We start from the raw sequence: 1,153,433 nt of genomic DNA, 5'->3' as shown, positions 1-1,153,433 counted from the left end.
TAATAAATGATTGCTTTAGCAGTGATGTCCACAGGCCTCAGTGAGACGAGTGGACACGTAGTCTGACTCTGCCAAATCACATAACTGAGTGTTATAACCCTGTTTGCAGTTTAAAGTCCATATCCTGTATTTTGGGCACAGAGAGAGAAATATCACCAAATGAGACACAACTGTTGCATCTTATAAACATAGACTAAGTTGTTTGCCATATACATACCATGTATCACCACTTTTCTTTAACAGACTCAAACTGACATTCTTTATTATATTTATTTATAAATATATTTATAAATTTATAAAAATTATTTATAAATACATTATATTTATTATATTGAAAAGATTGTAGCATGATGATTAAAGACTTGAGCTTTAGAATCATCCTGGGTTTAAATGTCAAGCTTAGCACTAGTCTATGACTTTGATGATGTTATTAAACCTTCAAAATTCAGTTTCCCTAGTGTAAAGTGATACTAATAGTATCTTTCAGAGGATTTTTATAAAGATTAAATGAAGGGGCACCTGGGTGGTACAGTTGGATAAGGGTCTGACTCTTAGTTTTAGCTCAGGTCTTGATCTCAGGGTCATGATGTTGAGACCCATGTCAGGCTCCACAGTAAGCACTGAGTCTGCTTAAGATTCTCTTTTCCCTTTGCCCCTCCCCACCCCCATGCACAGGCTCTCTCTCTCTAAAATAAATAATTTTTTTACAATTTTTTAAAAAAGGATTAAATGAGATAACACATATAGAGTATTATGTTTCCTGAAAAACATAGGGTCTCAGTGAATTTTAAATATTATTATTATTATTATAGAGAATGAACTATTACTATTGAGATCTTTACTATCTCCAAGAAATCTAGAATGAAAGTTTTCATTGTTAAAACATGTAATTTTAGGGACGCCTTGTTGGCTTAGTCGTTAAGCATCTGCCTTCGGCTCAGGTCATGATCCCAGGGTCCTGGGATCGAGCCCTGCATGGGGCTCCCCACTCAGCGGGAAGCCTGCTTCTCCCTCTCCCACTCCCCCTGCTTGTGTTCCCTCTCTCGCTGTGTCTCTCTCTGCCAGATAAATAAATAAAATCTTTAAAAAAAAAAAAAAAAAGAACCCAGTCAGCCATTGCTATAGGCTGCTCATGATAACATGAGACTTTGTCTAGAATTTTGTATTTTTCAAGACTCTAACATACATTTTCTCAAACAAGTTGTCAAAAAGGTCATAGATCTTTATGGTGGGAACTTCCTTGCAAATCAAGTCCCAAATAGTTCAGAAACAAAAGATGAAAAGTGCCATAGCATTTTTCAAATACAAATTTGAAATTGTTAAGCTCACTACTTTGCTGACCAAAAGTCATTAGAAAGACTGCATTAAATTTTCAATTTTTAAGTTACCTCATTATGTAGAAATCATTCTGAGTGAGTTATTTTTCATAGATTTAAATATAATCTTTAAGTATTTTACATAAAATCCCTTAAACTATATCTGTTTCAACCTATAAAATAATTTTCTTAAACAAATTTCTCTATCAGTGTGATTATTCTTTGGCTCTGAGACTCTGGAATTTGATGGTAGAACTGAAAGAAAGATAGAAAACTTAATTTGGTTGTAAATTTATAAGAATTAATAGGTAAATATTTCACTATCATACACTTTCAGTAGACCAGCAGAGCTGAAATGAATGCTTAATTAATATCTTTCAGTAACCAGATTGCTCAGTGACATCATATATATGGAAGCAGATAAAATGTGTGTATGTGTTGTTTGTGTTGGGGTGGGGGATTGTTTTACACACACACACACACACACACACCCCACACAACCCAGATACACAATCACTATTCTGGTAACCCCAAATTTGGGACATAAATGTTTAGGATTTTTTTTATTTTATTATGTTATGTTAATCACCATACATTACATCATTAGTTTTTGATGTAGTGTTCCATGATTCATTGTTTGCGTATAACACCCAGTGCTCCATTCAATACGTGCCCTCTTTAATACCCATCACCAGGCTAACCCATCCTCCCACCCCCCTCCCCTCTAGAACCCTCAGTTTGTTTCTCAGAGTCCATAGTCTCTCATGGTTCATCTCCCCCACCGATTTTCCCCCCCTTCATTTTTCCTTTCCTGCTATCTTCTTCTTCTTTTTTTTTTTAACATATAATGTATTATTTAAGGACACAAAAAATAACTGCTTATGTCTTCTAAATAAATTTCAACAGAGAATAAGATGACTGCAATCATCATTAAATTAGTGATTTTTAGAAAGTACTTCATATTCAAATAGATTGTTGAAATATAGTTCAAATATAGTTTCTAATGGAAACAGAATCATAATTGCCAGTAGAATAAATTGATTTTCCAAAAAAGTGAAACCTAAAAAAACTGTTATTTTGAGATCAAGGGACCGATTTTTTTTTTTAGTGTCAATTGGCAAATTCTGTAAGCGATGCATAATATTCTATAATGCAATTTAATAAAAAAAATAGTTTTTTAATTCATCCTTTAAATTTAATCTACTAGAATTTTAAAATCTGGATCTCACCTTCTATAACAATGGCTTAAAAAGACCCACCCAGCTCTCGATAATAATTATTTATCTTTGACTTTCCTCTGCAATAATACCAGCACCACATGGTAATGATTCTACAATAGCCTACATTTTCAGTTCTTACATCACAGTATTTTTTTTAAATTTCTCTTGGCCTATACTTTATATGCCAATGTAAAACGTTTAGTAGATTTTGCTTCTTTTTTCCTTAGTTAGATCTTCTAAATTCTGGAGGTTGTTAGTAACACCTCCACTAGATCCAAATTTTATGCAACTCTAGTTAATACTTTCAACGCTTTATCAAGAGCCAACCTTTTTAGCGGTTTGTTATTTTTACTGCTTTGCTTTGAGAAACTTCATCTTAATCTCATTTTCACTTGATAAAACACTGACTGTGAGAAAATAATCACTTTTTTTTTGTACTTAGAGATGTTTCTAAAAGATTTTCTTTAATCCGTAGATTATTACAGTTCCTAAGATATTTTAGAAGCCATGAAGCCAAACTTATGGCAGATACTTTTTTATATGCTGTACCTCCTTCAATCCTGACCATAAACCCATGATGTGGTAATTACTAATCACTTTCATACCAGAGATAACTGGGATAATAGTGATCTAACTTAATAACTTAGCATACTCAGGAAATGACTTACTCCAAATTCTAGGTATTTCTCTTATATATTCTTGCCTTCTTACTGATTGAAGGTGCACGTGCCCATCAACATGATACTCCAAGACCAAAAGCATTAAAGGACTTGATTAAGATTAAAGAGTTAGTTTAAAGACAAAGATAAGATTAGGTGCCAAGATAAAAATCTCCAAGTCCAGCTCCTAACAAATATCAGGCAGCATGCAGGACATTGGAGAACAAAGATAAATGGCACACATTCCCTGCTCTTGACAGTATCTCAGCCTGGTGAGAAATATAATCACACTATTAATAACAATATGTGAATGATGGTATCTATGGGATCACGGAAGAATAGGGCTGCTGATGCTTAGGGAAAGGTAGGAAAGCTATTACGCAAGAGGAGACAGTTTGAATTGGGTCTCAAAAGCATGAGCAGGAGTTATGCAGAGTGAAAGGGAAGAGTATGTTTCAGGAAGGGGCAATGGCCCGGGCAAGCAGGCAACGAGACAGCAGCCTAGCCATGACACATGACACTGGAAGAGGGAATTACAAAATGCTTCCCATGCTGTAGTGCCTACCAGGGATTTTGTGCTTTAGGTAATGGGACAGGAAACCCTCACATCTCTTTTCTTTTTTTCCCGGAGAAGTAACATTTTCCAATTCACGGCTTGAAAGGTAACACTGACAACAACATGAAAGAGATTTTTTTTATTATTATTATGTTATGTTAGTCACCGTATAATACGTCATTAGTTTTTGATGGAGTGTTCCATGATTCATTGTTTGTGTTTAACACCCAGCGCTCCATATGCCCTCTTTAATACCCATCACCGGGCCAACCCATCCCCCCACCCCCCTACCCTCTGAAACCCTCAGTTTGTTTCCAGGAGTCCATAGTCTCTCATGGTTCATCTCCCCCTCCGATTTCCCCCCCTTCACTTTTTCCTTCCTTCTCCTAATGTCCTCCATGCTATTCCTTATGTTCCACAAATAAGTGAAACCATATGATAATTGACTTTCTCTGTTTGACTTATTTCACTTAGCATAATCTCCTCCAGTCCAGTCCATGTTGATGCAAAAGTTGGGTATTCATCCTTTCTGATGGCTGAGTAATATTCCATTGTATGTATGGACCACATCTTCTTTATCCATTTGTCTGTTGAAGGGCATCTCGGCTCTTTCCACAGTTTGGCTATTGTGAAAGAGATCTTAAATGACACTGATATTCAGGGCGCCTGGGTGGCTCAGTTGGTTAAGCTGCTGCCTTCAGCTCAGGTCATGATCCCAGGGTCCTGGGATGGTGCCCCATGTCGGGCTCTCTGCTCAGCAGGGTGTCTGCTTCTCCCTCTGTAGGGATGAATGTATGTGTGTGTGTGTGTGTGTGTGTAATTTAAAATATTAATAATATATATTTCTAAGTATATATTTTATATGTATAAATATATTTTCATGTATTTAAAATATTTATTTTTTTAGTTAAAGCTGCATTTTTATATAATGGTAAGCTTATTTTCCTATGATATGTATATAAGCTCTTAAAATATATTTTCTATCTCTAGCACTAAAAATAAAAGTACTTTAAGGAATACTGAGTATCCTATATAACTATATATATATATATATATATATATATATAATTTATGTATTTCCTAAGTTGTAAACTCTTCCTTGTTGGATATGGAGAGTCTGGGCCTATCTTTAAAATCATCTTGCTGTCTCAGTAACCATTGCTCTAACAGGCAGATAATTCCTTTATGCCCAGAGATTGTGACTGACATAGCTGTCTCAGCAACTCTGTTAATAATTAAGTAATGCTGACACCTCCTTTAGGTTGAATTCTAGATCAGATGCCTGACTAATATTTTACTTTAGCATATCTGTTTAAAGATAGGAGAATGGCTGTACTGAGCCAGACTAATGATTCACTCAGGCTAGCATTTAGAATTCTGACCTCATCGCCTTATTTTTCTTCTTAACACCAACAGGAGAGTCTCCTCACCCAAAAAATAAACATTCAAGCTTCCCTTGTACCACTAATTAGTGATTTGCCTAACAACCTCTTGAACATAAATGCAAAGTAGAACTTTCGTTGAGGAGACTTGGAGAATAGGTAATTGCTTTCAAGTGTAATGGCATTGTAATGAAAGTGGAATAAGTCATAGTCTATAGTTCCACATGATAGAACTAAAGCCAAAGACAGAAGAAGTGGAGAGAAAGATTTCAGTTGGCCATAGTGAAAATTTTTAGAGATGTTGAAATTTGACTGGGTATATTTAGTGGATGGTTAATGAGAAGGAAGTTAAAATTTGGCAGGTGTTCTATAACGAGAATTAAATGTCAAAGAGTTGGACTAGAAAATGGTTGTCAAGCGGAGAGAAGGGGCTTAAGAAAAAAGAGTGTATGTATGATTCAGAAAATGTTTGTTGGGTTTACTCTGATATTCCTAATTTCAATTCCTTTTCCAAGCAGCTGTGAACCACTAGAATTGATGTTTGAATTTTCTCTTTCTCTTAGAATTATTTTATTCTCCAACTTGAAGTAAGGCATTGCATTAATTTGAAAGGTATTGCTTGACTTTCTTTCTCATAAGATTAAACATTTTAGATTCAGATTAAACATTTTAACAGTAATATTTGAGATTTTAGGGGAAAAAATAAAAGCTCTTCTCAAACCGTGAAACCACTTCTCAAATGTAACTTTTCTAAGTTAAGGGTGCTCAATTTTATCCACTTCCAAGTCTTCATCTTCTGAACACAAAGTCCTAATTTTTCAGGTGTATTCATGTGGAAAGCTTACTAATAGGCATAATTATCATTTTAAGAAGAGTCTTTAATTTTTTAAATTCTTTATTAACCCAATAAAATTTCATTTTCCTTCTGGTACAGAAGACAGAAATTTTAAACTTAGGTCACATAAAGTGACTCCTTCATCATAAGCTGTCTAACTTGATATTTCTCCAGGTGACCAAAGCCACGTATGAAGAGAATGATCATTTTGGGAACAAATGTTTAATAATGACACTTGTATTTTGCTATTTGAATTTCCCATGAAGAAAAAGCAAAGTGGCTCTTTTAATTAAAGTCTCAAGTAATTAAGACTGCTTAATAGAATTAAATAAAAAAAACCTTGAAAAGGAACTGATTATAAGGAAAATATTCTTTTGTATTTGCAACATAAGTTCTGAATTAACCCAATATCATGAATACTGAGCTTTATTATTGTAATTCTTCAATTAAAGATTTATCATCCATTAAAAAGTGTCAGTCTTAATATTCACCACTGCTTATTCTATCAAATACTACATGATGAAATTATTAAATTAAAATAATAGCAAATTAAAATAAACTCTACAAAGAAGCAAATATTTTATTTTCCGCAGAATTAGCATATAACTATTCCCTCTAAATTTTAATCTTATTAATAAGACTGAAGTTCCAGTAATAGGTTTTAGAAAATATTTCTGCTAACTGTAAGGTTACATTAAGTTAAATATAAACTATTTAAAAACCTCAGGCTGATTCTGTTACTTGTTTACATGTGTGGGTATCATGTCTATGATGTTATATGGCCTGCATGTTGGCACAGTTACTTAAAAAGCTGTGCAGATGGAAGAGCAAAGATAGAATAGTGCTCAGACTATTCTGCCAAGGCTAAGGAATTCCTCTATAACAGAGTTGAAGATTTCCTAGAACGTCACATCACCTTTTTCTGCAAAGAATGTAAATTACTGATACCACCTGTTCAGCTCCTCTCCCAATTCTATTTGAGCAAATTTTTTTGCATCAATTAAAATGGCACATTAATCCAAAATTAGCTTCAAGAAATGAAGTCTGAGCTGACTTAATTCTCTCCACAATTTTCAAAGACTGTATATGTACTATATCCATAGACACTGAACTTGATGAAGATTTTAATGCAGATTAAACTATCTTATGAAGTAGGACTTAACTTTACAGCTGTAACAGAGCAGTACAGTAACTGTGGTTACAAGTTACTACTTGCTGTTATGTATGAACCTGCTGAATAGATTTACACTCGGCACTGCATGTAGAATATAAATAGGTTAATAGTGCCATTTGAGATCACAGTTATTTAACATGACTATAGATACTCTACTTTCAATGTCAAGGACCCTGTGGGGGAAGTAGAGGTGTGGAGACTGACTTAAGAGCCAGGGTAAGGGTGGGAGAGAGAAGGGCGTATCTTTTTTCTTACATGTTGATAATTTACCTCTTAAACTCTGGTCTCCCCATATGTCACTCTCTGAGCTTCACAAAGGATGTCTCCACACTTGTACACCTCTGTTCTACTCTTTTCTAGAAGTTTTAAGGCTTCTTTAATTCTCACATTGCTTTCTTTGCTTTTTTTTTTAATATATAATTGAATAAATTCAGAGAAATGGGGGATGCATTCATAAAATATTGAAGAGATGGGGCACCTGGGTGGCTCAATTCATTAACTGTCTGCCTTCTGCTTCTGTGAGAATGATAGTTATGTTAAAACAAGTTCCCATTTTTATAGGTACCTACTACAGTATTAGGGATGAAATGATATGGGGACTAGGTTTTGTTTTAAACTAATCCAGTGGAAAAGAAGAGCAATAGGGTACATGTTGGTAAAATCAAATTGGCGATCTGTCAATAATTGTTGAGGCTTGGTTATGTATGAATGCAGTATATCATACCATTCTCTGCTTTGTGTGTTTTTGAAATTTTTCATAGTAAAAGGTCGAAAATAAAAAAGAAAAGAAAGGATAGAACTAAATATGATTTGTGGGTGATTTGATACTCTGGCAGCACTACCTGGAGACCTGTGTTTCTCATCTGAAAGAAGAGATACTCTTGAGAGTCTAAAGCCTCCACATTGTAAAGTTAAGTAGGGATGATCAAAATTTACAAGATGGAGAAGTTCTGAATAGGATAAAGGCATCTGATAGATGCCAACATCATAAGGACATGAGCTCCTCAGTCAGATAGAAAGAAGCAGAGTAGTGGTAGAAAGTAACAAACATTCAAGTTAAAGTTTAAACAACAACTGAATGGGTTTTAAGAAGAGAAAGACATTTCAAGACCTAGCAAACAGAAGAAAGGGACTGGGTCTTGCATCTAGTCTCCTAGCATAGTAAATTAATGCCTTGGTGAGATAGAATTAATAAATGGATTCCCATGCAGCTCTGTCCTTAGAAATATCTTTAGGGGCTCTATATGCTTTGTACCTCTGTTTGTAAATTTCAATTTTATTTTCTCCACATTATAAATATATTGACATATTTACCACTAGAAAAAATACAGCCACTTAACCACAAGTTAAAATGAATACACCTCATAAGTGGCAGAACCTGGGTTTCTATCTAGGTAATTATAACTACAGTATACTGACTCACTTATGACAGCATGGCAGATTACAGATGTTAAGAAAGCCTGCCGCTGAAATTATCTAGAAGCCACATAAAAAGTAAACTTTTGAATAACAACAAATTACTTTAAAAATCATGAGGATTTTACTTTCTGCCATAAAAACAAAACAAAATAAAAACATGAAAGCATAGATGAAAATCTCTACCACTTTAAGGTAGATAAAGCTTGCTTAAAATTAAGACTCTCCATAAAAGACAACTTACTGATAAGTTGAACTTTACCAAAATTAAAATATTTTGCTCTTCAAAAGATATAATGAAAATGAAAATGCAAGCCTCAGATGAGAAAATATTTGATATTTGCATGTTTATTAATATGTTTATTCTCAATATATGAGGGGTAGAATGAGTGATTAAAATATCAGTTATAGAAATAAGACAAGCATCTTTGTATTTTTAATCTAACCTTTTAATCCCTGAACCCCTACTTCCATTTGAAGGGCTACCCAAAAGCATAGTCTAGAGGACTAGAATCTACACATTTTAGAAATTGTGGTTCTTATCTTTTTCATATTGATTTGTAGGAATTTTTTATGTATTCTGGATAAAAGTGGGTTTTTTACATATATGTATTGTTATATGTAATATATGTATTGCTGACACTTTCTTCTATCTGTGGTTTGCCCTTTCATTTGCTTACCGGTGCCTTTGATTAGCATAATTTTTAATAGCCAATGTATCAATTTGATAAATTGAGTTACATAAGCAAATCACAAAGAAATAGGTATCAGTGACCATCAAACATATGAAAAGCTATCTAATATCATTAGTCATCATGGACATGCAACTTAAAACAACATAGCATCCAAATGGATAAAACATAAAATTGGTGAGGTGATAGAGCAACTGGAATTTTTGTACATGGCTGGTGGAAACGTAAAATTGTTCAACCGTTTGTAAAAGTACTTTGGTAGGTAGTTTCTAGGGTAAGTCTACCTCTCCTATCACTCAGCCATTACTTCCTTATGTACCTACCCAAGAAAAATAAAGTATGTCTACATCAAGACTTGTAAATGTATTTCCATAACAGCGTTATTCATAATAACTTAAACTGCAAACAATCCAAATGTCTGTCACTCAGTAGATTGGATTTACAAACTATGTAAAATTAATAAAATGGGTTATTATTCATCAATATAAAAAGAACAATGCACTGATGTGCCTAGCAACATGAAGGAATTTCAGAAAAATTATGATAAGCCAAGGAAACCAGACAAAAATGTATATATTGTATGATCTCTTATATATGGAGCTCATGAGCAGCAAAATATTTAGGGTGATACTAATCAGAGTAGTGGGAAAATGGTTGACTCAGGAGTAGCGGATGGAGGGAGGGGTTGACTGGAGAAGGGTGAAAGGAAACTTTTTAGGATGAAGGAAATGATTTGGGGGATGTTAATACAAAGGCATACATTTGCGTCATCATTCTGAACACTTAAGATGATGCATTTTATAGTATGTAAATTGTACCTCAATTAAGTATTGTTAAGTGTTTTATTTTTTAATTAAGGCTTTTCTTCTTAAAGACTGGAATCTAAAATGGCTTGTCTAGTGTAATTGGTAATAATGTGTGTATACATACTTTTCAAAGATTAGCTAATATTTTTAAAATGCTTATGTTAAAATCACATACTTTTAGATATAGAAGAAAACTTCAGTATAATCAACTCCAATCCCATAATTTTATAGATATAGAAAATGAAATGCAGAGAAATTAATTGATTTGAATCAAACCAAATATTACATGAAAGCAAGACAGGAACTCTTACCCACTTCTCCACGTCCTACGTCCCCTACTGGTTGTTTCCATTGTACTCACTGCCTATTTTGAAACCAACAACAACAACAAAAAAAAAAAAGAGGAAAAGGAAAAGGAAGGGAAGATGAGAAAAAAAAAATGCTAGCGGTTTCTTCTTAAGATACAATTTCTCATATATTTACAGCGATTTCATGAGAAATTTATATGTTGGATCTTGATGATTACTCACAAAATTGTTTTAACCAAAAGTGAAAGCTGGGATAATATCTGTAATTTAAAATAAGTGCAAAGATGGAGTCCAGATTATAAGTGGAAGTTTCCACAAAATGAAAATGCTTTGCTCTATTACCTGTGAGAAATGTTTATTCCTTTTTATGCTTTCAGATTTTCTGGTATTAGACGTTTGGTAAAGCATACCTTTGTGATAAAGTTAATTTTATGCTCAGCAGGGACTCTCATTTCAAGTATTGAGTATAATTACATTATTGTAGTGAAAAGTCTGATTTCCAATATAAACAATAGCACATGTACTCTAATCTATCTTAAATGTTAAATTAAATGATGCCAAAACCTATGATCTGTCTAGAAGGAAAGGATCTGTATTTCAGGAACCAAACTTCTCAAAATAAATGCCTTCATAAGTAAATTGTTAGAACATTTTCAAAAGAAAAAACAAAAATTATTTTGATTTATATGCTGCAAAGAAGTTAGAAAATTTCTATTTAATATTTTTTTGAATAATCAGTAAATCCTTAATTCTAAGAAGTTCCAGATAAAAAACTTTTAGAGAAATAAACTTTAAATTTTCTGAATCTATTAATGCTAGCATCTCTTGTCCATTATTTAAACTTTAAAAGTGTCCCTTAAAGGTATACACTTAATTTAATGAATCAGTAAAACAGATCAAACACATTTTTTTAATTTACAAATGAATTAATGTTTAATTGCTTCTTATACTACAAAAAATTTTTTTTCTCACATCTTCCCTCCCACTCATTTGCTATAAATTCTTTCAGTCTTCTTTTTCTATACTTTCTAAATTTTATTTCTTAATACTGATATGGTTAATATCTATCAATCTGTAATAACCTTTCTCATATACTGTAATTCAGATTCGATCTTATTTAAGTAGGTTACCAAATTCGTCTTAACTAGATTTTAAGATCCTCAGGGCAAGTGCTCTATTTTTTATTTTCCTGGCATCTTTTAATTTCTACATGTTGCAGGCAAATTCTACTTTATCTTACTCAGCAATTATCAATTCTCATTGATGAATTGTTCAGTGTAGAAATAACCTAATTCTGAAGCAATGGATTTCCCTCATGAATGTTTTTCTAAATCTGTAATTAACTATTTCTGTAGTTCACTTCATTCATTGCTGTAATTATGTACCTGTTATAATCAGGTATCAGTTAAGAAATTACACTGTGATGTGTGCCGCGTGCTAATGGTTGCATTTTATTATTAATTAACGTGATGATATTACTTACTATACTTATACTATATTTATATTAATTTATATATTATACATCTATAGTATATTTATTATTATATGATTTTACTATATTTGTTAGATTTAGGAGATATTCTTATCAGTAATTTTTATTGAAATGTTCAGATACTTACAGCATTCAGTTGGTTAAAAAATAATCCACCTGATATCTCTAATAAGATCAAACGAGCAAAATTGTCAAAAGATTCAAACATAATAGGCAGAAAAAAATTTCTTGTTCATTAAGCATAAAGAGGATCTGAAATGTTATAAAATTGTAAACTACAGCCAAATTGTAAGCAGTGACCCTTCAGATTAAAGTAGGTAGTTTAATTCAGAATTAAATCTAAAGGAAAGAGATCACAAATTATAAACTATGTTTCAAAAGCGTAGTGTCCGTCAGGATCCTGACAGGAAGTAATGGTACACTCAAATCAGGGTAATTTGAAAATGTATTTACAAATATATAATTTACAGAGAAATCCATGCAAATGATGGGTCCTAAAGCTTAAGCTTTATTGGCTTTTAGGGTATTTCATTTTTGGAAAGAAGTCTACATATTAAGGAGGCTTCCCATATTCCCCAGCAATATATTCACCTGCATGTTCTTGAATGGATCTTAGTCACATGGAAAACTAACTGCAGGTGAAGACCTTTATTCCTGGTTATGATATCTTAAACTAAATGTTAGAGTTTTCTTAACAAGGATGAAAAGGAGCTGTTGATTTGGAGTAAGTAATGTATAGCACAAGAGCTAATTTTTGACTTTTACAAATTAATTCCATGTATTTATTCCACAAATATTTATTGAACTTTCACCCTGGGCCAGGTACTGCTCATACACATTGGTTGACAGTAACAGCATCTGAACCTATTATGCTATTCCTAATCAAATTGTATGTGTTTGTTCTTACCATCCTTTCAACAAATAAAATACTTATGACTTTATGCATTTAAGCTAGAGTTAACTGACATTTAAAAAACCACCTCATTGGTGGCATTAATATTTTTAACAATCATTCTAAAGCCAGAAAATAGAAATAAAGAATTCATCAAAATTACTTAGGGTAAAATTTATTGAAGCTGCTATGAAATTGGAAAGAGGTCAAAATTATACTTTCAAAGGAGAAATGCCAGGATCTGAAGACGGTTGGGAAGAGAAAGAGGGTAAAGGCGGTACCTTTTCTATCTAGTTATTGGCGAATGTTGAGATCAGTATTATCGATCAGTAGAAGTTTTAAAGAAGACATTATAGCATACAATTTAAGGAAAGAAAAAACTAATGATTAAATATATAAATTATTTAAGCAAAATAAAATTTTTAACCCTGTACTTGGAAGAGGATAAATTTAATAACTCTGATCTGGTATTATTTTTAGTATAGACATACTATTCACTACTTCAAAACTGTGAAACAAGCCAGGAAGTCTTAATGAAGTCAAATCTTCCATTAGTAGAACTATGGTAAAGAGTAAAGAGGAGCAAAAGCCGCTCAGAGGAGAAATACTCATTCGACTTCAGGTATGCTGGGTGCTGGATCCCCAAAATATCACCCAAACAACATGTTGGCAAGACAAAGGTGAGTTTATTGATTACTGTGCTATGAGAGAGCAATGCCTCATAGTCTTAGTAGCATCTTAGAGGAGAAAGGGCAATGCTGGCATATTTATGAGATTTTAAAGACTAGCTAAAATGAGTCTTTCAATTCAAGAACAGAGAATGGGGTAAGGGAGTTCAGGGCTCAGGTAGGACTCGGTAAGGATCATGGTATAATAATTCATGACAGCAAGGTGGGGATGTTGCAACAAGGGAACAGGGAATCAGGGTTTAAATTGTCCTTCTAGCTTTCTATTGAAGAATGGATAGGTCTTTCAGATTTTTCCTAGAATGAACAATAACATTATTGCAACATTTCTCTTCCTAGCCAAGAAATTTTCTGGGAAAGTAGTTACGTTGATAAAGACAGTGGAATAGTAAAATCATGTTAATGCAGACAGGAAGTTCGGCAGATGTTTATATTCTCAGAGATACTGGTTCTAAGCATCAGTAATGTTGTTTAAACAGAGATATATAGAGAGATAGAGCAGAAGGATAGGAAAGAAGAGAGAGATGTGAACTCCAGAGTATCTTGTGGAGCTGTTGGCATAGAGAAAATTACCAAAATAATGAGTATTCTCAGAAGAGCTCTTTGCTGAGAGTCATAAAGAATGAAAATTCAAGAGTCAAGAACACAACCCAGGGAAGGCAAATTAAAGCAAAAAAAGAGAGAACAGGAGCCTAGCAAAGAAAGAAGAAAACAGAAAAGAATATGTAAGAATCAAATGCTATGAAAACCAAAGGTGGGGGTTTCATTTCCCTTCCTTCTTTGTTCCTACTGCACAAAAAATGCAGTATATGTTTTTTTTTTCTTTAGCAACGAGAGACAATCCTCTACTACATTATATGTTAATGCTGTTACAAAATGTAATGCTGCCAGAGAGAACTGGTCATTGTAATCTAGAATATAATGGTAGAGGACAATCTGCTGTCAACTGTGATAAGTACAAAATGAAGAAGATAGAAAACAACTATCCTGATAGTGACTAAGCCTCCTTACATCTGTACTGAGCAAAGAAGCCAGAGTTAGGTCAAAGATTAATTAATGAATAAATAATAGATTGAAATTTTGGTCATAGTTAATCCAACTGAGGCAGAATTAACTAGTAAAGTTCAATAAACTTAATCAGGGATGTGACTATTTTATATAAAGAAAAACTCAATTTTTTTTAATAAAACTCAAATCCTTAATGGTATGTTTTTCTAATGGGTACATACCACTACTGTTTAAACTTAGCTGTGTATTACTTATAACTTAGAAATGTAACATTCAAGGTCCTTTGTCAGATGGTTAAATTGTAGGAAATAAACAATTTGACACTATGGGGTCCTATCATTTATTGAGTATTTATTATGTGCTAGGCACTTTGATTTATGTAATCTAAATATTTCTGCAAAGTATCCACTACCAGATCCAGTGTTTCAAAGGGGAAAAATTAAATTCAGAAGGTAAATTAACTTATCTAAGGTGTCACGGGTAGTAAATAGTAAAATAACGATTTAGGTCTAATTCTGAAGTCCTTGTTTTCGCTGTTTTCATATGATTTATGTGTGTGAGTTTTTCATTTTCTTAAGAAAGAATGAACCCATATCAAGTGCCTAAGTTATGTGCCAGTAATTGGATGATTACTATAATTCCTGAGGGGATATAGCCCAATTAGCATTTGCTAGGGAGAGCAGAGACACTATGTCAATAAAGTAGTTATCTCACTGTTTTTATTTGAATATCACATGAGAAATTGCCAAAGTGTGCACAAGAATATGAAATCACTGTAATAATTCAAGGGTTGAATGTAAAGATGGTGGAGCAGTACGTGATGTTTACCCAACCCACATATGACCTATATGGGACTTGCATAACCTAGAGTTAATACCTGTTGTTCCCTACCCTAACTGTAAACTCAGGAAGAGGTCTACTGGAAAGAAAAGGGTAAGGGTGGGCAATGTATGACTTCCATCCTTAAGAATAAAAGGAAAGAAAATTTCATGCAGACTTTAGGAATAAAGACCATGATTCTTTGGAGCATTTCTGAAATCCCTATTACTTTGTCATTTTCATTTTAGTGGATAATTTTCTTTTTTTCAAAGATTTTATTTATTTATTTGAGAGTGGGGGAGGGGCAGAGGGAGAGATAGAGGGAGAAGCAGACTCCTTGCTGAGCAGAGAGCTTGATTTGGGGCTTGATCCCAGGACCCTGAGACCCAGCACTGAAGTGGCCATTTTTCTTTTTTTTCTTTTTATTATGTTATGTTAATCACCATACATTACATCATTAGTTTTTGATGTAGTGTTCCATGATTCATTCTTTGCATATAACACCCAGTGCTCCATTCAATACGTGCCCTCTTTAATACTTATCACGGGGCTAGCCCATCCCCCACACCCCTCCCCTTTAGAATCCTCAGTTTCTTTCTCAGAGTCCATAATCTCTCATGGTTTGTCTTCCCCTCCGATTCCCCCCTTCATTTTTCCCTTCCTACTATCTTCTTTTTTTTTTTAACATAATGTATTATTTGTTTCAGAGGTACAGGTCTGTGATTCAACAGTCTTACACAATTCACAATGCTCACCATAGCACATAACCTCCCCAATGTCCATCACCCACCCACCCCATCCCTCCCACCCCCCACCACTCCAGGAACCCTCAGTTTGTTTCCTGAGATTAAGAATTCCTCATATCAGTGAGATCTTATGATACATGTCTTTCTCTGATTGACTTATTTCGCTTAGCATAATACCCTCTAGTTCCATCCACATTTTTGCAAAAGGCCAGATTTCATTTCTTTTGATGACTGCATAATATTCCACTCTGTGTATGTATATATATATATATATATATATATATATATATATATATATACCACATCTTCTTTATCCATTCATCTGTTGATGGACATCTTGGCCCTTTCCACAGTTTGGCTATTGTGGATATTGCTGCTATAAACATCGGGGTGCACGTACCCTTTCAGATCACAACATTTGTATCTTTGGGGTAAATACCCAGTAGTGCAATTGCTGGGTCATAGGGTACCTCTATTTTCAACTTTTTGAGGAACCTCCATACTGTTTTCCAGAGTGGCTACACCAGCTTGCATTCCCACCGACAGTGTAGGAGGGTTCTCCTTTCTCCCCATCCTCGCCAACATCTGTCGTTTCCTGACTTGTTAATTTTAGCCATTCTGACTGGTGTGAGGTGGTATGTCATTGAGGTTTTGATTTGGATTTCCCTGATGCCGAGCGATGTTGAGCACTTTTTCATGTGTCTGTTGGCCATTTGGATGTCTTCTTTGGAAAAATGTCCGTTCATGTCTTCTGCCCATTTCTTGATTGGATCATTTGTTCTTTGAGTGTTGAGTTTGATAAGTTCTTTATAGATTTTGGATACTAGCCCTTTATCTGATATGTCATTTGCAAATATCTTCTCCCATTCTGTTGGTTGTCTTTTGGTTTTGTTGACTGTTTCTTTTGCTGTGCAAAAGCTTTTTATCTTGATGAAGTCCCAATAGTTCATTTTTGCCCTTGCTTCCCTTGCCTTTGGCGATGTTTCTAGGAAGAAGTTGCTGCGGCTGAGGTCGAAGAGGTTGCTGCCTGTGTTCTCCTTTAGGATTTCGGTGGAATCCTGTCTCATATTGAGGTCTTTCAACCATTTGGAGTCTATTGTTGTGTGTGGTGTAAGGAAATGGTCCAGTTTCATTCTTCTGCATGTGGCTGTCCAATTTTCCCAACACGATTTGTTGAAGAGACTGTCTTTTTTCCATTGGACATTCTTTCCTGCTTTGTCGAAGATTAGTTGACCATAGAGTTCAGGGTCCATTTCTGGGCTCTCTCTTCAGTTCCATTGATCTATGTGTCTGTTTTTGTGCCAATACCATAATGTCTTGATGATGACAGCTTTGTAATAGATCTTGAAGTCCGGAATTGTGAGGCCACAAGCTTTGCTTTTCTTTTTCAACATTCCTCTGGCTATTCAGGGTCTTTTCTGGTTCCATACAAATTTTAGGATTACTTGCTCCATTTCTTTGAAAAAAGTTGATGGTATTTTGATAGGGATTGCACTGAATGTGTAGATTGCTCTAGGTAGCATTGACATCTTCACAATATTTGTCCTTCCAACCCATGAGCATGGGACGTTTTTCCATTTCTTTGTGTCTTCCTCAATTTCTTTCATGAGTATTTTATAGTTTTCTGAGTACAGATCCTTTGCCTCTTTGGTTAGATTTATTCCTAGGTATCTTATGGTTTTTGGTGCAATTGTAAATGGGATCGACTTCTTCATTTCTCTTTCTTCTGTCTTGTTGTTGGTGTATAGAAATGCCACTGATTTTGGTGCATTGATTTTATATCCTGCCACTTTACTGAATTCCTGTATGAGTTCTAGCAGTTTTGGGGTGGAGTCTTTTGGGTTTTCCACATAAAGTATCATATCACCTGCAAAGAGTGAGAGTTTGACTTCTTCTTTGCCAATTCGGATGCCTTTTATTTCTTTTTGTTTTCTGATTGCGGTGGCTAGGACTTCTAATACTATGTTGAATAGCAGTGGTGATAGTGACATCCCTGTTGTGTTCCTGACCTTAGGGAGAAAGCTCTCAGTTTTTCCCCATTGAGAATGATATTCGCTGTGGGTTTTTCATAGATGGCTTTTATGATATTGAGGTCTGTACCCTCTATCCCTATACTCTGCAGAGTTTTGATCAAGAAGGGATGCTGTACTTTGTCAAATGCATTTTCTGCATCTATTGAGAGGATCATATGGTTCTTGTTCTTTCTTTTATTAACGTATTGTATCACATTGATTGATTTGCGGATGTTGAACCAACCTTGCAGCCCAGGGATAAATCCCACTTGGTCATGGTGAATAATCCTTTTAATATACTGTTGGATCTTATTGGCTAGTATTTTGGTGAGAATTTTTGCATCCATGTTCATCAGGGATATTGGTCTGTAATTCTCCTTTTTGATGGGGTCTTTGTCTGGTTTTGGGATCAAGGTAATGTGGCCTTATAAAACGAGTTGGAAGTTTTCCTTCCATTTCTATTTTTTGGAACAGTTTCAGAAGAATAGGTATTAATTCTTCTTGAAATGTTTGGTAGAATTCCCCTGGGAAGCCATCTGGCCCTGGGCTTTTGTTTGTGGGGAGATTTTTGATGACTGCTTCAATTTCCTTAGGCGTTATAGGTCTGTTCAGGTTTTCTATTTCTTCCTGTTTCAGTTTTGGTAGTTGATACATCTCTAGGAATGCATCCATTTCTTCCAGATTATCTAATTTGCTGGCATATAGTTGCCCATAATATGTTCTTATAATTGTTTGTATTTCTTTGGTATTGGTTGTGATCTCTCCTCTTTCATTCATGATTTTATTTCTTTGGGTCCTTTCTCTTTTCTTTTTGATAAGTCTGGCCAGGGGCTTATCGATCTTGTTAATTCTTTCAAAGAACCAGCTTCTAGTTTCATTGATCTATTCTACTGTTTTTTGGTTTCTATTTCATTGATTTCTGCTCTGATCTTTATTATTTCTCTTCTTCTGCTGGGTTTAGGCTTTATTTGCTGTTCTTCCTCCAGCTCCTTTAGGTGTAGGGTTAGGTTGTATATTTGAGACCTTTCTTGTTTCTTGAGAAAGGCTTGTATTGCTATATACTTGCCTCTTAAGACTGCCTTTTTGGCATCCCAAAGATTTTGAACAGTTGTGTTTTCATTTCCATTGGTTTCCATGAATTTTTTAAATTCTTCTTTAATTTCCTGGTTGACCCATTCATTCTTTAGTAGGATGCTCTTTAGCCTCCACGTATTTGAGTTCTTTCCGACTTTCCTCTTGTGATTGAGTTCTAGTTTCAAAGCACTGTGGTCTGAAAATATGCAGGGAATGATCCCAATCTTTTGGTACTGGTTGAGACCTGATTTGTGACCTAGGATGTGATCTATTCTGGAGAATGTTCCGTGGGCACTGAAGAAGATTGTGTATTCTGTTGCTTTGGGGTGGAATGTTCTGAATATATCTGTGAAGTCCGTCTGGTCCAGTGTGTCATTTAAAGTCTTTATTTCCTTGTTGATCTTTTGCTTAGATGATCTGTCCATTTCAGTGAGGGGTGTGTTAAAATCCCCTATTATTATTGTATTGTTGTTGATGTGTTTCTTTGCTTTTGTTATTAATTGGCTTATATAATTGGCTGCTCCCATGTTAGGTATGATATAGCATCCTTCCTCATCTCTTATGATAGTCTTTGGTTTAAAATCTAATTTGTCTGACATAAGGATTGCCACCCCAGCTTTATTTTGGTGTCCATTAGCATGGTAAATCATTTTCCACCCCCTCACTTTCAATCTGGAGGTGTCTGTGGGTCTAAAATGAGTCTCTTGCAGACAGTATATCAATGGGTCCTATTTTTTTATCCAATCGGATAGCCTGTGTCTTTTGATTGGGGCATTTAGCCCATTTACCTTCAGGGTAACTATTGAAAGATAGGAATTTAGTGCCATTGTATTGCCTGTAAGGTGACTGTTCCTGTATATTGTCTGTGTTCCTTTCTGGTCTATGTTGCTTTTAGGCTCTCTCTTGGCTTGGAGGACCCCTTTCAAGATTTCTTGTAGGGCTGGTTTCATGTTTGCAAATTCCTTTGGTTTTTGTTTGTCCTGGAAGCTTTTTATCTCTCCTTCCATTTTCAATGACAGCCTAGCTGGATATAGTATTCTTGGCTGCATTTTTTTCTCATTTAGTGCTCTGAATATATCCTGCCAGTCCTTTCTGGCCTGCCAGGTCTCTGTGGATAGGTCTGTTGCCAATCTAATGTTTCTACCATTGTAGGTTACAGATCTCTTCTCCCGAGCTGCTTTCAGGATTTTCTCTTTGTCTCTGAGACTCGTAAGTTTTACTATTAGATGTCGGGCTGTTGACGTATTTTTATTGATTTTGAGAGGGGTTCTCTGTGCCTCCTGGATTTTGATGCCTGTTTCCTTCCCCAAATTAGGGAAGTTCTCTGCTATAATTTGCTCCAATATACCATCTGCCCTTCTCTCTCTTTCTTCTTCTTCTGGGATCCCAATTATTCTAATGTTGTTTTGTCTTATGGTATCACTTATCTCTCGAATTCTGCCCTCCTGATCCAGTAGTTGTTTATCTCTCTTTTTCTCAGCTTCTTTATTTTCCATCATTTGGTCTTCTGTATCACTAATTCTTTCTTCTGCCTCATTTATCCTAGCAGTTAGAGCCTCCATTTTTGATTGCACCTCATTAATAGTCTTTTTGATTTCAACTTGGTTAGATTAGTTCTTTTATTTCTCCAGAAAGGGTTTCTCTAATACCTTCCATGCTTTTCTCAAGCCCAGCTAGTATCTTTAAAATTGTCATTCTGAACTCTAGTTCCGATATCTTACTAATATCTATATTGATTAGGTCCCTGGCAGTCACTATTGCTTCTTGTTCTTTTTTTTTTTTTGAGGTGATTTTTCCGTATTGTCATTTTGTCCAGAGGAGAACAGATGAATGGGAGAACAAAACGCTAACAGGGTAGCAAGGACCCCAGAACAATATACACTAAACAAATCAGAAGAGACCTGAAACTGGGGGAAAAGAAAGGGAAAGAAAGAAAAAAGAAAAAAAAAGAAAGAGAAAAAGATTTAAAAAAAAGAATATGATCAAACATGATCAGGCTGGTGCATAGATCAGTGCCACACACTAGATTTTGGGTGTGTTTTGGTCTGTTAGAAGAAAGTGCCTCCCAAAATTTTAAAGAAAGAGAAACTTATATATGTACAAAAATAAGGGTAAATACGATGAAGGGATGGAATATGACTGTAAAGATGAAAATTATAAAAGATTTTATAAAAGGAATTGATAAGATAAGAAGTTGGGTGAAAATAGAAAGAAAAGGAATTTAAAAAAAAGAAAAAACGAAGAGAATGTGATCAGGCAGGAGACTAGAACAAAGCCATATGCTAGAGATTTAGGGGATATTTTGGTCTGTTAGAAGAAACTGTATCCCAAAATTTTAAAGAGAGAACAACTTTATGTACCAAAAATAAGGTTAACTACTTTGAAGGGATAGAAAATGACTCTAAAAATGAAAAATAAAAAAGATTTTTTAAAAAAGGGATTGATAAGATGTTGGTTGAAAAAGGGAAAAAGAAAAATTCAAAAAAGAGAAAAAGAAAAAGAAAAAAAGAAAATTAAAAAAAATTAACTTTGAAAGACTAAAGAATCAGGGGGAAAAAAGCCATGAATTCTATGTGCAGTATTCCCCTAGCACTGGAGTTCTGCCGTTCTCATTGATCGGTAAACTTGGTCTTGGCGGGATGTTCTTGCTGATCTTCGGGGGGAGGGGCCTGTTTGCTGGAGGTGGAATTGCCCCACCCTTGCCAGGTCTGGGCTAAGTAATCTGCTCGGGTTTGCTCTCGGGAGCTTTTGTTCCCTGCAAGCTTTCCGTACAGCTTTGGAGGACGAGAGTGAACATGGTGGCCTCCCAATCTCCGCCCCAGAGTAGCTGAGAACTCGGGGTCTGCTCCTCAGTGAGCCCCCAGAGAAAAGCAGTCAGTCACTCCTGTCTCCCCGGTCTCTGGCCACACTCCATGCTCACCCGGCCTGTCACGGAGCATTTCTATCTCTGGCACCCGACCCCGTGTGGAGTCTCCAAACCCAGGAGAGTCCTGCGGTGCACTCCCATGCCTCTCCTCCTGGGGGAGGAAGGGGTGTCTCCCCAGATCTGCCACTTTTTGGGTCCCTGCTGGAAGAATAGTGGCCCAACTGTGCTGTGGATCACAGTTTATGGCAACCCCGAGCTGAGAGCCCACTACTCAGCTCCGTCTCAGCAGCCGGCTTCCCCGCTCCCATACCTGGGAGCTCTGCCACACTCAGGCACCCCCAGTCTTTCTGTGACCCCGAGGGTCCTGAGACCACACTGTCCCAGTGAGGGTTCCACCCCCGCTTAGCCACTGCAGTGACATCCCTCAGTGGAGCAGACTTCTAAAAGTTCCGATTTTGTGCTCTGCGGCTCTATCACTTGCCAGAAGCGGCCGACGGAGGCCCCCTCCCCCGCCGTCTATCCTCCCAAATATCACCTCGGATTCACTTCTCTGCAGGTCCTACCTTCCAGAAAGTGGTTGCTTTTCTGTTCAGAGAGTTGTTGCTATTCTTTTCTTCAATCTCCTGTTGAGTTTGTAGGTGTTCAGAATGGTTTGATCCCTATCTAGCTGAATTCCTGGGACTAGATGAAATATAGGTCTCCTACTCCTCTGCCATCTTGCTTCTCCCCCCTCACAGTAGCCATTTTTCTATAGTGTATTTCTATAGTGTTTTCATGTGAGCATCTCATTCAATTTCCCAATTTCCCACCACATACACCTAATACATCTGTTCTAGTAACAAAATCCTTTTTTCCCCACTGGGAACCAATTTCATCTGGCTCTTCTAAAAACTAGCCTCAGCTGATTAGAGTGAAATTTCCACCAGATTATCTATAAAACTGGCACAAAGGCTCATGACTCAAGACAGGTAAATTAGAGTGCTTCTCTTAATTTTTTTTTTTTTAAGATTTCATTTATTTATTTGACAGAGAGAGACACAGCGAGAGAGGGAACACAAGCAGGGGGAGTGGGAGAGGGAGAAGCCGGCTTCCGCAGAGTAGGGAGCCCAATGCAGGGCTCGATCCCAGGATCATGATCTGAGTCAAAGGCAGATGCTTAATGACTGAGCCACCCAGGCTCCCCTTAAACTTTTTTTTTATCAAGTTATGAATTTTTTATTTTTCTTTCTGCAGTTGCTGCTAATCTGAAGGATATAAGCCAAAGTGTACACTGCCCACCATGTGGAACAGGCGTTTAGCCTTTATGAGCCATATGGCCTCTGTCTTAACTACTCAGTTCTGCAATTTTAGCAGGAATAGACAAAATGTAAACAAAGTGAAGTGACTGTGTTCCAATAAAACTTTATTTACCCAAAACAGGTGGCGCCGAGTTGTCATTTGTGGATCACTGATATAGAATCCACATGATAAAGAGACACTTCATGATTGCACCATTTAATCATCTGAATCCATTTGCATCTGTAATTGATGCAAGTTGATATAATCAGAGCCAAGTACAGAGAAATTCTGACAGATGTCTGATAATATCCTTTGATCCATATTAGTTACCTATTGCTACACAACAAATTACTCCAAAATTTAGCAGCTTGAAACAAGACATATTTAATTCCTCTTAGTTTCTGTGTGTCAAGAATCCAAAAGAGGCTTAACTGATGTTTCAGGCTTAGTGTCTCTCATGAGGCTCATCTGGGGCTGCAAGGTCTGTTTTTAAACTCGTCCACATGGTTTTTGGGTAGGCTTCAATTCTCTTCGGAGACCTCACTTCTTCCCTGAGTGGAATTTTCATAACATAATATCCGATGTGGTGAACCAGAAAGATAGTGCCCAAAACAGAAGTTGCAGTTTTTGATAACCTAATTTTAAAAGTGACATACCATCACTTCTGTTGTATGCTACTGGTCACACAGACCAGCTCTGGCACAATGTGGAAGGGAACCACACAAGAGGATGGATTCCAAGAAACAAAGATCAGTGGGGGCCATCTTGGAGACTGGTTACCATATGATCTTAGATGCATCCATGTTTGACTAAGTCTCAATCCTTTCCTGCATTTTCAAGTTAAAGTAACAAGTATCTTTTCTTTAAGCTTGTTCTCTCCCTAATAATGATTAAAGTTTTGTCTGTGAACCCTAAAAACATTCAAGATGAGCATTGTGCTTTAAAGAGAAGAGGATAATCAAAGAAGGAACTGATGTGGGTGGAGCTGGTGTGTGTGTATTATTCTCTACAAGTAGTCATGTGTGGTGGAGGGCAGCAAAAAACAAGGTTTTGGCAGCTCAGAAAAATAAGAAGAGTAAGCTAAATTCTGATAACAAAGAAGAGGAAGAAAAGTGTTTCATGTTGAGTGATCTCTGATCAGAAATGAGACAATGGAAATATAATTAAATAAAGCCCCATGTCAGGTAAGTTTATTTTCCCACACAGGCTTAAAAAGCTGAAAATAGTAGGGATCTGGGAAAGCATAGTTCAGACAAATTGTACAAGATAATGAGACTTCACTGGGATCTAATGAAAACACTGAAACTACTCAAGAATATCTGATTATTGGAAAGTTCGGGTATGAAAAATATATGTTTATTATTATAATGTAAAACATATTTGCTACATAATAGCTACAGTGACACAGTGGTTCAGATTTTCTTAGAAAATATGAATAAATCACACCAACCAGTCCCGGAATAAAATACAATTATAAAATAGGAATATCATTAGGATTTGTCTTATGGCAATAAATCATTTTAATAAAACTGTTGTTAAAAATGCAGAATGAATATCATAAGGCTTTTTTTCCCCAATGAGTTGTTCAAATGAACCTCTTGAATAAACTAGATTTAAAAGGATTCTAAATGACTGAGATAACAGAATTCTATTGTAATGGAGGTGAGGAATTTTAACTATATACACATGGGTAAAATGAAGATTACTACTAATAAAAATAATGCAAATACAAATACTCAGATATTTGCTCCTAGTTTTATTAACCATCACAAATCAGAGGATATATTCATAAGCAATCTAAGCAAAACCAAAATGCTTTTAAATTATGCAAAATTCTTCTACATGTATTGTTTATTCAGGTAAACAATATCCCAGACTAAAATGGAAATGACAATTTTACCAAATAAGAATAATGAAATAATAGAGAAAAATATGATATCGAATTTGCTAAACATAATACAATTTTAGTTGAGCACAATGTAAATTTTATAATATGAATAAAATATCCTTGATGTAATGGTCCATCATTATAAACATTTTACAGTCTATTTGCATAATGGAACTCCTCATATTCACATCAGAGTAATTTATGGTAGTTGGGTGTTCTTCATTCAAACCACAGCTGAAGCTGCATTATAGGAAGAAGGAATCTTAGATATAGTGGTGAACACACTTCATTTTGGAAATATATACATTTTCAGTGCCACCTATTGGTAGAAGGAAGAGATTTATATACAATTGTTTCTTTTACAAATTTGTAGTAATGGATAATGTGTGAATAGTGAACAAAATGTACCTAAAAAGTATGAACTAATTTTGGAGTGGTCTGATAAATTAGTATTAGATTTTTTTCATTGATTTATACATATGAGAAATTGCTAATAAATTAAGTAGTTGCATGAATAAAGTAAAAAATTTGTGTATAAATCATTATAAAAATTATTTTAATTTTTGTTTTTTCACATCTTTGCACTGAGAAGTCTAATAAAATTTGACATAAATTTGGTTGATTTGTTTTAATTTGTTTGGAAGAAAATGTAACTACTGCTTTATTTCACACCCATGCATTTTTCAAATAAATAAAACACTGTACTTCTTTTTGAAATATTATGTTTACATAAAAATTAAAATTATTTAATTTAAATAATCTTTGCTTAAATATTTGGAGATCCAATGAGAATTTCTTTGAAAGCTTGACCATTTATTGATTGTTTATGATTTATGTTATATCAGAAAAATATCACTTACCACAGTATTAAATAGAATCCAATTGCATCATTTGGTACAATATTTCATCTACTATTTTATTTATATTTAAAAATATTTAAAGGGAACCCTTATAATGCATAGAATCAAGTGTCAAATAAAATGCAATAATAAATTATTAATAATAACACTTGGCAGGTAAAACTGAGGTGACTTATTTTTCTATTTTTGATATTTTTTAATTTTTCAAGGATCAAACCCTAGTTTTAAAATTGAAATAAAACAATATCATTAAAACTAACTAGTAAACCTGTAATAGTTAAATAAAAAATAGATGCAATTATAAAATTCATTAAAGTCATGAAAAAATAGTTTGTGCCTTCCACACCAATACTATAAAGTAATTTTTTTCCTCACTGCTTGATTTTTAAAAATTAGTACAGAATTATATTTTCCATATTTCCAATGATCCAGTTATATGTAACAATTGTTTTGTCACTTTAACTAATAGAAAAGGAAGTCCTAATCTGTACCATTCCTCTACCTGGATTAGAAATAATTTGGATGATGAAAGATGTATTGTTTTTCTACTGTTCTCACTGAAGCCTTAGTGAGTCTCTGGCAATCCCCCAGCAAGAAGGGAAGAAGGAATTGAGGAAGGATTAAAGCAGGTAGGAGATCTTATCTCTGTTTCTGCCTTTACTTGTTCAAGAGTGGTGAGTTTCACTACCAACCTGACCAAGATCTCCCATAGGGTGTGCAGATCTGTCAAGTATTTTTGCTGAGTCCTTTCTATATAATATTTGGTTTTAAAACATTTACAACAGTGGGGCACCTGGGTGGCTCAGTTGGTTGAGCATGAGACTCTTGATTTTGGCTCATGTCATGATTTCAGTGTTGTGAGATTGAGCCACGTGTCAGGCTCTGCACTGGGCATGGAGCTTGCTTAGGATTCTCCCTCCCCTCTCCCCCCTTCTCTATCCCTCCATCCCTCCCTCCCTCTCTCTATTAAAAAACATGGCTGATGTTTATGAAAATTTAAAATAATGGCTGGAAAAGATGTACTTACATATTTATTTTTCAGTTAGTACACATAAAAATTCTTCATAGTGTCTAGGCACCATCACTTCCTGTTCATGACCCAGAACCATCTTTTCATGTTCTTTACTTTCAATGCAACATTTCTAGCTAATTTTATATCTCTAACCATGAGAAAAAACACATAGCAATGCTGTTATTACTCACAATGCTGTGGCCTGTCAGAAGCTATTTATATTGAGACAACTGGGTCTTCTTGTCTGTGCAGTTTCCCAATGCCATTTATTTAATGCTGATTACATCCTTACTCTTGACACTGCATCATCCATCATCCATCATGCAACCCATGACTACTGGCATCCAATGACTCTCCCAAATCTAAGTCTTACCTGGATAATGTACGGAAATATAAATGATAATTCGTTCTCTGGTCATGCTAAATTTACTCTTTGGAATGTAATACTGTAAATGTAGATAGCATGTTGTTCAACTGTGTCCTCTCTTGAACTTTTTAGACTCTAATCATTACATTCCTAGGCCTTGAACTGTTGATGTTGACTGCTGTCTTCCACACCACATCACCAACAACAGGTGTTTTTCCTTTGTTTGTACCACCCCTCCCCGAACTGGTATCCAGAGTAGCCACCCAATCCTTCCACGGATTTGTTAGCAAATGCCAGTCAAGCTTTTGGGAATTGCTAAACCTATATTCTTTGAGGGTTTTCAAAAGCTTTGTACCAAACCTCCCTTCCTGGGGATGGATTTAGGAAACCCTTAGAGAAGATGGGTTTGGCCAGTTCCAGATAAGTTCACCCAGAAAGCCAACACTTGGTACAAAGTAGCCCAAAGATAGGTTTGGCCAATTCCAGATAGGTTCACCCAGAAAGTCCAACACTTGGTACAAAGAGGAGTTAGGATCACTACCCTGGAAGCAAGTGGGAAGGAGGCGGTGGGTGCATGGTAAATGATACCTATCACCAACCCCACTGCTTCTAGGTGCTGAAGATGGAGGTGACATTATGGTTATATATAATAGAGGCAAGTGTTAAAACTCAGGTCCACACATGTGGCTGAAGGCCAAGATGAGGCAGAGGACTGTTAGTGGCCCAGAGCCTGAGCATATCTTATGTCAAATTTAAGTGAGCCTCACCCAAAATCAGTGCATCAGCACCATTCTGGTAGCTCATCTCCTGTAAACCTGTTAAAGAGATATTAAACTATCCAGAATGAACACTCTCTAAATGTTAGCAACCTCATCTACAACATGTAAATTTATGATGAAGTTTTTGTAAGAATTACATGAGATAAGGCATGTAAGGTATGTAATGGTGAATGGCAGATGTTAACTAAAACTTCTTTGAATTTCAAGATTATATATGCATTAAGTAATAGAATGTGGAATCAAACACACTTTTTCTAAGTTTCATGCAGCAGAGGCTGTATTGGACCTACAAATGCAACACAGTTGAAGGATTAGAGTATATATAAGCTTTTGCACATGAAGAATATTTAAAGAATACAGGAGACCCAACTCACTAATAATAGTGGTCACATGGAGGCCCTGGGAGTGAGAATGGGAATTGAAAATTACTATGGGAAGGCCATAAAACTAAATACAATTTGCTTTTTTTCTCGATCTGTTTATTGTTTTTTCACTTTTTAATTCCTTTTATTTATTATCTCTGCTTGTCCCTTTATTAGATCATGGGGACCATGGGAAGAGGTAGGGAACAGAACTATTCTGGTCCTTTATTTCCTGACTTTTCCACCTTAAAATTAAACACTGATTTAAAACAACAAAAAACAAAGAAAATGTCTAAATCGTGCCTGCAGAACCATACACATTTTAAAAGGGGTATCATGAAGTATTACTGATCAACATTTATATAGCAGTTAATATTTGTTTTCAAAAGCATGCAGAAAAACAGGACACAAGCATAGTCAAAAAGACTCCCACTATAAAAAGGGTATTTTTAATTATTATACTTAGTTACTTTAAGAACATTGCTTCAGTGCATGCTTCTTTGCCATAAAGAAGTAGATCACCTGGGCAGAAGAAGGCCTAGAGTTGCAAGTCATCTCTTATAAAGAGAGAATATTCTAATGATTGCAGACCAGGAAATCCTCCTAGATATCCCCTTCCCATATTTACATTACTTTCTAAATTTAATCTTAAAAATAAATGAGAAAATATAGAGCTGTGTATGGAATAAAATATGGGTGAAATCCTTGTTTCATCCCATGGTGGAAATTTTCAGGTAATGAAGAAACATTCATCCAAATCATCTGTTGATTGTTCAGTCTGGCTTTACATATACAAAAGAGCCTTTTTTTTGTACACATGCCTATGGAAATTCATTCAGTTCAATATTTATTAAAGATTGTTTACATTTTAATACATGTTTTTAAAATTTTTTTAAAATTTTTATTTAAATTCAATTTAGTTAACATATAGCATTTTATTAGTTTCAGGGGTAGTTTAGTGATTCATCAGTTGCATATAACACACCGTGTTCATTACCATCAAGTCCCCTCCCTAATGCCCATCACCCAGATATCCCATCCCCCCACCCCTCACCCTCCCGCATAATACATGTTGATGTAGCAAAAGTTGTATGTGGGCTATTCTGACAAATGTCTTTTACTGCAAATGAGTATAAATCTCGATCTCTCCCTCTCTCTTTCTCTCTTGCTCTGTCTCTGTCTCTCTCTCTTCCCACACTCAGTGATATGGAATGCTGTAAATTCTCTTGAGTTTTGGGCTTCTGAGGATTCAGTTCTGAGGAGCAGAAACCATCTAAATCTCACATAGTCAAATATCTTGCCAGATCAGATCATCCCACGATGGAAATTGCCCAGGTCAAAGCAGATAAGCACAGCAGAATAGATTCAGTTGTTGTTTTGTGACATAAGGATACTGCCTGATTTAAATAGACAAATAAACTTATAAAGCTAGAGGGAAGATGACCAAAAGTGTAGAAATAGTTGGAGCAGAGAAAACAGTCTCATTTCCACCAGCAATTAGTCAAAAGAATATGTCACTAATTTAGGTGACTTTCCAACTTTTTTTCCCAGGAAGTTCTGAATACTCCTCTGTTTGGTATTGTGATAAACTTACAAATAGATACTGATGTTAAAAACGCAGTGTAATATGTAAAGTATATGAATATACACATGAAATAAATCAAATTTTCAACTTCTATATTGTTAAAGGTGGAGGGGCATATTATAAAATTTTATTGAAAGACATTAAGGAGACTCAAAGTCAAGGTGTGAATTTCCCACAAATGGATTAATAGATTCAGTGTATTGTTTATAATATAAAAATAAGGGGAGAAACACATATTCCTTAGCTCATCTACTGAGGGATAGATTAATAAATTATGATATATTATAGAATGAAATGGTATGGAGCTATGACAATAAATGAACTTCTGTCACACATCAACTTGGGTAAAATTTTTGAAAAGAGCATTGAGTGCAAAAAACAGATTAGAAAGGATATAGAGAATTATTTCATTTATAAAAGCAAAACTAAACAGGTTGCTTACAAATAAATATATAGGACATTAAAAAGAAAAGCAAGGAAATAACAAATATAAAATTCCGAATATTCTTATCATTTTCTCAAAAATTATAAAGTCTTTATATTACCTTTTGTACATATGAGACATTACACATATGTGCACACACAGACACAAGTGGGGTACTGTAAGAAGACAGGTACATCTCATGGAAACTAAAAGAAGGAAGCACAGTCTATTTTATGGCACAGACATGAAAGTTGGACAGAGATTTTCCTCAGCGATTATTGCTGAGGACCACTTTCAAAATTAGAGAGGATGGACTAGGTTAGTACCCTTTCAAACATTCATTATATGCATTATGGTCTGAAGGCTTTCCATACCTAATTCTGATTCCTCTCTCTTTTTTTATTTTACATAGGTTCCTGCACTCTTGGTATCTCTCAGGGTCTATTTCCAGATGACATAACTGATGTGTCCATGAACTTTTTATTATACTGAAGTTAGGATCTTCTCTTGTACAGATGTCTGTTATACCCTTCCAAAGGGTAGAAGTGACTCTACTCACTTCTGTCGCATTCTAAACTGCATCCCACAATGCAGTCAATGGTACCTTTTAAAAATATGGCTTTTAGATCAAACCCCACCTATAATCCTTCAGTTATTTTCATTTTTTAAAAATCCCTTCAAATCCTTAATATTTCCTAAATGTCTGCAAGAACTAGCCTGTGCCTCTATTAGAAGACTTTAACCATTCTCTCACCCACTGGACCTCACTTAATTGTGTTCATTTCATTCTTTGAAAATGCAAGACTTCTAATCATTACAGGGATGTGAGAGAGGCTAATTCTTCTCTGAATATTTTATTTTTTCTCCTGATATTTTCTTTCTTTACTTAGAAAACTCAGACTTAGTTCAGAGCAAGATGGCAGAGGAGTAGGAGACCTGGATTTCTTCTGGTCCCAGGAATTCAGCTGGATAGGGATCAAACCATTCTGACACCTATGAACTCAATAGGAGATTGAAGAAAAGAATAGCAACAACTTTCTGAACAGAAAAGCGACCTCTTTCTGGAAGGTAGGATGGGTGGATATTCGGGAAGATAGATGGCGGGAAGGGGGCCTCCGTCAGCCGCTACCAGCAAGTGATAGAGCAGCAGAGCACAAAATCGGGAATTTTAGAAGTCTGCTCCAGTGAGGGTCATCACTCCAGTGGCTAAGCAGGGGTTGGAATCCTCTCTGGGACAGTGTGGTCTCAGGACCCTCAGGGTCACAGAAAGACCAGGGGTGCCTCAGTGCGGCAGAGCTCCCAGGTATCAGAGCGGGGAAGCCGGCTACAGAGACAGAGCCAGAAGTGGGCTCTCAGCTCAGGGTTGCCATAAACTGTGATCTGCGGCACAGTTGGGCCACTGCTCCTTCAGCAGGGACCCAAAAAGTGGCAGATCCAGGGAGACTTCCTTTCGTCCCCCAGGAGGAACGGGGCAGGAGTGCACTGCAGGGTTCTGCTGGGTTTGGAGACTCCACACGGGGTCGTGCACCAGAGATAGAAATGCTCAGTCACAGGCCGGGTGAGCACGGAGTATGGCTGGAGACCAGGGAAACGGGAGTGATTGATTGCTTTTCTCTGGGGGCTCACTGAGGAGTGGGGACCCGAGTTCTCAGCTCCTCCAGGGCGGAGATTGGGAGGCCGCCATTTTCACTCTTGTCCTCCAAAGCTGTACAGAAAGCTTGCAGGGAACAAAAGCTCCCGAGAGCAAACCCGAGCAGATTACTTAGCCCGGACCAGGCAAGGGCAGGGCAATTCCACCTCTGGCAAAGACATTTGGGAACCATGGCAACAGGCCCCTCCCCAAGAAGATCAGCAAGAACAGCCAGCCAAGACCAAGTTTACTGATCAAAGAGAATGGCAGAACTCCAGCGCTAAGGGAATACTGCACATAGAATTCATGGCTTTTTTCCCCCCTGATTCTTTATTCTTTAAAAGTTAATTTTTTTTTAACTGTCTTTTTTTTTTTTTTGAATTTTTCTTTTTCCCTTTTTTAACCACCATCTTATCAATCCGTTTTTTAAAAAAATCTTTTTTATTTTTCATTTTTAGAGTCATATTCTATCCCTTCATAGTAGTTACCCTTATTTTTGGTATATATATATATGTATATATGTGTGTATATATATATATATATAAGTTGTTCTCTCTTTAAAATTTTGGGATATAGTTTCTTCTAACAGACCAAAATATACCCCAAATCTCTAGTGTATGGCTTTGTTCTAGTCTCCTGCCCAATCACATTCTCTCCCTTTTTTTTCTTTTAATCCTCTTCTTTCTTTTTTCAATCAACTTCTTATCTTATCAATTCCTTTAATAAAATCTTTTATAATTTTCATCTTTACAATCATATTCCAGCCCTTCCATCATATTAACCCTTATTTTCATAATATATAAGTTTTTCTTTCTTTAAAATTTTGGGAGGCACTTTCTTCTAACAGACCAAAACACACCCAAAATCTAGTGTGTGACACTGATCTATGTACCAGCCTGATCATGTCTGACCATATTCATTTTTTTTTAATCTTCTTCTTTTTCTTTTTTCTTTCTTTCCCCCCAGTTTCAGGTCTTTTCTGATTTGTTTAGTGTATATTTTCTGGGGATGTTGTTACCCTGTTAGTATTTGTTCTCTCATTCATCTATTCTCCTCTGGACAAAATGACAAGATGGAAAAGATCACTTCAATAAAAAGAACAAGAGGCAGTACCAACTGCCAGGGACCTAATCAATATGGACATTAGTAAGATGTCAGAACTAGAGTTCAGAATGACAATTTTAAAGATACTATCTGGGCTTGAAAAAAGCATGGAAGGTATTAGAGAAACCCTTTCTGGAGAAATAAAAGAACTAAAATTTAACTAAGTCAAAATCAAAAAGGCTATTAATGAGGTGCAATCAAAAATGGAGGTTCTAACTGCTAGGATAAATGAGGCAGAAGAGAGAATCAGTGAGATAGAAGACCAAATGATGGAAAATAAAGAAGCTGAGAAAAAGAGAGATAAACAACTACTGGATCAGGAGGGCAGAATTTGAGAGATAAGTGATACCATAAGACAAAACAACATTAGAATGATTAGGATCCCAGAAGAAGAAGAAAGAGAGAGGGGGGCAGAAGGTATATTGGAGCAAATTATAGCAGAGAACTTCCCTAATTTGGGGAAGGAAACAGGCATCAAAATCCAGGAGGCACAGAGAACCCCTCTCAAAATCAATAAAAATAGGTCAACACCCCGACATCTAATAGTAAAACTTACGAGTCTCAGAGACAAAGAGAAAATCCTGAAAGCAGCTCGGGAGAAGAAATCTGTAACCTACAATGGTAGAAACATTAGACTGGCAACAGACCTATCCACAGAGACCTGGCAGGCCAGAAAGGACTGGCAGGATATATTCAGAGCACTAAATGAGAAAAAAATGCAGCCAAGAATACTATATCCAGCTAGGCTGTCATTGAAAATGGAAGAAGAGATAAAAAGCTTCCAGGACAAACAAAAACCAAAGGAATTTGCAAACATGAAACCAAAGGAATTTGCAAACATGAAACCAGACCTACAAGAAATCTTGAAAGGGGTCCTCTAAGCCAAGAGAGAGCCTAAAAGCAACATAGACCAGAAAGGAACACAGACAATATACAGGAACAGTCACCTTACAGGCAATACAATGGCACTAAATTCCTATCTTTCAATAGTTACCCTGAAGGTAAATGGGCTAAATGCCCCAATCAAAAGACACAGGCTATCAGATTGGATAAAAAAACAAGACCCATCGATATACTGTCTGCAAGAGACTCATTTTAGACCCACAGACACCTCCAGATTGAAAGTGAGGGGGTGGAAAATGATTTACCATGCTAATGGACACCAAAATAAAGCTGGAGTGGTGATCCTTATATCAGACAAATTAGATTTTAAACCAAAGACTATCATAAGAGATGAGAAAGGACACTATATCCTACTTAAAGTGTCTATCCAACAAGAAAATCTAACAATTGTAAATATTTATGCCCCTAACATGGGAGCAGCCAATTATATAAGCCAATTAATAACAAAAGCAAAGAAACACATCAACAACAATACAATAATAATAGGGGATTTTAACACACCCCTCACTGAAATGGACAGATCATCTAAGCAAAAGATCAACAAGGAAATAAAGACTTTAAATGACACACTGGACCAGACGGACTTCACAGATATATTCAGAACATTCCACCCCAAAGAGACAGAATACACATTCTTCTCTAGTGCCCATGGAGCATTCTCCAGAATAGATCACATCCTAGGTCACAAATCAGGTCTCAACCAGTACCAAAAGATTGGGATCATTCCCTGCATATTTTCGGACCACAGTGCTTTGAAACTAGAACTCAATCACAAGAGGAAAGTCGGAAAGAACTCAAATACGTGGAGGCTAAAGAGCATCCTACTAAAGAATGAATGGGTCAACCAGGAAATTAAAGAAGAATTTAAAAAATTCATGGAAACCAATGGAAATGAAAACACAACTGTTCAAAATCTTTGGGATGCCAAAAAGGCAGTCTTAAGAGGCAAGTATATAGCAATACAAGCCTTTCTCAAGAAACAAGAAAGGTCTCAAATATACAACCTAACCCTACACCTAAAGGAGCTGGAGGAAGAACAGCAAATAAAGCCTAAACCCAGCAGAAGAAGAGAAATAATAAAGATCAGAGCAGAAATCAATGAAATAGAAACCAAAAAACAGTAGAATAGATCAACGAACCTAGAAGCTGGTTCTTTGAAAGAATTAACAAGATCGATAAGCCCCTGGCCAGACTTATCGAAAAGAAAAGAGAAAGGACCCAAAGAAATAAAATCATGAATGAAAGAGGAGAGATCATAACCAATACCAAAGAAATACAAACAATTATAAGAACATATTATGGGCAACTATATGCCAGCAAATTAGATAATCTGGAAGAAATGGATGCATTCCTAGAGATGTATCAACTACCAAAACTGAAACAGGAAGAAATAGAAAACCTGAACAGACCTATAACGCCTAAGGAAATTGAAGCAGTCATCAAAAATCTCCCCACAAACAAAAACCCAGGGCTAGATGGCTTCCCAGGGGAATTCTACCAAACATTTCAAGAAGAATTAATACCTATTCTTCTGAAACTGTTCCAAAAAATAGAAATGGAAGGAAAACTTCCAACTCGTTTTATAAGGCCACCATTACCTTGATCCCAAAACCAGACAAAGACCCCATCAAAAAGGAGAATTACAGACCAATATCCCTGATGAACATGGATGCAAAAATTCTCACCAAAATACTAGCCAATAAGATCCAACAGTATATTAAAAGGATTATTCACCATGACCAAGTGGGATTTATCCCTGGGCTGCAAGGTTGGTTCAACATCCGCAAATCAATCAATGTGATACAATACGTTAATAAAAGAAAGAACAAGAACCATATGATCCTCTCAATAGATGCAGAAAATGCATTTGACAAAGTACAGCATCCCTTCTTGATCAAAACTCTGCAGAGTATAGGGATAGAGGGTACAGACCTCAATATCATAAAAGCCATCTATGAAAAACCCACAGCGAATATCATTCTCAATGGGGAAAAACTGAGAGCTTTCTCCCTAAGGTCAGGAACACAACAGGGATGTCACTATCACCACTGCTATTCAACATAGTATTAGAAGTCCTAGCCACCGCAATCAGAAAACAAAAAGAAATAAAAGGCATCCAAATTGGCAAAGAAGAAGTCAAACTCTCAGTCTTTGCAGATGATATGATACTTTATGTGGAAAACCCAAAAGACTCCACCCCAAAACTGCTAGAACTCATACAGGAATTCAGTAAAGTGGCAGGATATAAAATCAATGCACAGAAGTCAGTGGCATTCCTATACACCAACAACAAGTCAGAAGAAAGAGAAATGAAGGAGTCGATCCCACTTACGATTGCACCCAAAACCTTAAGATACCTAGGAATAAATCTAACCAAAGAGGCAAAGGATCTGTACTCAGGAAACTATAAAATACTCATGAAAGAAATTGAGGAAGACACAAAGAAATGGAAAAACGTCCCATGCTCATGGGTTGGAAGGACAAATATTGTGAAGATGTCAATGCTACCTAGAGCAATCTACACATTCAGTGTAATCCCTATCAAAATACCATCAACTTTTTTCAAAGAAATGGAGCAAGTAATCCTAAAATTTGTATGGAACCAGAAAAGACCCCGAATAGCCAGAGGAATGTTGAAAAAGAAAAGCAAAGCTGGTGGCATCACAATTCCGGACTTCAAGATCTATTACAAAGCTGTCATCATCAAGACAGTATGGTACTGGCACAAAAACAGACACATAGATCAATGGAACAGAATAGAGAGCCCAGAAATGGACCCTGAACTCTATGATCAACTAATCTTCGACAAAGCAGGAAAGAATGTCCAATGGAAAAAAGACAGTCTCTTCAACAAATGGTGTTGGGAAAATTGGACAGCCACATGCAGAAGAATGAAACTGGACCATTTCCTTACACCACACACAAAAATAGACTCCAAATGGTTAAAAGACCTAAATGTTTGACAGGATTCCATCAAAATCCTAAAGGAGAACACAGGCAGCAACCTCTTCGACCTCAGCCGCAGCAACTTCTTTCTAGAAACATCACCAAAGGCAAGGGAAACAAGGGCAAAAATGAAGTATTGGGACTTCATCAAGATAAAAATCTTTTGCACAGCAAAAGGAATAGTCAACAAGACCAAAAGACAACCAAGAGAATGGGAGAAGATATTTGCAAAGGACACATCAGATAAAGGGCTAGTATCCAAAATCTATAAAGAACTTATCAAACTCAACACCCAAAGAACAAATGATCCAATCAAGAAATGGGCAGAAGACATGAACGGACATTTTTCCAAAGAAGACATCCAAATGGCCAACAGACACATGAAAAAGTGCTCAACATCGCTCGGCATCAGGGAAATCCAAATCAAAACCTCAATGACATACCACCTCACACCAGTCAGAATGGCTAAAATTAACAAGTCAGGAAACGACAGATGTTGGCGAGGATGGGGAGAAAGGAGAACCCTCCTACACTGTCAGTGGGAATGCAAGCTGGTGCAGCCACTCTGGAAAACAGTATGGAGGTTCCTCAAAAAGTTGAAAATACAGCTACCATATGATCCAGCAATTGCACTACTGGGTATTTACATCAAGATACAAATGTAGTGATCCGAAGGGGTACGTGCACCCCGATGTTTATAGCAGCATTGTCCACAATAGCCAAACTGTGGAAAGAGCCAAGATGTCCATCGACAGATGAATGGATAAAGAAGATGTGGTATATATGTACAATGGAATATTATGCAGCCATCAAAAGGAATGAAATCTTGCCATTTGCAACGATGTGGATAGAACTGGAGAGCATTATGCTGAGCGAAATAAGTCAATCAGAGAAAGACATGTATCATATGACCTCACTGATATGAGGAATTCTTAATCTCAGGAAACAAACTGAGGGTGGCTGGAGTGGTGGGGGTTGGGAGGGATGGGATGGCTGGGTGATAGACATTGGGGAGGATATGTGCTATGGTGAGCGCTGTGAATTGTGTAAGACTGTTGAATCACAGACCTGTACCTCTGAAACAAATAATACATTATATGTTAAAAAAAAAAAAAAAGAAGAAGAAGAAGATAGCAGGAGGGGAAGAATGAAGGGGGGGAAATTGGAGGGGGAGATGAACCATGAGAGACTATGGACTCAGAAAGAAACTGAGGGTTCTAGAGGGGAGGGGGCTGGGGGATGTGTTAGCCTGGTGATGGGTATTAAAGAGGGCACATTCTGCATGGAGCACTGGGTGTTATATGCAAACAATGAATCGTGGAACACTACATCAAAAACTAATGATGTAAGGTATGGTGATTAACATAACATAATAAAAAAAAAAGAAAGAAAACTCAGACTTATCCTTTAGACTCCATTTTGAATGTTTAGAAACAAAACAAAACAATAACAGCAACAAAAATTCCCATTCTCCCCCTTACCTAATAATTTATTAGATTCCTCTTTTACATAGTTGTAGAACTTTGAAATTATTATAAAGGTACCTAAATGATTAATTTTTTAATTATTCACCTAAAGTCCATCTCTTCAACTGGAATGTAAAGTCCCTGAGGACAGAGACCCCTCTGTTTTTGTTTTTGTTTTTTTATCACCTCATTACTGATGTCTATGGTAGTGGTTTGTAAATATGCGGTCAATAAGTTTTATTTGAATAAATAAATAAATAAAATAAATAAGAAGTAGTGGTTCCTAATTTTTGTTGATAACCAAATATGTCTAACTTTCTCAATTTCTGATATTTTGCATGAAATAACTTTAGGAAAAATTGGAATTCTATGTATGTCAGGAAACAGCACATACGACTGGACAGTTTGAGTAGATTGTATTCAAGGACTGTTTATCAAGGTGTGGACCAGGTTTTTGGAAATCAGTTTGGAATAATTCAGTACCCTGGGACTAAGCCTAGGGGGAGACATTTCCAACCCATGTCAGAAGGGACATAGGAAGGGAATGGTTTCCAAAGCTCAGAGAGAGAAACTGGAGAAATCTGCTCTACAGAAGTTGTAGACTTGGTGGAGTGAAGCTAATTCAGCAAGCAGAAAGTCTGTGAAAAATATACTGTATCTCACTTTCTTTCCATCTTCAACTCTCCTGCACATGCCGCCATTGATCAAACCCAATTGGAAGCCAGAAAACAAAGGAGACTTATTTATTCAATGTATACTCATACCATAACACTCATCTATCTCAACGCACAGAGCAGGAGAAGAAGGTGGAAAAGTGTACTAGGAAGGGCAGGTAGAAGAGGTTCAGCACAAACACCACCTGCTATTAAAGTCATTATCTGTCATTATTAATAGATTCACATGTATTTACAACTGAAGATGATATGTATTGACCTTGATTACTCTAGGGATATTTAACTGAGGAGTCCATAATTAAAATTTAAATTCTTTTCAACTTTAGTTCAGTATACATTATATTACAATCCTTGGTAAACATACTGAAGAAACCATTAGCTATATTGAAAATGGCTGCTTTTCAAGTGAGCAAAGGGAAGGAAACAGACAAAAATTCTCATGAAAATATAGATAAATAATTCTGACTTTATTGATTCCTCAAACCAAGTATCTAGAAGCAAAACTACGATAAAAATTTGGAAAACCTCAGGAATATGTACTTGGCTTGAAAACAAGCACATTACCCTTCTTATTTTTAAAGGCTGTTATTATTTTTTAATATAAGAAAAAATGGCATAGTTAACAAATGTCCAAATGTAGAAGCAGCAATTTAAACAATTTTTGAGAATAGAAAACTAACAGTAGCTGTCCTTTGTTTTCATTTAGATATAAAGGTAACTATTTATTTCACTGTAGTTCTTTTCTCTATTTTTTCCTTGATATTTTGTTAAGATCCACATTCTCAAATTCCCACAACGAAAATTTGGGCCCACTTCATGAGGAGATCTCCATATTTGGGTCCCCATAAACTAGAAGATTTCAAATGTTCTTGACCAACCATTAGAAACATTTTTATTTAGTATATATACACATACCCATCTACACACAGCAAGTTTTATAATCAATACTTACCTTCACTTTGTAATGCACTCTGAAATTTTCAGTTGTATACTTCTTTATTATTTCACAGACTCTTAAAGCACTATGATTTATAGATGGTTTGAAAGACAGAACTAAGGACCTAGGTTTGGAAAAACTTTGTTAGTGCAAAGGCTAATGACAGGAAGGAGAACAAATATTTAAAGCATTTATTAAGATCCCTTTGTACTTAGCATAATACCCTCTAGTTCCATCCACGTCGTTTCAAATGGCAAGATTTCATTCTTTTTTATGCTAAGCAACATAAGTCAGTTGGAGAAAGATAAATACCATATGATTTCACTCATATGTAGAATTTAAGAAACAAAATGTATGAACATAGGGAAAGGAAAGGGAAAATATATTAAGATAAAAACAGAGAACAAGGCAAACTGTAAGAGACTCTTAACTATAGGAAATGAACTGAGGGTTGCTGGAGGGGTGGTGGGTGAGGGGATGGGGTAACTGGGTGATGGGCATTAAGGAGGGCACTTGATGTAATGAGCACCGGGTGGTTATATGCAACTGATGAATCACTAAATTCTACCCCTGAAGCTAATAATACACTATATGTTAACTTAAAAAAAAAAAAATGTACTTACTTCTGATTCTTCTCTTTCCCTCCACCCCTACTACCTGTGTACAGGTTTTTAGCATTATCCTCTTAGATATATAATCATTTAACGTACTAGTTTTTTTATCTTAGATCTAGATACTGAAATCCATTTTCACAAGCAGCAAGTGAGATTTTCAGAAAATGGAAACCTAGCCACGCATCCTACTCTAAAGTAGATCTGAATGGGATCCCTTTCTGGTTTCATTTTCTGCTACTCCCCACATTCATCCTTTCTTTCAGCCACCTCATCTATGTACGGTTGCTAGATGAAGCTATTTAAAAAAAAAAACCTTTACTGTAAGCATTAGTTAGGTTTCCACTGGGGAACAAGAACAACTGTGAATGATATGAAATAAAGCACTTATTATAAGGATCAGGATTTACACAATTGTGGGGAAGTTGGTGAAGTAAAGCTCTAGAAGGAGATGGGTGGAGCATCAGAGAAAAGTCACTAACCCGAGACCAGGAAGGAAAACTAGTGAAGAAGTCAATGGACTGAATTGTTTCTGCACATTATGGTGGGTCTGAAGTTACTTTGGTCAGTAGTTAGAAAAGTATCTCTAAGTGAAACAGAATTAAAAAAAAAAAAATCAAAGACAAACTAGAAGCCTTGAGAATAAACTGGTGTCCTCAAGGACAGATCAGAACTTGCCTCTAACTCCAATTATGCAGGTAATCTGCAGAAGCAGCAGGTGTTCTTCACCCCAGAGTTCCACCTATGCCTTGCCCAGGACATGGAGAAGCTGAAGGAAGAAATCAATGTCAGGTAAAGGAACTATGGATCTATGAGTACACCAGTGAGAGAATCCAGTGGATTGGCAAGGATGTGCCAAGCTCTGGCGGTGTGTGGAGGTGGAGGCTTGCACTCATCTTCTATAGGTAATGGCTACTGCTTCCCCTGTACCTTGCAAAGCTCCTTTGAATCTCTTTTTGTCGATCCCTAACCATACAGGGAAGGTGGTTCTGCAACCTTTGGTTTCTGCTTAACTAAATTGGCAGAGTACAAAACCACCACACTCTAATTTTGCTCTCTTCTCTGCCTGGAGAGTCCCATCACCTCAGTTGTCACCTCTTTGAAGTAGCACCTGCTTCCCTACAGAGTATCCCTTTGTAAACCCACAGTTTGTTTGAAATGTCTTTCCTCATCAAACTTTGCAAATTACTATCATATTTATTATGCCTCCTATTTATAAATTATCTAATTTTACTAGCTCAAATTTCATTTCCTTAAACCTAGTACATACAATTGTTCATAAAAAGATTCGTTGAGGAAATAAATGAATAGAATTTATCACATCCTATCCTTTGTGTTGGTTTATTTATCTGCTGCTCCACTATATTATAATCCCCTTGAGGGAAGGGTTGAGTGGTTTATTTGTGTCTCCGTAATCTTAGTCCCCACCAAATGCCAAAGACATTTTATATGTTCAGTCAATTTTGTTCAGCAAGTGATTTTATATGCATCACTATCTTTCCTTCCAATAGTGGAAGAAGTCTTTCCTGCCAGATGTGTACATTTTCCACATGTTCTCACTGCTAATTGGTCACATAGAGGGCACCTAATAAGTATTGGTTGACAGTATTTCAGAGAGTTATATTAAAATCAATACGTGAATTATACCTGACAATTCCAAATGCCTGACGTGCTCATGGGTAGGTATTTCACAAAATGGCACAAGGAATTTTAATGCATTTGTGATTTGACTTGTCAGAAAGCCAAGTCATTGATCATCTTTATAATCCCCACAATGACTGACTCTAACTCATGCATAGGGATAGTTACAGTTGCTGTCACAAAATGTGATCAATCATTTAAGAATTAATTTCAGTTAAATGTTCACAGATAAATTAGATCACGTTTGCCATTTGGATATCTGTTTTGCCTCATCACTTTTATGGTTTCTCTTATCTTTTTGTGAGGCATGTAAGCTCTCTGCCTACAAATTCAACTGAGTAAAACAGACCATTTGAGACACACTAACATGTTCACTTCTTAGGGAAAAAAAATCATTAAACTATTCACTAGTTGAATGCAATTTAGCACCAAGCAAGTTTACTAGGCAACACATTTATTCAGTCTAATGCACTGTGTTCTGATTTCTAACAACAGAAGCTAGCTGATTTTCACAGTCAATAACAATTTACAGATAAAAATCAATCCGTTTTACTTGACTGGATTGCAAAACACCTTACAAGTACTTATGATTTTAACTGTTTGTTTGTTTTTTTTTTTTTTCAGAGCAAACACACTTAAAATCTCAGTTTGATTTGTTTGTAAACCCTTCTAAAGCCATTTTTCCTTTTTTATCTCTTTTTTCCCCCAGGAATCGCCTGCCCATTTTTCTCATGCCCCTTCTATTTTGAATTTTTCTGTTTATACTTTTTCTTAATCAAAAGTCTTATTTAGGACCTTGTAAAGAGAGGCTTATACAACTTCCATTCCTGACTATGACAGACTGTATTTTACAAGACCAATCTCCCTTTGAAAGCAGCAACCATAAATGAAGCATGAAATACAAACACAAAAACAAAAAAATTGTTGCTTGACGCCATCAGAGAATGACGTGGACAGTCAAGACTTGAGGGGTCAGATTCCAAAAGAACAGAAATGTCATAAAATTAGCTGGAAAAGGCATTTGCTGATTCTTTAGTGAGGCAGTACCCAGAAGTTGAACAGAAAGCCATGGCTCAAAATATTTATCAACCTCCCAGAACTAGGAGACAAAAATCGGAGTTTTGGTCTACTGATGCAGCTAGGAATTAGGAAGCCCATGTGTTCTGCTCTACTATTCTCTTCATAGCATTTAGAAAGTTGAAGAAGACCTCTCTATGAAAGGAGAGATCAAGCAGACAAGTATAAAGGAATATAGAGAATCAAAAGCTAAGAAGAGTTTTTGGCAATCTTGCCATGCTGAGGAGGTAAAATTGTGAGTTCAGAGCCCACCCAGGATAAAGGACTGTAGTAAATACCCCAGGTTTTCAATGGCAATCTCCAAAAGCCACTCTAGGAGTAAAACCAAATTAGAAATAAATTAGACCTCAATAATGTAAAACCCCACCTCAAATCATTTACTTTTAAATTGGTACAAAATACCTTGGCTGTACTTGATTGACTTTCCAAAAGAAAATCCTCTGGGTAAAGATTACATCATCTAGAATTTCTACCTAGTGATCTTTCTTATATAGTGACCTAAAATTACCAAGGCATTGCCTGGAGACAGGATCAAAAAGAAAGCAGGAAAAGTAGACAATCAAAAAAAAAACGCTGGTAATCCAGATGTGGGAATTTTCAGACATGAGCATTAAAATAATACCAATTTATATGTTCCAGAAAATAAAGACACTATTGTGAATTTCACCAGAGTAAGAATCTATATATAAACTCAAATTTTAGGGCGCCTGGGTGGCTCAGTTGGTTAAGCGACTGCCTTCGGCTCAGGTCATGATCCTGGAGTCCCGGGATCGAGTCCCGCATCGGGCTCCCTGCTCGGTAGGGAGTCTGCTTCTCCCTCTGACCCTCCTCCCTCTCATGCTCTCTCTCTCAAATAAATAAAATCTTTAAAAAAAAAAAAAATAAATAAACTCAAATTTTAGAACTAAAACATACAATGGCTAACATGAAGAAATTAACAGATAAAAGTAATTAAGCAGAGGAGAAGACATTTTTGAACTTGAAAAATAGGACTACAGAATATATCCAGACTGAAGCATGGACATTAAAAAAGGAGGGGAAAAAAGACAGAGAGCATAATAGCTATCTGCAACTTAATGAAAGATCTAGTATATTTTGTTCTAAAGTCTAAGAAGAGGCAGAAAACAAGAATAAGTCAGAAGCAATATTTAAAAAGATACTGCTTTGGAATTTTCCAACACAGACATTCGACATTGAGTCACAGAGTCAAACTCTAAATAGAGGCTCATTTGCGAACTCTTCTAGCTATGAGCCATGTGCTCTGCGGTGCCCTGTTGTGATATTTGAGATCTTCATTTATGCAATTCCTTTTTTATCTCCCAGGACATTCTTTCCAATCACATTTACTGCATCAAGGCACAGATATTGTGCAGAGTTGTGAATAAAAGAATCAACACAACACAAATGACCAACAATAATGTGGCTGCTTCTCACTGTGGACAAGAATTAATGCTTTGAGATAAAGCATGACATCTCTTTTATGTAGCTAATTGTATAATAACCCACTGTGGCACAGAGGGAAGAGGAAAATTCATTCCTAACCTATGATAGTAATTAGCTTTTATGCCTGAGAATAGGATTTATAGCAGCTTTTAACAGCTATCTGCAGCCAGTGGGAAAGAATCATTAGAACATCTACTATAGTAGAGATTTACCTGAGCCAATCAGAAACTTGATTCTGTGTGTATGTGTGTGAATGTGTGACGAGTGTTATTTTTGCCTGTCTCTTTGTTCTTTGTAAGTCGACCTATTTATTAAGAACATGTGCACTTAATAATAAAGAGAAAAAAGTAGATGTCCCAAATGGGAGATTTTGAAGATTTTCCTTTGTATAGGAGTATCTTCAAATGTATGTTGTATATAAAAATATTTTGTAATAATTTAGTATCCTTATGGAATGCTTTGTTTCATAATGATTCTCCAATTATTGGAGATGTGATTTCTCTAACACTATTACTGTAAGTTACTTGAAGACTCCATCACACTTTTCTCAAGTGTCAGTACTTTTCTGCCATTTCTAGGAACTCAGTATATTCCTCTTTTTCAGAAATACCTTTACAAATAGTTCTTCTCATCTTATTTGGAAGCCTAATCATGAAGGATAATTTAAATGCTCTGATTTTTTCTGAGTTTTGGCCTTGTTCCGTGGGACTTCTCAAGATCAGTATGTGCAGGGCGCCTGGGTGGTTCAGTTGGTTAAGCGTCTACCTTGGGCTCAGGTCATGATCCCAGGGTCCTGGGATCGAGCCCCGCATCGGGCTCCCTGCTCAGAGGGAAGCCTGCTTCTCCCTCTCCCACTCCCCCTGCTTGTGTTCTCTCTCTCTCTGTCAAATAAATAAATAAAATCTTTAGAAAAAAAAAGATCAGTAAGTGCTAGTAATCAAATGTATTTGCTTGACTGTCTTGAAGAAAACGAGCACCCTTGCTCTGATGCACCCTTGTGATTCACAGATATGCATCTTTAGCTAAGTACTCCGAATTGTGTTTTCCAGTCCAGGTAATCTTTTGCTGAGTCATGGATTTGAAATGTGTTCTCTGTAGGACTTCCCTGGCAGCAGCTGTATTCAGGTAGACGTCTCCATCTGTGACTAATGCCAGCCAATAAGTGGTATGAGCTTAAGTGTAAGAGAAAGCTTTGTCAGACTCCACATAAAACATCCACCCAAAATTGTACTGCTTTTATAAACTAAGTCAGTCATTTTGCATGTTGTGAATTGTGTTTGGCTTTTAATGTTTACTCCTTGGTAGGAGGACGAATTGTGTAACACCAATAAGTACATCAAAAATAAACAAAGCCCCTTCAATGTGGTGTCATAGTTCTGGAGTTTCTGCCCAAACTTACAATTGAACACAACATTGTGTGTGCTTCCTCTCAGTACTACATTCAAAAAAAAAAAAAAAAGATAACTACATCTCCCCTTCAAGGAACTTCGAATCTGATAGAGACACAATACAAACAAGTAATTGCAATAAAGTTAGATGCAGTGCTACCGCAGGGCGGATTGCATGGTGCTGTACGGTCTCATGATTCTCAGTCCAGAGTTTTGGGTTTGGTTTTTGGTTTTCGTTTTTGTTTTGCACTAAATCTCATTATAGGAAAGAATATATTCCCCATATCTGTAGAAATACCATGCATCATCTGACCCTGAGAAAAAACCACCTAGTCTTTTCCCTTTAATATAACTTATTCCTTCAAGAATATTAGTTCCCAGTAATTATTAACCAACTCAAATCTTTCTAATCACATGTATATTTTCTCTCTCCTTCCCCCCCCCCCCGCCTTGTATAGGCATGTGTGTGTATTTTAACATCTATTTAAAAATCAATTACACAATGATGCTCAAAATAAACTACGAATGTTTCTTGTAACTATAGCTATTTCAGGTTTTTGTTTCATAAAATAAATCAAAATAGAAGTATATTGGCAAGTATCAGAGTATCCTGAGGAGCTTATTAAGTTGGTGTTTCTAAGCATCTAGTAAAATTTTAGGAAAAAAGTTTTTTTCTGTCAAGATCTCCTTCCCTGAAATTTCAAAATTTCTTCTCAATGCTCATTATGCTAGAGCCATTTCTTTAAATACTCTGTCCTCTGACTTTCATCAATCAAGCAAAGTTATGCTCTATCTGGTAATAACATGACAATTTAAAAACTTCATTTCCATTAGAAGAAAACATTAAAAATAATTTACACGCATATTTTTCACAGGGTGTTTTCATTTTCCTGGATTATGGAACTATCTCATGGCTATCAAGCAGAATTATGACGTAATCTGCCTGAATGGAATTATGAGTTTAATATTTCTCATTTGTGCACTGTAAACACTTTGGAAGCTCTTTTCCTTCTAAAATTTATTCTTTGAAAATATAGTTTCCACACAGTTTCCAAGTCGCAGTAAGCTTATCATTAACTAGCAACAGAATGACAGATTGCCATTTAGAGCTCTAATTGTGCTTTTTGCCAAAAAGTACTATTCACAGCAGACAGCACAGTATTAAAAGTGGACAATATGAACCAAAAACTGGAATATGTGGTAGCATGTCTTGGAAAGAAACTCATGTGTCTGTGATGATGAGGTCTCTCGGGGCACAATTTCATCCCAGGAAGAATGTCAGAATGCCAAGTTCCTAGTCCCTATGAAATATTCATAGCACTTTATAAAACAGTGAAGTAATATGGAAATACACAATTAATAATTAAGAAATGAAAAATGTACTAGAAATCACAACAGCCCTAGTGTGTAAAACATTATCTCCTTAGCTCACATAAAAACACATAGATATGTATGCACAGAGAATTGTCATTTACAACCCCAAAATGAGAACTATCGTTGGATTATTATTTGAATAACCACTCTTTCCTCTTAGATATTGATGGCGAGAAGAAAGAGAACTCTACTCTTTCCAAAATTTGATCTCAATAATAAAAAGTGATTTTCTCTGCATGTACCCGTTTAAAATGTCACCTGAGGCAGCTTCTCAGAGTGGCCCATAGCAGGTAATGAGCCGTGAGACAACTGCCAGATGGTTTACGGGGATATTCATTACAAGACACAATCACAGTTTATTAATAAAGAAGGGGAAAAATGAAACCAAGTTGGCTTTAAAGCAGAAGATGAGGTATATTAATGAAATAGAACATCAGAAAATATTCAGGTAGGCTAATAGTCACTTCTCTATACATTGATTTTGGACTCAAATTAGGGACTTCTGTGACAGTGCCAATATTTTTTCTGATTAGATATTTTAATTGGTGGACTTTAATGGTTTAAGATATGCTTATTTTCAGCCAGTAATGATCAATCTTCCACATGAATGAACATATGTATTTATCCTTAAAGGTATTATGCACTGCAAGAAAATTAGAACTGTATGAGGACACTCAGAGAGAATACAAGCAAATATATATACATATGTATGTATGTATATATATATATATATATATATATATATATATATATTTAATCAAAAGTCTGCTGCATCAGAGATTCATTCCTACTTAATTCCAGGAGTTTGCAGTCCTTGGCACTTTTTCAGTCTCTCCAGACTTTTTCAGTCTCTCCAGTAGAAAGCTGGACTCAGAAGCTGGATTCTCCTCTAGTAAATGGAGAGGGTGGTTGGAGGGGTCAGTCTCCATCTTCTCAGGATACAGAAACCTTTTATTTCTTGTATTTTTTTTCACTTTGCCTTTCACACGTCCCTGCAGTGGCCTAGAGGTATTTTTTTAGGGGAATTTATTTGCCCAGGAATGGAAGACCATAAAATAGCATATGTTGTTAGTGAGTTAGCACTAAATTTAATGCTCAGATTGTGCCAGACAAGAGGAAACTTTCATTAAACCTTAAAGGTAGTAGTAATTAGAACTTCTAAAACAGGTTTCTTTAAACTTTTACGTACCTTGAAAATTAAGATATTTTGATTTGCAAGAACCCTATCAATATTTTTATAAGAAAAAGCTGTTTTGATGGTTATAGTTTCAGAAAAATGGTTTTGAAAATTAAGAGGTAAGACATTCAAGGAGCATTTCATTCACTCAACAAATATTTGCTAAGAACCGAGATGTGTCTGTTGTACTGTGGGGAGAGGTAGCAGTCAGCAAACAGACACAAATCCTTCTCTAAGGGAATTTTCATAGTGGAGGGAATACAACAATAAACAAGAAAGCATACAATAAATCATGTCTTGAGGCAATAAGCACTATGAAGAAATATAAAGCCAAATAAGTGGATGAAGAATATGATGAGAAGGTTTTATTTTATAAAGAAATTGAAGAAAATCTTTTCTGATAAGGTGGCATTTAACAAGACCTAAAGGAAGTGAAGGGTGAAACTTGCAGATATTTGGGCAAAGAAATTTCCAGCAACAAGTGCAGAAGCTAGCAGTTGGCATGTTTAAGAAGCAGCAGAAAGATCAGTGTGACTTAAGTAAGAAAAGAGGAGAGTGTCCAGAACGGCTAGAGTGAGAGCATTGGTAAAGGAGGGATTTTCAAATATTATTCTTCATAAAATATGAAGCCACTCAAGGAGTCTGAGCCAGGAGATCACCTGGCCTAACTATGATTGAAAAGAGATGACTAGGACCGCAGGGGAGGATACTGGCTATATATGTGGCTAGAGTGGAAGCTGGGTAACAGTTCAGGGAATATTGTAGTGGTCAAGAAAGAAGAGAGATTAGAGTATAATGATGGAAAGTTGAGAACCAGTCAGATTCTGCATATATTCAGAAGAAAATGAAAAAAGATTTAGGGATGGATTGGATAAAAGAGGTGGAAAATGAAAAGAAGTATAAAATGAATCCAAGAGTTTTGGCTTGAACGACCTGAGAACTGAAGGTACTGACACAGGAAGTCTGGAGGCACATACATCTTTTTCATCACAAGATTTTTCATAAAAATTAAAATAGAATTGGAAAAAGAATGTCTGTCAGATTCTCTTTTTTACTGACCACAATGAGAAGAGAAAGCAAAAGTGATTTTTCCCTGAAAAGAGGGACTTTCTCCTCAGAGACAGAGAAATGTTTAATAGGATTAGACATAGATGGATGTCTCCAAGAAGGGTCTCCATATTTGTTTCACACGGATTCAGTTTGGGTAAATTCTAGAACAGTGGGGACTTTTATCTCCATTCCTGTGTTACAACCTGGAAGGATTCCAAGATTCTTAGAGAAACCATGGGTCCATTATGGTACTAAAGTGGGAGAAGAGTGATGGTTATTTGAGGTTTTAAAGCCCCGATCAACCTGGTGTTATGACAAAAAGTGCTGACGGACTGATAGAGACCAGTGATCATGAAGGGGTCTTGAGTTTTTGGTGAAGAGTTTACACAGCTGGTTAACAGCGATTAGAATGGGATTGAGTGGAGAAAATTAAATCCGTCTCATTAGAGAAGCCACATTTGGTAAGGGGTGAACTTAGTTTTTGAACCCAGGAGGTCAAATGACATTTGTCATCGCATTATACAGCTTCCAGTCATAGCACTATGACTGCACAACAACATTCGCTGTGACTTAGGAGACTATTTCCTGGAAACATACTCAATATATTTTTCCTTCCAACTAGAACAACTCATCATTTTTCAATGACATGTAACGGCTTACTGTGTCTTAGTAAAGTTGGCCTTCTCTTTGATATTCTGCTTTTCTTTCCTCTTGTATCCAGCTGGTCATCAACTGCTGCCATGATCATAACTCATACTCCACAGTTCTTCACTTCCACAAACATTTGCCCTGATAATCACTAACTTATCCCATCACTTTAGAACATCCTGCAGCAAAAATAATTGGGAGAATATTCTTTCTCAAGCACCACAGTTATCATAACTTCTCTCTTGCTTGAATGTAAGTATCAACTATGTATGAACAGTGTGGAGTCTTGAAGATACAGAGATGAGAACAGTTTGTTCCAGCCCATATAAAAGTTTTCAATCACTTGTTTGTTTTTGAAAGTATTTAAGCAACTAATCTTTACTATAAATGGTCATGTACAGAACAGTCCACATTCAGTCAAAATGAAAGCCTTTAAAGCTGGATGTAGATTTTATCTCTAAATATAATCTTTTTTTCCCCTAAATTCTCCCATTAATACACAAACAATCTTAGTTAATAAATCATGGGTATGTAGTAAACTTCCACATAGAATCCATTGCTGTCTTAGTTACACCATTTAAAAGTAAGGCCCACGCAAGTGTCCTAGACTTCATGCTGATGGGAGTTATCTCCATTCATTTTCTATCCCACCATATACGGGGAGGAGCAGATGATGACTCTGCTGCCTCATTTCCAATATTTTTCATCAATCTAGGAGTCTGTCATCTTGTTGTTATTTCTAAGTTCTTGCTAAATCTATCTCTACCAAGAGATCTCTCTCTCTCTCTCCTTGTTAAATGTAATACCAATTTAATACAATTGGAGCCAGCTCTTCCCTAAAACTACCTTGTCAACATGAAGAGACTTCAGGGTTTTTTTCTAGATTTCCAGAATCAGTACTGCATTACATTAATTTGTGTTTTTGTGCATTTTTCAAGCATCTGTAGGTAGTTTTTTCATCATCTTTTTCAAACCTTTTTCAGTTGTGGGGCACCTGGGTGGCACAGTCAGTTGAGTGTCCAGCTCTTGGTTTTGGCTCAAGTCGTGATCTCAGGGTCATAAAATTGAGCCCCAAGTCAGGCTCAGTGTGGAATCTACTTGAGATTCTCTCTCCCTCTCCCTTTGTCCCTCCAACTCTTGCTCTCTTTCTCTCTCTCAAATAAATAAATAAAATCTTTAAAAAAAAAACCTTTTTGTTACAGAACACCATTTCTTGAGAGAGCAAGGCAGCAATGCCAATATCTAAGTCAGTGGAATCTCTTGATTTATTATGTAGCATAGGGAACATGAAATGTAGATTAGGAGTAATAAACAATTTGTCAAAAATATCATTTTGCATTTTTGAGTGCTACGAACACCATATTCTTTTTTTAAAAAGATTTATTTATTTATTTATTTATTTATTTGACAGAGAGAGAGAGAGAGAGAAGCAGCAGAGGCAGAGGGAGAAGCAGACTCCCCGCTGAGCAAGGAGCCCTATGCGGGGCTCAATCCCAGGACCCTGGGATCATGACCTGAGCCCAAGGCAGCTTCTTAACCAACAGAGCCACCCAAGTGCCCCAAACACCATATTCTTTTTACAGTCTGTGTATCATGGCACTTTTATACATCTAAATAAAACAACAGAATCTCAACATCTTTTTTCATTTTTTTTCCACCATTTTGGTGAACATTTATCTGGAATAAACACTGGAAATAATTATAAGATATATAATAAATAACTGATGAGGTCATTGGGCATTTATTGATCTCTGATGAGTTTCTATGGCTGCTGAGGTTAATAAAAATAGAACTTGTACTCAAAAGTCCATAGCCTAGTTGGGAAAATATACATAGAAACAAACAAAAAACATAGGGCTTATACAAAGTGCTTTGGAAATGTAATAGAGTTCTATTCACGTGTGCAAAGAGAGGATAAAGTGATGGTTATAATACATGGGTGAAGATGAACATAATTATGTATGTGGGGGAGAGATATAAGAAAATAAAGATGATTTCCTTAATTCCTAAAAACATCTTTCCATCACCATGCTACCTTACTGGCTTACCATTCTTTATTTTTTCTTGACAGTAAAAATTCTTGATAGAATTGTCTACTTTCATTGACTTTCGTTACTTGTTAGTAATTGAATTCTTAAGAATATTCAATCAGGCTCCCACCTCCAATACTTTTCTAATACTATAATAACCTCAAAATGTTGCCAGTAATCATCTTGTCAACAAACCAAGTAATATCCTATTATCACTCATCCTTGTCGTGTGTTATAGCATAACACTGTCAAGTTCATCTTGTATATGGACATTTATGACCTCTCTATGTGGTCATACTGTGCTCCTCTTCAATGGTAGATTTCTTCTCTCCTCATTAGACTTCCCACTCTCAAGTTGCTTAAGTTTCTCAGTTCATTCATTGACACCTAATTCCACCTGTTAACACATTTCCTCCATAAAGATGACTTCAATCACTGTAGTCAGTTTTGACATTTCTCCTTACTCTAAGGCAGAATGTTGGCCTACTGGAAATCTCCAATCTCTGTAACTAATGCTATGGTCTAGTTGTTTGTGTCCACCAAAAATTCACATTTTGGAATTCTCATGCCCAGTGTGATAATGTTAGAAGATGGAGCCTTTGGGAGGTGATTAGGTTATACAGCTGCAGCCCTCATGAATGGGATTAGTGCTTTCATAAAATAGATCTAATAGAACTCCTTAGGCCCTTTGATCACATGAGGATATAAGAAGTCTATGATCCTGAAGAGAGCACTTAGGTGACCATGCTATTGAACTTCCAGCCTTTAGAACTGTGAGAAATAAATTTCTATTGTTTAGAAGCTGCCCGTCTGTGGCATTTTATTACAGCAGCCTGAACAGATCTAACTCCCAAGACTCTCCAGATTTGTCTTGACCTTTATAAATAATCCACATTTAGTTTAATTTTTCTTAACCATACAGAATTACTCAAAATGTCAATAAATATGTGAAAATATCTCCTTTCTTTGTTTTTACCTTTGTTGCTCTCTTTTTTTACTATATCACCAAAAATAAAAAATTTACTATACCATGAGCCTTCTGTGGAATAGTCAAATCAATAGCACATACACAGCTATTCAACATTTCTTCTCTTACTATGTTTATTGCTTTTTACCTTACACTATAGGTATCTCTGTCCCTTATTTCTCTTTTTCACTATGAGTGGCAGAAAGGTATAATGTTTCTAAAGCTACACAGGCTTGAATTGAAACCCATGGTCTATGTTTCCACTTAGATATTGAACAGAAGGTGGTAGTTTTTATCTTTCTTTCCTTACCTCCAGGTTCTCAAATTTAACTGAACGTTAGGATCACTTGGGTACTTTAAAAATACTCATCATAGAATAACACCTCCTAATACTTCAATTTAATTGATCTGGAATATGGACTGGACACAGAGGATTTTAAAATTTCCAAGGTTTTCAAAATGAACTCCAAGGTTGAGGACACTGCTGGAAAATTAGGTGCCAATCTTTCTTCCCCAATTTTTGTACAGTAGTTAAGTATAAAAATCTTCACATGCTAGGAATATTTTAATTATTTGTCAAATGAAGGACTGTGCTGTTGCGTGTTGGTAGTTCACAGATATTCCTGAAAGAAGGAAAAAAGCCTAGAAGAGGACAACTATTAGAAAGGCATAAGAAAGAGGTACACTCAGAATTGTTAGTCACTTTACAATAATTAATTTAGCATCTGCAAGCAAAATTGTGGGAAAAAAAACAACCTTGGGGGTCATTCAGATCTAATTTCAATGATATTTAAAGCAAAGAGTAAAAAGATGAATGTTTATCTGGTAAGAACTTTTTGTTTAGCCTATAGGGGCCTTAGAGGTGAAGGCAATGTGTGTTTTCTGTGAGACCTTCACACAGTATCTGGCTTCTGAGATCCTATTCAAGTGTTTAACATGCATTTTTCAGCTTCTTCCTATGGCAGGTAAAACCCAAACAGAACCCAAGAAAGTTTCAGGAAGTAAAAGCCACAAAAATATGCAAAAAAAACCCATGTTGGCTTTGACATTGGATGATCCAGTTCAATTTGGTTTCATCATTTGTTTATGGAATATGTTGATACTTATTGAATTCTGCCTACATCTTAGACTCTGTACTAGAAGGTGGAATTAAATGAGGAAGAAGATATAATCTATGCTCCAAATAAGTATAGTCTGATGGAGAAGGCAAATGAGTAAAGAAAGAAATTAAAGTAGAAAAATACAATGTGATGAATTTTATGTATTAAGTAGGCATAAAAAAACCATGAGACCAGCCATAGAAAAGCCAGGAAAGCAGTTTTACAATAGAAAAGGCTAAAATGATCATCTCTATTCTCTCTTATCTTTTTGTGATTCTCAAGTTTACAATATTAATTGTCTACAAATTGAGGTCTACAAAATTACAAAAATTTTCATAGGAAGCTGGAAATGTGCTGTTAATAGTGGGCTAACGATGTTAGCATGCAGCCATGTTGTGGATGAGGAGGGACATGGGTTGCATTATTACGGAAAATTAAGGAAGAGAAGAAGAGGAAGAAAAACAACAGTAGTTAGGCTACTGTTTTCTTTTCCAGAAATGGTAAAGTTGATGTTTTAGGAAAGCTTTGGCCAAGGGCATTGAGATATTTAAATGCTAGTAATAAATCGAAATGTCTAACTAACTGCCTAAAGTATGTGCAAGTTGGGAAAGACTTTGAATTAATAATTGCAACATATACATGCACAAATACACACAGAAACAAAAAGCAGTACTGATCACATTTTAGAAATATAGATGGTAGACCTGAGTCACTAGAAAAGATTTGGAAAACTCCTTGTGAATAAAGGGAGAATAAAATAAATTCAATTAAGATAATGAGCAAATACAGGAATAGTCTATTCATTTTTTCCCCAAGAGTCTAGTTAAACTTTGCAATTCTTTGTGGTGGAACAAAATGTGTGCATGCTCTGTTTGTTAGATTTAGCACAAAGTCAAATTTTTTCTAAACCAGAGATTCTTTAAATATTGATCACAGAAACCCTTTATACTCTTAAAAAGTAATGAGTATCTCAAAAACTTTTATTTTAGGGATTATACCTCACAATATTTTTTTGTATTAGAAATTAAAACTGAGAAATTTGAAAATATATTTGTTAATTTATTTAAATATAACAATAATAAACCCATTACCTGTTGGTATAATGTTTTTATAAAAAATGCATTTTCCAAACCAAAAAAACATTAAGAGTAGTACTGTATGCTATTTCTGTATATGTCTTTAATGTCTGAATTAATTGAAGACAGCTAATACTCACATTTGCTTCTGGTTCAATGTATTTCAGTATGTTTTGGTTGATGTCTATGAATAAAATCTGGCCCCCACTGATATATAGTTGGAATGTTATGGATGTTCTTCCTTGATACTACACCAAAATTCAACCTGTACTAGTTCTTACAGGTTGGTTTTACCTCTACTAACTTTGAATGAATCTGATTTTGTGACATCACTTATTGATTGGAAAATATTGGTTCATTAAGTTATGCATGTCTTTCAACTGTTGACCCACTTCGTTACACAATATAAAAATATCACATTCATTAATAAAATCACCGAACTCATCAGAAAATCTTGAAGGCTTATGGTGATGCAAACAAGTTTTCCAAAATTCTAACTTTTGCTTGAAAACTTGAACTTTATCATTGGCCGTAAATCTCATCAGTTATTTTCCTTGAAGTGACAGGCTTAATTGATTTCTTTTTGGCAAAATATATGCTCAGTACCCAAATGGGATTAGCCAGTTTATGTCAGGTGTTCTTTAAAGACAAATGGTACCCTTTGAAACAATGGTTCCTCAGGTCACACCTCAAACAATTGCATAAGTGCATTTCCTCATACAAAGACTACAGTCTTGATTCATGCTAAGCCATCAGCATTTTTACAGGTCATGCTTCTGAGCCATTAGTGCAAATATTGATAAAGTGAAAAAACCAAGTATTGTCTTATTATTGTTATAAAAATAATCTTAACCCAGCAGACCCCTTGAATATGTATCAGAGACTCCAAACAGATCACACTTTGCTCTAGACATATAAGTAATACAAATATAATGTACAAGTGTAGGGAAAAAGTACGTGTATATGTATGTATGTTCACATGCATGTGATTTATGTAAATATGTGCCATGGACTGACTAGTGTCCCTCTAAAAGTCATATGTTGAAGTTCCAGCTCCCAATGTGATGGTATTTGGAGATGGAGAGTTTGTGAGGCAATTAGATCATGATGGTGGAGCCCTCATGATGGGATAGGTGTCAATTAGAAGAAAACAAAAACCAAAAAAACAATTATCTCCCTCTCTGCTATGTGAGGCTACAATAAGGAGGCAGAGTCTACAAGCCAGGAAGAGGGCTTTCACTGGAACCCAACCATACTAGCACTCTGATTTCAGACTCCCTAGCCTCCAGAACTATGAGAGATAAATGTGTTGTTTAAACCATCCAGTTTACGGTATTTTGTTACAGAAGCCTGAGATGACTAATACAACATGCAGACACTACAAGTTGTGTTGTTCTCATTTACTTATGACCATTTATTGAAACCTAGGGATGTGTATGTGTTTAGAATTTATAAGATTATTCTAAAATATTTCATAGAATATTATTAGAAAACAAAATCTTACTTGGCTCTTATTCAAATCCTTCCCACTGGCGTGATAGAGGGAAATTGGTTAATGTGCATCAGGATATGAAACAAACAAACAGTAATTTAGAAAGACTCCCATAGCACTGAGTGTGCACCTCAATTAAGACATAATTTAAGCTTTGAGACATGAGAATTTGGTGGGCTAATTGTCCAGACTAGGATGGAAACAGAAGAAACTAATAATAGAGGAGAGAAAAATAGATATTTTTATCAAAGGAAGGAATATGAAGTTGAATCTATCGGAAAGATAAACATAGACAAGTGTTTATTTTAAAACTAAAGTTTTGAGTGCTTGCTATGTGCTTGACATCATTCAAGACACCAGGATTGCAATTGTATACAAAACTGATCAGCTCTTTGCCCTCCTAGAGTCTATAGCATAGTGGCTGCTGTGGGTGAGTGACAAGCATTATTATAAAATGAGATGGGTGGGATATTGCTAATAGAGAACCATCTCTGAATGGTTACTGAAGAGTGGTAAGCAGTTGATTTTAATTACTGTAATGTTAGGCCAAGATAATGACTTGGTTAAAAAGATATAAATCAGGAAAGAATAGAGGCAGCAGGCTAGGAGACAAGGAAGAAAGAAATAATCACATTCCATAAGAGATGACTAGGGCTCTAGACATACAGGAAGGACTGACAAAATAGGGACATCAATATAGCAGAGCCACAAGTTGGATTCCTTAATTGAATGGCAGCCCTGGGAGACATACAAGGCTCATTTCTCTGTCATTGTTCTACTTGATCACCTCTGCTTTAGATTAACTTTCTTTCCCAGAAAATCATGTTCTCTTGCATGCCTGCCAGATTGCATTCTTCAGGGTCCACACTAAAAAGTAACTTCCTACTTCACCCCTCAGACCAAAACCTAATACTGTCCTCTACTGTGCACCAGGGCTCTTTATATCTGCCTTAATTTTGACAGTTCTCATGGTGCATGATATTTATTTGTTTATGTGTCTATCTTAATAGAATTTTGAAGTGAGCTTTGATTATAGCAATATTCTTACCAACAGCTGAACTGTTAGGACTGACATCTTGGCCCTTTGAAACGTGTTTGGGGAGTTCTCTATTACTCTTCCACCAAAAGCAACATAATGTGGGCACATAGCACACTCCTGAATGCATTTTCTCTACATACACTATAGGTTTATAGAAACGGTTTTTAAATGACTGTTGCAAATCACAAAAATTTTTCAGTAAACGTAAACATTCTTTTTTTTTTTTCTGAGTTGAAAACATTTCAAAGAATTCAGAGTTTATATATATAACAGACGGTTCAATTTGGTCTACAAAGTTCAGTGTATCTAGGGATAATTGGTTGTGAATAGCACGGTAATGTGACTGAACGGCGACTGAGTATAACACATAAATAAAACATACCTGTAAAACTGTTCAAAGCAGTTGTTAATTGGTCCACCTGGACTAGAACATAACAGTTGAAAGTGTTCTAAAGGTGCCATTTGTCTGCTAATTCATTCAACATTGGCTTTTTGCAACTTCAGATCATATTTCTGCAAACCAAACTAAGTTTCTGAACTAACAGTTTTTCCACATATTTCTAGTAAACAAATGAAATAAGCCAACCCACATGTAGACAAATTATAGATGCAGAAAGCAAAATAGTTAAGGGCCATCTTACTATCTTACTACTATCTTCATTATAAGAAATAGCAATGAGAGATTACTTTACACTTATATATTTCCTTTAAGCGTTTAGATACTCTGCTGCAACACATTTATAAAAACCCATGTTTTCAGATGGTGGGTTTTTGACAAAGATTAAAACAGATTAATATCAAAAATAATCACATAACAAAGATAACCCATGGCAGGATAACGGGACCAAGATGAACAGCTCTAAAACTTTATTAGTATTTTAGATGCTTTTTGTGTGCTCTGTCGAATTTGAAATTTATAACAGACCTGTGAGATAGGCTAGTTTTATATGTAATTTATAGATGGACAGTTATGTCTGAGAAGTCACCTAATGTCATGTAGCACTTGATGACAGATTGAACCTTATGATCCATGGATTTTCCTTTCAAATCCAATGTTCTAATCTCCAGACCTCACTGACTTCTCAAAATAATAATAAACATAATTTCAGAGAATGAGATAAAATCACTTTCCCTTTTTCAAGAATTTTAGCTGAGAGAATTCATTACGTTAAACAGTCTAGGAAGTGAAATAAAGCATTGAGGATGGGCAGAAAGGACGTGGTAGTAGGAGTGTCATGTGCAGTGAAGCAGATGAGAACAAGGAATTCAACTCCTCCAGGGTTCCAGTCCCGGCTCCTCCACTTGAGAGCTGGTTAACACGGCCCAGTTATGTAAATACTATTGCCTCTCTGTTTTCTCAGCTGTAGATGAAAAATATTAATAACACCCACCTAATACAATTGCTGTGAATATTAAGATGATACACGTAAAGGTTAAGAACCATATCTGGCACAGAGCAAACAACCAGCTAGCATATTCAGGCTGTAAGAATGTAGAAATTTGTTTATGCAAAAAAAAAATGGAGGTAAGAGATGTAGATGTGGATAGTGCAGATTCTAGATAATAGTAGGAATGAAGGAATGATGTGACATTTGGATATTGGAAGCTCTAGAAGTAGAAAAAAATTTTAGGAAAGCAGAATTCTTGCCAGGGAGGCATGTAGGAAGTTGAACTGAAGTTAAGGGATATGTTGTCCCTTGCTCTTTTAGAGAACATTCTATGAAAAAAATTATTTATTCATTTTTTAGAGAGGGGGCAGCACAGAGGGAGAGGGAGAGAGAGAATCTCAAACAGACTCCCCGCTATGTGCAGAGTCCGATGCGGGGCTGGAGCTCCTAACCCTGAGATTGTGACCTGAGCTGAAATCAAGATTCAGACACTTAACCACCGGACCCAGGCAGGCACCCCACTATGGAAGGAATTCTTAATTGATAAAGTTTTTATGTTTCACATACAATCATACACGTGCACATACATAGAGGTAACCAAATTGAATTTAGTGAAAATAGAGGCAAATCGGTTTAAGACTCTATGCACAGCTTCTTCAAGTATCTGCCCCTCCCTACAACTTCTCAATTTCCAGATATTTTGTTTTTTTTTAAGTTATAATTTATCATTGGAACTATTCACATAGTAAAAATAATGAAGTCAGTTTGATTTAAAGAAATCTAAGAATCAAATTGTGAAGTATTAACAACGTTATTTTTTAACATGAAATTATAAATTGATGTGTCTATTACAGATCTATCTCCCAAAATTGAACTTTCGTTCTTCCTTTAGTATCAGCCTATGATACAAATGATGGTTAAAGAAGACTCTCAAAATATTGTACTTTCTGAAAAAATGCACTTGGTAATTAATATGAAGGATTTGAATCAAAATTAGTGGTACTTCTTCATGTAAGGACGACAGTTTTAATTAATTATCACTGCTATTCAGAAGATAATTTTTATAATTGGAAATGGCTACTCTTAGGTCACAATAAGGAAATAAAATCTTCATTCAGATGAAATGAAACTTTGTTCCGTTATAACGACCCATAGAAAGGAGGTTTTTCAACTGGAGTGTATTCTCATCACACACACAGTAAAATATAATTAGGTTTAGCCCTCATCTACAGCATCAGCATTTAAAAGCTTAACTCTGAATGAAGCTCCTCCTTTTCATTCTCCTCCACTTCACTCCTCCTCCTTCTGGATTTTGACCTCTGGGTCTTGGAACCATGCAAGATATATTGAGATCTTTGATCTCATTAACATGTTTTGCAATTCATTTTTTCTGTTCCTATCTAGTTAAAATAGATTAGTACTCATAGATATTAAGTTACAAAGCCCAGGTCAGTGCACTGAGATATTGCAAGTCAAAGCAGGCATTTAATTCTTGATTTCATTTAAATAATTATTTAAAGATTGGAACAAAGGGACCTTGAGAGGTTATTTAGTCTATCTCTTGCATCTTAGGCAAAATTATTCCTAAAACAGGTGCATGATAATCTTTTTCACTCCTAAGGAATCCCCAGAAAGGGACTTAAAATTCTATCTTGGCATCTTAGTCTACTCTATAAAAACACTCAATATTGTCTTAATTTCAGACTTAACTCTCAAATGTCATTTTATTTCTTCTTTGTCCTTGGAAGAAGGATTTTTCCTTGCAATAATCTCATATTTTTAAGTTCTTCTTCCAACTATTTTTTATCCTTCTACTTTCTCTTTTGCATTCTCAATTCTACTGCAAAAGAGTAACTTGTACAGATACTGTGATAAATTCCAATAATATCCCATTACCAAAGATGAAGAAAATAATCTGACAAATATTTATTTAATCTTCAGTTGTACCCTGTTTTTCCAGTGGTAAAAATATTCATGATTTTTCCTACAAATTCAAGACAACTGGTTTGGATGAGATGGTGATAATTTAAATGAATACTTCATAAAATATATTTGTCAAATTCTTTGGCTTTTTGAGTTTTATGTTCCCTATGGAAAGAAAGAGAAAAAGAAAAGAAAGAAAGAAAGAAAGAAAGAAAGAAAGAAAGAAAGAAAGAAAGAAAGAAAGAAAGAAAGAAAGAAAGAAAGAAGAAAGAGAGAGAGAAAGAAAAGAAAGAAGAAAGAAAGAAGAAAGAGAAAGAGGGAGAAAGAAAGAAAAGAAAGAAAGAAAAAGAAAGAAAGAGGGAGAGAGGGAGGGAGGGAGGAAGGAAGGAAGGAAGGAAATAAAGAAGGAAGAAAAAAGAAAAGAAAAAATAAAACTTGTGTGACTTAATTTAAGGCAAATATTAAAGAAATACTTTTGGGGCACCTGGGTTGGTTAAGCATCTGACTCTTGGTTTTCCACTCAGGTCATGATCTTGAGGTAGTGAGATTGAGCCCCACGTTAGGCTCTGTTCAGTGCCTGCTTCAGATTCTCTCTCCCTCTCCCTCCTGCTCTTTCTCTCTCTCTCACTCAAATAAATAAAGAAAATCTTTTAAAAAAATACTTTTATGGTAACCTAAAATTACTGATACTTTTGTGTTAGCCTAAAGTTGAAAAGGTCAGAGTGGAAGAAAGAAGATATTTGAGAACAGCTTTTATATATAAATATGAGAGAGATAGAGAGATTTTCTCATACACTCTTTCTCTATACTTTATTTTTTTTCATACTCACTTCTAGAGTCATATTTACTGCTTTTTGAACAATACTCTATCTAGCCTGGTAGCTAGGCTAGAGTTAATTGTGATACCACTGTAAATTGTGAACTTTGTCATATGGTCTAAAGCTTTGCCAATTCCATTTTTGAATAAAAATAATTTATTTCAGGGCTCTGCATTGGCAGTGATGGGAATGATCCTTAGAACTCATGGAAGCCTGTCTACATGAAATCTTCATGTACAAATACAGACTAAAGGCGACCCAGAGAAACCTCCAAAATGTGATAATGAACTCCAAATATACTAACTTTCATATTTCATCAACCCCTTTCATACTTCAGTATAATTTCACAATTAAAAAAACAAGAAAGAAAAAACTTGGGTTATAAGCAGAGGAAACTTTACTTAGAGGGTCAGATTGTTGAGCTTATCTCTGTCCTTTGTCCAGACTTACCTCAGATTCTATTTTAACTTCATCGCTTTTAGCGTTTTGTGCTTTATAAGGATCCAACCACAGAGAAGGAAGATATTGAGTTTTATTAAGCTTCTGGATACTCCATGCTAAGTTTTGAAAAATCTTCTAAATGTCTACAATTTTCATAGATGTATCAGATAATCCAAAGTTGGGAAATGTGTTATTTTCACAAAGATGTTCTACTTGTTTGGCTGGAAAGGAAAGTAAACATGGCAGGTACCTGGAAGTCAGCTAGCCTTATATATCTTCAAGTAGGGAAGGGAGAAAGTTTGCCTGTTTTCAGACATCTCTGTCACTGAGACCAAAAAACTCAACACCTGAAGACTCCCCGGAGATTGTTTTCTCAATCTTAAACTGGGTCTGGCAGCTGACTTACCAAAGGGAAAAAAGGGAAAGATATTAAAGGACAAAAACATCCATGGGCAAATTTTTCAACTACTTGGCCTGCTGAAACATTTACTGGAAATGGGTCCAAATAGGATGTATTTGTATTCATATTACCCTAATATTTTTCTAAGACATGTTTATCTATGTACTTATAAAATATTTTGAACCAAGTATGCTATAAATATTTTATTCAGTTTTAAAGGATGAGTGTCTAATCAATGGCTTATATGAATAATATATTACAAAATAAATTTCATTTTTCATATTTCAGGACATTGTATTTTAAAATAAATAAAACACAAAAACATTCCAGTTTTTTACTAGTTGTCAGAAAAACTTACACTTGTTAGAATTGTTTTATGATTTGCATAGTAGGGATTCAATAAACATGTTTAAATGATCTTTAAAAGTAGTAGTTAAGCAGATATTCAAGTTTTACATAGAATTCAATAAAATCTTCCCACCTGTACATGCAGCTTTAAAATAATTTGTGGATATATTTTTTTTATCCTTAATATATGCTATCTCAAAATATTATTTCCTTAGAACTCTCTTTTACAAAAGAAATGACAGTATGAAACATGTTTTTTTGTTTTGTTTTTTAATTTAATTGGATACCAGGAATATGGCATTTTGGTGAACTTGTTTCCTTAACATGGATAATCATAACATCTTTGCATGCATAACATTTTTTGAAGAGCAGTCAAACAGCCTCACTAACACCTTTAAGATTAAAATAAAATTTAGTTGTCAAATAAAATAAAATCTAAATTGCTTAGAAAGCTCTGGATTTACAGCAGACTAACAAACAGGTCATATATGAATTTCATATACAGGTTCTTGAAGTTGTAAATTGAAGAAAACTAATTCAAATTGCTGGAGGAAAATATGTTACTCTGTTTATGCTAAAAGCTGTGAGCAAGACAACTTAATGGAAATTGGGTACACTGCTATATTGCTTCAAGCTCCTTTAGCTACAAAGCTGAAGAGATATTTAATTATAAGTTCTAATAAGAATATCCATGTGACACAAGGAAAATATAACTTTTTCTGAAAGTTCGGACATATTCAGGGAATAAAGGGAAATAGAAAACAAAAGCAAGGAAGATACACTTTTCTGGATTCTTCAAAAATACGACCATTTACCTTGTAATTTAGAAAACTGTGGATCTAGTCAAATGTTTTATATGAAGGCACTGAAATGTCTGTTAAGTTACCAAACAGTTTTTTCATTGCCAAGCTAGTATTAATTAACATGTCTAGGTTCTCTCCTTAAGGGATGCAAAACGTCATGGTGTGAGCTGGCCTACCGATGAATTGTAGTTCTCTGGTTAGAGATGAGGAGTGCAGGGGCACTGGCCAGGGTGATGGTCTCAAGAAAGAGCGCTGTTAGAAGAAGAGATGCCTCAGGAAGAAAGCTGCTTCTTTAGAACCTAAAACTAGAGCTTCCTCAGGCCCTCTTAACTGCCCCCACATAGCTGTTAATTCTCCAGAACCCACAATCTCCTTACTACTCAATGGAAGCAAATTAGGAGAAACAAAAATTGTGTTCGTTCTGATGTTTCTTAAAAATATATATATATATGTAGCAATATATATATATATTGCTCCTCCTGATAATTAATGTCAATGGGGATAACATTAAAATTTCGAGTCTTGCATATTTAATACTCTAACACTTGGTCATAGCTGTTGCAAGTCTGGTCCAGGAGGAAGATCCCTCATAAATGAGAACTTAAACGCTGTAGCCAAAATGAGTAATGCCAGGAAGCAGTGTTAACACTATGGCCTGGTAGACAACAATGGGCCAGCTCGTGAAAGCAACAAAACAAACACAAACAAAGGTTAAAAAAACAGAACTCTGCAAAAGCCAAAACTCTCCAGATAACAAAGCAATTTGTGCAACTAACCATGATATCCCCAAGACTTCTCTAGAAGAATGTCGTGTTGCAAGAGAAAGATGGTTTCCTAAAGAGAAGGGACTGCACAGGTTGCTACACAGCCAAAAACTAGAGTCCTTTTAACCATGGCCACTTAACTGAGACTGAGTGGTTGCTTTTCATTAATCCGTAACTTATCTTAGAGCAGTTGTTTCCTTAGAATATCTTAATGTGTCAAATATTACTTATGTTACCATCCAAGTAACTTTAAATTCAAATCCATTCCTCCTCATCCCTTCTATTAAAAGAAATTCTGAGTGCACTCCTTCTCAAGAAGATCATGTTCAGGATTTTGTATGTTTCTCTCTACCACACTTAACTCCGTGTTTACCCGGAGGCATGACTTTAAGATTTTGTGCAAAGATGTTTCTTCTCAATTTTGACATTTGTCTGCTTTTCTGCATCATCGATTCCCATGTTGGTTGTTACTACATTAACACACAAATTTCAAATTTTTAATGTGTGTATCATTTTCAACTTAAAGACACATCAAAATTAGTGTGCATTTGAAATAGATCTTTTACAATACTCTGCTTTTAAAATATAAACAACTTTAAAAGGAGGAAGGGTTTTATCTAAGTAAGACTTTTCATAACCTTAGAGGTAATTTACTAGGTTCTATTAGCCCCGAGCTTAGAGAAAGTGCTGAGAAGTCTGTATTAGGTTCTGGCTAGGACGACCTCCTTTTCTCTCTCTGTTCTTTTTCCTACTGCATCACCCACGTGTTAGCCGCCTGTACACTAAAAGAGAGTTTCTAGAATCTTAAAACTTTACTAGTTTGGTAATAGGCTGAAATGTACATTCTTTGTTTGACACTGGAGGTTCTGTACGAATGGCAACATTTTTCCCCATTACTAGAGGATCCTGTTTTGATACTGAAAAACTGATGACAGAAAAGAAACTGTATACTTCGTAAGCCATGGAAGAATTGCCAGATGGTAAATGACACTGAGTGTTTTATCAGCAGACTGCCGTTCTCTGACTAGAGGCCAATAAAACGTACTTTGAGGATTCTAGGTATTAAGTGAGGAAGAAGGGCTGGAAAAGCAGACTGCCAGTGAGTAAGCCTCAGAGGACTTTTCACCCAGAACTGCGTATCAATTAAGGACTTGCTGATGGTCCTTCCATTACCATCAAACATTGCTTCAAATATTAGAAATATATGAAATATAATTTAAGATCAATAGATGAAAAATTAAACTGCATTAAATAAATTTGGAGGGGCGCCTGAGTGGCTCAGTCATTAAGCGTCTGCCTTCGGTGCAGGTCATGATCCCAGGGTCCTGGGATCGAGCCCCACGTCGGGCTCCCTGCCCGGCAGGAAGCCTGCTTCTCCCTCTCCCACTCCCCCTGCTTGTGTCCCCTCTCTCGCTGTGTCTCTGTCAAATAAATAAAATCTTTATAATAAATAAATAAATAAATAAATAAATAAATAAATTTGGAAAGCATTTAGAAAAAGTCATACTATTGCAGATCTACATTAGGTTTTCCTTGCCTGCAGAAATTCCCCAAGGTTGTTTCAGTTTTATGTTTTTATCAGCAGGCACTTTAACTTCCAGTCTGCGCACAAAAATTAATAGAGGATCATGTTATTTTCATGATTCCACAGAAACAGTTTCCTGTCACTTATTAGTGGCGTAAACTTTTCAACCTATAGAAACTTACTAGAGTCTGTAAATTCCTTTGAATCTTCTCTTTGTAGGTCAAGGTAAGGGCGAGAATGGCTCGTAGGACAAAGCTGATCCTTCAGAAATGTGATTTCCCTTCCCTCTTGATTTCCCTCCCCAGAGAGTTCAGTATATTAAGATCTTTTGAGAAAAATTCGTTTTGTTAATGTTTGCAACATTTTATTTAAAAAGGTTCAGACCTTCAGAAAAGTTGAAAGAATAGGATAGGTGAAACATAAAAGACTATTGACAAATGGGACTTTTTAATTTACAAAAATATCAGTGAACTAGGTGAAAAGTATAGGAGCATTCTTTGTACCTAAGTTGAACCACATGGAACTGCTATTTTTATAGGTTTAAAGTGTTCAATGTCTGTAGTTTCATGCGATTCAAAGTAAATACAACTAACATACCTATACCTTTTGCCTAGGTTCTCCAATTGTTCACGTTTGCCTATTTGGTCACTCTTCTAGATACAAAAATAACCCTAGATATAAATGTATAGATCTATTCATTCAGATGTCTATACATTTATCCACTTGCCTGTGTATCTATCGTCTATCTATTATTATCTATTTAATCTATCATCTATTGTCTGTCTAATTATGTTAAACCCATTATTCTAAAGCACTAAACTCTCTCTCTCTACACACACAGATAACACAACAATATTCATATTTCTTGTTCCTTTTTAAAGATACAAAGTACGCCATTGTGGGGGAGGGGATGTACTATAGATGAGTCAACCACTCTCTGTATGAGAATTAAGATAGTCTCAGTATTTTGCTATTGTAACTAATTTCAAAATGATTAAGATTATGCACAACTTTTGTTATTTTAGTTTTTTTGTGGCTTTAAACTAATGGTATTCAATTCCTAGAAGCAGAATTGTTGAGTAAATGGGTAAATACATATATACTTAGTGTTATATACTGCTGAATGTCCCTCCAAAGAAGGACCCTATTTTCAAATCTGATCAATGTAAGAGAATGCCTGTTTTCTCACAAGGTATTGTCAATCTGTGGTCAATGTAATAGCTGGGAAAGACAATCACAGTGTAATTTTGTGTTTCTCTTATTTTAAGAAAAACTGAGTGTATTTTTGTATGTTTGGTTGGTTGGTTAAATAAGGGCCATTTGTACATATGATTTAAGAGTTTTTTAAAAGCATATTAAAAAGTTTAAATTTTATCTTTTCTATATTATAAACATATATTCTCAATTTGTTATTTATTTCTTTTACTTCGCATATGCATGTTTCCAGGCAGGTTCTTTGCTGTTGTTTTTTTAGGGGTTTTTTTGGTAGTCAGATTTATTACTTTTTCTGTATTGTATACCCAGGTTATAAGGAAAGTCATTCATATTTTCTTCAAGGATTTGTATGTTTTCAGAGTTTGATTTCATACCCATTTTGAGTCTGTTCTCAATTTTTTATTTTTTTGTGAGGTACTGCTACAATTTTATCTTTTTTCAAATGGTTATCTAGATTATTGATACTATTTATTTAAATGTCCATCCTATCTTGGGGCATCTGGCTGGCTCAGTCAGTGGAGCATGAGACTCTTGATCTCGGGGTTGTGAGTTCAAGCCCCACATTGAGTGTAGAGATTACTTAAATAAATAAATCTTTAAAAAAAAAATTTTAAATAAAAAATAAAATAAATGTTCATCCTTTATCGTTTTGAATGCCACCCTTCACATATACTAACTTTCTGTTTGAACTAGGTCTATGTCCAAACTTTCTTTTCTGTTCTATATATTCATGTGTCCATCCTACACTTTGGTTGTTTTTTTAATGAAGGTTTTGTAATATGTTCAAAATCTAGTAGTTCTCTGGACAGAACTCCTTCAAAGCTTCTTTTTCCCTAGTTTCTGCTGTGCTGTGTTAGCATGCTATTTTTTTTTTTTTTAATTTAAACTTTAGAATAAACTTTTCTAGTTCTGGGGCAAAACCCCATCCAAACAAGCAAACATGTATTAATTTGGCATTTTGTGATATGAAATTAACATACTTAAATTAAAATTAGATATTTATTTGTTCAAGTCTACTTCTTTGTCTTTTTGGAGTGTCTGATAATTTCTTGTTTGCATAAAGCTTCTCCCCTAACAGGAATTCCTCCTCTCAGGAATGTCCCTCGAGACAGTCTTCCTTGAGCTCTTGTATATTTAAAGCTATTTTCCTATACACTTGATACTTTAAGAACAACTTAGCTCCCTATAAAATCCTTGGCCCACAGTTTGTTTGCTTTTAATGTGTGATTGAGAAGTTGAAGAAAACCCAGTGTCCTTTCTTTTGCAACTTGGTCTATCTTTTTTTCTTAATGTTTGAAGTCTAATAATTTTATTAATCTGTTTCTCATAATTTTCTGTTCTAGTACATTTTTCCCAGGTACATGGTGATTTTTTAAATTGAGTCATTTATTTCCGGATTTTTTTTTTTTTTGTGGACAAACTTTTAAATATGACATCTGCTTCATTATTTTTGCTTTTTCAAGAACTAAAGTTATGTGTACAATGGACCATCTTTCCTGTTCTCTGCATCAATTGCCTTGTCTGAATCTTTTCACCTTTTCACTTATTTCATTTTGTTCTCAGAGATATTTTCATGTAATTTTTCAAGACTCTCATTATATTTTCAGTCAAATGTATTTTATTCTGACACATTATAATTTAATTTTTCTAAAGTTACTTTCTCTTTCTCCCGTTTCTTTCCCGAGTTTATATGAGCTCTCATTTCACAGATTCTTATGTCTTTTTTTCCACTTACATTATAAATTTTGAATCATGTATTCAATTACTTTTTCTTATCTACAAACGCCTGGTAAAAGATATTTAATTCTATTCAAGTGTTGTGTCATAGTTTCCTTCTGCTTTTTGTTGTTTGGTGGAGAGCATTTTCACCAGCTAAAATATTTTGATCTGCCTTCTTTTATTAGTTGCTACTTCCTATTTGTTTTTAAATGTCTTGATACAGTTTTATGTGGAGAGCGGTAAGGGGTTTTGGCTGCAGCAGCCATTGGTGGTGTTCTGCTTAGACATCATAGGATCTCTTTGCTGATTGGATGTGCCATTCCTTAGGTGCTGTGGCTATTGCTGTTAATACCACATGCTTTCGAATTTCTCCAGGGGATTACTCAACTGGAAATGTATAACCTGGAAACTCCCATTTCCCCCATGATGACTCAATGACTGATCTGCGAAGGCCTACAGAAAAACAGTTCCCTTGCCTTAAGGTACAATAAAGTCTATGGTTCCATTTATGCTCCAGAATTCCTGTAGGATAAGATGAATCTGAATGTCAAAAAAAAAAAAAAGATGAATCTGAATGTCACCTGGAACTATAGCCTTGCTTAACATCTTCCCCTTCCTAATCATGCTTTTCTTCCTGTCTTCCTCCATTTCTCTAATGCTTTTTTCTTCCAGTTTATCCTGGGACCACTCATTTAATATCTCACTTGCACATGGATTCCCATTTTGGCCATTTCTTCCAAGAACCCCAATCTAAGATAGTCATTTACTAGCTTTTTGTTGTAGTTGTTTTATTCAAGGGCACCATTTTAGGGGAGCTGGTATATCTTCTAACTTTGTCATTTAATTTTCTTTCTTAATCATAATTTCTATTATTTAATACCTTTGCTTTACATAGCAAAGGGATTCGATACCCAAGTCACGTCCCCTCATTCAAAGCAACGTGCTGCCTCTGTTCTTGTGCACTTTCAAGGCCTTGCCTTTGGATTCCTCAGAAGCTGGTCCTTTGATCTATCAGTTCTTGATCATGATCTTAGTATTTGCCAACTCACGGCAAGCCTTTCTCTTTCTGAGATGAATTATCTTTTATAGCTTAGGCTTCTGCCTTTCTTTTTCACTACGTCTCCACTGGAGTCTATACTCATTGTGGGCTGTGGAGATGGTTCTGTTGGATTTGGTTATATTTTTCCCTATCTATATATAATATAAATATATGATATTAAATTATTTAGTGTTCTCTGTTTTCTCGTTTTCTTATAGACCTGTTTTTTTGGTGGATTTATCTGTTCTTGCTTACCTTTTTTTGTGTGTGTGTTTTCTTTCTTTCTTTCTTTCTTTCTTTCTTTCTTTCTTTCTTTCTTTCTTTCTTCTTTCTTTCTTTTTTTTCTTTCTTTCTTTCCTTTCTTTTCTTTAAGGAATGTATGAAAATGTTTGGATTTATTCCTTGTTTAATTTCTTTATTTATAAAAATCAATTTTAATGAATGTGCCCTTAAATCCATGGGATTAAGTACCTTCAGTTCACAGAAAAACTATGAGTCTCAGTAATTTCCCAACCAAGGGTGAAAAAAAAATTAACTTTCTTCAGACTTCATCTCTACTGCTTCTATAAACTAAAATACATCAATAAGGAAGCCATGAGACTCTGACAATTTGAACTAAAGTACACATGTCTGGGCAGCCTGGGTGGCTCAGTCGGTTAGGCATCTGCTTTCAGCTCAGGTCATGATCCTGGGGTCCTAGGATTGAGTCCCACATTGGACTCCCTGCCCATCAGGGATTCTGCTTCTCCCCCTACCCCTCTTCCCACTCATGGGCTCGTGCTCTGCTCTCTCACTCTCTCGCTCTCTCAAAAATAAATAAATAAATAAAAATCTTTAAAGAAAGAGTATACTTGTCTGCTTTTATTTATGAAGAACAACAAAGTTTGCTCAAATGCAAAGAATTTCCTTGGAACCAAACAACTTTTTGGGAAAATCCTTCCACAGAAAAGGAAATCCTTCTGGAATTCCTTAATCTGAAAAGGTTTAAAACCCTGCCTAGCCGTAGAATAGCTATTTATCCTGTTAATTTGTTAGATTTTTAGAGTAACTATTTTAAGTATCTTATTTAAATTTTGGACATTCATATTTAGTTAATAAAATAAATTAGATAATTATAGCTAATTCACAAAATTTCCCTGTCACTATTTTGCTCAAATGAAATTAGACACCAAATTTAAAATAAATCAGGTAATTTTTACATGTTTAATATTCAAACATATCACCTAAATAAGTAACAGGGTTTTTAGAGCTGACCCGGAACTTTAAAAATTTGTCTATATTTTTCTCATTTTCTATTTTTTCATTGATTTGTATTCTGGTTGTGTTATTGTAATAAGAAGCAATAAAAGGAGATAATTGAAAATTACTATTTTAAAATATTGCAATTCTACATAAAATATGAGCCCTAGAGATTGAAAATAATATATGTAGGTTTGTCATTTATCTTCAGAAATCTAATATGCATTATTTTACTATCCTGGTAATAATAGCTTCCTTCATAGAGTATAAACTGCCTGTTCATTTGTATATCTCTAGGTCCTATGACAGTACATGGAATAAAGTGTGCACTTAAAAAGTATTTATTGAACGATGGAATGGTGCATATTTTAAAAAGGTTTAAAACCACTTTTTCCTTCTTCTTGGACTTTCGTTCCCATTCCTCCTCTGTACACTTTTCTTTACCTTTTCCTTACTCTTTGGTTCTTTCTTGAAGCAGCACCTTCTCAAGGATGCCTTCCCTGATTTCCCTGACTAGGACAACTCACCTGGGCTCTCCATGCACCCTGAAACTCTCATCAGGAATATTTGTTCACAACTGCAACTTTGTACTTGTTTATCAAAATTTCACAGTATATATCTCTGAATAGTGTCCTAGGGGTGCTGGTGGCTTAAAAACATCCAATCTGTTATTCTACCACAGTTCAAGAGGTCAGATGTCTGAAATCTAGGTGTGGGTTGGTGTCGGCAGGGTTGTTTCCTTTTGGAAGCTCTAAAGGAGAATCTTTCTTAGTTCAGGCTGCTATAACAGAATAGCATAGACTAGGTAGATTAAACAGCAATTTATTTCTCACAGTTCTGGAGGATGGAAAGTCAAACATTAAGGTGCCAGTAGATCTGTGTCTGGTGAGAGCACTCCTCCTGATGTGCTGTTGAACATCTTCTCAATTTATCCTGACATGGAAGAGAGCTCTAGAGCTCTCTTTCTCTTCTTATAATCCCATCATTTGGGCCTTAATCTCATTATCTCATCCATACCTGATTACTTCCCAAAATCCCACCTCCTTATATTTCACTGGGGGTTAGGGTTTCAACATGAATTTCTGGTGGGGGGATGCAAACACACAATTCATAATATTTCATCCCCGACCTTCCAAATTTCTATCCTTCCCAGATGCAAAACACCTCTATTCCATCTCAAAGGCCCCCAGAGTCTTCATCACAGCATTAAAGGTCTAAAGTCCAAAGTCCTACCTGACCATTATCTAAATCATAAATAATCCATCCTAAAGTGAAGTTCCTCTTCAGTGGTGAATCTGTGAAACCAAACAAGTTATGTGCTCCCAAAATACAATGGCAGGGCAGCCATGGGATAGACATTTCCATTCCAAAAGGGAGAAACTGAAGAGAAGTAAGGAGTGAAGGGAACCAAGCAAGTTCACAACATAACAAGGTAAATCCCGTTGAGATTTTAAGGCTCAAGAATAGTCCTCTTTGGTTTGATGCTCTGTCTCCCAGGACCACTGGGGCGGTAATGTCACCCCAGCAGCTTGACGGGGCACTGGTCCTGCTGCTGCCTTTGCACTGGCCCTGCCCACACCCCCATTCTGCAGGGCCTCACCAGCGCCGAGGCTCTGCCGGGACGTGGGTCACATTCCCACAGCTTCTGCTGTAAGTCATCTTCCCTATTGAAGTCTTGGCAATGGCCTTGATGATTTCTGAATCAATTTCAGGGTGATTTTACTAGTTTCCTGAAGAAAAGTGCAGGTTTATACCTGAATAGTGTTGCAGGAATTCTCTGCCTTTAGTGCCTGCAGTTCTTGGTCATACGGCTTCAAAGACTGAAGAGGTAAACTAGACAAAGAGTGGTGGGCAGCCAAGCAAAGTTTATTAAATAATAGTATAAAGCTCCCAGAGAGGGAGGGGCGCCCGAGAGCGTTGCCCTTGGAATTTCTAAGTTTAGGGGTCTTTATGAGCTTTTTGAGGAACGATCTTAAGCAATCAGGGTGTGCTGAGTTGTGCCAATCAGGGCTTTGGTCATGTACCTGTCTACCTATTAAGTTAATGTCTATGTGCTGGTGGTCTTTTTTGCTGACATCTGGGGGCTTATGTCTTAACTTCCCCTTGCCTATGATAGTGACAGATGCTTTGTGGTTAATTATCTTATTTTAGGATGTTTTGCTGAAGTCATTTCTGCAAAGGCTGCAAGCAGAATGCCAGTGTAGTCCTGTTTAAGATATAAAACAGGATGTTAGTGCTGTTTTATTGTAGCTGTCTTGACTCCATATTTCTTGTTGGGGACCCTGGCCCTGACTACCTAACTGTCCAACTAACTCCTAACCGTAATTATATCATCCTGTCCTGTAGGCTCTAAGTGTGACAGCCTTCTTTCAATCTGTCTCATCAATTTTCCGTTAAGTTCAAACTGGCAGCTTCCCTGCTGGGGTTGCTGATTAAGTTTGTGGGTCACATCCATACTAATCTCCTTATCAAAAGTTTGCTCAGCCACACCCTTCATGTTCTTTTCAGAATATGCTTTCTTGGGGCCTCTGGGTGGTACAGTCTGTTAAACCTCAAACTCTTGGGGTTTAACTTTAACTTTTGGTTTGGGTCGTGATCTCAGGTTGTGATCTCAGGGTCAGAAATCGAGCCCACATCCAGCTGCTTGGTGGGGAGTCGGCTTGAAATTCTCTCTTCCTCTCCCTTTGCCCCTCCTGTTCATGCTCTCCTTCTCTCTTGCTCTCAAATAAATAAATAAATAAATGTTTAAAAAAAAAAAAAAAAGAATATGCTTTCTTATTTCTTGCAATATGGATAGGCTGAAAAATTTCCAAATCTTCAAGTTCTGGTTCTTTTTTGCTGAACAAGTCCTTTCTTTCTTCTTGCATTTATTAGGAACCAAGCCACCCCTGCAACATTTTGCTTAGAAATCTTCTCAGCTAAGAATCCAATTTCATCACCTGCAAGTTCTAACTTTTGCAAAAAACTAGAACACGAACAATTCAGCAAAGTTCTCTGATACTTTATAACAATATTACTCGTCCTCCAGGTTCAAAGAACATGTTCATTTCTGCCTGAGAGGGCCTTTATTTTCCATATTTCTACCAATATTTGGTTCATGATTATTTTCGTATTCTCTGAGAAACTAGAGGCTTTCTCTCCCGCTCTCCTTTTTTTTCTTTCTAGACTCTCATCAGAGTCACTTTTAAAAGTCAGTCTGGGGCAATCTCAGCGTTTCCCAGCGCGCATCTCAAAATTATTCCAGCTTCTACTCATTACCCATTTTCAAAGCTGCTTTCACATTTTCTGCTTTTAAACAGACTCTCACTTATCAGTACCAGTGTCTGTCTTAGTTTGGACTATTACAACAGGATATCATAAACAGTGTATTAAACAACAAGTTTATTTCTCACAGTTCTGGAGCCTGGAAAGTCCAAGTTCAAGGTGCTAGCCAATCTCTTGTCTGGTGAGAACACTCTTCCTGGTTTGCAGAAGGTGATCTTGTTATAGTCTCGCATGATAGGAAAAGTAATCTCTTTATCTTCTTATAAAAACAATACTCTCATCATTTGGACCACACTTTCATGATCTTGTCTAAACCTAATTACTTCCCCAAGACGCTCTTCCTAATGCTATCTCATTGGGGGTTAGGATTTCAACATACGAATTGTGAGGGGACGTAGAAACATGCAGTCCATAACACTGCTCCATGCTTCTCTCCTAGCTTTATGTGCATTGCTGGCAGTCTTTGGCATTTCTTGGCTTGTAGATGTACCACTATATTGCCTCCATTGTCACATGACCTTCTTCACTATATAACTTCACATAGCCTTCTCATAAGGTCACTAGTCATGGGACTGAGGGCCCACTATAATCCAGTATGACCTCATTTTAACCAATTGCATCTGCAAAGATCCTATTTCCAAATAAGGTCACATCTGTTTGGACATAAATTTGGGGGAAAACAATATTCATCCCAGAATACTTTCCCACTACATTTTCAATTATACCAGGACAGAAAGAGAGTAGGTTTTTGGTCACTGTTGTATTCTATCACCCATCTATGTAGATGCTCAATACATATACAGTAATGAATGACACACTTTCCAACTTTATCTGATTACAAATATATTGTGGTACTTGTGGCAGTGGTAAGAAGGCAGAATATGAGTGTTCCAGTATAGTAGGTTTTTACTGATGAAAATTACTGAACAACTGATTACTGAATCATTCTGATTCCTTGTCATTTTGCAACTGGAATCAAAAAGGGGCGGGGGAACCAAAACAATAGATTTTTGTTTAAGAGGGAAAATGAGATGTGCATTCCAGAGCTCTCTAGAATCACAACTCCTTAAACTAAATATTTTAACCAGCTGGAGAGATTATTAAAATTACTGCTTATAAAGTAGGTAGTATAGAGATTTCAGAATTCAACATTACTCCTTTCTTTCCTTTGTGTGTCTGGCAACTTAATGGTTCTGCTGTCATATAATTCCTATGATAGTGTCTGCTAATGCATGTGTGGTGAAGTGAGCTAGGATCAGCACAGTAAACATTTGAGATTAAAATCAATTCATATTATTTTGAAGACTCTGGCATGATCATAAAATTATTTTTTTAGGATAGGCAAGGATATTTAATATGAAATCCTAAGTCTTCATTGCCTTGTTCCATGAAAATATTTTCTTAAATCTGAACAAGTTATAACTATTTTGATATGAGCTAAAATTCTTTATAAACTATTTTTTAAATTTTATTTTATTATGTTATGTCACCATACATTACATCATTAGTTTTTGATGTAGTGTTCCATGATTCATTGTTTGTGTATAACACCCAGTGCTCCATGCAGAACGTGCCCTCTTTAATACCCATCACCAGGCTAACCCATCCCCCACCCCCTCCCCTCTAAACCCTCAGTTTGTTTCTCAGAATCCATAGTCTCTCATGGTTCTTCTCCCCCTCTGATTCCCCTCCCTTCATTTTTCCCTTCCCATTATCTTCTTCTTCTTCTTTTTTTAACATATAATGTATTATTTGTTTAAGAGGTATAGGTCTGTGATTCATCAGTCTTACACAATTCACAGCGCTCACCATAGCACATACCCTCCCCAATGTCCATCACCCAGCTGCCCCATCCCTCCCACCTCCCTCCTCTCCAGCAACCCTCAGTCTGTTTCCTGAGATTAAGAGTCTCTTATGGTTTGTCTCCCTCTCTGCTTTCATCTTGTTTCATTTTTTCCTCCCATCCCCTATAATACTCTGTCTGTTTCACAAATTCCTCATTATCAGTAAGATCATATGATACTTGTCTTTCTCTGACTGACTTATTTCGTTTAGCATAATACCCTCTAGTTCCATCCATGTTGTTGCAAATGGCAAGATTTCGGGGGTTTTTTTTGATGGCTGCATAATATTCCAGTGTGTGTGTGTGTGTGTGTGTGTGTGTGTGTGTGTGTGTGTGTATACCACATCTTCTTTATCCATTTATCTGTCGATGGACATCTTGGCTCTTTCCATAGTTTGGCTATTGTGGACATTGCTGCTATAAACATTGGGTTGCAAGTACCCCTTCAGATCCCTACATTTGTATCTTTGGGGTGAATACCCAGTAGTGCAATTGCTGGATCGTAGGGTAGCTTTATTATCAACTTTTTGAGGAACCTCCATACTGTTTTCCAGAGTGGCTGCACCAGCTTGCATTCCCACTGACAGTGTAGGAGGGTTCTCTTTTCTCCCCATCCTCGTCAACATCTGTCATTTCCTGACTTGTTAATTTTAGCCATTCTGTCTGGTGTGGGGTGGTATCTCACTGAGGTTTTGATTTGGATTTCCCTGATGCCGAGTGATATTGAACACTTTTTCATGTGTCTGTTGGCCATTTGGATGTCTTCTTTGCAGAAATGTCAGTTCATGTCTTCTGTCCATTTCTTGATTGGATTATTTGTTCTTTGGGTGTTGAGTTTGAATAAGTTCTTTATAGATTTTGAATACTAGCCCTTTATCTGATATGTCATTTGCAAATATCTTCTCCCATTCTCTTGGTTGTCTTTTGGTTTTGTTGACTATTTCTTTTGCTGTGCAAAAGCTTTTTATCTTGATGAAGTCCCAATAGTTCATTTTTGCCCTTGCTTCCCTTGCCTTTGGTGATGTTTCTAGGAAGAAGTTGCTGTGGCTGAGGTCGAAGAGGTTGCTGCCTGTGTTCTCCTCAAGGACTCTGATGGATTCCTGTCTCACATTTAGGTCTTTCACCATTTTGAGTCTATTTTTGTGTGTGGTGTAAGGAAATGGTCCAGTTTCATTCTTCTGCATGTGGCTGTCCAATTTTCCCAACACGATTTGTTGAAGAGACTGTCTTTTTTCCATTGGACATTCTTTCCTGCTTTGTCGAAGATTAGTTGACCATAGAGTTGAGGGTCCATTTCTGGGCTCTCTATTCTGTTCCATTGGTCTATGTGTCTGTTTTTATGCCAGTACCATACTGTCTTGATGTTGACAGCTTTGTAATAGAACTTGAAGTCCAGAATTCTGATGCCACCAGCTTTACTTTTCTTTTTCAATATTCCTTTGGCTATTTGGGGTCTTTTTTGTTTCCATACAAATTTTAGCATTATTTGTTCCATTTCCTTGAAAAAAGTTGATGGTATTTTGATAGGGATTGCACTGAATGTGTAGACTGCTCTAGGTAGCATTGACATCTTCACAATATTTGTTCTTCCAATCCATGAGCATGGAACGTTTTTCCATTTCTTTGTGTCTTCCTCAATTTCTTTCATGAGTATTTTATAGTTTTCTGAGTACAGATCCTTTGCCTCTTTGGTTAGATTTATTCCTAGGTATCTTATGGTTTTTGGTGCAATTGTAAATGGGATCGACTTCTTCATTTCTCTTTCTTTTGTCTTGTTGGTGTATAGAAATGCCACTGATTTCTGTGCATTGATTTTATATCCTGCCACTTTACTGAATTCCTGTATGAGTTCTAGCAGTTTTGGGGTGGAGTCTTTTGGGTTTTCCACTTAAAGTATCATATCATCTGCAAAGAGTGAGAGTTTGACTTCTTCTTTGCCTTTTTGAATGCGTTTTATTTCTTTTTGTTGTCTGATTGCTGAGGCTAGGACTTCTAGTACTATGTGGAATAGTAGTAGTGATAGTGGACATCCCTGCCATGTTACTGACCTTAGGGGAAAAGCTCTCAGTTTTTCCCCATTGAGAATGATATTCGCTGTGGGTTTTTCATAGATGGTTCTTATGATATTGAGGTATGTGCCCGCCGTCCCTACACTGTGAAGAATTTTAATCAAGAAAGGGTGCTGTACTTTGTCAAATGCTGTATCCGAATCTACTGAGAAGATCATATGGTTCTTGTTCTTTCTTTTATTAGTGTATTGTATCACATTGATTTGAGGATGTTGAATGAACTTTGGAGCCCAGGAATAAATCCCACTTGGTTGTGGTGAAAAATCCTTTTAATGTACTGTTGGATCCTATTGGCTAGTATTTTGGTGAGAATTTTTGCATCCATGTTCATCAGGGATATTGGTCTGTAATTCTCCTTTTTGATAGGGTCTTTGTCTGGTTTTGGGCTCAAGGTAATGCTGGCTTCATAAAATGAGTTTGGAAGTTTTCCTTCCATTTCTATTTTTTTAACAGTTTCAGAAGAATAGGTATTAATTTTTCTTTAAATGTTTGGTAGAATTCCCCTGGGAAGCTGTCTGGCCCTGGGCTCTTGTTTGTTGGGAGATTTTTTATTACTGCTTCAATTTCTTTACTGGTTATGGTTCTGTTCAGGTTTTCTATTTCTTCCTGTTTCAGTTTTGGTAGTTGATACATCTCTAGGAATGCATCCATTTCTTCCAGATTGTCTAATTTGCTGGCATATAGTTACTCATACTATGTTCTTATAATTGTTTGTATTTCTTTGGTGTTGGTTGTGATCTTTCATCTTTCATTCATGATTTTATTTCTTTTGGTCCTTTCTCTTTTCTTTTTGATAAGTCTGGCCAAGGGTTTATCAATCTTATTAAGTCGTTCAAATAACCAGCTCCTGCTTTCCTTGATCTGTTCTACTGTTCTTTTGGTTTCTTTTTCATTGATTTCTGCTCTGCTCTTTATTATTTCTCTTCTCCTGCTGGGTTTAGGCTTTATTTGCTGTTCTTTCTCCAGCTCCTTTAGGTGTAGGGTTAGCTTGTGTATTTGAGATCTTTCTTGTTTCTTGAGAAAGGTTTGTATTGCTATATGCTTTCCTCTTAGGACTGCCTTTTTTGCATCCCAAAAATTTTGAATAGTTGTGTTTTCATTTGCATTTGTTTCCATGAATTTTTAAAATTCTTCCTTAATTTCCTGGTTGATCCATTCATTCTTTAGTAGGATGCTCTTTAGCCTCCATATATTTGAGTTCTTTCTGACTTTCCTCTTGTGATTGAGTTCTAGTTTCAAAGCACTGTGGTCCAAAAATATGCAGGGAATGATCCCAATCTTTTCGTACTGGTTGAGACCTGATTTGTGACCTAGGATGTGATCTATTCTGGAGAATGTTCCATGAGCACTAGAGAAGAATGTGTATTCTGTCACTTTGGGATGGAATGTTCTGAATATATCTGTGAAGTCCATCTGGTCCAGTTGTCATTTAAAGCCTTTATTTCCTTGTTGATCTTTTGCTTAGATGATCTGTCCATTTCAGTGAGGGGAGTGTTAAAATTCCCTACTATTATTGTATTTTTTTGATATGTTTCTTTGCTTTTGTTATTAATTGGCTTATATAATTGGCTTCTCCCATTTTAGGGGCAAAGATATTTAAAATTTTTAGATCTTCTTGTTGGATAGAACCTTTAAGTAGGATATAGTGTCTTTCCTCATCTCTTATTATAGTCTTTGGTTTAATATCTAATTTGTCTGATATAAGGATTGCCACCCCAGCTTTCTTTTGATGTCCATTAGCATCATAAATGGTTTTCCACCCCCTCACTTTCAATCTGGAGGTGTCTTTGGGTCTAAACTGAGTCTCTTGCAGACAGTATATCGATGGGTCTTGTTTTTTTATCCAATATGATACCCTGTGTCTTTTGATTGGGGTATTTAGCCCATTTACATTCAGGATAACTATTGAAAGATAAGAATTTAGTGCCATTGTATTGCCTATAAGGTGACTGTTCCTGTATATTGTCTGTGTTCCTTTCTGGTCTATATTACTTTTAGGCTCTCTCTTTGCTTAGAGGACCCCTTTCAATATTCCTTGTATGGCTGGTTTGGTGTTTGCAAATTCTTTTAGTTTTTGTTTGTCCTGGAAGGTTTTTATCTCTCCTATTTTCAATGACAGCCTAGCTGGATATAGTATTCTTGGCTGCATACTTTTCTCATTTAGTGCTCTGAATACATCATGCCAGTCCTTTCTAACCTGCTAGGTCTCTGTGACTAGGTCTACTGCCAATCTAATGTTTCTACAGGTGTAGGTTACAGACCTCATCCTGAGCTGCTTTCAGGATTTTCTCTTTGTCTCTGAGACTCGTAAGTTTTACTATTAGATGTCGGGGTGTTGACCTATTTTTATTGATTGTGAGGGGGGTTCTCTGTGCCTCCTGGATTTTGATGCCTGTTTCCTTCCCCAAATTAGGGAAGTTCTCTGCTATAATTTGCTCCAGTATACCTTCTGCCCCCCTCTCTCTTTCTTCTTCTTCTAGGATCCCACTTATTCTAATACTGTTTCGTCTCATGGTATCACTTATCTCTCGATTTCTGCCCTCATGATCCAGTAGTGGTTTATCTCTCTTTTTCTCACCTTCTTTATTCTCCATCATTTGATCTTCTATATCACTAATTCTTTCTTCTGCCTCATTTATCCTAGCAGTTAGAGCCTCCATTTTTGATTGCACCTCATTAATAGCCTTTTTGATTTCGAATTGGTTAATTTTAGTTCTTTTATTTCTCCAGAAAGGGATTCTCTAGTATCTTCCATGCTTTTTTCAAGCCCACCTAGTGTCTTTATAATCGTCATTCTGCTTTATGGACTTTTTAATAACAGATCACAAAGTAAAATCTTTTAGCTAAGGTATTAATATAAATAATTCCTGGATATTCCTGTAATGTAACTGAAATAAAAAATAAATTATCAATTCTTTTTTGGAGGGGGGTGATTTACATGCAGAGGCACAAGGAGACTTTCTGGAGTGATAGAAACATTCTGGATCATGACTGTGGGCTGGTTACATGACTAAACACATTTTTAAAAATATGTCTAATTTTATACTTAAAACTAGCAAATTTTATTATATGTAAATTATACCTTAATAAGATAATCTTTAATATTTTAATATTTTTATTGAATTATAAATAACATACAGTGTTATCTTAGTTTCAAATGTACAATATAGTGATTCAACAATTCTATACATTACTCAGTGCTCACCCCAATAAGTGTCCTCTTAACCCCCTTCATCTATTTCACCCATCCCCCCACCCATCCCACACACCTCCCCTCTGGTAACCATCAGTTTGTTCTCTGTATTTAAGAATCTTTTTGCTTGGCTCTTTTTTAAAATTTGTTCATTTGTTTTATTTCTTAAATTCCACCTATGAATGAAATCATATGGTATTTATCTTTCTCTGACTGACTTATTTCACTTAGCATTATACTCTCTAGGTCCACCCATGTTGTTGCAAAATCAAGATCTCATTCTTCTTTATAGCTGAATAATAGATATAATAATATAATGTTTGTACTGCATTTTCTTTATCCATTCATCCATGGATGACATGGACATTTACGTTGCTTCCATAACTTAGCTAATGTAAATATTGATGCAATAAGCATAGGGGTGCATATATCTTTTTGAATTAGTGTTTTCTTTTGGGGGCTTGGGGGTAGATACCAGTAGTGGAATTACCAGGTCATATGGTAATTCTATTTTTAATTTTTTGGAGAACCTCCATACTGTTTTCCAACGAAGACATACAATTTGCCAAAAGACACATCAAAAGATGTTCACCATCACTAATCAGGGAAATGCAAATCAAAACCACACTGAGATATCACCTTACACCTATCAGTATGGCTAGAATAAAAAAGATAAGAAATAACAAGTGTTGGTGAGGATGTGAAGAAAAAGGAACCTTTGTTCAGTGCTGATGGGAATGCAAATAACATAATTTAAAAAAAAAATGTTGGTTCTCATGTTTTTCTGATGACCCGAGGACATATTTAATCTTAGCCTAATCTTTGATCTTGACTCAAATAATAACACCAGAGCTGGTCTGATGATTTATATTTTGCTTTGTACATAAGGCTGTTCTTAATTAGACTAAACAGTCAGTCTCTCAATAACATCTGCCATTTCCTGAATAAGTATCTTGCAAACACAGTAAGGTGATGAACACCAACTGTGAGAAATACCTTTGGTAAGGAACAGTGCAAGCTGCACCTGGACTCTAATAATTATCTGACATTTTGAACAGCCTTCTTATGCTGAAAAGTTCAAACCTAAAATATGTCCTTTCTCTGGTAATGAAGGACCTTAGCTTTAAATATGTTTTTAAGGAAATTGATATTTCTTAAAAATACTTTTAATATTGAAGTGTCTCTACAAAATGTTTGTTTCTTACTTTTACATAAGTGGGGTAGTGTTTTAACTCACTGGGGAAGATAAGAGAAGCATGGATAAAATGGTGCAAGAAATTCGTAGTTTATATAGTATTTATTTTTCTTTTACCACTCAATTATTTTACTAGTCTTACTAATAGAGCATATTAAATATCTTGAATCAACCAGAATCTTCAGGGAAACAACATATGAAATTATACATGATTAACTCTAATTATTTTTCAATGAACTAATGTAATTTGGGCATCTGCAATAGCATCATTAATGGTGATCTGATAATTAGTTTGAGTAATGCTTCATTGTTATGGACTGAATGTTTGTGTTGCCCCCAATCCTAAAATTAATAGCTTGGGTCCTAACCCCCAGTGTAATGATATTAGGAGGTGAGGCTTTTGGGAGGTAATTGGGTGGAGCCCCTATGAATGGGATTGATGTTCTGATAATAAGTGAAAGAGATGAGAATTAAAATAAAAACTTAAAAAATAAATAAAAAATAAAATGTGGCTGTTTAAAAAAAAAAGAAAGAAAGAATGATTTCTTTTTCCACCATGTGAGATTACAATAAAAAGACAGCCCTCTCAACTCAGAGTGTTCTCACCAGACACTGGATCTTCTGGCACCTTGATCTTGGATTTGCCAGCCTCCAGAACTGAGAAACAAATTTCTGTTTAAGCCCCCCCCCCCTGCCCAATTTGTGATATTCTATTATATCAGCCCAAACTGACTAAGGCAGTTGTACCAAGGCCTTCCCCTTCACCAAGATATTAGGGACATAAGTAACTGCAGGCTCTGGATCTTGGTGCTACTTTATATTCACAGTGCTCTAGTAGTTTTCATAAATATTAGATTCTTATGCCAAAAGCATGGATGTAGCCAATTGACTTTTCAAGATTAATTTTGAAGAACCATATTTACTTTGATTCATAAACTCTTCTTCAAATGTGACCTACATGACAAGGTTTATTTTTTAACTATAATTTTTTGTTGTTGCTGTTCAATAACTAAATTCCATTTAAATTGAATTTGTGATTACTGATATCTCCAAAGATATCTTGGGATGTCTGAAACAACTTTCTGTAGATAGTCTATTCCAGTGAGGCTGTCATTATAAAGTGATGGTTAGTGATACAAATCAATTCTTTCCAAAGCGTTCATTAAGTGTGAATGCAAGTGGAAGATTCTAGATTAAAAATTCACACTGCAATGCTATTGCATTCCTTCCAGTCTATCATATGTATTAATAAACAATTGTTCTAAGAGAGTCTGTGACACCTAATAGACTCCACTGCAGCAATTTTATATTTACCATTGTTATGAATGTCATAGTCCTTGAATATAAGAATAGAACCTTAGTGTTGATTGCCAGAAATCCTATGCAAATTTCTAAAAAGAAAAAAAATCTGCTGTATTAAATGGGTCTGATATTATATCGTTAATTGAAAATTAAATTCTGAGAAACATACTAATGCATTCTGTTTGGCTAATTCATTTTTCTGAGCCAATCAAAGTCAATTTCATTTGGTCTTGAATCTATTGAAAGTTCTGTTAATTACAAATTAGTATATCTTGTCACATGAAACACTCCTGGTGTGTGGTGGTGGAGGCATTGCTCTGGGGTGTAGAATTTTGTACTTAATGCCTTCAGATTGTAAAGAAGAGATACAGATTTGGGTTACCTCTGTTGATATTTTATTGTAAATCATGGAGAAGCTAGAAAACAAGAGATTCATTCTTTCAGCAGATTCAGGAAGAAGTGTAAGCTCTCTCATGGGTATTCATATTAAAGAGGAGTTCCAGTGATCCAGTGGCAACACGTATGAACGTGTGGTCAGGCAGTCAGCCTCATGCACCCATTCAGGTACCATCCTTCCTCTAGCGAATCCACTCTTCTGCTTGTGAACTAGCTTGTCTCTGACGCTTTCTCAACCTCTCCTCCTGCTATTTCTGTAGCGTCTGTTTCTCTGCTACCCAAAGTTACCTGTCTGTGACCTAGGAGGTCAGGGCAACACAGTTCCACAGAATACATCGGCAAAGCTCCACAAAGACAGGTGTTTAAGTCTATCTGGGCTGCGAACAAAATACCACAGACTGAGTGGCTTATAAAGATAAACTAATTTCTCACAGTTCTGGAGGCTGAGTAGTCCAAGGTCAAGTCACTCACATAGGTGCTTTCTGGTCAGGGCCTTCTTAATGGTTCATAGCTGGCCTTCTTGCTTTGTCCTCACATGATGGAAAGGGGCTTATGCACTCTCTGGGTTCTCTTTTACAAGAGCACTCATCCTATTCATGAGGGATCCACCTTCGTGACCTAAGCACCTTCCAAATGCCCCACCTTCTAATACCATCATCTTTGGGAGTTAGGATCTCAAAATATAAATATTGAGGGGACATAAATATTCAAACCATAGCAGCAATTATGTCTAGTACATTAAAACTCATAGTAGGTGACTGACAGATTGGGAGAGAAATATTTTTGATAAATAAAAAAAAAGACGGAATAATATTTAAAAATACAAAGAGCTCTTGTAAATCAAAAATAACAACAAAATGACAGAAAAAAAATTGAGTACAAATGGAGAAATAAAATGTAAAAAAAAAACCCAAAACCCCAGGAATTTTAGATGGAGAAATGCACATGACTAGCCTTACTAGTAATTAGAGAAAGGAAAACTAAAATAACCAGAAAGGACTCCTTACCCATCAGATTGACAAAAGATAAAAAATATATATATATTTTTTTAAAAGTTGATAATACCAAAAATGTGGGATAATGGAAATCTCATGCACTGCTGGCAAGAGTGTAATAGAGTGAAGCCATTATATAATGGAACCTATCAGCATTTAGGGAAATCAAGTGTATGTAAATTTTGTCATTCACCAAGCCTACTCCTGGGTATGAGTACTAAGGGAATTTTGCCTGGGTCTCTGAGGTTTCGCATAAAAGGCTATCCATTGTCATGAAATTTCAGTGGTTAAGATTTAAAGCCAGCTAGATATCTATAAATAGGCAAGTATATGAATAAAATTTGGTAGATGCATAACATTGAGTAAATGCAGGGAAAACTATTCGAAACATTCAAACATGAAACAAGATGAATTAAACAATTTCTCTTTGTTATTGTTTCCTAAAAAGTTGAAGCTGAAAATAATTCTTGACCCTTAAAATATTGTTTAATGTCATAAAGGACAAGTAGATTGAAAAAAAAAATTATAAAAAACTTTTACTCCCTTTCAGTGGGGCAAATGTCCTCCAATATTCTGAAGTTCAGTATCCTGATCCATCAACATAAAAATTTGCAAAGATATAACATATGCCATTGTTATGCAATTCACTTTTTTTTGAGGGTGCTTTTTATTGTTATGTTAATCACCATACATTACATCATTAGTTTTAGATGTAGTGTTCCATAATTCATTGTTTGTGCATAACACCCAGTGCTCCATGCAGAACGTGACCTCCCCAATACCCATCACCAGGCTACCCATCCTCCCATGCCCCTCCCCTCCAGAACCCTCAGTTTGTTTTTCAGAGTCCATCGTCTCTCATGGTTCGTCTCCCCCTCCGATTTCCCCCCTTCATTCTTCCCCTCCTGTTATCTTCTTTTCTTTTTTTTTTCTTAACATATATTGCATTACTTGTTTCAGAGATGCAGATCTGAGATTCAACAGTCTTGCACAATTCACAGCACTTACCAGAGCACATACCCTCCCCAGTGTCTATCACCCAGTCACCCCATTCCTCCCACCCCACCCCCCACTCCAGCAACCCGCAGTTTGTTTCCTGAGATTAAGAATTCCTCATATCAGTGAGGTCATATGATACATGTCTTTCTCTGTTTGACTTATTTCGCTCAGCATAATATCCTCCAGTTCCATCCACATTGTTGCAAATGGCAAGATCTCATTCCTTTTGATGGCTGCATAATATTCTGTTGTATATATATAACACATCTTCTTTATCCATTCACCTGTTGATGGACATCTTGGCTCTTTCCACAGTTTGGCTATTGTGCACATTGCTGCTATAAACATCGGGGTGCACGTACCCCTTCGGATCCCTACTATTGTATCTTTGGGGTAAATACCCAGTAGTGCAATTGCTGGATCTTATGGTAGCTGTATTTTCAACTTTTTGAGGAACCTCCATACTGTTTTCCAGAGTGGCTGCACCAGCTTGCATTCCCACCGACAGTGTAAGAGGGTTCCCCTTTCTCCCCATCCCCGCCAACATCTCTCATTTCCTGACTTGTTAATTTTAGCCATTCTGACTGGTGTGAGGTGGTATCTCATTGAGGTTTTGATTTGGATTTCCCTGATGCCGAGTGATGTTGAGCACTTTTTCATGTGTCTGTTGGCCATTTGGATGTCTTCTTCGGAAAAATGTCTGTTCATGTCTTCTGCCCATTTCTTGATTGGATTCTTTGTTCTTTGGGTGTTGAGTTTAAGAAGTTCTTTATAGATTTTGAATACTAGCCCTTTATCTGATATGTCATTTGCAAAAATCTTCTCCCATTATGTCAGTTGTCTTTTGGTTTTGTTGACTGTTTCCTTTGCTTTGCAAAATCTTTTTATCTTGATGAAGTCCCAATAGTTCATTTTTGCCCTTGCTTCCCTTGCCTTTGGTGATGTTTCTAGGAAGAAGTTGCTGTGGCTGAGGTCGAAGAGGTTGCTGCCTCTGTTCTCCTTTAGGATTTTGATGGAATCCTGTCTCACATTTAGGTCTTTCAACCATTTGGAGTCTATTTTTGTGTGTGGTGTAAGGAAATGGTCCAGTTTCATTCTTCTGCCTGTGGCTGTCCAATTTTCCCAACACCATTTGTTGAAGAGACTGTCTTTTTTCCATTGGACATTCTTTCCTGCTTTGTCAAAGATTAGTTGACCATAGAGTTGAGGGTCCATTTCTGGGCTCTCTATTCTGTTCCATTGATCTATGTGTCTGTTTTTGTGCCAGTACCATACTGTCTTGATGATGACAGCTTTGTAATAGAGCTTGAAGTCCGGACTTGTGATGCCACCGCTTTGCTTTTCTTTTTCAACATTCCTCTGGCTATTTGGGGTCTTTTCTGGTTCCATACAAATTTTAGGATTATTTGTTCCATTTCCTTGAAAAAAGTGGATGGTATTTTGATGGGGATTGCATTGAATGTATAGATTGCTCTAGGTAGCATTGACATCTTCACAATATTTGTTCTTCCAATCCATGAGCATGGAACGTTTTTCCATTTCTTTGTGTCTTCCTCAATTTCTTTCATGAGCATTTTATAGTTTTCTGAGTACAGATCCTTTGCCTCTTTGGTTAGATTTATTCCTAGATATCTTAAGGTTTTGGGTGCAATTGTAAATGGGATCGAATCCTTCATTTCTCTTTCTTCTGTCTTGTTGTTGGTGTATAGGAATGCCACTGACTTCTGTGGATTGATTTTATATCCTGCCACTTTACTGAATTCCTGTATGAGTTCTAGCAGTTTTGGGGTGGAGTCTTTTGGGTTTTCCACATAAAGTATCATATCATCTGCAAAGAGTGAGAGTTTGACTTCTTCTTTGCCAATTTGGATGCCTTTGATTTCTTTTTGTTGTCTGATTGTTGTGGCTAGGACTTCTAATACTATGTTGAATAGCAGTGGTGATAGTGGACATCCCTGCCATGTTCCTGACCTTAGGGGGAGAGCTCTCAGTTTTTCCCCATTGAGAATGATATTCGCTGTAGGTTTTTCATAGATGGCTTTTATGATATTGAGGTGTGTACCCTCCATGCCTATACTCTGAAGAGTTTTGATCAAGAAGGGATGCTGTACTTTGTCAAATGCTTTTTCTGCATCTATTAAGAGGATCATACGATTCTTGTTCTTTCTTTTGTTAATGTATTGTATCACATTGATTGATTTGCAGATGTTGAACCAACATTGCAGCCCAGAGATAAATCCCACTTGGTCGTGGTGAATAATCCTTTTAATGTACTGTTGGATCCTATTGGCTAGTATTTTGGTGAGAATTTTTGCATCCATGTTCACCAGGGATATTGGTCTGTAATTCTCCTTTTTGATGGGTCTTTGTCTGGTTTTGGGATCAAGGTAATGGTGGCCTCATAAAACGAGTTTGGAAGTTTTCCTTCCATTTCTATTTTTTGGAACAGTTTCAGAAGAATAAGTATTAATTCTTCTTGAAATGTTTGGTAGAGTTCCCCTGGGAAGCCATCTGGCCCTGGGCTTTTGTTTGTGGGGAGATTTTTGATGACTGCTTCAATTTCCTTAGTGGTTATAGGTCTGTTCAGGTTTTCTATTTCTTCCTGTTTCAGTTTTGGTAGTTGATACATCTCTAGGAATGCATCCATTTCTTCCAGGTTATCTAATTTGCTGGCATAGAGTTGCTCATAATATGTTCTTATAATTGTTTGTATTTCTTTGGTGTTGGTTGTGATCTCTCCTCTTTCATTCATGATTTTGTTGATTTGGGTCATTTCTCTTTTCTTTTTGATAAGTCTGGCCAGGGGTTTATGAATCTTGTTAATTCTTTCAAAGAACCAGCTTCTAGTTTCGTTGATCTGTTCTACTGTTCTTTTAGTTTCTATTTCATTGATTTCTGCTCTGATCTTTATTATTTCTCTTCTTCTGCTGGGTTTAGGCTTTATTTGCTGTTCTTTCTCCAGCTCCTTTAGGTGTAGGGTTAGGTTGTGTACTTGAGACCTTTCTTGTTTCTTCACAAAGGCTTGTATTGCTATATACTTTCCTCTTAGGACTGCCTTTGCTGCATCCCAAAGATTTTGAATAGTTGTGTTTTCATTTTCATTGGTTTCCATGAATTTTTTTAATTCTTCTTTAATTTCCTGGTTGACCCATTCATTCTTTAGTAGGATGCTCTTTAGCCTCCATGTATTTGAGTTCTTTCCGACTTTCCTCTTGTGATTGAGTTCTAGTTTCCAAGCATTGTGGTCTGAAAATAGGCAGGGAATGATCCCAATCTTTTGGTACCAGTTGAGACCTGATTTATGACCTAGGATGTGATCGATTCTGGAGAATGTTCCATGGGCACTAGAGAAGAATGTGTATTCCATTGCTTTGGGATGGAATGTTCTGAATATGTCTGTGAAGTCCATTTGGTCCAGTGTGTCATTTAAAATCTTTATTTCCTTGTTGATCTTTTGCTTAGATGATCTGTCCATTTCAGTGAGGGGGGTGTTAAAGTCCCCCACTATTATTGTATTTTTTTGATGTGTTTCTTTGCTTTTGTTATTAATTGCCTTATATAATTGGCTGCTCCCATGTTAGGGGCATAGATATTTCCAATCGTTAGATCTTCTTGTTGGATAGACCCTTTAAGTAGGATATAGTGTCCTTCCTCATCTCTTATTACAGTCTTTGGTTTAAAATCTAATTTGTCTGATATAAAGATTGCCACCCCAGCTTTCTTTTGGTGTCCACTAGCTTGGTAAATGGTTTTCCACCCCCTCACTTTCAATCTGGTGGTGTCTTTGGGTCTAAACTGAGTCTCTTGCAGACAGCATATCGATGGGTCTTGTTTTTTAATCCAATCTGATAGCCTGTGTCTTTTGATTGCAGCATTTAGCCCATTTACATTCAGGGTAACTATTGAAAGATAAGAATTTAGTGCCATTGTATTGCCTATAAGGTGACTGTTACTGTATATTGTCTGCGTTCCTTTCTGGTTTATGTTGCTTTTAGGCTCTCTCTTTGATTAGAGGACCCCTTTCAATATTTCTTGTAGGTCTGGTTTTGTGTTTGCAAATTCCTTTAGTTTTTGTTTGTCCTGGAAGGTTTTTATCTCTTCTTCTATTTTCAATGACAGCCTAGCTGGATATAGTATTCTTGGCTGCATATTTTTCTCATTTAGTGCTCTGAATATATCCTGCCAGTCCTTTCTGGCCTGCCAGGTCTCTGTGGATAGGTCTGTTGCCAGTCTAATGTTTCTACCATTGTAGGTTGCAGATCTCTTGTCCCAAGCTGCTTTCAGGATTTTCTCTTTGTCTCTGAGACTCGTAAGTTTTACTATTAGATGTCGGGGTGTTGACCTATTTTTATTGATTTTGAGAGGGGTTCTCTGTGCCTCCTGGATTTTGATGCCTGTTTCCTTCCCCAAATTAGGGAAGTTCTCTGCTATAATTTGCTCCAGTATACCTTCTGCCCCCCTCTCTCTTTCTTCTTCTTCTAGGATCCCACTTATTCTAATACTGTTTCGTCTCATGGTATCACTTATCTCTCGAATTCTGCCCTCGTGATCCAGTAGTTGTTTATCTCTCTTTTTCTCAGCTTCTTTATTTTCCATCATTTGATCTTCTATATCACTAATTCTTTCTTCTGCCTCATTTATCCTAGCAGTTAGCGCCCCCATATTTGCACCTCATTGATAGCCTTTTTGATTTCGACTTGGTTAGATTTTGGTTCTTTTACTTCTCCAGAAAGGGTTTCTCTAATACCTTCCATGCTTTTTTCAAGCCCAGCTAGTATCTTTAAAGTGATGATTCTGAACTCTAGATCCTACATCGTACTAATGTCCATATCGAGTAGGTCCCTGGCAGTCGGTACTACCTCTTGTTCTTTTTGTTGAGATGATTTTTTCTGTCTTGTCATTTTGTCCAGAGGAGAATAGATGAATGAGAGAACAAAATGCTAACAGGGTAACAACGTCCCCAGAAAATATACTCTAAACAAATCAGAAAAGATCTGAAGCAGGGGGAAAAAAAAGGGAAAGAGAGAAAAAAGAAAAAGAAAAAAAAAGATAAAGATAAAGATAAAAACAAACAAAAACAGAACAAAACAAAACAAAAAAAGATTATGATCAAATATGATCAGGCTGGTACATAGATCAGTGCCACACACTAGATTTTGGGTGTGTTTTGGTCTGTTAGGAGAAAGTGCCTCCCAAAATTTTAAAGAAAGAAAAACTTATATATGTACAAAAATAAGGGGTGATATGATGAAGGGATGGAATATGACTGTAAAGATGAAAATTATAAAAAATTTTATAAAAGGAATTGATAAGAAGTTGTTAGAAAAAAGAAAGAAGAGGATTTAAAAAAAAAAAAAAAGGGAGAGAATGTGATCAGGCAGGGGAGTAGGAAAAAACCATACACTAGAGATTTAGGGTATATTTTGATCTGTTAGAAGAAACTATCTCAAAATTTTAAAGAAAGAACAACTTATATATATATATGCCAAAAATACGGGTAACTACTGTGAAGGGATAGAATATGACTCTAAAAATGAAAAATAAAAATGTTTTTTAAAAAAAGGATTGATAAGATGTTGGTTGAAAAAGGGAAAAAGAAAAATTAAAAAAAAAAAGTTAAAAAAAAATTAACTTTGAAAGACTACAGAATCATGGTAAAAAAGCCATGGATTCTATGTGCAGTATTCCCCTAGTGCTGGAGTTCTGCCGTTCTCATTGATCAGTAAACTTGGTCTTGGCTGGCTGTTCTTGCTGATCTTCTTGGGGAGGGGCCTGTTGCCATGGTTCCCAAATGTCTTTGCCGGAGGCGGAATTGCCCTGCCCTTGCCTGGTCCGGGCTAAGTAATCTGCTCGGGTTTGCTCTTGGGAGCTTTTGTTCCCTGCAAGCTTTCCTTATGGCTTTGGAGGCTGAGAGTGAAAATGGTGGCCTCCCAATCTCTGCCCCAGAGGAGCCGAGAACTCGGGGCCCCGCTCCTCAGTGCGCCCCCAGAGAAAAGCAGTCAGTCACTCCCGTCTCCCAGATCTCTGGCTGCACTCCGTGCTCACCCAGCCTGTGACCGCGCATTTCTATCTCTGGCACCCAAACCCAGCAGATCCCTGCGGTGCATTCCTGTGCCTCTCCTCCCGGGGGAGGAAGGGGAGTCTCCCCAGATCTGCCGCTTGTTGGGTCCCTGCTGGAGGAACAGTGGCCCAACTGTGCCCCAGATCACGGTTTATGGCAACCCCGAGCTGAGAGCCCGTGCCTCGGCTCCGTCTCTGCAGCAGGCTTCCCCGCTCCGATACCTGGGAGCTCTGCCGCACTCAGGCACCCCCGGTCTTTCTGTGACCCTGAAGGTCCTGAGACCACACTGTCCCACGAGGTTTCCACCCCCAGCTTAGCCACTGGAGCGACATCCCTCAGCGGAGCCGACTTCTAAAAGTTCCGATTTTGTGCTCCGGGGCTCTATCACTTGCCAGAAGCGGCCGATGGAGGCCCCTCCCCCGCCGTCTATCCTCCCGAATATCACCTCGGATTCACTTCTCCGCACGTCCCACCTTCCAGAAAGTGGTCGCTTTTCTGTTCAGAGAGTTGTTGCTATTCTTTTCTTCGATCTCCTATTGAGTTTGTAGGTGTTCAGAATGGTTTGATCCCTATCCAGCTGAATTCCTGGGACCAGACAAAATCCAGATCTCCTACTCCTCCGCCATCTTGCTCCGCCCCCCGATCATATCTGCAATTCACTTTTTGATTGGATCTAAAAATTATTTCATAAGCAGTCAACCCATTCTGACTGTACCAAAAGACAAACTTAAAAACAGCACATATTCATTCATTTTAGTACTATTTAAAAAAAAAAAAAAGGTAAATGTGAGTATTGTAATAATTTATCTGAAATACAAAATATTTAAGTGGCTTTTACCCACTGGATCAAAAACCCCAAGTCAAGTATCTCTTGGAGCATGTAGACACAATAACCGAGAGGCTGAATATAGCTATGAAATTTATGTGTATAAGGTGTCCAATTTCATACTGGCACAGCTCCATTGAAAAGAGGCATTTGTCCACATTTGTTCATCCCTCTGTCATACTAGTTAGTGGAAGTTATTTAACATATAGAAAACAGCATGCCATAGATTATTCCAAAGTAGCTCCAGTATAGTATAGGACCAGGCAAAATTGTGAAGTAGGAAATGATCTTTTCTTTCAAGATTTGTTTCCTCTTCCCATCCTTCTGCTGCCTATATCACCACCCCATTCACTTGCCCTGTTTATTCCCTTTACCTGGCGTCTTTGACCCATCTCACTTTTTTTTTTAACTTTAGGTTTGAGTAGGCCATGGGGAAAACTAAATTAGGAGGGCTTGCAGCTAAGAAATTGATATTGTCACTCAACTTCAGGGCCCAAGGCACAAAACTAGCTTTAAATTATGGGAGGAATGAAGACATGATGGAGGGTGGGTCTCATTGGTTTGATGACTTATGATAGGTGTACCCTCTGGAAAGTCTAGCAAGGAATGAGTATGTCCCAAGAGTTGAAGGACCATAGTAATGGCAAGTTCAAAAGTAAGCAATGTACAGAGGCTTAGGTCAGCAGAGGCTTAGTAATCAACTTTTCAACTTTCAGCCAACTAACAGAAACAAGGTCCAAGTCATAGGGCTAGAGATCAGTGGAAGGAAACATGGCAATCAGAGTAAGACTGGCCAAAGCAAGACAGGATAACAATTACTGGGCATGTATTTCAGGTAGGTATTAAGAAATATCAGGACTGAGTGTCATCCCTGAAAACCAACTTTTTAATCAGGTAAACACAAACTATATGAAGTCTAGAATACATACTGTTGCTATGGAATTTACTTCATTATTGAATGTATAAATTGTGCCATATAAGCTCGACAGGGACAAATGCCACTGGACTTGCTTAAGTACTTTGTATTAGTGATTAGAAATGAAACAAAGGAGAAATAATGTAGAAGGTTAACTATATGGTGAGACATTGAAGTATTGATTGAGGTTTCCCTTTCCATACTAAACCAAGGGCATGATTATTCCTAAAGTGCTGATTATCTTGAATTTACAGTCCAGGGTCAAGGAGGCTAGTTCTGTGGACTACCAATTAGTCAGAGCTTCAGAACCAATAACTGATAAGCTGTTATAAGAAAATGACTTCCAGTTATATTTGCATTTTAATAAGAGAAATCTTCAGTACTCTAGAAATTAATCTTTAAAGTTGGAACTATCAGGAAGTGATGAAGATATTTATGAGCAAGAAATCTTATCAAGGTACTCAATATGTATGTAGTACAGATAACCATTCTCTTAAGTGTAAAATTAGTCACATATCTTAATATATGAATAAGAACAGACAGAACTGAAGCTTTCCCTTATAGTCAGTCATTTTATCACAAACACACTGAAAATTTAATACTGGCTCATCACATTTGGACTAAAGTCTAGCTCAGATGCCATGTCTCAGTTGGTTCTCTGACTTCTGCCATACTTAAACTAAATTGTTCCCTCAATTCTGTACCCATAATTTTTTATAATATTCTTTTATTATCCTGTGCTACAATTATACTTAGATGTTAGTATACCCAGCCAGAACATGATCGTTTCTGAGTATAAAAATTTTATACAATTTTTTCTGCTTTTTTAATAAGTGGTAAAAGCCACTTAAATAAGGAAACAACAAAAGGAAAGGAAATAAACAAAAAATCTCTGATTTGTGGCATTTTCTAATTTCCGAGATAGAAATATTCCCACCATGACACATTTTGAGCGACAAACCTGACTTCACCAAACTGAATGTACATGTGGGGAGGAATGTACACAATTGGTTCTGAAAGAGCCCATAAGATTTGGCTTCTTCAGACTTCAACTCTCTGGATTTGAATATTGGTTCAAATATTTACAAGCTATGTGATCTTGGTCAAAAGATTTGTAATGAAGATAATTTCTATCACAGGATTGCTGTGTGGACTGAATGTGTTTGTATTTTTGAAGTAACTAGCATAGTACCTAATGATGGGGGAACAGAAGGCTGGCTGATGACAAAGCATAAGCTGACACCCTGCAACCTCCCCCCCCCACTCCTGGGTGGGACATATGTGACATTCTTCCAGGAATCTCCCAACTATCTTAATGTTAATACCTTACTAGAGGGGTAAACAACCTTAACTTGACAATGGCAAGGCTTCCATTATCTTGTAGGTCCTCTTTAGCATATGAAAATTCTTTTGAAACCTCCCTTTTTCCTTACCTCCCCCAACCCCATAGTATATAATCAGCCACCCCTCACAACCCTAGTGCAGCAGCTCTTTCTGCCCTTGGGTCCTGTCCCTGTGCTTTAATAAAACCACCATTTTGTACCTAGACATCTCAAGAATTCTTTCTTAGTTGTTGGCTCTGGACCTCACCCCACCGAACCTCACCTATATTCCAAAACCACATCACCTGACACATAGCAAGCAAGTCAAATTTTTAACTAACTTATTTTACTTTACTATTATAATTGGAGAGACATCTAGGAGTCATGCACAGTAGAGATCCCCTGTTTTGATTACAAGAAGTTTAGAATCATTGGTTAAGCAGGAATGGGGATTTCAAAGGAAGTCCCTTTCTGAGAGGACTGGAAATAACATATTTTAGAACAGTGTTTAATCAGAATCATGATTTTTTTTTTTTTTAAATAGGATGTAGATTCTGCTGCTACATCAAAGATAACAAATAATGGACTAATTTACAGGAGAAAAGCTCATTTCTTTTTTATCTAATACCCTGAGTTTATGTAATCCAGGCTTGACATGATGGGGTCCCAAGTGCATTTTATTTTCTGCCATTCTTCAAATATAGCCCTTGTCTACATCGTCTAAGGTGGTTCATTACCAAATTCAGAAGAGAGAAGCTCCAAGAAGTCAAGTAAAGAGCAAATGTAGGGCAGGATGGAGAAGGTGTGTTGTGAGCACACTATGAAGGCGCACACAGAGGTGTGTCTTTCCACAGTGTCAGCTTTATTCAATCATAAAGCAAAGTTAAATCACAATTATAAAGTCCAGGATTCAAAACTCAATGACGTTTCACCAGGTGATTAAACTTGACTTCTTACACGGCACACAGAGCAGGACAGAAGACAAACCACACAATAAAGTTAACAGAAAGGTGCAGGAAGTTAACGAACCAAACTCGAAGTCAGTCTGTGGGCAATCAGTTGAGATAAGGCTTCGGTCTGGTCCGGGTCAGCTCTTGGCACTTACTGGTTCTGATGTTCGAGCAGTGAAGGATCTCGGTTCTGTTCGGAGATCATGGAGATCAATCAGACAGGGCCTTCAGCAGCAGTTGCCTTTTTTAAGTGGTCAGACACAGAGGGGTCAGGTCTGAAGAGTCTGACAGTTTGTTGTTAAAATCCTTCCCTTTCTAAAGCGATTTAATCAGTCTTGGGTCTCTGGTTCTGCTCCTTACCAATTCTGGGGTGTCAGCTGACGTGGGTCTCCACGATGTCTCCTAGTGGCTGTACCTTACCTGCTTGTGTCATTGCTTGACACAGGCTCCTGCTTGGCATGAGAGACTCCATCTTGCTGTCTGCAAGGTGCATAAATTAGCTTCACTCACAGCTCATTGGTGAGAACTGTTTCTAAGGGCATCTCTGTGGCTGCAAAGTAGTCTGAGACATGTTGGCTTTATTCTGGGGTAGTCATGTATTTAGCTAAAATGCAAAGTTGCTATTACTAAGGAAAGAAAAGGAGAATGGATATGAGGGTAAAAGCTGTGTTAGTCATCTGAGATGCCTCCTTCTCCTCATGGGTCATGTGGGGGTCCCAGAAATGTGAAAGAGTATGTGATCCTCTAGAAGACAATCCAGATACACACTAATAGCCTAATTCCTGTTATTTTCTTTCCGTAGAAAAGAAAGTCCTTCAGAACCATGGTAATCCCTGATTGTACTATTTTAGATAATATAATTATTTTGCCTTGGTTGCTATTCTAACTTTAAATGCAATTTATACATCCTGGGTTGATAACATAGCTAAATCCATTCAGGTGAAGTGGGAGTTCTCACATCTCAGAGAGTAATGAACCTTATCATAGGCATAATCCAGCTGGTTCAGGGACATTAGCTATTAGCAGATGTCCCTTTTGGCTCTCCTTGAATGAAGGTTCTCCTTGATTCTCCTTATCCTGGTTTTTTTTTTTGTGGTGCCAAAGATCACCATCTCCAAGGAGACACCACAAATAAGGAAACAAATTCACAGAAATTCATCAATAAAGCATATATATTTTTTCAGTCATGATATGAGAGGAATACTGTGCATGTTTCAGAATATATGGCTGCAGGCAACGTTTCATGGTACCTGAATTTAAGATCTTTAAAACAACAAGTAGCTTTCTTGAGAATTAGTGTCATAATGTGGTGCTGCTTTAAGAGAAAGGAAGGAGAAAAATGAATCTTGATTGGTAATTTATTTTTATTTTGTTTTGTTCTGAATGTTTCTTAAACTTGTTTTTTAACCCAAGCTATGTGAAAGAATGTCTTTGAAAATAATTACCCCCCTTATTAATAAGTAATATCTTTAAATGTGGAACTTGTTTACAATTAACCAATTATTTCAGAACAAGTCATTAGCCATGTGGATTATATAATGAATAAAAAATAGTTGTTCTGAGATTAAAAAAGAAACTCTGATAACTTATTTTTTATTCATGATTCTACAAATCTTACTACCTTTCATGTGCTCTAAAAATAATGATAGTACTGATGAGGGGGCAGAAGGCAAGCTGAAGACAAAGCATAAGCTGACATCCTGCAACCTCCTCCAACCCCTACTGCCCCTCTCCTGGGTAGGATATGTGTGATATTCTTCCAGGAAGCTCCCAACTGTCTTAATGTTATTGCTTTACTAGAGGAAAGAATAACCTTAACAATAGCAAGGCCTCCATTATCTTGTAGGTCCTTTTTAGCATATGAAAGTTCTTTGAAAACCTCCCGTTTTCCCTACCTCCCCTAACCCCATAGTATATAATCATTTGCTCCTCACAACCGTGCTGCTCTTTCTGCCCTCGGATCCTGTCCCTGTGCTTTAATAAAACCACCTTTTTGCACCAAAGGCATCTCAAGAATTCTTTCTTGGCCGTCGGATCCGGACCCCACCCCACCAAACCTCACCTATATTCCAAAACCACATCAGTATGTTTCCCATTTTGAGACTGTAGCTAAATTGAAAGGAGGATGGTCTAACTCATACCCCACTCCCCACTCCCAGTGCTTTTGCATGTCATGACTGAGGCTTAGAGAGATAGAAGGAAAGAGAATATGCTTTAGAATTAGACATTTGGAGTTTGACTCCTGATCTCACTCTTCCGTAGCTTTGTGAACCTGGATGTTAGGCTTGTCCTTCTGTGTCTTTTCTCACTTTTCATCACCATACATGTCTTCTGTGACATTTTTCAGATAGACTCACCTGGGTCTCTAGTTTCTGTTTGAGCTCAGTCAAGAGTAGGCCCCTTCAGAAGCAGGGGCATATCATGTTCTCAGGGGCCTGAAACTTTGAGGACCCACTTATAGAAGAATACAAAATTATACACACAAAATTAGGTAGGAAAGTAAATATTTATTTACATTGAGGGAAGAAACCACAATAAATTATACATTTTAAGATACATAGGACAAATTCTTGGGGTTTTTTTATCAGAAAATTAAAATGTTTTATTGGTTTGCTCTGAAAAACCTTTCTCTACAAAAATTCTATACGTTAGTATATTTCTGATGTCAATGTCTTTGTTTGTTTTAGTATTTATTTAAGTTCCAGTTAACATACAGTGTAATATGAGTTTCAAGTGTACAATTTAGTGATTCAACACTTACATAAACAAACTGATGGTTACCAGAGGGGAGGCGGGGGAGGGTGGGATGGGTTAAATGGGTGATGGAGATTAAGGCGTGCACTTGTGATGAGTGCTGGGTGTTTTATGTAAACGTTGCATTACTAAATTGTACAGAGGACAAATTCTTAAAGAAATATTCGAGACAAATGCCACAAATGTCACAAAATATAAGGAAAAAAGCATATTTTTGTATTAACTATCTCTTCTTATTTTTCCCTTACGTTATCTTCCCTGAACACTTTCATATGATGCTGATTTTAATAATAGCATTCTCTTTAGAGAGAATAGAAAGATAATTCTGTATTTATTCTTGCGTGGTTGAACAATACATAATTTTGTTTCTTACTATATAAAGAGTTTAGAAAAGTTTCTTTCAACCTCGCAAATTTGGGAGCTGGGGTAATATGTAAATATTTAAGATTGTTGGTGAAAAGAAACAATAGGCCCAAATTGGAGCCACTTGTGTTAAGCTCCACCAAGAGACAAAACCTAACCTAATTGTAGTTTCAGCCTCTCCTAGGAGTGGAATTTAAAACCAGTCAGTCTGAAATTTCCTGATTAGCACTAGGGATTCCATCTGCATGATAGGACCTCCCTACCCTTCCCCCTAAGGGAAGGTGACCTTTCCTGAAACAATCCTTTCTTTTCTTTTGTAGTAACTTCCTTTTCCCACCCTGTTTCTTCCTGTAGAAGCCTTCCGTGTGTACAACTCTTCTGAGCACCTTCTTTAGAGGGGATGCTGCCACACTTAGGGATTATTAAATAAAGCCAATTAGATCTTTAAATTTATGCAGTTGAAGTTTTGTTTAACATTGTCAAATATGGGAAAATATCAGGGTTTTATGTATTAAGTGTACGATTTGGAATATTTTTCCAAAGATAGATTTCAACATTTTAACCTTGTTGCTCCTTTTTTTTTTTTTAAGGATTTTATTTTTAAGTAATTTCCACACCTAATGTGGGGCTCAAACTTACCACCCCAAGGGTCACAGTCTCTACCAACTGAGCCAGCCAAGTGCCCCACCTCGTTGCTCCTTTTAAACCTTGCTGCCCCTTTTCTACCTACATACTTCCTGTCCCAGGTGTCCTAGACACATTCCTATAGAACAGAGCTCTGTCTCTTCCTCTTCTTGTTATGAAGACAGGGGAACTGACACAGAGGTAATAGGATTTCTGGAACCCATTTTTTACAGTTGCATGACTGACAATGACTTAACTAAACAAAAAAGAGACTGTAAAACATAAAAATATGTTCCATGAAAAAACCCTGATTTTATCCCTAACCCACTTTCCCCTTAACTGGGTCCCAAAACTGCCAGCGACCTCTCCAATATGTCGATCAGGAGGGAAAGGGAAATTAGAGAGGAAAAAGAATTCATAATGAGTAGTTGATGTAGGAAAGATGTTAGGGTTTTAAGCCAACGGCCAAGAAAGAATTTTTAAGACATTTTTGGTGCAAAAAGGTGGTTTATTAAAGCATGGGGAAAGGACCTGTGGGCAGAAAGAGCTGTACTGGGGTCGTTAGGAGTGGCCCATTATATACTTTCAAGTTGGGAGGGGGTTAGGGATAGCATAAGTGTCTAAGGAATTTGGAAGCAAGGTTTCCAGGACCTTGAGGGGGCTAGCTATTGTTGGGAAGAGGTCATTTATTACTGTCTAATAAAACATGAGTCATGAGACCATTTGGATATATATCGTTGGGTCATATGCTTGGAGGATGACTGCCAATATGTATCTTGGTAGGTAGAGATAAAGGAAATTTCCAAAGGAATTTTTATATGTTAAAGTAGATTCACAGGATCCTGGGGGTTGGGCTAAGATTGCCTTTTGCCCTGAGCAAAGTATTTACATCGAGGCCGCTGAGCTCCTAAAGGAATGTCCCTCTGCCTGTTGTAAGGACTCATCAGTGGGCTGTAGATAGTAAGGAAATTTAATTTTGCTTTTGCTTTTGGTTCATTGTTAGTGATTGAAAAAATAATACTCTTTCAAATTTTACAGAAAACCTGACTTCTAAATATACTGATAGGTTCCTTCCTGACACCTTGGAAGGGATTCATGTCCGACAGACACCTGAGGCATAGCTTTATTCATAATTCAAGGCATATACATCTCTGGCCAAGAGATAATGCAAGTGAGAGAGAAGAAAGTTTGGCATATTTCTTCCCTGCTTCCTCCCTGCTCTGGGCTGTCACCTCTGGCCGTGGCTGTGTCTCTCCCAGGTGGGTGCCCCTCTGACACATCTCCAGTTCTCCTGGGGGAGAGAAGTTGGTATTTATTACTTTGGTTTTCTTCTTGACAGGCTGCAAGTGGGCAGGGCCATGCTCCTCCCCCTCAAGGCCCAGTACCAATAGGGCAGTCTTTCTCCTAACGGGATGGCTTTCTCTCCAGTATCAAATTTATCCCCTTGTCCACACAGTTCCAAGTTCTCTAATGGCTTCCTGCTTTTGCCAATTTCTGGGTACTTCAATACCCCTTCTTGGTTTTTTTTATTCTTCTTGTACCTCTGTAAGGAGTCCCTTCATTAAGGTATCTTAAATCATCTGGGCTGGATTCTATTTCCAGCAGCATCCTGACCGATACAGACATGGTACTTTGATCTTCTTAAGCATCAGTTTCTTTATCTGTAAAATGGACAAAATATCTATCTAATAAGTGGGTTGTGAAGATGAAGTGAGACAGTGCATGCAGAATATATGCCCCATTTAATTTGTACCACTCATTCATTCAAGCACACAGAAACAGAGAACCCCAGGCTCCCAGTATAATCTAGTGTCAACTGTGGGGTCTACCCATAGATGGGGGTTGGCGGCCTCGGTGGTGAAAGAATTCACCTAAGGCAGAACAAAGGAGATAGAAGTTTATTGAATACACAACAAGGGAGTGTCCGGCAGGACAGCAAAGCAGAGATTGTCTGCCATGAGCCAGGGGTGGGGCTCTAGTTAATGGGGGATGGGGAGGGGGGATGGGAACGTATGGAATTTTCCTTTATGGATACCTGTGCCCTGGTGTAAGTAACCCATTGGTCAGCTAGGGCTTCTGGCTATTTTGAGGTGGGTCCTCTAATGGGCCTGTTTGTGTTCAGCCAGGGGGTTACCCTGGGTCCTGCTACCTTCCTCAGGCTTCCATTGTTCAAGTTGATTGTCTAAAGGTGGCCTCTACAGCAACTATACAGCTCTTCTCACACATTAAAAAAAACCCATTATGTGGGGCGCCTGGGTGACTCAGATGGTTAAGCGTCTGCCTTCGGCTCAGGTCATGATCCCGGGGTCCGGGGATCGAGTCCCGCATTGGGCTCCCTGCTAGGCGGGGAGCCTGCTTTTCCCTCTGCCTCTGCCTCTCTCTCTCTCTCTCTGACTTTCATGAATGAGTGAATAAAACATTTAAAAAAAAAAAACCATTATATTATTGTGATATTATTGCAACAATACTTTTGTAATATATAACAGACATGAAATCTTAGAAAAAATTTAAAAAATCAAAACCATACAAACAGAAGCTCCATTTTTGTTATTAGTCAATATATATATACAATTGCATTTTCAATAAATACAATCACTATAAACATAATAGAGAAGAAAAGAATTAAAACACACACACACACACACACACACACACACATTGGAAAATGTAAGTAAGCACTGGCAACTAATATAGACCGAACTTACCCATATGAGACCAGTAACGAACCCTGGCAGACCAGCACCACTCCATAGCCCACACATCAAATAGTATGGGACTGCAGCATTTTATTGTGGTTTATTTATTTTGGTTGATATCTGTAAGGGTCAGTTTCTTTACACATCAGCTAACTCCCTCCCCCCGCTTTGCTTTATTTATTCTCTTTCTGCTCTTGGTTACTTTGTAGTAAAACTCTCCTGGCAGGGAGCCTGGGTGGCTCAGTCCTTAAGCGGCCTCCTTCCGCTCAGGTCATGATCTCAGGGTCCTGGGATCGAGCCCCACATCGGGCTCCCTGCTCAACAGGAAGCCTGCTTCTCCCTTTTCCACTCCCCCTGCTTGTGTTCCTGCTCTCGCTATCTCTTTTTCTGTCAAATAAATAAATAAAATCTTTAAAACAAAACAAAACAAAACTCTCCTGGCAAATTCACCATAACCCAGATTTCTTCTAGAGAGTTATTTACCAGACATCTCTTACGCCTTTATGAAATGCCAGCGACTAACACCAGAATTTCTGCTTTATCAATATACAAATCACCTGATGATAAATCAGGAAGGCTGCCAATATGCAAAACACAGTCTGCTCTCAGCACAATTCCCATCTTCAGGCAGTCCAACAAGAATTCCTAGTGTGTTGTTGCATGTTTGCAAAAATCACATGCCCTAGCTTCTGTCTCAGGTTTCTAATTCAGAATTAAGTTTGAGCCCTCACATTTTCCCTGTCCAAAGCTAGTTCTGACTATTCTTCATGTGATATAATAAAGAAGAATATCAATGTTCAGTGAAATCTTGTGCGTGCGTGTGTGTGTGTGTGTGTGTGTGTTTTCCTTCTAAACGTCAAATAGGGCAAATGGAGAACCGGGGCCCACTGGTAGGTTTTAGCCTCTTAGAGATCAAGGTACTTATTTTTAATAAAAAAGGGTAGTTAAGGAGAAGAAAAGGGGAAAAATCTTGAAGGGAAAAAGAGAAGTTTCATTTGAGTGCATACAGGGAGTGTTGCCATGGGAACGCTGCTCCAAGTGTGAAAAGGAACATTCGTTCCCCTGTTATTGGGAAGTCCATCATGTTCTGGCAGCTGCAGAAAACCTGCTCTGATTAGTGCAAAATTTTAATTTTCCAAAGGGATTGGGTATGGATGAATGGTTTTAATAGTGATAAGGCCGCCCCCCAAAAGCTATAGTCATTATCTAAACTCTGGTCCTGATGACAGAATTCTCTCTTATCTCCTCTAATTAGTGTCATTTTCTAAATGCTGCCTGTAACTGCCGTAGAGGACAAGAAGGAAAATGTTTGAGGACACAGAATTGCTTTATAATCTCTTTATTTGTTGTTATTTGTCTTAGGCCAACTAAATTCCATATATATCATTCATATCAAATTCTTCAGACTCTCCAGTAGTATTTCCTGAGAGCAGTAGAGAAGTTCTGCATTATACTACAAAGGTAGTGGATTTTACTATCTGAATTCTATACCGACAGAAACCAACCAGAGGTTTAGTCTTAAAATCTGTATTAGCTCACAATTGCAAGGTATTTTATGCTCTGGGGAAAAACTATTAATGCCCAGTCAATTTTTGTTGATAGAAATATGTTTGAATAATTGCCCCTTCACAGGCAGCAATCATAATTCTCCGTTTGAGATGCAGGTTAGCAGAGTTGAGAATGGGGACTGCAGAGCCAGTCATCTGGGTTTAATCCTGCTTTCCCAGTTACTAGCGGTTTGTGACCTTGGGCAAGTTACATAAGCTCTCATAGGCCCATTTTCTTCATCTTTAAAATAGAGATGAAGATGAGAGTGATACTCCACAGTGTTGTCCAGGAAATCAAAAATTTTAATGAAAGGATTGGCAAGCTTCTTCTGCAAAGTACCAAATAGTAAATATTTTAGGCTTCACTGGCCATATGGTCTCTATGGCAACTAGTCAGTTCTGTTACTGTAGTGTGAAGGCAGCAATAGACAGTATGAAAATTAATGGGTGTGGTGGTGTTCCCATAAAACTTTATTTACAAAAACAAGCAGTGGGGCTGGATCTGGCTCATGAGATGTAGTTTGTCAACCAATGATTTGGTACATAAAAAACGTTTAAAATAGTGCCTGATTCAGAATTAAGTGTCAAGTAAGTGTTAACTAGAAGAGTTGCACTGTGGATTTTTGTTGTTGATTTTAGTTTAAAATGAACACAGTACTTGGGAATTATCAACACATCTTCAATATTAGTAATTCAACTGAGTCATATTTAATTCAGGAAGAAATTTTCAAAGCCTGCAAATGACTCAGAATTTTTAACTCCTCTGTACAAAATAGAAGATAACACTCCAAAGAAATGTTACTGTGGAGATACCTTTACTGCAATAGAAGTGAACGGTACAATCTGCCTGTTATAAAACAGAAGAAAAGAATAATTAAAATGTGATGAGTAGAATAAGTTGCTCTGTAAAGATTTTTAATGTACCTTTGTGTTAAAGGTATAAGCAGAGTAAGGTGGGCAACAATAGAAACATCAGCTGAACTGAGATGGAATTAAGACTTTGAAAAAAGTAGTATTTGCTGTGAGAGAAAAGTATCATTAAACTGTGATCACAGTTGATTATACAAAATAAGATTTTAATGTCACTGATAATTCTACTTGTGCTTGCCTTTCATAATTAAAATATAGAAACCCCTTGAAATTGTAACCATGAAGTGGCAGGTGGTGAAATTTCAAATGCCTATTTCAATAGCACTAGTGATATTTTAGTTGTAAAGCCTCAAGATTTAAAGGACCATGGTGCCATATTTTCCCTCCAGGAAGTAGAGTTTTGGAATGCTCCTTAATTAGGTAATATTCTGACTGCAGTTTACCAAAATGGTCATGAAATAACTGCATTTCTCAAATCATTCAATCCCAAATCAAGACAGTCCTCTAAGTTTCACTTGCAAATTTATCCATCATATGTGTAAATTGTGTAACAAGAGCAATATTTTAAAAAGAAAATAAGGATTAGCACTAGGTAGCGTGTATTAGTTCTCCTGGAACAAAATTTATTGACCAATAAAGACCCCAAAAGAAACGTCTGTAGTGGAAGATTAAATTTTCTTTTCATCTGGAACAGTTGTTTCTTTGAATAATTTGATTACAAAGCCCCTGGAAACCTATATTCAAATTGACTTAACTAATCATGAAAATGCACAAAAACTGTAGATGGCTTTGAAGATTTACACTTAACTTATCCAATGAACACACACTGTCCAAAGATTTGAAGTTGAGCACTCTCTAAATTGTTTTTTAAGTCGAATTTTATAAATTTTCAAAGATGTTCAGTTACAATTGTTAAAAAGGAGACAGCAGGTCCAAAATGGAGTCACTTATGCTAAACCCCACCAAGACTTAATATTTAACGTAATTGCAGCTTGAACTTCTTCCAGAAATGTGACCTTGATTCAGCCAATCCTGAATTTCCTAGTCAGCATACGAGGTAATCTATTGATACACCTCTTTCCTTCCCTTTAGGAGGGCAGCCTTGCCTAAAACAATGCTTTCTTTGCTAATTATTTCTCTTTTTGTGCTCCCTTTCCGCCTTTAAAAAACCTTTCCTTTTCTGCAGCCTGTTGAAGCTCCATTCTATTTGTTTTGTTAGATAGAATGCTACCTGATTCACAAATCATTGAATAAAGCCAATTTGATCATTAAATTTACTCAGGTTAATTTTTGTTATTTAACACAATGATCATCATGTTGTTCTAGATAATAAATTTAGAGCTGCCTTTGAAAACCTGAAAACCTGAAAATCTTAAATGTCAATTTCCTATGCTGTACCTTTCATCTCTGTGACTTATTTGTTTTATAATTGGAAGCTTGTACCTCTTAATCCCCTTTATTTCACCCATCCCCCCACCCATCTCCCATCTGATAACCACCAGTTTTTCTCTGTGTTTAAGAGTCTGTGTGGTTTTTTTGTTTGTTTTGTTATGTTTTTTAGATTCTACATATAAGTGAAATCATATGGTATTTGTCTTTCCTTGTCTGACTTATTTCATTTAGCATTATATCCTCTAGGTTTATCTTTGTTGTGGCAAATGTTAAGATTTAATTATTTTTTTTATGGCTGAGTAATATTCCATTGTATGTATATATCACATCTTCCTTATCCACTCATCTGTCAGTGGACACCTGAGCTGTCTCCGTATCTTGGCTGTTGTAAATAATGCTGCGATAAACATAGGAGTACATATATCTTTCTGAATTAATGGTTTTGTTTTCTTTGGGAAAATGCCCAGTGGTGGAATTACTGGATCATATGGTAGTTCTATTTTTAATTTTTTGGGAACCTCCTTACCATTTCCTACATGTTTCTCTTATATGTCAATTTTTGAGTTCTCAGAGTCTCAGAACTCTGAGAATCCCAGTTTAGGGGGGCTTGGGTGGCTCATTTGGTTGACCATCTGACCCTTCGTTTTGGCTCAGGCCATGATCTCAGGGTCATGAGATGGAGCCCCCTGTCAGGCCCCACATTCAGTGGGGAGTCTGCTTGAGACTCCCTCTCCCTCTCCCTCTGCCCTTCCTCCTCCTCACGAGCTCTCTCTCTCTCAAATAAATAAATAAATCTTAAAAATAAAAGAGCATCCCTGTTTAGAAAATAATGTATGTAGATGCACTAGCTTTCAGTTACTTATTTATTCCTACCTGCTGTCAACAAGCATTTTAGTACCTACCATGTGCCAAGCCCTCTTCTAGGCCCCATGTGGTTTTTTTTGCTTTAATAAATTTATAAATAAATCTATTAATTATTGAAGAGCCCATAGAGGCTTTTACTTTCCCCAGAATATTAAAGCAACTATAACAAGCTATTACTGCTCATAAGTAACTGCCTTGGCTTCTGACACTGATGGACTTCATTGGCAAGCTAAGTAGTCCTGACTGAAATTAGAAAATTAAACAGAAATAATTGTCACAGTTGGCTGGCATACAGCCCTGGCATCAATATAGCATCAAGGTCTAGAACAAAATTAAAGATTTCCAGCCTTTCATATAGCTGTGAGTTTTGAGCTATCAGGCATTACATATTAATATGAACTTCCACACAGGGATAAAGATAAGGTTGCCCTTCTAACCCAGAGGCAAATGGAATTAAATTCAACTTTACTAACCAAGACACGATGAAGGCAAAGTTGGAACGGGGTATTTGAAATTGCCTTGTATGGAAATTGAGGTAAGCAGACTGGAAATAGTCCAATAAGTATTACCTAGCACAACACATTGTCCATTATTGACTTTCAGATGAATTTCCATATCCATCTTGAATGTGCCGTATGCTTCTTCACACACTACTTCACCTGATCCTCACAAAAATCTTAAGATGGGTTCAGCCAGCATGATCCCCATTCTACAGATGAGAGAACTAAGGTTTACAAAATTAATATACTGGCTTTTTGACGGCAAGAAGCTGTCTCACTTATAGGACATGCAAGTATACAAAATGTAAATTAAGATACATTTTTTATCATCTTCCACATTTAGATGCTAGAATTAAACGTACCCCTGAAGGACCAGTGCTGCCTGCACCTGTATCTGCTCTCCACTCTTCAGAGATTTTATTTCTCCTACCTACCGCGATGGCACCTGGCCTCTTCTGTGCCCTATTCCCTTTGGGTTCTGCTAGATGTCCAAGGGAGGGGAACCATGATCTTTTTCTATCCTAATCACAGAAATGACATCCCATTACTTCCATATTCCATTTGGTAGAAGGCAGTCAATAAATCCAGCCCACACTCAACGGGAGGGTATTATACAAGGGTGAATACCTGGGGGCAAGGGTCATTGGGTACCATGGTAGAGGCTGCCCCCCATCCCAAACATGCAAATGATGCCAGGGTCATTTCATCCATTTCAGGAAGGCACAGCTCCAGACTGAGAAGAGGTCGAGGTTGGGGGAGTGGCATTGTGTGGAAGGTTAAAATTTCCTAATAAAAAGGGCCTGCCTCATCTGACAATGGGAGAAATGACAATTCTGCTAATGCTTTTGTTTCTAAACAAGGCTACCTCCCTCAAACTTTACCGGAAGGAGGGGGAGCCCTGCGGTCCTTTCTTTAAGAAGCTGTCCAAGCTTTTATCGTGACTCTTAATCTGGAATGACCAGGCATTCAAGGGTTATGAGACCCAAACAAGAATTATTTACCACATCTTTTAAATTCTATTGCTAAAAACTGGTCACACATTCCATTTCCAAAAGAGTTTTGAGCATAAATTTAAACTGCTGCACTATAAACCAGGTGAATCAATCTGGTTTTAACCTGAGGCATCCAGGCCTTGACTAATTTAGAGGACAGTCATGTCCTCTTCAGGGCAAAGGAGGGGGAAAAAAGAAAGAAAAGGAAAAGGGGAGACAAGAAGAGAAACTTTAAAAAGAAAGGAAAAGGAAAGCTAATACCTCCACTAACAATACCACAAACATTGTCTTTTTTAAACCAAAAGGATTCATAAAACCATCTTTTTTCTTTCCCCCAAATGGGCATATGATCTAGCCACAGCCATATCTACAAAAATGTTACCTGTGCATGAAAATGACCTCTCTCCACTTTTTCACATAGTAAAATCCTGTCTTCAGGGCCAAAGCATCTGTTCTAAGGAATACATCTGTTCTAAGGAATTTTCGATAATGTCATCCTCTGTCTCCAAATAGCAGAATCTAATACTCCATGTTCTGTCAGAGTTCCTCCATACCTCTTGCCTGTCTCTCCTCATATTCCACTTTTTTCTCCTCACTTCTTCTAAGAATTAATAACTCTTGAGAATAATACAATCTGAGAACTTATGCTATAATAGGCAATCTAGGGACTACTCACATTATTTTTTTTAAAATTTATGATTCAGTTAATATTAATTTATTTAGTCCTTTGTTTTCTGAAGAGGAAAGAAGCTGAGAGGAAAGAACTTGTACAAGTCACAGATCTAGAAGGTTGTGGCAAAAGGTGCAAAAGAATTCAACCTCAGCCAATTTGATTCAAATGAATAATGATCTAAGATGATATTAGTATATCAGACCCATCCTGTCTCCCCAGATGCTAAAGTGGTATGAACTATTTCAAGAGGACTCAGGTTTCAATCATGCAGGCATAAAAATGAGCTTAAACGTAAATACCATTCATTTCCTTAAAAATCGTCGCAAAGCTAAGCAGTGATACCTAATTTGCAAGGGTGGGGCCTGGGTCTCACACATCCAAGCGTGTCTAGCACCTAGCAGAATGTCTGGCACGTCGTCAGAACTCAGATTTTGTTGAATACAGGGAGCCCCCACTTTGGGAAAGTTTACATTAAGCCACTTTGCATTAAGAAAGACCTACATTAGTACCTATTTTCCCTAACCAAAAATCCCAAGAAGATTTTTGCTTTTATGAAAAAAGGTGAAAAGCAAAAATAGTGTTCGGCATCTGTTTTGCAGAGGACTGTTATAGAGGCAGCGGGCGCCCTGAGCAGAATTGCCCCTCCAGGCTCCTTCCCCGGGACCTACACCCAGCATCTCAGCCTCAGCCGCCAGAATTCTGAGCTGTGTCTGTGAGCATCTGTGCTTTATCTTAATTTATTTTGTACATCCATTATCAAGATGTATCCTAAGATATCAGAAAAGCCTATGAGAGATTATTTTTGGGGTCTGGGAATGCTCAAAAAATTTTCCATACAAATTAATGGTAATTGCTTCTTTGTTTTATGCTATTTGGGCTTACAAAAGATTTCATAGGGACACTTTATATTCAGATAGCAGGAGAAACCTGTACATTCATAAAAATAATTTTTATATACATACAAATAAGTATATTTCAAAATTAGGATGCTACTGGGGCACCTGGGTGGCTCAGTCGTTAAGCGTCTGCCTTCGGCTCAGGTCATGATCCCGGGGTCCTGGGATCGAGCCCCACATCGGGCTCCCTGCTCGGCGGGGGACCTGCTTCTCCCTCTCCCACTCCCCCTGCTTGTGTTCCCTCTCTTGCTGTCTCTCTCTCTGTCAAATAAATAAAATCTTTAAAAAGAAAATTAGGATGCTACTGTATATATCCTTTTTCTTTAAACATGGCAATACGTGGTGAGAGCTTTAATACGTGATTATTGATAGCAACATAAGGTTTCACATATAGATATACCGTATTTGATTCTCCACATCTAATATATTATGGTATATTTAGGGTGTATACATATTTTTTGTTAGTCAAATGTCAAAATTCTATCTTTCCATATATATGTTTTTATTATCTCCATCTTTAAATATGCAGATGAAAGGATACACGGAATTTTATAATTTATATTGCTCACTTCCAATTTGCCTTTCAGAAAAAGGTTTTTACCAATTTAAATTCCTTTTAATAGTTAACCCAATCTTTGAGCAAAAACTTAATGATTTATTTTCTAAAACACTGGCCAGTTATGCCAGCCACTGTTGGTAAAAGAGTGAATTAGACACAACTCCTGCCCTTAAAACCAGGTGCACTGAACAACTGTCAGTGATAATCTCTCCAGTAAGTAAAATAAGGAGGACAGTTTTGTGCTAAGAGTGTGTTTAGCGGGGCAGGGGAAGCGAGCTTGGGTGGGAGTGATATGTAGGGAGAAGAAGGTGACAAATTCATCTTGAACAAATGGGATCTGAATTGCCTCTGGGAATGTAAAAGGAATTACTTAGTGGGCAATTGGGTCTTATTCATGGAGTGAGGTCGGTGCTTGAGATATAAATTTGGAAGTTAAGGATTCATGACACAAAAATTTTTCATTCATTCCGGAAATTCATTTTGATTTTCAAATTCTTTAGTGTGGAATTATAAGTAAAACTCATAAATGGGTATATATGTGTATTTATTCCTCATCTCCAAGTAATTTGTGTTTTTCTTTTCTTTTTTCATGATTAAAATTCAAGGAAAATACTTAATCATAGTGTATGGGTCTGTGATAATACTGAATTGTTTTTAGAGTTATCTATTGCTTCCTGTTGATAATTTACTAATTTCTACTTTTAATTTTCATTCATAATTTTCTTTCTCAAGTATCCTCTATATATTTCACTTGGCTTATTTTGACTCTTTAGTCTATTTACATATATTATCTATTACATCTAAAAATAATGCTACCATTCTTGCTTGTGTAACCATTTCCTTGATATTTTCCTGTTCACTCATTCATTATTTATGCTTTCATAATACTTTTGTTTTAGGTATACTTTATATACAGTATGAAGTTAGATTTTATTTGCTCACCCATTTTGGCGTTTTAATGTATTTGAATGTTTTTTTTCCAAGTTGATCTATTCAGGCTTATTTCTGTCATCTTCTATTATGCTTATTGTTTTCTTGCCAACATGTTTTAATTTGTGAACTGTCTTATTCCATTAGATCTATGCACTATTGTGATAATGGACATTACAAAGATCAAAAATGCAAGACCTTCCACTGATTATCCTCTCCATTTTAATTTCTAGCTACTCTGCCCTTGACCATTTAGAATCAACAATCTGATTTTGTTTTCTCTACCATGCTCTTTCCTGCTTCTCTATTTTTTTATTATACATTTTACCTAGAATTTTACTTTGCTCACTACTGAGATTGGCTTGACTAATGTTTATTTTGTAAATGTTTTTTCAATCTTGTTTACTACAATCTGAGTTCCCCAGACCATCTTCATAAAGAGTTCTGTGTTCTTCAACAGTGTTCCCTAGTTCTCTGTGCTTATTTATACCCTGTTTTATAATTAACTGCTTATGTCGATTTTCTTCACTGAACTGTGAAATTCTTGAGTGCATAAAACTGATATTATTTATGTTGGTCTTTCTAGCAACTGAACATTATTTGGCATTTAATAAAAACATAATAAATGTACATTAGTATTGTTTGATTGAATAGATTAATGGACTGTAAGATTTCCAAGGTATATTTCAGACTATGTTTTCCTGAAAATTATCGAGTCCTTTCCTATCTCTTTAGTATATCAAGCAACTTGCATTTTCTCCCACTTCTGATTTCTGGGCTTTGATATTATCAACTTTGTAGCTATAAAAATTTCTTAGATGTAAATGAATATTCAAAATTAAGTGCCTGCAATTTCTAGCTTGTGTTCATTTAATATGACCTTATAGTTTAGTTTTCTTTCCTTGACATTCTGTATTGCATCATTATATATTTTTTTCCAAGAAGATTATATAGGTGTTGGCTGCGTCATACCTGATTGTTCTTGAAATGGTTTTTGCACATGAAATACATTTGGCTAGATATAAAACCCTTGAGCCAAACTTTTTTTTTCCCCTTTACAATTACGCAGTAGGTGCTTCATCATCTTCTAATATCTACTCATACAGAGAAATTTTAGTTGAAGATAGTTTTATTTCTCCTTTTTTTAATTCAAAATGTTTTAGGCAATCCATAGACATATTGTATTGTTAAATGATGTTGGAGTGAGAAAACCCTTCCTATCCAAATACTCAAATTTTAGTTCAAAATATTTTTCTAGAAAACTTAGCATCATTTTTTTTTCTTTTCTGACTTGTGGCTTTATCTGTAGGTGCATACCTATACTTTGTAGGTGAAGTTGCCACTTTTTATTCTTTTTTACAACTATTATCTTATCCTTATAATTTCTATCTACCACTCCTCTGAATTTTAGGGTCTCAATTCTCAGGTTTGTTGTTTTTCTCACATTTGACAAAGTGTGTGTTGCTTTTTCTGCTATTCATTTCTTTTGAGCATTTTATTTCAGATATTGTGACTTTATTGTCCTTTTAATTCATCTTTATCTTGAACAGCATCTTTATAATTTAAGATTATTGCCTTTTCCTTTCAGTTTGTCCATTCTATTGTCTTTTGGGCCACGTAGAGGATAATTTTCATAACCATTTCTGGTAATATCCTTTTAGTCAACATACAGTCACAAGGTCACTTCCAATTTAAAGAGAGCTGAGAAATGTATTTTTCTTTTTTCTTTTCTTTCTTTCTCTTTCTCTCTCTTTTTTTTTTTTTTTTTTTGGTGGGTACATATGCAGCCAGATAAAAATTAGAGTTTATAATACTATCGAAGAATAGAAGAACAGATATTAGGAGAAAACTAGCACTCTTTGTTATAGCTTCAAAATACAGGTAGAAAAAATACAGAAAACTTTATCAATCCATCTAGAAGTGGGAAAGGGGGAAATAAGTAGCCAAATAAATAAGAGGTTTAAAAAGCACAAGATAGGAGGTAAAAATAAGTCCCCATGCATCTGTATCACATGTCAGTTTACATCATCTAAAGAGCTGATGCCTAAATAAGATTAGACATATAAGAGATTTACTTATGAAATGTCTGTGAAGAATAAAAAGGAAGTTTTTAGTTTGAAGACCAACCCACATGAAAGGAGGATTGGATTGGGAAAGAGATAGACTATAGCATACTTCTGAGAAAGTCTTGGCCAGGTCCTTGGTGAACCCTCAAGCAAGAGTTGTCCATTGGAGTGGTCCTCTGTTGGACAGGGATGGCCCTGCAATAGTACCACATGCAGTCATTGGCGGGGACCAGTCCAGAGGAAGTGTAATGAAGTGAATCCCAAGGTAGATCCTGACATGCAGCACTTTTGGAGTCACCAGTCAACTATGTTGCCCAAAGCAACTTCTCTTCCAGCAACTACCATGATTGCCACACACACAAACAACATAAACAGAACACAATAATCCAATAAAAGACGTAGTGCTAAATAAATCTACTTATATATTTATTTGTACTATTAAAATAGATAGACTTAATAAATGACTCTAAATTGGGAGCCAGATGGCAGAGGAGTAGGAGACTTGGATTTCGTCTGGTCCCAGGAATTCAGCTACATAGGGATCAAACCATTCTGAACACCTACGAACTCAACAGGAGATCGAAGAAAAGAATAGCAACAACTCTCTGAACAGAAAAGTGACCACTTTCTGGAAGGTGTAGAAGTATTCCATAAATTATGTGAAATTCCTAGAAATCTGATACGTCCTGGTACAGAGTCATCGCTTGGAATTACTCCTCGCTTAGCTTCTGAAATTGCTGTCATCAAAATTGAGGCTCACACTAAATGGATTGAACCTGAGAATCCAGAAAATGTCCCAGCTGACTTTTACACAAAGGCAGCAACAACGAAATCCTTAAAGATGGTGGTACATGTGGATGAAGTCCATTCTGCTTCTGCAAAAAATGTCCCCTCATTGCCAGACTTTTGCCATCCTGCTGTCCTGGTAACATGACAAGAGCCTGCTCTTAAATCTGAGAAATTAAGATGGGTAAAAAATGCTTATAAATGAAACAAACAGCTGGGGCAATGGGAATCCCAAGATGGCTGCTTGGTTCCTCCCAGTTCCCTGACAAGCCTTATTTTTTAGTTTTTGCATTCCTTCACCAACTGTAATGCATTTCAGAGGACTCGAATTATGAATAGTCATCGGTGGGAGCCAGCTATAAAATTGCAAAAACAGTCTATCAGCAACGTCTGACCTGTCAGGTCCATAATCCTGGAAAAACTAGTTTCGTCTCCAGAGGCCTCGGGATCTCCCTCTGGACCTTTGAACGCCGGTAGCTGGACTTCATTCCATTGCTGCCTAGTATGTGATGAGGGAACAGAAGGCAAGCTGAGGACAAAGCAGAAGCTGACACCCCACAACCGCCCCCCCATGGGATAGATGTGACATTCCTCAGGCTAAGGAAAGGAAAAACAAATAGTTAACTTATAGAGATCACAATCCTGCAAGACATAAGTCTCCCTCAGTTTACAAATGTCCTAGCAATCTACAAGAACAAAACATTTCTATCAATAACCTAGCTTCCAGAAGGAAATGTAGATACAACTAAATGCCCTTATAACCTGCAGCCCATTGACAGATACTTGAAATGGGCAGAGCGTAACGTTCCTCCAGGAAGCTCCCAACTATCTTCACGTTAATGTCTTGCTAGGAAGAAAAACAACCTTAACTTGACAATGGCCAGGCCTCTGGTATCCTGGGAGTCTTCTTTAATACATGAAAATCCTTTTGAAAACCTCCCTTTTCCTTACCTCCCCCAACTCCCAAGTATATAATCAGCCATCCCTCACAACCCCAGGGCAGCAGCTCTTTCTGCCCATGGGTCCTGTCCCTGTGCTTTAATAAAACCACCTTTTTGCACCAAAATAAAATAAAATAAAATAAATGACTCTAAATTATTTATATAAAGGGGCCTAAAATATGCCAGGCAAACATTTACTAAATAAAGTAAATTATTAATAAAAATACCATATATCATCTAATGAGCACAAATATGTGTAAAAAGGATACCTAGCAATAAAAGGAGAAATTCAGAAATGGTATTTATAAGTGAATATTTTATATGTATTTTGCAAAAAAAGCCTCAAATATATAAAGCATGAAGTTATGGAAGAACAAATGAAATTAAGCATACCATATAATGACAGATTTTAACACATTTCTATCTGAAATGAATATATCATGCAGCAAATACTAGCGGAGCTGTGAAATATGTGTGTGGGGGTATATGTGTATGCGTGTATGTATACATGTATAAATATATGCATGTTACCAACACATATAGACTACATATGATGTTCAAGTATAAATGGATTCTTTAAGGTCTAGGTTAAAATTCAATAACTTTTAAATGATTTCATCATACAGTTGAGTTCTTTGACTACAATGAAATTAAACAACAGCCATAAAAATATTTTTAATTATATTTAATGTAAACATGAAATATTCTTAAACATTTTGTTTTAATGGAAAAAACACACTTTAAAATAACTGGAATTTGAGGAGACAAGTACAAGAAATGCAAAATTTTTTAGATGAATTTTAATGAAAGCACTACCTATCAAAACTTGCTGAATGCAGCTTAATCAGTAAATAGTTAAATTCATGACCTAAAACACATTTAAAAAGCATTTTTCATTAAAATGAAAAATATAGAAAAAGAGAAGTAAATTACACCTAAGGAAAATTGAAGGATCTATGTAAAAATGGGTGGAAATTAATGAAATAGGAAGCAAAAGAAACATTTATGAGGGATCCACAAAACAGGGTTTTTTTGTCTCATAAGATTTTTTACTTCATAAAAAGTTTTAAAAAATTATGTAACTTGGAGGTATGGGTCATTTCTTTAAATTTTTAAGAAACAATTTTGATTCCACTCACTTGTATTACAACTAAATAGAGCAACTAAGAATAATCACCAATTGTCTATGCAATTGTTTAGTTAGCACTTGTTGCACTATATCATCTTATCAAATTATTCTTTGTTAGTTTCTATTAGTGATTATCTGCAAAATTTGTATTGCTCAGTGGATTTTGTGTTTGTGGTTTTTTTTGTTGTTGTTAAATGTGCAAAATTCTGTACCATACGAATACTTTCTTAAGTATTTAATAAAATGATCATTGGGTTTTTGATTTAGATTTCTTCTATGGAAGATTTGTCAGGGACCAATTATCTTCAAAACAAGAACAAACTATAGATATCTAGAAGATGGATTGTTTGGGTCTTTTGGGATCATTTTTTACTTTACTAAATTGCTCAATCCTCTCCAAAGTAATTGTACAATTTTATACTTCCATTTAGAATAATTTTGTATGAAATTTCTTCAAAAATTATTAAATTTCAGGTATGGATTGGTATTTTGTTAAATAGGAACCATAAAGGAAAATAAATTCTGTGTCTTATAACTTCTCTATCTTCCTGTAGATGTCTAGATTCTACTCTAATGTAGAGCTGGCCATTGAAATGATCTTAGAAGTTCTAGACTTATACCAGAGTAATCATGGAGACAATAGTATTCATTTAGGGTTTCCATTCTTCATGTAAAGCAAAGTTTTAGTATTTCATGTATTATATATGTCAAGACAAGCCAAATTACAGCATATTAAGAAAGTTCTAAAATCTTAGTGGTTTACCACAAGAATGATTTATTTATCATTCATGTTACATATCCTCTGCAGATCAACAAACTCTATTCACTTCATCAGGAACTGAAGATAAAAGAGCAGCCACCATTTCAAATATTGTCAAGTTTCTGTGCAGGAAAAGAGGTTTAATGTTCAGAGCTTAACTGTTAGAACTGTCAAATGACCCACGTAATCATAAAAGGGCCAAGAAGTAGTCCAGCCTTGTGCCTAGAAGGGGACAGAAGCAAAAATACTTGGTTAATGGATCTATTGATTATCAGAGTCCTCTCTTCTTGTTATTGCATATTGATTTCACTCCCTTTCTTACTAACAGTGTAAGTTTCATTCAAAAATGAAACTATATTGAAAGTTTAGCACTTCTGAGGAATGAACACTTGCTTCCAGAAGAAGTCTGGATGCAGCCTGTCATGATTTGAAAACATAGTGATTTAAAAGACTATTCATCTGCCTTTTACACATCTGATATACAAAATCTATTAGTTATCTATTGCTGAGTGCTACTGAAAACTTAAAACAACATTATTATCTCACTGTGAGTTTCTGTGAGTCAGGAATCTGAGAATGAGTTAACTGGGTTCTCCAGCTCAAGGTCTTACAAATCTCCAATGTCTCAACCAAGACCACAGCCTTCACTTTTTCATTAGTGGCAGGATCGACTTCCACATTCACTCAGTGATTGTTGGAAATATCCATTCCTTTTAGGTAATTGACCTGAGGGTCTTGTTTTCTCTCAAGCTGTTGAAATTTTCCAAGACTTAACAAGGGTCACATATTTCATTCCTCCTTGTGTCCAAAGCTGCAGTTGTAGTTATTTTCGACTTAACTGCAGACACTTTGTATCTCCACTCATCCCTTCCCCCAGCCATTTTGTTTAACTGAAAAAATTTGGGGGGAAGGCTTTAATGTAACTAGAAGTTTTAACAACGAGAGAGCTACTCACACTTTGATTTGATTCCTGCAAAAGGAACAGTATCTAATTGGTCTCAGGTTTTCAAAAGAATTCTGTTTACTATTACAAATGGATGATAAGGAGTTTCCTGTCTTGCCTCTGTGACTACTGCAAGTCTCCATATTTCTGTGATCTCTCTTCTCTTTAGTCTCTGTTTCAAATTGTGCTTTTTCTTTCTTTCTGTGCTTGTAATACCTTGTCAAATTTAGCCCACAGCCTCTAAAATATGCTTTCTATTTTTCAACTTCTTTCCCTAAATCTATGTTCTCATTAGGGACATTTTATCCTTTCCATGTTATTGAGGGAGCCAATTTTAAGAGATTTTGCACTGCAGAAGAAGGCTCCCATCCTTCCTGCATCTGGTAATAGTTTCTTCACTACTCACTAACAAGTCTCTATGATGATGCCACATTTAGGGTTTTCCAATGGAATCAACCCACTTTTAGCTATCAATATTTCTATTAGTCATGATAGGAGAAGTTTACATGGCGATAAAAAGAAGAAAGAAAATTTGGATGCTTACCTCAACAAAAATTTATTATTCATCTATTCTGCATGCTCATCATGAGTTTTTAAGGGGCCCCCAATTGTTATGGTCACTCAGGGACACCGAATAACAGAATAGTAATCATTTTAAATATTGTCAGTTGCCACGACAAAGGAAAAGATGTTGGGGCTTATACAATCAATTACATGCTCTGGCCTAGAGGTAAGAGTGCCTCTGCAAAAGTTATCTAGCCCGTGACAATCACGAGGAGACCATGAATGTCAATCCTATTTTGTTCCCAGAAAACTAGAGAACCAGAAATATTTAGCAAAGAGCCACCGATAACTAGCAAACACGTATTACCTCATTTAATTCTCATACAACTCCACAAGGTGGGTATTAGTTTTACTATTTTAAAATGAAGAAACTAATCAGAGAAAGAGCACAGAGGTAACATGCTCAGTGTCTCACAGGCAGTAAGTAATGGCACAGTGACCCAAAGCCAGCCGGTGTCATCACAGCTTCCTTAAGCATTTACTCTATGGTACCTGACAAGAGGAAGAGAAGTTGCCTAAAATTCCATGAGATTAAAAACAAAGTAGTAATCACGCTACTATTGCAGATAGGCTGCTTTTTATTCATTACTTCTCTAATCTCTTTTCATAAGTATTCCAAGAAGTAATCTGTAGAAACCTTTTTGACCTTAACCCTACCAAGCCTTTCCAAAATGTTTAGCTTATGTCTTGCTCTTTCTGATTTTAAATAATGAGCCAAAATTGAGTGTCAAGTGCTGCTTGCTTGGGTCTCACACTCTTGCAAGTAATCACATTTGTACTCTTAAATCTAATCATGAAGAAGAGCTTTTATTACTATGAAGTTGATGTCTTTAGCTAAAATAAAAGTGCTTCATAGGCACTAATCTTTATTTGATTTCCTTTCTATTTTGTCTTTGAGTCAGATATTTGAAGAACCAGAGTGACTTGCATCAGTAAAGGATACTTATTATGCTAAACAAAAATATTTATAGAATATGGAAACTGAACCTGAAGGGTAAAACAAATTAGGATAATAAAATATGACCAAATATTTATGTGGAAAAAATAGAATTAGCATAGACATAAAAAAGCATAGACATTAATACAAAGTTTATGTGATAAAAATTTACAAAGTACGGAGAAAGAAATTTAAATGAAGTTTAAGTGTAATCCTCTAAGTAATAAAATAAAATCTCTGAACCACTAAATTGCTCCTACATTTGCCTAAATAAATATAACAAACTCTCTGGTAGCTTATAGAAGTTTTAAAATTTTGTTCTTCCTATGTATTTTTAAGAGTTTCATTTCCTTCTATTTAAATACCATCAAAATTAAGGCTCGCAACTCCATATTTTACTTTCCAGTTGGATCAGTGCATTCAAGTGTCCTCATGCCAAGTTTTTTGAGATGTTCAATAAATCTGTCATAAAGAAGATGATCTAAAACCTGCAACAGATGCATTGATCTAATCAGTTGCAGCAAAATACCCCATTTAGTGTCATAAACATTTCAATATCCAAAGCATTGGCATTTAGTAGACCAGAAAACTGACTCATAGGAATATATTTTTTTAATGTAGTAAAAGCAGCGACCAATAAGCATCTTTCAATATACAGTAGTTACTGTGGACATAAAATATTTCCTACTAAAGACATAAGCATAGCACAAATAAAATTAGATGCTTCGCTCTTCAGATAGGGAGCCAATATTGTATTTAGTAGTGTTATAAAACATCACTTTAGAGAATAATCATATTGAAAGGTAACTCAAAATTTAAGTCTTATGCTTTCAGATAAATCCAGAATCACTCTTTAAAAACTCTTATAATGAATTTATGGTTGAATGGAAATCAGAAAACCAGGGCTCTGTTCATAACTTTAATCTGTTTACCTGGGTGATCTTAAACACTGCGCTTTAAAGCTTACTTAGTAAAAGCACTGAGCTGGGTTATTCTTTAGTGTCGTCCTTCTCATTGCTAATTTTTTTTTTTCCTGATAGGAAAATTTTAAATGTTTGTCAATAAACTATTGTAGGATTAACAAACTTTATCAGAGAATGCTGCTCTAAAAAAAGCTAAGTGGCGTGTCATATTATTATTTTGTTTTGTGTCATGTTATATAATTCTTCTCTCCTTGAAGAAATAGAACAGAATGTTATTGTACATGCCTCAAAAAACAAAAACAAAAACTCCTGAATTATGAAATGGAAAGCATGCTTTTGTCAAAATATTATTTTCAAAAGGATGAAAATATGATTCCCATACAAATTCAAATGACCACATATAAAAATGTATTTACGTTATTAATGAGGGAACCAGTGAAATGCAGTATTTATGAACATTTTTTTTCTTTTTTAGAGAGAGAGTGCACAAGTGGGAGGAGAGGGAGAGAGAGAATCTTAAGCAGGCCCCCATGGTGAGTGCTGAGCCCCATTTGCACCTCGATGCCATGACCCTGAGATCACGACCTCAGGTGAAACCGAGTCAAATACCTAACCGACTGTGCCACCCAAGCGCCCCGAACATGTTTTGGTTTTTTTGTTTGTTTGTTTGTTTGTTTTTTAAGTCAGAATAAGATTGCCAGGTTAGAAACAAAACTGGTTAATGTTTTTTTACAGGGCAGGAAAAACCATCATCTTTGATGTTTTCTTCCATATTAGTCAGAAATCTATAAATTAGTATGTTCCTTTGTATTATCTGTGTTCTGTCAAATAGTAAATTCCAAAGCACATTCTAGTTCTTGTAGAGAATTTAATATTCCTTGAACAGCAAAAATAACATAATGTTAATACAAAGAAACAAGTTAGTATTGACTAAAACATCTAAAGTACGTAGGTTTGACACTATGTTGGAAAAAAAAAAAGAAATACAGAATCTGTGTGGCCTCAGCTCAATGAGAGATTGGATTGGAAAGCTTTGTATAAAGCCTGGATTGTCATAAATTGACCTTTTGGAGTAAAAAGCAATTCCTCACTGGAGAAGGAGATTTGGAATACATGCTTATAGCACCCTTGGCTCTGGTGAAGTGGAAAGACAAAAATAATTTCTCAGATTTCCCAATGACAAGTCTATACTTAGCAGAGATTTGGGGTCAGAATTCATACAATATATGTGGCCAAAAGGACATTTGAGAATTAAAAGTTGTTGTTACTCTCAGGAGTCTGGGAAACAGCAACCAAAATATCCTTTCTGGAGGAAACTATTTTAAACTCAGTCCTTTAAGAATTCCCATTTAAAAAACTACAAGTAAAGAGTTCATAATTTTTTTAAATAACAAAAAAAAAGTTTTAAAGCCCTTATAAGCAGGTATTAACAGAATCAACTGACTGCAGAATTAGGTCAGCAAAAACTGAAGATAATATGATGAACAAAACAACTTAAAAATAAGTTTATTTCATATGCTTTAGAGAAATAAAAAGAAGGAACAAAAACAGAATTAAAGTGAATCAAATATTATTTCTAAAAATGAAAAATAGGTAAGGCACAGCTGATAAAATAGAATAAGCGATCCCAGCAAACTGGGTAATAGATTTTTAAAAAATTACACAGGAGGTGGCCCAGAGACACAAAGAGAAGGAAAATTTGAGAAAGTAGTTAAAAAACACAGAGGACAACTTCAGAAGTTCTGACCTGAAGCCACACAGGATTCCTGAGGAGACGGGACAACATTAAAAAATACATATATGATGGCTGACAATTTTCCTATAATTAACTAAAGACACCGATTGTCTGAATGAGGAAATCATGACTCCCAAGCAAGATAGATGTAAAGATATCCACACCTAGGCAAATATTAATGAACTTGAGGCCACCAAAGATACTGAGTTTTAAGAGCAAGAAATAAGGCAGATTACCTGTAAAAGAATTGAAATTGGGCTAACAGTTGTCTTAACAATAGGTTTGGAAGGCAGAATATAGTAGGATTTATTTTAAAAGTGTGACACAAAAATATCTGCCAACAGCCTAAAATTCTATAATATGATAAATTTTATTCTATAACAAGTCAAATCAAATGAAATGAAAAAAAATTTTAAAATTTTACTACCAATTGATTAAAGAAACATCTACAAGTATATATGTGAAGAAAAATCATAATCACAAAAGAAAAATAATCATAAAATTTTCTTCAGGTGTTGGTATACAAGTAAGTCTAAATAAACACTGACTATATAAAAATAACCACAATGTCTGATTTGTGGCATTCATAAAAACAAAGATAGAATTAAATCATGAATACCTAACATTAATGAAGATGTTATTAAGGAAAAGTGTTTTAAGAATCTTTATTGTTTTCCAAGAGGGTAAAGATAGTCATCAGAGTTTAATTTAAAACTACACACTAAAATGTCAAGTATAAATGACAAATAATGGAAAATTTGAAAACCCAGAGGCAAAAAATAAAATAAATAGAAGATTCCTTTAAAAAATTCAAGAAAAGAGTAGGGAGTCGGGAGGAAACAGGTGGCTGGGTAAAGAAAAAACATAGCCCCCCTGGAGAAGAGTGGACTCATCCTAAGCCTTAGCAAACACTATAAACAATTTTCTTGCATATATATATATATATATATATATGTATATATATATATATATATATATTCACTGACCATTCTCTTCTTGTCTTAACTCACAACCCTCAAGAAAACTCTGCTCCTTCTTTTCAACATCCAAATTGGGAAATCATAGTTTTTTTTAGAGATTTCTAAACTTTATTTGGTCACAGTGCCCTTAGTGTCTAGTAATTTTTTTCACGGTGCTCTTAGGCCAAAGGAGACACTTAAATAATTTATCACAGAATGATATACCAGTATGTTTAGTGGAACAATACCAGAAGGAAAGTGTTAGTAAGAGATTCAGTCAGTGAAGTTCAGGGTGGAGGTCAAAGAACAGGAAAAGAAAGTGCTGAGGAAATAACTCTCAGGATTTGCAAAGTTGGTGAGATGCCTTGTGGTTTTCTAAAATAAATGTGCTCCTGCCCTGTCTTGGTGGATACCCTCTTTCTTGAGATAGCAGTAACAGATTTCACTGGTTATTTCTTGAGGGACTCCTAGGCAGGTTGGGATAAGAACAGGATTAGTTGGTTCCTATGATCATCACCAGATAACCATAGAGAGAATAGGAGAATGTGATGTCTTTTGTCTTTACAGAATGGCCTGATCGCATTTTGCAAACAGTCCTTATCCAGGTGAAAAAAAAAAAAAAGGTAAAACTGTACGTGTTATATATCATGCATGTTATATATTTATCTCCCACAGATCAGTATGAAAGGAAAAATACAATTTTATTATCTCTCAGAAGTTTATTCAATATTAAATAGCACCTTATACCATCTTAACTTTTTTTTTCCCAGAAGTCTCCTTGTTTAGATTATTTGTGTAGCCAGTTTGATTCAGGGACCATAATTCTTAGGATAGATTTTAGTTTTATAGAGTTCTGATGAATGGTTATTCAGCCTACATTGCAAGAATTTTGATAGGAAAATTAAGACATAATCACTAATGCCGCCTCTTATTTAAAGATGTAAGTGAAACTCACCCTAGAGTTATCCTAGAGATCGCTGCTTAAAATTATTAAATTGTGATAATAAATGACTTTAACTAGAGAGAGTCCTCTTTAATTTTTAGAAATAGCTCTGGAGAACTGGCCCATTGGAAAACAATATTCAGTGTACATATTTTCTATGGATTAAACCTCAGCAGAATTATCAAATTGATAAATTTGATATTTATGTCGCTTAATCATAAACCACATAATGATATTTTCTGTATGTAAAATTCAGAAGGTTGTCAAATTGTTTTCTTTCTTTATGAAAGAATCATATATAGACAGATTATTAGATCATTATATTAGGGCACAGAAGCTTTGCTCTGCCAAGAATCCACATCATGCTTGAAGAGGAATGTTTTCTTTGTATATATCATATAACCCAGAGATTAACATCTTCATGCATTTATTGATTGATTTGCTCATTTATTTGGCAAACAATTATAAAACAATGGAGTATTGTAAGCTGTTTTAACAAGCTTGGACATTATTCTTTAGACTGAGTCACTGAAACGGTCCAAGCTAGAGAATGGCATGGTCACATTTTCTTTTTATGAAATTTATTTTACATTTGGATGGATTACAGGAGAAAGGGACAAGAAAGGGTCATGGTGGAGAACAGTTAGAAAAATATTTTAAAGCCTGAATATGAGATGTGAGGGTCTGAGCCTGAGCTCGAACTGAGGTACCAAAAATATGGAGGAAGAAATCTCTTTGGAGAAATATTAGGTGGTAAAATTAATAGGAATTGGTGATGGATTGTATAGAGTGAGAGGGTAAAGCAGAGGTGACAGAGTTTATTAGGCTGGTCAACAGATTTTCCTATCAACTGAGGTAGAAAAACATGAAAGCTATAGAGTAAGTCATTCCTTAAATACAACCACTTCTCTCTATTCTTCTTTCTACTCACCTAGTCTACCTTTTAAAAATATCTTCATACTTTTTTAAATTAGAAAGGCATAATAAAATCAAGCGTTATAAAAATGAGTAGAAACATAATAATAATATAGAAAGCTAAAATTCTCCCTAATACTCTTCGCATAAATTCTACCAACTTTTTGAATATTTTTCTAGCTTTTTGTCTTTCAAAAAGTGCATAATTTGTGGGATGAGAAGAATGTAACTGTATTTTTTTTCCAATGCTCTTTTGAAAATTTTTATAGAGGAATGTTTTTCCCCTGCTATCAGATGGATCCCAGTAGGTTCCATGAATTTGTTGGTGACACTTAGGGAAAAGAAAATCCAATGGTCACTCCCAATTTTAAAATATAGTCTAAATGAAGACATTAGAATACCCAGTCTACAATACTAGTTGATATTTCAATCTTAATTCAAAAATAAGGATTCTTTCTCCTGCCCTTTTTGGGCCCAGCTACAGCCTAGAGAAGAGAGGTGGTGCTTTTAGGAAAAAGACTATGGTTGGTTTCTTCTCTCTTCCTGGCTTTTCTCCTTTCCCACTCACCGGTGGTAGTTACTGACCACTCCCAGGATGCAGTGTGGAAAGTGACAAACGACAGAGCTGCAGAACACTCTCACTTGACTGGAATGATAAGCTGACTTCATGTTCTCCAAACCTGATGGAGGATGAAATCTGCCTCTTTCTTTCAAGAGAAGCTTGCACGACTTCTCCACGGGCCCCTTGCTGGCCTCTTGATTCCAATTCCTAGGAGGAAAGGGTGTTTCCTTTCCCTTGACTACCACTCCACTCTGTTTGCCAGTAGTCAGCTTCATTCAGATTTACTTTTAGCCCATTGCCCAACCAGGCGTTTTTACAGGAGGGAATCAAACTGCACCAGGTGGCAATCTCCCCTCATGATTCATGCCTGGGACACAGAAAAAATATATTTATCCTTTCTCCCCAAATTCCGGGTAGCCTCATTGAAGATGTTCTCAGTAGATTTAAGGTGAGAATTACCCACCACTAATATTCCTTGCTTACGTGTGTGAGACTCCTAGAATAGCTGCAATTCTTTGAAAAAAAAAAAAAATCACACAAACCGACTCTCAATCACCCTTCTTGAAATTGTTTACATCTCTTTAGGGGCTTACACCTTCTGAGTAAAGCAGGAGCATCAGCCGGAGTTTGGTGATAATTTTCCTGTTTTCATGAAACATTGGAAATACAGGGTGTAGATTATCTGCCTTCTTCATCAAAAGCCATCTGAACAAAAGTCTCTAGAAATATTTTACTAACAATTTTGATTTTTAGTTATAGTAAGGAAATACATTACATGATATAACTAGAAAATAAAGATAATTCATAATGAATACCTTTTTGGTTTTTATTGTTATTGAAGTATAATTAACATATAGTGTTGTATTAGTTTCAGGTGTATGATATAATGATTCAACAATTCCATACATTACTCAGTTTTCATCACAATAAGTGTACTCTTAATCCCATTTATGTATTTCACCCATTTCCCTAACCCCCTCCCCTCAGGCAACCATCAGTTCATTCTCTGTATTTAAGAGTGGTTTGTTTTGTCTCTTTTTTCTTTGTTTATTTGTTTTTAATTACTAAATTACTCATATGAGTGAAATTATATGGTATTTGTCTTTCTCTACTTCACCTAACATTAAATCCTCTAGGTCCATCCATGTTGTTGTAAATAGCAAGACTCCATTCTTTTTTATGGCTGAGTAATATTCCATTGTATATATACATACCACCTCTTCTTTATCCATTCATCTATTAATGGACATTTGGGTGCTTCCATATCTTGACTGTTGTAAACAATGCTGAAATAAACATAGGGATGCATGTATCTTTTCAAATTAGTGTTTTTGTTCTCTTGGGTAAATACCCAATAGTGGAATTACTGGATCCTATGATAATTCTATTTTTAATTTTTTGAGGAAACTCTATACTGTTTTCCACAGTGGTTACACCAATTTGCATTCCCACTATCAGTGCACGAGTGTTTGTTTTCCCTGCATTCTTGCCAACACTTGTTATTTCTCATCTTTTTATTCTAGCCACTCTGACAGGTGTGAGGTGGTATCTCATTGTGGTTTTGATTTACATTTCCCTGAAGACTAGTGATGTTGAGCATTTTCTCATGTGTTTGTTGGCCATTTGTGTGTCTTCTTTGGAAAAATGTCTGCTCAGGTCCTTTTCAATTCTGTAACTTATTTAACATCTTCTATCTTGAGTTTTTAAAGTGCTTGAAAACTTCAGCACATTCATAGAGTGTATTAAAAATCAATTTTGAATTTAATGAAATTGAACTGGAAAATAACAGAGAGTTAAGGTTTTTGTACTCAGAGAAATCATTATATGCAAATTTACTTATTGCAGAAACACTGGGCACAGTAGGTTGCTATGAGTTACAACTTTGATAAAAGCACAACTTCAACTTTACAAATGTGAAGCCACCCTGTTGAAAGACAACACCTGGGAATTGTAGCAAAATTTTTCATTGATTAAAAAGCAAGTAATAAAGTTTTTGGTTTTTTTTAAGATTTTATTTATTTATTTGACAGAGAGAGACACAGCAAGAGAGGGAACACAAGCAGGGGCAGTGGGAAAGGGAGAAGCAGGCCTCCCGCAGAACAGGGAGCCCGATGTGGGGCTGGATCCCAGGACTCTGGGATCATGACCTGAGCAAAAGGCAGATGCCCAACGACTGAACCACCCAGGCTCCCCAGTAATAAAGTATTTTGATACTTGAAAAGTGCTTTAATTTTCTTCCCTGGAAAAAAGAACTTCCCATTCATGAGATTTTAGTTGTTTTCTCATTTTTCCCTCTTGAAAATAAGACTGTAAAGGGTGCTATTAATATTTTTGTCTGAGAGTATAGAGTAGATTTGAACAGTATGCTGTAATTTTTGGACAACACAATATGAATAGGAAGAAAAATAATGTTGTTATTGGCAAAAGTGTTATTCGTTCATTAATCAAATACTTTCTTAAGTCCTACCATGTGTGGGGCAGTATGGATACAATGCGATAGATTAGAAAAGGGTAAAACTGCTGAGATCAATAGGCACCTGTAACAACTGACTAGGGAAACAATTGTGGTTGGAAGAGAAATGGAATGAGAAAAATGCATTGTGGGAATATCTTTAGAGGGTTATTTTCATGAGGAAATCTATTGTACTCCCTGGGTTTAAAGATCTGCTTCTAGATCATAGATGTTCCCAGGCCGACTGAGTTGACCTTGGGCCATGCTGTGAGGCCTCAACCCAACCATCCAAAAGGTGTCACCACAGGCTTTTGGTGTCATCACGAGAAAGAATTCAAGAACAGACACAGCACAGTGGATGAGAAGTACAAGAGGAAAGTTTATTAAAGCAAAAGTACACTCTCAGGATGTAAGAGCGGGCAAGCTCAAAGGAGAGCTGTGCCCAGTTTGGGTTTCTGTCTTTTATTGACAGCTGTTAACAAGGGGTAGAATATTCATTTCTTGAAGCTGGGATTTCTTGGAAGCAGGGTGGTCTCTTTAGAAATATGGGTTCTGCACTTCTTCCTTATTTAGTCAGGAGTTTCCTGTTATTGCACCTTTAGGGAGGACATTTTAATATGTTAATGTAGTATAATGAAGGAATAATGTGAACTTTGGTCTGCTTTGTCAGCCATCTTGGCCCTGTCTGGTTTGATCCAGTTTCTATGGTTTTGTTTTGGAGTGCTGCCAGGACAGGGCTCTGACTTCCTCATAGTTGCCTATGACTTCCTCTTTGCTGGACTCCAGGCAATCTGTTAGAGCCTAATTAAATGTCTACTCTAACAATAGAACATAACAAATACAATTAGTACAATTTCAGAAAAGATGTATCCTAAGTCAGCCGTTGATGCATATGCATCATATCTAATCTCTTCTTTCAGTTTGACCATTTACTGAGCCTTCATGACTTCCTGAATGTTTTTCTTTCTCTTGACCGTGCTGCTCATTTCCTTATATACTGTTTATCTTTGATCGTAATCCTGAAAACAAATTTCTTTTTCTTGTTACTGGGGCTCCTTCCTTTGAATTACACTTTGCTGAATCATATAGCTGAGTACAGCCATGGTCAAAAGCCTCCATTTTTCTACAGGGTGTTATGCAACCCTGAGTACCCCAAAATGAGTGGAATAGAAGATTTCACAGGAACCCTGAGTGATGATTCTTCTATTGATCAGTGTTCAGTTGCAAACAGAGAATCTACTATAGCTAATTTGCGAAAGAAACGTCTTATAACAGGATGATATAGGACATATAGAATTTTTAGGGGAGTTGAAGTGGATTCTGGGTTTGGCTGATGGGAATGATTCTCCATGTGAGACCACAGACTGCAACTCCAAGGAATGTGCTCTTGCTGTCACATCAAGCAGCTGCTATAGAGTCAGGGAGTTTGGGCAATAGTCATGACCTTCAGGTCCATGCCTCCTCTGCTGTTGTCCATATCTGAATATGGATGCTTTGCAGCCTACTTTTCTATGGAATTCATAGGGGTATGTCTGATTGGCAGATCTTAAATTAAATCTACAATTATAATTGAAAGAGTATTAGGGATCTGGGATATGCATTCTTATATTTCCATCCTTCTGAAGTTCAGAAAGGCAGTCTATGTGAAGATTGGAGCAGACTTTGTTTACATCTAATCACAGTATCGGTTATGCTATGGTTTATTGGCAGAAGATATATACTAGGATACATGGAAATTCATTATTATCTTTGTGTATGATTAAAAGATTCTATAATCAGAAAAAGAAAAATAGGCAAATAAATTTTAAATGCAACTGTAATCAGGTAGCTAATAACAAGCAAGAAGGTATTGCTTGTCTGAAAGAACACAAAGTGTCCAGTCAGTTGGGAAAACCCGAGAAGCGCTTTCCCTGACAAATGTAATAGGGAAAGAGTTATAGAGATACAATGAATTTAGACACTGCACACACCATCAGAGAACTTACAACTAGTAGGGAAAGCAGATTCTAACCCAGCTAAAATGTCACAAAAAAGAAATATTCTATTCTATAAAAGCATGTGGGAAATTCCTAAATAATTTACTTTCAGATGGTGTGAGGTCAAAGAGGGCTTCCTGAGGAGATTATGTTAAAGATAAGGCTTAAAAGATGAGTAGCAGATAAAGAAGGGGTGTAAGTGTAATATAACTGGGGCAGCTGGAATTTGGAGACCAGTAATGTGAGAGGAGTCTGAGCTCTTGAGAGGAAACAATAGTCACGTCATGCAAGACTTTGTAGCCATGTTAAGGATTTATACTTTATACCCTGGCCAACAGAAAGCCATTGATGAATTTTTATTAGGGGAACAATAGAACATGATTTGTGTCTTCAAGATTTTATTTTTGTTAACCATATAGAAATTTGTTTATAAATAGAGACATCATTAGGAATCCATTGTAACGATCGAGGCAATAGACTAGGGGTGGAGAGAAATGGAATTAAATTAAATTAATTATATTTTAAAATGTTTTATTTATTTATTCATGAGAGTCAGAGAGAAAGAGAGAGAGAGAGGGAGAGGCAGAGGCAGAGGGAGAAGCAGGCTCCCCGCCTAGCAGGGAGCCCGATGCGGGACTTGATCCCAGGACTCTGGGATCATGACCTGAGCTGAAGGCAGACGCTTAACCATCTGAGCCACCCAGGCGCCCCAAATTAATTATATTTTAAAAAGCAATAAAACCCACAGCTTATCATTTCCTAATTATTTTACTATCATTTGTACCCTCAAGATTATTTACACCTATTATATCTATATGGTAGATTATTCTGTAATGGTGTACTATTGCCCATCTCTTCCCAACTGTGTTCAGTAATAGCACATTAGGAATTTGAAGTTGGCCATGGTGGGAGAGTATTTACACAGTGGAAATCAGTCAACACTACCAATTTGGGCTTGACTGGTTGTTTTGTTGATTGTTTACTTACTCAAAAGATGGGGAAAATGTTAATAATGCAAATTTTATTTGAGTGTGCTGTGTCTCTAACTATTGCACTATGAATAGCAAAAAAATTTCAGAAGATGTTTTCCCAATATTTGAAAACTATTATCTGATTCAGCATTTGTTCATATCACTGAGAAGTAAGTGAAATTGTGTTACACTTCCATAGTGTTAAGGATAAAAGTAGCTTCATTCCAATGAATATAATTTGTATGAAGATCAGGAATAGTTTAGTAGTAGATCACATATCATATTTTTAGTTTAGTATTAAATCACATATCATATTTAAAGACAATAAAATTACTGACAAAAGAGTCGATTGAAATGCAATTCCATTTTGTCAAATCCTGGTTGAACTGTAGCCATATGTTGCCTACAGATACACAAATTTGGCTAAGATCAACATAGTATTTTGTGAGAAGCAATTGGCTATATGGAATTTACAGTGAAAGAAATCAACATTATGATTACATATTATATTATTATTTTTGAGTTTTGTGCCAAACATCTTTTATGACAGTAAAATTTATAGCAAACTATGTGTATATGTGTATGTGTATTTATATACACACATACATATATATTTTTTAATCTGGAGATTTATTTTTTTAAAGATTCTATTTTTAAGTAATCTCTATACCCAACCTGGAGCTCAAACTCATGACCCTGAGACCGAGTTGCATGTTCTTCCGACTGAGCCAGCGAGGTCCCTCAAATTTGGAGAGTTGTTAAATTTTATGGGCACACTACTAATTACAGAGCCCTCTTTGCTGTTTGATGAACATTTGGTCTCAATTCTATCACTTTTAAATGTTTTTGGGTGAACTTGAATTTTTACTTCTTATTGTTTCCTTCATGAATTGAGGTGTTGAATAAAATCTTTGACACATGTTCATTTTATATTTATATGGAAGCCATGCTTTTACGTCTTGGAAAATTACACTTTAACATCCATTATGAGCCAGATTCACAAAGATTATTCTAAATAACTGCTTCTCAATTTTATCATTCTATGAGAATCACCTTGAGGGCTTATTAAAACACAGATTGCTTGGGGCGCCTGGGTGGCTCAGTTAGTTAAGCAACTGCCTTCAGCTCAGGTCATGATCCTGGAGTCCCGGGATCGAGTCCCACATCGGGCTCCCTGCTCAGTGGGGAGTCTGCTTCTCCCTCTGATCCTCCCCCTCTCATGCTCTCTGTCTCCCATTCTCTCTCTCAGATAAATAAATAAAAAAATCTTTAAAAAAAAAAAACAAAAAACACAGATTGCTGGGCCCCAGAATTCTGATTCAATAAATTAGGGTGAGGTCCAAGAATTTACATATTTAATAAATTCCCAAGTGATGATGATGGGACCAGATATTGAGAATTATTCTTCTGAATTTGTCATTTACTGTCCAGCTCTTTAATATTCTCTTTAAACTGCTAAACATAATCTATTACAATACTCTGCATAAGATTTGGGAAGTTTTGACTTTATAGAAGAAATGTTATATAATCTTGTCAGTTACACAATTTTCCAATCACTTTACCACATAGTAAATTAGAGTAAAATCCTCCCAAGAACTTCATATCTTTGTTATATAATAAGAATAATTGTAGTAAATTAGAGTAAAATCCTCCCAAGAACTTCATATCTTTGTTATATAATAAGAATAATTGCTTATTTTTAATGTAAGAAATACAGAATGTGCAAATTAACCAGTCTGGTGTTTTGACTTCTCTGTTGTGTTTTCACAATTCTAAAGAACTTCCCTGTACTTTCATGATGAAGGGGGATCTCTATCTGCTAACGAGTAAAGGAATTAAATACTATTAATTTTCATACTGTTGTAGAACTAATATACTCCTATTTTGAAAATAGGGATACATAAAGAATTTCTCTCCACAGCAGGATTCCCTCCCCTGATAAAGGAATTTTAAAAAATCACCTGGGATTTTTGCTCAGAAGGGATATTGGTTTCCAATAAGTTCTCTATTATCAACCACCTCTTAATGTTTCCTAAACTTCACTGAGCTAAGAATCACTGGGAGGTACTTGTTAAAAATACATATTCCTAGGCATCCTACCCAGACCCTCTAAATCAGAATCTCCAAAAGAGGAGCTGGGGGTGATCGGTTGTTCAGGAGAGTCCAAGATAACTTTTATTGTCAGAGAAACTTGAAAGACACTGAGGGACAGAGAGGGTGACCCAGGGTCCACATAAGACTAACCACTTCCTTGAGACATTTCAGTAGTTCCCAACTTGGCTTCATTGGGGTCTTTTAAAAATACCTGTTCTCCTTACCCCCAGACATTCTGATTTAATTGGTATAGTCTGCCACCAAGGCACTGGGACTTTTTAAAGTTCTGCATATTACTCTGGTATATAGCAAAGTTTAGGAATCACTGACCGGCTTGGTAAGACTTGTTCCAATGCATCTTTAGGATCTTAAGAATAAGAAACTTCTCTGGACTCAGTGTCTCTGAGGTTTATTTTGTAGTTCCTTGTGAAAAGAGGAAAGGTTAAACACTTCAAGTCTATTCATTTCCTTAGAGCGGAAGATCGTGGATTGGAATTCAAGTCTATTCATTTCCTTAGAGCGGAAGATTGTGGATTGGAATACTGACGTTTTTCATTAGTTTGCTGTATTTTTACATTATGGGAACTAAGGAGTATTCAGTGCACTGCTAATTATAGTTAGTGGAATCTTTCACAAAAGAGGCAGTGAGCTAACAATGAGAAACCACCTTGTCTTTCTCTTGGCTCTTAGTGCTCTACTTAAAGGCCACTACCTTCTCTGGGCCCCTACAGCCTTATCTTCAAGATTGGGTCATGACCTTCTGCACAAAATTGTTGTGTCTGTGAATATGAAGCATTTCACCAATTAAACAGTGCTAATAATATGAAACAGTATCATTCCCTTCTTGTGGCAGCAAGACTACGAAAGTAATCTATTTTATTTTACTCATTACATGCTAATCTTTTTTTCCTTTAAAAATATTTCCTAAAGTAAACCATGCATACTCAAGAGTGACAAATTAAAAACACAGAGATAGATGGTTCTTAAAATGAAGTATTCTCAGTAAATTTAGTCTCCTAAGTACTTTTAATGTTTGTGTGATCGATATCTGCATGATCATGTTTATTATTATTTAAAATATTTGATATGAGTAAAAGTAAAATATTCGTCAGTTTCCTAAAATCCGTACTCAATTTTACTGTCCTTTTGACAAGCGTTCATATTTTACTTTTTGTTGAATTTCAGCAAGTTGTTTTTAAAATATTTACCTCTTTTGTTTTGGTTTTTTTTCAGTAAGTGACATTAGCAGATATAGGGTCATTTAGTTTTTCCGCATTTATATGTTATATGAGAAACAGATTGGAAATAGTTCCATGTTACTCATGTGTCCTAGATCATAGGTACTTGGATTCTATAAGATAAAATATTTTCTTTATTAATTTCTTTCCCCAGAGTTTCTATTTTCCCAGCTTATATTTCAGTTATTTAAAAGGTTTTACCAGATCTATAGAAAAAGAAGGTGAGACTAAGGTTTTCAAGTGACACTTGTACAACTTCTGTTCACCATAATAGCGTCCTGATGCTTTCTCCTCCTTCGCTTTCTTTTCCCTCTTCCTCTTCCACTTCCTTCTTCTCCTTCTTCTCCACCACCTCCTCCTCCTCCTCCTCTTTTTGCCTCTCCCTCTCCTTCTTCTCCTCATCCTCCTCGTCCTAGTCCCTGTCCTCCTTATTATCATCCTTCTTTCCTTCTTCTCCTTCTTCAACTTACTACACAAGAGTAGTACAGTATTCTTCCAACATAAGAGAAAACAAGGTTGGGAAGGATACAATAGATGTGTGGCGTTCCATTTCACCTTAGTGGAAGTTTCAGCAAAATGCCTTTAAATAAATGTTCTCGGTGATGGTATTTCAACTATTTTAACAATGCCCTATCAGAAACTATTACTTTTGTTTGGTAATCTGCTCTTTAAAGTCACAGAAGTGACTTCAATATTTTTAAAATTTTCTTTCCACTTTTTCAGGTTTTGTTGTTGTTGCAGATCAAGATTCTATTTATGAGAGTTCAAATCTTATTTGGTTAGCATTATTTAATTAATTTTTAAATTTCTCAGGAATCTAAAGACCCTTACTTGTTAATAGTTTGATTGTATATTAATTTGCAGCAAAGCAGCCTCATGAAAATTGTATTGTGTGTGCTCTAGGTTTGTCTACCCAGCCATAGCTCACAAACCTTAGAATAGACCTTTCAACAGGGAGCACTACAGAGGAGAAACTGGGCAAGTGAGTTTCTTTCTATATCTGTAAATTCCTACATAGATATTTGCATCTGTATCTATCTACATCTGCAAGCAGACTTTCTCAAATTCAGTCTAGCCCAATATTCATAAATATTTTATTAACAGTGAGCACACAGGTCTTAGCACCCAGTATATTCTGCACAATAAATTGGCAAATGTGCATGAGTCTTGCTGTGTTGGAAGCACTACACCATATGCTGAGGCAGCCCAGTGAACGGAAGAAATGCGATCTGTGTCCTCAGAGAACTTTAGGTTAAGTGGAGACAAATATGCTATAGCAATACTAGGAGACTAAGCTCCATGAGCCAGGGACCATGCCTCTCTCCCACCAATAAATCTTTAAAATCTAGCTAAGTGAAATCTTGTAACACATTTTGTTCCCTTTACATGAGGTGAATGAATCAATTTAGGAATTTAGGACATTTTTAAGAAACCTCTCCTCTCTTCTTTATTTTCAATATTCTTCTTCATCTGAAGCTCACTTGGGCCATGCCAGAAATCTTCTCTTTACTTGCATTTTTCCAGCAGATTATGGGAATTCAGAAGCCTGTCAGGCCTCTGAATTAGTTCCTGGGTTCCAGTTCCCCTCAGTATGGTACTCTGCATCAGGACTGTGGCTCAAGGCCAGCTAAGTAAAAGCCATTATTGTGTTTTCTGTTTGCCATTTCCCCATAGGCCCTGTTGAGGAGAGATGGCTGTTATCTGAATCAAAATGCATCTGTTCACAGGAGTATCGATAATATTCCCTTTCAATACTCACATCTCACCAATATTTTGCACAAGTATGATAAATGTCCTTAAAGGGAAATTAGGAAAAAACACAAAGGATGGACTGCTGACCCACGGTTGTGGCCCACAGGAAGGATTTCTGGAGGAAGCGATATCTGAATTTGAACTTGTTATCAAGGATATTTCCTAAAATGTGAAGATAGATCTTTCCTTTAATGTATCAGAATTAATTGCAACTCGGGAGATATGGAAGTATTTTAAATATCTAAATTTCTAAGCTCAAGTACACTTCTTTTTCTTTTTTTTTCTTTCTTTCTTTCTTTTTTTTTTTTTTAAGATTTCATTTATTTATTTGAGAGAGGAGCCGGAGAGCATGAGCTGGGGAGAGGGGTAGAGGGAGAGGGAGAAGCAGGCTCTCCACTCAGCAGGGAACCCAACGGGGGGCTTGATCCCAGGACCCTGGGATCATGACCTGAGCTGAAGACAGACACAACCGACTGAGCCACCCAGGCGCCTTCTTCTTTTTCTTGAATAACATAACTTTTTGATATCTTTTCCATATTCCAAATAAAATAATTCAACAAACAAAATGAAAATAAAATCACAATAATTTGACAAAGAAATATTAGCACAAAAATTGACTGGTTTATAATATATACATATGCATTTGCACACTATAACAATTCAATTAATTTAATAAAAATAATCACTATTAATAGATTTGCAGAGGAATATCAAATGCTTCTCTTTAATGCTATAAAAAATTTAGTCATTTAGGTCTGACGTATATAAAAACCAGTTAAGATTTTGTCATTAATATCATAGTCTGCATATCTTAATAAGATTATGAAGTGTCATTGATTTGTGAGCACATAAAGTTAGATGAATAAATTAAGCCTTTGAAAAAGAATAAGTGCAGTTCTAAAAGCTATTCAGATTATCTAGAATTATGAACTTGTGAAGGAATCATACAAAACACAGCCTGCTCCTCCTTTGGCCACCAGGACATCCAGCGGGCAGGCACAAATGACTTTCAAAGGAATTCAAAGAGAGCAGTAATACGGGTCACTGTAAGCTGGGTGAACAGGTTGAAGGGGTCAGAGAGCAAATGTGTACACATTACGTCTAACAAAGAAGTGAAAGCACTTAATGAATTGAAGAGTAGTGAATAACAAGTTTGATGTTTTTTTAGAAAAAGTAAGTCGAAATAGAAGTCTATTTAGGGAAGATTTAAAAATACAATTGATTATTTACATTATCTGAATCCACTAGATATCTGACCAGATAGTTGATTCAAACAATTATGGCTCTTACTGTTTTTGTTTCTGGTTTTTTGTCTTGTTTTGTTTGTTTGTTTTGTGGGGTTTTTTGGTGCAAAAAAGTAGTTTTATTAAAGCACAGGGACAGGACCTGTGGGCAGAAAAAGCTGCCTGGTTGTAACTGTTTGGACTGGCCCTCTGTCTGCCTACATTTTCTCATCTATAAAACAGGGAAAGTAATAATATTTAGTCATAACATTGCTTGATAATTAAGTAAATTAATATGTGAAAAGTGCTTAAAACAGTGGCCACCACATAGTAAGGGTTTACAACTGTGTTAGTATTAATAAAATGACATGGCTTTTGTGCTTTTGAGATGCAAAAAATTATTTCTGCCATGAAATTATTGTAATTGCTCCCTTCTTTACTCACATAACTGTTTCCATTTCATTCTATGCCATTAAATCCATCCATTCATTCACGGGCTTTGTTTTTATATTTGCCTTACCACCCCCATCCTCCCTGCCCAAGATTGTTTCCCTAGCAGCCTCAGAGTCTGTGTCCCTTTCCTTTTTTCCAATTGGCCAGATACTGAACCTCCACCACTTGTATTCCACTTATTCAGCTACTCACTCACTCATTAAATATTTGAGTATGTGTTAAATAGGTCAGACTCAGGATAGACAGTGGTGAACAAGATAATTTTGGCCCCACCCTCACAAACTTACAATCCACTATCTATTAAGGAATCAGTTGTCATCATAGGACTTCTTTTTCTTGAATAACATTACTTTTCTGTATCTTTTCCATATTCTAAATAAAGTAGTCCAACAAGCAAAATGAAAATATGGTCAGACTAAAAAATATGTATAAATTATGCATGAATTACTAAAGGACTAATGAGTCACTAAAAACTGTGTATAAAGTACTAATGAATTGAAGGAAATCTTCCCTTAGTTTGTATTAGTTGGTTGGAGAGGTAAAGAAAAACATTGATGATGAAGGTATATTTTAGTTGCTCTTGAGAAGTACTTGGCCAGATAAAAAGTTTGGTGGGAGGGAGACTAGGAGATTCAAGTAGAGAAAATGAGATATTAAAAGTCCTGAAGTAAAGGAGAGAATAATCCATTGAAGAAAAGAAAGTCCAGAACTGCTGAAATGCAAAAGCTAAGGGAAAAATGATACAAGATAAGGCTGACAAAACAGAATTGGTGGAGCAATGCTTCTCAAACCACCTGATATGAAGGAGTCTCTACACACCCATGCAAACACACACACATATACACACACACCCCAGTCTTTCAGGAACCAATTATTTTTCAATATAATAACAATGAGTAAATACAAAAAAAGACAACTAAAATAAAAGCTTACATTATTATTATTTTCTAAATTATTAGATTCAACAAACATGAAATTATTCTGTTAAATTGCTATGAAAGTTTCTAGATCTTTCCTCTCAATTTTTGTATTTATCTTATCACACTTTATGGACTGGCATGGTTGTGGACCACACTTTAAGTGGCAAGGATCAGCAAACATTTTCTATAAAAAGCCAGGGTGCCATAAAGTCTTTTTACAATATCTAACTCTACCATTGTAGATTGAAAACAGTCTTAGATAACTAAATTAATAGATGAGGTTGTATTCCAACAAAACTTTATTTACAAAATCAGCCTGGCTGGATTTGGCTATAGTTTGACAATCCTTGATATTGTTATAGAGAATGAAGAAGCTTTTGGATGCCATCCTAAAGGCAATACGGGAAGAATGAAGGATACTAAAATGCAAATAATAAAATTTGATTTCACCTTATTTGCTCAGTCTGAATAATGAAATGAAAAAAAGAAGGTTTCTAGGAACAGAGGGGATATTATGAGAGATATGGACTCAGGTGATAGCATTTGCTATAAAAGAACTATCTATATTCAAGAGATGTTTTGTAAGTGTAAATTGATATCAGGTGATCAAATGTCCTGGTTTTCCTGGGACTGAGGGTTTTCTCCGGACACTAGACTTTCAGTGCCAATACGGAGAGCAACAAATGTCTCCAATAATTCTGTTTTAAAAAAACTTGGTGGGCCATAATAATAGATATATGTCACTGTACTTTTGTCCAAACCCATACGATGTGTAACACCAAAAGTGAACCCTAATGTAAGCTGTGAACTTTGGGTGATTTTGATGTGTCAATGTAGGTTCAATAAATGGTAACAAATGTACCACTCTGTTGGGTGCTGTTGATAACGGGAGAGACTATGCCTGTGTAGGGGCAGAGGATATATATTAAGTCACTATACCTTCCCCTCAATTTTGCTGTGAACCGAAAACTGCTCTAATAAAATAAAGTCAGTCAAAAAATGCTTGATGGAAAGTAATGTCTTTAATGAAAATAAATAATAAAGGTAAAAATGCAAATGAGGGAGACGTGTAATGTTTCAGTTTGGAATTCACGAATTATCCACTACCTGGAAAATAAGTCTTGGGACTGAACAGTAGACAGTTGACAGATGGTTCTGGATTTCACAAAAGAATACCAAACTAGAGATCAATGCTGGGAGTTAGCAGACTCTCAGTGCTAATGTGACAAATACCACATGAAACACATCTGTCATCAAATATAGTTGAGTCACTGACTTTTGCAGTAAAGAAAACAATGCACCACAGGGAAATATGGAGTCCGTCAGTGAGATGGTGTTAGAAAGGGCTTGATTTAGGAGTTGGAAATTAATGTCATTAAAGATTTAATGTCATTTAAAGATTGAAGTTGGAGATTAATGTCATTAAAGGTTTATTCTGTTTTATATTTTAAAAGATTCTGTGTGAAATAATTTTGGACACAGCACAAAGAATATGTTCTGGGTTGGGCACTTTTAGAAAACAAGGCAATTCTATGATTGAGTACCCTAGTAATTTTTATCTACGAGGTAGGAAGAATGGAATAGCTCAATTGGTAAAGCAACAGTCACTCCCATTAGCTCAGAAGGGCTGTGTTTGGTCCTTTTTGAGATTGCATAGTGTTCTAGCTTTTGTCTACACTCAAGCATGATTACAAAATGCTCTTATTTCACCAGTCACCCTGTGCTCTTGTTTGATGTTGGGATTCTATGAAATTGTTTATGTTAAGTAGGGAACACTGTGGTCTAGTTTTTTTGGTCGGGACAAATATCAGCTGATAGGTGTCAGGAGTTGTTGCTCTTATTTATTTATTTATTTATTTTCTCAAAACCGAGGCTTCTATTTAGGAGTGCCTGGGTGGCACAGTCAGTCGGTAAGGGGTTCAACTTTATTTCGGTTCAGGCCGTGATCTCAGGGTTGTGATCTCAGAGTCGTGAGATTGAGCTCTGCCTTGGGCTCCGTGCTCATTGCAGAATCGGCTTAAGATTCTCTTCTCCCAGGGCGCCTGGGTGGCTCCATCAGTTAAGCATCTGCCTTTGGCTCAGGCCAGGATCTCAGGGTCCTGGGATCGAGCCTCACGTTGGGCTCCCCGCTCAGCGGGCAGTTTGCTTGTCCCCCTCCACCTGCCCCTCCTCCCACTTGTGCTCCCTCTCTCTCTCAAATAAATAAATAAAATCTTTTTAAAAAATTTAAAAAAAAAAGATTCTCTTCTCCCTCTGCCCCTCCCCCCATGCTCACACACTCTCTCTCTAAAATAAATAAATCTTAAAAACAAACAAACAGACTAAAGCTTGTATTTAAGCCATGAGCATCTCAGAAATTTCCTAGGGACAGTGTACAGATTGCAAGAAATAAAGGATAAAGTGTAGAACTCTTGAGTTATATAATCAGTGCTTTGAAATCTCTATCTTCCTTCCCTTCTCAACCACTCTCATCCCCAACCCCTAAGATCACCTTTAGGTCTTGGAGTAATCTAGAAAAGACAAATCAAGTTTTGCCTTTAGTAAATTGAAGAATATGTTTGACATAAAACCAGCTGTTTCCAAATGAGACAGCAATGTGACATCTCAAACTCTTTTCTTTAAAAGCAGTTACATTGTTTTAAAAATCTAAAGATCACAGAACCCGCTTCTCTCAACATTTATATTAGGAAAAGAGGCTTCTGATTGCTATTTCTGAGCACATTAAAAGGAGGAAGGAGAACACTTAACATAATGGTTTTGAGGAGTGTGAGAGAAAGCTGACTGGACCACAAGACACTATTCAAGATGCTATTAAGATACTGTTAAGAATTCAAATGAATTTAATCATCACGCATTTGGCATCACTCAATTTAGAGACTCTTTCATGGTTTGATCATTCTCTGTAGCTCAGAAATGTAGGATCTTAAAAGGTCAGCACTTTTGGCCCTCATTTCCTATCTAGCCCTATCTCCTAATGCTGATATCCTGTTTCCAGATTTAATTTCAGATATCCCTACCATCAGGCCGCATAATATTGTTGTTAAAAACAGATTTAAGGACAATTTCCTAGAGTTCCAATCCTATGTCTACATCCTTCTTAATCTTTGGCCTTGGGCAGGTTAATTTATTCGGGCCTCAGTTTCTTCATCTGTAATGTGACTGCAATAGTTTCATAGGATTATTATGAGAATTAACAAGTTACTACATGCAAATTTCCTTAGTGTGTAGTAAGTGCTTTTTAATCATTTGCTATTAGTATTTGCTTTTGTTGTTACTAATATCATCATCATCATCATCATCAAGAATTAATCCTACCCAAAGAGGGATCTGGCCTTTGTCCCAGCTCCTAGTAGGTAACCCTTGGAATTTCCCAAGTTATAGGAGGGATTTTGTTATTTGTAGTGGGTCCATAAAACCATGTCTGATCATTTATGCTAATGGCATAACTAAAGATAGGGCCAACTACCTCTGATAATCTTAGTGTGGAGACTATCCATGCAGAGATCAAGCCTGTGACTATAGCACTGGAATGTTGAGGCACATGATACCAGCTTGACCTCTGGGGAGGGCAGGGGATTTGACCACACCATGATTCAATCAATCATGCTTATATAATAAAGCATCAATAAAATCTCTGGACACTGAACTTGTGGTGAGCTTCTTAAGTTGGTGATACTCCATTTGTGTGTTACCATACATGAATGCTGGGAGGGTACCACCTCCCTAAGGATATAAAGGCTTTGTGTTGGGGCACCTGGGTGGCTCAGTCGTTAAGCATCTGCCTTCGGCTCAGGTCATGATCCCAGGGTCCTGGGATCGAGCCCCACATCGGGCTCCCTGCCTGGTTGGAAGCCTGCTTCTCCCTCTCCCACTCCCCCTGCTTGTGTTCCCTCTCTCGCTGTGTCTCTGTCAAATAAATAAATAAAATCCTTAAAAAAATAAATAAATAAAGGCTTTGTTTTTGGAATCTTTCAGTCCCAGATTCCACCCTCTGCCTTTCTTCCTTTGTCTGATTTTGATTTGTATCCTTTGGCTATAATAAAAATGAAATTCTAGGTAGTAGGACAGTACTTTCCTGAGTTCTGTGACTTGTTCTAAAGAATTATGGAAACTGGGGGTGGTTATAGGATCCCCCAACTTTGTAGTCAGTTGATCATAAGTGAGGGTGACCCTGGGGACCTCCTGATTTGTGGCTGATATCTGAAGTTTGGGTAGACTTAGTAGTGTGGAGGGCTATGCTCATAAACTTGAATTTGGCTAACTCTGTGGAGATAAACAAGTTAATATACACAGATTTTCTTACTCTATAGCAGTACTGCTTAACCATTAGCTATTACCATTATTTTTGGTGTTGCTTCTATTATTATTTTCAGAATCATGTCCTATTTTTCCTGACGCAAAAAAAAAAAAAATTATTTACACTTAAATTTGCTCATGTGTTAAAACCACTGCTCTTCTTCCCAATTTTCTGTGATGTCTTGGCCTCATAATTTAGGTGTTTTTGATGTGACATTCCAATCTCTACTCCACCATTATCTTTGCATCCTACAGTATGTTCTCCACATAACATTTAAAGTTATTCTTTGAAAATAAAGTCCAGACCATTCTCTTCTGAGGAAAATTGTTTAATAGTATCTCATCTAACTCAGTACTGTACTTGTATCTTTCACTAAGGCCTGCAGGATCCTTGGTAATATGGCTCCCGTTCCTTGTCAATCCTCATCCCGTATCATTTTCCCACCCTCAGGCTTCACTCTAACAACCTGAATTTCATACTCTGCCTCAAACACAACTTTATGATCCTCCTTTTTTAAATATAATTTTAATTTCTATTAATATGTCTTCTCAGAAAAAGCTCATTAAATATGTGTTGAATGAATGGATTAATGGATGAGTGTGTAAATGAAGAAGAAAAAGAATATTGGGTGAATGAATGAATGAATGAATGCATTCCAGGCCCGGTAATGATAGTTCTCTTATGTAAATAAAGCTCTTTAGAATGAATACTTTGACATTATTAAACATGTGTATAATTCTTGCTTTTTTTATGTGAAAGGAAAATTGAGTGACTATTACATCCCGAGGCAACTAGAAGACAGATTTATCACTGAAGTGAGAAAACAATTAGTGAAGAAAATTAAAGCATAGGAATAAAACTTGGATTTTGTAGGGAGTATGGGGGACTTTAATTGCAAGTTGTGATTAAAATAATAGCTCTCAGGGGCGCCTGGGTGGCTCAGTTGGTTAAGCGACTGCCTTCGGCTCAGGTCATGATCCTGGAGTCCCTGGATTGAGTCCCACATCGGGCTCCCTGCTCGGCAGGGAGTCTGCTTCTCCCTCTGACCCTCCCCCCTCTCATGTGCTTGCTCTCTCTCATTCTCTCTCTCTCAAATAAATAAATAAAAAATCTTTAAAAAAATAAAATAAAATAAAATAAAATAAAATAAAATAAAATAATAGCTCTCAGCTCATATTAGTTCTAAGTGCAGTGTTATACAACACATAATTATGTACATATGTACACATAAAATTTTGTCAGAAATTATATTTTAAGTTATTATCCTAGTGTACATTATACAATAAACTACATTTTTAAAACTTTTAAAATATAAATAGAACAAAGTTTTGTATCTTTAATGATGTTAATTCCCACATACTGTATTTCATTTTTAAACTATTCCTTAAGATTACCAAATTAGAATTAAGTCAACACGATTTCTACCAAATATAAGGAATATTGAAGTACCACTCCTCTACAATTGCAGATTATTTTCATGACATCTGCTTATAGAGGGATTTTTTAAACATATCTTAAATAATCAAAGTTAATTAATTATTCCCACCACAAAAAAGAGGTGATAATTCTGTGAGTTGCTAGAGATGCTATCACAGCAATGGCAATTGTATTATAATTTACAAATGAACAAATAAACGTGTTGCACACCTTAAATTTCCACAATACTGTGTGCCAAATATATTTCAATTAAAAAGATTTCTTAAAGAAAATGGATCCAGCTTTTTAATATATGTTTTCTGAGCCTATTTGAAAAGTAACAACATAGAAGCAACATTGCTGATGGGTTAACACCCATGTACTTAATAATCTCAAAATCTTGAAGTTTATGTATTATAACTTCAATCTATGACAGGCAAGACTATTTAAAAAATGCATAATTTGTAAATGAGCTTATGTGTAAATATCTTAGTTTAATATTGACAGTATTTAATATATATCAGTAGAAATATATATTTTTTATTTGCATAGACCCCACAAAATCTTCATTTGAAACAGAAAGTAGTTATAAATAATACTGCTTAAAAATAAAAATGTCCATAGGTACTCTTATAAATTCTAGTAATATTAAATTTTGCAAGGATTTTTTTTTTTTTTTAGATTTTATTTATTTATTTGTCAGAGAGAGAAAGAGTGCGAAAGAGCACGAGCACAAGCAGGGGAATCGACAGGCAGAGGGAGAAGCAGACTCCCCGCTGAGCAAGGAGCCTGATGCAGGATTGGATCCCGGGACCATGGGATCATGACCTGAGCTGAAGGCAGACACTTAACTGACTGAGCCACCCGGGCATCCCATATATTTTGTAAGAAGTTTTATTTTCTCTTTACTTTTAATCTATACAGGCTGCCTCCCTGGAATTAACCAGTTATGAGTTCCCCATGATTCTTCCAGATATTCATTTCATCCATTCACACATTCATTCATTCATTATTAAATGAATATGTATTGAACACTTACTATACAATAAATGCTTTTCTAGCCACAGGAGACGCAGGACTGAACAAAACAAAACATGTCATGAGTTTTACAATACCAACAATGAGGCAGATAGTTAACAAACCAGTAAAAATGAGTTGCAGTGAAAAATGCCATGAAGAAAAAACTGTAACAATATAACAAGTTAAGAGGAGAGGATTGTGGGCTACTTTTCAATTTGATCCAGGGTTTTTGAAGGCTCCTCTGAGGAGGTGACATGTGAGCAGATACCTGAATAAAATAAGTCCCACACAATTTAAGGGAAGGCTCTCTTACACAGAAGGAACATCAATGTACACATCCTATAAGCTTGAATTGATGCCTTTCTACCAGATGCTATGAAAGATACTGGAAGCAAAGGTGGAAGATCTGGATCCAGTCCTCAATAAGCTCACCAGGAAGCCATTTAATAATGCCACTTGAGTATTGTCACGATAAAGGATCTGCAAGGTGCACAGGACAGGCTAACTGGATTAAGGCAGATTTTCTGGACGCAGTAAAATGTGGTGGCTACAAGGAAGGGTTTTAGGGCTCAAGAGACAGAGTTTGAATTCTGGCTCTGCTACCAGTTAGCTAGATCTCCTAAGGTAAGCTATTTAACCTCCTAGTGCTTCTGTTCCCTTATCTGAAAAATGGGTTAATACTGATACTAACCTCATTAGACTGCTGTGATGATCAAAGAAGTTACTATAGCTACAGTGTTTAGGACTGTATTGGTACATCAAAAGTACTCTATCAAAGTTAGCTAGTAGTAGCAGTAGTAATAGTAATATCAGTGGTATTGTTGTTTGTTTTTATACCCTGCCTCCAAAAGACTATAACTGTAAGATTTTTCAGATTAGTTTTTTTTTTCTTTTTAATCTCTTACTTTCCTTAGAAAAACTCCTAGGGAAATATGTTAAAATCAGAATCCATAAAAGACAGGTGGATAGTAGATAGTTTATTCAGTTATCTCTGTCCCCATTTAACAAAAGTATAATGGCTGCAATCATAGAAAAATAAAAGACAAAAAAAGATGAGTATCTTGGCTATGTCATTTTATCTTTCCTGAATGTTTGTTGCAGCAAAGTTACTTGTCATTTAAGTCAATGGGATTAAATTCAGCAGTTAATAGATTTTTAAAACTAATATTATTTCTTTGATAAAATAGTGTTCTAAACATTTTGTTGTAGCAGAACGTAATGTAATATAACTAAATATTGGCAGTGATTTTTACAAAGATGGGACCTTAACTTTCTGTTTTTCCATAATTCAAATTGTCTCTTTCCTTCATTTAATTTCTTCGTAGGGTTGCTATGAAATTGTAGAGTGAGAGATGAAAAGAGAGTTATAAATTTTTGTAGACTTCCATGAGTATAAAACTTGGATAGATTGACATCCTTTTAAAAGGACCTAAAAGTATTGCCTGGCATGAAGAATTGACCCCATTAACGGTGTGCTGTAAAGGGCAGAGATAAGCTATCATAAACTTGTAGATTCAGCAGGAGAAGCTGTGTGACTATAGCCATAGTAATAGAATGATTTAGAGGTTGGGTCCCACTGGCAAAGTGCCTGAAGCTCATAACATGAATATCAGCATGACATGAAGTCATAAAGAGGATTTTCACTCAGGTTCATGTCTAAGTATCTCACAGCGTTCTTTTCCATCAGATTCTGCTGCTTCTTCTTCTTTTCTTTTTTTTTTAGCCAAACCTTACCTTTCTGTTCATCTACCACATTTCTTTGGTTTGGTTTCTCCTTTCCCAAACTTCCCCAAGCCCTGTCTTCATATCACTTAATAATATTTAAATGGCTTTGTTTTGCAGTGCACTTATAATCTTGGAATCTTCTTAAATCTTCTTAAATCTTCTATGTTTGTGTTAATATTAAGAGAAAATATGTCATGCATGTAAAAGAAAGTGCTTTAAATATATCAATTCATTTAATCCTCCAGAAATCTTATAGGAGAGAGCAGCATTGTCATCTGCATTGAACAGATGAGGAAAGTTGAACATCAAGAATTTAAGTAGCTGGCTAATGCTCAAACAGCTTAACCAGCTACTTAAGCCAGGATCTGAACTCAGTCTATCCCAGAATCTTTCCTTCTAAACTTTTAGTTTAATAAGTTCTCTTCTAGAGCTTAATGTTAGTTTTACTCAGACCCTCTGCAGCTATGAAGGGACCTTAATGAAATGCTTTGATATTTTAACATGTGTTTTTTTTTTAAATATATAGCTTAATTGGACTATATTATGACCCAACCACATATGACATGCATTATACAGATCTGACAAGAATAAGAAGCTCAAATGCCTCAGGAAGACTGGTCTTTGTGAATCTCCCAGGGTATAAACCAATGCAAAGTCCCGGCATGCCATTGTCTTCCAGAGCTCTACACTTGTTATAACTAAAGAATCAATTTCATAAAAATTTCCATGGAGAATAAGAAATTCTTTTGAAAATATGCCACTGAAGCTGAGTGAGCATGCTTTTGTATGATAAACTACTATGAAATCTCAAGTAGTCCATCATAGCTAAGAGTATGAGCTCAGGTGGATGTTCTTGAGCAAGTGACTTCAGTTGTCTCAGGCTCAGTTCCCTATTCTGTAAATTGGTAAACCTAGTTGTATCCCACTCATGCGTCATTGTTTAGAATAAAATATGGTAATACATGTAAAAAATATGTAGCATGAACTAAGTACTTAATAACTGTTAGCTGCTATTATTAACTTTAGCAAATTGAAGCCACCAGTTTCATTATTCACAGGAAAGGACTCAATCATTCATACCAGAAGTTAGCAAGGCTCTTGTCAATAAGGGATGGGATGGCCCACCCATTCACAATCAACAATGTATAATTTTATATAAGGCTTTAGAATATCTCAGGGCTTCAGGGTTCCTCAAGGGGAAAAAAAAAGGAAATTAAAAAAAGAAAACACTGACCTATTAACTTACTATTTTAAGTTCAATTTAAGCACTGTGTGACTGAATTTTTCAAATTCATTTGGAATACCATTTAAATTAATTTTATTCTTAAGACTTATATATGCACAACTAGAAAGAAAAGCTGGAATTACATTTATTTAGAGTGGTAATTTGCTAATAACTTTAATGTATATATATATATATATATTTCACTCAAGATAGATTTAAGAAATTGAGGAATTAATAACAAATAAAAACACTACCTACTAAGCTAATTGTTAAATGATACTTCTCTTTAATTAAATGACATATTATTTGAAGGATTCATGAATTCAGTCTTCTAGGTCTGTATGTGAGATTTAGATCTGGATTTGAGAAGTTCTATAATGCTAAACCACAGAGGGCAAGGATTTTCACATCTACTCTAAGCATTCGCATGAGTATATCTGTTGTTTAAGCTGGTTAGATTTATCTCACTCTACTAATTGACTCCTGAATCACAGAGGTCCGCTGCAACAGACATCCCAATGATACTATGCTCCAAGGGCTTTTGCTGTATCTTGTCAGTACTTCCAACATACTTATCCGGCACTTAGACCTGCTAATATTTTCTAGCACTTAGACTCTCTCCAATTAGAAAAGAATGTTTAAACTTCAGTTGTTGGCTATGCCTCCTATTACTTCTACAGCCTCAAGTTGTAGAATAGTATAGCCTTGTTTTTTTATGCATTGTTTATTTCATGAAATGTAATAAATGGCCCTTTGATGTTTAAAGAACCTGAAGACTCAATTGGACTAAAATTTTAAAGATTTTCTTCCTTAACCTTCCTAACCCTTAACCTAATTGCTGAAGGTCCTAAACTTCTTTCTCCTCTGCTCTCCTCTCCTTTCCTTCCCTTTCCTTTCCTGTTGCATACTTAGGACTTCTTCTCCCTCCTCTTCCACCTCTTCGTCCTTCTCTCACTCTCTTTCATCTGATCTCCCTCCCTCCTACAACATCAACAATAATAAGTAACATGTATTTAGCTCTTGCCATACATGAGTAACCATGTTTGTTTCTTCATTTGTTATATTTTATTTAATCCTCATAACATCCACAGGAAGCAGAATATTATTTTCTGCAGTTCAAGTAATCCAGGCTGCTGTGTTCATAGTCCTTGCAACACACTCTGACCCAGGAACTCGTTTGCACACCAAGAATTAAGAGAATGAGCTGCTTTTTATGGGATTCACTTTTTCTTCTCACATACCCCATCATCAAGGAGCAACTCTCCACAGGATGTCCACCAGCTAATGCATCCTTTATTTTTTTAAAAGATTTTATTTATTTATTTATTTTTAAAGATTTTATTTATTTATTTGACAGAGAGAGACACAGCAAGAGAGGGAACACAAGCAGGGGGAGTGGGAGAGGGAGAAGCAGGCTTCCTGCCACGCAGGGAGCCCGATGCAGGGCTCGATCCCAGGACCCTGGGATCATGACCTGAGCCAAAGGCAGACACTTAATGACTGAGCCACCCAGGCGCCCCAAGATTTTATTTATTTATCTGAGAGAGACAGAGCACGAGCAGGAGGAGGGACAGAGGGAAAAGCAGACTCCCCACTGAGCAGAGAGCCCAATGCTGGGCTTGATCACAGGATCCTGAGATCATAACCTGAGCTGAAGGCAGATGCTTAACCTACTGGCCAGCCAGGCGTCTCTAATATACCCTTTAGTGCGTTTTTCTCTTGTTCCATGGGGGCAATAGCTGTAGAAGAATGGGAAGAGTCACAAGATGGTGAATATCTTGTGAAGTTGAGATGCTGTGAATAGCATGTGTGATGTGTTCTAAGCCAGCAGCCAATGTATGATATAGCTCTTCTCCTATACTCGAAATTCATGATTCTAGAATCCAAGGGGTAGAAGGAAAGTGGCCCCTCTCACTATTATTTCTCTTAACCTACTGGCAAACTAACTTCACTTATTTGTTACTATGGACTTTGATATTACACACTAGGCATAGGAAAGAACATGTCAGGAAGGTAGGGGCTCCTCTTAGGCACCTGATAATGCTGCCACGTCCAATGGGTAAAGCACCTAGATTACTTTAGTGACTTCACTTAGGAATGAAAACTCCATCTTCCCTTCAGGTCAAGCAGAATGACCAACTGAGGCACCAGATGAGCAGGAAAGAGATATCGCATGGTTAATGAAGTTATGAAATCTCTGTATGGCCTAACAGTAGGCAGCAGAAAGAGGAAGTATAGTATCTTCTCAACTCCTTTTCTGGTTGTGCCATTTATATATTTATATATTTGACCTAATTTTCCCTTTCTTTTGGCCCCTAGTGTGTTCTACCATTTTATATCTTGTACGGTGGTGGTGGCGAATAGCCCACAGATTATAGATACCAAGATAGGATTGCGATGGGGCGCCTGGGTGGCTCAGTCATTCAGCGTCTGCCTTCGGCTCAGGTCATGATCCCAGGGTCCTGGGATGGAGCCCCACATCGGGCTCCCTGCTCAGCAGGAAGCCTGCTTCTCCTTCTCCCTCTGTCTACCACTCTGCCTACTTGTGCTCTCTCTCTGTCAAATAAATAAATAAAATCTTTAAAAAAAAAAAAAAAAAAAGATAGGATTGCGATCACTAGCAAAACCAGAACTAGAACTGATTATGGTCGGCCTTTAGAAATGATATGTGCTATTTGGGGGAGGAAGAGTGGGTACGTTCATTTTTTAATAAAAGGATAGCTGCCTATTCATGTGGGCATCCGGGTGGGACCATGATGCAATTTTTACTGACATTTGGAAGTTGAAGAGCGGTGGAAGAGACTAAAGATATTAGGGAGATAAGGAGGGGCTGCCATGGACATGTGTGACCACTAACATCTTTGAACAGCCTTCCTATTTTTTGACCATTTCTTACGCTACGTGCTCATCTTTCTCTAGTGGAAACCAGAAAACTTTTTCTCAGGCTTCCTGGCAGCACCAGCACAAATGAGAACCTGCACAAACTGTGATGTGACGGGAAGAAGTGGGTATGTGAAGAATCCCTGTTTTAGTGAAGGTGGCAGCTTCATACAGACACGTGTAGATGAGGTGTCAAGCTTGACCTGGAGCTGCGGCCCCAGGGTCAAGTGCGTAAGATGGACATTCTGTGCAAGCTACCATGTGGGTGATCATCAGTAGCAGCCACGGCGTTCTTGCTACAACATTCTCAAAATGCATTTGGGGATTCTGGCTGCATAATTTAGGAGCCTGACTCTCTTGCCCTTCCAGAGATTCTGCAATCGACCTGATATCCTTTACTACAATCCTATTTTCCTCATAAATCAGGGCCTTATTCTATAGTTTGCAACTAAGAATATCTATTGAAACATTGAGCAATAACATACATTTTAAAAATATTAAAATAAAAAGCACAAGCTGTTTCAGCTTTTCAACACAAAAAAGGAAGGCCAGGAGATGAACCAAGTAACAACAAATGGCCATTTACAATAACTTATTACTGTCTTCTTTATAATCAGTTTTCATTCTGGAATAGAAAAAAATTACAGGCATAAGAGAATTTTCTTTCAATTTTATTGTCAGCTCTGATAGGAATTACTCCAAGAAGGAGCATTGTGCCACTTCAACACACAGAATAACTTTCATAAGCAAGAAGAATCCGAACCTATAAAGAAGAAATACAGTGCTGTAGCAAAGGTCAGTGAAGAAAGAAAGAAGACAATGTAGGCAGAGTAAGCCCTTTCGTTGTGAAAATTATTGAGTGATTGAGCAAATAAAAAAGCAATGAAATAATGCCCTGTTAGGTCAGCCGGAGTATTTGTTATTGGTGCTGCAAAGGTCTTCACCCAGAAGTATAAATATCTCACAAGGTCGGGACTTTTTACCTTTGATTTAGTTGGGATAAAACTGATTATTTAAGACAAAAACAAAAACAAATAATTTCAAAATAGAAATCTATTTTTAAAAATCAAAGAGGTTAGCAAGAGCAAGCAGAGTGGACGGCAATCTGAGATGGCAGAAAGATTTCAAAATCAATAAGAAAAAAAGGGATTTGTTTTTAACCTTTAAATAACACTCGAGTTAAGTTCAATTTAAACAAAGACAAAGACAAAAAGTCTGTTTCAGAACCGGTTGTCGATCACTAATTCACTCATCAAACATTTATGCAACACCGAGTATTTCCCTGGCATAATTCAAAGCTCTGTGGCTTAAAGACAAATAAGTGTCTTTCTACCCTCAAATAGTTCCAGTTAAGGGAGAAGACAGAAAAGGCCATCAGTGAATTTAGAGACACACTTAAAACGTTACAGCAGAGGGAAGCACCGGATGACACTGGGGTCCTAGGACTGTGGACTTCTGGAGGAGACCAGCGAGGTGATGAGTAGACTGGGAAGAACTACGAAGGGCTGGTGTGAAAAAAAATTTCCTATAAGAGTTAACCGAATTAAGAAGAGGAACAGCATTAGGTGTACTGCTATTTTATTACCGTTTTTTACCACTTTTTGCCACTGTTTTCTTAGAACTGTTTGGTAGAGCGATGATTTCACTTATAATTCAGCGTTAGAAAGATATAAAATTCATTTGCTCCAACAACCATCCACCTGTTTACTCACCCAGTATATGTATATTAAGCACCCATGATATGTCAAACACCCTTCTAGAGCTGGGGATTCGGCACTGAGCAATATACACAAATACTGTATCTCCTTGGAGCTTACATTCTGATGGGAAAAAAAATCAGTACGGTCACTCATATACATCAGGCAGTGACTATTTATTTGGTCATTGTAGTACTAGTGAAAGTCAAGTTCTAGATTTCTTGTAAATCATACACCTAATCTTTTTATGCTTTTGCTCTGAGAACTTTCTCCCCCTTTCCACTTCCGGACTTTTCTTATCTATCCTTTAGTTTTTGGCTTACCCAACCAACATCTTTATTATATCTGTCTCTAGTTCTTCTTGGAGCTCTGTGCCTTTCTTCTCTCTAATATTTAGCACATTGGCAATTACTTGTGTCTTCTTTTCTGGTGGAATATAAATTTCAGAAGAAAAGGAATTTGCCTGTCTTATTCACCTCTTTATTCTCAGCCATGAGTATAGCCTTTGGCGCATAACAGGCGGTTCGTTTGTTATATTAGAGAATGGAGTAATTACATTTTCCTTTCAAATTCTAAATTTTCAGTCTTCCGGCTAAAGACTTTTGGTCTCTAATGACTATGTGATGCATGAGCTGTGGCTTCTGTATTTGTCCTTTGCTCTTCAGCAAGTTCTTCTGTCCTTTATGGGAATCCAAGGTAGAGTGCTTGCTATGTTTGGGAGTAAGTTTAGCTTAAATGGAAGTTCATTTGTTAATGGTTAATTTATCTGTACTGACCTAATGATGTAAATAGAAGTTTTCCTATTTCTCAACTCACTATATTTCTAATTCAGTCATGCTTCAAGTCACTTTCTAAGTAATAATCTTTTTATATCATCTTGTGAATGTTTTTTCTTCTCTTAACGAGGAAAAAATTTTAAAAAATCTCCACACTCTATTTATATTAAATAATAAAGAGTTCATTTTGAATTTATAATAAATATGAGTGGTGTAGACTATTCCAGGAGCAATAAGTAACAAAGAAACACAACTGTATGCATTTTGTCTTAAGACAGAGATCCTTTATGGTCTTTGGAGCTCCTTACACTCTTAAAATTTAGTAAAGGTCTCCAAAAGTTGTTGTTTTTTATAATGAGGATTATAATCATTAATATTTATTATAGTATAAATTAAAACCGAGAGAACTTTAATAAAATTGATTTGATTCATCAGAAAATGATAACATTCATTATATGTATATATGAACATAAAACATTATTATTATCAAAATAGTTTTAACCTTATTAACCAACTGAGCAAGTATATCACTGTCGCACAGTGTCAATTTGTTCTAGAACATAAAGAGGCATAATTAAGGACAAAATTTACACATGGAATTTGATTTGTCCCCATCCATAATACTGGAGACTGAAAAAAGCCACGAGATGTGTTAAATTTTTCACATAGCTTGATCAATTTCTAGGTTCTTGATTTCTTCCTTTATCAGTTAATGCCTTCACCTACAATATGAAAGGCTATTCTTTACCTTCTGAGTTTTGTACATTTGTTCAAGAGTCTTAATTTTTTAAATTTACCTTTTAAAAAATTATCCTTTAATAGTCCTTGAAAATAATACTGTAAGAAGTATTTAGAGATGTGGAAGGATATGTATGACATAATAAGTCAAAAAGTGGGGATGGGGCGCCTGGGTGGCTCAGTCGTTGAGCGTCTGCTTTCGGCTCAGGTCATGATCACAGGGTCCTGGGATCAAGTGCCGCATCGGGCTCCCTGCTCAGCAGGAAGCCTGCTTCTCCCTCCCACTCCCTCTGCTTGTGTTCCCTCTCTCGCTCTGTCTCTCTCTCTGTCAAATAAATAAATAAAAATCTTTTTTTTTTAAAAAAGTGGGTTACAAAATAGCATTTATATTAGGATACCAATTTTAAGTATTACCTGCAAAATAAACATATGTGCATTTCTTCATTTTGTTGGTTTGTGATCATTTACATATATATGCAAATAATAAATAATGTTGTATTTTATATGCATTTGCAAGCCACAGTGCATTCAAACTTCTGTTTATCTCTAAAGGCTCACATCTTGTGATTTTCTACTCCTGATGAATTCTCCATCACACTAATTCCTTATAGGGCAGCTCCCTTCTTTTAGGCCATCATGAAGCACAAAATGTTTTCCTGAACTTCTCAAAATACCTTTTCATTCAATTTCTATGTAGCAAGTTTTGTTCCTGTTTTAGGAGTAGCGGAAGGTGGCCGCATTGCTGCATGGCACAGAAATGAAAACTGAATATAAATCATGCCTGTCTATGAAATATCTTGGTCATTGCCAACAAAAGAAATCTCTAGCCTGCCATATTTTATCCGCAGCCTGGGCAATTCCCACCATTTTGTTACTCTTTTTCTCTTCCTCCTTATTCTCTTATCACTGAGTTCCAAATCTCCTCTTTCTGAGACAGATCTCAAAGCCTGTCTTACCTGAGAATCTTTGTCTTCTCCTATCTTATTCATGCCTTGGGAGCTTCTTTCACAGCCCAAAGGATCTTCAATGAATGTTGCCGCTGCTGGTGACGAGTAATGTGTATTGAAATCTTATTATGGGCCAGGTACTGGCTAAAAGAGATTGTTTCATCACTTAATTTAAAATCAACTCCACAGGGACACCTGGGTGGCTTAGTCGGTTAAGCATCTGCCCTCGGCTCAGGTCATGATCCCAGGGTCCTGGTATCAAGTCCCACATCTGGCTCCTTGCTCAGCAGGGAGCCTGCTTCTCTCTCTGCTTGTGCTCTCTCTCTCTCTTTCTCTCTCTCTGACAAATGAATAAATAAAAAATTTTTAATAAAAAAATAAAAAAATAAAATCAACTCCACAGAACAGAAAATAATAGTTTGTGCAGTTTACAGATGAGGCCAAGTATTTGTTAGTGTCCAAACGTACAAAGGCAGTAAGATCAATGGCCTGGGATTTGCACTCACATGGTATGATTCAAAAGCCCATCATCAAGTTGTTTTTTAAAAGAAAGACATTTTCCCACCCTCAGGGCAGTTCTGTCACCAGTTTTTAAAATTTCATTTTTTCCTTCCATGTTACATATTTTTGCATGTATATTTGGAAACAATCAAAACATTTTTTAACAGAGAACAACGGTGATAATCATTTATTATTTTCCCTTCTCTATATTTTAGAATTTTCCATAGTATAACATATTGATTTTCCAATATAAATAGGAGAAAACATCTTTCAAAACTAGATTAAAGGAATTTGACTCAGGTAATTTTGTTTCCAATAGAATATCTTGAGTGATGATACATCTGATGGTATTGAAATATTTAGAAAAATCTTTGTCTACGTTCTGGCATCTTGAATATATTTTTTCTAGTAGTGTAAGAAAAATAGTTAAAAAAAAAAAAAGAATACCTCAAACTTTACTCAATTGCTTACACCACAAAGTTGGAAATCAAAGCCAAAGGAACCAATAAATTGTTTCAACGTACACCAAAATTTAAAATCCATAATCCACTATAGCCATTGTTATGGTTCAGGAGCTCCACACATAAATGCCTTTTTTTATCTCTAAGAGATCATTATATTATATCTTGTTTTGTGGAACCTCAAACAACTGTTTAGTATTCAGCTTAATTTTTCTCCTCTTCCATGGAAAGGCGAATTATTCTAAAGTGAAAGAAATACCTTTAACAAATACATGAACTTTGCAACTTGACTTAAAGGAGAGAAGACAGGCTAGGGTGTGTGTGGTGTAAAATCTGGAAACTCTTGCTTCCCATGCTCGTGACAAAGTGTACAGTAGAATCACCATTGTTCTCTTCTCCCATTCTGGATGCTTCAGGCACAACCAGGCAGGACGTACCCCCTCCCCCAGTGTGCCAACGTTAGTCTCCTGCCCGTTAGTTTATTTTTTCACATTTCTGTATCAGTGGTTCAGAGCCTGTGTTTATGATACCATTTCCACTTAAAATTATAGATACTAACACAATGCTGTTTTGAGGCTTACCCAAACTGATAAAGAAATACGCCATATACAGAGCCTGAAATCAAATAAATATTATACAGATGAACTTAATTATTCAGATAATTCTTGTTGTGCATCTCTTGATGAAACTAAAATCTACTAATGATAATCAATTGCAGTTTTAAATCAAGGAGCCAAGGGCTTGTTTGTGGATTATATCTATTCATGTTTCTTTTTTTTTTTATATATAAGCTATTACCTTGGATAATTGAGACCTAAATAGATGCTTTTAGAGGCCTATATTCACAATACTTTTGTTTTATTATTTTATCTACTAGGAAACTAAAAGAAATATCATAAAAAATAATAACATCATGAATGTGGATGCTGCATGCCTGCCCCCGATGAAAAGTCGGGAAGGGAATGATAATAGTCTAAAAACTTCGGTGAGTAGCAAGAACTTGTCAAGGAGTGTAAGAGGGTCACACGGAGGGCCGAGAGAGAACCCAGTTGCCAGGGTAAATGCTGCCCAGACATGCTGATGTTCTCAGTGGTGACATCGACTGCTCGCTCGCCCTTCTCGGGAAAGCAACTGCATTAGGTGTGAGACCGCGCTGATGCTAAATTGGATTTATTTAGTAAGAAAAGAAACTCTATGGGCCATATGGGAAAAACGAACAGAAAAAAAGAGTTGATCTCTGAGATTCAGAAAATGACAGTGGAGAAACGCCTCGACACATTTGCAGCTCTGAGGAACCATCTCTCGTGTGGCCGTCCTGAGACTGAATCGGTAGCGAGGAAAAGGCGCCCTTGAATTCTGGGAAGAAAAGAAGAAAATCTCGAACAAGATCTGAGAGAGTGAAGGAGTGAGAGAGCGAGCGGAGATGGAGGGAGCGAGCGAGGGAGAGACAGGACTGCATTGAAGTATGACAAAGAAAATGTGTGCTTCGGAGTTCTTTTCTTTGCTCCTATTGCAGTAACGACGCTAGAACAGGCTTGAGATATCAGTACTGCCTTCTGAAATGAAAAACAAAATAATTTAAAAATTTGAAGAGTCAGAAACCTAACAGAAGTGCTAATAAGAAAATCCCTCTGCAACAAAGATTTTTACTTGAAAGATCATGTGATCTGAAAAATTAAAAAAACCAAACACTTTTATGTCTCTAGTGAGCCCATAAGGATTCTGATTATTTAAAAAATTACGTAGGCCTTTGAATGCATGACTATGCTTTGAAGGATAGAAGAGCGTACGTTAGACGTAAAGTGAAGCCCATTATTTTTTGACTTAGAATGGAAATTAAATTCATTTAATTTTTCCACAAGATAAGATGTTTTTCCCAACTACCAATGGTTAATTAATGTTTACTTTATGTTTTTTGATAATTTCAATAATATTTAAATTTTAGTAACCTATAATCCTTTTACACATTCCCTTATTTAACTAGGTGAATATGCTTTTCAACATGAATAAGTGATCTTTTGATAATAATTATTTATCCATCTAAAAAAACCTTGAAAATATACCCTACTGCAGGCATTGAGCTATATTGCAGAATGAAAAAGGAAATAATTACTTTTGCTCCCTCTCCTGACCTTGTCAATTTATAAATACAACCATATTTATGACAGGCAGATAGATGATCAGTTGTGAAGTAATCTGCAACAGTAGTCGTGACCCTCTAGCCTTCGGACTCTCTAGGCAACTCTTTGATAATAATTGCGTAAGTTGTTCTAATAAATAATTCTTTAATATCGTCGAATGTGTAACTATCAGAAATTAACTTAAAATAACATTTATTGGTAAACTTTCATTATCTTGCAAGAGTAGTCTTCAAAAATAATCATATTTCTTTCTGGCTCACTAGAAGGATAATTAACCTGTGTTCTCATGAGCATTCCCTGGAGTTTCTCCAGAAATATAATTTTAATCTAGATTCTTAGTTTCTGTTTGTTCACGTGTTCAAAGGACTTATGAACTTGGTCCTGTGCACGTGCGCACGTGTGCAAACTTTTATTCTCTCTTCAGAAATCACCCTGGATGCTGTCCTTACAGTAACACTTATTCTCAAAATCAGGCTACCTTGCCTTTATCCCGTCTATGAAATGAACCTTTACTCTCAAGATATACATATTTCTTCCTCCTTCACAAAATAAACCTCTCTTTTCCATCCCAAGTCACAAAGCCATTTGTGGGACATAGATTCTGACAAAGGCAAGAGTACTCTCTCTGAAATATCCTAAAAGATTGAAGGCAAATGAACTTTAGGAAAAGTGCCATCTTCATAAACTGCGATGTGAGTCTATGCTAATAAGAAAAAGTTGTGTCTATAATGTATTGTGTGGTCTACAGAGATTTTCCCCTCTGAATTGTTTGTCTAGACTAAGAAAGCTAAGATGGATATTAAAAACCAAGCTCCATTTGGAAATCTGTATAACTCATGATCTATATTAAGGCTCTATTTTTGTGCTGGACACTATGAAAGTTGCTAATGAAGTAAGAATATTCCTAGGGAGTTTACAGTCGATCGGGAGATAAGCAACTGCATTAATAATAGAATAAAATAAGATTGATATAGAGAAAGTAGAAGCATCTTGTTCTATTTGTGGAGCAGAGTCTCAGAAATTCTTCCCAGAGAAGAGGGCACTTGAGATGTGTCTTAAAAATAAGAAGGAGTTATCTAGATTGCCAAGATTGGCAGCAGGGGAAGAACATGACAATGAAAGTGTATCTCTTGAGTTTAAAAAAAAAAAAAAAACTTGGTTTATAAGAGTCTGATTTTTATTTATGAAATGTAAATGGGTTTGGTTTGCCTGAAGCATAGGTTGTAAAGGAGTGGGAGGAAAGCAAAATATTGTAAAATCTGAAGAAGTAAGCTTTAAGCAGGTGACAGCTCCTAAAAGGTCTTGTGTACAGCGGCAAAGAATGTAGACTTTGTCCTGAGCAGTGAATATCAGCAAATATTTTTATTCAGGAGAAGAAACTGTTGAGTTTGTGTTTCAGATAGAGCTTTTGTCTGCAATGTAGAACGTGAATTGGAAAAGGGGGTGTTATTGGCAGGGAGACCAGTTTTACCCATAGTTCCAGTGAGAGCTGATGAGTATATAATCTATAGCAGAAGTCATGAATGTAGCGAGGGCGAGTTAGAGTTTAAGGAAATAGAATTTACAGGACTTGGTGATTGATTGCCTGTAGGTTTAAGGGAGAGGTGGCTTTTTAAATTATATCCCTTAAATAGAATTTAGATGACTGAGTGAATAATGGTAAGTATTTGGGGGAACTTAATGTTATCCTTTTGTTCTTGTTGTGTATGAGGTGCTTTGAGGCTGGATACAGGTATCTCCTATACTCTCATGTACACAAGTCCAGAGTTTAGATGACAATTTGCACAGTTAATGTAGATTGGCTTGTAGACATTTATTGAGAACCTATTATGTAACAGGTAGTGTTCTGGGGATGCAACAGTGAGCAAGCCTACCTCAAGGAACATTTGCCCTATTGCATTAGACTAGATATTGTGGTCAACAGCAGAAGTTGTCCTAATAGGGATGGATGATCATTTTTATGAAAAGTGAAAAAAGGAAAGGTAGAGGAACAGAGAGAGGAAGAGAAAGAGAAGTGATGAGCAGAGAAAAAGTGCAAATGGAATCTTGGTGAATTTTAACCTTAATTGGCATTACAAGAAGAGAAATGCAAAACTGAATGGGCATATTTAGATAAATTAAAAAAAAAAAAAACTAGGATTTTAAACTAGAAATTGGGATCCTAGAAGCCAATAAAGGAGAAAAGCCAAGAAGGATGACCAAAAAATGTTAAATGTTAAACAAATCCAAGTAATATGAAAATAAAAATAATCTTTTAGAATTTAGCAGGCCCACAAGTAACCTTTTAGAGAGGAATTTCAACGAAATAATAGAGGCAGAAGCTTGACAGCCGTAGGGAAAGAAATGAGTGAAATGTGAGAGCTCCCACTTTGAAATAAAGGCAGCGAGCATTCTCTTTTTAGCAAGAATTTTTACAGTGGAAGAATGAAAAAAGTATTGCAGAGACAACTGAGTTTTATTTTTAAATTTGCAAAGACAAACACTTTGTTCCGTGTGTAGAAGCAGTGACAATGGACAGAGAGAGAAGAGTTAAAGATACAAAAACGTAAGGACTGATGAATGGTGAACTATTTTATGACTAAAGAAGTCAAAGCAGGAAAGCTTTTTTCAAAAGCACAAATTGAGGGATTTGCTTCGAACATGAGAAAAGGGACCACTTTTTCCAACAGGAGGAAATGGAGTGAGAATAGATGATGATAGATACAGATAGATGATGATAGATGATAGATAGATAGATAGATAGATAGATAGATAGATAGATAGATGATCGATAGGAGAGAGAGAGAGAAAGTTATCTTAACACCCCAAATCAAAATTCCACATTTTAAATTATTTATATAAGAAGAAGGTAGACATGTTTCCAGGTTGCAAAAATAATATCCCCACTTGCTTTCACTAGTTAAAATTCACCCTCTTTCTAAATGTTTATTTGTCGTGGGATCTTTTTGATTGCTAAAAAGATTAGCTGTTATAACCCTCTTAAATTGAATGACCTAGCAAGCAGCACATTATATCGGTCAATTGCACATGACTATAAGGGTGACTGCATTTAATACACTAGCATAATTGCAAATCTGCTCTTAATAAATTATTGCCAACATCCTTTCTACTAAATTACTTTATGCTAGTTAAAAAAAATCAAACAAGTTTTACCAGTAAGACAGCTCTCCTGCTATATTTTAAATAGGGTCTTTTTTTAAACGCAATTTATATTCATCAGGACAGTAGGAATCTTTATAACTCCACCAGGTTAACTAAAAAGCATCTCAAATTCATATGCCATAAACAAAATTATTGGTATTCTCTCATCTTCTTTTTATCTCAGAAAATAGCACTACCATTGACCTTGTTGTGTAAGCCCCCAAACAAACAGATCTTGTAATAATTCTTAACTCCTTTGTTTTCCCCACATTTATATAAATCCATCAGGAAATCCTGCATCCAACAGCTTCCCACCAACTTCAATACTATGAGTAAAGGCCAAGCCACCATTGACTTTTGCCTAGACTACAATAGCCTCCTTACTTACCTCATCCTCCCAATCTTGACCCCAGTTGATGATTCACCTTTCGGCTGGTAATTCTTTTTAAAACCTATGTTATATCACATTCTTCCTTTCTTGAAACCCTCTAATGGATTCCCATAACATGAAAAAAGTAAAAAAAAAAAGAATACAAAGCTCTTAGCATAACCTGGAAAGGTCCAGTAGGAACTGATCTTGGCTATCTCTTGGACATCAACTCCTACCTTCCTTCTCCTCCATGACTCACCATTGCATCTTCTAGGGCACCAAACATGCTTTTAAGACAGTGCCCTTCCAGATACAGTCTCTCTGCCTAGAACAGTCCTCCCTTACTTCATTGACTTTCACTCAGTTGTCCTCTATTCATGGAGACTTTTCCTGGCAAGCTTTAAAAAATAACTTTCCATTAACTTCCTTCCTCTTACCTAGCTGCAGTTTCTCTTCAAAGCACCTATCTCCAATGGACACTCTCCACCCCCACCCCCCATTAGAATATAAGGTCCATTAAAGCAGGAGTTCTATTAGTTTTGTTGACTGCTCGATTCCCTAGTAGGTGCAAATGGTAGTTACTCAATATTTGCTGAATGGATGAATAAATGAATGAAAGAATTGTTTGGAAATCTGTTTGCTGATTTTCTTTTCTGGTCGATTTGAGCACATATTGCAGAGACATTGTAGTATGGAGAGAGGCTATAACATTGGGATAGCTTACTCACCATATCTGTGATTACTGCTATTTTAAACTGGATTGGATTATTTTGAATAACTGAAAATGACCAGACAACTATGGGGTTTGCTTAAAATCTGATTAAATGATGTGGGAGCAAAGTTAGAAAGAGGTCACTGAAGGCACACAAAACCATGTCATGGATATACTGGGTTCAGACTGTTCAATAACCTTTTTATGTTTAATAAAAATATACGAGGATCAAAATGAGCCTCAAAATCCATAAGCTGGCAATTTAATATATTTATATTTGTTTCTTAATATTGTAATATCATATACTGAATATAATCTGATGTGAATATACAGTGAACCTTGAGGTATACCCACTTTTTATTTGTTTGATTGTTGTTTTTATTAACAGCTTTTCAAAACCTGCTTCAATTCACAAAGATCACAGATAAATTGATTGGTTGCCTACTGGATTTCTAAGTATAATTAAATGTGTAAATTTTATGCAAAATTTTGCTTCGAGTTTAATCCCAGTTATACCACTTATAAATTGTATGACCAGGGGCAAGTTACTTAGATTTTTCTCATCCATTAGATGGGAATATTAACATACTTATTCCATGGGTTGTTATATGATAACATGAATTAATACATTTAAAGTGCTTGGAACAATGCTTTGCAAAGAATAGTTCTTAAATAAATTTTTACATCATTAACAACACTGTGTGGCAGGTGTTTGGATTATGTAAATATGGAGAAATGTTTCTCTGTCTGTTGTGGAATGAATGTTTATGTTCCCTCAAAATTCATATGTTGTAGGGCCATGGGGAGGTAATTAGATCATGAGATTGGAGCCCTCGGAAATAGGATTAGTGGCCTTACCAGAAGAGGCCAGAGAGCTACCTTGCTCTCTTTTCACCATCTGAGGATACAACAAGAAGTCCACAGTCTACACCCTCGAAGAGGAGGACCCTCACCAGAACCCCACCATATGGTACCCTGATCTTGGACTTCCAGCCTCCAGGCTGTGAGAAATGAATTTCTGTTGTTTGTAAACTACCCCATCTATTTTACTTTATAGCATAAACCAACTAAAACATTATTCTTTCACATAGAGAGGACACAGTAAGTTTTTTAAAGATCACACAGTTAATAAATGTCAGAGCCAAAATTATAACCTAAGTAGATTCTCTCCAGAGTCCACATTCTTGGTTTCCATGACACCTCTAGAGAGGCAGCAGGAAATATGAATTGATTTTGAAATATGTGTATTTTTCCCTGAAAATAGTCTAGGGAATAATTGATTGCTGTGAAATATACATAGTATAGGAAAACAGAACAAAATAAAAAAGCACTGAATGTGGGCAAATTAACCATTTGCAAAACAGAAACCAGATTCACGTTGCCTATAAATAATTTCTACATCTGAATGATATTTAGATAAAATTTTAGGTAATTCCATCTTTAAAATCAGATTTGGTAAAATTTTATTAAGATTTAGATTTTTCCAGAATTATGAATCTGATTCAATTTTGAGGTCCACAGTGAGAATTATTTTTTAAAAATATTTTAGGAATATCTGCCGATATTACTACCACTAATGATCCTAATGTTTCATAAAGTGCCACTGATCTCTGCCCTGGGCCCAGTGCTAATGTTGAATGACAAGCCCACAGAAAACACATATTTACCAGAATTGCAGATCCAACAAGCTAGAAAGGAGAAATAACATCAGCAATTAAAAACCATGATTAAAATAGTTTGAAGAAAGGTATTCTTGTGTAAAATTGAGTTAATATAATTTAATGAGAATATATTGAAAACGTTGCCTTTAACATCAAAGCTTTGATTGTATAGTAAAAGATGAGGGATCCTTGACATAAAGTTTGTTCACAAGAAAATGTTCTGGCATTTTAGCTCAACTTAAGTAAAGTCTGTTACCTCATACATTCTTGTACGCATCTTGTAACTATGAGATAAAGACCAATCCCTCCCTCTTCAATGATGATTGTGATCATTAATTTTATGTGTCATCTTGACTGGGCCATGACGTAATGAGATATTTGGCTAAACCTTATTTCTGGTTGGGCTTGTGAGGGTTTTTCTGAATGAGATTGACATTTGAATTGGTAGACAGAGTAAAGGGATCCTCCTCTGAGAAAAATGGGCCAGCAAAAGTGTCTCAGCCTCTCAAAAAACAACGAAGAATTGTCTTTACCTCATCATCACATCTTCTTGTTACAATAAAGAAAACAACCCTTCCTCAGAAGCTAATCTCTTCTCCTGTACTCCAGAGATAATCTCCTCTCAAGAGTACTCCTGTGGTTTCTTTTTTCTCCAGCATCATAAATATCTCTTTCTCCATTGCTTATAACATCATCACCATGCAAATTTCCTTTAGTACATTCCACTAGATAGCAATCGCAACAACAAAGCATGCTTCATTTACTGCCTTTTATCAATTTTACTTCATGGCCAAACACTAACAGATATTTTTCTAAACATTATAGTCACACTTCCTTGAACCTATGTGTTCTAATATAGCTTCTTTCTCTCAGTAACTCAAAGAGAAGTCCTTTCAAAGTTTCCAAAGACCTTTATATTGCCAAATTTATTTTTAAATTGCTGTTTTCAATATGTTCAGACTTTCAGGAGCATTCTATATAGCTCACAATGACTTCTTTTCATGAAACACCCTCTCAAGTTTCCAGAACACACTACTCTTTTGGTTGTCCTTTTACCAGTTCTCTATCTCCTTAGCAGGTTCCTCATCTATTCCTCCCTCAATGTTGCCAAACCTCAGTAATGAGACTTTTTCTCTCCGTTCTCTGCAGTTTTTCCCTTTACAATAAATACCTTCATTTCTATGGATTTAAATGGTATCTATATTATATATGCTCTTTTTAGTTACAAATAACAAAATCTCCATGTTGTATGAGTTTAAATAATAAGGGATTAGTTGAGTGAATCAATGAAGTCAGGAAGTTGTGTTGTAAGTGGCTTTGGTTTTTGGTCTTTATCTCATAGTTACAAAATGGCTGCCATACCTTGAATTATTCTATTTTTATACAATAGAGTTGAAAGCAAGAGGAAAGCCTGAAAAAAAAAAATGTTTTCCTGATGTCTTCAGGTAACAGGAAGGTAACGTTGACACAGCTTTCAGAAATACTTTTCATGTTTTATTGGCCAGAATTGGGTCACATGCTCACTCATAGACCAATGAAGAAAAGTCATTGTGGAAAATTTTGCTGTAATGTGGAAAAGTGTGCCATAATTTAATTAAAATAAAACTAATTCATCCCCTGGCCTTGAATCAGTTCCTATATAAATTTGGAGTTGTATTAAGATGCCCACTCTAAATCATTCTCTCTCCTCTCTCTCTCTCTTTCTTTACCAAGTAGAATTTTATTTTTCTTTTCATGTATCAAATCAAGAACCCTAAGTCTATAGAAAAGTAAACCCAGCCCTCAGTCTTGGAGTGATATTATGGTTGATTTTTTTTTTCCACCAATTAGAGGAAAGAGAAAATTTTCTAAATTGCTTTTGGGAATGATTTTGAATCTCTCAAGAGAGGGCTGCATGTGCTAAAAAGGACTCTACTCCATGCTGCTCCGTTTTTCCATGTTTGAACATGACATGGTGTTTGGAGCTGCTGTAGTGAACTTGCAACAGTGAGAGGAAGATTAAACACACACATACCTACACACAAACACACAGATTCCTAATATTGTTGAGTCCCTGAACCACTGTTTTTACTTTTACCTTGATCATAGCAAGCCTTTACCTTCAGAGTTTTTGCTAGATGAGAAAATTAACTCCTACTATTTAAGTCACTATTTGTCAGACATTTTGTTGCTTACAGAGATAGCATAACTAACTGGTACGCCATCTGTGTGCTGTTGTCTTTTTAATCTACACTTCCCAGACCTCTGTGAACTGTCACATCTTTGGCATAAGGCGCAATGTGTTAAATAATTAATGAATAAGAGAACTCAATCTCTGTTAACAAAATTATTTCTTGACATCTGCAACTGGATGTTCCAAATCAAATATATTATGGTCAAAGCTGGATTTTTCTTTTCTTTTTTTTAAGATTTTATTTATTTATGAGAGAGAGAGACAGCAGAGCAAGAGAGAGAACATGAGCTGGGGGGAGGGGCAGAGGGAGAAGGAGAAGTGGGCTCCCCACTGAGCAGGGAGCCCGACGCGGGGCTCCATCCCAGGATTCTGGGATCATGACCTGAGCCAAAGGCAGATGCTTAACCGACTGAGCCACCCAGGTGCCCCAAAGCTGGGCTTTTCATTTCCCCCTGCTCTAGAATTCATTTCTTCCCTCATAATTTTTAACCAATGGGACAACATGCACTGTGTTAGTGTTCTCCAAAGAAACAGAATCAATAGGATGTATATAAAGAGATTATAAGGAATTGACTCATGTGATTGCAGAGGGTGAGAAATCTCAAGATCAGGTCCAGTCCAAGTCTGAAGATCTGGGATTCAGGAGAGCTGGTGGTATAAGTTCCAGTCTAAGTCCAAGTCTGTAGGCAGGAGAAGACCAATGTCTCAGCTCAAAGATAGAGAGAGAAAGCAAATTGTCCCTGCCTCAGCCTTTTTTATTCTCTTCAGGCCTTCAGTGAATTATAAAGACCCATCCACACTGGGAAGGGCAGTTAGTCGTCTCTGTGGGGAAGCTCACAACATGTCAGCTGGCTTCCCTTAGAGCAAGCTAGGGAGTGAGTAAAAATGGGAAGCAAAATAGAAGCCACAGGTATTTTGTAGTGTAATCTAGAAAATGATGTTCTATCACTGTTGATATATCCTGTTCTTAGGAAATGAGTCTCTAGGTCTAGCTCATACTCAGTTGAAGGGGATTACACAAGAGCATGAATATTAGGAGATGGGGATGTTTTGGGGATCATCTTAAAGGTTTCTTATACCACACATAATATTTCAGAGTTCTAAATTCAGTCATTATGTTGTGACTGATGCTTTTTATCCTCCAGAATGTAAGACCTATTAACATAAATTCAAATGTTTGTTTACTGCCATATCTCCAGATTCCTGACTATTGCAGGTCCATATTAGGCACTTGTGGTAGGCCAAATAATGTCCCCTACCCTTGCAAAGATGTCTATACCTTAATCCCCTGAACCTGTGACTATGTTATCCTATATTGTAAAAAGAGATTTTACAAACGTGAATATATTAAAGGTTTTAAGATGGGAATTTACCTTGGATTACCTGGATGAATACAATGTAATCACAGGTCATTTTTAGAGGGAGGCAGGAGGATCAGAGTGAATAGGAAATGTGATGATAAATCAACATGTTAGGATAGTGCAAGGAAAAGGCCACTAGCCAAGGAATGCAGACAGCTTCTAGAAGCTGAAAAAGATGTCACTATAATTGTGACAATTATACCTTACTATTAATTAGTCATAAAATACTGAATAATAATTGAGCTAACTAAAAATGAATAGCCTGAAAAGCAAAACAAGCGAATTAGGTACTATACTATTGTCATCAAATACTTGTCAAAGCATGAGTTAAAATCTGAGTTTTGAGCTTTCCAATGAATAAATGACTTAGGTACTGATATAGATTTCAAAGTCCCTTCCAAATCTGAGTCTATGATATCATGATTGTTAGATCAGAAGTTTATAAATTAAATATTTCTATTTTTATAATGCCTTTAAAACTTGTATGTATTGATGTCACCTGAACATGTATCTAAATTTAAAACATGCACACATTCTAGAGAATTATGTACCATAAACAAATCAACCCAATGAAGTATGTTTCAATAATCAAATTCTTGAAGAAAAGTAAAACATCTTTTAGCATTTCCTGCTATTTTGTAATCCACTAGAGATTAAGACAGATTGAGTGAAGTAAACTTTTAAATTGTATCCATATGCAAATGTAATTTAATACATTTTAGAAAATATGCCAAATATACTTCTGCAACTTTAGATAAATTCACTAAAGTTCTTGAGATACACATTTCACATATTGCTCTTGTAATTTCATCTTAACGGATTGTGCTATTTGCCATGTTTAGAACTCTATATTATAAGCATACCTCAAAGATATTGTAGGTTTGGCTCCAGACCACCGCAATAAAGTGAATATTGCAATAAAGTAAGTGAAATGAATTTTTGGTTCCCCAGTGGATATAAAAGTTATGTTTACACTATACTGTAGTCTATTAAGTGTTCAACAGAATTATGACAAAAAAATAAAATAAAATAAAAATATTTTATTGCTAAAAAGTACTAACCATCATCTGAGCTTTCAGTGAGTCATAATCTTCTGCTGGTACAAAATCTTGTCTCAATGTTGGTGGCTGCTGACTGATCAAGGTGGTGGTTGCTGGTAGTTGGGGCGGCTGCGGCAATTTCTTAAGACATCAGTGAAGTTTGTCACATTGACTGACTCTTCTTTTCATGAATGATTTCTCTGTAGCCTGTGATGCTCTTTGATAACATTTTACTCACAGTAAGCCTTTCAGAAAGGGAGTCAATCTTCTCAAACCTTGCCACTGCTTTATCAGCAGTGTTTATGTAATATTGTAAATTTTTGGTTTCCATTTCAATAACCTTCACTAGGAGTAGATTTCATCTCAAGAAACCACTTTCTTTTTGCTTGCTCATAAGAAGCAACTCCTCATCTGTTCAAGTTTTATGATGAGATTGCCACAATTCAGTGCCATCTTCAGGCTCCACTTCTAATTCTAGTTCTCTTGCTATTCTCACCACATCTGTAGGTACTTCCTCTGCTGGTCTTGAGCCCCTCCAAGTCATCCATGAGGCTTGGAATCCACTTCTTCCACACTCTAGCCAATGTTGATATTTTGGCCTCTTACCAAAGAATCATGGATGGCATCTAAAGATAATAAATTCTTTCCAGAAGTTTTTCAATTCACTTTGCCCAGATCCCTCAGAAGAATTAACGCTTCACAAGAGAGCCAACTTGGTGTTTGAAACTTTGAAGCCAGGTATTGACTTCTCTGCTCTAGCTATGAAAGTCCTAGCTGGCATCTTCTTCCAATAGAAGGCTACATCATCTAAATTGGAAATCTGTTGTTTAGTGTAGCCACCTTCATTAACTCTCTTAGCTAGATCTTCTGGGTAACTTGCTGCACTTTTTACATCAGCACTTGCTGCTTCACCTGTACTTTTACGTTATGGAGGGAGCTGCTTTCCTCAAACCTCATGAACCAACCTCTGCTGGCTTCCAACTTGTCTTCTGCGGCTTCCTCACCTCTCTCAGCCTTCATAGAACTGAAGAGAGTTAGCACTTTGCTCTGGACTAGTCTTTTGTTTAAGGTAACATTTTGGTTGGTTTGATCTTTTGTCCGGACCACCAAAACCTTCTCCATATCAGCAATAAGGCTGCTTTGTTTTCTTATCATTCATGTGTTCACTGGAGTAACACTTTTAATTTCCTTTAGGAACTTTTCCTTTGTATTCACAACTTCACTGAGTGTTTGGCGCAAGAGGTCTAGCTTTCAGCCTGTCTTGGCTTTCAACACGCCTTCCTCACTAAATCATTTCTAGCTTTTGGTTTAAAGTGAGAGACATGTGATTCTTCCTTTCACTTGAACCTTAGAAACCATTGCTGGGTTATTAATTGGACTGATTTCAACTTTGGTGTGTCTCAGGGAATAGGGAGGCCCAAGGGAAAAGAGGGAAAGAGAGGGGAACAGCCAGTGGTGAAGCAGTCAGAACACACACAACATTTATTGATTAACTTTGCTGTCTTGTGTGGGCACAGGTCATGGCGCCCCAAAACAATAACACTAGTAACATTGCTGATCACAGATCACCATAGTAAATATGATAATCATGAAAGAGTTTAAAATATTGTGAAAATTACCAAAATGTGACACAGAGACATGAAGTGAGTGAGTGCTATTGGAGAAATGGTACGGATAGACTTGTTTGACACAAGATTGTCACAGACCTCCAATTTGTAAAAAACGCAGTGTCTCTGAAATGTAACAAAGTGAAGCACAATAAAATAATAAGGTATGCCTATAAAACACCAAGAGCGACCTTAACGTAAACTATGAATTTTGTGGCATAATGATGTGTCAGAGTAAGTTCATCACTTGTACCAAGTGCACCACTCTGATGGGAGATGGCCATACTAAAAACATACGGTTATGGAAACTCTACATTTTCTGCTCAATTTTGTTGTGTGTCTACAACTGATCCAAAATATCAGGTTTATTAAATTAAAAAAAAAGAATATTTTCTACTCCAAAGAGGATATATTTTTTCAACTTAATTCTTAGGACATTATTCTTTCTTTCACTACTATGTGGACACCATTAGCAAGACCTTTCCTTCATTTTATTTAGCAAGTATATACTTTAAAACTATATTGCTTTGCATCACCTTAATTCATGTATTTTTTTAAAGCTGAATGAATCGAAATCTTGCTTTTTTATGCCATGCCTTTTAAATATCTTATGAAGTTCGTTTCTGTTGTACCTTTACCAAAGCCTGAGACTAAAAACATAAGGGAATCAATGATAAAGAATGTGTACTCTGCCAGTGTATTAGTAATGTCTAGTTATTAATAATAAGTCTATTTCAAATTTCATAGAGAAATAACATTAGTGGCTTTTAAAATGTTTTGATTATATATTCCTATAGTCTCAAGAATAAACTTACATGTATAGAGAATAATATTTCTTTCACTTATATGTAGTGATAGAATTCCCAAATGATCTTCAGTCCGTTCTATTTGGTTAAATGTTTCTAGCTTTTTAAATACTTGTGAAAAAATAAACAAAAAACTAGTTTGATTATTTTAAATGGAGCCAAAAATACTTGAGCTACAGAACTATATCACACAGTTGTCATTCTATCTAGAAAACAAGATTGTAAAGTTTTACAAAACAACACTGATAAAAATAAAAATATTTAGTGTCATAGATCCCTGCTATAGATGAATATGTTAATATTTAATAAATATTGATTATATTTCATAGTAATGTGTATACATATCTACTTATATTGTAGTAATTAAATCTATAGAAATTAACGTGCTTCTGTTTGGATAAACAATTATTTTTTAGGTCTCATAGAATTATGTGGTTTTCTGGGAATTGTAATTCTATGAAAGTAACAATTGGTGTAGTACTCTTTTAAGATTGTTTAGCTATAAATAAACGACACGTTCTTGGGAGGTTCAATTATTTTTATCAGTCTCTGTTGATTAAAAATATAATAATTCTTGGGGCGCCTGGGTGGCTCAGTCAGTTAAGTGTCCAACTCTTGATTTCAGCTCAGGTTTTGATCTCAGGGTCATGAATTCAAGCCCCACATTGGGCTTTGCTGGGTGTGGAACCTAAATAAAATATTTATATATATTTGAGACAGAGAGAGAGAGAAAAAGAGAAGTGAAGAAGAGGGAGGGGAAGAAAGACAATCTTAAGCAGGCTCCACACCCAGCATGGAGCCCAATGCAAGGCTCAATCTCACAACCCTGAGATCATGACCTGAGCCAAAATCAAGAGTCAGAGGCTTAACCAACTGAGTCACCCAGGTGCCCTGTATAATAATAATTCTTGATCAAAAGAATAATGTATACATTTAATTTTGCTATGCTTTGCTATTTAGGACATTATATAGATAGCTTTCACAGTGTAATAAATCATCCCAAAATGTAGTATTTTAAAACAATATTTATTTAACTCATGATTTTATACTGGTGATTGTGTAAGGTTTACATGGCTTGACTAATCTCACCATTAGGGTGAGTCCACTGAGGATGACTGGTATATGGTGGTCTCATATGTGAAGGTGGTGACAGCCAAGATGACTTTAAGATGACTTTAATGACTTTTAACTGTTTTTCATTTTAAAAAACTTAGACCGCTTTCTAGGTAATGCACATTTTCACGGAGTAAGAAATCCTCTTAAAAAAAAAAAAAAAAGATTTATTTATTTATTTGGAGAGAGGGAATCTTCAAGCAGGCCCCACACTGAGTATGGAGCCCCACGTGGGGCTCAATCCCAGGACCTGGAGATCATGATTTGAGCAGAAATCAAGAGTTGGCTGCCTAATTGCCTGAGCCACCCAGGGGTCCCTAGAAATCGTCTTAATGTAATGAAGTTCAACCTGTGAGAATATCAGCTTTGGTCATTTTAAGAATCACTAATATAATCTTCCCTAAGGTATTAGGAAAGATATTCTTAGAAATGTAGAAGCCGAGACTCCTGGTTGGAAAAAATGTGTGGTTTTAAAAAATGAGTTGGCAGACATATGATCATTAATCAATGTTCCCTCCTGTTATCAGTCACATTTGTGTACCTCACATTACTGGTAGCCACTGCCAAGCAGAGAATAATCAAGGAAAAGAAAATTAATTTTATTGTTGTACAAATGTATTAAAAATTGTTTAATAGTTGAAAATGTAAAGCATGGTAAAAAATTCAAATTACTTTTGGCTATTTCCAGTATCCAGAAAGTTTATAAAGCTTAGAAAAATTTGAAAAATAAATTTAGTTTGGTTATGTTTACATGATATTATGTTTAAATTGCACATAAGACAATCTATTTTTGAGTTGAACAGTGATACATACAAAACTTATCAGTATCTTTTAAGAAACATCTTCCAGATTGTAGTATTCATTGTAATTTTTACTTTTCTTGTATTTCACTTATTCATTTTAATGTTAATTAATTTATCCATTTGTTCACTTCTATAGAAGTATTTCTTGGGTGAACTTATATGTTAGAGACTATATTAGCTTTACTCCTTTATATTAATTATCATAAAATAACCACAGATCATATGTTTATAAATATTAACAAAACCAGTGCTGATATAGACTGGTCATTATCTACCTCAGTGGTTTTCAACTGAGGGCACTTTTGTCACCACCACCACCACATTCCCCACCCTCCAGAGAACGTTTGACAACATCTGGGGTTCATTTTTCATTGTCATTACTTGAGGGTTGGGATGCTACTAGTATAAATTGGATAGAGGCCAGGGATATTGCTAAACATCATAGCAGGCACAGGAAAGCTCCTCACAACAAAGAATTGTCCAGCCCAAAATGTCAATAGTGCCAAGGCTGAGAACCCCTGACCTGCTTATACATTTTCAGAATCGTCACATGCATTATGCAACAAATCTAAATCATGTTTCTCTGGAAAATATATTTATGTTTTTTGTCCATCAGCCAATAGCAACAAGTTATTAATAATTATTGAAGGATCTATTATCTTCAGATATGAAAATTTGCAGAATGAAACACATTTTTTAAAGTATAGTGGAAGAGCACTGATTCATGCATGTATGTATGTGTGTGTATGTATGTAAGTAGGTATGCATTTATTTATTGTAAATGTCAAAGATCATAGTCAACACAGCTGAGTTTACAGCGTAAACAACGGCTTGTTCTTTGAAACCTAATTTGTACTGAAAATATGAAAATTTTGTCCCACGGCGCTAAAAGATTGTTTGTTGAAGGAAGCAACTTTGAAAGGCTATTGACTACTTCGGGCAGGAAGTCATGTAATATAACTAAATCACATGAGAAATTATGCATCTTTTAAAATTCTACAAAAGAGTATCATAGTCTAACCTCAGCAATGCATTTCAACATATAACAGACTTAGTTTATACTTTCAAAGCAATCCTAAGACCCAAAATACCTCATTTCTTAGTTTAATTAGATTTTCTTTTGTTCTGTGCTCAGTGTAGAAGAAAAACAGCTGGTGCCTGTCCTCTAAAAAATCTCTCTTCACACTCTTGAGTTCTATTATTAAAAATACTTCAGATGCCTTTTCTTTAAAACCATTCACTTTCTCAAGACCACGTAACAAGTTTGACATGTTCTGTTTGTGAAGACTCAGAGCTAGAGTTAATATATAAGAAAGCCCCTCAGAAATTCAGTCACCTAATTTATCACTAAAGAGCTCTCTTCTTAATCAAACTAGTCCCTTTTATTAAAAGCTCACTTTCCAAAATGAAATCATTTCCTAAGCCAAGAACATTTTCTGCAGATGTCATTTTTTAGTGAAATTGATACACTATTTCCTATACTTCTAGAAATAGTGAGTTCAAAAGTATAAACAATAACCCATAATAGAATATCAATGTAGTTTTCATCACATTAGGTATAACACAAACCTGTAACAAATTCAAATATATAGAGACAATTTAAATCAAATTGATTACCATTTGGATATAATCAGTCATGGGCATGAAATGCGTTTTAATCAGGTAATGACTTCATTAAACATGGTTAATCACACACCACCTTGAACTCATTTTCTAAACATAGAATTAATTATTCAAATTATAGCAATTAAAACACACCAGTCAATGGCTGGATTCATTTTTAAAACTACCTAGGCAAGCTTGCCAAAAAAAAAAAAAAAAAAAAAAAACTGCTCATCATTTGCAGGAGTTGGTGTATGCATTGAATACCTAATTCAAGAAAATAGACTTTTGAATCAAATAGTACTATAGGAATAATATATAGACAACACTGGGTAGTTATTTCTTAGCCAAATCATAGACTTAGAGAATGAAATAGGTCATAGAGAATATATTCGAATCTTGAAAAAACAACTCACTTAATGTTTGTTTATATATAATACCATTCATTTTTCAAATGTGGTATACTTGTTTTGTTTTTTTATTATAGGACAATATTCAATTCAGATAATGTAGAAATGAATTATTTTTACTCCACACAAAATCAATAGATATGTATAGAACGCCTACTCAATGCATTATTTTATGGTGAGTACACCGGATAAACAAAAGAAGTACAACCTGCTTAAGAGATTGTAAATCCAGTTTGTGATGCTAGATATAAAGTGAGAAAAGCTACAGATAATATGCAGTAAACATAGTCAACTAAAGAAGAGGCTGTTGGGTTTTCTGTTTTGAGGCTTACACTTGGAAAACATTTTATTTACAACTCAGCTGAAGAAATTAAATTGGATTCTGTTTCATTGCATTCTCCACATGGTTGTTCTTGACCACTCTGGCACTGAGTAGAATAGTTTATTTCCTAGACTTTGCTCATTTATATATTCACTAAGAAAGGTTTTGCATGGTCCAAAAAACATCTAAGAGATGCAATGGAGCATATTGTTTTAAATTTACCCTGTGTTTCAGAATTTTTACTTAAAGCAATTTAAAAACAGTCCTTATTTTGTGTAATACTTGCTTTTTTAATAATTTGATGTACCATTTAATAATCCCACACTTAATTCAATATTCCAGCTGCTAATGGGCATTATAATACTATGTATCTAGAATAGTTACAAAAATTTTTCAAACATTAAAAAGGATTGGCATATCTATGGATTCAGTATATCTATAGATACCTATAGAGTTATCAAGGCACATCAGTAATTTTTACCATCAGTTGAAACCCACTGTATAAAAATTGCATAGACTTCTCCAATTACTATATTGTACACCTGAAATGAATGTAACATTGTCAACAATAATTTTTTTTTAAGGAAAGTATCACTTTAAGTGAAAGAAAAAAAGATTGCATGTGAAAATAATTCTTTCAAGTTCACAGGATGGAGTGAGTTTTGTTGCATAATTCTTAACAATCTTCAGTACAGCAATCTTTTCCTTATTAAAATGACAAAATAAGCAGGCAAAAATGATCACATTTACTTCTGAAGAAGTGAAACTCTGAGTAACATCATGTAAATGTGACAATAAAATATATAACTCTTTTCTAAGGAAGGTATAATTTTCATGTATTAGTTGTAATTTAGAAAATAGGGTAGAAATGTCAAATGTCCTCATCACAGGACATGAGCTAGTCACACAACGTGTTTCAAAATGAACAGCTCTTACTAAGAATTAGAAAACAATAGCAACAATAATATAAATTTCAACTCTATTCCATTTTTACTTTTTTAATGAACATTTTTAATAATGTTGGTTCTTCCAATCCATGAGCATGGTATATTTTTCCATTTGTTTGTGTCATCTTCAATTTCTTTCATCAATGTTTTATAGTTTTTGGAGCACAGATCTTTCACCTCTTGGTTAAGTTTATTTCTAGGTATTTTATTCTTTTTGGTGCAAATGTAAATGGGACTGTTTTCTTAATTTCCCTTTCTGCTACTTCATTATTAGTGTAGAGAAACACAACAGATTTTTGTACATTAATTTTGTATCACCATTTTTACTTTTTAGCTCAAAAGCAGGTATGAATTTTCAGGGAATCAATATGCTCCCTGTGTCTGAACCTGTATTTCAGCATATCAAGTAATATTATTGACCTAGTAATTTAATTTAATGGAAATTATACCTCATTATCATAAATTTATAAAATAACACTGAGTAATTTTATCAGAAATTGTTTCTGAAATTACATCATTAAAATAACTTAAGAGGAAACAATATAAAAGGAAAGTTCCATCTTCTTATTCATGTATAATCATATTTTATAAAGGCTAGCTCACATGTTGATATTTTTTTTCTTTGAGGCTAGGATATGACAATGACAAATGGTAGCTAAAACTAGTAATACATATCTAAAATTCCACCCTGAAAATTAATGAATTTTCATGTATAAGGTCCAACTCAAATGCTGCCTCTTTCGAGGTGTATTCTCTGTTCCAGTATCAAAACCACTCTTTTCTCCTCTCAATTTTCCATAGTACTTGATCTTTTGCTTGTTAAACTGATCACTTGTTTATTATCATAATTTTGATCTTATATATACATATTTTTCCCAGCAGTGGTTCAGATGTTATTTCAAGACTGTTAGAGAGAGCTAAAATTTTCAGACATTGTCATTTAAACTGAGAATCAATGCCTATTGATTCCACTAGTGGAAATAGATGTACATACAACAAACTATAACACAACGTGATCATGGCAGAGCGTATGTGGTGAGAATATAGGGGAGGTTTACTAGATGGTGGTCATGATGGGGAGGTCTAGAACAAAGAAGATCTTACCTGTTCTGCCTATGTCATCTTTCCACTTTGACAGAAGGATAACCAATAGTATAAGGAAACTCCATTGATAGTTAAACATGTGCAATCTGATGAACCCAAAAGAGTCACAGGAATTTCAATATTAAAAGTATTAGATGTAGCTGGAGTTCAAGATATTGTGAAGTTTAGAAAATTTACTGCATTCTTTTACATTTTCTTATTTTAAAATGTCTCAGTTATACATATTTTCTTTGTTTTTCCTCATTAGTCCTCTCATGATTCTTTTATTTCCTAGATTTCTGTCCACAACAGATATAAACTACTTATATTTACATAATATCTACACTCTTGATTTGCATACATTATTCAGTACAATTAAATATGTCTGAAATCTTCTACAAGCCAGTAGGTAGGGTACATTCTAAGGAAAAATAATTTCCTCAAAATGTAAAACCTAGATATTGTGCTAACAGAACTTTACAAAATACTTTTAGATATCATGTTCATTTATTTAGCTGTGTGAATCTTAAAATTTATCAAACATACACATTCAGCAGAGAAATGATACAAAATTATGTTATGAAATTATTAATATTTATGAGTACAATCTTTTTTAAAGGAAAAAGGTTTTCTCTTTCTTAGATACAGTAAGCACTGATAAATTTTTAAATGCTTTTTTTATGGTTGAAAGCATCAAGGACAATTGATAATGACTTTATTTTTCTTGTTTGTTTCTTTCTTTTTGATAATGACTTTATATCAACATGTCTAAAATAATATTAGACAAACAGTACCAATTCATTTTCTCCCATTCTTCCAAGATGTGAGTTAAGACATACAAGAAAGAATAAAGGAAAAAGTGAAATATACATGGGCAATAATAACAAAATAATTAAGAATTTTTGAAACATTTAAAAAATACAATTTGACATTGATAAAGTTTCAATAATTTCACAAAGTTTGCCATTCAGTATTAATTAAGTGAAGCAAGTCATTAATTTCGTCAGCTTCATCCATACCTTTTCTTCTTTAATTTTTACACCCACTTGCTGCCATAGAAAATTATCTAAATCCTCACTTGCTGTTCCTAGCAATGTCAAAGACCTATAACAACTGTAAAACTCTGCAAGAACTTTGTCATATTTGAATCATTCTCAGAATTGTATGTCTCATTGAAACTGAGAAGTATCTTTTCAAAAAAAAAAATCAAGCTGCTATACTTAGTAGCTACATATCCTCATTCTAAAGTACCATTTTGAAAACCAGAAACAATACTTCTTAAATTTTAAAATAAGCTGTTCTTCATCTTATAATAAAGTGAAGTATTAATCATTTTAAACGTATTTTTTCCTTTCTACACTCTGGGAAAATATAAATGATTATTCATGGTACATCTTTAAGTACATTTATGCATTGAAAGGTTTTTTTTTTCTCTTCCTCTTCAAATGTGTTTGAATTATTGTGCTTAAACACTTTTCACATTTTCTAGAATTTTTTTTTATTGTTTTTGTCTTGCATGATAGGTTTATACATGTTAGGTAAGTCAAAACCTTTTTTATCTCTACCTGTTAGGAATTATATACATAAATGGTCACTAACTGACATGAGAATGGTCTTTCACCTTTGGTAATAGTTTAATAGAGGATATTAGTCCACTACATTTATTATATCCAAACTTAGAGGGATTATGATGGTGCTCATTAACCTTGTTCTCTCTGATTTTGTGGTCAGTAAGTAGATATGTGTTATGGGCTGAATTATGTTCTCCCAAAATTCATATTTTGAAGTCCTAATCCCTAGGACCTTAAAATGTGACTATTTGGAAATAAAGCTTTTCAGCAGTAATTAAATTAAAATGGGATAGTTAGGGGTGGGTCTTATGCGATATGACTGGTATGCTTATAAAGAGAGGAGATTAGGACATAGGCAGGAATTTACAGAGACCAGAAGAAGATGGCCATCTACAAGCTAAAGGGAAGCCTCAGAAGAAATAACTGTGTCAAAACCTTGATCCTGGACTTCTAAATTTTAAAACTGTAAAAAAAATAAATTACTGTTGTTAGAAAGCCACAATTGTGTTACTTTGCTATGGCAGCCCTAGCCAACTAAAACAAATGGTAGGGGTGCCTGGGTGGCTCAGTCGGTTAAGCATCTGCCTTCTGCTCAGGTCATGATCCCAGGGTCTTGGGATCAGGTCCCACATCGGGCTCCTTGCTCATCAGGGAGTCTGTTTCTCCCTCTGCCTCTGCCCCTTCCCCCTGCTCATGTTCTCCCTCTCTCTTTCTTGCTCTCACTCTCACTCTCTCTCAAATAAATAAAATCTTTAAAATTTTTTTTAAAAAAATAATAAGACAAATGGGAAAAAGGAAAAGTCTCTGTATTTAAATGTATTCATGGGAATTAGTCTGTGAAAATCTATTGGGCTAATCATCCCTTAAAACAAGCTAGTATTAACTAGTCTTATTGCCATAATTATTTCACAATATATGTAAGTTAAACCATTATACTGTACAGCTTAAATTTATACAGTAAAGTATGTCAATAATATCTCAATAAAAGTGAAAAGAAAGGAATCTGGGTTAAATTAATCAGAGTCTCTCCTGGGCTTGATCTCTCAATGTAACATGGGAAATTCCTTAAATCAGAATTTTATAAACACAACAAAAAGATTTTTTTTTTTTTAAATAGCAACCATTATCATGCTGCTGTTGCTAAATATATCTATATATTTTTAGTACAGGATTCATCTGAAATAAAAGTATACAATGTAATCCTTTAAAAAAAGACAAAGAAAAAGACAGAAAAAAGAAAACAAGATAGTAATGCACAGCATGATGGACCATTGAAGAACTGATAAGGCAAGAAGTTAAAAACCTAGATAATGGGATCCTAAGACCTTAACAAAATCAGGTCTTATTCCTCCAAAGACTTAAAGAATTAAAGTTATACCTGGATCAAACAATTGAAAATTAAATAATTCAGAAAAATCATAACCCTAATCAAAAGTTGTCTAGAAGGAGGAAAAAGAATTCTAAAAAGGGATTTAAGATTTATATATATATGAAAAATGTTCTTAAAGATGTTTTTTGAATAAATAAATGATCTAAATAATATGATAATAAAGCAAGGCACCTCAGTTTCCCCTTACCACTAAAAAATAGTCCCATATTTTTCCTTATTTTTATTTAATTTTATTTTTACTTTACTTCTCATATACTTTACTCTTTTCCCCTGAAAGGACATTATGATAAAAAAAAAACACTAAAAAGGAAAAAAATAAATTAATATATTTTTTTAAAAATAGTCTTTAGGAGTTAAAAATACCCTTTTAAGCCCCATTGCTCAATATTTTCCAAATTCTTCTGCTTGTTCTTTAATATATAAAATGAATTCTCTGATATTTGAATAAATTTATTATAAAATTACATTCAAGTTCAACTTGTATTAATCATAGTCTTCAAATACTTAACTCTTCTACAATTTGGACAAAATTTCAATAGACTCTATTACCGTAAGTTAAAATTATCAAGATGAGATTTCAGTGAAAGTGTTATAGGTCATAAAATCTTAAATGTAAATAGAAGCTTGACTTAATTAAATGCTGAGCAACCAGATTTTATTTTTAGTTTATTAACAAAGGATTAGAATATTCCTAGTGAATAATTACTATGATTACTCAATAATCTTCCAGGAAACAGAAATGATTCAAGATATTTAACAAAAAGGGATTTAATACAGGAAATTACATGCTTATAAAATTTATGAAAGGTGACTATTGAAATGCCAAAATAACAGGAATTTACCACTGATGAAACCAAATGCTTCTAGCACTAAAGAAGGTGATCTGAAGCTGCTGAAAATCCTAGACCTGCTGTTTTCCCAAATATCTACCTACCACAGCCAGAGGAGATAATAGAATCTCCCCATCCTCTTCTTTCAAATCTCATTCCAGTGGCTAAGGAACCGTTACATCTTTAGCCATTGTCACAAAATATGTAGTCATTTAAAATGTAAAGTGTGACATACATATGTTTAAGATGGTAACACAAAGCAAAAAAATGAAATGTCTCCTTTCTTATGTTCTCTGTATGCACGCAACTGACTTGTCTGTCTGTTACTGAAGTGTGGGTTCAAGGACTCCTGTCCCGCCAGTTTGCATTTGTAAATCCACAGATTCTAGCAGCTGCCACCTCAGTCCCTTCTCTATATTATCATAGTTTGGTTTAAATAAACCATATAGTAATATTGAAGAAAGCAACAAGTCTTCTTCCAGTGCAGATTTTTTTTCTTTATTGTTAACTATGTAGTAATCCCTTTGAGGAAGTAATTAAGGTCAAATGTGGTCATATTAGTAGAGCCCTAATTTGATAAAATTGGTGTCATAAAAGAAGAGGAAGAAACACCAAGATCTCTCTCAATCTCTCTCTGAAAGAGCACAGAAGAAAGGCCAGGTGAGGACACAGTGAGAAGGGGATGTCTACAACCTAAGAAGATAGTCTTCACCAGAAATTAAATTTGCTGGCACCTTGATCATGAATGTCTGGGCTCCCAAACTGTGAGAAAATGAATGTCCATTGTTTAAGCTACTCAGTCTGTGCTAACTTTGTTATGGCAGCCAGAGCAGACTAATCCAGCTTCCCTCATATGTCTTGGGTTATCTCAAGTCTGATTGATTATTCATTCCTCATATACATTGTCTCCACAAACCCTTTCCCCTCACTCTGTATTCATTTTCATGTGTTAAACATATCTTTTATTTCACTGAAAACTCATAAAATGTATTTTTTGCATGCATATAATTTACAGAAATAGTCTCATTTTTATATCTTATTATAAATAGTATCATTTTTTCACTTGGCACACCATTGTTAAGACCCATTTGTATGTGCAAATAAAATACCTTGCTTGTAATTGCTGGATACGATTCCGTAGTCTGCTTCCAGCATGTGTATTTCCAGGCACTGCCCATCCACGATACCACATAAGTACTCAAGTATTCGACTGCTGTCTTTGACTTTGTTCCCAGGCTTCTTCCATTTATTTTGGCTTCTTTATCATCTGAGACCATTTCTTCATGTCCTAATCATACCTTCTCTTACTTTCCCTCATCTACAGACCCCCTTTTATACAGCCTCTGTGAAAAACTGTAACTCCTAGATAAGTTCAGCCCTCTTTATTATATTCTAGGCTAGCCACCTCATGCCTTGGCATTTTGTCTTTCATAATAAAGGAATCAATTAATGTAGAAATTAGACTTCCTTACTAAAAAGCAAATTCAGGCCACTGTGGCTTAAATGGCGTTTTTCCCCTCTGTGTATTTAAATAACAACATTTAAAATAAATTCTAATTTAAATTTAAAATAATAAAAATGTTTACAGACTATACGGCATGATTACTAATATATTCTCCCTTACCTTTTACCCTTTACCCTCTCCCCCACAAAACTCCCCTGGCTCCCTCCCTGAATTCAGCTTTAGCTGAATCCCACTGTGGAATAAAATAGGCAATTTTTGAGTCTTGTTTTACATTTCAATCAAATCAAAAAGTGTCATTTTAAGTGGGCATTGCAAATTCCAGCTTTCACCTTCAATTAAAAGAACTCAAGTAGAGGCTCTTTCTCCTAACAGTCCAAAGCAGAGGACTACAGGCAATTGGATTTCCTCCTATACATCACTTGCCATTGCAAATTATCTCCCAGAAACAGCTGGTGACACACAGACACTGTGCCTCTAGGAAAGCTCTCCTCTTCCCCCTTCCATCTGTTTCAGTCCATTTACCTTCTACATGACACACGGTTTTAGCTGGTTTGCTTACAACACCTTATCCACAATGTATTTTAAATCCTTTCACTTAGGAGAAGCAGATTTTGTATTTTGAAGCTAGTTTTGCTTTTGAAACTACTTGAGGTTGGAGGTCTTCACAACTTGATAATCAGTCAGAAATTGTTTATAGGTAGAAGAGAAAACAAGACGATGCTTATATTATCAACATAAAGTAAAGCTAATATGTACATGTTTGAAAATAAAATATATTCACTGTGTTTCTGAGGTTAAATTTAAATCTAAGCAACTAATTTTTAGTTTCACTCGAAAACAGCAATAATTTGCAATTTTTGTAAGGGCTGCTAGATCTGTTGCGATGCTCCACTGCTCTTGAAGTAGCAGTGGACATCCATGAGAATGGAAACAACCACATTTTCTGTTGCTTTTTCACATTTTCACACTTGCTCTGAATGTCTAGACCATGACTCTAACATCTGTTCTTTTCTTTTTTTTCTCTTTTTAATTGTGTGTGTGTGACCTCCTTTCCCATGTATGATGAAAACACAAGTTCTGACGTCAAACTGCCTAAGTCAGAAGCAAGACCACCATTTTTTAAAAAGATTTTATTTATTTATTTGACAGAGACACACAGCGAGAGAGGGAACACAAGCAGGGGGAGTGGGACAGGGAGAAGCAGGCTTCCCGTTGAGCAGGGAGCCAGACATGGGGCTCGATCCCAGGACCCTGGGACCATGACCTGAGCCCAGCAGATGCTTAATGACTGAGCCACCCAAGCACCCCAACAAGACCACCATTTTATGTGGAACCTTGGGACAATAATTCAACATGTCCTAAGTCTCAGTTTCTTTATTTAAAAAAAAAAAATGAGGTACCTATTTTATAGATTTATAATGAGGATTAAGTGAAATGTTTTATTTAAAGTTTTTAGCACAGGGTCTATCCCATTGTAAGTGAAGCTAATATAACTATGGCAGAAATAATGAGATGTTCTTCTCTTAGGTTTATTGTGATTCTTCCTCACTTTCAGGTCAAAGAAAGCAGACAGTCTCTATAAGAAGGTTGGTTGTAAATTGAAAAAAAAAATACAATAAGAAAGAAAGAAGGGAAAGAAGAATCAAAAAAATTGTTGCATGCCACGGATTATAGAATTGGAAATACAAGTATAATGATAAATTGGAAATATTTAGCAAAAAGTATAAAGTAGAAATTTTGAAAGATTTTGATATTAGAGTATTACAATTTGGGATGGCATTTACTGAAAAAAATATCTTAACACAGGAATAGAATATATTTTTCCACTATAACAGGGGTCAGGATGAAAGATATATGTCAGTGGTGGGTAAGAAGTTGAAAGAATTTTTGGCTTCTATTTCCTCTGTGAAATAAGAGAATTGAGTTGTGTTAAACTAAGGAGTCAGTGGTGTTGGAATTTAGGCTTCTAGAAATCACTAAAGAAATAAACTAGCAATTGTTCTAAATGTGGGGTGAAAAAGAGATGGAAAACAAGTTAATCCTTGTCCATCAGTGATAAGGCTCCAGTAAAAATTTCTAACAATACATATATGATGATCCTTGTGAGCATATTTATGTGATTTCCTCAAGATCGCAATAGCTCAGGTATAGAAACTGAACCGTACAGGTGAATTTTCCAGATGAGTACAAAAGAAGAACAAAAAAGCAATAGAAAACTTTCTTGTTATACATGATTTTACTCCCGAGGGATTTACACTTAAGGAGGGGGAATCCAAATGATTGATTTATAACCTTAGCATCAGATGAAGAACGTTTGGAAAAAATAGCAGTGATCTAGGCTCGTATGAGACAGGGTTTTAGATGTTGGGTAACTGTGAAAGGTGGAATCACCTGGTGCTGACCAAGTGTGCCTTTAGCTCAGATCTTTAGTTGATTTGTAGCAGATTGCATCACCACCCAAATCCCTAAGTACTACAGATAGGGAAAGGGTAATGAACAAAGGAAGTTTTGATTGTTTAGAACGATTACTAAGATGTGTACCTAGGCCAAGTGGAGAGGAGGAAAAGGAAATTTCCTGTAGTTACATCAGTAGGAATAGGAGTAAACATGATTGTATCCTCCTGGCCTATTTCAAGGGAGAGAGTTATTTCACCTGTGCTCTGGATTGTTGTGCCAATGGGATTTTATGCTGCCATAAAAAAAAAAAAATCCCCTTTTTATTTGTTTTTCCCCTAGCACATAAAACATTGTTATTTTTTTAGCCACACTATTCAACTTTACCAATATGCTCATGATTCCCAAAGCTATAATTCCCATCCTATTACATCTGGGACTCCTATCCTGGGTTCGAGTGTTTACTTACTCTGCCTGAGTATCCCACATATTTTTTCAAACTCAGAATGTCTCAACTGAACATATATCCTCAAATGTGTCCTTCCTCCTGTTTTTTGAAAATCTCACTGTTCATTAAAATGCATTGTTCTCCACCTAGTAATTCAAACTGGAACCTTGAAAGTCCTTCTAAATTCTAATTCTCCATTTCCAGTTGATACCAAGTCCCACCCACCTCTTATTGGCATCACATCTTCTTAGCTTCCTCGCCACTACCTGGAGGAGGCCATCAGCACTTCCTGGAGCCTCCATCCATCCCTCATCCTATGGCAAGAGTGAAATAATTGTCCCAAAGTGCAAAAGAGCTTATGCTGTGTGCTCGGTGGCTCACAATGTCCAGTTCACTAAGTATGAATTTCCTTAATATGGCCCATAGTCATTTGCTCTTTGCTCAGTTTTCAAGATTTTCTGCCACATTATGGACCCATTTCCCAATGGTGGTTCTGCCTAAAGTGAGAATAACACAAAGAACAAACAACAATCCTTGCACTCATGAAGTTTACATTCACGTGGGAGGAAGAAGAAAGATAATAAATAATAATAGCAATAATTGCTATGGAGAACATAGAGCAAGTTTAGCAGAATTGGAGTTTGGGTTTGGGGAGAGATTACAATTTTATATAGTGTGGCCAGGGGAGGTGTCAATGAGGTGATATTTATGCAGGGACTAGAAGTACACGTAAATATATCTTACCAAATTCTCTTACCTTGCACTATTTTTGCACAGTACTTCTCAGCTTCTAACATATCTATAAATTACTTATTATAATTATCTCCCTACAACTAGGGCGCCTGGGTGGCTCAGTCGTTAAGCGTCTGCCTTCACCTCAGGTCATGATCCCAGGGTCCTGGGATGGAGCCCCGCATCGGGCTCCCTGCTCAGGGGGGAGCCTGCTTCTCCCTCTCCCACTCCCCCTGCTTGTGTATTTCTTAACATGGGTTGTAGTTAAAAAAAATCTTTGAAAGCTATGAGAGTGCTTATTATATTAGTTCCTCACCAGTATCTTATATCCTTTTTATTTATTTATTATTATTTTTTTTTATTTTTTTTATTGTTATGTTAATCCCCATACATTACATCATTAGTTTTAGATATAGTGTTCCATGATTCATTGTTTGTGCATAACACCCAGTGCTCCATGCAGAACGTGCCCTCCTCAATACCCATCACCAGGCTAACCCATCCTCCCAACCCCCTCCCCTCTAGAACCCTCAGTTTGTTTTTCAGAGTCCATCGTCTCTCATGGTTCTTCTCCCCCTCCGATTTCCCCCCCTTCATTCTTCCCCTCCTGCTACATTCTTCTTCTTTTTTTTAAAGATTTTATTTATTTATTTGACAGAGAGAGAGAGATAGCGAGAGCAGGAACACAAGCAGGGAGAGTGGGAGAGGGAGAAGCAGGCTTAGTGGGGCGCCTGGGTGGCTCAGTCGTTAAGCGTCTGCCTTTGGCTCAGGTCATGATCCCAGGGTCCTGGGATTGAGCACCGCATTGGGCTCCCTGCTCAGCAGGAAGCCTGCTTTTCCCTCTCCCACTCCCCCGCTTGTGTTCCCTCTCTCGCTGTCTCTCTCTGTTGAAAAATAAATAAAATCTTTTAAAAAAATAAAATAATTATCTCCCTACAACTAAAGGATAAGCTTCATAAAATATACTTATTTACTGTGTTCTTTGATTCCTAGATCCAGGAATAAGATCCAGCACATAGCGGCTTCTCAGTAACTATTGGGTGACTATATGTATCACATTGAATTGGACTTCTGCCACATTTGAAGAAGGCGTTACATTAACACAAATCTACGCAACACCTAGACTCATAGATTACAAAATAACAGTTTGCCATGTAAAGGCACTGTGAAAATATTCAAGAAGATCCTTGGCTCTGCACATTAGAGCTTCACAAGTTAACGCTAGAGTGTAAAGCCTGAAGCAACAGCAACTGGAAACAACATTAGCAGCTCTGCTTCCTGCCTGTTCAGAAGGACGGAGACACTGCAACCACACCAATGAGAGCAGCAAAGATCACACAACTCTCCTAGCAGCATAAGTTACTTTAGTTTGTAATGAACGCTTGTATCATGGCTATCATTCTAAATGTCAGAGGTCTGAGCATTTCATTTTCCAACGTGAAAGTAATTTGTTCTAACGTTAGAACAAAATCTCAAGACTGAATATCTGGATTCCATTGAAGTCTGCTAAAATGTATTTCTGAAATTCCTTTCCCACTTTTAGTGATATTTCAAGCTACTATTTATTGATTGCTAATTACATGCTAGACGTATTTTCATATTTAATCTTCATAAAATTCCTACAAGGTAGATTTTATTATCTCTATTTTATGGTTGAGAAAACAAGGAGAAAGGTTAAATAAGTTGTTTCAAAATCACATAGTAAATGGTGTGGTGAAGATTTTAAGCTGCATCTGCTGGCATTTGCAGCTTATACTTTTTTTTTTTTTTTTTAAGATTTTATTTCTTTATTTTGACAGAGACACAGCGAGAGAGGGAACACAAGCAGGGGGAGTGGGAGAGGGAGAAGCAGGCTTCCCGCGGAGCAGGGAGCCCGATGTGGGACTAGATCCCAGGACCCTGGGACCATGACCTGAGCCGAAGGCAGACGCTTAACGACTGAGCCACCCAGGCGCCCCTGCAGCTTATACTTTTAACCGGTATTTTATACTTAAATTATACTTTATACTTAAATTGCAAAAACAATAACATATCTATATATAATTGTACAGAATTGTTTCCCTACTTAGTTTTGTTTTTTTTAGGACAAAAAGAAATATTACTGCATTTAAGAGAGCAAACTTGGCTTCTTGCTTTAAATTCTAATTTTTTTTATTTTTTAGGAAATTAGGAACAACCTATCTCCATATCAAATTTGAAGATATTAAAAACTCAATTTTTTAAATTTTCTAGAATTTTTATTTTAATTTATTTTGTTTATAATAAAGGAATGCATGCTAGTTGTAAGAGCTTTAAATGGTAAATTTTTAAATTAAGAAAAAGAGAGAAAATAAAATCACCATACACACCACCACCCAGAGACAACTACTGTCAATATTTGGTGGGAAATTCTTTATTGTGTATGTATGCAAATATATTTCTATAGACACATTCATATACATATCTGTATTTCTGGAGTTTGTAAATGAAATTTTATTTATTTATTTAATTCCTCTCTCATTTGCCATATCCATACAAACCCAATGGTTAACAGGGAGAAATTTAGACACTAATCTTGAATCTATTTTCCCTGGAGTTTTTATTTTCCCCTTGATGAGTGCCAATCTCTCTTCCAAATTTGTTTCCTTCCATAGGAAGTAAAACTAATAAAGAGGCTGCTCAGAGAGGGTAATAATCTCCAGGCTTGGCTTCTACTGAATGTACCAAATGTCTGAATCCAACTTCCAGAAGCTTGCTCATGTCACTAATAACACGTTGCGTAGTTACTAATACAGTGGTCAATGTAGAGGTCAAAATGAAAAACATGTTTGACATTTTCAAGGTGAGAAAAAGTTGAACCTTTATGAATATCACTCATCAACACATACAGACTGTAATAACTTGTCCTTGTCTTCTTGCCATTTAGAGACAATTACATATTGATTGATCTACCTTAGCAAGTCTTCTTAAAGGATAATTCAGACTGTCCTTTCCAGTAAAATGTTTGTTTCTGTGTTATTACCTAATTCAGAAGGACTTCTTTAATGAGTAAATCTGCATGAACATGTCACTTGTTTTCACCTTGTGTAATATTTTGAATCAAGTTCTCTCTTCGCAACCCTTGTTTCATTTATATGATCATCCTACAAATAGAAAAAAGAAATGTTGATTTTGATGAACATTTATATGCTGGTAAATGTTTAATGATGGGTGTTCTAACTGGAAAATAGCTCTGGTTTATAGCGTTTGCTAATTTCTTTGCTGTAAATACTTCCACCATGGCATATTTCATGCTATAAAGTGACCTCGTTGAATGTGAAAATGGGAAGTGATGCGCAGTAAATATACCCATATACAGTATTTTCACCACCTGGAAACAATAGATCTAATAATCAGGATCAAAGGTAGTACACTGTAATCAAATGGCTAGGAAGTGGTGAGTATGTTTTACTTGTATGTTTTACTGTGTTTTTAGTATAATTTAATTCTAAGTTCATACAATTTAATTGTTCAATAAGGTTTTGCGTCTTTCCTGAAAAGTGAACAATTTGCTTGTGCGAACTGATAGGGGCCAGCCGTAGTGGCTCCACCGCATTATAGTCTGAAACTTCATCCAAGATTTTGGCTAAAAAAAAATTGTGGTTTTGCAGCACATCAATTATTTATGGATTACTATGTTATGCTAAGAACTGTGTGAAGTATTGCAACTATTAGGCTGGATGGGAATTCAGGAAAATCCGGAGTTATAGAAGAGCAATTCACCTGTTTCTGTTACTCACAGTTCATTGCTAACAGCACTATGAAGTTATGTAGGCATTTTCTACTTACGTTACTACTCTGTTTTCTTAGTGATCATTTTTCCCAATTCTTAGTTTTGAAAGAATAAAAAAATCATCTAAACTCAGCGCTGTCTGTGAAATAAAATTATTAAATACTTCTGTTTTCATACTGATTTTATTATTGCAGAAATTATGCATCTTACTAGTACCTGTAATTTTATTATTTTTAAATGATATTTTTATGACATATTTACTCTGATTTTATAAGGAAGAGGCAAAAAAGTTCATGGCTTGAACTGATATTAGTCCTACAGCCCAAGGAATTAATATCAAAATCATGATGAGTAATTAGTAACTATGAATCATAATGTAAAGAAAATAGCATTTAGTTACTAAATTGTTAGTCGTTATGAGTCCCAACATTTTTAGTAATCATTTCATAAAGACTATGTGGACACTTTATAAATACAAATAAATTTCTAAAAATGGAAATTTAATGATCTACTTGACTTATTTTCCACTATATTTATTTATTTAATTAGTTAAGTAGGAAACAACTGTCAGATGTCAGACTCTGGGCTGCCTTTGAGAATCAAAGATGTCATTTTTAGGTTAGAACACATCTTTTTGTTGTTGTTAGTGTATTAAACTATTGGAACTGCATCAAAATAAAAAGCTTTTGCATAGTGAGGGAAACTCTCAACAAAACAAAAAGGCAACCTACTGAAAGGGAGAAATGACGTATCTGACAAGGGGTCAATATCTAAAATATATTAAAAACGTATACAACTCAACACCAAAAAAATCTGATTAAAAATGGGCAGAGGCCCTGAATAGACATTTTTCCAAAGAATACATACAGATGGCCAACAGACATATGAAAAGATGCTCAACATCGCTCATCTTCAGGGAAAGGCGAATCAAAGATGCCTTTTTTTCAGAGAAACCCTCAGATCACCACTTGTAGGGTCAACTCAACACATACTCTGAGGCCAAATTTGCTAGTCAAGAGAAACAAGAGTTTACAGGCCATCAGGTCAGGGATTCAGCATGGTTCCCCTCCATTCTCATGTTTGAGTTGTAGTACTGGGACTTCTTCTACCCTAACTCTCAACTCCTAATTATTCCTGTTCCAGAAGTAGTCCCTGTCTCTTCCCTTGAGTCTGAATCTTGTCCTGATTTTCTGTTTGGTTTCCTTTATTACTTCAGGCCTGATTTTCTCTCTATCACTAGAGCCCCACTGATATCAATAGTTTGATCATCGGAACTTCTTTTTATCCATTCATTTAGTATTTATTTAGTATCCTCAATGGATACACTCTACTAAATACTAATTATATAATGGTGAGTAAAATAAACCATAATGTATTTGCCCATCTCATGTCAGGCTTATTCATTTTGCAACTAAAATTGCTTGCAACAATCATTTTTATTGTAGGTTAATTAGTAATTGTAATAGTTGCATGATATAATCACACACACACAGTCACATGCACAAATGCATGCACATACACACACAAAAACACACAATAACTAAGTAACCCCTGCATTACTGTTTCCATATTCAGTTAGGTATTGATTTATAATAACCTTGAACATGTTAGGTTTGTCTATACGAGTATACCAATAGGTTGACAAATATAAACTGCATATTTTCTAAACCTGAATTCAGCCTTTCATTTTACTCAGCCCTAAAATATTAATTGAATCACCAGTTTGTTAGTCATTTGGCAATAAGATCAGCAATACACACATTTTAGAACTGTTGCCACTGAATGTTTTCAGTTAAATTAAAGCAATGAATTCCTTAAACAAAAAATTGAGAATTTCTATGAGTCCATATAAATTATGTTTATTATAATCTTCTGCAGCTGAATATATATATGATTTAGACCAAGGATCAGCAAACAGTTTAAACCCATGAACCAAATACTATCCTTGGTATGTTTTGTCATGGCCCTTGAGCTAAAAATAATTTTTATATTTTTATAAAGCTGCAAAAGAAATTTTAAAAAGATATGTTATTGAGACCATATATGGCCTGCAAAACCTAAAGTATTTACTATCTCACTTTACAGAAAAAACATGTCAGCTCCTGATGGGGACTTTGAATCAAAATTCTTGTTCAACAATCGGGTATCTTGTATATCCACATGCTAACAGGATGCTGTTAAGATCTAAATTAAAAACGTTAGTTTATATCTAGAAGCTTACAAATGCAAATTTATTAGAAATGGTAAAATGGAGGATAATTCCCTTGTTTTCCTTACTGATATTTTTAATACATAAAAATACTCATTCTGGTATCTGTGGATTTTTGTATCTAGCCAAACTGAAGACTTACAGATACTTACAAAAAATAATTTATCCTCTGAATTATTGAGGGATTTCAAAAGCTACTCATTTTTCTTGGAAAATTTTATTTTTTTTTTTTAAAGATTTTTTTTTTATTTTTTATTTATTTGAGAGAGAGAGAATGAGAGAGAGCAAGCACATGAGAGGGGGAGGGTCAGAGGGAGAAGCAGACTCCCTGCCGAGCAGGGAGCCCGATGCGGGACTCGATCCAGGGACTCCAGGATCATGACCTGAGCCGAAGGCAGTCGCTTAACCAACTGAGCCACCCAGGCGCCCTCTTGGAAAATTTTAACATGATAACTTGGTCTAAAGAGCGTCTATTCATACCATGTCATTTCTTTCATCTTCATTTATACAATATTGATAGTTTAAATGTTTTAATGAATATTTCATTTATTTATTTTTATGGCTCACAGAGTGTGGCTAAGGGCCTAGAGAATCATTAATAATGGAAGGGACTCCCTTGCTTTTGCTGAGCTTCCTACGTCAACCTGGCAAAAGCATAATACAACATATGGGTCTCACCACAGGCGTTTAAATTCAACCTACTCAGTTTTCTGACACAGCCAGAAGTAGTAGGGAATTCCAAAATTCTAGAGACCTTGATGGAAAACATATTCTTTTGAGATTACTAAAACATAAATCCCCATATTCATTATAAACATGCCTAACCACTATCAATTACTGTTCAGCATCCTGAGAAAACAGCGTGTAGTAAATCATAAAGAATTTTTCTTTCCTAAATCGATAGAATCTGTGGAAGATCTCTGGCCCCCAATACTGGGACCAAATGTTAATATGCATGGTCCTTTCATTTGTAGAAACTAGCCTAACAGTAACTGTCCAGCCTGGGGTTGCTGTGAAAAACATGTGAGATTAACTTTCTGATTTTAATAATTATACTATGGTTATGTAATGGAAGAAAATAAAAGAAAATCTATACATGAAAATGTATAGAAAAGAATGATATCGTTTGTATGAGTACATACTGTAATGTTTAGAGGTTAAGAGGTAACATGTCTGCAACATACTCTCATACATTTTAGAAAAAATATAAATATGCACACATTCACGTACACATGTACATGTATATAGGTATTTGTGTGTGTGTGTATTCATCTGCTGTTTTGAACTCTGGATGCCATAATTTGTACCCATCATGACCCATACAGACACACACTGGCCAACATGGCCTTACCATTCTTCTCACCTTTCGACAACTTCCTTCCCAACCCTAGGCCCCTCACTTCACTTTTTCTTAGAGTATTTACTTTGGAAAACTTGCAATTGTAAATTCTTTCTTGCCCCTTAGAGATGTAAATATTTCCATAGCTTTTGTCAGTTTTATAACCCAGCAATATCTTTCTCAATGACCTAGGAGTCATCCCTTTGAAATGTAATCATCAAGAAAGATAGTGTCCCTATTTTCCCATCTCTGAGGGAGAGTAGGAGCTGAATTTAGATAAACACCAATTAGCAAACATAGATGGCCTGATCACATTGACCAACCTCCTCTATAATGTCCTCCAGTACCTACCCATTAGGTCACCCCACGGTTTAAAATTCTTCTCACATTTCGTTTCAGGGGGATTGAGTTCAGTCTCGCTCCTCTACTGTGATAGTCTTAAATAGTCTTTTTTACCTATTTAACTCCATCAGTGCAATTTTTCTTTGATCACACACACACACACACACACAGTGAAAAAAAATGATTAAACGAATATAGTAACATTAACTTTTGGGGAACCTGAGTGAAGGGCTAACAGGAACTCTTTGTACTGTTTTGCAACTTCTTTATACTTTGGAATATTTTTCAAAATAAAAAGTTAAATAATCATGCAAAAATGTGCATGAAATGTTCTAAAATGTCTAGCAAACTATTTGAATGAAAATCCAAATACTAAATTCCAAAAGCACACAGGATACATGTTTCCAATAGTCATAGCTCAAATAATTCCAGAGCCACACCAAGTTGAGATGTATCTGTTAACACCATAAATTGCTAAGAAAAGCACTGAGAAATAATAATGGTGTGGCATCACAAATAAATAATCATGCTCAAGAGGCTGGAGGCAAATTTTGTTCTTTTGTACAAACGTAAAATTTCTTTCAACTTGAAGACCAATTAGCAATGTAAACTATTTAAAATATTTTACATGAAATTCAAAGGCAGAGATCAAAGGACTGTGGAGACTTAGAGTTACTCTAATCTTACCAATTATGTAGTCCAGTCTCATACTCAAACAGTAATTTGTTCCATGACAACCTAGGAAGTGACTGTCTTGTTCCTGCATAATTACTCTTTGCAGCAGGGATCTTGCCGATTCCAATTCTGGGCTTTTTTATATTAAAAAGAAATCTTACCTTGTCATAATTTTTACTCATTAATCTTTGCTCTATCCTCTGAAAAAGTTGAAATTAGTTCATATGTTTGTCTTTTAAATATTTAAAACAGCTTTTATTCATCTTCTCAAGCTAAATATTTCAACCAGTTTTCCTTTAACCACCCTGATCTCTACTTTGGTACTATTTTATTTTAAATAGAATACAATATTCAAATTAAACAGAACAGTTGAGACATGGTCAGAGAACCGCCTAATACTGGAGGTGGACAAATGATGGTAGTAACATGATCAAGCTTCAAGGGACAATAGAGACAGCAATGTAAGAGGCTGTGTCAGGTGTCCAGTGTGGGTCACCTGGTGATGATGATGGAGCAAGCTATGGTATCTGTTTCAAAACAGTGGTTGTGGTGTCTTCACCAAACTCATTCTCTAGAGTAATTCTGTCATTCTCACTTGCCCCTAACTGCCTTTGTCCCTACCCATTGTACAAGATTCATGTCCCAACATTTTCCCCCAATCTTTCAGTCTATTCCTTTGCGACTCGAATCAGGCAGAGTCAGCTTCATTTGCTTAATTCTAAGAACCTTACTGATATCAATGTTTCTCTTCAACTAATCATCTGATTATTGAATATTTATTCTATGGGTGCTATGTGCTGTGCCAAATGCCATACACATAAATGAGCCATGGCCCTGGTCAAAGTGTCATAAATTCCCTTAAAACCAACCATATGGTCATCACTTATGGATTTATTTAAATATCTTAGGTTTGTTTCAAGTTTCATCTCATATGTTGGAAAGTTATACTTGAGATGTTTTAGGCACAACACCTGTGCACCATGGCAATCTGAGCTCAAGACAGAAACATTGCTTTCATCTCCTGGAGTGTGTGTGTGTGAGGAAGGTAGAGAATGTAAGTAAACCTAATGCAAGTGTTTATGGTTGGATGGGCAGCAAAGAAAGGAAACAGGCTTAGTAAACTTTGAGGCTCTGAGCTAAGAATCTGATCACAGACAGAGAGTAGTTTTAGATTCTATTATTAAGCTGAAATCAGAACTGGGGAGAAAAAAATGATATGCAATGAAGCAAATACCTGACATAATTCTTGGAATTAATTCCTGGCCATTTTGTCACTTAATCAAAGGCTATAGTCAAATTTTTATGTTTTGTGATCAGACTCATATCTTTAGTCCCAATTCTTGAATAGTGCTGCTACGTTGAAATATCCTAGACCTTCTGGGAAAGTTCTTATTCTAATGAATGGCAGCTGCATTCCCCCAATGGTGGTTAAGGTAGACCTAAATTAAGTGGCCATGTACTAAACTTAATCTTAATTCAAGGAGTGTGTTCTAATTCTAGTATATTGAAATGAGGCCACTAAATCTGTGTTTATCTTATTTGAATTCTACTTGATTTTCTGGAATTTTATCATGTTTTTATTTTGTTCTAGTTTAAAAGGTGCATTTTAAAAACTGTTTTTTTTTTTTTTTTTTCATTTTTGAGCAAAACAAGCACAACCAGCTGAGTTTGAACTATTTAAGGAGGTGTAAATAGTAGCACCGGCCCCCAAATAAAAATATTAGCCATTTTCTTCCATTAAATTATAAATAACTAGAATCTATCTAATAAGCTATTGAGTTTAGCTGATTAACCGCTCTTAATTTCATGCCTTCAAAATAGCCTAGCTTTGGGAGAGTAAAACAGACTTTGAAATCAGTCTAAACTATCTCAGATACTTACTTGCTGTGAGGCTTAGGGAAAGCAATTGAACTTCTCTGGGTTTCAGGTTCTCACCTGTTTATTAAAGTTATGCCATCTCATAGTGGAATAGAAGATAATAGAAAAAATAATGAAAGAATTAATTCTAACACAGAGACTGAAACAGAGTAGAAAGTTAAGAAATAAAGTTATTTCCCCTTTGTATCACTCTTCTCCTGCCTTTCTCTCTTGTTTTTGGTTCTTTATTCATTTCCATCCCCACCTATTTTCAGTGTAGCTTCCTAGCTGTAATTCATACTTGTTAGGGGGCAGGCAGTGAGTCTAGAAGTCATGGTGCTATTTAAAGAATTTCAGGAGAACTGATATATTTAATCATTTCTGTGAAATAGTAACGACTTTACTAACAAAATACGTGGGTATATGTAAGCAAGTTCCTGCAACTAAAAAGTAATACATATAAGATTTTCTTATAATCATATTTCTGACATTTCCATTAATTTCATTTAACTTTTTTGTTGTTGTTGTTCTTTCTTTTGTTTCTTGCTAGGTATCAAAGGTTGAAAAATATTGAGCAGGGAAACGTAAAATTGAGAGATTTTATTGACATTTGTTTTCATTTCTTATGTCCTTTTGAATGGGAAAACTTGAAAATATTTGACTTTTCTGTAAGTGTGCTTGCTACCCAATGTTCCATGGATGCATAATTTAATATCTAATGGTATTATTATATAACACCTTGCTTTGTCACAAAGTCCTACATTGAAATATTTTCCAATTTCTGAAACATGTCTACATATTCTAGACTCTAGTTCTCAAATTGCATTCCATTTAATGGACAATATATTTGCTAAATATTAAGAATACAGCCTGACATGCTATTTTTTTTCCTCTGTAGCATTTAACTTCTCATTCCTGAGCAGAAAACCTCAAGAATGTATAAACAGAACTCACAACATTAACTTGATTCCAAATGCAACACCTTCAGATCTGCCATTTTTCTATGCTGCTTTGGGATCGCATTATTAAACAGATCATCATTTCAAGGAAAAGACGTACATTTTCCCTTCGCCCCACAATTTTTTTTTTTTTGCAGTCATTCTCTTTACTTCCAACTAATAAGCAAAGTATCTCAATTCTATCAAAAGGGTCTCTTGAATCCCACTATATTTTTCCCATCCTTACTGCCTTAGTTCAAGCTTTACCAACTTTCATATTAACTATTACAATATCTTTCTACCTCATCTCTTTTCCTCAAGTTTCCAAGCCCCAGTCCTTTCTTCAATGACTAGTGAAAATAAAAAGTCAAAGATTAGTTCATGGAAGTCCTTGTATTGCTCTGTAGACGTTATTCTTTAAATATGGAGAACACTTAAAGAAGGCATATTGTCTATGCTATGTTGCTGTTCCCATTGTAGACAATGTTTCCTTAAGCATTATTGATTATATCTATTCTAACTTTCCCACTATGGAAGTGAGAGTTGCTAAACCATTTCCAGGGCACTTTATGACATGTCGGTCATATCTGTAAAAATACAAAAATTAATAAGCAAAAAGAAAACTGGAAGAAAGAAAACAATACTACTAATCTTTAAAGGTGATTTTATACCCATATCCACATCTGTATATATTGTGCATAACAACAACTCTTACCAAAACTCCACTACACACTGACGCAGTGAGCATTTTTTATCACATTACAGTGCTATGTATGCTGTTTCTTATTTTAAAACTAAGATATGCCGACATCTATAAACTCTTCAAAAGATCAAATAACAAATATTGTTCATGAAATTACCAAAAAAGTCATGAATTCTGAAAAAAAAATGACTACTAAAATTATTTTCAAAGGCCCAAATGAAGTAATTTTACACAAAATATTGTAATAATATGTGTGATGGGTAATAATTTGAACTAGCTTTTAAAGGTGTTCGAATCAAGGAGATGTACAGAAAGAGGTATACAAAATGTAGATAGAGGTACAAAATTAGACAATTACATTGTTTTTAGATCTATAATTAGAAAAAGACCATAGTTGGTATCTAAGAACATAAGGGAAAAGTCACAGGGTAGCACATGAGCAATGAAACTGAAAAGAGATAAGGTCACTGGGTGCACAGGCATAGATTGGGACAGTATTCAGCATGGGGAAATATAAGGGTCATTAAGAAAAGTTTGGTCAGGGACACCTGTGTGGCTCAGATGGTTAAGCGTCTGCCTTCGGCTCAGGTCATGATCCCAGGGTCCTGGGATCAAGCCCTGCATCGGGCTCCTTGCTCCACGGGAAGTCTGCTTCTCCCTCTCCCCCCTATCCCTCTACTGTTCCCCCTGCTTGTACTCTCTTGCTCTCTCTGTCAAATAAATAAATAAAATCTTTTAAAAAAAAAGTTTGGTCAATAGCAATCTTAACTTCATGACTAGTGATTAACCATCTTGACAATTAATAGATGATTTCGCTATAGCTTACTTCATTCAACAAATTATATATAATAATAATTAATACACAATTAGATTTGATTTTTATAAATTTGATGATTTGATGATTTTCATGTCAACATTAAAAAAATCTGTTGGAGAAGTTAAAAATATTATCCTTTAAAGCAAACTAATTTTAAATAAATATTTTAAAAATATTAAAATTATGTTTAGTAAAATAATTTATATACAATATCTATCTGCTAGTGATTAAGTATTATTTTTAAAATGATAAATTAGAAAGGGACATATAAAATATTTAAGTCAATTTTGGCACAAGACCAGTAATTCCTCTTCTGGGTATATATCCAAAGGAAATGAAATTGCAATCTCAAGGAGATATCTGCACCCCCATGTTTATTGCAACATTATTTACAATAACCCAAACATGGAAACAACTTAAGTGTCCATTGATGGTTGAGTGGATAAAGAAAATGTAGTGTACATACACAATGGAATATTACTCAGCCACATTAAAGAAGGAAATCCTGCAACATGGGTGAAGCTTGAGGGCATTATGCTAAGTGAAATAAGTCACATAGAGAAAGACAAATACTATATGATCTTGCTTATATGTGAAATCTAAAAAAAAAGAAGAAGAAAAGAAAAACAAGCTCATAGAAACAGGGAACAGATTAGTGGTTACCAGATGCAGAAGGTGTGGGTGTGGAAAAGGAGTGAAGATGTTCAAAAAGCATAAATTTCCAGTTATAAGATAAAAAAGTTCTGAGGATGTAATGTACAACATGGCAAATATAATTAACAATACTGTCTTGTATATTTGAAAGTTGCTAAGAGAAAAAATCTTTAAAGTTCTCATCATAAGAAAAAAATCCTGACTATGTGAGGTGATCACTGTTAAATTTATTGTGGTATGATTTCACAGTATATACTATATGAAATCACTATCTTGTTATCATTAAACTTATACGATCTTATATGCCAATTATATCTCAATAAACCTGGAAAAAATAAACAAAGAACAATACTGTCTCCCATAATCAAAGTTTTAGTCTTTGTTCATATACAAGCTTTTAAGTTAGTTCATAGCACCTGTAAACCACATATGGGAGGACATTCTGTCTCACCCTAACTGAACCTTAAATCCAAAACCAAAAACATATTCTGATTTTTTCAAGGTTTGCATCAGAAATATATAATAAAATATATTTAAAATATTCTTACCTACAGTGATTTCTAAACTATTGTGTTTATCTTTTTTTATGGCCATTGTTAACTTCTATCTCTCCCTGCTTTCTAGCTTAAAATATTTTAGATAGCTTGGAGAATGTGTATTTGTCTAAACTGTTTTTTTCTAAACAAGAATCTCTCTGCTCTTATTGCTTTACAAGTTTCTAAGAGATTATTTTAAGTGACAGTGAGAAACAGTGTTTACTTATTGAGAAAAAAAGTTGGCAACATTTTTAATGCACTGTCCTTATAAGCCAAGATACATTAGAGCTCTAAAATGTGTTAAGACATACAGTGAAATCTACTTACAGGGAAAATAGAAAGGCCCTGATCTCATTCCTGTTTTTAGTATCTAGTGTTGACATGCCTACATCTACAGTTGGCTGAAATTGCCTCTGGTTGGCAATTACCATGCCTGCCTCTGAAAGTATAAAAACATCAAATTAGCACTAGAATGAACTTCTGACCCCCAAAAGGCATAGTAATAGCTGAGGGGCTGTGCAAGACTTTGCTAGTCTAAATAGTAAGAGTTGCCATTTTGTAGCTCAATGTATACAAAAATATTTACATGGGTTGAATTTTTTTTTATATATAAAAAGTTGGGCTACCATGTTTTTCTCTATTTAAATAATATAATGATTATCCTCTGGTATCATGACATAAAGTAGCCATTACATATTTGGTGTTCTTTTCATGTATACCTAAGATTCTATCTCATATTTAACTTTGTTGACTAGTCGCTTTTTGATAGACTATTTTTTTGCTATCACACACAATGCTACCAATTATATTTTCAACTTAAATATTTTTTTAAAGATTTCATTTATTTATTTGAGAGAGAGTGAGGGAGACAGAAAGAGAGAGAGAGAGCAGGAGCAGGATAAGGGTCAGAGGGAGAAGCAGACTTCCCGCCAAGCAGGGAGCCCGATGCAAGGCTCAATCCTGGGATTCGGGATCATGACCTGAGCCGAAGGCAGACGCCCAACCAATTGAGGCACCCAGGCACCCTCAAGTTAAATATTTTTGTTGAAGTATAATTAACATACAATGTTATATTAGTTTCAGGTATGCAACATACTGATTCAACAATTCTATACATTTCTAAATGTTCACCAACACAAGTGTAGTCATCATCTGTCACCAAACATCATTATAAGATTATTGACTATAGTCCCTATGCTATACTTTTCATCTATGTGACTTATTTATCTCATAACTGGAAGTTTGTACCTCTTAATCCTCTTTATCTTTTTCACCCACCCTCCTACTCACCTCCCCTGAATATTACTCAGCCATAAAAAAAAGAATGAGATCTTATCATTTCCAACAGCATGGATGGACATAGAGTATATTATGCTAAAATATAAGTCAGATAAAGACAAATACTATCTGATTTCACTTATATATGGAATCTAAAAAACAAAATAAACAAGTCAACTTAAATATTTTTCACATTGAGATTTCTATAAGAGAGAAGTCTAGAAGGGGAATTTTAGGGGGCAAAGGCTATGCATCTTTTAAAAGAATCCTGATAGTCACTGCTTTTGTTCTCTGAAAATCTACACGAATTTATGCTTTCACTAAAAATTGATGTGAATGCATATTTTTTTACTTTCTTACACAATATATTAGCAATTTATCTATTAGTTCCCATGAAATATAAAGTATTTTGTTATTGGGGTGCCTGGATGGCTCAGTCGGTTAAGTGTCCAACTCTTGATTTCAGCTCAGGTCTTGATCTCAGGGTCGTGAGATGGAGCCCCGAGTCAGACTCTGTACACAGCACAGAGTCTGCTTGTCCCTCTCCCTCTACTCCTCTCCCCACTTACACTCTTTCTCATAAATAAATAAATAAATAAATAAAATCTTTTTTTTTTAAATAAAGTACTTTGTTACTTCAAGTTGTGTGTTTTTAATTATTAAATAGTTTGAACATTCTTCTACTCACTTATTGAATTTCTCTATGACTTTTTCTGGCATTATCATAGCATATCATTTGTCTATGACTTCTATTAATTTATTTGCTTTAAACATATTTTTTCAGAAGCTAATTTTGGTGTGATACTTATTGATAAATTTCAAAGAATGGAAAATAAGTAATAATGTCTTCTCATTGTCATCTTTAAATAGAAATTTCTATAATCATTCATTGCAATTCTAATTTTTGTTTTCCAAATATTGAAGATATTTTCTTATGTTGCCTAAGTATCAAGCATTTTTACCTTCTTGGTGGAATGTAACTTTTAGATTAGCTGTAACAATTTTAAAATGTAATAATGCCCTCTTACCACTCCTTTTAAACATCATGGAAGTATTAGCAAATGCAATTTGATAAGAAAAGGTAATAAAAGGTATAAGATTGGGAAAGAAAAAAATAAAACTATCTTTGCTTGTAGATGACATTATCATCTATGTAGCTATCTGGAAGAATTGACCAAAAAATCTCCTAAAACTAATAAGCAATATAGCAAGTTTGCAGGATACAAGATTAATATATAAAAGTCAGTCACTTTCCTATATACTAACAATGACTGAGTGGAATTTGAAATTAAAACACAATACCATTTACAATAGCACCTCCAAAATGGCATATATAAGTATTAATCTAACAAACTCTGTACAAGAGCTATATGAGGAAAACAATAAAACTTTGATGAATAAAGTCAAAGAAGTAAATAAATGGGGAGATATTCCATGTTTGTGGATAGGAAAATTCAGTAATATTAAAATGTCGATTCTTCTCAACTGTACGGATAGATTCCAAGAATCACAATTGAAATCTCTGAATGTTATTTTGTAGATATAAACAAATTGATTCTAAAATGCATATGGAGAGAGAAAAAGTTCAGAAGAGTCAACACAATATTGAAAGAGAAAAACAAGAGTTGGAGGACTGAATTACTTGACTTCAAGATTTACTATACAGCTACCATAATCAAGACATTGTAGTGCCGAAGAAAAGAAATAGATCAGTATAACAGAATAGAGAACCCAGAAATAAATTCACACAAATATGGTCAACTGATTTCTGACAAAAGAACAAAGGCAATACAATGGAGCAAAAATAGTCTTTTTTAACAAATGCTGCTGAAATAACCGGATATCCATACACAAAAATATGAATCTAGATGCAGATCTTACATCCTTTACGAAAATTAACTTAAAAATGGTCACAGACCTATATGTAAAAGGAAAAATTATAAAGTCCCCAGAAGATAATATAGGAAAAAATTTAGATGACCTTGGGTATGGGGCTGACTTTTTAGATATAGCACCAAAGGCAAGAACCATGAGAGAAATAATTGGTAATGTGGACTTGATTAAAATTAAAATCTGCTCTGCAAAAGACAATGCCAAAAGAATTAAAAAAAAAAAAAACACATACTGTGAGAAAACATTCGCAAAACACACATCTGATAATGGACTATTATCCAAAATATATAAAGAACTTTTGAAACTTAACAATAAGAGAACAGATAACTTGATTTAAAAATGGAATAAGAACTTAACAGATACCTCGCCAAAGAAGATATGCAGATAGTGAACAAGCATATGAAAAGATGCTTCAAGGCAGGTACCATCAGAGAAATGCAAATCAAAACAATGAGAAACCACAACACATCTATTAGAGTGGCCAAAGTCTGGATTACTAACAACATCAAGTGGTGGTGAAGATGTGGAGCAGTAGGAACTTCCATTCATTGCTGGTGGAAATGCAAAATAGTACAGCCACTTTGGAAGAGAGTTTGGCAGTCTCTTAAAAAACTAAGCATACTCCTGCAATCACACTTCTCGGTATTTACTCAAAAGAGTTGAAATCTTATGTTCACACAAAAACCTGCATACGGATGTTTATGGCAACTTTATTCATAATTGTCAAAATGTGGAAGTAGCCAATATGCACTTCAGTAAATAAATGGATAAACATACTGTGGTACATTCAGACAATGGAATATTATTCAGTGCTAAAAAGAAATGAACTATCAGTCCATGACAAGACATGAAGGAATCTTAACTGTATATTACTAAGGGAAAGAAGCCAATCTGGAAAAGCTGTATACTGTACGATTCCAACTATATGACATTCTGAAAAAGGTAAAACTATGGAGATGGTAGAAAGATCAGTGGTTGTCAGACACTGGAGAGAGGAGGAGGGATGAATAAGCAAAGCACAGAGGATTTTTAGGGCAATGAAAATACTCTGTATGATACCATAATGATGGATACGTGTCATTATACACTTGTCTAAACCCATAGAATGTATAATACCAACAGTGAATCCTAATATAAACTATGGACTTTAGGTGATTATGATGTGTCAATGTAGGTTCATCAATTGTAACAAATGTACCAGTCTGGTGGGGGATATTGATAACAGGGAGGATATGTATGTGCAGGGCCAGACAACATATGGGAGATCCCTGTACCTTTCCCCTTGGCTTTGCTGTGAATTTAAGACTGCTCTAAAAATACAGTGTTTAGAGCCACATGGAGAGATGGCACTGATCTGGAGGGCAGCCACTACCACCACGTGCCTCTTCAACAAGCCCAAGGGTGAGATGACCCCAGAGGAGCTGCAGAAGCGGAAGAAGGAAGAGTTTAACCCGGGTCCACTCTCTGTGCTCACACCATCAGTCAAGAACAACACCCAAAGGCTCATCAGCTGCCACAACAAGAAGAAGTTCCTGGGTCATATGAAGGCGGCCAATAGGCACTACAGCATGGTGCTGGAAAATGTGAAGGAGATGTGGACCAAGGGCCCCAAGACTGACAAGGGCAAGAAGAAGTCCAAGCCAGTCATCAAGGACCACATCTGCAAGGTGTTCTTGTGTGGGGACTGGGTCATCTTGGTCCTGTCAACCCACTCATTGCTGGCGAGTAGGGGCCCCTCCCCACCATCAGAATTCCCTCCCTCATCCTGCAGAGACCTGCCCTTTGTAATGGGAATAATAAAATCTTGTGTTTTTTTCTAAAAAATAAAAAACAATTTTTAAATTAAAAATATAGTATTTACATAAGTAAACAATAAAATAGAAAAATGTAATTTTTAATAATTAATTTTCATCATTTAATATTCACCTTCTCCTCTATAATTCTGCTTTGGTATAAATATTCTCCCTCTTGCTTTCTTCTTTTGTCAGTGTCTCTTTGGGCTGCTATAACAAAATCCCATAGATGGGTGGCTGATAAACAGAAACCTATTTCCCTCAGTTCTGGAGGCTGGGAAGTCCAAGATTAAGGCATGGGCAGATTTGGTGTCTAGTAAAAGCCTGCTTTCTAGTTCTAGATGGCTGCTTTCTTATGGTGTCCTCATATGATGGAAAGGGTAAGGATGCTCTGTGGGGTCACTTTTAGAGGGGCATTCATCCCATTCATGAGGGCTCTACTTTCATGACCTAATCACCTCTGAAAGGGCTTACACTGGGGATTAGGTGTCAACATATGAATTTTAATGAAACACAAACATTCAGTTTGTAGCATGTGTCCTGTTTTATTTGCCCCCTAAACCAATGTGTTTCAAAAGGCAATTTTACCTTATTGAACATTAGTTTCGCTTTGGTAAATCCAAGATACATTCACTGAGCATGTACTAAGTACATAACTAGCACTCCACTGGGCATCATCTTGGTTGTAAAGAGGCTAATAAATAAGACAATCAAAGTTTCCTGTACATTTAATTTATATCTGGAATAGCTATCAGAATTTTACATGTAGTATATAAATTATCCCTCCCAACACCACCACCATGAGGTAAATATTATTATTATGCCTATCTTAGAGATAAGACTCAGAAGGTTAAGTAACTTGCCTGAACTAACATAGTAAAAATGGAGCTGGATTCAACAGGCTCTTACAGTCTAAGTAGGGTCACATATATTATAAATATGAAATATTTCTTCAAAGACTATTTTAAAGACCTATGATGACTACAAATTCTATAGCAGTTCAGTGGCACAAGGTGAGCAAGAATGGGGTGATTAAGAGAGCTTTCATAAAGATGATAGGACTTAACTTAGGCCTGGAAGCATAAGTAGATTTGGCAGGTTACAGGAAAGGATGAGAATTTTCTAGTACAGACATCATGAGCAAAGTGATGGAAGTGGGAATGATCAAAGAAGGTTTTTGCTACTGATATAGATCGGCCTGCAGAGGCAAGTTTCATATATGGTCAGAGAGTAGTCATTTGGTGGGTTTAATTGGTATCCATTTCCTCTTCTACAGATAAGAACACAGCAATTTTTATCCAGCTGTCCACATTTCCTTGCTCAAATTATACATTGCATAGTTTGATTTCACTATTTGAGCAAGGTGCAAGGAAAGTGATTCAAGCCTAAGTCAATATTGTCTATATTGCTTTATTAAATGATGGGCATCTGACTTCTTCTGGTCCTACCATAATTCTCTCAAATGTAGTCATACATACACATACGTAAATAACGAGGTACAAGAGGCATCACGGGACCATGAGTGGAGGGAGCATTCTGCCAAGAATGGAGCTAACATTGAAGAAGGAGAGCTGTGAAATTGTCCTGGGTGGCTCAGTCGGTTAAGCATTTGCCTTAGACTCAGGGTCCTGGGATCAAGAGCCGCATCGGGCTCCCTGCTCAGCGGGGAGCCTGCTTCTCCCTCTCCATCTCCCCTTCCCCTGCTTGTGCTGTCTCACTCTCTCGCTCTCTCTCTCTCTGTCAAATAAATAAATAACATTTTTAAAAAAATTTTTGTTTAAAAAAATATGAGGTCCTGGACATGCTGAGTCTTTGTACCAGTCCAGTTTAGAAACTATACTTTAGTGGCAGAGAATACATTCCTTTGTTTTTAAATAGAGTTTGATTAGGGTTTTTCATTACAAAGAAAGCATACAGATAATGACATATGAAGAAGGTAATGGGAAAAGCATAAATTAAAAACAAAAACATTTTGCATCAAATTATGACTCCCGCACTTTCTAGATGAGTGACATTTTCAAGATCTTTAACTTCTCCCTGAGTCTCAGCTGACTCGTTACAAAATAGAAATAACCTAATTACAAAGCATTTAGTATAGACAGAATTGACAGAATGGGATTAGATGGGATAAGAATTAATATGTTCCTGAGCAATTCAATTTTGATAAAAGTGTGTTACAATGGCCTTAAAAGTGTTCGCTCAAAGGGACGATATGATGAGAGGGGTTTAGTACATTTATTTGAACACTATTTTGCTTAAAGAACTCCAGGAAAAGAAACTAGAAAACCCTAATAGTAATTAAGCATGGAGATCAGGGTCTGTGTTAGGGTATTGAGTGCAGGAACAGGAATGAAAAGACTTGCTGGAGGAATATTTCAAAGACCAGAAAAAAATAATTGATCCTCTAGTTCAAAAGAATAAAAAAAATAATATTGGCTTAGTTCTGCTGAAAACTGACATTCTAAATGGCTGTTCTATAAGAAAATAATAATAGTTCGGTTTACGGTTCAGCAAGAAATTAATAATTGAGCTATACTTGGTGTTGGAGTTTTGTAAATCTGTGCTTTTCCATCTGGTGTGTAGTTCACAGTTCAGTTAAAGACCTTGCTAAAACATATGATGCCTTACTACACAGCCGAGAGCTACAGAATAGAAAAATATATTACAGTGAAATATTAGGTTTGTATTTGGTAGAAGAGTGCAGAGGAATGTAGAGTAGTTGAGATTAGGTTGAGAGTAAAATAAGTCAGACAGCCGGAATTTGAAAGAAACGCTAACTTAAAAATAGTCATAGGTTTGGCCATGTTTATATGCTCGGGGAAAAAAATGTAAACACTTCAGACTGCTAAATTTTTCTCCAACCAGGAACTATGTTTACAAAGATAAAGAAAACTGAAGAGTTCAAAAATGCTTAATAGATATAGAATAAAACCGCAGATTTCTTGGAAACGATGGGTACAGGGAATAACTGAAGTACCTAGAATAATAACTTTATCTATAATATCGATTTGGTTATTTTCAGTAGGTTCTTATTCAACTTCTCATTTCTCTAAAAATAGCTCAAATTTTGAGGTAGATTGTGGGTGGTATATTGAGGGCATTCCCTTCAGAGAAATAGAGATTTCTGCCCCTGATATTCCTGCTATGACTGCAAGCTGCTTAGTTTATATGTTGCTTTATTCCCTTTACAAACAAGAGAAAAAAAAAAGAGGTAATATTCTGGAGATGACTTACAGGTTTGTTTTTTAACAGCAACTAATAAAACATAGGCTGTAAAGCATTTGAAATATATAAAACTGGGGGCTAATGCATCATCATACGTGCTAAGATACCATGCTGCAAAGGACAGCTCAAATGTTCCAGGTGTTCACAACTGCAAAAGGCTAATGACTCCAGAGCTGCTCTAATTCATGAAAAAGACAAAGATCTAAGTTCTGGGAGCCAGAGAAGGACGCAGTAAACATTGGAGGACTTTATTCATTATTAAAATATGCAAAAATTAAATAGCCAGGGCCTCAAGCTAAGAACCCTATGGCATTATAAAATAGATTGCAAATTAGTTATTTAGTTTATGCTAGACTATCAGAAGAATTAATCTATAATTTATGCTAAAGAATTATTCATTTTAATTTTTCACCAGGATCTGTGCAAGCCAGATATGTAAATGAAGAGGAAAAAAAGGTAATCGTCAGTCCCAATATGTTTTACTACCTCTGTTCCTTTTATTTTCAGCATTTTACATTTGCTTCATCAATACAATCTCTACCATGCCTTGTACTGACCCAGTTCCTGAGCCAATTCTGATTAACGCAAGAAATACAGCAGTGCTACAATCTGGGGGCCTATAAAATCAAGTCAGATTCTCCCTTTTCAGTGTATGTTGTTGCTTTGTTTAATATCTTACACGGACAGTCCCTCTCTTGATGGAGATTCCGTTTTAGCAAATTCATCTTTATTGATCATTTATTCCATGTTAAAACCTGTGTTTGAGGGCGCCTGGGTGACTCGGTCGGTTAAGCAGCTGTCTTCGGCTCAGGTCATGATCGCAGGGTCCTGGGATCGAGTCCCGCATCGGCTCCCTGCTCAGTGGGGAGTCTGCTTCTTCCTCTCCCTCTGCCCCTCCCCCTGCTTGTGTTCTCTCACTCTCTCTCAAATAAATAAATAAAATCTTAAAAAAAAATCCTAGGTTTGTTCTATAAACTTTTTTAGCTTCAAATATTATGAATTGAGTTAATCATCTGCCTCACTTCATGACATCTCATCATCACTGGTCACTACAAGTGTCCTTATTAGTTTATTTCATAATTTTTTTCTTTATCCATCATCTCCTTTCTCAACCTCTTCCCCAGATATTAAGGGGAAGTGGATGCAGCTATATAATGCAAGTAGGGAGAATGAATGAAACGCAAAAGTCTTACTCCTATATATTGTGATGACAATTAATGGCAAACTACAAATCAAATAGTCTGGATTCTTAATGGTACAGACCCTCAAGGAATAAAGTTTGGGGTCACTGTGCCAGTGAAGAAACCATAATCATCTGAGGTGCTTTCTGAGGCCAAAGGAAATAAACTGGTAGTGTAAAATGGAAATTATCAACACCAGCTATGACCACGTGATTGCTTGCAGCAAGGAGGTCTAGTGGTTGTGGCTGTTTCTTCCTTGCTCTGTGTGTGTGTGTGTGTGTGTATACTTATGTGTGTGTGTATATGAAAAAACACTTGTATATGTGTGTGTGTCAATTATCATTCTTTTTATTTTTTCACTCCTGTTCTTTTATTGTTAAAGCAAATGTATGTTGATGTGTTAATAGTGATTAAACTTGTATTTCGGTATTTAGGTGCGAAGATATCAATCATGGATCACTACATCAAAAACTAATGATGTAATGTATAGTGATTAACATAACATAATAAAATTTTTAAAAATGCAGAAAAAAAAAGAAAATATCAAAGGGGAGTATGACTTAGAAGAACAAACATCACCTCAAGGTGAACAAAGTAAGATTTTGTGTATCCTCTTTTGGGGGAGTAGGTTAGCATGTTTTGGGTTTAATGTGTGTCAGTTGCATTGTGTTAGTTAAAAAATTATTGTGTTTGGAAGTTACATATGGCTAAAATGATGTGTATGAATACCAAGTGGACAAGGTATAGACTGTGGTGGATTGTTCTCTGTGGCTTGGTTATGCTGGAAATCGAATTTTTGAAACTCCCCTTCCTCTATGTGTCTGAATTAAAATTAACCAAAAGAGAAACTGATGAGTGGTTTGGAATGCATAATAGCAACAGTGACTATAATCCCTAAAAGATATTTGTCAAGTTCAGATGTGGTGACTAACAGATTCAGAGATGTGTGCTGACTTCCCATTTACCACCATTATGCTCTCCTCCATGCCCACCCTTCCTCATGGATGCTAGCCTGCTGGTCGACAGTGACCCTAGGCAGTGACCATATACTTGGCTGTGGATCCCGCCAATTGCTTACACACCATTCAAATTAAAATTGTATAGTAAATACCTATATAAACCTATGAATTTCATGAACCACAAACTATTCTATTAAATGTATGAAATAGCAGATGCACTTTAAATTCTACTGTTCAAATAGTCTAATCTCTCATTAAGATTTTTCATGAAAAGCCTAAAATTCTAGCCAATGGAATGTCTAGCTCAAGTTCTAAGCTGGGCCAACACTCTCTGAGAGTTTTGAACCTCTAGTTTGTTCAACAACTCAAATCCTGGAAAATGTTGCCTTATCTCAAATTTAATTCTGTTTCTTCAGCTCTTCCTTATCTCCTGACTTCTGACCTTGTTCACTGTTCCTCATCACACATTGAATATTGTGCTACTGATCCTGGGGCTGTGCTAATATTAGAGCATGCTGTGTTGAACTTCTCTCTTTAACCGGCGTACAGTTCTCAGTGTGGTCCCAGATCAGCACCAACAGCAGCCCCTGGGAATTTGTTAGAAAAGGAAATGCATGTGTCCCATCCCATACCTGCTAAGTCAGAAACTCTGGGAATGGAGCCCAGCCATCTAAACTGCAACAATCCCTTCAGGCGACTCCCATACAATTAAACTGTAGAACCACTGAAGTAGAGTGTGCCATTTTCTCTCTTTCTTTGTTCATTAAGCAGTCCTTCTACCTGGTTCCTAACTTCCTGTGTTCTTCTTAGCCTGTGTTCCTGCTGTTTGCCCAGAAGGCAGTCACTGTATAAGTATTAATCTACTCGCTTAATTAATATTAGTTCTATTAGGAAATAAATTAGGGAATTCTCTGCAGCCTATTTAATACCTAGAATAAATTCTGAGATTAGTTCTTGTTTAAACCCTTAATTATATTGTTGCTATGACAAAAGCTGTCTACTTTGTTTTTCACATTATTCCCTGTGGTCTTTAGTATCTTGTTCTTTATTACTTGAATAAGTACCTAATTGTTTCTCCTCTCAGAAACTTTTTTTGGATGCTTATGGAGAGTTTTTGCATTCTCTTGACTTGTACCTTTCTTCAATTATATGTTGGTAAGCATAATATGATAATCAGTCATTTGTATATAAAGTTATTTATTGTTTATGTCCAAATCCACTGGTATTAAAGGTAGTACAAATAAAAATTTGTAGTCTGGTGCTATTAAGTTCTTAAATTGCTCCTGTAATATGAATGTTTTTCACTTAAAATGTATTTCTTAAACTAAGTAAATACTGGGATCCCGGCACAATATTTGCCATGTAGTGATTAAACACACTGCTCTAACATTTTCCTTGCATTTCTTAGAGGGAAATTTAACAGTGTTATGGAAGATGTATAATGATGCTTTTGCTGCTCCACCATGGGGGATCCATTTTAAGCTGAGACCAAGCAGAAAATGGCTCATTTCATCAAAGAGATTTAAAAAAGCCCTCCTATCACCCAGTAGCAGAGGCTGCTGATTACAGTGGGAAACACAACTTCCTCCACCACCCCCACATACACACACTTCTCAGGTTAGAGAAAACAAGAACTTGGGTATCGCGCAGCTACTTTCTTTCAAATGTAAAACACGTAGCTCCTTTTAAGCAGAAGATATTAAAAAGAAAAGAAGTCTTCCATAACAATCAATTTATAAAAATTCAGTTCTTACAGAACTCAGACAATGATAAAAGACTTGTATTTAGTAATGAGTCCTCTGAAGCAAGAAGTGGGTACCCCAGCATAGATAACTTAGAATGGAACAATGGCAGATGATTATAGAATGGCTCTACCTGAAGACATCCAACTCTGGTGCTTAGGGGTCTTTGCCAGCACCTTTGAAAAGCACACCCTTACAATTTTATAGCAGGAAACTTGGCACAGCCTTTAATTTCTTATATATTATGTGTGGAATCAAATCTAGTTAACTTTTTGTTACCAGAAAATGTGAGTGACTCTTAGCACATTATTTTGTGATCTTTTTAAAGTCCCATGGTAAGTAACTTCTCCAAGTTTATTATTATAAATAGTTATGTGAATAGAGTGGACTCTATTTTGTTATTAACAGTTTTTTTTTTTTTTAAAGATTTTATTTATTTATTTGACAGAGACAGAGATAGCGAGAGCAGGAACACAAGCAGGGGGAGTGGGAGAGGGAGAAGCAGGCTTCCCGCCGAGCAGGGAGCCCGATGCGGGGCTCGATCTCAGGACCCTGGGATCATGACCTGAGCCGAAGGCAGACGCTTAACGACTGAGCCACCCAGGTGCCCCTGTTATTAACAGTTTAATACCCGGCCAGCACAAACTCTCAGGAATTGTGTTTTAGCAAGAATTTTATTTTCATTCAGGAAATACAAAGTAATTGTCTCTTGCACCCACTGAGCTAGCTCAGGAGGTGTACTTGTGAGCCGACGGATCTAGCCCTTGACCTCATGTGGATACCATTGTAGTGGAGGAAATAGTAAAAAATACTATAGCAACACAAAATATAAAATAATTAAAGTTATGAAGGAAAAAACAAGAATCTGAGATAGATGATTGTAATGATGGAAGAAGAAGGGTCTAGGTTTGAAAGGCTAATGATGGAAAGAATTTTTGTAAAGAAAAAATTGAGCTAAAATCTAAAACAGATTAAGGATTCAGCTATATAAAGGTACAAGAAAGAATGTTCAAAAATAAAATTATTTTTACAAACACGTTAAGAAATAATATATTTGAGATGTTAGAGGTTCAGAATGATCCCATAAGAAGACCCATGTGTATGGATCATAAATAAAGATAATTTGGCAGAGGTGACCTTGAATAGAGGAGAACTAGATCATACAGGTCCTTTTAAGTCAGGTGTTTGGATTTTATTTTAATAGGAATAAGAACCCATTAAGGAGTTTTAGACAAGGAAGTCACATGATTCTATTTACATTATCAACAGATAATTTGGAATCCTCTGTGGAAAAAAAAGGAATGAATTTGGATATGGTTACCAGCTACAAGGCTGGAGCAATAATTCAGCAAATTTAGACATTAAGTTGTACACCTTAAATATAAAAAATTTTTATATGTCAAAGGTGTCTCAATAAAAAGAACAGTTTTAGCAATTCTGAATAAAGCTGCTGTAAACATCCATGTGCAGGTTTTTGTGTTTGTTTATATAAGTTTTCAGTTTCTTTGGGTTAACACCAAGGAGTTCCTGAATCTTACGATAAAAGGACTTTTACTTTTGTAAGAATCTGCTAAACTGTTTTCCAAAGTGTCTGAAGCGCTTTGCCTTCCCACCAACAATGAAAGAGAGTTACACCACATCCTTGCCAGCATTTAGTCATGTCAGTGTTCCAGATTTTGGCCAATCTCATAGTTGTGCGCTGGTATACTTTTCTATCCCAGCTTAAAAATGTCAGAGAGCACAGTAGAGGGGTTTCTTGGGAAGGAGAAAAGTGAAGTTTACTGAGTAGTTTGGAGATACCTAACTGTTCTAGATATTGTATTAGTATATACACATTTTCCCACCATGTCTGATGGTTCAGTTTCATCCCTAAACAGAACCCATTTGATGACAAGTTTAGCAAATTTCTTATGTTATAATCAATGTACTAGTTAAAATATGCATTCTAAAGTTTGGAATTCTTATTACTATAAAAAAAAAAGAAGAATGAATTTTGGGGGTGCTAGGGGAGGCAATTGGCAGTCTCTGCCTTAAAAAGCATTTACCTGCAAAATCCAGGAAATCAAAATAAAGTCAGCATATTAAAATTAAAGATTTTTTTTTTAGCTGAGGAAAGTATGTGACCTCTCTCTAATAGAGACAGGAAATAATATTCTCTACACATTCTCATAAAAAAGGATGCCTGTGCAATGTAATAGAATTGTTCTTAATCATTACTACATTGATTTCATACAACAATCTTGTGATATCCTTCAATAAAAACTAATGGAATAATTCAGTAAAAAACAATTACTCTGGGGTTAAAACAATGAAGGAAATAAGATTTTAAAATATTTTAAATGAGTAAAAAAGCATTATTGTCCCTAATATGAAGGTAGAATTATCGTCAAGCACATGTAATGATTGTTTTTCAGTAATTTGACCATGAAAGTTTGCAAGACATAATCTATATTCCATTAGTTCACCTTGAAGTTTAATGGCACATATGTGGCTTCCCCTTATTGAAAATTCCTTTAAACTGTTTAATTTTGTAAGACATGTATATATTTATTTTTATTACAGTTTTATTGTACTATATAATTGCTACTTGTGATTATTAGTATACTTTCATTTAACGAAATTTATTAAACAATAGGTATTACATCTTTTCTTGATAAATAGTAATATATTTAAAAATCATTTTAATATGTATATTTCTACTCTTCCTCTCTTAAACCAAATTTAATTTAAGATATAAATGTGTCTTATGAATATTCTGGTCCCAGTTCTTATTTCAATAGCTGGCATATTACATGGACTTGTTGATTTTGCAAACAATTACACAGTACTGTGGCTAAAGGATCTATTATTTGTTTTAATTTAGTTAATGTGAGTTGTGATAAAAAATACTCATCAGTTTTCCAGGGCTTTAACAAACTAGATACTTATTTTTCTTTTATGTAAATATCAAACACAGATGTCCTGTTGGTTGTGAGTTTCTTTAATCTATGTGGTGATTCAGGAACTACATCATTTCCATCCTGTGGCTCCACACAGGTCAGCCTTTCTCAGTGGGGGAGATGATTCTTCAGACAATTAAGCCCTAATGCCCTAAAGCATCCATTTTATATAAAGAATTAACTTTCTTCCTAGGCATCTAACATACTAATACTTACGTGGATCCTTGGGAGAACTGAGATTAGTCAATCAAATTATTTTCTGTATTTGGTGGTGTAGATAAGAGCCCTGGTTGAGAAAGCTTCAGAATCCTCTGCATCTAGTCTGCAAAGGAGCAAATACCATAAGATTTCATTCATATGTGGAATTTAAGGAACAAAACCAACCAACAACAACAAAGAGACAAATGGAAAACCAGACTCTTAACCATAGAGAGAAAGGTGGGTGGTTTTGAGAGGTTGCTAGAGAGGAGGTGGGTGGGGACATGGGGGAAACAGGTGATGGGGATTCAGGAGTGCACTTGTGATGAGCACTGGGTGATGTATAGAATTGTTGAATTACTACATTGTACACCTGAAATGAATATAACACTGTATGTCAATTATATTGAAATTTTAAAAATAAAAATAAATAGAGAGGAGAGGAGGCCCATCCACTTCCTTTAAGGCTCAGACTACAAGTGAAACACAAAACTTATACACATTTATGTTGGCAGTAACTTGGCACCAGGCCACATATAAGTGCTAGAGAAAATGGAGTCGCTGGCCTGGTAGCCCCTTGTCTAGTGGTATCCTTACACACTGAAAAAGGGGGAAGGAATTTGGGTGCAAAGCTCACTGCCTCTATTTCATTGTTTTGTGTACCATTTCAGAGTAAAAAATGATGCTAATATCTACTATGTTTTGAGCATCTTCTTTGACTAAAGCCATATACTAGCTACATTATGGAACTTCTTAACACATTTTATAGGACAATTAATATTTCAACCCAGATCTACCTGCTTGCTAGTTTCATAGTTTCTTCTTCCCACAGATTTGCTAACATAATTAAAAGTCAACACAAAATTGAGAAAAGTGTATTTTACTAACTTTTATTTTTCAATGAATTTTGGGGAAAATTCCAATATTTCATTTTATTGGAAGGACCATTTGGTGCAATTCATTAGACACTAATATCTTTGGGAATGTAGTTTAAGAAACAACAATCTGAAAGTTGATCAAGAGAGTCAAATGACTTAAAGCCTTGATTTGTGTGAGAAAATTTCATAGTTGGTATTGTCTTCATCACTCCTACTTAGAAACAGAATGTTGCTTTAAAAAAAATTCAAGCAATACCAAAAAATATAAAATGAAAACATAAAACCCCTTTCTGTTTCCTGCCACCTCCCATTTCCTTTTTGATGGTGGAGCCACAATTAAAGGAGTGCATGTACACACGTGCACACATGTACACACATGTGTGGGTGTGGATGCGTGTGTCTGGTTGCACATGTAACAAAAATGGAGTAATCTCATGTTTACTATTATGGAACTTTCTTATTTCACAAAATAGCATATCTTAAATTTCACCATGTGATGGTGTAATTTGGTAACACGTATATAAAAATGAATGTAATAATTTTATTACTGATTGACATTTAAGAAGTTTCTAATATTCTGTTATGATGATGTATGAATTTATATCTAACAATATATTTTTAAATGTTTCCATGCTGTGCATATAATTCAGTATTATGCATATTTGAAGGTTTATGTAATAATTTCCTTATTGATGTTTAGTTTTTATTTTTATGACAATGCTGTAATGACTATACTTGTAAATATATTTGGTGAAATATGCATACATTTTTGTGTTTAATTGGTTATTACAAGTGGATTTTCTGAGTCAGGGTACAAGCACTATTTAAACTTATTTATAGACTTGGTCACATTACTCTCTAAAAAATACATTGTATCAGTCTCATTCCACCAACACTCATTCCTTTTCTGCATTGCCTCTACTCTGAATAATTTTGGACTTCTTAATTTTCAATAATCTAGTTGGTTAAAAAGTGATATTTTTTTGTTGTTTTGATTGTATTCATTCTATTTCTTGTGAGGTTAAACACATATGCATTGGCTATTTAAAATCTATTTTTGGTAATTGACTTCATACTCTGACTTTTTTATTAGATTTCCACGTCCTTATTTTCAGTGTTCATACAAAGGCACAAATAAATAGTTACCCTTTTCAATATGTTAACATTTTTCTCAGTTATTCACACATTTCTTAGCTTCATTTCTTTTGTAAAATTTAGTTTTTTGTGTATTCATATCTGTCAATATTTTTCCCTCATGTGTTCTGGATTCTGTTAAGTTTAGGAAAGCTTTCCACACTCTAAGATTATAAAAATGGTCTTCTGTATGTCTTCTAATACATTTTTGGTTTCAGTTGTTCAAACTAGTTCCTTAATTTATCTAGAAATTAATTTCTCTATAAGATGGAAAATAGGGATCTATCTTCATTTTTATTCAAATGACCATTGCTTATCCTAAATCCATTTCTTCCCTCCTGATTTAAAATATACATTCTTAATTGTATTTTTTTCATGTATCTATTTGTCTATATTTCTGTCATGACCACACTTCTCTAAAAGATCTTAGATTATGTTGCCATTTGATAAGACATGTCTACTATTATTGTTATTCTTTTTAAAAAATGACTTAGTCATATTCATGCAAACATTCATTCACATACGTTTTCAATCAATTTGTAAATTTGTAAAGTGGAATTGTGGTTGTAATTGCAAAGAATTTTTAGACTATCTTGGTGAGAAGTATTATGTGACTAACATGGTATATCACTCTTTTTATTCCTGTTTATTCAGATTTTCCTCTACAGCCTGTGGAAAAGTTGCATAGTTTTGTTCATATGGGTTTCAAACTTTTCTTGATGTATAAGCATTTTACAACTTTCAACTATATTTTCTCATTTGGACTATTGATCACACATCTACCTTGTGAATACATGAATTTACATTGACTGAGCTTCTTTTACCTGCCATATACCGTGTCATATGATTTGCTTCCTGCATTCTTTCATTTAATTCTTACTCAAAAAAAGGGGGGGTAATATTATTACCCCCATTTGATAGAATGGCAAACTGAGGCTAACGTGATTATTGCGTGACAACTAGTAGTGCAGGAAGATACAAGTCAAATCCAAGTGCTTCTGTCTCCACAGTCGGAATTCTTAACACTGGGCTGTTGTCTAAGTTCTAGTGCTTTTTCATTTGAAGTTCACAATTTGTAAGCAATTATTTATTTTGCAAATATTTGTGATTTTTGGTTTCTCTTTGTAAGACTTTTTTTTTTTTCTTACTGCAAGGGCTGGAATTTATGGGTCTATTTTTTTTACCAGAAGTTTTAATCAACTTTTTCCAATATTCCAATATTTCAGAAAGGGCAGATTTGTTTGTGAACACACTCTGAGTTCATTACAAATAAGAAAGAATCATTTCAAAATTTCAAGTGTTGGGAGGAAAAATTAACCTTATTAACATCAGATTTCAAAGTTTGCAATTTAATTTTGAGCTAAAATTTTATCTCAAAGAACAAATTAACAACGTCCACTGAAAGCATATTTTTTTGGCTGACTCCACAGACTTTGACCTACTCCACGAAGGTAGTACCTCTTTAGAATAATTTGGTGGTTTAGTGTTTGTTATCTAATTTGTATCATTAAGGTAGTAGAGAAAGACTTACCTATCCTCTAAACTGCCCCACCTTTTTTTTTCTAAAATCTATTTTGGTATCTTTTAGGCTACCACTAAGGGTCAATTTTGGCTTTGCCTACACTGAGAAGGCAGGCATGGCTAGGAAGAAATTAATATTTGAGTGATCACATTGCATCAAGAATATTGATAAGCATTTTCTCTTATTTTATCTCAGTTACTCTCATTTAATGCTCACAAGAAACTTATGAGGTTGGTATTATCTTTCATATTTCTAGACATCAGACAATTATTTTTATATTCCGTGGTGATTTAATTCCTCCCTTTTAAACATCAGAGCTGCTACCTTTTTGCTTTTCCGTTCCTTACCAGTTAGCAAATGTGATTTCATGTATATGTAACTAAATGCATGAAAAACTAATTTATTTGTTTGCAAGTATATTTAGATAATGTTGTGGAGAGAGCTTAGCCTGTAGGTTAGACAAATTTTGTTTCAAATACTAACACTATAGTTTACCTACTTAGTAAATTGGTGCACATCACCCAGTTCTCTGTGCCAGAGTAAATAGGAATAATAACATTTATATGATAGCAGCATGGGAATGATTAAATAAGAGAACCTGTGATAAGTGCTGAGTTACAATATCTGGTACAGTATATATCAGTATGAACTATTGTTAATAATGCTTGCAATGCATCTAGTCAAAAAATGAATAGAAATATTCACTGGTGTCCTAGATTTCTTCTCTGAAATGTCTCTGTTTAAAAACTGAAAAAATCTTAAGGAAAATAGTATTTTGCTATGACTGTTTTTTACCATTTCAACATAAAATGATGGCAAAAATTATAATACATAAGAAGAAAGAGAACTTAAAAATCAAGAGTTTTCCAAAATGAGAGTTGTGGAGTAAAGCAGTGGCAAATTCTGGGACTTATGGAGATTTTTCATCAAGAGTATATGAAGGGTTTTTATTTTTTATTTTTTACTGCCTAGATGTCTAATGCATTTAGTATTGCTTAGAAATATTCCAAACCACAAAACTCTCTAGCAAATGGAATAAACAAGTCATTCTTTTTTTTAAGGTTTAATGGCTCAGTGCTATTAAATGCATATATAATCCAAATTTCATTTAGTTTTAAATATTTGTCTCAAAAAAATCTCTTCGCCACAGTTATTCATTCATTTGTGCATTCTTTCTATACATATTTCATGTCATCTAACTATAAAATTAAGAGATACATTTTAATAAATTATTCAGATATAAATTGCTATTGCATTTGAAGCATACAAATGTGATTGATCAGATGCTGCCAGAATGTTATATGGGGTATAAAAATTAAATAAATAGAATTTGTAATTGGTGAATCTCATAAAAATTAATTATCTAGATAAATTGACTATATTAGATTCTAAAATATTACCATCTGAAATCCATGTCGTTAAATAATTTATTGTCTTCTATGTTTGTCAAACCAGCAAAATTTTCTAGCCAGTATTTTAGAAGTGGATTGTATTAGAAAATTTCTTGGTGTCTTTGTTTTAAAGCTTCAAGATTAATATTTATCAAACTTTCTTATGTATTCGATGCATTCTAAAATAAAGTAGCCAGGGAAACACAAATAAAAAAAAAAAAATTCACATTAGGAATTGTGGCATGTAGAAATACGAAACGCTCAGATTCCCCCCCCAAAACAGACTTGTTGTCCAACTGCAAGCATGTGGGTCATCTGGAAGCCTCCCGCTGTCAGTTCTTTGGAGTCTACCTCAGCCTTCAAGGTCATGCTATTTTTGGGCAATCCCCAGACATGGATTGATCAAAGTGGTGGCTTAAAAGCCTAATGATGTTCATACATGCGGGCAGTCTTCACTCTAGAGCTTTCTCACGCCATAATACCCTTGGTAGTTCTGCATCTTGGCCTGATGGCTCCTCTGCCCATTCATACTTGATCTCCTTTGCCTTCACGGATGGCACTATCCCATAAATCTGCACTGCTAACTTTTTCTCAGCTTCTGCCTCCTAGAGAATCCAATCAGCTCAGGAATTGAACTCAAATGTTTTGCCAACTACATTATCGCCTTTGAGGAGTGAAATAGTATTTTCCTAAAACAATATGCTTACCATAGCACTTAACTTAAAAACCACTTGAGTATAATTTCAGTTTTTTCCCCCAACACTCAAAGGACTATACCAGCTTTAGTCATTTGCATGCTTAGTTTATATCATCACATATTATTGCTGACCAGCCATTTCTCATTAGTGATCTTGCATTATTTACAAGCTTGAAGGCAGTAATGCAGGAGCCTCCAGAACACACATCTTGTCCAACCTGAACAATCGGACTGATGTGTCAAATTTTCACATTAACATTTCAGTGCAGTAAAAATCACTGCTCATTCCTTAGTAGTTCATCACTCCTCCTACCAATCTTTGTGTTTTACTGAAGAAACAGAAAACACAAAGATTGGTAGGAGGTTTCTTCAGTTACTTCAATAGGGTGTTCGTTTGGGGAAAGAGAGTCAACTCTTTTTAGCTGATAGCTTTGATACTCCCAGTAGAGAGCGCATCCTTATTCTAAAGGTAGCTACTTCCCTCCCTTTGCAAGAGATAATAGGAAAATCTTGATGTTTGCATCTGGAGTAGTTGGAACATAAATCTTTGTAATAGTCACAAAGACAAAGACAGAAAGTTTCCAGGACCAGGATGTAGTCAAGAGGGCATGAATTTCATTCATTCCATATCCTTAGAGATAGAGGGAACCTCTAGCTACCATTTAAGTTATAGTAAGACTAAACACTCCAAACTTGGTTTGGTTCAGTAATATCAACACTGGTGACATCAGTCCTGACAAAGAAGTGGGTTGCATCAAAAATGAAATTGATATGAGTAAACTGAAAGTAGGTCTTGTTTTTCCTACATAGATGCATTTATTTATTTATTTATAGAGTATTTTTGGATATTATAATATGCCAATATGGAGCAGTTAATGTTGACCCTGAACCATTCCAAAAGGGTTTAGAAATACTGCTATAGGTCAAGTTGGAGTCAGGTATTAGCTTGTACAATAACAAAATAAGCACTGTCCCTTCCTTCCTGGCATGGTGGCGATGACAAGCAAGTAGAAGCATAAGGACATGGGGTGAGATCAATGCTATGACCGGAAACTACAGAATGCCACAGGGGCACATATGGCATGCCCGAATGCCGGTGGGGGCGAATTCAAGCCATTGGTCGATTTCACGAAAAGATGATCAGACTGAGAACTGAAGAGTGTGAACGTAAGAGGTGGGGCTGGTGCTTTGTGTAGGGAGAGGAGTAAACTGTTGCAAGCAGAGGTAGCATCATGTGCAAAGAACCATAAGCCAGGGAGAACTTGTTCTTCTGCCCTCTTTTCCTGCATTGGTGATTTCTCTGAAAGTCCTGTGGGACAAAGGAAAAGAAATATCATGCACAGTTAGCTAAGAAAGAGTCTAGTCCTTCACTGAATTAGCCTTTAGTGTGCATTGTGTCTGTAGAGTGATCATGTCGTCAGTCTTCTGAACCTCCTGTGCTAGAAAGTGCTTCCTCTGCCTTGAAGCCCTGACTCATGTCTCCTCGATGAAGGCTTTCCTGACATCCAGCACAAGTTTAATCCTTTCTTCTGCTGTATTTGGAAGGATAACATGATTTCAGAAGGAAGGGACTGAAGAGTTATATCCATGAACTCTTGCTAGAGCAGAGTCTTTAACGTTGGTATAAAGGAAACAGCAGAGTGGACACAGTGGGTAGACCCGCTGTCATCTCAGGCTCTAAGCAGAAAGTGATTCTTTCATCAGAGGGGATTTAAAACCATGATGATAGTGAGTGAAAGGCCACCGGTCCTTCAGAACCAGGCACAAAATACTCAAGTGGGAGAGGCAGAAGCCATCCCAGCAGGTAGTTGCCGTTTGTATGGACCACGCGGAACACCTACCTATATCAAGCAGCACTTACTGGAACAACATCTATCCTTCCCCAAAGGTTATTACGTGAAGATTATTATTTGCATAAACAAGGGCAAATGTATTTTGTGATTTATCACATGAAAAGAAACAGAAACTAGAAGCCAGTATCAGTGCATGCATTTTGACATCCGCCAACAAAAGCATGCTGGTACTACAGAAGAAAATATATTTTGTGTGAGGGCATTTCTGTGTCCACACTTGTTAAGGATTCTCCACTGCTTCTGGAAGCAAACTACTGGTGATTTCACAGTATATTATTTACTATTTGTTCCATGACAAATTGTAAAATAATTATATGCATATATTTTTTCTAATTACAGAGTTTCCATCTCGTACACGTGCATTCAGAGCAAGTGTTCTTTTCTTTTTCTCTTTCCTCACAAATTTCTAGTCAGAGAATACAAGCTAGTATTGTTCATGTCATCCTACAATTTCCTTTTCAATCCAAGACTTACTCAACTTTGTAAAGTCTGGTAAGTACCCCCGATAGAAAATGCTAAGTTAAGGAGGCCTACTGCTGCTGTCTCAGTCTCCTCAGTATATATACAAATAATGTAGTACTTTGCTCATATCGTTACCTTAGCCTTTTTTGTTATGTGTATGTATACACATCTATGTACCCATAAACGTACACACACGTGTGTATATGTGTATACGTAATGGGTATATATACAAACTATTTTATCCATCACTGAAATATGAGATTCTCATTAGAGGGGACTTCATGTTCATGACTTCATAGGTCTCATGTCGGTGTCTCTCATACTATTTTGATAGATGAATTAATACAGAAATGAATGGATTCACGGCCAAAAATTATTTGGCATAGTAATGCGGTTGGATTTTAAAGTACAGTCTTAAAATAGTATCATTAAATTATGTTTTGAGATATTTAAGTTGGATTAGAGGAAGCTAAATTTTCAGAGGTAATCAGGGAGAAATCAAGCTTTGCAGATAAACCTGGGGGAATTTCTGACAGATATGCAAAATGGCAGGTGACAGAGCATATCATGTTAGCTCCCTCACAGGACACAGTGTAAAATGTTTCTTTGTCTTGCCATATTTCTATCCCTGAGGTGTGTAGTATGATGTTTTTTTACCAGGAAGGACCAGAAGCAGAGATTAAAGAAGTTCTATAAAGAAGACTGTATTGAAGGTGCCAGAGTAACTCATGAATACAATTCTTTATACTATATATATATATATATATATATATATACATATATATATAGCTGAAATATCCATAAATAACTTTTTCAATGGAATATTTTCATAACTGGATCATTTCATAGATGCACTAAGGATTTACAAGATGAATAAATTCCTTTTGTGAATTCTCTTGGGAAGTGAATAATCAATTCTTAATATACTACGTATGTATTGTGTTTTCTCAAGACAAGAATATCATGCATATTCAAATGTCTTCTGTGGGCAAATTTTTCACTGATTTAGAGAGAAACAATATACACCAAAAGTAAAATATTGGGTAAGAGACAATCTCACATTGTCTGGCAATGAGGAAATAACTCTGCTGGTATAAAAGAAAATACTTATAAAAGCATGTTAAATGGCATGGTTATATGCATAAACCACATAAAATGTAGAACAAGAGAAATACAACAATTTACATAATAACTTTCTTCTAAAGAGATCAAAGTGCTCTCTAGTGCATTATCTCATTTAACCTTAACTTCTACCCTGTTAGGAAAGCAACTGAATTTACTGCCTACAGAATATTATGAATTCCCAGTTCTCCCTATACATCCTGAAATAGAATAGCTTAAATCAGACAAAAACTTTATAAGCTTGCTTAAAAGCTGAATCTGGGCTGTGGGTATTGTTATCAAGACAATGTTTAAAATTACTTATTTTGTTTTATTTTATTTTAAGATTTTATTTATTTGACAGAGAGAGAGAGAGCACAAGCAGGGGGAGAAACAGGCAGAGGGAGAGGGTGAAGCAGACTCCTGGCTGAGCAGGGAGCCCAATGTGGAGCTCGATCCCAGGACCCTGGGACCATGATCTGAGCCAAAGGCAGATACTTAGCTGACTGAGCCACCCAGGCGCTCCTAAAATTACTTATTTTAAAACAGGAACTCCTACAATCTAAATCTAACCTAGAAAAGATTACAAATTGTTGCAGGAAAACCATGAATTTCTTGATTAAGACAACACTGCTTTGAACTAGAACACAAGCCAGAAGTAAAAGCCACTGGGGATTTGACAGAGGTTTGACAATGGCCCCTTTGTCACTAATCTCTAGTCTAAGACATTAGTCTTATTTTCCTAAAGTTTCATTTCCTCTTTCCTGGTCTGCTGATATCTATTCTTACTTCCATAGTCTCCATCCAATAGCCAGTCATCCTTTCAAAATGAAAGCTACAGGATGTCTATTTGGAATTTGTCATAGGCACTAAGATATTATAAATATGGTGAAGTTAAGAACCAGACCTCTTTCTTTGTGATCATATCATATTCATCTCCTTATTTTTCTCAAACATGCTCATCATATATCTGATGCAGGACTTCTGGACTTACTCTTCCCTCTGCCTGGATCTCTCTTTCCTTGGAATTTACAGAGCTCGTCCTTTCCCTCACTTCATTCAGATCTCTGCTAAAAAACCACGTCCTCACAAATCCTTTCCTGAACACCCTAATCAAACAAGAATCCACCTCTCCTCTACAAAACCAGCCTCTAAGACCCATGCTTCCTTTTCTTTTCATTTATATCATTCAGCATTCTCTGATAAAACATTGTTTATATTTTGGCTGTATTTATTTATCAGTGGTCTCTCTCACTGAAATTCAAGTGCTGTAAAGGCAGGTAATTTTATGTACTGCTCTGATTAGAACATTGCTCTGTCTATAGTAGGGGCTCAATGTATATTTGATGAATGAATGAATGAATGAATGAGCACATCTAAACAAACTCTGTCATTGTCTCCCTTGGAAGTATTTCACCTAATCAATAATGGAGGTATTACTACTTAGACATTACTGTTCTTTTGTTCAGATAAGCTGGCTTATCAATATAGAATTTTTAGAATGAAACAGAATATGTTTTAAGTAAATAGTAATATGAATGAATGAAAAATTGTGCACTCTAAGATATTTTACATTTTCACTGAAAATGGTATTACTCTTCAGAATTCAACCCTGAAAGAAAAAGTTGATTCTGTCTCAATAATATTCCCCTACACCAGTGGAATTGAATTTGGGGGAGGGGATAATAAAATACTTTAAAGTGCTAATTAAAAACATGGAAATTCTTTTTCCCAAAATGTGTTTCAGCTAATACTTTAAAATATGATGCATTGGGAGGAGGGGGGAAAGATGGCGGAGGAGTAGGGGACCCTATTTCAACTGGTCCCCGGAATTGAGCTGGGTATCTACCAGACCACTCTGAGCACCCACGAAACCAGCCTGAGATGTAAGAAGATCTGGATCTCTACAAGCAGAATATTGCAGGCAGTTGGTTTCAAGGTACAAAGCGGGGAGCCGTGATTCCGCGGGCAGATATCGGAGGATAAACGGCAGCGAGAGGGTGCCTGGCCGTGGGGATCCTACACCCCCGGTGAGTGACAGCCTCGCCCGCTGCGGATGGGCACAGACTCGCAGACCGGTAGCGGCGGGGAAAGGACTTTAGGGCAGCACTGGGGGTGGAAACCCGGAGCGGCGGGGTCGCGCGCACGTGAACTGCAGCCCCCGGGCGGAAACCCGGAGTGGCGGGGTCACGCCTGGGAACTGGGAGCGGCTGGAGGTTTTAGTGGCACAAAGGGCAGAGACGTGCCCTGCCCTGGGGGCAAGACTTGGAGCACTGCGGAGGGGCGCACAACCCAGGCTGCTGCAGTTTATAGCAGCACGGACAGAAATGGAGACAGTGTGGCCTGGAGAGCTCAGTGAAGAACAGACTGCGGTCTCTCTGCTCTGAGGCAGAGGGTTGGAAACGGTCTCTTCTGCTCTGACTCATGGAAGAGACGCGGAAAGCCGCCAGGGAAAGGCGCCAGAGAACAAAAGCCCCAAAGACTGATTCCCACTGAGCCCATCCCCCACCACAGGGGAGCAGGGCAACTCCGCCTGAACAGGGTTGCCTGAGTAACAGCGCAGCAGGCCCCTCCCGCAGAAGACAGGCTGGGAAAACAAGAGGCCAGCAACCCTTAGGTCCCAAGAAAACAGGTGCATCTTGCTTGGGTTCTGGTCAATAATTTGGACTCTATACATTCCCTCAAACACCCATCAACAGAATGACTAGGAGGAGGAGCCCCCAAAATAGAAAAGACTCAGAGATTATGACTTATGCTGCAGATTTACAAATGGATGCAGATATAACCAAGATGTCGGAGATGGAATTCAGGCTGGCAATTGTGAAGACAATGGCTAGGATGGAGAAATCAATTAATGGCAACATAGAGTCTCTAAGGGCAGAAATGAAAGTGGAATTGGCAGAACTTAAAAATGCTATCAATGAGATCCAATCCAATCTAGATAATCTAACAGCTAGGGTAACTGAGTCAGAAGAACGAATAAGCAACCTGGAAGACAATATAATAGATAAAAAGGGAAAAGAGGAGGCCAGGGAAAAACAACTCAGAATCCGTGAAAATAGAATCAGAGAAATAAGTGACACCATGAAGCGTTCCAATGTCAGAATAATTGGAATCCCGGAGGCAGTGGAGAGAGAGAGAGGACTAGATGTATTTGAGCAAATCGTAGCTGAGAACTTCCCTAATCTGGGGAATGAAACAAACATTCGAGTCCTAGAGGCAGAGAGGACCCCTCCCAAGATCAAGGAAAACAGGCCAACACCCCGGCATGTAATAGTAAAACTTGCAAATCTTAGAACCAAGGAAACCATCTTAAGGGCAGTTAGGGGGAAAAGATTCCTTACGTACAGAGGGAGGAACATCAGAATAACATCAGACCTATCCACAGAGACCTGGCAAGCCAGAAAGGCCTGGCAAGACATATTCAGGGTACTAAATGAGAAGAACACGCAGCCAAGAATACTTTATCTGGTAAGGCTGTCATTTAGAATGGATGGAGAGATGCAGAGCTTCCATGACCGGCAGAAACTGAAAGAATATGTGACCACTAAGCCGGCCCTGCAAGAAATATTAAGGGGGGTTCTATAAAAGGAGAAAGACCCCAAGAGTGATATACAACAGAAATTTACAGGGACAATCTATAAAAACAACATCTTCACAGGCAACATGATGACAATTAATTCATATCTTTCAGTAATCACTCTCAACGTGAATGGCCTAAGTGCTTCCATAAAACGGCACAGGGTTGCAGATTGGATAAAAAGACAGGACCCATCCATATGCTGCCTACAAGAGACTCATTTTGAACCTAAAGATACATCCAGACGAAAGTGAAGGGATGGAGATCCATCTTCCATGCCAGCGGACCTCAAAAGAAAGCTGGGGTAGCAATTCTTATATCAGACAAATTAGATTTTAAACTAAAGACTGTAGTTAGAGACACAGAAGGACACTATATCATTCTTAAAGGGTCTATCCAACAAAAAGATCTAACAACTGTAAATATCTATGCCCCCAACATGGGAGCAGTCATCTACATAAGCCAACTGTTAACCCAAATAAAGAGTCATATTGATAACAATACGTAAGTTGTAGGAGACCTCAATACTCCACTCTCAGCAATGGACAGATCATCTAAGCAGAAAATCAACAAGGAAACAAGAGCTTTGAATGATACATTGGACCAGATGGACCTCATAGATATTTACAGAACATTCCACCCTAAAACAACAGAATACTCATTCTTCTTGAGCACACATGGAACTTTCTCCAGAATAGATCGCATACTGGGTCACAAATCAGGTCTCAACCGATACCAAAAGATTGAGATTATTCCCTGCATATTCTCAGACCACAATGCTTTAAAACTGGAACTCAATCACAAGAAAAAAATTGGCAGAAATTCAAACACTTGGAAGCTAAAGACCACTCTGCTCAAGAATGTTTGGGTCAACCAGGAAATCAAAGAAGAACTTAAACAATTCATGGAAATCAATGAGAATGAAAACACATCGGTCCAAAACCTATGGGATACTGCAAAGGCGGTCCTAAGGCGGAAATACATAGCCATCCAAGCCTCACTCAAAAAAATAGAAAAATCCCGAATTCACCAACTAACTCTACACCTTAAAGAACTAGAGAAAAAGCAACAAACAAATTTCTCTTCTAAGCCACGCATTAGAAGAGAAATAATTAAAATTAAAGCAGAGATCAATGAATTAGAAACCAGAAACACAGTAGGTCAGATCAATGAAACTAGAAGTTGGTTCTTTGAAAGAATTAATAAGATCGATAAACCACTGGCCAGACTTATCCAAAAGAAAAGAGAAAGGACCCAAATTAATAAAATTATGAATGAAAGGGGAGAGATCACGACTAACACCAAGGAAATAGAAACAATTATTAGAAATTATTATCAACAACTATATGCCAATAAACTGAGCAATCTGGATGAAATGGAGGCCTTCCTGGAAACCTATAAGCTGCCAAGACTGAAACAGGAAGAAATTGACAAACTGAATAGGCCAATAACCAGTAACGAGATTGAAGCAGTGATCAAAAACCTCCCAAAAAGCAAGAGTCCAGGGCCTGAGGGATTCCCTGGGGAATTCTACCAAACATTCAAAGAAGAAATAATACCTATTCTCCTGAAGCTGTTTCAAAAAATAGAAACAGAAGGAAAACTTCCAAACTCATTCTGAGGCCAGCATTACCTTAATCCCCAAACGAGACAAAGACCCCATCAAAAAGGAGAATTTCAGACCGATATCCCTGATGAATATGGATTCCAAAATCCTCAACAAAATCCTAGCTAATAGAATCCAACAATACATTAAAAGGATCATCCACCATGACCAAGTGGGATTTATCCATGGGATGCAAGGGTGGTTCAACATTCGCAAATCAATCAATGTGATAGAACACATTAATAAGAGGAGAGAGAAGAACCATATGGTCCTCTCAATTGATGCAGAAAAAGCATTTGACAAAATACAACATCCTTTCCTGATTAAAACTCTCCAGAGTATAGGGATAAAGGGAACATTCCTCAAGTTCATAAAATCCATCTATGAAAAACCCACAGTGTATATCATCCTCAATGGGGAAAAGCTGAGAGCCTTTCCCTTAAGATCAGGAACACGTCAAGGATGCCCACTCTCGCCACTATTGTTCAACATAGTACTAGAAGTCCTAGCAACAGCAATCAGACAACAAAAAGAAATAAAAGGTATTCAAATTGGCAAAGAAGAAGTCAAACTCTCTCTTTTTGCAGACGACATGATACTTTATGTGGAAAACCCAAAAGACTCCACGCCCAAATTACTAGAACTCATCCAGCAATTCAGTAATGTGGCAGGATACAAAATCAATGCACAGAAATCAGTTGCTTTCTTATACACTAACAACGCAACTGTAGAAGGAGAAATTAGAGAAATGATTCCATTTACAATAGCACCAAAAACCATAAGATACCTCAGAATAAACCTAACCAAAGAGGTAAAGGATCTATACTCTAGGAACTACAAAACACTCATGAAAGAAATTGAAGAAGACACAAAAAGATGGAAAAATATTCCATGCTCATGGATCGGAAGAATAAACATTGTTAAAATGTCTATGCTACCCAGAGCAATCTATACCTTCAATGCCATCCCGATCAAAATTCCAATGACATTTTTCAAAGTGCTGGAAAAAACAATCCTAAAATTTGTATGGAATCAGAAAAGACCCCAAATCATCAAGGAAATGTTGAAAAAGAAAAACAAAGCTGGGGTCATCACGTTGCCCGATTTCAAGCTATATTACAAAGCTGTGATCACCAAGACAGCATGGTACTGGCACGAAAACAGACATAGAGACCAATGGAACAGAACAGAGAACCCAGATATGGACCCTCAACTCTATGGTCAAATAATCTTTGACAAAGCAGGAAAAAACATGCAATGGAAAAAAGACAGTCTCTTCAATAAATGGTGCTGGGAAAATTGGACAGCCACATGCAGAAGAATGAAACTCGACCATTCTCTAACACCATTCACAAAGATAAACTCAAAGTGGATGAAAGGCCTCAATGTGAGACAGGAATCCATCAAAATCCTAGAGGAGAACATAGGCAGTAACCTCTTTGACATCGCCCACAGCAACTTCTTTCAAGATACATCTCCAAAAGCTAGTGAAACAAAAGCAAAAATGAACTTTTGGGACTTTATCAAGATAAAAAGCTTCTGCAGAACAAAGGAAACAGTCAACAAAACAAAGAGGCAACCCACCGAATGGGAGAAGATATTTGCAAATGACACTACAGATAGAGGGCTGGTATCCAAGATCTATAAAGAACTTCTCAAACTCAACACCCAAAAAACAAATAATCAAGTCAAAAAGTGGGCAGAAGATATGAAAAGACACTTCTCTGAAGAAGACATACAAATGGCTAACAGACACATGAAAAAATGTTCATCATCATTAGCCATCAGGGAAATCCAAATCAAAACCACACTGAGATACAACCTTACACCAGTTAGAATGGCCAAAATGGATAGGGAAAGAAACAACAAATGTTGGAGAGGTTGTGGAGAAAGGGGAACCCTCTTACACTGTTGGTGGGAATGCAAGTTGGTACAGCCACTTTGGAAAACAGGGTGGAGGTTCCTCAAAAATTTAAAAATAGAGCTACCCTATGACCCAGCAATTGCACTACTGGGTGTTTACCCCAAAGACACAGATGTAGTGAAAAGAAGGGCCATATGCACCCCAACGTTCATAGCAGCAATGTCCTCAATAGCCAAACTGTGGAAAGAGCCGAGATGCCCTTCAACAAATGAGTGGATAAAGAAGATGTGGTCCATATATACAATGGAATATTACTCAGCCATCAGAAAGGATGAATACCCAACTTTTACATCAACATGGATGGGACTGGAGGAGATTATGCTAAGTGAAATAAGTCAAGCAGAGAAAGTCAATTATCATATGGTTTCACTTATTTGTGGAGCATAAGGAATAGCATGGAGGACACTAGGAGAAGGAAGGGAAAAATGGGGGGGCGGAATTGGAGGGAGAGATGAACCATGAGAGACTCTGGACTCTGAAAAACAAACAGGGTTTTAGAGGGGAGGGGGCAGGGGGGATGGGTTACCTGGTGATGGGTATGAAGGAGGGCACGTACTGCATGGAGCACTGGGTATTATACGAAAACAATGGATCGTGGATCACCACATCAAAAACTAATGATGTATGGTGACTAACATAACATAATAAAATTTTTAAAAAATTAAAATAAAATAAACCAAAAAAAATATGATGCATTCAAGTTCAGTGAACATGGATGAAAGATTAAGACCTCCAGCCATAGACTTAGAATATTTAATGTTATAAAGAATCTTTAAGATCCCCTGGTCCAAACCCTTCATTTTAAAAGCAAATCAATAGTTAGCACGGCCTGAGGAAGGTTATACAACTGTTAAGTGATGGGTTAATATCTTAACAGAGCATGAAAAACCAGTGTTTTTTCAATAACATGTATATTGAAAGGATTTTTCAAATCTAAAATTTCTGACATAACACTTTGTACATGTCCTGAAATCAGGTTGAAAGTCCCTGATATATTAAAATGTAAATTCCACAGGAAAGAAAGTTCTACTAGGTCCTCCATTATAATACTTGTTTTTCCAAACTATTCCGTAAATAGCTTTTCATCAATCTTTGACAGTCTGCCTGTTTACTTTCTATCAAGTCCTTTTAAAATTTTATCAATAAAGTATACCATCATATATGCCAAATAAATATTCCCCCCGAGTATTGCATCCATTCTGTAATACTGCATTCAGTTGTTTGACAAATACATGATGCAACATTATTTTCCTCAGCTTAGTTTACCGGAGAAAATTTCTAGCATGTCTTCTAATTTTTTTTTTTTTTAAAGATTTTATTTATTTACTTGAGAGAGAGAATGAGAGAGAGAGAGAGAGCACATGAAAGGAGGGAGGGTCAGAGGGAGAAGCAGACTCCCCGCCGAGCAGGGAGCCCGATGCGGGACTCGATCCTGGGACTCCAGGATCATGACCTGAGCCGAAGGCAGTCGCTTAACCAACTGAGCCACCCAGGCGCCCGCATGTCTTCTAATTTTTAAAAAAATCTTTATATGGTGGTTTTTAAAAATTTCAAGTACTATATTTTCATTTCTAGAATTTCCAATGATTTATTTATATTTTTTGATTTGCATCTATTATCCTTCACTAAAGCCTAAAGAAAGAAGACTTTTCTTGTCTATGCTTTTTGTTGTTGTCGTCAACACACTTAACAAAGGCCTTACACATGCCAAGGTCCCAACTTACTGTGGTTCGATTTAAGATCTTTTGACTTTATGATGGTGCAAAAGCGATACATACTCAGTAAAAACCATACTTCAAAGTTTGAATTTTGGTCTTTTCCCAGGCTATTGATGGGGAAGCTGGGCAGTGGCAGCGACTAGAAGATCCCAGTCAGGCTATGATCACGAGGGTAGATAACAGATACCCAGACAACCATTTTGTTTTTCACTTTCAGTACAGTATTCAACAATTACATGAGATATCCAACACTGTATTATGAAATAGATTTTGGTTGGATGATTTTGCCCAGCTGTAGGCTAGTGTGAGTGTTCTGAGCCCATTTAAGGTGGGTGAAGGTAAGCTATGATGTTTGGTAGATTCTGTGTATTTAAATGCATTTTGATTTATGATACTTTTCAACCTGTGATGTGTTTACTGGGACACAACCCCATTATAAGCTGGGGAAGATCTGTACTTCTGTGCCTTAGCCAGAAAGGTTAGTGTGCACCTTAGTATGCTTGAGAAGACATACCGAGGAATAACTGCTTCTGGAAAACCTCAAAGAAATATATTAGCTAAATAAATAAAAATTAGAAATTTTGTTGATGGTATAATAAAGATGAAAATAATTTAACTTGAACAAAATCTATATTTTGAAGTTTTCCTAAATTTTAGTCTTAGTATAGGTCAGGTTTTCTGACTAGATTTTTAAAGCCTCATGAGTAACCTCTTAAATGCTTGTACATTTATGTGTATATTTGACAAATATATTTCATTCACTTTCTTTTTTTTAAGGGGGGGAGGGGCAGAGGGAGAGGGAGAAAGAGAATCTCAAGCAGACTACCCCCTGAGCATGGAGCTTGACAAGGGTTTCAATCTCACGACCCTGAGATCATGACCTGAGCCAAAATCAAGAGTCAGACACTTAACTGAGAGAGCCACCCAGGCGCCCCTAATTCATTTACTTTCTAATGCTCGTTCCATTATTATTCAAAAATAATTGTCTCAGTGCTTGCCCATGTCAAAATCAAACTAGTTTTCATAAAATTTTAAAAAATATATTAAGCAAATTATTTTAAATTATGATAACAAATATCAATGATTTACTTCACATGACTCAGGTGTTCCAGGATGTTCAGTGTTTTTGACAGGGAAACATAATATTATCTCTAAGTTGGCTCCACCAGAAAGAAAACCTCCTGTTAGGTTGATACCTTGGTATCTGTTTTACAGGGTCCACAGGTCTGTGCTAACCTTCCTTCTTCTGATAAAAAGTCCTACTCCCCTGGTCATACAAATGGTAAACGCCCCAAACCATGCCCAGTGTAATGTGTAGTATGACTTAGTGACTAATCCAAGTAAGTGCTCAAAGCCCTGAAGGGCTGATCAGGTTCTCTTTTCATCTCTGATTGATAAGCTAAAAGTATTTGAGCAAAGAGCTATGTGTTGTCTTACCCACTGCCATGAGACTGCCCATTTGTATTAATAGAAAATAAAGCCAACAGAGAGAGGCAGAAACAGGCAATCCCGATAATATTTAATTTCTTTTATCTTGTCTTTCCAGAAACCAACTACACATCTGCACTGATCAAGGTTTGTAAATATAAGCAGTAACTATCCCATTCGATTATACCAGGATAAAGTACTGAAGCTTCTCTGGCAAACACAAGGATAAAGTCCTGTTCTGATTCTCCAGCCCATTCCTAAAACTGCTCCCCAGTTCCTGGCCCCTCATCTCAGCCTCTTCCTCCTAGTGGACAGAATGACAACTTCAAATCCTTGTTGATTCTAGATGAGATCTCTTTCGGTGATGATTTGTAACCATTCCACCTACCTCTCCCCTTCAATGACAAATTCCTTTATCCAATTAACATTAAAATGGAGAGGTGCAAGAGATCTATAAAAGCATATTAATAGAATTCTGTGTGGTTAAAAAAAGCCACAATTCTTTCTTATATTCTTTTTTAAAAAAGCCTGCAAGGTGAATTTTTGGATATGTGCCAGTGCTGGGCTTCAGTCATTGATAGATGGAATGAGACTCTCTGGGTTTCTTTCTTTTTCTTCCTACCCAAAACTTGTCAACAATTTGAATCATTTTTGTTAAACAAACTTCCATGAGCTTGTATAAATAAACAAACACTTTTGTTTCTTTTCTAAAAGAAAATGTCAAAAATTATCCCCCTAACTTTTATTAACTGAAAAAGAGAGACATAAATAATGACAAAAAAGTTTGTTGTAAAAAAGAGAAGAGAAAGAAAGCATTTTTACAGATGGTATTTTAAGAAAATGATCCACTATTATCTTTTAAGTAAACTGGATTTTAGAAATTATTTTTGTTTTCATACATGATCTTCATTTTTGCTTGTTCATAAAATAAAGATAATGCTCTTAATCTTATATATGGATAGTTGGTACCTTTAAAATTTGTCAAACGATTCACCACAGCCCAAGTATCTCTCTCTTCTTACTTTTCAAGATTAAAGCAATTAGGCTTTCTCCACAGTATTGTTGCAACCTACTGGTATATTAGGATTAGTTAAAACTAGTTTGTTACACGTCAAAATACAGGCATTTTCATGATAATTAATTTATTTTGCATGAATTAGAGGAAATTCACTATTATCCCTATAATAACTATCTATCATTTGCTTTGCAGTGTCTTTTTTCCTGTGTGGGTAAAAAGAACATGAAGTAATGAACAGTGTCCTTGGAATTAAGCACACTGTAATCTGTTTGCCTTTTTTTTTTTTTTCAGCCTCAGTCCACAGAGAGGAACTCTTTTCAGGACTTAATGATTGTGCTGCATATAAATTATTGAAGAGCTTTATTTCCTTCAAGAAATTTTGGTTTCATCAAAATATGAATGCTTCCAGAGTACTGTCATGCATATAAATGCTATCCCTTATGGGTGAGTTTTCCTTAAGGGAAAAAGAAGTTTGAGAATCAACCAACTAAATTGTCACCTTTATTTACTCAGGAAATCTTTGCTAGGTTCCTGATATGTGAACGTCACTAAAAGTCTGTTAACTCTATTTCTCATTTCTTCTAATTCGTAGAAAAATATTAATCCTAAATGACACATTTTTCAATATCAGAGCAGGAATTATTGCTGAGTTCATTTCCTAGTACTTAGACCTACTTCATTACTAGACAAATATTTTTAAAAGACTACCAATCTCTTGTCTCCAAAGATAGGTCTCCACAGGATTGTGTTAAGGAAGAAAAACTCATCTTACAAAAGTAATACTATAATGCCATTTTGAAATGTACCATGTGATTTGGGGATATGCCATCAAACTGAGGCATTTAGATTAAACAAAATTTATTTTAGCTTCATTTATTTAGGCTCCTAAAGCCAGTCAGTTGTAAAATTCAGTCTGATTAATGTTAAGCACACAGATGCCCAAAAGCAAAGAGAAGTGATGATGGAGCTTCCATTAGGGATTTTAAAGCACAGAGACTCAGAAATAATCATATCCCTAATTTCAAAATCTATGCTTCTACTACATAGGTATGTGTATGTATATATATGTATTCTTTTATATATATTTATTTTTATTTTTATTTTTTTCATGTATTAAAGACACATTCTTTATTGGACAAATGCTCTGTAGTGGATATTTAAAATAACACAAACATTCAGGACTGTAGATTAGTAATTTAGTTCATCATCGTGTTAGATACAAGAGTTAACATGTTTAGGAGAGACAATATTCTGTATGTTCCTTAATAAGCTTTATCAAGCACATTTGTAAAAATTAAACTTTCACTTCTAGTTATTATGATTTCCCCCATACACCAAATGAACAAACATAATAACACAAGTCAATTTTAAATAATGGATACTGTATTTGGCTATACTGTACTCTAAAATTACTTGTTTTTAAAGAGCAAATTTGCATGGTTTTTTTCTCTTCATGTTAATACACTTCAATTCTATTTTTTTTTTTAAGATTTTATTTATTTGACAGAGAGAGACACAGCGAGAGAGGGAACACAAGGAGGGGACTGGGAGAGGGAGAAGCAGGCTTCCCACAGAGCAGGGAGCCCGATGCGGGGCTCAATCCCAGAACCCTGGGATCCTGACCTGAGCCGAAGACAGACGCTTAACGACTGAGCCACCCAGGCACCCCTGTTAATACATTTCAAAAGCAAACTGGAAAAGACTTTTTGGTTAAAAAAATCTTTAGGTTAAAATGGTTATCAGTTTGTTTATCTAATAGGCAAAATCTTTTAAAAATTAAACCTCTGATTTCTCATAGTAAAACTTCTCATCTTGTTACGGAAAAAAAATCAGACCTGTGAGAAACCAAGCGACACTCAGAGGAGGAGAACTCGGGTTTATTTTACGCAGGTGGGCCCAGAGAAGCTTGCACTCAAAATTCTGGGCCCCGGGTAGCGGGGTTACAGAGCTTTTATAGGAGAGTGCAGGGGGTCAGGTTCCAAGGGCTGTGCTGACTGCTGGTAGGTAGGTTTAATTGTGGGGGGGTGGGGTTGCTTTAGGTGGGAACAGTGGTTAGGGCAGCAGTTAGGGCAGTGTGGGAAGTTCCTGGCGGGAAGCCTGTCTACAGAAACAGAAATGGCTGGTTATCTCTTGCTTAAGCGGGGCTTCTGGTTATCTCTTAGTATTGCTAGTAACTGTCCATCTTCTGGGGCCTGCCAGCCTGGACCTGCTCTGGGTGATTCTCCTCTTCAATCTGGGAAAATAGAACAATCTCAGATAACTTTTTTTAAATGAAATATTTTAATGAAAATCCATCCTAATTCTTAAAGACGCCTTCTCAACTACCAAAGTTGAAATATAGATGTCCTATGAATTAGAAAAAAATTAAAAACAAATTCTCTGATATCCAATAACTCAAAAAAATATACAATTCCAGGAAATAAGATATACAGAGAATTATTACAGAATACCGACAAGATTACTAGTTTTACTAGTTATTACTAGTTTCACTATTCTAATAAAAGGAAAATGAAAAAAACAAAAACAAAACAGCTTTTATTTCCTCAGGATTTTCCTTTCATGGTAGAACCTGTTTTCCCTGGAGAAATACCCCAGATTATAAATAAGGGAAGAAGGGAGGAGAATAGATAGCTAAATACACATACACTGCGGGGTGCCTGGGTGGCTCCAGTTGGTTAAGCGTCTGCCTTTGACTCAAGTCATGATCCCAGGGTCCTGGGATTGAGCCCCATGTCCTGCTTCCTGCTCAGGGGAGAGTCTGTTGTCCCTCGCCCCTCCCCCTGCTTGCTCACATGCATGCACACTCTCCCTCTCTCTAACTCTCTCTCTCATATAAATAAATAAAAGCTTTAAAATAAATAAATAAATACACATATACTGTGATAGAAAGCTATTTCACTTCATAGTGTCTATATCACCTAATACTGAAGCTCTGCCTGCTTTTTTTGTGATTTCTTCGGCCCCAGCAAACAATTTAATGGTCCTCTCATATGAAACTCTACCCATGGGAAGAGAAGCAACCTTTAAACTCTCAGATTACTAAGGAAAGTCCTCACCTTTCCACACCCCAGACCTACCTCAACACATTCCAAAGCAAGAGTGATTCCCTAATGTTTTAGTTTGAGGTCTTGACTGGTCTCAAACTCAGCAGTATTCTTAGTAATACTGCTCTCCCCAACCCTGACTTATCCCATATTGTTTTGATCCTCAAATGGCCTGGCATGAACATGACAGGAAACACTGAAGACCCCAGATATAAAGGTAAAACTTTACCCATGGGGTGAAGGGAAAGAATAATCTAAAACATACCCGTGAGCCTCAGAGAGATTGGAGGAATTGATGTTTGGCCCCACTGCAGTATGCCCGCACTTAGGGAGTTAGGTCAGGCTGCCTAGTTCACAGCCAGAGGAGTTGCTTATGCCCCAAATTCATGTGAAATACCCCTTCCTAAGAGGAAACAGAAGTGTCACATCGGGGCAGAAAGGCACTGACTCTCTTACCATCCAGCTGCAAGAATCCAAAAAGAGGAAGAAAAAGTAACGGATATGTCCTACATCTTCTTACTACACAACTTTAGGTAGCACAAAAGAGGGCCCAGTACATGGCATCTTAACATTAAGATAAAGGACCCTCAGCCCGTGTGGCCTCTTTAAACTTAGTGTGACTCACTGAATGTCAGGGTTCCAACAGACCCAGATTGCCTTGGATCAAGTTTTGTAAGGCAATTTTGAAACTAAAATATATTCTCTTCCAAATCAATTTTAATTGAAAAGAAAATAAAAATCATATTCATAGACTATTTAAAGAATAAGGGTAAGTAATGAGAACTTCACATTTTCAGGGCTCAGGTGACATGACCAGTTTACAAGAAAATTAAATAATTGTCTACTTACCATTAAACAAAAGAGAATGAAATAAATGTGTTGTTTACAAAGTGTTTGGCATTGCAGAGACCATCTTAATAAATAATGTTGTTGTCATTATTATAAAGCAGTCATAATGATTTTTAAATAGTAATAATGAATCTAGAAGAAAGAATTCAGAGAAGAAATCAGGAAGAAGGAATTTCTAAATATAAAGACAGAAATAAGAAAAGAAGAAAAATGTAGAAAAGATAAAACATATCAAAGAGGTTGTTCTTTGAAAACCCCAAGAAAATAAAGGATAAATTAATCAAGAAAAGATGCAAGGAAGCCACAGTAAGAACTAGAATAAAAAATTCAATGTAACTGTAAGAGTGAGTAAAGATGGTAAGATGTTATAAAGTACAGTTCTTTACCATATATCAAAAGACTAATGAAATACAAAACTTTCAATTGAAATACATCATCGGACATTCTCACTGTGAGTTTCGCAGAGCTCCATAGAGAAGACCCAGGTCCATTCTCAGGCCCCTCCGCTGGAGCAGCACAGGTATGAGAAAATTAAACTGATTTCAGTGGGTGGGGAAAGCAACAAGTAAGTGGTCCAACCTCCAATTCCTGCTTCAGCCCCGGGTGTGCCTCAGTAACTGAGCTTTGCTTCCTTTCTGTCTTATCCTGCATTGTTGGAAGATGACCTTCAAACACTGAGAAGGAATCATAAAAAAAAAAAAATTAGGGGTGCCTGGGTGGCTCAGTCGTTAGCGGCTGCCTTCGGCTCAGGTCATGATCCCAGGGTCCTGGGATCGAGTCCTGCATCGGGCTCCCTGCTCGCTGCGAAGCCTGCTTCTCCCTCTCCCACTCCCCCTGCTTGTGTTCCCTCTCTCGCTGTCTCTGACTCTGTCAAATAAATAAATAAAATCTTTAAAAAAATAAAAAAATAAAAATTAAAATTAAAAAATTAAAAAAAATTAGTTTTTTTTTGTTAAAAATATTAGAAAATACCCCGATCCTTCAATTTCATTGATTTGTTACTCATTTTGCATACATTTGTTTAAAAGTGAACATTGTTACAGTTTAGGATTTTATTACATTAAGAATTAATCAAACCAAATGTACAGATATCGATATAGAGCTATAAGACTTAGTTAGCAGTAGCACTTCTTATTTTTCAAACTATTTTCAAAATGTTGTCTTATTCTCATGGTAATTGATTGAGGTGGGAAAATCACGGTCACTACTTAGTCATGTATTGTTGTAGACACTCTGAACTTGCCATGGTATCCCTTTAAGGAAAGACTTGTGTCTTCAGCGGCTAGGCCCACTGTTGGCAGATGCCTTTTAGATCTCAGTCCCTTGAGATTTTGCCTCAACTGCAGAGAATGCCCTGACCGAGGGCAAGGCCCTTTCTGGTGCAGCCCACATCCAGTTCTGGCCCAGTTCCAGACAACTCTGCAGGCCATGTTAGCTCCAGACTCCCTGTAGGATTGGCTGAGTCTTGTCAGGCCTCCCTGGCAGCTCGACCCACTCCTGCTTCCTTCCTCTGCTTTCCACAGATGTTGATCTCAAGGACTTTTCCTGATGCAAATCTGCACAGTAAACACAGTATCCGAATCCACTTATGAAAGAGTGTCACCCACAACAGGCAGTAAAAGAGACTAGGATTTATAGGGATTGAATAAATTTGCCAGTGTTACAATGTGAATTCATGGTCAAGCCAGACATCAAATTAGGTCTTCTGACTATTTCTCATATAATGATGCCTGAATGAAATCAGAAATTTTTTTAAAAATTGAACATTCTCTATAACATCACTCATAGTAAATCCTCATGAAAATGCATTTCTAGGAGCAGAGTAGCCTGTAACGAATACTTACACATTTTAGATAAATAAAAATGAGAAGCAGTATATTTATGTATCAGTTTCTCATTTAACAAAACAGCAGTGAGTTTATAAACATGTTTTCACTTTTTGTGGTTAATTTGCAATCACTTTATAAAACTTCCAACTGATCCTAATACATCTGTCTTTTCAGTTCCTGCTACAAGACACAAGGCAGGAGATTCTTCATCACTCGCATCACCATCCCATACCTAGAAAACACACACATACACACATACACTCTTTCTCACACACACACTGTCACACACATGCTTTCAAGAAGAGTTGAGTGACTTTTTAAAATCCCTTCAGCTAAAGAGAAATGTGAAAGGAAGAGGAATCATACGATGTTGAAACAAATGATAGGATAAGAAGTTTGATACGGAAAAGAAGGAACTAGTAATAATTAGCCTGCCAGCATAGACTAATTATTTTGATTACTTTGTTATTCTGAGTTTTGTGGCTCTGAGGCTAGATATCAGTTAAAGTTTTAGCTCATAAACAATAAAATCCCCTCTAGTCAATTTCAGCATCACAGAACCTCCTGGTGAATCAAATAGTCGAGCTTGTACATAAAACACTCAAAAACAGAGGTGCCTGCGTGGTTCAGTTGGTTAAGAGTCTGCCTTCGGCTCAGATTATGATCCCAGGGTGTTGGGATCGAGCTCCACGTCAGGCTCCCTGCTCGGCGGGGAGTCTGCTTCTCCTTCTCCCTCTGTGATCTCTCTTTCTTTCGCTCTCTCCCAAATACATAAATAAAATCTTTAAAAAAAAAAAAAAAAGCCCAAAACAGATCCCTGGCCCACACCTCCAGGTTGCTCCCATAAGATCTCACCCCTCCACCACTGGGCACAGATACTGCAGCTTGCAACACTGAGGCAGGGCACAGGATGCCAAAACCTTTGCTTCTCCCTCCTGGAAAGGCAGAACCTCTGTGAAAAAGGTACGGCCAGGCTGGTCTTGCACTTTCAGTTTGATAGGAAAAGCACAGAAGGACTGAGAAGGTGAGCTTCTGGCTTCTAGCTTGAGGTGTCAAAGTCCTATTATGGGAAATTCCACAGGCATTGGGAGTTTATTCTAAAGCTGGCCACTAATCCTGACAAATATCCACATGGACTACCCCAAATTTTCCTGCTAGTTGATGTCTGGGGAGAAAAAAAAACCACAACAGCATTGCTTGAATAAGATTAATCTATTTGCTTAAGCTTACTAAGCCTGTAATATGTACTTAGTGTGTAAGCATGTGGGAGGATTGACTTTTCCCACCGGAGGTGGTGTGCTGGAGATGGTGACTTTGTTGGATTTGGAACTGTCAGCCGTGTTTCACAAAGGAGATGCAATATGGACTGAGTTGGAAGAGGGGTCAGTTTTTGGCCAGCGGAAAAGTAGCATGGTGTGTGTATATGTGTGTGCGTGGGTGGGGGTACATCTGTGTGTATGATACGAGGTTGTTGAGGAATGGGAAAAAAAGAAATGGGATTTGTTGAGACAAAGGATAGCACTTGGTGGTGTGAAGTAAGTGTGCTTGGTAACAGGGAATGGGATCCGGTCAGATTCAGAAGGGACGGGCTACTGAACCAAAAGTGAGAGCAGTTACAGTATCAGATAGTTTCTCCAGGGTGCAACTCTTTCTATCTTCGGCTTTGAGGATGAATCAAAATTTTACTGCCCTTTACATCAACTTGATATTCTGTAATAAAAGTTTTGATTTTCCTCTGCAGAAAGTCATGACAGAGCTCTTAGCTTCATAACCACTTGACCACTTTGCTAAGCCCCAGAGCCAGCTTTACTCCCAAGGATGGCTACGGGGTCTCCAGAAGAGTCCAAAGGCGGCAGAACATGCCAGTTGGTAAGGATGATTCCCATCTGCTGAGTAAAGCGGTCAGGAAACAGGCATGGAAACTTTGGAGAATGAAAGACTGTGGCCGAGGGAGAGCAGTAAATGAGAAATTGTTGTTTGAAGAAAAGGACTAGATAGAAACATTGAGGGAGATGATGAGGTCATGACACAATCAGCAGTGAGCAATTTAGACTTTAAATTGAGTGAAACTACCAGGTTAATAACGCCTGTTCACTCTGGGTGTTTACAGTTCACTTTCAGAGGCTTCCAGCAAAATGGATTTCTTTTTCTCTCAGAGTTGGACTCAAAGTCCCTACTTCTGAAAAGGAAGACACTGTCCTGAGATTAGACACATGTGAGTGACCAAAATCATTAAGTTCTATTAGAAATAGTGACTATCAAAAAAAAAAAAAAAAAAAACAGTTTAACCTTTCAAACAAAATGGACATCTTTGGAAGTGAACAAAAAAATCCCTGTAAGAAAGGAGAGCCAGATTAAGGATTTGAGGGCCTCACATATGAAATGGGAAAACAGGATAAAATCAGCAGCAAGAAAAAGCATGGTATAGTAAAAGGTATTTCTGCACAAAATTCAGAACCGCACCCCAGTTAAACAGACCACTCAAGATGACAACATTACAGACGCAGTGCTGATAATAAAAATGAAACTGTTTTAAGTATACAAGAAACCCTGGACATATGGGGATACTAGACCAAAATTCCAAATTCCATTTATAAGCTTCCAAATGCAAATATACTTTGTACTTGTTATCTAGTATTTGGAATAGAAAATACTATTATTGAAATTGCATTATAATTATAGGATCTTGACCATTATTGTGTCCTTGTAGAACCATGTTACTAAAGCATGCAGTAGCCAAGTCAGTTTTACCTGATCTACATGTAACTATTGATTATAAAAACCTTAGAAGAGATTCTAGGACAAACTCTCTTCATATGGACTATTAGAGGATGGTGAGTCTTGATATTTAACAATATAATTTGTTTGGAGCTTTGTTCCTAAGGAAATTATTTTAAATCTCTATGAAAATAAGTTAAATTTCCATTTGCAAGATATATGTGTGTATATATATATATATATATATATATATACAGATTTTATTTATTTATTTGAGAGAGAGACAGAGAGAGAGGGGAGGCACAGAGGGGGAAGGAGAGAGACAAGTAGACTCCATGCAGAGCACAGAGCCCGACGCAGGGCTCGATCTCACAACCTTGAGATCATGACCTGAGCCGAAACCAAGAGTCAGTCGCTTAACTGATTGAGCCACCCAGGCGTCCCGCCAGATTTTTATTTAATAATAAAACATCTATTCTTTTGTACAGCAGTAATTTATGGGGCAGGATGAGGTAGTCTATGCCTTTCCATCCCTTTGTCCCTCTCTGCAGTCCACAGGAGCAGATAAGATAGCCAGCCATCATTCAACCTGTGTGCATGAACTATTTATTGAACACTTTTTGTGTGTGAGCTGCTGTGTTATCTGCTGGGCAATAACACCTTAAAGTTATGCTGTGAAACGGGATCAGTGTTAACAAGAGAGACACTGGTTGGCTTATATAATCTATCACGGGAAGGAAAAAAAATGTGAAATACAAGACAAATAGGATTGAGAGAAGAGAAAAGAGAAGAAGTGGAAGCATAGCAAACCAGACCTCGGGGAAAGGATAAGAAAGGATAAGCAGGGAAGTCAAGAAAGAAATGAAACTCCCAAGTAATTATGAAAGGAGATTTAGCGCAAACTGAAAAGGTAGAATATTTAAATGTGCACGTGAGCTTGTGCCTACGTTTGCCCTTTCTGCTGGATTCTCATTGACTCTCCCACAGGTGCGATGTTTTCTGGTAATGGCTTGAGCTTCTGCACATTCACAGCAAATGAAAACAAAGAGGAACACACAAAAAGAGACTACTCATTGAGAAACAGAAACTGGAAAAGTATGGAAAGGAAAATTTTAAATCCTTAGCGCCTAAAAACTTCATGATTCCTGTCTCTCAGCACTTAAATACGTCCTAAGCCAATCTCCGCTCTTCTTCTTAAACGTATTTCATTCAGAGAGTATCCAGCAACCTCAGTCCTTAGGAATGTGAGGGCATAGCAAACATCCATGCCTCATGTTTGAGAAGGTGACGACAGGCACTTCTGCAGTCGACAAGAGACAAACTCTTCCCTGTGGAACAGGCATGCAGCTTCCTTGGCTACCCTCTTCCGGGGATTTTAGACACCTGGATTGTGTTTTCTCTTCCCAAGGCACCTGCAAAATAGAGGTTTGTTGGGTTCTTCTATCACCTAGGTGGAACCTGGGGGATTAGAGTCGGGTCATTTTTTTTTTTTTGTAGTATTTCTTTCATACTTAATAGCATGTACATTTGGGCAAGTTTCTGACTCTCTCTTTGTGTGACTTTGTTCCTATAAAAATAGGGTTAGCATCTGATCACAGAGGGTTTTAGAGAAGTAAATAGATAATACACGTAAAGTATTTGAAATTGTGCCTGGCACTGGTAAGCACAGGTAAGTGTTAGATATCATCATCATCATCATCATCCCCATGCTGTTTATTGCCCCACAGGCTTTTTTTCCCCCACAGACTTGTGTGTCTATTCTTTTTGTTTTACAGAAAAATTTTTTTAAAGATTTATTTATTTATTTTAGAGAGGGAGAGAGAGCAGGGGGAGGGGCAGAAAGAGAGGGGAGAGAGAATTTCAAGCAGACTCCCTGGTGATCGCGGAGCCTCATGCAGGGCTCGATCCCAAGACCCTGAGATCATGGCCTGAGCCTAAACCAAGTCTGACACCTAACTGACTGCACCACACGGGTGCCCCTGTGTCTACTCTTTAGAGCTGCTTTTAGAGCAGTAATTTCACCTTGTATCCTTGCAGACTCTAACTGTCTCCCCCAATGCACAGAGTGACCTGAATATGTTACCACCCTTTGTGGTCTTGCGTTTGCAGTCTTTATTTATTCATTCTTTCTTTCATTTGTCCATTCAACACCTATAGACAGCATGTTTTGTGTTCAACACTAAGTTTAAAGTTGATTTTGGAAGGCAGAAAGAAGACAAACCCCCACTTTCTTAAATAGCTACTAACTTCCTATCAACTCCCTCTTTATGCTTTAACTCTACTTCCCAAAGACTATTTTTTACACAGAATGATTACTCTATCCAAATTAGTTTCCCGTGTGCTACTTTTTCTAAATCAATTATAAGAGGTTTCTACATTTAAATATAAATTTTAAAATGCAAATGTTTTTAGTACTTAATAAAGTAGTTACAACCTTATTGAACACTTACTGTGTCCCAGTTGCTTTTTTTTCTAAATTCTTCATGTATTTTATTTCATTAAATCCACACATTGTGAAGTAGATATTGTTGTCTCCCTTTTATAAATAAAGATGCTGAAGTTTAGGGGAGTTAATCTGCCCAGGGCTACGCAAATACTCCATAGCAAAGGTTTGACTGAAACCCGTCTGACTCTAAATCCCACATTTGCCATCATAAGAGGACTCCACCTTTTCTTGCTCAGTCTCAATAATACGCACGAATCAAATTCACTTTACCGTAATAACATAGTCATGAATCATGTTGTATTTGTAACACCCTCATCTAGACTTTCTAATTTTCCCCCACAAAAAAATTTCTAAAGTATAGGGCTGCCTGGGTGGCTCAGTCGGTTAAGCGTCTGCCTTCGGCTCAGGTCATGATTCCAGAGTTCCGGGATAGAGTCCCACGGGGGGGGGTCCCAGCTCAGCGGGAAGCCTGCTTCTCCCTCTGACCATCTCTCTCCTGCGCTCTCTGTCTCTCTCACTCTCTCTCAAATAAATGAATTAAATCTTTAAAAAAATCTCTAAAGCATGATAAATAAAATATCACTTTACCAAAAAAAAAAAAAAAAATTCGGTCTATGGGGATTAGAGGAGCCAAGTCAACAAGCTAGCAAGGGGCTGAGCCAAGACACAAACTTCTGACCCTGAATGTCATCTGAGAAGTAAGAGTCTGGTAATATAGGCTTTAAACAGTGGTAAAACATGGTCTATCAGAAATTATCTGGACTGGAAGAAGCTGGGAAAAGATAGTTTAAAAAAAAAACAAAAAAGCAAGTTTCCTAATAGAAGCAGAAGTTGAGGCTAAAAGATGACCTCAAACCGGGTTGAATGTAAGAATAAACCAAAGAGGAAAAATGTAAATCTGATCACATGACTTTCTGGTTTTATCTCTGTCAAGAGTTCCAATAACCTGTATGGGAAAGATCAGAATCCTTATGATGGTTTGTAAATTTTCTGACATATGAGCCATGACTCCATCTCCAGTCTCATTTCTAGGCATTTCTGCTGCCTGACTAAGTATATTTCAATTCTTTAAAGGGGCCATATTCTCTTGTCTCTAAGCCTTCAAAACATGTTGCATGTTTTGAATTCAAAGACAAAATGGGGGGTACCAAGACTTGGTCTAGCAATCATCACCCAGTACTATGCAAAAGCTCTGCTCATAGGCAGTAGGAAAGCAGGCTGATAGTGGTCATTAATCCAGATGCCAAACTTTTCCACCTTAACCCCAGGTGATCTGCGGTTACAAAATTACCTGCCGTCACCGGAGTTTATGGAAGTGGAAAGTCTAGATAAAGACGGAAGGTTGCAGCAAAAGATTCAGCCAAAATGCAGAGTGGATAAGCAGAATCATAATTAGTAGCACCTCAAGGATACAGTCCCACATCACCACATAGTGCCTTAAGACTGAGTCAGTGAATTAATTATTTCATATAGGTTAGTAGATATGAAGAGGCTAAACAATGAACTTGGATTAATACACTAAGCAAGCAATAGCCATTGACAAAGTCATTAATTAGGGTTATGTTTACCCTTTTATCATCAACTCTAATTATTTGTTTGAAGGGAAATCCTGTTATTACCAATCAACATTGCAGGCAGTAGAGGAAAATATGCTTACATTTCTTGAGTGTGAATTGCAGAGTATTGCCAAGCTGAGCTCCAGTCTGGCTTACTGTTTTAATAACAAGGTTGCTAAGGAAAGGTTTTTCTTCACAACAGATATAGGAACCTCATTAACGAATTTGCTAATTAGTCTGACTTTAATAGATAAACACATTGAAGTAAGAGGACAGACTAATCAGTTTTGCTAAAGGAGCATGTTTACCTTCCATTTTAAAAACACTTGGGCTTATAATGAGATATATTATTTCTAGTGAATTATCTTTGGAAAATGAATTACGACATGACTGCTACAGTTTAAAATTTCACATCATCGTAACCATATTAAAACCTGACCACTGGATTAATGACTATAACAGCTATTACAATTGTCCCTTTCAAAGTAATAATTAAATTTATTGAAAGTTACATTTGCATATAGTACTATTTTAATTGTCCTAAATAAACTAACAACTATCATTAAACCAGCTCGTTTCATGGCTTGGGACATTCCAAATAGACCATATACTTTGGAGTTTGGTGTGAAAAATTCTGACTTGTCAATTAATCAACTAAATTAAAATAGTTGTATACGCTTTTTAATTTTTTCACATCGCATGAATTAAATGGCAAATTTCAATAGATTTTGCCACTTACTATACTGTATTATACTTACTATACTGTATTATTTTTGCTTTTCTCATTTCACCAGTGCATTAACCAGGAAACACAAATATTTCAATGAGCAGACTTACAAAGGAACCCCACTTACAAAGAAGTGGGCAGGGATAAGGAGATAAATTAGCAATGGTGAGATACCCATAACAGCAATGCAAAACCATTACCACTCCTAGGGCTGAAAAGACAAGAAGAGCATGGCCAGAGCTCACAGAGAACTGGAATTTTGGAGGAGCAGTCAGCTGACATACAGATACTGCCAGAGACCTTATAAAGAAGAAAGAAAGGAACAGGAGGAAATATTATAGTCTTTTGCACTATTCCCCTGCAATCTGACAGTGGCCCCCCATTGGCTTGACCCAACCAGAAGACTGGCAGCTAGGGAAATCTGAAGGTGCAGTCAGTCCATAAGGCCCAGCCTCCTAGAACAGTGCTTGGTAGAGAAGAGCCGAGAGTGGATTAGGATGAGGCAAATACAAAATTTAGCACAATTCGTAATATAAAGAGATATAAATAGCACTATGTGAACATCAGTTTTTCTAAGAAAGCTTTTAAGACGAAAATTTTATTTTGGATCATAAAATAATTCAAGTGCACAGAAAAGTATACAGAAGATTTTTCTAATCTTAAAAATTGCCCATGTTTGCTTCATGTATTTAAAGATATTGTGTATATATATATATATATATATATATATATATATATATATATATATAAAATATACATAGCTGAAGCCTTCCATATAATTCTGAACCCTTTCCCCTTTCATTTCTGGGGAATTTTATAACTGATAATTTCAGAAGTGTATTTAGAATTTTACTTCATATATATATATACACACACATATATGGTAATATAAAATATATACATATATAATAAATATGTACAATATTGTTTAGTATGTCTCAGTCTTCAAATAAATTGTATTAGACTACATATATATAATTTACAGGCTCACTTTTCTCATAACCTTTTAATTTAAAACATTCAGGTAGATACAAGAAATTCTAGGTCATGCATTTTAGCTTTATCATATTCCATTATATTTGATATGAAATTTCCTTATGAATTTTCATGTTGTAAAGTATATAAAAGGTTGTCAATTTTTAACAATTGGAAATAATGTTATAATGGACATAATTATGATTCTCTCTTTGTGCCCTCAGGATCTGCTCAGCATGGTCAGGTAGATACTATTTCGCTTGATGTAAATGTGCTGGTAGGCCTCCTTGATCTATGACTCAATGGCTCATGTCATACAATCGCTAAGTTTCCCACAACCCAGCATTCAGTTTCTATCAAGGTGCCGGCTGTCTGAGAACTATTTCTTAGGAGAAGAGCTGTTATTTTCTAAAAAAGCACATGATCTTAAAACAAAATCCTGGGGCACCTGGGTGGCTCAGTCAGTTAATCATCTGCCTTCGGCTCAGGTCATGAGGCTCAGGTCATGATCCCAGGGTCCTGGGATCGAGTCCCATGTGGGATCTCCGCTCAGCAGGCAGCCTGCTTCTCCCTCTGCCTTTGCCTGCCTCTCTCTCTCTCTCTCTCTCTGTCAAATAAATAAATATAATCTTTTAAAAAATCAAGTTGTTCAATTTGACTGTTGGTAATGGCTGACTAAAACAAGGAGAATAGCTAGAGTACAATGCATATTCATCAGAAAGCATCAGAAAATTCTCGAAGTAGTAAAGAACTATAAGACAGAGATTTAGAAGAAAATTAGGAAATGTGAGGCTGTGTCCATAGTCTTTTCATCTTGAAAATTTTGGAGAAGACAAAGGCTGGGTAACTGAGTGGTGCTTTCCACAGACAGAAGGGAAAGACAAAGATGGGCATTTAGACTCACAGGTAAAGCCCCTTGGAAAATAGCCTAAGTATCTTCATGAGATCTGAGGCCCAGATTACAAGTGTCTCAATTCCTGATTAAATGAATCCAGGATGGCTAGTGATTTTAGACCACCACCAGCAGGTAGCAAACACACATCTGTGGAGGAATATCTAGCTCTCTATAGACTTTATGTGCACGGTGTGGTACTCAATTAAAAAGAACCAAGCATGCTAGTACAAAATGACCACAAAGCCAAAACAATTAAGCAATAAAAGAGTCAGATCATGCAGTTCTTTATTTTATTCATCAAACATTATTATAGCACTTAATATGTGCTAGCCATGGTCTATGTACTTAAAAAAATGCTAACCTGATTTAATCCTCATAACAACCCTAGAAAGTAGGCATTATTACTCCCCACTTTTTGCAAATGGGGGCTGTGGGAGGTATAGTAATGTCCCCTGAAGATGTTCACATTTTAACACCTGTAAATATATTGCTTCACATGGCAAAAAAGGACTTTAAAATTGTGATTAGGGATCTTGAGATGGGCGATTATCCTGGATCATGCAGGTGAGCTCACTGTGATCAACCACAAAGATCCTTAAGAGGAGGGCAAGGAGGTAAGAGTCAGAAAGGAAGAAGTGATGAGCAAAGCAGAGGTTGGAGTGATGAGAAGGGGTCACGAGGAAGGAAAGAAGGTGGCCTCTTGAGGCTGGAAAAAGCAAGGTAATGGGCTATACTCTAGCCTCCAGAAGGAGCACAGCCCAGCCGACACCTGATTTTAGTGCTTTTGACCTCCAGAACTGAACAACAATAAATTTGTGTTGCTTTAGGCCACTATATTTGTGGCATAGATATTTAATTAATAGCATCCTGTATTTGCTTTTAAAATACATGAAGTAAGTGGGCACTATATCTAGGAGTTATTTCTGTTGTCTCTCAAATATGTTGATTTATTTCCTTGCGTGTTGGGGATCTTCACTGTCTCATATTCTCTTGACCATAATCTTAGGAATCCTAAAGGCCTGAGTTGGTGATCTTTTACTCCAGAAAAATTCTTATTTGCTTGTGATGGAAATCAGGGGTAGTGCCAATCTGGGACCACATTAATGTCTTTTGAAAATCATAGACTTAATGCAAGAATCTCAGATTTAATTCTTTCCCTTGGCAGATGGGCCTGCTGTAGTGCTAATGTTTCCTTTGCCCCTTGAGATACCACTACTCAGTTTATGTTTAGGTGTATGTGAAGAGAGGCAGTCCTTATAGATTTCCCTTACTTCTTGGAAGTGAACAAATATATGAAAAGGAGTTGTATATTGAAGGTCTAGTCTTAGAGTAAGAAGCACTTCACAGTATATAGTCCATCAAATTGCTGAAAGCAGACATTTTTTGGGTTCTTAGTTACTTCATATTATTCAATCACATGATTTTGCTTGTTTCATTTATATAACAACAGTCACAGCTGGGCACTCAAGTTTTTTTCTTTTTCACTTTTATGGTAACATTGTGATATAGATTTTTGTGCATCAGTTCTATCTCTGATTATATCCTTGGGATAGAGCTTTACAAATTTAATTACTGGATTGAAACATACATGATATTTAAAGGTTTGAAAATATATTGTCAGGGGCGCCTGGGTGGCTCAGTCGGTTGAGCATCTGCCTTCGGCTCAGATCAGGCTCTCTGCTCAGCGGGGAGCCTGCTTTTCCCTCTCCCTCTGCTGTTCTCCCCGTTTGTACTCTGTCTCTGTCAAATAAATAAATAATTAAAAAAAAAAAAAGAAAATATATTGTCAGATTGTATTCCAGAAAGTATCTACCAATTTGTACTCTCAACCAGCAGTGTGTGATAGTTCATGTGTTTAATTTTAGTGTGATTGTTTATCCAAATAATTTTCCTTTGGTATGTGAGCTTTAGTACATATGGTTAGTTAATTAGAGTGGTGAGTATGGCAGAGGGAATTTAGATGGTTTCCCTGTTCTATGTGAGTAAAGCTCTTCAAGGGTGCCCTTTGTCCTATTACCTGGAGATGGTCCTGGAGCACCTCACAGAAGATTTATAAAGGAATGTGAGAAGATAGGATCACAAAACTAACTGCAAAAAATAAACCATACCTATTTGGGAGATTTGCTGAAAGCTGACCCAATTTATAGGATAAGAAATCTTAATAAATTAACCATCCTCTAGATCACATACACATAAAAATAAAAAGTAATTTTCCCAAGGGAAAAAAATCTGTACAGGGATTTATTTCTCTTAACTAAGAGGAGGAAAAAATGGTTGTATTAAGAAAACCACTTTTACTTGTATTACTGCTGACAGGGCCCAAACTAGCAAAACAAACATGCTGGATTTCAGCTGTCTAAATGATTAACTTGGCAAAAGTAGAAGCTGCTGACACACTAATAAGAAAAGATTTATTTGCAAAAGATCTGTTGTTGCCTCTGCATAAGATTATGTAACTGTATCCTTTTTTTTTTTCTAAAAAATATTCCTTAACTCTGAAATATCTCTAGAAGATTGGAAACTTTTAAAAAGACTGAGAGTTGTGCAAGAAAAATACATAAAACGATATTTTTTATCTTTCTACTTGTCTTTCTGTAAGCTATCTACTAAGTGAGATAATATTCACTTCAGAGTATAAATGTAAAAATAATGTCCTCTTCATTTCAATTTGGTTTTGACCCATGTACATGTATAAAATGTGGCCTAAACAAATATTCAATATTCTAGAGCCTATTTCTGATTACTCTAACTTATTCATGTGATGGGAGCCTTCCTTTGTTTGGATGCTCTTACAATTTTTGAAATTGGAAGAACTATATTAGCATGTAACCAGTCGTAGAGTCATTGGTACCTAGCCTAGGATCTAGATGTTTGGTTTACCAACCTCTTTGCCTATGATTGTAAAAATGTATCCTATGATTAATTGTCTCTGGAAACAAAGTTCAACAAATAAGAAGGTTGACCCATACTTGTGGAAGTGTCACATATTCCTGCTTTGAAGAAGAATTTTGTGTCCAAAAGATTCATGTCTCCTGAAGGCTATCATCCAGGAAGTTTGCCCCTCCTCAACTGCTATCTGAGTACAAGGCCAGACACATTTTAATGTTTTCTCCTTTGTAACATTTTTAAAGTTACTTTAAAAAGTTACTTTAAAAATACTTTAGGGGCGCCTGGGTGGCTCAGTCAGCTAAATGTCTGTCTTCTGCTCAGGTCATGATCTCTGGGTCCTGGAATCCAACCCTGTGTCAGGCTCCCTGCTCAGGGGGGAGTCTACTTCTCCCTCTCCTTCGGCTCCTTCCCCCACTGGTGCCCTCCTGCACTCTCGCTCTCTCTCAAATAAATAAATAAAATCTTTTTTTAAAAAGTACTTTAAAAACACTTTATTATTTTAAAATAAACAAACTGAAAAAGTTAGCTGAAGATTCTTAAAGAACAAAAACAATTGTTATACCATGAAGCATGTGAACTATATTTGACATTAAAAAATATGAATCTTGGGGTGCCTGGGTGACTCAGTCAGTTAAGCGTCTTCCTTCGGCTCAGGTCATGATCCTGGGATCCTGGGATCGAGCCCCATGTCAGGCTGTCTGATCAGCTGGGAGGTGGCTTCTTCCTCTTCCTCTGCCTGCCACTCTGCCTGATTGTGTGCACAGTCTCTCTCTCTCCCTCTCTCTCTCTGTCAAATAAATAAATAAATAAAATCTTTAAAAAATATATGAATTTTCCTTAATCAGGGATAGTAAAGGTGACTGAAGGCATTCTACATTAAGAAAGAAAAAAGGGGCCCTTGGGTGGCACAGTCAGTTGAGCATCCAACACTTGATCTCAGTGTTGTGAGTTCAAGCCCTGAGTTGGGCACCACGTTAGGTGTGGAGAGTATCTTTAAAAAAAGAAAAAAAAAAGGAAGAAGTAAAATCACAGTAATATATAGTTATAAACCTATTGTATTGACAAATAAAACACTTGTTCACAATGTTCCTGCCACTTACTTTAAAATATGGAAAACAAAAAACAAAACAAAACAAAACAAAATATGGAAAACATTGATTTCCTTAAAAGAATATGCTTTGTCATTAACTGAAATTTTAAATTAAATCACAATATGTTGAAATAAGTTTTAAAAGAAAGCTACAGTGCAAGCCATAATGGAAAGACACTTACATACATTTTAAATATATACTAGCTTGAAAGATTTTATTAGTACTCTTTGAAATGTCCCTCGGATAAAGAAACGAATCATCAAAGATGAAGTAATTTTGATATTTTAAACAATAAAAATAATTTTAGGATGGTCTAACCAACAAATCCTTCCATCAGATAACAGATTATCAGTGTATGGAAAAATAAATTTTTATAAATTTATTAAATTTATAAATGTTATTATCTCTCAAGATGGGATAGACAACAAAAGCCATGTGATTAAACATCACACAGATGTAGGTGTATTTCTTTACATGCCTCTTGGATGTATTTCTGGGCTCTCCTTAAATAAAGTTCTCTGGTCCTTCAGGTTTGAAAATGTTGCCTTATTTCTCTATCATGAGTATTAATTAGAATATCTCACTTTTTTATGTGTATTAATTAAGAATCACAATCTTTGCCTTTACCGAAAGGATATTACATATATTATATTATCCTCATAACACAGTTTTCCTGATCCCAAATTACTTTGATTACTTTAGTTACTGTTATCCATAATTTTCCAAATCTTAAAACATTCTCTGAATTATGCAAAGCATTTCATTTGCAAATATGCAATGATCATGCACAAGAATCATATGATGATTACTTTTTGTCCCCTGAAAATGCACTTTTGGTGGCCCAAATCGTCTTTTCTACACAGAAGCACAAAACATCAACAGCTTCGAGGAGGGGTCCAAAAATTCTTCTATGTGTGTTTCTTTGATTATTAATTATCCAGAGTCCATCAATACCTAAGTATATTTTGGGTTATTTTTTCAGAAGTATTAATTTTCACTTTCACAAATTGAAGCCTTCTGCTGTCTCATGGTCATGAATTAAACAATTTATTTCTTGGTTTTCTTAATAGTGTCATGCTAATGGTAGCACACAGACTTTGTCCACTTCTCCTGCTACAACATTAGCTCCACCCTCCTAAGTGATGATTGTATTATGTGGAGAAGGAAAATGAAAACTGTGAAGATGACCCAGAAAAAGTTTATTAGAGAACCAGGATTTTGCAATCCTTCTTAAGAGCAGCCTACATGTCGCTTTGAACACCTTCCCTGTGATACTTTGGCTTAAAAAGATGCATTTCCCCATTACCAAAAGTCTGACTGGGAATATTAGTCAGGAAGGGCTGCCATAAAATACCACAGGCTAGGTGGCTTAAACAAGAGACATTTATTTTCTCAAAGTTCTGGAGGCTAGAAGTCTAAGACCAAGGTTCTGGCCTTTTTGGTTTCTCTTGAGGCCACTCTCTTTGCCTTACAGATGGCCACCTTCTCACTCGATCCTCATATGGCTTTTTCTTTGAAGGCACTCATACCTGGTGCCTCTTTTTTCTCTTAAAAGGACATCAGTCCTATTGGCTTAAGTCTCCATCCTTATGATCTCACTTAACCTTAATTCCATCCTTAAAGGCCTTATATTCAAGTATAGTCACCTTGGTGGTTAGGGTTACGACATATTAATTTGAGGGGGGATACAATTTAGTCCATCATACTAGGCTTTATCTTCTTTTTTTAAAGAAGTTTCCCCAAACCCACAGCTATGAAAAAGTTTTGGCATCAGCAACAATTTTTTTTTTTTTAAGATTTTACTTATTTATTAGAGAAAGAGAGAGAGAATGAGCATGACTGGGGGGAGGGGCAGAGGTACAAGCAGACTCCCCACTGAGCAGGGAGCCTGACATAGGGCTGATCCCAGGACCCTGAGATCACCCTGAACCAAAGTCAGACACTTCAACCACTGCGCCACCCAGGGGCCCCAACACTGGCAACAATGTGGAGTGAGATGGTCTCATGCTCTCAGGGTACATCACTCTGTACCCAAACAACTGATTTCTGTTCAGTCCCCTTAGAGTATATTTTCTTCATTTTATATACACCAGAAATTAGTGTAGAAAAAAAGGAAGTACTTGCTATTTTTCTTCTGGAACAGCTTATCTTTTTTTTCTTTACAATTAAATACTTTATCAGAGCAAGACTACCAAAGAAAAGAGGCATCATATACTTACCAGGGTATGCATTATACAATGGCTCTACTAAGTCCCTTGGGTTAATGGATACCAAAAACCAGAAACCAAAAATAAAAAATAAAGGCAATATTACATATCTATAAGCTCATAAGTACTTCCTGTTTCTCCTCAAATGACCCTTTCTAAGAGTCACTCTCTATATAAGGAACAGAGACCCATGTTAAAACTTAAGCTAATTGGGGTGCCTGGGTGGCTCAGTCGTTAAGCATCTGCCTTTGGCTCAGGTCATGATCCCAGGGCCCTGGGATGGAGCCCCACATCGGGCTCCCTGCCCCGCGGGAAGCCTGCTTCTCCCTCTCCCACTCCCCCTGCTTGTGTTCCCTCTCTCGCTGTGTCTCTCTCTGTCAAATAAATAAATAAAATCTTTAAAAAAAAAAAAAACCTTAAGCTAACTGATATTGGCCTATCCAACAAAAAAGCCCAGGATCTCAATTTAAAATGCATTTTTAAAAATTATGGCTGGCTTTTGTGTAGTGAGGCCTATGTCTTCAGATCTTCAGGAATAATAGGGCACAGCAGATGAATCATAAAGGCTTAGCTTTATAACATGCTCTTCCCAGGTTACCCAGCCCCTCATAGTATTTCAGACTTTGTCTGCAATATAACTTTGTCTGCAAAACCTAACAGAGTAATGTTAAGTACACACAGAAGAAAGGAATCATTCCAAGTTTACTGTGGATGATCAGGGATAAGAAAACAAGCAGATTTTTTTTTTCCATGGTTGACCTATATTGGTTTCAGATTTTGTGAGCGAATAAACGATCTGGGGAGGAATAAATGAGCCTCTTTAATATAAATTAATTCTTTCAGTCATTCATTGTTTCAGAGCAGCCAAAAATCTCTTCCAGCTTACCAAATTAATTATTACCTTCTCTCCTCCTCCTCCCTCTCCTCATTCATCTTGTCGTTTTTATGAGTGTATGTATTAGACTATTACCAATGAACAGTTAAAATGATCTGTTGGAGGGAAAACAAAGTGAATGAAGTTTCACCATGAAAAAGGAGTTTGCTGGGTCAGTAAAACATCAGGGACATGCCTGAGCTATGTGAATTAGAAAAGAATGAACAGTTCATCTTCAAAATGAAAAGGAGAATAAGAGCTGTGGATTTCCAAATGATTTTCTTAAAGGAAACTAATTCAAGCCTCTAATGTATAAGCTTTAAAAAAAATCTTCTTAATAAAAGTGTTCTCTGTTAGATATAATTAATCAAGTAATCGATACCTGCTGTGCACTGACAAATAATATAGTTGAGTCGAGGATAGAAGAAAAAGTGTTATGTTTAAAATATATTTTAAACATTTCAACAGGAGAGAAAGTTCAAATCCCTTTCAGAAATTCCTCCAGGAAGAAAGAGTTCAGGGGTTGATGAAAATAAGGGGAAATATAAAACAGGGCTCTGTGGCCTCCTTTTCATGGTAATAAAATATCCCCCCCCCCTTGGGGAGTGGGGATGGTCCTTCTGTTGAATCAGTAGAAGAAAACAAGGCAGGAAGCCATGTACTCTTGGCGAAGAAATAAACCATCTACATGCCATCACAAAAGCTAAAAGAACTCCTGTTCTACTACGTCTGGGTTCTTGACAAATATTTAAATTGGAACAGGTGATGCTATGGAAGGGAAGTGGCTAGGAGGAATTTGCTGGCTCACCTTGAAAATGAAAGCAGCTTATTCTTAGTTGTCTCAGGGTTTTCTGAAGATTAGAGGGTTTCTTGAGAGGATAAAGAAAAATGGAAGTCAAAAGAGATGAATTCCGGTCAGTACGAACCAAATATCACAGCTTTGGGTGTTGAATTGATTTTAGAGCATGTTTATTATGGCATATCCATATGTCTGTAATTTTCTCATGGACTAAAACTAATCCGCATTACTCTACATTTTGTTTGTCAGTTGTCTAAATTCTCTATTCAAATTTTGAAGTACTTATCAAATGCTGGACTGCAACCAAAAGTGCCTGGGGAAAAAACTTTGCTTTCATCATTTACCTGCTCAAAATGTTTAATACCTCAGTGGTATTTACACTATAAAGTCATATTCTGTAGCATGGTGTTCCATTATTTCTATCATATATCCTTAATTTAGTTCTTAAAATAATATCTCCTGGGATTATATTATTGGTCTCCAAGTGTTATTAGCTCAAATATGTGCCCCCAAATTCATATGTTGAAGGCTTAACCCCTAGTACCTCAGAATGTGACTGCATTTGGAGCTAGAGCCTTTAAAGAGGTGATTAAGTTCAAGTGTAGTCATTAGGGTACACGTTAATCCAGCGTGACTGGCCTTCTTTAAAAAGGAGGAAATTATATCCCAAACAACACAGAAGGAAAAGCATATGAGGACACAGTGAGAAGTTGACCATCTGCAAGCCAAGGAGAGAAGCTCCCGAAAAAACCAAATCTGCCAACACCTTGATGTTGGAATTTTAGCCTCCAGAGTGTGAGAAAATAAATTTCTGTTGCTTAAACTACCTAGTCTGTGGTACTTTTTATGAGAGTCCCAGTGAACTACTATAGCCAGTTTTAGTTCAAGTTAATATAAATTGTTCCCCAAAGATCTATTATTTATTGAACATTTACTACATGCCATCGCTTCTCAGCCTTTTGGCTAAGATCAAGTGTGAACATTTACTACATGCCAAATATATGTATTATGTTAAAGCACAAACAAAAATTGAATGTAGATTAGTATCATCCTCATTTTAAAGGTATTATTAGTACTTTGCCCTAAATTATACAACTTGTTAACACTGGTTACACCATTTGAATTTTGCTTTTACACATTATAATATTCTACCTCCCAGATTTGAACTCTTCACACTCCTATCCACTCCAGCTTACTTTCTTTTCCTTTTTGGAGCCCTAGTTTCTGGAATCCTGCTTCAGGATTTTGTTCACTATACCAAATTTTCTATATCTGATACTTCCAATGTCAAAATTACAAGAAATGTAACAAGTTCAGTACAGTGGAAAGAGAAGAGACCTCAGTAGGGATCTTGAATCTAGCAATCAATAGTTGCATGATGTGAACCCCTCTAATCTCTATGGGCCTTAAACCATCTGAAGAGTGGAGCTACACCTCCTGTGAGGGCTCTTCTGAGATTGGATGTAAAGTCTGTGCACAGCACCTGGTTTACAACAGACTTATGTATCAGTTGGATCATAAATAGCCTTTAACACAAAATCTGTGACTCTACCACAAGACTTCATTTTTGTGTGATTAATAGAACTACATAATGAGAACTTTGAGATTCTTTTAACAAGTTTTAATATTGCTAGTTCCTTGACCATTAAAAATTCATTATTTGCACAGTAATATCAACTACAGCAAAGCAAATGATTCTTTGGATCAATATTCTCATCTCAGAATTATTTTTTCATTGGGTGCTGCTAAGCAGATAATCAATCGTAAAATTAGTGAGAGCAAGAGTTGTTGTCACCTTGAGTTGTAGGCAACATAAGCCAAAGTAAAGAATTACTCAGAAAAAAAATTCTATCCTTCATTATTACTTCATTTGTTAATTCATTCACTCAATAAGTAGCCAATGAATGACTAATATGTGCAAAGCACTGAGATGATACAGAATTTACAAAAATAAATCAAGAAGGACAGAGTTAATAAAAAACACATAAATGTGATTAATATAGGATAAAAAGTGAAAATTTTTGTACTAGAATTGCACAGAAAATCCCAAGAGAGTCTCTAGGTTGAAAAGATTATTTTTAACTGACTTCATTAGGGTAGACAATATGAAGGCATATAATTTAAACTGGGTTGTAAAAGATGAGCAATATTTAGTCCTTAAGGAAACAAGAATGTAGGAAAAGCAAAGAATATTTTTAATGGGGATGAGAAAGCAGTGGGCACATATACAAGAACTCAGTAGTTCCATTTGGCCATAATGGACTTTTCCTGATTGAAAATAGCTGAAAATAAGCTTAGAAATTACGTGTGTCTTTAATGTCAAATTAAAGAGTTTTGATTTATTCTGGATGTAATAAAGATCAATTATAGATTTTTGAGCAAGAGGGCATTACTCAATCACAGCTTTGACATTTCTTTAAGTAACCCTTTTCCCTAGTCCACTCTATTAAGAGGAAGGACTAGCCTCACATTTGAGTTACAAATCAACATATCTCTGATCCTGCACTTGATTTTGGTAAAATACCTTTAAAATTCATCTAGGTCAAGAGCTTTAATCTTTTACCTATGGATAGTATTTAGGGGGTCCATAAATTAGGTGTAGCCCAAAGATTATACCTCTCTCATTCTCTCTCTCTCTCACACACACACACACACACACACACACAGGTTTTTTTAAATTATCTTTCTGTCATGGTTAAAAATGTCTATTTGGGGGTGCCTGAGTGGCTCAGTTGGTTAAGCGTCTGATTCTTGCCTTCAGTTCAGGTCATGATCTTAGTGTTGTGAGATCAAGCCCCGAGCCCGGCTCCATGCTGTGTGTGGAGCCTGCTTAAGATTCTCTCTCTCTCCCTCTGCCCCTCCCTGCTCATGCTCAGTCTCTCCAAAAAAAGAAAAAAAAAGAAAGTCTATTTGTCTATGAAGAAAATGTTACATTAACGCTTTTATGTCTTTGCTGTAAATGGCTTAATACACTGCTGTGCATACATATGGGAATATAGTCATTACATTCTAAGTACATATTTTATTTAGACTATCATTTAGTATAGTTTCTGGTTGATAAAAATTAATAAAAACATATCTTTTTCCATTTTTTATATTGAGCATAATTAAGTTGGAAGCTATCAAAGAAAAGAAAGTTAAATGAGGTTGAAATTCCTTTTGTTTTTGTTTTAGCTCTGAACATTCTATCTTTAAAAAAGAAGGAAGGAAGGAAGGGAGGGAGGGAGGGAGGGAGGAAGGAAAGAAGAAAGAAAGAAAGAAGAAAGAAAGAAAGAAAGAAAGAAAGAAAGAAAGAAAGAAAGAAAGAAAGGAAGAAAATTAGTTTTAATTTTAATTTCATTGAAGAACCCGATTGGCCATAAAGTCACAGGATTTATAGAATGGCTTCCCCCTCCCCACCAGTGGTAACCTAAGGCCATTAAGACTGAAAAAGCTGCTCAGATGTATCCAACCTGAGAATGTGTCACACAGCATTGGTATTTCTCACGAGAAGATGGCTTGGTTTAAAGAGCCTGGACATTAAAGCTGTACTGAATCAGACCCCTCCTGCAAAGCATTCTACAAGATTGCATATTCCATTGCTAATTATGAAATAGGGCTGCCCACAATTGGAGACCTTGATACAACCATGTTTCCTAGCAGTGAGTAAGCTGGTTTGTAGCTTATTGTTCTAGAAGAAAAATGAAGCAGTTCCTGTGACAAATGACACCACCCACTCTAGAAACATGCACTTGTTTTCTAATATATTAGAGAAGATCGTGAAGAATTAGTGATGCTGTCTTTTCTCATCGGCATGCAGGTGCATAAAACTAATGAAATAACCTTGTGCAGCCAACTCCTACATTTCAGTTTCTATGCACTCAGATGACATCAAAAATAATTTCTATTTGGAGAGTTTCTTTTAGAACCCTCAAAATCCCCTGAATTTTCCCTTTATTGAAAGTATATTCTTGATCTCCTGTTCAGAAATAGAATGTCTACGAAGCTTAATAACACAGCTTTTGGTGTTTGGGCAAATAAAAATATGTAAACGAGTCATGATTCATAAAACAGTTGTCAAATAGCATCCAAAGATTCTGGAAGAAAGTTTGAATTTTTTGTGTGAGACATTAATTTCAATGAAGCTGCTGATCCCCACTTTTTAAAATGCTTCAGATAAGAATTGACAGCACTGGATGAAGCTGCTTCCTTGTGGCAGAGAATTTTTTTTTGTTTCTCAATAAATAATTCCCAAAGTATTTGAATGAATTTCAGGCATATGTTTGACCATTTTTTGAATGAACAGGAAAGATTCTTCAAAATAATTGGATCAAGGTTTCCTATATTAGTTGAAAAATTTTGATATACAATTAAGTCTTTTTTTTTTTTTGACTGCTTGATCTCAGTGTTTGTGAGAGGATTATATTAAAATTTCCAATTACAATTTCTGATTTACCTTTACCCTGTGGTTCTGCCAAAAACTACTTAATATGTTTTGAAGTGGTTTATACAGGTTTATGACGATTATAACTTTTTCATCCCTTATTCCTTTTACAAGATTTCTTTTCTCTGACCCTATTTTTTTTCCTTCACCTGAAATGTTATTTTGATAATTATTAAGATTGTTACATCCATCTTTATAGTAATGCACATTTTGCTGGTATTCTTTTTCAACCCTTTTATTTTTAACCTTCAGTATATTGTTAAGAGTGATTCTTGAAAAAATTGTTGGGCCTTACTTTTTTAAAATTTTTTTATTTACTTATTTGACAGAGAGAGAGATAGCGAGAGCAGGAACACAAGCAGGGGGAGCGAGGGAGAGGGAGAAGCAGGCTCCCCGCGGAGCAGGGAGCCCGATGTGGGGCTCGATCCCAGGACCCCGGGATCATGACCTGAGCTGAAGGCAGACACTTAACGACTGAGCCACCCAGGCGCCCTGGGCCTTAATTTTTTAATTCAATGTGAAGTATCTTTGTAACTGATAAATCAAGCCAACAGACACTTTCTTGAAAGTACTATTAAGTTAGAACTCAACATGTTTCATTGTATTTCATTTTTATATTATTACACTTTCTATTCATTTTTTCTCCATTTCTAGGTCCATTGGATGATTAAGTTGTTCTCTGGCTGTTCCAAAGTTACACATGTGTCCCATAGACACTGTTCATCTTTCTTCATTCTTTTTTCTGTTCTTCAGATCGAATAATCTTTATTCATCACTCTTTGCTTTTGTTGATCTTTTCCTTCTGATAGCAGCTAAAATCTGTTGATTTGCTTCTAGTGAATTTTTAAATTTCAGCTGTTGTTCTAACTCCAGAATATTTATTTTTAAGAATTTCTGCCTCTTTATTTTTTTAAAGATTTTATTTATTTACTTGACAGAGAGAGAGAAAGCGAGAGAAGGAACACAAGCAGGGGGAGTGGGTGAGGGAGAAGCAAGCTCCCCGCAGAGCAAGGACCCCAATGCGGGGTTCGATCCCAGGACCCTGGGATCATGACCTGAATCGAAGGCAGACACTTAACCAACTGAGCCACCCAGTTGCCCCTTTCTGCCTCTTTATTGATTTCTTTATTTGGTGACATGTTTGCATCATATTTTCCTTGGATTCTTTAAGCAAAGTTTCCCAGCCCTAGACTGGTATCTCGTGGGAGAGGCAGCCCATATTCTTTTTTTTTTTTTTTTGATGGTCCTTATCTTTTTTTTTATTTTTTTATTTTTTTAAAATTTTTTATTGTTATGTTAATCCCCATACATTACATCATTAGTTTTTGATGTAGTGTTCCATGATTCATTGTTTGTGCATAACACCCAGTGCTCCATGCAGAACGTGTCCTCTTTAATACCCATCACCAGGCTAACCCCTCCCAGCCCCCTCCCCTCTAGGACCCTCAGTTTGTTTTTCAGAGTCCATCGTCTCAAAAAAAAAAAGAAGATAGCAGGAGGGGAAGAATGAAGGGGGGGAAATCGGAGGGGGAGGCAGCCCGTATTCTTGGTGGCACTTGCCCAGAATGGAGAATGTGGGTTAGAGCTTCCATAGCAGGTTGCCAGAGGAGAAGGTATAAGAGAGTAATCTGTGGCGGTATTGCCATCGACTCTCACATGCTTACCAAGATTTAGTAAATTTTCTTGAATGAATATTTCTCTATTTTTTGTTTCCTAGATCCTGTAATTCCATATCATGTATCCACTCCTGCCCTTAGGACAATTTCCAGAGGCTTTAAATGATTTATTTTTATAATTTTCACTACCTAAGTCATGGCTCGGTTGGCCATCTTAGGACACAGATTTCCCTTATCACATTGACCATAGGTTCATTCTAAATTTACCTGGTAACTGGGTGATCATCTAGGTTAACTAATTGACTGTATCCAAAGGAAAAAAAATTTTTCATATTTTTATGAAAGGAGGTTTGCAACTTGAACCAGGCACTAGCTAAAGTTAGGTTCCTCTCTCCCACAGGAACTGGGAAATGGGAGGGCTCTCTTCCTTGATGATTATATTTCAAAGAGATGGCTCCCAGGTCCTTCCTTGAGAAAGGCATTCATGGTTCTTAAATTGACAAAAAGTCTTATTTAGCTTTTAAAATGATTTACATACATTTCAAAGAGTCAGAAAAATAACTTAAAGTTTCCTAAGGGAAATGCTCTAAGAAAAGAGAGAGAGAGGAAGGTCTCTTTCCCTATTTATATAAGGGAAAATCCATTTTCTTTCTTTTTCTTTTTTTTTTTTTTTTGTATGTTTTTGCCCTTACAGTGACAACATTATTTGGTTCAAAATGTGAAGTTTTGTGACATTCACTTATTATTCACTGATCTTGGAAAAAACAATTACACAAATCTTTTTGCATTAAGAATAACTGAGACAAGGGGCGCCTGAGCAGCTCAGTCAGTTTAGCATCAGACTCTTGATTTGGGCTCCTGTCAAGATTTCAGGGTCATGAGATTGAGCCCTTTGTCAGGCTCCACACTGGCCTTGGAACCTGCTTAGGATTCTCTCTCTCCCTCTCCCTTTGCATCCCCCACTCTCTCTCTCAGCTCTCTCTTTCTCTAAAAAAGTAAATAAATAAACAACTGAGACAAAATGATACTGGACTTATATAATAGCTTCTTTCATTTGCCCTACTGCTGACCTAATCTTACCAGAGGCCTAGCACAACATACTGGAAGACTTAAATGTGTGAAGCAAATCTATTTTCTTCCACAATTTATGGGAGCAACACTCACTATCCCCCACAAAACTGTGCCTTTTGTCAGTATCTTAAATAAAAGTAAAATACTTCTCATAGTTCTTTTCAGATAATTTTTCTTTCATGACTTATATTTAATATTCTTTATTTTAAAAAAATTTTAATATTGGATTCTTATAGCAAGTCTATAGCTACAAACCATACATTTTTCAAAAATAATTCTTAAATCTGCTATATAGAATGCAAAATAACTTGTTTTTGATAGAATATTACAGCTTATTCAGTGTTTACATAGATACTACCTACTTCCTAAAACAGTACTGTGAGCAGGCAAGATAAGTAGAATTATGCTTAATATGCTGATAAGGATTTGGGGACTCAGAAAGCTTGGGAAACTTTTCCAAAGTAAGGGAACCCAGCTGAGATTCAAACTCAGCACTACTGATGCTCAATTTCTAGGACTTTCCACCATCCCACACTAATGTAGGGGTGCAAAATTTTTCCTTCACCCTTCAGAAGTTTCTTCTAGCTTGTCTAAGAATTAAAATAACATGAGACAGATTAACAAGAGAAAATTAATTTAATTTTGTGCATATGGGAACCCCACATAAATGAGAGATTCAAAGATAGAAAGGTAAAATGAGGTATGTATGCCATCCTGGGTTAAGCAATGGAGTAGGGGCCTGGGGCTTCAAAGGGGAGGAGGGCAATTCACAGGGCAATGAAGAGCAGATGTATGGTAATTGGATGTTTGCCCTGCCATACAGATGGGTTACTCAGATAAAATTTATTTTAGTATTAACCCTTATTTTGGGAAAAACTTCAATTTAGATTCTTCTAGGTAGTTAAGAGGAAAACAAAATTTTTATTGAACCCACAGGATCTCAATTGTCTTCAGCTAAAAATAGTCCACATGCCAAAGAGGCAAATCTTGGGGAGGCCTCTTCTGAACTCCCTCACTAATAAGACTTTTTGAAAATTGAATATTTCAACAAAGAGTTACAAAGCAGCTTTAAGTACTGGATTAAAATTTGGACTAAGATACCTGTACTAAGAGAGGAATTAATCATCTAAATATGCATTCTTTTATTCACAAACAATTCTATTATTTATCCTAACCTAAGGAAGATACAAAGATTCACTATAAACTAACCAAAAAAAAAAATCATTGTTTATGTTTCTGAAGAGGTTTTACTTTAGTAGTATAGTGCCTATAGATACATTAGTTTGATTATTTTTTCTATCAAAGGGGAGTAAATATGCCCCTTTGGCATAAGGTTTATCGTGAGCTGATTATTTTTGAGAAAGAGCAGACACAGTAAAAACTCAGAAAACCAAGTGAATGTTACTCTTTTGTTAAGAAACATTTACATTTATAAGGGAAATCTCCATTTGTAAGGATGTCTCCTTCTTTGTACCCAAAAGGGAACGACTTAAATTTCTAGAAACTATAACAGTGGAGAAGGCATGATGCTTATTCAATAATAATTCAGATTCAATAATGTATTTAAAGCTTTTCTTGGTAACTTTCCATAACACCTCCACCCCCAACATCTTGGTCTTTAAGACAATGACTTAGGCCATTTCAGAGAGTTACTCAATTGTTAAACTTCTGTTTATTTTTCTCCTGTTAATCTGTCAATTATTACAGGAGGGTGTTCAGCCAAGAATCTATAAGGGTAGAAGGAAAATGATTTTTCCTCCTTCACACTATGAGATACAAGATTTGCATTTGGTTTCTCTCTTTTGTTTTAGGGCAAGCCTCATTGCATCTATGGTGATTATCCCTTAGCCAAGAACGAAAAAAATTCTCTTCTCCTAGCCTGGAGCCACAAAACCAAGCATTGAGTCTGAAATCAAAGGTATTTAGAAGATGAAAAATTCCACTTGCCCAAGAAGTTCTCTCCTAGGGGTGTGTCATGTCCCTCCTCCCCGTTTCTGTGTGAGTTGAACACTCCACCCAACTCAGACACACATACCTCCACCAACCCAATAGAATAGCTACTAAATTCAGCTACAGTAGATATTTTTAAAACTTCAGTGTTCCCCTGCCATTTCGAACCAGTGGTCATTTGACATTGTCTTTTGGTCTTTGCTTCACCAAAGTTGGCTAAAATCAGCAAGTAGATTGTGTTAGCAATACAAATGACTAATCACAGAAAAGATCACTTTGAGTCAAGGAAAAATTGCTTACAAAATAGATAACAAAATAAAGTCTTTTTTTCCAGTTCATGATGAGTTAATAAACATAAATTTGACTGATCCAGTACTTGACACATTGTAGGTTTTCAATAGGTGTTACTTTTCTTCTTAGTGAAGGTCCCACTTAAATTGTTAATGTTAACATTATAAAATTACAACTTTATTAAAGGAAATAGGCGTTCCTGCCAAGGGCCCAAGAGCATCATAATATACAGGATAGAGAAAACCAAAAATTCTCTCCAAAAAAGGCAATAGATGATTGGATAATTGCCTAATAGGACAAGTAAAGAGAAATTCAATCCCAGAGTAAGTCAATTATAAACCAGAGGTTACAAGTAAGAAATACTTAAACCCTAATAAAATATTTTTCCTGCTTATTATAGAGATTTTCTTAAATTTTAATATTACAATGTGTGTGGAAACCTAAGAAGTTAATAGAGCCTCCAATTATATTGACAGCTCTGTTCCATCACTTCAGTTTATTTAACAAAGAAAGGAACTCTCATTGGAAGACTCATAATGCAGAAAAAAAATCCCACGAAGAAACTCGTTTCAGTGAGCCATTATCCTTATCCAGACAAGATTCTTCTGAAAGTTAAGGAAATAAGAATGCTGATGAGTTGATGATGGAAATGTGATATAGACTATCAACAAGATGATGATATGATAGAATTCTCCTAATTGACACACCCAGGTGGAAACAAAAATATGCTAATTAAGCAAGCATTCTGATTAATAGAGGCTTTTAGGGATAGCTTGTGCTGCAAAATACGCACTTTCAATTAAGACATTGTAAAAATAACAGGAGATATGGCAATTTTTAAAATACAAAACTTCAGATTTTTTGAGCCCATATAGCAACATACTATAAAGAAATTGTCTGATAAGTAATTGATATAACTTGTTTCTAGGAGTATGCTTCAATATTTTTCTTGCAAATAAGATATTTATAAAAATAAATTCTTGAATAAAAATATGTTCTCCAATTTAATGATGACTAGTGTATGCAGCTGATAGAAGCAACCTCATCCAAAAGCCAATCAAAAGTGAGTTCATATCTAGATAATGGACTAACACAACCAGATGCTGATAACCTTAAATTCAACCTGAGTCACACACCATATTGCCACCCTGGTTACAGACTAACTGCTAAAGAAAATGTGACTTTTTTCTAATAGGTTTTTATTCCTTTATCTATCCCATTTCTGTGCCATTTTTGCTACCAAAGTAACTGGATTTAGGGTCCAGCTCTCTCTACCCATTCTGTAGTTAGGGCTTCTCAAATGCTGATTAAAATATGATTGAAGACAACTGAAGTAGATACCTCTGATAGCAGCTGATTGATTCTGTAATTTTTATCCTTTTGCATGCATATTCTATTGGATACAGATAGGACTTGATAAAGAACAGATATGAACTTATTTCAGGGCTTAAGTAATGACAGTTTGGTATAGAGAAAATCTTTAGTGAATATAGTAAATATAAAATTCTGTAAATAACAGTGATTGGGTCTAGAAGCCAAAGGATAGTTTTAAAAACTGATGAGATATACTGGCATACTGTGGAATTTGATGACATCCAGCTATGTGATCTTGTATAGATTACTAACCACTCTAAGTTTTAATTTTCTCATCTGTAAAATAAGGATAATAATTTTATCAATCTCAGATGACAGGTGGAAATTAACAAGGAGATAATCTATGTAAAGTGCTTGGCAGGGGGAGTATTTAATAATGTTAGTCCTTCCTTGCTCTTGATTTAAATATAGTTTTTCAATAATAACGTAAGAAATGGATATAGAAAGAAGAGCGAGGGGATTATTTCCTTTTTCATCTCCTTTCAAGAGTCAGCTCTGTTTTCTGCCTTGTTACCCTAATTAGAGCAATTGGGTGGATAGCCTCTCTTACTCTTCCAACACAGTTTACAGTTAATGAATACTAGTACAGGAAGACACACCACCTGCTTAACCAAAAATTTTGGTTTAAGGTGTGCAACATGTTGATTTGATACATTTATGTATTGCAATGTGGTTACCATCATATCATCGGCTAACTCCTCTATCACATCACATAATTGTTATTTCTTTTTTTGTGATGAGAACAGTTAAGATCTAGTCTCTTCGCAATTTTAAAGTTTATGATACAGTAATGTTTATTATAATCACTGTGCTGTGTATTAGATATTCAGTACTTCTTTATCTCTAGTTGCAAGTTTATACCCTTAAACTTTTCTCCCAATTCCCCCATTTCCCCAGCCTCTGTTAACCGTCATTCTATTCTGTTTTTACAAGTTCAATTTTTTAGATCCCAGTAATATCATACAGCATTTGTCTTTCTCTGTCTGATTTATCCTACTTAGCATAATGCCCTTAAGTTCCAACCATGACAGTATTTCACAAGGAGCTTCATAAGGTAGCACTTGGACAGGGTTGCATAAGGGGGAAGTACTTCACAGCAGGAGAGCTTCTAAAGGCAGCATGAGGACACCACCCAGAAGGAGAAGCGAGCAAGGGCATTTCTAGGGGAGAGGAGAGGAGGCTTGCCCATCTGAGTGATGTCCTTCAGCCAAGGTAGGAGTCTCTGGCTCAGTGAGTTCCAATGCATCAGCAGTCTGGGGTATTTTATAGCTACAGGGTTTGTCTTATCTATGACTAACAGGTGTTAAGTGCCATTTCAAGGAGTATACAAAGCAAGCCAGCTCAAAATAGTTAAACATATGCTTATTTGGACTCTATTTAAACAATTGGTTTTGTAAGAATTTGAGTTTGGTACTGGTGGGTTTTGAGCTAATGGTACTACTCTACTGTAAGGAAATAAATAACATAGGGGCCAATATGCAGGGACCACCTTTGGCCCATTTATATAGCAGCACCCAAGATGGAAGCTACAGTCTTTTATAACCTAATCTCAGAATTGATATATCATTGTTTCTGCAATGTGAAAATGGTCAAACAAATCCTGGTATAACGCAAGAGCAACTCACTAAAATGAGAAATCAGGAGTTAGAGATCACTGAAAATCATCTTCGAGGCTGGCTACTACATCCATAAAGAATCACAGCCTAAGAAAAGAAGTGTGAGCCACAATTCAATACCAACCTTTCTTCTTGTTTCTGGTGCCAGACCTTGCCAAGAGTCAATCTCCGACTGTCTGAATATTTAATTCTGGACATTTTGCTCTCTAGTTTCTTAATCTAGGGTTCTTATCCTTGACTGAGCTAATTTCCTGGATTCAATCCTTTCTTCTTTGAACTCCTGGGTCTTGTTTTCCTTAGCTGATTTTCTGAAGTTCAACTGAGTAAGCCCTGCTTCATTGCATTCTCCCAGCTGTCATGTAGAGCTCAACTTCTTTCCCACTTCCCACAAACCATCACTGATTACTTATCACAAAATACGACATGGAGCTGAACCTCTTGAGCACAAAGCTACTATAAAAAACCTCCACCAACTTCATATAGGGACAATTAATTAACACAGTATTATCATATACAATAATAATAAAAGCAATAATCTTTTCTCAGGGTTCATTCTTCAGTGGATTCTATCGTTCCCCCCCCCCCAAAAAAACCTCTGCAATAAATGAGCAGGTATCCAGTGAAACATCTCTTACTTCAGGAAATCGGAATCTGGACTATAGACCAGGTGTCTCTTGTCTTACCTGGGTGGGCCTGCTGCCCTTGACTTCATGCATAACATTAATTCACATTCAGACGGTGCTCTGGAGAGAAAGAAAAGCATCTGACATTCAACTCTTAGTATCCACATTGTTCTAGAAAAGTTGTGATATGACCTTGAGTAATGGAAAATCTAAAACAATAATTCTATTTGAATATGAGTTTAAAAAGTAAGTTTTGATACTTATATCTCACTGTATTAGAAAATGCTCTTTTTTTTCTATGACCTCTCACCTTTTTTTAATAGAAAACTACTTTCTTATGCCTGCCAAATGAGTCAGTTAGTTGTGAAAATAAATGTATTTGAGAAGATGTGTGTCATGATACTAGTTTTCTATAAAAAGTGAATTTTGGAAATGAGAATGAGTGTTTCAAATACAGTTAAAATACCTGAATCCAGATTTCCTGAAAGGATTTGTTCCCCGCATGTTTGCACATGTCATAAAAATATTGAATATATTGTTTCCTGCTTTACTCTGATATAGAGATTCCTCTAAGTGTATTTAGTGGTTTCCTCGCCTGATATCCTGTTATATTGTAATTTTTAATGTTACTAAACATACAGTGACTGAGTTGTAGCAGTTAGTATGTCAATGAGAAATACGTTCTTGCACCTTAGAACATTTGGAACAAAGAATCAAATTCTTCCAATGATGAAAGGTGTGTGTATTTGTTTACCTATGTGTGTATGTGTGTGGGTATGTGTCTGTGAAGATATTGGACAACTGGGAATATTCCTGTCAGTTAATGTATCATGAATGCTTTTGATTTATTGATACCACAACCTTTGTCCATTGTCTCTCATGGTTCTTCTTCCCCTCCTGAGTTAGCAGTATTGGCAGGGAGCTACACTGTCAGGTGCATGTTCCCAGGGGAAATCACTCACGTGGTATCTACCAACAGCTGTATCTGTCCTTAAAAAATCACTAGGACAGGAAAACTGTCCTCCTTGGGACCATAGAAGAGTGATTTGGTGACTCAGTAGTTGTTACTCATCCCTTCTTTGTTCATAATATATTTTTTAAACACCTGATATAAAAAAATTCTCAATTTTATCAGTCTACCTGGTTAAGTTAGGGAAGATTGGAATAAATCATTCTAACATGTCTTTAATTCCTCTTATTCTGTGAGCAGACATGTGGAACAATCCCTGTCTAGACAGAGCTGATGCCTTCTACTATCATGCAAGGGTGATCTTTGAGTCGTATTTCCAGAGGTGAAAGAGATAAACAAATGTTTTGATTGGGATTAAAGATGCCTCTTTATTGGTTACCTGAGTGTCACACTTAATTGGGTTATTTATGGTTCAAATCTGTGTCTGCATAAGAAAAATACATTTAAAATTATTCAGTGCTTATTATTCCAGATTAGGCTCCGGGATAAAATAGAGAGTGAAAAACAAATGAATAAACAAAAATATATGGCTGTCTATCAGGTAACTTAAAATCCAGCTAGAGAAAAAGGCATCAACAAAATAAACATGGAATAATTGTGGTCAGTCTTGTGATAAGTACAGAGCACTATGTAAGCACATAGCAGACTGCTCTTCCCGGAGGGTCAGAAGTTTTTCTTAGAAACTGACTTTTGAGCTAAGATTTGAAGGATGTAAAAGGCTTCACAAGAAAGATAAAGGAGGAGGGGAAGAAGAACCATGAGAGACAATGGACTCTGAAAAACAAATTGAGGGTTCTAGAGGGGAGGGGGTTGGGAGGATGGGTTAGCCTGGTGATGGGTATTGAGGAGGGCACGTTCTGCATGGAGCACTGGGTGTTATGCACAAACAATGAATCATGCAACACTATATCTAAAACTAATGATGTAATGTATGGGGATTAACATAACAATAAAAAAATTAAAAAAAAAAGAAAGATAAAGGAGAGATGATGAAGAAGGAATATGGAGAAAGAAGGCTGATGATAAAAGGGGTCATGTCAGAGTCAAAAAATGAAAGGGGAAAAAAGGCAAGTATAGATGAAGTACAGAGAGAGGGAGAGGATAGCATAAGATGAGAACAGAGGTGTGGGTATGGACCAGATAATGCAAGTCCCTAGTGTTAAAAACAAACAAACAAACAAACAAATAGAACAGGTCCAGAATGGAGTCATTTATGCTAAACCCCACACCAGCAAACCAAGACTTAATACCTAATCTAATTGCTTTTCTGCCTCTCCCAGGAGTGGAATTTTAAACCAACCAATCTAACATTTCCTAATTAACACCACTGAGGTCATCTGCCAGGTAGACCCCACTCCCCCAAAGGTGGTTGGCCTTGCCTGAAAAAATCCTTTCTTTTGTTTGTGACTTCCTTGTGCCTACCCCCTTCTGCCCATAAAAGCTTTCCATTTTGCACAGTTCCTCCAAGCTCCTTTCTACCTGCTGAGATGGGAGGCTGCCAGGTTCATGAATCATTTAATAAAGCTAATTAGATCTTTAAATTAGATCTTCAAATTTACTCAGTTGAATTTTGGTTTTTAACACTATGAATGTGGTGACTATACAACTTATCCTCCAAACTAATATATTTTGAGACTGAAAGGTAGGGCTACTAATTTTTCCAGGATACCAGGCATAAATCAGGACTCTCCAGGGCAAATAAGAATATATAATATTTCTATGTATAGGCCATGTTAAGGATTTGGGTTTTTATCATAAGAACAATGGGAATTAATTAAAAAGTAATAAGCAAAGGAAAGACATGATTATATCGGTTCTTTAGAAAAATCTCTCTGGGGCTCCCTGTGGGGCTCAGTTGGTTAAACATCCGACTCCTGATTTCAGTTCAGGTCGTGATCTCAGGGTCATGGGATTGAGCCCGGGCTCGGGCTCTACACTCAGCACGGAGTCTGCTTGTCCCTTTCCCTCCTCTTCTCCCTCCGCTTGTGCTCTCTCTCTCTCTCATCCTCTCTAAAATAAATAAATAAATAAAATCTTCAAAAAATAAAGAAAAAAAAGAAAAATCTCTCCAAGTTGGAATGAAAATGGAGGATGAGAGTCCTGTTGGAAAGTTACAGGACTTGTCTTAGTAGGAGATGCTAGTAAGTTAGACAGAGATTATTGCAATGGGAAAAATGATTCAGTCATAGGTTAGAAATAAAAGAAGTGGGGTTGAAGATCAATGATAGGCTTCTAATCTGCTCAAGTTAGATAAAGGAGATAGACTAGGACAGGGGTCGATCGCGCTGAGGGCATTTTTTGGAGATTGCCTGTACCTTGGGACCATAGAGCACCAGGGGTGCACCTGCAGTTGAATAAAGCTGGGTTCATCGACTCATTGCAGTGAGAAAGAATGCACACCATGGAGAACTGTGCTCCATCTCAGTAAGAACATGGGAGAAAGAATATATAAAATTTGGTCTCATGTTAGGTGATTTGAGGAAGGTGAAAAGAAGCAGAAATCTTCTCTGAACTAGATGCTATTAGTCAGAGGGGGTAATTCTATGAAGGAAACTGAGGCATAGGGAGCTTGAGACACATTTCTAAGGTCATAAAGTGACAGAGCTGAGATTTTAACAAAGGTGCCTGACTCCAGAGTTTACAGTTTTAATTGCAACTTTGTAGTATGACATATATATATGAATTGTCATAAAAATTGAACTTCAATATTAAAAGAAAAAGTGAGTCCTATCCCTTCCACTTACCAATTACATAAACTTTAAGATGTCACTTAACTCATATAAATTTCATTTATCTTCCCTGCAACATGAGACAGCATAACGTAAAAGCCTGTGGGAATTAAAATGCCGACTATATAGGAAAGTACCTAGCATTGCATATAAAATCTAGTAGGCACACTGTCTATGGAATTAAATTTTGATAAAATGTTCATGACATGATTTGGTACAAGATTTGTCCTTAAGTTAAATGACATCAAATGAAAATAGAATAGCCAGGGCTGAAGGAAAATAGATCTGGAAAAGGTTCCATTTTCAATGTCCTATAAAGGTTGTGTAGCCTGTTACAGACCAAAAGGTTAAGGACTTGAGAACAATAAAGGTGAAGAAATATTGAGCCATTATAAAAAACTAATCATAGCTATGAAAAGTTAGTAAAGCTAATATTTAATCAGTCTTCTAAAATGTCCCTGAAAAAAAAAGAAAGGTAAATGGGATACTGATATGTACTCAGATGGCTACAAATTCTACAAGTCCTCTGAGTTTGTTGGATAAATAAAGTTATCTTTTCAAAATATCATGAACAGCCAAAATAAAATTCATGTGGTTGTTATGACAACTCTTTCTTTCGCCTTTTATGGCAAGGAAACTTTAAAAAAGTAATTAAGTTCTTATATTTCAGGAGATTCATGGTGGCTTGTGACTTGGCACTTATAAAATAAATATCTGGGCACTTAATAAAATAGCATGTTAGGGGAAGGAAGGCTGTGGGTAGAATAAGATATTTGTTGGATCTGATATTCTACTTGGAGTCTGCTACCAGTTATGGAAGTGGCCTTCAGTGATGTCTTCAACTAACTGACAGAGAAATAGGCATCTTTCAAGAGCGGAGGATTGTGTCTTTCACCAGCTGTCAGAACCATTCACACAGTAGCATAAGCTAAAATGCTGGAAGGGATTGTCCAGTATCTATCTTTTAATGTTTCATCAAACCCACTCAACACTCAGAAAATATTATACCTTGAAGCTATTAAAAATATTTAAATCATCAAATTGTCAAGATGAAATTGAAAAAGGTAAGGCTGTTTTGTAAAAGACCATGTCTTTAATTTAACCCAGACCAGTTTGAAAAACCCAAGGCAATGTCCTATAACCCCACTTGATGCATGATGGAGTGTGCATCAACTCTTCGAATGCAAGTCATTTTTTATATGTCACTTTTTCATTAATATGGAGAAAGCTAAGCATATCTCCACTCATCACCAGGAACCATAATGTTGTCAGTCATTTTTCTGTGGTTATTCTCCTTATGAAAAAATAAAGAAGTAAAAGATGATACTAAAAGCCATATCAGAAGATACCAAGCTGACCGAGTTGTTTATATACAATCCACGTTATCTCTAATATTCTAGAAATTACAGTTAAATGCAAAAAGAATTATGGAAGTTAGCTATTAAGGGTTTCTTGTGAGTTTTGAGATAAATACATTCAGATTGCTTGGGACAAATCTTTCTGTGATTAATCATGTAGTATTTATAGCACCTGAGTTGTAGTATCTCTTGTAATTTTATGTGTTTTGCAACATATTTGCTATGTAGGCTTTAAGTTTTTAGAGCACTGAAAATTGTCTTATATTTTAAATTTTAAATATTTTGACAGATCCAGCATAATTTTTCTGTTTTTACTCTTGTTTGTTTGTAATACAGTAGATAGGAAAGAGGAGAACTATAGTGATAAGAGCAGTCCTCGTTTGGAATCTAGGTTTTGCTCCTATATGGTCTGGGGTGGATTGGGCTGGGTTGCTATGGTATGCTATCCTCTCCCTCACTCTGTCAATATGGACACCTACTTTGCAGTGTTGCTGTGAGAATCTACCACAAAGTGGTGCCCGAAAAGGAATATACACTCTTACAATTTGTTTTATAAATATGAGCTGCTTCAATTGGACACTGATTCAGAATATAATATCTCCTTAAAACACCCAGATTTTTAAAGAGATTTCTATAGGTAAAAGCAGGCTCTCACTTCCCTTTTTTTAACCCATCTCTCTGATCTCCTGCTTGAATTCCAGGGCTCAGAATATGTATCATTCTCATATAGCATTTTTATTTTTATTTTTTTTAAAGATTTTATTTATTTATTTGACAGAGAGAGACACAGCGAGAGAGGGAACACAAGCAGGGGGAATGGGAGAGGGAGAAGCAGGCTTCCCGCGGAGCAGAGAGCCCGATGTGGGGCTCGATCCCAGGACGCTGGGATCATGACCTGAGCCGAAGGCAGACGCTTAACGACTGAGCCACCCAGGCGCCCCTCATATAGCATTTTTAAAGAACACTCCAAAATTCAATCTCTTTGCAATGGTGGTTATTGTTTTTAATTTATGTTTTTCTGTATTTGGGGGTAAACAAAAGTCCAAGACCCAAGTGTAGGGATTGAGTCCTCACTCCTGACAGTAGGGAGAAAATCTTTCCCCAATACAGGTAAGTCCTTTCACCCACTCCAAAGATCTCATGGCTCATTTATGTCTAATAACCAGGAAGAATTCAACATAGTTTTTGTTTTTGTTTTGTTTTGTTTACCTGAGTTGGTGAATCAAGTACTATGAAGGAATATTCTATGACTGCCTGGGAAAATCAGGTACTACTTAGCACAGAGCTAAGTAGTCTTCCATTCAGTGGACGATACCATTCCAGACACCAGAACTGTAGGTTTTCCTGCTGTAGAGAAACTTTAAAGATGAGCAGATCTACTCCCCAGTGTCACATTCAATGAAGAGAGCTCTTTTTCAAACTGGCCAGAGGTGGATATATCAGAAAGCTATTGAAGCTTAAACTTTTGAGTCCTTTGCTTGAAATAGGTCTATTCCAAGACCATGGGAGAGCTCCCAGACACGTGTTCACATAAGCATGTGCTTTATCAAGTGCAAAGTAACACATTTAGCCACAAACCTTGTAAAGAGTCTCTTCTCTCTGATGTCCCCTTGGCTGCGTTTCCTCTTTTGTGGCATAGTTACTTGATTGGCTGTTAGTTTTGTGTAGACCTAAGTTGGGTGCTAGCTTCCAGGAGTATTCGTACTAGCCACACATTATCTCGACATTCAGGTACAGGGCCAAAAGTTCTCTCACATACGAATATGCCCTCCAGAGTCTAGCAGGGAAAGTAGATGGAGAAAAGAAACAAGTTCTGGAAACAGAAACTGGTTTTCAGGAAGTTTGTTCAATCATCATATATACAATTTTAAGCAGGAGATTTGATTCTTAATGCCTAGTCGAAATGGAAATTCCTTCCAATCAGAAATATACCTGATAATGCAGCATATATAATTATAAATGTGCCACACATTTTTTTTCTTCCTTTTTGTTGGAATCATCCTAAATAGAATTTATTGAGAACAAATTTGGAACAGGGCTACATATACTGATCACTTCTAAGTCACATGTTTTATTCATCCTAGCATATAGGGTCATTTTAGCACATCTAATGCATCTTGTCCTAATAAAGTGTGGCAGACCCAGAGGAAACTGCATGCCATTCACAATAAAAGTGGTAATTGACTAAAGTGAAGAGAGAACTTTTAAATCCAAGTAATAAATAGGCTCTTGTTTTATTTGATAATCCAGCTAATAAAAATGACTATATCTTAAGAATACTTGTGGAAAATATCAAATTTATTTCTGATTTGACAAGAAATACTGAAACTAATATGACAAACAAAATTAATAATGTGCCCGTGGTGGTGATAGGTAGAATAATGGTCCTCAAGATGGGCTACATCTTGGGGCACCTGGGTAGCTCCGTCTGTTCAGTGTCAGACTCTTGGTTTCAGCTCAGGTCATGATCTCTGGGTTATGAGATCGAGCACCGCATTGGCTTCCATGCTCAGCACACAATTGGCTTGGGATTGTTTCTGCCCCTCCCCTCACTCATGCACGCACTCTCTCTCTCTAAAATAAATCAATAAATCTTAAAAAAAAAAAAGATGTCTACATCTTAATCCCCAAAACCTGTGAATATGTTACTTTATATGGGCAAAAAGAACTTTGCAGATGTGATTAAGTTAAAGACCTGGAGATGAGGAGATTATCCTAGAGTATCCTGGATTATTCCCATGGACCCAATTTAATCATATATTTCCATAAAAGCAGATCATTTTTTTCCCAGTTATGGTCAGAGGGAGATGTGATGAAGGAAGAAGGGTCAAAGAGATACAACATTGTCGGCTTTACAGATGAAGGAAAGGAACCATGAACCAAGGTATATGGGTAGTCTCTAGAAGCTGTATAGGGTGAGGAATTAGATTCTCTCTAGAGCTTCCATAATAATGCAGTAATGTGAACATCTTTATTTTAGCCCAGTGAGACCTGTGTCAGACTTATGACACACAGAACTGCAAGATAATACACTTGTCTTGTTTTTAGCCATCAAGTTTATGGCACTATATGATAGCAACAATAAAAACTCATACAGTGCCCCTACAATCATATTAATGAGTATGGTCAGTTAGAAGAATATTTGATAGTTATTGCACTAGAAAATTCAACAAGTCCTTAAATATTAAAGGTCAGATATCAAAGTAATGTAGAGTGGCCCTGTGTTCTCGTTGTTTGGGATATCCAGGATTACACCTGCAGTTCCAATGCAATTAATAATAGCATTCTTTTTACTCTCAAAGTTTTGGTTAATAAGCTAAATCACTGCCCTAAAGAAATTTGATGGAGAGTTTCCACATTTAACAACAACTTCCAAATTTACCTGGACACTACAAATTACAAGTTGTGAAGTTAAAAGAAAATGTTCTAGCCAGGAGTTGGCAAGCTATACCCATGGATCAAATCTGGCTCACTGCCTCATCCTGTATTATTGCCCAGGAGCTAAGAAAGATTTGTACATTTTACATGGTTACATTTTAAACGGTTATACAAGCACCTATGTAATATTATTGATTTTGCCTGTTGATCCACAAAGACTAAAATCTCTACTGTCTGACCCCTTAAGAGAAACTGTCAATAATGAAAACCAAATTTTGAGTAGTCATATTAGACAAAAGATAGAATTCTCTATTCTCTCTATAGAAAATGATTGTATGAAATCATTGTTTTATGAGGAGATGATTAAAGAGTATGTAAGCAGAGAATGTAGAGGGACAGTATTACAAATATGTGTAAAAAAATCATGTTTTTTAATGTTAGTTTTAAATGTTACAGTGTTTGTGTATGTGTCTGCATACAAATTTCATAATTCGTTGTGTTTTATTTTTTCATTTAAGATAAACATTTACTTTCAAACTTCATTTCACATTTGTAATTTTTTTTTTTTATAGAAGACCCTCAAAATTAAACCAGCTTTAGGTCTCCCTAACCTGGACACACCTCTACAGGCTGGACAAGTCTCTAAAAATCAGTGTCTTTTGAATTCTTTTCCTCACCCTCTTCCAGGGGGCAGGAGGCATCCCAGGAGGCCAGGTCAGTGCAGGCTCTCCTGCCATCAGCTTCACAGGCATGGGAAGGTGCCCGCCTCAGGGCAAAAGAAGGACGTGCTGAGTGCATACAGCACAGCTCAGGGACCAGGACCCCACTGGGCCACACCTGCTGAGAAGTTGAGCCTACAAGGAGTCAACAGCCTGAGGCCATTCTGCTCAGAAGATGCCATCAGGGAGATTGAGCTGTCTCTGAAGGCCAAGTTGCCTTTCTATACAGTTCCCCAACTGGCCACTAGAACCTCTTCCAACTGCATTTGTATTGAAGGATGGGTAACACTATGGGTTCTGTTCAACTGAAAGTGCCCTAGCAGGCCAGAAACCTGTAGATGCAGCTCTTAGTTACACCAACACGGCATTGCTTAAGGCTGGGTCTAAACCAGCAGTTGATGTGTCTTGAGAACAGCCCCATATTCACTTGCTTCCAAACACAGTACCACAGCAAGCCAGCCCAATGGCCATGTTTCATGCTACACTTATACAAAGGTATTTCAAGGACCTTCACAAAGACCCCATCACAGCAGACTGCTGTGCTGTTTTTCCAACTTGCCATGCACACCCCTGCCTTGACATTACATTTGCCTCTCTCTGCCTGAGATTCGCTTTGCCCTGCTCAAAGGTCACCTTCTCAGACAGGCTTTCCCTAACAATTCTACTGAAAAAAGTAATCGTTATCATTCTTTACAACCTCAAGCCAGTTCATTATTCTCCCTGGACCTTTACACAACTTACTATTTTATCACATACCTGGATTTTTTTTTCTCTTTCTCACTGATAAATTACACAATTGTAGGGACTTTGTCTATTGTGGTCCTTATTGTATTTTCAATACCTAAAACAGTGTCTGGAACATGGAGGGACTCAAATATTATTTACTAAATGAATGATTGAATGACATACGTTTTTTTCAACTGATCGGGGAGCTAACCTCTAACATATTCATGTAATTGAGATATGCTCCTAGAAATCACTTCCAGGTGATCTCGAGTCTGTACAAGAGTGTATTTGACAGCTTCTTTCACTGGAGAAAAAAAGAATGACCGGTTTATAATGACTGACTTTGGTAGACTACTCAACTAAATTTGATCTTGGATAGAATAGTCCGTATTATGTATTTTCCTAAATAAAAGCAGAATATTAGAAGATGTATGCTTATTTCTAGATAACATCTCAGTGTCATGCAAACCGTGGCTTTTATATTTGTATGGCAACATTAAGGGTGCTTGTTAAAACAAAGAGAGAAAGTACTGTATCTTCCGCCTGAAGTTGGAATGATAAAATCAACGTAAAGAAAAATAGATAGTTTTTTTGTTTGCTTGCTTGCTTATGTTGTGTTTTATTGTATAGTCCAAATATTAAATTGTTAAACAATGATGTATGCATGGAAGTAAACAAGGAAAGTACAAAGTTTTGGTGGATATGGAAATTTTATGAATACTACAAAAGAAATGCTGCCCACAATTTATTTTTCCTGTGATTTATCAGGAGTCTTCAATCTTTTGGCAACTAAAAGTGGATAGTGGAATAGAAGTGATCATAGGAGATTTGTCTTTCTGGCTGTTTCTGTGCAGGCACAGAAAGCTGCTACTTTATAGAAACTCAGCGGAGCCCAACTCCAGCCGAGGCCAAAGGGTCATATTGTACCTTACAGCACCAGCTTTCTCTGATAAATGGTAGTAACACTTAAGTAGCCTTCATCACAAATGCTGTGTGACATCAAGAGAAGGACAGATAGAGTCACATTCCAGGAAGACATAAGAGTTACCAGTCAAATGAATCCAGAGCTCACAACAGACTCTGAGTTTATAGATCAATAGACTAGACCTAAGAGCTCTGAGCCACACAGCCTCACTACTGCATGGTGAATAATCCCCCATATGATCCTGTTTTGAGAAGCACTGAGATGTACATTAACCATAAAACCCATCAATCAACAAATATACTTAAGTACTTATTATATATAAATAGTGTGCCAGGCATGAGGAGGAAGATAAAGAAGTTTGAGAGAAGGTTTCTACATCTTATTCCTCAAGAAGCTGAAAATTGATTTGGAAGACACAAACAAAAAACAGATACACAGCATGATTTAAGTGACTAATGCATGGTACTGAAGATTAAAGATATAGATTTCTCGCTGAAAGTCAGGGCAATCAGGAAAGATTGGTCTGAAAAATGGAGAGTCTTTTGACGGAGAAGAAAAAGGAAGAGAAGGTGTTCTGGCAGGGCTGAAGATGACTCAGTGACGAGGCGTTCGACCAATTTGGCAGAAACAGAGTGTGCACATTGAGAAGTAGAATATAAGATATAAAAGGAACTTTTGTGGGGCCTGAAAAGACAAGTAAAATAATTTGTCATGTGTTTGAGCACCTCCTCATCTGTATTAGATACAAATGCTTTTTACAGCAAATATTTTGTGATAAAACCTTTATTAATATCCTGAAATAAATTATAAACCAGTCAAAAATATAAATGTAATGTCACCTATAATATGAAGGAAAACATATATGGGAAGTAATTTATAAGGAAACAATATGTATTTTGTTTCACAAATGCATGTCTACAATAGAACACACAAGTAAGTTCAATGGCATCTATATGCAGAATCACCATGAATGAATGTTATAAATGTGTAACAAAGTGTTGAGTATTGTGTCTAAAAAAACCAGGTGTGTGATGAGGGTTAGCGATGTGATTTCAGTGATATAATTTCCAGAAATATTAAATAACTCTTCATCAAGTTCTAAAAAAACTCATCTTTCAAGGGGGTTATTAGAGGCATCTTGGAGAATGTATTATATATTAAAATGTATAAAATATTTTATGTTCTTTTGAAAAATAGGGATAGTTTCTAGATTTATATAATTTTAAGTAGATTTTTTACCAAATGATGGAAATCATGCAAGATGTCATGAAATTCTTTGTTGTACAAGGCCGCCCTACATGTTGCAGTCTGGCTCCAAGAGGTCCTCAATTCCAGCGAAAAATCAAACCTTGCCCACAAAATTCCACAATTTAAGATACAGTGTCTTATGAACCCTGGTTCAGTGTCACCCTCACTGAGAAACACTGGCATGAATAACAAAGAATTGTGGAAATGTTTAGAAAAAGGAAAAAATGTATGAAATCTGGTGGTGCTGAATGAAGAGTAGATATCCCTGGTGGTAGTAAGAGAAATTATACTTTTATTGCAAAACTTCTGTTGGAATGGAGTATAGATTTAAAATATGAAAATCACAGTGGAAATATGAAAGAGAATACAAAAGTAAAAGAATCATAATGGGAGAATCAATAGCAATTGATGATTGATTGGATGTGAAGAATGAGAGAGGGAGTCAAAGAAGTCTTATTTCTTACTTTTTTTTCTTTTTGTTTTTTTGAAGGAGCAAATCACCATTACTTTTTTTTTTTTTTGATAGCTGCCAATTTGAAGGAAAACTATATTTTTAGGCATTTTTTTTCATTTATTGTTGGGTTTCTCACCTTTAAACATTGTGCCGTAAAGTAACGGAGTGAACATAGTTGATGGAAGAGACCAGCTAGTGTTATGTTACGTGATACTTAATGAAAGCTAATGGACACTGACTTCCCACACACCTGCCACCCTAATGGTGAATCCATCCCGTTTCAGTGATGGACAGCCGCAGCATGCCATCTGCAGCACCTGTCTGCTGCATATATCCTAAAGGCATCCTGCAGACCGGATGTAATTTTCTGCTTAAACACAACCACAACCTGCTCTTTTCCATTTTGATTAGCATTCAACATTTGCAGTGGGGATCATGCTGAAGAGTAAAAAGGTGATGGATAAGTAATCAAAATACATCAAAAATGTCATGTAACTTTTGGAAAATAATAGGATTATCGATTGAAACAAAAAGTTACAGTGGGATGGATAACTGGTATTTGGAGGCAAAGGGAGGGTTTGATATTACAAATGCTATTTCAAGGTGATGATTTATTTTAAAACAACTTTATAAATAAAAGCATAAAAGCTTTCTTTTAAAATTTGTGTCTCTGCAGGGAAGAACTAAGGGGGGAAAATCGGAGGGGGAGACGAACCATGAGAGATTACAGACTCTGAGAAACAAACTGAGGGTTCTAGAGGGTAGGGGGGTGAGGGGATGGGTTAGCCTGGTGATGGGTATTAAAGAGGGCACGTACTGCATGGAGCACTGGGTGTTATACGCAAACAATGAATCATGGAACACTACATCAAAAACTAATGATGTAATGTATGGTGATTAATGTAACATAATAATAATAAAAAAAGAAAGACGTGAGCAAAAAAAAATTGTGTCTCTGGAAACTGATGAAACCCTCCATTTGTATAAGGAAGCTTTTGCTATATTTACTGAATATTTTTTCTATATTTAGTAAACATTAATGTGTAATATTTCTGCAGAAATATATGTTGCCCCTGTGGAAAAGCCACCTCATAACAATACTTCTGTAATTCATTGTAGCTAATAACTTGGATGGGATATTTAGCTATCATTAATACTCTGTCCATTATTTTTCGTTCTCACCTCTTCTGAACATATAGTAGAATTACATTAGGATGCCATCTGACTGAGTCAGGCATGTGACAAGCTCTAGCCAATGACCTGTAAAAGGAAGTGACAGATATGTCTTCTAGGCTGATCCTAAATTGGCAGTGTGAAACATCCCAGAGCTCCTATTTGCATATTCTTATGCATCAATTCAGAAACGATTGAGAGGGAGGCTGCTCTGTCAGTCTGGGATCCTAAAGGTCAATAATAAGAGGAACCCCTTTCCAATATATGGACAAATTAATGTACAGAAATAAGGTTGTTGTTTTAGGTCAATCCAACTGGAGAGTGGATTACTCCTATAGTATAATTTGACCAGTCTTGACTCATGCAATGTTGATGAATGGACATCTAAGAATCTCTTAGAGTTATATGTAAAAATTTGGCATGAAATTATATGTCCATCATCTTCAAAAATTTTGGACATAAGCTATCTGCATTTGTATCCTAACTTCAAATTTTAATACCTTCATGGCCTTTAACAATTTACATAGGATCTCTGTGCCTTCATTTGTTTATCTGAATAAAATGGACAAAAAACAGAACGTCTCTATAGTATCATTAATGCCGTTCACAAATACTCCATTCTCTCTTCTTCCTGGCATACTGCAGAATTGTACACCACCTCCCACTTGAAGCTAGGATGGCCCATGCGACACGCTCTAGCCAAAGATATGTGAGCAGAAGCAACATACATCACTTCTGGGCAGAAGTTTTAAGAGAAAGTACATGCTTCACCAATTTTTTTCTATCTACTGTGATAATGAGCAATTTTATTTTCATTTTTTTAAAGTATTTTGGGGCACCTGGATGGCTCAGATGGTTAAGCATCTGCCTTCGGCTCAGGTCATGATCTCGGGGTCCTGGGATCAAGCCCAGTGTCAGGCTCCCTGCTCAGCCAGAAGCCTGCTTCTCCCTCTCCCTCTACTGCTCCCCCTGCTTGTACTATCTCACTCTCTCTGTCAAATAAATAAATAAAATCTTTAAAAATAAAAATAAATAAAATAAATAAAGATTTTATTTATTTATTTGACAGAGAGAGAGAGAAAGAGAGCACAAGCAGGGGGTAGGGCAGAAGTAGGCTCCCCTTACCAGGGAGCCCAACATGGAGCTCAATCCCAGGACCCTGGGATCATGACCTGAGCCAAAGGCAGATGTTTCACCAACAGAGCTACCCAGGCGCCCCGGTGATGAGCAATTTTAAATAATTAGCTATTCCCCCATCCCAGATCTTGGATTGAAAACAAAGCAGTATGGAACCCCCAGTCAACTTTGAGTGGACATGTATAGAGGTGTTATGCCTGGGATTATTTATGATCTGACCATAACCTAGCCATCAGGGTTGGTTTCTTCTGGAGGCACTGAGGCAGAATCTGCTTCATATCTTTCTCCTAGCTTCTGGTGGTTGCTGGCAATTCCTGGCATTCCTTGGATTGTAGCTGTATCGCTTCAACTTTGCTCCCATCTTCACATACACTTCCTCCTGTGTGTGTCTGTGTTTTCTCCTCTTCTTATAAGGACATCAGTCATCAGAATTAGGGCTCATCCTAATCCCGCATTATCTCATCTTTACTTAATTATATCTATAAAGATCTTATTTCCAAATAAGGTCACATTCACAGGTACTAGAAGTTAGAACTTGAATGTAACTTTTAGATTGTATTTATTTGAGAGAGTAGAGAGAGAAAGAGAGAGAGCATGAGTGGAGGGGAGGGGCAGAGGGAGAGGGAGAAGCAGACTCCCCGCTGCACAGGGAGCCTGATGCAGGACTCAATCCCAGGACCCAGAGATCATGACCTGGGCCAAAGGCAGACACTTAACCGACTGAGCCACTCAGGTACCCCAAAAGCCTCTGTTTCTTTATCTGCGTTAATTTTAAAATGAGCTATTGATAGATAATTGTTCAGGTTTTCTCTGGCTTCAAAATTAAGATTTAAAAATATATTGAAATAACAAAAAAAATTTAAGTGTTATAATTTAGTATTTGGTGTCAGTTAAATTATCTAACTCATCAAACATCTAACTTGGTCTTGATTTTTCTATATTCTTTCTTGTTTAGCCAGAAGATAGTGTGGTACTCTTTTCTTACAAAGGTAAAATCATACCCTCCCCAATGGGAGGGGGGTGGGGGGATGGGTTAGCCCGGTGATGGGTATTAAAGATGGCACGTTCTGCATGGAGCACTGGGTGTTATACGCAGACAATGAATCATGGAACACTACATCAAAAACTAATGGTGTAATGTATGGTGATTAACATAACATAATAAAAAAAAAAGGTAAAATCATAGCTCACATGCTCTATATCCAGCCCACAGCACCCATTCATTAGTGAACGGACTAAGGTCAGTAGACTCTAGTTTTTGACTGTTTGGTAACTTGTAGTTGTTCAACTCTAGCAAGTGGTTATTTGTTTAGTTTAATGAAGACTTCAGTTAGGCACAGTTCCACTAATAAGAACTCTACTAAAGCCATTACTGAGCACAAGGGTACCAAAAGCAAATTCTTTCTGATCAATTATCTTTTTTTTTTCTTTTGCTTCTTCTTTTCTACTTTTGTTTCAATAATGTCTACTGTAGTTCAGGGCAGGATGCCTCAAAGCAGGTAAGGAAAATAATGCCAATAAGAGGAATCATCCTGTCAGATCCACAACTCATTAGGTTACCTTTGCAGCTTGATGCTGAAAATGTATAAGTTTAATCAGGAAGAGATTGTGCACAGCCTTCAGTTTAGAGGTCACTAACTTTATAAAGTCACTACCCATGAATGCACAAAGAATAATACCTATCAGTTTGACTGGCACACTTAATTTTTGTGACAGAGATAAAGTTACTGTGGTGACTCCTGCCCTCAGAAAAGGAAATGAGTTGCATTCCCTTGATGGCTCTACCTCATCATTCTGTCCTCGGATGCCTGAAGTAGATCCTCCAATCTGATTAGGGCTTATAAGACACTCTTCCTCTATGTTTTAAAAAAATCAAATATGTTTTCAATCCTGACTGTCCCCATGTCCCACATGGCCTTTCCTCAATATACACTTTCTTGTAAATGCATGTAATCATACAAGTCTTTTTTAGACAATGTCCTTCATTCTTCAAAGACAGGAAGCTAACAAGACAGGTTTGCACCCCAAATGGGAAGTTTGTTACATTAAAAATGTCACCTGTTTACATGAGGAGTCACAGCTAACAATGACAGCGGACCCTGCTTATAGTTATTGTGAAATTCTCCATGACAAGGTTTCCAAACCGCTCTGCAATCTTATCTTGTGCCACTCACTGGCCTCCCAAATGAAGAGTTTATAGCTCATGGCATACAGCTTGGAGCTCCAGGCACACTCAGTAGTCCCTCCCTGCCTTTATTCATACCCTTCTCCTTCCTGAATTGCCTTTTCTCCCCCTGATCTGTGTTAATTTTTATTTGGTCCCCAGTCATGACCTCCAAGGTCAGAAGGCTTGTCGACTTGCCCAGGACGGAGCAGGTGGTCCTCCACAATATTTCCCCAGCACCTGGCACCTACCTCGTCACCACGACCTCTGAAATGTCACCCTCTCAGAAAGATCTGCCTGAAGTTCTGGCTCTCCCTTCCTTGTGGCCTTAGGAACACATAACATAATTATTTGTGTACTTGTTTGTGTACTGACTTGGTGTCTCTCTCACTAAAATACAGGCTCCAAAAGGAAGCACATTTCTCTCTTGTTCACAGCTGTGCCCTGGAATTTAGAACAGTGTTTGGTATACAGTAGGTACTCAATTAGTACTTGTTGAGCAAGGGCATGGATGATGGTTGAATTGAATTTGAATTTATCTGTTTATGTTCTAAAAGGGACAGCAGATATATATAACAAAACTCTGTACAGTTTTAAATCCTCAGTACCTACTACAGGGCTTAAAACATAATAGCATTGCAGCAAAAGATAGCAAACAATTGAATTCAAATGACACTATAAATCAAAGGATCTCTTCCCAAGGTACAAAGTGGAAAGGACTTTTTCCCAATTTTAACCCAGTTAAATACTTTTGTTTTCAAAACATAAGCTTTCAAAATGTCCAACAATTTATTCTCTCTTATATGTGTTCAGTGGCCATATTTTATTTCTTTTACTTTAGAACAAATATCTGTAGCTGACTTAAAACAAGGAGGTAACTATTCTAAGAACTGAAAGAGCCTAAAAATGTCCAACCCTAATTGTACATCAAACTGTATGAATACCTGAATAGAAGACAGTGTTGATTATCAAACAGTTGTTTTATTCAACAGCCTTTAAAAATATGGCTATATGATTCCCAAAATTTTCAAGGAAAGTGAAAAGGTGCTCAAAACTCAATGAGGCAACTAATTAAATATTATGCTTTAGGGTGCCTGGGTGGCTCAGTCTGTTAAGCGTCCGCCTTTGGCTCAGGTCATGATCTCAGGGTCCTATGATTGAGGTCCGCATCGGGCTCCCCACTCAGCAGAGAGTCTGCTTCTCCCTCTCCCTTTGCCCCTCTCCCTACTTGTATTTTCTTTCTTTTTCTCTCTCAAATAAATAAAAAAACCTGAAAAAAATTATATTTTACTGAATAAAGCATAGTGGGAAAGAATCTAATTTCTAAATTTTTGTTATCTTCTAAGGTGCCCTAAAAACTAGCTCAAACTCAGAAACTTAGACTCCGCTAATGGCTAGTTCCTTTGGTTAAAAAAATTCTCTAAGACTGAATTATAAATTCTATGGTCAAGAACAGACATTAATTTTTACCAAGACTCATTATACAGCATTTTATCAGCTCCTTCAGGAGAACTGAAATTGTTCAGTTCCCATTTAGAGAAGACACAGTCACAATGTCCAGGCATGTACTGACCTGAAATATGATGGACCTGTGAGGTTGGATACCATGATACTTTTCCCAGATCAAGTGCTTGAAAATATTATATTTAAAATCTCCTTTCATTTCCTATTTGCTTTTTTGTCCTATCTTGTTTTATCTCTACCTTTCTCCTCTCTCCTTTCCCACTGTCAATAAAAATTGGTTTTCCCATAGCTGTCTTTTCTTTTGACAGAGATTTAATGATATAATTCATACTAAGGTTGTATTAGTCGGAGATAGCTTAGCATTTACAACTAGGAGTATTTCTCTTTGCTAGACCACAAAATATATCCTAAGGGGTATAGTTTTTACACAAAACAGGAGCTTTTTGGAACTTTTCAATCCATAGCCAAGTATACTTTGGTATGTTGCAAGTGCAAATGGCCCCCTACATGGAAACTCTATATGATGTTCTTTACATTCATAATGGTATAGTTTCTTTTTCTCTGATGAATTTCTATGAATTTATGAAAACAAGATTAGAACATACAGAAATCATATAGGGAGAGGAAAATTCACACGAACATGCTTTCTCTCCCTTTCCCACTCTCTCTCTAATCTATAAAAACATGCAGACACACATGACACAATTTAATTCCACCTAAAGTGGAATTAATATGCATTTTGGTCTAATGTTTGGCTATAGGGGTTAAGAAATTATGGGCATAACTTCTCAGAGTTGTATGGTATGGAATAATAGGAAGAAGGTGTCCAGCATTATATTAATGGGACCAAGAAGAGCACTGAAAACAAAGGATTATCAATGAGAATATTTAAGAGAGAGAGAGAGCATGTTCTGGAGAACGTCTTCGAAAATTCTAAGACACAAAAGATTAAAAACTCATATTATATTTCACTTCACAAATTACGTGCAGGCACATTTTTCAATATAGTTCATTAGAGCTTTTACAATTTGATTGAAAGTGAAATGTAATATAGTCCATTAATAAAATGTATAGAAGTCATGACCCAAATTTCAATGAACTCTTTCCTATTATCAAATTCTTAGGAAAAAACAAAAGTGCTGAAATTGAATCACTTTTCAAGTTAAATTCCAAAGAACTGAGAGTCCAAATTTTATCCTTCCCTGTGTCTCATCTTCACAGTCTCAGCAGGAGGGCTTTTGAGACTCTAACTCACAAATTTACTCTTCACCACTTCAATCCACACACACTTTTCTACATACAACATACTACATCACTTTTTACCTTGATTTTATTTTTTTTTTATTTTTTTTTATTTTTTTACCTTGATTTTAACAGCAACTATTAATTTTAAAGCAATATGTGTATTGCTTAATTTATCTCTGCTAGCCTTTATCTTCCAAACTAGTATTTCCTTGGATGATATTGGAAAGTAGATGATTGATGGTTGCCTTTGGAACTCTGCCAAAGCCCCTTTCAGAGTCTGCCCTCCCCCCATCCCCCATAGTGACTGCATGTAATACCTTCCCATTGATTTCTAAAATAGGAATTGGATAATAATACCTTCAAGTATGGCCCCTGGATGACATAAAAAATCTTCAGAAAGTGAATATCTCTCTAAAAGTCGAATAACAACTTATGACATAGAGTAAAAGATTTTTTTCCTGGATGTGGAAGACTTTGTCACAAATTGGATGGATAATAGGGAAGGAAGAGAGAAGCCCCTGTCAAGAAAGGATGAAACAAGATGGAATTGAAAAGTCTCTATAAATCCCCAGAAGGAAGATATCAGTGATGACCTAAAATACAATGAGTATGAGAAATAGGACTTTGAATGCTATTGAATTACCGATAAAACATTAAGGTGGTCTCTACTTACATATTTTAGTCACGCTTACGTATGGAAACCAGACGGTAGCACACTGAGGAGAAAATGATGGCAGGAAAAGAGAACAATACACGAGACAGAGCACAGCTACATAACATTTGATCATAGAAGGAAATGAAGACTAGAATGACAGCTTAGGGGCGACCAAAGTCCAACGAAGAGAGAGCTTGTCGTTGTTTATGTAGAACATGACATTCTGAATCGTGTATTTCTGTGTGAACACAGAGTGAAGACAGCACGTGTACACGCTGAAGTTTCCGGAGGCAGGGAGCAGGCCCATCCTGGTGGAGTTATGAGAGATGGTTAGAAACCCAGGTAGAGGCAGAAAAGACAGGTTCTATAATTGGTTGCGGTTTCCAGAAATGATGCAATGCCGATAAAATCTGGAATAAAATGAAGTTAATTTGCTCACGGTCTGCAAGGCTTTAACTCTGTTGCCTCTGCCAGCTAAAATTATAATTCCTGTTAAGAGGGAGTCATGAATTGAGTCTTCTTCTCTAAGAAGATTATTATTTCTACTCTATTTCCTTTTCTTTCCTCCTTACCAGCAGAGCAAACAAAAAAAGCCAGCTCAGGAATTCACATAGCAAAGTTATTATCTCCAACCCTGTTAGAATATGCCATAAACATTTAAGACAGTTTTATTTATATTCATTCATATATATTCATCTACATTAGATATATTCATTTACTATATATAAACATAAATATACATAAATACATATATATGTAAATATATATTTACTTATGTAAATATACACATATATGTAAATAATTTTGGCCACTCTGAAATAACAGCAAAGGACAATAGTATTAATTGAAAACCCCAGATTTATTCAACAAAATAATGGTAGTTGTTTAATATTAGTTAAAATATATCTGTCATAAAAGCTATGTTCTAAGATCTTTATTTTTTAATTTTGTGCAAAACACAGTATGTACAGTGCCACTTAAGCCATCTGTCTTTCAAATATGTTTTTGGTCTTTTTTTTTTGTCCAAGAAATAGTCTAAGAAAGGCCTTGCTACTCCGTATGTGTTCTATGGAACTGAAGCATCACTATATTCTGGAAACTTGTTAGAAAAGCAGGAATCTTAGCCTCTACAGTAAACCTACTGGTTCAGAATCTGCATTTTAATAAGATCTCTAGGTGGTTTATAAAACCATTTGCCCCTTGAAACTGAAAAGCTCTGTTCAAAAATAAAACAACTCATTATTTAGGGCAATATAATACATTTTGTCTATATGACAAAAATAGAAAGCCAGCTGAGACTTCTGTAGTCTTCTTCACATAGATTTAGTAAGATTTATGGTATCTAAAGTTGTAACATTAATGTGAAGTTATTTAATTTAATGTAATAGTTCAGTTGTGATTTTATAAGTTTTGATATAAGAAATTGCATTACTCCATTTTAGTAGCATATTGAGTACAAATTCAAAAAAATGGCCCCTTTGTGGACACTTCATTTTGAAATAAAATTTGAAATTATCGTCATTGGGTGTGTTCAAATCTTTCTTTACAAATCTAATCTTCCTGTAATTAAATATTAGAAAATAGATTTTTTAAATGTTGAGAAATAGAATGACCTAATATGTGAAACATTTGATGAATGAGGAGCTAGTCTAGGATATCACACAATCTTTAATTTGCACAATATCTAATTTGTACAACTGTAGTCAAAGAAGTTTGTTAAAGCAATGCATTAATTCTCCTGACTCAACTCTACAAGATCCTGTAATTTTGAAAAGATAAAAAATGACTCTAGCTAGAAATAGTTTGAGAACTGCATTAGTCATGTTTTGCTAAATAACAAATAATGTCAAAATCTCAGTGGCTTATAATAAACATATATTTTCATGTCCCTGGAGTGCAGGTTGGCAACAGTTCCATTGATCGAAGCTGGGTTGGGCTGGGTCAGGCGAGGCTCCAGACTTCCTCTTGGGTTCAGGTCTCCTCCATCTGTCTTCATTCTGGGACTGAATAACCTGAAAGAGCTATTGTTGAATGCTTTTTTATGCGTGGGTTGCAAGAGCATGGGAATTAATGTGGAAACACAGGATATTTCTTTGGGTTTCTGCTGACAATTTGCACACCATTACTTCTCTCCACATTCCACTGACCAAAGCATGCCATTTCACCCATCCCAAAATCAACAGAGCAGGAAAGTATACCTCTCCCGTAAGAAAAGGCACTGTAAAGTTACATGACAAAGAGTGTAAATGCATAATTCCAATACATGGAGGAAGGGATCCAATATCTGTGGGAATAATTAGCTTAAAACTTTTGGTATTTTTTACCTAACTTATGTGACGTGCCTGACTGTAGCTTTTTGAAAGCAAGATCACAATGTAGGCATTGAGTTCTAATGTTCCCTAACCCCTTCAAAAATCTAAATCTGTTTGGCTGAATGTATCTGAGAAAAAAATTTTAAAGAAAAATAAATGGATTGGTCAATTCTTAAAACAACCAAGATTGGAACACTAGGTTTAAAGCTTCCAAGTTTGATCTTCAGGCTAAGTAATCATTTGCCATATAAAGCAGTCCCCAGTCGATTTTTCTTTTATTGCAATATTCTCCATAACCATTTCTATGTGTGCAAGGTGTTTTTTCTTAATTATATTATTTTGAGAATGCATATCAGTTTACTCGCCTGTATAATATGAGCAAATTACAACTACAACCTCTTTACATCTCACTGAAATATTGGCAGGATTAAGCAAGATTATGTAAGTAAGAATTTAATATAGTGCTATGTACAGAATAAATGCTCAAAATATATCAATGTCTCCTCCTTTTCCAAAGTTTATGTTTTTCTTTATTTAACGGTATTTTCAATGGAATGGTAAAGTTTATGCTCACTAGATTTTGGTATTATTTCTGCCTACCTTGTAAACAGCCTTTATATTTTCAAATTGGGAGAGACTTTAGCCAACTTAAATGTATCATTTTACAGATGGAGAAATTTATACCAGAAAATAATAGGGTATTGTTTTAAAATCACCCAGAAGATAAGCATCAGCATTAGGATCAGAATTTAGGCAAAATTTAGTGTGTTCTTTCTACCAGTCTATGTGGGCAGTACACATATGTTGTCAACATCTCTTCTCAAGCTGATCCTCCTTCCTCAGTGTGGTGTCTCCGGCCTGGGCAGAGTAGGGGTATGCGTGACAGTACGTTGCCCAACTTCTCATATTTTGCTTAACTGTGGAAACAAACTGGAAAATTTTGCTTGTTGGTGGAAATACAAGGAATTCAAGTTTGGTGGGTTTGTTTTTGGTTTTGTTTTGTTTTGTTTTGTGGTTTTGGTTTTTTTTGTTTTTTTGTAAATTCTTCTTTATCTATATTTAAATAAAGTAAAAACATAGATTTTGGCACTACTTAGTACATCTGTTTGGCAAATATTCTTGAAGTCATTTCTCATAAATATCAGCCCAGCTTGAGCATGCATTTGCCCCAAGGGATTTGTAATCATGAAACATCCATTTATAACTTAGTATTTTAAAATTACAGGTACTTCCTAATTCTCCTGATGTTCATTTAAGTCCTTCTTTTAGACCATCCATACTACTAAACATGTGTTCACTTCCTAAGAGTGACAATTTAGAAATGGAATATTGCATACATGATAGTGGCTTAACTCAAAGATACCTCAGAATAAAATCTATTTAAATTTTTTTAAAGATTTTATCAATTTATTTGACAGAGAGAGACAATGAGAGCAGGAACACAAGCAGGGGGAGTGGGAGAGGGAGAAGCAGTCTTCCCCCCGACCAAGGAGCCCGATGTGGGGCTCGATCCCAGGACCCTGGGATCATGACCTGAGCCAAAGGCAGACACTTCACCGACTGAGCCACCCAGGTGCCCAAAATCTATTTAATCTTATATCAATGCTGGTTAATGGAAATCGATTTTTTAATTCTTAAAACCCCAATTTTAGGAGATTGCCTGCAGTTATTTGTCAGAATCAGAGCCCTGGGGTAGATTCAATAACAGAATACTGTCTTTATATAGAATTTATAGAATCACATTTGTACAGCAACAATTACAATATTTATTTTTTTTATATGGCAGAAACATTCAAATAGTTCCCCTTACAGGGCAGACTAACTTGAAGATATATTCCAGGAGGGGCATCATGCCTCATCTCCTCACTACTTTGGCACTACCAAAGCAGTTGGTACAGAAAAGTTAGGAGGTCTGAAATTTGGGATACATCCTTTTCGTTACTTTTAGGGATTTTATAGTTTAGGAAGCAGCATTGCTTTCACCTTTTCTGTAAGTAACGTCAGTAAGATACAGCTGATGCTTAATAAAAACAAGGATAAAAATGGCCCATTGCTTCCTTATATAAAGATTTTGTATGGGCATTTACCATCTCTGTCTTGGTTTTAATTTTAACTTCCTATCCTAATATGGTATATAACATTCACCACTACTTTTGACTTGCCGTGTATAAAAAGACAATGCCACCAAAGAGTTGACGGGACCCAAAGTGATGGTTCTGCATGCACATATATCAGTTTGCTATCCAAGAGAGGGTACGTAAAGAAATGGATTAATTAGAGCAGAACACAAAACGAGTGTGTGAATGTGTGTGCATGTGTGTGGGGGTGTGTACGTGGGTGTGGTGAACTAGAAAAAATTCCTAACTATGAAAAGAAAAAGGGATGAAAAGAAACAGAGTTATTTGAGTGATTTTGTTGGCTAGATGCTTTCCTGTGGGAGGGAGAAAACAGCAAGAATGAAGACAGAGCCTGGCGTGCTTGCCTGATTCTGACTTGGGCCTCCTGAAAAAGCTAAAATTTCTCAAGACTCAACCTACACTTACCTCATTGGCCTTATCCAGTTCCAATCTTGATCAACCATGGTTCCTTTGGCCTCCCTCTTTGGATGTTAGTGCACTTTAATTTCTACAGGTAAACTGGATGTTGGGTTTCATGATCTCATCTATCTGTTTTTGTGGGATCAATGCCTTTATGCCACTTTATACCATGCACACAGACTTGATTCTGCCCCCAAATGAGTCTCAATATAACACCCGTTCTCTTTCTCCCACAAGAGATCAAGTCAGACCCAGAAGTTTTGCAAGTTTAGCCAGAGTGTACCCACATGTGCACGCGCACACGCACACGGCACATTCCCACACGCCCTCCACCTTTTCCCTGGCTCCAACTCATGTGACCTCCAAGTTTTTTTGGCTCTGTGTTCCAGGCTCTGCTTGCTCTGCGGCCAAGCTCCAGTCCCAGGAAAGCCTCCGTACTCTTTCACAATATTACACCCTATCGCAGTATGTTCGCCTGCCCCTGTTTACCCAAGAACCCCATCAGATACAAGTGTGTCTGATGAGTCCTGAGCAAGCTGGGCTCTTTCGCTTTTCTTTGTTCAAGCTATTTCTACTGACAGAAGAAAAGAAGAAATCTGACATCTCACCTCCTGACAGACACACACACATACCCCTGCTGTTCTCCATCAGGCAAAATCCTATTCAAACTATATAACATGGCACAAATTTTGCCTCCTAATTGGATCATTTGCCCCTAACCTATGGCTAAATATCCCAATAGAATTACTTCTTCCTTTCCCTGTGTTTTTCTAGTATTTTGTTCCTGTCATTACCATAACACTTACTAAGCATTTATCCATCTCTGTATTTCTACATTATTTGTTATAAGTAAGAAATTATAAATACTTATTTTTTTCAAGATTTTATTTATTTATTCCAGAGAGAGAGAGAGAGCAGGGGGAGGAGCAGAAGGAGAAGGACAAGCAGATTCCGCGCTCAGCGCGGAGCCTGATACAAGGCTCGACCTCAGGACCCTGAGATCATGACCTGAGCCAAAACCAAGAGTTGAATGGTTAACCGACTGAGCCACCTGGCACCCCAAGAAATTATAAATACTTATTATAATAATTATTATAAGTAAGGAGTTTGATAAATACTTTTGAAATGATTGATTTGCCTCTTCCATAAACTTCAATCATTTCATGTGTGAGGTTCTACATGTAAGTTGTTTCTACATTTTTTAACAGTGCTTCAGGTCAAATTTGATAGTTAATAAAGCATAACTTGTGATTTTTATATTCTTATCAATACTAGCTCTTATTGTTCTGTCTTTTGCTTCTTTAGAACTTCAAAGAGAAAAGTGCTTGGACCCTTATTTTGTCTACTGCTTTTTAAGTTTCAAAATCCTAGCTTCTGTACATGTCTCTCCAGAGTTCTACAAAACTAAAGGTAAAGATTTATCTTCCCTTATGTTTAAGTGTCATAAAGACTAACTTTTCCTCTGTCTTAACTATCAAAGAAAATACAGAAGTTGAGGGAGGAGAGATCATTTTTTTCCCTTTATTCATGATCAGGTTCTTATTTAATCTTGAATTTTCCTTTTAGTGTCTTCATTTTGTTTACTTGTTTTCTTATGAATCAATCCCGTATGAAGCATCCCTTTCCTGCAGAAATTCCTTACTCAATTTTTGCCACCTTTGATCTAAAGCCTCATACTTCACTTATTCTTGATATCCTGGGGTTCCAATTTCATTGTGTGCTCTCCAATTTTGGGACTTATTTTTCTTTTTGAACTGTCTATATATCTAGGTATGTATCTATGTATCTAGTGCACTATCTTCAACGCCATTTCCCTCCTTGGTATTTTAATATTTACTCACTTTTAGCCTCCTATCATAGTTGAGTTTATTGTACATTGCCTAAGTCTGCTTTGGTTACATGGGGTACCTTCTTTTGACAGTATCCTGTAATGAGTAATACTCTTATCCAATTCCTAATCTCTCTATTCATCAGAACCAGCCAGTTCTCTAAGATTTCTTCTGTATGAACAAAACAAGATGAAAATAATAAGCAAACTATACTATTACACCATACTTACCAAAGGAAATTTTGAACAAATTAAAAATAGAAATACCATATGACTCAATAACTTCACTACTGGGTATTTACCCAAAGAAAATGAAAACACTAATTTGAAAAGATATATATACCCTTATGTTTGTTGCAGTATTATTTACAATAACCAATATATGGAAGCAACCTAAATGTGCATCAATAGGCAAATGCAGAAGGAAGATGTGGTGTCTATACACAACAGAGCATTACATAGTCAAAAAAAAAAAAAAAAGGGGATGCGATCTTGCCATTTGTGACAACATGGATGGATCCAGAGGGTATTATACTAAGTGAAATAAGTCAGACTGAGAAAGACAAATATGATATAATTTCACTCATATGTGAAATCTAAGAAACAAAACAAATGAATAAACAAACAAAAAGCAGAATCAGACCTACAAATAGAGAGAACAAACTGATGGTTGTCAGAGGGAAGAGGGTGGGAAATGAGCAAAATGGGTGAAGAGGAGTGGGAGATACAGGCTTCCAGTTATGGAATGAATAAGTCACAGGAATAAAAGGCGCAGCATAGGGAATGCAGTCGATGACATCGTAATAGCAGTGTATGGTGACAGCTGGGAGCTACACTTGGGGTGAGTGGAGCATCATGTACAGAGAAGTTGAAACAGTATGTTGTACACCTGAATTTAATGTAACATGGTGTGTCAACTATATTCAAATTAAAAATATTTTGTGAAGGAAGTTTTGAACATCTTCTCTTCTCTCTCCATTTTCCTTTTATGGCACAAATCAAAAGGGGATAGTTTTCAACTCACTTTGTCCCCTCACCTTGTTAACCAGAAGCTACTTATCTCCAACTGTAACCATGAACTCCTGATCTAGAAGTCACCTCTGATTTTGCATAAAATATTTATCTTTCAAAATTTTTGTGGTGAACAAGGTTATATTCCCCTTAGTTATTTGGATAGAGCCTTAATGGAGGACTAACATTTGAGACAAAATTAAATTAAAAATGTAGTGTGTTTTATCAGAGGATCACAGATACGAATTCCATGTACCTATAACTCCAAATTCTGTTTTTTAAGATTTTATTTTTATTTATTTATTTATTTGAGAGAGAGAGAGAGACAGTGACAGAGAAAGCGAGAGAGAGCACAAGCAGGGAGGTGAGGGAGAGGTAGACTCCCTGCTGAGCAGGGAGCCCGACGTGGGGCTCCATCCCAGGACCCTGAGATCATGACCTGAGCCGAACGCAGACGCTTCACCGACTGAGCCACCCAGGTGCCCCTATAACTCCAAATTCTGACTTCTGTGTGAGAACATCAGCATGTTCTGAATGCATTTCAAATGATTTGGGAGTTATTATGAAGGGAAATTCAAAAATTATTGTACAAATTGCATCTAAGAACTACTGTCCTTACAGGAAAGATGACAGCAAGCTGGATCATTCCCAGGGGCGCTGTTTTGACGTCAGTTACCAAACAGCGGGCCAGGTGTTTGTGGAGGTGTTTCTGCCATCCAGGGAAGTATTGCTCTTCTACAGCTCCATGCACAGGCTCCTGCGGTGCTGATTCTACCAGAAAATGCTTGTCTTGTTTCTTCTGTGAATTCCTTCTTTGATGCTCCAACTCGCATATAATGCAATGTTACGGCAGTGTTGTCTCAGTAACATGAGCAGGTTCTGAACTTGACAAGTAAGTTCGTTCCTCTTAGATACGTGGCCGTTGCGACATTGAAATGTAGCCTGAACTTACTGGACTAGTTTCCCTGAAGTCTTAGAAATGACATTAAACAACAGGAACAACGGGTGGTGAACTATTCTTGAAGGATTTTTTTCTGACACTGGTCCAGATTTTCCCTCTGCCTCATTTACCAGACACACATCTTTCTGAGCCTCCAGGATTGTTATTAGGGCCCCTTGCTGTTTGTAGGACATTTGGCTTCTGTGTTTTAATACCTGAGCAAATGTTCAACGTGAACCAACACTTTTATTTCCCTTAGGGAAGTTTTATCCTTTAAAGTGTTGCCAGTTTTCATTTCAGAATATCAAAACAATTTTCATTATGTAATTCTGCTTGAAAATGAACAAGATAACGTAAGTTGAGGTTTAAACCTAGATTTATCCTTGGACTTCCATAAAAGTATTAAGTTCTATTTCTACTGTAACAAAGAAGAACATGTTTAACTTCCCCTTCACCAGAATAGGGGCCAACTAGATACTTATTTTCTGCTACATTAGAGTAAAGTGATGTTTTTAGAAATATACTTGCTTTTCTTGGACAAAATTCTTCTAGGTCAATTCTGGGCAGAGTGTTCTAGGGCCAAGTTTTCAATTTATATCAAACCTAGTAAAAAAATTTTAAAGGTTCAGATATGCATCAACTTTTATGATTTTGCTTGTCTATCCAATATTAAATACATATTTCCTAGGACACAACAGAATGCAATTTTGGAAGCAAATAGATAATAAGTTTGATATTTACTCAAATTTGAATTAAGTCAAAGCTCTTTAATGAATTTGTGGAGAAATTCTCCATTTTTATTTTATTTAGCTTGCACACAGATTCCGATAAGGAATAATTCTTTTCTTAAAGAAAGCTTCTCATTGCACAGTAATAGCTCACCTTCCTAAAAAATTTCTATTAAAGAGACTTGCATAAGAATACATTGTTTACTATCCTTATTCTAATATGCAGATCACATACCCTTCCTTAATTTTGCCAAAGAACAGAGCTTGAAGCTAAAGATAATTTATTTTTTGTATTGGTAATACATGATCAACCTATCCTGTCATAATATTCTAATCTATCTCATTCCAAGGAGATAAAGAAGCATCATGTGAATTCTTTAAGAATTCAAGTGCCTGGACAAACATAGGCTTAAGCCTTTTCAGGGCTGTTATATGGAGACATAGGTCACAAAAGACAGTATGGTAGAACTTCTAAGAACATAGCCAGAGCCTCTGAGTTCTAGCTCTAACTCCACAGTTGATAGCTATATAAAATCACTTAGCCATTTTGTAGCACCATTTTTTTAATCTGTAAAATGGGAACAATAATAAGACTTCCTGGCACATAGTAAGCGCTCACCAATATTGCCATTAACTTTACTATCATCAATATGATAATTTAGGCATTTTTATCACAATCAAGATAGAAGATATGAGGCAGAAGAAAGACACGAAATGGGATTTGAAATTGTTTATTGACAATAAAGGAAAGCAAAAGTTTACTCAGAAAGCTGAGCGTATGATTTGGACAAAATAAGTTATTGTAAAAAAAAAAAAATGCATTTGTCACCTGGAGAAAGTCCTCGAGGTCTCTCCGTAAAATATAAGAACTTAAAAGGTAAATAAAGATTAGAGTCCAAGATAAATTCTAATGTACTTCATTGAACTTGGGTTGTTGGATATTGCCAACCCACGTCAACATCTTCATAAGATAGAGAATATAGATATTGCAATTTTTCAGGGAAAAATGTCAAGCCTCTTAGTATGTTTAGTATATCCAATATTACAAGTCAGTTTTTGGTCTGAAGGTAGGAGATTCCAGGGTGTCTCAAAGTCAGGCCAATATATTTGCCCTGTATTATATCACTTCTTAAATAATCATTGAGGCAAAATATTTGGCTTTTGGTATAAATTCACATTACTTTTAGTAATGAAATACTTCAACATTTGAAACTATGCTAAGGTAGCAGCATTTGGAAAAGTAATGTTAATTACAGATGATATTTGGATTAAAATGCATGTAATCACTGGTATACAGATATTTAATTTCAGACTAACCTGTAGTAAGAGTAACCATCAGACTAACCTGTAGTAACAGTAACGAGTATATTTATCGAAGTTCATTAAATGCACTGTAAATATCAGACATGATAACCCGCAGTCCACATGCTGTCATTTTCTATCAAATCTTATTCAGCATGAAAGCAGTTTCAGGTCATATCCCGGCAAAACTCACCTATTAAAATATACCTTTTTTGACAACATTCAGTTCGATCAATTTTCATTTCTGTTGTTTTCAATAAGGTTTGACTACTCTTTTTCACCCTGATTTGTTTATACTGTGAAATGATAAACAGATTGATTTTGACCAAACACTCAGGTCAAGAAATTATATTCAGTAGTCTATCTGAGTCTTACTTAGGGCTGTCAGCTGGAATTTTGGTAAAGGGAACAAAAAGAAAATTAAATTACGTTTATAAATATTATCAAACATTGAATTGAAGATTTTGTTTGAAGATCTTGTTAGATATTACAATTCTTATTTTTTACTCCATTAAAGGTATTTATAAAAACAGTACATTATATAATTACATGGAATAGGTATACCTAGGGATACCTATATATGCTTTTCATCTGCAATAAATTTAATAGTCCTGACCTTTGATGTGTGTAGAACTATATTTTAAACCTGGGATTTAAGGAAAAGATCAGTGTCTTAATTAGGTCTTTGTATTTAATGGGAATGGGATAGTATACAGTGAGGAAAGATTTCAAACTTAGAATTTATTAATTTTTTTATTTTTTAAAGACTTTATTTATTTATGAGCTAGAGTGAGAGAGACAGAGCGGAGGGGAGGGGCAGAGGCAGAGGAAGAAGCAGACTTCCTGCTGAGCAAGGAGCCCGATGCAGGACTCCATCCTAGGATCCTGGGATCATGACCTGAGCCAAAGGCAGACGCTTAACCGATTGAGCCACCCAGGCACCCTCAAACTTAGAATTTAAACAAATTTAGTATAGTAAGGCTAATTGCCACATTTTAAATAAGACTTTTGAAATCACATTCTAAAAATTTTATGTATTTTATGTTTTTTTTTTTTTTATAATTTACAAAATGCTTTAACATATCTTGCCTCATATCAACCACACAGCAATTATATGAGAAACATAATAGGACATTTTTGCCACATTCTGTTAAGAAGAAAAATGTCAATGAAATTAGCAAGTCACTTAAGATCACTCCTGTCCTGTTGAAACCTGAATTACCATATCATGTTGGGTGTCCTTTCAAGACTGCAGACAAATCCTCATGTACAGCTGCATCTGCTATGCGTCTAATGGTATGAATTGTAAGAAACTACAAAATCTTCTTTATAAAGAAATCTCTTTAATTTCTTATAAGGAAGTCATTATATGAGTTTAAAGTAAGTTTCAATTAGCATTTTATTATTAAATAAGAATTTGTATATGCTTCTTCTCTTACATATATAATTACCAGGGTATGGAAAACATGATTTACAATATAAAATGAGCTTCTCATCTTGACCTCCATTACCATGAAACTGTTAAAATGAAACTTTCACTGGTTTTGAAAAGAGATCTGAATTTCTGGGTTTAAAACAACTTCATGGAGCTTCAGAGACAGATGGAGCTCTGATTCTTTAGGCTTGAAAATCCAATATAGAGTTGTTTTAATCCATTTGATTTGGATTTTAAAACTTAGATAATGATTTTTTTTTTAAACATCAAAGAGTTAACAGTTGAGATCTACAGGTATTTTCCTGATGTCTGAGTGAGTGACTGTGTTGGATATATGTATATATAAAATGCTTTTCTCAAAATAAGGAAATTTTCCGAAAAGTTTATAAATCACCTTAAATATTTTTACACTATTATACAACAATTTATGTCTAACAATGTCTGCTTTCATCAATAGAAGAGAAACATGAAAAAGAAAAAAAACTCCTCCCCTCCTCTTCACCTTGAAATACTCACATAGGGAAATGTCAGGATGAGGCCTTGTTGCTCTGTCAACGTTGACTAATTCAATATGGAAGCACAAATACCAGTTCTAACTAATTGTCTAATAAAATCTTCAGACAGAATCTAATTAGCTACATCTTAAAAACCCAAAGGAAAGCAGCACTGAGTGAAGAATGTTATTTGGTCTATGTCTACATAAAATTACCAAGTTTAAAGTAGCCCTGAAAAGAAACCCAAGTGGTCTGGAATTCTACCAAAGCTATGGTTCCATTATTATGTTATTTTCTGGACAACACACTTCTTATGAACTCAAGAAATAAATTCATATGCACACAGAGGTGCACACACACACACACACACGTGCCACAAATATTTTAAAATCTCCTAGAAGCTCTTCACCCCACAAAGAGCTAAATTAGTTCACCTTTATTCTCCTGATGTCTCTCCAGGGCTCTCTAACAAGGCTACAGCAACCCTTACTTACTGTAATGTGATACTGTCTCTTTCATGGGAAAGCACTTTAATGGTACCTTCTCAGAGAATGTCCAGATGAATGAGTTGAATGGTGAAAATTACAAGCGTCAAGGCAATCTGATAAGTGAATTACTTAGGAACAGATTCTATGACATTTATTACTCATAGGGCTATAGAGCAAGAAGGGCCTCAGTAACATTTTTGTCTACTCTCCCTTAATTTAAAGATAAGAAAGCTAAAATTCAGTATGATTTAGTGCATTTTTTTCTTAAATTATACAAGTTAACCTGTCTACAGGTATTGAGTGACATAGAACAAAACCTCATTTTGACTTTTACCTGCCAATTGACCTAGCTCATACATGTCACCTGTAGGAAAAATTCAGTCCCCCTTAAATGTCATAAAAAATGCTTCCTCAAATGATTTTACACAGTCTCATCTCTCATCATTGGCTACCACCCAAACATATTCTCTGCAACCATGGAGAACACTTTTATACTTTTGAAACACAACTCTTCTCTCATTTATATATTTTTACAGAGTCTGCTCCTCTACTTACAATGCTGAATCTGGGTGTTTCTACATCCCGCCTCCTCTGTAACACTTATTCCAACCCTGAAAGCTGCAGTGCTTGCTTGCTATTCTGCTTCCAGAAAGCCTGGAACAAATCCCTATTATAGCATGAATCACACTGAATTGGGATAAACTGTCCGCTTGTTTATTTTTCATTTACCAGAGAATTTTGGTGTCCAGCCTACTTCTTGACACACATTAGGCCTTCATTAATGCTTGTAGAGCCAATAAATAAATGAAATAAGGAGTAAAATCCATGTGTTCATAATATAAACCTGGAAAGCTCCCTCCGCTACATCATGCTGACTTGGTTAATCCTAAAATGCTATCTCTTGGTTTCTGGGTGTCTTTCCTATGCCAGCCAGTACTGTGCATGAGGCCAATTCAGCCTCAATTTAAACTTCCATTTAACTCAAAAGGCATGAATCCAAACTTTCATTCACTTCAGTTGGAAAGTTTGGTTTGAATTAAAATGGCGTCCTTCCTTCATTCATTTATGCGATGCACACTGCAGTTCCTTCTAAACTCATCTGAGACAGGAGCAGCTGTCTTGGTGGTGACTTCTGTCCTGGTTCCATTGCATTGTTCCATAAACACAAAGCTTTAGAGAGCTACTGTCTGGGCATTCCAGACAAGCCAGTTTGGCTCTCACCATTTTTTCAAATAGTTACCTTTTTGCATATTTAGTAGTCTACTGTAACAGTAGCCTAAAATCCAGACTGTATTTTTTCCTATGGACTACATTTTACCCAACTATCCCCAGTTTCATTGCTTAGATTTACTTTCTGTAACTTCAGAGAAACAAATTAATAAATTATAGAGTGTTCACTAAGTATCTAATAGCTTTCAAGGTTACCATACACAAGAATAAATACTTGCTAATTCCAGTTTTAAGATAGAATTATTTAATCAAGATTCCTGAAAGATTCTGATGGAATTACAGGATTTTCTGCTCCAGGGAGCACGTCACAATTAAGTGCATGTTTAAATAACCAGACATGTTGCAGAGATGGTGTTTTTCTTGCCTGGATGTCATTGGAACCTAATCCAGATTATAATCCCTTCATTCCAGGGAACTGAAAAAAACTTAAAGGAAATAGTAGAACAAGCAGACAGGATTCCTAACATGATGAAATTAACAGTCAGAGCTAATTTTCTAGCTGAAATCAGAATTTAAAAAAATAGTGGACATATGGCTTAGAGACATATGGCACACCATTTTGAGTAGACAACCTAGATAAAGGAAAGAAGAATTATTTCAGTTCTCAGGTCTCAGGACATTGTCCCTCCAATTCCAATGAATATACACATATGGGAGTAAGAGACTTAAATTATTTATCTTTTTAACTGCTTATGGTGAAATATTTTTGCATGGCAGGTTTGGATCAGCCTTTCCTCAAACTATTCATTTCAAATGTGGGTAATATTTTATACTGAACCTGGCAAAAAAAAAAAAAAAGGAGTAACTTGGACTTTCTCCTTGGGTAACAGGCAGCAAACCAGCTGCTTCTCTGAGGCCCTATTTCAAGGTCTTCTGATAAGCAGGAGAGATCCATCTTTACAGGTTACCAATGGTTCTGCCTTCCCATCTGGAATTATCTGAAAATAATAGATTTTATCAAGTGTAAAGTGGCAATTTTTCCTTTTGATAAGAGATCCCAGAATATATTCAGACTTGAGGCTAGCCAAGAAATAAACTTAATCACATTCTTACCGTAAAAACAACTGCTTCGCAAAGACCCACGTGCAATTAATAAGGTAAACGAACTATCCCCACTATGGTAGTGGAAATTCTTACCAAACAAAAATAGTTTTGAACTTATAATCAGACTCTTTAAACAGTTAGGACTCCAGAAATTCAACCTGAGAGAATCACTGATAAGAAATTTATGATGAGCTTGTTGAGAGTAGCAATTTTATCACAATCAAATGGCTTAAGAAGTTGTAATGGGGTTCGATTTGCCCCTTCCTCAAGGACACATTGAATACACACTTTTCTGCCTTTCCTCCCCCAGAATCCCTTCTTTCCACCATTTCTGCCTGTCTAAGGTCTACCTGGAACTCAAAACACAAGAATGGTTTACTCTTTGCAATGAAAACATAACATTTTTGAGAAATATTTCTCTTTCCAAACACTTAGGGACACTTACTGTCCCTTAAATTATTCATGCTCTTTACAGACCCTGTATTCCTAAATATATATCAAATTTTGTCTTATTCCTCTTTATATGCACAGTACTCAGAATAGAGTTCTACACACAGTAGATGATTATGAACAATATGTTTTCAACAATTCCACTTGGAGACAGTATTATACGACGATTAACAGCAGAATTCTGAAATCTGATTGCCTAACTTTGAAACCTGATACCACCGTTTACTCATTGTGTGATGTTGGACTAATGACTTCATTGTCACGCACCTGGGTTTCCCCATCTATAAAATGGATTTGATACTCATAGATCCCTCTGAGAGTTGATGTGATAATTAAATGAGTTACCACGTACATATGCCTAGCACGAAGTAAATGTTTTATAAGTGTTAGAAATTACTAAGCAAAGGAACAGCTTCTATATGAAGCTCTGATATGTGCCAAACACTGCACTAAGTGCTTTACATAAGTTATCTCATATATTTTCCAGAAAAAATATGCTGAGGTAGATAGCATCATTATTCTAAAGATAAAAAAGTTGATGATCAAAGGACATAAGGAATAGGGGAGGAAATAGTACAATTGGGATCGAGTTCACGTATGTTTGAACACAAAGAGCAGCCCCTTTTGTTGATAACACTGCTACCTAGGAGTATATACTGGGTACTGAGGTTTAAAGTCTACAGCACCTGGCGCCTGGGTGGCTCAGTCGGTTAAGCGGCTGCCTTCGGCTCAGGTCATGATCCCAGGGTCCTGGGATCGAGTCCTGCATTGGGCTCCCTTCTTCTCCCTCTCCCTCTGCCTGCTGCTCACCCTGGTTGTGCTCTCTCTCTCTCACTATCTCTCTCTCTGTGTCAAATAAATAAATGAAATCTTTAAAAAACTAAATAAATAAAAAATAAAGTCTACAGCACCTTTTACATATATCATTACATGTGATCTTCATAATGATTCTTGCATAGTCAGAGGTATTATTATTCTTGTTTTACTAGTGAGAAGACTAACATTTATTAAAACTAGTTTTTAAGGTCAAAACTCTAATAATATATTTCAGAGATGAGATTATGAACTGAGTCTCAACCCCTAAGCCGGGCTCTTTCTGTCACATGGCGTCTAATGAGGGCTCTTCTCTTTGTACATTATCTGGGAACACCGTTCTACTGTTCATTTAGTGAGAGTGAGCACCTTACGTGTCCCTGGAGAATACAACCATATCTTACCCGCATTGTGCAATGCTCCCAAAGATGGCTGATTTTCTCCTCTTAGAAGACCACGTGGAGACAAACTATCGCTACAGTGTTTTGTTTTGCATGTTCTAGAGCTCCTTAACGTCTCCTAGCAGGAATTCTTATGTCTTGCCTCATCTGTCACCATTTTAAAAGCCTGTCACAAGCTTTCATGAATCATAAAAGACCTAAAACATTGGTGCAAGAATGTTCACCTACTTCTCTGTTCTTGCATACGCTGCTGGTTTTGGAGCCAGACCACATAGTCAGATGCTGCATTTACTTGCCAATTGTATCAAGCATTCCTAGGTCCTATTTACAGAATTATTAGATCCACCAATATGAGAAAGAAACATGCAGAATTATATTTTAAAAATCTATAATCTATAAATGAGAGGCACATGAAGATATTCTTGTGTTATTTAGGATTTCAAAAACAGAAAAAGCAAATTTCATTTTAGTAACTAAAAATCTATTATGAGTAATAACTAGTCACAGTTCTTAAGAATAAAATTGTTTAGAGAAATAATCCTGCATGTTACATTCTTACATTTTTCACCCAACGAAAACAATTCTGAAAAAACATTTTTTGTTCAGCTTATTAACAATTTCTTTCTTGCTCTTACTATCTTGACTACCAATAACCTTCCATATATAGGAAATTATTCCTCTTTCTGCTCCCTTGTTTTATATGCCAACTCATCTCAAAGTTACTTTAATCTCTGACCAGTGGTTAATGTTTAGTATCATCTTTACCTGTATGTATATGTGTGTATATATAAACACACACACACACATCTATATGTGTATATATACATACATACTTAAATATGTATGATCTAAAAATACTTAGGCAATGCAGAAAGTAACTAATTTTCTTTTATTACTATCATAATGGTTTTATATGGTGGCATGGAAAAGAATTAACACAAATTAGAAACTTGTGAATGTTGATTGAGGTGTTAATGATTGAATTTCTTTCATTAAGGTAGTTTTCCTTTTTAACTCCTTTCAGAACACTTACCAGCAAGGGTGACAATTCCATTAACATTTATTGTATGTATTCTTTTAATTTTGTGGAACTCTTATTAATGGTTTTTCAATTTGTTTCCCTTTTCACAAATATACCCAAGCCAAAATTATATATAGGGAACTAATTCAAATAAAAGGTCTCCAGCTATAGTAACGGTTCTTCACTTTTATATGCAGCAATGCCTTTCTTCCAAAAGAAACCCTTGAAACCATAGGTGTATTCAAAGGTCTCAAACACTCTAAATATCTCTAGTCGCAGACCGTTTGCTTCCTCACTCAAAGTATCCTTTCATTTTTCATGAAAGTATGGGTACTCTTGAGTTGAAATAATAAAAGAGAATAAATAACAAACCCTGCTTATACAAAAATATGGGGCATTTCCAATTGGGCTAAAATCAAATTGTTTTAATTTCTGTCTCTATAATTTTGCCTTTTCCAGAATGTAATATAAATGGAATCATATAATATATAGTCCTATGAGTCTGGTTTCTTGCACTTAACATTCCATGTATTAATACTAGTAGTCTGTTCTTTTTATTGTTGAAAACTAGTCCCTCATATGGAATAGCTTAACCATTCAACAATTGATGGATATTTGGGGCTGTTTCCATTTTGGAGGAGGTTGCTATTGCTTCAAATTAATGTAGTATGGAAAAGGGTGGTACTTATGTGTGTATATATTTATTATATTATATATGTGTATGTATATATATATATACACATACACACACACATATATATATGTATGTGTGTGTGTATATATATATATATATATATATATATATATATATATATATATTGTAAAGCACTAAGACACACCTAGCCCATACACTTATGAGGGATGAGATGTCCCACGATCTGCCATCTGCAAGCTGGACACCCAGGAAAGCCAATGGTGTAATTCAGTCCAAGACTGAAGGCTTGAGAACCTAGGGAGTCAATGGTTTAAGTCCTAACCCAAGGTCCACAGAAGATAAAATGAGATGTCTCACTTCAACAGTGCAGCGAGAAGAAAAGGAGCAAATTCCTCCTTCTCCTGCCTTTTTTTCCATTCAGTCCTTCAGAGGATTGGATGCTTTCTACCCACATTGGGGAGGGCACTCTACTGAGTTCACCATATCAAAACTAATCTCATCCAGAAACAGCCTCACAGACAACACCCAGAAATAATGTTTAATCTGGGCACACTGTGGTTTAAATTGACACATAAGATTAACGATCACACATTCAAAGATCCCAAAAGCATACAGAGATGTTCACAAATTTTAAGAAAAAACTTCAATAAAAACATGTGTAACTCAGTTATTTTTCAGATCTACTTTAAATTGTTCCCACCCCCATTATCTGCTATGTAGAATAAAAAAATTTCAGTTATCAAAACTTTTGTAAATTCACAGGGAGCCAGAATTTTCACTATGACCTCTGGTTATGACCTCTGATTTATCTTTGTAATGTCTTTTGATTCACCCAGATATTGAACTCATTTCATTTGTTTTTTCTTAATTTGTATTATACAGTCACTCAAATAATGTATGCATGTGGAAGACTTTATTATTAAAAGTGATGGAAGTAAGTGTAAGAGTTTACATTGCAACAGCTCAAGTAATTTAGTCTTGTGGCAATGGGGTGCCTTGAGTGGCTCAGTAGGTTAAGTGTCAGACTTGATTTTGGTGAAGGTCATGATCTCAGGGTTGTGACATCAAGCCCTGCATAGGGTTTAGCACTCAGCATGGAGTCTGCTTGAGATTCTTTCTCCCTCTCCCTCTGCCCCTCCACCCACTGGACAGCTCTAGATAAATAAATAAATAAATAAATAAATAAATAAATAAATAAATAAATAAAATCTTAAAAAAAGATCCTGTGGTAATGAATCCAGGTATTATAAGCCCCTAGGATATTTTCTCAATTCAGTTTTCTGCCCTCTGCCTTGTCTGACTATAGGTCATCCTCTCTCCTTTCTACCCTCTTCTCTATTTTGTCCTTCCTCATCCCTATTAGCACCCCTAAATTTCCTTCAGATTTCCATTCATTCCTGAGAAAAGAGCTTGACAACTTGTCTCATTGCCTTGGCCCCTGATGAATCCATGACCTGATGGCCTCATGTTCCCATGGCTCACCCTTCCTCTTGGCATGGCCCAAGACGGGTCCCTCACTAAGAGGAATAATCCATGTCAAAAAATACTTCCTTCCCCACTGCTAGTGAGTCCAGAAGCCAAAGATCAGTTAACTTAAAAAATGAAGTGCATTGTAAAGCATTAAGGACATCAGGACTAGGAGATGAGCAACTGGAAATTAAACTAAAACAAACAAAAACAAAGGAGAGATTCAATATCGTGAAATGCTGATTTGTTGGTTTGGGTTTTATTGTACAAGTATAGAAAAACTGAATAAGCCTAAAGAAAGAAACAAGAGGAGAGGAAGCAAGGCAAGAGAAAATTGTGAGAACAAGATTGTTACAAAAAATAAAGATACAGCAAGCACATAATGGGTGTATCCATATGGAGACCTGAGGCCTTGGCAATTATCGTTTCTATTCGCTCCAGAAGCCTAACGTGTCTTACCTTTCTCTCACAGCAACTTGACTTCTGCACAGTCCTAGAGATAGAAATACCCTAAATTTATGTGGCTGGGCTAAACCTGTTATGGGGATTGATGTCTTCTACACTTCTAACTCACGTGGCATGTTACAAAAGCCACTCTAGCTGGTTAAAGCAGCACCTTAATTGAGAAGAGCTACATATGAAATCACAGTGATGTGTAACCTTTGATTAACAAAATTATAAGTTTTTATAGTATGTCCAATATTTCAGTGAAGTAACAGATTGTAACTTCTGATCACCATACATTTGAACTAATCTAGGTGTCTTTATTAAATAAACTTGAAGGTGACATTTTATTTCACCTTTCTTTGTGAGAATTCTTTTCAAAACTAACAGAAAAATAAATATCGTGAAACAGCATTTTCTATCTTCAAATAAGTTAAAATGTAGTCTTAACTTGCACTGTCTATTCCCTCTTAGCCCTATGTCAACAGCATACACAAATCTGTCTCATGAAATAGAATGTTAAACATTTATTAGATTTTTCCTTGAAGCATGAAATTTACATTTATCTCCAAGATTTTTTTTTTAAATTGCTAGGCTTGTTTTGATGAAAAAAAGTTTCACCCTGATTTCCCCTTTTTGGCGATCATTATACGCTTGAATTTTCGATGCACGCATTGGAGAAAAAGCCAATTTATTTCACCTCGGTCAATTGGACACAATGTGTCATCAGTTCTCCTAGAGTGAGATTTTGGTTTTTTTATCACCAGGTTAATCCTCAGAGACCTGAAGTGCCAGCCTGAACATTGGCTTCCATCTCAATAGTATATTCAACCAAAACAGTAAGCGGCAAGAGGTTTCAATAGAAAGATACTGAACCTCGCCACATCCATAAATGTCCATTTAAAATACAATTTGTTGTTGAATACATAGCCTCCCACCAACTATTTCCCTTTCAACATATACTGTCATTCACGTGCAATCTCTGAAGTCATGTCTTAAAATAGATAAAGAAGTGTGCTTATCACTTTCCTACCTATAAACTTACATATGTATGCTAATGCTATCAAGTCATTTGAATGGAATTATAATATCTTCAGAAATCATTTATTGTGAATTAAACTACCACTTATATTTTAAAGTACATACCAGTAACACTTTTTGAACATGTGAAATATGCTTTCACGGTAACACTGTTCATGTTAAAAGACTTTCGGCTAAATTAAATGACTTGAGATCGGGTTCAAATTTCTTTTGTAACATTTAACGTATTTTTAAAGTTTTTATTTTAAGTCCAGTTAACATACTGGAATGTTCTATTAGTTTCAGGTGTATGAGATAGTGATTCAACAATTCCATACATTACCTGGTGTTCATCATGACCAGTGCACTCCTTAATCCCTGTCATCTAGTTTAGTCATCTCCTCACCCACCTCCCCTCTGGTAACCATCAGTTTGTTCTCTGTAGCTGAGAGTCTGTTTCTTGGCCTCTCTCTTTTTCTCTCTTTTCCCTTGCTCATTTGTTTTGTTTCCTAAATTCCACATATGAGTGGTATCATATGGTATTTGTCTTTTTTTGACCGACTTATTTTGCTTAGCATTCTAGTCTCTAGCTCCATTCATATCCTTGCAAATGGCAAGATTTGATTCTTTTTTTATGGTTGAATAATATTTCATTGTATACATATATACCACATCTTTATCCATTCATCAGTTGATAAACACTTGGGCTGCTTCCATATCTTGGCTATTGTAAATAATGCTGTTATAGAGATAGGGGTGCATGTATCCCTTTGAATTAGTGTTATTGTATTCTTTGGTTAAATACCCAGTAGCGTGATTGCTAGATGGTAGGGTAGTTCTATTTTTAACTTTTTGAAGAACCTCCATACTGTTTTCCACAGTGGCTGTACCAATTTGCATTCCTACCAACAGCGCATGAGTATTGCTTTTTTTCTTCATCCATCTTGTGTTTTGATTTTAGCCACTCTGACAGGTGTGAGGTGATATCTCATTGTAGTTTTGATTTGCATTTCCTTGATGGTAAGGGATGATGAACATCTTTTCATGTGTCTGTTGGCCATCTGTATGTCTTCTTTGGAGAAGTGTCTGTTCATGTCTTCTGCCCATTTTTTAAATTGGATTATTTGTTTTTGGTGTGTCAAGTTTTATAAGTTCTTTATATATTTTGGATACTAACCCTTTATCAGATGTGTCATTTGCAAATTTCTTCTCTTATTCCACAGTTGCCTTTTACATCTAACATTTTTTACAATATGGCTCCAACAAAACTGTGTAAGCTACTTTCCTATAATTCCCATGAATTTACACTTAATTTTATTTAAACTGGTCTGCTAGCAATCCCCTCAAAACACCTTACCATTTCCCACCACCTGCTTTTATCCATGTTCTTCTCCCATTTGAGTAATCTACGCTCTTCCTTTTTGCTTAATTAACTTTTACACATACTTCCAGACTTAAGTCTATCTATTTCCAGCTCTTTGGGTTACATTTTTTAAAATCATCTCTTTTTAAAAAGAATTATCAGGTGAAGTGATCTCAATTTTATTTATGAAATCATCTAATTGTTACATCCATAAAAAATTATATTTGTTGCTATATTATTCAAAATAACCAGAGAAGGTTTTCATCAAATTTAGGGGCTATATCTGTAATGGGCTGGTATAGGCTACATGTGTTACACAAATCTTAGGACTTCATCAAAACCTTCCTCTAGGATTGTGCTATTTCCAGAGCAGCTAAAACTAGGGTATTAATCTGCACCAGTATTGTACCAATAGTACCAGTACACTGTACCAGTAGGGCAGGCTATGTGGCATATGGAAATTAATTATGGGAAAAAGAAGGCAGAGTACTTTAAAAAGATAGGCGTCATTCTCCTGGACACCTGGAACAGAAGTATAATGAAGTTTATGTCTGCAGGTATGCCATTAGTGTTAAATACACCATGGGCAGAGAAAATACATAATGGTTCCAAAATGGTTTCAAATTTTCAAATAAAAAAATCACAAATGTAGATATTTTGACCTTCAGGAAGAGAACAGTAATTGTTTTTTTACATGGAAAACACTACATAGCATTCTCCCAGATGAGAAGTAAAAGAGACTTATTTACTCGATCTTGGTTGAAATTGAGGTCAATAGCAATTTGTATTTTTTCCAATTACACAAGTACTATTTTAAAATAATGTTTCTAAGGGTGTCTAGGCAGCTCAGTCACTTAACCATCCGGTTCTCGATTTCAGCCCAGGTCATGATCTCAGGGTCATGGGATCAAGTCCTGCATCCAGCTCCATGCTCAGCAGGGAGTCTGCTTAAGATTCTCTCTCTCCTTCTCCCTCTGCCCTTCCCCTCGCCCCCCCATGCACTCGCTCTCTCTAAAATAAATAAATAAATCTTAAAAAAATACTTTCTATTTTTATCTTGAATAATTAATGTATACTTCTATTTAGCTTCTGATGGCTTTCTATTTTGCTTTTCAACAATATTGCACATTTTTAAGGGCTTATATATAAATCCTCAGTGAGCAGTGATATGAACAGAATAGGTGTGTAGAATCACTGACTAGTCAAAATATTTCCACTAGGAAAATATCTTTTTCAAGAAAGAATATAAATATATGTTGGTTTGGGAGGAGCCCATGAAAAATCCATTTATTCATTTATTTATTCACTCATTCTACAAACACATTAAGTACACATTATCATATGCCAGGCACTCCACTAAGAACTGAGATTTTTTTTTTTTTTTTAACTGGCTCCTAACTCAGTGGCTTCATTGTAAAATGGAGATGCTATTTACCTCTCTCTTAGTTTTCTACTGTGAACTTAAAAAATTACCACAAACTTAATGGCTTAAATGACACAACCTTATCTTATAGTCCCATTGGTCAGAAGTTCAACATGGATCTCACCAGGTCAAAACCAATGTGTTAGCTGGGCTGTATTCCTTCCTGGAGGCTCTGGGGAGAATCCATTTCCTTATTCTTTGGGTTCTTAGAAGAATTCAATTCCCTGCAAATAGAACTGAGATCTCCATTTCCTAGTTGGGTGCCTTCTGAGGGCTATTCCCAGCTTCTAGAAGTAGCTGCATTCCATGGTTTATGGCTTTCTTCCTCTGTCTCCAAAGTCAGTAATATGCAGGTTGAGTCTCTCCAGCTTCTTCTTCTTCTGTAGTCGTATCTCTTTGACCTTCTCTTCTGCCTTCCTCTTCTACTTCTAAAGGTCTGCACTGATAATCCAGGATAATCTTCCTGTTTAAGATCCTTAACCTTAATCCCATCTGCAAAGTGCTTCTTCCATTTAAGGTAGTAATTCACTGGTTATAGGGATTAGGGGACACAATCCTAGGTATGTTATGAATAACAAGTGTGATTATTCATATAAAGCACCCAAAGCACTGTATGGCAGACAGGGAGAGCTCAAGGACTGTTAGCTATCTACTGCAGTTCTTGCTGTTGTTAACATTACCGTGATGTGCCCTTAAGGAGTTCACATGCTAGCAAGAAAAAAATTGTAATAAAATAACAAAAATAATTGGTATGTATGAAAAATAACCCAACTATGTATTTCAGAGCTAGATGTGTTTTAAGCTAACCTATTTTAAAATAACCCATGTAGGAAGATAGCCAGTCAAATGTTTTATTACTGTTTAACTGTAATAGGTGAACTGTTTTTATCTCTGCTTCCCCCCCCACCCCCAGACTTGAGGAAACAGTATCATTGGCAGGAACTGAGAATGGATATTTCCTGATAAAAACCTATAACCTAACTTTTATTATTGGATTATTAAAGTGAACAATAAAAATAACAGACCAGACCCTCACATAACCACTAGGCATATTCCCAACAGGGGACTGGATACAAACAAGAAACAAGACCTAAATTTTGATAATTACTATTAGTGTAAAGATGACATGACTTTTCTACAAAATAAAAGCTATCTGTAAAAATGCAATAGAAGTTAAATAAGTATATTTTACTCTCAGTTTTGTGGAAAACATAAGATCAGTCTCACAAAGTCATGATGTAAATTCATGACATAAATTTTAATACAAAGATTAGTTTCTATAGGAATTAGAATATGGTTGTGACTATTTTTAACCTCAGTCTACAGAAAAAATTGACAAGTAAATAAAGCACTAAGAAGGTTAAGTGAAGTTTCTAAGATTAACACTGAGTCAACACTACCACAAGAAATGAGTGAAACAATAGATACTTCTACCTCTTATCAGCGCCTAACTTGGACAATCTCATCCCCTCAGCAAGAAGGCCATTAGCCTCTGCCCATATTTATAGATTGACTGAAAAGACGAGGTGGCAATTCAGTCAATAACCTTTGACACAAATTCAGACAAATCTTGTGCTCCTCACAATGACAAATTACTCCAGAAAATTAACTGTCGAAAGTACAGCAATATGATGAAGATTGATTATTTTATTCTTGCAAGTCTGCTTTGAGTTAGAGTAACAGCCTCATTTGGACACAGATGGCCCCTAAAGGGAAGGACGGAGCAAGTCTTCGTCTCAGCTGAAAAGGAGAAGATGAATTTTCACAGGATCACAAGGGTGATGATTCTTTTTCCCAGAAAAGGAGCTTGTGTTTTGTGAGTGCCTCTTTAAGATTATTTTTTATAGTTTCAGCAAAGAGGAAGATCATTTTTTTTTTTAAGATTTTATTTATTTATTTATTTGAGAGAGAGAGAGAGAAACAGCATGAGAGGGGAGAGGGTCAGAGGGAGAAGCAGGCTCCCCGCTGAGCTGGGAGCCCGATGTGGGACTCGATCCCAGGACTCCGGGACCATGACCTGAGCCGAAGGCAGTCGCTTAACCAACTGAGCCACCCAGGCGCCCGGAAGATCATATTTTAAAAACATTCGCAACCACTTCTGAATGAACACGTAAAGGCAATTTTAGCCCCTTGCTTCAACTTTTCTAAAAAGAAGAACTTGAGAGACTTTACTTCAACTTTTATATCCTTTGCTGAAAAAATAAAATTATTTTAAATATTTTGAAATTGAATTACATATAGTAATTATATGTAATTGAATTTATGAATATGAATAATTATATGGAATTGAAATTACATATAGTGTTTTCATAAAAGGTATATATTAGATTTGGGATTTTTTTTCCTCCAAAGATTATAAATAATAGCCTACAGGCTAAATTCTATGAGGAGCTTAAGTCTCTCCCTGAAATTAGGTAAGTATTTTGGAAAGTATATTAGTCATTTCCAGTGAAAAGATCACTAAAACTAAAATTTCCAAAATCTGTTATTTATTTGATTTCACACTAATATCTCTACACTTGCAAGTGTCTTATAATAAGATATTATTTTATAGAGGATATATTTGAAAATTTTATAGCATCTCCCCAAAAGGTAACTGGAAACTCGCTGAAGCATCACAAAAGCAGGTCTGAAGTTATTCCTCTAAGGGAATGTTTCCCAGTGTATTTTTGCCCCATTATAGACCCATAAGCAAATAGCAGGAGAAGAGGGGGAGAAACGAAATCATGTCTGTGGAACACAGAGATGAGAAGTCTAAACATCTTGTATCATAAAGGGTTGACTATAAAGAAAATACAGAGGTAGGAGAAAGGCAAGGAGGTGTGGGGAACATAGGAAAATGACAGCCCCAGCATGTATCTGCAGGGATACTGCAGAACCAGATGTGGTGGGGACACTTGTTGAGAGTGTGAAGCAGGATGTGTGTCCCAACTCCAAAGAAGCAAACTCTTCAAATAAACAAAAAGGACACTATTGCTGTCCAGGGCATTCTAACTAATTAACCGAAGGAATCAGGGCTTCTCAAATGCAATGTTTCAAAGAGAGGAAGAAATGCAGCAGTGATCAATAGGATGCACGTAATCCTGTAGTTAAAACGTCTGGACACTGGACACCAGTTTCCTCTGATTGGCCTGTTTGGACGGAATCTGGTACTAGCAGCTGCTGTGCGTAGTACAGTGTGCAGCTGTTAGAGAACTGATACGCTTTGCTGACTACTAACCATGCCAGAAGAAGTCACCAAAGACCCAGCAATTTCTCCATCTCTTTATTTGATCATTGTTTCTTCTCAAATCAAGTGAGACTATGGAGAGGAATACAGTATTTCTCCAAACTAGAATGGTTAAAAGAAAAATTGCCTTGTTGGCTTTACAAACTGTAAGATCTCAGGCTACTCTAATTCTTTGGACATTATAATTAGGTAAGATTCAGTCAGGGATCCAGTATTTTCAACAGAGTGAATCTTATGATTTGGCATGTCTGATAAACACAACAGTAGAGCATAGGTTCGAGAGTCAGACAGCTATGGCACTATTTTATTTTTATGATTTATATATTTATTTTAGAGAGAGAGAGAGACTCTCAAGCAGACTTCCCACTGAGCATGGAGCCCAACTGGGGGCTCAATCCCAGGACCCATGAGATTATGGCCTGAGCTGAAACCAAGAGTCAGATGCTTAACCAACTGAGCAACTCAGGCACCCCACCCCCAGAGGCACTTTTAATACTAGGTTTTATTATCTGGGGAAAAATTACTGATTTTGGTTTGTACTTCAATTTCCTGAGTTAAAGATTGAAATAACTAGGGTACTTGTCTGCTTGTCTTCATTTAGGTAATTTAGGGAAGGTGCTTGGCCCATCACTTGGAATAAACTTTTAATAAAATGCTAAAACAATTATCATTATCATTTGTTTCTATTGTTATCTGCTTGTGTTATTGATGATTTAACATTTTGCCTTTGAATTTCTCCATAGAAACTTCCTATCCACCACCTTCAAGGCAAAAACACAATGAGAAATTGAGGGATTTTAATGCTGTCTTCTTCCTCCTTTTAGAAGACAATTAGTGATATAACATCAATACTAATATGTTCAATATAAATACCAAAAATCCCAATAATGTAGACTATTGGTAGATTCGGGTGTCATTAGAGTTATAGCAAATAATCATTTGCTTTCTGAAATAATTCATCAAAAAAAGCCCTTTAAGTAATAAGTGCCTCAGGCTTTTAAAAAGTTTTGCTTTACAAAAAAAAGAAAAAAACAGATTAATAGATCTTTTCTTGAACACAGATACTGTGTAAATTAAGTCATCCCAAAAGGTTATTGAGACACAGACCTCATCATGACCAACTTAGATGGTGGCCCATATTAACTACATTTGATAAAATTGTCATTATCATAGTTAACTGCCATGTTAGGCAAAATTTGTGCTGCAAGGCATCCTGGAGACAGAATGGTAGACTCTGATGATATTTAAGGGCACACTACATTGGCTTTGGAGTTGGTGAATTTGAGTTGTGGTCCCAAACTTTGTTATTTTATAGATGAGTGACTTTGTAAACTTACATAATTTCCTTAGCTTTAGTTTCTCCATCTATAAAATAGAGCTGATAGTATAAAATCAAAGGACTATAAATATTAAACAGGCTATGGATATTAAATAAGATGATTATAGATAATGAATACAAAATAGATGGCACAACCTTGACACATAGTTTTTCAATAAATGTTCGTTGGGTAAATATTAAGGATTTTGTAAAAGAAAGAACAAAGACTTTAATTAAAGTGGCAGATTTAGAATCCATATTTAGCAGTTCTTTTTCCCTAAACATCACTTAAATGAAAATAAATGGAAGGTGCTTTTTGAAAAAAAAAATGGGGGAAGCACAAATTCCCAAAGGCAAAGAGAATGGAATAAAAGATATCTCTATATTTTAGAAGATGGAAAACAAATGGATGTATGATGACTGGCTTAGCAGGTCAAAGAAAGTCAAATCTTTAGCTGGCAGGGATAAATCCAAGAAACATTCAAATTTGCATCTCTGGTGGTAGGTTATAAAAGGCCATACAGCTTCTGCCTTGTTCATCAGAATACATGCTTTTGGAGCCATGTAAGAGGGTCAATACCTGTGAGACTACTGTGGTGAAAAGACCACAGGGAGGCATTCTCATTGGCTGTTTCAGGCATCTTCATTAGGATCTTGACTGATGGAAGTATCTTGGACTTGGATTGTCCAGGCACAGCTGTTCTGTCTTCCATGTACTTGTCTCACTACCAGTCATTTATGTCACCCTAGCTGAAGCCCCAAGCATCATGAAGGGAGAGGACCCACTCATGTTGTACCCTTTTTAGAATTCTTCACTTATAAAATCTGTAAGCATAATAAAAATTGTTGTTTTATATACTAGGTTTTGGATAAAGGATGTGGTTGTTAGGGAGCAATAGATAACTGAAATAGAGCTTATTAGGCAAAGAGCTTCCACAGATTCTTGTCTTTTTAAAAAATATTTTATTTTTAAGTAATCTTTACACCCAAAGTGGGGCTTGAACTCACAGCCCCAAGATCAAGAGTTTCACCGAGTGAACCAGCTAGGCAACCCACAGAGTTCTCTTGGCTGATGGCTAGTGATCTGTCCTTTCTCAAACCCTAGCACTTTACTGGAGGGCAAAACAGGGTTTTCTGGGTATCAGAGGGGATATCAGGCATATTTGAGGGCAGAGGTATTACATGAAAAACAGAGAGCATGTAGAAATTTACATACTAAATTTTACAACTTCCAACATTCTTCCTTCACTTGGCGCACACCCACACATCTGGCAGCTACGGTACATGTCCCACGCCCTATCTTGGAAGAGTCTTATCTTGGAAATCTGATTAGACAAAAAGAAAAGACCTAAAATACTAACTCCAGTTTCCCAGTGATATGGTACAACTGAAGACTCAGATAATACACTTTACTAGCAAGCACAAAACTTACAAACATCCTTTTCATGCCTCACTCTTAAATGAGACATTTATCAAAGCTCATTTGAGAGAAGCAAACAAAAGGAAAATAGTTAACAAAGTAGTAACTATCTAGGGAGACAAAAACTTAGAAAATAAATTAAAACCTCATTATCATTAATATCCAAGGATAAGAGAAGATAACGTATTCATGAAATAAGACAGAATGCTATCAAAATAACATTATGAAGGAAAATTTTTAGCTCTCAGAAATATTATTGCAGAAATTTAAAAATTCAGTAAAATGTTTAAAAATAAGTTTTAGGAAATATCCCACAAGAATAAAAGTGGATACTTGTCTTTCTCAGATTCACTTATTTTGCTTAGCATAATACCCTCTAGTTCCATCCACATTGTTGCAAATGGCAAGATTTCATTTTTTTGATGGCTGAGTAATATTCCATTGTATATATATATATATATATATATATATATATATATATATATATACCACATCTTTATTCATTCATCTGTTGATGGACATCTCATATGTGGAATTTAAGAAACAAAACAGAGGAGCATAAGGGAGGGGAAGGGGGTGGGGGATGGGGTAACTGGGTGATGGACATTAAGGAGGGCATGGGATGTAATGAGAACTGGGTATTTTATAAGACTGATGAATCACTGAACTCTACCTCTGAAACTAATAATACACTATATAGTAATTAATTGAATTTAAATTAAAAAAGAATAAAAGTAGAAAGTTGGAGAAAAATTTTTTAAAAAATAGTATTGTGGTCCACAATAAAAAAAAATTATGTTTCCAAAAGAAATGTGAGAGAATTAAAACAGAATCAATCCAAGAAAACTACCCAAACTGAATACAGGTTATAAAATGTTTCAAAGAATATTCAGCCATTGTTACATGCAATCTAAGGCCCATCTTTGTGAAAATTAAGAATGCTGGAAACAAAGGAAAAGATTCTAAAAAAGAATGGGTTTTTTTTTTTTTTAAAGATTTTATTTATTTATTTGAGAGAGAGAGAATGAGAGACAGAGAGCATGAGAGGGAGGAGGGTCAGAGGGAGAAGCAGACTCCCTGCCGAGCAGGGAGCCCGATGCGGGACTCGATCCTGGGACTCCAGGATCATGACCTGAGCCGAAGGCAGTCGCTTAACCAACTGAGCCACCCAGGCGCCCCAAAAGAATGGGTTTTTATAAAAGATTCAGATCAAAATAGCAGTGAACTTCTCAATGGAAACACCATGTACTGGCTAGCTATTGCAGCATAAAAATATCATACTCACAGTTAGCAGCTTAAAACAACAGATATTTATTATCTCACAATTTTTCTGGGCCAAGAACCTAGGAGTGATCTAACTGGGTGCTTCTGGCTCAGTCAAGGTGTGGCTGAGGCTGTAGTCATTTCGAGTGTCAACTGAAGGAGAATCTGCTTCCAAGCTCACTCATGGCCGTTGGCTGGCCTCAGGTCCTTGCTGACTCTTGCAAACATCTCTCCTTTGCCCCATGGGCCTCACCATAGAGCCACTCCGAACATGGAAGTTGGCTCTTCTCCTCAAGAGAGTAAAGACACTGAGAGAATGAAATGATGAGAGTCCCAAATAGAAGCCAGTCTTTTTGTCCAATGTCAAAAATGGCATCCCACCATTTCTTCATAATTCTATTCATTAAAATGAATAACAGGTCTAACCCACGTGCAAGGGGAGAGGACTATAAAAAGATGTGAGTACCAGGAGGTAGGGATCATTTGTGGCCACTTTAGTGGTTGCGTGCCATATACTGAGAGTTAGAATGCAATTGAGCAATGCTTTAAAATTCAGAGGGATTAATTTCTCTAAACTAGCATTCTATGTCAAACTAATAATCATGAATGAACATAGACAAACAGCATTTTCAGACTTGTAAGTTCTCAAATTTTACCCTGCATGCAACATTTCCCTGTGTAGAGGATGCTATGGTGTACCCCGGGCATCCTCCACACAGATGGAGGCACTGACTCCCCAGATGCTGGGAATACTGACTGCTGACTGCTCACAGCTAAGTACTTTGGAAATTGCCCTTAACTGAAGGGAGCATTTTTACCTAAAGCTATGTTTCCTCCCTCAGGACAGCTTGCATCCAATGACTGGTCAATGGGGAAGGGTACAAATATTAAGATATCTATCCTCAATTTGCAACAGCTCTGAAGGGCTATCCTAGCTCCAGAACTCCCTCTGGAACAGCTGAGATCTATGTTCTGTATTGCAGTTCAACTTTTCATTCTACCCAACTCTCTCACTTCTTCACAAGTATTCCTGAGAGCATTCCTGAATACACTTCTTGCATACAAATTTCCTTCTTGAAGCTATTTCCTAAGTAACCCAACTAAAAACAATTCTTACCAGAAGTGGATGAGGAAGCAGAGTCTAAAAATGAGAGTTTGGAGCTAGATCATCACCAGATGGCTGGCAACAAGTACAGCATCATGGGTGGTAATTGGAGTGATGATAGCAACTGGCATATTATAACAGGGAAATTTTTAAATTGTGCATTGATTGTAAAGTGGGATGGGAAATCAGTTAAAGAAAATGCATCAGCAGGTGTACTATCTCAGGCATTTGATAGGTTCTGAAGAGGCAGTTATTACAACAGCAACAGAATAAGATGGCAGTTTCTCATGTTATTGATGCATTGGAGAAAGAAAATGAGGTTTAATGATAAAGCTAAGAATCTGATTTAGGACTTAATTATAAGTGAAATAGAGTTCCAGAGGTCTATTTGTCATTTGTGCTATGCAAAATTCAGGGTTCAGATTAGGAAGGAGTGGGACCCTAAAACTTTTATTGGAGACACCTGAGCTTCTCTTGAAACCTGTAGGCCTTCAAAAGTGGCCCACTCCTTCCCATTAAAGTCTAGCATGCTCCCATTTTTAAAAATATGATGCAGAGGCCTCTGCCTTTTAAGACAATATACACCCCTCTCAGGATCTACCTCCACTGATCCTCCTAGTTACCAGACAAAAAATTAAGGCCAAATCACAATATAATCCAGGAGATGGTTAAAAGAGAAGTACTGGACCAAAAGAGCTATAGGATATAGCCAACACATATCAGTAAGATCCACAATAATGTGTGTGGTTGTGGAATCTGAAAGGGCTGGATCAAGGTGAGTTAGGTAAAAAGATGGATAAGGAGGATTTATTGATATAAGGATACTCTCCCCCTTATGAAAAACTGATAGAGGAGGAGAAAGGCTATATACTTGGCTTATAAATGGGTCAGTTCAGTACATGAGTAAAAACTGAACATATATTGCTGATGCAGAACAGTCCTACTCAAGGTGGCCCTGAAAATAGGGATGTGTGAAATCATTCCAGTGGTAGAAACTTTTTGCACCACACATGATATTTCACATTGTTTAAAAAGAAAAGTTGCCCAAACCAAAACACACATAAATTCTGGTGCAAAGTGACTTGATTTCTTATTCAAGGACTTGGAAAGACAAAGATAGGCAGATAAGGAACTAAGAGTTATGGAAGAAGCATGTGAATGGACTTGAGTGATCCTGAAGTGTAAAGATCTTTGTATTACATGCTATTAACCATCAGTGAGTACTCACCATGGGAAAGGCACTAAAAAAACCAAGTAGACAGAATGGCTTAGCCAACTGACATAAACCAGACCCTGTCTTTGGAATTTATCTTGTAACAATCAGTTCTTGATGAAAGTCATCATGATAGTGGGGATGAAGACTATTCATGATGTCCCACCTACCAAGCTGATCTAGCTTCTGCTGAAACAAAGACCAATTCTGAGTCCCAATATGGCAACATCTCTTCAGCAACCCCCGTGGTGGCAGTTGATTTCACAGGACTCTTCATTCTGAAAGGAGCAGCTTATTTTAATACATTCTAGGTATGTAGGAATTAACACATTCTAGGTATGCATTTGCTTTCTCTTCTTGCATAACATCAACTAGTCTTTAGGGAACCTGAACCAGGACACTCCTGAAGTGACTGTTAGATGTGTTCCACAAAATGAAAAATTAAACCAAGAAAGAAACTCATTGGATTCAGCTATCCCAGGTTCCAACAAAAGAGATATAGGATGGGAATCCCCAGAATGAGGATTAGGAAAAATCCAAAAGGGCCATTGTGATGCTATTTTAAAGAGATAGCATTCCAGGATCTTCCAGAAGAGATTTCTTACTAAAATATTATGGGAAAAATCAGGCTAGTGTGTGAGTGTGTGTGCTACATACACTATAAAAATGGATGGAACCACATCCATTACAAAAATCTTAACAAGAAATAGATCGAAACAAATAATTCTCTACATAATTTTTTTCTAATTACTTTGTAAATTTATGCCTTGACTTGTTCTTAAGTGGATTTGGTCAATTCAGCTTGCTGTAAAACTTTTATATACTATTTCCAATTTTTACTCCATTTCAGCAAGGTAGGAATTAATTTTATTTTTGCTTGTTTCAGAATATAATCAGTGTCTGTGAGAGGTTAAATAATTTGTTCAAAGTCACCCAAGAGGCTAAGCCATACTTCAAACTAGAAAAATAGTTCTGTTAGAGTGAATATAAGTGATTTATTTTCTACCTCTATTTTTCAAACTTTCTGAAATATGGTTATGCTTATTTTATAGTGAAAATAAGTTGTAAAATAAGAAAAAAATAGGCTTACTAGATGTTCAATACATATTCATTGAATTTTCAAGTGAAACAGCAACACAGAACAATTGTCATTCAAGATCCTCTGGTTCTATTTTAAGAGACTTGGTTAAATTTCATGCCAGAAAATTGTGTTCTCAGCCTAAATTGTCCATATTGAGCAAGTATGTCATTTTCACTCCTTAATCTAATAACTCCGAATCATTGTGTTCAACAACTTAGCTATCTACATTTTGGAGATGGCTGAAGAGATTCTTATTTAAGTAGCATTATAGTTTTTAGGTAACAAATAGAGTTTTCTCTAGTAGAAGGAAGCGGTCTTTCCAAGTATAACAGGAAAATATTGTCATAATAAAAAATGTCACATCTATTAGTTCCATTGGTAACTTTTGGGTCTTTTCTCTTTTATACAATGCATGCTAAGTATACTCGAGACATAGAAAGGAAAGTAAAATGGGTGGTTTTTGCAGTCTCTGGATAGGCGGCCTTGTTCATAAAAGTAACTCATCATGTCCACTGAGGAGATGAAAAAAATGCAAGAGCTTGATGAACTTAGAGAATATACTGAATTATAAGCCTGTACAACTGCCCTTGTCATCTCATTCCTTTCAAAATTATAAATGGATCTTATGAAAAAGGTTTTTTTTTTTTTTTTTAAGAATATGCCACGTACTACAATTGGATTACTTTAGGAATTTAAACTAGACCTGTTAGTCAGGTGCTTGAACTTTAATGAGATAATTTTCCTCATTTCAGCCACTCAGGATAAGAACAGCAGCTATGTATGTAATGGGCTCAATCAAACCTGTTTCTATTACCATAAATTTACTTTAGAAACCACAATTTTCAGGAGAAAATGGGTTAAATATCTCTTGGGTAACTTCACGTACAAAGAGGTGTGCTGGGGGTAGGAGTGGACCAAATAATCTCATTCTTGTCCTCCAAATCAATTTCAGAACTGAGAGATAGATTAGTATAGGAGTGAAGCATACGGCAATCGAGACACCACTTCATTACTGATAATACCAACATTGGAAAATATGAGCTACAGTGGGTGCCAATGAGGCAAGCTAGGCTCTCTCCCCCTCCCGCGCCACCCCCCCTTATTCCAGAAATGAGTGAGAGGACAGAGAAAAACCATGTGTCGCTCAAATGAAAGATTGAGTCACAGGAAAACATACAGAAAGCAAAAATGGTGCCTTCCAAACCTATTATCCTGGGCCCTTATATGTGATCAAACACCTATAAGATTTAATTGTCTCATGAGATCTAGTTAATGATTCAAGCGAGGAAGATACAATAATAGTCCGTAAGTTGACTAAAATGCTTGTTTCCTCCCCATACTGAAAATTGCCTGATAGCAGAGATTGACATCTACATTCTCAAATTCTAAGAATATTTTTTTTAAATAGTGAATAAAATAAAATGGAAAGGTAAGGACAAAAAAATGGTTTAAGGGAGTCAGAGGTCGCTGCTTAGTAGATATTCAGGGCCAGTGTCACAGAGGAGGGAATGGTTAGTCAGAGTTTGAAAAAAGAATGGTATGTGAAGAGTGAAAAAAAAGAAGAGAAAAAGGCTTTTCAGGCAGGGAAAATAGGTATGAGTAAAACCACAGGGGCATATTAATAATAAACAGTATATTTTGAGAAAATGGGTAGACCTTCTGGGCTGGAGGGAAAAAGTCAAATTGTGATGAAAATGTAATATGATGGAATGGAAGTTTAGAACTAGGCTCTTGAAGAAATTATTGGCTTTGAAGAGGTTGTTGCTTTGTTTTATATTATTGTAGAGACAGAAAGGAGCTATTGAAGGTTTTTAAGCAAAGCTGTAATATAAAAATAGTAATTTAGGGGAAAAAATAAGCTGGTAGCAAACTATCAAATGAATCATAAGAATATCAAACCTGGGATAGAGAGACAGAAATGAACAAATAGATCCCTTTCCTTTCCTCATCTAATTTTTCCCTGTCTTTGACAGCCAGACCTATCATGGTAATTAGATTAAATTTGTGTATGTGTGTGTGTGTGTGTGTATGTGTATGCTGCAGGAAAATTATTTTCATTTTTAAAAATTTACATAAAAAATATTTCTCTTATATCATGTAAGCTTGTTTTAGTTGATATATTTATGTTCAGCTCTTAAAATTAACTCCTGAAAATATTTAATAGTGAAAGACCAAAGAGATTTGGATACAGAGGCCCTTCTTTAACTACTTCTCCTTTTCCTTTTCTTCTCATTCTATTTCTTAAAAAGTCTTTGAAAACTCATTTACTGGAAAATGTCTAGCAACTCTGATTCCATATGTGTGACTTAGCCTTGTTCTCCATCACATTAAGAGATCCCATCATCTCCTTTATTCCATCATCCAATGAATCAACATCTTTGCCTTCTTTTTTTAAAATTTTTTAAGGATTTATTAATTTATTTTAGAGAAAGAGAGAGAGGGAGTGTGTGGGCATGCATGCATGCACACACAAGCAGAGGGAAGGGCAGAGGGAAGGGAGAGAAGCAGATTCCCCATTGAGTGGGGAGCCTGACAAAGGGCTCGATCCCATGACCCTGAGATCATGACCTGAGCCGAAATCAAGAGTTTGTTGCTTAACCCACTGAGCCACCCAGGCACCCACCTTTGCCTTCTTATGTCCTAAATGTTTGTCTTATGTGTTGTGATCACCCTGAAGAAGCAGGATGGATTTGGTTCAGATATCCAAATTGACAACCCCAGACACATACCAAGAGGGTATGGTAAGTTTCATTACTTAGATAATAAGGCTTTCTGGGGATTTAAGGACAGACTTCCCAAGCTGGTCTGAAAATGGTTTGAGAAAGGAAGGAAAAGAGACTGGCTTGAGGTTTTTATTTTGGTTAGGATCTGGGGCCAGGATGAGGGTTCCAGCGTGTGGGTAGGGACTGGTGTGGTTTGAATTACCCTCCAGACCCAAAAGAGAAAACACTAGACTTTCTTACCTTCCCCAAACAGGGGTCAAGGCTTAAAAGCTGTCATCAGTCAAACAACAAAAACTGAAGTCAAACTCGTTATTACACTATGAAACACCATCCTCATCTCTCATTTGTACTCGTGTCCTAGACTCTCAATTAATCTCCCTCTAATGTCTGTGATCTGCCAACCCATCTTTCACCATCAGGCCAGGTTTGCACATTTGCAAATGTGATGATGCCATGACCCTGTTCAAAATTCTTCAGTGTTCTGCATCCCTAAGCAGTAATTCTCAAATGTTCTCATTGAGATTTAGGGGACTGAATCCTGGGGACAGAAGAAAATTCAAAGCAGTTTTCTGCAAGACAAATATTTTTGAAGCCTATTGTTGTATCTTAAATTTCTCTCCTGAGATTCTGTCTTTTCCTACAGATAGTCATGTAAGTTTTAGTATAAAAATAGTCTCCAACATACCAATTTAATATAGACTAAACATGTAGAGTGCTCTTATATCTTCCTGGGGAAGTTACCATATTGATCCTATAGCTCTTAGTGCTTAACCAAGCATACCCTTAGGGCGTGAATACTTTAGTTAGAGAAGTATAACTTTTACACAATAGAATATAAAGGCTGCTATTTAGTATAGGAGATCCTTCGCTATCATAATCCATATCCACCCTCAGTCCCTGTCGTCATGGTCTGCCTCTGCGAACTATACACAACAAGCCCTCCATGCTCTTGCAGCAACAGTGACCCCCACGTTTCACTCCTCTGTGGCTTCACGTGATCTTCCTTCTGTCCGCACTGCCTGCCGCCACCCTCACTAGGCAAAACTTTTCTTCTGGGGCTTGGTATACTTAATTCTTCAAATTAAGGATTTTAGCCCCTCTTCGAAGCATTTCCCTACGTTATCGCTGAACATTAAACACATCTACGTTATAGTAAGGATTATTTTGTTTTGTAAATTTTTTCATATCTACCTTCCCCAAAGTTTTCATGGACAGGTACAGGGTCCCTCCAACTATATGAGTTGGCACGAAGCCTGCTGTAGAGTGGAATTCAATACACTTTTGTTGAGTGAATGAAGAAATATTTCTGAAGTGACGTTTATGATAATGACTGTTACTGCCCTTTCCCTTAGAGGCTATTAAAGAAACATCTCTAGTAATAATATGGTTGAAATTCTTAACTTACCTCATATGAAAGGTGATTTAAATATAGTTAAAATTACAAGGCACATTCATTTTAAAAAAGTATTATAAGAATGGCCAAAAGAGGGAAAAAAAGAAAGAAAAAAACCCAACAACGGAACAGCAAACAGCAAAAAAGGAAGTAAAATAAAAAAGAAGCTTAGAGAAAAAGAAATGTATGAGCAAAAAAAAAAAAAAAAAAAAAAATCCCACTTGTCTGTGTAAGCTCCCAAGAGTAAAAACCAGGGGCAAAGAAATTCATACAATATCGCAGGGTTGAGTGTTATGGGAGGGGAAAGAGAATTTATACAAACCATGAGGGAACAAACTGGGGCAGGAGAGAGGCAAAAAAATTTAAATGTGAAGCAAGCCCATGAAAATATAATTATATTTGCTGATAAGGGGACAGTGGGCTTCAGGTGGGCAGGGAGATAAGCTGAATGCATTATTATGTGTGTGTGTGATGGGAATATGTAAGTGAAAGATGAACTTTTTACTACTGGTTATAAGTTATAAGTTGCTAAATTTTTATCCTAGTTGATTTGCGTAATGTGTCCTCATCCTCAGACCACTGGAATTGTGGACCCCAGGATGTTTGTTTTCTACAAGCCCTTTCACTCACAGAGTGATAATGAAAAGAATAAGAATAATGAAAATAGAATAATAATCACAATAATAATACAGCATTTACACCTTATAGCATACAAATTCAATTGTGTTAGAAATATTTTTTTTTTTTCTCGGACATAAAGTAATTCCTGTTTTGAGTCCCATAGCACTCAGTTAGGAGAAAACAATCTTAGTCCTTCTTTGCTGTCTTTTCCAATCCAACTCCCCAGGATTAAAAATTAATGAAAGTATCAAGGAGTAAAGAGAGAAGAAAGAGAAGGAGGTAGACCTCAGTAATCAGTTCCCACGGTTGGCCTCTGAGACACCCATCCCCCTGCACACACGTTAGTTCCCAGTCTGGCAGCTCTCAGGAACCCTCTGCTCTTAGCTGTACAGCTCTCTGGTCTCATCTTTCCTTCCTAGAGCTTACAGTAATTTATTTCTAAATTCAGAGAGAATCCATCTCCCCTCAAATTATGGGTCAAGATACATTGCCTCTACCCAGAATCCTCTCTTCTCTCTGGGAAGAAAGGAAACAAAAAGCCAAGAGAATTGATGACTACTTTCAGCACTTAAGTCAATAGCATTTTGTTACACGAAGAGGGGTCAATAAAACCATAAGGGAGAGAAAGATTATCATCACGTAAGCATTACCCTGACATTCCAGTTATCGTTTATTGCCTGCTTACTGCATGCCAGCCACTGAAGTCATCATCACTTCATGCTGGTCAGGGTTTTGAGTGGTGTCGCTCATAAAGAGGATCTCTTGAATTGAAGAAAAGAAAATTCTCTGGAGTAGTTACTAGAGAAAATATGAGTTAAATCCATTGAATTTAGAAGTGAAGACACAAAGATCAGTGGCACGCTGGGGAGAGGCAGAGAGAGCAAGGAAGAGGAGACAGAAGGTTTGCAGGTGGCGAGTTAAAGGCATAATTGGCATTTGACCAAGTAGAGCTGAGGGTTCAGCAAAGATTGAACTAAGAATAAACCGTACTTAGTTAGTAGTCCTTAGCAACAGGGCTTTCTCCTTATACAAATGACACTATGATGGAAAAGGTCATTTGTTAATTAAGTCAATAGTAACTAGCAAAAGAGTATTTTGCAAAAAGATGCTGTTTAAATAGTTCTGACTCGGGAGAGAATCTGGAAAGGATTTTTTAGAGAATTTTGTACACTTAACAAAGAGCAATATAAGGAAGGAAAGAATTTGAGTTATGTACAAAGAAATTAAATCGAGTCTGTGTAAGAGGGAACTTCTTCCATTCCAGAGACTTATTTTGTCTGCTAATGATCCTTTTCATAGGCCATGTAAATAAACTAAATATATCCCAGGTCTATACTTTTTCAATTGTCATTTCTGATGTTATTATTGCATGGAAGAAAGCTCTGAAGGGCAAAAAGTTCATTTAATACTTGAAAGGTAGCATAATATGCCACTGTAAAATATGCCGATAAACTGTAAGAGTTATTTTGAGTTAAAGTCACTTGAAAAACAGCAGGTGCTAGAAAGGCTGTCTGACCTCTCCTTTTTCTTCCTGAAAGCAGAAGATAAAATCTCCATATGGAAGATGCCCTATACCAGAAACTCTCTTATCGCCAGACACAGGAAGTCTCATTCTTGTTAGAATGGCTATCATAAAAAAAGAGCAGAGATAACAAACGTTGATGAAAATGTGGAGGAAAGGGAATCCTTATGCCCCGTTAGTAGAAATACATATTGGTACAGTCACCATAGAAGACAGTATGGAGTTTCCTCAAAACATTAAAAATAGAACTATCATATGATCCAGCAACCCCACTGCTGGGTATATATCCAAAGGAAATGAAAACAGGATCTTGAAAAGAGATCTGCACTCCCGTGTTCATTACAGAATTATTTACAATAGCCAAGACATGGAAACAACCTAAGTGTCCATTAAGGGATGAATGGATACAGAAGATGTGGTATATATACCATGGATTGTTAACTGGCCATGAGAAATAAGGAATTTCTGCCATTTGCAATAACATGGATGAAACTTGAGGGCATTATGCCAAGTGAAATAAGCCAAACAGAGAAAGACAAATACCGTATGGTCTCACTTATATGTGGAACCAAAAAAAAGCAATGGCATAGAAATAGAATCGAATGGTGAGGGGTGGGTGAAATGGGGAGAGGTTGGTCAAAGTGTACAAACTTAGAGCTATATGCACAGCCTGATGATTATAGTTAATAAATACCGTGTTATATACTTGAACGTTGTTAAGAGAGTAGATCTTAAGTGTTCTGATCACAACAAAAAAAAAAATGGTAATTATGTGACATGATAGAGGTCTTAGCTAACACTGTCCTGGTAATCATTTTGCAGTGTATAAATATATCAAATAAATATGTTGTACACTTACACAATGTTACATCTCAACTATATCTCAATAAAGCTGGGGAGAAAAAGAAGCAGAGAAGAATAAAAACAATACTGAGAAAAGTTTATAAATAAAAACAAAAGTGCCAATCAAAATGTGAGAGAGAGATTCAAAAACAACTAATAAAAATTGTTTCTAAAAGAACATAATCAGTAAGAAAATAAAGTTTTAGAAGAAAACAAAAAATGAAAAAGTGCTAGCATCAATGTTATTTCATTTGGGAAATTTTGTCTTTGTTCCCATAGAGATAGCTTCAGAGAGAAAGCCCATATATTTTAGGTGGCCATGAAATGACGTCAATTATTTTTTGACTTCACACATGAAATGTTTAGACCGTGTAAAATAGAAGAGCTGCTGTGAAATTACAAGATCAGATGTTTACTACATACATAGTATGCTATTTACAAGATTTTGGCAAAATTCCATTTTATTAAAATAGTGAGTAGTAGCTTCCTATTACAGACATAATAGTTACACTTAAAATTCTTTATGTTTGTTATAAAACTTCACATGAAACACAAAAACTCAGCAGTTAAGAATATTTCTTTATCCGATTTTGTCCTCTATGGTTCCTAACTGGCAGTGGTAGAGGAGGGGTGTGAACTCCGTGTGGGGGGAGCTGACATTTTAAGATACCAGAAAAGAGTGAACTGCAAAATGCAAAGTGAACATGAAGCTGAAAAATGTCAAAAAGACAAAGATACTAAATCTCATTCGCTTCAGCTTGTCAAACTTAATTTCATCTGCTACATGTAAAAGATCTTTCGGAAAATCATTAAGTTCAAGAGGCTGTAGGGTCTAAATGATTCCTGAGGTTACTAGAATTCTTAATAAAAAGAATCCAGGGAGTGTGAGTATATCCAGGTGTCCCACAAAGCTCAAGATTTATATGTGAATTAACAAAGAATTCCAAAAGGAGCAAGAGAGGCCTCCACCACCATCAGCTACCAGTGCCAAAAGGCAATCGAAACTGAATGTTTGGGCTACGGGACCAAGGGTTGATTAAGAATAGATTTAAAGCCAAGATTTCTCTACTTATAATTTTACTAAGAGATATGTTATAGGAAACATGTTTTTTTCAAGAAACTACTTTGTTGTTGTTCCTTTTTAATTTCAGTTATATTCAGCTGTAACTGACATATAATATGGTAAGATATTTAAAGTGTACATTGTGGTAATCTGATATACACCGTGAAAGGCTTCCCTCAATCTAGTTAATTAACTCATCCATCGCCTCACATATTTATCTCTTTTTGGTGAAAAGATTCAAATTCTACTCTGTTAGCAAATTGCAATTACACAGTAGTGTTATTAACTGTAGTCACCATGTTTTACATTAGATTCTCAGGCCTTATTCACCTGATAGCTGAAAGTTTATACCTTTTTACCAACCTGTCGCTATTTCTCCCACTCCACTGCCAGCCCCTCGCAACATTTTTTCTATTCTCTGTTTCTATGTGTTTTCTTCTCACCTACAAAACAATCCAAGTGTATAATGATTTTGGTAAAGATTCTAGAAATTATTTTTAGAAAACAGTTTCTGCTGCAATAAACATGGTGATAAAGAAAAAAAAATCACAGAAAGAAAAAGTGGCTTACATTGAAAATGTTTAATTTCTTCACAGATTTGCTACAGCTAATAACGTGTGGCAACATAGAAAAGAGAGAAGATTGATCATAGCCACATAAAACAATGTTTCTCAAACTGAGATCTTCATACAAATAGCCACATTGGTTGTTATAGTATTGAAATACTTAGATTTGATTGGTAAATACCTTCTATCCCATGAGTGATCTACTGAGTCAGCTGTGAAGCCCAGGAATCTCTGGTGAAACTGGGTCTACCCAAACCAAAGGAAATTTTTTCTTCATATAATGTGTTCCTTGCTCCCAAATCTTGTGCCCACATGGATGTGACTGTCCAGAGAAGTTGCATTCTTCTTTTTTTTTTTTTAATTGACACAAAGAAGCTGTCTAAATTAGCAATACTGCTTGCCTATTCTGGAAACTAGTATGTACTTGGTCGGCCACAAATTATACATAGCTAGTACAAAATGACCACAGAAAAGTTCTAATGATTTTCTACAAGACTGAATTAGGCAATTTTTCTAGATAGACATCCTTGGCAACGTGAGACCTCTCTGAGGTTCATTCCTGTATTATTTTATAACTGAGCAATGCCATTCGATTCCAATGTTCGTATTTGCATGTGTATTTAAGATAAAGTTGCATCAAGTAATTACCTAAAATGAAAGACTTTTATTTCTAATATATTGTTAAATAAGTCCAGCTGCCAATAAATAGGCAAGTCCAAATGTCAAAATGACAATTATTCTACACTCATACTGAATTATGCTAGTGGTTACAAAGATAAAACTCATTTGCCCCATGTAATAAATATGAAAAATAGATGGTACTTTCAAAAGGTTTACATGAAGACAGTTTAATGGAGTATTTACAAATGTATTTGCAGGATGAAAAGAACCAATAAGGGATGATGAAGTACATTGGGACTAGTAAGAACAAAGAACATTTACCACATCTAAACCCAAAGAGGTAAATGGGAGAACAGAGTTACTAGAACCCAAGAAGAGTCAGAGCCATGGAAAAAAAAAAAAAAAAAAAAGGACCAACCATATGACTAACTATGTCTGGCATACAAGGAATTAGGAGAATAAATATCCACAACTGCCTTTCTCTCAGCTTCTCAATCTTCAACCAGTGGTAAACACAAATGGAAGTCAGAAGGTGAGGAGGGGTGATGTAGTCCATGAAAGTCACTCTTCAAAGCCCCAGATTTGGGCAGAAAAGCATAGATAATTAATCTATAGGGAAAACAGAGGGAAGTGCTTATCATTTGTCTGTTTTCTTTCAGACCCATCTACTTGCCCTTTCCTTGATATGATATTAACACAGGGACTTGCATTTCCCAGACTTTCTTACCAACTTGTTTTTTAATGATATCTGATCATTGGGAGCTAGTGGGCAGAGACTGGAGGACTTAAGGAAATCAAAAGTTGTGCTGTCTTTCCCAATTTCTCTCCACTTCCAACATTATCTCTAGAGTGTTTGCATATCCTCAATGGTCCAGCTACCATTGAACAGCCATGGTCCCAACTCCCACAGGGTTGAGCAGAGCAGAACAGGGCAAAAATACTGTTTCCATTTCAATTGTAAATTTAAATTTTGGACTGAAACAATATTATCTCCTGTGTCCCTCCAGCCTGGGCATGTTAGTAGGTTCATGCTGTTTCTACTGTCTGGCTTGTCTCATGTTTCTCTGCATAAATTCTCAGGTCTTCCATCACCTGCATATCTAATTACCACTATTAAATTTTGTCTCTTTGCAATACCAGGAGTCATTTCTGTTTCTGACAGAACTCTGATAAAATGCTGGGCTAATTTGTGATCAAAAGACATTTTCATAGACTTAGACTTTTACATCCTAAGTTATTTAATAAATTGAAAGAGTGATTTGCCATCACAAAAAGGATATGGTAAATAACAGTATCATACTATTTTTTCTCAGGCTAATGAGATAATAAAAGCAGAATTTAATAAATTAATCAAATATGTATGTCATACCCAAATGAAGTCATAGCATACTGTATGAAGAAAACTAACAGTTGTTTGAATTGATAAAAGTAGTGGGTAAACTGAGTCACTCCATGGCATAATTGTCAGTGGAGGCATAAAAAAAATCATAGATTCTTTGCACTTTTGCACATTTTGAACAGATATGTTGTTCAAAGCTTGCTTTAGTCATGCAAGATCTCCATTGTTTGTTAGGAGGAAAGCTAATGGTAAATAATCAATGATGGAAAACACTAGACAGAAAGATAACTGATGACTAATTATTAGGTTAATAATGTAACTTTGCTGTCATTCAGTTACTCATACTGGTATTTTTAAAAGCAAATTCAATACTGAATATTTCTCCATATATAAAATGGGGAGAAACTGGAGTTGGAGTTAGAAATATACACATGGATTGATCCTACTCAATATCTATTTATTCCTGGAAAGATTCACCGTATTTTACTTTTTTTTTTTTTTTAAGATTCACTGTATTTTAAAGTAGAAATATGCCTATCAAAAAACCCAACATTCCCAAGATACATTTGAAGACATGCATGCCTAATAATATGTAAGCAGAAATCATTGGGTGGGACTTCCAGTAAATCTCTTACAGGGGGCTTACTCATGAAGCAGGTTCTTTTTGCTTTCCCCCCTCCTTCCCATTTATTCTTGGACTGTAGAGGTATTAGCTGGTTTGTAGATATGATGGCTAGCTTTGACGCCACAATTTTTCAACCACGAGGCAATCTTAAGAGGAAAACTACTTCCTAAGAATGGTAGTGTGAATGGAAAGCTGAAGTCTGGAACACTGATTATACCATAAAGCCATAATAGTAGACCTGGACAACCAAAGTCCAGACTTAATTATGTGAGAGAAAACAAACCTCTATCTTCTTTAAACTAATGATACATTGCTCTTTGTTCATATCAGACAAATACAATTACTAATCCATATTAGCCCCCTTTATCTCAAAATATTCACCACAAAAATGAAACTAGTTTAAAACTTGTCTCAGAAAGATAGAGAATTAAATAAATGAAAAAATATAGTATTTTTCTTAATGTAAAATTAACTGTAAAATTTTCCATTCGTCCTCCAGATAATTTATATATGAAATAAACTCCCAATAAAAATAGAAAATATTTTAACTTGAAAAATTAATCTGAAAAAGTAGTAAAATGAGATAGCTGAATGAAATTTAAGGAAATATAATAAGAGGGTCATATCCTACTTTAACCTAACTGACATGGAATAGGAATCCATAATAATTCAAACAAGGTGATACCAACAAACATATCATTAGAAAGCATAGTCCTAAAACAGACTCAAAGATGTATGACTTTGATCATAAAGCATCTTATCCAATAAGAAATAAGAGTGAATATAAGAATTTTGTAGTCTCTTTCTATGATCTTAGATTTTCTCCTGTTGTACTCAGTCTGTTTCCTTAAGACAGACTACTTGGATGTCAACATAATAAACATAATGACTATGAATGAGATGATCAGAGAAGGGAATAGAGATGGCTTGGTTCAGTGGTCTTGTCAACAATTGTTCTGTTCCTTCCTAACAAAATGCCAGTAATCTAGTCTTGCTGCACACACATTTTTAAATCGGAGTATTGACATAGACATTGAAACCAAATCACAGTACTAGAGAATAAAATCTGTACCTGTTGACCTCCACTTATGTATATGGAACATTATCTCTTTTGAACAAATTCTCATAGGAAAATGCATCTTCACTAAGAACTGGGGCAGGGAGAGCTGCTTTTATTGGAGGCTCTTTGTAATATCACTCTCCAAGGAGACATAATATGATACAGCCAACCAACTTTGGTACTAAACAACCATGATACAAATCTATTATAAAATCTACAACTTTAAGGTTAATCTATCAGCTGTAGGTTAAGAATGCATTGCATGCAGTTAGAAAAGCTCAATGCTCAGGTCATCTCTTGCATGAGAGTAGGCACCCATGTGTTATTAACAAAAGTGAATGCATCAGTATTGACTTAAGGCAGGGTGCTACACTTTGTGAGTGAAAAAATTCAGTTACAATATTTCTAAAGACCTTATATCAGGAAAAATATTCAGAATCACAATCTCACTGTGAAAAAGGATAAGAAAAGTGAATGGAATTAAACACAGAGGTAAATACTGATATTATTTGTATAAATTCAAATGATTCTTAAAGTGATACAAAAGCTCTGCTAATTGTTTGTCCTACATAAAGTAACTATAATAATAAAAGATAATTTATTTTGTACAACTTTCAGAAATTACTATTGATTTTTTAAGGTAGATTATTTAGAATTTATAGTACCAATACCACCTACAATAAAAGTCTTGCCTTTATCTCTAGAGAATTTTTTTAAAAGTGAAATGCCTATTGTAAGTATATAAACGAATATCTGAGTATCCGAGTTTTAACACTTATGGATGTTAAACACTTATGGATGACATTAGAAAACTCCATTGGTCTGGAACTCTGATTATTCTACTATTTTGTCACTATAAGGTTATAGTTATTGGTGCTGATTTTTGGAAACTTTCCTTTTGAAGTTTTAGTGGTTATAAACTGAGGAAAATTAATTAGGCTACCATGAAATGCAGAAGAGGGAAAGGACACCATTCAAATACTTGCATACAGACTGCATTAATTTACTAGAGCTGCCTTAAGAAAGTATCAAAACCTGGGTGGCTTAAAACAATATAAATTGTCTCACAGTCTTGGAAGCTAAAAATGAGAAATCAAGATGTCATCAGAGCTGTACTCTCTAATGGCTCTAGGGGAGAATCTTTTCTTAACTCTTCTGATGTTTGCTAGAAACCCTTGGCATGTGTTGGCTTACAGATGCATAACTTCAGTTACATGGCTGTCTTCCTCCTGTGTCTTCACATATTTCCCCTTCATGCATGTCTGTCTCTGTTTAAACTCCCTTTGTATAAAGACAGCAGTCACATTGGATTAAGGCCTCATTTTAATCAGATTATCTCTGTCAAAATCCTATTTCCAAATAAGATAACATCCTGAGGTGCTGGGAGTTAGGACTTCAATATATATATTTTTGGAAGGACACAACTCAACACATCAAATAGTTGGGACACAAACAGCATATTTCTTTTTATTTGAAAAGGAAAGATAATATAAGGAAGATAAATACCCAAATGGGTTTTCATCATCAAGACCCTGCATTTTATTTGAATGTGCCAAATGGAAATGTTTCATTCTTTCAGTGAATTAATAGATATGTCTTCAATGTCAGTGGATAGAGGGTTTACCTCACCTCTGTGACATTATTCTGAAATTATCAGTTCAAATCTCATAAAATGGGCCAAAAGCAACAAAGTGAATTTAACAGAATTAAGTGAAAGTTATGCATTCATAAAACAAAAATTAACTACAGAAAGGTACAAACTGAGTGACATGACTCAGTTGTAGTTTATTTGAAAGAAACAGAAAATTTTAGCAACAACAAGTTAAAGGTAAAACAACAGAGTCTGGTAAATATAATGTGTTTAACAAATTAGTATTAAACTAATTAATTAACTTTGGAGTACGATGCTGGTCTTAAGTCTTCAGATCTATATATTATATCAAAAAATAAATAACACCTCTATGTCAAGGTCTCTGCTAGATATTACAGAGTATGTAAAGTGAAGAAAGACTTATATTCCTAAAAGAGATAATAATCAATGTGTAGTGGGGTATAGGGATGCTAAGTGGGTTGTCAAGTCCACCGATAGTAAGAATACAAAGTAGAGACTTCCAGGGAAGATGGTAGAATAAGAGAATCCTAAGCTCACCTTGTCTCATGGATATAATTAGATAACACCCATATCAGTGTAAATAACCCAGAAAATATAGACTGTTATATATAGAAGATGTTATATACAAACCTAATGATAACCACAAATCAAACACCAGTAATAGATGTGCAAGATAAATAAAGAGAAAGGAATCCAAGTGTATCACTAAAGACCACCAACAAATCATGAGAAAAGAGAGCAAGAGAATAATAAAGGAACAGAGAAGAACTACACAAACAACCATAAAACAAGAAAAAAAAAATGATAAGTACATACTTATCAGTAATTACTTTGTAAATGGACTAAATGCTCCAATCAAAAGACATAGGATGATGGAATGGATAAAAACGAGAGACCCATCTAATGCTGCCTATAAGAAACTCATTTCAGACCTAAAGACACTTGCAGATTGAAAGTGAAGGGATGGAAAAGCATTTATCAGACAAATGGAAGTGAAAAGAATTTGAGGTAGCAATACCTCTATTGAACAAAATAGACTTTAAAACAAAGACTGTAAAAAAGAGACAAAGGAGACTATATAATCATAAAGAGAACAATAAAACAAGAAGTTATAATAATTGTAAATATTTACCCAACATAGGAGCACCCAAATACATAAAGCAGCTAATAACAAACATAAAGGATGTAATCAATATTATAATAAAATAACAGTTGGGGGCTTGAACACCCCACTTACATCAATGGATAGATCATAAGAACAGAAAATTAATAAAGAAATATTGGCTTTGAATGATGCATTGGACCAGATGAATCTAACAGATATATTCAGAAAATTCCGTCTTAAAACAGCAGAATACACATTCTTTTCAAGTGCACATGGAATATTCTCCAAAATAGATCAAATATTAGGCGATAAAATAAGTCTCAATAAGATTGTCTTCAATTGACTTCAAAGAGATTGAAGTCATGCCATTCATCATTTCCAACCACAGGACTATGATACTAGAAATCAACAACAAAAAGTCTGAAAAGAACACAAATACATGGAGGTTCAATAACATGCTACTAAACAATGAATGGGTCAGCCAAGAGTGTCAAAGAGGCAATCAAAAAATACATGGAGACAAATGAAAGTGAAAACACACAGTCTAAGATTTGGGATGCAGCAAAAGCTGTTCTAAGAAGGAATTTTATAGCAATACAGATGTACCTTAAGAAGCAAGAAAAATATCAAACTACCTAACCTTACACCTAAAGGAGCTTGAAAAAGAAGAACGAATGAAACTCAAATCCAGTAGAAGGAAGGAAATAATAAAGATTAGAGCAGAAATAAATGAAATAGAAACTAAAAACAAACAATAGAACACATCACAGAAACCAGGAGCTGTTTCTTTGAAAAGAGCAACAAAATCTATAAACTTCTAGTCAGTCTTATCAAAAAAGAGAGAGAGAGAATGAAAGAGAGGACTTAAATAAACAAAATCAGAAATGAAAGAGGAGAAATAACAACTGACACTAGAGAAATACAAAGGATTGTAAGAGAATATTATGAAAAAGTGTATGCCAACAAACTGGACAACCTAGAAGAATTGGATCAATTTATAGAAACATATAACCTCTCAAAAGTGAATCAGGAAGAAATAGAAAATTTGAACAGACCAATTACCAAAATGAAATTGAATCAGTAGTCAAAAAATTCCCAACAAACAAAAGTCCAGGATCAGATAGCTTCACAGTGAATTCTACCAAAAAGTTAAAGAAGAGTTAATAACTATTCTTCTCGAACTGTTTAAAAAAAATGGAAGAAGAAGGAAAGCTTCTGAATTCATTCTATGAGGCTAGCATTACCCTGATGTCAAAATCAGATAAAGCACCACAAAAAAAGAGAAATACAGGCCAATATCTCTGATGAACATAGACACAAAAAATCCTCAACAAAATATTAGGAAATTGAATCCAACAATACATTGTAAAAAATCATTCACCACAATCAAGTGGGATTTCTGGGATGGAAAGGTGGTTCAATATTCACAAATCAGTCAATATATCACACCAACAAGGGAAATGATAAAAACCATATGATCATTTCCATAGATACACAAAAAGCGTTTGACAAAGTACAACATCCATTCATGATAAAAGCCCTCAACAAAGTAGGTTTAGTGGGAACATACTTCAATATAATAAAGGCCATATATGAAAAACCCACAGCTAAGAACATACTCAATGGTGAAAAACTGAGAGCTTTTCCCTAAAATCAGGAACAAGACAAGGATGTCCACTCTCACCAGTTTTATTCAGCGTGGTACTGGATGTCCTGGCCACAGCAATCAGACAAGAAAAAGAATAAAAAGCATCTAAATTGGTAAGGAAGAAGGAAAAGTTTCACTATTTGCAAATAACATGATGTTATATATAGAAAACCCTAGAGACGCCACCAAAAAACTACTAGAACTGATAAATGAATTCAGTAAGGTCACAGGATACAAAATCAGTATACAGAAATCTGATGCTTTTCTATACACAAATAATGAAGCAGAAAGAGAAATTAAGAAAACAATCCCACTTATAAGAGCTCCAAAATAATGAAATACATAGGAATAAACTTAGCCAAGGGATGAAAGACCTGTACTCTGAAAACTATTAAACACTGATGAAAGAAATTGAAGACAACACAAACAAATGGAAATATATCCCATGCTTACGGATTGAGAGAGCAAATCTTGTTAAAATGTCCATACTACCTAAAGCAATCTACAGATGTAATACAATTCCTATCAAAATACCAACATCATTTTTCTCTGACCTGCAACATTAATCTTCAGAAATATATGGAACCACAAAAGACCCTGAATAGCCAAAGCCATTTTAAAAAGAACAAAACTGGAGGTTTCATAATCCCAGATTTCAATGTATACTACAAAGCCATAGTAATCAAAACTGTATGGTACTGACACAAAGATCAATAGGACAAAATAGAGAGCCGAGAAATAAGCCCATGATTATATGGTCAAGTAATCTTCAACAAAAGAGGCAATCTCTTTAACAAATGTTGGGAAAACTGAATAGCTACATGGAAAAGAATGAAACTGGACAGCTTTCTCCCACCACCCATAAATAAATTCAAAGTGAATTAAAGACCTAAATATGAGACCTGAAACAATAAAAATCCTAGAAGAGAGCACAGGCAATAATTTCTCTGACATTGGCCGCAGCAACATTTTTCTAGATATGTCTCCTGAGGCAAAGGAAACAAAAGCAAAAATAAGCTATTTGCACTACATTGAAATGAAAACTTCTACACAGCAAAGGAAACAATCAACACAATGAAAAAACAACCTACAGAATGGGAGAAGATACTTGCAAATGACATATGCAGTAAAGCATCAGTATCCAAAATATATAAAAAAATGACACAACCCCCAAATGAATAATCCAATTAAAAATGGGCAGAAGACATGAACAGACATTTCTTCAAAGACCTTCAGATGGCCAAGAGACACATGAAAAGATGCTCAACATCACTCATCATCAGGGAAATGCAAATCAAAACTACAATGAGATATCACCTCACACCTGTCAGACTGGAGAAAATCAAAAACACAAGAAATAAGTGTTGGTGAGGATGTGGAGAAAAAGGAACCTTCTTGCACTGTTGGTGGGAATGCAAATTGGTGCAGCCACTATGGACAATAGTATGGAGGTTCTTCAACAAAATTAAAAATAGAACAATCTTATGATCTTGTAATTCTGCTTCTGAATATATGCCCAAAGAATATGAAAACACTAATTTGAAAGGATATATGCACCCATATGTCTATTGCAGCGTTATTTTACCATAGTCAAATTATGTAAGCAACCCAAGCGTCCATCCATAGATGGACTCCTAACTATATATATATATACATATATATATCACTTTATATATTTATAAATCACTAATCAATATATATTTATATATCACTTCTTTATACATATATAAAAACATATAATGGAATATTACTTAGCCATAAAAAGGAATGAAATTTTGCCATTTGCAACAACTGGATGGATCTAAAGAGTATAATGCTAAATGAAATAAGTCAGAGGACAAATACCATGTTGTTTCAATCATATGTGTTATTTAAGAAACAAACAACAACAAAAAACAAAAAAGAGACAAACCAGAAAACAGACTCTTAACTATAGAGAACAAACTGATGGTTACCAGAGGGGAGATGGGTTGAGGAATGAATAAAATAGATGAAGGGGATTAAGAGTACACTTACCCGGGCGCCTGGGTGGCTCAGTTGGTTAAGCGACTGCCTTGGGCTCCGTCATGATCCTGGAGTCCCGGGATTGAGCCCGGCATTGGGCTCCCAGCTCAGTGGGAAATCTGCTTCCCCCTCTGACCCTCCCTCCTCTTGTGCCCTCTCTCTCTTTCATTCTCTCTTTCTCAAATAAATAAATAAAATCTTTAAAAAAAAAGTATACTTACCATGATGAGCACAGAGTAATGTATAAAATTGTTGAATCACTATATTATACACCTGAATCTAATATAGCACTATATGCTAACTATACTGGAATTAAAATTTAAAAAAAAATTGTGCAAACAAACGAAAGAATACAAAGTAGAATTTGGATACATGTTATAAGAAAAAACAAAATGTCATGTGAATCCAAAAGAGTACAAGGACAAGTCAACTTGGAGGATATCAGGAAATATGATATACAAGAAGCCTCTGCTTAGAACTCACTTCCTAAAAGGCTTCTTTTATCCCAAAATAAATTATCTCATCTTCTAATCTGGTTTCACCATACTATACATCCCTCAAATTGCCTTTGTAAACAAATAGTCATTCAACATATTATTTGAGTGTTTCCTATCTGCTAGGTGCTATGTGATCAAACAGAAATTAACATGACAGAAACCTATTTTAATGGGGAAGAGCAATATTAAACAAATACTTATAATTGTACATTATTATTGGGAAAGGAGCAGGAAGATTTCATCCGTTCTGGGATAACAGGCTTCACTCAGTAGTGGGATGATGATGGTGATCAAGTGGTAGTATCATTCCAGAGAGTCTTAATGAAAAATTGCTTAGGATGGTGTTACTGGGGATAAGTAACCTGGAAGGATGAGTAAAAGGATCTGCAGTCAATAGAGGAAGGAAGCCAACCTAAAGGGATGTCATAGTGTGTAAGGCAAAGGAATAAACACCCCAACTCTCTGCCTTCTCTGATCTCCTGATGCTCGTTTCTCTGATCTCCTGATGCCCGCTGTTGGCTAAACTTAAATGGAGGTTGGAAAGCCAAGGAACCCATGGAGGCAGTTCATATATATTCACCTATAGGGCACACAGAAAGGTGAACAACAAAGAATGTATTTGGAGGTACCATAAGCTCACCACTTACAGAAAGAAAAAAAATGATTTACAGTATGGAAATCAATATATTAAGAAATATGGGAATTGGATAAAGAGAGGAACAACTGATGTTAAGGGGCTTAAGTGCCTGGAGTACTCAATGTCACTTGTTATTTTTATTATTATTATTATTATTACCATTATCATCATCATCATCATCATCATCAGTAGTAGTAGTATTTTAAAACATTATCATCATTGCTGGAAATGAGACTTTTAAGCCATCCAGGTGGATTTTGTTTGGGGCCATCTTAGAAATTTATATAAATATAAAGACTGATCTTCATGCTAAAAGTTTCCAATGAATAAAGAGAAGTAACCAAAAAAAAAAAAAAAAAAAAAAAAGTAGGTGACCAGAATGAGGATAAGTTAAATGTAGAGCTAAATGGATTTGCTTTAAAGAACCAAAGATTTGCATAAACTGAGGCTTGAGAACCTGGTAAGAGTTTGGTTGTTAGAGAAGAACAGACAGAGAAACATATAAATTAAGAGGAACAAATGATCAAAACTTCAGTAGTGTGTAAATTGTGGAAATGTGGAATAATTCATTTTGGATAAATCATAGAATATGAATAAGAAACACTGGAATAGGGGAACTTTAATGTAGTTTCCTGCCATATTTTGCAGGGTTTTTAATATCAGGGCAAGGGTTATTGGCAATGAAATAGTGGAGAGCCAGACAAGGATTTTGAGAAAGGGAATAATATGATTGGAGTAAAATAAGTTATCTTATATATAATTTGTACTGAATAAGATTAGTCAATATTTTACAGGAAGGGGTGCAAAGAATGAACCTTGAGTAATTAGTCAAAAGTAGATAGACATTATGGGAAGAACATTCCATGCTGAGAGAACAGCACATACAAAGGCACAGAATTGATAACTATGATATCGAATAAGGGTAGATTTTTTCAATACTGGTACTATTGGTATTTTGGTTCAGATAATTCTTTGTTATTGGGGGATGTGTTTTTCATTTTAGTATATTTTTATTGAAGTATAGTTGATGTACAGTGTTATATTAGTTCCCAGTGAATGTAGTGAATTGATATTCTATATATTATGCAATACTTATCTTGGTAAATGTAGTTACCATCTGTCTTCATACAATGTTATTACAATATTATTGACTGTGTTCCCTATGCTGCACTTTTTATGCCTGTGACTTATTTATTTTATAACTGGAAGTTTGTACCTACTAATCGCCTTCACCTACTTCACCCATACCCCACACCCCTCCCCTCTGGTAACGAGCAGTTTGTTCTCTGTATTTATGACTCTGTTTCTGTTTTTGTTTGTTTTGTTTTGATTTTAGATTCTACATACACATGAAATCATTTCTGCCTCTATCCAATAGATGCCAGTAGCTTCTCCTCTCAAGTTGTGACAACAAAAAATGACTCTGACAATGCCTGTCTCTAGGAGGTGGGAAGGGAACAAAATAACCCATGGTTGAGAACCACTGATGTAGGGAAAATGCATATTTATTGGAACCAAAAAGTAAGGTATAGCAATGTGTTGGCTACCAATGGAGCTAGAGAGATAGAGATAAATAAAAACTCTTCGATTGTTATGCTAAGATTTTTATTTTATTCTGGTGACTCAAAGAAAGATAAGAGGCAAAAAAGTGAACAAAGAAGATTTGTATTTTAGAAGGATCATACTGGAAGTAATGGGAAGGAGCAAGTCTATTGTCAGGGAGGCTGTTTGGAGGAAATTCCAAAAACCTTATTTTTATAGTGTCACTGAGGATTTAAAGGAGACAACAGGAGATATAAAAAAAAAAAAGGTTGAAGAGATTAGAATAATAAAATATGGAATGGTGGAGCAATAGCATGAGGAGAAAAGATAATTAAGAGTAATTAAAGAGTAGTTCCTAGGGTTCTAGCTTGAGTAATTGTATGGATAAAAGTACCATGTATATAAATAGGTAATATTTTTAAGGAGAAGCATGTCCTGCTGGAGTGATAAGGGAAAATATGATAAATTCATTTTTGGTTAGGTTAAATTTGAAGTGCCTGAGGAAAAATCAAGTACAGATGACCAATAGGTGGATGTATCTATATGTTTGTGTTGGATTTGTACATTTAGAAATCATCAAGGGGCGCCTGGGTGGCTCAGTTGGTTAAACGTCTGCCTTCGGATCAGGTCATGATCTCAGGGTCCCTGCTCAACAGAGAGTCTGCTTCTCCCTCTCCCTTTGCCCCTCCCCACCATTTGTACTCTCTCTCTCTCTCTCAAATAAATAAATAAAATCTTTTTTAAAAAAGGAAATCATCACGATAGAGAGTTTTTATAATGAGTAGAGGAGGCCAAGGAACAAAACATAGGGAAATAATGCTTAAGGAAAAATAGAGGAAGAAAATCTGGCAAAAGTATTTGGGAATGTACTCCAAAAGGCTAATGGATGGAAAGTCAAGGAAAGAGAAAATTCTAACAATGTTGTTATGGATAATATTTTCAAGTAATCAATGAGACCAGTATCACAAAACTAGGATTTAGTAGCAAAGCCACTGAGCTTTACTACACAGTAATTTTATGGAGGGTAGCAAGCAAAGAGATGTGGAGGAAAGATTAGAGAAAAGGAATGTGGAATATTATTTACACATGTATATATTTGAAAGCCAAAATGAAGAATTAGTAAAATGCAAAGAAATGGTGAACTAAAAAAACACATGAACATTGATACACTACATTAATGGAATGAAGAATAAAAATCATGATTATTGCATTAGATGCAGAAAAAGAATTTGACAAAATTCAACATCCTTTTATGATAAAATTCTCAACAAATTAGGCATAGATATAATGTACCTCAACATAATTCAGACTACATATGACAAACCCACAAGTAACATCATATTCAATGGTAAAAAGCTGAAGGCTTTTCTCCTAAGATCAGGAATAATACAAGATGCTCACTCTAGCCATTTCTATTCAACATAGTACTGGAAGTCCTAGCCAGAGCAATTAGGCAAGAAAAAAATAAAAGGCATCCAAATCAAAAAAGAAGAAGTAAAATTGTATTTGCTTTCAGATGACATGTTATTATATATAGAAAACCTTAAGATTCCACCAAAACCTGCTTGTACTAATAAATGAATTAATAAAGATGCAGAACATAAAGTCAATATACAAAGTCAACTGTGTTTCTATACACTGACAGCAAATTATTGGAAAGAGAAAATAAGAAAACTATCCCACTTACAGTAAGATCAAAAACAGTAAAATAATTAAGAATAAATTTAACCAAGAAGGTGAAAAATCTGCACATTAAAAAGTATAATACACTGATGAAAGAAATTAAAGAAGATACAAATAACTGGAAAGATATATCATGTTCGTGGATTAGAAGAATTAATAGTGTTCAAATGTCCATACTATCCAAAGTGATCTACAGATTCAATGCAATCCCTATCAAAATTCCAATGGCATTTTTTTTTTTTTACAAAAATAGAAGAAAGAACCAAAATTGTATAGAATCACAAAAGATCCCAAATAGCCAAAACAATCTTGAGAAAGAAAAAAGCTGAAAACATCACTTTCTGATTTAACCTATATTACAAATCTGTAGTCATCAAAAATATGGTACTGGCATGAAAACAGAAATAGATCAATGGAATAGAATCAAAAGTCCAGAAATAAACTCATGCATATACAGTCAACTAATTCTTGACAAGGGTACCAAAAGTACACAATGAGGAAAGGATAGTCTCTTCAATAAGTGGTGATGGGAAAACTGGATATCCATATACAAAAGAATGAAACTAAACCCTTATCTTACATCACTCACAAAATTTACCAAGGACACATTTTTAGATAATGTCCACCTACAGGGAAAGGGGGAATAAAAGAACTAGCAGAGAAGAGTTTATAGATCGAGATGAGAAAGGAACCAACATATTCTAACATTACAAAAGAAGAGCACAGGGAGGTATTTTCTCAGAGGTAGAGTTAACAAACCCAACAAATACCAACAAATACCGTGGAAGTTATTTAGGTTGTTCACAAGTATTTGGTTTTCTCCTGGTCATATGGCACTTACTGCACATCCCCCACCCATCCCCACATATTCAGGGATGGCCAAGGGACTTAACTTTGGCCAATAAAATGTGAACAGAAGTAACTTAATGTCACTTCTAAGTGGAAGCTTTAAATGCCAGAGCATGCCACAGTCACTGACAGTATTCCAGAATGTTCTGCTCTTTGAGGTTCCAGGAATGAGAATAACATTGATCAGATCTTATAACTGATCTTCACTGGACATGAAGTATGACAATCATGTCCTTGTTTGCTTTTAAGCTAATGGTATTTTGTGTTGTTTGTTATGCAACGTAAGCTAGCCTATCCTAATTGTAATTAAAAAAAAAAAAAAAAGCAAGCAAGAGGTCAGGGAGGATGGGAGCTAAAAAATATTTAAAATTAAAAAAAATTAGAAGTTCTGGAATTTGAAATCAATTTTTAATGGCTTCTTATTATTTATCAAAATTAGAGCAAACATCCCTATCAATATCACCTGATATTTCTTACCTTTCTTTGGTATTTATATTCTTCATTGCATTATTTTACTTTTTTAAGGTTGTCTAGGCCCAGATCAGGTTATAAAAATACCTTGTTATTGCTGAAATGTTTTATCTCTTTATCTCCTTAACATATTGTAGTTGCTGCAATTTATTATGGCTGACATGAAGTATGTGGAGACACAAGAAGGAAGTTTTTCAATTTGTAAACTACCCTACAAATGGAATGGGATTACAAGAGCATGAATAGCTCAATGATAAATATATCCAAGCTGAGGTTTGATGACCTTTTATGAGGAGAATTATTACCACTTATTGAATGCCTAGTATCTACTGGGTAATATATTGGATGCTTTGTTGATGCCATTTTATTGATGTGCACTGCAATTAATGAGTAGATCTAATTAATTCCACTGCTATGAAAGGTATATAAATTGTCCAGTCTCTAGTAAGGGGCTGAGCCTGGATTCAACTCCAGTATGGATGGCACCAAAACATGTGTTCTCATTTCAGAGAGACGAAGTTTGGGCTAAATGTCCATTTTATGTTTACTTTTTTATCATTATTATGTTATGTTAATCACCATACATTACATCGTTAGTTTTTGATGTAGTGTTCCATGATTCACTGTTTGCGTATAACACCCAGTGCTCCATGAAGAACGTGCCATCTTTAATACCCATCACCAGGCTAACTCATCCACCCACCCCTCCATTTTAGCCATTAACATCAATATGACTGATGTTATTCCTTTGACCACTTTCATGTTACTCTAGAAGACCATTCTTGTTTTTATGGTTAGGCATCCTATATAGCATCTAGAATAAAATACCAAGACCCCAAATTTCCTACAAAAATAAGATTAATTCTGTGTCATTTGTATTTTTTAGCCCTTTCCTTAGGGGAAAAATTGTTTTTATAACTGTACAAGGTACAATAATAATTTTCTTTTATAACCTGAGTGAAAAAAAGGTACTGGAAATTCTTCTGCTCCCTGTGAATTTGAACGACTTGAAATTTCATCACCATTGTCTCTAGAATGAGATTAACTACTTGCAGATAATAATGAAGGCACTGTTGAAATCATTTAAGTGATTGAATGAAGTATTTGAGAGAAGAAGTCATTGTGAGACATATAATTTCTTTTTTCTCTCCTCTGGTGCATGGATTTCATTCCTTAAATAAATGGAGAAAAAAAAAGTATAGTACCTCAAAATGTCCCATATGAAATCCAGTACTATTGCAAAGACAAAGACATTTACCCTGCGGCAACATTTTCTTTACAAAGCATCCTTCTTGTCATGTTATTTTTGTTGGAAAATGATTTATTAGAAAGCCTTTATAGTATGGAGCTTGAATAAATCATGTTGGCTGGATATTAAGGAGCTATAATAATCAAATATAGAGGTAAATTCATTAACTTCTAAAAGTTCATGTGAATCATCAACACTTTGGCATAATCCCGTGGTTCTCAAAGTGTGGTCCCTGCACTAGCAGTATCAGGAATGGGGAATTTATTAGAAATGTAAGTTCTAGAGCCCCTAACCCAAACCTGCTGAATCAGAAACTCTTGGGGATAAAGGCCAGCAATCTGTGTTTTAAGAAGCCCTCCAGCAGATGCTGGTATTATTAAGGTTTGAGGAACACTGGCCTAATCCATGGTTAATGACTTGGACAAATGTACATCTTATCCCCAGTCTTCATCTTTAACAGGGATTCTTAATCTGGCTGAACATTAGAATAATCTGCCTGTCCTTCTTAAAATATTGATGGCCAGACTCACCCCAGACAAACTGAATCAGCATCTCTGAGGTAGATCTGATAAACCGGCTGGACTTGAGAACTACTAATGTACGGCAGCATAGTTTGTTCTGGGAAGAATTTTGAGTATAGTGTCAGCAAATATGGATGAGAGTCCTGATCCAAATTTTTATTCACGATATAACTTTTGGCAAATCATAAAAATTGCACATTTTTCCATCACAAAATTCTGCAAGTGGCCAATGAGTTGAATTATGTGATAATGCATTGTAAATTCTAAAATCTTGCTATTCGTAAATGGCCCAAAACAGGCAGCAACTGATCTTGGTTAGAACTAAAGAACATCCAGCCTCACTAGAGATGATGAAACAGAATCTACACTTTCAAGTGATCTGTCATTCACACACACATTCATGTTTGAGAAGTACTGTTCTAAAGCATGAGGCCAAGATAAGTGATCTTCATAACATATAAAAGAGAAAATGCAATATTTCTCATCACTCAAATTATGCTTGGCTTTAAATGAGTGTGGGGTAAAAGGGGGAAGAAATTTAGAATAAGCATTTTAGCTTCACATTTTCACTGTGAGTTTCCTCTTTGAAACTGAAAATGAAAAGACTCTAAGTCTGTACAGCAAACATATAAATGAGTACAGGTCCCCTCAAGGTTTGCTGGGTTCCTAAGAATTTAAAAGCAACTCAAGTTTGAAGAACATTTCTCTTCATAGCTAGTGTCCAAGGGCTGAAAAAGAGTTGAATGATACAAGGGTGAGCTGATAAACAACCAGAAATAGCTAAAGTCTGCTGGAAAATACTTGTCAATAAACGCATACTGATTAGTAGTAGTAGTAGTATGAACGGTCATAAATAGACATGCAAGTTTAAGTCAACACATTATAGGTAATGTCATTGGAATAACATACCAAAAAAAAAAAAAAAAGGCAACCAGAAAATTGTGCCTCATATGGATGGTTTAACACATAAGTCTGATTTCCTTCAGCAGGTACTCCTTGCTGCTTATGCAAGTGTAATTATTAAGGCACAAGACATGATTTTCCTTGTAATAAAGTTCATGTGTTCTTCTGCTCTTTGGAGAAAGTAATAAACTGCTAAGTGAACAGAAAGTCCAATAAATACTCCCATACACTTCAGCTCATCAGTTTTGTAAATTTTATCGACTTACCAGGATCATGTTATTTGGATTTATTGTCCGTAAGGATAAAAAACTGTAATAAAGGTGGATAAATGGATCCCATTGGCCCATAAATAACTGTTAACCAAAAGAGCTGTGGCAGAGTAACTTTGTTTTCCACCATCTGGTGCATCAGAGAATGTTATCAAAGCAGCAGTAGGTGGTGGTGGGAAAACATCCGTTTCATTTTCATCCTTGAGAAAACAGTAGCATTTGGAAAACACATGCATCCTCTTTCCTGGGCCAACTACCTAAATACCATCCAATATAAAAGGATTTTTTTTTTTAAGATTTTATTTATTTATTTGACAGAGAGACACAGTGAGAGAGGAAACACAAGCAGGGGGAGTGGGAGAGGGAGAAGCAGGGAGCCCGATGCTGGGCTCGATCCCAGGACCCTGGGATCTGACCTGAGCCGAAGGCAGGAGTTTAACGACTGAGCCACCCAGGCGCCCCAAAGGGTTTATTTTTTTAATATTTTTCCACTTTAGTGAGTTCCATCATGTTATAGGTGGGGAAAGTGCTAGACTGATAAACCTGACATCAAAAATGTCCTATTTTCCTGCATAGCAGAAAGAGCACCATTATGAATAATGCAGATCTCTGAAACTAGGGAAACTGGTGGAAACTTCCAGAGTGAAACATGAATAGGGGCCATCACATTCTCAGAGGATCTAGAGAGGTCCCACTTCAAGACTTAAATCACATTAACCTCCCTATTTGTTAAAGTATCTTACATGAAGTCCTAAAAATTAATCCACTAATTGATCCATTCTTCTATTTTTATAATCCACTTATTTCAAACATTTATTTTTATTTTTTTTTTTAAAGATTTATTTATTTATTTATTTGAGAGAGAATGAGAGACAGAGAGCATGAGAGGGAGGAGGGTCAGAGGGAGAAGCAGACTCCCCACTGAGCAGGGAGCCCGATGCGGGACTTGATCCCAGGACTCCAGGATCATGACCTGAGCCGAAGGCAGTCGCTTAACCAACTGAGCCACCCAGGCGCCCTATTTCAAACATTTAAACGTAGCATTTCTAAGCCTTAGGCATTTTGAAATCTCATCTTGTTTATGTAATTCTTTTTCTTGCTGAATAAATCTGTTCCCTTTACCAGACTCTGTTCTTTATAAACATTATTTCTTGTATTTTCATAGGCATACAAAAAAAATTGAAATTGAATTTTTTAACTAGTTCTATTGTATGCACATTGACGCCCCATTCTAGTGAATGTGGAAAACTTAACTATGTCATTTTTCGGCAAAAGCCTGACTAGAGGATCAAATGGAGAAAAAAACCATCATCCTGGTTCATATCTCAAATTAATATGTTGATCCCTGCTCACCTACATTTAGAAAATATCCACATCCAATTCTTTCAAATATTTTCACATCCCCCTATCAAATGCTTATGGTTACCAGCAGCTTAGTAGTGAATTGAAGGGAAAATTAGTGAAAAGACAGAGGTTTTAGGATAAAATCTGGTGTTGACCATGTAATGTTGGGTAAAATACTTAACTGTGTTTCAGGTTTTTTTAGACTTCATGAAATATATATTCCTTTAAATTCTGTGATTATATAATTTCTAAATCATCTAAAAGTTATTTTAGGTGCTCATCAATTAACAGAAGAAAAACATACAATTAAAAGCCTTATATGTGGCCATACCACTAAAAACTTACATTAATTAAGCATTTACCTGGAGTAAGTCACTGTTCTGAGCACTTTTGCTTTATAATAATAAAAACACTTTATATGTCAGAAAATTGAATCTCAAAGAAGTTAACTACCTTATCTATTGTCTCATAGCTAATGAGAGGTGACTGACAAAATCCAAGTGTGACTGGATTACCTCACATGGACATCAGAATAAAGGAGAGAGAATATTCTAAATATTCAAAGGAAGAGCAAGACTGAAATTTAGCTAATATCCTCATAGGAAAATGACCCTTACAGCGAAAGTAATAGCTATTTAAAGAGTTGAGTTCCTAAAAAGGAATTTAATAATCTGTACTAGAAGAACAAAAATTAATTGATCAGAGAAATAAGAAATTAGAGCAAGCATAATAAGTAACTTCAAAAATTAAGAGAGACTATTGGCGGCATGAAGTAAGAAAAACTATTTTAAAGAAGTAGGTGAAAATATCAAATGTGATAAGATATTATTGTTGAAATAAAGAATTCAATATGTGTAAGAAATACCAAATAGATTCAAAGGACAAATGAGTGAACTGGAATATCCAGAAGAAATCAGAAATGAATAAATAGAGGAAAAACAGAATAAAAGTAAAAGGGAGTAGAGATCTGAAATAGAAATGTCACCAACCATCAGTTAGGAATCCAACTAAGGGAATACTACAGATATGGAAAATATATTTGGGATTTTCAGAGAGAAAAGACATATTACCTAAAAAGAAATAAAATTTAGCCTGATAATGACTTCTCACGGGGCACTTGGGTGGCTCAGTCATTAAGCGTCTGCCTTCGGCTCAGATCATGATCCCAGGGTCCTAGGATCGAGCCCCGCATCGGGATCCCTGCTCTACAGGAGGCCAGCTTCTCCCTCTCCAACTCCCCCTGCTTGAGTTCCCTCTCTCTCTGTGTCTCTCTCTGTCAAATAAATAAATAAAATCTTTAAAAAATAATAAAAAAATAAAAAATTTAAAAATGACTTCACAGTAATGGCATGAAAGAAAAAAAAAGACAGAATAATATTCTCCAAATAATAAGAGAAAATAACTGCGATTTTGAAATTTTTTATATGGCCAGATTATCATTCAAAAACTACATTTGAAAGCAAGGAGATTTTCAACAATAGCAATAAAAACTAAGAGACTTTCTTACCAATAGACGTCACTAATGAGATTTCCAAATAATATACTTCAGAAAGAAAGCAGATCAGATGCTATAATACATGTAAGCCTTAAAATTAAAATAAAAAAGAAAAGAAAAAACTTTTTCTATTCATTGATCCACACAAGAACTTTACAATTGCCATACTGACACACCAAGAAAAGATATTTCATGAATATCTACCTTTTATGCAAATTCTGTCTTTTCTTCCTGTTCTCATCTACCTGGCAAACTCCTAAAAATTATTACAGCCTCAGATCAAGGCTTTTCCCCTATTGGCTGAGTTTCCAAACAATCCTGAGCCCAGTGGAATAAATTTTGTACATACCTCTATTTTAGCCATTGTTGTACCCACTGTTTATTTAATAAATAATTACTAAGCTATTACTTTGTTCCAAGCACTCTTTTAGACACTAGGAATGTAATTACAGATGTGTGCTCATAAAGTTCCCATTAGTAAACAATAACAAGTTGCAATTATTAGTTATAGAATCTTTTCTATTAGTTAAGTCCCTGAGGGCAGGGAAAACCATAATTTATCTCTGAACTTGCATGTTTCAAAGTCAGTTGATACTTAGTCCCCCACAATCTGCTATATCCAGATGGACACACATGGATAAATAGAGCCACTTAATTATGTTTATTAGTAGAATAAATCCTGGTCATTACTGAACAAGTATCATTACCTTATATCTAAGGATTGTAGCTCATCATTTATTTATTTTAGATATGGTCATCTCTGAGCTACAGCTCACACTTAGATTATATGAGTAGAAGAATTGTTCACTAGATACTTACTTCCAAGTATCACATTCTATATTTTTTAACATGCAAATGAAAGTGTTGCATACTAAGACTTTAAGGCAGAAAGAAAAAGTTCATATTATTCACAATTAGGTTATTATTTAGAATTATTTAGGATTAGTGAGAAATACTGTGTTTTCTGACACCTGTATGACTTGGGGGAAATCACTTAACTAGGCTTTATTGTCTTCATTGTAAAAAGCATTACTAATAATGTCTGCCCCAAACATTTTTATGGAAATTATAATAGAAAGGAACAGAAGGAAGTCTCTTTAAATCTCAAAAGGACAATGCAAACAAGATATTCTACTGAAATGTAAGCCCCACAAAGGCAAGAATTTTTGTCTATCTTGTTCATAGCTAAATCCCTTGCTTCTAGAACAGTACCAGACACAGAGCTGGCACCCAATAAATATTTGTAGAATATCTTAATCAGATATTTGTGGTATTAACTGTATATATGACAGAAGTAAGTAAACAATTTAAAAATGCAGTATCGTCTATCCAGCTCCCCATCTCTAAACTAAACCCTAAAACTTGAGAAATTTGAAGTTTCTTAATTTAAACTCTGAAAGAGATTTGTCAGATTAATCAATGTGTGATTGTATTACTGCATCTATAAAGTCAAAATGAAAATTTCCCTCTATAATGTTGAAAATGGGTTGCAATTGATTAAGGAAAAAAAACAAGCAGTGTTTTGAGTGTGTGTGTGTGTGTGGTGGATGGGTGTGTATGCATATGTGTGTGGAAAGTTTTGAGGAACATCCCTGCATCTTAATTCAGGAGCTCAAAAGTAAGCTTTCTTAAGTGTCATCTTAATGTGATCTATTATATTTAATGTGATTATCAGATACTCAAAGCAATACAGTGCTTTATGTCACTAAATTCTTTTGACTCCTTTGACTCCTTAATGTCATTAAATTCTTTTGACTCCTGTTCTGTTTCTACAAGTACTACCCACAAAATGGATCAAGTCACGTTATGAACCTCAGCCCTCATACTAGTGATAGAATCATTTCCTTTTCTACTCTCCTACAGCTACTTTATCATAGAAAACCTGGGGCTAACTGCAGTAATGGGTCAGTTCTTACTATGAGTTTCCAGATACTTGTGCTGCTTTCACAAATCTCCATGATATGATGTATTACACAAGAAATTCGTCAATAAAATCCTTGAAAGACTTACTGTGGCGATCTATCTAAATTTGGGGGAAAAGTCATCTTTACAGAAAGGTTCAGCCTGATTATGATGATAAGAGTATTAAAAGTAACAATTATTAGGATTTCAGTGGATGAAGAGGTGTCTGTCTCATAGAAAAACCCTGACTAATGTGGGACATCATATGAATTATTTATCATTCACAAGGTAATAATAGGTGTTGGGGAGAATGTGGAGAAAGGGGAACCCTCTTACACTGTTGGTGGGAATGCAAACTGGTGCAGCCACTCTGGAAAACAGTATGGAAGTTCCTCAAGAAGTTAAAAATAGAACTACCCTATGACCCAGAAATTGCACTAGTAGGTATTTACCCAAAGGATGCAAAAATACTGATTCGAAGGGATACATGTACCCCGATGTTTATAGCAACATTATCAACAAAAGCCAAATTATAGAAAGAGCCCAAATGTCCGATGACCAATGAATGGATAAAGAAGAGGTAGTATGTATGTGTGTATATATATATATATATCTTTATATAATAGAATATTACTCAGCCATAAGAAAGAATGAAATCTTACCACTTGCAACAATGTGGATGGAGCAAGAGAGTATTATGCCAAGCGAAATAAGTCAGTCAGAGAAAGGCAAATACCATATGATTTCACTCACATGTGGAATTTAAGAAACAAAACAGATGAACATAGAGGAAGGGAAGGAAAATGAGAGGCAAACCATAAGAGAGACTCTTAACTATAGAGAACAAATTGAGGTTTGCTGGAGGGGAAGTGGGCGGGGGGATGGGTTAAATGGGTGATGGGGATTAAGGAGGGCACTTGCTGTGATGAGCACTGGGTGTTGTATGTAAGTGATGACTCATTAAATTCTACACCTGAAATTAATATTACACTGTATGTTAACTAACTAGAATTTAAATAGAAACTTGAAAGAGGAAAAAGAAAAGGAATAGGATTTAACAAAGTAAAAAGCAAAAAAAAAAATGTGGTAAAGGGTACATACAGAAAGTACCTTATTTAATCATTTCTTACAAGTGCAAAGGTTAATTTGTATTGTTTCTTCATAGGTCTTAGCAGACTTTTTTTTTATTTGCATTTTCCCGTTTCTCCCCTACTTCACTGAGTGGTCCATGAATGATGGACTGTTTTACTTTGCTCAGCTTTGAACCTCACTGCCCACCACAGTGAGTAGATGGTATTTTCTTATGTTTATTTGTAACCAAAATGAGAAAATAATGAAGATATCCTGATAAGAGGCATTAAACCTCTAATTTTAAGTTCTAAGCAATTGTTTCAAAATCCAAAAATATTCTGAATTGTGTAGTAAATACATACTGTGAAGACAGAGTCAGAATCTTTTCCTAGCTTTGTCACTAAATCACTTTATGATTTTGGCAAGACCTTTAATTTCTTTGTGTTTATTTTTTTGTTTGCAGAATAAAATAAGTAAATACTGCCTGGCTTCATCCATAAAGGGAAAAGAAGTAGTAGAATGCAGATGGCAGAAGCTGGGCAAGATCTCTGACTTATCTAGTTTACAGAGTTGTCTTTGTTTTTATTATGTCCTTTTAGCTCCCAGCACTTTAATGAAGCTCCCTTTTCAATGATGTTTCCATTTTCACAGAAACTAATACTGTATCAACCGTGTTTTTTGCTGTATGTCCAGATACCTATCACAAGGCGTGGAACAAAATAGACACTCAAAAAATATATGTTAATGGACTGATGATAAATAATTGCGGAGTTCATTGTTCCCTTATCCATCTTCCTCGTTCTCTTTGATATCCCTGTAACATAGCTTCTTACTGCTTCATCCTTCTTGAAGTACTCCCTATTGATAGTATCTGTGATACTACACTGCATTTGTTTTACTTTCTTCTCTTCATCTTTTCCTTCTTGGTGGCCTCTTTTTCCTATGTCCTCAAATACAGGTGTTACCCGAGGTTCAGTTCATAGCTTTCATCTCTGTATTCTCTACAGGCTCTTTTAGGCAACTCATTCCACTGGTTTCCATTGTAAGTATTATCCATATAACTTCTGGATTTATTTTTCTGGTGCTGTTCCCTCCACCTTCCAATGTCCAATCTCACATTTCCAATTTTGGGTCTTTAATGCCTTCAAGTCAGATGGCCAAATGTGAGCTCACCATTTTCCCTTGCTCCCCAAATAGTCTTCCTGTGTCCTCTGTGTTCTTAACATCATTATTGTTCTCACTACCTTTCCCTAAACCTTCATGGAAAATCCATCATAAAATCTTGCCAAATCAATTCTGTTTAATCATTCTTGTCTATTGCTTTTCCTATCCCCACTGTCACATATTAGGTCAGCCTTAATTTTTGTTGCTTGACCTACTGTGGTAACATCTTCACTGGTGTTACATCTTGATGTTCTCTTTCTGGGCCACCGTTACCATGAGGGAAGGGAGAAGGAGATAAGGATAATATTTATTGCAATTGTAGTAGTTGATGGGAATACAAATATGAACGTCTCTATGTTTGAGACATTTACTCTTTATAGGAAACAGACATGGATACAAAAGAATGCAATAAAATATGGCAAGTCTAAGACCACATTATGCATAATGTGTTATGAGGGAATTGCCTACCTTGAAGTCACATTCCTTCCTCTTCATGGAGCCAAGCTTTGTCCTCCCACTCATGCTCTCTGCTCCCTGGGAGACAGAAGAGCACTAGAATGGGTCAGACCAAGGGCACTATTCAGCCACAGTGTTTTAGGCCAGAAAAGCCATGAGGAGGGTATTGATGATTTTTTTTTTATTGTTATGTTAATCCCCATACATTACATCATTAGTTTTAGATGTAGTGTTCCATGATTCATTGTTTGTGCATAACACCCAGTGCTCCATGCAGAACGTGCCCTCTTTAATACCCATCACCCAGGCTAACCCATCCTCCCCCGCCTCCCCTCTAGAACCCTCAGTTTGTTTTTCAGAGTCCATCGTCTCTCATGGTTCGTCTACCCCTCTGATTTCCCCCCCTTCATTCTTCCCCTCCTGATGATTTTTGCTCCAACTGTCTTAGTGGAATGAGGATTAAGAAAGTCAGAGGGCTGTGGGGAATTTCTGAGCTAGAATTAAAGAAGTGGAGACAATAATTGTGAAAGATGCCATGCTATGTTACCAGATATCCCATTAGAGATATCATCAGAAGTATCATCCCCCAGGCGCTGGGATTACTGCCAGAAGTGCCTCATCTGTCGGCCCTCTTTAAGGACTATCTGAGATAAAGAAAATTATCTGATCCAAGGTCACGCTTCATTCCTGAGGCTTGCAGCATAATACCCAGAAAAGCAGAGTAATATCCAGAGTAATTTCAAGTACTTATTGGACACAGGATTGAATTAATATCAATATCCATGCATGTGGTACTGCTTTGTGCATGATCTTAGCTCCTGAGCATCTTATGAAATTAGCTGAGGTCTTTGTTGTGACAGCATTCAGTTCTACTCTTCCTACTGCCCAGTATTCTTTCCCTCTGAATCCCACAGATATTGATTCTAAGAGCCTTCCAAGTATATTTCCGGCATAAATATATCTATCTATATATATCTATATCTATATCTATATCTATATCTATATCTATAGACACTCAAAAAATATGTATAAATAGATATATATCTCCATCTCAGAATCTACTTCCCAGAGATCTGGACTCATTGGTAACAACTGTCATTTTTCAAACTGGGCTCTGAAATAAATATCCATGGAATGGATCTGAGTTCAACCAGCAATCTGAAGCAGAGCTGTTCCACTGAACCCATGCTGGATTAGAAGATACACAGTCCACCTACATATTGAAAACAAACACTTACAAATGTTAAGCCAGCCAGTTTGGAGACATTTGTTACATAGCATTATTGTGGCAAGAGATGATGAACATTTTATTCCACATCTTACAAATGACAAGACATTTTATTCCACATTTTACAAATGAGGAAAACAAGGCTCAAAAGCATTTACTAATTGGTGAGTATTACACAACTGGCAAGCATTAGAGAAAGATTTCAAACCAATTTTTATCATGTGACACCTTATCCTGTGACAACTTCTCAACAACTTTCTGTGACTTTGCATCACCTCCTGAAGAAGCCTGAAAATTCTTAAACATGGTCAAAGGTTTCTGGAACATGATCTCACTCTATCTATCCAGAATTGTTGTGTAGGACACTTTTTCACAGTAGGAGCACTTTGGTCAGACTGTACTTCTCCAAGATCCTTAAATATGCTCTCTGCTTTCAAACACCTGTTCCTCGATTTCTGCCATCCTCTTTGATGGAACACCATTCCTCCAATTAATCAACAGTCAGGGGGAAAAAAAGGCTATTTCTTCCAGGAAAACTTCTTACGGTTTAAGAACAAAGAGTGATCATTCCCATCTTTGAATTATTGTGTCACTTACACCTGTCTTATGACACATTGCCATACTTCCCAGAACAACAGTACCATGTGCTAGGCTCCCAGGAACAGAAGGTCTTTGTCTACCCTCTGCACATGGTATAGAGGTTACCAGTAGTAAATTCTCAATAAATATGTTTCAAATAAATGACTGGTGGCTAAGAAAGGGTTGTGAGAAAATACAAAAGCTGTATACCAATGTAAACTATTATTATCTCTGCTTTAAATTCTAAATATTTTATTGGAGAAATAAAATGAGCAACCAACCAAGACAGACCTAGATTTAAACCCTTGCTTTATAAGTTTGTCAAGAGTTTTAATCTCTCAGAATCATCATGTCATTTATTAAATGGGAATAATATCTACCATATAGAGTTACCATGAGTACTGAATGAAATGCAAATATAAAATTATGGGCTCAGAAGTTGCCGAAATAAATGTTAAGTGCCTTTCTCAATAGGCTTCACTCTTCTTCTCTTTCAATCCTCAAACTTCCTTTTCTCCATAAGAATTCCTATAATTGCAAATACTTGTTTGTTAATTTTTTGTATGAATTCAAAAAATCTATACACCATAATCTGGTATACTATCTGTGTGCTTCCATACACAAATGATCATGATTAATCCATAATCTTGAGCAAATCATCTAAATTCTTTGATATTTTTTTTTTAATTTATGGAGTGAAAGGTCTACACTAGATAATCTCTAAGGCCCCTTAATAGTTTTTGTAATTTAATTACAGAGCCAAGGTGTGGGAATGTGTGTATGTTTTGGTTGTATATGGGAGTGCAAGTCATCCTCTCCTCTATATTTCTGGGACTAACATTTGCACATTGATTCATAAAGAGTCATAATATGGATATAAGTAGAAGTATAAAAAGAAAAAATGTCATATTATCAGCTAAAAGAGTAACGCTAGGCCAGAGATGGTTAAATAACCATAATGATGGTATCTATTCATTCATTTTCTTTTAAACATATCTATATTTAAAAGATGAAAAACCCAAACCATCATATTATAAGCATTGTGCTATAGAATGCTATGCAATTCTTTACAGCCAATGTTCCTATTGCAACAAAACTGGACAAGAAGTCAAAGCAATCACTCTTCCAGGAGCCAGAGACTCCTTTCTAGGATGTTTTATCTCCCACTGTTACTTTTTTTCTTCCTTCTTTCCTTGTAACATATTGTCTGCCTACCTGCCTTCTTTCCTTCCCTTTCTCCCTCTCCTTTCTTCCAGCCCCAACTTCCCTTTTACTCCTTTCCTTTCCTTCTTCCATCCTCCCTTCTTTTTCTTTCTCATTCCTCTTTAAGAACCAGCATGATTGATTTTCAATGCCATCATATTTCATTACTTTGGAATCAATAGCTGAAAAATACTGAGACTATCTCTCATTAGTTATCTTTCTGAAAACTTCTGAATTTGAAAAATGACCCCTCCAAGATGAAGTGGCAGAATTGCTACCAGTCCTTAGTGAAATTAATACTGAAATCTAATAACAGAAAGAAAAATAGTTAATATCCTCTTATCTTAATGGATTGTTTAGGCCAGAACCAGTGAAGAGTTAAGAATAGGCATTCTAAACTTATCACCTAAACTATGAGGAGCACAGAGGCACATGGGTGGCTCAGTTGATTGAGTCCAACTCTTGATTTCAGCTCAGGTCATGATCTCAGGGTTGTGAGATCAAGCCCTGCATCGGGCTCCGTGCTCAGTGGGGAGTCTACTTGAAATTCTCTCTCCCTCTGCCCCTCCCCACCCCTTCTTCTCTCTCCCTCTCTAAAAAAATTAAAAAATTAAAAAAAGGAACACACACTCTGTGTAGCTGTCTATTCATTTGATATAATTCATTGCCTGAAAAAAGTCATCTTTAAAAATGCAATGGGAAATTGCACTCTGAAATTGTGTGTTTATTCATTAACACTCTAGTCTGTGAAAACATGAAACAGACCAACAGGCTTTATGAGAAATAGGGGCTTAACAAAATCAGATATGAATTTTATTTTAAAGCTTTTCAGTTCATAAAACTAAACAGCAGGGAGAAAAAATGCTGAAGAAGCACAGCTTTAAAATTAACAATTCTTATCCTCAGTGAGTGACACCCCAGAGGGGGAGGAGAAAACAGAAAGATGAAATTATACATGAAAATGCCATAGAATATTAATAATTTATGTGAAAGCTTAACTCTTCTTCTAAGGAAGATGAATTCTTTTAAGTCATGTTAGTTCTCCTAGGTGCTATCTCTAAAATTGGAATTCTAAATAGTTTGCTCATTTTTAATAATTACTGGAATATAGAGAATATGGTGAGTAGCACCCTAAAATCTTTACTTTCATCTCATGCCCATTCCCTGCTCCCGCATAAACCTTGTGACAAATTGTAAAATATTCACAACGTGGAAAGTTAACTGGTCATGTGCTCAGAAGAGATTAATGTCTCCATCTGCAGAAGTGAATAAAGGCCGCAAGACTCCCAAATGCTCTGCGTATACAAAATGCTGAAATACAGAGAAAACACTGCATGCTGTTTCTTTCTGGAGCTTAGACTCAAGATGAAAAATGGGCTGCAGTCTGGTAGTTCAAAATTAACTTTTGGCAAATTAAATCTAATTGTTGCCCTATTCCCCACTCAAATGTCAGCTTAAAGTCTTCATTGGGTTTGTAATCCAGTGAGCAAAGCAAGATCCAAATAATACACATATATATACATTCAAAATTCAACATTTCATGTGAACCTACTATGGACCAGCTGCTAGACTTGGTGCTGAGTGCTGCAGAAAGAAAATCAAGATGTTAATTTTACTTAAGAACTCACTGACTTCAGGGTTCTGTTTATAAAATTAGGCAACTACAAAGAATAAACTTGCACAGTTTATTTCTAAATAGCCTCAGAAAAGAAAAAAATCGGAGGAAGAAAATGGATTTGTAAATGAATAGAGATGAAAAAGGTCATTTTCAATGCAATATATGTTAAGAAAGAAAAAAAGAAGAAGAAGAATGTAGCAGGAGGGGAAGAATGAAGGGGGGGAAATCGGAGGGGGAGAAGAACCATGAGAGACGATGGACTCTGAAAAACAAACTGAGGGTCCTAGAGGGGAGGGGGGTGGGAGGATGGGTTAGCCTGGTGATAGGTATTGAGGAGGGCACGTTCTGCATGGAGCACTGGGTGTTATGCACAAACAATGAATCATGGAACACTATATCTAAAACTAATGATGTAATGTATGGGGATTAACATAACAATAAAAAAATTTTTAAAAAAAAGAAAAAGGTCATTTTCTTTTTTTTTTTTTTTTTAAAGATTTTATTTATTTATTTGAGAGAGAATGAGACAGAGAGAGAGAGAGCATGAGAGGGGGAAGGATCAGAGGGAGAAGCAGACTCCCTGCTGAGCAGGGAAGTCCGATGCGGGACTCGATCCCGGGACTCCAGGATCATGACCTGAGCCGAAGGCAGTCGTTTAACCAACTGAGCCACCCAGGCGCCCCAAAAGGTCATTTTCTTAATATTAAAATAAAGTTGCTAGGGGAAGACATCAATGAATTTGAGAAATAGGAGGAACCTTAGAAATCACTTACTGAAACTCATCAATTTGATGTATTAAGAACTAGGTGCATAGATACAAGATGAATTGGCAAAACTTGTAGAGATTTGTTCATCACTTATTACTTGTGTAAATTTAAGTGAGTCACTTTTCCTCTCTGGGTCTCAGGTTCTTAATCTACGATTTGGCGATAATTATACTGTCTTCCTTGCTGGACTGGCTTGAGTAGTGAAAAATGAAATATAAACACATGGTTTAAAATAGTGTCTGGCAAAGAGTAAGCATCCGAAAGTATGTTCTTAAATGAACGCTGTGGCCAGACAGCCGGCACCCGGTGTTCATGATTCTCAGTGAAGAGTTCTATTCAATACTGTATTGAATACTTTACAATTTGCTAAGAGGGTAGATCTTATGGTAAGTGTTCTTATTACAAAATGATAATAATAACAATAAAGAGGACAGGAGAAAACTTTTGGGGGTAATGGATGTGTTTATGGCATAGATTATAGTGATGGTATACTTATCACCAAACTCACCAAGTTGTACATTAAATATGTACAGCATTTTGTCAATTATACCTCAATAAAGTAGTTTTTTTTTTAAAGAATTCTCTTCAGGGGCGCCTGGGTGGCTCAGTCGTTAAGCATCTGCTGTCGGCTCAGGTCATGGTCCCAGGGTCCTGGGATCGAGCCCCGCATCGGGCTCTCCACCCAGCGGGAAGCCTGCTTCTCCCTCTCCCACTCCCCCTGCTTGTGTTCCCTCTCTCGCTGTCTCTCTCTCTGTCAAATAAATAAATAAAATCTTTAAAAAAAAAAAAAGAATTCTGTTCATTGGCCATACTACCTCAGTGCACGAGAGTCAATTCACATATGCTAAAACTTCAGTATTTCCACAGCACGCCCAAAAAATGAGTCTACAATGGCATTTTATTAGTAGAAGTGCTGGTAAAGGAAAACTATATGAAAGCAATAACAAAGCCAGAAACAAGAGAGGAAGGAGGGATCAATGTTAATATTAAGAAAAAGAGTCTCAAAATTCTTCATCTAATATAAGCAGACACAAATACGTGATAGAATCTCTTCTTGAAACTATAGGTAACCACAGGAATCACCTGGAGATATAAAAGGAAGAGAAAAACCAAAACCTCTTCCACTCTTATTCTACTTCTCCATCCTCTCTCAGAACAATAAAAAAAAAAAAATCAATAAAAAGAATTTGACATCTAACCTATGTGGGGTCATGAAAGAGTACCTAACCTCTCCTAATAAAAATAAAGAATTGAGGGGATTTGAAAAGTCTTTGTATTACATCACCAGAGGGTTATGTAAGCAGTGTGACAGTTGAGAACAGAGACTTTAGGGTCAGATAAAAATTGTTTTAACACATTTCTGTTATATGTAAAACAGGGTCAATAATAGTGCCTCACTCAAAACAAAAGTTTAAAGGATTAAACAAGTTAACATGTGACATGCATCATATAGTGAGAGATGCATGTGAAGTACACAAATGTTAATAATTCCAAAATATACCAGCTAAAACTAGTAAAAAAAATGTTTAACCTAACCGTGATTTAGAAATAAAAATTAAAATAGGAATGTGATCTTATTTCTGAAAGTTACAATAGCCAAAAATTGAGCCATGATATAGTTTTTGAGGGGTGTTTACGTCAGGCCTGAGGAAGGAGGGGGAGGGGGAGTAGAAGTGGCATCTAGTGACGGCAGAAAGAACAGGATAAGGGAACATACACACAAGAGAAGCAAACTGTGGAAAACAGCACCATCCCAAGACAGTCTAAGGAGATCAAGTTGTCAAATAAATGAGAGACAGAACAGGTGCATTTCTTTAAAAAAATATTAAGTGTCCTAACAACATTCCCTATATCAAATTGAGATTTTATTCTATAGATCTGTAACTAAATTGAAATCTTCAGGAAAGGGGTTCCACTGGAGAAATATGTCCTCACTATAGACTATCTATGCATCATGACAGTTTTGTGAGGCACTCTTCAAAAAGACAGTCTGCCATCATCCTGAACCCTTTGAGGAAATAGCTATGAAGCGGGGGATTTTTTCGCTCTTTTCTTTTCTTTTCCAGCTTTATTGAAATACAATTGACATAGGATACTGTGTAAGTTTAAGATGTACAATGTGGTTTGATACACATATATATCACAAAATGGTTACCACAAGGTTACTTAACAGATTCACCCCCTCACATAATTTCCTTTGGTGTGTGTATGTACGGTAAGAACATTTAAGATCTACGTAGCAACTTTCAAGTACACAATACAATATTGCTAACTATAGTTGCCATGCTGTACATTAGATCCTCAAAACTTATATATCTTAAAACTGGAAGTTTGTACCCTTCGATGAACACCTCCCCACTTACCCCACCCTCTAGCCCCTGACAACCACCAATCTACTCTCCGTTTCTATGAGTTTGACTTTTTAATATTTTTAATTTTTTTATTTGTGTATAATTGACACATAATGTTTCATTAATTTCAAGTGTACAACGTAATGATTCAACTTCCCTATGCATTAACCTGTGCTCACCGCAAGGGTAAGTACCATCTATCACCATACAACACTATTATGACGTCATTGACTGTATTCCCTAGGCTGTGCCTATTAACCCCATGGCTTGTTCATCCCATAACCGGAAGCCTACGTCTCCCAGTTGGAGGAGGATACTTCTGACCAAGCAGGTCAGTTGTGTTGAAGAACAGCACACCTTAAACAACATCCCACCAGAATCACCTCTCCCTGCAAAGAAGGAATATGACATATGCCCCTTCTTAGAAGAAAACAAACAAAACAAACAAACAAAAAAAAACCCAGTTGATTTTTAATGGAAAATACTTAAGATTAAAACCTGAATGTTCAGTCTTGACAAATAATATCACATTTTAGTAACATTTGTGGGAACATGATATGAATCATGGTATTGTCATTACCTATGAACCCATTTTTTGTCAATCAATAACTATTTGAAATGATGTGTTGTTTACACATAAAGCTTTCAATCTACTTTCTTTCAGGATCCCCAAAGGTTAATCGATATTTATAAAGAATACAGTCATTTAAGTGACTGAAAATTATAAATCTTTGGAAATAAAATTGACTTTCTTGTAGTTGAACATTTTTCTTTAATTCATGTGTTTGCTCATTCATTAAAGATCATCTTTTGAATGGATTAGTTATCAAACCATTACCCTCACAAGCCCTTGTTAAAAACCAGGGCCAACATGTATGTTCAGTCTACCCAACTATTTTGAGTAACTCTTAACCATGTCATTAGTAAATGTGACTTATTTGGAAATAGTCTAAGCTCTTGGGGACAGACTTGGGATCTTTAAATCCATTTCTCAATAAACTGCCATTTCTATAGTTAAACACAAAGACAAAAAGATCCTGATCAATCCCAAACTTTGAGACGCTGTCCTTAAAGAGGAGCAGAAGCTCCTGGAACCCAGAACGAGTGAGAACACTTCTCCTGCCTCTAGCTGGAAAGAAACAGTGATGGGGGTGAGTAAAAACTATGCCTTGGTGTCACACCAATCAACGTCCCCAGGAGTTTGTGAGAATGTAGACAAATTGGACCAAGACAGCTGCAGAACTTTATAGCTGACAATTAAGAAGTGCTGGGACGCACTGGTGTGAACCCACAGCATGAAGGATGTGAAGCTGCAAAACCAGCTGGGCCCATCCTCCAGTTCAGCACTTCCTTTCCAGCCCACCTCCGAGGCAGGAACGGGAGCAGAGGGGAGGAGACGGCAAGTGTGGCGCAGGGGATCTAGGATTCATTCAAAAGATAAAAGCCACCCGCTCATTTGGAGAAAGTCTCTGCAGATATGTGAGGAAGCTAGAGATAGTGCTTTCTGAATAGATTATGCGTTTTCATACAGGAGGACAGTAAAAACCCATCACTTAGAGTGAGAAGTAAAGTCCAAAGAAAGAATTTTGAATCCCTCACCCTGAGTTAAATGCCAGCCCAGCTGCACACTAACTACACCAGTGTGGGCCACTGACTTGGTCTCCTTTAGAATGTCAAGCAGGGAGAGTGGGGGTCAGCAAAGTTTTTCTCTAAAGAGCTAGAGAGTAAGTATTTTAAGGTTTGTGGGTCAAGAGGCAAACTTGAGGATATTATATAAATACTTACAGAAAAAGAGAGGGAAAAAATCACAAATATTTACTGATGAAATTCAAACTACTAATGGACACCTAAATTTGAACTATTTGATACAAAAATATTCTTTTTGATTCTTTTCAGCAATTTAAAAATGTAAAAACCATTCTTATCTCCTGGGGTGCACATCTGGTGGTCTGGACTTAGCACCTGTGTTATAGTTTGCCGACATCTCTCCTAGAGCATGACGTTACCAACAAATGTTACTAATTATTATTATTATTAAATAATTAATTATTTCAATTTAATTACTAATTAATTACAATATTATTCATAAAAAGGAATGAAGTTCTGATATATGAAAAGCATGCTAAGTAAAAGAAGCCCATCATGAAAGCTCACATATTGTAAGTGATGCATATGATTTGCTAGAAAAGGCATCTATAGAGACAGAAAGTAGATTTGTGGTTGCCTATGGCAGGGAAGTGTGCAGGTTTAGGAGAGAATGGGTATTGACTGCTAATAGGTATGGGATTCCATTGTGGAGCAATGAAAAAATTATAAAACTGATTTCGTGTTGGTTCACAATGCTGTGAACGTACTAACCATTGAGCTGTACACATTAAATGGCTGCATGATATGGCTTGTGAATTATATCTCAATAAAGTCACTTAAAAAAATAAAATACTTGTATTACACATGGAGGTTCCCCAACCAGGATCTCTTTTGATCTGTCAAGTCATGGCAAACAACACAGATAATCATTTGGATACTGCCTCCAATATTCCAAATCAAACACACAAACATGTAAAAAATAATGCATTTTAGTGTAAGTATTTAAGACAACTTGGCATTTATTTCTTTCACAATCACTCATTAAATCCAAGTATTCATTAAATATTGTATAATGGGAATAAAAACGTAAGTAAGATGGTATCCTTATCTTGAAATTGATTATAAAACAGGAGTGGAGACAGATATATAAAAGACACAGGATAACTGGGTGTGATAATGTGGCAATTGCCCAACAGGAGGTTTGAAAGGAAATTGTGGAAGCATAAGCCACAGAGAACGTCTCCTCCCAGACAAATATAGAAATTGTCAGACCAAAACCTGAAGGTAAGACCAATTAAGCTCCATCAGAAGTTTTATTTGAGCCAGATACTTGAAAGGCAGGATTTGAAAAGCATTTACTCTAATCCTCAAAACATATTAGAGCAATAAGAGAGTTCAGGCAGAACATAAGCCTTGGAGATGAGGATAGACAGTCTTCCTCAATCACAGGAAGGAAAGAGGGAATATACGTAAAGAAGGAAAATTGATTTTAAGGTTGCAAATTGGAAAATCAAGATTATTGGGGTTGGACTTTTTCAGGAGAGAGAGTAATAGGTGAAATGAACATGGTTCGTTTAGGCTCCTGCGGTGCGTGCGCTAGCCCAAAAAGACCGTTCTCATCCCTGGCAGCCGTGCTTAGGCTAGAGTGTTACAAAGTGGCTGAAACTACACGGTGGAGAGGTAGGTAACTTTATCCTTAGCAGATGATAGAGACTGGGGCACTGGAAAGCAGAGAAAGGCCCCAAGGAAAGTCAAAGAAAGAAGGGGCTTGAGGTTTGAGGGACTGTTGCTGTCACCACGGCTAACCAGGTTGCCTTATCTGTATAAAGAGGCAAGTGAAATCAAGACACTGCCAATGAACTAGAACACGGGTCATAACGCAAATGCCTTCTGGGTCAGAGGCATGGAAGAAATAAGCAATTTGGAATGAATATAAAACAATAGTAAGCAGGGCCAATGGCAACTAGAGAGAGTAGCCCTTGCTAAATGAGAAAAGAAAGAAAGGCAGGAAGAAATACAGAAAGGAGAGAGGAAAGGTGAAAAGGAGGAAGTGGAGACGGAAGGAAGGAAGGGAGGGAGGGAGGGAGGGAGGGAGGGAGGAAGGAAGGAAGGAAGGGAGGAAGGAATGAATGGTGAGAGGGAGGGAGGAAGGAAGGAAGGAGGGAGGGAGGGAAGGAAGGAAGGAAGGAAGGAAGGAAGGAAGGAAGGAAGGAAGGAAGGAAGGAAGAACTAGTCTACTAAACAAAACACCTAGATTTGGTCCAGACTTAGATTTTTTGATGCATGAAGTAGAAAAATAGGGAGAAGTTAAGGGATTGGAGGTTATCTAGAAAGTAAGTAGTATGTTCATTAAGAGGACATGGACATGGACTGGATATTTATTAAGAGGACAAGACATATTCAGAAAAACATGCTATGTTGTTTATCTGAAATTCAAATTTAACTGAGTTTCATATAATTCTAGTTATATGAAAAAGCTAAAGGGATTTTGAAAATATAATTAAGGTTTCTAATCTGTAGCCTTTGAGTTAACCAAAGGGAGATTATCCTGGGTGGACCTCACTTAATGAGATGAGACCTTTAAAGAAGGTGAAGTATCTGAGTTCTGCTGGTCTCCAGGTTGAAGCAAACAACCATATCATCGACTTCCATGGAAAGGGTAGCCTCTAGGATCTGAGGACCTCAGTCATACAACCGCAAGGAATGAATTTCTGCCAACAACCACATGAACTTGGAAGAAGACTCAAACTTCAAATAAGACCTCAGCCTTGACTGATATAGGAATCAGCCTCGTGAGACACAGAGCACAGGAATCAGCTAAGCGGTGCCAAGACTCCTAACCCACGGAAACTGTGAGGTAGTAAATGTATATTGTATGAAGCCACAAAGCATGTAATGAATTGTTACACAATAACAGAAAACTAATATAGAGTATAATCTCAGACTTCTTAGTGAATTTAGAAATTAATTACTCTGTTTTGAATCTGAGGCTGATTCTGCCATTTTCTAGGTTAAATGGACTTAAAGGATGCTGTTATTTTAAAAAATTGGGATAGGTCCGACCTCAAATCCAGGTTCTTCTATATTCTAAGGCTCATGCCACAAATCCTAAAGATAATGTACAATAAAGCAAATATCTTTTATTCTTTTACTCTTTAGCTGCCCTGACAACAGGATCATCAGCATTTCTACAACTGACACCAGCAATTCCTCCTTCCCTGTTTCCCTTAGAGAAGGAAGATTATCATTGTCAACAAACTTGACAACACATGAAATAATAGTCATCTCAGGGATTGCATGGCAATGTGCTAAGTTCTTGAAAAGTCCACACAACAACTCCTCAAGGCTGGAATTATTAGCCACATTTAAGGAAACAGGGTTCAGAGGGATTAAATTACTTGCTGAAGACCACCCAGGTAGTAAATCGTGGAATTCAAATTAGAAAATCCTATGGTTTCTCATCAAAATCTATGTTCTCACTATTGTGAAACAAGCCTTCTCATTAAAACATAGTCCTCTCCATCTCAAGCCTCCATTCATGATTCATCCACCCACCCTTCAGGATTTAGAACTGGACCCAACACTAACATGAATCCTGTATTCCAGGTTACCAATGAATCCAGGTTACCTGTGAAGTAGATTTTCCACAAGTAGCCTGTGTATCCTCCACAGGATATAATAAGCACGGGGAAGGCAATACAGTGGCAAATTTCTCTACCTGAAAATAAGTTTCTCCTAAGCATTTCAGTTTCACCTAATTCCATGAAGCTGTTACTTCCTGGATATAAAGAGAAATTATATGGGCTTTACAGAGAAAAATTGCAAATGGCTTCTGCAGCCAAGGATAACTGCTAACACATGCCCAGGGCTTAATTACCCTCAGCATATAGTGATTGTATTCATAATTCTAAAAAAAAAATGATTCAGTTGTAATATCCTGTATTTTCTATTTACAGATTGATAATTCTGTAGGAAAAATGGATAGCATCGTGCAACATTTGCTCTGGTAGGCAACGAGCTTAAAACAATTGATGAGAAAACAGGATTTGAATATGTAAATCAATCATCAAGATTGCATCAAATTTGATCAGATCCCAGGAGCAGAGATGGTATTGATTTTTTCAGATAATCTTTTACTAACTGTATTATATGTCTTAAATAAATATTAACCAGCAAGAGAAATTTGTCTAATAGGATATCAGATTTGTCTAATAGGATAATCCTTTTTACTTTGCATAGTGTTTTTATTAATGTAAAATATGTATATTAAAAGACAGCTGTAGCCTAAAATAAATAAACAAGCATATAAACATCTATAAAATTATAAATGTACACATACATATATTTTGTGTATGCCCAGTTGTATGCTGTATGCACATGTGTGTGTATGTGTGTGTGTGATGTTAAACTCCCCTGATTTCCCCCAAATATTGGCTGGTATGATGTTGAAGTGGCCTTCTGCTCATCTAATGGAAGTTTAGTAATGGGTTAAATTTTGCCTTGTTTTGATTCTCCATCCTGGTCCAATTTAAGATAAAGCAGAAGAATGCAAGCTCTATCAGACAGAGATTTTTGTCTCTTTTACTGATAGATCACAAGTGTTCGAGTACTGCCTGGGACACAGTAAATACATGCTGAATAAATATAATAAACAAATGGCCTAAAATTTTATTATTTTTCCATATATGCCCACTGTGAACAGGAAGAAGATATGTTAAGGTGCTAACAACACATCTTGCTTTAAAATGAAAAGGAAGCTAAATTTGTGAGCTTTCCTCCTTCTCGATAAAGGTTTAGCCTACTTATTTTATTTCAACTGGAGAGATTATGAGGTAGGATGACAGCAGAGTGCATCTTTCTTAAGGATGAAATAGAATCATATTCAATATCATCAGGATCCTTTTAAGTAACAGCAGCTTGAAGATGGATGGATCATTGACGTTCTTCTTCATTTTTCTCTTCAATATACTCTGAATTTTGTTTTAAAATCAAGGCTGCCATTCCATATGAGTTCTTCTGCATATCATATATACTTACAACATTATATGTAAAATCTTATATTTTTTAAATAAAGACAATTACATCCTTGTAAGCAGGTACAATACTAGTCTATTAATGTGGAAGCCACACTTGTAAAATTAAGCAATTGCAAGCATAGCACTAACTAAAAAGGATTGAAAAAAAAAAGAAAAGAATAAGCATCTTCCCCTAAGGGACACACTTTCTACTTCCAGAAAAATATTGACAACCATTCCATCATGCACCTTTTATTCAGGTATCAAAAATGGCACTAAAACCTACTTAGCTTATATGTGAGACTGAAGAAACCATAGCATTTAATTATTCCTTGAAACTTGAAATCATAAATATTAAACCAAAAGTTTCCATAAAGCCTTATTATTCAACATTGCAAATTATTTTGTAGAATTCTTTTCAAATGTATTCGTGGTGAATTCATTAAGGCAGAATGGTTCATTGGTTAGATCACAAGAGACCCATTTCAAAAATCAGAAATTTCATCTAACACTAATTGGAAAGTTAACCCCATAAAATTGTTTTAATGGTCAATATCCTGCCACTCTGCCTAATTTATCCAAAGGGAAGAGTATGGGGCTGATGAGTCAGAGGAATGAGTCAGAACCGCTCGGCTGTACGTGGTGGTGGAATCCTGCAAACAATTATTTCATTTCTAGACACCACTTAGATAAATAATGCATAACGTTATAACCCAGCATGAGATTCAATATTTTGACATAGGGAACAGCTTTGTTCTTTCTTGCAGGACAGTTAATATCTGGTTAAATGCCGCTGTGAATGATGAATTGTTTCTTAAAATGTTGTCTGATTTCTTTTCACCTCTTCACTTTGGTGCACATAATTTTTTTATGAACACTTGAGTGCCTAGATAGCAGTACAAATGCATTCAAGCACCATGGAAATGGCCTTGAGACATAAGCCTACGGCCAGATCTTTTATGCTTCACAAAAGCAAATCAGATCTCTTGTAGGAAAGGAGAAATCAGAAAGCCAGCTTTCAGGGTAAACACTAAGATCCATGGCGTTGTATTTTACCGAGGACATTACCTGACTATGAGAAAGTTTTCCTCACCCAGTTCCCACTGACTTTCCTGTAGTCTCTGTGCTACTTGACACATGCCCTTGCTGTTTGCTTAGCCTTCAAGTTCGTGTTGTCTGCAGAAATACATAAAAAAATGTATTATCTGTCAATCCGCGAGCAGGGGGAAAAATTGTGCAGGCAAAGCTTCCTTATTCTATAAAAAGAAATATAGAGGATTCAGCTCCTTGGGAGTTCCCAGTCTTCACAATAAATCATAGACACTTAGCTCAGACCTCCACAAACTTCTTTCTACTGATAAGACACATTGCACTGTTACTCCCTGTTGCTACTCCCGAGTTGCTGAGATGAAGACCGGATGAACTCCAAGAGATGGCATTTGCCTTGAACAGCTCAAAAAAAAAAAGAGCCAGCAATATCCCCAGGTCTGACAATCCCCAGGATCAGCAGAACTGGTTGATTAAAGGGAGCAGAATTTTTAGAAAAGAATTTCAACAATGGGCTGCTTAAACAAAAAGTCATTCAGAATTTATGCTTCTGAATAGCTTGCTGTAAAACTGAATAATGCACGATTCAAAGGAACACAAAATTGGATTTCTGTTGTCTGGCTTTCTCCAAAAGTGTCAGTCCGAATTTGAGCCATAAGACAGAATAGTTTGATGTCTTTGGGTAACTTCTTCAGCCTTGCCCCCAGTGTTGAAATACTTACACCAAAAGGCACATTTGGGAAAATAAGAAATAAGCTATTTATGGTCGGCTGAACGTGGAACCGCAAAGCACCAAGGCTCACATGGAAATGCCACACACCTCACAAGACAAAACCAAGGGAATGAGGTTGGGCTCACATGTAAACAGAATCACGTTTTCTGGCATTTTCCCTTGTTTCCATTTGTCTTAGTTTGGGCTGCTATAACAGAATACCATGGACTGGGTGGCTTATAAATAACAATTATGTATTTGTCACAGTTCTTGACTGGGCGAAGCTCAAGATCAAGGCGCCAGCAGATTTGGTGTCTGGTGAGTGCCACCCTTCCTGGTTCGTAGATGGCTGTCTTTTTGCTGTGTCTTCACGTGGCAGAAGGGGCAAGAGAACTCTAAGGGCTCTCTTTAGAAGGGCACTAATGCCATTCATGAGGACTCTACCCTCATGACCTAATTACCTCCTAGAAGCCCCGCCTCCCAATACCATCACAGAGTTTCAACATATGAATTGGGGGTTAGGGTCAGTCCACCGCAAAACTGAAAAGCAGAAAGCAATCAGAAACGAAGAAAGAAAAACATTTAAAACCATCTAGAGAGAAAAAGCAAAATTGTCAGTGAAATGATAATGTCTTGACTTTTAGTCCATGACTCTTTTTCACAATTTTATTATGTCAGGGCTGAATATTCTACCAGGGACCAAATACTGTTCATTCATTTGCATGCTCACGTACTCTTCCTCTCTCCCTTTATGTTAAATTTTAAGGTGTTTTAAAGAGATTGAAAGTAATCCTTCAAAATAAGTTTTTATACAAACACGTGTTTTCCTAGAAACATAGGTAAATAGATAAATGCAAAGAGCACCTGCACATATATTGCTCATTTTCCTGCAGAGAACCAGTCTTGTAGTTTCCTGGTCCAGGACAGATAGATGCCAAGGCATAGATCTATCCATCTATTAAAGTATTGGCACATTAGTTCCGAAAAGAACCCTTACTGAAAATAGATGGGCTGGTGGAAAGAAAGGGAGGCCGCAGCTTCTTCCACTCACCTTCTTACAGGTGAGATAAATAAGTGCAGAACCACGGAGGGCGCAGATGGCTTCAAGTGATCTTTAGGTAAAAAAAAAAAATGACTACTTGAGAAATAATTTGTTCTGGAAGTTGCTGCATCTTTCCTGGTGGCATAACTTACTACCGCACTTGATGCCTTTCCTGCAGTTGCTGTTTTATCCCATATACGAAACTGTCATGAAAAGGTTAATCATAGCTCACCAGGGTTTATTATAGTTAGAGGCTCTTAATGGTTTGAATGGAGTCCAGGTACTTCAAACTCTCAAGCATATTGAAAGAAACCAGTTATTAACTGGGGCCATGCCCTACATACTAAGGAGTACATAATAATTTCCACTCTGAGCAAATCTGGATATAAAAGAATATGGAAAAGTCAAAGGGTCTCTTCTAGGTCCTGTTTACTGCTAGCTGCAGATGTCAAACTTAACATTGTATAAAGTGGAGGGGTTTTTTTGGTGTTTTCTTTCTTTCTTTTTTTTTTTTTTTTTGCAATTGACCTGATACTTTCTAGTTAAGTATGAGGAGTGCCAGCTCTGGAGTCAGAATGCATGAACAAGAAACAAACTTTGCAAATTTTTACCTGTTATGACCTTGGGTCAATTATTTCACCTTGATATGTCTCGGTTCAGTTTCTTTATCCATAAAATGAGTGTAATTGAGGTACTTAATCTGTATGGTTGTTGTGAGCATGAAATAAAGAAATCCCTGCAGAGGGCTTAGCGTAGTGCCTACCACATAGCAAACATTCAACGGATGTGCAATTCTTATTACTGTCGATGTCATCATTATTGTTGCTACATGAAAATAAGAGATAATAATTTAAAAAGAATCTGAAACCCAAACAGAAAAAAAATCTTAGACTTTTCCAAATAATGACCTATGCACAAAATTCTATTTATGAATTGTTTCAGTACTGACATGTATCAATACCCTCATTAATCTCTAGGATTCTTAAGAAAACGTGCTGCCTTGTCTATCAATTTTACATTGCTGATTCAACTGTCCTCCAGTGTGAATAAGGTTTCTGTCATGGTTATGGTTCTTCACTGAGCTGTGTACAACCTTTATTGCAGTAACTAATGGCGTGCATTTCTCCAAATAGTGGGTGTGCACGGTGGGTCATAAGAGTTGACTGGTAAACATAATAGCAAACTGCTCCGTAAAAAAAGTGATATCCTCAATTGTACCTTCCTTATAATACATGTTTTTATGTGTTTTTACTAGAATGGAGTCAGGGCACCTTAATATAAGATGTTAACTATTATTAGCAAAGCATTTTCAAAGCAAGAGTTTTTAACCTTTTGTGGTCTGAGATTTTGCATTATCTATGGCCAGTAAATACAGTCTTATTGAATAACTAGATCTGCATGTTTGCATAATTTCCTTCAATGCTAGAAAGTCCTGCTCCTACCCAGGGAGCTCAAGCGAGCAGGCTAAAATACCAGATGAGATGATATGTCACTACAGAGAATGGACATTGGGCCATAAATGGGCCAATGATATTTCTTATCTAGGACATAATAGTTGTTCTCCTCAATGCCAGTCACTAATTGAAAATCCAAAAATTTATTTCATTGCTTGTGGTGAGATGAATTCTCTTCATTTGCCACACTCTTTCCTCTGACCTTGCTAGAAAAAGGCAAGGGGGCTTTGGGAAATGCAGAGGAAAACAGACAAAGAGACATAAACTTTCTTTTTTTTTTTTTTGGCAGAGAATATATTGAAGAGAGTGGATCCACTGATTGCCTTGTAAACAGCACATTCTAGGACCAGACCTTGAACAGATTGCCCCTTCCCCTCTTGCATTTACAGATTCAAAGCTTACCATTTCCTCTCCTACCCCATCTCAAAATAGGGCTCTCTAAATAGTAAGGCTAGATGGAAATGAATGGTAGATCATTCTACTTGAGGCAGAGAAGGAAAGGCAGCTCCTTGAAGGGAGACGGAAGGAAAAGGTGATGAGGGAAAGGGGAAGAAATCACAAAAGATTAAGAAATTGTCCAAGCAGAATGGAAAGATGAAAGGCTAGGATGTGGGAGAGACCTGAAGAAAGTCAATGTGAAGTAGTCTGAGGTGATACAAACACCTTCAAGCTGGGAATGAATAAAAAGAGGATAATCCACTCAAATGGCATCACTTTCGTTCTGTTCAATTTAGAATTAGAACTCAATCTAAAGTAAAAGATTATTTTGGTGTTTTTGTTTGTTTGTTCTGGTGGGGGTTTTTTTGGTTTTTTTTAAAGATTTTATTTATTTATTTGACAGAGAGAGAGAGAGAGCAGGAACACAAGCAGGGGGAGTGGGAGAGGGAGAAGCAGGCTTCCCGCCGAGCAGGGAGCCCGATGCGGGGCTGGATCCCAGGCCCCTGGGATCAATACCTGAGCCGAAGGCAGACGCTTAACCGACTGAGCCACCTAGACGCCCCTGTTTGTTTTGATGTTATGGGTTGAATGTGTTCCCCAAAATCCTATGTTGAAGGCCTAATCCCCAGTACCTCAGATGTAACTGTATTGGAGATAAGATCTTTGAAGAGACGGGGCGCATGGGTGGCTCAGTTGTTAAGCGTCTGCCTTCGGCTCAGGTCCTGATCCCAGGAGCCTGGGATCGAGCCCCACCTCGGCAGGAGCCTGCTTCTCCCTCTCTTCCCGGCTTGTGCTCTCTCTCGCTAGCTCTGTCACTATCTGTCTCTCTCTCTCAAATAAATAAATAAAATCTTTAAAAAAAAAAAGATCTTTGAAGAGATAATTGAGTTCAAATGAGGTCTTTAGGATGGGCCCTAATCCAGTAGGACTAGAAATTTGAACAGACATATGTGTACACGGAGGAAAGAACATATGAAGACAGAAGGAAAAGAGCCGTTTGCAAGCCAAGGAGAGTCTTCAGAAGAAACCAATCCTGCTGACACCTTGTTCTTAGACTTCTCGCCTCCAGAAATCTAAGGAAATAAATTTCTGTTTAAACTACTCAGACTGTATCGCTTCTTGGTCTTTTGGCTAAGATCAGGTGTACTCAGGCTGGGGTGCTTTGTTACAGCAGCCGTAGAAAACTAATATACCTGGTCTCTGATGGGTTTTTGTCTCAGTAACAGTAATATCACTTAATGGTGGACATTACCACACCATTATTCAGTTTTTATTGCCGGATCCTGGAATTTAACAAACTTAGCACTGCTATGTTTCAGGTGATGGGTGTGGAAATTTACAAGGATGAACATGATGTTTCCTGTGCTCTCAAGAGGCCTACATTCTCACTGGGGACACACGTGTGTGTAAAAACACTTAAGTGCAACCCTGGTCAGGGCTTTATGAACAGAGTGTGTAAGAGGAGCAAGGAAGGAATGACTGCCCAGGCTGTCTAGTTGGGGAAGACCTCGTGACATGGCCTCATGGAGAAATCTTTGAGGTAAAGTGTCCTCAAAAGGTAGATTGGAAAGCAAAGACTAAAACACAATTTTTCTGTTGCTGTATGTAAAGATTTTACAGGTAACAAAATTTTTAAAACCTCGGGATTTCAAACTTTTCGCATTATTCAGGCTCAATGCACCTTGGTAAAGCAATACTTTAGTGTTTAGAATATCAATAACATGTGATTTGGACATCTCTTATGATAATTATTAACTCCCAGGCATTAAGCAGAACTCTTGTCAGCAAATGTAAGACCCATGACTCACACTTGTTTAGAAACGTTGACTCATGTAGGTTAAAATCCCAGACGCATGTTCACTACAGGTCCTGCTGTCTCTGGGAACTCAGCTGATGTCACGAAGGACCGTTTCTCTCTGTCTCTCATTGCCTGGACACTATTTTCTTCTGGCTTACTTCACTCTCATGCAAACTATTTCTCCATTGTGCTTCCTGGTACCTCTAGGTTTACAACATAATTAAAACTAAGGATACCTACAGATCAAGAGCTTCTCCAATCAAATAAAATCAGTGAAAATGTCAGTATTTTAACTCATAGATATGCATTTTTTTCACATATTTATCCTAGAGAAATGTTAGAGCTAATGGAATAGAATATACTTATTGGTCAGACCCGGAGCAGTGCCCACCTTAGGAACTGAGGCAAGAATTAGACAAAAGACTGAACCCTACTTGGACCAACGGGGTTGCATTAAACTTGTGGTAGTGTTCAGATAAAGTGTAATGGATGATGCACAGACAGAAACAGTAGTTGTATGCATCCTAATTAATACAGAATTTTTTCTACTTCACATGTGTGCATGTCTTATCTCTCCTACTTTGACTCCTGAATAATTGTTTTTTCAATTTGTTCTCTATTAAAAAAAAGCAAAGATGCATATAATATATAATGTGTGCCAAACACTGTTCTTTATATGTATTGACTTACTTAATAAGTACAACAAATGTATAAGTTACCTTCATTGTCCCCAGATAAGGATATCTAAGCTACCTGAGGTTAAGTGACTTTCATAAAGTCACAGTAGCAATAGGGGGCAAAGCCAGAAATCAAATAGAGCTTGGCTCCAGAGTTCATCAACTTATTCACTATGTTATATTACTGTTCCTGTAGGTGGTGTTCAATTAGAGTGTACTAAATGATTAAATGACTGGAGGCATGATAGATACAACTTCAGCAGCAGGACCAGGAATGTAATCCAGAATTCTTGTTTACTACGGTAAGATTTTATCTGTAAGACCTTATTGCCTTTGGAATGATTCACTTTGATGTTCTTGTGATATTTTAATTTTTTTTTTTTTAGTTTTCTGACTTAGAGTGTCTTTTCATTGTTATGCATTGCATCCTTACTTGTGAATGGGAAGAGATTTTCTTTTAACCGGTGTTCCATTTACTTATTTCATCTCATTTAGATGAAGATACTCTTAAAAGCTGCAAGCATCCAGGGAGTTATAAATCAGAATGTTAATCTGTGAGGTTCATTTTACCAAGTGTTAACAGTCCTGTCAGAATATTAGAGATGTGATTTAATACCCTGTTAAAAACATATATACAAATGGAAAATTTTTATAATACTTGGGTTTTGGTGTATAAGACAATGGCGTACGTGGGCATGTATGCATTTGACTGCCTACGCAAATATAGTTCTGCTTTTGCTACTAGTTCATTAGGGAGATTTTCCATTTGGATCAACTTTGGTCTTATCTACGGGATAGTTCATTATAGACTGAACCTAATTAATTTTAGTCTTGGAACTATGCATTAGTGGGTATTGGTTTTGCAGACATGCACGCACACACACACACCCTTCACCCCCCACCGGTGCTGTTGTCACACAACAAACTCTTGTTTAATTGGTTCAGAGGCATCAAAAACTCAGAAGAGACATAAGAGGAAGTTCTTATTAGTTAAGAACGACGTCTGGCCCAAAAGTATCAATTTAGATACTAGATAGAAATGTGGCCTAAATACAAGCAATTCAAAGCAAAGCAGTTAAAAAAAAAAAATCTCCTTCCAACCAGCAAGGTCCCCATGTGGTAAGACCAAGCTCAGAGCTCTCTAAAGGTACCTTTGCTCTCCAGAAGTCAAGTGACAGACAAGTTGATTTGTCAGTATCCACAACAGGTAATAGATGTCCCAAGCTCTGTTCAACAGTTTAAACACACGATTAGAGAATCCTTGGCTATAAACCCTTTATTTCTATTTTTTTTTTGTATTTCTATTTTTAACAAATGTGTGAATTCACCAGAAAATGGTCAATGCATAACTAAAAGCTAAAGGATAATAGATGCATTTTAAAAATTATCATTAGTTTAATTTTGTGAGGAAAACTGGCAAATTTCTAATTTGCTGTAAGTTTTTAGGATATACCCAAACTCAGTCTTACTAACTTGCAATAATCACATTAGCAACAATATAAATACGGAAAAGAAAATACTCTGAGGGACATCTATTTGACATCAAGACCAGAAATGTAATTTGTAGTGAGAGTGTATCCCAAGAATAAAGAAGGAAAACAGAAATATAAATTAGTAAAATGAAAACATAGTCAGACTTTAGTAATACTAAAAATGTTATAGATGTGCAATTGCTTTTGAATTAAGTTTATATAAACTTTATATATATAATATATGGGTATAAGAGATACTTTATGTCTATTTTTATTTCAAAATCATAAGAGCCAGGGTTACCTAAAATTCAAGTCCGGAGATAAATCACGGAAGATTAACTCCATGTTACAGCAAAAACTGTTAAACAATCTCACAAACAAATTTCAGTGTTGTTTCTTCACTTTTTAAAAACCATCCATAAAAGTTTTTGCTACTTCAGATAAATATTCTGCCATAAATATTCCCTTAACCATTGCATTGGTTCTGACCTCATTAAACTCTTCTGTTATAGCCAGCAGTTAAGAAGCTATTTATATAGTTTTCTCAGGTGTTAATAGTTCCTTCAGTTGACATCAATGTGCAGAGATGAACATTTAGAATTCAGTTATCAGCTTTCTTGTCATTTAGATTGTCAGTTTCATTCATCTTCCTGTGAGCAAGTCAGTATGAAATAACACAGACCTATCAAAGAAAAATGAGCCCAGGAGGCCTCTCATTGTTTTCAGTTCCATTCAACATAATTATTACTTCATTCTTTGCCAGACTTTTGGTATTCAGAATTTGCGAAAATTAGGTATGATTATTACCAAGAAAAATGTCAGCTTTTCAGAGTATATCATCATTTGGAAAATCATGGTAGTTACCGGTGATTATTTTTAAAATGGTGGTAAGGTTTAATTTTAGAAGTGGAAAAATGGGCAATTCCTGTGCACTTTGGGCTCTTGATTGGTTGTGTTTTACAGGACAAAATAAGATTAATATGTATCCTAACATGATTGGGAATGTCCCATTGGAGGACACTGAAGAACCATGAGAGGGCCAGAGAACTCGTGGCACTGAAAATCCTTAACAAAGGGCCCAAAATAAATTCCTACATAAGAATAACTGAAATACACATAAGGAAATCATGTAACAAGCAATCTTTTTAAATTAGGTAGTCAACAGTACACTGGCTGAGGGGAAAGCAAACACATACAGTCTTTGAAAGCAAATAAGGAGAGAAACATGCCCTGCTGTCAATACTAAGCTAAAATCCCTAATTACAATGCACAGGTTTCCAAGCTAACTTGCAGTGTGACCTGAAAACATGATTTGTCTTCCCTGGGAGCTGTGGTCAGCGTGAGGCTAGAAGTCTGGTCCGTTTGCCCAGGGCCCAAGAGATCTAGCGAGAAGCAAAACAGTCAAGCAAATGGCCCTGTTGAATGTAAATATACAGAGAAACAAGGCTGCTCAGAAATATCTCAAGTCAGGTGCCTGCTTGGAATGCTTTCAAACCACGAATAAAAGGAAGAAAAGGTCCAGAGAAAGATAAATGAAGTTATAAAAGAAAATCAATAAATACTTTAAAAGAAAAATATTTTTGAGCACTTTTTATATGCCAGTTATTGTGCTAAGTGTATTCACTTGTCATGCCCTTTAGTCCTAGAAATAATTTATGTGAAGAGCTCAGTACAATTTCTGGCACAGGGTAGGGCTCTCAGAGGTGGTGGTGGCCATTACTATTATTATTATTATTATTATTATTATTAATTGTGCCTCTTGCGATTAACTTTTCATCGGGGGATAATGGTGTTAAGGGAAAAGGAAAGGTGTGTGTTTGGAGGGGAAGAGGGTAGTACTCACATTTATTAAGTGCCTACAGTGTGCTAGATTTTTACATGTCTTAGTATATATCAACTTAAAATAACTCTGGGGAATAACTTTATTATCCCCAATTTATAGAAGAGAATGCTGAAATTTTCCCTTTCCTCTTAAATTCTTTTTTTTAATCCATACTCTCTCCCTTACTTTTGTTCATTCCTTCCCTCCTTCTTTCCGTCCTCTGCTTATTAATTTATTATCTTTTTTCTCCCAGGGAATGAGAGAATAGTTGGTTTAGTTTCATTATGGAAATAGATATAATTTAAAATACAATAAAATGCATACGTCTGTGTGTGTACATACACACAAATGTACATGAATATACACATACGTATGTGTGTATATACATATAATCTTAATGAAGTGAAAATGATACTGAAACATGTTGAAACTAAGATTTAGGTTCATGGACCAATGCATGACACATATTCAGCCAGAGGAGAATTACAAATTGGTCTCTGAGCTTCCTTGTATTTATCACAAAGAAATATGAGCAATATTATAGAGGTCATTGTGTATGTAGGATAAAAACAAAACAGATAATAAAAAATACTCATTTTTTCCTGATACTTAACCAAAGAGAGGGCAGAGTAAAACTGGGCTGCTCCCTTCCCCTCTCAAAAATCATCTACCAAAGAAGGATTAAAAAAAAAATGTAAAATCCACCTCCGTCTCAACAAGGAGATATTTCTAACCCTGAAACACAATATAAAACGACAGAAGAAGGTAACAAAGGAAAAGTAGGGGCGCCTGGGTGGCTCAGTCGTTAAGCGTCTGCCTTCAGCTCAGGTCATGATCCCAGAGTCCTGGGATCGAGCCCTGCATGGGGCTCCCTGCTCAGCAGGAAGCCTGCTTCTCCCTCCCCCGCTCCCCCTGCTTGTGTTCCCTCTCTCGCTGTCTCTCTCTCTGTCAAATAAATAAAAATTAAAAAAAAAAAAAAAGGAAAAGTAAATGACTTAGCTGAGATAAGGTCAAACCTAAGCAAAAAGAAAAAAAGGACAAATCAGTTTTCCTGGCCAAACTTCAGAAAGGCTTAGGAATTGCAGGCACAAGTTACATTTTAAGGCAGAGAGGAGGCAAGGGGCTGAAATGGGAATGGTTTGAAAATCCTTTTCACCACAAGGAAATCCTTACATTGTCCTGATCTCCCTGCCTTCCGGAGTCCGGTGACTTTCTTCCTTGCCCTTGAAGGAGTAGAAAGTCTAGTCCGGAGAAACTGAAAGAGAGAGGCCCTTACCTTGGGAAATAGGGTATGGTTGTCGGCAGAGGGGAGGTAAAAGTGCCTTGGTAAGTCCAGGGCTCTAAGACATCTTTCTTGCCTGAATTGGCTCAGAACTGCAGTGGCCAAGAATTTGTTTGTTAGGCAGGAGAACGTAGGACCCCTTTTCTGCAAAACTAAACCCCTCTAGAAAAGAGTTCTACAGATACTGACTGGGGGGAGAAAAGTCCGCTTCACAATACCACAGTGAAATCACTAATCTACAAGCTGCTTCCACGCAATCAACTTTTTAGTGCCTCACTCATGTACTGGATCCCCAAACGTTTGGGTATGAAAGGTAAGACATGACAGGTTAAAACTAAAACAACATTTAACTCAAAACAGAGACAATGTAGGTTACAATAAGAACATTGACAATAAATGCAATTTGCACATGTAACATATATATAATATCTGAAAGATATTATAAAAAAGGATATTGCATCTTTTAAAAAAGAGCAAAATCACATTAAAAGAAAGAATATTCAGGGGCACCTGGGTGGCTCAGTCGGTTAAGCGTCTGCCTTGGGTTCAGGTCATGATCTCAGGGTCCTGGGATCAAGTCCCACGACGGGGTCCCTGCTCGGCCGGAGCCTGCTTCTCCCTCTGCCTCTGCCTGTCGTTCCCCCCACCCCCAACTCATGTTATCGCTTGGTCTGCTCTTTCTCTCAAATAAATAAATAAAAAATCTTTAAAAATTTTAAAAAAAGAAAGAATATTCAACAAAAAAACCTCCTAAAATATACATATATAAATTTATATATATATACACACACACCAAAAATAGCAATTTTGATAGAAGGGCCAAAACAGGTTGGGAAAAGCTAACAATTTTTAAAATCTTTATATATCTATATACAAAATAGAAGAGAAAACATAAGATAATTTGAGGAGCAATCCAGTAGTTTCAACAACCTGGTTTCAGAAAGAGCAGAAAATACTTGTGGGGGAGAAATAAAGACCATTTCATCCATCTCAATGGACATGAATGACACGTCAGAATGCAACTCAATGAGTGAAAAAGTTTCATACTAAAGCACATCATCATGAAATTTCAGAACACCAGAGATAAGGAAAACATATGAAAAATGTCCAGAGACTATAAACAGGTCACATACAAGAATGGTAGACCAGAACTGCCTGAGACTTCTCAAAAGCAACTCCCAAAGCAAGAAAACAAAAAGAAATTCTTTCAATATTTCAAGGAAGATAATTTTCCATGAAGTGTGTTATACAAACCTATGTTGTTAATCAACTTTGTGGGTAGGATTATGATATTTTCAAATTTTCAATGTCTCTAAAAAGGTCGTGCCAATATCTATTTTCTTGAGTTGCTAGAGGGTATTTTCCAGCAAAAATGGAGTAAGTAAACCAAAATAAGGAAGATTCTTCAAGGCAGAGAGTTAGAGGGAAGCCGCCAGCCAAGAGCTCTGTAGAGTAAAACATTTCGGAGTAAACAGGAAGTGGGTGGGTTCCAGGAGGGATATTTTTTCAGCAATAAGTAATAAGTGACAGGTTTGACCAAATGAGAGATTATGAGAACTGATATTTTATGGGCTCAGAGGAGAGCATGATAAGACTTAGCTGCAAACGTCCTAACATTACTTTAATCCATCATACCCTAAACATTGAATTTATATATTAGTAATTCTTAGTTGTATACTGAAAATCAAGCTCTTTCTCTTTCCTCTTAAATAGACTCATCAGCATAGAAAGAAAGGTAGAAAACATCACTTTTCCCCATTACTATTATCAAAGACAGCTTGTTTATGTGGGAAGCAAAATTTACAAAGTCATGTAATGGGATGAGTAAAAAAGTTCTATTTAACTATTTTATATAAAGAAGATTTTTTTTTTTTTTCCTAACTGAGCAGCATGTATTCAGACACTTCTCTATTTAAGACTCTCATTTGTCACTTTCCATAAATGCTGGCAGAAGTCAAACTGTGCTTAGGGCCCTTTCAGCGAACAGCTTGTGACTTTTTTCCAAGTGTTTTTTAAACCATTTCCATGAGCCCAGTATCTGGTGATAGATTTGTTTTGAGCTCTCCGAAGCTGTAGCTATCTGGGTCACTGCTCTACTCTGGACATTGTACCTCTTGACCATATGCTTTGTGAGGGCCTCACACAAGTTCTGCACAGCAGGAAACACTCTTGAGTTGGATGATGCTGTTGCATTGATGGTGCAGATCAAGAAAAATCGTCCAGGGCCCCCAAACCGTTAATTTTTATTTCAGTTACCCACCGCCTTTGCAATTGCTCCAGATCCTATTTCCCATAAAGGCATTGAAATGTGGTCTTAACTACAATCCAAAGAAATTCAAAAGAGAATTAACTTTTTCACATTTTAGTCATTTTTTATGTCTACTTTCTGTGTTACGCCCTACATCTTCATGTTTTTAAATAATAAATTATATCATTGGGGATTTTTGAGATGAGATGGATGTTAAACACATGGACATCAAAGATATGAAGTGTAAAATGAAGGTCTAGTGTTGCTGTCATAACAGCTGATGTCACTTCTGCTTGGATTATATTCCTGCCTCCAAGAAGGTTTCTGAGGTCACCTGAATTTATACCAACTAGTCCACAGGCCTAGGGCGAATGGTATTTAAACCATAATTAAGGCACTTTGTAAGCTGGGTTAAAATATGACTTTAAAAAATGCAAGATTTTTATGGTTCATATTTGGGTTTCACAAAAATAATATAAGAAAAAAATGAGATTTTACTTCCACTTCAAGAAATGTTTCAAGAAGTCTTCACAGAAAGAAACAGAAGGAACATTAGGAATTGCTACATCGATGCAACTTGGCATTTGTTAAGTATTTCCCGATATTGGACATTTTTCTCTTATGCATATTCCTAGTTCATGGAGAAACAGTCTAAAGATAGTAGGTAGTAATCATCAAGCAACCCAACCAGAGCCAGCAGAATCTGATGTAACTTATCTGGCTTTGGTGAGATGCATGAACTCGTAATACGTATACTCTGAAGCCCGCTTTGAGGAATTTAGAAACTCAACAGTGGCGCAACTTACCTTGTTCAGGTGACAGACTGAAACCAAAGTTAACTTTAGACAATATCAGTTGAACGTCTACATTTATCTTTACTATGAACGAAAATCTAGTATTTCTCCGGAAGGCAGACGAAAATCTAAATGGCTGTTAAAGCTATTCAAACATCTCTTTTGGATACATTTTTAAAACCTCAAGTCTCTTATGATGAATTTTTCCACCACATGGAAAAATTTCCTCCTCCCCTTCTACTTTTTATAACCTTAGACATAAGCTGCATTTAGCAAGGGCCACTGAAGAAAAACAAGATCTCCTTATTATCCTAAAGATCAGTCTTCACGTCAGAACACAAACTCCTCAAAAAAAAAAAAAAAAAAAAAAAAGTGAAACACTCCCATATGTAGGATGATTTGTTATCTTAGTTTATTTTGGGGAAACTTGGAGTGTCCAGTCGTATTTCATATGGCAGATTGGTAAGGCAATATTGTCGGGCACTTGAAATTCGTTTTTGTCTACTTTTTGTCCATCTCCACTAACAGTTAAAACGACTTTTGAACCCTAGGATTATCCTTAAAATATTTTTCTGTGACAAAGGCTTTCCTGAGGACAGACTCTGCATTATTCACAAAAGGTCTAGTTTGGACATATGGTTCCCTGCATGAGTTCAACTGCTGGCTGACTCCCATTTTGTGAGCTTTCCTGCCAGCTGGAATCAATATCGTTTTGTAAGAGGGGCATAGCCATTATTCTTTTGTAGAAACAGACATTTGTCTCTTGCTTCTGAAGTCATCCGTGGTCTGTACCACACATTTAGATACTTAATCAAGCAATATCGTGTAGCCCGTTTCGCGCTTATGTATTTGGTCTGCCCAAGGAATTCACGGAGGTCAGGAACTAAGCTTTATACAATTTTGCATCTGTTACTGTTTTACAGTGCTAGAGATACATTGGTAGGTGCTACTAACTCTTGAGTTGAAAACTTTACGTAGATACTAACCACTAAGTCTGTTTTATATTGTTACTACAATTTAACAGGCAGACCCATTCTAGAATATGAATATTTAGAGGTTAGACAACCATACCTTCCTCAAGGTGTTTTTTGGGGAAGCCCAAGAAGGTAGTGGTAGTCAGTCATGACACTAGTTAAAGTTCGATGTCCCAGGAAAGGTGGATGCAAAATGTTGTCAGTGCTCCCATAGGCTGTGGAAGGGGGTGATAAATATAGAAATCTGCCAGCCATCTCATTTTTTTTTTTTTATCTAATAAGAGATCCATTGTAAACTGAGGTCCCATATAAGGAAATTGAACTTGACATCTAAGAGAGCAGAATGAAATAACTCACTGCCCCAATGAAGCAGAGAGTATCATGGCAGAATTAATTACCTAAGATGTAGTCCATACAGTTCTCAGAACAGAAAGAAAAATTTTAAGAGTAGCAAAAGAGAGAAAAGTTATCCTTGAGTAAGGATAAATTACGTGTTCACAATTGTGTACAATTATGTTAAACTATATAGTATACTGTAGAGTTCTCATTTAATAGAATAAAATTGGTGGTTTTTTGAGAATCTTCATAAAATTCCAACAAAAAATTATGCTCTAGGTATTTTTAGATATATCACAAGACTGAGGAGACACTTTTGACTCTTGCTATCTAGATTCTGTTGTCAGAGTAGGAAAAAGATGGGCCATGTGTTGAGCATGATTGCTGGCCGGTGATGCTGCTCACCATCCTGGAAATTCCTCTCACCTTACCTATTTCGGCCTTTCGTTTTCTCCTCCGTTTCATGGGAGGAAACATCCCCACTGCTTTCTGAGAAAAGAAAACATGTTTATGTATTTTTTTTCTTTTGGAGAGGTTTTAATATTTTCTCTTTATCCCACATGCTTTGAAACTTCACAGGAACACGACTTTGTGTGTTTGGTTTCCCATCATGGTCAGCAATCAGTGGGCCTTTTCAGTTTGAATTTTCATATCTTCGATCCTGAGAAATTTTTGTGAACTATTTCTTTGATAGTTTTCTTTCCTTTGATCTCTTCCTTTTTTCTGGAACTTCTCTGACTTGGCTGTTGGAACTACTTTCTCTCTTTTCCTTTTCTCATCTTTCCTGTTTCTCTTGCTGGGTGATTTTTTTCAACTTTATTTTCTAAGTCCTCTCTAAAATTCTCACTTCTGGAATCATCATGGACCGTTAAACTCCCAAGATCTTTTTCTTGTTCCTCATTTCTTTATTTTATTTTTATTTTATTTTTTTATGAAATAAAATTCCAAATAGATGGTTTATTATGGGGATCCCAATTTCTAATTAGGCCATTAGCTGTCCATTCTTGGGGGCATCTTTTTCCTGCCATTGAGCTCAATGCTAAACCCTTTTTTTTTTCCTCATTTCTTTATTTTAATCTCCTTTCCTGGTTTCATTTTTTGGTAATATCTTCTTTTATTTTTCTGAAGATGTTAATGATTTTTCTTTTTTCTTTCAGTTTTCGCTGCTTTCCTCCTGCATTATCTTTGTTTCCTCCTCATTCACTTTAGTCTCTGTCTTTCACAATAGAGACTTTCTTGGATGATCCTAGGATTTCTCTTCCTATTTAACAGTAAAGCAGGAAAAAGCTCACCAGAAATTTTGTGTGCATGGGGAGAGAAATCAGAGAGCTAAGTGCTGGGCTTCATTAAAAGCTGTAATATGGCACTATTATCTTTATGTTGGTCTTTTCCCTTGGCCTGCCTGTTTTCTCTAGAGCAAAATATACTCTTATCCTTACTGACGCCAGAATTCTCTAAATCAAGAGGGAAAGGAGATGGGTCCTGTCATTCAGTATTCACACTTTCACATAATCCTGCTGCCTTCACTATGGCAGCTCACCCTTTTGCAACTCTGCTTGGGATCTGGAACACAGAGATGATCAGGTTTTACTTTTCAGAGAGCAAAATTCCCATCTCCATCCTGGTGAGGACAAAGACTCCCTGTGGACAGACGTCTGGTCTCTAACTGTTCTTATACAATTGATGCTATACAAGAATCGAAGCACAATGTATTTACTCGTTTCTTTATTTATATACCTATTTACTTACTTACTTATTTGTTTTATCCCTTACTGCCACTTTAAATGCTATTCATTGATACTTCCCTGCCCTAAGATAAAAAGGGCCAGTTGACCTACACACTGGGACTACCTTGAGGCTCACAATCCCTTTGAACTCACAAACACAGACAACTCAATTTGTAATTAGTAGCTCACTCCTAAACAAGCTGTTACATTTAATTTAGCAGTAAATCTTCTCCCCCTCCCCTGACTTGGGATCTTCAGCAAATAAAACTTCTAGTCCGGCAATGAGTATGTAATCAATTTTTCCTTTCTCTGTTCTTATCCATTCATTCTCTCTCCAGTTTGCTTATGTAAATTTCTCTGCTCTCCTGTTAATGATTGGGGAAAAGGCACATTTTCATAAAGGATGCCATTATTGTGTGAGTTGGGGTGCTCTAGATAACAGATGTTTAAGACTTACCTTCTCCTGGGCACCTTTGTGTGATCCTGGGAAATTCCCATGTTTGGGGAACTTCCATCACAGCTCCTTGACATGGGAAATGCATGTTTTCCTTTAGATGCATAAGCATCTGCTCTCAAACTCTGGTTTGAGAGGTTCTACCCCCAGGGACATTACTCTTGAAATCCACTAACCCATAGCAGAAGATCTCTTGGGTTGGAATTAAACGGCCCCCAGAGGGCTCTCTCACTTTGCCCCAACAAATTCATGGCGTGTACAGTAATCTCTATTCTGCTGCCTTAGATCCAAGATGAACTAGGCATCAGCCATTTTTGTTCCCCCGATATATGCAACATTCTTCACTATTTCTGAGTGGTCCAGGTCCAGGTCCTCTTCACTAGGCTTGAAGGAAAGAAGAAGAAACACATCAGGCAAAAACTTTTTCCAAAGAAACCTGTTGATAAAACCTTTATTCCTCACTCTCTGAACAATTTTGTATTCCACAAACAAGTGATGAAATCAAAACACATAAAGCAAGTTCTTCCCCATCTCTTTTGTAAATAATTCCCTTGGTGACCTGGGATCTCACTGTGAAGTGTCACATTTCCCATATCATTATGTCTCAGTAGAAACTTAGCTGTAAAACTCTGTTACACAAACTTTTCTTATCCCACCATCAGAAGTACTTGGTGCTTCTATTTCTTGAGCATATCTGTGTTCTGATATGTTTATCATCTTCTTTTGCTGGTGCTTTCCTAGCCCGGTTGATAATTAGACAAGGAATGGAAAATTTTCACAAGGGGCTGGATGAATTGGTAGTTGAACAGATTATGATGGATATTATATGATTAAAGTCATTCCAGAAAGTTTACTAATACTGTTGAAGATCCCCTCACCATAGTGTATGGATTGAGCCCTTTCAGTGCCCTAATAAATCCAATCTTTCCTTCTCTGCTCAAAGTTTACCTGTTCAGCCCTCAACTTCAGCCCTCAGCTAGCCAAATAGCAAAACAAAAGCTCTAGTATTTTTGGGCCCTTCCCCTTTCTCTTTCTCTGTGATTCCACTAAAGCCCAGACTAGTGATGAGTTTTGATCAAGCCATCTAACTTACCTTAGCATCATTCCCAGTTCTGTAAAAAAAAAAAAATCCAATTTATAAATCATCTTTAAAGGATAATTTATTAAATATTTATCATGTGAGAGATACTATCCTAAACCCTTGGGATAAAAAGATGGGAGACACAAAATAATATAAGAAAGACCTTAATAATGTCATGGGAAACGTAAAGGGGAGAGCACCAAAAACAAACAAGTAGATAAATAACTCTCTCTCTCAAAGAAATAGAACAGACTTCACAGAGGAGGCGAAATGTAAAACAATAAGAATTCAATCAAGGGTTTGGGGAAAGGGAAAACGGACAAAGGGCATTCTGGGCAAGAAAATAGCAGGGGCAAAGCATAGACTTGTGAAATAAAAGCTGGGAACTTTTGAAGAATGATAAAGTTAAAGAAGAGAATATATTGGGGACAGTTGTCCTAAAAGAAGCTATAAAGGGTAAGATTGGGAAAGTCCTTTTATGTTGTGTTAAGGAGTTCCTATTTTTCCTGCAAATGCTCCAGAGACAACAGAAGCTTTAAGGGAGAGAACAATAAGATCAGAGATGTCATTCTGAATATTAACTCTGAAAACAGTGGGAAAGTAGGTACCGAAGACCAGGTATAACCAGTGCCTTGCTTATTCAAAAATTCATTCATAAGATTCATTCATAAAATACTTATTGTGTTATCAGTATGAGCCGGGCCCTAGACTAGAAGTTAAGAGATACAAGGATGAATCAGAACAAGGCCTTGACCTCAGGGAACATAGATTCTAAAGGTAGAAAGTCCACCTGCTCAGTGCTTCCTAAAAGATAAACTAGATGTTGTAAAAAAAAAAAAAAAAAACTTTAGCAAGGGTGTTGGCTCATAAAATTTCCTCTGTACATGCAGGACAGGGAGAAACAGAAGAAAGAGGCAGGCTACTCCAGATGGGTAGGTGGCAGTTTTAATCAGCAGGGGAACTTACATAGGAGGCTTGTCTTGGATGCCACAAGATGAGTAAATGTCCCCATCAGCCCACCAGAATCTTAAACATTTATATAAAGATCTTAACTGGGTGTAGTCATGTACATAATCCAGATAGCCTTAACACCACATTTCTATCTCAGGGCTGTGTCCTTGGAGCAGCTTGTGGTAGCAGGGAAGGCAAGCGGAACACACATTCAAGAACAGGTGAGGGGGTGGGGAGCCTCTCCAATTGCCTGCACCCCACTTGAGGGTCAATCGGCAATCATGTCTCCTTGATGAACTTCTCTAACAAAGGGTTGATAGGAGGAACTGATACTTTTGATTAGGTAATTAAGGGAAGTGGTTTTCAAAATATGATCCATGACTACTTGCACCTGAATTACCTGGAAATCTTGTTACGAAGCAATTCCCAGATCCTAGACCCATACTCAATAATTCAGAATTTTGGGAGGTGGAATCTGAGATTCTGCATTTTTTTTTTTTTTGGATAGTAACTGACTGACTTTATTTTTTTTCCCCAACAAATGTCTCCAAATGAACTTTATTTTATTTTTTTTATATTTCAAGTTTTTATTTAAATTCCAGTTAGTTAGCATATAGTGTAATATTGGTTTCAGGAATAGAACTTAGTGATTCATCTCTTACATTCAACACCCAGTGCTCATAACAAGTGCCCTCCTTAATACCCATTATCCATTTAGCCCATCCCCCACCCACTTTCCCTCCAGCAACCATTAGTTTGTTATCTATAGTTAAGAGTCTCTCTTATGGTTTGCCCCCTTCTCTCTTTTTTTTCTTTCCCCTATGTTCATCCATCTTGTTTCTTAAATTCCACATATGAGTGAAATCATATAGTATTTGTCTTTCTCTGACTTATTTTGCTTAGCATCATACTCTCTAGCTCCATCCACATCATTGCAAATGGCAAGATTTCATTCTTCTTAATGGCTGAGTAATATTCTATTGTACATATATATACTACCTCTTCTTTATCCATTCATCAGTCATAGGCATTTGGGCTTTTCCCACAATTTGGCTATTGTTGATAATCCTGCTATAAATGTCAATGTTCAGGTATCCCTTCAATCAGTATTTTTGTATCCTTTGGGTAAATACCTAGTAGTGCAATTGAAGGGTTGTAGGGTAGTTCTTTTTTCAACCTTTTGAGAAACCACCCTACTGTTTTCCAGAGCGGCTGCACCAGTTTGCATTCCCACCAATAGTGTAAGAGTGTTCCCCTTACTCCACACCCTTGCCAACATCTCTTGTTTCTTGTGTTGTTAATTTTAACCATTCTGACAAGTGTGAGGTGATATCTCAATATGGTTTTGATTTGTATTTCCCTGATGATGAATGCTATTGGGCATCTTTTCATGGGTCTGCTAGCCATCTCGATGTCTTCTTTGGAAAAATGTCTATTCGTGTCTTCTGCCCATTTCTTAACTGGATTATTTGATTTTGGGGTGTTGAGTTTGATAAATTCTTTATAGATTTTAGATACTAACCCTTTATCATATATGTCATTTGCAAATATTTTCTCCCATTCCATAGGTTGCCTTGTAGTTTTGTTGACTATTTTCTTTGCCATGCAGAAGCTTTTTATCTTGATGAAGTCCCAATAGTTCATTTTTGCTTTTGTTTCCCTTGCCTCTGAGGATGTGTCTAGTAAGAAGTTGCTATGGCCAATGTCAAAGCAGTTACTGCCTGTGTTCTCCTCTAGGATTTTGATGGTTTCCTATCTTACATTTAGGTCTTCCATCCATTTTGAGTTTATTTTTGTGTATGGTATGAGAAAGTGGTCCAGTTTCATTCTTCTGCATGTTGTTGTCCAGTTTTCCCAATATCATTTGTAGAAGAGACTGTCTTTTTTCCACTGGATATTCTTTCCTGCTTTGTTGAAGATTAGTTGACCATATAGTTGTGGGTCCATTTCTGGGTTTTCTATTCTATTCCACTGATCTAAGTGTCTGTTTTTGTTCCAATACTATACTGTCTTGATAACTACAGCTTTGTAGTATAGTTTGAACTGTGGGATCGTGATACCTCCAGCTTTGCTTTTCTTTTTCAAGGGTGCTTTGGCTATTTGGGGTCTTTTGTGGTTCCCTACAAATTTTAGGATTGTTTATTCTAGCTCTGTGAAAAATGCTGTGGTATTTTGATAGAGATTGTATTAAATGTGTAGATTGCTTTGAGTAGTATAGACATTTTAACAGTATTTGTTCTTCCAATCCATGAGCATGGGATGTTTTTCCATTTCTTCGTGTCCTCTTCAATTTCTTTCATAAGCGTTCTATAGTTTTCAGAGTACAGGTCTTTCACCTCCTTGGTTACATATATCCCTAGGTATCTTATAGTTTTTGGTACAATTGTAAATGGGATCAATTCCTTGATTTTTCTTTCTGTTGCTTCATTATTGGTGTATAGAAATGCTACAGATGGGCGCCTGGGTGGCTCAGTTGGTTAAGCGACTGCCTTCGGCTCAGGTCATGATCCTGGAGTCCCGGGATCGAGTCCCACATCAGGCTCCTGGCTCAGCAGGAAGCCTGCTTCTCCCTTTCCCACTCCCCCTGCTTGTGTTCCCTCTCTCGCTGTCTCTCTCTCTGTCAAATAAATAGATGAAATCTTTAAAAAAAAAAAAAAAAAGAAATGCTACAGATTCTGTACGTCGATTTTGTATCCTGTGACTTTGCTGAATTCATGTATCAGTTCTAGCAATTTTTTGGTGGAGTCTTTCAGGTTTTCTATATAGAGTATCATGTCATCTACAGATAGTTAAACTTAGACTTCCTTCTTGCCGATTTGGATGCTTTTTATTTCTCTTTTTTATCTGATTGCTGAGACTAAGATTTCCAGTACTATTAAATAACAGTGGTGAGAGTCGACATCCCTGTCTTGTTCCTGACCATAGAGAAAAAGCTCTCAGTTTTTCCCCATTGAGGATATTAGGTGTGGGTCTCTCCTATATGGCTTTTATGATGTTGAGATATGTTCTCTCATCCCTACTTTTTTATCAAGAATGGATACTGTACTTTGTCAAATGTTTTTTCTGCATCTATTGAGAGGATCGATGAGACTCTGCATATTTTAGCAAGCACCCCAAGATAATTCTTAACCATGCTGATGTTTGAAAACACTGAGCCCTACCCTGGGAGCCTAGTTAGAAGGATATTGTGCAAGAGAAAGAACATGGAAGCACTGAGGATGGAAACATTCAGAGAGACTTGAAAGATATTTAGGGAGTTAGGATCAAGAAAAGGGCAATATGATCCAGCTATTGACCCTACTATACATAGTCAATTGCCAGATAATTTAATGCTCATGATGAACGAATTCATGCCAAGGTTTTAACAATTTATAATGCCTTGATATAGTACTCTCCTTCATCTACAAAAATATATATATATTCTAACTGAAGATTCCTGAAGAATAAATCTGTAAATGTAAAAATTTAAGCTTCCTGACAGGTGGAGAAAAAGATATTTTAGGCTGGCACAAATGATTATGATGAAAGTGAAGCATAATGCAGAAGCTCCCAGATGACAGAGCAGGCAGACAATTTAATTCTAGGGGGAAGAAATTGCAACTGCCATACTTCAGTTTGAATGCTACTCTAACAGTGTGGATAATTTTTTATACTAAATATTTGAATTCTTCTGGGTATTAATATAATTGCAAATGTTGAAGGAAAAGTTACGATCAACACAGGCCCCTAGCTGAGTCCTCATTAATCCCCAACATTCAGTTTTCAAACTGTAAACCACAGAGGGTCTAGGTATATGGTCTTCTGTTGCTCATGCACATATTTTTTGCTATGGATATAAAAGATGCCCTTGGAAAGACAACACTGAAAGTATTTGCTGTTTGTGTACCCAGAAAGTGGTACATCAGGAGATGCTAACAAAAATCCATTTATTTTCTCTGTCTGCACAGTTTATTTGTCCAGTCCCCAAGAGTACATATGCTGAGATGATGTTTACATAGAGTATAATTCTGCTACTTTCTTTTACAGAACTTTAGAGTTTATAGAGCTGTTTCATACACATGATCTTAATGAATTTTCACAGTAAGTCCATGAGATGTTTATGATGCCATCGTAGGCATGAAAAAAACGAGACTCAGAGAGTTTAACTAACTAGCCCAAGAACACACATCTAGGGAGTTACAGGGCCCTGAATACTAGCCGATGCATTTTGACAAAATGTCCAATGATCTCTCTTCATGAAGTCCCATATTTTGGGTTATATTAAAGACAGGAACTTTGCCTTGGGATCCCTTTCACCTTTGTTAACTAGCTCTCCCTCTCCTCTTCTTTCCCTTTCTCCTCTCGTTCCCTCCTTGCACATCTTCCCATGTACTTAGTTGGCCAACGCTGCAAGTTATCTTGGATCCTATCAATGAGAAACTGTTCAGGTTTCCCTTTCTTTGGTAACACTCTGTCCTCTGAAGCTCCTTCTTGACTTTCAAAGTTTAATGGTGCTGTCTCGACCCATTCCTGGAAGGTCCAGTTCTCAGCTAACTGAAGTAGCATTTGTCAGTGAGAAAGATTCATACCCACCAGATTTTTCTCATGATTTCTAGACTTTAAGTTTAGATAAGGCTACAAAGAGACTCAACCTTGGCCATAAATGGACCATAAATGTCAGTAATGCCCTGCCCGGTTCATATTCAACTTCAGCTTTGTAATATAGGATGTCTTTAATTTTAAAAAAGGAAAAAATGGGGCGCCTGGGTGGCTCAGTTGGTTAAGTGCCTGCCTTCGGCTCAGGTCATGATCCTGGAGTCCCGGGATCGAGTCCCACATCGGGCTCCCTGCTCAGCAGGGAGTCTGCTTCTCCCTCTGACCCTCCTCCCTCTCATGCTCTCTGTCTCTCATTCTCTCTCTCGCAAATAAATAAAATCTTAAAAAAAAAAATAAAAAATTTAAAAAAATAAATAAAATAAAAAAGGAAAAAATGACAATATATTGATGATTATCAATTCTGAATGGTGGTAGGTGACATTTATATCAATATTCTATGTATTTTATGTATCTTAAAACATTTCCCAAAATAAAAACAAAATTTTTACTAATTCTTACTTCACCAAATATCTGAGCTTAATCCTTGATTGCAGTCATTAATTGGGTTCCTCCTGAGCTATCCCTTCTTCTTCAACCCATGCATTTCCAATTTTAGATATAATTTTCTCTTCAGGGTAATGAGTTATAGCCTGGGATATTTCTTTCTGAAGCCAATGTATTTTAATAGTGTTTCATGGAACAATGCCTTGATCAAAAGGAATAAAGTTTAGGGGTAGAATTTTATACATGCCCTCTAGCTCATATCTGGGGGGGCCACATCTTTATGAGATCAGGAATAAGAAGCACAGGTGCTCCTTCACTGTTCTATGGCTCTATAATTTGCTCTCCCTTCTCTGGACTGTAACATTTAAGAGCTGCCTTTCTGAGCCTATTGTATGACCAGAATACTTCACTTCTTTACATGCTTCCCACTTATTTCCTGATCAATTGCTACATCTCCACTTAAAAAATCACTTTCTCAGGCCAACTTGACCTGAATTCCCAGTCTTGGATGGGCTGCTTCTGTTATTTGCTCCTTTTGTAATTGTGATTACTTATTAAGTGTCTGTCTTCCCACCAGACAGCATGCTACATTGAGACAGAGAGCAGATCCACCTTAGTCCTTGATACATTTCAGTGCCTAGGCCATTGCCAAGCATATGGTTGGTATTAAACAAATGTTTGTTGAATGAAGGAGAGAATGAAGCAATAATGGGGTGGGGAGTCAAAACACTTACTGTTTTCCAGAGTGTCTATGAACCAGCCAATATCCTTGAATTTTAGCTTTCTGTTCCCGACTAGTCTGCACATTTGATTTCCTCACCTTTAGCCTGTACTGAGATTCTAAATGAAAGTGTCAGGGGAAATAGTCACAAAGGGATGATTGTGATTTTTATAATTATTAATAACTGAAGGCTTTGGTGACAGAAGTCTCAGTGTCTCTCCTACAGCTGAAGCCTGAGAAGAAAACACATAATTCTCAGGAATGTCTGTCTAATAAATCAGGCTTCAACAAAGTTAATTAACTGGAAAGCACATGACTTGGAAAACCCCATTAAATGTCTCCCAGATTAAATGCTGATGAGAGGCTGGACCAATACCCATGCTGAATCTTTGACTTTGCTGTCGATCTTGTGGAATGGAAAAAGTTGGCTGCTGCTGGAACCACCTGGTTACACAGTGATAAGGAATATGTTAAAGCAAATCCTCAGACAAATGGGTTATGAACACATGTCAAAGTTTTATTATCAAGCTTGCCCTAAGGGATAAGGCTCTTAGGAAGGCCATCTCAGTGAATTCTCTTTACTAGAGATATTTCATAGTAGAGTAAATATTAAAAAAGGGGAGTGTCTGATTAAAGATAATTAAGAAAGAGGTTAAAGATTGTCTTGTCATCTTGGGTTGCTATTACAAAATACTGTTGAGACTCGGGGCTTATAAACAATAGAAATTTATTTCTCATTGTTCTGGAGGTAGGGAAATCAAAGATCAAGTCCCCAGCAGATTCATTGTCTGGTGAAAGCTTTCTTCTTGCTTCATAAATGCCCTTTTCTCCCCATGTGTTCACACAGTAGGGGAAGAGTGAGAAAGTTTCTCTGTTTCTTCTTATAAAGGCAGTAATACCATTCATGAGAGCTGCATTCTTATGACCTAATTACCTCCCAAAGGCCCCACATCCTAATACTATCACATTGGGGGTTAGGATTTCAGCAAATAAATTTTGGGGGGGACACAAACATTCAGTCCATAACATTCCTCCCAAAATGTATGTCCTTCTCACATGCAAAATACATTCATTTCATCCTAACAGCCCCAAAAGACTTAATTCATTCCAATATCAACTCTAAAGTCTAAAGTCTGAAGTCTCATCAAAATATTATCTAAATCAGATGTGGGTAAGACTCAAGGGACATTTCATCCTGAGGCAAAATTCCTTTCCAGCTGGGAACCTCTGAAACCAAATGATTGTATTTCTCCAAGATACAATAGTAAGACAGGCATAGGATAAACATTCCCATTCCAAAAGGAAGAAGTAGGGAAGAAGAGGTGGTGGGTCCCAAACAAGTCCAAAAACTAGTAAGGTAAACTTCAAGTGATCTTAAGGCTCAAGAGTAATCCTTTTTGGCTCCAGGCTCTGCTCTCCAGTCTCAATGGCTCAGTGGTCCCACCTTCTACTTCACTAGGGCAGTCGTCCTGCCCCCAGAGCTCTGCTGGATAGGGATCACACCCCCAGGGCTCTGGGAAGCCTCATTCCCACATCTTTGGGCAGAAATCATCTGAACTTAAAAGCAAAGCCATGGTCTTTCCTCCCCAGCTCCAAGCCTTTTGAAACTGAGGAGGCAGCCCCAGTGATTTCTGAATCACCTTTAGGGTTATTCTTGATTTGTCTTGAAGAATAGCTCCTGACTTCTGCTGATATGTTTGGTTAGGTCCATGGCTCATATCTATACTAATCTCTTTATCAAATGATTGCATGGCCACACCTTCCAAACACAATATCTTCGTGTTTGCAATATGGATGGGTTGAGAATTTTCCAAATATTTAAATTCTGGTTCCTTTTAGCATAACCATCCTTTATACATTTTATTTCTCTCTTCTCACATTTACTATAAGCAGTCAGGAAGAACCAAGCCACTCTTTCAAGGCTTTGCTTAGAAATCTCCTCAGATAAAGATCTAATTGTGTCACTTGCAAGTTTCTACCTTCCAAGGAATACTAGGACATGAACACCATTCTGCCAAGATCTTTGCTGCTTTATAACGAGGATCTCCTTGCCTCCAATTTCAAGTAGCATGTTCCTCATTTCTGGCTGAAGCCTCATCAGAATGGCCTTTACCATCCATATTTCTATCAGGCTTTCTCTAAGAAGACAGGAACTTTCTCTGCAGCTCTCCTCTCTCCTCTCTGAGCTCTCACCAGAATGGCCTTTGAAAGTCCCTTCCCAATAATCTTGGCTTCTAGCAGGCACCTCCCAACTCTTTTGGCCACTACCTGTTCCCCAGCTCCAAAGCTGCGTCCCAGTTCTGAGGTATTTGCAATAGCAGGACCCCATCTTGTCAGTACCAATTTCTGTCTTAGTCAGTTTGGGCTGCTGTCACAAAAATACATGTTCCTGTCTTCTCATCCGCCCTCCGGAGAACGACAGTGGTCATTACCAGGAAAGTCCAGGAAGGGCACAGGAGTATTTATTCACCCTGGCTCCCAGAGGCTAGTAGTGCAAGTATTTAGTGAGCTAGGATCTATGGAAAATGTAGAGCAAACTGGCACAGACAGATTTAAAGCCTTGCCTAATATCACAAGGCCATTTTCAGGGAGATCAAGTTTGGGAACCCAGGTATTCATCCTTTTCCCACACATCACAATTTTATTTTACAGGCAAGCTGTGACAGATGATCTAGGGCACGGAGAATACAAACAAAGTGCAGGAGGGAACGGGAATAGTACACCAGCACTCCGCTTTCTAAAAAAGCGCAGATGTGTTGGACAATTCACGGTCACAGTCATTTCACAGAAGAAAAGTAAAACAGTATCACAGATCAGTGAAGCCGATAGGTTTATCCCCATTTTACAGATGAACACCTGAGGTAGAGAGAAATTGACTAACTTCTCAAGAGACGTGGCAAATCAGTGGCAGAGGTTGGATTCACATACTAGACTTTCTGACGTCAAAGCTCATGGGCAGTTGCCCTTTGTTATTCGTATGTGAACTCTTGGAGCAATGTTCCTGGATTAGAATCTTCACTGTGCACAGTAAAGAGGTAGAAATCACAGAGGATTAAAAACGTACTCATGCTCAGAGGCCAATACTTTTACCTCTTTCTATTGCGATACAAGAAGAAATAAGTTCCTGTTGCAATGTATTTCCTCAGACACAGAAGGTGGTAAATAATAGTGGTATAGAGTTAAAAGAATACCCCCCAAATAAAACTTCAGGTATACGATGTTTAAATTAACTTTTTGCAAATTGGCCTGATAATCTGGGTACCATTTACGACATTATTTCTATGGGAAAATAACAAACTCATAAATGAACTTTTGGGTGACAGCTGCAAGGTGGGGGATTGTCTACACTGTATAAACACCAGATGTTAATATTATAAATGTTAATTTGTGTGTATAGAAAGAGATGTGTTTTCAAAATGTAAATATAAACTGAATTCATCTACTTAGAAATCTCAGATGACTATATCCATTTTTTATCTTTAGAGGCTGACAAGAGTGGCTTTTAAATCTGCACTATAGCATTAAAAATTGTTTCCTCGAATTACATTTCCCTATTCTAAGCAGCTAGCATCTGTCATGCGGCCACATATGGTAGCTTGATTAGTGAAGTGATGAAGAATTATAGTGGGTAGCAACCGCCTGATTCAATTAGTCATCAATCATTTAAAACACATCCAGCTTTGTTTTGACTGCCAGGGCCTTTGCACTAACCAGATATACAACTGATGTTACTTGTTCATACTCACAAAATGAAGATCGTCCTCAATCTTTCCTCTTAACTACATGCTCTCTCCCCTTCTAGCAAGCTGGCTTCAGTCACTTCAGTCTACTCTTAATTTTCCAAAAGACATTCTTTACTCTTATGTCTGGATCACCCTCCTGCCCCATCCCAAGTCTTACATGCATTGTTCCCTTCCTTGCTTGGAGAACCAGCTTAAACAGCAGGTCCCCCAGAGGACCTTCCCAAAGCCCGCCATGTACAATTTCACCTTCAAGCCTCAACATTACTTTGGCACAGCAGACTGGGCTATGTCACCCTTCTTACCAGGGGTCTCCTCGCCTTCCTTCCATAAATACATGATGGCCTGCTCTGTGCTAAGCACTGATATCAGCCAGCACTAGGGAAATAAAAAAATAAAATTCTAGATGCTCCTGATCAGAGAGGGGATAATAAATACATAAGGAAAATTATTAGAACATAGGAGGACCAGAATTATGTTTTAATATTTTATTTTATTTATTTTAAAATAAATAATATATTCATATGTTACAAAAGTTACAAAAAGGTAAAATTATGAAAATTCTCTCTTTTACATTTTCTCCCAGTTATTCATTTCCCCTCTTCAGAAGCAACCAATATTAACAGATCCTGTATATCCTTCCAGGGATATTCCATGAGTATATTAACAAATACTTATGCATATATATATATATCTATATATACACACACACATATACACGATGTTTTAAAAATATGTATACATATATATAGTATAGGCAAATATGCATATACATAGTATGTTTTTAAAAAATTTTTTACACAGGTACTGTAAACACCCAAACAAGGTTTTGCAGCTTGCTTTTTTTACCTTTTTTACTTAATTCTGATATTTTATATGTCACTTGATCAATACATAAAGAACTTTCTCATTAGTTTTTAAATTTGGATATATACTGTTCCATCAGAGGGATGTAACATAATTTATAAAACCAAATCCTGATTGAGGAATATTTTGGTTGTTCTCAATCTTTTGCCATTACAACCAATGTTACAGTGAATAGCCTTATACATGCATCACGTGTGTATGTATGTATGTGAGTGTTTGTGAAACTATTTTGGCGTGAACAGCCCTGCACAATGTAAGAATGCTTATTTCTCCACACCCTTAACAACATTTTACCAAGCTTTTATCTCGGCCAATCTGATATGGGAAAAAAAATGCCAATATCTCCATTTAGTTTGCATTTCTTTTATTATAAGTGAGATTAGATCTCTTTTCAAGTTCAAGTTCCTTTTCTGTGAGTTTTATGGACATGTTTGTTCCCAGTTTTTCTATCAAGTTGTTGTTTCTTATTGATTTGTAGGAGCACTATAAATCAAAGAAATTAACCTTATGTGATGTGAGTTGCATATGTTTTACCCTCAGTTAATAATTTGTCTTTTGAATTTGCCTTGCAGAAATTTATAAAGCTAAATTTATCAATTTCAGAATGGCTAAGAACTTGCAAGTTGTAATATAAATCACAAAAGCCTTAACTGAACTTTTGAAAGTCTATTTGGCTTTCTAGTTAGAGGAAAGAAGAGAAAGTATGGTTTCTTTTTGTTTCATTTCTATATTCCAATAACATATAATACAGGGAGATACGCTAAGACTAATTATGCTACTTAAAAAGCAGCCAGCTAATACTTGTTGTTCCAGTTATTAACGCTGAAAAACAAAGTATCCCAAAACTCAATGCATGAAACCACCATTTGTTATGCTCATGAATTCTCTGAGTCAAAAATTCGGACAGGACACAGTAGGAATGAATTGTCTCTGCCCTAGGATGTCTCAGACCTGCTGCAGTCTTGAAGCTTCGGGCTGGAGTCATATTACAAAGGCTCAGTCTAACACAGGATGCTGGCAGGAGGTGGAGATTAGCTGGGGCTGTCGTCCTGAACACTTTTCTATGGCACCCTCATGTGGCCTGGGCTTCCTCACAACATGAGGGCTGGGTCCCACGGACGCATTACGGAAAGACAGAGTCTGACTGAAACTACATCATAAGATACACAGCATCCCTTCCGCTGTACTCCATTGTCAGAGCAGTCAACCTGCTCAAGTTCAAAGGGCGAGAAACAGACTCTACCTCTTGCCACTATTCTCACAGTGGCAAGGTTCCCTGGTGATACTGCTTTAACCTTTTTGAAAAACCCAGTCTGTCATCGCTGGTCAAGGATCTGTCCTGTACATCTTCAGTCTGAAGAAGACATCAGGCTCAGTCTAACAGGCAGGACTCACCTGTGGCATTCATTGGATTACAGGATTATGTCTGACTTTCCTGTTGCAACAGGTAAAAAATTAACCCTGCTGTAAGCTGTAAGGCAGGTTCTGCTCCCCTTCCAGTGTCCGAGTGTGGTTACTGGGCTGCTGTCTCCTCCGTCAACCATCTCGGGGTAATGCCGGTAGAAACGAAAAAAGAGTCGATTCTTGCTTATCTAGGAATATTGCTACCCACCCACCGCACCCCACCTCTGGCTTCTGCTGGTGACTCATGTTCGCTATTCTTTTTATCAAATAATGGGAAAAACAAGATGAAAAAGTCCTATGAGCCCATTTGAGGATGCATTAGTCACTCTGGCATAGTCAGTGTTAAGAAAAAAGAAAGAAAAGAAGGAAGGAAGAAAAACATGCTATTTACAAAAGGCAAAGTATGCAGATTATCGCTGGGTTTCAATTACCCATATTTGTTTTCTTTTGCTCTGATTAGCATCATTGGCTAATCCCACTTTTTTAAAAGAATTTCCCATAAAGTCTCAATTATTTCATATGGAACATATCCTACTAGTTAAACTAGTCAATAAATGCAGGTTTTTCTTTCACTAAAATCTACAGAGATATTTTAAATAGAAAAACAAAACAAAATAAAACCATTGATTATCACTATGGCTTTTCACTCAACAGTGTTAGCTAGCACATTAAATACAAAAACAGAAATCACACATGTCACAAACTGAGTAGCTAGGGTATAAGGTCTATCTGATCCTTATACAAGATCAGGATAGGAAGTGAAGACAATTATTCAGGGTGGGACAAAGAACTACCAAGAGCAATTGTCTTGATTCCATAAAGGGGCATCTAGATGATACAAAAACAGCACCCACCCAAGACACACCAGTATATGGAGTTGCTTTAGAAACTGACAGAGGTAGTCAGTTGATGAGATAAAGTAGCAGGGATTTCAAAACAGAATTGTGACAATCATTTTAGACAATGTCTACAATGCAACAGGCAGCAAAATGCTGAATCAGAAAGGTAAGACCTCATGTCCCAAAGGGTGACCAGCAACTGTTAGCCAGGTAAACACAGATCTCAGTAAAAAATAAATAAATAAATATAGCAGCAATGTCCACAATAGCCAAACTGTGGAAAGAGCCAAGATGCCCTTCAACAGATGAATGGATAAAGAAGATGTGGTCCATATATACAATGGAATATTACTCAGTCATCAGAAAGGATGAATACCCAACTTTTACATCAACATGGATGGGACTGGGGGAGAGTATGCTTAGTGAACTAAGTCAAGCAGAGAAAGTCAATTATCATATGGTTTCACTTATTTGTGGAACATAAGGAATAGCATGGAAGACATTAGGAGAAGGAAGGGAAAAATGAAAGGGGGGAAATCAGAGGGGGAGATGAACCATGAGAGACGATGGACTCTGAAAAACAAACTGAGGGTTCTAGAGGGGAGGGAGGTGGGAGGATGTGTTAGCCTGGTGATGGGTATTAAAGAGGGCACATTCTGCATGGAGCACTGGGTGTTATGCACAGACAATGAATCATGGAACACTACATCAAAAACTAATGATGTACTGTATGGTGACTAACATAACATAATAAAATAAAATAAAATAATAAAATAATAAATAAATAAATAAATAAAATAACAGCTGCATTCTATTACTTAGTAAAGGTGATAGCTTTGTATTAACAGAAGCAGCTAGCAAGCACCTAGGAATAAGTCAGATTCTGCTAACTGAGGAAATAGGTGGTTGAGGTCAGACAGTAAATTTATCAAATCCTGGTTTGGACACACAGAGGAGGAGATTTAGGTATAAACCCAGTAACCTATGGGTGCCTAGGTGGCTCAGTCGGTTAGGCATCTGCCTTCAGCTGGAGTCGTGATCCTGGGGTCTTGGGATCCAGCCCCACATCGGACTCCCTGCTCAGTGGGGAGTCTGCTTCTCCTTCTGCCCCTCCACCTGCTCATGTTCTCTCTCTCTCTCTCAAATAAATAAGTAAAATCTTAAAAAAAAAAAAAACAGTAACCCAAAAGCAAGCATTGGTCCATAGGCTTCCAGACATGCATATGACTGAATTTCATGTTCTTGTCCATTATTTAGAAAAGGTTATTTTTACAATTTTACCTTGCTTCTTTGCAGATTGGCTTAAGAATGTGGAAAGATCCAAATCTGTGTAAGTTGAAGAAAGGTTCAAGAGAAGCCAAGAAAAGATAGAATCCAAGAAAATGAGACAGGGGCAGACTATATATTTTAAAAGACATTTTAACTCTAAGAAGTGTCCTGACATCTGATGCACCTGTTGTTTGCCTTCTAATATATCATCATTTTCATCAAGTCTTCTGAAAAGATTCGATTCTTCTTGACTTTTTTCAATATTGCAGTGCCTGTTGGAAAGGTAGGTAGGATGTTACTCTGTGACAGGACTGTCACTTTGGACTTTACAAACAACTGCCACGTAACATTTTACCACAGCCTCCTAGTAATGGATGAGGATGATTGGATATTATCATCCCAGCAATGAGAGTACCTTGACATCTGATTTTACATTTTGTGCCCTTTTCATAACAAAGGAGACCATTACAAAATCCCTCATGCTGCCCTGAGCATGATTTAAATCTGCTGGAAAACTTAATTACAGCTTTTTACACTGATTTTGTGTCTTATAGAATCCAAATCAATCCATGTTTTAATTTTAAGATTTACACTTATCTCTGCTCTTGAGTATCATTTTATCCCCCTCTCTCTAGGCATTTCTTCCCAACTTCAGAAAAGTGATAATTTCCAAATGTTATCTTGTATAAATGAGTACATAGAAAAATAACAATACATAAAAATATATATACACACACACATATATACATATACACATACATATACAGATTTGTACATAGATATAGACAGACATATATACGCATATATATCATATGTTATTTGAGCAGCATACGGTGCTTTTCTGGGGCCCAACAGCTTTCTGGTTTTCAAACTACATTTTATGAAGCAGAGACATGTGTGAAATGATGATGACAATGCACATCCGTGGAGGATTTACTACACACCGGGCACTGTTTAACATTTTCAATATGTAATACATCTAAATATTTCATATTTATGTATAATATTTCATATAGATGCATAAAATAATGCTGACTTCATATGTAATATATCATTTAAGTCCACAGTGCCCTCATAACACTTAAGTCTCACAGTAAGTGCTCTTAAAAGAAATCCCCATTTTACAGATAAAGTCATGAAGGCTCAGAGAGATAAAGCCACCTGCTCAAGTTCGCACAGTTAGCAAATCGTGGAGCTTTCAACCATAACAAGTGACATGTACTGCCTGGGGGCGCCTGGGTGGCTCAGTCGTTAGGTGTCTGCCTTTGGCTCAGGTCGTGATCCCAGGGTCTTGGGATCGAGCCCCGCATCGGGCTCCCTGCTCCGCGGGACACCTGCTTCTCTCTCTCCCTCTGCTGCTCCCCCTGCTTGTGTTCCCTCTCTCGCTGTGTCTCTCTGTCAAATAAATAAATAAAATCTTTAAAAAAGAAAAAAAAAAAAGACATGTACTGCTTGCAAAGGGAGAAAGACACCAAAACCTGAGGGCCATGAAGAACCGTCCCCCAGGGACAGACGGCACCTAATCTGGGGACTGGTGCCACGTGCTGGCTGTATTTCGGAACTGCTCTGGCTGCGAGAGCCCTATGCCTGTGTACGAGGGCAGAAGAGTGGGGCAATCTGCCTCAGGGGGGAGGACTGTTTATCACTGGCACCGTCTACACTTGCCTTCTAAGATTTAGGCAATTACATAATTGCTTTTAAATTCTTCCAGACATGCACCCTCTCACTGTCGACACAGGCAGAAGGTCCCATCACCCGCCCTGCGCTTCCTACAGTGCCGCTGCTTTGTCCCTCTTGCTCCCCTCTCCCCTCCTTCCAAAAGGTGGAGTTGACAGTGCTTATCTTTTTTTTTTTTAAAGATTTTATTTATTTATTTGACAGAGAGAGACACAGCGAGAGAGGGAACACAAGCAGGGGGAGTGGGAGAGGGAGAAGCAGGCTTCCCGCAGAGCAGGGAGCCCGATGTGGGGCTCGATCTCAGGACCCTGGGATCCTGACCTGAGCCGAAGGCAGACCTTAACGACTGAGCCACCCAGGGGCCCTGACAGTGCTTATCTTGCCCTCTCTACAAACAAGACGTCAAATTGTAGGTTGGGAGCGTGTGAGACAGATCATTTCCCATTGAGTCCTTTGTCGTCAAATCCAGAAGACCTGGACTTGGGGAGCTGAGTCTCCTCCATGCTATGGCCTGGCTTAAAGACCCAAGTATAGGACGTGAGCCTGAATCGGATGCCATAAAGGAATGAGACCCTTGGGTGGTCGGCAGAAGGACTGAATGCCTCTTTCATGAGGGAGAAATGTGAATTTATAAAAGCTGAAAGAAATCGCTTGTGTTGGTCTACTCTGTTAGTGCCTCCAGTATTCATGTTCTTTCTTCGTCCTTTCTGAATCCTGGCAGGCCTTCTCTTATTCATTTACATGTGCTGGAAGCCACACGATGCCAGTTTCATCCCTTGGTTTTAAGGTTGGGCAGATTCAGTTTTGTACCTGTAGGATCCCTGAGTTATCCTGTAGGAAGTCCAGCTGCCCTAATGGAAAGATAAGTGGAGAGGTGAGAGGAAGAGGCCGGGGGGGGGGAGGTGGGGAACAGTCTGCTCAGCATTTCATCTGGGGCCCCAGTCTTCAACTGACCTCCGACCAAATTCAACCCAGGCAAGATGAACAGCCACCCCCAGCCCAGGTTGCAGAGTAGTAAGCAGATGGAATGATTATTGTTTCAAGCCAGTAACTTTCGGGTAGTTTTTACAAAGCAAACAGATAACCCAAATACCTAGTAAATGGAAAGCGTTTAATGAATATTTGTGGGTACAACCGACAGATAGTGCCAGGATACTGATCCTCAGTGCACCCAAACTCCAGGGTAAGAGAAAGACCGATGAACTGACGATTAAACTGCAGTAAGGTAAGTGCCATGATAGAGTTGTTAGCACGGCACAAATGAAATACTAGTGGACATCCTAGCCCAGATGAATGGGATCAGGAAGACTTCCAAAAGAAATAATAACTGGGGGTGCCTGGGTGGCTCAGTTGGTTAAGCGTTTGTCTTCAGCTCAGGTCCTGATCCTGGGGTCCTGGGATGGAGCCCTGCATCGGGCTCCCTGCTCAGCGGGGAGCCTGCTTCTCCCTCTCCCTCTGCCTCTCTCTCTCTCTCTCTCTCTCAAATAAATAAAATCTTTAAAAAACAATAATAACTGAACAAAATTCTGAGTGGAAAGTAGGAATTCACTAGAAAAAAAAATTAAGAACTTTCCTCTATATCTCAAGCACATTTAGGTCAGTCCCTTATTCATAAATGAAGAATGAATGAATGAGTGAATGAATGACGAAAGTCTTTAGCATAAACATAAAATTTAAAGTAATTAAGACCATGAATAGGAAATGAGCTAAGAATGCCTCCTCTTGAACATATGAAGCTCCAGCTCTCAACTGTGTAAAATCTTTTGCCAAATCAGTGCCTTTTCCCTCAGCAGAGAATTCCCTTCATTAAAAGAGGTATATGCTAACAGAATGTATATTACAGTAATTCTCTATATGCTGCCCTACTGAATATACTATGTTAGATTCTCTCTAGAAGGATTCATGGAGATATCACATTTGACCTTCAAGAGCTTATTACCTGAAAAAATGTTAAAATCTGAAGCAAAAGCTCCAGTCACATTTACACCAAGGACCTTTGTATTTCATGTTATTACTAGATCATTAGATAATATGGTGCCCCTATAAGGACAGGATCTGCTTTCATTTGGTATGGTTATATTTTTACTTTTATCTTTTCCCCTAATCGATATTAATATAAATGTACAAATATACTTACTTGCAAAGTGAGAGGAAAAGAGTTAAGTGATTTCAAACTACTAGAAAAAAGCATTTGTTGCTGGGACTATGGACATTTGAATTTTATCTGCTATTTTTTAGTTTTATCATTTGTTCGATAGCTAGAAGTTTGGGACTTTTTTTTTTTTATGTTATGTTAATCACCATACATTACATCATTAGTTTTTGATGTAGTGTTCCATGATTCATTGTTTGCGTATAACACCCAGTGCTCCATGCAGAACGTGCCCTCCTTAATACCCATCACCAGGCTAACCCATCCCCCTACCCTCCTCCCCTCTAGAACCCTCAGTTTGTTTCTCAGAGTCCATAGTCTCGGGAGGGGGGGAGTTTGGGACTTTTTAAAAAGGGATATAATCAAGGGTGAGATAAAATAAAGAAATGTGTTATTCTCTAATAATCAATCCATCCCTTCCCAAAGTTATGGGACAGAATACATAGCTTCTGTGACATACCGACTATTAGAAGAGGGCCCGTTGAGACCGGACTCAATGGTTGTTGAGTGAATAAATAAAAAGCAAGAGCAGTTATTACACTGGAAGACCAGGACAGAGAAGGCATTCTCTGGGAGGACAGAATGGGAATTAGAGAAGATGAGAGTGATGTGCTAGTGATACTGAGGTCAGACAAAGCAGATGGGGAGATGATTAAAAGAAGGAAGATCAATACGGTCTTTGAAATGAATGGCTGAGTGATGATGGTCTTAACAGCAGTGAACCAAAAAGAAAATGAGGGCTTGAGAAGAAGGTGGCTGCATTTTGGCAGGAGCCCCTTTAAAATATATTGATGAGAGAATTGGAAAAGAATTCATGTGCTCTGCAAACAGCTCCTCTCCAAGAATGAAAGAGGAAGGTATCCCTAATACTTCCTTCAAAAACTCACTATTGGTGTTAAGAGTTGCCTTCTCTCCTGGGGAGGAGTGAATGATGGTTTCCACGTAACCAAAGGTTATCCTGATGGAGACCTTTCCCACATGGAAGGAAACACTAGGTATGACAGTAATTGCTTGCCCCACTAGCATTCCCTAGTTTTTTTGTTTGTTCCTGAATTGCCATTAGGCCTTCCATCTAACAGAAGAGCAGCTACCCTCTCGAGGAAGAAAAAAAGTTGCCCTCTATCTAAATAGCAGTCTTCTCCTTAAATTTATAAGGCAGCTCCCCCATATCAACTTCTGGTCTTTAGAGTAGTCTTGTAAAACAGAAGGGAGAAAGCCCCAAAAGCTCAAAACTGAGAACTCTGAGAATTCCATGCCAAGGCCCTGTTGCACTCAGGGTTCAAGTTCACTCCCAAATCTAATTACCTTCTTCTGTCTTAGGCTGTCTTCTCCCTGAGCCATACCTGAGCTCAGGATTTTGATGGAAGTGCTTTATCAGAAAGTTCATTCCAAAATAAATTTTAAAAAATAAACAATCATGGAGTAGGGGAGGCAGGAAAGACAAGGGGAAAAACTTAAAGAAGGGTACAATTTCAGATGGAGTCCAAGACTCAGCCTGATCCCACAGGGTTGTTCAGGGACTTTAACCCTGTATATATTTTTTAAAATATGTAAATTTCAATAGTCCCAGCTTAAATTTTAATTGGTCAAACATCACAGCCTTTTTTAAAAAACATAAGTATGAACCAATGACTTGTTTTTTCAGCTTTCTTATCAGAATACCGCAGAAATTTCTAACTGGTTTCTCTAAATCTTATCTGACTTTGCCAATCCTCTTGATTACTGTCTGAGTGAATGTTCTAAAAATTCAAGTCTGTCATATCCCAGATTACTAGCTTTTAAAATTTCACCTTCCAAAAAAAAAAAAAATTCACCTTCCTCCTAAATATTCAGGATCAAGTTAGGCAATCAAAGTTTGAGTTTTACCAAGTAAACTAATCTTGCAAAGCGGATACATGATTAGAAGTAGATCCAGACGTCTTAATACAACTATGTTTAAATATTTTAAATGAATATCTCTTAAACAACTGCTACCAGTTCCTTATATTTTCCTAGACCACCCCATTCTTGAGCAACAGTATCTTATCCAAAAAAAGATGATGTAATCTGCAATTACAGTATACTGTTAATCTTGTCTATTCTATGATTTTGGTTTCAAAGCCTAGAACTCCATCATAAAACAACACAATAGATCCTAATGTCAGCAATTTTCAACAACCTTCTATTACACAATGTGCACTTTGTCATCTACAAAGAGAGGAATCAATTCTGCCCCAGCTATGGGAGTTGAATCAGCAAAGTCATCCAAGAGGAGTGGCATTATTGATAAAAGGTTTTCTGTTGTTGTTTGGAATATACTTTGTGAATATTTCAACCTGAAATACCTTTTAGGTACGGTCAGCTCTTCTACTGCAGTGACGCCTTGTAGTTAGTGTTTGTTTTTGTTTTCCACTTGTTTGACTAAAACACCAAAAATGATCCTAAAAACCATCCTACTGTTGGTTTTTCTTTGGCAAAATTAATACTGCAATAAAATTGTGCTCTGAGATAAGGTAGACATAACTCTATCCTATATAGATAAAATTAAAAGTGTAAGTATTTATGATTAATTTTAGGAGACTGGCAGACCCTCATCTATAACTTCATAACGTTTTGAAAGATACTTCAAATTTTCAGTCTTTATTTTATACATGATAAAATGGGAGTCACTTGAATCATAATAAGTTATAGATTTACTCTAAACTTCCTTTTACAAAGTTGTCAAATACTTAATGGGTCATACCTTTTTGCATACTAGAATTTATCATGTAAATTTACCACATAAAATGGCAGCAAATCAAAAATAATTGATTAAATATAAACTCACTTTCTATTATATTTGGCATCAAAGAACTACTGAATAGAGTTTATTATCATGGCATTCTCATAGATTTTTAATGATCTATTGATATTTTCTCTTCTTTATAGAATCATCTTATCTGTCTACTTGATTTACTTCATTAAGTCATTCTTAAAATGATCTTTATCCAATAAACCAAGTAGGCATATAGGTTTATATTCCAAATATGTTTTTTATAGTTTGTATACTAATTAAATTAAATAGAAGAAAGAATCATCTTGAAATAATTCATCTCCAATGCAGTGTTTGCAGTGTTTGAAGACATACACTTTCTGGGATGCCTGGGTGGCTCAGTCGGTTAAGCGTCTGCCTTTGGCTCAGGTCATGATCCCCAGGGTCCTGGGATGGAGCCCCACATTGGGCTCCCTGCTGGGCGGGGAGCCTGCTTCTGCCTCTCCCTCTGTCTGCTGCTCCCCCTGCCTGTGCTCTCTCTCTCTCTCTGTCAAATAAATAAATAAAATCTTTAAAAAAAAAAAAAAGACATACACTTTCTGACAAAATGACTCCATGTTTTTAAGCTAACCACAAGATAATTCCTCAAAAATTTTAACAAATACAATGATCCCTACATCACTCTGCAATTCAGGAAAGTTTGCAATAATGCTCTGTCTTTCAGTTTCTATGTAAAGAAATATATATGAAAGCAAATCTTGGGGCGCCTGGGTGGCTCAGTTGTTAAGTGTCTGCCTTCGGCTTGGGTCATGGACCCAGGGTCCTGGGATCCAGCCCCACATTGGGTTCCTTGCTCAACGGGAAGCCTGCATCTCCCTCCCCCACTCCCCCAGCTTGTGTTCCCTCTCTCGCTGTATCTCTCTCTGTCAAATAAATAAATAAAATCGTTTAAAAAAATTTTTAAAAAGAAAGCAAATCTTTCATTCATTTACGTATTTACATGTTTATTGATAAATTTCTATATGTTCAATTAACTATTAGATTTATATGTGTCTTTTATGTTTGTATCTCTAAAGGTAAAATATAAAATTAAAATCATTATCCAGAAATTAAAAAAAAAAAGAGGTGAAATGATTACAAAATAAAAAATCTTGGAGTGAAAAATTAAACATGAATTATGTAGATAGGCTAGAAAAATTGATTTTAAAATCCAATAACTAATCTGATTGTTTTATTCCAACCATTTAAACACTAATCACAAGTCACCTGTGGTAGACATAGAGAAACACTGCCCAGATTCCTCTTCAATGAAGGACTCTGTTTCCAGCTTTGGGGAATGCAGTCAGCTGAGAGCCTCTAGCTCTCGTTTCCTTCAGGATCTACCTCAGCTGCAGAGGCCCACCTGGCTCCAAATCTTGTCCTCCTGGGGTGGCCTACATCCAGTAACTTCACAAAAAGGGGCCCAAAGTTTGAACCATTTAGAAAGAGTAAAGGACAACTCCGATGGATATTACATGCTCCAGGTGCCCCCTATGAATTAGCAGAGGTTTCAGACCTGTATCATGGTTCAACTTCTTCCTTTGTCCAATCCTGCTTCTTGCCCTGTTTTCACAGGCATTGATCCCTACAAAATCTCTTGTACCCCAAACGCTATCTCAGCATCTGCTTCCAGAAAACCCAAGCTGTGACATCTCCCTTAATGCATAAGAGAGAAAAGCAAGAGTTAGTCAAATCTAGTATATCAGAGATGATATTGTAAAAGTGTGGCAATGGTACACTGGATTGGAAATGGAAATTAAGATGGGTCTTTATTGCTACCTTAGTTTTTGGTGTCTCACAAATCACTGAATGCCTGGAGGACTGGCTCCTTCAACTGTCAAGTTAGGAGACTGGCTGCAGATCTCACTGTACTTGCCAGTACATCCTGGAAAGCTGAACCATCATACTGTAAGCTGAACCAGTAGTTCCCAATGACTTCTGTGGGCTCAGGCCTGTCTAGTATAAAAATTTTCACCAACCTGTGGAAGAATGAGAAACATGGAAAGTAGTGAGTTTTTCAGAGTTAATTTTTCTTCTTTTTTGTTTTTGAAGTGAATTCCTTTCTCTTTTTAAAAATTTTTTGGCTTTGTTAAAATATTCTTTCTTTCAAAAATGGTGAGGTCAATAGGTAATTGATTCTTGTTTCATTTTGTTTTGTTTTTTATGTTTTACAGGCAATATCAAACTTGGGATCAGTCACCCAGGCTACTCCTGCACTGTTACTTCAGAATTCTACTGAATGGCAAAACTTACTGTAAACCATTAATCTCAAACTTTCGCAGCAATAATATGCATTTAATTGATACTGGTACTGATTGTCATTGATTGATTTAATTGGTACAGATACATCAAAATGAATGAGGGAGAATAGCAGGCTCAGATTCATGTTCTATGACTTGTGTTTTGGATAAGTGCATATAGTTCTGATAGGCTTTTGAATTTTAGAGAACGTAGTACTTCAACATGTATTCTCATTACTGAACCTCTCCTTTCCAAAATTCTCACTTTCCCCCCCAAAGTCTAGAATTATCCACTTTAAGAAAAAAGAGGAAAAAGCTTTAGGATGAGTGGTCTCAAGATTTCCATTTCTCACCTCTTTGAGTTGACCTCTCCAAAATTATTAAGAGCTTAGAGAAAGGATGCATTTCCCAGTCTTCCTTCATTTATCTCAAAAAATGCCTGGTTAGCAGCAACAAATTGTCTATTCAAATCTACCCTCCTCCTACTTAATAGGCAGTTTCATATAGTATAATGAAAAGATCAGTGGTCTGGAAGTCAAGATTTATGAATGTGCCCAGTGATATTGTGAATAATATTGAGATAATCTTTTAATAAGCAAGCATATTTTATAGTGTAAATCACTCCCCAGGTGAGAGGTATTCTACCTCGGTGACCAGTAATATCACTTACTTCCTTTCTCTGCCAACTGATGATCTCTTTTTGCTCACTCTCTTTCTTATCCTCTAAAACAAGTCTTTCTTCTCTACCCTCCTTTTAACTTCCTGCAGTTTCCCCAAGTGTACCTCCTCTGTCTCCATTTCAGGGCTCTCTTCTCTCCTGGATTCAAAATTCTAGCATTTTGCTCTTCCTCGGGAATAACATCCCTGGGCAACGTGCTCTGCTGCTCTCCTCCCCCGGCCCCCTGACTTTCCACTTCATGCTGCTAGCTGCCATTTTCCCTGCACTAACAGCCCACAGTCTTTTTTTTTTTTTTTTTTTTTGACTGAAGTATAATTGACATACCATATCCTATTAGTTTCAGGTATAGATTGCAGTGATTTGGTATTTTTATACATTATGAAATTATTCCCATGAAGCCTAGTTGCCATCTGTCACCAGACATTTATTACAATATTATCGACTATATTCCCTATGCTGTACATTACATCCCCGTGACTTGTTTATTTTATAACTGGAAATTTGTACCTCTTAATCCCCTTTACCCATTTCATTCATCCCCAATCCTCCTCCCTCTTGTAACGAACAGTTTGTTTCCCTGTATCTATGAGTCTGTTAAGTGTGTTACTAAATGTACCTTTACTCTCCTTTTCCTGCTGTGTCTCCTGTCTTTGAAAAAACTTAGCTTGAGACTTTCACTAATGGGCCACTAAGGACTGAATCTATTGTTTCAGGTGCTACATTCCAGCTGCTGTAGACACTGAGGAGGTAGTTGGTACCACACTGTCACTAAGGATTTCACTGAAATGATGGTAGTTTGTCTTGTTGTTGCTGTTGTTGTTGTTGTTGTGTGTGTGTGTGTGTGTGTGTGTGTGTGTGTGTTTAAGGGGCCCCGGCTGTGTGTTTCATTGAAAACACAAAGATTTGGAGCTTCAGCCTGCTGAACACTCATGTAGGTTTCTCCTTTCTCCATAAAGACTCTCTCTGGCAAATTTCTTCATCTAAAGCAGATACTAAACAAAACAAAACTTTGCATTTATTTAAATGAGATTCATAGGTAATTATGGTAGTCCATTTACTTATGACCTAATTAATTACTATATTTTCTCTTCATTAGGAAGATCTCACCATAAAGAGACCAATGATCTTACCTCTCACCCCGACTCCACCTATGTCAGGAAATTTTACTCCTTTTCAGAGCTTTCGGCCACCAGATGCTTGGGCACCAGAGGCTTATCTACAGGTTTTGGAGGTTTTGAAAAAGTAATTCCAAAGAACGCTATGACTCTGCCATTGGTCCAGATTTCTTTCCCAATTAATTTTATAGGTGAGATGATTATATCAATTATACCCACAGAGCTTTGTGTGGTGGTATTTGTGTTGTAGGACCTGAGGAGAAAGTGGGATATGATATAGTCTTGACATTTTAGAAGATTCATTTTTCAGTTTCTTAAGAATCATCTAAGACAATACAGTAAAAATGATTTTTTTTTTTTAAAGTAGCACATCAGAAGCCTGGAAGGCCGCACAATTGTGGTAAGGACCAAATATGATGTAAATAAACATATTTTGTAAATTTTAAACATTAAAGATGATAAAAGGTAATAAAAAGGAAAGAGAATTGAATTTGCATATAAACTTGTGCTGTGCTTAAACAGTAGCAGTCTATAGATATATTTTTACTTCACAAAATGTAAACCAATATGATTTCTAATGTCTTCAGTATTTATTAATCACTCATTTATTAGTGTTTATATCAAACCTACATCCCAAAAGATTTAAAGAGCTAGTCAACAAAATTTTAAAGCCATTATGAAACCAAAAAAGACTTAGGAGAGACATGCGAGAATCCTCTGAGACCATTATTGTTGTGCAAAATATTTGACCCTGGCTATCTTGTGAAATAAAGAGACAGATACTGAGGGTATACAAACATAAGAAAAATATTGTTCTTGTCTTCCAAGAGCTTAAACCAATGAGGAAAAAACCATGTAAAGAAACAGTAAAATTATACCCAAAAAATTGAGGGCAGAGGTAAAGGCTTGTTTCTGGGAAGGGGCAAAGATACATCTTCCTGTAAACTCGAGGGAAAATGATTGGTAAAGCTACAGACACATTTTAAGGGTGAGAGAAGAGACTGAAGATAATGCTCTTTAGAAGACTTTTATCTTCTTATTAACATAGTAAATAATTTTTATCTGCTGCTTTGGAAGTGGGTTTATTGTTTCAGGGTCAGTAGAAAAAGTTTTCAATACCCACTGGGGAGAGCACAATAAAAAATAGATTTTTTATTACACCTATCATCAACAGTAGTCTATCAATAAATAAAAAATAAAGACAGCTGACTTTTCTTTCAAAATATTGCAAGAACATTCTCTAACGATCTTCTTTTAGGTCAGAGAATATTTGGTAGGCCAAGGAATTTCTATTACTAATTCTGTGTAGACAGTTTTATTTATTAAATATACATTAGAGGAAATGATTTTTCTCCCTTAGAGTCTAGACTTAAAGCACTGTAGACTGATTCCTTTAAATATATGGAAACTAGCTATGTTTATTTTATGAGTTAGAAAGTCTCATAACTCTCAAGGCCCATATCCAATTTGTATCTCTAAAATACTTTTTTACAAACCAGAATAAACATATAATCTCTTTTCTGCAAACTACAGGCTATTTATCCAAACCAAACAAAGATATTTGAACATGTTAATTTTAGTGTGGTTTAAAAATTAGTGGCTGGGCTATGCACATGGGGCATGCTTTTGATACCATACTCCATTTTAACCCTTCTAGTTCACTTGCTTTTTTCATACCTGTTTTTGAGGAGTATTCTTATTAGCAATCAGATTCAAAGTCTATGGAAATACCATTTTCCACTACAGAATAAAAGTGGAGAATCGGGATGTTATCTGTGGCCTGAAAGGAAGTGCTGTTGGTGAGGGACCAGGACTCAGATTAATCTTGGATTTGGTCTAGGATTTGATCTACAGAGCACAAAATGAAGTTGTAATGAATGGGAGAAGTATGTGTGTTCTATTTAGACCATTTTGATTGCATTATAATTGCTTGGGTAGATAATTTTTTTAGTTTATAGAATATTCAATTAAGGGCAAAAATTAGAATTAGCCTAAATGTTGGTCAATTTAAAAATGGTTAAATTGGGGCACCTGGGTGGCTCAGTCGGTTAAGCCTCTGACTCCTGATTTTGGCTCAGGTCATGACCTCAGGGTCATGGGATCAAGCCCCACTTCGGGCTCTGAGCTCGGCGCAGAGTCTACTTTTTCTCTCTCCCTCTGCCTCTCCCCCACTTGCTCTTTCTCTCTCTCAAATAAATAAATCTTTAAAAATTTAATTTAATTTAATTTAAAAATGGTTAAATATTATAGAACAGGATATCCATGCAATCACTAAAAATGTGGAAAGTTTATATGTACTTCAATGGAAATGATCACAAAGTATTAAGTAAAAATGAACAAACAACAACAACAAAAAAAACAAGTTGCAGAACAGGACACAGAGTATAATCTTATTTTTTAAACCAACAGAAGTTGAGCGTATGTATATGTGCTTAAACAAGGAACAAAATGCAAAAATATTTTGGAAAGTACATAACAAACAAACTTAACAGTAGTTACTTTTGGGAATATAATTAAAGGGAGTCAAAAACTTTCACTTATCATGTAGATACTGTATTATATAGACTTATATATTTATTATATAGATATCTACACCATTTGAATGTTTACCTAAGTAGTTTGTTAGATTTGTAATTAAACAAAACAAACTTTGAATAAAAGAATTTATGAAAGACAAGAAAAATCTCCTATTTTTACACATTGGTGATTTCCATATAAAAATAGTAAATATTTATTTATTCTGTTATAATTACTGACTAAAGTATAATTCTCCTCTCTGTTATTGTCATTTAGAGGTGTTCAGATATACAATGTGTAATTCCTTCCACTTTTGCTTTTGTTTTTGTTGCAACATCCAACTTTATATTTAGAAGGATTTAATAGTAAATAATCTGGTTGAAAAGTACCTAGGTCTTGTAACACAAAAGTATTGCTGATGAGTAGCAACGGCAACATATGTTAGTTTGGTAGAAATGCAAAATATGCTTCATCTCAGATCTATTGAATCAGAACCTTCACTTTAACAGGATTCCCAGGGGACTTACATTTGCATTAAAGATTAAGAAGCACTGTTCCAGAGGACTAATCTTTAGTCTATGACTTTATAGCAAGTACCTTATTTTTATTCAGATCATACGTTTATGGAGAACCTGAAAAGGTGGGGGCAGAGAAGATCTATAGAGATTAAAAGGGCTAAAGCCTTTGATTTGTCTCCATATTGCCTTTCTAGAGTTCATGGCTCCAATCTTTTCCTTTACTTGAAATCACTTCGGAACAGATAAGAACACAGAAGATCACAAATCTGAGTATATAACTTGATGCCTAGTCTGATAGAAAATGGCATGATCGTAGATGGTTTTTGACTCTTGAATGGAAACTGGCTATAAAACACATACCACAAATAAAATATGTTGTTTGTATAGACATTTATTTGTTCCTATTTAAATGAAAGGTCAGAAAGTAAAAGTCAAGATGAAATGAAATGTGGTCAGAATGAAAGAAGTAATATGGGGCTATGAAATGGGAAAAATGCACCTACCAGAAGTGCTGTGTTTTGAGTGTATGAAATATTTGGAAGAAAATAAAGAAAAACAAGGACTCCTAGCAATAGGGATTGGCACTGTCACCTCATTCACTTACTCTTTTTCTATTAATTTATGTCCCAGTATAGTTAAAAAATGTAAAATAACGTTGCCTGTCAAACTGTAGTCAGTAAATCTTTTGGAATAAGTGAATGAATAAATGCAAGCCTCTTCTGAGTATGGAAACTTCCGTTTCCCATAATACTGCAGATTAGATAGCCTTAAAAAACTTCTCCACAAAGACAAGAGAAATGCTTGGCAAAAATATAATGTATGTACTTTTAAATTCCAAGCTGTACTAGCAAAATATCAGTGAAATCCCCAGGATGCTAAAGCAAAGAGGTCATTAAAAACCAGGGCGGTCAGCACAAGAACTGACACCAAGTAGCCTTGGGGAAATTATTGCTATCAATGACCTAAAGTCGTGTGGGGTTTGACGTTCAGCAGAGGGTGTGACAACCTGTGCAAAATGAAGGCTTGGAACTGAGATCTCACACAAAGTCAGGACATCCAAAGACGACATCCTCAGTGAAAGGATCAACTTAAAAAAACGCACGCACCTGAGCAAGGAGGAAATTATGAACTTTATATCTGGACACCTGGGCAACGCATGGAAAAATTAATCTCCCCTAAGAATTTATAATCATGGGCCCAAAGTCACATGTTATTGGAGTTTAATTTCAACCACCTATATTTTCTGAGACTAGAAATTAGAATAAAGTGTCTGGGGGCTAATGATACCCCTAAAGTTTTTGGCCAGAGCAAACTGAAATCCTCTCTTCATGAAATATTTCTCAATACATACTACACTAGATTCCCATGAATAAAGCCCTCAGATGACATAAGAGTCAACAAGCAAAAAAGCAGAAGCATCAGATAATACCATTATTATATAGAGATAATAAAATAAGCATGTTCGAAATGATGAGAGACTTAAATTTTAAAAAACAAGGAAAACAGATTACAATGAAAAAAGAATAAGTAGGTAAGAAAAAGAGTATCTAGAAATGAAAAATGTAATTATTTAAATATAAAAATTTCACTGGATGAATTTAATAATAGATTAGCTACAGACAAGGAGAGAATTAGTGGCCTAGAAGAGATTATTCAGAATGTAGACCCAAAAAATAAAATGAGAAAAAGTATGAAAGAGGGGTTAGAAGTCACAAATCTAGTATTACAGAGGATGAGAATAGAGAGAATGGGGAAAAGACAATGTTCTTAGAAATAATGCCTGAGAAATTTCTAGAATCGATGAAAGACATATTTTCCTTACTCTGAGTCTCAAAGAGGATGTAAATAAAAATAAACCCACACCATTCCATAATGTAACCACAGAACTTAAAATTACAGAAAAGATTTTAAAAGGAAGAAGTCATATTCTTACAAAAAAAGAAATACTAAAACAGCAGACTTTTTTCAATGGAACAGTATCTGTAGAAAGTTAATAGAGCCACAGCCTATTATTTTGTACTCAGCTAAAATATCATTCAGGATTGAGGACAAAATAAACTCAGATAATCAAATTCTGAGTTTCCACTAGCAGCTTCCCATTTTACTTCCTTTACTTTACTATAAAGTAATAAAGGCTGTAAATTTTCGGAAAAAGAAACTTAGAAGAAAGAATTAAATTGCAGGAAGCATAGTAAGGAAGACAATATGTAAATAATAACAATTGTATAAAATAAAAATGATGTCTAATTAGGAGACAATAAATACCAGGTTTAACTAAATTACTAGACTTTAGCACAGAGAATGGAAGATCACAACCAGCGCTGAGGATTCTAGATGTTTGTATTATTCTACAGAAGAGTAAAGATACTGATCTTTAAACTGCTTAAACTTTAAACTGTTTCAAATATTTCCCATTAAAATGTTAAGATAAATCAGTTAAACAATAGAAGGGGAATGTTTAATAGTCAAATTAGTAATGGGGGAAAATCAGAATAAAGAAAACTTGAAGCATCCAAAAAGCAGAAAGAAAGAGAGGAGAAAAAAGATGCAAACAAAAAAGAAAAATTAGAAAATACTCAATGTGATAGGAAAATAATCCTTAATTCTGGAGACAGAAACTGTTTGAAGATATAAATGAAAACAGAGAACCATGCCCCACCACCCAGCCCTAACCCCATATACGTTTCCCAGGCAGAGTTTGGGATACAATGTGGAACCTTACCTAACATTTAACTGAGTCCTGCCTTAGAGCTGCTTGATTGCAGCAATATTTGCTGACTCTCAATAATGTAAAGAAAATCACATTTTATTAGAATAACATTGGATTGCTTACAGATAAATAATGTGAGAGTGAAAATCTCTGCTATCAGGAAAGACAGAAACCAGGGTGAGAACAAATGGCCATTTCCTTTAGAGCCAAACAGCCATAAGGAAGATTCTCCATCCTTGTTCTCTTGGGCTTCAAATTACCAGCCTGACAGGCCCAGGGGTTGGATAATTTGATGAATGGGTGCACTAAGAAAATTAGCAACTGGGCAAAGCAGGAGGGACGGGCAAGGCTTCCCAAAGGAAAATCAAGGTGCCATGATAAAGGAAGGACAAAGAAATCCTAAACTGGAAAAAAAAAAAAAAACCAAAGGTAATTTGACTCTTTCTGCTGGATTTTTGTCCAGGTATAGCAGCAATTTTTATATATTTGACTCAAGGGGAATATACGTTTCTAGAATTGTTATTAAGTTTTTTCCCTTTCTCCTTAAGCATTTAGACCAGTGATAACAAGTCAAGTGATTGCTAGCATCAGACAACTCAAGGAAACACATAAAGCACTATTGGAATATGATGATAAATAGGAACTGACTTTCAGTGTCAGGAATAAAATACAAAATGATGAAGGTAAAGAAAAACTGCAAATGCCCAGACCCAGCCCAAGAAAGCAGTGATTACTCAGCTTGAGCTGATTGTTGGAGCCAGATCTTTTTCAAGAAAAATCAAGAGTTGGGAATGTATGCAAAAAAGCCCAATATTTAAATTGATATTGGCAACTGATATAATTTTTAAAATACTGTGTGTAGCAATACCAGACAGATCAATTAGACACAACTGTAGGAACAATTCTGTTATTGGTCATCTGTGGATTGCAGCTCGTGGTTCAGTGACTTGTGAATTGCTTTGTCTGTGCACGTTAATGGGAGAAAACTGTCAAACTTTGCACTTCTAATTCCCTTGTCCCATCTTTTGGGCTATTTATCGGCTATACATTTAATGTGTGTATATACAAATATATACACACACATATATGTTATAAACATTACAAGATAACACTACTGCGTTTGCTTTAGACAGTTAATTATCTTCTAGAGAAAAAGAAATGAATCTTTATTTGTACCTTTATTTTTACATAATTCCTTTCTTTTTTTTCTTGATAGACTTTTTTTTAAACAGATTTAGGTTCAGAGCAAAATTAAGCAGAAAATACAGAGTTCCTGTACATGCTGCCCCACCCCCCCAACACACACACAGCCTTCCCTACAATCAATATCCCCCAGGAGAGTGGTATATTTGTAATAAGTGATGAATCTACACTGACACATGGTTTTCACCCAAAGTCCATAGTTCACATCAGGGCTCACTCTTGGTGGTATACATTCTATGGATTTGGACAAATGCCTAAAGACAAATATCTACCATTATAGTTTCATACAGAATAGTTTCATTCTCCTAAAAATTCTCTGTGCTCCATCTGCTAACCTCCTTTTCCCCCTAGCCCCTGGCAACCCACTGATCTTTTTACTGTCTCCATAGTTTTGTCTTTTCCAGAATGTCATATATATGGTTGGAATCCTACAGTATGTAGTCTTTTCAGATTGGCTTCTTTCACTTAGTAATTGCATTTAATTTTCCTCCCTGTCTTGTAGCCTATTTCTTTTTAGTACTGAGTAGTATTCCATTATCCAGACATACCACAGTTTATTTTTCCATTCACCTACTGAAGAATACCCTGGTTGCATCCAAGTTTTGACAATTGCAAATAAAACTGCTATAAACACCCATGTTTAAGATTTAGGGTAAACATAAGTTTTCAGTTCCTTTGGGTAAATACCAAGGAGCAGGATTGCTGGATAGTATGAAAAGAGTATATGTAGTTTTGTTACAAACTGGCAAATGCTCTTCCAAAGTGGCTTACTGTTTTGCATTCCCCCATCAATGAATGAGAGTTCCTGTTGCTGCACATGTTGAATTTGATATCGTGTATGTTTTGGATCTTGGCCATTCAAATAGGACTTTTGTGCTATCTCCTTGTTTTAATTTGCATTTCCTGAATGACAGATGATGCTGAGCATCTTTTCTTATGCTATTTGTCACCCATGTTTCTTCTTTGGTAAGTGTCTGTTCACTTTTTGCCCATATTTAAATTGAGTTTTGTTCTTTTATTGTTGAGTTTTATTGTTAATTTTGATTAAGAGTCTTTTATTAGATACATCTTTTGCAAATATTTTCTCTTAATCTGCAGCTTGTCTTCTCATTCTCTTGATCCTCACTTCTTTCAGAAGATCTATGTTTCTAACTGCTGATCAATATGCTCAGCTATGTAATCATTTCAAAATTTAAGATTGTTTTCTATTATCAGATATTAAATAAAGACTGTAATATTTCCTTACATTGTCAAAGTATTGAGCATAATTCTTATTATTTGATTACAGAACCCATCATGTTTTAAAAAAAAAAATAATGATAGCTATCTGGGTAATCAGTCAGACATTTTTTAAGCAAATATTAAAATTATTCTTAAAAGTCTCCAAACTATAAAATGGGCTGTTATTTCTGGCCTGAATTTTAACTTATAATTTTTAACACCTGCAAAGCCAATAGCTACCTGGGGAAAAATATTCAAAATCCAATAAAATCAAAGAGTAAAAAGAGGAAAGTAGGGTTGTTCCACAGCCATTTTTTTCACTTGACTCAAAAACAAAAACTGGGTGTGTTGGCACTTAAAAACTATGTTAAAAGAATTAGAATTGATTCCCACATTGCTAAACAGTGCACTGTTGATGGGAATGTAAATTGGTGCAGCCAGTATGGAAAATAGTATGAAGTTTCTTCAAAAAATTAAAAATAGAACTACCCACTTCTGGATAGCAATCCCACTTCTGGATATTTATCCAAAGAAAACAAAAATACTAATTTAAATAGATATCTGCACTCCCACATTTATTGCAGCATTATTTACAATAGCTAAAATATGGAAGCAACCCAAGTGTCCATCCACAGATAAATGGATAAAGATGTATATACCCAGTACTCTGGGTAGATTTTTATTCTAAGGCAATAACCATCTAAAATTTCATTTTAAGTAAGCAGGGAGCTGGGGCTCTGACATGAGGTAGATTTTTGAAAATAGAAAAGGTGGCGCACTGGGGGCGGGGGGGATGAGGAAAGGGCGACAATTGAAAAGCCCAAAGAAAGAAAGGAAAGCAGGGGTACCTGGGTGGCTCAGTTGGGTAAATGTCTGTCTTCAGCTCAGGTCATAATCTCAGGGTCCTGGGATCCAGCCATGTCAGGCTCCCTGCTCAGTGGGGAGTCTGCTTCTCCCTACCCCCACCCCAGATTGTGCTCTCTCTCTCTCAAATAAATAAAATCTTTAAGGAAAAAAAAAAATAAAGGAAAGCAAAGGCAGAGTATGGATTATCCGGTCCAAAGAAGGTAAGCAAAAGGCTCCAGGTATGAAATATTAAAAGTAAACAGCTTGGAATAAACAGGAAGAAACTCTTTTAGGAGTGATAGACAGAGAAATGTAATATAATGGGGGATTTATGGCCCGGCCTTTGGTCAGGGAAAAAGTTATTAATGAAAGTTCAGTGGAACACCTGAAAGTTCATCCAACAATCAAGAGTTATTTCACCAAATATACACCATGTCCTAACTGAAAAGACAGTATTTGGATTTTTGTTGTTTTCTACTAAATTTAGAAATTTCTTAAAGGTAAATGGGGAGTACTTAGGACTCAAAATAATCTTTATTTAAATTCTTTCACTAGCAAATTGGTGCTATTCATATATCTTTCTAGAGAAAAATGTTCTTCAGACCTATAACAAACATAGGTAACTTTTAACAACTTTTCAGCTCTTTTTTGACATTTTTATTTATTTTTATCTGAGTGTGGTTGACACTTAATGTTACATTAGTTTCAGGTATATGAAATAGTGATTCAACTTCTTTAGGCATTAAACTATGCTCTCCACAAATGTTTCAGCTCTTTTTAAAAATTCTTTGTTTCTTCTTGGAAATTGGCCCTCCTTGGACCCATCTAATTCATACATGGCATAGTATCACTTTGAAAATTTTATGTAATGGTTTAACTTTAATGAGCAAATGAAATTTCAAGAAGGGGAAAATAATTTTAACTCAATTTATTTGCCTTAAAAACAAGTAAAAATGGAGTAACACTTGAAATAAACAGAAATTGTAACACTTGCACAGAGAAATAGAAACCCATCATGGAACTGCTGCATAAAAAATATTAGACTGAAGAGGAACTCAGTTTCATACTGTGCAATTTAAATGTGCTGAAAGTAATTAAAATGAATGTAATTGAAACTGTTTCTGCACCATGGTTCAATTAGGTCATTTAAATGTTGCACTAGAAAATTCTAAAATTATTTTTAAGCGAAACAGAGGCCTGGAATTGTGAACCATAGACGCAGGTGAACTCAGGTGGTCTGAGGGAATAAGACATGAGGCCAGCTACACCTGCTGCAGAGTGCTAGTGGGACCAGACACAGTGCCAAGAGAGACCTGTGTTTGTAGGAAATGGCAGGTTAGTAGTAGCAGTTCCCCTGGAAAAGAAAGGATAATATAACTGAATGCCAAGCCTTGCTCATTGATGCCAGGAATTTGGGGCAACTATGTCCCCTGGAAGCCAAGTCTAAAAGTATTGGAATGTCACATAGAAGATAGCAGGAAGGGAAAAATGAAGGGGGGGAAATCGGAGGGGGAGACGAACCATGAGAGACTATGGACTCTGAGAAACAAACTGAGGGTTCTGGGCGGGGGGGGAGGGGAATGGGTTAGCCTGGTGATGGGTATAAAAGAGGGCACGTTCTGCATGGAGCATTGGGTGTTATATGCAAACAATGAATCATGGAGCACTACATCAAAAACTAATGATGTAATGTATGGTGATTAACATAATAAAATAAAAAAAATGAGAATAAAAAAGAAAGGATTCTTTGAAATTAAAGTAGACATTTCCAGTGGCTTAATAGTATTAGTGGTCATGTAATTGGAAGACTAGAGCAGGGATTCCAAATGAGCTTAAGGTGTATTCATGCTAAGATTGAGAAATGTCTAGGAAAGAGTAGAGAAACTGGGCTACCCGGGCTCTATTTGTATAAATAATTCACTATTCTTCTGGGGTGGAACTCACCCAGGAAAAAGATGTCAAGTTGTATAATAATGTTTTGTCTTTCTTTTTTTTTTTTTTTAGATTTTATTTATTTATTTATTTGAGAGAGAGAGACTGAGAGAGAGAGCACATGAGAGGGGGGAGGGTCGGGAGGGTCAGAGGGAGAAGCAGACTCCCTGCCGAGCAGGGAGCCCGATGCGGGACTCGATCCCGGACTCCAGGATCATGACCTGAGCCGAAGGCAGTCGCTTAACCAACTGAGCCACCCAGGCGCCCATGTTTTGTCTTTCATACAGTCACATATCTGGCCACCAGATTATCTGCTGGCCCAGCTTCTACAGGCGCCCTGCTGAGCACCGGAAAAGGAGTCTACAATAAAGGAGAGAGTAAAACTGAACAGAACTAATCCTCTCAGCTCCCAAATGGACATTGACTGCATAGGGACAGAAAAGGATGGAAATGTCCAGTTTCATTCCACTGTACAAGTGGCCAGAGCATGGCAGCTTTGGCAATGACAGGAGTCCGCATGGGAGTTCGCAGTGTGCTCATAGCTGGATGAACACACATAACCTTTGCTGCAGCCACTGGAAGCACGAGCCACCTCACACACAAAATTGCCTCCAGAAATGAAAAGGCGTTAAGGAAGAAAATATCAGATGTCACTAGATAGAATAGTCTTACTATGGATCATACTCAAGGCAAGCCTTATGAAATTATAAAACGATTCAGAGGTATATATTTAACAAGGATAGGGGGCACTTTTTATGCAATTTGAGGAGAGGGAAAACCAAGGAGTTTTTTCTGCACCTGTACTGTGACCTTCAGTTGGTGTGGCCTGGACAAACCGTTTGCATTTAGAATTTACAAGAGCCTTTCTGGCATTTGCAGACATTTTAAAGTACAGCAAGATCAGAGTCAGGAATCACTGACAAGCCACACTCCCCTGAGTGCATTGGAAACTGAATTCGAATTTTTTAAAAACATACAATCAACCCATAACCTTTTTGAAGCACTTGTATCAGGTAATGGGAGCTATACATCTTGCCATGGGCCAAGTTAAGCCACAACCACACCAGAATCTTTGCAGTCCTGAGAATATTAATTATCCTGTGAACAATACATCTAGAAACAGGTGAGCTTCCTTTTATTGGCTCTGTTCTGTTCTTTTGTTCCACATTGACTCTGAGCATTTTGTCATTGTGCCTTTTATTAACTTTATACCATTTTGATTATAACATCTAATTGTGGAAGGAGTTTTTATGAATACCTTTATTTAGGATATCATTCCAACATTCAAAAAGTTTTTTTAAAGTAGAATGTTTAAAATATTAGTCTTTAGAAAATAAAAAAAAAAAAAACATTACCGATGGCTCTTACAAGGAAAACATTGTTTTGTGTGGGGAAGTTGTCCTTAAAAATTACCAGCGTCTTCAGTAAAGGCTTATCAATCTGCTTCATTTTTTTTAGGATTTATTTATTTATTTGAGAGTGAGCAAGCAGTGAGGGGTGGGAGGGAGAGGCAGAGAATCTAGAGCAAGGTTTGATCCCAGGACCCTGAGATCATGACCTGAGCCGAAATCAGGAGTCAGTCGTTTAACCAACTGAGCCACCCAGGCCCCCTATCAATCTACTTCTTTAAAAGCATACAAAGGCCATGGAGAGGGTTCAGAAGAATCAAAGGGATGTTTAAAGAGTTGGAAAATAATAGCTATGTAGAAAGGCTGAGAAAACTGGGATTTCATTTTGGGAAAAGAGACAACCGTAAGGGGAATCATTCTTTTAAAATAAGGGCTATTATGAACAGGATGATAACCAGTGGTTTTTCATCTGCATTTAGAGCAAGATAAGAGAAAGGGGTTGGAGGGAGAGCCTAAGGGAGTTAGGCTAGCTGTTAGAAAAGATTTCCTGTTCATAAGGGATGATAACCCTGCAACATTGCGGACATTGTGGAACACATTCCTGTGTGTATTTGGTGCAAAATAATAAGCTGCAAAATTTAAAATTCAAAGAGTTGTCCAGAGGTTTCTCAAGATCCTTATATTCGTCTTCAAACAGGGAAAACAAAAATCAGTATTTCTACCTCATCATCTCTTTGTCTTAATTATATGTCATTATTATCAAGTTGTTATTAACTGGTTCTTTTTTTTTTTTTTTTGAGATTTCAATGCTTTTTATTTTTTATTTAAAAAATAAATAAAAAATAAAACAAAAAATAAATAAATAAAAATAAATAAATAAACTGATTCTTTTTCACATTAATTTGTTTTATTGAATTTATCTTTGGCTTCACTTTCTACTTTCTCAATGTCCCTGGTAGATATAGGAAGTAGGAGATAAATAAGGTTAGAGATTTTAAAACATTTTTGTGCAGCAGGATCCTTGCTGGCAATAAAATCTTTTGTGATCAGTCACATAGGTGAGCAGAGCTCCTCTGGTTACCTGGGAGTGAGACAAAGCAAAGGGGCAGAGGATGGGGCGGAATCCTGTTGATTTCATCCCCCATACCTGCCCTCACTACCTGCCCTTCCAACAACCCCCAAGACACCCTGGAGGAACCCATATGGCTTTTTGAGCATAGTTTAAAAATCACTGACCCAGATAAGAATGACATATTAACACTCTCGTGGTGTTTTATAGCTCATAAAATGATTTAAAGTATATTAATTTAAAGTATATTATCTGTGTCCTTCCTGCCTCAGCATTCAGGTTCTATTTCAGCAATCATTTAAAAGCATCTGGTAATAACTTTTTAAAGGTGATCATAAGTCTAGTTATATTAGCTATAATGAGGAAAGAAAAAAATAGTCTCATGTAGAATGGCTTTCTTTCCTTACAAAAATTATGGGGGGGGCATTTTTATTTCCATCATTTTAGAAAACATGTGAGATGAAAAGAGTTTATATTGATTAAAAGTACAAGAGAAAATTCTATTATAAAAGACTTTGATATTGGACCAGGGCCAAATTAGGTACACAGTAGGCTCACAAGACTTTTTCAAGGTGCATGAAAATGTTTTATACTTTTTAAAATCAGAATTTAAAAAATGAACTAGGTCAAAGAAAATGGTTTAATATATAATACTAACATGTTATTTTGACCACCTCTTATTTATCTCATTGCTAAGGGAGTGATTCCTGACCTAGGATTTTGGCAATGGCCAAAAACTTGACATTTGACCCTGGATAGATGAGACAGAAAGGTCATTGGTCACATAGACTCCCAGCCTAGGAGAGGAGAGCATTGCACCATACAGACCTCCATAGGGGCTGCACTCAGAGCACCGTGAACAACTGGCATTAGCAGGCACCGAAATTTTATTTAATGATTGGATGGGTAGATAAATCCATGAACTCACGTATATACAAGGAGTCCTTGTCTTTACTCACATTTTCCCTACCTAGAATGATCTCTCCACTCTTCTGTGCTTAGCTAAGTTCTGCACTTCCATAGAAAAAAGAAACAAGACGAAACCAGAGAGGAAGAGAAACCATAAGAGACTCTTAATCTCAGGAAACAAACTGGGGTTGCTGGAATGGAGGGGGGTGGGAGGGATGGGGTGGCTGGGTGATGGACATTGGGGAGGGTATCTGCTATGGTGAGCTCTGTGAATTGTGTTAGACTGATGAATCACAGACCTGTACCCCTGAAACAAATAATACATTACATGTTAATAAAAAAAATTAAAAAAAAAAAAGAAAACCAACTTCCATCTCAGTAAACGATTTTTTTAACAAACTAGTTCCCTTTGGTATCTTCTCTGAACTTCTGGAGAATTTATTCTCTAAGGCACTCATTTTAACCAAAACTACAACACCTTGGTTATTAATTCTTTAGATTATTTCCCATCTCCCTAAACTGTAGAATTGAAAATGTTAAGGGACAAGATCCTTTTTGTTTTCTGAGGCCTAGTTTTATTTCCTGCTCACAGTAGGAACTTAGTCAAAGATAAACACCAGTCTTTTCCTCCTCATTCTTGCTTCTTCCGCTTGTTTTAGTTGATAGCATTCTCATTCCTCCAGTCAGTTAGACAAAATTTCAGAGTTTCCACAGATAAATACAGAGTCCCAGGTATCCTGGAATGAGTGTGATCCCTATCTGCCTGAGGGCAGTGTTGTCAGGGACCAAGAATTAAAAGTGGAGGAGGAAGACCACCCAATGGTCTAGGTCCATCCACCACATCCTCCCATATGATCCAGGCTTTCATACCCACCTCAGTGTTTCTTCAGACCCTTTCATTTTCCCACATTGTTCCTCCATCACTGACACTGTTCTGTCTTTGAAAAGTCTCCCATACATGCTCCAGGTCCACGTTCTCACTACTGGAAGTCAGGCCTCCATCAATTCCCCTCTGAGTTATTGAAATAGCCTCGAAATGGGTGTCTCTGTCGCCAGCTTACATCTCTTTCAATGTATCTTATCTCTTACGACCCGAATTGTCTTCAGAAAGGAGTTACTTTTTTACTCAAAAAGATAATCTCTGTATCTAAATTTTCAACTGGTTATTCAATATCTGCTTATTTACAGTATAAAATCCATGACCAAATCCTTTTGCCTAGAATTGTAGATCTCTTGCAATATTTCAGTAACTGTTTTTCCAGTTTTATCATGTATAATATCACATCCTTTGAACATTGTGCAAACTGGATTCACAACTCTTTGAAAAGCAAACAATATTCCCTGTTTCTCTGACCTCATTCAAGCTCTTCCTTTCTATTCAAAATGTCTTTCTGTGAACAGGTCTCATAAATTATATCCCCATCATCCTAAATCCATTTCAAATCTCAAATCTGTTAAGCTTTCTTGTATCCCCTTCCAGGAGATCTGTATCTCCTATTTTCTATGCTTTCTAAATCCTATACATTTTGTCCACTCCTCGTTCCGACATTTTTCACAATTATCGTAGACTAATACGTGTTCGTGTGTGTGTGCATGTGTGTGTGTGATTTTCTGCTGGATGGTGAAATTCCGTTGGACAAAAATCAGTGTCTGATTATCCCTCCATCTCTAATAGTGCTTAGAACCATGCTTTGATCAAAGTGGGAAGACACTGACGGCTATTGAATTCAATTTTTCCTGAACTGAAAGAGGAAAGCCTCTAGGGCCTTAGTGTCAGAAATAAAATATTCCAATTTGATGTGTTCACCTAAAATGGAACAGAAAGCCAACACAGGTTGTATGCATTATTCCATTAATTATCTTAATATTCCCCTTCAAATTTGAGTGTAGACATTATCTACCCTCATATAAGAAATTTTGTGGTTATTAGAAGAAAAAGCAATAAATGATAAACAGATTTTTTTCTTGTAACACCATTTTCAAATATTTTCTAAGACAAGATATTTCACAAATAAGGAGTTCCCTGGATTTAGGAGTTTTTACAATACCAAGTTAAAGTTGAACCAATCTTTTTGGCACAGAATTTCAACATATTTGTTAATGAATTGTGAATATCAAACAGAGAGAAACAGTGTATAGAATTCCCTAAGCATATTGTTACACAGAAACCTTTTCTCCCAGAGCATATTGCATATGGATGGACTATTTGGGAAACCAATCTTCATTAGTGTTAATCTACTTCAACATGACTTTCAATCTATTGCAGAGACTACATCATTTTTGTAAGAGATGGAACACTTAATTACTAACATACTTAAATGTATAAGCATATCAAACTATCTCTCTGAAAACTTAAGGATCCAATCAAAGCAGTATTTACCACTATAAGCCACGCTAAAAATTCCTTATCCTATCAACGAGGCTATATCTATATGGGCCAAAATCATTACATGCTTGAGTAAAATAGCACGCTACACTTTTTCAGTACAAAACAGCAACTAAACAATTTTCATAAATGTATGGGTTTTGTGCATGACTTTTGATTTCATGGAACCCAGCATTTAGGGGCTGAGAAAGTTGATAAACAAACTGAAACCACTTAATTTTTAAGCATTTAATTTTTACCCAATAAAAATCCCTTGCTTTACACAGATGTCAATTCTATTTATAAATATTTGTGTGGGTAGGATTTTCATAACGTTTTCATTTTCGTGAATCAGCTCTATCCTAAAGTCAGTCACATGGTAAGCAGGAGATTCTTGGGCAAAGATCAGAGATTCAAGAGACAGCTAATCATTATCCAACTTCTAATGAGAAAAAGACTAAAATTGTTTGATTTGATCATAATAATGATCTAAACATCGAGCATTGTCTTACTATTGTTTTACTATAAACTTGAGGTTACTGTCATGAATAAGTAATAGATAGTGCACACTGGGAGAAAGTTATAGTAGTCTAGAATACCCAAAAAATTCTGCTCATTTGGAGGCACTAGAACATTAGCCATGGTTATTGTTTACTATTATCTCAATTTGCAAATTAATCTCTAAAATTATACATTTATTTGGTTTGTTGTTTAGGCATCATAAAGACAGCAAAATAATTAATTGAGATTACAATCAGTTTATGGAATAAAAATGATATGTAATGAACACTTCACACTTTTTGGTGGATCTTTCTAGCCCATGAGCCATCATTAGTAGGATTCAGAGATGAGTCAGGTTTTTAAGCTGATTCAACCATAATCTATGTGATCCAAGCTGAGAGCCAGGCCTACTTTTTTTCACTTGGTGCAAGGACAAGAAACTGAAAGATACCATTAAGTATCCATGTGTGACTAAGTATCATGGAAGCCTTGGATTTAGCCTGTGTGTGTGACTGAAGTATAACATCTATTTTAGCAACTGAGGGAGGCCATATTATTCTAGGGAAAGCTATTCTGCAGGAAAAATGGAAGAGCGAGGTGAGGCAAAATAAATTCTCAATGAGAACTAGGAGAAAGAGAGAGAGAAAAGATGGAGAGAAAGAGAATACTTCCTATGGTTCTGATGACATCAGATTTCTCTTTTCAGATGTTGTTTCTTCAGGCCCACTTACATTTCAGTTTTTGTGTGTTTTGAGCCACTCATGTATTCCATCTCTTTCTCTTAAATCTCTAGTTTAAAGTGAGTTTATGTTATTTGCCATGGCAAAATTTTAAATAATGCATTCATGGAATTAATTTCAGCAGAAATGTCATTACCACAAGCTATTACCAGGGCAGTCCAGACAAAGACCACCAGAAATACACCCATGGTTGGATAAGTTGGATTTGATTGCACACTGCAGCCAGGGAGAACACTCACCAGGGAGCTTTGGACCAGTAGAGTGTGTTAGAACAGACACTTCATAGAATTCGGACTTATGATTTGGAGAGTGGCTTTAAGGAAGTTTGGTGTTGCTCTGGATTGACTGCTGTCAGGAAGTGTGAGTAATTCTGTGATTGGGTATCTTAATACACCTTATTTAGCAGAAGACTAGATTGAGGCTAAAGATATAACTGGTAGAGAAGAAGTCACTCATCTTAGCCGGTTCTGGACATTCTTGTGGTGTAGACAAGGTACAGGTGTTTTACACATTTAGACATGATTACTGAGTGATCTTGTTTTAATTTTGATCCATCATGATCGTACAGTAGCCTTGTCTGATACTGATATTCTATGAATTGTTTTATGTTCAACTGGAGAACACCAAGACCCAGCTGATGATGTCAGGTGCTGCTTTTCTCTTTCTCATTGTAAGAAAAATGTGATCTAACCTAATCATCAATCCTTCCTCATTAAGGGATTAGTGACACTATATCTCCCCCAGGTCACCCTGGTTCATCTTGTGTTGTCCTCCAGACTCTGTTTTTGAAGCTGATCTTCTCCCTAGCTGACGTTTACCTTGTTTGGTCCCATCAGAACAAAAGTGGGCATTTTTCTGTCAAATAATGTAATTCTAGTAATAAAAAGTGTTAGTCTCCAAGTTGTGCTAAAGTTCAAACATGACACGAAGTATCTTCATCTACTATATTTCTAAATCTCTAAAGCTTGTTCCCTCTTTGCACAGCTTTTTGCAATGCAGAAATATCCAACATTTTCTCTAAGACAAGCCAGCCATACTTGCTGCTCAACCCTACCTACCCACTCATTTCCCTCTCTTTCTCTCTCTGTTCAGTGCAACACCCAGCAGAACTTCATGGTGGGGAAAAAGGGGGGGGGATTTTTACCCCCCAATTTTTGTTAGGAAAAAGGTGCTTTCCAATTTGAAAATTCCCAGGATTCAGAAACTACACATGAAAGCTTCTCTAACAGAAGGCCATAATTATGATTGCATGATGTTCTCTGTACAAATCTACCAAATATCACCTTTGCTGTAGTAGTTTAAGGCTCTCACATTTAACTGCTTAATAAATTTTTATTCTACTATTTTATTTTATTTTACTTTTATGAAGGTGATTTAAGCACAGTTTGAAAGTCTAAGGGAAAACTAAAGAACAGGGATGATTTACCTGACACTGAAGTAGGCCTACTACTCACAGAACTGAACTAGCACTATTACAGAAAACATATTTCTGAAGATTCTAGCATTGTTGCTAAGGACAGGAGTTCTGAAGTTGGGCTAACTAAATTAAAACATTGTCTTCCACTTATAAGTTGTATGACTGATTGAGTTACTTAACTTCTCTGTTGCTTTATCTATAAAATGGAGCAAAGAAGAGCATTTGTCTCATAGGGGTACCATGAAGGTCCAAAGACAAAATGTACATAAGGAATTTACCAGAGCTCCTGGGGCATGAGTCCTCAGTAATATGCATACAAGAGAAATACACACACATAAAGATCACACACACACACACACACACACTTTTCTCACATAAAACAAGCTGTTTAATAGAGTTTCATAACTTTTCATGAAAATATTCATAAAAACAATAAAAAATAACTCATCCTATAGGACAAATATCCATTAATAGTCACAAATTTCCCTCAACTTACAAACACAGATATTTTCTCATCTATCCCTTTCCCAAATTCCAAATCTCTGCTAGATTCTAGGAATACAAACATAAAAGCACACATCTTTGATATTAGGCAGTCATTTTACACAAGAACAGGCATTTGTAAGCTTAGTATTTCTACATAGGTTTCCACTGCTGTTTAAACATTTGAAATTGCAGATTCTAAAGAAAAGTAATATCATGGCTTGCCTGGGGTCATTCGCAAAGTAGACATATTTTTGACAAATTTCACATTTTCTGCTCTACTATGAGAATAGGTCTTTGTGATTAAGAATGAATATATGCTTCTCTAGGTCCTAGGAACAGTGAAAAAGTAGACTTGTCTACAAATAGGGGCTATAATCACTCAATCAGTGTTTTTTCTTCCAGAAAGTTGCTTCCACAGCATAGGGGGAAAAGTTACCAAAACAAATCATCCAGATAAAATATTGAAATACATTAAATCCTAAAAAAGAGCAATACCAGATATTGCACTTTCCAAAATATATTACTAGTTCTATATTTATATTGGCTTTTTAAAGATTTCTCTTTTGTTTTTCAAAGTACAATGAGTACTGGTTTAGTAGAAATAACAAACACCAGGCAGATATGTGAAAAATGAGATGAAGACTCAAAAAGGAAGGATACTCCTAATTATGAGTATGATATGGTTTAAAATAAACAATTTATAAAAGGAATGCTGTGAATTTTTTTGGCTTTTTCTTTAAGAAGTACTTCTCAAAAAGGAAGGTATGATATATATAAATTGTCCAATGGAAAAAATGCAAGTCTTGTAGCTACTATTACCCTATTAATATATCCGTTATTAAAATAAAATATATGTTTTTATCAATTATGTCTGGTGATATACATTGAAATTCCCCTTACTTACATTTAAGTAAAAATTTGAATTGTAAGATCTAAATAGTACCCTAAAAAAATTTTCAAGAAGTCTCAAGTGGCATCCTTTCTGATGAAGTTGAGTCTCTTATAGCTAGTGTTTATTAAGTACTTACCATGTTTCAGGTACTGTGCTAAGTACTTTACATATATCATATATAATTTTTACCCAAGAAAAAACCCTGTGAAATATATATCATAGCCACCATTTCACAGTTGAGGTACTAAATCTCAGTGAAGTAATAGACTTGCCCAAGATAACATGAGCAATAGGTGGTGGTAGGTCTATTGAAATCCAAAGCCTCTGCTCTTAATCACTAAGCTATAATACCTCTCCTAGGCAGTCGTATGTTGAGTGCTCAGTATATCCTAAGCCCTCCATTATCTCATTCACTTTATACAACTACTATTCAGGGGTAGGAATCTACCAAAGATGAGAAAACAGAGTCCAAGGTCACATGTTATTAAGTTAAGCATGTTAATTGCGAAACCAGAATCTAAATGTAGGTTTGTCTAAATCCAGAGCCATTCTTGTAATCTGTAAATCATACTGTCCAATTGTCATGCCTGCCTGGAAAAAAAAAAAAGTATTGTTTTATTCTATATGTATTCTCATTCAGACCAGCATTGCCCTAATAACTGGTAATATATTTTGGAAGTAGTAGGTAATTATTACTATCATTATTATGTACTTTTCCATCTCACCTGAGAAGGAATCTTGCAAGCACTTAGAGAGTTGTTTTGTTTTGTTTTTTTTAGTCAAGGGTGTTGAACTATATTTTCTGAAACAGATTTGAATATTTGAACTTAGGCTTAATAAATGCAGTTAAAAAATGTAATAGGAAAATTTAAAGTGGAGGAAATAAGATTACATATTTCTGACCCCAGTGTGGATACTTTATCACATTGCTAGACCAAGTGAGAAAGTGATGCAGGAAAATACTATCATCTTGAACAGCCTGCATTTTTTATGGATTTAGCTGTTAATAGTGGGAATGCAATCAAAATTCTTTAAAAGAGAAACTGGAAAAATATTAACTTGATGGAATCCTCGTGTGTTGATTGCTGCTTACACTTTATTTCTCAGTTTATAGAATCACAAGCACTGCCACCAAGCTGCCTATTATTTTAAACTTGCAAGACAAAAATATCTGCATCCACAAATTGTATTTCACATGCAGAGTTTAAGATAAATTATATAACAATAAGAAAACTCCTGGGTTAGGAGAAATGTCACCCTTGCATACCTTTTTCATGGGTATGGCTTTCTTGTCCACCAAAAAAAAAAAAAAAAAAGCAGGCAAATACCAAAAATAATATGTACCACCAAGGGAGGGCAATGTATTGGGTCAACAAAGATGTGCCACAGAGCATATGAGTGATGCTGAAAAGTAGGAGCATTTAGAATGAGAGCAACTCTAAAGACATAATTGCTAGGAGGATATCAGAAGAGGATATGAAAACCACTTAAGTTCTGAAGACTTAAGTCTCCAGGGAAGAAAGGTGCAAGAATATTAACTTAATGGAATGCTCGTATGTTTAACATTGCTCTCATTGTCTTTGCTTTCTATTTACATAGTTACGGGTGCCCCCACTAAGCTGATTTTAACTTTGCAGAACAGAATGCAGCTGCCTCAAATTTTATTTAATAAGCATACTTTACTTGTAAGCTTTTGCCTTTAAATGTTACAAATGTAGCACCCAGGAATAGACCGAATCCTCTCTCTTCCACTCCCAATTTCACATCACCAAAATGAGACTCTAGTTGCCACAGATTGCAAGTTCAAGGTGCTCACCTTTGAATTAATGGAAAGGGGTCAGGTGCTCAACTTTGAACTAACGGAAAGGGGTCGGGGTCTAGAGTTATTGTACAAATGATCAGGAGTCATTTCCATGGCCATTTGGCTGGAGACTCAATTCTTATCAAAAAAAAAAAAAAAAACTAAAAAAACATCATGAATGTCCTCCCCTCGTGCTCAGAGCAAGGTTTCAATCCAACTACTTCTTCAAAGGACAGTTTGAGAAGGAAAAAGTGTGTTAGACATCTCTTACGGAGCTCTTCTTAGATTTTACCTTTCTTTCATTTGAGCTGCCACGACAGCCAGAAGCTCTGTGAGGGCTACAGTGCCCTTCCTGCCGGCAGGACCTTGCCAAATACCTTTCGTCTTGCTAGCGTTGCATGCTCCTGTGTGCTGCCCGGGTCTCCCCTGTTGAGGGCTTAGGATGCTTCTGAATACCTGTAGGTGAACCCGAAAGGGAGGGAAACTTAACACTCCATGAAGTATACCTTTGTTGATAAATCCTTGCCCCTTTCACCCTCCCAGTGGACTGTCCTGAGACACAAGGATATAGCTTCTCCTTAAATGATCAAACAATATCAAAGAGTCAGACTCACCTACTGGCAGTCAGCTCAGTAGCACATCCTCACGTTGACTCTCTCATGAGACCTACTTCGTTCTCTTTGTCCCTCACCTCTGCTCACTGGGATTGCACTCCCTGATCCAGTAAAAACCATACACCCTTGCCTCAGGCTCCGTTTCATGGGGAAATCAGATTAAGTCAGGAAGAGATAAGGTTCTTAATTCATTGATTCCTTCACCAGGCAAACGATACCAGCTGAGAAAAATGAAAGCTTTCACATCCTACATATATTGCTTTAAAAACATTTATTGAATGACTATTAAATGTCAAGTATGTACTTAATGCAGTGGATACAGTGGTGCATAAGAAGGCTACCTCAGCCCTGAAGAAGCTCACAGTCCCTTTGGAGACATGAAAATCAAGTCAATAGATAATTAGAAGTTGCGTTAAGTGCTAAGAAGGAAACAAATCAACACTCTGAGAAAGAAAATAGCTGAAGGAGGCTGTCTTAAATAGGGCTGCATTGGGGATGTTTAACAGATGGAATTCATAGTTGCAAGCAACAGAAGCTAACTCTAGCTGGTTACTGGAAGATAGTGAAAGCCTATCAGGTAGCTTACAACATTGTCGGGAAGAATGGGGAGCGAGGCTCTGAGACAAAGCATTCCAGGACAAAACCCAAACCCACACAGCAAAGTAACAGCTGGGGATGTTTCTGCTGACCCAGCAGGACCAGAGCAAACCATATCTCATGCCCACCAATGTCACTTTGGTGTGAAAAACTTGACTCCGTTACCATGGAAAACTGCTACTGTGTCACCAAAACCCAGATACCTCTATTCCTGCGGTGACAGCGAAAAGTGAAGCACCATCCAGAGCTTTTGAGGGTTTACTGAGAGTAGGTCCGATTGGTGAGTCCTCGTCATGGATCTGCTTCCTCATGCAAGGAAGCCAGGGATTTGGAGTTAACGATGTTTTTGTTGGGCAGGTGAAATTCATGATATGGGGAGTCCCATAAATGCAGAAAGGCAGGCATAATAGGAAAGATGCATTAGGAGAGTATACAAAGGCCTTGAGGAAGTTACTGCCCCAAGTTGCTGTATAAAGAACTAAGAGATGGTTTATATTCAGAACTAGATCAAGGTATAATAAGGCTACATTGAAGAGAGCTGTATCTGGATCATATAGGACAAAAGTGGCACAGGCTGGGGTTGGAAAGCTGGGTAGGGCCAAACCATGGACGTCAACACATGTTGTCCCTTAAATATCATCCCTGTCCAGCTACCCTCTATTCTGACTGTTTCCAGAGGTGAAATAATTTGGAGTCCACATAAACCACAACTATGAACTTGGAAACTCATTTTCTGTGCATTGCAAATCCAGGGACCCAATAAATATTCATGTGGAATGAATGGCTGGCACAAAAGATGAATTTTCATATAAAGGTTTTGGTCTTACAGTTGGAATATTTTAATAAGTCCTGAACATTTTCCTTTGGATGCTAATATTCTGAAAATTGTTAGTATATGACTAATAATCATGTTCTCCAACTATTTATGATATTTTGAAAAATAGACCTACAAAATATTTTGCTGCATTCTCCTTCTAGGTAAATCATAACCATATGCATATTTTCCTAAATCACAGTATAAATCCACAACTAATTATTTATGGACCAGATAAATTTGTTACAGAATTTTGGCATGCATTCATTTTTCTATCACTAAGAATTAGATTTTAAACACTCCTATCAGAAATCCAAACTTAGGCAATATTTAAGGACAAATAGTATGTCCTCTTAAAGCTTGGAAGGTATTAATACATACTGTGTGAAAAATGTAATATCATAAAGCCATATCACACAATAAGTTTTAATACCTCCAATCTTTTATTCTTTCTGAAATAGCACATGGTAGAGAAGCATGCAAATCTTTTACACTGAGAAGAAATCTGTGGGTTCTTTTTCATAACAAAGAATAAACTCAGTTTGAGATAACTGGCTACCTGCTACGCATTTTCTGAGTTTGTAGCCAGAGATTACTTACTGTAATAGCTAATGGCTACTATTTACTGAGCAATATCATACACCATCATGGTCACACAAGATACCACATTTACTTCTCACATCAGTGAAGTGGTTCTTATTCCCATTTTACACATAAAAGAAGGATGGTTCACTGTGATTTGTGGACTTTCCAAGTATTGCCAAGCTAAAATCACAAAGCGTGTCACACAGCTACATGAAATACATGAGATGAGATGAAAGATTCCACCGAGGTCCTTGATCAGTGAGTCTGGTGTTCCTTACTTTTCCACACTACCACCAGATTATGAACACTCTTCCATAAACATCTCTACTAGTTTAGAAATATATATAAAAATAACTCCACAAGTAGCCACTTTATAACTAGTCAGAGCAAAAAGGTAACTCGGATTCATATTTTCATCAAATCTAGATAGAGGCATTTTTTTCCCATTTTTCTTCACATCTGATGGGAAAGGAGCTACACAGAGGAAAAAGCTGATTCTTACTCATGTGCTTTCCTGGATAGAAAGAGCAGTCAAGATATAAAGATATCTCTAAGGCAGAGTTATTTCATAAGTCTCCTTGGGAAATTGCCAGAAGGCAGAGCACATGTCGAAAATCCCAGATACAGAGACACCACACATTGTCACACATTGTCAGACATCACACGCTGTCACTTGATATCTTTCACTGTGTCATTGATTCTAATATATCTTATGGTGTTTCCATTCCAAAGTGATGAGAAAGGCGCAACCCCAAAAGCATAATCCTCACTGTGTACTGATTCTTCAAATAGAAGCAAGGACAATATTAAGAGGAAAGCCTAGTATTTACTGAGCAATAACATACGCCAGCAGGCTCACACGGGGCATCACGTTTATTCTTCATGTCGGATTATGTAGCAAAGGCCCTTCTTCCCTGGAAGGTACAGGGGGAGAAAAATCCATAGAAGCTGTACCTCGATAGATAGCATAGTTCTATTTGTTGAATGGATGTAGTATGTCCAGCTTAAAATTATTACCTAACAACAGCCTTCTTCCCATAGGTCTCTACATTTCTCTGGAAACTAACCCTAAACTATCTATGTCATGACTGAGTCCTGGAAGCCCCAGAAGGTATGCCATGTGCATTCACAAAAATATTTTTCTGCTGCTATAAAATGGCAATGAGTTTTTTTGTTGCTTTTAATGTGCTGAACCACAAAGGTGTTCTGTGTCAATAAACAATACTGGAAACAACATATTTGTCATCAGGTAGTGACCGCTTAAGAAATTCTTGAGGTTACATTGTAACTATTAAGAAGGAAGCAGGTGGATTAATTTCTGAATTTGGAGGATTTACATATTTTCTTGTCTTCTACTCCTGGCTTCCTAGTATTTTATATTTGTATTAGCTTTTTTTGAGTGATGTATAAAGGTATTATCTACATATTATTTTCAGAGGCCACCAGGAGAAGCTATTATAAGCTGATTCTTAATTTTGCAGATCTGCAAATCTTATTTAGTTTGCCCAGAGGACAGACTCAGGCCAACAAAATTAAGAAATACTGATTTCTAAATCAGATGCCAACCTATTAATTTATAGGGAGAATATTTATTACCTAGGGGCATAAATATTCATGTTTGTACTGTACCATGACTGGAAATTTTCAGTCATTTTGATTTATGATTATGCATTTATCAATATCTCTATTTTCTCCGTAATATGAGTGTTCAGGAAAGTTGGCTCTCCCTACGTTATTAAGAAGAAGAGGTAGGATACAAAATATGCCTACCAAAGGCATTTAAGTCATATGCAATAGGAAAGTGCGAAACTCTATTTGATGCTTAGTCTACAGATGACAACTTTTCAGATGTTTCCATCTCAATGAAATGATGGACATGGACTAGAAAAAATTGTGTAGAGAGACATAAATCATTTTCCTCATCTGTGGTATTCCAGCAATTATATTACAGAATCAATTTAGATGCTCAGGCAATTGAACTACATCTGTCATTCAAAAGTCTTCAAATGAGAAGCTGATGTAACTTCTTGACTAGCATTTAAAATGAATTATACACTCAGATCACACTTTGAAGAAAGGGGGGAAAGTGGAAGACAAATAAGAAAAGAAGAGACGGGGGCGCCTGGGTGGCTCAGTCGTTAAGCGTCTGCCTTCGGCTCAGGTCATGATCCCAGGGTCTTGGGATCAGGTCCCACATCGGGCTCTCTGCTCAGCGGGAAGCCTGCTTCTCCCTCTCCCACTCCCCCTGCTTGTGTTCCCTCTCTCGCTGTGTCTCTCTCTGTCAAATAAATAAATAAAATCAAAAAAAAAAAAAAAGAAGAAGAAGAGACAGGGTGGATTTTTTGTGATTTTTAAGTTTCAACCTACCTTTGTATCCCTACACATTCTCTACTTCCAATAAATAAGGTATTTCATCATTTATTCCATCATGCAATTATGACTGTTGTCTCCTCACAGATTTGATGCCAATATTAATGTCTTTGAGAAGGGAAATAGTATGAAAGTACAGCATATCATGTCTTATACTCACCTCACAATATTTTGGCTTATGGTCTCCACCAAAGCATTAATAATCAAAAGCAAAGATGAGAATCATTCAAAATAGAAAAGCTCTACTATAATCTTTTAAAATCAGTTTTATATATAATTTCTACAGTTTTGTTCCTTAATATTTTTTACTTGGTATTTTTTTTAAGGCACTTTTTATTCTGCAGTCATTCAGTAGCTGAAAACTAAGGTAGACATTAAGAGAAAGTGACAGATATAAGACAGATCAGGATTTCTAACTTGCACATGGATATCAGAGACTTGAATATAAGAGAGACTTGGGTATACCTAATGTAAAAATAAACTAAATATTCAAATAAATACTTTCTAAGATAAAATTGAATGACTTGTACAATTATCTCATAACTGTTTATATAAATAGTTTTTACCATTTAATATTGCTTTCAATGGCAAATCGTGTCCTCTTTTGCCCCACCACTACTCTGCTAAAAATGGTTTCAAACATAGTCATAATTATTTCTCTTTCTAGTTTAAGAAATATACCTGCTATTTTTGATTTAGTTGAATATCTCCAAGATCTGAAGCAGCATGCTGAGCACACAGAGAATTAATTATAGCTATGTCTTAAAGTAAGATGGATATGTCATTAAGTGAACAAATTCTTTCATAAATTGCCCCTGAAAACTACAGGATCAGCTCTTTTATGTAGGAGACTGGAGACTTCACACTAGCAATTCTGTTTGGTCTTAAGTCTACACACTAGTGTTCAAGAATAAAAGGTGAGGGGCGCCTGGGTGGCTCAGTCGTTAAGCGTCTACCTTCGGCTCAGGTCATGATCCCGGGGTTCTTGGATCGAGCCCCACGTTGGGCTCCCTGCCTGGAGCGAAGCCTGCTTCTCCCTCTCCTACTCCCCTGCTTGTGTTCCCTCTCTCGCTGTGTCTCTCATTCTCTCTGTCAAATAAATAAATAAAAAATCTTTAAAAAAAAAGAATAGAAGGTGAGCTGAAGACATCTAAAGAAAGCTGGAGCTAGCTATCTGCTCTATCACAACTCTTCCTGAATTTTATATATTCTCTACAAATGCATCATGTCTTAAAACAGATGAAGAAAGCCACTTTCTATAGAAAAAAATGATCATCAAAATAATCATTAATGATATCTTTTTTTTTAAGAAGATAGCTAGTTCAGTTTAAACGTTTCTTTCCTTTTTAATTTTCTCCCAACTTGTGTTTGTTGAAAAATAATTGATATTAATGTGGGACGCCTGCGTGGCTCAGTCAGGTAAGCATCTGCCTTCAGCTTGGGTCTTGATCTCGGGGTCCTGAAATCAAGCCCCATGTTGGGCTCTCTGCTCAGCGGGGAGTCTGCCTCTCCCTCTCTCTCTGACCCTTCTCCACTTGTGCTTTTTCTATCTCTCTCTGTCTGTCTCAAATAAATAAATAAAATCCTAAAAAAGAAAAATAATTGATATTAATGTATATGTTAGCATGTGTCTATATCTATCTTATATGTTATATTCCGAAGCTCTGTGGCCCTGTTTTCTTCTTGCTCTTGCTGCTCTACATTTCAGTGACTTTCTCCTAGACCATGCTTGCCTAATTTAGCTGCATGCCAAGTCCCGGAGAGGAGTTGCATTATCACAGGGTTCTTCTAATATGTGCTAAATCAAATATTTAATTTGTCCAAATGCTGCAAAGGCCGGTGAAATGGTATGGCCAACAATCATTTTCTGAACTCCACAACCCTCAACCTTAGGCTCAAAGAGTTGGGTTTTTATGGACTGACCCTTTAGTTCTCCTGCTACGTAATGCTTTGTAAATAATTCTTAGACCTGACATTCCCAGAAGAAGACAAACCTTGCAGTCTGGGCAGTTTTCTTGGATGGGGTTAATCTATAGGGAAATAGTGTTAAGGAATCTCTCTAGACACATAGATATTTGTTTGGACATTGGGCTTTAAAAATAAGCTACCCTCACATGCGTTCTGTCTAGCTCCCCATCTCATTCCTACTGCCTGAGTTAAAATGAATTAAATTTTAACTAGTTCCTATCATAGACATAGACATTTCTATATTGGTTATAAAATTTGTTTGGCTTTCTTAAGAGTTTAGCTTTTCTGTAACAAATTTGGGATACTCTGCTCCGTTAAGAATGACTTCTACATTTAGATCAGTATATGACTATTTTAAGAGTTTAATTTTATCCTATATTGAGAGCCCTTTTTGAGGATCAACATATTAGAGATTCTTTGGCTGTCCTTCTTGAATAAATGGCATTATAGGACTAGGACAGGGAAAGTACAAGATAATCTTGGACAAACTTACGATGCCAGGAAGTAAATAAATTTCTTATTTTTTAATGATAGAGACATGTCCAAAGGACACAAGAGTCAACTCAGAGGGACTTCCAAATGCCAAATCTAGGACAATTTGAAGAACAAAATAAAATAATGGTACCAATAGATTTTAATCTATAGAATAAACCAAGTATCCATGAGTTTATAAATAAGTAAAAAATATAATATAGGGATATAAATAAATAAAAATTATATAAATGAATAATTGAAAGATATAAAAATATTTAATAAAATAAATATAAGTATATTTATGTAATAAATAATTGACTAAATAAAGAAAAATAAATGACAAATAAATAATTGAATTATAAAATAATAAATAAATACATTTGGTATATATTTAAATGTAAATGGTATAAATAAATATAAATATAAACAATATAAATATAAATAAAAAATAACTGGCATAAATAAATAATAAAATTAAATAAGGAAAAAAGGAAAACTCTTCCTTACCATGAAATTCCAATCAGTATATTTAGAAGACATGATGAAAAGAGAAAATTCACTATTTAGCAAATACCATACTAATAACTTTTAGTCCAGACTCATCAATAGATGATAAAATTAATGGGCAAAAATGATGAGACACAGTATTTACATAGTCTCCAATTATATCCCCTCAAGATCATTATTAATTACAAGGAGAAACAGAAGGACAGTAATTCTCCAGTGGAGACATGGCAGCCACCACCTTATCCAAGTGATCAAAATTAATATCACCATCAGTGAGAAAATTAACACTATGTGCCTCCTGAAATGATGTTGCACAGAGGGCAGAAAAGCACTTCTGTCTATTTTTGCCAAACTTAAACTTAATCAGGAGGAAACATCAGACAATCTCAAATTGAAGATCATTCTACAAAATAACTATCCAGTACTCTTCACAAGTGTCAAGATTATGAAAGGCAAAGTTGAGAAACTGTTCCAGATTAAAGGAAACTAAGGTGACATGACAATTAAATGCAATATATGACTCTAGATCAATGTCTGGATCAGATATAAGACATAAGTAAGACAATCGGCCAGATTTGAATATGATACGCAAATTATCTAATAGCATTGAATCAATATTAATTTCTTGGGTTTGAGAATTATATTGTGGTTATATAAGATGAGGACATGTGGAAATCTATGTGAAGAGTATAGAAGAATATATGAGAATTCTCTGGTTTTTATAAATCTAAAACTATTTCAAAAATAAAAAATGGGAAAAATGTTAAAAAATCATAAAACAAATTTCTGACCTCCAAAATGTTTGTACCTTCCTGACTTTTTTTCAGGAGCCAGTTCATGAAAACCATAGCTTAGGACTGTGGCATATGCAAGAATCTCTAGCTGCCATTATCTACCTTTAACTCTCACCTAGACTATTAACAATGGACTCCTAACAGTGGCCAGTCCATTCTCTATACTATAGCCAGAATGAGCTTTTCAAAACTTAAATATAATTATGTCACCTGCCTCCCACCCATGACACTGAGTTTCCCTAAGGATCAAGATACCATCTGCCCTCCAGTAAGAGTCTTTACAAGGATATTTCCCCTTCCCATGGTGTGCCTCTTTCTCTTCTTTACCTTATTAATTCTACTTTTTTAGACACCAGCTAAAGCCTTCCCTGACCTTCCTGACTTGATCTAATACCTCTATGATAGACACCGTAACATAAAGTCTGTCCTTTTTAGCATCTGTCAGGATTAATTTTACATGTTTGTGTGGTTATTTGATTAATGTTTGCCATTCTCACTGATTGTAAACTTTATGAGAACTTAATCAATATTTATCTCCAGCATTTAGCCCAGAGTATAGCATTCAATAAATATTTGTTGGGTAAAAGAAATAAACAAGCCATATATGAAAGTATGTCTACATGATTCTTCCAAAAATTTGAAATAGGCTTTTTCTAAATTGATACTTTAAAAAAGTATAACTTTTTTTAAATTTTTAACTTCACAAAATAAAAGTATAATTTAAAGATATTAACTTCTTTGGCTCTTCTTGCTATAAACACATTTTCTGTGTCTAACATAGACTTTTGGAGTTGCATAACACAAGATTTTTCCTGAAATAAGTAAGGCAGAATATTGGCAGTTTGAACTTAATATCTTCACTCCCTTCCAAGAAAGTTTCAGTGGATTACTTTAAAATAGATTGTCTTACATAGAAAATATAAGTAGAAACAGAATGTCAGAAATGAAAATATAAGTGTATCAGTAGAATGATCAGCTTGATGTACTAGGATTCCCATTTGGCTTAGAGCTTCAAGGCCACAGAGGCAAAGGGAAAAATCCATTCACATAAAGAAGGACTCATATTATTTATTTAGATATATCTATATTTACTTATTCTTGGCACTATGGAGTTAGCTTTTATATGAAACAATGATATAGTAATGACTCTGCATCCACTTGGGAGTCTTCCTCCAGTCTGGTGTCCAGCAAAGCTGGATTAGAATCCTATTTTTGTTAACTTACAAAGTTTGTAAACTTGAGAAAATCACTTCTGTGTGAACCTCAGTTTTCTCAGCTAAAATAGAATGGTTGGAAAGAACTTACTATAGAGGGTTTTGTAAGGATTCAAAGAGATTATGCACATACCCTTAGTACATGCAGTTCATGTGAGTCTAAGCATACTCCTCTCTGTGTCTGTCTTTTTCCTTTAAAAGCTTTCCATTTCTAAAAAAAAAAAAAAAATCTGCTTGAAGAAATACACATTATGGTGGAGGAAAGGGGCTTTTGAAAGTTATTGTGAAAAAAATGGCATTTATATTTAAGATTATTTTTTGTTTCAAGCTTCACATTCAGGATTCAAATTCAGAAGGGCCAAGCGGCTATTGTTCAGTTTATTACTCAGCAGTCGGGGCTCCCTTCTATTATCAGATAAGACATTTATTGGGATGCTGACAGTTCTGCTTCCTGGATAGGAAAAGCTGAAGGAAGACATATGTAAGGAGGAGTAGATGACAGAAAGCTGTGATATCTGGGCCGTGAGAGAAGCCCTGGGTCTCCACGCTTATAATTTAACCTTTTATGTTGACAAGAGCAAGAGATATTCAACTAAGTGGACCACACTGGCCTCAAAGTTTCTACTCAAAAGAAGATAAAGATAATGGACAAGAGGGAATAGGAGGCCTTATATGAGTGCTGTAGACTGAATTGTGTCCCCCTCAAGTTTGTATGTTAAAGTTCTAACCCCCAAGGTAACTATATTTAGAGATAGGACCTTTAGAAGGTAATTAAGTTTCAATTAGGTCTTTAGGATGGGTCCCTGATCCTATGGGATTAGTGTCCTTACAAGAAAAGACACCAACCAAGAAACAAACAAACAGACTCAAATACAGAGAGAGAACAAACTGGTGGTTGCCAGGGGAAAGGGTAAATAGATTTTAGGTAGGAGAATGGGTAAATAGATTTTAAAAGAAGAAGAAGAGACAGCAGGGAGCTCACTCTTGCTCCTTCACTGCCATGTGAGGACACAGCCAGAAGGTGGCCATCTGTAAACCAAGAAGAGCTCTCACCAGAAACAAATCCTGCCAGACTTCGGTCTTGGGTTCTAGCCTCCAGAACTATAAGAAAATAAATTTTTGTTATTGAAGCCACCAGTCTGAGATATTTATTATGCCAACCCTCTCTGACCAATACAGTGAGGAAAGCATTTGACTTGATTTTCATCCCCAAAATTCAATGAGAGCAACTTGAATTCAGAGGGACAAATTTGAGAAAAAATTATTATGAGAGTTAAAATAAATAATAAAATAATTTATCCTAATAAGATAAGGAATTCAGTGAATACACAGTGCAGAACTCACCAGTTAGCATGTTTATTATCAAAAGGTCTAACCCCTGCACCACTTGCTATATGGAATATTTCAACCACCCTGTATCTTGGTTTTGGGGCATGAGCTCTTGTTTTGGCTAGATGTAAGCCAGTGAAAGTAAATTCCTCCTTGTCTAATTAAAGGTATAGTTAATTTATTCCCTTTTGCAATGCAAATAACAAAGTTCTGATTAATCAGCTCTAGAATAAAAGTAAACCCTCTGCTACACTTAATTAAAAATCAAATTTCTCTGGAGGGTTGATTACAGCAGGGAGTTGGGATATGCTGTGGCTAAGTATGTGTTGCTTGCAGGACAATGCTAGAGACAGACCTTGGGGACTTGTGCATCAGTATAAACAAGAATATGCTCAAACATTCAATTAGGTACCTCCACATTTTTATTCTCAACAGGGAATGGGTGCAGAGAGAGAGAGGCCAAGGGGACCGTCAAGAATTTTTAAATTATTGAGTCCTAAGGTTCCAGTCACAGTCATTACTCAGAGAATAGCTATTCAGGCAATCCCCAGGAAAAGAAAAATCAGGTGAGTTATTTTAGACATAGAGATAGCATGGCCACCATGCAAAGTCTAAATTAAATGGTAGGGAGAGATAGCATCCTGACATAAAAGTATAAGAATCAAAACATTGCAAAATTACCTTGACATGCCTGCATCTAACTGCATCTAGCTATTCCATCAGGAGCAGCCCTTCATTCTCCAGTCCTGTGTGCCTGTGTTACCCTTTCACTTCCCATTTCTAAAGAGGAGATGCAATCTCAGGTAAGGGACCACTGCAGATGTAATCTGCCTTAAGGCAGAGATCAAAAGATCTGATAAAAGGAGCAGGCAGATAACATAAAGGAGAAAACAGACTTGATACAAAAAATTGGGGAGAATGGAGACTGTGATACACTGGGGATCATCAATCTTCTGGTTAGTGATGGGTGGGGGCTCTGGAGAACTCTCCAGGGTCAGGCTGTCACCACCACGCATGTGGAAATATATGCCCGATGTATCCTGATTTTTCAAAAGAGAATAGAAATCCACATTTTTAATATAAAATATTCTCACTTTACATGTTTATTGTAATGACTGTAAAACTATGTTTAGGTTTAAAAATCACTTCTACGCACGTTATTCAGCTAGTGTGCCTTCTCTCCTCCCCACAGCCCCCCCCCCAAATTGGTGATCTCTGCTCAAAGGACTAAAATTGAGCCATTTTTTTTTTTTAATCTTCCTTTGTAAAGGCTGCCTGATATACTAGAAAGAATAGTCAACTGGGACTGTAGCATTGCCCCTGATTAGTGAATTACCTGTTAGGTCCTAGAGGTATGACCATGAAACATAGGGCCTCCATCTAAACACTTGGTAGATTGGACAGTTGTGTCTCAGTTTCCTTTCAACTTCAACATTTCTCGCATCTCAGCAAGATGAGGAAGAGAAATTAAAGTTCACATCATCCAGCTCCCCATCCAATGATTGAAATATGTTTACAGGGCCTATTTGAAATTTGAAGGAATGTTACTCCTAGTTTTTGCTATATTTGTCAACATGGTGTGAAGTATCTGAATTTATGAAAATATCAAGAATTAAGGTATCTAATAATTTGAACTAAGGAGTTTACTTGCCTATAACTACTTAAATAAAATAATGAATTAACTTCATAAAAATATGGAGATTGTTGGAACCACAACTTGTCATTTTATTAGAATTAATTTTTGCCCTGGAAAATTATTTAAAAATCATGTATAACTTCAATAAACATTGCTGGGTTCCAAGCATTATTATATAAAATTTCTCATCCCTCAGATACACTAGAAGGCACTGAAACAGAATAATTTTAGTTATCATTTATAAGAAATTTACTTTTTAATATTTTTATGCTTGCTTCCTAAGAATTAGAGCAATTACCAAGGTCATTGGATATCTCAGTGAAGCCAACTCCTACAGACATTGTGATATAAGGATTTCCTTTTATAGTCAAAGGCATAATGATCATTCCACTAAACAAGAACAACAATAGTGCCTTATACTTATAAAGCATTTTTTCAGTTTGCAAAGTGCTTTCATGCATTAAGTTGAATCCTCACTACTATATCAGGGGATATTTATGGCAATAATTATTATGTTCATAAGGCAGATAAAGAGACTTGAGCTCAGAGAGCCTTTGGTCATCTAAATAGTGCTGTCTTAGCACTGTCTAATGAAACTTTTTGCAATAATCAAAATTTTTTATGAACTATCCATATGGTAGCCACTAAGGATATGTGGCTATTGGGCACTTGAAATGTGGCTAGTGAGAATGAGAAACTAATTTTTTATTTTACTTAATTTTAATTAATTTATATTTAAATTGTCATATGTGGCTAATGGCTTCTCTATTAGACAGTGAAGATCTAGAAATTACATATTCATTTTCTTACTAATCTATCTTTTGTTCTTTTCACTTTGCATTAAGTCTTCTAATCTGGCCCATACTCTGCTTGAAATGTCTTTCATATCTCTCCTTACTTACCATTCTAATTTCTAATAACTGATTCAGATCACTGGACACATGAACACTGTAACAGCCTGCAAGGTGATCTCCATTACTCATGTCCCTTCCCAACTTACTGTGAAAGTCTTCAAAAAAGAAGCCATACTCAGAAGACATGAACAGATATTTCTCCAGAGAAGGCATACAGACTGCCAACAGACACATGAAAAGATGCTCAACATCACTCATCATCAGGGAAATGCAAATCAAAACCACAATGAGATATCATCTCACACTGGTCAGAATGGCTATCAAAAAGACAAGAAATAACAAGCGTTGGCAAGGATGTGGAGGAAAAGGAACCCTTGTGCACTGTTTGTGGGAATGCAAACTGGTGCAGCCACTGTGGAAAACAGTATGAAGGTTCCTGAAAAAATTAAAGGTAGAATGACCATATGATCAGGTAATTCCCCTATTGGGTATTTACCCAAACAAACACTAATTTGAAAAGATACTTGCACCCCTGTGTTTATAGCAGTATTATTTACAATAGCCAAATTATGGAAGCAACCCAAGTATCTATCCATAGATAAATGGATAAAGAAGATGTGGTATGTATATATATAGAATGGAATATTATTCAGCCATAAAAAAGAATGAAATCTTTCCATTTGCAACAACAGAGATGGATCTACAAGGTATTATATAAAGTGAAATAAGTCAGAGAAAGACGTATACCATATGATTTCACTCACATGTGGAATATAGGAAACAAAACAAATGAACAGAGAAAAAAAGATTTAAAAAAAAAACCCATACTCTTAAACATAGGAGAAAAACTGGTAGTTACCAGAGGGGATGGGTGAAATAGGTGAAGGGGACTAAGAGTACACTTACTGTAATGAGCACTGAGTAATGTATAGAATTGTTGAGTCACTATATGATATACCTGCAACTGCTTTAACACAGGATGTTAATTATACTGGAATTAAAATTTAAAAAAAGAAAGAAGCCATACTTCTAACAGCTATCTTTGGCCACAGTAATGCTGCATAACAAATAATATATCAGCAAATTTAAACTGTAAGCATGTATTTAGCTCACAAGTCTGCAGACCACCTGAGGATTTGGCCACCCTAAACTGGTTGCAGATGGGTTCATTCATGGGTTTACAGCCAGCTTGGGGATGCTGATCTTAGCTTGGCTCAGCTCGTGGCAGCTCTGTTCCACTTGTATATCAACTCCCTCTTGGAACCAGTGAGTTTGCAATAGTTTGTTCCAGGGGTGATAACAAGGGTGAACTAAAGCAAACAGAAGCATAGAAGATCCCCTCATGCCTAGGCTTAGAACTGGCACACAATCATTTCCATGTCATTCTATTGGCCAGAAGAAATCATCTACCCAAACATACAATCAGGAACCAGAGAAATAAACACTGCCCCCAGTGTGAAACCACTGCAATAGTCCCTAGTAAGGGGGCCTGAGGAGGGGTGACCATGTCATGGCCACCATACTTGTTTATGTCTGTGTATTCCTTGCACTCCCTATTCCTCATGGTAGAAAGACAGTATCAGAATGAAAACATTTCAAAATGAAAATAGCATGACCTGAAGATATCAGTTCAGTATTCACAAAGTCATAGTGGTATTGTGTATGCTCATTTGTCTCATGATTATAGTATAGTAAGGGGTTATGGAACAGAGATGAAGAGTTCAGAATTCATTAATCCATCCTCACACACTACAGTAGCGTCTTTGTCATTCTGCCACCCGAACGAGTCTCTTTCATAAAGCTAGTTTTAATAAAAAATAAATGTATTTCTTAGGAACTTGAAATCACATATTCTTTGAATGTAGAATGCTCAAATGAATCTCATCCCCTTAGTGATATTGTTTCTTCTCTTTCTCTAAAATATTATTAAACAGCAACATCATATATCATGTAGAGATCAATTTCTTTGGGGTATCTTTTTAAACTCTTGAAAACTTAAATTAGAATAATAAAATATATGAACAGGTCTATATTTACCCTAATAACAAAGTTAAAATCTCTTTCTGTTCCTTTTTCTCTTGGGGTTATATATCCTTTAAGCTAGAATTTTCAAGCTTAAAGTCTTAAGTATTTTCTCTTTTAACTAGTGTTCTTAGGAGTCTTATTGAACCATTTGTTTATGTATTCTCCATCACATTTTGTCACATCTACTTGAGTGTGAAGGAAAACTTTATGACAGATCTATCAACAAGCAGCTTTTAGCATAAATCTGAGGCATATTTTAAAATTAGTTGCCTACTTAACCATAAATGAAACATGTTTGTGTATGTTAAAAATAATTAACATCCTTAAAAAGAATCTTAAGTTGTGTCTTTATGACAGTTTAGAGAAAACTTAAAGAGTTGATTGCTAAAGAGCTGTCACCACACAGAAACAAGAGAAAAGGGTAGGTGAGAAAATTCTAGCACAGAGTTATCTAATAAGAGGGCTTGGAAATGGGGTGTTTTATGAAGACTATTTTCTTGTTAATTGTGTTTCAGAAGAAAACTTGTTTAATTCTTGTTGAAAATGGTGGAAAATTGTATTTGTCTGAGTTCTATAAAATAAGTGCAAAATAATTATTCTTTGGTTTAGTTAATTAGGGTTCCCCTTTGTACATTTATTATTGCGGCATAGTAGAATGAAATGATAAATAAAATTATGCTGAAAGAATATTGATATCAAGACATCTTTAGAAATGCTTACTTTTAAAGTAAATTATTGAGGGGTACCTGAGTGGCACAGTAGGTTAAGCATCCAACTCTTGGTTTCAGTTCAGGTTCTAATCTCAGGGTCAGACTCCACAATCAGTAGAGAGTCTGCTTAAGACTCTCTCTCCCTCTGCCCCTCAATCCCCCGCAACTCTCTCTCTCAAAATAAATAAATAAATCTTTAAAAAATAAAATAAAACAGGGGCGCCTGGGTGGCTCAGTCGTTAAGCGTCTGCCTTCGGCTCAGGTCATGATCCCAGGGTCGAGCCCCGCATCGGGCTCCCTGCTCAGCAAGAAGCCTGCTTCTCCCTCTCCCACTCCCCCTGCTTGTGTTCCCTCTCTCTCTCGCTGTGTCTCTGTCAAATAAATAAAATCTTAAAAAAAAATTTTAAAAAAATAAAAAATAAAAAAATAAAATAAAATAAAACAAATTATTGAAAAAATATTACTTTTTTGTCTTCTTCATCATTCTCTAAAAGTAAAGGAAGAATAATTTAATTTACTAACAACCTGGGTTCTTTCCACTGAAATTTTACCCAAATACAGTTGAATATAAACCAGTTATTTTAACCTGAATGAACTAGAATGAATGACAATAATGGTTTCTTTTATAACTTATTTCAGAAGAGTCCCATAGAACATAATAATTAGTTTCTAGATTCAAAGACATATGAAGTATATCAGCGTTTCAGGCATGAGAGTTGACACTGTGTTCCATATGTGATTCAGACAGAATTGGACATATCTGGAAAAAGTATAAAAAGAGTCTAGCACAATTCCATTTTGTGAGTCTTTGGGGGAAAATAATTAAGACAGGATGAAGTGGGAGTAGTAGAATGGATTGAATCATGGATTAGAGTTGAAATCCCATGGGGCAAGTGTGTGTGTGTGTGTGTGTGTGTGTGTGTGTGTGTGTGTACATATTCATGCATATGTATCACAGATTAAACTAGGACTTGCTCATTTGACTTAAAAAATTGTTTTCTTTTTTAATCTTCTCTGTTAGGTTTTTATAAGTAACATTTCTTTTCATTTGTTTGATTTAATTAATGCAGAAAGCACTGCAATGTGATAGAAATTAAAAAGCAGAAATTCTTACTGAGCTGTGCCAACCCCATCACTGATTGTTCTTCAGCCTCCTTGAAGGTCTGTCTCCTTATCCATAACCTACTTTTGAGAGGATTACATGTAACATACATTAATTACTTCAGACAATTGTTAAATAAATACTGACTGTTTTTTGCCATATTTTTTAAGACACAAGTTTCTTCTGCATTACTGTTTTTGATATAAGAAATTACTCAAATATTGGCCTCCAAAATAAGGTATGGAATTTGATTTTCTGAGCATTTAGCCAGTGATATCAATGAATTTTATGGCAGAGTTGGTGAAATAGGAAGTGATTCATGATAAAATTGAGCACAAAAGTATAATAAGATCTTACATAGTGAGAAGTTGAAAGAGTATCAATAGCATGAAATCATTTTAAGTCAGACTAAGCAAAACATTAAGTATACTTCTGCTGTGTCATATAAAGAAAGTAAAGGTTTTGGGAAAATTATACCTCCTGCATAAAGCCAATATGTTTCTTACAAAGGGAACTATGAAATTGACTTCAATTAGGTGCCCTCTTTGAGCGGCCATAAATTACCTTGTTCAAAACCACTACAACAGTTATTTCTGTTTAAAACATGCATTCAACATAGGAAGCAGAGAAAATACATCCCATATGATATTTTTTTTCAGAGTTTAGGACTTTTAATTTGTCCCAAAGTTGCTGAAGCAAAAATCATGATAACACATTCTGCTTTCCTTTACACCCCCCAATGCAAAAAACAAAAACAAAACTATTTGTAGGAAAAAAATGGTTTTGTACATGGGAAGAAACAATATAAATTCAAAACTTACAGATAAGGATTAGCTCTATCACTCATCTCTTTAAAAAATTTATATGAATATCGAGTCAAAACCAACAGGGTATCTCCCTTGAAATGTTATCTATACAAATTTCCAAGTAGACCACAGGACTCTACTGTCTTGGAATGTCCTCAGAAGGCTCTGTCATTGATCAGGTAACAGAGTAAAAACCCGAGTCCTCTTCTTTCAAACAGAAGAGGGAAAGACAGAGGGATGGAAGAAACTATTCAAACTTCGTCTTCTTTCCTTGTGGCTTGTGTTCTCCCCCTCCTCCTCTGCCTCCTCGGAAGCCTCCTCGCCATCCAAAGCCTCCCTAGCCTCTGCCACCAAATCCATCTCGGCCTCCTCTGCCACCACCTCGGCCTCCAAAGCCACCATGGCCTCCACCACGACCTCCAAAACCACCTTCACCCTTAGGTTTGGCCCAGTCCAAAGTAACTGTTTCCTTCGATTTCACCACCTTCCATGGCCTCCTTGGAAGCTTTGGCATCTTCCTCACTGTTGAAGTCTACAAAACCAAACCCTTTAGAAGACCCAGTCTCCCAGTCAGTGACTGTCCTTGCCTGAACAGAGCCATCAAACGACTCCTTTAATGTCTCTTCTGTGGTATCCTCAGACAGACCTTTGACAAACAAAATTTTGGACGGCTGGCTTCTGGCATTAGATGATCCGCTGGGTCCTTGCAACTCCAGTCTGATTGCTCTGCCCTCAATTTCCCTTTTATTACAGGAATTTAAAGCTTCTTTAGCATCTTCAAATGAAGCAAATTCTATAAATGCATACCCTTTAAATTTGCCATTTTGGTTCTGGGGCACTTTAATAAAAGTTGCCTTCTCAAATACTTCCTGAAGGGTTTCTTCTGTTGCATTGTAAGAGAGGCTGCTTAAAACCAGTGTTTTTGATTCACCACTCCAAGTGCTATTCTTGCCACCTCTAGAGTCATGACTTTGACCCTTCTCTCCGGTGTAGAACAGGGAGATAGTCCGCCCATCGATCTCTGTGCCCTGCTTTTCTTCCAAGGCTTTTTCTGCATCAGCTTCGGTCTTAAATTCAATATAAGCAATCCCTTTACTCTTTCCATCCTTGCTGACTAATCTGATCTCCGCAGCATCTTCAAATACTTCTTTTAATTCATCCTGAGTAACTTCGTAAGGCAGATTTTTAGCCAAAAGTGTTCTTGTTTCTCGATCTTTCTCACTGTCTTTTCCCTTTGGTTTTTCTAGTTTAATTTCGTTGCCAGAGACTTGTAAACCAGTGAGTTCCAAGGCTTTTTCCAGGTCTTCAGCAGATTCAAAATCCACATAGCCAAACTTCCTAGACACACCAATTCTGACATCCACAATGACAAGATCATTTTTAGCAAAAAGGTCACTGATGCCCGTTTTTAATTCACGAGCAGATTTGCTGAAGTTCAGGTTTCCAACAAAAAGATTGAATGATGTAGTTGGTTCTGTAGCTTCTACTTTCTGCTTCTTGGCTTCTGGAGCTGCTTTCTGTTTGGCCATTTCCTTCTTTCATTTTCCAGGTGCTTCTTTAACAGGCTCTTCCTCTTCTTCCTCCTCCTCCTCCTCATCTTCCTCCTCATCATCATCCTCATCTTCCTCATCCTCCTCATCATCATCTTTATCCTCATCATCATCCTCTTCATCTTCGTCCTCAGCTGTGCTCTTGGCCTTCACAGGAAGAGCTTTTGCAAGGGCTTTCTTCCCTTTGGCTGGTGTAGTCTCCATAGATTCTTCTTCGGAGTCATCTTCATCCTCATCTTCATCATCCTCCTCATCGTCTTCATCCTCCTCCTCTTCATCATCATTCTCATCATCAGGGCAGCAGCAGCAGCTGCTTTCATCACTGCTAGCTCGAATTCATCCTTATCTTCATCCTCATCCTCCTAGTCCTCCTCTTCACGTCATCATCATCTTCCTCGTCACTGTCTTCCTTCTCGGCATTCTTGCCGTTCTTTGCTCCCTTGGCTAGGGTGGCTGCTCCTTTCTTACCAGGGGTTGCTATCACTGCCTTGCCTGGTGTGACCCCCTTCTTGCCAGGTGTTGCTACTGCTTTGGCTGGCACAACTGTCTTTTTGGCTGGTGTAGCCACTGCCTGTTTGCCAGGGATGACAACAATGCTTTCTTGGCCAGTGTGGCCACCGTGACTTTTTTTGTTGGGGAAACAATCACCTTCTTTGCTGGAGTTGTGGTAGCCTTCTTGCCTTTTTTCTGAGGAATGATAACCTCTTCTCCACTGCTATCATCATCTTCATCTTCTGACATTTCCTCATCTTCACTGTCTTCTTCTACCTCCTTTGGGGAGGAGCCATTTTCTTGGGGTCACTTTGATTTTTACCAGCCGCCAGGTCCCCTCCACAGACGCTGGGACACACGCAGCCACATATGGTATTTTTAATTAAAGTTTTTCCAAGTTAAAAATAAACATGCTCTAATTATGGAAAATACAAAAAAGTACTAAATATTTTAAGAAGGAAAAAAAATGTCCCATCAGGCAAACACAATCACTATTAAGACTGTAGCTTTTATGAATTTGGTAGATTTTTTTAACCAGTCTTTTCTTATATAATTATTAAAATAGAGTTATTTTCTATGTACATTTTTCCCTTCTTTCCCTTCCTTTGTTCTTTCGCTTTTGCCTTCCTTTCTTCTGTCTCTTCCCTTTCTCCACTTCTTTGTCATTCTTTTCCAATTTCTTCTTCTTTCACAGACAATTGAGAATTTTGTCAATTAAAAATATTGTTGTGTATCATAAAGTCAGAAACCACACTTGTCTCAGACCTATGTGAAATCACATTTAATAGAAGCCAATTCCAGGTACCAAAGTGTAATTAGAAAGAAAATCTAACCTTTCTTTCAATCGCATTAAAAACAATAAAATACTTAAGAATAAATTTAACCAAGGAAATGAAAGATTTGTACAATAAAAACTATAAGACTTGATGAAAATGTGGAACATATTTACTATATTAAGAGTAACCTAAGAGTACTATTTAACTATTTAACATCTTCTAACAATCCATGGCCCTGTGATGAAGGGAAAATTTAAAAAAGGGAAAAGAAAACCAGAATTTGTGGTATGCTTCATAGGGAGCTACTTAAAATCTTCACTGGCCTATACATATTATGACATATATTTTACCAGAATAAGGAATATTGAATAAAGAATAAAGAATCTCTCTTTATTAGAGAAATAATAAAGGTAACCTTTATTAAGCACTTGTGTGTCCAGATCTTTTATAAATATAGTGTGTGTGTATATATATATATATATATATACATATACATATGTGTGTGTGTATATATATATATAATTAGCTAATATATATATATTAGCTAATTTATCCTTGACATAAGCCCATTCATATCCTTATTACAGGTGAGAAAACTGAGGCAGAAGGGATTTATTTACTGGCTGCGGTCAAACAATTAGCAAGAGGCAGAGCATAATTTGAACTGAGGTGATATGAATCCAAGGTTTTATATCTTAGCTTTCTTACTGTACCACCTCCAAAATAACATTCTATAAGAACATTTCTGATAACATTTTTTTTCCTTGTCTTTACTTTTACTTTAAAAGATAAAATATTGAAAAGCAGAAAATTAAGAAATATCTTACCTGGGTAATACTAGACATTATTTATTGCTGTTTGTATAAGGTTTTTTTTTTTTTTCTTTAAGATTTAAGCATCTTACCCAGATCCTGTATCCCTACAGGGAGAGCCCTACCTCTCTTCTGTCATTTTCAGTACCACATTGAATTTGCCATGATTAGAATGTGTTTTTCATCTCTACATCTTTGTTGAAGTTACTCTCATCATGGGCATGAATTGCTAGTCACTAAATCCTTCCATACTTTTTAGTTCTCATCATACTTTATGGCATTTTGATAATTCCCACTCCTTTAAAAAAATTACCTCTCTTTTCATGATGTTCTTCTTTTCTTGGTTTGCATTCCTGCTTTCTGATTATTTTTCCTTAATTTCCTTGATGATGTATTCTTTCTCTTCCCACCCCTTCAATATAAGAGTTCTCAACAATTGCACTCTTCCTCACACTCCAAATATTATCTCCAAATAAATCTGACCTAACTAAAGTTTGCAGCATTAATGTGTATACTAATATCTGAAAAATATGCATAGAAAGTTCTACCTCTCCTTTGAGTTTATTTAGTAAACTACCTACTACCTACTGGACATCCCAAAGGAATTTTACACTCAATTGTGTCTCAAAAGAACTCATTATTTGATCTCAAGAAAACCTCCTGTATTCTTTATCCCAGAGTCTAACATGACCATCTACTCAATAACTCAAGGTTGGAATCTATTTGTTATTCTCAAGATCTCCTTTGTTCTCATGTCCACAGCCAATGAACCAAAACAGTCTACATGATAGAATGCTACAGTAACCTTCTAACTGGTCTCATGGAATATTTGTCACCATTAAAATCCATTCTTTAAACTGCCTTCAAAACAAATATTTCTAAAACAAAACAGGTCAAACTACTCCTTCATTGAAAATAGTCATTGGCTTCCTATTACCTGTAAGACTTAAAACAAACTTAACAAACAAGAACCTTTAAGAGGTAGTGTTTGACCACCTCTCTAGATTCATGACCTCTAGATACCAGTTTACTTGTGATTACATGTGCCTTTACACTTTCCGCCCATTCTGCTCAGGATGCATCTATATGTGAAATATTTACTAATACGAAAATAGATATTACCCCTTTCTCTGAGAGTTTTGCACTTCACTCTACTACTTCTATGTTTGACAGTATGATATTAGCACATTATCTGGTCCAGCAATTGTGGTTATTAGTTTATATTTCTGTTCCTTTCACTTACTTCATAAAGCAGCAGTATATAGCACGATGCATAGCACATAGTGATGTTCAACAAATATTTTTTGAACCACACTGAAATTTCATCAATTTCTGCAAATATGAAGGGAAGAAGATGTTTCTTCATTGTGCTATAATAGCTGGTTGTCAGTCAAATCAATGAAAGTTATAATTCAAGCTAATTAAAGGCCATGATGAATCGAAGCAATCAGTTCCTACCAAGTATGTTTAACTGTTCAATTGGTTTGTCATGATAAAAACGTAACTTCATTTTAGTTGAAAAAAAAGCTATGATTTCAGAGGAGAAAACTCATATTGTCTTGATCATTTGGCATTTTCTGGTAACTCTGCTGCCGTTTAAATAGAACTTGAATGGCGTGGCTTATCCTACTTTCCTTTTTTGCAGCGAAGAAACACGGAACAACTGGAATACCCTATCATCCGATGTTTCAAGCCAATTATTTAAGACCTGTAGCTGTCATGGTAGTACTGAACTTCCTCTGTTTACCCAGAAGAAGCACACTGACATTCGTCACCATGCTGCAAGGTAATGTTAGCTGGCAAGTGTCATGTTTAAACTTTTAAATATGTCATGTTTAGTTTACCTTAGTTTGCTTTAGAAATATTTTATACTTAATCCCTTATCTTCAACTTAGACAACTAATCGCTTTTGAAAAATTACACTAGTCAATTTCATTTTTCACTATATGGTAAATCCTGATAAGTAACTCTCATTTATCAATGATACTCAGCTTTACATTAACAATTTTCAAGACATAATACTTTCGGTAACAGTTGTCTTTGGTGATGCTCAAATTAGGTGTAGAAGGTGAGCGATATAATGAACTAGATTAAAAGTACAAAATGGAGAATTCTATTAGGATTAAAATAAGAAAATGATATATCTAAGGATATTACATAAAAGTTGCCATTAGTCTTTACATGGAATAAATATTTCACATGTAAATAAAACAATGGTTACCTTTACTTGAATGACCAAAATGAACCAGTCTTGTTTTTTAATAGTTACCTATTGGTTATTTTATTATTTTGCTTCTTGATAAACTAATACTATACTTTCAACATTTATTTTTTTTAAATGCAGTTATAACTGTCTGCACAGATTTTTAACCAGTATAAAAAATGAAACAGAAATGCAGCTGAAGAATCAGACCTATAAATACAGACAACAAACTGGTGGTTGCCAGAGGGAATTGGAGGTAGGGGATAGGCAGAATGGGTGAATGGGAGTGGGAGATAAAGGTTTCCAGCTATGGAATGAATAAGTCACAAGAATAAAAGGTGCAGTGAGAGAATATAGTCAATGGTATTGTAATAGCATTGTATGGTGACAGATGGTAGTTACATTGTGGTGAACATAGCATAATGTACAGAAATATTCAATCACTATGTTGTACATCTTGAAACTAATGTAACATTTTGTGTCCTCTATACTTAAATTTTAAAAAAAATTTTAAATCAAATTAATGAGGCTGATCCCAAACAAAACAATATGTGAAGAGATTATGTAGAGTATTACCTAAGAGTGTGTTAAGTGCAATTTTAAACTACTTACAGCCAGTCCACTTTGCTTTTGTTAAGACTTCACTCATCTCACCCATGGGCATTATAATAAGCTTCTCTAATTTCCTAATACTAGACTCCCAAAGCCAGCTCAGAATTGGATATTACTATAGTAGAGATTTAATAAGCAAACCTTAGTACATCTTTCCTGTTTAAAAATCTTTGATGTCTCTCTATTGCTTATAGAACAAAACTGAAATCCCTTATCGTAGACATAAGGACCTTCAAATACATCTACAGTTCACCTTTCCAAACTAATCCCTATTCTCTGTTTCTCCCTAATAAGAATGCTATGGCTCCCAAATGTTGAATTTTCTTGGCCATTTTCAACCATAATATATTTTTCTTCTTCTTTTTTTTTTTTTTTTAGTACAGCTGACATACAATGTTACGTTAGTTTCAGGTGCATAACAAGTATGAAGGCTCCTCAAAAAATTAGAAATACCATATGATCCAATAATTCCACTACTGGATATTCAGCAAAGAAAATGAAAACAATTCAAAAAGATATATGCAAACCTATGTTTATTGCAGCATTATTTACAGTAGCCAAGATACGGAAACAACAGAAGTTCCCCATTGATAAACGAATGGATAAAGAAGATGTATATATGTACAATGGTATATTATGCAACTATAAAGAAGGATGAGATTATGTCATTTGCAACAACATGGATGGACCTAGAAGGCATTATGCTAAATGAAATAAGTCAGACTGAGAAAGACAAATACCATATGATCTCACTCATATGTGGAATCTAAAAACCAAATGAATCAACAAACAAAAATCAGAACCAGATCTACAAATACAGAGAACAAACTGATGGCTATCAATTATGGTCTATTCTTATAAAGGTTATTTATTCATCTTTATCTCTTTTTCCAAAGGGAAAACTATTTATCTTTCTCAACCTCCTTTCTCAAATGTTAGCTCCTTTGTAAAGACTTTGGCAATATTTCCAGGCAGATCAGTACTACTTTCTGATCTGCCCACACCACTTTTGTTAACCATTAGGGCATTTATCTTGTATTATAATTGCTTTTCTGTTCTCTTTTATCCTTGGGCTGTGAGTTCCTCATACTTCTTCTTGTACCTCTTGTGTCAAACATGTGAAAAATACTCAGAAAGTGTTTATTGAATAAATACATGAATAAATAAATGAATGAATGGATAATTTATACTCCACATGTGTGTCCTACGAGGAAATATGGAAATATGTCTCATGCAGAACACAATGTTCCAACAGGGGTTTATTAACAAAGGAAACATTTACCAAGGTTTGTCATGAGGCATAATGAAATAATCTAGATAGCAATCAAGCTCTCACAACCCTAAGCTCAGCAGGACAAAGAGAGAGAGAATAGTGCCTGGAAACAAGAAGGACAGAGAGTCATGTGGAGTTAAATGTCTTGAGGGGAGCAGTGACTTTCAATCAAGGGACACAGAGTGTTGGAGACCACACCAAGGAAGTTAACTATGGAATAAATACCCTGACTCTATTCTATCGATTCTCTCTAGTCTCTTGTTGGTAGTCCTTATTGGCAGGCCTCAACTAGAAGCTGAGAGGCCTCAGAGACTCTTGATGTAACCCACATTTATTAGTGCTCTAGTGATGATCAACATGGAGAAGGATGGGGAGTAGTTCTAGAGGGGCAAATGGAGACATCCATGTGTAACATATATTATATGTTTCAAGATGACATTATGTATAACATATTACATGATAATCATATGATTATATATGATTATATATATGATCATATAATTATTTGATATCATATAATATATGTCATACATAATGTCACTTTGAGGGATAACCCAAGAAATGTTATCTTTCCTCTCTGCCCAGGTTCTGAATAAATTGGGAAATAAAACTTACCTTTTAGTAAGAAAATTGGGAAATCAAACTATCATTTTTCTTGTTAGAAGAGGCCAGATTGAGGAATGTGACTTTAAGTTTATTTTCCAAATAGGTTTGCTAATACTGAGTCTTAAAGCTGAAAGACTTACTCGTCTATTCCTGATGATCTAAAGGGGGGCGGTCTTGTATGGTGCACCTGGGCTACAGCGGATTCCATGCTCTTTTCAGGCAAACTGGTGCCAAGGGAAAGAAGGACAGCATTAAGCAAGAATATCTAGTTATTCTTCTCAAATTTAGAAATCAGATGTAGTAAATGCTGAGATGCATACCCTATAATTATGCAAATTCATGTGTAATATGTACCATGATTGTTTTTTCTCCCAATTCCAGACTCCTAGCCATCAAATGAGAAGAGAAAAAACTCCTGAGCTTCAGAAGAAGAAAGGAAGTTGTAGAGGAAAAGATGAGGCATGGCAGTGAAATGGTAGCCAATCCCACCTCAGGAAGCTGGAAGGTGGAGGGCGCATCCTCTGTCATCAGTATTCATTCTGCTGACCAAATCTGCTTCTATCAGATTGCTGAAATGGGGAGCAACAAACCGGAAGAGTTTGGGAATTGATGCCTCTATTCTACAAGTCCTTGCCAACCTTAGGATCCAGAATGATCCCTATCAATATTTAACTTGGATCGATGAAAACCAACAGATGATGTCAAACATAATCAGGATTTGGATTGATCTGAATTGTGAAGTTGTAACCGGGACACAGGATTGTAAGAGGACCTGGTTCTGGGGGTCCCAAAGAGATGAGGTTTAGCCCCTCACTGCTGACAAAATCCAAAGGCAGAGAGGCAAGTGGTGGTGATACAAGAAAGACATTTATTTCAGTGAGGCCAGCATAGGGAAGACAGCAAGCAGACTAATGTCCCAAAGACAGTCTCCAAAGTGCTGAAAATACTTCTGGGTTTATATAAGGAAAATGTGGGACAAAGGTCAGTGGGTGAGTGCTGCTGAGCAGTAAAGGTCAGATTGGTCATAGCTGTGGATCATTGCTGTGGGGTCAGTTACACTGAGTCTGGCTGGCTCAGGGCAGTCCCTGTCACCTGCGCGGGTAGTTTCAGTTCCCATCATGGGATGCTTTGCCCTCTGGGTCTTTTGCCTGAGTTAAAGATAAGCTGAAAAGAAGAACTTAATTAGAAAGTACAGACTGAGGTCAAAATGGAGGTAGTCTTCCTTCAAAGTCAGATCTTCAGAACTCCAGCTAGCCCACCCTGGTCACTCATTAACTTGTCAACAACACAACTTACATTTAACGTGACTGAAAATTTTAGACCCTATATACAGTATTATGGAGATGTAGTAAGTAAAGGAGAAGAGGCACATAGAAAGAATCCCTCCTCATTGAATCAAGAACAGAAAAAACGTACATTGCCTTTTAATGATATACTCATCTAGATAATAACAGAGTAATATTTTGTTTTGCTATGTTAGATCATATTAAATATTTAGAAGGACATAGTACAATTTTTTAAACACTGAATAGTTGTAATGCTGACATTATATTTTAAAATTAGTATTTGCTTATCCTTTTTTTATTCAATTTATATTGAAAATGTGTTATGTGTGTATTTTGGGGTCCTGGACTCGATTCCAATGTATGCAGGGGGAATTTTCCTTCTATGCTACCAACTAAGCAATGTTCCAGACACACCAGCAGGGTTTTCTACAATTCAATTCAATTCTGACACTATCTACCTGAAGACAGGGTCAGATTCCACAAAGTCATCCTATAAGACTATCCCCCTCCCACTGCAGATGCCAGGTGCAAGCCCAGGTTATCACCTATGCTTCTGACTGATGGTCTATAGATAGGAGGTTCCAATGCCTTCCACCTTGGGTTCAGTTAGTTTGCTAGAGTGCCTCACAGAACTTGGAGAAACATTTTACTTACTGGATTAACAGTTTGTTATAAAAAGATATGGTAAAGCATACAGATGAACATCCAGATGGAAGAGATACATAGGGCAAGGTATATGGCAAGAAGTGCAGAGTTGCCTTGTCCTCTCTGAGCTTGCCACTCTCCCCAAATCTCCACATATTCACCAGTCCAGAAGCTCTCTGAACTCTCTTCTTTGGGTTTTTAATGGAGGCTTCATTATATAAGCATGATTGCTTAAATCATTGGCTTTGGGCAATTGATTCAACCTCCAGCCCCTCTCCCCTCCACAGAGGTTGTGGGGTGAGGCTGAAAGTTCCAACCCACTATTCAAGTTTGGTTCCTCTGGTGACCAACCCCCATCCTTAGCTTCTTTCCAAAAGTCACCTCATTAACACAAACCCAACTGTGGTGGAGAAGGGCTTGTTATGAATAACAAGACACCCATTTCACTTTTATGGTTCTGAAGTTCCTGCCCTCCACACCCCCATCCCCCCAACTGAAGACAAGAGACTACATATTATAACAAAAGATGTTCCCATTGCTCTTATTGCTCAGGAAATTTCAAATGTTTAGGGAGCTGTGAGCCAGGAACTATGGTTAAAGACCAAACACACATTTCTTGAAAGTGTTATCAGCAAAATTAGCATTATGGCAACATGCCTAGGGGTTATAAATCATAATAACACAGTGTGTAATTTTATATTTTAAGAAAATCCCACTATTCTAATTGTAATGGCATCTCAGAGAGAAATTATGACTTATCCCTTATACTGTCAGACTTTATAGAATACACAAAAACATTAGTAAAATTTTATATAATTTCAAAAATAGGTATAGCAGCCTGGGAATGGACCTGAAATTTCAAAACTGAGCTGTTTACTTCATCCTCAGATTGTTTTTCCTGGAAATAATCTTTTGATTGTCATTTCAGTTAAACACTTACCAAAGGCTCTTTTCAGAAATGAAAATACTTGAGACAATTTCATTCTAACATTGCATAATGCTTTGTAATGAATGGGTAGCCAGATCTGATTATCTGTTGATCATTTCCCTTATGTAATAAATGCTTCTTTATTGCATACGGTTTAAATTCTCCATCCCTGTCTACTAGAGCACGTTCTTGCAAAATTAGACATAGTCTGTTTAAAGAGTTGCTCAGGGTAGATGGAACATAAAGATGGGGAAAATGCCAGAGGGAAGTAATAGGTCTTGCCTTCACTATGCACTGTAAGAGAGATTGTGTCAAGGGGCCTGAGCTTGGCACAGCATGACTTAATCTGGACTTCCCATGGCCCTCACATGCTGTATTGAGAGAGAATGCATAACCTAGACTTTAAGAATAATAATATGTTTAATCTAAAGTTTATGAGAACGCCAAAGACCAAAAACCAGATATCAACAGATTGAGTAAGTTTTGCCTAGAAAAAGGAACAGGATGAGAGTCTTCCAGCATATCACTTACAGTAACACACATTGTAAACTGTACATCATTTCTATTACTCTGGACATTCAGTGAAGTCAAGTTGAAAGTTAGAGCTTGGACTTTCTAGTCACATGTAGAATGACAAATCCATCTCACCTAGGCTCCCAATTAGAAGCAAAAAAAAAAAGAAAGCTGGATCCCTTTCATAAGGTTAGAGTGGTAATGACAAGAGCAGTCATTGGTGAAGGACAGCTGTACCTGGAGAGTGGTGATACCACCACAACCATCATCAACAGAGGCAGCATTGTGGCAGCATGTCTGGGGGCTGAGGCAGAATAATGTGGGAGACTTATTTCTGAGCACTCATGTGACAGCTATCTGTGGAGCTCTTAGAAATAGCTAGAGGACATGTTGAGAGATTCTAATTTCTGTCATTCAAGCACATGAGCAAGATGCCTTAGAAATTGGGATATTTAGAGTTATTTATTATGATGTGTGGTAGTCATAAGCTGGTCAGGCCAGAGAACATTTGGGTTACATAAACCTCATTTGTTATGCAACACAGGCTATATGAACTTCTTTTTCATTTTTATAACCCAACACAGAGAGATGAAAATTCTATGCTAGCTATTTTATCCCTAAGAGGGTCTCTGTTTTGGAAGAGGTTTTTGAAACTGCTATTTAACAAGAATATCTCTTCTCTAAAAGAAGTTACTTTGTACCCTAAATAAATTAGTTTAATACGTGTATAGCCAATTCTTGCTTTATGAACAGAATCTTGGCTCATGGGTGAGCCAGTCAATTCGATAAAACTGATCAATTCAAGGAACAAAATAAAGGAAGAAATTGTCAGTCAATTCAGTCAGAAAATAGATTGATGTTTTTTTTTTTCTTGAAAAGTCCATGGAGAATAAGATAGCTGGATTTTATCAACCGGGGTACTGCTGATTTTGCAAACAAAAAATAAGATATCTTGATTTCATGTATTTTATTATTTCACTGACTGGTGTAATCACTCAAAGGCCGCAAAGCTCTTTGTGGAGTGGGGATAGGGTAAGGGTAAGGTAAAGAGGAGGAATCAGAATGAAAATGTAATAAATTGATTATACATTGATTAAAAAGTATTTATGATGGAAGGGATGGTGTATGAAATCATGGTACACGCTGTACCTGAGACTCACTTACCAAGATGTCTTGGACATGATTGTCACATATTCCTTTTAGTATTCTTTCAGTTAAAATAGGTATTTTCCAACACTCAGTAAAAAGGTAGCTCTGAGATGTTGTCAGTCCAAACTCAGATATGTGCAATCTCTTTTTTTCAATCTCCACTCAAAGACGTGGCCTGAGTCAAGTTCACTGTTAAAAAAGAATAAAAGCAAAAAAAAAAAAAAAAATCAAAGCAACATAGGATTTGAGGGCATGTTTTCCTTTACCCTGGAGAAAATATGTTCAACATATTTTCAGTAGAAAACATATGATTCAACATATCGTTCAAACAGAGCAATAGAAGGAGGTTTTTAATGATGTCAAGCACCTCAAAAATATTCATTAATATACTAAGTTGGAAAGAAATAAAATAAATAAGTTATAATGGGGAAGGAAGGAAGGAAGAAAGGAAGAAAGGAAGAAAAGAAGGAAGGAAGGAAGGAATTGAGGAAGGAAGGAAAGGGAAGAGAAGGAACGGAAGGAGGGAGGGAGGGAAGGAAGGAGATAAAAGAAAGTCTTTTTCCTTTTTTCACCTCCTTACCTCCTCCCCCATTCCCCCCAAAAATAGTCTTCTGTTCTTCCTTGTATATTCTTAATGTTGGTTGAAGGCAACTTGTCTCCCAAATCTGAAACATGAATCATTCAAAATTTCTTCATCTTCTGGGTCTCACCCACTCTGCATTGACCCTTCTTTCCCCACACCCAACCACTCACCACATGTAGTGAGTTCTACCTACCAAGCATACAGGGTCCACCTTCTCCTCTCCAAGGGACCCTATCTAGTTCAAGTCCCTGTCACCTCATTCCTGAACTGCAGGGACAGCCTTCTATTTTTTAGGAAGGAAGAAGGAAGGATCCAGGACAGTCTTTTAGTTTTTACCTCTCTAGGCCAGAGTCTACACTACCAATAATAATAAAAAAAAAAAATTTAAGAAATATTTAGGCAAAATACAGAATATCTGTCACTACAGGAAATAAACCCTTTATCAGCATCTGAATAACCTCAGAGTAAGATGATGAGCATAACATATAGGGCTTTTTAATTTCTTGTCCCCTGCCTACCTCTAAAGACTCCTCTTTTGTCAGTCTCCCTTCTAAACTTAAATCCAGTGACTCTAATCTCCTAACATTTCAGAAACATGCTATGACATCTCATGTTCCTATGAACACCCTTCCCCTTCCACTGGATTGTGCTTACTCTTGTCCAACTGAAAACTGTCCACCTATTTTTTAAATCCCAAATCATTAGTTCTCCCTTTTACAGTGTCTAATTTCCATCATCCCAGAAGTATTCATCACTGTTAGAGTCAAACAACATGAAAGGGTAAAATCTGGGTTGGGCCTTTTTGTAACTATATGATCTTGTGTAAGTCACTTAGCATCTCTTTACTTCATTTTCCCCACCTGCAAAATAGGGACAGTTGTTACAAGGCTGAGCAATTATGAATACCTGACAAAGTAAATGCTTAACAAACTTTAGTCGTTAAGTACATATGCAGAATGATGTAGGTGTTAGTAGGCAGTGAGTTATCATTTTGTTGTACTAGTCTGTCTTCACCGCTGGAATATGGGATCTTTGAGGAAAGAGACTCTGTGCCATTCTAAATTTCTCTATCTCCCAAACCTAATACTGTGCCTTCATTTAGTAGTTTTTCAATAACTACATGTCGAATAAATGTATAAAATGATGAATATTCACTACTGTAATAGAGATATTAGTGTGTGGGAACTAAAAAGAACTCAGCTGCTCCCTCATGACAAGAGGATCCTTTATGATCTGCCTTTGGCTGATCTCCAGTTGCAATAACAGCACATTTGTAAGTCAATATTCTTGGATACCACAAAATAACTTTGTGAAGGTCAGAGAGTGGGGATTGATGTAGACAGAATATTTATAAGTCTGCGATCAAATATACAAAGGTAAGGAAGTTTCCATTTTTGTACCTCCTGTGTCTTCTCGCTTCAGATCACCTCTCTCCATATGCGTATAGCAGGATGTCGCTAAGACAAATTATATGATCTTCCATTTCTAATTATAGTGCTTATAATAATAGACACATTAACTAGGACTCTTCTCTTTTGTGGTGATCTGGATACTATGGTCTTCTGGTTTGCCAGTCTAAATGAGCTACTGCTGAATATATTCTAGTTTCAAGCTCTTACAGATTATTATTCTTAGTGGTTTCTTATATACACTTGCATTAAAGAATTGCTTTTTAGACTACTTTTTAGACTATACACTTGCATTAAAGAATTGCTTTTTAGCTATTGGTTATTATATTAGGTGAACAAAAAAAAAAAAAATAAGAACCAACATTATTAGGCACCCATTATGTGCCAGGCACTGTGCTGGGCAATTTACACATGCTGTCTTGTTTGGTTTTTACAACACAGATAATTATTTTATCCCCCATTTACCTATGAGGACACTGAGACCTATAGAGATTAAGTAGCTTGTCACAGAAGCTGTAATTAACAAGGTAAATTAATTAACTAATAAAGCTGATCATTTTGTCTCTAAAAATGAAGTCATTTTTGCTTTTTTTAACCTTAACAATGAACCACGTGTTCAAGAAAGTGTTAAGGAATTAAGCGTGATTACAATATACAGCCTTTGGGTTAGAGTGGAGCCAGATAAGAAGCTAGGCGATTGGTGAAGTTGATCTAATCGCTAAATACAAACAAGAGTAAAAATATTTCCCTGTTTCAGTGGAGAGCCCAGTAGAGAATCCAACAGAGCTATGTTCAGTATTGATAGATTATATATATATATATATATTTTATTAAAACACTTGGAGAACACATGAAAATGAAAAAAAATGTATTATTTGACCAAAAAATCATTTACGTCCTTGGGGTTTGTTTGTTTTACTAAATCCTTCTCCTCCTCAGCCCCTCAGTGGTCCCTGCTCCCCTCAGCCCACACTTCAACAGTGACGCTAAAAGAATTGATTCATTCTACACTAAATGTAAAGAAGAAATCTTTGCTTATAAGCCCAGTGACTGTCAAGTTCAGAGTTGGCTCCTTAGCAGAATAATTAGAGAGCTATGTTATTTTACATTGTCTAGGTGCTTCTAAAGTGGAATGGAGTCAGGATAATTTAATAAGAGACTGCAAATAATACATATATTTTATGTGGAATGACAAGAGTTGATCAGAATAACATTATACTCTATAGTAATGATAAAAGATCCCTTTAGCTCTTGGATTATTACCTAGTATGTGAGACATGTCTCAGACACTAAAGACCATTGATTAGACAGAAATGAAGCTGTTCATTGAGCTGGGGATTATGAAAATTGTCTCTCATCTCTTACAGAGCACACTGGGTAAAGGTTAGAAGGTAATGACCGATGATTGCTTACATATAATTGCATCTTTCATATTTCCAGGGAAGAAGGATACAAGTTTGAAGCTAATATCCTTTGTGGAAATATTTTGGGAGCGTTCTGCTGCTTTCCTCTAAGAACCAATGGAGTATAAGTAAAACTTGCTATTCTAGGAAACAGAATACTTGATATGACTTCAGTGAAATTGCTAATGCAGGAAAATGTTTCTCCACTCATTTTAATCACAGCACCAAAAGTGCATTCATCATCATTGTGCAGTCCTCAGAACTGAATTGATTGATTTCCCATGACCAAGTCAGGGCCTAAATTTTTGTGTGTGTTTAGTAATATTTGACCATGCCATCCCTATACATTAAATTAAATTGTGCAAATACAAAAAAGACTTGCAGAATGCTACAACCTTTCTTAGGGTAGGTAAAGCCCACCGGAGTGAGTAGGATTGAAGGGCTGGAGTAGAGAGTCCAGGAATCTTTTCTTTAATCCTTCCCTGCTTTGGCACCATATTTCTCGAAGTCTCAGTATCCCTCCAGAATTAAAGCTCCTGACAAGAGGCCCTCCTTTATATTTCCAAATTTTACAGAGCTCCATGTCACTATTTATTCCTGATAATGGCTTCCTTCTACTGCTGGTCTCTAGGGGCCTCAGTATCCCGTACTGATCCCATTAACCATGCCCACATCTCTGGAAGGTGTCCCTTTGTGAAAATGTCTTTGCCTGATGAATCTGAGTGAAATTCTGTTTCCTGCTAGAACTCTGACTGCCACAGTGAAGTCATATATAATATATGTTAAGCAAATGTATATTCATTAAATGTTTCCATGTCCAATTTTAAAGCTTGAGGAAGGAAGGAAGGAAGAAAGGAAGGAAGGAAGGAAGGAAGGAAGGAAGGAAGGAAGGAAGGAAGGAAGGAAGGAAGGAAGGAAGGAAGGAAAGAAAGAAGGAAGGAAGGAAGAAAGGAAGGAAGGAAGGAAGGAAGGAAAGGAGGGAGGGCAGAGGAAGGAGGGAGGGGGAAGGAAAAAGAGAAGGAAGGAGACAAACTTAGCCTAGTTATTTCCTGCAAAAGATGTCCCAATTAACAATGAGGTGCTCAATTCAACATTTAAAAAAATACTGAAGTTAGTCTTAGATTAAACTCCACAGATTTATGAAAACAGCAAATTTTGTTTTAGTTTTGTTTCGATTTGGCTAAAATGATCATAACTCAGTATGGTACCACTGGTTATCAGAGGATAATTAGAAATTCTAATTAATGAGTCTATGCATCTGAATAATAACCATGTGACAGCTAATTATTTACACTTAATAAATACAATGAAGGAAAAAATAAAAATTTGCAACCCATTAGAGGAAAATCAATAAAAAGGAGCTCTTGGGGTAAAAGTCTGGCAATAACTGGCTTAATTCTATAATATCAGTACAGGAGGCTCTCCTTAAGTCTGGGACCCCTCCCTGAAGACTGTCACACCTTCAAGGACATGTTGCAATGCAGAGAGCCACATACCCACGGATATTCGGTCCTCAGAAGCCCCAAGAATTAGCCTTTCATTTTGAATGTGCCCATTGCTTGCTTTGGTCCCATGAATTAGAGATGTCCATGGGATGACAGAGTTGGACCAGAAGTTCATGTTTATCAACCCTAAAGTTGAGAGTGAAGCTCATAGACCAGCCCTAAGCTTGACTGCCAGGTGACCCGATGCATCTAATTCTCTGTTCTGCTTCCCCCATCTCAGCACATAGAAATGAATGTGACCGAATCTTCTGGATAGGTGCTCCATTTCACACTGCAGTTGAAGAACTAAGCTCACCCCCTTAATAATTCTACTTTTATGGAACTAGCCTTTAATGGATGAGTACTGTGCTTCAGTGAGTAGTTCCCAGAGCATTAGAGATAGATTTGACTCACAGTCCCATATGCGGGCCAATAAATGCTGTTGCTTGTATCGATAAAAGATATAGTCTCTGAAAAATCCCATATTATTTTGATCATCTTTTTCCAAGGCCATTTTCCCCGAAGGTCATACCTTAGGTGTCTTAGACACAGCTAGTGATTTCTACCTTGAGATCATGCTGGTGCCAGGCAGAACTTTAAAATAGGCCTGGGGTAAGCGGCTTCAATTTTATATGGTTAACATCTATTTCTTTTTCTATCTATATATGTGTATGTATATATATAGCCGTATAAATATATACACTAATACACAGCAATAATTCACTTTAGGATAGCATTCTTAAATATTTTACTTATTCTTAATGCCTTTTCCTTGGGGAAAAAGACTTTGTTTTCCGTTTTTAAAAATACACATATTTGTAGTGTTATGTGTATCTGAGAAAAACAGTTACCAGATTTTAAAACCTAGTAGGCTATCTGAAAATACTAATTTACAAGAAGACATCAAGTGAAAAAGCCTGGATCTTGGGGTGGGGAGACATAGGTCCCAGAGATGGCCCATCCACCGTCTCCCTAGGTGGTCTTAGCCAGTGGCTTTATCTGTCAGGACCTCAGTTTCTTTTTCTTCTCTCTTTTTTTTTAAGATTTTATTTATTTGACAGAGAGAGAGAGCACAAGTAGGCAGAGTGGCAGGCAGAGGGAGAGGGAGAAGCAGGCTCCCCACTGAGCAGGGACTCGATGTGGGGCTCAATCCCAGGACCCTAAGATCATGACCTGAGCCGAAGGCAGACACTTAACCCACTGAGCCACCCAAGTGCCCCAGAACCTCAGTTTCTAATCTATAAAGCAAGGAGACTGGAAGCCCTTCTGTGACCATTCACCCACCTCCAGTTCTCCAACCGCATCAAGAGTCTGCTCCTCCCATTGTCAGCACTTCTCATATTTATCATTCTTACAACTTGCAGTTACATTGTAGAGGAGATTAATAGACCTGCTCACAGAGTTGAACACCGCATCTCCTTGCAGTACACATCCAGACCTTACAGTTGAGTTCAAAGAGTCTCTGTGGTTTTGAAAAGAGTATTTGATGCGGAGTAATGAGGGCTGGGCTTGGAATTCCTCTCTGCTGCTTATAAGTTGCATGACAGTGGACAAACAACTGACACAACATTTTAAACCTAATTCCTCATTCGTGGAATTCAGATGACAACATCCAACTACCTACCTGATGGAATTGCTGTATGTCTTTTAAAAGATGCTCTAGTGAAGCACACAGAATGTATGAACCTCACTGGATGCACTTAAACTTTAATATTTACATTGACCTTTAGGAGAATTCATCTATAGAAAAATTCAGCTCTTATATTTTTAAAGGTCAATGTGAAAAATGCAAGAGATACTTACTGCTTTCTTAAGAAAACTGCAGAAGTTATTAGTCATGACAATGATCCAAAATATTAAAAATATTTACAGAATTACCAGAAGAGCTAGAGTAATTAACCAGTTAACATGACTCCATGTTAAGAGAGGATGAAACTATGGCCAAAGATTAAAATAATAACTACAGGAAAAATATGAGTTTAAAACTGGGCTGAAACCATGAAACTGAATTAATAGTCCATAGTTGACAGTTGAATTCTGGCCATCAGTGTGGCCCCAAAGTGGCCACAACCTGGGAATTCAGAAATGAGCTAGTATCCGTTCCTCCAATCTAGCAATAGTAGCGGCTGGTAACAAACATGGCAGATACGGTGATAGCCCCCAACACACACTGATGGCTCACAACACAGAACTGTGTTTCCACGTATTGTCTCATTTAATTTCCTCAGCAACCTTATCAAGTTAGGCTCTGCTAATATTTGCATCTTAAAGATAAGGTAACTGAGGGACGCCTGGGTGGCTCAGTCGGTTAAGCGTCTGCCTTCGGCTCAGGTCATGATCCCAGGGTCTTGGGATCCAGCCCTGCTTCAGGCTCCCTGTTTCTCCCTCTCCCTCTGCTGCTCCCTTTGCTGGTGCTCTCTTGCTCTCTCTCAAATAAATAAATAAAATCTTTAAAAGAAAATAAAAATAAATAGAAAGAGAGAGAGAGAGAGGGAGGGAAGGAGGGAGGGAGGGAGGAAGGGAGAAGGGAACTGAGGTTTGGAGATGTGGAATAACTTGTCCAAACCGCAGGTACTAAATTTTGGAGCTAGAATAAGACCTTAGGAAATACGATTCCAAAGTTACCACTAAGAAAAGAGCAAACAATATTTGAATGACGGAATGACTGAATGACTGAATGCAGCACTTCTGGATTAAGCCTATGAAGGCATCCTGCTTCGTTTTGCCTGCCAGTCCGAGAAGCCATTTACTGAAGCTACTCAGTTGCTCAACATTCAAGCATTAATTACAAAAGTAACAAATGCCATATCAAATAATGCCATATCAAATAAAACAAATGCCATATCAAATAAAACTGCAGTTAGTTGGTGTCCATGATAAATATGTCCAGGCTGTTGAGACACATATGGACAAGCAGTATGTATCAGGGAACTTTTACTCCGGTCAAACAAGAGATCAGGTGTCAGACTCTCGCAGCGAGACTTGACTTAAGGAGCAGAACTTTGTCAGCTCCATCTCCCTGACATCATCGGCACCAAGAAAGCTGTCTTTACTGATCTCTATACTCCCATCGGGATCTAAATTTATTATTACAATCACATCATTAAATGACTAACGATTGTTTTCTCATTCCATCTTGGGACGCTATTTAAAATCATAATTACATTATTTAGAACTGTTGTTTTTTCATTCTTTCTTCTAGTGAAGTATTTTACCCAGTTTTCAGATTTGCTGTCAATGCTTTCATTTTAGATACCTTTCATTGCACATACTTCGTATTTTAATGTCCTCTTTGGGTTAAAAGTCAATCCAGAAAACCACACCCTGAATTAAATAAACTTTATACATTGAGCCAATAATTTTATTTTCATTTTCACTCAACAAGCATTGTCTAAAATTTTCAAGTCATTGTATTCAACTTATTGTCTGAATACATGTAAAATAGTTACTGAATGTTTTCTTTGGTAGATGATTCAGGATTTTACAGGATTCTAAGATAGTTGCTATAAAAAAAAAAAGAAGAGCTATTATTTTATTTTTCTGTTTCGTTATTAGAGAACCAAAGTGATGAAATGACCTCACCAAGGTCACAGAGCTAATTAAAGATTACCAGGGCAAGATGTAGGTCTGATATGAATTTCTCAACAGCCTTGCTATAGACAGTGTAGATGAGGACCGGCAGCATCAGCATCACCAGAGACCTTGTTAGGAATGCAGAATCTCAGGCCCCACCCAGATACACTGAATCAAAATCTACATTTTACAAGATCCTCAGGTGATGTGCACCACGTTCAATTTTGAGCAGCACTGCTCTATAGCATGCTGCTGATTTTCTTCATTATCTACCTACAAAATATTGTGGCCCTTGACAGATGGATTAGTCTAGAACTTAAAAGAAAACTGAGGTCTGGAAATTTTTTTTAAACTTATACTGAGTAATTTTAAATACATCCTTTTACTGTTAGGCATTTTACTTTAGAAATAACTCATGACTACGTTTGTAATTACAAATGCAAATTCTTATCTGTTACGCATGTGTTTAATAGATATATACTAAAAGGGGTATAAATTTCAGCTTTTTACTAGACTGCATTTTTTTTATCCCTAGACACCCTACAGAGGGCAAAATATCTGCATTACCCATCAAACCGCAACTTTTATGGCTCGTCACCTATCAGAAGCACACTATCGCCACCTGCTGGCACTGCCATAGAAAGGCCAGCAAGGTGTTTGTCCTGTTTTCTTCTACCAAGATCATTTCATTATATAGAATTTTACTGTTTGGCATTCACATTTTCCCCCAATCTCTGATTTCTCTCCAACTCTATGACCACTCCATGTGACACTTTTTCTCTGTGATGCTCTTACAGAGTAGCTAAACTTCAGCCCACTACAATCCTACAAAAAAGCTTTTAAAACCAGCTTCAGTATACAAAAAGCAATTTACCTTACTATCCTCCTTGCATAGATTACCAGGAAAAGTTCCCAATTTATGATTCAAAGAGTAAAATCAACTTACCAGTTGCAGCCTAGTGACCAATGCAGAAGGCTTCATACCTGTGCTCAATGAACGGGTATTTGAGACTCAGATTTGTAAAAAAAAAAAAAAAAAAAAAAAAAACTTCTCTCTTCTTCTCCAATTTTCCTTCTCTATGTATGTTTCCATGAAAAGAATGCTCTCTTTCCTTTATCCTTAATCTAAAAAAAGTTAATATTGCCATACGTGAATATCTTTCTATCTTGTAAAGGCAAATTTTCTTTAACCCTTATTTTTATTTCTCTCCTCAGCTCTGATTAATTTAGATCCAGAAAAATCTCTCTTTTCTCCCTCATATTACTAAAAAAACTGACCTCAAAAAAGGCGACTGTTCAGACAGTTCTAGAAACATTTTAATGCTGGCTCCAAAGAATTAATTAAAATTAATATAACCAATAGAAACAAACCTTGAGAATCTCAAAATTTCCTCAAAAAGCCTCAAAAGTTCCAATGGTTTGCAAAGATAATTTTGATTACTGTTGTTTTTGTTGTTATTGATAATGATGATTGATTGTTGCATCTTTAAGAGAGATCCCTCTAGGGGAATATAATTGCCTACTCCAAGTATTTCATTACTGAATGTTGCGTGATATCCTCCTCAAAAGGAATACTAAATATCCTTTATGTCAGAGTTACACTGAAAAAAAAAATTTCTGCATTTCATTTTTAAACATCTTAAGCCTCTATGGAGAGAGAATGTTACTTCAACATTAGTAAAATTTTAGGGGACAAATTGAAAGGAGAAGAAAGTTAATTCCCTGAAGAAGTATGTGTCTTCAAATCTTAAAGTACCAATTCAATGTGTTAAGAAATGATGAGACATAAAATCCTCAAAAGAAATAGAGCAAAGGGAAGTTGAATTTTAAGAGCAGCTCAGATAAGAATTTGCATGAAATCACTTCAACTTTACTCTTCCTGTTGGGTGTGGTTACAATAATAACAATTTTTAAAAGATATGCATGCTGGGTTTATTTTGAGAAAACTAGTTTAGACTGTTAATGCATTGAAGAAGAAAGAGGAGGAGGAGGAGGGAAAGAAAGAAAGAAGGACAGAAAGAAAGAAAAAGAAAGAAAGAAAGAAAGAAAGAGAGAGAAAGAGAGTAAGAGAGAGAGGGAGGGAGGTAGGGAGGAAGGAAGGAAGGAAGGAAGAAAAAAATTACACCAGTTAGAATTAAACAAGCAAGGAACACTTTACTCAAGACTACTACAGTAGGAGGGAGACATTGAACAAAAAAAGATGGGAGGGTTTTGAAGTGCTGAGGTGAGCTAGTGAAAATGTACCTGAGAACTGAAAAGGGAGGTTGGTCAATGAGATTAAGTCATCTGTGCTTGCTAATTGGTGCTTATCTAAATTAGGCTCCTTTCCTTCCATGGAAACTGAAAGATAGAGGTGCTATCTCTCTTGATGATTCCAAGTCAAAGGGATGGCTCTCAGGTCCTTTTTTTTTTTTTTTTTTTTTTTCAGTAGGCTCCATGCCCAGTGTGGAGCTCAATGCTGGGCCTGAACTCACAACCCTGAGATCAAGATGCTGAGATCAAGACCTGAGCTGAGATCAAGAGTCGGACACTTAACCAACTGAGCCACCCGGGCACCTTTTTCAGGTCCTTGACAAAAACATTCCTGGGTTGTAAAAATGGCAAGAGGCTGAGAATTTATATCTCAAAGGCGCAAAGAAAGAAATTACAATTGCAAGTTTTCTAAAGTAAATGCTCTAGGAAAAGGGAGGTCAAGGCCTAGCGTGAGGAAGACGTTTGTCAGTGGTTTAATCAAGCTAAGGGAGTTACAAGCTGTCTGGGTCAGGATCCAATTATTGTACCACAAGTGTGTTAATGAGCTTTAAAATGTAGCATTGTTTTCTGTATTCACAGGATGTGAGTATGAAGTAAATAACCCAGATTTTCCTTACAGATTCTAACACTAACTGTGTAAGTAATTTACAAAGAGAAATTCTTAATCTATAGCAACATGATTAAAATAAGTGAATAGTCTCATAGAGGAGGTCTCTGAAGGACAACACTCATTTGAATATGTTAGTTATTGCAAGCTGGTTTAAAAAGTCTCTTTACATAGTGTTATAGGTGATTCTATCCTTTGTCATTGGGTACTTTTTTTTTTCTAAAATTGCAGAAACTCCATTTTCTTTCTCTATTAAAAAACCCACTCTGAAATTACATTAGTTAGCTATTACCATAAACTCATTGCTCTAAAATCACTGCCATAAAATCATTCCGAATAATCATGACACTTCAATGTCATACAACAGTAATTGTTTATTTCTCGTGCTTTTGCAGGTTCCAATGATCTATGCTGGGCGTGGCTAGAGTGACACAAAGATTTTCCACATCCTTTTTCTGGGATGTTAGCAAACAAGCCCAAGCATATCCTTCTCAGGAGGATGGTGGAAACACCAGAGCAGGCAGAAACATTCGAGGTCTCTTGAGGTCTAGGCATACCATTACTTCTGCCTAACGTTGGCCAAAGAAAGTCACATAGATGAGGCCAGTGTCAGAGTGGAAAAACACTGCAGAATTACATGGCAAAGGGCACCGATACAGGGAGGAGGGAAGAATTAAGGATATGAATGCAATCTACCACAGACTTATTCATTAAATATTCATTGAAAACTTGCCATGTTCATAGAATAATGTGGAAGAAGACTTGCCTTTTCTCTCAAAGAATGCACAATCTAAGAGAAATCTGAGCAAGTTCAAAGGCTAAAGCAAATATTTACAATGGGCATTAAGGAACAGACACCATTTAATTGAGTGGAAATGGAGGAAAAGCATCCCTGGAAAAAGAAACTCTATGATAAACAGGAAAATGCCAGTGAGAGAAAATACAGAGCATATTCAGAAAGGTTCAATTTGAATGAAATAATGAGTACATGAGAAGGAATAATTTGAAATGTTGTTGAGAGAAAACATTGATTCAGTGTCCTTTACTACATCATCGCCCTCATCCCACCCCTCAAATATTAACAGCCCCAAGACTTACCACATTTTCTTCCTCCCTCCTCTATACTCCCCTTGGTTGGCCTAATGTCAGCATCCAAATTTAAGCAAATGACTCATGAAGTTGAACCTCCAGTTATAGCCATTCTCTTTATATTCAGAGCCTCTATTTTCAACCGGTTTCTAAATATCTTTAACTGAATATTCTAGAAATATTTCAAAGATGACGTTTATAATAGAATCTTCCCCACTCCCACATGTCTTGTCTTTTGTATTCCTTATCTCAGTAATCAGCACTGATGCTAGCAGGCCAGTTCCAGAGACCCGAGGGGGTCCTGCAGGACCAGCCAAGAGGGTCCTCGGCTTCTTGTAGGATGGAAATCAAACACAAGACAGCAGGAGATGAGAGCAGAGTTTATAGGAGATTTAGAGAGAGATACAGACAGGGCATCTGGGAGACTCGGAAAGGAAAAGAGCATGAGTCTTGTCTTTGTTCAGGGTCTGGGGGTTTTTACTGAGGTTGGTGGTCTGGTATGTGTGTCCTCTCAGGCATCTAGAAACTGGTTAGAACAAAGAAGCGGGCACAGGTGTTCTTCTTGGAGCCAGGGGGCCTTGGCGTGGAGATGTCTAACTCCAATGGTCTGGAATATGCTACACATATGATGACTTTGGCTGGTCCTTCTCACCTGGTCCTTCCTTAGATGTCTTCTATTCTAGAGAAATCATTAACTCCTTGTCCCTTATAAGGAGGGCATATGCTATTTGCATTATAGGGCATGTAAACTGGGGGGGGAGGGGTGCAGGTCCTAGCAACAATAGAAGCAAGAAAAGGAGCAAAAAGCAGATTTTTAGGGAATCCTTCAGTTTCCCTGTCTCAGCACTACCAGGTCCCCTAGAGGAAAACCTAGCAGTCTCCCCAACCTCATCCCTCTCCCTAATTTGACCCCATCTAACCATTTAAGTCCCATCAGTTCTGTCTCATAAGCATTCCACAAGTGTACCTCCTTCTTTCTATTTCTACACCATTACCTTAGTTAAGACCACCAGCATGTCTTACCTGTGATATTACAATATTCTCCATATTCACCTCCCATCTCCAAATCTTCCCAATGCTAGAATGACCTAACAAAATTGGATTATTTGATCCTACGATTCCTCTGTTCAAAAAAAATTTAAGGTATTCCCTTATTGTCAGGATTCTCTTATTTGGTCATTTATTCATTCTGCAACTATACCCTGAGTCTCAGGCATCAGGACCTGTTCTAGGCAATAGAGACACAGCAGCGAACAATACAGGCAAGGTCTCTGCTCTCATGGAGCTGACATGATAGTAGGACAAAAATAATAAGACACAGAGAAAAAAATACATAGCATGACATATTTTAAGAGAATGACAAGCACCATAAGGACTGCAATGAAGGGTATTGGATAATGGACAGAGTAACCAGGTGTGAAGTGCTTATGTTAGAGTCCAGTTAGGAAAACAATACTGTGAAGAAAAGATGGTGACTGAGATCTAGCCTGGAAGCAGTCAAGATATGATTAAAGATAGATTGAGATCCAAGGTACATTTTTGAAGTTTTGAGGTGAAACGGACAGGTCTAAATTATGGGTTGGGTGTGAGAGATGAAGGAAAGAAAAATCAAGAATGGTTTCTGTGTGTTTGGACAGAACAACTGGGTAAATGGTGGTGCCATTGACCAAGATGGGGAAAGCCAAAGAAAGAGCACTTGAGAATGGAAGAGCAAGATTTCTAGTTCTGCCATTTGAGTTTGAGATGCCAAAAATAACTGCTCCAAAGTACAGAAATTAAATTAACTGATAAATTAACTATGAAAATTCCATATAGTTTAAATAAATTAAATAGTAGATAAATTTTAATGGGAGCTTTAAAAATATATGAATGTGCTTGCCTCTTTTGCATTTCCATGAGGATAACCTTCTGGCTAATCACCAAAAGCTTTCCTTCTGGATGATGAGATAGGATGGTGGAATGGATGAGAGGTAGTATGGGAATCACTGGTTTGGCCTGTTATTAATGAAATGTGCTTCACATTTTCACTAACAGTGTAGGGTTTTGGAATTGAAGAAATAGTCTTGAGAGCTATTATAATAGCTACCTACAACCAAGCATGAAGAATCAGATGTTACCAATTACTTCTGCATATAATCATCTTTTCACTGATTCAAGCAATCATTCAACAAGTATGCTTTAAGTCTCCCCTATGCCCCAGCCTCTGTTTAGTTCTATAAAAACTAGGCTATGAGTCTTGCTGCCCAAAGCTAGAAGGGAGGTCATGCAGAGAAATGCAGAAACATTAAGTCCACTTTTTCCATCCCAGAAATTGTGAAAGAAAAGTGATAGAATTGATCAGACCCCAGTGTCTTTTTCTTCCCAACCCTTTATTCCACATTTCAGACTATACCTTGAATAGACTGTTTTAAATACCCAGATATGTATGGGGACACCAAGAAAGTCAGAGCTCGAGCCCTGTTTTCCTGGGCACAGTAACAGGAGAAATGTACAGGCTGTTAGAAGAACCTTAACCAGGACTCGGCACCGTATTCCAATATGGCATGACAGTGAATTATGGAAGTGGCAACAAGAGGCAGGTAGATAAGTGAGTCCAGCCTGGTGGCTAACCTAGCCTGGAGTGCCTGATGGGAGACCTCTGATAATTAAGATGACTCTTGAACCAGGAGCATCCTTGTTTAGAACAAAGTTTGCTTCAGTAAGGACCTTAAACTTGGGCCCAAATGCCAGAACCACATATTGCAGAGGTGGGTCTAATACATCAGTGCTCTTCAAACTAAGACCTGTGCAACCTTCCAGACGTTATACAAAGATGGTTTTAAGTATCCAGATTCCTAACTTTTGTAATATTTTTTTATAAAAACTGATCTGACTAGGAACATGCCTGCATTTAAAATACCCATTTTCCAATTTTTCAAGAAAGGAACAACCATCACTCATCCCAAATCTTGTTAAGGTACATTACTCTGCAGGGTAAAATGTCAAATATACAGTTCAACACACAGGGTTTCAATCTTATCCAACCCCAAGTCTAATCCATACCTGAACTGTTCACAAAGACCAGTGCTCTTGGGGAGGAACAACTGGAATTTCTGCCTTGGGCATATAGAATGAGAATTAAGAACACAGACTTTGGGGCCAGACCATCTGGGTTCAGACCTTAGCAGATATGGTAAATTTATGTAAATTATAGGTACTATCTGTGACTATGTTTGTCAGAAAGACCTTAACTCCTGTTGGGCTTGTTTTGAAGCTTAAATTAGAATCCATATGTAAAATACTAAAACACCACCTAGTATATTTTAAATACCGTTTATGCATTAACAATTATCAGTCAATAGTATCATTATCTGTAGCTCTAACTTGGCATGAACCAATAGGTACCTTTCATGTGATACTGCCTTGTTTCTCTAGTACCTTGTGAAGACAATACTTTTCCAAATCAAAAGTTGTTAGCTTATTCAGTCGGGACATTTTTAATACTGTATGAAATACTACTGTAATTCATTAAATAGTTTCTAATGTATACAATAGATTTTTAATAAGTGAAGTGTTTTATTAAATCCAGTATTAAATTGAATAACCCTTTTTATATGAAACACAGCACATTTGTTTATCTATAATTTAAAACTCAGCAATCTATAGCTGTGCAACTGGCATTAACCTTTTAATTCATCTCAGTGTTGTGGTATTGCTCCACAAATCCTGTTTAAAATACTTTACTTCTAACCCTACTTATAATAGTCACAGTTTTCTGCATCCATCCAACTGCCTTCTGCATCCTGGCAAGGAAGGATGACTTGCAACCACTCAACACTAAAAACATGCTAAAATATGCAACCCAAGAAACATAATTATTAATGGCTTCCCTCCTCACTTGAAAAAATTTATGGAGATTCTCTTCCATGAGTCATGGTCTTATGATTTATGAATGTCTCTGTTTACTTGCCAATAAACCATTTCCAGGAAAAATTGATGAGGCATCAATAATTAAGAAATTCTAAATTATTGACAATTGCTTCAAGAAGTACTAATTCTATGGTTGTCTGAGGTTTGGAGGAAAGTGAAGGCAAATGGATTTGTGGTCATGGTTCTTGGACCAAATCAAGTAAAAGAAGTACTGAGATACATTGAGATGAAATAAAAATCAAGAGTAAGACTATGGAAAAAGAGGATTTGGGAGATTCCAACAAATGGCTGACAGAAATATGATCCAGGGACACCTGGCATAAGCTTTGCTGCTTTCTCCTCCTGGAAAAGAAGTGCTCTTGCCGGTGCAAACTTTGATTCAAGAATGAAGAGACTTAGGGGCGCCCAGATGGCTCAGTTGGTTGAGCATCCAACCCTTGGTTTCGGCTCAAGTCATGATCTCAGGGTTGTAAGACTGAGCCCCGCTCAGGCTCCATGTTCAGCAGGGAGTCGGCTTGGGATTCTCTCCCTTTGCCCCTCCCCCTGCTGGTGCTCTCTCTCCCTCAAATAAATAAATAAATAAATCTTTTAAAAAAATGAAGAGACAAATTGGCAAATATTTTATTTTTTAAAGCACTAAATATTGATTATATTTTATATTAATAGCATATATAATAGTATAAATAATACAACATACATAAATGGTGTATATAACATACTACATATGTAAAAGTCAGTTATCTGGAATGTGTAGGTATGGCCGTTGGTGGTGTGCTGGTAAATGTTCAACAACCATCTTTCCAGCAGAGGAGATGTGTGTGTGTATGTGTGTGTGTGTGTATTTGTCTGTGTATAAATATACATATATATATTTGCTTATTATAAATTTTACTGATATTAAGGGTGTTTAGCATGCAATTTACAAATGATAGTAAAATATACATTACTCTTGGTTCTGTATAACCAAGAACTATCATAGATTTTTTCAGTGATCTTTGCCAAACTCATATCTGTAGCCAATTTATGGTTGCAACTGATGAACAAGTACAGTTCTAACATGAATGTTGGCTGATATTTTGGGCTTTGTAACAAGGAGGATAAAAGAAAGCAATGAAAATGAATATTGGAATTACTAATCTATAAGTAATGTGACACCTTTCCTGAATCAGACAATAGTTTTGAATACTGAAAGGATGCTTCCTCAAAATTTTTTGTGTGCCTTTCATAATATAACACATAACAGAATGCCACAATTTTAAGGTTAATTTATTTTATCAACATTTTCTTCATTACTTTCTGACGACAAGACAACCAACAAAACAGTAGACCAAATCCTCAACCGTGGAGTTTCCCAATTTCTGTGGTGTAAATTGTCCCACACCATAGAGGCTTTCAGGTTATAAACACAGTGGCACACCATTACATAGTATTCCCACCACAGAGATACAATAGATATAATCTCACTTAAGAGTATAGATAATGCAAATATGTAATAGTAAAAAGGAAGTGATGACTGTTGAGTACAATTTATTTAATGCAACTAAGTTTGTAAGTGTTCGATATGACTATTATAGTAAACCTAACAAAGTTTTGAATATAATTTATTTTTGTAATTTTGTATATAATTTATTTATTAATAATGGTGGTGTTTACTAGCTCACAAACATTCCTCCTCTCTCACAAGCGGGCATGAGCCAGCCGCAGTACGCCACTTGGTAAGCCTCAAACAGCAATGGCTTTTGACATAGGAAGAATTTAGCTGTTATTTCAACTCTAAAGAGATCCTACATTTGTAGAGGGGCTCAGCAGAATGTGTATACAAGATTAGTGAGCTGACGTGCCAGGAAAAAGCTGATTCAAGAAATACTCATCTATTGCTCGGTACCTCCAATTCACTCATGTTAATTTTCTGTACCCTTGGTCAAAGAAATCAATAACTTGTAGAAACTGTATATAAGTGCGATCACTTTCCACCAATTCATCATCCATAAAATGTTGCAGGGTGAACAAAGTCAGAGTAAAAATGCATAAACTGAAGAATTAAAGTCAGATGTATTTATGGATATCCTGATACTAATGTCACTAAAACTATGATTGAGTTAAACTGTGAATACTGCTCCAAAAGACAGGAATGCTGCTGATTTATCTCGGACGTTCAGTTTTTGACTCAGTATACGAAACAAACTGGGTCCTCAAAGAGTAATTCCTTATGAATGACCAAAATGTATTAAATACTAACTGTGCATGTCATTGTGCCAATTCTGTGAGAAACACAAAAGTGTTATGAGGTAAAGACGAAAGATCTAACTTTACCAGTCCTGTCATCTCACGTGAGTCAGATATACTTCAGGGACCCAAGGTGCCTCAAGTACAAAGTAAACTTCTAACTCTTTCTAGAACTCTAATACAACATATAATGAAAAAATAAATATGGTTCCAACCCTTAAATGTTTAAGATATAGTTAAAGAGAAAAAAAAGAGCAACATATAACCCATTACAAAAACTGAAATATACAATAAAGTATAGCTAAATCAGAAAAACAGACTATGTCTTAAATGATACATCAGATGTTCCTAAAAGCCTGTGGAATTTACCTACGCAAACTACTTCAGTAGCTATAGTATCCTGGTCTTTTCCACCTGTGAATGATTCAAACCTTTGATTATTGAATTTTGGCCATAGCTATTTCAAAAAATAGAGGTTTCAAATTATATAGACCATGTGTATGGATGCATAATTGTGTATTTCTATAAGCACATGTGTTTTATTTGCTTTGATATGTTGCATTGTCACTTCTGAAAGAAAATCTACTCCCTGTAGTATACATACACAAGGAAACATTAACTTTGAAAGTAAGCATGGTGCATTAGTCCGCTGGAGTGGCCATAACAAAATACCACAAACCAGGTTGCTGAAATTACAGAAATTTATTTTCTCAAAGTCCTGGATCCTAAAAATCCAGCAAATAGAGTTTCTGGTAAGAGCTCTCTTCCTGGCTTGTGGATAGTCTCTTCACTGTGTCCTCACATGGTCTCTTCTCTGTGCTTGGAAGGATTAAGAGAGAAAGAGAGATTTCTGGCATCTCTTCCTCTTATAGAGATACCAGTACTACTGGATTAGGGTCACACCCTTACAACCTCATTTAACCTTAATCTCCAAATACGGTCACATTGCGGGTTAAGGCTTCAATGAATTTGTGGGGACACAATTCAGTCTTTAACACACTGAATATTAAGAATGAGTAAAAACAACTGCAAACAATTACGCAACATTTACAATATGCCAAATACTATTCTAAGAGCTTAATGTTTACCAATATATGTAATCCTCCTGACAACTCTTTGGGCTAGATACTATTATTATCACTATTCTACAGATGAGATAACTTAGTTACAAAAATGTTAACTTGCCCAAGTTTATCCTGCTCATAAGATAGAGTCCTGCTAATAGAGCCAGGATTCAAACGTATACAGGCTCCAGAGACAAAATTGAATAAAATCTACTAAAATCATCAGTCAGGTTAAGGATGGAGCACTGAATTCCCAACTTCTTTCTCAGCTTTATGAAGAAGACTATCAATGCAAACTACTATTTCATACTGAGGCTCATTGGCTTTTATGCAGAGGCATTCTTATTCATCTGTTTGAATTGTAAGAAGAACATTAAGTCTTCCTGGGGAAAACCATCAGTTGTACCAGTGCTTTGTGTAACCAACACTGGCTTTGCTAATGTACATGGAGTGCTGATGTATTTGTCCGTTTGAACAACTTACAGTTATTCTCACAAGAGAGGCTTACGTCAGCATTCTGTGTGTAAGAACAAGTAAATGAAAGAATTGAGAAACTGAACTATGGAGTACATCATTTTATTGAGCTGGCTTGGATCTTTGGTGTCTAAAAGGCTTGTTAATGAACTCATCTGAATAATTCACTAAATGTATTATGAACATTATGCAGAGGCATTTGAAAGGTAATATAAGTGGTCTATATTAATATTTTCCAAACCAGATCACAATAATTCATGAATAAGGAGAAATTTGCCATTACTCTCCTTTATTTTCCAAAGCTTGACCTATTCAGAAATTAAGCAGGTGAAAGAGTACATCAGATGACTTCATCAAACAAAAATCTATTTTGAAGTCACTTGCATCATTTTCTTTGGAAAAATAACTATGGGTGTTAAATCTTAACAGAGAGGGTGGTTAAATAGCTTTAGTTCTTTCCAATGACCTGTACCATTGTGTTGGGATTCTATTAAAACTAACACTAAAAAATTATTTTTTGCTTTAAAAGCTTATCTTCATCTCAACCTAATCAACCTGAATATTTCTTTATTATAAACTAAACATAAAGAGCTCTAACTGAGCAATATTTTCAGGGGAAATTTTTTGTAAAATTTATTAGAATCAGTATTACTTATATTTCTGTTATTTTAATTTTAAAAACATTGGTTTTTATTTTATATTTTTACAGCTATAGTCTACCTTTTATATTGTTTTATGTTGTTTCCCTCAACAGTAGTAACGTTTCTTTTTAAAACAAATTTATTTACATAAAAAATAAATTGATTTTTAAAATTAGTATTTAATGATAACAGGAGTGCAGGGTGCCTGGGTGGCTCAGTGAGTTAAGTGTCCAACTCTTGATTTCAGCTCGGGTCATGATTTCAGGGTTGTGAGACTGGGTTCCACGCTGGGTGTAGAGCCTGCTTAGGATTCTCTCTTTCCCTCTTCCTCTGCCCCTCCCCCAACTCTCCCACTCTCCCTCTCTAAAAAAAAATAAATAATAACAGGATTGCATGCACTCAACAGGAACCATGGCATTAGTTTGTGAATGACTGAGAATTATGAAACAACACTCTAGTATATGCTCTGAAAGTCTAATATCATCTTTATTACTCAACCACATGAAAAAGTTATTTGCAGCTTTTAAAAATGAAAACCACATGCAATAAACCTGGAAAGTATACAGACAAGGTTAAAAGGTTAAGAGTCAAAAGAACATACATGTTTACCACTTATTGCTATCAGCAGGAAAGGAGATCCAAATTCATTGTCATACCGTTTAGATAATCTTAGAGATTTCGCTTACCTACCCTCCTTCTGATCACCTGTAAATTATTTTCGATATTGGTTCACATTGTATATTGACTTATCTGCTTCATATCTATTTCCCTCTACTAGACTGTAAGGTATTAGAAGTAAAAATTATCTGTTGCAGATATTTTGCACCTAGAATTGTGCTATGCATTTAGATTGGTTCAATAGATACTCACCAAATAAATTATTATTATTACTTCTACCCCACCTTAATTAACATATCTTAAATACCTCCACAAATTATATAAATAAAACAGTAAAATGTAAATAAATGTATATACTTTTAAATCAGAGCAAAGAAAAATACAAATTAGACAAGAAAAAACAGGAAAGGAAAATAATAAATATAAATAATGATATATATTTAATATATTAAAATGTAGTTTTTATATCACATGTATAAAATATATATTATGTGTATATATCTATAGCATAAGGATCTACACAGTAAAAATTAGGGCTAGCAATTGAGTTCTAAGCTTCCTGATCACTAAAGGACAACAAGAGAAATAATTCTAGACATATGGCACATGGCTTTCATGTTTCGTGGGAAAATATCCTGTTTTTTAGGGAAAGCAAAGCTCTTCCCAAAAGTCTTTTCTAAAAAAATTTTCATAATAGAACCCTGAGAGAGGGGCGCCTGGGTGGCTCAGATGGTTAAGCGTCTGCCTTCGGCTCAGGTCATGATCCCAGGGTCCTGGGATCAAGCCCCGCATTGGGCTCCCTGCTTGGCAGGGAACCTGCTTCTCCCTCTCTCTCTACTGTTCCCTCTCACTCTATCAAATAAATAAATAAAATCTTTAAAAAAAAAAAAAAAAAAAAAGAACCCTGAGAGATGATAAACAATATAGTCAACAACCCTCTAGAATGTGGGATTCTTTCAGAGATCCTCAGTTAAAGCTAAGGTCATACATTTTAAATGTAACTCAGTGTGCTTCCAGTTTTAGATATTGTTGCTTGCAAGACTGAATAGATTGAAAAATGTAACTCTACATTACCACATCTAATGATCTGTTCTGTGCAGCTACCAGGACACATATCAAATTAATAAACTTAATTTGTTAGTATTTATAATGTCATTCTTTCTGATGTTGGTTGGATATCAGTATCAATAATTTGCCAAATCAATAATTTGTTAAAACTAACCTCTACCTTAAGCATTTTTCTGCATTCTCTCTGTTTCAGAAGAAATGCATCCAAACATCCAAATCATCCAAAGATGTAAGCAGTTCCAAAGGAAAAGAGCTGGGACTTCAGAAGACTACAACTTAATGTCCTTCAATATTATGATATAATCTGTCAGAACACCCTTGCCCACCTTTCTCCTCACAAGGGTGTTGAAATGTATGCACTAAGAACCAAGAGCCAATTTTTAGCTCATGCAGATTAACTCACATGATTTCAGTCCATAGTTTAAAGACAGAAAAATTCAACAAAAGGTACAAATGATCATATTATTCTTAATATCTCAATACATCGATAGAGTGGCCAATCAATAGAACAGCCGAACCTAAAAAAAAAAAAAAAAAAGAGCCACTGTTTCCTAATTTAAAGCATTTGCCTGAAAACTCAGACCTGGAGATGGTGGCGGAGGAGACAGGTATGAGGATCAGTGAGGCTGTTTCACCAATTGGCTGCTATAGACTGACTGAATGCTCCCATTCTCTTCAAAATCGTTAGCTTGAAACCTAATCCCAGTGTGATGGCATTTGGAGGTGAGGCCTTTGGGAGGGAATGCAGCCCTCAGGAATGGGATTAGTGGAGACCCCAGAGGGTTCTCTCCCCTTCCATCATGTGAGGACACAGGGAGAAGATGTCCATCTCTGAGTCAGAAAGCTGATTCTCACCTGATACTGAATCTGCCAGTTCCTTGATCTTGGAATTCCCAGGGTCCAGAACTGTGAGCAATAAATCTCTGTTATTCATAAACCACCCAGTCTACGGTATTCCACCCCAAAGGACTACAACACTGACTGACCACAACCCTGAGGAGAAAGAAAGTTTGCTCCTCTGGAAAAGAGAGCACATCCAGCAGGGAATCCTACACGTGGAGTCCATTAAAGGAAACAGCTGGTGGGAAGTGGAGCCCACTTTTTTAAAGATTTTATTTATTTATTTGTCGGAAAGAGAGAGAGCGAGCACAAGCAGGGGGAGCTGCAGACAGAGGGAGAAGCAGGCTCTCCACTGAGCAGGGAGCCTAATGCAGGACACGATCCCAGGACTCTGGGATCATGACCTCAGCCGAAGGCAGACGCTTAACTGACTGAGCCACCCAGGTGCCCTAGTTCAGGGGTTTTAAACATCTTTGACCACAACCTATTTCTACAAACATACCTTACATGTGACCCAGTACACCAAATATGAATGTGTCCATTAGTTTGCTAGAGCTGCTGTAATAAAATACAATACAGTGTGTAGATTAAATGTCAGAGATTTATTTTCTCATGGTTCTGAAGGCTGGAAGTCTAAGATCAGTGTGTCAGCAGGTTCGGTTTCTCCGGAGGCCTCTTTCTCCTCGGCTTGCAGGTGGCTACCATCTCATTGTGTCCTTAATGAGCCTTCCCCAATGCACACACATCCCTGGTATCTCTTCCTCTTCTTATAAAGATATCAGTCTTATTGTATTACATTCTTACCCTTAAGACCTAATTTAACCTTGATTATCTCCTTAAAGCCTCCTTAAAGACTGTGCAAATACAGTCACATTCTAAGATACTGGTGGTTAAGACCTCAACATATGAATTTGAAGGGGACACAATTCAGTCCATAAGAATGTGTCTGTGTGTATTACATGACTAAAATAAAGTTTCACAAGACAGTATCTATTCTCACTACATGCTAGGTGATGTCGGATTTTCTTCTCTGTTCTATTACTTTATATTCTTCAAACAAACAAATCTTGCTTGTGAGCCACTAAACTGATTTCATGACCCACAAACTACGGTTTGAAAACCATTGGCCAGGCATATCTGGCCATATGGTCCACCAAATTCTTGGAATAAGAGAAACTGTAGGCACATAATCTAGGTCATCTACATGGGGCAGTAACCACTCGAGGGTCTGTCAATTACAAAAAAAAAAAAAAATGCTAGCAGTATGTTAAACATTATGTCAAAGTAGACTAAGATATTGGTAAGAATAAAACCTGGAGCTCTGAATTACCAGCTGACTCACGGAGAAATAGGTGATTGCATTTGGGGAATTTTTAAGCCCCATCTCTGCCGACAGATAGAGATCACCAGTTTAACTTGGCAAACACATAAAGACATAAGAGACTCATTCGGTCTGGGGAAAAGATGATCTTCAGCATGAGTCCTAGATGTAGAGGAAGAAAGGGCTTATGGAAGAAAAATATGCTTTGGAGAGATGTTTCACCATAATCTAGGTCATAATATTTTATTAAATTTTCCTTCAGAACAACTTGCCTTTCTAAATATTAGAAAATATTCTCGAGGCACACTAACTAAAATAGTATACTGCTGTTGTGTGGAGAAGGGCAGCATCGGGTTTGTGTGTGTGTGTGTGTGTGTGTGTGTGTGTGTGTGTGTGTGTAGAAATCCTTACAGCTGTGTGTAATGGTCCACATGGCCATCTAGACGCCCTCCTCTTTGTTTTGTCCAAGTGCACGGGAATGATACTTGGCAGGTGCAGGAGGCTTTTATCCTTTGTACCAATTCCACAGGCATCTTTTCCAGGATTCCCACAGGGGATGTGCACCATTAAGAATCATCGCATTCAGAAAAGCCCAAAATATGGCCTTGCCATCCGGTATTTGTAGTTCATTTATAATTTATCCTATTCCTAAGGAAATTTGCCAATAAAAGGGTGTCTAAACCATAAGCAATATTGTCTAGTAACATAGTTGACTTTTCATCTTTATCAGGTTTTCAGAGAAAGAACTAGAAAGTTAACAGAAGTTAAAGAACTAAAAGTTAATTTGACTGAAGATCAAATTCTCATATTGAAGGAATGAAAGGTTTTTTAAACTCTTTACTCACAGCCACTTTCTGTTCAAAGTTTATACAGTTACCCAGGTCTGATAAACAGAAGACTTTCCTAAGATGAGAAATTGTCAAAAGACTGGTGACTAAAATCGAGGGCAGCTCCTCTGTGAGTCCATCCCATTTGGTTTTGGAATGGAAATTATTTCCCTTTCTCACTTGGAGGATTCTGCTACCTACACAACTTTTTCTCCAGTCCCAGCTGTCCTTCTGCTACATTCCCCCTCCAACCCAAACCCCACCTTCCCCTCTTTGACCCTATTTTATTTACTCTCTGAAAGTGGAATTTCTGACTGTTCAAGCCTGGGGCCAAATATTTCTGCATTGCACTCTGAGTCCTAGTTTCTGCTTTGACATGGGCTGGGAATGCATTTGTTGAACCAACAAGATATCATAGGATAATGTTTACTATGCACTAAGCACTCTTCTGTGAAGTGGGGATGTAATAGTAGATAGGACCAACAAAGTCCATGCTCTGAGGGCTTGCATTCTAGTGGAGTAGGCAGATAACAAAATGGTAAATACAGAAGCAAGAAAAATGCCAAATGTGATGATGACATGCAGTGAATTAAAATTGGGTGAAACCATAGAATGTCTGTATAAATTGTAACTAATCTTTCCTTTGTGCATCTTATACCATGCTCCACAGAAGAGCAACAAGATACCTGGCCCTTAAACTGTTAAATACCTATCAAGAATGTGTTCAGTTGCATGTAAAAGAAAAACCTAACACACAGTGGACTTAATTAGGAGTTTACTTCTCTCAAATCACAGTTTTTATTAATTAATTAATTTATCTATTTATCTATTCATATATCCATTTATTTAACTAATCTATACAGCTCAGTGCCCTTGTAATTCACTCAGTCTTTCCCCCATAGTCACAAATTGCTTCTCTAAGTTTCAGATGTAACATGGGCAACTCAGGAACAAAAGGGAAGGAACCAAGGCATGTATTTTTCAAAACTGCCCAGAAGAATTATGCACAGATCTCAATCTCATGAGGGAGTGACATGGCCACCCCAAACTACAAAGGAAACAGAAAACTGGGAAACTAACTGTCACGGTTGGTTTACATCCACTAAGACCTATCACCTAGGGCCTGCTGTGTTGCTACCTCAAACAAAGTTGGAGTACTTTCAGCAAAGAACAAGTGGGAGATATTGGTGGGCAACTGACTGTTACTGCAGTCACTAATTTGATTAGTCAGAACTTCCAATCTATAAGAGGAAGGAATATTCTATTCATTCCTCTATAAATTCTAAAGAAACTATAATCACGAATATAATTTTAGTTTTTATTCAAGGCCTTCTATACCTAATACTATAATAATATTAAACCCCAAGTGAGATTATGATCAGATTCCCCTAATTTGCCCAAAGGCTAATCAACTTGTATCTAGATGTTTTATGTTTGTTTGGACAAACCTCTGGTCTTCATTTTCCAAAACTCATAATGACACAGGGAACACTCAAACTTAGCAATACTGAGAAGAAACAATGACTCAGAAAGAAGACCAGCAGGCCTCCAGAATGCCTCCATAGTGGAGAAAGTTTTGACTTTTCTCCATGCACTGAAGGGTATTTCACAGTGGGAAAACAGGTAGAAAAATAATAATAAAAAAAAAAGTTCAAAGGGGAAGATTGATAAATCTGTGGTATTAAAATAAAAATTATCATGGCCTTTTGAAATTGCGAGACATAAGATAATGAGAATATTTCCTGACCCAGAGGACACTATTTCATAATTTTGTAGGAAAAAGTAAAAAAAAAGGAACTTAAAATAATCTTTTATTCCACCAGAAATATGAGGGTACATAAATGGAAAACTGTAGCGTATGCTTTTAGTACCCTGCCCTAGTCCCCTTCTACGTGTTAGCTACTTACAGTTCACAGTTCACAGCTGCATCCTTCTCTGGAGAGTTTTGTGCAGCCAGCGGGAGCCACCCTGCTGGGGAGACTGTGCCTCTTTCTCTGTGCTTCCTCCTGTGCCCCCAGCCAGAGCAGCCTGCAGCCAATGACGCGAAGATACAAAAGACTCCTCCTTGCTAAAAAGCTGGTCCACCTCGGTAATTCAGGCTCCAGCACTCTCCTTGGAATCAGGCAGAAGCTAGATTCCTGATGAGACCACATCCTTCCTAAACTGCTTTCCTTGGCCTGTTGTGGAGCTCTCATTCCTTCCTCAATAAAACACATGCACCTGAATCCTTGACTCAAGCTCTGTGGGTTGGAAACCCCACAAAGACCGATGGTGAAACACCCCTTTTCACCTGTGGGAATATTATATTCCTGTAGGCATAGTGAGGACCATGGAGGCCTTCTTCCATAGACGGACATCCTACTAGGATTTGACTCTAGCACAATTTGGCAATAGCAACTTCTGATGGTCTAGATATGTTGTTCCTCCCTTGGGTCTCATAGCTTTGTTGCTATTCTTATAAGTCATTGACAAGCAAGAATGCTCTCATTCCAAGATGTTCCTCAACTACTCTGTGTTCTCTTTTAGTCCAAATAGTGCCTCAACTACCCATCTAGCTCTCTAATGCACACACTGAGCTCTTTCTGGGAGCAACTTATTAGAGAAAAAAGTTGAAGATTCTGAAACAGGCAGCAAGAAGGATAGCCTTACTTCTGGGTATCCATATCTGAATAGAAGAGTCATGGCACAAATTTCCGAAGTCCTGCTTGACCAGTTCCCTCCCACCCAATCGTGATACATGGAACTAAATGTTGGCATAAGTCCTAGACTCTTCTTACCATGTCCCAGCAGCAGCTCTGGCAACTGGTTTTTCCTCTCAGATGAACACACAAATGTGAGTGTGTGTTTGTATGTATGTGTATTCTCTTATATACATATGCATGTATATATAAACATATACATATACTATAGGTTGTGTGTATATATATGTATGGATATATATACATGCAAACATATATGTTTAGTCTATAAAGGTTTTTTATATAGAAATATCAAAATTCTATTCCACTGTTAATTTACTTAAATCCACTCTCTAGGGATCTATTTCTTTCAGTTTTGTTGGCAAACAACCTATAAAATATAACTTCAATATTTTCTACATTATTTTAGAAGGCTAAAAATAAATAAGAACAAATCTAGTCCCTTTTATTCTCTTCCTATATCAATAATCTCATGACTTAGTTAACTCTGAAGATCCACTAGACTTCAGTTTCTTAAAGCTGCAAAAGCAACACAAGAAAAGCTGCTTAGGGGAATTACTACAGTTTCTGGTGGTTAAAATCACTCAGTTTCTCTGTCTACTTCATCCTGGGGTTGCTCAAGAAGCTAAAATGTTTCTTATGACACAAGAGCCAAGTTCTATAATGTCTCCTTTCACAGCAGAGTTGACTAAAAGCTTCCGTTTTCCCACATGGAGGTTTCAAGGCAAAAGCTTTGCATAGTAAGGAAAGTTGCCATAATGTCATTTTCAGGAAAGTCAAACACACACACTGATGAAGTTGTTGACTGAAATATAAGTGAATTATGGCTTGGCAAAGCATGAAGCCGTTAAAAGAAAAATGTCCTCCAAGTCATCCCTAAGGATCAGCAGATTTTATACATGACAGCTTTTCTTTCCTTAATGGAGTTTCAATGGGAATTATAGTGGCAGAGTTTACATTAGACTATTCTTTATTTAATGTGTTGAAATACGGCTCCCCGTTGGAGTAAGTTCTAGAGAGAGGCGGGAATAAAGACCATGGAGGCTTGCCTAGAAAGGGGAATGAAATTCCACTTAAAATCCAACAGTCCCACTTGTTGCAAGCAATTATTTAGGGAGAAATTCTTCCCTAAATGCGGGGCAGATTGGATGGTGCAGTGGTGTCCTCTCATTCTAAATTTTCTGAGTTTTTTATGGTTTTACAATAGACTATGTTAAATCTCTATACAGAGTTTTAGGGATTTTCTGAACCTAATATTGACTTGCCTCAATTTGTTGTCATCATTGGGACAAATTGTTGTTTGCTTTATCTCCAAGACACTTATCTATAGAATCTAAATAATACCACTGGTTTCAAAAGGATGAGAATTTCAAAAGGCAAAATAATAAAAGGAAACAATAACATTTACTGTATACCTTGTTTTGGCCATATTCTGTATTAAAGATTCTATTTCACAGTTAATCCTTTCAAGACCATAAGTGGCAGCTGATATTCTTTCTTTCTTGGCACCAGAAGCAAACTATCTTTAAAAAAAATTATGAGAAGATGAAACAAGCTGTTATTTTGTGTCCTAGAGTGAATGTGGTGGGTATTTATTATACTGTTCTAGTTTTATTCAGAAATGCATAACCGAGTTTATTCCAATACCTTTCTTTCCAGTAAGGTAGTTCAGAAAATCTTTGTGATCCTGGCTGAATTTATCAAACGAACAAAGAAGAGAAAATGGTATTTAAGTAGTGGCATTGACTGAGCATACATAAAACCTTTAGGTGTGATAGGTCAGCTGTGATTATTCTGCCATGAGCTCCATGTTTATCATGATGCCTTAGATGCCCAGTATCATGTAAAATACACAGGTTAAATTGTATAGAGCATCATTGTCTTTCTATAGCTATAAGTTATCAAGGAGTAAGCATGGAGTCCTGGATAGGAGATATTAAAACAGTTTGGCTAAATTGACATGGATGAGACCCCTATTTGAAATATAGAAAAAAATAAAATCGATCTCTGGAATATTAAAATTGAACATTTTGGAGAATTTAGAAAGATTCACTATTGATGTGGAAAATTAATCAAAATGGAAATTAGAGGATCTGGTTGTTAGGGGACTAGATCCCCGATCCTGGTTCTCTCCCTCCCTGGCTTTGTGTCACTGGGCACTTTCTGGGTCTCAGATTTACCTCTAAAATGGAATTGCTGAACTAGACATTTTTTAAAGCTTCAGTTACCCTTTTTTCTCTAACTTTCAATCTTTTTTGATGCTCAAAAAATGTACTAAATTGAACTTTTGGATATGTGTACATTTCTGCTGTTTATTTATTTGACCCAGTTCTTCAACTAAAGCTGATCATGAAGAAAGTGATTCCATTATAGAGATCACTAGGGAGGTAACAAAGACAACTGGAGTCAATTTAACTTATTAGCATAGTTAATACATGGGCATTCTTGGCCATTTGTGAATTGCCTTATTCCTTCTTCTGAGTACCTGCCATACTTAATATATGCATCAATTACACAGCATTTAGCAATTACATTGAATTGTCCTATTTTGTTCCGATGGATCCTATAATTTTCCCTGCCTGGATAAACTCTTTAGTGTCCTGGATTGTAATTTGGCTATACTTATTCATAACTTTGTGGATAACAGGTATTGAAATAAAGTTTGCTGAATAAATGTTAAGCATTGCCTCATTTTTATTGATAAATGTGTTTAATCATATGTGCTAGTTCAAGTAAATACATTCCCCTAAAGCTAAATATCTATGAAACAGTGAAAGCTGGAATTGATAAGATCAGCAAATACAAATACAGCTCTTCCTATGTGCCAGGCGTTATTGTTAGATGTGTAAGTGTTTTACACATACGATCTCATGATTTCTACCATAACCCTGTGAGGTCAGTGCCTTGTGGAACCTAATTTCTTAGAGAGATTCAGCAAAGTCCACATAGGCGGTAAGTGGCAGAGTTGGAATTCAAACCAAAGCAGGCTGAAACTAGAGCTCACTGTGTGAGCCTGAATATGAGAAGTACTTGTGTTTAAGGTAACCATTGAAAATTAGTAGAAATGATGTTTTTTATAATAAAAGTCTTTCTAGAGCAGAGTTGGCAAAATATAGTCCATGAGCCAATTTCAGCCATCCACTATTTTTTGAAATAACTTTACTGGAATACAGCCGTACTCATTTATGTCTTGTCAATAAGATGACTTTGCATTACAATGGCAGGCCTGAGTAGTTGCCACCAGAGATTGTATGATCCTCCAAAGCCTGACATACTTACTATCTGATCCTTTGCAGAAAAGGTTTGCAGATCCCTGGTCTAGAGGAATCCTACTCAAGGTTCCTCTTTTTGAATAATCAATCTTCTTCTAGTAATTCCATAATCAGAAGATGTCAAATAATGTGTACCCAAATTCATTCTATCCATCCTAGAATTCAAAACATACATACAAGTTTGCCCTTTTGTTGCCTTATTTTTACTATCCAAACCATTTTATTATTTCTTTTTTTCTTATTTTTTTAAAAAATTATTTACTTAGCTTTACTTTCATATCTACAATTAATATTACAGTCTCCAAATTGACTTTTATGTTTATTAAAATGTTTTGTATCTTACCTTTATTAACATATATCAATAGATAAGTGACTTTCCTCATATCTTCTTGTGCTGATCCTGGATCAATTTGCTCCTAAATCCAATCCCCCAATTCCTCCTTTGCTCCTATTACAGGGCCTCTGATCAATACAGGTTGTATTTTACAGATTCCTCCAACAGCAGGTTCAGCCAATGGAAAGTTACTGGGAGATGGGGAGGTAGGGAGAAGCCAGGGTACTTCACTCCCTCCCTGCAACTCCTCCATAGTCTATCATGGTTCCAGCTTCCTGGTTGGTAAGGAGGATGGAGAGAATGGGACTACAGCACGTGGGTTCCAATAACACCTTCTCTTCCCTAATTAGATGGTCCAGGCTTCCTTTCATGCCTAATTTCTGGACTGTTTCTCCACTCCATTTGTCTTTGTTACCATCCCATTTCTTGTGTGACCATTTCCCTGTATTTAAGTCCTCTGCATATAAGTTCTTGATGTGATTTCTTCTTTTTTTTTTTGATATTATACAATTCTATTTAGTATGATCTTTAGAAAGAGACTGCATTCTTAACACTTTGTTAACTATCACACATGATTTTACCAAAAAAGTCCTTCACATGTGACATATATTTAAAAAAATATAGTATCGCTGGAGCAATCCGGCAAAATAAGCTTTCAAGAAACAACAACAAAAAGATGACTCTCTCCTTGCTTTGAATTCTGTTCGTGTACAACAGGGTGCCAAATGCCAAAGAAAAATAGAAACCTAACCTCACATTGTAGGCATGATGCCTTTCAATTTAACAGAAAATATTTCAAAATTTTAGTCTTAAGATGTAAATGATCACTGGAAAGTTTCAAATGAAATACAGTGTATGGGAATTATTTTTAGGTCTCTCTTTGCCATTTCCTCAGGCTTGAGTTAAATGCTCAATAAGAATTCAGCATGAAGACAATATGAATGCCTTAAGATTCCTGCCTTTCCCCAGGATAGAAACCAAGCATGGCTTGTAATGTGACACCGAAGTGAAAACAAATGACGGTCAATAGACATTTCCAGGTTTAGGGCCCAGAATACATTGTTTGGTCTAAAAAAGTTTTAATATTTGTAATATATTTTATGCGTGACACGGTTTTATTCATTTTGTATAAAATGTGATGTTTTTGTATTTATTTTAATTTCAAAAAATTTGAGATACAATACATTTCAGGACAGGGGCACCTAGGTGGCTCAGTCAGTTAAGCATCTGACTCTTGGTCGCAGCTCAGGTCTTGATCTCAGGGTCGTGAGTTCAAGCCCCGCTTTGGGCTCCATGCTGGCCATGGAGCCTACTTAAAAAAAAAAATACGTTACAGGACATGGAGACATCCAGGTACAAATCCCAGGTTCCCCACTTCTGACCTGGGAACACTACTTCCTTATCTGAGCCTCCCTTTCCTCACATGCAAAATGTGTGTAATACTATTTCTTCCACAGGACTTTGTTAGGACAAAATCACTTAAAAAGTATGTTAAGCTCAATAAATTTGTAAGTGTTTACTATATCTTAGCTCCCTTCACTTTCCTCCTACCCTCTCCTCCCTGCTAACTTCACTACTTTACCTCAAAACCAACAAATGCCATGTATACCATTTTCTGTGTTAACTTGTCTTCTTTTTCTCTTGAATTGTCTCATTCTTAATATATCCATGTGAAGAATTGGAGGAAAATACAAAGCAATATTTAAATTTGCGTTTCTTTCTGATTTGAATTTATTACTGGAATAACTGTGGGTCTACCCATAGCTTATTTTACTTTAAACACATATTTGGATGGGCTACGAAGCTCTCCCCTCCTTTACTCCTCCAATCCATGCTAATCTCTCTTAACCCCACTACCACTACTGCACAACAGAAATACATGGCCAGACCTGGGGAGAGAAAGAGACACATGTAGGTAAGGGAACAAATTTCAAACATGGCTCCAGAGCATTCTGGCGGCTTCTGCTCTTGAGGACCTGTAGGATGGGCCACTGGCTGGGAAGGCCATGTACCCAGAGCAAATCCCAGGTTGTCATAGGTGATACTCCAGGGATTCTATTAGAATAAAGTGTGTCTTATCAATTACAGACAGCTAACTCCTGGAGCTACTGAAGCCTACAAATAAAAGATAACTCGTGAGTGTTCAGGAGTGAAGAGAAGGTATATTGATTCCTTCGGAGTGAAAGCCAATATTTAAAACACATATTTTTATTTTACTGACTTTTTTCAGTTGTGATAGAAAAATCCTACTTTAGACTGATTGTTCATGGAAGTGTGCCTGCCAGGACACACTCTTAGAGCTGTAACTGTGAAAACCAAAGCCAGAAAATCCAGAAAGAACATTGTCATTTGTGATGTCTCCCTCCTTGGACATGGAATCCAGGAAGGAGATTTTGCTATATCCTGGATTCCCCCCCCCCATTTTGGACAGACTGGGAGTATCTGATTAGCTAGTTGTGGGGGAGCTAGGACTGAGGATACCAATGGCAGTGATGGGCTGAAGAATGTGAGGGCTTTTTCTTGCTGGAAAGAGAAATCATATGGAACTTCTTTTTGGATTACATAGGCCCTTTGAGTCCTTAATCATTCATAAATGGGAACACCCGAGAATGTGATACCAGCTTCTTGTCAAGCAAACAGATAAGGATATAGAGTTCTTTCTCGCTGAGTGTGAAAATAAATTGGACCATAACTAGTACCCTGGCTACTGCAGAATATTTATACCTGTTAATGTTAGTCAGTCTCAATAGTCACTGGTAAGTTTTGTCCAGCTTTCACCAGAACAGTAGATTAAAACCTCTGTTATCTATAATATCACTTGTGTTTTCAAATCACACAGTTACTAGGGAGGTATGGTGAATTTGAATTCCCACCCAAGAGGCTCTTTCCAAGTTACCTCATTTTCTTCTCTGTATTAAGTACCTCAGCTCTTTTACCACGCCATTTACAAAATGCATAACTGTTTCCAGTTTCTGACTGAACTGTCACATCGTATCACAGAAATATCATTTGTTTTCACTGTGGCTATACAATTCACAGTTATGCTTAATTTGACTTGATTCTTTCCTAGCTGATCGATGTGTTACCATGTTGCCCAACTGGCTTGGTAGTTCCTCTTGGCAGAACCAGCAGAGGTAAAAGGCAAAAGAGTATAAACCATTAAATTCTTGTTGTTGTTGTTGTTGTTTGTTTTTTGTTTTACTTTCCTGTTGAGTCTCACCTAGATTTTCCATTTTAAAATTATGTAACCAATATAGTGAATAAGGAAAATACTTGGAATCCATTCAGAAAACAATTCTATTCTTTATCCTTAATTGTCCATTCAAACTTGGCAGATTGATGGGATGCCTGGGTGGCTCAGTCAGTGAAGTGTCTGCCTTCAGCTCGGGTCATGATCTTAGGGTCCTGGGATCGAGTCCTGCATCAGGCTCCTTGCTCAGCAGGGAGCCTGCTTCTCCCTCTCCCTCTGCCTGCCACTGCCCCTGCCTGTGCTCTCTCTCTCTCACACAAATAAATAAAATCTTTAAAATAAATAAATAAATTAATTAATTAAAAAGACAAACTTGGCAGATTCTTTCTGTGAGTCTGGGAGAAATCTCAGTCAGATCCCACACAATTTTTTAACAACTTTATTAAGGAATAACTGAAATACAGTAAATTGCATGTATTCAAAGTATACAATTTGATTAGTTGTGATACCTGAAAGTATAAATATGTACTTTCAGACCCATTATCACAATCAAGATAGTGAATCACTTCCGAAGTTTCATTATGCTCCATTTTAGTCTCTCCCATCTTCCCTTTCTACCCTCTACTTCCATCTCCAAGCAAGTACTGATCTACTTCTGTCACCATACATTACTTTGAATTTTCTAGAATTTTATATAAATGAAATCATATAGCATGTAATCTTTTATTACTTTAATTCAGCATAATTATTTTGAGATTACTGATGTTATGGTGTGTACTGATAGTTCATCCTTTTTTTATTGCTGATTAATATTCCATTATATGGATATACCACAATTTGCAAATCTAATCACTCACTGATGGAGATTTCTATTATTCCCAGTTTTTTGTTATTATGAGTAAAGCTACTGTGAACATTCATGTACAAGACTTTGAATGCACATATCTTTTATAACTTTGGGTTAGGCAAAGATTTCTTATATATAAAATTAAAAGCACAATCTGTAAAAAAATGAATTAAAAACTGCTCTTTGGAAAAACACTGTTTAGAGAACATAAAGCTAATGGTGAAAAGAAAATATTTGCAAATCATATATATGTTGAAAAACTTATATACAAAATATATACTTTTAAATATCAAAATTCAATAGCAAGAAAACAATCATATTAAAAATTGGGAGTGATTTAAACAGATACCACCAAAAATGATATATAGATGGCAAATAAGTACATGAAAAGATGCTCACCAAAATTCATTACTAGGGAATTTCAAATTAAAAACACAAAGAGATACCACAACACATTTATTAGAATGACTAAAATTAAAAAGATTTGACCTTAACCAAGTATTGCAGAGATCACAGAACAACAGAGACTTTAATACACTGCTGGAGGAAATTTAACATCGTTTTAATGACTTCGGAAAACAGTTTGGCAGTTTCTTAAAATACTAAACATGAACCTCCCAAAAGGTACCACAATCCTACTCCTGATATTTACTCATAAGCAATGAAAGTATATCCAGGGGCGCCTGGGTGTCTCAGTCGGTCAAGCATCTGCCTTCGGCCCAGGTCATGATCCTAGGGTCCTGGGATCAAGCCCTGCATTGGGCTCCCTGCTCAGCAGGAAGCCTGCTTCTCCCTCTCCCTCTGCCTCTCCCCCACTCATGCTCTCTCTCTCAAATGAATAAATAAAATCTTTTAAAAAAAAGAGAAAGTATATCCATAATATTTTTTATCACTCTCAGATAATTAAAATTCCTCTAGTCATATTTTAGTCAACCAAAAATTGTCTTTTTAATGAGTGAAATTTTCATTTTCAGGTAGTAATCAAAACTGTAAACTACAAAGTTCAAACTTCTCTCCCCACGCTCAGGCTTCCTTAAGGTTGTCACCTGAAGAAGCAAAAGGTTGTGTGACTGGCTTCCTCTTATTCCCTCTCCTACCATTGAATCATCCTTCATCTTTGCACCACTAAGCTGAGAATTCTGTCTGCTCTAGTGTCCGGCCCCAGAGAAGGAGAACAGATTAGGATTTTATGTGATAATATCAGGATATTTCAGGATATTTGGTTTCTCTGGATGTGTTAAATGTTCAAAACTGACTTTTTTCCCTTTTGAGGGTCTCTGTAGGTTTTCTCAAGACATACTTTTCATATTGCTTCCAGTTGCTGAAATGTCTCACTGCAGATCCCTGACATGGGTGCTGCACTCTTTGGCAGGAGACTTGGGATTCCCAACAGTTTGGGGAACCTAGGTAAGATGCCACTGTAAACATATCCTTGGGCAGGATATTAGCTGGCTGCAGACCAACTCTCTCTGTGCATGGCTCATGTCTCATCCACAAAGAGTGCTTATACATGGGGCGCCTGGGTGGCTCAGTTGGTTAAGCGACTGCCTTCGGCTCAGGTCATGATCCTGGAGTCCCTGGATCGAGTCCCGCATCGGGCTCCCTGCTCAGCGGGGGGTCTGCTTCTCCCTCTGACCCTCCCCCCTCTCATGTACTCGCTCTCTCTCATTCTCTCTCTCTCAAATAAATAAATAAAATCTTTAAAAAAAAATAAAAAAAAAAAATAAAAAAAAAAAAAAAAAAAAAAGAGTGCTTATACATGGTTTGGCTTATGTGACACTGGAAGTCCAGGTTATGGCCAAATGGCTACCTTTCCTCAGAACTAACCTCAGTTTCTCAAAGGGATGGATCAAACATAAGTTATCTGTAGCCCTTGAACTCCAGGAAAAAGTTCAAGTCCTCTCCAAGGGCTTGAGATGAAAATAATGTACAACCAATCTTTCCTCCATGGGGATTGAGGCCAGGACCCTCCACGGCCTTCTCAAATTTACTGATACTGGAATATGAAGAAATACTTTTTCCTACTTTCCAAACAGTTATAGTCTCAACAACTTCAACTTTTAAACCTTAAAAGTACAAGAAGAGCGATGCATCACAAAACTAATTATTGGACATGTCTTTTCAGCTCTACTTCATTTGGCTCATATCTTGCTTGGAATACAGTAGTGCTAACCTTTTTTTTTTTTTTTTCTTTTCCCTTATAAAAGAGAAATTCTCTCTTTCTTATAGAGAAGAAATGGAGATTCTATCCTAAAAGAAAACTAGGGGTACAGTACTAAACAACAGTTACTTCCACAGATCTGGAGCTGACCTTGTTCTAAAGCAGTGGGGGAATTTTCTTTAAAAAGAAAACAAAAAAAGAGAATAATTAATAATCTCAAAATATTTAAGAAAATCTAACACCATAGACCATATATGAAAAACTCAATAACATAATGTACAAGCAAGAAACAGAATCTCAAATAATTTGAAAAGAACTTTTAAATAAATAATCTGATATCTTCAGAGAAACCAGAGTAAATTCCTCTATGACAAATAACAAGAATGTACATTTATTAAAGAGGAATCAAAAAAAAAAGGAAAATGCAGTTATTAAAACATTTAATTAAATATGTTAAAAAATAATAGTTTGGATACAAATAAAGAACAAATTAGTGAGTTAAAAAATAATAAAGAGTGATTTTCCCAGATTATAGATTAGGATAGATAGGAAAATTGAAAAAAATAGATAAAAGATGAATAGAACAGAATGAGAATATTTGATACCCATATAAGAAAAAATAAGGAGTAATTAGAAACAATGGATGAAAAATAAAAGAATGTAAAAAATATCAAAATTAAAAATCTGGAATTGCCGTATTAGTATCAAGATAGATTTCAGAGCAAAGAACATTACCAGGAATAAAGGGTACCATTTCATTTTAACAAAGTGATCAATTCATCAAATGGAGATAAAAATCCTACATGTTTCTGTACCTAATAATAGTGTTTCAAAATACATTAAACAAAAATGTATAGATCTGCAAAGAAAAAAAAATCGACAACTGTAGTTGGAAATTTTAGCATCCATACAATAAATGATTTTTAAAAATGCAAAATTCAGGAATCAAAGAGAAAACATGAATAACATTATCAACAAATCTAACCCAACTGACATTTACAGAACTTCCATCCAATCATAGCAGAATGAAATTCTTTTCAAAGAAATGCGGAAAATTTGACAAAAGAGACCATATTCTGGCCCATAAAACAAGAATCAATAAATTAACAAATAATTCAATAACACAAAATACGTTCTCCCATAAAAATGGAATACTAAAATCAAAAACAGAAAGAACTTGGGGCACCTGGGTGGCTTAGTCGGCAAATGTCTGCCTTTGGCTTAGGTCATGATCTTGGGGTTCAAGTCAGTCTCCCTGCTCAGTGGGGAGTCTGCTTCTCCCTCTCCCTCTGCCCCTTTCCCCCCACTTGTGTGCTCTCTCTCTCTCTCAAATAAATAAAATCTTTTTTTTTTTTAAAGAAAGAACTCTGGATAGTCCTCAAATATTTTGAAACTCAGTAACACACTTCTAAACATCTCATGAATCAAAGATAGAAAGAGAGAAATTAAAAAGAATTTTGAAATGGATGAAAATGAACACACAATGTATAAAAATTTATGGAATCTAATTAAAGCAGTATTTGAGGAAAATTTTTAGCACTAAATACATATCAGAAAAAGGAAAGTCTCAGATCAATGACCTCAGCTTCTTCCTTAAGAAACTTAAGAAAGAAGAGTGATTGAAACCCAAAGTATCCAAAAAATAAAATAAAACATATTAGAGTGGAAAAAAATTGTATTTGTAACCCTCAATACAGTACTCAGAGCACTTTCTTAATCATTTACGGACTTGCTCAAAGCAGCAAACAAGTGAGCTGGTTGATGTGCATATTCCCACCTGAGATGGAAGAAGGCAACACTCTGCTTTTTTGTGTGCCTCTTATACTATAAACAAGGGTCCTTTTCACCATCTATTGAGTGCCACGTTTTTCACATTTCTGCACTCTTTGTTGATGATTTCATTGCTTAAAATAGTCTCCAAGCATAGCCTGAAGTGCTACCTAGTGTTCCTCAGTGCAAGAAGGCTGTGATGAGTTTTACGAAAAAAAAAAAAGTGTTCTAGACAAGTTGTTTTCAGGTATCAGTTATAGTGTTGTTAACCGTGAGTTTGATGTTCATAAATCAAAAATATATATTAAGTAAAGTGTATTTAAACAGAAACACATATAAAACAAGGTTATGTATTGATCAGTTGACAAAAATGTAACCAGAGGCTCTTAGGAACTTAACCCTGTATTTCTCCTAGGAGCAATAGTTCAGTAATTGATAATTCAGTGTTCATAGAAACTTTATAGAACATAATGACTGTGAAAAACTGAAACTGAAACTTTCATACATCATGGGTGGAAATATAAATGGTAGAATCTCTTTTGAAAATTCCTTTGGAGTTTCTTAAAAAATTAAATATGCTCCTACTTTATGACCCAGCCATTCGACTTCCAGATGTTTGCTCAAAAGAACTCAAAGCTTCAGTCCACACAGAGACTTGTATATGAATATCCATAGCAGTTTAATTTGCAATAGGCAAAACTGGAAACAAGCCAAATGCCCGTCAACAAGTGAGTGCATACACAGATTGTGTTTTATCCATGCATCAAAATTCTACTCATTAACAAAAGAAATGAAGTATAAATACATGCAACAACATGGATATTATCTCAAAATCATTATGCTAGCATGGAGGGAAAAATAGAGTATATATTATATGATTACATTTACATAAGATTCTAAAAACTGAAAACTATAGTGACAGAAAGTAGATCAGTGGGTGCCTGCAGGTAGGGGAAGTGGTGTAAGTTTCTTGAAACCAAAGTCAACATAATGAAAATATTCCTCATTCCCAAAGTGTCCTTCTGTCCTTTGATGATTCCTTCCATTCTTCCCTCATATACTGCTCCCTCTACCTATATACAATTACAGTATTGCAGCTTGTTGCATGTCATTTGTACATCAGGAAAACTGCTCAAAATATTTTTAGGGCATATTACAGAAATGATTAAAAGCCACTCATTCCCGGGCTTGGCAACCTGCAGCCTGTATGTCAGAAGCAGCCCTTCAGGTGTTAGATCGGCCCACCTGGGCTGACCGTGACTTGATTCATACCTCCGGGAACACAGTGAATGCCCTTTCCTGCACTCGCCACTGAGAGCTCAATACAGTCAAGTTGTTGAGCAAAACCACCTGCCGGGAGTAAAAATGCCAGTCAGAGGTAGCTACCCTCCTACGCAGCACAGCACAGCTCATCTCCCTCGCCCTTCTCTTCTGGGAGGCAGGGTGCGGCCAGTGGCTCTCTGCCATTGGATTTGTGACGGAGTCCTGTCACTGAGTCACCACTTCCAGACTGTGTAACACTGTGCTAAACACCTTGGTTCTCAGAACTTCATTTTGCTTACCTGTAGAGTGGAGAATATCATACCCACCTCATGAGGGTTGTTAGATAAGGATGTAGTGAGCGACATACCCAGAATCAACTTTTCACAAAAAGCATCATTCATCTATCATTATGGTTAAAACAATAACAAGATGCAATGGTCCAAAGAGGCTGCTGGGGCTTGTGCTGTACGACATCCTTCACGTGTCAGAGGATGGTCCTAAAACCTGCATGTACTCACCTTGTTTCCATTTCTAACAAAATAATTAAATACCTTTAAAAAAAATTAGGTCATTTTTACCTGAGAGAGTTCTGTGAGTAGTAAAGCACATTGTGATGTGTAAACTTCAGAGCCATTTTAAGTACAACCAGCAGAATAGACACAAGGAAGAAACACAGTTGCTACACTATGTGGAAGAAAATGTTCCTGAACAATATGTCTATTGCTCTGTTACAGAGAGGCAGAGTCTCACTAATTAGAATGAATTAGCAGTAGTAGGGCTCCCATGAAATGGATTGAAGACTGGCTGACACGTTAATCAACACAGAGTAATGATAAATGACGGTGTGCTGAGTTGGGGTGATGTGATTAATAGAATCTATAGAGGTCCAGGCTGCTTCTTACTTGGCTTATTATTTTCCTGAATGGATTAAAGAAGCAGATATTTTAAAAGCACATCAATTTAAATGAATAGGAAATAGTGGTGCTGACAGATGTTTTAAACCCTTGAGAAGTCAAGCGGAAGATAATATTGCTTCCTTTGGCTCTTACGGGACTAACTTGTTTACAAAGGGCTTACACATTCTTTTGTTTTTCCTTCTTATTGACATAATGACTTAGGCAAAGCTGGTATTAACCCCCATTATATAGTCGAAAAACCAAAATTCAGAAAGCTTGGGTCACTTGGTCATAGTCAAATAGTTAGTACATTTCAGAGGTGGGTCTATGTTTAGAGCCTCTGCTGTATTTTTGTCTGCTTCACATCTATTACCTATTCTAAAAATAATATCCTCATTTTTTAAATCCCACTTTTTTAAAAAACGATTTTATTTATTTATTTGACAGAGAGAGAGAGAGAGAGAGAGAGAGAGTACAAGCAGGGGGCGGGGCAGAAGGAGAAGGAGAAGCAGGGTCCAGCCTGAGCAGGAAGCCTGACATGGGGCTGAATCCCAGGACCCCAGGAACACAACCTGAGCCTAAGGCAGATGCTTAACCAGCTGAGCCACCCAGGCATCCCAACAAGAACCACCACTCCTCCTCCCTTCAATCGTGTAGCTTTAATGTGACTAACACCACCCATAGGTTCAGAGTGTGTTTTGGAACTCCTACTAGATTTGTCAAGGAAAGGGGAATCTCTTTCTTTTTTCTGGGGCTATATAAGTTGCTTAGTGGAAACAGGTTTATCAAAGGTATGTCATATGGAAAATGTCTGCCTAGCAACTCCAAATTAAAGGAGAGTAATGCCAACAAAAAGAGAGGGTAGAGGAGGAAATAGGGGAGGGGGGAGAGAAAGGAGATCATTTGGGGTCATTGTTTGAATCTCTTGATTGTAGCATCCAGCTGTGCCCAAAACCAGACCTACTCTTGAAATTTAAGTTATATAAACCAATAAATTCCTTCTTATTTTGTTTAATCCAGCCTGCTTTTTGTTTCTGTCACTTTTACCTGACTAATAATGGACAAAAATTCAGATCTTCAGACCCATATTTTAGTGTTCCTCATTACACTAGAATTCCTCTCTTGGAAAAAAATAAATAACTATAAAATTATGATAGCTCATATTTATTAAGTGCTTTGTATATGCCAACCACTCTTCTAACTACATATATGAACTCTTTTAATCCTTACAACAGCCCTATGAGTTAAAATGTAGACTTATCTGATGAATAACCAACACGCAGAACAATTAAATAACTATATATACGTACCAAATAAATGGAGGAGCCGGGATTTGAACCCACTCAGTCCGGCCACAGAGCCAATGCCTTTTATTGTGAGGCTATACTTACTATTTTTTTAAAACCTGAATTATTCTCTTATCAGTATTATTCTGAGACCAGTAGTTGAATAAATGCTAGTTTCTAGTAAGCATTGACTAGGACACATGGAAGAAGGAGGGGCAGCCTTAGCCCACGATCACTCTGGGTCTACCTAAATGAGGGCAAAATCCAATTGGGATGAAAAGTACCTCCTCACCTGATTTGCTTTTTCACTGCATATTCCGAGTTACCACTGAGAAATGAGCCATGGGAGCCTTGATAAAACTGGCACTCCAGTCAGAACAAGAACAACACCGTATTCTACATTTTTAAGACTCCATGTTTTCCTGAGGCCTCAACTTCCCCACAAATAGGCTATGAATACCCTGTGCAGGCAACCAAATACACCAGTGGGTTTAAGGCTGGTCTCTGCTACAAGTTCCCCTTTGGGCCCTCCCCTGACTGTGATCCAGTGACATTCAAATGCACAAGTGAAATCCTTCATACCTTTTGCTTGAACACTCCGCCATGACCCGCCAGTGAAAACACTTGCCCACAGGCCCTCACTTGCTCTCAGTTCCCCCCCTCCCTTGCTTGGTTGAGCCCACTCCCTTGGAGGTCTTTCTGTGTGGACCCTTGCCTGGTGTTCCATGCCTCCCTCTTCTAGGACCTGTGAGTATGATAAATTTATTCCACTCTCATATGCCTTGCTGTAGAGTTTCACCAAAAAACCCATTTTAAAATAATATAACTGTTCCTTACAACACATATGCACATCTTAAGATATTTTTTCTCTGTTCTATCCCTTGGTTCCTTTTCACTGTCATGCCTAGATTTACTTAGTTAATCTGGAGTCAGAGGATTATGACCTCAATTTATTACTTTGAAATAAAATTTTACATATTACTGAATGTGTTCCCACCAATGTTATTTCATTTGATCCCCCAACAGATCTTTGAGGCAGGCCAGGCAATAAAATCCTTATCTGTGAAGATGAGAAATCTGAGACTCAGGATATGTCTTGTTCAGGGTCACCCCACTGTTGGGCAAGGAGATGAACCAGCTTCCCTTCCACACCATCCCACTTTTTTAAAAAATGATTTTATTTATTTATTTGACAGAGAGAGAGAGAGCACAAACAGGGGGAGGGGCAGAAGGGAGAAGGAGAAGCAGGGTCCCGCCTGAGCAGGGAGCCTGACATGGGGCTGAATCCCAAGACCCTAGGAACACAACCTGAGCCTAAGGCAGATGCTTAACCAACTGAACCACCCAGGCATCCCAACACCATCCCACTTTTTATTATTTTCTTGGGTGAGTTATATTTTCCTTTTAAATCTCATTTATAAAATATGACCCATTCTTATCTCCTCAGATATGTCCAACCCCAAGCTCACAATCTTCATCTCTAACCATTTCTCTGATATCACTGACATCTTTATTTGCCCTTCAGATATTTCTACTCAAGTTTAGTGGCCTTCTTTGTTGCCATTGACCTCCACCTCTACTTTCTATATACTTCCCTGTGGATGGACTTCAGCATCTCAAGCCATGATCCACTTTGGCAATCTTTAATTAGGTATGACCACCACCAGTCTTCTTCCTGATACTCAGTCATTCAAACTGCTCTCCACCTTCCCCAAAACCTTCGGTCACTCACTCCCATCTTCCCCAAACCTCTCACCTTGAACCTGCAGAGTAGTAACCTGGTCACAGATGGTAAGGACTCCTAGCTCACTGTTTTTAACAACTGATGGCATTCTTTTCAATCTACCATAAAAAAAAATCAGAACATACATATGCATCACCTATGTGCTTCATGCACAGAATAAGGAGAGACCTATACATCGAGGTGTCGTCAAATTCTACTGATGAGAAAGGTCATCAAGATGACATGACCACTGGTTGACCTGTGAGCTAGACCCCCACAATTAAAAGCTCCTCATCCCTCCCCTGACCTTGGAATGTAGATTCTGCTTGCCTTCCTTACTTCCAGAAACTGTCTCAAGGACACAATCTTGAGATAATAACATGGTGTTGGAACCATCTGAAAGGTATCGTTATTGAACTCTGTTAAGGCCTCCATAGAAATGTTTAAGATTTGGCAGGCAGATGCAAAGATCTACTCATCTTGCAGCTGCCCAAAGCAAGTGTCATGTGTAAGTTCCCTTGCTTATTAAACCTGCCACCTACTCAAATGGAATGGCCTGCCTTTTTCTTCGGTCTTTCCCTGCCTTCCATGGACAGAGGGCCGCTTCAGATTACACCTGGGAGGTTCCCAAAGAGGTTGGGAAGCTCCCAAGGAGGGTTGCAAACCAACATCTACCCTGGTCCCAGATTCAGCATTAAACATTTTTCACTCCCCAAGAAAGTATACTCACGAGGTATTCTACAACCTTAAAGTTTACAATATCATAGAGTTAAGAGGAATCTGATAGATGAGAAAACTGAGCTCCAGAAAGATAAGGAGGACCTCTACCAGTTAGGGCAGGCTAATTATTATAACCCACAACACCAAAAATTGTAGTGGCTTAGCACAATGCTACTCTATCTCTCACTCAAATCGTAGACCAATTTAGGATGGCAGATGCATATGTTAGGGGCCCAGGGCCTTTTATCTGAGCCCTTGGATTCCTCTTCTTTTTTTTTTTTTTTAAGATTTTTTTTTTTATTTTATTTGACATAGAGAGAGGGAACACAAGGAGGGGGAGTAGGAGAGGGAGAAGCAGGCTTCCAGCTGAGCAGGGAGCCCAATGCGGGGCTCGATCCCAGGACGCTGGGATCATGACCTGAGCTGAAGGCAGAAGCTTAACCGTCTGAGCCACCCAGGCGCCCCTCCTCTTTTTTTAAACTAGTGGTTGGAGAAGAAAAGTACATGAAAATTTCCACAGGAGGTTTTAATGGGCCTGGACTGGGAGTACATCCTGCCAGCTCACATTTCATTGACCAGAGCTCAGTTACATGGGCACATCTAACAGCAAGGCAGGCTGAGAAATATAATGAAGCTTTTTTTTTTTTAATTGCAGACATTACCTGGTTTATAGGTTGCCTTAAATATTTTACTTTAAAAAAGGCCACTTAGAAATTTGTAATAAAGAAATCAAGTCATACGGTAACAGAAGAGCCTGAACAGAGACTCATGTCTATTGCTTTACAGTCCAATACTTTCACCCCTTCTATTCAATCACCATGTTCAACATAACCCTCCTCCATCTCTGAAATTGTCCGAGCCATTCCATGTAAGCTTCTTCATCTCTCCTTTTTATGTTACCATTTTTGCCTCTTAAAAGTGCCCTCTTATATAAAGTTCACCACAACCTTCCATCTCTTCCTACTCCCTATGGGACTTCATTGCCATATTGATCCAATTTTTCTCTCTACTCATGTGCCCCAGCTGAGAGTAGACCCCAAGGTATTTGAAACACTGACTGAAATAAAGCTACAGTATGAAAGCTGCAAACAGTTTTCTGGTTCTCAAGATTAAAGATTTTAATTCCTCTTTGATGCAGCTAATTCTACCCCCAAGGAAAATCACTTCAAGTAGGCTCTTCAATTGTTCACATATTAAGTCAGAAGTTAAACTGTGGTGCAAACATTAACTTAAATACTTATGTTTTACATGGACCATATGACTTTATATGTTACTGAAGTAAGAACTGTATTTCAGACTTTCTTGGTTTTCTATGTGTAAATTTGCTTATCATAGTAGTTTTCTATTTCTTTTCTATTGGACAAATTATCACAAACTTAATCACAACAAAACCCAACACAATGACATTCTGTAGTTTAGAAGTCGAACACAGGTCTCAGTGGGCTAAAATCAAGGTGCTGATAAGACCACCTTCCTTTCTTGGGTTCTAGGGGTGTATCTGTTTTTTTTTTTTTTCCTTCTCCATCTTCTGGAGGTCACCCAAATCCTCAGTTGCAGCCCCTTTCCTCCATCTGCAAACTCAACACATCACACCTCTCTGGCCATTCTTCTATAGTCACGCCTCCCTCTGACCCTCATCTGTTTCCCTCTTCCACTTACAAGGATCTTCATTATTATACTGAGCCCAGTGGACAATCCAGGATAATAGCTCTATTTTCAGGTCAGCTGATGAGCAACTTTAATTCTCCTTTGCCATGTCAGGTCATACACTTACTTGCAGTTTAGAGATTAGAACATGGACATCTTGGGGACCATTATTCTGCCTACCAGTTATTGTGTTGGGAGAGGTACTGAAATGGAAAGGTGGATTTCAACTCTATATGAATGGAGACTTGTAAGGCACTGGCCCAAATTACTGTGTATACTTGTAAAAGTGAGATGCAGGCATGAAGATGGCAGTAAAATGTTAGTACCTATAAAAGAGAAGGGCCAGAGGGGAGAGCTGGAAATAACTGCTCTTCTGAAGGCCTCTGTAAGTCTCCAAGCACAAGGAGTGTTGATCTGGCACAAGTTTGGAAATTTGCAAAACGAGTCTCTTGTTTGGGCTTGGCCAATCTCACAGGGCATCAGTAAGGCTCTTTCAGGAAAATTCAAGGGCAGTAGACTTTGGCCAGGTGAGTGCAATCAAGGGGGAAAAAAAGATGACTGAAACAGACAGATTACTTTGTGAGTATAATTGATGCTCTTCTCTGGGGATCTGAGAAATAATTGAGGTCACTCTTCTCATGGATCTTAAGTATCTCAAGCCCATTGTTCAGATGATGGGAGCCACAGCTGAAACTTGGTCTGAAAAAGTTAATTCCACTTCCAAATCTCCTCAGAGACTTTAAAGTATATATCTATATCTATATATCTATATCTATATATCTATCTCACTGTTTTAAATCCTTTATAAATTTAGATTTCCTCCTATCATTAAACATGATCAGAGCAACCAAAAAAAAACATTCATTTGACTACTACTGCTTTTGTTTCTGTGTTTCAAGATAGAATTTTGAAGTATTTTTTTGTTGTTCTTGCACATTCTGCCATCCCTTCATTCATTTGAGCTTCAGTAGCTTGCTCCGTACATCCTCGTTTAGTGGAAATGTTGTAGTGGTACTGAAAGCAAAAGTTATTGGAAAGGTGTCTCCCTTCCTAGTTGTTGTTTCCCAAAACCAAGCCCACTGATGAAATTGAGGTATATTTCCTAGAGAAAAAGAGAGAAGAAATTGGACTTTAGAGGAGTCCATTTGAGAAACACATAAAAAGAAGATCTGGAAAAAGACCCTTCTGAAGACCAGGATAAGAGACAGATGTCTGTGGGTCTCATTAGGAGCTAAGGTCTATACACTGCTTCAGATAAATATCTCAAGAGGGGGCCAGATCTTAGGGAGGAGTTACTGCACATCATCCTTAGGAATTTTAGCCATGGGGCCTCAGCCTCAATAGACGCTCATGCTTTAGGTATGACCCAGAAGCAGCAGAACCAACTGGGATTCCTGGATGTCTACAGCGATTTGTATCACTGGTAACATAACAAGAAGGTATCTTCAGGACCTGGACACATTCCTGTGCAGTCCACAGGGCCTTGCACTTCCCTGGAGAAAGGGGGCAGCAACAATGATGGGGATGGATTGCCTGGTCCCTTCCCAACCACCTCTTTCCAGCAAAAGGAAAGGGAATGCTCAAAAGTGGGCTAATTTTAAAAAGCAAGCGATGTGCTATTTCATGTTTGTTTATGAGCAAAGATTCTTACCTTGCTTTACTTCCTTTCTACCTTTTTCTCCATGATTTTATTGTAAGTGACAGGTTGTCTACAAACACGACCTCTGAATTATTATAATTAGAGTACAGGCCCTAACTCTGTACCCACCCCACTATAATATATTAGCTATATATAATATATTTAGTTATATATAATATATAATACATAATAACAATTTATATATATAAATATATAACTTCACTGGGGGGATATTATATATAATCTACACATTTATATATAATATTCATTTATATAAAAATATGTAAATATTTATATATAAATTTATATATAAAATTCACTGGGTGATATTATATATAATTTATATATTTATTTATATATTTATAGATATTTTAAAATATATAATATAATATTATATATAATATCACCCCAGTGAAGGATTCATGTCCATCTTAGTCACTGAGAGCCCAGATTGCAGCAAGGAAAGGTAAAATGAATGACTGAGAAAACCACTTCTAGAAAACCACACTTCTCTCTATAGCCATGGAGATGAGGAGTACCTTTTGCTCCTCTCACAAAAGTGTCATAACAATAGGATTGGCCGATTTTTAGAAATAATAGCAAGAAAAAGAAAAATTTCCGGAGTATTTTTTGAATTGAATTACTTAGAAATAAGCCATCCAATGGTTTTTATTTTGTCATAGGAAATGCTGAGTTCTGCTTACTAAGAAGAGAGACTTCCAGGTCATTGTATTGTGGGGTCAATCCTAGTTTTGATTGATAATCAATAAAAGCTTGTTATTTGTATATCAGAGGCTTTTAACGTTTTTATAGATGAATGTTTGTGAAGTATTTGGAGTGAAATAGAGAAGATGTATGGCAAAGCAGCAATGATAAGAAATTCGTGCTTACTACTATATGCTAAGTACTCTTCTGAGTATTTTACATGTATTATCTTATTTAATTTGACCAATCAAAACAATAGCAAGAAATTACAAATTAAAAACATGGAGACTTTAAGCTCATCATTTTTATTTATGGATAACATTAAACTATTGCTATTATGCCAACCTTACTATTTTGTAAGCAGCTACATTATAAATTAGTAAATATTTCAAAAATACCCCACATCAATGAAATTGCTATAAGTTTTATTGTACATATAGCTGTTAAAACCTGAATGTCCTTAGATTTTTATTTAAATATTTAGAAACACTAAATAATATGAACAGAGGCATTCATAGATAATGTTCAAAATCCAAAAGAATAAGACTCATTTTTTTTTTCACTTTATTCTGGTACAAAATATTTAAATACAATACCCCTTTCTTTTCTGGTTAATTATTCTCAGTGACATTTTGAGATCAGAATCAGCATATAATTATTCTTTCTCTAAAACCCCTGAAATTAAAGTTGAGCTGACAAAAGAATATTTAAATCTAAGAACTTTTGAAAAATTACCTCTAAGTGAGTCAGCTAGAACTAACTTTATTAAGATTTTAATTTAAAAAAAAAATCTTTGATTCTTCAAGGTGAATAAGAGGTCTGTGATACTGAAAAAACTTATGGGATGGTACAGAGAAAATCTGTGACTAAAAAAATGAAAGTAAGGTTTTCTGGAATGTGGAGAATTAAAGGAAACTAAGATCCAGCTCCACTGGCCTTCTTCCAGTTCTTTAAACTATTGCAAAGATTTTGGCTACTTCAGAGACTTCCCATAAGCCACTTCCTCTCCCTAGAATGCTTACTCTGCCCCAAACTCCCCTCAATTCTTTGCCTAATTCTGCTTTTTCTTCTAGTCACATCTTCAGGCAAGCCTTCCAGACCTCTCAAGCTATCTTATGCCTCCCCAGGAGATGCTCTGGTATAAGCATCCACTTCCACAGCTTTTAATTATATTCTTAGTTGTGCAAATTTCTGTTTGTCACCCTTACAAAATTATAAGATCCATCGCAGGGAAGCAAGCATTATGTTGCCCTTGTTCCCCGCTGTAATTCCCAACCCTCACCATGTTGTCTGCAATATAGCATATGTGCCATAGATATTTAATAAAAAAATGAGAAAGATAATGGGAATTTTGAAAGAAAAAAATTAAAGAGATTATCATTAATAAAATCAATAATGCAAAACTTATTTTTATTCCCCATAATTCTGTATCAATAAATAATATCAAACTTCTTCATTCAACAAATATTTATGGAGCACCAGATCTATGCCAGGAAATCATGGTGAACCAGACACCATCTCTGCACTTAGGGTATTTGTAAGTCAGTGGGAGAAACATACAAGAAACAATTATGAACTATTGTGATGAGCATTACAGTAGGGTAAGGACAGAGCACCATGGAAGCCAATCAGAGAGGTATCAATTCCAATATCTATTGCTATATTACAAATTATCCCAAAAGAGAGTGGCTAAAACAATTTGTTATTTTTATATCTCATAATTTCGTGGGTCAGCAATTTGAGCAGAACATAGACAGGATGACTTATCCTTATTCCACGATGCTTGAGACCTCAGCTATCATAATTAGAATTGCTGAGAACTGGAACATCTGGAGGTTGGCTGCATACTTCTCTCTATGTCTGTCTGTCTCTATCTCTATCTCTTTCTCCACCCTCTACATGTTGCTAGCTTGGGATTCCTCATAATATGGCAACTGTAGTAGGACATCTTATATGGAGGTTCAGGGCTATAAGAGGTGATGTTTCAAGACACAAGGAGTAAACATTACCAGTCTCTTACAATCAGGCCCTTTGGTCAAAGTGGGCCTGAATGAGATGCCCATGTCAAATTCCTATCACATATCCTGAAAGGGAGCAATGTCAAATATCTACAATCCACTGCAGTACTTAACTCAGGCTTGGGGGGGGGGGGCAAGAGAAAGTGTGTGGAGGGCATAATCTCTGTTGACACCTACAACAACTATGAGTTAAGATGAATAAGTGGAGGGTAGAGCAGGGGAGGCATTTCAAGCAGAAGTCAGTATATGAAGAGTCTTAGTGCAAGAATACTCACAGTTTGGCCAGAGAAAGGTAGAGCTGGGGGTAGGAAGGAAGGGACAGCATGGTGGTGATGATAAAACTGACTAGAAAAATAGTGATGCACTTATAAAAGGTCAAACAGTTCTTATTTCAACATATCCATTTCAGTGATAGCAGTCAAGGTGAAGATAGCAAGTAATACATACAGGAAAAAGAGGATGGATTTGGGTGTGCAAGTTCAGAAGGACAAAATGTCCTATCAGACTCTAATACTCTCTAACTGTACAATCTTGGACAAGTTCCTTGAGTTCCCTGAGCCACATTTACTACAACTCTAATAGGATGAATCACGTCTCTTCATCATGATATATCATATTAGCTATTTTTATAGCTAATATTTATTGAACATGTGAGGTATTGGCTAAAGGCATATATCATCTTATTAACAACCCTGTACGGTAGGTAATTTCATCTCATTTTATAAGAAAACAAAGAGGCATAAATAGGAAAATTCTTTTCCTGAAGTTTCCAAAGTTTCAATGGACCATGAAGTCAGAGAGTCTGACCCCAGAGACACTGTCCTTCTTAACAAGTTCTTTATGTTTTTATGAAGATAAAATAAGATGCCCATTCTAAAGGTCTACCTCAGAATCTAGCAACCACTAGAGATATTCAATACATGATAACTTTATTATTTGAGTATGATGCCTACTTCTTAATAGCTTGTCTTGAAGATTCTTAGAAGCATGTGTAATATTACACACCGATCTCTGTTAATAGCAAAATTCATTACTATGCAAACTCTGAAAGTCATTCAACTGGCATAGAATTCCAGCTCTGTACAAGTCTGTTCTGGCCTATGATGTGAGATGCATGGATGGAGCAGCTGGGATCTCTGCTCAGTCCACTGCAATATAACCTAGGCTCTGGGTTCCATCAGAGACAGACTCTGAGGCAAGAATTCAAACATAAATAGTTTATTTAGGAGGCAATCCCAGGAAACAGCACAGGGAGTGAGAGGCAAAACAAGGAAGTAAAGAGAGCCCAAATGGTGCATTCTCTAGCCTCTGGGCAATAGAACTTTACTCCATAGGCAGAGAGACAAGAACTTCAGAGTTATCCCTACCAAGGGGCAGAGAAGCTGGGGTATCCATCCCTCAGCTTCCTGCCCATCATGGGCTGTTGGCTGCTTCTGGGGGCATTAATTCTCTAGCACACAGCCCACCTTGTTCTTCAGCCAAAAGCACATGGGCAGCCAAAGAGCCCCCAGACCAAAAGTCAGATTTGTTCAGAGTTAACAACATTCTGTGTGTGGAGGCCAGACTGGGTCAAGGGCCGATGGAAGGGGCCCTGGCAGTATCTGCAATGATAGACACGTAAACACGAGAATCATATAAATTAGAATGTGACAAATGCTCCGATATTATAAGGACGAATGAATGTTACAAGTTCCCCCTGTTGAAAATAAGGGAAAAGATTCCCCTTCCCTTCTTAGAGCATTTACTTTAGAAAACTTGTCATTGTATTTCCCCATCATCACGTAATGTTTTTGAAAGCAATTTTCAAATACTTGGATTTTTATTGTCTCCTCTGTCTCCCTACATATAATCCTGGACATGGAAAAACTTGACAGCATGTAATGTATAAACTGACTGCTACCTAATTCCACATCTGTGCTGTGAGTGTGCGTCACCACAGGCCATGGGACATAACAAGCCTACCTTTGAGACACTAGGAATCCTCAGATAGCAGAAAATCCTCAGTGGTCTCAGGTGAAGAGCAACGTACTGACAAACAAAGCTGTTTGGGCAACCCGTGCCCTGGGCTGTCCGAGACCTAAACAGAGCATCTATAAGGGAAAGATGAAAAGCTGTGACTTTCATCACACCAAGAAAACTACGAAGGCCATTTTATAGACTAGAGATGTTTTGTGTTGACCAAAGAACAAAATCTCAAAAGGACAATTAGATCAAGTGAGGAAAAACAATAAGGATATAAATAGTAAGACAGAAATTTTCTCAGCACTTGAAATCTCTTTCGAATCTTTCCTATTTTATTGGGAGATATTACCAGGGGAAACAAATGGTTTGTGTACTCTCCCTGGAGACGATTTTCTGGGGCAATCGGCATTGGAAGCGAATGATTTATTGTTCAGCAATAGCTATTGTGGAAGGATTAAGCATTTCTGATTTTAAAGTAACAGGCAAAACGGGTCTAGTGTATGATTCATAAGCCATGCTAATAGAAAACCAAATAGCTAAATTATAGTCAATGATTTGTTCTCTGTCTTTGGGAAAAATCCGTCGTAGACTTCTGGTTTCAGTGACTTCATCTTTCACATTTGAGGCATTTCTCACCTAGCACTTTTCAAGGACATCAAATTAATTCAACTTTCATTTGTTTGTGGTACAAATGTTTACTGGATTCTTGATAAGTGCCAAGCCTGACACTTGACTCTCAGGACTCAGTATTGAAAAGACAGGGACCTACTCTCAGTAAGCTAAATAATCAAACAAATAATTAAAAGTAAATAAGCCAGCACAGTACAATGCGGTAAGAACTTCACTATGGAGTGATTACTGATCCAACTCGGCAAACATTTATTAAGCGCCTCTTTGTGCCAAGCAATCTGTTAGATGCTGATGAGGAGACAAAATAAACCAGCATTGCTGTAAGCAGGAGATCTTCTAGTGCCAATATGTACCGCTGTTCATTCATAATTCAAAGTATGTGCTACATTGTGGACGGACACCTAGAGATTTACAGGTAACACCAGCTGCTCTTCAAACACAATGAAACTTAAGGCCATTATCTTTGGGTAGTGTGCATATCATGAAGGATTTCTCTGCAATAATTATTATCAATGTCTTTTTAAGGATTTTAGAAGTTTTTTAGATCGTGATGAATCACACATTCGATTTAGTTTCCTAACATGGTTGTAACTGGAAAGAACTGTTGCTGTTCATAGTTTATCACTTTTTACTACTTTGAAGGATGCATAAAGTTTGTCCTTTTTTGTTTGTTTGTTTGTTTGTTTGCTTTTTAAAAAGAATTTCCACATTACGGTATTTCAGAATGGGAAATGGCAGATAGAGTTTGGCCCCACATAGCAGGCCCCTTTTGAGGGAGAAATAAACTTCTTTTTCAGTGCATTCTCCAAAGAATTCTTTAGATCATTTAGTTTGTCATACTCTTATCCCTTTTTACATTGTGGCATCTATTTTGGAATGTGGGGCTTAAGCAACTCCCCCTAAAAAAAAAAAAGTTACTATTCTTCTTAATTAACTAGCAGAACACACAATGATGAACCCTTAAGTGTCTTTGTGTATGGATTTTTTTTTTGTCAGTATTAATGGCACATTGAAAGGATTCACCCTCAGTATTTTGGTATCAATTTCAAACAAATTATGAATCAAGTGTTAATGGAGGTTGTAGACATAATAATCTCTCCTAATGCTCTAAGATCATGGTATAAGTTTTGAGAAAATCAAGAGAACAGTATAAACATGTAATTATATATTCATCTTCAGTTAGAATAACTTATTGATCTGCTGTTAGGATGACAAAAAGATACTCATGAGTCCGTGGTTAGGAACTCTTAGACTAGTAGTTTGTATATGCAAAACAGGTAAAAAAAAAAAAAAATGTGGCTAAAATTCAGACAGCCTACATACTGGTGGTCATGAGACAGAGCAGTGATTGGACTCCAATCCCCTCAACCTTGACTGCAAAATCCAGCATTCCTGGATGGCTGAAACTCTGCCCCTTGAGTAGCATATCCTGCAGGCAAGTGAAAGCAGGGTGTTTAGTACCTAAAGGAGGGACTCCACAACGAAGACTAGAGAAGACCCAACAGAATCAGTCTCTGTCAAGGTGGACCCCAGAGCTGACCTTTCATGGACTTTCTTTCCAATTATAATACTAAAAATCACACTCAGGGGTGGAGGTTTAGCATGCTAATTAGATAAACAATACACGCTAAAGCCTGACCTGTAAGTGCGCAGGCGCCAAGAAATCCTCGCCTCTGTATGCTTAAATGTCATTCCTTTCCTGCTTTAATCCTTTTAAAAATTTTCCCAGCCTTTGTTCAGGGAGCCAGCCTGAAGGACCCTTTCCTCTGTGTAGTCTCCCTTGTCTTCCAGCATGAGTCCCAGTAAAAGCCTTGCCTGGCACTCCCGTTTGTCCTCTGTCAAATTCTATTGCTTGGAGAGCCCGAGGACCCAAGTCATTAAGAGTCAGATGAGCTGCCGTGACTGTGAGTGATTCCCAATTCCTCAAAGATCCACTACGCTTCTGAGATCCAAAAATCAGCCAGTGTTTGATTCTTATGCATGGTCAAATTTTAACAATGAGAGGTACAACCATTTAAGAAAAAAACAATGTTTTAACTAAAGGAGAGAAGTCTAAGATTGAAGTACACCCAGGTAAGAAGATACTGAATGGGCTGAAAACTCTGGTTCCAACATCTGGCATGACATGAATTAACTATTCCATTTAGTCTTCCTTAACTGATTCATGATCTAATTCTTATCTCTGATATTAATTATGGCATTTTAAAAAATCAGATTTTTCACTTAAGCATTTTCTATCTTTTGTACTTTTCGCTAGGACAAAATCACCCAGCTTGAGAACTACTTTTCAAGAGTTCACAGGACAATATGGAAAATTGGAAAATACGTTAAATTTTTACTTAATGAGAAGATAAATACACTTGATTATCCCTGGAGAGTAAGCCTTATATCCACTAAAAGCTCCAAAAAAAAATGTGATGTATGAAGTTTCATGTTATGCTTGTCCTTCTGAATGGGCATATTGAAATAAAATGAGAAATTTAGGACTTGACTTTTTTTCACTTTTGAAATTTCATCATCCGCTTCGGAGAAAGAAGATCAGAGAGATGGTGAGTATCTGGAACTAAATGAAGGCAGATATCACAGGGGAAAAGGGCGCTAATGGTAAATTATGGGAATTAAGAAAGATCAGGAAAAAGTGACTAAAATCTGCAGCTGAGACACTGGCAGAATGTGGAGGCTTGTGAGACGCTGGTAGAAGTATAGGCTGCTACTCCTGCCCCCTGCTGAGCCCCAGGACACCCATGTTCTTGGCCACGATGTAACCATAAAGCCTCAGGCACATTCAAGAAGTGCTGTGTGAGGGATATTGGCCCATCGGGGCAGTGTAAATGGCAGTTAACTACAATAGAATCAGAAGCTCTACTTGATAATAATTCTTTATGACATTTAGTAAATATCCTTTGCTTATGCCACCTACCATCCCTTTAGTTTTCTTCTTTTAAAACAGACTCCAAATTTCCTTTACACCTATGTTAATGCCATGCTAGAGGATTTGGGAGATTTGCTTAGCAGACAGCTTTAATTAGCCATAGTAATTAGTCAAGGGATGGACACATGACAAAGCCAGAGACAGTGAAACATCATGGAGCTTCTGCCAGGAATCCTGAGGAAAAAGACTCCCTCTCTTTCCCCTGCCCTGAAACCTGGTTGAATGTAGACAGTAACTCCTACAACCAACTTGCCCTTCGTAGAAATTGAGAATAGAGAAAACATGTGGAAGGGAGCATTGCTGAGCTGAGAGACACAGAAAAACAACATGAGACAAGGCCCTAGTTTGAGGTTGTAGCTTGATCAAGCTGCAGCTGAGATCAGACTTAGCCCAGGGCTTTTCAAGTATAAAAACAAAAAAACTCATTGTTTTTATTAAGTCAACTTCTTTAATACTAACGCATGGACCTTTGCTTAAAATATAGCAAGGTTCTTCAACATAGTAGAAGAGATTTGGGGTTTAAATACTAATTCTACCACTTCCAAAAGTATAACTCTTGGTAAATGAATTAAACTTTCGGCAGTTCAGTGTTCTTATAATATACAAATAATAAAATCCAAATGATCAATAAAAAGCCTACGGAAAACTTCCATAGTGTATGCCATATAGTTGGCACTCAATAGATGATGGTTATTGTTTTTTGGTTTTTTTGTTTATACCACAGAAATAATGAATCATTCTGAAAGGTCCTTATTGGCATTTATGAAAAACTAAATATAAATTGTGGGGGGGAAAATCAAAGATATAAAAATTTTTTTTTCTGATTTTATTAACTAAACTCAGATGTTCTAATGCCTACCAATTATATGACTTTGAGAACATCATCCCACCTTTGTCATCCCACTTTAGCTCTAAAGTGACTGGATGATGAATTCCAATTCCTCTCTCAGTTCTAAACCTTTGATCTGATAGTTCTTAAACGTAATATTACAAATGAATACTATGTTAATCAACATGTTTCTTATATAAAAAATAGAAAAGCCATCATTCATTCTCTTTATCTGGTTAGTTACCCTGAAGTAGTGATTGAACAGATAACTTTTTTTAAAAATCCCATTTGAGATTATAAACTCTTTAAATATAATTTCTGCCTGCTTTCTTTCTTTCCTTCTTGTTTTTCTTCCTGAATAATTTAGCCACTAGGAGGGGGCAAGCAAGGTAGGTGTCAGTCAGGCGACAGTGGCAGTCATTTGGCATAAGATGTTGGAGCCAGAATAAGATGAAGAGTGTGTCTACTCACTGGTGACTGGCCCTGGTAGGTTGTTAAGAGAACCCCAGCAGGGTGAGGACAGCATCCACATAAGGAGTAAGGGGGTGGTGACAGTGGCCATGGGGGATTGGAAACATGCTGGGAGACTGAATTCACTAAGTTACAGATTGAAGGTTATGGAGAAATGGAAATGCTGGGGTTTGAAGCAAATGGTCAAGAAAGAATTCTTGAGACGTCTTGGTGCAAAAGTTGGGTTTTTTAAAGCACAGCAATAGGACCCATGGGCAGAAAGAGCTGCACTGGGGTTGTGAGGGGTGACTTATTCTATACTTTCAAGTTGGGAGGGCTTAGGGAGAACGTAAGTCTCTAAGGAATTTTGGAAGCAAGGTTTGCAGGACCTTGAAGGAGCTAGCTATTGTTGGGAGAAGTCATTTATTATTGTCTAGTAAAACCTGAGTCATGAGACCCTTCAGATGTCTATTGGTGGGCCATATGCTTGGAGGATGATTGCTAACATATAACTTGGGGGGATGCATAGAGATAAAAGAAGTTTCTAAAGGAATTTTTATGTTAAAGTAGACTTACAGGATCATGGGAGATAGGGATAATGTTAAGCTAAGATTGTCTTTCCCTCTTAGCAAAGTGTCAACATCGAGGCAGCTGAGTTCCTAGAGGAAAGTCACTCTACCTGTTTCAAGGACTTGACGATGGGCCATAGGCAGTAAGGAAATTTACTTTTTTCTTTTGCCTTTGTTTCCCACTTCAATGGGATCTCTGTTTTTCCAAAGAAGAGAGTTTCAAATATGAAAAGGGAGTAAATTAGAATAAACACTTTGTTACAGAACTAGAATTGAAGCTATCAATTGAACTCATGGATATATGTAGATATAGATAGATAAATAATATACAAATATTTATATATTTAAATGTGTATATGTATTTACATACATACTTGCCCTAACTGTCCACTGAGCAGGTCTGGAGTACTGACACCCCAAGAGTGAAAGCACAGCTAGTGTCTAGATCTTGGTTTCTACTGAAAGGAACTAGGGCTTCTTGGTGGAATGGCTAATTTTAAAGCTGGAGCAGAGAATAAAATATGAGCCTGGAAAGTCTTGAATCAGAAAGAAGAAAGTGCTCAAATGATGGAGACACGCTAAAAAAAACAAAAAAAGCCTAGCTTATAAAGATTATCTGACCATATTTGAGACAATTTGAATATCAAAAAGAATATTGACTGTAAGAAATTAAATGCCATTTAAAAAACAGGAATCCATGAAGCCATACCACTATAAATAAATGAATAAACGTATGCTGATAAGAGAAAACATTTTCTTTTGGCACAATTTCAACTAATAAATGTAGAGTGAATGATAGAATTAGAAAATCACAATTTGGCATAGTAATATTAATTTACCCAAGACATATCAGTGGATGCTAAAATGATTAAAGTTTATGAGCAAAGGGAATTTGCATAGTCTCAAAGTACCTCTCTACAAAATACGTATTAATCACAAAAGGGCACATGAGTAATTTTACATGGAGAAACGTAGCAGATGCCACCTCAATCAAATGATCAAAGTTAACACCACGAGTAACCAAATTAAAATTGTGTACCTCCTAATAGGATACAGTGAAAAGAACACATCATTTCTTTGATATTATTGCCAAAAAATGTATAACTTACATCTAATCATGAGAAAACACCAGACAAAATCCCAACTGAGGAACATTGAAGGTAACTGGCTGTATTCTTCAAAAAATAATTAAGATCGAGAAAGGCAAGAAAAACTAAGCCAACTGTTTTTTGATTAAAGGGCATTAAAAAATTGCAACATGTTATATTATATACCTGAAACTAATGTAACATTGTGTGTCAATTAAAAAAAGAAAAAGAACTGCAACATGCAACCTTGGTTTAAACTCTTGGAAAAACTGGTGAAATTTAAACCGCTCCTGTAGATTCCATGGTGATCATGTATCAATGTTAATTTTGAAGATTATGTTTTGATTATGTAGGAGAATGTCCTTGTTTACAGGAATTATACACCAAAGTATTTGGGGTAAGGAAACATATTGTCAACTAATTCTTAAATGACTAAAAGAAAACTAAATTCTTTGTGCTGTTCTTGTAACTTTTATCTAAGTTTGAAATTATTTCTGAATTCTTTTAATAAATAAAAATTAGAATTAAATATCACAAAAGCTAAAAGCTGGAGACAACTTAAATGTCCATCAAAAAAATGAATGGATAAAGAAATTGTAGCATATTCATACAACATAATACTACTGTAAATAAATGGAATGAACTACTGATACATGCAATAACATGGATGAATCTCACAAGCATTATGCCAAATGAAATAAGGCAGACACAAAAAAATAATTACTGTGTTATTACATATTACTGTGTGATAAGAAATACTAGAGCAAGAAAAACTAAACTATAATAATAGCAATCAAATCTGTAGTTCCTAGCTATGGAGGGTGGAAGATCAGGAGAGACTGGCAGCAAAGGGGCACAAGAGAACTCTCTGGAAGGACAGAAATGTGCTGTGCTCATTGGAATCATAGTTCCCAGATGTACACTGTTGTCAAAAGTCACAAATCTGGATTTTATTTTATTTTATTTTATTTTATTTTATTTATTTTTATTATTATGTTGTTAGTCACCATACAGTACATCATTAGTTTTTGATGTAGTGTTCCATGATTCATTGTTTGTGTATAACACCCAGTGCTCCATGCAGTACGTGCCCTCCTTAATACCCATCACCAGGCTAACCTATCCCCCCACCCCCCTCCCCTCTAAAACCCTCAGTTTTTTCCCGGAGTCCATAGTCTCTCATGGTTTGTCTCCCCCTCTGATTTTAAAGATTTTATTAATTAATTTATTTATTTGAGAGGAGAGAGAGAGCATGCCCACAAGCGTGTGCAAGCAGAGGGAGGGGCAGAGGGGGAGGAAGTGCGAGAGGGAGAGAAGCTCAGGCAGACTCCTCGCTGAGTGCAGAGCCCAATGCAGGGCTCAGTCTCACAACCCTGAGATCAAGACCTGAGCTGAAACCAAGAGTCACACCATCAACCAGTCGAGCCACCCAGGTGCCCCTGAATTTTATTATATGCAATTATATCTCATTAAAGTTGATTTTAAAATAAAATATTACTTGTAATAATAAAGCAATAGCAACAGAGGAAACAAAATACTAAGTAAAATATCAATAAAAACAAATTTTAAAAAGCCAGTTGCGACTGTTCTTTTTGGAATTATTTTTAATAAACAGCCACGAAATGGTAAATTTCCTCTTTACTGAAAATCAGCTAATAAGTATAATAAGCTTATAAGTATTTAAGTTACTTATGTCTCTTAATTTTAATGCTGTTTTTAACAAAATTCTGTATAAAAACAAAATTTCTAAACCAAACCACTTCATTATGTAAATTTGTTTATTCATGGTGTTCCTTAGCTTAATAGTTTAACTTTATTTTAATTAGGCTTTGTTAAAACAATGTTGTGCTTTAACACCAAACAATTCAGTTAGCAAATGCCTTGACTGGCTTGGTCAAGGAGCAGAACTCTGACTTCATTATCCAGATCTCCTATATATTATTTGAAATGTTTTGTACCAAAAGCTTTATCATGACTCTAATGTACCTGAACACAATTCCCCTAGTCTTTAAAACTAAAAGCATTTTTAATTGCTACAGGACTAACATCTTTTAAGAGCAATATATCAAACATTCAAGGAGGCAGTGGTCCTTCCTTCTAAAACAAAACAGATGAACATATGGGAAGGAGAAAAAAGAAAAGAAAAGAGAGAGAGAGGGAAGCAAACCATAAGAGATTCTTAAGGACAGAGAACAAACTGAGGGTTGATGGAGGGAGGTGGGTGGGGGATGGGCTAGCTGGGTGATGGGGATTAAGAAGGGCACTTGTGAGGAGCACTGGGTGCTGTTACCTAAGTGATTAATGGCTTGAATTCTACTCCTGAAAACAACATTGCACTGTATGTTAACTAACTAGAACTTAAATGAAAACTTGAAAAGAAAAAAAAAGGAAATACATAGTGTCAGAAAAGAGAAAATGATTATGTGATGTAAGTCTTGCAGGAAAAGTATATATAGCAAGGTATACAACAGATGGGCCTTATATTCTATAATCTTTCAGCTCCTTGCAGAGCACTCACTCAAAGGAGTACTGATAAGCTGTTAAGAACTGGTAGTTTCAGAGTCTACTCATCACCCATTCCTTTTAAATCCATTCTTTTCAGATTCAATATGCTGGAATAAAAGAGGAAAGACATCTAAGATTTAAGTATCAAAAATTATGCACTGTAATTTTGCTCCTCAATTCATAGGTGGATTTTCCAGTGCCCTAAGTGCCACCCCTAAATTATTTAAAGGAAACTAAGTAACCTAAATTCTTCTGCTGGCTGAATTATTTAAGGCATAATGTTTCCTGTTGAATGCTTTTGTGGTCACATTTTGTGTCTTGGCCTAAGTGAATAAAATTAGCTTTAATGCTATAATACAAAAACAATGGTTAGAAATAATACATGAAGTGATTGTCATGGTTTTTTCCTAAGAAAATGATGAAGTCGATCTCAACAATAATATACATTTCTTATTTATTTATTTAGTTTTTAGTCAAGCCTTGTGCCAACAAGAAATTGCTCCCTTCTGTCTCCAACTTTCTCTCTCTCTTAAACTTATATGAAAGTCGATTGCAAATAAATGTTCCTCTGCCAAATTTTTAACTCACTTCTAAATCTGCCATTGCTAGTTCGGGTTTCTTATTACCTATTACAATATTTTATATTAGCAATAATACACTTACCGTGTGGCCAATTACCTTGTTGAAGAGAAATTGGCAATCTGTCATTTGATGTGAAATCCAGTGCATTCTCTCTGGGGTATAGCTTTGATTATATTGCTAAGAGATAATATTGTGCTTTATTTGCCTCACAGGCTTAGGAAGAGACTACCTGAAGTCTTACTAGAACCTCATTTTTGTCATTAAATTTAATTGTCTCTCATATATTGCCGCTTTTAGCAAGTCCAAACCACACGGTTTGAGTTTCAGATTTTATTTCTCTTTTCATCTTCTTATCAGTTGGGAAGATGGGATTCAGGAGGAGGAAAGTCAATTAAAAGTTCAAAAACCACAGGACAGCAGGAAAAATAAAAAATTTGGAAATGACCAAGTGAATCAGAAAGGTGGTAAGCAATAATGGCATTATTTTTTTCATTAGATACTCTCCTGAATTAAATTGAGATATTCTCTAAATTGAATAGTATTTTAAATGAAATGAACATCCCTTGTTGCTTTATGTTGCAAGTAACAGGAACCAACTCACCATACTGTAAGGAAAAAAGAAAAAAAATTAGCTCAGACAGGCTGAGGAGATGGAATTTACTATAGGGACACAGGGATATTTCACAGAATCCAAGGGCAATAATTCTGTCTCCAGCAGAGACGGAATTGTAGGAATTGTAAAGATGTAGGGCTCTCATTATGCCCCTTCAGCCTGCTCCTCTCTGGACTTTATTTCTCTCTCTTCGGAGATTGACTTCCCTGCCCACATGGCAGCAAAATTTGGCTAACCCCGAGTTAGCAAATTCAATCTGGTATGTGCAGGCTCACCAAAAATTCCCTGGAGGAAGAATCTTTTCAGCCTCCCTTGAGCCCTCTGCCTTCCCACGGTCAAATCAACTATGAACCAAGATTTCATTATGTGGCTTTGGGGACTAGGGTTGTCATAAATTTCCAGAGCAAAGGAGAGTTTATTGGTTCCTGAGTTGGGCAGATACTCAATATATGCTTACCACAAAAACTTGTAGCCCAACCATTTTAAAGCAAATTTTCCTTTTAGGTCATATCCTTTAATAACTGTCATCCCTAAAGTAATTTACCAAACACTAAGAAGTTAGACTTCCAGAATTCCATATTTTGCCTCTGCAAATGTAAGATACTTTGTAAACTGTGTGTCCAATTTTCTCCCTCCAGTGCTGGGATTTTTCAGGTTTTTGTATCTGAAGCACAATTTCCTGTCCTTGTGCAAAGTTGCCTTCAAAAACTGGGTTGGAGAGCTCGCTGTCAATTTATCATGACCACTATCTCTTCTGACATCTAACCCAGGATTACAGGTAAGGACTGTAAAAATAAGAACTATATTCTGTATTTTCCACCATCCTCTTCTTTGTGTGGTTCTGGGTTAGAGCTTGCCAATGAAAGGCATTTGCATGAGATTAGTAAGAAGTCGTTGTTTTTCAGAGACGGTTGCAGTCAGATGTGTGGACAATCAGGAGACCCAGTCATCCTAGGGACATAAAGACTGAAGACTGAGCCTGTTGATAGGAGCTTCCTGGGGATGCTTAAGGAGTATAGCGGCTACCAGGTGAGGACTTGAGAACCATCTATTTGATGTATCAGGCTGAGACCCTCTACATTGGCTCCCTTGGCCGCAGCTCCTCCAACATGTGTGTATCTCTGTAATTCATGGATCAAACCTTTATACCAACGATACGTGAGTGGCCTCTGTGTTCGTGATTGTGCCATGTCTGATAAAAAGTTTATTGAATTCTGCTATCAGCTGTTTTTTGTATGCTATGGAATGCACAGTCATCCAGAGTCTATGCTCTTAGTAATTCTCAAATTAAATTCCAGACATTCAGTTACATCATTTTCATCTTAAATAATACTTCTGCTTATGTGATCTGGAGTCTGGTCACTTTCACTCAGTATAACCAAACTTTTCAAAAGTTTTCAAACCCAGAAGTCCCATAAAACATTGTTATTTCTTTTTAAAAGGATATAATATCAGTACTTTTTAAATATATTATTCCCCCCCTAATATATCCAGAGGCCTGTGGAATGAAGTTTGGCAATGGTTATAAGTTAGTCTTAAAAACTGACAGTCTGGTCATCATGAAAAAGCTGCCTTCAAAACTTCTATCTTTCGGGGCGCCTGGGTGGCTCAGTTGGTTAAACGACTGCCTTCGGCTCAGGTCATGATCCTGGAGTCCCGGGATCGAGCCCACATCGGGCTCCCTGCTCAGCAGGGAGTCTGCTTCTCCCTCTGACCCTGCCCCCTCTCATGTTCTCTCTCTCATTCTCTCTCTCTCTCAAATAAATAAATAAAATCTTTAAAAAAAAATTAAAAATTTAAAAAATTTAAAAAAAACTTCTATCTTTCTCTCTTTCTGCACTGCTTTGGATGCCAACCCGATTATGTGTTCTAAAAGCTTCCAGAGGCAAAAGTATCTATATTTTTGGAACACCTTTAGAACCCTTTTGGAAACTTCATTGCCCACTACTGATAGGATCCTTAGCATATAACACATGGCTCATCTTTCCACACTTCGCTAGTAAGTATTTGCTTTCATTAAAACTAGTTTTGGCTGCTAGGTTTGCCTTAGATATTGAATTTGTATTAAGTTCACATTAGAGCACTGGGAGAAATAGGCGTAGTATAAATAAATCAAATCAAATGAATAAAGCATTAGGTGGGTTGTGCAATGGGGCAGAAGTGTCTGTATGTTTGCAGGAAATTCAATATGAGATGAATGGTTTTGGAAAATACATGCACAGCTAGGAAAGGGCTCCAAATGAGCAGGCCAAAGGCAATACTTCACTTCAGTGGCCCGTCCTGCTCAAATTTGCATGGTCTTTGAAACCCAGCTGTTGAAACCCTCTTTTTCACTTTGAAACCGAAGACGCGGGATTCTACTATGACTGTCACACATTAAAATAAACACGTCTATTGGTAGTTTATTATTCTCTTGGCTAGACTTTTTTGAAGTGATGAGCTAAAGCTTATAGTTAATTGGAAGATATTGGTGAGGATAGATTCATGATTATCAAGGCCTGTCTTGATGAAAGTCTTTCAGCAGAATTTGACACCCACCAGTTGGTTAAGTGATATTGTTATAGCCCTACTATAGTTTCATGTAAAAATTTGGTTTTCAAACCACAGTGATTTCCTTAACTTGTTTTCTTGTTATAGAACTATGTCTACATTAAAATGAAACAGACGTCCATGATAGGTATGCCAAGAAGTGAAGAGTACTAGCACATACATATCTCACCAGCATCCACAACCTCCTTTCAGACCATAAAAAAAAAAGTCACTGCAGACACCTGGGTGGCTCAGTCGGTTAAGCATCTGCCTTCGGCTCAGGTCATGATCCCAGTGTCCTGGGATCGAGTCCCAAATCAGACTCCTTGCTCAGTGGCAAGCCTGCTTCTCCCTCTGCCTACCATGCCCCCTGCTTATGTGCTCTCTCACTCTCTGACAAATAAAGAAATAAAATCTTAAAAGAAAAATGTCACTGCATTTCACCTAGATCTGCTATGTTGGCAAGGGTTTGAAAAATATCTGTAAGACTGAAAAACAGGATGGGGTAATTGGGTGATGGGCACTGGGGAGGGCAGGTGATGTGATGAGCACTGGGTGTATTACGCAAATTATAAATTATTGAACACTACATCTGAAACTAATGATGTACTTTAGGTTGGCTAACTGAATTTAAAGAAAAAAAGACTGAAAAACAAACACTGGCCATTTTATTTCAATCACATTTAATTTTAAATGTGTTCATCAACTTCACTGTTCACTATTTTGGAAAAAAGTTATGAATATAACTACATGTATCGATTCTCAATCAATGTTTCCTGTAACTTAGGCAGATATTACACCACAAATTCTAAGTCATCCTCACTTATCAAAAATTCAGACACTGACTTTTTAGATACTTTACTTTTCAAACTACTAGGGAAGTGTTCAGGATATCATCAAGTGGCACATTTTTAGCAAATACTCTAGTTCATCACTTAGCTCTTCTTAAGACAACAGTTTGAGGAGGAAGAAAACATGAAAAAAAAAAATCAAAGTTTTCTATTCCCATGCTCTGAACTATGAGCAATGAAAAATGATGGCAGGTGGCTGTCATCTCAGAAAAAGTGAAACAAAACTGAGAGTCCATTAGAGAAGAATTAGAGATTCATCCCCCTCAAACTATATTTAAGCTCTGAACATAAGAGGCAACAAGAATTTCAAAAGAAAGCCTATGTCTACATTAGATCTCAGAAGATGTTTTACTAAAAACTTACCATCAATTTCCTTGTCAAAATTATCTACTCATGTGGGTTTTCTTCAGATCTCAGAATGTCAAATCCTCCATAGTGTGTTTGAGCTCATAACCTATAGTGTCACCCAGAAAAAAATATCTAGAAATACTAGTAGCCTTTGTGTTAGGACTTCCTAAGCAAGGAAGAATTGATAGAATTATTTGGAATAACATTGTACAAATGCAGTCTGAGAAAGTATATGATGGAGGTAGGGGATGTATTTACACATGTTGTGAATTTTTGTTCATATTTGTTTCATTGGATCATTATTTTTGAAAATCACTGAATAATTTAGTTTAAAACCTCTTTCAAAGCTGTCAGATGGAATGTCAGCACTAATAGAATCTACCAAGTAATATCTAAGTTTTATGTCACTTTTCTTTAACAAGCACAGCTAGATAATTAGAAGAAGCACAGAGTAATGGCATTCCAGTTTTCTTTTTATTTTAAGGTCTATTTTCTTTGAATAATGATGAATATCTTTCACAGCATCTCGTGGATTTCAGATTAAGAATCAAGATTCAATTAAGATTAAGAAGCAAACACTTCACACTTTGAACCAATGCACTATGAACCAGTGAGAAAAATATTAACACACTTATACAACAATAAACTCCAAAGATAAGTCAGATATTCTATAATTCAACTTAACATTCATTATATGATTATGGAATGCCAATTTCGAACATTCCAGAAGGTATGAGCTCTACTGAGTAGTGCTGAAGTTTCCAGTACCTGAATAGAAAAATGGAAGGGATAGAATATTGGTGAATATGCTCTAGTATGAAGAAAGTAACCCAGAGCATCAGAAACCGCAAAATACATAGGTTATAATTGTATTTCTGATGCTACTTAAAACATATATGGAAAGGTCATAGAAGTAGTTTGTTTCTTTTGTTTTGTAAACAAAAGGTCTCTAATTCCATCCTAATATTTTTCAATAATCTTTCATGAATATTCTAATGAGTTTCATCTATTTGTTCCCTTTTAGTATCTCTGTGGAATTTGGAATACACATTGCATTTTTTCCATACACAACATCAGGGACCAGTTGGCAAATGAGAGGGAGAATTCATTCTCTCTGAAGAACAAAAAATGTTTAGATGTAGACTGATGCCATGTGTGGGAAATTCTAAGTAATGCCTAAACAACTTTCATTTATAATCTGAACTGTGATTGCCTTACCTCTAATTATTTTTTTTTAAGATTTTATTTATTTATTTGGGAGAGAGAGAGAGAGAGAGAGAGTGAGCACAAGCAGGGGGAGTGGCATAGGCGGAGGGAGAAGCAGGCTCCCCACTGAGCAGGGAGCCCAATGCAGGACTCGATCCCAGGACCCTGAAATCATGACCTGAGCCAAAGGCAGACGCTTAACTGACTGAGCCACCCAGGCATTCCACCTTACCTCTATTTAGAAAAGTAATAATTTTTTCAAACCATGAAATAAAATTTCGGAGTGAATCACCACTTCTACATATACACTTTTCAATTCATGTTGTTATAGATGCACTCCTGTCTATAAAATATTTATATTGTTTTCAGGAAGGTAGTATATACCAAATATTATTGGCAAGAATTTCATCGGCCCTATTATGAAGAAGAAAAAAAAAAAAAAACATGGAATTTAGCCAAGGGCTTTATGAAGATTAGAATATTACCAGTTGGTCCAGGCTTTTCCTTAAATCCAATGATTCCATGGGTAGAGCTTTAGGTGGTTAAAAGATTCCTCTAATACTTTGCATTCACTTGGTGATGGGTCTTCAGAAGCCTCATCACTACCATCCAGGGATAATTTTGAAAAGAATTTAATCTCTGTATATTTCATAGAGCCTTTCTGGCCACTAGATCTACTGAGGGGTAATTACATTTGGAATGAGAAAATGGATAAATGTGTTAACTCCTTGAGTGTGGTTTACCCTCCTCTTTCTGAGTCCTTGAGCACTGCTCAGAATAGAATGGGGAAGAATAAGGGGAAAAACCTGAAATTCCTCAATCTGACAACAAATGTAGTTATTTGCATAGCTGGGACACATGTCAGGTCACTGAACTTCATTTACTCTTCTTCCTCTGTGGGAAACAGAACACCACAACAACCACTGGTGCATGTTCGCTCAGACTCCGAGATCTCTGAGAAAACTTGAGATTGCAGGGTTAAAAATAACCCAAAAGGATCAGAGTGAAATGCCCTTGGGACGTGTGTGGTCAGTTCTAAAGTACGCAGCAGAAGATGTTTTGTAGATAGGAAGCCAGCTATAAACCGCACACTGTGCACTCCCCTCTTTGTTCCCTTGTCCTGTAAATAGCACACTGGGCACTCCCCTCTTTGTTCCTTTATTCTGTTTTAAAGATTCTTACGTGCTTGACTAATCCTGTATACATGGAAGATTGTGCCCTACTACGCCCCTGCTGTAAACCATTATAGATCTATATCGCTGTAGAAGGTATATAAGAGTATGGAAAACAAACCTCGGCACCTCGGGCTGTTAGCTCGGGGTCCCCTGTGCCTCACTATCCCGTCGTCTCTTTTCCTCAGTTCCTTCGCCGCCCCAGGTCCCCGACTCTCTGAGGTCCACATTCCTCTACCTCCTTATAAGAAGATTTGAATGGGACTAAAAAGAAGCAAATGATTCATTTACAGATTTTGACCAGTTGCAGTCAGAATCAATTCCTTGGCTCTTCTGACTTGATATGTTTCTATACTTAACAGAGTTGGGTGGCAAGAGATGTAAAAATGCATCAGCAATCAGATAGCCACTCAGCAATTATTAGTTAGGAATATAGTGTAAGTTAAGCCTCATGCTTAGCATTGACAATATAAAGGTTAAAATATATTACTAATACAAACAAGAAGGTTGCCGTCTATTCAGAATATTCCATGAGCTTACCAATCAATCAACCATTTTCAGTGCCGAATTATATAAATATATATCTAGAAAATTCAAGTGAATCAATTTTAGTATTTTAAGAATCAGTAATGGAGTTCAAAAAATGGCCAATACAAAATACCAAAGAAAATTGCATATAAATCACTCAGAAATCAATTGGAAAACGTAATCATTCATCATAATAACTCTAACAAAAGAAAGGAGGAGGATACATAAAACTAATTCTTCCATAATTGGGGCGCCTGGGTGGCTCAGTTGGTTAAGTGTCGACTCTTGATTTTGGCTCAGGTCATGATCTCAGGGTTGTGAGACCAAGCCCTGTGTGGGGCTCCACACTGGACATTAAGCCTGCTTAAGATTCTCTCCCTCGCCCTCTGCCCCTTTCCCACCTCTCTCTCTTTCCCTCTCTTAAAAAAAAAAAAAGTAATTCTAGCATAATTAAAAAAACAAAAAGTGTAGAATAAATAACAATAATTCTAACAAAATACTTAAATTACCTACATGAATAAATAAATAAAATTTTACTGAATTACATATTTTAATAAACTTATTCAATAAATATTTACTGAATTTTTATACATAACACTCATTATTCTAGCATCTTGGGATAATGAAGTGAATAAAATCCATGCCCTAATAACAACTAAATATATACTACAATGCCAGTTACCAATAAGTGTTATGAAGAAAAGCAAAGTGGGAAACAATATGGGAGTTGGGAAGGTGATAGTTTAAATAGGATAGTCAGGAAAGCTCTCTCTGGTTGAGGTGACATTTAAGCCAAACTCAAATAAAATGTTGAGGAGATAGTTCTATGTTTCTTGATCTGAAAATTAAAAATTAGCTAGAAGAAATATACATACAGAAAGATACAGAGTGATGTTAGCAAGATGGCAGAACAGGAATTTCCATCACTTGTCCCCTCACAGAAACATCAATTTGAACAACTATCCATGCAAAAAATACCTTCACAAGAACTAAGGATTCCAGGTGAGGGATTACAGCACCTGGATGGAGCACAGAAATAAGAAAGACACATTGAAGAGTGTAGGAAGGACAGCTTCACATTACCTGCGTCACCTTCCCCCAAGCCCAGGCAGTGAAGCACCAAGGGAGATACCCTCCCTGTGGGTTGAGAGAAAAAGAGTGAAGCGAACACCTGACTTCTCCATGGACCTCAACCTCCAGACCCTCCTTCAATGCCAGGCCAGCTCCACAGCCCTAGGCTCCCAGTCCACCCCAGTGCGAGAACAACCTCTGTGGCCCAAAGTACCAGCAAACCAAGAGTCCAGGTCCTCTCCTGTGGACCCAGAGTCTAGGACTACCCCTGTGCACCCAGCTCCAGGTCAGTCTTCACAGCCTCGGGGCCAGGTCTATGGCCAAGGAATCAGGCAACAAACCTGCCCTGGCAATAAGCCAGCCTCCTAAAGACCCAGGTATCTGGCCTGCTTCCATGGACTTAGGTGCCAGGCCAGTCCCAGACTCAGGACAAGCTCATCCCCAGGGACCCAGGCACTACAGATGCCCCGGATCAGGTTGGCCCTCATGGACCCAGGCTTAAGGCTTCACTCCACGGACACAGTCTCCAGGCCTACCCCCATGAAGCAAAGCTCCAGGCTGGACTCTGTGAACCCAGGCACTAGGCCTGCCTACCTGCTGACCCAAGCAATGTAATTTTATCAAAATTCCAATGCGTGTTTTTACAGAAATAGAAAACAACAATCCTGAAATTCACAAAAGGAACCAAGTAGCCAAAGCAATCTTTAAGAAGGAAGAACAAAACTGAAAGTATCATAGTACCTGATTTCAAAATATACTACAAAGCTATAGCAAACAAAACAGCATGAAACTGGCATAAGAGCAGACTTACAGAGCAGTGGAACAGAATAGAGAGCCCAGAAATAAATCCACACATGTATGGTCAATTAATCTTCAACAAAGATGCCCCAAGCACACAATGGGGAGAGGATAGTCTCTTCAACAAATGCTGTTGGGAAAATTAGATAGCCACATGCAGAAGAATGAAATTGGACCTTTCTCTCACTCTATATACAAAAAATCAACTCAGAATGAATCAAAGACTTAAATGTAAGACTTACAACTGTAAAACTATTAGGGAAAAAGCTTCTTGACATTGGTCTGGGCAATGATTTTTTTTGGATATGACCCCAAAATCCAGGCAACAAAAGAAAAAATAGACAAGTGGGACATGATCAACTAAAAAGCTTCTGCACAACAAAAGAAACAATAAACAGAGCAAAGAGACAACCTCTGGAATGGGAGAAAATATTTGCAAACCTGCAAATCTGATAGGTTAATATCCAAAACATATAAGCAACTCAAGTAACTCAATGCAAGAAAACAAATAACCTGATTAAAAAATGGACAAAGGACCTGAGTAGACATTTTTTTTCCAAAAGAAGACATACAAATGGCCACCAGGTGCATGAAAAGGTACTCAATATCACTAAAATCAGGAAAAGACAAGTCAAAATCACAATATATCACTTCATTTTTGTTAGAATGGCTATTATTAAAAAAACAAGAGACAACAAGTGTTGACAAGGATGTGGAAAAAAGTGAACCCTTGTGCACTGTTGGTGAGAATGTAAGTTGATGTAGTCATTTTATGGAAAACAGTATGGAGGCTCCTCAAAAAATTAAAAATAGAATTACTATTTGATCCATCAATACCACTTCTGGATATATATCCAAAGGAAATGAAATCAGTATCTAGAAGAGATACCCATGCTCTCATGTTTACTGCAGCATTATTCACAGTACCAAATATGGAAACAACCTATGTGTCCATCAATGAGTGAATGGTTAAAGAAATGGTACATGCATATACAACGAAGTGTTATTTAGCCTTTAAAAAGAAGGAAATCCTGTCATTCACAATGATATGGATGGACCTGGAAGACGTTATGCTAAGTTAAATAAGTCAGTCACAGAAAGACAAATACTGTTTCCTATCACTCACATTTGAGACCTAAAAAAGTTGAACTCCCAGACACGGAGAGTAGAATGATGGCTGCCAGAACTTGGGGGTTTGGGGAAATGGGGAGATGTTGGGGAAAGGGCACAGAGTTTCAGTTATGCAGGATGAATAAATTCTGGAGATCTAATGTAAAACATAGTGACTCTAGTTAATAATACTACATTGTATACTTGAAATTTGCCAAGAGACTAGATCTTTAAATGTTTTTATCACACATACATGCACACACATGCGTACAAAGATAGCTAAATGAGGTATTTAAAACCAGTTAATTAGTTTGATTATGGTAATCATTTTACAATGCATACACATATCATAACATAACACTGTACAATGTAAATATATACAATTTTTATTTGTAAATTATACTTGCATAAAGATGGAAATAAAAAAGAATGATCCAAATGTTCACAGTTCATACAAATATAGATGAAAAGTTCTGAAGGAAATAACATCAACGTGTGCATTTGTGCTGGGTTTTTTCCTTTAGTTTTATCTTTATTTTATAAAAAAACAATGGTCATGTATAAATTTAATATTCAGAAGTTAGTAATTATATGCACTGAAAATCACTCCTGCAACTCAGATATGCAAAGAAAATGTGCTGGCATAAAAGCCTACTGTAACATTACTTTGATTTTAGCAAGCAATTGCTCAAATAAGCATCTTCCATATCAGCAGGGAGTAAATATCTCTCACTTGAGAATTTTTTTAAGCCCTTGGATTTTCCAAAATTCTGGGGAGACCCTGGTTTCCTGAGCTAATACCTGATCATTCCACTGGGGGCATGATTTTCACAGCCACAGGTCAGTGCTGAAGATACATCCCGCACAGTCTCAGGACTGGTGCTTGTCACTTCTTAGCGGGGGACACTTCTTAATCCAGATTCCTGTCCAGGATACAGTAAAGGAACCAGCTCTATTCTTTTTAGTTCACACTCTCATTTCCAGGCCCTGTTCTCCAAAGCACAGCGATAAACTAGCCTACTGTTTATAAAGCTTTTCTCATCAGCTGCATGCTATGCTGAAACTATCACCCCCCACAAGGACCCACACATCTTTGATTCTAGCTCAGGTTACTGCTAGACCCCAAAATGAAATTATAGCTGCATTAGAGAAGGAATGAAACTGACCCAGAAACAGAGACAATGACTGACAATGATTGATGAGTTTTTAATATGAATTTAAATATGGACTCAGTTATAAAATTAATTACCAACTCCACACTCTGCACAATAATAGGGGAAGGTGAGGGGAGAGAAAAGACAGAGGTTAATGGATACATATAGAGATAATGGAGAAAGTTATAACATATTGATATCTACAATGATACCTATTTCTACAACGGGTCATCACACTTGGTGTGTATTTCCAAATTTCTTGCTCATGTTATTCCATGTTAAATCTGCCCTTTGTCAACACCTCGGTGGACTAGGTTCTTTTCCTATAGGGTGACCCAAAACTTTCTTTGCAGGTTATCTTACCTTCTAGTTGTTCTACTTTTATTACAGGACTGTAATCCTCCATTAACCTTTATCAGTGGGTTACTTCTAGTTACTAGAAGAAATGTCCTGAGTTCCAGATATCCTCCTTCTTGAATACATGGTTTAGCCCTCATACTATTCTCCATTGATAAACAAGATCAATAAGTCAGCCAAAGAGTAACTTATTTTTCTGTAGGTTTGGTGTCATCAGAAGCTAAAAATGGCCTCATGGAAGTCTCAACTTTCAGTTCAATAGACCATTGTTTGGGTCCAGATGCCAGCACACCTTCTCTGAATGCTAAGATATTAATAGTGTAACATCATGGGGCTAGAGGTGAAAATATTTTGAGCTAAAGCGTTAAGAGTAATATTTACAGGATCCATTCCTACTTCTACCTCTTAGTTCCCAGATTCATATATTCCTTTTTTATGTATTCTGATTATTAGAACAAAACAACCCAGCACCGTACACTGTCATTGGTTAAAAGTATATACCACACCCTAAATTCTTGAGTTATTATTTCCCACCCCCATCACTTCTTTTAATATATAATCACTTTACTTTTCCAAACCAATCTTTCATGGAATAAATAACTTGACTGAAAAAGCATTCATTGCCTCCAGGATGAATACAAAGTTTTGTGCTTTCAAAGCTTTTCACAACCAATTTCTAACCTATCTCTAATCTTACGTGGCAGGTACTGAAATAAATACTTTAATTCTCCCAACAACCCTATAAGTTAGGTATTAGTGATACTCCCATTTTGCAAATAAAATTGAGGCACACAAAGTGTTAAGAAAATTGCCTAAGTTCACGTAGCTGGTAAATATCAGAACTGGGATTCAAAACCAGATAGTCAGAATCCAGAGCCTGTGCTCCTAACCACAGTGACACATTGCCTAGCATCATCATCTTTGGGGTGACTTGGAACATGTAATGAATGTTTGCCATCTGCCAGGCATAGTGTGGAGCATGGGCCACGACTTCCGTCTGTAATTTGACTAATAGAAATCCTAGCTAATGTCAAAGGCACTGCTTCAAGCTAAGTCCCCCAAGAAGGCTTCCACGTTCATATATTCTGCTCATTTGAGCTACTTAGAATAGTGTCCTTACCAGACATCTGAAAACCAATAATTTCGCGATAGAATTTGTGTCCTATTTATCTATGACACGTCTTATCTCCCCAGTAATGGTAAGGGCAAAGCCGCATTATACTCATCTTTGTATCCCTCACAATGCCTGGTACATTTCTTGACTGAGAGTCACATGCTTTGTTTGGGATCCAGAAACTCAGGGAGTTTTCTCCAATTACTTCCCAATTCCTATTTCTGCAAACGTGGAAGGAGACTGAAGTGGGAAGAGGACAAGTTTGGTGGAGGAAACGCAGCTACTGCTAGCCGTTCACGTATTTATAACAACACAGGCTTCAGAGGAACTACTGGAAAAAAAACAAAAACAAAAAAACATGAAGAGTACAGACAATTTTACCTTAGGGAAGAATGTTCTGAAAAACAGATATATTTCTCTTTCTTAAGAATGAAGCCTGCTGTAATATTTCCGAGCCAGCACCCAAAAATGTGACAGAAAATATATTGACAATTCTGTCTCCAGGTAAACTCTACAGCAGACAGCAAACTCCTCAAAATAGACCTCTAAAGGTCAAAGCCAATATGTAAACTTCAGAGCAACGAAGTGGCATCTGCTCCTCCAGGAAACAGACCTTAGATGTTGTACCGGGGCTCCTCCGGGGGCCTTTTCGGGCTTCCCAGTGGCTTTATTCAGCAAATGTGAAGGAATACACAATATATACACCATGTGGACCAATCAGCAATGTGTAAAAAAGATTAAAAGATCACTATTTCCAGCAGTCTTTACATTTTTCTTTTATTGTAATAAATAAGCACTCTTTCCAGATTTTCACACCACCACTTTCCAGCTTTTGCCCATGTTTTGCTTTCTATCACCTCGATTTCGGGTCCTCAGATAACATCAATTTTGATATTCCTCAAGCAAGGTTGCAGAGAGAAAAGGGTTAAGATCACAGAAAATAGAGAGAAAAAGTGAGAAGAGTGCAGAATGCTAACTGGGGCAGGTGCGGTGCGGAGAATCAATATGGATTTTCCAGATATTGATTAATATTAAGAGTAGTCTTCAGTTTTGCTGCATATAGGTGATGCTTTCAGGACATCTTATATTCTTTTATGAGAGCTATATTCCCATTCAAAGTCACCTTGCCACCAAATGGTGCATTTTGAGTTTTTCAGTGTGTTCTGTGCTAAGTTTAACGGAGGAGTTCAGAAAGTTCAGAATGGGACCAGAACAAGACGTTTCCATCAGAATGAGTGATCCCTCTTTTCTTGGAAGAACTGCGCTTTGAGACATGGATACCTCCCCGAGTAAAAGAAAAGCTTAGTCTCATCAAGGAACTTCCAAGAGGCCAGTGGTTCTCTGAAGATTGCTTCCAGTAAAGCTCAGGTCCCTTGCAGCTGCATGTTCTATGAGACTCTCCCTCTGTTTTAAAAGTGTTATTTTTTTAAAATTTTAATATAAATTATACATAAGATGTACAACATGATGATTTGCTATACATATACATAGTGAAAGGATTAATATAGCCAGGCTAATTAACATATCATCTCCTCACATAGTTACCTCTGCCTGTGTGTGTCCAAGAAAGCACCTGAAATCTACTCTGTTAACAAATTTCTAGTATTCAGTGCATTAGTATTAACTACAGTCGTCAGGATGTGCATGAGATTCCTAAGACTTACTCGTCCTATAGAATGCAACTTTGTATCTTCTGACTAACATATCTTTTCCCCACCACCCCTACCTTGCTAACCACCATTTTACTCTCTGCTTCTGTGCATTCCTTTTTTTTTTAGATTCCACACATGAGAGAGATCATGCAGGGGACATTACGCTAAATGAAATAAGCCAGACACGGAAAGAGACTGTCTCTCAGGGAGGCAGGTGTGGGAGTCTTCCAGGCTTGCAGAGAGCAACATGTCTTCCAGAGGAATTGGGTCTCTGGTCAAACGCCGCAGGTCAAACACAGCCTGCCTTAGAAATGCTGGTAGCTAAGCGATAGCAGCTGCTGTTAAGCCTGAAGGGTGGTGAGGAAGGTAATGGTAAATAACCTTGAGCATATTATCAACAGCGCCCCTGGTTACTGTTGAGGTCACATCAGTTAGCTAAAGCTTTTTTTAGGCAAGTTCCACTTCACCTACGCTCCAGGTTGGCAGATGCTCCCCATTCCCTCTGTAATACATTGCTTCTGATGCCTTCTCCCTGCTGATGCTTGCAACCAGGAGAAACACTCTCCTACCAGCGGACAAATAGATCTCCCAGGAATCAGTTGTTTCTTCCCAAATCTGTTAGATTTCTAATTGTGTTAGTAATTATATATATAATTGTATAACTAAATCACATTAATTTTAATTAAGTGAAATAGTTTGTTATTACTCAATGTCACGTGGACCGGTTAACTATGAGAGCAAAGAGAAAGATGTTTACGAAAACGAAGTTTAATGCCTTTAGAAATAACTTTATAAAATCAAGGACTAAAAAAATATATATTATCAAATTCTTGTGGGTGAGGAAACTACAAAAGATCAGGAGAAAAAAATCCCTCAAATCTAAAAGGATATTACATTCAGACTACTTGCCCAAATAGTCTTCACATTTTCACTCCACTTTAAAGAAAGCCAGACTGACTTCTTTACTGGGTGTGAGGTTTGTGCATGAAAGACCAGTCAAAACCCTAATCAATATACCAATAATTTAGCCTTTTTAAAAAAGACCTTGGGTTGACAAGAAGATTAAAAAACAAATATGCATTTATATTTATTAGGTAGGTATTATTTTATTTTTAAGATCTCCCCACCACCCTTTAATCTTGGTTAAAAATATTTTCATGGACCATCCTAGCCCTGATGGTATCACTATGTATCCTTAGCCAACAACCAGCATTGCCTAGCTTTTGAAATACATGGAGAATTGCAGGCAAGAATGTATGAAATTCTAACAGCGTAAGAGCATGGGGCAGACTTTTCATTCCTATTCTATTGCTTGTGTAGGTATTTATCTTTGAGCAGGTTTGTTATTTGCTTCATTGATTTCCCACTTTATACCAGAAATAAAGCCAGCTCACACGGACACTTAAGATAACACCACAAATTAATATAAATTTCAAGACTTTAGGAAAACTAATTAACATTCTGAATCAGTTTCTTCACAGTATGGTAAAGAATAAGTAAGACACCTTCTAAAAACCCAAGCACACTGAAGGTGCCCAATAAATGTTAGCTCATTTCCTTATCTGGTTAATAAAAAGATATACGTTGATACATAAATTTATGGTAATTATGAGGTTGTTCTATGCTTCTGTGTAGTGCTTTGTGTTTTTAAAATAGGTATACTTTCCTATATATTCTAATTAATTGCCCAGAAAAACAATGTGGGATAAATATAGCAGGTATAATGATCTCCTACTTACATTTTATAAAACTGAAATGGATAGACGTGAAACTTCTAAATCAAGTTCTTTCAGAAAGTTAACATAAGTTTATGTTTAAATAAGCCTATTTATGAGCCTATTACTCTCATTAACTTCTACAACCCTATGAGATGTCTGAGCTGTTTTTTTATTTTTAATTTCATTACTCTTCCATAATGTTCTTCTTTAGAGGCTCACAAATAATCAGCAGAAAACATAACACTTTAATTCCATGCCAATGCATGAAAAAAAGAATAAAAGATAGAAACAAAAACAAATTCCTCCTGAATACAATTGAAAGAGAGCTTTTGTCTGAGATAGGGCCTGAAAATCAGAATCCCCTGTACTATTCTAATTCTCCCTCCTGGTTATGCCCCAGACAAGGAGGATGTGGGGACTATGGTTGGATTTGCAGACACATAGCCAGTGCCAGAGTAGTCAGGAAATTTCTGGATAAGCCCTACTGCTTCAAAGATTCTCAGAGACATGTTGGAGCTGTGATGAGAATTTGTTCATTGATTGGAGAAACTCTTCCCCCTTTCCTGACAGAAGAGAAATCTACTCTCAACTAGCAATAATTTGCACCACTGTCTTATTCTGGTCTGGCCATATTTAATTTCCTCTTTTTTGCCCCTTCCTTCCCATGAGGCAACTGTTCTATAGATTGATTTTGTCCTAATCTATAGCTTCATATAAGTGGAATCACATAGTATATATTCTTCATGTCTGGCTTAGTTTATTCACATAATGTTTTTGAGATTCATCCATGTTATTGCTAGAATCAATAGTTCGGTCCTTTTTTATTACTAGGTAGTGTGCCCCGGTATTAATATACCCATGATTTTCTTATTAATTCTCCTGTCAGTCAGCATCTTGCTTTTTGCCTATTATGAATAGTCCATGAAACTCATACACGATGTGGACATAGGTTTTTTTATTTCTCTTGAATAAATAACTAGAAGTAAAATTATTGAGCATGCAATTACCTTTATTAGAAACCATCAAATGGTTTTTCTAACTGGTCGCACCAATTAACATTCTCATTAGCGATGTGTAAGAGATCCGGTTGTTCCATATCTACGCCAACACTTTAGATCTTCAGTCTTTTAAAAGGTTAGCTATTCTTTTTTTTTTTTAATATTGATTTTGTTTATTTGAGAGAGAGAGAAAGAGAGCACAAGCACAAGCAGGGGGAGGGGCAGAGGGAGAGGGAGAAGCAGGCTCCCCGCTGAGCAGGGAGCCCAACATGGAGCTTGATCCCAGGACCAAACAGAAGACCAAGATCATGACCTGAGCAGAAGGCAGACACTTAACCTACTGAGCCACCCAGGCACCCCTAAAAGTTTAGATATTCTAAATATGATATAGTAATGCTGCATTGTGGTTTTAATTTGCATTCCCCCAAGAACTAATATGTATATTTCCCCTTGTTTTCAGCCATCCATTCGTCTTCTTTTGTGAAGTGCCCACTTCTTTATTAGATTGTCTTCAATAGTGATTTTTCAGAGTTCTTTATATATCCTAAATATAAGTCCTTGGACAGATATTTGTACTGTAAATATTTTCTCCCATTGTGGCTCCCCTCTTCATTTCTTTTTAATGCGGAGATTTTAATTAAGTCCAACTTACCATTTTCTATAGTTAGGTGTCTTGTGACTTATTCAAAACATCTTTGTCTACCCCGAGACTGTAAAGATAGTCTCCTGCTTTAGTGTTAACATTTTGATCAGAGTTTGTCCGTCTTGACACTATTGACATTTCAGACTGGAGAATCCTTTATTGAGGAGTGGGGTTATCCTGTGTTTTGTAGGATATTTAGCAGCATCCACGGCATCTAGCTACTAGATGCCAGTAGCAGGAGTGGTGGCAATAGTAGTAGTAGTAGCTTTCAAGGTCTTTTTTTGCATATGGAAATCTAATAGGTGCAGCATTATTTGTCAAAAAGACTTTCCATTCCGCATTGCCTTGACTTGGCATCTTTCTTGAAAATCAATTGACCTTACTGTGTGCATCTATTTCTCCATTCTCTATTCTATTTCACTGGTCTATTTGTTTATTTTACTCTACTTATTAAACATTTTCTTGAATACCCTAGATTGTTTGCATTTTTATATATATTTAAAATTATTGGTCAAATTCTACAAAAAATTTTAGTTGAGGATTTTAGTTGAGATTGCATTGAAACTATAGATACCTTTTTTATTTTATTTTTATTTTTATTTTTTTTTAATTTTTAATTTTTTTTTTTTTTTAAGATTTTATTTATTTGCGAGAGAGAGAATGAGAGACAGAGAGCATGAGAGGAAGGAGGGTCAGAGGGAGAAGCAGACTCCCCGCCGAGCAGGGAGCCCGATGTGGGACTCGATCCCGGGACTCCAGGATCATGACCTGAGCCGAAGGCAGTCGCTTAACCAACTGAGCCACCCAGGCACCCTGAAACTATAGATACCTTTAAAATGTCATCTTCCAATCCAAAACATGGTATATTTCATCATGTATTTGGGTTCTATAATTTCTCAGCAAAATTTATTGTAGTTTTAAAAGTTGGATATTCATCTTTTCTGATGGCTGAGTAATATTCCATTGTATATATGGACCACATCTTCTTTATCCATTCATCTGTTGAAGGGCATCTCGGCTCTTTCCACAGTTTGGCTATTGCGGACATTGCTGCTATGAACATTGGGGTGCATATGGCCCTTCTTTTCACTACACCTGTGTCTTTGGGGTAAATACCCAGGAGTGCAATTGCTGGGTCATAGGGTAGCTCTATTTTTAAATTTTTGCGGCACCTCCACACTGTTTTCCAAAGTGGCTGTACCAACTTGCATTCCCACCAACAGTGTAAGAGGGTTCCCCTTTCTCCACAACCTCTCCAACATTTGTTGTTTCTTTCCCTGTCCATTTTTGCCATTCTAACTGGTATAAGGTGGTATCTCAATGTGGTTTTGATTTGGATTTCCCTGATGGTTAATGATGATGAACACTTTTTCATGTGTCTGTTGGCCATTTATATGTCTTCTTCAGAGAAGTGTCTGTTCATATCTTCTGCCCACTTTTTGACTTATTTGTTTTTTGGGTATTGAGTTTGAGAAGTTCTTTATAGATCTTGGATACCAGCCCTTTATCTGTAGTGTCATTTGCAAATATCTTCTCCCATTCTGTGGGTTGCCTTTTTGTTTTGTTGACTGTTTCCTTTGCTGTGCAGAAGCTTTTTATCTTGATGAAGTCCCAAAAGTTCACTTTTGCTTTTGTTTCACTAGCCTTTGGAGATGTATCTTGAAAGAAGTTGCTGTGGCCATTGTCAAAGAGGTTACTGCCTATGTTCTCCTCTAGGATTTTTTTTTTTTTTTTTAAAGATTTTATTTATTTATTTGACAGAGAGAGACACAGCGAGAGAGGGAACACAAGCAGGGGGAGTGGGAGAGGGAGAAGCAGGCTTCCCGCTGAGCAGGGAGCCCGATGCGGGGCTCGATCCCAGGACCCTGGGATCATGACCTGAGCCGAAGGCAGACGCTTAACGACTGAGCCACCGAGGCGCCCCTCTCCTCTAGGATTTTGATGGATTCCTGTCTCACATTGAGGCCTTTCATCCACTTTGAGTTTATCTTTGTGAATGGTGTTAGAGAATGGTCGAGTTTCATTCTTCTGCATGTGGCTGTCCAATTTTCCCAGCACCATTTATTGAAGAGACTGTCTTTTTTCCATTGCATGTTTTTTCCTGCTTTGTCAAAGATTAGTTGACCATAGAGTTGAGGGTCCATACCTGGGTTCTCTATTCTGTTCCATTGGTCTGTATGTCTGTTTTTGTGCCAGTACCATGCTGTCTTGGTGATCACAGCTTTGTAATATAGCTTGAAATCGGGCAATGTGATGCCCCCAGCTTTGTTTTTCTTTTTCAACATTTCCTTGGCGATTCGGGGTCTTTTCTGATTCCATACAAATTATAGGATTGTTTGTTCCAGCACTTTGAAAAATGTCATTGGAATTTTGATCGGGATGGCATTGAAGGTATAGATTGCTCTGGGTAGCATAGACATTTTAACAATGTTTATTCTTCCGATCCATGAGCATGGAATATTTTTCCATCTTTTTGTGTCTTCTTCAATTTCTTTCATAAGTGTTTTGTAGTTCCTAGAGTATAGATCCTTTACCTCTTTGGTTAGGTTTATTCCGAGGTATCTTATGGTTTTTGGTGCTATTGTAAATGGAATCGTTTCTCTAATTTCTCTTTCTACAGTTGCATTGTTAATGTATAAGAAAGCAACTGATTTCTGTGCATTGATTTTGTATCCTGCCACATTACTGAATTGCTGGATGAGTTCTAGTAATTTGGGGGTGGAGCCTTTTGGGTTTTCCACATAAAGTATCATGTCGTCTGCGAAAAGAGAGATTTTGACTTCTTCTTTGCCAATCTGAATAATTTTTATTTCTTTTTGTTGTCTGATTGCTGTTGCTAGGACTTCTAGTACTATGTTGAACAATAGTGGTGAGAGTGGGCATCCCTGACGTGTTCCTGATCTTAAGGGAAAGGCTCTCAGCTTTTCCCCATTGAGGATGATATTCGCTGTGGGTTTTTCATAGATGGATTTTATGAACTTGAGGAATGTTCCCTCTATCCCTATACTCTGGAGAATTTTAATCAGGAAAGGATGTTGTATGTTGTCAAATGCTTTTTCTGCATCAATTGAGAGGACCATATGGTTCTTCTCTCTCCTCTTATTAATGTGTTTTATCACATTGATTGATTTGGGAATGTTGAACCAACTTTTACATCAACATGGATGGGACTGGAGGAGATTATGCTAAGTGAAATAAGTCAAGCAGAGAAAGTCAATTATCATATGGTTTCACTTATTTGTGGAACATAAGGAATAGCATGGAGGACATTAGGAGAAGGAAGGGAAAAATGGGGGGGGGGAATTGGAGGGAGAGATGAACCATGAGAGACTATGGACCTGAGAAACAAACAGGGTTTTAGAGGGGAGGGGGAGGGGGGATTGGTTAGACCGGTGATGGGTATGAAGGAGGGCATGTACTGCATGGAGCACTGGGTGTTATACGAAAACAATGGCTCGTGGATCACCACATCAAAAACCAATGATGTATTGTATGGTGACTAACATAACATAATAAAATTTAAAAAAATAAAATTTATTGTAGTTTTAAATGTAGAAATCTTACACATATTTTGTAAAATGTATTCTATATACTTAAAGATGGCTGATAGCATTATAAATTGTATTATTTTAATGTTATATTCTAATTGTTTATTACTTGTGTATTGTATTTCTAATTTTTATAAAATGACTTCAACTCTAACAATTTTTAACTTCACTTTGAAGTTCAGTAATTTGTAGATTTCTTTGGATTTTCTACATGCCAATCACATTGTTTACAAAGAATGAGCCTTATTTTTTCCCAATCTTTATGACTTTTTGTTTTCTTGTCTGTTTCACTGGATAGGACCTTCATCATAATATTGAATAGTAGTGATAAAAGTGGACATTTATGTACTCTTCCTGATCTTAGGGGAAAAGTATTTAATATTTTTACCATTAAGTGTAATGTGAGCTATAGATTTTCATACTCAATGAGTTCCTTCTATTTCTAGTTCAGGTGCTGAGTTTTGCTCTAGCAAGCAGCCAAAAATACCACGATACCATGGAAGCTTTGTTTTTGGTCTTCTAAAGGCAAGGTGTTTTGTTTTTTTCCCTTTTCTTTACAATATAGCCCTTAATCCTTGGTCTTAACTCTAAATATAGGGATTTTCTGGGATTTCAAGGAAACATTGTGTTTACCACTTGAACTCCAAACTCTGACTTTGCAAGATGAGCAGCTATTGTAATCTCTGCTTAACTCTCTGGTCTCTCAGCTACTTCCTTCCTCTGGGTGATATTGTGATTTATAATAAATATATATTTGGTCTTTGTGCCCTTTTCTGGCACAGAGCTAAAACCTTTAGAATTTAGGACAGCTTCTGAGTTGGTGAACATGTGGTGATGCTGGGAAAATGACATGTTGGGAGAGGGTGTAGAAGTCCCTTTCCCCACACCTCACCCTATGCGTCTCTTCCATCTGGCTGTTCCTGAGTGATAGCCTTTTATAATAAACTGGTGATCTAGTAGGTAAGATGTTTCTCTGAGTTCTCTAATCAATCCCAGATTGGGGGTCTTTGGAACCTTATATCTCTAGCTGGTTGATTAGAAGCACAGGTGACAACCTAGAGTTCTGAGAGACATCTGAAGTGGTGGTGATGGGAGGGCCATCTTGTGGGACTGAGCCCTTAACCTATGGGACCTGACACCATCTCCTGGTAGACAGTGTCAGAATTGAGTTGAACTGTAGGACCTCCCAGCGGGTGACAGAGAATTGCTTGGTGGTGTGGGGAAAACCCCCACACATTGAAACTGGTTACTCTGCATAGGTCTGTTAGGAATCAGCCCAGGATTTAGGTGGAATTAATAAGCAGATTTGGTGGCTCCCCTCTGTTTGGTGCTCTCATTTCTTAGAATTTTCCATTTAGTTCCAGGCATCCTGCAACCGCAAATGTCAACATTTATTTCTTTAGTCAGATAAGTTTGCACTTTCATTATGGGCTAAATTCTGTGCAAACTGGGAAGTGTTTTCAGAGGATAAGCAGGATAAATGTAGATTCATTTGTTTGTTTCCCTTCTTCCAGTGACTGAATCCCTTCCAGTTCCTTTCTGGTTGTAGTCGTTTTCCAACGTCTTTGACAGTTTTTATTTTTCATTATTTTGTTCAAAATAAATGTGCTGTGAGTAGGAGGCTTAGCCTGCTAGAAACCATTCCACTCTCACTGATTATCACTCCCCATATTGGATTTCTTACAGTTCCTCAAACACACTTTTCTCTGACCTCTGGGTCTCCACATCTGCTATTCCTTTACCTGGAGCACAGTCACCCCTGCTCTGTGGCTACCTTGTTTCCAATTATCCTTCATGCAGGAGTTGAAACATCAGTTGCTCCACAAAGTTTTTTCTTACCATTTCTTTTTTTTGTTTTTTGTTTTTTGTTGTTTTTTTTTAAGATTTTATTTATTTATTTGACAGAAAGATAGCACAAGTAGGCAGAGCAGCAGGCAGAGGGAGAGGGAGAAGCAGGCTCTCTGCTGAGCAGGGAGCCTGATGTGGGGCTCGATCCCAGGACCCTGGGATCATGACCTGAGCCGAAGGCAGTCACTTAACCAACTGAGCCACCCAGGCGCCCCTTTTCTTACCATTTCTAATGCATACAGGTTGGTTCTGCTGCTATAATTCCCGTAGCACACTGTCCCATTTGTGGTATAAGACTCATCTTGCCTATACTTATTTAACACTTTCTTCCTTCTTAGAGTGTGAGCCGCTTGAGAATAGAAACCGTACTTTATACTAAGCCTCACCGATAAGAAAGTACTCGGTAAAGATTATAGCTTTCTACAATGCCACAGTGTAAAATGTTTTTTTTTTTTCTTTTTTAAATTTATTTATTTGACAGAGAGTTAGAGAGCACAAGCAGGGGGAGCGGCAGGCAGAGGGAAAGGGAGAAGCAGGCTCTCTGCTGAGCAGGGAGACCGATGCGGGGCTCGATCCCAGGACCCTGGGATCATGACCTGAGCCGAAGGCAGCCGCCCAACCGACTGAGCCACCCAGGCGCCCCCACAGTGTAAAATGTTTTGATTACCTTTTCACAAATATTGAGCAAGTGATTTATTAAAGTCATTCATAACGGAATCCATCAGGATACAGATGCATGTACAAGTAGGCATCAACCAATAATTATAACAAAATTTCTTTTTGTCCACTTTGCTAACATTGACTGTGTGTTCAAACTATGTCCGGCTCAGAAGCACAATAGCACCTTTTTGGAGGGTGTTCAGCATCAATAGCACAAAGCAAATATTTAAAAAACTAAGTCCAGATAAGTCTTCTGGTGGCTTTTATATATATCATCACCAAGAAATCCACCTGATAACATGAATGATTTATCATTCATGTCATGAGCTCCAAGACTGTTTTACAGCTTTAAAAAATTCTACTAAGTATAAATATGATCATATTCTTTTCCACTATCCAGAGCTCTCTTTCTCTCTGTAGCTGAGATACATAGAAACATGTTATGCATCTCGGGAGTTGGATTAACTCATTCTAGACAAAAGGGTGACACTGCAATAGGCACCATTAGACATATTTTGTCTTCTCTTCAGGAAACCAAACACATTTAACAAATCAGAGTTTGGATATCCTGGAATGCTCCTGGGCAGTCCATTAATTTCAAGTAGGAACCAGGGTCTAGCACAGGGCATGGCACATCGTTGTGAAACAAACATTTATTTAATAAATCAATGAAAACGGCCACAGCAAAAATTCAAAACAAAGGCAATTACAATAAACAAAGTTTATTGATTAGTCCATAAACATGACCTTTAAAAAAAAAAAAGTATAAACCATACAACTGACTTTGGTAAATAAAACGAGGTGCTCCCCGGGTGGGAGGTCCACCTAACCAGCACAGCTCTTACAGCGCTGAAGACCATTCTCGTTGCAGGCCGTACACTTCAAAGCTTTGAAAGAGTCTGTAAAGCAGTTTCGAAACACTGACATCTTGCTCCCGTGGCAGACGGAGCACGGAAGAAAGCCAAAGCCTCCACAGGAGGGACACTCATGTGGATGCTGCACTCTCTGTAGAGGGACAAGAGAGGACAGAAAATGCGTTAGCATGAACAACTCAATCAGCCTTCCTGTCATTCTGTATTGTGGATGGTCATAAAATAATATTGGCATAATATGGCTGTGGACTTGAAATCACCGACCATTTATGCACATTAGACCCAGGGGGAAAGCTCGCTGAAGTTTCCCTTATTATCCCATTGATGGCCGTCAATAGCACAACCTTGGTTTGTGAAGGCTGGTACATTTTAGGTCAAAGGGTCCATATCCCAGGAAATCTATCATATGAAAACACATATTTACAAACCAAGCAATTCAGGAAATGGTTCTTCGCATTAGGGGAAAGTACTGTAGCTTTCCCTTTAGTATCTCTTAACAGTTTTATATCTTTGTTTATAGAAGAGTATCACTAATAGTGAGTCTGGAAAATCAGAAAACTAAAAGCTGAAGAATGGAGAAGCCACTACCAACTGAAGATTTGTTGTTGTATTGCACATTTGAATAATGCTTTGTTTTTTTAAAAGCACTCTCAAATGTCTTATTGTGTAGAATCTTTCCTTACCCCTCCTTTACACATACAGACACCTTCTACTGCAAAACAGATAATTCAGGCATCTTTACCCTCATTTTATACTTAAGGAAATAGGCATTGAAATCTTAAGACATTTATCTAAGTCCATAAAACTTCCCACAATGGCTATCCGCCGTTCTACCTCAAGTAAAGATAGAATACCCTCCTACTAGAATAAAAATAACTATGCGGTATGTTGAGGATAATATTTTGAAAATTATTCACACACATTTCTATTTGCTTCTTTGAGCACATATCCTTTGCTGGAGTCCACCAGTGGTATCCATCAGCTGTGGAGAGATTAGGACGGAGTCATTACAGAATGCATACAGAAAGAAAAGTGAATTAAGACCAAGCTTCTGACTTGCAAAATAGGAGTCTGCAGCAATGTTTGAAAGCTTGGCTTTGTGAAGAGAATAATTGTTAAAATAAGATTGGGAAATATGAATCTATACACACCCACAGAAACACACTCAGACAAACATATTTTACATACACGTATGTATGGCTATTCTCTAGAGACTCACAACTGCACATACTAAAGTCTCCAAAACACCCAAATGAAAAGGAACCTGATTAATTAGGTTTAACCCACCATTTTCCCAGGACATACAGCTATGATAACCCTTTTTCAAGGAAACAACTATAATTCTCTCACAATTAGTACCTTAAGGAATGCACTTTGGGAAACAAACATTAAGGGCATGATTGCCTGAAAATTTGTATGTTCCCAGACTCCTTTTCAGATACACATTTTCTCTATATAGCAAAGTTCACTTGCAATTACAGTTTGACTTAGCTATTATAGCAAGATGGCAAAATACATATAATATCTCATTTTTAGCGCCACTTTGATGGAAAGTAGTGACTGGCAAGCTGAATGAAACAAACAAGGAACTTTATCGAGATTATAGATTCAAAACTGTCCCAAAAAGTTAGATTGAGCATGTACAGCAATCTAGTTACTATGTAGGTGGGTTTTTGTCATTCCTTTGTGCAAGAATTGACCAAAACATGGTATAGTGAATTTATAATCTTACATAATATTAAAAAGTCTTTAGAAAAGCCCCTTCTTTAGGAAATGAAGAAATTCCTTCATAGGAAAAGGAGCCACTTTTAGTAGCTCTCAGGATAGGAAATGAAGGGAGTTTAAAAGCAAATTATAGGAGAATTAGTAAATAATGGTGTTCTTGTCAAATTTTAGAAAAATATGATAAAGATAGGCCCTTGACATTCACTAGAGCTATGCTAGAAGTTTATATCAAAAATATATAATGACTTGTACAGCAAGAGCCCTGACTTGTCAGAACAGATGTTGGGCTGGCCTAGGTCCTAGAGAAAGGACCTGCAGGACCCCTGAGTCCAGGACTTCACCCATTAGCGCTAGATTATAACTAGGTCTGGGTTCCAAGTCGAATAGGGTTATCAAATTTTGCAATTAAAAATATGACATGCCCAGTTAATTTGAATTTCAGATAGACTACAAATAAATTTTTGTATAGGTATGTACCAAATATTGTCAAACTATGGAAACAGCCCAAGTGTCCCTTGATACTTGAATGGATAAAGAAGATGTGGCAGATATATGCAATGGAATATTACTCAGCCATCTAAAAGAATGAAATCTTGCCATTTGCAAGGACGTGGATGGAGCTAGAGAATATTATGCTAAGTGAAATAAGTCAGAGAAAGACAAAAACAGTATGGTTTCACTCATATGTGGAATTTAAGAAACAAAACAAATGATCATTGGGAGAAAAAAAGAGAGAGAGAGGCAAACCAAGAAAGAGACTCGTAACTATACAGAACAAACGCAGTTATCAGAGGGGAGGCGGGGGGCGATGGTTTAAATACGTGATGGGGATGAAGGAGTGCACTTGTTGTGATGAGCATCAGGTGTTGCATGGACGTGTTGAATCACTATATTGTATGCCTGAAACTAATATTACACTGTATGCTAACTAACTGGAATTTAAATAAAAACAACAAAAAAAGAGCAAATCCCATGGTCATTCCTCTTTAATAGTAGTTTTTAACTTTATTTACATCCATGCTCGTCTCCAATAACATATTACATGGGATCCCTAAACCTAAAAGAGTTAACATGATGAGTGCTGTGACTGAAACAGAAGTGTGGGGGGTGGTGAGCAGGTCTGGAGCTCCCACTGCTCTATTAGCCTCCAGGAATCTCATTCCTGTTAAGTCATCCAGCACAATCTACTCCATTTGTTCTTCTAATAAAAATAAATAATTCAGTCATTTCTAGCTGTCTCCTTCAGAGAGCACTTTTGTTATAATGTTATACTTTCATCAGACTATGGTTCCAACTTAAAAGAGTTTCAACAAAGAGAAAAAACTGGCTTGGATTCGATGTATTAGATGCAGCTAAATAGATGGTTCCGCCCTCAGGACAGATGTTGAAACAGCTAGAAAAGTCCCCTAAACAGGGACAATGTTCTAGGAAGGAGGAAGAAGGAGTAACCGAAGTTAACAATAGTTATTATTCATAGCAACAAAACAGACTTTCTCTTTCAATGAAGAGATTTACTGCAGAAACATTGAATGTGAAGCAATTAGTTCTTCCATGCCCTGTAGCCCAGCAAAGCAAGAAATTATGCAGACCTGGGTGAGACTAACACACAGAGGACTGAGTCTACAGAATGGCCATTCTTTGGAATGGGGGTTTGGGTAGAGGCATGTCTCTTTGGGGTGGAATTCAAGAAAAAAGGAAGGAGAAGTCATCCTCTCCTTTTACCTATTTCTGTTCACATATACTTGGTGAGAGACTTTAAACAAATAGATACTCAGCAGGTGAGACACTTTCATGTATTCATCCATTCCACAGATATTGAGTGTCTACTTGCCAGACACTGTACAAGGCACTGGGGATAAAGCAGTGAGCCAGACACTTCCCTGTTCACTTCGTAGTAGCTCTCAGCCCTACCCTTAGGTCTTTGCATAAGTCTACTCCATACTGCAATCATCTGAATTGAAACACAGAACTCCAGAGTCTCTAACAAAGGACCAAGGGAACAAGGATAAAAGGGGAGAACTCATGAATGGCTATCAAATAGATTTCCTTTGTAGCACAAACTCAAATTCAGAAATATAAAGAGATTTTCCCCTTATCTAATATAGAAACATCAAAGGCTTTCAGTGTCTTCCTCGAGATTAGGAAATGAATATATTTATTATTTTTAACCTCAGATTGCCCACTCCTATTCTAGTAGAGCTTGAAAGACTCTTACGTATTCCAGCAAAGAGGAAGTAATTTATCTGAGTTCCTGTAACCATAAACCTCATCATCCAAATTGTCTATGGAGCAAATTTATCCACATAACAAACTGTCAAAGAGTGCACACTTGGCATATAATCATCTCTGGACAATTTACCTCTGTCTATGTATTTTGTTTTAAACTATAGTCAACAATTTAATGCAGCAAATGCTTGTTAAGTGCCTGCTAAACACCTCTGTCTGATCAAGCTGCTAATAGACACAATCTTTCCTGATAATCAGAGTTTCCAGCACCCTCCATTTGCAGACTTGAGAAAGAAGCCACTGAACAAAATGCAGACACAGAGGAAATTTGTAGCTTACTATCCTAAATGTGTAAGTCTAAATATATGGGTCCGATTCTTGAACCCCGGGTGATGGATTGCCACAGACCTACTTAATAAGATGTTCAGATTTCAGAGAGAGGCAGACAGGGTACATGGCCTGATTTCCCAGGTGAGTGGGTGGTGCTCTCCTGCTGTGGTCTATGAATACGCCATGGCCACCCCCAGCGGGAGGGGCAAGGGGTGATCATCCAGAACTCTGCTTCTCCAGGGAGGGTTAGGACAGTTTCTGACAGCTCCAATGCCCTGTAAAAATACCCATAGCATCCTCCATGTGTAGCTGAAAATCTTACTTCTGTTCTTCATGAACAATAAGTAAGTAGTCACCAGCTCTCAGGGGAGAGTCAGATTTTACAAGAAAAAAGTACAGGAAATGGACACTATGTTGGCAATCTCATTAGAATGACAAGAATGTTTGTTCATATCTTTAAAAAAAATAGCGAGGCTAAAGCTTACGTGGAGCGTCTCTACCATCTGCAATCTTTAATTCAGTATCTGCCATAACCAGGTGTTTGTTAATACATCTCAAGGCTCCCCTGGCTTTCTCTGTGTGGACTCCAGCAGGATCAGCTATCCATCATGGTTATTGTTTAGGGGGAGCCTTAAACACTTCTTTGCTTCTAATCTCCAGCTTGTTTATTCATATAAAGGAATTCATAAATATATAAATAAATAAATTTTACTCAAATGGTGTTTTCATTTCATCCTTCTCACCCAAGCATTATCCTACATAAAATACTGAAAACTAGGACCCGAATTATGAGGACCAGGACAGTCATTGTCTACCATGTAGCACCAAGTAACAGCAAACTAGAACCTGGCAAGGTCTGTCTGGTTTCTCTTGAAAGTTATCACCAATTTACCTATCTTCCAGGATGCCCCACCCCTAGTTTCCAAGAGCCTAGTGTTAAAATCTAGCCTGTTCCCTGGACCTAATGCTCTGTCTACTTGAGCCTTGGGTCTTGCCACATATGGTCAGATTTCCCAGACAACTACATGCCACTTAATTTGAGAGTCATGGCAGCATAGATTCATGCTTAAGACCATGGGCTTTGGAGTCAAGGTGATTAGAATCATGAATCAAACACTATGTGTAAGATCTTCAGCAAGTGATCTAATCCTCTGTGCCTCCATTTCCTTGTCAGTAAAATGAGGATAATAACAGAACCCAACCTGCCGAATTGTTGTGAGGTTTCAATGACTCAATACATGTAAAACATCAAGAATATTACTTGCTACCTAGTTAAGTCTCCAATGTTTCCAACCTCATGAATATTTAACTCCTACTCTGCTGCCAAAAGTCAGCTTGAAGAATGGGATGGGTTTAGACCTGAATCTTGCATCCCTTATCCACTTTTCTTGGCTCTTCCAATTGCCTCTCCTGAAGGTCAGTATCATTACCTAGGTTAGTGAGTCTTAAGCCTCCTTTTCAGCAGAGTTTAGGGCTTTCTTGGACAGGTGCAATTTCTCTACCAGTTTTGTTATATGGGAAAAGCAGCCCAATAGAGTTATAGCACCTTACAGCAACTACAACAGCAGAAGCCAGTACCATACAATTCTTTTCAACATCACGAATAGTCTTAAATATTTGCACCTTATTTTTGTCCTCTGTAGAATGGAGACAGACTTAATGAAGAGAAAAAAATCTTCTTTCCAAAATATTTGAGCTGAGGGAGAAAGGTTATATTTATATAGCATGATGGTGTTAATCAAGTTGAATTAAGGGATTATAGACTCAAAGAATAAAAGTCCATGAACAGCTAAGCCAATCATCAATCTTTAAAAAGAATGAGAGAGATTTACCCTATATGACTCTAAAAGATGCTGTTAAACCACAGAAATGAAAACAGTATGACATTGGTACAATAAGAACAGACTATGGAACTGACTAGAGAACTTAAACCAAGACCCAAGTATAAATGGGGATTTACTATGATATAAAATTGGCACAACAAAGCAATAAAAAAATAGTAGATTATTTAATAGGTGATTTGGGGAAACTATCTCATCACAAGTAAGAAAATGAAGGGCAACCCTGTTGGGACCCTTCTCACTCCTGAGAACTTTTTCTGTATCTTCACTTAATAAACTTCTATCGCTTTACTAACAAACAAAAAAAAAAAAAAAAAAAAAGAAAGAAAGAAAAGAAAAGAAAATGAAAGTGCATTCCATATGAATTAAGACCTAGATGTGAAATGTTATAAAGTTAATAGAAAGTAATATAGGATGATAATTATATGAACTTAAGATGAAAGTTTACTTCATTATGAGGAAGAATGATCAATTTGATTATATCAGAGGATTTCTATTGGATGAAGGACATCATGAAAGAAACTGAAAAAAGGAAAGGAAATACTGACAATGACTAAAACAAACAAAAAATTATTTAGAATACAGAAGGGGCTTCTGAAAACCAACCAAGAAAAAAAAGACAATTCCAAGACTTTTAAGATGTAAGGTGTAAGAATACACAATTCACACAAGAAATTTAAAATCTAACAAGCATAAATGAGATACCTAAACTCAGTGGTAATCAGGAAAATGTAAATTAGAACAAAAGGGCAATATATATTTACACCTATACCCTAGCAAAAATTAGAGAACAATACATTAGAGAACAATATAAAAGAGTAAAGAATGCAGAAACAAACAAATAAAAGAATGTGGGAACACACTAAACTTCTTTCTCTACAAGAGGGAATATCTGCAAGGTGCAACCATTTCAGAGACCCATCTACCTGGAAAATTAAGTGTATGCTTAAGCAATTTCTACTCCCAGAGAAATCCATAAGGGAACATGTTCAAGGCTGTTCCTGGCAGCACTGTTTGAGAAGGGTGTTGAAGGACATTGGGGTATCCACTGGTGGAAAAGTAGGTAGGTAAAAAATAGTGGGTGGTCACCATGGAGCTGCACTGTCCAAAACAGGAGCCACTGGCCACATGTGGCTATTTAAATTTAATTTTAAATCAAATAAAATTAAATAAAATTAAAATTTCAGTTTCTCAGTCACACTAGCCATATTACTCATGATAGTAGTGGTTATAAAGTGCTCAGTAGCCATATGTAGCCTGTGGCTCCTACTTTGGATAATACAGATATAAAATATTTCCATCATGGAGTAGTTAGAAGAAATGGATTAAATGTTCATACAGTAACATAGATGGTCCTTAAAAACATAGCATCTAGTGAAAATAATTTGCAACAAAATTAGGTAAAGTACATAACAGCATTACATAAATTAAAAATGTACACAGAAAATAATAATACACTTTAACCGAGTTAAATCATTTAAATAAAAAGATATGCCAAATTAATGGTTTCAAGAGGTTGGAGTCGAGTATAGAGACAAAAGGAAAAAAATAAATCCATACATACAGATTTTCAAGCTGAGAGGAGTTTCAAACTATGGAGTACCTGCCCTCATTGTATTTGTCCTTTGGAAAAGATCACAATATGAATAAGACATGACTCCTAAAACCAAGGCATACATAGTTCATTTGGGACATGAGTCAAATAACCAAAGAAAAATAATACAAAAGTCAAAAAAAATTTGATAAGCATCCAACAAAAAGAGAGTTATAGGAATTCCAAGGTGAGAGAGACCAGGAATGATTTGGGGAAGAAGGGATACTCTATGTTGGTTTTGAAGATGGTGGAAGGAAATGAGGAATTGGACCAAGAGCATTCTAGTCAGACAAGACAGCTTGCACAAAGGAATGGTAGGAAGAAGCCACAAATAGTTCTCTCTTTCAGGTGAGGTACAAAAAATGGTAGAGAATCAGACATGAGGTCAGTAAAGGAAACTAAAGCAAGAAGAGCTGGTATGGCATATAGATAGATACTGGGTGACCATATTGCCCAGTTCACCTGGGAGTGTCCTGGTTCATGTGTGCAGGCCCAGAACAATTATTAATAGACCCTTTTCACTCTCAAAGTGTCCCAGTTTGGGCAAGAAAACATATGACTTTCCTACTGATAGAGAGAAACAGGCTGATAAAATAGTTTAGCGGAGGGCTTCCTGGTTCCATATTGATTTGATACATTATATATTTGAACCAAGCACTGCTCTGATGCTATAATTATAAGGATTGGAACAAAATTAAAGTGTGCACTTTTGGAGAAACCATTTTTCTGTAATCTTTAGAAATGATAAGCTGGTCCATGGGAAAAATAATTTAAATGAAAAATTGTAAATGTGCTTCAAGACAATTGCCTGATTCTGAAACACCTCATCAACATCTCTATTACGAAGAATTAGGCTCTAATAATGCTGACTGGAATTCTCATCTAATAGTATGAGGTTGGGAGAAGCTAACACCAAAGTCACTCCAGCTGGAGCAAACCTAATGGCAGGTGATATCAAATTAAAACTACCACACGTACCCTGTTCCATATTTGTAAGAACATGAGGAGAAAAATGCAATTAGGAAAACTCAATTACAATCAGAATGTGTTTAACATTTTGATTACTAAAAATAAGTTGCTAAAAGCACAATTACCTCAATTTTGGTTAAGAGGTCTTGCAGTTCTCCTGATTCATTCATTGACAAAATTTTCTCAGCACCCTATTAACAAGAAAGGGTCGGGGGGGAGAAAATCCATTTTGTTAGTATTGGAGGAAACAAAGTTCTAGCCAGGAGAGAGCTTAACCCACAAGATATGAACACCATTCTTCCCTTAAGATCTAAGTAAACTTACAACCAGGAGGCCAAAGAAGGGAGGAAATTTCTTTTTCCCTTCACATATTCTCCCATTTAGTAAGGCTTAGTGGGAGCAGAAGGAAGACTGCCAGCAGGAGGTGAGAGCTGGGAAGCCCACAACTGTCAGATTACATCCAGATATGGAAGGTTCCAGCACGCCGCCTCGGAGTTGTTCAGTTCTGCCATCTGGAAAAGGAGACCATTGAGCAAATTCCCAGCCGGGGCTGTCTCCACCCTATTCCCAGCAGTGCTGACATGACCCTTTTTACAGTCATGGATGTAAAGATAGCAGCAGCTAATAGCAATAATGAAATTAATAACCACTGACACAAATTAAGCACGCATTATGAACCAGGCAGCCAACATCATCTGATTAGAAGTGGTAGACTCTATTAATAGCACAAAGTGAGCCTCAGTGAGATTAAGCAACAATTCCAAGGCCACGCAGAAAGCAAGCAGAAAGGGAATTTGAACACAAGAAGGGAACTCACCCCACATGGAAGGAAACGTGCCAGATTCCTGGAGAAATCTGAATGCAACCCTGAGCCAATCCCAAACTTGACCATGAAACCGAGAACAGGGGCAATGTTCACACTTTCCAACAAACTCACAGTGTTTCTTCCAACTACCGCGTTCTCCTTTCCTGCCCAGCCTCTTACATTCTCCTACTCGATTTCCCAAAGTAGAGGCATACAGAAGGAAGGAAATTATTTCTGATCAAAGGCAGAGACCATAACAGTTGCTGGCACAGAAGAGGTGTTGAATCAACTTTTGATTAATCAACAAGACGGGGAGAAATAGCATCACACAGTAAATGCTTCTTGGATTCCTCTGCGCACGGGGCTGGGTGGAAAACTCAAAGACTCACTTAAAAAAATTTAAAAGGTCTTTGTACTTAAGAAGGTTACAATAGATTTTTATGCAAACACCCAACAAAGTAAGCCACAATGTAGAATGGAAAGGGAAAGTGTCAAGTGGGTGGTGCAGAGAAGGACAGCGAGGAAATCCTAATATGGGTGGGAAGGATCTGCTTATTGAGGGCAGAGAAGGCTTTCTGAGGTTAGTGGCATTTGATCTGGACTCTGAAGCTTAAGGGAGGTTTCTAAGACAGCGTAGGCAATTTTCAAACTGGTGTAGAGGAGCCTTTAGTTCTGGATTTTATTTCAGTTTATCTTATAAAACTCATGTCATCTTAATCACCATCAGAAATGTCAACTTGATATATTAAAAAGTACTATGAATGAAGATGCAGGGTTCCAAAGGATAGATGTAGCTCTACAGGGCAGGTTATATTCTTTTACTTGGGGGTGGCTTGGCCAGGAGTACAAAGAGACACCTACAGTGGGAACCAAGGTAACAAAAGCAGCAAAGAAAACATGAAATTCTAAATCGTAGCCATAACTGGTAATATTCTACTTTTGCTGCATTCTATTTCTTTTATGAGTCAGCTACGTGCTAAAATGGGAAAAGCTCCTGGGGAATCTCGTCCATGAGCGAAAGCAGCGAGGAGAATATATGACTCATTTTTCCTCAATGAAAGCACATGCACCACAATGACCCCAAACAAAATGAATATCCCAGAGAAGCTATCACACATCTGCTTCCCAGCACTTTTCTTATCTCAGCTGTCAATGAGCCTTAGTCAGTTGTTTAAAATACAATGAATAGGCCAGGAAAGGACTTCTCATTACCCATCAATACATGCAATTTGCCCTGCCTCAGCCAAGTAATTCCAGCACCATCAATAGTGCAAGAGCAGGTTCTGCGTTTCAATAGAAACACAGGCTTTGCTCACATTAAGCAATATATATACCTAAATGCATGATAGTCACCTGCTCTTCAAGACACGCCTGGGGTCTGGTGCATAGGTGGTGTACCAAGTGCTGAAGGTGGGAAAAATTCTGCTCTGTACCGGAGACGTGGGAGCTGAGGACTCGGTGCTCTCTCAACGGCTGCTACTCAGCATAGCCTCCACCCACAAGTCCACCTGGCCGGCCCTCAGATCATTTCCTCAGAATGAGCCTTCTGCTCTTTTGCCAACTACTGAGCAGGAACAGTAGTCAAAGTCCCCCGCCTCCCCACTGGGTCCCGCGTCCCCAACCTCCACCTGACCCTGTCCTTGCCAAACCTAAGTGCAAGCATGTAAGTCTACCATTCAGTTCCACGCAAGTAGAAATTAATTAATCTTTCTCTTCCTTGGCATAGTTTTCCAAGACTTCCAGGATACCTATGGAAATATTTCTAATGTATTTTTCAGTGATTCAGATTTTTTTTCTGAAAATTAATACAATCCTGAAATTAATGATAATAGGAATGTGCGGGGTGCTTTATAGACACTGGCTCTTTTAATCATCAGTGCAAAGTAAGCGTTATTATCTCATTTTTTTAAATAAAGAAAATAAAGTTTGAAGGAAATAAGGAACATGCCCAGCACCTTTTAGTTCATCAACACAAAGCCTAGCCAGATCTTGAATTCAGGTCACACTGCCTCTAAAACCTGCACTCTTTCCATGATGCCATGCATGCTGTCTGCTCATTGATACAATTTATTAGTGAAAAAAATGCTACAGATAAATCCTAGTCTGCGGAACATGACCGTTTATGATTAGGATTCCCTGTTGACAAGGTGCCCAAGAAAGTCAAGTGAGTGCAAGCTTTCACTGCAAGGACTCTAAACAATTCATTTGAATGTGCCAGAGAAGCTAAGGAACATCCCAGTTTCCTTCTTAGGTCAGTGTCATGCCTTATTTGGTTATTTCAAATACACTGCATATTCCAGGAAAAGACTTACTTCATTATCAACTTCAATACATGAAATTAGCTCTATTCTCAAATTCTTCCCACCTTAAAATTCTGAGCAGTGAGCTGTGACATGTGAACAAACCACTTTATTTTACATGTAACAAGCTTCTCAGATGAAGATAAGACACTCTACATAATCGTTCCTCATATAAATCACCAAAAAGAGACTCACACCTTCAAGGAACAAGAACAAGTTGAGAAAAGTTATCAGCCCCTTGCTGATTAGGACTGCCAGACACTTACCCAACATTTTTGATCCATGAATGTGCAAAAACATGCCACCATACTCATTCATACTTATGTTCATTCACCTATTACCACATTCAACAGTTTGGAGCCTCCATGATGGGTTAGGCACTGTGCTAAGTGTTAGAGATATAAACCATAAACAAACAAACAAAAAGGCTCCCTGTACTGAGGGAGGTAAAATCTTTTGGAGGAGACAGATGTTAAACAAAAGATCACACACATAAATGTAAATTTATCACTGTCATAAATACCACAAAAGAGATGTTGGTACAAGATGTTGTAAAAGTATATATAGTAAGGTGTAATTAACCTAATCAACAAGATTAGGGAAAACTCTGTAAAGTAATGATTAAGCTGTTATCTTTATGAAAACGAGTAGGTAACTGAGCACATAGATAGAATGAAAGGAAGGAAATTAATTAGGGAAATAAGACTACCAAATATCATATGTACACAACTTTTTATGGTCACCATTTCCTTTGATCCAAAATGAGAAAAATTATGTTCAATGAAACTTCCTATCAGATTCTGCATAGTATTTTGGATTGGTGCCCTGGAAGAAACATAGGGAAGATACCAGGCCACAGTGTGAGCAGTCTATTTTACCAATAAGCTGAGGAGAACATAAAGTTGGTATAAGCCAGCTTAGATTCATCATACTCTTCCAGATCTCTGTGAAGAGTTGTAGGTCAGGGGTTTCCAAACATCATCATCGAAAACCAAAATAAACAAATACAAACACGTAAGTACTTTTTTCCAAAGAATTACTTAAAGTCACTCATATAGATTTTAGCTGTCTCCAGGCTGATGGATCTCCATGCTGATATCCAGGCTCTGCGAGTCCGCATTGAACACCCACGTTTGGAAACCATTGACCTGAAATTTCTGAGAGGTCCAGAAGAACTAAAAAAAAATGTTCTCATTAACCAAAACCAAACACAACTTTTAATGTATATATACATATAAGCATATTGTGTGTTATACATATATATTACATATTATTTTGTTTTAATTTTTATTGACATTTATTCACATACCACTTCATCTTACTAAGAAAGTTGCCCACAATACAAGATCCATACAATGATATAATAAAATAAAATTTGAATAAAAATTCAGGACATAAGAAATGTCCTAAATACATTTCAAAATGATAGCTAGGATTGAGCCTTAAATTTAATTCTAAGCCAGCTCCTCAGTTGAGACAAAGTTTTTCTTAGCATGGTCGTCAAACAACGCAATGCCTTACCATAATACTTTAGACGATCTGGCTACTATAATAAATAATACCCCTGCTTTTTCATTAACCATAAAAATACAGTCTCCAAATAAATACCAGCACAGAAGTGGCTCTTGACTCAAATAGTACAAGTTTTCATCCTTCCTGCTGGCTTCAAGCAGGCTCCTTTTGCCTCTCGCTTAACTACCTCCCTGCCATATATTTTTTTCTATTTTACCAGTAAACTGCTTGCTGAGTATCTTCTGGTGACTGGGATGAAACCCAAACTCCTCAGCATGGTTGACAAAAACCTCCACAATCTGGTGGGACCAGCCCTTCCAGCCCTGTCCTTTAATACCATGTACTCCCGATACTCTGAATCTCTCTCCTTCTCCTGGACCTACCAGGTCCTTCCATGAGATAATGTGCCATTGCCCATGATCTGTACCTTTGCCCAAAGTTTCTTCTATCCTTCCCACCCTCTCCTGGAAAACTTCTCGACGTCCTTCCAAACCCAAACAAAATGTTACCTTACTGATGAAGCTTCTTTGATTTTCCCAGACAAAAATCAGTATTCCTTCCTCTGGGCTCTCAGACCACATTATGCCCCACTGCACAGCGAGCCCAACAGTGATTACAGGGGCCACGACTTCTTCACAGACCCAGTGCTTTGTGTGCTGCACCAGAGACACTCAATAAGTATTCGCCATATTAATGTCTTCAGCCGTTTTGTAGTAAATACAGCATTAAATTCCAAATGGCTGTTTCTTATGATGAAGGCTGATTTAAAAAGGACAGATAAGCAAAGGCATAAATCAAAATGCACCTTGGTGGAGGTAAATCTGCAAGCTGATTCGATTTGATGATAGAATGCCAGACACCTAGAGGAGTGAGAGGAACGAACACGGTGTAAATGCTTTCTCCTAACCATCGCTTCTTTCAGCAGGACACTTGATGGGAAGTGAAGAGCAAACCACTGCAGGCCACACTCTGATGAAGACGAGGAGGCCAGGACTCTCTAGTGTCAGTTGCTAAAGGATTTTTCTGCTGTGTAATCAGGAGAGCAGATGGCAGGGTTGGCATTCAAGGAGCTCAACCAGTACCTAGCATGGTGACTGCCAAAGGATGGGCTCAATAAATGTTTGTTTCTGGGGCTGCCATGCCCACCAGAACAGGAGGTTACATCAACCCTGGAGACAGGCCACCTGAGCCCTGCTGACAAAGGCAGAATTTACTTTAGGAATCAACTCTGGATCATCTCCAGTACATGAACAAACTCCATTGAGACCCTGGAGTTCTATACCAAACACTTAGGCCTGGAAAACGTTCAAAGTAGGTGTAGCGATATCCCTCCAGTGTCTTATAAAACACAGTAAAACCTCCATAGAGAATCTCATTCTAAAGAGCACGGTTTTCCTGTGTCCCTGGCAGGAAGAATAAAATGCAAAATTGACTATAAACTAGTTGACTTGTTTTATGTAATTATATAATACTGACTTCGGGGTTTTAAAAAATGCCTGCCAAAGACAGTGATTTAGGTTTTGGGTAATTAATGCCCAGCCACTTATTTTCAGTGTAGCTATAAAGAACAATTTCTCATGGAGGCCCATCTTGATCTTTTTATAATAAAGCCATATCATCCAAGTAGATGATCATGGGGATATACTATTCTCTTTTCTATGCAGAAGGCCATCTCTCTTGTTCCTTTATTTATTTGTTCTTATTCCTTTAAAATTAATATAAAATCATATAAAAGTGACATCAAGTCACTAGGTTAAAAAAAAAAAAAAAGATAGTATTAGGGGCTGAGCTAGAAGCCAGAAGATTGTTTTATTTAATAGACTTAAGACTATTATCTACTGTGTCACAAAATTCTCTGCATAAACTGATTTTTAGAATGCAGTGATTAAGTTCACCAAAGTTTTTTTTTAATTCAGATATAATTGATATATAACATTTTACTAGTTTAAGGTATACAACATAATGATTCAATATTTGTATATGTTGCAACATGAACACCACAATAAGTCTGGTTAACGTCCATAACAGCACATAGTTATGCATTTTTTTCTAGCAATGAGAACTTTTAAGATCTACTCTTAGAAGCTTTCACATACACAGTGCAGTATTGTAGGCTATAGTTACCATGCTGCACATGACATCCCCAGTATTTATTTATTTTATAACTGGAAGTTTGTACCTGTTGGCCCCTTTCCCCTATTTTGCCTCCCTGTCCCACACCCACCTTTGGCAACCACCAATCTGTTCTTTTTTTTTTTTTTTTTTTTTTTTTTTTTTATTTATTTATTCGAGAGAGAGAGAATGAGAGAGCAAGCACATGAGAGGAGGGAGGGTCAGAGGGAGAAGCAGACTCCCTGCCGAGCAGGGAGCCCGATGCGGGACTCGATCCAGGGACTCCAGGATCATGACCTGAGCCGAAGGCAGTCGCTTAACCAACTGAGCCACCCAGGCGCCCTGCACCAATCTGTTCTTTGTACCTACGAATTCGTTGGGTTTTTTTTTTTCCTTTAGATTCCACAAATAAGTAAGGTCATACGGTATTTGCCTTTGTCTGTCTGACTTACTTCACTTACTAGCATGATGCCCTCAACTCCATCCATGTTGTCAAAAATGACAGGATTTCATTCTTTCTTATGGCTGAATTATATATATATAATATATATGCATATCACAATTTCTTTATGCATTCATCCACTGATGAACACTGAGGTTGTTTCCATGTCTTGGCTATTGAAAACATTGCTGCAGTGAACATGGGGGTGCATATGCCTTTTTGAGTTAGTGCTTTTGTTTTCTTTAGATAAATACCCAGAAGTGAAATTGCTGGATCATATGGTAGTTCTAGTTGTAATTTTGTGAGAAACCTCCATTGTGTCTTCTACTGTAGCTGAGCCAATTGACTTTCCCTCCAACAGTGCACAAGGGTTCCCTTGTAACTACACCCTCGCTAACACTTGTTTTTTCTCGTCTTTTTGATTATAGCCATTCTAACAGGTGTGAGGTGATATCTCACTGTGGTTTATATTTGCATCTTCCTGATAATTAGTAATGTTGAGCATCTTTTCATGGGCCTGTTAAACATCTATATGTCTTCTTTGGAAAAAAGATCATCTGCCCATTTTTTAATTGGATTGCTTATCTTTTTGCTATCTAGTTGTACGTGTTCTTTATATTTTTGGGTATTAATCCTTTATCAGATATATGATTTGCAAATATTTTCTCTCATTTGGTAGGTTGCCTTTGCATTTGGTGATGGTTTCCTTTGCTGTGCAGAAGCTTTTTGTTTTGATGTAGTCTCACTTGTACATTTTTACAACCAAAGGTTTTCTGACTAAGACTCCAGATTCAATCCTGGTGCCCCCACTTACAAATTAATTAAACTTAGACAAATAAGGTAAACTCTTTAAGATTCAGTTTCATTTGTAAATTGGCTATAATTATGTTTATAGTGTTGTTGTAAAGATTACAAAAGATAATATGTAAGTCTAGGACACTGTATGATACATAATAGGAATTCAATAAATGGTAGTTGTTTATTATTATTATTATTATTATTATTACTATTATTATTATTATTGAACTCTTTGAGAAAATTTGTAATTTAGGATTAATTCTGAGTGCACAAAATTTGATCTGCAAACATTTCCTATCTAGAGTCAATAAATAATAAAAGAAAAGTGGAGATCAACAGGAGTATGACATTGTTTTTGGATGATGTCACCATAAAGTAAAGAGAACACAATAAAAAAAAAAAAAAAGGAGGTGGAGTGTCAGACAAACTGGGATGAAAGTGGCTTATTAAAAAAGGTGCATGTGATGTGATGAGCACTGGGTGTTATACATAACTGATGAATTGCTGAACATTACCTCTGCAACTAATGAGGTACTATATGTTGGCTAATTGAATTTAAATTTAAAAAAAGAAAAGAAAATGTGATATGAAACTTGAAGACTCTCTAGCTAAGTTGTAGAATTGTTAATGTATTCTTCATTATGAGAGATTTAACTAGCTTTCAGCTAGGGCTCTCTGGGAAGTCAGAAACTAAGGACAGTTAGTGAAAAATATTACTGAAAAAAACCAAGTTGATTATTTTTCTTGGATAACATGGATATTTAATCACTCAGCAGGAAAAATATATGAGGAAGATTCACATGGTGAGGGGAATTGAGAGATATAATTAGTTGATCAAAATGTCAATTATAATTTCATTAATAGGAGGGAGCTCCTACTTAAATAGGCCTAAATCCCAGATGGGATCCAAGGATGTTTAGACATGGACAGGTGACTGAAGAATCATCACTGAAGCTTATGCATTCAATAAAAATTACTCTTTCTTATTATGAGCTTAGTGAAATTATCACCCCTACCTAGTTGCTACCTAGAAAGACTTTTCTGCAGTGTTCTGAAGTTCAGGGTCATGATATGAAACAGATGTCCCATTTTTATAAGGTACTATAATGCTAAAGAGTCATGAGTTGTCTCATAATCGTTCTTTTTAAACTCATGAGAATAACCCAATGCATCTTTAAACTTGGATGCCCAGAGTTTAACTGAGGAGCATCTAATGAAAGGAGAATCTACAGAAGTGTGGACGACATTAAGCAAACACTTCACTTGGTGAAACACCGGGGGTGGGCAACAATGAAGTTGTAACTACCCCTAAGTCTAGCAATCTTGAGGAAGGTATTATATGACAGAGCCTAACAAAAGAGGTAGCCATGGGAAGGGGGCTGAGAGGAACTCAGCAACTGCCCGAATTGCACCTAAGCTTGAAGGGAGCAGAGAACATAAATAGCCTCTCTATCCAGCCTCACTCAGATTTCCCCCTTAGCCTCCCTCTGAAGTCAGAAGGCAAAAGATTCTGCGTCTGTCAAGTTTACCTTTCTTTGGCTCAGAACAGGCCAGTGAAGGGGAAAGAATGGATCTGGAAGGGAAAACAGAAAGTAACCAGCCCACCAGCCATGAATCACATGATTCCTTTCATTCTAATGGAGTCAGTCACTGTTTGAGTCCGTTTATTATGTGTCTTCAGAACAAGAGGATAAGAATATGAGAATCTTTCTGTAAGCCTAGGGTGAAAGGAAGTGAATCGAGTGGGTAACAAGGTATGTTGGAAAGGCTGAACGGCTGGAGTTAAAACTGTGCGTTCGGCCACATATTAAATCCTGTCCCTGCTACTTATTTGGGTGTGCAGCTTGGGCAAGGACTTAAGCCCTCAAAACCTCAGTTTTCTCAGCTATAAAATGAAGAGAAAAATATCACTATCGGGTAGGGTTGTAAGAAATAAATGAGATAAGGCATGTGACGTGCTTAACATAGTACCAGGCAGGCACACATAGAGCCTTAGTAATGAGAATCGTATTTGTTTATTTTTGTTGTTTTCAGCAGACTAGTAGAAGTAATGGATTTTCCACTGAGCCTAATTCCAAAGATCTATTTTGAAAGCCTCACTGTCAACTGTTTTCTTTTTTAAATCAACTGCAGTGACCTCCTTATTGTGGAACTATCCTCCTTCTATTATTGATGAGGAGAGAATATTAATTACCCCCACTCCACTGTCACTATCCATTCTCCTTTTTAGTCAGAGAATCCTTTGAAATTTATTTATGCACAGCTTAGAGCGAAAGACTGTTTTCCCCAGCCTCCTGTGTAGTTAGATGTAGCCATGGGACTGAGACCTTTCCAGTGAGATGTGAGCAGAAGTGATGCATACAGCTTCCAGGCCAGACTCTTAAAAGCAAACAGATCATCCTATACTTATTCTTTTTACCTTTTGACAAGCCTGAAAAAAATGTAATGGAGGTGAGCCATTTTTAAACAGGAAGTGAGGACTCACCCTGAAGGGAGGTGCAGTAAGATAAAAATCTCTCATGGAGCAGAGACAGTCTATACCTTTGGACCACTACCAGCTCAGACTTACTTGAGAGGCAAATAAATATCTACCTTGTTTGAACCAATAACCTATGAGTTGTATAAATGGCGGATAAACACGTAGATACATAGATATAGATATACATACATATGGATGGATGGCTGGGCAGACGGATGGACAGATAGACAGATTTAGGTAGGGATATGGAGACAGAGACAGAGATAGATAGAGATAGGATGAGGATGGTGTTATAGAAGTGAGTTGGAGGCCAGCATAAACTCCTGGGTACTGTCCAAAATTTAAGAATTTTTTCAGCCATAAGATTTAGGAAAAGAAGTAAAACAGGATAGCAATAATAGCCTTGTCCAGAGAGATATCCTATATATATTTTTAGACTCTTTGCCCTTTCTTTTAGGAACTCTCCCTGCCAGAAATTTCTTCTCTTTGGAGAAGAACACCAAGGAACTAATTGTGTAGGCAGGTCAGGAAGGATGAATAAAACTCAGGTCTCTAAATCTGGACTAAGAACAAAGCCCGGTACTCCTTTGTCATTTCCCTTTGTCTTGGCCTTTGTGGCCTCCAAAGAAAGCAAGCTTGGGATTTTCTCAAAGTTATAAGGCTCCCGTGATTCATCTCTTGAGAAACTTGGTTATTGCAGGGGTAGGACAATGCCAGGAGGACAGTTCTTAAGGAGTGGGGGAGGGAGGGGTTTGAGCAATGGCCCTAAGTGAAGCCTCTAATAGTCTATCGAGCACCTCCCATTAACCATGTGCTCTACAAGCATTACCCAATTTAATCTTTACTGTATCCCTGCAAAACATTTTTTGAAATCCTAAGTTTTAAAATAGGGAAACTGAGACTCAAAGAGATTAGGAAAGTATTAAGTGTCACAGGAGTACTTGTTCAAGATTGTCACACAGCTAACAGTTGTCAGGGTCAAGGTTCACATCTAGATCTACCTGGCTCTGAAGTCTATGTTTTTCTTCACTGAACTTCACCTTTTCCCATATATACACATACCTCTAAGGGATGCTATGAGAATAAAGCATGATACTAACATGTTAAGCCACAGTTTAATATAGAACATAGCAAGTGCTCAATAAATAATGCCCATTCCTACTACTATTCCTATAACCTTTATTATTATCCTGACACACCATAATATTAATAAATTACAAATTTTGCCTAATGTTCAGTGATGGTAGATGATAAAGAACATAGTTTTTAGATCTTGTCATTTCTTAGGTCCCCTAGACCATTTCAGCATTTCATTTATGCCTTCAGGGAAGGCAAACTTCTGCTATAAGGTTCTGACCTGTGTATCTCCTATTTGCCTTCCTGAAGCAAAGAAGTAAATGGGTGGAAATAGAGGCCATCTGTCAAAGGAAAGGTCTGTTTTGGAGCATCCAGAGGGTAAATATGTAGTGTTCTTCTTTAGAAGATGGGCTAATGCAAAAGTCATCCATGAAATGACCATTTACCTTACCAACCATTTAATAAGGCAAAGCACGGTCACAGATACTAATACTAAAAAGATGAAATAATCTAAGAGAAATGAAAGCATACTTGAAGCAGTAAAAAGTAAAATAAAAAAGTAGATTCCAAGAATAAAAAGAAATAATATAATCAATGAAAACTAGATAAAATGAAGCAAATAAAAACTAGGAAATAGATATTAGCGAAATAAAATATTATAACCAAAGCCACTGCAGACTAAGAAAATTAAGATAAAGAGAGCCCCAGAAACATTTTAAAAATAAAACAAAATGGGAAAAAAAAAAAAACATTTGAAAGTAGAAAATTAACCAGTTATGGTATTATGAGGTATGAGAATAAAAGCCAAAGAGTTTTATTAGCATGCATAAAAGAGGTGGCCTCCAAGGCCCGGAGCATAAACCCTCACATGGAAACTACCCAGGCTTTCAAAGCCAAAGCACCAAGTTACTAAACTATAAAAGGTACCACCAAGCAGCCAGTTCCTCCACTCAGCATCCTAGCCATCAATCTTGACTCCACTTTTCATCACCTCACGTCCACCCCAATCAGGAAATCCTGTTGATTCACCTGCAATGTTCAGTTGGAATCCACCCATTTTTCATCACCTCTACGGCTGACGTCCTACTCCAAGGGTTGGCCCTTTCCCTGCTTTTATTCTTGCATGCATCCACTTCTCCGCTCCATGGAGGCCAGAATAATATTCTATAAAGTCAGAAGGGTCACTTCACTTGCCATTCTCCTGATTAAAAGCATTGAACACCTCTGCCTTCCGTTTATATCAGAAGCCAGAGATCATACCGTGACCTATAGGATCCTGTGTAGATGGCCCCAGCTCTCTGACCTACCTCAGTTTCACCTCGGTCTCAAGCTCACAAACTTCCCACTGGGCTTTCTTCCTATGTTCTTTTAGCTCCTAGAACAGGCCAACTTTTTCTCGTCTTAGAGTATTGGCCTATGCTTCAGGGCACACAGTCTCTACCATCAGAATGCACAACTCTCAGGATCTCTTTATGATGGCCTCATTGTAATGCTCCAAGTCTTAGCCTCAAGTCCCAGATCCTTAGACAGACCTTCTCCGATCACCCAAATTAATTAAACTCTTTTTCTAATTATTACCAATCCCAGATCCTATTAACTTCCTAGAAGTTTACAATCTGTAATTTAGTACATACTTATTTACCTGCTCATCTCCCCCAGTAGAATGTAAGCTCCATGGGAGCAGAGACAACAGCTATGTAATTCAACACTGTGTGTAGCTGGCACCTGGTGTGGGACTGGACTCCTATTAGTTTCTCATAAATATTTGCTGAATGAAACACCATACTGTGGGTGGGCTTCCTTTCCAAAGCTTTGGACTCCCTAGTGGGTAAGAATCCTCAAGATTCAGAACCAAAGGACAGAAAGCAGGATGCTTGGTCTCCATGCCCTTCACCCACATCTGGCCTCCCACTTGCCCATGAGTACTGCCTACCTTAGATATTAGTGTTAGGATAATTGGGCACAACAAGATTGAATTCTGTGGCCCGTCTCCTTGATTGGTATAGTTTGCAATCTGGTCACAGTCTCCCTTCCTGCAGTGGCTCTTTGTTCTTGAACAAAATAAGGTTGAATGACATGGCATTGCCTTCATTGCCAAAAATGATCAAACATCAGCAATTTCTTATTGTTCAACTTAATACATACACACCAGTCCACAAAAAAGGGAGCATAGAATTAATGCTAAAGAACGTGCTACAAATAATAAAATGTATCCAACCAGTCTCTCAAAGGCTATATGAGTGACATATGGGCATATTTTTTATGTGTATATATGTATTTTTTTATTTAAATTCAATTAGCCAACATATAGTACATCATTAGTTTCAGACATAGAATTCAGTAATTCATCAGTTGCATATATATGGGCATATTTTTAAATAAAAGATGCCGGCAAACACTCAGAAACTAAATTCTGGTTCAATAGCGGTTTTGTCTATATCAGACCATGAGTATCAGCACCTTTTTCTATGAGACCGAAATAAACTATCATCTCTTTACCCCTGACATTTCTGGCCAGGATAAAAAAGCAGGAAAAAATCATAGCACTGGTTCACCCAGCCCAGCATTTAGGAACAAATCAGCTAAAATATAAGACAGGGGGCGCCTGGGTGGCTGGGGCGCCTGGGTGGCTCAGTTGGTTAAGCGACTGCCTTCGGCTCAGGTCATGATCCTGGAGTCCCTGGATCGAGTCCCGCATCGGGCTCCCTGCTCAGCGGGGAGTCTGCTTCTCTCTCTGACCCTAACCCCTCTCATGTGCTCTCTCTCATTCTCTCTCTCTCAAATAAATAAATAAATCTTTAAAAAAAAAAAATAAATAAAATAAAATAAAATAAAATATAAGACAGATATCCCACACATGCCCAACAGTGACCAGCAAGGCGTTCGGAAGCCCCCAGTAAGGTACATACACTGCTAAGGACTTATATTTTGAAGAGTATGAATACATAGATTTCTCCTCCAGAAGAACTCCATATACTTCCGGATACCACTCCTCATAGTGCAGAATAAATGTCACTGACCCTTGAATTCAGTGTTTTACATCAGAAATTTTCCAAGAGTCTAAGAATTGCGAGAGCAAGCAGGACCCTTTGCAAAGTCTAGCATCAAACCCCATGCCAAGCCATCACCCACGGAGGCGGGATGGGCCTTAGTGAATTCAAAACCCAGGCGAATTCAAAAACTAACTAAACAAATTAGACAACCATTTTTTTTTTTATGTTCCAATAAAACTTTATTTGCAAAAACAGTCAGTGGGCCAGATTCAGCCCATGGGCCTTAGTTTGCCGACCCCCACACTAGCATCTAAAGAAGACAGAAGCCATCAAAGCTGGCTTCACAGTAGACAACCATTTTTAAGGCAGGCAAAGAAATGAAGCAGCGACTCACTGAAAACATATTTTACGAAAACACAGCTCATTGAAGATCAAGGGAAGCAAATTTGGCAGTTGTACAAAGGCATCCAATAATCTCTGACAAAGAGGTAAGAGTTGAATTGAAGAAGGAAGAAAGTGCCTGTAGCTACACATAGTATCCCTCGTGTATAGCTGAAAAAATTATGAATTGGTAATATAGTCAGCCTCCTCCCACCCTGTGTTTTGATAATAACACAACCACTGCAGGCTTATATATCACCACAGGTAACAAAGGGGATATTAAGGTGAAATTAAATTCCGGCAAACATCTGATATGGAATGTAGTGGGCGTGTCTGCTTACTGATGCTTACAAACTATAGAGTCCACCAAATGCTTTCCTGAGCTCTTAGTGAATTAAAACTGGTTTGGTTTTTTTTTTTTTTAATTCAGTGAATGACAAACTTTATATGAGTTTTAAAAAATTCTCATTGTCACCCCAAGCAAGATACCTTTAAGGGAAAAAGCTGTTTCAAGGATATGCCTTGTTGGGGGGTAGCTTGAGGGAAAAGGTGAGTCTGAGGATGGAAGGAATATAGAAGCCAAGAGGCAGCAAAGGAGGATGGCCTCGCCGCTCTGTAGGAGACAAGAAAGATTCTTTGTTTTTGCTTTCAGAGAAGGAGGACAGAGAGACCGGCAGGATGGGGAGCGGGCAGGCAGGACAGTGATAAATGGAGCCATCTAAGGCTTTGTGGTGAAGAACCTGAAGGGCCCCCCAGCCAAAACAACTTTAAAGAAGCTCATGTTTAATTGGAAGCTGTCTTTGTCGAAGCCTGTTTCTTTAGTGCAAAGCAAGTCTTGAGTAAATTCTGCTCTGAGTCCTGAGTAAATTCTGCTCCTGCTTGCTTTGGAGGTATCATGTGCAGAAAAACCAGAAGAGGGCTAAATTTCACGTCAATTTCACCATGGCCCAGGAGAGAAACTGCACAAAGAAGAAATAGGTCTGTGGCAGAAGGGATCTTAAGAATGCTGATCACCCTACCCTCATTTCCCCTTCACCCTCAAGAATTCATGAAGGTCTTGGTGAGGATTTTGGACATGCATTGGGAATGCAGTTCTGCAGCTAAACTGAATGTCACCCATAACCTCAGGGGTCAGGAGTCCCAGGCATCATCTGCGTTTTGCTTCTGTGAAGCCATTTGTTCCTAAATTGTCTGTGTTCATTTGAAAATACTTTTTGATGTCCCAGAAGGACCAAATGTCAAATCAACAACACGAGTTGCATTTCGTGGTCAAGAAAGCCAAATCTAATTTGTTAATCAGTTTTTTGAAGTACGTTCTCAAAATTTACCTGTGACAGACAAAAGTGAACAATGACTAGAATCAAGAAGAATGATCAGAAAGGTACAAAAATGTCTTCTGTTTAAATTTCCATTTTCAGAGGGGATTGTTCCTTGAAACAAAACCCTCTGCATTATGGAGTAGTCAGGAGACACAAGACATTTTTAGATTAGGTGATTCTCTGCTGGGAAATGAAATGATTGTGAAATTCAAGTACACTGCCCAAATGCAGACCCTGCTATATTTTGTTTGTTTTATTTTTTTTAATGAGAAGACACAAACTTATAAAACTTGGCCACTTTGATGACTTTTTATTCAATCATTTACAATTTTAGAACTTACCATTAACTTCACCAAATATTCGAAGTTTCTCACAGATGGCAAAAAAAGAGGAAAAATAGCATAGAGGTAATCCAGATTTCAACTTTCAGTGATCTGTTTTAAGACATCGTCTTCCCAAAATGTATCATACCTCTGAGTAATAATTTCCTATTAATATAGAATATTTTTATACCTCTATCAGTTAAGATATCCATAAATGGCATACAAAGAAGTTTGTATGTCATTCATTTGCTCGATAGTCAAAATGGCTACAGACCAAACATGTTAAGAGCCTGAACGAGAATATAAGGAAAAGGAGCAGAAATAAACAATATTCAGGAGGTAGAACCCAGAGTTCTTGGTGGCCAAGGGATTGTAACCAAGGGTGACCATCCCATTGTGAGTGATGAGATAAAAAGAGGAATACACATGCATATTGTAAGACATTCACATTTGATTAATGTCTATCTTATTAGTCTGAAATATTAACTCACAAAATTTATAGCACCTACTGGAGTTTATATTTTTACATCGCCAGGATGTTATTTTGCTGCTTCTATAATTGCAATTTTGAGGATGCATAACAGAGTCATCTTCAAAACGCTATAATTAAGGATGACAGCTCTCCACAATAAATCTAAACTTGGAGAACTTATGGTTTTGCTACGTAAATTTGCAATGAAATGAATACTTGACAATTTTTAAAGCAAAAGTAAAAACTCGTCACAGGCAAATCTGTTATTACACTAGAATTACAAAAATAAATCTTTCAAATACATAGATTATTAGTCAAGATTTCTTCATTGTGCAAACCAAAGGGTCCACATGTATCAAAAAGCAGAAGTTGAAAAAACTAAGATGATTTATTCTCCAAGTAACTTTAGGTCAAAGTTAAAGATGACTTATTAGGGTCATAAAATAGCAGTGGATGTAGTAAATTTATGTCTTTGCTTTGTTCCCTGTCATATTGTAACCAAAGCTATTTCTACCCTGCCATAATGTGTATTTTTAATCAGACTGTATTAGGCACAGCAGAGCAAACCACAAGTCACAAGGACAGATGACCGTAACTCTATTTATGTTAGAGATAGATTTCTGTGACATTGCATATAAGCAGGATTTATAAATCAAATTAAATTTCCACTTCACTTCCATAATAATTTTGCTTCTAATGAAATCATTTTGACCCTAAATTTCATCTTTAAAAACATACTTGGAGAAAATATATAAATTTTTCTTCAGGTTTCTAGAGTAACCACAGTAATCTGCAAAAATAACATCTACTCTTTATTGATTAAATGCTGCCCATGATAAAGTAGGGTAATGAAGAAATCTCAAAGCTTCACGATGTTTATATCTGAAGTATTCTCTGGTAAGACTAAACAGCAGTAGGTAAGGCCTGGTTTTGCCTGAGTAAGTATACCATAGTTTTGCTTTAAACAACTTCTAAGCCCTCAGACTCAGTGAGACCTTGTCTTGAGCTGGCTGAGCTGGCTGAGTGGGTCCCCCAATTCTTCAAAGGTAAAATTCTGTTTACTTGCACATTACCTTAGAAGGGAAGAAGCATTAAAAATTTAAAATGTCATTCCCAAATTTACCAATTCATTGTATTGACTTAAAGTGTGGCATACATATACTTCACATACTTTTTTTTTTAGGATTTTATTTATTTATTTGTCAGAGAGGGAGAGAGCACAAGCAGGGGGGCCCTGGGATCGTGACCTGAGCCGAAGGCAGACACTTAACCGACTGAGCCACCCACGTGCCCCTACTTCACATACTTTTTAAGGCAGCAAATGCACTGGCATTTTAGTAAGATTTGCACCATAGGTGCTTTCCCAGGCAACCCAATTCAGCTGCGTGTGTAAAATTGTAGGTACAGGCTCCTTATCGCGTGGATGTGGTAAACTAGTGACTCCTAGTGGTTGGTACATAGTTGTGCAAATACCTCGTTCCAGCAAAGTCAAAAAGAAGGGGAAAAATAATATATACTGCTTCATTCCCTAATGTCCAACATTATCTAAAAAGCAAACCACAAAACTAGAAAGATTAATTTCCAACAAGAAGGAAATGTGTTAACAAATTCAAATATGTCACCATGATGATATGTAATAAAATCATTCTCAAGTTTAATTATAAGTACTAGGGAAGAAAATGAACACTGTTTTTGATAAAATAGGTTTAAAAAGCAGAGTAAAAGTGGTTCATTTATTGTGAAATGTCACCATAAAATATATATACATATGTATATACATACTGGAAGGTACTAGAGAAAGATGGACATGATCGTATCAAGGCAGTAATATTATGTATTTTTCTTATTAAAGATATTTTTTTTTCGAGAGTGGTTTTAGGTTCACAGCAAAATTGAGATGAAAGTACAGAGATTTCCCATATACTCCCTGCTCCCCCACATATAGACCCTCCTCCCTCATTATCAACATTCCCCACCAGAGTGGCACATTATTACAACTGATGAACCTACAGGGACACATCATTATCACCGAAGTCCATAGTTTATCTGAGGGTTCACACCGGGTGCTCTATGCTCGAGGGGTTTGGACAAATGTATAATGACACATATCCATCGTTATAGTATCATACAGAGTATTTTCCCTAAAAATCCTGTGTATTCTATATTTTTAATGTTTCAAACATCTTTTGTTTTCCCAATAAAAAAATGTTAAAGAAAAGAAAATATCTAAACTGTGAATTTCTTTCAGAATAACATGTAAGGATAAGCTAACAACGAACTTCTCAAAATTCCAAATCTAATCCACTATTTCTCTCCAACACCTATTTACCCTTATAGCCCCACGCCCTCTTACTTCCTCAGGAAAGTCTTCCCTAACACCTTAGTCTGGGTAGAAGTACTTTATTAAACGTTCTCATCTTTGAGACCCTATTTTTTCCTTCAGAACATATCTCACTTTGTGATTATTAGAGTGACTGCTAAGGTTTGTGTCTTCCACTAGATTGTGAGAGAAACACTGTGTATACAGGAAGCACTCAATACAATTTGTGGAATAAACTGAAGGGCAGCATGTACTCAATGAGGTATTTAACTTGCACAACTTCCTGCCCGCACTGCTGTAGCAGCTGGATCAGAACAAGGCACAGGTGTGATCCTTCATTCAATTTTCAATTTTCACCAGTCCACATAAGAATCCTGATGATCTGGGTGCCTGGGTGGCTCAGATGGTTAAGCGTCTCCCTTCAGCTCAAGTCATGATCTCAGGGTCCTGGGATCAAGGACCACATCAGGCTCCCTGCTCAGTGGGGAGTATGCTTCTCCCTCTCCCTCGGCCACTCTCCCCATGCTCTTGCTCTTTCTCTCTCTCTCTCTCAAATAAAGAAATAAAAATCTTAAAAAAAAAAAAAAAAGAATTCTGATGATCTTAGGATTACCTAATACCCTGGGGTAGAGTTAATTAGAATCCCTGTCTCTTTATTTCCTCCTATCAACTCTTTATATCATCTAGAATGAAACACATTGAAAGACTGAAAATTTTTCATTTGGGCCCCCTATTTTGTCTCCTGAAGCTGTTTCTCTCCCATACCCTCCTGCATAATGACTTCAGCCCCAAACCCGTCCTCTCCATCCTTCCTGATACCATCCAAACTGACCAAAAGTTGTTGTGAACCTACAAAAACAACAGTCCCTCTTTCAAGAACCAGTTTCAGCCAATATTCCTTAAACCTAGTGAATTTCCACTGGCCTATGCTTGTTGCAGTCCTGTAAAACATTTCCTCCTCCTTTCCCAAGTAATTAAGCTGCTGCCACGTCTTCTTATAGCGGCCATTATCAAATAAAGGCTGTGCTCATAGAGCCCTGGTCCATTTTCTTCCACACTAGCTAATCACAAGTGAAAGAGAAGAGATGACATGTTTGTCCCACTCTTCAGAATGTACACAGCGTCCAGCACAGCCTACTTGGAGCCTAACAGTATTTTTCAGTTGAAATTAAGTGATTGAAAACTAGAGCTTGTATTTTTCAGTTGAAATTAAGTGATTGAAAACTAGAGCTTGTTGTTCAGAAACTGTCATGATAGGCTAAAAGCAAAAGTCTACATCCTCACTACATTTTCCCACTTTTTCAGCTCAAGGTAGAGATGCACCAAGGAATGAATAACCCAGAGTCCAGGAAAAGCAGGAAGGAGACAGATAATGAAGATGAAGGGAGTGTTCCTGAGATGTTACAGAAGTGAATGGCTTCCATCTGGCCAGGAGCAATTTTCAGGGGTTCCTCTAACGTCAGGTATGTTTCTCCTGTGAGAGGTAAAACACACTGGAGTTGGAAGGAAGGAAGAAAAGAAGGGAGGAAAGAAGAAAATCCCGTCACTAATTAAAGCAGCATTTGCCATTTTCAAAGCTGAAATGAAGTGTAATATGTGAAATGGAGAATAAGAAAGGAAAGGAGGGGAGAAAAGAGAGAGAGAGAGGTCTTAAGAAAAACTACACTTTTATTATTTTTCTCCCCAGACCGGAAATGTAAGAAAGAAATGTAAGAAATTTAAAAAATCGATAAACCAAAAGAACTACAAAAATATTCATCTTTATAAAAATATGTGGGGGTGCCTGGGTGGCTCAGTTGTTAAGCGTCTACCTTCGGCTCAGGTCATGATCCAAGGGTCCTGGGATCGAGCCCTGCATCGGGCTCCCTGCTCAGCGGGAAGCCTGCTTCTCTCTCTCCCACTCCCCCTGCTTGTGTTCCCTCTCTCGCTGCGTCTTTCTCTGTCAAATAAATAAATAAAATCTTTAAAAAAAAAAGTGAAAATCTTTTTAAGAAACCCATTTAATTATATTTTATATTTAAGTAATTATACTAAAACATGTGAGCTTTACCCCCACCCACAATCACCTCACTTTAATATTCTGAAGGTACTGACAGCTGTGAACAATGCGAAGTCATTTACTTAGCACGTTATGTGCCTGAATCAAGCTATTAAACATTATGGGCTTCTGGGTCCCAGGATGAAAACCAGGGCAAGGGTTTCCAGGTCACTGAGGAAATAGCATGATCCACTATGAATGTATTTAATGTAATGTAAACAAATCTTATTTTCAACTCCTCTCCACACTTATATTGGAGTTCTAAAGCAGGGAAATTATGACAATTATGTATCCAAGTAATAAAGTGTTGGCAATCTTCAGAGGTAGGAAAAAAATAGCAGGCAGTATAATACATCTTATGTAAAAATATATAAAGCACAAAATCACAATAAATTAGTCATCTGTGTTGTAATTAATTTAAAGAATGGCTTTGGTGTGCAGAGAAATTGACATTCCAATAAAATGATGATCCCAGGTTTGACTTGCAGCACTCCTCTTTCTCTTGACTCCTAATTATCAATCATATTAAATTATTTAGCTCTCTGAAGAAGGACATTTGCTGAGTTTCATTTTAACACCATGCCTATGGTTGTATTCCAGAAATTTCTTAGGAAACAGCCATATGGGTTTCTAGGTAAGATGGTGACATAACCCTATGGGTCTAACTCCTCCACTACCAAATTTCCCATGAAGAGAAAAAGGAATGTAAGAGTCAGGGGAAATGTGATTTAGTCCTAAGAACTAGGATCCGGTAACATCCACATGCCAGGTTCTTAAAGGAAATGCTGTAAAAGAAAGTGCAAACAGGACTGAAAGTTCCATGAATTCTGCCATTAAAGGGGCTATGGGCCTGGGAGAAAAGTGAGAAATACCTCCAAACACTTGACCAACACCTGCTCATTCAGAGTTGAGTGGCAGTCAGGAGACCTCTGTCCAGTAAGGGTCCTCAAAAGGGACAGTGTTGTCTCCAAGGGGGTGAAAGTTGATTCTTAAGGGTGGGAGAAAAGGATATATACTCTATAAGTATATACATACTTAAGCAGCAAGGAGGCAATAATGAAAAATTAAAAGATTGAGAAACACTGTTATATAGCATCAGCTACAGAAAAGGGCTTTTTGGACAGGGGAACCACTGAGCAGTGGTAACAATGTTCACACTCCCTCACAGGGCTCCCTAAGCACCTGCCAGAGGTCTCACTGGAAGAGGCAGTTTATTGTTGCAAATACCTCACATGCAACCCCCATCCTGATCTCCTTAGACTGCAAAGAAAGCACAGTGCTTTTAACAAAAGAAAAGAATTTGGTTTTGTTTTTAAAGAAAACAGAAAACAGAAAAAATACACAAACCATAAAATAGAATGTCAACACTAAAGTAGAAAATCTAGTGATAGCTTAATTCTCTTACTGAAACAGATTCACAGGTTATGTCAAATAAATTCTAATTATATTTTTGTTTACAAAAGAGATAACTAAACCAACATTACGAAGCAAAAGAATACAGGCAAATGAAAACAAAGTACATAAATATGCCATGGGAGATACCAAGTGGGCTGTGGGACCAGTGATATAAGACAAGAAAAATTCAAGCCCAAAAAGCACTGATTTATCAAAGATGATTTTTAGAAAAGCCATGAATATATCTATCTCTACATATTTCAATATATGAAGCCACACTGGTAAAGACTAAAATACAATAGCTCTCCCTCAGTATTTGATGAAAAAAGGAGATTAAAATAAAAATCAGAGTATTTGAATGATATAATGATATAATTAAAATGTTTTATTTATATATATATATATATATATATATATATATATATATCCATAAAAATGGAGGTTACATATTCTTCCCAAGAAGCCATGAAAATCTTACAAAAATTTATTATATATTAGACTACAAAGAAAACACCAATAAATTCCAAACACTAACTATCTCATAGGTCATATTATCTGACCACAATGCAGTACAAGTAGAAACAAATTGTTAAATGTAAAACTAGGGGGGTGGGGAATTTCTTTGAAATGAATAAATTTCCCAAAGAACAATTAGGTCAAAGAAAAAAAAAAAACCCCGAAATTACCAACTACTTTACATAAAAATTAAAATGTTACAGATCAAACTTACATACACAATGAAAACAGTTTTAAGAGGTAAATTCAGATCAATGAGGTTTTATTCCTTAAAAAAAGTAAATTCAAGAAATTACACAATGAACATCAAAAGTGTCCTATCCAAGCAAAAAGAAGAAAAAAATAAAGTTGTGAATTTAGAATCAAGTTAACCAGACAGTCAAGAGGGTGGGCAGAGAATAGCAATAGCTCAAGTCCTGATTATACTAAAATGGTTACATTCTTTGCTCTAAATTTGAGTTACATTAAAATGTTAATGCCCTTGGCTTTAATTTTCTCATTTTTTGAAAGTTCTCTAAAAAAGTCTAACTAGATAAAAATTACATTCACACGGGGGCGCCTGGGTGGCTCAGTTGGTTAAGCGACTGCCTTCGGCTCAGGTCATGATCCTGGAGTCCCGGGATCGAGTCCCACATCAGGCTCCCTGCTCAGCAGGGAGTCTGCTTCTCCCTCTGACCCTCCTCCTTCTCATGCTCTCTGTCTCTCATTGTCTCTCTCACAAATAAATAAAATCTTAAAAAAAAAAAATTAAAAAAAAATTACATTCACACAGATATTTATTGCAGTATTTTCTACAATGCTGAGCCCAAATTCTCAATAGCAGGGGAAAGATGAATATAATGTGGTATATATGATAAAAATATACAAAACCACTAAAAAAAGACTTTATAATTAAGGAGACTCTAAATACCTTTTAGGGGAGTTCACAATGTGGGTGGAAAATATTGGGCATGTTTCCCAATACCCTCTACCACCACAGTCTGGCTTTAGAAGAATATAAGCAAAGCCAACCAGCACCATACAACAGAGTACAACCTGTGAATGACTCCATTGCCTGGCTCCAGCAACCTCTCCAATCTTACATCCCACAGCTCCCTATATACATTTGTGATAGATAATATGCAGTGATGGCCACCATCACTTTCTTCCCTCCCTATAGACATATGTCACTCCAACCATCAAGAGGTGGAGTCTGTCCTCTCACTTGAATCCAGGCTGGACTTGTGATTTGTTTGACTTTTAGGAAGTGGGGGGATATGATGTTCTGGAACCTCTGAGCCCAGACTTTAAGTCCAGCATCTTCTGCTTCTTCTCTTTTGGAAGACAGATGCCATATAAAAAGTTGACTACCCTGAGATCATGATGCTGTGAAGAACCGCAAGACAGCTACCTGGAGAGGCCACGTGGAGGAGCACCAAGGTGCTCTTTGTGTCAACAAAAAAGAAGAGGAAGGAGGAGAGAAAGAGGAAGAGGAAGAAAAAGGCAACGGCGACCTTTAAGTGAAGGGTTCTTGTACTTCCCAGCCCAACTGGCAGCTAAACGCAACTAGTTAATTGAGTGGCCCTAGCAGATGCCCTAACATCTAGTGAGAGGCCCTAGCAGATGCCATTTGGAGCAGAAGAATCACCCTGCTGAGTGCAGTCAACCCATGAAATTGTGAAACACAATAAATTGTTGTTTTAAATCATTAAACTTTGGGATGACTTGTTACAAGGAATTTGATAACGGAAACCCATTTGATACTTTAGTCATACCAAACTATTCAGAAACTACTATGTCTGTGAGTTTGCACATTCCACGTTTTTGCTCCTGCCTTTGCACACTGTATAAACTTCTAGTCCACTTGAAAGACCCAACTAAGCATTTCCTCTTCTGTGAAGTCTTCCCAGAATATCTCGGGCAGTTACTCTTCATGACTCTAGATGTCCTAATATACTGACACAGAATACTCCTTTCACTGCCCTTTCACACTCAGAGCCATATTTGGTGCCATGTCTCCCTTCACACTCTGAGTTCCTCGTGGTCAGAGACGGTGATGTTATCATTTCCATATTTCCATTGCTTAAAACAATACCTAAAAAGTAAGCCTATGAAGCAGAAAGGATTATTTCTGTTTTATAGATGTGGAAACTGACATATAGAGTGCTAAGTTAATGTGCTCAAGTCACTCAGAAAGTTGAGTTAAATGTATAGAGAGTATGAAAGAATGAAATTCTATTAGCTCAAGAAGTGTTTGCAGATGACTCCATCTTTCATTGATCTGTTTCTCCTCTTATGTCCAATAGCACTTATACCTGAAAAAATATCCATATGGAACAAAGAATACTCCATATACGCTCGTCTTCACAGTCTTACCGCAAGTTTCTGGCATGCAAACATCACAGTTTATATTGCTACTAAATCTTCCAAAAGGCCTGGCATAGCACATAATAGGTTCTCAATCATTTATTAATCGGTCATTTCCAAAGTATCAAACTAGCCAATAATAAAGAGAAGTTCAGGAAAATGTATCAAGCATTTTTCTACAAAATAAAAATATAATTAAATATGCGATTATATTTTCAACCTCAATTTATTAAATTGCAATGCATTTTTAAAATATATGTTTTAAAGTAAAATAAATGTTTTTGAACCCAGGGAAGAGAATGATCTTGAATGAATATTCCTTGGGAATAGCCTCCCTTTCACTTGAGTTCTGCACTACCCAAAGTGAAAGAGTAGACAATTTAGCAATCTTCAGGAAAAATCATATTGTTATTTTTAATTGTATCCTTTGCTTGCGAAGGGACTGAGATTTGGTCATTCTGTGTCAGTATTCTCAGTCAGTGACAGAATGGAATTGATTTATTTCTCATTTTGACTTACAAAAATCTGAAAATTTAGATCTTACCCTTTTTTCCTCAGGGACAAAACACGATAGCCAGAGAGGAGCCAGGATTCTCAGCAAGCATTCCCCTAGCCAAGACAGCACCCAGGTCCTTCTCACCCCCTTTACTACATGTTTAAATTCTCCTGACTCATTCAAGGTTAAACCAAAAGACTGAATGTCTAAGGTCGTTTCAAGCTCCAGAGCACAGCACAGTCCAAAAAATGTGTGACACGGGAGGACCCCAATGAGAAGAACAAGGAGGGACCCTCCTGCCCTCAGTGGACTCTTAATGCCTTCGGGGCTATTGACTGTCAGCCACGGGGGTAGCAGGGAAGCTGAATACAATCAGCACAGAGCTAAGCTGTATGTCAGAAAAAGCTCATAAAAACGGTTTCCCTAGGTGATACCATTTTATAGAGGTCTAAGTTGATCTGCTATTCCTTCAGGAAAACCCAGTAAGTCCCTAGAATTCTTTTACCCTGCATTTCATCACCTAGATCTTTCCCAGAACTAAACTGAATCACACTTCATTAGAAGGAATCAAAGATGTTCACAAGTGGGGTGCCTGGGTGGCTCAGGTGGTTAAGCATCTGGCTTTGGCTCCCTTTGGGCTCCGTGCTCAGCAGGGAGTCAGCTTCTCCCTCCCCCTCCCCACTTGCTCATGCTGGTGCTCTCTCTCTCTCATATAAATAAATAATATCTTCTAAAATAAAGATGTTCAGAAGTTAGGCATTACACTAGATTTCTCTCTAGAAATCTTTTATGCTAGGAACACATGCGGCACAGAATTAGGGGCACATTCCCACCACTTCTGATTAAAATCTTATGCATTTTGCAAAGCACCGCTCAAATGCTGTCTCCTGCTTAGGACCTTCCCTCATTGCCCTGATTGAAATATGTCTCTCTTCCCCTTCTAAACTTTTGCAATGAACTTAGCACTTAGCACAACTAGCTTAGGGTGACCTAGCCTGTGTCATGCTCACTTCCTTCTCCCCTTCAACGCACACCTCTTACGTTTTGAGCCTAGATGGCAGGGACTGTGCATTTAAAATCTTTGAATCCCTACAACATTGCACAGTGCTTTGTACACAGAGGATGCCCAATGTTTGCTCCATGACTATTCACTTTATTCCTTCTAGGTTTTTCAGGATGACTACATTTACAATAGCCTGGAGGCCGTGCAAAGAGACATATCTAAACCTGCCCCACCTACTGTAGATCATGACTCCCACCCTGCATATTAGCAATGTGACACAATTTCTAGAAAAATTCAAATAATGCAAAATCACTGAAGGGAACTTTAGACATTTGTTTCTGTGTTTTCCAAGTTCCTCAACTGAACCTTTTTGTTTATTTCAAATCTTTCAACAGAAACCATAGGTAGAATACTATAAAATGTGTGGATCGGAGGGTGTAGTTTGGTATTCCAAGGAGAGCTTGAAATCCTTCCCACTCATACCACCCATCAGGTGCCCCTTAAGGAAAGGTTGAAGGAATCTCTGGGGCACCACAGAGAACACATTGATAATCACTAATTTTGATTCACTTCCTCAGATTCTCAAATAGGCCATAGGAGTCACAGAGAGTTACTGAAATCCACAGTAAATGGATGAGCACTGGGCCATGGAGCCACCAAACCTTACTGACTTCCCGCAAGAGGGACTTCACTGCACCCAGAGAGGAAGTGCAGAGTGCAGCTTTTGCCTCAGCATTTCAGGGCTTGTTTTTAGACAGGTACTTTGCTTCATTTTACTCATTCTATTGATTCTTTGAATCTAATCCAGAAAATAAACACCACCAGGACCAAACATATGGTCAAGTCTTTAGCTTAATTTTTGTTTTTAGAGAGAGAAGCATCTTGGGCTGAGTTCAACCAAGCTGGGTGTGCAAGGAGTGATTAAAAACAAAACAGCACACAACACAATGTATCATAATCCTACCTGAGCATACGGAAGCCTGCCACTTCAGGAGCTATTTACTTTGTCAAATCCCGGTGTGAGATGTTTGTTCAGTTGTAATCATATATCTTATAAATACCATGGTAACAAACGATGTTTATAGAAAAATAGATCCTAAGGGCCAGAAACTCTCAGAGAAAATATGTGCACTTTACTCTTATTTTTTTTCCATTCAAAATATAAATGAATGGTATAAATGTTTGATTTAGGGTTAGGCCCCCAAAGTATAAAGTATTTATTACATTTGTTTCAAGTTTTTGAATAGTCAGTTTAAAATTGTTCCCGCTAATTTTTTTTTTTCTTTTCCTAAAAGGAAATCTGGATTTGAAGCTTTGTCTATTATCCACATATTTTAGACACTTAACTTTAATTGAGCTCATTTATTCTACTATATATGCAACGTATTTTCTTATATTGTGAGAGCCCTCTGGTGGTTGAGAGGACACTAAATCTCTATGCTCACAAGAACAGAAATACAGTTCATTACCAACCAAAGCTTTTCTTTAGTGAGATACTGATTTCAAGTTCTATTAGAAATGGATGCTCATTAAAATTTCTATTAACTTTCACCTACTCATAGAATGGTACATTATTTTCTTGCATTTTCTAAGATTAAAAAAAAAAAAAAGATCTTAAATGCTTACATTATGTCTTTAAATCCAAATAAGAAAGCACTGATTATGCACAAATATATTTTCTTTTCAATCAGATTGGGAATAGTTAGCAATTTACATCTAAATTGAGATACAGGCAAATTGGCTCTTAGAACCCTTTATTAGGTGGCATGCTCTGTGTCCTCTTTTAACTTGTGGCCAAGTCACAAATAGACACAACTATTTTATACTTCCACGGTGCCTAGGTCCATAGTACCAAATTCAAGACTCGGGTTTTGATGGATTATGCAAGTCACTAAACAATGAGCCTACCAGACACTTTATAAGTATCCAGCCATACAGAGAATTACAGCAGGCAAAATGAAAGGTGGCAAAGTCTTGGTCAAGTGGGACAATGCATTGAAATTTGTGAAATGACAAAGCCAGGATATATATATTAAGGAAAGACTGTATATGGGTGAAGTTGTTCCTTGGGCCTATAATTTCAAAATACTTAATGCCTGCATGTTTCAAAAGCTCTCTCTTTAACTGACTCTTAAGTTTTTGGAGTGAAAGTTGAATAGCGCATAAACAGGTTTCAAGGTACTTATGGCTATGTGACTCTTCGTGTCATTGATTTAAGTGCAGCACCCAAAATATGAGATGAAAACACTGTAATCATAGTATTTCTGCATTTCCTCTGCAAGAATAAGATGAGAGCCAAACAAATCAGCAAAGATGAAGATGAAGATTTGGTCAATGGACCAAGTTACACAAGGATTTTAACTAGCCTCAGACTCAATATGATCAATTGTATGACATAGAGGCTTAAAGTAAATGTAAGTTCCATTAATAGAGCAATAGAGATAATGTTCACAGAGATAATCATCTAGAAGATTGGCTCTAGTTTTGGGTGCTGCACTTAAAGACTAGACTGTGTCCTAAGGAGAATAATAGGATGTGGAAGTTCAGAGAATCAGGAGATAAGAGTAAGAGTAAAGGGAACCATGGAGAAAACTTGCCAACACTTTTATATATGAATTTACAGTAATGGATGAGGGAACAGTTTGAATTTGCATTGTTCTAGGTAGAACTCAGACCAACAAGTGAAGGAAGTTAGAGGCAGAACTTTCTAATACTTAAAGAGATACTAGAATAAAATTGGTTGCCTTGAACCATAGTGTGGTTGCTGTCACTGGATGTGTTCAAAGGTTGTTCATCTTTGCCCAAGGATGTTGTAGAAAGAATTCTTGCACTGAGAGAAACACTAGACAAGCTGACATCTAAGGTTCCTTCTAAATCCAAGGTTCTATGCTTCTGTATGACACTCCTGTATGCATCTATCTACATTTGTCTTTACAAAATCTAATAAAGTAAGTCTTCTGCAACCTGATCTTGATCGTTGCCCCACTATTATCCCAACTTGGTCTTGATCTGAGAGGATATGAGAGAGGAGAGGTGCTAACAGGAGAATGTAAGAAATTAATTCCTTCACCCTTCTCCCTCTTACTTGGGCACACGTGTTTAAATGGATTAGCTTTGCTCTAATAATAAAGAATAAATCGGATGTCACCTTTTGGCATTTTCACATAACAAAATGCTTTCTGAGTTGAATAAAGGTAAAATTGGATTTACTATTAAAAAGAGAAAAACTCAGTGTCATATTGTAAGGAAATAATAATTAAGGTGTAGAGTTTCTTATATATAACTCTTATGTTTCATCCTGAGAAAATATGTATGTTGCTAATAATTTTCAAACCTCATATATTAAAAAACTCTCACTAATATGTTGTAGATAGCATTATTAGTAAAAATATTAATAACTTACGTGGTATTAAAGTGAATAAATATAATGTTATTTAAATAATTATGTTTAATATTCATGGAAAAGTGTCATGAACGGAGATGGAATATCTCTAATAGCCCACATATCAGCTCACATGAAACTGAATAGCATTTGGCCTTAATACCTGCTTCATATGAAAAACACTACCACTATCCAGAAGCTCAGATGCCCTGCCCCCATGAATCAGACCATTTGGACACTGATGTTGGAGGACAGACTCAGAATGATACTCCACCTTTTCTCCTCTCATGATTTATTGATCCAGCCCTATCTTAATTTTTTTCATTCACTCCATCTCTTTCCACCTATACATCCTAAATATAAGCTTTCTCTAAAGTTTCTGCTTGATTAATATTATCAAAGGGTGACTTAGAGTATACCATGTTGCAGGTACTGTGAGTTGTTATGCTTCATCTCATTTAATTCTCAAAATACCTAATGTTGTAGTTATTTTATTATTTTCATCTTACAAATTTTTAGAAAGATTTTATTTATTCATTTGAGAGAGAGAGAAAGAGAGCACGAGTGGAGGGGAGAGGCAGTGGGAGAGGGAGAAGTAGACTCCCCGCTGAGCAGGGAGCCTAGCGTGGGGCTCGATCCCAGGACACAGAGATCATGACCTGAGCCAAAGGCAGATGCTTAACCATCTGAGCCACCCAGGCACCCCTACTATTTTCATCTTAAAGAGAGTAAATAACTTGACCAACACTCATACCAGCAAGAAAAAGAACTTATTCCAGCTGTCTGCTTCCACTTTACTTTGCTACTCCTATTTTCCAGGAGGAGCTCCCAAAATGTGAAAGTTAAGAACCCATAGGATACAATGCAAATCTTGGCAAGAGACCAGATATGAATAAGAGAAAGATGGTGGAGTAAAAGAAAACTAAGATTTTGAGTCTCAGCGACTGGGAAAATCGTGGGGTCACTAATCAAAACCAGAGAACTGAATTAAGTAACTAATAATGAGGAATCATTCTATGGTGTGTGTGTGTGTGTGTGTGTGTGTGTGTGTGTGTTTGTGTTTGATGTTGAAGTAAAATATCTGCAAAAAATTAAAACATCCTACAAGATTGGAACTACAAATAGACTTGAAGACTGGAAAAAGAGAAAGATAATAATGGATGTGATAAAGAGGGAGCAGGAGATGGCAATGGGACTTCTGTTTGGTGAAATTAGAAAGCATTGGAGCAGTTGCTTATGTGGATTGCAACAGAAAACCAACAAGATATTATTATTAGATAATGGGCTAGATAATGCTGATAATGCTGATAATACAACTTTGTTGGAGACTTCTTTGCTATGACTTTGAGATTTTCTCCAATAATGCCCTGGGTTGTACTGGAGTAAAAGAGGAAAAACAGATGAAGGGGGTTGTATAGGACTGGGAATGGACAAACGTGGGAGCTTAACAGAGCTTTTCCAGCAGGTGATAACAGACTAGGTATTATCATATTCCTGAATACAGTAAGGTAGGGAAACAAGTGAAACCAAAATTATGACTATAAGCTGAGAGAAGTGAAAAAAGGGAAAGGACAAACAATATCATTGATGGTAGAGCAAGTTTAATAGGGAGACGAGGGGATAGTCTGAAGGGCAGAAAATCATGGCCACAGCAGGATGTTTCTAAGTTCAAGATCTTGAATGTGGAGCGGTTTCAAGTGATAAAGCAATTCAGGGTGTGAATAGGCTGCTAAAGAGTGGAGTTGAAGGCCATGCAGATGAGGGTTAAGAACTTTGCAGTCTTGATTTTAAAGGGTCCAATCTCTAGAGTCAGACACAGCCAAACTGGAATCCTGGCTATGCTACTTGTGATCTGGAGGTATTTAAACAGTTTCTTAACTTCTCTAAGCCTTACTTTTCTTCAGGCACAAAATTTGGGGTGGGAGAGATGATAGTACTATTCACAGTACTATTTTACAACGTAAAAGAGAAAAAGCAGGCAAAAAGCTTGGCAGAGTATACCATTCAAGTTAGCCTTTACTGTTATTGTCGTTGTTGTTGCTAATAAAAACTACCCTCATATATTCAGGAAAAAAGGACAAAGAAGCAATCACACAAGAAAATATTGCTTAATTTAAATTCCAAGAACCTGACTTAAGGCTTAAATTACAGACTTCTCCATCCCTGTGCTTTCTGAAGTAGAGTGAACAGCCAGGAACAAATACTTCATGACTTTGAAGAAGGAGGCTTGAAGATTAAACATTTACTGTGTCTATTACAAATAAGATCTAAGACAATAGGGGTAGATTTGAATGTTCAGGAGAGTCTCATTCCATCTAGACCTCTGATGAGGTTGTTAATGATCAAGGAAATGACCACAAAGGAATAAAGATGACTTCGAAGAAGAAGAAGAAGGAGGAGGAGGAGAAGGAGAAGGAGAAGGAGAGGAAGAAGAAGAAAAGATAAAGATCTAAATTCATCAATTCCATAATTAAATACTAAAATATCAAAATGAGCTATGATTGTACTTGTGATGAAGTGGGTCACATTACTCAATAAAATCTTCAAAGACAACTAAGAAGTGGAGTACACTCCAGTAGGCACCATCTCCAAAGTACTCCTTTTAATGAAAAGTTAGGCACCTAGGGATGAATTCTCAGAAAGCCCTGATATTGTAAAGAAGATTGTATACATGTATAATGAGAAGGTCTACAATTTCATCAGATTTTCAAAGAAGAATATGACATTTAAAAACCACTTCTTGGGGCACCTGGGTGGCTCAGTCAGTTAAACATCTGCCTTCAGCTCAGATCATGCTCTCAGGGTTCTGGGATTGAGCCCTGCATCAGGCTCCCTGCTCAGTGGGGAGTCTGCTTCTCCCTCACCCTCTCCCTCTGTGCATGCTCTTTCTCTCTCAAATAAATAAAATCTTTTCAAAAACCACTTCTCATATGTATATGGTAAATATTTTCAAGAGGTTTAAAACAGAACAGTCTCAAAACCTAACAAAATATTTAACTTTACACTGATTACATTGATGGTTTATAATGCTAGTTATTATTCCATATCATAACACATTCCCATAAAGAAACCAAATTTACCAAAGATTCCCCACTAGTCCTCCCACCATCTTTGCAGCCCTCATTAATATACTAGGGATTTGTCTGGTTCAAGGAAAAAATTAGTATGAAACACAAAGCCTGGTGGAGTTTATTCTAGTCAACTACTCAAAAAGAGTTTTGTTTAGTGTGGCAAACACCAACTACCTACTTGATATCCATGATTCCTCTTTTCTTCTTAAAAAAAAAAATCTGATTTTTTTTCAACGTATCAATGTGTCCCTCTGGAAGATCACAATTCCCAGCCTATTTTGCAACAAAAGGTGAACCATAAAATGCAAATGGAAGTTGGGTGGGATTCTGGAAGAACTCTTTTAAAAGGGAGCTCCTTTAGATAGAATGCACTTCTCTTTCCTCTCTTCTTTCTCATACCCTTCCTGCCTGGAATGCAAGTATGATGTCAAGAGTTTCAGCAACTACCCTGAACTTTTGAGACACCTCAAAGATAGAAGACGTGCTAAGAATGGCAATACTATAAAACAGAAAATGGTCCTAGGTGAAATCATGAACGTTATGCCCTATCTAAAGCATCTTCCCATACATTTTTTATGTGAGAAAAAAGATCATAAAACTCCCAATTTTTAAGGCTTCAGAGTTTGTTGCTGTTTTTTGTTTAGGGATTATTTTGTGTGTAGAAAGGAATCATTGTCATTCAGAAAAGAATGTAATTCACAACTATCATAGACATCCAGCCTGAAAATTCCACTTTACTTTGTTATATTGCCTAAAAGTGGACCAATTGCTGATTCATTTTGACAAACAATGACTTTTAATGGATTGTCTGCACAATATTGGACATTAGGCAGCAATGAACTATGATTTCTGAGAGGCAGGAAATAAATGAGGTGAAGGGGGAATCTAAGCAGAACCTGGTGGACACCCTGGGTTGAGGAAATAAACCTAAAAACCCAGGAGACTAGGATGGCTAGAGTTTACAGGACAAAGCACTAGAGAGTAAAGAGCTTCGTGGAGACCTCTAGAGATATGCAGAGAGCCCAGCCTGTGTTCAGTGGAGTACTGATCAGCACATGCATGTAAGGAGTACTGATCAGCACATGCATGTAAGGAAACTACTGAAGTCCAGCAAAAGAACCTGGAAAGATTAAAAGGGACAGTACCTAGGGATAGGGCTGAGAAGAATGCCTGTTCCATCAGCCAGACTGGAAAACCTTATAATGGGACATTAGATAGAGATCCCACAATATTATGCCTCCATATTGGGGAATAATTAGCTTTGGACTAAACAGTATTCTGGCTCTGTCTAGAAAATCTTAAAAACAAAACCCTAAATAGCCAACTTTTTCCAAGTAATTTAACTGCATCCCAGCAAAAATTTAAAGAATATTTATAGGAATACAAAAATATTCCAACAAGGAATACTTTAACCCACCTAGGTCACATTCATAATATGCAAAATCCTATAAAAAAAATTACCAGGCAGGCAAAAAAGTAGAAAATATGACTCACAATGAAGAGAAATATCAATCCATTGAAACCAACTCAGAACTGACACAGATACTAGGATTGTCAGACAAGGAGATTAAAACAAGTTATTATACCTATATCCCATATGTTTAAAAAGCTAGAAGGAATATTGAACATGTTAAGTAGAGACATGGAAAATATATTATAAAAAAATAAATATCTAAAGATAAAATTATAATGCCCGAGATAAAAAAATAAACTGGATAGGATTAACAAAAGATTAGACATTTTACAAGAAAAGATTAGGGATCTAGGAGACATACAAGAGAAACAATCCAAGATGAAAATAAGTGAACTATGGAACAACTTCAAGCAGCCTAATATGCATGTAAGTAAAGTCTCTGAAAAGAAGAGAAAATGGGGAGGGGGGGGGCTAAATCATATTTGAAAAAACAATGGCTAAAAGTTTTCCAAATTTTATTTTTTAAAAAGCCAAAAAATACAGACCCAAGAATTTCAATGAACTCTGAGCAAAAGAAACATGAAAAAACTATACCAAAATATATCATAATCAAGTTTCTTAAATCCAGTGATGAAAAGAAATATTTTTTTTTTTTTTAAGATTTTATTTATTTATTTGCCAGAGAGAGAGAGAGAGAGCACAAGCAAGGGGAACGGCAGGCAGAGGGAGAAGCAGGCTCCCTACTGAGCAAGGAGCCCGATGTGGGACTGGATCCCAGGACCCTGGGATCATGACCTGAGCAGAAGGCAGATGCTTAACCTACTGAGCTACCCAGGCATCCTGAAAAGAAAAATCTTAAAAGCAGCAATTGGAGGGAAAAGACACACAGGGAACAAAGATAAGAATAACAGCGTATAGTTTATCAGAAGTAATGTAAATGGGAAGACATAGGAGCAATGTCTCTTAAGTACTGAAAGGGAAAAAAAAAACAAACAAACCTTTTTAACCTAGCATTTTATACCCAGCAAAAATATCCTGTAAAAGACAAAGGTGAGATAAAAACTTTTCAGACATAAAAATACTGAAAGAATTTATCTACAGCAGACCCACACTACAATAGTAGCATACAAGAAGTCCTTCACATAAAAGGAAAATGATGTCAAATGATTTAATGCTCTACACCAAGCAATAAAGAGAATGAGAAATTGAAATTGCAGAAGGTAGAGCACTTCCAAACTCACTTGATGAGGTCATCATTACCCTGACACCAAAACCAGACAAAGACATTAGAAGAATAGAAAACTATATTGACAGAAAGATCAATGACCACCAGGGGACTGGGGTTGGGGAAAGAGATTGCCAAATGGCATGAGGAATATTTGGGGTGTTATGGAAATGCTCTGATCTCAAATGTGTTGATAGATTCATGAGTGTCTGCCAAAACCCATCCAAATTATAAGTTAAATGGATACAGTTTATTATATGTAAATTGTACCTCAATAATCTGATTAAAACAAAACAAAACAAATGAAAACAGCATATCTGGCAGATACTATAGTTTGATTCACTCAGTAACCAATCCGATCACCTTCTAGAATGTCTTCCCATACTGTAGAGGCTAGAAAGCTAAAAACCACATTTCCCATTTTCCCTCATTGTTTTCATATGTGACAGATTCAGTAACTACAGATACACTCACCCAAGACTTTACTTAGGAACAGAATTTTGTAGAAAAAGAGGCAGAGAACAAATCACCTGTTTTTCTGGAGAGGACCAAAGACAGCATTTCTAGAGTGAACCACTTCCTGATCGTGGCAGAGGCTTCCTTGGTGGGCCATTTTTGCAGAGAAGTTTTGCAAGTTGTCCGTAAAAACATGCCTAGAGTCTATATTTCTAGTGTATAAACTAGCTGTGCTCAATAACAATTCCTTCATTCTTAAACTGAAGAAAAAAAAAAAAACTGCACTTTCAATGAATACAGAATTATCAAGCAGTCACAACTCAATAACAGCTAGTTTAAAACACCTGTCTAGATCCATAGCCCTTCTATTCCTCTCTGTTACCAGAGTCCCCACTCTGATTCATTCCATGTTTTATAGCTAAGTTCCAATGTGGGTTTTATGGATTTCTATTGTAGAGTTTTATGGTTGGTCGAGAATCAAGACAGTATTTCTAACCTATTTCCTACTAGAATTTCTAAGATAATTTATGTCCGAACTATCAGAACGCAATGTTTTTGTGTAAAGATCTCCTGATGCCAAAGCAACAGGACAATGGCTTTAAACAAGCTTCGAGTTGAACTTGCTTCCCCACCGTCCACCCCTCTTAGCCCCCCACTCCTTGACTGACCCTTCCTCCCCCGATGGAGCATCCCAGGGCAGTGGAGATTTGTTTTCTAAAGTAATTTCTTTCCCTTGACTATTTCACGGCTTCCATCTTTACATAGAAGTTTGGCTGGGAACCAGAGTTGTCAGGAAAAAAGAGCTCAGCATTCTGCAATTCTTCTGCTCTTGCCCGTTGAACTCTGTGATCTTCCCCTCATTGAAGATAACTGAATTTCTTTGGTACCACCCATCCCTGGCTCTGGTGACCATGATGGCAGGAAAATAAGGGAGCTGCAAAATGATCTCATGCTCTCCCCATCCCATCTCACTGCCTCCATAGGCCTATTTCTGTCCCTATATACCTCATTCTCTGTCCCTCTCTAGTTCTCCCTCTCCCTCCTTAAAAAGGTTGTATTGCGCAGATGATGCATACAGCTTGATTTTTCACTCATCTACATTTAAACTAAATCAAATGGTTTCATGTGACTGTTTAAAACATCACAGATGTTAAGGAAATTACCAACATCAGCTTCTTTTCCTCCCTAAAAATTATGCTTCACCATGTGCCAAAACCCAGCAGAGGGCATCCTTCCATTTCAGATAAATGAATACTGCAAGGAAAAGGCTCTGAGTCCAGCAATGTATTCCATTTACAACTGTGCACTGGAATTTAAAATCCAGGCATTTTTGTAGTAGAAGGAGAAACTGTTGTAGAAGTTGTTTTCTGGAGTGCTTACCTCCATTTTGAGTTATAGATTTTGAAGTAATTCTCCTTTTATAAGAAAAAAGAAAGAGGAGGGGCGCCTGGGTGGCTCAGTCGTTAAGCGTCTGCCTTCGGCTCAGGTCATGGTCCCAGGGTCCTGGGATCGAGCCCCGCATCGGGCTCCCTGCTCAGCGGGAAGCCTGCTTCTCCCTCTCCCACTCCCCCTGCTTGTGTTCCCTCTCTCGCTGTGTCTCTCTCTGTCAAATAAATAAATAAACTCTTAAAAAAAAAAAAAAGAAAGAGGAAAAGAAAATCTGTCTCCGGCCTCTTTCCAGATTTGGGGCATTAGCTTCAGATTGCAGAAGCAACAAGGTAGCACCTGTGTGATCTTTCCTTCTCTAGGCCACTGTGTGCTAATAAACTAATCACGCAGAAAAAGCAGTTGAGAAAGAATCTGCACACCACCTCCTTTGTCTGTTGCCCTCTGCCTCTACCCATCAAATGGAAAGAAAAATAGCACCACGGCCTGTTAGATTGCCTTAGAAGGAGGAAGAAGATAAGTATGGTCAAAAGCAGCGTATCAGGCAAGGCCAACCATATTACACCTGTGTAAGGAGGCAGTCACCCACTAAATTTAATTGGGCAATTTCACAGAAATTAAAATTCTACAATGTGAAATATCTTACATCATCAGAAGAATTTTGCCAGGGTTAAAAGGCAAATGACCACAACCCTTATCAGTGATTTTCTCCCTGGTGTGAGTGAGTTTATCAGATCCTTTCCTGGTGGAAGAATGTCATAGGGAGAGAAGGAAAGAATGTGAGAGAACAGTATAGCATCATTCATACACCCATTCAACATACATTTCTGAGCACTTTGTGCCAAACCATGTCCTAGGCATAAGACCATATCAGCAAACAAAGTATCAAAGATCCCTTTCTTTGAGGTGATGTGCCAAAAAGCAGGGGTTTGGGGAATCGGACAGACCTAACTTTGAGTCCTGGCCCTGTCACTTGACCAGCTATGTGATTTGGAGCAAAGTAATTAATGTTCTCTTTGGCAAAACAAGGATAATAGTTGTTACTATTTATTAAAAACATACTTTGTTCCAGGCACAGGAATTGAGCACTTCTATATATTATATATGCGGTAAAATCCTCACAATTAGTCTGTGAGAAAAGTTCTATTACCATGCTCCTTTTACAAATGAGAAAACCAAGGCACAGAGTGATTTATAAATTACCCAGAATCACATAGAAGTATCAGAGCAGGAATTTGAAACAAGGCTGTCTTGCCTCTCAGCGAGTAGAGCAGAGAGGTATTCTCTAAGGCTGCCCTGGGGATTAGATGAGATGAATGTGTAAAGCTGAGAGCACAGTATAGTAACATTATTACTACTATTATTATTAATTTATCATTATTATCACTGTCATTGTTGTAGCTTTCTGGGACCTAAGGGTACATGTGGAAATATAATGAAAGAGGCTCAATGCTTCAAATCAAAATTCCTCTGCTTCAGAATGTAGTCTGCGTCCAATTCAAGTTTGAAGTAAGATTGCAGAAGACATAGCTAGTGAATCATGGCTTCTCTGCATTTGTCTTTCCATAAGATGACAGGCTGTCTCTAACAGCGATGGCTCTAGACAAGATATCAGAACAGCTTCCCTGTAACAAAACATGAGGATTTCCTGCTCTGGATTTTTTCTAACCATCTCTGAAAACTGAAGGTGAAGACCAAATGTGAAACAAAGCCAAGATCCAAATATCCATCTGCCATTTGAAGGCAGCTCTTTGTTCTCTGACAAGTGATCTGGGGGAGTCAGTCCCACCCCCTCAACCGCTGGCCTCCTTTGGCTCTTTGTTCTTACTCTTTCTAAAGTGCACTCTCCAGAGCCCTCTTCTTGGGCTTCTTAGCGATTGAGTGTGTTCATAGATCAATGGGGGTTAATTATGCTAACAGTATTATTCAAAGAGAAAGGAGGCAGTCATGTTTCATTGCTGCTCGGGAATTTTCCCTTCTCTGCTACTGGAAGCCTAAATTTGTGTCTCACACTGCCAAATTACCAAAATCCAGAATAATTTTAAAAAACAAGCAGATAAAATTCTGGCTCCAGGCCCCATTTCTTACTGATTTCGTTTTGGGACTGCCATCTTAGTTTCATTAGGTAGGAAACTGAGTGTTCGATAATGGGGCATAAGAGAATTCATAAATGTGTATCTTATAAATATTCCCTTTTTCTTGTGTGAACTAAAAAATAGTTTTTATCTCACATGTCAAGCTTCATAATGCAAAACTCAAGTCAACTGGACAAGTGAAAAATGTATTCCTATTAAAAAAGGCAATTTCATGTGGATTTTATCTCACCATGCTTCTGTAGGGATGAACACTGTTAGCAACACATCATTTGGGATAGAAATAAGTGCCTCAATCCCTTTGGGTCTGAACTCCAAAAAAATAGCAAATGTCCTGGGAGTTATGTTGCAAGTCGCCTTGTCATAGGCTTATAGATTTCTAACAACACTGGTTGGATTCAATAAAAAAAGAAGATTTTCCTTAGCAGAGTACTTACCCCAAGATAATGGCCATCGATGAACACGACAGGGAGGGAAGGGGCTTCTGAAACACGTCGGCATCGCTCATCTAACTCTTTTCCATAGTCACCATTCAGAGCTATGTTTTTCTCTTCAAATTTTACTCGATGGTTTTGGAAGATCTTTCTAACCAGTTCACATCTTTCAAAGGTTGTCCGTACCACACGAAGGCAAGTGGTATAAATCACTACACGGTCAAATTCTAGGTCAATTGATGGTTGCTGAAGGAAGAACATGGTAGTGTAAATATTTTCATCTACTTTCTTACATCTTATTAAGACAATTCACATTTTAGTAAGTGTCTTCTACATTAAAGGCATGCAATAAAAGTTAAAGTGCCATATTAGTCAATCCTCAGACACATTTTTATGTTAGAAAACCTGTACTTGAGAAGGGGATAACAATCAATGTAATTTAAATGACATAATTTACTTGACAGTGTTTTTTCTGTTCTCAGTGGCATATCAAATAATGGCATATCTTAAAATCGATGATGTGGTATGCCACGTGGTAAATCGATGATGTGGCATGCCACGTGGTAAAACAAGGAATGGTTGAATTATCTTTCTCATGTTCCGTAGCCAGGGTTCAATTGCAAGATCGGCCTCTTAAGCCCAAGTGAAATATGTGACAGAACAGTCAAGGTTAGTATTTAACCATTTGAAAATCATTCTCCTTCTCTTTGGGCCACAGTCTCCTGGGAATAAGAAGAAGTGTATCAGAGGATTGTTCCGAGGCTTCAGTAGCACAGCCTATGTGCCTGCACTCTGCTGAATGACCGGGCTCCGACATGCAATGAGAAGGCTCTGCAAAGACTGAATGATGCGGGGAGTGCAGAGAAACCAGCACCAGAGTGGGCTGTGGGTCAGAGTCAGGCATAGAAAGGAAACAAGGAAACATACATTGGAACAGAGGCAACCAACTCTCAAAACCAAGGAGAAGACTTCCTATGTGTGAATCTTGCTTTCTGCATTTCCTGCTACATCAGGAATCACTGACTACATTCCTGGGACGACCTGCCCAGCGCTACTAGGGCCAGACCACATAGGCCCTGACAACATTAGGGAAAATCCTCTTCTTCCTTACCACAGTCTTCCTTGAAGGAGACTAAACGGAATACGCTATACCATGAGTCCAAGGGATACGTGAGTTTTCGTGGGGCTACGGTTGTTGCAACACAGCTATGCAACCATGCAACTTACAAACCCCTCTGAAGTCAAAACTTTGACTGGAAACCACTCCAAATAGCTAAAATAGTAGAATCAGAGGGTAGAATCCACCACTCTATATTCAAAGAAATCAGCCCATCAGATGCAAATATACAGAGTCCTAAAACGGTCTTAAGTCATAAAGATGGCAATGCAATCCATCTCACCAAGAAAGAGGTCATTTTTTTTTTTCCTGATGATAAAATATATTTCTTCCCTCAATAGAGTTCAGAGGCAAAGCTGAAAACCCAGAGACCTGGAGGGGCCAAACAGGTGTCATAAAATGTTGGGCCAGGCCAGGAGTAAAAGAGATATTAGTGAGAGGTAGAAAGTCAGCTGAAAGAGAAAAATGTCACTCAGCTTCAGGCAAGATTCAGCCTGGCAGGCATGTTACTCAATATTGTCAGATATGATTATTTTATTTTAGTTTTTTATTTTACCTTTTTTAGACGTAATTATTTTAAATATAAGCTTGAAATCTGGACTTTTATGGGAAATTTTCTGCTTTCTAAATGGCAGCACCTCATTAAAAATGTATTGAGACCATGTGGACCAATATATTTGAAGGCCGAATTTGGCCTACACACTGTTCATTAACACTGGGGTGGAGAGAGCATCAGATATATCCGGACTCTGCCACTGGCCATCTGTGTGTTTTGCGGAAGCTAGTCAAATAGTAAGCTTCAATTTTGTCATCTGTAAAATGCGATCTGCCTAACAGGTTTGCTGAGGAGACTAAGTAACCGAGCCTATGAAAACAGCTAGTGTAGGGCTTGACATGTACTACTGTGCTAAGCTACCCAGTGCAAAAGATTATACTCCACGTTGGGGAATTTTTAAGATTAAAAAAAAAATAGTAGGAAGGGAAAAATGAAGGGGGTGAAATCGGAGGAGGAGATGAACCATGAGAGACTATGGACTCTGAGAAACAAACTGAGCGTTCTAGAGGGGAGGGGGTGGGAGGATGGGTTAGCCTGGTGATGGGTATTAAAGAGGGCACGTTCTGCATGGAGCACTGGGTGTTATACGCAAACAATGAATCATGGAACACTACATCTAAAACTAATGATGTAATGTATGGTGATTAACATAACATAATAAAAAAACAACACACAGACAAAAATAAATCAGTGGAAATAATCAGCGGTCAGCGGAATTAATGACAAGAAAGGGGGATTGTTACTATGCTTTAGATTAAAAAGCACTGATCTTCAAAGAAAGTAAACCAAATGCCCAAGAGCCTATGGCTCATCTTCAGGTTCATGGTTATAGGCAAGCAGGGAATCAAGAAACTCACTACAAATACTGCACCTTTTGGAAGTGCACTCCAGTTCTCTTTTCTCTGATGCTATTATGTGAGTAAGTATGCATTGTTCCTCCGGCTGCAAAGGCTGCTATAACTGCATTTGGTTCTACCAAAATGTTCCACTTTTTTCAATAGCTACACTTACTTTTGAATATTTGATAAGACATAAGTTTCCCCCATGATAGAGGTGGGAAAGTTTAAGATCAGACCATTCTGCTGCCACATTAACCAACTCCTATGGGCTTCTCTCGGCTCACACAACAAATGGTAGGTACCACTTTGCTGTGTGTCTCTAAAGATATGCATTTAAAAAATAGTAATAAGATGGACCTCTATCAGGTGGCCATGTTGGATGCTGTTTAATGCAAAGGGCAACAAAAATATCCCTTTACCCCCTGTTAAGGATGAGCTTTGCCTGGAATCAGTGGATCTCCAAGAGTGTTGGATATTGGAATAAACTGGGAAGGTTTTTTTGTTTGTTTGGTTGGGTTTTTTTTGTGGGGTGTTTTTTTTGTTTGTTTGTTTTAAACTGGGGAGTTTTTAAAGATCCCCCAAGCCCCGGCCAAGTACATAACAATTAAGCCAGAATCACCAGGGATGAAATCTCAGAATTGTGATTTTTTTTTTTTAAGCTCCTAAGGTGATTCCAATCTACAACCAAATTCTACAGCTAGTTAGATATGAGTTGGAAATGCAGAATGACAGGCTTCACCCTAGATCTACTGAATCAGAATCTGCATTTTTAACAAGTCCTCTGAGGAATTTGGATGCACATTACATTTTAAGGAGCCCCAGTCAATCATGTTGACAGCTTGACTTAACAGAGAAACTGGGATTATGTCCCTTTAAAATAACTGCTAGTCATTCATTCAGTTACTAGAATCATTTATTTGCTAAACACAGTGCTGGGTACTAGATATATAACAGTGAGCAAACAATATCATTCCCTCAATCTGAAGCTCATAGTTTTAAAAAAAAAGTTACGTAAATAAATATACATTCACAAACTGTTAAGCGCTGGAAAGGAAATGCATGAATTGTGAGGAGAGGCTATTGAAGGTGTGTGCTTTTCTTGTTTCAGAGGTCGAGAAAGTGTTTTCTGATAAATGAGCTCTGCTTCTAAGGACAGGAAGGAGTTAGAGAAATTAGCTAGGTAAGAAAGCATAGGGAGGAGTATTATAGGTAAGTGCAAAGATCTTGAGATGGGAGGAAGATGGCATGTTTGAGACTCTGACTGAAAGTCTTTTGCTAAAACACCGAGAAAGAGAACTACAGTAGTTCTAAATGAATCTGGACAGGTATGCAGGATAGATATCATGTTGTACTTTTATAACCACTTTATTTTATTTTTTTATTTTATTATGTTATGTTAGTCACCATACATTACATCATTTGTTTTTGATGTAGTGTTCCATGATTCATTGTTTACATATAACACCCAGTGCTCCATGCACTACGTGCCCTCCTTAATACCCATCACCGGGCTAACCCATCCCCCCACCGTCCCCCCTCTCTGAAACCCTCAGTTTGTTTCCCGGAGTCCAAAGTTTTTCATGGTTCATCTCCCCCTCTGATTTCCCCCCCTTCATTTTTCCCTTCCTTCTCCTAATGTCCTCCTTGCTATTCCTTAAGTTCCACAAATAAGTGAAACCATATGATAATTGTCTTTCTCTGCTTGACTTATTTCACTTAGCATAATCTCCTCCAGTCCCATCCATGTTGATGTAAAAGTTGGGTATTCATCCTTTCTGATGGCTGAGTAATATTCCATTGTATATATGGACCCCATCTTCTTTATCCATTCGTCTATTGAAGGGCGTCTCAGCTCCTTCCACAGTTTGGCTATTGTGGACATTGCTTCTATGAACACTGGGGTGCATGTGTCCCTTCTTTTCACTACATCTGTATCTTTGTGGTAAATATCCAGTAGTGCAACTGCTGGGTCATAAGGTAGCTCTATTTTGAACTTTTTGAGGGACCTCCACACTGTTTTCCAAAGTGGCTGCACCAACTTGCATTCCCACCAACAGTGTAAGAGGGTTCCCCTTTCTCCACAACCTCTCCAACATTTGTTGTTTCTTGCCTTGTCAATTTTTGCCATTCTAACTGGTGTAACGTGGTATCTCTATGTGGTTTTGATTTGAATTTCCCTGATGGTTAATGATGATGAACATTTTTTCATGTGTCTGTTAGCCATTCTTCTTTGGACAAGTGTCTGTTCATGTCTTCTGCCCATTTTTGACTAGATTATTTGTTTTTTGGGTGTTGAGTTTCAGAAGTTCTTTATAGATCTTGGATACCAGCCCTTTATCTGTAATGTCATTTGCAAATATCTTCTCCCATTCTGTGGGTTGCCTCTTTGTTTTGTTGACTGTTTCCTTTGCTGTGCAGAAGCTTTTTATCTTGATGAAGTCCCAAAAGTTCATTTTCGCTTTTGTTTCCCTTGCCTTTGGAGACGTGTCTTCAAAGAAGTTGCTGTGGCTGATGTCAAAGAGGTTACTGCCTATGTTCTCCTCTAGGATTTTGATGGATTCCTGTCTCACATTGAGGTCTTTCATCCACTTTGAGTTTATCTTTCTGTATGGTGTAAGAGAATGGTCCAGTTTCATTCTTCTGCATGTGGCAGGCCAATTTTCCCAGCACCATTTATTAAAGAGACTGGATATTTTTTCCTGCTTTGTCGAAGATTAGTTGACCATAGAGTTGAGAGTCCATATCTGGGCTCTCTATTCTGTTCCATTGATCTATGTGTCTGTTTTTGTGCCAGTACCATGCTGTCTTGGTGATCACAGCTTTGTAATATAGCTTGAAATCAGGCAACATGATGCTCCCTTTAAAGATCTATGGGCTTTAACCTCAGAGCAATGGGAAATTCCTGAAGGTTTTTAAGGAGGAAGGGAGGAATTTACATTTTAAAAAAAGTAAGTGAAGTAGGACCAGTGCAGATAGTTACACAGAATGTGCACTGCACAAGCCTCAGGAATGTCATTATTAGTGTAGTCTAATAAATGATTCCCTCAGGGTTGTGTAGCTGACAACTTGAGCAATCATAGTCTTATTCCCAACTCCGTTGGTCTGAGAACTGAGATTGAACACAGGATAAAATCAGGGTAGAAAATTTAGTTATCTATTAGAATAAGCTATTATATAAAATGTTCTAAAAAAGATCTTATTGAACAATTTTTGGGTATGATTTGGAAGTAGATCTTCCTAGAGGTAGTAGGTTGAATGATTTCTCAAGGTCTTTTCCAGTTTTATAATATGAATTTCAATGATATTGTCTTTGGAAAAAAAAAAAATCCTCTCCTACATTTGTTTCATTTTCTTTCCTTCAACAGATTTATCAAAGCATCTGGCCAGAAATCTAAAAATAGCCACTCAATGGTTAGCTGTCCTTCTTCTCCCTGCCTAGGGTTACCATGGGAATAGCGTAATGAAGGATGGATGCATCAGAGACAGTGCTGAGAAGCCATTGGGATTTGCAGCCTGCTTGTTTTGAGAGAGCCAACATAGATAATAATAAAGGGAGGCCATTTCTTCCTTTCCATTGATTAAAAAGATGAATCTTAGGAGTGGCCTGAAGCCTCACAAGAGCCTGAAGCAAAAGTAGATGTGTTGGTGAGGGATGGAAATTGCTGTGTACAAAGAGGTTTCCAAATAGCCAGTGTATGTCCTCAGTCTGCACCTGCCCTACAAGAGGTACTGTGAAATGGTAGTACCTCGTCATCTTGGGGCAGTTCTGGAGCCCCCACACCTGCTGGAGCCCCCACGCCCACGGGAACTGCCACTGGAATTCAGGCCAAGAATCAGTCCCCACCGCTCCCTGACAGAGGATCAGCTTGGAGCAGACCCAGCTCCTGAGGCTGGAGCTAATCCAGTGGGTTATTTCCACTTGACCCTTTGCCTGTCCAGCCTGGCTGGTTTGAAAAGGTCTCCCGAAATAGGGGCCTCCAGATACCTCCAGGAATTCAGGTCTTAAACAAAAATAAAATGAAAAGTCATATTTTAAGATGTCCATGGAAGACATAATGCTGGTCACTTTACATTCATTTAATCCCCACAATACCTGACATGTTGCTGCTTTATTCATAGATGGAGAAACCTAGGTTCACAGGGGATAAGTGTCCTAAACAAGGTGACAGAGTTAAAATTAAGCAATTTAGGAAACTGGAACCCAGATCCACACCCTTCCATAATCCATGTGCTTCCCCTGAGCCAAGATGAACCACAGAATTGCCCTTTTGTTTTACTACTCCCTCCCCAGGATAAAGCTGTTGCCCAAACACAGATGGCTATAGACCTAAGTCATCGTCTGTGAAATAATGTTTGTGATTTAAAGAGGTTTGCCTCTTTGCTAAATTATGCTCCCATATATAATAAGAAGTAACATCACAAGAGGTGCATTTAAAATTTTTTTTTAGTCTAAAGAGATTCTTTTGAGATGGCGAAGGTGGAGAGATCTTTTCTCCTCTACCTGAAAACAAAGAGGTAGAGTGATGAGCTCAGAGCCATACAGCATGTCAGAAGGCAAACTGGGACCAGACCCAGACTTCTTGATTATCAGGCAATAGGCCAACCTGGCTCAGAACTGCCATCTTAAAGAGCAAGTGCATGCCCATGGAAGCAGGGCTGTGGGCCTTTGTAAAGGGCAGGGAGTTTTACATCTCTCTCCCTCTCTGACTCTCCCTCTTTGTGCTATTCTGTAAACCCCTGTAGCTGTATGCATGTTCTGGGATGCACCCCAGGGAACTTCTCTGTGTCCCTTCATTAGACACAGATTATAAAAATAATTATAATAACATTAGTTATGACATGACTCCTGTGTATCTGTATGTGGTGCTTAGGACTTTACATGTGCAACTTCCATGACATAAGAATTATAATTCAAATTTTACAGATAAGGAAACTAAAGCTTGGAATAAACTTAAGGTGCCCAAATACCTCAGGGGAAAAGGAACAGAACCAAAATTTTAATCTGGGTCTGCTTCCTAAGTCCTTGCTCTTGCCATAGGAAGATACTTTACATAACCCTCTTAAATACAACAAACCAATGGACCATACTGTTCTAGAACTGAGCGGTGGATTATACCAGGGAGAGACTGTCACAGGGACAGCCCTGGAAATTCCCATTGCTCATCCCTCTACATCATTCTACTATCTCTGGCTAGATGCCATCCCCTCACACACTCATCATCTTACGGAACATGGGCCCTCTATCTTCTTACCCAATTCTTTCCTAGCAGTACCTAGTACTGCGAGACATTACATTGTGTTTGTTTATTGATTTACTGTCTATTCCAAATAAATATATAACCCCAAATAAAATATAACCCCAACAAAGCAGGAACTTAATTTTGTTCACTAGAACTAAGAACCCCAAATATGACCCAGTATATGGTAGATGCTTAATAAATATCTTCTGGCCTCTTTCCCACACATTTAATAAGAACTTGATTTGAATCTGCCTCCTAATAACTGGATAATCTTGGACTAGTTATTTAATCTCTTTAAATTTCAGTTTTCTGATCTGTAATACAGGGACATTAATGCCTCCTTCATGAGGATTTGTGGGGACTCAATGATTTAATGAATGGAAAAACCCTTGGCATGAAGCATAATAAACACTCAGTAAATGGTACCTTTTGATTATTACTATCATCATTATTATTATAAAATGTTACTGACACACACCAGCAGCAGCACTATTACCCCTTTTATTATAACGGTGTGAACCAGACTGACGTCATCTTGGACAAATCTGCCATGATGACCGCCTAGTGACCTGAAGCCTTCTTGAGCATGGCACCCTTCCCCCCACATTCTTTCTTTTTATTTAACCACATAATGGCCCTTAAGTACACCCTGGAGGCATACTGTCCTTGATCTGCCCTATGACTATGACACATGACTATTCTCAAACAGTTCCCCCAGTGGTTCCCCAGCAGTACTCCCAGCCTGTAGTCTACAAAAGCAGTTCTTACAGGGAAGTGGGGTTGTGGAGATCCACTCCTCTTGTAACAGCCCAAGACTTCTGTCCGTAAGTCCCCTTAATAAACCATTTCTTATCAAGTTGGACTTAGGGACCTTTTTCTTCAGTCTCACAGCTCCTTTGGCCGTTGGAGGTCATTTTGCACACACCTCCTTTTCACAGAACATGAAGTCTAAATTCACATATATCATCAACCTCATAAGCTAGAATGGCAAAGTTAAATCTCATAATTACACAGTGATCAAGATATAAACCTCTTTGGGGCACCTGGGTGTGGCTCAGTTGGTTAAGCATCTGCCTTTGGCTCAGGTCATGATCTCAGGGTCCTGGGATTGAGTGCTGCATCTGGCATCCAGGCTCCCTGCTCAGCAAGGAGTCTGCTTCTCCCTATGCCCCTCCCCTTGCTCCTGCTCTCTCTCTCTCTCTCTCAAATAAATAAATAAAATCTTTAAAAATAATAATCAATCAATCAATCTCTTTAATGAGTAAAATTACCATTTACATTTGACTGGATGCACCATCAATTCTAAGAATGAAAACAACAAAGTGGAGCATATATATCAGATGCCATAAAAATCTCTCCTTTTATAACTGCGGGTGCCCCCTCGGTGGCATGAAAGAAATGCATGAGCACAGTCTTTGCAGGCAAAGATTTCTGGAGAATGTGTTTTCTGTTTTTGTAATGCTCTAAGATCATATAAATAAATGAATTTCCTGGGGTGCCTGGGTGGCTCAGTCGTTAAGCGTCTGCCTTCGGCTCAGGTCATGATCCCAGGGTCCTGGGATCGAGCCCCACATCAGGCTCCCCGCTCGGCGGAAAGCCTGCTTCTCCCTCTCCCACTCTCCCTGCTTGTGTTCTCTCTCTTGCTGTCTCAATCTCTCTCTGTCAAATAAATAAAGAAAATCTTAAAAAAAAATAAATGAATTTCCATTATTACCTTAGGAATTATCTATTTGTCCAAATCAATTATTGAGTTGGCCTAGATATTAATTGAAAAGTCAATGAACCTAATGAATTCTCCACACCAAACAAACAAACAAACGAAAAAGACTTCCAAAAAGTTAAGCGGAAACAATGTTGATTTTACAGCACATCTGAGTTCATGAAAATGAAGGTGTCCCACTCCCCTACCATAGAGACCTTCAAAAAAGGTCATAGCTCTGCCAATTTAGCACTAATCAAACACAGGGAGATTTCACTTGAAAATCTGGATTTTTGTCTGTTCTTGAAAAAACAGAATCTGACAACACTAGTTCTGTTGCATTCCTGTGCAAAAACAGTACCTGAAGCTTGGTGGAAGCTACCCCCTTTAGGGGCACATGTCTCTTGAAGCCATATGTAATAACCATTCCCTTACATCTAGACAATTTCTTGCATTAACATTGCCTGTAATGCTCCTTTCGATCTGAGTTTGTGATGTTGCATCTACTCTAATGAGTCTGTACACACATCTTATATGGGGGGAAATTGAGACTCCCAAGTTTATTCACTTGAATCAACTTTTTTTGGGAAGCAACATGTAGTGGAAAGAAAACCCATCTCGAGCCAATGCTTTGGTTAACTGTATGAACTTGGGGAAATCATTTTACTTTTCTAGAACTAGGTTTTCTCTTCTCTAATATGGGAATAGCTGTAATCCAGCCCAAAAAGGAGTTGTAGGATCATATGTAAAATGCACTGAAGGCACAGTGTAAATTATAATACTTTACAAACATAGCAGCTTTCATTACCCAGTCACACAGTTGGGAGAAAAGGAACTGGTCTCTACTTGAAACCACCTTCCTACCGACAAACAAAAGCATCTCCTCCGATAGGAATAGTTGGGTTTCTATAGACATCATCAAAAATATGATTTATTGGCATTTGTTATTCTGCTCATCTCTTCAGATAACACTGACATCAAGGAGAGTGCCCAAATCATCATATTCAGGAGCATCCAATCCCAAAGTTATATGCTTACAACAGTGAAAAGCCAGGGAGCAAATGAATTAGGAACATCCCACAAATGGAAACATGGAAAAAATATACTTTCCCTCACATCCTATGAAAAATTCAAGCTGCAAAACCAGAAGAAAAGGAACTAAAGTATGTTCCAGAATAATAAGTGGTTAGATAGTCCTGCCTTGACCATTTCCCTCATGCCTCTCATCTTTTTACTTTACAAAAAACCTGGTGCTCTTTCTTAAAGGTACAGGTGCCTTTTTCCTTCCATTCCCCCAAATATATACATATCATGTATAAAAACCAAACAATAAAAGTTTAAACTCTTTCTCAATTCTCTCCATCAAAGAAAATGCCTGAATAATCAGCTAAATGATGTCAATCCCTTTTAGTGGGTTTGGATATGATAAGAATCTACTTTAGAGGTTGAAATACCTGCATCTCCTCTCAGCTTGATAGTTTCATAAGTATCAGTGTGATGAAGGGAAGTGATCTTAGTCTCTGTGGAATTCCCAGAATAGACTGAGAACAAGTGCAACAAAGGCAGTGAAAACTGAGTCGAGAAAATTGGACCCAGCCTCAGGCAAATCCTCATTCCTGCCTCCTCCTTGGGTTTCCAGGTTTAACTCATGTCCCCCTGACTATTCTGATTGTCATGATTCCAACCTCACCTAAATATGCTCTTCTCCAGATTCCAAATACTGCATTCAGGAGAAGAAACTGGTGGAGAGCCCTTATGGGAAGCTTGGAAGTTGCCACACAAAGCTGATATATGTATTTTATGAGGACTGAGTCCTTCAATTCCATAAGGAACATAGGCACTCTCATTATCCTAACTTTTCAAAGGAGGAAACTGAGACACAAAAAAGTATGTGACAAGTCTAAAGTCAGACAACTAACAAATGATGGCCCTAGTATTTGACCTGAGTAAATCATGGAACTCAAATCTTTATATGGTCCTATTGGTCATGTACTGACTCTGTCGGAGTGTATCTATACCCCATCTCATCTGGTAGAGAACAAGAAATTAGAGGGACAGATACAGGACTTATGAATCCTGAAGTTTCATATATATACACGGATTTTAGATACTTAGTGTAGTAGTTTCCTAGGACTGCTGCACCAAATTCCTACAAACATGCTGAGTGGCTTAAAACAACAAAAATAGCCTTGCTATTCTGAAAATCAGAAGTCCCAAATGGGACTGGGAATAAATCACAGGATCAGCAGGGCTATGCTTCCCACTAAGGCTCTAGGGAAAAATCCCTTAGCTTCCCTTTCCCAGCTTTTGGAGGTCACCTGCATTCCTTGGATCTTGGTCCCTTCCACCATCTTCAAAATGTACTGTAAGAGTCTCTGTTTCCATTGCCCCATCTCCTCCCTGACTCTGATCTTTGTGCCTCCCTCTTATAAGGACCCTTGTGATGACATTGGGCCCATCAAATAATCCAGGATAATCTTCCCATCTCCAGATCTCTAACTTAATTACATCCTCAAAGTCCTTTTTGCGGTAAGGTAACATATTCACAGTCCCATAACAAATTGGGACATAGACACTTTGACAGGGCTGGGGGTGGGGGGTACTCCGTTATTTAGCCTACCATAGATAGACAGATTTTAAGATACTGGACCATAGGTATAGGAATAAAAGGACTTCAAATTATACAATCTTAAAACAGAAAGGAAACTTGGAGATCCTCTAATCCAACTTGAACAAAGGTATGGCAATGTCAAGAATACACTCAAGCCTCTGGTTATTGAGCTACATCTTCCTCATTGTGTTTATCAGCTTGCTTTATAAACAGGAAATGAGGTAATTCTAGTAAGGTAGGCATGAAACACATTGTTCTTCTAAGACCTTTGACACAATTACTTGTTAGCAGAACTTTCTCCAAGTTGCTACTGAAGAAATGGAAAGGGTATTAAAAAAGAAGCAAGTGCATTTAAAAAAAAAAAAAAAAGATTTGCCTGATCTTTATCTACCCAGTGTGTTTTCTCTCTTTTCTACCTCTTACCTAGAAATATGCTTTGTTTCCTCCAAACAAGCCTTAGAAATTGCTCTGAAACCAGACACTAAGCATGACCAAATGAGGAAGTACTTTGTGTTACATGAAAAAGAAAACACAAATGAAAATGTTTGAAATTTCTACATAAAGCCAGAGGTTGAATTTGTCTGTGTTCTCCACAAAAGCATCTAGCTAATTTTTCAGTTCAGCTTCAAAGAGAACAAACAAAATTTCAAAGGCAAGAAAATGTTGCCTTTCCATTTCTTCTCAAATTTCCCCAAATTAGGTTGCTTTAATAAAAGCAACTAAATTGTAAGGCACACAAAGCCCACAGAAGCAGATGTGAAGAATAATGCTTGAAACCTTACAAGTCCTATTTTTTTCAAGTATATACCATACTATTTGGGATGACCGATGTAATTTTGTAAAGGAAGTTTACTTGATATTGATTGCATATTCAAATAAGAAATGCAGGTGTGTGTGTTTTTTTTAAGATTTTACTTATTTATTTGAGGGAGAGAGAGTGAGAGAGAAAGAGAGAGAGAGAGCACAAGCTGCGTGAGGGGCAGAGGGAGAAGCAGGCTCCCTTCTCAGCAGGAAGCCCAACGCTGGTCTCAATCCAAGGACCCCGAGATCATGACCGGAGCCAAAGGCAGACGCTTAACCAAGTGAGCCACTCAAGCGCCCCAATGCAGGTGTTTTTAAATAAGATTAATCACAGTATTATTGGAAGGAAGAAAATAAATTTCTGGAAATGTTCTTCAATGGACACTGCTTGCTTTGATACCAGAGCTCCTAACTGGAGTTGATTATTGAATTTTGGAGATTCAGTTATTAGGAAAGAAATATGACCAAATTATTGAACAAAATAATAAGTCCCATTAAGTGGAAGATCTTATCGTGAACAATTTTATTAATCAATAATCAATACTGGAAACAAACAAAAAAAACTGATGAATTTTATGTCACAGGGACCATGTCAAATGAATGCATTTATTGTCACTACAAACCTCATAATATACAATGCAACAGATATCATTATTCCATTTTCACTGATAAAGTAAAAAAGTCACAGAGAGATTGCAAACTTGCTCAAGGCACATAATCATAAAAATCTTTTCCTGTTGGTATAGATTTTCTCTTATATGTCTTATATGTCCTAGGTTTATATGTCTTATATGTCCTAGATTTTCTCTTATATGTCTTATATGTCCCTCTCCATGTTCAGCTCGAGCCCCTCTTCCCCTAAGAACTCTGGTTCCCATGGGCTCTCAGCTTGGTCCACCTCCTTCTCTGTGGATGATCTCATCCAAAGCTTCAATAGCTAATTGAAGACTAATGAACTCTCAAGGATATAGCCTCAGCTCAGATTTCACTCCAGCACTCCAGATTGGATATCCAATTATGTATGTAACACTTCCACTTGGGATATACCCTCTATACTTGAATTCAGAATGCCTGAAGCTAACCTCACCATTGCCACTATACCTACTGAACCAGTGCTTGAAATCTGGGAACAGTCCTGATTCCTCCAGAGCTTTCCCTTATCGCTGCCCCCCTACACTCTATAAATCAAGCAGTCTTATCAATTATTTCTTTGTACGTTTCAAGCCTGTCTCCTCTCTGTCCCCACTCCTATAGCTTTAACTCAGGTTCCTGCAGTTTCTCACCTGGATTACAATAGCCTCTCCACTGGCCTCCGTGGCCCTAGAGTAGACCCTTTCTATCCATTCTCCAGAGCCCATGTGAGAATCTGATCATGTCATTTCTTTATATAAAATAATAATAAACAATTGCTTCTCACAGCTTTCAGGATGAAGGTCAAATACATAAAGCCCTTTGTGATGTAGTTTTTATTTTGTCCCCTGGCTTTGTTTCCCATAGCACTCATTGCCATGCACTGATTATTTATTTCACTAAAATTTATAAATTCTAACTATGTGCCAAATTTTCCAGACACAGCAAAACATTTTTACCAAAACATGCCATGTCCTTTAGTGCCTCTGACTTTCTCTTCTGTCGTCCTTATGCCTAGAACACACTTTCCTCCATTGTTCACTCTCCCTTCTCAACAGACACAATTCACGGCCAGCAGCACCTCTCAAGGGAGCCCCCCCTTCCTCCCTCCAATGGGATATGTGCTGTCCCTCTTTTGCACCCCCAGCATTCACTCTGCACCACCCTCTCTTACCCTACCATGAGACCAGGAGCTTCCCGAGATTGAAGGGTTTGTGTTATTTAATTTTGCATCCTCTACACTTAGTAGAATGTCTGGAGCATGATCGGAGGCACTGAGCACATATTTATTGAATGAAGAACAAACCAAGATTTAAACCTATGACCATCAGATCCTAAAGTTTATGCACTTCGCACTATAACAACACAATATAGCATGATAGGAGAAAATCAAGAAAAAAGAAAACTCTCCAAAGTGATGTTTTAATCCAAAAGAAGCAAAACCAAAATAAGCAAAACCACACTATTTTATTATCAAATCGATTTTTACTTAAGGAAATATTTACAGTGGATATTTTCCTATGTCGTTAACAAGCTTATGACATAATAACAAATTTGCTCTTAGCACAATACTCAAGGTGAAAACGCAGGTTGTTGTTGCTTGGTCATTGCAGTAGGTGTATGGAACTGACTATGAAGTGGTCCCACACACACACACACGGAAAGCATGAGGTAGGATAAAAACTAGCTAACCACCTTTAAAACAGAATAGAGAGCATCATTATTGTACATTAGTCTCCATCAAGATGTGGCTAAATGCTTATGCAGATGTTAGCCATGCCTGACGAAAGGCTAGCCTGTTGCCTTTATTGTCATCCACCATCTACCTGGCAGCTTCTACTAAAATGGTATTTAAATGTCTATAAGAAAACCACCACCCTCTGAAGAGATCCCAAACCTGCATGCCACAGTCATACCCTCAGCCAGCTCTGGGAGAGAGAAACCATCTTTCTCTCTGTTACGCAAGCTATGATAATACACGCATAGAAGGTGCCAGACATGGTGTTCTCGTCACCCCCAAATGTGGAGAAAGAAGAAAGGAGGAAAGAAAGGCTCACAACAATATATCCATTTTCATTTCCTTCTCCACCCCGGTCATGGCCATGGCCATGGTTTATTTACATGAGTCAATAAATAAATTCCTCTTCCTGTGTTTTTTTGCTTTGGTCATGTTTGTCATAACCAACCAGAGATGCTGTTACAATACCCAGGATTTCAGCAGATTCAATGAACTTTAGTGATTACATTTTTCTCTCCAGAAATAAACATTTTTCCAAAATAACTTTTTAGGGGAAATCAGACTTTTTAACAGTTTTCACATGCTTGGGATGTAGCCTATTTCTACACTCATATATCACCTAGGCTCAAATAGAATAATTGACTGAAGACTTCAGGAATACCTGGCTGATCTCTTCCCTCTTGACTTCATGGTATCAAGAATTCTGAATCTGGAGGTATGAAACCTAAGTCGTGAATCCTATCTCTGCTAATCTGTAGTAAAATCACCTATAACAGATTGATTCTCACATTCAGAGAATAGGTAAAACCCTCCTGTGTCCACATCACCCAGCTCTTATGAGGATCAAACAAAATGGATGGCATTACCATACTTTGTACAGCCATGCATAAGTAACTGCTATTAATCACTGGCATTTCTCAAGACTAAATCTTTGAAGCTTTGATATCTTTTCTAAAATTCTCTCCCTTGAAGGACTAACCTATTCGATTGCCGTCAACTACCACCTTCCTGCCCCTGGATCCCCGGTCAATACGTTTTTTCCTGTCTTCTCACCTCAGCTAGTTTAACAAACATTTCCTTTTTAAAGTCCTGACATAGGGGTGCCTGGGTGGCTCAGTCAGTTAAGCGTCTGCCTTCAGCTCAGGTCATGATCTCAGGGTCCTGGGATAGAGCCCCGTGTCGGGGGCTATCTCTCTCTCCCTCTGCCCCTCCTCCTTGCTTGTTCTCTCACTCTCTCTCTCTCTCTCTCTCATAAATAAATAAAAATCTTTAAAAAAATAAGATAAAATCCTGACATAACCTCAAACTGAGCAAGTCTAAAATCAGACTTTTCCCCAAATCCATGTTCTTCTGATCTTCCATTTCTGGCTTTGGGCTGTTCATCTTCTACGGGGTCCTGAAGTCACCTTCCATCCATTCCTCTCTATTGATCAGACCCAATCATAAACCAGTTTCTACTGTGGTCATGTCCTTATAAATTTCTCTCACATCTGTATTGCTGTTCTTCTTACTGCCCCCATGCAACACTAAACTGTCATCACCTTTTGCCTAGATTACTATACCCTAACTGACTTGTCTACTCTATTTTTCTACCCCATGCACTATCTCCTCTCTACCAGTGTCAGAAAAATCTTCTACAAATCTTCTTCCTGGGAAGTTACTGATCACATATATATTATATATATACACATGCACACATTGCAATTCTGCAAAGATGAGGAAGCTGAGACTCAGAGATATAAAATGACTTGCCCTAAATCATGTAGTTATGATGTGGAAAAACAGAAGTGAACCTAGTACCTCTGCCTCCCAAACTGATAATGCAAGGTCTTCCGCTAACTTGTCACATCTCAGCCCTTCCATCAAGGGTTGTGTGGCTTCCTTTCACTCTCAAGCATCTTCTGATTCTCCCCTTACCTTCAATCTATGCTTTCCTACATAGCATTAAGGCATAATGGCATTATGTCTGACAAAGAGATTGTGAATACCTTGATGGCAACGTTCAGATCTTCAAGTTTTCCATCTCTGTATTATTGTCTGCTCCTAAAATAAAGTTGAACATAGCAAAAAAGAGAGACAGAAAGAGAAAGAGGGAAGGAGAAAAGGAGGAAGAGAGGGAAGGAAAAAGGAGAGAAGAAAATCAAATTTTCTAAAATTCTTATAGGAAACAAGATGCATTATCATCACTTCTCAGAATAAGGCCCATAGATCCCCTGCATCACATCCCCAGGACGGAGGGTCCCAGGGCCCCATGCCCACTGATTCTGATTCGGGAGCAGGAGCTCTGACTCTGCACTAAGAGCCCCGGACAATTCTTATGCACACTACAGACTACAAATCACTGAAACCTGAAATCTCTCCTTGTTTTTGCCACAAGACAGAATTTTTAAACAGCATATTCTATTTATGCCCCTTGAGAGTAAACAAATATTTAATAGGAAATGTGCCTAATTCCTATGACTATCAATGGATGAGACTGACACCTTTTTCTCATTTTCTCTTTCTTATGGAAAGAAGAGCTCCTAATTAAAACCTCCCACGGAGCTGACAGTGAACCTGACAGGTTCAGGCACCTACACTGTCTTATTTTCTTTCCCGATTTTGTGAAGGAAATGTGACAGAAGACAGTGAAATCTTTTTTTTTTAAGATTTTATTTATTTATTTGACAGAGAGAAAGAGCACATGCAGGGGGAGCAGCGGAGGGAGAGGGAGAAGCAGACTCCCCGCTGAGCAGAGAGCCCAACACAGGGCTTGATCCCAGGACCCTGAGATCATGACCTGAGCTGAACGCAGATGATTAATGACTGAACCATGCAGGTGCCCCAAAACTTTATATTTTTTAATTGAAGTACCGTTGACATACAATTTTATATTGGTTTCAGGTGTTCAATACAGTGATTCAACAATTATATACCTTACCAAATGCTTACCGCGGTTAAGTGTAGTTACCATCTGTCACCCTACAAGCTTACTACAATATTATTGACTGTATTCCCTATGCTGAATTTTCATCTTATTTGTTTTATAAATGGAAGTTTGTACCTCTTAACCCCCTTCACCAGTTTCACCCACAATCCACCCCCTCCCCTCTGGCAACCACCAGTTTGTTCTCTGTATTTATGAGTCTGTTTCACTCCCTCTTTTAAAGACAGCACAAGAACAGGCTGTGAATTGAAACCTTTGTGAGCAGATTTTCAAATGATGTGCTCAAATTGCTGTTTTAGTTTGGAGGATACGCCAAGTTAATAAGAAAAAAAAAAAAGCTTCGTGATGGTTTCCTATGTTGAACCATCTATATCATTTTAAAAAGGGGAGGAGGACATTGCCACGTACTTTAAGTCTGTTTGTTTTGCTTTGTTTAGCTTTTTGTTTTGTTTTTAATTATAAAGATAATTTTATCCTTAAGAATTTACACTCCCTCCACTGACATGTATTATAAGATGACAGGTTCATCTGAGGCCCTTTGGTCAATTGTCATTAAAGAGGGATTTGATCTAAGTAATCCCAACTGAAGCAGAAGCTGTGGGGGATAAGGCCAGCCTAGGAATCAGAAGTCCCAGATCTTATTTCCAGTTTGGTCACAACTTTGGGGTCTTTATATAATCCCTCCAGAACTCACTAGCCTCTCTAATAAATGAGAAGAGTGGACTAGATTAAGGGCCACAAATTCAAAGGTTTCTCAGGAGCTGGGCAGTTAAAGCAAGCATAGGAAGCAAAATGGTAACAGAAGATGACAGGCTGTAGTGGTGATTATCAGGACTGGACTTTATGCCCTCTCAAAAGGCATCTGAATTGGGGCGCCTGGGTGGCTCAGTCAGTTAGGTGTCCAACTCTTGATTTCGGCTCAGGTGAGGATCTTGGGATCCTGGGATCCAGCCCTACCTCAGGCTCCACACTAGGTGTGGAGCCTGCTTAAGATTCTCTCTCTCCCTCTGCCTGTCCCTCCCCACCCTTAAAAAAAAATAAAGCATTTGAATTGGAAATAATTTTAAAACACTATGTTAACCAAACCTCTGAAAGTCAAATTTAGTCCACAAGCTACTTATGATCTCTGAACTAGATAGTTTTTCAAGTACCTTTGAGCTTTAACCATATGTGATTCTAAAATAATAAGTAATGGGGTGCCTGGGTGGCTCAGTTGTTAAGCGTCTGCCTTCGGCTCAGGTCATGATCCCAGGGTCCTGGGATCGAGTCCCCCATCGGGCTCCCTGCTCAGCAGGAAGCCTGCTTCTCCCTCTCCCACTCCCCCTGCTTGTGTTCCTTCTCTCGCTTTGTCTCTCTCTGTCAAATAAATAAATAAAATCTTAAAAAAAATAACAATTAATGGTCATTGAAATCACCTTAAAGCAAAGATAAAAGTTAGCATCTATCTAGTTCTTACTCTATGCCAGGCTCTTAGCTAAAGACTTTACTTATAGTAACTCATTTTAATCTTCATAATTACTCAGTGAAGTGGGTATGTGGTTATAATCCCTCTTTTCCAGAGGAGAAAATTGAAGCATAGAGTTTAAATAACTTATCCAAGCTATTCCGTATGTTTCCGTTTTGCAATTGCCTTATGTTATCCTCAAGTCTTGTGATTACAATATGTTAATTTTGCTTTGGATTAATTTTTTTTAAGTATAAAGAAACCAAAGAAATAGTTATTACTTGCATGAGCTTGCTCCCTGGAAGCAACACACCACTCGTGACATTCGGCATATTTTCTATGGTCAGTTTTCTATGCATTTTGAATTCCAAGATCATACTGTATACTTTAGATTATTTTTAATTTAGGTTTTTAATTGATATGTTTTATGTTACATATTGTCAGAAGCATTTCTCCATGTCATAAAAAATCCTTTTAAGTCTCATTTCTAATAAATGCCTAAAATACCATTAAAAACAAGAATTACAGGGCGCCTGGGTGGCTCAGTTGGTTAAGCAACTGCCTTCGGCTCAGGTCATGATCCTGGAGTCCCGGGATCGAGTCCTGCATCGGGCTCCCTGCTCGGCAGGGAGTCTGCTTCTCCCTCTGACCCTCCTCCTTCTCATGCTTTCTGTCTCTCATTCTCTCTCTCTCAAATAAATAAATAAAATCTTTAAAAAAAAAAAAAAAGAATTACAATAGCACTATGCAATAGAGCAAACCAGGCTTAATCAATTTTAAAATAGATTAAATATTCAAGTTATAACTTTAATCAAGAGACTTAATGAAAGCTAAAAGTAATATTTCAAATTTAGGTAATATTTTATATATTAACATTATTTAATGTTCTCTCCATAAGTAATAAATAATCAAAGTTATTTTTGATGTCTCTAAATTACTGAGCTAGCATTGTGTACTTAGAGGACTAGCTGTCATTAACAAACTAGAGAATAAGAACGGTGGTAAATTTTCACAAAAAATGAATTATCTAAAATGTTAATAATTTTTAAAATTAAGAAGTGTTCGATCGATGTCATCTGTAAGTTAATAAAGTCATAGAATCAGAATAATAGAACTAGAAGAGATTTCTAGAAACCAACAGACACTGTTCCTTGACCCATTTATTGGACTGTATCATAGCTGCAATCAGATCACAGGAATTAACAATTTATTTTAATCCAAAATACCAAATGAGATAATCATTAAAATTTGATCGTTTGTATTTCTGGTTTCTGCTCCAACATGTAAAAGCTTGGAAGTTGTCACTTCCATCCTTGCAACAAGTAAAAGCTGGACAAAATTAAAATCACTGACTTTTGGGGGGTCCATCAAAGAACTGAGGTTTCAGGGCAAACTGCTACCCTGAAACCTAGGGAGACAGATGGATTCAGGGAGACAGCTGAGCTCTGCTTACCTAGAACCCAAGTCTTTGGGAGCCATAAGTGGATAGAACATTTAAATGGTAATTTTGGTAAACTGCTGGAAGCTAAATGTAGACTAGCATGACAGTGTGCAAGTCCAAGGAGCTGCTGTTTTAGGGGGATCTCCACACTTTCATGAGTTTTACTTCCAGGAACCACAACAGGTTCTCACAGTGAAGGACCAAAAAAGATCCCTCCAGGCTCTGCCAGGCGGGGGGGGGGGGGGGGGGGGGAGTAACCCTTGTGAAGTGCAGTTGGAGCTAATACCCCAACGTTCAGTGTGGGCTACACAGAGTGCTTTCCTTCCAAAGAGCATAGCAGGAGAAGTAGGGAAAGAGGGTGAGTATACAATGGAGAAACCTGACAAGCACTGCCTCAGCTAGGCAGTCAAGTTCAGCTTCAACTGTGAAAAGTCAGGTCCATGGTGGGTACCTTTACACGATATGATGAAAATGGAGCTTTACCTCTGTGTCTTCCTCCCCAAAACACATAACCCCAGTATGATCATAAGAAAAACACTGAACAAACCCCAACTGAGAGAAATTCCTTATCTGCGCAATACTCCCCCAAATTATCAAAGTTATCAAAACCAATTAAAGTCTGAGAAACTAAATGTACTGTGTTATCTTACATGGGATCCTGGAACAGGAACAGGACATTAGGTAAACACCGAGGAAATCTGAATAAACTATGGACTTTAGCTAACAATAACGTATTAATATTGGTTCACTAATTGTGACAAATGTACTATACTAATTTTAAGATGTTAATAATAGAGGAAATTGGATGTGGGATATATGGGAAGTCTCTATATTATCCTCACAATCTTTCTATAAAAACTATTCTAAATAAAACATTTAATTTTTAAAAAGCAAAGGCTAATAAACATGGAAAAATCTAACACTAGTAATGAAAAGCTTACAAAATAATGTAAATATTAGTAGTTTGCTGTAACTCAGGTAATTATTAATTAAAATTAAAGAACTGGATGTTGTTCCCTCATTAAAGACCAATTCTCAGCTTGGTATGTGGTCTCAAATATATTGTGCTTACTATAATTTTTATTGAAATTATAGTAGAAAGCAAAATGACAGTCTTGTTTCTATTTCTATTCTTGTTTCAATATTTCTATTATTTGATAAAGAAACACAGTTGCTCCAAAGAAGGATACAGCTCATTCTTCTTCCCCTCGTCCAAGAGAAGAGTGGGAAAATACCTGGTAGAGCATTTTCCAAAATTAATTTCACAAAATCACAAATTTTTTCCGCAGGAAAAACAGAAAAGTAGAATGGGAGTTTTTTAATGAAATATTACATTCCTCTCTTGAAGAGCCACAGTGTACTTCAGCAGAAAAGACTGAGAAGTCCTAGAGTAAAGACACCTTGTGTGGCCATCGTACAGTTTTTCACAAAGCACATATTAACATTGAAAGAACACCAGATTTCCAAATAACAAAGTGCATTCAGATCATTCAGGAAGAACGTTAATCAAAATAATTTTAAAATGCCCTTCTTAATCACTCCAGATGCATCTGCCTGGCATTCATACCACTCTACTCTACAGTCTATTTATCCTTCATTACATGTCTAGCCCCTATCTTGGACTCCTTCACCACAAAACTCTGCTCGTACAAAGTTCCTCTCTCTTCATCTGGAGATTAATTTCATTTCTGAGACTTGCTTATGTCTACCTATCTGAAATGCCTTCTTCCTTCCCTCCTCTCCAAAGTCTCCCCTCTTTCAAAGACCAGCTTAAGTCACCCTATTGCACAAAGCCCTCCCTGTTCTCTCCTGACCCTAACCATTTCTTTCTTCATTCTTCCTCCTACGGACTATGATGCTTACTTTGCCATTGACTAGACAATGTCCAATGACTTCACTCAGTATTTCTCAAAATGTGTTTCAATAAACGATCCAGTTTTTATTTGGTTTTGTTTTTCCCAACCAAATCTTAGTACTAGAAATCCATATACTTCAGTAGAGAAAATGCTAATTTGGCTATTGTTTGTGTGTCTCTGAATGCATATATTTGCCATTTCCTTTACATAATTGTTTGAAGCAAAAAATAACTCCTTCACTTGATGGTAACCTACCAAATGTAATGTTTAACTTACGGTGCATGACAAATACGTGTTGCATTAACATGTTCCTGAGCAGTCATGGTTTCAGGTATTCCAAAAACATCTGTATATTCAAGGAACTTGTTTAAGGATCTTCCTCCTATCATCAGAAGCCAAGAGTATGGAGTCCCCACCACAATCTCCAACCAAAATCCCAATCCCAGACTCAGATCCTGGGAAGGAAGTGTTCTTAACTAAATGTATTAGATCTCAAAGAAAAGTGTCATTAACCATAAGAATAATCTTTGTCCAGGATCCTGAGCTTTCTCTGAGCTCACTGATGGGGTCTTGTCATCCCCATTCATCTCATATCCAAGCTCCTATCTGCACATGAATCTGTCCAAGGCACTAGTTTGAGCTATTATATATGGGGCTCTTATTTTTTTCAGAGTTTATTCACACAGTGGGTCTAATACAAACATGGAGAAAAGGTAAGTGAACATATTTTCTAAAAAACAAAATAGAAGTCAAATCAAAAGAAATTAACTGTGTCATGTGATGGAGCAAGTGCTGGACTAGGAAAATGTGTAGTTTACTGTTAGCTAAGATGGAGAGAGAACTTGTTTCTTTTGGTGCAGCCTCAAAATACTCTCTGTAGATGAGCATTCTCAAGAAAATTGTATGAATTCTATGAAAAGAAGTGCTGATCCATGTGTTCAGACATAAAAAAGAGAGACTCCGTGTGTGTGTGTGTGTGTGGTGCAGAGGCAGGGTGTTAAACTGAATTACCATTTGTCTCATTACAAAATTGTTCAATGCGTCTCTTCTGCCCTTTTTATTGCTTATTTTCTCGATTACCAAAATTGTACTTAGGATATGCTAAACCGTGTGGGTACTTTTGAATATCTATGATGTCATATCATACATATGTAATGGGTATATTACAGTATATTCTCCATTGAACATAACACTCTTATTTTTTTCAGTTAACTGCCCCTAACTGTGCTTTATCGAATCCCACTAAGAAGAAGAGGTCTCCTTAAGGATGCTATAACTTCTCTGCTCCTTTCTGACTTAAAGCAGTGTCATTTAGATATTTTAAGTAGTGCTATTGGTTTTACAATTTCAGTCTCAAACCTAAAGCAGATTCCCCTCTTTCTCCTCCCTGTTCAGCTACAATATCTCTTTGCGTCTAACTCAGGAGAAGGAAGGGGAGTCATGGAGTCTGCTCTTTGCTCCCCTTTTTCCTTTCTCAGAGCACCAGCTCCTCCTCCTTGTAGGGGAGAAAGTGGAAGGGGGAAAGGGGAAACATCTCAATTCACTAATTGGACATGCTGGTTTCCCCTTGATGCACCACCATGGCAGTTCTAGCTACAGGACGGTAGACAGGGGGGCATGGGTGCAGCCCTAACAGGCCTATGCAGCACTCCTCCACTCTGGCAGGCCCTTTAAAAATGGGACCACTTCTGGGTGATCTCCAGCTTGTGGATTCAGGCAACATCCCCCTGACACATAGTCCCCTTTTCCTCCATAAAGCACTGGTTGCAGAAAGACTCCAGTATCACTGCCCTCAATAGCCAGGCATATGGAAGGGTGTCCTCTCTTCCATATCTATTTGAACTAGGAACTAGATGTGGGTTGTGTCCTGGCTTCCTCTCTGCCTAGTAATATCTCATCGGGCCATCTTTCTCTGATTCTCTCTTCCTGTGCTTTAATATACATTGGCAGTTTAGAAGGTTCTCTCACGAAGCACATGTCTAAGTTGAGCAAAGTGGCAGTCTCTCCTTCTTTGAGTCTCCTGGAAATCAAAGATGATTCTCTCATCACTCTCTCCACCGACCTTCCTTAGCTTAAAAAAGAGGAGACACCAGCACACTTCTCTCTCCACCTCAAGCGGTAGGATGGTAGTCAATGAACGGGTAAGTTCTCCCAGGAAACCCTTCTGGGAGGTAGGCATCTCCAACTGCTGCTAGCTCTCTAAAACTCAGGACCACTTAACTCCTTTTATATTTAGCCTTGGTCTTTCCAGGGCAAAAGGAAATAAGTTCTCTCTCAAAAAATAAACTGCAAATAACTATGTGGACAGAGATGCTTCACACTTCTTTAAGGGCCCACATGTGGCAGATTGCCCTGTGCTGATGCTCAAAAAAATACTCATTCATTCATTCGAGAGCCACCTGTGGTTGATCCTAAACAATGTGGCCTGGTCTTTGCATTCTGAGGATACTCACCTGATCGTGATGATAAGTAAACTTTCTCTGTATGCTTTATAGGCCAGAGAGAGAGAGACTTTGATCCATGTTTAAATATTTACCTTTATGAATTCTGAGATGCCCTCAACCACATTTGAAACTTCAGTGGGCGATACTGAATAAGGAAAGACACTGGTCACCAGCTTACCAATCTTTGGTGTTGACTTTCCAAAAAGGAGGGGCAAGTTACATGAATAAGCTAGAATCCTGTCTGCATATTGTAACATGGTAGTTCCTTTAGCTTCTAGAAGATTTCCTGACTCAGAGGAGGCGCTTGGTCAATTTTTAGCTGATAGGCCCAAAGAGTGCCTATCTAATAGATAAGAAACTATTTATCCAGTATGATAACATACTTAAAAGGTTTCCTGGCCATTATCTCACCATTGGACATTTGACAGAAGGATGAGGTGGGGCTCTTTCTGTTACAATTTTGACCATGACCTAAAGTGGAAATAAGTCAATAGGTGCCAAAATGACTCCTGTATCCTAAAAGGAGATTCTGTGCTGCATGAACCAGCAACAAGAGCATCACTTGGGGCCCTGCTGGAAATGCAGAACCTCAGGCCACAGTGCCAACCTACTAAATCAGATCCTACGCCTGACTCTTGGCCTAACTCTTTTCTCTTGGAGTTTATGAAAATGTCTATAGGCAAGAGACCAGCTAAGAGGCTTTGGCTGCTTGATAAAGAAGGGGCATTGAGAACAAACTGCACTGAAACCCACTCTGGGGGGTTAATGTGTTTCCTCTCTGTGGACCAAATGTGGGCCACGAATCAGGGAGCTGCCAGGAGCTGCTATGAATCATGCCCAAGAATACCGCTGTGGAGAGACACATTCCAGGGATGGGGCATAAAGAGCTGGATGCCAGAGGCTGAAGAAGGAATCTGTGCAGACCTGGTGGAATGCTGAATGCGTCTAGAGGATAGCAGTTGAAAGGACCCAGAGTGGATATCACAGACAAACACAAAGGTAGCCCATGAGAGGCAGAATCAGCCTTGGAAAGGTGGAACTCCCAGAAGATACCATTACAGATGACATTTTATCAGCCACCTGAGACCTCACCTTCACCCACCAATAAAAACCCTAAAGAAGGCAGAAGAAGTCTAATGAATGGGTGGGAAGAAGAAGGCAGGGAAACAGAGATGAAGTCTTCATACCCAACTCCCTGCAGCAGGCTGACCAGACCCAAGAGATCCCAATTGGAGGATGGGAAAAAAATAACTTTGAATGTAGTTCAAAGTTTTTATTATCGCACTAGATTGGGCAGTTTATTTATGGAAATGGCCTGTGACCAGGCCAGAAGACCTTTCACTTTCTAAGAAGGGATACAGCTATGTAACCTGCCAGAAAATTTCCCAAAGTTTCAGGAAGAATTATCCCATAAGTTTGAAAGACATCAAGGAAATGGAGCATAGATGTTTTGGGCTCATATTATAACAAAGGCAGCTCATTCAATGTACATGTTGCACAAACAAGAAAAGATACGGAGAGAAGAAGTCAGACAATATTTTACTTTACCTTTTGCTGAGCTACTAGCTGCAAGCCTTAGCTTTTAACCTAGACTTCACTGACACCATTATACTTCAATCTGAGCAAACCAGTACTATAAGAAACACAAATTTCTATTTGGACCACCAGTCTCAATTTCAATAAGAGTCAATACTAGCGCTATGATCTGGATGCCAGAGGCTAAAGAGCCAAAAAGGTAAATAAAAGGAAAGAAAGGACAGGAAACACAGGGAACTTAATGAGTATCTCAAAATTAACATGTCCAAAACAAACTTCTGGATATGCAAACCCAGGCCCACTGCTTGGTTTAGAACAGAAGTTTGAAGCTAATCTGCTACAAGGAATAACCTGGAGAAAGAGGCGATAAAGCCTGACTCAGATAGAGAAATGGTCTAGAGAAATCCCCCATAATGGAGAACGGCTGATGGAGTTTTAGCACCGTGGTGTCTAATAATAAGTCTTAAGTTGGTGTTTCACCTGCACTGGGCTAGTCTGGAATCCCCTTCCCTCAGTCTCCAAAACTTTACTAACAATCTCCTACACACAACTGACTTCTCACATTAATGGAATTTTGAGGGAATGAAAAAAATGTGTAAGGGTGATGACAGGTTGGTCAAGAAGGGCACATAACCAGAAGTGAGATAGAGAATGGATATAGAATAGACAGAGAATCCACTAAAAAGCAAAAATCAGAGCATAGAGAGCTGTTTGGGCTCATAGCTCAGTCCTGCTGTCTAACAGTGTGGCTGAGTAAGACAAAAATGGGCACTGAGAAGTGGGGTGCTGCTGAAAATGTGAAAGTGGCTTTGGAACTGGGTAATGCTAGAGACTAGATGAGTTTGAGATACATGCTAGAAAAAGCCACAACTGCCATGAACAAAATTGTAAAGGTGTTTCTAATTATAACTCAGAAAGAAAAGAGGACAATGACAGAGAATGAAAGAGGAGAACCATCCTCTTAGAAAATACCTAAAAGGTCATGAACACAGAGTTGGTAGAAATACAGATGATAAAGACCATTCTGACAGAGGCTCAGATGAAAATGAGGAATTTATTATTAGACGGTGAAGAAAAGACCATCCTTGTCATAAAGTGCCAAAGAACATGGCTGAATTGTATTCAAGTTGTAGTGTTTTATGGAAGGCAGAACTTGCAACAATAAAATTGAATATTTAGCTGAGGACCTTTCTAAGCAAAATGTTAAAGAAGTAGCATAGTTCCTTCTGACTGCTTATAATAAAAGAAGAGAGAAATGAACTAAAGATGGAATTGTTAAACAAAAGGGAACCAGAACTTAAAGATTTTAAAAATCCTCAGCCTGTCCATATTGCAAAAAATGAAAAATCATGTTTGGAAGGAAACACCAATGGTGTGGTTGAGCAATTGTTTATAAGATTAGTAGAGATGGGAATCATCAAAGACTTAATCAACTATCTCAACAAAATCCAGCAATAGAGATGAGTTTAGACCAGCAGAAACACTGCCAGGTGAGACTAAAGGAAACAGAGCAAGCAGGACAAAATGAAGGAAGACTGTTGGACTTCTTAGATCCAACAGGACCAGGTCAGAGCACTTTTTGGCTGCAAGTACAAGAGAAGAGGAGAAGGAAGAAGAGAAGAGGAACCTCAAAGGCAATTCAGATATCAGGGCTGCCACTCCCATCACAGGTCCAGAAAGGCAAGCCTGCTTCCACCATGATTTCAAAGGGAGGATGCCTAATGGAGCAGTGGGGTTGGTCTGCTCCATAGAGCTCTGGGTCACATCTCTAGCCCTGACAGACCTGCAACATGAGCGGTGCCACTGCAGAAAGCCAGGGACTGGGCAGGGCTCTGCAGAGCTCTGCAGGTGATATTACTACCCTAATAGGTCCAGAAGGTAGGACATCTGCCCCAGTGGGTTCAGAAGGAGAGACCACTGCTCCAGTGGGGCCAGAAGGCAGAGCATCATACCAAAGAGAATTATTCTCAAGCCTTAAAATATCAAGGAGCTGCCTTACTAGGTTTTATACTTGCTGGGACCCTTCAGCCTTCCTTCTTTCCTACTTCCTTTTAGAATAAGAATGTCTGGCCCATGCCTCTCCCACCACTGTATTTTGAAAGCACATAATTTATTTGATTCCACAGGTTCACGACTAGAGAAGAGTTTTGCTTCAAGATAAGTCTTACTCATATCTCATTTAGATGATATTTAGATGAAACTTTGGACTTTATACTTTAAATTGATGCTAGAAAGAGTTAAGATTTGGGGGGCTTGTTGAAATGGAATGAATGCATTTTGCATGTGAGAAGGACATGAACTTTGAAGGCAGGGGCAGAATGCAACGGAATGATATCCCCCAAATTCATGCTGAAATCCCAACCCTCAGTGTGATGGTATTAGAAGTGGGGCCTTTGGGAGGTAATTAGGTCATGAGGTTTCCACCCTCATGAATGAGATTAGTGCCCTTATAAAAGAGATCCCACAGAACTCCTTTTGCTCCCATTCTGCCATGTGAGGACACATGAACCAAGGAGTATGTTCTCTTTAAACACCAAATCTGCTGGTACTTTGATCTTGGACTTCCCAACCTCAAGAACTATGAGAAATAAATGTTTGTTGTTTAAGCCACTCAGTCTATTGTTCTGTTATAGCAGCCCAAGCTGACTAAAACAGTGGTCTTAGATGAGTATTTGACCTCTTTATACTTGTTTCCTTACCTCTAAAATGAAAATTATAATAGAATTTACTCCAAGGAGTTATCATGAGCATATAGGAGATAATGTATGTAGAGAGAGTATACAAACACCCGGAACTCTTTGGTCGGTGATGTTGTGGTGGTGGTTACTCATGATGATTTTAAGGAATACTGGGTTTCCCCCCATTCAGTGGATGGCAGCTAAATCATTCTACTGGATATTGCATGAAAATGTGACCTACATAATACAAAAAATGTTTGAGATGCCCAGGCAGCCTACCCTTATGTTACTATAAGGAATAGCATTTCTCTGCCCTCCACCTCCTCACACCTCCACCCACCATGTCCACCACCCCACAGAGAGCAACCTCCAAATCCTTCTGCAAACAAACCTAGGTGTTTATAAGGGAACTCACATATGCTAATGAGTACAACTGTCTCAGCAGCCATTCTGAGCCGGCCACATTTCTCCTCTCCTCTATCGTCTCTCTCTCTTGTCTACTGACAAGGTTTCTGCTGAGAAGGCTCGTGAAATCATTATTGCCAAAGGTCCTCATGCTGAGACTCATGAGTGCCTATTGAAAGTACTCTCCTTTATAGTTCTCTGCTCCCCACGCACACTGGTATACACCACTGTGCAAACCCCCTTGTGTGATAGGTTTGCCTGCTGGGATGAATCCTTCCCAGGCCTTGCCATCCAAAACATAAATGGTGGCACTGTGCAAACCCCCTTGTGTGATAGGTTTGCCTGCTGGGATAAATCCTTCCTAGGCCTTGCCATCCAAAACATAAATGGTGGCACTCCCTAGTGCCATTTGCTTAGGGAGGCAGAAGACCACTGCTGCTAATAAAAACACATCTCTTAAGAGAAAATGGAGAGACATAAGAAACGAAGCTTCCTGAACATCCTCAGGACTAATACCTGCTGGTGCCATTTGCTGAGTGTGTATCTTTTACCTTTATTGCAGCAAAGTCAACTTCAAACAGATTTAAGTATCAGAATGCTATTAATGCCAAGTCTGAGAGCCTCTGCAGGACTATTTCCAAAAGTAGGACCCCCCCGCCTCCATCTTATCATGATGTGTGGGTTCAGGGTATGCCGCTGATCCTGGGACACAAACCCGTGACTCTCTACCTGTTGGCTTTCTCTCAGCTGGAAGTTCCGAGGAGTTAACACCTGTGTGGAATAGCCCTCCACCAGTGATTTATGAGGGCTGGAGAATAAATATCCCAGGTTCCTTGACCCTCTGAAGTGCATTCTATATTGTAGGATTGAGCTGTGGTTGTCAAGAGTAGTAACTTGCTCAATAGCAATGTTTATGTGCTTCCTTCCCTTCTCTGTCTCAATTTCCACTCTTCCACTGGGGCTTCCTGTGATCACTTCACTCAAATCCTTATCTGGTTAACCCAATCTAAAACAAACACTTACCCTTGATGGGAAAATTCCCCTCCCCCCCAACAAAGCACATTTCTATTCTATTTTTATTTCCCAGATTTCAAAGCAAGGTTATCTTAGGTCTCCAAGCTTTCCAAAGATCTTAGTAAAATGGTCCTTTTTCCACTTATTTATATCCCTTTCTACCTTGAATCCAGGCATTCAAACCATCTTTCACTATTACTATTGTTTCACACGTTCATCTGTCTCTTCCAAGTAACAGGTAAGGCACTTGAAAAAAGGAACTGACTCTTAAACACCTTCCTACTTCCTCAAAATGCATAGCATAGTATCTAGCACATAAACATTCAGTAAGTATCTGTGCATAAGTTCATAGCAAATTTATGGAGTATAGGTTGAATACTGTCAGGTGCCAGCCTCAGAGGGATTCCTTTGAGATCTATGGAAGTATAGCCATAGGAAGGGATTTAGAGTACTTTCCCCTCCAATTTGACCTCATAAATTTTGGTATCATCATTTCTAGTATCTGTATCCATATCTGGTTCTGCTGTAGATTCTTTGGTCATGGTACTCAGCTCAGAGCAAGCCAACCACACCTCACCTTACTGAAGCAGTACACAATGTATTTCATACTAACCTGTAAAACCCAGGCAACTCTTCCAAGTCTTAGTGTACAACTATTAGCGGATCCATCCCTACCCTACAAACTAAACTAGGTCATCTGTGGATCTTTGGGAATGGTTCAAACTAACTGATGCTCTCTAAAAGGGTCCCCTTCCACATTAGGTTACGTCAATAGTGGTACAAAGGGAAAGACAAATCAAACAGTTCAGAATAATAACAGTGATTTGGGTAATGGTTTGTTTTTATTTTCTTTCTCCCACAAACTCCAGAGCTTACAGTGTACAGTGATAGGTTTCGCATTGGCAGCAATGAGGGCTATACTACAAAACATAGTAGATGCTCAATAAGCATGAGTTGAATTATTAAATGAATGGAGAAATAAGTAACTCCAGCAGAAATGGAAGGAAGAAAATCACTAAAAACAAATATGTTATTTAGGGATTTATTAAAAATGTACCTCAGCATAGTAAAGGTCCTATTATGACAAGCCCACAACTAACATACTCAATGGTGAAAAGCTGAAACCTTTTCCTCTTAGGTTAGGAAGAAGTATGCCCACTCTCACCACTTTTATTCAACACAGTATTAGAAGTCCCAGCCAGAGCAATCAGGCAATAAAAAGAAATAAAATGCATGCAAATCAGAAAGGAAGAACTAAAACTGTCACTATTTACAGTGACTGATATTATATATAGAAATATTATATATTGTTACCTGGAAAGATATATTCATAGATTAGAAGAATTAATGCTGTTCAAATGTCCAGACTATCCAAAGCAATCTACAGATTTCATGCAATTCCTATCAAAACACTAATAGCATTTTTCACAGAATTAGAAAACAATAATACTAAGATGTGTATGGAATCACAAAAGACCCCAAATAGCCAAAGCAATCTTGAGAAAGAAAAACAAAACTGGAGGCATCACAATCCCAGATTTCAAGATATACTGCAAAGCTGTAGTAATCAAAACAGTATGATACTGGCATAAAAACAGATGCATAGATCAATAGAACAGCATAGAGACCCCAGAAGTAAACCCACATTTATATGGTCCATTAATCTATAACAAAGGAGATAAGAATATACAATGGGGGAAAGATAGTATCTTCAATAAAGGGTGCTGGGGAAACTGGACAGCTACCTACAAAAGAATGAAACTGGACCACTTTCTTACACCATACACACAAAAAAACCTCAAAAAGGGTTAAAGACCTAAACACCAGACAAAAAAAACATAAAATTCCTAGAAGAAAACATAAGCAGTAATTTCTTTGATATTGGCTATCAGAACATTTTTCTAGATATGTCTCCTGAGGCAAGGGAAAGAAAAGCAAAAATAAACTATTGGGACTACACCAAAACAAAAATCTTCTGCACAGCAAAGGAAACCATCAACAAAATGAAAAGGCAACTTAATGAATAGGAGAAGATATTCACAAACAATATATCTGATAAGGGGTTAATATTCAATATATAAGGAACTTATACAACTTAACACCAAAAAAGACAAATAATCTAATTAAAAATGGGCAGAGGACTTGAACAGACATTTTTCTAAAGAAGACATACAGATGGCCAACAGATACATAAAACGATGTCAACATCAGGGAAATGCAAATCAAAACCACAATGAGGTATCACCTCACACCTGTCAGAATGGCTAGATCAAAAAAATCAATAAATAATAGGTGTTGGGGGCGCCTGGGTGGCTCAGATGGTTAAGCGTCTGCCTTCAGCTCAGGTCATGATCGCAGCATCCTGGGATCGAGTCCCGCATCGGGCTCCCTGCTCCTTGGGAGTCTGCTTCTCCCTCTGCCTCTCTCTCTCTCTCTCATGAATAAATAAATAAAATCTTTAAAAAAAATACTAAGCGTTGGCAAGGATGTGGGGAAGAAGGGACCTTTGTGCACCTTGTGCAAAATTGTGCAGCCGCTGTGGAAAACAGTATGGAGGTTCCTCAAAAAATTAAAAATATAAATACCTAATGGTCCAGTAATTTTACTACCGGGTATTTACCCAAAGAAAATGAAAACACTAATTTGAAAAGAGATATGCACCCCTATGCTTATTGCAACATTACTGACAATGGCCAAGATATGGAAGAAAATGTCCATTGATAGATTAATGGATAAAGAAGATGTAATCTACATATGTAATGGAATATTACTCAGCTATAAAAAAGGTTGAGATCTTGCCATTTGTGACAACATGAATGGACCTAGAAAGTATTATGCTAAGTGAAATAAGTCAGATGGGGAAAGACAAATACCAATGATTTCACTCCTATGTGAAACCTAAAAAACAAACAAAAAGCAGAAACAAACTCATAAATACAGAGAACAAACCGATTGTTGCCAGAGGGAAGGGGGATGAGGGGTTTGGCAAAATGGGTGAAGGGCAGAGGGGGATACAGGCTTCCAGTTACGGAATGAATAAGTCACAGGGATGAAAGCTACAGTATAGGGCATATAGTCAATGGTATTGTAATAGAACTGCATGGTGACAGATGTGAGCTAGCTACACTTGTGATGAACAGAGTATTATGTAAAAGACTGGAATCACTATGTGTACATCTGAAACTAATGTAACACTGTGTGTCAACTATACTCAAAAAATTTTAAAAACAAATAACAATCATGCATCTTCAGATGGAAAGTGTTAGGAGGTTAGAACCCATTTGAAAGAAACCCTGTCTCTCGAGGAGATTGGAAATGTTCAATCAAAGCAGTTTATCTCATGGCAGTATTAAATGAAGTAACTACTGAGGCAGAGTTATCTGAATTTTTCCCACCTAGAGGTATCCTATACTGAAATTTTTGCTCACTTACTTCCAGAAGTGTCCAACTCTGCTTCAGGGTCTGATTCTTGGAGGTGGTGAAAATGGTTGATGAGATTAAATGAATCAGCTGTCTTTGGGTATAACCCATTCCTCCACTTTCTGCCTCCATCAAAGAAAGTACTTTCTCTCCATCTTGCCCTCCCTCTCCACCTCATTAAATCCCCTGCAAAGATGGTGGAAGGGTACAAACCCAAGTGATTCCTTTTTGTTTATAACTGTAAAGGAAGGAAATTGACTGTAAAGTTTTTACATGTACAGAATCAGCATTTTTTTAAAGGCAGTTACATCTGAGAATGTCACTCTGAGAAGAGTAAGGAAATTGTTGAAATAAGTTACAATAATGATCAAATTGCTGGAAAAAAATAATAGGCAATTAAAATCAGCAAAATTCAGTTAATTGGTCTGCTGCAATTTATTCTTTTTTTAAGTTTTTATTTTAATTACAGTTAGTTAACATACAGTGTAATCTTAGTTTCAGGTGTACAATATAGCGATTTAACACTTTCATACAACACCTGGTGCTCATCACAGCAAGTGCCCTCCTTAGTCCCCATCACCTATTTTACCCATCCCCCCACTCACCTCCACTCTGGTTAACATCACTTTGTTCTCTATAGTTAAGAGTCTGTTTCTTGGTTTGCTTTCCTTTTTCCCTTTGCTTATTTGTTTTGTTTTTTAAATTCCACATATGATTGAAATCATATGTTATTTGTCTTTCTCTGATTTACTTATTTTGTTTAGCATTACACTCTCTAGCTCCATCCATGTTGTTTTGAATAGCAAGATTGCATTCATTTTTATGGCTGAGTAATATTCCATTGCATATATATATATATATATATATATATATACATATACATATATATATCTTCTTTATCCATTTATCTATTGGTGGAATGCTGTGATTTATTCTTAAAATGAACCTCTGATTAGGTTGCTGAGGCATTTCATAAAATGACTCACTTTTTATTTGCTTCTAGAATTGAATTATCCTAAGGTTTATACATTCCTGAGTAACACAAAGTTGAGGCTTTTGTTTTTGTATCTATAGGTTTCACATTCTGCTTTCGTTAGTAATTTGCCCTAATGCCATACCTAATTTCTCACTTACTCTCTCCTTTCCATCTAATTTTCTTCCTCTTTCCAAAGCATGTAATATTGGTCCTCATTAAATGGGCATTCAACCTAAACACATCTGTATCTACTTGCCACGTAAGAACTTACAATCATTTTACGTATACTGAGATGCTTTCCTATGCATTTAAAGACATCTCACACACTTCTTTTTCATAACAGATGCAAATGCAGACATTGCTACATAAAACCATGAGCTACAAACAAACTGCAGAAAGCAACCAAGGGTCTCCATTGACAAATGCATCTTGTTTACAGGGCCATGGTGAAACTTAAGACACTTCAATAAAGTGGTCAATGCCTTGTGAAGCACATCAGTTTCTAGACCTCCCTGACCTCCATATCTGAAAGACAATTCTACCCCTACCCCCTACCTGTTATCTCATCCCTCATTCTCAATTGTCTTACCTTTTGGAGATTTCCTTCATAAAATTTACCACCATCTGAAGGTACATTATGTACTTATTTTTGTTTGTTTGTTTGTTTGTTTAATTTGATTACCATCTGCCTTTCCAAGCCAAAGGCAGGAACTCTGGATTGTCCCTGGTGTATACACAGCACCTGGAAACATATCTGACACATAACAAGTCCTTCCCACATTTCTGTTAAGTAAAGGAAAGCAGTAAAAGAAAATGGGAGGGAAGTAAATGGTGGAAAGGAAGACTGATTTTGGAGTTAGAACGTCCTGAACTTGGAATACAGCTTCATTGCTTCTTTTGTTGTTGCTGTTTCCAGCTTTAGCAAGGTGTAACTGGCAAATAAAATTGTAAGATGTTTAAAGTATACAACGTGATGATTTGATATATGTATACATGCAAAAGGATTCCTGCTCATGGAGTTAATTAACACATTCCACCACTCCACATACTTAGCTTTTTGTGTAGGTGAGAACACTTAATTTCTACTCTGTGGGCAAATTTTAATTATACAATACAGTGTTATCAACTGTAGTCACTATGTTATACATTGGATCCTCAGAACTTATTCATCTTATAACTGAAAGTTTATACCCTTTTACCAACCTCTCCCTATTCCCCCCACTGTCAACCTCTGGTAACCATTTTACTACTTTCTGTTTCTATGAGTTCTGTGTGTGTGTGTGTGTGTATACATATTTTTAAATATTTTATATTTTTATATATTTTTTAGATTCCACATATAAGTGATACTATGCAGTATTTGTCTTTCTCTGTCTGGCTTATTTCACTTAGCATGATGCCTTCCAAGTTCACCCATGTTGTCTCACATGACAGAATTTCCTTCTTTTCTGAAGGAAGAATAATATTCAATTGTATATATATCACACTTGCTTTATCCATTTATCCATTGACTGACACTTAGGTTATTTCCATACTTGGCTATTGTTAAATATTGTTGCTAGAATCATGGGAATCCAGGTACCTCTTCAAGACAGTGATTTTGTTTCCTTTGTATATATACTCAGAAGTAGGATTGCTGGACCGTATGGTGGTTCTTTTTTTAATTTCTTGAGGAACCTCCATACTATTTTCCATAGTAGAGAATACTAGTTCATTGCTTTTTAAATGTATGAACTTGGGAAGATTATGTAAGTTCTCTGAGCCTCTGTTTCCTTATATATAAAGTAAAATTATCTTTACTTCTTCTGCAGAGTTGTTTTAAGGATTAAATGTGAAATATAGGTTAAATCATCAATTCGTCAATCATTATTCCTGGCATATTACATGCACACATTTATTATACAATTCGCACATTGTTTCACATAAATATTTCTAAAAGTTTGATATCTATGTGAAAGCAAGGCAGTAACAGCTACTGACTGCTGTTGAATCTGAAAGTGAAATACAGGATGTATTCCATTTATCTAGGACCTTCCATAAATTAGAGCCCCTCCCAGGAATCAGATTCTCTGTCTTTGTTATAATATCCTGCTGTCTATTGCCTTTTCTACTTTAGATCATTGAGGGAATTGCTTGTCATTTTAGTATCACAGTCAGTTGTGCGGTTTGTAGTAATTTTTACCAGTAGTAACAATGGTGTTTGTAAATGATTTACCTTTTAAAATAAGGTAGAGTGAATTCAAGGTTATCCCCATAACAACTTCATGCTCAGTCACTAGCATTCTGAAATGATCCTTGAGTGAGAAAGATTAGAGAGAAGGTCCCATATCAGATCACCTTGCCTACGGAATGATGCTTAGTAAGTAAGCAATAGATCTATTATGTATCTCTCTGAAGAAAAAAAATACCAAACATGGTGACACATCTTTGGAGATTGTTTAGCAATCGGTGTTTGTAGGAATGCTGTGTATGTGCATCGCCTACCCTGGTGGCAGATGGTGGTGCAGAAGCATGGGGCGAAACTAGGAAGAGAAGGGATTAAATTGGTAATTTGCATGTTGCTCAGAAAACATTTTTAAGCCAAATTACAATTATGCTATTTGTATACTGTGAAGTAACAGAAAATTTCTATACACAAAAAACAAAGATCAAGGTAAATATTTGGCTAAACAGTCCTTTTTCTTTTTAATTGGCAAAGTTACCCACTCTAATAGGAAAGATATTTGGTTTGCATGTGTATTAGGTTATTGAGAGGTTTTCTTATTGGCCCTGGAATGGTTACTGAGACTATAAACTGAGAACACAGGAGTGTAAGTTACCTAATAATTGGGGACCAACATACCCTCCTGGGTTTATTAAGAAATAAAGGAGCCCTGCTATCCTCCAGCCACCTCCCCACTCAGTTCAACCACAACCCCACCCCACCTTATATCAACAGAAGACAAAGGGGAGCAGAGAGGATCATTAGCATAACTAGTTGTTAGCTTGCTCTACAGCGGACTCTATTCTTGCCCTCCTACGGTCATGCCCATCCCTATAAGGTGAGGGACAAAAGGATGTGCCTATCTGAAACCTGCACCTTCTTCAGATCATGCTGAGTACTCCAGAATTCTCTCTTCCAGTGGTCCTACACCTGCTTTCAGAGCCCACAAAGACTTCTTCCCTGAGGAGCACAACTGCTCCACCCAAAGAGTGGCCAAGGCATGGCCACGTTTGCAGCAGGTGGCAGGAAGTCAGAGCTTGAACATGTTGTCTCCAGCAACTACACACAAGTGTGCAAGGCCATGATTCGTGTAAAACAGATCCAGGACTGGAAAGATAAGGATGGTAGGCCTGGGGCCATGGGTGGGGAGAATGGCAGGGACAGTTCATCCCATGTTAACACACAAAATTGCAAGGAATTCAAGAATTTTAAATTCTAACCTGGTCTTGAAGATCATTATGAATATATATATATATATATATATATATATATATATATATATATCAAGATAACCATACAAATATATTTGTTGAACACTTTGTTGGCTTGATATATAACTTTTTCATATTTAGACATAGGGTGTGTAGACCTCCATCTGTACTCAGGCCCCAGGCCCCACAGATGTTAGGGCCAGGCAACAATGCCCTAGAGGCATCTAGGACAACCAACTAGTGTTAGCCAAGAGATAAATGAGAAATACTTGTCATTTTCAATCACTTTTCTCCTTCCTGAAGCATAAGCATGGGGACTTAGGAAAGGGAGGAGGGTGAGGGAAAGGAAGGTAGATGGTATATTCTAGGAGCAGAACACACCCTCTCATCTCTCCAAGTCCTTCCAGCCCTAAGTCAAATCAACAGGAAGGGAAAGAAAAACCTTGAATGGGATAAGAGAAGTAATGTTTTAGGAGTAGAAAAGTTTGGCCTAATTATGGGATTTGTCTGAGATGTTTATGAAATAAAAAAAAGAGAGAGATTGGATGAAACATGTTTAAAGAGAGTGATTTAAAAGGAATAAAACCATTTATTAAGTAATTCTCACCAAATTCAAACTATTCAAAAAACTATTTAGAGATGGACTGTGGGTGTATGTTTGTGCATTTGCAGTATTTCCTATGTACAAGAAGTCCCACCCCAACATTCTAACTAGAAAATACCCACCATCCTCCATCATAGTATTTCTTGCAATGGGGTCTTCTGTAACCAGAACCATGATACAGTTCTGAAGTCCCAAATTTAGATGATCCTTAGAGAAAAAAAGGAAAATCTAGAAATGGATAAAACTGGGAATGTGGGTAGAAATGGAACCTGTGTGGACAGCTCATTGCTATTTACTTTCTGGAACAGAGATTTAAAAGGAAATTATTGTAGGCCTGAATAATAACCCCAGAGCAAAGGCTACTGGTGATAATTTATTGGCCTTTGCTTACTAACGACTGAAGGAGAAAAACCAAAGAGAAGAACTATTAGGATCACTATAATGAGGATTTAATCAGGACTAATGTAATGGCTTGGTGTAGGAAATGAGAAATGAATGAAACATTTGATTTTCTGAAAATTACTTTTAAGAAATTTTTGCAAGAAATAAGAAGAGGAAAGAAGGAACGGGAGGGAGGAATAAAGAAGGGGTGGAGGAAGGAAAGGAAGCAGATTCTTCAGGATTAACCCAATTTGATAGAGAGGAGGACTCACTTCCACGCACTGCACCGAGGTGGGATCTGAAGCAGAACCCCTGTACCCTTCTGATGGGTGCTCTGCACATACCACGGGAACACATTCTCTAAGCTTCCAGCTCCTCTAGGTATGATTGCCACACGTTACACTGCTATTTGCTATTTCTACATGACACCTTGTCCCAACACATATGTCATAATTTAGTAATTGGTTTTGAACGCCGTTCTGTCTGATGTGTGCACTAAGGGCAGATGGCAGGGGAAGCAAATTAGTTCTCACACTAGTCCATTATAAGCTGTAAAATAAAAGTCTTTTTGGCTGAATGGGTAAGCATATGATTAGAAATATTAAAATTTTTGGGCGCCTGGGTGGCTCAGTTGGTTAAGTGACTGCCTTCGGCTCAGGTCATGATCCTGGAGTCCTGGGATCGAGTCCCACATCAGACTCCCTGCTCAGCAGGGAGTCTGCTTCTCCCTCTGATCCTCCCCCGTCTCGTGCTCTCTCTCTGTCTCATTCTCTCTCTCAAATAAATAAATAAAATTAAAAAAAAAAAAAGAAATATTAAAATTTTTCTCTTTAGTTGGGGTGACTGCCAAGGAATGTATTCACTGTTTGTGCTCAGGGCTCATCTTCCCCCCCCACACCTCCCCCTTCACCTTTCCAATTGCTGACTCCAAGTAAGGCAGCCAGTCCTAGAAGTCATCTGTCTTGTCAGTCACCTTGTCCTATAATCAACTCTTCCTGCCAGAAGTGCAGAAGCAGCACACTGTGGAAAAGCCCTCCCTCGGACAGTCAGCAGTGCCTAACTCCCTGCCTTCTCTTCTCACACAGGCCAGACTTTCTGCTGCTCTCTCCGAGATCTAGGGTCCTTCCCCTTGTGCCACAAAAGCCATAATGCTTTGCTTTGTGGAGACCCTCCACAGGCGTGCTGGAGATATATGTGATAATTCTACACACTCCATATCTTCCAAAGCAAACCAGTAGTAATACGCATCAGTCTCCTTGAGAGTTACAGAAGTCAAGGATAGATTTCCAAATCCATAATGGAAGTGGAGAAGAACTATTAGAGAAATTTACACCCCTGGAAATTAAAATTTTAAGCTCCAGGAAGAAAATAAAGAGTGGGTTTGGGGAATTGATTTTTTTTTTTAACTCAGTACATAATATGTTCTTGGAAATGGCCAGTGCCCACTGGTTTAGTGTATTCTAATAATTTTTTTTTAAGATTTTATTTATTTATTTGACAGAGAGAGACACAGCAAGAGTAGGAACACAAGCAGGGGGAGTGGGAGAGGGAGAAGCAGGCTTCCCGCAGAGCAGGGAGCCCGATGCGGGGCTCGATCCCAGGACCCCGAGATCATGACCTGAGCTGAAGGCAGACGCTTAACAACTGAGCCACCCAGGCGCCCCGGTTTAGTGTATTCTAAAGGGTCCAGTGAGAGCAATCAAGGGTTTCTATATCATTCAAATGTATTCTCACATCCTGTCAAACTCCTAATTCTGAAAGCACTGATGTGAAAGGTGTGAATCTTTCTGTGTTTGGAATCACAGTACCCCAGGTATACCCTGGAAAGGAATGACATTTTATAGTGCACCTTTATAAAATGGAAAGCAAAAGAAAATGGCACACTTTAAAAATACCATGTCCAAGAAAGGAGACTCAGAAGCTGGCCTATGGTCTTGAATTCAAATGCCCACGAGAGATAAGCAGGCAATGGAAACAGGAGGGATTTGGACCAGGTATAAAAAACCAACAGAGTAGATATGAGGATAAATACCAAGGACTCTTGAACTTGGGGTTAGAGACTTAATAAAGAGGAATAGAAAAAGTGGCATCTTGGAAAGTGCAACCCTGTCTGACCAGGCAGCCGCTACACCTCTACCTAATGTCACCTGAGGAAATGCAGGCCCAGATGTGTCAAGGGATGCTACTAATCTGTATTTGTGTAAAATCTCCCGACTTAGAAATATTAGCAACTAATAGAGGGGTTTTTTTTTAACCCAGAGTATTATTAAGTCATATGATAGTTATTATTGAAATGTCAGCTAGTGGAGCTCCCAGCTTGAACCTGAGACAGATTCACCCCAAGGTTTAGCATGTATAAAAGATGTAAGGGGGAGAATGTTTTAGCGCTTTATTCATGTGAGTAAACTCAGGCACCTACTGGGAAAGAACTCCGGTATCAGAAGAGAGATGGTCAAAGCACAGGAATTTGTTATAAAATTGATGGGAGGTAGCATGGTGGATGGAGGAGATGGGGACAAGTATCCTTTGTGCTGTCATCTGCTCCTTCAACACAAAGCACAAAGAGCTTCATCAGGGGCAGAAGCAGGGGGTGTTTCCATGGTTTGTTTGTTTGTGTGTTTGTTTTCCAATTCTCACTCTTTAATCAATCAAATCTACCAGTTAACTGATTATAGCCAATAGTTACTGAAAGCCAAGTAAAATGGCGCTCTGGCAGATATAAGACATGCTCTTGGGGAACATACAATCTAGAAGGGAGCAAGACAGACAAACCCGAAACATTAAGGAACCATGCCTGTGACCAGCAACAGTGGGAGGCAGAAAATGGAGCTGGAATGAGGGGAAGAAAATGGAGGGATACCATAAAGTCAATGGTGAGATCCAGTCCTCTCATGCCATGCTTCTCCAACTGTGGTTTGCAAAGGAGTCCCCTAGGCATCTTGTTAAAAATGCAACTCTGGTTCCCTAGGTCCGGTGGAACCAAAAATTCTGTTTCTTACAGTAAAGTTCCAGGTGCAGCTGCTGGTCCTTACATGAGATGCTAAGAAGCAAGGAGGCTCAACTCTTTTCGGGAACTTTCCAAGAAAAAAACAAACCTTTTTAGGGCTGGAGTTGCTCAAGAAATACATGACTGTGACCCCAGGTTTACGCCTTCTTGAAGGTGAGGCTGATGTGGCAGTGGAGATACTCACCAGGGTGACTTCCGGAGAAATATTATGTGCTTATAAAACTGATTTCAAACCACTGGATCCATACTCAGATATAAGTCAGCACTGGCAGTGTTGGGATCGTAAAACACATACTCACCAGTGGGGTTCCATATCAGATCTCAATGTTAAAAAACCAAACATTAAGGTGCCTCTTTCCTGGACTTCCTTCCTTCCCATCACTTTGTCTAATTCCCATCTTGTTTCCCTGTCAGAGGACTATGGTTTGTGCTTCATAATCCCAGTTGTTCTCATTCTAGCCAGAAATATTGAGGTAGCCTTTCTGCTCAGGACAGCTTCATTTACAGTGTAACGTATTCGCTCTAAAAAGCTCTTATCTAAGAAGCCCTCTGTCTCTCCTTCAACCTGATTGGCCACCTGTTTCGGAGTCTATTTAATTAAAATGAGGGTCAGTGGCTCCATGTGTCACTCTCCCTGTGTAAGTGAGAGGAATCATAAAGTCACGAGTGGCTGCCAGTAAAGCCCTCGCTCGCTCGTGAGTCTCAGCTGAGCTGCAGACATCAAGCATTTTCAGTGGCTGTTTTTCCAACCCTTCATTTGGGATTAATTACTCTGCAGGAGCAGTCTGCCTCGTACAACAAAACAATTCTCATTCATCAGCTGTGAGTGTGAAATTAATGAAAGCCGCAATCTCATTGGAATGTAATGCTAAGTTCTCATTTGTGCTATCAATACTGGAGGAAATGGGATACTTTTTTCCCTCCTCTCTCTTTTTCTGCTTTCTGCAATAAAATCAGATGAGACTTTCATAAATGCCAAGGATTATAGTTTTGGATACACACACACACACACACAGAAAGAAAGAGAAAGAGAAAATACCAAATGTATTGGGAAAACATTAGCATCCTCTGAAGACAATGTATAAAAGCAAATTACAGAAGCCATCCTCCTATCAGTGTTCTTTTTAAGGAAGTAATCCTTAGCTTTATTTCCCACTAAGCTTTCTTCTCTGACCCTAAAGCAACCACACACCATTAAGGTAAAAGATCGTATGGAGATAGAGCATAAATTTCCTGTCTCGAAGTTTTTATCAGCATGTACATTAATTCGTTGAAAACCTCCATTTAAATTTTAATTACCCTGGAGACTGAAAGTGCCCTGAATAAGGAAGACACCAAAAGACTGGATCTCAGAGGTTCTGGTCAGCACTCATAATGGTGGCTTTATTTATTTACTTTTTTTAAGATTTTATTTATTTATTTGAGAGAGAGAGAGACAGATAGTGACAGAGATAGCAAGAGAGAGCATGAGCAGGGAGGAGAGGGAGAAGACGGCTCCCGCTGAGCAGGGAGCCCAATGTGGGGCTTGATCCCAGGACCCTGGGATCATGACCTGAGCTGAAGGCAGCTGCTTAACCAACTGAGTCACCCAGGTGCCCCTACTGGTGGCTTTCTGAGTCCAAATCACTAAACACACCCTCCCCACCAAAAGTAAGATCAACAAGGAGCAAAAATAAAATGACACATTCCATGCATCAGCATTCCTAGGAGGGAAAGAATAGCATAAGCTTCAAATTAACTAAAAAAAAATCCAAATTACAACAGAGCTCCCTCCACCATGATCATTAGCTTTGTTTACTGAAACGACAGGCAAGTAATGACAGACGAGCAGCAGTGAGCAAACCTACTACCCAGATTTTGGTTTCCTAATGCCATTCTGCACCAAAAGGTACCAAGGCTCTTTGAAGAAATGGTTGATTCCTGGGATGAGCAGAGAAGGTATAAAGTGATCTTGGAATACCTTATGCCAAAAAGTCAGGAAATGCTTTAAAAATTGATTGGGGCATGTCAGAAACACACCAGTGCCAGTTTAAGGGGCTCCTACTGGCCAAAACTGGAAGATTTAAAGCATTAAAATAAATAAGGACAGTGATGGATTATAGCCCAGTGAATAAGAATCCACAGTTTACATACTAATAATAAATAGATGGATAAATAAACCTATAAACAAAGGAGAAACAAAATTTTCCTTACAGAAGAATACTAATCACTGTAGGAAAATCATCATTGTGCAAACATAATCCTAAAAATTTCTTTAGGCAAAAATCACCAATGTGTACATAATCTTGTGTGTAGAAGCTTGATGAGTAACGAGATAATCACAGAGCTTCAAGGTATCTCCCAATAAATTATTTATTAACAGAATACAGAGCCCAGAAATGGACCCTCAACTCTATGGTCAACTAATCTTCGACAAAGCAGGAAAGAATATCCAATGGAAAAAAGACAGTCTCTTCAACAAGTGGTGTTGGGAAAATTGGACTGCCACATGCAGAAGAATGAAAGTGGACTGTTCTTTTACACCATACACAAAGATAAACTCAAAATAGATGAAAAACCTCAATGTGAGACAGGAATCCATTAAAATCCTAGAGGAGAACATAGGCAGTAACCTCTTCAACAGCGGCCACAGCAACTTCTTTCAAGACACGTCTCTAAAGGCAAGGGAAATAAAAGCAAAAATGAACTTTTGGGACTTCATCAAGATAAAAAGCTTCTGCACAGCAAAGGAAACAGTCAACAAAACTAAGAGGCAACCCATGGAATGGGAGAAGATATTTGCAAATGACATTATGGGTAAAGGTCTGGTATCCAAGATCTATAAAGAACTTCTCAAACTCAACACCCAAAAAAAAACAAATAATCCAGTCAAGAAATGGGCAGAAGACATGAACAGACACTTCTCCAAAGAAGACACAGAAATGGTTAACAGACACATGAAAAAATGTTCAACATCATTAGCCATCAGGGAAATATAAATCAAAACCACAATGAGATACTACCTCACACCAGTTAGAATGGCAAAAATTAACAAGATAGGAAACAACAAATGTTGGGGAGGATGTGGAGAAAGGGGAACCTTCTTACACTGTTTGTGGGAATGCAAGCTGGTACAGCCACTCTGGAAAACAGTATGGAGGTTCCTCGAGATGTAAAAAATAGAGCTACGACCTGCTCTAGGAATTGCACTCCTAGGTATTTACCCCAAAGATACAGATGTAATGAAAAGAAGGGGCACATGCACCCCAGTGTTCATAGCAGCAATGTCCACAATAGCCAAACCATGGAAGGAGCCCAAATGTCCTTCAACAGATGAATGGATAAAGAAGATGTGGTTCATATATACAATGTAATATCACTCAGCCATCAGAAATGATGAATACCTACCATTTGCATTGACATGGATGGAACTGGAGTGGATTATACTAAGTGAAATAAGTCAAGCAGAGAAAGACAATTATCATATGGTTTCACTCATATGTGGAATATAAGGAATAGCACAGAGGACCATAGGGGAATGGAGGGAAAACTGAATGGGAAGAAATCAAAGAGGGAGACAAACCATGAGAGGCTCTGGACTCCGGGAAAAAAAACTGAGGGTAACAGAGGGGAGGACTGTGGGGGGGATGGGGTTACTGAATGATGGGTATTAAGGAGGGCACGTATTGTGATGGGCACTGGGTATTATATTCAACTAATGAATTGTTGAACACTACATCAAAAACTAATGATGTACTATGTGTTGGCTAATTGAACATAATAAAAAACAACAATGAAAACAAAAATAAAACAAAACAAAAAACAAGGAACCTGAAAAAAGATAAATAAATAAAATAAAATAACAAAAATACAGTGGAGATACTAGACAACACTGTAATAAAGTAATCACAAGTAATATTATTCATAAGGAATAAATGGACACGTGCCTTCAGATATGATACCCCCAGAAAGATACATCACTTACAAAATATCCCAGCCAAAAAGGTGTAACCTGAATCTAACCATGAGGAAACATCAGAGAAACCCAGATTGAGGGATGTTCTACTAAATAACTATTCTTCAAAATGTTGGTGCCACGAAAGACCAAAAAACATTGACTACCATCTCAAAATGATGAATTTTCATGTGCTACATATTGGCTCATGACTGTTTTTTAGCTTGTGGTTTTACCTGATGTTTATAATTTACTTTCTTTTCTCTTGATTAATGTGTCTATGTATCTCAGGTAACCCACGATGTTTCCTAAATTCCAAATCTTCTCATATCCTGGTTTGTACCTTCCTTTTTTGTAAAAGTGCATGTTTAATTTTTTTTAAAATGATATGAGGAAGGCAAATGCTCCTGAATCTTGGCACGTACGGAAACATTTTTGTTCTACACTTATACTTGATTAGTAGTTTGCCTGGAAGGGAAATTATCTGTTTAAAATCATTTTTCCAAGAGATGCCCAGTCAAGATAGCATTGTAACTTTAGGTATAGATATGCCCCAACTCAATGCTCCAAGTAGTATGGGAGATTAAAATGAAAAAGAGTAGATTTTTTGAGAAAAAAAATCAAAACATGATATTCATATCAAAGACCAGAAACAGAAACAAAGTGGTAGGTGGGGATGAAGTCACATAGTTCCCACAGCAATAGACTAAAGCCAGACTCATTACTTGAAATGGGGCTAGGCTAGGACTTATCATCTCCTGACAGGTACCTGGGGAAAAAAAAATAACCTCATTAGCTTCCTAGAAATATAGCTTATACAAAATGTAGCAAGACAGAGCCCTGCAAACAGAACCTGAGCCAAGCTACCTCCTGGTTTTGTAATTAGATATAAAACATACCCAGTATCACCAGAGAACAAAAGTCTTAAGTAACCATTTAAGATGTGGTTCTAGACTAAAGTAGTGGTGCCAAAAACTACCAGACTGGTCAGTGTAGAGAGAGAAAGAAATATTCTTCCATTCAAGGTGACCCTGCACCTTCATTTCAAGAAAATGAACCAAACTCAAAGAAGAAGTTAGTAGAGGTGAAATGAAAATACCAACGCAATCTAAAGATTTTGTATCAGACACCTCTCACATACCACTTCAGATCTTCATGGCGTCACATCTCACATATCCCATTCCCCACTGTGGTGACCAGCTCTGCATGGGTTCTGACCAGCTTCAAGCCGGTACAAGCCAACAGGGCTCATGGAAGGCCTGTCCTGCATCACTTACTCCTGCCCAGTGAGTGGACATAGGTTGACTCAACACTAGATTGATTTGTTTTTTTAAGCCCAACTATGATTTCAAATTTTGCCTTATTAAACTCATAAGAACCATGTTTCATATCACTGGTATCAGTACTTTAGTTTCCCAATTTCTCAATTATATTCATTAGATAATAAGAGCAAAGTGTAGCATGCTGACATCACTTCACAAACACTGCCACGTAATGGTGTTGTCACTGTCCAAACCAACTATTGACGGATGTATATGACAATGTATTCCCAATCTGGCATATGAAAATAGTTCAGGGCTGTCATTTGAATATGAAGTAAAGGACTTCCCATGTGCATGAGCTATTTGTAGTTCATTTGCCATGAGCTTTGACTTCCTCCTATTTTTTGTGTTTTGTTTGTTTGTTGTTGTTGTTTATCCAAAAAAATTCAGCTTCACATATTTCTTCGAACATTTCCAAGTACACTGAAAGGGAATTACAATGTGCCAATATAAAAATGAAGAAGGAACTCTACCATGTATCTCCAGGCCCCTTTCAGTACTGGGTTTTTATGATTCTGTGGAGACATATATGATTTTAAACAAACATGCAACAGCTTGTTACCAACCCATGAAATGTTTTTCTCAGTGCATGTTACATATTTATACCAGACAATCTCCACAAATCCCTATGACCCCTGTTCACACATATCAGTTTTTTAGATATCTTTTATCTAAATAAGACACTTGGGAAAGTAAGAGGTGTCCTAAGAATTAGACCAAGGCACTAGTTAAACCACAGGGGAAACTAAGACAAACAGTCACCTAATCTCTGTTTGCCCTCGTTGCTGGCTACGGCTGACTTTTTGGGTCCTCACTAAGAATCCAAAACAGCTTTCCAGTCTTACCTCCCACCATTTCCCCACACAAACTCCCTTTATTGGCTCCCAAACATATCTTATGTCTCTGCTGAGACTCACCCCCCCATTGTCTAAGGTAAGTATATCATATGTAATAAAGTGTTATATGCCAGGCACAGTTCTAATCTCTATAAACATGTGGCTTATTTTAATCCTCACAATACCCACATAAATTAAGTATCATTACTAAATCAAATGTATAGATGGGGCAACTAAAATTTGCCCAAGAGGACACAGATGAAGGTGAGATGTGATTGAGGAGTTTGAACCTACGGGGTCTTTTCCAGAGTCACTGCTGTCCACCACTCCATATATTGCCTAGTTCAAATCTTATCCATCGCCTAGAAACTTCCTTGTCCTTCTATCCCCAGAAGATCCCAGAATCCTCTGATCTCCTAGTAAATATATTTTCTGCTAGTTGTTTCCCTGTTCACCCATACTACCTTATAGTATTTCATCTCTCAGTGTGTTATCTTCTCCTCCTTTATTATTATTCATAATGTTATGTGTCTGTGTCTTACCTATCTAACTCTTTTTTTTTTTTTTTAAAGATTTTATTTATTTGACAGAGAGAGACACAGCGAGAGAGGGAACACAAGCAGGGGGAGTGGGAGAGGGAGAAGCAGGCTTCCCGCCGAGCAGGGAGCCCGATGTGGGGCTCGATCCCAGGACCCTGGGACCATGACCTGAGCCGGAGGCAGACGCTTAACGACTGAGCCACCCAGGCGCCCCTTACCTATCTAATTCTTGAGAGTAGGAGTCCTGGGTTTATTATTACTGATTTATCACTTGATTTTTTTTTTTACAATTTCATTGTTATTGCTTTGTTGATTTTATATATATCAAAGACATATTTGGATATCTAGTAAGCTTCTTTCAAAATATATCCATGTTCAATTGCTTTGGAATGGCCTTAAATTAGATTAGATTTTCTTGGTTTGGGAAGAGCAGTCCATTGCAAAATCAAAATGTACTCAATTCATTTAGTCCACAAGTATTTATGGAACATGTATTATGTAGACGAGTACTATGCTAGGCACCCAGGATATGGAAATTTAAAATACAGTCCCTCACAGATCTCTGTGGCAGGCTGAGTAGTAAACAGATTTCTGTGTTAGAGTTATAGTATGTTGTAACGGGGCTTGAGTAGAGCTATGATACGGGTGTTTCCAGAGCTATAGAGGCATTTAACGCTAACTGGGGGGGAAGCACAGAAGCTTCCAGGAAAGAGGCACATCTGAGGTTAGTTTAAAAGATTGAGTTAACTAAGAGAGAAAAGTGGCAGAATTTCAAGAAGAGAAATCAGCATGTACCAAAAAGAAAGGGAAAAAAATCAGATTATATAAAATTGCAAAGTATGGTTAGGGTACCTGTGTTGGTATATATAGACTCTAAGGGATACCTTGTCCAGAGATGAGACTGGGAGAGTAAAATGGAAAATCAGGGAAAGCTTTATATGTCATGTGGATCAGCCGCCTCTTCGGTTCCACCTCCTAACCATGTCTTCAAGAAGCAGTTCCACATGAGCTTTGTTTCATTTTGTGCTGAGAGATACCCCCCATGAATTTATGCCATACATCTTTTGCTTCGAGCTCTGGATTTTCCCCAGCTCCTCAGGGTAGGCACTGAAAGAAGACCACTCAGCTCTTAGGCATAGGTAGCCTAGAAATGTGTGTGTGGTGAGTGGGGGGGATAGAGATCTCTTAAGGCAATCCTCACCAAAGGGAAAGAGCCCATAAAAAATGCTTCCCCTTGTTGGGGTGGATTCTGAAAGGCATTCTAGACACTCCTCAGAAGGCCCCAGCAGGATGTAGAATCAAAGGAACCCGAGGTGCTCATGGCAGTAATCAATGCACCTTTGTATTGGCTTTCTCTCCTTTCCTCTTCCACATTCCTCCATCTCTCCCTCCTGCCCTGAGATCACTTCTCCTATAAACTACCTGCATGCAAGTCCTTACTTCATATTCTGCTTTTGAGAAGAACTCAGGCTCATACAGCAGACTAGGAAGTTTGATTTTATATGTAAATGCTACAAAGAACCATGGGTTTGTTTTCAGCAGGGGAGTAACATGATTAGCTTTTCAGTTGAATGAGGAAGAAATCCACAGGAGGCTGAGAAACAGAATGGGGGAGAGTTTCTTCATATCTATGGTAACATAAAGTTAGTGAGAAAACCCTGGAAGTAAATGGATTTTTTTTAATGAGAAAATGACAATAATGGCCTTTAAAAATGGCTAACCAGATGGCACTTTCTGACTGCATTTTGTGGAAAAGAAAAATGTGCAGGGACTAGCTTTGGCTCTAGGAGAAATTATTAAGTAGGCAGAGTTTGGGGCTTTGGGGCTCTCCTACTCTTCACCTTTTCCTGTTTTGACATTCTTTTCAGAAACTTTTTAGTAACAATGATGTGCTGGTAAACTACTTTCAGGGAGAGGAACAAAGCCCCGATTTCTAGCGTTAGCCAATTTCTGTTTTGGGAATACTCCCACCACAGCCAATTTCAAACTGCTAAGCATTTCACAACCGACTAACTAACTTCCTGAACATTTAACAACCCTTTCCCCCCTCCCTCCCCAACAACTGCCACGGCCACAGGAAAGCCCCTAGCTACTCTGAACTCAGGCAATCAGTACTCTAGTTTCCTCTCTTTCTCGAAATGCAAACTGCCTTTCATTGCTCTTCAATGCAATCTTTTCAGGAGAGATTCTAGTATCCTGGATTTTGATCCCTTCCCCACCCAATGCTTTTCCTCCCTTGTCTCCAGAGAACATTTTATGTTTGTAAGGTATGGTGGGTGCTAGGGTGTGTCCACACCCCTCCCGTTTTCCAGGCTGGTACACTGTCCTCAGCTACTCTGAGTGGTGGCTGCTAACTCTTCTCAGCTGCTTCTTCCTCTGAACAGAGGATAAGTCCCTCAGATGAATGGGAGCCACTTTATCCAGGAGACTGCAGGGGGGAAGGGCAGCTGACTATTGACATGACACAGAACCTCACACTGATCTACCAGTATTAACAACTCATCTTAATAAGACCTGATGAGCAAGAAGATCTCAATATAATAAGACACACTGCTCCAGAGTGTGGGTGATAAACCCCACAAAGATCCAAGAACTTGCAACTCCTGGTGAATTATTTAGGAGTCTGGTGGATTGAGGCATGTTGGAAACTCCTCTCAAAAGGAAAAGACAAATTATTTTGCCCCTTCTACGTCTAAGAAAGAAGCAAAGCGCTTTGTGGACCTCTTCAGGTGTTAGAGGACACATCCATTTTTCACGTGGCACAGAAGCTTGCTCGTTTGGGCCAGGGCTCACACAAAGAACAGCTGCAGGCTGAAATATGAGCAACACTGAAGTGTGGTTCCTACAACCCAGCAGATTCCATGTTCCTAGAGTATCTGTAGTGAAGACGGGCATTCTGTCAGAATCTCTAGCCAGCCTCAACAGCAAAGACACAGCACCAATCCCTAGGGTTCTGGATCAAGACCAAGACCATGCCATGCCCTGTCCCATACTGTCCAGAACCTGCCACCTGATAGACCTTTAGAGTAGCATCTTGAAGGTACAGATGATGCATCTGTCATCAGCTTAGAGATGACACCCTGTGGGAAAGGGGCATCCTTCTTCCGGATGCCCCTTATACCTTAAGCCAGGGGTTATTATATGGTGCTATATTGCCAACAGCTAGAACTCATGGGTCCAGGAACCAATGGGAAGATGTAGGGATGATCCCACTCACCATCACTCCTAGGCACCCAGCTGGGGAATTCCTACAACTTTAGGTATTATTAGTTTTAAGTTCTTGGTCCCAGAAGGGAATACTTCCACCAAGTAACACAATGAGAGGCTCACTAAACTTAAAGTTACAGTTGACATCTAGTCACCCTAGGCTCACCATGACAGTAATCTAGTTAGTATAAAAAGGAGTTATTGTACTGGCAGAAGGATTTGACCCTGATCGTCTTGAAGAGCTAGAACTGCTGCTACATGTTAGGGGCAGATAAAAATATATCTGGTACCCAAGTGCCTCTCTTGGTACTTCCTTGGTTTTAAATGTAAATGGTCGAGTAGAGCAACCATTGCTTGACAAGGGTGTAGTGATCAGAGGCTCAGACTCCACAAGGACTTAAAATATGGGCCATCCAACCAAGCAAACCACCTAGACCAGCAGAAGTGCTAGCTAGGTAGGAAGAGGGGGTCTAAAATGGATGAAAAAGAGGGAGAAAATAAATACCAGCTATCACTTCCAGACCAACCACAGTGTGGGGCTATAGCTTATCCCATTAACTCTCCCACTCACTGTGGCAAGTTTGTGCCTGGATGGAATACACTTAGTGGAAGAAGCAAGTAAATCTGAACAGGGCAAGAGGTGACTGTAGTGGATGCTCCCAGTCTCCTTTCACAAGGCCAGCTGACCCATTACCCTTGCATCCCCAGCATTGTGAGTATTGGCTGCTAAAAACTCACAGCTTCCCCTTTCTCTGGGTAAATGTCTTAGCAGAATGGATGACGCCTTGACACACATACATGGACAGCCAATGGCCAAGAACAGACTGACACAGGCATATTAAATGCCAGCCCCTTCCTGCAAAGTGGGAATAAATCCATGGTGCAATTTGTATTCTGAGTATCCAGACTGAAGCTGGTCTCCAGCCAAGATCTCTCCCTTGCTGAGCTTTCTTCCCCTGCCCTAACCTGCTTCCTTCATCCCTTTCTTCTGAGAGTTCTCTCTCAATAAATCACTTTTCACAAGAACCTAATCTCAGGTTCTGCTCCTAGGGACTTCAACCTAAGCCTAAGAGATCGCTGGAGCAGGAAAATGGGGAAAATAATGGAAAGAATTTCAGGCGGCAGATCAAAATAAAGACCAAAATATGTGTGGACAAATGTTTTTTCATTGTCCTTTAAGTCCTACTGGGATGTTGTCAGCTTCTATCATGCAAAATAAGTTAACATCCAGCTTGCACACGTGCGGAGGATTAAAGAAACAGTATTGTTAGAAAGGTACCAAAGAGGATTTCTGTCGCAGGTAGACATTCAATAAAGGGTGGCTCTTACTACCAATACTAATAATATTCTTTGAAATAATTGTTTTAAAAAGCTTGTTATGACTAGCAAAATCTGGACAAGCAGAGCAGCCTTGCTGAACGGCTTGCTGAGAGAGTCTGCCCTGCTCTGCATGCAGAGAGCTTTTCTATCATTGTTCTCCTCAAATGTGAAATGAGTTCCGCCTCACTGACTGCAGAGCCCCTGAGGTGATTGGCTTGGGAGGGGGGACAGGAGGGGGACGGCGAAGGAAGAAGCTGTGGGAATGATCCCTGCGACTCTGTAACTCATTGTGTTCTGTATTTCATTTTGTTTTTGATTCAACGTAGGCAAGCAGAAGGGAAAAATAAAGCAATGTGCAGTGTTTGGGGGATGCTCCTTGGTGCGTTAGATGGCTCAGCTTAAATCAGATGTGGCAGGCACCTTTTTAAAATGACACAATTAGCGCCCTGCTATGATGATGGCAGATAACTAATAGACTTAGACTTCTATTGCGGTTATTTAGTAATAAATTGTTTACCATCCCTATCGTCATTTGAGGTTTGTGAAGTTCTAGTGTTAGAATAATAGCATCAGGTAAAAAGCTCTAGGCTTTAGAAAAGATGGATGGTAGCCAGAAATCATAAGAAATGAATACTGAAAACAAAACAAGATAAAATAAGAGGAAATGAACCTGGGAAGACAGGAAAAAACAAGGACAGGCAGAATAAGTGTTATGAAATAGGATCACTATTAAAGTGCTTTTGTAATTCAAGTAGCATGATCTAATGTGACTTAAATTGCATAAAATAAAAATTAAATCTTATCAAAGTTCTTGAGTAATGGTGTGGCAGGCACTGTTGCTTGTTTGTCCGACAGTTATTTCCAAACCCATGCCCCATGCTCCCTCCACCAGAGACACAACACCATATATTCACATTCCCAGCCTCTTGGTATAACAAGCAGTGGCCATGAGACCCTCTTCCAGCTAACGAAATGTAAGACAGTACTTCTAGGAAGTTTCCAGAATTTTCTTTTTCTGAGAGAAGAGGCACACCTACATAGAATGTTCTTTTTTGCTTTGCTTCTTTTTCTGTTTTTGACTCTGGCTTGGCTTTAAGCACTGGCAGTCATCTTGAATCCATGAGGGAAGTTCACAAACAAGCTAAGGATGAGAAAGCCGAACAGGAGGAACTGGGTTGTTTACCACATTATCAAGCCACCAAACAACCTGAGCACCACACCAGCCTTTTCTGGACTTCTTAATTGATACAATAAACGAATAAATGTCTGAGTATTTTAAGCCATGTCTAGTAGTCTGCTCTGTGGCTTATAACAGAGCACATCCATCTATTTACAAATAACTCCCTGATTAGTGTTGAAAGGCATAACAAGTCAATCCAGGCTGTTATTAAAGAAGAGGTAGAGACCACCTCTGCCCAGGAGAGGCAGGCCAGGCTTTTAGGATGACAGGTGCTGTACAGGAATGCTCAGACACAAGGTGCATGGGTCGCTGGCTGAGCTCCCAGGTATGGATCCAAGAGCCAGGCTGGCAAACACAAGGCCAAGTACTCACAGGAGGTTAAGACTACAGAATCCAAAACAAGGACCCAGCTAGGGGCCAAAGCCAAGAGAGAATCTCAAACAGAGGAACTGACCTCAGGAAAACAGGTTTGTGTGGCAGAGGCTAAGCCAAGTTTAAAGGCAGCAGCTAAGATTTCCCAAAGGAAATGAGTTCAGCCAACAAAACTTGCAGTACCATAATGCCTTTTAAGGAGTGGTCCAGGGCTTCCCATGCAGCCCTGGTTTTAAAAGACCTTATGTTAGGGGAACAAGATCTTTCTAAGATTTACCGAATTTAGATGTCCTGCCTCTGTCCCCCAGTAAGCTCTGAGTACTTACAATATTTTACAGTAACTATGAGTTTGTCTTCTCATAAGAAAGAATTTAGTTCCTCTGAGGACAGAAATGCTTTATTTGTCTTTGTGTCTCATTACCTATCAGAGTACTTAGCAATGACTCTGATGCTACAGGGGCCAATGACAGGCTGCTCTAAGATGGGCCACTTTGGCATGAATATCATTTTGAGTTAAAAGTAATCAAAACCCATTAGATAAGGAAAAGCTCTCTTCCTGGTCTTCAACTGCCTAAATTTACACTGGCAAGGAGAGCCTGTACCAGGAACAGAGTTATTAACAGAGACTCCCCTTTACCTAAGACTCTTATCTGTGTAATAGGGCAACCTTTGTTTTTTGAAACATCTCCTTTCACCTTCCTGCTAATGGCCTTTCTCCCCTTTGTAGCCTCAGACCCCACCCCTCTCCTTAGCTCATGCAAACTTCATGTTGCCTCATTGTCCTTGGAATTTCCATGTCTGTGAGGATTCCCTTATATACACTATTAAATTTTATTTTCTCCTGTTAATCTGTCTCACATCAATTTGATTCTCTAAGTCCAGCTAGAAGGACCTTGTAGAGCAGAGAAAGGTCTTCCTCCCCAACAATTCACAATTTGTTTAGAAGATGGATAATAGGGGCACCTGGGTGGCTCAGTTGGTTAAGCATCCAACTCTTGATCTCAGCTCAAGTCCTGTGTTGGGCTCTACTTTAAAAAAAAAGAATATGGGCAATAAAAATAATAACAGTATTTATTGAGCACTTACAATGTGCCAGACATTGTGCAAAATGGTTTATACACAATAGTTCATAGGAAATCATCACAATCATTATCCTGACTTCAGCAATGAGAAAACTAGGGCTTAGAAAAGTTAAATAAATTTCCCCAGAAAACCCACCCAGGAGATAGCAAACTCTGCATCTGAATCCAGGTCACCTCCCTCCAGAGGATAGTGTTCTTACTCCCTCATGGAGGGAAAGAGAACACAAAAATCATTTAAGACACTACTAAAGAATTATGGTATTTGTCTCTTTTTTCTCTCATAAAGGAAACTGGGGATTCTTAGAAACTTGGGGTTTTTTTTGCCCCTGTGAATAATTGATAGAGCTATGTTTTCAAGGGCCTGGACATAAACAAGATGAAGTTGGGTAGTTTCAAGAATTAGAGAAAGTAAAAGTTGGGCATCCTGAGAAAGAACTTACGTGAGGGGCCGCATGAGCTCCTACAGCCTCAGTAAAGCATCAGGGGGCTGAAGGAGCAGAGATGAAGACGGATGCACCAGAATCCATGACCAGCACCATCTCTAGGTTTTCTGGCCTCTCACAACCCTGCATATCCTGCAGATCACAATGGGTAGGGAAAGAAGCCCCAGTGATGACTAATATAGGACTTTCCTGTCCACCCTGAGAAATAGGAGGCAAATTATTAGTCACCTTTAATCTGGTATGGAAAAATCAAGTCAAATGATGTTTTCAGGAGTGGTGGGTTCTGCCTCACCATTACACCTCCAACAGAAACAAGGGAAGGAAAAGAGAGAGGAAGGGACTGTGGTGCACACTGAGTGGGCAGCTACCTAATTTCCAGCACAGGCTTTGGGTCTGCTTCAATCCTGATAAGCTCTCACCACCAAGTCTCCACTTCAGGGGTACAGATTCATCTCCAGAAATCTCAGAAATACGAAAAACACTTCTTGAGAAAGCCAACTTAATAACTGAGGCAGAAAGCACTGGCCATGGAGGATGCTGAAGTAGGCACAAACTAAGAGGAATAATAAAAGAAAAAAAAAATCTACATGAAAAGAAAAATCCCACAATTAGAGGAGGAGCCCTGACAGCTGTGACTAATTAAGAGACTCTATGATGTTGTGTCTCAAGGTTCCACGATTTAGTTTTTCGTATGATTAAAAAGAGAGGTGGTCACCTCAGGAAAGGATGGTTGGTTTATTTGTATTACCCTTTAAGAGATTTCCTAATACTTTCTTTTACCTGACAAATGTGCATAACTTTATGCTGTCCTAGAACTATAGTTAAAAGCACAAGAGGCAAATTTTCAGACTTCAGGCTCCTGCTACTGACTTTTTTTTTTTTTTTAGATTTTATTTATTTATTTATTTGAGAGAAAGAATGAGAGAGAGCGAGTACATGAGAGGGGGGAGGGTCAGAGGGAGAAGCAGACTCCCCGCCGAGCAGGGAGCCCGATGCGGGACTCGATCCAGGGACTCCAGGATCATGACCCGAGCCGAAGGCAGTCGCTCAACCAACTGAGCCACCCAGGCGCCCATCCTGCTACTGACTTTTAATTGTGAATGAAGTTCCATGACTCTAGAAGCCCAATACTACTGAGTATTGATTCAATTGGCCCAACATACAAAATTTGTGCGTGACTACAAGCTACCTGCTTCCCAGAAATTTCAGTTATTTTCCTGAGATTGTAGGAAATAGGATCCATGACCCCTAGGAGACAAATGACTCCCTTCTTGAACCAAGTTTCTGGCACTCTATGGGTCATGTGTAAAGATCATTGTTAAAGAGCCTCATAAAGGGAAACCCCTGGAACCCTCTGAGGCTGACACAGTCTGTGGTACAACCACTTACACATCATTCATTTCTCTCCTTCTTCTGTGTTAGAGAAAGACCACTAGTTCACAGACCTGTACCTCTGAAACAAATAATACATTATATGTTAAAAAAAAAAGAAGAAGAAGAAGAAGATAGCAGGAACAGAAAAATGAAGGGGGGGGAATCAGAGGGGGAGACGAACCATGAGAGACTATGGACTCTGAGAAACAAACTGAGGGTTCTAGAGGGGAGGGGGGTGGGGGGATGGGTTAGCCTGGTGATGGGTATTAAAGAGGGCACGTACTGAATGGAGCACTGGGTGTTATACACAAACAATGAATCGTGGAACACTACATCAAAAACTAATGATGTAATGTATGGTGATTAACATAACATAATAAAAAAATGGAAAAAATAAATAAATAAATAAATCTTAAAAAAAAAAAGACCACTAGTTTAAATGTATTGCTTTCTAACACTTATTAAAGTACATTCGCTACTTCATTAGGGATGCTTTATTTTATTTCTTTTATTTCTTTTTACTCACTTAGTATCATTCCATGCTGATAATTTGCCATTATCAAAACTGTGTTCCATCGACTCCCGAAAAAGGGCTAAGGCACAGCTAGTTACAAGACTAGAGTCCAAAAGGATTAACATCTTGGACTAACACAATAAAATTAAATTTTGTTGAACATAAGAGTCCTGTATATAAACAGAAAAAAGCTAATGAGTATTATATTAAATAAAAACAGATGTTTTATGGGATTGAAAGATTTAACCTCATGAATCTTTTCACTGAGAAAAGATGTTTGAATGAGTCAACAAGCCAACATCACACCAGTGTGATGTAGCCACCAAAAATATTAATTTAGTCTTAAGCTACACTCATGGAAGTGGATGAGATGGCCTTCTCTCTATCCTGGTATGATCAGTTTTGGTAGGTTCAATGCCCATACGATGGTGAGACTTGAATCCATATCTTGCCAAAGACTCTGAATCTCTTGCCCCTAGACTTCGTAAGATCTTGGCAGAGATAATATAGAGAAAATTCAGGCATCCAATGAGTGGTTGGGCACTAGCTGCTTAGTGGATAAGAGCCCAGGTTCTGGAGTCAAACTTTCCGATAGTTACATCACTTACCATCATGTGACTTTGAGCAAGGTACTCAGTATCTGTGAACTTGTACCAGCTTGCTTCTGCTGCTTAACCAACCACCCCAAACAGAGTACAGTACAACACTAAGCATTTATTGCTCACTCATGAGTCTGCTGTTTAGCTGGCAATAGGCAGATCTGGCCTAAGCTATGCACGATTTGGCTTCAAACTGTTTTTGGGTCCAGGTCTGTTCTTCGTGTCTCTCACTGTCTTAGGACCTGCCGGCCTCCTGCAGCATGCCCTTCTCTTGGTGATGGAAGGGGTGCAAGAGGGAAAACTCAGCCATTGCATGTGCCACATCTATTACCATCCCACTGTCCAAGGGGAGTCATGTGGCCAACACTTAAGTCAAGGGCTGCATCCTCACATGGCCGTGGCAGAAGTGTGTTGATGCGTGACACACATTGGAAAAACATTTAACCGACCACAAAGCCATAGTATTCTCACAGACAAAATAAGTTTACTGCACCTACCAGGTATGGCAGGCAGACCAATGATTGGCCAAAAATGCCCCTGTCCTAATCCCCACAACCTGCAAATACAGTACCTTATATGGCCAAAGAGACTTTGCAGACATCGTTGCCCTAAGGATCTTGAGACAGGAAGATTATCCTGGATTCTCCAGGTAGGCCCAGAACAAATCACAAAGGTCTTTAGAAGGGAAAGAAGAAGATGGGGACTTAGAAAAGGAGACATAACACTGGAAGCAGAGGCAGGACCAGGAGCCAAAGAATGTGGCCAGCCACCAGGAGCTGGAAAAGGCAAGGAATGGATTCTTCCCTAAAGCCTCCAGAGGGAACACAGCCCTACAGAAAGTCCCATAAGGCCCATTCCAGACTTCTGACCTCCAGAACTAAAAAGTCATAAATTTGTGTCATTGTAAGCCACCGAGTTTGTGGCAATCTGTTTCAATAGAAATAGGACAGTAATATACCAGTGAGTAATTATCATTGTTCAGTCTCCCCTACATATGGATACCGCAGGCTTTATCTTTTGTATAACCACGTAATTAATGTGGATGCCAAAGGCCTTGCTCTTTATTTCTGGGGAAAGTCAGGAGTCCCGTGTCATTGAAAAGGAAAGTGCTCACATGGAATAACTTGGAAGGAGCTCAGCAGAATCTTGAAACATGAGAGGGCAACACCTCTGCCAGATGATTCCCAAGCAGTGTGCTGACAGCTGTCAAAGGAAGGCCTCACGAGTCTGTCACGAGAGGACACACAAAGCTGGCTCTACATCCAAGGTCACGTGTAGGTAAGCACAGCTGTTCTGCCAGCATGGGCTGCTTCTGGGGCACTCATGAGCAGGGCAATCCCACAGCTTGTCCATGCGGCCCCTGCTCTAACCCATGAAGCCCACCGCCCCCCAATTGTAAGACCTGCCAATTTCCCCTGAGGTCACAGCCCACCCAACTCTTCTCCCTTCCTACAATGACGCTCATTCAGTCTCCTCCAGATTGGCACTCTCTCCCCCTGTTTGAGCTCCACTGACTTGTTAGAACATAATTCCCCTGCGCCGACTCTTCTGACAAAAACTCTCTCTTGCCAATCAGTAACCTGGCTTTCACTACTCTACCCATTTTGTGGACGAGCCAAGCTTTCAGACTTTTCCTATAATAAAGATCTTCAATTCCATACCCTCAGTCACATAAAAGGTGCAAAAAAGGGGCAACTTAATTCTTTCATGGCCTAACTGTTGGAGGAGTTAATCAAGAAGACATGACTGTCGGCTGACAGGCAGTCAGAGGCTCCTCACGCCCTCCCCTATTCTTGGAATGAATGCTCTGCCCACCTTTCCCACAATGGGAGCTGTTTCAAGGAGGCAGCCTTGAGAGAGCAAGGTGTTGAGGTCATCTGGATAGTATTTGTGACTGAAGCCAGTTAAGGCCTCTATATAAACTTTTGAAATTCTGGCAGGTATGGAGATCCACTCATCTTGTGGCTGCTCAAGACAAGCTTCATATGTAGGTTCCCTTGCTTATTAAACCTGCCTTCTACCGATCTGAAGTGGCCTGCCTCTTTCCCTGGTCAATTCCTGCCCTCCATGTATGGGAGCTCATTTCAGATTTCATCGGGAAAAGCTCTAGAGGTTGGGAATTAATGTTAATTTTGTTGTTTGGGAATCAATAAAATAAGGAATACTTCTACAATTAGTTTTTTAACTATGAGGGAGAGTTACATGAACAAAATGTGCATCTATCTCTTTCTTCCTAACAAGATGTTCTAAGGCATAAATTGTCAGAAATTAGGTGAGATAATGAATTATTGCAAAAATAAAACTGAGCAACAACATCCTAATTATTACTTGAATAGACTTGTGCACATGAACCGACATCCCTTAACAAAAATTTCTGTATGACATTTTAATCTGTCTGTAATTTCTAAAATTTCTTCCAGGCAATAGCGATTGAGGAATTGACACATTTATAAGGTGTGTCAACTTATAGACTATTAAATGTTTATATTGCTTTTTTTTTTAAAGATTTTTTTTTTTTTTTTTGACAGAGAGAGACATAGTGAGAGAGGGAACACAAGCAGGGAGAGTGGGAGAGGGAGAAGCAGGCTCCCCGCGGAGCAGGGAGCCCGATGCGGGGTTCGATTCCAGGACCCTGGGATCATGACCTGAGCCGAAGGCAGATGCTTAACGACTGAGCCACCCAGGCGCCCCTGTTTATATTGCTTTTATACAAAATTCAAAGTACTGGGTTTGAGAGAAAATATCAGAAACTCTGTAAGCATGAGTAGGGCCACCCAAAGGATGCTTGTCTAGTCCTGCTATTATATTGCTTTTAATGTTTAGAAACATCAGATGCTAATTTCCTAATTATGTGGTAACCATTAGTTGCCAGTAAGAGTTCATTAAGCAGTTTCCAGTCATCTTGTGGAATCTGTGGGTTTGCTCAGCATGTTGTTCTAAAGTCAGAATTCAGGTAAATTAATGGATTAAGCTTCAAGCTTCCACGAATTAAAATGTCGTGATGATCCCATGTCCTGATGATAAAAGTGCTCTGATGAATAGGGAAGAATGAGAATTATTCCAAGGAGATATTCACTGAACTAATGAGAGAAAGTTGTACTAAGATTCATGGAACTTGGATAAATGTTCATGGTCAGAGTCACTGTTAACTGACTTCTGGAGCCTCGTAGGATCAAGGTAAGAGTCATTAATTATGCAGATTACCCTTCAGTTCTTGGACCTTGAGATGGAACTAAATTAGAAAGAAAGCAAGAGAAGTTGAAGAAAGGACTACAACAAAATGATGGTCTAATAAGACAAAGACTAAATGGAGGAAAAGATAAGCATTGGAGAAATGAAGAATGGGTGCAGAGGCTATGTTAGGCCAATAAGAAAACAGAGAGGGAGAATCCTCTGGAGAAGGAAGAGAAAGTCAAGTTTTGTATCTGAATTCTTACAGAAATCACTTTATACAACCATTCACAATACACCACTGAATAGTTCATGAAGGCAGGAGTTGGTTTTAGTCCTCACATTATCTAGCTTAGTGACGGCTCCATAATAGATACGTAGTAAATGGTAATTAAAAGAATGATTGAATGAATATAGAAGATAACCTACAACAGAAAGAATTTAATGGAGCAAGCTACTGACACTTTACCATGCAAAATCAATTCCTATCTGTAGAGAGCAAAATGGAGTCTCTCATGTCAAGCAGGGGCCTGTGTCAAGCCATGACGCAAGCAGGTAAGGTACCGCTGCTAGGAGACATCGTGGGGACCCACGTCAGCTGACCCCCCAGAACTGATAATGAGCAGAACCAGAGGAGGTCTGCAAAGACCCGAAACTGATGAAATCCCTTTAAGAGGGGAAGGATTTTGGCAACAAACTATCAGATTCTTCAGACCTGATCCCTCTGTGTCTGACCACTTAAAAAAGGCAACTGCCGCTAAAGGTCCTGTCTGATGGATCTCCGAACAGAACCCAGATCCTTCACTGCTTGAACATCAGGAGCAGTGAGTGCTGAGAGCTGAGACCAGACCAAGGCCTTATCTCAACTGTGCGCCCAGAGACTGACTTCGAGTTGGGTTCCTTAACTTCCTGCGCCCTCTGTTATCGTGTTTGTTGTATGGCTTGTCTTTTGTCCTGCTCTGTGTGCCATATAAGAAGCCATGTTGAATCCCATGGTGAATTGTCATTGAGTTTGGAATCCTGAACCTGCTTCGTAATTGTGATTTAACTTTGCTTTCTGATTGAATAAAGCTGACATTGTGGAAAGACATTCCTCATGTGTGCGCCTTCCTGACGTGCTCCTGACACTATCCAATATGGGAAATCTCCAAACCCAGAAGGGGGTGGAAAAGAAGAAAATAATCACTGTGGAAGAGAATTTCACTTAATTCATTAACTCAAAGAAAGAACATTTATTGAGGTCCTCAACAGTGTCAGCGTCAAAAGCTGTGGCCTCGAGTAGCAGAGTGCTGGTAGGTGGAGGTGGTCAGTCACAGCACGCCAGCTAGTTTGAACAATTGCTTCAAGCTTACACACTCCTTGCCTGCTAATCGCAGTTCATTGGCTGGAAGCAGAACTAGCCTCCTTTGCTTGAGGTTTCACGGGCCTTGAGGAATAAAGGACCAGACTTTCCTGGAAGCTAAGGCCTGACCCCATTAGAAACAGCTGCCTCTGATACCAACCAGCCTGTTCAGGGTCACGTTGACATATGATTAACGGCCTGAGCATCAGCGTCTCCTGCACAGAGCCCCCATCATTTCCCAAGCCTTCTGCTTTAAACATCCCTCCACTGCCCCGCCTTCGCCTAGACTGGGAACATGGTCTTTGAGACATTAGTCCACCGTCTTCCCAAGTTGAGGCTTCCTGAATAAAGCAACCTGTCACTCATCTCTCGAGTATTGATATTCAATAGGTGAGCAGCCGAACTGAGTTTAAGACCAGTTCGCTGTCTGGGAACAATAGGCCCTTCAGGCCCATCGGTTGGCAAGCCTTTAATTGTACGTAAAAAATAGATCAGTAGTACCAGCCCATTTTTGGTGCTTCTTTCCCTGCTTTTTGGATAACAAGTCACCTAATTTCTTAATGTAGTTTCTTGCATCATTTGGAATTGTATCAAAAATCCTGCAGTTTCTTGCTACTTCCTGATAGCTAAAAGAGGCAATATTTTCATTAGTAAATGTTTTTTTTTTTTTTTAAGATTTTATTTATTTATTTGACAGAGAGAGTGAGAGAGCACAAGCAGGGGGAACAGTTGAGGGAGAGGGAGAAGCAGGTTCCCCACCAAGCAGGGAGCCCGATGCAGGGCTCGATCCCAGGACCCTGGGATCATGACCTGAACCGAAGGCAGACATTTAACCATCTGAGCCACCCAGGCGCCCCAGTAAATGCTTATTTTGATAGAACATTACATAAGAACTTTTTCTGAGTAAATGTGATATTGAATCCTCTAACAATGTTTCATACACGGAGAAGATGCTCAAATTATTATTAATAATGATACTACCTCATAAAGTTGCTATGAGAAATAAATATGTCAATGCACATAAATAATAAGAACAGTGCATTCTGTACTTAATCAATATTTAGTATTACTGTTGCCACCGGGACCAAGGAGTCATCAAGAGTATCACCTTGTTTTCACTGGAATATTATTCTATTGCCAAAGCTAGATGAAGTGAACCAGAGATGAATAATAATAGGTACAGCCAGGAATTTCTGTTAATCATCCATCCTAAAGTTAGTGAACAACGCTGAGCAGGGGTCTTCCTTGAGCTAACCCATCACCCCCTTCCTTTCAATCTCAAAACAATTTAATCAAATGATGTTATAGAGATGATAAGTTTTGCTAAATTTTGAAAATACAATTTAAAACTGAGTGGAAGCTATTTAATTCTGCAGAAAAACCTTCCCTAGGTGAAGATTTGAATGTTCAATAAACAATAGATTTTTAAATCTGCTACACAAATATTGAAGTTTCAAAAGACTAAATCATATCATAACATTGTTAACTATGATAAGTATATTATGATATGATTTAGTCTTACCAATCTTCTTATTTGTAATTATAACGTTTCAAAAGGTAAGGCTGAGTGTTCTTATAGATAGCATTGTACTTTTAAAAACTAACAAAGCCTAAGCAGTCAAAGGCAGGGTTCTCATGTTACTAGCTTTGGGCCAGAGGCTTGATTTCTCTGACACTTACTTATCTACAAACAGGCATTATAATAGTCACTTTCCTGCTTATTTCACAAAAATCTTCGGTACAATCAAGTAAAATAAAGTATGTGAAAACCTTTGCAAAATGCAAATTGTTCTGCAAATGTATGATTATTTTTATTTTCCTTATCTTGAAATGTTAAAATGCTCATAATTATAAGCACATCAATCACAGATGTTCATGTAAATACAAAGATGAAAGTTATATGTTTGAGTTTTTAGAAAGGAGCCAGCATAATATATGGTATAACTATTTTCCTTTTTTGCATCTATTTTTCTCTAATATAGTAGTTTTAAATTTGTAAAAAGAGGGCGCCTGGGTGGCTCAGTTGGTTAAGCGACTGCCTTCAGCTCAGGTCATGATCCTGGAGTCCCTGGATCGAGTCCCGCGTCGGGCTCCCTGTTCGGCGGGGAGTCTGCTTCTCCCTCTGACCCTACCCCCTCTCATGTGCTCTCTCTCATTCTCTCTCTCTCAAATAAATAAATAAAATCTTTAAAAAAAAAATTTGTAAAAAGAGGGAATTAAAATTATAGAAATTACAGACAAAGATTCTGAGTATACAACAGATTATACATGTTTGAAGATAGGGTCAAGACAAGATTACTGATTCTTAATTACCATCTGAAATTTAATCTCGGAAGAAAATATTAGAAAAAAAACAAATGACCTTGATTATCTGCATCACTGACCCACCCCAAGAAACTTTGGAAATATGTTGCCACTAAGATCCAGGTGTATCTCAAATCTAATCATGCACTGAGAGCCATGAGCTATATAGTGGCTTTGTAATTTGTCTTCCATGAAGTAACTAATTTTAAAAAATAAATAAAAAATAATTTTTTCTAAAATTTTCCAGTTATGAGGAGTAAAATCATTTGTCTAGATAGGCTTATCCTTTCAGCAGAATATCTTAAAAAGAACTAAAACAGAACACCTACATCAGAATGTACTGGTAATTTCAGGAACCATTTCTAAACCAACAAATTGATAAATTAGGATACCAGTAGGAAACAAGTCTGTCAGGATATCTTTAGTTATCTTTGGCTCAGGAAAGACTTTCCTGGTGATCTAACATGATCAGAAGAACAAATAACAGATCAATACATAACTTCTTTGTTTCTCCCCTTAAATAGTGAAGACATAAAGGACATTAAGGAATATTTTTATTAACTCTAGTGAACTGGATGAATTTCCCTTTTACACGCTAGATCAGTGATTCTCAAACTTTAGTGTACGTACAAACAACCTAAACAGCAGCTAATAAATGCATATTTCCAGGCCACAACTAGATTTCAGGTTTTCAGATTTCCAAACCGGCCTCTCTTGAGCATTATACTCTTGTCGTTTCTGGGAGAAATGGAAAAGCCAAGCACCTGTATCTGAAGAGCCATAATCTAGACCTTGAGTGATTGGAGGCCTTGAGTGATTCACAAATGAAACAATGAACCACCCTCTATAAGGCCCACCTAAGCATCCAAGGGACTTTTCTCTTTTTACCTCCTGGTCCGTTCCTACCCACAAAAACCTTAATTAATACTGCACATCCTCAATCACCCTGAATTCTATAGGGTAAACTAATTAACAAGTGAAATGGGAATTTGCTCTAACATCTCTTTTACAGATAATTTTCTAAATAAATACTGCTGAGAGGGAGGCCTGGGTGGCTCAGTTGGTTAAGCATCTGCCTTCGGCTCAGATCATGATTCCAGAGTCCCGGGATGGAGTCCCACATTGGGTTCCTTGCTCGGCAGGGAGCCTGCTTCTCCCTCTGTCTGCTGCTCCCCCTGCTTGTGCTCTCTCTCTCTCTTTCTGACAAATACATAAATAAAATCTTTAAAAAAAAAAAAAAGTACTGCTAAAGAAGTATAAATGTTTGAGGCAAATAATTTCAAAGACTACTCTCTGCACAGTTGAAATTTTTGCAAGGTACATGCCAATATTCTATGAGACAGGAATAACAGAATGGGAAACTAACAGAGAGGAAGCCAAGTGATTTACAGATTCTTTGGAAGCTTTTATTTATATTTAGTGTTTTCTCTCAAGTTTCAAGTTGAGTGCTTTAAGATTTTATAACTTAAAACAGGAAGAAAGACCTGTTTCTTCAATTATAGTTCCTTGCTTCAATAAGATTGTGCATTGAAACCTTAATCAAATATCTAAGATACCACTCCTCATTTTTTCCTCCCTGAGAAAAATTGCTACATTATGGTTACATCCAGTTAAGTTTGCCGCTTACTTTCTAAGGGATATAGAAAATATACAGAGATCCAGGGAAGAGTCACATCTGGTCCCATAACCATAGGAGTAACTGAATGGTAACTTCTATTTTTAGTCCCTGGGGCTTCCCTGCTACTGCATTGTGGGAAACCTACTCAGTCACCCTAAGGCACATGCCGAAGACATTTGTCACTCCTTACGACATACCTATCCTTTAGCAAGCAGCAAGCATCCAAGTTAGCTCTCTATATAATTCTGTGTAGGTGTATTGCACCCTCCAAGGGGTGCCATTTACACAATGATGTGAAGGGAGCCCCCTAACATAGTGCATCTGGCAGCCACCATCCAAGGTAAGAGCTCCTTTAACTTATGTTATGTCCTGGAGAAATCAGAGAACATTCCATGACAACAGTGGTGATGATTACGATGAAACTAATGATGATGGTCAAAATCCTTGAATACCTACAATATGCTGATTACTTTGCCATCATGATTCAAGTTAAAGCTAAATTAATCACAATAAATGCAAACATTTTTTAAACTTAATTATTATGGAGTCTTGGTCTACACGTTGGCAATAATAATTTCTGCAGTGGGTGAAACACAGAGGCTACCAAGATGATCTCAACCTAATAGTCACATCTCTGAAAATCTATACAAGATTTTTTCCAGCCTAGTCAAACATAGTCATCAATTTCTAATTTTTGATTCCCCACCCCCACCCTTAATCAGTGAAATCTTTCATGGATAAATTCTATATATGAAAAGAACCCTTGATCTTAACTGTTTTTACCCTTTAATTTCTTTTTTTTAAATCCTGGTGATGTGATCTTTCCAAATACTTCCTTCGAAATGAAAATTAATCAAATACCTTTGGTTAAAACACTTTCTCCCTAAAAAAAAAAAACAAAACCACTTTCTCCCTACCACTACTGCATCCTTATATAATGCAGAGGCACTGAATAATTCATCAAGGAGATTTTATTTAAATATTGAGAATCATATAAAACCGTATTACAATGAAAAATATTGGCCTGCTACCTTAATGATAGTGATTATGAATTCTGTTCCTGAAATAATGATGCCTGTTTTTAACAGAAAATCATTTTACCAATGCTTCCGGGCAATTTCAAAAATTTGTCTAAACATTAGATCATTACCAAAGGCCCCAGGATCTGAATAATACATTTCTACATTACTGTGCAGAATCTATCACATTTTCAAGGCTAATGTTTTTACTATAAAATCTGGATCTCAGTCTATATATTTATAGAGGGATAACTTCTTCAAGTGCCATTCTAGAGTTCTCATTGGCAAATGAGTGAAGAAATGCACCTCAGATAAAACCTGCAACCTCCAGAGCAGTGGGAGAAAGTCCAAGTTCATCTTTACAGCTTCATACCATTCCAACTGAATCTAGTTACACTGAATGCAGCACTCCATCTTCTCTGGTTTAAAATCTATACAAGAGATGATAAATGCTAATCTGGTATCTCAAGGATGATAAACCAGAAATTAACTTCTAAATTGTGCTCAGATGCTTTGAACACTATAGTCTGTCATTTTTTTTTTCTTGGCTAAGAAACAGATGCATTGTTTTAGTCATTGCACACTGGAAGAAAAGACCACTCAAATGTTAGAAATTTGGCTTTGGGAATCCACCTAATTTGCTAAGCATAATGACCCTATTTTTAATCGATGGCTGTTGAGACAATATCTTCGATGGGGGAGTGACTCATGAAGTATGTAGGAGTCATGAATAAGAGAGGCTTGCTTTCCAACTGGAGGGCAGAGAGGTATTGAGAAGGTGAGTTAGGAACAAAGCCCAGGGGGAGCAAAGTGCATTGACTTACCTGCAGTACTTTGGTCAAATTGTTAAATAGAGCTTGGCCGGCACTCACTTTGTATTTGACGCCTCTGACTGTGCCATTTTTGCTTAAAATGTTGACTCTTCTTGTACCAAAACCCTTCTCACTGGCAGCCCTTGCTAACACCAGCAAGTTATCCTGGTCGTTCTCACACTCGTCACCTTCCGATCCTATGTGGCCATTTTGCTGTCCATCAGACTCACTCAGTCCGTCTATCCCCCAGATGCTGGCACACTCGGAGTCGAGAGAGCCTGATGGTTGCCCATCTTCGTACACTTCCTTCAGAACCCGCCCGCTATGAGATGATGCGATCCGAAACCGGACTTTCCGTGGCCTGTCATTTTCTGCCTTTATGTCCCTTTTCAGCATGATCACTTCCACCCACATAAACACTTCACATAATTCTGGATCCCTTGTTATTGCAAGAGTCCACTTTCCACATAGCAATATGAGAGCTTCATTCTCCCGACAGCAACACCCATACGAAACTAACATCGAAAGGAAAGAAGATTCCTAAGAACTTACAGTGCATCTCTGCTATTAATAATGAATGTGTCTGTGTGTGCTATGGTTACCTTTAAACTAAAACCTGCAAATGATCCCAGCCTTTAAATATTAAACAGCCATGGTGGACTCTTTAACAGGACAAGTGCAAGGAAGTGGCATGCAATGAAACAAAAAGTAAGTAGGGGGCAAGGAAATGAAAGACTTCAACTTTGAAGCCAACCATGAGTGTTGAAAAGGATCTTAGCAGAAAAGTATCTCTACAATTCACTGTCCAGGGTGGAGGCCAGAGATAAAATGTGGAATCTAGTGTGTAGGATGGGACAAGTCTTGGTCTTCCCACAGTGCTTATATCTTCAGTCCCACACTGTCAGCAGGTGATCTTTAAAAAGGGCAGTGGACCTGGACCATGAACCATGAAAGGCTATGGACTCTGAGAAACAAACAGGGTTTTAGAGGGGAGGGGGTGGGGGGATAGGTTAGCGCGGTGATGGGTATTAAGGAGGGCACGCACTGCATGGAGCACTGGGTGTTATACAAAAACAATGGATCGTGGATCACCACATCAAAAACTAATGATGTATTGTATGGTGACTAACATAACATAATAAAATTTAAAAATAAATAAATAAATAAAAAATAAAAAGGGCAGTGGACTACATGCCAATCTAGAGCTTTTAAAACTAGTTCTTTAATCATCTATTAGACTTCATCAGCATTGTATAAGATGCATTTTCAATCTGCATCTTCATGCACAAGTGGTTTTGCTGAAGAATAACTTTTTAACAAACTATGAAAAGAGAGAACATTTGCCTTGTTACTTTCCCACTTCTGCTAGCAGCAAACATTCTCTTGGACAAAGGGAAAGGTTTTGGAACGAAACTTAATGGAACAATGAGGGAAGAATGGAAAATCCTCCAAGCCAGCCAGATCAGGCAAAGCAGTCCACGTGACCTGTATTAATAAATATTATATCCAAATCACCCAGGCATAGAGAAGGGACCTCTTAATGGTGTGCTCAGCGGATTTGCTGACGCTTTGACGAGTGACTGAATAATCTCTTAAGATAAAAGGCCATATTAAAACATACACAATGGTGAGTGCCCCAACCTGTCCGCACCTCCAAAGGGAGGACACACAGCTGGCCCTCATATTACACTTCAAGGTTTCTTAATGTTTATAGTTTTATCTGATATAAATTGAATTTACATTTATTTTAGAAAATTCAGACAATAATTGCACAGTGTTGAAAATAAAAGTCAGACCAAAAAAGAAAAGTCACGAATGACCTCACTAGAGATGTTAATAATTTTGTGAAATATCTTCCAGTCTCTATGAAGATGAGATGCTCTCATGGTCACAAAACTACATTGCCCAGCCTCTTGCCATTTAAGGGGAAAAGGAACAAGTGCCTAGCTTTTGCTGATGGGATGTGAGCAAAAGTAATGCATCATTTGTGGACCGAGGCAGTTAAGAGAGAAAGTTCCCTGTCCATGCCCTTTCTCTTCCCCTCTCCCCATCTGCTAGCTGGATGACCCCAGCAGTCTTGAAGCCTGAAGTCCTTCCAATAGTTGTACCATATTTTCTTTCTCTTTCTGGATTGCTAGATGTTTAAATTATTTAAAATATTTAGTAAAATAACGCTGCACTGAATGTTCTTGTTCAAAATCAGTGCAGATATATCTAAGTAGTTCTTTAGTGTCCATTCCTTTGGGTAAAGTTGATGAGGGAAGAATTTTTTTTTAATGTCAAGCTTTTGACATAAATTGCCAATTACAGATAAGAAAAGCTGTAAAATTTACACTTCTCCTAGCATATGAGTTCCTATTTACTGCACTCTCACCAGTGCTAACAATGCATATTACCAATTTATTGTTTATTTTGTCAAGTCAAAAAGCAGTATTTCAGTGATGTTATAATTTCCCAGCTTTGAACCCTGTTGATGACTTTCATTCTGAATGTTTTCTTCATATAGAACTCTCACTGAAGAAAAAGATGGGAGAAAAATAGAAATCTCTGCCTCATGGTTAATTGAATTAGGAATCAAATATTAGAGAATTCTATATAATGCCAAAAAAGAAGCAGGGAGAGATGAAGAGAGGAAGGAAGGGAGAGAGAAAGAGCTAGCACTATCAACTATCTCTAAGTGACAATATTAAGAGGCTTTAACTTGGCAAAGTAAAAGAGTATGTAGTCAAAGTACATAACAAGAGAACATAAGTGAGGAAATACTTATTGGGAAAGAAGAGAAAAATAATTCAGTTTTATACCCAAATGTCCAGATCTTTAAAATACACCAAAGTGAGTGGGGAGGGCATGAATACTAGCCTAATCAAGAAAAAAAAATCAAAATTCTGTGATCATCCCAATTATTTTTTGCCCTGAACTCCTCATGTAATCTGCCCTAGTTCCCTTTTTCTAGATGTTTGGATTGGACAGAGTGCTATAGCATGAGCAGAATTTTGAAGTCAAAAAGCCTAGGTTCAAACTCCAGCATACCTCAGTGAGAATGCTCTTTTCACCAACCAAATCTTCAATTTTCCCATCGGTAGAATGGAGGTAACAATATCTACCTTAGTGAGTTGTGCTTGCAAAGTAGCTGGAACATATTGCTCAATGTGATATGTGTATATACACTATGTGTCCTCTGGATGGAAACAACTAATTTTAGCCTCAATAAGGCAAGACAAGAGCTACACAAGATTACAGCCAATAAATATACTTGAAGGATAGAAAAAATTCAATAGAACGATTAAAAAGTTTGTGATATTTTAAATATATACATTAAAAATATATAGTGTGTGGGGCGCCTGGGTGGCTCAGTTGGTTAAGCGACTGCCTTCGGCTCAGGTCATGATCCTGGAGTCCCGGGATCGAGTCCCGCATCGGGCTCCCTGCTCGGCAGGGAGTCTGCTTCTCCCTCTGACCCTCCTCCCTCTTATGCTCTCTGTCTCTCATTCTCTCTCTCTCAAATAAATAAATAAAATCTTTAAAAAAAAAAAATATAGTGTGTGTGTGTATATGTACCTACACATGCATATGTATGCATATCTAATATTTATATACTTCTGTGCATAGGTACTATACACATGCGTATTTATATACTTACATGTATATGTGCCTATACACATGCATATGTATACATATCTAATATTTATATACTTATATACTATTTTAAAATAATGAGACTAGTTAAGAGTCATCTCTCTTTCAAGGATGAACTGAAAGTCCAGTAAACTGGAAACCAGCCTGCCACAAGTATAAGGAAGTATCTGCAAGTGTGAGAATACATTTTGATAATTGTAATTCACATACTTATCTTAAGCTGATATAAGAATTAAGCTGCTCTTTTCAGCAGATAATTTTGCAATTATTCTTTCATTCGGGCAATGAGGATTCTACAAGTATCTACTGAATGCCACCCAAGGATAAGACACAGCTAGACACTATGGTAAATATAAAGATATGTAAAATTATGCCCATGCCTTCCATTGGTAACACTGCTTAAACAAAATACCTAGAGTTCAATGCAGTGTATTTTAAGCTAATATATAATCCCATTTCCATGAAATAACCAGATTAACAGTCCTCTCCAATAGAAGACATCGACACTATTCTCAACACTTTCCACTCTCATTCTGCTTACAGTTTGTTCCCAGCTGCTTGATGTTAATACAGCAACTTCTAACTACTCCGTTTGCCACCTTTTCCTACTATCAGTTTATTATTCCCTACATTTTACTCACTCTGCCAGGTTAGCAGCCTCCCTTCAGAAAGAAGGTCCTTCTTCTCTTCCTTCAGATGTACTCTTTCAATCATTTATTCATTTAACAATATTTATCAAGCACCTAAAAAATACCAGAGAGTTGCTTGATCTATATGGGTGAATACAACAAGCACGTTCCCTGCCTTTAGGATTAGATAACATACAATAAACAAATAAAGGTATAATAGAAATTATAATAAGCATTACTAAGAAAAAGAGGTGGTTGTAACAAGAAATGATAAAAGAAGGGAGCCTACTTTACACTAAATAGTCTCAACCAGCCTCTCTGAAAAGGAGACATTAAACGAGAGTCTACCAAAACTAGAAGAGATTGATCATGTAAAGGTTTGAGGTAGGCAGGAGCAGTCGGAGATAGTTCCTCAGCTGTGGTGACACGTGTAAAGGCCCTGAGGCCAAAAATCAGCAGGTTTGTTCAAAGAACTAAATAAAGGCAGAATGACTGAAGACAACTACAACTCCTATTCTATAAAACCCTTCTAAAAAGGGCCAACTAACTAACTAACCTAACTAACAAGACCTTTCCTTCTTAACCCAATTCCTTAATTTATGCAACCCCCTCAAAACATAAAACAAAAACTTGTAAACCATATTACCAATATAGAAATATTTCAAATACTCATAAATTTAACACAAATGGGCATCTGTTCATTTAAAATAGTAAATTATAAATTCTAGAAGCTAAATAGAGGGCAGAATGTTGCATTAACCAAACTAGAACTACTTTGGGAAATACTATTAATGATCAATGCAAAGAAAAAAAAAAATTCCTTGCTCAATTCCCAGTAGAAATGATAACCCAGCAGCTAGACCTAGGCCTGGGTATTTCTTGTTGGTGTCAGTTTTTTAATCAGAATATCTAATTATTTCCTTATTTGTAGAGAAAGCAGAACATCAAAATTTAATTATTCTTTTACTCATCCTATCTCCAAATATTGCCCCACATACTATTCTGTGTCTGATTACCACTGCATGGTGAGAAGTAATTTTAACCATATTCCTGGCTTTTGAAGCATAATTTTTAAAAATCCCTTGAATCATAGTAAATATATACAACATGTCTCCATTTGCTGTTATTTTTAACTACTACATTCACTGTTTTGTTTTCTGGTATTGAAAACAGTAAAACTTGGTCATTGGAAGTGAAGCAGAAACTCTGCCTGTCATTAACAAAGTGATTGTGTTTTCTCCAGCAACACTTGTCAACAGAGAAGCAATGAGCCATGACTCACTCCCCAAGTGCTGTTTTCAGAACTCCTGTTTGGATGGAGAGAACCTATTGATTTTTATTTTCTAACCATGCTGGTGACTGGAAGGGAAAAGAGATTCACTAACCATCAGTGAAATAGGGAAAATAAAGTGTCCCTGAAACTTTTCAGCATATAGAATATTGAACCCTTCTTAATCAACATGACTTTGCAAATCAAAATTCACAGTTCAATTATTAATTTGAAGTGCAGAGAACTTCTAGTCAGAAAAGAAAGTAAGTGCATTAAAGAAAGTATTCTTTGAAAACAGGACTATTTCCTTATTATATAACAAGAAAGATGGAGGATTTCTTAGTTTATACATTAGTTATGAATGGGGGCTGTGGGTCCACACAATGCTGGGTTTGAATCTCAGATCAGCCATCCTCTGAATGACCTTGAGCCTCAGTTTCCTTATCTGTCAAATAGTAGTTCCTACTGCATAGAATGTTTGGAAAAATTAAATAGAATGATGTCTATGAAGTGCTTAGCATGCTGCTCAACAAATGATAGCCATAAATTCTTAGCAGTTACTTAACTAGCTAAATGGACAGTACATACTGTTTGGAGGACAGTGAGAAGAATGGAACCAGATGAGCATAATTATCTGACAGGGAGTCAAGGTAATCCCATTCTGTTTCTGGTCTGATTCTAGGGCTTTAAGGCTCAACGAGTCTGTCTTCACTAAGGTCCTGGAGAAGGTCTCCAATTTCCAAGACCTTGTTCACTCTTTACATCTCTGGACTGAGAGTTTACCATATATTAAGTGCTGTACTGGGGGCAGGAGGCTTAGGTACTGGCTTACATCCTGTCACTATGGACCCTGAGTAGGCATGGCTGTCTTAGAATCCTGGGCTGCTCAGCTCTGGATTCAACATGCACCCCAGCATTTCCACTGGATAATTATATAAACTCTAAAATTAACACAAACCACAGATGAAGGAAGATCAATATAGAGTCCCCAGAGAAACAACTTCCCACAATGGACTTTCATAGTTCAATTTTCATCTTTGATTCACCTCTATATCTTGTAGAGTGTTCTGCAGATAAACAGTGCTCAGAGAAATATTTCCTGAGTTGAAATTAGTTAAGGGATGCCTGGGTGGCTCAGTCGTTAAGCGTCTGCCTTCAGCTCAAGTCATGGTCCCAGTCCCAGGGTCCTGGGATCGAGCCCCGCATCGGGCTCCCTGCTCAGTGGGAAGCCTGCTTCTCCCTCTCCCACTCCCCCTGCTTGGGTTCCCTCTCTCGCTGTGTCTCTCTCTCTGTCAAATAAATAAATAAAATCTTAAAAAAAAAAAAAAAGAAATTGGTTAAGTTAGACTTTCATGTCAGAACATGCTGACCTCACATTTTAGGAGACAGGCAAGGAACAACTGACATGATTACTTCCATCTATTTCTGTCTTGCTTTTGGTCCATATGTGAGGTAGGAAATAACAGTGGTTTACTTTTCAGGCAAAATATCCGACTAATGCTATTGGTGTCATTAAAGGCACCATCTATACTACATTACAAATTGTTGGACACTAGAGAGTAAATAGTGTCTTCTGTCCGTAGAACCCAAGTCCCAGAAAAAAATCAGAGTGATAAATCAAGTTTACCTATTTAGGTGTTGAAAACTTGACTTGGCTGCCTTCAACTTATAAAAGCCAAGCGATTCAAACATCCAGTCCACTTAGCCCCAAGGAGCTTTATATAAGCTCAACGTTCATTCTCAAGCATGAAACAAGGACTTTGCTCTTTCCCTTTGTATAGGGGGTTTCTGTGTATTGTGTGACTAAGATTCTTCAAACTGGGAGAAAAAAATCACTTTTACATCCTTCCTCAATCAGACTGTCAATATGGAGAATACCTATAAATATGTCTTATGGTAGAAAGATTTTTTAAACTACCTGTATTATATTATTACTCCAAGATATTGGTGTATGGATCCAACATTCTTAATTCTTAATAAAGAGATAATCAATGAATTAAATTATGCACATGTTTATCCTACACACGGGAAGTTTACTTTTCACAGTTCTGCTTGGAACCATCCAAAGGAAATCCAACTGCTTTGGGATGGAGAAAAGGTCGGACAGAATGAATGAACATGGCACTCAAGAATAAAGAGTAATGAATAAAGCATTAAAAATACTGAATCAGATCCAGAGATGCTCAAGGCATCCTACTAAGTAACATAAAGACCAGAGTTTATCCTTGAGATTTTTTCAGAATCAGGATAGAAACAAGAGAACAGGGAAATAGAGTCACAGTCTTAGAAACATCAACCTGGAAAACTAAAAGCAGCTCTCCAGATCAGCAGTGGATTTCAACAGAATGTCAGTGCTGCATGTGGTAGCGAAGAAATGTAAATCCCTAGAGTGGCAATTTATTTTTCCATGAGAATGTGCTTGCAGAATGTGTAAAAGAGTCTTACAAATTTTCAAATGTATTGAGGTAAAATAGCAATGCTCTCAGAAACCACCCTGCTGATAGATTTTTCTTAGTCATTATTTTTTAAATTGATGAAATAAATAAAATGTCCAAAGAAACATGCAAAGCTGACTGGAAAATATATACTAAAGAAATCCTTATCCTGAGACACACTTCCTGTCTGATTCTTGTGGCTGAATTTTTTTAAATCACTGAAAATTTGACATGCGTCATCTTTTACCAATAACTGCCATAAATTTATCACAAATTATATTTCATAATCATGTTGCCTTTTTTCTTCCAAAAGCATGATGACAAAATGGAGCCCTGGGACAACCTAATTCTATTATCCTACCACTGTTGCCAGGGTAACAGGGGACTGTTGATTCTACTGTCTGAGATGAAGGTTAAAACTGGCAAGAAGAAAAACAGGGAGCCCAGACAAAAAAAAAAAAAAAAACAACCGACTGTGTTCGTTCAGAGATCCAGAGATGTTTTTGTTTTCCTTGCAGGATTGTAGATTCAAGTCCACAGATAAACTAGAAAGTTTTTTAAGAGCACACAGGTGGTCCCCAAATGACCAGGAACGTTCCCCTAAAGAGAAGGCATGATGCAGTGTGGATGATGACTCTGGGCTGGAAAGGCACAGCCACCCCGGAGAGCACAGAGTTCAGGCAAATCTCTCAAAGTATCAATTACACATTGAAAAGGGGACCTTTTGCAGATATGTCTTCTTGCATCGTCTTTTGCAAATGAGTCAATGCAGTTTCCAAAGCTTTTGCATATATAAACTTGGAACTCTAAAATAATCTGACTGAGTTGGCTTTGATCTGCTCTGTTGGCAAATAGAAGCTTTTTCGAGTATGAATATATAAGTCATATTAGAAACTAAATAAAAATTCATGAATCATTCATATTGACTGCCCATTATTAGCTCCAGAAGCTGGGAGTCTCTTGGCAGATTCAACGGACTCTAGGGATAAACTTTGATGCTTTGAGACCCAGGAAATGAAATAGGATGAGGAGTTGAGAAAACTGCTACATTTCTGACACCCTGAAGATTACATCACTGGGACCGTTAGAAGGTAACACCCCTGGCATGGACACTGGGGCTTCACAAGAGGCAGGAGCAGAAGGTGACAACTGTGAGACCCAGGTAGGCAGCTTCAGAGCTATCGATAAGCATGAGCCAAAGGGGGAGAGCCTGCCACATGGGGCTGGGCAGTTTTCCATGTGACATCCACTGAGCCCCCTTTCCTGAAATAATTCTGGACGCTCTGGAGTGAGGGACCCTGAGGTCCAGCCATCCATCTGTTGGAAGCTCTGTAATTTAGGAATCATCTATTTTCTCAGGCTGCGGAAGCCCGCATGATATGTTCACCAGTGCATAACTGTGAAAGGCTCAACCCAGCGTGCAGCTCTGGTAGTTCAAGAAGGGATCTGGGCACCCTCACACTGTTGAGGATTTACTAGGGGCTTCATCAGTTCTAAGATGTGCATTTTCTCACGTGTTAGCGTCTCTGAAATTAGTGGGCATCTGACCCTCAGATAGATCCGGAATGGTCATGACATAACTGCCCGCACATTAAAACTTATAGACCAGTTTCCCTGACTTGGAAGAAAATCCAAGACAACAGCAAAGCACACTTTTGATAAACACCGCATCACCGTTTTTGATCACAAGAAGGACTGACTGCCTTGTGTGAAAAATCACACACATCAATGACTCTAAGTGGAAAAGTGACTAACAAGACTCAAACTCTGAGTGTTTGGGAATATCCTAATTAATTTATTTTACATTTATTTGCCTTTATATGTATGCTCAAGAGCGATATACAAGAGTAATCTCTATATAAATACATCTCAAAGAGCTTTTTCCATATGTTTAAAAATTTCAAGCCATAATAAAATATTGTGCCATGATTAAATTAGCAGGGCTTTTTTTTTTCTTTCTCAGTGGTTCATAAAATAAGGATGCATCTTCTAGCTGATAGCATCTTAGATTCGATGAAATATGGGCTTATGCTGCAATTTTCATATACAGGTAACTTTTATTTAATGCCGTGCAACATCCAAAGGGACAGGCAAGAAACAACTTCATTACCGAAAGGGATGCATTATTTTTTATTATTATTATGTTATGTTAGTCACCATCATCATTAGTTTTTGATGTGGTGATCCACGATCCATTGTTTTCGTATAACACCCAGTCCTCCATGCAGTACGTGCCCTCCTTAATACCCATCACCAGGCTAACCCATCCCCCCCCACGCTTCTCCCCTCTAAACCCCTCAGTTTGTTTCTCAGAGTCCTTAGTCTCTCATGGTCTGTCTCTCCCTCCGATTTGCCCCCCTCATTTTTCCCTTCCTTCTCCTAATGTCCTCCATGCTATTCCTTATGTTCCACAAATAAGTGAAACCATATGATAATTGACTTTCTCTGCTTGACTTATTTCACTTAGCATAATCTCCTCCAGTCCCATCCATGTTGATGTAAAAGTTGGGTATTCATCCTTTCTGATGGCTGAGTAATATTCCATTGTATATGGACCACATCTTCTTTATCTATTCAACAATCAAAGGGCATCTAGGCTCTTTCCACAGTTTGGCTATTGCGGACATTGCTGCTATGAACATTGGGGTGCATATGGCCCTTCTTTTCACTACATCTGTGTCTTTGGGGTAAATACCCAGGAGTGCAATTGCTGGGTCATAGGTAGCTCTATATTTAATTTTTTGAGGAACCTCCACACTGTTTTCCAAAGTGGCTGTACCAACTTGCATTCCCACCAACAGTGTAAGAGGGTTCCCCTTTCTCCACAACCTCCTCAAACATTTATTGTTTCTTGCCCTGTCCATTTTTGCCATTCTATCTGGTGTAAGGTGGTATCTCAGTATGTATTTGATTTGAATTTCCCTGATGGCTAATGATGATGAACACTTTTTCATGTGTCTGTTAGCCATTTGTATGTCTTCTTCAGAGAAGTGTCTTTTCATATCTTCTGCCCATTTTTTGACTTGATTATTTGTTTTTTGGGTGTTGAGTTTGAGAAGTTCTTTATAGATCTTGGATACCAGCCCTTTATCTGTAGTGTCATTTGCAAATATCTTCTCCCATTCTGTGGGTTGCCTCTTTGTTTTGTTGGCTGTTTCCTTTGCTGTGCAGAAGCTTTTTATCTTGATGAAGTCCCAAAAGTTCATTTTTGCTTTTGTTTCACTAGCCTTTGGAGATGTATCTTGAAAGAAGTTGCTGTGGCCGATGTCGAAGAGGTTAGTGCCTATGTTCTCCTCTAGGATTTTGATGGATTCCTGTCTCACATTGAGGTCTTTCATCCATTTTGAGTTTATCTTTGTGTATGGTGTTAGAGAATGGTCGAGTTTCATTTTTCTGTATATAGCTGTCCAATTTTCCCAGCACCATTTATTGAAGAGAGTCTCTTTTTTCCATTGCATATTTTTTCCTGCTTTGTCGAAGATTATTTGACCATAGAGTAGAGGGTCCATATCTGGGCTCTCTATTCTGTTCCATTGGTCTATATGTCTGTTTTTGTGCCAGTACCATGCTGTTGGTGACCACTGCTTTATAATATAGCTTGAAATCGGGCAATGTGATGCCCCCAACTTTATCTTTTTCAATATTTCCTTGGTGATTTGGGGTCTTTTCTGATTCCACATAAATTTTAGGATTGTTTGTTCCAGCATTTTGAAAAATGTCATTGGAATTTTGATCGGGATGGCATTGAAGGTATAGATTGCTCTGGGCAGCATAGACATTTTAACAATGTTTACTCTTCCGATCCATGAGCATGGAATGTTTTTCCATCTTTTTGTGTCTTCTTCAATTTCTTTCATGAGTGTTTTGTAGTTCCTAGAGTATAGATCCTTTACCTCTTTGGTTAGGTTTATTCTGAGGTATCTTACGGTTTTTGGTGCTCTTGTAAATGGAATCGTTTCTCTAATTTCTCTTTCTACAGTTGCATTGTTAGTGTATAAGAAAGCAACTGATATCTGTGCATTGACTTTGTATCCTGACACATTACTGAATTGCTGTATGAGTTCTAGTAATTTGGGGGTAGAGTCTTTTGGATTTTCCACATAAAGTATCATGTCATCTGCGAAAAGAGAGAGTTTGACTTCTTTGCCAATCTGAATAATTTTTATTTCTTTTTGTTGTCTGATTGCTGTTGCTAGGACTTCTAGTACTATGTTGAACAACAGTGGCGAGAGTGGGCATCCTTGATGTGTTCCTGATCTTAAGGGAAAGGCTCTCAGTTTTTCCCCATTGAGGATGAATTCGCTGTGGGTTTTTCATAGATAGATTTTATGAACTTGAGGAATGTTCCCTTTACCCTTATACTCTGAAGAGTTTTAATCAGGAAAGGATGTTGTATTTTGTCAAATGCTTTTTCTGCATCAATTGAGAAGACCATATGGTTGTTCTCTCTCCTCTCTTATTAATGTGTTCTATCACATTGGTTGATTTGCGAATGTTGAACCACCCTCTCATCCTGAGGATAAATCCCACTCGGTCATGGTGGATGATCCTTTTAATGTATTGTTGGATCCTATTAGCTAGGATTTTGTGGAGGATTTTGGAATCCATATTCATCAGGGATATCGGTCTGAAATTCTCCTTTTTGATGGGGTCTTTGCCTGGTTTGGGGATTAAGGTAATGCTGGCCTCATAGGATGATTCTGGAAGCTTTCTTTCTGTTTCTATTTTTTGAAACAGCTTCAGGAGAATAGGTATTATTTCTTCTTTGAATGTTTGGTAGAATTCCCCAGGGAATCCATCAGGCCCTGGACTCTTGTTTTTTGGGAGGTTTTTGATCACTGCTTCAATCTCGTTACTGGTTATTGGCCTATTCAGGTTGTCAATAGCTTCCTGTTTCAGTCTTGGCAGCTTATAGGTTTCCAGGAAGGCCTCCATTTCATCCAGATTGCTCAGTTTATTGGCATAGAGTTGTTGATAATAATTTCTAATAATTGTTTCTATTTCCTTGGTGTTAGTCGTGATCTCTCCCTTTCATTCATAATTTTATTAATTTGGGTCCTTTCTCTTTTCTTTTGGATAAGTCTGGCCAGTGGTTTATCGATCTTATTAATTCTTTCAAAGAACCAACTTCTAGTTTCGTTGATCTGATCTACTGTGTTTCTGGTTTCTAATTCATTGATCTCTGCTCTAATCTTAATTATTTTTCTTCTAATGCGTGGCTTAGGCATCGTTTGTTGCTTTTTCTCTAGTTCTTTAAGGTGTAGAGTTAGTTGGTGAATTCGGGATTTTTCTATTTTTTTTGAGTTAGGCTCGGATGGCTATGTATTTCCCCCTTAGGATCGCCTTTGCAGTATCCCATAGGTTTTGGACCAATGTGTTTTCGTTCTCATTGGTTTCCATGAATTGTTTAAGTTCTTCTTTGATTTCCTGGTTGACCCAAACATTCTTGAGCAGAGTGGTCTTTAGCTTCCAAGTGTTTGAATTTCTGCTAAATTTTTTCTTGTGATTGAGTTCCAGTTTTAAAGCATTATGGTCTGAGAATAGGCAGGGAATAATCTCAGTCTTTTGGTATCAGTTGAGACCTGATTTGTGACCCAGTATGTGGTCTATTCTGGAGAAAGTTCCATGTGCGCTCGAGAAGAATAAATATTCTGTTGTTTTAGGGTGGAATGTTCTGTATATATCTATGAGGTCCATCTGGTCCAGTGTGTCATTCAAGGCTCTTATTTCTTTGTTGATTTTCTGCTTAGACGATCTGTCCATTGCTGAGAGTGGAGTATTGAGGTCTCCTACAATTAATGTATTGTTATCAATATGACTCTTTGTTTTGGTTAACAGTTGGCTTATGTAGATGGCTGCTCCCATGTTGGGGGCATAGATATTTACAATTGTTAGATCTTCTTGTTGGATAGACCCTTTAAGAATGATATAGTGTCCTTCTGTGTCTCTAACTACAGTCTTTAGTTTAAAATCTAACTTGTCTCATATGAGAATTGCTACCCCAGCTTTCTTTTGAGGTCCGCTGGAATGGAAGATGGATCTCCATCCCTTCACTTTCAGTCTGGATGTATCTTCAGGTTCAAAATGAGTCTCTTGTAGACAGCATATGGGTGGGTCCTGTCTTTTTATCTGATCTGCAACCCTGTGCCGTTTTATGGGAGCATTTAGGCTGTTCACGTTGAGAGTGAATATTGAAAGCTATGAATTTATTGTCATGTTGCCTATGAAGACCTTGTTTTTATAGCTTGTCCCTGTAAATTTCTGTTGTATATCACTCTTGGGGTCTTTCTCCTTTTATAGAACCCCCCTTAATATTTCTTGCAGGGCCAGCTTAGTGGTCACGTATTCTTTCAGTTTCTGCCGGTCATGGAAGCTCTGCATCTCTCCATCCATTCTAAATGACAGCCTTGCCGGATAAAGTATTCTTCGCTGCATGTTCTTCCCATTTAGTACCCTGAATATGTCTTGCCAGGCCTTTCTGGCTTGCCAGGTCTCTGTGGATAGGTCTAACGTTATTCTGATGTTCCTCCCTCTGTACGTAAGGAATCTCTTCCCCCTAACTGCTCTTAAGATGGTTTCCTTGGTTCTAAGATTTGCAAGTTTTACTATTACACGCCAGGGTGTTGGCCTGTTTTCCTTGATCTTGGGAGGGGTCCTCTCTGCCTCTAGGACACGAATGTTTGTTTCATTCCCCAGATTAGGGAAGTTCTCAGCTACAATTTGATCAAATATATCTTCTAGTCCTCTCTCTCTCCACTCCCTCTGGGATTCCAATAATTCTGACATTGGAATGTTTCATGGTGTCACTTATTTTTCTGATTCTATTTTCATGGATTCTGAGTTGTTTTTCCCTGGCCTCCTCTTTTCCCTTTTTATCTATTATATTGTCTTCCAGGTCACTAATTTGTTCTTCTGCCTCACTTACCCTAGCTGTTAGATTATCTAGATTAGATTGGATCTCATTGATAGCATTTTTAAGTTCTGCCAATTCACCTTTCATTTCTGCCCTTAGAGACTCTATGTTGCCATTAATTCTCCACTCTAGCTATTGTCTTCACAGTTGCTAGCCTGAATTCCATCCCCGACATCTTGGTTATATCTGTATCCATTTGTAAATCTGTGGCATAAGTCATAATCTCTGAGTCTTTCCTATTTTGGTGGTTCCTCCTCCTAGTCATTCTGTTGAGGGATGGTTGAGGGAATGTACAGAGTCCAAATTATTGACCACAACCCAAGCAAGTTGCACCTGTTTTCTAGGGACCTTAGGGTTGCTGGCCTCTTGTTCTCTCAGCCTGTCTTCTGGGGGAGGGGCCTACCATGCTGTTACTCAGGCAGCCCTGTTTGGGCGGGGTTTCCCAGCCCCCTGTGGCGGGGGATGGGCTGAGTGGAAACCGGTTTTTGTTCTTTTGTTCTTTTGTTCTCTGGTGGCTTTCCCTGGCAGCTTTCCACATCTCTTCCGAGAGTCAGAGCAGAAGAGACCGTTTCCAACCCTCTGCCTCAGAGCAGAGAGATCGCATTCTGTTCTTCAGTGAGCTCTCCAGGCCACACTATCTCCATTTCTGTCTGTGCTGCTATAAATTGCAGAGTCCTGGGTTTTGCGCCTCTTCGCAGCACCCCCAGTCCTGCCTCCAGGTCGGGGCACGTCCCTGTCCTTTGTGCTTCTAAAACTGCCAGCCGCCCCCAGTTCCCACACACAGCCCCACCGCTCTGGTTTCCATCTAGAGTCCTTTCCCCACCACTACCGGTCTGCGAGTCTGTGCGCAGTCCCCAGCGCACGAGGCTGTCGCTCACCGGCGGTGTAGGATCCCCACAGCCAGGCTCCCTCCCGCTGTCGTTTATCCTCCGATATCTGCCTGCGGAATCACGGCTCCCTGCTTCGTACCTCAGAACCAACCACCGGTGATATTCTGTTTGTAGAGTTCCAGATCTTCTTACATCTCAGGCTGATTTTGTGGGTGTTCAGCTGGTAGATATCCAGCTCAATTCTGGGGACCAGTTGGAATAGGGTCCCCTACTCCTCCACCATCTTTTCCCAAAGGGATGCATTCTTACCAGAGGTCTGGAACACACTGGGGTCCAGAGGATGGGCTATTAATTTATTTGCTATCTGCATGGGGTCACCTTCTATCCAATAAAGTCAGCCTCAAAGAGGACTCCAACATGTGTTCCTCTCCACCCCCATCTTCCCACTACCCTCCTTCTTTCCTGCCTCTCTGTTCTCTTCCCAAGACTCTGGCTCCATTTGGTTGTCACTATGTGGTCAAAGTCACTGAATCTGGCTCCTCTCAACCCTCCATGGAGACAAGCTCAGGTCTTCCAGATATTTCAGAATGGAGCTTCTCTGAAACCCCCAAATGTTCTCTTGCCAATATTGATCACATTTCACTGCATAAATGCAATATGCATTGTAGGTGGGGGGAAGTGGGAGGATGGAAGGAATGAACTGGGTAATACAGAGAACACTGCCTGTTACCTTTAATCTCCTAACATTCCTGACAATAGGGGATTACGAAACATTCACTTTACACATGGCAAATTGGGCCTAAATGGTGAGTCATGCACTACCTCTAACACGGACATGTAAAATGAGGAGCTGGGACAGTGCATTAGCTGTGATTTACACTGGGGGGAAACAGTCTTTTATTTCACTTAAAATAGTAATAAGCAGAGGGTGTGTTAATAACGACCTCTCATATGTTTACAAACGCTTGTTTATGATGACTTTATGAGGCCTTACTTACAAGGGATCTAATTTGATTTCAAAAAAACCCAGCTATTTATTATTTCAATTTATATTTACCCAATTCTTTTTTTTTTAAAGATTCTATTTATTTATTTGTCAGAGAGAGAGAGGCAGAGGGAGAAGCAGGCTCCCCGCTAAGCAAGGAGCCCGATGTGGGACTCCATCCCAGGACCCTGGGATCATGACCTGAGCTGAATTCAGGCAGACACTCAACCGACTGAGCCACCCAGGTGTCCCTATATTTACCCAATTCTTATAGAGACTAAAAGAAGGCTACAAAAATATATACAAGATAGCAACATACAATAAATCTAAAATAATCCAGAAAAAGGAGGAAAAATAAAGATAGGAGGTAAATATTAATATATCCAACTTCCAGAAATGAGGCATAATGAGATAAAATTATTCCTAATTCATTATTTATCTCACTGTTCTATGTCCTACATAAATGAAACATCTGAGTTTAAGCTGAATGCCACTAACCTTTCAAAAGTCAGAAAAGCAATCCCCATCTTTTTTTTTTTTTTTAAAGATTTTATTTATTTATTTGAGAGAGAGAGAATGAGAGACAGAGAGCATGAGAGGGAGGAGGGTCAGAGGGAGAAGCAGACTCCCTGCCGAGCAGGGAGCCCAATGCGGGACTCGATCCCGGGACTCCAGGATCATGACCTGAGCCGAAGGCAGTTGCTTAACCAACTGAGCCACCCAGGCGCCCCAGCAATCCCCATCTTTATATGTTCACTTTGTCCCTCACAAACTCAACTGCTTAATTTCCCAACCCATTCATTCATTCAGCAAATACTTTTTAGTAGGTTTCTTGTACCTGGCATTGTCCTTGGCCCTGCCTATACAAATATGAACAAGACTGATCTCCATCAATATAGAAAGTGGCCTGTTCTACTTCTTCCTCTCTAAGTTGACATCCAGTTCAAATACCAACACAGCAATTTGAACATAAATATTTTAACCTCCAAAAGTTCCCAAGGTATCTGCAATTGTTTGTGCTTAAGTGGTAGTACTCAAAATATAATGTTCTTCACAGAAAGTAATTCCCTTTGTTCCAAGTAAATACACAAGAAAAAAGTGAGACATGTCCTCATGTCCTAGTCTACAGTCTGCTTTGAGCTCCCTTATTAAGAAATATATTTGTCCTTCATAAATAAATTACTTGAATTATGCTGTCCTGATTAGCACAGTGTATAGTGAATAACATCCTGTCATCAAAAAAGAACATTTTCATGGAAGATTATGTCATCTCTTCCAGTTTTCCTCATCACTCCTTACATAAAAGTCTAATGAAATCTCACACAAATGCAGAATGTTACATTTTACTTTTTTAAAAATATTTTCTTCATTTATTTGACAGAGGAGAGACAGTGAGAGAGGGAATACAAGCGGGGGTAGTGGGAGAGGGAGAAGCAGGCTTCCCACTGAGCAGGGAGCCCAATGCAGGGCTTGATCCCAGGACCCTGGGATCATGACCTGAGCCGAAGGCAGACGCTTAATGACTGAGCCACCCAGGCACCCCAGAATGTTACATTTTAGAAAAGAATTATGATCAGCACTCTTATCTTTCTTCTTCTCACACTTGGGTTTCTGGTATTCCTTTTATGTCGATCATGATGTACACTATATGCATAAGAAATCTTTGATATAAAAGGCCGAAGACTCTTTCACAGAAGAATTCTTAATCAAAGTCTATGGATCTACTTAATTTTTGTATGCTGAAATAAATCCTTCTTAATATCAACTCTCTTGCTCAACATGTCAATATTGAATTCTCCAAAACTGACATATAGCAAATCATTGATGTTCTCAGAGTATCAGTTTAACATTCAATATAAACTGGAGGATTTGTATCAGAGATGGTGTGAGTAGTGGAGAATAATCAATATCTACATCAAACATCGGGTCATATTGAATCACTGTAGAATTTAACAGAACTGTTGGCTTAATTTTACTCAACATCATAAAAAACCTTACAAGAAGTTTAGCATATAAAAAAAGTAAACATATGGCTAAATGGAGAAATTTTTTAAAAATACCTTCTATCATAAGGTAATTCTGGTCAATGACTCTTCCTCTACGTAAGAGGCATGATTAACTGATACTTGTTTTTTACTTCATTGACCAAGCACATGCCCAGCAACATGATTGTCAGAGAATATCATGTATAGAATTGCTCCAGAAGTTAGGTTTCCATTTCTTTTCAGTTTATCATTTTACCTACTGAATTATTTCTCTTAATATAGTCCAAGTTTCATTAGTTTCCTCTAACCAAAGAGTTATACTTAGGAATACCCCATGACTGGTAAGAAGTTGATCCCTACCCATGTCCAAATATCAGTGATTCAACTTATTAATTTGATAACTATGTTGCCTTTGCTATAGACCTGTTTATGTCCTATCTTAGAAGCATATTGTACCTGAATATTACAAAATAGGCTATCAGCTAAACAAAGGATGATAGTCTAATAATTAAGGTTTAGCTTTGAATATAACACTAGAATATTATTTTAAAACATAAAAAAGTCATGGTAAAAGAGTTTTAAAAGTAAATTATATAACAAGAAAATATTTATTTTTTAAAAAAATATAGACAGAAAACTAATTAAATACATAAATGTTGGAGGATGTGGAAAATTGAAAGCCTCCTACAATTACTGGTGGGTGTATACACTGATGTACACATTATGGATCCCATGACCCAGGAAAGCCACTCACAGTTCTATAATGTAGAGATGTTACCTCAAGGTCCACGAGGGGACATGTAAGAGGAGGTTTATTTCAATATTATGTGGGGTTGTAGGAAACTGGAAACAATAGCCTTGTAAATGCTATGTAGAAATCAGGATCAATGAGCTAAGTTCCCATATAACTCTGATATATCTTTAACACACAGTATTAGTACGGACTAAAATAATTTAGAAACAGAATGGGTTCTACAGACACTAATATATCATTTAAGTGGAATAAAAACAAACACATGCACAAAGCAACAGTACATATTTTACAAGGGTGATATAAATCAAAGCATATTTTGTAAGGGTACATAAGAGAGAAATAAAAGTGGGAATAGATGAAGGGGGACTGTGGGGCTTTGCATTGACCAGTGATGACAGAGCATCCTGAATGGATGTAATTAATTCACCTCACTATAACCCAAAATAGACACGTGATTATCTCGTGGTTGAGATGTGATAGCTAGTTTTTACTTTTTTGTGCTTTTTTGTATTTCCAGATGAGCATATTTTACCTTCATACTTACTAAATAGAGTTATTCTTCAGACTTTGAGTTATATTTGTATAAATATAGGTTAATTTACACACAATAAAATGCACCCTTTTAGTACTGCAGATTGGTGAGTTTTAACAAATACATACAGGACTCCTTAGATTTTTAAGTGACTTGCTTGAACCAGAGCTTCTGTACCCAGATTTGGGCTTTACCCACTACCTCAAAATAACTTTTAAAAAACTACCCAAAAACTTCCATTCATTTCTGTTTGTATTTCGTAATACATCATACCATTTTTTACCTTGAAAAATTAATTACTATAATAAATGTGTCCATACAACTGCATGTGGGAGGACATCATTGGATGTGCCCTTTGTTATGTGAAACAATGGAATTGAGAGAAAGTAATTTTTCACAGTGAGAAAGCAGAGACCAGATAGGAAATCAGGACATCGTGAGCCTGACATTTGCTTTGGTGAATTTTAATGACTAACCTTTCTTCTGGGGAGGAGTTGACCCATCTTAAAAGGATAGGAAGCTAAGACTTCATACCTTTAAAATTATGCCATTCTAGAAGGAGTGATAACTTCCACTCACTCTTGGTTTCCTTCTTTCTACCTGCCATGGATCCTTTGGGGGCTCTAGGGGAGTTTTTGGAGATATTAGAAGCAGAGACAAGTGAGAGACAAGAGTAATGTTGAAGGGGAAGAAAAATGAGCTGCCGGCATCCAATTGACACAGCACGCTGAGTCTGGACACAAGAAGATGGATACGATATGAGGTCAGCCACCCAGACGATGGATGATATTCCTACAGCTGTTAGGACATTGTTCCCAACTAGACTGGCAACAGCTTGTAGTCTAGCTCAGAAATCAGATCTCCCTCACCCAAAATAAATTAACACCCACCCCTCTGAATTAAATAGCTCTGTCTGCCTGCCCAGCTTCTGTCAGCATTCTTTCTTCCTTAATGCCTGTTCCTTTGCTGAGCTTCCCAACTGCCCTCAGTGCTGCCAAGCAGGCAGCTCCTGTTCTTTAATTCAGTTTTGATATGTCAGGAGATTGCCATCAAGCTTTAATAACATTCTGCAGCCCATGGAGACATTAGCCGTCCCTAGGGCCCAGCTAAATTTTTGTTACAGGCATCTGTTCAAAAGATTGAATTCTGCCCGGGCTCAGCCAGCGCAGGACACACACACTCCAAAGAAGCACAAAAAATGGACTAGCATCATTGACTTTATTCTTTTGTCAGGTTTCTTATTCCTATTAGGAATGCAGTGATCATCAAATACTCTTCTGTAATCTAAAAGATAACCAAGGCCAGTTGAGACTAAAATCTTGAGAAGCATTCCCTACCAAGCTTTCCAGGTGGCCCTCAATGCATCATAAAGTTATGATGGTAACATTTTGCATTCATTTAGTGCTTTAGCTTCCAATGGCTCTCACATGCCTTACACATCAGGTCAACGGAAAGGGATCTGAAGAAGTTGACTTTGCAAAATGATCACCCAAATAGCTGCTTAGTGAGAGAAAATTTTAATTTTCAATCAGATGATGATGTTAGCAGCCAAATATGTAATTATTTGCAAACTCAAACATCTATTACCTGAAGCACAGCCAGGACTAAAGCCTCCTGTGGCAGGGGACAGCTCGGGAAGAGGCAAGATAGAGCCCAGTGTTGGGGTAGGCTGTGAAGACTCTTGATGGAGCATTACACACCAGAAGAGGAGAAAAAAAAAAAAAAAGCATGAAAAGAGACTTCTCTAGTTTCTCAGTGTGGCTTGACACCAATTATAGCAAACAAGTCAATTTGCCTATTGTACCATGTCTCCTTCTTAGAGAGTGTGCATGGAACCTATCCCTGGCCTCAGGAGACTTCAGACCTAACCCTAATCATTTGGCTTTGTCTCTCTGGAGAATTTCTAACTTTATGCAGTGATTCTCATCCATGTCTGTAGGCACTAAAATTTAGGGTCATTCTTGGATAATTTTCTACCATATGCATGAAGAAACTGAGAAAGCCATTTGTAAAGAGAGGGAAAGAGGAAATGCAGATATCCAGAGGAAAAGAGAAGCAGAGTTTGGGGTGGGGGGTGCTAGCAGGACAGAGAAACAGAGAAATGCCCCTTAGCTCCCAGTCTCACTGCCATTACTGGCTCTGGTCTGATTGCTGGAGAATACAGTTAGTTTCCCAGCCGATTTGGTTCAGACATCTCTTGAGGAACTTGGGATGTGAGGAACCCCCATTGGGAAATGGTGCCAGCTTCTGGCAGCCAACTGTTTCACATCCAGATCACAGCAATGTCCTTGCATATCCTCTTAAAAGGATTTCCTCTGAGCTGACTCGTTTGCCCATTTCCCTTTTTACTTCTGACTTCACAGTGCCCTCTTAATGTTTATGGGCTTGTGTATTAGGGTCTTTCCCTCAGGTCTAAATGTTCCAGCAATGGGTCAGCTCTCTGCAGAATTAGGGGAATTCGTAGGCTCTACAAATCCCTCTGGATCAGTGTGTTCTATCCAGAAGCTCTCCAAACAAAGAAGCAATTAATCTATTTTATATAAGATAGAGCTGTCAGTGAGGCAAAGTGCATGGACCACAGACCCAGAAGCCAACCGACTGGTGTGAAAATTCTAATTATGAGTCAAGTTATGTGACTTTGGTAAGTTTATTTTTCTTAACATCGCGGAACTTTCCTTTCTTTGCCTGTAAAATATTAGGTCTCACTGTATGAAAATGTCATTTCTGTAGGTCAAAAATGATAGAGTATAAGTAACTTCACAGGTATGAACCTAATGGCATTATACCTGTCTCACACGTGAGTGAGAATTTGAGTTTTGAATGCCTAATGTTTTTAAGTGTCTGGCAAAAGTACACCCCCAATGAGTAAGAGCTATCAATCTTAATGTGTTGTTGTGTATTGTTATCCAGAACAATACCTTTGTGCCCATAGGTACTTTATGGTGATGAAGGGGAGGAGGAGGAAGAGCTAATATGGCGTAAGGTCCAACCTCCCCATGTTGCTGGGCTCCTCAGCTTCCTTAGCTCAGAATGTGGTTTCCTGACAGAACATGATCCCGAGCTGAGCAAGACCTGTGGAGAACAGAGGGCAACAGGAAGGCAGCTGCATGGTGCTCCATGAACTGAACTGTGACAGCCGACAGCCCCGGGGGTGAGCAGCCCAAGCTCTTCGAGGACCGCTAGGAGCAGAGGCTCGTGTGTGAGGCGAAGGTCATACCCAGAAAAGAGAAGCAGCAGCTTATTCTACAGGAGCTCTCAGACTATGGTTGAGCCAAGTCTCTAGAGAGAAAGGGCTTCTCAAAATACAGCCACAAATTGAGCTCAGCCTTTTACAAAGCAACCTCACATTTTTAAAAAAATTTTTTAAGATTTTATTTATTTATTTGAGGCAGAGAGAGAGAGAGAGCACAAGCAGTGGGGAGGGGTTGAGGGAGAGGGAGAAGCAGGCTCCCCACTGAGGGAGAATCCCAATGTGGGGCTCTATCCCAGGACCCTGAGATCATGACCTGAGTAGAAGGCAGACGCTTAACCGAATGAGCCACCCAGGTGCCCCAAAAAGCAACCTCACATTAATACCACCTTTCTGTGACCCTAGTGTGGAACAGGTCTTCTGACTGGCAATGTCTCTATACTCCTACACTGACAATCAGCTATATCAGGGGCCAGGCTCTGACAGGGCAGGTTAGCCAGTCCCCATATGGCTAGTCCTTAAGGTGCCATTCCTAGAGAGGCAATGCCATGGTGGAGTCCTCTTCTTGTTTTAGAAATTCTAAAATTATAAATTCGCAATGCCCAAAGTCTGTGCAGAATGGTTTGAGCATTCCCTCTTCCTGGACCACTTTCGCTTAAATAAATACACCACCCGTTCACCAATTTCTCCCGGTCTGTTTATAATGTCACACTATCAGTGGGGTGACCAGATTGCTGTCAAGGGTGCCTGGGACAGTGCCAGTTGATGTCTGTTATTCCAGAATTACTAAATAGTGCTTGCTTTCATACTCAGAATATCTCCATTAGAAAATAAATGAGGGGCGCTTGGGTGGCTCAGTCGGTTAAGCGTCTGACTCTTGATTTTAGCTCAGGTCATGATCTCAGGGTCATGAGTTCGAGCCCCGCCTTGGGCTCTGTGCTCAGCGGGGAATCTGCTTGAAATTCTCCCTCTCCCCCATCCCTCCCCCCGCTTGCACATGTGTGTGCTCTCTCTCTCTCCCTCAAATAAATAAATCTTTAAAAAAAAGAGAAATGATATAATCACTCTGCCTTCCCTGACAACTTAGATAAAATCTGCCACTATTTCCCTTAACCTGCTTTATTATTCTTCACATCATAATGATTTGTCTCTTATAGTCTGTCTTCCCATTGTAAGCTGCTCTAGAGTAAAGACTTAAACAATTGTGATAAATGCAAAAAAAAAAAAAAAAACCCACAATTGTGATAAATGCTATATTCCATATTCCAGCATCTAGAACAATCACTAGAAGGCACTTGGAAGGTATTCCAAAAATCTTGTTGAATGAATTTAAAAATTAAGGAATGAGACAAGTTTCCCTTCTAACTAGTAATATTTATTTTAATTATCTGGTAAAATAATAATAAAGTTAATCAACTAAGCCCCTACCCAGTCTTTTCTTAAAATGCTTCAACATTCTAATATAGCAGTATTGTTTTTGCAAATTTGTTGCCTTGCAGTATTTCCTCCAACATACTCAGGACCCACTGCCCTCCACATTCCCATTAGAGTATTCTGTCAATGGCATTTAGCAGGCATATTTTCAAATTGCTTGCCTTGGGCAAGCCTCTCCAGAGTGTCCATTCCAGCAGCTCTACTAATAAGTTTGCAGTGGGTCATATAACCCTACCCTTTGGCTGGCCCAGCAAGATTACTTGGAATTAGAACATAGCAGTTCTGAGAGCTTCCAACAGTGAACAAGATAAAGAAAATAGCTGCCTTTACTCCTAGGGATTTCCAGCTCTTGGCTCTTCATGAGGCCTGGGATAATGTCCTGCCATGTATACCTCTAGTTAATCCACCTGTTTACTTAACCTAGTTTGAATAGCTTTATTCGGCTTACAACCAATAACTCTGAGTCACTGGGGAAAATTCACCAAAGGAACTGCTCCTTCTTATTTCTGCAAAGCACCATCCAGGCATAAACTCCCTGGTGCTCACTTCTCTGGGACCCAAAACTCCAAATGGGAAAACTTTAACTCTCTGGAGCTGATTATACATAGATTGGCTTTAGGGAAATGGAACATCGGAATGAAAACATATTAATGGTTCAAAGCTATTTCATGACTTTCCTTTATGTCCCCATGCTCACCAGACATTACCAACAAGGTGTGCTTCTGTTACCTAAGCATAAAATATCTAAAATAGGGGCACCTGGGTGGCTCAGTCGTTAAGTGTCTGCCTTCGGCTCAGGTCATGATCCCAGGGCCCTGGGATCGAGCCCTGCATTGGGCTCCCTGCTCCGTGGGAAGCCTGCTTCTCCTTCTACCACTCCCCCTGCTTGTGTTCCCTCTCTCGCTGTGTCTCTCTCTGTCAAATAAATAAATAAAATCTTATAAAAAATATCTAAAATAGAACATCATTATTCCTCCTTCTCTTCTTTCTAATCAGCTCCACTTCTGCCAATAGCACTCATTTTTAGCAGATTTAGAATTTCTGCTCTCCAATCCCATCCTCTTCCTTTGTCTCTCTCCACATGGTTACCAAACCCACAAGTACTATTGTGCGCCCTTTTAAACATATCTCAGGTGCATCCCTTTGCTTACGCCTAAGTCCTTAGTGTGAAAAGAAAACTGCACTCAGAACTGGTAGATCTGGGTGTATTCCAAACTTCCCTACTACCTAGCTTCAAGTCCAGTCACATAAAAACTCACACATTTTGAGTTTTTAAATGTAAAAATATAGGCCAAATAATTTGAGTGGGTGAACCTGAGCATCCAACCTATCTAAAACAATTAAGATTAACAATCATTTCTTTTTTTTTTTTTTTTTAAGATTTTATTTATTTATTTGAGAGAGAGAGTGAGAGAGAGAAAGAGCACAAGAGCGGGGAGCGGGAGAGGGAGAAGCAGACTCCCTGCTGAGCAGGTAGCCCGACGCGGGACTCGATCCCGGGACTCCAGGATCATGACCTGAGCCGAAGGCAGTCACTTAACCAACTGAGCCACCCAGGCGCCCAACAATCATTTCTTATCTGATAAATTCACTGTTCAATAAAATCCTATGTGCACTTTGCACCATCAAAGTGTTTCCATATGGCAATTTTCTCTCTTCGCTTCCTACCTTTCCATTTACTTACTTTTCATTCACTTCTTTCCCTATGCCCATATCCTGTTTCTATTTTTGAAATATCTTGTTTCAGCTTTCTCCACATTTGATTTTCACGCCCTGGCACCTGGAGAGCACATGAATAAGTTCCAATTTTAGAAGACACAGCTGGGCTTTTAGGGGAAATGGAAAAGGACAAAACCCCTTTTTAACAACCTGGAGAGCTCATCTGGCTTTTCTAACTGTTGCTTTATGTTTCATTTTTTAGAGGACTAAATAACATTTTCATATCAACAAAGCACGAGTGGCCCTTAGTGCAATCCCTTGTTGTAAAAACAGATAGAGATAAATAACCTGGCTTGTACATTTCAATATTTTATGAATGGACATAGCCTCAGGGAACTATTTCAGACTCTTAAGTCATAACTCAGTCAATGATGCATTGCATATGGTTAGTTAAAAGTCTGGGTTTCTTCGCCTATATCAATGGTCCCTAACTGTATCATTCCCCAAATCTCCTTTTATGCCAAATATTTTAATACCCCCTTTACTATTCTGAAATGAAACACATAGACTCTATAATCCATCTACACAGAGATAATACATTCATTCCATTGTTTCTTCTTTACAATTCTAAAGCCCACCAAGCTCTGAAATCTGAAAACTTTTATCCACGTTCGGCTCCTAAATTTACCTGGCTGCATCCCCTGCCCTGAACTGATGAGAATAATTTATTGTATTTATCCCATCTACTATGAATATTTGCTACAACAAAATCAATGTATTTGGTGACAGGTCCCATATTCCACAGAAGGTATTACATTATATTAGGTGTATGTATTTCATTGGTTTTCTAAAATGGGAAAACGACTGAAAATACTTCTGGCTAAAATATTCAGAAAATGGTTTTTGGAACTATGTAAACTACCTTCACACAAAAACTCAGTATACACTCTAACTCTAGCATAAAGAAGAAATAAAGGATACTAATTTATAAAAAGCCATACATATGTCATTATGTAAGCCCTTGGGCATAACATAGTAGCAGAGGTACCGAAGTGGTCGGATGCCTGTGCCAAGTCCTAGAAGAAACCCATCACTGGGTATCACAGACACACATGCAAACTGGCAGGGCTGTGTCCTGTCAACTACTCAACTGCACGACCAACGCGATGATGTAATTTTCTGAAATGATGAATAACTTTTGACAAATTTCCCAACAAAGCAAAATACTATACTCCCTTCAATTTACACATCAGTTGCATTTCCTGGAAAATAAACTGTATATAATAATAATAATAACTGTATATATATATATATAATAATAACTGTATATAATAAACTTTATTGGGGCGCCTGGGTGGTTCAGTCGGTTAAGCGTCTACCTTCGGCTCAGGTCATGTTCCAAGGGTCCTGGGATTGAGCCCCGCATCAGGCTCCCTGCTCAATGGAGAGTCTGCTTCTCCCTCTCCCACTCCCCCGCTTGTGCTCTCTCTCTCTGTCAAATAAATAAATAAAATCTTTAAAAAGAACTTTATTAAAAAGCACCTTGCGTTCATACATCAGATGGAGTTCATTTCAAAGCTAAGATAATATGAAATTTGTACAGGATAGATATACATTTGTTGTGCAGGTCTCTCCCACACATGGCAAGACATCTAGAATCCCTGGATCCAACTTTATTAAATGACAGAGGGGACCCCTCCCTAAATATTAAACAACAAAAAAACACTCCCCCATAATTTCCAGAATGCTCCCCCCCCAAGAGGGGAGTAATTCTCTTACTAAAAACCACTGAACTGATTTATTTTCAGTTTCTCTCAGACCACAGTAGCCTTAGGAGGATTTGGAAAAGAGATTAAATTGGGACTGAATCTTAACCCAAGCCTTGCTGATACTCTGGAATCTCAGCTACCTCCCTCCCCAGTATATCCCATCCAAATAGGAACCCTGATTTCATGGCTGTTAGCAGCATTCTGTCTGTGGGCATGCATATCACCCCACTTCTTCCCCAAGACCCTTGTTCCATTCATTCTTCAGCTGTCCATTCAACCCATTTGATTGAGCGCATATTTAAGTTAAACAGCAGGGATTTAAAAACTTGTTAAACTCCTGCCCTCCAAGAACTTCCAGTATAGTCTGAGAAGCAGTATGATAGAGATAAAGTGCCGAGGAATATGGAAGTAGGTAGAAGGGATGCTTAGGCTCAGACACAGAAGGTCACAGACAGCTTCTGAGAAAAAACTAGTAGTTACTGCTGATACAATTCCCAAAAACGCTAAGGAAAAGCCTTTTGCAATTAAGGCAAATAGAAAGACAAATATTGATTACACATTTAAAGATAAATATTTACCCCTTTTCTGAGTTTCATCCTCAATGGAAAGAAAACGGATAGTAGTCCATTCATTCAAAAACATGGTTTTTAGAACACCTATAAATACAGGTTTACTGAACACCTATAAAATATCATATAACTCTAAGTCCTTATTTTCATTATTTTTTTCCTAAGCTATGCTTTAGATTAAGAAAATCTACCCAAACACTTCCTTCTCAAGAGTTCTTAATATTCCACAGATGCTGTTTGCTTTTGCCTCACTTTCTCTATAAAAAGGATATATATTTTTATCACCACAGTTGAGGGCACAAATATCCAAAAGCACTATGTGTACAAAGACGTGTTTTTACCACTTTTATTGACTGTCTAGTTAGTTTACAAATAAAGTGAGAGGCTAAATAAAAGGCTCGGTGGTGGTAACTTACCATTCAATAAGTAAGATTAGCTCTTAGAATAGGAATGTTCCTGAGAAAACTGTTTTTGCTATTTTGGAAGTAATATCGTAACTGGAACATGCGGCTGAGAAGTTGCTTCTCAAACTTGGAAGATATAAAAACATATTCCATTTTCATGGCCTATTTAGATAAGTTTAGACTGTTTGCTGCTTCGAATGCCAAAATATTCTTGGTTTTTCATTTGTGAACTACATTTTTCCTAATTTCTCAGCAATTACATTGTGTAGTTTTAAATTGTGAAGTCTGATTGGAGATAAGAACATGGATCCTAAAAAGTGTAATGTGAAGTGAGAAACTCACTTTAGCTTATATTGATGTGTATCCTACTGGATAGTCTCCATTTCAGATGCTTCATAAATAATAAATCAAAATGAGAAAAATCACATTTATTAAAGATTTCCTGTGCCCCAAAATGCTCCATATGTTACTTCTTTTAGTCCTTAAAGTAAATCTGTGAAATATGTAATATTGTTCCAACTTTACAGATGAGAAAACTGAGACACTAAATACTTTACTCAAAATCATTAAGGCAGAGCTGAGATTCAAACACAAAACTGGCTGATTCTGGCATTCTAGATTATAGACATCATGGTATCAGAATGGAAAGACCAACTCATTGATGTTCCTTCCTCTCCCACTTCTGGCTGGAGTAAGGTTCCTACTTCCACGTTCAGAAAATGCAACTGGCTTCTTACCCTTGATGCTTCTTTATTCCATGATCTGTGCTCCCCACAACTTCTGTGCAGTAGAAGGTTTCACTCAAATAATTCTTTTGGAAGCATCATGTGGAAAAAAATAAGGAAAAGTCTCCGAGAGATGACAGTACAAACTCACTTAATAGTGGTAGATTGCTCATGAGCCTGACGCCAAAATGTTGTGAATTTTAGGAAACCTGAAACTGAATACTGTGCCACAGTAATGTTTTACAACTGATCTAGTTGGTTTCATAGACCATCACCTTCCAATAACTATAATTTGTCTTCCATTTCTAAGACATGTGTACCTCTTGAAAGAACCTGAAAACAGCAGTTAGCTAAATCCATAATGTCCCAGCCCAACCATGAGAATGGAGGCCATGGGCAATGCTTACAGAAAGTCAGAACTAGAAAGAAACTTAGATATAAAAACACATTTGATCAATTTTCAAAGGAGAGAACCGGGGTGGTCTCATGGATAGTTAGGGACATTATCCAAACTAAGACTGGCTTCCAATGGAGACATTGTTCCGTTGCTACCAAGTCTGAATAATGCCTAAGAGATCATATCTACACTCTTGGGTTAAGTTTTAAGTTCACTTTGCTTATTGCTGTGCTCTGTACATTGTTGAATATAGAAGCACCTGAGGTGATAAGTATTGTTATGGATCTTCTTTCCTATTAGTTCCTCTTGATAGATGCTGGTCACCTGTTTCTCCATTATTTTCCCTTCTACTCCACACCTGTCGGGCTCCGCAGCATCTGGTTTTACAACTTTACCTCGGCATTTATCTTCCTTCCCTCTCAGATTTCAACACAAAGCTTTATATGTTATTTTATCTGGAACAACAAGAAGGAAAGTGAAGCTTGATAGAGGCCAAAAAAAGGTTCAGGCCAAAGAAGAGTGCCATTATTCAGGCAAACTCAGACAAAGGACCTACTGAAAAGGGGAGGGGGGGGAGTGAAAAGAGAAGAAGCCAGGAATGGACAGCACTCAAGTTAGAGAAAACAGACCAAAGAGGTATCCAGAAGAGTGTGACCAACTCATCTCCCATTCAGATACACGCCTGTATCCAATGAGGGGTGGGGCATGGCAGCGGAAGAGTCCAGGTAGGGGTCATCAGTGCAAGGCTAAGGTGAGGTGGGGGAGGGGACAGGGTCAGGGTTCTGACTCATTCTCTGGGAACACACTCCATCATGTGCCCAAGTAAACGGGATAGTAAAAAGGGAGCTAGCAAAAGAGCTAGGCCAGAACTAGTCAGGTTGTCAGACACCCACTAGAGTATATAAGGGTTCAGGACTAAGCTCTAGTACTAGAGGGACCTGATGCAATGAACTTGAGACAGATATAAACCGAACTGAATGGACGAGGTCAAGAATGAAGAAATTAAGGTAAGGCTACAGTTCAGTGCTTTGTGGGGGCTTGCCCTGGTTCTGTGGGTTTGGGCAGCAAAACTGGTCTTCTACCACCTGCCCACTAGAGTCTTCTACTTTAGTCTCTCCTGTGTCAGGAAATGAAGGGGACCCCAGGCCCAAAGCTGAACTAGAGAAAGCTGAGGCTGTCCCAGGTCATGGGTAGCATGCAGAACGAAATCAGAGACAAAGGAGTTGGTGGAAAGGGCAAACAGGGGAGCTGAATTGATATCATGGTACTAACGATGTTAGCAGACTTGCTGTCCATGCAAAACAGGGCTTTGAAAGTGAGGCAGTATCTGTTCTGGGGAGTTTCTCTTTTCCATGGAACCAGCACCAAAATCTAGCTTCCTGGAATCTGAGCAGCTCAGGACCCAGGCACTCCAAGGTTATAAAATGTAAGCCCGTGTAGTACCCAACAGAACCTGACACCCCAAGAGGAATGTTCCCATGCAGTCCACTTTGGAATCCTGCCTCCATCTACACACACCCGAGCCCCGAGTCTGAAGTACCCCACAGTGCATGACTGCTTCTGGAAGCAGCAGGTGTCTTACCACATAGGCTGCGGATCACAAGCAAAGCCAACTGTTAAGTAGTGAGAACGACGGTGTGCCAGAATCATCCTCACTACATTTCCTTATCTTACACAAACAGACTGTAACTTTCCTAAGGAAAGCACATTAAAGTAAACATAAAGTTAAAGGTGTGTTTTTAAACTTTTCCACCTTTAAGGCAGTAGGCACAGAAGCAAAAGGCAGTTAGTTCGCTGTAGTAAAGAACAAAGGATATCACTAAGGAATCATGTTTATTTTAGAAGAACTTTAAAAAACAGATGTTGAAATTCTTATGACCTGTACTTATTCAAATGTAGCAGTTTTCTGTACTTTAGGAAAAGGTTACATGATGGTTTCTGACAGAACAGAAACATTTTACCATGTTGGCTTTAGAAAACCAATTGATAATAAATATCAAAAGACATGTAACTAAAAAAGACCAACATGTGATCTGATTTTTTTTTTCTTTTCAACTTTCCTGGCTATTTTGTGTAGGCCCTGCCTGGGAGGGTTATCAGTATGGTTCTAGTCAGGAAAACAGCAATGACCCTAGGTACTTCATAGAGAGGATATTTACTAGAATTTGTTAAACAGGTGCTAGATAAGAGAGAACGCCAGGGTTGATGAGGTAAATCAGAAATGAGAAACTGATCAATCCGTTTCTCCAGTTTTGCATAACAAGGTACCTCAAACTTCAGGGGCTCAACACAACAATCTTTTTTTTAATCGTTATCTTTCACAGGTCTGGGATTTGAATGGGCACAGTTAGATGGCCCTCACTTAGGTTCCCTCATGCAGTTATATCATATGGTGGTGGAGATTGTAGTCATCTTGAAAGCTTACTTGCTCACATGTATGATGGCCAATGATGGCTGTTGGCTGGGACCTCCGCAGGAGCTGTGGGCCAGAACACTCACACAGAGCTCCTTCGTGTGGCCTGGCCTTCCTTACAACATGACCGTCTCAGACTTCTTACTTGATGACTCAGGCTTCAAAGGCAAGTAATCCAGGAGGAAAAGGTCGAAGATCCATCCCCTTTTGTGACCTACCCTCAAACATCACTGTCCCTTAGGCCATATTCTGTGGGTTATTAGGCAATACGTTTGGTCTAGATACAAGGGGAGGGGACACCAGCCCCATCTCCTAGTGGTAATGTCAGAGAATTTGTGGACACACTTAAAAACCACAAGACAGAGGAAGCAGCTACCAGTCCTATAGACAACAGAAAGGGTCAATGTTATAAGAAACAAGGACTGTGGAACTGGATTCACAAAGGCCACACAGGAATTGCTAAGAGAAACAGAAGGGAAACCAGGTCTTACTATTCCAAGCCCACAGAAGCAATACTAATTATCCCATCATACATATTGCTCTTGTTGTCTGCATCTTCCATAAGTGAGCCTGACTTGACAAAGTACTGACTGGTATGCTAGTAAACTGATGAGTAGATTAATTATTGATTTTTGTTACAACAGTATTTTTCAGAGAACAACTCTATCAAAATAAGCTGGCTGCTTTTTAAAAACTAAGTCTTTAATATTTTGGGATATGAGGGGTGCCTGGGTGGCTCAGTCATTAAACGTCGGCTTCGGCTCAGGTTATGATCTCAGGGTCCTGGGATCGAGCCCCGCATCGGGCTCCCTGCTCCGCGGGAAGCCTGCTTCTCCCTCTCCCACTCCCCCTGCTTGTGTCTCCTCTCTCACTGTGTCTCTCTCTGTCAAATAAATAAAATCTAAAAATATATACATATATATTTTGGGATACAAAAGTCAGGATCATAAGAAAAAACAACGGTGCCAAATTAAAATAACCCAAGAGACATAATAACCAAATGCAATGTGTGGTCTTGACTTAGACAAATCAACTGTAAAGGTCATTTTTAGCCAACGTAGAAATTTGAATATAAGCTGGGTTTTAGGTGAGATAGAAGTTTACTGAACAGGAAAGATGAAGATCAGTGACTAAGAAAAGAAGCTTACAAAGCAGAGTGTACAATACTAATATGTACTAAGGTATTAACTGTGGTGATCCCTGAGGGAGTGGGAATGTGCTGTTTGTTTTCTTTTTAATTTTGCTTATTTTGTTTCTAATTTGCTACAAGCACATGCATTATTTCTGTAACTATAAAAAAGTTGTTTTAATAAAAGCCTTTTAAAAATAATTATGACAGATAGATAGACTTACTATCATACAGAACCTGTCTCAGATTTGTGATTTCAGAAATGCAATGTCAGGCTGAGAAACAAATTTATGTTCATGAATCCTGAATTCAGACAGAAGCCAGAGACAGAAATTGACTGCCTGTGGGAATCAACATACTTTGTTTTGGATTCAAAGAGATATTAGTGACTCAGAACAAAGCATTAAAGAAAAGAAAATTGAAAAGTCTTCCTCTAAACTAATTTCTTCTCTCTTGTCTCAGCCCATGAAAATATCCAAGTCTCTTCATCCTAAATTAAAGTTCATGCTCCCCATAGTTCTTTCCTTGACACTCTTCTTTTTCTTTTTATATTATATATTTGTACAAAGCAGACCACCATCTCTTGTGATGACTCCCAAATGTATAATTTCATTCCTGATTATTCCCCTAAGCATGGATATGATTGCCTACTAAACATTTCCAATTGAACTCCCATGGGAAACTAGAATTAAATGTATACAGCAGTAAATTTAATCATATGTTTTCTTGTAAAACATATTGATTCTATATTTCTAATCCTTACTAATGATATCAATATCAACCTAGCAAATCAAGTCCGGAATGTGATGGTCATCCCAAATTTCCCTCCTAATCCCACCACCCATATACATACCTAGTCATTTGCAGATGCCCTGCTAATCTATCCTTGCAGAAAATCTATGTAGCTGCTAAGACTAATAAGTCAGTTTTCAGGGTTTCAGGATAAAAGATCAATGTTCAAAAATCAACTGTAATTTGTATATACCACCAAATGTTGAAGACTGCAGTTAAAAATATAATTTATAAGGGATAAATCTGTTAAAATATGTGCAAGATCTAACACCGAAAACTATAAAATATTGAAAAGAGAAATTAAAGAAGATTTCACTAAATGGAGAAATATTTCATGTCTGTGGATCAGAAACCTCAATTTACTTAAGGTGGCATTCTTCCACAATGAATGTATAGATTCAACACAATGGCAGTAAAAATACCAGCAGCCTTTTTGCAGAAGTTGACAAGCAATTCTAAAACTCATTTAGAAATACAAAGGAACAAGAATAGCCAAAATAACCTTGATAAAAAAAAGAACAGAGTTCTTCCACCTTTAAAATTTATCATAAAACTATAGTAATCAAGTGAATCAACTATCTTCAAGATAGGTAAATTTATCTATCTGGGCTAGAATAGAGTTCAGAAATAGACCAACAGATACATAATCAATTGATTTTCTATAAAGTTTCAAATACAATTCAGTGAATAGTCTTTCAACAAATAAAAATTAATGTACATATAAAATAAACTTCATTCCATATATTGCACCATACACAAATATTAACTCAGAAATGGGTCATAGATATACTATAAAATCTAAAACTATAAAATTTCTAAAACAAAACATAAGAGGAAATCTCTGTGCCTTTCTTTAGGTCAAAATTTTTTAGATTGGGTATCAAAAGCACAATCCATAAAATAAAATAATTAGTAAGTTGGACTTCATCAAAATAAAGAACTTCTCTCCAAAAGACACTTAAAAGAACAAAAAAGACCAAGTCACAAGCTGAGAAAATATTTGAAAATCTTATATCTGAAAAAGGACCTCTATTCAAATATATAAATAACTATCAGCACAAGAGAAAAAAATGAAAAAGGTAAATGCTTTGAACACTTTTCAAAAAAGATTTGCTGAAGACAGATAAGCATATGAATGGCATCCAACATCATCCATCATTAGGGAATGCAAACTACTAAAAACATAATGTGATACTACTACACATCTATTAGAATGTCTAAAATTTGGGGCACCTGGGTGGCTCAGTCTGTTAAGCGTCTGCCTTCGGCTCAGGTCATGATCCCAGGGTCCTGGGATGGAGCCCCACATCAGGCTCCTGGCTCAGTGGGGAGCCTGCTTCTCCTTCTCCCTCTGCCTCTCTCCCTGTTCATGCTCTCTCTCTCTCTGTATCTCTGTGTCTCCAATGAATAAATAAAATCTTTAAAAAAAAAAAAAAAAGAATGTCTAAAATTTAAGAGAATGTCCATACCAAGTATTTGGGCAATATGGAAAAGCTGGAACTCTTACCCACTGCTGATGGGAATGTAAACTAAACTAGCACAACTACTTTACAAAACTGTATGACAGTTTCTTGAGTTAAACATACTGCTACCATATAACCCAACAATCCCTGTCCTAGATATTTATCCAAAAGAAATAAAAGCATATGTACATAAAAATATTTGTACATACATGTTTACGGCAGCTTTGTTTATAACAGCCCCAAACTGGAAACAACCCAAATGTCCATCGACAAGTCCATGGATATAAAAATTGTGGTTCATCCACACTAAGGCATACTACTCAGCAATAGGAAATGAATGGACCATGATACAAGCAATAACTTGGATGGATCTCAAAATAATTATGCTGAGTACCTCCTTTATTTTTTAGTAAACACACATGCAAACCTAACAGAATAAATATTTAATATTATTACAATCTGCACACATTATACAGGGTGTTAGAGATGGCCATTGAGAGGATGGGACCGCCAGTTGACCCTCAAGCTGGACCCAGGCAATCTGAGGCTCCTCACGCCCTCCCCTATTCTTGGAATGACTGCTCTGCCTACCATTCCCACAGTAGGAGCTGTTTCAGGGACTCAGGCGTGACAGGGTAAGGTGTTGTTGAGACCATCTGGATAGCACATGTGACTGAACCTAGTTAAGGCCTCCAGATAAACTTTAAAGATTCTGGCAGGTGGGTGTTGCCTGCAAAAAACCTTGTATGGAAGTTCCCTTGTTTATTAAACCCGCCACCTACCAATCTAGAATGACCTCTTTCTTTGGTCTCTATTTGCCCTCCATGTACAGGGCCCAGTTTCAGATTTCACCCTGGGAACTCCTGAGATTTCGAACCAACATGTCTAAATAAATATGCCAGCAAGGTGATTAACTCTTATGGTATAATTGAACAGAGGACCCCACCCACTGCAATGTCAGTAATAACTATACTAAACTCTTTTACGTTCCAAAGTAGAACATTCCAATTCTCATTGTTTGCCATCATTAATTCATTCTTAATAGACAAAGCCTTTTGGGGCTTCTTAATATTTTTAAGTGAGTTAGGACATTCAAATATGTGAACACAGCGTATGGTTTGTTTTTTAGTGGACAGGGGACTCTAGCCCTGGGTTTGAGCTCTATCCACTCAGCAACTTTCAAGTTTCCCTAGTTTTGTACATACAGGATTTTGGTCTCATAAATATCCTGTATGTATAAGTGAATAAGGCCTAAATACAGTGCTTGGCACATGGTAAACATTCTGTAAATGATAGCTACTACTAGCGAATTTCATAAATACTTAAATAACTTTCAAAAGATTTTTTGAGTCCTAGTTCAAATTAATGCCAAGAAGTTCTTGGTTTCTTTCTTGGACTGAAAGCAAAATAATCCTCATTTGTTCTGTAGTATAGAATTTCCCACTTAGATTTAAATCTTTATTGACTGCTTCAGATGATAATTTTTGACAGGATGTAAACTCACCCAAGGGGAGGGAAATATAATAACTTTCCCATGTGATATGGAAAGTTAAAATAGTTTCCTGTTTCTGAAATTTCCTGTTTCTTACAAAGTATGTACTCTAGTAGAAAAAAACATTCTCAGAAAATATTCAGAAATGTGGGGGCTCTAGAAGAAAAAGTTTAAAAAACTTTTCAGTATAACTGCTAGAGGTTTATAAATTAATAAAAATGCTTTCCCCTATGTGGAGAATCAAACACCCTAGATGTGCTACAAAATACAATAGGTGTGGTACATAAGATTTGATTATGAATGGAAAGGAAAAGACTGGACATGAGTTCTCCTCAAGGACGGTTTAGGGGTTTGGCCTCTTTATACCTTCTTTGGGACAGACACCTCTGGGCTGTATGCACCAGTTGATCTATTTACCAGCCTGTTTTTGATAAATAATTAAAGCAGAGTCAATTTCACATGAAAATCTAAATGTCCAAAGTCCAGGTGATTTTCATTCTAGACAGTCCTCTAAAGTTGGGGATTGTCTTTTTTTTATTATGATACCACAAAGGAAATTTTAGGTCAGAAATGAAGCCATATGTCTACATACAGTTTTTGAAATGACACTAACCTTCTACTTCTAACTCATCTTCCTTTCCTGCTTCATGTTCTTTGAGTAAAGATCACTTTCAAATGTTCTGTTTCTAATCAGAATTTTTCATATCATTCCTAAGAGGTTAGATATCTTTTTAAAATTCTTCACTGATTTATATCAGCATAGAATTTCCTTACAGCTGGTTCAGCCATATTGAAATTTGTGGCCCAAGTCCCACCATCTGGAAAGGTGATACGTAATTGGCCCCAGAGTGTATGCACAGTATACATAATGTCATTATGTCCATTTTTCTTAATTTTTACTTTATCAGTTAATTATTTTATATGCTTTTTAGAATTTTTAGACTTTGTATTCATTTGCTAAGACTACCATAACAAAGTATCACAAATTGAGTGGCATAAACAACAGAAATGTACTGTCTCACAGCTCTGGAGGCTGGAAGTCCAAGATCAAGGTGTCAGCAGAGTTGCTTCTTTCTGGGGGCTGTGAAAAAGAATCTCTTCTATGCCTCTCCTCTAGCTTCTGGTGGCTTGCTAGTAATCTTTGGCATTTATTGACTTCTGTAAGTACTATCCCAACTTCTGCCTTCATCATCGTATGATGTCCTCCCTGTATATCTGTGTACATAGTTCCCCTTTTAATAAGGACAATAGTCACACTAGATTAGGGCCCACCTTAATGACCTCATCTTGACTTACGTAAATACATCAGCAGTGACCCTATTTCCAAATCAGGTCATGTTCTCAAGTACTGGGGGATAGGAGATCCAACTTTCAGGGAAACACAATTCAACTCAGAGCATACATACACACATACATATGCTACATAGGAAACTTCTTAGCACGTCATCAGTATTCTGATATTAAGATGAAAACAAGTTTCTTAAGACCATCAACAATGTGGAACAATATAATAGATTGCTAGAAGTGCTAAGGTAAGTCGCTTCAATGGAGCTAATGGTTCTGTTAATTCTTAGAGACCATTCTGCCCGACGGACTTGACCACCAGCCACTCTGAAGCACAGGAGTGCATGCCCAGCCTCACTTCTTAGCATCCTTTGTTGTTTGCCTGTTGTTTTCTAACTATAGCCATATATAGCCACTGCCTTCTAATAAATTCTATAAAGATGAAAGAGTATTTATGGCCCGTAGCTCTGTGTGCAGCCCACTTGACCTTGGTCATCAAGTTTTAAACAATAACAGCCCTGTGATACTACAGCAAGTTAGACTATTTAAGTTTGTTTCATAAGGACTGACAAGCAGGATAGCAAATAGGTTTCATTTCTCTCTTAGTGCCAACTCCAGTAAATTAGTAAATTGAATTTCTAAAAAATTTATTTATTTATTTATTTATTTTAAGATTTTATTTATTTGACAGAGAGAAACACAGCGAGAGAGGGAACACAAGCAGCGGAGTGGGAGAGGGAGAAGCAGGCTTCCCGCTGAGCAGGGAGCCCAATGCGGGGCTCGATCCCAGGACCCTGGGACCATGACCTGAGCCGAAGGCAGACGCTTAACGACTGAGCCACCCAGGCGCCCTGAATTTCTAAAAAATTTAATTGAAGTTTCTAAAGCCCATGGAGCAGCAGGTCATTGTAGATTCTTTTTTTTTTTTTTTTTAAGATTTATTTATTGATTTGAAAGAGAGAGAGCGCGTGTGCATGAGTGGGAGGGGCAGAAGGAGAGGGAGAGGGAATCTCAAGCAGACTCCGCGCTGAGCGGGGAGTCCAACACAGAGCTCAATCTCACCACCCTGAGCCAAAACCAAGAGTCGGATACCTAACCGACCGCACCACCCAGGCGCCCCTCATTGTAGATTCTTAATGTTTGCCATGAGTTGGGGATAGGAGGTGGTATAGTCATTCCATGACCCTAACTCATCCTAAGGCACCCTAAGATAATCAAAATTACCCAAAGACAATTGTAATCTAGATTGAGGCATCATGATTATTCCATTCCCCAGATCCTGCTTCCTCCCACCCCGATTTCCTGTTTATGAATTACCTTCCTGCCCCCCCACACCATCTAATGTACTAATACTAATCATCCCTCTGTCTCTACTTCACTGACCCTGCGAAATCAGCCCTTGGCTGCATTTTCTGTATTGTCTCCTAACTTTTACACCAAATGCCTGCTGGGTGCTATAGTTAGTAAATTAGGCTCTGCTAAACAGATGCCTTTTGACAAAGTTCCAAAGGCAGAAATACAGTGAACACCATATTCCTGTGATTGTTGGCTGTGGCTGCTGTTAGGAAAGGTCACGGAAATGTAAGATCCTCCAACATCAGCACCCAGGGCCCGCTGTCCAGCTCCCTGGGTTGAGAGGCAGGTTTTGCGACAGTGGAGGCTTCCTGCTTCCAGCAAGGCTGCAATGGAGGCTTTAGAGACAAGTGTCACCTAGTAGGACAGCGATCCAATCTTCCTAAAGACATTTCTGGAAACGCAACCTAGACTTCTTCCTTTAGCCTCTCCAATTATTCTCTAAGCACCTACGTTTGTGTAGGAAACCTCTTTCTGCTTCAAATACATAGAGTGGTATTCCTAATAATAGTAGATTTAACTGACTATGAGGGAAGAGTTTATGCCCTGAAGAGTTTATGGCACAGAAACACAATTCCAAGAGCATTAGACATTAGACGCCTTTCTTTATTATCATCTCTGGATCATTTCCTTGTGGAAGTTTCCATCAGATACTTCACACTACATCAAATCCCGGCTACATACAATCTCACGCCTCCTTTCCAGACTATTTCCGATTTGCCAAATTTGTCCTAATTGCGGAGAAATTCACCCTCTTCATTTCCCTACACCAAATGCAGTTTTTAAGCCAATTTTGTATCTCCAAACGCACAGCTCAAAATAACTCACATACCAGGACCCACTCTCTTACATGGCAGCCGTGCTTATCCACAACCTTTTCATCCATGAGGTAATGATAGTTGATACGGAAGCCAACGTAACAAGGGCTTATATGTCACATGAGAAATTTAAGGAGAGACCGTCATGGCGTTATCAGGAAATATCAAGGTTCCTCTATGACACATCAAGAGCACAACGTACTTCCTGAAGGGGTATGACAGGGAGCAGAATGAAAAGCCAGTGCCACCTGCCTGTTTTTTTTCTCTCCCTCTCACCTCCAGCCCTCAGCTACAGAAATCAATCCTGCCTGGGCACTTTCAGTCTGAATATACAAGTCTTTTTTTTTCCAGCCAGTGTGATTTTTCCCTATTGTTATTTTGATTATTATGTTTCCTTCCACCTGTTCCTTTTTCTCCTTTGTAGGATCCTTGTTCTCCACATTTTACAATTCCTGATGCTGTGCCCCAAATCTCTTAGCCCTCTCCTCATGATTTGATTCTCTTTGTATTTTTGCTGTGTTTTGAAATGTGTCTTTCACTTGGCCCTCCAGGCTGATCTCAATGCTGACTAATCTCTCCTTAATTCAACCACTCAGTTTCTAAATTTTTAACTTACCAGATTTTTAAGTTTCAGGAAGTCTCTATAAAGCTATTAAAAAACACTTTGTCGTGGTCATTCTTATAGTCATTCTTATAACAGTTTTATCATCATTCTAGAAGCTTTCCTATTCTGATTCTCTTCTCTCTCCCTAATTTTCTCTTCCCTCCCTCTTCCTCTTTATTTTCTTTTCCCTTCCCTTCCCTTCCCCCTCCTCTCTTCTCTTCCCCTCCCCTCCCCTCTCCTCCCTTCTCCTCCCCTCTCCTCTCTCCTTTCCTCTTTCTTCTCCTCTCCTCTTCTCTTCTCTACTCTCTCTCCCCCTCCACTCTCTCTCTCCCCTCTCACTTCTTCTCTCTCTCCCTCCACCCTCTGCTTGTTTTACTCAGAGACTTCTGGGTCCCCTTAGATTGTGATTATTTCCTTTGCACACCCATGAGTCTATTTATACACCAAGCTAATAGGGTACTGAGGAGTGATGGAAACCCACAAGTGGCAGGAAGTACTGCTGTTTGCAGACAGAGATGTGAGAACTGGAAACTCTACAGTCCCCTCTGCAAACATCAGGCAGAAGCTGGACTGGGGCTCTCTTAGGCAGAGGGAGGATCACAGTGTCCCTCTGAAGTCTTCACAATCCCACGTCCACCTGCAATGACATGCATAGGTCAGCAAGGTTTTTCCTCTTGGGGATGCACAGATCTCAAGGCACAATCTCTCGTCAGGAAAAAGAGTTCAGTTTCTCAGCCCAGATCAACTTCCAGGCCAAGACTGAGAATCATCCTAAACTTCCTGCCCATGTCAGGGTCAAGGATTTCATGCATACCCTCCTCTCCCAGCACCTATTTCTCTATGAAAACATAGCTGGTGGTTGGAGGTTGCCTGGGATGTTGATTTCTAATGCATGCTAGAGCATCACTGGGATAAATTCACACAGTGTAAATTGGTCTCACTCCCATTAAAGTAGATAGAATCAAGTCAAAATTAAAAACACTCTTTACCACATTACTCTACCTTTTGAGTAATTTTTCCCTACCCATATATAATTTTAGTGAGTTCCATGTCAGCAAAGTGAGCTGTTTCTAAAACCAAATAAAGTCAGACATAGGTTTGCTTCTGGGGAATGAATAATTTAGCTAACTAAATTGGAAACCTGTACTGTGTTTTCTAAGAAATTGTCTTGGACCTCTACACTTCTATAATGTCTATAAGTTTGAAAATTATAGAAGGGAAATAGGATAAGAGGCAGATAAAATAGGAAATAGTGTAACAAATATTTTGGTTGGTATTAATGAATGAATACATGATTCTGTCTGCATAACTTCTTAGAAAAAAAATTTTCTCACCACCTCCACTACATGAAAGTTTCAAAATATATTTTTAAAATTTCCATCTGAAAAGGCATCAAGGGATTGAACCCGCCTCTCAGTCTGCCCTGTTGTGTAGCACATGCAATAATAAGCCTTGTTGAGTACTTCTTCTGACCCTGTTCCAGAAGCCAGAATCTTGACTAAATAATTAGGTATGAGCTACCTAGTTCAAGCACCTATCTATGGAAATACCTAGAATGATTTTTAAATTCATATCACTTGAAGAAAAACAGTAGTTTCATTGAGAACTACTAAACAGAAGAAACCATACATATTCAGATACACTTAACTTGAACATGAACATACACAACTTTCTCTAAATAACTCAACAGTGTCATCCTGAGGCTAACCAAACTTCCTTCTCAGTCTTGAATTATTAGGAATTACTCTCCTTACCCAACCCGCCAAGAGAATAGACTCTGTTTTGGTCCAATTTGGATTTATCTTCTTGAAAATTCTGGTGGTAACCTTGGGATTTGAGCCTGTAATACTTTTACCACATTATTCTGAGACTCTGCAAATGTTCGAGGTTCATGGAAATAACCAAATCTTTAATTACTGCTTTTGTTGGATGATGACTTCCTCCCATATGCTGTGTATTCAGTGCCATTTTTTCTCTCCAAACTCAGCTCTAAGCTCCGTATCTCTTTTTACCATTGTGATCATCATTCCACACTTCTGTTCTCTGCCCAGATGCGGAATCAAGAACTTGTATAGTAGGAAGAGACACATCCCTGCTGGGGTCCGAGCAGGAAACAGCTAACCCCAGTGGGCACAGAACACGTGCCATTCTACTAGCTGTGAAACATATTTAAGAAGCCTCACTTGCTGCAGTGTCTCAGAGCTGTTAAATAACTGAATACCCCAAATCATATGGGCTGCATTCCGATCCTCAAACAATAATGTTATTTCATATCTATAGAATAATACCTAAAGTACTTTCTCACAGGCTCCCTCAATTGATGGCTGACACAACCCCGGGAAGCAGGTAAATAAGACTTAATTATCCTCATTTTATAGCTGAGGAAGCTTAGACTCTTAAATCTATAAGTCAGGGCAAAAATCACCGTCCATAAAGCCAGATAGATCTATGTTCTAATTTCAGCACACTCACTTATGTAGGTTCTTCATCTTTCTTTTCATCGTAGCTTCCTCTGCTCTCATAACTCTCAGTTGTGAAGATGAAGTGAGATACTGTATAAAGAAAAAGTACTGGTAGGATCCTGGCATTTTACTACTGGATGCTCAATAAATAGCATTTCTCTCCCCTCTCCTCTCCCTCAGAGATGTGGGTCTGACCACCCAGCCAATAAATGGCAGAGATCAGAAGAGAACCCAGCTTCTGACTCCTGACCAAGTGGAAAAGTATCAGCTCAGGGGCCACAATTCCCTTTTATACTCATACTTTATGGCTCGTCCATATCATGTGAAAATTGCTGCCACAGAGAGAGGGGCAGATCCAGGTTCTGTCCAGCCTGACACACAATTTGGAAGCTCCTTCTTTAAGAAAAGAACACAAAATTGAGAATATAAGATTAAGTGTAAAAGGGCTATTTAGTTAGAATGAATGAAGCCACAGCAAATTATAAAATTTTCAAAGCTGACTAAAAATGCAAACATTACAGGGGCTCCTGGGTGGCTCAGGCAGTGAAGCATCCAACTTTTGATTTTGGCTCAGGTCATGATCTCAGAGTTGTGAGGTCGAGCCCTACGTCAGGCTCCGTGCTCAGCTCAGAGTCTGCTGGAAATCCCCTCTCTCCCTCTCCCTCTGCCCCTCCCCCACCCATGCTCTAAATATAAATAAATAAATAAATAAATAAATAAATCTAAAGAAAATTAAAACATTACAAAATCCTGAAAAATAATATATTTATTATCAACTTCCAGAAATACCTCTATACTATCTTCTCCTACATTTTTCTGGCTGCATTCTCTTTGATCACTTCTTCATGCCACAATTTTGAAACATTACCCAAATATAGAGACTGGCAGAATAATCAGTGTTTCTTTGAGCGTAGTTGATTGCTTTACTTTATGGAAGGCAATTTTATCTGCCATTCGGTCTGGAACTGCCAAACTTCACTGAGGTAAGACATATGAGATACGTGAAGGAGCCATCTGATGTGCTAGAATGAGCAAAATACGTAACTTCACCAGTTTGTCCTACTGCTTTAGATTTATGTCCTATAAACACAGGAATTTCCATAAATTCTATTTCATGTAATTCTCATCCCCCCCCAAAAAAGATGGAGTGTTATTGACTAGAAAGAACTGCTTTAATTAGGTGTCAGTGTGACTTGAGTCCTCCATTTACAATTTTCTACATCTGACTGACAGCTGGAAAAATTTTCCATAGCGTAGTTAATGCCTCCATATATTTCAAGCTTCCTTTCACCCCTTTTCCTCCATATTTCTGGAGCTGGTTCATATCATGCTACTGTGCTTTTAAGTTGTCAGATGCATCATAGAGTGGGCATAGTTTGGTTAGCTTATGTGTATGCCAGGATGATGAGCAATCATGCAGGTATATTCTGAGGTGACAGCAAACTACGCAAAGTAACTCATAAATCCCCTACTTGGATCCCCCCAAAAATGCATGCTCTGACACCACACACCAGGAGAGAACTCTGGAGGGGAACAAGTAGTCTTAACTGATTGCTGTTAAAACACCTTATGTTCTTCAAATTTTACAAAACATATGACCATTAGAACTCATTGCTAGGGGCACCTGGGGGAGCGGCGCAGTGGGTTAAGTGTCCAACTCTTGGTTTTGGCTCAGGTCATGATCTTACGGTCGTGAGATTGAGCCCTGCATCAGGCTCCATGCTCAGCTCAGCTTGAGATTCTCTCTCTCCCTCTGTCCCTCCCACTCATGCTCTCTCGCTCGCTCTTCCTCTCTCTGAAATAAATAAATAAATCTTTAAGAAAAAAAAAAAAAAGAAGAAGAAGAAGAACTCATTGCTAGGGCCCCAGATAGAGCTAGTGTAGGTGAGAGGGCACTTTAGCTTTACTGAAAGGAAATCCACCCCAGGAGGGACCCATTCCAAAGCAAGGTCAGGGAGCCAACTTAATCAGACACCTCAGTTTTTGATTATAAGGGGAAAACATTTCTAGGACCTCAAGCAATTTAAAAGGATAAGTTAACTCCTCACAAAGACTACCTTTACCCCACTTTCAATTAATTTATTTTCTTTGACCACTCTTGCTGCTTTGAAAACTTGAGGAGTATCTAAGCAAAGGAAAGCAAAGGATTGATAGCTGGGAAGAAAGAATGTCTAGGTACCGGTTGCTCACTCTATGACATTCCACACTTGAGACTATTTTGTACCATTTTAGCTATAACGGCAACCTTGATCTGCCCATGTTGTATTTCAGATTCACCATTTCAGATTCACTTAAACCCTGAAAACTCCAAGCCGAAAAGCTTCTGCGACAACTCACCACAGGTTGCTTCTAGGCTGGCTTGTTTTCATTTCACCATGGATCTCTGAACAGTCACTGAGCTAATTCAATTTTCAGGCCCATTAATCTAGAACTTCAAATCAAAGGAGAGATGATGCATCTCCCGGATAGGTTTGCAGAGTGGCAGCCACTGGGGTGATGGCATCTTCAAACTCCCTGTGCTGCCTCCAGATCAGTGTGCGCGCCGCTTCCCTAAGCCCCTGACCTACACATGGACGGCGGCTGGCATGCCCGAGGGAAGGGGAGGGAGGCAACGGGTGCTTCTGCATGGCATTTCTTCAGTTTGTCATCAATACTAACAAGCGTGGCCTTCGAGCACAGTGAAATGGACAGCGCTTGGTTTTGGAATCCCCATGTCTTCCACTCCAAGTCTCTCTTTGGTTTGACCACTGGGTTTCCCTTAGTGTCCAGAATTCTCTTTCTTTACTGCCTTTCTCCCTTCTAGTAACCTGGTTTTCAGGAAGATATCTGATCTAAAACAAAAACAAAATGCCCACATTCAGATATCTCAGGTGCAAATGAGCCCATCTTAGTGGCCCACTGGCAGTGTCAATGGACCCTGATGCACATTAAAATTACCCAGGGACTTTAACAAACACCAACACTTGGGCCTTAACCAGACTGATGAAAGCAGACACTCTGGGGTCGGGCCCAAGCATGGCGATGTTTCTAGTATCTCCCCAGGTGAGTCTCTATTGTTATTTTATTTTCACAGGGAAAGTAAACATAAGGGCACATCTGGAACTCCATTTGTGGAATTTCAGGCATCAGAAAGCAAGGAAAGTATTTTAGGGAGCAGATTGCAGAGGGCTTTTCCAGCAGCCTTAAAATCCCTTCAGTAGTCGATTTACTTCTCCCGTTCCTAGATAGAGCCAGCTGTAAAAGTGCCGCACCTATAGCAACCAAATTAGAATTAAACGGCCCACTGAAGTGCCAATATCTGGTAACAATCCAGTCCCACAACATCTGTAAAAAGTTGCTTTCATACTTCAATTATGGGTTTTACCAACTCTGTTGTGCATGTCACAAATACTGACAGCAGATGTCATTCTAAAACAGAAATGTTTCTTTCTCTGCTAATGTTGTTTATTAACAAACATTACGTGAGCACCTGCCGTGGAGGCATGTACAGGAAGCAATTAGGAGATTAGGAAATATTGACAGAAATAATCCCTTTTTAGCTATAAAATCCTACGATTCGGAAGTAAATCTCTTCTCTGATTGCTGAACACTTTAGAAAGACCTCTTATGAGATGGAATTCTGGAGGCATCAAGGACCAAATTATTTACCCAAATTGTCTCCCTTCTGATCTGCCTCAAATTCCTATTTCTTCTCGTTGAGTCAATGTAAGTTTCACAGAACTGGCTTGAAAGAGGTGACCTATACTGTAGAACCTACTGATCCTTGGCATATATTCATCACCAAATCGCCTAGGACAAATCCCTCAAGGTTTAGAACCCTGAGCTGGAAAGTTCTGTAGGGGGGAGAAAGGGACCAGGACAGTCTAATCCTCTGTGAGACAGTGTGAACATTGCAGGCCTGGAAAGGACACAGACTCTCCAAAGAAAAGAGAAGAGCTTCAAGAGCATGGTCCCAGAGAGGATAGGAAACAGAGATCAGCAGTATATGGACCCCACAATCTCCACCTACTTCCCAAGTGTCACCTTGGGCAGGCTGAGCCTCTGTGTATTCAGGACAACCTGTCACTGTTTGAATCTTTCTGCCTCTATGGCCTTCACTTTACTTGACTTTCTTCCACCAGTTTCTACCTGGCTTCATACAATCCGGCTCCCACTGCTGCCTGCTCCTAGTTTATACCTAATTCCACCTTTCACCAGATTCCCCCACCACTGCCTCACCCTAAATATAGATTAGGATGACGTCCTTTTAAAGATTTTATTTATTTGTCAGAGAGAGAGAGAGCACAAGCAGGAGGAGGGGCAGACAGAGGGAGAAGCAGGCTCCCCACTGAGCAGAGAGCCCAACACGGGGCTCGATCCCAGGACCCCGGGATCATGACCTGAGCCGAAGGCAGATGCTTAACTGACCGAGCCACCCAGGCGCCCAAGATGACGTCCTTTTAAAAGCAAGTTGAAAAGTAAACCATGGGTCACTGGAAGCAGAGGAGAAGATAGGTGTTGCCACAGGAACTGTATTACGCAGACTCTGCATGTTTACTAATAAATAGTAATGTCAGCAGTGAGCAGTAAATGTTCCCATTTCTAGGAGTGTACTCCTCCCTCTCCCCCTTTCCCTCAATTCTTATAGCACTCTGTCTAGAAAGAGAGTGTTCAGAGCACATGTGAAAAACTCACAAAACTGCCAGTCTTGATGGGAAAGATCTGGGTATGAGCTTCCTGCTAGTTAGTGGGCAAGACCTGAGTCCCCTATTCATTTTTATGTAGAAATTCTGAAGTTAACATGATCTGTAGAATTGCATTATAATGTATTTTTATGATGTTGTTTTTGCAGGCTACCTCCTTTGAGAAAAATTAGCATTTGTTAGACCAGCTGCCTTTATATATTGATATCATTATAACCACACATTAAGAAGACTTATTTAAGTTCTGAAATATTCTGTACCCCAAGCCAAAAGCATTAACTCATGCTTGCTTTTCATTCGCTACCCATAACCCATATAAAAGAAAGTTACTTTGACTACATTGCAAAGTAGGTCTAGATTGGTAAAACAAGCTGAATTCAGAAGTTCCCAATCAATGGCAAATGACATTGAGAGAGGTTCTAATGAATGGCCAATATGTTCTAGATATTAGGAAGACATAAATAAATATATCTCGAATCAGACCCAAATTACTGGCTCTAATTTTCAAATTTAATTATAAATACAAATGATTTTATGACAATCTAATTAGAGATTTATGGTTGCCCTAGGTTCAAAAAATTTCACCATAAAAATCTTAGCTTTGTTTGCAGCAATAGCTTGCTAAAACACAATAATAGTAATTAAGTAAGAAAGAGTATGCTTTTGAGGGGAAGCGTGGTGTGAATTTTCTTTTTTGATGGCATTTGAATTAGCCATGGAAGATTAATGAAATGAATAAAATGCAATGTATTAATGAAATGAATGTGGCAAAAACTAGAGTAGAAATATTATTAGAAACAATTTGTAATCGCATGAAAATAACTGTTAATTGCTTGTTATATCTCCCAGGTATTCAATTTTAGCAGAAATTGCAATGTCTCTATATCTCTACTAGTGGATTTCAGTCGTAAGAAAGTAGTCAAGACATTTGGACAGTAGCATCTTCATTGCTTTCTGTCATTTCATTTACACAATTGGATCCTCTACCTAAGTAGAAGATATCCCCAAATCAAATAATGTCTATAATGAATACTCTTCCTTCTACTTAGTTCTACCTCTCAGAGTAACATACAGAAAACTTCATTCAGTAGCTAATAAATAGATAGATAAAGAAGATAAAGAAGATAAAGAAGAATAAAGTAGATAAAGAAGATAAGGGGAGAATATGTCTATGGCCTTTAATGTGACCATCTTTATAGCTGCTGGAGCTATAAATTTTGAGGGTCCCAGCACATGCACAGAGGCTTCCATAGAGTATCCTGTTGTATGTATGTATGTATCAGAGGCTTCCATAGAGTATCCTGTTGTATGTTGGCTCTACTCAGACTTCTGAATTTGGGAGACACTATAAACAGAATAAAAGATAAAGAAGATAAGGGGAGAATATGTCTATGGCCTTTAATGTGACCATCTTTATAGCTGCCTAGATGCCTGAAACACCAAAAAGATGCCTATTCACTCATTCATTCATTTAACAAATATACATTAAATGTTTACTATGTGCCAGGCACTATTTTTGGCACTGAAGATACAGGATGAAGAAAATGAGCAAAAATCCCTTCTTAGAGCTTACATCCTTATGGAATTAGACTAAAAGATAAATAACAACATACTAAAATAATTAAATATTAAATGTTAAATGAGAAATGAGTGCTATGAAGAAAGACAAAACAAGCAAAGAGAATATTATGTTGGCAAATAGAGTTTCCAATTTTAAACAGAATGGCTAGGGTAGACCTTCTTGAGAAGGTGACATCTGAGTAAGGATCTGAAGGAGGTGACGGACAAGAGCCATGCAGAGAACTGGAGGAAAGGGGAACAGCAAGTGCAAGGCCCCTGAAGTAGAAGTATGCCTGGTGTGTTCAAGGAATAGCAAAGAGACCAGTGATACAAGATGGAAGTGACCAATAGATAACATAGAGGTAGATTAGGTCAGAGAGGATAGATTTAGTAGGGCCTATGAAGGCATTGTAATGCTTTTCCACTTTGATTCTGCATTAAGATGGGAAGCCATGAGAAATTTTTAACAGAGAAGTGGCATAATTAGATCAATGTTTTAAAAGGAATCACTTTAATTGTTCAGCTGAGACTAGACTGCCTGGAGCAAGAATGGAAGAAGGAGACCACCTAGAAGGGAGCTTAGCCTGGGTTTCCCCAAAAGCAGTGATCGAGATAGATGATGGCTGCCCACAGATAGCTGATTTTGTAAAGTGATCCCAAAGGAGAGGACTGGGCAGCTGAGAAAAATAAAACAGGGAACTAGAGCCAGTGAAGAGCTTTATGAAGATAGCTGCTGTGAGCAAGTGGGGTTCCATGCAGGGAAGCCTCTGAAGACATACAAAGCTGATACTCAGAACTTTCTACCCAAAAGATGGAAAAGGGAGTTTTTTCCCACCAGCTTTCATTCCCCAATGGCCAAGTGTTGTCCCATGGAGATGTAATTCTCTTTAGCTTCCAGTTTTGAAAATGGAAAGCAAAAGAATGAGCAAGTTCCCATGGATATCCCACTTAGGGGAGGCAAAGAAGCTCTAGAGGAAAGCAAGAGATGAGAAAGCTAGAGATAATTTGAGGGGAGCTACCACCAGGTCACACTTCCAAGCAGCCAGGTGTGGAAGCAATGGCTAGAGTAAAAAAGGTAGGTTGGGAGGATGTGAGGTAGGGCACAAGAATTCTCCCACGCAGGGAACTTCTGCAATAATCCACAGTGGTGGTTTGGACAAGAGTGGTGGCAGTGGAGGGGTGAGAAACTGTCAGGTTAGAGTACATTTTTCGATGTAGGACCAAAAATATTTGCTGACCAACTTAGTGAGAAGTGTGAGGAAAAGAGAGTGTTGTGGGGTTTCTGTTAACCGAGTAGGAGGTAACTGCAAAACATTGAGGTTTGGGAGAAAGATCAGGATCTTTGGTTTTGGATATGTTACATTTGATCTTCCTATCAGACAAAGTAGAAATCTTGACATATGATTCTGGACTTAAAGCACACAGGAGAGATCCAAGCTGGAGCTATAAATTTTGAGGGTCCCAGCACATGCACAGGATTTGCAGCCCTAAAATTGCTTAAGATCACCAGAGAAGTGAATGTAGACAGAGAGAGAGAAAAGGTTCAAAAACTGAGATGTGGAGCACTCTATCATTAAGACAAGAAGTAAAGGGAAAGAAACCAGCCAAAGAGATTGAGAAGGGAGCAATCATGGTACAGGAGGAAACCCAGGAGACACTGTGCTAGAAGCCAAGTTGAGAAAGTGTTTCAAGAAAGAATGAGTGATTAAGCCTATCAAATGCTGCTGACAGGCCAATGGACTCCTGAATTTAGCAGTGAAATGTCACTGATGACCATGACATGAGGTACCTGGGGCAAAAGCCTGGTTGGTTTGAATTCAAAAGACAGGAAAATTTAGAGTTTGTGTGTCTGGAAAATCCTTTCAACATGTTTTGCTGCAAGGGGAGCAGGAAGTCAGAGGATAAGGTGGGGCAAAGAAAGTTCTTCTTTAGATGGAAGAAATAATGACATTTGTATGTGGATGGGAATAATCTAGTTGAGGGGGAAGTGGTGGGACTTGAGTAGGTGAGAGTGGATTGAGTCTAACACACTGGCAGAAGTGTGGGTCTCACTTAGCTTGCAAAGCTCAATTACACCAGTGGGATGAAAGGTAAAATCTGTGAGTAAAAGGCTGGTCCTAGGAGCTCGTTGAAGGTCTTTCCTTGTTCCAACAATTTGAACAGTGAAGTAAAAAGCCAAGCGTGGTGTCAGGAAAGGAGATGTTGGAGCTTTCAGGAAAGAAGAGAAGGTATATGTATTTGACATCAAGGAAAGTGGGGAAGTGAAGAGTAATTGCCAGATGTTTTAGTCTACTTGGATTGCTATAACAGAATATGGTGGCTTATAAACAACAGAAATTTATTTCTCCCAATCCTGGAGGCTAGAAAATCCAAGGCAAGATGCCAGCAGATTCAGTGCCTGGTGAGGGTCTGCTTCCTGGTTCAGAGACAGCTGTCTTTTTGCTGTGTCTTCAGATGGGCAAAGCGGTGAGAGCACTCTGTGGGGTCTGTTCTATAATGGCACTAATCTCATTCATAAGGGCTTCACCCTTATGACCTAATCACCTCCTAAAGGTCCTGCCTCCTAAATACCATTACACTGAGAGTCACATTTAAACATATGAATTTTGGGAGGGACATAAACATACATTCTATGGTACCAGGTAGCTCTAAGGAACCACTAGAGGGTCAGGGTCATGAGTTTAAAATGACACCAATCAACCTGGATGTGTGCTTTTCTTCAGCAAGACCCAGGTCTCCAGGTAAGGACATAGCAGAGGCAGAGTTGGATTTAACCAGGGCTAGGCTTTAGCCAGTGACTACAAAAACCATAAAGAGTGGTGCAAGAGAGTGACTTTAATAATTACCATGGAATTAGGCTGATATGGAAGGAAACAAGGACATGAAATATGAAAGAGTGAAAAGTGTTAGATCAATCATTGCAAGATCAACCACAACTCTGCTGCCCTATAGTGATTATAGTGACTATCTCCAAATCTACGACCATAGTTTAGAATCTTAGGCCCCATGAGCAATTTTTTTTTTAATTTTTAATTTTGAAGTAATTATTGACTCACAGAAAGTTGCAAAAGTAGTCACCTGTGTACCCTTCCACCAATGGTGACAGTTTATAACTGTCATATAATACCCATGAGCATTCTTAGGGTATTGGGTGCCTTGTAATTAGATTAAATTCAATGAAAGAGAGGATGACATAAAAAGAAGCAGCACTCACTCAGTGGTATTCATACACTTGCTCTCTCCTTCATTTACATCCAGTGCATACCCTATGAGCCAGATGAACAGACTTGGGTCCAGACACACTTGGGTTCAAATCCAAGCTCCACTTTTCATTGACTTTGGCATCCTAAGCAGGTTATATTGTGATATAAGGCAGAAAATTAAACCTCAGTATCAATGTGCTCCTTTTAAAATTTATGTATCTGGTAAAATCAGGAGGGCTCAAACAGCCTAAGCACAGGTTCCCCTCCCCATCTAGTCCTGTACTAAGGTTGCCTAGCCTAAAGACCCTCCTTACCAAAAAGACCAGTACAGTTCTTGGTTATCCCTGAGTATGGCTTTCAGTTCCCTGTAAGCCCTCAGAATTATTCAAATCAGCTGAGTTATATCCTCCCATGGGAACCAGGGGTCATTGCTGATTCTGTAAAGCCTAAGTCCCACAGCCCCCACCCCCCCCCCATTGTTTCCTCTGCTCCTGAGCACCAATCTGTGTGGTCCTGCAGAGTGTGCAGTGTGCCCCTCCCCTTCATGAACTGCCATTGACCTCAGTTGTCCTTTGCTTTGTGTCCTGCCATCCCAATAGCTCTAGGGCAAGAATCCCTCCCTCTCCAACAAGGTGCACTGAAGGTTATAATCCAACTTTCTAACAAAAATTTCTAAGAAATAATGAAACAATCATAGTTGTAAGGGAAGAACACAAATTGGAAACATAAGAAGTCCATGGAACTTCCTATGGGAAGAACCCAACTATACACACACCCATATGTATACATAAAATCACCATGTTGATCAAGATATAGGACATATCCAGCATGTAGTTGCAATTTTGTATTTTTTTTTTAGATTTTATTTATTTATTTGAGAGAGAGAGAGAGAGAGAACAGGGGGAGGGGCAGAAGGAGAGGGAGAAGCAGACTCCCCGCTAAGCATGGAGCCCCATGTGGGACTCAATCCCAGGACCCCAGGATCATGACCTGAGCCAAAGTCAGATGCTTTTTTTTTTTAATTTTATTTTAATTTAAATTATTATTTATTTAATTTAAATTTATTTTAATTTAATTTTTTTAAATTTTATTATCTTATGTTAGTCACCATACAATATATCATTAGTACTAGGTAACCTTAGTACAGGACTAGATGGGGAGGGGAACCTGTGCTATTCCCTGATGGCTAATGATGATGAACATTTTTTCATGTGTCTGTTAGCCATTTGTATGTCTTCTTCAGAGAAGTGTCTGTTCATATCTTCTGCCCACTTTTTGACTTGATTATTTGTTTTTTGGGTGTTGAGTTTGAGAAGTTCTTTATAGATCTTAGATACTAGCCCTTTATCTGTAGTGTCATTTGCAACTATCTTCTCCCATTCTGTGGGTTGCCTCTTTGTTTTGTTGACTGTTTCTTTTGCTGTGCAGAAGCTTTCTATCTTGATGAACTCCCAAAAGTTCATTTTTGGTTTTGTTTCACTAGCTTTTGGAGATGTACTTGAAAGAAGTTGTATGGGCGATGTCAAAGAGGTTACTGCCTATGTTCTCCTTGAGAATTTTGATGGATTCTTGTCTCACATTGAGGTCTTTCATCCACTTTGAGTTTATCTTTGTGAATGGTGTTAGAGAATGGTCGAGTTTCATTCTTCTGCATGTGGCTGTCCAATTTTCCCAGCACCATTTATTGAAGAGACTGTCTTTTTTCCATTGCATGTTTTTTCCTGCTTTGTCAAAGATTATTTGACCATAGAGTTGAGGGTCCATATGTCTTGGTGATCACAGCTTTGTAATATAGCTTGAAATCGGGCAACATGATGCCCCCAGCTTTGTTTTTCTTTTTCAACATTTCCTTGGCGATTCGGGGTCTTTTCTGATTCCATACAAATTTTAGGATTGTTTGTTCCAGCACTTTGAAAAATGTCATTGGAATTTTGACCGGGATGGCATTGAAGGTATAGATTGCTCTGGGCAGCATAGACATTTTAACAATGTTTATTTTTCCAATCCATGAGCATGGAATGTTTTTCCATCTTTTTGTGTCTTCTTCAATTTCTTTCATGAGTGTTTTGTAGTTCCTAGAATATAGATCCTTTACCTCTTTGGTTAGGTTTATTCCGAGGTATCTTATGGTTTTTGGTGCTCTTGTAAATGGAATCGTTTCTCTAATTTCTCTTTCTACAGTTGCATTGTTAGTGTATAAGAAAGCAACTGATTTCTGTGCATTGATTTTGTATCCTGCCACATTACTGAATTGCTGGATGAGTTCTAGTAATTTGGGGGTGGAGTCTTTTGGGTTTTCCACATAAAGTATCATGTCGTCTGCGAAAAGAGAGAGTTTGACTTCTACTTTGCCAATTTGAATACCTTTTATTTCTTTTTGTTGTCTGATTGCTGTTGCTAGGACTTCTAGTACTATGTTGAACAATAGTGGTGAGAGTGGGCATCCTTGACGTGTTCCTGAGCTTAAGGGAAAGGCTCTCAGCTTTTCCCCATTGAGGATGATATTCACTGTGGGTTTTTCATAGATGGATTTTATGAACTTGAGGAATGTTCCCTCTATCCCTATACTCTGAAGAGTTTTAATCAGGAAAGGATGTTGTATTTTGTCAAATGCTTTTTCTGCATCAGTTGAGAGGACCATATGGTTCTTCTCTCTCCTCTTATTAATGTGTTCTATCACATTGATTGATTTGCAAATGTTAAACCACCCTTGCATCCCGGGGATAAATCCCACTTGGTCATGGTGGATGATCCTTTTAATGTATTGTTGGATCCTATTAGCTAGGATTTTGTGGAGGATTTTGGAATCCATATTCATCAGGGATATTGGTCTGAAATTCTCCTTTTTGATGGGGTCTTTGCCTGGTTTGGGGATTAAGGTAATGCTGGGCTCATAGAACAAGTTTGGAAGTTTTCCTTCTATTTTTTGAAAAATCTTCAGTAGAATAGGTATTATTTCTTCTTTGAATGTTTGGTAGAATTCCCCAGGGAATCCATCAGGCCCTGGACTCTTGTTTTTTGGGAGGTTTTTGATCACTGCTTCAATCTCGTTACTGGTTATTGGCCTATTCAGGTTGTCAATAGCTTCCTGTTTCAGTCTTGGCAGCTTATAGGTTTCCAGGAAGGCCTCCATTTCATCCAGATTGCTCAGTTTATTGGCATAGAGTTGTTGATAATAATTTCTAATAATTGTTTCTATTTCCTTGGTGTTAGTCGTGATCTCTCTCCTTTCTTTCATAATTTTATTAATCTGGGTCCTTTCTCTTTTCTTTTGGATAAGTCTGGCCAGTGGTTTATTGATCTTATTAATTCTTTCAAAGAACCAACTTCTAGTTTCATTGATCTGATCTACTGTGTTTCTGGTTTCTAATTCATTGATCTCTGCTTTAATTTTAATTATTTCTCTCCTAATGCGTGGCTTAGGCATCGTTTGTTGCTTTTTCTCTAGTTCTTTAAGGTGTAGAGTTAGTTGGTGAATTCGGGATTTTTCCAATTTTTTGAGTGAGGCTTGGATGGCTATGTATTTCCCCCTTAGGACCGCCTTTGCAGTATCCCATAGGTTTTGGACCGATGTGTTTTCATTCTCATTGATTTCCATGAATTGTTTAAGTTCTTCTCTGATTTCCTGGTTGACCCAAACATTCTTGAGCAGAGTGGTCTTTAGCTTCCAAGTGTTTGAATTTCTGCTAAATTTTTTCTTGTGATTGAGTTCCAGTTTTAAAGCATTATGGTCTGAGAATAGGCAGGGAATAATCTCAATCTTTTGGTATCGGTTGAGACCTGATTTGTGACCCAGTATGTGGTCTATTCTGGAGAAAGATCCATGTGTGCTTGAGAAGAATGAGTATTCTGTTGTTTTAGGGTGGAATGTTCTATAAATATCTATGAGGTCCATCTGGTCCAATGTATCATTCAAAGCTCTTGTTTCCTTGTTGATTTTCTGCTTAGACGATCTGTCCATTGCTGAGAGTGGAGTATTGAGGTCTCCTACAATTAACGTATTGTTATCAATATGGCTCTTTGTTTTGGTTAACAGTTGGCTTATGTAGATGGCTGCTCCCATGTTGGGGGCATAGATATTTACAATTGTTAGATCTTCTTGTTGGATAGACCCTTTAAGAATGATATAGTGTCCTTCTCTGTCTCTAACTACAGACTTTAGTTTAAAATCTAATTTGTCTGATATAAGAATTGCTACCCCAGCTTTCTTTTGAGGTCCGCTGGAATGGAAGATGGATCTCCATCCCTTCACTTTCAGTCTGGATGTATCTTTAGGTTCAAAATGAGCCTCTTGTAGACAGCATATGGATGGGTCCTGTCTTTTTATCCAATCTGCAACCCTGTGCCGTTTTATGGGAGCGTTTAGGCCATTCACATTGAGAGTGATTATTGAAAGATATGAATTAATTGTCATCATGTTGCCTGTGAAGATGTTGTTTTTATAGACTGTCCCTGTAAATTTCTGTTGTATATCACTCTTGGGGTCTTTCTCCTTTTATAGAACCCCCCTTAATATTTCTTGCAGGGCCAGCTTAGTGGTCACATATTCTTTCAGTTTCTGCCGGTCGTGGAAGCTCTGCATCTCTCCATCCATTCTAAATGAAAGCCTTGCCAGATAAAGTATTCTTTGCTGCATGTTCTTCCCGTTTAGTACCCTGAATATGTCTTGCCAGGCCTTTCTGGCTTGCCAGGTCTCTGTGGATAGGTCTAACGTTATTCTGATGTTCCTCCCTCTGTACGTAAGGAATCTCTTCCCCCTAACTGCCCTTAAGATGGTTTCCTTGGTTCTAAGATTTGCAAGTTTTACTATTACATGCCAGGGTGTTGGCCCGTTTTCCTTGATCTTAGGAGGGGTCCTTTCTGCCTCTAGGATGCGAATGTTTGTTTCATTCCCCAGATTAGGGAAGTTCTCAGCTCTGATTTGCTCAAGTATATCTTCTAGTCCTCTCTCTCTCTCCACTCCCTCCGGGATTCCAATTATTCTGACATTGGAACGCTTCATGGTGTCACTTATTTCTCTGATTCTATTTTCATGGATTCTGAGTTGTTTTTCCCTGGCCTCCTCTTTTCCCTTTTTATCTATTATATTGTCTTCCAGGTTGCTTATTCGTTCTTCTGCCTCAGTTACCCTAGCTGTTAGATTGGATCTCATTGATAGCATTTTTAAGTTCTGCCAATTCAGCTTTCATTTCTGCCCTTAGAGACTCTATGTTGCCATTAATTGATTTCTCCATTCTAGCCATTGTCTTCACAATTGCTAGCCTGAATTCCATCTCCGACATCTTGGTTATATCTGCATCCATTTGTAAATCTGCAGCATAAGTCATAATCTCTGAGTCTTTTCTATTTTGGGGGCTCCTCCTCCTAGTCATTCTGTTGATGGGTGTTTGAGGGAATGTATAGAGTCCAAATTATTGACCAGAACCCAAGCAAGATGCCCTGTTTTCTTGGGACCTAAGGGTTGCTGGCCTCTTGTTTTCCCAGCCTGTCTTCTGCGGGAGGGGCCTGCCGCGCTGTTACTCAGGGAACCCTGTTTGGGCGGAGTTGCCCTGCGCCCCTGTGGTGGGGGATGGGCTCAGCAGGAATCAGTCTCTGGGGCTTTTGTTCTCTGGCGTCTTTCCCTGGCGGCTTTCCGCGTCTCTTCCGCAAGTCAGAGCAGAAGAGACCGTTTCCAACCCTCTGCCTCAGAGCAGAGAGATCACAGTTTGTTCTTTAGTGAGCTCTCCAGGCCACACCGTCTCCGTTTCTGTCCGTGCTGCTATAAACTGCAGCAGCCTGGGTTGTCCGCCCCTCCGCAGCGCTCCCAGTCCTGCCTCCAGGTCGGGGCACGTCTCTGCCCTTTGTCCTTTTAAAACTGCCAGCCACTCCCAGTTCGTGTGCACACAACTCCGCAGCTCTGGGTTTCTGCCCCGGGGGCTGCAGTTCGCAGGCGCAACCCCGCCGCTCTGGGTTTCCGTCCCGGGGGCTGCCCTAAAGTCCTTTCCCCGCCACGCCACCGGTCTGTGAGTCTGTGCCCGTCCGCAGCACAGGAGGCTATCACTCACCGGCAGTGTAGGATCCCCACAGCCAGGAACCCTCCCGCTGTCGTTTATCCTCCGATATCTGCCCGCAGAATCACGGCTCCCCACTTCGTACCTCGAAACCAACCGCCTGCGATATTCTGCTTGTAGAGATCCAGATCTTCTTACATCTCAGGCTGGTTTCGTGGGTGCTCAGAGTGGTCTGGTAGATATCCAGCTCAATTCCGGGGACCAGTTGAAAGGGTCCCCTACTCCTCTGCCATCTTTCTAAGCAGTCCAAAGTCATATGCTTAACCAACTGAGTCACCCAGGTGCTCTGCAATTTTGATTTGTTTCACCCAAGAGTCTTTTAATGGCAAAGTTTGTTGTGTTTATATTTTAGTTATTAATGTCTACTCGTTTGCTTCATGTTAAATACTGTGGCTTGTATCATTTTGGGAGTTCGGAATTTATTGAGTTGTTCTTGTTATATGATAATACATAGCAAAATATTATAAATGGTACCTAGTAGCTTGGAAACAAAGATAATATCCTCTATTTGTTGGAATAGAAGTCTATATATTCTATGTGTGGTTGCATAGACTAGTATACGTGTGTCTATAGGATTTTATTTGTATTCCCAATGGTTTTAATATGTGTTATATTTTTAATCAATTAAAAATCCCTTTTCTCCTATAAAAATAAAAAAAGATACCTTAGAAATAAAAAAAAACACATGCTTCATCTCTCTCATTTTTTAATCTATAAAATGGGAGTTCAAATACAATCCCTTGTCCCAAATCAGATAAACTATCTTCACAGTCTCTGTGTCAACAAATATTCCTTTCCTCTCTCTGAAGATGATGCCTCAGTTTCAGAGCCACCTTCTTCCCAGTGATTCTGTCATCCTTCTTTGAACTCTTCCGACAGTTATAATATTTACTACGCTAATGGTACATACATTATCTTCTCATATGTACCCATTTTCACTGCCACTTCCAAAACTATAAGAGCAAAGAGTTTGCCTTTGCTTTTCTATGCCTCAAAACACTTTATGCAATATTGTGATCACAGTAGATGCTCAATAAACAAAAATAAGAGCCAACATTTACTGAGTATTTACTAGAAGTCAGGCCCTGAGCTAAGAGTCTTACAGTAACCTTCACAATGGATGAAACAGTGTTTTACTTATCCAAACATGGTGACTTAAAGCAACAATTATTATTATACTTTATGATTTTGTGGGTCAGAAATCGAGGCAGAACTTAGCTGGGTGAAACTTCTCCATGATGTCGATGAAAGTCGCTCAGTGGTATCTGGCTGACAGATGGACAGGTCTGAAGGGCTCAAGATGATCACACTTTCATGTCAAGCACCTTGGTGGAGATGGATAGAAGGCTGGGCTCATCTTAGACTGTCAACTGTAGTACTTGGTGCACTAAGGATATTAAGACTTCTTACATGGATGTACAGAGCTCCAAGAGCAAGTGTTCCTACAAGCAAGATGGTAGCCCCATGACCTTCATGACCTAGCCCTTGGAAGTCCCATTGTGTCAACTCACTGTATTCTATTGGACAAGCAGTCACAAGCCCACCCATTTCAAAGGCAGGGGACATAGACTCAATCAACTGATGGAAGTATGCCATAGAATTTTTGGCCAGGTATTAAAGTCACTAAAGATATTATCCCCGCTCTTGGGCACCTGGGTGGCTCATTCCTTAAGCGTCTGCCTTCGGCTCAGGTCATGATCCCAGGGTCCTGGGGTCGAGCCCTGCATCAGGCTCCCTGCTCCGCGGGAAGCCTGCTTCTCCCTCTCCCACTCCCCCTGCTTGTGTTCCCTCTCTTGCTGTGTCTCTCTCTCTGTCAAATAAATAGAATCTTAAAAAAAAAAAATAATATTATCCCCACTCTAAAAAATGTAAATTTGGACTTACAGAGAGATTGAGTAACTTGCCTTATGTCATGCAGCAAGGCAATGGTGTGAACATCTGAGGAGGATGTCCATCAATTATACCCCCAGACAGCAACCCTGCGGTATCTGCATTACTTGTTTAATTAAGATACTTTATGTTGAAATATTTTAATGCTCTTCAAAGAACTCACAGTATATAAAGAGAGAGCTGCCTCTTATAGCCCATATATTCCTTAAACAGATACTCCCACAAGTCTGAGCATATAGTTTACAGTAGAGGGAAGATTTATCACTTTGCCAGAGCTAGCATATGGTTATGACACATTTATAGGAGTGATTGAAATGATTTGGAAAGATGTGTCTAAGTTGCATCACATCACCTAAGATTATGAGGCAACCTAAAAGGAAGACTGATTTAGAGGCATTATGGCTAATGTGGTTGCAGTTGAAAATTGCTCTGAATTTGCATAGACGTGCCTTGAAAAGCAAAAAGCTGCTATAGTATGACTTTTCTGGAAACTGTTTAATTAGTATGTTGAATATTAGTTCATTTAATGCATGCCCTCATGGCCAAGGTGTGTGTGCGCGCGTGTGTGTGTGTGTGCGCCTGTGTGCACATTCAAGTGTGTGTGCAAATGTACATGTGTGTTTCTGGCAGGAGATGAGGGTAGGGGCTGGTAGAGACAATAGTAACACATTATTCTGAACACATTACTTTGTACAAAAATGACCCTGTCTGTGGGGAATTCTGGCAACATGAGTGACTTAGATGTAGAGTAGCAACATGGAAGTGGCAAAAATACAGACGATGGTGGCACTGAGAATTCTATTTCTGATGTGAAATCGACTAAAGCATTGAGGGGCATGGTAATAAGGCAGTGTAATGCAGTAATGAGGCAGTAGGGCTCCTGCAGGCTGAGCCCGGAATCCCAGATCAGACACGTCACACCAACTGAAATTTGAGCCAACTGTCCAATGCCTGTGAGCCCCAGTTTCCTTACATGCAAAGCAGAGGTGATAACACAAGAGTAATGCATTGCAGCAGAAATTATAGAGACCGCACAGACAGTGCCTAGAAATGGGTCTGGCACTTTTGGGGTATTTAATAAATGCTGTCTGATGATGGTGATTATCAGGAGACTGTAATTCTTCGTCTCCTCTGATCAAGTTCCATGAATGGCAGAAACATTGCCATCAAATTCCCGTTGTTATGTTAAGGGCATGTGAGCACAGGGCATAGCCTATATTAAGAACTCTGTAACTGTTGTGATATATAATGTATGCACGCATGAATGCATAACTGGGGCAGAGATGAGAAGAGCCAAAAATCAGGGGGTTAGGGAAGGCTGTGGCAACATCTCCAAGTGGTAAGAACACAGGCTTTGAAGAGAGACCTGCCTCAGAAGATCCGCTATGTCCATCACTGGCTGTGGGCCGCTGTGAAGACCATAATACTTCCCTCACGAGTTGTGGTGGTGGTTAAAGGAAGTACTATGTATAAAGTGCCCTGCGCAATGTATGCACAGAGAACACACTCCAACATTGATTGCCGCCCTTGGTACTACTGTTAATAATCTAGTAATGGAGCCTTCCCCATTCCTTGGGTTTCTTCCTCCACTGTGAGTTCAGTGCATTTCTGCATCCACCCAATGAGAACAAGAATTTGTAAGCCTGTTAGTTTTCATGTACATTCTGGAGATCCACAAATCTGGCTTTTTTTCCTTTTCTGCTTTAAATGTTTTGGCTCTAGGTTCATGCTAGTTCTATTGATTGCTTTAATGTCACATCTAATGTTTCTTTAACTTAATGAAGATGCTTAGCGCCACAGCAGAATGGATATAAAGACTCACACTATAATTATCAAAGCCTGTGATTTTTATCCAAAATAAAATGATTCACATTTTTCACCTCCTCCCAGAAATTGATATGTATGCTTATTTGATTTAATTTTATTTTTTGTTCTCTGTAATGGCCTGTCTCTATTAATTATACACTAAGCACATTTCTCCCCAAACTAGTAACCAGCTGTAGCATTTCGGTGTTTTCATCACCAAATGTCCAGCTCATGACTGATTCTGTAATTCAAAGACATGGCTGCATAGTCCTCTGAGCTCTGTAATGAAATGTGTTTGTTGTATTTTGTATTCTACCAAAACTTGACTCTTTCCATTATCTTTCTTTTTAAATTGCAAAAGCAATACATGCTCTGGTCTACACATGGATTACTGAACCAAAGGGAGGTGTTCTCTCATAGTGCTGTATTCCCTAAATGCACTCTATAGATTTTAACAGTTCCATTCAAATGGGAAGTCTGATTCAATCAATACCCAGAAAAGAGTTTCCCTCCTTAATGAAAATACTGCAGTACTATCTTAAAGGAATATTGTAGAGAATCTTTTGTCTATGAATTTTCTGAAAATAAGTCCATGAATAGGAAATTTATGAAAGAAAAATATAAGCAGCCAACCAACACAGGAAATAATGTTCACCTTACTACATAAAGGAGGAAAAATACCTTTTTTCCCATCCCCTCCCCCCCCCCCCCCCCCGCCAGGTCCTCCAGCTAGGGCTCTTTAATTGGACTCATAGTACACTGAAGAAGAGAAGAAAATCATACAAATGTTACTGAATATGTATGTTACTTCACATAGGGCCCCTCATAAAATGAAGACCCAAAGAAATGGTTAATCCTGAGTGCTTTTATACCATGTTTGATGCAAAAAGTCATGGCAAAATGTGATAGAACAAAGGGGTATGAGCTAAAGGTAATAAACGTGGTGAAACTTAAAAAGGCCCACCCATTCGGATTCCTCTAGGCGTCCCTCCCTCAGGCTTCAGAGATCAGGATGTTCCCTTCTTTCCTCAGATACAGGGAGGGCACCTCTCACAACAGGGTCTTAGGAGAAAGGGGGAGACCAGAGAGTCCTTCCGGCATTTGCCGTTTTCTCAAATTCCTTCAGCTTGGAATATTCAGCATGCCATATAGTGGGGTAGTGTGTTCTGAACCCAAACACTACCAATAAATAAGAATATAACCTGCAGCTATCTAGTGCTTCCTGCATACAAGTTCTGTTCTAGGAGACTTGCACATATTGATTCATTCAATTCTCATAACCACCCTATACATAGATGCCACCCAGATTCAACACAGGTCAACCAGAGACCATGCTATAGTCTAAAACACTATGCTCAGAAGAAATGTATGTAAAGCAACATAAAATACTAAACTGCACCTACCAGACTGACCAAAGATTTCTGCTTAGGCGATGACTCAAGGATCATAAAAATGTAGTGAAACAAACTTCCTTGTAATGTGATGTGAAAATACAGATTGGTACATCCTTTCTCTAAGCTAAGTAAGTGCCTCCGTAAGTTTACACCTTTTAATCCATGAATTATGCTTTTAGAAATCTGTCCTTAAGAAAATTCTGGGATGAATTGAAAATTCTTTGGTGATTCTGGGGGCCTTTGAGTCCAGCTGCTCAGATTGGGTTCTAGCTCCACCGATTGCCAGGTGTGTAGACTTGGGAAGTTAGCCAGGTTCTCTGTGGCTCAGTTTCCCCTACTATAAAATGAACATCATCATATTACCCATCTCTAAGGTCTGCTGGAAGGATTCATGTCCTTAACACATGTAAAGTGGTAAGAAAGGTACCTGCCACATAGTTGGCGCCACATAAATACTAGCTATTCTATACACTGCCTTACAATTTATAACAGGAAAAACTGTGAACTCCTAAATGCCCTAAAATTTATAAATAGTTACATACACTGGCTCATTCTTAAATGTTACATTCTATACAATGGAATAGTACATAGCTATTTAAAACATTTCTAAATATTTATTGATAAAATGCTTATGAAATAGTACTATTTGCAAAAAAAGGAAACATTTTAAACAGGGCAAAATTTCAATTACTTACATAAATATGTTTGTGTGTTTATATGCACAAAAAGTTTTGATAAATATGCATCAAAATTTTTAAATCCTGGAAATTTTTGTGGTGTAACATGCATATGTGCCTTTTTCTTCTAGAGGTTCAACAGTATTCTTCTTCTTTGTATAAATATTTTTAATCACTTTTTTTTTGAGAGAGAGAGAAAAAGAGAGAGAGAGAGACAGTGCATGCCGGGGGCAGGGCAGAGGGAGAGAATCTTAAAGCAGGCTCTGCACTAAGCACAGAGCCTGATGCAGGGCTCGATCTCACGACTCTGAGATTGTGACCTGAGTTGAAATCAAGAACCACCCAGGTGCCCCAGTACTAGTCTTGATATTGCAAAACTAATGCTTATGATCAAAAGCTCATTTCTCTACCTACAAGTTATAAAGTGAATTTACATAAACCTTCGAGCTAAACTCTGAGACTGTCCACCACAAACATCCCTGCAGGACTGTGTGCAGGCATTTCCTTTCTTCCTGAAGGGACAAAGAATGGGGTCATTACCTCTGAGTGAGGCAGGACAATCAGACACTTCAGACGGAGCCAATTTTTAGATTCCTCTGTTAATCACTTCACTTTGAGAATGATTTCGGCATAAAATCTGAGAAAAAGAAAGAACACTCTTTCTTAGGGGCTTCTGGAAGCGATGCTGGTTTGCATTACAAACTGAAAAGAGGAAACAAAAAAAAAAGCAGTGTAATGACCAAAACTGCCAAAGCATTAATAAGGAAAAACAGGCAATATGTTAGTAGAACTTGAATTTAACTTTTAAAAAAATGTATGCATTTAAAGATTTAATAAAACAGTAAATTTGAAAGCAGATGGCCATGAAGGGCAGTGTTGTTCATTAAATATCTACTTTCTAATTCAGATTTCAGGACATTTCATGGAGTTTTAGTGAACACAATCACTTGAATTTGATAGCGTCTCAGCTCTTATCACAAGAAGGGCTGTCATTTCCTGTATTATTGAAATACTTATTAAGTTATAAAACATTCTCTTCAAACTTTTGCAGAGTATTTCAACTCCAAGCTGGTCACCTGTGTTTTACACTGTTACTAACAGCATTCTGTAAATATCTGTCAAAGTTTTATATGAAGGTGGCAGAATGCAAATTTTGAAAGGCAATACAAACCTGCAAAATATAACTGGGCCATCAAGAAGAAAAAATTGTTGGCAACATATACAGGAAATCCATTTTGCAATCAACCTGGGTTTTATCAAGGTTCTGTTTGCTTTACAAATACTGATGAAGTAGAAATCTGAGAGGTGATTGAGGTTATTTACTAAGTAATCATCTGATGTCCGGGTGGTTAAGTAGGTGGCATTAGTTAGAGTTAATGCAAAAGGAACTCCAACAACTCAACACACATGCTTCTTTTATCTATAGATGATGAAAGAAGAAAACACCGCTTTCACTTATTTAATGTACCAATCAACCCAACACAAAATAAATAGCAAGGCAATTGATTTCTGTTTGTCTTTAGAACTTTTTTAGGAGCAGGCATGAAAAATCTGATTACTCAGTCTTGCCCATACAGGTGGAGAGAAGACATTTGTGATTTACAAAACAAAAAACAAAACAAAAAAAGCAGCCCTGAACAGGTTTCATGAGCAAAAAGAGAAGAAGTGAGTATCTCCTCACCTAGAGCTGCAGTTGAAGCTAGAATGGAAAAGAAAGGAGCAACTGCCCAATTGGCCAGGGGGTTGATGGCAAAAGGATCCTACGTGACCCCAAGAAACCCATCTCTGTCCAGCATCTGGTCACCAGATGTATAGACTAAAAAACCTGATTAAAAAAAAAAAACAACTACTTATCAATTTCTCTTGTAATAACAGTGATGTATTAAAGAGAACTAAAATTAACTATAATTTTCAACATTACTGTTGATATTATATCCTTCCTCCAAGGCTTTTCTCGATGCACAAGCCCTTTTACAGACGATATGCTACTTTCATGTGCTAGGTAGCCTCCAGGGTTATGCATAATTTTAGTTAAAATTTAATGCATTCATTTGATAGTCAAAGGTATGGCCTTTGGAATGAGACAAACCTGGATTAAAATCCAGTAGTTTGGAACAAAGTACTTAAACTCTCCACAGTTTACTTTCCGCCATGATAAAATGTGTAAAATATCTTCTTACGGATCAAGATTCAGTGAAAATTTGATGAAACAAGGTACTTAAAGCCCTGCATACAGGATAGATACTTATCTGTAAATTAACAACAGTTATTTTTACTTTGTATGTGTTTTAAAATTAGCAGTGTAAACAACTCAGGCGTTCCTTTGTGCTAATCTTTGGAAACTGGATTCCGGCATTTCCAGCGTGTATCCTGACCAAAGATTGCTGACGCACACTTCCTCAGCATTCCCAGGCCCACTCGTTGACTCAGCGTCAAATCAGTTGCCATTATTTGGAAATAACCTAAAAACAACCCATTATTTTATTTTATTTTATTTTTAAAGATTTTAAAATTTGACAGAGAGAGACACAGCAAGAGAGGGAACACAAGCAGGGGGAGTGGGAGAGGGAGAAGCAGGCTTCCCGCTGAGCAGGGAGCCCGATGCGGGGCTCGATCCCAGGACCCTAGGATCATGACCTGAGCCGGAGGCAGACGCTTAATGACCGAGCCACCCAGGCGCCCCACAACCCATCATTTTAAGTACAGATAGCTAACAAATGCATCTTTATTTGCAGATGCCCTGTTTAGTATGACCTGTGGAGATACAGCATTCGCATGGTGACTACGGTAGCGGGGTGGGTAGAGGGGGTGGGATCCGCACTCTACATCCTACTAGCCATATGCCCCTAGACCAATCACTTCACTTCGCTTGCTCTCAGTTGATTCAGCTGCCCAATAATAAATAAGCTTAAAACAGTGTCTAGCAGCATTAGGTAATTTGTAAGTAATATCAGCTATCATACAGAGTGCTTTGTGGGATTCGTATCCTGAGAAGCACTTATTGTTTGAAGATTGTCTTAGTACCGCCGTGAGACTGAGAGCTAGGCCTACAAAGATGGTTTTCATACTTCCCCTTTGCCATCCATGAGGGCTCCTCTCCCAGTCCCTAGGCACCTGGCTGCAGCCATGCCTGATAGTCCAAACAGATGCACTAATATTCTGTGAAGGAGAGGGGCATTTCTTCCCATGAATATCTGTTTATTAGCAAAGAAAACCTTTGCCAGAAGCCCTCACCAGGCAGCCCCTCAGATCCCACTGGCCAAAGCTGGATTGCACACCTAGGCCTAAACTAGTCACTGGCAAGAGGAATGACATCACCAAGAATGACCTGGACTAATAATGGCTCATCCTCCAGAATATGGTAGAATGGAACACTTAAAATTGGGGGGGTGGGGAGGGCCGGGAAGGATCTTCCAAGAAAAGGAATTAGGGGATGGGGGAAGGAGGCAAGGAGAATGGCTTTTATAGGCGATCCATGAAATCTAACACCAAATCCTTTCTCCGTAATTTTTACCATATTTTAAGCACATACTGTATACCAGACACTTGCTTTGTGTGGATTGTAATTCTCTTAACAATCCATGCCAGTATGGCCTCTGTCCCCATTGCTCTCGTGAAGGGCTCTTGTCTTGAGTCACTTCTCTATCCTTATACTTACCACTCAGTAGCAACAAATACAGTTAACCCCTCCCTGGACATATCAAAATGTTCTTGTGTTTTCCCTCTGCTATCTCCTCCTTTTCCAACTCTTCAGCTGACCCCTTCTGGTCAATATGTCATCTAAATGCTGGAGTGCCCCACGGCTCATACTGGACCATTTCTGTTCTCTGTTCATTCTTTCTCCTTGAGTCATCTCTTCCAGCAAACTAATGAGTACCAAATTCATGTCTCTAGCCCAGAGCTCTGCCCAGAGCTCCAGGTTGCATATTCTACTTCTTGTTCCTATATACATATTTGATATCTCTACTTGGATCCTAACATACAACTTGAACTTAACATATCCAAATTGGAACTCTTAGTTTCTTTGCCCAAACCAGTTTCTTCTAAAGTCTTGCCTCATTTGATTGATTCTTCTTGTCAAACCAAAAACCCAGGAACTATCCCAGATTTCTCCCTTGAGCCCCTCACATTCAACCAATCAGCAAGTTTTATCATTTCTACCTTCAAAATTTATCCCAAATCCATCTTTTTATCTCCATTTCCATTGCTATTTCTTCACTAGTCCCAGCCACCACATCTTACCTAGAATACAGCTAAAGCTTCCTACTTGTTCTTCCTGCTATCATTCTTAACATCTGTGACATAGTCCATTTTCTACGGAGCAGTTAGCTTTTAAAAATACAGATCGAGGGTGCCTGGGTGGCTCAGTCGTTAAGCGTCTGCCTTCGGCTCAGGTCATGATCCCAGGGTCCTGGGATCGAGTCCCACATCGGGCTCCCTGCTCGACAGGAAGCCGCTTCTCCCTCTCCCGCTCCCCCTGCTTGTGTTCCTGCTCTCGCTGTCTCTCTCTGTCAAATAAATAAATAAAATCTTAAAAAAAAAAAAAAATACAGATCAAACTGTGTAATTACACTTCTTACAAGATTTCCACAGCACTTAGAGAACAGCCAAATCCTTACAATGGTTCAAACACATTACCTGATTGGGACCTTGCCATGCTGTAACGCCAGTCTTTTGTTTTTAAAACACTCTGTCCTACTTCAGTGCCTTTGCATTTTCTACTCCCCAGCATAGAACACTCTCGCCCTCATCCCCCACAAGGCTAGTGCCATTTTATCATTTAGGTCAGCCTCATCCTCAGGAAAGCCTGCCCTGATCACCCTGTCTGACGGAGGGCTACCTCTATCTGCCAAGGCATTCTTACTGTTGTATCCTAAATAACACTTAGGACTATCAGAACTGGCTTATTTAATTATTTATTGTCTGCCTTCCCTGACTAGAAGGCAAGCTTCATGAGGACAGGGACTTTGTGTATCTTATTCAACACTGTATCCCAACATTTAGAATAGTGCCTAGCACACAGTAGCTACTCAGTAAAACTTGTGAAGTGAATAAATGATACTCTAGAAGGTAAATATTTTCCCCCAATGTACAGATATTGAAATTGAGACTCAAAGGGGTTTAAAATTTCTGTCCAAGGTCACTCAGCTTATTGCAGGCAAGTCGCATTTTAACACTATGAGTGTCAAAACGTAATTGGTGTTCTTTCCACGACACTACTGAAGGATGGTTGGAAGAAAGGCAGGCAGGGACAAGGGGCCCCAGCAATAAGAGGAAACCACCTTTAAAAGGATTTTACACCACCCTGGAAGGAGCCCTCTACCCTTTCCCATGTGACAGATAGATGATAAAAACCTGATTGAGTGACAGGCACAGGGAGGGTTAATCAGATTAAAACAGCCCATGCCCACAAGCCCATAAAAACCCCTAGATCTAAACGCCAAATCGCAACCCTCTCGGGTCCCCTCCCTCTTCAGGAGCTTTGTACTATCGCTCAATAAACTTTACTATCGCTCAATAAACTTTGCTTGGCTGCCCCCCAGTCTTCTTCTGGTCTACGTCTTCACTCTTCTAAGCCATGTGACCAAGAACCTCGGACACCGAAGGAAAAGAAATCCTGTAAGAACGCCACTGAGAATTTAGATAACTTGTTTAGATCCAACATGAACAATCTCTTCTAACTACTCTAGCAATTTCTTAACGCAATCAACGTTGGAATATTGCTGCATCGGTAGCAACAGTTTATTATACAAACAGGTAAGAGTTAGGACCTAGAACGTTGAGGTTAGTGAACCTGCTGACACAAGAAATCCAGGACTTGTGACTTCAATCAAATGTTATCCCTAAGTAAACAGAGATGAAATGCAATGGTGTTATACACTGAGGATCAGAGAGGATATGTCAAACTTTACAAAACACTGTAAATCACTGTAAAATTTACATTTTTTTTAAAACCAGAAGCCCCCGCTTAAACCCAAATTATGGGAGTGTTTTTCTTTCTTATAAATAACATTTTGAATTTATGAAGCCTATTTTTATCTCCTTATGTCTATAAGGCTTCCTTTTATTTCTTCTAAAACTGGAGGGCGAGTTACAAAAAATCCAGTCCATCAAAACACACATTTACCAAGCACATTTATCTCGGCTGAGGGCTGTGCCTGCTCTGGGATCAAAAGCCTGTGGTGATTTATGAACCGTTAAAGTCTTAGAAATATCAGTTGAACTCAGTGCAAATCTGAGAGTCTAGAAGCTCATCCAGTACTGCCTTCAAGATCAGAAAGAACCTTTGGGAAAACTAAAATTCACTAGCAACCCTGACATATCAGAAGGAAGCTAATAATGTTGGGATGTTCTGCTGGTCAACAGTCCTCTGGGTTTCCTTAAATCATTCAAAAACATATTACTGTCAGTCACTCAGCTGGGCCTTAGAGAGGCACACAATTGAACAGGCTCTGCTCCCAGTTATTGATTCAAATGTAGTTTCATGGACAGCAAAATGCTCAGGGCGGTATCAGGATCCAGTTCAAAATGAAAGGAAGGTGGGCATTTTATTTGCTACATTGCTTCGCTCATTGACCCCTGGGTATCTCCAAACACTGGCCGTGGCAGAGCTGAGTTTTCTAAACTCCTACATCTGCTTTCATGTGTCACGAGGTTTCAATTAATACCCAAGGGAAAATGCTTTCTCCTGGGACAGGAAGCCTGCTCGCCCTGAAGGGCAATGTGCATTCCACTGTTGTAGCTGCAGTACCCATCACCCGCCACGGGGGGACAAGCCGCTCTGCTCCCCCGGGCCCTGTGACCGCTTCTGAAAACAAAACCCTCTGATCAGATCATCTCCCTTCAATATTGAAAGAACAATCTAGAAACCTAACGGCAAAGTCTAAGGGCTGGGTGTATCTATACATATAAATGTACCTCTGGGGCACCTGGGTGACTCAGTCGGTTAAGTGTCTGACTCTTGATTTCAGCTCATGTGAAGATCTCAGGGTCCTGAGATCGTGCCCAGCATGGGCTCCAGGCTCAGTGGGGAGTCTGCTTAAGATTCTTTCTCCCTCTGCCCCTCCCCCGCTCATGCTCTCTCCCTAATAAATAAATAAATAAAACTTAAAAAAAATAAACGTACATTTATACATAGAAGTTTTTCAGCTAACAAGACTTGATAAACACCTCAATTTCCACCTACCCCCATAGGCTTCAAATACTTCTCTCATTGCGCTTATTCTTTCTTCAGATCTAGCAACCACAGTGGATTCCAGGCAGCTCAAAACAAAGGCAGGGCCTCACCTCTGGAAGACCATGACTACATTTTACACACGTGTGGGGTCAGGGATATGTCAAAAGCCAGGATCTTTCAGAAGATCGTGTTGGAAAGATATTAGTGACTCAAGTACTTCTACACACTAAACATCTGAGCCACACAAGTGGTTTTTTTCACCTTCACCATGTGGCAAAGTTTTTTTCTTTTTTTCTTTCTTTTTTGTTGTTGTTAACATAAAAGGGAAGTGTTGGCACCTAAATTGCTCAGTACGGCTCCCATCTTGTCTACCCTCCATGGGTCCCTGCCTCCCTCTTTATTTACCTTGACATGAGAACCTTTCTTCTTGCCAAAGAGGCAGTTGAAGTGGAAATGCTAACTTATTTTTGTGTCATCACTCTGAAAACTAACAAAGGAACCAAATTACACAAGGAACATCGTAAAATCAAAAAGGCACTATCATAAATATACCCGTCCAGATAAAACTTTGAACTGGTTTTTTCACTTATCTCCAGAAAATCGCCAAAGGTTATATTTTGTCATAACAGCCTTGGATGTCAGCAGATATCCTTAAACCATAAACACGACCATATACATCTACAGATACACACACACACACACACACACACACACACACCCCATATGTGGAAAGTTTAAAGAGCAAACCAAAAGTCAAGATGGATCAGGCCCTGGTTGATACCATGGTCAAATATCAGGGATCATGTGCTTGTAAGAACAAAATGGTCACCAGAATTTAGGAGTAAGGCTAGCATTATAAACAAAAGGCCCAGGGTCAGGCAAGCCAAAGGCATTTTCTTCTAGGTCAATCACCAACCAATTTCAGGGGCACTGTGACTAGCCTCTGAAAGGCTGTAACAAGAGTTCATAGCTGGTCTGGCAAGTAGGATCTCGCCCAGAGCAGGAAATACATTTTCTTCTGGTCAGTCCAGGAAAGGATACCTGAGGAGTGGAACCAGTTCAAGAACCTGGAAGCATTTTCCACTCCAAGACAAGTCTGTCCTGTCTGAGCCCAGATCAGCTCCCCTGTTAGCTAATGAGATTTCCTTTTATATATCAATTTATATATATCAATTATATATATATATATATATCAATTTAGTAAATAAATAAATATAAAAGATGAGACAAAACCAGTCACCACTTCAGAATAGGGTCAAGTATAAGGAAATATGGAGTATTTCATTGTGAGAGGTAACCGTGATTCACGTCAAGCTGGTCCTAAAACTCCATGGTAATAGCCAGGACCTCATGGATTTTAACAATTCTTTGCGAAGTGAACTGGCATGATTCTTTTTTCAACTTCTGTTAAGAGCTTAGGCTCTGGCCTAAGGTGGTTCAACATGAGTTCTAGAGTGAGTTCGACTAATCCTAAGCTCTGCCACTTGATCATGTCACTTAACCTGTTTAATGCTGTTTTCTCATCTCTCCGGTGGAAATAGGAACAGGATTTACTTCACATGTTTGTTGGGAGGATTAAATAAGATAGACCCTGGGACTGGCCTGGCACACAGTAAGCCTTCAGTAAAAGTCAGCTACCATAATTAGCATCATCATCATTATTATTCTCATTCTGTTACTATAAAAGTAACTTTCTCCCTGGTAAAAGCCAACAGTGTCCTACATACCAGAGGACTTTGGCAAATCCGTTATTACCTTTCTCTCCTTCCCTTCGACCTCTCTCCTTCTTCACTGGATTTTCCAGCAGCATTTAGTCATGTGTTACTATTTGCCTTCTTTCACAAAGCTCCCCCTGATTTCACACCCTCTTCTAGTTAGCTGCTTTTCCCTGCCTTGCTTGAAAAAAAAAGCTTGAAATAGTTGTCTGCACATGGGGTGCAACTTCCGTTCTGATGTCAGCCCACCCCACAATGACTTTGGCCCCTACAGTTACCTCCATGGTTGCCAACTCCAGCAGACACTTTTCAATCCCCATATAACTAGAACTCTTAGTCACATTCAATATCGCTTACTACCCACTTACTGAAACATGCTGGGTTTTATTTTTTCTTCAACATTTTTGTGACTATTAGAGTTCCTCTTTGTTCAGTCCCCAGGCCTTTTTGGTTCTTTTTCCACCTCTCCATCAGTGATCATGTCCAATCCCATGGCTCTTCATATTTTCAGCTAAAATCTCTTCATGCATATAAGCAACTATATATCCTGACTTCTCCCCTTGGAGTCTTCCAGACATCTAGATTTACCATAGCTAAAATGAACTCCTGATATGTATACACATGGTCCTAAATATTCTCTTTCTCAAATCACTGAATTTCCATAAATCAACACCCATGTATTTGCTTGTTGAAACCAATGTCATTCATGATATTTCCCACCCTTTTATCCCCCACATCTAATCCATTGTCCATTCCTATGAATCGTCTCTCTAAAATAGTGGTCGTCAATTAGGGGAGATTTTGTCCCCAGGGGAGATTTGATAAGGAATACCTGCCTATCTGAAAACAGTTTTGGTTTTTACAACAGGGGGAGCAGGGAGTGCCACTCGCAGAGGAAGAGGCCAGGGAGGCTGCTAAATATCCTACAATCAACTGGGAAGTCCCACAACAAAGAATTATCTGGCCCCAAATGGGTCAATAGGCTTAAGGTTTACAACTCTGCTCTTAAATACGTCCTGAATGTGTCCAGTTCTCTCCGTCTCCATTGGCAGCACCTGGTCTAACTCATGACCCCTCCTGGCTCTACTCTTTCAGTGGCCTCCCAGGTGGTCTCTCACCTCCTTTTGTCCCCCACTCCCTCCTCCTTTTCTCCATACAGCAGCCAGAGCCACCTCTTTAAGATGTGAATATGATCCTACTAAAACTCTACCACCACCCTAACACCTTTCGATAGTTTCCCCACTGCGCCTAGAAGAACAGCCCAACTTCTAAACAAGTCCTGGGCCTTCCCCCACCTTTCCAACTTCACCTTTCCCATCACTCTCCCATCACTCAGCAAACTATGCTTCTTCCTTTCCCTAATACACCTAGCCCTCTGTCTCCTCTGGGACTTTGCCTAGAATTTTCTTCCTCCCATTTTTTGCCTATCCAAGCCCTACCCAGCATTTATATGCCCATATAAATACCACTTCACATTAAGCCTCTCCTCTAAAGTGCCATGATTTTCTCTGATAGCACTCTTTCTTCGTATTCATTGTGCTTGGGACAATTTTTACTTTTGTATACTTATTGTTTAGTGTCTGTCTCCCCAAGTAGAATATTAGTGCTGTGAGGTCGAGGAGCAGGAGAATGAGAGGAATTGTAAAAATTCCGGGATCCAGGCAGGACATGTGGTCTGAGCAGTTCAGACCGGAGGATGGAGGGATTAAAGAAATCTTCACTTACTTTCTTCATACTTTTGTTTAGGGCTCCCGCTATTTTTAGGGAGTTCCCGAGCTTCAGAATGGGGGAGGAGCACGAGTCCTGACAGTGGATGTTCATATGGAATATATCTGACCTCATCCACATCTTTCCAGCTCTATTTTAAGTAGCCTCAGCTTCACTCTCCTACCACAGTGGTGGACATCTTTGGAGCGGTAGCATTATGGCTTGTATGAACACCCAAGAGCAATTCTATTGCTTTTCCTTTGTAATAACTTATCATGAAATATTAAATTTTATACTTTCCTTCTTAGAATGTGCATTGTTTGGGAATCTTTGCGGAGATAGTGAAAGGAATTCATATAACCTTGAGAAGCGTTAGAATTATACCACAGGAAAGCAAAGAGAAAGAAGCAATCAGTTTTCAGGCTTGGGAAAGGTTTTTCATGTTCAAAATACAGACTTTTTAAATCCTCATCAGAAGCAACAGTTTTGAAAGCCAAAGCTACTGATTTGCAATTTTATTTTGAAAGCCAAAGCCACTGATAGGCAAGAGTTTTATTTTGTTGAGACAAATAAGTGGGGGGAAGAAGGCTCTTGAGTTTCAAAATGGAAGGTCGTGGGGGCAAGTAGTACATAGTTGATACCACAACAATACACCAAAACTAGAACAGGACTGCAAATCATTGATACCACAACAATACACCAAAACTAGAACAGGACTGCAAATCAACCGACATGCGGGGAAACTGAAAGAGTTCCCTCGGACAAAGAAAGGATTGCAAGATGGAATCAAACAAGGTGTAATTCCAGCCGAGGCCAGTAGGTCCTTAAACCTGACCAGAACTGAGGGACCATGGACAGAGAAATGGAGTCACTATTGAAAGAGACCTGAACCCAATTGGTCTCCAGCATCAGAAAGACGCTTGGGAACAGAAACAAGCCATCTAAAATGGTGGCCTTTAGGCATGTTTGGCTATTGAAATTTAAGTCAATTAAAACTAAATAAAATTAAGAGTTAATGTCCTCAAATTTCAAGTGCTCAACAGCCACATGTAGCTAGGGGCTCCTGTACTGGACAGCATAGAAATATTTCTATGATCGTATAAACTTCTATTGGACAACACTGTTACACATCTGTGGTCATGCTCAGGTGCTCCCCTAATGTTGTAGAGCCCGGGGCGAAAGAAGGCGCATACTGCTGTCTAAATATTTAAAATGTATAGGTCAGAGGCACCTGGGTGGCTCAGTCAGTTGGGTGTCCAGCTCTTATTTCAGCTCGGGTCATGATCTTGGGATCCTGGGATTGGGCCTGCGATGGGCTCCGTGCTCAGTGGGGAGTCGGCTTGGATTCTCTCTCTCCCTCTGTCCCTGCCCCTCCCTTACCCCCACTCGCACACATGCTCTCTCTAAAATAAATAAGTAAATCTTAAAAAAAAAAATAGAACATACAGATCAAAGTAACAAATTGTTGAAAAAAATTCTGTTTTTTCCTCCTACTTTGACAAATACTCATCACTACCTGGAATTCTAAGTGCCAAGTTAGAGTCTCAGACTCCTCTGAGTTCCACATTGACTGAAATGTGACGGCACAGAGAGCACCAGCCCCTGGCCCTCAGCCCCGACTCCTTATGCCCCTCTTCTTGGGAAGAACCCAAGACTCTATCATCTCACTCAGTTAGTCTGCTTACACAATGTATTGCTATGTCATACTTTGTTCATTTTTTGTCTCCTTGTCACTAAGAAGAGGAGAACTTGATTTAACTTGCTCCCTACAGTATCTCAAGTTTAGAAAAGCTCCAGGCGCATAGTGGATGCTCAATAAACTTTGCTGTACTATTAAATTAATAAGTTTAAGAGAAGATTCTAATGTCATCTTTGTAATGGAGCCACGTTGGCTGTTCTTATCATCTGGTGAGGGTGTTCACAGGTGAGAGTAGCCATTTAACCATTGCAAGCACAGCATCTGTGGAATCCCAGGCAGAAATGATGTCCATCTACAGCTGAGACTTTGCTAAACCTAATCGACTGTCTCAGGTGGACACATTCTCCTTTGAAATGACCCAAGAGAATCACAAAGCACCCAAAATAGGAAATGGGGTCCTTGTCATTAAAAAAAATGGTGATGAATGAAAGAAAAAACTCTAATATCTGTGCTTGGGAGAGATTAGGCCAGGGTGAAATACAACCACATTATACCTCTTGCTTTACACTTCCACACACACCACAACTCAATGTCTAATACCATCTGTGAAATAATGTATTGGTTCCATTGATAATTGCTAGTGGCCATGATGAGCAGTATTTTATACATATCCATCAGGTCTGGACCAAGTATAATAGAATGAAAGAAATTCAGAGGGATGTTTTGACTTAGTTTAGTGACTGATTACTTTAGAGTCTACTTATATAACTAATATAATTAATGGCAGCTTAGTGGATACATTTGAGTTGAGTGAAAAATTTAGTTAGCTCTTCTCTAGGGTTGGCGATAAATTTAAAAATGTCAGCTTTTCTTTTGCTGAAAGGTGTTGAGGGAACCCTGAACAATCCACAGTACTTTGTGTTCTCTATCAAGCGAAAGGACAAGTATATACCACTTCCCGTAGCACGATTTCTCAAATGCCAATGTGAAAAATACCCTTTTCTTTTAAAATTTCATTCGAGGCTAGTTAATAACAAGGCCCCCAGTCAAAGCCCAGCAGAGCAATCAGCTGTGACTGTGTCCTTTGTCACAGCATTGAAAATGTGCCAAATACAGAAAGTTCCTCTCTGAGTCTAAATGCTCCCAGGGCATGTCAGGACTACTAAGTCAAATCAGCACTTTACCAAAATGAAAGTCCAATCATGGTCCCCTAGTTCTAGAATGGACGGCAAAATAGTAGGGATTCCTGGGCTCCTCGACCCAACCCTAGAGGAATACAGAAGCAAGAAGGCAGTATGGGGTTACAGGAATTAATACACACAGAAAACACATACATTCATGAAAATCCTGGGGAACCGAAGCTTTTTCTAACTGGAGTAGGTGTGGGAGGTTGATGACTGACGATAGCCTGTAGCCAATGAGAACCAAAACCAGCAGTAGGAGGAGAAAAACCTGAGCTCTAGCCTCCTCTCCCTACAATAGTCTGGAATGGTCATAGCCTGGCCTTTCACTATAGAAATTAGCAACATGAGTTTAAGTCACCCTGGTGAAGGCATTGCAGAATTTCTGCTAGGGTAAACACTAGATGAAAATATATGGGCTATCTGGCCAAACTGGGAAACCAACTTCTCCAACCCTTTTCCCTCAAGCCCCTAAACTGGTAACTTCCAACCTAAAGATACTGTGTTCTTCCAAAGCTGCTTCTCTTTATTAATTTTTAAAAAATGGTTGTGGGGGTGCTGCCTGCGTGGCTCAGTTGGTGAAGCATCCAGCTCTTGGTTTTGGCTCAGGTCATGATCTCAGGGTCATGAGATCGAGCCCCACCTCTGGCTCCATGCTCAGTGGGGAGTCTGCTTAGCCCTCTCCTTCCCCTTCTGCCTCCCCCTGCCCGCCACTGCCTACTTGCTTGCGTACTCTCTCTCCCTAAAATAAATAAATAAAATCTTTTTAAAAATTAAAAAATTTTTAAAAATTTTGATCTAGCATATACTTTTATTGAAATATATAACATTGTGTCAATTTAAGGTGTACATGTTAATTTGATACCTATTGTAATATGATTGCCATTGTAGCTATAATTAGCACCTCTATCACATCACATAATAATCATCTCTTTTTAGTGGTTGAAATAATTAGGATTTAATCTTTTAGCAAGTGTGATGGTTATAATACAATATTGTTGTCTATGTTCACTTTACTGTGCATTAGATTTCTAGGACTTACTACTTGGTGCAAGTCTGTACTCTTAAAACATCTGTCCTATGCCCTGTCTCCACCACCCCCCCCCCACCAATCCCCTGGCAACCACCATATAACTCTGTTTTTATGAGTTTGGCTTTTTTAGATTGCACATATAATGATATCATATGATATTTGTCTTTCTCCATTTGACTTACCTCACTTAGCATAATGTCTCTTTATTAATTAATTTATTTTCTTTACTAATTTAAAGTTACAACTCTTTTTTCTAAGATTTTATTTACTTATTTGAGAAAGAGAGAGTGAGTGAGAGAGAGAGCACAAGCCAGGGGCAGAGGGAGAGGGAGAAGCAGACTCCCTGCTGAACGGGGAGCCCGATGTGGGACTCGATCCCAGGACCCTGGGATCATGACCTGAGCCAAAGGCAGACGTTTAACCAACTGAGCCGCCCAGCTGTCCCAAAGTACAACTCTTGAGTTGCTTGGTGGAGTGGTAGCAAATGGAAGAGATATCAGCAGTAGTTTTTGGTACCTGGAGATCATATACTCCCCTCTCCTTAAACTCACCTACATGACCTAGGTGAGGGTCTATTCTCCGGTGCTTTCCCATACACATTCCTAGATCCAAAAAAATATGATTCCATGAGTCAAAACACAAACACAAATAAGCAAAAACAGATACTTGAGCCCTGCAACCACTGCTAAAAAGAACATTAAGCTAAACCACATACGTTATCTGAAGCAGAATTACTGGAAATATGGGCCAAAAATTCAAAATAAGCCTAAGAAAATAGAGAAGATATTACTAACATGGAGCAGTAATGTGAAATTATGATGAAGAAACCAATAGAAATATTAGATTTGAAATATATAGCTAAAATAAAGAACACAATAAATAAGTTAGTTACTAAGATAAATAAGTTGAAGAATGAATTAGTGAGCTATACAAAAAAAATGAACTCTCAGAAGACAGCAAAAAAAGATTTAAAAGTTACACATATATGGGTGTATATATATATATGATATGTATATCGTATATATATGATGATAACATGTAGGTAGTAGAGTTCCTATAGAGGAAAAAATGCATAAAAGTAAAATTTGAAGAAACAAAAAGGGTAAAATTGCCAGAATTCAAGAAAGAAAAGACTTCAGAATGAAAAGGGGCATAAATTCATAGGTTATTAAACAGGAGAGATAAGGACTAATCCATACCTAAGTGCATTTTTATTAAAACGAAGGCTATCAAAGGACATAGTAAGGGAAAATAAGAAAAGCCTACAAAGGGCAAGAATGACTCCCCTACAAAAGAGAATCAGACTGGCATCTGACTTCTCAAACAACACCCCGAATGCAAAAATTCAACACAATTGTCTTGTGAAGGTAAAGAAGGAAAAGAACTTTCCTTTTAGAATTTTCTGTGCAACCAAATTATAAATCAAACATGAGAGCACGATAAAAAGTGTTCTTGGGCACTGAAGGGCTCAGATGGTTTACCACACTAAGATCCATAGTGAAAACACTGTTCACAGAAACAGGAATAGCAGTGGGAGGACAGTCACAGGGTGTGCTATTGCAGGAGATACAGAAAGGGGGTGAGATCTTCTGGTAATTGCACTAGGTTGAAGAGTGCCCCAAAACAATTCACGCTTACCCAGAACCTCACAACGTAATCGTATTTGGAAGTAGGGTCTTTGCAGATGTAATTAGTTGAGATGAGGTCATACCAGATCAGGATGGTCCCTAAAGCCAATAGGACTGATACCCTTATAAGAAGAGCAGGGGATACACAGAGCACCCACACACAGGGAAGATGGCCAGGGAAGACAAAGGTAGAAAATGGAGTGATACTGTTAAAAGCCAAGAACGTCAAGGATTGCCAGAGGCCACAAGAAGCTAGGAGAGAGGCAGGGAGAGAGCCTGGCTCTCTGACACCTTGATTTCAGACTTTCCAGCCTCTGAAACTGTGAAAGGATATATTTCTGTTATTTAAGAGACCCAGATTGTCGAAATTTGTTATGGCAGCCCTGGAAACTGATACTGTAATATTTATTATTATTTTAAAAAAAGTGGGGGGAGGAGTACTCTAGGACCAAGATGGTAAGCACTCTGTTGATTTTAATGTGTTTGCTTTGAAAAAGCCCAAAGGTACCCAGGTCCCTTTGATTAGTATAACTTTGCTTACAAAATCAGATTGTATACAATAAAAGAAAATTAAAAGATCATTTAACTGATGGCAAAAAAAATTATATTATACTTATAAGCACTTACATAGGTTTTATTAGGTGTCAGGCACTCATCTAAATGCTGAACATATGTAATTCAGACAATTCTTTGACTATTATCTCCATTTTACTAGTAAGTAATTTAGGCAGAGAAAGGTTATGTGGCTTACTCAAGGTCATACAGCTAGCTAACTAAAACAAAAAGTTCACATTAACCTCAAATGAGGTTAATCCCAGAAATGCAAAAATAGTTATGTTGCATGAAACTCACCAATGCCATTATCTCATTAGCAAAGTAGAAAAAAAAAGTATCAATTACTTAAATGATGCAAAGAAACTTTAATAAAGTTCAGGACCTATTTTTTTTTTCCAAAAAATCTTAACAGACTAACACTGGAAGGGAACTTCCTCACATTGGTAAGCATTATATATCAAAACCTTATGGGGCGCCTGGGTGGCTCAGTCGTTAAGCGTCTGCCTTCGGCTCAGGTCATGATCCCGGGGTCCTGGGATCGAGCCCCGCATCAGGCTCCTTGCTTGGCAGGAAGCCTGCTTCTCCTTCTCCCACTCCCCCTGCTTGTGTTCCCTCTCTCGCTGTGTCTCTCTCTGTCAAATAAATAAATAAAAAATCTTTAAAAAAATTAAAAAATAAAAAATAAAAAATAAAAAAATTAAAAATGAAACAATACCCAGTATCACCACAACTGATGGATACAGTTGAACTCTCCAAGTCCTACCAATACTAAAAGAAAAGAAAAATAAGATAAAGAGAAACAAGGTTACTGTACATAATACTATCATCTAATAAACCACAGAATTATCACCACATAAAGCAATTAAAAAAAAAAGAAATTTCAGAAACTTAGCTGGATATAATAACTTAAAAAACCGATAGTACTAACTTACACCAGCCATAACCAACTAGAAAACATAACAATAGCAAAAAAGAAAGAAAAGGAAAGAAAAACCTATAAAATATCTAGAAATTAACCAAGAACACAATAACTATGGAGAAAACAAAAACTCTAATAAGGGTCATACAAGATGATTCATAAAATTAAATGGACATTTTATTCTCTTACCTAAGATGACTTAACATTACAAAGATATTCATTCTTCCTAATTATTCTACTAATCTGATGTAATACCAATCACATTTCCAATTGGATTTTTTAAGAATTAAATAAATTTAGGGCGCCTGGGTGGCTCAGTTGGTTGGGCGACTGCCTTCGGCTCAGGTCATGATCCTGGAGTCCCTGGATCGAGTCCAGCATCGGGCTCCCTGCTCGGCAGGGAGCCTGCTTCTCCCTCTGACCCTCCCCCATCTCATGTGCTCTCTCTCTCTGTCTCAAATAAATAAATAAAATCTTTAAAAAAAGAATTAAATAAATTTATTCTATTATTTGATAGAAGGAAGCCAACCTTATAAAAGATGGGGAAAAAAGAGGGGCAAGCTGTCAGATATTAATACTTTTAAATCACAATTTAAAAAGTAAGATACTGTCACAAGAACAATCATGTTGACCAATGGAACACAATAGAGAGCTCAGGGCAAAACATGTATATGGGAAACTTTTATATAAGATAAAACTAGCATCACAAATTCATGGGAAAACTATGAATTATTTAGTAAAATGGTTTGGGAAAAGTGAATCTCTATTTAACCTTACATATCAAAGTAGACAACAGCAGGAATAAATATCTAAAGGTAATAAACTAGAAAGTTGGTAGAATAAAATATGTAATAGCTACAGAATTGGGGAAGGAGAAAGATTGTTTAAACAAAACTTCAAAAGCACAAACAAAAAAATGATTACATTGTCTACATCAGAATGAAGAACTTCTGGTCAATAAAAGATACTATGGATACAGTTAATATATAGCTGACAGAATGGAAGAAGATATTCACAAATAACAAAACCAACAAGGGATTACTGTTTAGAATATACAAGAAACTCTTAGGAATGTATAATGAAAAACAACAACCCAAACAGAAAAATGAGCAAGAAATATGAATATCCAATATATAGAAGAAATCCAAGACAATTACAAACAGATGACAAATCAAAGTGACTGGTAATTATAGCAATGGAAATTAAAATAAGTTATAGATTAGTAAAAATTAGAAAGCTGAAAAATGCTAAGCATTCGTAACAATACTGGTAGACAGGAACTTTTGTCCATGCTGGTGAAAATAAAGAGTAGTGCAGCCTTTCTGGAGAGCAACTTGGCTCTAGTCAAAATAAATATATGAACCACATGACTCAGCAGTCCTGTTCTTCAGTGTATTTCCAAAAGAAGGTCTCGCAAGGTCCCTGAAGAGATAGATGCTCAGAGTATTCATCACAGCCCTAACAATGACGCCAGAGTCTCCCATAGGTCGTGTGACCAACCGAGAAGGCAGGTGGACTTGGGCCATCTAGGCAGAACCCCACCCAAAGCTCAGTTCACTCATGACACTCTCCCAAATAAGAAGCTTGAAAGATGGCTTGTTTGGGCCAGAGCTGGGAGGAGGGAGAAGAAAAGAGCCAGAGCTGGACCTCATAATGAAAAGTGCAGTGTTGTCATCCCCTAAAACTCATCTGAAGATTCATACATGTGTCCTAGGAGGAGTCAGTATGTATTACCTGCCACAGACAGGGCAATGATTATAAGTTACTGGTGGTCAGAAGAGCAGCAAAAAAGGGGCATCACTACTGACCAATTAAGGCAAGAGATAACTATCTCTTTGCCCCTCCCTCCTCCTACACCAGCAAAGTGGAGGAACTGAACCTTAAAGAGAATTTGGAGAGGAGGTATCACAGAGCAATATCATACCCACCACTGCCCAAGCAACCAGAGCCAACATCAAGTCCCCTCTAGCAAGGGAAGGAAAACAAGGTAGTTGAAAAAGAGAGTCTTTATAATGCTTTTCAGCTCTATAGTGTCTTCTCTGTGTGGACCCTGCTACAGTCTGAATGTTGTGTCCCTCCAAAATGCATATGTTGAAATCCTAACCTCATAGGTGACGGTATTAAGAGATGAGATCTTTGGGAGGTGATTAAGTCACCAGATCAGAGCCCTCATGAGTAGGATTAGTGCCTTATTAAAAAAGGCCCAGGGAACTTGCTTGTTCCTTGAGTCATGGAAGGATGCCATGAGAAATCTGCCCTTACCCAGCCATGTTGGCACCCTGATATCAAACTTCCAACCCCCAGAACTATAAGAAATAAAATCTTTTGTTTATAAGCCACTCAGTCTGTGGTATTTTGCTACAGCAGCCTGAACAGACAAAGACAGATCCTAAAGGAAAAAGGAGGTCAGAGCCAGAGGTTAAGCTGAAGCTGGCTCAGCAGATGCCAAAAATAGGAATTAGTTTAATTTTCCTTTATTTATATGTCATGTAACTTCAAAAATTATTTACGTCAAACAGAATAGAAACTATGTAATGTTGGTTTTCCTTCCTTCCTTTCCTTTCAAAGGACACCCCCCACCATACAACCTGAGAATCAGCATCCTTGTGTAAAGGGAATGAGCAGGGCTGGCCTGTCCAAAATTGTGTCCAATCACAGAAGGTCCAGAGAGACAGGAATAAAGACTTTGCTCAGAGACCACAGTACACAAGTGAGCCCCGCATCACAGCTGTCCCAGAGAGCTCTAGAACAACCAGGATGAAAGACGAGAATTACCAGCAAGCCCCAAAGCTCCTCAAATGTCATCCATTTCCAAGTCCTGGAGGACACAATTGTTGATCTCCAGATCCCAAAATGGAAATTAATGGTTTAAAAATGATAGAGAAAACAAGGGAGTTAAAAATCAGGAAAAAACCTTACAAGGAGTACAAACTATTAAATAATGGGAAATGTTCCTTTTCATCATCCATACCTGTGTACTTAAAGACAAAATGAGTTGTGTCCAAAAAGGAGGCAGTCTTATTTCTTAGAATAATCTTAACATTTCACAGAAGCCATGAGTTACTGTTGCCAAGTCTCAAAAACATCCTTTTAACAACTCCACTGCAACAAAATTGAGCAGAATGTGTGTTTTAACCCTAATTTGTTCTTGGTTACTTAGACCTAGCCATGAGCCATCAAATGCTCGGTTTGAGATCTAAGAGCCAAATATCACTTCTTATTGCCTTGTTTGTGTGTCAGATGTCCAAGCTTAAATGCCCTTGGGAGTTGGTTATTAAAGTAGCTATTATTACTGAAAGCAACAGAATATCCCAGTAACTTCAAATATTAACTTTTGCCCTGAAATAAGACAAGCACATGCAAATATAATAACTTGGGCCTGAGGTGTTTAACAAATACAGAAGTATGGGGAAAATATCCCAGGTATGAACAGTTAATAGTTAATTAGCCCACAATGCAGTTGCTTCTCCTATGAACAATTAAGAGTTGACAATATAACAATAAATATAAGGTCAGTTCACTCCTTTTGCCTCCAATAGAATACCCATACATGAAGGAAAATCTTGTTAAAGCCAAAGTCCTCGAAAGCAGGACTTGACTGGGTATAAAATTCTGTTATATTTCTTTGTGTTAGTAATGAAGTTGATTGTAATTTTATTTATCACACTCATTCACAGGTTTATATCAAGGAAAGAAAATGACATTTAAGAAATTAATTGAGTGCAGTGTGAAAGATATCTTACATTTGATGTTTTTGAAAGCCTAAATATAAATAAAAATGTCTGTCAAAGCATGTTTCTGAATTTTTATAAGACTATAATTATACACACATTAATAACCCCATTAGGCAGCATGCTTTAGAAAACATTGAAGACTTAGATTATTATGATTAGCATAATAATTGGGTTTTTCGTCAGGAAGAACTATGAATAATTCATTCCAATTAAGTAACTGATAGAACAGTAAATCAACCATCAGTGCCAGAGCCCAGTAAGTTATGGACGGTAGGAAATCACCAGTAAAACTAACTTCTGGGTATAAGATAATAAATTAAAATATATTAAATATTTGTTCTATTACTGGAAAAAAGCACCCAAAATTCTTTCTTGGACTTTGCATGTTTGACAGTGAGTAGATCTGCCCCAGGTATGTGGTGATAAAGTGATTAAACGTTCAAGATATGAGAGGAAAATGTGCCTCTCTTCTAGATAATAAATGTCACATTGTGTTACTTCTCTCCAGCTGTACTAGGTGACTAACTTTTGAAATCAGGTGTAGGAGTAGGTATCACATGGGTTTGAAACAGCTTATGGAGAAAACAGGTGGCTACAAAACTCCTCCAGTCCATAATGCTGGTGTAAATGATTCTTCAAAAGAACAAAAGATTCTATTCCCACATTCGTTTGTCACTATATAAAATGAATGCCAACCCTCACAGGAAAAGGACAGAGACAGCTTATAAATCCAGTTGAGATCCTGGACCTCAGACTATTATTAAATATTCTGCTGTTTCTTCTGGTTTTGCCAGAAGGAAAACAGCCTAAGAACTATACTCATTTTCTGGAAGAGAGATAAAGATCAATTTGAAGATTTTATTAAATAATCAATATTAGGATATAGGAGAAACCTGGTACATGAAGTCCTATCTAATTTATGGAAGTATTAATTTGAAATTTGGGATGTAATAGCCTTTAAATCAAAGCGTATTTGTTTTTTTCTTATAACCTATAAGATTATAGTACATGATCAAGTGGACTCCAACATGGAAAGACCAAATAGAACCTTATTTTAGTGTGAGAGTAACTAAAAATAAAGCATTAGGGAAGAAGTTCAAGTGAACATGGGAACCTGGGAATTGTTTTCCATGCTGACCAGAAGACACATTGGATGAATAAACATTTAGCTCTAATATGAACTGCCTGATCCTCCAATTGACTTTCTGGCCATAACTCTGACCTCAGAAATGCTACTGTTGGGGTTTAGAGTAGCAATGGTCACTGACTAGTAATCCAGTAGAATTTGCACATCAGCCAAGAAACATTGCAATTGGAAACCTCTGCACTGCAATTCTCCAAGACAGGCTACAAACCTGGGAGCCACGCCTAACTCCTTCCTCTCAACTTCCCATCTAATTGGCCTCCCAGTACTGTGGACTTATCTGCAAGCATCTTTCCATACTGTCCACAGTCATGGCTCTCAACGGTACTATGTTCATTCATGCACTGATCCTCTCTTGTTTTGATAAAATGGTCTCCTATTGGCTTTTGTGCCCTCCTCTATGCCCCACTCTGACACAAATCTGATTGCAGAAATCTATCACTTAAAATACTCCAATAATTCCTAATTTCTTTACTTATAATTTGGTGTCCACTAACTTCTCCAGCACCTGCCTTATCAACCCTGTACTTGGCAATAACCCTTACAGATCTCAGAACAGGTCATGCTCTCAAGTCTCTAAGTCTTTGCACATGGATGCTGAGATCAGCCAAACTGCAGTGTCCACCCCGCATAGCTACTACTCTAAGGCCAGATGGCATTTGATTATAAATTCGTACTTAAGCACAAGTCCTAGGGTACCATGGTACTGGGTCTGATTCTGTTTATCCTTTCTCCTTATTTCCTGTTATTTGCAGTCTATTAGCAGCACTGAATTTTGTTCCTCTATGTAAAGGTAAGAGAGCTTCATCCACCCAGCCCAGCACCTAAGCCAGTCTAGGAAGAAATCACTTGGCACAAAGGGTAGACCATAGAGAGACTGCCTGAAACCAGCAGCTAGACCTCTCTAAGTATAACCTGAACAACTATTCTGAAAAAACTTACAAAGGAACAAAATTAAGAGCCTATAGCAACTTCCATTTCTTACATTTTCATAACTTCTTGGGGCACTGAGGATAGACTTGTTCCTAACCTACGACTCCTAAATACCTACAAAAAAGGAAGCTAGCATAATTCCTCATCTTGCCTCCTCCAAAAAAAAAAAAAGGAATTCTTAAAAGGACCTCAGATACTGTATAATTCTCTTTTGGCATTAGAGTGATTTAAGTGATCTATTTCCCAGAAGAACCCAGCAACAGTGGCCTACCTTATTCAAAAGGAAGCATCAATATTATGGAATTAGTGCTAATCTGGGTGTGTGATAAAGGTGTTGTGATTATTAATCAAAAAGAATCTTTACGCATTAGAGGTAAAATGTTTACAGGTGAAATCATATATGCTTGGGATTTGCTTTAAAATAACACAATGTGGGAAAGGGTAATCACAAATGAAACAAAACTGGCCATGAGTTTGATTATTTTTAAACTGAGAGATTAGTGCATGAGGGTTCATGATACAATTCTCTCTTCTTTTGGATGTTTTTTAAGTTCTATAACAAAACCTTTTTTAAAAAGAGAGAATCTTTACAGCTGGTTGATCCCATTTGTTTCTATAAAAGGGGAAAACCTCTACAAGACATGTCAAGGGTTTCAGATCTCCTCTAGGAGATTTTTCAGAGGGTTTCCTATAATATCATTCAGCTCCCTCTATTTGAAAAAAATCTCTCCCACCCCCACCTTCCATAACTCCTATTTATTCACTACTAACTGTAGAGATGCCCCTTCTTGGAAAGCCTTATCTTAATGCCATCCTCCTGCCTGTTTGTGGGAAGTGTCCCTGGAATGCTCTCCCAGCACCCCCTGCTTACTTTTATCAGGGCTGTGATCACACTACATTTTATGTATTTGCTTACTTCCCCGTTTAGAATCTATAACAGAAGCCGAACTTTTTGAAGCTAGGAAACACAACTTACTTATCTTAAGAAAGGATCTTAAAGCACACACAATTTGCTTTATGTTTGGATTTTCTGACAGTTCTCCTAATTTAATGTCTGGCCTGATGAACTTTCTTACTTTTAGAATCTTCTGCATGTGGAGAGGCCAGGAATGAAAAGTCTGTTTCAAATCCCTCAAATCCTTAATCTCTTATGTGTCCTTTAAGTTATGCCTGAAAGCTGAAATGTTTCTTTTTTAACTCATCCCTCTCTTTTTGTATGATAGGCAGTAAGATGGAGCAAGGTAACACTTTCAATGTCCTGCATGGAAATCTTCTTAGCTAGATCACAGTGAAGTGGGAGAGCGAGGTTCTTGTCTCACAGAGTCGAAGAATGAATCTCGAGGACAAAGGAGAATGAGTAAAGTGATAGAGTTTTATTAAGTGAGGATATAGAAAAAGCTCTCAGGGGTTAGAGGGGTCCCGACAGGGTTGCCACTGAGGGCTTTTAGGGATGGTCTTTTATTGAAAGCTAACCAGTGGTTTCAATATATTTCAAACTATTCAATAGTTTCTACATATAACTCCAAAGGGATCCTTAAAAGATCTGGGTATTCCCTTTACCCCAATGTTTAGTTACCCAAGTAAATGATGATAAATTCCTTTGAGAAAGGACTAAGGGACTCACTACTGTATATATTTGCTATGGCATTAAAAAGCCTTTCATGATGGGAATTTGGTCTCTCCAACCGATAGGTTCTAGGGATGATAAATCACTACGGTCTAAAATCTGGGTAAGGGATCATGACTTTCCATTAAAGTCTTCTGTTCATCCTTTCTTGATCTCTTCTAATTACATATTTTATGCAATACCCCTTTTTGGCTACCCCTATATCTTGCCCCTAGGAATACCATGTTCTATGGACCATTTCCACAGATTCCTATAAAATCCCTGTGACTTCATAATTTATGGGACCCAATGAAAAAATGAAATGTGGGGCTCTTTGTTAAGTAATTAAAGAATTACAATGAAATTCAAGATGGTGACAGCATAGCATTAAACAAAGCTGGGAGCCCATTTAAGCACAACTCACACATCCATGAAGTAGCCCTGCCTTCCTGGGTCAGGTCTAGCTGACCCTCATTCCTAATTTACTGCCAGTTACAGTTACTATTTCCACTTTGTTTCTGATAGTTAAATGCTGTCATCTGGCCTCTGTTATTCTGGGATTCTATCCTCTCTACTGTCATTGGGGAGCCCAGTCTTGGAGCATCTCCTACCATCAGCCCTGGACTACAGAGGAGAGCTGTTACTGAGCTTCTCGGAGATGCTGGTGCTTCCTGCACTATTGCAATTCTCATCCTAGGGCCATTGCCAAACTTTTCCTTATCCAAAGTTGTATCCTACAATTGTTTGGTCCACTCCTAGACAAAGTCCCCAAGCACATTCAGGAGCTACAGCTAGATCAACTCCCACAGTTCCTGCTGGCATGTGTTAGGCCATCCTACTGCTGCTTTGTGTGCAATCTCTCCCTTTTCCTAGGATCTGTATTTTCCCACAGGTTTACTGAGATCTTATCTTAGATGAGTTTGGTAACAGATCGGGACAGGTCTTAAGGAGTGCAAGCATTGTTCTTAAGGGCATTTGCCTTATTTGAAGTCTCTGCATAGTCTTCAAGGAAGAGGAAGGCCTTTCTATTCCAATGAGGAAAAGTGGATCATTTCCACAAGTCCTGAGGATTTAGAACACTCGGTGGGGGGAGATGAAAGTAGGTGCTTAAGTGCAACAATCCAAATATTCCATATATATAGACTTTTTATTTTTACATAGTTTAACAATGAGAATGCATCTATATAAATTCCCAAGAAATACTATAAAAAGATGATATGTATTTTTATGTATATATAATATATATTTTCGTGTATATATATAACATATATGGTATATATATAAAAACATTAAAAATATCATACGATATACATGTATATAAAAGGATAAAAACTAAATTCTCACCTATTGCAAGGGACATAGAAGGGACTTTCACTTCTATACCTTTATACTGTTTATATTTTTTTCTTGGACCTTCACTGATGAGAGTTCACTAAATCACCTCCTCAGTTCATAACATATTATCATTATTCGTCCTACTAAGGTTTTCTCTTATTTATATTATTTACTAATATTTACCTATTTATTTTTATCTTCTTCTTAGTTCTTTCCCCATACTCCACAGGCAACTATTATAATGTGTTTCTACTAACATAGTGCATTGAATCATCAATCAGACTCACAAAAACCAAGTCCTACCCAGCACCAGGCTTTATCAATGATTATTCAACTTTACAAGAAAGGAGTCATATCACATTGGAACACATCTTTCTAAATCCCTTTTCCACATTGGCATGCATTTGGATTTAGCGTGACAAGCACTATGGCCAATACAAAATGGCCCAAGGAAGCCTCTTAGTTTTGTGGGTCTCTCAATCTTTATACTCTCTAGTCATGTAGCAAGAAACACTATACAATTAACTTCCATTTTTCAATCCAGCTATGGCTCATAAAGCCATGAAGTGAAGACTAATTCATAATAAATAATCAAGACACACCAGGTATATCCTGCTATAAAGATTCCTTAGATAAGAAATCAGGATATAGCACCATCTGGAAGATCTTCAATTGCCTTCTAATTAGTAAATTCCATTAATTTGATAACAAAAGGGTCTGGCTAAGGTCAGAACTAACTCAGGCAGGGAGAAAGGAACCAAGTATAGTCCTATTTATTAATCCCTTTACAGTGTTTTAAGTTTACCTAGCAAGAACTAGCAGTCCTCACTAATTGTGGTAAAAATAACTTACTCTTGCAAATGTCCCTAAAACATATAACAATGTAAATGTCATAGGAGGATCCCTCCTAAACCAAGTAAGGAGCCCTGAAGCAAAGCTTTGTTTGCTTCACAGTAAATCTATTTGGGGTCCCACGTATATATGGGTCCAACATAAGCCTGCTATTTGGTTTATTACCATGTCTTTATACTTGCTTAGATTTTATCAATAAACATATATTAAATTATTGTATATATTTTTCAAACATCACTGAGGATTTCTTAAAATCTCCAATGATATTTTATATTTTGTTTTCAATTCAAATTTTATGCAAACCCCCCCCCCCCACTCCCTCACCTTGCCTAATAGAGGATGAGTTCTCTGACCAGCAGGATTTCCCTCCTTTGGTTGTCATTCACCTCCATGTTCTTAGAGGCATCATTCCCTCTAGTTTTCATTATCTTTATCAATGACAGAGTCTAGGTAACTAAGACATTGCTAAGAAAAACTCAGTCTACCCCCTTTCAAATTAATAAATTAGTTCATGCATTTGTTTATTCAACAAATAGTTCTTGAGTCCCTACTATGTGTTTAAATGTTATGAGTTCAACAGGAGGGGGAAAAAACATGTTAACTCTCAAAGAGTTTAATTTTTACTGTAAAGCATTCCCCTTACCAAGAAGAAACTTGAGAGTATATGGGGAATACATAAGTACTTTATTCCTGCCTCTTATGATGTAAATAATAACATGCCTCCTCCTGATAACCATTGCTGTAAATTTGTAGACAATGAAATGCATCATAGTGGTTTCATACATCAGCATTTTTAGTCTCACTGCAACTTCCACTTGGAATGCATTTCCAACATTCCTTTCTTCACCCACCTCTCACTCCGCATTCAAAATACAATTTTGATCCTGACTCTTCTCCAATCACACAATGCCCCTCTCCTGAGACCCAAAGCACCCTGAGCATCCTTGATCAAACACTTAGTCTCTTGAAGTGATCTATTTATGTGTCCGTCCAGCCCACCAGCCTAAAATTTCCTCGAGAGCAGATACTGTATCATACTCATCTTTACATATCCAGCTCCGACCACAGTCCTTGCCACGGAGCACGTAATCATTGTAATCATTAAATATTGAAGAGAAAACTCAACTAAAATAACTTCTTGGAACAGAACTTTGAGTTTATACAATCATAATCACCTCAATATGAACTCTGTGGCTAAACACAATAGCTAGCTTTTGACACAGGGAATTTGAGGAGCAGAGAAAGGACCACTGGCAATCTGGCAAAGTGGTTTTCAAACTTTGCTTTTTGGATTTAAGGTAGCGACTGTTTAGTGTTTATTTTTTGTGTACATATTTTGAGGTGACCCTTTTTTTCTAAATAAAGTATGAGCAGAAACATCAACAAATGAAATAACTAAAAGTGAGCGAGCTAGTTGAGATCAGAGGAAATGAGGAAAACAGATGTAGTGCCTTAGAACTCCTACTGCTCCTTGAAGCTCACTGTGGCAATCATCTGGAGGCAGTAAGGACTGTCCTCGGCTGGAGGACTGAGCCAAATTTGATGTGCAGTGACTCTGTTCCTCCATCCCTGCTCACTGCATGATCACTTATTTCATTTTTTTTTTTTTGAGTTGGGCAAATAGATTCTGAAACTGCCAACTTCATCTCTATTCAGAAGTATCAAGTGTTCATGGCTTCCAGGATTCTGAAGTTACTACAGAATCTAAGGAGGGGGTTCTATAAGTGATATATAATTACCTGCTTCACATGTTTATTATCTTTCCTATTATTTAACATGTACTGTATAAAAAGTGTTAAAGAGCAACATTGCTCAATTTATAACATGCATATGAAGCATGTGGGATCTTGTTAAAACGAAGGTTCTGACTCAGTAAGTCAGGAGCAAAGTTGGATAGTCTACATTCTAACAAGCTCCCAGGTGATGCCAATGCTCCTGGGCCAGAGAAGGTGCTTTGAGAAGCAATAAAGGATGCAAAACAATGGATTACTACAGTCTCCAACTCTCACCAAGTTCAGTCTCACAGGAGGCACAGGCCTAACCTATAAGAACTCAAATACAAGGCAGCAAAGCACAAGTAATAAAGAGAATGACGAACACCAAGCAGGCCATGGTGGGAAATTTGCAACATGGGTGGTTTTCAAAATCTCACTTTAAGTGCTTTAAGTGAAAAAGAAATAAGAAAGACCATCCAGAAATCAGTCAATAGGTCCCCAAAAAACTAAATACTTTCTCCAGATTTCTGGTCCCTTTCTGCTCATTGTCTTAGCATTAGGGAATTGGGATTTTGTTTACTATGATGAGCATACTTCTGCTTTCTCATCCCAGAGACAGCAGGAAAGGAAGATGGACCCTAGAGATAGGAAGCTGGAAAATGCTAGCTTCCTCATGGTTTCTGGAAACAGCTTCCTAGACTGGGTAAGTCACCTGACAGAGATGTCACCTTGCAGAGATAGTGTAACTATCAAGCCCCAAAACTATGCTTGTTATCAAACAGCCTGGCCCGCTCTCATGCATAGGTGTCCAGGTGTCAAACTGAAAGGAAAGACAGACGCAGATCTGCCCACGTGCACAGCCGTGAACTGCTGTGGAAAATTCCATGGTGTGTGACACGTTACTTTTCCGTACTCTCACATTTTGTTAACAGGCTAACAGCCGTACTTTCAAAGCATAGTTTTACAAACCTGGATATCTTTGTAATGAAACCATAAAATCACAGGATTGAAAGCCACGTTGATACCATCCTGTGAATGTGCATCAGGATTTCACTCTCAGAACACTGCTTCCAGGAAACAGCACAACAGCCAAACTAACCTGCAGCCAAGCAGTGAGCAAACAATCCTCTTGCTGAAAGAATTGGCTCTGAATTTCATCAAGCTCTCTTTCTCAGAAAGAAAACTCTGGCTCGGCGGTGTTCCCTCAGCTTTTCTTCCAAATTGATGATACTGCAGTAATGTGCTGGACTCTGTAGAAGGAAACACAGGGTATTTGGAATAACACCAGGCTTTAGACTTTGGGCAATGCCTCCTAAGTCCAAGTTTCTTATCCATAAAACAAAAGTAATAAAATCTATTACAGTGACCTGACAAGATATTGTGAAGATTTAAAGAAGCCAATGTATGTGAAAGAACCACAGAAAGTACAAAATAATGATAGTGATAACCAATATTTATTGAGTGAATACTATGTACCCGGAATTTTCTATGTATTACCTGATCTTATACTCAGAGTAATCCAGTAAGTAGGAATTATAGTCATTATTTTACAGATAAGGAAACTGAGGCTAAGAGAGTTTACATCATTAGTAAGTAGCCAAGCATAATACACATTTGTTATTTCTTGGTTCCCAGCATCGTCTCTTTCCCACAGCATTCCAACTTCCTTACAGGGAATTGTATCTCATTCGTTAAGAATAGTCTTCATAGGGGCACCTGGGTGGCTCAGTCATTAAGCGTCTGCCTTCGGCTCAGGTCATGATCCCAGGGTCCTGGGATCGAGCCCCGCATCAGGCTCCCCGCCCTGCGGGAAGCCTGCTTTTCCTTCTCCCACTCCCCCTGCTTGTGTTCCCTCTCTCGCTGTGTCTCTCTCTATCAAATAAATAAAAAAATCTTTAAAAAAAAAAAAAGAATAGTCTTCATAGGTAAGAAATAGTTGACTCCATTACAAAAGTTGAAGGGCTGGATTCTTCTTTCCGCTAGACCGGTACTGGAAGAGGGACAAAATGTAGCCACTCTTTTCTGGGACTTTGATCCTTGAGGAAGTAGTGTGAGGCTTTAAAAAATGGTGAGTCCCATTCAATCAGAAGCAGCATCTTGATCTGACTATTTCTATTTTGAGAAATTTCCTGTAGTTCTTGCTTCTTTAACTCGCCCCAAACTACAGTTTCTGCCTATGTCAGGATATGATTCTCCAATCTTCAGATTTGTTATATCTTGACAGTTTGTCAATATATTTACTTTTTGTTTAAGTTAGCCAATATTTGGGTTTTTGCAATCAAAACAAGCTAACTGATATACCAAGCCAGGATCTCAACCCACAGTAGCATAATTTCTCCATATCTGTAAGTAAAGTTCATGCATGAAACCAATTAATGATACCATCTCTTAGTAGGTCACTTCAAGTATTAAAACATACAGTGTTTCTCATTTCCAACAGCTGTATTAATCCATGACCCACATATTAATTCATATAACTTACCTTCTAAAAATAAATGTAAAAATTATTTCTCAAGGATAATTTAGAAATTCTCTTACGTGCTATAGATTTAAGGTGAAATCACTGAGTCATTTGGGAAATTGAGCTGATAGGAACCTATGAGATCATTTTCAGCTACCTTTGTATAAATATAAATATCAATAATTTAATGAAAACAACATCTGGCAGGCTTAAACATTCTTCTTTAATTTGGTATAGGATGCAACGGCTACACGGCCTAGATGCAATGCATGATAGGTAAGTCTCACCAAATACAAACTGTAAACAAAGACTACAGAAACAAAATTTATCTTTCTGAGCTTTGTGTTTTTTCAAATTTAAGAAATCTCCAGGCTCTGCTAAGTAAGTATATTATTCCAGCAGCTTCTGGAGTAGTCTAAATGATCATCATAGACATCAAACAACAGAGAGCTTTCAAAAAGAAAAAAAGAAAAATGGTTCAGCCCCAGTTTAATTTCCTCTCTACTTTCAAAAGAACATATATTCACCGGGATGCTTGGGAAAAGAACTTTCTTCCACTCTGTTGACACTTTTTTGTTTCTGCTAGATGAAAAAAAGAAGCCGTAAACTGATCTGGGCACTTAGATTTGCAGCTTTATAAAGAAGGGACTGTAAAGCCAGGCATGTTACATGTGGGAGAGGGAAAGGGAAGCACAGCAATGGGCTGCTACATTTGTCTGGAGCTGTTACCACTCACCCCGAGGTAGGGTCAGTTCTTCAGTTCTTCGTGAAAGAAACAAAATGTAATACACATGCATCACACTGGAATATGTACATAGGACCGAATGAAATTTTCAAAATTCTCTGCCACATGCAAAAAAGCACTCACATTTGTTAAATATCATTTTCCCCACTCCAGGCTTGAAAGATTTTCTTTTGGCAGGTATTTTTTGAGCACTTTGAGGGACTATGTTAAGCATGCTTTGATCTCAAATCAATACCTCACTCACTCGGAAGTTCCAAGCCAAGGGACCATCTTATAAAACATTACAGAGTCTTTCTAGTAATGCTGGTAACCCAATCTGGTTGAATATGCCCAAGTGGAAACCACAGAACACTGAATTTCATCATATATAAGATGTTATCAGAAAGTAGGCTTTATACATTTAAGCAAAGTATAATTTTAGCAAAGTAAATAAAGACAATTTGGTCAAATATTTAATTTGATGCTGACTTTTATTGAATGTGTGATTTTAGAATCATGTAAGTATTAAAAATACTTGATCTAAAATAATGAATTCTGTCCAATTAGAAGTTTTGAATAACCATATCCTTAAAAAAAAAATTAGATGAATGAAAATACGGGCATAGAATCTCCTCAGAAATCTCAAATGGAATTATTTGATGGATTTGGAACATAATTAAAGAAATTTCTATTCACTTCTTTGAACATATTCAGAGAGAAGTTTAGAAGTCTCGGTATACATAGAACAGAACCCTTCTATAAAGACACTGCAGGAAAAAATACCTATAATGACATGGTCCAAGAATATCACCTTTACCCTGAAAGTTACTATGTTTAACCCTTTCATTCACAATTTATTTCAAAAATTGGTCTAATGCTTTCACTCCATGAAAGCATTTCATCAAAATGTCCTTTTAACAGGACAAACTTCTCTTCGGCTTGGAAAGACTACATCCCACTCTTAGACAAGCAATCCTGTGTCATACCTGCAGCGCCATCCAACAGAACTGGAGAGGTAACTCTTTTTGTTTTGTAAATATTTTTGTTGTAAATCTTACTACTCACACACTTTTTGTGGAGCCAAAGTGGGGGAAAATAAGAAATAAAATCAATGTTTGTATTTTAAACTTGGAAATATGATGAGAAGATACGTGTGCACGTGTGTGTTGCCTACTCTCTAGAACGTAGGCTCACAGAGTAATAGCTCCTTTTCTTCCTATTACAGAGATTAATAATCTTCTTCTCTCAGTAAAAATGGAAGCTAGCATTTATTGAGTAGTAATTATGTGCCAGGTACCATACTATATTCTTCAGGCCCTTTGTCTCATTTTACTCATCCAAGAACGCCATGACTAAGGTTAGATTCAAACTACAGAAAACTTTTAAGTTATTCATTGAAAAATTATTTATTGAGAAAGTACTATCAGCCACTATTCTGAGCTCTGACCATAGAAGAGTAAACAAAAAAACACAAAGTCACTGTTCGCATATAAAGAACAAAGAACTTAAAAGCATTCACAGGTAAAAGAAAATCTTTAAGAATAACAATTCAACTAAAAACAAATCTATAGTTACAATGGGAGCCAGAAAAATGTTGAGAAAATGTATTCAATGGGGGGCCCAGGTGGCTCAGTCCTTAAGCATCTGCCTTCGGCTCAGGTCATGGTCCCAGGGTCCTGGGATCGAGCCCCACGTTGGGCTCCCTGCTTGGCAGGAAGCCTAATTCTCCCTCTCCCACTCCCTCTGCTTGTGTTCCCTCTCTCGCTGTGTCTCTCTCTGTCAAATAAATAAAATCTTAAAAAAAAAAAAAAGAAAAGAAAATGTATTCAAAAATATATTCAAAAGTCAATCTGGATTTGTATATCCAACTAGATTATCATTCGAGAATGAGGGCAAAACAAGTAAGTTATTAGATGAAAACAGATTCCCCCATTAAGACATCCTAAATAAAAGCACCTAAAATATACTTCTAGAAGAAAACAAATGATCCCTGAAAGGAGATCGAAAAGCACACAATGGTGAGCAAAGTAGAATCCAAAAAATACCGCAATGATGGTGGTGATCATTATCCTTTGTGTATGGACGGCATCTTACCCATCCTAAAAATTATATATATACATATTTACATATTTAAGCTTGAAAAATATTATTTTCCTTTAAAGAAATTAACCTGAATATAGTACCATTTGTATGAAGAGAAAATAAAGTCCTATTTTCTTTTAAGCATAATTATGAATAATGGCTTCTTCTAGGCTCTGCTGTTTTAATCAGTTTGATTTTTATCTTTTTCTATGCTCAAATTGTCACAGCTTGGCCAATGAAAGCTCTTTTTAAGTTGGCTTCTGAGTCCTGTCAACACCACATCAGAACATTTCAAAGCATACTTGCTTTCTGGCAACAAAAGTTTCTAGCTTAATCTTGAAATATCTCTTCCCAAGGCATAGAATTAGCTCCTCCTAGAAGCACTGATACTTTTAGTTAAGTTTTACCATTTCTCTATGATAGCCCTCTTGAAAGTTTAACTCCTCACAACACTATCAATGAACCTCTTTATTTTATGATTTGATAGACCAAATAATTTCTTGCTCTTTTTTATTCAAATTCATATAATGACTTAATTTTTAAAAATCTGCCCATAAAAATTAAAGTCTAGGAGACAGTGCTAATATTTTGAGTCATTTGCAATATCTGTATTCTGTGTATGATTTTATGCACATTTATTGAATCACTCAAAGCCTATTTCAGCCCAATGCTTCTAATTATTTTCAGGAAGTTTCATAATTTTTCTAATTTTTATAGGGCTATATTTCTAAGAGCTGCCATTGTCTTTAGTAAGTTTTATAATTACTTATAATTACTTTTCGTTCAACTATGAGAGAAAAATTTTAAAGTCAACTACTTGAAAAATGCTAAGAAATATACTTTATCCCTCCATACACAGAGACAAAAAACAAAGAGCTTTGGTAGTTCATTTTTTTAACTCAAATAAGAAAAGCATTATATCTGTAAATAATAAGGTAAATTAAAATTGGAAAACACCTTTCAGTCTTTGCTTGTAGAGAACGTGAGATTTGTATGCAGAAAGACAAACTATTCATCAGGGAAGTTCAGTATCTAAGCCCTCACAGAAAAAGCATCTTTAGATCTCTTCGATAATATTTACATGGCCAAATGATACCTTCTGGTGCAAGACTGATTGAAACTGACACTTTTAACAGTATGATTGCTCCAACTGGAGAAAGGACTCCTAAGGATCGAGTAGCAATGCTCAATTAAAAGTGCCTGAATATTATAGAAAATGATACTGATTATCTTGCCTCTGAACCTCAAATTAATTTTGCAAGATAACTGTCTACAATTTAAGTAAGACTGCCTCTATTATGTGATTTATGAGAACTATCTTGAACCTCTTGGCCACTTAACATATGACTTTTCAAAAAGTAATTGAGAGGGGCGCCTGGGTGGCTCAGTCCTTAAGCCTCTGCCTTAGGTGTAATCACCTATCTGGCTCCCTGCTCTGTGGGAAGCCTGCTTCTCCCTCCCCCACTCCCCCCTGCTTGTGTTCCCTCTCTCGCTGTGTCTCTCTCTGTCAAATAAGAAAACAAAAAATTTTTTAAAAAAAAAGTAATTGAGAAATGTGTTTCTTTTTCTGGCTGGAATTTAGTTAAGAGGTTTAATAACAATAACTTGAGATATAGCATCTAGATACATGAATATTTATAATCTTTGTTTAGCTTTGCCAAAACCAAGCTGCAATTAGAATCCAAATTCTTCACCAAACCATTAGGGTTTTTTAACAGAATAAAAACAAAAAGTGATTTTGGCTGAATCTGAAATGATAATTTGTCCCAAACTGTTGCCATTTGGTCCTATATTCATTCCAAAGGGAAAGCCAAGTGGAGAAATTGAATCTACATTAAAAGGTAGGCTTTCCTGAGGCTGCTTTTATTCTAGTATCATCAGTCAATATATAATTAAATATTTTGTTAGAGTAAAAAATGTGGTATTTTTCCCCCGAGACAATATAGAAATCCCAACTAGGTTGTGTTGTATGTGCCAATTCCAATTGTCTGATACAAAGTAACTCTAGGACTGTATTGAGAAGGTCTCTGAGGAAGATCTGGGGCTCAGTGAGGGTCAGTCCAATATTAGCCAAGAATGGAGTTCTAGAAACATTTTTTTGGCCATCTGGACTGCAAAACAACTAGAGAGGATTCCTTAGGACATGATCTCTACTTTTTAAAAGATTAAATATTTTTTTGCCACTTTTAAATTGACTCAGAACATCTGATACATTTTGGTTTCTATAAATAACTCTGAAACTAAATTTTTATGATATCCAACCACTTGCCATTCAATTTAATAGCAAAAGAATATTTGAGTGCCTGCCAAGAGCACATATGTTTGGAACTGGGAATGAAACAGTGAAAAAAATACAGATGCAATTTTGCCCTCATTGGGCTCTCGAATTATCAGGCAGGTAATAATTTTGATAATAACAGTCTAAATAAACAGTTGTATCATGCTTTGCAAATGTACTTTTAAACATTAAACCTTCTTGGAATTCTTTGGAAAAGCCCAATTTTTCCATGATGTATTTGTTCAATACATTGTGAGATTTGGTTTGCTAATAATTTTGTTCAGGAATTTTGCATCTCTATTTCACAAGGGAGAATGACTTTTAATCATCTGTTACCAAAAAAAAAAAAAAAAAAATCCTTGTTTGGTTTTAGCCTCATAACAATATTAGCCTCATCAAATTATTTCGGAAGTGTTACTTGTTCTATTCTCTGGAGGGATTTCTATGGCTTTGGAATTATTTGTTTCTTGATGATGTGTTATAACTTGCCTTTGAACTTATCTAAATCTGTTTTATTTGTCTTTTCTGTTTTGGTTTTCATTTTGGCTTTAATAGGAAAGGGGCTAGATTTTTAAATACTGATCTAATTTCTTTAGATATTATTGGTCTATTAAGATTTTCTGGGTTTTATTTATACTTCATTTGGTTTTGCTAAGTAATTTTTTGTGTGTGAAATTGTCCATTAGAAGTTTTTTAATAAAAGTGTGTTCATTCTTCACAGTATTGTAATTTTGTTCTGTATCCACAGATTGGTCCCTTTCTCTCCCTTTTCTTGGGTAAATTTCACCAGAGTAAGTATAGAATATATACTTCACCCAATTGGCTTTTTTCCTCACAACTTGAATCAATCTGGTCAACTTTTTTGGCTTTATACAAAAAGGCATAAAATTGCCAAAAAATGATAGGCCTTTTGTTGGTAAACTACTAATATTAAACTTCTCAGTTATTAAGGTATATTTGTAATTATTCTGTGTTGAGACCCATAAAGAGCAACCATTCTTTCATTTTTATGAAATAAATATCCAACTCTTCCTCATGGCCCATAATAGCATGATGTTTTCTTTTTAGAGTCTTTCTTTTTAAATTTTTACTTACAAGCCCTATTAAGTTCTAGAACTGAACTTAATATTAGATTCTAGAACTAATATTAGATTCTAGATCTACCTGCTAGAACAACTACTCTAGAGACAGAAGTAGCTTAGTGGTTGCCAAAGTTGAGGGTATATAAAATAAAAGAATGATCTTAAGAACCCAAATGCCCAATATGTTATTTTATTTAATACTGGTCTAGAATAAGAACATTATACAAAGTGGGTGAGTGGAGGCAAAGGTCTCCTACCCAGAAGAAATCTTTGCTCCAGATAAGCTTCCCATTGCCAATTTTCTTATTAAGACCTCAGACACTGTGCCCTCTGGCTGTTTTCTTATCTGCTGGCACATACGTCTTCCAGTTTTCCACAACCCCCAAAACTCACAGCTTTCGCCCAGTCCATGAAGATTTCCTATTGGTTTGTGTTATAAAAACAATAAGGACACTACCTGAGATAACTTTAACTAATTAGAAGGATTTTATATTTCCAGTAAGTGTCTGAGCAAACGGACTCCAATGTCCATAAGACCTGAGAAGAAAATTATGCCTACCAACGCTTTGGCTCTCTCTTCTTTCTCCCTTCAGTTCTGTGATGGCACACCTCAGCAGGCGTCAGATGAAGTGATTTTGTTCCTAGGACTGGTGGCTCTGATAAGGATGATAAGAACTAGTTACATCTTAGTTACCTACATATCCCTTCTTTGGGGGCAATAAAGGAACACATAGTTCTTTACACATGGAAGTCTCAACACCCGTTGAATGAATGAACTAATGACAAACAAGTGAAAGTTGGCAGTGAGTCCTTGGAATCACAAGGTCTAAGGTAAGTTTCTCTACATTTCAGAAAATACAGATATTTACCTGTTTCTCAGTTTTTACTTCTGCTTCATGAAAGTAAATTGCAATGATCTTAGTCATTCCCAGATAAGGGATGACTATTTTTCTTTCAAGGATAATTAACTCAAAAAAAAAGTTCACAGAAGTAACCTAATAGGGAAATTGCTATTTGTTTTTTTTTTTTTAAATTATAAAGTGTGACAAGAAAACCAGCAATAAAAATGAATGCTACAACACAGATGCACCCTGAAATCATTACCTAAGTGAAATTTATATGAAATATCCAGAAGAGGCAAATCTACAGAGACAGAAGTAGCTTAGTGGTTGCCAAAGTTGAGGGAGGAGGAAATACCACTAATGAGTATGAGATTTCTTTTGGAGGTAATAAATTGCTCTACAATTAGATTGTGGTAATTGTTGTACAATTCTGTGAATATACTATAAAGCATTGAATTGTATACTTGAAATGGGTGAATGGCATGGAATGTACATTATATTTCAATGAAGCTGTTTTTAAAAAGTAAAGATTAAGTGACTTGTTCAAAATTACATGACTAGTTGGTGAAGCCAGAACTGTAACCCACATTTTCCCAACTAGAACAAATCTTTTCTCTCACTTTGCTATTGTCTTGTGTGTTTCTGCGCCCTTACTTTCTGACAATCTTCATTTCCTTTTTTTTTTTTTTGTCATTCGCGTATTTATATTAAGTTCTCCTTCTTTGTTCTCATTTCTTAATTCCTCAAAAACTCTCACGCTGTCCCTGTCCCGCTGTTAACTGGCCTACATTTTAATGATCACAGTGCAGCTTTATTTTTTATTTGGCTATACTTCCAGGCGACGTCTGATACTATTGATCTATTTTGTCCACCAAAAGGACATATGGGACTAAGCACATGAAACTTGGTGGACAAGACTTTGGAGAAGAAGAAGACTTGAGCAGGATGTGAGTGGCAAGTGGGAAACCACTTAACAAAAGAATGATTCTGTTGCTGGAATCTTACTACATTCACAGACATGAGAGACCTACGAGGGTTGTTTAACTCGATACTCTTACCCAGGAGATTGACTTAGAGCTGGTGTGTGAGAAATGCCATTTTCCAGATAACTTCCTCTCCTGTTACAAAGTCTAGCTATGGCTTCCTGCAAAGTGCTGGATCTTCTCCATGTTCGAGTGTTTGAGACACTTATCTTATCTTTCCCCGTCTGTGCTGGCTTTTTCCACTCATCTTTTTTTAATTTTAAGTGTCCTACTGTAGGAAGATTAATTCTTCTCTATTGAGTTCCATTCCTTTTTCAATATTTGTGCAGACATTGTAATATACCCCACTGGGATAGAGGAAGGTGTAAGGTAAATAGTAGTTCATACTATACAAGAAAGTCATAAGATAATGCCTTTTTTTTTTCTCTCTGCAGGATATGACTGGATTACCTTAATCAAATTTAAGAAATAAAAATGGACATCTTGTCCACCATTGTCAATCACTAGGAATGTGATTCAATGTTATTAGCAGGTGACTTTTTTTTCTCTTTTCCAAATGAAGATGTCTAATGTAAATTATCACTGGTTTTTAAGTTGCAAACTAGATTTGTTTTCATCATTTGAAATATTCTCTGGTGGCTTTAAGCAACTTTTATATACTTACTTTCCATAGTTATCATTTACTTTCCATTTGTCCCAAATTATTTGGGTAAATTGTGAAATTTTTGTGGGAAAAATATGTTAATATTGGCAAGTTCACACTGTTCAACTTAACACATAGTAGTAAATAATAGTAGGACTTGCTTAAATCCACTGGGTGGTGATGGGGAGGTGCCGGGAGAAGGAAAGGTTAAATTGTGGAAAGTCAAGGGGGAACAAGGGAGAAGAAATAAAATTGGTCTGGATACAGACATAGGAGAAGTAAAACCCAAGCTAGAGACTTTATGCAACCCTGTTATATTCCACATGGTTAAAAAGGAAGGATTACATGTAGCAGACAATGTTAGTTGCTTACCCCATAGCCATTCTCTCCCTTTTTCCTTGCTAACAAAACCCACTTGTTTCGGGGCTGGCAATGTGCCCAGTTCCAAGGACTGGATTGTGGCTAGTCTTATCGATCATGACTTTAATGTTTCCTCTTGATTCCTGCCTATTTGGGATGATGCCATGTCATAGTGATGCTTAGAACTTCAGCAACCATCTTGCCACATGATGCAAAAAAAAGAAGGACAAAAATTAAATGTGCCATTGAACCTTCCTGAACCCGCACCTCTGCAGGAGGCCACAGCCAGACCTGCGCCGGAACCATGTTTCACAACCAGGATGACAATGATGTCACTGTTTGGAGCCCTCAGGACAGGATTCATCAAATTGAGTATGCAATGGAAGCTGTCAAGCAAGGTTCAGCCACAGTTGGTCTGAAAACCCATGCAGTGTTGGTTGCATTGAAGAGAGCACAGTCAGAGCTTGCAGCTCATCAGAAAAAAATTCTTCATGTTGACAACCATATTGGTATCTCAATTGCAGGACTTACTGCTGATGCTAGACTGTTATGTAATTTTATGTGCCAAGAGTGTTTGGATTCCAGATTTGTATTTGACAGACCTCTTCCTGTGTCTCGTCTTGTATCTCTAATTGGAAGCAAGATCCAGATACCAACACAACGATATGGCCAGAGACCATATGGTGTTGGGCTGCTTATTGCTGGTTATGATGATATGGGCCCTCACATTTTCCAAACCTGTCCATCTGCCAACTATTTTGACTATAGAGCCATGTCCATTGGAGCCCGTTCTCAATCAGCTCATTCTTACTTAAAGAGACATATGTCTGGGTTTATGGAGTGCAATTTGAATGAACTGGTTAAACATGGTCTGCGTGCCTTATGAGAGACGCTTCCTGCAGAACAGGACCTAACTACAAAGAATGTTTCCATTGGAATTGTTGGTAAAGACTTGGAGTTTACGATTTATGATGATGATGATGTATCTCCACTCCTGGAAGGTCTTGAAGAAAGACCACAGAGAAAGGCACAGCCTGCTCAACCTGCTGATGAACCTGCAGAAAAGGCTGATGAACCGATGGAACATTAAGTTACAAGCCAGTCTGTATGTTTATTATCAAATCTGTAAGAATGCAGGAACATGTACTGATGACAATAATCTGTACGTAGGAATCAGTCCAGATGTGTTTTTCCCTAGCAACTTGTCTGAAACCATATAATGGTGTGCATTTTTCTTTGAGAGGGTCTATATAATCATTTTCTAGAAAGTATAGGTATCTGTACTGATGTTTTTATATGAAGAACATAGTGTCTTTGTGGTTTTAAAGACAACTGTGGAATAAAATTGTTTCACCTGCCAAAAAAGAAAAAAATGTGCCGAGGAACAGAAAGGTGCAAAGAAAGTGGGTCCTTGATGACATCACAGAGCTTATGAACTAGATGTACTGCCTCTTCCAATACGCTTTGCAATGTAAGGAATAAAATGTCTCAAATGCTCAGTTGGGTATTTAACTGCAGACCTAGCATCCTAACTGAAACAGTAGCAAAGTACTTTCACACCATCAAGAACATATATGATGTGAAGCATTACAAAAATATCTAAGCCTTTGATCAGGCTTAGATAATATAAGCCTTTCCTGAAGCTCAACTGTCCTACCTAAGTAGGAAAGGGAGTTTCTTCTCTCTGAGATCCCCCTCTGGACAGCAGAGGTGAAAGGCAGAGTTAAGGATAAGCAATGGTACTTCTCTGGGTCCCCTCTGAGTCTTAAGGTACAATTCACAACAAGAACCATCCTACAAGAAAACAGTGGATGATTATTAAGCTTTTAGAACTTTTCCTCAAGAAGACAAGCTGTTGCATTAGCTGATCTCATCCGATAATCTTTTGTTTAATTTATATTTCTGGGTATTGCCACACACAGCACAGAAGACATACCTGCGTACCTAAAAGGAGAGGGCACGTTTCATATTTACAAATAGTCCTGGCTGCAGATCAGCGCTGGGGCCTGGGAATGCATAGCTATGTTAATAGCACGCCTCCTCTGCCCTCTGCCCATCCCCCAGTGGTACCCTTAGCCATACCCCTTTATTCAATAATGAAAGTAAATGGTATGAAAATGTGCCAACACACCAAATACTGTTTTCATATATCTGTCTTGTTGGTAGAAACTTTAATGGAACCCTAAAGGGCTAATTGGAATTGTCTAGATGAGGAGAGGATATTTACTAGCAGGTAGAACTGGATTTACAAAGATTCCAAGACAATAGAGATGCAAGCAGTTGATTATGGCAGACATGAGGGAGCCACATGAGGCAGGGGTAGCAGATGGGAAGGGAGGGGTTTTCTGTCTGTACTGAAATATTTAGCCCCAAAGGAGACAGCTAGATCTTGGGGGATTTTAGGCAGGGAAGTAAAAGATCTTTCTGGCAGCTTAGGACAGGATGAAGTGGAATGAAAGGAGTCTGGAGGTAAGAAGAAAACAATCACAACAACAAAAAAAAAGATGACAGTGGCATTGAGTATGAATCAAGAAATATCAAGAGACAGACCGGAGGACTTAGCAACCACTTAAATGTAAGCGTAATGGCACGCGGGGAGGTTTGAGGATAACTCACTTCCTACAATCAACTGGGATGGAGAGTTATGACATCCTTTACAGTACAGAAGAAAAAGGAGCTGGGTTGTGTGTGAAGGGAAAGAAGGAGATAATAAATATACTTTTTATAGTGTCAAGTTTGAGGCACTCACAGTTTATTCAAGTAAAGCTGTCCAACAGATCAGAGGCTCCCAGGCCTTTCAGGTTTCACACACCTACAAAATTTTCAAATAAATATGAGGAACCACTTTCAGACTGCCAATTCTTTCTTTTGCTAGGTCAGGATATGTTTCCTTAAAAAACTATCATCTACTTATATCGACGTTCCATTCTTATAAAAGGGTATTTCAACACCAAAAATTAAGGTGTGAATCTTGATATAAAAGTCAATTTACTGAATTAAGGTAACTTGCCTTCAATTTAAAACTCAACTGAAGTGCTTTTTTTTTTTTTTCAGTTCTTTTTATACCAATGTAATTCTCATCACTGATTTACAACAGACCACACACGGCACTTCAAACCACTGATACAGACGACTACATGTAGAGATTTGGAGCCGCAGTAGAGAAGCTTTAGCTAAAGATCTGGAATCATAAGCATATTATCTGAACCAGACAAATAGATCATCAAAAGTACTGTTTATTTGGCACTTTCTGTATGATAAAGGCTTTATGTATATCACATTTCAAAAGCTCAACAACTCTAGGATGTAAGAGAGGGTAGCTCATTTTTACAGTTGAGGACATTGAGACTGGAGATATTAAGTTACCCAAGATCACAAAGCAGGAACTGGCAGAGCTAATATTCAAGATTTCTCTAACTCGAAGCTCTGTGCTTTTAAGTGTGATGTTATACTGCCACCCTGGAAAAAACATACAGAATAAGAAAGAGCATCAAAGACGGAACTTAGGAATACTGACACTCTAAATGCTTCAGAACAACAACAATAACAACAACAACAACAACAACAAAGCCTAGAAGAGGAAAATAAATAGGGCCATGTAAAACAAAGGAGAGAAGAATTTCCAAAAGAAATGTATTGTCAAAAGTGAAGGGTATTAAGAGGTACAAATTTCCAGTTATAAAATAAGTCACGAAGATGAGAAGTACAGCATTGGGAACATAGTCAATAATACTGTCATGACTTTTTCTGGTGACAGATGGTAACTACACTTACTATGGTGAGCATTTTGTTATGAATACAGTCATTGAGTCACTATGTTCTACACCTGAAACTAATATAATATTGTATGTCAACTATACTTAAATTTCTTTTTTTATTATTTTATTTTATTATGTTATGTTAGTCACCATAAAATACATCAGTAGTTTTTGATGTAGTGTTCCATGATTCATTGTTTTCATATAACACCCAGTGCTCCATGCAGTACGTGCCCTCCTTAATACCCATCACCGGGCTAACCCATCCCCCCACCACCCTCCCCTCTAAAACCCTTAGTTTGTTTCTCGGAGTCCATAGTCTTTCATGGTTCGTCTCTCCCTCCGATGTCCCCCCCTTCATTTTTCCTTTCCTTCTCCTAATGTCCTCCATGCTATTCCTTATGTTCCACAAATAAGTGAAACCATATGATAATTGACTTTCTCCGCTTGACTTATTTCACTTAGCACAATCTCCTCCAGTCCTATCCATGTTGATGTAAAAGTTGGGGATTCATCCTTTCTGATGGCTGAGTAATATTCCATTGTATATATGGACCACATCTTCTTTATCCATTCATCTGTTGAAGGGCATCTCAGCTCTTTCCACAGTTTGGCTATTGTGGACATTGCTGCTATGAACATTGGGGTGCATATGGCCCTTCAAGTCCTAGCAACAGCAATCAGACAACAAAAAGAAATAAAAGGTATTCAAATCGGCAAAGAAGAAGTCAAACTCTCTCTCTTCGCAAAGGACATGATACTTTATGTGGAAAATCCAAAAGACTCCACCCCCAAATTACTAGAACTCATACAGCAATTCAGTAATGTGGCAGGATACAAAATCAATGCACAGAAATTTCAGTTGCTTTCTTATATACTAACAATGCAACTGTAGAAAGAGAAATTAGAGAAATGATTCCATTTACAATAGCACCAAAAACCATAAGATACCTCGGAATAAACCTAACCAAAGAGGTAACGGATCTAAACTCTGGGAACTACAGAACACTCATGAAAGAAACTGAAGAAGACACAAAAAGGTGGAAAAACATTCCATGCTCACGGACCGGAAGAATAAACATTGTTAAAATGTCTATGCTACCCAGAGCAATCTATACCTTCAATGCCATCCCGATCAAAATTCCAATGACACTTTTCAAAGTGCTGGAACAAACAATCCTAAAATTTGTATGGAATCAGAAAAGACCCCAAATTGCCAAGGAAATGTTGAAAAAGAAAAACAAAGCTGGGGGCATCACGTTGCCCGATTTCAAGCTACATTACAAAGCAGTGATCACCAAGACGGCATGGTACTGGCACAAAAACAGACATATAGACCAATGGAACAGAACAGAGAGCCCAGATATGGACCCTCAACTCTATGGTCAACTAATCTTCGACAAAGCAGGAAAAAATATGCAATGGAAAAAAGAGACTCTCTTCAATAAATGGTGCTGGGAAAATTGGACAGCTATATACAGAAGAATGAAACTCGACCATTCTCTAACACCATACACAAAGATAAACTCAGAATGGATGAAAGACCTCAATGTGAGACAGGAATCCATCAAAATCCTAGAGGAGAACATAGGCACTAACCTCTTCGACATCGGCCACAGCAACTTCTTTCAAGATACATCTCCAAAGGCTAGTGAAACAAAAGCAAAAATGAACTTTTGGGACTTCATCAAGACAAAAAGCTTCTGCACAGCAAAGGAAACAGTCAACAAAACAAAGAGGCAACCCACAGAATTGGAGAAGATATTTGCAAATTACATTATAGACAAAGGGCTGATTTCCAAGATCTATAAAGAACTTCTCAAACTCAACACCCAAAAAACAAATAATCAAGTTTAAAAATGGGCAGAAGACATGAACAGACACTTCTCCGAAGAAGACATACAAATAAATGGCTAACAGACACATGAAAAAATGTTCATCATCATTAGCCATCAGGGAAATCCAAATCAAAACCACATTGAGATACCACATTACACCAGTTAGAATGGCAAAAATTCACAAGGCAAGAAACAACAAATGTTTGAGGAGGTTGTGCAGAAAGGGGAACCCTCTTACACTGTTGGTGGGAATGCAAGTTGGTACAGCCACTTTGGAAAACAGTGTGGAGGTTCCTCAAAAAATTAAAAATAGAGCTACCCTATGATCCAGCAATTGCACTACTGGGTATTTACATGGCATCAACTTTTAATCAAAGTCCATTAATAATACTCCTCAGTCCTACAGACCGTTGCACTTGCTCAGCAGTCACTCAATTAGTAGGATCATGAGCTTATTTTAGAACCCATGTATCTAACACCTTTTGTAAACCTAAAGCCAACCTGAGAGGCTTAAACCTGAATCATCTGAGCTGTTAGATGAGCTATCATTTGAACTCCTCACCCTAATACTAAAATAAATTTTTCAGGATCAAATCAAATCATATTCAAATTTATACAATAATATCTATGTTGCAATCTAAGTACCTGTAACTAGAAATTTTTAAATGTAATTTATAATTATGTTTGCCACAATCCTATAGCTTCTGTTTTACAATTTCAATTATAAAAGATCTAACTGGCACAAAGATTTGAAATGCAATTTCAATTTACTCTCACCAGGAGGCATTGGTGCATTGATACCATGGTTTGAATAACTGAGCCAATGCTTTGTATAAGATTAAGACAATCACTCTTACTAAGTCCTAACACAGATTTTCAAATCATGAATTCTCCATCCCTATGTACCCGTCATAAATTATTACCTCTTAGCTCCAAATTCATCCTTTTTGCTTGCTCTGTGAGAATAGATCTGGGCCCCTTAAATATTTTCCACTGTCAACTACATGGTGTCAAACTTTGTCAGTAGAGGCTGCTGGAGAGACGCTGTAGGCGGAAAGGGCTTTGCGTCCCGGTTCTGAGGCGCTCGCTTGGCCGGCTCCTGCAGCGTGTATAGCTTCTCCAGAGCCAGCCTCCGCAAGTACAAAGATGGCAGCAATACAGACGCCATCATCACCTTCAGGCAGATTTGTAGCACTGCTTCACGGGAGACACCTCCTCAACAACTTTTCCCAGAGCCCTGGAGGGCAGAACTCTAGCCAGTTCCTGAGGGCAGATTTCCAGTAAATTCCCCTACAGTACCATCACAATTAGGTCACTGGGACTCTGACATCCAGTTAGGGCTGTGCCTTTTCCCATAGGGTTCAGATCTCAGCTGTAGAGGAGGAGGGCAGAGGCGGGTCTATTCCTCGGACTCTCTATCTCAGCCCTGGGTAGTAACTGCCTTTATATCTGTTATATTGTATTCATTCATGTTCTCTTCTTACTAGCAAAACCCTCATTGCTCCAATGTCCTGTTGTAGTTAATAATTCTTTAGATAAAACTTTCTCTGTTCAAGGTGCTGTAAGACATCTCTCTCTTGATCTGACCCAGACTACTAAACGTTTTTTTTTTTACATCTACCTTTATTAAATAATTAAGCTAATAAACTAAACAACAGTAACTCACTATAAACTTTGAAGGTGATAACATCACAACTTTTAAAGAAATAAAAGATTCACATTATACCTTTTGCAATAAATCTTAACTTGGCTAGTTCACCATGTTTCCCAAGATGGAGCTAGACACCCTCCCTGATGGGTTTTCCTTAACCTTTACATAGCCTTTATGTGAAAGGGGAAAGAAGAAATACAACTGAAAAACCCTGGAAAGAGAGTTGAGAATGAATCCCGTTGCTAGAAGCCTGTGTATCTCATTTGTTTAAATTCTCACAATGACTCAAAGAAGTATTATTATTTCGATTCTCTCTATGGGGGAATTGAGACCTAGAGAGGTTAAATCACTCACCAAAGATCATGCACCTAGTAAACGGTGGATATGGGATCCAAAGCCAGGTATGCCTGATTCCAAACTCCCTACATTTCACCTCAGAGAGCTTCCCAAGATGGATTCTTGCTTTTGTGGAATTGGCTCCCTTTTCTTTGTTCCAGACACAGGAGGCTGCTCATTTGGACTGAACTGTTCATTTGTGTTTTCATCCTCTTTGCCCTTAGAACAGCTGCTGCTTCTCTCTGTATGTCTCAGAAGAAAAAGAAAGCAAGAAACAACTACCTAGTATTCAACCACCATTGGGACCAACAAAAAAAAAAAAAATGTTTTCATGTGTATTTCCCCTCAAAAAGAAAGATTTTCTGCCATACGAGAAAAGGAGCAAAATTGTACCCTGCCTTTTCTTTTTCCAATCAAAATAGGTTATTTAGACTGCAATCATATAATCAAACTTAAGCCCTAGAAGTACTGGTTTATATTATACTAAAATAGCATATTTTTCAAGTGCTGAGAGAGAGAAAAAAAAAAACCTGACAACCCTAAAAATTCTATACCTGGCAAAAAAAAAAATCCTTCAAATATGAAGGCAAATTAAGACATTCTCAGATGATGGAAAACTAAGGGACTGGAGCTCTAAGGGTAGCAAACCTACCCTTAGAGAATGCCTACAGGGAATTCTCCAAACAGAAAGTAAATGACTTCAGAAAGGAAGAAATAACAATGCAATCGGTTAAAAAGTGGGGCGGGGGATATAACACATTATACTTCTCCTGAGTTTTTTAATCATGTTTGATGACTGAGGCAAAAACTATAATACCAATTGATGGGGTGCTCGATGTGTGTAGAGAAAACAAATTTTTCAAGTGGAGAGGGCAAAGGAATGTAAATGGAAGTAAGATTTCTACACCTCACTTAAAGTGGCAAAATGTTCCCAGCAGATTGTTATCACAGTTACATATGTTCATTATAAAACTAAAGCCACCCCTAAGAAAACAATACATCTAAAAAAGGTTCAAGCGAGATGAGGACCCTTCTATCACAAGTTAATGTCCACTAGAGAGAATCTACTTCAGAAAAAGCATTTGACAGCCAGATGGACAGGATGACTCAGTCCACCGACCCTCTGTCTTCAGCTTCTCTTGTGCTTGAATAAAGTAGCCAAGAACTAGACTAGCCATGGTGGAAGAGACGGACCTGTGCATGGTCCATGGGTCCATGGACCATCATCAGCTGAGCTCGCTCTTGCCAAAATGATCTGGCTATTGCCACGCTGAATGTCTAACTTGCCAGCAGTAGAGAACAACAGTGAGTCCTCGGATGGTACTATCCTTCAGTAAGACCAACAAGAGAATGATACCCTGGAAAGAGTAATGTTCCATCCTGTCTGTGCTTGACCCACTCACTATTCCAGGTCTGGCTTTGCCTTTTCTGGTCACACTTCCCAGCCAGCACCACTACCAGGGGCTTAAAGAATGTCTAATTCAGTGTCCTGCGTAAGTGCATAACATTACCATGAAGTTACATACCCCCGTACAGCGAAGGAGGAGCAACAGTGGTCTTGTGACAACAGCATCCATTGTTCCAACCATTTATTGTACCATCCACGCTGCCAACCCAATAAAAGGCGGAAATGGACTCTTAAGTGTGCCGCTGAAGTAGCAGCTTGAAGAGAACACCTTGAAAGGATAGGACCCTCTCTTTTACAGTTCAGCATACACCTTAATTCGACAGCCATTCGACAGTACTATGCCTGTAAAAGTAGAACGAATGGTCTGGCCAAGAAGAGATGGAGTTAGAAGCAGTCCCACTCATTATCAACCCCCAGGAACCCACTTGGGGAAATATGCATACTGTCCCCACAATTTTAGGCTTTGTATAATCCTTCCACCACGGACACAGCAAGAAGCCCACTCATCTTAGAGTTAACACTGCTTCCTGTTCACTTTGGGATCCTTACAGCAGAGATAAGCAAGCGAAGAAAAGAATTACTATACTGACAGTGATAATCGACCATGATAATCAGGAGGACCCATAACTTCTGTGATAGATTAAGGCAAGGAGGAATATGCGGAGCACCCGGGTAAGCCATGTGACTTTCATTCCCAGTTATAATTGTATACGGGAAAGCACAGCAACCATGACCTGGTAAAGGCAGAGTCACCAGAAGGCTCACACCCTTCAGAATAAGGATGAGGCCTCGGCATCCCACCAGGCAAACTGCACAGATTGGCAGAAGTCCTAATCACTGGAGAGAGGAATTTAGAATTGGTAGTAGAGGCAGGAGGTGATTCCTATTAGTTATAACCTCAGAACAAACTGCAGCAGCAGCAGCTAGAGTTCCTCCCAGAAATACCCTTATAAGGTTTTCCAATCAGAATTCTGAAAAGGCTGCACCATGACATATGGGTATGTGAGCTCAAAGGATGAACTGTAAAGAATGCTATTGGTAAACCACCATCATTATGTAAACAGGGGGGTCAACTTTTCCCCCCAGCAACTATATTAGTTGATAACACAGCTACTACTGTCTCTGGAGACTTGTCCTCACACAAACAGCACAGCCTTGCCTAAAGTCACCCCCCACCCCTCCCAAGGGAAGACCACTGCCAGTGACTCAGTCCCATGGGGTAGGAGAGACTTTCTTGTACAATTCGTTCTGCACAGCTTTCTGTGGGATCAAACAAGCTAGTCTCCACCTGAGCCCACTTTCTGAATCAGCGTCTGTCTTTTTTTTTTAGCCTATTTTCCTCAATTCTCTTCATCTCTTTTTTTATAAACCACTTGAACAAGAATTCCTATCCCATGTCCTGCTCCTAAAAACTCAAGCTAAGACACTTGTGAGTCTTAAAACCTTGCTCTGCTACATATGCTTTGGGAAACTTGATAGATTTCCATAAAATCTGACACTTGAAAGCAAAATGTTAAATTTAAATCTGTAGGTAACACAAACTCTGTTATAATTGGATACATTTCATATTACTTAAGTTAGGAAACCGGAGTTTATGGTAAATGTAATAAAACACCAATAATTCAAGAGAGTAAGTAAGCTTCCTATTTCTGCTTTGATGATGTCTTTCCAAAATCTTCATTACTCTAATGGCAGGAAACATGCAATCACACAAAGAGCTTAACTTTAAAATTAGTTGGTTTGTATGCCAAGAAAATTGCAACAGCAGTCACCTACAACTGAAAGAAATGACTTTTGAAATCATTTTGACATAAAATTTATTCTGCTTATTTTTAATCATTCAGGTGATTTTCTCAAAAGTCCAATTAAAAAAAAACATTTTGCAAAACAAAGTCACAAATCAACATTTTACTGTAGAGGGAAATATTTCTAGAAATGATATATAATACAACAGATTCAAAAAACATTAAATTGAGGAAAAAACAAAAACATCACAGAGAATTTAAAATCTTTTTTTTTTTTTAAAGATTTTATTTATTTATTTGAGAGAGAGAATGAGAGAGAGAGAGCACATGAGAGGGGGCAGGGTCAGAGGGAGAAGCAGAATCCCTGCTGAGCAGGGAGCCCGATGCGGGACTCGATCCTGGGACTCCAGGATCATGACCTGAGCCGAAGGCAGTCGCTTAAACAACTGAGCCGCCCAGGCGCCGGAATTTAAAATCTTAATTGCTAAACATAATAGTAGGAAACCTGGTGGGTTCAGCTCTTCTCTAGACAAAACACAGAGCAAGTGTATTATTTTTTCACTCTGGTTCTCCTAGACTTTAAGACTAGGAAATTTATAATCTAGGTGATCAAAATAAAATTATGGGAAAAAAATGCTCCTATCACTATTACAGAAATGTTATTAAAATTCATTATTCATCTTTCATAAATCTAGTATTTATCAAATTTCATTTTCCATTAGAGGGAGCTTCCAATATTTTGATAAACTATGGTGATTAGCATTTAAATTAGCATGAAATCTTACCACAGAGTTTTGGTACAGAATATGATGGTACCCTACATATTGAAATAATGATTTCTTTTCAGGTTCTTTAGCCTATTTTCCAAGGCCCTTCTAAGCTTTGGCCCTAATCAACCTTTATAAGCTTATCTCTGACAATCCCTACATGGGCCCCATAGATTAACAAAACTGGGCAATTCGCTCTTCTCCAATAAATCCCTTATTTCTCTGCATTTATTTCTTTACTGCAACAGAATAATTTCATCATTAGGCTCTGGAAGAAACTGCTTGAGTTCAAGTTTCTCAGCATTATTTTGAAGCAAACCCCAGAGATCAGTATCAATTGATCCATAAATACTTCATTATATATCTTTAAGTCTAAGAGCCATTTTTTTTTCAAAAACAGCCATGATGTCATTTATCATCACATCTAAAATATTAACAATAATTCCTTAATATCATCAAAGAAGCAGTGTTCAAATGTCCCTGATTCTCTTACACATTTTGAAGTGTTTAGTTTGAATCAGGATTCAAATAAGAATCACACATTACACTTGACCGTGTGTTTCTTATATCTCTCAAGAATTTTCCATGGATTGGAAGAATAAATACTGTTAAAATGTCTACACTACCCAAAGTAATCTACACATTTAATGCAATCCCTACCAAAATACCAATAGCATTTTTCACAGAACTAGAACAAACAACCCTAAAATTTATATGGAACCAAAAAAGACCCAAAATAGCCAAAGCAATCTTGAAAAAGAAAAACAAAGCTAGATATAAGGCAGTTCCTGACTTCAAGGTATATTATAAAGTTCTAGTAATCAAAACGGAATGGTACTGGCATAAAAATAAGACACATAGATCAATAGAACAGAATAGAAAACCCAGGAAAAAACCCACAATTATATAGTTAATTAATCTTCAACAAAGGAGGAAAGAATATACAATGGGAAAAAGATAGTCTCTTCAACAAATGGTGTTAGAAAACTGGACAGCAACATGCAAAGGAATAAAATTTACAGCATACACAAAAATAAACTCATAATGGATTAAAAACCTAATTGTGAGACCTGAAACCATGAAAATCTTAGAAAAGAGCAAAGGCAATACTTTCTCTGACATGGGCCATAGCAACATTTTTCTAGATATGTCTCCTGAGGCAAGGGAAATAAAAGCAAAAATAAACTAGGAAATAAAAAATAAATTGGAACTACATCAAAATAAAAAGCTTCTGCACAGCAAAGTAAATGATCAACAAAACTAAAAGCAACCTACAGAATGGGAGAAGATATCTGCAAGTGACATATCTGATAAAGGGTTAGTATCCAAAATATATAAAGAACTTATAAATCTCAACACCCAAAAAATAATCCAATTAAAAAATGGGCAGAAGACATGAACAGATATTTCTCCAAAGAAGACATACAGGTGGCCAACAGACACATGAAAAGATGCTGAACATCAGTCATCATCAGGGAAATGCAAATCAAAGCTACAATGAGATACTACCTCACACCAGTCAAAATGGCTAAAATCAAAAACATAAGAAACAGGAGCACCTGGGTGGGTTAGTCAGTTAAGCAGCTGACTCTTAATTTTGGTGCAGGTCATGATCTCAGGGTCCTGGGATGGAGCCCTACATGAGGCTCTACACTCAGTTGGGAGTCTGCTTGAGGATTTTCTCTCTTCCTCTCTCTCTGCCCCTCCCCATGCTCATGCACACACTCTCTCTCTCAAATAAATAAATCTTTAAAAAAAAAAAAGCCACAAAATACAACAAATGTTGGGAAGAATGTGGAGAAAAAGGAACCCTTGTGCATTATTGGTGGGAACGCAAACTGGTACAGCCAGTGTGGAAAACAGTATGGAGGTTCCTCAGAATGTTAAAAATAGAACTACCCTACAATCTAGTAATTGCACTACTGGGTATTTACCCAAAAAATATAAAAACACTAAATCAAAGAGACACATGTACCCCTATGTTTATTGCAGTATTATTTACAGTGTCAAAATTATGGAAGCAGGCAATGTCCATCAGTGGATGAATGGATAAAGAAGATGTGGTATATATATACAAAGCAGTATTACTCAGCCATAAAAAAAGAATGAAATCTTGCCATTTGCAACATGGATGGAGCTAGAGGGTATTATGCTAAGTGAAACAAGTCAGTAAGAGAAAGACAAATACCACATGATTTCACTTACATGTGGAATTTAAGAAACAAAACAAATGAGCAAAGGAAAAAGACAGAAGGAGAGACAGAAACCAAGAAACAGATTCTTAATTATAGAGAACAAACCAATGATTATGAGAGGGGAGTTGGGTAGGAGGATGGGTGAAATAGGTGATGGGGATTAAATAGTATACTTATCATGAGAAGCACTGAGTAATGTATAGAATTGTTGAATCACTATATTGTACCCCTAAAACTAATATAACACTGAATGTTAACTATACTGCAATTAAAATGAAAAACTTAATTTAAAAAAAAGTATAATCTGAGTAAAAGTTGAGCATTTAAACTATGGGCAGGATAGAGGGGTGCCTGAGTGGCTCAGTCGTTAAGCGTCTGCCTTCGGCTCAGGTCATGATCCCAGGGTCCTGGGATCGAGCCCGGCATAGGGCTCCCTGCTCCGCGGGAAGCCTGCTTCTCCCTCTCCCACTCCCCCTGCTTGTGTTCCCTCTCTCGCTGTCTCTCTCTGTCAAATAAATAAATAAAACCTTTAAAAAAAAAAAAAAAACTATGCGCAGGATAGAAATGCAGCTGGTCCGTAGGTGTGATTGGACACAGGGGCTAGAATGCCATAAAATTTCTCACTCCATGTCTTGCCTCTTCTTACTGTTCAATGCGTGTTTCTTTGTCTCCTATTTCTCTTGGGACTGCTTCTTCTGTTCCCCAATCCATAGACTGCCTTATTTGATAGGGTGCCAAGAGTTATAAAGGTTTACCTATCACAGCTTCTTCCCCCTGGAGAGATTATGCCATCATTTTGTCCCAAATCACCAAGTTCTAGGGATAGAACTCACTGGCCAACTTGGCCAAGGGTTTAAGTCAATTTGTAACATGGCTCCTTCAGAGGTACCATGTATAATGGCAGAAGGAACATTGTGACAATTAAAAGATACAACTAGTCCCATAGATACCCACTGCAATATCCTAGCACAAGGACTTAATACCTATGAGACTAAGGGTAAATTGCTTAAGCACTCTGATACTGAAATTCCACATATGTAAAATATGGACAACATTGTTCCTATTTTCCATCCAAGGTTTCTGTGAGAAACAACAGAATGAAGATTCTAATAACACTTGGTAAACTAAAAAGCAAGATAAATAAAAAAGAAGGATTATGGTGATGATGATGCAACACCCCAACATCACAGGAGATTTCTCTTCCTCTGTATACTTATTTATGGGTCATATAAATAGTACCACATAGTAAACCATGGGATTCTCTTGCCAAATATTCCTCTCATATGTAAATGTCTTGTCTGTTTCCTCAGCCATATAGTACATGCTATGAGGAGAAGAATTGTAATCTAAATAGGGATTGCAAACTGGTGACCCACAGATGTGCTTGGTCTTAAATGTCCTTGACTGTCACACTTTCTCTAGAACACACAATCAAGCGACCCCTATTAACTTACTTGACTCTTGAAACCTGTCTGGCCACTGAAGTCATTTGAATTTGTGACCCCCAAACAAGAAAGAGCATAGACCATAGAGAAGAAAAACTGTTACTTTAAATGCTGGTGGCAATAATTTTTAAAAAATATTTTCTGGGTAACAAAACAATTGGTAGTCCATTATGGTTAGGGATTTTTTTTTTCTCCTTCATAGTATACATATCTGGCTATCTACTGAAGTGTTAACAGTGATTGTGGCTGGGAAATCAGATCTTTTTCCTACTGAAATAGTAGGATCTTTCTTCCAAAAACTCTACTATTCTTATAAGAGCAAAAACTGTAAGTTATTGTTTAGGAAGTGAATGAGTAAACTTGGCCCGGCAACTCATGGTCTATCACTTGGCTTACAGCCATCTTTTTATTGATTTCCCTGGTTCTCATTCCACTCTGCCTTAGGCTATTTGAAAAGCTGCAGCTAAAACCCATCCTCTGTTTTGACCATTTTCTGCCCAGTCATTTTATGCTTCAGCAAAATTCTTACTGTCTTCCTTAATGGACCTCTGGGAATGAAAGAACAACTTCAATAAAAGTACAGTGAATTAAATGATGGGACCAAGCCATTAACAAAACTCTAAGCCTGTCCTAGATTCTTAGAACATATTACATTAGCATAGCTCCTCAAGCTTTTAACATATTCTGATGCATATTATTTAACAAATAGGTGTTTACATTTATCAAATGCTTTTTCTACATCAATTTAAATAATCACTTTTTTTGTCTATTAATAATGGTGAATTCTCTTGACATTTTCTTGTGTTCAGACTTCAATGCATTCCTGGGATGAAACTGATCTGAACAATAAATTATTGTTTAAGAATCAAATGTTTCATTTCAACTAATATTTAATTTAGAATACTAAAACATGTATCCATAAGTGAAACTGGCTTGTCAGTTTTTTATTGCCTTTATCTGATATTGGAATCAAGATTGCACTAATATCATTAAATAAGCAGATAGTGCTTCTTATCTGGGAAAAAAAAAATTGTAAGATCAGTGTTTCCTTGAAAATTTAGTAGAAATTCTGTGTGAAACAGACCAAGGGCTATAAAGTTTGGGTGGGAGGGAGGTCTTTTTTGACCATTTAATGTCTCTACTGCTTTTGACCTATTCAGTTTTCCTAATTTGGGCATTTTATATTTTTCCAAATAGTTTATGACTAAGATCTTGTAAGTTATCAAGTATATTCTGATTCAGTTATAATATTCTTTATTTAAAATCTGTTATATCTGTAGGTATTTTTCTTTTTCATTGCATGTTTCTGTTTTCATATGTTTTTTCTTTTTCTTGCTTGGTTTTGCCACAGACCTTTAGTTTTGTTGACATTTTTATTATTTGTAATTATTCATTTTAAAAATTTCTTTTTTATTGTTATCAATTCTTCTTCCTTGTTTCTTTTGGTTGGTTTCTTTGTATTTGCTCTGCTACATTTTCAACATTTTCAAACTTTGTGTCTTGGTAATTTTATTTGAAACTATACAATTCTGTAAAGGACTATGTTAGCCATGTCTTACAAACAGTGACTTGTGAGGTTTTATTGTTAAGTCCTAGAACTTCATAATTCCCTTCATGGTCCCCTTTTCACTCAGGGATTATTTAAATATAAAACCTGACATTTAGGATTACATAAGCTATGCTTCTTTTCTTTTTTAAAATTTCTAGTGTTAATTGGTTATGGTCAGAGAACATAGCCTACATGATAATGATTCTTTGGAATTTAAGACTGCCTTTATGGTCTAGTAAGTTTTCCAGGTAAGGAATACACACACACACATACAAACTCATATATATAAAAAATAGTTTACATATATGTATGTGTGTATATTATATATACACACTATTATATGATATAATATATATATATAATAGTTCAAGCTTCTTTATTACATTACTTCTTTTATGTCTTAATGTTTGATTTATTTATCAATTTCTGAGGAAAGTATGTTAAAATCTCTTGCAACATATATTTTATAAGTCTATTTCTCTCTACCATTATGCCATTGCGGCTTTGTATACTTTGAGGCTATATTGTTAAGTTATTCATGCTGCTTACACCTCCTTGCTCTGTTATTTTACCAGTATATGTCACCATCACCCTTTTCCCCATATAACATTTTTTGCTTTGATGTATCAAATATTAACATGTTAATATTAAGAGTCAGGTATTAAGATGGCCACTCTCTTTTGGTTTGTAGTGGCCAATATGAGTTTTTATCCTTTTATTTTCAAATTTCCTGTGTCTTTTTGCCTGAACTGAATCTAAATAGTGCACTGTTGATTTTTTTGTGTTTTATTTTTAAAAATATCATCTAAGTTTCCATCTTTTAATTGGTGAGATGAGCAATTTACATTTATTAAAATTATTATATTAGGACTTTTTCATATTTTCCAATGATTGTACTTTTCCCATGTATCTTTTTTCTCCTTTCCTACTTTCCTTAATTAGTTCAAGTTTTCTTCTCTGATATATATATACATATATACACAGCATTGATGCTGAGAATTCTGTCAGTCAGATTTCTATTCTAGTTGATCTGCTCTTTCTCTGTGGCCTTTTAGAATTATCTCCTGTATTAATAGAGTTAACTTTTGATACCATGTGTCTAAGCATAGGTTTTTCTGTATCTATTCTGTATGGTAATCTCTGGGCCCTTTTAATCTGAAATCTTACATCTTTCTTAATTCTGAGATATTTATCATGATTATTTTGCCCTCTCCGTTCCTTCTGCCCCTTCTGGGATATCCTGTTATCCAGATTTGGGGACTTGACTTCTATTCTCTATATTCTTTTTCTTCATTATTTACTCTGCTTCTGACGGATTTCCTGAGTCCAGCATTCATGCTCACAAACTCAGTCTTCGGCTCTTATTATCCCATTATTTATGCCATCTAATGAGTTCTTTATATCAACTCTTCATTTCTGATATTCCTACTTAGTTCTTTCTGGTTTTGTTATTGTTAATTTGTGTTACTAACAAACTCCTGTGGTAGGCTGAATGTTGGCTCTCCTAAAGATGCCCATATCCCAGTCCCTGGAACCTGTAAATATGTTCCCTTACATGGTGTATTAATTTCCTAAGGCTTCCATAACAAAGTACCACAACCTGGGTGGCTTAAAACAACAGAAAAGTATTTTCTCACAGTTCTGGAGGCTAGATATCTAAAATCAAGGTGCTGGCAGGGCCATGCTCCCTCTGTAGGCTCTAGGAGAGAATCTGTCCCACACCTTTCTTTTAGTTTCTGGTGTTGCCTGTCATCCTTGAAATTCTTTGGCTTCAAGACACATCATTCTAATATACTTATGTGATCAATTGGCATTCTCCCTGTGTGTCTGTGTCTGTATTAAAATTTCCTTCATCTTACAAGGACACTGGTCACTGGATTAGGGCTGACTCGATTCCAGTATGACTTCACCTCAACTTGATCATATCCGAAAAGATCCTATTTTCAAATAAAGTCACACTCACAGGTACTGGGTTTAGGATCAGAACATACCTTGTTGGAGGACACTATTCAACCCAGAGCACATGGCAAAAGGAACTTTGCAGGTGTGGTTAACTTAAATATCTTGACATGGGGATATTACATTATCTTGGATTATCCAGGTGGGCCCACTGTAATCACAAGATTTCTTATACAAGGGAAGTAGGAAGTTAGTGAAGAGAGAAGATGCCCTGCCACTGGCTTTGAAAATGGAGAGAAGAAGGAACCATATGCCATGGAATGTAAGTGGCCTCCAGAAACTGGAAAGCAATAGCTTCTCCCTTGGAGCCTCCAGAAGGAACTAGCCCTGCTAACACCATGATTTTTTTTTTTTTTTTAAGATTTTATTTATTTGACAGGGAGAGAGACAGCGAGAGAGGGAACACAAGCAGGGGGAGTGTGAGAGGGAGAAGCAGGCTTCCCGCTGAGCAGGGAGCCCGATGCGGGGCTCGATCCCAGGACCCTGGATCATGACCTGAGCCGAAGGCAGACGCTTAACCAACTGAGCCACCCAGGTGCCCCAACACCTTGATTTTTAACCTCATAAGACTCATTTTGATTCTGACCTCTGGTATTTTAAGAGAATAAATACACGTTTTCAGTTACAAAGTTCGCTGTCAATACTTCTTATTTGTGTGGTGTATAACGTTTCATTATCTATCTTTCATGAACTCTCTGGGAACCTAGTTATTTTAGTGTGTGTGTGTGTGTGTGTGTGTGTGCGCGTGTGTGTGTGAGCAAGCTCGTATATTCCTGTGGCTATCAGCTAATATGGCTGCTAACATGTACTGGAGGAGTCTAGTCCCCAGTCTGTGTCACTCTAGGTGACTTTAAAAAAAAGAGCAGGGGAGTTAACCCACAGGGGTAGCCTGGGCACCACAGACTCACTGTGGACTACTCTACAAGGAAATTCCTCTGTTCAGGGACTGGCCTTGAAACTCTTACAATGAAGTGACACCGGGGAGAGGAAGTCTTATGGTGGCCCCCCAGTCCTGAAGTTTGAAAGGGGAAAATGGGGGAATAAAACCAGAAAGGCATGGTCATTCCACACCCGCGTGAATCATCTCTTTGGCCCAGCAGCGTCTGATAGGAACTGATAATGGGCACTGCCTGAGAGCCACTCCCCAAGGCCTGTGCTATTGTTGCAGATTTCTGGTGGCTGTGGGGCAGATAATGAAAGCCCAGAGGTCATGTGAGGAAGACGCAAAGCAGGACTGAAGTGTCCTTCCCCAGTCTATCTTCCTATTGCTGCTTGGTCACTCTTAGCCTAAGCCTTTGGCATCCATATTGGTTTTTCTCCAATTTTTTTTCTGGCAATTCCTTAAATACAAGCTTCGTTCTTCTACACATTCTTAAAAGTGGACCCTGAAATAAAAAAACCAGTACTCCATGTGAGTTTTCTATCTTGTCAGCTTTCTTTTCTATATCCGGCAAAACTAGACTGAAAAAATAATGCTACCCATCTCTCTGTAAATATGAGGGCAATGGTTAAACTGGAGGTATAAGACAATATTGGAAGAATCAGGGTTGTATATGGATGTGTTTCTTCACTCAGAAATCAACTTGTCCCAGGTAATTTAGGAGGCACAAATGGGTGGACGTCCTCATTTTGGAACCAGTTTCCTTTGAAATAAGTTTTCTGTGTGATAAAGAATGTTGTTTTCATGCGCTCATGCTGTTGGTTCTCTTGCATTATGTCTTTATAAGGAGATATCTCGTGAACCAATTTCTTCCAGAGTCACTGAGCCAGAATCCTGCCCACTCAGCTCCTACACTTGCACATGTTACTTGAAAATGCCTTTTCCTTCTGATTCTCTTGTTTGTATTCTGTGAGTACCACTATATCCAAATCACTTTTACGGATTCAACCTACCCATAAGGAGCTGTAAAAATGAAAAATTCCTCATACAAGAATGGTTTGGAAAGGAAAAGCAATTTGAATTGATGTATACAAAGCTTTTCTTCAGACAATTTAGCCTAGGGAATGATTCTTATACTATTAAAGAGGAATTGTTAGAAATCTTTTTCTTCCCTTTAAATTATAGTTTGGTAGAGTATTTATTACTCCATTGCTACAAAATTAAGAAGAATAATTATACATACATTTGCTCACAGGGCAAAATAATGAGACTCCCAAGAATTAATAAAAGAAAGACAATGAACCAAACAATACAAATACATGAATTAGAACTATTGGGACCAATGGATCCAAAATTTAAAAAGAGGCATAATATTCTCAAAGAGATAAAGGAGAAAAACATATTAGATATATAAATCATATAGATTTCCTTCATGTCCTCCTTTATCTCTACCAAACATAACTTGTACTAGTATTTACTGTACACATGCTGGCCCAGTATTCTTTTTTTTAATACTTTTTTGAGGTATGATTGACATACAAAAAGCTGTACATCTTTGATATAAACAATTTGATGAGTTTGGAAATAGGTATGGAGCCATTATCACAATCAATTCCATAAATATATCCACCGCACCAAAAGTTTTCTCCCACCTTCTTTATTTTTGTGTGTATAAAACACCTTAACATAAGATCTACCATTCTCAGAAAATTTTTAAGTTCACCACAGTATTGTTATAAAGCTACAATAATTGAAACAGTATGGTACTGACATAAAAACAGACATAAAGACCAATGGAACATTATAGAGAGCCCAGAAATAAACCCTCTCATATATGGTCAACCGATCTTTAACAAAGATGCCAAGAATACACAATGAGGAATGAATAGTCTTTTCAAGAAAGGGTGTTGGGAAAACTGGTAATCCACACGCAAAGGAATTTAATTGGACCATTATCTTATACCACACATAAAAATCAACTCCAAATGTGGTAAAGACTTAAACATGAGACCTGAAAATGTAAAACTCCTAGAAGAAAACATAGAGAAAAGGCTTCTTGACATCGGCCCTGGCAATGATTTCTTGGATGTAACACCAAAAGCATAGGCAGCAAAAGCAAAAATAGACAAATGGGATTACATAAAACTGAAAAGCTTTTGCACAGCAAAGAAAATAATCAAGTCATAAGACAACCTATGGAATGGGAAAAAATATTTGCAAACCATATATCTGATAAAGGGTTAATATCCAAAATATGTAAGGCCTCCTACAACTCAGTAACAAAAAAAAAATAATTCAATTAAAAAATGGGCAAAGGATCTGAATAGAAATTTCTCCAAAGAAGAATACAAATGGCCGACAAGTATATGAAAAGGTGCACAAAATCATTCTCATCAGGCAAGTATGAATCAAAACTACAATGAGAGGGGCGCCTGGGTGGCTCAGTCGTTAAGTGTCTGCCTTCGGCTCAGGTCATGATCCCAAGGTCCTGGGATCGGGCCCCGCGTCGGGCTCCCTGCTCAGCGGGAAGCCTGCTTCTCCCTCTCCTACTCCCCCTGCGTGTGTTCCTGCTCTCGCTGTGTCTCTCTCTGTCAAATAAATAAATAAAATCTTTTAAAAAAAAAAAAACTACAATTAGATATCAGCACAGTATTCTTAACACATTGTAAAGGAGGGCCATAGTGTTACCACCTGTCCTTATGATAACCAGATTCCATTGTCCCTTGAAAGCCAACCCCAGGGGGAATCAAGATGGTGGAAGAGTAGGGGACCTCGTTTCATCTGGTCCCTTGAATTTAGCTAGATAACTATCAAATCATTCTGAACACCTATGAATTCAACCCGAGATATTAGAAAGCCAACCCCATAAAAGCAAAAAGTGCCATCCCCAACAAAAGGGCAGCAGAAGAGAAAGCAGTCGGGGACTCTAGAGTTGGCCTGCCTTATTTTCTTTACGCTTTCTCAAGATAGACATTATGTCCTTCCATGTGTTGAATAATAAGTAATTTTGAGCATGCACGGAGCACGGCATAAGCATGGAACTGTTCATTCCTTTCCAAATGGAAGGTCATGATCTCTGTGTCTCATTAGTGAAGCAGCAGGGAAAGAGCTGGGAGCTGGAAACCTGGTTCCCAAAATTCCAGCTCTGCTGTAGAATTTTAAACAAGTGATTTAACTTCTCTGTAAAATGGGGATAGTAATTCTTCACCATAAACATTTCTCAGGATTGTTTTAAGGATCAATTTAGGTCATATAAATGTGCAAAGAGCCCAAGATCTATCAAGGAATTTTGTGTAGTTCTATAAAGATAATATATAGTACAAAGTGGAAAGTGTAATATTCCAGCTATTAAATCGTGAAGAAATGTTAGAGCATCATTTGTTCAAACCCTAATAAAATAATGAATGTAGGCAATACTCAACAAGGGCTACTAACATCACACAACAAAGAGAGACAAACAGACATTATCTATGAATCTATGATGTATTCCTAAAGGAGGGTTAAAAAAGAACTGAAATCACATCAAAGCATTAAGCCAAACCTCTAGATCTAATTTCTAGTTTTCAGAAGATACAGGAGGCAAAAGTACACATTAAAGGACACCACAAGGAAGCAAAGAGCAAAGTCCAGAATTAAGGAAATTCTACAAGATAAATTGCTTCATTTCTTTAACATATTGCTAAGGGGAAAAAAAGAGACGGGGGAATCTATGGATTAGAAGAGACATAAGAGATATGTGAGAACCAAACGTGTGTGAGAACACCGGAAATTGATTCAAACAAACCAAAATTTTTAAAAACCATTTTGGAGACAATCAGGAAATCTGAACACTGACAGGATATTTGTTGATATTAAGGAATTATTGCCAATTTTTTTAAGTGTGACAATGGTCTTGTGGTTATGTTTTAAAGCAATTCATTATCTTTTAGAGATACAAACTGAAATATTCATGGACAAATGACATAATGTCTGAGAGTCTCCTCAAAAAGACCAGAAGGTATAGGGGTTGGGGGGGGGGCGGAGAGTGCAGGTAGAAATGGGAAAATATAAGCGTAGTATATAAAGTACAATAAAAATTGTTATTTAGAAGAATCTTGAATATGCTATGCTCCCTGTGGAGTGACTTATTATTCACCCACCACAAGCATAATTTATGCTATCACAAGCTCTAAGGAGAGCTCAGGAGTCAGAAATCACAAACCTTAGTAATTTATTATTATTTTTTTAATACTAAACTTTGAGGTCTTAAACATGCATCAGTGAGAGGAGTACCTGTTTATTTCCATTGCAGGCTAGACATTTTCAGACCACAGCCTTTTAATTTACACATCCTTCTACTTTTTTCAAAGTATAATGGAAGGGGTGGACTTTATCATTTTAATCATTAAGGAAATCTTAGGAACTCTTGTGAGAGATCTATGGTCACTAGCCGTAACTCTCAAAAAACAAAATGTTCTTATGATACTTTTAAAAACTGGCTTAAAAAAAGTGGTGTAGTGTGTTCTTCAGGCTCCCAGACCCTTGGCTACACAAGCTACAAATACATTTCAAGTGCCAATTATTTGCACTGTTCAACTTTATAGTCCATAAAATCATTCACCTGATTAAAAATTTTGAAATGCTAGACTTCTAAGAAGATGAAAGCTAATTACCAGCCAATATTTCATTTTTTAGCAGATTAAATAATCATAATATAAATTACTAGAGACTTCAAAGTATCTAGGTTTTATACACACTTTCTAAAAAAATGCATGATACTAAACAATTTTGGAACAGCTGGTACATTGAAAATAAAAAATGCATCTTTATTTTCATTTATTTAGTTTTTTAAGTAGGCTCCATGCCCAGTGTGGAGCCCAACATGGGCTTGAACTCATGACCCTGAGATCAAGACCTGAGCTGAGATCAAGAGTCAGACACCTGTAATCAACTGAGCCACCCAGGCACCCCTAAAAATGAATCTTTAAAAGCTCAACCTCAAAAGTCCTCAGTAGCACCCAGTCTGCCCAACTATATACACCACCTTTGCTTCAATTCTTAAAATCCACAGCAGTTTGAATGTAGTTCTATCATCATGTGATGCCCCAGACAAAATGAAGAGAAAATCCCAGTCATTCTGCCTCAACCACATGAATCTATCCTCCTTCCATTAAACGATGAGAATCATATTAGTTTGCTAGGGCTGCAGTAATAAAGTGCCACAAACTTGGTGGCATAAACAACAAAAATGAGTTGTCTTGCAATTCCAGAGGCTAAAAGCCCAACATCAAGGTATCAGCAAGATTGGTACTTTCTGATGGCTATGAAGAAGAATCTGTTCCATATACCCCACCCCCACCCCCAGCTTCTGAAGGTTTGCTAGCAATCTGTGGCATTCATTGGCTTGTAGAAGCGTCCCCCTGATCTCTGCCTTCATCTTCATGTGACATTCCTTCTGTGTACCTATCTGTGTCCAAGTCTCCCCTTTCTAGAAGGACACCAGTCAGACTGGATTCCCACTCCAGCACAGTAGAACTCATCTAACTTAACTAATTACATCTGCAATGATCCTATTTCCAAATAAGGTCACATTCTGTGGTTTGAGAGGTTAGGACTTCAACGTTGAATTTTGGGGGTAAACAACTCAATACCTAACAGGAATTAAGGTAATTTGTTCATGTGGTACACATACTCAATCACCCAGGACATACACAAGGCAAAAAAAAAAACTAATCAAGTTAGAAGGAGGAACTCTACATATCAAAGTTGTATAGATCTGTTTCATTTCAGTAACTCATTCATGCACGCATTCAAGAAAACAATGAATAAACAGCAACGACATATAGGCACAACAGAGGATAAAAGAGTACACACGTCATTAGGGACAACCTGACTCACGTTTTATGCACTGCACAGACTAACAATGTTTAAAATTCTCATTCAACACTTATTTTAGTATCAGTGGAAAGAAACTGATATCCTATTAATAAAATCATATACTTTTTTCATTTCAAAATCATGAATTAAATCTAAAATAACATTTACTTATTTTCTTTTTTTAAAAAGATTTTATTTATTTATTTGACACAGAGAGAGAGAGAGAGCACAAGCAGGCAGAGCGGAGAGGGAGAAGCTCTGAGCAGGGAGCCCGATGCGGGGCTTGATCTTAGGACTCTGAAATCATGACCTGAGCCGAAGGCAGCCACTTAACCAACTGAGCCACTCAGGTGCCCCAACATTTACTTCTATTTGGGAATTTTTTCCTGTTCACAGTTTTCTGTCATTCATACCTGAATAACGTTAATAATTCAGACTCACTAAGGATCAAGGTAGGTTACAAGACTATAGTTACAGATAATTGTTCAACAAATATTTGAAAGTTTTTTTGACAAAATAATTCCTATATTTCTGTAGTTCTTGATCCCTTTTCAGTTTTCTTTTGCAACTTGCAAATTAGATAAAGTCTTAGGAGGTATACTTAAAGGCTCAAAATCTAGATTAAAAACTCAATCGCTCATTCTCATCACAGAGTACTACTAGACTTCCAGCTGACTGTGACTGCTGGTTTCAGAGTGGGTAGCACAACCCAATGTACCCAGGTATCCCAAACATATTGCACGGAGCCAAAAGGACACCGAAGAGGAACCTCTTAAAATTTTCCATTTATTGGCCCTGTATATTTCGGAGGTAGAGAGCAAGAACAGTATGCCTTTTTCTGGTTGTTTAAGGCATTATTTATGGAACTGCAACTTAATGAACACCATATTTCCCAATCATTCCAGTGAGATTTTAGTATCTCCTTATGAATTGGAGCCCCAGGAAGCTCTCTGATATGCCTCTTAATTAGTTTTGCCAATTAGTAGGGAAAATGACCACAAAAAGATTGAAAATACCTAGTAGTTAGAGGAAATACCCAGAACAACCCTGTGGTCTGTCTTTTCCCAGCTTTAATGCACCAGGGAAATCAACTGTTCAACAGTGTGGTGCACGAACTCTGGACTAGATATCTGGGTACAAATCTCACTTCTGGCACTTATTATCTATGTAACCTCGAGCAAACCATTTGACCTTTCTGTATCTCACTTGCTTCTTGAGCAAAATGGTAATGACAGCAGTACTTGCTTCATGGACTTTTATGCAGATTAAATATGTTAATACCTGTAGACCGTTGGGAACAATGTCTGGCACATTGTAAACACAAATGCTAGCCATTATTAGAAATTTGTAATTGAACAGTAAACTATTTTGTTGTGATGTTAAGTGTTGATGTGAACTTTAAACAAGTGTATTTCTTTGTTGGCATGGAGTAGGCAGCAAAGCAGGTGGGCGTACATTCTATCTGATAAGATTCCCAAAAGGCAATCACTGATCTCTCTCTCCAGGGTAGCTCTGCCCACTAGGAAGAGGTTCTCTGACCACACTGATCCTGTCAGAAATGTTTTGGGAAGCACTCTGCTAAACAGAAGAGCAGTCTAGCGCATACTCAGCTTACCAAGCCAGCCTCCTCCTTTCCCTCAGTTAGCATGCACAGACTTCTTTTTGCCAGACAGTTGAGACTATAGATCCCAACATCTACTAGAAACCTTCCGTCTCACCCCTTCTACATTAAGGGAGGATGAGAACCAATCTCATTGTTGTGTTGTAGTTGTTCAACCTGAAAGCACATGTGGACGGGTTTCTTGCTGTTCGATACAACCAAAGTTACGAGAACCTGAAACATCCGAAAACTAAGAGCCCTCAGCCACCCTCACATACACCTTAAACTATTCTTCTGGTCCAGCCACTCAACAGATGCTTTTATCAGTAACTGCAAAATAGAAAAATAATTTTAGAAAATCCTAATTAAAAGCCACAAATTATAAATCCCACAAGATGAACAAAAGTTCATGAGGGTGGGGAGGAGCAGGGAAATTACCATGTACTGGAGGAGGTAGGTAAGCAAGAGGAAAGGGACTAAGGTTTAGGAAGATACGACAGTGGAAGCATATGAACTGTGTCTTGAAGAATATGTGACAATTTACAATGTTGTATCTGCCCTGAAAGAAGTAAGGAATAGAGCCATTTCCAACCTTAAAAATAGCTCACTCTAGCAGTGACTATACTAGAATCAACAGTATCATAGGAAGAGAGTGGCACTGAGAGCTTGGAAACAGATTAATCCACTTACTTGCTCACTGAGCCCTGCACACCCACCTTCTACAGGTCATGAAAGCAAGGGTAAGAGCCTATGGAAAGAGTACAGATGCATGTTTATTTATCTCATGATAAATGGACATGAGCACAGAACTAGAGTCTGCATGGTTAGAACTAAAAGATGAGAATTTAGATTATAAAAATACTCAAGCGTACAATAGCCTGTCTTTCACAACTTTACACTGAATGATTTTTATTTGCCACTCACATCAGTTGTGACCTTGCATGTCCCACTGTAATTAAATCCCTTTTTAAAAATTTGTCAGTTAACACGATCTGTAGTGCTTAGAGTTAATAGTAACAGAGCTACCAAGAAAGAAACAGTTGCCCCTGACATTCAGGATTGGCAAATACCTAAGTGTGGAGTTATTGCCTATTCCCATGTGTGGTGTACATGTGGATAGGAATGAGTAGAATTCTCAATTATACATTCATTTAGTTATGTGCGCAGCAATGGGATACTTCTAAAGATATAAGAGAGAGATGATATACAGTGCCTAATTCTATGCCCCCTTGCCTGGAAGACTAAAATCTATTTGGGAAGGTAAAACATGTATCTGTGAAAGAATAAGTAAGTCACTGTGCAAGATGGTACAAAATTAAATGTCAAAATGAATGCTAGAAGCCATAGTATTACTGAGGGAAACCACTCTGAGCGGAAGCAATAGCAGACCTTGTCACAAGAGGAGGGGCATGGGCTAGAGCTTGAAGAATAGGTATTATTTACATAAAAAAGAAAAGAATTCATGGGTGCCTGGGTAGCTCTTGATCTTAGCGAAGGTCTTGATCTCAGGGTTGTGAGTTTGAGGCCCTGTGTTGGGTTCCATGATGGGCGTGGAGCCTACTTAAAAAAAAAAAGATTTAATATGCAGTCCTATTAAATCTCTCTGCAGTCAGAGAGAATACAATTGAGAAAGGCCAACTCAAGCGAGTTATCTCTACAGGTGAGGACGTAAAGAGAGTAATGGAGAAGCCAAAGATAAGGGTCTGATTAAATTATTAGGTGGGTTGGAAAGCCAAACTCGGGAATTTGGGACTTTTCCTATACTCAAGAAAGAATCACTGACACCTTCCAAGGCAAAGCAGAATATAGAGAATCTAGTTTGGTTTGGTTTGATTTGGTTTGTTTTCTGTAGTCTTGCTTGTTCTAATGAATGGGAACATGAATAACACCAAATATCAAATAAGCCAAAAACCATGTAAATTTGCCTTTGGCTGGCATTACAGGTATGGTTCGATACTTTCTTGAGAGAGTAATTCCTATAAATTCTGCTGTAAGAACCTTGAAAATAAAAAGAAAAAAAAGTTTTCCTCCCAATTCATCCCCCTAACTTTTCTGAAAGATCCACCTAGCTCAGGAATTCTATAGGACTAGAGATCTCTTGCACCAGAGAAAAATTAGGTAGGCTTTGTTTTGAAAGCCTATGTACAAAGTTCTATCTGATTATCTGAGAAGGAGGGGGTCTGATGGTTCTGTAGAAAGAGAGGGTACAACGTAGGGAGAATTGGTTCACCAAAGAGTGATTGGTGAGGCACTTTGTGGGCAACATAGGGCAGGGCTTCTCATGTTTCACCAGTATTCCTAGGTGTGGCAGGACCTCCTCAAGTTCAGCATGCATAGATACCTTGGACACTGAGTAAAAGGCCCTGATGGTCAAGACTGGAACAGCAGAAGACTTTGGGACTGTGGGTAATGGATCTCCTAACACTTAAGGAGACAAAAATGCAGCTCAGCCAGTGACCATAGAACTAAGACCAGAGGTAGTCTTCAAATGGGCTTCTTAAAATAGGGAGGATTTCTTAAAATCATTGAAGGTGGTTTTCCCCATAAACTCTGTTGGTGGGGACCATATCAATCAAAGCTGATTTAGAAAAATAAAAGAATATGACATTTGTCACAATTGAGAGCAACAGAGCAAATTTATAACCTTGTTCTATTTTTCTCTTATTCTCTTAAAGTAGCACACTGACTCATTCCTTGAATGAAAATTTTAGTCTGCACCAAATATAATCTTCCTAAAAGCAGAACTGATCAGCCTTGAAGTTGGGCGAGGGGACAGAATTTTCGATGAATTGAAGGATGCACGGTGAGTGAGAGGCCAGAACCTCGTGCCCCTCCCCACTACTGGAGGTATTATTAGGCAGCTGAGTTTGTGCAAGGGGAATGACACCCAGGCAAATGTGTAACCAGCTGTGTATGTTGAATGCCATTAAATTCATCAAGGAAAAATTATTTCTACCATCCTTATGCCAATTTATACTCTAATATAAACTTTTTTCCAGCTTTACTGAGGTATAATTGACAAATAAAATCATATGTATTTGAAGTGTACATGTGATGATTGAGTTAATTAATACATCCATCACCTCGTAGTTAGACCGTTTTCTGTGAGTGTGGTAAGAATGTGTGAGAGCTCTTCTCCGCAAATTCAAGTATGTAATAGAGTATTATTGACTACAGTTACCATGCTGTATATTAGAGCCTTAGAACTTATTTATTTTATACTTTCAAGTTTGTTCTCTTTTTTTAGATTCCACATATAAATGATACCATACAGTATTTGTCTTTCTCTGTCTGGCTTATTTCACTTAGTATAATGCTCTCTAGGTTCATCCATATTGTCACAAATAGCAGGATTTCCTTCTTTTTTTATGGCTTAATATATCATTTATATCACATTATATATGTGTGTATATGCATATACATATACACATATATATAACACATATATAACATATTTATATATATGTAACATATATCACATTTTCTTTATCCATTCATCTATCAATGGACACCTAGGTTGTATCCATATCTTGGCTATTGTGAATAATGCTTCAATAAACATGGGAATGCAGACATCTCCTCCGGATACTGATTTTGTTTCCTTTGTATATATACCAAGAAGTGAGATTGCTGAATCATATGGTAGTTCTGTTTTTAATTTTTTGAGGAACCTCTATACTGTTTTCCATAGTGGTGGTACCATTCAGGCACAAATTCTGATAATGATATTTAAAATGCTAAGTGCTATGGACTAAATGATTGTGTCCCCCCCCAAAAAAAATATAAATGGAAGCCTTAATCCTCAATGTGATGGTGTTTGGAAGTGGAGCCTCAAGGTTAAGATGAGGCCATTAGAGTAGAGCCCCAGGATGGGATTAATGCCTTTACAAAAAGAGGAAGAAATCAGAGTTCTATCTGTCTCTGCCATGTGAGGACACAGCAAGAAGGCGGGCCATTGCAAACCAAGAAGAGGGTCCTAACCAGACACAGATTCTGCTAGCACTTGATTTTTGACTTCTCAGCTTCCAGAATTGTGAGAAATAAATGTTATTTAAGCCATCCAATCTATGGCATTTTGTTGTAACAGCCCAAACTGAGACAGTAAGTAACTACCTCTAGATGCTTGTTGATTCTACTCAGGGTCTTTCAGATGTGGTCCCTAATATATAGAGTTTACTTGTATATGGACCAGATAACCCCGTTTATCCAGAGATAATTTCAAAGTAAATTATAGACTATAAAATATTAGGGTATTGTGTTCTATGCATTCTTTTCCAATAATTGTTAATATATGCAAAATTGTTACATTTAACTAGGATAAACATCTATTTTAAAGATGAGAACTGAAAAACAGAAATCTACTAGTTTTGTGATCATTTTAAGCCTCAGATGTTTTATTTATATAATATGGTCATTGTGTTAAATACATATGGTAATGAATATAAAGTTCTTTTCTCTGTGTCAGGCATTCAGGAAAAATTCAATCAATTATAATTGCAACATTCCAAATGAAATATAAGTGAATTAAAGACTTTTTAAGCCCTCATTTTGCTATCTGAGAGCATTGCCTATCAGCAGTAATCGAATTTCACCCTTACATAAGTGTTTAGAGCTAATTTAAGAATAATTCCTTCAAGAAACTGAAGTTTAAAAGAAGGTTTTGATTTGCTTGAGATAGCACAGAAAATCTTATTATAGCTAAAGTCTGACAAAGGTCTAATATTGGCCAATAAAACAGAACTAGCACATTTATGAATTAAATCCTCTTTCTGTTTTAGTTAGTATAACTCTACTCAGTGTACCACATTCCAAGAATGTTCCATCCCAGATACCTGTGTTTCTTAGAAGCCATCCCAAGCTTCTGACTATGTCAGCTTGTTCATTTCCCTCTGCTCTTTCCATTATCCTCCTTTTGTCTTTATGTCAAGAGATGAATGACATCATTCTAGAGGGTTGCCTGGTGGCCCTATATCTGGCTTTATCCTACCACTACTACTCTCAGTCCTAGCCCAATCCCAGGTTAGTTCCCTACTGATTCACCAGTTAGCAAAAAATCAATGTGTGTCTAGCCCTGGGAACTACAAGTGATAAAATGGAAATGGCAACGTAGAAACCCAAAGTCAAAGGCTCACTTCCAACTCTTGGTACCAGACTCGATTTAAGAAGAATATGTGCAATAATGCCAGCAGACACTGGGAATTTTACAGAGCGTGCTGAGTAATTTTTGGCCTTTCCATAATTTCTGGCATCAACAGTGCATTCAACGGCTATTAAACCATCAATGATTCTTTTTCTCAAATTTCTAAAACTCCAACATCCAAACCTTTTTTTCCTTAGTCTTAGATTAGAAACAGACATTAGAGATTCTAATTCAGTCTCCCAAACAACATCAACTTTTAGAACACTCCCTTCAGGGGCCAGTCAGCTACATTGTTTCAGATCCAGTTATTAGAAAGTCCATAGTTGCATTCAGCTGAAATCTGCCATTCTGTAACTTTCAGGTGCTGATCAGAAAATCAATCCTAAAAGCAAGGTTTTTCAAAGTTGGCAAGAATCTTAAGAGTATTCTGTTCTTTAGAATTTCCACAAACAAATTAAATCTCCTTTCATATAAGAGCCCATATGAGTTAGCTTTTGCTGAGTAACAGATCATCCCAAACACACACCTATTATTTCTCATGATTTTGAGGGTCAGCTGGGTAACTCCTCCAGTCTGGCTGGCTCGCCTGTGGCAGAATGGTCTAGAATGGCCTAATTCACATATCTGGCAGTTATTAGGCTGGCGGTTCTAGAGGTGGCCTCAGCTGGGACAGCTGCCACCCTGGGCTTCTTCATAGGATAGTTTCAAGGTAATTAAGATCAATGCTTTTCCAGCCTCTGATGTACCATGGTTGCTAATATCTTTTTGGCCAAAGCAAATCACACAAGTGTACTGGGTTTCACAGTGTCTGCACTAAGATTCAGGTCCTACCCGGAATCACACAATGTGATTTTTTTGGAAATAATGTTATTGTCAATGTTATTAGTCAAGTTAAAGGGAGGTCATCCTGGAGTAGGGTGGGCCTTTAATCCAATACAACATATATCCTTATACGAAGAAAAGAAGAGACACAGAAACACAAAGGAAGAATGCCATGTGATGATTCAAAGAGCCCAAGCATTGCCAGCAACATCAGAAGCTAAGGGAAAGGCATGGAATAGAATCTCCCCTAGAGCCTTCAGAAAGAGCATAGCCTTGCCAAAACTTTGACTTCAGACTTCTAACATCCAAACTATAAGAAAATACATTTCTATTGTTTTAAGCTACCCAGTTTGTGGTTGTTTGTTATGCAACCCCAGGAAACGAAATCACATGGCCAAGCAGAGATTCAAGGGAGGCTTTGGAAGCATGTTCCTGCTTTGTCAGTTCTGTTGTGGGTACCAGCAAGAAAGAAAAGGGTTGGGAATGGCTTTTGGGGATAGTTCTTGAGCAGCCAACCAAGAGTGTCCAGCATACCTCCTAAGAAACACATGATATTTTGAGGCAAACATACTGATGTGGTCACTACCACATGCAGGATTTCTAGAGATGACAATTAGCAAGCAATGTGTTCATCATACAGGATAGGGGATAGAGAATAGTAATTAAGCATGGGGGCTCTGAAAGCAAACTTTCTGGTTTCAAATCCCACCTTATAATTTACTAGGTATATGACCACGGATAAATTACTTAACTTCTCTTGTCTCAGGTCTTCTATCTTAAAAATAAAGATAGTAATTGTACCCATGCATAGGGTTGTTAAGATTAAATGTATTGCACTTTTTGCAATGTCTGGTGCATGATAAATTCCCTATGCCCACTTCCACTCAGGAATAAGGTAAGGGCCAAAGATGGGACAAGGAACAACGTTATGGCACATGAGTTTACATTAAAAACCAGGAAGAACACTTAAGAAACAACTAAAAGCGATTACTTACTGTAGGGAAACGAACTTTTTAGTGAATATGTTTTATATATTTGAATTATGTAACAAATATTATCCAGTCAAAAAAATGTTTAAAGTCCCCATTATGTATTTGTCAATTATATTTATTATTTCACAAATAATTATAAGGAAAGTATTTTCCAAAATGTTAACAATGGCTGTCTTTGGGTGATTGAGTAAAGGACTTTATGTATTTTTACTTTTCTGGAACTCTTTTGTGGTAAACAGGATAATCCCCCCCCCCCCAAAGAAAGATATCTGTGTCCTAATCTCCAGAATCCATAAATAGGTTACAGAGCAAAGAGGAATTAAGGTTGCAGATGGAATGCAGGTGGCTAATAGTTGGTCCTTAGAGAGATTATCCCAGATAATCTGGGTGGACCCAATATAGTCATGAGTCCTTAAATGTGGAAGAGAGAAGCAGAAGAGACAGAGTCAGAGCGATGCCATATGAGAAACACTCGAGTGGCCACTGCTGATGGGGCGAGGTGGAAAGGGACCATGCACCAAGGCTGCCTGCAGCTGATAGAAGCTGTAAACGGCAAGGAAATCGATTCTGCCCTGGAAGCTTCAGAAAGGAATATAGCCCTGCCAGCTCTTTGATTTTTACCCAATTAGCCCCATTTCAGAGTTCTGATGGCCAGAGTTTAAAATTGTAGGTTTGTGGGGCGCCTGGGTGGCTCAGTTGGTTAAGTGACTGCCTTCAGTTCAGGTCATGATCCTGGAGTCCCGGGATCGAGTCCCAGGATCGAGTCCCAGGATCGAGTCCCGTGTAGCACTCCCTGCTCAGCGGGGAGTCTGCTTCTACCTCTGACCCTGCCCCTTCTCACGTGCGCGCTCTCTCGCTCTCTCTCTCAAACAAACAAATAAATAAAATCTTTAAAAAAATAAAATAAAATAAATAGTGAGTTTGTGCTGTTTTAAGCTGCTAAATTTATGGTAATTTGTAACAATAGGATACTTAATACATTCCTCATGCATTAAATAATGACAATGTACATATTATTTTAACAATCATAAAAAAATAACATAAAAAATGTATATATACATACAAACCTGAAATGTGACCAGAGCACTAGATGACATTTGCTTGTGTATTGGAGATGCATTCCTGAGATGACAGGCACCATTAACTTGTCCTTATTCAGAGACTCGGCCCCAGGGCCCACAGGCGGTCTCCAAAAGGCACAAAGAGGCAAAGTGCGTGCTTGCACACTTCTGGCCTTGTTATTTTCAGTCTCCTCATTCCCTAGCCGCTCACCGACCGTGCCACGGGCAGCAAGCATCCCATATAGACCTAGCCTTCAGCACAAGTGCAGGTTTTACAAGAAATAAGAAAATCAAACTATAAAAAGGAAAGACATATCAAAAAGATATGCACCAATACAACATCATTGTTTGAACAGCAGGAAATGTTCTGAGACACCCGATAGAAATCTCTTTCTAATGTGATGCACCAAGTTTTCCAGAGAACAGAAAATTGCCGTTATAAATGCATTGTCATGATGACAATTGGAAAAAGAATGAAACTGGACCTAATTCCTTTGTAGTTCATTGTACCTTTGAAACCTAGAGTCCTAAAAAACCTGTACATTGTAGTAGCTTGATGTTTTCTAAAGATAGGACATAAAAGCAGTTGGAAAATCTTCTTTAAAGAACAGAAGCTAGGTCATTCTTATAAGAAAAGTGTAACTCAAGCTTTTTCTTAAATTGTATATTTCCTTCTTGATTATGAAAGTAATATATGCTCACTATAGAAAATTCAGAGAATACAGAAACATACCTAGTAAAAATATTAATCATTCATATTCAGAGGAAACCACTGCTAAAATTTTTGCTATATTTTCTCCCATTTTATAGGCTTTTTTCATACTAAAGGTGTAATTGTATATAATATATACAATTTCTAGCTTCCTTCTGTTAACATTAAAACAGTAGCCTTTAACTCAGAACATAAAATTATATAGCCATAATTTTTATATTGTATAACTTTTATATTTGCATCCATTATGTGGCTATACCAAAATATATGTACTTTCTCTAGTGTTGAATAATTAGGTTGTTTCTAACTGTTCACCATCTATAAATAATGCTGCAACAAATAGCTTTATACATAGTTTTTTCTACATTAAGGATTATGTCTTTAGGATCAAGAAGTGGAATAAAATAATTCAGAAGTGGAATAGCTGAACTGGAATGTAAGAATATTTTTGAAAATTTAATATAGATTGCTAAAATTCTTCCTAAAGATAGAAAGATAGATAGATATCCTCAAGCAAAGCTTGAGATAGTCTGTATCACCAACTCTTGCAAGTACTGGGTATTATTATTATTACTTTTATTTTTCAATTCCTTGATTTTTTTATTTTAAAGCCATCATACTGAAATCCAGGGATATTGGTTCACTAATTTGAGCATAATGAAAAGTTAACAATTTTAAGTTATGACAAATGGATCAAAAGTAGATATAATCTGTCTTTTCAGGTCCCTCTGCCTAGAGCTGAAACAGATCTCGGGTCATACTACATTGGATTTATATCCCATCTTCACCATTTCTTAGCTAAGTAATATTGGGCAGATACCTCTCTAACCCTCAATATTCTGATCTCTAAAATGGAAGAGAAAATAAAAATTTACTCCAAAACATAGTGTTATGATGAGGACTTAATGAGATAATCCTTGTAGAATGCTTACTGTAATATCTACCACATGGTAAATAATCAGTGGTAGCTCTCATTATCATCATTACAGTTAAAGTACCATTGCACCTATTAGTGATGTATTTAGATCCTTCCTGCAAAACACATCTAAGTCCTGCCTTATCTGAAACCTCAGACTCCTCATACAGAATGTCATCTTGGGAGATGGGCTTTGTGCAATTTACTTGTCATGTACTGCATACCACCATTATAATTATCCCTTCGTTCCCCACCACCCCAACAATTCTACCCATTATTCAGTACACATCATGGTAAGTGTACTCTTAATCACCTTTGTCTGTTTCACCCATTTCCCCACCAACCTCCCCTCTGGCAACCACAGTTTGTTCTCTGTATTTGAGTCTGTCTTTTTTTGTTGTTGTCCATTTGTTTCTTAAATCCCACATATTAGTGAAATCACATGGTATTTGTCTTTCTCTGTCTGACTTATTCCCCTTAACTTTATACCTTCTAAGTCCATCCATGTTGTGGCGAATGGCAAGATCTCATTCTTTTCATGGCTGAGTTATATTCCATTGTGTGTGTGTGTGTATATACCACCTCTTTTTTATCCCTTCATCTACTGATGGACACTTAGGTTGCTTCTATATCTTGATTATTATAAATAATGCTACAATAAACATAGGGATGCATATATCTTTTTGAATTAACGTCTTTGTTTTCTTTGGGTAAATACCTAGTTGTGGAATTAAGGGATGGTATGATCGTTCTATTTTTAATTTTTTTTTTAAAGATTTTATTTATTTGACACAGAGAGAGAGACATAGCAAGAGAGGGAACACAAGCAAGGGGAGTGGGAGAGGGAGAAGCAGGCTTCCCGCCGAGCAGGGAGCCCGATGCGGGGCCTGATCCCAGGATCCTGGGATCATGACCTGAGCCGAAGACAGACGCTTAACGACTGAGCCACCCAGGCGCCCCCTATTTTTAATTTTTTGAGGAACCTCCATACTGTTTTTTATGGTGGCTGCACCAATTTGCATTCCCACTAGTAGTGCATGAGGGTTCTTTTTTCTCCACATCCTCACCAACACTTATTATTTCTTGTCCTTTTTATTCCAACCATTCTGACAGGTGTAAGGTGATATCTCATTGTGGTTTTGATTTGCATTTCCCTGATGATTAGTGATGTTGAGCATCTTTTCATATGTCTGTTGGTCATCTATAGGTCTTCCTTAGAAAAATGTCTATTCAGGTCCTCTGCACATTTTTAGTGGAATTATTTATTTTTTTGGTATTGAGTTGTATAAGTTCTTTATTTACTTTGGATATTAATCCCTTATCAGATGTATCATTTGCAACTACCTTCTGCCATTCAAGAGGTTGCCTTTGCATTTTACTGATGGTTTTACTACTTTTAAATCTTCGTCAATCTGATGAACAGAAAATAATATTTTATATTTATTTAAATTTATTTTTTAGTTAGGTTAAACACTTCGTTCACTTTAATGTCCTGTTTTGTAAAATTTCTAGTTGGAACATTTGTTGATTTGTTTTTGGGGGTTAATTTAGAGTTTACAGCAGAGGCAGGGGAGATACTGAGTGAATGACAAAAATGAACAGTTTACTATGTCAGTTTCAGGTCAGATATACCCAGGGAGCATCTTCTCTGACAAACAATACCAACCACATAAAATCTGAGAGACCCTGATCTCTGCCTCCAGAGAAGCCCTTCCAAATATCACCCCCAACTCAATGTTTGCACTCACAAAAAATGCCTAGTGAATGGTAAGAAATAAATCACTGTCGATACTTCCTTAAAAATTCCTACTTTCAAGAGCAAGTTGGTGGTTCTGAAGAAGTCCAGTTATATCGTATCTAGGCAATCTCTAACAGAAAATGGAGGGAGGCAGAGCAGAGCCAAGTACATGCTGTAGTGATGACACTATTCCCTAGTCTAGTGGATATCCATGGAGATAATTCTCTTTAAAAGAGAGAGGGTCCCTAAGAGCTACCATTGTGAGATGAAGAACTCATTGAGCTTCACCAGTTATTCATTCTCAAGAATATGAATCACAAATGGTTTGTACTAATGATATTTTTAGAGTGGCTTCATGTAATTTTCATTGAATACTTTATATATAGCCTCTTCACCCTGTTATCAGCATGGTTTGACTTAAAGTGACGGGGAAAAAAGGACAAAGTAACAAGCATACTGGGTTTGTCTGTTTGTTTGTTTGTTTGTTTTGGTTGCTTGTTTTTGCTTGGGAGCAGTTAAATAAAGGCAAATGGATGATTTCATAAAAATGAAACTCAACATGGTATTATAGTTTTGTGGTGGTGGGGCCAGGGCGGGGGTGGCATGGAGAGTTTTGGTGGTTTTCCAGGTCCAAATCTCATCCACTTAAGAATTAAAAGAAAAAGGGGCGCCTGGGTGGCTCAGTTGGTTAAGCAACTGCCTTCGGCTCGGGTCATGATCCCAGGGTCCTGGGATCGAGTCCCACATCGGGCTCCTTGCGGGGAGCCTGCTTCTCCCTCTCCCTCTGCCTGCCACTCTGCCTACTTGTGCTCTCTCTCTGTCAAATAAATAAATAAAAAATCTTTAAAAAAAAAAAAAGAATTAAAAGAAAAAAATATGTATGTTATGAAAAAAGAGAGAACGTCCCTTATTGAGCAAGATATGCTATTGGTAGTTTTATATGATATCTATTCCCAGAGACTTCCATTGCCTGCTTAGAATATTATATAAGCAACAAAATAGTACTTCACTTTTAGAACCCTTTAAAAAAAAACTAAAGATTTGTGTAAGACAGAAGCCATGTAGATTACTTAGGATTACTTTGGTTTCATCTAAAACAGAACCCCACTAAAAAAGCTTAAACAATAAGGTATTGTTATCTCAAAAATAAGTAGCAAATTACACTGGTCCAGGGTGATTAATTTAGTGGGTCAACAATGATGGGACTCTAGGTGGCATTTCTGACTTTTAGAGCTATCCTCTTAAGGTTTTCAGATAGCTGTCATAACTCCAAATATTATGTCCTCACACAACAATGGCCAATATGACATTTTATTGGGAAAGTATTTCCCAGAAGCCCACAGCAGAAATCACCTACAATGGACTGATTGGTCAGAACTGGTCATAAACCCCACTCTAAACTATTAGTAAAGGGAAGCAGGATTACTCTAATTGTCTTAAACCAGTCATAATTTGCTCCTGGGCTGGACTTACTGCTCACCAAACACCTTGACAAAATCCAGGTTCTGTTGGCAAGGAAATAGCAGTGGAATGGCTGATGTGTTAGCAACCAAGCGTCTACCCCCTCATGTCTTATTCAATTTATATTTCCCCAGAATCTAGTGAAGTATAAAGCAAATATTTGTAGACTAAGTTAATAAATTAGAACAAATATTGGAATACCTTTGTAAAATATCACTGGCACATTACATGTACTAAGATGACTCAAGAACTATGAAATATTATCCTATTTTGTAGACTACTAAAAGGCAACACTCAACAAAATAAATTTGTAATTATTTCTTTGAATGAAGAAACACCTTGAATTTGATAGTGTTAGAAGGAGGAGGAGGGTCAGTAAAGTATCTTCCAGACAGAGAAGGCACTTTAAGACCCCAAAACAAAGCAAGCCATTCCATACCATTTTAGGGTAACTTACTGATAGGGAGGATCAGGCAGACACTGGATCCAGGCACTACACACCCATCCTCTGCCCCCATTCTTCATAGCTATTCTCTACCCAGTCCAGACCTCAATCCCAAGCTTTTATGGAACGAGGGGCATGGTGGTGAGGTCACAGGGTAGTTATCTAAAGTGGATCTTTGGGGCCCCTGGGGGGCTGAGTCGGTTAAGCTTCTGCCTTCGGCTCAGGTCATGATCCCAGGGTCCTGGGATGGAGCCCCAGGTCAGGTTCCCTGCTCAGTGGGGAGTCTGTTTCTCCCTCTGTGCCCCACCCCCCTGCTTGTGCTCTCTCTCTCCCTCTCTCAAATAAATAAATAAAATCTTTAAAAAAAAATAAAGTGGATCTTTGCATCAGTCATTTCTACTAGTTACCTAAAGTGGGGCCCGGTATGCACCAGTCATTCCTACTCATTATCTAAAGTAGAGCCTTCTGGGTGCAACTTTAGAGAAGATCAGAACAAGCCTTCTTGAACTCCAGTCAGGGCATACATTAACCTCTGTGGGGCCTGGAACACGGAGCCCTAGGGAAGTGATTGCACGGACATGAGCAAGATGGAGGGCCAAAGATGGAGTCAGCGCTGGCAGCACTCCTATGGATGGCATCAGAAATCTTTGAGATTTAAACACACACACACACACACACACACACACACCCAACAGACTGTACTGGTTTGACAAATTTGGGGAGATTTGGTTGGAGTAAGGAAAATATTCGAAATTGTGCCACACAACCTCTACCAATTACCTTTAAACTGGCATGAACATTGATGCCGCTTTTCTATTTTCATATAATGAAGCTACCTAAATAGCACCTAATTAATGGGAAAAAAAAAAAGATGATTAGGTTCACTACCTATTCAGTTGGCTCCCCTCTCGATGCTCCCATCATAATGTGCGGGGCCATTTATCACCTTATACCAGAATTGATACTATACATCCTCCTCCTTCCCTCTTCCTTGAGGACAGAGACAGGTCATGTTCAGCTCTGTATTCCCCGTAGCATGTAGTAGATACTCTGTAAAATATTTGCCCAGGACTGAGTCACCAATGTCTACTAAGTAACTTGTTCTGCCTTTCAGGGTATTTATGTCTCAGTGATTGAGTCAGTACTTCTCAGCTCCAAACCCAACCTTTTAATCTTCCTGTTTTGCCACCTGGCCTTGGCTCTGCAGAGAGGGACAGTAGGTGAGGAGCTGCAAGGTTGGGGGAGGAGGAAGAACAGACCCGCTCTTTCCGATCTGCTTTCTATTCCTCTGAGCAGTCCTTTCTTGTGGCAGCAGCTGAACCCAACAGGCAGTTTTCCCAACACGTGAAGAACCAGTTTCAAGTCCCATCCTGTCCCCAGCACCAGGCAGGCCAGCACCTCTTCCTCAAGCTCTGAGACACCAGCTGAGCAGAACCGCTCCTCAGAGGGCTGAGCTCCAGTGTCTTCTACATGTGAGAAATTCCAGCCTCACTCCTTTGTACCTTCAACCCTAGCTCCTTTTGGCAATTGCTCCCTCCAGAACACCTTAAAATCCTCTTTTGGCCCTTTAGGTTACCTAGTTCACAAACTTACACCTAGTTAACAATTTTTTATATTGAATTTCGGTGTTCCAATTCCTTGGTCCCTGACTGATACAATTGGAAGTTCCCCCATTTTACTAATCCATGGTATTAAACACATACACCACAGAGCTAATACACTGGTGCCTCATTCTGGGAAAATACTGCTTTATATTATTTTTTGAGGAACTCAGGAGCTTAGTGGTCCTGGGGAGAGGGGTGGAAAGGACCACACACGGGGACCCTAGGCCTTTTCACTATTACTCTAAACTGGCCCAAATTTGCATCAGCAAAGCAAAATCCCTACAGTCACCTGGGGCCTTTCCTGAAAAAGGTGATTTAGCAACCACCTATCCTTACATAAACATGCCCCTTGGGGATTCTCACTCCTCCCAAACCAAGTGCTTTCCATTCATCCATTCATCACAATTCTCTCCCTCTGGCTCCAATTCCAGTGTTTTACCATCCCCATGTGTTTGGTACCCCAGGAATTTACTCAGTTTCTCTGCTCCCCTGATGTAGCCCTGCAGACAAGGCGTATGAGAGAAACTGTTCTGCACAAGGTAGAAAATCAACTTTTAATATTTCTGAGGATTTTACCTAAAAAGGACCTTCTACAAATAACACATTGGATTATAATAACTAACACTGAGCACTAGGCTTGGATGCAAGCAATAAGCACAGGCTACCTTATATAACACAATAACGAGGAAGATACTGTCGTTATCCTCACTTTTTGGGTAAGAAAGCTGAGGCATACAGAGGTTATGTGATTTGCTCATTTTACTTTACATCAGGAGCTAATCCCAAGCCATCTGGCTTTTAATCTTTCTACTATAGACAGATTCTCACACCAGACCTTGACAGTGAGTAGCGCCGACCCGGTGTCCTCACAATTCTCTGGAAAGCAAATGCAATCCAAGGCTTCTGTTTCTGTAATTGTTTTGGTTCAACACTTTCAGGCAAGGCCTGTGAGTACAAAACAAGTCAGAAAATGAAATGCTTTCAAGAGAACTTTGTTTGGCAACAGCGTAAGAATGGACTTGTAAATTAGACCCACACAATTTGGCTTTAACCAGCTAGGTTCTTGGGATATTTATGACAGACTTTATGACATAGTGCCAATTCATAAGGAGACTGACACAAGATGAGACAAATAAAACAAGTAATTGCACATGGCAAAAACAGAAAGTGCAGTAGAGTCAATGATGGACACATCCCTAAGGGCTGCACGCATGAACACTTCACAGAAGATCCAAGGCTGGAAGTTGCCCATTAACCGATATAAATTATTAAAGATTTTGTTATTTTATTTATTCATTCACTCGTTCATTTATTTTTGGAAAAGAGAGAGAGAGAGCAGGGGGAGGGGCAGAGAGAGAGGGAGAGAATCTCCAGCAGACTCCCCGCTAAGCACAGAGCCCAACTCAGGGCTCAATTCCATGACCCTGAGATCATGACCTGAGCCAAAACCAAGAGTCAGACACTCAACTGCCTGAGCCACCCAGGTGCCCCTAACTGATATAAGTCATTACCTAATATAAGAAGGTGAATAAGTGGAGAGTCAAAGTTGCTTAACTTGTATCAAGTTGTACTTCGAGGGCAGAATTTTACCTGAGTCTATCTTTAGAAGGACAACAAAAAATAAAGAATTGAGGCAATAATCTGACACTGTCAGGGAGTAGTCTGGAGATTTATTATCTAGGAATGTTACAGGGGATGTTTGCCAGAACCTTAAAGATGGGCCAAATTGTATATTGATTTTTCAACTTCCTTCAATTTACTTCCATAGACAGTGTTTCTAAGCAACGTTAAAATCACACCATCTGAAAGAATATTTTGATCTACATAGCCCAAAGAGTTCACAAGCAGAGTAGTACGAAATAGAAGGTGTTTAAGTGCGTGTGTACGAATGTGTGTGTGTGTGTGTGTGTGTGTGTGCAGGTCCTGGCCCTCTGCCCACAGATCAATTCCCTCTCTGTTGTATATAGCAATGGGGCTAACTCCTGCAGGCTCCATTTCCCAGGCTCCCCTGTCAACTGGCTGCCTGCGGAGGGCAGCGAAGGAGAGGCACGAGAGAGATGGGAGGGCTGGGGCAGGGGGAAGCCAGGGTATTTCTCTCCCTGCCTCTCCACCTCAGTATCTCTGTAGCTTCTGTTCCTCCTACGCAGACCTACCAGGGTCCCGGCTTCTGCTGGGTATTCCAGCCCCTAGGTCAGGTAAGAGCACCACCTCCCTTTGCTGAAAGAAGGTAATATCTTCCTGCTGCTAAGAATCTCTGAGTTAGCTCACCATTCCCCCGTTGGGCCTCTCAACTCCTTCCTGACCTGAGTAAATGAAATGTCCTCTGTTAAAAACATCAGAAGTAGTTTCTGTGTTACTGAACAGTGATATGGAGGGGAAAGCTTTTCTTTTTCCTATTATTCCCTACCACATGGGAGGAGCTCCAGTCATGAGAGAATCCTGGCTTCTCTCTGTCCTGTACCCACTCACCCACTGACAGAGGAGGAAATGAATTTAACGATGAGTGTGCAAGGAGATCCCAGCCCCTTCCCTTCCCCTTTCCTCTGGACCCCCTTTCCTCTGGCTATCAGCCCACCCTCACTCAGCCTGTGTTCTGCTCTGTTCTCAGCCCTATGGTGAGAGGGGTCTGGCCCGAAAGAGGATTCTTGCAGGTTTCCAGAGCTGCCTACGGCTGGGGAAATCTGCCTAATTTTAAATTTCTGGATTAGGGAGCCCAAGTGCCTACAGAAGCAAGCACATTGTGCTACATCAACATTATCAGTGTTAGAGGAAATATTTTGATTCTCTCATCTCTATTACTCTCACTTCTTATATCTCAATTAGTTCAAAACCCAAACAGGGAAGAGGGTTCTCATGAGGACTCCTCAGAAACCCAGCCTCCTCAGAAACCCAGAAACCCATATATGTATAATATTCTAATTAATTGTATCCCTAAGTCACTAAGTCAATTAAAAATATAAGCAGACCCTACAGCTTGCATTGTGCCAAGAATTATTCTAAGTGTTTTACATATAACTCATTTAATCCTCAAGCCAATATAATATGTATTATGAAAATTCCTATTTTACAGCCAAGGAAACTGAAACACAGAGATGTTCTATAACCTGCCCAAGGTCACACAAATAATGAGTGGTAGAATCTGTAATCACACTCCAAAAGTTGGGCAGTAGAATCTGCACCCTGAAGTACCATGCTAGGCTGCCTACATTCACACTTGAACAAATGATTCTGCACTTCATTTAATATGATTTCATTTTCAGTCCCAGATATATTATTTTCAAATCCCTAATGTAAGCCAGCATACAGTCTCAGTTTTTGCCTGCCTCAACTTTGACATAAAACTCATTATTTTCCTCTCCAAAAAGAATCCATTTCCCCTAAAGACATTACTAAGCAATGTAGATTTTACCAAAGATTTCATATAAGAAATGGAAGAAGGGCTTTGCATCAAATACCTGATGACAAACTACAGTGTTTTATGCAATGGATGCATTCCTAAAGACTCCGACCATTCTACTCTGGCAACTTGGAAGAGAATTATTCCATAGAAATAAATGTAAAATCAGATTATATATCTTTAAAAAATTTTTTTGACAGGAGAGGCTATTTTTAGTTCTTTCAAATTTGAGTAGTTCAAAATTACATAAAATAAATAAAAGGTATATATTGAGGCTTTCTCAATAAGAATAGAGAGTTTTCTTCTCCATCCTTCTACCACAGAGCCAGCTAACTCTTGCCTCCAGTCCCCTATAATCTTAGCAACCACCCACTAAACACACACAAGCTTGCATCCTTTATTATACTCTGCAATTTACTCTTGCTTCTGCCTCCAGACTTGCTTACCTAAACTCCCACCATATGAGGTTCAACAAAGATCTCCCCAGGGCCCACTCTACTTAGAAAAGGGAAAGACGTGGATAGAAGTAAACAGATAAATACAGTGTTGTATTGGATCCAGTTTACACCAGCTTGCAAGGTCAATTGCTAAATTCTCAGGATTTTGCAAGGGTTCTTAAATTTAATCATTAAAAACCAAGTTACATAAACTTACAATTAAATAAATTGCACTAAAACAAAGGAAATAATCAAAACTGACCCTTCCTAGTTATTTTGCCATATTTTACCATTATGTATGATCTTGAAGTTATTTACATTTATTGTATCTTTATGGTGAAAATATTACAGAAACGTGTTCTACTGTGCATTACTTCCCAATTCTGGGTTCAATGACATCATATTGGTAGCTTGAAATGAGCCATGGTGGAGTACTGATGCCTCAGAAATTGGCAAAATTTAGAAACTAGACATTATTCTCTCCTGGAGAGCCTACTGCTAAACATTTAGCACACCACTAGGTAGTTGGCTGATAAATAAAACTCGGTATACATGTATACATACATGTATACATACATACATACGTAGGTATATAGATAAATCAACTCTATTTTTCTTACAAAACACCTCTACATTTTCTTTAACAAAAATTCTTATAAATTTCAGCTAAACTACTACATTTTATATGTTTCCCATTGGAATATAGAGCACATGGTTTCATACAGGACACGAAAAGTAAAACTCAAGCAGTCCCCCTTTCATATAAACAGACAACAATAGCGAAGGGAACTAACAGTATGAACCATGGAGGTCTGGCACAAAAATCTCTTCGAAGAGTTTGGGGGAAAATGCTGAGCCAGTACAAGTCCCAGGGAGCACATTTATATATTCTCAATTATAGGTGGTCAGCATAAACATTCTCCAATAGGAGGGTGCACTTAGAAACCTCCTCTCTAAATAAGAAAAATGATATTTTAAATTGCAACAAAGGGTAACCAATTTCTGTGTAAGAGAGCAAAAGCAAGCAAATTTGCAAAACTCGTCAACTGAAAACTGGGGGCTGATTTTGTGGGGCAATCCTCTCCAGTGCCAACCGAAATAGACAAAATCATTTTTAAAAAATGTAATGACACTGCATATCTCTCGGTTTTAATGACAACATACAGCAGTAACTACAGCTTGAGACTCCAAGGAACAGAGGCAGCCCTGCTTCATGCTTTATTCCAGGCAGTCTGTATCTTCCACAAGAATATTTGCAAATAAAAAATAACTTTTTATACAGAACTTTAAAATGTTACCTGTTAGGACTGTAGTTACAAACATTAAAATAAACATAGGGTAGAAGCAATTAAATACAACTATTTACAATGTTCAAATAACCTTTCTCATCACCAGGGAGATCCACTTTGCAGATATTTACCCTGTCATGGGAGAGGCACAACTAAGTGTAAGCTGGATAACCTGCCTAACCAGCTTGGAGTACAAATATAGTTACTCCTTTAATAATCCAATTACTCCATGCCTAAGTTACCTGAGCTCTTTCTCCAACAGAAATGGGGAGGCGGGGAGGGGTGTTAGTCAGTTTAAGGAAGACCACTTGAAGTTCACAAGACAAAATTGGAGAGTTTGATCAGGACACCATGAGCCTCAATTTATAATTTTCGTTACTTCTGTTGCTAATGAAATTGAAAATGCATCCTGGCCTCTGGTCTCTAGATCCTAAGTCATCCTCCTGGGCCAGATCCTTACCAGAGGCTGCAACGCTACCTTCTGCTTGGGCTCCCAAGGTTTTATCTCCTTTAGTTTGTACTCAGAGGCCCACCATGGATGGGGGTCAGGAGCCAAGCCAGGATGTAGGTCATAGAGATTTCCAGCACAAACTCAAGCTCTGTCAGAAACAATCAAACCCCACAAATAGGGAAAATGGTGGTGAATCAGGACCATCTTCCTCACAGTAAGCTCCCCATTCAGGTCCTTCATAAGCTTTAGTGACAGAGGGCCGTTAAATCCATCAGAACCTTCTCAATCTATCAGAAAAGTTACCCCAGTAAACCTTGGAAGGAAAGAAGATGGTACCTGAACATGTCTTCTAGGGTATTCTTTGGCCCTCTGCAAACATACCTAAATCTTCCCCCAGGGATTAGTTCTGCATGTTAAAGAGTCCTAGAAGGCTGGGGGTTAGATATTGTCCATGCTGTAGGTACAAACTCACATCTCAGTTATACAACCAAGAGGGAATGCTTAAGTTATTCTCCCAGAACTAAGAAAATCTGCTGTGAGGTCGGTCATATTCTGTGTCTACAAAGACAGATGGGCTATGTTGGCCCCCTTAAAATGTACAGTCTCACCAGATATACTGCATCTTAAATAATTTAGAAAGCAACCTGGGCTGTGATAAATGTGTACACAAATTCAACAGGAGCGCAGAGTACAGGGCAATTAAGTTTGACTTCATAGATAAGGAGAGCTTTCCAGAGCCAATGATATTTGATCTGGGAATTAAAGTGTGGATTATGAAAACAGAGTGAGGTGTTTATGGACAAAACAGCCCAACGGAAAAGCACGTTTAAATATTTCAAAGTAAAGGTGAGCCATTTACCAGGGTGACAGAAACACAGGGTTTGTGGGTGGCCAGGAATGAAGGGAGCTGAAAAGGTAAAGTCAGAAGGAGACCCATCTTTTGCTCAGCTTTGAATAGCCCAGTAATGAGTTTGAACTCTGTTCTGAAGACAACGGGAAGCCACCCAAGGATTAAGAGCAGAACGAGTAATATGTTTGTATCTGTAATCTAGAGAGATAACTGGTACCTATGCAGAAGGTGGACACATGGGAGGCTGCAGGCAAGAACCTGAAGCTGTTCTCAACGTCCAGGGGAGAGGTGGCAGAGCCCTGAGGGGAGAGGCAGTGGGAACCAAAGGGAACAAATGATTCTAGTTTTCTGGACAGAGTTAGAAAACACTAGGGAATAGTTGTATGTAGGGTGAAATGCAGAGAGAAAAGTCAGAAATGGCGCTGGGCTTTGTAGCGAGGGAGACTGGATGAGAGCGAAGCCATTAACTGCACTAGGAACCATTAGAAGAGAGCTGTAATAGGGCTACCAATAATGGGTTTCTTCTGGGTGTATTGAGTTTGAAGTGCCTGCAGGACAGTCATGTGGAAAAGCACTTTCTGAATTCATTTTTTTTTTTTTAAATGCTTTTATTGGTCTCTCGGCACAAAATGGTAATAACTGCTGTAAGGACATCCCAAACACTACAACCAAATTTCTCATCACATAAAAATATTCTGCTACAAAAATATTTCTGGCACCAATAAGACAGAAAAGATAGGTTGAAAATACATATTATAGTTTGTGTATTTATGTAATATATAAGATACTACAAATTGATGCAAATGAAAAAGATTATTTAAAAAACAGCAGGGATTCACTATTGGCTATTTGGGGAAAATGTATGGACTTAGAGCCTTACCTCATTCCATACACCAAATTAAATTAAAGAAAAAAATAAAATGGAAGAAAATGAAGATACCTATGCAATTCTGAACATCAGGATGGTAAATATCTTGTACACTTAGAAACAGTAAAAAGAAAATCACAATGTTTATGATTAATAAACTGAACTATGTATGCATTTTATATCTTTCAATAAGAAGAATAAAAATTAAGTTCTTATTAAATTCTTCAATAAGAATTCAAAAGACTGGGGCGCCTGGGTGGCTCAGTCAGTTAAGCGTCTGCCTTCGGCTCAGGTCATGATCCCAGGGTCCTGGGATCGAGCCCCGCATCGGGCTCCCTGCTCAGTGGGAGGCCTGCTTCTCCCTCTCCCACTCCCCCTGCTTGTGTTCCCTCTCTCACTGTGTCTCTGTCAAATAAATAATATCTTTGAAAAAAAAAAAAAGAATTCAAAAGACTTAGAACATACTGAAATTTTTAAGTAATGAATATGACAGAAGAAAAATTAGCATTACTTAAATATAAATACCTAATATGATCCCTTAAGAAAAAAACAAAATGGAAAAAGCTAAGACTAGACAATAAATATTTATCTTCACTTAGAATGAAGACATCTTACATATTTCTTAAAACTGCATGAGAAAACTTAATGCTAGTAAGTTTGCAATAAACACTCTCAAATATAGCTTCTAAGAACATAAATTTTAATTTTTAAAAAAAAAGTAAATTGGCAATATTTATCAAATCTGTTTGTCCCAATTCTGATAACACAATCTAAAGATACCATTCAAAATGCAGACAATAATTTATACTGTGAAATACTTATCTTTAAATACATTTAGAGATTTATATATTTCAAAATATATATGCTGCCTTTATAATGAAAAATAGCAAACAGTGTTAAAGGCTAAAAGGCTTAGATGTAATCAGATTTAATCAATATAAAAGTCTGAGTGTAAGAGATGGTTATATGAAAGAAAGAAAATAGAAAGAAAGAAAGAAAGAAGAAAGAAAGAAGAAAGAAAGAAAGAAAGAAAGAAAGAGGAAGAAAGAAAAAGAAAGAAAGAAAGAAAGAAAGAGAAAGAAAGAAAGAAAGAAAGAAAGAAAGAAAGAAAGAAAGAAAGAAAGAAAGAAAGAAAGAAAGAAAGAAAAAGAAAGATCTACCTGTGTAATGTGTGCAAATTCCAGATTCTGCCAGTAAAGGGAAGGCACGTGCTCTTCTCCTCCTCTAATTCCTTTCCCGTTGGCTGGAATGTGGGAGTGAAGGTGGAAAATGGAAGCCCCAAGTTCATGACAGCAAATCCACAAGGTAGAGCCTACATCTCCAGCACAGAAACCTCCCCACACCGCCCTTGATTTCTGTACCTGCTGAATACAGCCTCTGGGCACCTACTCAATTCAATGTTCTAAATGACAACATGGCATAACTATATACATAATCAGCTACAAAAATTAATAAGTTTTTCTCATTGATCAAAATTTAGCAACACACCTGTAAAGGTTTGGGTGTATGTGTGTGCCAGAGCTGATGGATGAGAAACAGGATACAGATCTGTGCCCCATTCTTATACCATTTAAGAAAGATCAGAATCTCCCTTGCTTATACTTTAAAACAATGTCATTAACAAAATGCATTGAACTATTCCAGAAAACAGATCAAGTTCTTAAGGAGAATTTAAAAACTGCCCCTGGAAAATATTCATAAATAAGTCTCTAAAGCAAACTATTAAAAGTTACATCAGAGATTGCTAATTGTGCCCCAATATTCATCTTCCTCTACTCCTTTGGTAATAGAACCATTAATTTCTAACTGGGAACAGGTTGCCCAGAATGAAATTTACACTTCACAGTCTTCCTTATAGCTAGACATGGCAATGTAACTAGATCCTGGCCAACAGGATAAGTAGAAATAGTCTATGAAAACTCGAGTAAGTGTTCTTCCTTAAAGGGAAGGGTGTATCCTTATCCTTCCTCATTCATGCTGGCTAAGAGCAGACACGAGATTTGTATCTGGAGCAGACATCTAGGACCATGAGTTACAAGCTATATGTTAAGATGGCAGGGAGACCTGGTGGAAGGAACCTGAGTCCCTCATGTTTGTGGAGTTTCCTTATTAGTTGTGGATTGTCTACTTCCACTTCCTGTTTATGAGAAAGAGAAATAAATCTCTGCCTTCTTTAAGTCACTCTCACTTTGGGCTTCCTGTTAATCCTAAATATCACAAAGATCAGAAATATATCATTATGCTGTGCCCCCAAAAGTATCAGAAGGGAATGCAGACAATACAAAATCTACTACTATGGAAAAATCAATGCATAATTAAAGGATTTTAACATGGGAGTCATTATCACAGGTCAGCAACACTTACCAATACCTCAAGAACATCAGTTAGTTGTTTATCTCTTTTAGTTCTCCAAATTGTAAATCCTGTGATCCATAAAAGTTCCCCAGTCATAGCCTCTCTGCTGACTCATTAAAAAAAAACCAGTGAAATCACTGCTTTGTTATTTTATAGTGTACTCGAGAGAATTATTTTCCGATGTTATACGAGAAAAATTAAAAATATAGCCACTTTCAAAAATCAATTGTAGAGCTCTACGGTGCCATCACAAATCTGGCAATTGGCCCAGATTGAAATGTATTGAATATTTTGTTGAAACCAGAAAAAACACGCCCCAGCTGGACAGTGTGAGAAGAGAAGGAACTGTTGTATATATTTCCTAGTCTCTCCATGCTTGAGTTCTTGAGAGAAACTGCTTGCTGAAAAACTAATTTCAAAAAGGTGACTGTTTGTTACTCTAATACTTACTTCAGGTATATGAACCACAGGAAAATAGAAAGAATGATAGAAGTTAGGCATGTCTCCAGAGCAGCATGTTAGGAGTAAAGAGAAACAAGCCATCTGGCTCATCTGGTGTGGTAGGGAGGCATTTGGTGGGGGTGACGGTCAAAATGGATCAGGCACAGCTGCTGAAGAGTACAAAGAATTCAGAAGATTGAGGGAACTTGATTAGCTATAAATGACCTATACCTACGAATAGTGCCACTCGCATACACATAAGCAAAAAAAAAAAAGTTCAACAGGTATGTCTCAAAAACAAACAAACAAACAAACCGTGGAATGACAATTTTCAGTAAACCACCACCGTTTCCCAATATCCCAGATTTCTCCTTAAGGGATACAAAGACAACTGACCTCAGTGCAATTCAAAGATTACTAATCACTCAAGAATAACAATACTGGCAATATCAATTTGTATAAAAATGGATATAGACTGACAAAGATATAGACTAGTTGTTGTCTTTGCCTTGCTTCCTTCTAAAGGGAATATAGTTTTCTTTTTTTTTTTTTAAGATTTTTAATTTATTTATTTAACAGAGAGAGAGAGAGCGCATAAGTAGGCAGAGCGGCAGACAGAGGGAGAGGGAGAAGCGGGCTCCCCGCCGAGCAGGGAGCCCGATGCGGGGCTTGATCCCAGGACCCTGGGATCATGACCTGAGCCGAAGGCAGCCGCTTAACGGACTGAGCCACCCAGGCGCCCCTAAAGGGAATAGTTTTCAAAAGCTCTCAAAAAAAATTAAGAAGTTACAGTAAGAATCAGCCACATGAATAACAAATAGCAATGTGTGTAACTGAAGAAAAGAAACCTCATTTAAAGTGGAGTCAGGAGGCCAAAAGGGAGCGCTCTCATATATCACCACTTGTCATCAATTGCAGGCTCAGTTGAAGAGGCATATCTTACATTCCCAAAAGGAAAAAGCTTTACCCCAGCTGGAAGAAGGAAGATTTTTCCCCTTGTCTGGCAACAGCCCAGCCAATAAGAAACCAGACTTGCCTATAGCTTTTGCTATAGTATGCTTGTCCCAAATTGTAATTCCTCTGCTATTCCTGAATAAGCCCATTTTGCTGATAAAAAAAAAAAAACTGTAATTTTACTTTTAAGGTTGACAAATTGAATGAGAAAAAAATAGTAATAAATGTCGCTTTTAAGGTCTTTTTTTTTAATCCCATAACCTTTTGTGGTTAAGCTTTTATGGTCCCTCAAAAGCCACTGATTTTTAGAAGATATCTTAACATGATTACAGAGAGTGAATATAAAGAATAAAAAAATTGAAAGTAGTTTAAAAACGACCATAAATAGTATTTTTAAATGACTTTCTTCTGAAATTCTAATATTTGGGAACTAAAAATGAAAGTAGACATACCCCAAACTAAGATTCCATAAATAATGTGTTGCTTACTCTGAACACCAGAAATATTTATTTAAACATAAGCACTGCTTTTCATCACAAAGGAATTTGAAAGATCACTTTCTTCTTCCAGAGAGATCAGAAAAGATAAAAAATGATAATCAATACCTGTCATTTTAATCAAGGAGTATAGCCTTTAGACCTTTACTTTCCCCTTCCCACGTCTCCTTCTGACACAGTCATCTGGAACAGCATTTAAAAGAGAATTATTTCAAAAAAAAAAGAGAGAGGGAGAGAGAATTACTTCTAAATTTCACCAATATTGTGGCCAGGTTTAACCTAGCCCATATGTGTCCTTTGTGCATATTACAGAAAGGTACTCTTTCTTCCAGACTGAAGTCTCTTGATCTTGTCACAATGCATAGCTTGTCAGTCAGAGCATGGCCCCCCTCTCTTCCTGGCCAGGAGCCCTAGGGCAGACAAGGCACAGTCTGTCCAACATCCATGGCAGCCCTGCTTGCACCTGAAAGATTGAGGTTGTTTGCCTCAAATTCTTTTCTCAAAAAACTCTGAGAAACTTCCTCCCCCTCCATGGTTATACTGCGCTTATACAATCTTTAATGGAAGAATCAGGAGAAAAGTTAAAGAAATAAATTCCTAGGAGCTTTATTTAAAGCAACAGAAGAGGGGCACCTGGGTGGCTCAGTCGGTTAAGCGTCTGCCTTAGGCTCAGGTCACGATCTCAGGTCCTGGGATCGAGCCCCACGTCAGGCTCCCTGCTCAGCAGGGAGTCTGCTTCTCCCTCTCTCTCTGCAGCTCCCCCTGCTTGTGCTCTCTCTCTCAAATAAATAAAATCTTTTGAAAAATGAAAATAAAAAAAAATAAAACAACAGAAGATTTGTTCTGAAGTTTTGCAAATGTACTTCTAATACCCAACCCACTTACTCAACCACTGACTTGGGCTTTCTCTGAGCTTTCCCAGCACTTAGAGGGCACAATTTTCAAGAAAACCAGAAGTAACACAGCTAGAAAATCATTATATTCAGCTACTTTAATTTTTCTTAATCTCCATTTTAAAGATAATCCTATTTTTCCCAGTTTTTTTTCTTTTCCTATCATGCTTTTTAAAGTATATATAATATTAATTCACAAGTCTACATGATCATAGATTTCTTTAATAATTTAATTTTAACATGGCATTTTTATCTAAAACAAGACTACTTTTTAAATAATGTTTGTAATCTCTTTAGAATAACCAATGTAACTTACTACCTTTAACCCAATTCACTCACTCTAGCACAAATCAAATTTTATTTTCTCACAATTCATCATGTTTATATTTTTCATGTATTCTACAAGTTGTTTCCAAACATTGTGACCTATTTTATAACTTTTATTCTCTCAATCTTAGTCATTTCTTTTCCCCTTAGCAACATTAAAACTTGAAGATGACTCATATTATCAGAGAAAATATAGAGATCCTCTTCTTACAACAACTGAATATATGTGTGTGTGTATATATATATATATATAGCATATATATACAGCATAATAATATAACATACGCCATAGTCTCATGTATATAAAATACTTGTTGAAGACCACTGAACTCACAAAGATATAAAAATGCACCACAGAAGATACCTTTGACCCCAATTCAAAGCAGATTTCTCTTAAAAATAGGCTACAAATACAGAAATTTGGGTGAAAAATCAGATCTAAAAGATTCTCTCTGGCCATCCTTCCTCCCTCCACTCTGCCCCAAATATGTCAACCAAATCCTGAAGAGTAACAGAGACTACAAGAATAAGGGGCTGAACCATCCCATTGGCTACACAAATCATCAAATCTCTTCTATTTCTTCTATTTAGGTACAAACCCAGTGACCATACAGTTAGTATCATTCATTAAAAATTACGATGTATTTATGCTTCAAAAAATGATAGAAATGATAATGATTAACCTTAGACTTAAAGAAAAAGATAATATTAAGAATAATGTAATCAAAGTAAATGATGATAACACATACATGCATACATTGATAGATGCATACCTAATACATAATACATACAAAATAAAGGGGAGAGAAAAAGGGGGAAATGATGGAGCAGAAGAATGCCAGTTAATAAATGTAGAAATAATAAACTTAGAAAAATCACCCTTTTGCAACCCCCTATGTGATACTGATGCTAACACCACTGAGTGAAAAGTTGAAGAACAGGTTTCAGAGTATCATCTCACATACCACTTTTCATTTGTAAGAGGAAGTGGTTCCTTTATGTTGCAGAGATCTAAGCAGACATCAAGTAACTAAATAACCAAATTGTTCATTATCAAGAATGGCACAAACAGACATCATGTGCTTCCTAACATGATGCAACAGGAAGTACACAAATGGAAGTGGGACATTCTTCTAGACAATCAGCCCACACTCCAAAAATGTCAAGAGCATGAAAGCAAACAAAAAAAAACAGAGGAACTATTGTAGATGAAGGAGATTAAAAAGACATGATAGCAAAATGCATTGCATGATTTCTGTTGAATCTTGAATTTAAAAAAAAACTATAAGGGGCAGCACCTAGGTGGCACAGTAGGTTAAGCATCTGACTCTTGGTTTCAGCTCAGGTCACGATCTCAGGGTCATGGGATCCAGCCCCGTGTCCCATACGGCTTGTGCTCAGCAGAGTCTGCTTAAGACTCTCTCTCCCTCTCTTCCTGCCCTTTCCCACCACGCTCATGCATTCTCTCTCTCTCTCTCAAATAAATAATCTTAAAAAAAAAAACTATAAGGGACTTTTTCTTTAATAATTGAAGAAATAAGAATATGGACTGTATATTTAATTATATTACTGAACAACTGTTGAATCTATTCGATGTACTAGTAGTATTGTGGGTGTATAAGAAAAGTTCTTGGAGAAATATACTAAATAATTTAGAGGTGAATTGTTATAATATCTGCAATTTATTTTCAAATAGCTCAGAAAAATGTGTATGCATGATACACAAACATACATAGACATGGATACATACACACAGGAAGAGAGAGATAAAGTACATGTGGAAAAAGGGAAAAAGGAAAAGGGTTAACTGGTAACTAGCAAAGAATGTAGTATTACTTATTGGATTATTCTTTTAACTTTCATAGCATTGAGATTTTCAAAATAAATTGTGGAAGAAACGAGCTAAAGGGAAAAGGAAGGAAAGTTAATTGATCTGGAAGTGCTTCCAGATAATTCCTTGGAGTAAATAGTTCCCATTATATCACTGAAATGCTATGTTAGAGGCAACATAAATATATAATATGATATTATATAATAAGTAATATGAAAGTATAATCACCTCTGAAGAAAATGTCCAAACAGATTAACTCAAAGATGAAATTCAGTTAACAGTTAAAATTACCCAGAAGCAGCATGGCACCTAAACTCTACAACCAGGTAATAGTGAATTTTAATCTCACTTTTGCTATTTACTAGATGGGCATGATCCCCAACATTAACTGGACATTTTCTGGATTTCTTTTCTGTAAAACACAGATAATAATACTTAACCCGTATGGTTGCCTGACAATTAAATGTTGTAATGCTGCCGGTCAGTGGGTCTCAAACATCAGTTGCACCAGGCACCTGGATCTGTAAGACCTGGCCCCACTCCAAGTTTTCCAATTCAGTAGGTCCGGGATGGAGCTCAAGAATGTGCATTTCCAACAAGTTCCCAGGTGATTCTGGTGCTGCTGGTCTGGAGACCATACTTTGAGAATTGAGACTATATAGATATTCAAATAGAAAATTGCGCATACTCCACCAGCAACAATAAAGGGAGAAATCTGGTCCACCACCCCTCAGGGTGGCCTTTATTACTTTGAATGTGCTCCTTCACCACCCTATTGTGACTTGCACATTTTTTTTCCTTCAGTTGGAAGATCCTCACCCTTCCCATCCCTGCCCTGATCCTAAACACACATAAACCTCTTGCCAAGAACTGAATACATACAGCATGTAAACTGCACTGACTTAGTTCTACCTGTTTCTTCCCTGAAAGTGGATGTCATATGTAAAACAAAACAAGACAGCCTGATTATACCTTACCCCACCCCTGGGACATAACCTCCAGGATGGTCAGACAGATCCAAATCTTCAGTACCAGACTCAGAAAACTCATTGCCATAGGCCTCATGTGCCCCAGCTTAGATCCTCCTTTTTCATACCACTGTCTGGATCAATTCCAAGCTTACTCTGCACTCTGATTTGGGATTGGGGGCCTCGGCCCCTCATGGATAGTTGTCAGAGGAATAGAATAATAGACTGTAAAGAGTATGGCTCCAGACACCCAAAGAATCCTAGCGTGATTACTAGCTACAAGGCTCTTACAGTCCCTTGAGCCTTAGTTTGCTAATCTGTACAATGGGAAAAACATAACTTGATTCATAAGATGAAAGGAGATAATGTATATAAAAGCACTGAGCTCAGTATCTGACTACAGTAAGCATAAGATATGTTAGATTAAAAAAAAAAATTGGACTGATGATGAAGAGGACAATGACAATTGATAAAGGAAGGACAAGAAAAACCTTCCTATTGGTGAAATTAAACCTTTGGCTATTCCCTGGCCAGCTTCTGTTCTACATTTCTCCCTCCACCTTAGACTCCCACCATGCCTCATAGCCCAGTAACAGGACTCTGAAAACCAAATTAAAAATCTTTCCAATAGCTGTCTTAAATCCTAAGACCAATGAATGGGCATTCTGTTCTTCCAATGGTAGAAAGGATTTTTAAAGGGTAATGGGAACAATTACTAAGCTTCATGGAATTTCTTAATGGTGGAGATGTTTCCAAGGCCCTCTTTATGCAGGGCCCTGAGGGTGGATGCTGGAAACATTGCCCCAAATAAAGCTAGAACACAGTGCTCTATTCTGCAATCTCATGAGATGGAATCCTGAGCGAGAGACAATAAGCAGTAGACGACAGAGCAATGGACTGAGTTAGCACAGCTGGATTTCAGTCAGGGGCTCTCACCAACAACTAGCTGTAGGGCCTTGGACATTATTTTGGAGTCCTCACTTACCCCATGTGTAAAATAAATATTCATTCTGTAGGATCTCTTCTACCTTTCACAAATGATGGTTATCTCTGTCTCAACTTTGGCTCTGGGTAAGCCTTCTAACCTGGAAGAAGAATCATATGATTGACATAGAGGGTTGTTCAGTTCACAAAAGTCCTGACATTTGGGGCGCCTGGGTGGCTCAGTCGTTAAGCATCTGCCTTCCGCTCAGGTCATGATCCCAGAGTCCTGGGATCAAGCCCTGCATTGGGCTCCCTGCTCCATGGGAAGCCTGCTTCTCCCTCTCCCACTCCCCCTGCTTGTGTTCCCTCTCTCGCTGTGTCTCTCTCTGTCAAATAAATAAATAAAATATTAAAAAAAAAAAAAAAAAAAGTCCTGACATTCACCCAGTAGCTGGCCTCAAGAACCAGATCACAATTGTAAGGAACCACCTTGAATAGAGAACAGAAGAAAATAATACTTTGTTAAAATAAGTTTTATGGAAAGGTAGTCAAAAACCTCACGGGTATATACTTACCATATTGACATTTCTATAGCTCCATGTATGCCCTAAAGAATGAAAAGAAATGCTTTTAACCTTTAAAAAAAATCTATAATCAGGTAATAAAACAGGCTGAACAGCATGATTTGATTTTTAAAGAATATATAGAGAGTTGTACACACCAAGGTAATAATGGTATTTATCACTCAGTGAGAGTCACAGATTTTTAAATTTTTGTCTTTAATTGTCAATATTTTCTTGTTTTCTACCATGTGCATGTATTGCTTTTGTAATAATAAGCAATACATAATATTCTGACTCCTGCTTCTCTCTCTGTCTTGCATTCTTTTAGTTTCTCTGCCTGGAAAATAATTCAGAATACTATACTTCTAATCTTTTCATGGATAAAAAGAAAAGCGATTCATAGCTCCCTAGCATGTCTTCCAAAGAGAACAATTTTTTTTTCCATTAAACTCTACCTCAATCTTTATTGAGGTCCTTTAGGTTAATATCCTTAATTGTGACTGTTTCTCACAAAAAAAATAAGTACATGCTCAGCCTTCCATCAAAAGGTGTTGCAGGTTTCAGAGCTCAGATTCGCCTGCTTGTACTAAAACTAGTTATGGAGGTTTTTACATTGGGTCCCTTTACAGCTTGAAGGAGGCGGAAAAGCAGAGAATTGACAACATGGATTCAAATTCTACTCTAGATTGAATCATGACTCTGCCATTCTCAAGCTGTGCAACCTTGAGCCTTTTACTCACCCTCCCATATCTTGTTTTCTCATCTGCAAAACAAGCATACGATGTTGCTAGGACTAAATGAAATCCTACTTGTAAAGAGGATAGTTCAGTACCTGAAAAACAACAGGTACTTATTAGAGCATTTGATGGCCCAATAAATTCAACTCTAATTAATTCTAAAATAAAAATTATGCTCCTTCTCAAATAACTTCAGAAACTAAGCTGGTACAGTCCAATCCTAAATCTGATTCCATCCTCAGCTTTTCCCTGTTTCTGAGAGAAATAAATACACTTGAATATACTTTGGGCAATTTTTCTGCTTTGATTTTAATATATAAAAACTCTACCTACTCTTTCTCAATTTGAAGATCTTTTAAATGCGCAAATGAGCAATTTCTATTTCTTAATAAAAAGATTATTATTTCTCAGAAGTAGAATTAGTATCTAATCAATCTAACTATACAAACACAAAATTTTTGAGCTGGAGGAAAATTAAGACGTAGGCACATCTTTTCCATTCAGACAGATGCCTGTTAATATAAACTCCCATTTACATATTCAAAAAATTAGTTTTTGAGGTCCTAACACTGAAATAAAAAGACTGTTAAATAGAATATTCAAAGGGGATGGCCGAGACACACTAGTGCTGCTACATAAATGGGGAAAGTATTTAGCCCATCTTCCAAAGTGGTTTATAATAATACCTACTTCACAGAGACACTGTGAGAATTTGATGAGAAAATAAATAATTTAGCAGAATCTGAATACAGTAAGTGCTTATTAAATGTTATGAATATTATCATTATTTTTTATTGCTGAGAAAATATAAGCACTTAAGTTAATTCCTCAAGATTTTTTAAAAGAAGACTGTATCAGAATAATTTCCCATGAAATTCACAGTGTATCCTGGTCTATTTTCAAAGTTCATTGCTTGACAAATTATTCTTCTTGCTACTTCCTTGGCCAGCTTAAGAGAAAACCTCTTTAATTCCCTTACTTCAAAGTTATCCCTATGGGAGTACATTCACCTGGTTGAATTCAGCCCTTTACAGTGGGTAATTAGAAATTATTTTTCTTTTTAACCATGAAACCATTTAAACACGTAAGAGTACAAAAGGCAATGGGAAAGACACCTGTAAATGAAACAATGCTAAATTACCAAGTTTAACATGTGTTAAAACATTGCTTTCTTTACTTCAATTCTCTCACCTTGCTTTCTAAAAAATGAAATGTTATAGATACATGTATATCCTCAACCTGTCATTTTCTTCCCCAGCAGTAACCACTATCCTAATGTTGGTGTGTATTATTTTCATGATGTTTTTCTACTTTTATTATGTATGTAGAATCCATAAATAGTACTATTTCTAAATTTTACATAAATTATACTTTATCCTTTACAACTGATTTTTGCTTACTCAGCATTGCATTTTTTAAATTAACTATTCATGTAGGCCTGGACCATTCATTATAAATCCTGCATACTAATTGTTTGAATAAACCATGGTTTATGTGTTTATTCACCGTTAAGTGGATTATTTCCTGTATTACAAACTTGCTCAGAGAATCTCCCTGTGCACAAGTGCCTGGGTTTTTCTAGGGTAGAGAAGTATCTTGGCAAGATTGATGCATCTTCAACTTTACAAAGTATTCCCAAATTGCTCTCCAAAGTCATCAAACCAATTTACACTTCAACCAACGTGGGCGTGATTTCATCTTCCCCCACACCCTTACTACTATTTGGTATCATTATATACATTGAATTTTCCCAACTTGCTATTGATATATATTTTCACATCTGCCTGAATTATTTTCCAATCCAATCATTTGCCATGAATCTCATAATACCATTTTCTGGAAAAAGTCTGTAATACGAGAAAAAGAGCAAATGAACACATGATTCTAACAATTCAATCATTCATGAAAGATATCTTTTTAAATGAAAAGACCAAATCAAGGAAGGAAGGGGATGGATCAACATCTGAAAGTATAAATATGAATCAAAAAAGCATGTTCTTCTTATAAGGTAGCCACAGGTAAACCAGCACAAAAGAAATCTTAAAGTTTAATTCCTGTTCTGCAGTTTAGGACCAACTAGATTATACTAATTCCTTAAGAAACCACAAAAGCTGTAATTTCCTCTTTGTATCTTTCAGAAGCAGGGTAGAAGTATATAAAGCCCAAGTAAAAATTAATAAATTTTGCTTGTTGAGAGCTCATATTCCATTTAGTTGGTAAATCAAGATTAGTTCAATCATTTATACATCAGTTGAAGATAAATTAATAAGTTTGGTGCACTAGGTTGCTTTTACATAAAGGGAATTGAATACAAATCTTTCATGTTACAAAGGTGCTTGCTACTCGGCCTTCATAAAAATAAAAACCACAGTGGTCCTATGAATATGAATGCCAATAGTTTTACACAAAGGAATATTAAACACAACATTAAACTATTATATGTTCTTGCCTACCAATATTGTACTCATCTCCAGAAAAAAAATTATAATGAGTAACCCTGGCCTCGATAAATGTAATTTTTGTTTTTTGTTATTGTTGTTTTTGCTTCTGTCATTATTGATTTGGTTATTCTATTTTCATTTATACTTTCTACCATTGAAAAATTGATAATATTCAGCTGTGTAAACTGTGTCTTTATCTGGTCAAGTCATTGGGATGTATTCTAGGTAACCTCGTCACAAGGAACATAGAAACTTCTAGAAATAAAGTCTTTACAGATACATGGAAAAATAAAGCTGATGCATGGACTGGCACATTACATGCTAAGAAGCCATGAAGCTGCTTTGATCTTGATCACAATAAGACTCTCTGTAGAACATTAAAAATAATTTTCTAGTGATTAATTTCACATTAGACAAAAGTACACTGCATGTCCTTCCATTTTCTTTTTTTTTTTTTAAGATTTTATTTATTTGACAGAGAGAGACACAGCAAGAGAGGGAACACAAGCAGGGGGAGTGGGAGAGGGAGAAGCAGGCTTCCCGTAGAACAGGGAGCCCGATGCAGGGCTCTATCCCAGCACCCTGGGATCATGACCTGAGCCAAAGGCAGATGCTTAACAACTGAGTCACCCAGGAGTCCCTGTCCTTCCGTTTCCATTACTTGTTTCAAGGAAGGAATAGGAAAAAAGACTGCTTTGATTTAATGGCCTTTTAAAACTGACAATGCTTCATTACTTGGTGTTCAATAGAGTCAATGATTTAATTAAAGTTATATTTTTAAGTGTAATCATTTACTAAGAAATGATCTTTTAAAAAGCCAAAATGTTCATATCATTAATAAAGCAATGCAGTGATTTTAGGTTTTCATTTTGAAAATAATGTTGTAGTTATATTTCTTTTATAAATGCTATTTATGAAAAAAAATCACACACAAAATTGCTATTAAGTTTGTCTTAGGTGAAACTGTATAATGAGGAAAAGAAAATAGAATCAATACCATAGATTGTATTCCTGGGTGCATGCAGCTCACACAATAACTAAACAGCATGGTGTATTTTATGGCACTATTGAACACTTCCTGTGTTTAAAGAAAGGAAATAAATACAAAAATTTTCCACAGTCTTATATTTAGTTATGAAATTATTCTATTTTCAAATCCTTAAAAAAAATTCATTGGTTGCATCCTGGAATAAACCCCACTTGATCACGGAATGTAATTCTTTTTATATATTGATGAATTCTGTTGGCTAATATTCGTTACGGATTTCTACATCTATATTCATGAGGAACACTGTATATGGTTTCCTTTCTTTGTATGGTCTTTGCCTGATTTTGGTATCAGCTTCACAATGAATTGAGAAGTGGTCCCTCTCTCCTATTTTCTAGGAGAGATGATGTAAAATTAGTATTAATTTTTCTTTAAATGGTTAGTAGAATTCTCCAGTGCAACCATCTGGGTTTCAAGATTTCTTTGGGGGGAATGTTTTTCATTACAAATTCAATTTATTTAATAGTAATAGGACTATTCAAATTATTTCATATTATGAGTGTGGTGATTTGTGTTTTTTGAGAAATTGGTCCATTTCATCTAAGTTGTCAAATTTATGTGTGTACAATTGTTTACAGTATTCTATTATCATTTTGATATCTGCTTGATCTGTGGTGATATCCTCTTCCTTCCTGATATTGGTTATTTCTGTCCTCTCTTTTTAACTTTGGTTAAAGTCTTGCTGGAGGGTTATCAATTTTATTGATCTTTTCAAAGCTCAAGCTCTTTGTTTCATTGATTTTAATTGTCTTTCTTTTTTTTTAGAGAGAGAGAGTGCAAAGGGGTGTCGGGGGGGGGGTGCAGAGGGAGAGGAAGAGAGAGAATCTTAAACAGACTCCATGTCCAGCGCAGAGCCCTACTTGGGGCTCAATCTCACAACCCTGAGGTCATGACCCACTGAGCCACCTAGGTGCCCCATCTTTGTCTATTTTCGATTACATCCCATGTTGTTTCCTTCTTTCTATTTGATTTGGGTTTATTTTGCTCTTCTTTTTCTAGGTTCTTTAGGTGAGAGCTTAGATTATTGAGACTTTTCCTTGCTTCCAACATGTGCGATCAGTGCTATAAATCTCTAAGTAGCCATGCCCCAGACGTTTTTATGTATTGCATCTTCACTTGCATTCAGTTCAATTTACTTTTGTCATTTCCTTTGAGAATTCCTTTATGATTATTCAGGAGTGTGTTGTTTAATTAGCACATGTTGTTTAGTTTCCAAGTGTTTTGAGAAATTCCTGTGCAAATGTCCCTTTTCTTATAGGGATACCAGTCAAACTGTATATAGGGCCCACTCCAATCCAGGATAATCTCATTTTAACTTGATTACATCTGCAAAGAGCCTATTTCCAAATAAGATTACATTCACAGGTTCCAGGGATTAGGATCTGGGTATCTTTGGAGTCCATTAGTCAACCTACTACAGGGACTTTGTTTTAACTATAGAACAAAGTATTGGGAAAAGGATTGTCCTCCTTTTCGACAAATCACAAACTATCTCAGAAAACATGCAGCACCTTTTACTCACAATTGTATATAGGATTATGATGGCTGGAATTGGAGATTAGACGCAATAAATCGATAACTGCCAAAGAACTAATTTCAACTATAAAGCATTTTCTTCAATTAATTTGATGATAAATATAGAAAATTCTAAATCACACACAAGTGTAACTAGTTTTCTTTTATAGCAAAATCAAATTTTGTCATGATATATGTACCTAAGTAATTCTTATTTTAAAGTATGCCTTTCCCACTAGAGATTAATCTTCAAATGAGGACTCCTGTCTTGTACTGTTGAATCCTTAGGGCTTAGCCTAGTGCCTAACATATGTTAGGGACTCAATAAATATGTGTTCAACAGATTGAATAAATGAAAGCATACAATCTGATGACTGCATTTGCATGAATTCCTTTAACAAGACCAATGCTTCTATTTTGACCCGAGTCCAGATCCTCTGCTCTATCTAATTGTCTACTTGAAGATCCCACTCAGATCCATGGTGGCCCAGCTGTTTCTGATATAAATGCTGACATGATATGTGCAGGGTACTCCAAATCTTTTTGTGTTGAGTGTCCTAAAAATAAAACGTCTTCATCAATTGCAGAGTTGTCATTTTCTTTTTCCTTTTTTACATTTTGATTTTGTGAAATTTTGAAAACAAAAAATACAATGACTGAGACAGCAAACATGCATGCTCCAGCTATCCATGGGTGTGACCCAGGCTTCTAGAAGAAGAAATCCATCCAGACATAACCAAAGTCCACTTTAACTTTTCTAGTTCCATTTTACTTTCCTGCCCACACCCCATCTCATTATCATGACCTTGAGCTGTATACTTTCAGTTCTTTCTAAAAACACATTTATATTTAGGTCTTCTATTTACCTTTACTCTTTCTTATAGAGTTTGAATAGAGAAATATTTTAATTTTTAAATATGGATAGCCAATTGTTTATTTATCCGTCATGCACTGATTTGTAATTTTTTTTTAAATATTTATTTATTTAAGTAACCTCTATACTCAACATGGAGCTTGAACTCATGACCCTGAGATCAAGAGTCACATGCTCTTCTGACTGAGCCAGCCAGGCACCCCTACATTTTTTAGATATAATTTTCCATTTATGTTAGTGTCTCCTAGTTTCCCTTTTCTATACCCCTGGCCAATAACACACTGTTTAATTACTATAGCTTTATAAGGAATATTGATACCTAGTAAGGCAATTCCCCCAGTTTTGTTCTTCATCTTGGTTATTCTTGCATCTTTACTCTTCCATGTAAGTTTTTGGATCAGTTCACCAAATTTCATGACAAAAAAATAAGAATAGAAAAACAAACCTAATTGGTATTTTGCCTGCAAACGAATTAATTTATAATTTAATTTATGGGATTTTACTTCATTATGATATGGGATTCTTGGAATCTATGAACATAACATTTCTCCATTTTCATGTTTTAACATTTAACATATATAAAATATCTAATATAAAACATTTTTTAATGTTCTATAATTTTCTACATAAAGATCTTTGACATACACCAGCCATCTAATAGCTTTTGTCAATATTGAGAATTTTGTTTTTAATATGTTTTCTAAATAATTATTGGGATAATATTAGCTAGTGTTTATTGAGTGCTTATTAGGCCAGGCACTGTTCTAAGGACTTTACCTATATTAACTAATCTAATCTTCATAACTACTGTTAGGGATAAATAATATTCTTAGCTCCCATTTTATAGGTAAGGAAACTGAGACACAGAGAGACTAAGTATCTTGCCTCAAGTCACACACACACACACACACACACATATATATATACATATTTAGGAATATATATATATATATATATATATATATATATATATGATTAGAAAAGAATTATGATGTCCTGCCATCAGGTTGCCAGGGAGTAGGGTGCCTCATGGAAGGTCTCAGATACTTAAAGTAACTGTGGCTATCTATAAATGGGGCAAACAAGAGGGCCTTTTCCTGCCCAAATACTTTGTGACAAAATCAAATCTGATTTGCTCTTTCAATTAAAATTATAAGCTCAAACTAAAATTTGTAAAATAAAATTATAAAATGTGAAGCAAAAAATAGGTAAATATCCCTTTAAGAGTTGTGCTGTTCTAGAATATTAAATCATTTTGTAGCTGCCTGGCCATCTGACAAGAACTGAAAAATAAGAAAATGAGTTTTGGAAAGGACAAAGCATTCCTAAGTTCCATAGGTACATACTAATGGGCGAGGACACTTCCTATACTGAATATGCCAATGCAGATCTTTAAGGAAGTGATACAGACTGCTACCACAAACCACTAACGATGGGGAAAAATCATCTCTTTATGAGGCAAAAATTAATTATTGTTAATTCTGTCTTGATAGCTGGATGCAACATGCCTATTTTTTTCAAGCTGATGTCTCCAAAATAAACATACATCATTTATTACGGTCTGGTTTGTAATTTTGCTCAGATAGATCTACCTGATTTATTCATGTTCTATTTGCCTAGTCCTACTCATTTATAAATATTTTGTAAAAGTTATCTTCTAATCACAAAACTGCAGGGTCCTTCTCTGTGTTTTTTTGAAGCCGGCCAGCCCTCATGCTTCTGAGGTTGCCAGATTCCATCCATCATAACAAACCCCTAAAGCCTGTGAGTTCCTGCTAGGAACAAATCTGAGGACTGAGACCAAATTTCTCAGCAACATTCTGCAAAAATGAAGAATCATCTCAAACCTTCACCTCAAAAATAAACAACAACATGACAGACGATGGACTCTGAAAAACAAACTGAGGGTTCTAGAGGGGAGGGGGTAGGGGAATGAGTTAGCCTGGTGATGGGTATTGAGGAGGGCACGTTCTGCATGGAGCACTGGGTGTTATGCACAAACAATGAATCATGGAACACTATATCTAAAACTAATGATGTAATGTATGGGGATTAACATAACAATAAAAAATTAATTAAAAAAAATTTCTACCATAAAAAAAAAAACTACTGATGTAATGTATGGTGAGTAACATAACATAATAAAAGAAAAACTAAGTAAAAAAAAAATAAAAAATAAATTGTAAAGAGTATTACCTTAAAAAAAATAATAAACAACTAGGAAGTCACACTAGCCCACTTTCATTCTTTACAGCTTCTCATTTTCAGATATTTGTATTAATGCACCTGCCTTAGAATGGAATTATTCTCCAAAGAGCTCAAGTTATTCAAAGGTAAAGTGAAAGTAAGTCCTCTGTATGGGCTGTTCCATAGCATATCTTTAATATTATTTTAAAAACAAAATTCCTTTTTCAACTATACCTTTATCTCTCTTAGGCTGGAGTTCATCACCCTGTATTATTCTTATGATTATATAATATTCATTTCCCAATTAAATTAACTTGTCCAAATAAAAACTAGTTTTGGTTCCTGTATATCAGATTATCAGAATATCCAAAATCTCCCTAAGGACCACTCTCTCCTAAGGGGTCCAAAAATCCATGAAAGTGAGTCAGGCCAAAGAGACCAATCATACTTCAGTGGTAGACACTGTGAGTTGCTATACCAGCAACTCATCTTCTTTCTAACAGAACCTGGATTTTATTAGTTGCTCTCCATGTAGCTATTTCCTTCAGGGAAAACAAGACCCATCTCCCTCCCTAGCAGGTGACTCCCGATTGATTGCAGCCATTCATAGTTGTTTTATGCCTCTTGGCAAACGTTTGGTTTGGCATAGCATGTGACCCAATGAGACATGGGGAGAAATCTGCTGAGGGACTTTGAGGGCAATGTTTCCCTTTTCTTAAAAAGAGACCCAAGGTAGAAAGATTTCTTTTCCCTTCCCCTTGATATTGATATGAAAGTATGTGATGCCTGGTGCTGCTGCCCTCACAAAGCAACCATGAGGTAATCTGCTGTCATGAGGGGAATGGAAGAATAGAAAAGATGGAAAGGCCCTTGGCTTCTGATGACTTTTTTGAGCCACTGAATTAACCAACTCTAGAAGAGTCCTACCTTACAGAATTCTGATGACATGAGAAAATCAACTAAGGAATGGATTCAGTTAAAAGTAATAGAAATCTCAATTTATAGGGGTTTAAGCAAATAAATATTACTTTTCTCTTTCAGCATGAAGTCCAGAGGTGGGTACACACGGGGCTTGAAGATGACTGCCATACAGCAATGTAGAAGGGGCCTATATTAAAAGTATTTAGCAATATAGAAATTAAAATAAGGGTTTATAAGGTAAAAGTAAATGTGAGGGAACATAACTTATCCAGAGCACAAAGCATGGTCTAAAATGATGACTTGGGCTATGGCTAAGGTTGTGTTTACTTCAGTTTACTACTAAACAGCCAAAAAAGCAATGCAAAAGGTAAACATGAGATCAGGAAACAAGTGAGTCAACATTGCTCCCTATTATGACCCAATTTCTCACAGAAGTGCACCCAAAACTATATATACTTTAACAGCGTAAAGAACCCATCACTTCAGAGGAGGCTAGACTTGTGAGCTTCCTGCCTCTCATGCCATTAAGCTAAGGAGAAGCAGCCCAGGGTTCAAGGATCTACTCTGTCATCATAAAAGAAAAAAGTTCTACCAAGAACAAAATCTTGCTGCACCTAATTTTGCGACCATTCCATGGCTTCCACAGGATTAGAACTATATGGATAAAAGCTAAAACTAGACTCAAAGAAACAGAGAGAAAACAAAAAGGTAGATACAAAAACACCAGGTCCTTGGAGCGAGAAGACTCCTGAGTTGAGGAGGCTAAAAACCCAAGTCTGCCGTGTGCTTGATTGTTCTACGCTGCATCAGAGAATATCCTCTGATGGGGGTGAAGCCCTCAACATGGAGGAGAGAAAGGTGGCAAGTGATGGAAATTTTACATCTATTAAGCTTTGTTCCTCAACATTTTCCTTACATTAAAATAAAAAGAAGCAATATGCAAAGAAGTAAGTCAAGCTCCTTGCAGAGTTAATGAACTAGATGCTCCAGGGTACTGAGCGGCAAGAGAAAAGGAATCTCCAAATGGCAGGTGCTGCCATAAAATCCACTCATTCAACACCATTGGAGGTGAGCTGCTGAGAGTTTTAAAACAGCTTAATGTGTGTATAATAGGGCTTGAGAGCAAAAGAACACAGGGCTAGCTTCAAGTGGCAGCTAACAGTAATGGGACCATAAAAAAAATAGTAATAATCTGGAGTCATTCCGTGCAGGATAGCAGCTTTCAAAGTGTAATCTCTGGGCCAGCAGCATCAACAGCACCTAGCAACCTAGCACCAAGCACCCAGCCTCCACGCTAGAACTATTCAATCTGAAGCTCTGGGGTGGGGAGGCCAGCAATCTAGTGAGTGTTCTAACACAAGGCCTTCAGGAGATTCTAATGCATGCTCACATTAGAGAACCACCGGCGCGGGGACAAGAAGCCCTAGCCACCAGGAAATGTGGTGAGGTGACCAAGAGCACCAGCTCTGAAGTCATACAGCCTCTGGATTTGCATCTCAGATCTTTACGTCTGGTGGTGTGAAACTGGACAAGTACTGAAATCCCCTCAACCTATTTATAAGTGTACTTATCTTAGAGGTTTCTTACAGGGATTACCAATAACAGTCACGAAACCCACTCATTAAACAATATTAACTATCATTTCACCAAGGACATCATTATAGCACAGCCTGAAGACATGACTATGTTAATTTCTCTGGGTAGGAAGGCACCAGGTACTCAACGTTCAATGTATTTTATAAAACAAAACAAGAAGGTAGGTACAATTACTAGCAAGATCTGCATATGAATGGTTGAATTAATAATAACTCTTCTAGGACTCAACATATTTAGCACTGTTTTAAATGCTTTACATCTATTAATTCATCTAATCCTCTTTAATTCTTACAATAACTTTACAGAGTCTGGGGGTGCTGGATGGCTCAATTGGTTGAGCATCAGCTCAGGTCATGATCTCAAGGTTGTGGAATGGCGCCCCATGTCAGGGCTCTGGGCTCAGTGTGGCGTCTGCTTGAGATTCCTTCCCTGTCCCTCTCCCGCCCCCTCTGCCCCTCTCCTTGCTTGGCACAGGCATGCGCCCCCTCACTCTTTCCCTCTCTCTCTCTAAAATTAAAAACAACAACAACAACAACTCTACAGACTCTATTATTACCCCCACTTTACAGATGAGGAAACTGAGGTAAGAGAGGTTAAGTACAGTGCTGAAAGTTACAAAGCTAGAAAATGGCAGAGTCAGGATTTAAACACAGCTAATCTGCCTCAGAGTCTATGTGCTTAACCACTATGCTATACTGCTTCTCAAAGTTAAAAACAAATTTTAATGTTTAAGGCAGAAGTTTCAGTTATCTAGAAAATACACTTACATGGAATATCTCCTTCTCTGAGGGATCAGAAAAACAGAACATTCTATCCTTCTTTCTGCTACCTGCTCTAGAAGCATCTCTTCTGTATGCATTCAATGCACCCAACTGATCCCACAGGTAAACTGGTAGCCTGCAAAGTGGGATGGCTGTTCTCTCTAAAATAGCAGGAAGAATCAGAGGCAGGAAGAGCTAGTGAGAAATGCACAAAGTGGGAAAATTCATCGAGTTCCCCAGCTTCTGATTTTCTCAGTGCAAGGGCATTCCAGGATAACAGAACAAACTATTCCCCTCCAGCAGCAACAGTATCTGCAGTCTGAGTCAGAAGCTCAGGCAGTTGAATGTACTAAGAGAAAATAAGAGAACAGAGCTCAAGGGAACAGACTGCATTGCTCCAAGATGCACTCTATATGCCTAAGCAAGCTGCCTAGATGCCTGTGTCTGGATGGAAGGAAGCGGCTTCCTTGACCTTGGCTGGTAGATTTTACTGGGTATCTGTCAGGGCTTTCAAAACTTCTCAGTGTTCCAAACAAGAGAAATCAGACGCCAAAGCTGCAACACAAGGAGGCAGTTGTTTGGACAGAAAGCTGCAAGGCAGATCAATTTTACCCTTAACTGGTGCAATCTCTCTGGCTTTTGAATGCCTGCCAAGTTCTTTAGGCTTCTTCAAGGTAACCAATCCGAGTAATTCACTCACTGTTTCAACGCTCTCAATTGCCAGTAGTTCCAAGACATACTGTGTTGTGATAAGAGAAAACAAAAACAAAAACAAAAGTCTCCCTATTTATTTCCCAATGCCAGAAAACAATCCGAAGTGAAATTGAGAGAATGTGAGATCCTCCTATTATTTAGAATGAAATATTCACTGGAGCAGGTTTTTGGCCGCATGGAAATTTCAATAAGCATGCTACTCCTTTTATTACCTCTCACTGAAAGTGGCATCTCATTTCTCACACACACACATTCCCTCAACATCTTATCTCATATGTTATGGAAACAGACATTGAAAAGGAAATACCCATGTTTTACCCTATAAATTTTCACACTATCTAATCTGTAAAGGAAAACCAGAAGCAACAAGATATCTTGTAGGTCAGAGTAAAATGTTTCCTTTCACCGTGACTGTTCATTATGCTAACATTGAGCATAATGAGCACATTTTCCCTAGCTTTATATTCAATTTATCTGCAAAGAATTGCTGAAAGTGAAAGAATTCTGAGCCTTTACTGGATGTGTAATAATATTAACCTATTATTATTAATTTTTAGGTATGAGAGTAGTACTTTTTAAGGTCAGTGATTTTGATCTCATGCAGGAACGAAGCTTCCTACATAACAGAAGAGGAGGAATATATAAGGTCTACAGAACAAATTGCCTCAGTGTCTTTTGTAAGAAAGGTATTCAGAAAATTACTCAGCAGAAAAAGCTTTCTTATATGTCATAGAGCAAAAAAGAAATATCCTCTTATTTTCCATTTGATATAATCCTTTTCAGAGACTCCCAAAGCTCTTAACAAAGCACATTTCATGTCGTTTTTACAGCTGTGTTCTGGGAATTAAAGACATGGGGGAGTGAAGGGCATTGTGGACTCTCTCTCCCACCCCTCAGCCCTCTGCCAAGGCAGTGTGGACAGGCTCAGACCAGAGATGTAAGCCTGGGTCCCAATGGCACACCTGAGGACAACTAAGGAGTCGATCTGGAAAAAAAAAAAAAAAAGAAACAAAACATCCTTTCCAAATATGCAGAGTAGAATTACACTGTACGATGTATAAAAATGTTTTTAAAAATGTAAAACTAGTCTCCCCAACAGATACTACTAATTACAAAAGGATAAAGTGTAAGCTTACGGCGGAGCAACCCAGCAGTCTCCACCTTAACCAGGCGATCAAAGTTAACATCGACAGTATTGGGGTGTCCGCATCATGCGCCTCCTGATAGATGCGCTGAGAATAACACAACCTCACTTCTGCGATAATCTTGCCAAAACCACAAGGAGGCTTCAGACACACCCAGATGGAAGGATATTGCACAAAACAACTGGCCTCTACTCTTCAAAAATGTCAAGGTCATGAAGATACAAGAAATACAAAGAAAGAACTGGTACAGATTACAGAAGACAGAAGGAACACGACAACTGAAGGCAACACTCTGGAGAGTGAACATTATTGGGACAAATGTTCAAATCTGAATAAGGTCTAGAGATTACAGACCAGTATCATTTTAATATTAAACTCCTGATTTTAATCATTGTGTTGTGGTTATGTAAAAGAATACACTTATTTTAAGAACTACACACTGAACTACTTAGGAGAAAGGGGTATCATGTCAGCAAATTACTCTCAAACTATTCAGAAAAACAATACAGAGGATAAAGCAAATACGGTAAAATGTTCTTTGTTATATTTTAACAGCTTTCTATAAATCTCAAACATCAAAATTATGTATAAAATTTGTAATATAAAACATGAAGATAACTATAGTTTCCATAGTCCAAGGGGAAAGGAAAAAAAAATAGCTTAATCCATTCACAGGGTATCTCTTTGAGGGAATACTGTAGTTTCTAGACTTGCTTCCCTGTCCCACTGTCCTTTCTTTTCTCTCCCAAATGCTTAAACCTTCAGTCCCAACTTCCATTTCTACTTAAGAAAACCCCCATTCTCTTGAAACCAGTGCAATACATTGGATTTAGTAGCCTATTTCCCAAATATTGAATAACTCAGTCCAGAATGAAATAGTGAGGGTTGTAAATGGATGAATAGTGGTACTTTAAGGACCTGCCCAGGAGGACATCCTTCCCTTGGTGCAAGACAACAACATGCCTCCTCATTCTTCCTGCTCAATTAAAAAATAAAAACTGTATCAAATTGGCGCATCTCTCTTTTTCTCACACACACACACCCTAAGAACAAGGAGTGATTTTCTGAGACAACACAGAATAGGTTCATACTGAAGAAGAGAGAGTTCCCTAAAACTTGAATAATCTTCACACAGTCCCTCTTTCAGCAAGAAGACCGCACTTGTCATTATTAATGTGCATTCCAACTACTGCTTTCATATTCATCCTCCAGTTTCCTAAACACAGAGAGGGGTCTGTTGGTGAGGAACAAAAATCCATTGCTTCAAACAACAGTTATCTGTCCTTGCTTGCCAAGTTATGGCTACCAAAAGACCCAGGAGAAACTCTGGAATTAAAGCTTTTCTATACCTTAGCCTAGATTAATATTCTAGGTTGTGAGTTCTCATAGCAGTCAGTAGGAGAGCATATCACCATCTCACCATAAGAACTGCAGGGGAGTTGTAGGGGGAATGGCTTATGGAGTGAGGATTTGGAACAGCCAGGCTCCACCTTACCTCTGGGGTCTTTGTTCAATGTTTCCTCTTCTAAGAATCCATCCCTAATCTTAACATGTGCTCTCAATTCTCCTTTTAGGACACCTCTCCATTTCTCCCTTTGCTTCCATTCCAATTGCTACCATGCTCATTCAGGTCCCTCGACTATAAGCTCAGACCTTAAAATTAAAAGGAACCAATTAGAAAAAGCCTTGGATGATAAATAAAACCCAGTCCAACACCATTAAGAACTATACACACTAGTACTATCAGGAAAAAGTATGAAAATAATTTGAAGTAGAATAATACAGTAATAAATTAGCTGAAACCAATCAAATGGACTAAGTGCAAATTTCCGTATATGAAGAGAAGTATGAGGTAACAGAGGACTTGAATCTAGAGAACTAAGGCCCATTGACAGCCAAAGATGTAAGACAAATTTCAAGGGTATCGGTAGTTCCAGAGCTCAGATATCCCAGATGATATCTCTGGTTAATATTCAGCTTCAGCTAATTTAAAATGTAACCTCCAGAAGCACTTCTAATGCTAACCCTAAAATTGTTTGGATGACATAATGGTTTCCAAGAGAATTAGTAGCTTTAAACTTGGAGAATTAAGTGTATATATATATATATATATACTTTATATATATATATGCTTATCATATATGTGTATATATGATTAAGTAAGTCAAACCTGTAAGTCAAGTAAGTCAAACCTATCTTTTAGTAAAGTTTAGAAATAATCAAGAAAATTTGACCCATTACAAAACATGTCATGCTTGTGATTCCAAATTAAATTGATGGGACTGGAAAACTGATTTATATCCAAGATTTTATGCTGAAATCCATCAGCTTTAGAAAATTTTAAAAAGTTTAGAGAAAGAAAATTTAAGAAAATTTAAGAAAATTAAGGGTTATTTTATAGGCTAAATTTATCCTATTAAAATGGTTACTTAAATACTGGAAACATTCTTACAAATGACTAAGTGACTTAGAAAGAAAATAAAATTCAACTTCATAAGTGTAATTTAAAATGCTTAAGGGAGTTTTAGCTTACGAATGGAATCAAACATTAATCAACCACGTCCTTAAAAGTAATTCTTAAAATGTGCTAGATTTTTAAATAGAATAAAATGATCGAGTTAAATTTTAAAGCTCAAGGAAGAACTGTATTTTAACATATGTATTTAGTATATTAAATATTAATTTTAAAAAATAAAGTTTGCTCTAGATAATCTTTTCGGGGTCCAAAAGCCATCATTAAGAACACAGAAAACTCCTATTGACAAGAAGGCCACAGTAGCTTCCTAACATGGTGTGGGCCTTTTCCCTCAAAATATAGTCTATGCACAGCTGACAGACTGATGTTCCCAAAATGCCATTATGTAATATCTCTCTTCAGAAACCTCTAATTCTTTGTCTTTCCCTTTTCTGGTTTAAACACAGAAAAAAACTGAAATAGAAGATCTATGTTTCTATTCCACCCATTGCTTTGTCTCTTTTTCACCTCTAAGATTCTATTTGTTTTTAACCAGGAAGTCACCTTAATAACTAAGTTACTGCTTCATTAAATTAATTTCCCTATCTTCTGTACTCAATACTATTTTCAACTATCATTTAATAAATTTTCCGTTAAGCCCCAGCCATTAAAAACCTGTTTCATCAAGCCTGTTTCTAAAATGAAGCAAACTCTTTTTCTTCTTTCTTATAAATATTTAAAAACACAATTTGAACAAAACATAGTTTCATTATGATGTCCATGAAGAACTCCAGGATTTTAATAATGCAACCTTGAGAATGATTTCTGAGATTTAATCGAAAGTGTGGCAGAGATTGTTGACTGCCTACCCTCAACGCCATTCTCTCCTTCCTCACTGGTAACAGAATGCCAAGTTTCATCCAGGTGCATTGCCAATTGAATAAAAACCTAAATTTCCCAGCCTTCTGTTCAGCCATGGCCATGTTACTAAGTCCTAGCTAATAAGATATGAACATAACTTTCATGTAAGATTTCAGTAATGGATGCTTTAAAGCACGGTGGGGTCCCTTTTTATCCTTATTCCATTCCCCATCTTCAATGTGGATGTTATGGCTGGCACAACAGAAGCTCCCCAGGACCCTGAGATGACCTTGAGGTTGGAAACCACTTGTTAGCATCACAGAACAGAAAGGGAAGACCCCACATCTCTGATGTCAGCAGACAGCCTATCTTCAGACTTCTTTTATGTGACAAGAAATAAGCTTCAATCTCGTATAAACCACTGTTATTTTGGGTTTTTTTATTATGTGCAATTGAACCTTTTTCTAAATGACATATAGAGGCACATTTTTTAACATGTTAATAAATACTACTAATGAGCATTCTTGCAACAAGTCTCTTAAATATCAATAAATAGCATTAAAAGATAAACTCTTCCATTAATTAATCAGATGTTCAAATATAACATTCACATAGCATCTTTCAAAGAAAGTAGCAAAGGCAATCTCCCCTCTTCAAATGTCAGAAATTGATTCAATAAGAAATTGACTCAACATCTATAAAGTTCTTATATAGCCATTATCTATAACTATACAGAGAAGATTATCTATTTTTTTCAGATAAACATGTCCTTTATTCTCTATAGTCCCATAAGTATTACTAAAAATGCCTTATGCTGTATTCAAGCTTTTTTTTTAAATCACCTTTTCCTCTGTTAAGTGAACAGATCTTTGGCATCTCCAACTTGGTGTCTCTGCTTCTAATTCATGCTCCACATTCTATTATCACAAGAATCTTTTTTAAAACACAATTCTATCATGTCCCCGAGTCTACACTGCCTCCCCTTCACTTTGTGCATGTGGTCCATCACCTTTGCTGGTTTGCATGGTGCTCCTTCATTTGGTTCCTGTACTTATTCAAATTTAATTCATAATTCCCAACCTGTAGGTTTCCCTTTGCCTCCTGCACTCTCCTTGTACATCAAGAACAAGTCAGAAGCCAACAGGAGCCAGAAGTAGGTATAAGATTAAGCCAACGGGCATTGGGACCACGCTGCATCTTGACTGTGGTGGTAGATACATGGGGGTATACATTTGTCAAACCCATCACCTTGTACGTTTAAATGGCTGCATTTTACATACATTAACTTTCTGTAAAGTTGAAGGGGAAAAAAGTTAAGTAGGAGTCAGTAGCCTTGTCAATGGAAAACCGAGAGGCTATGCAGGCAACAGATTGAAGCAATCTCAGAAGATACATGGCTTCTGAAAGCATGAGTGGGGTCAGAACAGCATGGATGCAGGAACAGGAGGAAAGAGGTTCCAATTTAGTAGGCTGAGGTCAGTTTTTAGAGTAAAACCAAATGAAAAAAAAAAAATAGACAATACAGGCAGGGAAGAGGAGCCCCCATTTGAAGTCTGGCAGAAGCAAGCCCACCTATACAAAAGGTCCAAGCATCAGCTCTCCTACTCAGCCCTAGTTCACTATGCTCCTACTTCCAATATCTCCAGCCCCACAAACCTTGAATCTGTAGTGAGCTTACTTTCTTTGTATCTTTTCTTCACAGTGTTCCCCCACCTTCTTTTCTTTGGGATTACTAAAATGTAATCCTGGATTGATTCACATTCTCCATTAAGTGGATCTCCTCAGAGTTCAAAGTTGGCAAGAAACTACAGTGATAAATAATCCCTCTTTCCAGCAGATGTTGTTTCTGATTTTTTGGGATCCGAGGGAAAAAAAATTGTGATTTTCCAATAAATTTGCTAAACACTGCAATGAATTATGAACTTGAGCAGAGGATATATCATCCAAGAGGCCAAAACGCATTTGGCAAATATTTCATATTTGAAAGTTATGGCTTATTTCAATTAATCAGGAAACTATTTTTTTAGGTTTGGCATTCTCTCTCAATTAAAAGTCATGGAATTACAAAATTATATTTGGTAATTTTAATTATTCATCTCATTTACTATTCTACTCAATTTTTAATGAAAATTCTGAGATTTTCCTTTCAATAAATTTTTCCTCAGTATTGTCATCTTTCCTCCCTGAAATAGCACCTAATTGACATGGCAAGAAAAAAAGTGAGATTTCCTTGGGTGTTTCTTTTTGTTTCCAATATTGGGTTTCTGGGCAACACCAAAGAAATGAATTATAATAAAATTTCTTGCCTTCACTGGTTATCTTTTCCATACAACAAACATCATACTTTTTTCAATATAAAAGCCATAGCATCCAGTAGAAACAAAATTTTTGTACAGTTTTAGATCTTTGACAAACACACATATAAGCAAATTTGAAGAGTTCTAGATATAATGTGAAAGCCCAGAAATACTTCATAGGACAATCAATATATACAGGTGTAGACTATCTTTCCTTAGAGTATGATATATAGTTCTGATTTTATATTTATTTACATCATTATTTGAGCAATGTCACAAGTTCTGGACGGGGCTGGAACCTAGCTGTTTTACCTCAATCTCCAATACTCAGCTCAGTTTTCTAGAACACAGTGGGTATCAATAAAGTGTATTGCATGCATGGAGAAAAAGTATCTCAAGTTATACATAACAACCATACCAAGGGGCAAGAGGAAACTTTTGGAAGTGATAGATATATGTTCATTATCTCCAATGTGGTGATGGTCTCATAGGTGCATACCTATGTCCAACCTTGTCAAATTCTATACTTTAAGCAGATGAAGTTTATTGCCTGTCAATTATACCTCAATAAAGCTGCTTTTTAAAATGCCAAAATCCATGACAATACCATGCTAAATGTATTATCCATAAAGTTCACGGAGTATATTACAATAATATTTTACAGAGGATCAGCATTACTAGAATGTTGTTCGTTAACTTTTGGGAAAAAAAAAACAGCACTTCTGATTAGGTACTAGTTTTCAATTCCTGGCTATGACAAGAAAGAATCTTTTAAAGTAAAAATCTTACCATTTAATTAGTCTCTTATCAGTTTGAAATAAGAGGTATGAATTTAAGATCTCAACACCAGGACTGTTTTCCCTTGAATGTTCATTTACTTTCAGAGTAAAATATTCAGTAACGTTTTTCCTAAAAGATTGTATGTGAACTGAATGCTATTTTAAATATAATGGATGATAGAATTTAAAATTTCTATTAAAAGTCCTATCATATAATACAAATCCACATTTTAAAACTCTAGTTTCATTTAAACAAAAGTATTTTCAATTACAGTGAAGAAAAAAATCATTGTACTTTTAGTTGGAAATTCCAAGTATATGAAGTTGATAATAATGTTTAAAGACATTATAATTTTGAATTAAAACCTTACTAAGGTGTTTGAACAGAGAATGATGATACAGTCATGAGAAATGAATCACAGCCATGAGAGAAAGTATTGATTTTATCATTATGAGTAAGAATAAGTGCCTGAATTATTCAATGACAACGGATTTAGAGCTTTTAGTTGAAATCAGTTTGTTTTTAAAATTTCATCACTTAATTTTGACAAAAGCCAATATGGTATTCCTAAGATTTTTCTGATCTCAAGTACTTCATGGCAAATATGCTCTAAATTATTTCACATAAATAATTCTGACAAAGTAATATATTCCAGTATATATGTTTATGAAGGGCATAACTTATCATCTCTTCAAATAGAATGCTACCTATTCTTCTACTGATGTCCACTGTCCAATCTGAGGGGACCAGATCATTCACAGTATACACAGTTTTCAGTTCATTCATTCATTCTACAAATATTTATTGGTACTGTGCCATACGACAGACACTAACTAGAATAAGACTAACGTAGTAAGACCTATTTCTCATAAACAGGTAAACAAGCAAGTAAGAAAACTTCAGATAGAGGTTAAGTGCTAGGAGAAAGACAGAATAAGACAATGTGGTGGTGGCTGGCACTGGGGGAAGGGGGGTAATCTAAGCTGGGGGGAGTTGTGGAATAATCTGAGCCCAATGATCGAATGAGGGTGCAGAGGGAGATGAATCTGAGAGGCAGGCAAGGAGAAAATCATAAAGGGCTTGAGTTTCATTCCAAGTGCTATGGGAAGCCAATGAAGAGTCTTGAGAAATAACATAAACCAATTTGTGTTTTAAAATAATAACCACAGCTTCTAGAAAATGAATGGGTGACAAAAATAAAAGCAGACAGATCCGTTAAGAGGTTATTATAGGTGAGAGATCATGGTGACTTGTACAAGAGTGGCAAAGATGAAGGGAAGTAGATAGAATTAAGATATATTTTGGAAACAGAGCCTGAAGAATTTGCTGGTTTATTGGAGGGCAGTGCATGTAAGGGATGGTGACAGAAAGAGAGCAATTAAGATGGGAAGACTTGGGAAACACGTCTTACAAATCTAATAATATAATATGTTAACTCTACACTATCTGTTGAATCAACATAACATCAACTATGCATTAAAGGTAATAAGCATCTTTTCTTACAATAACCAGGTAGCTTTGCAATTTGATAGAATGTTATGTCATATTTTAACCTCAATTTTAAACTAAAAAATATAATTATCTACAATTTAAGATTAATTTACCTAATTATTTTGAGCATCTGCAAAAGAATTTAGAGTATACTGGCCAGCACCATTCAGTGTCTGTATTTTATGGGAGTGTGGAAATCAACTTTCCACACCTCAGTCCTAATTGGATGCAGAGTTCTCAGGCATGTCTCTACCTTCAGGCCACAAGTTCGCAAAGCATTTCTGTCTGTATTATAAATCAGCAAATTAGTAAGCATTCCTCTCTCATTTTTTGACTATGAGTTCCTCCCAAAGGAGACCAAATTCTTAATCCTTGGTGGCCCCAAACAATAACCAACTCAGGCAATATCAGGTAAGTGAAAACCCACCAAGGTAGGAATATCCTCTGACATCTCTTTTTGAATTTCTGGACTTGGTAATTTTTTGGCTGACAACTCCAAAGACATTTTTTAACATCTTTATTAAGCTCTAATTCACATAACATGCAATTCACTCATTTAAAGTGTACAGATTTCCAGGGAGAAGATTTGTTATAGCCAAACTGATCTCTCTGTTCCTCCCAAGGATATATGCTTCTTTATCATTCCATTTCCCTTAAACATTCACTAAACAATCATTGTTGCGTATTTACTATATGCCAAGCATTCCTATCTGAAATAATGTCTCCTTTCCATTTCTACAGCCTTAACTCTGACTTGAAGACCCAGTTTAATCATGTTGATCATCTCAGCTCTTGGACTCTCTCCTTCTCTCAATGTCTGTAGGTTATTGGACATTAAGTATCAGCCATTTTGTTACATTGCTGGTTAACTTTCACATGTCCATTGTCATTGTCACCTAGCACTCTGGCTTGGCACCTCACACATTTTATGCATTTAGTGTATATCTTGTGGAGGATGATAAAACCTGGTCCTTGGAAAAGCTGTCCTTGAATAACCCTCTTCCTTCTAAATCCACCAATAGTGTAGTCATAGGACCTGAAAGCTTTGAAATGATCTTGCTGACATCTGAATTGTACTACAGATTCTGTGACAAGGTCATGTTGCTGGAACCAGAGTTCCCTGCCAGGGGCTGGCACATTGCACTTTGCTCAACAATGGATGAGGAAATTATCTGAGACGGCTTTGAAATCAAGCAGATGCAGATTAGTGCGATATTCTATGTCAATCAGGTTTCTGACCTAAAAAAATGTGTGTGATTTCTAGCAATCAGGAATGAGTGGTTTTTCAGAAATGAGTTAGTTGGGATACTCTTACCATTACGGATAAAGTGACAGAATAATCTGGGAGAGGACACACAGTGAGCTACAGACTATAACCATGCAATGATCTTCTCTATACGAAAAGCAGTTGTCATTTCCTGTATGAATGGCACACCTTGTCAATTTTGCTGATGGCTTGTTAATGGGACACACACACACACAGAGAAACATATAAAATGGATTGCTCTATGGAAAACAGAGGTGGCGGCATCCACAGAGCTCCCTTCAGTTAATTATTATTTGTAAATAAGCAGAACTGAGCTTCATTTGAGGGCTTGTTAGGAATTACAAAGGTGATTGTTCGTGAATCAAATACTGGCATGCTGCTGTGCACTGATTTTGAATAAAAACTGGCTCTGGCTTTATATAAAATTACACATAAAATGTTAATCATAAAAGCACAGCATTATCTCTAGTTTCTGTTCACTAACTTTTAAAGCTGTTTTTCTGTTGTTACTGTTTTTGTTGTTTTTTACTGTCTCCATGTTGTACTTACCCTTTTAATTTTGTTCCAGACTCATATTCATCAAGTCAGAGGATGCCTGCTTTATACAGGAGGTCCTGGACCTGGAAGAAATAAAAATGGCCAGTGATAACTGTCCTAAGAAGACTGCACGCTCATTTCTTACTTTTAGAAGAACATACTTGCAAATCATGACCATCACTAGAACACAGTTATCTTGAGCCCTGCTCTACCCTTGCTGATGTTCCATGAATACTGGAAATACATTTTCTTTGTTCTAATCCCAGCCTCTGAATCAGAGCCAAGTAGAGTGGGCTCTTCATAAATATGCATTGACCACCTGACAGGAGTATTAATGTAGGGCAGGGCCCTGATTAGCAAATGTTACCTGCAGGAGGCAAAGGAAATACCACAAATGAAGATAAGATGCTATTAGTAGATTTCATTTTTTCTTGAGGCTTGGGAATAGTCACTATCTCTGTGGTCAAACCTCCCCAGATCTCTCCCTGCAGAATCTGAAAGCAGCTCATATAAAAGACCTCCATGTAAGGCCTCTCTTCCACTGGGTGCTGGAGGAAGAGCACAAGATGAAGGAAGAAGGAAATTTCTTCTAACTTAATTTATTCCTTTTTTGCCATTTCAGCAGCTCACCAGAATCTACATAAAACCTTACATCCTAACTCGATGATAAAATCAGCAATAAAAAAAAAAATACCTTACTCGTTTCCATAACTTGTTAGCATGGAACTCGGTATATAAAATAAAAGGTAATGAGGTTACGATGATCTCTAGGATACGAAGGAGATTAAAATCTAGTATTTATTTATGGATTTTATATTAGGACACTCCCCCCCCCCTTTTCAGGTACAACTACTGCACCCATCTTCCTGCAGGTTTGAGTAAAAGCAAAAACCCAAAACAAAAAAAAAAAAGTGATTTTTGAACCACCTGGCCCAACAGTTGAATTTATTGCAATTCCCGAGCTTTGTCGGGCTGCAGAGCACGCACTGGCGGGACGCACCGGCCCACTCGCAGGCTGTCCAGACGCACCCAGGCACCAGTGGCAGGAGGAGCACCAGCTCCGGGGAAAGCCCGGCCTCAGAGCCTGTTGCTCGTGGGCCAGGAAATGGAGCAAGTGCAGCTCAGGCGGCGGGGGTTGGTGGCCGCCCTGGGAGGCTAGAATTCCACCCAGGCGGCGAACTCGCGGGTCCTTTCCATTGCCCGGGCTGGGACTTAACCCTTAGCGTCCCAACCTCTCTCGCCCCTCGCCTGCCCACTCCGCCCAAACACCACTTCCCAGACCACGGACAACTCCATTGTTATTACAAGCCAGAGGGTAGCGGGAAGGGATACGCGGAGATGAAGGCGCCAAAGCACCCCTTCCTTTCTGGGCAAGACTTAGGAGAGTCAGAACGGTGTTGAGAAAGGACAGGACGAGCCGAAGCTGCAAGGCGGAGCAAGGGCGCCCAGCGGGGACGAGGAGGCTGGGAGCTGACCACCCTGCCCCCTCAGGAATGGTACGGTCCGGAGCAGGGCGGGGAAGAGGAGGTCCTCCTGGGTCTCTCCCCGCCCCTCTCCCGACTTCGCCGCCGCGCTGCCGCGGGAGCGAGTGAGCGCGCGCCCCGGCGACCCCTCCCCCGGCGCGGGCACCCGAGCTCCTCCCCTCGCCGAGCCGCCCCCTCCGCGGCTGCAGGGAGAGCTCGCTTAGCTCTGCGGACGCCGCCACCTTCGGCCCCTCTTCCTCCTGCTCCGGCGTGCGGGGGCAGTCCGGCGGCGGCGCTGCCCTGGGTGGGCGACTGGGCCCGCGCGGCGGCTGAACACTCGGCGCGGCGCAGCCAGGTCTCCAGCCTGTGCGGCGCCGTGACAGGTGCAGAGTCCCGATTAAGGCTCCACCTGCGGCGGTCGCCGCGATGCCCACCATGCGGAGGACAGTGTCGGAAATCCGCTCCCGCGCGGAGGGTGAGTGGCCGCCGCAGCGCTGGGCTATGCGCCCAGCGTGCACAGGGGTGGCTCGGGGCCAGCTTGGGGTCGGGCCGTGTGTGTATTAGGGAAAAGATGCCCCGTCCCACCTCTTCCCCTAGGTAAGTCTGGCGGTCGCGCCTGGTCCCTGGCGGACCCTTCTCGCTGCGCCGCCTCCAGTGCACTTGCAGATCCCTTCCCGGCTCTAGAACCCCGGAATTGGTGTCCTCGGCCGGAGCCCCAAGTCTAGCTTTACACCGCAGCGTGACCATTCGGTTCCTGTCACCGAGCGCTCTCGTCCTGCCCACTGCCCTCCCCACTAGCGCACAAGCCTTCCCGTCTCCGCTTGGTTTCTTCACCCTTGTGAACAGATCCCCAGCCCGCCGCCTCCGCTTCCGGCACCCACCTTTTTGCAGCCCCCACACCACGGCTCCCAGAGGAGGGGAGTGCCTTTCCCAGATGCAGGATCCTTTGATCTACAGCCCCTTGTCTCTTAGAGCGTGAGGAGCCTTAATTGGGGCTGGGTGCTCAGCGGGTTCTGGGCAGTACAGTCTGCAATTCTCTTTCCTGCAGTGGAATCTCTACCCAGCTTCCATCCGAGATTTCGGTTTTTTTTCCTTTTACCTGAGATCCTCACTTTGGCCACCTGAGCTGACTTTTTAGCAAGGGGGAAGCTGTTTTCTTTGCTCCACCCAGGGCCAGCTGTTGAATGGTTACACCTGTCAGCACTGAGCAACAGATGTCCGAGGGTATAGCAAGTCAGCTTTTGGAGGCCGAGGCATCCTCTTCAGCTTATCTGAGGAGTTCTCAGCATTCTTCCTGGCAAGTGATGGTCACTCGGTAAATATTTCTTGATTTTGCTTATGGCAAAGCCAAGATTGTACATATCTAGAGATTTCTTTTTCTTGTTTTTCTGTCCCATAAACCAGTACTTGAATCCTGCAAAGAGTGGAACAACATGTTTTTGAGAACTAGTCTATCTTCCCATCATCCCTGCTCCCCCACCCCATCTTTTAATGTGAGGCAGGTGGGAAAGTGGTTTTAGAAAAAAGATACAGCAGTTAGGAGAATAGGACTCCAGGGCTTGCGACAAGCGATTTTATTGTTTTTCCTCCTTAGAGTCTTCATGTAAAAATATGGGGGCATTGAGTTCTAATATCTATGGTTTACTGATTACAGCGTTTAGGCAATACTAAATGAAACTGCTCGGAGTAGGTGTCTGGGCAAGAGTCACAACTGACCTGTGCCTACACAGGAATTTAGTACATACTTCTTGTTATTTGTACTGTAATGAAAAAAGTATATAAGACATTACAGTTTTAGATACAAGATGAATAAAGGGTCGTGTTATTTTTGAAAAGTACACAGTAAAAAATTCATTCTTTTTTTTTTAATACCTCTGAGTGAAATGGATGACTATTCCTAGTCACTACCTGAGTAAGCCATACAGGTGATGAAAATATAGTGGTAATAATTGGGATTGTTTTTTCAAATAGCAGCCGTTGATGAATCATATATTGTGGGAAATGAGGAAAAGAGAAAAGACCAGAAAACAATGCAAAACCTGTGACATATGAGAGGATTTTATTAGTATTAAAAGGCTACAGCATTGTTTTTGGTTGTCCTGTGTATTTTTCAAAGCATTTTCTCAAAGATTGCCTTATGGACTCTCACAACATTCCTGGAGGTAAGTGAACATGGTCTCATCTGATGGTTGAAGGAATTGTGGCCCAGGTGGTTGAGGTGCTTGCCCAAGGTCAAGTAGTTAGTTCAGTGACACATTTGGATGTAGAGCTCTGGGGAAATAAGGACTGTTTTTTATTTAATCTTTGTATTCCCTGTGCATGCAGCACAGTGTCAGGCATGACCCTTCCCTCCCGTATTGGTTGGTTTCAGTTTATTATGTGCTCGGTATTTTGCTCAGACTATGGTGAGGACAACATAAATAATAAATAATGTGGGCTGGATATGTGGCTCACTGCCCACCCTGCCCACACTTTTCTTTCCTAAGGAATATTCTCCTTTGACAGTTCCTGCTGTCTAAAGGGCCTTGTTCTGAACTGCAGCCCCTTTGGCTCGGCTGATTGGACTAGGACTAGTCATGGCTTGGCTCATGACTCAGGGGTAGACAATCCATAGGTGGTGCAGACACTTATAACCTTGTGGTTTGGCTCAAAAAGGTTCTCTATGGTGATCATCTCTATTGTGGGAAGAGTTAAGCTTAGAGACGTAGGGTGAAAATTGAAGCAGAAAGGGGCAGAAGTGAATAGGCTAGTAGAGGAGAGAATGGCTGGCTCTAATGGGTCCTGTGAATGCTGCTGACGTGAGGAAGCAGGAACTATGGTGAACAGAGAAAAATAGGAGAGAGAATGGATTAGATGGAGAGAATGGGGCAGAGACACAGATGCTGAGAAGGGGTAGCTGGACCTTGGAAATCCTCCCTGAGTTTGCTAGTCCCTGTTCCCAAGTACTGTTAGAATAAGCTCTTTTTTCCCTTGAAGTGACTTGAATGGGTTTCTGTTCCCTGCAACCAAATTGGCCAGATGTGTGGCTGTCCTGTGTGCAAGTTATTTACATCCAAATTGCGGCTAAAGAACTTACGTGAAATAATGAATAAATAGTCTAAGAGTGGATGTTATTAATGGAACATGGTGCTTTCTATGGGTGACATAGGTCCCATTGGCGGTCAGGACATAGAGCATGAGGCCTGCTCAGCGAACACTTCATTGAGAAATAATTTGGGATGAGTGCTTCCCAAACTTTAAGGTGCACACAGATCATCTGGGGATCTTGTCAGATCAATAGGTCTGGGGTGGGGCTGCAGCTGTTGCATTTCTGACAAACTCACAGGTAATCCTGGATGGCTCTGGCCTTCGGGTCTGAGTAGCAGGAATCCAAAGGATATTGCCTTTTTCTGTGTTTTTTTTTTCCAATAGTTGGGACGGTATTGAAGGTAGAGAGTAACCAATTGAAAAACTGGTGAACGTCAACATGGCTTATTTGAGAGATCTTAAGGAAATTGGCCAGGAGCAGAGGGAAGTTTGGAAAGAGAGGGTATAAATTTGGATAGGTAAATTCCTGCTAGATTACAGGGCATTTCAAATGCCAAGATGAGTCATTTGGATATAGAATCAAGTATTTGAAGATCTAATCCATTTCTCATTCAAGCATGATGCCAGTGCATAATATCTAACAGGGCCAGTTAGCCAAATCATCATACGGGAACGACATCCCCAAAGAAGTGTCTTACGAAGATACGTCTGGAAGCATGTTGGATGGTTTGGACAGAATGGCACTGTAGACAGACTCTGTCATTAAAAAAAAAAGGAAAAAAAAAAAGTCTAGTAATGACAAAGGCCAGGAGTATTTTTGGAGTGGAAAAGTGAGAATGGGAAGGGAGGAATCAGAGATTATTTCTAAGTAAAACAGAAGCTCATTCAGCAGATATCTGTTGAGCTCCTACAAGTACTGTTCCTGGTACTTGGGATACATCGGTGAACAGAATAGAAAAAGCCCTGCTCTGGAGGTGCTTACATTTTAGAGGGGCAAGAGACCAGACAAACACAATACATTAACAAATTGTAGAATTTGTTATGTAGTAAGTACTATGGGAAATAGAACAAGAAGATAAGATGCATAAAATTGGTGGATGGATTACAACTTTAAGTAGGTTGGTTAGGTTGGCCTTCACTGAAAAGATGACATGGACCAAGTGAAGGAGTTAGCCCTGTTGGGATCTAGGGAGAGAGTGTTCCAGGCAGAGGGAACAGTCACAGCAGACGCCCCCAAGGCAAGAGAGTCAGGAGGGTTAAAGGAACAGTGTAGGGGAGAATAGTAGGAAAGGAGGTCACAAAGGTCACACCATAGGACATAGCAATACAGGGCAGGAGATAAATGGATTAAAATGAAAGGAAGTTTTCAAGCAGTAATTTTGAATTTTAATGTTTACAAGATCTCAGGTATCTCATTGAAACTATAATTTCCTAGATTACTCATGAAGATTTTCTTCAGTAGGTCTGCAGTAGGACTGGGAATCTACATTCTTAATGAACTTGCTCGGATGTTCTGGTATAGGTGAAACACATTTTGAGGAACTCTGCTTTAGTCTTAAAACTGCTTGGGAAAATCTATTAAGATAAGGAAATTGAGAAGGAGGGTCAATACAATAAGAAGTAGGAATTGTGGGATATCCAAAGGGATGTGTTTTGAAGATACTTAGAATTGGAGGTTAGATGTGGGCAAAATCAAAGGGGAATCTTGAGTTCAGAGGTCATAGTTGAAACCCTGATAGTAGACATATTTTCCAGAAAGCAAAACAGGATAAAGCTGAAAGCTAAGAATTCTGAATTTCTTCATTTTTACCCCAGCTAAATCAAATGGTCTCTCAATACAACATTAGGAGTGCTAAAAACAGGGACTAAAATTATGGTGGCTTACACAAAATTTTTTCACTCTGGTAAAACTAGTATGGAGGTAGGCAGTCCAGGTCAGCTATGCTCAATTCATAAAGTCAGAAGGAACATTGTCTCTATGCCTTTCTGCTTCAACATCTTCCATGAAGTCATAACGTGGTTGCTGGGGTTCCAGCCATCATGGAAAAGTTCCAGGTAGGGAAAAAAAAAAAAAAAAACACAAAAAAACCCAGAAAGATGAGAGACCAAAGGGTTTACCTGGAAGTACCACACAAAGACTCATCCTAATTTTACTTTGGCTTCCATCTGCAAGGGAAGCTGGGAAATGGAGTTTTCTAGCTGGGCACATTACTCAGTGTTTTATTACTAAAGGAAAAAGGAAGAATGGCTGGTGGGTGGGCAGCTAACAGACACAATCACCATCAGGTATTCAGATTGTTATAAGGCTCTTGCTTGCAATAAAGGAATGTTCTAGAGCTCATATACAAAATAATAAGCATTAGGTTGTTCATAACTAAGGAAATGTACACATACGTGTCCAAAAGTTTACATTTTCTTCTGCTGAATATTATAATGCTAAAATGAAAGACATTCATTTGATTGTGTAAAACATGTGCTAAGTAATAAATTTAGTTTAGGTATTGTTTTTTTAAACTAGTCTGTATAAATGACAACTTTAAAATGTTTGTATTTTTACAGAATGTTATGTCTTATTAAAAGATAACAAAAGGAGCATTCAAGTAGTTTTAGTAAGAATTGTTAAAGGGAAATTTGGGGGAGGCGGTTTCATTTGTCCAGGTAAAAGATGACTAAGATTATTTGTTCCTTTAACAAGCATGTATTATTCACCTGCTGTGTGCCATCTAATTTGGTGTGATGGGACAAAAAGGTGTGAATGAAGGAGATCCCAAAGGAAATCTGGAGATGGGTTAAAGATTTATAACTGACATAGCATTGTGAGAGAGAAGGTGTATGAGTGTAGTGATCCTTCGCATAATTAATATTTGAGAATCCCCAATACATGTCATCTTGCTTAGTATAATTCTGGAGATATTAAGTGTGGCAGAACCAAATTGTTGGGGTTTTCTAGTCTATAGCCTATCGTTCACGTTTTCATCGTATTACTTCAAGAACAGTGAGAATTGAATCATGAGCCTACTTTACAACCATAGGAAAGTTTGCATGATCAGAGTATACTTTTGAAGTTGGTGAAATGCTTGCTGCCTGGGTTTCTATTCACAGAGTTTCATTAGAAGGTAAATGTTGTAAAGGCAACAGTTTCATTCTTCATTACTAGCTGGAGCCCACATCTTTCAAAGCTATTATTCTGTGGATTGTAAACCCTCTAAACTAAAGGTAGGGATTTTTGTCTGTTTTGTTTACTGATACATGGCTCCCACTGAGAACATTGCCAGGAATGTAGTAGAAGCTCAGATACTGTTGAATGAATAAGTGAATCTTGTGATCTAGAGGTAAGATGATCTAGAGATGCCTTACAGTCAGACCTATAAGACACCCTCCTCCTGGAACCTGAGCACCACATGGGAGCAATTTACAAAAACAAAAAACGAACCATGTGAACAGTGTGATCTGTTTACTGCTGTACACGGCCCTCACAGCTTTGCCTGACATAGTGGCCCTTCGTGTTTGTTTGTCAGATGAGTGGATAACTCTGAACTTTGCTTTGAATGGAAGAGCTTAATGTTGTTCTCTTGATTGTAGAAGTGTAACACTTGCTCATTGGAAAAAACGCATACTGCAAAAGGTGTCAAAAAGACAGTAAAAATCACCCCAAACTATGCCATCCAAATATAACTACTGTTAACATTTTAGCATATATCCTTTCCAACTATTTTCTAGGAGAGGAGAAATAAGTTTATTAAGAGAAGTGAGATCATACTCTACATAATTTTTAATCTTTTTTTTTTCCCACTTAGTATTTCATGGGCATCCTTGGCTATCAAATACAAATTTTTGTAAACTGCCTGAAGGATAGAATTTTTGCCTACTCTCACTGTTTATATCCTCTGCCTAGAGCTGAGCCTGGAACTTAGTAGGGGCTCAATACTATTTGTTGAATACATAGATCATTAATTTTATGAAAGCTCAGCATTTTTATGTTAGTATATAATTACTAAGGAATCCTCTGTGACATTTAGGACATTTAGATCATTTTAAGGTTTTTAAAAACAATTCTTGGATAAGCAGTTTTAGACATATCTGTATACTTTTCTGATTATTTCTTTGTAAAAAGCCCCTAGAAAAGGGATTCCTGGATCAAAAGTATGTACATTTTAAATGACTGTTGATACATATTTCAAACTTGTTGGAAAGATTATACCAGTTTATACACCCACTGAAAGTGAACAAGAGTGCCTATTTCTCTCTCTCTTCTGCATCATTGGATTGCCACTTTTTTCATCCTTTTAAACGTACAATGCAAAAAATGAATCTCTAAGTTTACATTGCTTTTAGTTATTAGGTTGAATATATTTTGGTAAGCTTAATGATTTTCAATTTTTTTCTGAATTGTTTATTCATGTTCCTTTCTGAAATTTGTTTTAATTTTAATTTAATTTTAATTTTCTCATATGTTAAAGACACTATTTTCTGTTTATAATTTACCTTTTAACTTCTGTATTTTCTAGTGTGTATGCTAATTTTCATAAACATTTTTTAAATTAAAATTTTTTGAAGGATAGTTGACACACAATGAATGTTAAATTAATCTCAGGTATACATCATAGTGGTTCAAACTTTTCTATTATGCTCTGCTCACCACAACTATAGCTACCATCTGTCACCATACAATTCCGTTACAACACAATTGACTATATTCCCTATGCTGTACCTTTCATCTCTATGATTTATTTATTCCATAACTGGAAGCCTGAATTTCCCACTCCCCTTCAGCCATTTTGCCCATTCTCCCACTGCACCCCCACACACACCCATCCCCTCCAACAACCATCGGTTTGTTCTCTGTACCTGTGAATCTGTTTCTGTTTTTTGTTTCTTTATTCATTTGCTTATTAGATTCCACATATAAGTGAAATCATATGTTGTCTTTTTCTGGCTTTTTTCACTTAGCATAATACCCTGTAGGTTCATCCATATTGTCTCAAATGGCAAGATGTTCCTGATCTTAGAGGAAAAACCTTCAACTTTTCCCCATTGAGTATGATGTTAGCTGTGGGTTTGTCATATATGGCTTTTATTATGTTAAGGTATGTTTCTTCTAAACCCACTTTGTTAAGAGTTTTTATCATCAATGGATGTTGAATTTTGTCAGATGGTTTTTCTGCATCTTTTGAGATGATGATATGGGCTTTATCCTTCATTTTGTTAATATGCATCATGTTGATTGATTTAAGGGTATTGAGGCATTCTTGCATGCCTGGGATAAATATCATTGAATCATAGCAAATGATTCTTTTAATGTATTGTTGAATGTCGTTTGTGAATATTTTGTTGAGATTTTTGCATATATGTTCATCAGGGATATTGGCTTGCAGTTTTCATTTTTTGTAGTGTGTTTGGTTTGGGTGTAAAGGTAATGCAGGCCTTGTAGAATGAATTTGGAAGCTTTCCTTTCTCTTCTATTTTTTTGGAATAGTTTGAGAATAGGTATTAAGTCTTCTTTAAATAGTTGGTAGAATTCACCTGTGAATCCTTTAGGTCCTAGATTTTTGTTTGTCAAGAGATTTTTTGATTACCAATTCAATTTCGTTATTTGTAATAAGTCTGTTCAGATTTTCTATTTCTTCCTGATTCAGTTTTGGATGATTATGTTTTTAGGAATTTACCCATTTCTTCTAGGTTGTCCAATTTGTTGGCATGTATCTTTTTGTAATAGTCTCTTATTCTTTGTATTTCAGTGATGTTGGTTATTTTCTTTCATTTCTGATTTTATTTGAGCTCTCTCTCTTGTTGAGTCTGGCTAAAGGTTTATCAATTTTGTTTATCTTTTGAAAGAACTATCTCTTGGTTTCATTGAAATAGATAGTAAAAATATAGAAAAAACTCATTTATTTCCACTCTGATTTTTATTATTTCCTTTCTTCTAACTTTGGGCTTTGCTTGTTCTTTTTCTAATTTCTTTAGATATAAAGTTAGATTGTTTATTTGAAATTTTTCTTGTTTCTTGAAGTAAGCCTGTAACATTATAAACTTCCCTCTTACAACCGCTTTTGCTGAATTCCAAAGATTTGGGACTCTTGTGTTTTCATTTGTCTCCATGTATTTTTTTTTATTTTCTCTTCAATTTCTTCATTGACATATTTGTTATTTAGTAGCATGTTATTTATCCTCCGCGTTTGCATTCTTTTCCAATTTTTTTCTCGTAATTGATTTCTAGTTTCATACTGTTGCAGTCAGAAAAGATGCTTGATATGATTTCAGTGTTCTTAAGTTTACTGAGACTTGTTTTGTGGCCTAAGATGTTATCTGTCTTAGAGAATGTTCCATGTGCACTTGAAAGAATGTATATTCTGTTTATGAATGGAATGTTCTATATATATCTGTTAAGTCTATCTGGCCTAATGTGTCATTCAAAGCCATTGTTTCCTTACTGATTTTCTGTCTGGATGATCTATCCATTGATGTAAATGGGCTATTAAAGTCCCCTACTATTATTGTATGACTGTCCATTTCTCCCTTTACACCTGTCAGTATTTGCTTCATGTATTTAGGTGTTCCTGTTTTGGGTACATAGATACTTACAATTGTTATATCCTCTTGTTTGATTGTTTCCTTTATTATTATGTATGCTCTTCTTTGTCTCTTGTTACCCTCATTTTAATGTCTATTTTGTCTGATATAAGTATTGCTACCCTGGCTTTTTTTTTTTCTTCCAGTTTCATGGACTGTCTTTCCCATCGCTTCCTTTTTGGTCTGTATGTGTTTTAGGTCTGAAGTGAGTCTCTTGTATGCAGCTTATATAGAGGTCTAATTTTTTTGTCCATTCCATCACTCTTTTTCTTTTGATCGAAGCATATAGGCCATTTACATTTAAAGTAATTATTGATAGATGTGTACTTATTGCCATTTTCATTAATTGTTTTCTGGTCATCTTTGTAGTTTTTCTCTGTTCCTTTCTTCTCTTTCTTTCCTTGTGATGGATGACTTTCTTTAGTGTTATGCTTGGCTTCCTTTCTCTTTTTGTGTGTGTGTATGTGTCATAGGTTTTTGGTTTCTGGTTACCATAAGGTTCATATGTAACATTCTAAGTATATAGCAGAGTATATTAAGTTAATGGTTACTTAAGTTTGAACATATTCTGAACTTCATTTTTACTACTCTCTCCACGTTTTATATATATGTTGTCATATTTTACATCTTTTTTATTTTGTGAATCCCCTTAACTAATCTTTTAGATATAATTGATTTTACTACTTTTGTCTTCTAACCTTCATTCTGGCCTTAAAAGTGATTGCTCTACTACTTTTACTGTGTATTTGCTTTTATTTGCAAAATTTTTCCCTTTCATAATTTTCTTCAAATTATGGCCTTCACTTTTCCACTTAAAGGAGTCCCTTTAATGTTTCTTATAAGGCCAGTTTAGTGGTGATGATCTTCAACTTTTTGTCTGGGAAACTCTTCATCTCTCCTTCAGTTCTGAATGATAAATAACCTTGCTGTGTAGAGTATTCTTGGTTGTAGGTTTTTTTTCCTTTTAACGTTTTGAATATATCTTGCTACCCTCTTCTGACCTTCAAAGTTTCTGCTAAAAAATCAGCTGATAACCTTATGGGGTTTCCCTTTTACCTAACTAGTTGGCTCTCTCTTGCTGCTTTTAAGATTCTCTCTTTATCTTTAATCTTTGACATTTTAATTGTTATGTGTCTTGGTGTGGACCTTCTTGGGTTCATGTTGTTTGGGGCCTTCTGAACTTCCTTGGACCTAGATGTCTGTTTCCCTTCCCAGTTTAGAGAAGTTTTCAATTATTATTTCTTCAAGTAAGTTTTCTGCCCTTTTCTCTCCTCCTTCTGAGACCCTTATAATGTTAATATTAGTACACTTGATGTTGTCTCAGAGATCCCTTAACCTATCCTCATTTTTTAAAATCTTTTTTTTTCTTTTTGCTGTTCAGCTTGTATGCTTCCCATTACCCTGTCTTCCAGATCACTGATCTATTCTTCTGCATCCTCTAATCTACTCATGATTCCTTCTGGTGTATTTTTCATTTCAGTTATTGTATTCTTCAACTCTGATTGGTTCTTTTTCTCTCTCTGTTGAAGTTCTTACTGAGTTCATCCACTCATCTCTCCATTCTGGCGGTATCTTTATGACCATTTTTGAACTCTTTATCAGGTAGATTGCTTATCTCTTTTTTTTTTTTTGGTCAAGATTTTATTTATTCATTTGAGAGAGAGAGAGAGAGAGAGAGAGAGCACAAGCAGGGAGAATAGCAGGCAGAGGGAGAAAGAGAAGCAGGCTCCTCCAGAGCAGGGAGCCCAATGCAGGGCTCAATCCCAGGACCCTGGGATCATGACCTGAGCCAAAGGCAGATGCTCAACCCACTGAGCCACCCAGGTGCCCCACTTATCTCCTTTTCATTTAATTTTTTTTTCCTAAGGTTTTGTCTTGTTCTTTCATTTGGAACATATTTCTGTCTCCTCATTTTGTTTGACTTTGTGTATTTGTTTCTATGAATTAGGCAGAACAACTACTTCTCATAAAGTTGAGGGAATGGCCTTGTGCAGGGATGTCCCCAGTGTAGACTTGGTGTGCCTGCTGGCTTTGGTTGGCTGACTGGAGCTATAGAAGGTGTGGGCTAGGGATCCTGGGCATCCCATGCAGGGGCTGCTCTGGTGGAGTAACTGGAGCTGACGTGGGTGTGGGTCAGAGTGGTCTAAGGGTTCTCTGTGCAGAGGGACCCCTGTCAGGATGGCTGGAGCCCAAGGCAGATGTGGGCTGGGAGGTCTCGGGGTGCTCTGCACAGGGAGGGCCCTGGTGGGACAGCTGGAGCTGAAGTGGGTGTGGGTTGAAGGGTCCCGCAGTGCTCCACGTAGCTGGTGCCCTAGTGAGGAGCTGGAGTTGTGTGGACCTGGAGTGTTCTGGGATGCTTTGCCCCTTTGTGTGTCCTTGGCAAGATGGCTGGAGTTGTAGTGGGTGCTATCCAGGGCTGTCCCAGTGTGTACCACATTGGAGCCCACTTCAGTGGGATGGCTGGGGCTGGTGTCAGCCAGGGGCCCAGGTTCACTGAGGCAACAGGCCAGCCAAGGTTCCCAGACCCTGCTTCTATCTGCCCTCATAAGGTGGAGGGGGAACTTAAACAGTGGCACTTGCCAGCCCCTCTGACTCTGGAGAGTATTGCACAGCTCCCTTGTGGGTTAGCACATTTCTGGGGCTTGTTCCTTTATGTTCTAATTGCTCTTTTAAACTGTGGCTGGAGGAGGTTAGCGCCCATGCTCACTGAGGCAGCAGGCCAGCCAGGGTGCCCAGACTCCGGTCTTGTCTACACTATCAAGATGGAGGGGGAAATATAAATAGGGCTGGTGATTGCCAGCTCCACCGATCTAGAGAGAGTTCCAGTAGATCCTTTCATGAGTGCTTGGTGGATCCAGTTGTTCTCCTAAACGGCAGCTCTTTTCAATGCCCAGGGACAGATGAATCTGCTTACGGTCCCTCAGTACTGCAATTCACAGCATTGGAGGTGGGGGCTCCCAGTTGTTACCACATCTCTATCTCTCCTGCCACCTTCTACATAGTTTCTCTATCATTTGTTGTGCGGAAGCTGTTCAGTCAGTCTCTCAGTTCTTCAGGAGGAATTGTTCCATATGTAGGTGTAGATTGAGTGTGTCCATGGAGGAGGTGAGTTCAGGGTCTTCCCACATTGCCATTTTGGACCCTTTTCTATATCCAAGTTAATTTTTATGATATGTAATCTTTCAGTTTTTTCATTAAAATTTCTGCTTTAATGTCATATTTCTCATTTCAAGGTCGTGATAATTTTTCACTTACATTTTTCTTTTAGTATTTTTAGGGTTCAATTTAAATCTAGTTACATGGGCAATTCCTGTGGGGTATATTTTGTTGTGAGATATGAGGTAGGGATCTAATTTTATTTTTTCTCAAACAATAACCCACCTGAAATAATAATCATATATTTAATAATACTACATTCTTCTTGTACAGCTTTGAGGTATTTCTTTTTACTAAGTTGACCTATACAGTTGAGTCATTTCTGGAAGCAGTCTCTCCCCCCTTTGTCTGCCCTCCCCTCTCTATTTTGGTCTTTTTTGTCCCCTAGAATCAAATTCCATTACTGCAATTAAGAGTTATCCTCTTAGCTCTCCTACTCTCACTGCTCTTTTATCTGATTTTTTTGTTTATTTTTCATGTTTATTTTTCCACTTGAACCAGTGAATGAATCACTCAATCAAATTTAAAAATGTGTTGGGATATTTATTGGGATTACATTAAGTTTATGAATTTATTGAAAGAATTGACATCTTTCATATATTGAGTCATTGAAGCTTAGTTTCTTTTCTCAATTTATTGGCATTTCTTTCCTGTGCTGGGTAGAGCTTTCTTAAATCCTGTCTACTTTAATTATTTTTTCATAGATGATTTAAATTTTATGAAGATATTGTGAATAGAATCCTTTCTACATTATATGTTCTTGTTTGACTGTTAGCACATTTGAGGTGTTTGATTTTGACACTGTCCATCAGTCTGAATTCTTTCCTTTTAAATAGTTTTTCAGTTAATTTTCATCTTTGTAAGTTTTAAAATTATAATGTGTGTCATGAAACAAAGTATTTTTAAATGAGGTTTTCAATTAACTAGCCTTGACCAGGTGTATTTCAATTATGCTATTTTTTCAGCAAGATTGGTTCATTTTTATCTGCTGAAGTATTGTGGATTTTAATTTTGGAATTTTGGATTTTTTATATTTGAACTTTGGATCCAACATACAACTTTTAAGATTTCATATAGGATCCCTTACAAAATAGCTGAGCTATTACTCATCTGCTAGGAGTATAGATCAGAATTTAGACCAACCGGGATTTAACTAATGATTCCGTGAAACTGTTTACATCAAATTGGCATTCCTATCTGAGATAAACACTAAGAGAAATAGAATGTGGGCTGCAAATGCTAGCCACATATGTAGTTTTAAATATTCTGGTAGCCACATTAAAAAAGTGAAAAGAAACTGGTGAAATTAATTTTAATAATATATTCTTTCAGTATATCCAAAATACTATTTTACCATATTGTTGATATAAAAATTAATAATGAGATACTTTGCATTCATTTTTTGTAGTATGTTTCTAACTGCCGCATATTTTATATTCACAGCACATCTCAATTTGGACTAGTTTCATTTTACGTTCTCAGTTGCCGCATGTGGCCAGTGGCTGCCATTTCGGACAGCACAGGTGTAAATTATCCCTCCACCATGTGTTTACATGTTAGGATTTACTAGCATTCTTCAGAGTACAACTTCATAATGGAAATCATGGCTCAAAGGAAGCGTATTAAAAATATATGTGTGGATATGCCTTTCTATTAAATAGAGATTTAAGCCTTCAGCTTCCTTCCTTACAATAACAGGCTGTCACGGATATCCTCATAAACCCTTGTTAGTGCTTAAATGATACTGCTTTTGACATGGCCCTTGTGACAATTCAGAGGTTTTATGTAAGTACATGATGGCATCTTTTGGAGCTATTGTTTTGTTTTTATTTTTTAAAAAGTTCTCTTTTTAAGTATGTTAATAAGCAAAAACCATCCTGCCTTACCTATTAGTTTCCACTTAAATGTTAACATGTAACGTGTATACATAGACGGCAGCTTCCAGTAGTATGCTTTTATATACAATGTTGCCATCACTTCCATTGATCGAAGCGGACTATAGAACTTGGCTTTGTGATCATTTACACAACCAACTGGGCAAAAGGAAATGTCTGTTTTAAATTGAGCCTCTGTTCATTATTTTGTGTGAGCCATCGTTAAAGATGACTGATCTTGATCTATTTGGGGTTGTACTTAATGGGATCGCACTAGTCAGGTGACAGTTTAGGCAGAGACTACTACTAAGAAGGCCAAAGCTAGCCTCTGTTCTGGACCAGGAAACCACTTTAGTGGGCCAGACCTATTTAGAATACAAGATTGACTTTCATGAGGTAAGCAAGCAAACAGTGAATGCAAGGGTGAATCTGAGAGTTGGTTTATTCTGACACCAGTCGAGACTAGCTTCTGTAATTGGCTTGGATCCCTGGGCTTAACTCTGGTCCTAAAAGAAATCCAACTTGGTATAAGAGAAGTCCCCTTCCAGCATCTACAGCCCATCTTTCCCCCACATCTCTCCCTCATGTCAATGTAGGCTTAGCCCTGCAAACCTTAAAGATAGGAGATATTTAAGGAGCTCTGACTTAGCATTCTAAGGATGTGGTATGAATCACCCTGTCACTAAAGAAGAATGATTCTGTCTGCCATCTTTTGGGCTAAGTGTGTCCAGTGTGGTCAGGCACGGGGAGGCTTGTGTAATGTAGATTGTTTTATAGCCATGTTGTGTACCTCAGTGGTGCTCAACCCGGGTTGCACAGTGAATCAAATCGGGAACTTCTAAATAATACCGGTACCTGGACCTATCCGAGACCAATGGAATCAGTCTGGTCCGTTGGGCGTATGGACCAAGCACTGATCCTTAATATCTCCCAGGTAATTCTGAAGTACAGCAATGCTGGAAAACACTGGTGTGGATCTTTGAATTTTTTACTTTGCAGAGAGGATGAGGAATAGGGTATATAAAGCCATGTAGGTTGTCAGCCAGAAACCAAGTGCATGTGGATATTTTGGTAAATCTTTGTCTATTGCTCAGTTACCTCATGGGTCTAATTATACTCCTCTTGCTTACCCTTCTCAGAAATGGTAAAGTTTCTAGGATGATACTCGATTATTAGATTTTGAAGACTTTCTTTAAAATCCTAAACACTTAATATAACCAAATGACGAGTAAACACATTTAGTTTATTTTTAGCCGGTGTTATATCTACTCTGGAAGTGTGATGAATTTGAGCCTTTCTGCAGTGTCCTTACTAGTTTTTTTGCTAACCTACTTACTTCTGGTATATGGTAGTGATTAATCTCTTTATTCATCCTATATTTGTAGCCTATATATGTAATCATTTGCTCCTAGAAATACCTTAATTATTTGGTAAATCTCTGAAACCTCTGTGACAACTTTATGGTGAGGGGTTTATTTTCTCCAGTTTATAATTATTTTTTCCTTTTTTTGTATTTTTATTTAAATTCCTGTCAGTAGACATACAGTGTGATATCAGTGTCAGGTGTACAATATAGTGATTCAGTACTTCCATGCAGCTCCTGGTGCTCATCACAAGTGCACTCCTTATTCCCCGTCACCTGTTTAACCCATCCCCCATGCACCTGCCCTCTGGTAACCCTCAGTGTGTTCTCTATAGTTAAGAGTCTGTTTCTTGGTTTGCCCCTCTCTTTCTTTTTCCCTTGGCTTGTTTGTTTTGTTTCTTAAATTCCACATATGAGTGAAATCATATGGTATTTGTCTTTCTCTGACTTATTTTGCTTAGCATAACACTCTCTAGCTCCATTCATGTCGTTGCAAATGGCAAGATGTCATTTTTTATGGCTGAGTAATAGTCCATCGTGTATATATACCACCTCTTCTTTATGCATCTTCAGTGGGTGGACACTTGGGCTATTTCCACAATTTGGCTATTGTAGAAAATGCTGCTATAAACATCGAGGTACATGTATCCTTTTGGATTAGTATTTTTGTATTCTTTGATTTATCCCACCATGATGTGAAGTTTTTTATAGGTTAATGTACAGAAAATGAAAACTTACCACAAGTTCTAATTTACCTGCTTTCTCTGGTTGCTGAGATGAAACTCATTTTTGAGTCTCTTAAGTTAGCCTGTGAGGTTTCTCTGTGGCCACATGCACGGGTACTGAGTGTCTGGCTTCAGGATGTGATTATTTCAAACTCTGAGGATTAGAAAACAAGCTCCACGTGCCTTGGAGCCCGTGCATTGTGTCCAACCATTGTGTGATTGTTTTTTATTTTATAATTCTCTTCTATCCTTACTGTTTCTTCATTTAGACTTGACTTTTTTTTTTTTTTTTAGGTGATAATGTGACTTGTACTCCACAGATGGAAATCTTTTTTAAAAACTAGAATTTAACCTAGGAGGGGAGGGAAAGTTCTGAATTGTTGGCTCAATTTAACCCCAAATGGCTACTTATTCTTGTCTTTTTGTTTAAAGTTCAATGGAAGAATCATTACATGACTTGGCCTTTTTGTTGACTTCTTAGTGAATATAATTAAGAAAGAAGGAAAAAAAAAGCTCTCTTAATTTTCCCAAATGCCAAGTGGAATCTTCCTTGATCTTATTAAGTGACTTTTCCTGTGGAATTTATCCTTATGGTTGGTGAACTACTCCCTTACATGTTTTAATTTTAACTAAGTCTGAATACCAAGATTTAGGTCTGTATAATAGTTTTCTTTATATCAGACATTTTTCCATATTTTCAGCTGGAATTGTCCTTTCTTAAAAATCCTATTGACTCAAACTAGAGTCACCATCTTTACTATTTATATTTCATGTGTTTTTAGTCTATTTGGTACCAGATTATTTGACACGGTAGCCACTTAAAAAGTAGAGTGCATTTGTTTTCAGTGGCACAGCAACAGAATTTGAGGCGATAACTTCCTTAGTGCTGTCCCTACTCTCCTCAGCATCTTAAGCTATCACCTTATAATAGTTGACATAAGAGAAAAAGAAATGAGGCATTTGGGCTCCCAATTAGCCTGAAGTGATAACTGACCTCTGGCTCTTCCAAGCTGTGTGGCCTTGGGCGAGACACATAACCTGAGACTCCATTTTCCTTTGGCAGAATGGTACTAATACGCACCAGTAAATCATCCGCCTGTTGTGTAAAGAGTGGACTAGCTGCACGCTGGACTCTCCCAAGGAACTTTAACCACACTGATGCCTGAGTCCCACCCTCAGAGATTCTGATTTCACCTCGAGGATAGGAGATGAAACAAGGAGTAGTGATGGTGGTGTGGACTACCAGGCAGCAGGGAGGCGACAAGAAGAGGATACAGTCTGAAGGTAGATCTAACAGATTTATTCATGGATAGGATGGTGGAGCATTAAAGAAAGAGAGGAGTGGAGAATGAATAAAATTTTGGGCCCTGAGCCCAAAATGACGGTGCCATTTACTGAGATAGAAAACACTGGCATGAAGGACTGAAAACATCCTCGCATCTTAGAAAAGAGTGGGAAGGTCCACATGTGCGTAATAGGTATGTTCGTGTGTATTTTTTTTTTTTTTTTTTTTGGTTTCTTAGAGTATCACATTTATTCTGAAATCAGGATTTCCATCTCCTATTTCCCTCCTCTTCTTTGAATATTCTTTAGAACTTCAGTAAACATAACTATTCGTGTCTTTATCTGTTGCAGTGGATTTTAGACATCTGGGAACTGTATGGATTTAATCTGTTTGGGATTGATATTTCTATTGGCAGGACTTTTCACTCCATAATCAGAGGTGAGGAGAACTTTCTTTCTTGTCATCATCATGTTCTCTTGGCTCTTGAGGTGTTCCAAGCTGCCGGAACATCCTTCAGAGTGGTGAACTTAAATGAAATCACTTGCTATAAAGTAGGTGCTAAGCAAATGTTACTTGAATCTGTGTCTGGTGAGTGACTGGAATTAAGATCAAGCTGTTCAGCTTTTGGAAGCTGAGATTTTAACATGTCAGAGTGGTTTTAAAATCTCATGGAGTTTTCTTCACTTTGCTCACTAATGGCCAGGGTGTCCCAGCAGATCTGAAGGGCTGGGTTTGTGATTCTAATTAGTGGTGGTAGCATGTAGAGGCTCAAGCGTTGAATTAAGAGGCTCCCTCTATGGTGGGTGATTTTTATTTGGGGTGTTAGAAGGTTCTTGAAGCATCTGTGCAACCCATCCTTGCATCATTCTTGTTCCACCTGCGAGTTGGGTAGGGCTGATGGCAATCTCACACATGTGTAAGTGTCATTGCTTTAATGTCACCGAGCACAGTGCTGGGTCATCTACATCTTTGCAGCCCACTAGCTGTCATTTCATACCTCCTGGTTTAATGTGCTCAGTGGAGGTTTCTGTCGTCTTCTTTAGCCACATCCTGACATACTGAAGGAAGCCAGCCATGCCTTACTTTGCTTTTGTGCAGGTGACTCCTAGATCTTTGAGCCTGTCTTGTCTAACCAGTCTTGGTGGGTTCTTTAATACTGCCCACAGTACTTATGGCAGAGAAGCCAACCCCAGGTCACACCCATTCTTAAGGTCATGTTGGGATGTGGTGGGGGTTCTCTGGTGCTCCTTTATGGATTTCCCATGTTTCCAGCCCTTGTTCAGTGGACTTGTTCGATATGTTACATGCCAGATTGTGCCACTGTTTGTCTTCAACAGACAGATGAGCACGTCACCCCTTTTCTTATCCTGGGCAGTGTTCTATAGAGTAAAATGGTCTTGCTTGTGGGCAGCTTATGTTGCTGTGTGTGCTTACTGACTTCTCTGCCAAAGTCATAATTAGCAAGTAGGCTTTAGGTTCCTCACTAGGTGTTTTTGATGGTTGAGACCTTGTTAAGAAACAAAGGAGAATTATTATTTCTCTCTTACAAAGTCACAATGGAAGTAAGAAGCAGGTGCCTGTCAAACTCCACTGACTCATCCTGCGAATAATACAGCATCAAAATGATGTTATTTGACTGCTTCTGCTTCCTTAAATAAAATGAGAATTAGTCTGTTGGAACCAGTCATGTGTTCACCTATTTTTACATTGTAAGGTGCATAAATAGCTCTAAAAATGAAAGTTGTAATAATTCAGATAATTTTCATGGTGGTTTATTTGTATTTTTTCCCTAGTGTGTTTTAAGGGCTGGCTCATTCAGAACTATAATTCAGTTATATCTTCCTATGAATGCATTGCTACTGAAGTCTGTAGGGTTAACTAGCCTGCAAGGATCTTTATCAGTTCAATAATGCTTTTCTCCATGTCTAAAGTGATTAAAACTTGGTTGCACATGGCACTGCATTTGTGGTTCTCTGATGACCTCATAATTGTCTTTTTTTAATCTTTTTAAAAAGATAGCCTTGTGGAACTGTAGAGTTGGAGGGAACTTAGAGCTCATACAGTCCAACACAGCCCCTGACACTGCCTGCTTAGGCTTTGGTTACCCAGTTCCTGCTTGAATACCTCTCAGTGATGGGAACCGTGCCCCCTTGTGAAACAGCTCATTTCATTCTCAGCCAGGTCGAATTCTTAGCAAGTGCTCTCTTGCTAAGAAAGCAATAAAAGCAATGAAATCTTTTATTTGATCCACGTTTTGCTGGGCCAAATGTCCCCCATGTTGTATTTGCATAGTTGGGGTGTTTGTTTGTTTGTTTTAGGTTTTAGTATAGAATCTTCAATTCATTCAGGCTCCCCAAACCTTCTCGAATTCTGAGTCTTTAATGTCATCTGTACATTTATTAGTGGTGCCCTGGATGTCCTTATCCTGTCATTGGAATCCAGGCATTCTGGCTCCGGAGCCCTCTTTAAGTTATGTATTTATTTTCTCTGTCCAGGGGATCCTCTTGTATCACAGCAGAGACTCATGAGACTCAGCCTTTGGGGTCACTCACTCTGCATAATATTGTCCTGTTTTTTTTTTCCTCCTCTGTAATCTATTTCATTTCCTACTTCATACCTTTGGCATGCATATGGCTTCAAGGTACTATGACCGCCTCCAGCCCCATTCTCTGTGAAGGTCCCTGCTCAGTGCTGAGTCTGCCTGCCTATGTCTCTGGACCACAAGACCACATTCCTAGAAGGGAATCAGATTGGCCCAGCTGGTCAGGTACCCCATGTTAACCCTGGCACCCCAGGCCAAAGTAGCAGGTCAGGAGAGGATTAGAGGGGCAGAAGCCAGGGGTGTCTCAGGGTAAGCTCCTTCACATGGGCTTGCAGGCGGCGGGGAGGGGTGGTGCAAAGGGAACCTCCAGTGTGAGCCCTGTCTGCAGATGTTGGTCAACTAGTTAAGAATTCACATCATTACATAATTATGGAATCGTGTCTCTGTTTAAAAGAATAGGACTTAGCTAAAAGCCTTGTTGAAATCCAAGGCTAAAGGCTCTATTTTATCTTTTTTTTTTTTTTAAAGATTTCATTTATTTATTTGAGAGAGAGAGCACACCCACAAGCAGGGGGAGAGGGAGAGGGAAAAACAGACTCCCCACTGAGGAGGGAGCCCAATGCAGGGCTTGATCCTGGGACCCCGAGATAATGACCTGAGCTGAAGGCAGATGCTTAACCAACTGAGCCACCCAGGCACCCCTAAAGGCTCTATTTTAAAAAAGGAAAGAAAGTCTGTAGAAGTTTGCTGGTCCCTGATGATCACCTCCTTCCTTTAAACCATTCTTTTAATCATCTACACTTGATTTTTGACTGGCATTGACTCCAAATGCATTAGCCAGTAACAGTATTGTTTCGACTTAGGTAATACAAAAAATCTTTTTTAAAGGGGAAATTTTTTTTTTAAATCTCTGACTATATAACCTGTGTTATGAGAAACACCACTTTTAAGACCATGAAGTCCTATTCAATGTTAACTGAATTCTCAATGCTGAAGGGAAAAGTTTTTAACTTTGAGTTATTTTCAGATTTTTACCATAAATCCTTTAGAAATTGTAGTTCCCATTATATAAATTTGTGAGTTCTGAAAGACCTCTGTAGACTATGTTCATAAACAGTTTCTAATGTATAGGATTCCTTTAACTTCCTGTTCAGAACACTGGGACAGCAGTTTCTTACCTCCAACTTTTGGAACCTCTCTCATTCACCGTGGTTCTTCTGTGATTAGTGACAATCCACTTAATGATTCTGCAGGTTCTCACAGTTCTGTAGGTTTAAAAATATATACATGTCTATAAGTATGTATGTGTGTATAGATAAAGACACAGATAAGCTACAAGATAGGAGTTCATTTAGAGCAGCTAGGTGATGGCTTTTCTTTTTTTAGCAAGCTCCTCCTTTCATTTGTGTTTTGGTGCCACCAACTAATGTTTGTTTTAACTTTTCTAAGAAAGTCTTAAGTTGATTACCCTTGATAGAGAATGACGTGAAGTAGGAGCTGAGAAGTTCTGTTTTTATTTTATTATCTCTTAACATTATACCATCAGTTGCAGGCAGCAGACCTATCCCAGCAGTTCCTTGTACTCCCAAATGGAAGGAAGAAAACATTTCAGTCATCGCTGACATTTTTTTAAAACACCTTTCCTTCATTCTCAGATGTCTGTGCATCTGTTATTATTCACTCTTGAACATGTGAGCCGATTTCCAACCTTTTCCATGATCTTGTTTATCTTCTTTTACTTGTGTGGCAGCACTGGTCTCTTTGAAGACGCCTCCCTTTCCCCCTCATCAGGACCTTTCACAGTCGGTCAGCGTGTTGCCTTTTTAAAAATATTTATTTGTTTGTTTGTTTATTTGAGAGAGAGCACGCAGTGCGCACAAGTAGGAGGAGGGGCAGAGGGGAGAGGGGGCAGGGCAGAGGGAGGGAGGGGAAGAAGCAGACTCTCCACTGAGCAGGGAGCCTGATGTGGGGCTCGATCCCAGGATCCCGGGATCATGACCTGAGCCAAAGGCACAAGCTTAACCAACTGAGCCACCGAGGCACCCCGGGTTGCTTTAGACAGCCTTCTGGACTTCTGCCCTTTTTGGGTCTTGATGATAACTTGAAATGTGTCCTTCCAGAGTCTAGAATACATGTCTGGCTTGGTCTGATACTCCCCTTTTTGCCTGTCAGAAGCTCTTTGGGACAGTTATGTTTTCTACAAGTTTCATTTCTACTTTATCCCTTTTGCATTGATTAGAGCCCAGTCCATAGTAGCAATTACTCATCTTGTTTCCTGCATCTTCTCAGAGATGAATTTGATGCCAAGACAAGTCAATGGTGCTTTTAGCTAATTGAGACTTGTGGGAGATGCCTGGTAGATGTCTGGCAGTTGAAACCCCTCATTGCTAGTGCAGTCTGTTTTTGTGCCAATTTTTAAATCTATATTGGGAACATACCATTTATTTCTTTTATCTGACCAAATGATCTATGGGCTATTCCCAAGGAGAGATCATTAAATTCCTTCCATCTTTTATTGTTCTTCTTCCTTTCCTGTTAAGCATGATTTGGCATTAATAAAATTTTTCATTATAATTTTAGCAATTAAGCATGCCCAAGATGATTATTTTTCTAGGTTAATATCTAAGGCTGGTGGCCAAGGAAATTGAGTGCTTACTACGTGTGAGGTTCAACACTAGGCATGCCATAGATTTTCATGTGATACTTGCTTAAGGATAGCCTGTCTTCCTACTGTCAGGAATACTTTTTTTAGTGTCCACCACTTAGAGTTCATAGTACTACTTTTGGAGCTTGCTGCAATTCAGCATGAGTTCAGGAAGTAATAAGCCATTTTTTTCCTGTTCTAGATAAGAAATACTGTCTATGTGGTTGCACATTTGTTTATTTTTAGATCAGTTCCCACAAAGACACTTAAAGGAATATATCATTTACCATGTATTGTATGACAGGTCCTGATAGAATTTATTAGTGGGTATCAGGATAGGCACAGAACTTCCAGGAATTTTTGGATGCCTGATAGTAAAATAGAAAATTTAGTGAACATTTATTACATGCAAGAGACTTTCCTGAAGTGTTCTTTTTTACTTCCCCATATTAGAATAACATACCTGACAGTTACTTACATGTGCCCTTCTGCCTGTCCTGTCTCAGTGTAAAAGTTAGGTATATTTCTAACATCTATTTTTATTCTCTGTTGCTATGTATAAGTATATAGGTCAAAAGATGAATATTGGAATGGTCCAAAGACCACTATCTATTAAAAAATCTGTAGGTGACACTTCAAGGAGGAATGGTCAGGGAGGGTGCTTTAACATCGAAGTAGCATCTAACAAGGCCATGAGGGTAGGAGAGATTTATGGTTGGAAAAACTATTAAAGTGGAATAGGGCAGGTAGAGGAGAAAAAGAGTTAGAAGTCAGGTCAAGCTTAATTGTTGCATGAATGAATGCATCCATCAGTGTTAGAGCTTTAGAGCTAGGTTGGACTTTAATCAGTTTCCATGTATTGTCCTGGCTATGGTACTCACTGGCTCTCTGACCATAAGCAGTGCTCCATGAGAAGTAGTTTCCTTATCTTCATCGTTTTGAGAAGAATTATTTAAAAAAAGAAGTGAACCATTCTGTAAGATGAAAACAACCAATTTTTGGAAGCAAATAACCATGCTTTACATCACTGGGGTAAGTGGATGTCCTTTGTTACAACATTTTGTTATAACTCAGTTGGGCTTGAGGGTAACGAGCTACCATCACATTTGCATGAACAAGAAGGTAAAGGAGAGGAAGCTAGGGATGTAGAAAGCTTTTGGCTGTTGTGCAAATTCCTTAGGGCGGCAACCCAAAGTTATCCCAGAACATGCTGGACTCAGGGCTTGGTTAGGGCAGCTGTTAACATCAGAGGAGATCTGATCTAGCAAGTAGGGCCGGTTGGGGAAGGTTCTAGGCAGCTTGGTGATTTTGTGGGCAGGATAGTTGCATTATGGTTCCAGGTCATCATTCCATGCAGAGCAGGAAAGTCAGCTAGTGATTGGTGGCCTGGAGCAGGTATGGTGTCAAGATCCTACATTAGATGGGCATTGGGAGAGAACTTCAAGCAAGACTGAAATGCCTCTGCTAAAATTCCGTAATATGGAAGCTGAGCATATTCTTTAAGTAGGTAAAATAGTTCCCAGAATCAAATGAGAAGCTTTACAGGTGGGTCAAGGATGATCCAAGGCAGCTTGACTAATAGATGGTTAGTTCAGGTGTCTTACCTGTGCTCACCATTTTCATATGTCCAAACTGCAAACTGTGATTCGTTTATACATGGACCGTGTGCCGACCTCTAAGTCAAAAAGGGAATGGTATCTTGATGTGCCAGTCCCTAAAGACTGCCTACCGTTGGGAAAGGGGAGTTCTCCAAAGAAAACCAAAGGATTTTTCAGGAGAAGCAGATGTTGAGCTGAAATGAGCAGCAGATATCCACTGCACTGAGCCTAAATCAACACAGTATAGGAAGGTATACTGATGCAATAGAAAATTTCATTTCCCTTCTGGCTATTGAAGTCATGGGCTAGAAATTCGAGATAGGTTGCTAAATAGTTTCTATTTAATTTCCATACTTTTAAAGGTGTTTGATTTCTTCAATGCCATCTTTGAAAATGTAGTGTCTTAACCTTTAAAGCACCCATTTCATTGTTTTCCAGAGTGGTGGTTTCTTCCTTTTGTACCCTTTCTGAGCAGCTGCTATCAAGCTCACAATTGAACATTTGAAGTCACTGTTCTGCTCCAACAATGCAGGATATGGGATTTCGAATCTCTTTTGTAGCTCTAATAACTGCTTTTATATTTCTAATTAAACAAACTGTTTATGTAGTAAGATACCATTAAAAACAAAATAAATACAAACCTGTAAATTATATTTAGCTGAAGATTGCTTTGTTCCAAAAACTTGAGCCAAAAAAAAAAAAAAAAACCTATTACATGAGGACTTTTAATTGCTATTTTTTTCACAAAACAAAATAAAAACCTATTTAAATTTTGGAAATGCTCATGATTTCCTAATAAGTAGCCCCCAACTTTAATCACACCTAAGTTCTGTAGTTTGTGCCTCTGAAGTCTCTGGCTAGTTTTCCAGTTAATCTTTTATTAGAGTCCATGACTGTTGCAGGTATGACTGTTTGTCTGATGACCTCGTTCTATGTCAAAAACCATAAGCAATTACTGTGATCTCTTTAATGTCTAATATTGGAGGCCACCAAGCAAAAGGATATACAACAACTGGACTCTCCTGAATGTGTTAGGAGATAATATAATAGATACTCTGATTTCAGCTTTAGCCTTACTTTATAATTGCAATAAAGTTGAGTCTGCAAAAACTCAATGGTTCTATAACCATATTACCAGGCAACAGAATGACTTTGTATTTTGTTCTCTTCTCCCTCCTACCTACCCACCCCTGCTTTTCTGTTGCATAACCCCCCACACAGATGACAATTTAGGGGAAAACATTTACTGATTTTGTATTAATTAATAAAATTATAAGGTAAAGTCCATTATTTTACTGTCTAGATGTATTAACTGGTCACAACCTTAATTAAATATCCCAAAATTTAAAAAAATATTAATACCTACATTAGTGTCTTTAAGACTTGTTTTCCTCATCTCAAGTATTTTGAAGGGAGATTAACTTTATAATATCTGGCTAGAGGACAGGCTGATAGGAATTGTATGAGTGACAAATATTGTGCTACATTGCTCACATAATGTCATTTAGAACTATTTTATGCATGAGGATGCTAAGGCTCAGAACATAAAATAATTTGGACAGTGTTATGTACAAATGGGTATACAGGTCTGACCATAAAACCTATTCCTTTTCCCCACAGTCTGCCTTTCTGCTCATAGTAATAAAAATAATAGCTATAATTTTTATATGTGCATGAGGAGCCAGGCACTGTCCCGCATACTTTACGCACATGCATTATTTCGTTTAATCCCCACAAAAGCCTGTGAAACAAGGTAGACAGCTAAAGTTAAGTCATTTGCCTAAGGCAGCCATAGCTCACAACTGATGGACCTGAACTGTATCTCTCACACTGTGCGTGGTCTGTGTTCCCAGTTACAATTCTGTAATGCCTTCCTTGAGTGTACCTGTGTTTGCGGTATCGTCGATTGGTATGTTATAAGAAGAAGAAGATGCATGATTTTTAAGGATAGGATTGGTTGACTCTAAAGAGAATTCTATTAAGTGGTTAATCATTTGTTGCATTTAAAATCCTAAATTTCTCTCAATTCTTGGGCTTTGGCTTGGAGTAGCATCAGATAGCAGATAACTATGGCATCATACATGGGTGGAATGGTAATGCTTGGCCTGGAGAGACTGTGAGGGTCAGGGCAGCACCACCTCCAAAAAAATATCATGAATACATCCATTTCATCTCTGTCACCACTGTCTCACCCAGGCCCTGTCATCTTTCCTGGATGATCACAGTAGCCTCAAAATGATCTTCCCACCTAAAACTTTTCAGTGGATTCCTACTGCATAAAGAATCTAAGTTCAAGCTTCTTATTGCTTACCCAATCTGGCCCTGCCTCTCCCTATGTGATGCCCTGTTCACTATCACCGATCCTCATGTACATGAAGTGCCAACCTGATTCTTACCTCGAGGGCTTTGTTCCTGCTCTTCCCCAGCTGGGTTTACACTGTCGCTTCTTTAATTCCTTATTGAGGTCCCAACTCGGCCTGTCCTCAGAGAAGCCTTCCCTCCCCCGTCAGTATAAAACAGCACCAGCCAGGCCAGCCAACATTTAGTGAGCTCTGACTCCACACCAGGCACTGTTTTCTACATTTACTAACTCACAGGGGCCTCGTGAACCCCCCCTTTGAAGTAGACACTGTTATCATCTCTGTCATAGAAATGATGAAACCGAAGCCCAGAGAGTTCTGTCAATCATTCTGTCAACCGCTTGTTATATTTTCTTCACACCTACCGTGATCTGTAATTATCTTGCTCTCCTCTAGAAACTAAGTTGCTGAGAGAAGGGACCTAATCTTATTTTCTGCTGTTTCTGAAGAAAATGCCTGGGACAGGGGCGCCTGGGTGGCTCAGTCGTTAAGCATCTGCCTTCGGCTCAGGTCATGATCCCAGGGTCCTGGGATCGAGCCCCGCATCGGGCTCCCTGCTCTGCGGGAAGCCTGCTTCTCCCTCCCACTCCCCCTGCTTGTGTTCCCTCTCTCGCTGTGTCTCTCTCTCTCTGTTAAATAAATAAATAAAATCTTTAAAAAAAAAAAAATGCCTGGGACATAGGCACTTATGTTGAAATACGTTGAATGAATGAATGAACAATCTGACAGATTAGGTCGTGATATTTGTGATGAGAAATAGAACATTTCAAAGATGATACTTCAGCTATAATTGTACGAAAAGGACTCAGAGCCCTTCACTTAAATAATTGTTGAGCATTTTTCTTCTCTGTTGCATTGTAATGCATGCCTATAAGCACGTGACCATGAATCTGGGCAGAGGAAGAAAGACTGTATGTCCACATACTCATTAACCCAGTCATCGCTGGTCAATAGGTGGGTGCCAGGGAGCTGCTAGCAACAGATTATCATCATGCTGATCTTCTCAAACACGGAGCACCGTTTGACTGTGTAACTGGGTTCTGGGGCAGATTAGGGAAGGCAGCTGTGGCTGTGAAACATCTGGCTAGAGTAGGGAGATTCTTATTTTGTTTTGCAAATTTCATTGTTCTTCTAAACAAATGATGTATTGACCTTTCTCTTCCTGGTGTGGAGCAAATACTGATTTCACAGGATTTGGGAGCTGAGAAAGAACTTCAGAGGATTAGCTTACCTTCCTTATTTTACAAAGGAAGAGAAACAACCACCCCCCCACCCCTCCCCCCCACACACACTCCACCCCACCCCCCAGGATGTAGTGGTTTTCACAGGGTCACAGAAGTAATCAGTGGAAAAACCAGAGCTTGCCTCACAACCACCAAGCGAGTTTAATACAAAACACTGTTAGGGGAAGAAGAGCACTTGTTCACTTCAGGGCCAGGATCAGAATGCTGACGCATCAGCATCTTCTCTTTCCTTGAGTAGGAAAGCTATTGCTGGAAGTCAAAATGGCTGCCAGGAGGATGTTGCTTCTCTGTCCCTCTTTAGTAATACAAAGCAATATCTGCTTATAGCACATTCAGTAGCTAAAAATGCTGTCACTCTTTGTTTCCCTGTATTGAAACTCTTGGTCCTTCAGAAGCCTGGAAATAGCATTTGGTCATTTTATAACTAAGAATGAAGAATTTGGCCTGGTAAAAATCCCTGGTTTGCTGTGTGTTCTAAGTAATTTTATCATTTAAGTACTGAGTAACTTTATCATTAATTGAAATAGTTAACAACGGTGCTTTTGAAAACAAAAATGCTTTTCTGCTGGGGAAATAATAAGATATTACAAACACTAAATATGGAATTTTCACAGTATCTGGAATTCTGAATTATTGAATCATTGTCTATTCTATTTTGCATAAATAAGGAAAAGTCTTCCCCTTATTCATTTCAATAAAAGCTAGTGCAGAATAGTTTATTTTAGGAGACTGGTTTGCTTCTGGCTGGTTTTAAGACATTACGGACATTGGAGAGTACAATACCGAAAGAAGCTAAGGTGGTTCAGAAGGAATTATTGAGACCTGCTTCATTTTTTTCCTTACAGTGCTGGGTGTGGGACTATGTCCACCAGGTTCTTCGCTCTGTAGACCTTTTAGTTTAAGAAGAGTAATGATGCCATTAGTGGATGTCAGATGCCTGAGTGAGCAGTGAGGACACTGGGATGAATGCTTGAATTATTTTCCTGGAGAATTCAAAATGAAGGAGTTTGGATCTGGTGTCACTATCATTACTTCGTATGTCTGTACTTGGGGCCATATTGAGTACTTGGGGCTATATAGAGATGCCCCCCAAGAACTTGAAAATAAGGGAAATGGGTTTGCTTTGTTATTTCTTTGTAAGCTCAACTCATGGGAGGAACAGAGCCACCTGCAAGAGAGGCAGATCTGTTCCTATGTGTGCAGGGTTTGATGGTCAAATCCCATTGCCAGATTAAATGTGAGTTGCAGTTTGGAGATGGATATGGTCAGGAAAAGGGTGAGTCAGGGAGTTAAACACTGGTAGCACTCTTCTCAGCTTTGTGGAAGGAAAAAGAACCGCATCGAATAGATTTTCAGTATCATGGCCCCATTGCCAAGGTATCCCAACAGACTCTGAAGATTTGGGTTCTACAGGTACATCTACCCCTGTTGTGGAATTGGATCCATCAGGTTGTGCAAGCCCAATGCTGTTAGACTTGTCATCTCCCAGTGGGTTAATTCATCAGATGTTGAAGGAGTGTAGATTAATGTGTTACCCATATGTCCAGAACCAACCTGCTTGTTTCTACAATGTAAGATAAGAGTTCACCGAAGGGTCTAATTAGAATAGTTAACAAACTTCCACATTCCAAATTAGTAAGAATGCCAGTCTTTTTCCCAGATATCTTCATGGATTATTCCTGAGGACCTGTGAGGTTAGGTGCATTCACTTAGATATTCCTGAGGTTGCTGTGCCTGCTCACTTCTAGCTCACTGCCTACCGCTAGGAATAAATAGCCATTTGGGGGCATACACCAGGTGGTACCTGCAACGTCTAGCCTTCAACATCCTGGGAGTGGGCCTCAGGTGCCTGCAGGGTCTCTTTGTTACTGCTAATGGAGGAGCTGAGCTCCCTGGAGTCCTGAGGGAGACAGGGCAGGGGTGACTACCAGCTCCCACTGGCTGAGTGCCTGGCTCCCAGCTTTCGGTGCAGATCTCCCTCCCTCCTCCAGTATCAGACCTGCTCAGGGCATCCCACTGCCTGAGCTCCAAAGGTTCTGCTCCATGTGCTCAGCTTCACCAGCACTATCTTTCTAAGGCTTTTTTCTGTAGTGCCTGAATGAAGCAGGCTTGTGGCATCTGCAATATTCTGTGCTTAGAATCATCCAGCCCCCCTACTGGATGAGAACAGGTCACTAGTCTAGACATCCCCCCCCTCCGATTTTGGTGAGTTTTTTCTTTAGAGGTCCCTTATATTCAGACCTTGGTTAGGGCCCTACTGGTCCATTAGAATTGTTTTAATTACTCTCCCATTTAAGGGAAGGGGTTGATTCCAATTCCTTTGTCCCAGGAGATTCTTTTGCTTCATAGATATTCTTGACTATAAATTAATATGTGAGGGGGAGATGTGATGTCCAGTGCCATCTGGCAGCATTTGAGACCCCAGTATAAATGGCTATGGAGTGACACCTAACTCTTCAGCTAAGAACATCCAAGGACCATGCCCTCAAAAGTCCCACTACATAAAGTAAATACAATCTGAGGGCTTCAGAGCAGAGAACTGGTTTTTTTCCTGAGGATCTCTGTCCAGTTGAGGTGCCAGAAATAGGACATTATGATTTTTGTGCTGTCATTAAGGAAAATCTCATAAAAGATTTTTAAGAAATTTTTTAAAAATTTATTTCCCTCTATTTAATGTTCCATATCTTAGTCCGTTCAGGCTGCTGTAACAATACCATGGACTGGGTGGCTTATGAACAATAGAGCTGTATTACAGTTCTGGAGCCTGGGAGGTCCAAGATCAAGACACCAGCAGCATCACTGTCTGGTGAGGGCTCACTTCCTGGTTATTGATCATCTTCTCAATGTGTCCTCACATGGGGAAAGGGACAAGGGATCTCTCTAGTCTCTTTTGTGAGGACACTAGTCCCATTTATGAGGGCTCCACCTTCATGACCTGATCACCTTCCAAATGCCCTACCTCCTAATACCACCAATTTGGGGATTACATGTTTACATATGAATTTTGGGAAGACACAAACATCTAGTCTATAGCAATCCATAGATAAAATTTTGATTATATAAAACTAGGGGGGAAGTTTGTATCTAAAACATGGTGTAGTGAAAGATAACTATTCACCATGTGACCATAGGCAAAGCTGCTAATGTGTCTAAAACTGTAAAATGGATATGATGGTACTTAATTTGGAGCCATGTGGCCTTCGGAGTGACCATTCTCACTCTGCGCCTCTCTACTTGGAAAGCTTTCAGTGGCTTGCTGCCAACCAGAGGATGCCTTCCAGACTTCTGCACAAGTGTGAGAGGTCTTCCAAGATTTGGCCTGCGTGCTTTTCAGCACATCTCACCTGTCTTTACCTTGCCCTTTGTTGCCCCCTGTGAATTCCCCTGCACACACTACACTGGTCCCCATACTCATGTTGCCCACCTTTGTAGAAAGCCTAAATGATTTTCTGGTTTCATATAGCAACAAAACCCCACAGACAAGCTTTCCTTGTACAGTTTGATACCAGCACTTGGCTGTCATTAGTGTCCTTATCAATGGGTGGAGAAAAATGTACTTGCCCTCAGTTGGGGGGGGAGCTCGGATGGCCAAATAACCACTCCTTTGTCATTTGATATTTATTCAGCAAACATTTATTGAGTACCTGCTGTTTGTTGGTACTGGTGTTAGGAAGATGAGTAACCCAGCATCTATGGCCTCAGGGAGTTCCCATTCTGGTAGGGAGAGACAGACTCATAAGCAGGCAGTAACAAAACCTTCTGATAAGTGTTTTGCAGGGGAGAAAGGGGAGTGCAGAGGCCTGTGGGAATACAGAGAAGGATCACTGACTTAGCATTGTAGAATACTTTAGAAGAAATGTTCTATAGGTCAGCAGGTTTTATGGGAAGAGTTGACTTGGCTAGATAAAGAAGAAAAGAAAAATGGCTATCTATACTGTTGATAGCCCTTTCTAGGAAAGGGGTAAGGACTGATTTAATCTAGTCTCATTTAATTCTCAATAGACAGTATAATAAGCAGTTTACATTTTTTTCCCATTCTTCTGGATCTTGTGTTTTTTTTTTTTTTTTAAAGATTTTATTTATTTATTTGAGAGAGAATGAGAGAGAGCACATGAGAGGGGGGAGGGTCAGAGGGAGAAGCAGGCTCCCTGCCGAGCAGGGAGCCCGATGCAGGGAGCCCGATGCGGGACTCGATCCAGGGACTCCAGGATCATGACCTGAGCCGAAGGCAGTCGCTTAACCAACTGAGCCACCCAGGCGCCCTGGATCTTGTGTTTTTAAAAAGTGTTGTCAATATGGTGACAAGATGTTACCCCATTGAAATTGGCAGAATCTGTTGCATTGTTAGAATGATCCTGAGATGACTTGAAATGGTCTCAAGAAATTTAAAACTCAGTTGTCATTATTTAAAACTCATAAATTGCCATTAGTGGAAAGATTAAGATTATCACAGTGAGTTGTGGTCATACCACAGCATGGTGGTTGCCTATTTAAACCTTAATGGGTATCTTTTTTCTGTCTTCACCAAAAAGAAAAAAAAAAAAAAAAAAATGAAACACCAGAAAGGTATTAAATGTGTATACTTATGTTTTAAAAATATATTTTAAATTACCCCTCTCTTAGTTTTGTCTAAAACTGTAATGGAAACTAGTTTAAAATTTTTTGTTACTTTCAGATGTATTCTTACATAATGGAAAGAAATTGAACATTTATGGGGGAACGATGAGTAAAAATTGCAAAATGATGTTACTGTTTTTGAAACGGTCAGTTTTTACATGACTATTAAATGCTGCCTTTCAAATTTAGTAGAAATAGGAGATGTGGGGATTTTCCTTCTTTTACTATAAAAGAAGCAAGAACATCAATCAGGTGGAAGCATGCAGCTTTTAACATAATTTAGAATCCCAAGTAGTTATGAAGTATGTTTTTGTCTGGATACTAACGTGAAAGATTTCTTACTGAATAAGAAGACTGTCTCTCTTTAAGGTTATGAGAAGACCGATGATGTCTCAGAGAAGACTTCACTGGCTGACCAGGAGGAAGTACGGACTATTTTCATCAACCAGCCCCAGCTGACAAAATTCTGCAATAATCATGTCAGGTAGGACCTACCAAAGATCTCTGTGGGACCAACTATCACAGCGGAACCCAATAGGCCATCTCCCCTCTCTGGCCAAAACAAAAATGCTTACAGAGAGCTTTCAGTTAAATCAGTTACTATTTGAAAGCTCACTGGAGGCAGTATGAATCGGCTCTTTTCTCCATCTTCTGGCCAATAAAGAGATGGGAATAAGAATCTGGAAGTTGGAAGGAGCAGAAAGGATAAACAGCCATACTCTCCCAATTATATTTATAGTGTCTGGATAGTGAAAGCTGCTTATGGATACATACCTTTGTCTCAAACCTGTTAATAGAGGGATGAATTATTGTTTTTGGCCAACAAGTTTTAACATTTTAGAAGAGGTCTTTGCAGTTCTTCACCAAGAACTCCTTTTTGTTACATAGTCTTTAAATATTGGCGTTTGATAGTTGTAAAATTTAGTATGGTGTTGAGGAATGGAGGGCTGTGAGAATTACTTCACAGTTACATTTTCCTTCCAACAATAGTATAAAAAGTATCACTGTTGTAAGCACTGTTCACTAAGCGGCCTCTGGAATGGAGTGAACATGAACACTCCCTTACCCCTTATGCTAGCCCAGTGTTTCTCCTGTGGCAAAATTCCTGGACTTGAGAAATGCCCATTTACAATTAATATTTACAACTTCACATTCTGGAGTAACTTTCTCAGTTTGGGGAATGTGGTATGCATTCCTGTAATCTCCTATTTTTTAAATTTTTAAAAGATTTTATTGTGGAAAGCATTAAACATAAAAGTAAATAGCACAACGAACTCCCTTGTACCCATCATCCAGCTTCACAATTATCAACTCATGTAATCTTCCTTCTATTTAAATAAAAGAAGATTGGATGTTTTCAAGACCTAAGTGTTGATATCTTACTGATTGCAGCCATAGCTGGTATGTTCAGTGTGGAGTCCTAGCCAAGTTCCTAGAGGGACTATGGAGAAAATTTGAACAGAACCCTAGAAAACTTCCCATTTTTCTGAAATTATCCTATGTAGGCATCTCTGTTTAAAGTTCCCGGTCTTGCTCAAATTCGATTTTTTTTGTAAGATTTTTTTATTGATGCACCATCACTGATTTGTAAGCTACTCCTAGTGTGTTAAAAAAAGGATGGTTGGCCAAAGAGAACAAAAGATATTGTGAAGAAAATTAGACTCTTACTATTTAATTCGACAGTTCCTTTCACTCATATTCATTTAGATTAATGACCATTTGCAATATTCTCCCAATTTGAAACAGAGGGCAAATGTTCATCTAATTTTTTATGTGATGATAATAGAATTTTATAAGTGTGGGTGCTAATTATGGAGTAATTAAGTTTTATGCTACTTTTCATTTTGTTTTCTAGCACTGCAAAATACAACATAATCACATTCCTTCCAAGATTTCTCTACTCTCAGTTCAGAAGAGCTGCTAACTCATTTTTTCTCTTTATTGCACTGCTTCAGGTAAAGTCACATCATAAAACTTCAGTTCAAAGTCAAATGTTCAGATACTAATAAATGTTTTTGTTAAACCCATGACCAATCTTCCAAAGCTTTAGCTAAACACAGAGAGACAAGCTGGTTTGGGTGGACATTTCCAGTTCCTGCCACAAGCAATGTCAGAATTCCACTGACATTTGATTCATTTTTATCAGCTTATTTTATTTTTATTTATTATTTAATCATTTTTATCAGCTTATTTTAAACATTCTGTCAATTTGATATGGCAGGGATGAAATGTAATGGTAAGAGGGGATGGAACTTTTTCTTCAAATATTAATTAAATATTAATTTATTTTAGTAACAGTAACAGTCAATTCTGAACCTTATAAGAATTTCCATTTTATTTTTTTTTTATTTTTTTTTTGTTAAGAATTTCCATTTTAAAACTTGTTTCTTTTTTGTATTTGAGTTAGTAGTAATCGGGGGAAAAAAATTTCATTTTATTAAAAAACATTCATTCATTGTAAAAATAATTAGAGAAAAAAATTGAAGAAATAAAGAAAAAAATAGTAAAACTCTCACTTTTCCACCACTGAGAGGCAACTACTCTTAACATCGGGGTGTATATCTTCTTCATCTTTCCCCTCCCATGTATTGTTTATTGATTTAGCTTACAAAAAGAAGATCATAGAACACGTATGTTTTATATTCTGCTTTAAACATGTAATAATGTGTGGATATTTTCTCATGTGATTCGGTGTGTCTTTAGAATATCATTTTTAATGATTATATGATATTTAACTAACTCCCCTTTGTAGGTGTTAGTCTCGCACACACAACAGCTTGTCATGAAGCCAGCTCACGTGCTCTTCTAGCCACTTCCTAGACAGGAGCAAACTGCCTCACTCAGCGTTAGTCTGCCGCAGTAGTAAAATCACTGAAGAGTATTTTAAGAGGCACTAAGACTTGGTTGTTTTTAAACATATTATAAACTTGCTAGTTCTCACTGGATTTTTTTTTTTTCCCCCCAAATAGCAAATACCTGATGTATCACCAACAGGTCGCTATACAACACTGGTTCCTCTCTTATTTATTTTAGCTGTGGCAGCTATCAAAGAGATCATAGAAGATATTGTAAGTACTTAATTTTTTTCATAAATAAATGTGCCTTATTTTATATGCATATTTTAAAATATTAGTTTCTCTTTAATTCTTGACACAGGCTGTTTAAAATGCCCATTCAACTTAAAAACCTGTAGAATATGCTCTGGAGTCCATTGTTCTTCGTTTCTGCAGGATTACTGTTACAGAATGCTTGGCAGAGTGTTCTCTGCGTTTGTAGTTTAGTAGTGAAAGAAATTAAATGCAATAATTGGCTTGGAGAGAAAACTATATTTGAACATTATTTTCAGTTATGCCCAATGTTCCGTATGAACATTATTTCAAGTTAAACACAGTAGCCTCCAAATTATCTCAGTGTAAAGGGTCTTTTAATGTATGTTTTATGTTTAAGTCATAGGCACGGTTTTCACCTTATTAAATACCGTTGATTCCTTTTCATCTTTAGTAGTTTTAAGCTTCCTTTTATTTTATTGAAAGAAAGTAGTATTAATCTGTAGTAGCTGAGAAAAGGGGAAGTCAATTTCCTGTTCATAAAATAAGTTTCCCAAAATAAATTCAGACTTTCCTTTTTCCTCTTCTACCATTATTTTAACTACCTTAGTTGAGGAAGCCAATTTTTTTTTCCTTTGCTCTTTAAATACTTGGCCTATATGAAATGACCTTCTGTCGAGCCTTAGGCAAGTCAGATGGTAAGGCGAGGAAGGCCTGAGACATTCTTTAGGAAGCTCCAATTTAAAGTTGCACAAACATTTATATTATTTCTGTAGAGAATCAAATTGAAACAGGTCAAGTGTCCATTTAGATCATCAGTCTCAAAAACATCCAAGTGTCTAAGAGTACAGACAGAGGTTTTATGTCTGTGTGCGTGTGTGTAAAACATCACAGTCCTCTTGATTGGAAGTGACATGCTTGATGGGGACCACAAGCTGAAAATTTAAGGGACTCTCTTTTTACCTATATTGTTCCACACAGACTTACCATCCTTTAAATTGTACTTGGATCTAGCAATCCATAAGGATCAGTCTTTACTGTAATTGGTCTCTTTGTTTGCCTTATGTACTCCCTTTTCTTTCTTTGACATAGTTTTGATTAAGCATATATTATTTACTAGACATTGTGCTATTGTTTTTGTAAATGTTTTTCCCATTTAATTTCTTCAATAACTTTACAAGTTGGATATTAATCCCATTTTAAAGGTAAGGAAGCTGGGGCTTAGAGAGATCATGAAACTTGTCCAAGAAATGGTTGGGATCAGATTCCTTCTCATCCAGCTCTTGTTCTGTTTTGTGGCAAGTCACCAACAATAGTATTCATCACATCTATTGAGTTTCTGGGATCCATGTACTTGTTTTATATCCTTTACATTTATTAAGTCTTATAGCCACTCTCTAAAGGATTACTGGTATTATCCCCATTTTACAAATAAGGGAGAGGAGGCAGAGGATCAAGGTAACTTCCAGGGTCACACAGTTAATAACTGGGGCTGTGAGAATTCAAAACAAGGCAGTTTGGTTCCAGAGCTCCATGTTATTATCACTGCTCTAAGCTCCTGTCCTTTTTTCTTTTTCCCTAACAATACTAAAAGCTCTCTAGCTATGGTTTTTAGTACCCCTCTCTATGAAAATAAATGGTAAATAAAATGATATCCAAGAGGGTTTTGTTTGTTTGTTTGTTTGTTTTTTATAACAGAACTCTTATTGGCACAATGTAATAATTGGGTACTTCTAGAAAACAGCTTATCAGGTACTTCCTGGAGGATGTAGTAATAGTTGGGTGGGGTGATAGTATTATGTGGAGTACTTTTCCAATAAAATCATTGTTAAGAAATTGACAAAATAGGTTAAGAATTGTTTAACAAGACATTTATATCAACTTATAGGTGATAGAAAGTTTGAAAAATTACTCCCTAGAAAAGGAAAAAAGTCAAATAATTTAGATGATTGCCCAAAGAGTATCTTTATCAGTAATTATAATGAATACATGTATTGGCCCATTCATTCATCAAAATATATGAAGCAGTACTTAGGTGCCAAGAATTCACTAGGATAGATATTAGGATGTGTTCAACTTTTGCTGCAGTAATAATCATGTCCCAAATGTCAGTGGCTTAAACCTAAGTTTATTTTTCACATTTTTCACATTTTCAAAGACACTGCAGGTTTTTATCTGGGAGGAAGGGTGGGCAGCAGGCCCCGTTGCTCATATAGTCACTCAGGGATGCAGCTGAATCGAGAGGCTGCTATGTGGAATAGTGGTCACCAGAGCAGAGGAAGGAGAGAATGGAGGTCCACAAATTTGTGGTCCAGAAATGGAGCACATCACCTCTGCTTACAGTCTAATATTAGAACTACTGACAAGACAAGAAGGAAGTTAATCTCGGTGTCCACGAAAAGAGAAGAAAATGAGATATTGGTGAAGACTAGTTATGTCTCCCACTCTTATGTCAGTGAATAAAACACAGCTTATCTTCCAGTAAGCCTTCTTTCATATTCTGTTGAACATTTACAATAAAACAGTAAGAATTCCCTCCAGGGGAGACACCTAAGACGTACCTCCACCCAGTGCATTCTAACTCTTGATGCTTTGCATAGCTTAACATAATACGATTTCTTGTTTTTAATGTGCAAGTAGCAAATGACATAAATACTTACTTGAAAATACTCTAAAATTGGTGGAGAACTTTTAGTTTAAAAAAAAAAAACTGCATCTTGTCAGATGCCAGCTCTTATGGTAAGGGTCAAGATCGGTTGTTAAATTGATAATATTCACCATGAAAAACATGCCTTCTTTGCTATACATGTGTTAACTTAAACTCTGATAAACTTAATTCGTTAAAAAAAAAAAAAAAAGGATAATTTTTTAAAGTCCACAGTGTTCAGAGACCAAATACGAGGAAGAGGTTAGTGAGTAAAAGTAGCCAGTTTAGAGCTTGCAGTCCAGTAGAAGAGACAAACATTAATCAAGTAACCACACCAGCTCTTTTGCCTTTTGGCTAAGAATTAAATGATGCACTGAAGTCCTTAGAATAGTACCTAGTTCTAGTAAGTGATGAATAAATGTTAACTGTACTATCATCATCCAAATATCTTTTTGACTAAAATATAGAAAATGGATTGGAAGGAAACAGGATTTGCGTACACTAGTTAGAAGAATATTCTAGTAGCTGGTATAAAAAAAAAAAAAAAGAAGAGATCTTAGACCAGGTGGCACTGCAGATAAAGCAATATAGAGAAATGAATTCAATATCTTTTTAGGAGTAGAATTGATAAGACTTTTCACCATCCAACATGCTACATGCCCTACTTATTTTGTTCACATTCTCTCTCCGACCACTAGAATGTAAGCTCCATAAAGAACAAGAGTTTTGTCTCTTGTTCATTGTTGTATCCTCACCAATAGTAACAGGGCCTGGCTCATGATGTTTTGTAAATATTATTGAATGAAGAAGGATTGGATGGAAGTGAGAGGGAGAAGAAGATGCTAAGGATGACTCTCAAGTTCCTGGTTTGTGCAAGTGGATGGTGTGTGGTTCCATGTCTGAGAACAAGGACCAAGGCTTGGGGGTTAACGTCCTAGATTGCCTTGTGGACACAGCAGGAGATGCCTCTGAGACTGCCAGAGGGAGATGTCAAGGAGGCTACTGGATATAACTGTCTGGAGCTCAGATGAGAGTCTTGGCTAGTATATATTTATGTATCAGTTACAAGTGAAACTGCAGGTATGGATGAGCTGAGCTGGGAAGAGAGTATAGAGTAAGAAGCGAAGAGGGCCAGGGAGTAAGCCTTGAGGAATTCCATCACTGTAGCACAAGATAGGAGATGAAGAAGGGACCAAGGTACAGGATCCCATCTGTTTGGGATCCAGAGATGCTTTTCTCTCTCTTTTTTTTTTTTTTTTTTTTTTTTATGGTTTTAAGATTAGAATCTGCCTATCTGGATAGATCCTTCATTTTTTTTTTTATACCAGCTACTAGAATATTCTTCTAACTAGTGTACGCAAATCCTGTTTCCTTCCAATCCATTTTCTATATTTTAGTCAAAAAGATATTTGGATGATGATAGTACAGTTAACATTTATTCATCACTTACTAGAACTAGGTACTATTCTAAGGACTTCAGTGCATCATTTAATTCTTAGCCAAAAGGCAAAAGAGCTGGTGTGGTTACTTGATTAATGTTTGTCTCAATGTGAGACAGGAATCCATCAAAACACCTGGGCAATGATAAGATAGGAAACACTTAGGAAGGGTTCCCAGGAGGGAGTGGTCCACATTACATACTTCAGTATTCTAAAGTTCATGGTACTATTTATATGGTACAGTTTATTGATACACTGTCAGTTAAATATTGATAATATTAAGTAGTTCACTAGCCCTCAGTGATATGAAATGAATTCTCACTACAGGACAGTGGAGGTATTTGAACTCATGGAATAGCTGTATTAATGTTTTCTGAAGTGTTCGTTTTAGAAGGAATAATAATCTGTTTGGGATCCAGAGATGCTTTTCTCTCTTTTTTTTTTTTTTTTTTTTTTTTATGGTTTTAAGATTAGAATCTGCCTATCTGGATAGATCCTTATGTATATTCCACACAATTGTTTCTTGACAAGCAACCGAATTTATTCTGTGGCGGGAAGGCTGAGGAAAGAGCTGTACAAGAATTCTCCTATACAGGAATTCTCTGTAGATGGAAAGTAATGTTCAGGATCTCCTTACGTCTCACTAAGATTAAATTTCCTGTTTAAGTAGAATGTTTCATTAATTAGCTTTTATTTGTCTCCTTCAGTTGGAAGTCTAACTATTGTCTGTCATAGATATCCATTGTTTTGGAAATATTTGCACCTCCTTCATATATCTAAATTTGTTTTGGACCATTACTTTGAACCCAAATTTATTTTGGGCTACTTTCTAATTTTCTTAAGATCTTTATGAACAATAAAAAACAGTAAGTATTTGAGAGTTTCATCAATTATAAAATATTCTCTACTGATGCTACAAGTTTAAACTTTAAAAATGTATTAAGAACATCTGGTAAATCATAAGCTTACTTTTGGAAGCAATAGTTTGCCTAATGAAAGTCTACATTTTTACGGTTTTATTAGTGAGTGTTTTGCTCTGAGAAAGAATTGTAATGTGTTCCTGTTTATGGATGTGGCAAGAATTATTTTCTACAAGCCTTCCACAGAGGCGTTTTGAATGCTCTCTTTGCATTTTGTGCAGTTCAGTGGCTGATTGTTTGTGGGAACTGCGTTCCTGCTGCCAGCTATTAGGACACTCCTGAGTGTTGCTGTTTTGGGAGGAGTGCTAATCCACAACTCTGGCATTTTCCCTCAGAGAGTATGGTCATATTTGCACTGTGATTCTAAAAACCGTATTTCTTCTCAAATGGAAAAATTAGGAACTCCTTTGTTTCACATTCATTCCAACCCACCTTATAGTCAGGTCTGTGCAGCTAAATCTGACCTTGAGCTTTAATGATAGAATTTTTGAGCTCAGAGTTAGTTATACTCATCACTTTTCTACAAAAGTCAGCAGGCTGATGTGTTACACTTGATGCTGTAAGTTTAGACAGAAGCCATGGAAAACCTCTAGTTGAACCGTAGACAAGATAGCTTCCCCTGGCCACTCAAATTCTCACCTTTCCTCTGACCTTTCGTTTCTTCTACTCTCTGCTCTAAAACTTCGGCTTATGTGACTCTTCATACTCACCCACCCAGACTCAGGCTAACTCACCTGTTTAGCATATAATTTTTTTGGTGCTTTTGGGAGGAAGGAGAATAGGATCATGTGATTCAGTGGTTCATGATGTGGAGAAGGGACCATTGAGAAGCAGTGGATGCAAGAGGCTTTATGCACATGGTATATGTGTTTGGTTCTAGTCATTGACAGACATCAACATGTCATTAAATTATGGAGGATGACTCACAAAGATAAACTCAAAGTGGATGAAAGACCTCAATGTGAGACAGGAATCCATCAAAATCCTAGAGGAGAACATAGGCAGTAACCTCTTTGACATCGGCCACAGCAACTTCTTTCAAGATACATCTCCAAAAGCTAGTGAAACAAAACCAAAAATGAACTTTTGGGACTTCATCAAGATAAAAAGCTTCTGCACAGCAAAGGAAACAGTCAACAAAACAAAGAGGCAACCCACAGAATGGGAGAAGATATTTGCAAATGACACTACAGATAAAGGGCTGGTATCCAAAATCTATAAAGAACTCCTCAAACTCAACACCCAAAAAACAAATAATCAAGTCAAAAAGTGGGCAGAAGATATGAACAGACACTTCTCTGAAGAAGACATACAAATGGCTAACAGACATGAAAAAATGTTCATCATCGTTAGCCATCACGGAAATCCAAATCAAAACCACACGGAGATACCACCTTACACCAGTTAGAATGGCCAAAATGGACAGGGAAAGAAACAACAAATGTTGGAGAGGTTGTGGAGAAAGGGGAACCCTCTTTCACTGTTGGTGGGAATGCAAGTTGGTACAGCCACTTTGGAAAACAGTGTGGAGTTTCCTCAAAAATTTAAAAATAGAGCTACCCTATGACCCAGCAATTGCACTCCTGGGTATTTACCCCAAAGACACAGATGTAGTGAAAAGAAGGGCCATATGCACCCCAATGTTCATAGCAGCAACGTCCACAATAGCCAAACTGTGGAAAGAGCCGAGATGCCCTTCAACAGATGAATGGATAAAGAAGATGTGGTCCATATATACAAGGAATATTACTCAGCCATCAGAAAAGATGAATACCCAACTTTTACATCAACATGGATGGGACTGGAGGAGATTATGCTAAGTGAAATAAGTCAAGCAGAGAAAGTCAATTATCATATGGTTTCACTTATTTGTGGAACATAAGGAATAACATGGAGGACACTAGGAGAAGGAAGGGAAAAATGGGTGGGGGGAATTGGAGGGAGACATGAACCATGAGAGACTATGGACCTGAGAAACAAACAGGGTTCTAGAGGGGAGGGGGGAGGGGGGATTGGTTAGCCCGGTGATGGGTATTAAGGAGGGCACGTACTGCATGGAGCACTGGGTGTTATACGAAAACAATGGATCGTGGATCACTACATCAAAAACTAATGATGTACTGTATGGTGACTAACATAATATAATAAAATTAAAAACTACAAAAAAAAAGTTTATAAATAAAATATTTACAAATGCAAAAAAAAAGAAAAAAAATTATGCAGGATGTACTCAGCCTAATTAGATAATGAATTTCATAAGAAGCTGAAAATATTTCAGTACCACTATTAAATGGTAGTTTTTACAGATAATTCTCTTGGGCATCTTCTTTTTTAAGTGAATTATTTAAGCAAAAAGCTAAATCAGCCTTTTCCATTACATTAAAATTTTAATCTTACCTGTGTAATAATGTATGATCCTTCTGAGGACTGCACAGCTGGGCTCCCAGAAGAGGAGTATTGTATGAAGATGCTATAGATTGTGCTTTCAATTTTAAAATTCCCACCTACCCTCTGATTCTTCTTATCACCACACCCCAGCATGCTTATAAAATTGATATAGGGTATAAAAGGATAAAAGCCTTGAGAAACATAAGTTGAAAGAAATCTTTCTTGTTGTAGATGCTACTTTGTTTTATTAATCTCATCCATTTTTTCACAGTTCTTGTTTTTGCTTTTAAACTTTAGAAACGACATAAAGCTGATAATGCAGTGAACAAGAAACAGACACAAGGTAGGATTTTTACATTTTATTTCTCATATCTGTCAAATATACTCATAGTAATATATACAAATCACTTCAATTAAATGTAATTCAATTGAAATACTGTGTATCTCTTAAGTTCTTGTTCCAGGGTAGACTTTTTTTTTTTGTAGCATTTATTAGCATGACACTTAAATTCACATTAGAATGATTTACAGTGGTAATACTTTTGAAAGATAACATTTTTAATACATTTAAATACCTCATGGCAATGTATTCTGAAATACTGTTCATGAAATCAGCAGTTGTTTAGACATGTTAAATGCTGCAAGATGTCATATTGTGTTGGTGATCAATAGATGTTACTCTAGGTAAGATTTATAGAAAACAATCAGATGTGATGTTACTTGTTAAAAGGCATGTTGGAAGCACTTTGTGTTCTACTGTACACACAGATGATATATGTCCAGAAATAAATAAAACAAAAACCAGGCCAGCTTCTGGGAAGCATGTGGCATTTTGACATGGCTCTTTTGTTGTGGGTCTTTTTTTGACAGAGCAAAAACCAAAACAACCTTTAGCACAAGACCATAAATAGACCATAATGCTTCTTAGATTAAAAAAAAAAAAAAATACCCAGGAACATGTGAAATGGACATCTTATCCCATCCCTGAGCTTGCCCCATCTGGGAATCTCATCTCTCTCTGAAGTTCCCTGATGTGATAAGGATCAGCCGTATCTGCCAAAATTAGCTGGTGATTAAAAACAGTATTTTTATACTGCTGTGATTTTTATGGGACCCTGCCAGATACCCTGCTTTTCTTCCAAAGGGATCATCTGCTTATGCCCTCCACTGAAAGGATTATCTGCTGATTTTTGATACATTTGAGGAAGGTGCATTTATTAAAGTATCACTTAATAAATTAACAAAATATTTACTGAGATTACATTATTTATTATGGGACATGTGAGAAAGCATAAGATGGGAACTATATAACAGCACAACGGCAAGATATGATCTTGTATGGATCAAAGTGAAAGGTTTGGATTACATGGTCTCAATGTCTCTCTAGATTTTTGTGGCAAATAATGGTTCCTATGTTAAGTCCTACATGGATCTAAAAGAAGGAGAGAAAACTGTGGGGTAATTTGAGGTCGATCTATAATCTTAGGGAACACTTTGAATGAGCAGAGGTGTCCAAATGGGAAGACCTTACATGTGTGTTGAGTGAGAAAGAGGGAAGAGAGGTTATCTTGAACAGAGATGAAGAAGGCTGCTGGATTGCCTTGTTGAACCATTACCAGAGTGTCAGATGAAGAAAGGAGATTCATGTCAAAGGGAAGCAAACACATGATTAAAAAGGAATGCCAAGGTCAAATTTTCCAGGGCTTGCATGCCAACCCAAGGAGATTCCAACTTTTCTTGAGTATACTGAATAGCTGTTGAAGGTTTACAAGCCAAAAAGAGACAGGTTGACCATCCAGATTAAAGTTGGAGAACAGAGTGGAATGGAGTAAGAGGTTATAAGTAGCCTGGGGACAAAGGAACTCTAGGAATTTGGATGGGAAGAGGCAGCCATAGGAATTGAAAGGAGAAAAAATCCAGATGTTACTGGTACTGCTGTTTTGGACAATATGCAAAAATACATTTGCATTTGTTGCTGTGTGGCTTAGAATATTCAGTAACAGCTTTTGAACTAAAAATACATAACTGTTTTTCCAATACATAATGTATCTTGTAGCTATCTTGCAAGGGCTATCTTCAGGGACTAGCAGTTATTTATCTTCAAGCCTTGGCCCGAGAAATCAATATTGTATGATTGAAGAGCAACCATCATAAACTATGATGATTTTAGGCTACTATACCTTGTACTGATCGGTTCTTCAATTTTCCAGGAACTTACCTACTTCCCCAAATACTCACTTTTTTCTCCTTTTTAGAGAAAATATTCTTTCTTGGTTATCATTCTCGGTTCATCAGTTAATCCTGGATTAACAGGATTAGCTCTATGGCTAAAAATGAAGAAAAGGCAAGTGAGAGGGAAAGCTTCTATAGTATATAAAACTCATGTCAAAAATAAAACGTTAGGGCTTAATAGCTATAAAAGCCATTTAAATCAGCAGAAAACTTGAGAATTCTATATCCAAGAAATTCTGACTTTTAGTTTGATACTTAAGTCTATTTTCTGAGGGAATAGTATTTTTTTCTTTGCCTCGTTGAGTGTTGGTTGTCTTTTTGTTTTGCAGTTAATAGGAGATAACAGAAATGTTTGAGTAGGATACTGTTTGCTGTCAGATAACTGAAATTGCTTAATATGAAAGCCATCTGTTGTCAGTAGACCAGAATGAAATTCAATTTGCTTTCCTGAATTGAGGCAAGAATGGGTGTAGGAGTGGGAAGGGGGGTATTTTTGACAGATAATTTTTTGGCAGGCATTTGAAGTATTTAACTTAAATTTTCATTTTATAAATGTTTACCAAGACCATGTAATATGTGAGAGGATACCTTTCTGTCAGATTCAAATATTAATCCTCTTTCCTTACAGAAATGAATGTTTTGTCTCCTTATTTTACATCGAAGCACTAGAGTGACTTTTTTCTGTCATTCTGTAATGACTTCAAAAATACAAATTCATAATTTCATTTACAATGTTTTCATCCATTTGACTGTGGACTATCTGATGCCTCATTTTCATGAACTAATGAATCCAATCCAGATGAAGTGATAGATTTGGGACTTAACTCACGACTTCATAAACTTTACATTTTGAGCCTATCATCGATACTTATGGGAACAAGCCATTTCTTGTCCTAGAGATATAGAAGTTGCTTAGGTAGATGGGTCAGTGGGCTGGCAAATGTAAAATTGTAGGTTGCTCTCCGAGGACCTACCTGCTGAGGGAGAGCAGAGTAAATTGATGGTCAGAAGTCCAGGGAGTATGAGTGAGTCTTTGAGTATTGTGGTTCACTCCTCCCAATGAATTGTGATTGCTTCTCTGGGCTCCCATGTTTTTCTCATATGATGGTTTGCGTGTACTAGGTAGGTGATTGCTCATACTCATCTTGGTATTCCCCAAATCTCTTAGCCCAGTCGCCTGTATGGGTGAATGAATCACTCTCCATATAGATACTTGAGTACAGACAAAAAAGCAAGAAGAGACTAGAAATGAAAGGAGACTTTTTGAAAATTCATTATCTGCGGTGTAAACAAGACAAAAGGCAGTGTTTTCAAAACACTGTGTCTGAGACTGTTTTGCAAGCACTGATAAAATGCTAATGTGATGGAAGCTTTTGCTGTCTCTTTACCTTCTCTGTTGAAGTCATCATATCATCACTTTGCCTCCTATGAACACGGTACTGTGTCCACTTATCACTTCCATTACCCAAAGCTCCAGAGCACTGCCAAATTCAGAATGCCCTGGTTTTCTTTGCATCTAAACTTACCTTCATGTTCTCTGATTTCTTCCTCAGTATTTGAACTCAGAGTATTTGATATATCTCTCTCCATGTTTCTACACACACACTAGGGGCAGTCTCTCCCTGTTCTCCCTCATCTGGGTTGTTTTGCCAAATTTATCTCTGCAAGAATTTGTAAATTGTAAATTCATTATTATCATTGTAATATGTAAATTGAAGATAATCTCTGTCTGAATCTATGATAGTGGTTGAGCTAGTTCTCTTTTTAAATTATAAATATATATTTATATTTTTTTCATGAAGTGTGCTATTATGGCTAGTGTGCCACTATTTCAAGTGGAATGGTAGTTTCACATAAAATCACAATGCAGAGGCCTGGGAAAAGATGGGGCTCGGTGCAGACTATAAAAGATACTGAGGATCTTAAAAATTAAAGTTAAAAATGCCCCCTAATGGAATAGCTTTGCTTTTTTTTTAAAAAAAAATCCCAGGTTTGGATCTTCCCTGAAGGATCGTGTGTATACATTCCACCAGTGAGAATAGATGGGAGATAGCCTGTGGTTCCTGGCAGCCCATCAGTCACCTGATTTCATGCCATAGTTGAACGAGGGCCACCATTAATTACTAGTTAGATTGTTTCATACCTTGCTTTATTACATAGCAGACATCAGAGTAAGTTTTTAATAAAGCTGTTTTTCTCTGTTTTAATTGAGAAAAGGACAGCAGCAACGAAACATGTACCTAAAAATACCAGATCTCATCTTTAGCTCTGTCTTCCGGCGCTGGAGCTACCTCAGCCTTCTTGGAAGTGGAAGTGAAGGGGTGGCCACTGATAGCCAGGAAGGAGGCTGCTTCCCTGCGGGGCACATGGTTACCTCTCTCCCATGAGAAACCAGTTCGCCCTTAAAGCCCTTTGTGAGAGGTGTAGAGTTGGCCTGGGTGGACTGTTTCAGGACGGTAAGCCTGAAACGACCTATCAAAGGCTGAATCCTTCTGGAGGACTTCATTCCATGCTAAGGGACGTAGGATAGCACGTTTCCTGTGTATTGAAAAAGCCAGGGCACTGCCTGTGTGTCTCCCTAGAGGTATCCCCGCATCGGATCCACCCTGTAGGCCTGAACAGGTGCTCTGCCACATGGGCGTCATCACATAGCTCTTAGGGAGTACTGTTTCCATGATCTTAAACGTTAGGCTTAAGAATTGAGCACCTGTATGGCCTAAATCATGTTTTTAGACACTTATAAGATTGTTAATGTTTTCAAATTATTGCAAAGATCTTAGGGTTGTATAAATTTAACTGGTTTGGTATTTTCAACAGTAGCTCTGGACGGAGCCCGCATTTATTTGAGGGGAAATCGAAGCCCAGATTGTCTTTCATTTGTCCCATGAATAAAAGTTGCACAGTGAGGAGCAGAAACCCACTGAGGAAATTTAGGGCCATTGTTAAAGTAAGAAAGGAAAAACAGGTGTGACTCTGAGCATTAGCTATTTCACTTAAGTCCTCACTGAACATCTACCTTGTGGAAGACCCAGTACAGAAAACGCAGAAAGAAACCAGGCTGCATTCTTTTCCTCCATGAAATTAGGATCTGGCAGAGAGAGAAGATGCTCACTAATACTATGTTGCAGGATAGAACGGCTAGAAGGGGCCAAACAAGAGAGGTAGGAATTCCAAAATGTCCTTTTCGAGGTTCATGAAGGATGAGTGGGCTTTTCAGTAAATAGAGCTATTGGGATGGTAGCAGTGGGTGATTCAGGAGGAGGTGAGAAGGCATGAAATGTATCCCGGGAATAGCAAATAGTCTATTTTGGCCAGAATGTAAAATACCTGTCACGGAGCAATGGAAGCAGGGATAGGAAGGCAAGTTAGGGTCCTTTTTTGGAGGCTTTTGAAAACCAGAGTAGAGAAGTTGGAAGGAATTAGTGAAGAGTGTGGCTGTGTTCCTAGTTGTACTTCTGAAAGAAGAATTTGACAGCTGTGTGGAGAGGGGGAGTTGTGAGGAGCAGAGAGAGTGACTTTTGATTAACCAGGGAGGGGGGCTAGAGCAGTGATGATGGGCAGGCAAAGGAAAATGCACAGCAGACAGATCCAACTGGACTCGGCAAAGGAGAGGGAATCTCGTCAAGCACCAAATGCTGCCAAGTTAGACTGGGACACCCACTATGTCCAGCATTTAAGAAGTCACGATTCTTCACAGGAGCTCCAGCTCTAAGCGACAGAGCCCCAGCAGAGCCGTGGGAACCAAAGCCCGGTTTCAAGAATTGTGGAATGACTGATTGCTGAGGCAGTGCAGGGAGATCTTTCCTTCAAGGAATTGTTTGATTCAGTGAAGAAAAAAGCGAATGATTCATGACTCTGGGAGCAGGACTGAGGAAAAACATTTTGAGAAAAGGGGATTGCTGACCCTTGTGCTCTGATCATGTCATCTCACCCATATTTTTGTTTTTATAAGTCACTCATTCAAAAAACAGCTTCCTGGACACACCCATAGAGTTTCTACAGGCCTCCCCAGGGCCCCAGGATTTCATTCTTTTTATTTTTTTTAAGATTTTCTTTATTTGAGAGAGAGCAAGAGAGAGAATGCAAGAGTGGGGGGCCGGCGGGGGGGGGGCGCAGAGGGAAAGGGAGAAGCAGACTCCCCACTGAGTGGGGAGCCAGACATGGGGCTCGATCCCAGGACCCCAGGATCATGACCAGAGCCAAAGGTAGATGCTTAACTGACTGAGCCACCCAGGCGCCCTGTCAGAAGTTCATTCTTAGGAAACTCTCAGTGACGCAGATGCTTCTAGTGAGGCTGGCGCATTGTTAAAAGTTTCATAAATGAGGTGATAGAAGTAGTATCAACTAATTGAAAGGCCATATATAGAATATGGACAAGAGCGGAATTCAGAAATTTCCATCCTTCTTTTTCGTTGGTAGACTCTAAGCAGATCATCGTTTGACTTGACTTTTATTTATTTTTTTTATTATGTTAGTCACCATACAGTGCATCATTAGTTTTTGATGTCGTGTTCCATGATTCATTGTTTGCATATAACACCCAGTGCATAACTTGACTTTTATATGTAAATTCACGGAGGAGAGTTTTGTGCAACCTCAGTGTTTGCCACAAAAGGTTTCTGCCTTACAATTCTCTATAGGATGCAAGGGTCTACATAGTGAATGAATTGATGCTTTAATATGGGTATGATGGTTTTCTTTCTTTGTCAAGTTCAAAGCCATGGTCTCAGCTCTGCCCTGTCCTTCTCAATGCACTAAAGCTCCCCTTCAATGCTTACAACCAGGTAGGAACTGGAGTGTACCACCTTTGCTGTGGTTTCTCTGTCCTCTGTGACATCGGGAGTGCCCATCATCCTTTTGGATAACTTGCCTCTTGTTACCCACTTCAAGAAGTGGCATGCTTGCCCAGGAATGGCACCCCAGTGATTCTTTCAGTAATAGCCCCATGGTGGACTGTTTGATTCGCAGTGGTGACAGCTTCTCTCTGAGAAGCCGGTATTAGATTCTAAGTGAGCACCTGGCCCTGTGCAACGTTTGATTGAGTCCTGAGAGACTGCCAGTTTCTCCAGGGCCTTTGATTAGGGAACTCCCAAGGGACTCTAACAGAATGTTTTCATTTCAAAAAAGAAACCCATTACAACAAAGCTGTTAAGTATATCCTGCTAAGTAAAAACAGGTGACATTTGAAGTATTTGTTCAAAGTCTGAGCTCTCCTCTGCATAGTCAGACTAATTAGCTGGGTGAAAACTGTACCAGGTGTGTTTGGCTGGAATAGCAGACAGAGGAGTTTTGCATTTAAAAGAAAGAGCTGCTAAAGCACCAAAGGACAGGCCGTTCTCATAATTCTGCCATAGCTCACTCTCAGTCCCCTCCACCAGGCATCCCTAATCATCTTTACGGCACACGGCTTGAACTCTGATAGTCTACAGGTGTGAAATAGGTGTACTTTTGGCCCAAGAAAGCTAAAAGCTCAGAAAACGACCCAGCATAATTTCTCGCTTCCTCTCAACCTGGTTGGAGCTGGGTCAGAGGAGGTCAGTTATTAAAAATAACTGGGTTGCTATTTTAGTCACCAGCATAATACATGTGATACGGCTTATTTTAATTGTTGTATGGCTGGATGTTTAGGAACCATTTCCGAAGTAAAGACAACTGTGAGTTATGTGATTGACTTTTATCCTTGGCCAGTATTCAAGCCTTGATTTTGTACACAGAAACCTTTATATGTTGTGAGCTGATTTTTAACTTCACCAGAATTCTGTTATTTCCTATATCCTAAGATGGGTCTAGCCTCCAGTTTGAAGAAGCCATGCGCTTCCAGTCTTTATTTCTGGGTTCTTGTTTTATATTTCAAGACAAAGGAAAGGAGGTAGAAGAGGATAAAAACCTATTCTCAGTTCTTACGAGCCTCAGGTGATGCTGATGCTGAGGTCCCTGGACCACCAGTTGAGCAGTGAGAGTCTGTGGTGTATTCAAAGAAAGGTTACTGTTAATTGGTTAGGATCCTAACTCAGTGTAGAGACATAGAGGTAATTTACACTTTAATTAGTCCAGGCCACTGTAACCTTTGGAATAAATCAATACCCATTGATGGATGAAAGTCAAATGACTGATAACAATTTGTGCTTTGGGTTTATAGTCCGTGGAACTTCATACATTGCTAGTGAGAGTATGGACTGCAGGTGGTTCTTAGGGAAGTAATCTGGTTATATCTGATAAAAGTTCAAATACAAATGCCCTAGAGCCAGCAATGCCCCTTTTAGGATCCTGTCCTATAGAATACAGTCATATAAATATATTCCAGTGTTGTTTGAGGTGGGAGAAAAAAAATGGAAGTCAGAATTCCCATTAATCGGAAGATAGTTGAATACGTTATGATATAGCTTTTGTGTAAAACAGTTGTTTCACAGCTGGACTGGAATAGCTCTGTGCTTATCTCTGGGACACCTGGCCAAGAGCAGAATAAGATGGACTAGCTGGTGATTTATAATGTACTGAAAAGGGTTTGAAACTCCGCTGGTGGCACCCGAGACCAGCTTCTCTACTTAGTTTAAGGATGTGTATAGATTGATGGCTTACTTGGTGTAACTGTTATATAGTCTGCCTTGGCTAATTGGGGCTATAAAAGACCCCTTGGAAACTTTTCCCCAGGCTTCCTTGAAATTAGGATTTATCGTACATACGGTGGAGATTCAAAATACACATCCTAGGTGAATGGGATGAAATTCCTGGGGAACAGTCCTGGGGAAATGTGCCTGGAAGTTTCTCAGACCCCTGTGCTTTCCTTTTCCTGCTGTATTATATCCTCTACTTTGATGAAGCTTTTTGTGGATGTATCCTATAGAGTCTTATGAAACTGTTCAGTTATCTGACTCATTGTAATGGATGGTCTATATAGTGGGTGGTTTTTCAAAAATGGGTCATCTCTGCTTTGTCCTGAAAGCATCTATGACATGTTAAGAGGAAAACCAAGCTGTCGAGAAGTAAATTTTTAGAGGAAAGAAAACAAAAGTCTGTATGTTCATGTTTGTCTAGAGAAAGGTATGTGAGGACACATCAGTTAGTATTCCTTACATTAAGAAGGTGCCATGAGGGGCTCCTGGGTGCCTCAGTCGGTTGAACATCTGACTTCAGCTCAGGTCATGATCTCAGGGTCCTGGGATCGAGCCCTGTGTTGGGTTCACCACTGAGTGGGGAGTCTGCTTCTCCCTCTCCTTCTGCCCCTCCCCCTGCTCATGCTCTCTCTCTCAAATAAATAAATAAAATCTTTTTTTAAAAAAAAAGTGACAGGAGATGAGAGGATGTCAGCTTTCCTGTTATATAGCTCTATTTGGCTTGTTACAAACATGCATTGACTTTGTTTTTGATAGAAAACATTGTCCACTATTATGTATTTAAAGGTTTCTTAGGGGCACCTGGTGGCTCAGTCATGTGTCAGACTCATGATTTAGCTCAGGTCGTGATCTCAGGGTCCTGAGATTAAGCCCCACCTCTGGTTCAGGGCTCAGCATGTAGTCTGCTTGAGATTCTCTCTGTCCCTCTCCCTCCGCTCCTCCCCTTGCTCACGCGCACTCTAAATAAAAAAATAAAATCTCTAAAAAAATAATAAAAAATAAAAGTTTCTTCGCCCTGTAAATTTTTGCAGCAAGCCACATTTCCCATGGATCGCCTCAACAGTGAATTTTCAGGAAATGTTTGGGTGGAGGCAGAGAGCCCCTAGGAGATAATATAGGAGGGTGGGTGAATTGAGAGAGAGGGAAGTGCAGGAAGGTCAGTTAGGGGAAGGAGGTAGATCGGTTCAAATGTGCAGAAAGAAGAGATCGGGGCTCCTGGGTGGCTCAGTTGGCTAAGCATCCTAGGATCAAGCCCCACATCAGGCTCCCTGCGCCCCTGCCTGCTTCTCCCTCTGCTGCCGCTCTGCCTACTTGTGCACGCGCGCAGGCACGCTCTCTGTCTGTCAAATAAGTAAATAAAATCTTAAAAAAAAAAAGTGATGGGAGCAAAGTTGAGGGGAAAGGAGCAGCAGGGAGGGAGAATGGAGACATGAAGCAGATTTGAAGGATTGTTTTCCATGGTTCTGCGAAAAGTACCACAGGTTTCCACCCTTGTTAGTGGAGCGAGGACTCCCTGGTGTGCTCTGCTGAGTTTGGGAAGCCTGTTATGACACTTCCATCTTGTTCAGGGAAACCCAGTAGAGTGGTTCGGGCTATTTTTAGATGTGAACTAACAAACAGCTGCAAAGTGGCAGCATTTCAAGGAGGGCTAGTTTATTATTTTTTTAAGATTGATTTATTTATCTTAGCGTAAGTGGAGAGAGGAGCAGAGAGAGAGAATCCTCGAGCAGACTCCCCCGCTGAGTGCAGAGACCATGGGGTGCGGGGCTCGGTCCCAGGACCCTGAGATCATGACCTGAGCTGAGAACAGGAGGCTGGAGCTTGACTGACTGAGCCACCCAGGTGCCCCTAGGAGAGCTAGTGAGATTACAGATCTAGAAGAGGTGGCCTGGAGCTGACATCATAGGACATTCATGTTAGTGCGTCCGATGGTTATATAAACATTTCTAACTGCTCCCACTGGAATCATTTTAGGAACTTACAAAACTGAGAAGTCTATTTTTAAGCAAATGTTTAAGTAGTTCATTGGCATCTTTTTATGTAGCTGTTTTTATTGAGTTATAATTCACTTGCTATAAAGTCATTATTTTCAAGTATACATTTCAATGTTTTTTTGTGTATTCAAAGTTATAGACCCATCACCACTGATTCCAGAATATTTTCATCAACCCAAAGAGACCCATATATGTAAGCATTCAGTCCCCACACCCCTCTTCCATGAGCCCCTGACATCCATTAATCTACATTCTGTATCTATGGATTTGTCTACTCTGGATATTTTATACAAATGGGATCACATGATGTGTGGCCTTTTTTGTCTGGTTCTTTTCACTTAACAAACTTCAGGATTCATTCATGTTGTAGCATGTATCAGCATTTCATTCCTTTTTATGACTGAATAATATTCCATCATTTGGATGTACCTCATTTTATTTAACCATTCATTAATTGATGGAATTTGGGTGGTTTCTACTTTTTGGCTATTGTGAATAATGCTACAATAAATACTTGTGTACAAGTTCTCCTGTGAACATATGTTTTTGGTTCTCTTGGATATATACTTAGTTGTGGAATTTCTGGGTCATGGTAGCTCGGTGCTTAACTTTTTGAGGAATTGCCAACGTGTTTTTCTATATAGCTATTTTTTTAAAACATTGTGTGTATGTTGTTCTTAACATGGGACCTACTGGGAGGCAGGGTTGTATCTTGAGTAAATCTTTGTAACTGTTCTTGTGGCTTCATATGGTCCCAAACACACCATTGGATCCAGCTTTTCATCCAGCAAGAATTCACTGAGCATCTTTGCATCACTGTGTTGTAATACTGGGAACTGAGCAGTGAACAGAATAGAGAATGTTCCCATTGTCACAGATCTTACAGTCTGGGCCAGAAGATGGCCCTTACATAAATCGTCTCTCAACTAAATATATAGTAAAACTGCCTTAAGTGCTCTGAAGGAAAAAGTGCAGGAAGCTTATTTAGACTTGAGGGTAGTGGGAAAGGAGTGGGCTCCACTAAATGTCCCCTGAAAGCTGAAGATCCAGAGTTTATGTAGGAGTTATCTAGGTGAGGGTGGAAGGAAAGAGTGTTCCAGTCATGGAAACGTGCAGAGGATTTTGAGGCAGGAAAGAGCATGTTGCTTTCACACAGAAGGCATGGGGAGGAGGCAGAGGCAGAGGCAGGAGGTGATAGTAGAGAGTAGGCAGGAGCTGCTAATCAAGGACCTTCTAGATGCTTGGATTTATTTTATGAGCCAAGAGGAGACAGTTGAAGAGTTTTGAGCAAGGGATGACCTAATCTTGCATACGTGTGTGTATGTGTGTAAGGATATGTGGATTGATACATATATGTAAAATCATTATATATAGTCCCTATAGCTATACTGTAGAAATTAATGTGAAAGAGATCAAGAGTGAATGTGAGAAACTAGTCGTCAGGCTAGCTAGGACATGATGGTTGCTTGAAGTAGAAGTGCTGGTATTGGTGATGGTGGAGAAGATACAATTTGGCAGAATTTGAGATGCTTGGGGCATAAAATCAACAGGACATTCTTAGTAGTAAAAATTATTCCTGATTTTCTGGGGCACCTGGGTGGCTCAGTCAGTTAAGCATCTGCCTTTGGCTCAGGTCATGATCCCAGGGTCCTGGGATCGAGCCCCGCATCAGGCTCCCTGCTCAGTGGGGAGTCTGCTTCTCTCTCCCTCTGCTCTTCCCCCTGCTCATGTTTTCTCTCTCTGTCTCTCAAAAAAATAAAATCTTTAAAAAATTGTTCCTGATTTTCAAAAAAAATTTTTTTGCAGAAGAGTGTAAAAAGTAAAGAGATTAAGAGTGAGGCAGATGAGCATAATAAAGCCACTCCAAATCACAATACAGCATCGTTAATGAGAGGAATTTAAGTTTCTTAGGAAGTATATTGCTACAAAAACAAGAAAACCCTACCCAAACTAATAAATGAATTTTAAAAAATTATAAGATGACAAGGTCATTGTATGAAAGTTTAATCCATTTCTATATACTACCAATAACCAGTGGGGAATGGAGTAAAAATACCACTTAAAATATAAGAAAAAGTTATCAAATATCAATAAATAAATCTAATGAAAGACCCATCCACTGTAAATGGGAATCTGAAAGTTTTGAGAGAAAGTTAAACATATATCTGAGAGAAGTTAATGAAGATGTAAATAAATACAGAGATACAGCTTGTCCATGAATTGACTCACCCCAAATCAAAATCCCAAGTCACAAAAATTAATGATTTGACTCTAAAATTTATATGGAAATGCAAAGAACTTAGAATAGCCAAAACAGTATTTAAAAAGTACGAAGTGGGGGCGCCTGGGTGGCTCAGTCGTTAAGCGTCTGCCTTCAGCTCGGGTCATGATCCCAGGGTCCTGGGATCGAGCCCTGCATCGGGCTCCCTGCTCCGCGGGAAGCCTGCTTCTCCCTCTCCCACTCCCCCTGCTTGTGTTGCCTCTCTTGCTGTGTGTCTCTCTGTCATATAAATAAAATCTTTAAAAAAAATAAAAAATAAAAAAATAAAAAATAAAAAGTACGAAGTGGAGGACTTACCTAATTTCAAAACTTACCATAAAGTTAGAATAATCAAGATGGTGTATATTGATGTGACAATATGCAAAGTGATCAATAAAATAAATACAGAGTCTAGAAATGTATTTACTATAGCACCATGTTAATTTAATTGAGAAAAGTCAAGTCTTTTTTTTTTTTTTTTTTTTTTACTTTAAGGAGAAATATGTGTATTTTTTTCCCTCAAATTTTTATTTAAATTCCAGTTAACATACAGTGTAATATTAGCTTCAGGTGTAGAATTTAGTGATTCATCACTTACAGACAGAATCTCAGATACATACTGTATGAGTCAGTGTATATGAAATGCAAGACTAATCTATGGTGACTAATTTATATTTGCCTCTGAGGATGGAGGGATGGATTTTAAAGGAGCATGAGGGATCTTTCTGGAATTCTATATCTTGTTGTGAGTGGTGGAGTCACAAGTGTTTACAATTTTCAGAACTCACTGGACAAAACATTTAAGATCTGTACCATTTGTTATGCCTCAATTAACAAAAGAAAACCTGGGAAGCGTGAGCCAGACAGTTGCCCTAAATAAGGGAAGCAGGCTGGGAGTGAAGCAGCAGGAAACCATGAATGTGGTGATAAAACAGTGAGCCCCCTGGAAAGAGGTGGCCACCCCTCTCTGCTCCAAGCACAGGCGGGAATTGACTGACCTTCTGAGCTTTCCGGATAAGCTGACGTCTTCGTTTTCATGCCAAATCTCAGTTGTAGAAATAGTGGACACTGAGTTTTTAAAAACTTAAGTGTTGCAATTGGGGGGAGTGTTAACTAATACGAGATAGAATCAGAAGAAAATAAATGGCAGTGAAGGGCTGTAGCTACTATTGAACAGTATTCTTCTAATTTAAAGTACTGCAAAGTTTAGCACCATTATTTACAGCATCTGTTCATCTTGGTTATGGTCAATCAGAGCAGCCCTTGGCTAGCTGTCTTTGTTGAGTACTTACTATATTATAGCTACTGGGGTAAGCCATTAAAGGGCAGAGTGCTCTCATTTATTCTTTATAAGAGCTACTTTTGAGGAAGACACTGCTAAGCGGTGACAGACGACATCTAAACCCAGGGCTTTTTACTCTTTTCTCATGCCCTGACCCTCTCATGCTCAGGGAACAACATCAAAGAGCAGGTTTATTCCTGGGATCATTTGGTAAACTCTGCAGGGATTAGAGTTTTGTGTATTAGAATATACTGGTCACTTTTGGATGCCTATGGTTCCAATCCTTGACCCATAACTGTATGATTATACAATTACTGTAAAAATTGTAAACTTTAAAGTAAAAGTTATAGGTAGAGATATTGTATTGGAACTATTTTAGTGTTAGCGCTCCAACTTGGAATTATTCTTTTTTTTAACTTAATGAAGTTGATTCACCAAAACTCACTGTAGGATAGTCATTGTTGCACTTATTCATTTGGTTAACAAGCACTGGAGTGTATTCGGTGCTAGGAGTTTTGATATGGAGGTTCTTTGGGAAAATGAATAAGACACAGCCCTGTGTTCAAGAATTTCAAAACAAAAAGATTGCATTTACATTAAAATAATTTATAATACTGACCACAAGACCAGTTGGTATGTCATTAATGTTAGATTTGCTATTTAACATTTTGGAGATAATTATCATTGTAATTTACTTCGGAGGGCTCAGGCTTCAACTTTTCTAATATCAAAAGAAACTGAACCTAATGTTTTATACCTATAAATTATTCATCCTGCAAATATTTACTGAGTAGCTACTTTGTGCCAGGGACCATGCTGTTTCCAGAGCAAATACTAGCTTTGCCCCGATGAAATTTACTGTCAGGATAATTTGTAGACCAAACTTGACTTATTCCTTTTCTTAAGTACTAAGTGCTGTGCTTTCTACCTCACGTTATTGTCTTTACTGTTTATTTTATCTTTTAGCGTCTATTGGTATATTCAGTATTATGCCACAGACCCCTAGTAGGGAAGGGAAAAAAGGTGGACTGAGCAACTCTGCTGCTGTGACACAGTAATGAAACCCTAATAAAAGACCCCTGTATCATAATTTAATAGTAATCCTCTTCTTTCATTTCTTCTCCGTAAACCGAATATGGAAACTTCTGCAATTTTGCATTATTCTAAAACTAAAGGTGCAGATTCCTTATCTGTTTATGTGTTGTTACTACTAACCAATTTGAAATCTATTTCTCCTGTGCTTGTAAATCCTTTTTTTTTTTTTTAAACATTGCTACTGTTATGGCTTCTGAGATGTTTTTTAAGCTTGTCACTTCCTTTTCACATCATTTTTGTGGCTTTCTTCTCCAGCTGTGGCCTGTAATTCTTCTATGTACTGAAGAAAGCCCTTGTAGCACCAATGAGATTACCCTCTGTTCGTAATGTTTCACTGTGGGATCTAAAATGTGCATAGGTTGTTTCTAATTCTTTGTATAATTTTATACATCTTTGCAGTCATAATTAATTTTTAAACCTGTAAAAATTGCTGCTAGTTAATTTTTTTGAGGCTATCCACTTAAAATGATCGTTTCCTCAGAAGCAGGCTTTTGGGAAGTAGTAAAAATGTTAAAAATGTCACCTTTTCTCTTTCCAGTTTTGAGAAATGGTGCTTGGGAAATTGTGCACTGGGAAAAGGTATGCATTGATTTTTATTTTGTTCCAGAAGAATTGCATAGATGTGTACTCTAATAGATGTAATTTTTGTATATAATATAAACAAATGTCAATTCTAATATGAAAGCTATTTAGTAATTAATGTTGTAAACATACATGGATTCCAATTAGTCACTTCCATTTAATAATTCTGCAATTTACTAGAAAGACTTAAAAAGTACTATTTGGAACTCTTTGTTTTTCATAGTATAATTTTGAGTATTGTTTTCATTTAACCATGAACTGTTTTGTGTTGAAACTTTTTGCTTTAATCATCTACTGTCCAAGTAAAAATAAAAATCAGAGTTCTAATATTTCATTTGCAAATTTGATTTCAAATTCATGTATTATGACTACACCCTGCTAATTCCTTTAAAAAAAAAAAAAGCTTACTAACTAAACATCATTTTCTAATGAGCGGGGAAATCATTTTCATAATATCGAGAGATTAATATGCTCACAGGATGTGTAACGTGGTTAGTGAGCTGAGTCATAATTTCACAAGTGTTATCTAGGTGCTTTCCAGACCTCAGTTTCAAAAGGTAAGCAATTGTTACTAGTTCTCCCTTAGTTCTGGAAGACCATTAACTCTGGTCATTCACAGGCGAATATTTGTGACTTGGTGAGACTTTTGGAGGCAAGGCCACTCTCCCCGAGGGATTTTGTTTTCTGAGATTGCTGGGAACCTCCGAGGTGTGACACAGTCAGTGTACTTGCCCTCCAATATTTCCTAGCAGGTTAAAGGCCATGCCCTTAATTCTACCCTGTGATGTACATAGTTACCTTGTATCCCTGCAGGGAATAGGATTCCCTCTCAGTTAATTGCATTTTTGTTGATTTTAAATCACTGGCCAAATAGAGATTGACATCTCCCTTTCTGGATGTTTGGAAACTCGCTACTCTCTCTCTCTGGTCTTTGACATAAAAGTAACAAAGAGGAAAATACCTTGATTGTGCTTTCCTTATTTCTGTGATAGTCACTTCTCTGAGAAGCAAGGTAAAAAATGAGAAAGCTCAAAAAACTGTTTCAAAAAAAGTTTCCTTTATGCTCTTCTTTGGGACTTGTGGATTTAAACATTTTAGAAGACTGGTAGGATATAATCGAGTATGATAAATTGTATTACAAATGTGTTTCATTGAGTAGGTTTGTTTGGGTAATTAGCATAAACACATATCCTAATAAATTGATATATCAGTTTCTTACCATCTTACCCAGAGTGCTTATCAGAAAATAAGCAGTCAAAGTCAGGAGATAAGCATCCAAAACTTCACTCTAAAATTAACTTGTTAGAACATCTTATTTTCCTGATGTCTTTTTTTTTTTTTCATTATTTCAAGATTGAGTGGATTACTGTAACTCTTCCAATTTTTCACAGACAAAAAATATTACCAGCCCATGATTACCCATAATCTTAGTATTCTCAGTGGTCTTGAAGATCAATGCCACACCTTACCTGGGCATCCCACTTTAAGAGGCAAAGGGATAAAATTTAAAGTGTTACCAAAAGTCACCCAACCAGAATGAGCTGATGTTACTTAACAGTTTGGATTAGATACTTAATTAACTAGAATAATAAAAGTTGGTTCAGTGATGAATTCAAGATAGATATTCAAAAATTAACAGCATTCTTTGCAGGCAATATCAAGTTAGAAAAATACAGTGAAAGAGAGATCTCATTCCTCGTGGCATGTGAGATGCTTACAAATAAATTTAAAATATGTATATGACCTTTGTAAAGAAAACATCAAAACTTTAGGTGTTCAAGACTCACATAAGTGGGCAAATATGTCCTATTCCTAGAAAAACTAAAAATATCAATTGTTCCAAAGTATTGATATAATCCCAGGGAAATTACTGTTTTTCCTCAAGAGTTGACTACATTATACATCTTAATTTCAAAAATAAACAGTTGAAAAAATAGAATATTTTGGAAAAGTGAACTGTGTGCAGGGATGAGTAAAATAGAGAGCAAAAGTTATTAAAATTGTGTGGATCTGTTGCAAAAATAGACATGGATCAATAGAGTAAAAATAGAATGGAAGAAAGGGGACTAGGATGCCCTGAAATAAAGCCCATTTAATATGTGATAAAAGAAAGAAAATCATTGATAAAAAGAATTATTTAATAAATGATGTTGGGATCACAGATTCACAGTTTCAGGAAATAATGCAGTTTATATCTAAGTCACATCCCATGCTAAAATAAATTCCAACTGGCTTAAAGTTAAATGTTAAAACATTGTTTTTGAAAAGCCTACAAATAGAATAAAGACTTTAATAAATATTTGGAGAAGAGCAAGATCTCAAGGTCTCTGGAATTTGATCATATAAAATTTAAAACAAATACACAACAAAAATTAACACAAATAAGTAGGCACCATATGGAAAATAGTTGTACCAAGTATGACAAAAGATTGAAACTGCTGTTATATAAATAGGAAATAAAAGTTGGCAGTAAGCAAGAAAATCTATAATAAGCAACCAGACTCAGTATAATATTCAACCCAGTAATGAAAGTGGTAAATTTAAACAATATTAATGTCTCATTGGCTATATTTATACTTTACTTATACTTGAGAATTTTTGTTTTTATGAATTATTTCACATACTAATGTGGATTAGCAGTTTAGGTCTTCATATTGAGAACCATCAAAAGGGGATTCTGGGAATTTATCCCAAGAAGATAATCATAATGTAGGGGGAAAAACCTGTACATGTATAAAAAATGATTACTGTAACATTATTTATAATAATGAAAAGTTAGCCTATGTGGATATCCAACAATAGGGAAAGCATTTTTTAAATGATGACATTCTACATTCTGGCATATTTTGTGATACATAAAAGCTGTAATTTCAAATACTGTGGCATCACAGAAAAATTTTAGACCATTCATTCAACAAATATGTATTGAGTATAGGTGCCAAGCAGGGAACTCACAGCAGCAAGCAAGACATGTGAAGTTTCCTGTGTCATAAAATATAATCATAGTTGAAAAGAACAGAGCCATGTACACTAAGACATCAGCTATGTAAAAATGGTTTCTTGGACACTAAGTGGACAGGCATGAAAGCAGGCTTGCTTGTTAGGTTAGCCAGATTGTGGGGCAAGTCTTTTCTTTAGCTTATGTCCTATTTTGTGCAATTAAAAATAAAATCAATAAACCAAACCCAAGAGTCTGATCCTTATGCCAAGATAATACGATAAATCGTAGTGCAAATGGGCTTTAGTTCAGGAATTGCTTTCTTTGTTTTTCTCAACATGTGGCTACTGTGGCCGCCTTTTAATGGTCCTCAGAGGACCTACAAATTTGCACAGGGTACATCCAGCCATTCACAGATGGGCCGACTTCAGTTCTCAGGCATGAACAGTTCATCCCTCCAGTTTTGCCCTGAGGCCGTCTTTCTGTTGTATAAGGTTAAATTGCCAGTGTCTGCTTTTCAAAGAAAGTATTGCAATTACAAAGCCCCATACAAGGCACTGCGTCTCCACTCTTGACAAGTCAACTACCGTCTTTATTGCCCTTACCACAAAGTCCAGTTCTTCAAGGTGAGATGCTGCTGAGACTGTTCCCAGGCTTTGGAGATAGTTGCAAGTGGAGAATTTAGGAGGAATCCACACATTGTCCTGGCTTTGTAGGGAAGCATGGAGTGGTAGGCTGTTTGCAAATCTCTAAAGCTGCTTTAATGCATGAAGTTTGCACCCTGAAATGTATTTCTTTGGATTAAGAATTGATATCACCAAAAATTCCTTAGTAAAAATATAAATATGCTGGGGCCTACAATTGAACAAAGATTTTAAATCAATCTCTTACCATTTGATAAGCTTACCCTTTTACATAATCCTCAGTTGTCAGTACTAATGTTACTTGAGAAGGCTTCAGGTAGTAGCCTAAAGCCCTAAATATCTCCTTAACCTCAATATTTAGGGTCCTAAAGCTGCTTTGTCGTGTTGTTCCTCCAATGAGAACATGTGGTCAAGGAATTTTTACCATCTTGACTTTTGTCTGTTATTTCTGTCTGTTACTCTTATGCACAAACCGGGCTGGAAGAGGTGAATGCCACATTAGGAGCTCAGAACGGAAAAAAGAAAGAGAGGTGCTTGGATATGTTTGGGAAGTGATCTAAAACCTAGGTATCATAAGCAAGGAGCAAGTAAGTTCTCTGCGCTCCTCATACTACTGCAAGAACTACTTTAGCTCTGAGTGAGCGCTTGGTTTTCCCAGGCCACTGAGTCATGACATTATACCTTATAAGGTGCTAATGGTTTGTTTTCATCTTCAGTTTAATGACTACAAGCCTTGCTTTTATCTTGAGAATGAATAAACATGTGGGAAAGCAGTACGATCAATTTGGGATTTTTTAAGTCTAACCGGTAAACTCTTCCACTATAATGTAGACAAATATCCCAGTTTTATGAAACATCTAGTCTAGTTAGAGAACAAACATTACCACACAAGAGGAGATTAAAGAACATTTAAGTGGTAGCCTGGGCAGCACTCTTTAAATGCTCCAGTGACCTGATACTTCTTGATCTCGGGTGCTGTCAAAGGACTATCCCAACACATTAAAGTCCAGTTTACACCTGTATTTGCTGGGTGGTGGTTGTTGATTTTTTAATTTCCCAATTTGCACTTTTTCGAGGGAGGGGATGTATGATTCCAAGGTCCCTGGAAATTTGTCGGTTTCAAATCATCCAGATTTCAGCTAAAACCTCTTTGGAATCAGAGCTTCCGTAACCAACATACACACCATAGATTAGAAGACCTCCTCCAACCTTCCCCAACGTTCCTCCCCAAGGTATATAAAGTAGACCACAGTGGGCTGCCTTTGACATAATTTTTTTATTGTGATTCCTACTGAGGACACAGTTCTCTCCTTCCCCCCAATAAAGTGTTATTTTGGGGTTCAGGGAAAAGTAAGGAGAGGAAAGAACAAAAAGGCTCTAACAACAACAAAAAAAGGCTTTTCTTCTTTTGATTAAGTATTGAAACTTATGTAGGTTTATTTGGCTACTGAGAGAGAAGGCACTTTCATGATATAATGGGAGTGGTTACAGTGTAACTGGGTCAAGTCGTTACTTAGTTGGAGTCATATTGTTTGCTAAAAGCTCTGACAAGCCTATCACTTGAATCGCTTCTAAAAAGTTTCTGGCCTTATTGTATCTTTGTCTTTAGGCCATGTTCCCAAGAATGCTACCAAGTAGCAAAACTAGGAAAAGATTAAGCATTTTGGTTTTTTGTTTTTTTTATTTAAGATACAGTATTATTTTACTATATTTACTTATGCACAATCAGGCTTTGCAGACAGTCAGATAGAGGTTTGAGTATAAGCTCTTCCAGTCACTGTGATCTTAGGCAAATAAATTAGAAGCTAAGATTCATTTCTTCCTCCCTAAATTGTGAATTATAACTAACACCTATTTCATAAGGTCATCATGAGGAGTAATGATCATATGTATGAAAGTTGGTTTTTCTGGTTGCATTGAGATTTCCTTAAATAGGGTAAAAATCGCACTGGGTAAATTCCTCCTTTTTATTTTTATGTCATAGAGAGAGAATCTGAGAAGTTGAGATGTCGATTAAGTGGATAAAATGGATGAATTTATTAAGAGAAGTCATGTAGTTGATAAAAACAAAGATACAGTGTTCATAACTTAAAGGACTGCACCATCCTTGGCCTCACTCCTAGATAATTTTATGCCATTTTGTGTAGATAAGTGGTTTTTGTTTTCCAGTAGCCATTTTTTACTGTATTCTATGCTTAAATACAGTGGGTTGTATATTTGTAACTATCTTTCAATGCAGATAATTAACCGATTCCCAGTTTTCTTTCAGGTAAATGTTGGAGATATAGTTATAATAAAAGGCAAAGAGTATATACCTGCTGACACTGTACTTCTCTCATCAAGGTAGAGATACCTACTGATGCTCAAACAGTGTAGAGGATGGTTTCTCTACCCTGCATTGACCTTGTGATTTCTCCAAGGAAATAAGGAATAAACGAAGAATTTAAAACCTCTCTAATGATTTTGAATGAAACATTAAAAAAAATCGATTGGACTTAATGGACTCTTTCATGTTTGCCATGTAGAATAAGTGATAGGTCCTATACTGTGTAATTCAAAAGTTATAATTACAGTTAGGAGTCTGCTCTCTCTGGGTATGTCCAGATACTTTTCTGTGGACCACTAACTCCTAAGATTTCCTGTCATTTCTATTATATAATACATGGATTGGGTTCTGTTCATTTTATCTTGCAATCCTTGTTCATGATAAATTTCTTTATGATGCATTCACATATCCCTCCAAAGTTCCTTGATCTTTATGGTGCATTAGTACAAGAAAATGGATTAATGATTTCTTTTTTTGTCATCATACCTTTTGAAATGCCATACACTTCCAACCAAAAAAAAATTATTTTGCTCTTTTAAGTTCTAAGACAGAATTTTAGATAATTTTTGTTTTATTCACCTTTAAGAGAGTCATGAGTTAGTATTCAGAACATATGGCACTGTTACCCTTTAAAGAATGTGATTTTCAAATGGTTTGGGGTTTAAAAACTAAAACTAGTCCTAATATAAATTAAGAAAAACTGGTTTTTTTTAAATATTTTAGAGGTTGTTTATCATCATTTCCTTGGACAGTTTTATTTGTAAAATCCACATATAAATATGGACAGTGTCCTTTTTTCAAAATCTGTTTAATCAGGTCATTATTTAAAGTGATTGGATTTATAACAAGTTAGTGAAACTTAACTGAGCAAATAAGAGATATCTAGAGGTGCTGGTCCACACATGGCTGTGTGAGGATGACCTTAACAGTGAACTTACTATGATTGTCTCACATCAGGTACTAGAGAAAGCTTTGCTCAGGAGAAGACAGAAAACCAGGGTTCTTCTTATCCTGGCTTCATGATTTTGAACAAAGTACTTAATCTCAGGTCTTGATTTCACATCTTTTAAAATGAGGAAGATGGAGTAAATGATCAAGCTCTAATATTTCCTGATTCTCTTTTTTATTTAAATTCAGTCATCTTTTAAGTTTTAAGAATGCCTAGCCAACAGAACGATGTGCACTTGGTGGTACTAAGTAAAAGGTTGATAAAGTAGTAGATGACTGACCATCTAAATGTCCTATGACAAAGTTCAAAATGATAGTGAAGCACTCCAGCACTTTAAGAAAGTAATGATGTTTTCCTGATTAAACCTGTCATAGAGACATAACTTACCATAGAGAGTATCATGTATGTGAACCATTACAGTATTTATTTTTTATATGCTTAAAAGTATGGAGATAGTTGACTACATTGCCCTGACTTTATACTTAATTCTGAATTAAAGGTTTTAAAAAATATTTTTCATCTCCCTCTATCCAACCCAAAAACTCCCAGAAAGCTCGATGCTCAAATTTCTTAAAGTTTAGAACATTTTTATAGGCGTTATTTTCTCAACATTAAACACATTCACTGGTGGCTTATAGATATTGTAGTGTAGCTCTATAGCTACACTATGGTAGATCAAAATAGTGTCTATATCTTTTTTTGTTTTTTGAGATTTTACTTTTAAGTAATCTCTACATCCGAAGTGGGGCTCAAACTCACAACCTCAAGATCAAGAGTTGCCCGCTCCACCTACTGAGCTGGCCAGTTGCCACAATAGTTTCTATAGCTTAATATAGAATCCACAGAGATTAACTTGCTCCAAAGATGATTATTTTTTAAAAGATTATCTGATTCATTGCATTTAGTTACTTAGTAGCATTTAAAGTATAAAGCCTCTACAGTTACATATTTCTATCCCATTGGCAAAATACCACCTTTCAGGTTTGTTTGTTTTTTTCTCAAAAGGTTTTGCATTACTCTTGTGAACCTACATTAGCCTTATGAAATAGGTAGAAGTTTTGGGATGCCTGGGTAACTCAGTTGGTTAATCGTCCAGGATCTCAGCTTAGGTCTTGATCTCAGGGTTGAGAGTTTGAGCTCTGCTTTGGGCTCCACACTGGTCATGGAGCCTTCTTAACAAAAACAAACAAACAAACAAATAGGTAGAAGCTTTTGTCCTCATTTAACAGAAAGTGGAATCTTGACTTTAAGTCTTATTTTTGCCATTTAACTTTAGCTGATGACTAGGTCAAGGTTGAAATACTTAATTCCTAATCCAATACCTTCATTATGCCACACTGTCCACTATCAAAATAAGGACATGGTGATTTTCACCTGCAGGTGAGCACCATTTAACAGTAAGCATAAGCAACAGTTTGTAATATTTTAATTTCCAAATATTTTTCAATTATTAATTACTAATAGTGCACCCTCTTCGAGGTAGTTTGAAATTAACACGTGAACATTGTTGAAAGTTAGTGTGTTTCATTGGTTTTCACTTTGACATGAAGAAACTGAGGTTTTAGTATATAACAAACAAATACATATATGAGTTTAGAAAGTATAAAAACCGAGTAAAATAACTCAAGCTGTTAATTCAGGTCCACACAGGTTCCTGGCATGTCTATTTCATAAGCCTCTGGAACACTTTCCCTGGATTCAAAGGCTTACCCTTCTAAGACAATGCATCACCAAGACTTTGTTATTATTGAACAACTCAAAAGGCTGCAATTATGCCTTCTAACATCCTAAGATCCATATCTTTATAGCTTTGCATTAAAGTTAATGATATGTATACAATTAACTTTGAAAATGTTTTGGAATCAGAAAATTTCTAATACTTTTCTTTTTTTTAGTGTGTGGGTTGGGGCAGGGAGGACTAGTATAGTTGGTTTCTCAAAAGCCTAAAACATGGTTTCCACAATTCTTTCCTTCTTGGGTAGGAGTAGATGGCGTGAGAGTGAGGAATTGGAGAAAGGAAAATCTATAAAATAAGTAGCTCTCTGTATAAAATCATGTTTTTATTTGGTAAGAGAGTCTTGTGAATAAACTTTTGAAAATTGGGCTTAAAAGCAAGTAATCCTTGACTATATCATATTTTCTTGGGCCTTTAGACCTGATCAAAATAAATTTTGAAAAAATTGGCATTAGACATTTTTATTAACATGTATTATTTTCTATAATAATTTCAAACTTTCTGTCTCTTTTGTCCATTTGTTTGGTTTTTCTTTTTTCTGTTTTTCTTTTTTTTTTCTGTTTTAATTATTTTAAACTGGGACCTGTAGGTGGCAGTAGGGGAAATAGTGAAAGTGACCAATGGGGAACATCTCCCAGCAGATCTCATCAGCCTGTCCTCAAGGTTAGAACCACTGAGTCGCACAGGATGTGTGTATGTGGATCCTCACCCTACAACAGAGAACAATTACACCCAAAGATGCTTGCGTTCAATGTCTCTTCCTTTAAAACTCAAAATTTTTTATACTTCTTGGAGATAGACATTTTAAAGGCCTTTTATGAATACAGTGTTGAATGCTGTCTGTCCCTCAAGGGGGCAGATTCAGCTCCTATTGTTATCAATAGGAGTCTATGAGGCATGACTGTAAAGGTAGATTTTAATTTCCTATACATCATTAACATATATTCGTATTTAACAACACGCCTAAATACTAAGGCTGATTATAATACCTCTCCAGGATACTGTTTTGAACAGTGTGAAGCTTTTCATGAAATGAAGTTATTGAGAAATTTTGTCTTATTCTTATATTTGAAATTTTCTATAAGTCTTATAGAATCCCTTCAGCAATTGCGATTGTAATTTGGGCTTATCTAGGGTTTACAGAGGACCCCCTGCACAAAGCTGGATGTTGTACATTTTGTACCGCATGCTTTGGGATCCGTTCTTATCCCACTTGTAACTAGTGGCAAAGTGCATGTTACTGTGATAAAGTTCAGCTGTCTACCAGTGTCTGTATTGTGATATGCATCTTGTTTCATTTTTCCACTTACTAATCAAAAAGCCTGCCTTGCCTCTCTGATTGTAGTTTGCGTTTTGGATGTCACCATAATTTGCTGAAATATTTATTACCTAGCATGACTCCTTATGTAAAACCTCTTGCTGCTTTTTCATAGCACTATTAAAAACTGCTTCAGTAACAGCTGTCCTAAAGGATTAAGAATGTTCTGAATTTGGATGCCTTTTATTGGCCCCACTTCAAATAGAAGTCAGCCATTTGACTTCTTAACTTCCTAGCCACTTAAAGTCGCAGAAGAATTGCTTTGTGGGGGAAAAAAAAAAAAAATAGAATGTTATTCTCATTTTAATGTGAGAATGGCTTTGGATATATTGATCAGTAGTATTTTAATGCATTTTACTGCCAAAATATAGAATCTGCATTGTTCACTTAGCATTTGCTTGTCATTGTGCTTCTATATTATCAGAAGATATGTTTTATAATTTCATAAACCGTTTATGTTTCAAATGTATACATGAGTAAGTTGCAAATTAGCAGCAGTTACCAGAGCCAGATTACTATTGTGATAGTAATAAAGAGCAAAATGTTGAATAAGTGATAGAATGAATATATAAATATCAAAAAACTTCTTCAGTTGGGAAAAAAGTATCAGCCTTTATGGGAGGGAAAAAAAAAGAAGTCCATAGAATAAATTGAAGAACTTGCCAAGTGACTTTAAAATGAATCTGTAAAACATTTGATCAATGACCATATGTTTCAGCAATTTTCACAAATCTGCAGGCCACACAACTAAGCTATATGCCCATTTCTGAAACTTGGGATTAGTCTGTTTTACACATGTACAAATTGAAAGTTGATTAGAAGATTGCAGGTGTTTGGAACTGACAAAATAGTTCCTAACTTTGAAGACATATGCTAATCTGAGATTACATTTGGAGTTACTTATATGATGTTAATTAGGTTTACTGTATAACCACATGTTCATGAGATTGATATCACTCCAGAACACTTCTGATACTCAAGGATCCGATTATACAAGTAGATGGCAAATTCACCTGTCTGTAATTGCTGGGCATGTAAAGTCAGTTTGTGAAGGGGAAGGACATAAATAGTCCAGGGTACACAGACCCCTGCTGCCAGCCGCTGCTCACCACACTTCCCAAAAACACTCTGGTAGGGCCTCATGAAGTGGATCTTCTAGGTCAAGGAGCAACATGGCCAAGTTGGCTGGCTTTAGTTTCAGTATTTTCTCCCAGGAGAATCTCTGAAATGACCTTAAGAAATAGAACAGGAACAGAAAAAAGAAAACAGAGGGAGAAGAGTGTTTATCTACTTTCATTTAAAATCTGTTCATACAGTTTTTTAAAGTAGCCTTAAAATGTAAATATTATGATTCGTAGGATTCTATTCATCTTTTCTTAAAAGGTAGTAAAGGCAAGTTTGCGGAAGCAGCAATCTGGAGTTCTCTAATCACACACTTTCCTTAACCAATTTATACATGGGCTACAAGCATGAAATCTCACTTGATATTTTTGAGCTGAAGATAAATCTGGACACAAACTACTTTACATTTCAGATACAGTCTGTGTTGTGTCTATATGGATGAGCAATTTAAGTATCCTATGACAGATCTAATCATTTACATTATCTTGAGGATCAGTACTGATTGTCAGGAAATTGCTTTTTGGTCGTTCTAGTTGAAAAGCTGATCCATGGATTGTCATGCATGGGTTCTGCCTCCCAGCATTTAGTAGTTAGAATGAAAATCATCAAGAAACTAGATGGGCTAGAGCTTTGTTTAGAACAAAAGGCTTCAGTGAGTCTAAGCATTTAAATAAGTTATTATGTTTTCCTTCCCCCACTAAATCTTTTTGCTTTTCAATTTTAAACAACAGCGAGCCCCAGGCCATGTGCTACATTGAAACATCCAACTTAGATGGTGAAACAAACCTGAAAATTAGGCAGGTAAGATCTAATTCAGGTTTATATAATGTTTGCTGATTTATTACATGGAATCAAGAGCTTTATTTCTGTTATTGTCTTGAAGTAATTCTCTCTAATTGCAAGTACTTTCTCATTGAGCCGCTATGAGGATACGTCAAGTATAATGGAAGACTCAAATTTACTTGACTGATTAACTATGGTCCATCTAGATACTATTTGTAATATTTTTAATATTTGATGTAATAGCCAACACTGATAATAATACTAGTAGTTCTAAGTGCCTTGACAGGGGTTCACTTATTTATTTTCCCTATTCCCCTGGACCAAATCATGGTTTGGCTTTGCCATATTGAAAAGACAGAGTTTCCTTTGCTTGTTCTAAAAGTCTCACTAATCTCAGGGAATAGTTTTAGATTTCTATATTTGCTTCACATACCATCCCTGACAGAAAGCAACAGTCATTTAAAGGGACTTTTAAAAATGTACTCTCTTGGGTTCTAGGTGAATGAATGATGGAAATAACAGTGGGAAGTTGGGATGTGGTAGAAATAGGTCATCATAGCACCTGAACTCAGAGGGCCCTGCCTGGGAAACAGGGGCCTGTCCGCTTCCAGCTAGTAGAATCTAGTTGGCCAGGAGGAAGAACCATTTCTGAGTTTTCCTTCTCTGTGGACTGAAAGAACAGAAACATACTGACTCTTCTTTGGACATAGATTCTGTTTATTTTGCATTCCCTTTTTTGAGATTCAGCAGACAGACTGTATAGTGCTAAATATTAATTTTATTTTTGGAAGCAAACAGTTCTTTGAGGACTTCAAAATATCTTTGGAGACAAGTTTATAGTCTCAAATATGTTTTTGAACTTTCACAAAAGCTGCCCTGCTCTTGTGTTCAAGCAGAGAGGAAGGTATCCTCTTAACTATGATTTGGCAAAGAGTATTGTATAAGGGGGGAGACTTGCTTATAAAATAGTGGGATCTCTTAGATCTTAAGGCCTAGATGAATTCAGAATCCCCCCTCCCTCACTCCCACATGCAACTCATTTAATCTTTTGCTTATTTAAAAATTTCTAAACAGGGCTTACCGGCAACATCAGATATAAAAGACATTGACAGTTTGATGAGAATTTCTGGCAGAATCGAGTGTGAAAGTCCAAACAGACATCTGTACGATTTTGTTGGAAACATAAGGCTTGATGGACATAGGTACGTAAAATTGGTAAATTTTCATAAAAACACAGAACTCACTGTGTCTCAAGTGTATTGCTGAGTGTTTTCCAAGCCTGGGTACATATTCTTTTCTCATGCTCTAAGTTTGAACGCTCAAAGCCTCTTTCTTAAGCATTTCTATATTACTTTCCACCAAGAGTCTTTTTGCAGAAATGTTAGCTCTTAACGCTATGCATTTGGTACAGCTGAAGACTTCCTCAGGATTCCTGCCAAACTGACAATTGGATGTTTTCAGGGACATTCCAGGCTTCTGGCACATTGTTTAGTGGCTTATTCTTTGGCCAGAATACTTATGTTATAGGCCTATCTGCAGTCTCCATGGCTTGAGTCCTTACCTGTGATCTACAGGTGCCTCAAGGAGTTTAGACTCTACCCCCAAGGAGTTCATTGTACTGGATAATTTCTTGTCTTCTTCTCTCTATCATTTCATATGCTCCTTTCTAGGCCATGTTAATCAATTGTATTTATCTTTGCCATCACCTGATTCTTGCTCTTCTTCCCTTCCCACTTCTCTTTCCTGCCTCTTCCCTCATTGATTGAACCAGTATTAAGCACCTAGTGGACTAGGCTAGTTACAGGTGTTAAGGAGACTGCAACAAACAAAAGAGATAAATATACCTGCCTTTGTGAGCTTACTTTCTTGCATTAAGGGAAGGGCAAACAAACAATAAAATGATAAATAAGAAAATTTTATACTGTATTAGAGAGTGATAAATGCTTTGGAAAAAAAATAGCACAGGACAAGGCAGATTGGGAGTCCTTGGGAGGGAATCACTTTGAGTTAGGATTGTTAAGTAAGCCTCATTCAACAGGTAACATTTGAGCCAGGAAGTAAGGCAGTTAGCCGTTCACATATCTGAAGGGAGACCAAAGGAATAGTGCAAATTATTAGATTATTATATCATCTTAAAGTGGGAAAGCACCTGGAGTAGTTATGGAATTTCATGGAGGCCAGCATGGTTGGAGTGGAGTCACCAAGAAAGAGTAATAAAAGAAAGACCATGCAAAGCTTTGAAGGCTATTGTAGGGTGTTACTCTGAGTGAAATGGGGATCCATTAGAGGGTTTAGGGGGGGATATCAGCAGTTCAGTTTTGGACTTAATAAGTTTGTGTCAGGGAGGCAGATGAATACGTAACCTGAAGTTTGGGATAGAGGCCTGGGTCCTGAGACAGATTTGGGAATAGTTGGCATAGATAATTAAAGCCATGGAAGTAGATGAAATCACTGAGGGTGAAGGGGTATGGATAGAAAGGTGAGGAGTCCCAAGGACTGTCCTAAGACTCTGCAACATTAAGGCTGAGAAAAGAGGAGGGACCAGCCAAAGAAACCAAAATCAGGTTGGTAGGAAGGCAGCCAAGACAGAGTGAGGAAACTCTACCATGGCAGAGGGAGTGACTAAAGTGGGTCAGATGTTGCTGCTGGTCAAGTGCAGTGAGGCTGAGAATTAACAGTTGGATTTAGCAAGTAGAAATCCTTGAGCTTGGTTAGAACTGGTGGAGCCTGAGGAAGTAAATCTGAGATAGTGGATAGGGTTGAAAATACCAGGGTGAGACATATTTTCTGAGGAGCTTTGTTGCAAAAGGGAGCAGAAATGGAGGAGCACTTGGCAGGAAGGGTGGGGTCTTTCCGATCTCCCTCTTCTTCCTCCCTTCCCTTCCCCCCTGACTCCTCTACTTTACGATATACCTTACATACCAGGTAGATGTAGTGGACAGCTAAATGCACTAGTTCCTTCCACCAGCCTGAGAGATTGTCAGTACTTTCATTATTTTGTAACTGCATTATTACAGTATTTGGATTCTAAAGGACATTTGAAATATACCCTAAACTGTCATCGTCATTCTGATCCACCAAAAACTTTCCTGTAATTTGTGAAGTAATTATATATTGTTCTAAAATTTGCACAGAGTGACCTCACAAAGTGAACATATGGTTATAGACTAATAATAGAGTTGGCCGTTTATGTAAGTAATGTTTCTAGAGTCTGACATTCCTAACTGGCCAGGTTCCATTTCTTATCAGTTCCCCATCAAAATCAATGCCAAGCAAATCCACACAGTGGAAGAGAAACTTTGTATGATCGTGCCAAGATTTAGGGTACAGATAGAATTTATATAATATGCTTTAAAATATATGAAAGGTGGAAACATACCTTTGTATTTGTAGCACATTTGACGTTTACAGTGATTACCCAGAGCTCTTGGAGCCCCTTTGTTTGGAATTAGTGTTCTTTGATTCCATTTTTAAGGATGAGAGTCATTGTCTAATGCCAGAATTTTTGGAATTCCAATTCTGATGAAATCTAATAACTAATTCCTATTGAGTCCTTATAATTAAAAAGTAGTATTTTTTTTTCCTTTTGAAGAGTTTGTACCTAATTCCAATCAATCCACACCACAAATGCTGAGGCGACAGTTGTCCTATTAGACCCCATTGTATACGTGAGGGACAGTTGGCACATATGTACCCCAGAACATAATCTAGCAGCTTCCCAAGAACTTCTTGGAAATGTACTTTAGACATAAGGTCCCCTCCCAACTCTGAAGTACACCCCAAATCTTGAGATACACACAAGAGGGGTTCCATTCCAGATGGGTCTGAAAGGCATGCTGTTCTACAGAAAGAATGAGAATTATAGACGCCGTATTCTTTTTCTAAATTGACATACACTGTTTCCTAAGGGTTTCTTTAAGTAGAGGCCTTCAGGTGCTGTTATTACCACCCATCTGGATTGATTTCACCTGAGCCAGTGACCCTCACATAGTTCCTGAAAGAAGGTCCAAGGCCCAAGCCGCTACTAGCTTTAGACACCTACCAGACCATAAAAAGCCCCCCAGAAATGAAAGATTCAATCTCACTTTGCCTCTACTGGCCAAGAAGTTCTGTGTTCTTTGGAGACTTTTCTTGGGAGGTTTCCTCCTTTTTCCAGAAGTTGTTTTTTTTTTTTCATGTATTTTTCTTTATATTTGACATTTCTTTCTTGCTTTTTTTTATACTAAAACGAAGACATAGTGATAGGAATCCTTGAGCTATTACATCTCGTATAGTACATTTCCATCAAGAATCCCACTATATCTGTGATAACTTGTACCGTTCTGATATCTCTGTGTGAGGTTGTGTCAACCAACAAATTACCATAGTGGGTAGTTTTACCAAGAACCAACAAAAGACCCAATTTGGCCTTTATTCATGAAAAAATGTGGTTTAAATGATATAGAATGGATATCCTCAATTTGCTGTCATTTCAGAAGAAAGTTTAAGACTTGTTAGATGCTTATCATTGATTAGAAACTTATTCACAGTTCTTGGAGAATTGAAATGCAAATACAAAAAATTACCCTAGAGATTTTAAATACAGGACTTATGTCTGTACGGTGGGGATGGCAATGCAAATGTATGATGAGATCTGTGTATTTACCTTGCCTTGTCTATTTTTTGAACCTTTATTATGCACAAAGCTATTTTTAATTAGGTGTGGGAGGGGGAGCAGATCCCCTAACCTCACCACTTCCAAACATCTCAGAAGCCTAAACAGACTTGCTAAATCAGGAAAAGTCTTAAATAGGTTTGAAAATTAGCCTCTGAATTTCAAAACATTGCCTACTATCTTGGATTGTGAAGTTGTAGGAAATGGCTGGTTGGGTGCTAGGGAGAAGCAACCGAACTGCTTCCCTCCAGCTGTCCTTGTGTAAAAAAAAATTATTCTTACTGGTAGGAAAATTACTTCTTTTCTAAAAATAAAGTAAATGTGAGAAGGGCTATTTTAATAGCAGAACCTTCGTTGGAACTATGTAGTAGCCATAGAATTCTTAAGCATTTTGGAAAGTGTTGTTTCTAATGTCAACATCATCTATCATAGCACTGTCCCCCTGGGAGCAGATCAGATTCTTCTTCGAGGTGCCCAGTTGAGAAATACACAGTGGGTTCATGGAATAGTTGTCTACACTGGACATGACACCAAGCTGATGCAGGTGGGATTTTTTATCTATGAAAACCTTGTGGACCTATTCTCTTGAAAATGCGCTATTTGTAGCTCTCTATGCAGTAGTCCCAAACATAGCAGACCATCTGTCACAGATTCCAGAGCCCCACTCTGTACATTCAGAATCTCGTTCTTCAGTGTTTGGGGCCATAAAATGGCTCATGCACGCAAGAATACGGGAAAGTTTCATCAGAGATCAACAGTGCGTGAACTCTTAATGATTTTATGTATTGGTCCTCTGGCAACATTTACTCACCATTGCAGTGGTAGATACTAGTTGTCTATGCAATGATGAGTGCTCTACATTAAAGTATTTGTCTTATAATTTTATTTTAATACAGTGATCAAATTTTAGAACTGTTTTCATTTTTTCGTAAAATTAAAAGAAGAGGGGCGCCTGGGTGGCTCAGTCGTTAAGTGTCTGCCTTCAGCTCAGGTCATGATCCCAGGGTCCTGGGATGGAGCCCCGCCTCGGGCTCCCTGCTTGGCAGGAAGCCTGCTTCTCCCTCTCCCGCTCCCCCTGCCTGTGTTCCCTCTCTCGCTGCTTCTCTCTGTCAAATAAATAAATGAAATCTTTAAAACAAATAAAATTTAAAAAAATAAAATTAAAAGAAGAATTTGTGAGCCAAATGTTGACCTTTTTTGGTAGCATTTTTATGGTAAGCCATTTCTAATCAGCTTTAGTCTTAGCACTTGTAATGTTTACACGTGCCTGAGGATGCTTCTTCTCTGTCATAATATCATGAGTGTTCAGGGGTTAGATGGGTGGGCAAAACTATTTTAAGATACTAAATGAAAATCTGCTTTAAGGTCTGATAACTTTGTAAACTGTAAAGTCACGGAGACGTTATCAACAGGCAAATGGGACTGCTATTAATGATTCTACCCTAACCATAATGATTCCACCCTTAACCATTCTATAAATTCTGTAAACCATTATTTTATATCTATGATGACATTGAATTTTCTGTCCTATGGATGCCTTGGTTAGCAGTGATGTAGCGTGATCGTTTTTATCATTAACGCAGCTAAGGAAACTTACTTCTGTTATTCTTTATAGCCAGGACTACTTAGATTGTTGCTGTTACTGAATGCCACCAGAATCTGGAAACCAGAGATCCTTTAAGCATACTTTGGAACTTCCAGGTCTCTGGTTATGGGTGCGTAGGCCACCTCCTCTGCCTCTCTTCATGAGCTGAGCTGCTAAATGCCTCTCATGTACCCTCTTTGCTTAAGTAGTCAAGTAATGCCTTATTCATCTTCCTGCCACAATGCGAAAGTTACGTCTCTAAAAGGAATATTATTTCCTTCTCTTCTTATTATTGTTTTACATCCTAGAAAAAGGCTTGGTGGTATAGTGGCCTTTAGGGGAAAAAAAAAAAAAGGTGGTTAACATTTGACAGCTTATTACATCTGTGATTTTTTTTCTGTATGATTTTCAGGTGCCTACCCATGTCTAGATTTTGAGTTGTGACTGACTTTGTCATCTTCATCAAAATACCAAATATACATTACTAAATTGATTTGTACACATTTTTTATTGCTCATCTTGTTTCTTTTTACAGAATTCAACAAGTCCACCACTTAAACTCTCAAATGTGGAACGGATTACAAATGTACAAATTTTGATTTTATTTTGTATCTTAATTGCCATGTCTCTTATCTGTTCTGTGGGCTCAGCCATTTGGAATCGGAGGCATTCTGGGAAGGACTGGTATCTCAACCTAAACTGTAAGCATTAAAGTGCCTATGGTATTTATTTTTTCTTTCATTAAAACATGTATTTGTTTCACAGCTGATGGGATTTCCTATAATTCCTAAGAAGAAAACCTTATTGCCACAATAACTGGGCATTTAATTTTATTTTTCAATGCAATTTCCAGTAAAATGTTGTTAGTCTTTAAAATTTCAGAATCCTTAAAAATATAATGATTACTCTAGAGTAGTATAAAATGTTAGTTTATTAATATTATTTTTGTTAATGTTATTCATTCTTTAAAAATATTTTAACACAGGTGGTTAGATAGCTACCTGGTGAATAAAGCAGATTGATTATATTTAAAGCACATGCTTGTAAAATGTTTAAATTTACTGTACTTTGATTTGAACTCATGAATGCAGTAAATTCCATATTAATGGTCATCTTGTCTTAGGGAAAGTCCTATTAAATAGGTTCTTTTTGGACCATCTATCCTTTTACTATTGTGGGGATGTACCATCCCTGAATATTTCTGGAAAATAAGTTTGCATTGCCTTTTTTTTTTATTATGTTAATCACCATACATTACATCATTAGTTTTTGATGTAGTGTTCCACGATTCATTGTTTGCATATAACACCCAGTGCTCCATGCAATACATGCTTGAGTACTTAACCAATAAATACTTAATTTCCAAAAGCGTGAAAGCAAATTCTAGTAAACCTTGTAGCAAAATTGATTTTTTTCAGTTTTTATCATATTGATTTAATTTGTGGCTACTCCAACTTTTTTTACATTGATTTACTATTTCAACATTAGAACTGTTAGGACTCCCATTAGTTTTTTCTTCAGATACTTTACAGTGTGTCTGCCATAGCGGTTCTATTTTCATTATTGAAGAGGAAGGGTATAATTTGCCTAGGGTACAGCCCTACATTGTTTCTGCTATTTGGATTAGTTTTGCTGCTGTTTTGTTTGATTGCTCTTAAGGCATGCTTTAAATCAGGAGTGCTTTTTAAGAATTTACGTAACAGTGATTTTGCCCAATGGAGAGTTTACATTTATAAACCCACAATCCTGTCCCTGATACCTCTAAACTTCCTGTTTGGAACAGGATTTGAAATACTTAGCAGTGCTTTCATTCTTTAGTACCATTATGAAGTTCTTAATAGTACTAACAATATACGGAACACGGAAAGTGCTGCTCCATCCTGAATGTATTTGAGAATAAGGATATGCTATCAGCGCAGTGTTCCTCCCAAACTATCTAGAGATGTTGTGTGATATGGAAAATTTTTGTTATGCTCAAGTTCTGGTCAATGCAAATGAAATCTATAAAACTACAAATGACTTTCTTCCCACCTCCCCCAACAGATGGTGGTGCTAATAATTTTGGACTGAATTTCTTGACCTTCATCATCCTTTTCAACAATCTCATTCCTATCAGCTTGTTGGTTACATTAGAAGTGGTGAAATTTACCCAGGCATACTTCATAAATTGGGTAAATATGAATTATTGTTTTTCATCATTCTAAGTATATGTTTTGTCATTTTTTTTTTTTTTTTTTTTTTGGATAGGGTCTTTTAAAGATCTTAATTTTTTTTTTAAGTAATCTCTACACCCAGTGTGGGGTTAGAACTCATGACCCCATGATCAAGAGTCGCACACTCCACCGACTGAACCAGCTGGGCACCCCGCCTCATAATGTCCTTTGATCTCTCAGAAACAAAATCTTAATTATACCTTAACTTTTATTGACTGCAAGATGACATTTCAAAATATTTTGACTCTAATATAATTATAACAAATTCATTTGACATGTAAAAATCAATAGCAAAAACTCTTTATCTCAGAATCACACAAGTTTACAGACCAGACATTCTGGGAAACTAGGTCTCCAGTGAAGGAAACCTATTTTGGGTTATATAGTGTGTCTTGGGGAAAAGGAGAACCATGAGGTTTGGAGTTAAAATATTTGGATTATTGTTGTAGTTCTATATTTACTAGCTGTGTGAACTTTGCCAAGCCACCTGACTTCTTTGAGACTTATTTTCTTGGGCCTTTAGATAGGAATGATAAAACATGCTTTACCAGCATCTCACGGTGGTAATATAGAGCAAAGGAATCTCACAACATAGCAAACAGCCTCCTAAACAATTGAGTACTGTAGAAATAATACTGTATTCACTGCTTGTAACAACTAGGCTGTCATGTTTTATATACCTATGTAGTTTATTTTTCCCCACTGTAAACAAATTCAGCTGAGCTTAATTTTTTTCTTCTCAAATTTTTTTTAATCTTGGAAAAATGTGCTGGATATCTGTTTCCTAAATATTTTGTTTATAAAATGTGTTGTTAGTTTTATTTTACCAAAGTTAAAATTAATGAATTTATGTAAATTAAATAAGCCTTCAGACTTAATCTGCCAGAAAGTTTAATTTTTCTTTTATTTTGGGAAATTTTGGTATTATCTTTTGATGTTATCTTTTTAAATTATTTAAAAGTCTTTCAAGTGAACAATATTAGGATTTTTAAAAATATAACTGGTAATACTTTTGCCACTGCTCATTACCTTCCCGTGGTAAATGATCCAACTCAGCTGTAAAATTGCCTAATTCATTGGTAGAAGACCTGTATAATTTAGAAACCTAAAATGAGCTGCAGTTGTGGCTTATTTCATGCAGGAAATGTGTTGCTGAAAAATTATGTAATAAAATTTGTGTAAATAAAATTAAAACCTTTTGAGGTTTCCCACTTTACAATAAGAAATCATAAGGTGACTCATTTTGAAAATCAAGTAACTAGTCAGTCACTTTATTATTTTTTACTTAGATTTTCAAAAATAATATTTGCTTCAAATAATGACATAATTTGAGTGTTGGAGCAACCCAGCAGGCTTATCCTTCTCAGCCACCTTTCCTATTGTACAGAGATTCTGTAACGTTGCTGACAGTTTTTCTGTCACCAGACAGCTCTTCTGTGTGTGGAAATGAGACTAATAACTGCCCCCTTTGATACTCGTTCTACCCGATCTTTTATGAAAATGTCTAATCGTGTTTCTGAAGGATAGCCTTGTAAAGTATTAGAACTCAGCTGGGGGTGCCTGGGTGGCTCAGTCGGTTAAGCATCCCACTCTTGGTTTCAGTTCAGGTTGTGATCTCACATGATCACATGTGGGTCATGAGATCAAGCCCTGCATCGGGCTCCGTGCTCATTGCGGAGTCTGCTTGAGATTCTCTCTCTCCCTCCCCACCCACTCGCACGCGTACACTCTCTCTCTAAATAAATCTTTTAAAAAAAAAAAAACAAAGACCTCGGCTACTATGCCTATTCTTCTATCACATCTTCCTTCATCTCTTTCTGTTCCTTATTAGACTTGATTTCCAACTTACTCCCCGTTCCATTCATTCCTCTCTGAACATTGCTCAGTTGTTTAATATCCTTCTTAAAACATGGCACCTACAAGTCAACAACCTTCTTCAGAACTGATGCTGATCAGTCTGAAATGCAAATGTGGGAAAGATCAGATTTGTCCTTTTCCTTTGACATGTGAAAATCAGTAAACTCTGACTTGCCAATAAAATGGTGTACTATAGAAAGTACTAATTCTTATAGGCTTAATAGTCAAGCCTCATAATGTTTGGGTACAAAACAAGTACAAATTGGTACAAAAGCTGTACATATTTGTTTGGGTTTTGAGAAGTGCACTCCTTCTGCTTTCAAGTATATACGGTGGAAGGAACTTGAGCCAAGAAAGTAGAACCAGATAGAATCTCTTCGGTACTTTTTCTAGGGGTTTAAAATCTTAATTATTTGAGCAATGTTTACTTGCTCTTATTTTAGCTACATTAAGTACTTTATATTGTGTCAGACACTTGAGGAAGCACTTCACATACATTATTTTATTTAATCCTTAACCACAGGTCACATATCTAGAAAATGGTAGAATTATGGAAAAATCAAGATTGCCTGATTGCAGAGATATGCTCTAACTGCCATGCTGTCCTACCCTTACTGTGAAATATAATATTCTATACCGAGTACTTTTCAGGGAAATCAACTGAAATGGTATAAGATGGCAAGATATGAGAGTGGTTTCATATTATAGCTCACTAGTTAAATAAAATTTCAGTAATCTCTTGTTACCAGTTGCATTTAGTAATTTCTTTTATTTAAAAAAAAAAGGATCTCGACATGCACTATGAACCCACAGACACTGCTGCTATGGCTCGAACATCTAATCTGAACGAGGAACTTGGCCAGGTAAACCGAATTTCTTGTTGATACGTTAAATCGGAAGTCAGATTCATTGTAATTTCTGCCATATGTGGCAACTTCATATGAATTGACGGCTCCTAATTTTCCATTATTTGAATAATCAGCATAAATACATGTTAGTACATAATTATCATTTTTAGTAAATGAAGTTTTAAAAACCTTATTATGTAAAACCTATTTTGCTCTCAGATAAGGTATTGCGCTAAGGGATTTCCTTCAGTATATAATCTGGTTACTAGTCAAGTATTGGCTATTTTTGAGTGATAAACCCTCAGTATTAAAATTGCTCATAGCTTTTGAACAGAAAGGAAGAAAAAATTAACTTGATCACTGATGCTGTGTAAGTATGAAAGTAATCAAACAGGAATTTTAGATTCATAATTTACACTGTATTCACATATATGTGTATCTTTGTAATCCATATTTACATACTAGCTCAGGAAAAATTCTTATTCTGTATTTTTGCCATTTGCTAACTTTTACTTTTCAAATAGCATTTCGGCCAGAATTATCCTTTTTCTTACCAATGCGGATGTTATATGAAGTTGATTGCACAAGCCATTACTAATTCTGCAATTGTTAACGTTGAGAAATCCCGGTAGATGTTTTAGTGCTCCATAAATGTTAAGTAACAGTAGTTGCACTCTCTAGTGGAAATTCCAACTATGTCAAGGCAGATTTCTGGATAGCTGCAGTTTTTCTAACCATCTTGATAGTCTTTACTGTTCATACATGAAATGATTCATTGCTAAAGTACTAAAATAAAAAAAAGTTGAAAATATTCCTTAATGTGAAGAAAATCATCAGTTAATGGCATTCATTGTGCCCCTATTAATATAACAAGATTGATAAATTATTTAAGGGGTATTTTCCCCCTCTGTGAGAGACTGGCATAAAAAGACTTCTGAAATTTTAACGAGAAATTTTAAACTTTTTTTTAGGTAAAATACATATTTTCTGACAAAACTGGCACTCTGACCTGCAATGTAATGCAGTTTAAGAAGTGCACCATAGCTGGAGTTGCTTATGGGTGAGTTTTTTTTCCCTTTAATTAGAATGTGAAACACACATTTAATTAGTGCTAATAGTTCGGTGTGTTTTGAGAATTCTTATTAGGGGAAATTTTTTTTTAACATAAAAAGCCCCTGTTTTGACTGCAGCATACATGTATGTTTTGTGTCATAGTTTGAAGTTGTTTTTCATTTGGAATTACCTATGAGGTGGAGGTTCTACCCAGTAGTATTTCCAAGTTTAGAGTTGCTAAAGGTCTCTATCTGGCTCTGGTCATGAAGTAAAAATACAGTTCCCTCTACATTGCCATAGAGTTAGAGTACAATGTCATAATAACATGCAGAGTGTCCAGTTTTCAAGTTAAAATACTGTTGTTTCTCTGATAGTTATCCCTTTAGTTTGTTTTTTCTCATACCATCTCTCCTCTTTGCAGTCACAGAGCAATCTAAATTTCTGATGGTGGGAAGGAGGTAGGAACACGAAACTCTTAAATCTAGGTTGTAACGAGTACCCTCAGAAACTTTTATCAGGCTCCTGATGTCCTTTAGAATATGCTTGTTAAGAACCCTTTTCTTTCTTTTTTGGAGTTATGTTTACCTAAATCATTCAAAAGCCTTCTTTTTGAAATACCTTTTTAGGATAATGTGAGAAAATTAATCTGTACATTTCCTAAAAGGACGTGATCAAAAGATGAAACTTTCCTTGGTTGGAGTGACCTTGACCATGACTATTATCAAATTTTCCAACTATCTTTATCTGTAAGTGAGACTGGGAAATACTGATCCCTTAGCCATTGAAGCAAGGGCACTTGAGTTTGGGTTTTCTGGTTTGTACTCTTCCCCGCTCACACTCTGTCTCCAAACCATAAGCGAGTATAAAAATAATGTATTGAATTTTGAAAATGCCTTAATTAAAATTATAAATAAAGGTAAAAAATTCTAAAAGCAAATGGTTACTCCAACAAGGGTTTACAAAGAGTAGATGGAGGCAGATATCCTTATTCTTTGGGTTAGCAGAGAGTGTGACTAAAATGGACTTCAAACTGTGTGTGTAAATGAAGCCAAAAAGACATTTGATTGAATGGCTTTTTCACACTTGCCAAGACGGGATGTTAATTTAAGAAGCACACTTAACTGTTTCCAGGGCTGCATGCCATTTTGCATCTTTCCTCTTTATCTGAAACTCCCCCACCTCCCCTAGAAAAGGCTGTCCTTACTCCTCCCCACCAATAGCTACCAGCCTTGTAATTTGGTTAGCTGCTGTGGAGGGGGTGATGTAGACACACTTTTTGACGTCATGCATATTTGACAACCACAAGAGAAGGAAAGGCCTATTGTGATTCTTTTTATTATATATTTGTTGTATATAATACAACATTTGTTGTATTATACTTGCTGACAGATTTATGAAGATTGTTTTTACAGAAATTCTGCATTGACAAGTGAATTTGAGAGCGGTCTGTTTGATACTTGACATCCTTTTTTTATTTTGCCAGTTTCCAATTGAACAAGCAAGTTCCTTCAAATGATCAAATATTGATTGTGAAATCAGAACAGAAAGCTAGAATGAGATCTAGCCTCTCTCCTGCATTTTTCCAAGTTTTTTTCTTCTTCTTGCAACAAGCCCTTAAACACTTCCAGGCAGTAGTTCTAAAGAATAGTGTTCTTTCTGTATCTATTGGTGATATTATCATTAACAACCATTATATGATAGGGTGGGTTTGAGATTGGTAAATATTAAAGTAGTATTAAGCGTTAAAAACTGTCATCATTTATATTAAGTTTCCAGGAAAACAAATTTCCTTTTGGGCAAATAACATCTCTTAATATTGAGGTGCAGCCATGAGACATGACCTCTAGCCTCGGCTTTGTCACTCGTCTACCATGTAACTATCAATAATTCCTTTCAAATATTCCAAACTCCTTAAAATGAGGATAGTGAGATAAGATGATCTCTAAAGTTGTTTTCCAGGTATAAAATTCTAGATATAAAAAAAACATACATGAGAGACTATGGACTCTGAGAAACAAACTGAGGGTTCTAGAGGGGAGGGGCATGGGGGGATGGGGTAGCCCGGTGATGGGTATTAAAGAGGGCACGTTCTGCATGGAGCACTGGGTATTATACGCAAACAATGAATCATGGAACACTACATCAGAAACTAATGATGTAATGTACGGTGACATAATAAAATAAAATTAATAAAAAAAATAAAAGCATGTTTTATTAGAAATAAAAGAAAAGGTGTTCCTTTGTTTGCAAATCTTAACTATATAAACAGAAATACATTTCTTTCTTGGGTAATATATCATGTTTTTGAGAATACCAGAAGCCTTGCTGAGTGAAGCGAGTTGTTAAACTGCTTCCAGTAATCATGTAGTGTTGTGTATGTGCGTTTAGGATCCTTAACCCTGATTTTTTATCAACATCCCCTCCCCCAAACATCCTGATGGACATTTGGAACGTCAGCATTGTATTGTAGAGAGTGGTTGATACAGGAAGTTGTTGATACAAGAGACTTCAGATGCTTAGGTGTTTACAGTAAGAGACACACCACTATTCGTTAATTCCACCAAACTCAGCAAGAAAAGTAATTACTGTCAACCATCTTTCTGTGGGAATTTCCTCTGGCCACTCTTGGGTTATCGGAAGCCAGACAGGATAATAACATGGTTTTGCAATCCCCATTTGCACTGTAGCAGTGTTAACACTTGTTTAATATGGAGAACTATTATGCACATGAACCTTCAACTCTAACAGAAGAAAGCATGGTGTTTATCCCCCCAGGATAAACCAGGATAAAGGAGAACACCCCACATTTTCATAAACTAACAAATGCTTTTGGGGTTAAAAATTCAGAACTGATCCTTGTTCAACATTTTTTAAGAAGTAAGGTAAAGCCTAGTTCTACCCTAGGTAGAGTCAGAGGTGAGTTCTGTTGGCTTTTATGGGTTTGAGAACAAGACTTGAAGTGTCTTCATTTTTGCCTACTATTCCTTAGGTTTGTAAGAAGATAATATTTAACATTTAAAACAATGCTTCAAAATTTAATCTTGGTAATTTTTCCCTCATTTCACATAACCATTACCCGAATTGGATTCATAATGGGCAACAAAATAAAGATTTGTACATACTTAGCAGCGATGATTATTTTGTAGAGTTCAACTTTGTCAGAGATACTACTGTGTTTAAACTTACTAGATTGTTTCATTAGATCTTTCTTTGATTAAATGTAAATTGATGTCATTTGTAAATTTAACTTATTACAAACTAGAAATTCTACTGTTAAACATTTGTTAAAGTATCATTTCAGCAAATTCCTTCCTGTAGGAAATGAGTCAGTTTTATCAAAGTAAATGGAATACCAGGAATGGGTAAGGAGGCTTTTATGTTCACTGGCTAGGACTCTCAATACAGTGAATAAATATAATAGGCTATAATCCTAAGTGTAATCTTTGTTGGTAATTTGGACCTTACTATTAGAATGAGGTGATGAGCTGGGCAAAGCTTTACACAGTACAGTCTCTAAAGTTAAAAAAAAAAAAAAAAAATTCTAGTAAGCCAACTAAAGGGTGATTTTTGTTGTGTTGGTCATTTAATCAAACATTTCATTGACATTTTCCCTGTAAGTAAAAGATGAGTTTTCTTAAAAGCAATCTCTATGTGTATATGAATATGATATATGAACCGCTTAACATGACCATATTTTGTTTAGTAATATGTTTGCTGAAAGGATCAGTACTTCAAACTGAGAAGAGATTCATCACAAGAAACCTCACAATTACCATAAAACTTAGCCCCGAGGTCTAGATTATAACCAACAAATTTATCTTACTGCCCACCATGGTAAGAGCTGGGTAAACACCATTCCTTTGTTTATTTATATGCTTCAACAAATATTTTTATCTCCTTCTGTGTATGTGGCACTTTGTTAAATGATGGGATTGTAATGATCAGCAAAGTTCACATGGTTTCTGCCCTCCTAAAATTTATAGTCTAATTGGGGGTTAATGGATGTTAATTAAGTAATCAAAGATAAAACACAGTACAGAGGTCCATGTGAGTCTGTGATGGGGATTTGATCAAATCAGGCAGGTCAGGGACTGCTCTGTAAGAAAGTGATGCTTGAGCTGAGACGTAAGAATGGGTTTGATTAAGTGAAGAACTTCCCAGGCAGATACAGCAGTATCGACATGCACACAAAGGCAAACGACCAGAGAGCACATATACACCAGAGCTGCCCCAGCAGCAGTCCTGGGGAAACTCATGCAGACAGGTGCAGTAACGGGTGTGTGGGTCTCCTGCTGCTCATCACATTCTGAATAGCATTTGCCAGGGCTGGACCCGACCCAGGAGAAGGGACCCTGAGCCTTGAGCTTTGCGTCTTTTAAGCTATATGACTTGAGATGCACTTGCCCCTCCCCTGATGTGAGATCGGGTACTGCCGTCCAGCTTAGCAGATCCTTAGCACAGTGTTTTTGCTTGGCCCTCCCCTGGTACAGTCCGGGGTGGGAGGGAGGGGGGTGCGGCTAGAGTCCAAGCCTTGAGGTTGATCAGAAGTGATTGCCTTCAGTGCTGGGCTGCAGTCAGTTTCTACAGAGTTTTGCAATAGGTCATCATTTTTTCTGGGAGTCCAGCCCACAGGAGGCTTGGTTAGCCCTTCCTCTCAAGCATCAACAAAAGTCATTTGGTACAAGAGAGAATAGTGAGTAGAGGGGACTGCCTTCATTGGGACTAAAGACAGTGGATACTGCCCTGGAGGCGGTTTCATGCTTTGGAGGTGGAAGAGGTGCCTTCAAATGATGAGGCTTGTGTCATAGCCAGTTTGGTGGAAGGCTAGAGGGAGTGGGATGGACACTGAGGGAGTGAAAGGACTTCACTGAAAACTCTGTCAGAAACAATGAATGACTCTATGTTTACATTACTGAACTCTGCATTTTTTTAAACTCTATTGATAGCTAATAAATTTAATTTAAAGAAAAAATATTGAACGGTCATATATAGTGAAAGAAATGAGAGATAAGAAAAGCTTTTCTGGCTGCTAAGAGAGTAGATCTTAAATTTTCCCACCAGACACACACACACACACACACACACACACACACACACACACACACTCACACTCACACACGATGGTAATTATGTGACAGATGGAGGTGTTAGCTCACACTGTGGGGGTGATCATATCGCAGTATATAAGTGTATCAAGTCATCATGTTGTATACGTTAAACTTGTGCAGTGTTATACGTCAGTTATATCTCAACAAAGCTGGAAAAAATTTCAACAATAAAAAGAAAAATAGAATAAATACATAAAGAAAAGAAAATCTGCTCTGCCATGTATCTTCTGACTGAATACATGAGTGACTCATTGAAACAAAAGCTATACATCAGTCAGACTTTTCCCGTTGCTCAAATGAGCTAAAGGATGAAATTAAAATTATTGATGAATGTGTTCTCTGTTTGAGATAACAAATGGCTCAATGAGTGATTATAGTTTAAGTGAAAAATTTTGAGGATCAGTTAATCTTTTAAAATGTGGTTCCTTTTAATTATAGAAATGTAATTAACTTTTACTTTAATATACTTGTTTAAAGACCCATTACTTTATGGTAGTCAAATTTATTTCTAAAATGTACTTGGCAAATTTTGTCAGTGATAGTTTGTTCCTAGGTATTAGTATGTTTGTTTCATTAAAACACTTTATTCTGATGATATAATATGTAATTAATTTTCCATTGGTTTTAGCATGTATTTAAACCTCTAGGTTAAAATATTTCTTAGTGAATATTGAATTCTAGGAATAAAATGAGTAAATTCCATGGTCAAGAGGCAAGTTGGCTATCCTGTTATAGAATAACTTTGTAAACCTGCTCAGTTACCATAAATTGTGTTCTACTTACTATACTAACTGCCATTCTTTCAGAATCAACTAAAAGTTCATTTTCTTAACTTTTTCAATATCCATCTTTCAGTACTTCCTTTATTCATGCTTTTGTTTCCAGCCTTTCTGTGATGATTTTGTCCTCTCTTTTTGCCCCTCCTCTTGCTTTCTGAAGCCATGTCCCTGAACCTGAGGATTATGGCTGTTCTCCTGATGAATGGTAAGCTGCATGGACCTTTCTGTCTCACTGATTCCTTTAAAAGGTTTGCATTTTATTGCTTTGATAAACACATTTCACTACTTTTGCGGGGGGGAGGCATAATTGATCAGGTAGGATAAGGGCTATAAAGAATCTATTTCTTGAAATCCAGTGAATATCCTTGATTTCCTATTGCATAACCTTTAGTCATTTTACAAACATTAGGTTTAATGGTTAGGCTTGCTAGAGTTTTACATTATGTATCTATAATAAAGTCTGTAATGATCAACTTGGGGTCCCTGGGCTGTGAACTAGCTAAGATTTGTTAGAGCTCAAGAAGTTTTATGTTTTATAGCTCAGCACTGCCACCTTCTGCTGTAATCTATATACTCTGCAGAGCCACAAAAAGATGCTATGGAAACCTACCCAGAAGTGGAAATTTCCTTTACATCTCTTTTCATTAGTTTAGTAAATCTATTCGGGGGCTAGAAAATGAACATTTTTAAAAATAAATGTCTGGAACAAATGTTGGAAGACTATGCTACCAAGGACTAAAGTTAACTGGAATATAAATAATTATAGAATTATTAAAGATGGCATTTTAATTTCCATATTTTTGAGGGGGTTTGTTTGTTTTCCCTTAAAATCCCCCTCCATGGATTTACATTTTGATTTAGAACTGTATAAGTTTATTTTGATATTCTCTAATTCATCATGATTTGGTGGCTAATGAAACTTCAGAAAACAGATTCTTTTAATGCTGGTAACTATAGAACACATTATGGTTTTAGAAGTGGTTATATTTTTATTTTCAGGTTATACATGTGTTTTATGATTTGGCCACATTTCCAATATGCATGGAAGTCCAATAACATCATTTAATATTTTTCAACTTGAATTTTATTTCAATAAAGTGGAGATTTGATAACAATTTGCAGCAAAACTCATACCTATAATAATGACAGAGGCGGCTGTTTGATTCGTGTGGTAACTGATGAGTCATCACATTTAAGCTCATTGCTTGGAGAATCATCCAGTTTCGACACCTACACACAACTGAATAATTTTTAGCATTTTTAAAAATATTCCAAAGCTTCTTACTGCTGGTGGATAATTCAAGTTTAATGCAGTAGCTATTCCCTTTTATTTAATCCTTCAAGAATGTAGTAAAATTTTGTGACTATTTATTTTTTTCTGTAACATTAATATAATTCTATTAATTGTAAATACTGTTCATTAGTATAGAATTAATACACGATTTTTCTAAGAGAACTCTTATTCTTAAGGAAATTACCTTTAGCATATTTTCATTAAGAGTGAATGAAAATGTAAAAAATCGTTGTTTATTTACTCGGGTCATTTAAAATATCCTACTTTTTATAGAGATTGTTTTGTGACTTCTACCACCTTTGGAAAGAGAGGATATTATATTATCTAGTTAAGATCTCTTTGTAAAACACCCTTTTGGAAAATACTACTTGAGCTTCTGTTCTGTCCTGGCCATGTGCCGTGGTCAAAGATGCAGACTTTGGATTCTGACCACCCAAGTTCACATCCTGATCCTACTTGTGCCCTTGAAAAAGTTACCTAATCTCTCTGCCTGCCTGTCCTCCTCTGGTAGAATATGGACATCATAGGGAGGTTGTGAAGATTGAGTTCTGTTTTTATTTTTATTATTTTTTTAAGATTTATTTATTTGAGAGAGTGTGTGTGCATGTGAGCAAGGGGGTGGGGGCAGGCAGAGGGAGAGGGAGAGAGACTCTCAAGCAGGCTCCATGCTGAGCACAGAGCCCAACTCGGGGCGATCCTGACAACCCCGAGATCACGACCTGAGCTGAAACCAAGAGTCCCATGCTCAACCAACTGTGCCACCCAGGTGCCCCGAGTGAGTTCCATTTTTAAAGTGCTTAGAAGAGTGTCTAGACATAGTATACTCACAGAGAATGTTAGCTCTGGTGTCTCTCACTCAATCCTCGTGATATATTTGAAGAGTTGTGATTGACATGACCATATTAAAATTGGTGAAATTTAGGCAAAGAAGCTAATAAGTAACTTGCCCCAAAGTGTACAACCAGGAAACATGAAAGCCAGATTATAAAGTAGGTGCTGGTCACTTTATGTCCTACAGATCTTAAAGAACTTTATATGCTTTTAGAGCACAAAATACCTTTACCATTTCAGTCATTTTTTTTTTTCTTGTTAAGGTAGCAAGAGCAGGTACAGTTTAACTGACTTGAGAAAAGTTAGCACAGGGAGCAAAATTTTGCACATTCATACATCTGGCATCTCCCCGAACCCCTCATCCAGTTGATTTCATTTTGCCAAGGAAACCAAGATCAAAAGTGTGATCCTGAAAAGAAAAAAAGAAGAAGAAGAAAAAGTGAGATACTGGTTGAATCCTATGCTGTAGGCATCTGACCACATCTTCATGGCGCTGGTCTTCAGGGATAAATTAGAGAGTATAGATGACTGTTTAAATCCAAAATCAAAGTTCGTGCCTGTCTGTCAGCAGCTTCACATTTCAGTGTGAAGTTCATTAAATTCCATACATAAAACCTGTAGCCTATATACATTTTACTGCCCTCCCGAACCATATTCACCACAAAAATGTCAAGATTAAAAAACACATAATATTTAACACTTAAATGTGTGCAGATTATTTTATATTTAGTGGAATTTGAAGGCAAACCTGTGATACTCTCTTGAGAGTATTTTCAGACATACCCTCTTGACATTAAAGATAATTGGATGATGGCTGTAGCTTTACTCGCTTAAATATATTAGTGTAAAATAGTTTACAGAGATAAGATCATTCCCCAACCAGTAGCTACTTACTCCAAAATTGGTATGGTTTTCTTGTATTGCCAACTACCCATAAGCTAACATATAACCTTACAGATTCATTCTTCCCTATTAAAAATCTACCATTGGAAAAAAGATCTGCTTATTCTCAGCATCCGTGTAGCCCTTAAGATGTGATTGTTTTCAGCTATATATTTCCATAGCCATTTTTATCTTTTCCTAATGCTTACTGTGGGAAATTTCAAGCATAAACAAAAGTAGACAGATTACCCTTTCACTTACTTCCATAATACGCACCCAAATCCAATGTCATCTGTACCTCTCCCTCACCATTATTTTGAAGCCAATCCCAGATAACATATTTGTTTTTCTTAACTATTTAATATAGAGTCCATACTGTTCTGATATATTTTTTGAAGTTAATGCTAGTGATGATGATTCTCCAAAAAGGATTTCCTTAATGTGTTCCGTGCTTAGTCATTTCACTGTGGTTTTTTGTATTATCATAGTATCAGTGGATAGTACTATTTTCTGGTCTTATTTATTTTCTCATTTCATCCTGGTCTATAATTATGTATGGAATGAGTGGTATTTATTTTTTCTGCTATAACAGCTAGACTCATGAAAACATCCTTCCGGGTGTGACTGTATAATAATGAGATCTAACGCATCCAAATTAATGTTAGTCTTCAAAGTAGTCACGTTGACAGCTAATTTATTTATTTCAATGATGCAGCCGTTTCACAGAATGTTTTTGGAACACCTTTTTTGTAATTGCCTTCAGAAATACTTTGAGCCACACAGAAAAGCAGGTCTTAGGACTTTGGTTAAAACCGATGTCTAACAAAAATATTATTGAATTCGATCACTTGTTTATATTCTTGGACTTGACATGACTCTGAATAACAAAGTCATTCCTAAAAATTAAATCTTCCTCTAAGGGATTTTGATTTGCAACCAATAGCATCATTTGAAAGCAGGAGGTGCAGATCCTTTCAAAAAATGGTGCTTTACAGCCCCACTAACTTTTACTTTCCAGTGTGAACATGTGTGTAGTATGTGTGTGTGCATAACGTATACATCTATCTTATGTGTAGGCTGTGCATCTATTGCAGGTGCTCACATGGATTTTGTTTCTTGTCTTTAATTTTTAATTTAAATTTGATTTAAGTTCATAATGCATTAACATGTTGCAAATTCCAAGGGTGTAAAGAGGGGAAGGTTTTTCTCCCTTCCCTGTCTTGGAGAACTCCTCTCCCCTCCCAGAGGCAGGCAGTGTAAACAATTTCAGATGTATCCTTCCAGATCTGTTCTACACATACACATGCATGTATTTGTTTTCTCTCCTATATTTACAGAAAGTGGAGCATACTATACGCCCTGTTTTGTACAAGCTTTTCTTTTCACTGTGCGTCTTTGAGATCAGCCCAAGATCAGAAGAGCTTCCTGTTTTTGTATAGCATTTGCTATGTGCTTGTACCACAATGTTTTAAAGCAACATCCTTCATAGTACTTGAGTTATTTCTAATCTTTTGCTATTTAAAAAAAAACATGTGCTGCAGGGGCACCTGGGTGGCTCGGTTAGTTGAGCATCTGACTCTTGGTTTTGGCTTCGATCATGATCTCATGGCTCCTGAGATCAAGCCCCGCATCGGTCTCCGTGCTCAGCAGGGAGTCCGCCTCAAGATTCTCTTCCCCCGCCCCCTCCCTCCACTCGCGGACGCATGCGTGGTCTCACTCTCTCGCAAATAAATAAATCTTTTTAAAAATGTGCTGCAAAGAATGAATTTGTGCATACAACATTTTGCACCAGGTAGATAGCTAGTATAAATTCCTAGAACTGGAATTACTGGATCAAAGGGATACATGCATTTTAAATTTTGGTAGAAATTGCCTAGTTGTTCTTCTTAGAAGTTTTGCCAATTTTCATACTCAGCAATGGTATGATTTATCTTTTTCATAATCGCAACAGCACAGAATTGTCAAATTTATTTCTGCTAAATTGATGCAGTCATTTCTCTCATTATTGGGTAAACTGAAGTTTGTATTTAAAGGCACTCATATTTCTTCATCTCGTTGTTGGGCTGCATTGTTGATCTTTTTCATATTGCTTTCTATGAGTTCTTTCTGTTTTAGGGAAACTAACCTTCATTATATGAATTGGAAACAGTTTTTCCCAGTTTTTGTTTGGCTTTTGATTTTGCTTGCAGTAGTTTTTGCTATGCAGAAATGTTTTAGCTGTATACAGTCAGATTTATCGGTTTTGTTTTCTGGATTATGTGTGATACATAGGCTTTTTCCACTCTTAAGTTATTTTTTAAATTTTCCCATATCTTAATTTTTATTAAATTGTACATCCATCTGGAGTTTATTTGGTTTAAGGTGAAAAGTATGGATCCAACTCTTTTTTCTTTTTTTCTAATGATTCCTTGGTTGACATGAATTTTGAATTTAAAAAAATTTCAAGGTCCCCATACTGTCATGTATGAAAATAGGTAATACTGATTAAGCCATATACATTCTGAATTTTCTGTTAATTTTTAATGCCATGGGGATTCTTCATTTTTTTGTATAGTCAGGAAATAATTATTTACACTGTATCATAGTTTTTAAATCACCCAGCAAGAAGCTACCATTTATATGGTATTGTGGACTACCTGCTCCTTGTTCTCCTTACCCTTAATGTTACCCTCCCTATCTTATCCCTTCTTGCAAAACACCATCATTTCTTTTGTCTCTTTGTGTGCATAGTGCCTCTTGAAAATTTCTATGGAAAAATCTAACAAAATGTTGGTGTTGGCTTGCATTTGTATAAAATATATATAAAGCTTATTGCGCAGTTTGCAAATTCATAATTTTGTCAACGGAGTTTAAATGATCACTTTTACTTTTAATCCAGTTGGTTCTTATTTTGAAATGACACGAGCATCCTAATTTTATCTGTTTACATTTACTAAAAGTGAACATTTTGTAAGATTTTAGAGAGGAGTGGTGAAAGCTCTATGCCTGAGTTATCCAACCCAGGCTATGTGGATTAGCAGATGAGTTGCTTATGGTTTTTATGATCTTGGAAAAGAAGTCACTTTCTGAGTGAAGAGTCCTTAGTTAACATTATTCATGGTAGAAGCTTCATTGGTAAATGGAGGGTGGATTGTGTCCATGTAAAGATTTCAGTTGCATATCTAGTGTTATTTGTTATAAATACATTTGAAAGTTATATCTATTATGGTAACTGTGATTTATGAGATAAAAGGGTTTCTGGTGAGATTAATTAGACATATCTTCAGATTTGTGAAGGCTTTTAGTCTGGAATTCTTTGGAAAGAAAATAGACCTCCACTTGCAAGATGTTACTGTGATTATTCCTTGACATTTCAATTTATCTAACAAATAAGAGGGAATGTATAACTAAGAACCATTAATGAATACATTTTAATAATAGGGAGACTTTATGGAGCCCCAGTAATAAACTGTTTTTAAGAAATGAAGTATTTGGAGGAGAAATGTATGCGAATTTTTTGCGTTCCCATTGATAAGTCATTTAAAAGATCTTGGATTTTTCCCTCCATCTTTAAAACTAGAGGAAGAGTAATGACGTGTTTATTCTGCCTCCTAGGGATGTTTTGAGAATTCAAAACTACTGCATGCTAATGAAGATGTACTGTTTTACAGTCCTCAATTAATAGATCAAACTACTACATGTAAATAAAGATGTATCTTATTATAAACGTTCTAACTTCCTTCTTTGGTTATATTTCATTGATACTGTGTATGTTTAATTATTTCAGATTCTTTTTTTCTTCAGTGATTTCTCCTTCCTTTCAAACTGCTGGCTTTAAAAATATGAAACTCTTGATATTTGGCACTTTGGCATTGATAATACTCAGTAACTGTAAAAATTATGATCAAAAGCTTTCTGGGCTACAGCTATTTAGTATTGGACACATTATTTTTCCTTGGTGAATTAATTCTAGAATTTTCTTCTATGCACAAAAGCTTAGATGTGTATATTTTCACTGAACATTGCAAAGCACACCCTTTGGGTTTGACATTCCCACTTACGTGTTCCATGTTCTTCCTTTTAATCTCAACATTTTGGTATTAAATTGCATGACCATGAGATTCGTCATAGCTAGATTATAGAAGCAATTCTGATTCCATTTATTTCATATGACGTACATAAGTGTTTGCTCATCTGAAGATAGCCCCAACACAAAAAATCCCATACATTTTTATGATTTGTTCTTATATGTGCAGAACAAATGTGATATATACATAAATATATCAGATATTTCTTATTGATAGATGTTGATAAAATATATATAAGGCTTATTGCTCATATTTTTATATTCCATATAATCACGTAATGTTAGTCACTACAAATAAAGATTTCTCATAGGCTAAAGTAAAAGAATTTTTTTTTATAATTACTTTATTCTCAAATTCTAAAAACTTGAAAAAAATTATGGAAATAGAAATTCACCTCTAGGTATTTTAGCAGTGTTGTTACTTTTTTAAAAATCTTTTTAAGCTTCATGTGGCTACAGTGTAATTCCACCACTCCAGAAAAATGAGCTATAAAATACTATTTTTTTATTACACTGCAGAAGTCTATCACATTTTAGAATGCTTAAAAATAATGTATGGTTCAGTTATGAAATCTATGGCATCTTATCTAGAAATGCAGACTAAATTATATTTAATCTATTAAAGGTTTGCAGGCATAATGATTTACTTAAAAAGTAAGTTACAAATAGATCAGTGGCTTATATAAATGAACCGGGTTTGCTCCATTTTCCTCTTCAGGCAGAGCTCACAGCTCGGAGACGAAAAAACATTTAGTGATTCGTCATTGCTGGAAAACCTCCAAAATAATCATGTAAGCAACATAAAACTATTATCTTTTTGTTAATGAGTGAAAGCTAATGAGTAACTCTCAATTATCTTCCATGTTTATATATTTTTTTCAGTTTCGTGATCATTTTTGATACTTATCAAAATCTGTTGTTAAATCCTTTTTACTTGGCCCACACAAATTCATGGCTGTTAGGAATTTAGTTTTGAAATTCTTGTTAATCAATATTCTGTCTTTTCAAAGTATCTTATATTAAATAAATAGAATTCTGTTTGTATAGAACAGCTCACTATTCACCATTTCAGACTATCTGTGGAAATGAATTACGTGCTCAAAATGGTACGCCAGTGCCCAATCTATACAAAAAGAACTCCGGAAATTTCCATCCAATGTGACCATTGTACTTATGAAGTTACTGACACTTACTAAAATTCCATCAGATCAAATGGTATAGCTTCCTAGAGTTTTAACCCCAGAACCTTTTCTCATCATCACTTCAAGCTCAATATGTCAAAACTTAAATTCGAACTCATTACCTCAATAAAAGCTCCTTGAGCACAGGTGACTTACTAACCTGTGTCCCTGGGTGGAGTTCTAGCAAGGTGTTCTTACAGGTATTTTTTGTATCCTTTCTTCTTAAGACAGCCTTCTATAGAATATGAGGTTCAGGATCCACAAGACCTAGACCACCTCTTCCCTCTGCGTTCTCAGGTTCAAATTGCTCCATCACCTATTTTAATTCTCTTTCTAGGAACTTAAGAGCTGCTTTGGATACCTCCTTTAGGGTCCATCTCTAGCTCTCTAGAATGGCCAAGCCCTTGTCATTAGTGACTTCTGGAATATATCCTAAATGTCTTCTTTACTTCATGCTCACTTTCCCTCCCTAGTCCAGACTGCCAGCGTGCCCTTGCCAGTCTCCCTGTATCCATCTTTGTTCCCCTCCAGTTCTTGTTGCACATGGTAACAGGAATGATGGACATGGACATCAAATCCCCTCACTTCCCTGTTTAAAACCTTTCTCTGGGGGCGCCTGGGTGGCTCAGTTGGTTGAGCATCTGCCTTCGGCTTGGGTCATGATCCCAGGGTCGTGGGATTGAGCCCCGAGTCTGGCTCCCTGCTCAGCAGAGAGCCTGCTTCTCCCTCTGCCCCTCCCCCCTTTCATGCTGTCTCTCAAATAAATAAGTAAAATCTTTAAAAAAATAAAAATAAAATAAAACCTTTCTCTGGTTTCCCTCTTACCTTACAGAGTTACATGGTCGGGCCCCTGCCCAAGTCACCAGCCTCACTTGAGCCACTCTTCCTTTCTTTCTCCTCAGGCCATACTGGCTTTTATTTTCTCAAACACACCTCATTCTTTCCTTCTATAGGATCTTTTCAGTCTTACCTGATTCCTGCTTGATGCGAAGCTCTTGGCTCAGTTCTTCATGAGGCTAAAACCTCAGCTTCAATCTCACATTCTCTTGAGAATAACCACAGAGTGGCCCAAATACATTACATGATGTTTGCACGTTCTCTCCTTTATAGTCCTTTCACACCATAAGTAAATATTTGTGTCTTTATCTGTGTTCTGTCTTCCTCACAAGTTATGCTTCACACAGCAGGGACCATGTCTGTTTTGTCTACTGTACTAACCTGAAAAGAGATTTTTCAAATAATGTTGTGATTTACCTTTCCAATCACTTCTTTTGTTTTTTGGTTGGTTGGTTGGTTGGTTTTAGCCTAAGAGCATAGAAGAATATTTTTTATTTAATATTTACCTCCATCAGGAACCAAACAGCAAGATGTTTAATTTAAAAGATCTGGCTTCTGGGGCACCTGGGTGGCTCAGTCTGTTGGGTATCTGACTCTTGATCTCAACTCAGGTCTTGATCTCAGGGTCATGAGTTCTTAAAAAGAAAAAAAAAAAAGATCTGGCTTGTTTTCTCATATAAACTCAAAGTTCCTTGCAGAAAGGATCCACTTTTATGTCTTCCTCAGGCTGTAAGAATCCATTGCATTGTACACAGCAATAGCTCAACCAATTCTTTCTATTTAGTAAAACATGTATCAGGTTAAGGTTGTCATTTGTGGAGAGAGGAAGGACAAAGCATTACAGAGGAATCCCCTGCCATCATCACCCCAATACAAGATGGTGGAACCCCAGTAAGATCAGATGCCAAAAGTTTAAATCTAATCAGGAATTAGATCCAGATAAATGATCATTTTAGAATTTGTCTCCTATCTTCTGAGAACAGGATTTGATCTATCTACTTTTTTACACTGTGCTCTTTTCATTTGACACACCAAGTTGTTTTGTGTAAATGTTTGGAAAATGAATGAAAGAGTGTAAGAATGAATGATTTTAGTTAAAAATATATTTTCTTCATAACAGATATTGGCTTCTTTGTTGTCTATAACCTCACACCTTCAATGCTTAACAGCTATAGTCTTAATAGACATGAAGTAATGTTGCTGTCATTAGTGTCAAAATGTTTAAATGAAAAGGGTTGAATTATGTGTTTATTTCTTACAGCCAACTGCACCTATAATATGTGAATTTCTTACAATGATGGCCGTTTGTCACACAGCAGTACCAGAGCGAGAAGGCGATAAGATTATTTATCAAGCAGCATCTCCAGGTACAAAGGAAGGAATTATAATGTATTTTTCCAGTGAAAAATTGTTCTGAAATTTGAGGTTGTCTAGAAAAAAATCAGTTTAATTTGAAAAAGTAAAATAACCAAGTTATGTTTTTTTAGATAATAAAAATGTATTTACTAATTAGAAAAAAACGTAATTAAATATATATATGTTAAAATATATAACCTTATCTACATAATTTTTAGCATATGTCATAAATTGCATGTAAATTTGAATTTAAAAATTCACACAAATGTACTTTTTAATACACATAATAGGGTCTCCTCCCTTCTTTGAAAATAACCATTTTGCTTTCCTCTTCTGGAAATAATAATCAAGGAGCTTGTTGTGTATTTATTTGGATGAAGAAAGTTCACCATATGAAAGGGATGCCATAAAATATGTATTAGCATGGTTATCAATATTTAATGCCTAGGCTTAATTTTAAACCTATTTTCACTGTAAAATTGGGCAATTTGATGATTGCAAGATTTTAGGAAAGAGGGAAAGGAACATACTTTTAAAAACTTTGTTTTTAAGTGTTTTAACTGTATCTTGCACCTATGATCTTGCAGAATGTACCAAATTCCTAAAAAGCAGAAGAAATGTTACATCTCATATTGTTAGGATGGACACTATGTGAATGTTTCTTATCCCACACCCTACCCTCAGCAACTAGAAAGTTTGATATAATATGGTGATGAAAGTAATATATAATAAAATAAACATCAGTTCAGTTATATCCATTTCTTTTTTTTTCTTTTTTTTCCTTTGTCCAAGTTTCTCTTTTTTTAATTTGAGTAGAGTTGACACACACGTATTACATTAGTTGCAAGTGTACAGTTTCATGCATTTACATCCATTTAAATTGAATCCTCAATTCGTATTTTTCTACATTCAGTGGTTTAGGAGGAAAAGCATAAAACATAAGACAATCTTGTGCATTTATTTTGAGAAACTTTTTTATAGAACATTCTGGACCAAGGGTACATTTAAATTTCCTTTCTTAGGTGTGTTGACTAACAGTCAAATATGATTCCTGGTTCCCTACGAGTCTCAGAACCTTAGGATGAGTCTACTTGTTCCTTTGGCATTGTCATATGATTTCAAAAGAAATGGATTTCAACAAGGACCAGAATAAACAGAATTTTAATTCTTTTAAAATTCAATAGAAACACATAGTAATGTATTTCTGTTGTACTAAGGATAATTATTTTATCTCACCATGTATTTGCTTTCACCTTTTTTCCTAAAACAGATGAGGGAGCGTTGGTCAGAGCAGCTAAGCAACTGAATTTTGTTTTTACTGGAAGAACACCGGACTCAGTGATTATAGATTCAGTAAGTTATTTAGTTTTAAGTCTCTTTTTCATCAAAGTAATAACATGTGCATAACGTCAAAGATAAAATAATATCAAAGGATCATAATAAAATAGAGGTTCCCTACCCCAGAAGAAGCCACTTTATCTCTTTCTTCAGGCATTTATAAATGTCCTATTTTCAAAAACATATGTGATGAATGATATCTGTTTTGATTCTTCCATTTGAACATATCTACTGACTTTGTCTTCTGTTATGTTAAATGAGGATTTCTCTCTCTTGATTCACTATCCCTTCCTGGAATATATATTACTATGTGACTATATATTATTGTAATTACATTACAGCTTTTAGTGAAACAAGTATTCAGACCTAATTTTTAAAATATGCAAAAGACTTGAACAAATATTTCAAAAAAGAAGATATATGAATGGCCACTGAGCACATGAAAAAAAAGAAATTAGTCATCAATGAAATGCAAATTAAAATCACAATGAGATGCTATATACCCACCAAAAAGACTAAAATTAAAAACATTGCAGCACCAAATGTTAATGAGAATATAGAACTAGTGGAGGACCCATGTGTTGTTAGTTGATGTATAAAATGGCATGAGCCCTTTGGAAAGGCTTTTAGAGTTTTCTAACACAGGTAAACATGCACCTGACCCAGCAATTGTACTCAGTTACCCAGGAGAAATGAAAGCTTGTGTCCACAAACAGATACCTAATGGAATGTTCACAGCAGCTTTATTTAGAGTAGTCAAACACAGGCAACAAACCAAACATCCATCAGCAAGAGAAGGGGTAAGCAAATTGTGATATACACTTACAGTGTACTATCGAAACAATGAGGAGGAAGGAATTATGGATTCATCAACAACATGGATAAATCTCAAAAACATTATGTTGAGCAGAAAAAGCTAGACACAAAGGGGTGCATCCTCTGGAGAGCAGACAAAAGTGATTATGGGAGTAGAATTCAGAACAGTGGTTGTCCCAGGGTTAGGGAGGAGATGGATTAGAGGAGAGCAAAAGGAATTTATGGGGTGATGGGAATGTTCTACATCTCGATGAAGGTGGTGGTTACACAGTTTTGTAAACAACACAGTTTTCACCAAACTATGCATTTAATGTCTGTGTCCTTTTTGTATATAAGTTGCATTTCACTAAAAAAGTCATGATTTAGTGTTTGTTATTACGCCTGTCCCAGTATACACAGTTGAACATTGTTGTATTCAGGAATTTTTCTCTTTTTTTAATTTTATGTTTCCTAATATAAATTATTCCCTGAAGATAATTTTTCCTTTATTTCCTAAAGATAAGTCCCTTACCTTGTTTTTTTTTTTTTCAATTGCTTCATTTTCTTTCTACCTATTAGTGATCGTTCCCATATCTTCTTAGTACACTCTAAGTCACACCAAGTAATCTGTCCGTTGGCGGTTCTTACCTTGAGACATGCCCATCCATGGCTCTAGAAGTTCACCATGCTTTTCGGTCCATGCCGACTTTGTTCTAAGGCCTGTTTCTACAACACTTGGAATCCCTTTTGATTTTCTTCTGTTTGGGACTATTTGCTGTGTCTCAAATCTTCTTTCCTAGTGACCTTCCCTGTTTTGACAGAACACATTTCATGTTTGTTTCTTCAGGTTAAAAAGTCATTCCGGAAGCAGAGGACACAGTAGTGATAGCCCTCATTAAGTCCAGCTCCTGACTCTTGGGCTCTGAGATGTACTGGTTGATGGGTCACCATTTTGTTCATGGTTGTCATCCTGGAATTGCTTTATCATCTTCCTGAGAACTTTCTTTACTTCTATCCTGTGTTAGATCTTCAATTCCTAAATCTCATGACTTTCTTGTTCTTGGTTTACTCTTTTACTTCTGTGGAATACATTTTTTAGTGGCTTTTTGGGAAAAGATACATGGGGAGTAACTTATTTTGTAGTCCTTTCAAGTCTAAACGTTTTCCATGCTACCGTTATACTTAATTGATAGTCCAGATGAATATAGATTTAAGGGATAGAAATTATTTTCCTTAGAAATTTTAATTTTTCCACTATTTTCTGGTTTCCAGGACACCTCATTGAGAAATCAGAAGCTATTTTGATTCCACATCTTTTGTGCCTTGCCCCTACCCACTCTCCCACACTCTGGAAGGTTCTAGGATCTTTCTCCCAAGAGTTTGGATATTTCATGGCAGTGTGCCTTAGTGGGAATATTTTTAACCCACTGTACTGAGCACTGGTGGGCCCTTTTCCATTTGGAAAATCGGGTGCTGGAAATTTTTTCTTAAATAATTCCATTTTCCTTCCCTCTTTTTGCCCTGTTCTCTCTCTTCAGAATTCTTGAACTAACCTTTAGCTTTTCACTAATGCTTTTCATGCCTTTGACTTTTTGCTCTGCTTTTTGGAAGTTTACATCAGCTTTATCTTCTTAACTTTCTATTCATGTTTTTTGTTTCTAATTTCTGCTCCCATGTTTTTGGTTTTGAGAAGCTTGTTTTGTTCTTTCAGTATTTCTTTTTAATAGTATCCTGTTCTTGTTTCATGAATGTCGTATTCTCTGAGAGAAATAATGATCGTTTTTTGAAATTTTCATTTAAAAAATTTTACAGGCGTTTAACAAAGCACTTAATTAAAAAGCATTTACAAGCCTTTAGTTAAACTATAGTTTTTACCAGAATATAAAATTGTCTCAAACTATCACTGCAGTTGTTTTGCAGTGATTATAGTTTTGGGAAAAGCATGCTTCACCAAAAGTTAAATATCAGCTCTCAAATGTTCTTCTCCAAAGTTTCTCATTTTCCACTTAGGAGAAAAGAGCAGCATTTAATTACTGTAGCCCTTGCATATGGGGTGTGTGATAGACTCTACCAGATTTTTGACACAAATTGCAATATGCAGAATAATAAGGCCAGTCTCCTCCCAAACTACCAAAGAGCAGCAACGAGGGTATAAGTAGTAATCATAAAAACATAAGAATTATTATAAACAGTCTTATTGTTTCACACATTTTTTTCATAGGTCCCCTTAAAAAGCATATCCTGGCTTATGCGGCAATATTTCCAAGGGTGTAAAACACTGCAGAAAAGTTTTATGCCACCAGGAAGCCACAGTAATCAGTTCCAATGTAGAACAGAAAACACGACATATGACGCATGTGACAGACCACTTCAGTCTGGTGTTGAAACTAATTGCGGAGGCATCCAGGACCCGCCCATCAGCCCCTCGTGCCCGTCAGGAAACCCAAACTGAAACTTCATTGGTCCATGCGAAATTTTGTTTTTGAATTCTTTTTCCTCCAAATTGCTTCTGTCTGTTGGTTTTGGATATCTCTGTTCCATGTTAGTGTCCTTCGATGTCTGTCAATCATTGGTACTCTCGTGGATAAGAAGAAGGAACTTGAAAGCAGATGTGGCGGTTCAGAGCCTGAGGGGAATATTTGTCTACACTGAACTCTACTGTAGGGTGGTCTGGGGGGATTCGTTTGGGAAGTCATGGCGTCTGTACCTCTAAGGCTTCTCTTGAGCTTGTTGAATTCCCCAGAGAGTAACTCCCCATTTCTGCCTGGAAAGGTCTGGCTAAGTTGGTTGGGATATTGGGGCCCAGCGTTTAATATATTTAATATGAATATGATAACAATGCCATGTCTTCAACTGTGCCAGTCAATTCTAGACAAAAGATTCTTCTAGACCAAAGGAAGGGCCAGTGCTGAGAGCTCTTTTCAAGTGGCTCTTACCCAGTTCTCCCCATTTTAGGCCCCTTTTTTACTCACAATTCTAGAGCCAACTGCTTTTTCACATCCTTAAACCACTTAAGGATCATATGGTACAAATCAGGTGGGTTCTCAGCTTTTCCCATGACCACTATAGCATTCAGCCTTCTTGGATCTGCTAAGATCCCACTCACTGATCTGTGTTCTAGCTTCCAAATTTCTGGTGCTATTGTCTCTTTTCTTATTTCCCTGCCATTGTAAGCTTCTTTCTTTTTAAAGTGTTTACTGTAGTTTTAGTGAGACTTTGGGAAAGACAGAAATTAAATGTGTATGTTCCATCTTCCCTCTTAACCTGAAAGTTAATAAATTCACTTAAAGAGGATATATCCAGAAGGGATGCTTTGTTTTTGTTATTTTTTACATTAAAACTTCATGCATAGGGTTTATTTCCAAGAAGCCAAAGATACTTCCAACATGATGTAATCATGTATTCCTTTCCTTCATAGCTGGGGCAAGAAGAAAGATATGAATTACTCAATGTTCTGGAATTCACCAGGTAAGACATCTGCTCTGTGATTTGTATCTGTAAGATAAATTTCTACATATGTTTGGTTTTTTTCCCTTTAAAATAACTAGAAAGTAGGCTTTATTTTTTAACTAAATTTGTTTAGAAAAATATTAATTTAAAATCTGTAGTATAGCTTGTAATTGTCATAGCTGCTGAGAAATCATAAACACCTATCTTCAGAGTATTGCCAGACATGACTCCTGGAGGCAGTGTAAAATTATTTTTGAACAAAGCTGGTATGCGTCACAACTGTGAGGTATAGGACCAGGAGTCTTAGGGCTGGTGATCTGGAAACATCGTTACACTTAGAGGCAGCAGGATTTATGTGTACTGAAGCCGAATAAAGAGTTAGGAACCCAGCAGTCTAATTCTGTGTTCATTGTATCTAACTATCTTTGGGATTTCAGAAACCATATCCATCTCTCTGTTCGGTATAAAACCAGTTACGATTTAGTAGGAAAAAGCAGAAATCAAGGAGGTTATCCTACTTAACTTTATTAAAGTCAAATAGTAGAGACCTTCTAGGAATAATCAGCGATATGTCTAGGAGTTTGGCTTTTTATTTTTCCATGACTACGTTGTTTCTGAACTAATACGCTCTTAAGGCAAATAGGCCTCCGTTAACAGACAGGATAGTCCTTAAAGATTGCATCACCATCGGGCGCCTGGGTGGCTCAGTCGTTAAGCGTCTGCCTTTGGCTCAGGTCATGATCCCAGGGTCCTGGGATCGAGCCCCACATCGGGCCCCCTGCTTAGCGGGAAGCCTTGTTCTCCCTCTCCCACTCCCCCTGCTTGTGTTCCCTCTCTCGCTGTGTCTCTCTCTGTCAAATAAACAAATAAAATCTTTCAAAAAAAAAAAAAGATTGCATCACCATTAACAATAGGACACTTAGGGCCAGGCCATAGGCAGGAAGTAACACTGCTGTTCAAGGAAATAAGTGTTCACTTATCTTCTTGAACTTTCTCCTACATAAGACAATCTTGTACACTGACTAGAAAAGGCATTTCCTGCAGTATGAAGGTTTCTCAAAAAGTTAAAAATAGAACTACTCTATGATCCAGCGACTGCACTACTAGGTATTTACCCAGGAGATACAAAAATATGGATTCAAAGGGACACATGCACCCTGATGTTTATAGCATCATCAACAATAGGCAGATTATGGAAAGAGCCCAAATGTCCCTCAACTGATGAATGGATAAAGATGTGGTATATATGCACAATGGAATATTACTCAGCCATCAAAAAGAATGAGATATTGCCATTTGCAATGACATAGATAGAGCTAGAGAGTATTATGCTAAGTGAAATAAGTCTGTCAGAGAAAGACAAATACCACAGGATTTCACTCACACGTGGAATTTAAGAAACAAAGCAAACAATCATAGGGAAAAGAGAGAGGCAAATCAAGAAAAAGACTCTTAACTATAAAGAACAAACTGATGGTTACCAGAGGGGAGGTGGGTGGGGGCATGGGTTAAGTAGGCAATGGGGATTAAGGAGGGCACTTGTGATGAGCACTGGGTGATGCATGGAAGTGCTGAATCACTAAATTGTACACCTGAAACTAATATTACACTGTATGTTAACTAACTAGAATTTACATAAAAACTAAAAAAATAATAAAAACACGTAACTTACTGGAAAAAAAAAAAGAAAAGGCATTTCCTTTTCAGTGCCAGCTTTGGTTGCTATCTTGGTTGGGAGTGACCACATGCCATTGGTTAATATCAAAAATAATGGGGTCTGTCTAATGTATTATTTAAACACTATTTTCCTTACTTGTATGCACTGAAAGGCTCAAGGGAAAATGCATGAGAAGTTGATGAGTAACTGTAATAGAGTATTTCCAAAATGTATCCCCCACCTTTTTTTTTATGTCGAAGTGGCTGTTTTTCCTAAGTCTACTTGCTTTATACCTGCAAAATATTATAAGTAATATATCAATTAGCATTTGGGTATGTTTGTTTATTAACACACACCCTTGAAGCACCACAAAGAAAAATAAAGCAAGGTTAGGGGTTTAGGGTCTTTCAGGATGCAGTGTTGGGGGTGGGCATAAGGATGAAAGTGAGAAGAGTGACTATGGAGGTCTTAAAAGAGATTCTGGAAAAAACATTAGTGGTTTGGACTAGGATGATGCTAGCACAAAGAAAGTGAAGTTGATAGAATCCAGATACCTTTTGGAAGAATGTCAGGGGGCCTTTGGGATGGATTGGAGTTAGAAGAAGAAAAGAGGGAGGGGTTGGAGTCTCTGGTGTGAACAGCTGGGTGGGTAGGGGTACCATTTACCCAGATGGCACATACAGGGGTAGGAATAGATGTGCAGGATGAGATGTTTGAATGTGTTATGTTTGAGATGCCCGTGAGATCCACACGTGGAGGTGTGAGAGGTGGGCACTGGATGTGAGGGCCTGGAACACGAAAGAGAAGCCCATGGCTGAGATATAAATGTGGGAGTCGTTGGCCTGTAAATGGTCATCAAAGCTACAAAGATGACTTGGATCTCCTGGAAATATAGAGTGAGGGAAACAAGAAAGGCTGAGGATTGACTATGACTAACTCCAACTTCTAAGGGTTGATTAGAAGGACAAGAATCAGCAAAAGAGACGCTTTGTAGCTAGAGATGTGGAGGATAAAGAGAGGATAAGACCACAGAGCCAAGAGAAGAGGCTTTTTTTTTGAGGTGACAGTGGTCATCTGTGTCAGAGACCCACAGCAAGGTTAGGTGAGCTGAAGGTGGACCGTATTTGCTGGATTTAGCCATTCAGTGGGAGGGTCAGGAGAGAAGCCAGGTGGGAATGATGGGGATGCACTGGGGCTGGGGGGCACACACAGGGGATGTAAGTAGAGATTGTCGGTGTGTGCAGCAGTTGTTTGGAGTTGAGTCGTGAGGGGGATGAGGCTCGGTGGGAGTGGATTGTTTGGGCTGAGTTTTGTAGGCGAGAGACTCCAACATGTTTAAGTGCTTATGAGAGAGACCCTGTCGAGAAGGGGACAATGCAGACTCAGGGGAGAGCAGCATAACTTTAGGAGTGAGGTTACTGAGAAAGAGAGGGGGTTCACAGCACACGGGAAAGGAAGGTCTCTGAGAGGAAAAGAAACACCCCCTCCGTTGTCAGGAAAAGAGGCAGAGAGGATGGTGACCAGCAGAGAAGTGTGTGAATGTGTAGGTGTTAATGGCAGAAAGGATAAGAATTCTTGTCTGAGGTTTCCATAAGGTGAATTGCAAAAATTCCAAGGGTCCAGAGGATGAGGGTGCATTAAAGACTTGGAGAATGGAGAAGGTGTTCCAAGTCCTGCAGATGGTGAGAGAGCGAGCTTATTAGAAAGAGGACGGCAGGGAGCATGCAAGTGACAGCATATCATGGATTTCCTAAGCTCTGTGGCAGGGCGACTTTCCTCCAGTCCATCCATCTACTCTGATGCTAAAGAAAGGGTTCCCATTTACCCAGGATTTGGGTGTTCTGCCAGGAGAAGAAAAGAGCAGGAAAGTTGGTGAGCTTGGGACCATCTCATTAAAGTTGGAGTAAGAGAGGCACCAAGAAGGGCTGAGACGGAATATAGAATGTGCAATGTCCTTGTGAAGAGGGCCCAGGTAAATGTCTTCCCGAAGTGCAGGGATGGCCGTCGGAGGAACCCACACAGTGGAGATTAGAGATGGAGACACAGAGGACTGAATATTTCTAGACGCCTTGGAAAGAAACTCCTAACTGTATGCTAGGACGCCATATCTTGGCTACTTTATATTGGACTCATCTCCGTTCTTAGCAGAATGTTGCAAGGTAAAACAAATAGATACAGACGCTTGAGAGAAGTCCCTTCCCCCCCCCCCCATTTCTGGAGAGAATGCTGATACATACTTGGTTCCGAATGAGGCACGTCCTATGCAGGGCTGTGCCAGTTTGTTCTACTGACTGTTACTTGCTGTCTCTGCAGATGCTGTATATTTAACTAACATTTTTATATCGCCAACACAAGGTTAAAATGTTTGTGCTCATTAGCTTGGCTTGGTAATGCGAATAGATTTTTTACATGCTGCTGGTGGCTTGCTAGAAATCATTGAGAAATAACAGTTTGTGAAAGCTGAAGTCAGTTTTCAAGGGCTAGTGTTTGCCTTTCTGTGTGATTTGGGTATGTATTTAACGATGGATTATTATTTCTGTTTGCGTTAAAAGCTATAACATACAATTCATCTTAGATACTGACTTAAAGATTTTTGAAATCTGAAAACATTGAACCAGAACTCTCCTCTGCCCAGGTGGCTCCTAACTCCTGCAGGTCTCCCAGGATCCATTTTGTAAATTATTCCTTTAGGGCAGCGGATGGTACCCTGGTGCCTTACAAAACAGAATGTAACTCTCGAAGGTACCCAGACCACATACCCAGGGGATGGTTTGTATCTGTGGGAGGATAGGGCTCATAATTTGGTAAAATTTATTTTTCACTGTGAGTATTAAAATATGTGAGGCATGACAAACATATATATGCATATGCTCAGTATGATGACACATTATGGAAAACCTCTTTCAGCGCGAGAAAAAGAATGTCAGTGATTGTTCGGACTCCGTCCGGGAAGTTACGACTTTACTGCAAAGGAGCTGTAAGTTTTTATTTTTGTCTTTTACAGTTTTGATTTATGATGGTTTATAATGTATACATTCAGCATTCTGCTATGGAAATGTAACACAGATGTTTAGCATAAAGTTGCTGACATCCACTTTCCTTGGTGTTTTATAGTAATAGCGTTCAGCCTCTTCTGGTGAAATGTGGAATTCCTTCTGGGTAAATTTGGTGCTTTGAAAAAATTTGGCCTAGTTTATTTATAGAATTCAATTTTGATACTTAATATTTGAGGCTTATATTATAAAATACATTAGAAGACAATTAAATCAGAAAATGCTTTGAAATTAGAAATGTAGTGATCCACACCAGTTTGAATGAAATTTTTTTAAGACTATAGAACCGGGGGGGGGTGCGGGGATGGATCACAATTACTGCTATAATTTCATGATATGGTCATTACTATTTGTCTTGCATTGTTTTCATTATAAAAGAATTTCTGACTATTGGTTGGCTTTGGTATATTGGCAGGTTATATTGACAGAAAGAGTAATATGTCATTCAAAGTGATTTTTCCTAGATAAAATATGTTTACACTCATGGAAAAATAAGGAGTCTACTGACCAGTCTACTCATGGAAAAAAAAAAAGGAGGCTTTTGTTCCAACAATTATTATTTTCCTTCTGAATTAGCCTTTCCAGGTACCTAGTCTACTTGGACTAGTCAGGTAACTTACCAGCCTGGAACTTTCCAAATTTAAATACAATCAACAACCTTGATTTATTAAATGAAACTTGGAAACTGCATTTATAAGGAAACCAAAGCTTATTACTTAAATTTTTGTTGAAAATGTTTTTCAGTGCCTTGGTTTTAAAGCATTGAAATGCAGTTTTTGAATTCCTTGGTTTTAAAGCATTTTGGTAGAATTATTTCATGACGTCTCATAAATTTAGTTTTAGAATTCCTCTGGTTGTTGATTGAAACAACTAGTATTTATTCATTGTGTGCACTTTATCTACCAGACTCTCAACTGGATTTTGGAGAAAGGAAGATAAGACCCAACACTTGTCAGGAACTAAGCTGAGTCAGGGAAATATATATAAAGAGAAGTTTAGGATACAATATTAAGGTATATTGTAAAGCTCTTCCACATTCCAGTGGTAGCATTTATTGATAATGGAATAAAGAGAGCTTTTAAGACCTTCTACTTTAAATGGTTATGTGTCCAGTTTGCACCCAACTCACATCTTTCTTTCCTTAGTTTTGAGTAATCTTCCATCTAGAACCTTTGTTTGGGGAGTTAAAGCATTGAATAAAAAATAAAAACATTGGACTTCCTTTTTGAATAATCATGGAGGTAGTTTGCGTACATTAACTTGCTTATTGTATTGTTTCCCCTCACTACCAAGTTGGCTATGAAATGTGGTTGAATACTAAAAAGGCAGAAACATGTAAAACCAGGTACATTTGAGAACTGCATGTAGTTTGGCAGAGAATAGTAGATTCAAGGCTGGAAAGGTGGACATGCTTTAGGTCATGGGGTTTTTTCATGCTCAAGAACTTGTACTTTTTTCTGAATTGTTCTGATGCCATTTGGGAAAATGACTTAAGGCAGAAAGGAGATGCATACGGAGTTCCCGTTGATGCTATTGACTATAGTCCAAGAGTTGATAAGAGGATCTGAACCAAGACAGTTGCAGAGAGGATTGAGAAGACAGAGATTTAGGACTTAGTAATTGATTACATGTGGGTGATAAGGGAAACCATGGTCTAGGATTATTATCCAATTTGGACTTGGCTGAGTAGATGAAGTGGTACCACTTCCCATGATAGAGGGTTGGGAGCTACATCTGGGCCAAGAGGCAGAGATGCTTGGATTTCACAGGGGAAGGAACCTGGGATGCTGGTACAAAGTGTAGCTGGAAGGTAAAAGCAGGGGATTGATGAGATCTTGTAAGAAGGAAATATTACATGAAAAGAGAGGAGGGCTAAAGGTGAGGAGTAGAGGATCTAAAAAGAGAGATCAGAATTGGGAAGAGAGTCTGAGGAGTGTTGATTCCCTGGTAGAGTGAATAATCAATAGTGACATGTGCAACAGAAGACTTAAGTAGTTAAGAGTCAGTTAAGGAGTCAGCTAATACTTTCCAGTCAAGTTAACACAGTCTACTCAAACTTTAATGTTTCTCCTCTATTCCAAATCCATGACAGTGATGGATACAGTATAAAGAGAGAGCAGAAAGGTAGAACCAGGCTTAAAAACAAGATAAATATCTTTGAAGCCCCAAACAGGAATAGAAAATCAGCATGGTACACTGAACTGAGGTCTTGAGTTGAATGGGGTAGGAGTCCCAGGCCCGGGGTCAGGATCAGGGAGCGTTGGTTGGAATTTGGTTTCTGTAAGACGGTGGGGGCAAATAGTGCTTTCTGTAAAATGTGGATAGGAGCCAGCCTCCCCTCTTTGATGCCTGAAATGGTGGTGAGCTTCCTAATCCTGAGAAGAGACTAAGAAAAACTCATGCCAACTCTGCTGGGGGAGTATATAAAACCACTAGATTGGGGTATGCACAAGCAGAGAGAGCAAAACTAAGAGACACATGAGGAAATCTCCCATCCAAGTACTAACCAGGCCCGACCCTGCTTAGCTTCCGAGATCAGACGAGATCGGGTGCATTCAGGGTGGTATGGCCGTAGACGACACATGAGGAAATCTCGTTCCAAAGAGTACAAGCACATAAACAACCGGACATGAATTCACTCCAGGTGAAATCATTTGTGTAGACAAGCCTGACCAAGGATGCTTAGTTCAACATGATTTAAAAAAAAAAAAAAAAAAAATTACAACTATTTTTAATCAAAAAGAAATGGAGGGGATGGGGATATGTGTAAGCTAAATTGGAAATCATAAATTTAAGAGAAAACATCAGAAAATGGAATAAACTCTAAATTAAACAGAGTGGAAGAGTCAGGGGTGCAGTTAGTGAATTAGAAGATGGTATGGAAGAGTTCATCTAGAACATAACACAGAGAGATGGTGGCTCTGTGGTGTGAGTGTATATGGATGATTTGTTTTTCTCCTTTTTTCCAGGTTTTCTGCAGTGAGGTTGCCTTGCTTTACTAATTTTTAAGTGAAAAAAAGGAAAAGTATACAATACACAGTTTATATCTGCAATAGTAGCCGATTTAAGAAGTTATATTTACACAAATAAAATCTTAATTTATTCAAGAAAATAAAAACCCTCCCCCAATACTTATATACTAGAGGAAAAATTAGAAACTTGACTATTACACTCAGTGCTTTAGGGACCTTAAAGTGACTGAAAATTTCTAATTAAGTGCCCCCTACATAAAATTCTGTGCCACACATCGAGAAGACCACATCTGAAATCAGTTATGTTCAGCAGTTCACCACCACATCATAAGCAGAGTACAGATAAATCCGAATGGAACACACAAACACAGAAAATATTCTTCTACATTTACATATAGATGTGTCTGATGATTTTAGCAAATGTCCCAGATCACAGAGGCCAAAGCTTCATGCGGCAGGTCAGTCAGTCTCCCCCTGTTGGGTAACCTGACAGCAAAATCAGAGTCCTCCTGGCAACTGCCTAATTTGTAGCAAGATTACCTAGATAACTTCAGTATAAATTGCAGTGCTTAAATAAGTAATTATGTCAGACCTCTTTTTTCTATTTGTTACCTTCTTACTATTGACTCTTGCATTTCACTGTATAGTCCTTCTTTATTTGACAATATTGTCCTCAGGCTGACTGAGGACTACATCAGGTTTTTATTCATGTAATACCTATTTTTTGAACAACTGCCATGTGCAAGACACAGTAGGTGAGGACGGAGCAGCATTGGAACCTGAGTCTAAAAGATGAATAGGAAAACGACTTTTCAAGTGAAAATTGACCTAAGATGAATTATTCATCGTGAAGCCCTAGGCTCTTTACTGACTATGCCATGCATCCCCTCATGCCCAATTTTCCACTCTCACCTTGCTGAGGGCTGGGACACCACATGAGTAAATTCAGTTAGGATTTCCTGCAAATGTAGACTCAGTAGGCTCTAAGTCTGATCTTAGGGGATACACATGCTTTAGTTCCTGTGAAGAAACCTATTTTGGTCGTAACCATGTGAAGCCGTTACTTTGGGTGAAGAGGTTATTTGTATGTATTTATTTCTCACATGTAAGCCTGGCCAATTGACTGTCACTTAAAAACATACTATCTAATTCATGTAGAAGGCCACATTCTGTCCCCTGCTTTCCTTGACACTATAAAGAAAGTAGAAAATTCTATTTCAAGCATCAGTTTCTTCCACTAGAAAACTTGGCTACGTGGCAGAATTTAATCTCCCTTATCACTTTTGTTTTCATGATGTTAATTTTTTTAGAGATTTTCTTAGTTTTAAAATGGCCTATTTTAATTTCATTGAAAATGTCATTAGCCTCTGGAAAAAAACAGAGTTCATAAGTTATACCTTTCATTCCTAGAAAGGAGCCAAGAGGGAAAATTATCATTTCCTTTTGCTTTGCCCCCCTTCCCATTCCACCACTGAAAAATGAAAAGAAATTCATAATTGGGGCCTGGAATATTCCATCTGTTCTGAGGTCACTAAGTTCTTGTTTCTCTCAAGGGTTCTAAATCATACTCCATTAGTCTGCTTCCAAATCTCAGCCCTGAGACTGGAGACCCCAAAATGGGTAATACCACTGAGAAAGTAATTGCAGGTAAATGATTTATTTTTTCCTAGTCTAATAAAACCATGGAGGCCAAACACTAAAATTCTTAAAACATTAAACCCAAGCCGAGGAATAAACTAAAGGAACAATAAGCAGTTTCTAAAGGGGCAAAAATCAGAGAAAAGTAAGTGGTACATACGTTCAGGCTGAAAGGGACTTTAAAGATAATCCAGTAATTGAATTTCACAAACTAAGTGAATTGAGCTTTTAGAGGCTAAAGTGACACAATCAGAAATATTCGGCTATCGGCAATGCTAGGTTTGTTCGAAATTCTCCCTGTAATACCCACCAGCCCTTTCTGTGCATTTGGACCTGTGTTTCTCAAAGTTTGTTCTGTGGGAGCACCAGTCCCATACAGATGCCCTAATCTCTAGCTCGGGCTCCACAGAGAATGAGTTTGGAGCACATACCATATGGCCCTCTTAGAGATCTACTGGGCACATTAGCATTTTAAAGGCTCCAAGAAGTATTACCGCAAGGCAGGCTTTGTTCAGCCAGCATTTCCCAAACTTTTTGAGTGCAGGACCATTCTCCCCTATGGCACCTATGTCTTCATAGGGTGCCTATGCCCTGCAGTGTCCTGCAAAAAAAACCTTCAGGGGTGGGGGAGATCTTGCAAGATAAGCAAAGTGCTGGTAGAATATGAGATGCGTAACACTGGAGTAAGTCCAGGTTTATTCACAAAGGAGAAAGATGAACATATGGGACTCAAACCTTGTTTCTTGGCGTCATTAGGGAAAGTGTTATTAGAGAAAAAATATTTTGTGCTTTAAAGCTAATGCTCAAAGTGGTTGTTTTTATACTAATTTGCTGCTCATAATGTTGCCAACATCAGTGTTATTAAACTCAAAATGCTTAAGTGTATTTACCTCTGTTTGTTTTCCAGGACACTGTAATATATGATAGACTGGCAGAGACGTCAAAATACAAAGAAATTACCCTAAAACATTTAGAGCAGTTTGCTACAGAAGGTGAGTGTAATATGGCAATAAAGCATGATTACAATAAAAAGAAATCAGCTACTACTAATGTCTTGCAGGATTGTTGTTATTTTACTTAGAAATTCCTAAAGCAAGATAACAATTATCTGATAATTTAGGTTATACTATGTGCTGTTGCCATTATTTCTGTTTTGATTTCCTATGTTAAAATTTTGAGAGACTTGGTCCCTATGTTTTGGGGGTGTAGGGTGTATAAATCTGTTCAGTTTTTAGAATGGGTACTATTCACACTTTAAATACACTGTATCTCTAGCACTGTAGGAGGAAAGGGACCCAAAAAACTGGATATTCTAATCTGAGTAAGAAAGAGGAAAAGAAATAAATAAGCCTATATAACTATTAAAATAGTTACTCAGTGTAGTTTCAACTCAAGATTTCTTAAGCCCTTACCAAAGGACAGGCTCCGTGTGAGTCCTGGGAATCATGGTAAACAGGCTGAGTCCTGTCTCTCTGTCCTACTGAAATATATGATATATATTGTACAGCTCAACAGTCTAGGGGGATGATCTAGATTAGATGGGAGGACATGAGAGTACTTAAACAGTAGGGTCAGTTACTCCAAGAATTTGTAGAGTCTTATCTCTGAACTTAACAGAAGCAGCCGGAACTGTATCTAAATCTCCCTTCTAGGGCATCTGCCTTCGGCTCAGGTCATGATCCGAGGGTCCTGGGATCGGGCCCCGCATCGGGCTCCTTGCTCAGCGGCGAGCCTGCTTCTCCCTCTCCCTCTGCTGCTCCCCCTGCTTGTGCTTTCTGTCTCTCTCTCTCCGACAAATAAATGAACAAAATCTTTTTTAAAAAAAAATTAAAATCAATCAATCTCCCATCGAAATTTTCACTCTTGTCTGCCTCAGCTTCAACTGTTGCCAATGACAGCAAGCCTGACCTCTGATCAAATCCTTTTTTCCTCTTCATCCAAGCGATGAAAAGATAGGATTGTTTTTAAAAGCACTAGGCTTCGAAAAGCAAGGACATAGAGACCCTTCTCTCAGTTCTCCGAAAGTGCAAGAGCATGGAGATGCTCACGTTCATCTTCAGTGGGGCTTGGCAGGTAGAGCCTAGCTGGCGTCCAGCACTGGTTCTTTTAATGGTAAGGGAGGGTTCAGGGAGCATCCTTGTCTTCTCTGGTTGTGATATGAAGATACTCCAGCTCTTAGACAGAGCTGAGTTGGCTTGGCCTTCACCTCCACCCTATTCTTTCTGGCCCTAGGCTGAACAACACTTATACTCCATGGCTACCCCTGAGTAAGTCTCCAGCCAAGTTTCCAAAAGAGAAAAACATGTCCTGATATGGCCCCAAAGATTTAAGTTCTGTGCTCAGTGAGCTGGCAACAGACAACCCTACTCCTTTCTTGGAAGATAGAGTCCTCTGGGCACTTTATGTCTTATGTTCTCTGCTGCTTGTTTCTGACATGTTCCCTGGCCATATTTTATTTGGCTTGAGATCTCTAGCACCTAGTTATTCTGAGAGTTAATGACCTTGAGTGAGGGTGTTGTCTTCTCAGGAACCTAATTAACTGCATTTGTCCTGGCTGCTAAATGCTTTTGTTTCTTCTTTGTTCCAATCCACTATTTTTTTCTGGCTGAGGGTTGCTTCCAAGTGAATTATGAAATTGATAGGCACCAAGCACTGGGAGTAGGTCACCTCAAACATCAGCTTCGATTGTTTTCCCAGGGTGTTTCTGATGAGTCCTTTGTTTTGTCACTATACCTCAGTTTTTTTAGACGTTTTTTTTTTTTACTATTTCCTTTTTTTTAATTTAAATTCAATTAATTAACATATAATATATTATTAATTTCAGAGGTAGAGGTCAGTGATTCATCAGTCTTATATAACACCCAGTGCTCATTACATCATGTGCCCTCCTTAATGTCCATCACCCCGTTACCCCATCCCCACACCCCCTCCCCTCCAGCAACCCTCAGTTTGTTTCCTATGATTAAGTCTCTTAATGGTTTGTCTCCCTCTCTGATTTCATCTTGTTTTATTTTTTCCTCTCTTCTCCTATGATCCTCTGTTTTGTTTCTTAAATATACTACAAATTTGCAGTGACGAAGAGCAGTAATAAGCACAACCATATATCCCCGTAAGAGGCAGATGGCTTTCCAAGTAAATTCCACTGGGGTCCCTCTCTTTCTTCATAAGCATCTATGAAGCCGCTGTTGTAAGCCAGCCACTGCGCTCAGTGCGGGAGCTATGGAATTGAAGAACTCAGGGCCCTCCCCTCCAGGAGCTACGCACTAACACAGGAGCTCCACAAGAAAAACAATATGGAACATTGTCGTTCACATCATATGAGCATTTGGGGATTTCTGCCTCGGGTCTGAGTGAGAGGAGAATTCTTCAGAGAGAATGGCATGAACCAAGTCTTAAAGTAGACGCAAGGCAGACAGTGGAGGGAGTTGGAGGGGGCGAAATGGAGAAAAAGCGACCAGCATGTGCAGAGACCTGGGTATATAGGAGGTAAATGACAGGGAAGGAGGTCGAAGACACTTGGTGCATGGTGGATGAGCCAGCCTTTGGCAGTTGGACTTCATCCTGGGGATGAACGATTGGAAGATTTCAAGCAAAAGAATAACCTGATAAGATCAGGGTGTTGGGGAAAAAATCACTTTGGAAAAAGCACAAAGGCTGTATTGAAAGAGCTGGGAATCAAAATGAGGGGGCCAGCTGAAGGTAAGGGGAGCTTTGATACCCATTTTACACTGAGGTGTGTCCTAACTGAATCAGACGTCAGCCATGTTATTTGAATTGAATTGGTCTTTTCAAAACAAGACTTAGTTATATAAAAATGGAAGGGTCAGACTTCTGAATGAAATATTATTTGGTGTTGGGGGGATGTCTGCTACCTTCCTTCAGGGTTAAGAACTTTATGTTTCGCTGTGGCTGAGATTTCGGAGAGCGACTTTGAGGAATGGCGAGCGGTCTATCAGCGCGCGTCCACATCTGTGCAGAACCGGCTGCTGAAGCTCGAAGAGAGTTATGAGTTGATTGAAAAGGTACGTGAAAGACCATTTTGCTCGTACAGAAAACTTGGTTTCCAGAAAACTTCAGTCTTTTCAGGGAGCCAAAAATTAAGATCAGAATATCTTGACACACCTCTTACTGTTGAGTCTCCTCTGGTCCGAGCATTAACAAATCTTAATACTGGTTAAGGCTTTTGCTGAAAAGTCTCTGGAATTAGCTTTGTATAGATCTTCCTACTTTTTATAATTTTGGATCAAAGTTAGGCTAGTCTAACCGCTTCTTGCCAATGTCTACTGTTGCATCTGTGTCACTGAAGATAAGCATGCCCTCCCCCCACACACTTGCACACAAGTTACATATGCATGCATGTGTGCATAGAGTTGATCATGGTGTATCATGTGTAATACAAAATAATATAATAAAAATACAGCTTGTGTGACTCTGTAGCTAATAATAAAGAATGTATAAGTGAACAACCCAGTGCTTATCCCTGGCTAGCCTGTGTGTGTGTGTGTGTGTGTGTACATAAATGTATATGTGTGTACATATATGTGTGTGTACATAAATGTGTGTGTGTACATAAATGTGTGTGTGTACATAAATGTGTGTGTGTACATAGACACACATCCCTCATTTGCGTCACAACTAAAAATACTCTCATTTTACAGATAAGGAAACCAAGGCTATTCATCCAAAAAGTGATGGCTACACTCTTATTGATGCTTTATAAATAGCAAGAAATCTTGCTTCCTTAATTAAAAATAGCAAACATTTCTGTGTAGGACTCACTGTGTGCCTGGTGCTGTTTGGAGCCCTTGAATCTATTAACTACTTAATCCTCACAACGTCCCTTTGAGCTAGGTATTGTTCATTCCAGTTTTACAGATGAAGACACCAAGGAAGCAGAGAGGTTAAGAAATTTGGTTGAGATTACACAGTTCAAAAGAGGGTAGCCAGAATCCTCATTCTGGCTCCAGAGTTCGTGCTCCCAGCTACTTAAGTTATCTTCACTCTAACCTTTCACTTTCCATCAAATAACTTCCTAATTGCAGAATTCCTTAACTTTATTCATGTTTATACTGCACAGGATCAGGTTTGTCTGTTAGCTTCAGCTTCTGAATCCTGCCTGCAGGTAAGTAAAAGCTGACTTTTTTTTTTTTTAACTCCTTCCTCTCTTTCAAGCAATTTACTCCCTGGTGCTCCCTTTCTTGAAAGGTGGTTGCGCCCCCCTTCACCGAGTGCCGTCCCCTCTGTGTAATACTGGGGAATGTCCCACCCTAGCTGCAGGCGGTTTTCTCTGCTGAATACAGTGGCCATATGTGACTCTAGATATTGTCTCTCCTGTCTCCTCAATAGACTGTGATCACTTTGGAAGCTGGTTTGTTTCTCAGACCTTCCTTATATTTGAACTTATTTTTGTATCCTGCTTATTTCTCAAAGACATGTGATAGCATATATGACGTCTTCCAGCTTGATGCTCGTCCCCCAGTTGTAGAATCACACACACAGCTCGCTCTCAGTTAACTTGCTGAGTGTCTCTCTCTCTCTCTCTCTTTCCAGATGTATTTATATATGTCTTTGGGACATTATGTGGCAAAATAAAATATTTTATTATTTATAAGGCCATGACCATAATCTCTTTCAGTCTCTCTGACCAAAGTTACCTGTTGTCCTAAAGTACTAACGGTATTGATTTTTAATCTGTTGCCTCTCTTATTCTTTTGAGAACTAAAACAAAACAAAAAACTACCGTTTGGAAATAACTTTTCTCCTGTCTCCTTATGGACACAGCCTGAGGATAATGGAGCCTTTGCCCTCCATGGTAATGTGGTAGAATTAATATACAATAAGTTACAGTCAAATATTTGAAAATGGATTCGAAACATTAAATTTTGTTTCTATAGGAAGCATACTGTCAAAAATTCTGGAGTTGAATGTTTAAATGTGCCTAATAACATTTTTACTCTGAGCGCTCTAGAGTTTATAGATTATATTTTATAGGTTTAACAGTTGTTGTTGGGGTGTGTGTGTGTGTGTGTGTGTGTGTGTGTGTATGTGCACAATATCTGATATTAAAAACCTTGTGACTTCCATCTTTTAAATGAAATAGATGGTCAGCTTCTCTCCAGCAGATGGCGATCGTGAGTCACACTGAAATTTAAGTTGCCTGGGGAAATGGCATTACATGTATATTTTTAGCTTACAAATACAGATGTCTCCCTCTGAGTGCCTCTTTCCTAAAATGAATGAAAAGAGGAATTTATACCTATTTCCTTTTTACTTTCTGATAAGCCATGGTCTCTAAGTTTTATTGAAAAAAATCTGAAAGCCAGAAAGGTGAAAGGATTGGTTCCCTTGCTCAGCCAGCTTCCAAATAAGGACTGGTTTTCTGTGTCCATCCCTACCCCTGAAACCATAATTTCATTCAAGTATTAATTTCATTAACTTTAATTAGGCTTCTAATAGATGTTAGGTATTGGGGAAGCACAAGCAAACAAGGAACACTCAGCTGAGACCCTGAGCATCACGGTCTGAACAAATTCCTTAAGTAAGGAAATCTAAAGGAACCAGAGTGGTGACCCACAAACTTGGTCCAACGGAAGCCTTCAGAGAGGTGGTAACTTTTAAAATGAAACCCAAAAGGTTATTTTACCAGTTAAAGGAGATGGGTGGTTGGAGGAGGTTGTTTTTGGTTTTGATTTACTATACAAAAGATCAGAGGTCTTTTTAGGGAAAAAGAACAGGCACATGATACTGAAGAGTCTGCCACTGAGAGCTATTTTTCTGACAAATGCTTTTCCCATCCCCGATCATTGGAAGACTGTTGGGTTTTTAATGTATCTAGAGCCGGGATGATATCACTCCTTCCTTGGTCTTAGCTTCCGTTCTTTGTTAAAATCAACAGGGGTTAGTGTTCCATAGGAATTGGGGGTGACTGCCATTAAAACCACTCCACTGAGGCAGGTTTCAACATGTCAGAGCACGTATCCTGCTGGTGCATCGCCCCGGCTTTAAATTCAGCTGCGTACTGTTAGGGGTCAACCGTTTTGGCTTCTTCTTTGGCTACTTTAAATGAGACATGTTGATTATGTAATCTTTTTTTATGTGATTGGAATCTTTTTTATGCAGACCGTCAGAATGGACTTCGCATATGAGATAGTGAATTTTAAACCATGAGAGTCGTTTTTAAATCTTTTTTTTAAGAGCAAAACCCATTTTCCAAACAAAATATTGCCTGAATCATCATATATATAGTAGATAAAAGCAAAGCTGCTCTGTTTAAAGAGTGGAGGGGTAGGGAGAAGCCCCACATTGGCTCTCCCCTCAGCCTCAGCACCTTGCCCTCATCATGGTCTGTGAGGAGCTTTTTCACAATTCTGGGGTTCCACTGAGCACCGTTTGAAAACCATATAATATTCCATCTGTGTGTAAAGTTTTTGGAAATGTGCTCCTTAGAATACTATATATTTTCAATACTTTTCACTTTTCAATGAAAGATCAGATCATCGTTGTGGTCCTATACAAACTGTTTCTGAACATATTTGAATTGATTATGTGAAATGCCATTGACACGTTAGTGATAGTGTTACATTAAAGACGTTCAAAATTTGGGGCGCCTGGGTGGCTCAGTCGTTAAGCATCTGCTTTTGGCTCAGGTCATGATCCCAGGGTCCTGGGATCGAGCCCCACATCCGGCTCCCTGCTCAGCGGGAAGCCTGCTTCCCCTCTCACACTCCCCTTGCTTATGTTCCCTATCTTGCTGTCTCTCTCTGTCAAATAAATAAATAAAATCTTTAAAAAAAAAAAAAACAAGACATTCAAAATTTGAAAGATTTGTAGTTTTTCCTGAAAACAAAAATATTTTTAATATGTTACAAAAGAGGTAAAATGTTATAAATGATGAAGGTTGTACTTTTAAACCTTACTCTCTATCTTATCCCTCCAGTGTTTGTTCAAACAAGTAATTCAGTTTTTGAAATTTGGTTAAAGCCTTATTCCTTTGGGTGCTATAAACTCCTAGCATAAGCTGCAAAAATATCCAAATACACCAAGAACATCCAACAAGATAATGACAATCGTCCCTTGGCACACTGCTTTGTCACTTTTCTTTCCCAGCAATCTGAGCACTAGAAAGTACTCCTTTCACCCTCCAGGGCACTAAAGGAAAGAAGGAAATGTGAGAGGTTTGAAAAAGTCCTCTGGATATTGTTTTCCCTATTGACAGTCATTGTTAGAGGAGAGGATTTAGGACTTCTACATCCATCTATAAAATAACAGCATCATCTCTGCTATCAGGTGGGACAGTCTGAGCTCTAACACTTGCATTCAGATGGTAAACTTACAGGATTTAAAAAAAAAAAATTCTAATGCTATAAGCTGTTTCAAGATGTTCCTGAAATATCTTTTTTTCTGTTACTAAATATAGGCCAAGAGGCAGTATTTATTCCTAGGAAGACAAAATCATACAGGAACAAGAAGGTTCACATAGTTAAAATGCAAAAGGGATTAATTAGAATCCTATCAGGTACTTGAGGTGTCTTGACCCAGTTTAGGAAGGGGAATTATGGATCGCTTTGGGTTTTATGGAAGGTAACACCTCTTCACCTCTTCCTCACCACTTCAGAAAACTTAGTTGTCTCAGTCTTTCAGAGCATGTACTTGACCTGCTTTACCTACTTTAAACTTGTTTTTTTGAAAGACAATTAATATATTTGGACTCATAATTTTAGATTATGAGACCACTTAATAGTGTTGGTCTGCATTTTTAAGAACCTGATTTTTAAAATAAAATTTATAATTAATTTATTTGTATTTGGCCAGGAAAAATTACAGATAAGTAACAGAATAATTATGAAGCTTTATGCTTCATTAGCAGTGGTTTCTCTGAAATTTCTCACCTTGTTCTTTGATCTGTCACTTTAGATTTATTCTGACGTGTTTCTAAAACAAATTTTTTTTTGCCTCACATTCATACTCTGCTGCTGGGTTCCTTTGAAAATTAATAGCGGAGAGGGCTCTGATCTTTTCAGGGAAGATTTTATAATTAAATTATTGGCTGAAATAGGAAGGTGTGCCTTCATGGTAAATACAGGTTTTTGAAAACATTTTATATTTATTTGCTTCAATAGAAAAATGCAGTTATATCTTTAGCATTGCACAAATTACCTACTAATTGCATCTAGTGTTTATGAAAGCAAATTATTTATCTTGAGCAGTAACAGAAAACAGAGTGAGATCTAACACCTCTCTAGATTGGGCAATGATTGAAGCAGGATTTCACTAGTGATCAGGTTGGGTTTTTTTCTTTTTTCTTTTTTTTCTTGTTAGGAGGCATAGGTTACAACATCTGTTTTAAAAAATGATAACTTACCTGATACACTATTTTTAATAGATTATGAGTCAGAGAAGATCATTTCTGCACTTAAGAGTAATCAGAAAACTGTAGCTTTGACAATCTAGCTCTCCTTTGAATCAGATAACAATGTTTCATACACATTTTGTAATTTTTGATTAATGTGGAGCCTCCACTAAATTGAAGCTTCATGAGAGCAAGGACTGTTTTTATGGTATTCATCACTGTATTTCCAGCACCTGCCTATCTTCCCTGTGTTAACTACTGAATAAATATATGATGAATAAATAAATGATTCAATTAAAAATTTATCCAGAAGCTAAGTTTCTATAGTAGGTGCTTGCTTAATGAAAGCCTGGCCCCTATTACTAATACAGCCCATGGTTTCTCCACAGTGAGGATGTTCATATCACATGTTTTGTCACTAGGGATTAATTTAGGGATATGTTGGGGAAAAGAGCTAATAATTTTCAAGAATGCATTCTGTAGAGGGCGCCTGGGTGGCTCAGTTGGCTAAGCGACTGCCTTCAGCTCAGGTCATGATCCTGGAGTCCCAGGATCGAGTCCCGCATCGGGCTCCTTGCTCAGCGAGGAGTCTGCTTCTCCCTCTGACCCTCCCCCCCTCATGCTCTCTCTCTCTCTCTCATTCTCTCTCTCTCAAATAAATTTAAAAAAAAAAAATCTTTAAAAAGAATGCATTCTGTAGAAATGTAGACCCAGCCATTTTAAAGACTTGTTTTCTAAGTTATTTAATACATGACTGTGGGAAGCACATGGTTGGAATGATTCAATAGCACATGTCTGAACACATGACAGGCTCTGTTCTGGGCTCTCAGGCGCAGCAGGGGACAGGGACAGAGACATCCCTGTCTTCAATTTTAGTGGGTGGAGATAGGCAGGGCACTTGTAAACTGAAAAATGTTCATTCCAGACAGGACTTAGTGCCCCGGGATGAGTCACTAAGATAGGACAATGAGGTGTAGTGATCTTTTTTACATTATTTCCTTTACTCCTCCCTCAAATGTGGCTGACATTTCTAGGTTTTTTTAAAGACTGCTTTGATGTGGCATAATACAGATCAACCATTACACTCAGTGTGACTAAACGCAACAGTTTAGCACCCTTCGCAACATGTGGCAACGAGTGGTTTGGAGGATTACTAGAAAAATATAAAACTTAATGGAAAACAGGACTTCTCTTGAACATTTATGACTGCCAAGTTCATAGTAACTTCTGTATTAGAATGTAATGCTTTTTCAGATTAAACTACCACTTCTATTCTTAGTAGCTGCAAATATCACTTTTGTTTGTACTAAAAAATGAAATGTACTAAATGAAAATTTACATCATGTACCAGTGATTTCATGGTTTAAAATTCCAGCAGTTTCCTGTTTTACTGTTTCCTTAAGAATATTTGCAGTCTATCAGCTCATCTACTAGGACCTGCCACTTTTGGGCATTGACTAAACTCCAAGTCTTCTCCTCTTTACCCTGATTACTTAGTTCAAGGGCCTATAAAATGGGGTACACAAGATGATCCTTTGGGATGAGCAGGAAAATGTTATAGCTTCTGTTTCTATTTATATTTTATCTCAGCTTTTTTATAATTTCTGTTTTTGCATTCTGCAAAGTAGATAATTTATTAATATTAACAGGACAAACATGTTTTACAAAAACATAGCAATGTCCTAGGTGAGTACTCAACATTTTTTCCTATGATACTACTCAAAAAAAATTTTTTTTTAAAGTTTTGAGATGACTGATCTAATTTCATTCTGAGAACGACCCTACTTAGTCTGTATTTTTAACCTTATCTTGCAGGTTAGGAAATTCTTAGGAAAGCCACTTGCTAAAGGACACATATCGAGTGGTCAGCAGAACAGGGATTCAAATCCCAGTTCTGCCTTAATTCCAAATCCCATGTTAATAATCCATATGTTATTCTGTGGGTTTGGTTTAGAAGAAAGCAAGAATGTACATAAAATGTAAACTTGAGAGATAAAATGTAACCAAGCATGTTGGTTGCATAATCACCAGCTCAGCACTTGAGAGGTATTGGTGTGGTTGGGACATGTCCACAGAGTCAATGAGGGGGCCTCTGTGCACCCAATTTTCCTTAAAAATGGGGACAGAAGTTTGTTTTTCATGATTTTCCCTCAACTCATCTTTAGAATCGTATTTAAAATTTTTAAGTTTCCCTTTGTTCACATGCGTCTCCTTTCTGGCCTGATAGATCTCTTACTATGAGCATTTCAGGGTAGACTCTCCACACTGAGTATTGCTCTCTTCTCTCTCAGAGAAGATGGATGTTGTTTTTGCAGGCTACACCCAATCGCCTCTCAAATCCTGATTCCTTTCAGCTGGGTGTGTGAATTCTGACCTTATTTGGCAAGCCCTCGGCTGCGTGAGAGTTCAAGTATGATTTTCCGTGGTTCAAAAAGCACCAAGTTAAAATCTCCTTCTTGGCCTTTGAAAAATGAACCGGTTGCCTGATTTCTCCAGAAGCAGGCAAATGAGCCATCCCAGTGGTTTAATGCTCTTAGTCCTAGTGTTCTGTAGCCCCACTTACACTGAAAGGAAAGAAGTACAAGGTTCTCCTTTTTTAAATAAAACTCCATTGTTATGTGCTCCAAGACATTGAGAAGAAAAACCACAAGGGTGAATTCTGACCAGTGAAATGCAGAACAGAGAGGAGCCCGGCAAACTTTGCGAGTCAGCACTATAAAATTACTAAGAATCACATACCCATCAGCGCATCCTGAGTCCAGGGTTACCATATTTTCAAGCTAAACAGGATGGTAACTGCCATAGCCTCTTAACTGGTCTTAAGGCCTCTGTTCTTCCTAATCCGTCCCTAGTCAGCCACCAGTAATCTATCTGGAATGTAAGTCTTATCCTATCCCTCTTCTAAAACTCTTCCTCACATAACCTTTGTCTTTGGAATCCTGCACAAAACACACAGACCCTTCCTTTTCCATTCCCTACTGGCTTTTCCAGCCTCATCTTTTTCCTAATTACTACTCAAAGTTTGAGATGACTAGTCCAATTTCATCCTTAGAGCAATCCTACCAGATTAGCATCATTTAAATCACTGCCACACCTCGTTTCATGTATTATTCCCATATTGTCTAAATGGCAACTTCTCAAACACAATATGCTTTTGCATACTTCTGTCTTCACACTTGTGATTTCTTCTGTTCGGAATTCCTTTGTCCATCCTTTCCCCACCTTGGCCAAGTCTTAATTCTTCATTTAAGATTTAAGGTCAAGTGTTAACTCATGTTAGACTGGATCTTGGAGCCACCCAGACTAAAGAAGAGATCCCTTCCCTGTGTGTCTCTTTTGTACCCACAAAAAATGTTTTGTTTACATTTAAGATCGTGTATAGCATATGGTAATATTATTTGGGAAGAACACTATTTTTCTCTGATGGTAGCCCTGTCTTACATTTAAGAGATTTTGTCTGTGGTTGGGGATTGCAAGGAGAGAGAACTGGGTCCAGAGGATTCTGAGGCCATGCTAAAGAAGAAGGGTAAGATTTGGACAAGGAAATATCCAGAGCAGTCAGGCAGGCATTCTGCAGAGGGGGGCCTGCAAACTCCGGCACAACGGCCAGATGCACCCACTGCCTGGTTCTGTAAATAAAGTTTTATTGGAACACAACTACAACCACTTGTTTACACAGTCTTTGGCTGTTTTCATGCTATTTTGCAGGGTTTAAGTTGTTGCAGCAGAGAATGCACAGCCCTCAAACCCTAAAATACTTGCCCTCTGTGCTCTTACAGGAGCATTTTGTCAACCTTGCTCTACCTACGTGGTTGTTAGAGCTAGGTCCTCAGGCCCTTAGCACCGTTACCAGTGCACATTTCCGGATCTCACCTCAGACCTACTCAGCGAGAAATTCTGGGTTTGGGGCCTAGTGATCTGTGTGTCCTAAGCCCTTCAGGTGACTGACAACCACCACTCTAGGTTCCTGGTCCCATGGCTACTTACTTGGGGCTTGGTGCTAGCCAGGCAGCTGGGTTCCAGGAGAAACAGACACCAGTAAAAGGAAAGGAGGTACAATCAGAAAGCTGGGGGAATCCCAAGAAGAATCTCTACTGGTACATTCTAAAATGTAGATTGCCCAGAGGAAGGAACTCATTGTTGGATCCCACCATTTTGCCGAGAACTACCTGCTCAGAGTGTATCTGTGAAAGAATGGGTGCAGGCCAGTGGGTGTGGAGAGGAGCCAGTCCCCAGATGTGACTCCGGAGCCTGTAGGTGGAAACAGGGAAACAGGTACACTCCGCAGGGGTGGCTCAGGATCAAGTCTGAAACCGATTTGGAGAAACAAAGTTACTACCAAACACTGAAGAACAGAAACAAATATTTAAAAACTTATAATGATTTGAATAAAATTCTAACTTTCGTTTAATCAGTTTTACTTCTCATTTGCTGCCTTTGGGTGTTTGTTGATTCCTGGGGTTTTGTTCTTACCATGGTAGCTCAGCTGAACCTCTGTTTGACCTTGGATAGTTTACTCAACCTCCCCAAAACTATTAACTGAATTAATAAATGTAAAGCACTTGGCAGTGTTTGATACATTTTCTCTAGTAAGGAAATATTTCTTCATCTTCCTGCTCACAGTCTTATTTCATATTGAAATAGAGGTTACCAAATGTTGCTCATACTTATTCCAGTGGGAAAACTTTGCTTACCGACATTCTTTCTTTGCTTTAAAGAAACTTCTGCCAAATAGTCCATGTTGTAATCTGAAACCCAAATTGATATGAGTTTAATTATTATACTTTTTATTATTTAGAAATATTATCACAGACTTGGTAAAAATACAAAATAATCTAAGTACTAACCAAACATTTGCTAATGTGGAAATAAGTCATTTTGAGGTTCTGTTATTTAGCAAAATATACATGTACTGGGAAAAACATAATTTCTAAATCCATCATAATACATTTTATCATCTAGTTTTTAAATACACTGCATGAAGCCTTTTATCTTTACTAGGGTAGAAATTTTACATTTCTATGACTTTTTAAAAATTCTGCATACATTATGAACATCTGAAAGAAAATAAGATGCTTGAGGGCTTCACTAGGTGAATAAATATTATTTCATGATTTTTCAATGATAATTAAATCTACATTATGTCGAAGAGTCATCAACCTGAAACCCTTATAACTTTTGGCATAGTGGCATTTTGGAAGTAAAATTAGTGTTTGAGGTTTTTTTTTTTTAATTCCATAAATGCCATGGGAATTTTATCACGTTTCAACACTTGCTGAATATGTAATTCCCATAGTGCCCATTAGTGGCCATCTGTGTAAAGTAATACATGTTTGGGATGAAATTGATTACGGCTTAAACACTCCTGTGTTATGATCAGGAAAACACGCAAAGTTCAAATTTTTTTTCTAGTGGTCATTATGTAGCTAAAGATATTAATTTCCAGGGGCAGAACAGCCTATCACTCAAGATCTTAATCTCACAATAATGACACCAGGGCCAAAGGAAAGGAGGCTGCAGAGCCTTCCACTAAAATTAGTAAGTGCTGTACCCGAGGAGTTTTTAGGATAAAAGGAAGATTAACAGGCTTGAGAACACAGTTTTTCTTCTGTAGGCTTCAAAATAGACCCACTGCAATTTTGCTGAATATTCAGAACTGTTTCATCACCCTTTTTAGAAATTCCTGTTATCATAGTCACCCAAACTCCCCAAGTTAGCCTGCTTGTCGACTTTTCTGAGCATATGCATCACTGGCCCTACCTCTTTAGTCCTTTATATTATTTTTACCTGGTTTAAAAAATATTTCTTTTTTACTTGTGCAAACCAGGTGCTTTCCTTCCTTCAAATATGGCTTCAATGCAGTCAGTTTATTTTTATTAGATTTGTGCATGGTAATGTATATCTTTATACTTCCTGAGCTCATTTCTCCCCTCAGAGCTACAAGATACACAAATATACTTGTTTATGTATTTCTAGTGAATGTGTTCACATCTTGGCTCTCCCGTTATCTACTTACCTCAGAGTTTTGTGAGACATCGCAAAAAAAAAAAATAAATTTTTAGGTTGGAAAATTTTGAGAGCTTGTATTACTGAACGATCCTTGTGATCATTAAAAAATCTTATGCCTTCTGTGGAATATTTGACATTTGAACCAGCTATATTCTGATCTTCCCTGGGATGGGGGCCAGGATGATTTAGCTGCAAATGCCCCAAAAGTAGCTGAACGAATGGGGATAGAATCATTGTCTAAATGCTGAAATCCAGCAATTGTGATGTTGGCATAGTTGTTGCTGAACTGTTCTTCCTTTTCATTCTTGAACTTCTTGATGATAATTATTCATCAGGTTATGATAGATTTCAAATCTGCTTCCCATTAAAGATAATAAAATAATACTATCTCCTTAAAGAAGGGAATTTGCCTTCCTGTCTTATGTATTACAAACTAAGAAGTCATGCATCAAGTGAATCTAATAGCTATATAACTTATTTGGAGTATATTGAAAAGAATATGGTCTAGATTGCTGCAATACTTTATAACATTTAGATTTTGGATTTTTTGTTTTTTGTTTTTGTCATTCCCTCACTTTCACTAACTCAACAAACGCTGAATGCTGACTGTCAGTGTTCTGGAGATGTAGTATAAAGATGAACAAGACATGGTCCCTACTCCTGAACAAAGCTATCAGTTGTACGTTTAAATAGTTAATCTGAATATGATAAATTAAGATGTCTAAAGATGAGCAAAGTTCTAGCAGGGCGCTGCAGAGGAGAAAACTTGTTTTAGAAGTAAAACTTCAAAGAAGCAGTAACTTTTGAGTTTGGCCTTGCAGGATGAGCCAAGTTTCTCCAGGCAAAGTAGCGGAGGATGTGTTTTGTGTATCTATAAACATACATGCATACATAAACACATGTGTACATAAACACTAATGCATATGCATGCCCATCTGTAAGCACTGTGATAGAGACTATTGGCAGGCTTATTTAACACCCATTCCCATCCCTCTTCTGTCTTGCCCATTACTGAGGCTGGAAAAGCTAAGTACTAATAGTTAAGGATGGTCACGTAAATATCAATAACAAAATATGGCCATATTTGGAAATCTGCGAAGGACTTTTAGAAATACTTTTGCTTTCAAATAAGAGATGGGTACAGTTGGCATTAACCCCTTACTTTTGTCTTCAGGTGTGGCAGTGCTAATTACAGCTGTGGCTGCCACCTTGAGATGTTGAGAGAGACGTGCAGAGGGAATCTAATGCCCACAACTGCCTGTCCCAATACTACTTACGGAAGGAAAACAAAATCAATATTTAAGCCATCGTTAGATTTTTTCTATTATAGCCAAAAGCATTCCTAACTAATACATTCATAAACTCTCTCTCACTCATGTGTATTTGCATATATTTTCCATGCATACCAAGACTTAGGACTAATTTTAGACTTACACTTTGGCAAATAGTAAATGGAACTTAATGTTAGAAGGAAGAGAGAAAATGGAATGCTTTCTTTGTTATTACCAACTTGGACACTCTCCTTAGCACTTGATTTCCCTTGTATCTATATGGTCTTTGTCTGATGTTTTAAATAAATGAAGGCAAGAAGGGAAAAAAACTTGAGAAGAAGGATAAATGTTGGGGTGGATCATCTTGGTGGTTAGGTTACAGGGAAAAATCCAAGAATCAGTTGACTGTGACTTAGTTTGTCACTGTGCATTCCTATGTATTTAGGACCAAGAACCATTGCCTCCATCTATGTGGTGAGCCAGGTTTCCCTAACAACCAAAAAGTTGTTCTCTTTTTCCTCCATTTAGGAAGATGAGAGCAGAAACCATTCTTCTTCCTGGTGAGCAATTAGAAGAGCTTCCTGCAGAGCATATTGATTATGTTCAGTCTTGAATGAAAGATGCCATCTTTAACGGATTCTGGGCTTCCACTACCTAAATATGGAGCCATGTTAAAAGTGCCCAACCTGTTCTTTCTTACAGACACTGATGCTATCTCTTGGTTTATTTCTCTCTCCCTCAGCATTTCGAGTTGTATGATATGTGTACGTTTTATGACACGCATCAAATTACAATTTAATTATCTCAGCATTCTTTCTTTTTTTAATAAGCATTTATTCTTACTCTTTTTCAAACAGGGCAGCAAGATTGCTTCTTCGCTCTGATCAACTTCCATAGTTTTTGTTTTTGCTATTTTTCAGTAGCTGCCTGCTCCTCTTTAACTCCCTTTTGATTTCCCCCTTCTATATGGCTTTTTGTTGTATTTTTGTTTTTGTAAGAATCCGTCCCCTACCTAGGTAGAGAGGAGTAAGATAGTATAGGTATCTTCAGTTCATGCCAAAGTACTGGATCAAAGTCAGGGATCCTTAAGAGAAAACTCAATGGAATAGCTGGAATTTATATCAAAGTCTATGTATTACCATTTAGTCTCTGATTGAAAGACATATACAGTTCAATTCTTAAAGAATCTAAACTGGTTTTTTTCTTAACAGTTTTTCCACTCATTTTCCCCAGAATCTTCAGCTACTTGGAGCTACAGCCATTGAGGATAAATTACAAGATCAAGTGCCTGAAACTATAGAAACTCTCATGAAAGCAGACATCAAAATCTGGATCCTTACAGGGGACAAGCAAGAAACCGCCATTAACATTGGTAATTCACCTAATTCAAGCTTTAAATTGTGATGCTTTTTAACATGCTGACATATTTTGGAAGATAAATTTGAGGGATTTCAAGATCTGAAAGATTGGGTTTTGTAAGATTTCCGTATTTGTAATATTATTGGGCTTCTCTATTTACTTATGGCCCCAATGCCCCTTTACATTTGCAGTGGTTGTGCATACAGCCAAACCTTAGCTCTTGTAACCGCAAAATAACCCTCTCTCACCTTTGTATCTCTGCCTACTCCCACCTTCCAGCCATAATTGACACATGTAGATAAGATCTCTGCAGTTGCCTGTGAACGTCTGGAGGTTGGGATTAGGGCACACTTGTGTATTAGCACTAGTTTATGTGAACACAGGTTATTTCTGGGATGGGAAGTAAGAAGGTTGCCAGTTTTCATTCATCCTGCAGTTAATTCATTTTTCACAAGGAGATTTTATTAGGTAGCTCATGCTGCCATAGCAACATACTAGAGATGGTGTGGGTTCAACAGCAGAAATTTATTTTCTCACAGTTCTGGAAGCTGGAAGTGCAAGATCAGGTGTCAGCAGGTTTGGCTTTTCCCGAAGCTTCTCTTCCTGGCTTGCAGTGGCCACCTTCCCGCTGCGTCCTCAGCTGGCCTCTCCTCTGTAGATGCATGCTCCTGGTGTCTCCTCCTTTTCTTACAAGGGCCCCAGTACTATTGGTTCAGAAACCCGCCTTCTGACCTCATGTAACTCTAACTTCTTGAAGGCCCAATCTGCAAATTATGTGGGTTAGGGCTTCAATGTGTAAAACAGGGGGAAGACAATTCAGTCCATAACAGAGGTCTCATTGAGAAGAACGTTAGTATTTGGTGTGAGGCCTCATATAACTATATACTAGTTATATGCAAGAAAAGGTCACTCTTTTTTTTTCGTCCACGTTCGGTAATAGTAGGTTGCCTGAACACTGTCAGCCCTGACATAGATAAACCTCTGGATATTCATGATATGAATTACATCCAAAACTCTCCCAAAGCTGAAAAAACCATTCAGAGGCGTTTACAACATGAAACCACATTTTTAGAAAGTCATTGTCAAATATCATTAAGAAACATTTACCTAATATTCCTTTTAGAATGTTTAGTAATCACAGCATTCTGTAAATATAAAACTACAGATTTATAGTAAATTGCTGGTACTAGAGGAAAATTATTTTTTAAAAGACACTAGCTAGTAGAAGTATAAATCTGTAAGCTACACAAACGGTTAATTTTGATTATAAAAATTATCACTGTTGTTAGAGACAAATGGAAAGAAGATGTACAAGAATACAAAATGCTTTAGAGTTGGGAGACCTGAAAGACAAATATGCTGAACAGAAAACATGACTACAGATAGAGGGAGACTATATGGTGACAAAGAGTGATATCTGAAGAAAATTAAGTGATCCTGAAAATAGTTCAGGGCATGTAGCCATTATGACCGTTCCTGTGAAGAGTATGGTGGTGGTTTCTGGTAACATTTAACTTTTAGAGTCTTGGGTCATAATCTTTGGGGCCTTTTCCTAGAATAAAATAGTGAGATTCATTCATACAGCAAATAGTTATGGTGCATTGCACAGAAGGATTCAGTTTTAAATCAGGAGGTCAAGAAGAACTCACTGAGATGGTGACATTTGAGAAACAACCTAAGAGAGGAGAGGGAGGGAGCTTGTCATTTGGATGATTAGAGAAAGCTGTCTTCTGTTCTGGAAAGGACAGAAATGCAAAGAGGGAGAGTAGGAGAAAAGGCCAGCAGCGTAACAGAGCCTAGGTTGGACGAGGCCTCCCAGGCCCCTGTGAGGGCTTTGCATTTAGTCTGAGTGAGATGGGAAACCACAGGCTGGTTCTGAGCAGAGGAAAGACGTGGACTGACTTTCCTGTGAAAACAATCAGTCTGGCCACTAGGCTGGCTGAGAATGGACTGGAAGGGAAGCCGGTGTGGAAGCAGGGAGACCAGTGAAGAGGCTCTCGCGTTAATCCAGGTGAGGCATGGTGGTGACTTGGACCTGGGTGGTAACAGTGAAGCTGGTGAGAAATGGTTGGAACAGGTATGTATTTTAAAGATGGAGCCCACAGGATTGGCCAATAGATTAGATGTAGGGCATGACAGAAAGAAAGGACTCAGGCATAACTCCAAGGAGTTTTAGCCATAGTGACTGAAGGATGGAGTTGCCATTAACCAAAATGTGGAAGACTGAGGAGAAGCAGGTTTTCTGGGAGGAGATAGAGAGTCTCGTTTTTGGATCTGTTGAGTTTGAGTTGCCTGCTTTGTACCTCAGCATCTGCTGTTACACAGGCACTGGAATGTGAGAGGCTGGAGTTTAGGAAAGAGCTCTAAGTGGGAGATCTGAGTTCCAGAATGGTCAGTGTTTAGATGGTATATAAAACCATTGTATCAAATGAGCTCACAAAAGGAGTATCGATGATATTAGTTTACGTGTGATGGTCATATTTTGAACACCAGTCATTGGGCCTTGCTTGTTTTCTCCAGCCATGTTCAGCTATACACAGATGGGTCCAGAGGAGGCAGAGCTGGTTAAACCAGTGGGTGACTTTGCCCTGCAGCAGGTACGGCAAAGCAAGAAAGGACAGGACCATAGAGGACATGACCACAGTCCAAGGGCAGGGAGATGGTGGTGCGATCAGTGGTCCAAAAGATAGTCTGACAGCCCTCCTGCACCTTCTCCAGAAGCAACCATCAGCCTATCTTCTATTCCTCATGTTGGTCATCATGAAGGATATTCAATATAAATTTGTTAGTTTTCAGGACATTGAGAATCATTACCACTTTCTCTTTCCCTACTTGTTCATCAAGACAGCCTTAACACACCAAATGTTATCCTTGTGTCCCTCCTATAATAAGAGTATTTCTTTAACTTCCTACAAACCTGGGAACAGGTGACTGTCATCAAGTCCTAATAAAATAGATAAAACCTTAATTTTATCTAATAAAATAGATTAAAAATAAATAAAATTTAGATGTTTTTATAGTATTATCACTTTAACATCTTCACTACTTCTCTAGAGAAATGAATGATATCAATTAATCTACTCTATGTTTGGACATAGGACACTCCTGCAAACTTTTGAGGAAGAACATGGGAATGATTGTTATAAATGAAGGCTCTCTTGATGTAAGTAAAATTATCCTTTTAAAAAAAAATCCTTTAATAACTTAATCATCTTGTAGTATTTTATTTTATATCCAAATAGCTATGGAAATATTTGATCTTCCTTAGGTTAAAAGATACTTCTCACTCTTGTTCTGCTATAACATAATGTATGCTGTTCTGAACCACGTTGAGGTAGATTCCAGCTTTGTGTCCGCGACAGCTAAAACAAGTTGCTAAATGATTTGCTTGATGGCGTGAGACAAAACTGCTTTACAAAAGCATTATGTCAAGGGGTTACTGAGTGACTGTGGTTTGTTCATATCTACCTGGGAATTTTTTTTAAAGATTGTATTTATTCATTTGAGAAAGAGAGAGAGAGCATAAACGGGGGGTGGGGAGGAACAGAGGGAGAGGGAGAAACAGACTCCCCACTGACCAGGGAACCCGATGTGGGGCTCCATCTCTGGGATCATGACCCAAGCCAAAGGCAGACGCTTAACCAGCTGAGCCACGCAGGCACTCCCTACCTGGGAATTTTGTATATTAAACATTTAATATCTGGGGCGTCTGGGTGGCTCAGTCGTTAAGCGTCTGCCTTCGGCTCAGGTCATGATCCCAGGGTCCTGGGATCGAGCCCCACATCGGGCTCCCTGCTCAGTGGGAAGCCTGCTTCTCCCTCTCCTACTCTCCCTGCTTGTGTTCCCTCTCTTGCTGTTTCTCCCTCTGTCAAATAAATAAATAAAATCTTTTAAATAAATAAATAAAACATTTAATATCTGCTTTAGCTTCCAGGGTTAATATATATTTTGTTTCTTTTTAAAAAAAAATCTGCAGGGGGTTGGGAGGGATGGGGTGGCTGGGTGATAGACATTGGGGAGGGTATGTGCTATGGTGAGCGCTGTGAATTGTGCAAGACTGTTGAATCACAGATCTGTACCTCTGAAACAAATAATGCAATATATGTTAAAAAAAAAAAAGAAGAAGAAGAAGATAGCAGGAGGGGAAGAGTGAAGGGGGGGAAATCGGAGGGGGAGACGAACCATGAGAGACAATGGACTCTGAAAAACAAACTGAGGGTTCTAGAGGGGAGGGGTGTGGGGGGATGGGTTAGCCTGGTGATGGGTATTAAAGAGGGCATGTTCTGCATGGAGCACTGGGTGTTATGCACAAACAATGAAGCATGGAACACTACATCAAAAACTAATGATGTAATGTATGGTGATTAACATAACAAAAAATTTTTTAAAAATCTGCAGAACCTATTAAACAGCATGAATTCACCATTTCTTATAGGAAAGTCATGTTGTTGTTTTTTTAATGTCCTAACTTCTGGGCTGAAATACAGATTCCTAGGACGTCCTTTATTCATGGCTGTGATCACATGAAGTTAAATTTGGGAAAGAGGGAAAGATTTGTTATGTGTACAGTGTCAAATAGAAGTTAAGCAAAAAAAAAATATGCAGGTCAAATGACCTGTAAGAATTTTAAAGTAGGGCGCCTGGGTGGCTCAGTTGGTTAAGCGACTGCCTTCGGCTCAGGTCATGATCCTGGAGTCCCTGGATCGAGTCCCACATCGGGTTCCCTGCTCGGCGGGGAGTCTGCTTCTCCCTCTGACCCTCCCCCCTCTGATGTGCTCTCTCTCTCTCTCTCATTCTCTCTGTCTCAAATAAATAAAATCTTTAAAAAGAAAGAAAGAATTTTAAAGTAAAGGTGACTGTTTGTAACTTAAGGTGGAAGACAGAACAGGGGAGTGACTATACAACTGCTTAAAATAGTCACGGTGACGCAAAGAGCAGAGCCGAGAAGAACCTGTTAGTAAGAATGTGGGCGAAGTGGAGGGGCCAAGTGCATAGAAGGAATGGTGAAGAGGCAAATGTTTAGAAGTCAGGTGGAGAACAGAAATTACATCTGAGAAGTGTTTGACTTCTGATCTTTGAATTGGAATGATGATCTCTTCCTTATCTGTCCTCAAAACAATCCTTGTGATCCTTTTCCCTTTCTTGTGAAACCTTCGAGAAATGTGTAGTCTAAAGAATAATGCATGATTTTGAAACCATGAAAGTTGTTCACATCTTTAGTAATAAGTACAGTTTGTGAACCATGCTTTATTTTCTTTTAAGATTTTATTTATTTATTTATTTATTTGACAGAGAGAGCACAAGCAGGGGGAGCAGCAGAAGGAGAGGGAGAAGCAGGCTCCCCACTGAGCTCAGGGAGCCTGGTGTGGGGCTCAGTTCTAGGACCCTGGGATCACGACCTGAGTCAAAGGCAGACGCTTAACCAACTGAGCCACCCAGGTGCCCTGTGAACCATGCTTTAATCCTAAAAACACAAACCAAAAAAACAAACAAAAAATCCTAGCCTGTGGTTGGAAGACTTTCCTTTTTATTTATTCATCTAGTAGCCTCTGCTAGCCCCGAGAACACACCACTAAGCAAGCACTCGGTGGACTCTGCCCCTTATAGCTCACAGTGTCTCTGTTCCCTACCCCCATATTGTTAATTTTTGGTTTATTCAAGTTACGATGTTGTGAAAAATTATAACTGTGATAGCCCTGCCCTTCAAAAGCTTACAGATGATAAGGGAAGTAAAATGCATACAAGTAACAGTACAAAACAGATACGTAAATAAGGTAGCTATCTTGCTATGAAAATATTGTGAAGCTTAGGGAAGTATTTAAAGTAAGTGGCATTTAGTTAGGTAGAGGTGAGAAGTTGAGTAATGGAGGAATACTTGAAGCAGAAAGTTTATGCAAGTAAGTTCAAGGTATATTTGGGGCATGAAAGAGCAACATTGAACTTGAACACAAGGTTATAATTTTTTTAAGTATTCTTTGTTTGAATAAATGTAGGCACATAAGGTAAAATTCAAGTTACAGAAAGGGGTAAGTACAAGTGTTAAAAAGTGAATTCCCCATCCTTACACCCAAGCTACCCAGTTTATCTCCCTAGGAACGGCCACCAGTTCCAGTTTCCAAGTGTTCATCCAGAGATATTCTGCCATGTCTATGCACACATACTTTGTTATTGAACATAAATTACAGCATTCTATCCACACTGCTTTATACTATGTTTTTCTCAATATTACCATAGCAATTGCTCTGTGATAGGATAGATGAGCTACTTAATTATTTAATCATGGCACAGTGTTTAGGAGGAAACTGTAAAGAAATGACAGACGGGTTAAACCTGGAAAGGTGGTCTCAGATCAACTGGGGAATGCTGGGCCAGGTTTGAGAATTCGCTTCCCCGGGCAAGGGAAACAACTTCATCAGCCTCCTCAAAGAGGTAAGATGTGTAGAAGGAACTGTCCACAGACAAGTGTGGAAGGACAGGGAGGCGTGGGGTACAGGCAACGGACCAGGATCACGGGTAGGTAACAGAGAATGGGAGCACCAGTGCCGGCGATGTGGTGTGAGAGAAATTCAGGGAGACTTATCCCACATGATCCCTGGAGTGGTTCCAAAACTGGGTTGCAGTTGTTCACAACATTGAAGAAACCTCCGTGGAAGCATTCCCTTCGTCCCTTAGACGTTTAGGCCTGTGTCAGCAACATGGGTTACAGGTAATAGATGCTTTTTTCTGACGCTTGAAAGAGGTCAGGAGTAAGACCGTGACGTTGACACAAACACATGACAAACCATGCTTCATCTGACACGTGATCCTTTCTGTCTGCATGTAAGCTTTCACCTCATGGAGGGTGTGATAGCTATGCTTCTTTTGTTTTCATCTGTTTCATAATTTTCCTCCAATTGGTATAAACATGTTCTGTATGTGTTCTGAGTATCGAGTGAGAGAAATAGTAATCTCAAGGGAAAAAAAGAAAAGTGAAATGCCAAAAATATTCAGTGTACTACATCATGATTGTTAAGGCAAGGGCATTTATTTTCATTTTGAAGGTTTCAGGGCAGTAACTCATAAGTGATAAACACCCAAAGGGTCCCTGCATACCTATTTCTACTGGACCAAACACAGGTAGGACTCCCAAGGGAATAGTCCATTTCAGTGAAAGCACGGTGCATGTCTGTCTGTTTTGGTTAACCATTCTCTATCAGTGCCCAGCAAATTGCCCACCACATGGTAAGTACTCCAGAAATATTTGAGAATTAAGTCACTGAGTAATGATAAATTAAGGGTTTCCCTTTAAAAAAAAAAAAAAGTTGTGTATCAGTTTTAAATTCACCAGTAATTGATCTTATCTGGTATTTTAAGAGCAGTTAGAAAGATCCTTAGCAATTCAAGTGACCGCGTGGTGTGGAAGATCATAGGCAAACCCTGGCTGAATGGATTCATGCTAATTTATCCAGCTCTGCACTGCCATGCATTCTCTCGCTGCCGTCTAGGGAAGGTTTTTCTCCCAGGGAGTTAAGTGGTGACTTTACAAATCTGGCTGTTTGGGGTCAGACCCGCTGTGGTGCACTCATTTGCTTCTCAGCAGGAAAGGAAACATCACTTTGCATAGCTCCTTCAGATCCTATGTCATAAAATCCACAGCTAAGATTTCAAGCAAATCATTAGATGGGCTAGAATGCCTGTAGATAAACCATTATTTATTTTTCATTGTCATGGGAAAGAAAAGCACCCTCTGCGTTCAAATTGTACTGATTATGATAAAATACGGGATTGTCATTCCATCAGCACAAACAAATAATTAACATTTAGGTAATAAACTTAGTAAAAACATAGTATCTTAGGAAATAATGTAATAGAAAATAGATTGTGAGTGTGTGTTTCATCAAGTGACAGTTTTAATGAGCGTACTCAAATTATTCCGTGAAATGGTACAGTTCTGCCCTATTCTGAATGTGGGACTCTGGGCAAATTGAAATTAGGTAACTTCTCTGAGCCAGTTTTGCTGCCCATAAAGGGAGGAGAATGTTACCCTTGGCAGAGGACTGGTATGGTTACTATAGGGCCTGGCACATAGAAGAAAGAGATGGTATAAAATTTTGTAGAAAAATAGTATTTAGCAGCTTGCAAGTTGTTCTGCATAATGGTCATTTTCATTACAAAAGATATATTATTTCCCCATCTTCTAATTTTTTTTCTAAGCAGGATATAAGTTTAGATCTTCTTTCGCATAAGTGATGCATATTGCTGTGAACTGTGCAAATTTTCTACCAAGATATTCCTAATACTGTTAACATTTTAAAGCGGAATCTCTCTTTTTTATGTTGAACTTGTCCAAGTAAAATATTTTACTTGAGGCTCTTCAATTTCCAAATAGGAAAACCTTTCCCCTGGCAATCACAGTAGTAGAAATTTTTGTGCTCATGTCAAAAAGAAATGTTATTTGGCTTTCTAAATTTTCTCATTTTGAGAAAATTATCCTTCTTGAAAAATTAATGGCTGTTCAGCATTGTTTAAAACCTTTAAGTAAACGTAAAAAACCAAACCACAGTTGAGAATACAGAATGAAAGTCTTGCTGCACAGATCTGATACGGAAATCTGACTGGCATTTCTGCCTCTGCCCATTCCTGACTTCCTTCATAGCAAGAGTAACATCCGCTGCTAACATACTGTCCAGAACACAGAGGGTGTTGACACCCAGTCACCTACCAACTATTGTCTAATATTGACAGTGTCCACAAAAGAGTTTCTTAGAAAGCTTGATCATGTTTTTCTCCGAGTTTAGAAAATAAGAATTTCATAGATAAGCACCATTAAGAATCATCTAAAGTTGATCAGAATCTATTAGATATTTGTAATAAATTGATCATTTAGGGAATTTGTATAATTTTTTTATTGTGCTACCTTGAACCACTTTATTAGTTCTGATTATGTTCTTGGTAGGAGACATTTCCTTAAGGGTCTGCAAAGGCAGGCATTTCAAATTTCTGGCTCAAAGGGTATATGGCACTTCTCCCGTAATTCCTCAGCAATGCCTAGGAAGTAGCCCACAGACTTCTCAGAAACCCCTTCCACTTAGTGACCTGGATCCGAGGGATTCTTCTAACATCTCTTTCCTATCTTTAGTTTGTCATGATTTGTTCAAAATCTGTCTGCTAAAACTGGAAAAGTCTAAAAATGTGAGCTAAGAACTAGGGAATCTCAGTCTGTCTTTAGCAACCAGTGTCTAATTAAGGCCTTTCAAAATGTACGAAAAGCTCTCTACATCCTGATTCCACTATCCTCATCTGTCAAGTCGAGGGTGGATAGAAGAGACAATAATTTCTTAAGCCATTAACTCTGTGGGTGCCAGAACAATCCTCCTGAGTCTCTATATTATAGTCTCTCTATTATAGCGGAATATGCCCTTAACCTTGGTCTCTTTTATGTGGAGAGTTGTTGGATCTGTCCTGAGAGGCAGGGCTGGATCTTAAATCCATTCTTACTGTTTTTCCTTTTCCTTTCTACTGTCTGGTTTCCCTAGGACACAGAAAAAGGGCAGAGAAGAAAAATATTTACTATATATTTATTGAATCAACAGGAATGATGGTTAAATACGTATGTATGTACAGAGCTTGGAGAAATAAATTTCCTTTGCTCAAAGTCAAAAGGCTTCCAGGGTTTGCAAGTTTAACTCCTGAGAAGCCCTGCCTACCTTTCCTTCAGATCATCTGGGCAGTTTTTCTAGGTAGTCTCTGCTGCAACAGACATTCACATTCAGCCTAATTTGTAGGAGTCAGCACCTGATATATGGCAAGTAGGGAATGGATCCCAGAGGAAAATGCAGCTTTCTGACTTTCTGTGAAAAGAGAGCCCTACTATCCCTGCAGGGTTCTGTGCATTGCTGTACAGTCATAAGAAAACACTAGCTTATGTTTATGAAGTGCTTATTTTTTGTACTAGGTACCAGACTAAGGACTTTATAGGAATGATCACACTTACACCTGAAAACATTAGTAGGCAGATACTGTTATGCCCATTCTAAAACTTTAACTTGACCTCTGGTGCTAACTGGCATTGGAGGACGTATTGAAGTCCTTGGATTCCGGGGTGTAAGCAAATAGATTGTTCTGGGCCTCAGCTGCCCGCTACTCTTATAAAATGAAAGTAGTAATAATATCTATCTCTGGAGTACATTGTGAGGATTAAACTAAACAGTACCTTCTAAATACTCAGAGACAATAGCCAGCATGTAGTAAGCTTTTTAAAAAAAAAACTGACCATTATTATAATCATCATCATTATTATTTCTTTTAACATTATTATTCCCAAGGAGGGTGGTCCTCATTGCCAGCTGATGTAAGAGGCGATATCTTTTTTTTAAAGAGGTGATTTTAAACAGCCACCCTTCTCATTACTTAAACTTCTCTGCTGAATTTGAGAATATGACCCCAAGCCAGCCCAAGTTTGATTATGGATACCAATGTTTTCCCCCACTGATGTATTTTATAGAAAATGAATTGTTAACCGCATTTGATACTAACAAGCATGAAAGTATATATTTTTCAACACCATGGTAAAATAAAGCCCTTTATGGGATTGTTCTTTTTTTTTTTCTTCTTGCTGAATTTGATTTTCTAACACCGTGTAAGCTTCAAATATCCCTCACAGGGCATTCATGACATAAATGTGAGGTTGTCATCTGTATCCTTTTAAGCTCGACTTATATGCATTATGCAGACAAACCTCACTGTTTGGGGAACCAGCCACCGTGGAATGGCCTCTGAAAGAAATCCAGAATAAGCAAGTTATTGACTTGACTCCAGAAAAGGAGGGGGAGAAAAGAGATGTGGGGCTACTTCAGGTTTTGTCTTGATGTGTCCCATGAGTCCATTACAATACATTTTGTATTGCTTTGAAAAATAGTTTAGGCAGGTTTTAAACCTCACTGAATTTGCCTCCACTGCCAACATGGGAGCTGTAGGACTGTGAATTTTCTTTTACCGTTAGCAAAGCTGTTTCAGCTTTTTGGCCTGAAAATGTTAAGATCTTAGTTTAACTTTTCAGGTGTTAATATATCCCTATCAGAAGCAAAGTTAGGTTTTTCTAATGTCCCACAGCAGGACGATTGTTCAAATAGTGTCCGGCACACTGCTTACTCCAAGTAGCTCTCAGCGAAGAAAGCCAACTTTGTTCCATGTGAAAGAAATGAGTTAGTGTAAAAAAAAAAAAAAAAAAAGTAAACATTACAAAAAATGAAAATAGCGTATGAACAAATAATCTGTTCTCTTTTCCTCTGATTTAAGACGCCGCCTGCCACAAAGCCAAAGGATGTGGTTGAAAGAGTTCCATCAAACACAATTGTTTGGTCTCATAAAAACTCAATGTGCCCCCTTTCCTTAAACAAAACTCAGTCATCTTGGCTGGTGTGCAGAACCCTAAGTTGTTCACAAATTCATAGTAATTCTGTTTTGAGAAATTCTTCCTACCCGCAAGCCTGAATATTCTTTATCTCTCTCTTCTCTCTTTTCTTTCTTCTTTTTTTCTTGGCTGAACATCTGAACCCCTCCAAGAGCCCCCTGAGTCCTAGAATTACAGATAAATGCTTCCTCGCCAGTCTATCGGCCCTCTCCCTGGAGCTTGTTGACGTTTCTGAGCGGAGCAAGCCATGCCTTGTGGCTTTTTTGCATCTCTGCCACCCATTTCTCCTGATGAGTCATCGTGCCATCAGATTGGCAGTTGAGAGGAAACCTACTGTGTGCCAGGCCTTTGTGTGTACATGAGTCTCTCCTCCCATGGGGCTGGGGCTGTTTGTCTCGCTTACAGATAGAGACTTCGAGTTGACGCAGCCGGCGAGTGCAGAATCCTGAACTTCGACCTAGGTCGCTCTAAGTCCAAAACCATCCATTTTTCTTTTTTGTTTTTAAATAACCATCCCTTTCCCAATAGCAGCAGAGACTCAGTCACAAAAGGAGGCTTTCTGGGAGGCACCCCCCACGTTTTCTACGTCGTCCCTCCCTCCTTTCCCACTCACCACCACGACTACAAAAGCAGCTGAGAGAGGGATGCCCTTCTGGAAAACGGTGGTGTTTGGGCATCTTGCATTTATTGGATTCGGGAAAGACTACGTTTCATTTTACTACTACAACAATTGTACATAAGATTTTATTGAATGTCCATGTGAAATAATGGAAAGGGCGTGCATTTGGGATTTGCCCTGAGAAAATACAGCCTTCTGCATTCCTAACACTAATTAATTCAAATCATTAGGAAAAAGGGCCCAACATTAGCTTTCTTTGTGAGGTAACAGTTCTCACAGGCCCCGGGTTTTTACGTTCTCCAAACCATTGATTTGGTAATTTGATTATTTTCAAAAAAAAAAAAAAAAAAAAACAGCTATATATTCTGAGCAGGCTCTTCCTGGCAGAATCGAAGGCAGTCTGAGAGACTGGATGTCTGCCGGCCGACCTAGTTCCTCTAGAATTCCTTCTTCTCAGCGTTTGGGTCCCTGCCGCCACCAGAGAATATTTAATACCAAGCTCAAAATAAGTGTTTAGGAGGCTTTCTGTGGTGGTTTAAAATAATTACCATGAGAGCTTGGGTAAAAGCCTTTATCCACAAAACTACTTAAATTATATAATTATATCCCCTACTTCACTCTTCCTTCCTTTCTCTGGATTTGTTTCTCTTTCGCTACGTGCCCCTACCCCAACACTGAAACAGAGCCTCGGACCCAGAGTCCACACTTCTCTGCCTCTCTCTAGTGTAGCCCAAGTGAGACTAGATGCCTCATGAGGAGTTATTTGCCTGATGGAACCTATCATAATCCCACATGCCAAACCTCTGCCCAGGGGCCAAGAGCAATTTATCCAGCACTACAACTTCCTCTTCTTAACCTTCCTCCATTTTGTAACCCTTGACCTTTCTGATGGCATGACCCTACTGGGAGATTGGACTGTTTCCTCAGTTACAGTGTTTTATACGTAACTCCCACCCTGGAAAGCCCATATCTATGTATCAGCAAAGCATGGGAATTTTTTTTTTGTCTTTTTCCCCTCTTCATTATATTTAGCAATATGTATTGATTAAATGCATTCCCTTGGCTGCCTTCCACCAAGCTGTTTTGGAGGACCTCTTGGACCATATGTTTTTAATGATTTCACCTTCTGTCTGCCCTATCCACTTTAGAAAAATTACTCTATGTTAGTTTGGTTCTACATGAATATGTTTTTTAAGGTTATGTTCTTGTATAGTCTGGGAGTTTAAAAACACCAAAGCTTTTTCGTCAAAAACTATGTCCAAGAAAGCTGGTGATCCTACTGGAATGAATACTAAATGGACCAATTATGTATAAATGTAGTTTCTCTCTACGCTCAGGCATACATTTTTTACAACTTTCTGCCGCCTGCACTAGCCGATGGAAGAGTGGGTATGTGTGTTACACAGGCGCATATGAATGTCAGTGTTCCACCGAATCAATAACACATTGTCGAAAAACAAGTCATACCCAGCGGTTTATCCACATTGCTATAATGGGAGTCATAACTCACTCTTTTAAGAACTTGCTAACATTGTCCATACTTGATATGGTCATAATGTATTATTAAGAATGTCCTTGGAATGTTCTGTTAATTTGTAATTTTAGGGTGTGAACATTTGGAGAGTGTAAAAGTAGAGAAAGAATGAAATGTTATTGGACCATAAATTTGTAAATACCTCATGGCTTAAATGAGGATGAGGTGGGGCCACAAACCTCAAAAACAGCTAGTAAAATATGTGTTAGTTTAAGATTCTTATATATGTCCTCTTTTTTGACATTTTGAATTAACTTATAATGGGTTTCAAAAGGTAGACCTTAAGCAAGTTAGATATTCACACACACACACACACACACACACACACCCAGTGAATATTTATTTTTCTGCTATTAAAAACAATCAGTATCTGTGAAGTTAAGTTACGGTGTTGTATCTGAAGAACATGCCAACAAAACATGGCCTCTGTGTTTTCTTTATCATTACTGATTTTAAACCTAGTATTTATGAAGCGCTCGTTTGCACGTGCAATGCTATCACATGTAATTTTACATATATATAATTTTACATTCTTTGTGGAAGCTTAAAGTCTAACATATACATTGATGTGGTCATCTATATAAAAAAAAAAAAAAATAGAGAAAAACACCAAACCAGTTTATAACTTTCAAGTTATTTTCCACTCAAGAGTTGTGTCAGTTTGGAGACAGAAGTTAAGAGAGAAAGAAAAGCAGTCTGGTCTAGTTATATAAATATGTGTCTTCCCACCATATACCAACAACTATATGCTGTATGAGAAGAGATGATGCTAACTTTTCTAGAGTTGAAGGGAAGACAGGTTTCCAGATACTTCTTATGTAGTAGAAGTGGCTGGTAGAGTTGAGTGTTAACAATCAAAAGGTGGGTTGAAATAAATTGCCAATGGAAGATTTCAAAAGGAAACTTAAAATTCTCTCCATGGTACCACTTGAATTGTACCACTGTTTACAGTATTTGACACTTTACAGATCCTTCTTTATCAGATGTGGGTACCTCTGTTAAACCTAATGTCAGAAGATGGGAAAGAACTAGTCTTTCTTGGATGTCAGTTCTGAGCCAAGCACTGGGCAGGGCACTTGACTCACAAGTAGAGGAGTTATTTAGCCCACAGTAACCCTACAAAACAGACATTAACCCAGTCTTATGCATGAGAAAATTTTGACTCCAAGAAGTTAAGTAACCTGCCTGAATAAAGATGTCCATAAATGGCAGAGCAGGGCCATTCTGATACCATATTATTGCCTCCTAGCTTCTGGGACTTTAGTTCTTTATGTTGTGGCTTCTTCATCTGGCTTCAAATATTACCAGTGCCCAGAAGTGTCGTGTGAACCTTCATGGCCACCCTTGACTTCTAACTTCAACAGCCCCGCTTTTTTACAGCCACGCATTTGCACGTTGTACATTGATGCCTGCTTTCTCTGCATCTATTGGTGACTTTGCACATCAGCTGACAAGTACTGAAGAGCGATTTTACAGTGGCTCAGCCTCCAGTGAGTTAGCTTGTTTTAGCAGAGTCCCCATCTTTGTTCCACAAAATTCCTGCAGGTGTCTTCCTGGAGCATTGTGTTGCATTTTGCCCTTTTTACGGAAAGTAAGTGAAACAGACACCTGTGGGACTTACGCTAAAGTCAGAAGTAGAGGTTTCATAAACCTCAGTCCATCTGACAAGGATGAGAGTTGTGCGTCTCCCCAAAGTGATTCATCATTAGCCCCAATTGTATGCTTATTGCACTTAACTGGTGATGAACTCATGAAGGAAAAGAATAAATCCAAGAACAATGAAATACATTGTTAAATAACTGTCTGAAAGTCAAAGGGTAATTCAGAATCTTGATATATTAGTTTTTCCTTTCTGGGACTAGAATTTTCCTTAAAACAGATGTTTATCATTTGACCTGCACCTATTATAACAGATTCCCAGGAAGAAATATAAATGCCCAGTGCTTGTTTGTATTCAGACCCAAACACCAACATATAATTTGGAATAAATAAGTATCCTTCTTTCCTTTAACTCTTGCCATCTGTGCTTAGCCTTGCCGACGATACCGTTTGGGGTAGAGATAGGTGATCCTGTCACTGTAAGTCACTGCAGCCTGGAGCAAGGCAGGGAAGCCACCACCGTTAGGTGTTACATGTTGGATTACTTATCTGTAATCTTTACCTCGTCTCTGCTGGTTAGACTTGGCTAACTAGTCTTCTAGTCAGAGGCTAAAGGCTCTTATTTTCCTCTCCTTAGGGATTCTTCCACGTTCTCTATGAGGGTGTTCCTCGGATATGTTCTCAAGGAAGACTACCTGTGCTATAAATCTCTGAGAGGAATCAGGGGGGAAAAAAAACAAAGGCTAGGAGCTGAAAAAGGGCCATTTTTATGCAGGTGCTTTCTGCAACATGACACTTGGGGCCATCAAAAACACAGTTCTTAAGTGGCCCAACATGTTCTTTGCACATCTGGCCTCTGGGTTCTTCAGACTATTCCAAGCAGGGTTTTTGTCAAAATGAAAGTGACATGTTTCCTGCTATACTTTCCAAACAAATCAGGGCTTTCAATTTATTTCACTATAAAATTGTGTCAGATTTCATTGTCTAGGATGCCCTGTGTGGTTTTTATCAAAAAAGTCCTGTAAAAGCAATGAAGAATATTGCCATAAAGCTATAAGTCTCTGATTTCTTAAAAGATTATTGTTTTATTTTATTTTATTGCAGGATATTATATGAACATGTTACCTATTTTGCCAGGCTACCCCTAAAGATTAAAATAGAACTCCATCTTAAGGGCTTCTGGTCAGAGGTATCTTTATGAGGAATTCTACTGACCTAATTATCTGCCAGGCATCTTTCTTTTTCTTTTCTAAAGATATTTCTTATAAACCAAATAAATATTGTTTATTTGGCCCACTGTTATGTAACCTGGCTTGATCCCAAGGCCGTGGGATCATGACCTGAGCCAAAGGCAGATGCTTAACCAACTGAGCCACCCGGGTGCCCCAAAGCATACAACTCTTAATCTTGGGGTTGTAAATTCGAGCCCCACGTTGGGTGTAGAGATTACTTAAAAATAAAATCTTAAAAAAAAGAAAGACCATCCAAGATGTACAGCAGTTTTATAGTCAGCAAAAACAGTCCTCAAAATGACCACGCAGGAAGCATTGTAACTTCCCACAAGGTATTCTGCAATCATTCATAATTTGCTTGCTATCTCATTACAACACTTTTATTTCATTTCTTCATCAGAGGCCTCAGTCCCAAAGGGAAAGAGAGAGAGAAACAGATAAGCGACTGTACCTCATGCTCCGTTGCAGAAGTATAAACAAGTATGTGGAAAATCCAAAAGGTAGCAGTAGTCCTGTACCTGGAGGACTCAGGAGAAAGAGAGCCACGTTTGTCTCTTTGTTCACTGTTGTTAGTGTGTAGTCTTAAAAGGGAAAAACAGATCATGACAATGGGGAGAATGAAGATGCAAGAGAAAAGTGGGGGAGGCAGAGGCAAAAAAATTCTCCATTCTTCCCCTCCCTCAAGAATTAGGGAGAAAGAAGTAAAGGGAAGTTTTGAGGTTGAGGGAGGAAAGTTGAGGGAATTCTTCCCGGTATAAACGTTCTCAGTAAAGCAGGTATACGTTTGCTGAAGTGACAAGGGCCGAATTTGGAATCTTGGAGAGAAGAAAAGGTCTGGAGCAGCCTGTAGGAAACTGAAATCCACTGGGCGTGGATGAGAGTACAGATCAGTGGTCACGCGCACCCATACAAGAGAAGAGGGCTGGAACAGAGCCTGTCCACATGGTGAGGTGGTTTTTTTCCTTCTGTGTTGTGGAGACTAAGAACCGAGGAGAATGTTGGTCATGGCCTGCACTGTGAATTGGCAAGGCAGGAAACATGGCAGGAGGTCCAGGGGCTAAAAGCTTCTAATGAGCACTGGCTACGTGCAGGGCTGTGGGTAGGCAGAGTTGAGCTGAATGATTGACTGGAATGTCCACATGGGATGCAGGTTAGGGACGGCACAAACAAACCCCACTTTCCCTCCCTTACCTGGATGGCTGCCTGGTAAGGGACCTGGACCCCTGCCTTGCCCCTCGCCTGTCTGGGTCCCCAGGTTGCCTTTACGTCAGACCGTCTCTGATTAGGGCAACACATGTGCCTTATCTTTCAGCTCACAAATAAGACTGTGTAGAATAAGGAGATACAGAGTTTTATTTTGTTCTGCTCTATGGTCTTTTATCCTTTTTCTGATTTAGCTTCTCCTTTATATATTTTCACTTTCACATGTCACTAAGTTTAAACGTTTAAACATTTCCCCCTTCGGTAGCCAAAAAGAAAACAGAGCAACAGGTAATATAGTAATAAATTTATTTCTAGCTACAGGAGATAAGCTTCAATGCAATATGGCCATAAAGTATGGCTTCTAGGCTTAGGGGAGAAGCAATAAACCTTCATAAATAAAATAATTTTAAAATACTGCTGGCAGTATAAATAAGAGAAAAATATAACTTGTAACTGGCAACACACAGTCAACAACAGAGCTACTTACAAAAGAAAGCTATAAACTAAAATAAGAAAATGTTTGCAGCTTTGTTGTTGTTGTTACCTTGCACTCTAGGTGGGTGGACTGGAGAATTCACGGGGCGGGGGGACGTTTTTGACCTCCCTTCTGAAATGTTACCTCTGTTACATTTCCTGACACCTTCTGATTTGCCGAAGACCTGTGATAATCACCAAGGAAACCCAGGGGTACTGATGCTACAAATAAGAGTTCTCAACCAATTTCAAGGTGTCAGAGAACACCTTCAAAAGGAGAGAGAGTGGGGCGCACAGGACCACGTCCCAAGGGTGCGCTTAATGCCGGAGCTTGCCCAGCTCACAGGTCCCTTGACTTTCAGTCTTGTTCTGCCGCTGATCTTGAAAGAGGGCTGAAGTTCTCCTGAGGTCCATCTCAGCTTTCATTTGGGTTTTCAGCTCAGGAGTCGTGTGGGCAAAAGCATAAAAAATACAGTGGCATTTCAGTGAACAGTGCCTTGGTTTGAAAGACTGTTGAGTGATGGATTATTCTCTAAAAAAAATTAAGGAGCAAGCAAGAGAAGATCTCCATCCTTCCCTCCTTCTCTCTCTCTCTCTCTCTCTCTCTCTCTCTCTCTCACACACACACACACACACACACACACACCGTCATTCACTCACTCATATCAGAAGTAAGAACAGACAGGGAATTGGAGAGCCACCAGGAGGGTGAACTCAGAATTGATCTGTGCTCTCATTCGATACATTGATAATTCCCAAGCATTTGTCATCTTGGGCACTGTGTTTGTTGCTGAGAAATGGGGGAGACGTGGTCTCTCCCTTGGACGAACCGAGGGCCTTTCTGGCCTAGAGTGAGTTATGCTTGGCCGCATGTAGTGAGTCTGGGAGGGCTTGGCGGGTAAGCTTGGTTTAGAAGGTGGTAGACTAACTCTGCAGGGAAGGGGATTCCAGAGAGGGCAGAAAGAGGTCAAGATTGTGAAGGGAAATATGAATGAGAATTAGTTGGGCCTTGATTGTGGAGAGCTTTAATTGCCGTTCTAAAGAGTTGGGGCTTTCTTGTGTAAATGGTAGGAAGCCATAGACAAATTTTAGAGCAAGAAGAGCCGTGGTTTGTGTTCTCAATTTGTTTTATAAAGAGAAATCTCTGTTGGCGGTAAAGACGAGATGAGAGACAGATGATGAGGGCTCTAGGAAAACAGCAGAGGGACTGGTGTGGGCATTCCATTTATAATTTGCTCTGCCTGGTACTTTTCCTGGATTATGTGGAGAAAGACAAGCTAGCACAGAAATTTAATTCTGAGTTTGATTTCACCACTTCGTGGGCAAGTGTTTGTGGGCAAGGAACCTCAGTCCTGTCTCCTGTTTCTCATCGGCAGAATGGGGCTCACAGTGATGCCTCCCGCATAGGGTTGTAACACGTGTTAACTGAAACGCATTGTATGTGTGGCCCTAAGAGCCATGCCTGGTATGTGGTATGCGCTAAATATTTTATGTTACCTTTTTTTTATCAGTTCATTCATTTACTTGTTTGTTCATCTCATCTTTGCAAATTTGCTTTTAAGACAATCTAGAGTAATCTACTGTAAATTGTCATTAGTAAATTTCATTTGCAGAATTTTTCTGACATTTTCCCCTTCTTTTCTTAAGTGCTCTTGGGCCAAAATTTTTTAGCAGGAAATAGGAGGGTGAGGCCTATAAATTCAAACAGCTCCTTCCTCCCAGTGTAAAGTGTAAACAGAAAATTTTGCAAAGAACGCTGCTGTATGGTGGTCCTTAGTGTCACTGTGGGTAATGGGGGCCAGGGGAGGCATTAAGCGACGGTCCAGTATTAGGAAATTTGGGCAGGCTGACTTTATGGTACAACATGGTTCTATTATTCTGATAAACGGATTCTGAAATTCCAGAACACAGTGTGAACCACATTTGAATACGAATGCAGAAACACCTTCAAAAATCTCCAATAAAAATTTTAATTACCTCTGCCTTTGCTTCCCTCTTCATGAATGCAACTGAAGTAACACTCTTAAATTGGAACAATAATTATATCTCCCATGAATATAATAAAAATTATTATGTATTTTTATTATAGGTATATTTTATTATATAAATATATATATACATATATATATATGTATCTATTACATAAATAACTGCAAACTCAGATATTAGCATTCAGAGCAAAACTCCAGTAGGAGAGGAATCATTCCTTATGTTTCCCTGTGCAGAGCCAGTGTTCTGTTTCTCCACAGTGTTTGGGCTTTTGTAAAACAGAAAGCTGGCCCCATTAGGTTATAGGAAGAGTCTACAGCATCTGGGGAGAAAACCTAAATATCTTGCAACTTTTTGCCTTTGAAGAACTGGGAAAGCAGTTCTTGATAGAGGGAGATAAATACAACCCTTCTGTATAGTTGAGGTGAACAAAGCTCTCCTTGATACTGAATGTTTTTATTTTGCCTGAAAGTGAACTCTTCATTGATGGAAGGGGTTCTTCTATTTGATCCATCAAGATTACCAAGCCAGGTGTCCCCATCCCCAACTGAAGTACAGCATCATGAAATTATGATTGAAGTTTATAGAAACCAATTCATGAAGTGGCAAGAGATTACAAATACTGCATTTCCCTCTCTTGGTTACTGGGCATTAAGTTGCAATAGCATTGAGGAATTCTGAAAAAACACCTATAAGTTATTTAAATGATATTCTTCAACTTTTCCCCTGGATTCATGGCTAAGCAATTTTGACTAGTTCATAAATTAGGACAATGTTATTGTTTTGTAATAAGATAATTTACTGAAAATATTTTTGCAGGATTGTGATTGTGTGGTTAGAATAATGAGCAAAGCTCGCAGAGGAATCAGTGATTTGTAATCCCAACCCTGGTAGGCACAGGTGTGTGAGTTTAATAGAGTAATTTATTTTTTCTGATAACATTTGTCCAATCTCCTTTGAGGGGCTTTTGTGAGAATAAAATGAGTAGAATTATGTGAAAGCAATTTAAAATATAAAAGCACTAAGAATAACTAAATGTAGTTGCTGAACATCCTTAAGGCATCTTAGTAGAACAAATGGAAGTAAACGTTGCGGGTGTTTTTGTTTGATTTTACAGGCAACGAGGGAAACTCTTAGTCGCCACTGCACTACCCTTGGTGATGCTCTTCGAAAAGAGAATGATTTTGCTCTTATAATTGATGGGAAAACCCTCAAGTACGCCTTAACTTTCGGAGTAAGACAGTATTTCCTGGACTTAGCTTTGTCGTGCAAAGCTGTAATTTGCTGCAGGTAAGCTCTCCTTAATATTGTCAGATTTCACTAAACAGCACCTCAATCCTAAGTTCTTGATTTGTAAACTTCCTTGAAGTTATTCTATCCAGAATTTGTCACTGTCAGGTTATTATTTCACTCACTCAAGACTCAAGGTTCACAACATGGAATACAATTTAGTAGCAGAGTTTTTTTTAGGTGAGTCCTACTGATCATGAGTAATTATTGTTCATAATTCAAATCAGCAGGTTTGTTGCCATCTCCTGTGTTCCAGTTGGGTTATTTCCCTCATTTCCATCTAGGGTTTTTTCTGTAACAGTTCTGTTTTCTGCACATCAGTCTTGGCTCCTGCTTGGAGGACTTAACTTTAGGGAATGGCATGGCGGGAGGTGCTGAGTCATTTTCCTGAAGACTGTTTCTTGACTATACATTCCTCTTTCCTGTAATTTATAATATTGCCCCATTTCCTAAATTAGAATCTGTTTTAAGTTATCCAGGCTTACTCCATAGAACTACATTTTTATAAACTATTTAGCTCTAGTCCTCCCTGAACTTCTCGTCAAAGAATCTTCCCTGTATCTTTGTCGAAATTGTTCACACTAGGTCTTCCTAAAATTTCAAGTGTGTTCATGACTCTGCCCACTGTCTTCACTGTGAAACCTAAGGATTTTCCTCTTTGCCGTCAACTTACTGAGAGTCTTACCGGCTGGTGACGCCGGGTCTGTGGTGGTAACATCTCCAGCAGCTTTCTCCCTCCCCAGGGAGGTGAAATCTTAGCAGGGCTTCTGAAGAATTTCCCAGAATTTATTCTTTTAACATTATGGTTAAAATTTTTTTATTTGCTTTTATTATTATCTTAAAAAATATATTTACTACTAAAAGAATATTATGCTTTTTGAACCCTTTTTGTCTGGGCTTATTCACTTAAATATCCTGTATATAATTTGTCTCCACGTTTATAAGCCGTGCCTTGTAGGTATTTCCTAAATTTCCATTGGAACATACTTTGTGAAATATAATTTAAACCAAACTTAATAATTACCTTTTATAAAGCATCATTTCAACCTATAAAATTGTATACTCAGAATTAAAAATTGCTTATTCCAGGAACCGTATTATTTTAGTCATTTATTTTTCTTCAATGTGGTATGTATTAATAAATGTTACTATGGAGCTCTTGGAGAGGCTATTGTACACACATTTTTTTTTAAAGATTTTATTTATTTTACAGAGAGAACACAAGCAGAGGGAGCTGCAGAGGGAGAGGGAGAAGCAGGCTCCCCGCTGAGCAGGGAGCCCAATGCGGGACTCGATCCCAGGACCCTGGGATCATGACCTGAGCCGAAGGCAGACGCTTAACCAACTGAGCCACCCAGGCGCCCCTGTACAACATATTTAATATCAGTAATAATCAGGCTCTGTGCTTAATTATGAAAAAAGAATTGGAAATTATCTTGAGGATCTCATTTGCATTTTGATATCATCAATATGCTTTTTTAAAATCTGCTTTTCCAGGGACTTTGCTTGATTCCTTGCTAATCTCTTGACCAAGTCTTAGGAATGTTCAACTCTGACACACTGCCATTAGGATAATTGTGTGCCAGATCTGGTTGTTTAGTCACTTTCACTAATGGGATCACAAAGATCAACAAAAGCTTGCTCAAAAGCACAGTAAGTGCTGTGAGGGTTGGCTCCTGTTTCAGAACCAAATGGAATCCAGAGCTACTTCGAGACGGCGATCTGTTCCCTGAGTCAGCACCTGTGCGGGACCTACTGCGTGCTGGGCAGAGATGCTGCACATACAAGGCTGAGCGCGACTTCCTGCCTGCTGTCCTTCATGTCTCCTTTTCTTTTTTTCCTTTTAAGTAGAATCACAGTTACTTTGAAAGATGTGGGAGGCCGACTTTCATAATGCAGTAACTGCAGCTGAGCCTCATTCTCAGAGATTGCCTAACACGGTACCTCCCACCATTCTTCAAAAAGTGGAACCACAAAATTAAACAATAGCAGAGGGAGAGAAGAAGTAGAAAGCGATGTCAAGGGAGAAAAAATATGTTGTGCGCTTGTGAAATTCCCTCCCGAGATCCTTGTTCTGGACGCTCACAAGTCACATGGACCTCGGGGCTCCTCCAGGCCCGGGCCCCTGGGAGGGAGTCACACTCTGCCACGCACGTGCAGCCCAGCTCGGAAACTGAGCTTATAAAGATGTGTGTGGCCCCTTCCTCCCTCTGTCCGGTTTTATGTGTGTTCGAGGACCCGAAGGTCCCTATGCCGACACTGGGCTTTATTTAGAGATTTTAGGGTTTGTTGGGGGTGGTGGTGGTGTTTTTTAAGTAAAGTATCTTTCCTCAGCTTTTTTCCTCTAATTACCTTCATACTCTCTCTTTTCCCATAAGGACTGTGGTCCAGCTTCCGGGCTGGTGTTGAGAATTCCTCTAAGCCCATAATTACATCAGTACCACTGCCGGGGTTATGTCTGTGCACCTCCTTGGCCCGGCGCCTCTTGGCATTTAAACTCCTGGCACAGACCATTTTCTTGTCATTTAGCTTACTGACCTTGAAGTATAATTTCCATGATAATGCTGCTGTCACTGGTGAGGAATAGGTGGGCAATTCTGTGTATCTTTCTTTACCATTAAATGCAATTGTCGCTCCAGGCTCCTCAGAGGATTACCATCTTCCCAGCCCCAGGAAATTCTCTATTTTATACTCCAGTAGATCAGACACTCCAGATAAATACTGAATACTACTTCAAACTACGGTGCTGTTTCACACCTTTGTTTGTGTTCAGCCTGGCTTTCTGGGTATGCCCTTCAAACCACTTTCTGATCTTTTGTCCATCCTCACGCGAACATAATTCCAAGTCTGCTCTCTGCTGCAGCCTTCTCTTTGCCACAGCAGAGTGGGAGCCAGAGGGGCAGGCCTTCCCGTCACGGGTAACGAGGCTCTCCATATTAGTTCCATCTTCAGGATCGCGGCAGCCACTTTGGTCCCAGACATGATCAGCATAAAGGGCGGAAGGCAGTTTTCAGTGTTGGCCTAACTGACACCGTCAGAGAGATGAGCCTCTTCCCTCCAGAGCCCACAGCTGAATTGAAAGAAACAGTTGTTCTCTCCGTAGTCACTACGTCTCTTCCCACCGCTTTCTGAAGAGACTATTCAGACACAGAAATAATCCCCTCGTTCCAAAATTATTCAGGGCTTTGGAGTCTGGTTTTGGTTTACAAAAGGAAGGTTTCATGTTATACCTCAAGTTTTTTTTTTAAGGAGGTAAAACCCAACAAGTAAGATGAAATCTGTCTTTATCAGCCCCACAAGTATATTTCTATAGATACCGTGCAGCTTCTGTTTTTTACCTCTGTGCCCGCTTACTCTACAGCCTGAGTAGTTTCATAGGAAATACGCATCTAATGTCAGAGGAGTTTCTGATAAGCTTTCCTGGTTATCAACATAGTCTCCTTGTGGCCCTTCTTTTCCCTTGCTCAGGTATACCAATTGTTATCATTGGTGTGATCAGATACTTTTGAAGAGCACGAAAGCTGTGGATCATTCCCCCCTCCAAAAAAAAATACACATACACACCAATAGGTAAAACTGAATGCACCATTTTAGGGGCTTCACAGACCCCCTGAAACTCTTGGACAGGTAGGAGAGGGAAAAGCTTGCTCCAAGACTTGTGGAGATTTATGGGCACAGCTTAAATCAAGAACTGTTCTAGCAAGTGGCATTTTGTCTGAGGATTCATGAAATTCTTGTTCAAATTTTTACCTCTCTGGCACTTTGGATACCAAATGGAATTTCTCTGGCTTTGGTTTTCATGGCCTATAAAATGAAGAGCTTGGCATACAGCAATGATTCAAATCCTCCACAGAGCCTGGATGTCTAAGCGGCTAAGAGTAGGGCTTCTCTGCCACGGAAAGGTGGGAGATCCATGCACACACGCACCCTTCCTTGGTAATTTCCTTCCAGCTTGAAAGTTTCTGGGCCAGAGGACCCCCTCCTAGGCCTTTCACTTTCTGGACAAACCCTACTTCTGTGGGCCACTCTCTGCTGGGAAGGGTCTGTCTACTGCTTGGATCAGGTTAATTTGGGGAAGCATCTGTTCTACCTCTTTTAATATTCCCTCCAGAAGAGGGTGGGAGTGTTGCAGTGGAATATTGCTGTGTGTTAAATAGCATGTGGTTTCTGAGATCCTCATCAGTTCACATAACCCAGCCTTTCAAAGAATTTTACATTTTTTCTGTAGTTGTCAGTTTCGTTTAAACATATTTTGAAACTTATGTTCTGTGACAGTTGGTTGAAAATTGGCCTAGAGCCTCCAGCTTTTAGACTGTCTAGTAATCACCGTTCTCGTACATAATTTATGTACTCATGTCTTCTGAAAAGCAGAAGTTAAATTGAAGTAAGCATTTTTCCCTACTTGCAACATCTCTAATCAAAGTTTAACCCCCTTTTAGGCCATTTTCCCCATAGTGCATAAAAAAACACTTGACTTCGTGGAGTGTCGTCACTCAGGAGTGGCATTCCAGGCAAAACCTTTCACCTCGGTCTGATCAACGGGTCCTCCTCAAAGAGGTCTAAAGGGACACTTCGAATACTTTCTGTCATAGCATGAGTGCATTAAGTAAAGGGTCAAGACAGATCTACTTCTCGAATCTTTTGGGATTGTCTTAAACTTTAAGGATTTCTCTAAATAAATGTTCTACTTAAAGAGTAGTTATAAAGCACAAATGAAGCTCATAAATGCTCCACAGACATTCCTTTAAAGAGAAATGCTTGTGAACACCGTCGGATGCCAAGCAGATGTTTGGCTTTGAGAAGACTTACAAACTGTTAACGAATGTCAACCCCATATTTGCTTCCAAGAAAACATGAGTAAATGTTGGAAATGTTGAGAGAATATTTCTTTCATACATGTATGGCTAAAAGAGGACACCCTGAGTAAATTTTATAACTTCATAAAATGGCCATATTTTGCTTTCACATAATATAATAAGCTGTTCAGCCCTGTCTCTGTCTCATTTGCTGCCCTCTCTCTACTGAATAATGTTAAAGGAGTGGTGAGGCCATGTTACAGCCTGTTAGCCACTTAGGATGTACACGTCCCCACCAGGGAAGTCCATATTTGACAGCAAAATTTAGATTAGTAAATCTAAACACTTGAGAATTCCACTGCAATTCAACATTATATAGTTTTAGATGTGATCAGTTTAGATAAACTGCCATCACCCAACACACACACACACACACACACACACACACACACACACACACACCCCAGTTAGAATTGCAGATCATATCATTCTAATAAAATAGAGTTAACCTGCACTGGAAAGTACATGAAGTATAAGCATGCAACTTGGTGAATTTTCATAAAGCGAATACACTCCTATATCAAGTTCCTGAGCATGACCAGCACCTCAGAAGCCCCCTCGTGCTCCCGTTAGCGTTATTATCCTCCCAAGAGTAACTGTTATCTTGATTTCCATGATCATGCCTCTTAAATGGTATCTTATTCATTTCAGTCTTTTTCTGTTTTCTATCTTGCTAACTTGGAATAAGTGTATATATCTTCCATAACTACATTCAAATTCTTGATGATGCTTTTCTGTTCAGCAATTTTAAGTACAGACTCTGCAGCTTCCCAGCAAGGCCTCCCTAAAGCTTTATATAAATCAATAAGTCAGCACTCTAATGTATTCTTCAGTCAAAAACAAATCCACCTATGGGCACCTGGGTGGCTCAGTTGGTTAAGCGACTGCCTTCGGCTCAGGTCACGATCCTGGAGTCCCTGGATCAAGTCCCGCATCGGGCTCCCTGCTCGGCAGGGAGTCTGCTTCTCCCTCTGACCCTCTCCCGTCTCATGTGCTCTCTCTCTCATTCTCTCGCTCTCAAATAAATAAATAAAATCTTAAAAAAAAAAAAAAACAAATCCACCTAATAGATTACGTGCAGTTCTCCTTCAGTTCTATGGTGATAGAATAAAGGACTTCATTTTCCAGTTTGTTAAGGACATGATATATGTAACCTACAACATTTCTTCAATCTGTCTGTCTTCTGACCTGATTTTATGTGGGAAAGGAAAGAAGAATTACTTTGGTGTAACTGGGTCTCCTTGAACCCATAAGATTTCTAGTGATTACCTTCTTTCTAATAAACCCATCTGAGCCATCCCATTTAGGGCAAGTTAAAGGCTTGGCATTTTAAGCCAGGCTAGAATTCTAAGAGTCAAGACCAGGTAGGATGTAAGCTATGACTGTTTAACAGCTGTAGGGCACGGAGTCGAGAGAAGGGAGAGACTGCATCCTAGGGGGAAATGATCTTGGAAAACAAAAGGCATATTACCAAGGGAACAGACACAGAGACAAGAAATGCATATAAAACAAGTTTTAAGTTAAGGCATGAAAGAGGAGGTGGTCCCAGATAGCATTTTCCAAGAGGAAGGGAGTATTTCATGGAGCAAAGGTGGGTAAACTTTCTTTGTAAAGGGCCAGATAGTAAATATTTTAGGCTTTCTGGGCTATCCGGTCTCTGTCATAGCTACTCAACTCTGCCATTATAGCATGAAAACAGCTCTAGACAAAATGTAAATGATGGGGGTGGCTGTGATCCATCATAGACCTTAAGACAGTCAAATTCCATCAGTTGTTCCCTTTATGTTGTGTGCTTTTTGAATTAGTAAGAACTTCCCACTCATAAAGATATTCTCAGACATTTCTTTTGTTAACTTCACAGCTTTCTGTTTTCCATATAGGTCTTTAATCCATGTGACAATTATTTTTGTATATCTTAGGAAGAAGGGATCTGATGTTACTCATTTCTACATAGCAAATTCTCCCAGTACCATTTTACTAAGCAATCTACCCCTTTCTCTCTGCTTGCGATACTGTATACTTTAGCACTCAGGCTCTGGGGCCAGACTTTCCAGAATCTAAGTCCAAGCCCTACCTCTTCTTGTTAGCTGAGCCGTGTGTTGTCTAACTTCTCCAGCTTTAGTTTCTTCATTCTTGAAATGGAGTTAAAAATAATTGCTCTTCGTCTGCCTTTGGCTCAGGTCATGATCCCGGAGTCCTGGGATTGAGCCCCGCATCAGGCTCCCTGCTCAGCAGGAAGCCTGCTTCTCCCTCTCCCACTCCCCCTGCTTGTGTTCCCTCTCTCACTGTGTCTCTCTCTGTCGAATAAATAAAATCTTTAAAAATAAAAATAAAATAAAAATAATTGCTCTTAATTGGACTCTTCAGAATTTCTTTTAAAGGATTTCTGTCTTACACTTCTCAGCTTATACATCTGTATTTTATCATTCATTTTGCTGATTTCAACAGTTTACAAATAAATGGTTGGATAAACAGAAAAAAAAATAATTGCTCTTATAGAGTTGTGAGGAATAAATGGGTTAATATGTGTATTCAGTGCATTGGTAGCTATTATTAAAAATTATGTTACTCTTAGAAATCTATCAAATTTTCTTTTATATGGCCTAATTGAATATTTCTGGTGAGAAATCATACATAAAGATTCTCTCTGACATCATGGCTTTTCCTATGGCCTGAATTCTATTTTGTCTTATATTAATAATGCTAACATGGCTTTCCTTTGTTTTGTATGTGCCTTGTCTTTTTCTTTTTCCTAAACCCTTATGTTTAATACTGTCTCTAAATCCACACTGCTTAGGGTTGAATCCTGGCTTCACCACTTACTTGCTCTTTTGCCTTAAGTTATATAATTTTTCTATGCCTGAATGTCTTCATTTGCAAAATGACAATAATAGTAACCTCTCTCTTCTAGGGTTCTTCTGAGAATTGAATGAATTAAAACAAGTAGAGAGCTTAAAACATAGTGAGCAAATAAGTGTTCTATTAGTTCTTATTTTAAAGTATGTCTCTTAGACAACATATATTGGTGGATCTTTTTGTTTTAATCTAATCTGAGAATCTCTTTCAGTCAGTGAATTTAACCCATTTATATTTATTATAATTATTACTATGTTGGCCTCATTTCTTTGATCTTATTTTGAGTTTTTAATTTATTTATGCTTTTTTGTTTCTTCTCCTACCTTCCACTGTCTAAATCAGATTATATTCTACGGGTTTGCAAGCTTTACAATCTATATTCTATGTCTGGTTATTTCTAAGGTTTTGATAACCATATTTTTGCTTAATGTCTGTATGTATTAGTATGTCTTTCTTTCCCTGCCCCCCTCCATAAGGAGACAAGAACTGAAGATTTTAAAGTAATTTTGTGTATGCATCCAGTTCAGTCAGATCTTATTTCTTTTGTAAGTAATCTGCTTTTTCTCTCTAGAAACCTTTAGAAATTTTTCTTAATCCTAATTTAACCATAATGTGTCTAGGAGTAAGTACCTTTTTCTTATATTTCTTCTTGGGACTGTGCAATCCTTTTTAATAGAAGAACATGTTTTTCTTTAATTCTAGAAAATTATTCTGTTTCATTCTGTCCCTCTTTATTCTCTTATTGACTCCCATTATGAATAGACACCTATATTTTTCCATTTCTTTTCATTTTTCTCACAATCTTTCATTTTCATTTAATTTCCTAATTAAGTGAAACATTTAATTGAGACAGTTTTTTTAATTTGAACTTCCAGGCCCTATTATTACTATTCAGTTTACTATTGGCTTTTTTATTGTAGCAGTTATATTTTTATATTACTTATTTTCAGTTCTTCATTATAACTGCTTGTTCTGGTTTCATGTTTTTAGTATCTTCCCAAATCCTGCCAAGGTTTTTTTGTTTGTTTGTTTTATTGTATTTTTTAAAAATTCTTGTTGTATCTGTTTTTACTAGCTCTACTTTCTTATAAGTCATTGTAATTTCTTCTGTACTCACGATCTTCTCTTGTTTTCCCTGGGAGATATTTTTCCTTATTTTCCCTAATGGCAGTAAAGTCCTTTGGGACAAAGGTGACAGCTACATCCGAACTTGAGGTAGAGTTGGAGACAGGGCTCAGTCTGAGCTTCACAAATCCCTGTTTTCCCCTTGTTCTTTTGCCCAAGTATTGCTCTTGTTAGAAGCAGCCAAGTTTTGGTGGAATTACCTAGGTAAGGTAACATTGAAGGCTTTGTTAACACACCCATGTCATTGGTACCTGTCACTGCCTGGCTCCATGGCCTGAGGTTGACTAGAAAGCTCTAACTTTCCTGTTTCTAGATATGAAGTGGGAATTTTCCTGGGGTCTTAGTTTTAGGGCACTGGGGATACTCCTGAAATTGGGGAAGTCTTTCAAGGATGTTATTTGGGGGAGTCTGAGTTTCCACAAGCTCCATGCCTACATCAAAGTTTTCAGTTACAGTGAGAGAGGAGCCCCTTTGCTCCACCTAGCCCACTCTCACCTCCCTGACACTGGTCAGCCTGGGCTCACACAAGGCACCACTGGGAGTGAACAGTACAGCTGAAAAGCTTTCCCTGCCTGTGTGTTTATCTATGGCCCCTGGCACACCACTCTTTCCTTCTACACCATTTACCTTCTGACAGGTATCCACTACTTCATGTTTCCCCCAAAGGTTTCTCATAGATTTTTACTAAGCGCGACCCTCAAATTTACCACACTTCTTTAGCTCCTGGCATCTTCAGGATTTTATTTCCATTTCTGTCAGTAGCCAGCACTACCACTCGTTTCATCTTCCACTAGGTATTTGTAAGAGGAGAGAGAAGTCTTTGGTGAAACCCATCCACATAGGAGAGAATTCCCAGGAGGGAGGGAGGGATGAAAGGAAAGGCACGCTGGTTTCCTTACAGCCTAAGGAAGTTCCAGTCCTTCCTCACCCAGAGTCACAAGAAAAGGGAAGAGAGTCAGTGCCTATGTGGGCTCCAATCAGATACCAAGAATGGAAAGAGATGGAGGCCATAGCTCTTACCACTCTAAGAGCAAGGTCACAAAAGAGCAGAGCTAGAAAGGGGAAGCATTCTAGGCCTTCTTAAGTAGACATGCTTGCCAGGTGGGAGCGCACCATTCCTGTAGGCAAGGGTCGCTAGACAGAAATGTAGCTGGACCTTGTGCCATGCAGGAGAGATTTCTGTCTCTCTCTGCCACTTATGTCTCCTTGGAGCAAGAGTCCGTAGAGAGACCACTGTCCTATATATAGGCTCATAATATCAACTCCTGGTACAGTAGTTCAATAAAAGTTCTTAAATTAATAACTTTTAGGGGCAGAAGGAAGGTCCTAAGATCTTGTACTTTCTTCTCCTTTCTCCTCTTTATATTCTTCCATAGAAATTTCATCACGTACTAAAGGATCACTTGATGAGTGAGTAAATGGCCTGAATGCACATCCCCAGCTCTGCATTTTTTTCTAAGCTTAGTTCTGACTCTTCATTCAGTATATTTAATGATGCTGCTAGGATATCCCACTGCTCTCTCAACTTCCGAGGGTCTAGAACTTCCCTGAGAATTTTCCTCTATAAACCTTCCTGCCTTTTCTATTAACGTTTAGACCATTATTTTCTCTGTCACTCACATTTGAAACCTCCAGGTCATCTCTGATCCCACTTTCACTCAAAACCCCTTACTGACCCCATGTGTCCTTTCTTTTCATTTTCTTTTCAATTCAGATACATATATAGAGATAGGAAAGGGTATCTACCTTTATAAAAAAAGATACATTTTGGTGGGCAATCCAAATTAATATATTTTTTAAAGATTTTATTTATTTGAGAGAGAGAGTGAGCACAAGCAGGGGGAGAGGGAGAAGCAGACTCCCCACTGAGCAAGGAGCCTGATGCGGGACTCGATCCCAGGACCCTGAGATCATGACCCGAGCTAAAGGCAGCTGCTTAAGGACTGAGCTACCCAGGCACCCCCTTATAGCAAGGAAAATTTTTTTAAATGGTTGCTGTAAAAACAATAGATCTTTTCAACTGATTTCAGCTTGACTAACCTGAGTCCCCTTGAACCACATTCCCCTCCCTAAGACATGCTGTTGGGGCCCACAGCACATCACCCCCAGAGCTGGACGGACACTTTTCATGAGTTGACTTGGTGCTTGCTTACTAAGCATCAGTCAAAATTGTTGCTAGGAAAACTAGGTATAATGCTCTAGGGAGACTATCTGAGTTGTTTAAAAAAATTGCTTTTAATCTAGAGTGTAAGAAAACAATAAACTGAGGTGGAGGCATCATTATATTCTGATTTCCACTTGAATGGAACCAACCATGGATTGCGCCTCATGAGTGAGACTTCTGCCACAAAAAAATATGCAGAATCTCAAAAAGCCGACCCCTGTGCAAAGTAGGTTCTTTGCTCTATATCACAAGTTTGTATGTTTATGAGTTAAATGTTTTATGTATGTATATTTTACTTTTTATGAATCCCCACTTAAATCAGACATCTTTTTTTAAGCAACCAACTGCTATGTCAAGCACATCAGATACGAAGGCTTCCACAGTCTCTTGAATCTTCTTCCAAGCCCATTGTCTGCTGTTAGCTTATAGATGCTCCTGCTAGTAACAGTTGCAGTGTAACCTTGGGGAGGCCTCTCACTGTAGCATCACCTTTAAAACACACACACACACACACACACACTCTCATTGTTCTTGGCAAGGGGATTAATAGTCCGTTTTTAACACCTGAGTTAACCACACTCACAAAGTTGGTGAAAGTCCTCAGCCAATTTTAATTTGGGGGCATTGAAAATTGTAGTGTCAGGCAGAGAAAATAGTGGTTGGTTGTAATAGCCATGAAGAAAGAAAACAGAGTTGAGTCCAGCTCTTTTCTGATGTTGCTTTAAATCACTACTATTAGCTCACCATGCAGAGATTTCTCCTTTATTACACATTCAGCCGATGAAAAAAAAATACCACTGTTTTCTAGCTCCGTCAATCCCATGGTGTGACTTCACAATTATGTACATTGTGAGCCTGTTAAATTGTGAAGGAAATTTGATGAATGTTTTCAAATGCTTCTCTCTTTTCATGTCCATTTCCCATTTGCTGTTTAGATCATTTCTTGGTGAGCATTCTTTTTTGACATTTACTAAATGTCACCTCTAGTCCATGTCTAAAACATTGGCCTAGAGCCAACAGGCTTACCAATTTATATTAGCCTGTTAAGAAAAATTAAATAACATGTGAAAATGAAAGGAAAATTGCTTCAAAGAAAAATGGGGGCCAACCGTGAAAAAGCCCATAATGGCTGCTACTCACACCCATTCGCTTGCTGTGTTCACAGTTGGGTCATTTTGTGCTATTGCCAGATTCTGAAAGGAAATCCAAAGAAAGAATTAAACATAATTCTTTCATATAGCAACCATTTATTGAGTACCTATTCTGGATCAGCATCAGCAATACAAAGATGAGGAGACTGGTTCACTCTGCAAGTAACTCACAGTCTCATGTAATGATTCTCAAACTTGAAATGAAAACTGGGCTGCCCTGATGGAAGGCTTTCAGAAGGGCAGAAAGGCCTCCTATCTGTGCTAGGAATTATTCCTAAGGAAATAATCAGGAAAATTGCAAGATGTCGTCTTTCAGAGTAATGGTCTCCATTCTTATGTAGAGTAATAAATGACTTACCAGACGTTCCAGCAGATATGTATTAGACACCTATTCCACTTCATCTTGATAAAGAATTAAATGAGTTATTTTTCTTGACCGCTAACATGGTGTGTGTTAGTTGTTTCTTCGTATTTAATTACTGTTTTCATAGTTCACTGACTCAGTTCACTGTTTAGTTTTCCTCTTTTAATTGGCAGTAACTGTGGATGATATAGTGATGACGCTGATGCGTATTGTCTTTGAACCCTTCCCTCATTGTCATGGGGTTTATTTCTTAAGTGGCTTTTAAAAGTCTGTGGTACACTGATCCGAAGTTAATACCAAATATGATTTTAGTACAAATGCTCGTGTTCTCTGTTCCTGATCCACGTCTGTATAAAAGGTTGCTTGATTCCACTTGGCCGTTAGTAACTTTGGAAGAAAATTGAGGCATGTGGACTGTGTAATCAGGCATTTGGCGTTTATTTGGTTGATTCATCATGGTATTTGAGCACAGGTCGAGAGGTTAGCCAATTCCCTACTGTTAATTTGAGTTCTAAGTTGTTTTAAATGTATATCTAGTAAATTATCTAAGAACTGCTTCCAGAGGCTCAAAACTTTTATCTTCCAGGTACAGTATAGGATTTAATTAGTATAGTATTTAAACTACCATTCAACAGCCTTTCTGACCTTTTTCATTCACAAGTGAAGAATCTGAAATTTCGATGTTATTTGTTAGGAAGTAATGGAATTTCTAAACTCCAGTGTTATTTCTTTAACAAATTAATGCAACCATTCTGGTAAAATAGCATTTAACACGGCATTGTGGCTTCTACCTATCACCTAGAGGTTTGCGTCTTAGACTTGACTTTTTCCTTAAAGTGGCAGCCAGGTTAAGAGAGACCTGAGCGTTTGCGAACCTAAGACTTTTCCATAATGGTATTTCACAGAACTCTTCTTTTGGATCTTCTGCTTCTTTTCTCCTTCAAGACAATGACATTTCAAAATTCCTTTTTTTTTTTTTCAGAAAGCAGAGGTAATTGATAATTTGTTCTATTTAAGGGTTTCTCCTCTTCAAAAATCTGAAGTTGTTGAGATGGTTAAGAAACAAGTCAAAGTCATAACGCTTGCAATTGGTGATGGAGCGAACGACGTCAGCATGATACAGACGGCCCACGTTGGTGTCGGGATAAGTGGCAATGAAGGTCTCCAGGCAGCTAATTCTTCCGATTACTCCATAGCCCAGGTAAAGCAGCCTTTCTGCAGAACACAGCGTGAGTCCTCAGCTGACAGTATGAAGAGAAAAATACTAGTTCTTTTCTGTACTAATTCTTCTCTACTTTTATTTTAGTTCAAGTACTTGAAGAATTTATTGATGGTACATGGTGCCTGGAACTATAACAGAGTCTCCAAGTGCATTTTGTACTGCTTCTACAAGAATATAGTCCTCTATATTATTGAGGTAATCGCAGGTTAAGCTTAAAATCTTTGTCAGGTGCATATATATTTAAAGAAAAGTTCTCATTGTTTTAGTGAATCCTTCACTTGCCCACTTTTTATAACTTCCAAACGTGTTGAAGTCTGTTGGCCATAGAGAATGATGAATGTTTAAATTTTCTGGCTAAAAATGTTACATTGTTTTGGTAAGATATGTTGAATTAGGATTAATGAAGTAATGTTTTCAGTTTTTAAGAGACTACAGACTGGGGCACCTGAGTGGCTCAGTTGGTTAAGTGTCTACCTTCAGCTCAGGTCATGATCCCGGGGTCCTGGGATCAAGCCCAGAATCCGGCTCCCTGCTCAGCAGGGAGCCTGCTTCTCCCTCTGCCCCTCCCCGAAGTTGTGCTCTCTCTCTCTTTCTCTCTCTCTCTCTGTCAAATAAGTAAATAAAAGGTTTTATTAATTTGAAAGAGAGAGAAAGCATGAGCATGTGGGGAGAGGGAGAAGCAGGCTCTCCGCTGAGCAGGGACCGCCCCCCCCCAAGGTGGGGCTCGATCCCGGGACTCTGGGATCATGACCTGAGCCAAAGATGGATGCCTAACCGGCTGAGCCACCCAGGCACCCAATAAATAAAATCTTTAAAAAAAAAAAAAAAAAAAGAGCACAAACTTCATAGCCTTTTTTATAAAGCTCAAGATCATACTAGAGAAAGCAGTACACTGTTTAAGGATACACACATGGAGAACTATTTAAAAAGAAACTAAGGGAATGACAGACATAAAATTGAGGGTAGCAATTCTAAGGGGTAGAATCAGGAAGGATACACACATAGTTTTGCTCGTATTGGTCATCTCATAGTTCTTACTGTGTTTCACGCTTACTTATATACAAGTATGCCTTGCTATCCAGACCAGTTTGGCTTCTGAGTTGGTTGGTAGGTAGCGAGAGTTCAGATAATGAGGAATTTGTCTAAAAATTATCAGAACATTCAGTTCCTATGTCTGGATGGCAACAAATTTCTATATTCCTTTTCTGGTACCATATAGAACATTATTACTAAAATTAAAACTTAACCCAGGTCAAGAATGTCACCTCTAAAAGGAGGCATTCTGGGTTTTTTTAAGATTCTTATTTTTATTTATTTGACAGCGAGAAAGAGCACAAGCACAAGCAGGGGGAGGGGCAGAGGGAGAAGCAGGGTCCCTGCTGAACAGGGAGCCCAATGTGGGGCTCGATCCCAGGACCCTGGGATCATGACCTGAGCCGAAGGCAGATGCTCAATCGAGTGAGCCACCCAGGTGCCCTGGCATTCTGTTTTATAAACATTTTTGCAGCACCTGCTGGGTGCCAGACACCAGGCTTAGTTCAGCAATGACAAAGTAAATCAAGCATGGTTCCTGTCCTCCAGGAGCTTGCCAATAGAATATAATGTAGGCCATATGTGTCATTTTAAATTTTCTAGGAACCACATTAAAAACAAGTAAAAATTAAAGCCCGGTTTAATTTTAAAATGACATTTTCTTTATCTTAGTATATTTAGAATTATCATTTCAACCTGTAATCACTTTAACAAAATTATGAATGCAATGTATCTTACACTAACAGCACATCTCAATTTGGACTAATCACATTTCAGGTGTTCAGGAGCCCTATGTAGCCCATGGCTACCATACTGGACAGCACAACACTTGTGGATAAATTGAACTAGATGATTAACCAGGACATGATAGAGAAATTATTTACCTTTTTTTTTTTTAAACATATAGCCATTTTATCATCAGAAGCTGTATTTGTAATACTTAAACTCTAGTAGGTGTTATCAGTTTCTTGCTCTCCTTGCTGCTCCACACAGCATGGGGATAAGGGCCCCGTAGCTTGTTAAGAAAACCCTCCGTCTTCCACTCCTGTCTGGGGACCTGCCCACACCCTCGTAAACCTGCCCAGGGCTCCCTCACACACGTCTGCTTATGCCACCCTGCCCTCTAATCTGCTGTTTCTACACATCTGTCAGGAGAGACACAACTAACCATTTGCTGTATGGAAAGACTATCTCGTACTTTACACTAGAGAAGTAACACTATAAACAAAGAAAAAATCCGTGGATTTCACATTTACGCTACTGATGGTTAGTTGGGAGCTGCTGTCTGTTTCGTTCAGCCGTTCTTTATGCCTCTGTCAGAATGCTTATCTCCTTATTAAAATGTTGACTGAGCATAGTTCTTACGAGACAAGCTAGGAAAATTTGAAACTTAATTTCTAAGTATGCAGGCAGTTTCATTTATTGGTCCACGAAAATGCTATAATTAGGTTACAACCCATTAGGTAAAATAATCAAGTACTTGGAGACATAAACAGGATAATCCATGAGTTTATTGTTCATTACTGCTGAATTTTATCTGGAATAGTCTGTGTTTTGAAGCAAAATGCACTTCTAAAATAGCTTATAAGGTCCAAAAACAGATACATTCTTTGTTGTATGTGTAAATTTGTGGTTCTTTTCTAAAATAATAATTTTTGATTCCCAATCCCCTCTCTAGTTTTTCTTAATTGTATTTTCTTCTCATCCCAAACATTGATATTCAAAAGAGTATCAGTTTGTACAGTTATTTACAAATACGTTCGAAGATACCAGGAGTTTAAAGCCACTGACAGCAATAAATCTGCTTTAAAAAATTTAATTTTATGAAATGAAATGAGTGCGCAACTTGTTGCTTTTTAAAAACCTAGATTATTTGACAATCAACAATGAAGTGGGCAAAACTTATGTACTAATGGGGGAAATAAAATACATTAAACTCACATGAAAGACTAAAACTGCACGCTCTGTTTCAGATCCAGAGTTATGTGATTTGTGGTAGATTAGCCCTAAATTTCACTTGGCTTTGAATTTAAAGCCTCTTCGTGAGATATTTAGCACTGATCAAATTCTTTACGCATGGAAAAGGAAGTAGGTCCTAAACTCTACAGGAAATCTCATTTTTAAGGTATTTTTCTTTTAGCACTTTATAAAAATATATTTTGAATATAATTCAACTGTCTTGGACAGGAATTGACCTTTTAAATCAATTCCCAGATACCCAACGTTTGCCAGCTAAAACAAGTTCTGCAGATGTTAATGGCTCATGTCATTCCCATGAGTGAATAGACAGAGAACACATCCCTGGGTGTCTCTAGTGAGGACAACTGCCAGTCTCGAATCTCTCCTTTCAGTTTTTTGTGCTGATCAGGCGTGGGAGCAGAGGACTCATTGACTGTTTGTAAGCTGCTGTTTAACATGCAGAAATGCTCCATGAGGAAAATGTCTGTGAAGCTTTAACTGCCACGCCTCTGCCGGGACGTGGAACTCAGAAAATAATACCGGGAGAGGCAGGTCTGAAGTTTCTTTGCTAATAAAGGAATGGCCTGGAATGCTACGGGTTTCATAGATTATCGGCAACAAGTGCTTTTCCCATTGCTCTAGCCGGCAGGAACGTCACTATCTAGCTCCTCCATTGCCATAAATTACAGCCAAACACGCACACACAGACTTGGCAGGTGCAGGATAAAATCCTTACTTGTGGTGGCCGCCCAGCAGCAGCCCTAGGTGTTCATTGAAATCACTGGCTCTTTTCTAAAGGGATTTTTTTCCTCTGAAATAATCTGACTCCTTCCTAGCAAAATAGGACCTTTTCTTTTCAAATGATTGGTCTCATCCAGGTTTTCTGCTAAGATCCCAAAACAGTGTAGTGTTTCTAAGTTCCAGAAGCTTTGATTAAAGTCAAAGAGGTGATACTTTCCGAGCACATTGTGCTGGGATATGGATTTCTTGTGAATTTAAATAATCTCCATACCTCCCCAGAAAGACTGGTATTTTCTTTCTGCATCCATGGTTCTGGTTGAGTCAAAGGAGGGACTTTTATGTGCTTATAGTCATTTAGGTGTTGTTTCATTTAGTACAGGCTATGTTTCTAATATTAGAAATATTTTTAGAATATTAGAAATCTAATATTAGAAATCTTTTAACTACAAATCAGACTAGCTTGAAATCAGCCTTTTTGTAGACTTCTTCACTATCAAAGACCTTCTCTTTCTCCTTTAAAATATGTAAACTTGAATGCCAAAATATTTGTATAAAGGTGTAGGGTACTATATTGAAGGATTCTGTTCACAAAGCTAAGAGACCATTCACATTTACAAATGTTTACTCACACACAAATTTAACATAATTTTCTCATTGGATAGCATTGATGATTGCAGGTACATTTATGACTATAAACTTTAGAACCAAGTCCTATCCATTAGATAATTTGGTATGCATCTTTTTTTCCGACCAACAGTGATTGGACCACGTCTTCATAGACTAATGAGGCCATACTTTGTGTTTAAAAATTCCACATATTTCCATCATACTCTAAGATATCTCGAAGAGGTTCTTAGTGTGTATTGCTGCAATAAGTCACAGTCCCTTTCAGGGAGAATATTACTATCACCCGGAGTATCACAAATATGTATTTACATAATCCACATCTGAAAAAGGTCAAATGTGAAAACACAATAGAGAGCATTAAAGCCCGTCTTGTCACCTTGTGTCTACTTACGCTTAAAAAAAAAAAGTCAGCAGCACCACTCTAAGGAATAAACCTAACTTCATATAAACATGCTAAGTTCTTTCAAAGCTTGCACAAATGAATGACCTGGCTCCTAGTCTAGGGCAAATGTTCAGTTTTTTTTCTGTAAATAGATGGAGCAAAGCAAGCAAGAATTTCAGATTTGACTCTGATTCCTATGCTTCTGTTATTGTTGTTGGTAATGTGTGTTACAACCCTAACACAATTTGGACTTATTTTTCATGTGCTGTGCTGCTTTGTTTTCTTTTCCATCTCATGAAGCAGACACTCGTTTCTATATATGTTCAATCATTCCTTTCCACTATAAAAAGGAAAAAGATCAATGTGGGTACAGAAGCTCTTCATAGGGAGGCCAGCCTGGGTACATATTGATAAATGGTGAATTTGTAGCAATTCATGCTTCCATAATGAGGTTAAATGAAACGTGAAGTGTAGCAAAGTCCCTGCAACTCTGATTCAAAAATTCACTTGACTGGCATGTCAAGACTGCTTTTCTGCAACAGGTTTTGTTGTTGTTTTGCTTTGGTTTTGTGTATGTGTTTACGTAATCTCCTTGCCAGGCTAGACTTTTTACTCTTCCAAATCAACTTGATTTTTAATTACATTTTAGGTCTGCTTTTCTAAAAGCAATCTATGTATTATTGACTTCCTAATATTCACTTTAATTTTCCGTTTGTCTTAAACATGTTAGAGAAAGTTTTTTTTATATTGCCTTTCATTTTGTATCCAAAGTTAAGGCTGCTGTTTTTAAGAAGAACATTATGCTTTATTACATGAAGATTTATGCTTAATCAAGGCATAAATTCAAGTGACCAAGTATTTTTAATATATAAATTCAAATTTCACTTTCAGATGGCTATAATTATCAAGAAATATTTAAAAAGTTTATAAACTTTAACCCATTCATTCTACTTCTAAGAATTTATCCTTAAAAAGGGGGGGCCACAAGAAAATTTTTGGAGGTGATGGATAATGTATATTACCTTCATTATGGTGACAGTTTCACCAGTGTACACATATGTCCAAACTTAGCAAATTGTATACATTAACTGTGTGCAGTCTTTTGTATACCAATTATACCTTAATAAAGCTTTTATTTACAAAAAAATAATCCATCCTTAGAAAATAGAGATGTATAGGATTTCTGTACAAGAATATTTTGTTCAGAATTATGTATAATGGCAAAAACTGAAAGCAAACTAAATATCCCAAAATAGTTATAGTCACTCTATAGAGGATATACATCTACTAGTTTCATTTTAAGGGATATGTAACAACTTAAGAAAATGTATTTTATATAATGTTCAGCAGGAAAGGAGCACGACAGGACACTACATACAGTAAGTTTCCAGTAAGGTAACTTTGTGAGTGTATGTAAATGACCGACATGAATGTAGCCAACACAGAAGAAAACTGTGATTATATTATTAGGGGAAATCATTTCATTTTCTAAACAAATGTGTTATTTTATATAATCAAAACAACAGTTTATCTCTTTACCAAGGGATATTTATCTCTTTAATTACCAAGATATATTTCTCTCTTTAATTACCAAGAGATAAATATTTTAAAAAGGAATTAAAGCTCTAAAAATATAAGGACAAAATATATTCCCTAAACTGCCTTTTAGGAAATAAGGTTATATTTAATTTTTTAAATGTATGATTGCCTATTAATATTCGTTTTTGACTGAAACTAATTCTGACTTAAATAACAAATACCTTCAAATTAGAAAGCAAAACAAAGAAATGCCATTTTCAAGAAAGTTGTGAAAATCCTATGTTAATACTGCTGTTATGCAGCAGTGGAGTTTTTGGATTCTAAGCAATGCATTTATGTTTTTTTTGTGTTCTAATTTGGGGGGTTTGGGGTTGTTTTCTTCCTAGATCTGGTTTGCCTTTGTTAATGGCTTTTCTGGACAGATCCTCTTTGAGAGATGGTGTATAGGTCTTTATAATGTGGTAAGTTTAAGACATTTGATTATTCCTGTTTTATTAAATACTTTGAGATAAAGGTTCACCCTGCATTAGGCTGCTTGGAGTAATGACCAGTGTGTGCCCTTTAGATGTTTACAGCAATGCCTCCTTTAACTCTCGGAATATTTGAGAGATCATGCAGAAAAGAGAATATGTTGAAGTATCCTGAATTATACAAAACATCTCAGAATGCCCTGGACTTCAACACCAAGGTAGGACACACTGGCCTGGCATGTTTGGGGTGGGCAGTGGGACTCGCTTCACTGTTTTAATTCCGTGGGGCATCTGGTCTTCCAAAGCCATGGAAACAAACTCTGGGGTTCTGAGTGTGGCAAGTCATCTTTCCCAAAGGTTCTGATGTGGACTCAGAAGGGTTTTTATTTGTTTGTTTTCTTATAAAATTAATGCATAACCACAGTTCACTAGGATTTGCCAGGCAGCAGTAAATTGGGTCTGAAAGACAGACACGAGTGTCCTTTTGGCCCTCAGACTTTCTATCTTTGCAGTGTTGTGGGGAAAGTCTCACTCCTCGCAGGGGTCAGTCATCCAGGACCCACAGGGTCTGTCTTTACATGTGTAAAGTTGTGGGGGGGCGGGGAGGGGCATATATCATTCTTTGTTAATTTTCTGTTTTGCCAAATCACTTTGACCCTATTAGAATATTAGATTGCGTTATAATCTCTGGTCAGTAACTCATTTAGTTATAATACTCAGTATTTCCAAGCCATAAAATTTTAAATACAAGATAAAATATCTAACATTTTATCTAAAATCACATTCTAAGTTTATATCCTACATAACACATCACGGACTATTTGTCATCCCTTGGGGTCCGTGGTATTCATTCATCCCAACAAAAAAAAAATCTCATTTTCCTCCAAGTTTAGATTCTGAAGTCTTTCCAATGGCATTTGTTAGTCATTCAGGTTTCTGTTCAGAGAGAAAAAATGTTTAATTTTATACCAGGCAAGGCAGATGCCATTTTGAAACTATAATAAAAGCAACAAATATAATACACCTTCACAGAACTATTCCCATCTAATATAGTGCATATTTATTAGTGTGTCTCTAATAATCAGATGTAATCAGTGCTTCGAATTTAGGACCGTTAATGTAGGATATTTTTAATGTTTATTAATTTGCAAAGCTCTCAAATGATGTTTATTCTCAGTATACCAAGAGAATAAAGCAGACAGGTGCTTCAGCTCCTCGAAGCTGTAAATGACAGTGCCAAGTTGATAGCCAGGATGTTATTCGTCTTCTGAGACGAGGTCTTCCTGAACTCACTGTGCATGCGTGTCCAGGTGTGCACACACAACTTGTTGGCATTGTTTTAAATAACTGAACTTGGTTAATTAAAAAAAAAAAAAAAAAAAGCTGAGACGTGTCTTAGACCATTGGTTCTGAGAAGTATTTTTAATGGTCTCTTAAAACAATTAGTAGTTACAGTATGCAATATCTATGCTTTTATTTTTTAATGTTTTATTTTGGGATTTTTTTTTTGAAATTTATCTATGATGTCCAGTTTGTATTAAATATCACCACCTTGCTGTAATGTTTTTTGTTATCTGTGGTGGGTATTTCCAAGGAATGGTAAGACACAGGACAGATACAGGACTGTGAACTCTTGTTTTTCTGAAAAGGTGATTTGAGAGCTGAGAAAGTTCCAGGCCTACTGGCATACTAACAGTAATTCTCACTGACCTGGACAGTTGTATCAACCTCAGCCACAAGTATCCAGTCTACCATAGCTCAGGCTCCACGATGCTCTCTCAAGAATTAACTTCCCAGCCACAAACTTCGCCATGGTACTCTTGCTTATAAACATAAATCGATCCTCACAGAATTATCCAAAGCCATTCCTGGAAAGTCACATCTTTTCATACCCTTTGCGCATGGCAACTTGAACAGTCTTGCAGCCAAGGAAAACGCAGTCTGTAGTTTTAATGTGGAAGCATCATTCCTTGTGTCCTTTGCTGTTCTTTTGTTGTTTACAAAGTATTTCATTATCTGCAGAGCCCATGCATTTTGAAAAGTCATCAGATCAGCTCAAATGGATTTTGCAACTCTTCTGTCCTTTGAATATTTATACATAAGTTGCTAACCATTTTTTTATAGCGTATGTGGATTTTCTAATGATTTCTATGAAAAATCTTTGATTAAATCCCTTCTAAGTGTTTTAAAATTCAGGGACAAATGGCGACAAAATGCAGAGTTGTATACACAGCAGTCGCTGTGGGTCCCCAGTGTAGGAGCATTGTTGCCCTGAATGATGATGATTACGTTTGTTATGGTAAAAAGGGTCGGAGGTTCTGAGGTCCTGACAGGGGTTAAAGGATTAGCATGTGACAATAAGTATCGGTCAGGAAAATGGAAAAGTAGAACTAATTTTTCTTGCACCCACCTGTGCTTTCTGTCAAATAAAAACTTGTGGTAATGACATAGTGAGGAGAAGAGACAAAGGTTAATGAGTAACACAAGTTCAAATGTGTAACGTATTGGAGCGTAAATTGGATCATACAATCCAGTGTGGCTGGGTGAACTAACAAAGGAGATTGAGATCACGGTGGAAAATTTTGGGAGGCAGGCAACTTAATTTCTGTTGTTTGAACAGCTTAAAACTATTAATACATGCCAATTTTATTTAGCGTAAGTTTTGCTTGCAAGAAGCACTTTTAAATGACAAAACTGCAACTCTTCAAAGGGTCATAGGAATTCTAAACAGGTTTTCTATAACTTAATCTTTCACATCCTTGCTACAAAGAAAGTACCAGGGATACATGCTTCCTTGCTCTTAAAATACAATAGATATAGAAAAGTAATAACTATTCAATGATGTTATAATTGTAGGAAGTTCGATGTTGACAGGTGTTAAAAATTGTGGAAGCCTTTTGCAAATTCAGTAATAGCGACAGTGCTTTAAGGAATTACACGACTTAAATGGTATACCTGTTATTTTTGGTATGTAGTGTGTGTGTCTATGTGTGTGTGTGGAGAGGTGGGGGGAGAGAAAGAGAGAATGCATTATATTCTCACCATTGAAAAATGTACCCTTTTACTGCACATGGGAAAGAGAAAGTAGGGATTTCACCAAATTACAGTCTTTTCAAAAATCTGTTCTTCGAGAATTATGACAATAGTCCCACCTAAAGAATTGCAGCACCTACATTTCTTTTAAATATTATTTTCTTTTTCAGGCAGAAATTTAAACTTTTAATACTCGGTTTTTAAAAAGCAGAAAAAATTTTCAGTGAAGCTGAAAAAACATTTTGAGAAACATAAAAATAAATAAATGACCCATGAAGGTCTAAGAGGCAGAAAGTGTCTGTCAGTTCTATTAATTCACAGTGGTGGCCCGACAGAAACACGTTTTGTGAATCTAGCTCACAGATAAAAAGAAAGGTCAGAGTTCACAGAGCTAGTTTATCGCAAATGGTTCTCATGGATTTTTGTTTTCCCTCAGGTTTTCTGGGTTCATTGTTTAAATGGCCTCTTCCACTCAGTTATTCTGTTTTGGTTTCCACTAAAAGCCCTTCAGTATGGTAAGTAGAAAGGATATGAATGCTAAGAGATGACTTTTTATGGTTTTAGAAAAATAACTCATTGTCAATATAGGTTAAAAATTATAGCAGATTTTCATTTTATGCTGTTTTCCTTAACCTAAAATACATGCATCCAAAAGCTGTACACACTTTAAAGATTTTTATTATTCCTTTGGGAGCAAAGTGATTTAATATATGCAAAGCCTTTCTTCTCTACTTCTCATGTTTTCCAAACTTGCAGAGAGTTAAATTTTAGGACTCTTTTTTCCCCCTCTGTTGATGTATAGTTTGAAGACAACAGGCTAATATTTTATGTAGTCCATTTATTATACCTTTGAGGCTTGCAGCAAGCTCTTTATACTGAACCTGATCAGAAATGTTTGTTTTCAAGTATACGTGAGCTGATGTTTTGAATGAGATTTTTTCATATGTTTTTATGTTCATCTTGGAATGGAAGCTTTTCCTCAGCTTGTTTTGAGGGAGTAATTTTATTCTGTCAGTTTGGAGAGAGGGGAGCATGGTGAATTTCCTATGCCCGTAAAAATGATGAAGTAGCCACTCGACAAAAGAGATTTCCTGGGATGCTGTGTCCCCCAAGCAGACCTTACCCTGAGATCCCCAGGAAGGCAGCCGGCCGCTCCGGGCCTCTGCTCCCAAACGACAGGAAATAAAAACATGACACATACTCCATCGGAGGATCTGTCTGTCTTTTAGAAGCACAGGCCTTACCTGGCCAGTTGGGCATTAAAGACTGCCCACAGAAGAACGTCCTGTCCACCCCTCCTTGCCCACCTGCAGTCTGTTCTCCACAGGCAAGGTGGTCCTTGCAAAACGTAAACCAGAGCAGGCGCCTCTCTCCGTCAAGTTTAGAACAAAATGCACAGCACTCACTGTAGTTAATCCTTCCACCTGAGGGAGCTCCACCATGTCCCCCCCACCCTACCCCCCACCCCACCCCCGTATCACCTCCCCCCATCACCATGCTCCATCCAGCCTGCTACTTGCCTACACTTCTTCCCTCCTCCCCCTCTAGTCCAGCTGGCTCTCCCCCCCACTCCCTCAGGCCTATGCTCCCAGAGAGCCACCAACACCGCCCTCCTCTGCTCCCATTGCTTCCCCTCATTATCCTTCATCTTCTCTAGGGTATCTTCACCAATCAGGGTGTGATATATTTGCTCATTTTTTATTGTCTCTCTCCCCTGTTAGAATCAAAGCTCCCAAAGAGCAGAGAATGGTCAGTGTAGCTCACGGTTGTATTTGCAGGGCTTAGAACAGTGCCTAGCTAGTCGCCAGCACTCAGGAATCTGTCAGGGCCTGCAGGGGGTGAGTGTTACAGGGAGGGCAGGGCCCTTCATGTCCTAATCAGAGATTTTCATCTCATTTCTTTATTAATTTCTCTGCGGGTACACGGCATACTTCTCATGTTCTAAGCCATGGAAATGAGTGGTAAGAAAATCCAACTAAACTACAGCCTATTGACTCTGGTAGGCCAGGAGAACCACAATGGATTTTTTTTTTTTTTTTGAGATATAATTCACATGCCATAAAATTCACCCTTTTAAATTGTACAGTTCAGTGGGTTTTTCTTAGTATATTCAGAGAATTGTACAAATTCACCATGATCCAAGGCCAGAACATTTCCATCACCCCATAAAGAAACCACACACCCATTAGCAATTACTCCCCATTGCTCCTCACCCGAGTCCCCGACAACCACTAATTGTTGTCTGTGGATTTGCCTGTTCTGGACATTTCATAAGAATGGAATCATGGAATATGCGGCCTTGGTCCATTCATGTTGCAGCATGAATCAGTACTTCACTCATTCTTGTGGATGAATGATATTCCTTGTATGGATTCCTTGTATGGATTTACCACATTTTGGTTATCCCCACATCTGTTGATGGACAGTTAGATTGTTTCCACTCTTTGAAGCCACGGGATATTGTATAATATAGGGGCTTAGACAATTTCTCTAGGTAAAGTTTATTTTCAAATTGCAAAATCAATATAGGTATGAAAGACTAGGCATGTCCATCTCTTGCTATTTCAACATTCTAAAATAGAAAAAGGAAATTTAATATCAAAAGTATCTCAAGCCAAATAACGCGTAAAATGCCTTCACAAGTGACAGGGTTTGAAAGGAATTCCCAAGTAACTCCAGCTCCTGGAGAGCCGATCCTAGGGCTCTCTTGGCCTTTGTCTGGGAGACTGCCCAAGCCTGCCCCCTTCAGCGGAGGCAGTTCATGAATGGTGCCGCCTGGAGAACCCAGATCTAGCCAAGTCCAGGGCACACGTGCTTTCTCTTCTTAAGACATGAATGGCGTATGGCATAAATTACATTTTAACCTTCTAATGTTGAGGGGTTTGTTGGGGTTTTGCCTTGTTTTTAACTTTTTTTTTTTTAAAGATTTTATTTATTTATTTGAGAGAGAGAGAGAGAGAGAGAAACAGCATGAGAGGGGAGAGGGTCAGAGGGAGAAGCAGGCTCCCTGCCGAGCCAGGAGCCCGACACGGGACTCGATCCTGGGACTCCGGGATCATGACCTGAGCCGAAGGCAGTCGCTTAACCGACTGAGCCACCCAGGCGCCCGCCTTGTTTTTAACTTTTAAATAAGGAGAGGTTTGGGGGTCTTTTGGGCTTTTGAAAGGATGGGGTACACAAGAAATATAAGAGTATATGAAAGTGCAGCTGAATATGCGTTAATTCACTCGCTTCGGCGGTTCCCAAACTACAGCCTGTAGACCCCTTTATAAACACCCATGATGACCTATTTGGGGTACCTGATGTCAAAATTTCAAAATTTTTGTAGTATTATCCAGACATTATTTTTCTTTTTCACGCAAGGGTGGGTAAAACTGCTGGTACCTTAGCACAAATAGTGGTTCCACTATACTAGTGGGCATGATATTCTTCCCTGCCATGCACCCACATTAAGGAAACAACAACCAAAGCCAGTCTCACTTAAGAATGCCCTCGAAGAAGCTGTAAAACTAAGACATTTATTACATCTTGAAACCTGGTGCACAGCTCATTAATATTCTGTGTGACACAATGAGAAGTGAGCAGAAAGCCCTTCTGCACTCCAGTGAGAGTCATACCAGGCGGGATGCCCTGAGGACCATTCGAGTTGTGAGGTGCACCAGCTGCTTTCATGAGGTTACAGAATCCTGCATGAGTTGAAGATCCACCCAAAGCATCAGGGGAGCCATTGGCTTTAATGTAATAGAGTACTGTAAGTTTACGATACAATTTCAGGTTCCACACTGTAACTAACCCCTAAGAAACCACTTGTCGAGTTTTGATGTAGTATCAAAGAATATCCACACTCATGAGAAAAGATTATTAAAACACTCCTCTCCGTGAAGCTGAATTTCCCTCATATATTTCAACCAGAATATGAGAATCCAGCTGCCTTCTCTTGAACAAGACATTAAAGAGATTATAAAAATATAAAACAAGACCAATTTTCTCACTAACCTTTTTTGTTTGGGGAAATATTATTTATAAAATCTGTATAAAATATGTATGGGGTTTCTTACTATTATTCCATGGTGCCAATGTTTTAATTATTCAGTTATTTTTAATTTTTTATTTGTTTTTAATCAGTAGTCATGATTTTTGTTAGCTACCATGCCCTTCATCTAAACCCACAGTTGTTAGTCATTGTTGGATAACAAAATACTTTAAAATATCTGCCTAAATTCAGCCAAACCTTCCAAGAGCCATATGCCTGGAACCATATTGGTGCTCTTCAGTCTTCTGTGGTTTGCATTTATGAATCCCTTTTGGTCTGATGCCAACAACTTCATTGAGAGAAAGCAAGAAGGCTCCCTAAGATTCTCATCTATGTTGTTAACAAAGTTCTTTGTTAAGGTTCAGGATGTTTTCTCCTGTCTTCAATGCCTGTAGAATTAGGCTTTCCTTGAACAATTAGTTTGATTTTTTTTTTCCACCTCATGGATCCTGAGGATTGGTTAACAAGTCAAGTTTCCTCCTTCATGTTGGCTATTGGAAAATTGTTTTTAATTTGTGACCCACATTTATAACAACTTTGTGAAACTTCTTATAATTTTTTTTAATTAGCCTAGTTTGATTCCGTGGTGTGACACTTGGTTCCCCTTCTTTTGTTCAACAATTATAAATTGATTTATCTTTGAAAGAATTCTGAAAGGATCTCTTTGATTTCCATTTCTAATAAGCCTCTCTTCTTGTCATGCAGGTAATGTATTTGGAAATGGGAAAACCTCCGATTATCTGCTGTTGGGAAACTTTGTTTACACGGTGAGTACAGAGCATTTGCCTAGTTTGTATATAAAATCAAATCCTTTCATACGTGCTCATTTTATTGTCAAATTTAACTGTGTGCATTTCTGAACATAGGGTTGTTTGCACTTCCCTTTAAAAATGAAATAAGATGTTTTGACTATTAAGAGATTATTTTATGTTGGGTTATTAATAAATATGTCACTTAGGCTCACTGACTTGATAGGACTTTGGTTGCTATTATTTTCAGTATCCCCTCTTTCCTCTTAGCTCCCCTCCATTTCCCCTTTTTTTCTTCCTTGTCTCTTTTTCTTCATTTTTATTTTACTGCCCTTGTTAATTTTTTTTTTTTTGCTTTCCTGAATTTATGGCAAATATTTTCATACTGTTCTTGGGTGTTTAACCAGTAATGATTCTAGAGTCTCATGAGAACTAAAATGGGAGAAAAATCACTCCTTGGGGACATTCCATTCACACAAGGCATGGAACCCGCTGTGTTAAGTCACTATGCAAACACTTACAGAGGACACACACATGAGTACAAGCCCGTTCCTGCCATAAAGGGCCAAAAAATGTTTTAAAACCACTTTTCCCTTAGAAAAAAAGCACTACTTGGATGCTAACGCCTGAAGTCACGTAGCTGGTGTCTGGTAAGCTTACTACACCCTTTGACACTGAATTCTCAGGCTGATGTTCCTTCTTCTAATTCTGTGTCCCCCGAACGAGGGCCGTGTGCTGCTCCAAATACTAAGCAGCTGTCAGCGTGGCTGACTCAGGTGGGAGAAAAAACATAACACGATGTTTAAATATCAAGTGTTTAAGTTACTGAATGATGATAAGCCATTGAAGCCATGAAGTAACAGAGGGATGAAGTTATTTTCTGGAGGTCTCCTCTCCATTGACATCAACCCACGGAAGTAGTAACAGGAAGGAAAAATATGTTTGGAGGGCTGGTGACTTGGTCTCCTACAACATGAGTGTAAAACAGAAATAAGTACTCAATAGAGTCAGTTTAGAAATTAATCCGAGGATAGAGCAGGGATCTCTCTCAGGGACGCATTGAGATACTCAGGTCTCAGGAGGGTTTTTCTTCAATTTTATGTGAAACTATGTCTCTTAGTTTTGAACTTTTTATATAGCTCATTAACGAGTACTTACATTTTCATAGGAGTTTTACTTCTACAGATATTAATCCTAAATCACCATCAGAGATCTTGCTGAGAAGGCCCAAATGCCTCACCTGAGCCTGACTTTCTGACCCCGTGGGGAAGGCGCTAATGCTCTTTGCAAACCTGAACATATAGGCCAGCTTCTCACTTCCACCACTGCAAACTACTGGAAGTGTCCAGAATTCCGTTGACTACTAACAGTATTTAAAATTTTATTTTTAGGGCACCTGGGTGGCTCAGGTGGTTAAGCGACTGCCTTCGGCTCAGGTCATGACCCTGGAGTCCCAGAATTGAGTCCCACATCGGGCTCCCTGCTTAGTGGGGAGTCTGCTTCTCCCTCTGACCCTCCCCCCCTTGTGCTCTCTCTCTCTCTCTCATTCTCTTTCTCTCTCAAATAAATAAAAATCTTTAAAAATTTTTTTTAATTTTTTTATTTTTAATTATACATAGCTAATAACAGATTACAGTGCTATGCCCTCTTCTTGGTGTTTTATACTACCTGCCCTCTGAGGCAGGTGGTCTTTATCAGGCCCAGTTTACAGATGAAGGAGCTGAGACACAGATGTCAAGTCACTTGCCTTGTTCCTTAACCAAAACACCTAATAAATGGTGGAGCCTTGAGCACGAATAGTCTGACTCCAGGGCAAGTCCAGTTAACCCTTATGCCACCCTCTGCAAAACCCAGGGCTGTTCATTAAACCTAGTTCCCTTACTTCAGAATTAATAGCAGGGTCAGTGATGATAATGGGTGTGTACATCCTGGAGGGTATGTACAAGCTTTTATATCCTGATCTGGAGGGTTGTAAGTAAGTCAAGTTACAGAGTAAGTGTTTAGATTTCTAAATATCCAGTTATATTACTTTTAGAAGTTATCTTGAAAATTCGGAAAGTAGGGACTTTAAGTTTCACAGATGATGTACAATTAAAGCAAGCTTGAAAATCCAAGTTACTGCAGACATATATTCATCGTTCACAAGTGAATCCACACAAGCCTCGTGGATAGACGTGTGCAGGGGAGGAGAGCGGCAGTGGGATGCTGCTCATGGGCCCTCCTGACCGGTCACGGCCGTCATGGGCAGGCACCCGGCTCATTCACCTGTGTCTTTGCTTGGTGGACATACAAGGCAAGCTGTGAATAATTGACCAGTCCCACAGTCTCATTCACAGTGTAATGCCTGGTCTTTATAAACCTCCTTTTAACCATTTGAACTAACACATTTATGAGATAAAATAACATTTTCCATTCTGTTTTAGTTTGTGGTGATAACCGTGTGTTTGAAAGCTGGATTGGAGACCTCATATTGGACATGGGTAAGAGCATCTCTAACCACAACTGAGGCATGTCACATTTACTTATGTGTTATCACGAACATCGCTGTTCTTCATTCTAACTTTTGTATCCCTGTACCCTCGTTCCACCGGTTGTTAATCATGAGGGGTCTTGGGTGGACGGGGAAGAACTGGGAATTCTAGTTTGTCTAGTTTGGAAACAGTGAGTAAAAAAAAAAACTCACCTAAGTTTATTGACCACAGGATTTTCAGATCCTTTAATATATTATTGTGAATATCCCAGGAAGGAGAGAGGCTTCCAAACCTGACTAAGAATCTTTTCTTGGTAGAGTGTGTCACAAGACGCGTTCTGCCAAAAACCCATTGGAAAATGATATGAAAACTGGAGATATAAGCAAAAGATTTGTCCTCGGACATTTGTAAATATCCAGTCTGGATAAAACAAGTGCCATTTTAGAATGTTAGTTTTGAAGTAGAGAGACCCAAGAAACAAAAGGAAATGAAAGTTTGATGTGCAGGGGAAAGATGGGCCCAAGAAACCTGGATTGGACGGTCACTGACACACGTATTCTCACAGGGGTCTCGCCTCTCCCAGAGAGAACGTACAGAGCAGAAATAAAGGAGGTTAAAGATGGTAGCGGAGAAAGAAAGAGGAGAGTCAGGGGAGAGAGACCCCCAAAGGAGGTAGAGAGGGAACAGTTATAAATGCCAGTACCACAAACATCCTAGCGGTTGGGGAAGACATTAGCATCAGCGCTGATGAAAGATCCAGTTAAAACACACATACATCATTATTTAGAAATTCCTGTAGAGAATATTTTATGGATGAAGTAAAAAATTAATATGGGCACTTACAGAAGCTTCATTAGTGTGTGTGTGTGTGTGTACTCAGTCTCCCTAAAAGTCTGTGACTCACATTCCCTTCCTTCACAGTTCAGCCACATAGCGATTTGGGGCAGCATCGTGCTCTGGGTGGTGTTTTTTGGCATCTACTCATCTCTGTGGCCTGCCGTTCCGATGGCCCCCGATATGTCAGGAGAGGTAATGTGTCCTAATAACTCATGACTCAACAAATCTGAAAAATTGGTATTCATTAATGAGCCTTAATCATTCGGCTTGGATTTATATTAAAACAGTATTTGACCATTTAAAAGCTATTTTTAAATACCACAGTTGCAAGTGATAAATCTTGAGAGAGAATATTTTACACTTGGACATTTTACTTAAATCTGACTTATCCTTTCAAAAGCATAGCAAAAACCATAAAATATGGTCGTCAGGGGCTTGAATCATGTTAAGAATCTCCATATATAAGGTGCCATTTTAAAATTAGACTGTAAATCAACAAATACATTTTGGAGAAGAGATTCGGGGAAATGGCGAGCTTATGTCTTTGGGACAGTCTATCATTTCTTCTGTTATCTCTTATTCTAAAGAAAAGTCTACTGTCACTGGATCAAATGCACTTTTTTAGCGTCGTCTTAAATGATACCGGTTTGGTTTTCATTTTGAACGAGTTAGGGCATCTGACGTTTTGGCCTTATCACAGTCCATTTTCAATCCTGTCTTTCAGTTTCTTGTTACACTGGTAGGAATTGAGTTATTAGGTGTTCATGGGGGAGTGTCACAAGATCTCCTTTCCTTCAGAAGAGATTCCAGCAGTAGGAGGGTTTATGATTTCAATTGCAGGAAATTTGACATAAAATGTATAAAAGAAAATGTGGAAAACATTTCAGGATTTCCTGTGACCTCACAGTAACTTGCAAATCAAGGAAATGTGAGCTGCGTTACAGTACACTGTTGTCCTGCAACCCCAGGAAAGCCTTCCAGGGGTTTCCATGGATTTGTTGCAACCCTAAGTACTGCCTGAGTACCTTTCACTTTTGACAGTCTGGTTTATAGATCATTTCCATGAAATTTTATCTGACAGCATCCTGCTTTTTATAAATTAGCAGAATGCAGACACATTTTCAAAAAATTCTGTGGTTAAATTTATTAGAGAGAGGCATTATATACTATTACAGCGAAACCAGACATATCAAGGAGCAAGGACTTCCTTCCACCAAAAGTGAAGGGCGCTTTTGAAACATGTACTGTGAACTCGAGAAGATTTACAGCATGTATTCTGAGGAAAACAGAGAGAAAGCTATGAATGCACCTCCTCCTTACCTTGGTTTGAGCCCTTTTTCCCTGAAGAAATAAAATCGAAGACCATATGTGTCTGAAGATGCCACTTGGAAAATCAATTCTATTCTTTGTGCCTATTTGATGTGCTCTGTCTGATTGGACCTGCTTTTCCCTGAGGTTAATTTCAATTTAATATCATTTTCACTAGACCTCATTTTATCTCATTTCTTAATGTTTTAGCTTCAAAACGCAGGACACGAAAGATGTTGAGATTCAGAGAGTTTAAGCAACTATAACCAACAGCTTTGATGACAAGAACAGAGTTTTTGACCACCTACTTCTAGAACAAGTGTGAAGTTTGATTGGCTTCTTGCCAACCAAATATAATTCTACCCTTGCCTGTAGAATTCCTGGTATTACCCAAACGCAAAACTTAATATCATCTCTTGGGACTTGCGGTGATGCCGTGTTTAATTCAAAGTGAAATGAATGTCAGTACTCCATCACGTTTCTGTTCACTTCATATACAGTGGGAAGTGCTAACAGGGGTTCTTTTTCTTGTTATTTTATTACTACTGATTCTTTGAATATAATGTTTAAGTAGCTGGGGCTCCATTGAAAATATGAAGAATGGATTATTTTACCTGTAGCCTTGACTAGCTTGTCCAAAGTGTAAGTCTGTTGAATGTGTTCAAAGAAAATACTTTAAATTTATATAGTACTTAGTGCTTACAAAGCATTTCGATGTATGTGTATGTGTGCAAATGAGCCTCACAACAACTCCCAAGAAAGGGTTTAACAAGTATGCCACTCAGATTTTCAGAGATAGATAGTCTACATTTACTGTTTCCTGGGCCTAGGGTAATAGATCCCAGGAAATATTTGTAGCAATACTCAATTTTTGAACATTTTTATTATGTGTAGAGTGTCACTAGTTCTATAATCCAGTTAATCGCAGAAAGAAGTAGCTACCCTTAGGTTTACATTTTTCTAAGCTTGAAATTCTATATTTCAATCAAGAGTATAGCCAGATACAGGGGCACTTGGGCAGCTCAGTGTGGGTTGAGCGGCTGACTCTTGGTTTCGGCTCAGGTCATCATCTCAGGGTCCTGGGCTCGAGCCCCATGCCAGGCTCCACACTCAGGACAAGTCTGCTTGTCCCTCTCCCTCGGCCCCTCTCCCTGCTCACGCGCGCTCTCTCAAATAAGTAAATCTTTTTTTAAAAAAAGAGTATAGCCAGATACATACATACGTTCATATATACAAACATGCGAATATATGAAAATTTCATTTCATGTACCAATATTTATATCTGTGTGTGTGTATAAAATGGGCCAGCCATCTTGAATAAAATTTACTTACTCATCTGTTAACTTTCATAGCAAAATGCTATTATATATTACATATATTACTGAGTGTTACATATAGTAATATATTACTATAAATAATATCGGTGTCAGTAGAAATATTAGCCTTCCTCAACTTGACATGTTTTATGTAATCCACATAATGAAACATGGCCCAGGGCAGCCCCCAGGATTTAAGGCTACTCCACAGGATTTGTGCTGTGGTGTGTAGTAACTTTCTCTCACAACCACTGCTGAGTCTCAGTGTCTGATCCCAACTCTGTACCCTAGGACTCCGGTTCCTTCCTGTATTAATGTGGCAGCAACTCCTCCTAAAACAAAACAATTAATTAAATACGGATGTATGTTTTAGTTGCCTAAAAGCTTAATAAGGGCCTACAGGATAGAACAGAATTATTAGAGATGGAGTAAGACTGAAAACAGCAACCGTGCTCCCCCATCCTGGTTCAGGTGGTATTTTGGAGGGCGATACACTGTGTGGCATCAACAAGACAGAGAAGTTCTTCAAAAAGGCAACCAAGATCTGGGAGAAATAATACCACCATTCATACCTAATGTGTATTAAACACCGTATCCCGGGAACTTCTCTAAGTACTTTATATGCAGTCGTTCATTCAATTCACCAACTATTTGTTGACATTCTTCAATGTGTTAGGCACTGTTCTAGACACTGTGGGTTCATTAGTGAATAAAATAGACAAAAACTCGTGTACTTCTCAGCCTACTTTTCTAGTGGAAGAAGACAAAATAATTAAGTGAAATATATAGACAGATAGAAGTATATAAAGAAAATTACAGCAGGCAAGGGGGACCAAGAGCCAAGCTTTCAAGTCATGCTCCGCACACAGCCTTGTGGCTTTTACTTCTGGTCAGATCAAGAGCCATTGGAGGGACTTGAGAGGGAGGTGTTAGGATCTGACTTAGGTTTTCAGGGCAGGACCATGGCTGTCGTGGTATAAACATACATTTAAGAGGTTATCCCAGTAACCCAAACGAGAGATAATGGTGGCATGGGCCAGGCGGACGGCACTGGTGGAAGTGGGCAGATTCTGAATCCCCCTTAAAAGTTGAGCAGATAGGATTTGCCTGCAACCTGGATGGGCGGCGGGAGAGGAAAAGAATACAAGGCAGACCCCATCGCGTCGTCCGTGAACTTCGTCAGGATGTGCTTGTCCTCAATTCAGTGGATCCTCACAGCAAACTTGTTATTATAACCAGTTTACAGATGAGAAAACAGACACAGAGAAGACGCAGAGGTCGAATTCGGCTCAAATAGAGCATCTTTCTAACATCTAGAGAGCCAATAGGTCGTGATGTCTAGTGGCAGAACAGGATGCTGGGCTCATTTAACCACCCGTTTCTGTGCCTGGTGGCCACTGGTAACCCTTCGGCAGAATCTATCATCTGCACCTCCAAGGCTGCCTTCCAGCTCCTAAGATTCAGATCTCTGTGCGCTTCTCTTCACTCTGTTCCCTCCCGAGGAACATCTGAAGTGTCGCAAGGGCACAGACTGTTTTGCTCTAGTTAACGGGATCTCAGGATGCCAACTGTACACAAATCAGGCCACTTACAGGTACAGGCCTCATGCTTCTATATTCAGCTGGACGCATATTCACACATAGGTCAGGATTTTCTCGTCCTTTCCAGTTTACATTCTTAGTTCATCTTTGCAGCCCCATCTGAAGACAGAGCGATTTCTCTCAACGTGTTCAAAGAAAATCCTTGCAACACTGAGAGGGGACCGTAAGGGAACCAACATTAATTGTGCACACACCATGTTCTCCAGGCACTGTGTGTGATTTCCAGCGTTCCGTGTTTTATTTAAATCCATATGATAAACCTTTGTGGTAGGCAAAGTGAGAGCAAGTGGCCGGAGAATTCATCCCAGGTCTTCTTTTCAAATCCATTGGTTTCCTCTAACATCCTAAGGATCTAAATATCTTCTCTTTGGGGCCCTTGCTATTCTTTACCCCCAGGTGGGAAATTGTTTTTTTTCTTTCCTTCCTGCAGTCCATCGATGTCCCTGATTTAGCTGCTATTCCCCGGATACCCACAGCCCTGATCAGTTTCCCTAAGTGAGCCAGGTACAGACACGTTCCCATCTCTTTTCAGAAGCACCCAGCTTTTTAATTCCCCCTTTTCAACACCTGCGTAACTCCCTAACATATTTATAGAAATTCCATCTCATTCCATATCTTGGCTGCTTGTCTCTTCTTAACAGCAATATTAGGGTAGATAATACCCAGCTCATTAAAAAACTACTTATGAAAATGAAAACCCAATCATCCCATTATCATTGGGGAATGCCCAGTTTCCACTCGGATAATAATAGGGCCTCATTTTCTGAAGGCCAGTCACCAGTATAGCACGTTCCTCGCCTTCGCTGCGAGCATTCACTACAACACGGTGAATTGCACATTTCGCAGGCACAGAGTGCTTACACACTGTTCTCAAGGTCACACAGCTTGTGAGTGAGCTGAGACTGGATCCCAGAGTCTGTGCCCTCAACCTCCTTATACACTGTCCTCTGTGCCTTCTACATTTCTTCTCTTCCTTTTCTCATCCCTCTCCACAGAGGCGTTTCCTCCCAGCCTCGTCGGCCTTAAAGATGTGAGATGCATTTTTCGTGTCAGTGGCACCCATCGAAGTACTTGCATCCAGTTGGTACACTAAGCAGCCTGTTGTCTCTACGAATTATTTCTATCGTCAGCCATCCTCAGGAGCTAGACTCATTTCCCACTGATCGAGGGTTCTTCTCACACCAGCGTTTCTTTCCCCCTTACTTCAGCACATTCTGCGTGCACGAAGTTCCAAAAATCTGTTCCCCAAGTATCTCAGAGTTGAATGCAGTCTTCAGTGACTGCAGCTACAGCCAGATTGGGTGGCTCTCAGTTGGTGGGCAGGGTGTTGCCATTTGGGAACATTCCTTCCTATAGCTTTGCACTTTGTTTCCATTACAGTAATTCTGCATCTCTGTCCAGAATGACGACTCCATGATAATGATTAACAAGTATCCCAGTAACAGGAATTATTGACATATTTAACTGTTACGAGGGAATGCTGACGTGGGGGGAGGGGTGGGCAGTGGATTATACAAAGGTGTGGAACATGCAACAATAAGAAATTACTGAAGAGAGGAAAAAGAAAAAGAAAACAGTGCGACAGGCTTGGCTGCGACTTTAAATATGTCGCTGTCTTCCTCTCATAAATATGGTTGTGATTTAAGAGAAGGACTTTTTTTTTTTTTTTCAGACCTGACTTGTGTTTTTTCACACCAGTACAACAATTTATGGGGTAAGGTAGACCCTGGGGAGAAGTGCTATGTTATATAAACATTTGCTAGCCTGCTTTTCTGACTTGTCTAGATGATGTTACTGGGTTTGGTTTGGTTTTTTTTTAATTTCCAGAAGAAAATATTTTAACCAGTATGATTAGTACACCAGATTAAAAACTAAAAAGCAAGCTACATACATCAAGGATCATTTCATATCACGATTAATACCAGAAGCTTAGTATCGGCAAAACTTTTAAATTTATCATGGCTTTGCAGACATGCCCTGCAAAGTGCTCCGAAGCACCATCTGGTTCTGCTCTCCCTGGCCTAAGGGATCTATAAAACTACCGAAGGAAATTGAAGTTAAGGAACAAGCATGTGTTTTACAGAATTTCAGATCTCTTGACTGAGGTTTGTAAAGTCTCTCTGAAAAACAATAAAAATCTTTGTTGAACTCTTTGGTGTCACCCCTGTAGGAAAGGCATTAATAAACTACATTAGTGATACGATTTTCCTAAATTGTGCCATTGCCCACCTGACCAACACAATAAATTACGTATGAGGAGTTTCCTGGTTAAAATAGTCTTTATTCATCTATCAACTTTTAATCACCTAGATAGCTTGTAGTAATTTATTGGTCACAAGACCAGCCCTGGCCGACGGGGTGGGGCAGTGCTATGATACAACGGAGTTTCATCCAAGATGACTGTGCTTAGCCAAGTAGCCTAGAAGGAACAGCGACCCTGAAGTCTGTCAGATGTTTTTCAACGAGCCAACAGTTGGGAGCCCATCCAGCAAAACACGCTGTTGGTTGACAGGCCTCATGCCCCTGACCGTAAATGAGACAGGCCAGACTTTCACGGTGCTGAAGACCGGTGGCTGCATGGCCACTTCCAGGCCCGTTCTGTAAAGAGAAGCCTGTAAAAACACTAAGAAACAGGGGCGCCTGGGTGGCTCAGTCTGTTAAGCGTCTGCCTTTGGCTCAGGTCATGATCCCAGGGTCCTGGGATCGAGCCCCATGTCGGGCTCCCTGCTCAGCGGGGAGCCTGCTTCTCCCTCTGCCTGCTGCTCCCCCTGCTTGTGCTCTCTCTCTCTCTCTCTCTCTCAAATAAATAAAATCTTAAAAAAAAAAAAAAAACCACTAAGAAGCAGAGAGAGATGTGGATATGACAACTGTAATGGCAAATCAGGACATTTTAAAGTTGTAGCTGTCTTTAGAGTCGGTGTGAGAGCTGGCTCTCTGTAAACACAGCAGCTTTAACGACAGCGCAGAGCAAACACATACTGAGTGTCTAACATATGCCAGGCTCGGTGTTGGGCGGTAGAGGATGCAGAGATGAATGGAATCAGTCCTTGCCCTTAAGGATCTCATTGCTGAAGATGGGATGCTGATGTCATAAACGTAAGAGGTGATCGGGCGGACCCGAAGTGCCATGGCCGCGAGCAAACCATAGGAAATTGAACAGAGCCTGCTGTCGGTATGGCCGAGCTTTGCCTGTTCTCTAGAGTCAATTCATTCTTGCATTCATTCATTCCATAAATATGTGCTGAGTGCTTATTGGGTGCCAGACGCCGTGTCTAGGTAATGGGTTAATGAGGCCAGATCCCCATTAGCATGTGGGTTGAGGGGACCAGGGAATGGGAGGGAGAAACAATCACTAAATCAGTTAACAGATGACTAAAGGTTGAATGACTAAAGGTAATTTCACAAAGTGACAGGAAGAAAATAGGGTGCTATGATATGTGGCAGAACGACAATGGCTGCCCCGGGAAGATCTTTTTGAAGAAGGAATGATTAAGATGAAACTCAAAATGATGGGTGTGTGCAGAAGAGCATTTCAGGACTGAAAGACCAGCAGGTGCCTGTGCTCCGAGGCAGGAATGCTGGAGCAGAGAGGGCGGAAAAGAGGGCTGTGAGGACTCAGTGAGTTGGGCAGAGGGCAGATCACCCCCGCAAGCTTGGCATTCTCGCTCATAAGACCGGCACAGCTTGTTTCTGAGTTACATGCCAAGGATTCCATCAGAAAGGCCCGTAAAAGAAACCACAGATGTCACTGTGTGATCTGCTTCCACAAAGCTCATAATTGAACACAATTCTTGCGTTCTGTGTTAGAGTAAAATAAAGATATCGTCAGTGAGTGGTCAAAAGCTACTTTGTTCCATGTTATCACTTAGGCTTCCTAGCACATATCATTTCCAAGTTATTTTTTGGCATATTTTTTGATGCTTAAAAAAAAAGTGATTGTGGATTAAATGATAGTAATTTGTTTCTCTCTCATGTAAAAGAAGTTGGTGATGGCAGACGGTCCAAGGCTGGTGTGGCAGCTTGCACAGTCCTTAAGAACCAGGTTTCTGCTATTTGCTGCACTGCCAGCCTCATAATCCAAAGTGGCTGCTTCTGCTCTAGCCATTTTACCAACATTCCAGCCAACAAGAAAGGGAATAAGAAAGGTTAACCCTTTCTCTTTGATGCTCTCTCCTAGACATTGCCCACCACATTTCCACTTAGATCTCATTGGCCAAGAACTAGTAACATGGCCACACATAGCTGCAACAAGAGAGCCAGGGGAATATAGTCTGAGCTAGAAGACAAAGTGTCCAGCCAAGAATCAAGTGTTTGTATCTAAGAAGGGGTGGGGGGTATATATAGGGGAACAACTGGAAGTTTTTGCCATGAAAGTAATTTTTCAACATAAGCCATTTAACAGCCTTTATAGGTCTTTCTTATAGCTAAGTGATTTTTTGAGTTTTTTAAAAATAATTTCCTAAAAGAGATGGTAATTATGTGACAGGATAGAGGTGTTAACTAATGCTCTGGTGGTACTCATTTTACAATTTATAAATGTATCAAATCAACACATTGTACACCTTAAACTTACATAATGTTATGTGTCAATTATATCTCAATAAAGCTGGAAAATAAATTTAAAATTTTTTAAAGTAACTTTCTACAATCTGAGATATAGGTCAGTATGCTTCACTGATTGAATTACTAGTAATCAAACAACTGATGCTTTCTGAGATGGTTTATGAAATAAAGAGCAATCACAAAATTCTAAAAAACTGCAGGAATGATAGAAGAAGTGAACAGGTTGAGCACTGAATTGATGTACCCTATCTTACACAACTCATCCGGGAACATCATAACATTCTTAAATTATATTTCTTGTAATAAAAAGAATATTTGGTTACTAATTCTGCCCTAATTTTTCCACTTTTAAGTTTTTTAAATAGCACAATAAGGAAGATTAAAATAAAACAAATTCTGTTCTTAATTATTTTCACTATTCTGGGAACTAGATCCCTAGAAAATAAAATTTCAGAGCCACACATATCCTGGCGCTCTGGGTTGCTTTTTAGAAAGATGATTTTTCATGTTCAGTTCTCAGTATATATTGGTATATAGAGAAATTTTACTTTCTTTTTAAAAAAAAAAAAAAAAGTTAACATCACTTCAGGTCCCAACTCACTAACTCATCGCCTTTCCTCTGAACATCTTTCTTAATCATTTCTTTTCTCATTCCTCACTTTGCCAGAGGGTGGAGATGCAGAGGCTGTTCCTTGCATCATACAGCTAGATTGACTATCGGTTCTGAGTCCCTCAGAGTGATTGTGCCCGCTTCAGCCCCTCACCACCATCCAGAAATGTCCATGGGGGGCAAAAAGCACATAAAGGCTATGAGCTGGTATCTAATTTGCATATTTTTTCTATGGTTTGGAACAATTTGCATATTTTCTAAGATTTTTGTTTGTTTATTTGGAATAGGCCAAGCCAAGGTTTTTCTTTGTCTCTGAGTAATCAGGAGCTTCTGGGAATAATTGCGAACATAACTGGAGTTTATTCGAAACACCCTTCTTCTGAGTTATTTTCTGGGTGTTCTGCCCTGTCTGTTTTTATGGAGAAACTAATACATCATCCTGTAGAGGAGCCCAAGCAGCTCAGTACAACTGAGATTTACAGAGTGCCTGTATGTCAAAACCTATCCTGGGTGTCAGTGGATCATAAGGTGAAAAAAGAGTCTTCCTAGGAGGTTGAGTCTTATGGATAAAACAACAGATCAACAGGTAATTATAATGGAGGATGCTAATTATTGTGACCAGGATGCACAGGGGCTAGCAGAGGAGGGGGCCCTCAACCCCCAGGCTATAGTTTGGATAGTTTCTTGGTACTGCTGTTCCCCAAGCTATCCCAGAAGGCAAGTGGGAGAAGGACTTTCCAAGTAGAAAACAGCCCAAGCAAAGAAGGAGTTTGGGGTGGCCGTGGTGGGGAATGGTTGGAGCTAGAACTGAAAAGTTAAGCCAAGACTAGGTCACAGATGGCTTTTCATTATGAAATATATAGTATTCTAGAAAGTACCTGAGACCATAGAATAAAGATTTGGGTCAGAGGACATGATAAATCAGTGCTAATAATAAACTAGTAAGGGATGAAAAACATTTTAAATTTTGACATGACTATAATATGATATAGTTGAAAATTTGCAAGAATTTTTTTCAGCTAAATTAAGACATCGAAGACCTTTCTCAGTGATAAACACCAGAACGTAGAACTTGGCATGTGTGTTCCTCTGTCTTTGGGTTTTATCAGAGGGAAGTTTTGAGCTTGACCCCCCAAGATGTGTAGCCCCTGAAGGATTTCAGTGGAAGTTCATGTCTTCAAGCCAAAGTTTCTGTGAGCTTAGGATTTGTCTCTGGTTGAAGTACAGCACCACTTAGTGCTGGCCCAGTGATACTTAGGTACCTCCAAATTCAGCCCCATACCCAGGTACCACAATTAATTGAGACAGAAAGACTCGAGCCTCTGAGAAAGGCTCACACAACTTAGAGACCCTGGCAGTGTCACACCCTGGTATTCCCAGGCCTTGGACACCAAGACACTTTCAGAAACGTTTGCAAGTTGAAATTCAAGTAGCACTGTATTGTCTGAAAGCAACATTGATTTTGATGAGCCGATAGGAAGTTCTCGTACTTCGGTGGTTGTGTTGCCAGGAAAAGGCATGGTTTTGATATACCAAATACTATTCTGTTTATACAAAATTTATACTTTGCCATAAAAATATAGGCGTTAAAGTTGTGGGTTTCAGCTTTCAAGGTACCAAAAGGTATCCTTGTACCTCAGGTGCAGGGCATCAGCTCTCCCAGCCCCGTGAGAGTAGGGACTGAGAAAGGGAACTCACATGAGTAACAGGTTCGATGACATGGGAGTGCAAGTGGAGCAGAGTGACACAGAGTCTGCCTTTTCCAAAGAAGTGTCCAGCTGACAGGGCAGAGACAAAGCACTGAGGCACGGGAGGGACAAGAGAGCCACATTGTGGTTGGAAAGACCCAGAAAATTTGTATGAAAAGAAACTGTACCTGAAAACCTGAAGTTGAGCACTGATTTTTTTTTTTTATGAAAATTATTTCATGAAGACGATGCTTCCAGGGGACCACAGAAAGATTAACTGAGACAGAGGAGGAGGCAAGAGGCATTAAGTGAGCTCATAACTTGGCGAATGGCTTTAAAAAAAGAAGTGGGAGGTCATGAGATGTGAGGATCCCCGCATAGGCAGGGTTGCTCTACCCAGATATTTCAAAGGCGCCATGGCCAGAAAGAACAATTACACTCTTGGGTCTGACACCCTACTGACCAATCCTAAGAAGCACATAATGGGATATATAAGCTGTATATAATAAGTGTTTAGATTTTTTTCCCCAAATTGTTAACTCCCTTGGAAAAGCCCTAAATCTTCAAAAATAAGCCCTCCTACACAAAGAAAATGAAAGGCCCCATTCACAGCAACAACAAGAGAGACTTTAGCCAGTTATGTATAGGGTTAGTGAGAAGAAAGCTAGAAAATTCGACAAATGAGAGAAATATAAGAAAACAAGTTGAATAAATAAACATACCATGTTCCTGAATGGGAGGATCACTATTGAGTCGTCCATTCTTCCCAATTAGAGAACTATCTGGGGAAAAAGAAAAAGAAAATACATCTCCCCTGCATGATTGTAACTGAGCCTAGGAAAATAATCCTAAATGTGGAAAGAGAGGTTAGGGTCTGACTGAAAATAGTGGCTTTATTATAACTATCTTGAGTGTTTCTCATATCAGTGAAAATTGATGATATTTCTGCTTTTTAAGGTAAAATTCATAATTTTGATTTATGTGAGTAGCTTAGAGTCATTAAATACACTTTGGAAAATAGAGGAAAAAGGAGAGAAACAGCACTACCCCACTATCCAAAGGTAATCGCTGTTAACATATTAGTCCAGTCTTTTTTTACCTTAATTTGTACACTTAACTTGGATTAAATAATTTATTCTTTCAGCAATTATGTGTCAAACGACTATGCTAGTTGCTGGGGATACAGCACTGAACAAAAGAGAAAACCCCTGCCCTTATATGCTGGAGGGAAGGGACAGGCGAAAGAGAGGGACACAAATCTAAGTCTGTTCTGTAGCATGCTAGATGGTAGTAAGTGCCATGGAGAACTGTAGCGTAGGAAAGAGCATAGAAAGTACTAACATGGGAGTGGGGCGCTACTTTAAGTGGGGTGGTCATGGAAGGCATCCGTGGAAACGTGACCTTGAGCAGAGATCAGAAGACATGGTGGGAACTTAGGCCAGGGTGGAAGGGCTATGAAGTGGGTAGAGTCTGGATTTGGGGGGAGGAGGATTTTGTTCTTAGAATCCTTTTAATTTTTTAAACATGTTTTATTTGATAGGATGTATGTAATTTACTATTTACCATTTTAAACACCTTTAAGTGTACAGTTCAGTGGTATTAAGTGCATTCACAGTGTTGTGCAACCATCACCACCATCCATCTCCAGAACTTTCCCATCATCCCAAACTGAAACTCCATATGTATTAAACAATTACTCCCCATTCCCTTCTCTCCCCAGCCCCTCACAACCACTGTCCTACTTTCTGTCTCTGAATTTGCCTATTCTAGGTACCACATATACATGGAATCATAGAATATTTGTCCTTTTGTGTCTGGTTTATTTCATTTAGCTTATTTCATTTAGCAGGGTTCATCTGTTATAGCATGTGTCCAAATTTCTTTTTTTTTTTAGGCTGATATCCCATTGTATGTAGTTTATCCATTTATCTATTTCATGTATACATTTATCTATTTATCCACATTTCACTTATCCATTTATTTATTGATATTTCCACCTTTTAGTTGTTGTGAATAATGCTGCTCTGAACATTGATGTGGATTTTGTTTTTAAGTAGAGCAGATTGGATTTGCCGAAGACTGGATGTGCAGTTTGGGAGAAAAGGGGGAAGCAAGGATGACTTGTAAGCTTTCTGGCCAGAGCAGCTAGAAGGATAAAGTTTGTGCTTGTTGAGATGGATAATATATTCTTTTTATTTGACATTGCAAAGTATTCATATAGCTAATAAAAGTCTTCATTAATGTTGGTGGGAGACCTTCCTTCTCTTCCTGCCCATTCTATATCCTTTCCCAATTCCCCCCAAAATTATGTCATTTCCAGTTATAATACTTTCCTGATTCACTGAAATATTTCTGTTGATTCAGATGGGGGAGGGGTAGTTTAACATACCTTGCTTTTAATCCATGTTGCTCAGCTTTGTTTGTTTGTTTGTTTGTTTTAAAATTTAATTTTAAGTAATCTCTGTACCCAACATGGGCCTCGAACCCCCAACCCCAAGATCAAGGGTCGTATGCTCTACTGACTGAGCCAGCCAAGTGCCCCTGTTGCTCCGCTTTTTTAACAGGAAAGACAACCTATGTTGAAAAAGGATGGTTAAGGAGCTGCATCAACCTTTTCTCCCACCTCTCCAGATCACATAAACACCTAGTTATACCTGTTCCCAGGATAACTCCATGCCAGAACATAAGAAAACCAAGCCAAGTGTCATCGCCACATCTCAGGAGCAGAGTCCCAAGGCTCTGGTGTTTTCGACTTTCAATCTCTCCAAACACTGGGTTGTAAGAACTTTCTTAGTAAAGAGTAATTTACTGAACACCTGCTTGGTGGTTAAGAACTTGTGAGAACTCATCAAGATATATTTCTTCCTCTTATAGAGATTATGGTCTAACTGGAAGACAAAGGAGCAACTAGGAAATGGGTGCTAGATGCCACCAAAATGGAAGCCCAGAGTAGGGTCAGCTCACCCAAGTCTAAGGAAGGAGGTGCCATCTGATGTGAAAATTAAACAAACGGGGTCAGAGATGGAACGGCCCAAGGATGAGAGTGAGCATGGGCACCTTCCAAGAACTGAAACACACATGTGTAGCTAGAGATGGGGGCTGGCTTTAGAGATGGCACATGGGAAGCCAGCAGAAGTCAGGTAGGCGAGGACTTGAAGTCCTATTAAGGATTTTGTACTCTATCCTCAGGGTGGTAGGAAGTCATGGAATGGGTTTAATCCAAGAACTGCTGAAATCTAATTTGCACTTTGGATGTATCCCCCTGGCTGCAGTGTGGAGACAGGGCTAGAAGCAGAGCAACACAGGAGTCCGTAAGTCTAGCTTGCAGGCTGTTAGGACGATGGGTACGTTTCTGGACTGGGATCATGGCCGCAGGGTTGGCAAAAAGCAGATAGGTCCAAAGATACTAAGCACAACAGAACCTGGGGGTATAAAGAGACCAAAATAGAGCCCACTTTTGTGTCTTACACAGTTGGTGATGAAGCCAATCCCTAGATAGTTGGCACAACGGTAGGGCAGGTTTGGGGGGAAAACAGCATGTGTCCAATTTGAGATGTATTAACTTCAAAGTACCTGTGCGACATTCGAGTTCAGAGCTGGACAGTCTGTTTGAAGTACAGGCAAGAGATGTAAGCCACAGGGAGAGATTGTGACTGATCCCCATATAGACAATAGAAACCACCAGTCTTCCCAGGGAGTGTGTTTACACGATAACAGAAGCCTCCTGACAGAATACTAGGATATTTTCCCTTTCCCTTTATTTAGGGCTCTTTTAGACAGTCCGTTTTCTAATAATTACAGTCTGTGAACAGCGTCTTGAACAGCTTGGTTAATATGCTCTCATATGGCTGTACGTCTCCATATCCCGCCACATGGTGTCCTGTTCGTTTTCACTGATGTTTTCCTATTTAAAAGAACCCACATTGAATATTTGCATTCCCCAGAATTAGTTCCAGGGGATGTGTTAGTAAGCAGAATGTGGCAAAAGTGTTCCATGTGGATAAATACATTTAGAAACCTTGATTTAAAAAACTGTTTGGGGTGCTTGGCTGGCTCAGTCCGAAGAGCTTGTGACTCTTGATCTCAGGGTCATGAGTTCCAGCCCCGTGTTGGGTGTAGAGATTACTTATATAAAACAATTCGTAAATAAATAAGTACCTGTTCAGTAGGGTACTTTACAGTGATTTCTCCAAGCCTCAGATATGCTCCTTTGCAGTGTGACTCCTTGAGAGGGTGCCGCTGTGGCATATTTCTACCTTCACTAAGCCTTGGGCCATAACATGCTTTCTGGGGGTTGGACTCTCAGGACTAGTAACCACAGAACAGTTTCATGGGATGCTAACCTATATGCAAAAGCTGTCCCAGATTTCAACACATAGTTCCAGAAACTGAATTATCAAATTAACAGGAATTTTTTTTATGTCCTTGCTGCACATTGCCAAATACCTTTCCCAAAGGCGAGTACATTGCCAGTGGGAATATAAATTATTACAAAGAGCTGTTTCTCCCACACCGACTGTGATAGTGAATTGTTTAAATCTGATCTAATTTGTAGGGTTTGTATGATGCCACAGAGGTGCAGCACTTTTCCGTGTTATTGATTACTTACTGCTGCTTTTGTGAATACCTTCTCTGGTCTTTTGCCTATTTACTGGGACCTTCGCTATTCTTACGAAGATAAATAGTCTATCTTTATAATCAGGTATTAATGCAGAATTTCATATATTTGCGACAGTCATTTATTCCCCCAGTTTCTTGTTTATCATTTGGTTTTTAGTTATGTTCTTTTAGAACATGTAGAACTTAGACATTTTTATCAATCTTCTTTAAAGCATTTCTTCTTATAGTTTTTGGTTTTTTTGTTTTTTGTTTTTACTGTTCTTAAGCTTGGAAAGTCCTTTTATAAAGCTTTATCTAGACACTTAATAATCACTCCTTGTTTTTTTTTGTTAATTATGGACATGAACTCTTCACCTCCCTAGAATTTATATTAATTTATCTTGCTGTCCGCCCTCCCCTCTGCAAAACAACTAAACAAGATTTACAGCACTGTTTTCTGAATAATTTTCCCTTCCTAAATTATTATGCCCTGACAGTCTAATAATTTTTATGAAAAAGATAATTTGTCTCCAGTTCCTGAATTAACAAATCGAGATGAATGGCAGCTTATTAGTGGCCGGTTATCTTGGTCAGTTTCAGTCTTGAGATGAGCATATATTGTGACATTAATGTGATGAAAACCATGACATTTACAAACTGACTTACAGCGACAAAAATTTTCTTCCTTGAAGCTCATAGGAGAGATCACTGGAAAGAACGAAAGACCTAGGTATTTTAAGAAATTTGAAAATTAAATGAAGACGGGAACGGTTGTTAATCGGTGTCAATAATAAAAGCAGCCACTCTGCAAACACCGTGCGGTTTAAAAATTCTTAGAGTCCACTTTCCAGCTGAGGGAGCAGAGACTCGGAGTTCCTTCCCCCGAGGAGTCTGAGAGCTAGGAAGGGAGGGCAGTGCCAGGACTACCGAGGGCTGTTGATCGTCAGTCCTGCTCCAATCAGGGCCCAAGGAGATAGTCTGAGGACGCCCCACAGGGCCTTCCCTTTGAGACGGCCTCTGTACTTTATCCAAGAATAAGAGTCCTAGTGCACCAGTCTGGCATTTATTGTTTAGAAGGCGGGGTGAGAGGGAAGAACCACATCGCTGAAGTTGTGTAGACAGGTAGCACATTGAAAGTCTCTCTCCTACAAGACTGAATTGGGGGCCCCCGATGGGGAAGAAGTGTTTCTCTCTGGTGTGCCAACTAGGTGCTAAGGGACACCTCCTTATCCAGAAGGGAAGAAGGGAAGCCCCTCTTATCCAGTCCAGCCCCCGGCCTGGCTAAGAGGCGCCGACGCCGGTGCTTCTCTCCAATGGTCCTCGGCAAGTTCACACGGAAGTTTGCGAACCATCCCTCATTCCTGCGCAGCCCGCGTTTTGCGGCCGCCGGAGTCGCTGCGGAAGCCGGCGGGCTCGGCGGGCGAGCCGGCGCGGCTGTGCGGAGGGAGACAAGCGGTTGTTTGTTTCCCGCGCAGGCCTGTGCCCCCGCTTCCCCGGCTCTGCCGCAACTTCGGCTGAGCCTTTCTCAGGTCCCCCGGGGGCCACTTTTGTGGCAGATTCCATTTGGTTTCACAGGGCCTCGAGGAGGGGCCGTGGGCGGGGGGCGGGGGGGCGCTTGGCACGGCCCCCCAGTCTCCCACGTTCGGAGCAATTTACAAACTGCTCTCGGAGGGAGCCCGCGCCCAGCCCCGAGCAGCCTGCGCCTGTTACCCGCCCCCTCATTGTCTGCGGGGATCGGGCGCCTTTGCCCAGCCGACCTGCCTGCGAGTGGCGAGATGTGAAAAGTTAGAGACAAAAATGGTCTCTCCAGACGGAGGGGGAGCTTTCTTGTACAGAAAGGAAGGAAATACCTCTGTGGGATTTTATTTTTTTCTCCCCCCTCTTCATCCAAAAAATACAAAGAGACTCTGTCTTTAATGCGAATGTCGGCTTTAAATCTTTTAGGTTTGGATTAACTCTGCAAAAGAAAAAAAAAAATCTGACAGGCTTTCAGATATGACGCAGAAAAAGTTTTTTCCCCTCAATTCATGTTGTTCATTTCTAAAGCCAAAGGCTGGTGGACTGAATAGTGGGCGCCCCTTGTTCCCCATTCATAGTTAACATCACAATGGTCAGAATTAGCAGCCCGGAGTCTCCACCGCCACGTTTGCCTTTTCCACCAGCGACATTTAATACAAGGTGGTAAAGGCATGCATAAATCTTGCTACTTTTGCCCCTAAATTAAAATAGATTAAAATCAAGCCAAGCAAATGAGGCATTTTCAGTTGCAGGCTCTAGAATCCTATCTACCTTTCCCCCCAGAAGGAAAAAGAAATGTGGTTAAGTTTTTTTGTGTGGCTGTGGGTTTTTTTGTGTGTGTTTTTTGCAGTTGTTACCTCACTAAAAAGCTTCCTTCAATCTAAACAAAACCCACGGATTTGATAGACATTTCCTATTACATAGTAATTGTTGGTTTTCACTATTGAGGATGTCAGCAAACATGTTGAAGATCATGTTTTGCTTATAAAATAAAGTGACTTTTATGTGAATATTTTTCGTCCTGTTGGTGTCTAGAATATAGGTGCTATTTCACTGAATCCACGTGGCCACATTTATTTTCTGAAATTCTTTTATAATAGCATGTTTTTATTTTAAACATGCTCAGAGCTATTTAATCCTATGTAGGGGGGAAAAAAGACCATAGCATCCTTGAACTGACAGTCTATATCATGAGCCCATGTTAATGCCAAAAAAAAAAAAGAAAATTAAACAGCAGCAGTTCCTGGTCTTCAGTTGAGAGTCAAAATGAATAGGTAATCTCAAACTTAATTTAAAATTAGTAATCTTTATATTAGGTAAGGATTGATTGGTTAGGACCGTTAACGTGTAATTGTGCATTGGCCCATAAGAATTAAACTCTAGGTCATTTTTAATTCCTGAACCACACCTGGTTTTAAAAAAAAAATCCTTGTGATTTTGAGCGGAGTGTAAATGTGCTTGCATTAGTTGGATGCTTTTTAATGGAGTTATACCAATATATTTATGCACTTAAACAGGTGCTGCAAATTTACTGTGATAAACAAATAGCCTCAAAGTGAAACAAAATATTTCTTTTGGTTTTATTGTATGACATTCCTTTTACACTCTGTGTATCTAATTACATACAGAGGGATTTTTATTCTAATTGCAAACAGCTAATAGATTTATTAACTTTTTAACCATAGAATCATTTTCTTTGCAACCCAAAAGGTTCTGATACAATGAGTTAATACAAAGGAATGATTAAAATTATTTTTAATACACTGTTATTTGGGTTTTACACACTAGATATTTGGTTTGACTTTCACAGTAACAGGACATACCGATACGAGTTACGAAAATCTTTGAACAAAAATTAAGATTATGCTGCCTAATATCATAGATATCTTAATTTGATTATACTGTATCATGGTTTATGTGGATAATTTTTAATATAATGTAATATTTTACAAAAGTTAATTTTTATTTGCCAAGAATAGTAAATTTAGTTTCTAACTAGGATTTATTTTACATGTTATAAGAGAATGTAAGCTAGAGTATATTTGAAATTTGCTCCAAAAGATTGATTTTGATATTCTAAGTTATAAAAGAAGGTCAAACTTTATTAATCCACGTATTGACCACAGTAATAAAAATCTCACATAAAAGTATGAAAAGATTTGGCACGTGATAAAAACCTTGCTATATTAGCTGCTTAAGGGGGGGGGAATAGATGTGGTAAAGAGATGTTTTAACACATTTGGCTTTTAATTCCAAATTGTACACAAGTTTGGATTTAAAGTTACTGTATATCCTCTTGCAGAGTGAGATTTTTTTTAATTATTTTACTTAAAATCATATAAAAACTAAACATGAATGATGTATGTCTTGGTTGTTAAAGCAATGTTGTTTCTGACCATTTACTCAGGCTGCCATGTTGTTTAGTTCTGGCGTCTTCTGGATGGGCCTGTTATTTATCCCTGTGGCATCTTTGCTTCTTGATGTGGTGTACAAGGTGTAAGTATAGTACTCGGTTATTTACATAAAAATATAGATTTATACTAATCCTCAGATTTCTCCAGTTATAACATCAGGTCAAGACATACAGTTTGCAAAGTGGGAATTATTAATATTAATTCTGCATATGTAGATAAAGAAATGAGTGATTGAGGAATTAGGAAATTAGTTTAAAGATAGAATGAGAAGTAAAGCAAGTAGTTTCAATTAATATTAGAGAGTACATTTTTAGAAATCAGCTTGAAAAATCCATTCAAGGTAGAAGAAAATAATGTTATCTCAAAACACATATATATTTTATTAATGAACAATAGTTATGAGGGAAAAAAGGTTTTTGCCTGCCTGTTTTAAAGCCTATATGCAAGGGGCGCCTGGGTGGCTCAGTCGTTAAGCATCTGCCTTCGGCTCAGGTCATGATCCCAGGGTCCTGGGATCGAGCCCCACATCGGGCTCCCTGCTCCACGGGAAGCCTGCTTCTCCCTCTCCCACTCCCCCTGCTTGTGTTCCCTCTCTTGCTGTGTCTCTCTCTGTCAAATAAATAAATAAAATCTTTAAAAAAAAAAAAAAAGCCTATATGCAATATAGAATGAAGGAAACTAAAACTTTACTAATTTTTCTCAAGGATTGTCAGTTTAAAATGTTACCTCTTCCCACAAGAAAAGATATCATTAAAGTTAATTATATGATGCTTATTTAATAACTATGAGAGTTTTACTATTATAAAACTAAACCATTCCTTTTAAGACTTGTTTCTGTAAATACGTAATGCTCAAAATTACTGTAATTTCATAGATTCTATTGAAAAAGATCGCTTATACTCTGGTTACTATTGTACCTAGCAGCACGATAATAAACCAGTTTTGTAAAGTGTTACATCTTCACACGAAGATTTACATGCAAATCCTTTTTTTTCTCCCCCCCCAGTATCAAGAGGACTGCTTTTAAAACATTAGTAGATGAAGTTCAGGAGCTGGAGGCAAAATCTCAAGACCCAGGTGCAGTTGTGCTTGGAAAAAGGTAAGATACACACAGAACATGTTCTTTCCCAAGTGAACTTTATGTTTTACTAGGGTTAGAAATAAGTGGTAAAACTTCTATTTATCATGTTATGGAGCTAGCAGTGTCGATGGCCTATTTTATTTTTATTTTAATTTTTATTTTTTTATTATGTTAATCCCCATACATCATTAGTTTTTGAGGTAGTGTTCCATGATTCATTGTTTGCGTATAACACCCAGTGCTCCATGCAGAACGTGCCCTCTTTACTATTGATCACCAGGCTAACCCATCCTCCCACCCCCTCCCCTCTAGAACCCTCAGTTTGTTTCTCAGAGTCCATCTTCTCTCATGGTTCGTCTCCCCCTCCGATTTCCCCGAGCGCTCACTACATGCTAGGCACTGCGCCAGTCGCGCCACATACGCTGTCACGTGGGATCCCCGAAACAGTCCTGGGCAGATTAGTCACCCCATTCGTTCCTGATGAAGAAACTGGGACTTAGAGTAAGTTCTCGGTCAGAAGTCACAAAGCAGGGCCTTCTGGAGCCGCTGCTCCTTACCATTCACTGTTCTCCCTCCTTTTCCTGCTTTTCAAGAATGGGAGATAACAGCAAAAACAGCCTATACCATCCTGACAAAGTTCTTGACCTCTCTCTGTCCGTGTCCCTGTGTGTAGGATGGAAATAACAACTTTCAGAGTTACGAGTATCCTTCTCCCTCCACCTTCCCCTCATCTGTGTCCCTCCATCTAAACATCTACACCTGGTCCCTTGTTTGGCCCAAGTGTCCCTCTCTTAATCTTTTCTCTTTTACTCTAGCAGTAAAAAGGATGTGCTTGGATCCTAGCTTACAAAATTGTGAATAAAACTGTTTACTAACAACTCTTAGGGAAAGACCATACTATTACTACCCTTAGGAGTCAATTCCTTATATTTCTAAGTATGTTCATCATTCTTATGTTAGGCCCCTGCCTGTGATATTTAGCTTTCCTGGTTTGTAGTACATAGGTGACTTCAACAACTCATAAAGCCAAGGTGAGGTTTTGATGTGGTGACCTCTTGGTCCTAAAGATTCTGTAATGTAAGTAGCCCCTGCCATTAAAAAAAAAAAAAATAAGAGGGGCGCCTGGGTGGCTCAGTCAGTTAAGCATCCGACTCTTGATTTCAGCTCAGGTCATGATCTCAAGGTCATGAAATCAAGTCCAGCATCAGGGCTCCCTGTTCAGGAGGGAGTCTGCTTCACCTTCTCCCTCTCTCCCTCCCCCTGCTCTCACTCACTCGCATGCTCTAAAATAAATAAATAAATAAATCTTAAAAAAATAATAATAATAATAAGTCAGAGGAGCCCCTGGCTGGCTCAGTAGGTAGAGCATGCAGCTCTTGATATCCGGGTTGTGAGTTTGAACTCTACGTTGGGTGTAGAGATTACTTAGAAAAAAAAAAAAAAAGAGTCAGAGAGCCTAAAAGGAATAAAGTGGATTCCACCATAAATGACAAACTTTTCCATAGAAAATGCATCAGATAAATTTCCTGCAGCCACCTCATTTGCCTAAAATAGCAAGAACTCAGAAATGAGTTAGCTGTTAGCTGAAGGCCACAGACGAAAACCCGTGGTATAACACATACCCCATGTTGCTGTTGCTGCCCGTGGTTACCAGAAGGGTGGTGACCACAGTGCCTTCCTGCTGGATGATGGCTAGAGGGGGAGGGAAAAGAAGGGACCTGTGAAGGAAGAAAAATAGCAACTGGTTGGAAAAGTCTTCATGCTAAAGAATGACATTCTAGAGCAATTAGGAATTGTCAGATTGATTTTACAGCCAGAATTATTTTTTTTCAAGACTTTATTTTTAAGTAATCTCTACACCCAACGTGGGGCTCGAATTCACAACTCCAAGATCAAGGGTTGCATGCTCTACCAGTTGAGCCAGCCAGGAACCCCACTGCCAGGGTTATTTTAGGAAACTTGGAGAATGAGATTGATGTAAAATTTCAAAAAAGTTAGCTAATCTTATCTACATTTTCAAAGAGGAAGAAATTGTGATTTCTGTGTATTCAAGCAATATCAGATTCATTTTAGTTCCAAAATACCATGTTATTTTATACCTCCCAATCTTTGCATGTGCTGTTCCCTTGCCAAGAAGCTGATACCCTCCTATAGATGGGGCAGTCCAATTCCTAGTTTTCAAAACTCAACTCAGGTGCAATTACCTTTTCTTTTCTGAGATAAAATTAATTCCTACCCTACTATCTGAGCACTTTATGCTTCTATCGTTACATTTATTACATTGTATTGTGATGTGTTTGTTCATCCTGTGTGTTTGTTTCCCCTACTAGATTGAGTGCCTTGAAGGAGAGGCCTCCTTTTTAGTCTTAACTGAAACCCAACACCTAGCACAGACCCAGGAACACAGCAGCACCTGATAAAGATTTGTCCAATGGGTGATTGAAGGGTCCAGAGAATGCACTGAGGAATGAATGAATGAGTGAGTGAGTGAATGAATGGGCGAAAGGATGGCTGAGTAGTGGGTGGTAAAGAGATGACTGACCCGTGGGTAGTTAAATACAAATATGATACATAAGAACATAGAATTATATACATTACACTTCCCAAACGAGTCATGTCCAAAGTCACAGTGGTTTACTTCTTCACCATAGTTAGAACGATGCAGTCTTATAAATTGATCATCCCCCATTTTTTTCAATGTCCACTGAGCACTACTAGGAAGTTGGGCTCTACATAAAGGGAAACTGCCTCAGAGAAACTATAACTTCTAAGCACTGTGTCCAGATTAGCATTTATAATCATTTATTTTCATGTTTACTTATGTTCAAAACTAAAACATTTTGGTTAAAACAGTCTTTTTTTAGTAGAAATAGTATATCACAGGGCACCCGGGTGGCTCAGTCGTTAAGCGTCTGCCTTCGGCTCAGGTCATGATCCCGGGGTCCTGGGATCGAGCCCCACCTCGTCAGGCTCCCTGCTCAGCAGGAAGCCTGCTTCTCCCTCTCTCACTCCCCCTGCTTGTGTTCCTGCTCTCGCTGTCTCTCTCTGTCAAATAAATAAATAAAATCTTTAAAGGAAAAAAAAAGAAAAGAAATAGTATATCACTTACCATATTATCTAGTGAATTAGATACATTTATCCCAATTTTACATTGAAATTTGGGGGTCAGGGTATTTCATCATCTAAGTACAGTATATTGCTCTTGAACCTTGGGTTATGGTAGGAATCAATTTAACTCTAAGATATTGGGACAATAAATGCGAGCCCTACCTCTGACCACTGTGTAGCTATGGCTTACTATTTTTGGTTAAGAAAACAACTTATGTAACACCCAGTGCTCATCACATCACAGCACTGGGTGTGATACGCAACTGACGAATTACTGAACACTACCTCTATGATGTACTATATGTTGCCTAATTGAATTTAAATTAAAAAAAAAGAAAGAAAGCACCTTATATGGTATGAAACCCTGATTTTGCTGTTACTGTTTTGTGCATAGGCTCCAGCACTAGGGATTGTAGCATCTACAATTCCAAAATGCAAAAAAACTTTGAAATTCAGTTTTTTCCCCTAGGTTTATAGCAAACATTTGCTGGAAAAAAACCTAAACCATTTGTTCTGTATATATAAAGGCATTAATAGTGTTTATTTTTTTCTATAGTATAAATATTTATATACTTTATAGCATAAATATAAATGTTTTGGAATATGGGCCTCTCAGATCTCATTGCGGGGGGCATGACATCTATAAATTTTGTGTGACATCTTACCTTTTCTAAAACAAAACAATAACAAAAACAAATGTGGATTCAAGAACCCAGTACTTTAAAATAAGGAATTGTAGACACTGGGCTCATGGGAGGCAGGACAGTTATCTTTCGTGAGTGCTTCCCAGTGCATCTTATAGACAGGCAAATAGGATGAGATTCATAATTTTTTATATCTCACTGTAGACATAAGCGAGCATATCAGCAGCCATTGCTAAATAGAACTTTGCCCTGGGATCTTCAGGTCATTCCTCATGAATGTGTCCATCACTCTGCCATTAGCTTTAAAGAAGAGAGCATGGAAGGATAGATATCAGATAATTTGACCATCTGGACAGGAACAGTGGCTTCTCTGAGCCCTCCTCTGTATTATTTATCTTTAAAAATAGCAATTTTAACATTGCCCCAAAACTAACAGAAAAGAAACTCTGTTTCTCAGTGTTCACACTGGATTTATATCAGGGTTACATATGACTCCGGGTACAGGTTTGAGATAGGAGCATGTAGGCAGTGTTTTGCCCTGGCCTTCTCTCAACACTGTGATAACTGTTCTGTCCAGCATTTGTGAAGAAAAGTGACGGAACGATGAAGTGCTGTCTCCTCCAGAGCAGAGATCAGGCCTGTTGTAGTCACTGTTTATCTCCCCACCATGGCTGCCTCGTCCAGGACGTCTGTCCCATGCCCTACACTAAAACATCCCACGTATGGATGGTTCTTTACTTTCTGGAGATCCATTACATGAATCCACCAAAATAGCTTGCGAACCCACCATAAAGACAACTGCAAATTTACCACTCTTCAAAAATAACTGAAAATACCTTCAGACAATATGTTTCAGGACAGTAAATGGGTTTCTACCTATACTTAGTGTTTCTAAATGAATTATTACTTTAAAACATTAAAATCAATTATTTTAAGTTATTAATAATGTAATTATTAATAATTATAAATAATTAATACAATTAATTATTATTTAAAAACATTAAAACACCTCACCTCTACCAAATATCTAAGTTGAAACATTTTAGTGGGCTTGGAAATAAGGTAACAATATTTAAGTGGTACTTGAATAATTGCACTGAATGAGAATTTAGAACTTGCGTAGATTGGTATGTAAATGAAAGGCCACACAAAATTAACACGACTGACTAAGAGTTGTGATTAAGATGGGGTTTTAACGAGAAGGTTCTTAAAGTCTTTTTCTTCTTCTCACAGTGCTAAGCTATTCAAAAAAAACTGAACTTTTAACATGTCTGTTAATATTAACATGTTCCCGATATACTATATAATGTGACTTGATAGTAACCGCAATACCTGTAAACATCAAGGACATAGAACCACGTAATTTTGAAATGATGAGTGGTTCCCAAAAGGTAGGATAAGACTAGAGAAATACAAATCATCATCACTTATTATTTATTAAGCACCTTCCTGTGAATGGCATTTATATTTCACAGGAGGGACTCTGCCCTGTAAGAACTAAAGCAAGAGGTTCAGCGTAGCTCAGGAAAAAAACAACAGAAACCTAGTAGTTTTCCTACTAGGGAAGTGGAGTGGGGGGCATTGTAAGTTAAAACTCATATGTAGCAAGAGACATTTTGCGTGGAGCTGATGTTGACTCTAAGCCAAGGCATCAGAAAGGATCCTCACAAAGTTATCTCATGTTTTGTGATGATCTCTGTCCTAGTTGATTTTTTGTATGATCAGTTCCTTGCGAGCTGGGGGAGTGGTAACGGTGGGAAGGACTAGCATTCTTTGAGTGCTTCCTAAATGCCAGTCACTATGGTAGAAGCCGTGCAATTCCCCTGAATCCCACTGTTGGCCTGAGGGTTAGGGATTATCCTCTTCCTGTAGATGAGAGGACCAAGAAAGGTTTGCCTGAGGCGACCCAGCTAATAAGTAACAGACTCAGAATTAAAGTTAAGACTCCAAAGCCCATGCTCTATCCCCAGTACTGCACTCCTTTCCCAAGAAAGTTTCTTATTGCGCTTTGTTTTTTTGAACACTAGACATGAACTTGATGTGACAGCTGAGTAAAAGTGTAGCCTCATATGAACCATTACAAAACAAAACTGCATTATCTTATACATGGAAGTTTCATAACATGAAAGATAAAATTCTCACATCTGCCTTCTTAACATTGAATGTTATAATATTAAAGTACTATGCATTTAGGAAGGCCAGCCTGAAACCTGGAAAATGTATCTGGGGAAGAAGAAGCTACATAATGATACATTGCTGTCCCCTAGATGTCTGTAGTCATTTCCATCTTAAACACCAGAGACTTCCCAGCACCCCATCCGCAATGCTCTGCTAACAAAATCAGACCACCTGCTGCTAAAGCTGCCGAATTCCTCAAAGCAGTTACAGATTTTAGTGTTCCTTGGGGTCCCCAGGTCTGTAATGTTAGATCATTTTAAGAATAGAGTAAGAAAAGTGACTCTCAAAATGGCCCCTTCTCACTCCCCGTATCTGTTTATTTCACTGGCAAAAACAAGTTTTACAACTATTTGCAAAACCACTGGAGTTTTAGATTAATTAGCTTTGTTGCCTTAATGTAGCTTATTCTCAGTGACAATGAAGTATGTCTAATAAGTACCAGTTAACATCCTTAGACTTGGAAAAATGTGTGTAGAAGATAAGTACAAATGTCAACATTTCTAAATATTTTACTTCAGCAAAAACCTGAATGTTTGTGTAATCCCGAGTTCATTCTGCAGATGATCCTTTTATTTTTATTTTTTGTATATGATAAAAATTGTTCCATTTCAGGCTTTCAAAAAAATTGGCAAAATACAGAACTGACATAACTTAGGACAATTTAACTAAAACTTTTATAGTGGGAAAAACACAAGATGGAAATTTTTCAACTGAGTCCATTCCAGTGATTAAAACAAAATTGCATAAACATTTGCTATAACACATGTGGATTTCTTATTAGCTCTCTATGCTTATTATGTTCTTTGATATCAAAGCAAAATTTTAGAAATCAACCACTGGAGACATGGCACGATTGGGAGGACTGGTGATGTTTAAAGTGCATTTCACAATTATTGCTTGAATTCATTTATTTGACAAATAATTGGCTTCCTACTGTGGGAGACACCATTCTACATGCAGTGGAAAAAAACAGATGCATTATTTCTTGCAGTGTGCTTTTAGAAGTTACACAATTACATGGATTTGTTTCTGTGGAGATTATTCTAAACGTTTATTGAAAAATAAATATTTCTCCTTGTCATTTTACCTAGTATTTTCTGAAAATAGGTTTCTTTTTGATGAAATTAAGGAACACATTTCATACCATATTGGAGTGGTAATGGAACTTTTCTAGTTAAAAAGTCTATGAAATTTCTTCTTTGTGTAATTTTGAGGATTTCTTTACGTAACTAAAAAAATATTATTTTACACCAAAATACGTGCAAAGTGGAAAAAGATATATAGTAATAATTCTTGTAATTCTAAAAATGCCATGCTTAGAATGCACCCAGTAAGTCAACCAAGATTTTAGAAGTTAGTAACACTACTGGCAGACTTTGTATTTTTTGTTAACCATATTGTACAAGGGTCTGTATCCCCATTTGACTTAAATATAACTGGGGGGTGGGGAAATCTTTTGGCTGGATTATTGGGAACAAAACTCCCCTCAGCTATGGGAAAAACTGGCCTCGAGAGTATCTAAATACTTTAAATCTCATTTGCCATCTGAGAAAATGGGGTAAAAAGAATCCCTGGGCTGCAGACTTCTCAAGCAATCTTTTGTTTAAGTCTGACTCTCTCTGGTGGTCCTGTGGGCACACTGGGGTCTCTGCCGAGTTGATAATTCATTTCACACATTTGCACCTGCTCGGCAGCCTCACAGAGAGGGCGCAACTGCTCAAGAACGTCTTTAAGAAGAACCACGTGAACTTGTACCGGTCTGAATCGCTGCAACAAAACCTGCTCCGTAAGTACCTGAGTTCCGATCCGTAAATAAATTCCCTGCTGTTACGTCCTAGCATGTATGAGAGCAGCATTTTGACTTCAGGAATATTTAACTATTTAAAATTAATACCTAAAGCCAGTTTTGCTTCTTTGCAACATGTTACATAAATAACCAGTGATTAGAGAAACCTTTGACCCAACTATCTCACTTAGAGCAGACAAGACAAAGCATTTTAAAATCTTGCTGCTTTCACTTGAAGAAATAATATTTCCACATGCCCCTTGCTTCCTTAAATCTTAAAAAGAACTAGTGAAATAAATCTTAACTCTTAAAAGCTCCTCTGTATTGTTATCTTTTCTACTTGAATAACTTTGCAAGGGCTTTTTCAGCTTTCAAACAGCACAGTGAAACATATATTTCCCCCTTCAAAAATATTTATGAATATTTAGAGTTGTAAGAAATTATTAGGTATCAGGCCCTCTTAACATTTCAAGGATCTGAAAAAGAATATAATATATAAAGCCCTGTAGTAAATGTATTTGTGTTAGTAATATATCTTTTGTTTCATGTTGTTTCCACATATAATTTATTTTCATTTATATATACTCATGTTTAATGCTTTTGCCTTTTATACTTCAAGAGGCCTTTTCTAAAGATGTGACCCCCTTGGGGGTCGTTGCTTATCCCCAACCATGCTGGGGCATGAGTGAGTTTATTTGTAGATGCCGAGAGCCAAGGACAATGTCGTCCCAAGGAAGGAGACCACTTTTCCAGCACTGGCAGTCCGGGTGTTTATCTCTGCCTCCTTCTCATTTTTATTCTTCCTTCTCTCTCATCCACCCGATCTGGATGGAAGTGTATGTGCCCACTAGACTAGACACCCCCACCCCCCAACCCCCCACCCCCGCCAGTAGCCAGGAAGCAAAAATTGGATGGCTTGGATTTGAGATGCCGTGAGGAGAACCAAGGGGGTTTGAGAGCACCTGCTCATTCATCCAGGGGCAGAGTTCATAGAATCTAAGCTGACAGCCTGCAGTCAGCCCACTCTTCATGGTGCAGTTGAGTCCACATCTTTTCGGAATGTAAAAAATTCGTGTCTTCACGCAGGCTTTTGAAGGCAGGAGGGGCATAGGAGTTCCCCAAGTTAGAAAATGAGTCCTTCACACTCAGAATAACAGAGATTCCCAGTGACCTCACAATGATCATTTCTGTTTTATCTTTAACTTACAGACGGGTATGCTTTCTCACAAGATGAGAATGGAATCGTGTCACAGTCTGAGGTGATTCGAGCATACGATACCACAAAGCAGAGACCCGACGAGTGGTGACGGGACGGGGGCTGCGAGGCAGGGGCTGTTAGGGCTCTAAGGAGAGCTCCCAGGTCTTACCGGATCTGCTGACCAATTCCAGTCTGGTCCCAGGAGGGGAGAGTGGATCTGAGCTCATCTCATTGACTGACCGTCAGATTCGTGTATATTACAGACATAAGCACTGTGCAACTCTACTGTAACACCATCTCTTTCAGATTTTTTAAAGTATTTGCTAAGTCTTTGTAAGCAGAAATTGAAAATGACCTTGTTATCTTGCCAGAATGCTTTCTTAAACTGAGAATAGGTCAGTGGTCTTACGCCATTACTCTGGGGCTGTAACTGACTATCAATTTATTGGATATATACCACAAGGCAACCAACCATGAAAAAACTCTAAAGTGGTAGTAATTTATAGGGACTCTTGATATCCAGACTTAGATTTCAGAATATGCTGAAAAAAACCAGCACTCTTCTCTAGGAACTGACTCGCCTTCCTGAGCAAAATTTCTAAACAAGACATTAACAAGTGTTTGTGTCAAAAATTGTCTTGATAAATGTTTGCCAAAGACATTCAGTAAGTGTATTTCTCATTCAGTAGTCATTTGCCCAGAAAGTTATGAGAAAGTTTTACCTGCAGCTCTGCTGTAAGATCGGCATGCTTGACTTTTCAAATATAAGAGTGATTTGCAAAAACGAGTATTTCAAGGCATTTGCTACTCAAATCCGTGATGTTGCACCTTTGGCCTTACACATGCTTCTTTCTTGTTTGTCTTGTTTACTTGTTAACGTTGGAGGACATACGTGGCAATGTGACTCTGTCATTATGATACTGATTTCTAAACTGTATGTCTCCGTCATCTCTGATGATCGGTCCTCATCATTTAGATTTTTCTAAAAATCTGGCTTCTGCTGAAGACTGAGTGCTGTCCTTTTATCTTAACGTTTTCTCTCTCAAGAAAAATATGCTTAGATATTTATGTGAGCTCCCCAGTGCTTGCGTGGAGATGTTTGGAATACCGCGCTGGGTAACTGCATGGGCTTTTGTAATGTACATAGGCTCGGCTTTTGTCCTGTGTCTGGGATCTGTCTACTAGTCCGTGCTAGAGATGCCTGCTGGCGCACATAGCACACCCCGTGTTCTGGTGACCACCCCTGTACTTAGCCCTGAGAATTACTTCACAGCTCGCTAGTCAAGCAGCTTCCCCAAATCAGTCACATGCTGCTAATCGGGACAAATAAGTAGTACATATTCCCCATTTTAAAAACACCTATTTTACTCAAGCCTATAACTTTACGGTCAGAGACACTCTTCATCACAAGTAGATTTTGTTACTATGTTTTTAAATGTATGTTCAGTTTAATTTTTTTCAGCATTTCCAAGCCATCTCCTGAAAAATGCCTATTTTGCTACCAACAATAAATGGTGAAGGGGCTGTTTAAAAACCACAACCAGTTTTCTATACTCTTTTTAAAATAATGCTTTCGTTTAAAAAAATAAATAAAAAGGAATTCTAGTTTTCAGATACACTTCAGAGATTGAAACTAACTTTTTGCCTTTTATTCAGAAGCCTGTTTGCCTTTAAGTGGACTTACCAGCAAAATAGGTAGAACTTCCTCTTAAAAAAAAAAAAAGTCAACTAGAATTGTGAGGAGAGGTGATTTTCCAAGTTACTCCTTGAGTTGGATAATTTCATATTCTTTTTACCCTTTTCCTTCATCTAGGTTTAAAATTAGGTGATATGTCATTTCCTTGTCTATATTTTTAGTTGTTTATTTACAAGTATGCCTCCCCCATTTTCTAGAAACAAGAGAGGTTATCACACATACATAATTCTAAAGGGGGTAAGGAGTTGACACAGTTCACTTCCTAGACCATTCCTGTTTGGGGTTCAGATGAAGAAAATTGCCAATTGAGACACCTAGAAAGACCACAGGTGTAAGAGTCTGAGACCGTCTTCAAAACTCTGAAGGTCACAGATTTTGTCTACCGAAGGGATATTCGGAACAGCTTTCCTGGGCCTCCCCGTGGCGAGAATCGAGGTCAAACCACACAAATCAAAACACAAGAATGAGGTACATCCCTCCGGAGAAACACTTTATCGTGGTCACAGACAAGAGCTGCTTCCCTTGGCCTCCACCTCATCAGTGGCATCCTTCCCCCAAATTTTAACATCAAAATATGATGAATATAATAGAACTGAATCTTCTGGCTTAAAAAAAAACTAAAAGTTTTATTTTTATCTTAGAACATGGATTATTTCTATGGAGCTCTTCAACATGGGTAGAATACCCATGGTTAATTAATGCATGAAACCGTGGTCTGAAATACGGCTAATTTAGGTCTTTTTTGTCCCATAGTCCTATTTTTGAATTATTAAGTCAATTCCTTTGCTTCTTGGGTGAGAGAGGGGGGTTGGGCAGCAGGGAGTGACCTCCTTGGTAAAACTTAAAACACAGCATTGCAATCACAGTGACTTTATAGTGTTAGAGAAAACCCTCCGATTTTTTAACCTTCCAAAGGATGGGGGGGGGGTAAGAGTTTTACCAGGATTAAAACAGCTGAAGTGACTTTTAACTTTTATTTTCTGAAATAAAGGACACATCCTCTTCAATTAAAAAGTCCCTTGTTAGGGACTCGGACAAATGCTAACAGCGTCGCTTTACAATGTTTACAATTCAGAAAATACTACTTACGGCAGAAAAATCCTCATTCATTTAACATGGAAAAGCTGGGAGTTGCTTCTTTAATGTTGAATAGTACACAGTGATATTGTGCATGAACTTTCTAAATGTTTTATATATACCTATAAAAATATATTGGTGGCTCACACCCAGAAAGATGCTATTTGGCAGAAATTGTTAGTAGGAGAAGGGTGTTTCTCAGGAATGTAGCAAATTGAAAATGATCTATGTGCTGCCCACCCTCCCACACCCCATTCAGAGTCTGACAGTGAGTCTGATTCAGCAGTGTTGCAAAGTTAGTGGAAAACCTTTTTCTAATCAAGCCAGGTGAACATGTATTCTTATTCAATAATATTATTCATTTACGTGAATTACATAGTCCTTGAATGGATTCAGTAATTCCTCTTAATTTTCAGGGGGAAAAGTGAATTCCAGAAAGCTACATTTATTCTGATTATTAGGTTTTATATTTTAATTTTGCAATTTAGCATTCTAAATAACAAATAGCCTCACATGATCATTTGTTCTGCATTGTGTGCACTGTACATCACTTATAACTTGTCGTTTAAAATGTTCTTTCAGGAAATGAATGCTAATCTGAAAGTAATAGATTGTATATTTGTAGTTTTTAAATTATTTGTAACAATGTCCTAATTATTACCATGCTAAATGATCATCAGTGTATATTTTTGTGCAGTTGCCCTATGACAGTTCTTGGTTCTAAAACTTACCAAATAAGTCTATATATAATCTTATGAATAACCATTTATAAAACTTATCAAGAAAACGCCCACCCCATTAACATCAAGTGGACCAGATCTGTGGAATTCTTTTTGTAAATTCATGTAATACCATGCAGTTTGGTGCCTAATAAATGCTTTTTAATGATGAACATTTCTATAATGCTTCTTTAAGAGATATAATCTGATTTTTCTCACGTTAAAATAACTGAAGTCACTTGTGAGACTTAGTTATACTTTGCTGCATTTTAATTAACCTTCAGTGGCTATTAAAATGGAATGTAAGTTAAACTTTGAAGGAAAGGAAATAAATGTTTTCCATTTTTCATCTTGACTTATTTTCTGTATGAAAGCAGCTGTGTTTTTGATAGGTTTATGGTTTGCATGAATTAATATTTAAAGAGGCTTAGGCCAATGCATGGCTATTGCTGTAAATCTTGATGTTTATTTCTGCCTTATAAAATTCTACCATGGCCTACCTGGAATTTAATATTCAGTGGACAAATTAATTGGTTCTCTGCACCACTTTTTTTTAATAAGTATTTTACAAACAAATTTGAACAAATTTAATTGCAGCTTTTGTTTAGCTTGCTTTTAAGAACTTTTCTTAATAAAGCTCACAAAACTTCTCAGCAAATAAATCTCCCGTAAGTAGGAAGAAAGCTAGATTTCATACATGCTTACTTTGAATTAACAGCAACTTTCCATAGGTAAATCTGCTCTTGCAAAAACGTGAGCAGAATATTAAAAAATAATAAATATTTTTATGTTTCATGGTTCTAGAATAGAAGCCATAAATGCAGTAAATACTGTTTGCTGTTTGTTTAGCTACTTCAAGCTTCATTTTTCACATTTTCAAGTTTATTAAGTTTGAAAAAAAAAGGCAGCCTTGGAAGGCAGCTACTATGGAAAATTGAAGTTTGCATTAAAGATAAAATAGTGTTTCCAGCTCCATGAAAATCCATTTCTGCTGAAACTGCTGTCGAAATCGTGAAGCTGCATGAGTGGAGAGTATTGAATCTGTGATTATAGTTTTCTCAGGTTTGTTTTTCTCGATGTTCAATGCACTGTGTTTTATAAATAGTTATTAAAGTTGAGTAATACTCAGTTCTCTGCAGTGTTGTGTGTCACTGGCCTTTTGTGAATGTGCATGTTTTAAACTGCAAATTTTAAACATTTTGTCCTCTCATTGTTATTAAAAATGAAATAAACTGTACCATTACATAAATTGTTGCAGTTTTAATTGCTAGTTTTAGAAACTAGGTTGCTTTATAAAACCTTCAAAGCCACTGTAATTATAGTCTAAGAAGGTGTATCCACTTCATAGCATTTTAACATTTTGTTGACCACCCAGGTGATATAGAAAATAGCCCTTCATGAAGTCTAGCTCGGTGAGAGGCGTGGTTAATTAATTTGAGTACCCCGCCTGACAAAAAAAAATTTTTTTAAATAAAATTCCTGTATTTTGATTCTTCGGTCAGAAAAGCCTCCCAGGATTGTCCCCATTACATATTTAAATCAGCCGGCAAGGCAGCCACTAATTCCTGGCTCCATCCTTTCCCGTCGGATGGATTTCCTAAGTTCTCTAAACCCACCAAATTTTTTTAAGTTCATGACAAAGTGACCAAATGTAGCCAGTAACATTTGAAGGAAGTAGCCAAAAAGATATTAAAATTGCCATGTGAGACAAAAGCACAAGAAACACTGGAAATGAGGCCAATGGCCTTATCAAAAAATAAGCATCAATTGGCAAAAGAGAAGCAACTGAAGCTGCAGTTTCATAAACTGCTAGATCGGATTAGTTCACCGAGAGGCTGCACTGGGCGAGCAGTTTGAGAAGCCCCTGGGTTTCCTAGCGAGGGGTGGCGTGTGCCTAGGTGTCTGGGGCCCCAGGTCCTTTTCCAAAGTCTTCCCGGGGACACTGATTGGGTGTGGGTCTCCCAAGCAAAACCACAGCAAAACAAGGTGTACAGAAAAGTTTCCTGTGGATTATATTAAATGATTTGCACGTTCATCTCCACTCCCCCTTGAAGCGTAAGCACTGTTTATACTGACCCCGTGGTTTCAGATGCCTTCTAATATTACCTGAATACTAAAGGAAGCAGCAAACTTGAAATACATTCTCATAAATTCAGTATGTCATCCCCATTGAATGTTTTTTGTATGCTTATGGCATCTCTAATCTCAGCTTCCATTTTGGCAACACAGAGCCACGCATTTTAATGAAGAAAGATCTTCCTAACCTGGATAATTTCACTAATAGGCTAGTAAAAATTACAGGATAATATTATGTTTTCCCGTTGTTTTTATTTCAAATGCAAACTATGTATCTGGCATTTCAAATAAGAATCCTCTGTCAGAATAATTGCTTTAATAACTGTTTAATTGCAATTTTAAAATAGCCATCTACATGTCAAAATATGTCAACAGTTTGTCCCCTTAATAGTTTAATACATCTTTAAATTCTTGTTTTTCCTGAATGTGTACTAAATAAGTTTTTTAGGTTATGCAAAGGTAAATTGATCCTAACCCAATGAAATGAATCAGATTTCTAATAGTGATTGCATATGCTTTCAGGAACTTTTTGGTTATCTTGTTTTAAAAATTTTTTTTTTCCTTTGAAGCCAACTTCATTTTAGAAAATTTCTTATGGATTTAAATCAATCTGGCCAATTCTCCATTATATGACATAACTAATAATAGCACAAGAAAAAATAAATAGGTGGGGAAAATAAGAGGGAACAATCTATTCATTTGGACAATTAAAAGTGTTGGCTTTATAATGAATAATCATTCTAATGCAACTTTATTAAATACATTTTTCTAAAGCAGATAATAAATGTACAGGTCATGAATACCCAATGGGGTGGGAGAGTGCTCTACTCCTGGCAACAAGGAGAAGTTGGCCAGGTATCAAATTGGGCCATGGATTTTCATGGACTCATTCCATCAAACCATGGGGCCATTTTCTCTGTTCCCCGCACTCCAATCAACAGTTACATCTACCCTCCCACAATACTTAGCCTTTTGTTTCTGTTCTAGGGTAGATCATCTGCTTTCTATTATTTATCATTAACCTACTACACAGCTCCCTCTCCACTAGAATGCAAGTTTTTGGAGACGGTGACTCTTCTTATTTCTCAAGACAACCCTAGGCAATAAGGTGCCATTAATATCTCCATTTTACAAATGAGAAAACTGAGACACAGTGAAGATAAGTGGCCCAAAGTCATTCAGCTTATAATAAGCGACAGAGCTAGAAAATTAACCCAGACACTATGACTTCAAAATCCCTGCTAGGTCACATGGTCTCCTGAGTTTCTCATGTGCAAAGGGAGAAATGTTTGTCATCTACTATTTCTATTCATGCTTTATATGCTGTGATTCATAATGTAGCACAAAATCTGACTGTTACAACGTCCTCTATTCTATAGGATATCATATCTATAGGATGTGTACAATTTAACACGTTTTCCCCAGAAGATTTTCTGAAAAGCAGGTTGACTGTTTTTTTCCTGAGAAAATTAGGCCTTCTAGAAATTCTAGAAAGTTCATTCTACTGGGGAGGGAGCATGTAGTAAGTTACATGTCATAAAGAATGTAGAATTTCAAAACAGCCTGCCGGAGTTCGAATCTTGGCTCTGCTATTAGTGTCTGACCTTGGGCACAGCATTTAACCTTTCTGCTTTGACTTCTTCATCTGCAAAACAGGCATGATGAAAACCCCTACTTCAGGCTTGTGGAGATTAAATGTTATAATTCATAAAGCACTCGGGACACACACAGTGCCTAGTAAATGGCACCCATTATTTGCATAAGTACCTTTCAAAGTGTAGAACTTCCGTTCTTCAAAATAATGGTGATTTTAGGATGTTAGGACTCAAATTCTTTGTGAAAGTAATAAAGCATTAATCAGCCAAATTTCCGCTGTATTTTGATGTTGTGGCAAGTTGCGGCAAGCCTCTCTTTGGAAATTTCAGGTGATTTGATGTGACCCTTGCTCTCTAAACTTTCTAAAATGGAGATGTGATCAAGCTGCTTTCCCTCATAGAAGCCTTCAAGGTTCTCCCTTGCATTTGGTGTATAGCCTACCACCATGGTTTTCAAGATCTCGGATACTGACCCTGCCCATCTCTCCACCCTCACTCTTTGAATTCTTTGTCTAGTTTCCAGAATGTTCCTTGTTCATTTATGCTGTGGGTGTGTCTCTGCCTTTCTACCAGTTCTTTACTTTGCTTAATACGCTCTTCCCCTCATCCCCAGCACTGGTTTCTCCCTCCCCCACCCAGTCTTTCTCACTCACGTCCCATTCATCCGGAGGCTCGGGTCCAATCTCATCCCCTCCAGATGAGTGAGGTGTTGCCAAGGCACTCTATATGTCCCCTATCATTGCAGTTACCAGAATGAATTCGAAGTGTTGGTTTTTGGGTTCATTTTCCCCTACATGACTGAACTCCTCTGGAAAGCAGGAAAGATAATGTGCTTCTCTCATAGAGCATCTATAACACCTTATCACAAGGACTTGCAGCCATGCCTGAGTCCATGAACACAGAGGCTTTTTGAATCAGACCTGCATTTTATTCATCTTGATACTCCCAACCCCTAGCACAGTGCCTCCCTTAGGTGGTGTCCAATAAACACTTGCTGAATGGCCACTTTCTGGAAATCTGCTGCAGGATGGCCCAATTACCCTGGGTTTGTAAGCAACATTAGCTACATATCTTTCAGAGAGAAGTCCAAAGACATGCACAGTATGTCAACAAGTAGGTGGGGCTATGATTTGATTCAGTGTCACTGAATGCCATGTTACAATGAGGACACAGTGTCTCCCTAATTTTAAACAACTTATTGCCCATTAACTTGATTAACTGGAGCATGCTGCTAAGGAAGGGAGGTTTGCAGAAAGTTTGTGAGCTTTCTGAATTCCTTAGCATTATTTTGCCCAACGGAACCGCTTCCCAAAGGGATGGCAAATGAAAGTACAGCCACTAGAGAAGTCTGACAAACCAGATGATTTTCAGTGGAGGCCATTCCGCCCTCTAGAGGACATTGTGGAATTGTGTAGGGCCACCTGTGCCCCCACAGTGTTGGGGTACGGGGATGGGTGTGTCGTGGGTATTCATTGGAATAGGACTCAGTTTTAAAAGAGATCCTACAAGGTATAGGATGGTCCACCCAACAAAGACTTGATGACCATCAGCATGACTTCGGAATGTCCCACCTTTCCTTTAGGTGGAAACCCCTAATCCTATTTTACCTGTAAAGTATCTTTTGCACTGCTTTAATATACACTGAATTTTCCAGATATATAACTACTGTGAATACCAAAAGGAGCTCAGACCTTGCTTTGTTTGGAAAAAAATCACATTAACAGCCGCAATGCAGTTAGGATGGATGAGTTGGCAGTCTAGCAAACCTGCATCAGTCTGGGTTTGGAACTGTCACATCTCAGCATGGAGGTCTGAATCCGAGACCTTTGTTAGGTCTACTGAAGCTGTTACATATTTTTTTTAAGATTTTATTTATTCATTTGAGAGAGACAGAGACAGAGAGAGCACAAGCAGGGGAGAGGCAGAGGGAGAGGGAGAAGCAGACTCCCCACTGAGCAGGGAGCCCCACATGGGACTCGATCCCAGGACCTGGAGATCATGACCTGAACTGAAGGCAGACACGTAACCATCTGAGCCACCCAGGTGCCCCTGAAGCTGTTACATTTTGAAATAAATTATTTTCCTTTTCTTTCTCCTTTCTATTTACCACAGCAACATTGCATTGATTTTTTTTTTTAAATCGTATCTGTATGGAGTAATATTACCTTATAAATTTCATTTTAGGATAAAGGGATGGCACAGAATGTTTATTCTAAGGAGAGCTCACTGGGCCCAATAGAGTTGACAATCACTGCTTTAGAGAGAGGAACTGGGCTTCATGCTTTACTCCATACTGGACTTCGTGGCACAGAAATGTCAAAACCTCAATGCAGGTGTCCCCTCGCTTTTTGAATCTGGCTTTGCACACAGCTCTGGTATTGACTAGCTCTGGGACCCTGGGCAAGTTACTTCACTCCTCCAAGTCTGTAAGATAGGAATTAAAATGCTTCCCTGCTTGCAGTTGTTTGGAGGATAAAATGAGTTAGTGCATGTAAATATTTACAATAGTTTTGGACGCCTGGGTGACACAGTCAGTTAAGCATCCAACTCTTATTTTCAGCTCAGTCATGGTCTCAGGGTCTTGAGATCGAGCCCCACGTCAGCCTCCGAGCTCAGCCCCCACAGAGTCTGCTTAAGACTCTCCCTCTCCCTCTGTCCCTCCCCACCATGTTCTCTCACTCTCTAAAATAAATAAATAAATCTTTAAAAATATGTATTTAGAATAGTTTTTGGCTCATAAGAGCCCAGTAGAGGTTAACTTTAAAAATATCAAAGGAGCAGTATGTAACAAACATGAATAAAACCAATCTAATGACATAGGCGTGTGCTCCGGAGCATGCTCACAAACACGTATCCTTTTACTGCGAAGCCTTTCCTCTTTCCCTTCTTTCCTCCCTCCCTCCCTTTCTTGCTTTCATGTCTTGTCTTGGTGAGTATGGGATAGCTGAGGTCACCATTTTAGTCATGGGAGAAAGCAGGGCATTAGAAGTCACAGCTCCTCTGCCATCAGACTGGGCCGAGGCACAGTATCTTCAAACTTGCTTCCTCGGCTGGAAAGCAAAGTGGCAAGGCCACATGGCAAGTCCCTTAGATCAGAACTCTACCTCTAAGTAGCCCTATTTTAAAAGGACTACTGAGGGACACCTGGCTGGCTCAGTCGGTAGAGCATGTGACTCTTGATCTCAGGGTCCTGAATTCAAGCCCCAGGTTGGACTTAGAGCTTACTTAAAAAATAAAATAGATCAGTAAAAGTGGATTGTATTTTCTAAAAACTACAAAATGAAAAGAGCTATTGAGGGTGACATATGGTAGCATGAATTCATATAAACCTGGGTTCCCAAACAACACCCACAGGGGCGAGGTATGTTACAAAATGGAGGGAATGGGGCCAAGCTGGGGAGACCGGGCAGGAGGCTGGTAAATGGCAAGCGCCTGGTCTGAAAAGGGCCGGCCTGATCCCATGGCAGTACACGCCCCTCCATGCCGCATCTTCCCAGTGTCCCAAGAAGCCAGAAATCCAGATTCTTAGGAGAAATGTCCCGACTTTTCAATCTATAAAAATTCACTTCCTTCGCTGCTTTTCACAAGCCGGGCTGCAGAAAAGCGCTTTTTGATGCAATTCAAAATCAATGTAGGATTTTTTTTTTAAATTTCAAACTATGAAGTACTAAGTAAAGACATTTCCTTTTATTGAATAGAGTATCATTAAGAAGATAAAATGAAGCGCTTTGATCTAAAATTTCAAATGGGTTTCACAAAAACATATTTTATTTATTCTAACCCAGCAGGATATATGCCCAAATGTATAATCCTCAGACATGGAATTCAGTGGCACTTAATATACGTAATATTGGGTGATTGTAACCAAGAGCTGGACTCTGAACTCCATAGTTATTAACATAAAAAATTTCAGTGTGACTACTAAATAATTAGTACTGTCAATGGGGTAAATACATTAAGTTACAAATCTTTACATTTGTACATAACTCATTTTACAAATAAAGGTTTTAAGACTCAACTGTCCAACTTTCTTTAAACACTAAATGTTGTTGAACAAAAAGTCTGCAATAAATATTCCCTCAGGTGGGTGGGGGAAATGCTTTTACATAAGATCTGTGTTACAATGAATGTCTGAGTAAATATTTAAAACCTTAAACTCCTCATGTGGTTATTGAAATCTTGTATTCTGAAAAAGCTCTTATATTTTAAGCAAAATTTAGTTATTAATTTAAAAAGTAACTGTTCTCACAATGCTAATGTTATTCATGGTTAGGTTGCTCCCTGAATCATAAATAGGTTGTTCAACTGTCCCCTCAGGTTGCTGAGTTGTTAATTTTTTTAAAAAGAACCTTCAATAATTACCATCCAGGTGTTTTTCTTTGCTTGTTGATGTACAGATTTGTATTATGACTCACTGAACAACTTAGAATGAAAAAAGAACACGTAGGCCTTTTCTAAACAGTATAGCTGAGCTGTCCAATTACACATCTTCAGCCAATTTGCAACTTTAAAGTTGAACTGCTGCATATTTGGAATAAAAGTAGCATAAACTGAAATGTAATAATCACCATGTTTTCAAAGCCAGAAAGCAATTCTGTAACACACCCATCCTGTGATTGGAGCCGGGAAGCCTAGGACTAAGAGGCGCCGTGTTTTCCTAGCACATTCCTCCAGGACATTGCGGGGTTCAAGGCAAATTCCCCCGGAAGTCCTTGGGGCAATGGCGACAGCCCTCCACCTGTCTTCCAGGCGTACTATCGCTGTGGCTTGTCAACTGGAACTGAAGTCCGGACAGCTCTTCCCAGGCAGCGGGGGCTCCTGCTGGAGTGGGTAAGCGAAGTACTGGGGTGACACCAGGAAACCGGATGGCTGCGTCAGGTGGATTGGGTGGCCTGTGGTGTAAGGTGGGGGCGATGAGGGCACCAGGCAGCCTGGCTCTGCTCTGGCAAAGGAGAATCTGCGGATGGAGCCCCCGGTGGAGCTGGAGCTGGTGGCTGTGCTGGACTGCCTGGAAGGTGCCCTGAGGCTCGTGGAAGTCAAGATCATGGGCAGGGTCTCTGTCTGGTAGCTGCGGAGTGAGAAGCGGATCGGCTGCTGTGAGGGCTCCTTGGGTCTCAAGCAGGTGCAGCAATAAATAGCCACTAAGGAGCCCAGGATGATGAAGGCAATGAAGATGGAGCCAACGATGAGGAAGGGAACATAGACGGGCTCTAAAAGGTAAAAACAGACACAGGTGTTTGGACAAGAGTCTCCCAAACTCCAGGCAGCTCACGATGGGAGGTAAGTGGCTCAGTAGGACCACCCTTGTCAGCCCAGGCTCTGGGAGCTTGTTACTGGGAATCTCTGAAGTGCGAACTGAGATGACTGAATATTCTTGCTCCTAGCGGGGGAAGGAAGCAAACTGATACCGGAGCCTCTGTTAGCAATTAGCCATTGGATTGCACATCTGGAAATCAGAAGGAACAGAATCTACCCTCCTGTTCAAGCTCTGAAGGGAGGGGAAGGGTGAGTGGTTTGGTCACCTCGACTCCGGATTTAAATCCAGGTTTTGGGTGGTTTTATCATGGTGGGGCACTTAGGGCTCTGGCCCATCCCTGAGGCTGAAAATTCTTCTCCCATCCAAGAATCTCCAATCTAAGCAAAGAGAACCGGGCCAAAAGGGAGACCCCCATTATAAGACTAAGGAAAGAACGGTATAAAGAAATCCATAGTGGGTCCCAATTAACTGTGTCTTGACTGCATCGGAAATTGTCATCTCTGGATACTTCTTCCCAGAAACGACTTGGGATGCCCACTCCAGCTGCCACACCTCTGCCCCTCAACTGCCACCCAAACTCTGGGAAGGTCAGGCCAAACCTCAGGTCATGAGACAGTTCTTAGTGTTGGTGGCTTTCTGTGAGAGCATCCCTCAGACAGAGCAAGCCCATTTCCTTCTCTCTGTGCAAGGCAGACATAAAATTCCCCCCCCCTCCCCGGGGACACTCCAAGGGTCTCCCCTGTCTGATAGAGCCACCTCCGGATACAACCTCCAGCTCAGAGGCAAAAGAAAGAAAACTTGCTTTGACCAAAGCCTTACAGTGTGCCTGGCTCTTTCTTATTTATTATCTGATTCAAGTTCCGTGGAGACTCTTGTAAGGTGGACATGGTCAGCTCTGTTTTCCAGATGTGGAAACATACTTGTTTTTGACCCTCCCAAAGACACACAAGCAGTGATTGACAGGTAACTATCAACCCGGAGGTTCTGTAGGTTCCTGGGTGTAAGCTCTTCAGTCTCCCACCCGCTCTGCCATGTTTAGTAGCGGAAGGCGAGGGGAAAGCGACTGACTAACCACTTACTCGGGGGCACTGTGCTAAGTATTCAAACACTCTCACTCAATCCACAATCCAACTCCTCTGAGAACAATATACCCATTTTAGAGTTGAGACGGGGCCCAGAGCAGGTAAGTAACTTGCCCAAGTTACACAGCTGGCAAGGGGCAGGGCCACAAGCCAAGGTCCCTGAGAGTTCTGCCGATCCCGCCTCAGTGAGTGCGGGGCCGAACCCCTCTCCTGCTGCCCCCCCGCCCCCCGCAACAAACCGGATTCGGGGAGGCCCAGGAAGGAATCCCCGCTGCAGACTGCGCGTCGACCCTTACACTCTGCAGAGCAACCTGGTCCCCCAGGGTGAGTGGAGTAAGCCAGGGGAAAGCGTCTGTATCTTTTTGTAACAAGCGAGGACCGCCTAGAGTTCCCTGCTTTCCCCTGAGCATCTTTTCTCCAGAAACCACTTCGCCAATCCCCCAGATTGGGAGTTTTGACGCTCAAAGTTAAATTCCTTGAGAGTGTAATGGAGCTCTAAGGCAGAGCAGGCTCCCCTTTCCTCCGGGTTATTACTCTCTTGGCGAGTGGCGCTGGGGCGGAGGGGGGACTCTGGGCACCATTAATTCTCTTTCCCGCGGACCTTGTCTTGCCCGCTTCAGACCTCCGCTGTGGAGTTCTGGGGTGTCACCGGCTCTTAGCTCCGCCCGCTCCCCGGTTTGCCGGCGGTAAAACCATCGCCTCGAGCTCTAACCGGTTTCCCTGACTTCCCATTCAGGTGGAAAGCTTTTTCTTTTCTTTCTTTCTTTCTTTTTTTTTTTTTTTTTTTTTAGGTGTAAAGTTCCTCTGCTAGGGTCATGATTTACTCCGCTCTGAAGTGAGCGGAAATTTGACCCGTGTTTTCCGACACGAGAATAGGGGGCGGGCAGCCCCTGCGACCCTGGTTTCTGAATCTCCACCTCGAGGACCTGGGCATTTCTGAAAGGCGTGACAATAGGGGGTGGGCCGGAGAGGGTAATTCGATGCAGAGAAATGAAAGGAAGTCGGGAGAACGAGGCAGAGCCTTAGGAACGCTACCAAAGATCCACCAAAGGGGGGGGGGGCGGCGGTGAACGTGGCTCAAGTTCCTGGGCCCTGCGGGGCTGCAGACGAGCGCTCCCCAAGAGTTGCGGTCTCTGGCCGCCGGCAATCCCCGAAACTCCTGGAGCGACCAGGACGCGCCACGGGGCGCCCCCACCGCCCTGGAAAACCGCAACCCGACCTGGCGCTGTCCCCGTAGCTCTTCCCCTCACCTCCCGCGCTCCCGCGAGCTCCAGCTGTCTCGCCCAGGGCCTCCGGGTGCAAGCCCTGCAAACTTTCCTGGGGCTGACCCGCGGAGACCGCGTGTGGCGGGAATCGGGAGTGCAAGGGAATTAGGGCGCCTGACCCGAAACGCGACCACCCGCTCCGCCTCGATGCCCCCACCTGGCCGCCCCACCGAGCGCAGACGCCGGGCGGGGGCCGAGGCCCGCACTTACGCGCGGTGATGCCGGGGTGCTCCAGCTCGCCGCGGTCGTTGGTGCAGCTTCCCTGCTCCAGCCTGGCGTCGGCCGCCGCGCAGCAGTAGCGCAGCGCGCAGGAGCCGCAGCAGATGGTGGCGTCCAGCGTGTCGAAGTCCTCCGGGCACTGGAAGCCCTCGTGGTAGTTGCCCTGCACGTCCACCCAGCCGTGGCAGTATTCTCCGGACTGCTGGGCGCCCGCCGGGCTCCAGCGCAGCCAGCCCAGGAGGAGCCAGAGCGCCAGCAGCGCCCCCATCGCCGCTGGGCGCCCGGGCCGGCCGGGAGGGGACGCAGCGGGAGAGCGAAGCGCGGAGCGCCGCGGTGCCGCCTCCCTCCCCGGGGCGCGGCTCGGGCGGCTGGCCCCCACGCGGCCGAGCCCCCCCCCCCCACTCGCGCGGGCTAGCAGGGGCCGGGGAGGCGGCAGGGGCTGCGCCGCGGGCTCCGCAGGCCGGGGGTCTGCATGGTGCGCGGGGGCGAGGGGGCGAGGGCCCGCGGGAGGCGCCGGCGGAGGCTGCTGCTGGGGAGGCTGCTGCCGCCCTTCGCCGGTCTCATACTGCGGCGGGCGCGAAGGGCGCGCCGAGCCCTCGGCCGCCTCCCGCCCCTCTCCTCAAGGGAGCCATCGCGTCCCGGGCTGGCGACCCCCGCGCCGCACAGCGCCCCTCCTCGTGGCCGTCGCCGGGTCCCGAGCGGAGCCCGAAGGAGGAAGAATTTGAGATCCCCACGTGCGGGCGCGCGGGGACCCGCGGCCCCTCCACCCCCGCCCCTGTGTGTCTCCGGAGCAGGAGTCAGCCTGGCCGCGGCCAAGTACAAACGGCCTCGGGGTAGCTGACAGCTCTGCCTGCAAGGCGTCCTTTAAAAAGGAAGAGGGAGGGGGAGACAGCGAGGGTTCAGAAAGAGTCCGCCCTCCCGGGTCGCGCCGCTGGAGCTAATCACCGCGGGCGCGGCGCGAGCTGCCGGTCCCCGAGGTTCTCGGGTTCGCGCGCCCCCCTCTCCGCCATTCCCGCCCCCCCCCCACCGCGCTCTCCCAGGACTGGACTCTAGGCCTGCGGGGAGCAGCCCCCCCCCCCCCGCCCACACAGCCCAGAGATCTCCGCAGAGCGAGGGCGACGGCTGCCGAATGTCCGCGGCCATCCACGCGCGTTGGCCCGCGGGTGGAGACGCGCGAGTGCTTTGTACGGCTGTAAGAAAAAGCGCGCGCGACCACTGAGGTTTGTCGAATCTTGTGTCGCCTGTTGCACAGTTCCGGACTCGATCCTGCGACACCTGCTCTAAGGGTTCCGAACATGATTTTAAGGGGCCGCCAACATTTGCACTTAGTTTTCCACCTGAGAGTTTCCACTTCTAGGAGGAACGGCACGTTTTCGCCGAGAGACACACACATGCACCCCCCCGCCCCCAAACCTGCGTGCCGCCGGGTGAAGAATCGCCGGTCACCTCCACCAGCCGAGGGCAGCTCGAAAACCCTCAAAGAGCACGACTTCGTTCACGCCCACAAAGGAAATAAAAGAACAAAATTAATGATAATTGAGCCGATCTGAACTTCTGTTCGGGCAAAGAAACACATTTATTTAAATGATGTGTCCCCTGTGTGCTATTTTCAGGGGCACCGCTCCTTTAGCGGCGTAAGTGCCTTATGAAACTGGTGTTATGTGAAACCTAGGCTAAACTCAGGCATTTATTTTTACTGCATCCTGAACTTCCTCTCATCGTTTACTGGTGTGTGTGAATATGTTCCACGTCTCTCAACCTATTTGTCAAACGGTGTGAATGCCCGTGTCACTGATTTAGATGTTGGCAAGTTGAGTGAAACAAAAGAGACAAAAGTTTGCTGTGCACCAGCAATAAAAAGTGTGCGGTCAAAAGCATTTACCACGCCCGCAGCTTCCCCGTGGTCCCCAGTCGGTTCAGAGCTTTTTTTTTTTTTTTTAACTTCGAATAAAACGGTTTCTCTTCTTAAAACCAAATTAAAATATATTCCAAGTAAAGAATTACTTCTGACTTCTGCTTTTAAATATTAGGATTAGCCATTTAGTTATGAAAACGTAAAAATAATGCTCAACATTTCAGATGGTAAGTAGGACTGTATAAATATTTAGCTTTCTTGCTCTCTTAGAAATAGATATTTCTAGGGACAATAATAAGCTATTAAGTAAAACCAAAATAAGTTCTGGCTTTTATCCACAAACAATGGTACAGTTTTTCTTGACTTAAGCATACGGAAAAATTGTTTTTGCAAAAAATTTCTTGGGTACTATGTTTTTATTTGCCAAAAAAAAAAAAGTTCTTGCCAAACTTAAAGTTTTTTTAAAGTTGTTTTTTAGGAGTGTTGTTTGGATTGTATATATCCTGAGCAATTAAGGGAAAAGGTCATTTCGAGCCACTGCAAAAGTGAGCTCTAGTGATCATAATAAGATGATAAAACTACAAAGACATGTTTACTGCTAATAACTTTCCCAGAACCACACCTCCTTATATTATTTTTGTTAAATTTAAAGGAATTCCATTACATCACAACTGCAAAAAGTTCTGCAACAGCAACATTTGCTAGTCCCCCAAGGGTCAAGTTTCTCTCATTATCCAGCTGTTCTTTGATAGCATTAATATTTTAAGGAGTGATTTGTTGGCACTTACCTCCCATTAATTACATTCTCCATGCCACAGTGGGATTCTTTTCCTTAGGACACCAACTATAATTAATTCCTTCATTCAAAGCCCTTGTCTATTTGACTTATTTAGAGGGCATTTTACTCGAATTTAGTTGGATGTTTACCAGGGGAAAATAACCAAACCTTCGAATTACCTGATACTCCATAGATCTGATGTGTGTGAACATAGAGGAACTGTGTGTCATGCTTTCTTATCTAGATCCAGGTGCCGTTAAACCATTACAATAATCAGCTCAGGGAGCGTGCCCATGGCGGGGGGGGGGGGGGGTGCCCAGGGAAATGTGGTTCTTTGTCATAGGAGAGCTCCTTGAATTTACACTGACAAATTTTAACTGCAAAAGTGATGTCTTCAGAATGCTCTTTGTGAATAGGAAAAGAATATGCATTTCTTTTTAGGTTTATAAACATCCAAATTTTCTATTATTCTGTTATTACTTTAAAGATTTTATTTTATTTATTTTATTTATTTGAGAGAGAGAGAGTGAAAGAGAGAGCACAAGAGGGGGTAGGGTCAGAGGGAGAAGCAGACTCCCCGCCGAGCAGGGAGCCCGATGCGGGACTCGATCCTGGGACTCCATCTTGGGACTCCGGGATCATGACCTGAGCCAAAGGCAGTCACTTAACGAACTGAGCCACCCAGGCATGCCTATTATTCTGTTATTACTTTAATAGTAAAAGAAGATTAAAAAGTTCTCATAGACCCCCCCTGAGAAGACTCTAGGGGAAGACATGGAGATGGAAAATAAAATCTATACCATCTGGGGTATTATGTGGAGGTTTTGGAAATTCTATATTTTTCCTTATCTCAGTAACACGAATTCCATATTTTGGTGAATAACACAGTCATAAGGGATCATTTCCTCAGCCTACATTCTCTTGTGGCTCTGCCTCCAGGAAATTCTATAGGAAATGAGTTAAATGATATGATGTCTGGGATTTGCTTTAATAAACACCAGCAAAAGAGAAAGAAAAAGTGAAAGAGGGAGGGAGAGAAAGAGAGTGAGGAAGGGGGGAGAGAGGGAGGGAGAGGAAGAAGGAAGGAAGGAAGGGAGGAAAAGGAAGGGAGGGAGGGAGGGAGGAAGGAGAAAAAAGAGAGGGTAGGGGAGAAATGGAAATGGAAGATGGAACAGAAGCAACTGGAACATAACTGATAATATGTTAATCATTTTGGCTGCACGGAGGGTACTTGTACAATCAAAATGCAATTCTTTCTATTTTTTATGTATGAAGAAAAACTACATACACAAGTTTTTCTTTTAATTTTTAATTGATAAGAATCAATAGCAGCATGAAACCACCACTGGACCACGTTTAAACTTTGTCTTGTTTCCTTCTCCTTGTCTTAGAGTCTTTGGAGCAGAGTGAAAGATTTGAGAAAAGTAAAAGCAGAGAAGTAAAGAAAAAGAAGGCAAAATGAATGCATCAGAAAGGACTGGAATCAAAATGTACTAAGAAAAGGAGGAGACAAAGCCAAAGGAATGTAGAAGTGAAAATAAATGAATAAATTCATTAATTAATAATAAGGACAATTCACTTTGGCTTTGGAAATCCCCTCCGGATCATTTGCATTGGATCTGGAAATAAAATAGAAAACAAAAATTTTCTCAACCCTCCCTCAAGTTCCTTTCTGGAGTGATTTCTTATCACTAACCTTCCTTTAATAACTTTGCAGAAGACTTAATGGAATTTTCTTCCTTGAATCACTCACTATAAATCTCTTATTCCAGGACCCTGTCAGTCTGAGTTACTGGAAAGGTATTTTTCCTCAAATTTGTTTTGGCACTTGTCCACCGCTAGAGAATAGCAAGGTGCCCAGAAGCCTACTCCCAGCCCCCAGCAGCCCAGCCCCCAGCTGGCCCTTCCACCTGCCCTATGCATTAGCCGGCCTTAGAGTCTTCATTTATAAAGAGGGGATTAGACACAGTGCCCTTAGAGTGTTTCTCGAACCATAAGGTGCATAGAAATCACCTGGGGACCTTGTTAAAATGCAAGTTTTGATTCCCAAGGTCTATGGAGGGGCCAGAGATTCTGCATTTCCAACAAGCTCCCAGGTAATGCCAAGGCTGCTGGTCTGAGGGCCATCCTCTGTGCCCCTCTGGTCCTCCTCTACCATTGTCCCCACCCACAGTGCAAGGAATAAATGGAGCCAAAGGGACCCAACCAAAGCCCATTTCCTCACTTTCTATACCACTCTCTGGGCCTTAAGATACCAGCAGTCCCTCCTCAAACAGACTCAAGCTTTTGCTTCTAGGGTTTGCAGAAGCCATTTCCTGGTCATTAAGTGGCCCTAGGACCAGGTGGTTAAAATCTTGTAAACCAGGCTAAGGTAAGCTAACCCTTACACAAGAGGGCCCCTGCAGTGCAAGATGGAGGCCGAGATGGGAAGGGGAGGGGCAGGAAGGGGCGGGGCAGACCTGGCTGGCAGCCTCCGTGTCTCTTCTTGACCCAGCTCGCACCTGTTAGAGCGGGTCTGTTGCCCCGCTCGTCCTGGGGGCTCAGTAAATTGTCCAGAGGGAATAAGTGAGTGATTGAATAAATGACAAAAGGAACGTGTTCCCTTAGGGATGTCAGCCTCTACCACACCTCACTGTAATTCCGTGATAGGGCACGTGTCTTCCCCATTAGTTTGGCCTCCTTTTTCATGATTATATCCTGGAACCTAACAGCACCTGGTACATAGTGAGTGCTCAGTAAATGTTGAGTAAATAACTGTAAACAATAGAAGACTGGTTGAGAACTTGTGACAACCGAGTGACATCCATCTCACTACTATAAAGAGCTGCAGCAAGTGAGTATCTGGGAGTGACCAGCGGAGGGCAGGGCGAGTTTCCAGGGCAGGGGGGATTTGTAAGAGTCAACCTCTGTAATTTAACTGTAAATGTAGCTCATTAAGAACTGTCTGGGGTATCGGCATGGACAGCATACAGCCGTCACCAGCCATACTCCGTCCTCCGTGGAGACAGACAGCGAGGACACTTGTCCAAGAGAAGAAAGCTATGATGTGGAGAAAATCAGCCAGCACAGTAGAAAGAATATTCTAGTTTTGAGTCAGACGAGTCTGGGTTTCTGAGTGTGCCTTCTTTCTGATCCCATGGCCTTGAGCAAGGTCCTTTCTTCAGCTTACTGAATCTCAGCTATCATGTCTCTAAAATGAGGGCAATGGGAGAGAATAACCATTCTCTTGAAAGATTACTGTAAGAATTCAAAATAGAACACATCGCAGTCTGAAGCTCGGGGCTTCAGAAACAGTAGGTATTACCCACCACCAGCTGGTTTGAATCTATAGTCAAATAATCATGGCAAGTTTCCTGCTCACCAGAATGGGCCTGTGCCCTGATGAATTTGAGTGGATTATTTACAGTGCTCCATCGTTCATTCCCTTATTCTTCAATGTGCCCATTCATAACCACTGGCAATTGAATATTGATTATTCACTTTTAGAGTTGCTCTCCTGAGACGTGCCCCAAAGCTAGGAGCAGTGGGGGATGAGGGTGGGTGTCAGACGATCACAGTGGAGGGATAGGCCCTGCTGGACAGACTCTATTTCAGCTGGATTTCCACAAGGTGCAGCCCCAAGCACAGGTGGGCATTTAATAAGTATCCGATTAGTCTGTGATTCCATATTATGTCAGTAGAGATGTAATTTACTAACTTGGGCTCCTGGCATCCTTCCAGTGTATGTATGATGGAATGACATTTTTCATGCAGAAATATAAATTAAATTAATTGGCATCCGTATTTAATTGAAACTTCCTTGACAGTAGATGGATTCCCCCCAGCGCCACCCCTTTCTCAGTAAGGGGCATTTCCTTCTGAGTGCTTGCAGAATGAAGGGAGGCCAGCCCCAATTCCTGGGGCTCCCCAAGGAGCTGGCTTTCAGCAGGGCTTAGAGCAGCTCGGAAAGTGAATCGGCCCTGGAAACATGGGAAGTTGCTACACTGCAGCCACGTGCTCTTTTGGTGGGGGGAACGGGTTTTAGGGGACAGAGACACAGAATGTTTCTGTCTTATTTCTGTCTTCTTACTCCCCTTCTCACCTTTACCAACCACATAAAATGTTTAAAAAATTTTTAATTTACACTTAAAGTTTGTAAATCATATGGAATTCTTTGGAAAGCTACTATATGGTTGCTGTCAAAGTTACCTTTTATTTTAAATTTTCTCCTTTTCAAATAGCCTGTATCTGGTTAGATCTGCTGGTGACATGAGGGCCCAATGAGGCAAAGGTCCTAATTTCCACCCTGTGGGTCAACTAAGTTTCCTCTGTCTCAGGAATACAGAATGCACACTTGACCTTGGCTTGCAAACACCTGCTATGAGTTATTTGAGGGCATCAGCCAGAGCACTTGGTTCTAACAGATACAGTCAAATATGCAGCTTGGAAAATGAGCTCAGCGTCATAACACTCCTACAGCAAATGGGTCAACGGTGTTATCTTTGTAAATATCAGTGTCTAATATCTAGCACTCATGTGTCCCTCACCCTATCCTCGGAACTGTAAAGAAAGAAAGTTCTTTCTGCTTTGCCTACTCCACCACCTGATTTTATCCAACCGTTCATTCTGTACAATCACTTTATTTTCTACTTCTTTAAAACACTTTCTGTAATCAAGGATAAGAAGAAAATTCACCCTTAGCATTTTTCTTTGGCTTCTCGCCTTGAATTGGGCTTGAAATACAGACCCCGTTTGTAGCTGTCTGTATGGCTCGTCCAACGTAGCATATAAAAAAACTAGGAGTCAGTAACTCTTTAGTTTATGTGCCATTATTTAGTGGCATTTTCCATTTAGAACTTATCTATTTGGCAACCTTAGCTCTCTTGAAAATGGGCAATGCAGGAAACAATCTTCCTTACCCACATGTGCCCTGCCCGCCAACACACATACACCCTCTTCCTAAGAAGGCATAAAAAAATCACAAAGTATGGGACTAAATGTAGTTTATTGGTAAGAGTGCTTCATGAATGACGTGGATGCAACTAGAGGGCATTATGCTAAGTGAAATGAGCCAGTCAGAGAAAGACGAACCATATGATTTCACTCATGTGGAATTTAAGAAACAAAACAGATGAACATAGGGGAAGGGAAGGAAAAATAAAATAAGATGAAAATTGGGAGGGAGGCAAACCATGAGACGCTGGACTGTAGGAAACAAACAGGGTTGCTGGAGGGGAGGGGGTGGGGGGAGATGGGGTAATGGGGTGATGGGCATTAAGGAGGGCACTTGATGGAATGAGCACTGGGTGTTATATGCAACTGATGAATCACTGAATTCTACCCATGAAACTAATAAAAAATAAAAATAGATAAAATATGCTAAGTCCCATAAAACATTAAAAATATTTAGATAAAATAAGAGTGCTTTATGCCCCCACACAGGGCCTTTTTTAAATGTAACTTTTATTATAAACGTGTAGTATTTATCTTTGTTAGCAATGATTTTTTTCATAATATGAGCATGTTTCAATCACCCAAAGCTAGCTAGCTACCTAGCTACTTATCTGCCTATCTATATAAATTAATATACCTTCTGTTGATTGGCTACTTAGAAGAATCCCATGGTAAGTTTTATAATGACTAATCAGTCTACCTCTGATATTTTTGGTGTAAATAAAAATGTTTATATTTATTTTTTATTTTTACTAAATCAAGTTAACCTATAACAAATTCCCTTTTAGAAAATGACCACATGAGTACAAGTTTAGTCTTATGAAGATTAGAAGCAAATTTGAAAAACAAGTGTCTGGAAATTAAAAAAAAAAATGCACAAGGGTGGTTTAGAACACACCAACAGAGTAGATTATGTATACAAATTCCTGCTTAGTAAGTATTTGAGGAATTTTGAAGATTTCTATGTGGCATATGTTATTATTTTCTGTTGCTGATATCTATATAATTAATAAAATATGGTCTTCGGTACTTTTTTTAAGGAAGAAAAAAAGGTAGTTTTAAAAACTCACACTCTGAGGGGAAAACATGCAGATCCAATCTCTTTAAATTTCTTGAATCTAGAAGTACTAGATTATTGTATGGAAACTTAATACCAAGAAATCATTTAAAAAAAAAACTTGTCAAGTTTTAAATTCAAAATTGTGAGAGCAATTATAGCAACACTTTTACTATTTTCTCTACCAATAACTACATCTCATGTAGCATTTCTGTTACATTAGAAATTCTGACAAAATGGTTTCATAAAATGTGGGGGAAAGGCTAGAAAAAAACATTTCAACTAGATTAAAACAAAAACAAAACAGAGAATGTTCATTATACCCAGATATCACAAAAGTCTTATCGTGGGTAAGGCAAAGTCTTACTTTTTTAAATGCCAAAAGAACAGCTCTGAATAAAGTTCAATTCAATTTTATATCTAACAAAAATGTGGAAATCAGATGGTCATATTCAAATGAATCGGTCACATTATATGTAGCACAAACAAATGGTGGGGAGAACCTACTTCCACAAAAATGCTTTATCATTATAAAAATATTAAACTAACTTAAATAAAAATTCACTTTTGAAGAAACTGTTTGCTATCTTATAAGGAATACAAATAAGATAAATCTTATGCAAAAGATTCAGAATAAATGCAAGGGCTTGTCTTTCTATATCTTCCTATCTCCCAGGATATTTCTCTTGGCCTGAGCAGAATTCCTCCCCTCATTCTAATAATAGTACCCCACTTTCCCCCATTCCATGTGGACCTGGACAGACTGTCGGTCATGGAGCTCCACTCCTGGCCAAGGGATGGACAGAAGATCTTAGCGATGCAATCAGAATTCCTTATCTCTCTGGACTTTGTGATTGGTTCAGGGGGATGCACATGACTCAAGTGTGGCCAATCAGAGTCCTTCCATGAGATTTGAGGAGAGCATCCCTTCATTCTCAATTGTGAACTTTGGAGATGTTTCCTTGAGGCAGTCAGAGACATAATCCCTGCCTTGTAGAGTAAGCCTAACCGAGAAGAAAGTCATCTCACAGAGACAAGAGAAGAATAAAAGAGAGACCCAAGATGTTGGAGTCCCTGGATCCCACTGTGCTTGAAGCTCACACTATCCTGGTCTTCCCTGTTACATGAGATGATCATTCACTTTTGGCTTAAGCCAATTTGGGTTAGGTTCTGATCACATATAACTGAAAGCAAATCTGACTGCTACAGTAAATGTTTTGGAAGCAACTTTAATAAATATTGCCTGAAAGTGGAGAGGAGAGGTTGGTTGGTAAGTTTATCAAAATAGGATGATACAAAAGCATAGCATCGGGAGCTATACTGTGAAAAAACAAATGTTTTATTCACCTCATTAGGACTTTAGGACAGTATATTTTAGGTTGTGAATCAGAACACATTGAGTGGGTCATGAAATTAATTTACTGATACATGCATGAATGGTATTTATTTAAAGATAGAATAGGATACAAAGTAGAGAATACATCACAAAAATAAGGTAAGTTTGATTTGATGACATTTGATTTCAGATATATGTGTAAGTATATATGTTCTGGATAGTGGTATGAAATAACTTTTTTACTGAAGGGCTTGGTCAAAACATTTGAAAGTCAAGCTTAGAACAAAACTGCAATCACAACGTTGAATATGTTGAATGGAGCAAAAAGGGTCAAAATACTTAGCACATTACTATTCCTATGTTCTAAAAAAGAACGTGTTCTAGAAAAAGTAGCTGCCTATTTTCCATAACTGACCTTTCTAGGTGTGCATATGGGGGAAGGATGGGTGTGAGTCATAAATGGAATTAAAATAGTCAAAGATGTATTAGGCTAGTTTAAGCTGCTTCCTTTGAGTTATTTATTCAATTAGTTGAAGTTCATTTCTTTATCAGGGCTGTTTTGCCCCCTGGTCCTCTCTTGGCCTAAGGGGTGAAGAAGAGAAACAGCTTACCTCAGCTTGTGACGGCGGGAGAGAGAGAGTCTAGAATGCATACACTGGTCTCCAGATCCTCACTGTTACCTGTCGCAGGGCTGCTGGTCTGACCTGATTTCTGGAATAAGTCCATTGAAGAAGTCTGTGGTTGGCAAGCATGTGGATTTTTCTCTACTCTTGGAAAAGGCCCATCACCCTCCCCTCCCAGGCCCCATCTTGGCTCTCACCAGTGAATATTTTACTGTGAATACCCTCCCCTGGACCCCAGCCTCAGGTCTAGCTTGTCTTGAGCAGTTGATCCCTGGTCTTTCACTATGGGGTAAATCCCCCTCAACATGGCAACCGTCCAGACAGCACATTGGCTATTTTCCATGTTTCCCCATGCAGCATGAGGAACCTTTTAGATCCTTCCACAGTACACAGGAGCCAAGAGAGGTTCCAGAATGCTAACTCAATCTCTCTGTCTACCCCTCACTGCCATTTTAACTGGCTTCCTCACACTGGAGCAAGACCACACTTCATGATTCTCTCCCCCAAGAGTCCCAAATAGGCTTGGAAAGGAGTAACCAGAACACACTTGTTTCACCAATTGCTTCTTTTAAAAAATTTTTTTAATTTAAATTCAACTTAGTTAACGTAGAGTGTATTATTAGTTTCAGGGGTAGAATTTAGTGATTCATCAGTTGCATATAACACCCAATGCTCATTACATCAAGTGCCCTCCTTAATGCCCATCACCCAATTATCCCATCCCACCACCCACCTCCCCTCCAGCAACCCTCAGTTTGTTACCTAGAGTTAAGAGTCTCTTATGGTTTGTCTCCCTCTCTGTTTTTGTTGTATTTTTCCTTCCCTTCCCCTATGTTCATCTGTTTTGTTTCTTAAATTCCACATATGAGTGATATCATATGATATTTGTCTTTCTCTCACTGACTTATTTCACTTAGCATAATACCCTCTAGTTCCATCCACGTCATTGCAAATGGCAAGATTTCATTCTTTTTGATGGCTGAGTAATATTCCATTGTATATACACAACATCTTCTTTATCCATTCCTCTGTCGATAGACATCTGGGCTCTTTCCATAGTTTGGCTATTGTGGACATTGCTGCTATAAACATTGGGGTGCATGTGCCCCTATGAATCACTATGTTTGTATCCTTTGGATAAACACCTAATAGTGCAATTGCTGGGTCCATAGGGTAGCTCTATCTTTAACTTTTTGAGGAACCTCCATACTGTTTTCCAGAGTGGCTGCACCAGTTTGCATTCCCACCAACAGTGTAAGAGGGTTTCCCTCTCTCCACACCCTCACCATCTGTTGTTTCTTGAGTTGTTAATTTTAGCCATTCCAACTGGTGTGAAGTGATATCGCGTTGTGGTTTTGATTTGTATTTCCCCGATACCGAGTGATGTTGAGCAATTTTTCATGTGTCTTTTGGCCATATGTATATCTTTGGAGAAATGTCTGTTCATGTCTTCTGCCCATTTCTTGACTGGATTTTTTGGTTTTTTAGTATTGAGTTTGATAAGTTTTTTTTTTTTTAAGATTTTATTTATTTATTTGACAGAGAGAGACACAGCGAGAGAGGGAACACAAGCAGGGGGAGTGGGAGAGGGAGAAGCAGGCTTCCCGCCAAGCAGGGAGCCCAATGCGGGGCTCAATTCCAGGACCCTGAGATCATGACCTGAGCCGAAGGCAGATGCTTAACGACTGAGCCACCCAGGCACCCCCGAGTTTGATAAGTTCTTTATGGATTTTGGATACTAGCCCTTTATCTTGTGATAATCTTCTCCCATTCTGTAGGTTGCCTTTTAGTTTTGTTGATTGTTTTCTTTGCTGTGCAAAAGCTTTTTATCCTGATGAAGTCCCAATGGTTCATTTTTGCTTTTGTTTGCCTTGCCTTTGGAGACGTGTCTAGCAAGAAATTGCTGTGGCTGAGGTTGAAGAGATTGCTGCCTGTGTTCTCCTCTAGGATTTTGATGGTTCCCATTTACAGTCACACCCAAAACCATAAGATACCTAGGAATAAACCTAACCAAAGAGGTAAAAGATTTGTACTCTGAAAATTATAGAACACTTATGAAAGAAATTGAGGAAGACACAAAACAATGGAAAAACATTCCATGTTCATGGATTGGAAGAACAAATGTTGTTAAAATGTCTATGCTACCCAAAGCAATCTAAACATTCAATGCAATCCTTATCAAAATACCATCAGCATTTTTCACAGAGCTGGAACAAATAATCCTAAAATTTGTATGGAATCAGAAAAGACCCCAAATAGCCAGAGTAATGTTGGAAAAGAAAACCAAAGCTGGAGGTATCACAATTCTTCAAGCTGTATTACAATCATCAAGACAGTATGGTACTGGCACAAATACAGACACATAGATCAATGGAACAGAAGAGAGAACCCAGAAATGGACCTTCAACTCTACGGTCAACTAGTCTTCGAAAAAGCAATAACTTATTCACACAAGAATATCCAATGGAAAAAAGACAGGCTCTTCAACAAATGGTGTTGGGAAAACTGGACAGCCACATGCAGAAGAATGAAACTGGACCACTTTCTTACACCACACACAAAAATAGACTCAAAATGGATCAAAGACCTAAATGTGAGACAGGAAACCAATTGCTTTTCTTAAATGTGTATCCCTGTGTTACCCACACTCCCCTGAGGGCATGCTTTCCTTTTCCCCATGGGTCAGTCTTCCCTTAAATCATTTACTGAATTCTTTCTACCAACGACTTGTCACAAGCCTGACATTGCACAGGCATAGGTCTTAATAAGTAAAGGAGAGCTTAAGGAATTTAAAATATCCTCAAGATTTTCAAAACCCTTGTCTTTTTAGGGACTTAAAAAAAAATCACATTTTGGTAGTCTAAACCTGGGCATTACCTTTTCTTTCTCTTTTTTTCTTGTTTTAACAAATTCTGAACACCTTGATACAAATGGATGCCCTTGCCTGCTTAGGGGGAAAGTTACAAAAATTAAGATCTCTTGTTTAAATTATTGACATAATTTAATATTTATTCTCCTTTTATAAGAATAATTTATGTTCATAATTATCACATGTGGTGGTCAACTTGAAGTACATTTGGGTCTTTTAAGTACTTATAGTGTCTGTACATGTAAACATGCACATACACATACATCCTTGGTATTCCCACCATGAGATTTGGGGAGAATTCCTCACCATTATTTGTAAGAGTGGGTGGGCTCATAAGCTTTGTAAGCACGGAAATAGCTCTACTTCTCAGTTCAAAAAAAGAATTTTCTAGGCAGAAGACAAAGAAAATTTATTCTTCTAGACCAGCAGCCAGCAACCTTTTTGTAAAAAAGCCAGATAGTAAATATTTTAGTCTTTACAGTTTGCATAGTCTCTGTCGTAACTATTCAACTCTGACGTTGTAGCACAAAAACAGCCATAGATGAACATAAGTGAATGGGCATGGCTGTGTTCCAAAAAAAATTTTATTTAAGGGCACTGGAATTTGAATTTCATGCAATTTTCACTTGTCACAAAATATTCTTCTTTTGATTTTTTTCAACCATTTAAAAAGGTAAAGGCCATTCTTAATTGTGGGCCATATGCAACAGGGAGTGGGCTGGATTTGGCCCACCAGCCATACTCTGACAACCTTTATCCTAGACACCCTTTTTAAATTTAGGTATTTTAATTTCCTCTTTCTTCCCATTTATGAGGCAAGTTAATGTAGCAATGGCAGCAACCAAGGCCCAGTTTTAACTTACTGACTTTACCAGCCCCCTCCCTCCTTGTTGGCACTTAGGAGAAATGCTATCACACACCTGCACTAAACAATGAGTATATGATCTGGACATTTTGAGTGACATCCTCCCAGACTTGCAAAATACAGTCAACTGAGCCACAGAAATGGTTGAAGACAAGGGTCACAGTTCTTGATGCCTCCTCACCAGTCCTCTGAATTCCTTTCCTGGCTCCACTTTGGATGACAGAGGTCAGATCATGGTGGACACTGCATAAATGGCAAGAGGAGAAAGATCTTGCAAGATCGAGATCATTCTGCTGAAACCACCATCTTTGCTGATCTAGATGTTATTCCTGCCAGAACAATGTCTTGTCACAGGTCATTAGAATTATTATGCCTAGGGCTTTTGGCAAATTCATAAGATAAAAAGTGAACCCAGGAGTGAAGGAATAATTCAAATACCAAGATCTAGGTCTGATTCCTTAACATCCAGGCCACAAGGATGCATCATGGGTCATTAAGAAAAGTTTACATCAGGGCGCCTGGGTGGCTCAGTTGGTTGGGCGACTGCCTTCGGCTCAGGTCATGATCCTGGAGTCCCTGGATCGAGTCCCGCATCGGCCTCCCTGCTCGGCAGGGAGTCTGCTTCTCCCTCGGACCCTCCCCCTTCTCATGTACTCGCTCTCTCTCATTCTCTCTCTCTCAAATAAATAAATAAAATCTTTAAAAAAAATAAAAAAATAAAAAAATAAAAAGAAAAGTTTACATCATAATCCATATAAAATCTGTTCAAGAAAAAAATAAGGGGAAACGCCTGGGTGACTCAGTCAGTTAAGCGTCTGCCTTTGGCTCAGGTCATGATCCCAGGGTCCTGGGATCAAGCGCTACATCCAGCTCCCTGCTCAGTGGGGAGTCTGCTTCTCCTTCTCCCTCTGCCAGCCCCCTCCCCCACTTATGCTTGCTTCTCTCTCTCTCAAATAAATAAGAATTAAAAAAAAAAAAGAAGTGTATGATATAATTAGAAAATGTCCCAATCCAAATAGTTGAAATGTTCAATGTTTTGTTATTTTAAATAAGTATTCGGAACATTCAGCTACAAAGAACACCTCATCCTGAGTGGGTCTGGGATAGCCCTATTTTACTGTAAAATTGCCTTCTGGGAGATTTGTCACTGTCACTTAGAGTATAGGATTTGCCAGAGTCATTTATGACAGTATGTGTGAGGTTAGATACAACTAATTTCTATGTAACACGATTTTTATTACCCAAAGAAAATTCTAACTAAATAAACCAATGTGTGAAATATAATTTCTCACCAGAATTACACTGACATCAGCCTTCTGGCTATCATTCATTTTCACATTACATAATTTAAGTTAATTGAATGAAAATATTCTAACATCTTGATGGTATAGCTAAACCTTAGAGGTTTCATTATAAGAAGGAAAAATAACTTATTCACACAAGAAACACTCTGTTTAGGTGAACTTCATATACAATGGTGATTATTAGTGAACATTGGATTCATTAAAGTTAACTTTGTGATCTCTTTTTTGTAGCTAAAACATGAACTTATTTGCTTTGAGTTAATTTGTTCCTCTAGGTTAAAAAAAAAATGAAAGAAAATCCCTGAATACAGGTCACAAAATGACAATTCATTTTATGAATTTATTGTGGAGGGTCTTTGTGAATAATTTTTAAGTTGCTACTTTGTGTCAGGTGCTATGGTGAGTGTCTGACACGTGTTAACATCAACCCTATGGGAAGACTCCAAATTTAAGAAACTTGTCCAATGTTCTCACTGACTCCAGAGTCTAAATCCATCTGCTGGGTGGTCTATGTACTATAAGACTGCTGTACAATGAAAACAATAGAGAACTATTTAATTAATCATTTGGTTGTTTTTTTTATGTGATACAAAAATTCGGGTTGATTCATTTTCTCAATAAATAGATTTTCATTTTCACTCAATTCTCCCAACATAGTTTGAGATTTAATATATTGATTAACTTCTTCCTGGGGAGCCCAGGCCCCCCATAGTCACTTGGCAGATTTGCAGAAAGCTAGAGAATTAGGCTTCTCAAGCAGCCCCTACACCCTGAACATTATGCACACCTTAGCCTAGCTGACAGTCTAAACTTCTTAGTATTGGAGTGAATGTCATTGCAGTTTCTTTTTTTTTTTTAAATTAAAAAGCTCAGATGCCAAAGATCACAAGTGAATTAAGCTTTCATCCTTGGATATTTCTTTCTGCAATTAAAAAGTTTTTTTCAGGAGTATACTGATTATACTCCTTATACTCCTTTGGAATCCTATAATATTCCAATTATATAATTATAATTATAAAATTGGAATATACAATTATTCCAAAATTGACTTTGGAGATTTCTTTCATTCACACTTGTGTGATATTCAACTCACACTAAATGCTACGGGTTGAAAATTATTGGCCTCTGGAGCAGAGTCAAAATTTGCCCTCAAGCCCTGTCTTGGTGAGTCCAAGCTTTGGGTTAGTTGCAAGGCATGTGAGCTGAACTGGAACCTCTCATGTTAGGCTGGAAAAAACTGGAAGGATCAAGTTGTCCCAGGTACTTGAGATCCCCCAGTAACTAGAAGAAGCAAATGCATATCTTATCAGAAAACTGCCTTCAAACAAATATGAACTCACAATCAAAATTAAACATTATGGGGGGAAATGCCATAAGTGAGAGTCATCAGACACAACCAAATATACATTTAGACGCCCTAAGCCTTCAGAATTTGGAATTATCAGAAACAATATTTTAAAAATGTGTATGTTGGGTTCAAAAGAAAGAAGATGGAATAAAAAAAATAAGCAATTAAGGAGAGTAGCATCTATTAAAATTGCCAGCTAGACTTAAGAAATCATCAAATACAACTTTTTTACAGTAAAAATTATCATACATAAAATACAATGGATGTGTTAAACAGTAGATCAGACACAAGTGAAGTGAGAGAGAACTAGTAAACTGAAAGATGTATTTCAAAACATTTTTAGAGTGAAACACAGAGAGCTATGAATATGAACAAAGGAGTAAGAGATTTTAAAATATACCAAGAGGTCTTACATACACCTATTTTGAGTCCCAGAATAAAATGCTAGCCATAATGAAGGAGAAGGAATTTTTAAAGACATAAAAGCTGAGAGTTTTCCAGAAAGACAATGGAAGATGTAAGTCCACATATACAGAAAGCATGACATGTACCAAACAGAACAAATAAAAAGAAATCCACACCTACACACATAGTAATGGTACTGCAGAACACCAAAGAAAAAGAGAAAAGCTTAAAAGCAGGCAGTGAGAAAAGGCAAATTACCTACAAAAAAGAAAAGACAATTAGACTTACAACCAACTTCTCAAGAGCAATATTGGAAGCCAAACGACAGTAAAATAAAATCTCAAAGATACTGAGAAAAATGCCAATTAATCTAAAGTTGTATAGCCAGCAAAAAAAACTATATTTCAAGAATAAGGAAAAACAAGACATTTCCAGAAAGAGAAAAACTGAGTGAATGAAATTAAAATGTCCTAAAATAATTGTATTGTTCAGAAAAAAGGCTAAGACATGAACTTAATCCCTAGTTAGTCATACTTGTTAAATATGAATAATATTTCAAATGTACTGGCTAAAGAATAGAAGCATCCATACTTTCAATCCAGTAGGTGGGAAAAAATGAAGTAAATAAAAATAAACACAAGATGTCATCAACTTCTAAAAGAAAGGGAGAAAAAATTAATGATAAAAACAAGTTCACATATGTCAGTAATCACAATAAATATAAACTGAGTAAAACAGTGAAAGTTTGTTTTTCTTCCCCCCTGGGAGACAAAAAAAAACTAATTATAGGCTCTTTACAAGAGACACACTTAAAACATAAGGACTTAGAAATGTTGAAAATAAAAAGATTTTTTTTAAAAGGCCAGACAAATATTAACTTTGAAAAGGTTGGCATAGTTATATTACTATCGGACAAGAAAAACTTAGAGACAAAAGCATTATTAGGAAATGGGAGGGTCAATACATTATAAGTTCACCAGTGATACAGGATAATTCTAAACTTTGTATACACTCAATAATGAAACCTTCACATGCATAGAGAAGAACTACAGAAGAATATTGGCAGATAAAATATTGGGAGATTTTAACACATCTACTTTAATTGTTCATAAGTCAAGAACACAATAAATCTTTGTGAAAATTTGCAAAGTAAAAATTTGAAAACTACACAATTAACCAGCTTGAATTATTAGGCAGTTATAGAACCCTTTCTCTAACAGTTACACATTACACAATCTTCCCCAACACATACAGAATATTTCAAAACTTGACTGCATACTAATTCATAAATTAAATCTCCAATTACCACATATTCCAAAGACTTGAATCTCATATAAATTACAGTCTATGAAAAAAACTTCATGAAATTCAATAAATGTTACTGAGATTGTTACTGGTTATCCATACAAAAAATGCATTGGATCTTTACCTCACACCATACACATTAATAAAGACACCGGGAAATAAATGGTTAAACAGCAGGTGTGTAATTCACTCTCTCCAGTTAGGGAATGAGGAGCAATGACACCAGGAAAGAAAGAACACAGTCTAGTCTCCTTGTAAACATACTAATGGTAGACACCTTGGCAAATGAATTAATGGAATTTGTGAATGGAAAGATCTTTATTCATGGAATGCTTTTAGCAGGATATATCTGATTGTCTAAAATAGATCATGGCAAACAAACAAGATCTATGGATTGATGATGCACAGATGGAGACATTTTCAAAATGACCTCCTTGCGTTCAAGTGATGTGAATCTCACACATTGCCTAGAAAGGATCTAAAGAATGATATTAATGGTCCCAGACCTCCCCCTGCTTCACCTATTACAAAATTACTTGCATCCTTTAAATTATTAATAAAGCTTAAAAAAAAAAGTCTAACCCTGTGTGAGACTTCTCATTTCTGAGAGTCTGATTTGAGCAGCTCATCCTTTGTGTTATCACCAACACCATAAAGAAGGTAGGGGGAAAAAAGACAAGCTATAACCTGGCAGAATTTATTGGAAATACAATCAATGAACGAGGGATTAATCTACACAATATATAAAGAAGTCCTACAAGTGGAAAAATGAACACATTTCACGAAGGAGCCTTTCTCAGAAGAGAGTTGACAATTGGCCAAAAGCATATGAAATGATATTCACCCTTTTATAAAAAAAGATTTTATTTATTTATTGACAGAGACACAGCGAGAGAGGGAACACAAACAGCGGGAGTGGGAGAGGGAGAAGCAGGCTTCCCACCGAGGAGAGAGCCCAATGTGGGGCTCAATCCCAGGACCCTGGGATCATGACCCCAGCTGAAGGCAGATGCTTAACGACTGAGCCACCCAGGCGCCCCATGATATTCTCTCTTATAAGTAATTAGAAAGATTCAAATTGAAACAACGATGAAATGTTCTTTCATACCCGCCACATTGCCTGCATAACAAAGATACAGAGAAATGGTAGCACTGATACACGGTGGAAATGTAAATTAAGTTCAAAAGTAAACTGCAGCTATTTTTAACATACCCTATAATGTACTCTATAATTCAGAAATTCCACTCTGAGATAGGACACTCAAGAAACCCATGCACATTCTTGTTCCAGGAACCAAGGCTGTTCATAGCAGCACTATTTTCATCAACTGTAGAATGGATAAATATTTTAGGGATATTAACAGAATTCATTATAAAGCAATATAAATAAATGAACTATACGTAACATAGGTGGATCTTAGAATCATAACATTAAATTAAAAAATTGAAGACTATGAATACTTTTTATGATCTTCAAAACCAAACAAAATTTAATTTAAAAATTCTAGGGATATGTACAAATTTGGTAATGTCATCTTAAAGAAATAACACAAGAATAGTGGTTACCTACATGTAATATGCAAAATAATGCCCCTCCCAAAGATGCCCATGTCCTAATCCCCAGAAGCTGTGAATATGATACCTTGCATGGCAAAAGATGCAAGTAAATTAAAGATCTCGAGAGGAGAAGATTATCCTGGATTATATGGCGGATCCACAGCAATCACAGGGGTCCTTAAAGAGAGAGGCAAGATTGTCAGAGAAGAGATGTGATGATGGAAGCCAAGGTCAGACAGAGACAGAGAGATTTGAAGACGTTACTCTGCGGTAACTTGAAGATGGAGGAAGGAGCAATGAACCAAGGCAGGCAGGCAGCCTCGAAAAGCTGGAAAAGGCAAGGGAACAGCTTTTTCCCTGGAGCCCCCAGAAGGCATAGAGCCCTGCTGACCCATTTTACACTTCTGATCTCCCCACCTGTAAGGTAATAGATTTATGTTGTTTTAAGCTACTAAATTTGTGCCAGTTTGTTGTAGCAGCAATGGGAAATTAATAGACTATGAGCAGGCCTCAGAAGGTTGAGACCATAAAGTTCTACACAGATGCAGTGATGGTGGTGGAATGCTAATTCCTCAGTTACATGAAGGTTTCATGAATATCTGTTTTATAATTATGCTTCATAACTTACATAAGTCATGTTTTTATTTAAGTATCAAATATTATACTGAAAAACTTTCACACACACACACACACACACGATGAATGCCTAAGGTTAGCAGGTTTGGGAAGAGAATAATGAGGTGTTTTCTTCCCCCATTATTGTGTTTGAGATACTAATGGGACATTCAGGTAGAGAGGTTCAGAAGGCAGAGGGAGGAGTCAGGAGCTCAAAGAGGTCTGCAATGTTCACCCTTCATCCTCCGGGTGGTAATCGAGTCAGGGAAGGAGTTGCCAAGCCCTGGGGTCAGCGTTGATTAAAGAAGGATAAAGAAACCCACAAAGGCAATCGAGGAGTGCTCAGGTGGAAGGAAACATGGAGAAAAGTAACTGATGTGTCATTTAAAGATTTAGTCATTTATGCATATACATTTTTTAAGTTCATAGTGGTGTTATTCTCAGGAAACGTAGTGATACCCCTCTTGGCAAGGTATGGGCCATATCAAATATACCAGAACCTGGGTGGATCTTACTGATCTTCCAGGGAGGTCCAGGTTAGCCCAGAGAGGCTCCTCTTGAAACTTTAGCCACCAGGCTCACAGAGCTCCCTCCTTAGAGAGCTGGGCGTGCTGGGCACGGTGGGCATCTGCTGCCTTGCTCCACAATAGCAAGACCCGCTCAGTTTGAAGGCACCTGCTTTCCTACCTTTGGCCAGTCGCATTTATCTGAGAATGAGACTTCTTGATAAAGTCTAAAAATATAATTGTGGCCGTAGCCACTCTTCTCAGATTTTAGGTAAATGACGCTGTGAGGAGTGTCTAGCTGCTGTTGTCTATCTGTCTTGTGTGTGACCAGGGCTCCACACTCACCCGAGCTGCCAGGCCTGGCTCCTCACAACTCGGTTGTCTTAGAATATAACCCTTCACTTCTCAGGCCTGCAGGTGAAATAAGGAGCCTAGGAAATTATGAAAATGACAACCGACTCTGCAGAAAATAAAAGTAATCAGGGGTCACGGTGGGAACACTGTTTACATATGGCACTTGACTGTTTTACACTTTGGATGTGCAGACCATATGGGAGAGGGTTTTGTTCGTTTTGTTTTGCATTTCTAAAGCGCAGGGTGTGTTTAGTCCTTGTCACTTTCGGGCCAAGCACAGTGGAACTGCAAAATGCAACATTTGTTCTCTGGAGTGTTCTTCCAGTGCCCTAGATGCAGGCAAAACGTCCTTGATTTTACTGCCATCGGAGGATATTAATCTCTTAGGGGAAATGGATTAGCAGAACTTGACTTCTTAGTGTTCACAAATATTTTGATAGTGATAACCTATAGAGATTTTCTCTCTTATCTACAAGTCAATCTCATTTCCTTATCTTTCAAGATCTGAGCTAAAGAAAGGATCAATTTAGAGTAGGAACATAGACATTTGCAATAAATAAATATATGGGAATATGCTTTAATAATTCAATTATGAACTTTGAAGTAGCAAAATATATTCCCGGGGATTCCATTCCCCCCGCCCCCATCCGGCACTTGAAATTAAGAGTTGAATGGTGCCATCTGTTGGTGAATTCTTGGGTATTGCTAGTCACTTTAGTATTTCAGGATGCTGAGATTATCTTCACTCATTCATTCAATTATACTAAGCACTAATTATGTGCCAAAATCTACACGACTTACTATGGGAATTAAAATAAGAGATGATGATCAATCAAAATGTAATACAAGTTTGGAACCTGTGTTCTATTCTAAAGTCCTAGAATTCCACACACCCTTCTACTGCAACACAAATGATGTCACAGTTTTATATTTTAGGGAACTGTGTACAATCCATTGTGTTAGTCATTTTAGTAATCCTAGAAAGATATTTGGTAATCCTAGACCTCTTTGTACACAATGATTTCATGGGCCAAGTAAGACACAGGTATTTATTTGAAATTCTTAGCATTCCTTAACTCTGATTAAATAAATTTAGAATCATCCTACTAGCTAATGGATATTTGCAAGATGATTTATTAGGTCAAAAGCTTAATAGAGAATAAAAAACTAGTATAATAATATATTTCCCATTGGATTAAAAAACCCCTTCCCTTAAACCCCTATTCCCCAACACCTCTATTATTCTGTTCCCCTGAAACGAGTAGTCTATAATTGACTTTTTTTATAATCTACCTCAATCAGCCTTTTGTGCCCCCTTCGCACACACACACACGCACACACTGAAACCATCAAGTTCACTAACAATCTCTATGTTGCTAAATACAATGGCCACTTCTCAGTCTACCTCATACCTAACCTCTCAGCAGCCTCTGACACAGTTGTTTGCTTCCACTTTCTTAACACATTTTTTTTCACCTGGTTTCTAGAACACCGCACTCTCCTGGTTGGTCTCCCTATGAGGCTGCTTTTTTTGAGGCTTCTTCATAGGATTATCTCTCTTTCCAAAATCTCTAAATAGTAGGGTACCCCAAGGGTTCAGTCCTCAGATACTTCCTTTTTTACTAGCTAAACACTATCCAATAGAAATGTTATGCAAGCCACATATATAATGTTTGGTCTTCTAGGAGCCACATTTTGAAAAAGGCAAAAGAAATAGGTGAAATTAATTTTCATGGCACACTTACGTCAATATATCTAAAGTATTATCATTTCAACATGTAACCAATATTAAAACTATTAATGAGTTATTTTACATTTGGGGTACCAGGTCTTTGAAATATGGTATATATTTTACACTTACCATACGTCTTAATTCAGATGCTACATTTTCATAGGAAATGCCTGGTTTCCATTTCATAGGAAATGCCTGATTTTATAATATTTGCAGTTGAAAACTATACCTATGTTTTCCAAACACACTTCAAGTTTTCCAATAACTGAATCATGTGTCAGCCTTTACATTTACATTTAAATTGATTAACGTTAAATAAAATTCAATTCCTTAGTCCTGCTAGCTATGTTTCAAGCGCTCAATAGCCACATATGGTTACTAGTAGCTACCATATTGGAAAGCACAGCTCTGGATGATTATGTTTATTTCATGGATGTAAATCACATCTATATGCCCCAAATTAGATTTGCAGCATGGAACTCTCCCCTGACTGATATATCCAGAAGCTAATTCAACATTTTACTTAGATACCTAACAGGCAAACCAAATTTAGTATTTGATTTTGTTTTGGCATCCCTCCGCACTGTACCTGCTCTTGAGGGGTGAAAAACTAGAAGTCTTCTTTGATTTCCTTCTTTCTCTCACACTCCACAACCATTCCATCAAATCTACTTTTAATATTATTTGCAGAATTTGACCATGTTTGGCCCCTTCCACTGTCCCCCAGTCAAGCCTCGATCATCACTGTGCTGTGGTGCTCTCCAGCCCCCCACCCCCCCGCCGCCAACCCCTCCGACAGTCTATCCTCCACGGGGCACTACAACAAGTGTATAAAAAATGAAAATCAAATCATTATCTCTTCCTTACTCAAAATCCATCACTGTCTTCCTGTCCTCCCCTTTACTGCATGTTCAGCTCCTAGAGGATTGGGCTCCTGTCTCTACCTCCAGTCTCGTCTAATGGCTCTGTTCCGAGCCCGTGCCTTTCCAGTCCCACTGCCTTTTCCAATCACCTCACGCTCAGGAGGTTCCCACAGCCTGCAGGTCCTCCTCAGATATCTCTGTGGCTTGCTTCATTCCAGGCTCTGCTCACACATCACCCGCCATCCTATCCAAATAGCCACCCTCCTCCTCTCACCCCTAATTCTCCCTGTGTTCTTGCCACCACTTTGGTTTTCTTCCTAATAGCCATCATCACTCCCTGAGAGGCCAGCCTATGTTTGTTTGGTATTTGTCTAGCTTTCCCTCTAGGGAATAATTTCCATGAGGACAGAACTTGAAATGTTTCTCTTGTTCCTCTAGAGACTTACACTTTCTGGTCCCATTTGTAAGGAGCTTGGAAGTAGCCACTCTCTGGTAACAACAAGTAAAAACTGGACAGACTCAAAAATCAACAACCCTTAGTGGACCCATAGAGAGGGGGAAACACAGCAAAATGTTGCCCCTGGGACCGGAGAAACCAAAGGCATATATAGGGAGTTGAGGCTAACACAGCAGACTCCTGAGGGGGAACCACTGTAGGAGGAAGGGCTGAGGGCTGGGTGGGAACACCGGAATTGTGATTGGCAAATTGCTGGAAGCTCAGGGGAACCACGTCTGAGAGTTAAAAACTCCAGGGACACCCAGTGATGGGGAGACCTCCACAATATTGTGACCTCCTAGAGCTCAACTAGACTCCCACAACAAATATCAGAGAAAAATCCCCTTGGACTTCTGGTGGGGTGGGGGGAGGAGAAAAGGAACCATTTTGAAGAAGGCCACAGTACTCTGTCCTCCTTAACAAGCCCCCCTCAGTGGAAACTAGGTAACCAGAGCCCAACTGACCTGAGAAAGGGAAATATTTGATGCCAGCCAACTCTAGCCATCTTGTCCCATCTAAAGAAACAACAACTGAGGGACACTCATGAAGTTCACAGTCAGGAAACGTTGAGATCTCCTCAGCGGATTGAAAAATACTTCCCCTCCCCCACACCTCACCACACCTTGCTGAAAGCCTATTTACAGCAGTTCCTTTTGGCCCATCCATCAAGAAAAAATTACAAGGCGTACCAAAAGGCAACAAATACAAGGTGAAAAGACAGAGCAAGCATGAAGACCAGTCATAGCAGAAATACTGGAATTATGACTAGGAATTGAAAACAACTTTGATTAATACGCTAAGGGCTCTAATGGATAAAGTAGACTTCATGCAAGAACAGATGGGCAATGTAAGCAGAGATGGAAATTCTAAGAAAGAAGCCAAAAGAGATGCTAGAGATCTTTTGTTCATCTGCTTATTTAATGTGGCCCCTGAAAACAAAGAACTATGCCATCACTGAAGGAATAATTATTCATGAATGACATTTTAACAACACAAATAACATTTTTAAAATTATTCCCATTTTGAAGCATTTTATTGGCATTTAAGTAATATTTGGCCTGACAATCCACCATCCATTTCCCTAGTTTGGAGAATGTCACTCTTTTTTTTTTTTTTTTAAGATTTTATTTATTTATTCATGACAGACAGAGATAGAGAGAGAGAGAGAGAGGCAGAGGGAGAAGCAGGCTCCCCAAGGAGCAGGGAGCCCAACGCGGGACCCAATTCCAGGACCCTGGGATCATGACCCGAGCCAAAGGCAGACGCTCAAACATCTGAGCCACCCATGAGCTCTTCTTCTTTCTTCTTTCTTTCTTCTTTCTTCTTCTCCTTCTCCTTCTCCTTCTCCTTCTCCTTCTTCTTCTTCTTCCTTCTTCTTCTTTCTAATCTCTATGCCCAACGTGGGACTTGAACTTACAATCCCAAGATCAAGAGTTGCATGCTTTACCCACTAAGCCACCCAGGTGCCCCCAGAGCATGTCACTCTTAACATCAGTCAACAACTGGTGAGAGGGAGAAGCAGGAATGCCCACTCCTCAACAGATGCTGAAGGCAGCCAAAGAAACACCCCCCTCCCCAGCTTCTAGAAGGAGCTAGTCTAAGGGCTGGCTAGCTGCACAACAGCTGAAGTGCTGATCTTTAAAGGGTATAGGAGAATATTTGCAGGTTCCAGGTTTTCAGACCTGAGATCTTTGGGTGGCCATTATTCAGCCTACTATACTACCTTACCCATTCTTCTAACCCATCTCAAATCCCACCTTTTCCATGAAGTAGGAAAATGGAAAAAGCTCTGAACTGCAAACCAGAGGAGCTAGACCTTTGTTTTGACTTAGAACTAACATGCTTTGTTACTTTGGGCACCTTACTTCTCCGGACCTCAGTGTCCTTGACTGCAAAATAAATGGGCTAGATGCAATTTTGTCAATAGGGCTGCCTTGGCATTTTGGGTGGGATAATGTTTTGATGTGAAGGACTCTAATACACTTAGCATCCCTGGCCCTAAATACCAATAGGGATCCCAGTCAATATGACATCCCCACCAGTACTTGCCAGTATCCTGGGGTGGGTGGGAAAACAATATTGCCACAGGTGAGAGGCATTAAAATAAGACAAGCTCTAAGATCCCTTTTCAAAAGAATAATACATTTATTGATGATATTCCCCTCTGATTTAGAAGTAACGTCATGCCAATTAAAAAAATGTTGAAAAATAGCTTAAGTACCAACAAGAAAGAATATCATCCAAGATAATTGCTATAAGCCTTTTGACATTGTCCATCCAGTCTTTTAAAAATCTATTTCTATTCATTTTAAAACTCAGATTGGATCTTGCCATACATTCTGTTTCATAACTTGTTTGTTACTCTAAACCATGAACTATGAACATTCTTCCATGTCATGAAATACTCTTCTGAGACGATTTTTAATAAAACTTACTATTTCATATATGTCATTGATATAACACGGAGTCGCATTACTCTGATCCTAAGAACACAGTGCATCTTTTCTCTTGTCCTGTTTTGGCACCAGATTATATTGTGCTTTTTATTTTCCATTATTTTTTACGATGAGTTTATAAGATCATAAAATCCTTGAAAGCAAGTACTGTGAAAAAAACTAATTTGAATAAAAATCCACTAAATGTTGGAAGCAAATGAAAGATCTTTAAACACTTCCTATCTAAATGGATGCTTGCCCCCCTTCCCCCGAGTTCTATCCTGGAGGTAGAGATATCAACAATAATAGTAATTAACACATAGCATCTTTATGTGCGAGGCAGAGTCTAAGTGTTTGACATCTTTTTATTCAGTTAACCCTCACAGTAAGCATATTAGCAAGTAGTCTTAGAAAAAAACTGAGGCACAGAGAGACCAAGTAAATTGCCCAAGGTCACAAAGCTAGTAAGTGGCAGAGCTGGGATTTCAGCTCAGGCAGTGTGGCTTCTGACACCTGAAAGCTTTATATATATATATATAAAAATTATTTGCAGGTTCCAGGTTTTCAGACCTGAGATCTTTGGGTGGCCATTATTCAGCCTACTATACTACCTTACCCATATAAATATATATATAATATATATAAATATATATTATATATATATATATATATAATTTATTTATTTGAGAAAGAGAGAGCAGAGAGAAACGGAGAGAATCCCAAGCCGACTCTGGCTGAGTGCAGAGCCCAACGCAGGGCTCAATCTCACAACCCTGTGATCATGACATGAGCCGAAATCAAGAGTTGGAGGCTTAACCAACTGAGCCACCCAGGTGCCCGTGATGTCTGTACTCTTTTTTTTTTTTTTTAAGATTTTATTTATTTATTTGACAGAGGGAGAGACAGCGAGAGAGGGAACACAAGCAGGGGGAGTGGGAGAGGGAGAAGCAGTCTTCCCGCGGAGCAGGGAGCCCGATGTGGAGCTCGATCCCAGGACCCTGGGATCATGACCTGAGCCGAAGGCAGACGCTTAACGACTGAGCCACCCAGGCGCCCCGATGTCTGTACTCTTAACCATTGCATAACCATATAGACTCTTCACAGAACAAAAAAAAGAGAGAGAGAGAGAGAGCGAGAAATGGGGAAGCGCTGGTGGCGGAGGACCTTGCTTCTATCTCTGAGGAAGAGGCAAGTCAATCTGTGTCATGTGGGTGATGGGCTAAGCATCTGGTGCCCTTTAGGTGCTTCTCTTATATTGATTTGGCTGGGTTAGACAGGATCAGCAGAGTGTTCTGTTATTTCTAGTCTAGAGAAGTATCTGCTTCTGAGGGAAGAGAATAAATTTAGATTTTTCTAGTTAGGTATAAAGTCCTATTTGGAAACCTGAGTTATTTGGCAACTTATTTCTGATTTTTTTTTCCCTCTGATATTTTAGTACCTTTTATTTAAAAAAAAAGATTTATTTATTTATTTGAGAGAGAGAGCGCAAGCAAGCGTGTGGGCAGGGGGAAGGGGAGAGAGAAAATCTTCAAGCCAACTCCCCGATGAGTGCAGAGCCCGATGCAGGGCTCAATCCCAGGACCCTGAGATCATGACCTGAGCCAAAATCCAGATTTGGATGCTTAACCAACTGAGCCTCCCAGGCGCCATTTTAGTACTCTTTAAAGATTAGCACCTCAGCTCTTGTGCAGCTAGCCAGCCCTTAGACTAGCTCCTTCTAGAAGCTGGGGGGAATGTTTCTTTGGCTGCCTCCAGCATCTGTTGAGGAGTGGGCATTCCTGCTTCTCCCTCTCACCAGTTGTTGACTGATGTTAAGAGTGACACTCTCTGGGGGCCCCTGGCTGGCTTAGTGGGTAAAGCATGCAACTCTTGATCTTGGGATTTTAAGTTCATGTCCCACGTTGGGCATAGAGATTACTTAAAAAGACTTTTAAAAAAAGAAATGGGATCTGAAGAGATACCATGAACAAAGAATCGATGGTGGGAATGACCGCATTCAGGGAACAGTGAAAAGACCAGTTAACCACTGAAACTTGTTTACGTGGAGTGCAGCGGAAGACACACTCTTCCTGAATTGTCATTTCTCAGCATTTGTAAAGGTTAACAATTTCAGGACATTTCATTTAAAACTTGCAGAAAGCTTGATGCAATATGCTGGTTTCAATTGCTTTCCTATATTTGCTTTCTGGGAATATAAACAAACTACACAAACTGAATATGTAAAACATAGCAAGTTTAAATCTTATGTATACATTTCTTCTCCACTGAAAGGCAATTTACATAAAGCACAAACATAAACAACATCTGTGTATATCTCCAGTAATATATTAAGTGACAGTGATGTTCTCTTTAACCAAAAATGTACTTACACATTCAAAATTACCATTTGCATAGAATTGGGGAAAAAATACACATTTTTTCCAGTGGAAATTACCCTAATGTGTCTTAAAATATGTAAACATGACCTAGATATATCAGAGTGGTATTTGTGAAATATCACACATGTTTAAAGCTTACCCGAGTAATTATATTTTATAGCTCTTGAAATGGTATGTACCTCTGAACACACTCACGCGTGCATGCGCGTGCACGCACACACACACACACACACACACACACACACACAGAGGCTCCACATACATCCACGCGTGGAGCCCAGATTTGAATATAGTGTTGGAGTGATTCCTTCTTTGGACGATTAAGACACTGAGAATTTTAATCAACTTTTCCAGGAATAAAACTTGCATCTTTTAGTGGTAGAAAAGTGGTACTTTTCCACGCCGTCTGAATCCCAGGGACAAACAGCTTACTTATTTAGCTTCCTGGGGTCTGAATACCTGGATCTAGAAACATTGTGCTCAGCACCACCAGCCACACCATTCACAAAGCCACCTTCGTGGAATGAAAACACGCAATTAGAGATGGAATCAAAGCTTGAGGGCGAGTGCTTTCCTTATTTGTACCTACTCTTTCTGCTTAAAATCAATTTTCGCCATTCTCATGTCCCTCCTCCTCTCTTACACAGTCCTTATAAATCACCAACACGATTTCTTGGCCAAAGACTGTCTTGCTAGAGTCAGCGTGATATAATGGTCAAGCGCATGGGCTCTGAAGCCACATGGACCTGCGTTCAAGTACTGACCTCCACAGTTATTAGCAGTATGATCTTTGGCAGGCTACCCACCCTGTTGGAGCTTCAATTTCCTCATCTGTGAAATGGGGAGGATACTACAATGCCAACTTTATGGTGTTATTGAGGCTTGAATGAGTCCTTAGCACAATATCATTGTATAGTGGGAGGGAACAATCCAAGTGCAGCCCAAAACCTCCTATGTTCCCAGGAACAACCTGTGCTCCGTACAGAATAAGCTGGCGAGCCCACAAATTGCACTGTGTGCAAAGATCCCAGAGCACACCCAGAACGTCCCTGTTCCCTCTGTATTAGACACATGCACGCCTTTCTTGGAACTGCTTAGCTGTGCATGCATCAGTGACTCTCAGGCAGCCCGCAGACTTCTGTATCTCAGACTCAAGAGTAAGGGTTGGGGTCCTCCTCTGCAGCAGGAAGTGGGGTATGTGCGGCCACATCACCCATCTGCTGCATGGGGACCAAGCATTGCAAGGGGCTAGCTGTGAACTACATCACATCTAAATGGCATCAGTTGTAAGAAATGTCATTGTCCGGGTACCAATAAGAAAGTGAAAACAGTTCCAATTAAATTGTCACATGTCATTGACTGTAAGATACATTCTGACTCCAGAGATATTAAAATGTGAAAATAACATGCAGTTGAGAAACCATGAAATATATTATAAGGAAAGTGAATGTGTGCATGAAAAGGTACTTGTAGGAAAAATGCTTTCTTACAGGTGCAGAAATGAATTTAAACATCAGCATGCATGAACTTATAAATGACATCCAATTCTTAAATCCCCTCTAAGCTAAGCTTACACAGTGGCCCCCCTACACACACTCATACACTGTCATTTTTGCATATTTCCATTTGGTGACTGACTTTTGGTGCTATCGACATTTAATTTCCCTTTGGACACCTTTGATATAAATAATCTCCGTTATTGCTCCCTTGCTCTCCTACCCGTACCTTCCTCCTATTTCAATGCAGTTCAAAGATTTGAATCTCACTTCAAAAAAAAGATCTTTGCAGTGAAGATGAGTTATCAGCTGCTCAGTTTGTCTTTTAATGCTAGAATTTGTTAGACATGATTATTAATTCCAGGGGTTCAGCCTTAAGTGGAGCCTGTGAGCAGAGTGGACGGGGTCCCCTAGCCTCACTCTATGCAGGACTGTCCCTGCCAGTTTCTCTTAGGGCTGCTTCTTCTCAAAAGCGCCCCTTCGTTAATAGGGGTTTTTCTGGGCAGTGGCTTTGCCTATGATTAATTATCATGAACCCAACTTGGACCTTTGGCTTTCTGGCCCTTAGCTGAGTAGCCAAGATATTTCTCTAGACTGAGATAGTTGGCTTCAGTTCTAATTAATGATCAGTTGTTATCAGCTTAGTTTAGACTTTTTGCTCTCTGACTTTTTGGCTGGGTAGCCTAAACACTTCCCAGATCCAAAGAGCTGGCTGAAATTTATGTTCCTTTTTTTGGCACTGTCTTGATCATTCTGATGCTTTCCCGGATCTGGAAAAAGATTTTAATTGTTTACAGTCTTGATTAATGGGTTTGCTATTGCTTTGATAGTCCATCATTTATAACGATAAGAAACCAAAAAACAAATGGGCATGTTATATTGCTCTTTTGGGATACTCTGGTCAATCCTTTTTAAGGAGTTACTGTTTTGTTTCCCTCTCTATTACTATTAAGTTACTAATAATTTTGTTACAATTGAACTTTAAACTATTACTATTTCTAACTCCTTTCTCCCTACGGTATTTATTAGGCCCGTACAATTTCTTACTGTTGTTTCAACAGAGTCCTTTCTCAGAGTCTTCTGGCCGTAAATCTGAAGTTAGCCACTCACTAAGACAGTTTGGGAGCAGTTTGCCTGCAAACAGAGGGCTTTCTTATCCTTCCTTTAGCATCTATCACAAAGCTCGGTGAAATTAATTGGCTTTTTACTCTCTATCAAATAAATTAATCCCTTGCACTCCATAAGCACTCTTTGGTTAATTACCAAAGTAAATAATCCTCCTTTAAAGTGGAACCCCAAGTTCACTTTCACTAACAAGTTGTGTACTGCACTCTCAACTTGTCATCTGAGCGCTAGTTCAAGTCAGAGACTTTTCTTGATATCCACTTCTTATTAGTGAAGGCTGTTACTGCTGTGAATTAATACACTGTTAACCTAGTCTAGATGGCCTCTTCCCCCCAATACTTGGCTTAGATGGAAGCATATATTTTCTCTGCTAGAGTTCTCTGTAGCTACTTTCTTTGTTCCCAAGGGGAAAAGAATGAAAAAAGAAAAAAAAAATACAAAGTATTTGAGGGAGGTGACGGTGTCTGATGGTTTCTATTTTTAAAATGATGGTTGCACATTGAGTTTCATATGACATTTTCTTGACAATGACACTAAAGACCAAAGTTTGCTCTCAGTTATGTTTGGTGCCTTAACTCGACAGACACCTGCCTCTACAGTTTATTAATTTCTCTCTTGTCTCAGCTATTTTGATATGTTTTCTATTGGATATTAATGAAAATTTTACACGTGGTAGAAAGCATCTCTAAGTTCACCAATGACGTCCTTTTGAAAGAAATTCTAGGTTTCTTCCCCCAATCTCATTCTTTTTGACCTCTCTTCTGCAGCTGATACAACTGACCCTTCACTCTTTGAAAACTCTTCCTCCCTTGGTTGGCATGACCCTCCATGGTCCAAACTCCCCTCCTCCCTCTTCAATCATGCTTTCTCTGTCTCCTCCACAGACCACCCCCCCCTTAATCCTCCCATCCTCTAATACTAGACCACCCCAAGGGCCTTCTCTGCTCTGTGCCCAGACTCCTCCCTTGGGAAGGCATGGACTCCTGCAGCCTTTCCCATCACCTCTATCCTAAATGATCCCATTATCGCTCTGTTCAGTTCTCTTATCTGAATTCTGATTCGTGTTTCTGTTTAGAGAATTCCCTCGTGGCTATCCTGTGATCATCCCACATTTCACGTATTCATGTATTTAACCCGGATTTAGTGCATGTCTATGATGTGCCCTTTTTGGTACCAGGCCCTGAAGATACAGTGATGATCAATACCATTTCTGCTCTCCAAGCACAGAGAGCTCCATCAAACTTGAAGGTGAGGATTGTATCAAACTATTCATAATGAGAAGGAACAAAACACAACGAAAGAAAAACATGCTGTTCTTCTTGTCCCCCAATTTTTTCTTTTATGGATCTTGTTTTTGGTGTTATCGCTAAGAAATCTTTGTACAATGCAAGGTCACAAAGGTGTTTTTCTATGTTTTCTTCTGGCAGTTTTATAGTTTTAGGTTTTACATTTAGGTCTATGATCCATTTTGAGTTAATGTTTGTATTAAGTGAGAAGTATGGGTCCAGGTTCATTTGTTGCATATGGACCTCCAATTATTTCTCCCTCTAATAAAACCTAAATACTTATCCCAAAATGAGCTCCCTTGGTATCGTTTCCTCAGGGCCTCCCTCTTTCTCTCCCCATGGCTTCCTGTGGCGCACCATTAGCAGCTAACACTCCTTAGCCTCCACGAGCTGGTGCTGAGCGGTACAGCCCACTTTATTCCCCACAACCTTCCATACTAGCCAGACCAGTTTCCTCACGGGGTCAGTGGACTCTGGGAGCTATCGTTTCTGGATTACCCAAGGAAGGCCAATCAGAATCCTTCCCCGAGATTATAACATGGATATTGAGAGAGTGAAGCTTCTTCCCCCTGGAGCTGCTGAGCTAAAAAGGGCCAAATGAAGGAGGAGAGAAGGAGGCCAACACATGGAGGGAAGCGATGGGTTGACCTGACAATAGACACCCCTCCCCCCTCCTGGCTCTAGGAGTTGGCGTATGACCCAGTGTCTTCCTAATGGCTGGAAGGCTGGGAGGGTCTAGTTCATTCGTGGACAAAAAATCTTACTATGAGACACTCACGCTAAACACAAAATTCAGAAGATGGTGGAAGAGTTGTCTCCTGTTTCCCTTGAGTTTAACCTTGGTCCTCCTCGCTGGTTTCCCTCACTCTCTTCCTCCCCCCAGAGTCCCTTAGGTCTATTTGGCTCTCCTCCATCATCCCTGCCCTCGCTGCCGCCGCTTCGCTTCTTACCTTGGCCTGCATTCAGGTGTCCCCCGAGGAAGCTGGAGCAGGGTGCTACATAGCCTTTCCTTCTGAGGAAAAAATGAAGGGAAAAGCCCTCTCCTGGTCAGACCTCAAAGTGAACCATCTACCGACAAAGAGATGAAGCAGATATAATTTGTAATAATAATTTAAAATGAAACAGATAACAATTTCACTCAAAAGCAGATTCATTATTTTAATAAATCAAATTAAATCTGATTCCCAGAACACATGCTCTACAGTGATGAGAAATTTAATTGGATGAGTTTAATTAAAACAGTTAGAAGACAGCACAGTCTAAGTTGGCAGCTTTTTGAGAATTTGGTTTGATTTAAGGGCAATTTGGAAATTAAGTCAAGGTGGTCTTGAAATGTATTAGGTGACTGGACTCCGATGGCCAAATTCTAATTTATTGCTGGTGAAAAGGCACATAGAGACAGAAGCTGGGGAAGCTCTGATGCTCAACTGACTACGCTGATCCTTCCTGAGCCCAGCTATCTAATGCCTTCAACCACAAGATTGATTGGTCAGGGAAAGGGAAAGCTCGCGATTTCTCTCCCCTCTATGTGCATCTGGTTGGTCAGTAGCCGGAGAGGATTAGAAAGCCCTACGCCCCCACACCCCATCCCCCTCCACTCTTTCCTCCTGATCTGGGTGAAATCCTCCCCTGCCCTATATGGCCTTTCCCCCTGTCCCTGCCAATCTGAGCTGCCCCCCCACCCCCTGTGTAATCTCCAATGAAGACCTGTGCTGTCTGCGTACAGATTTGACAAATCACATGACTGACATCTTGCCCTGCTCAGAGTAATAGATACCCTTTTCCTGATGGTTTGTCTTTTCTTCCACTGTTGTAATTCATTTGAAAACTCCTCTCTGAACTTATGCCCATATGAATAATCATACTGTCTGATTCGTGATCTTCTCAGAACTCTGGCTGAGGGGACATTTTGTGACAAGACCCCTCCCTGCCTTCATTCCATGGAAAATAATTTTGTTGCTCTGATTTCAGTGGAAGTTGACATGAAATGCAATTGTACATTTTGCGGGGGGGGGGGAATCTAAGTAGATTAAGGGCTCATAATTGTGATTTACCTTGGCTTTTTAATTTGAATACTTTAATTGCCTACTTTACAAACTGGGCTTTAAGAAAATAAAATAAGATTTGAAACTTTGAGTGTACCTTCAAAGGGCTGTGTTTTGTGGTTTCTCTAAGACAGAGAAGTCCTATGTCCCTCCACTTCCAGTTATTCTTTCCCTCCTTCTCTCCTCATCTCTCATTTTCTTTTCATCCTTTATGTCCCTCTGTGTGCACGTGCAAATGCTTTCATGATTTTTAGTAAGTGTATCTGAAACAAAATGCAAAGGAAAAAGTACAGGTAGGGAGAGAAAGCGACACTGGTCCCAACTCCTGACCCTCAGGCAATTGAAGGCACTGTTTAATCCTGCGGGCCTCCAAGGCACAAGGGAGCAAAGCATTCCCCAAAGCCCCACCTCACTGGCTTTCTTCCACTTACTGGGATTTGACAACACTTTCCCCGCCTTTGAGCATGCTGTTCCTTCCACCTGGAAACCTCACCACTGGTGTCCAGCTTGGAGGCCTTCTTCTCAATCTTTAGGCTTTAGTTCAAATTTTGCCTCCTGTGAGAAGCCTTCCTGACGGCCATCAATGGTCTGTGCCCCCAACCTGGGTTTTCTCTATCAGGATCCTATTTGTTTCCTTCTTGGCTCATGTCACAATTTGTAATTGTCTCATTTATTTTCAGTTCCTTGAGTTTACTGTTTGTCCTTGGTTTTCTTTTGGTCTGTTTGCTGGCTCTGGCACTGAGCTCCAAGCGAAGGGCTGGGACTTGCCAATTGAATTCAGTGCTCTAGGGAGAACACCTGGTACATAATAGGCACTCAATAAACATGCCTTTAGTGAATGAACAAATGAATGAGTGACCACCCTCACCAGAGAGGCCTGGTGCACCAAACTGTTCTGAGAAGCCCTTTGTTACATTGATTCTGAATTCTGTTCAGGGAGACCTCTAAGGAGGGTGCACCAGCCAAGTGGGTTGGGTGGGCTATTTCTAAGGCCAAGTCCAGAGGAAGTCACCCCAAGGAACACTTAGAAGGACAGAGTGAAGCAATCCCTGAATTATTTTCTTAATGAAGGGAGTTAACTTGGATCTCAAATTGAATCAGGTGTCCAATACGGAGGGCTCAAAGCTAGCCACGTTTGGTAACCACCCTTATAAAATGACCCCCAACCTATGCAGGCAAAACCCCGGAAGCATTGTGCCAACCTTGGCAAGATAGGGCACTGCTTTAGCCCAGGATAAAAAATAAAATTAACATTAAATATTCTTGAGGCAAAGTCTCTGAACAGCTACAAAAGACAATGACTTTCCTCTTACTGAGCTTCTGTATTTTTTTTTTAAATCTTGAGTATCTCCAAGGCAAAGACTTTACAACATTCATCTTTATATTCCTGTCACAATCTCCAGCGTAGAAGCGTATGATAAGAGGAGCATAAGAAAACTCAGATATTCTAAAAGTGTATGACCCTTTAGTTATATTTGTAAGTATCATCCATTACTGGGAGGAATTTCTCATTATAAGCATGCAAAATATACAGTCCAGAGGATGGTGAGAAATAATCCTTCTATTTATGAAGTCAATTATCAGTCCGTGAAGAGCCCATCTTGGGTGAGCATCTGAGAATGACCCCTGCCCCACCTCCTTTTATTTCCCCAGTGTCTGTTCCATCTTTTCTCCTCCGAATCCTTTCTTCCAAGGTCCATGCCTCATCCTGGAGAATAATATCCCTTCTTTACCCTGTGTTGCTGGAGAAGTCTTTTAGCTCTTAATATTTTTTTCAGAGGACTAATACAAACATAATTCAAAATAACACAAAATGTATTAGGATTGGATTCAACTGCTTATAGCAGACAACCCACATGGCTTACACACGATAATTTCTCTTTCTCTTCTAAAGATGAAGGAGAGCAGTCCAAAGCTGATATGGCAACACCTCGCTACCAGGGGCCACTGCTCCTTCAATCTCTCTGTTCCATTATCCCTGGTTGGTCACTTCCATTTTCACGGTCACCTCATGGTCCAAGATGGCTGTTGGCAAAAAGTACAAAGAAGGGGGGGCACCAAAGGCAACAAGGGTATTCCTGCCAGTGGAGGCAGCCCCCTTTAATGAGATCTCCCAGAAGCTTCACCCAATGACTACTGTTTGCATCTCATGGCCAATTCTATATGCAAGGATGATAAGAAATGTTATCCCTGATCTGGGCACATTGCTGCTTTGAGTGTTTTACTATTATGAAAAAAGAGAAGAATTGGAGACTGGATATTGTGTAACCCCGTGGCTCAAAGCGTGTGTCGGAATCATCTGGAGGGCTTATTAAAACACAGATTGTTGTATCCCCAGAGTTTCTGATTTAGAAGGCCTGAGAGGGATCCGGAGACACTTGGAAAACTGGGAAAACCACTAGCATTTTCTTCCAAGCAAGTCAATTTTTTTTTCCACCTAATACTGGCTATCTATTTATTTTAACCTCAATCCACTATTTTACTAAAAGAAGTCCCACACTCATTACTCTACCAGAGAGACCCTTACCATCAGAGACAGGGCAAGGGAGAAAGGAAATCATGTCTTGCCATGACTACCACGGCTGGAAATCTGCTCTTTCCCACCATTTGCAGACTAGAACATCTACACTAGATGTGGAGCTGAGAAAGAACTGAAAGAGATTGGGTTTTAGTGGCATCAATTATCAATGCTCAAGAAGCAAAAGAAAAAAAAAAATTGGTGGAAGATTCCTAAGGATCCAGGAACTTCCAAAAGGCCACATAATTGGTCTTCCTTTGCCACTGATGGCACGGGGTAATTAGGTGGATTCATTCTTAAGCAGGGAGATGGTGTAGACTCGTGGTTACAGACCAGCAGAAGACAGGAGAAGGGAGAAAAAGATCATGGGTCCATGGGCTTGGCAGTGGGGCTGGCCAGCCCAGGGTAGGAATGTAATTGCCTTGGGATCAGAGACCCTATACTGAATACTCACCCCTGTGGTACTTCCTTCCTCCATCTCCCCACCCTTTCTCTTAGTTTTTTATTTGTCTCCAAAATTTGCTGAGTGAAGGAAGGAAAAGGAAAGAATTTTTGTCTGCACTCAGCCTAAAGAAATAAAGATCTACAAATCCTTGGAGACCGTGGAGTAGGGAGAGTGAAGGAAGAAGTTAAAGAAACCCAAAGGAGACGTGAAAAGTTGGGCCAAGGAAGTCAGAGACAATTTGCACAGAAGGATTTGCCCCTTCTGGGGCTGTTTACCACACAAGCTCTTCTTCTCTTATCATCTGGGGAATTTTTGTGTTTTACTCTATTTTATGGTGTAATTCCCACACAAACTATTTTCCTGGTGGGGTCTGATTTGAACATGATGCTCTGAAGTTCCAAGCTAGTTGTGTGTGTGTGTGTGTGTGTGTGTGTGTGTGTGTGTGTGTATTTCTTTCAATTGTCCATTGTCAAAAGGAGGGTGATATAGGTTCCTTTACCTTCTTTCCCTCTTCAGGGTTTGGGCCCCCAAAAGGTAATAACTAACAGTTCTAAATTCCATATAGTTGGAAAAGTTCTACACGGAAAAGAGAAACTCAAAATTCACTTTAAGTTCATTTTAATTGAGTCGCAGTGTAATGTAGACCTTGAACTTCTTCAGCCAGCCACATAACCAGGGAGGCACTTCAAAGAGAGGAATCCTGAAGAATTCACCAAGAGCTGGAGGGGTATAAAATGTTCACCATAAAACAGGCCTTTGTGGAGCACCTGGGTGGCTCAGTGGGCTAAGCATCTGCTTTCGGCTCAGGTCATAATCTCAGGGTCCTGGGATCAAGCCCCACGTTGGGTTCCTTGCTCAGCTGGGAGCCTGCCTCTCCCTCTCCCTCTGCCCCTCCCTCTGCTCATGCTCTCTCTCTCTCTCTCTCCCAAATAAATAAAATCTTTAAAAAGAAAAAAAAAAAAAAACAGACCTTCACTAGATCAACCCTTTCTCTCGGCAATAAGGCAGTTGAGGTTTGGTGCGGGTGAGTGACTTGGCCGAAGGTCACTAGCAGAGACTCCAACATACGCGCTTTGCTATTCCCACATTTGTAGCCTGTCTTGTTCTACTCATACTTCACTAGCCAATATTTTAGGTATTCACAAATTTCTGAAACTTCATAAACATTTTGGTAGTTGGAGTTATCAGGCTTAATTAATTAAAACAATTCTGACTGTGTCAGACATTGAGCCAGAGCTAAGGTCAGAAGGACAGTAAATGCAAACACCACTTCCCTGCCCACAAGGAGCTTTTACTCTAGCACAAGGGACAGAATGTACACAATAGTTGGCAGACAGGGTAGATAGAGTGCATGCCACAGAAATACAGCATGAAATAGAGGGGCCTTCTGAGGAGAACTGCTTCCCAATGGGAGGAAGTGTTCACAGAGGAGGTGGCTTTGGGCTGCCTGGGGAGCAACTGGAGATGTGACCATGACCTAGAGGAAGGCAAGGAAGAGCCCCCCACATGATTTTACAGAATAAAAGCCGGCTGTGGAAGGAGTACACGAAAGACAACAGAGTGTTTGGTTTCACTAGAGAATACTCTGTGTGAAGGGAATTGGTATGACAGAAACAGCCTCCCAAAGGCATTGGAAAGCAAATTTCTTAAAATATAGGCACATGTATTCGTTTGTGGCCGCCGTAACAAAGTACCACAGACTGGGGGGCTTAAGCAACAGAAATTTATTTTCTCACAGTTCTGGAGGCTGGAAGTCCAAGATCAAGGTGAGGGCAGGGTTGGTTTCTCTGGAGGCCTCTCTCTTTGTCTCAAAGATGGCCCCATTCTCGCTGTGTCCTCACTTGGTCTTTGCTCTATGCGCAGGCTCCCCTGGGGGCTCTTCCTCTTCTTAGAAGGACACCAATCATATTGGATTAGGGTCCCACCCTGATTACCTTATTTAAACTTAATCACCTCTCTAAAGGCCCTATCTCCAAATACAGTCACATTCTGAGGTCCTGGGGGTGCAGGCTTCAATAAATTTCAGAAGGGCACAAACCGCCACGACTGCTAGTCTGTATGATTATGTTACTTCAAGACAGATTACACTTTCGTAATAGCTACCAGGCATTAAGAAAGCCCATTAAAACTACTTACACATTTACTCTCCCAGACATTTTCTATGAATCTTTTATTCAAGTATAAAGATTAAAAGTAGAGGTTCAAGTACTGCATAAAAACTTGAGAAAACAAACCTGCATTTCTACTCCAAGGAATTTACCCAAGTGAAATAAAAAACATATGTCCACACAAAGACTCATCCACAGGGCGCCTGGGCAGCTCAGTCGTTAAGCGTCTGCCTTCGGCTCAGGTCATGATCCCAGGGTCCTGAGATTGAGCCCCACATCGGGCTCCCTGCTCGGCGGGAAGCCTGCTTCTCCCTCTCCCACTCCCCCTGCTTGTGTTCCCTCTCTCGCTGTGTCTCTCTCTGTCAAATAAATAAATAAAATCTTTAAAAACAAACAAAACAAAACAAAACAAAAGACTCATCCACAAAGGTCCATAGCAACATTACTCATCATAGTGAAAATGTGAAAAGAACCCAACTATCCAACCAATGGCCAGATAAACAAAATATGGTATACCCATACCATGGAATATTATTCAGCCATAAAAAAGGAATGAAATACAGACATGTACTACAACGTAGATGAACTTTAAAAACATGATGCTAAGTTAAACAAGCCAGATGGAAAAGGCTACATAGGGAATGATTCTATTTATGTGAACTGTCCAGAAAAGGCATATTTATAGATACAGAAGGCATATCAGGGGTTGCCTGGGCCTGGAGAAGGGAGTAGAGACTGATGTAAGTAAGCATAAAGGAATGTTTTAAGATAAAAGAGAAGTTCCAAACCTGGATTATGGTGACGGCTGCACAAGTCCATAAATTTACTAAGAAGCATTGAATTATATGCTTGCAATGGATGGATTTTATGGTATGCAAATTGTACTTCAATAAAGCCAGAAAATGTTTGCATGCCAACCTTGTGCAGGAGCCAGGCTAACCTTCTCCTTATTGTTCCAATTTTAGTATATGTGCTGCCGAAGTGAGCACAATAAAGCCAGAAAATATTAATAAAAAATACATAGGCGGCATTGAAAAATTACAAGAAAATATAATAAACTTTAAAAATTTCCTGTAATCACGCAGGAGCCCTTATGCCTTCCATCTGTAGTCTGCAGAAGGAAAAAGCTTACCCCCATCCCAAGTGGGTTCTTGGTTCTGCACTTGTGGGGTAAAAGGAAAGGGGAGAACTTTGCAGCTCAGGGGTGTCATGTACTGTTTCACATCCACTAACCAGCTCCTGGTGAAGTCCAGCAAGTGATAAAATCCTGCAACAGTAACCCTGGGAGGGCCCTCAAGGACCATCTTTTACAAACCTCTCATTTAATTGAAGCTGGAGTGGGGGCTCAGAAACCATATAACCAAGCTGCTCAGGACACCACAGGTGGTGAATGGCCAAGTTGGAATCCATCTCAGGTGCCCTGTTTCTTAATCCAGAGTCATCCATTGGGCTGTCTCTTCACATCTCTTAGCCTTTCTCAGCCTCAGTGATCCCACCTGCAAAATGGAGACAGTTTATCTGCCCCTGCCACATGAAGACCAAATGAGATCAATGATGTGAAAATGCTCTCGAAAACAGAAAGCCATTGGGGTCCCTGGGTGGCTCAGTCGGTTAAGTGTCCAGCTCTTGATTTCGGCTCAGGTCATGATCTCAGGGTTGAGAGATCAAGTCCCACATCGGGCTCCCCGCTGGGCAAGGAGCCTACCTAAGATTTTCTCTCTCCCTCTCCCTCTGCTCTTCCCCAAGCCCCACCCTCCACCCTCTCTCCCTCTCCAAAAAACAAAACAAAACAAACAATGAAGAAAAGAAAGCTTCTACTAATGCAAATTGCTATTGTAGTCTTATTAGCAGGTCAGTTGTGGGTCTAGCTCAGAATCTAGACCAAAGATCTACAAGACTACACTTCCAGGAAATGCATTCGTCCGTCCTGATGTGAACATGAATCTCTGGTTCAAGTTGTTCCTCGGCATCTTGAGCGGGTGGGGGTGGGGCAGTTTGGGCACAATTCCTTTAATTTTCCAGAACATTCTCATTCCAGAATACCATTATCTTCCTGCTGTCCATCCATGACACTTTAATTACCTCAATGACAGTGAAATTTAGTCTGTGTGCATTCAACTATGATTACTCAAGTAACAACAATGGAAATGAAGATTTGATTTAGATATGTATAACCTAAACTTATTTATTTTACCCTCCTCCTTTGAAAACATATCCATTCCTGTTGGGACACAAGAAAGGGACCTCTGTGTCTAATAACACCTGGAAATCCCCAAGACTGTAAACTAAGTATATTTTGGAGGGTATTCATCTCTGCTAAAAGATCCCCTCAATCGAATGCCTTTCCCTGAGCCTCCTACCACCCACACAGGGGCGGATCTCACTAGGAACCCTCAGTGAATGGAGAGCCCAGCAAACCAATCCTCACTGCTGGCCCAGGAAAAACACCAGGTGCAGAGCCCAGCACAGAATGTGATCTGAGAAAGCACTTATAAATCAAGCAGGTCCCAGGGAGTGAAAGTACAAGTTAGTAAAAATAACAACAAAGTAACCATGAAATGTTAAATCAGATCAACCCAACAGCAAACTCATTACTGGGACCTCTATAGAAAATCCAGGTTGAAGGCTCCCCAATAAGCCAGGAAAAACCTGGAGAAGCATTCTCACCTCCCACATCTGGTTACTTTTCATATATTAGGAGGATTGGCCCTTTAACTGTGATATATGCTCCAAATGTTTTCTCCCAATTATCTTATGACTTTGTCATGACCTTTTTTTAATTTTACCATGCAAGTATATTTATTTATAGGCAGTTTAAATTATCAGTCTTTTCTTTTGTTGCATCTGAGTTTTGAGTTACATTTAGAAAGGATCTCCTCATACCTACATTATAGAGACAGTTACCCATATTTTCTCCTAAAACTGGAGGTGGGGGGGGTTCATTCTTGATCCATCTGGAGTTTATTCTTGTATACTGCTAACCCATGGTCTTTACGACGTTTATTAAAAAGTCCATTTTTGCCCTAGTCATTGGAGATACTACCTTTATCATGTGTTATATTTCCACATATATTTGGGTCTATTCCTTGACTTTCTATCCTATTCCAATAGTCTGATTATCTACCTATGTGCCAGTGTCACGCTGTTTTAATTTCAGAGGCTTTATAATAAAGTACATTGTAATATCTGGTAGGCTCTTTTCCCCCCAGTGTTTTCTCAACTACTCTTGCATGTCTTGTTTTGTTTTTCTGTAGGAACTTTATTATTAACTTGCATGGTTCCAGAAAAAGGCTTTACTGGTATTTTTGTTGGGATATTAACTTAGGAAGACCTGGTATCTATGACACTTAGGATACGAGTCATCCTATCCAAGAACAGGGATTTCTTTCCATTTGTTCAAGTTTACTTTTATGTCTTTCAAGAGTGTTTTAAAGTTGTTTTTTTTTCCCCTTATAAAATCTGCACATTTATGTCTAAGTGTTATGTCTTTTTTTGTTGTTACATCCTGTTACTTTTTGAAGCCAAGCTGATCCAGGCACTTGATTTGGGGTTCTAAATAAAGAGTGACATATTCTTCTCCTCCACTCTTCATTTCCCTTTGCCAGTCCATTAGTCTCATTGGCATGATTTGAGAGTATGTCCATCGACTACGTTGGGAGAACAAGAAACAATAGTAGGTCTAGGGTTTAAGACAAGATGACATAAGACAGTGGCGAATAAGGTCTTCAGGTCTTAGCAAGAGAGAATTCACATCTGCCTGGGGGCAAAGATAAGAGTTGCAGGGCTCTCATATATTTAAAAATCTAAAACTAGATTTAACTCGTCTGCTTTTCTCAGTCAAGTAAACTCTATCAATTTTCATGACGTCTTGGACAATCTTCTAAATCCTCTTTCCTCTTCTGGGTCTGATATAATACAGTATACTCATGAGTAATAGTACTGAGTTGATAAATCCCTTCTATAAATTCTCCTTTCTTAATATTTCCCTAATACTTTCATGATCCAAACTCCATGTGGCCACAGGAGTCTCTGATAGATAGTTGTCTCCAAGACTATCTGTAAAACAAAGTGAAAGGCAGGCCCTGTGAATTCTGGTTCACATCTCACACTGTCCATTTTGGTCAGATTTCAGACTTGGGGTCTCTAGATGGTTTTCTCAGGTTGGTACATGGTCCTACTGAGACCAAGATCAATGGCTAGATTTTACTCCAGACCAGCCAGCTCTCCTTTCTCCCAAAGTTTCTCTTTCAATGGTACTTTAATTCCTTAGACCCAAAGAGGACTGAGTGAGAAATCTAGACAAGTCATAGGAAATCCAATGTTGAAAAAACAACTGGAGACCTAAGGCAATTGGAGACTCTGAGCCTTTGGCAGGAATGAGAAGGAAGACCCTTGCTGGGCACTTTCACCTCTTTCTCTACCAGTTTCACTGCTGAACTCCTACACACCCTTCAAGGTCAAGCTTAACCATCACCTTTGTTACATAATTTTTCATGACACTCCTCTACATCCCAAACATGTAATTGCTCCCTCGTTTGTTTTCCTATTAAATTTTACACATACTTCTATTAGCATTTGAATCATGTTTTATTACAGCTCTCTCTTATTTGTTTATATCTCTGTCTACTAACAAGGCTTCAGATTCCTGGAGGGCAGAACTATATTTCATTCATCTCAGTATCCGCCAGATCTAGCAATTTAATTGAATGAAATTGACCAGACAAAGAGATTTGAATTTTTTTGTTCTATTCACCATTTGAGATCTATTAGTCACAGCCTTGGCAGGAAGCAGTGCTGAGTTTCACCCAGCTCACATTTGCACCAAGAGACCCAAACCAGAGCTCCTTGGTCAAGATAAGCCATGTGCTTCAAAGCCCATCTCCCTTTCAGCCCATTGGTGAACTCTTACTTGGTAAGATGTGAATAGGTATGAGGATTAAATAAGGTAATGCATCTAAGGTACTTATTGGTGAATAACAATTAAAATATTAGTGACTTTATACAACACAAACTGATGAAAAAGTTGGATTACAAACAGTAGAGCTACTGAGTCAAAGGAATTCCTTAATGAATTGCTATGTGATCCAACAATAGTTTCCCATCTTTTTTTTACCCCTACATGTAAGATAAGGGGCATATTCCCAGGGTCATTCCTATGGACTGGCAATGTAGTAGATAAGGATACAGGCAACGTCATGTACATTTGCTGGCACTTTCTGTCTCCTTTCCCTGAGCCTTGAGAAAGCATACTGGAATGTCTGTGAATAAAAATGGCGCAATTTTTAAAATAACATGTCTACTCTTATTATTTGTTTAATACACAAAACTTAGTTCTTCATTATTACTAATAAATTACTCCAGCATACCTCTGTTTTGACTCACCAGTGTTTTGTGAAACCCAGTTGCTAAGATCCACTATTTTAAATCCAGAGGGCTTAAGGCTGACCATTGTCACAGTGTGAGATGTTCACAAACTCTTCTACTAACCATATAATTATGAAAAGCAGGCTTGTCAAATGTGCTATCAGAATATTCTCATGGAGGGGTACTTGGGTGGCTCAGTCGGTTAAGCATCTGACTCTTGGTTTTGGCTCAGGTCATGATTTCATGGTTGTGGGATCGAGCCCCACATCAGGCTCTGCACTCAGCACAGAATCTGCTTCAGATTCTCTCTTCCTCTCCCTCCCACTCCCACTCTCTCTCTCAAATAAATAAACAAATAAAATCTTAAAAAGAAAAAAAGAATATCCTCATGGATAATCATGACACAGAATGAAGCTGCAGTGTCTCAGGAGAAAATTTAAAGCTCAGCATTCTGGCAGGAAAGAGATGGCCAATTCAAAAAAGGAGATAAAAGAGAATTGGATAAAGGCACTATTTACAAATGCTCAGGCAAGTTTAAGGGAAACCAACAAGTGATGGTAAAACACCCACGGGCTAGAACCAACTGGAAGTTGCTATGACCTACTTCTTAGAGGGGAGAGCAAGAAAGTAGCCATTGGAACCCGAAAGAGAGCGATAGCTGTCAGAAGTGGCTGTGAGCCAGGGGAGTAAATACTGCAAGGTCTTTTCCCTTCTCCTGCCTCATTGGCCAAACCCAACTGGAATTCCCAGGGCATGGGCCAGCGATCCAGTCCAGAAAGGCCAGTTCTCCTGGACAGAGAACAGGGTGAGGGCTGCAAAGTGCACATAAAGGGACAAGCAGGAAACATCCAGCACCACTGGCAACCAGCTCTTTTCTTCTTGATTCTGCATTGTGATTTCTAGCCTATTTTCCGGGGCAACTGGACAAGATTTGAGTCATCTTCTACTTGGTCTAAAGGAGAAAGCTCTTTTTTTTTTGTCAGCAAAACCAGAAACAATAGGTTCACAAATGTGCAATTAAACCCTAGAAACACATGGGTTTTTCATCTCCATCTTAGATAAAAAGAAATCTCAGTTATGTCTTTCCCAGGCCATTTTAATTAACTTTGTCAAGAAAGTTCTAAATGCCTAACTCTCTTTATCTTCGTCTTCAGAATATCAATTGGGCAGAATGTAAAGATAAAACTTAACAGAATTTACAGTGAAGGGGAGGAGGGAAAATCCTGAAAAAGAATAGAAAATTATAAGGGTTTTTTTTCACCCTCTTCCTTTTTAATTCTTGTTGTACTTACTCCATAGGATTTTGATGGCTAACAGAACTAAAAGTCCTGTGTATTCACTGTGATGACACATCTCCTGATCCAGTTGGAATCCTTCTCAGAGAAACAGGCGGAGATCCGGCTGACCTTCTTTGCTGGGCAGGTGGGGCCTCCATTTTCAATTCAAGCTAGCTCATCTGACAGTTTTGAGAGGACACCAAATATTTACTCTATTTAATACAGCACTTTTATTGACTATGAAAAATAACAATTTATCTATGCTAATTATATATAATTTGAAAAATATATAAAGATAAAAGATAGAAGCCATGCATGACCTCCTCTAACAGTGGAAACTCCTGTTAATGTTTTATTATATTCTCTTTCATTCTTCTTTTTATACATAGAGTTCCCAGATAGGTATTACACACTGCATGCAGGTTTTTAATCTTTCTGTATTATAGTGAATATTATCAACCAATATTCCCCATGTTATCAAGTAAATGTCAAAATAATAAAATTTAAAGACTGCCTAACATTTTATGTATGGATGGTGTCTTAGTCTATTTGGGCTGCTATAACAGAATACCATAGACTGGGGTGCGGTGGCTTAAACAACAAACATGTATTTCTCACAGTTCTGGAGTTTGGGATTCCAAGATCAAGATCCCCATGTGGCTGGGTTCTGATGAAGGCCTTCTTCCCGGTTTCTAGGCTGATGTCTTCACCTTGTATCCTCATGTGGTAGAGAGAGAGAGAGAGAGAGAGCTAACTCTCCTCCTCTCTAACAAGGGCCCTAATCCCATCAAAGGGACTCCACTGTCATGAGCTAATTAACTCCCCAGAGCCCCACCTCCTAATACCATCCTACTGGGGCTAGGGTTTCAACCTAAGAATTGAATGGAATACAAGCATGCAGTCCAAAGCAGATGGTTCTACCCCTATGTAATTTAACCATTCCCCTATTATTGGACATTTGGCTTTTTCCAATGTAGGTTTATCCAGTTTCCTTATTCTGAATAAGACTGCAGTGAACACCTTCATTCATAATTTTTTTCAATCTATAAATTTCTGAGAACAAATTTCTTGAAGCAGAGTTAGGAAGTTAAGTTTCACTTTGGATCTTGCCAAATTGCAATCCAAAAAGATCGTACTAATTTACATTCCCACCCACAGGATACAAGAGTGCCCGTTTTTACAGAACCTGGCAGACACTGAGTACTGGAACTTATTTTTATCTCTGTTAAAGGCATTTTGTTGTTTTTTCAACTGACATGTCTTTGTTCAGTGAGGGTGAACGTTCTTTCACACATCGTAGTCCATTTAACTCCCTTCTTTGTGGATTGTCTGTTCCTGCAGTTTGGCAGCTGAACCTTCTTCCAAATTTTTGTTCCTCTCCTGAGGATCACAAAACTTTATACAACTTTATTCCAATTCATTGAGTGTTTTCAGATGGTTGGTTGCTTTTAACAGAGTGAGTGGATTCCAAAAATGTCATTCCAGTTTGGTTTTTGACAGAGAACGGCTATATGCTCAGCTGAATGCTGCCCACACTGTTTTCCAAAACCATAACTAAAGTTATCTTAATTGTCTCTCTGCATATATTAAAATACACAGTAGCCTACAGTTTTTAGTTCATAAATCCAAAGCTCTTGGAAACACATTTCTTTTGTGGGCCTCTCTAGGCCTAATTAGGACTATATGATCCTTTTTAGGTGCTGCGAAGAATGAGAAAAAAAATAGTTTGGTCAAGCATAGGCCTTTTGACGTGAGTTCTCAACTTGATAGAAAGCCCAGAAATGTTACTACAAATGTGTCCTCGAGTGCCCGAGTGCTTCCCTAGTGTTTCTATGGTAGGCGATGGTGAGATTATTTCTACGCTGGGGCACATCTTACTGGGGCTCCTAGAAGTTAGTTATCCCAAAGGAGGGACGGAGAAAGCCAATGGGAGTTAAGTGCATAGAACCATTTCCCCGCTGAATTGACCAGTAGTAGCAAATAGTATTTGTTCAGTGTTTTCCATTTTACAAAGCCCTTTCTCATCCATCACCTCATTTGATACAACCACCACATGGGATGTTTGAAACCATCACCCTCCTTTGGGGGGCAGAGTTTGATGACTTGCTCAAAGTCACACAGTTAACACGTGGTAGTTAGGGCTCAAACTCCTGGCTTCCGTCTGTAAATGGGATTGCACCTGTATTCTTCTGCCACCCTAGGACTTTGTTTACTGAGCACCCTTTAGAAATGTAATAGGGTCATGAAACAAGAATAGAAAAAAGAACAACAGCAACAACAACAAAAAACCCACACACGGGTTACAGCCCTGGTCACCATCATACTTAATGTTCTAGAGAGAAGAAATAAGAGAGATTTGTGCGATCTTTTCAGTGAGAAGCGACATTCCTGGTCTTTGCATATGCCTCTCATTAACTCCCTGTGTCCTGTTGAAGACTGTGATGTCTCTGTCTTCACTCCGTCAATCCAGCTTGAACTTTCATGGCATTATAATCACTGTCGACTCCACAAAATGCTGTAGGATGTGTTCAGCCAGGGCAAGCGAGTAGACAGTCGGATGAGAAAACCTGGAAAACCACACTGCGTTGAAGGGGCCTCTTCTCCCGTAGGAGTCTACTGACCCTTCTCATCAGAATTTTTATTTGCCAAATTTGAGGGATTTCTGAGGCTGAAAACAAATGTAAGAGGATATTTTTGCTGGACTTTGGGCCAATGGTGGTCCCCACAGTGGATTTGGGAATTCTCTCTTACAATTTGACCATTTTCACTAGGGACTCGGTTGCTTGATGGTGAATGAAGATGGACAACATTTTTTCTTAACATACATTTATGTGCCTACACAGATTTCCTAAGCATTGTTGAGCTTCCTGGTGGAAAATGAATTCAGATTCTAAATCCCTGTCCTCATGAGCAGGAAAATGCAAAACAATAAACTGGTCTCAGTCCTACAGAGACCATGTGGTTTCTATTCTGAAAACCTCACTCAGAATGCCACAGCCTAAGTGATTGGAGGCCTCTGAATAAGCTGATACTGAAACCCACCACAGCCACCCACAAATGGGCATTCACCCCAGTGTTATTGTCTGTGGGACCGTAATTATTGAGGGAGTAGTAACACTTTGGGGCCCAAGCAGCTCTC

At 37.8% G+C, this 1,153,433-nt stretch overlaps 3 protein-coding genes, 1 non-coding gene and 3 pseudogenes across 15 annotated transcripts; 3 read left to right on the top strand and 4 right to left on the bottom strand.

The window, feature by feature from the left end:
- The first annotated feature begins 206,333 nt into the window (after positions 1–206,333).
- Positions 206,334–206,668, top strand: LOC118523365 (small nuclear ribonucleoprotein Sm D2 pseudogene; annotated as a pseudogene).
- A 256,587-nt stretch (positions 206,669–463,255) lies between these two features.
- Positions 463,256–481,651, bottom strand: LOC118523368 (nucleolin-like; annotated as a pseudogene).
- An 82,321-nt stretch (positions 481,652–563,972) lies between these two features.
- LOC118526002 (glutaredoxin domain-containing cysteine-rich protein 1) lies at positions 563,973–872,777 on the bottom strand. Of its 7 annotated transcripts, XR_013446329.1 has the most exons (9): positions 872,186–872,777; positions 871,271–871,341; positions 863,066–863,223; positions 778,353–778,503; positions 748,921–749,017; positions 727,129–727,208; positions 630,647–630,701; positions 613,431–613,673; positions 564,154–564,287 (listed from the first exon to the last, which is right to left on the bottom strand). XR_013446329.1 is itself a non-coding variant. In XM_078068560.1 (4 exons), exons 1-4 carry the CDS (start codon positions 683,604–683,606, stop codon positions 564,108–564,110), a joined length of 891 nt encoding a protein of 296 aa, XP_077924686.1. In that variant the 3' UTR covers positions 563,973–564,107. The 7 variants fall into 7 exon arrangements, 1 of the variants encoding a protein (XP_077924686.1); XR_013446330.1 differs by lacking the exons at positions 564,154–564,287; positions 613,431–613,673; positions 630,647–630,701 and adding an exon at positions 724,958–725,293; XR_013446333.1 differs by lacking the exons at positions 564,154–564,287; positions 630,647–630,701; positions 727,129–727,208; positions 748,921–749,017 and adding an exon at positions 658,763–658,858 and having other exon boundaries at positions 613,591–613,673.
- LOC118530600 (proteasome subunit alpha type-1 pseudogene) lies at positions 788,962–790,081 on the top strand (annotated as a pseudogene).
- Positions 872,778–872,870: 93 nt separating the features above from the next.
- ATP8A1 (ATPase phospholipid transporting 8A1) lies at positions 872,871–1,092,772 on the top strand. 6 transcript variants are annotated; one of them, XM_036076975.2, is made up of 37 exons: positions 872,871–873,196; positions 906,096–906,210; positions 907,582–907,681; positions 908,696–908,794; positions 916,465–916,510; positions 932,183–932,223; positions 941,408–941,481; positions 943,990–944,059; positions 945,116–945,243; positions 949,128–949,239; positions 950,816–950,981; positions 952,324–952,451; positions 955,136–955,213; positions 956,170–956,258; positions 962,299–962,343; positions 969,930–970,002; positions 972,491–972,596; positions 973,856–973,938; positions 978,137–978,186; positions 982,733–982,802; positions 988,396–988,480; positions 991,371–991,510; positions 1,005,351–1,005,489; positions 1,008,575–1,008,639; positions 1,026,636–1,026,808; positions 1,040,342–1,040,525; positions 1,040,631–1,040,741; positions 1,047,213–1,047,287; positions 1,047,392–1,047,514; positions 1,050,766–1,050,844; positions 1,055,068–1,055,129; positions 1,057,535–1,057,591; positions 1,058,504–1,058,611; positions 1,078,030–1,078,118; positions 1,079,043–1,079,135; positions 1,086,742–1,086,833; positions 1,088,043–1,092,772. In XM_036076975.2, exons 1-37 carry the CDS (start codon positions 873,148–873,150, stop codon positions 1,088,138–1,088,140), a joined length of 3,495 nt encoding a protein of 1,164 aa, XP_035932868.1. In that variant the 5' UTR covers positions 872,871–873,147; the 3' UTR covers positions 1,088,141–1,092,772. The 6 variants fall into 6 exon arrangements, with proteins under 6 accessions (XP_035932868.1, XP_035932867.1, XP_035932870.1 ...); XM_036076974.2 differs by lacking the exons at positions 872,871–873,196; positions 941,408–941,481 and adding exons at positions 890,533–890,720; positions 938,078–938,151; XM_036076973.2 differs by lacking the exon at positions 872,871–873,196 and adding an exon at positions 890,534–890,720.
- A 6,161-nt stretch (positions 1,092,773–1,098,933) lies between these two features.
- SHISA3 (shisa family member 3) lies at positions 1,098,934–1,103,400 on the bottom strand. The gene is made up of 2 exons (XM_036076972.2): positions 1,103,009–1,103,400; positions 1,098,934–1,100,404 (listed from the first exon to the last, which is right to left on the bottom strand). Exons 1-2 carry the CDS (start codon positions 1,103,283–1,103,285, stop codon positions 1,099,965–1,099,967), a joined length of 717 nt encoding a protein of 238 aa, XP_035932865.2. The 5' UTR covers positions 1,103,286–1,103,400; the 3' UTR covers positions 1,098,934–1,099,964.
- A 41,142-nt stretch (positions 1,103,401–1,144,542) lies between these two features.
- LOC118526005 (U6 spliceosomal RNA) lies at positions 1,144,543–1,144,642 on the bottom strand. The gene has a single exon (XR_004912420.1). It is a non-coding gene; the product is annotated as a U6 spliceosomal RNA (small nuclear RNA).
- Between the last annotated feature and the right edge of the window lie 8,791 nt (positions 1,144,643–1,153,433).

The sequence above is a fragment of the Halichoerus grypus genome, chromosome 3 (genome assembly GCF_964656455.1).
Source record: "Halichoerus grypus chromosome 3, mHalGry1.hap1.1, whole genome shotgun sequence".
NCBI lineage: Eukaryota > Metazoa > Chordata > Mammalia > Carnivora > Phocidae > Halichoerus > Halichoerus grypus.
This window is presented reverse-complemented; position numbering and strand designations above follow the sequence as displayed.

What these genes read in the sequence shown, in the direction of transcription:
- LOC118526002 (XM_078068560.1), bottom strand. Translation starts at nt 683,606, where the DNA reads ATGTGGGTGGAAGTGATCATGCTGAAAAGGGACATAAAGGCAGAAAAT. An exon ending in ATTTGACCAAAGTACTGCAG is followed by an intron (nt 613,674 to 683,204) that starts GTAAGTCAATGC and finishes TTCTTCCTTCAG; the next exon opens with CAACCATCAATTGACCTAGA. An exon ending in TCGATGGCCATTATCTTGGG is followed by an intron (nt 573,031 to 613,430) that starts GTAAGTACTCTG and finishes TCTTGTTAATAG; the next exon opens with GGTGCTGAGAAAATTTTGTC.
- ATP8A1 (XM_036076974.2), top strand. Translation starts at nt 890,645, where the DNA reads ATGAAACAAGGAGTAGTGATGGTGGTGTGGACTACCAGGCAGCAGGGA. An exon ending in TTATCAAGCAGCATCTCCAG is followed by an intron (nt 972,597 to 973,855) that starts GTACAAAGGAAG and finishes TTCCTAAAACAG; the next exon opens with ATGAGGGAGCGTTGGTCAGA. An exon ending in CCGATTACTCCATAGCCCAG is followed by an intron (nt 1,040,526 to 1,040,630) that starts GTAAAGCAGCCT and finishes CTTTTATTTTAG; the next exon opens with TTCAAGTACTTGAAGAATTT.
- SHISA3 (XM_036076972.2), bottom strand. Translation starts at nt 1,103,285, where the DNA reads ATGGGGGCGCTGCTGGCGCTCTGGCTCCTCCTGGGCTGGCTGCGCTGG. An exon ending in GCACCCCGGCATCACCGCGC is followed by an intron (nt 1,100,405 to 1,103,008) that starts GTAAGTGCGGGC and finishes TTTACCTTTTAG; the next exon opens with AGCCCGTCTATGTTCCCTTC.